The 1,153,433-nt window shown below is 40.4% G+C and overlaps 4 protein-coding genes, 2 long non-coding RNA genes, 1 other non-coding gene and 1 pseudogene across 8 annotated transcripts in view; 5 read left to right on the top strand and 3 right to left on the bottom strand.

Annotated features, from left to right (window-relative positions):
* Positions 1 to 130,501: 130,501 nt before the first annotated feature.
* LOC126188963 (uncharacterized) lies at positions 130,502 to 131,247 on the bottom strand. Its single transcript, XR_007537886.1, has 3 exons — positions 131,141 to 131,247; positions 130,876 to 130,982; positions 130,502 to 130,701 (listed from the first exon to the last, which is right to left on the bottom strand). It is a non-coding gene; the product is annotated as an uncharacterized LOC126188963 (long non-coding RNA).
* A 78,890-nt stretch (positions 131,248 to 210,137) lies between these two features.
* LOC126188985 (F-actin-monooxygenase Mical) lies at positions 210,138 to 760,889 on the top strand. 2 transcript variants are annotated; one of them, XM_049930776.1, is made up of 32 exons: positions 210,138 to 210,275; positions 343,273 to 343,342; positions 449,520 to 449,561; positions 515,515 to 515,718; positions 523,336 to 523,437; positions 523,982 to 524,189; positions 527,087 to 527,203; positions 528,936 to 529,037; positions 530,077 to 530,333; positions 539,472 to 539,729; positions 540,287 to 540,629; positions 551,045 to 551,280; positions 561,491 to 561,613; positions 568,417 to 568,695; positions 569,136 to 569,375; positions 575,761 to 575,902; positions 583,114 to 583,247; positions 583,911 to 584,135; positions 585,913 to 586,072; positions 593,274 to 593,440; positions 601,245 to 601,450; positions 605,348 to 605,589; positions 614,916 to 615,049; positions 631,229 to 634,681; positions 643,518 to 643,769; positions 666,986 to 667,018; positions 712,501 to 712,675; positions 719,515 to 719,659; positions 728,934 to 729,046; positions 731,582 to 731,755; positions 735,784 to 735,898; positions 759,805 to 760,889. In XM_049930776.1, the coding sequence occupies exons 4-32, from the start codon at positions 515,545 to 515,547 to the stop codon at positions 759,890 to 759,892; spliced, it is 8,397 nt and encodes a 2,798-aa protein (XP_049786733.1). In that variant the 5' UTR covers positions 210,138 to 210,275; positions 343,273 to 343,342; positions 449,520 to 449,561; positions 515,515 to 515,544; the 3' UTR covers positions 759,893 to 760,889. The 2 variants fall into 2 exon arrangements, with proteins under 2 accessions (XP_049786733.1, XP_049786734.1); XM_049930777.1 differs by lacking the exon at positions 666,986 to 667,018.
* On the top strand, positions 589,707 to 589,781 carry Trnap-ugg (transfer RNA proline (anticodon UGG)). Its single transcript has one exon. It is a non-coding gene; the product is annotated as a tRNA-Pro (tRNA).
* Positions 760,890 to 947,981: 187,092 nt separating the features above from the next.
* On the top strand, positions 947,982 to 986,545 carry LOC126187719 (NEDD8-conjugating enzyme Ubc12). The gene is made up of 4 exons (XM_049928964.1): positions 947,982 to 948,299; positions 948,424 to 948,518; positions 985,384 to 985,590; positions 985,671 to 986,545. The coding sequence occupies exons 1-4, from the start codon at positions 948,194 to 948,196 to the stop codon at positions 985,809 to 985,811; spliced, it is 549 nt and encodes a 182-aa protein (XP_049784921.1). The 5' UTR covers positions 947,982 to 948,193; the 3' UTR covers positions 985,812 to 986,545.
* Positions 986,546 to 1,008,727: 22,182 nt separating this feature from the next.
* LOC126187718 (uncharacterized) lies at positions 1,008,728 to 1,013,805 on the top strand. The gene is made up of 2 exons (XM_049928963.1): positions 1,008,728 to 1,010,413; positions 1,012,593 to 1,013,805. Exons 1-2 carry the CDS (start codon positions 1,010,374 to 1,010,376, stop codon positions 1,013,174 to 1,013,176), a joined length of 624 nt encoding a protein of 207 aa, XP_049784920.1. The 5' UTR covers positions 1,008,728 to 1,010,373; the 3' UTR covers positions 1,013,177 to 1,013,805.
* Positions 1,013,806 to 1,024,579: 10,774 nt separating this feature from the next.
* On the top strand, positions 1,024,580 to 1,025,359 carry LOC126187720 (uncharacterized). The gene is made up of 3 exons (XR_007537782.1): positions 1,024,580 to 1,024,716; positions 1,024,875 to 1,024,985; positions 1,025,165 to 1,025,359. It is a non-coding gene; the product is annotated as an uncharacterized LOC126187720 (long non-coding RNA).
* Positions 1,025,360 to 1,037,866: 12,507 nt separating this feature from the next.
* LOC126189925 (5S ribosomal RNA) lies at positions 1,037,867 to 1,037,984 on the bottom strand (annotated as a pseudogene).
* A 51,280-nt stretch (positions 1,037,985 to 1,089,264) lies between these two features.
* The window catches only part of LOC126188959 (importin-7), a gene marked incomplete in the record, with an annotated part of 145,515 nt that continues 81,346 nt past the window's right edge, over positions 1,089,265 to 1,153,433 (bottom strand). The window contains 9 exon segments of the mRNA XM_049930718.1: positions 1,089,265 to 1,090,578; positions 1,097,247 to 1,097,390; positions 1,105,133 to 1,105,262; positions 1,115,105 to 1,115,220; positions 1,122,186 to 1,122,248; positions 1,129,002 to 1,129,153; positions 1,129,406 to 1,129,629; positions 1,130,582 to 1,130,674; positions 1,148,429 to 1,148,560. Of these exon segments, the coding sequence (XP_049786675.1) occupies positions 1,090,511 to 1,090,578; positions 1,097,247 to 1,097,390; positions 1,105,133 to 1,105,262; positions 1,115,105 to 1,115,220; positions 1,122,186 to 1,122,248; positions 1,129,002 to 1,129,153; positions 1,129,406 to 1,129,629; positions 1,130,582 to 1,130,674; positions 1,148,429 to 1,148,560 (1,122 nt within the window).

The raw sequence follows: 1,153,433 nt of genomic DNA, 5'->3' as shown, positions 1-1,153,433 counted from the left end.
AGAGCACTATCCGATATACTTTGATTGTGTATGTGTTCGGGAATTACCAATGAATGGACGTACTGCGAAGTCATCTATCCATGTTCACAATGATACTCGCAAAGTGGAGAAGGCGTGGTTTAGCTATGATACTGAAATTGGGAAACATGTAGTCACATCATTGGTCAGTGTTGAAATTACTGTAAAATTGCTAAAATTGGTTGCACTATCAACTGCGATGCTTGTTATTAGAGTACGTCGATGATGCCTTTTCCATGCCATCTGTACACTGGCATGCTGTTGGTTACCATATAATAATTGACTGATATCGCTTGTTCGAGTTGGAGAAAGAGTTTTGGTGGATGCATGGCATTTTCTGGGACGGATAGCACCGAAACAGTCATCGCGTACTTGACTACAATATGATGAATCAGTCAAAATGGAACGTAGAGTCATCAGCTATTCCATGTCTATAACAGATGAGTTTAAATGTAGTTTGGAGTGCTACGCCAACGCCGTAAAACTCTTCTAGTTTCCTTATGTTGTAACTGTCTTTTATTTAAAATCATCCACCAACGTGTATCGCATGTTATGGTAGCCACAGTAACAAAATGATTTACACCGTGCAATGTCTAGTTTTTTGCGAGTGACCATGGATCAGAGCGCCTTAATGTCAGTTTAGGTCCTGGCACAGACCTTGAAGTCATGGCAGAAAGCAAAAAGTATGGCGTGTGTTAGAAAACAATGTTTCAAACAATGACACAAGGTCACAGGGAGCGTCTCTTGCGAGTTACAGTATAGTCTTTGTGATACGGTCATCATCCTACAGTAAGGCTGATGAAACCTTAAACTGCCCTCTACAATGGATCAAAAACTGTATATTTAATAGGATTGTCCTGCATAGGCAGCACCAGCAGTTTCATAGGTAAATTCGATGATGGATGGGATGTTCCGCTAGAAATGCTAGAAGGAATGCTATTCTGGGAAGCATTGCAACAATTCTCTCTCTGTGCCGGATCCACATGACAGCTATGCGTCATCACACCTGAAGTGGCGCCTAGGTGAGTTCTATATCAGATGAAGTTAGTGTAGCTTTTATAGTTCGCAATTTTTCTCTGTTCAATGGTACAGAATAATGGTGATAGCATGTTGGGCTGATAGATGTGAATGGACATGGATCTGCTTCAGACAGTAGTACCACATTGCGCGCATTTCCACCGAATGGTCAAAACACGGTCCTGTTGCACTAACTCAGGTCGTTCTGTTTCTACATGGGTTGCAGAAGGTGGTGGATATGTCTTTCTCCGACTTCTGCTCAGTTCCGACTTAAATTGGAACGATCAAATGCACTAAGCTGTAGAAATGGGATCAGTTGCAAGATGTGTAGGGGCTGACTAAAACCACATTGGAATTTAACTATAGCAGACATGATCGAGAAAGGTGTCTCGTTTCGAGATATGAGAGTGCCAGAAATGTGACTGCGTGTCATCCAGCACAGGTATGTGGTTGAATGGAAAGACTTGATTCCAAATAATGGAAATCATTTCTAACAGATAGTGTAACACTAGACATCTGAAAATCTAGTGTACATTATCTTTCAACCTCAGTCAGCACATCATCTGCTACTACTGTTTGTGTTCCTTCTCCATCAGTCATCGCCTCAAACTCAGTGGATATATCACAGAACCTCTGACATGGTATCGAGTCGGAATACGTTACAAGCACTATAGAAATATCTAGCTGGGGCTGTGTGAGGGAGTCGCAAATACCGCTTACATACCAAATCCCTGAATCACTTTCAAAATTCAGCGACTTTATCACGAGGTTGCATCGTGGGCAACGTGTAACCGGAGTGCTGGTCTGATAATATACACTCCAGTGATCATCGTCTCGGTATTTGCCCAGATAGAAAAACCACTTCATTCAGAGGTAATGTCGTACCTCGTATTTATAAAGCCAGTATAGCTTCTAACGTGGATACTTGTGTGCACCTGTAGAACCATGACCGCTTGTGACAGTAACATACAGTAGTTGTTCCGGTCGGGTTTTTTAACACCTAGCCGATTACGTCTCTCTTTCTGAGACACAGTGGTATCACTCGCAAGAAAAACTTAAGAGACATGTCCAGCCATCGCTGATTTTCTCTCAGTGTTATTTCGTATCGTAGGCAATCAGTTATTGATGAAGTATTATACTTAATTAAAAATGGTTCAAATGGCTCTGAGCATTATGGGACTTAACATCTGTGGTCATCAGTCCCCTAGAACTTAGAACTACTTAAACCTAACTAACCTAAGGACATCACAAACATCCATGCCCTAGGCAGGATTCGAACCTGCGACTGTAGCAGTCGCGTGGTTCCGGACTGAGCGCCTAGAACCGCTAGACCACCGCGGCCGGCATTATACTTAGTAGAAGTAGAGGCTGCGTGATAGGTTCACCTTGAGCATCAGGCTTATAAAGTATGATTTTGTGTTCCAAAATATCCAAAGGAATATTTCCGATATTTCTATTCCCAGACCCGCAACCGTCCGCAGGGTGTATTTCCGATATTTTGCTCATTGTCAAGTGTCATTCAACTGACACTGCAATAGTAATATTTACTTGTAAGTACAGGGGTAAAATATATATGTGAATGATATCTTAGGATAATGATTCTGCCTATGTGTGTTTGGTATGCAGCGCAGGTAACGTGAATGATTCACGTTTTCCGTTAACGGCAGCAGCCGTCCGAATCCAGAGGCCTGTTGGAAAACAGGAATATAGATGAATCAACTTTGCCGTCCTCCAGACGGCAGAATAGTGAACTAACACTTAGTATGTGTTGGAACGCTTTAGTGATCTTGTGGAAATTTGAGAAGATTGAATATGGAGGTGCATTTGTGCTGGACTGTTATTCCCTCCCATTTAATTGTTTGGTTGACTGCTTCTGTACATTTCGCGTTTTTATTTAGTTGAGGGAACATCGATTGTGGAGCGTGCATCTAGCAGGTGACAGAGATGTTGGTTGTTCTCTACACACGAGAAACACCTCAGCTGACTATGTAAATTATGGGGATGATTTGGAATCTGTTACATCACCGAGATCGGTATTCAAGAGTGGAAATATCATTTTCCTCTATTTGCTTCGAGTTCTTAGGTGAAGGTCTTTGCAGACGGGATAAGCGCGCAAATTTCGAGTTTCTAGAGAAGTAATTTCCAGTCTATATCTTCGGAATTACGAGGGCAGTTCAATAAGTAATGCAACACATTTTTTTTCTGAAACAGGGGTTATTTTATTCAACATTGAAATACACCAGGTTATTCCCCAATCTTTTAGCTACACAACACTATTTTTCAACGTAATCTCCATTCAGTGCTACGGCCTTACGCCACCTTGAAATGAGGGCCTGTATGCCTGCACGGTACCATTCCACTGGTCAATGTCGGAGCCAACTCCACTGATTGCCGTTTTGTTTCAGGTTCGAAGTGATGAACCCATGTTTAATCGCCTGTAACAATCTTTGACAAGAAATTGTCACCCTCAGCCACATGACGAGCAAGCAATTCCGCACAGATGGTTCTCCTTTGCTATTTATGGTGTTCGGTTAGACAACGAGGGACCCAGCGGGAACAAACCTTTGAATATCCCAACTGGTGAACAATTGTGACAGCACTACCAACAGAGATGTCAAGTTGAGCACTGAGTTGTTTGATGGTGATCCGTCGATCATCTGGAACGAGTGTGTTCGCACGCTCCGCCATTGCAGGAGTCACAGCTGTGCACAGCCGGCCCGCACGCGGGAGATCAGACAGTCTTGCTTGACCTTGCGGCGATGATGACACACGCTTTGCCCAACGACTGACTGTGCTTTTGTCCACTGCCAGATCACCGTATACATTCTGCAAGCGCCTATGAATATCTGAGATGCCCTGGTTTTCCGCTAAAAGAAACTCGATCACTGCCCGTTGTTTGCAACGCACATCCTTTACAGACGCCATTTTAACAGCTCCGTACAGCACTGCCACCTGTCGGACGTCAATGAAACTATACGAGACGAAGCGGGAATGTTTGAAAATATTCCACAAGAAATTTCCGGTTTTTTCAGCCAAATTTGGCCGAGAAAAAAAATGTGTTGCATTACTTATTGAACTGCCCTCGTATGTTGCGTGACGGATCGGTAGGCTACTGCTGTGTGCAAACCATGCGAAAATACATGTGTTCTTGTAATCCCAGGGAACGGAGATGGGTGTAGAACAAAGCAAGCAAGCAAGCAGGACCGGACCAGAAGCAGTAACGCGTTTATGCCGAGGGGAACGAGCTCGAATTTGTAGAACAGTTCTGAGAGTGACTTCGATCCACTAATGACGCTCTGGTCACCCATTGGGGGTGGATTCCCTCCTGACCTCGCAGGGGGATATCTAGTGCCACGAGTATACGTACTGTGCTGTCTGTCTTCGTGGTATATGTACGAATGATGTAAAAGGACTGACTTTGTATGGCTCGGGATAGGAAATGTATGTTTACTACATCGACACAGTACATGGTGATATATTGATCGGTTGGAGAACGGTTTCACCTTCTAATATTCAAGCTCCTGTCCTCGGTGGGACAGCAGTGTAATTGAGTACGACTGTTTCCGTATTGGACGATATGTAGGGCACTTTTCAGGGCTTAATTGTCGATGCAGTATGGCGATCAGTATAAAATAGTTTTTTATCACTGAAAGTCTCGTCAGCAGAAAGAAAAAGAAAAGGCGAACTGTGCTTCCACACCGACGGCATCAGTAATTCAGCGGGTAAATTCGATAAGAGTCAATCATAATGCTCGATTCATTCACAAGACATTCTTTTGTGTTGGGATATAGGAGTCTCTACATAGTGGAGGGAACGTTTGTGTATGTGTTGAAAGCAGGAACGGCAACACATGATGGAGGGGATGACACGTTAGGACTGCTAGGAAGACTGCATTCGATGTTATTATGCGCTATTTTCGTAAACAGGATCTCTTATGGCAAGAATTTCCGTGCATACAAGCTGAGACATCAAGAAAGCGAGCATTAACTATTTGTGGGACACTATGCAAATTCCGAGAGGTCGGCTTGGTTCTGATTTTGCATAACCATGTGACATCCCTATAAGACTGAGAACCTTGTTAGATGTGCTTGTGATGGTTTGTAGCTACGCTCGCGCACTTCGCGGCGTTACGTCAGTCATGCTGCCCAGTTAAGTTCAGTTACACACAGCCCGCATGTCCAGCTAGGAACAATGCACACTGTGCTACTCTGTCATCAGCAGTAAACACAAGTGCCACCCAGAGGTGTCTCGCACATGGGAGCGGCGTGAGCGCGCCTTGGAGTTCCGTAACGTCAGTATAACACTGAATGTATACTCGGAAATACAAGCAACTTTTACCTGCAGCAGCATGAGAGCAATGGGCTGCGCTGACTTGCGTCTGGGGGTGGCTCACAGCTGTGTCAGCGCTAGCACCCCTAGAGCATCTGCACTCCCGTCCAGTTGCGTGAGCAACGGTGCCTAGGTGAACACGTATTTCGAGAGGAATTCCTCAGATGCCAAGTGTGAAAGGGATGTAGCCACCTCATGCTTGGGGGCACTTGTGCATGGTTTGACAGCTGACGGCTGCGTCACTTCACGGGGATGCAGGTATACTCCTGTGTGGTCTACTGAACAGGGGGTGGCGGTCAGTGCTTGTGCATGTTGATTGTGTGTCTGTTGCATTATTTTGCGAGAGGTCTGTAGGCTGTGCTATGGGCTAGTTGGACAATTTATGAGTCGATTTCGTTTCTGCACATCTATGTACTGCATTATTTAGGATGAGTTTACATGTCTGCACTGAAATTATTTCAGTAATTTAGGAGTTTTTTGTGTGTCTCCAGATCATTATTTAAGAGTAGTTTACAGGTTTGCAGGCTGTGTGGCTTGAGCCCAAGCATGTCAGAGCATGTGTTCTGAATCAGTGTGATACATATACTCCATCCCTAAGTTAATTGTTCCAAAATAAATAAAGTACACTCCTACCTTACTGTCTCCAGCAGCCCAGTGCAGACTGAATCATATTCGTGCCATTTCCCCCTCCAGACCACCATCTTGGTTTAAGTCACAGGAGGGATGACAGCACCCTCTGGTGGCAGTACTGTGTACTAGGTCAGTAGGACTCTAGATATTTTGGTGGAGACACTGCCTGCAAAATAAAGATTTATGTCCAGCACAGGCAGAGTTGTTTTCCTGCCATTTTCCCCCACCCCAGACCTCCATATTGGGTTACATCACAGAATGGATGACAGCACACTCTGGTGGCAGTACTGTGTACTTGGTTAGTTGGACTCTGGACCCCAAGGCAACCACACTGTTCCCTGCCATTTCCCTCCACCATCTTGGATTATGTCACACAATGGGCGACCGTGTTCTCTGGTGGCACCACCATGTATTAGGTCCAAACCTTGTGGTGAACACACTGTTTCCTCCCAAAATCCGCCATCTTGGATAATGGTACTTGCGTCATCAGCTGACGTCATGGCCGCCATCTTTGATGACGTCACGGAACGGACGATGGCGCCCTTTCGTGGTGGTACTGTGTACTAATTCAGTTGGGCTCTGGGCCTCCTGGTGAACACACTGGATGGCTATAGTGCTTCAAATTGTTTAAATAAAGACTGGTGCATGATTTCGACAGTTTACGATTAGCAAGCATGTTTGCAGAGTCTTTTAGTGATTTGCAAGTCTGTAGGCTATGTGGCGTGACCCCAAGCAGGTCAGAGCGTGTGATTTGTGTCAGTGTAATAAATATACTATCTCTCGAAGTCCGTCCCTAAATAAATTGTTCTAAAATAAATAAAGTAAACTCCTTCCTCTCTTCAGCAGCCCAGTGCAGGCTGGGTCCTTTTCCCACCAATCCCTAGGAAGAGGTGGTGGTTGGGTGACTTAGGTTAGCAGAAGTAGCCCAATTGTCTTTCTTTCCTGCCATTTTCTTAGATTAGTAGAGATAGCCCAATTGGCCTTTCTTCACCACCAAAATTCAAACTTGGCGCCAGTTCCTAGGAAGAGGTGATGGTAAGATGACTTAGGTTTGTGGAGGTGACCTATCTTGCCTCGATTTTCTTAGGTTTGTAGAGATAACCATGGTGTGATGCATTATCCTGTTGGAATTTGAACTTCCCACCATTGTTCTGGGGGAGGCGAGGGGGTTAGGTTAGTGAAGGTTGCCCAATTGACCTACTTCCCGCCAAAATACGCCATCTTGGATGACGTCACAGTCACCATCTTGGATAATGTCATTGTCCATCTTGGATGAATCTGGCAACACTGCAGAGTGCCCCAGAACAGCTTTGCCCCAATACTAATGTATGATGTAGGTGCGCAGTACTAGCCTAAACCCACCCACCATTATCCATGACTCCAACTATAACATTTGAGAAGTACATTCTTTGTCCTGGCGGGTAATTCCTTCCTTCAGATGATGCACTTTTGCAGCGCATCAGCGCTCGGAATCTGTATCTACTTTAACAGCGGAAGAGTTTGTTGAAGAGCGGGGCTGTTCTCGCTGACAACTCGTGCCAGCATGCTCTCTTCAATGTTTTCGCTGTGGCTTGTTGGGAGACCTGGGAATAAACTACGAGAAGACGATTTCGATGGGGAGGCAGCAGAACTACTGGTATTATACTTATGCTCCATATTTCGTGAGACATCAGATTTGCTTTCATCTTACATGCGTGGCTCTGAGTGAACTTCAAATATAATTTCCGTATTTTCGGTTCCACTACATGGTGCGTCGTCACGTGGAGGGACGATTGTTATATTTTCAGCGGTGATAGAGTATATTAATTAATTTTCACAATTTCCATCGCTCTTATGTCTGTTGGTTTCGGTTTCTCTATTCAGACACAGACGTGGACTGTGACATGGCCTGCATAGTCGTCTATGACTTGGGGTATAATGTAGCAATACCAATTAGATTTATTTATTTATTTATTAGAGCTGATGCATACGACATTGACTACATATGCACACCGTAACTGCCTAATGGGAGCTATTCAGGACACTATCGATTCGTACAACTTTTCCTGAAGTTGTCAGTAGAATTGTAAAACAAACACGTCATGGTTGATCATTGTACGAAACAAAAGCCCTATAGTAGCCAATAACGAGGAAGGGAAGGAATGTGCCGTGTGAGTTAAATGCAGACACTTCGAACACAATTGTAGACTTTCAGTATAAAACCATTGCCCCATTTTTAATTAGTAATTGAATAAACAAAAGGAATCAGACTCTGAGCAGTTATCTGATTCAGGATCTCAAATGGCAAACTGAAGACACGGACCTGCCATATTCTGAATGTCGTGTGGAACAAGACTACTCCGTACATGTTCCGTCACTGTATTTAAATTTTCGTTTGCCTCTGTTTTCACTTAATGTTCTGTCCCAAGTATGAGTATTCAGAAATTTCATGAACAATGTACCAGTTATAAAACCCACTGCACACCATACCATTAATGATCGAATTGCCAGCTTTGTACTACGTAGGTCATGTTTGATTTAATTCCCATTTTAAACTCTACATTATTTAAAACCTCACAAACACAAATTGAAAAAAAAAATTCGAGGCCCGAGTGTGACAATGCTGTGTGAATTACACGGCTGCTAGCATTCAGATATAGGAATCTATGAAAGATGTGCCATATGTTTTGCTGTTAACAGTGCTCAGAAAGCATATGTATTTAGAGGCAACTTTTTTGAGTTCCTCTGTTTTAAAATTGTGTTGCACTGCTTTAGGAAACTGATTTCTGGGCACAGACTTTCAAATTCTATGAATATGCGTAAAGAAAATCGAACAGAATCCGTTCCATTCTTAGATAAAAGCTCATGTATACGTTGACAGGCGTAAATCTGTATAACTTGCAACCTGACCTGATTGCAGACACATGCAGAGTGCGTAAAAAATATGACAATAACCAACACCACCTAGAGACAAGGCCAAACAACCATATCATGACGTCATTGCAATATAAAGTTGAACCACCAAAATAATTGTGTGAGTCACAAAATTATTTATTTTTGAATTGATACTTGAATGAGGTTAGTTAACAGACAAAGCATACATAGTTGTTGACTGAAAGTGAAGCAAAAACAATAAAGAGTGCATAACTGCGATTAATTTCGTCCATAGGGTAGACAACTTGTCTAGCACATTTGTGAACAAAGTTGCTGATGTCTTTGAAAAAATGCGATATTTTCGTGTGTAAGAACTGACAGGAACATCTGGGGCATTTTTAAATACAAATCAATCACAATATTCACTAACAAGTAACTAATGGGATTGCACAAATAGGTCAGCACACATAAAAAAACACACACTTCTTATATGAATGCATGGTGTCTGTTCTTTTGGACATGTTCAAAAGAACAGACACCGCGCATTCATATTATAGATTCACCTCAATGGACCATGAAGCCACAATTTTCAGTGGGGATGCATGTTTTGTTCGACCTCAAGTGGAAATCTAAAAGTTAATAAGCATGGAGGACGTGGACGAGGACTGTGGATAGGTGGCACTGGGTCAGAGTGTAACGTGGCTGGGGAGTGTGCCGAGATAGTCCACGCATTTGCGATAAACACTACGTCTCGATGGTGCAGAGGTTAACACAATGGCTTCGTAAGCTGGAGATACCACGTTTGAGTCCCAATTTGGCACAATTTTCACTCATCGACATTGAGTCCGCATCAAGAACTGATGCAGCTGATATCATTAATTCCTTCCTTTTCCTTTCCCCTCTCCTCCTTCCACCTTCAATTTGCACAAGATGCTTTCTTCTTTCACTATTTTCACCCATTTCCTCTGTAGGGATAGTACATTAATGTTAACTTTCAGTTCCTGAAGGTTGTTACACGAAATTCGTTTAAAGTGCTCATTATGGCTGGCTATACTAATCTTGCTGCTCTCCTGCAATGTTTCTGCCTCCAGTGTCTCTTTTTTTCTTCTTGACCTGCGTGAATGGTTCTTGAACAGAAAATAGTCTCTCTGAGTACATCAGAAAAATGCCTAAGAAGGCATTTGAATCAAGCTGTGATTCTGAAAGGGGGTTAGAATGGTTCTGCTGTCTGTGGCAGATACTCCCTAGATAATGTCACTAGCTTTGAAATTCTTGTTACAGACCTGCAAAATGAGCAGTGAAGTACATTAATCGTAATATGTTCAGGACTAGCGATCTATTAAACTATAATGTGCCATAATACATTAGTAAATTAATTCCAAACCAAAGGTATGTGTTAAACTTACCACTGAATAATCAGTAACTTTGGAATTCTGCCTTGGAATTGAATGGAGCATTTTCTGTCTCAGTACATCGTCGTTAGGAAACGTGAAAACATGAGCTTTCTTTACTGCTGTGTAATATCAATTACTCCCTTTCGTACACAACACTTTTTAACTTTAATGAAGATGGAACTTCATAAACATATATTACGTTAAACTTATCCAAACACAAGTTAGGTATACACAGTGTGAGTTCTGTGTACTTAATTACATATCTCGTACGATCTCATAGCACAGCGAGTCTTTTTTATGCTCAAGACACTGTTGATGCAACATTAGACAGCTGTTGATTTCCACTTTCCGCTGATGTTACAACTTTGGGTTCTCGCAGTTGTTCGGCCTTTCCATCTAGGTGATGTTGCAATAACTCAAATAGTTGCGGTCATTTTCACAAGCCAGGAAAAGAACGTCTGGAGCCTTAAGAACTAATCGATGATTGTGACATCTACCGGCAGTGCCAGGTACTTGGTGGCCTGATGCCATGAGCCATGATCCCAGAAACCTCAGGCTTTAACGATGAGCCTTTTGAACTCTATGAAACGAAAGCAAATGTGGAGGATTTTAAACCACCTATCAAAAAGGAAGATGCTGGACGACTGGAAGCCATGCAGCGCTCCAGGTGGCCTTGCAGGGAACCAAGGTCGTGTTATCGAAAATCCTTACACGGGTTTCACACCTGCGTATCTCAAGAACGTTGTCACAGCGAAAATTAGTATTATAATATCCAACACTATATTTTTGAGTTAACAGAATTATATATCAATGAGCTGTTATAAGGAGTGTTGAAATATTATTTCGAATGTTTTCAAGAACTGAACAGCGAAAAGTAACACCATAATATCCTACACTGTGTGTCTGAGTTACGCTAATGCAGTCATGTATCGCTAAGCTGTTATTAGTAACAGGCATTGGTACGTATATCTGCTGCACTGTACTGATTTGAAAATTTTCTGTTCTTTTTTTTAAACGCAATTACTTATCAGTACCAAAAGTTAGCAGGTTCAATTTCCAATCTAACAAAAACGTAACATGAGAAGTGGACCTATTCAGTGAACAGTGAAAATGAAATACCAACAAAAAAAGTCCTTATAATTATGAACTAAATTTGTTATTAAATTTGTTCTTTATTTGTGTTTAAAATTTCTGGTAATGGAACAAGTGTGAAAATAATATTTATTGTGTGATGCTGAGAATCATAACGTAAATTTCCACATAATCCGTTATCAAGTTGTGTTTCGAATATGAATTCTAACCATTTTATTATGTGTACAGGTGTGTGAACTATATTTTCAGTCACATCATATACAGATAACTCAGTGTTCCAGTGACAGCAAAACTGTAAAAGTCTACACTGCAGCCATAGACTACACTAATCTGAAAAAAAAGATTAGTTTCCTAGTTTGTGGATGCCATTATGTGAGATTATTGATTTGCAGGTGCTATGACACTAGAGCTGTACACTGTCAATAACATTGCTATTTATGAATAATAACAGAAACCTTTAATACTACTTATAATTACCCAGATGCAGTTCCCACGCTGATACCTTGCTGCCCTGTTTATTTGTTAACATCATAATCGTGGTGAGAACATCCTCATGATAATAGATCATGATGCACAAATTTTAACTCTAAAAGATTTTTGTGCTGCAACACGTGTTAAATATAGTCATCAGCTGTTTAGGAAAGCTGATACAGTTGCTGTAGAGACCTTTGTAAACCTTATCAAGGAACAAGAGTGGCAAGATGTTTATGGCGCTGATACAGTAGACGATAAATATAATGCTTTTCTCAAGACTTTTCTCATGCTCTTTGAAAGTTGCTTTCCGTTATAACGTTCAAAACAGGGTACTAGCACAAACAAACAGCCTGGGTGGCTGACTAGATGGATAAGAATATCTTGTAGAACAAAGTGGCAATTATATCAAAACGTTAGAAACAGTCAAAATCTAAATGCAGCAGCCCATTACAAACAGTATTGTAAGGTGCTTAAAATGTTATTAGGAAGGCATAAAGTATGTGGTATGCAGATAGAATAGCTAAGTCTCAGGATAAAATTAAAACCATATGGTCAGTCGTAAAGGAAGTGGCTGGTCTGCAGAGACAGGTCGAGGATATAGAATCAGTGCGTAGTGGGAATGTCTGTATTACTGATAAGTCGCATATATGTACAGTATTTAATAATCACTTTCTGAATATAGCAGGTGAACTAAATAGAAACCTAGTCCCAACAGGGAATCATAAAGCTCTCTTAGAAAAAAGTGTTCCGAGACTGTTATCTGAAATGCTCCTCCATGATACTGACAAGAGGGAGATTGAGTTAATAATTAAATCACTAAAGACCAAGAACTCTCATGGATATGGCGGGGTATCTAGCAGAATACTGAAGTATTGTTCTATATATGTTAGCCCAGTACTTAGCCATATCTGTAACTTTTCCTTTAGGAGTGGTCAGTTTCCTGACCGATTAAAGTACTCGGTAGTAAAGCCACTTTATAAAAAGGGAGACATTGATAATGTTGACAATTTTAGACCTATTTCTATGCCATCGGTGTTTGCTAAAGTTATCAAGAAGGTTGTATATACAAGGTTACTGGAGCGTTTAAATTCACATGATTTGCTGTCAAATGTTCAGTTTGGTTTTAGAAATGGTTTAACAGCTGAAAATGCTATATTCTCTTTTCTCTGTGAGGTTTTGGACGGATTAAATAAAAGGTTGCGAACGCTAGGTGTTTTCTTTGATTTAACGAAGGCTTTTGACTGTGTTGACCACAAAATATTGCTGTAGAAGTTGGACCATTATGGAGCAAGGGGAGTAGCTTACAACTGGTTCGCCTCTTACTTTAAGAACAGAAAGCCATTCTCCGCAATATTGAGAGCGGTAGTGATGTTCAGTCCCAATGGGGCACTGTTAAGTGGACCGTTCCCCAAGGGTTGGTGCTGGGGCCACTGCAGTTTCTTATTTATATAAATGATATGCCTTCTAGTAATACAGGTGATTCAAAAATATTTCTGTTTGCTGATGACACCAGCTTGATAGTGAAGGATCTTGTGTGTAATATTGAAACAGTAACAAATAATGTAGTTCATGAAATAAGTTCGTGGCTTGTGGAAAATAATTTGATGCTTAATCACAGTAAGACTCAGTTTTTACAGTTTCTAACTCACAATTCAACAAGAACCGATTTTTTGATCAGACAGAATGGGCATATTATAAGCGAGACGGAATAGTTCAAGTTCCTAGGCGTTTGGATAGATAGTAAGCTGTTGTGGAAAGCCCATGTCCAGGATCTTGTTCAGAAACTAAATGCTGCTTAATTTAACATTAGAACAGTATCTGAAATAAATGACACTTCAACACGAAAAGTAATCTACTTCGCATATTTTCATACACTTAGGTCGTATTGTATTATTTTTTGGGGTAATTGTTCTGATTCAAAAAGGGTATTTTTGGCTCAAAAACGGGCTGTTCGAGCTATATGTGGTGTAAGTTCGAGAACCTCTTGTTGACCCCTATTCAATAGTCTTGGAATTCTGACATTGCCCTCACAGTATATATTTTCTTTAATGTCGTTTGTTGTTAGCAATATTATCCTATTCCCAATAGTTAGCAGCGTTCACTCAGTTAATACTAGGCAGAAATCAAATCTGCATGTGGAATGCACTTCCTTGACTCTTGTGCAGAAAGGAGTGCAGTATTCTGCTGCATCCATTTTCAATAAGCTACCACAAGAACTCAAAAATCTTAGCAGTAGCCCAAACTCTTTTAAGTCTAAACCGAAGAGTTTCCTCATGGCTCACTCCTTCTATTCTGTCGAGGAGCTCCTGGAAGACCTAAAAAATTAAACAAATTCCAGTGTTACATTGTTGATTTTCTTTATTTAAACTTACGACTTGTCACCTAAATATTTTTTTTAATATTTCATTTTATCTGTTTCTAATATCGTGTTATAATTTCATGTATTGACTCATTCCATGGCCATGAAGACTTCTCCTTAATTTGGTCCCACAGAACAATAAGAAAATAAATAAATAAATAAAAAATAGGAAATACTTGGAGAACTAGCAGCTTAAAAGTGCTACAACTTAAAGTATAAAAAGTCAGATTATTTGAACCATCTCATTAAAGTCATTATGTGGCCTAAAAGCATGATAAGTAGATGCAATACATATTGTGAGTAACCTGTTCAGAATAACGAAAATCACCGCAATTTATCTCTTGAATGTGAACGACAACCTATACCACTAAATTTTCTGTCACGTAGTTGTTGATAATGAAGTGGTTATTTGCATTAGCGTTGATTATATGCAAGAGATGAGGGTGGGAAATACAGATCCTCCAGTTAAAGACTTGACACTTTGAAGTCATATGACTGTGGAAACATTCTAACTACGAAAGTGACAGCTATGATGGCTGAACAGACTTGATTTATACTCGAGCACAGTGTTTACAGCTCTGTTAACATATTAATGAACAATTTACAAATTAAGTTAATGGTGCTTCGACAAGTAAAATATCACTAACTGTAGAAAGGAAAACTAAAAATTCATTTTGATTCCAGTTGTAAATTGTTTATGCGTAAGATAGCTTATATATATATATACAAAATAAATAACATTGTTTGTTCAAAGTTATTTGTAGAACACGTTTTGTAAGGTGTCAAACATCAAAATTTTCTCCCAGATTGTACCTCTAATCCACAATAGTGTACAAATACTGTTAAATGAAATAAACTGTTCTTGAAATATGAGACGTGTTATGTCACCTACTTAGAAGCTTATTTATGGAAAACGTTTTCGAGTTATGAACTTGAAAGGTGATAATCTGATGTACCACACAGGTGCCAAGTGTGTGTGTGTGTGTGTGTGTGTGTGTGTGTGTGTGTGTGTGAAAAACTGTTGTATTCATTCAGCGTGAGTTACAAAGTTTTTAGAAGTAAGGCCGGTATTACACTATCAAATTTCTTTGTCAAAGATTTGATCAAAGATGTGATCGAATATTCCGTCCAATATATTTGACAAAGATGTTTGACGTAGCGCTAGAGGGGGTATTACACTGTCATCAAATTTTTCGCCAAAGTTCAAGATGGCTGACAACAACTTGTTATTAACCGCAGCAGATCTACGTACTCCAATTGCATTGTGTGCACATGCGGAAAAGAAGTGGGGGAAAAAATGGAACCATACATACGAGGTTGACAGTCTTAAAAGTCCTGGGATTACAACTTGATAATAAATTCAGCTGGGAGAAGCACACCACAGAACTGCAGAAAGGCCTTAACAAATCTGTATTTGCAATTCGAGTGTTAGCAGACATAGGCAACATGAAAATGAAAAAGCCTGCATACTTTCATTCCATAATGTCATATGGGATAATATTTTGGGGTAAATCTTGAAGTCAAGTTTTGAAGGTCCAAAAGCGTGTAATACGTATTATTTGTGGAGTAAATTCACGGACCTCCTGCAGAAACCTCTTCAAAGAACTGGGTATACTAACTACTGCCTCTCAGTATATTTACTTCTTAATGAAATTTGTCGTAAATAATATATCTCTTTTTCCAACAAACAACTCAGTTCATACATACAATACCAGGAACAAAAATGATCTGCACAAGGACTTAAAAGCACTTACTTTAGTTCAAAAAGGGGTCCACTACTCAGGAACACTCATCTTCAATAATTTGCCAGGAAACAAAAAATTTAGTTAGAAATAAAGATCAGTTTAAAAGGAGCCTGAAAGACTTACTACTGGCTAACCTCTTCTACTCCATTGGCGAAATTTTTAATAGAAACAAATGATGTATTGTATTTATTCATACTATTAGTATTGTTATTCCAGCTTTAAAAAAATCAACATGTTCCACATCTACGAGGCCTTCCTCAGCACGGATCTGTGGAACGAAAAAGTAATCTAATCTGGGTGAAGCTGTGGGATTGACGACGACACGATAAAAGCATTCAACAAAACTTGTTACGTGAGCTTACAGTGGAAGACGTCAAGTCGTACATCAATTACTTAAGAATGGATGAGCATACATTTCTGTATGTGCTCAATGAAGTGTATCCTCATATCACAAAGCACAATATTCACTTAAGAACTGCTACATCTTCAGAAGACAGGCTCACTATAACACTCTGATTCCTTGCTACAGGAGAGGGTTATGTTAGGTTAGGTTAGGTCAAGTTAGGTCTGCAATCTTCTTAATCTATTTTTGTATTCAGGGTGCCTCACGTTGTAAAGCGCCTCATCAGCTTCAGACATCTCTATTAATTTTATAGTTGTCGGCACACACCAATTGTATTTACCGGCAATGCTTATAAAAACACTACAGACAACAGTGCGCTGCAGCGATGCTAGCGCTCCATGTGGTAACATGTCACATTGCAGTGAACAGAAGACAAGCGGTTTCTTTGATCAAATATGCAGCGAGGCCCTAGATTTGATCAAATATTGGACGACATTTGACAAAGTCACTATTACACTATCAAATATCTTTGACAAAGATATTGGACAAAGATATTGGACAAAGAAATTTGATAGTGTAATACCGGACTAAGAATTTCGACTAACAAGGGGCATGCAGCGTCAGTTGTTATTAAGGAACTTATGTTCACAGTGGACGGTATAGCTATAAATTGTTATTTTTCGCAGTTATAAGATATCTGTCACTGAGAAATAACGATATACGCAATAACCGATACAAAAAACTGCATTTCAATCAGTCCCTACTATGTGACTATGGTTGAATGTTTCTGGCTGCCCAGGAGACATGGTATCTGGAAGGGGGCACTCTGTACTTTGGAGTGATAATTCCATGAGACAACTGGCCTGGTGGAGGTGGCGAGGCACAAGGTCTGTCGTGAATTCCAGCCTGGGAGGTAAGTTGAATAATGACGTTGTTACAGTCGGCAGCAAATGCTAAAATCATTGTCAGATGCTTCGCCATTTGAAGCTACTCAGAAAAAATATACAGGGAGCATCCATGGATCATTGCAGTGTAGAGGACAAGGGGTTATTTTTAGGAAATATGGTGCGAAATTGAGATTTAGTGTGCTCCAGTGCGCGATGCGCCAGCCTCACGGCAGACGGCGGACGAAGGCTGCCAGCGCGTTATGCAGGTGAAACAGTTTTGCAGTGAGTGTCGGTATGTGTGTACGTGTGCGGCATCCATCAACAGCCAGAACGCAGCATTAGCAGAACTACGCAGGCGCGGGCCACCTGTGGCGCGGTTGTGTTAGCCAATTCATCGAGAACATTCTAATAAATACGGCGCCGCGGAACCGGCGGATTCAGTAGCTGTCTGCACTATTGAAGGGCATCAGAGGTGGGCGTCGGCATCGGTTCGACCGATTGGGCATTCGGTCCCTGTTATGTCGTCGTCATCAGTGACGCTGTCCCCGAGGACCGGCTGGCAGAGGGCATTGTCTGCTGCTGCACCAGCGATTCCAGGCGTCGACATGAGCCGCAGCGTCTGCAGGAGGCGAGCTAGGCCGGGCCTTGTGCTGATAAACGCCTACCGCCTGCGCAGCCGCTGACCGAGCACGGCGTCGTGTTCCATGGGCTGCAAGCATCAGCACGTCTCCACAACGACACGAGAGGTGGGGCTAAGCTACCGGAAAATGTATTGGAAGAACCAACAATAAAGAGGAAGATTGCTAAAAATAGCCACCTTCTTCTACCCAGCCACGCCCTACAACCCCGACCACACCTCCCGTTCCGGTCATCCTATTACAAGTGCTGTGAGTTGGGCAACCTGTGCATCACACACTCCTGTTACAATTGGTGACAGTAGTGGTCTTCTCCCTGGATTTGGTGGCTGGTAACCGACGAGGATATGTGGCACCTGAGAAGGGCAACAATGGATCAGCATCTCCTGCGACATGACAAGTAAGTGCCAATTTTTCGTTTGGTGGTTTGTCTGAACCTGTAGCATAGTCTGTCTTCCCTTCCTGTTCTTCTTTCTGCGCTTACTGAAGTCTTGGTAGTGATGGAGCAGTCTGTGTCACCCGAGGTGGCTATTCAGTAGCTGCTTGAGCCAGTGTCTGAATTAGAGATAGAGGTTGCTTGGTCTAAAGAAGCGAGCAAGGGACGGTTTCCTGTAAATGCAGTAATTCTTGACACCAACGCTGCGTCTTTGGTCACCCCTTTCTCGGGAAAAACTGGGGAGGATGTTATGATTTTTTTAAGAACCTTAGCATGGCTGCTAAATTGGGTTGCAGAAACACTTTTGCATGTGGCTAAGTTGAAAGTAACTGGTGATGCCAGAGTGTACGTTACATGCCATGAAGAATTAAGGGATGCTCGGACATTTGAAGAATTCAAAAAAGGGTTGCTGGAAAGGTATCGGAGGAAAAATGCGTCTAAATATTATCGGGAACAATTGAATAGAATGTATCAAAGGAATGAGGAATCAATAGAAGCTTTTGTAGATCGAAATCGAAAAATTAATGTTAATACCTATGAGCTAACGGATTCCGATAGGGTTAGTGAAGACATTCTGCAGGAAGCTGAGCATAGGACACTAGACGCATTTTTGTGGGGAATACAACCCAAAACCTCCTGCAGGATTAGGATGGTATTCCCTAAGACTCTCAATAAGGCAGTCGGAATCGCTGTGGCGTTAGAGAAACTTGAAGCAGTAACGAAGACGCGGGACAGGAAAGCAGTGTTTAATGCAGAAACAAAATGTTTCAGATGTGGTCAGATGGGGCACATTAGAAGCGATTGAAAGGAAGTGCAGTGCAGGAAATGCAGACGTTGGGGTCATCGGGAGCGTAATTGCAATGGGTCCTGGCAGAAACATGATAGGAAACTGCAAGGTGGGCCTCACCCCACCCCCTAAATTAAACGGGGCAGGGGGTGGTGTGTCCACTGTGCAACGCCCCCGGTAAGGATTAATGCTAGTGCAGAATCAGTGGCAGACTTTTTTCTGACTGGCTTGGTGAGGGGCAGACTGTGCATATTTTTATTGGATACCGGGTCTCTGGTATCCGTGGCGAGTAGAAATGTACTCAGTAAAGTAGAATTAAAACCACCAAGCTGGGCGTTAAGTGACGTGGGTGGGGGACAGGTGAAGTCACTCGGATCAGCGGTGTTAAAGTTCCGAGTGGAAATGAGGTCCAGGTGAAGGTAGAAGTTCTTCCAGTTGTTGGCAGCAGTTATGATGCCATACTCGGATTGGATTTCCTGGTTGCGCATCACGCAAAAGTTAACCTGGAACGGCATACAGTAGAACTGGACGGAATACAATTTCGCCTAGGTTCTGGGGCCGAAAAACCATTACTGTCACAAGGAACCGCCCTGACGTCGGGTGGGCCACCTAAACTGCGTACAAGGTCCCTTAGGGTTAACTCACGGGATACTATACTGAAGGGTACAGGGAAAATAATCTGGACAGATGTTGGAGCTAGTGTGCCGGTAAATTCGTTGTGTGTCGTTGAAGCTGTATCTGAGAATGAGCCGCTGGATAAAATGAAGTGTTTTACGCGCCGTAGAGTGTCCTACGTGCGGGAGATAGAAGGAAAAAAAGTTGTGCCTGTCAGTATTGATAATTTTGGCCTTGAAGAGGTGCAGTTAGCATGGGGTACCATAATAGCGAATCTGGAGATAATAGGGGAAGATGAACTGGATAAGGATTTCGCAGCAGATTACACGATGCTGGGAGAGTCTGTCAGCTGGTCCGTACTGAGGGGTAAAGTAGCACATTTAGAAGGGCAAGACAGAGAAGTCATGGAGAACCTTTTGACGGAATATAAAGAGTTATTTAATTCTCATGGTCCACTGCCCGCCATACCTTTAGTTCAGCATTACATCCCCACTTGGAATGAAGCACCAGTGTATAAAGTCCATATCGTGTTTCAAAACGTTTAAAGCCTGTCATGGAAGAATTTGTTAATCAACAGCTTAAGGATGGGATAATAGAAACCAGTAATAGTCCCTGGTCCGCTCCTTTCGTAATAGTGGGTAAAAAATCACCTGATGGGGGCAAGGCATATCGTTTTTGTTGTGATTATCTTTTCCTGAATCAAAAAACTGTATCGGATGCATACCCAATGCCTAATATCACTGAAATTCTGGATGATTTGGGTCAGTGTCGGTACTTCACAACCTTGGATCTTCAAAGTGGGTACCATCAGTTGGAGGTCTCCTTGGAAGACCGACCGAAGACAGCTTTTTCAAGAACTACAGGTCATTATCAGTATCAGCGAATGCCTATCAGACTCAAAAATGCTCCGGCAACCTTCCAACCGTTACTAGATAAAGTGTTATGAGGGCTGATAGCTAATCAGTGTATGGTATATTTGGACGACATAACTGTTTTCTCAAAGGACATGCAAGAACATGTGTGCCGTTTGCGCGGAGGTTTCGATCGTCTGAAAGCAGCGTGGTTAACTCTTCATATGTAAAAATGTCATTTTTTGTTGCAAGAGGTCCGTTATTTAGGTCATATAGGACAGGAGGGTGTCCGCGTAGAGGCAGTAATGAATTTTACGACACCTACAAAAGTAAAAGAGTTGCAGTCTTATTTAGGTTCAAATGGCTCTGAGCACTATGGGACTTAACATCTATGGTCATCAATCCCCTATAACTTAGAACTACTTAAACCTAACTAACGTAAGGACAGCATCTTATTTAGGTCTCACCAATTTTTGCAGGAGGTATATTCCAAAATTTGCTGAAATTGCAAGGCTCCTCACGCAGTTGTTGAATAAGGGAGCGAAATTTCACTGGTCAGCAGAATGTGAAGAGGCTTTTCAAAAGTTAAAAAATTTGTTAACATCTTGTCCGGTTTTGGCTTTTCCAGATTTTAGTAAACAGTTTATATCTTGTGACTCTAGCAAATTTTCTTTGAGTATTGTATTATCTCAGGAAATAGATGGGCAGGAACACCCGATAGCATATGCTTCCAGACAACTAAAAAAATGCAGAAAAAAATTACTCAACAACCCACAAGGAGTTATTGGCATTAATTTTCGGAATAACCTATTTCCAGTGTTATTTGTACGGACGACGTTTCAAGGTGATTACTGACCATGCAGCACTTAAGTGGTTCTTAGGGCTTAAAGACCCAACGAGTAGATTAACTAAGTGGGCTTTGCGTCTTAGTGAGTACGATTTTGAAGTGATTCATCGATCGGGTAAATCGCATGGAAACGCAGATGGTCTGAGTCGTAAAGTATGCTCCATGGAATGCACAGGAATAAATGAGAATGAGTGGGAGGAGGCACAAACTGCCGACAGAGTTTGTGAACGATTTACCTTGCAGCGACAGTTCGTTGTGGAAGACGGAATATTGTACCGTAAAACTAGGAACGGTCCATGCATAGTAATACCAGAAAAAATGCAAAGCGAAATTTTAAGGCAAGCACATGATTCAATGTTTTCTAATCATTCGGGTTGAAGAGCAACGGAAAGGACGGTAGCACAGAGTTATTGGTGGTCAACGAGTAGGCAAGATGTCGATCAGTATGTAAAGAATTGCATTCCGTGTGCTCAACGGGCGGAATTGAGTCATCAGAAAATAGTGTTGCGATGACTACTGGAAACAGATAGACCTAGTCAATTACTTGGCTTAGACGTCTTGGGACCGTTTGTGCAAACACCAGCAGGTAATCGCTATGTTTTAACAATAATAGATCATTTTTCGCGCTATGTGTCTATGACAGCTATTCTGGACCAGTGACACGAAACAGTGGCTCACGCCATGGTACATCAATGGATATTGAAATTCGGAACACCTGAAACTATAATTACAGATCAAGGGACAAACTTTATGTCTAATTTGATGAAACAGTTATGCAAGTTGTTGCATGTAAAGAAATTGAGAACGAGCGCGTTACACCTGCAGGCTAATGGTCAGACTGAGTTAGTTCACACAATAGCTAAGATGTTAAGTTATTACGTAAATTCGCAACGCAACAATTGAGATACCCTACTGGCGTTTGTAACCGTGGCGTATAACTCAAAAGTGCATGAAAGTACAGGATTGTCTCTGTATGAAGTACTGTTCAGTTGGAAGATGCCATCTCTGTTTGAATTGCTCAAGACCCCACCAGGAACCGATATTTCGGCTGTTAAGGATTTATCCACAAAGTTGAAAACAATCTGGCGACAGGTTAAAAAAATGAACACTAAAGCGTTAAAGAGACAGGACAAAGTTCACAATAGAAAGGCGGCTTTACCCAAATATCATGTAGGACAATGGATGATGATGACTAATCCATATGTGCCAAAAGGCAAAATGAAAAAATTTGTATCCCGTTATCAAGGTCCTTTCCAGGTGATTGAGATGACATCACCGGTGAATGTAAAATTACAGCTTCCAACTCGCCCTACTATTGTGCATGTGAGCCGAATTAGGCCTTTCAAGGGTAATTTTGAGGAATTTCCCTCATTGGCTGCAGTAACTTCTAGTGGAGAGAAAGATGAATCCAAGAAAAAGAATAAGAAAGGAGTAGATAAACAAGAGAACAAAGTTAATTGTGGAAGCAATCAGACATGCTATTATGCTCTTAGGCTACGCTTAAGAAGGAAGAGCTAATGTGAGTTGTTTTTCTTTTGTTTCTCAGGAGGCGTGACGTAGTGGTAAGACCAGCAGTTCCAACGTCATGGGTTGCGTTGAAGAGGGAAGAGGGAAGGTGTGCACTATCTCTCAGCATAGTTATTCTGTTTTGCTGTTGCAACTTAGCTGAAGCCTTGAAGGTACGCCCTATATCAAGTGGTGTTTTGTTCTCGCGACAAGCAGACGTAATTATGTCCGGACATCAATGGCCCATAAGGGTGGACTGTAACATTTGGGCGGTTGAAGACGAAATTTGTAAATTAGAGGATACATTTAATGAACATTCCATGGTGGCTAATCAGTCAAGGTTTAATGACACATGGGGGGGAATATCAGCTACTATGATCAGCTTTTGCATGCTTACAAGCTCAGTTGCGGCAAACTGCAGGGTTAATCCCGCACGTCCGTAGGAAAAGAAGATGGTCAGACGCAGGTGGCCATATCCTAAAAACTGTTTTTGGGACTGCTGACGCGGAAGATATTAAAAGTATTAATGAAACGCTACGGCAGGTACAGGATAATGTAAATGGCAACCAGGAATGTTAGATCTTCACACAACCCAATTAGAGTGTTTGGAGAAAGATGTAGTTAATAATACGCGCCAATTGCGAGCTTTGGCCGCGACCTTGATGTCCCAGCTGACACAACCAATCACGACTTGGGTATAATCAAGTACCAGTTGGAGATCGATTCACAGCTGATAATCGCTAAGCTGCTCCGTTTACTTGCTGATAGTATTAGGGAAGCACAGATAGAAGCCACAGAACTACAGGAGGCTTCGTTGCACACAATGCGCGGGCACCTAACCCCATTACTGTTACCTTTGGAACAACAACGGAAAGTTCAATCGCAATTGCCCTCATCCCTGGAGCTACTGACGACATTAACAGACGAACACTTATCTCTGTACTACAAAATGGCCACTGTTACCAGTACGCAGACGAGTACCCTGCTGAGAATTCATATCATAATGCCATTAACATGTAAGGATTGTAAATTTGAATGTTACGCCTTGCATACGTATCCAGTGAAGTGGGAAATTTTGCAGAAATTCGTACAATTAACCCAATGGGAAATACTGTTAGTGGCACGTAACAGGCAAGCTCATGCATTCCTCACTGCACAAGACTTGCTGTATTGTCGAACAGGTCCACTTACCATCTCCCCAGCGAAATTGTTACACATTGTTCCCAAATCTTGTCAGTATTCTCTATTCTGCTCTCAAGAACCAGTCACGGAGTGCCCTAAGGAAATTATAGCAGGCACGGTGCAGTTCTTCCAGCAAGTGGGTCCACAATGGTATTTTCAGTAATGGAATACACAGTCGTTATTTTGAGTTTGTTACGAACAGGGTAAGCAAGGGAGTATGTAAAGAATAGAATTGCAGGGGCAGGGACTGTTAATTAACAGGTTACAGTGTGACATTTAAGGGCCAACTTACTGTTTGCCAGCCGTGATTACTGGAGCTACAATCATGAACATAACATGCACATTGATCTATGTACCCGACCAACCAGTTCAATTCATCACGAAAGAAAATCTCACTCTTTTGAATAGCACATTAGACCCGACTTTGCTTGTCTCTTTGGACCGGATGCTAGCAGCTCTGGATGGACGTATAACTATGGAAAATCTTTTTCAACGAGTGCATGAGTACCATAATGAGCATAAGCAACACTTACTAGCTATTGGCTCATCAACCACCGCAACCTGTGTTTTTATCTTTGTCATAGGATTAGTGTGCTATCGGCTCAAGAGGAAGGTAGCCCAAATCCCGCCCCTTCCAACCTTTAACCTAAGGGTCCAGAAAAATCACTTAACAGTTGTGAGATGATGATGATGATGATGTTTGGTTTGTGGTGCGCTCAACTGCGTGGTTATCAGCGCCCGTACAACTACCCAATCTTTGCTCAGTCCAATTTCGCCACTTTCCTGGATGATGATGAAATGATGAGGACAACACAAACACCCAGTCATCTCGAGGCAGGTGAAAATCCCTGACCCCGCCGGGAATCGAACCCGGGACCCTGTGCTCGGGAAGCGAGAATGCTACCGCGAGACCACGAGCGGCGGACAACAGTTGTGAGGCACTGCAGCAGAACACTAAGTAATGTTTATGAACAAAGATTAGACTGAGGATAGAAGTGAGTGAACACAGTGTCAATAGTGAATCAATCGCATATTATGGTGTTTGTGAAGTGAACTGTAGTTGTTTTGACTTTTTGGTTGAATTCGGGGACCCATTATTTATGTACGAGGGAGGAATTGTAGAGGACAAGGGGTTATTTTTAGGAAATATGGTGCTAAATTGTGATTTAGTGTGTTTCAGTGCGCGATGCGCCAGCCTCACGGCAGATGGTGGATGAAGGCAGGCCAGCACGTTATGCAGGTGACACAGTTTTGCAACGAGCGTCGGTATGTATGTATGTGCACGGCAGCCATCAACAGCCAGAACACAGCATTAGCAGAATTACGCAGGCAAGGGCCACCTGTGGCGCGGTTGCGTTAGCCAACTAATCGAGAACATTCTAATAAACATGGCGCTGCGTAACTGGCGGATTCAGCAGCGGTCTGTACTATTTAAGGGCATCAGAGGTGGGCGTCAGCATCGGTTCGACCGATTGGGCGTTCGGTCGCTGTTACGTCGTCGTCATCAGTGACGCTGTCCTGGAGGACCAGCCGGCGGAGGGTGTTGCTCACTGCTGCACCGGCGACTCCCGGCATCGTTACGAGCTGCAGCATCTGCAGGAGGCGAGCTAAGCTGGGCCTCGTGCTGCTAACCTCCTACCACCCGAGCAACCGCTGACCGAGCACAGCGTCGCATTCGGCCGGTATTACACTATCAAATTTCTTTGTCCAATATCTTTGTCCAATATCTTTGTCAAAGATTTTTGATAGTGTAATAGGGATCTTTGACAAATGTCGTCCAATATTTGATCAAATGTAGGACGAGGCCGTACATTTGATCAAAGAAATCGCTTGTCTTCTGTTCACTGCAATGCGACTTGTTACCACGCGGAGCGCCAGCATCGCTGGAGCGTTCTGTCATCTTTTGTGTTTATAAACATGGCTGCTAAATACAATTGGTGTGTGGCGTCTACCACAAAATTAATAGAGATGTATGAAGCGGATGAGGCACTTTATAATGTGAGGCACCCTGATTACAAAAATAGATTGAGAAGATTGGAGAGCTATAAAAATATAGCGGAGGTCATTAGCCGTGACATACGGCCTGGCTGTACGGTAGAAGACATTAAGAGGAAGATCAATGGCCTCCGTACTAGCTACGCGTGCGAGAAAGCAAAAGTACGTATTGACATATTCATTTATATTTATTTATGCAAGTAAAGTTTACATGTCATACAAATGATTAGCATTAGCATTAATTTGTTCACTGCAGTGACTTGAAGCATACAATAATGTTTACGTAACCTACAAGTAGTTTAAATTACTTTCATTATTAATATTGCAGATGCATAAAAGCAAAAGTGGAGCCAGTGCGCAGGCGGCGTACACACCACAAGTGTACTGGTTCCAGATGCTTAAATTCCTCGACCAGTCTACTGAGGCCGACGATAGTTTGTGCAACCTGGAGAGCCCTGGAAGTGAAACGGGAAGTGAACGTGCCACTCCGACATATGAGGAGATGAGTGCGGTATGTACATTTGTTTACATTTTACGTTACTAAATGTGATTATCTTGCCAGGGCACTTTCCCAGCGCCATTGTAAAATGTCTTAAAGTATTCCCTAACTGCTCTCCCGTGTACTGTACGTCCAGAAGCAGCTTGGCAAGCAATTGGTTCCATTTGCTGTAGGTCCTCAATGCTTTGTGTCTCAAGATAAGTGCAGTCTCCTACTACGGCAGACACTGTTTCCTGACGAGTGTACAAGTGTTTTCTTCTCTCAGTTAACAAGTTGTGCAATGTGCAGGCAGCCAGTGTTATTGTGGTAACTTTTTCAGGAGGCAGATTAATAGTAGTAAGAAAAATCCTGAAACGACTTGCAAGAATGCCAAAGCTGCTCTCCACTAATCTTCTCCCTCGTGACAGTCGGTAATTGAAAACCTTTTCTTCTTTTGTGATTCCTTTTAAGGGGTATGGCTTCATAATGTTATAACTCAGTGGAAAAGCGTCATCTGCCAGTACTACCATTGGAGTTGTAATGTTTGTGTTCCCAAGCTTCCTGCCATCAGGAATGTTGAGCATAGATCGGTCAATAAGACACTCACGTAGTTTGCTTTTTGAAAACACTCCAGCATCACCAACACGCCCATTAGTTCCTACATCTACATACAAAAATTTGTAGGAAGCATCTACCATGGCAAATAAAATGATACTGTTGAAGGATTTATAATTGAAAAAGTGAGATCCACTAGCTTGTGGACATTTAATACGAATGTGCTTTCCGTCCATTGCTCCTATTGTATTATAACAGTTCCACTTCTTCTCGAAATCCTCTGCAATTTGCTCCCACTCTCCTCTGCTTGTGGGTACCTGTAAATAAATAAGATTTATGTATGTGCAAGGAAGTACGTAACAAGCAAAGAGGTACGTAACTAATAGCTTTTTTCTTTTATTTCATAGCATGCGGTACAAGAGCCTGTCGCATGTAGCGAGGCTCAGCCACAGCCCCTGCGTCAAGAGCGGCCTCCCACGAAAAGGAGGAGAGCCACGCCTGACGTGGCCACAAATGTAATGGTGGAGGCCACCAAGACACTTCAGGCTGTGGCTGATGCTGCCAGATCCATGCCTGTCCAAGAAGACCGCTACGGCACCCTTGGCGCCCACATCGCAGCAGAACTGCGTGAAATGGAGAAGGTGGGCGGCAGGGAATACACCACTGTCACTGCGCACAGTCTGCAGCGGACATTAATGGACAGGTGGGATTTGCTGCATGCGACAGCCCGGGCACAACAAGCACAACCGTCCACCTCAGGTTATATCCAGGCTGCCTTGCAGCAGGCTGGAATAGAGGATGAAGACTCAATGTTATAAATATAAATATATATGTGTGTATTATTTTTGTATCTCTCCAATCTTCTTAATCTATTTTTGTAATCAGGGTGCCTCACATTGTAAAGTGTCTCATCCGCTTCATACATCTCTATTAATTTTGTGGTATCACACATCAATTGTATTTTGCCATGTAAATAAAGTTACATAAATAAAGTAATAACAATTTATCTTCATGAACATAAAGTGTATCGAACATTTATTTACCTTCAGACAATGGTCCTTTAGTGCTTTATAAATTGCTTCACAAGTTTCAGGTATTATTTTACTTAATGTGCATTGTGGAATTCGAGTGCTGTACTGTAAGCTAGAGTAACTTTCTCCTGTAGCAAGGAATCGTAGTGTTACAGTGAGCCTGTCTTCTGCAGATATAGCAGTTCTTAGGTGCGTATTGTGTTTTGAGATATGAGGAATCACTTCACTGAGAACATACTGAAATGTATGCTCATCCATTCGCAAAAAGTTGATGTATGACTTTACGTCTTCCACTATTAGCTCACGTAACAAGTTTTGCTGAATGCTTTTTTCGTCTCGTCGTGAAACCCACGGCTTCACCCAGGTACGTTTCCTTTTTTTCACCCGCTTCTGTATCGCATGTGATTGTGCACTCACAGCAATTGTGGCACAAGCAGCAGCTGCTGCAGTTAATAACAACAATTTGTTTTTGTCAGCCATCTTGAACTTTGACGAAAACTTTGATGATAGTGTAATACCCCTTCTAGCGCTACGTCAAAGATCTTTGTCCAATATATTGGACGGAATATTGGATCACATCTTTGATCAAATATTGGACAAAGAAATTTGATAGTGTAATACCGGCCTTCCCCATGCTGCACACATTAGCATGTCTCCACTGCAACATGAGCAGTGGGGCTGAGCTACTGGAAAATGTATTGGAAGACTAAATAATAAAGAGAAAGATTGCTAAAAACAGCCACCTTCTTCTACCCAGCCACACCCTACAACCCCGACCATGTCACTCTCTCTGGTCATCCTATTACATCAGGAAGACATCGTGGAAGTAGGCCATACTGGTAGAGTCAGACTAGAGCGCAAAATACATAGTGATAGTTGTGCTGCTATGTTGTAAACGAGGCCATGCAAGAGGTGCAGTAGTATGCTGGGTGGATGTCCATGTAACAGTTCTCGTGGAGCCTTTCTGCGCAAGTTGCAGCTCTGAAAGTACAGAGAAATGCAGTGAGCAATTTGATGGAGATGTGACACCAGACCTTAAATCTTATGCATACCAGTTTTAAAGAGAAGTGTAATGTACTCGGATGCACTTAAAGATTCGGGGTGAAAAGCTGTCATGAAGTGATTCACAATCCCTTGCTGTTTTCAAAAGGAATGCAAAGCCTCTGAAATGAATTGTGGATGATTTATCTGCCACAATTAGTTTGCAAGGGACTTCACTGGTGAAAACTTGGGGAAGAGCGTGATTGGTGCATCTAAGGTCATAGTGCCCATTCTGTTATCATAATGAAAATGAGAATATGCATAAATAACTACGAGTTACATGTGATTCAGAAAGATGATCAAGAAGTGAATGTGTATGCATGGGCCATTGTGAGAAGCCTTTTGCCAGCTGCAGGAACGAAACAATTATTTGAGACGATGCTGGTGCTGATTTTGCATTTAACATTTGACGATGCCACTATGGCTGAAGTACATTAGGACACTGTTTTTATAAAACACAGATCTGAAGATAGTCATTATAGACCAAAACCGGTAATCTGTGAACAAAAAGTTTGTGACCTTAGACATAAATTAAAGGAAATTTAATTATTTGAGATTTGAGTCAATGGCTGGCAGGCCACCACTTCATGCAAGTAATTCCCCAGCGACCATGGTTCAAGAAAGATAACTTACAGTTCCCTTGCGTAAGAGAGCTTTCATAACGTCTGACGTACTGTAGACTTTTATTATGCACACATTCACCCTATTAAATTTACACACATATTTTTATACTTACAATTATTTATTTTACAGTGTGACTTTTTTTCTTTTGTACCTAGCACCTAACTATCATGTACTGTATTTATCCCAGGACGTGTCTATGCAGCATTTGCTGGAAGGAAACATTACTAGCTTAAAACTAGGCACATAGTTGCTCGATTTCTACTAATGCATTACTTTTTCAATATACACCTATCCATTTCCCATCATTATGTAGCCGTTTCATTAGTCATCTCGTGTTATAAGAGGGCAAATGTTGATAGTGCAGCTGTCATTTTCATTTACCTTTTGCACCTGAAAATAAAGCTGTTGTCACAGGTGGAACACAGTCTCATTACTTTTGTCAGATTATTCAAAACTTAACATCTATTCCTTCCATCGTTGTGCATAGATATCCTCCCACAGTGTTTAATGTAGCTTGTATGTAATCACTTGTAAACGTTTATATACTGTACATAGTAATAGAGTGTGTACATATTTCTTGTATACAGTTTTTTAATTCTATTTGCTGTAAATAGTCCTGACATTAATTCTTTTCTCCTTTTAGTTTTAGCTTTGCAGTGCAGCCTCTTCATTTCTACAGAAGTTAACTTGCACTGTAAAGTTTCTAAAATACAACTTGGTCGGTGTTCATTTTCTAAGCTGTTTCAATCTGCTGGTTATGTGATACATCGGACTACACTGTGCTGAGACCACTCGCAGCAGCTGCTGACCTTTAAGCTAATCCCATTGCAGATGTTTAGTGTCTCCTTCTCTTCATTACATCATGTCTTTTGTGTCTCAGGCACATTATTACAGTGCATTTAGAGAGTGCACAAATTATTAAAATAAATCTCGTGCTTGGCAATGGAAGTGTTTTCAAAGTTTTTATGGCTCATGGACATTTAATCAAAATCTTAAATAACTAAAACTTACATTCTATTCAATTAAGAAACATGAAATAACAATATGAAACTCTTTACTTAATCTTAAGCATAAAATTGTGATATACAGGTTCAAATGTCATTTTGTGTATATATGCACTACTTCGTGTTTTTTAACATATGCTAATTTTGCCTAGTGCTGTTATATTGTTTTACTTGTTGTGGGGTTTTATGTTGTGTTGGAATATTATTTGTACGAGATTTTGGTTTGTACTGTTGACTTTCGAGTGATGCATTGTTAACTATACTCATTGTTTGCGTAATATGTTGAATGATGAACTCTTGGTAAAGCACTGTTAGTACATTTTAATTGCGGGTTCTTGAGTCTGTAAAGAAACACTGTGCGAGTGTAGGTTCATTCGTCACATCTCCCGCATCTCCCCAAATCCACGTCGACGTAGATATCTGAAATTCTACAGATATTTATGGGGATGTAATTGTAGAAGAATAATTAATTTCGAGTTTCACCTATTTATCAGTTGAGATGAGGACTTTTATTTCTTCTTACACAATACAATATATCTACAGAGCTGTACTAGTTTCAAGACAGTCTTAATGAGTACAATAACCCAATGAACAACAGTCAGAGTAATTAACATTCCAGGAAGCAACAAAAAATTACGAGTATATATAATTCAGTGGTAATAGTACTGTTTACTCCTCTCAGCAAGATCATAGCGTCTTTGATTCCTACAGTCATTGCACAGTGTGAAACAGTCATTTCACTAATAAAATTGTTTGTATTAAATTGTGACATTACAATGGGCTCACCAGGAGTATTCCAGAGTGAGACACAAAATGATGATGAACGCCTGCACAAACCTTTTTAATAACACCCTGTTCTTTCAACCTTTTCGATCACATGTCACTGGTATTAAGTTTTTGTTCAATTGAGCATTGTTGATGTTTGACATGACAGTAGTTAGAGTTTTAACTACATTTATATTTACGTGTGATAATGTAGGTTTAATCTTGTGTAATGTTCACTACGTTTCATTACAGTTATCAACACCGGAAAAGACTACCCTGGAGTCTAACATGCCACTGTACTCTAGCATGAATGACTGGAAAAATCACAAACAACTGCATCGAGGCCTTCAGTATTACGAACTGCAATGAATGTGTTACTGTATATCAACAATAGATTAATGAGTCTAGATGTCTCTATACATAAATCGTGTTTGATGACTAGATTTCACTAAACTTTTCCATGTCTCTCTTTTATTTGTTAAACACGCCTCATATAGCATCGAACTTACAATCTTCTAAATGTATACAATCGCTGTCTTCTTGTGTCGTCCAGGTCTGTAGGTGGTAGGCGATGATGAAGTTGACAGGAAAGTCAACCGGAATCAGGATTGCAGAATGACGAGTTCAGGATGGGCGTTGGACATGAATCTGACCTTCCTTTGGGTTGGTATGAGAATCAGCTTGACACTGGGACATGGAACAATTGTAATAGGCATTACAATTTTTGAATAGAAATTCAGATTCAGAGTTTATATCTGAGAATTAAATAATTGACAACACAAATCACTGTACATTACCTGTTCTGCATAAATCAGTGAGAACTTCAGATCATACAGCAGTCTCTAGTATGTTTTGACAACACTGAACGTCTTTATCACAGTTTTAATGAAAGATTATAGCACACCACTAGTAGTAATGTAATGTTCTATTGTAACACGACTATTCATAGGGGTTCATGCAAATAGATTCGATCACTATTCATGACAGTAACTGAAAGTTCATGAGAGATCGTGTTATATATGTGGAAGCACAATATTCACAAAATTAAAGACTGAAAAGTCATGTAGAAACAACAGTTTCAATCACATTTTCATTAATCACTCCACAAGGTTCATGCACTTAATTATGTGTCTGTGATAGTCATTGCACAGGAAAACAGTTCACAGAGTCGTTCTCTGAAAACACTATGTCCGAATGTCCTTAGAAAACAGATAGTCCCACAATCATTTCTATTCATGCAGAGTCTAACATTCCTTAGTTCAAGTAAGCTACTATATATATATATATATATATATATATATATATGGTATGGATACTTACGTGAGATACAGTTGTACCTTAGTATGTACAATTTCATATCCACCTCTACTGACACATCTTATGGGCAAAAAGAGCAAAAAAATATGATCAAAGGAGTCGAATAGACACCTCGTGAATCTGTATTGATTAGCAATAGATAGAAACAACTAATATTAAAGTCTATCACCCTTAAGTAAGTTCGTATGTCTGTGTGTGTGCTATGTACTGTAGGAATAAAGCACTAGCATCCAATGATAAGTTATCACTAATCAATTAATACTAAAAGAAATAACAAAATAACATGATATATTGTTACAATGCTGGTAGAAACAATTAAAATGAATAAGCACAGAGTTCAGAGTCCACAGAACATTATATCTATATTCATATGTAAAAATTCATCTCAACTAGTGAATGTAATTGTGACTAAACACTAGTACAAAACTTAGTCTTGTGGAAGGCAAATCACCTATTGTTTGATTGAGGACGTCTTCTGTGAAATTACACGTTATGATGTTATCATGCAATTGATACACCTCATTTATCCTTGTTGAATTTTCTGTCTGGACTTTCTGAATGACATGATTCCAAAGAGGATCTGTTCGTTATAGCTATGCTATGTTTATGCACAATCCAAGAAATGCTCTTCAATTTCCCACATCCTTCATTAGCAAAACTTTAAATTCTGGTGCTTGGTCTACTATTTCCATAGCCATTGTTAGTCTTTTGGTAATCTTGATAGGTCATCTGCAACGTGTTCTCTCTGCCATGGACATATACAACTTCAAAGCGGTATTTTTGTAGAATATGTGCCCATATAGCTAATCAAGAATGTAAAAGCTTGCAATTATTCAGAAAGCTTAGTGCCTGGTGATCACAATATACTCTAGTATATGCTCCTGCTAGAGAATAATAAAATTTTCGAAATGTCCATATAAATGCCAATGCTACCAGTTCTGAAGTTGTATAAGCTCGTTCACAGTTATTGAGCTTTCAACTTGCAAAAGATATGGCGCAAAAGTTATGTACAACAGCAACAAACTGGATCTGAAAAAGGCAAGCTCATAGGCAAATAACGACACATCTGTCATCAGCACAAAATCTAATGTCATGTCCAGATGATGTAAGATAGTTGAAGTGACTATAGTGATTTTAAACTTGTTAAATGCTATCTCACATTCGTGAGTCAATTGCCATGACACATTTTTAATAAAGACAACAATACTTCTGAATTTAAGACTTGATTTGGTATGAAAAGATAATAAAATGAAGCTAATCCTAAGAATGCGTTTAAGTGGCTTCTATTACATGCTGATGGTGAATTCTCTATTGGACTAACCTTTTTTTGTGGGTAAAATCCCATATGATGAAATAAGATGTCCTACGAAGCTGATATCAGTTAGTGTAAATTTTGATTTCTTCAGGTTGGTAGTCACCCTGATAGAAATTCTGCAACACTCATCTTAATATCTCAACATGTTGCTCCCAAATAGGTCTTGCAATTAACATGTAATCCACAAATGGTGTGACCAAATCACGTCCTAAGACAATATGCAAAGCAGAAATGACTACACCCAAGCTCACATTAAGATGAAATATTAGTACAGTAAATTGGTAACTATGCCCTAGGTAAAGGAAGGCGGTATAGTTCCCTGATTCCAAGTCTCATGGGACTTGACAAAACGAGTATCTTCAATTTATTGCAGAAAAAATCTCGAGAGCAGGAAATTTTTGGGTTAATTCCTCTATATTAGGAGGTTGTGTTCTTACTGGAAGAATAATTTTATTTATGTCTCTGGCATCCAGAACCAAGTGAAAACTCCCATCTGACTTGGGTACCACATGTAATGGACTAGAATAATGACTATTGGAAGTCTCAATAATGCCCAAGCTAAGCACTCACTTTATTTCTCGGTCGGTGGCAGATCTTAGTGCCCAAGGAATGGAGTGATACCTGTGACAGTATCTGTTTGTCGTCTCACGTTTAAATGGTAGACATAACCTCTTTTAACGCCTGGTTTCTCTTCCAACACCATAGCATTATCCTGTAATAATTGTTTTAATTCATGCATGAGGCACTAGGGCATTAGATTCAATTACTTTTGTGTTTATCTGTTCTAATACGCTTAAGCTAGAATCACTAGTCACTGGGTTGGTGACGTTTCTGCTATTATCCCGAGTAATGAAATTTATCACGATCCTTTGACAATAGCGCCCAAGCAGTTCTTGCTTCTGCACCAGATTAACTGACAGAGGTACTCTGACCATAGTTAACATGAGCTTTCTGGAGGTGGAGTCTATTATTGTATTCTCTCTCTCAGTACTTCATGCCCCAAAATTAAGTCGACAACAATATTAGGTACGACTAGGAACACGCAATCTATTACTTAGTTACCAAGGTCCATTTTGATTCTTGTTTGGAGTTTAACTGAACGAGAGCGTCCTCCTACAGCACCAGTTCGCCACGGAAAGGTCAGCAAATTTTCTCGTTCTACATTTACATCTACATAGTTAAGCCGCAAGCCACTGTAAGGTGCGTGGCTTAGCGTACCCTTTACCACGACTAGTGATTTCCTTTCCTGTTCCACTCGCAATTAGCCAATTGGTCGACAGTCAGCTTCAAATGCCGGTTCTCTAAATTTTCTCAATAGTGTTTCTCGAAAAGAACGTCGCCTTCCCTCCAGGGACTCCCATTTGAGTTCCTGAAGCACTTCTGTAACACTTAAATGTTGTTTGAACCTAACGGTAACAAATCTAGGAGCTCGCTTCTGAATTACTTGGATGTCTTCCTTCAATACAACCTGGTATGGATCCGAAACAATCTAGCAATGCCCAAGAATAGCTCGCACCAGCGCCTTATATGCAATCCCCTTTACAGGAGAACCACTCTTTCCTGAAATTCTCCCTATAAACCGAAGTCAACCATTCACCTTCCCTACCAGAGTTCCTGTAATCTCTTCTTAAGAGCCATGAAGATAGAATTTACACTTGTGCCTGTGTGTAAGAGTCCTATAACACTGAATCCAAAAATTTTCACCTTAATAGGTGCTTGTGGCATGCCTTACAGTTTAAAATTAGAGGGTTTGTCACTGTGTAATAATTCGTTCTTAATGTCAGCACCATGGTTGTACCTTATCATCTTAATATTACCATTACAGTCCTGTTCACTAACTCCGATCAGCCTTTTGGGAGTAAAGTTGGACGTGTCTAGTTTTCCTGCCCTCTACGGTTTGGTGATGCTTGTTCATCTGTAACTTCAGTAATAATTGGTGATTGATTACGCCAGCCATTACTGGTTTCATTTTGATTTCGTGGAATATTACTATTCTGATTCCATTGTGACATGGTGGATTAAATCGCCTATCAAGTTTCTTTTTCTTGTATTTGTATCCATGGTTTTGCTGTTTCCATTTCTTTGATTGTTGGCATTATTAAACGCTGTGTTGAGCCAACCTGTTTGTTGGTTTGCATCAGCTTTCGCACGTTGCTGATCGTTGTTTGTATATCCATTTCCATAATTCTTTCTACTTCACCCATTATGTCATTTCCATTGTTTCCTCTGGCTCTGGAGTCTTCCATTAACATATCTCTGGCAGCTACTACAGTCAAAAACTCATCAAAATTGGTTTCACTGGCATGCATTAATTTAGTTTGTATGCCCAGTGGCAATTTTGCCTCCACTATTCTAATGAGTTCTTTTGCAGATATTTGTTCTGTCAAATGCTTAGGCTCTTTATCATATCTCTCAAAGAATCTGCTTAATGCGCCTCAACGAGAATTGTAAGATTTTGGATTGTAATCTGCTTACAAATCCTCTCTTGTATTGCAGAAGACCAGTATTTCACAATAAATGCATATTCAGACTGAGCATATGAACTGCAGGTTTCTGCTGCTTCAACTGCTCATAGCGCTCCATCTCATTAAATATGCCCCCTCACATATCTAATCTTCTGATTTTCCTTCCATATTCTCGGTAAAGCTCCTTAAAAGATCTAATAAAAGCAATTTGATGTACAGTCTTCTTTTCCAGATTATAAGATGGAAAAGTCTGTGCTTCATTAATTTCTCCTCCATATGTAATGCCACATAAACACCACCATGATTTGTCATTACGTTCACATGATGTAAAATTTGTGTATGTGCCTGTTCATTAGCTCCAAAATCTTACTGCATTATGTGTGGACTAAATCTTGCATTCTCAAATTCATTATCCGCAACAACTGAATAATTATCTTGGGAAGAGTGACATAAATCATTTACTTACTTGCTCACACTAATAAGTTATTGGCAGAGTATTATACTTAGTAGTAGCGGATGTGTGATAAGTTTGCCTTGAGCATCAGGCTTATAAAGTATGTGTGTGTGTGTGTGTGTGTGTGTGTGTGTGTGTGTGTGTGTGTGTGCAAAGGGAATAACTATGTCCAGTCGTAAGGAAGGTATGGACTTGACGTGGAATACTGTGATAGCAAAGGGGAAAATATGTCAAGTCATAAGAATGATACAGATATTTCTATTTCCAGAGCCACTGCCATCAGTAGGGTGTGTTTCCGATACTTCGCGCATTGTCGAATATCTTCCAATTGAGACCACGATCGTAATATTTAATTGTAAGTACAGTGATAAAATATATATGTGGCTGGTTTCCTAGGATGATACTGTCTATGCATGCTAAGCGTGCAGCGCCGGTGACCTGTGGGGGGAATGATTCACGTTTCCGGCTAATGGTAGGAGCTGTCCAAATGGAGAGGCCTACTGGGATGCAGGAATGTAGCTGACTTAACAGTGTCGTCCCCTAGACGGCCGAATAGCGAACTAATACTTAGTATGTATTGGACAGCTTTCGTGATTGCGTGGAAATTTGAGAAGATTCAATATGGACATGTGTTTCCGCTGAACCATTATTCCCTTCCATGTAAATTGTCCAACTGACTGCTTCTTTAGATTTCCCATCTTTATTTACTTGAGAGTTGGTTGGTTGGTTGGTTGGTTGGTTGTTTCGGGGAAGGAGACCAGACAGCGAGGTCATCGGTCTCATCGGATTAGGGAAGGACGGGGAAGGAAGTCGGCCGTGCCCTTTGAAAGGAACCATCCCGGCATTTGCCTGGAGCGATTTAGGGAAATCACGGAAAACCTAAATCAGGATTGCCGGACGCGGGATTGAACCGTCGTCCTCCCGAATGCGAGTCCAGTGTCTAACCACTGCGCCACCTCGCTCGGTTTTAGTTGAGAGAACATCCATTGTGGTGTGCACATCTAGCTGGTGGAAGACATGTGGAAGACACGTTTGCTGTTTCTCTAGACATGAGAAACACCATAGTTGACTTTGTAAATTATAAGAATGGTTTGGAGTCTGTGACATCACCGACATAGGTATTTGCGAGTAGAAATATCAGTGTCCTCTATTTTTTTTCGAGTTTCGACGTAAGGGTCTTCACAGATGGGATACATGTCTATTTACTCAGTGGTCTACAACACGCTATATCTCGCTAAAGTTTGAGTTTCTAGAGAAATAATTTCGAGTCTATATCTTCAGAATTATCTTGCACTAACGATACTGCTATGCAAGCGATATTGCTATGTGTTTGATATAGATAACTATGGAGTAAATGGTATAATATTCTGGCAAACAATGTGAAAATACATGTGTTCTTGTAATCCTAGAGTCTGGAGATGGGTGTCGAAAACGTCCAAGCAAGCAAATATGTCAGGGCCAGAAACAGTGATGCCTTTGTTCTGAGGGGAACCTACCTAGTCTTTGTACAACAGCCTTCGCGGTGTATGTACCAGTGTCTGGTGGTCACTACTGCCTGTCCTACCTTGAGGGAGGTACAGAGTCAGCAAATTGATAGCCATAAGGGGAATGAAAAACCTTTTTTTTACGTGGAAAATTATGTGCACTATAAATACTGAGATTCGTTCCAGAACCAAGGTCATAAAGAGGAGACACATCCAGTACTTTGCTCGATGTCAGACTGCGGCAGCAATCCTGATATTTAATTGTAGTTACACAGATAAATATGTGTTTGTTTGTAGAATGAAGGCTTTCACGATCGGGTGACATGGCTGTTGATATACTTTCCGGGATGTGAGGTCGTGGTCCAAGAACTTTACTGCTCCTTACGTTTCGTGCAGGACTGCGCTGGACTTCCTCAGAGGCGCTGCTCCGCTGAGGAAGCAGCCTCCGCTGGACGAAACGTAAGAGGCAGAAAAGTTCTTGGACCACGACCTCACATCCCGGAAAGTATATCAACAGCCATGTGTTAGTTTCCCAATATTTTTGTGAGTCTGGAGATGGCCGTAGAAAGCACAGCAACAAGCAAGCAAGCAGGTCGCGGCCGCAAATAGCATCTCAGCGGACGCCTTTGTTCCGTGCTGGGCTTGCCCATCCTTTGTACACGAGTTCAGAGAGTCTGAGAAAGCTTCTGGCTTATGATGATTTTGCTCACAGCTCCTCTGGATGGGTGAATAGTGAACTAATAACCAGTTTGCATTGAGTCACCTTCGGGACTGCGTGTTTCGTGTGTATACTCTATGGTAATTTGAGAAGATTCAATACGACGAGTGTTTGCGCTGGGAGCTTTGATAGCATTCGAACTCCTACCACTCAGATCCTCCTGTGATGTGGGGTCGTCCATGGCCGGCTGGCCTCTCTCTGGCTGACATGCTCTTCCACAGCTGTGGTCATCGGCCGCGGTTACGGCGGCAGTTTCCTCCATCGGCGCTGCACAACGGTAGGGTGAGTATGGGGGATGTATCTGACGATCTGTAGACCACTTTTGCAGGGTTTAACTGTCGGTGCAATATGGAGATCTGTACAAAATAGTTTTGTTGCTGGAAGTCTTGTCTGCAGAAAAAAAGGGGGACTGTGCTTCCACACTGGCAGCCTCAGTAATTCGGCGGGTACATTCAGTAAGAACCAATCAGAATGCTCCATTCATTCGCAAGACATCCTTGATGCTGGGACGTAGGAGCCTCTACAGACTGGTTCAAACAAGATGAGGGGTGAGTTATCTAAGGAAAGTTCTGAGTGTAAGATGATGTATTCTGTGTTCAGGTCTTCAAAAACAAGTTGAAGCAGACCAACCATCTCTGGTGCGATGCTGTCCCTCATCTGACACTGTTGTATTAGGACAACTCCAGACCAGTAGCTGCAGGACACCGAAAATTCCAGCCACGCTGCACACACACACACATCTCGTGGCGATGCATCTGCCTCACAGGGCAGGTGAACACGTGCATGAGGCTGATGCTTCTTGTATGTCCTGTTAGGATCCCTAGGAACAATGCACCCTGTGCTTTTCTAGGAAGCATGTCAACAGATTTCTTTAGCGCTTTCAGAGGGGGCACTTAGTTCTTATTTACATAGACATGTGTTGTCAGTATAACATTGAGAACCTTTTAGCCACGTCTGCGAGGTTGAGCAGCTATTCAAGCATTCACTCTCGGTGCTGGGACGGCAGGTACGTCTCAGCCACGGTGGTTAGATGAACAAGTGTGCGTTCAGAGGGTGACTTGATGCTCCGTTGCGGCGGCAACGGCATGAGCGTGATGGCTCGTGCCATGACGTTCGCCTCTCCAGTGCTGGCTTGTGTCTGGCTGGCTCTGCAAAGCGCCTGTGCGGTGTCGTTGGCGTCGGCATGTGCGCGTGCTGGAACAGTTCGCTGATACATCGCGGTTGACAATAGTACAAAAGCCTTTTCTTTGTGCACTGAGTGTTTGTGCACTGCATTATTTTCGTCTGTTTATGCATTGTGAACGTGTTCGCAGAGCCTTTTACATGATTTATTTTGACAATTTACGAGTTGTTTTCGTGTCTGCACATCAGTGTACTGCATTATTTCGGTGATTTACGAGTAGTTTGCATGTCAGTAGGCTGTCTATTGTGATCCCAAGCACGTCAGACCGAGTGTTTTGTATCAGTGTAATAAATGAACTATGTGAAATCCGTCCCTAAACAAATTGTTCCAAAATAAATAACGTACTCTCCTTCCTCTCTCCAGCAGCCCAGAGCAGGCTGAGTCCTTTTCCCAACATTTTCCCCCAGACCACTATGGGTTGGTTGGTTGGTTTTTTTGGGGGAAGAGACCAAACTACGAAGTCATCGGTCTCATCGGATAAGGGATGGACAGGGAAGGAATTCGGCCATGCCCTTTCAAAGGAACCATCCCGGCATTTGCCTGGAGTGATTTAGGGAAATCATGGAAAACCTAAATCAGGATGGCCGGACGTGGGATTGAACCGTCGTCCTCCTGAATGCAGTCCAGTGTGCTAACCACTGCGCCACCTCGCTCGGTCCACTATGGGACAATAGTGCCCTCTGGTGACAGTACTGTGTACTAGGTCAGTTGACCTCCAGACCTCATGTTGGACACACTGGATGGAGCTACTGCCTCACATTGTTTAAATAAATATTGCCTGCAAAATAAAGACTCATATCTATTCTATCCAGGAGCCCAGCACACGCTGATTCCTTTCCCTGTCAATTCCTAGGAAGAGGTGGCGGTTGGATGACTTAGGTTAGTGGAGGTAGCCCAAGTGACCTATTTTCTCACCATTTTCTTAGGTTAGTGGAGGTGGCCCAAGTGAACTTTTTTCCACTAAAATTGCACTTCCTGCCATTTTCTGGGGAGGGGAGAAGAGGGGGAGGAGGGGTTAGTTTAGTGGAGGTAGCCCAATCGACCTATTTTCCCGCCAAAATTCGAAATTCCTGCCATGACGTCATTGCGACGTTGCCATATCTATCGCCGCCATCTTGATCTTCCATCTTTAATAAATTCCACAACAATGCAGAGTGGGGCCATGCAAAGGTTGTCTCACTACTTAGAACAAGGAGTTCTTGCAGTATTTCTGTACCATAAATGCAGTTCAGCCAATCCCTATGGGCCTCAAATGTTCATCTTGAGAAACTAATATACCAGTAATTAATCACCATTTGCTGCATCTCTCAGAACTACTGTGGTGATGATTTGCTTGTTTAAGTAATATTAAACCACATGTATTCTGTGGAAGCTGGTATGTTTATTTTCTGTGATTTGTGGATTTTTTTATTCTCTCTTTTTGACTTTCTTCCTGAAGCCTTCCCATCATTGAACTGTTAGATGAAACTGTAGTGTGAGTTGAGGATTGCATCGCCTGGGATTGGGATGATGACAACATCGGGTGGTGGACACTCCCCATCGTGATTCTGAGTTACAAAATGCTTAAAACGACTCAAAGAGGCCTTCAATTACCTGTATTTTTCGTTTGCTACCTGTGTAGGGGCGATGTCAGAACGTAAATACTTAAAGAAGCAATGATTTAGTTTTCATGTCGAAATATTTTTAAGTTATTCCATCCACCTGATCCCATCTAAAATCATTGCCTTACCAATGTTAAAACCTTTCATGTTATTCCACAGTGATGTAGAGAGTGAGGTGCCTAGTCTCCATCCCTACTTTTCCTGGTTTTACACTGTATATGTCACCCTCAGATTTTTTGTTAAGCAAGAGCCGATGAGCAACTGTCTCAGGAGGCATGTTGATGTGCACAGTTAGTATGTGAAAGCTTTATTAAGCTTTTCCAGTAGTATCTTCGGTGAAATAAAATTACAATTAGCGTTGTCCACTGACTCAGATAAGGCCACAAAATGGTTCAAATGGCTCTGAGCACTATGGGACTTAACATCTATGGTCATCAGTCCCCTAGAACTTAGAACTACTTAAACCTAACTAACCTAAGGACATCACACAACACCTAGTCACCACGAGGCAGAGAAAATCCCTGACCCCGCCGGGAATCGAACCCGGGAACCCTGGCGTGAGAAGATAAGGCCACAAATGCCGTTATGTTTAAAATAGCTGTCTGTTTCAACAAGTACACAACGTTGATCCTCATATCAATGTTGTGATACCCTACAGGGGTTTCTGAATATTCCCATTCAGTTTGCGTTGTTCACAGAGTCAGATATGGCAAAAAATGCCGTAGTACTTAAAACAGCAATCTATTTTAACAATTACGTGTCGTAAATTATCATATCAACGTTGTGATATCTTAGAGGGCTCGTTAGTGTAAAACAACCGAGAAATAAACTACGAGCTAAACGCGCCAACTGTGAGATACTGTATACGAATTCAATCCAACGCTTACCTAGGTTAACCTTTTTTTTTTTTTTTTTTACTTACGTCCACTCTGTTTTAAGTGTTGTCTCAAACTGAAAAGCTTAGTCTTCAGGCGCTTTCTCTTTTATTGAGAAAGCATCGCCAAAAGTTATATTTTACCTGTTATGAGAAGACAATGCATTTCGTCTCTTCGGTTTTTATTGAACAAGTTAAAATTTTTCGTAAGAATGACGTATTTGACACTTTTTGCCCCTTGTTTCACATTCTCATCATAACTGCTTCCCCTGTGATGTTGTCAGAATCTGGAATCAACTTCCGCTGCAACGATTCACGTGTTTAATTATCTTCACAGCTTTTGAGACCTATGTTTTGGTCGCTGTGATAGATTTTCTTGCACTGTTTGCTGTTGTGATTTGAAACTATATATTATTCACAGCTTATGAAATTTGATTACAAAATGCGAACATCCACAACCTGTCTTATGATGTCTTTTCGTTTGTGTTACTATGTATTAGAGGTGGTGAAAATTCAAGTATTCATTAGAAAAACTGTTTTCAAGTACATAATATTGAAATGAAAGTTATTTATTAATAAACTTTGATAGCTCCTGGTGATGCTAAATAAGCGAGTAGCTTCTGGTGAATGAATTCCATAGTTTGCAATTTGCTTAAAGCTGAAACACCTACATATGACAGCTATTGAAGAAGAGAACAGCCAAAGAAGAGGAGAACAGCCAAAATAATTTCTCATGTTCTTTATTTATGATGTTCGAACTGCATTCGGTGCATCTGGACATTATTCGTAACTACGCCTGAAACATGGAACATAAACTAAGTTTTCATCTCCCAGTTAACACAGAGGCAGGCGCCGCCAGCGCGTCTTCGAAGGGCGATCTTTCCCAGTGCCTGCTAGTTCAATAAACCCGTCAGCTGATCAAAGTATTCTGCCTGTCGCTAGTCTTATGGTGAATTGGCAAAATTGCAGAATACTTTTGGCAACTATGCGACCATTGATTTTCTTCATTGGCTGGTTCAGAATTATGCTGGTAAATTCACTCGATAGTTTCTTGTCATTTAAATTAAATGTTCAGAATTATTCTCACTTAAGGTATGACACAGAGGCAGAAAATTTATGAGTTTTTAGTCCAGAAAGTTCGTCCCAACAGATACTACAACTTGCTTCGCTATTCACGTTGCGAGTTCTCGCCACCTTAGTCGTCGTTGGGACCTGGAAAGCTATTTGTGGTATTTGTATGCTAATTTAGCAATAAATCGTTCGCCCTTAAAGTGGAATTCTGTGTTAGTTTTAGGTCCTAATCTTGCTAGACACAAGATTGTTACCTTTTCTCTGAAATTCTAAGACAAGTTCAGCCTCCACCCCCCTCCCCCACCCGCTTATTTTGTCACTACTTAGATTCTGTACCCTTATACCTAAAGGAGAAAAGCTTGTTGAATTGCACAGTTGATAGTGGCAGCTTTTTCTGCGTTTGTCAATCGTATTGATTTATTAAAGCAGTGAATGGTTTGCTATCTGGATTTCGTCATGTGTCTGCTTCTACAGTTGCATTTGGAAACCTATGTGGTAGTCCTGAAACCCTTCTCAGGATTACTGTTGATTGAATGCAGACACAGAAAATTTCGAAGTCGAACGTGCGTATTATCCTGCTAATTAGAGGCAACTTAGCACACTTTGTTTGATTGAGAGAGGCTTTTTATTTAACGTTATCATAATTTCTTTTATTTGTACTAGTGCAGGGCACACTTAATAGTGATTTCTTGTTAGTTTATTGGACAGAGCAGACAAGCATAAGAGATAAATTAATCAGCAGCAATATAGTCTCCCACAGTACGTAAAACAGCGTGACATTGGTTGGGCAGTTTTACTACTTTACACCTGAAGACAGTACGTTGGTAGTGATTTGTCTCCTCGCATGTTATGCTGTATTAACACCCAGTAAAGCTGGGCAGTTCAACATAATGGTAAGTCGAGTGGTCTCACGAATCCTGTTACCAACTGTACAAGAACTGAATGGACGAAAGTGGACAGTATGATATTTTGAAGATGTTTGATTTTGGCAAGGTGAATCCTGTAACTTTATTCTGTGAAGAAAGCTGCACAAAAAAGAATTAATCAAATAATTGGAAATAATGGCAAATAGCAGATTTTTTCAAGAACGATATTGCAATTGCTCGTTCATCCACTGGAGAAAATGAGCTTCATTGTTTGGCTGTCAGTTTGTCAAAAAACGTCTTGTGTTGCTGCTAAAACTGACGTTACTTTACAGCGGTGTCATGAAAAAGTGGTTCGCCAAAAGGATCGTAGTCCACAACAACTACTCGTAGCAACATTTGTGAGGGGTGCATCTTTGGTAAACGTCGTGACTTTCTGTTTGGTGAAAAAGTGCAGAAACCCACTAAACCCAGAGAATTAATATATGCAAAGGTTTGTCGACTAATGGAAGAAAATGATTTGTAAAGTCATTAATACTTTACTGTTTTAAGGATGATTTTTCTAGTTTCGAGGTAAAGTACATTTTGCAGCACAGAGATGAAATTAACGAAAAGTTACCACTGTTAATTAATATGATTAAGACACGAGCTGATGTTATCGTGAAAGAATTATGTACAGATGTTGGCAAGAAATTCTGTAACAAAAACGTACATAAGAGTGATGACTCAGTTGGGCTGAAACATTCAGTTACTGCGCCATATACTTCTCAGCAAAAGGAAATTGCTGAGTAGGAAAGTAGAATTCCTTGTGAGACGTCATGTCTTTTTCCTCTGCTGTGCTGAATACCTACTAAAAGCATTGCGAGTTGAAACAACGTTGGCTACAACATACATTTTTAAGTGAACTAGCCCCACGAAAATTAAAGGTACAACTTCAGTTTAGGTATTTTTGGAAAAAAGAAGGTAGTTTTGATAATTTCGTGATATTTGGAATGGAATGCTATGCTTTGATTCCCATGTATAAACATATGAAGTTTGATGCTAAATCTTCAAAAGTATATGTGGTTGGATAAATGTGAGTACCACGTTTATTATCCTGAAAATGTTGTGTGTGTGTGTGTGTGTGTGTGTTTGTACAAAGATGGCCTTTCTGACTATGATGGGCAGTTCTTAAAAATGCTTGATGTAAGCCCAGTTAACAAAGGTAGCTTTACCAATAGAGCTTAATCAATAGTGAGAATCTGGAAACCTTCAGCAGACATTTACAGCTGTTGGAATGGGACCAATATATCAGGCTCAAGATGCCAATATTTAACATATTCCTGAATGAATTCGTAACCATTTTTGAAGCTGTATTTCTCGAGAGGATTTCAAAAAACTCCAATCTGAGTGATTACAGTAGATAATGGCTCACTTATGGAATCAAAACATTCTGTAAAACAAAGAGAATGCTTTTTGTCTCACTCAGAAATTCTAGCAATACTCAGGATAGGGAACACAACATGGAGAATGCTTTATGTCTCACTCAGAAATTCTAACAAACCTCAGGATAGGAAGCGCTATAAATTTTACTGTAGCATCCTAAAGAGTGTCATTAAAAATTCCAAGAGCATGTTTACTAAATCCGAAATTAACAATTCAAATAATAAAATAAAAACTTTTTGGAAAGTGGTGAAAAGAGAGACAGGAAAAATTACATATTATACAGATAGTATCAAAGTAAGTCGTAACGGAAACATAGTATATGAAGGCGATATGGCTGTCACTATCTTCAACAACCACTTTTTGACTGTAGCAGATGTATTTGGTTGTAAAGGGTCAAGAGTTGAAGCTATGTGTATTCTACAAAAAGAAGTGCAGAACAAAATTAGTCAGATGCATGTACCCAAAGAGATGGAGAAGGTAATAAGGCAAATGGATTATGTATCTATATCTATGGATTATACATACATACATACATACATATATATATATATATATATATATATATATATATATATATATATATATATATATATATATATATATATATACAGGGTGTTTCAAAAATGACCGGTATATTTGAAACGGCAATAAAAACTAAACGAGCAGCGATAGAAATACACCGTTTGTTCCAATATGCTTGGGACAACAGTACATTTTCAGGCAGACTACCTTTCGAAATTACAGTAGTTACAATTTTCAACAACAGATGGCGCTGCGGTCTGGGAAACTCTATAGTACGATATTTTCCACATATCCACCATGCGTAGCAATAATATGGCGTAGTCTCTGAATGAAATTACCCGAAATCTTTCACAACTTGTCTGGCGGAATGGCTTCACATGCAGATGAGATGTACTGCTTCAGCTGTTCAATTGTTTCTGGATTCTGGCGGTACACCTGGTCTTTCAAGTGTCCCCACAGAAAGAAGTCACAGGGGTTCATGTCTGGCGAATAGGGAGGCCAATCCACGCCGCCTCCTGTATGTTTCGGATAGCCCAAAGCAATCACACGATCATCGAAATATTCATTCCGGAAATTAAAGACGTCGGCCGTGCGATGTGGCCGGGCACCATCTTGCATAAACCACGAGGTGTTCGCAGTGTCGTCTAAGGAAGTTTGTACCGCCACAAATTCACGAAGAATGTCCAGATAGCGTGATGCAGTAATCGTTTCGGATCTGAAAAATGGGCCAATGATTCCTTTGGAAGAAATGGCGGCCCAGACCAGTACTTTTTGAGGATGCAGGGACGATGGGACTACAACATGGGGCTTTTCGGTTCCCCATATGCGCCAGTTCTGTTTATTGACGAAGCCGTCCAGGTAAAAATAAGCTTTGTCGGTAAACCAAATGCTGCCCACATGCATATCGCCGTCATCAATCCTGTGCACTATATCGTTAGCGGATGTCTCTCGTGCAGCAATGGTAGCGGCGCTGAGGGGTTGCCGCGTTTGAATTTTATATGGATAGAGGTGTAAACTCTGGCGCATGAGACGATACGTGGACGTTGGCGTCATTTGGACCGCAGCTGCAACACGGCGAACGGAAACCCGAGGCCGCTGTTGAATCACCTGCTGCACTAGCTGCGCGTTGCCCTCTGTGGTTGCCCTACCTTTCCAGCATGTTCATCCGTCACGTTCCCAGTCCGTTGAAATTTTTCAAACAGATCCTTTATTGTATCGCTTTTCGGTCCTTTGGTTACATTAAACCTCTGTTGAAAACTTCATCCTGTTGCAACAACACTGTGTTCTAGGCGGTGGAATTCCAACACCAGAAAAATCCTCTGTTCTAAGGAATAAACCATTTTGTCTACAGCACACTTGCACATTGTGAACAGCACACGCTTACAGCAGAAAGACGACGTACAGAATGGCGCACCCACAGACTGCGTTGTCTTCTATATCTTTCACATCACTTGCAGCGCCATCTGTTGTCGAAAATTGTAACTACTGTAATTTCGAAAGTTCGTCCGCCTGAAAATGTACTGTTGTCCCAAGCATATTGCAACAAACGGTGTATTTCTATCGCTGCTCGTTTAGTTTTTATTGCCGTTTCAAATATACCGGTCATTTTTGAAACACCCTGTGTGTGTATATATATATATATGTGTGTGTGTGTGTGTGTGTGTGTGTGTATGGATTATATATAATATATAGATTATAAATGGATTATATATCTGTCAAACTACTGAAGCACTTCTGCAAATCTTTTCTTGAAGTTCTCTGTCACGTATTTAATGAGTCCATATATTGAGGTACTGTCCCTAATATACTCGAATGTGCAGTTGTGAAGCCACTGTTCAAAAGAGGTGATAAAATTAATGTTTCCAACCACCAGCCAATTTCATTTTTAACAAATCCTGTAGAAATTAATGTTCAAGAGAATCATGGATCATCTCAATAAAAACAAAAACCTTAATAAAAATCAGTTTGCATTCCAAAAGGGTATTTCGTCTGAACACATCATTTTCTCACTAGTCAACCATCTCTGTGAATCCATAAATAATAAAATGTCACCACTTGGAATATTCTGTGAGCTGTCTAAAGCATTTGACTGTGTAGATCACAAAATTCTACTTACAAGAGCTGAGAGCTACAGATTAAATGGTAAAATAAGGATATGGCTCGAGTAATATCTAGATGACAGAAGGCAGAAGGTAGGATTGAACAGTTCTGCAATGGCATATGCCTGCTTTGACTGCGGCACAATAAAATGTGAAGTGCCATAGGGTTTGGTGCTTGGTCACTTATTTTTTCTCATCTTTATCAATGATCTACCATGCTGTGTGACGCAAAAAGCACACCTCACCCTGTTTGCTTATGACACAACCATTATGATTGGCAAAACACCCAAGTGCAGTCTACAGAACACTGCAACCACTGCATTCAAAGAAGCTCTAGATTGGTTTACTTCATATGGTCTGTCACTTTGTGTTAATAAGACTCAGTTCATTCAGTTTCAAACAGCAAATAAAAAACAGGAAAATACTGAAATAAAATGTGGTGACCAAGAAATATTGAGAGCTGAGTCTTCGAAATTCCTGGCATTCTGGGATTACACATAAACAACAATCTAAACTGGTCAGTTCACATTAAGGACCTATGTCAAAGACTGAATAAAGCAGCATTTGCCTTTCATTCAATTTAATCTGTTTGTGACTTGGAAACAATTAAAACTGCATACCTAGGATATCTCCATTCACTTATGACATATAGCATCATATTTTGGAGTAATCAGTCACAAATAAAGAAAGTCTTTATTGCACAGAAAAGTGTCATTGAAGTTATAGCTAGAGTGTACCCCAGATGCTCTTGCAGGTAAATTATTCAAATAGCTCGGGATCCTCATCATGCCATCTCAGTACATTTTTTCACTAAAGTGCTTCGTGAACAGTAGTCGTACAGTTTACAAAACAAATGTTGACTTTCATGGTCATGAACAAGAAGTACATCGCAAAGATATAAAAAATCACAGCACAGTAGAGAAAGGAGTACATTATTCAAGCATAAATGTATACAATAAACTTTCATTTCATGTTAAATCAGTCATTGGGGAAATGATTAAATTAAAAAACAGCTGAAACTTTATCTTTTGAATAGTTTTTCCTGTTTTTACAGGAATTTTTTGACAACATGTAATAATTAGTACTATGTGTTTAATTTTAAGCATTCCTGAAAGAACTGACTGTCTAGCACTGACATATTAATTGACAGAATGCTTTTTTATATGTATTAGAATATAAGATTTATAATTTGCTTGTGTAATCATTATTACTGTTATAATCTGTGTTGTTGTTTAAACACTTTAACCTTATGTATCTGTTTGTACATGATTTGGTTTGTAAGCCTCATGATCATTTAGATATTGTTATTGCTGTAACAACCTGACACATTCTACATCCCAGTGATACTCTCACATCAAGGATCTATGGAACACGAAAATAAATAAATAATAAATAAATAAATACTTTGGAGATCCCAAGTGTCAACCACAAATGACCCTTCTTTGGGAGATACCAAGGAACAATAAAGATGCTGTGTACTCAGAAAAGTCTGAAGAATGGAAGAAACAATGTAGGAAGAAATAAATGCTCTGAATCAAAATAAAATGTGGAAATTAGCTTACAAAATTAAAACAAATACGATGGCTGAAAATCGAAGGGATTTTGCTACAAAACGAAATGCAAATAGTGAAATGATTCAATAAAAGGTTCCATTGGTGGCTAAAGGATATACTCAACATTTTATAATAGATTGTGTTGATACATTTAGCTCTGTAGCACATTCGAGACAATGAGAGCCATGCTGAGTGTTGCAATTTAACGCAATTTGTGTACAAGGCAATTAGATGTAAGGATAGCACTTCTCAATGATATTTTGAAGGGGAAAATCTACATGTACAGCCAGAGGGCCTTTGTGATGGTACAGGACATGTATATAAATTGCTGAAAAGTCTGTATGGTTTAAACCAAGGCTCAAAATGCTTGTACAAAAATCGTATTAAATTTGTTACTGAATGTAATTTGCGGCACAGCTGTTCATGTATGTTCTATGGTCAAAACCTAGTACTGCTGTTTTATTTTAGTGATGTCTTGGCTATGGGTTCAATTGATGCAACAACTCAGTTTGCTGAACAGTTGGGTCAAATTTCCAAATCACTGTAGAAAAGGTTATTACTACCTGGGCTTACAAATCAAGATGTTTGACAATTGCATTCAAATAAATTTTAGAGTCATGTGGTGTGATGGTTACGAAACCATTATTTTCATCCATTGGACCATCATGTTAACTGGGGTAGCCACTGCATGAAGTACTAAACTCTATTGAAGAATAGTTGGAAATTCCATGTATTTAACACAAGATACAAAATTAGATTTATCATATGCTGTTAGTGTTGCACTGAGAGATCAAGACTCATAACACAAGTGCATTTTGCATTGCTAAAAACGAATACTCAGGTACCTGTATCTTAAATTAACAATAATTACAGATGACTTTAAGTTTCAGAAGTATGAAGACTGTAATGCTAAAACTTTTTGTGAGACTGATCATGGGAGACACAGAGGCACTAGATGATCAACAAGCGACATTGTACTTAAATTTCATATAGGGTCAGTTTGTGATATTCGCTATTTTTGGCTTAATTAAAATAGCAAATTCAGCCAGAAGGCAAATACTTGTTAATAAAGAATGATTAATATATAATAAGGCGTCGCATAGCGACGGTGGAATTTTCTAAATAATGTAATTCGTCGTCTTTGGGCGGCAATATAAACAGGAAAATACGGATAGATATGCGATCCTTCACTATTTTGTTCGCTGGAGAACAAATGAAGCCTTGAGCGCTAAAAAGACTTCTACTGTTTTTCTCAAGTAAGACGGACGCAGATTTGTGGCGGTCTGATCTAATTATTTTTACTAAATAAATAAAAACGTGTTCCGTCTAAGTTTGAGTGAAGTGTAAGAAGAACTGTTAAAACTTATCATGACAACCACGGGTGACTCGAAAGGACAATGGCTATATAAAAGAGCGCTCAATGGACATGACACGGACATAAAAATCTACCGTCATTGTAGTATTAAGCTTAAGGTACGATATATGTTTTAGTTATAATAAATATTTGTTCTGGGAATACTGAATCATTTAGCAGTGCTCATTTCTATTATCTCCTCAGTATTATTTTCATTTTAATTATGCATTTTGCTAATATTACAGACACCAAGATCAACAGTCCAATGTGCGTGTTACATTGATAAAAAGAAAACTGTTTTATCGTCTTCTTGCATCAGCTTTAATATGGAATTTCCCTTTTGTGTGATGTTACAGTTGTTTTTGCGCCCTTAAGAACTTTCTGGTCCCTTAGGAAATTGTTTTGTTATAACAATAACTTCACAACCGGGTATGATCGTATCTACGATCATGAAGTAATTAGAAAGACGATAACGCAACTTCTTAATCAATAGCACGCTAGTTGTGACTGCCTCAAGCCACGCGAAACTGCAAGTAAAAACTATTCACATCTCATAATGCAATATTTTATGACAATGGTCAATCCATGATTCTTACGCCAATTGTGATTGATAAAACAGAAAGCTAAATCTCAATTTCCAACTTTCCATTGAATAACAACATCACTTTTATTTTGTAACATCACAAGTTGTGTGAAAACGTAAATTACTATTAGTTGCCCTTTGTTCATGGCTGCAAGTGAAGCTTTCAAATCATTTATGTGGTTAGACTGTCTTCTGACAGAAATTACAGCTGTTGATGAATCCTCACTTCCTACTTTGCAAATAGATAACCAAAGTGCTATCAAATTTATTAATTTTAAGCATGATGAGAACACATAGAGACAATGTCAACTAGTTAATTAGAAGGAAGTTAGAGCGAATTACAAACCAAACATCAGACAGTTTGCAGCGTTACAGATTATGAAGGAAATTATTGGGTGTTCATTTAAACTGAAGACACTGAAATATCTCGAAAACTACAAACTGAACCAAAAAAGTTATAGTTCCGATTCGGTTGACTCAGAGGGGGACATCTAATGATACCACACTCGAACCCACACCCCACATGCGCTTGGGTGGTGTGGGCACCTGTGAAATCATAAACAGGCACACCCATTTTTTATTGCATTTTACGATTCTATGGAAAAGTCCCCCATTCGGATCTCCCACGGGGACTACTCAGGAGGACGTCCTTATCAGGAGAAAGAAAACTGGCGTTCTACAGATCGGAGTGTGGAATGTCAGATCCCTTAATCGAGCAGGCAGGTTAGAAAATTTAAAAAGGGAAATGGACAGGTTAAAGTTAGATATAGTAGGAATAAGTGAAGTTCGCTGGCAGGAGGAACAAGACTTTTGGTCAGGCGAATACAGAGTTATAAATACAAAATCAAATAAGGGTAATGCAGGAGACAGTTTTATAATGATTAAAAAAATAGGAGTGCGGGTAAGCTACTACAAACAGCATAGTGAACGCATTATTGTGGCCAAAATAGATACGAAGCCCACGCCTACTACAGCAGTACAAGTTTATATGCCAACTAGCTCTGCAGATGACGAAGAAATTGAAGAAATGTATGAGGAAATAAAAGAAGTTATTCAGATAGTGAAGGGAGACGAAAATTTAATAGTCATGGGTGACTGGAATTCAACAGTAGGAAAAGGGAGAGAAGGAAACGTAGTAGGTGAATATGGATTGGGGCTAAGAAATGAAAGAGGAAGCCGCCTGATAGAATTTTGCACAGAGCACAACTTAATCATAGCTAACACTTGGTTCAAGAATCATAAAAGAAGGCTGTATACATGGAAGAAGCCTTGAGATACTGACAGGTTTCAGATAGATTATATAATGGTAAGACAGAGATTTAGGAACTAGGTTTTAAATTGTAAGACATTTCCAGGGGCAGATGTGGACTCTGACCACAATCTATTCGTTATGAACTGTAGATTGAAACTGAAGAAACTGCAAAAAGGTGGGAATTAAAGGAGATGTGACCTGGATAAACTGACTAAACCAGAGGTTGTACAGAGTTTCAGGGAGAGCATAAGGGAACAATTGACAGGAATGGGGAAAAGAAATACAGCAGAAGAAGAATGGATAGCTTTGAGAGATGAAGTAGTGAAGGCAGCAGAGGACCTAGTAGGTAAAAATACGAGGGCTCGTAGAAATCCTTGGGTAACAGAAGAAATATTGAATTTAATTGATGAAAGGAGGAAATATAAAAACGCAGTAAGTGAAGCAGGCAAAAAGGAATACAAATGTCTCAAAAATGAGATCGACAGGAAGTGCAAAATGGCTATGCAGGGATGGCTAGAGGACAAATGTAAGGATGTAGAGGCTTATCTCACTAGGGGTAAGATAGATACTGCCTACAGGAAAATTAAAGAGACCTTTGGAGAAAAGAGAACCACTTGTATGAATATCAAGAGCACAGATGGAAACCCAGTTCTAAGCAAAGAAGGGAAAGCAGAAAGGTGGAGGGAGTATATAGAGGGTCTACACAAAGGCAATGTACTTGAGGACAATATTATGGAAATGGAAGGGGATGTAGATGAAGATGAAATGGGAGATACGATACTGCGTGAAGAGTTTGACAGTGCACTGAAAGACCTGAGTCGAAAAAAGGCCCTGGGAGTAGACAACATTCCATTAGGACTACTGACGGCCTTGGGAGAGCCAGTCCTGACAAAACTCTACCATCTGGTAAGCAAGATGTATGACACAGGCGAAATACCCTCAGACTTCTAGAAGAATACAATTCCGATCCCAAAGAAGGCAGGTGCTGACAGATGTGAAAAATACCGAACTATCAGTTTAATAAGTCATGGATGCAAACTACTAACGCGTATTCTCTACAGACAAATGGAAAATCTGGTAGAAGCTGACCTCGGGGAAGATCAGTTTGGATTCCGTAGAAATATTGGAACACGTGAGGCAGTACTGACCCTACGACTTATCTTAGAAGCTAGATTAAGGAAAGGTAAACCAACGTTTCTAGCATTTGTAGACTTAGAGAAAGCTTTTGACAATGTTGATTGGAATACTCTCTTTCAAATTCTGAAGGTGGAAGGGGTAACATACAGGCAGCGAAAGGCTACTTCCAATTTGTACGGAAACCAGATGGCAGTTATAAGAGTCGAGGGGCATGATAGGGAAGCAGTGGCTGGGAATTGAGTGAGACGGGGTTGTAACCTCTCCCAGATGTTATTCAATCTGTATATTGAGCAATCAGTGAAGGAAACAAAAGAAAAATTCGGAGTAGGTATTAAAATCCACAGAGAAGAAATAAAAACGTTGAGGTTCGCCGATGAAATAGTAATTCTGTCAGAGACAGCAATGGACTTGGAAGAACAGTTGAATGGAATGGACAGTGTCATGAAAGGAGGGTATAAGATGAACATCAACAAAAGCAAAACGAGGATAATGGAATGTAGTCGAATTAAGTCGGGTGATGCTGAGGGAATTAGATTAGGAAATGAGACACTTAAAGTATTACAGGAGATTTGCTATTTGGGGAGCAAAATAACTGATGATGGTCAAGGTAGAGAGGATATCAAATGTAGACTGGCAATGGCAAGGAAAGCGTTTCTGAAGAAGAGAAATTTGTTAACATCGAGTATAGATTTAAGTGTCAGGAAGTCATTTCTGAAAATATTTGTATGGAGTGTAGCCATGTATGGAAGTGAAACATGGACGGTAAATAGTTTGGACAAGAAGAGAACAGAAGCTTTCGAAATGTGGTGCTACAGAAGAATGCTGAAGATTAGATGGATAGATCATATAACTAATGAGGAGGTATTGAATAGGATTGGGGAGAAGAGAAGTTTGTGGCACAACTTGACTAGAAGAAGTGATCGGTTGGTAGGACATGTTCTGAGGCATCAAGGGATCACCAATTTAGTACTGGATGGCAGCGTGGAGGGTAAAAATCGTTGAGGGAGACCAAGAGATGAATACACTAAACAGATTCAGAAGGATGTAGGTTGCAGTAGGTACTGGGAAATGAAGAAGCTTGCACAGGATAGAGTAGCATGGAGAGCTGCATAAAACCAGTCTCAGGAGTGAAGGCAACAACAACACAGAAAAATCTACATTTGTTTTGCCTGAAGCACTTTCTTCGTTTCACCACAAATGACACTGTAATTGGAGGAACAGAAATGCATACACAATCCTAATTTACGAAATGCTACTCAATGGTCCTTGAATAGCCATAAGCATGTGGGACCCCACCTCCAAGCTGCGAGGCTAGGACAAGCCAGTATTTGATAGCTTTTAATTGGAAACCCCATTCGCAGTGTTGTATTCTTCTGACATATCGAACAGAGGACTAGCCAAAGCACCACTGTGACCATGGCTCAAGTCGAATGCCACTCTACTTTTCCAATTAGAGTAAGTATTGAAACATAGTACCGCCAACTTCAATCCATTTCACGTTCCACCTTCCAAATGACCATACAGAGGGTAGAAGCATATCTGAGGGAATGTCAGCACAGGTGTTTCTGATACGGTCCATGATGTCTTCACTTACTGGTACATGTTATCATTCACAAATCACCACAAAAAAAAATTCGGCGACGTCAAATCCAGCGATCTAGTGACCAGTTAATAAGGCTATCTCTTTCTATCCACAGACCAGTGTAATAACGGTCTAATATCTCCCATGCTTCAATTGTGTAATCATCATGCTAAAACAACATACGTTGTCAAACATCCAGGGCAACTTCCGGCAGTAACACCGGTAGTTCCTGTTCCAAAAACGTTCGATATTTGCGTCTATTCAAGGTGCCGTCGATAAAATATGGACCAATAAGTTCGTATCCTATTATGCCACACATTCGTTCACTGACCAGGGACATTGATGGTCAACTTATCATAACCAGTGGGGATTTTCTACACTGCAGTAATGTTTGTTATGCCAGTTAACGCTACCATGGTCTGTGAACGTAAACTCATTGGAAAACAGTACATCAGCAAAGAACTCGGGGGTCGTTTCCATTTGTTGATGTGTCCATTCTAGTGATGGGCTAAACTGCGATTTTCCGATATCAGTGATTTCTGTGAATGCTACTTTTCAGTATCTGTTATTCTTAACTGTGATTTGTCACAGTTAAGAGTCGCAGTTAAGGAACATAGATCGTGTATCCCTCCGCCACTGCTATTTCTGCGATTTCTGCTACTTCCGCGATTTCTGCTACTTCTGCGATTTCTGTGACTTCTGCTACTTCTGCGATTTCTGCTACTTCTGCGATTTCTGTTACTTCTGCTACTTCTGCGATTTCTGTGATTCCTGCGACTTACCACCGTATGAAAAAGTTACATCTGTCAACACAGAAAATTGCATCTCAACAAACCTGTCATTGGCAAGTATGTTTTACGTTTTTTCTTCCGTTGGCTTTAATTTTGTATTAAAGAAACAACTGTGAAAATATTAGTAGTGTAATTAAGATGTAAGTAGCGTACAGTACCGTAATAGTTCGTATTTAGAAAATGAATTCTAACATATTGTTATGTTCACAGGTACCTGAACTACATTTCAGTCACTCAGTAAAGTGATAACTCAAAATATCATTGTCAACAGATCTGAAGAAATTGCCACAGCGTCTTTAGACCGTTTTCGTCAGACGAGAGGTTAGTTTCTAAGCGTTTCGATGGACTTAATTACTTCAGTGAGATCGTTCTTGCAAATGTGATATTCATTATAGCAAATATTAGCAATCTACTCTGTCAATTATATTGCTAGTAATTAATGACAGCAAAAATTGTTTAATAATCCTTGTGTTTTTGCAGACACAGTTCTGACTCTGGTTACTGGTTGCTGTACGTATCTATCCACATCAAGGCTGTTTTTGAGAGAGACTCTTGAAGATTCAAGACAGCTCTTAGACGATTTGCAGTTTAAAAGTGAAATAATTGTGAAATAAGTGTGTGGATGATTAAACTGTGTTTTATTGAAGTTGTTGTGCGATTTTAAAGGAATAATAATTGTCAAATACAGTGAGTGAATTATAAAAATCTCATTTTCCACATGTTTAAGCCGTCCTATACCCATAATTTTCCGCCACTTACTTATTGGTAAACACTTGTTGGAGTGTGACATGCCGCCCCCCCCCCCTTTCTCCACAATCTTGGTGTGACACTGACCTGTAACATATCCCAAAGTCTACAATATGCATTTTGAGGCTGTTGATATGAAAGTGGAAAGTACAGATCTTCCAGTTAAATCGGGAATAGCTTAAGTGCATTACTTGAAAGTAACACAGGAAAAGCTTACTTATGTAGGTGGTAGTAGTGTCGGCAAAAAGTTCTTGTGTGTGAAGTTGCCATGTAGAACACCAGGTGTAAAACTTTTCTCCTGAGTCTTGAACTGTATCGGAACAAAAGTGAGGCTGTTTTCATTTCTCTACACTTATACAGATGTCTGAGTTGTGCTGTGTTAACATTGCAAAGTCCTGTAGGCATGTGGAGTATTAACCAAAACTGTCATATTGGAAGCAGAATCAAACACATTTGTTACGTTACTTGATATTTTCAGGAGAAAAAGGCAATGTTGCTTCTTATTAATATAATACATTCAGAGTCACAGCAATATTTGACCAATCATAACTGATGCTGAATGTGCATGTTGTCATATAATATGAAGGGCTTATTTCAATAGTGGTACAAGTTCATTAGCTCCACTTTTCTGTCTATAATGCTTCTGAAATTAGTGATCCAAACAAACATAAATAAAGGTTCATCTCTAGCAAGAAGCCATATGCTTGAATATTTCTGGTATCTCAAATGCAGATTTGTCAGCGCTCATTTAACTTTACGACTCTGTATCTCAAAATGAACAAAAATGGACTTGTACCACTATTGAAATAAGCCCTTCATATGCACACACAGCACATCGAACCCGTGAGGCACAAGGCTCTCATAACGAAGTACTTACGTCGGTCAACAGATGACACTAGGAAAAGTATGTTAACTGCGCTTTTTAGTTGCTACTTGCGACTCTTAGTTGCGATTCGTCACAGAAATCGCAGTTTGACTCAGTAGCGAATAGCGTAGTATGAACTTTGCTCAACAGATGGCAGTGCTAACTGCGCTTTTTAGTTGCTACTTGCGACTCTTAGTTGCGACTTGTCACGGAAATCGCAGTTAGACTTGATACCGCATCGCAGAGATGGACGTAGTACGAACTTTGGCCAACAGATGGCACTGTTAACCGCGCTTTCTAGTTGCTACTTGCGACTCTTAGTAGCGACTTGTCACGGAAATCGCAGTTAGACCCGATACCGTATTGCAGAGATGGACATAGTACGAACTTTGGCCAAAAGATGGCACTGTTAACCGCGCTTTCTAGTTGCTACTTGCGACTCTTAGTTGCGACTTGTCACGGAAATCGCAGTTAGACCCGATACCATATCGCAGAGATGGACGTAGTACGAACTTTGACCAACAGATGCCACTGTTAACCGCGCTTTTTAGTTGCTACTTGCGACTCTTAGTTGCGACTTGTCACTGAAATCGCAGAAAGCAGTGCTAAATTCGACCAATAGATGGCTCACGTCTTTGAATATGAAATACTACTTGCGACTGCTAACTGTGACTGAAATCGCAGTTAGATTATGTAAAGTTGCTACTGTGATATCTGTGACTTCTCAGTCACTGTGATTTCTAACAGATACGCGATTTCCTGCCCACCACTAGTCCATTCACAAAACACTACCCAGTCATGTAAATCGGCGTCATGAATTTTTTGATGCAGTGACATATTATGTGGATGATGATTGTGACGATGTGGTATTGTGACAATACTACCTACAGACATACTAGAATCGCTGTGTTACTGCCGGGTGCTTATCCTTGGGTCGTGGTTCACTGCCACTAATACAGCTGTTTGAATAGCTTTTCCTGTAATACATTTGCTTTATTCCCTTTTGCTGGTCTCTACGCTGCTGTCAGACAAAAAGACGTTCACAACCGCGTCAAAGACTGAACGAGAGCGAGCTTCCTCTGGAAAACATTCTCCATAAATCAGGATCATTTCAATTTTTTCTACTGTGGTTGCAACATTCATCGTCCAATTGCCCTTTTGTTTTTCAAATAATAAGTAGGTGTGCAAGCAGTAAACACTGTGCAAGTACTGTAATGTTTAGAGCCGCTATCTGTTCTATGTATGCACAACATCTGGTCTCCAGTCACAGTGTTCTGCCTGTTGTTATACGTAATAGTTCACAACACAGCCATTATGACCCATCGAGTAGTACTCTGTTTGATATGTTGAAGGAATGCAATGTTGAAAATGGTGATTCCAATTAGAAGTTATGAAATACTGTCTGCCCTACCCTCGCAACATGGAGATGGAGGCCCATGTGCCATTGCATATTCAAGAACTACTGACCAGCATGTCGCAAATTAGCGTTGTGTACCCATTTCTATTCCTCCTATTATAGTACCTTCTGTGACGAAAGGAAGAAAATGCTTTAGACAAAACGCATGTAGATTTTGGTATAGAATCGTAATCTGCAATAAAAAACGAGGGATCCCATTGAAGATTTCAAACTGCTCCCCGCTACCCAAGCATGGGGTGGGGTGGTAGGTTGAGTGTGGTATCATTGGAAGTCCCCATTTGAGTAAAAAAAATTGGAATTATAACGTTTTTTGATCCAATGTGTGGTTTTCGAGGTATTTCAGTGTCTTCAGTTAAAACGAACACCCTGTATATAAAATGCTGCGAGAGAGTGGGAAGGTATCAGTATTTATTTAGTGTTGCTATAGATATCCATTCTTAATCTTTGCAGGTTGTCAGTTGTTATTACAGAAACTTCTTCACTTCACTTCAGAGTGCTGTGATTGTATTGACATATTCTTCCAGCATTGTCATACTTTTATGGTGTTATAAATGTTTTGTTTTAAAGTGTCATTTAATATTTTATCAAAATGTCTACATCTTACAACTATTTAAATTAGTTACTGCTTGAAATGAGGCCAAATTGACTTTTGAAGGAGACTGGTGATATTGATATCCACTTATAAAGTTGAATTCACAGTCACACTCTCTGACATTTAATTATTCTCAATAAATATTAGTTTTTGAAGATCTGTCACCACCCTTTCACCAGTGACAAGATTCGATACTGTTACGCATTATTTAAGCATTGCATACATTGTTTGCCATTTCAGTTAATGACTACAAGTTCTCCTTGTTGCTGCTTTACTTACTCGTTTCCCTGTAGTAGGTTCATGTTCATGTTTCTCAAAATCTGAAATACCTTTATTTCTTTTCGTCTTACAGATCTGGTGATGGCTGCAAAGCTAAAACCAGTTATCTGTGCCAATAAAATGTGACCAAGACCATTAATCCTAAAACGTTTTTTGGTCACACCGGTCCATCACACAACCAATAAACACCCAAAGAGGGAAAAATTAACTGTAAGTCTTCAAGCCTACTCCCTCTATTTCCTATGACCTTTTCCAGGAGAAATGCGTTTCTCAGGTTTGGGTACAATAACTGTGGTCAGTAACAAAATTTGGAAATGGCTTTATTTTCATGTGCAACACGACATTTTACAATGGTCTCGAATTACTCATAAGGTTCCTACTTCTAGGTTCTTAATCCGTTCATACATAGTGTCCCAAGAATTTCTGTATTTATCAATAGATTTCTGTATGGCATGCAAACTTATTTTTCAGAAACATTGGGGCTAAATACTTGTCGTAACTATATTGAACATCTGAGAAAGATATTTATTTAATTCTCTTGCTCCTGCTTTTTATACACTTGAATAAAGGTACAGGGTGAATATATGAGTGCACCTTTATTGATTTTGAGTTGGACTGAAAATTTAATTTTTGTTTCTCAGAATCCCACATGTGGAATTCATCACTCTTGACTAACACACTTAGGTCAGTTAGCATACCACAGCAAAATTAGGTCACCACTTGATTACACAGTCAAGACACTTTAAATTTAGATCAACCATCCTGGTTTGTTATAGATACCCTGCTACAAAAATGCAGTAAATGAAGCAGGCAAAACGGAATACAAACGTCTCAAAAATGAGATCGACAGGAAGTGCAAAATGGCTAAGCAGGGATGGCTAGAGGACAAATGTAAGGATGTAGAGGCTTATCTCACTAGGGGTAAGATAGATACTGCCTACAAGAAAATTAAAGAGACCTTTGGAGAAAAGAGAACCACTTGCATGAATAGCAAGAGCTCAGATGGAAACCCAGTTCTAAGCAAAGAAGGGAAAACAGAAAGGTGGAAGTAGTATATAGAGGATCTGTACAAGGGTGATGTTCTTGGGTTCAATATTATGAAAATGGAAGAGGATGTAGAAGAAGATGAAATGGGAGATATGATACTGCTTGAAGATTTTTTGACAACATTCCATTAGAACTACTGATAGCCTTGGGAGAGCCAGCCATGACAAAACTCTACCATTTGGTGAGCAAGATGTATGAGACCAGCGAAATACCCTCAGACTTCAAGAAGAATATAATAATTCCAATCCCAAAAAAAGAAGATGTTGACAAATGTGAAAATTACTGAACTATCAGTTTAATAAGCCACGGCTACAAAATACTAACACGAATTCTTTACTGATGAATGGAAAAACTGGTAGAAGCCAACCTCGGGGAAGATCAGTTTGGATTCTGTAGAAATGTTGGAACACCTGAGGCAATACTGACCCTACAACTTATCTTAGAGAATAGATTAAGGGAAAGGCAAGCCTTCGTTTTTAGCATTTGTAATTTAGAGAAAGCTTTTGACAATGTTGATTGGAATACTCCCTTTGAAATTCTGAAGGTGGCAGGGGTAAAATACAGGGAGCGAAGGGCTATTTACAATTTGTACAGAAACCAGATGGCAGCTATAAGAGTCGAGGGGCATGACAGGGAAGCAGTGGTTGGGAAGGGAGTGAGATAGGGTTGTAGCCTAGCCCTGATGTTATTCAATCCGTATATTCAGCAAGCAGTAAGTGAAACAAAAGAAAAATTCGGAGTAGGAATTAAAATCTATGGAGAAGAAATAAAAACTTTGAGGTTCGCTGATGACATCGTAATTCTGTCAGAGACAGGAAAGGACTTGGAAGAGCATCTGAACGGAATGGACAGCGTCTTGAATGGATGATATAAGATAAACATCAACAAAAGCAAAACGAGGATAAAGGAATGCTGTCGAATTAAGTCGTGTGATGCTGAGGGAATGAGATTAGGAAATGAGACACTTTTGCTATTTGGGGAGCAAAATAACTCCTGATATTAGAAGTAGAGAGAATAAAAAATGTAGACTGGCAATGGCAAGGAAAGTGTTTTTCTGAAGAAGAGAACTTTCTTAACATCGAGTATAGATTTAAGAGTCAGGAAGTTGTTTCTGAAAGTATTTGTGTGGAGCGTAGCCATGTATGGAAGTGATACGTGGACGATAAATAGTTTGGACAAGAAGAGAATAGAAGCTTTCGAAATGTGGTGCTACAGAAGAATGCTGAAGATTAGGTGGGTAGATCACATAACTAATGAAGAAGTATTGAATAGGATTGGGGAGAAGAGAAGTTTGTGGCACAACTTGACTAGAAGAAGTGATCGGTTGGTAGGACATATTCTAAGGCATGAAGGGATCACCAATTTAGTATTGGAGGGCAGCGTGGAGGGTAAAAATCGTAGAGGGAGACCAAGAGATGAATACACTAAACAGATTCAGAAGGAAGTAGGTTGCAGTAGGCGCTGGGAGATGAAGAAGCTTGGTTGCATGGTTGCATGGTTGCTTTACCCAACACATCGAGAACAACTAATAAACACGGCGCGCCGTAACCGGCAGATTCAGCAGCGGTCTGCCCTATTTAAGGGCATCAGAGGTGGGCGTCGGCATCGGTTCGACCAATTGGCCATTCGGTCACTGTTACGTCGTCGTCATCATTGATGCTGTCCCCGAGGACCGGCCGGCGGAGGGTGTTGCCCACTGCTGCACCAGCGACTCCTGGCATCATCATGAGCTGCAACGTCTGCAGGAGGCGAGCTAGGCCAGGCGTCATGCTGCTAACCTCCTACCAACTGTGCGGCTGCTGACCCAGCACGGTGTCGCATTCCTCGGGCTGCACGCATCAGCACATCTCCACCATGACACGAGTGGTGGTGTTTAGCTACCGAAAAATGTATAGGATGAACCAGCAATAAAGAGGAAGATTTCTAGAAACATCCACCTTCTTCTATCCTGCCTCGCCCTACAACCCCAACCACGTCACCCGCTCCGGTCATCCTATTACAGTATGAACACTTACTTCAGTCCACCTACTACGAGCTGGTGTCGTGGTCGAGGAAATGGAGATTATGTTTCAGTGCAGCGAAAATCCAAACATCCATTAAGCGAGATGGCCAGATAGACAGCCTGTGACTCTGTAAAATGGGGAAGTACGGCCAAGTACCAGGGTGTCCCTCTCAACAGGCTCCTTATATTTATTTTATTTATTTACTTGCTTAACTTATAAGGCACCAACATGTCAAAGAGCTGAGGGAAAATCTGTAGGTTACGCTATGCCAGCTATATCCGCTTCTAAACCCAATATCCACATTCACACAGGACCTTGAAGTCTTTCTGTACATGACACGACCCTGCCAGGGTTTGATGTCGCAGCTGTCACCTACAGAGAGCGCAAAAACCAACTCTCAAACTTGATTTGCATCTACCATGGGATTATGGTGGAACTTCATCAAGTAGCCAGAATACCTTACCTCCACAAGAGGTTTAGGCGACTGGCTGTCGACTTCTACAACAGATGTAGAACATCACACAATACACACCTGCTGGTGAAGTAGCTGTTTTATATATATATATATATATATATATATATATATATATATATATATATATATATATATACACACTCCTGGAAATTGAAATAAGAACACCGTGAATTCATTGTCCCAGGAAGGGGAAACTTTATTGACACATTCCTGGGATCAGATACATCACATGATCACACTGACAGAACCACAGGCACATAGACACAGGCAACAGAGCATGCACAATGTCGGCACTAGTACAGTGTATATCCACCTTTCGCAGCAATGCAGGCTGCTATTCTCCCATGGAGACGATCGTAGAGATGCTGGATGTAGTCCTGTGGAACGGCTTGCCATGCCATTTCCACCTGGCGCCTCAGTTGGACCAGCGTTCGTGCTGGACGTGCAGACCGCGTGAGACGACGCTTCATCCAGTCCCAAACATGCTCAATGGGGGACAGATCCGGAGATCTTGCTGGCCAGGGTAGTTGACTTACACCTTCTAGAGCACATTGGGTGGCACGGGATACATGCGGACGTGCATTGTCCTGTTGGAACAGTAAGTTCCCTTGCCGGTCTAGGAATGGTAGAACGATGGGTTCGATGACGGTTTGGATGTACCGTGCACTATTCAGTGTCCCCTCGACGATCACCAGTGGTGTACGGCCAGTGTAGGAGATCGCTCCCCACACCATGATGCCGGTTGTTGGCCCTGTGTGCCTCGGTCGTATGCAGTCCTGATTGTGGCGCTCACCTGCACGGCGCCAAACACGCATACGACCATCATTGGCACCAAGGCAGAAGCGACTCTCATCGCTGAAGGCGACACGTCTCCATTCGTCCCTCCATTCACGCCTGTCGCGACACCACTGGAGGCGGGCTGCACGATGTTGGGGCGTGAGCGGAAGACGGCCTAACGGTGTGCAGGACCGTAGCCCAGCTTCATGGAGACGGTTGCGAATGGTCCTCGCCGATACCCCAGGAGCAACAGTGTCCCTAATTTGCTGGGAAGTGGCGGTGCGGTCCCCTACGGCACTGCGTAGGATCCTACGGTCTTGGCGTGCATCCGTGCGTCGCTGCGGTCCGGTCCCAGGTCGACGGGCACGTGCACCTTCCGCCGACCACTGGCGACAACATCGATGTACTGTGGAGACCTCACGCCCCACGTGTTGAGCAATTCGGCGGTACGTCCACCCGGCCTCCCGCATGCCCACTATACGCCCTCGCTCAAAGTCCGTCAACTGCACATACGGTTCACGTCCACGCTGTCGCGGCATGCTACCAGTGTTAAAGACTGCGATGGAGCTCCGTATGCCACGGCAAACTGGCTGACACTGACGGCGGCGGTGCACAAATGCTGCGCAGCTAGCGCCATTCGACGGCTAACACCGTGGTTCCTGGTGTGTCCGCTGTGCCGTGCGTGTGGTCATTGCTTGTACAGCCCTCTCGCAGTGTCCGGAGCAAGTATGGTGGGTCTGACACACCGGTGTCAATGTGTTCTTTTTTCCATTTCCAGGAGTGTATATATATATATATATATATATATATATGTGTGTGTGTGTGTGTGTGTGTGTGTGTGTGTGTGTGTGTGTGTGTGTGTGTTTAATTAAGTATCAAACAAGATTAGCAGCACTTCTGCTGCAGTCTTTGGAGAGCCAAAATCTGTAACACTTATTTATAGAAGAGTGTTTTTATGCAATGAGAAATAAACGAAATGTTCAGTGGAATCGCTAAGTCTTTCTATGTAAGACAAGTGCATGTAAAAGGTTATGGGCCCAGTTTCATTTAAGTGTGTTAAATGAATTAACGCTTCGAAACAGTGACGAAAAGCTAGTAAAAATACGGCAACACGTGAAAATGTGTTGTAGAGCTTCTTCTGAACCGTGTTAGTGCAAGTAAGCGTCAAAACGAGAGATTTTACACCCACCAGCAAATACAGTAGTCATAATTTGAGGTTACAGTGTATTCAAATGTGTTCTGAGTAGAGTACAGTCAAATGAGTTTTGAGTAGAGTACAGCCGGCTGAATTTGGATGTTAGAAACATCGACAGCTGAGTTTTATGTTACAGCAGTTGTATTCAGTAAGTAACTTTAGGCTGCATAGTGTATTTTGAGATGAAATCCTGCAGAAATAGATATGTCTGTGGGAGTGACTACCGATAGTCGGCAGGACACCATGTGCATAATCTTTGAGGCCAAGTTATTATGGCCAAGTTTGAGAAAAATGTTGCACTTTCCCACATCATATAATTTGTTGTTCTGTTACACCTTATAATAAAATTAAGTGGACATTAGCACAAATATGTGTATTTGTTCTTTTATTTGGTGCAAGCTCCCCTAAATAAGTGGTGACCCCAAAGCTACAGTGGTGTGGCAGTGGATAATTTTTCTTTACACATATTCCATGTTGAACTGTATCTGCATTTGCCCACGCAAAACTTCCTTCATGACGTTGACGGTGCCATCCAAAACATCAAGAAAGAACTTGATGAGATACAACAAACTCTCCAGTTCGTGGCATCATTGGAGCCTCCTTCTCGAAACGAATTCATCCAAAATGTTGCTTTTCCAACCATGCCAGTTGTGCTGTTATTTCCCGAAGCACTGCCACAAGATGTCGCCTTGTACAGCCAATATACAGGACACAGTGAAATCAAGCCAAATGTGAACATGTACGGGTTTCTGTCACCTACACTAATGTTAATTGCATGACCTATGAACTTTACACTCATTGGTTCTCACAGCCAACTTACGTCATTATTACAATTTCAGGCATTAAACTCTTCCTGCACAAAACCTATAGATCACTGAGTAACACAACTCCTGTATCATGAGAAGTGCACTGGCAGGTTGCCTTCAGAGTCTTGGGGGCACTTACATGTTATGATTGACGCTTGAATGTTGTAAGACAACTTACTTTCACACATTTGGCAGCAGCAATTACCTTTACAGATGCACTTAACCTTGATAGCGCACGAGAGTCGGCCATTAAGTGAGCTGTAGCAAGTAACCGTTAGGGCGCATGTCCTGCTCGACTCACACGCCATGGTGGCAACCGCCACAATCACCACTGTTAACGAATCCCCTGAGTGTGGCCAAACCTGGCATGCGCTGCCACAGCTGCCCAACAACTGCCAAACGTGAACGAAGTTCTCTGATCCCTCTGCACTGCCACATTAGCTGACAGCCGAGCTGCAGTGGTTACAGTGATACAGGATGCACATGCACGATCGCCTCACGTGATGCAGACCGCACAACATGTAAAGGTCGAAACTGGTTATTGCTGGTTCCACAAGCATTTCAGCTCGCAAGCTACCATGTGCAGGACACCATGTCCACACTCAAACGCCTATCATGGCCTGTCTTAGGCGCAGCCGACTGTGACGACCATCACCTGTGCCTAAACTCACAGCCAAGCAAGACACACCCATTTCGGTGCTAGCCTATATTATGTGGATCGACTTCAACAGCTGTCAGATACACACCTTCACAAAGACTGTTCATCCCTGATCACTCTACAAGGCAGATGGTTTTGGTCGACACTGGAACGGATGTCAGGACCTTATCTGTTTATTCCTTCCCTGCAGACAGATAGATAGATGAGTTTCAATTGAAGGTAGTCAATGATTTAACCATTCAAACACATTGGCAGAAAATACTGATGGTTGACATTGAACTTTCAGAGAAATGCAACTGGACCTTAGTGCTGGCTAATACTGACCAACCCATTTCTTAACGAAACATGCATTGACTGTGGAATTACACAACACATGCCTTGTCCTATCTACTGATAGTCGCATCATCCATGGAATTCAGGGACAACTAATATGACATGTCTGGCCAAGAGTGGACAATCTCAGCACGCCTATATTTGAGGACAACAGAGGCTGGTGAGAGCATTATCACCGCAGTCTGCAATCGACTGCCCATAGATCGGAGGAGGAGAAGGGTCCAAACAGAGACATGTAGAGCGAGTTACATTCAGAAAACAACAGAATGAAGAATACCACGCAGAAGAAGGAGTCTGACCTGGATGGCGCAGCAACAGTACCTCATTACTTCCCCTGCAGTGACAGAACCCAACCAACAGTGACATGGAATAAAAAGAGGCATGGTCAGGCACAAGACGGTGCACCACATTCAGACAACACCAGGTCCACTGGTCATTTTCCCGTGTTCACAGACTCCCACCTGATTGCCTACATAAAACGAAGGCTGTCTTGCATGAGATGTTACAAGAAAGAATCATCTGACCATCTGACAGCCTGTGGTGCTTCACGTTACACCTCATCCATGAGAAAAATGGTTCAGGGCGCCCATGTGGTGACTATTAGTCACCGAATGCCTGAACTGTGCTGGATAGATACTCTGTGTTACACATACAAGACTCATTCACTGGCCAGGGTGACAATATTCAACGTGTTGGATTGTTGTAAGGCTTACAACAAGTTTCTCAAGGTCAAATCAGAAGTACCTAAAACAGGAGTGACAACCCCATTCGGACGGTTTGAATTTTTGGTAATGACATTTGGGTTCATAAATGCTGCACAAACTTGCAGAGATTTTTGCACAGTGTACTGAGAGAGTTACTTTATTGTTTTGCCTACCTAGGCGATATTTTGGTATTCTTCAAAAATGCTGAGGACCACAAGAAGCATTTGAAGGAGGTGCAAATGGGCTCAGGGATCACGGAATAACACGTAAGGAGCATAAGTGAGTTTTTGGGGAACGAGTGGTGACCTTCATAGGTTACAAAGTGTCAGCTCAGGGCATTTTTCCACTGCGAGGAAGATTGGAATTGTTGCTTAACCGACACTGACCTCAAAATTATCAGCAACAGAGGTGATTCCTAGGAATGATAAACTTTTATCGATGCCACCCCCCTAGTATGGCCACCACTCAGACACTACTCTTTAGTGCATTGGCTGGATGTAACAAAAATGGCAAATTCCTGCTTCCATAGGATCCTGAGATGGAGTCAGCCTTCACAAAGCTGCAAAATAGCCTGCATGATGCAGTGGCTGTTGCACAACCTACACCAGGAGCTCAGCCAGCCTTAACAGTCGATGCACGCTAGTTTTTAATAGGTGTAGCACTCCATCAAAAGGTGAACAGATATTGGCAACCACTAAGTTTCTTCTGTCAAAAGTTACATGCTGGCCAAACTCGTTGGAGTGCATATGTCAGGGAACTCCTCATGATATATGAGGGTCTCAAGCATTTCTGCCCTTTCATTTAGGGCAGACCTATCACAGTATTCACTGACTGTGAACCCATTGTGTCAAGTTTCCACAAAATCAGCGATTTCTGTTTCGCTTGGTAAACTTGTGAGTCAAGTACATATCCGAATTTTTATAGATGTGTCTCATATTCATGAAGCTGACAGTATTGTGGTAGACTATTTTTCACACACCAGCAGACTAGCTCCAATGATGAGTTATTCTGAACTTGCAAGTGATCAAACTTTGGATGCACAGCTATAGTCTTTGTTGGCAACTTTTCCATTGGCCTGCGTTTGCAACTTATAAATGCTCCCTGTGGTTCATCTAAGGTATGGAGTGACATTTCTACTGCTAGACCATGCCCACACATTGCTCCCCAATTTTGATGAAAAGTATTTGACAGCTTCCACAACCTGGAATGCCCAGGAACTAACAGTTTGGTGTGCTTGGAGACAGACCATTCTGTGTGGCCATTAATCAAGAAAGATACATAGATGTGGCCCACACCTGATTTCAGTGCCAATACAACAAAGTAGGACGCCATGTGAATGCTCCAGAAGGAAAATTCCCAACTTTAACCATATACTTAGGATATGTCCACATTGACTTGTTCAGACTCCTCCCAACTTCTGAAGGCTGTAGTTATTTGTTTATGGCAGTGGTTTGTTGCACAAGTTGGGCAGAGGGCATTCCGATCAGAGACATATCCATAGAGCCTACCACATAAGTGTTCATGGAAACATGGGTGGTACATTTCAGGTATCCAGTTTTCGTTACTACCAACCAGGGATGCCAGTTTAAGTCTACACTGTTCAAGCAGTGGTCAAAACTTTGTGATTTCCAGTGTAACTGGACAATCAGCTGTCAGCCATCCAGCAATGGCTCTGAGGAAAGATGGAGCCACACCTTACAAGCCACCCTCATGTGTCACAAAAACTCTTGCACTCAAGCATTGCTGCTGGTTTTGTTAGGTTTATGGACTGCATTAAAACTGACGTTGGCTGTTCATTGGTGGAGTTAGTGTATGGGGAATCATTACACATCCCAGTGGAATTTCTCATACCTGTGCCAGTTCTGAACAAGGCATAGCCACCCCACCTCTTGCAGCGAATCAGAAAGCATGTGGAGACTCTTAATACAACTTCCACACCACAGTATAACACACACCCAGTTTTCATACACAAGGCTATCGACAGTTGTTCGTACATTATGCTTTGCACATATCTGGTATGATATCCTCTGCAGCCACTGTACACCAACCTGTGTCACATACTATGATGAGCCACATGGCTGGTGGACATCCTCCTCTGCGGAAAGCTGACCAAAATCTCCATAGTGTGGGTAAATCCCGCTTTGATGTTGCCAGCGCTGGCCACCACCCCATAATCAACTTCATGCAAGCCTCACACCAAGTCAACGATCCTGTCAGAGTCAGACAGCTGTGACCTGCTTGTCTTTCACACTCCAGGAGTGGATGCATCATCAGAATTATCCAACAGCGCCCATCCCCCTATCATCCACACTTGTGCAGGTCAGGAGGTGAAGTTTAAGTACCATGCCATACCTGGTGTATTGTATTTTAGGGAGGGGGAGGGGTGGGAGTGACTATCAATAATTGACAGGACACCATGTGTTATCTTTGAGGCTAAGTGCTTTCGACCAAGTTTGAGAAGTATGTTTTGCCTTCCCACATGATGAATTTGTTGTCCGTTATGCTGTATATAAAAAAAAAGTGGACATTAGCACAAATATATGTACATGTTCTTTTATACAGTGTAAGTTACCGTACATGTCAAAGAATAATAAACCATTGACTGGAGAAGTGGACTGGTCAGTCTGGAAAAGGAAAATAAGAGATTGGCTGGATTAACATGAAGGTGCATTGGATGTCATCGATAAGAAATTAATGGAGATGAAACCACTGGAAGATGGCGCAACAGATATGGAAGACAAAAACCAGAAATAACAATTTGATTTGCATTGAAAGCCAAACAGTTATGCAGAATGTATGATAATAGTGCAATTAGTGATGAAATGTATCAAAAGGTGGTGGACAAGGAAACAGCTAGTGGTACATGGGATGCCTTAAAGCAGAAGTTTGAACCACCATTGAAGGGCCAGTTCAAAATTATTTTTTCTTCTTTAGCAGAAAACAAGGAGAAAATATTTCTATCGACATGATGAAACTTAAAAGCATGTGGAACGACTTAAACAACAGGCTGAAAGCTAAAATCGAAAATGTTTTACCTGCTCTTATTCTAGGTAGCAAAACAATTCATTCTTTACCAAAGTGAATTCTAAACTTTTTAATCATGTTTGATGTTGTTGACAACAAATGAAAAAAGATCATTTGGTGAACTGACAGTGCAGTTACGTATTTTCTAAAGGAATTTCATGAAATAATCCGAACATTGACAAAACGCCAAAGGAAGCATTAACGGTAAATGTAAGTAAATGAAAACTGGAAGGCAAAAGCAATTTCATGAAGAATGATTCAAGAAAAAATGACATTTTCAATTACTGTAAGCGAAAGAGACACTGGAAGAAGGACTGAAGAAAGTGAACCTCCGATGTGAAACAAAATAAAAATCACAACAGAAGCCAGGAAAGTTGTGCGGTTGCTACTGCTTTACTGATGTCTGTCTGTGATGAGGCCTGTTTAGTGAAAGCTCTGTGAAGAGACTTATTCAGTGGAAGCAGATCCAGTATCCTGGTGGGTGGACAGTGGACTACAAGTCTTGTGACTAGCTGTTCAGAGTATTTTACAGACTTTATGAAATTTGACTGTCAGTGTGGTGTAAAGGAAGTGGCAAAAGAGACTATTGTGGCAGTGGGAAAGGCAATATTCATTTGTCATCTCTGACTGTTGGGCAGAATATGATGCTGCTGGATGTGTGGTATGTTCCACATCTATCTGGAAACTTGTTTTCAGCGTTAGCTGCTCAGGAGGCAAATCTTAACAGTGAATTCAAGTCATCAGCACAGAGCCTTGTCCAGAGAAATTGTTGTAGTAAATGGCATTGAAGAAACTTCATTATTGCAGCTGTACTGTGAGAGATAGGGACATCAGGATAAACATCAGGTCAAAGGAATGTTAGAAAGTGAATTAGCTATAAGTGTTCCCTTGGAAAAAGCAGTTTGTGGGCCATGCATCACTTGCCATTTGGTCAGAGAGAAAAGACAACCAAGCCAGGTGAATAGATGTCAGCTGCTTTCTGTGGACCTTTTAATGAATCTTTCCAAAAGAAGAAACCTATGGTTCTGTTCAAAGACAGCTACTCATAATTTCGTTATTGCTATATCATAAGGCAAAAAACTGAAGTTAAGGATGCTCTGAAATATGTTCTTCAACTTTCAAAGATGCTGTGTCATACTGCAAAGAGCTGCTTAGTGAGAGTGGTGGAGAATTTGACAGTAAGGAAGTTCAGGACATACTGCATGCAGAAGGTGTTACTCAGAGGCTGACAACACCCTACAGACAATAGCAAAATTATGGAGTTGAGTGGGAAATGTGAACTACAGTTGAAATGGCAAGAAGCTTTAAGTACTCATATGAAGAAGCTAACTTCCCAGCAGCCATGTGGGCAGAATGGATTGGAGCATCAGTACACAAATTAAACTGCAAAATCACGTGTGGAAGGAATCAGTCCTTTTGAGCTATGGTTAAGTAAGAAGCCGAGAATAAAACACTTACATGTAATAGACTCTATATGATATGCCCACATCCCAGTTCAAACAAGACAGATGATGGATAATAAAACCGTCAAGGGTTATTTCATGGGGTATGATGGAGATGAGTGTTACTGAATTGGGTTGACAGAAGAATAAAAGTCATTCTTAGCATAGGTGTAACCATCCTTGAAAGGCCTGCAACTTATGCAGAACAAGTCAAATTACCACTGCAGGATGTTGAGCAAAGTGACCAGGTAAAGTATACAGCTCAAGAAGAATGTGAGGCAGACTCCAACAAAGAAGATTCTCAAGAATCACAGACTAAAAAGGACACTGCAGATACCAGAGAAGAGGAATACACTATCCAGACTCATCGACAGCTGCAAAATCACTCAACATTAATGGAACCTTTATGGTTGAAAGACTTTTTAATGTTAGCCAAAGTGATGATTAATAAAACAACAGAAGAACCAAAACCGTATGAAGAAGCTGTAAATAGTGTTCATTGGAAGCAAGCTACGAAAAATGAAATGAAATCACTACAAGAGAATTAGGCATGAGAATTGACTACTCTACCAAAAGGAGCAGGAGCTACCCATGTAAGTAGGTTTTTCGTGTAAACACTAATCCTGATGGGAGTATTGAGAAATATAAAGCAAGCCTTGTCATCAAAGGTTTTAATAAGCGCTATGATGTAGACTACAATGGAACATTGAGTCCAGTAGCCAAGCTGAGCACAATTCGTTCAATGTTAAAATTGCTGCAGCTGAGAAGATGCTTCTCACGTAGTTCAATGTATGGAGATCTAGAAGAAGTAATATAAATGCCACAGAGAGAAGGGTACAATGATGGCACACAGAGAGTTTGCAAATTAAGGTAGTTTGTATATAGTTTAGTTTTGCAATGTTGTAGTTTTGATTTTGTATTATTTGTCTTGTGATTTGTTCTACAGATCTGAAAATCTGAATGACATATCCTGATATATGTATAGATTATGACTTGTATAGTAGATATTTTTCTTATGTTTTCTGTAATATCTTATGTATCATACACTTCTATACATCTGTATTCTAACTTATGGCATCATTTTGTACACCATTTGGCAAACCTTATATTCTGTCACAAAATACTGTAAACACACTGTTTCTACATTTTGTAAGGGGGATACTGTAAGGGGAGACCCTCCTCCAACATTACCTTTTTTATAGAAATACTTGATACCAGGAATATTTTTGAATGTTGTATAGGTGAACGTGGTCTCAGCTGTTTAACTAAATAAATTTCATATAAATTTGTATACGATGTATTATATTTCAGGCTGAAATGAATAAAAAGAAATTAATTTGTTCCAATTGATATGTACTAATTCTGTATATATGGTTAAAATTACTCTTCTTTTAGAAATACTTGAAATTACAAAATATCTTACACACTTAAAATTTTTATTATTATTTATACAATCTGATGCTAATTATTAAATTTATTTCTAGCCTCATCTTTAAAACAATGATATAACTTAGTGAAGATCTTTCTTTTGCCAAGAATGTTTGTAAACTCTTTTGTTTCGTAAACTCTGGAATATTATTAGTACCACAGAATGAGTTAGGACTAGGAACTGTGATTGTTGTGTACAGATGCAAACTGATGTGGCAACCCTTCGATCACAACTCCAGGCTGCGTTGGCTTCTGTCACACAGCCTGTGGGCGATCGAACGCGGGGATGCGGGGATGTCAAGCACGTTCCATGTTTCCTCTGATTGGTCCACTGCTGTGACCCACCTGGGTACTGCCTGCACTGAGGTTGACCCTTCACACATGGTCGAGTGGGAGATCATTCCAAAGTCTGGCAGGCAGCAAAAAACTTTCCGAGGGGCTGATCATAGGGCCTCCTCGGTTCATTTGATGAATAGGTTTCAGGCGTTATCTGTGGCTGACGATGTCTGTGAGCTAGATGCAATCATCCACCCAGTTCCAGAGGAAGATTCTCGGCACACAAGGTCTGGGCATTCACAGAGGGTAGGTTTGCTGGTAGTTGGGAACTCCAACATTAGGCACATAATGGGGCCCCTTAGGAACATGGCTGCCAAGGAGGGGAAGGAAGCCAGTGTGCACTCTGTGTGCATTCTGGGGGAAAGTCATTCTGGACATGGAAAGGGTGCTTCCCGATGCCATGAAGAGTACAGGGTGCAGCCAACTGCAGTTGGTGGCTCATGTCGGTTCCAACAATGTGTGTCGCTTTGGATCGGAGCAGACTCTGTCTGGTTTCGGGCAGCTAGCAGAAATGGTAAAGACTATCTGAGTTAGTGAAGACAGCCAGTCTTGCCGCCGAGATTAAGGCGGAGCTCAACATCTGCAGCATTGTCGATAGAACCGACTGTGGTCCTTTGGGTCAGAGCCGAGTGGAGAGTCTGAATCAGAGGCTCAGGCAGTTCTGTGACCGTGTAGGTTGCAGATTCCTTGACTTGCGCCATTGGGTGGCGGGTTTTCGGGTTCTGCTTAATAGGTCAGGAGTCCACTACACACAGGAGGCGGCTACATGGATAGCGGGAACTGTGTGGAAGGGACTGGGTGGTCTTTTAGGTTAGAGGGTCAAAGGGAACCACAGCAGGGGCATCCGTCTAAAAGTGGGCAGGTAAACCACAGTAAGGCAGTTGTAGAAATGATTGACATTGTAGTTGTAAATTGTAATAGCTGTGTTGGGAAAGAACCTGAGCTCCAAGCCCTAATAGAAAGCACTGAAACTCAAATAGTTATAGGTACAAAGAGCTGACTAAAGCCGGAAATAAGTTCAGCTGAAATTTTTTCAAACGGTCTAACAGTGTTCAGAAAGGATAGATTAAATACAGTTGGTGGTGGAGTATTTATTGCTGTCAGACGTAGTTTGCCTGGTAACGAAATTGAAGTAGATAGTTTCTGTGAAATAGTATGGGTAAGAGCTACACCTGACAATTGGACCAAACTATTAATTGGATCGTTTTACCGACCCCCTGACTCAGAAGTTATAGTTGCTGAACATTTCAAAGAAAACTTGAGTCTCATTTTAAATAAGTACCCCACTCATACAATTATAATCGGTGGTGACTTCAATCTACCCTCGATATGCTGGAAAAATTGTACATTTATAGCTGGCGGCAGGCATAAAACATCATCTGAAATTGTACTGAATGCTTTCTCAGAAAATTATTTTGAACAATTAGTTCATGAGCCCACTCGAAGCATAAATGGTTGCAAAAGCATACTTGACCTTTTAGCAAAAATAATCCTGGACAAATAGTGAGTATTATGATGAATACAGGGATTAGCGACCACAAGGCAGTTGCTGCTAGGCTGAATACCGTAACACCTACAACCATCAAAAAGAAAAAATGCTCTTAATGCCTTTTTAAGAGGCAGTCTTCACTCCTTCCAATCTGATCATGTAAGTGTAGAAAAGTTATGGAATGTTTTCAAAGAGATAGTATCGACAGCAATTGAGCGATATATACCACATAAATTAATAAGTGATGGTACTGATCCCCCATGGTACACAAAACAGGTCAGATTGTTGTTGCAGGAGCAATGAGAAAAGCATGCCAAATTTAAAAGAACGCAAAATCCCCAAGATTGGCAAAGTTTTACAGAAGTTTGAAATATAGTGCATACTTCAATGTGAGATACTTTTAATAATTTCCACAACGACATTCTGTCTTGAAATCTGGCAGAAAACCCAAAGAGATTCTGGTCATACATAAAGCACACCAGTGGCAAGATGCAATCAATACCTTCACTGCGTGATAACAACGGTGAAGTCACTGATGACAGTGCCACTAAAACAGAGTTATTAAACAGTGTTTTCCTAAACTCGTTCACCAAAGAAGACAAAGTAAATATTCCTGAATTCCAATTAAGAACAACTGCTAAGATCAGAAGTAGATTCCTCGGTGTAACAAAGAAGCTTAAATCACGTAATAAAAGCAAGGCCTCCAGTCCAGATTGTATACCAGTCAGGTTCCTCCCAGAGTATGCTGATAAAATAGCTCCATATTTAGCAATTATATACAACCACTCGTTCACAGAAAGATGCTTACCTAAAGACTGGAAAATTGCTCAAGTCATACCAATACCCAAAAAGGGAAGTAGGAGTAATCCTCTGAATTACAGGCCTATATCACTAAAGTCGATTTGCAGTAGGGTTTTGGAACATATAATGTATTCTAACATTATGTAGTACCTTGAAGAAAATGATTTATTGACACATAGTCAGCATGGATTTAGGAAATATCATTCTTGTGAAACACAACTAGCTCTTTATACTCATGAAATAATGAGTGCTATTGACAGGGGATGTCAAATTGATTCCATATTTTTAGATTTCCAGAAGGCTTTAGACACCGTTCCTCACAAGCATCTTCTAACCTAACTGTTGCCTGTGGAGTATCGCCTCAGTTGTACAACTGGATTCATGATTTCCTCTCAGAAAGGTCACAGTTCACAGTAATATATGGAAAGTCATCGAGTAAAACGGAAGTAATATCCGGCATTCCCCAAGGAAGTCTTACAGGCCCCCTATTGTGCCCGATCTATATTAACAACATAGGAGACAATCTGAGTAGCCATCTTAGATTGTTTGCAGATGATGCTGTTATTTACCATCTTGTAAAGTCATCAGATGATCAAAACAACTTACAAAATGATTTAGATAAGATATCTGTATGGTGCGAAAAGTGGCAATTGACCCTGAATAAAGAAAAGTGTGAAGTTATTCACATGAGTACTAAAATAAATCAGCTAAATTTCAATTACACAATAAGTCACACGAATCTGAAGGCTGTAAATTCAGCTAAATACTTAGGGATTACAATTACAAATGACCTAAATTGGAACGATCACATAGATAATATTGTGGGTAGAGCAAACCAAAGACTGCGATTCATTGGCAGAACACTTAGAAGGTGCACCAGGCCTACTAAAGACACTGCTTACACCACACTTGTCCACCCTATTCTGAAGCATTGCTGTGCAGTGTGGGATCTGCATCAGGCAGGACTGATGGATGACTTTGAAAAAGTACAAGGAAGGGCAGCTCGTTTTGTATTATCGTGAAATAGGGGAGATAGTGTCACAGACATGATACGTGAATTGGAATGGCAATCATTAAAACAAAGGCATTTTTTTGTTGCAACAGGATCTTCTCATGAAATTTCGATCACCAGTTTTCTCCTCTGATTGTGAAAACATTCTGTTGCCACCCACCTACATAGGGAGAAATGATCAAGATGATAAAATAGGGGAGAGTGTGGCACGTTGAACCATAAAAAATATTTCTCCGTGTTGCTCATCCAATAATTTTATTACAGAATTGTGATTTACAGATGTTACAGTTTAATCATTCAAGTATCAAATGGCCTCATATGATTGCATTGTCATTAATTGTTTTTCAGCTGCCTGCCTTTGAAGAAAATTTGGTAAATGGTTCATTGTGCCCACATGTGGGGTACAATGACCACTTTAAACAGGTTCTGTGAGTGAACCTATTTAGCATACAAAGTAAGTGTAAATGTACTTTAAACATAACATTTACGTATATTCCACGTGTGAATCAGATAATTAAATCTGTAGGCACACAATCATGTAACTCATTTTGGAATTACCGAACATCAATGGACTCGAAGCTGATTCCAAATCTGAAATATGATTTATGTCTCTTTGTCACACCATCAGTAGCAGGACGTGGGAGCACATAAAGTGTGTTGCTAGCTGGAACAAAACTTCATCCTTTACCTGAGGAAAATATAACTTCCCTCCCATTTTTTCACTTTTTCTCAAAAATGACACCTGATAGCCTCCTGTGGCATCATTCAGTTTCAAAATCTTCCCCACATAGTATTCCAGTGTTTTGTTTTTCAGTTCAAATTTGGTCAAAACGAAATCATCTATTTCTCGTAATTTATCCAAGTCTTCAAAGTTGTACTCAGATTCACCAGACGCATCCACGTTGGCATCGCTCTCTTCATAATGCGCCTCACTAATGTCATGATATGATTCCTGCTCATAAAGCTTCCGGTTGACCTTTTTATTGGGATGTTTTGTGGCTTGCAACAAATGTTTCTCCAGTGTATCAGTTGCAATTAAACTTCGCCCTCTCTTACGTTTATTCTTCTCTGCTTTTGGATTTACTCGAATTATTTCAGGAGAAACTCCATTAGGAAAAACTGTTTGGGTGTTAAGGACTGCAGATGGTCCTGTTTGCTGCAGATCTTGTGACTGGCTGACATCGACTGAGGCTTGTCCTGCCGATTGTGTATCCGTGATATGATGGAGAGAATTAACATCTGAAGTTGTTCTGTTTGCCTCCACGACCCTGTCTGTTACTTTGCTGACCATAAAGTCTTTGTCAGTGAAGATGTCTTCATCAAATGGAAATATTCCACATTTCTTGAAAGCCAAACATATGTTAGTGGGTGTCATTGATCTGCCATGAGCAATTTTGACACATGCAGCTACATCATAAATAGTGAGTGGATTGCCTTTCCTGTGTAGGAGTTTTGAATTTAATGCTGAGTAATAAGTTCCCTTGAATGAAGAGAACAGTCCTATATCTAGAGGCTGCAGTTTGTTTGAGGTATGTGGGGATATAGTTAGCATAACCACCACATTGACTTTTGCTACATCTATTAGCTCAATTGACAGATGGCTTTCATGGTTGTCTAAAATTAGATGCACAAGATTGTCTTTGCTACTACTGGGTTTGTGGATGAAATGTTTCATGACATCACCAAAAGTGCGCTATTCATCCAGCATCTTTGTTGCTAACCCCAGGGTTCCTGTTGGTGCATTTATCATCGTATGGTGTTTAAAATGTACTTGAGGAAATATCATTGCTGGGGGCAGGAAAGTACCACGTGCACTGATTATGGAACATGTGGTCACTAAGACACCACATTCTCCATTAGTAGCTTAATAAATCTGTTTACTTCCCTTTTGTGCCACTACCTTTGGAAGCAGTACAGTTGAGGTACTGGTTTCGTCCAGATAGAAAACCGTTGTACCATCAGTGAAAGTAGGGTATCTCTGGTAAAGGTCTTTCAAGTTTTTGAAGAAATGCAAAACAGTATACCGATTAAAGGATGTTGCTCTGGATAAGCTGCAACCCATAGAATCAGTTAACAACAGTCATTCCCTCTGTCTAGTTCTCAGGACATTTCAGACCATTTTTCAAAGCCAGCTCACTTACTAAGCGCCTGCATGTTTTAGTGTCAACACCAAAGCATATGTTACAAGAATGCAACAAATACTCCACTAATTCGTTCTCCTGCTCCACAGAAAATGCCTTACGATTTTCATAGTTTGGTTCTAATCTTTCACTGGAACCACATTTAATGTTTTGAACATATCGTCGAAGAGTAGGGTAAGGTATTGAATGAGATTTAGCTGCTTGGTGAACTGCCATGACCTTATTAAGAACATCCTGTACAGCTTCTTGCATAACATTGTGTTCAGTTTTACCTCTGTCTGTCTTCCTGCAGTATGAACGAACCATGTTCAAACCTGATAATATAAAACATGACTGCTGAACGTCTGTAATTTAAAAAGCTCTAAATACCTACACATATGTTTTTACCCACGCTAAGGAAATAAAGTACAGAGTGCTTGTATTGGATAATTAAAAGATTACTGAGGCACAATGGACCACCCTGTGGCACAACGAACCTTGGCCCATTGTGCACCGGGAGAGCTTGGTTCAATGTGCCCCAATAGTAAATATTCAACTAAAGCTCATGTGAGGTTATGTATGAACATTGTTAATATTTGAAGATCTATATCATTAAAATACAGTATTGGTATTGTTACAATGACTTACTTTCTCTAAAATTTGGTGACAAAGGACTGAACAAAATTCAATCTATCTACGTCTCCAAAAATTACTTCACTGTCGCGAAACTAACATATCACCAGTACAACACTAATGGTCGAAACTATATCCTGCAGAAAACAAATGGCATTCGGTAGAGCAATACTGACAGCATATGCACAGAGCAAAATATAATTTACCACCTTATACTGAAATTATTTCACCTGATTCATTGTGCCCCGTGGTTCAGAGTGCCCCACTCTCCCCTAAGAGAAATCAGGGCTCGCACAGAAAAATTTAAGTGCTCGTTTTTCCCACGTGCTGTTTGAGAGAGGAATGGTAGAGAGACAACTTGAAGCTGGTTCATTGAACCCTCTGCCAGGCACTTTATTGTGAATAGCAGAGTAATCATGTTGATGTAGTGGGCACGTTTTATGTTTGGCATTAACAATGTGAAATTGTGTTCTAAAGTGGAAATTGTAAAGTCAGTGTGATATGGAAGAATGGAATAAAATAAAAAAAAACGTCATAGAAACAGAAATTACTTCATCAGTTATCATGTCAACTGGAACCCACAAAGATAAAAAATTTCACCCTGAAGAATATATCCCTAGATGTGATGAACTGCAGTCAACAACAAGAAATTGAAAATAATTAACAAAGTTATTTATACATCTTACTCTTTTTGAAGTTGTGGCAACACTGACGTGCCATAACATCTCTGGCTTGCAAAAACTCTTTCAGCCAAGGCGGCCATTATGTTCTGTCTATGTGATACTTTCGATGTGTAATGATGTATATCTGAAGTGGGACAATAAATGTGCTCATTGTTTTAACAAGTGGATCAATGGGTTGTTATTTATAACAATAAGGACCCAAACTCCCTCACTGGTGACCCTGATGACAGTTTGTGACACTCTTCCCATGTTCTACATGAGTTCAATAACAATAACAATCATGTGTGTACGAGTGAACCGCCTGTTTTGTCATGTGGCCTACGCAACAAGGTGTACCACCGTACGATTTCTACGGTCATAATCCAACCATGCCACCCACCTGCACTACGCATGGACTCTATACATCGAACATTTTGAGGCCCTCCGACCTGTGAGTGGATTGCAGTACCACAACACTCACAGACAATGGGTATGTACGACCCGCCATCTTCCCTCAAGATCGTTCTTTCGAACATACAGGACAAAGTGTGAAAAGAGATCCGAACATTCCACTGCTAACATCACATGCTCAGGGGCACGCAACCCCCCTCAGAACTTTGCACCAACTTTCGGAGCAGTGCCACAACATGGCTGCTACATCATCCGCGCCACGAATCGGTTCCACACCTGGCTACACACAGCCTCAATTTTCTGATCAAACTGAACAGTGTATAATGAATGTGACCTCTCCTAGTACCTCGCCCACTTTTGCTAGACATCAGACAGCAATAACGATGCCCTTGCGTAGCGGGAAACGCAGCTTGTGAGGCGCCATAGGCGCAGCGACTCTCGCACAGGAAAAAAGACGCCTTACAGCAGCAACAGTATCTAACACGGTAAGCGCTGATGGTTGTTTATTCGCTCTTGACCTCATCTCAGGAAGTAAATTCATCGTTGACAGTGGTGCTGGTACGAATGTAATACCCCCAGCCCTCGCACCTACCGTGTTAACTTCCTCGCCCAGACTGTTCCGCGCGGCTAATGACTCTCATATCAAAGTGTTTGGTATGGCGCCTTTAACACTGAAACTGTCAAAAGACTTGAAGTTTTCGTGGACTTTTCATGCGGCACAGGTGACTTGTCCAGTCTTAGGCGTTGACTTTCTGTGACACCACAAATTTTCGCTAGACATTCCGCAAAGTACAGTAGTCCACGAATCTTTGCAAAAGACTATCGCCCTCACAGCCACTGCATCTGTATCACCTATTCGGTCAAAAAACATTTACATTTCACTATTGCAGACCAAATGTGCTCTTCTTGCAGCCAAGTTAACTAGTAAAAGTTGCGATGTGCTACTACAACGACAAGAAATCAGTGAACTAGAGCAAACGCAGGCCAAGCTCACCTCCCTTATCGAGCGTACCAAACAGACATTACAGAGCATGAAACCCGAACTCGCCTCAGTTTGAGGTATTCGCTCTTTGCACAAACCAGCATGCACTCAAATCATTGACTCATTGCACAAGTGTTCGAACGCTAACGACGCACCCCGCGCGCATAGCATGTTATCAATCACGAGAGGTGCATGTCACAAACTCAATACGACTGAGGGCCCTCCAGTCAGACACTGACCACGATGCCTGAATCCACACAAACTCAAAGCGGCGAAAGCAATCATCTCGGACCTATTAAAAGCAGGCATTGTACGCCCATCCTCCAGTGACTGGTAATCACCGATTCATCTCACGCCAAAGAAGGATGGTTCCTACAGACTCTGTGGTGACTATAGACGTCTCAGTGACCGCACAATCATGGACAATTATGCAGTACCGAACATTCAGGAATTCGCTTCTCAGTTGGCAGGCACTAAAATTTTCAGTGTGGTAGACTGTGAGAAAGCGTATCACCAAATACCAATGTATGAACAAGATATCCCTAAAACGGCCATCAACACACCCTTCAGCCTCTTCAAATACGTTTACATGCCTTACGGATTGAAAAACGACGCCCAAACCTGGCAAAGGTTCTTAGATACAGTGTTACGACCCTCACCTTTCTGCTACGCGTACCTGGATGACATTTTGATCTTTTCTTCCTCTCGGGAGGAACACGAGCATCACATCTGGGCGCTGTTTGACACATTACAATCCCACAGTGTGACTGTAAACAAAGACAAATGCAAACTTAGACAGGATTCTGTTGTTTTTCTGGGACACATTGTTTCAGCTGATGGTATCTGGTCCACACAAGAGAGAATAGACATTATCAAACAGCTGCCAATACCAGAAACATACCATGAACTTCTCAGGTATGATCAATTTTTTCCACCACCACATTCCAAGAGCCACCAAACTACAGGTCCCCCTCACAGACGCACTGCGCGTGCCACAAACGTCAGGCGACAGGTGCGTGCCGTGGACAGAGGTCATGCGTGCATCTTTCTAAAAACTCAAAACCGCACTCCCGGAAGCCATCACGCTTGCCCATCCACACCCGGATGCAACACTTTCACTCACCATGGACGTTTACGAAATATCTATCGGTGCAGTCTTCAACAACACAGAGGAGAGGTGGTGCAACCTCTTAAGTTCTTTTCAAAAAAACTTTCTCCCTCTCAGTGCAAATGGTCCGCTTTCGACAGAGAGCTCTTAGCTGTCTATGAAGCCCCCTTCCCCTTCCCCAGCACTGGGAACCCTCACTGGGCAGAGTCCGGGGTCCACGCCCTTCACCCCACCCTCTCCTGCTATGTCCGTCACACAATTCTCACCTGACATTCAACAACCCACTACTGTCTCCGTTGACGTCTCACACTTTCACCATCTGACATCTGTATAACTACCACAAATGATTCTCTCTCAGTCATCCACACTCCCCCCCACACCTTCCAACTTTCCATTCTCCTTTCCTCACTGATCCCCGATTCCTTAGATCCTTCCCTCAGTCAATCTTTCATTGACGCCACAGGGACACTGCGCGTGTTGTACCCCATGTCTCTGTCTATTCCCCCCACCCCCTCTGTCACCTCACGAACCGGTCACCGCATACTCCCACCGGTGTGGCACCATGATTACATTTTTCCATCCAAAAGGGCTCGAACCCCCGCCCCGCCCTGCCCAGTTCCCCATCCGGATAAAGACGGCACAACACCAGCACCCTACCCCCACAACAGCCAGAGCCTCGTGCTCCGCACTGCAGGGGGGGAGGGGGGCTCTGTGGCAACACTGACGTGCCATAACATCTCTGGCGCACAAAATCTCTTTGGGCCAAGGCGGCCATTATGTTCTGTCTATGTGATACTTTCGATGTGTAATGACGTATATCTGGAGTGTGACAATAAATGTGCTTATTGTTTTAACAAGTGGATCAGTTGGTTGTTATTTATAATGATAAGGACCCAAACTCCCACAAAGTGTTTGAAACAAAGCAATTAATTTTTTGAAGAGTCTGAAAAACTACTGGTGATGTGTGGGAGGGTAAGATTAGAAACTGGATATCAGTAATCCGTATTGTGGAGGCCAGTTGTTCCAAATATAGTTTCCTATTAATCAAATCTTTCTTAGTATACAAGGCCCCTGCTTCATTAGTAATGCAAAAATTCATAATCCAATTATGGCTAATATTAGTGTTTCTATATTTACAATTCTGCATGTCTAACGTAACTTGAGATGCAACATTACTTAAGAGATGCTTTGTTAAAGTTTACATTAGCTTTTGTAGTCACTGTTGCCTTGTTTAAATTTAAAAATTGGTAATATGCCCTCTTTTCCATTCATGTCATTTTGTAACAAAGCATTTTATACTCTGGGCATCCACAGCTGTTGAAAGGCAAGGTGTTGAGAAGGATACTGCTGACACCTGGTAAAATTGTAAAAAGTATTACTATGTAGTAAAATTCAGTATTATTCTGCCTTATAAAGGGAGCAACATTACTTACATGAGTATACAATGTCACACCATCCTGAAGATAGTTTCTGTTCCACCAGCCTGTTAGTTCATCTTACTCATTTGTGTGGGCCACTTTTGCCACAGGGTTCCCTGCCATCACGTGATAAGAAAGTGAGGAAGTGCCATCTTAGATCATTCCACACAGTGAGTAGCATTGTGCCCCATCTAATCACATTAGTAGTGACTATTTTTTACTGTCAGTGCAGCTTTTTAAAAACCTTTTAATGTCCTCTCACTATAAATTATTTTTTCTACATTTAGATGCAGGAAAATTTTAAAACAGGGATTTGTTGTTGTTCTGGTCTTCAGTCCTGAGACTGGTTTGATGCAGCTCTCCATGCTTTTTATATTTATAACTACATAATCCACCCAACAGCAATTTTTACCACTTTAATGGATCACATGTATGTCACCTTTCTTTTGTCAATTTAATATACACGAAATTCACTGAATAATATATCTTGACTAGGAGTGATCTTGTAACATTGTAAATGTATTTTAGATATTAACTTCATTTATTTCAATATCCACAAAGTTGAGTCTTTACCATGTAGGTTGCACCTGGTTATGTGGCTTTAGGCTGCAAATCTGGTTGTGTATCAATAAAACAACAATTTTACCAGCTGTCAGTGGAATTCTCCTTAACATCATGCCTTTCAACAGCTGTGGATTCTCATTCACATGTAGCAAACACTGAAACTTATGCATCAACTTCCTTTACATTGCCAAAAATACTCTTCTTGCAACAAGGGGCAAACTCTGTTCACAGTACTAAGACTAAATTACTACACAGCACCTAGAAAAAAGACTGTTCTTCTCAGTCTCAAAACAAAGACAAACTAACTTTTGATACCCATGAAGAAAACTATACTGTAGCTTGAAGTTATAGATTTCCAGAACTGACAATTGATCAAATTAACTTTTGTGAAAATTTTTCTGCATATGTGAGTGAACAGTTGAAGCATGCACATAAATGATGCCGTGTGGCACATTTTGATTTTGTAGAATCATTTGGAGTAATGCTGTATACAGCATTCTGCAAGACCTGCTCCAGTAGTTGACCTGTTCACTGTCCAGGGGCAGCACTGAACAGCAGAGAGACACACACAGTTTCATGCCTCCTGTGTGAACAATGCTATATGTTACAAGAATGGCTAAATGTATCAAGGTGACAAATATCACAAGTGGTTTGAAATGTGAAAACATTTTGCAGAGAAGGAAAATTAACACCAATGATTAGCAGGATGTTAGGAGAAAAAGGCTTCATGATGTTGGATTGGAATATAAATCACAAACAGGGAAGATAGTTCCTGCAAAACTACCACAAACACAGATGAGTAAAATAATGCTTCATGTGTTTTGTAATGAGGTGTGTGTCTATGCATCCTGTACAGTGGTATATGTAGCCTGTAGAGCACATGGCTCTAAAAACATACATTATGTGCGTCCTCTGAAAACATTGCACTAAAAATATACAACATGAATAAAATTAACTACAGTTTTATAGTTATCATTGATGAAAAAATATAATACACAATCTGAACTCTGCTATATTATTAAAAGAGACTGTGAAATATGACAGTCCAGTTGAATAGCAGATGATAATATTGACTGTTTGCATGATTCAGGGCTTTGTATGCTATACAGAAGTATGCTCAAAAGGAGGATGCAGAGACATAAACCTGGAAATTACATCAAAGCCATACAAAGAATATTATGCCTTGACATGTAACAAACAGTCCATTTACTTGATAAAAACCATGAAAATAAGTGTGTCAGCCAGATGAAAGAAAGGTAGGACAGACAATACTTCACATAAACAAGCTGCTTTCAAATACAAAGTCCAGTCAAAAGAAATGTGTCAAAAAATATTGCTTGACATATTCTGCATCACCCAGTGATGAATATATACTCATCAATGTAAACTAAAAGGTGGAATGACACTTGAGGAAAATATTTCAGTAGACCTCACAGCATATCAAATGTGGACAGGGCTCTGATTTGGGAACACATTTCAAGTTTCCCAAAGCAAATGAGCCATTACAGCAGGAATAAATCATCAAAAAGAATGTCTGCACCCCAATCTCAACCTCTGCAGAAAGTATTGATTGTTTACCAAAGTGTTTCCTGATAAATCAATAAGAAAGTCTTACTAACAAAGTGTGTTTCAAACAGATTTTAATTTGTGTTCTGCAGCATCTAGGTCAGATACTTACAGATAGTGTGATTTGCTGTTTAACAAAATGATTGCAGCTTCAGATGAAACAAAATTGCATAACATCGAAATTAGGATGCAGTTGCATCATGCAAAAGCATACAAAGCAGTAAAAATGACATGGAAATGACTAAAAGGAACAATAATATACATGTCATATGTGTTGAACTACAACAGGTTTTACTTTGTCTTACATTGATGCATTCCACATTATTCTACTAGAGACAGCTGTCATCATATAATTTCATGGTTCATGACATTGATACTAAAAACATTACTGTCAATTTGTGGGATGAATCCTCTGCAAGGAGAGGTTCAACCAAAATAGTTTCCTCTCTACTTAAATTTGTGAAGAACTATTACAATACACTTGAAGAAAATATGGAAAACAAACTGATTGTATGGTCTGACCACTGTCTTGGGCAGAACAATAACTTTATTTCTATCTGGTAAGCTGCAAGTAGTTTACAGAAATATATGAGAAGTTTTTACACTCAGGTCACAGTTTCCTACCTTTTGACAGGGATTTTGTGATGATCAAGAAAAGATAGAAAAAGTCAAAAGTTACGGTTCCTTCAGAATAGAAGCATATCATTGCTGAGGCCTTCATCGATACTTCAAAACTGACCATTCAGGGGATGATTATGGAAGACTTCAAGGACATAGGATTCACTGAGTTGGTTTTGATAAAGCCACATGCTTTGAAAATTACTGAAGTACTCTGGTTGAAGCTCTGCAGCAATGATCCTCAAGTTGTAGGTGTGTGTCACAGTCACAATGCACTTTATCCCTGGCAAAAACAATGTATTGTAAAACATGGTTGTGAACATCAATCAAAAAATTTTCCATTGCCTTCTGGTTTTTGGTTTCTCTACAACAGGGCAATAAAACTTTGTAAAGGATCAATTGGAGGTGATGAAATATGTTATTGTTGTTGTGGTCTTCAGTCCTGAGACTGGTTCGATGCAGCTCTCCATCTACTGTATCCTGTGCAAGCTTCTTCATCTCCCAGGACCTACTGCAGCCTACATCCTTCTGAATCTGCTTAGTGTATTCATCTCTTGGTCTCCTTCTATGATTTTTACCCTTCACGCTGCCCTCCAGTACTAAATTGGTGATCCCTTGAAGCCTCAGAACATGTCCTACCAACCGATCCCTTCTTCTAGTCAAGTTGTGCCACAAACTCCTCTTCTCCCCAATTATATTCAATAACTCCTCGTTAGTTATGTGATCTAGCCATCTAATCTTCAGCATTCTTCTGTAGCACCACATTTCGAAAGCTTCTATTCTCTTTTTGTCTAAACTATTTATCGTCCATGTTTCACTTCCATACATGGCTACACTTCATACAAATACTTTCAGAAACAACTTCCTGACACTTAAATCAATACTTGATGTTAACAAATTTCTCTTCTTCAGAAACGCTTTCCTTGCCATTGCCAGTCTACATTTTATATCCTCTCTACTTCAACCATCATCAGTTATTTTGCTCCCCAAATAGCAAAACTCCTTTACTACTTTAAGTGTCTCATTTACTAATCCAATTCCCTCAGCATCACCTGACTTAATTCGACTACATTCCATTATCCTCATTTTGCTTTTGCTGATGTTCATCTTATACCCTCCTTTCAAGAAACTGTCCATTCCGTTCAACTGCTCTTGCAAGTCCTTTGCTGTCTCTGACAGAATTACGATGTCATCGGCGAACCTCAAAGTTTTTATTTCTTCTTCATGGATTTTAATGCCTACTCCAAACTCTTCTTCTGTTAACTTTACTGCTTGCTCAATATACAGATTGAATAACATCTGGGAGAGGTTACAACCCCGGCTCACTCCCTTCCCAGCCACTGCTTCCCTATCATGCCCCTCGACTCTTATAACTGCCATCTGGTTTCCGTACAAATTGGAAGTAGCCTTTCGCTGCCTGTATGTTACCCCTTCCACCTTCAGAATTTGAAAGAGAGTACTCCAATCAACATTGTCAAAAGCTTCCTCTAAGTCTACAAATGCTAGAAACTAAGTTTTTCCTTTCCTTAATCTTTCTTCTAAGATAAGTCGTAGGGTCAGTATTGCCTCACGTGTTCCAACATTTCTACGGAATCCAAACTGAAGAGTTCGTATTAGTATTATGCATCTGTGACTTATTAAACTGATAGTTTGGTAATTTTCACATCTTTCAACACCTGCTTTCTTTGGGATTGGAATTATTATATTCTTCTTGAAGTCTGAGGGTATTTCGCCTGTCTCATACATCTTGCTCACCAGATGGTAGAGTTTTGTCAGGACTGGCTCTCCCAAGGCCGTCAGTAGTTCTAATGGAATGTTGTCTACTCCCAGGGCCTTGTTTCGACTCAGGTCTTTCAGTGCTCTGTCAAACTCTTTACGCAGTATCGTATCTCCCATTTCATCTTCATCTACATCCTCTTCCATTTCCATAATATTGTCCTCAAGAACATCGCCCCTGTATAGACCCTCTATATAGTCCTTCCACCTTTCTGCTTTCCCCTCTTTGCTTAGAACTGGGTTTCCATCTGAGCTCTTGATATTCATGCAAGTGGTTCTCTTTTCTCCAAAGGTCTCTTTAATTTTCCTGTAGGTAGTATCTATCTTACCCCTCGTGAGATAAGCCTCTACATCCTTACGTTTGTCCTCTAGCCATCACTGCTTAGCCATTATGCACTTCCTGTCGATCTCATTTTTGAGACGTTTGTATTCCTTTTTGCCTGCTTCATTTTCTGAATTTTTGTATTTTCTCCTTTCATCAATTAAATTCATTATCTCTTCTGTTACCCAAGGAGTTCTACTAGCTCTCGTCTTTTACTTACTTGATCCTCTGCTACCTTCACTACTTCATCCCTCAAAGCTACCCATTCTTCTTCTACTATATTTCTTTCCCCCATTCCTGTTAATTGTTCCCTTATGCTCTCCCTGAAACTCTGTACAACCTCTGGTTTAGTCAGTTTATCCAGGTCCCATCTCCTTAAATTCCCACCTTTTTGCAGTTTCTTCAGTTTTAATCTACAGTCATAACCAATAGATTGTGATCAGAGTCCACATCTGCCCCTGGAAATGTCTTACAATTTAAAACCTGGTTCCTAAATCTCTGTCTTACCATTATATAATCTATCTGAAACCTTCTAGTATCTCCAGGATTCTTCCATGTATACAACCTTCTTTCATGATTCTTGAACCAAGTGTTAGCTATGATTAAGTTATGCTCTGTGCAAAATTCTGCCAGGCAGCTTCCTCTTTCATTTCTTAGTCCTAATTCATATTCTCCTACTACGTTTCCTTCTCTTCCTTTTCCTACTGTTGAATTCCAGTCACCCACGACTATTAAATTTTTGTCTCCCTTCACTACCTGAATAATTTCTTTTATCTCATCATACATTTCATCAATTTTTTCATCATCTGCAGAGATAGTTGGCATATAAACTTGTACTACTGTAGTAGTGTCTATCTTCGCCACAATAATGCGTTCGCTATGCTGTTTGTAGTAGCATACCCACACTCCTATTTTTTTATTCATTATTAAACCTACTCCTATTACCCCTATTTGATTTTGTATTTAGAACCCTGTATTCACCTGACCAAAAGTCTTGTTCCTCCTGCCACCAAACTTCACTAATTCCCACTATATCTAACTTTAACCTATCCATTTCCCTTTTTAAATTTTCTAACCTACCTGCCCGATTAAGGGATCTAACATTCCATGCTCCGATCCATAGAAAGCCAGTTTTCTTTCTCCTGATAACGACGTCCTCTTGAGTAGTCCCCGCCCGGAGATCTGAATGGGGGACTATTTTACCTCCGGAATATTTTACCCAAGAGGATGCCATCATCATTTAATCATACAGTAAAGCTGCATGCCCTCGGGAAAAATTACGGCTGTAGTTTCCCCTTGCTTTCAGCCGTTCACAGTACCACAACAGCAAGGCCGTTTTGGTTAGTGTTTCAAGGCCAGATCAGTCAATCATCCAGACTGTTGCCCCTGCAACTACTGAAAAGGCTGCTGCCCCTCTTCAGGAACCACACGTTTGTCTGGCCTCTCAACAGATACCCCTCCGTTGTGGTTGCACCTACGGTACGGCTATCTGTACCGTTGAGGCACGGAAGCCTCCCCACAACGGCAATGTCCATGGTCCATTAGGGGGGGGGGGGGGGGGGGGGGGGGGGGGGGGGGGGGGGGGGGGGGGGGAGTGATGAAATATATAGAACCAAAATACAGGCATTTTTACAAAAATTTGAAGTGTGATAACTGAATTTAATGTTTATCTTGTTTCTGAACTTGGTAACAAATTCAAGATCATAATAATCAGTTTATAACAAATATTACTTCGTATCTTGCTATAATTTTCTTTGATACAACTTTTGGATTCTGGACAACCTTATCATTATAGCAGAGTACAGAGTGAGCTAGAATAATGTTGTATATCCATTGCTGTGCTGTTGTATATCCATTGCTATGCAGCATTTTCCCATTTTAATACTTTCTTAATTTCAAAAAAAACTATGCTTAGCACAATTTTATAAAGCACATCCAAGTATTTTCAACAGTTTGTATGCACAAACATCATTTGCTATTACATTGTGGGGTTCAGCTAAACTGGTGGCTGTCCGACCTTTGCTTAACGTGATTCAGAAGAATGAAGACCTTCAGTTGAGCAACAATAACTTTATTGCAAGCGCGTATCTGACGACACCCGGCATGCATGGACCAATCGGAGTTACAAAATTTGCTTCCGGCATCTACAGAAGGATCCTTGATCCTGGGAAAACTTCTGTAGTTATTAGAGAGAAAACAGTACTTGTCCACACAAGCCAGGAGGCACGGAACTACTAACTAACTCAAAAAACAAGGAATAATAACAATAAAGAGAACGTATATAAAAGCTAGAAAACTCAGCGCCTCTAGAGGCTGGGCGCGGAACTACACAAACGTCGTGTACAGTAATTACGGCCGCACAGCACTGCACTGACACATGCACACGCACCACACACACAGACACACACACCGGCGAGCTTGAATTAGCACACGGCAGTGTCGCTGCAACATTATTATTTTGATATAATTCTCTGGAATTAATAGTTTTTGTCGATTTCCTAAAAACTGTAAAATGTGCCCTACTGCATGATTTGTGAACATTCTTCAATTACAAAGAAAACATGCCTACTGAGGATAGCAAAGTTTATAAAGGTAAAAACAATTATATATTATTATATATAATTTTGAAACAGTTTCTTTAATGTTTATGAACTATGTTTCATTGCCAAAATAATAAAACATTTCATATTTTCTTCTACATGCCTGACTTTTCATTTAACAAACAATAACATGTTATGAGAAAATTTCATAAACAAGATATTTTAAAGTGTGAAATGTATGCCAACTATGACCTAGTAATACAAATTCAGTTTAGAGGTGAGTCGATTTCTCTAAAATCGAAGACAAAAATAGTGTTCTGAAGTAATATAGAAAAATTTGGAAGAGAATGCAATTTAAATAAATATCTCCAGACAATACATCAATCCCATATACACCCTTTTTATCCTTCATATTTGAAATTTTAGGTGAAACAGAGCTGAAAAAATAATGGAATTGTAAATTTCATCAAACAGACTTAATATCATAGTCTACTATTGATGAGAAGATCCCCAAAATTCTGGTATATTACAAGCAAGAGGCAGATTAAATTCATGGTAGGACTAATGACTGGCACTGGGAACTTTAAGAAATGCCTTCACATTATGGCAGTCATCAACTACCAGAATCAAGTGTCGACTTGACATTGAATTATCAAAATATTTTATTTTTGAAACTTTTGCCACCAATGTGGTTTGTTATTTAGTCTTATTCCAGCACTTGGCATGTGATGTTGTATTGTGTACAGTGTTCTTGATAAATACAGATTTTCAAATAAAGTAGTGTTCAGGTTATTAATATGATGATTGTATGACCTGTAAACTTATGCTTCCATGGCTGTTGTCACAGTCAATAAAATTCTTCTGGGTTTGAGGCCACATAGCCAACTATAAAATTCTGACATTTCAGCGACTGTTGCAAGGTGCCTTCCTCAGGGTGTATTGCTAACTGCTGAATGAGCACTAGTTTGATTACTTATATACTATGGAGGAGTGTTGTCATTGGATATGAGAGTGAGGAGGAAGGGTATTAGCTCATTTTATTGGTCTTTGCATTGCATGTCGTCATTGGCGGAAATTCGTTGCAAGAAAGGATCCACCACATTCGTGGTAGTCTCAACGTGAACAACATAAAACTGTGTGAACTGCACCTCTTTCTGAGTGGAAAACTGGATGAGGATGACTGGGAGAAGGTCAGCAGGTTAGCCTTCCAACAAGCCATAAGGTCAAGTGAAAGTACCACCAGAGTACCGAAAAAAGCCATTATCAAATCAGTGGAGGCCTCAGTTCATCATCGACCACAACCAGAGGCAGAGTAGATCTGGCAAGAAATAGTACGAGTCTTGGCTCATGCAAAGACTCCAAAGCAAAACATCAGTAAGGAGGAACATCAAGGAGCTGAAGAACAACTCTCAGATAGTGGCAATACAAGCGGACAAGGGCAATGCCACCATATTGTTGGACACAGTAGATTATGACAAGTAAATGGAGGATCTTTTGAATGAACCCATTTACCATAAACTTAAGAGAGAACTGATGGCCAAGGTAATGAAATTGACGCAAGCACTGCTGAAGCAAACTAGGATGAATTTTGACACTACCCAAAGACTCATTCCACAAGTGCCATGGGCACCGAGAATGTATGGTGTACCAAAGATCCACAAAGAAGGCTTTTGCTATACAGCCGATAGTGAGCAGTATTAACTCACCAATCTACAAATTAGTGAAAGCTTAGATGTTTAGTGAGCCACACAGATTCATACGTCAAGAACTCCACCCATTTTATAGCACTTTTGAAAGAAAAGTGTGTCTCGGATACTGATTTGATGGTCAGTTTTGACATGAAATCTTTCTTCATGAATGTACCTGTGACAGACACCATGAACACCTTAGAGGCACGCATGGCACCTGATGTCTGCGAGCTAGTGTGCCACTGTTTGACAACCACCTATTTCAGGTGGAAAGGGGATTTTTATGAGCAGACGGATGGTGTAGCTATGGGTTCCCCTCTTTTGCCTGCTGCAGCAGACATTTTTATGCAAGTGTTTGAAGAAACATAACTCCAGTCCTCACCATTACACCCAGAATGTTGGCTATGATACATTGATGACACCTTTATTATCTGGCCACACAGAGAAGAAGAGCTTCAGAAGTTCCATCAACATCTCAACCAGCAGCACAGAAAATTCGCTTTACCATGTAGATAGAAAAGAATGGGGTTTTTCCTTTTCTTGATGTGGAAGTTTACCATAAGCCTGATGGGAAGCTTGGACACAGAGTTTAAAGGAAGCCCACCAACATGGACAGGTACCTGTACGCATCCTCCCACCACCATCATACGCAAAAGAAATCAGCCCAGCAAACTTTAACTAAGAGAGCCTACAGGATCAGCGATGAACACAATCTGAAAGCTGAACTACAGAACCTCAGGTCCATTTTTGGAGCTAATGGCTATAACATGAGGATGATTTACGAAACCATGGTGCCGAAGGAGGAGGGCAACAGGGAAATGTAGAATGAAGCACAGAACACGGTCCTGCTACCATACATACAAGGGGTTACTGAACATCTGGGCAAAATTCTCTGTTGGGCAGGTATTAAGCTGATTTTTTGTAGCAACAACAAAATAAAAGATGTTCTGGGCTCAACAAAAGATACAATTGACAAGTTTCATGCCGCCGGAGTTTATGAAATTGGATGTGAATGTGAACTGGTGTATGTAGGTGAGACTGGGTGTCCAATAAGCAAAAGGTTAACTGCACATGAGAGATATATCTGCCTCAAACAATACAACAAATCTGTGGTGGCAGAACACCAGGAACATTGCAGGATGAAGATCGAATTTTGAGAGGCCTGCGTACTGGCGAAACAGCCATTTAGCTTGAGGTGGAAGATTAGAGAGGCTATAGAAATAGCCAAGCGACCTGACAATGTGAATAGAGAAGACAGGTACCAACTTCCAACGTCTTGACTGCCAGTAGTGACAGCTTTGTGGAAGGACAGCTCTCGCAAAGCAACAGGCGCGCAGTGGGTTCAAATGGCTCTGAGCACTATGGGACTTAACTTCTGAGGTCATCAGTCCCCTATAACTTAGAACCACTTAAACCTAACTAACCTAAGGACATCACACACATCCATGCCCGAGGCAGGATTTGAACCTGCGACCGTAGCGGTCGCGCAGTTCCAGACTGTAGCGCCTAGAACCGCTCGGCCACTGTGGCCGGCCACGCAGTAGGCCACAGCAGCGGAGGGTACACAGAGTGCTGATGTGCCTTTGTTGATACCATGCTGTGAGTAAACAATGCTACACTGCAGTCGCCGCTCAGTTTCCTATTTGCTGATTTCCACCAATGGCAAGCAATAAAGGAAATTCCAATGGAAAACACCTATTTCCGCCAATGACAACACGCAATGCAAAGACCAATAAAATGAACTCCTAATACCCTTCCTCCTCACCCTCATATCCAATGACAGCACTCCTCCATAGTACATAAGTAACCAAACTAGTGCTCATTCCACAGTCAGAAATACACCCTGAGGAAGGCACCTTGAAACAGTCATGGAAATGTCGGAATTTTATAGTTGACAATGCGGCCTCAAACCCAGAAGAATTTTATTGATTGTATGACTTGTTTCCCATAACATGATGGGTACAAAGAATGAATTCCATAAGTGTAGACTATGTGGTGAGGGGTTTGAAACCACACCACATTTAATTTTCCTATATGAAGTGTTTAATGTAAAAAGACACGAATTATTTGGGTCATTAATTCCTGAAGGAACTGCATCTAATAAGGAACTGGTAAAGGGTCTCTCACACCTCTTTAAGCTCTTTAAGGGTACTGGATGGCTTTATTGGCTTTGTGTGGGCAATAGTGAGCCAAGACCACTATTTTTTGTCTCTCTGTTTAAATCAGTCAGTCAGTCAATAAAGAACATGTTATATGTACATAAATTATTTATTGATGACAGGTACAAAATGTTTCCAAATGTATGTATTTTATGAAACATTTGCACCTTTATTTTTACATTACTCTGAAATTTCTGAATTAAGTATAATTATAAAGTACGAACATTAAACACACACACACACACACACACACACACACACAGTGAAGGATGTTAGTACAGGAATGCAAGAGAACAAACAGTTAACAGACATAGTTACATCGTACTTAGAACTGTAGAGGTTGAGTTGGATCATGTCTACAGTGACAGAGTTGAGTAGAGGCAGAGGACTGTGATGACTGATGTTTGCTCAGGGAAACATCATTAGTTGTCACAAATTTTATTAAAGAATAAACTAGGATGCTCACAGCAACACTCTCTGGTGATAACGCCTTCCTGGGTCTGTGCTGAGGTCAGTGAGTGGAAAAGCACTGATGCTGCAGCCGGACCCCTCCTGCTGTAATGCCATTTGCTCAGCAGGAATGCTGATGTTTGGTGTGTGTTGCAACATGTGTGCAGTCTTGGTGCAGTATTGCAGCTGAGGGGAGGATGCACTGGAAGACACAAAGTCCTACCATGTTCCTTTTAGAGGAAAACAGCTGTCAGCAGATGTGCAAACATTGTAAGCAAAGAGACAGTGACAGTATGACTGCACTGGCAGAGGTCAGCAGCACACCCTGGTCTCGAGCAACTGTCCTCTAGGGCAGAAGGCTGGCAGTTGTTGGGAGTAGGTCCACAGGTGGCCCAAGATTTGGACAACACTAAGCCCATAGCACTGGAGTTTGACTGAGCAGTAGACCCACAGTGAATGGAGACCAAATCTTGTGGTGAATGCTTGTAGAACCATCATCTCATGGACTGGCACAGTCATCTCCTCATAGATGGTAGCTGGCAGTCTGTGATCCCTTCGACTAAAATAGTGGATTTTTTATGCTGGCTTAGGGCATACTACTTTGATACTGCATTGCATCTGGTCATACAAGCCTAAATGAGTTTGAGGCAGTGGTATTAAGTAACCAGGCCATCTACATCATGGTGTCTTTGCCTTTCCGCTGTGTTGGTATAATTTATGCTCCTGACTCTCCCACTTGGTGATGACACTCTGGCAGCCTTGTTTGCTACATCGGCAGGTAGGCCTGGCATAACTTCCACCAGCCTTCTGTCTTGACATGCTTCACTGACTTCTTGCTTTAATCAAGGAAAGTGTTGGAATTTTACTCAGCTGCACCAAGTATTGCAGTGCAACAGATCACTGTCTCTTAATATTTTTGTCGTGCCATCCACATCTTCTCCACCTTCCATTAATACTGATACTGTAAATGATGCCATAAACATGTGCCTCCTCACTCAGACTTTCATCAGTTAGAAATTATAGTTCATCCTCCTTGTGTTGTGGGCTCACACTAAATTACCAGCAAACAGAGCATAAAATTTGAAGTATGAATAGCTGCCAGCACAATTTCCTTAGTCTAATATTAATACTATTTTTTCCAAGTATTTTCATCTAATTTCTTCGCACCTTTTATGTAATCTGCTAAAAGAGAGAGAGAAAGAGAGAGAAAGAGAGAAAGAGAGAGAGAGAGAGAAATGCACCACCTGCATATCTTAAGATGAATGTGGCCTTAGATCAGAGAACACAAAATGGGAGAAAAAGCATTATGAAAGAAGTAAGAAATAAAATTTTACTGCAAAAGAAAAAAAAGAAGAAAAAGACAGTTTGATTGATAATGTACATCTTTGTACATATGTGAAATCAAAATCTGTGGATGGGTAAAATTCAGTACCATGTTGCTCCACCCAGCACACATGGATCCCCACAGTCATGCTGTCTGTGGGGTGGCTGAGACATTGCTGCTCTGGCCAGGTACGTAGCCAAAGGGCGTCTTGACACCACCCCCTCCCCCCATCACCTAATGAAATTACATATGATCTTGTTGCCATATAGTGAAATTGAAATATGTTTTTATTTTCAATCATACGACAAGAAAGGGATACACACTATTGATAGTCAGCAAGGCCAATGATAGATTTAAACTATCAAAACATCCATAGTGCTACAAGCTGTTGCCCATCCTAGTTTAGCCAAGACCAATTTTGGCCTTGCCTGAGCTCAGTTATCATTTTGTCAAGCAGTTTAGTTCTTACTTGCAGTTGAATATAAAGTAGGTGCTACTGTTTATCGTTTTTGTGCTGCATGCTCTTGTGATAGTTCTAATTATAGATCAGTTTGTAACAAGAAAGAAGAGGAAAACTGCTAGCATTATGGCAAGTTAAAAATATATAGGCATGACTAATAGCCTAATTACCTACCTACAGAAATTAAATGTTAGCACTGGAGTCATTATTTGAAGACTGGTAGAACTTTGGTGTTGCAATATTTCTGTATTTTACAAGGAATCGGAGTGGTAAATATCATTACAAATAATATTAAATTAAAATCAGTGTATAAAAATACAATTGGTATTTTCTGTGTTACCCAAAAATTGCATTGACCAACAAAAATAATGTCCAAATGGAGATGGCTGTCTTTCTTTGAAAAATTTGCTCAATAGTCTATCATTAGCAGCACAAATGCCAAAATATCTCCCAATCTGGTCACCCAGGCAGTACTAATTATAAAAACCAGTTCCAAGACAGAATGATGGAGAGGAGTTTGTGGAGAGGGGAAAGAGTATTTGATGACAGCACATTTTATAGTTAGTTCATTTCTAAACCATTTTTTCAGAGGGTTGCTTGAATTTGTCCAAGCCAACTGCACCCTGCATCCCTCCCATCCCCTTTTGTCCAAAATATTTTCATGCTCTTGTGGTACCATAATAACTGAAGCCAGAAACTCCATGCACAATTACATCTTAAAATATGCTTGTATTTGTTCACTATCAAATGACTAAACATGGACAAATGAAAGGAAAAATGTGCAGCATTAGAATTCAATCTTTTGTTGTGATGTGTTGTATGTTATTTCAAAATAATGTACAACAACCAGTTTTTTTAAATTCTCCGCCAACTTGGGATAGTTCTGCCCGCTGATCCCTGAGCTAGCAATCACTGGATCCATCTGCTGGCCACCTTCACAATAGTTTTCTGTAGTTTTTCATTTTCAATTTAGGCAACTGCTGGGGTTGGTCTCTTACCATAGGCCACAGTCAGTTAATTCTCAATGCTTATCTTCCTTCCAGATTCCAATTTCCTTAAAGACACAGTCCCTCTGCTTAAATGAAATTAGCTGCATTGAACGCAAGCCGAGCATCTCTTTGGAGACTCCTGGCACTAAAAACCATTTGTAAATAAATAATAAGCCAAATTCTCCCCATTTAGGCTCATGCATTTGTCTACTGGGACATTCTTTAATGCAGAAAATGATCTTTCTTACATTGCAAGACATGACAGATGCATACTTATAAGAGGAAATTTGAGAAAGAGTAAGGTTGAATAATTCCAGGTCCTCTGCATTTTCACCACCAAAACTTTTTCTAGCTTCTCTCTCAAACAGAGAACTATTTGTTCCAAAAACACTGTTGGTTACAATCATATTGTGCCAAACAATAAGCGTTTATTCATTCCTAATCACTTCCTTGGCTCAAATCCAGACTGAAAAAAGATTGTAAAATGACCTCAGAGGGGGAAGGAAGATCAGAGCATGAGTGCTCCTTAGTGGTTTGCCAAAATACAGTGAAACCTCTATATAACGTTTTTCAAGGGACCACAAATTCTGAACACTGTATAGAGGAAAACACTGTAAAGAGGAAGGCTTCCAAATAATAATTATCGGGCATTACTGAAGATCGGGATACCACTAATAAGCTTTGACAAATGGTGCCATAGATTACATTTTAAATTTTCACAACACTGTAATATGATATTCATTGCAAATGATCAATGTAACAAATGATTAGTTTTTTGTGATGAAAAAATGGAGCCCAGTAGGTGGATGCGTGAAAGGAAATGGATCAGTTTGTACTGTAAAAAGTTATAACAGATTCTTAAGATATGACATCATTGTCCAAAGCTGACAGGTGGTATCCCGTTCTTCAGTTGACCCAATTGTAGAATATGAGCCAAATTTTGTTTATGATATACTGAACATACTACATAAAAACAAAGTAAATGGTACAGATTAAAAAAAGAATTAGTTACAAAAAATTACTTTAATAATTACATTATGAAATGGAACTTAAATTTGCACAAACTCTAGGAAACTATGCAACCTGAAAATCACATACCTACGATTTTTAAAATATTCAAGCACGCATGTTTGTTTTCTATTTCTCCTAGACACTATGGCAATCTTTTCTTGCTCTAAATGAGCAAGTTGAACTATTGTTCTGTCCTCAAGTCTATGGGTCATCATATATCTCCTAAATGTTTCAAAGCCTTCAGCTGCCTTAGTATATGAGGGCACAGGGTCATCTTCCTTGTCACTGTCACTTTCACTATACTATTATTCTCCAAGCTTCTATCTGCAGTCAGCTCCTCAATATTTTGTACTCCTGTGGTTGCCACGTTGTCGTCCACAGCCACAAAGCCCTCAAAAGTGACAGAATCACTGCCTATTAATTCCTAAAACTCTTGCAAATCACTTGCAACATCTTCCACAGGAGCTGCCATCTGATTCTGACAGAATCCCACATTTTTTAAACAGTTTTTAATAGTCTCAGCACTGACTCCCCTCCACGAGTACATAATTAAATTCATTGCCTGTAAAATACTTTCACATTTCTCAGAAAGGATACATCTGGTGGATGTGCCACACATCTGTCCACAAACAGCAGCACATTTCTTGCAGCACTCCCCATTTTGGCATCAAATTCTCCGAGAAACTGAAATGTCGCCAAAAAGATTGTAAACGGAATGTGCGTCACGTATCACATGACCGGGTTCTGCCGCTGACAAATGAAACACTCTGAGTGCGGGCTTTCCGAGCCGGTGCCAACTGTGAATCCACAGAACAGAAAATATGCGTCTAGATCCAGTCACTTAAACGTTATAAAGAGGTAAATAATTGACCAGGGTTCCAAAAATATGAGTGTTACATGGAGGAAATTGTAATATAGAGGAAACACAGTAAAGAGGAAAATTTAACATTGTTTATATGGGCTTTTAGTCGGGACCGAAAAAAACGGACGTAACATAGAGGAAAACGTTATATGGAGGAATGTTATAAAGAGGTTTCACTGTACAACAATCCTATGTAATGAGATTATATCTCCATTTGGTGAAAACTCTGAGATCATTGTCAAATAAAGTGGTTTATCATTCTTTATGGAAATATTAAGAATAAATGAAAAATATGAGTCTTTTTAAGATCTTCTTTGTTGTGTATGACTTCATACACAGTGGCAAGGACAGGTGGGCTACAGAGTGGTGCAGCAACTGTCATTGTAAGAAAGCTGGCCAGGAGCAGAAATGATTAGTGAACAAATTAACACAACAAACACAAGATTTACTTAACTTACATTTCTCCAAATGTGTGAAGACTCATTACAAATGAAGGAATAGAAGATAGAGTCCAGCTATCAAATTGTCAACCACGATAAAGCTTGCTTTAACAAGCATGAATGTTGGTGTCATCGCAAAGTGGCTCCAAGCATGAATGGGCTGTCACTGCCACTGGCCGTCTTATATTGTGGCGCAGAGAGCACTCATAGTCCAGAGCCATTGGAGACATGGTTCAGTGGGAGTGATCTATTGGGTCCATCAAATTTTGCACCACTGCTGTTGGTGTTGGATGGAAACTTACAATTCCTTTGCCACCTGTGACATGCTGGTAGGGTGGTACCAATACGTGACACCACAACCCCCCCCCCCCCCCCTTAACCTCCTCACTGTCATCATGTAGTGTAGATGAGTGAATGACAATAAAGGGGAGGCCTGGATGCAACTATCAGTGAGGAGTTAGAAACCAAAACTAAAGCTGATGGTGGGTGACTCTTGCTTATGCTCCAGCACATGCCCTCAGCCCCACCAGAAATGCTAGCCAAAAAATTGGGCAGAAGGTGCACATCCACATCTACAGGGAGAGCAGAAGAGGAAGACGAAGGCATCTCAATGACTGCAGAGGGACCGGAGGCAGCACATGCGACAGCTGCCCATCCCCAGAATGATGGCTGTTGAGATGGCGACAACCATGAGAGGGCATCAACTTCCATCAGGTCCAGGACAGCTGTGAATGGTGCAGGACCCAAGCCATGGGAGCCGGATGCAGTTAGGGCTGCTGTGTCCAGGCAGGCATGGAATCTGAAAGCACAAATCCTGCAGCAGGATCAGACAATTCAGAAGGATGAATTTGATTCTGTTGGTATTGCAGCAATCCTCTCCATCTCTGCAGAAGAAACATAGAACATCCAGCACATTTTACAATGGTGCCTTGCTTCCAATGCCTCCATCTGCCATACAGTCTGGAAAAGATTGAATCATTAGTTTGATATTTTGCTTGTCTGGATGGAGTGGGTACCACCCACTGGGGTGGGTGTATCAACTTAAGTAGGGTGTGGTGACATCATCTGTGTAACAACTCTGCTGGTGATAGTCTGTCACATGGCTGGGAATGGTAGAAAGCCAACAAGAGTAACAGAGCTTGATCCCATGTGTGGGAGGTACAGAGTTTGTTCATCTGTTGCTTAAATGTTCATACAAAGTGTTCAGCTTCATTGTTGGATTGTGGTTGGAATGGAGCACTCATGATGCGGTTGATGCTGGAGGTGGTGCAAAACTCTTCAAGCTTGGCTACAGCAAATTTAGTTCCATTGTCTGTCACAATCACTTCAGGCAATCCCACAAGGCAAAAGATCAACAACAAGGCCTGGATTATGGAATGAGACATAGTAGAATGCAAAGGAAACACAAAGGGAAATTTACTGAAAGTGTCAACAACAATGAGTCAACATGTATTTCAGTAAGGTCCCACAAGATCCAAATGAAAATGTTACCAAGAAGCTTGAGGTTTGGTCCACTCAAAGAACTGCTGAGGCAGGGCTGACTGATGTTCAGCAAAGAATTGCAATGAGAAGTCAACTGTTCAATTTGTGTATCCAGACCAAGCCGCGTGCAACAAAGTCACACCGACTGCTTGGTGTGAACGACACCACGGTGACCTTGGTGTAGCAAATGAAGCACTGAAGCACATCAAGCTGGAGAGCTGGGGAACCACAACATGAGACTGGTCAGGTGAAGTGAAAGACATGTCAGTGGGCAAAATATCAGCAAATCACTGAGCTATGAATCTGTCAGGCTGAACACAGTCAACTAGTGTAGACGTTTGGTAACAGAATCTGCCAATCAGCATCCACTGCTGTGGCCTGGGCAATTTTCTGGTTATTAGGCAGAAAGCTGTGCAAAACATCTGTGTCTTGTGCATCCATGCAGCAACAAGAAGCAGAGGACTTATCAAATGTTGAATCAGTGTCAACAAGGAGACAAGAAAGTGCATCTACATTGGCATGCTTAAAATACACAATCTCATATTGGTCATTTGACAAAAGAAGAGCCCACCATTGTAGTTTATGCACTGTGCACATTGGGGCTGACTGAGAAGGGCTAAACACAGATTGTAGAGGTTTATGGTCAGTCAACAAGAAGAATTTTCTGCCAAAAAGATACTGGTGGGACTTACTGACAATGAAGAGAGCCTCCTCTGCAGTTTGTGAATAATTGCATTGAGCTTTGTTCAACAACTTTGAAGCAAAGGTAATCAGCATGTCACCAGCACCAATTTTGTGTGACAAAACTGCACCAATGTTGTAAGAGGAAGCATCCACAGCCAGAGTCACAAGTTTGGCTGGATTAGAATGAATAAGGTACTGATCTCTAAGCAAAACATCTTTCAACTTCTGGAACTGGAAAGCATACTGACACTCTTGTGACCAAGTAAAAGGAACATTCAAGAGAGCTGCAATTTAAGTGGTGCTAGAAATAAATCAGATGTAACACATGAGCTTCCCTAATGCAGACTGCAATTTCCACACATTGTGTGGGGGTAGAGGATTATAAATAGCAAGCAGATGTGATTGGATGGGTGGTTATTAATGACTTGTTGTAAGTACTCAAATTCAGTCTGAGAAAACATCAATTTTGTCTGTTACATTTGAGACCAGCTGCAGACAACACTTGAAACAGAGTGTAAGATTGTGAATGTGTTCTTCAGGAGTGTGACCTGAGGTGACAATGTCATCTAAATAATTTGAGCGAAAAGGAACTTTTGCAGTCAGCTGCTCCAGGAAGCACTGACATATGGCAGGTGTGGAAGCACCGCCAAATGGCAATCTCAAAAATTTGAAGAGACCTACATGTTGAGTATTAATGACAAAGACTTGTCAAGACTGCTCATCCAGATGAATTTGCAAGTAAGCATCTCACAAATCGTTTTCAGAAAAGTAATAACCAGCACCCAATTTATCCATCAATGTTTTCAAGTGCATCACAGGATAACTGTCAATGACCATTTGAGGATTCACAGTTTTCTTAAACTCAGCAAACAACCACAGTTTCCTGATGGCTTCTTCAGAATAACAAGAGGGGACACCCACTTACTTGCAGTAAAGGGTCTTGCAAAGCAGCTCCTGAGCCACCTATTCTCGAAGAGCCTAAGTGAGAGGACAAGCTCCAATAAAATGTGGCTGTGTGTTTTCCATCACTGTGACACAGGCAACAAAGTTATTTGCTTTTTCTAAACCCTCAGAAAATAAATCCTGAAATTCTGCACATAACTTGGCAACACTGTCCTGAGAATCAAAGAAAGAAACAGAAAGTACATTGGCCTGAATGCTAAACTCAGACAAATCAAAAGAGGCTAGACCAAAATTATTAGCACTTTCTTGGGAGGAAAGTAGTGTAAATGTCACTGTCAAATTTCAGAAAGTTGCAGGAAGGCTACAAGTGCCTAAGACACAAACGTCTTGGCCATTATATGCAATCAGTGTATGGCATGATATGCACAACTTAGACTTGCCAAGCAGTTCATAAATGCTATGGCCAAGTGAAGTCACTGTGACACCAATGTCAAGTTGCAAATGGATAGATTGTCCAGCAATAGTAAGAGAGACAAAAAGTTTTTTTCCTCACATAGCACTGCAGATGAGTTGGGAGCCTTTCCTGAATGGCTATTACACTGTTGATTTGCACTAATGACACTGTGGGGCTTTGAAAATACACTACACACTGTTTGTGTTTTTGACTTCATGAAGGAGTAAGAGAAGTAGGTAAGGTATGCTTCTGTAAACACACAGACTGTACATTGACTGCTTGCCACAAAAAGAAAAAGTTGCTTCACATGAGGGGCAAGATCGGCAAGCATGTGCCATATTACACCGAGGGCATGACTTCACACATTGTGCCAGATGCATCATGTGTTTACGTGAGTGCTTTGGCTATGGCTAGCTGGGGCATTGTTTGGCAGCTGGCTGCAAAGCCTGTTTGATGCGGCTGTCTACAGAACAAACAGGTGCTAGCTCCAAACTGTCTGTTGTACTTTTGCAGGGATCTTGACGGTCTAAAATCTGCAGAACCTAGTGCACGGAAGGGTCCAGGTATTTAAGATTCTGTTCCCAAATTCAAGAGTCAGCCACATTGTGTTTGATGGCATCTTGAACCATGGTATCACTGTAATATCTGCCACAGTCACATTGAATCTACATTGCCTAGTGAGGCCCTGGAATTCAGTCACCCACAGACAGAATGTCTGTCCTTGTTGATTATGCAACCTAGAGAATTTGTAATGGGCACATGCCACTTGAACCCTATCCTCATAGTACTTTGTAGGCACGTGCTAGATGTCATTGTATGGCATTAGTTCAGGCTGGGACATGAGAAATAACTTGGTGCCCAAACAATATACAGTCACTCCCACCATGGACAAGAAATAACAATGTTTATCAGTAGCTAGTGTGTAATGTGTTGCGATGTGTGAAGTACTCTGTCCAGTCTTTCTACGCCTCATCAAACTCATGAAGCAATTCGTCACTTCTAGTTCTTACACCATTTGTTGGTTCTGAAACTGAATAAACTGAGGTAGATAGTGGTGGTTAGTGTGTAATGTCCCATCGACAACTAGGTCATTAGAGACGGAGCGCAAGCTCGGGTTAGGGAAGGATTGGGAAGGAAATCGGCCGTGCCCTTTCAAAGGAACCATCCTGGCATTTGCCTGAAATGATTTAGAGAAATCATGGAAAACCTAAATCAGGATGGCTGGAGACAGGATTGAACCGTCGTTCTCCCGAATGCGAGTCCAGTGTGCTAACCACTGCGCCACCTCACTTGGTAACTAAGTTAGATCAACTGCAGGCAGGCAACTGCAGCACAGTAGCCATTATGAACTAAGCAATGTGCACAGACAAACAGCAAAAAGCATAAATAGCAAGACAGTAAAGCACAGAAAAATCAAAAAGGCAGTGCAAATGGAGCAACCTCAGAACCTAGAACATAAAGAGCACAAGCAAGGCAAATACTGGGTAAATAATAACAGCAAAAACAATTAAAAATCTAACAGAATAGAAAGAAAGCAATTAGACTTGATGAATGACACATGAAGGTATGATAACTTGATGCCATTGATGCCAGATGTTGTGTACATCTGTTTACTCAATGGTAAGAAGAGGTGGGCTACAGAGTGTTGTGGCCACTGTCATCATAGGAAAGCTGGACAGGTCCAGAAATTATTAGCAAACAAGTTAACACAACAAACAGAAGATTCACTTAACTTCTATTTCTCCATATGTACTTAGATTCATTACAAATGATGCAACAAGAAATGGAATCCATGTATTACAATATTGCCCAGTCTGAGGCTCACTACAACAAGAATGAAAGATGGTGTCATTGCAAAGTGGCTCCGAGCAACAGTGGGCTGAGTCACTGCTGCTGTGGCACTTGTAGTCCAGAGCTGTTGGAGGCATGGCTCAGTGAGAATACCCCATTGAGTCGATAGGAATCTGCATGACCACTATTGGTGTTGGACAAAAACTTGCAATTTTGTTCCCAACCTTGATATGGCGGTAAGGTAGTATCAATACACAACACCACACTCTTTAAAAAATTGGATTCCCCCTTTGACAAAATCCTGGCTACGTCCTTGCTCCAGCCTATTCCACTTTTCAACATCAGCATCCTGTGGTCATCTGGTGCATGTGGAGGAGTCCTGTGGTGTTATAATTCAAGTTTCAACTGCTTTGAACTACACTTCATTGAGTTCATTTCAACAGATATTGCAGGCCAGTTTATATGCTTGATTACTGCCTCCTGGAGGAATGTGTTCACAAGCCGCATAACTGTCACAATTTATGCAAATAAACAGTTGTTACCGAATGACATACTCAATAAAAGATTTGTTCCAATTTGTGATATAATAAAGATTGACACAGATATACTACAGCATTAATGTTGGGGCAAAGGCGTAAAAATCTGAAAAATAATATGAAATATGACAACTGTGACCTCAAGAATACTTTCACCTTTATCAAAATATGTATGAAGCCCTAATATTTATAAGAATATTGTAAGTATGCTGCAAATAACAATATGATAAATATGCTGCAAAATTTAAAGTGGAAACAATATTGACACACTGTACTTCGACATAAGTGGCAGTCTGAAGCTCCCTATTACAAGCATGAAAGATTATGTCGTTGCAAAGTGGCTCCAACTGTGAGTGGGCTAAGTCATTGCTGCTGTGGCACTTGTAGTCCATAGTTGTGGCAGGACAATCCACAAAGAAGGAATACACCTGTACACCTTTATTAGTCTGCAAAAATTTCTTTGAAAAGTTATGCATCACAGGACAAAAACTATAGTATTTCTTAAAGAAAGGAAAGAGCAGGAAATAAGTTACCAAGTGAGTGCTTTATAGAGACACAAAAAAGACTTTCATGCCAATACAGCTGAGTGCCTTCGTTACATCCTGTGTTAACAGCAAAGGAGCATGCTACAAAAGTGAAACAGCCACTTAGGTGCAGCCAAATAACACAAGTATAAATACATGCTTCTGCTAGTGTACTAGTAAAGCAATTTCTTGCACACTAGTCACAGAGAGAGGGAGGGAGGGAGAGAAAGAGAGCAAAAGTTGCAGAATACATTTCAATTGTGCTGAAGGAAATCTTCTTTGGCAGCAACCAGCAACAGAGATCAAAATCTTGTGGAGAGAACTGCTCAACCTCAATTCAAAATCCCATTTGTCATGTGCTTGCAATCTCAGCATCAAAATGAGGGACTAGACAAAGAAAAACATAACCTATTAAGTGGCTCCCAACCTCTAGCGAAATTTAAGGGCATTCAGTATTCACATAGAAGAACAAAGACTTTTACCAAAGAAGATACAGCTGTACTTGTAAATGCAAGATATACTTAGAAAAGCATTTGACTCCCCCATGTTAAGGGATTATAGGCTTCATAGAAAGAAATACCTTAGTGACAGTACTAAATGTGATATGGCTATATTTGTTAATGACAAATACCATTCTTTGCCTCTTCTCCCAGCCACTAATCTGCAAGTACTCACTACTGTGGGAAATGTGCTTCTCACTAATCTTGCATACATAAGCTGCCTATGGAGCACTATTACAATGGGGTTAAGGGGGAAAATAGTGAGCAGGAAACTGAAGCTATTTTTTTAATTTTTCTTTTCCTTTATTGGAGCAGAAAACCATTACATAAAAATTAACAGGAGAAAATGAACTCAGTAAAATTATATAGCAATAAAATTGGACACAGGGGAAATAACACCAATAGAACATGGTAGCCTCACTGAATTGAAGGTTACTTTGACTGGAAAGTAATGAATTGTAAATGTAAAAAATTATACACTCCTGGAAATTGAAATAAGAACACCGTGAATTCATTGTCCCAGGAAGGGGAAACTTTATTGACACATTCCTGGGGTCAGATACATCACATGATCACACTGACAGAACCACAGGCACATAGACACAGGCAACAGAGCATGCACAATGTCGGCACTAGTACAGTGTATATCCACCTTTCGCAGCAATGCAGGCTGCTATTCTCCCATGGAGACGATCGTAGAGATGCTGGATGTAGTCCTGTGGAACAGCTTGCCATGCCATTTCCACCTGGCACCTCAGTTGGACCAGCGTTCGTGCTGGACGTGCAGACCGCGTGAGACGACGCTTCATCCAGTCCCAAACATGCTCAATGGGGGACAGATCCAGAGATCTTGCTGGCCAGGGTAGTTGACTTACACCTTCTAGAGCACGTTGGGTGGCACGGGATACATGCGGACGTGCATTGTCCTGTTGAAACAGCAAGTTCCCTTGCCAGTCTAGGAATGGTAGAACGATGGGTTCGATGACGGTTTGGATGTACCGTGCACTATTCAGTATCCCCTTGACGATCACCAGTGGTGTACGGCCAGTGTAGGAGATCGCTCCCCACACCATGATGCCGGGTGTTGGCCCTGTGTGCCTCGGTCGTATGCAGTCCTGATTGTGGCGCTCACCTGCACGGCGCCAAACACGCATACGACCATCATTGGCACCAAGGCAGAAGCGACTCTCATCGCTGAAGATGACACGTCTCCATTCGTCCCTCCATTCACGCCTGTCGCGACACCACTGGAGGCGGGCTGCACGATGTTGGGGCGTGAGCGGAAGACAGCCTAACGGTGTGCGGGACCGTAGCCCAGCTTCATGGAGACGGTTGCGAATGGTCCTCGCCGATACCCCAGGAGCAACAGTGTCCCTAATTTGCTGGGAAGTGGCGGTGCGGTCCCCTACGGCACTGCGTAGGATCCTACGGTCTTGGCGTGCATCCGTGTGTCGCTGTGGTCCGGTCCCAGGTTGATGGGCACGTGCACCTTCCGCCGACCACTGGCGACAACATCGATGTACTGTGGAGACCTCACGCCCCACGTGTTGAGCAATTCGGCGGTACGTCCACCCGGCCTCCCGCGTGCCCACTATACACCCTCGCTCAAAGTCCGTCAACTGCACATACGGTTCACGTCCACACTGTCGCGGCATGCTACCAGTGTTAAAGACTGCGATGGAGCTCTGTATGCCATGGCAAACTGGCTGACACTGACGGCGGCGGTGCACAAATGCTGCGCAGCTAGCGCCATTCGACGGCCAACACCGCGGTTCCTGGTGTGTCCGCTGTGCCGTGCGTGTGATCATTGCTTGTACAGCCCTCTCACAGTGTCCGGAGCAAGTATGGTGGATCTGACACACCGGTGTCAATGTGTTCTTTTTTCCATTTCCAGGAGTGTATATAGTAATTCTGTACTTAATCAAATACAAGGAATACAAAGTAAAAGGATTGCAAGTATGCCTTTGTGTGGAATTGTTTAATCTAAGTGTTCCTCATATAACTACAAGTGAGATGCTGTGTATAGGCCATGATGCCAACACCATAGGCTCTCATGGTTGATGTGCGCATGCCATTCCTACACATATGATCATGATGACAGTGCAGGAGGCAACAAAACAAAGTCACAGGCACACATGTTATAGTCTAAGGCAATCTGGCAAAATGCGGCATATAATCTGCTACAATAATTTAATTGGATGGATAAAAAATCTACTCACCAAGTGACAGCAGAACACACACAATTAGGAAGCTTTTGGAGCTCCTTATTCAGGCAGAAGGGTTTAAGGGGAAGGAAAAGGGGTGAAGGACAAGGACTGGAGAGGTCTAGGGAAAGGGGTAGATTTCAGGAAAGTCACCCAGAACCGCAGGTCAGAGGAGACATACCACATGGGATGAGAAGGCAAGACTGATTGTTGGGGACTGCATTCGAGGAGACTTGAAAGCCTGAGAGCTTAAAGGTGGAAGGCAGGGTAGTATGCAAGACAGAGATTACTGCTTAAATACCATGCATGAGTTAATAAGAGTGAAAATCTAAGTGCATTGTACATAACAAGGGTGGTAAAATATAGGTGGGTAAGACAATGACAGATGTAGAAAACTAAAATAGAGTGAAGAAAAAAGTAGTTACTGTGAAGAAATGCTGAGACAGAAGAAATCAACGTAAATTAAGGCCAGGTGGATGGCGAGAACCAAGGACATGTTGTGACACTAATTCCCACCCACAGAGTTCTGAGAAACTGGTGTCTGAAGGAAGAATCCAGATGGCAGCTGTGGTGAAACTGACACCAAGGTCACGATTGTCATGTTGTAGAGTATGCTCTACAATAGGATATTGTGTGTTGCCAGTACACACCCTCTGCCTATGCCCATGGATCCTAATTGGTAATTTGGTGGTGGTCATATCAATGTAAAAGGCTAAACATTTCACAGGTGGCTCTCCCTTTGATAGTATATGTTTAGCCAGTTACTTTGCTGCTATAGGCGGTGGTCGGAGGGTGCATAGGGCAAGCCTTGCAGCAGGGACAGACATAGGGGTAGGAGCCATAGGGTAGAGAGATGGGTGCAGACAAGAATATTGCGAAGATTTGTAGGGTGATGAACAGCTATTCTAGGTGTGGTGGGCAAGATTTCAGGCATAATGGATCTCATTACATGGCATGATTTTAGGGAGTCATGGCCCCGTCAAAGTAGATGATACTGAGTCACCAGTGGGTGCTCCAAAGTTGTTTTTGGAGGGATCAGCAGTACTATGATTGTATGTGATGGCTCAGGTAATGTGCTTTTGAACTAGGCTGGTGGGTAATTATGTGCAGTGAAGTCTGAGGTGAGAATGGTGGTGTATTGCTGTAAAGGTCTGCATCTGAACAAATATGTTTTCATCAAATCCCATGATTGTATGGGAGGGAAATTTTGACATGGAAAGGATGGAAACTGTCAAAATGTAAGTACTGTTGTTTGTTGGTAGGTTTAAAGTGGATGGAAGTGTGTTGCTGGCCTTCAGTAAGATTGATTGACATCAAGGAAAGTGGCATGGGATTCGGCACAGGACCATATGAAATTAAATTGGGAGAAGGTATTCAGAGATTCCTGGAATTGTAACAGATCAGTCTCACCATGAGTCCATAAGGTAAAGGTGTTATCAATGTTTCTAAACCAACCAGGGACTGAAGACTTATGGATCCCAGGAAAGCCCCCTCCAAGTGACCCATAAAAAGGTTGGCACGGGAAGGAGCCATCCTGGTTCCCATGGCTGTACCCCTGATCTGTTTGGAAGTCTGCACCTCAAAGGTGAAGTAGGTGTTGGTACATATAAAGTTGATTAAAGTGAATAGGTAGGATATCATAAATTTGGAAGCAGGTGGGCACTGTCTGAGGAGCAAACAGACCACATACGTGGGGGATGTTGTATAGAGGAAGGTGGCATCAATGGTGACAAGCAAAGCGTGTGGTTGGTGTGGAATGGACATGGATTTTAGACAGTTTAGGAAATGGTTGGTATCTTTGATATAGGGATGGGGGGGAGTCTTTGTACTATGGGTTGCAGGTGCTGATCAACTAAAGTATATATACGTTTGGTGGGTGCTTTGAAGCCAGCAACTATAGGATGGCCAGGATGATTGGGTTTGCGGATCTCAGTATGAAAGTAAAAGGTAGGGGGCACATGATTTGAGTGGGGTGAGGAGTTCTATGCATTGAGATGTTAGTCCTTGTTAGGGTCATGAGGTTTTAAGGAGGGACTGCAGGTCAGTTTGAATCACAGGGAAGGGATCTTGATGGCAGATGCTGTATGTAGAGGTGTTCAGACTGCTGGCATAGACCTTCTAACATGCTCCTTTCAGTCAAGTACTACAGTGGTAGATCCTTTGTCTGCTGGGAGTATAATGATGGAGTCATCAGCTTTTAGGGAACATAGAGCCTGGATTTCGACAGAGGACAGGTGATGGTCATGTTTTAAGGGCCTGAGGAAGGGTTGTGAAGAAATGTTGGAAATGAGGAATTCTTGGAAGGGTTGTAGGGGATGATTTTGAGGTAGTGATGTTGGATCAAGTTGGGATCATAGTCCAAACTGTCCAAGGCAGGGCTCAATGTCAGGGTTGCTGTTGGAAAGGTTTTGGGGTTGGGTTGCAAAGTGATATTTCCAGTTGATATTACATGTGAAGAAAAGTAAGTCCTTTAAAAAAGCAGCATGATGAAATGCAGGTTTATGGCTGAAAGTAAGACCCTTAGTTAACACAGATAATTCAGGAGGGGAGAGTGCTTTAGATGAGAGGTTAAGAACACTGTACTGTTGTGACTGATTCTTGTGATTGTGGGTTATTCTGAGTCTGGGAGGCAGTGGTGAAGGCTGTGGGATATTAAGGAAGCACCTGTAGCAGTCCTGCAACTGGCAAAACATATACTATCAAAGGGAGAGCCACCTGTGAAATTACACATCATTTACCAGTTGTTATGTAAACATTGTTCAGCCTTTTATATCAACATGATTACCACAAAATTATTAACTAGTATGAATTGGCACAAGCAGAGGGTGTATACTGGCAACACACAATATCCTATTGTAGAGCATGCTCTACAACATGACAAACATGACCTAGGTGCCTATTTCACCACATGCACCATCTGGATTCTTCCTCCAGACACCAGTTTCTCAGACCTCTGCAGGTGGGAATTAGTGTTACAACATTTCCTTGGTTCTTGCCACACATCTGGCCTTAATTTATGTTGATTTCTTCCATCTCAGCATTTCTTCACAGTAACTACTCTTTTCTTCACTCTGTTTTAGTTTTTTACATTTGTCATTCTCTTACCCACCTATTTTTTATCACCCCATCCCACCTTTATTATGTACAATTTTCTTAGATTTTCACTCTTATTAACTCATGCATGGTGTTTAAGCAGTAATCTCTGTCTTGCATACTACCCTGTCTTCCACCTTTAAGCTCTTAGGCTTTCAAGTCTCCTCGAATGCAGTCCCCAACAATTAGTCTTGCCTTCTCACCCTGTGTGGTAAGTCTCCTCTGACCTGCAGTTCTGGGTGACTTTCCTGAAATCTACCCCCTTTCCTAGACCTCTCCAGCCTTGGTCTGTCACCTCTCTTCCTTCTCCTTAAACCCTTCTGCCTGAATAACGAGCCACTGGCTCCAAAAGCTTCTTAATTGTGTGTGTTCTGCTGTCACTTGGTGAGTAGATTTTTTATCTACTCAGTTAGATTATTTTGTAAAAAAATTATTGTTTTCATTGTTACATTATCTGCTAGGATACAATTGTTACTAAGAATTCCATGATGCAAAAGTAGCCTACCTATCCTGTAAAGTTGCCTGCAGAGGCATGAAACCATCAGTATCAGACTGGTCTGTATGAACAAAAAATTTAACACTCTGCTCCTGACCACTGTGCAAGGTTTGCAGATGCTAGCATCATTCTTCAACTGAAGTGGGCAGTGCAGAGTCAATGGCACTGTCTTCTCTGCATGTACATGTCTAGATTGGCATTATTGCACCTTGTGGCAAGTCCCTTCTTCAGGATCACATAGCACAATGAATACTGACTATAAAACAATATCTCATTTGGGAGAGCATGACAGTCATTCTGTGTGGCATGGGAAGTTCCAGTCAGGGAGCTCTTTCTGTCACATACTTCTCTCCAGACAGAAATCAGAACTGCAGTGAGGCAGTATATGGTGGAGAGAGACTGTACAACTTAGATCCACTTTGCTCATGACTGATCCACATGTTGTCTGCCATTGTCATCTGCTGAAGCAGAAAGGTGGCAGACAAACATGCACTGTAGTGCATCACCACACAGCCCCCCCTCCCCCCACGCCTGTGAAAGGGAGATGGTGACAGTGATGGTATGGTGTTACTGGCTGTGGGCCTTATACTGGCTAGTGCCACTGAGTTGGCAGGGAGTTGGGTTCAGCTGTAGCGGAGAAGGCAGAGGTGGTAATGAAATGCATTGTGGTCCCCTTGGTGGGCTGCAGCACAACGTCAACAGGGCCAGACACAGTGATGGTATGTATAGCAGGCCTGAAGTTTTCTTGGGTGAACCTGTCACATGGGTGATGTGACACCTCAATGCCAGCCAGGGTGGGTGGTTGGTGCTGCACCTCAGTTTGCCAGCACAATGGAATGTGTTATGATATGGTGGCAGGGTTTGGCAAGAGATGCTGTAGAGTGCAGTGCATGGGCAGGTGACACATGGTGAATGGTGTAACGTGTGCCCTGCATGGGTGGCATATTGACTGTGTTGATGCTGTGGGTATCCGCTGTGTGTGCCCTGTGCTGGTAGGCTAGGTCACACATCACCACAGGGATGTGTGCTAGTGTTGGGGTGCTGATGAATGGACCCACAGTGCTGGAGGCAGGATGTTTTAATCTGATGACCTGGCTGCGGCAGCTGGGGAAACATCTGGCAGTGGGGCGGGGTGGCTGATGTCAAGTGCAACTCTGTTGGGTTGGTAAGTGGGGCAAACGGCAATGCAGCTCTGGGTTCCCATGGACTGCCACTCAGATCAGTGTTGTTGGGTGAAGTGGTGTCATCATTGCTTGGCGCCACGTCAATCTTGATTGCTGGCGGCATGCATAGGCTTGAAAGGTCAAGCACGTATGCCGGCTTCAGGTGATGGATTGAGATCTCAGTGTCAGTGCCTTGGAGCTGCAAGTAGGATGTGTTTCTGTGGCCTGAGAGGATGAAGTGTTGGTCTGAGCACTGCAGGCAGTGGCTGGCAAGCATGCACGCATAACTTCACGTGGGTGCATGTGCTGAGATCCAAGTGCATAAAAGGCTAGTGTTCGCATTCCTGCCTGGTGGGCATTGAATCGTGGAGCTACTGCATGAAGACAGGGATTCAGGTCATGGGTGGCAGAGGATGTGGCTGGATAAGGTGACCTGGAAGGATGAGTGTCCGTCCGTATGTGAGTTTGGCATTGGATGTGCCCAGATCTACTATGTGAGCCACTCACAGACCTAAGAGGACTAGAAGCAGAGTGGTAGACCAAGCTGCAGAGTGGCATGTGATGACAACTTTTAGAGATATGTGTAATCACTCCACTATGCCATTAGAGGCAGCATGCCCGCATCTCGTGGTCGTGCGGTAGCGTTCTCGCTTCCCATGCCTGGGTTCCCGGGTTCGATTCCCGGCGGGGTCAGGGATTTTCTCTGCCTCGTGATGGCTGGGTGTTGTGTGCTGTCCTTAGGTTAGATAGGTTTAAGTAGTTCTAAGTTCTAGGGGACTGATGACCATAGATGTTAAGTCCCATAGTGCTCAGAGGCAGCATGGTAGCTTATCGTGAAGAGCACAAGCATGGCACAACTTGTCATGGGTGTCTTAAATAAACAAGACATGCACTGCCATGCACGGTTGTTGGCAAAGTGTTGGGGGCACCTGAAACATGTGACCCACATGCATATAAAGGCCTTTGTTACTATGTCCCCAATTATGTCAGGCAGAGGTACTGCTTCGGGTCACCAGCTCAATCTATTGATGGTAGTAAGGAGATGTCAGTGGACATTTGATGATGGCAGGGATCCTACAATATCTGTACGTATATGGGAAATTTGTTAACATCGAATATAGATTTAGGGGTCAGGAAGTCGTTTCTGAAAGTATTTGTATGGAGTGTAGCCATGTATGGAAGTGAGACATGGACGATAACTAGTTTGGACAAGAAGAGAATAGAAGCTTTCGAAATGTGGTGCTACAGAAGAATGCTGAAGATTAGATGGGTAGATCACATAACTAATGAGGAGGTATTGAATAGGACTGGGGAGAAGAGAAGTTTGTGGCACAACTTGACTAGAAGAAGGGATCGGTTGGTAGGACATGTTCTGAGGCATCGAGGGATCTCAAATTTAGCATTGGAGGGCAGCGTGGAGGGTAAAAATCGTAGAGGGAGACCAAGAGATCAATACTCTAAGCAGATTCAGAAGGATGTAGGTTGCAGTAGGTACTGGGAGATGAAGAAGCTTGCACAGGATAGAGTAGCATGGAGAGCTGCATCAACCAGTCTCAGGACTGAAGACAACAACAACGACAACAACAACATGGGAAAAGCGATGTCCCACCAGGGGCAAAGAAGAAATGGGGGCATGCGTGTGTGTGCCTACTTTGGAGTGCTAGAATGGGATGCAGGCATGGGCCCAGTTGGTACAGCCACACTGGATATTGGACCAAACAAAATGCTTCTGAATGAACATGGCAGATGTGTGGATGCCAGTGTCAGCTACTTCGTGCAAGTGTTTGTAGGTCACCTTGCGGAAGTCAGTGGGGGAGGTAAGGATGGATTCGCTTCAAAGGAGAGTAGGGGAGGGGGGGGGGGTCTTTGGTACTGGTGCAAATGTCACACCAGATGGGTAAGTGGGTACCTGATATAGCATGTGGTCGCAGGTTGAGAGCCATATTTACATCGTTTCACAGCCGTAGCAGCTCAGTGTTGGTAACATGGGTGGCAACGAGTACTGTATAGTTGAGGAGAGCAGTAATGGTGCACAATCAGCTAAGGCAATAGCCAACTATGTTTTCTATGTGAGATGTCAGTGATGAACTGTGTGATATGTTCCTGCTGTCATAATAGGTGAGGTGAGATCTGTATGCCCTCAAACCCACTGTCAAGGGGCAGTGACACAAACACATTGTCAAGGGGCAGTGGCCAGTAAACCCACAAAATGGCCACCCTCCACTAAGGGGTGGAAATACCTGACTGTCTTGTACACAGTGAGGAGCTATGATCATAAATGGCCCAGTGCTGCTGTGGCCCCGTGAGCTTTGCTGAGAAAAACAGCAGGGGGTCAAGTCCTTCATTGGGTTGTTGCAGGACTGCGCATGTAGTAGACTGCCTGGTATCGGCAACAATTGTGAGTGGGGCATCAGGTGGGGGTGTGCTAAGAGGGCAGCCTGTGAGAGATCATGCTTTGCTCTTTCAAAACTGTTCAACATTACCGGGAAGAATTCACCATCCTGAGGTACCTGCAGAGTTCCCTTTATGTAGTGGTACATGGGAACTTGGACACAGCCTGGAGGTTCTCATCGAGGTCACAAGAGCCCTGTGCCTCAGGTAGTCGATCTATGGAACAGCAAAAATGTACTTCTCCAAGTTAATAATGACACCAGCCTCTTGGAGGTGAGAGAATACCTCACAGATACAGCAGCAGCGCTCTGTGAGATCTATTGAATGAATGAATCAGGATATTCTCCAAGTAGGCAAAACATCCCAAAACGCCACATAGGACATTGACAAGGAAACTGTCTGGGCAGTGTTTTCAAGGTCAAAGGGTATAAGGGCATTCTCAAAGAGGCCAGAAGGTGTAATTATGGCCATCTTCTCTACATTCTCAGGAGCAACTGGTATCTGTGTGAATGCTTTTGCACAATCCACTTCTCTGAAAGTGGTTGTACCACAAAGTCATCACTATAACTCCACAAAAGTCGAATGATATAGCACAGTCCTGGAGTTAAGTGCCAGGAAGTCCCTGTATGGGCGCTATGTATTGTCCTTCTTAGCCACAAGGTGTAGGGCAGAGGCCCATGGGCTCCCGGAGTGGCAGAGCACACTTGTGGCAATTGCTGCTTCAATATTGGCCTGTGCAGCTCTCCGGTTGATGAGTGTAAGATGACAGGGACAGCAGAAAACCGGTGGCCTGAACATCACAGTAGTGTAGTATCAGGTGTCATGGTGAACCTCACAGGGAACACTGCAGGGGTAGGTGAGGAGTGGGAATGTAGTAAAGAGGTTGGCAAAAGAGCCAGAGTAGGAGAGTTTTTTGCTGGAGCAAATGGTAGTGGCGCAGGATTGGCACAAGGCTGTATGATGGACAGTGGCTCCAAGAATACTGTGGTTTGCCAGGTTGAGGAGGAGGCCATAATGAGAAATAAAATTGGCGCTAAGGATGGCATCCATAACATTGCCCATGGTAAAGATCCATGTAAATGTCTACTGAGGGCTAGATTGATGGATTGGGTGTGGGAGCAGTAGATTGTGATGGCTGCAGTGAGGAGTTGTGGCAAAGGGGTGGGGGGGGGGGGGGGGGGGAAGAGGGGAGGCAGATGATGGGCAACAGAGGGTAGTAATTGGTGGAGATAGACAGAAAGGTCCAAACCTGTGTCGATGATGTATGGCGTGGAGGAGCAGAGGTTAACGAGGTCACATGCGAACAGGCACTGCAGAACTGCAGAGCAGCCAGCTTGCATACTGCCAGTTACTTTTGCCTTTTGGGCCCACAAACATGCTGAAATACTCGCACCAGCAATATTTGCTGAATCCACATGCAATACAGCCATCATCATCTGGTCAGAGGGGTGGGTGCACCTGCGCAAGCATGCATGATAGTAGTTATACACAATGCTGGGTGGAGGCAGGCAATGCAAGGTGTGGTGCACATGTGTACCAGCACAGAGTGTATCAAAGCATTAGTGAGCTTGCCCATCTTGCTAATTGTCTTGGCTATTGGGTCAGCCGAGAGTCCAGGTGACAGGGTAGTGTGGGTTGGTGCAGGTTGCATGAGCGTGTGGTCATGCAGGTGAGTGTTCTGACAGTGCATGGCAGCAGCGACGGTGTGCAGGTAAAGGGCTTCAAAAGTACTGTCAGTAGTGGCAGCTGCTGTGTCAGGACTTTGAAATCATATGCAGCTAATCCATACATATTGCAGTGGGTAAACGTGCACACCAAGTTGCTATTAGCAGCATGTCACGAAGCACAGCCTACTCTGCCAGCATGTGAAAGTGCTGGAAGAGCTTGACAGCTGTATGTTGGCACATTACTGTGATGAGAATAGCACACACATGCACTGCAATTCTGATAAGGCGAGTTGCTCTGAGCCAGGCACGTAGGGCACTGAATTTTCCAGATTGCAGCACACGTGCAATGAGGTCACATGCCTCCATAGTGACCAACAGTTCCAGTTGCATGACAAGTGCAAACTGCATTGCATTTTTCCTTGGGGGAAGAGCCTTTGCAGAAGTGAACCACAAGCATGTTGTAGGGTGGAGAGACGTTGGATGATACTGCATAGTGGTGACATGTGCGAGATGTACAAAGTGGCTACAACTCTCAGAATTCATCTATCTGTGTGTGTGTGTGTGTGTGTGTGTGTGTGTGTGTGTGTGTGTGTGTGTGTGTGGGTGGGTGGGTGGGTGGGTGGGTGGGTGGGTCCAGGGGGGAGGGGGGGATGTCCATCAGTGGGGGCTGGACCTGCCAGGAGAAGTGTAGCAGGATTGGTCTGTACCATAATGCTGTATTCTTACCCTCCCACACATCACCATTAAATTTCTCTTAGTCTCTTCATTATTTTCAAAAGCTTCAAGAGGCAGTAGATATACAAAAGAAAAACGTTTTACTTATCTTCATTTTCTCTTCTTGTTATTGGCTCCAAGTCTTGTGCCTGGGGGTACATTCTTGCAACTGAAATTTTGATTTAACATTGTGTATTCCTGATGACTAAATAACGAATGAAGATTTGCCTGTGTACTTCTTGAACTTTGTTCTTTGTCACATTATTAAATATCACACCGTTTTTACAATTTCCACTTAATATTCCAAATTACATTGTTAGTGTCGATCTTATAAATAAGTCTGTCTCCACTACTACTAACATTCTGCAGTACTCACAATATTCCAAAGAGTTTACAAAGCAAAAGAGTTTACAAACTTTATTGACAAAAGAAGAATCATCACCAAGATATAACATATAAATGAATCCAAAATAAATTTAATTAGCATCAAATTGTGCAATTATAATATGAAATTTAAGTATATCAGAAATGTTGTAATTTCAAATATTTTCAAAAGAAGAGTAATTTTATCTGTATGTACAGAATACTAACAAATTAATTTATTTTTATACACTTTAGCCTGGAATATAATACATTGTATACAAAGTCAAATGAAATTCTTTCACTGAACCAACTAAGAACTGTCACCTATACCAGATTTGGTATTAATCCTGGTATTGGCTACTCCTATATATAAAAGGCTATGTTGTTGAATCTAAGTGTGCCTCATATAACTACAGGTGAGATGCAGGGTATAAGTCATGATGGCAACACTATAGTGTCACATGGCCTGTTCTATGAATCATGATATTACATAGCTTGCCTAAATTATTTCTCCTTTGTGCAGTTTTTAATTCACTTTATTGCCACATTGCCCTGAGGTAGAACAGTTGTGAACCTCATGTGTGCACTAGCCTTTCTTTTGAATACAGTGCAAACCATTTGCTTCAGCACTGTTGTGAGATCATTCTCCACCACTGATCTCTTGATATGCTCTCTCACCTTCTCAGACACAGCTTAGTCATTCTAATACAATGAACATACAGTACTTTTGCAACACCGCCATACAATATGAAGTTAAAGCTAGAACTCTGCCACTAAAAGGCTTTACTCAAAGAGAATACTCTGTGTCATTGAAAGATTTTCCATATAATAACTTTTCTTTATACAGTTGCAGTTAAAATTTATGTCATTACCATAATATTTTCTTCTGAGAACTTGGATTTTTTCACACAAGTAATTTTATATAACTTCTGTATATAAATAACTCTCTAACTTAAATTTCATTGCTCAGTACAACATTTTCATCAAAACAAAAAATGTCTAATACAGCATATATTTTTGATTGACCATTGACAAGTGTTAGTTACAAATGTATTAAAATAGAAATGTTGTGTGACTAGGGTCTCCAGTCGAGTAGACCATAAGCTGGGTGAAAGTCTTTTGATTTGATGCCACTTTTGATGTGATGACTTGCACATGGATGGGGATGAAATGATGATGATTAGGACAACACAACACCCAGTCCCTGAGTGGAGAAAATCTCCGACCCAGCCGGGAATCGAACCCGGGCCCTTAGGATTGACATGCTGTCATGCTGACCACTCAGCTACCAGAGGTGAACATGTACTACAATAAAGAAAACTTAAAAAATATGTAATATATGCTGCCTGTCAAAAATGTGAAGCAACCAGAACACATGGTCAAATGTCAATGTAACTTTGTGCATGTACACACCTTGGCAGATATGTAAATGATTAAGATTCAATGAAAAGGATAGTTGCTACTCACCATGTAGTACAAATGCTGAGTGACAGAAAGGCACAGCAAAAAGACTGTCACACAATTATCTTTCAGCCAAGCAGGTCTTCATCAAATGCCTTGTTAGCCAAAAGCTAATTGTGTGGCAGTCTTATTGTTGTGCCTTTCCACAATTCAGCATCTCTGCTATATGATGAGTAGCAACAATCCTTTTCATTGTATTGTTACATTCCATCCTGGGTTTTCCATTTCATGATTAAGATTCGTAATTCACTGTTACAGGTAGAAAAGCCATCAGAGTGCATTAGTTTTGTTCATGTCATCCCGGTCACCTACGGTGGACTGGATGGCCGAGCGGTGACCTCTCCAGTTGTCAGGATGCTAGGAAATGGCTGTAGAAGCGTCAGAAACGCCAAAGAAACATTATTAATTCATAGCACCTTTATTCCTGCCGAGTACAATGTGGCTTGGTGATATCAATGACTTTCCCCGAGTCCTCACTGACTCACTGACACCAGCTCCAGGCCACACAGTCTTGCTAGTGCAGCATCACGTGCTGTGATGTAGTGAAGGAATGTCCTTACTTTGGCCACGCATGGCAGGTGGCGTCCGGCTGCCCAGCCGGCTCGGCGGCGGACAGCAAGCAGCTGCGCGTGAAGGCTCCGGGTTGGAGTCCCAGCACTGTCGGCACGAGAAGCGTTCTCGTAGTGCGGAGTGTACTCTATCCCATCCCATCTTCTTCCCTGCTCCTCCTGGTGGCTCGTCCGTGGTGGACGGGCGGAACGGGCTGCAGTCCTCCAGCATTGTCAGCTCACCCGGTTGTGACGGCGGATGCACAGGGCCTAGGCCCCGCACGATCTCGACGACGGCTCACTGATGTGGTCAGCACTGGCGGTGAGCGAGTCTGCCACGTTGTCTGCTAATCCTGGGTTGATGATTGACAGCGGCAGCAGAGAGGTCCAGAGCTGGTACTGTGCCCTCACATCTGCTGCTGGATGGGCCGCCCTTACTACAACATCTCCTTAATAAAGATTAACATGTCGATCACCGAGCTGAGCCCTATGCAGCAACCCAGTACACATCTAACTGCAAGTCTAACTGTGAGTGCCTTGTTGCTATCAAAGCTGGTGTATTTAAAGGAAGCACGAGCGATGTCCTGACATCATGCTCGTTTGTAATGAATGCATTCATTCCACTTATACTGCTGATTCATCTGTCGAACTCGCCCCTTAGGTGTTCTTGCAACAGAGTTACGTGTTGTTATGGCAGACTTATGCGAAGTTGTGAAATGCAGTACAGCTGATGCTATACCTCTGTCTTGCACTCTACGAAAGTCTCCGTCTAACACAAACCCGCGTGCTAAGCAATTCTCTCTCGCCTGTTGTGTATAACCAGGCCATTGCCCCTGCGTGACGACACATTCCGGTATATGTGCAGTCCTCTTACCACTTGGCTAACCTACTCCCTCTGGCTCTTGGCATAGGCAACAAAACTTTGACAATATTCCACGTTTCCAACTATTTACTATTCCATGACACTAAAGTTAGCAAGCCTGGTAGAGTATATAATGGGCATGAAAACATCAAATGTTGAGTGGTCTCTCTGAAGGTCATGGATATGCTACATATCTATCTGAGACAGCCTTATCAGACAGATTTTTGAATGAGGTCTCATTGTTACCTTCATTTGGTCAGTCGGTTGAATAGGGCAATATCCAAATTTGTGAGGTATTCATAAATGACAGCTACCTGATGTTGGAGTGCATTTGATCATGTGGGCAGGCATATTTGTCATCAAAGTTGCAGTCGACCAATGTCTGATTATCACAAGGGAGGATCACCATGTTGTGCACCAAGCACATCTTAATCCCTTTACACCTGTGCCTAGGATTCGGGAACATTTGGAATGGTGCAATGACGAAAGGTATGGACTGCTGATGAACAGCATTGCACTGTGTTCGGTGATGAATTGTGTGCCTTCACTGTCTGGGACAACAATTGTCAGTGAGTATGGTGGCAGCCTAGGGGAGGGGTCCCATTCTTCCAACGTTTTGGAGAGGCACAGCAGTGTTACTCCTGATGGCATGGTGTGTGAAGCCATTGGGTGATAATGATTGAGGGAACTCTGATGGATCAACAGTATTTCATGGATTCCTGCATCCTCATGTGTCACCTCTCACGCTGCAATATCAGGATGCCATTTTTAAACATCACAATGCTAAACCATACATGCCGCATGTCTCTATGAACTGTCTGTGTGGTGTAGAGATACTCCTGTGACCAGTAAGATCCCCAGATCTCTTTGTGATAGAACACATATGGAAATGGCTTGGATGTTGACTCTGTACCAGTGCTAGTATCCAGGATATCAAGGACTAGTTACAACAGCTGTGAACCAGCTTGCCTCCAGAGAGTTTACAGTGGCTTTATGACACCAATCCCGACTGGATCACTGAATTTATCCAGTCCAGAGGGAATGCAATGTCATACTGATAAATACGCTCATACTGCCTAGTTCTTTGTAAATTTGACTCAGTTTTCTAATTACTAAAATAACATCACATACCCTACTTACATGTAGCATAATGTGTGAATATTGTTGGTACTTAAGATATTACAATATATTCACAACATGGCAAATACTAGAAAAAAGCAAAGAATTTGGGATCAATACATGTCACCTCTTTATAGACTTCAGATCAGCCTTCGACAGTATTGACAGAAGGGAGCAGTATACAGCAATGGAATAGTTAGACATTCCTAATAAGCTGATTGTCTTAGCGAAAGTTACTACAGAAAACATCCAGAGTCAAATTAAAATACAGAATATGTTCTCAAGTGCTGTGATCACAAAAAAATGGAGTAAGACAGGAGCTGTATTGTCCTGCCTTCTGTCTAATAAAGACTTGGAAAAGGTTATAAGAGATGTAGCCATCAATACAAATGGACTATACTGCACAAATTAAAATACCACCCTTAAGGGTGTGAGACAAGGAAAGCATTTTAATTACCACTGACGCTGAGTGAGAATAAAATATATAGCTTTTGTAGTTCTATGTATAATTGGACAGTGGTAATAGTGAATTTTTAATGATACCAACTTAACAGCTTGGGCCTCCACCATTCACAAGCACAAAGATGAATGAAAACTAGAAAGTTTCAATCACAGTTAATGAAAGTTCACATAATAACTTAGCTGCTCCATATAAGATAGACCTATTCAACTTTGATACCCTTGGGCGTTGTTGCTTCAAAAAGTCCCAGCATTTGGCGATGCTGGTGTAATAATTTTTAAATGAAACACAGAGTACCGTATATGACTTTTCTTGTCTTATGTTGGGACTGATCAGCATGTACATTGATTGAATATACATTTGAAGTCTGATGGCCTCCAGAAGAGTCTCACACAAACAGCTTCTGAAAGAGAATAATACAGACTCACTGACTGAATGACTCTCTCTCTCTCTCTCTCTCTCTCTCTCTCTCTGCCCTGCTACTGCTTCTCTGCATGGCTCATGCACCACTTACTTTTATATTAAACTAAACAATTGAATATATTGTTAAATGTAAGATTTACAAAGTAAGAATTAAATGCCGTCAAATGGTTTTACTTACATCAAAAAATGGGCCACATATTGCCCTACATGTTCTGAAATACAATTTGGAAACGTTTAATTAATTTCATACACAATTTCAATGAATTTTACAGCATAACTTAAATTACATTTTAGTTAATTATAAACCAATCACTTTGAGTAAATTATTGTTAACAGTATTTTGGTTTGCTCTCAAGTAGTCCTATCATTTTAAATAAGCATAATGAATAAACATTGTAGCTCTTCAGGAATAGGGGAGAAGTAAATTTCGAGAATAGGTAGTGCAACATGACTGCACAGTTCATATCAGGAAATTTCAAAATTGGATTATTAACAAATGGCTTACCCCCCTTACTTGCTAATATAAAATGGGTAGCATATTAATGTGAAATTTAATCTGAGATAGCAAACTCATGTGTACTATTTTTTAAAGAGCAGCTTATTACTGGAACTGGGTATAGATAACAGTATAAAGTCCAGAAAATTCAAAATTCAACCCAAATTGATTTCTTCCAAGAATTTTGACATGATTTCAGATAGGGATGGGAAGGTAGTCTCATTTCAAAAACAGTTCAGGTGCTGGTGCTTGCAGATGTTCAAATGTGATTAGTAGTCTCATTTCATACATAGTACAGATCATATGATCTGTTGTAAAGGAGACACATCAAGTTTAGCAAAAATGTAATGTATAATGATTCACAGAAATTCTTTTTACAATATTTTCAAAATAATACCAGTTAATACAACACTACAATATTTACTATAAATTAACTGTTTACCAATTACCTTTGTTGTACACAGACAACACTGCAATATTAGCTATAGATTGTTCAAAGTGTCAGACTGTCTTCCATGAATTCTTCAATGGTGTAGTAACATTTCTCTTTTAAAATATTTTGGAGTTAACTTTTCAGCAAACCAAGGTCGATTGTTAATATGTTTCTTCCTTTTAATTTGTTGTATATTTTCAGCCCCATGTACAGTGATGTCTGAGTGTAAAGCTTTAAGTGATTTGAAGGAAATTTTAAGTTTTCCTTGTGATGAGTACCACAGCTATGCTTACAACAGAACTTTTCAAGATTATATTGATTATTATATACAAAAATCAAAATTTCAAAAATGTACAATGAAGTAATTGTTAGTATTTTTAAATTCTTGAACAATGCATGACATGATTCATTTTTGTGGGCAGCAAACATGTTTCTAAGGATTTTCTTCTGAAGAATTAGTAGCCTTGTACTGCTTCTAGAGTTTCCCCAGAAAATTGTCCCATACCTAATACAGTAATGGATTCAAAATAACTGTGGTAGACTGTCTTTCTTGTATCCATACGAGTGGCACCAGACAAAGTAAACATTGCAAAAGCCAGGGAATTTAATTTATTTGCCAGAAAGTCTATATGTACCTTCCAGTTTAAACTTTTATCAAGGTTTAGGCCCAAGAATTTCAAATGGCTCACTTCTGTCATCAGTTGATTATTAAGGGCTATTTGTACAGAACATATTGCTGACAATTTAGAGACAATTTGCATTATCTGAGTCTTAATGACATTGAACTTTCGTACATTTTCATGGAACCAGGATTCCAGTTTCCCCAGAACATTTTATGTACTATCTAGAACAGGCGCGGCTCGTGGTTTCTATACTGGGGAAGGCTGCGGCATTTATCGATCGGAGCCAACATAGACCTCGGGTTATGCTGCAGATTAGTCTGACATAACAACTAAGAATTCAGGGGGAGGGGGGTGGGCAGATCACTTCTCTACCCATAATTTTACGTACTGTATCTTCTATAATCAGGTATTAAATATCATTAGAAGCTAACTTCGAGTTACAATCTTTGGTTAGTGTTTTTATACGTCATCATTACATTTTCTGACACTTTGCAGCAAATCATATGAAAGACGCGTCTCGGAGAGATCTTTAATGCGATGAATGTTAACTTTGTGGCTGCTTAATATTTTTGGTGTTTTCATATCTAAACTTAAGGCGTTTATTGTGGTTTACCTCCAAAGCTCGAAGTTTACGAGTTCACATGACGATACTGTGATGTGTTGGTGACGTCACAGGTCTTGTGCTGTGATTGCGTGGCATGAGCAATCCGTGGAACTGTCATATTAATTCACATTAGTGGTGGGCAGGAAATCGCGTATCTGTTAGAAATCGCAGTGACTGAGAAGTCACAGATATCACAGTAGCAACTTTACAGAATCTAACTGCGATTTCAGTCACAGTTAGCAGTCGCAAGTAGTATTTCACATTCAAAGACGTGAGCCATCTTTTGGTCGAATTTAGCACTGCTTTCTGCGATTTCAGTGACAAGTCGCAACTAAGAGTCGCAAGTAGCAACTAAAAAGCGCGGTTAACAGTGGCATCTGTTGGCCGAAGTTCGTACTACGTCCATCTCTGCGGTACGCTATGGAGTCTTAACTGCGATTTCCGTGACAAGTCGCAACTAAGAGTCGCAAGTAGCAACTAAAAAGCGCGGTTAACAATGGCATCTGTTGGCCAAAGTTCGTACTACGTCCATCTCTGCGGTACGCTATGGAGTCTAACTGCGATTTCCGTGACAAGTCGCAACTAAGAGTCGCAAGTAGCAACTAGAAAGCGCGGTTAACAGTGCCATCTGTGGGTCAAAGTTCGTACTACGCCCATCTCTGCGGTACGCTATGGAGTCTAACTGCGATTTCCGTGACAAGTCGCAACTAAGAGTCGCAAGTAGCAACTAAAAAGCGCAGTTAGCACTGCCATCTGTTGAGCAAAGTTCATACTACGCTATTCGCTACCGAGTCAAACTGCGATTTCTGTGACAAATCGCAACTAAGAGTCGCAAGTAGCAACTAAAAAGCGCAGTTAACATACTTTTCCTAGTGTCATCTGTTGACCGACGTACGTACTTCGTTATGAGAGCCTTGTGCCTCACAAGATCGTTGTGCTGTGTGTGCATATGAAGGGCTTATTTCAATAGTGGTTCAAGTCCATTTTTGTTAATTTTGAGATATAGAGTCGTAAAGTTAAATGAGTGCTGAAAAATCTGCAGTTGAGATACCAGAAATATTCAAGCATATGGCTTCTTGCTAGAGATGAACCTTTATTTATGTTTGTTTGGATCACTAATTTCAGAAGCATTATAGACAGAAAAGTGTAGGTAATGGACTTGTACCACTATTGAAATAAGCCCTTCATATTACATGACGACATGCACATTCAGCATCAGTTATGGTTGGTCAAATACTGCTGTGACTCTGAATCTATTATATTAATAAGAAGCAACATTGCCTTTTTCTCCTGAAAATATCAAGTAACGTAACAAATGTGTTTGATTCTGCTTCCAATATGACAGTTTTGGTTAATACTCCACATGCCTACAGGACTTTGCAATGTTAACACAGCAGAACTCAGACATCTGTATAAGTGTAGAGAAATGAAATCAGTCATATGAATGCCTCACTTTTGTTCCGACACAGTTCAAGACTCGGGAGAAAAGTTTTACACCTGGTGTTCTACATGGCAACTTCACACACAAGAACTTTTTGCCGACGCTACTACCACCTACATAAGTAAGCTTTTCCTGTGGCACTTTCAAGTAATGCACTTAAGCTATTCCTGATTTAACTGGAAGATCTGTACTTCCCACTTTCATATCAACAGCCTCAAAATGCATATTGTAGACTTCGGGATATGTTACAGGTCAGTGTCACACCAAGATTGTGGAGAAAGGGGGGGGGGGCGGCACCTCGGTATCCAACAAGTGTTTACCAATAAATAAGTGGCGGTAAATTACGGGTATAGGAAGGCTTAACATGTGGAAAATGAGATTTTTATTATTCACTCAATGTATTTAACATTTATTATTCCTTTAAAATCGCACAACAACTTCAATAAAACACTTTAATCAGTCACACACTTATTTCATAATTATTTCACTTTTAAACTGCAAATCCTCTAAGAGCTGTCTTGAATCTTCACGAGTCTCTCTCAACAGCCTTGATGTGGATAGATATGTACAGCAACCAGTAATCAGTCAGAACTGCGTCTGCAAAAACACAAGGATTATTAAACAATTTTTGCTGTCACTTTACTAGCAATATAATTGACAGAGTAGATTGCTAATATTTGCTATATCACATTTGCTAATATTTGCTATATCACATTCGCAAGAACGATGTCACTGAAGTAATTAAGTCCATCAAAACGCTTAGAAACTAACCTCTCGTCTGACGAAAACGGTCTAAAGACTGGCAATTTCTTCAGCTCTGTTGACAATGATATTTTGAATTATCACTTTACTGAGTGACTGAAATGTAGTTCAGGTACCTATGAACATAACAATATGTTAGAATTCATTTTCTAAACACGAACTATTACGGTACTGTGCGGCTACTTACATATTAATTACACTATTAATATTTTCACAGTTGTTTCTTTAATACAAAATTAAAGCCAACGGAAGAATAAACGTAAAACATACTTACCAATGACAGGTTTGTTGAGATGCAATTTTCTGTGTGGACAGATGTAACTTTTTCATACGGTGGTACGTCGCAGAAATCGCAGGAGTCACAGAAATCGCAGAAGTAGCAGAAGTAGCAGAAATCGCAGAAGTAGCAGAAGTCGCAGAAATCGCGGAAGTAGCAGAAATAGCAGTGGCGGAGGGATACGCGACTTAGGTTCCTTAACTGCGACTCTTAACTGCGACAAATCACAGTTAAGAATAACAGATACTGAAAAGTAGCATTCACAGAAATCACTGATATCGGAAAATCGCAGTTTAGCCCATCACTAATTCGCATGTTTGAGAAGCGAACAGTTCGTATTTATTGTGTATTATGAAAATATGCATTTATGTGAAATAGCGCACTAAAGATCTCTCCAAAATACGTCATTTTTAGTACGGTTTGTTGTGCTAAAGTACACAAAATGTGACACTGTAGCGCAACACACTGTACCGGTACCAAAAGTGATTCGTTTCGGAAAATGTCATCACGTTTATGACTGGCTAAACATGACACTACCCATTTTTACTCACTTCACTTAATAGGCTAAGTAGGACTTAATATAAAGAAATTACCTCTAATCAATTATGAATGCACTTTTGCTTACTTCAATTCATTTGTTTATAGACGAAATCAGCTCGTCTCCCCTCCTGCGCAGCAAAATGGTCTATGACCATTTCATTGAAATTTGACCGATTCAGTAATTCGTTCTCTAGGGAACACACCGCTAGCGCACAAAGTCTGTCCTCATTCATAGTGTTGCGCATGAATGTTTTCACTCGCTTTAATGTAGAGAAGCAGCGTTCTGCCTCTCCGGTCATGGGAAAGGTTACTATTATTTGCAGAAGTTTTACACTTTCAGGAAAACCTTTAGTCAGGTTGTTATCGTAAAGAAAGTTCAACAAGGTCAAAGCACCTGACGCTTTCATAAAATCTTTTCGGCTGTACAACACGTTCAGCTCATTACGTAGATCTGAAGACTGTAAATTGAACAAATTAACAGCTATTTCAAGCTCTTTTTCTGGAAAAATAGTTTGATGTTTTGCAAACAACGATGGATCAAACAGCTGTGCAATCTATAAGTGATCATTGAAACTGAATCGTTCTCTGATCTGAGTTGTGATGAGGTCGGAAACGTTTCGTGCACACACTATTATTGATTCTGTGAAACGTCCCCGTTTTGCAGTTGGTTCTACCTGTTCCCAGTGATCGTCAGTTTCAAGTGAGGCCCTAATTTGCTGGACAGAATCTGCAAAGTGTGATACATATTCAACAGTTTTCACTGCATCAATATTCCTCTGCTGCAGTTGATTAAAGAGAATGTCACAATGAGGCACGACTGTATTAAAAAAATTTAACCAGAAGAGGAAATCTTCGTCTTGCAGGAAACCTTTCAGTCCCGTGGCCTTGTTTATTGTCTTGTAATCACTGGCATCATCATCGATAATTCTTTCTAGCCACTCAACAATTTCCTTTCGGTATTTGTACACACTGGTTACGCTCCGTGATTTAAAATTCCATCTGATGGACTGAGGACAGGTAGGAATACGCTTCTTCACTACTTCGTCAAGAATGGCTGTACGTCTAGAAGAGCGGGAAAAAAAGGTGGAAATTCCTTCCAAGTTGCTAAAGAACATCCGCACTTGTTCACTTCCCGTCACACAACGTTCAACAATTAAATTTAACTCATGGACATAACAGTGAATAAAGTGAGCATTCCTGTTCACTTCTCTAATTCTAGTTTGAACTCCACTTTTAAGGCCACTCATAACAGGAGCACTGTCGTAACACTGAGCTATCAGTTTTCCAAGTGTTCCACGCACATTCATTTTCTTTAGCTCGCAAAGAACAGCTACAGTTACATCGTCTGCACTGTGATCTTTTTGGCGTACAAAGGAAATAAATCTTTCATTTATTTGTCCCAGTAGCTCATAGCGAATTATTAGGACCAATTGTGACAAATTTGCACAGTCAGTAGTTTCATCAACTTCTATTGCGAGAAAGTTTGCCTTCGACAGTTCATTCCTGATGAGATTGAGGCATACCTCATAAATTCATTCCAGGAGTTCATTTTGAATTGTCTTCGATAGGCCTAAGAAAACACGGTTTTCTGATTTCTCAATGTGCTGCTTCAAGACGCACTCTTGTTCTGCCGGAAGACTGACTAATCCTCGAAAAATTCCTGAGTTTTTGAAATCTCTTGTTTCGTCGTGGCCCCTTAAGGCAAGCTCGAATTTGCCGCAAAATTTAATACAGTCTATCAGTTTACCCAGAATATACCGATTTTTTGATACATTTTCATTATATATCTTTATATTACGGCGGTAAGCACTGTTTAATTGGCACATAATGTCCACTTTCCCTAGCATTGAAAACTCAATGATACCATTTAAATGTTTTTCGCTGGAATTATGTTTTTTCACCTTTGCGTGAAAATTCTTTAAGTCAGTGATACCACTTTCAGTCCAGGCACTATCAGTACTATTTGTACGAAGACAGGTGAAACAGAAAAATGCATTTTTCACTTCACAACCACTCAGCTGCATCGTATATTGCTCTATTAAAACTGCGTTTGTATCCTTGCCTAGATTTTCACTGTTTCTGTTCTTGATTGATCGTTAGATCGGGTCTGGGTGCACCAAGTTCTTTCACTTTCATCCTATGGCCGTGTTCCAAGTTTTTACCTATTAAATTGCACACTGAATTCATATTGCGCTGGTTTCACACTCGCGGTATGTCGCAGATATTCACAAGCAAGTAAAACTCACTAAAATCTTGCAAAAGACCTTCCGAAAAAGAAACTTGTTATCACACGGTATCAACAAAAGCAGTCAGCATCAGCAAGCAAGGGAAGTAAATTAACGGGACAAATTTCGCGCGCTTTGTCCTCTAATCACTTATGAAACTCTCGCTAGATGGCAGTACTGTAATGTTACTGTAGTCTAGTGCCCTCTGGCGGGATATTTGCAAACTAATTCTAAATGTGGATAAAATAGCCAATGGCAGAAACAAAACAACTATGTACAACATTATCAAAACAATAATACTAAACGTCGATTAATGACACATCGAAGTGTAGTGGAGATGTGCAGAGACAGAGATTGGATAGCGAAGTTTCGGCCACTCTACATTCCTTTATTACATAGATAGTAGAACGTGAAAAATGTGTGGTGGTTGGTATGACATCTTTAGGCTGCAAGCTCTGAGCCTTCGGGTCACCCATAAAGAGCAGTACTATGTAGAAGCCACGCCCCCAAACCGCTACTACATGCAGCTACGGACTTTCCAAGGCGCAGCCTAAACACTACTAACCGTTCGGAAAACATCTATCGATACAAACAGTTCCACAAACGTTGACCGTCGGTTTTTTAATCGAAATGGGAAACATGCTGAATTCATCCTGATAATTTAAATTATGTACTACGTTCTTGCAAAATTTACTTTAACATATATTTTGGGGCGGCTCCGCCTCAGAGCCTTTAATTATGAGCCGCACCTGATCTAGAATCTTTTCTATTGTATCATTTTCTATCAGGACTGAGGTGTCATCTGCAAACATCAGATGAGCATCAATATTTAATGATAAATCATTTATACACAGCAAGAACCTGTAAGGACCCAGTATTGAACCCTATGGAACTCCTTGTGAAATTGTTTTCCATTTGGAGTGGTAGTTAACTGAATTTGATGTTAAAATAACTCTTTGTTTCCTATCTGTCACATAAGAGTTGAACCACTGTAATGCAGTATCTTCGATCCCATAGCTCTTCTGTTTGTGGAGTAATAATGAGTGGTTCACCGAGTCAAAGGCTTTCATTAGATCACAGAACATTCCTGAGACTTTTATATGCTGGTCTAGTGATGTGCTTTTTTTTCTGTAAGTTCTCTGATGGCATTTATCGTGCTTTTTCCTCTCTGAAAGCCAAACTGATTTTTACTAATAATCACATTTACTGTAAGGAAATTTTCTAATTATTTTGCCACAATTTTTTCAAATATTTTAGAAAAAACAGGAAGTAGAGAGATAGATTAGTAGTTTCCCATATCATATGGTGATCCCTTTTTAAATAATGGCTTCATCTCTGCATATTTTATAACATCAGGGAAAGACCCTTCATCAAAGGACTGGTTTACAATAATAGTCAGTGGGTATGAAATAATATGACGTACTGCCTTGAATTTTTGTTTTTTAATGATAATATTGTGTCTTCCACACCTTTCTCAGTGATTATTCTGATTTTTTTTAAAACAAATGTTTTGTATGCCTTATGGGCTGCCATGTCTACATCAGATTTTGCTGTATTGACAAAGAAATCATTGAAGCTGTTTGACATTTGAACAGGATTTACAATAATATCACCCTGAAACCTAATTAGAGAAATTTCTCGACTTTTAACATTGACTCCCAACCTGGTTTCCATAACAGACCAGACTGCCTTTGTTTCATTTGTTTGTTTGTTTATGAATATACTATTTGCCAGTTTTTTGCTGCCAGTATAACTTTTTTGAATATAGTCTTACAGCGCATAACGTAAGTTACAAAATTGGGGTTTCTATTTACTTTGAGCTCATTGTGCAGATGTCTTTTTTGGCACTTGAAATTTTTATGCCTGGTGTAATCAAATTTCATTTACTCCTGACTATCTTTTGATAAGATTTTGGGGGAAATGTTTCACTGAATACACACAAAAAACAATTTAGAAATTTATCAAAATTTTTGTTGCTTGAATCACAGTGGTCTAAAGGCCAGCTTATAACACTTAACTTATTACAAAACAACTCTAAATTTTCTTTGCTAAAATTCCTTCTGACATGGGATTCAGATTTTAGTTTCTCTGTTTTGGGGGGCTATATAAACAAAGCAGAGTGATCAGAAATCCCTATATCCAGGTAAACTTCCTTGTATCATCAAGCTGATAATTTGTAATAATATTATCTATGCAAGTTACTGAATGGAAATTTTCTCTAATGCACATAGTAAAGTTTAACTTGAAACCAGATTTTTGGATTAAATTGCGAAATATTTCAGTGTCACTGCGTCCAATTAACGTATTTAATTTGAGGTCTCCTGCAATCACAATCTTTTTCTTGCTTTCTTGTTTTATGTTTATCCAAGAGATACTGAAATTTTTCTAAGAACAATTTAGTAGCAGAACTCCCAGGAATTCTGTAAATTGATATTATCACAGTATTTAAATCACACAGCTTTCAAAAATACATTCTTCACTTAGATAACTAAAATCTTCTTTCACTTTAAAGTTTAAGGAGGCATGCAGTAAGATACAGGAACCCCCATGAGATTTGTTTTTTCTAGAAAAGCTGCCGGCAAGTTTGACATTACTAATTCTATTTAGAACTTCTACGGATTTTTTTGTGATCCAGTGTCCGTTTAAGCAGATTACCTTTATGTTTTTGAGTTCAAAAAGTATAACTTGCAGTTCATTAATTTTTAAAGTAACTTAGATTTGGACGATTTTCTGATAAACCGTTTATATTTAGATGCATCAAGATAGAATTTTTGAGTTTGTTTATACTTTCAAGAGCCACACTTATTCCATTGTATTTACAGTTTCCATTTTGGATCTGTACTATTGTTTTCTCACTTCTTTCGGAAGTTTTCAGTTTCCCTTGTTTTTAATGATTGCGGATGTCTACGATCATTTTGCTGAAAGTCATTGAACCTAACTTATACAAGTGTAGCCCATCCTTTCCCAGACACTTACCACTTAGAAATTTATTTGAGTCTACAAAAATTGCACCCAGTTTGTCACACTGTTCTCTGATTCCACTGTTTATCTTATTTATGTTTGTATCATTTACTGGACTTCTGTGTAAAATTGCACTAATGACAATTTTTGAATTTACAAACACACTTTGTGCTGAGCAGATCAACTTCCATGTTTCACTGATTATTTCTTCCTCACTGCTGTTCTAGGTGGAATTTGTTCCGAGATGAATGAAAATACCTTCATATTTGTCCTTTTTTTTCCACCTTCAGTTTCACTTCGTTTCAAATTTATAATATTTTGAAAGTGTTTGCTGACCTGATGCGATCAGATTCCGGGACGAACATCAATTTCACTGTAATATTTTTTCAGTATGGAGTTGCCAATTACAAGAAAGTCTCTTTCTTCAATAGGTTTTGCCGTGACACTTCCAAGTTTGTCCTTTTTGTAGGTCACTGTTTCCCATTTATATTTGTTAACAGATAGTCCGTTGGGAGGGTATTTGGCATATTTCGGACACCATATGTATTTGAAGGTTTTGTTTCGTACTTGGCAGGTGTTATTCAGAAACCCTGGATTCCGTTTAGCTTGTTTCCGTTTGATAGATATCACACACATAGAAATGTTTTTCTTGAGTTAATCTACCATAGTCTTTCTTTGTAGTCAGTAATTCAGTTTTCAATGCTTCAATGTCCTTTTGTAGCTGCTTTATAAATTCATTTTTTGTACTGTATATTCTTTTATTTCCTTTTCACAAGCACAGGCCTTTTTTCTCATGTTAATTATCATTTTCATTTTTTATAGTCACTATTTCAGTATTTAATGCCTCAATGTCCTTTTGCAGCAATTTTATAATTTCGGTTTTTGAGTCCACTGTACTTACAAGATCGGTTGTTTCAACTCTTAAACAAACGTAGCATGTCCATGGAATATCATCACTGATGAATTTTAGGTTCACTTTCGCGCACTTTTCGTGCAACCAGTAAAAGCACTTGACACACAAAGTACCCTTCATCACTCGCTTTTCACATTCTCTACACGAAAAACTGTTTGTTTTTTGCTTTTTTGATGAGAGCAAAATGTTACTACACTTTCGTAATGGTGCTATCTTGACTCGATGATACAAATATAATTGCAAAATGCAGAGGGTCAACAAAAGAAGCCCTCATATGTCTGAAAGAGCTGCTAGAAAGATAAACTTACAGATAAATGAAAGGGAAACTAAGTATATGTCTGTAATTAAGAAAGATTATACATTTGAGACCCCATCCATACAAATTAGTTGATATAAGTTTGATGCCGCGTGTAGTTTCACTTGCTTGGATCAGAAGTTAACTGTAAGATCAATGTCAGCACTGAAATCCAAACATAAATATTATCTGTCAACAAGTGCAACTATTGCCTCAGAAAATATCTGAAATCTAAGTTGCTGTTCAGGAAAACCAAAGTTATGATGTTTAAAGTCTTAATAAGGCCAATGCTAACATATGGCACTGAGACATGCGCATGAACTAAATTTGGTGAAAAGCAAGAGGACATATTTGAAAGAAAGGAGACAAATTCTTGGGCCAATGGAAGAAAATAGTGTCTGGAGGAGGAGATTCAACTATTAATTATATAATCTGCATGCTGAAACAATTGTCAGCCACATAAAGATTAAAAGGCTGGAATGGTCAAGACATGTATTGCGAGAAAATTGACAAAACGATTAAAAAGATATTCTGCATAGTGCCTGAAGGTACCAGAAGAGTACGGAGACCAAAGTTAATGTGGGAGAAAGGTGTCAGAGCGGGAAGTAAATTTGGAATTCAAAGTTGGAGGAGTTCAGCACTACACAGTGAAGAATGGAATAATCTACAGAAGGCCAAGGCTCACACAGGGTTGTTGCACCAATGATGATGACGATATCTTTACATCAAAGTGCAATTACAGCATTGTTTGAAATAGCCTACTGTTGACAATTACTTTTTAGACAGACTCAATTGAGGTACAGCTACTAAAGGCATATTATCAGGTAAACAGGGCAGTGTTAGAAGTGCACTGAATTATGACAGAACGTTTTAGAATGAAAATGATGGCTGCCAATTTCCTGCCACAACTGCTGACTGCTAAACAAAACCAAGGTTGCATGTTGTGCTTTGAAAGGAGAGTGCTGAAACCATCTAAAACTTTCCAAGACATCACAGATGACATAACTTGGTGCTATTATAACGACCCTGAATCAAAACAGCAGTCAAGCCAATGGAAACTTAAAAGATCGCCTCTCCCCAAGAAAGCTCATCAGTTAAACCAGGCATTAAGACAATGCTGATTTGTTTTTCTGATGTGAGAAGAGTTGCCCATTCAGAATTTGTTCCATAGGCTCAGACAGCTAATCAGGCTTTCTACTTGGAAGTTTGAAAATATTGCACAACAGTGTACAGTGGAAGTGCCCTGATTTGTGGCAGTTGGGTGACTTGTTTTCCACCTTGACAATGCTTCTGCTCACACAGTCCTGTGTGTGTGTGACTATTCTTGACCAAAAATGGTATGATCTCTGTACCTCAACTCCCCCCCCTCCTCCTCCCTACTCGCCCAAACTAGCCCTGTGCGACTTTTTTTGTTTCCTAGAATGAAAAGGGACATGAAGGTAAAGCGTTCTGCTGACATTGCTGAGGTGAAGAAAAAACAATGGAGGTGCTGCCAAGCATCACAAAAGATGAATTTAAACAATGCTTTGAAAAATTGAAATTTCTTTTCTGAAGTGTGAGTGCATCAGTGGAAGAGAGTGGGGTTTCTGCTATCTTTAGCAATGTAAATTATTTTTGACAGTGACTTTGCTTTAAACACTGTATTTTCTTCCACAAATTTACACAATTATATTTGCAACCATACAACAATACCTTTTAAACTAGACCTACACCCAAAATCAATCAGTCTCTTTTGTGTCATTACTAGTATTGACATTATTGGAGAGGTTTGCTTGCGTATTCTATGGTGACCCCTCCAAACCAGCTTCAACTGGTGTCAGCATGGAATAGTGCACTCCATTAGCAGGTGTAGACACCCACTCACGGCTCAAGCGGCACACCCAGATAGCGCCTTATCTCACTTGACTCTCATCTCTGGTAAAAATACTATTTTTAGAACGTACATCTAAGCTATTTATAGTTTTTTTGTAATTTCTTCATGTGGCTATCTTCCCTACTTTGAAAAGCCTAACATTGTGCCATAGCCTTACCCATGGAAACGTTATAGGACACCACATATGCCCTAACTTTGAATGGAGACGGTAGTGTTAATGACCCTCATACTTCTTTATATCACTCAATCATATATTTCTTAGTCTTAGATAATACGGCAGATTCATCACTGAACATTTTCTCTAATCCTTAACAATACTCTGCATTTGTAAGTACCACCTTAACATTTTCATATTTATTTGCGATGAAAATTGACCACATCCAATTTTTAAAATTGTATTTTGACTCCTCATATAAGAATACTGTGTTCAGGTAAACATCACATTGTAACCCAAATACAGTGGATTCAGAGATGTGCCAGCATTCAGCCTTACTTTTTAGGACCAAATCTCAGAATGTGGCATAGCCAGCACAATGAAGCTCAGAAGAAGGTAAGTCTCATAATTCCCTGATCACTATTATGTCATGCCTTCTTCAATCTGGAGGAAAACTCATTTCAAATATAACATTTGCCCTTTACTAAGCTTTCTTCACTCTACATTATTTCCAGAGATAGTTATTCTCCTTACTCATACACAAGTTCAATGTGATGTCACCTCTCACCTCCTTCACCATCATCATAAAAGATATGGTTAGCCCATCTCTCCTTCTGGTCCATCTTAACCTGACACAGATTATCATCTGTGGGGTACCCTACCCTGAAAACCTCCCCCCTCTCTCTATTAACAAGGTACATCTCACTATAAGTATTGAAGCATACTAACCCTTTCATTGCATTTCAGCCTTTTGTCACACTTCCCGGTGGCCCTCTACCAGATGCTTTGACTTCCTGCTCACTTTGCTGTACTCCTTGTTTGCGTCTTCCTTTTGGTTCCCAACATCTCCCTAACTTCTCTATGGCATATTCTCTTCCTGCCTTCCCATTTGTGTGACTGTGTCAAGCTATCCAGTGTCAGTGTGTCATCTGTTTATTTATCTCCATAGAAAGGTACCGAACTGTAACCCTCCCCCTCCCCCCCCCCCCCAAAAAAAAACACGACTCAGTTAACTCTCAAGATAAGTGTTTATATACACACACACACAAAAATTTACAACTGTGGCTGGTACCTATGTACTATGCCTGATAATCCATTAACCTTCCACTATAAAACCATGTATAAACCCAACCCATATTGTTGTCACTCCTATACAAAAAGTAGAAAATCTTACACTGACATTTGCAGAAATTACATATTAGTGTTGGAGAATATAAGAAATGAAAGACTTTTCACATTTTTTCTGTTACATTGCTATAATACATCACTCATCACAAAATTCACAACTAGCTACATTCAGCTTGCTGTTATTATTCATAAACGGTATTCTGGCTCCAGAATGAGATTTTCACTCTGCAGCGGAGTGTGCGCTGATATGAAACTTCCTGGCAGATTAAAACTGTGTGCCCGACCGAGACTCGAACTCGGGACCTTTGCCTTTCGCGGGCAAGTGCTCTACCAACTGAGCTACCGAAGCACGACTCATGCCCGGTCTCACAGCTTTACTTCTGCCAGTATCTCGTCTCCTACCTTCCAAACTTTACAGAAGCTCTCCTGTGAACCTTGCAGAACTAGCACTCCTGAAAGAAAAGATACTGTGGAGACATGGCTTAGCCACAGCCTGGGGAATGTTTCCAGAATGAGATTTTCACTCTGCAGCGGAGTGTGCGCTGATATGAAACTTTTCTGGCTGTTTGTCATGTTTTATCTGTTCCACATTATATAATCCTTTCTCTCTTTCTGTAATTGTATCTCCTAGGAATAAAGCTTTCGGGTGTGGAACCCCTTTTGCCATATATAGTCCACTACATTTAGGGAAAAATTTGTTTGTCTCCTTTTTGATATTTGAACTTAACAGGTGACCAGAAATCAACACCAATTATCCAATCTTAAATTCCATAATTGTGCATGATGGTTACGTTGGCACACATGCTGTTCCACATGTAAATGTAAATTGTTGCCTAAGTGTAGTTGTATTTCATCCATAGAGATGGCTTCTAGTTAATGCCACTTAAATATTGTCATGTAAAAGAAGGTGTAAGTAGATGGATGACGAACACTAATTTCACTGTACGAAGGTTTATTCAGCACTTGCACATACAAGAGCGCGAAGCAAACTGCTGCCGGCCACAACACATACAGTATATGTACAGTTACAGAACATTCCAGTACAATGTTATTGACATTTGTGGATACTTGTAGAATGTACTCGAACTGAATATGGAAATTAAAATTTTACAGTTTTGAACTCACAACCCTCCCTGCAACAGTCTAGTATCATAACCACTACACCATGGCTTCTGCTGCGACAGTATTTTTAGTATGACTCCATTATATCTAGTTTGTCCATCACTTCCATGGGTGCTAAGCTCTTTGTCATGTGTGGTCGTTCATTTATGATAAGCTGAAACTCAACTGTGCCCAAGTCGTATGTTTAGTAGGACAATACGTTCTTACATAGTCATGAAATCTCCTTCATAATTTGTTCACAATACTTACGTTGTGTATGGTATTTTGAGATAGCTATATGCCCAGCTGTTTCCTATTTAAAAATAAAAAAAGCTCCTCAAACACCAGACTGACAAACTGTGGACCATTATCTGTTAGCAATCTGAGTGGTTTACCTGCACATTCAGAATATTCCTGCAAACTTTTTCTGTTTTCACTTGTTTTATGGGGTACAATTTTACATATTTAGACCATCACTCAACTAGCACAAAAATATGTTATTCTTCCTCTACTCATTTGAAGTTGATCAAAAAAGTTGCCTGCCGTAAGGTCATTTAATTCATTTGGTATTAAAGGATACCATTTACAACTTACAGCTCAATTATCATCTTTCATTTTATGGCATATTTGACAGGATCTTAAAACTGATACAGTGTTTCTATTTAAGCCCTTAAAGTAATAGAATTTGACCATTTGGTTGATATGCTTACATACTCCAAAGTGTCCATATCCCTTGTGTATAAATTTAACAAGTTCTCAGTACAACAAAAAATCAACCAAAGTTCCAAATTTCACATTTTTTATTTACTCAATGACTAGTTACAGGGTAGGACCCATTTCTGAATCATTTTAACAGATCTTTACGCACTGTAACAGCTTATCAAACAATGTAAAATCCAGGATGGAATTTAACACAACAAAAAATTACAAATGTGAACTTCTATATCGCAAGAAAGCTTTTGACAATGTTGACTGGAATACTCTCCTTCAAATTCTAAAGGTGGCAGGGGTAAAATTCAGGGAGCGAAAGGCTATTTACAATTTGTACAGAAACCAGATGGCAGTTATAAGAGTCGAGGGGCATGAAAGGGAAGCAGTGGTTGGGAAGGGAGTGAGACAGGTTTGTAGCCTCTCCCCAATGTTATTCAATTTGTATATTGAGCAAGCAGTAAAGGAAACAAAAGAAAAATTTGGAGTAGGTATTAAAATCCAAAGAGAAGAAATAAAAACTTTGAGGTTCGCCGATGACATTGTAATTCTGTCAGAGACAGCAAATGACTTGGAAGAGCAGTTGAACAGAATGGACAGTGTCTTGAAAGGAGGGTATAAGATGAACATCAACAAAAGCAAAACGAGGATAATGGAATGTAGTCGAATTAAGTTGGGTGATGCTGATGGAATTAGATTAGGAAATGAGACACTTAAAGTAGTAAATGAGTTTTGCTATTTGGGGAGCAAAATAACTGATGATGGTTGGAGTAGAGAAATATCACAATTACTGGCAATGGCAAGGAAAGCATTTCTAAAGGAACGAAATTTGTTAACATTGAGTATAGATGTAAGTGTCAGGAAGTCGTTTCTGAAAGAATTTGTATGGAGTGTAGCCATGTATGGAAGTGAAACATGGATGATAAGTAGTTTGGCCAAGAAAAGAATAGAAGCTTTTGAAATGTGGTGGTACAGAAGAATGTTGAAGGTTAGGTGGGTAGATCACGTAACTAATGAGGAGGTATTGAGTAGGATTGGGGAGAAGAGAAGTTTGTGGCACAACTTGACTAGGAGAAGGGACTGGTTGGTAGGACATGTTCTGAGGCATCAAGGGATCACAAATTTAGCATTGGAGGGCAGCATGGAGGGTAAAAATCGTAGAGGGAGACCAAGAGATGAATACACTAAGCAGATTCAGAAGGATGTAGGTTGCAGTAGGTACTGGGAGATGAAGGAGCTTGCACAGGTTAGATTAGCATGGAGAGCTGCATCAAACCAGTCTCAGGACTGAAGACCACAACAACAACAACAACAACATATTGCAAGTATACCACAAAGACATGATCGTAGAAAATTTGAAAAAAATATGCCAAAGCTTCTCAAATGCCACATATGTGAATGTACCATCTTCAGAAAGAAGTCATTTTACCAGGCATGGGCTACACAGAAATAAACTTGGAAAAGCATTCATTAGCTGAGAAATACTTAATGCAGTGTTAGCAGTTGAAGACAAGAACTGCCATACCATAACACTACCACCACCCATCACAGCAACTGAAATTCTCCAATATAAAAATGAAACTGTTTCACTGGAAACAGATCCAGCAGTGGAATCTTCCCTTGCCACAAAAGTAGCTGAAGCAAGCTAAGCCTCCACAACAGCTTCAACAATATCAGAAGCAGCTACAGACTATATACCGGCATCATCAGCAAGAAATGTGCTTACGGCCAACGAGTCATCAGATACAAGAGGAATTCCAGCATCAAAAGTTGCAGCACATCCAGAAGAAAGAAAGACAAGATGTAGGAAACCTGTGTCCCTAAAGGATTTTTGCTACCCAGCCTCAAAATGAAGAATTTGTCGACACCAGACAATACAAGTAAGAGTTCCTCTCAACCGAGTTGCAAAAGCTTAAAATTACTTAACCTTAATATACAGGGTCTCAAAAATAAAATTCTAGATGTCGATATTGAGGCCAGTGAATGTGATTGTATTTGTATTCAAGAGCATTGGTGCAAAAATTATGAATTAGAAAACGTTAATATTTCCTCATGTACCTTGGTTGGTCATTTTTCTGGGAAGGAAGCCAAAAATGGGGGTGTCTGCATTTATGTAAAATCAGATATTAGAGTGAAAAACAGGCCTGAAGCTCAACTCCTGAGCATAGAAAAACATTTTGAGTCAACAGCAGTGCAAATCAATGTAAAAAATAGGAAAATAACAGTCATGTCAGAGTATAGATCACTATGTGGTGACTCAGAAATTTTTTTTAAGAAGATTGAAGAACTGCTGAGCATCTTACATGATGAGAAGTCATCAGTAATTGTTGTCAATATGTTGGTAGATAGTTCAATTAAATTCAAAAGCCCAGATAGAGAAGTTTTGAATTTTGACCTAGGAATATCTTACCATAACGCACTTATTATTAAAGTGCTCACAGTTCCATACATACAAAAACAGTACATCATATGTATAAGAGAATTTTCTCTCCCGAAAACTGCAACCAGTGTGGTATCACACTGACTAACCAACCTTGGGCAGAAGTATTGTCACAAACTGATACAGATGCTGCATACAGTGTTTTCTCTCTTCTCATGACAAATTTTGAAATTTGCTTTCCAAAATCAACTCATCTAGCCATAGACACACAAATTCTTGGATCACATCTGGCATCAAAAACTCTTCCAAGACTATAAAATGGCTAAACACTGAAGTAAAAACTAATACTGACCCTAATTTTAAAAAATATGTTAGTAACTACAAAGAGGTATACAGAGACTTACTGGAAAGGTGGAAACACACAAAAATATTGTATTGTCACAGGCGGGCAGCAAGATCACTGATCCAAAATTAATTGCTAACCACTTCAATAATTACTACACCAATATTGCTGGTGAGCTAGTGAAGGAACAAATGGGAAAAACATCAAACAAAATATTACAGGAAATTTCTGGAAATAGTGTAACAAATACATCCATGTTCCTTCTCAGGATGTCAGCATGGCTTCAGGCCTCAGTGCAGTACTGAAACAGCCACTTTTAGCCTCATAAATCGTATTTTAAATTCAGTGTATAGTCACAAAAATTTTCAGGGATTTTCCTGGATTTAACAAAAGCATTTGATTTAATAGACCATGAAATTCTCCTAAGAAAGTTAGAGTGGTATGGTGTAAGAGGCCTGCCACACGAGTGGCTGAAATCCTACCTCTCAGATAACAGAGGTCAAACACATGGGAAAAAACGAACTCCAAGCTTATCAATCGAAACCTAACACATTAACCCACAGTGTACCACAAGGCTCAATTTTAGGTCCCTTTCTCTTCTTAATTTTCATAAACGACTTCCCCCTACATGTTCAACAATCTGAATCAGTGCTATTTGCAGATGACACAAGCATATTAATTGAAGGTGAAAACTAAATGGCTCTAAGTTTAAATGCTAAAGTCATCAATGAAAATGTCACAGAGTGGTTTATGAGGAATAAATTACACTTCCATACACAACAAAATAAAAACCCATTAAAACCAAACATGTCCATGGAAAACCAAAGAATTAACAGCGTCACTGAAACAAAGTTTCTTGGCATCTACTTACAAGACAATCTTAAATGGAATTCACACATCACATCATTAAATTCTAAACTATCGAAAATGACTTATGCGATGAGGATTATACAGAACAACACAAGTCCTGAAACAGTTAGAGTGGTGTATTACGCTTACATACACTCCCTATTGAGATATGGCATCATATTCTGGGGAAATTCTCCTCATAGCATAACCACATTCCGGAAACAAAAAAAGATTGTGAGGATAATGAAAAATGCTAACAGCCAAAAAGCATGCAAACCATTCTTTAAAGCACTGGAGATTCTACCCCTACCATGTATCTATATACTAGAAGTTGTCATGTACCTAAAAAAAAAGCATGCTAAAAAATGGAAATGTATTTATTCAAAATAAATCTGTACATGAACACCATACAAGGGCAAATAGTGACATACACAGACATCATTGTTATGCCACACTGTGCAAGAAAGGTGTATACCACTCAGGTTCACATTTGTTTAATAAGCTGCCAAGTAACTTAAAGGCCATAACCAAAATCCATAGCTTTAAAAAATCTGTAACTTCATATCTCTTGGAAAACTGTTTTTACTCAGTAACACAGTATCTTGAAAAATAAGTTAATTTCGGTTCTAACAATATAAAAATGTAATGTAACAATACAGCAATATAACAATGTACGGTAACAATTTATAAATGTAATGTATACAATCAATGTAACAGTATATTATTGTAATGTCATTTTGTCCAACATCTAAGGTAAGATATATGTATCTCAAAGATTCAGGACATAAATAAATAAATAAATATAGAAGGGTAATTAATCTAGCAAAAGTATTAAGTAATGATAGACTAATAAGGAAGTCAGACAATAAATCAAGGACCTCATGGGAAATAGTTAAAAGAGAAATAGGAAAAAGCTCTAAAGATCGGGATATTGTACTTAAATCTACTGATAACATTGAAATAAAGAAGGAAGTCTTGCCCAATTACGTTAACAACTACCTTCTAAGTGTACCTGATAAACTAAGAAAGAGCTTTACCAAAGAAGATAAAACAACAGCACCAAAAGTAGTCAGTAGCATGATAATAAGTTCATCTTTATCAAAAATTTTTTGAAAAACTAATGAAAATTAGACTCATAAGCTACTTTGACACCTTCAATCTTCTAAATTGTAATCAACATTGTTTTCATAGAAGTCACAGCACAGAAACAGCTATACAGACCTATATGGAAGAAATTATTAGAAATTTAGACAATAACAAATGTGTGGTAGGAATCAATCTAGATCTCTCCAAAACCTTCGGTACAGTAGATCATCAAATTCTCCTTGACAAACTGGAGGCAATAGGCATCAGAGGAATTGGGAGGAAATATATTGAATCCTATCTCCAAGATAGAACTCAGGTTGCGTAACTCGTCTCATCTCAGAATAAGAAAGAAATAAAGTGAGTATCTGATGCTAAGAAAGTGGCAGTATGTGTCCTTCAGGGTAGTGTTCTTGGCCCCCTATTATTCCTAATATATATAAATGACATTGAAAGGCCTAACAGATCATCAAAAATTATGTTGTTTGCAGATGATACAAGCATAATAATCAGTGATGACAGCAAATCCTTATTCACTACAGCTGAAAAAGTTCTGAAGAGTGTGCAACAGTGGTGTTATGCTAATAAGTTAACACTCAATTTCAAGAAAATAAATTACTTACAGTATGGTAAAGTAAGCAGATGATCACCATTTATCACTGAGTGACAATGAAATAGAGGAAGTCTGATCTACAAAATTTTTGGCCATGTACATTGATCACCACTTGAGCTGGAAAGACCATGTCACATACATATCCAAAAAACTCAATTCAGCATGTTTTGCACTGAGAATAATTTCTAGAGTTTGCAGTGCAGAGTGTACAAGATTAGTGGATATGGCATATTTCGATTCTATTATATCCTATGGAATAACATTCTGGGGTGCAATTAAACATCACTTGAGAGAGGTTTTTAAATTACAGAAAAGGGAAACACACTTCAAGCCCTTGTTCATGCAGCTAAATATACTTACAGTACCATCTTTGTACATATTAAAAAGCATACTGCATACAAGAACACACTTGAGTAGTTTACATGTAAATTCAGATCTTCACTACTACAATACTTGTATCTGTAAGAATCTTCATATAGAAAGAACAAGAAAAACAAAAACTCAAAAACATGTGAGCCACTAAGGAATAAAACTTTATAATGCTCTACCACTCTGCATCAGGGGAACAGAAGATGAAGGAAAATTTAAGTCAGAATTTAAAAAATTATCTGATAAATAAATGTTTTTATAGCATAGCGGAATATTTTGAATCCTTAAATCACTAACCGACAGTTGTATTGTCAATATCATGTTGTTCTCATTGTCCGTTCTATGTCTTGTTTATACTCTTTTAACTTTAAATTATGTGTAATATGTGTCTTCCAATATGTACTAAACATATATAAATTCATCACATACATTACATGTTAAAAGAGCACATAAAAGAACAACCCATTAATTGAATGTTTTAATTTTCAAAATATTATATAATGTCAATTTTATGTGTTTGATAGTAATTTGTAATATTCTGCTGTGCATATTCTGGACAGTATTATGACAATTCCTATATCATGTAAATGATTCAAAGATGATAATAAATGAAATGAAAATGTAATGAAAATGAAATGAATGTGGTTTCAGTTGCCTGAGACTGCAGTCATATGTGTGAGCTGCATTTGCGTGTGTGTGTGTGTGTGTGTGTGTGTGTGTGTGAGAGAGAGAGAGAGAGAGAGAGAGAGAGAGAGAGAGAGAGAGAGAGAGAGAGAGAGAGAGAGGGATTATTTGTATCTACTGTTGACAAAGGCCTTAATGGCCAAAAGCTATAATTGTGAGAGTCTTTTTGTTGTGCCTATCTGCCTATCAGCTTCTCATAATACTGTAGCAGTTAATTGACAGTTTATAATATATATATATTTTGACATGAGTTTTCATTTTCAAAAATACCATTTTGACTGCCTCTTATGATGATCTGAAAATGGGTCGCAGCCTGAAACTAGCAATCGAGAAAATAAAAAGTGAAATTTGCATTTTTTGCTGGTTTTTTGTTGTACTAATTAAACAGAAGCTGCTGACTTGCAATTATTCCAGCATGCTGGAAGTTTGTTAATAAGTTCTGACTCTGCAGTTATTGGTCTACATACTCTCCATGAAAATCTTATAGTTCTTATACTCCAAAACAAAATATCATTATGTATTTTCCATTCCGCTTTATTATCAGTAATAACCCAACCTTGTTTCATAGTTAACCACTTATCTTTAATATATGGATCCCCAAGTATATCCTGCCTTATTCTCCCCACCAAATTCCGTACATCAATATTGGTGTAACTTAAGGCTAAAAAAGTTATACTGAATGTTACTTGAGGACCCTCGGTAGGCATGACACATCAGAAATCACATTCTGTAAACCTTTTATATAATTTATCTCTGTGTGATACTCTTGAATGAAAAGTACCCACCCTGTGAGTCTCCACTGTAACAACTTTCAATTAAGAAGGACAGGGCTTGATGATTTGAATATATTATAATTTTAGACCCGCAAATCAGAATCTGAAATTTCTTTATACTCCATACTATGACCAATAACTTTTCTTATGTTATAGTATAATTTAAATCATATTTGTTCTGTGGTGTGCTGGCAAACACTATGGTATTGTAGCATCCTAATGTCAGATCTCACTCTCACTGGAATTATTTGCAAGCAATTCATATTCCAACGCATCAGAACCAAATTTAACCAAATTTAAAAGGCTTATCCATTCATGGATTCCTTAAGATAGGTGCCTCTATCAACACTAACCTAACTTAATATTATTGAATGCTTCTAATAACTCTTCACTCCAAATGCATTTCAACTTTTGTTTGAGAAGTATGAATAGCCTGGGATCATTCATAGGTTGCCCCTGCATGTATAACCCATAAAATCCTGTTAAGTCTAAGAATGATCTTAATTGCTTCACATCCCTTGGTTCAGGACTATCTTTAATAGCCCATATTCATTCCGAATTGGAGTTTATACCATTTACACCTGCCAAATGTCCATGAAACTTTAGTTCTCCTCAGTCAAAATGTGATTTAGAAAGCTTAATTGTAATACCTTTAATGGAAACTCTTTCCAAAGTTCTTGTTCTTCCCAAATTTTTGGAACTAATAATACATCATATACATAAATAATTAACTCTTTTAGTTGATGCTTGCCTAATGCTGCATCCAAAGCTCTAATGAATGTGGACACTGAAATATTCAAACCAAACAGCAACATTTTAAATTTGTAAGACTTACTTTCAAACAAAAAAGATGTATATTTTCTCAAATTTTCATCAATTTTGACCTGCCAATACCCCAAGGTCAAATCCATGGGGCTAAAACACTGTGTTCATTCAAGTTTTGACACTAATTCATCAATAAAGACTGGTCTATCTCATCCTGTTTCTATAAGTTTATTCACCATACACATGTCCAGTATTAACCTAATTCCACTGGTAGCCTTATATAACTCGATGAGCAGATTGCTATATACATAGGTTGGAACTTAAATAGTGGCAACACTGCTGTGGAGACACTATGCAATGGAATCTACTATTGTCGCTGATAGCACACTTTGTTGATATACCTACCTTACCTCCAAGCAAATGGACTCACCCATCCCTCATTACCGGCGTGCGCACAACTGAGGGAAACACAGTCACTTGTGAGTGAGTGGTCTAACATAACCATGTCACTATGTTTTTGAAACAGGAACAACGGAGTTGGATCAAGATTGAATGTGCCACAGGTCATACAGCATGACAGGGTCATCAAGGTCTTCAAGAGGCATGCGGGGAATTGGTATTGCCGTACAGAATAGTGGGTAAAAGCCTTCTATGAAGGTCGGCAAACTGTGGCAGACACACATCGGGCAGGTCGCCCTAGAATCTCTGAAGAAAAAGTGCATGCTATTGCCAAGCTTGTGGACAGTAATCGACGCCATACGATTCGTGAGCTCACTACGAAACCGGATTAGTGCATAGGACTCTGCTTCACATCCTGAAGGAATGCCTCGGGATGTGAAAAATTGTATCACGATGGGTTCTGCATGTCTTGACAGAAATGCGTTACAACGCGGCTCAGATGAATTTGGAGTGCTATGAGCACAAAGGAAAGGCTTTCTTACACCATGAGCCACATCGTATGAGCCAAAACTGAAATGCCAATCCAATGAATGGCGTCATTATGGGTCGCCACAAAAGTCAAAACTGCGTCAGAGCCCCAGTATGGTGAAAGTTATGGTGAGTCTCATGTATGACTGTGATAGTGCTACCCTAACGCATTACATCCCTTCATGGCAGACCATCAATGCACAGTATTACTGTTCAATTTGAGCATCACCTGCAATCAGCTTTGCACAAGAAGTGGCGACACGTTCTGTACAAACCACCCACCATATTGCATGACAATGTGCGGGCGCATACAGCGCAAGCTGTGGCTGCTCTGTTACGTCAATGGGACTGGGAAGTACTGTACCATGTACCATACTCCCTGAACTTAAGTCCTTGTGACTTTGATTTGATTCCAAAGATGAAGAAACCACTTTGTGGCATTCGCTTCAGAACTGTTCCAGACAGTAGTTTGCTCCATTCGCAACATCAACAGAACAGGCTCTCCTGACAGCATACTATGCCTTCCACATCACTGGCAACAGGTTCTACACAACATTGGTGACTACTTTAAAGAACAGTAACAGGTGGAAACATGTAACTCTTTTGTATCGGTTGTGAATAAATAGTTGCTACTATTTAAGATCCAACCCTTGCATTTGAAGACTACATTCAATAATTTTGTTTTCAAGCATCCTACAGCACTGATGGTTGCATTCTCAGCAGTATAGGATGTTATTGTTGTGGTCTTCAGTCCTGAGAATGGTTTGATGCAGCTTTCCATGCTACTCTATCATGTGTAAGTTTTTTCATCTCCCAGTACTTACTACAACCTGCATCCTTTTGAATCTGTTTAGTGTATTCATCTCTTGGTCTCCCTCTACGATTTTTATCCTCCACTCTGCCCTCCAATACCAAATTGTTGATACCTTGATGCCTCAGAATATGCCCTACCAACTGATTCCTTCCTCTAGTCAAGTTGTGCCACAAATTTCTCTTCTCTCCAATTCTATTCAATACCTCCTCATTAGTTATGTGATCTACCCATCTAATCTTCAGCATTCTTCTGTAGCACCACATTTCGAAAGCTTCTATTCTCTTCTTGTCTAACCTATTTATTGTCCACATTTCGCTTCGATACATGGCTACACTCCACACAAATACTTTCAGAAACGACTTCCTGACACTTAAATCTATACTTGATGTTAACGAATTTCGTTTCTTCAGAAATGCTTTCCTTGCCATTGCCAGTAATTGTGATACTTCTCTACTTCGACCATCATCAGTTATTTTACTCCCCAAATAGCAAAACTCATTTACTACTTTAAGTATCTCATTGAGTATGGGATAAGGTTTACAAAAAATGATGTATCATCCTTTATCTTAAAGCTACATTTATAATCTCCAAATACCCCTGGTTTATCTCTAAACACCATTCCGTACCACAACAATATTAGGAACAAGTCCTGTTTTTGTTGGCCTGTTAACAAATCTTATTCAAATGCTTCTAGTTTTATTTGCTAGTGTAATAATTCTTGCTGATCAGTATGTTCCTCTGAACTCAATGTGCATTGTGTAGCCACTATTCTTATCTCATATTTTGCATTACTTATTATTCTCCCATTCTTAAATGCTATCACATGACACAGATTGTTGTAATTACGTGTCAATTCTCAGGCTGTAAAATCTAAAGTTACAGCTTTATATGCAATAAGCCAATCAATGCTGAGCAATAATTGCAAACTGATACTGGGCACTACTAAAAATGTTTGCATACAGATAAAATTCCCCATGTTAAAGGTAGTCTCACTTCTTGTTTGATTTGCATTGTTTTAGAACTAGTAATACCAACAATGTATGCTCCTGTCACTGGAAGTGTAGGGTATATCATCTTGGGTTTTAACATTAATATCTACATGTACATCCATATTCTGCAAACCACTGTGAGGTGTATGGCAGAGTGTACATCCCATTGTAACAGTTATTAGGGTTTCTTCTTGTTCCATTCATATATGGAGCATAAGAAGAATGAATGTCTGAATCCCTCTGTGTGTGCACTAATTATTATAATTTTATCCTCATGATCCCTACGTGAGCGATACATATGGACTTATAGAATACTCCTAGAGTAATCACTTGAGTGGAGTTGGAACACCCTACCCTGACAATGTTAAATTTAGTGACTTGGGCTTCCCTGTATTTCAGGAAACACTGTAGCCATTGACATGAAACTTTTACAGGACATTAAACCGTATGTTTTAAGTCTAATGAACTAAAGTAATTGCATGTCAATCACTGCTTTCTGAAATACAATTTTTAATTACACGGTTAAACTTTTGTGTACTTTTTTGTATGTTACCCTAAATAATTTTAATTATACATAATATTATGCTCTTCTTTCAGTTCAGTAGACTCAGAATATGTATGTTATTACTCCCTGAAAATTTGAATACTCTACTTGAAGTGGTTTCTGAGATTTAGGGAAAAATGCAACAGAAAATGCAAATTTTCGGGAATGGCTTCTAAAGTTTCAGAAGACTGTAACTCACTTAATATATGCTTAATTTTTTATTTTTAGCCACTCATAAGCGCCTTGCACCATATGGTATATCATCCTCTTGATCGTTTTCCAGGCTTTTTCTTCTTTCTGGATTCCTTAGTGGCCAACTGTGCTGCATACTCTACTTTATATATCAAACCTTGTCCATCCATTCAAGTTCTCTGATGCAGTTTGCTTCAGGATTAATTACCATATGCTATAGCACTTTCACCCTACCAATGTTGCCATCAATAAAAGTAATAACAGAATCACTGACCCCCCACTTTAGTGTCTTCATTCCAACAAAAACATTTTTTGGTAAGTGAGTCCATATAAGATTATTGAATTACTCATTGGGATTTTGAGTCTGACCATGACGACACTTCTTCAGTATTTTAGGGATTGCCAGGTCTCTGTAAATAGGTTTTATGATATCCATGACTGCTGCCGGGATGGACTGTTTTTGGTTGTATGAACTGTTTGGGCATTGCGGTAATTCCGCCATGAATCAGGTCCAGGAGGGCAAAGATGGTGTACTGGTTTCTCATCAGTTTGTCGAAGAAGGTAGCCCATACAGCCTGCTTCATTTTCAACATATCCTCGGTATTATTTCTAATGGCCATTGCATAATACTGCTGTAGTTCATCAATCATTTTGTCTGTCAGCCTGCCTCTTATAGTTTTACCATCAGAAAGTTTCTTGTCTCTAAAACTTTGTTTTGATTTCCTCAACCTGGTGCCCATCCTCTTCTGGACATGACCAACACATTACAGTTTTGTGATAATCTTCTCACCATAATGCTGAGTGGCTACTACACTGTTATATGCTTTTGAGCCTCCATCACCTAAGAACTTAGTGTAACAGTCTCCCCTTTCATTCACAGATTGACTAAAAATTTCAATACCTGCAGAGGCCTCCATACCACCACTTGCTCCTTCATAATTTCTTGTCACAGATATGCCCTTCTTCATTCCCTGATTTACACTTATAACAATGTATGGTTAAAATCTGGAAATCCATTACCTCTCCAGTGTCCACACTGGTCTCCGTAGCAACAGTGTTCTTAGAACTGTATCTGGGCTTCTGCCAAGTGCCATCAAAAGCTACTGGTATGTCAGTCATACCATCATTTATTTCAACATCTTCGTCTGCAGCACTCTTCATTGACTCACATGCAACAGATTCCACAGAAAATCCAATAAATCCTGCATATTTGTCGATTTTACAAGGTGGGCATGGCATATTCATCATGGCACGCATTGTTTCTCCTGCAGTGTGAGCTATGCTAGTAGCTCTCAATCCATAAAACCACCTTAATTATCTTTACACCAATCAAAATTCCAAAATAAATGAATATATTTACAATTGGCACAATTAATGATAAGTTTCCTGGCTAGTCCATTTGATACATCACTGTCTCCGTGTAAACTAACTGGCCCTCCACATGTTTTACAACACACACAGTCACCTAACACTCTTGTTACGATGTGTAAATCTATCAGAATATAACCTAACCTGCCATTTACATCACTTTAGTTTTGAGAAAACTGCGTATCACAACGTTTTATTTTAATCTTCAAAGCAGTAATGGGTGTTTCTCTAGATACTGATGAATTTACCTTATTTCATTGTCTGTAAATTCACATGCCACATGTTGAACACAATGTTTCCTTTTATTCAAAAATCTATTTACATGAAACTCATGTTTCTTAAAAACACTTCGTTTTGGTGCCATACTTTACTTTTGAGAGATTTACCAACCTATTCATCACTTTTCCTCAGAAAAACGTTAGCACTTTCACATACAATGTGTGTTTATACTATGAAATAATACAGCGCTACAAATACAAACAAGTAATTTAACCTTTATAACACAGTAATCCCAGCCTTCTACATAAAAGTTATCGATTTTATTGGATCTTGAGGTAATGCATGCAAAAATTTTTAAAATTTTTCCCATATATATAAAATGAGATAAAAATCCAAATATGTAAAAAAAATTTTTTTTCCATTCTAACTCCCCTTAAAGTCAGTTCGTGAAATAATGTTAGTATCTTCCTCAGGATAGTTTAAATCTATCTTGAAGAGTCTCCCAATTCAGTAATTCAGTTTCTTCAGTATCTCTGTGACACTCTCCTATGGATTAAGCAAACCTGTGACCAATTTGTGTTGCCCTTCTCTGCATATGTTCCATATCCTCTGTTAGTCCTGTCTGGTATGGTAACACACACTTGAGAAATATCCTAGAACCAGTCACAAGAGTGATTTGTAAGCCATCTCCTTTGTAGATTGACTGCACAGCCCCAGTATTTTTCCAATAATCCAAAGTCTACCACCTTCTTTACCCATGATTGCAACTATTTGTTCATTTCATTTCATGTTGGTGCAAGGTAATACACCCAGGTATTTGTATGAGTTGGCCAATTTCAATAGTGATTCATTGATATTGCAGTCATAAGTAGAGATGGGATTACATGCATTTGCATGTTGCATTTACATTTGCATATTTGGCTCTTTTTCACCAGTTATTGCGTATTTTAACTAAAAATTAGAGATGATGGATATTTTTGCTCTATGTTTACAATACTTTAAAAATTTAGACAGGCGATCTCTAGTTTGATCCTTGTTTTGATGTTTCACAGATCGACCGCGACCTAGAACTGCATACAGTCGCTAATCGAGAGGCCACTGCCTAGTAAAATCATTACAGCAGAGGAACAGGTACAGGCAGATAGAGGCAATGTCCTGAACCCGCGTCCCCGGTTAATACCCTCAGCTGCAATACCTTAAGCGTTGGCAACAATTAAATTAAACTACACAAGCTTCTAGTCGCACGTCCATTGTTTCAGTTTAGCTTTCTATTTACTTGTACACCGTTGAGTGTGTTTACAATGTGTTGTGCACCATGCCGCCTGAAAAAAGAAATGTTTCGTGGATAGCTGACCATCCTGGAGTATTTACAAATGACGGAATTGTTTTATATTGTCAATTTTGCGAGAGAAACATTTTGCGTAAAAAAAAGTTTCAAATAGACCACCATGTCAAGACAAGTCTTCATATTGCAGGAATGCAGAAGAAAGGACCATGACAAGAACTTCTGACAACAGCAAGTTGCAGAAGGGATTTGTCCAAAGGTAACCAATAAAGTCGGTTTAACATGGATCTATGTGAAGCATTCATTGCAAGCAATATTCCTCTTCATAAACTAACAAAACCTATCCTCAAAGGCTTCATACACAAATATTGATTAAATCAAAATATACCAGATGCATCAACACTGCGTAAAAATTACATACTGACAATTTACGTAAATGTTCTGGAAGAAATACGCGATGAGATCAAGGGCAGCATAATCTGTTTTTCAGTTGATTAAACTACAAACACTTGTGGCCATTACATTGCAAATTTAATTGTTGGTGCTTTACAAGAAGAGCCTTGCCCTTCCTATTTAGCGGCCTGCAAAGAACTTGAAAAAGTAAATCATTCTATGATTGCTAGATTTATGAATGAGGGTATAAATATTTCCAGATTCTTCTGCAAATGAAACGGTGTTTGTGTTTATATCAGATGCTGCTCCCTATATGATCAAAGTAGGAAAAGATCTCTAAGTATTTTATCCCAATTTGATTGTTGTGAAAGTAAATAAGCTGATTTCATCCACAAATAAAATGGTTCTAAAAGCTCCTGCTCACATCAAGGCCTACAAAGAAAAACTACCAAATGTGCCTTTACCTGCTGAACCAGTGATAGCCCATTGGGTATGTGGGTCAAAGCTGTGTTGTTTTACAATGAATATTTTGAGCTTATTAGAGGGGTAGTAAACGACTTCGATAGCGCAGAGGCTCTGGCAGTTTGCCAGTGCAAGGAAGCTTTTAATGATTCCAGTATTAAAAAAAGACATTGCTGTAATTAGCACTCATCTTTCCCATATGCCATAAAGAATTAAAAAGCTTGAAATTCAATGTTTGGAACCAAATGACTCTATTCAGTTAATGAATAAAACTATTCTAGTAAACCCCTCATTGCTGAAGGTATGCTCAAGAAAACTTAAAGAAAAGTTTGAAATCATTTTAAACGATAACCCAGGCTTTGAACCCTTGTGTCAAATTGATAGTTTTTAATGGGACAGGTGAACTTTTACAAGAAACACTAAGCACCCAAATTCAAATATTGCCCAGTTACCTCAGTTGATCTAGAACAGTCCTTTCCTGTTTATAAAAATGTGTTGAGTAATCGAAGACACAATCTTACTACCAAACATTTGGAACAGTACTTGGCTGTTTATGTTTTCAATAGTAGAAAAATGTAAAATAAATTGTAAATACTTTGGTCCAATAGTATTAATTAAAATTTGATGCTGTTCCAAAAAACTCATGATTGTATGTTGTTTTTTAAATAAAATATTATGGAGTTTTCGAGCATGCCCCTGTGCTTGCGTTATACCTAGAAGTTGGTTCTGTGCATACCGATTGGTTCACTGCGGCTCACTCGCATTGCATCTACTTGTTACTGACAACAATAGCAAAGAAGGGACAAATCTTGAAACACGATGTGTGTCCCCATTTTGCAAATTTTTAGAAAATAATCCCAGAAACACCCCCTTCCTAATCTCTACCAGAAAGTATTCAGAAAATGATATCAGCATTCTAAATGTACTGATTTTTCGCATGGGTGCTGCTCTTCCTCATAATTGCTATGCACAACTTTGGCTTTAAGATATGATGCACATGGTAACTACCATGTTCTTTTATTTATTTGATCTTGAATATTTCAACACTTTTCATGCATTTTTAAGCATTTTTCATGTATATTTGCATGCATATTTTAAGGTTTTTAAGATGTATGTAATGCGGTCTGTAGTCATAAGATGCTACATTTTATCATTTTCTGAAGTGCACAATTTTACATTTCTGAACATTCAGAGCAAGTTGCCAATCTCTGCACCACTCTGAAATCTTATCAAGATCTGACTGAATATTTATGCAGCTTCTTTCAGATAGTACTTCAGTACAGATAACTGAATCAGCTGCAAAAAGCCCAATTTTACTATTAATATTTTCTGCAAGGTTATTAATAAGCAGCATGAACAGAAAGGTTCCCAGTACACTTCCCTGGGGAACATCTGAAGTTACTTCTACATCTGAAGATGACTCTGCATCCAAGATAACATGCTGCATCCTCCCTGCCAAAAAGTTCTCAATCAAGTCACAAATTTCACTTGATACCTGATATGATCATTGGTGTGGTACTGAGACAAATGTTTTTCAAAAATCAAGAAATACACCATCTACCTGATTTTCTTTGTCCAAAGCTTTCAGTTTCAAAATCCATTCCAGTTGGCACTGAGAGGGTCATTCTGTTCGAGAGATCTCATTATGTCTGAGCTCAGAACATTGTCTAAGATTCTACAACAAATCAATGTCAAGGATACTGGAGAGTAGTTTTGTGGATCAGTTCTACTAACCCTCTTGTAGATGGGTGTGACCTGTGCCTTTTTCCAGCAACTGGGCATGGTTCTTTATTTGAGGGATCTGTGATAGATTCCACTTAAGAGGGGCTAACTCAGCCAAAAATTCAGTATAGAATCTGACAGATATTTCATCGATGCCTGGAGCTTTGTTCAATTTCAACGATTTCAGTTGTTTCTTAACACCACTGATACTAATACTTATTTCATCCATCTTTTTAGTGGCACAAGAATTAAACTGGGGCAATTCTCCTCATTTTTCCTTTATAAAGGAACATTTGAAAATAGAGTGAAGCACTTCAGCTATTGCTTTTCTACCCTCAATTTCAGTTCCTGTCTCATTCACAGCCAGTGAGCTCCCTGCCACTGTTGGATAAGCAGCAGCCAGGAGCAAGTCGTACTCTTAGCTCACTTATTTGTTTCACAATTTAATTCTTAATTTCTTTGCGTGTTTTTGGGTACTTGCATAGTTTAATTCAGAAACTTTGGGCATATTATAGTATTTGAGATTTTTAGCATAGCGTTTTAGTACCCGTATATAGTAAATTCGCGTAGTCATCAGTCATCTGTTTTGAACAGCTTGTGAGATAAGAGGGAAGAAAAAAAATGGTTAGGCATGGATAGGGACTGCGCCTGTTGTGTACGGATTCAGGGGGAATTGGCCACTGTCCGTAAACAGCTGGAAGCTGTGTTGGCCATGGTCGACAGGCTCCAGGCTGTTGCCCAGGGCTGCAGTGACATTGGGACACCTGAGGCAAGCGCTTTGGTGCATCTGGAATCTGTAGCATTGCCTGGGTCTCTGATGCCACTCTGTCCTCGTATTTGGACGTCCCTGCTAGTCGACACTTGCCTGACCATAATTGGCGAACCAGGGCAGGGTCGTGAATCCCTGGGCGGAAGGTGAAAGTTGGTGGTGGCTGCAAGGCTGTATCCTTACGCCTCTGTAACAGGTTTGAGGTACTGCCACTGCTGAAAGAACTTCTGAGCCAGCAAGGCTAGCCTCGCCTGTCGTGGCAGTGGCCAGTCTTCCTGAGAGGTCTGGACAAGTGCAGAGGCTAAGATTGCTTGTCATTGGGAGCTCCAATGCTAGGCGAGTGATAGAGCCCCTTAGGGATACGGCAGCTAAGGACGGGAAATAAGCCAGTGTGCACTCCATGTGCATACCAGGAGGAGTCAACCAAGATGTGGAAAGGGTCCTTCCAGATTCCATGAAGGGTGCAGGTTGCAGCCAACTGCAGGTGGTGGATCATGTCAGCACTAATGACATGTGTTGCTATGGATCGGAAGAGATTCTCTCTGGTTTCTGGTGGCTATCTGAGTTGGTGAAGACTGCCAGTCTTGCTAGTGAGATGAAGGCAGAGCTCACCACCTGCAGCATCGTTGCCAGGACCGATTGCCGACCTTTGGTACAGAGCTGAGTGGACGGTCTGAATCAGAGGCTCAGATGGTTCTGTGACCTTGTAGGCTGCAGATTCCTTGACCTGCGCTATAGGGTGGTGGGGTTTCAGGTTCTGCTAAATAGGTCAGGTGTCCACTGCACACAGGAGGTGGCTACACAGGTAGCAGAGACTGTGTGGCGTGGACTGGGTGGTTTTTTAGGTTAGACAGTCTCGGGAAAGATCAAAAAAGGCTCCAGTCTCAAAGGGTACAGGGCAAAGAAACGACAAGAATCGACCAAGCAACAGTCAGTATTGTAGCTGTAAATTGTCGTAGCTGTGTTCAAAAAGTTCCAGAGCTTAAAGTGCTGATAGAAAGCACTGAAGCTGAAATCATTATAGAAACAGAAAGCTGGCTAAAGCCGGAGATAAATTCTGCCGAAATTTTTACAGAGGTGCAAACCATGTTCAGAAAGGATAGATTAAATAATGTGGTGGTGGCGTCTATGTGTCCGTTGGTAGCAGTTTATCTTGTAGTGAAGTTGAAATAGATAGTTCCTGCGAATTTTTATGGGTAGAGGTTATACTCAACAGCCACACTAAAATAATAATTGGCTCCTTCTACAGACCCCCCAACTCAGATGATATAATAGCTGAATGGTTCGAAGAAAACTTGAATCTCATTACAAATAGGTGCCCCACTCATACAGTTATAATTGGCAGAGATTTCAATCTACCCTCAATTTGTTGGCGAAAATACATGTACAAATCCAATGGTAGACAGAAAACATCTTCCGAAATTATACTAAATGCTTTCTCTGAGAATTACTTTGAACAATTAGTTCATGAGCCCACACGAATTGTAAATGGTTGTGAAAACACAGTTGACCTCTTAGCCACAAATAATCCTGATCTAATAGAGAGTATCATGATGGATACAGGGATTAGTGAACACAAGGTCATTGTAGCGAGGCTCAAAACTATATCAACCAAAACCACTAGAAATATACTATTTAAAACAGCAGATAAAAATTTGCTTGATGCCTTCCTAAGAGAGAATCTCCATTCCTACCAAGCTAATTATGTAAGTGTAGACCAGATATGGCTCAAATTCAAAGATATATTATTGACAGCAATAGATAGATTCATACCGCATAAGTTAATAAGCGACTGGACTGATGGTACAAAAAACACGTCAGAACACTGTTGCAGAGGCAACGAAAAAAGAATGACGAATTCAGAAGAACGGAAATCCCCAAGAGTAGCTAAGTTCCACGGAAGCTCAAAATTTAATGCAGACATCAATGCGAGATGCTTTTAATAGTTTCCACAATGAAACATTGTCTCAAAATATGATAGAAAATCCAAAGAGATTCTGGTCATATTTAAGTACACCAGTGGCAAAAAACCGTCAATACCATCACTGTGCGATAGCGATGAAAATGTTACTGATGATGGTGCCACTAAAGCCGAGTTACTAAATACAGTTTTCCATAATTCCTTCACAAAATAAGATGAAGTAAATAATTCGAAACAAGAACAGCTGTTAGCATGAGTGACATAAAAGTACACTGCCGGCCATTAAAATTGCTACACCACAAAGATGACATGCTACAGGCACAAAATTTAACTGACGAGAAGAAGATGCTGTGATATGCAAATGATTAGCTTTTCAGAGGATTCACACAAGGTTGGCGCTGATGTCGACACCTATAATGTGCTGTCATGAGGAAAGTTTCCAACCGATTTCTCATACACAAACAGCAGTTAACAGGCGTTGCCTGGTGAAACGTTGTTGTGATGCCTCTTGTAAGGAGGAGAAATGCGTACCATCACATTTCTGACTTTGGTAAAGGTCAGATTGTAGCCTATCGCGATTGTGGTTTATCGTACCACGACACTGAAGCTCGCGTTGGTCGAGATCCAATGACTGTTAGCAGAACATGGAATCAGTGGGTTCAGGAGGGTAATACGGAACACTGTGCTGGATCCCAATGGCCTCGTATCGCTAGCAGTCGAGATGACAGGCATCTTATCCGCATGGCTGTAATGGTTCTTGCAACCACATCTTGATCCCTGAGTCAACAGATGGGGACGTTTGCAAGACAACAACCATCTGCGCGCACAGTTCAATGTCGTTTGCAGCAGCATGGACTATCAGCTCAGAAACCATGGCTTGATGCTGCATCACAGACAGGTGCGGCTGTGATGGTGTATTCAACAACAAACCTGGGTGCACGAACGGCAAAACGTCATTTTTTCGGATGAATCCAGGTTCTGTTTACAGCATCATGATGGTCACATCCGTGTTTGGCGGCATCGCGGTGAACACACATTGGAAGCGTGTATTCGTCATCGCCATACCGACGTATCACCAAGCGTGATAGTATGGGGTGCCATTGGTTACACCTCTCATCTACATCTACATCTACATCTACATTTATACTCCGCAAGCCACCCAACGGTGTGTGGCGGAGGGCACTTTACGTGCCACTGTCATTACCTCCCTTTCCTGTTCCACCTCTTGTTCGCATTGACGGCACTTTGAACAGTGGACATCACATTTCAGATGTGTTACGACCCATGGCTCTACCCTACATTCGATCCCTGTGAAACCCTACATTTCAGCAGGATAATGCATGACCACATGTTGCAGGTCCTGTACGGGCCTTTCTGGGTACAGAAAATGTTTGACTGCTGCCCTGGCCCGCACATTCTCCAGATCTCTCACCAATTGAAAACATCTGGTCAACAGTGGCCGAGCAACTCGCTCATCACTAGACCGCGGATTTTAGGTAAAAACCTATTTTGTTTTCAGAGTTCCTATTTACATAAAAATTTGTACTTATGCGTTTCATAACTATTTACACTTAATAGCGTTAATTCTATAGGACCTAAAAAAGCCTGTTTCGACGTTAGTGCCTATTTTTGCCTATTTCGGCTTTAATATCCTAAAAAAGTGCATATTTCATCATATAAGACAGTGGCTCCAAGTTTTTCCACACTATACGACAGATGGAAAAAAATATTTTCTGCCCAGCGTGCAGCAAGGTGGCTAGTTGATATGCGCTCATGCTTTATATTTGCCTAACACTTCAGTCTTTTTTTATTTTTTTATATCGCTATCCCTGTTAATACCAAATATTCCTTATAGGTGTTTTATTATTCATATGTAAAAAGTAGATCATGGATCTTTAGGTTAAAACCTATTTTTTTTTTTCCTAAGCTCCAATTTGCATATAAGATGGTACTTACGCATTCCATGACTAACTAAACTGAATACCGTTAGTTCTATATGACCTAAAATTGCGTATTTTGACGTTGACGCCTAATTTTGCCTATTTTGACACCAAAATCCTAAAAAGTACCTATTTCGTTGATCTGACATAGAGTTCTTGTGTTTTCAAAGATTAGAAGAAGGAAGTAAACTTAGGGCTTCACATCTCGTCGAAGGTGAAGGTCGTTAGAGACTGTTTACAATTCCTTTGCTTGCCTCACTACCAACAGCACTCGGCACGGGTGAATGGTCATCCATCCAAGTACGCACTGAGCGTGACAGCGTTTAACTTCAGTGAGTGAATGGGAACCGGTCAAAGATTTGAGTTACGCATTAGAATCGAATGTGGGAGTACTAAATGTTATATTTGAAAATATTTCGTTCGTAGGATTCTGACCAGCTGTGTATTTTCGCAAAGAAAGAAATGGCTTCATTGGCCTTAAGCTGAGCAAGGATTAAAAAATGACAATGTTAATCGTAGACAGCCTCTATAGCTAAATTACTGCCATTCGCGCATTTTCTCGCTGCTGTCTACAGGAAGTCCTATCAAACTACTCTGTTTCGTGAAAGGTATTATACCTGAATTTTCCGGTTCGAAAAATAATTTGCCAGTAGTGAGATGTTTTCATCTGAAGCACCGGTAGATTCCATTCGCTTGTTCAGAAGGGGCGGCCATCTGTCAGGTGCCATATGTCCAGCAACGAGTACGGTACTTCCCCTACCGCTCCCATGCACCGCATGGGGGGGGGGGGGGGGGGGGGGGGGGGGGGAGTTTCTGTGTGAGATTACTACGCCATGCCGAAAACAGGTAGTTCAAAGTCTACTCATATAAGGCAGTGGCTGCAAGATTTTCCGCATTAGCCTATACAACAGGTGGGAAAATTATTTTCTACCGAGCATGCAACAAAGTTTTTGATGTTTTTCTTAAACTTCTTATTTTCCTGTCACTTAGGATTCTTATTTATCGCTATCCTTTAGTAATACGAAATACTCTTTATATGCAATTCTAACTGCATTTCCCTTTTCTCTCTTATTAGGTTTCGAGTGTTAAGAAATCTCACTTAACTCAGCATGCAGATGGAATCGCACATAAAGCTAATGTTGAACAAAAGTCAAAATTGAAGCAAACTCTTTTAACCAATAACTCTGGTGAATCCTCCGAAAAAAGCAAGTTCTGCAGTGGTTTGTGTCATGCACCTGTGGCAGCAAACATCCCCTTTCAGAAACTAGAAAACCCTATTTTCAGAGGTTTTCTTGAGAAGTACTGCCATCAGTCTATTCCTGCAGAGTCAACTTTACGTAAGAATTATGTGGATTCAGCTTACAATGCTGCATTGCACACAACCCGAGAAGATGTTGGAGAATCTTGCATGTCAAGTTCTGTGAATGAAACTACTGACAGTCTTGGCCGTTACATTGCAAACCTGATTATTGGCAAGCTAGATCCAGATGCTCCAGTCAGGACTCATTTTATTTACTCAAAACAGGTTGCAAAGACTAACTAACAAACAATAGCACAGTTTGTGAACAATGGGCTTAAGGCGCTATACCCAAACGGAGTTAATGAGAATAAGGTGCTTCTGGCCGTCACTGATGCCGCTGCATATGTGATAGCACCGTTTCAACAATTAAAAGTATTCTACTATTGATGCTGCACTTAACTTGTGTAGTGCATGGGATCAACCGCATAGCAAACCAAGTAAGGCTAAAATTTCCTAAAGTAAAGAAAGTAATATCTTTGGTGAAGAAAATTTTTGTTAATGCACCATCAAGAATACAGGCATTCAAAGAACAGCTTCCAGATGTCCCATAGCTGCCAGAGCCTGTTGTCACCCGCTGGGGCATGTGGCTGATAGCAGCAGAATACTAGAGCATGCATCTCTCAGCTGTCCAGAAGGTGGTTGAAAATATACCAGAGCATGCTGCATCCGTAACTGCAGCAATGGAGTTACTCAAAAATTCTTCTTTAAAACAGGACTTATCTTACATTAGGGCCCACTACACATTTATGGCAAGAATAATTTCACAATTAGAAGGCTCAGGGAGACCTATCTACGACAATATTTCTTTGCTTGAAGAAGTCAAAATGAAAATTAATGAAGCGCCAGGTGATGTAGGGGGAAAAGTATGGGCAAAAATGCAAACGGTTTTGCAGAAGAACAATGGCCTGAAGGAGTTGTGTGGAGCTGCTGACATACTTAGTGGAAAATCCAGCACTCCTGACTGCAGCATTCCTGTCCAACATGTACCGAAAATGAAGTACGCCCTGGTCACATCTGTTGATGTAGAACGTTCTTTATCAGCGTATAAATTGATTCTGACTGACAAGCGCCACAGTTTTTCACTAGAAAACCTAGAAAAGATTTTGGTTATTTATTGTGAAGCCAACTATGGTCAGAATATGTGAAACTACGAGTGTATTAATTAAACCATTGCCACATCTTTTTTTACAGAGATCTTTATCTTGCAGGAATTCAAAAATATTTGGGGTTATGTTCAACATTAATGTTGTAGATTGCTGTGCTCTGTAACTGTGTAAATATTCATTTTCCTTGTTTTAATGACTAATAAGATGTTCATACTGTCAACACTGTGTATTTTAATTTATTTTTATTTTCTCTGCATCATTTTTATTAGAGCCTATTTTAGGTTTTATATAGCCTAAATGAACTACTGAAGGAGCCTATTTTAGGTGCCTAAAACACACATTTTTACGACCTAAAAATCCGGGGTCTACTCATCACATTATGCCAGTCACTACTGTTGATGAACTGTGGTATCGTGTTGAAGCTGCATGGGTAGCTGTACCTGTACACGCCATCCAAGCTCTGTTTGACTCAATGCCCAGGCATATCAAGGCCATTATTACGGCCAGAGGTGGTTGTTCTGGGTACTGATTTCTCAGGATCTATGCACCCAAACTGCGTGAAAATGTAATCACATGTCAGTTCTAGTATAATATATTTGTCCAATGAATACCCGTTTATCTGCATTTCTTCGTGGTGTAGCAATTTTAATGGCCAGTAGTGTAGATGTCTTAGGTGTTGCAAAACAACTCAAATCACTTAAGAAAGGCAAGTCTTCCAGTCCAGATGGTATACCAATCAGGTTTCTTTCAGAGTATGAAGACACAATAGTGGTTTCTTAGCAATCATATACAATTGCTCACTTGACAAAAGGTCTGTTTCTAAACATTGGAAAGTAGCACAGATCACACCAATATTCAAGATAGGAAACAGGAGTAACCCATTGAATTACAGACCCATATCACTGACTTCAAAGAGACTAGGTACTGGGAGAAGTAAAGCTGTGAGGACGGGGCGTGAGTCGTGCTTGGGTAGCTCAGTTGGTAGAGCACTTGCCCACGAAAGGCAAAGGTCCCTAGTTCGAGTCTCAGTCTGGCACATAGTTTTTATCTGTCAGGAAATTTCTGTACATTCATTGGACACAACAGAGTCACCAGACTCGCTATAACATACCAATACCTCGATGTGTGTACACGCTTCTGAAAGTCATTGCTTTACATCTTTACATTCGTGTTCCGCAAATTCTCTGAGCTCCTTCACATTTCACCAACCTCCTTAATATATTAATCTACTTCCTTCCACACTAAGTCACACTGTGATGAAATCTCTCTTTAGAAAAAATGGTAACCTTCTGTTGCAGTCTCCTCGATGACTTTGGTCACCACTTCCTCATGTAGCCTATAACTTTCATCACCACTGTTATGTGAACTTTGGATTACCTCATTTGGCTCAGATTTTACATTTTCATTGTTTCTTTTCATTTCTTCAATGCCACTTAGAAAGTATTGTAACAGATTTTCATCTCTGTTCCTAGTCTCTTTGCCTCTCTTTCTAGCTTCTTCCTGAATCTCAGAAATTTATGATGCCATATCTTCATAATCAAAATGGTTCAAATGGCTCTGAACACTATGGGACTTAACAGCTGAGGTCATCACTCCCCTAGACCTTAGAACTTCTTAAACCTAACTCACCTAAGGAAATCACACACATCCATGCCCAAGGCAGGATTCGAACCTGCGGTCATAGCAGTCGCGCTGTTCCCGACTGAGGCACCTAGAACCACTGGGCCACAACAGCCGGCTCCTCATAATCATAGGCATACAAAAAAGTCACCAGTCGAATAACAAATTGAATGTTATGCCATCTACCACAAAATACTCTCTTAAAAGAAACTGTGTTTCACAAAGATATCTCATTTCAAACTAACATCAATATGAAACCTGCTCACCCGGAGTGATAGAGGAAAACACGTCGCAGCATCAACAACTGACGTCACAGCATCGGTGGGTTAAACCGTGCGGCAGCAGGCAACGGCACAACATGCAGCTTCTCGCGTCGGCCCATGTTCGACCTGATGTGAACATCGCCTCAGTGTCGTCAACCGCCCGTTTACCTCATAACTGTGTGCGCTGACTTCCAGCGCAGACTAGAGTTGCCCAATATTTGCGGTCATCACTCTCTTCTGTGAGTGAATCCTTATTTGGTGACCAAAAACCACTGTTTATGGCTCATTAGCCCCTTGTTATTTTGTATGTAATATCAGTTGTTACCCTTGGGAACACCATATCTCTTAAAGTCTCCCACTTAAAACCATTTAAATTCTTTGAAATTCCCTTCTTCTGCTCACATTTACTCATCACACTCTGTCCTGGCCATAACTGTCAACATATATGGTGTTTATTGTGTTCCCTGGTGCTGCTGTGCTTCACCATACTTGAAACCAGGTGTCATGCCAGCTTTTCCTTAGCTGGTTGAAGGTACAATATGTTAACACTGGATTGACAGTCAACAAAAATAATAATTATGAGCTGGATCTGCTAGTCAGTTCTCACTTGACTTATTGCCATGCAAGGTAACTTCTTCTGCAAAGTCCGAGTGCTTCACTGAGAGAGAGTGAGATTTCTGCTACCTTTAACTAAAGAAATTATTTTCAGCAGTGACTTCACTTTAAACACTGTATTTTCTTCCATTAACTTACACAATTACAACAATAACTTCGATCATGAGCCAAAATCAACCAGTCTCTTTTGTGTCTTTACTAATGTTGGCTTTCTTGGAGAGGTCTGATTCTGTATTCTATGGTGGCTCCTCCAAAGCACCTTCAGATGGTGGTAGTGTGGGCTAGTGCACTCCATCAGCAAGTGTAGACGCCCGCTCACCACTCAGGTTCCACACCCAGGCAGTGCCTTATCTCTATTGACTCAGCACAAAGAGCCACCTCTCATCAGTATACTATTCTTACAACATCCATCCAAGTGATACATAGCTTTTTTGGTATTTTGTTCAAACTGCTATCCTTCTTACTGGTACTTTGGACAGCCTAATGGTGTGCTATAGACTTTCCCACAGAAATGTTATAGGACACCACAAAATTAAACTAGTATATTAGTGCAAGTGGAGAGGACTTCGAAGTAGACTGAAGGTTTTTTCTTACAATGTAAATAAATAAGTTCAAAAAATAATAATAAATGTGGTTTCTCTTCTGTACCCCTTCTACACACTACTCCAGAACTCACTACACACAACAGTCAACAGTTGCCAAGATACAATAGGTCACATGTCAGAAATCATAAAATACATTGATCTCTTACATCCAAAGAATTTTATGTGCGAGTTCTGATCAAAAATTCATTTGTCATTTTGCGATAATGGTGTGTTGGAGTGAAATGCTGTTGGCATCCCTGCACATGCCTGTATTTAATGTAAAACTGCTCATTGTTGTATGTCTGTTAGTTATTGTTCAGTGGTGAATTGAGTAGAACGTTGTGTTGCACAGGTTGCAAATTTCGAGATGGCAGAGTTAGAGGAGAAACATGTCTGCATTAAATTTTGCGTTAAACTCAAGAAACCTTTGCAGAGACATACCAAATGATGCAGGAAGCCTATGGTGATGAATGCTTAAGCCATACTTGGTGTTATAAATAGTCCACATGGTTTAAAAACGTTAAAAGTTAAAGATGAGCCTCGTTCTGAATGTCCTTTGTGATCTACCGACGACGTTCATGTCAGGAAAGTTATCGAAATTGTGCTTGCCAAGCAAAGACTGACTACCCAAGAGACTGTGGAAGATTGTAACATTTCAGTTGGAGCATGTCACGAAATGCTGACACAGCATCTTGTAATGTATAGTGTTGCTGCCAAGTTTGTCCCATGGCTCATGAATCAAGACCAGGACGACCTATGCCTTGCAGTTTGTGCAAAGTTTCTGGATCACGTAAATATGAAGGTGATGTTCCTTAAGAGAATCTCAACTGGTGATAAAACATGGGTCTACAGTTATGATGTTGAGATCAAAGTTCAGTCTTTACAATGGTTTGGGAAAGGTTAACCAAGACCAAAAAAGTTTGTCAGGTCAGGTCAAATGTCAAAGCCATGCTGATAGTTTTCTTTGACTTTGATGGATTAGTTCATCAGGAATTTGTACCACAGGGACAAATTGTTTATTGACAGTACTATCAGGATGCATTGCAACACCTGCAATAAAATCTGAAAAGGAAACAGCTTTAAAAGTGGTTAGACAATTCATCCCTCTTGCATGACGATAACGCACCCACACATTCATCGCTGTTGGTTTGTGACTATTGCATGAAAATGAAATCACTGTGCTGCTTCATCCTCTGTACTCTCCAGACCTGGCTCCTGTGGACTTTTTTTTTATTTCCAAAGTTGAAGACCCCATTGAAAAGACGAAGATTTGCAATGAAAGATGAGATAAAAGAAAATCTGCAGACCACTTTGCACGATCTGGCAAGAGATATACCAAGACTGCTTCCAGAAGTGGAAACAGCATTGCGAGTGGTGTATCAGTTGCAGAGGAGAGCATTTCGAAGGAGATCATGCACAATAAGTAAAAGGTAAGTGCAGAAAAGTTTTGTGGAAAAAGTTCCAGAATTTTTTGAACAGACCTCACATAAGCAAATATTTCTTTCAAATGTTTTCAGAATCAGGTGTTGAAACATGAATAATAACTATAATTTTAAACTATAATTACAGTTTCAAATTAAACTGGAAATAAATCTAGTGTCAACATTATCCATTAGTTCTATTTATGAAAAAGTATAAGAATGAATGATGTTTTTAGATTTAAAATTTTGATTCTGTTGGATCGTGTCATTAATTTAATGTGAGTAACATAGTCTACAATATGTACAAGAGCTAGGTGCATTGACCAGTTCTGTTACAATGTGTCAAACTTGTGACCTGCTTGCCATTTAGAATGTCACTTGGAGTTTTGAAAAAACTAATCAATATGAAAGACATTGTCCCCACTGCCACACAAGCTGCTAACAAAGCATGGTTCACAGATGATAGAAAAATGAAAGCTGATCCATCAGACTATCCCTGATGAATCAAATTAGTATAGCACATGCATTACATCATATGAGCCATACCACAAGCTAGAATCTGTCAATGCATTCAGAGGCCTGACTCACAAGCTACTTTGCTTAAATGCCTCATATTTCATAAAATGCAAGATGGTGATGATGTGATATAACATCTTGCTCAGTTCTTTGACACTGTTGTGACACAAGTGACAACTAATGAGTGTTGATATAAGCTTAGACGTTATGTCAACAATTCAAACTTCCTGTTCAAAACATGACCTCAGATTTCCTGCTTATTGTTGATTTATTGTAACTGAGATTGAGTCTCCATCATCTCTAGGTCATCACTCCTAGGTAGCAGAATCATTCCAGTGCAGACACCAAAGGAAATCCTTCCCCCTACTGCCATTTCATTGCTGATTCCAGGTTATTGAAGAATAATGCATACAAGCTGTCTTCAAGTTTTTGATTTCTTGCAAAATTTCAGGAAACATTAGGTTGAGAACAGTTTACTTTAAGGGTAGTTTTGCACTTTGGATCAGGAAAAGGTTAAAGTTCACATCAATAAACTTCAGAAGAATTCAGTAGAATTTGTCATGATCTCTCAGCTGTGGATTGAATTACATCATAATTTCTTAATTGACTTCAATATTTATTGTTTGGAGACTTGGGTTTTTACAATATAAATTGGTTGCTTATATACTTCAACATAATATGGGACATGTGCCTTCTCAACACTTTGCAAGTGTTAATGGTAGTATCAGTGTTTTGCATAGTCTCTTGGAGAATGACCCTTGCCATGATATAACAGCCAGTGTGTCAGGAGCTGCCAGTTGCTCACGTGCTGGCTGCGTCCATGTGTGATCTATATGAACAGCACTAAGCAATGGCCTTCATGACAGTGCAGTTTAGTGTTCCCCAGAGAACCACCCAGGTAAGGTGAATAGATGTTCAGCCAGTGCTGTGGTAGCTTTGCTGTTATGTAATAGAAAAAGTTAACACTGGGGCTCCACAGACCATTCAGTGAGAAACATGACAGAACAAAGTACTGAAGTATCCTGCCTTGACACAGACCTCTCATTGGAATTCACCACAATGGCAAAGGTGAACTTAATAGACAAAAAAGTAAATGCCATCACTGTGTAGATAAAAACTTGCAAAAGTTCACCAAACATTACCTTTTTATTCAACAAAAATGCATTTTCTGAGCATGCCTGTGGGCAAAACTGAAGGACAGATCAAAGAACTGAGAGCAGAGAATATGTGGCTATGACAAGAAGTTGCTCATTCTTTGTCACTGGAAGTGAAAATGTGAATTTAGTATTTGGAGGTAGAAAATACTTGTTTATAGGGAAGAACTGCAGCAACCAGTCATCTCATATATTTCTGTGGCAACAACTGAGGTAGGAAACAAAACAAAACACTAACAGCAGCAAAGATACAACAGGCCAAATCACAGCAAGCTATGACACTTTCATCAGTTAAATGAACAAGCAGGACACAAGGCTTGTATGGAAACCCATCACCAGAGAAATAATATCTTACAAAAAGACCATTTAATGATCAGTTCAATCATAACATGTACTAATGCAGTTACTGTTGAGACTAATTTCAAAAATACAGTCAAAAACCTATGAGAATGGCAACTAGATCAAAAATACTAAATGTGATGAGCCAAAATTTATCATATTTATGGATCCTTCTGTTACATCCTAGTAGAACAATTCCATATTTAAGGTTGGATAGCAAGTATACTGTTTTTGTCCTACTGATTGTTGTTTATTTCAAACTAATTTTTGGCTTATTGGGACAGCTACAGGAAAGAAATGTTTCCTGAAGATGGTCCAATCAGCTGAAAACTTGTTTGAAATAAACAAAAAGCAGTGTACTTGGTATTCAACCTTAATCAAAATTTATCAGTTATCAGACAGTGTAGCAGAGGAGGAGGAAATTTATGAATTAAACATGACTGAGGTAATCAGTAGTGATGACGTAAATGATGCCACATCTCAGGAAACCATGATCTCCATTGGTATAATAAATGAAAAACACTGTTTAGTTCACTATTTTAATAACAGATGGTGTTTTTAATTCATTAGCAAAGATGAATTAAAAACCATGGTCAAAACTGAATTCAAAATGGACCTAAAAGTTATCATGTTAACTCAACTGCATATTGGGCACTGCCTTTTTAGCCATTGTCATTTGCTAAGTGGTACTACCCCATCACTTCGTACACATAGCACCCAAATTTTAACTGTCTGCCACTTCCTGCTGGATTGCCCTTTTTTTAACAATTTATGTTCCAGCTTCGGTTTGCCATCTAATTTATCAGCGGTTTTAGCGAAAGATGCGCAGGCTGTCGACCACGTTTTACTTTTTTTCTGCCAAAGCAATATGGCAAAGGCTATTTAATTTTTAGTTTTGGACCTCCATTACTGTATAGTGTTTTTTAGTCCTCTTTCCACGTGCCTGTTTTTAGCTGTCTCCTATTCTGTCCATTGGGACTAACATATAGTCGTTTAACTCGTTTTAGTGTTCTTGTTCTATAGTTTTGACTTGGGCACATATCACCCTAGGTGGTTTTTGCACCCTAAAGCAAAACAAAAGAAAACATAAATGTATAGGCTTTCAACCCCTAAACATCAATGATTTCATTGATGCCCAAAAGTGTTTCAAATGCTATTACCTAGGTCACCCAGTCAAATTCTGCAACAATACCAGTCTGTGAGATGTGTGGAGACTAAGGTTATTAGAAAAAGAGTCTGTGAAAGACAAGACAAGCATCTGAGGTGCATTACATGCAAACTGACTAGGTGCAAGTGAAGCAAAGGTGTACATTATGCCAGCAGCCAACTGAGTGTATTGCATGTACCAGATATGAGCAGTAAGTAAGATTGTATGGCTTTCAGTGCAAGGGGAATAGTAAAAGATAATCTGACTTCCTGCAATTATGTGGCTGGTACAAAGCATGACACACAAAAAGAAAACAGGAACCTCCCTCCACCAAAAAATGCAACTGGTGGTGGGTCATTGCTTGGTGGAGCAGGGCCCGAGCAGGCACACGGGGGCAAAGGCTTGCTGGTTATTGGGAGCTCCAACATTATGCGGGTGATGGATCCCCTTTGGGAAATAGCGTACAGGGCTGGAAAGAATTCCAACGTGCACTCAGTTTGTCTGCCGGGGACCCTCATCCAAGATGTGGAGGCGGCCTTGCCTGCGGCTATCGAGCATACAGGGTGCAGTTGTCTGCAAGTAGTTGCTCACGTTGGCACCAATGATGCCTGTCGCTTGGGTTCTGAGGCAATCCTCAGTTTGCACAGACGGCTGGCAGATTTAGTGAAGACTGCTGGCCTCGCACACGGGGTGCAAGCAGAGCTCTCTATTTGCAGCATCGTTCCCAGGGTGGATCAGGGTCCTTTGGTTTGGAGCCGAGTGGAGGGTCTCAACCAGAGGCTTCGTCAACTCTGTGATGGCCTTGGCTGCAGATTTCTAGACTTACGATATTGGGTGGGGAATTGTAGGATGCCCCTAGATAGGTCAGGGGTGCACTACACAAAGGAAGCAGCTACTCGGGTAGCAGAGTACTTGTGGTGTGCACATGGAGGTTTTTTAGGCTAGGCAGTAGTACAAGGTGTCCTGATGAACACTCACCAGTCGACATGCAGGCAGGGAAATCAGGACACGCTCAGTGTAAAGACACTTCAGCTATCAAGATATTAGCAGTAAATTTTCAGAGTGTTCAGAATAAAGTTCCTGAATTTACTGCCCTCCAGGAAGCGTGTGGCATGCAAATTATTCTCGGGACTGAGACCTGGCTGAACCCTGAGATAGGAAATTCTGAAATATTTAGTGAGGGTTGGAACATGTATCAGAAAGAAAGATTAGACACTGTAGGAGGTGGTGTCTTCATGCAGTTGACAAAAATATTGTGTCTACTGAGGTCGAAGTAGAGTGTGATTGTGAAGTTATCTGGACACGTTTAACAGGGCTAGGAGAAATAAAGTTAATTGTTGGGTGTTATTATTGGCCACCAGGTTCCATCATGACAGTTCTATAATCATTCAAAGGGAGTCTACACTCTGTATCACAGAAGTACCCAGATCATGCTATATTAGTCGGAGGTGACTTCAACCTACCTAGTATAGACTGGGATGTCTATGGATTCATTACAGGTGGTACAGACAAGCTGCCATGTGAATTACGTTTGAACACATTATCCGAAAATTGTCTTGAGCAGCTAAATCGACAGCTAATGCTTAATGGAAAATTTTAGATCTGGTAGCCACAAAGAGACCAGACCTCATCGACAGTGTCAGTGTTGAGACAGGGATTAGTGATCATCATGTCGTCATTACGACTATGGTTATGAAAGTTAAAAAGTCAGTCAAGAAGGCTAGGAGAGTATTCTTACTAGAAAGAGCAGATAAGCAGTTGTTAGCATCCCACTTAGTAAATGAATCGACTTCATCTACTTCCGGTATGATGGACATGGAAGAATGATGGGCAAATTTTAAACACATTGTAAATCACGCATTGGAGAAGTGTGTGCCGAAAAAGTGGGTTACGGACAGAAAAGACCCACTGTGGTTTAACAGCGCAATTTGGAGAATGCTCAGGAAGCAGAGACAGTTGCACTCACGGTACAAGAAAGATTGGGAGAATGAGGACAGGCAAAAGTTAGTAGAAATTCATGCTGCTGCAAAAAGAGCAATGCGCGAAGCATACAACCATTACCACCGTCATACATTAGCAAAAGATCTTGCTGAAAACCCATGGGAATTCTGGTCTTACGTAAAATCGGTAAGCAGGTTGAAGTGGCAATTCTGCAAGGGAATAGGCACATACACCAGAATATCTGTTGCATTACCTCCTCTCCAATGATGCTCCAAATACAGATCAAAATGAACACATACAAACTGGGATGACATTAGACCAGGATTACAATACCGACTCTATCACTATGCGCAAAAGAAGCCTGCAGTGGTGTTGGCCAAGTTTAAGTAAGGGAAAACACCTGAACCTGGTGGTAGCCACATAGATGTCTTCCAGCAACTAGTGCTGAAGATCATAACTTATCTAACATCTGTACTACATGAAACACTTTGATTGCTTTGGGTACCTGAATCTTGGAAGACTGTGAGAAAAAGTAATTATCAAAAAATTGAAGTATAAGAAACCACTGGAATGTAAGATTTACAGACCTGTTTTCTTAATAAACAACTTGGCTAAGGTTCAGGAGTGCCTCCTTCAAGCACACAGGGAGCTTCATGAACTTTGCCAGCATTAATTTTTAGAGGTCAATTGATAGATTATTCTGTAAATGAGATGCTCAATTTAGTAAAAAAAACCTTGCAGATATGTGATAGCAATCATGATCAACATTACAGGTGCTTCTGACACTCTGTGGTGGCTTGAGTCATGTATGTGAAAGAGAGAAACAGGTATTTCCATCACTCTCTGACAGTTTCTGAGATAACTGCAAGAGGTGGGTGGTGAAGTGGAATGTGCAAACTTAAGCATCACTGGCCAGAGAAAATGACTTTCAGTCTTATCTCTGATGGTTAACAGTAGCAAAGCAGTTCACTTTGTGACTCAAGTGCATTATGTCTTGTATCCTTGTATGTGTTGAGTTTGTATGAAATAAGGTGTACTAAGTATTCCATGCCACTGTGTCATCTATCATTCACTGTCACTGTGTACTGGAGGTCTACATACACACTGATAAAAAGTTTGGTTACAATGATCATATATCAGCAGTTGTGGATAAGGCTAGAAAAATAATGCAGATTGAAATTAATAGTTCCTGCACTTGTCAAAGTGCAGGAACTATTAATTTCAATCTACCACTGTCTGCCATGAAAGCAAGCCACAGTGTCACATTCAAAGCAATAGACAGTTTTAGAGCCAATGCTTGAACACACTGATTCCATGTCAGGTGACATAGAACAGATGTGTGTCAAGGGCAGAGAGGTTTGTAGTGAGGCTACCTGGATGATTACAAGCCATGCCATTGCATTCATTATATGTGGAATACACCCAATAGACACCACTGTTACCTACAATAATGCTTCATACTGACTAAAGAAAGAAAATATCAAAAATGCCCGGAAGATATCCATTGTTAGGGTGACCAACATACTCCAGCTAAAAAAAGTGGAGGGTCGATAGCTGGTAGAATTTATTTATTTCTCCAAGAATCGTTTTAGTACATTGTTTGTACACATGATATAGGACAGTGGTAAACCTAGTTAATTTACAATACATTAGTAATTTTGACTACATTGTTGGCATAATCAAAATGCATAATAATGTAGGTTGGTGTACTACATTGCTTCTACATGTGATAATAGCAGTTATTAAGTGAGATGACATGATAAACACAACGTAAACTATATTATGAATTGACAATTAGTAAACTTTGGTAAATTACAATGTACCATAAATTCAGACAAAGAATAGAATCAGTGGTCAAGCAAGAACTGTTTCAACTTTATTTTAAATGCATTTAATGTTGGTATGCATTTTAGGTAAGAAGGCAAATGGTTATATAACATAGCCCCTATATGATACACCCCTCTTTTGCATAAGTTTGTATCTACTGTGGTCATGTGTAGGTTCATCTTCTGCCTAGTTTCATATGTGTGTGTATATCACAGTTGGGTCTGAAGAGATTTTCCTTGTTTAAGATGCTCCCTTTTGTGAAAATTAGTATTTCGTATATATACAACCAAGGCAGTGGCAATATTTTGAGAGTTTTAAAAAGGAGTGTACAGGAATCCTTGCATCACTCTGATAATCTTTTCGTGTATTTTAAATGTTTTTGTAGAATTTGTGAAATTCCCCCAAAAAACTATTCTATACGTAAGTAGCGACTGTATACTACAGCGGTACATTGTTACTACTGATGAGCTACTTGCATTCTGTGTGAGGATCCTAACAGCATATGCTAATGAATTCAGTCTCTTATTTAAATTGTTTAGGTGCACCTCCCACTTCAAATCTGCCAGAACACGAATGCCTAGAAATTTTGTATGACTGACCTTCGACAGTAAAAACAGGGTTTGCAGGATGGAGATTTTGTGTGGTGTGGAAGTTTACTGCCACAGTTTTTCAGAATTTGTGATGAGCCTATTGGTCCTTAACCAGTGCATTAAGTTATGCATAACTGATATTGCAGCCTCTTGCAGATTTTCCTCATTCTGTGATTTAATTAGAATATTAGTGTCATCTGCAAAGATTACAGTGGTTCTGTCATGTATTTTACTAGCCAAGTCATTCATATACAGCAGAAATATGACAGGTCCCAGAACTGACCTTCATGGGACTCCATACCTGATTTTCTTATCACCACTGTAAAAACTAGAAACTTTTTGTGTTTCACTATCTTTGTGTTTTATTTATGTAATCTGCTGATGATTGCTGAGGTACTACTGGAGCCACCTTTCAGACTGGCCTCTAATTCCATAATTACTTAATTCGTGCAAGAGAATGCCATGATCAATAACATTGAAGGCTTTACTTAGATCCAGAAATATCCCAGATAGATGTTTTTTATCATCCACTGCTTTTAATACTTCATTTATGAAGGCAAAATTAGCTGTCTGAGTTGACTTTCCAGCTCTAAAACCATGTTGTGAGTCACTTATCAGCCTCTCTTTATTTAAGAAACTGTTAATCTTCTAAGGAACATTTTTTTTCATAATTTTGCTGAGGCCTGACAATTCTGGAACTGGAATAAATGGGAGAATCTCAATAAGGGCTGGTGGGTTTAACCTCTCTTCCCAAAAATCTGGGTAAGGTTGAAATTGCACTATGTCAATCCCAGTCAGTCCATGGTGCATCATTTAACAGCTCACAGTCCTCATCCTACACATCTTGAATGACTCAAGCTCAGGCAGAGAGGCTACTGTAAGTGTGGAGATGATGGAAATTCAGAACTCACTCTCTTCCACTGTGTATAATTTAAAGCCTTTAGACAGAACATTCTGTTAGCATTAGATCTGTGCGCAACAATAAGACACCCCAAAAAATGATACACAATTAATGGTCTCGGAAAAAAATCTTGAAGAGGCTCTTAGCAGTATATATGGAAAAGTGCCCCCGTGGACTTTCCAGAGTGCAATGCATACAAAACAAGTAGTTGGACCCCACAGTTAAAGTGAGTGACGTGGGAGTGCCTTCATGGTCAGGTGTCCACACTGTTGGCAACACAAATCATTAAATGATACTTAGGTGAAAAAAGGGGGCATGCTGTTCCCATATCTGGCACAAACCAAACACTTTGGTTTAGATAACTATAGAGTTGTGTAATACTTTAATAATAGTAGGTGTAAGATATTTTTGTGCAAAATTCAGTCGTAACTTTACACTGAGGCATTATGTTCTGTAATGAGTACTAACAACAGTGCTATAAGGGCAACAAAGGCCTCTCCAGAGTTGAACCCAAGACTGCATAGAAGCGAAAACAGTAACAGAATGTAGGCAACTAGTCTTGGGATGCTGACTTAATATATATTCCAAAGCCTTAATATATATTCCAAAGCCACAAACCCTGTGTGCTGTGATGGAGACTTACCCATATTTATTCCCACTTTCTATTATTTTTTTCCTCTTACTAACTCTCAGTCAGATGTTCTCAATTTTTAGTGCTTTTTATATGTGCTAGATTAAGTACAAAACACAAAACACTAACATAACTGTCATTCTTTCAAACATCAGTCTTAAAGCAAATTAAGTGTTTGTTCAGCAGAAGCAAGCAGTAAGGAAATTGTGTAAAGTAGACAATCATATACCGTGCAGAAGCCTTTGTGAGGATCTCAGAGTTCTTACTCTAATTTCTCAATCGATTGACTTCTTAATGGTTTTCATTCCTGCTCATAAAAGTCAGTTTCCACTTTACTTTAATGGTGGTGGTTAGTGTTTAACGTCCCGTCGACAATGAGGTCATTAGAGACGGAGCGCAAGCTCGGGTTAGGAAAGGATTGGGAAGGAAATCAGCCGTGCCCTTTCAAAGGAACCATCCCGGCATTTGCCTGAAACGATTTAGGGAAATCACGGAAAACCTAAATCAGGATGGCCGGAGACGGGATTGAACCGTCGTCCTCCCGAATGCTTACTTTAATGTACACTGTCACAATAGAAGGCATAAAAATAAATTTCATGTAAATTTTGCCTCGTTGTTTCAGATTGGAGTTATGTACTCCAGTGGTAAATATACAGTATGCTCCCATGTAACATTAAGCAAGAAATTGAATACCCCTACAATTTGGAAAGAAAATTTATTAGCTACTCTGTTTACAAATTAGATTCACATTGAAAATTTCTGTTAGCTACATGACTATAATATTGTTTGTTATAGTGCTCTATGACAAGTAGTAACATATACTTCTATAGAAAGACAAATTATTATTTAACATTGTTACCAAAAATCTCAAAAAGTGCTTGACCAATTTACTTCAAATTTTTACATGATCTCTAAAGAACTCTATGTCCATAGGCTATACATTTTAATATATAAATGTATATATAATGTACAAAGGGGAAATGCTGTTACGAAAAATCTTGAAAATTTCTTGGCTGATTTACTTCAAAATTTTACATTATACTCTATGGTCATTATACAATATGCTATATATATGAAGTGGTCAGAGAGATATAGTCATAAGCCAAATTCAACTAGTTTTGAGATACAGTAACTTTAAACTTTCATGGAAGTATAAAAATGTTGAAGACCAAATAGACACTTCCTTTTTGCTTTTAATTATATGTTAATGCATTGCAAACATTAAGTAAAATAGACAATCTTCTTTCTGTTATGTAATATTAATTTGAGAGTCATTTTAATTATGATGTGTTCAAAAATGGCTTATGACTTTGCCTCCCTGAAAATAATTTAGAGCACAAAATACATTTTTAAGGTTTCATTTTGAGAATTATATAACAACTAGTAATTTTTAACAGTTTTTGCACTTTCACATACACACGATAATAACAGATAAGTCAGGCTAATAATTTATTTTACACTGTAAATGTGAAATCAAGGAAGTTCTTCTACATCATAATTGTTCATATTATTTCCAGCACAAGGCCAAAAACAGCTTTATTATGCTGCAGGTACATACGCCATAAGAGACAGTATGTAATCAGTCTTTTTGATTATTTTGAAGTGGTTTTCTATATTTTATTGTCATCTGAAATAGTTATGGTTCAGCAAGTCTTCGTTTCTGCTTGCAACGTAGATACGCTGATGTGAAGCTTCCTATATCTGAGTAGCAGTGCTTCACACTTAGTGTGAGGAGAGCTTTATACTCAAACTTAAATTTAGTTGCTTCACTAAAACGGATGGGATCTCGAGATCTGAATAGAGTGGGTATCGAGATTAGTGACTTCAGATCATTTAGTTGCTTCACTAAAACGGATGGGATCTCGAGATCTGAATAGTGTGGTTATCGAGATTAGTGACTTCAGATAACCCAAGCTTCTGAAGTCCTGTCTGTGAATTTTCATTGCAACAAAATTTTTTGGACTAGCAGATTTGACTACTTCTGCCCATTCATCTGGCATGTATACTATTGGACATCTGTTTCTTGCATAAATTTCAATGTGACTAAAATCACCTACCATGGGCAAATAATGCTGCACAGACTCAAATCTTTCAGTGGCAATGAGAGTCCTTTCCAGGGCAATAAAAGGCCAATTCCTTACCTGACCCTTACAGTTATCTGTGATTATTTGGAGATTTTTGGCTTGAGTGTTAGTTATCTCCAACTATTTTAATAAACAGTTCCCAACTTCATCTCTACCCCTTCCTCTGTCCTTCTCACTCCACGGAAACATGTATCCCTCATTTGACCCACAATCATGGATACTGTAGTTATACATCCATATTTTTCTCCTGTAATATGCTGGACCAACTGTTAGTTTTGGCATGGGAAACGTTTGTTGCATGTCCATTGCTACTACGTGGTGCTCTTTCACATTCTTCTTAGCCAGAGAAGTTAAAGACACGATCATATTTTGCCTGCTATCAGCCTTTCTTAGATGCAACTTATGTTGTTTTTTCTTTGTGTAATTTCTTCTGTACGTAATTCTGGGATACTCATTGTTGTTGCGAAGGCATCACATGTTGAACAGGTGTTGCTTTTTGGCATTCTGAAGCCTATGTTAAATTCGGACACAAAAATCTTCTTTTGGAACTGAGTGACCCAGCTTCATTTGCTGTTGCAAATTCCTCGCTCTTCTTGTGTGGTTCTGTAAGCCATGAACCCTGAGAAAAGCTTGCTTGCAAATCATGACTTCCATTCCATTTTCATTGTATTAAAATGTCACAGCTCTAGATGAAGTTCGCTTTGTAGTCTTTCTGGGATAGCTGTAAAAGAAAGAAATGTGAACCAGAATAAGGTAAATTAAATTTATAACAATTGGTCCACTCATGTTTAAAAAAAGTGAAATGAACTTTCGATTTTTTGGTACCATTTTCATACAACACATTAGGTAAGTATTATGGGCATTAAAGTTTCCTATGTCCCAAAGCGAGTGGAAAATATTTTCTTCTTCTTCTTCGAGTAGTTTTATATAGCACTTATTTGAACAGCTACAGGGACTTCCCAAAGATGCTGCCTGAACAGTCTTGTTCTGACCCGCGTTACATCAATGTTTGGCCTAATTTTTTTTCCACCCATCAATATTACACTTTCTTCTTCTTGAAGAGCTTGATTATGGGGTGATACTTCAATTGCTCTACTTATTTCAATCTGTAATATGAATAGAAAAATAGTCACAGAACTTCCGTGAGAGACAGTCACAAGTCACACAAATCATTATATGCCACTGAAATGGCATTGATAATAAAAATATTCTTACATGTTTGTAGCCATGAGAACTATATTATTACCATAATCATTGGTCATTAAAATTAGGCTCTAAAGGTTTCTCATTAACACAAAAGATGATGATCAACTGTGAGTGCAATGTTACAAGAAACAAAGTCACAAGCCACTGAACAACGATCACCAGTAAAAAATATTTTTGTGTACTTAACGAAACATCTTCTGAGCTAGTACTGTTGCTTGATGGACACCAGGACTCATCACCATCACTGTAAAAAGAATCAGAATCCTCATTTACACTACTGTCACTGCCATATATGCCTAGAATGTGCGAAGCAGCTTCAGATGTACGTGAACATTCAACCATTTTGATGTGGCTTGTGACTATGTATGTTCTGAAAAAGACACCAGGTGGCAGAGTATAGAACTAAACTACATCATCACCTGCCTGCTGATGGAGAAAGACAGAACTTCTTCAATCCATGATGAGGAGGGCATCGTTAAGAATGTCATAGCGTGAATACCTCAATTTCAACAAAAGTGTGGCTTATGACTATATCTCTCCGACCCCTTCGTATATATAAAATATGTAAAAATATACAAAGGGTAAACATCGTTACCTAAAACTTGAAAAGTTATGGACCAGTTTGCTTCACATTTTTACACGATATTCTAATAAAAATTTGGAATGACAATGGCTGCATATTTTTAAAGTATATAATATATAAATCTACATTTAATAAATAATGGGAAAATTTTCTTAGCAAAAATCTTGAAAAGTTCTTGAATGATTTACCTCAAATTTTTCCTGATGCTGTAATAAACACTCTGACGGACATAGGTTATTTTTTTAAACTAGAATGTACATGTTTCCTGTTAAAAATGACTGTGACAAAGAAAATGGTATTGTGTACTGCGAAAATGTCTGGTTACAATTTCTTTCTTGCTGTCTACTGGAGGGCATACCTGTATACTCCATTAGATAAACAGTTTCTCCCAAACATCCATGTATAGTCTTTTTCCTTCTACATAATTTCAGACAAAAACTGTGAACACAACACTGTGCTTTCTTGTTTGCTTCTTCACCATCAATTTTACAGAAAATGGGAAAGTTGATTTTAAGATTTATCAGGTTATGATTAGAATACTACTATTGAATATGAATTGTTCAAAACTTTGTAATCCTACTCATTCACAGATAAGATTAAAAGTTAAAACTATGCAAAATAGTGTCACCGAAGCTAAGGGCACAGGCACAGATAACTGGGGGGGGGGGGGGGGGGGGGGTGAAAGGGGGGGGGGGCGTGACAGGGGCAGTGTAGTCCATACCCTTGTCCCACCCATTGGCTCCAACCTCCAACTCTCAGGGAAAGGAAAAAGTATAGTGTACTCAGGTATCTGTCTTTCAAGAAAATGATCAACAGTTGGTATTACAAAGGTTTTTTATAGGGTCGGAACTGGAACATTTTTATGACTACTTACAGGCTGCCATTCATCTTCCAGAATATTAAAAATCCTCCGTAACCCAGGTCTAGCTGCACCCTGCCACCCCCCCCCCCTACACCCCCCCCCCTCCCCCCCCACCCTCCCACCCCCCTCCACACACACACACACACACACACACACACACACACACACACACAAATTATCATACAGGCACCCACAATTGAATCTACTATACTCAAAGATCCAACAGCTGGAGAGGTCTCTCTCATACCCCATATACCAATGATCTCAGTCAGTTTACCTGCTCATTTTAAGGAACTTCAATTCCCAAATTCCCAATCAGGTTCAAGATCAGAGAGAAGGGCAATAGGACAGAGACTGGAGAGGAAATGGACACAGAGAGGGGGAGAAGGGGAGATGGACAAAAGAGAGGGGGAGGGGATGATGCAGTGAGGGAGGAGGAGGATATAGGGAGGGAGAAGGCAGGAAAGGGTTTAGGGTGCATAACCAATTCCTGTGCATATTTAGCAATTGCTGGGTCGCTACTGTAATATAAACAGGACTCAATGTTTCTAGAAGTAAAAAAGTTTTCTCTGACAAATACCATTGTAATTGAGTAAATATTAAGCTACTAATAGCAAATAAATAACTGCTGTACAGTAAAACTAAGATGGTAAGAGCTTTTTTCAAAGCGATAGCTTCCTAACTTACTCGACTAAAATTAGGTGGCATAAGAGTGGACTGCATTAAGCTGAACAGTGAGAGTTTATTGTTGATACAGTATACAGATTAAGTTTATATGATGCCTTTGTCTCATGTCAGTGTATAGCTTCATTCTTTATTGTGTGCCTATTAATGACTCAACACTTCTACCACTTTCCCAAAAGCAAGCAAGTTTTCATTCTTTTTTGTGTGTCTATCAATAACTCAATGCTTTTACTGTTCGGAGAGTGGTCTCCTGTACTCCTAACTTACTTACCTTCTACCAGAATTTTACTTCCCATATTCATATAAGAGGGTGAGTTGAAAAGTAATGACACCAATTTTTGTTGTTGTGATCTCAATATTGGTTGAGGTATTATATGTCATACATATTACTCAGCTAACTTTGTCGCTTTTCTGATGCAAGTTGCAACCCTCTGCTACTAGAGGACTCTGAATTACAGTGTGTCTGAATTATAGTGTGTAATGTGGCCTGAACAATGCAACTATGTTGGTGCATTACAAACAACATGCTTTAATCAGGTTTCTAACTACAGAAAACATGATTCCAATTGAAATCCATAGAAGAATGGAAGTCATGTATGGTGATGATTGTATCTACATCAGTAATGTGGGAGATCGGGTTGTTCATGCTTGTTATGAAGTGATGGTGGTGTTGACCTCAAAGAGTGTGACAGAACTTGGAGTGTTTACAAAATTTAACAAACACTTTCCAGGACTTCACTGTGACAGTTACGAAGTAATGCAATGTGGTTGTGGCTTTGACAACAGAGTCAAACATTCTACAATGATGATATCAACAAACTGGTCTCTTGCTGGGAGAAAGGTGTTTGTTGCCATGGTGGTTAGGTGGAGAAATAAGTATGCAGACATGAAGAACAAAAATTGAGAATATTAGTAAAGACTGTTTTATTTAGTAAGGTTTAACATTACTCACATAAAAAATTTGAAGGCATTACTTTTCAGCATGCCCTCATATGACATATATGTGCATAGGCAATAACCCCCTCTTTAGTCATGGGAAAATTGACTGGATGTTTGTGTCTTTGTATGATGATAAACCTCATCAAAAATAAAAAGAAGATATTATCAGAAATTTACGGACAGATACCAAACACTTAACCAGAGCCACCACAGGTGACAAAGCATTTTAGAGCAAGATGGTGTTCTGTTTGCACTCCACAACATCCATACAACAATCAAAGTGGGACATAGAACACAAAGTATTGTGTGAACAGGGTACATATAAAGGTGTACGGAGTTTGTATTGCTACAGTTCTAGAACCCATGCAGCCATAGTGCAGTTGCCATATATTGAAATCTTCAAGGCAGGAATGTGATTTCCACATGGAAGTGCACAGTGATTTACAGCCAGCTCCACATCAACACATAATTGTCAAAAACTAACATGACATGTATTTGTCAAAAACAAACATGCTGATACATCTGCCATATTGCATTCAAACTCATTCATCCCATTCAACCTGCACCATGTGGCCTAGCCTTCCGGATAATTTTTTAGTGTTTCTATCACACATACGACCATGCCATGTATAGATGGTGAGCATTCATCCATTGTATCACTCCAGATTTCACAATGGTCATTGGCATGACCATTCACTGGTGACATCGCAGTCCACTGTAGTACTCAATCTAAACTGTCACTGTTTCAACCAGATCAACCCACTATCTGGTATTCAGTTATCAACATATAATATACCAAGTGACAGTGCCAAATTCGCCACATTACTCAGTCATCTCAGTGATCACACAGATGTAATCAGTGACATCATTTTTCCACCTCCAAATGATAATAAACACATTGCCATGAAATCTCCTCTTCTCCAGCACCTCTCTTGGATGATGAAGCAACACTTACAAGTTATTTATGACAAAATGCTGGGGGGCAGGACATATTCACTGCTTTGTTATCGGTTGCATACATTAGTGTTTAATACTGATGCTGGATCACATGCTCTGCATCTTCTGGGCTGTCAAGCTCATGACTCAAGTATAACTTGCTATGATTTCATGTAAACATGAATTGCTGGATTACAAGTTAAAACTGGCAGACAGAATCTTTACAGTTTAACAACAGTAATAATGTATAAATACTGCAGACAACAATGCCTCCAAATGTAGCTCACAGCAGCCTCACCCTGCCCATTGCCTCACTACAGCCGAGCCATACTGAACTTGTCCAACTGCCACCGAACGAGACGTCAACTCTGTCACAGAGGATTGCGTAATCTTACCCTCCCACCCATCACCATTAAATTTCTCTTAGTCTTTTCCATTATTTTCAAAAGCTTCAAGCGGCATAAGATATACAAAAGAAAAACTTTTTACTTATCTTCTTTTCCTCTTCTTGTTTCCAAGTCTTGCATCTAGCGGCACAGTCTTGCAGCTGAAATTTTGATTTAACATTGTGGGTTCCAGATGACTAAATAACTGATGAATTACTATCTGTTGCTACGATTTTCTTTTATTTTATCCCATTCTTCTATATCACACTGACTTCACAATTTTCATTTTCATAAAAACATCAATTACATTGTTGTCGACAAGATTAGCAAAATACATGCATTTCCATCAGAGTCATGCCCACTACTACTAACATTCAGCAGCACTCACAACATTCCAAAGAGTTTACAAAGCAACAGAGTTTACATAATTTCTTATCAAAAGAAGAATCTTTACTAAGGCCACATCATTATTTTATAAATGAATCCAGAAATAAATTTAATAATTAGCATTAGATAGTGCAATTAATAATATGAATTTTAAGTATGCCAGAAGTTTTGTAATTTCCAATATTTTTAAAAGAAGAGTAATTTTAACTGTTAGTACATATCAATTGTAACACACTAATACATTTTAGCCTAAAATATAATACATCACATACAAAATTATATGAAATTCCTTTAGTTAAACAGCTGAGATCATGTTCACATATACAAAAATCAGTAGTATCAATGGTATTTCTATAAAAACAAAGGTAATGTTAGAAAAGTGTGTCCCATTACAGTGGTGACCTTCACATGACCACAAAAACTCTCCCACAACTGGCAACAGTGCCCTGTGTGCTGACACACTAATATGGGGATGGTTTTGCTGGTTGCACGTGCAGTTCAATGACACTGCATGTAACTGCCATCCATTGTATGATTACCAAAAGGCAATGTGCAGTCTGCGTACAATAAGTGCACTCGATTGCAAAGTCCATTCAAGTCCTCTTACTCTTCATTGCATCAACAAAACATCTTTCACACTACCATCATGGAAGCAGACACTACACCCTTGATAGCAACAATGAACAATATTTCCTTATCTACACAGGTTCTGATTTGAGTACCTGGCCCCCAGAACTACCCTCACTGTTTAGTGCTGTTCCTACCAAGCAGCTCCACATGGTGAATGACTCTTCTAACACTCTCTGCAGAGTGGACTCTCACAACTTGGATTTCATGCTTGGGGAACTGTTTAGATGGAACTTCCTCAATGCAGTTGTCAGTGATTCAGCACTTGGCCCCTTTTAACTGTTAGTGGACATTGCCCGTATTATTCTTATCCACTAAGACAGTGGCTGCTCCATTACTAGCATTGTCAGTTATGTCCTCCCAGTGCCACAGAAGGCCTCTGCCATATCAGATGGCACTCAATGCTGCAGCTTGATCGACGGAGTCAATGATACCTACAAGAATGCGTCACATCTCTAGTCAAACAGCAACATCTTCAGCTGCATTATTTTGACACGAGACTGGAGTCATTACATCTAAAGGATGAAAACACTGCTATATGCTCCACAATGTGCCAGAGGTCAGAGGAACTCAATGCCGCATGATGCTACTGGTTTGGTTCTCAGATGTGACATCTGCTCATACTTATTTTGGATGACTCCACCACGCCATGTCTTCTCAGCCTCAGCATGACAGCAGCGTCCTCTCAAACAGCATACACAGTCTTCCACACATGACCAAGGTCAGTAATGTGCTTCCTGCTCTTGTGCCACCACACTGAAACTTTGAGGGTTCCTACAACCTCTGCACAACCATAGGTGTTATTTACTCAATGTGCTATTTGAAAATGGAATGTTCCACTAGATTACCAACACCCCGTGTCCTCCTATTCACTGCAGGCTATGCAAATTACTACCGGAAAAGCTTTGTGCCATCAAAGTGACAATCAGTGAATGTTTACAATGTGGGACTGTGAGACCTTCTGATAGTTTGTGTGCTTCTCTCGTTAAGTTGGTGCCTGAGAAAGATGGGACAATGAGACTATGTGGAGACTATAGGGCTATTAACCCCCACAAAACCTTTGCCTGACAGTTCTGCACGACAGTTATTCAAGACTTCACATGCTATCTTGCTGGCACCTCAGTTTTCAGTGCCTTAGACTGTAAGAAGGCATATCTCCAGATACCGAAGGGTGCAGATGACGTTCACATAACAGCGATCATCACACTTTTTAATTTATTTGAAAGCCATATAACCTTAAGAATGCCACTCAAAGCTGGGAGCAGTGTATCGGCAATGTTCTGATCAAACTTGCTTTCTGTTATGTCTAACTGTATGACATTCTCATCTTCTGCCTTATCTTGGAATAGCACAAACTGCATCTTAAACAAGTTCCTGATGTGCTCACTGCCAATGGCATAGTGATTAATGATGACAAAGGCCATCTTCAGCAGCCTCAAGTCATCTTTCTTGAGCACAGTGTCAATGCGGCCAGTATTTGCACTGCACCACAGTGAACTGACCTCATCCATCGATTATTACTATCATAGAACTTTTACAAGTTATATCGTTCCCTTGGGATGATTAATTTCTATTGTCACCAACTCTCTCGTGTAGCCACCATTCAGACACCACCCACAGAAGTTCTCATGGGCATGAATACTACCAGAAAATGTAAGCTAACGGTGACCCTCATATGTAGCATCCCTTCAAGCAAATAAATGGCTGTCTCATGGGAGCGATGACACTTGCACACCCACTTCTGCAAACTCAACTCACAACTACTATGAACACAACAACTGTGAACTACTGACACTGTATGAAGCAGTTTGTCAGCTTAAAGATGATGAGGAAGGCAGACCTCTCATCATCTGCACTGACCGTCAACCTTTAGTGGACTTGATCATTCAAAGGATATGTGCCCTCGACAATTTTATTGCCTCAGTTATATAATGCAGCTCAAGACTGATGTCAGATATTTGCATGGCATGGAAAACAGTGTCAGAGGCTACCTGCTGCACATCAATATCCTCCTCTCTGCACAGATTGGCTACAGCAAATTTGCAGTTGGACAACTGTGAGATCAACAACTCATCCATTTACTCCACGACACAATGAAGAACCTGTACCTGGAATGTTGCACAGTTCTGGGGAATATTGCCCACTCCTGGGCACAGATAAACTCCACTCACATGATGTTTAGCAAAGTTTCCCTTGTCCCTTTGTACCCAAGTCACTGCAGAAGTTCACCTATGAACAGCTTCACAACTTATTGCACTATGGAATCTGCCTGATAACCTGACTTGTCACAGAATTCTTTGTGTGACCTAGTGTGAAAATGATTGCAGAGAGTGGATGCATATTTGTGTGGCCTGTCAACAGTGTAAAGTGGGATGTCACACACAGCTGCCACTTGATCAGTTTGAGATATGAAAAAGATCCTTTCAGCACCTACACCTCACATTGGGAGGGCCTCTTCCTGACTCTGACAGCTACTGATACCTGCTCTAAGTCATGGATCACATCACATGTTGGGTGGAGACCATATCCCTTAGAGACATCATAGCAGAAACGAAGGCCAGGGCTTTTCTTGATATTCGGATCTCCTGTTTCAGTTGCTGGGTCTCTATAACCACTGGTCAAGATTGGCAGTTGGCATTTTCCAATGAATTATGCAACCTGTGTGGCATTTATTGCCGCCATACCTCCATGTACCACCTGCAAAGCAATCACCTCATTGAACACTGGGATTGTACTTTGAAAGTTGTCATAATGTGCTATGGGAGTCAATGGACCAAGGCCCTTTCTTAGTACTCTTGGGCATTCATTTCATACACAGAGGGCAGCTTTGGTGCCTCTCTGGCAGAGATCATATATGGTGAAGCACACACTCTACCTGCACCCTTCATTCTCCAGCATCAATCAACATCAGCTACGTACTTGCCTGACCTTCTTGAACATGGCAAACAGCACATAGCGTGCCTTTGCATACACCCTCCACTTCCACACAGCACACAAAGAACCTTCACCCACAAGGCTTTGGCCAACAGTAATTTTGCTTACTTCACAATGATACTGTTTGGCCAGCAGTCCAGCCATCATACACAGGCCCTTGCAAGGTCCTTAAATGTGGGATCCATGGATTTGACATCTTGCTTCAATTAGCTCAAGTCAACATGGACCTTATGCAACAACTCTTCAATCAACCATGCACCACCTGCTTCAACCTATGCAGCCTTGCTCCTGGCTATACAGCCAGATGCTATGGCTTCCAAGCCCTCTGCAATCATGCCCAAATATCCAATACTTCTTCCAGATGTTCTGTACATCAAACTAGTTGAAAACTTCCTGGTAGTCAGGGTTGGCATGCCAGATGACAGATTGAGAATCAATTCATTATCTGTCAATTCTCAAACAATGTACCTAATGGTTTGGACCTGGCCACCATTACATCACACCTATTTTCTGATGGTTTCCTCACTGTAACTGCCCCTAGGAAACAGTACCAGATCACCTCTACTCTGACAGATCCCTGCATCACCACTTCAGTGAGGGTTCACACCAGCCCTGGCTCAGCATCAGATATTTACAGTCACTTTCAATGAAACTATCTCTACATATGCACCGCACCTCCCAGACAACCACATCTCCACTTCAACATGGAAGAGGTCTCATCGTAGTGATGGGATCACAGCTTCATTCCACTCAAGCATTCCTGGAGGAGGGGAGGAATGTCTGTGGGGACACCACAAGAGAGGATCCTCTCTGACCACTGACTGCATAGTCACTAAGGAGCTCTATAGCCGCCAAGTAGTATGACATGCTCTTGTATTCACGTCATATCATAAATAAAGAATGTTCTAACAAACGCTGTCTCATTACTGTCACCAATATCTTTTCTTGGGCGAAGATTCTATACGTACTTATACGCTGGCTGACATGTCATTTTCGAACTGGTCATTGGAAAACAATTAACTTTCTCAAGATGGGGACAGGATTCAGGATGTAACAAAACAACAGTAGGACCCCAGGAAGAAGGGGTAGTAGCCATTACTCACACAATTCCTACAAATGAGTGGCTAGTGGAACAGAAGAGTACAAACAAGGAAGAACAAATCACACTAATAGTGTTGGGAAAGTTATTTGAAACAGATGTCAATATTCATCTGTCTCCAGCAATAAAATGTTGATAATGTCACGGGAACCAATGTTCACCATTTGAAATAGATATGTATGCCCAATACCCCCAGTAACTAGAGTTTATGTTGTAGAAAATGAAACTCTATAAAAGAAGAGACAAGATTGCCCCACTGTAATTAACCATTTTACTTTCCATCAAACTCTGTTGATTGTGCCAAATCTTAACTTAGACATACTACTAAGCCTAGATTAGCTATTGGGTCATAAAGCACCTCTTCATTTCAGTACAAATGCGGCATTGCAGAACAATGAGAATATTACTTGTAGAATGCTGTTAAAAAATAATTCAGTGAAGTTTAAATAAGATTTACAACTGTATCTAGTGGCTATGACTAATATATTAACAGTGGACAGTCAACGAAACAGAAGAACTAGTGAATAGTACAATGCTAAAATCTCAGGAATCTAGCATATTGACCCAAGAGCATAAAGAGAAATTGCATGATATAGTACTTAAGTACAAGAAAGTCTTTTTGGGTAAACCCAGAGTGACTGATGAGTATATACATCAATTTAAGAAAAAGATACAAAGTGTTTCTTTGGTAACCCTATTCCATTCCAGTGAGTATGAGCATGGACAACCATGAGAAAATACAAAAAGTTATTGATAATGGCATTATTGAGTATAGGTTGAGTGTATATAACAATTCATTGTTGGTGGTGAACAACATTGTTGCTGGTGAATAAATCTACTACTGTAGGTGCCCATCTGGTGAACTTAAAATAAACATATTGACACAGAAAGGAATAGGCCAGTAAGAATAGAAGTATTATTGTTACCAAAGTTCTTTAGTTCCTTGGATTTAATGATGGGGTACTGGTAGGTGTCTTTACATAAAGATTCAAGACCTTATGTGAGATTTCTGTTTGAAATAAAATCATATCAATTTTGGGTACTTCCATTTGGATTAAATATATCGGTAGCTATTTTTATATGAGTATTAGATAAAGCATTGGTTAATGATTTAGAGCAAGGTGTAATTATGTAAATAAAAAAACTTATTATTAGTATCCAAGACACAGGAGGAGCATTATGCATTGTTAATTAGAATTTTACAAAGAGAAATGAATAACAATACAGCTTGCACATACTGGCAGAGGTGACTTAAAATTTTTGGGACAAATCATGGGTATAAAAGAAGTATAATCCAATCCAGTAAGGATCTAAGTGATAAAATACTGGCCTGAACCACGCAATGTGAAAGAGTGATGTTGATTTTTAGGGTTGGCTGAGTGCTATCCGTGTTTTATAAGGAGAAAAGGCCATCTGCACTAAAACAGTAACTGAGATTGGTATGGGACTATGTCTCTGCTGAAGCATTTAATAATGTTAAGCAAGGATCCATTGAATGCCAAGAGTTTAAGCCACCCTGGAAGGCTTCTCCCTTTTAAACTAAACAGAATATGGGCTTGATTATGTATTGTTTCAAGAAGAATGGGGTCCTGAAAAAGAAGAATACAGCACAATAGCTTTTACCAGTGAAACTCTAAATAAAAATGAGTTAAATTACACAGCTATTATCCATTATTTGGAATTTGAAAGCCAAAAAAGGCTAGTCTTCAGCTTGCAGAGAAAAAAGAGAAACATGTTCCAGTGACACTTATCCCTCATATCAGGAACATATGAGTGGTTATCAGAAGACCATTGCATATTGTGCCAATGCTGAAAAATGTATGTATGCTTGAATAATCAAGCATGGCACAGGATGGCACAGGAAATATGTACGGAGCATAAACATCAAATGGATGAAGAACAATCAACAAAGTCAGCTGCACTGCACCGCTAAAGGATATAATCATGCACTGTGATGATACAAATGTGTTACAGAGGCCTAACACAATCTTAATTACTAAGAAAGTCTTGGGAGTAAGCCTTCAGCATGCCAAAAGCACAATGGCACTCTGTGGAAAGATCTGTTCATGTCATGTCAACTCAAGAACTGAGACAATAGTATGTAGATGTTCCTCTGCTGCATCCATAGCATCCCGAGCCCAATGGTAGCAGCACAGGGACTGAGAACTGCAAACTAAGTCCCAACAGCACACTTTCATCTCACCAGTGGAGCCTCACCCAGGCACTGCAAGCCTGAGACTGAAGGAACGGGATATATAGATGGGACCCCACAGAAGACAGTCAGTCACATGGCCTGCCTGAGGATGCAACAAGTCAGCCTGCCAAAATATTACACCATCTGGACAGCAACAACCAGTTGAATACTGAAGATCAGTAAACCTGAAGCAAAAAATAGAAAGTTTTATGACCTTAAACTGGGAAACCAGAGAGGGGATACATATTAATGAATCCTTTCTGAACCTTCTTCATTTTTAAGATGCTGATCTACTGTTTTTCTCTATTGTAGATAAACTTCAAAAATTAACATAAGAACTTATTACAATAACTTTCCAAGCAGTCCTGGAAATCAGTTACAATTAGGCTAAAACAATGTAAAATCAACATATCAAAAAGAAACTCATACACACATGACCACAGTCTCTGGCTGCCAAGGCCAGTCTAGCCTAGGCAGCCAAAAACTGTGATCACATGTTTGTGAGTTGCATTTGTGTGAGGGCGTGCATGTGTATGTTACCTAATATTGATGTAGACCTGTTTAGCTGAAAGCTTTGTTTGACACTCCTTTTCTTGTGCCTATCTGCAACTGAGTATCTCTGCTATTCGGTGAGTAATTACTCCTCCTTAAAATGTTGAACTGGAATTGAATCACAGTTTTCATGAGAAGTTTTTCCTTTGTTATTTTTTTTCTTGCAATTTTATAAATAATTGTTGGACATGCTAAGCAGAAGTTACACCATGCAACTTTTGTTGGGATCATTGACTCTTAATTACATTAGCATTACAATTTTTGCCACCCATAATTACGTGCTTCCACCCACCATGACCAAAACACCATAGTGCACAATGCAAGACTTAAGGCTATACCCATGCACAAACACCATTGGTCTGCAGTGAATAGTTCTGGCTACAAAGTGAAAAATGTGTACACAAACCCAAGTGTATGTGTGCGTGTGTGTGTGTGCGTGTGTGTGTGTGTGTGTGTGTGTGTGTGTGTATGATAAAAAACAATGTGAAAATAAATTGGAGTAAAATGTCCAAATGTAAAAGCAACTTTTCACAATCCCACAGTGTGAAAAAGCCAAAAAATTGTGTGGAACAATGAAACTGATCAAGAAAGAGAAACATGTCTAGCAGTGTTACGAGAAAATTCTCAATGAAGAAGAAATAATCTAACAGAAGAGCAACATAAAAATATTGGGGAGACAGATCAGAGAAGAAAGCAATCATATAGAAAAACAGGAAAAAGGTCAGATAGCAATAAAAGTGTTTAACACAAAACAGAAGTAATAAATAATCTTCATTTAGGAAATCAAGTCGCAGCATAATCATTGAAGACATCATCAGGTGCTGGATGTGCAAAGACGCAAGAACCCCTGTTCTTGCTGCTATCCTATGCCTTGGCCTGTCAGTTATGCTCTTATTTCTGATATAGTGTTTGTGAATTGCTTCTCTGACAACACATTCTTGACAATGATTGTAGAGACATACTGTGGGAGATTTGTAACTGTTAGTGTTGCTTAAAAAAATGCAACACTTCTCCATAGAACTGTCCTTGCTTATTATACAGACAACTTTTATTTTTATAATTCTCAATCCATCCTAAGACTTATTCTGTCACTTGCCACTACCTTCATCTTAATAATGGTCTGTTAAAGCGATAAATGTGAAGTTGTAGTTCGAAGTCCACGTTATACTGGAGTGTACTGTGTGAAAGTCTCGATAAAATATTTCAAAGGTTAGAAGTATACAAGGATGTCCCATTCCAATAAGATCTACCTACTAAACTTACTCATGAAAAACTGCGATAAAACTATATTAATGTTAATGTGTCACATGCTTTCATCTTTTGTATTTGATCAGAAAGAATTTTGCTACTTTCTGAGGCAATGCCCATATACATCAATGAGCCAGAACACTACAGTCACTAACCTCTGCAAGACTGAATGCTGCCATATGGGGAAATGGATATGCGAAACCGTATGAAAAGTATACAAATGGGAAACTCTTCTAGTGATGATTTGGGCTGCAAATAGTGACATCCACTGACATAAGTGGCAATGACAATGGGTAGATTGTTATGGTCCAGTGCATGGAACAAGTATCTTGGAAACAGCGAAGCTGGTTGGTTGACTGTGTGCTACTGTTGTGAGCACCTATGGAAAGCTGTTGAAGAATGATGCAGTTACAAGTGCGTGACAAGTTGTTGGATGTCCACACTTCATCACAGAATGTGGAGGTCAGAGGTTTTCCATCTCCTTAAAGCACAATAGGCGATGAACTGTGATAGATCTGATGACATACTACAACGATGGTGCAGCTCATATTGTGGAAGATGGGCCTACACAGCAGATAACACCTATATTTCTGTGTGGACTCAATGACGTCATCAATTACAATTGCAGTGAGCAAGTGATCATCAAGCCGTGACTGTGAATCAGTTGAAACATGTCATCTGATCAGATGAGTTACTTTTATTGTTGGAATGGCATCTTCAAGCCATATAAAGCCTACGTCACAAGGCCAGAACTGCATTACAGTGGTTCGAGGAGCACGACAGTGAAGTCACATTGATGTTTTGGCCACTAAATTCGCGTCATCTGAGCTGAATGCAACACATGTGGAACACTATGGGCACCATCTCCATGCCCACATACCATAGGCCCACAATTTTTAAGAATTACGTGACCTGTACATAGACATCTAGTGCGACATGTAAATTCAAACTAGGAGTCAAGAAAGTCAAAAGTTTACAGAAAGATAAAACAAATTGAAAAACTAGAGTCAAATGGTGAGGTGAGAGGAAAAGAGCGCAGTCACTAAAAAAAAGTATTTTAGAGAAGGATGAACGAAAAGAGAAATCAATACACTGATGTGCAAAACCTAAGGATTAAAGTAACTGCTACAAAATAACGCAGAAGGTAACTGAATGAAATATGCAAGGAGATGAACAGAAATGACACTACTATTCAGAGACAGTAATTACACTTAGATCATCACGATTAGTGGTCCCCTGCACATTACAAATGGCAGGACGTGCTTCTTAATAGGGTGTGTGATCGTTACAGATGGAATTGCATGCACTGCAACATGTTGACCACAAGGACTGGAAATATGCTCTTGGGGGAGTGCAGTCCCACGAAAACGTTGGTAGGTAAATGTATTGTGTTCAAAGATTTCGAACTAAATATGCCCATGCAACATCATACGTCTGCCCATGCCCTAACACCTGGACCACCAAAACTACCATATTGGACGAAGTTCCTGGGTGTATCATGAGTTCCTTCATCTCGTCATGTGAAGGTACATCCAGCGTTGTTGAACTGATCGTTTTGGTGTGGTGACTGCAGGATAATTATTGTTTTTGAACAAAAGTGTCATTTCTGTTCGCCTCATATCATATTTTTTCACTTAAATTATACTGTGGCATTTATTTCTAAGTATGGTCCAAGTTTCGTAGAGCATAATACAAAAGTTATGGTACTTTCATTCTTAAGTTTTTCGCACCAGTTGCTTATAGTGACGTCGTCGTTAGTTAAAAATTAAGAGCTTTGGCCATTACTAAAATGGTAGAAATGTGTCTTTCCCAACTACATAGACTATTATCCAGGAAGACGAAAGAAAATAATCAATTTTCTATACAGAACATACAAGTGGAAGTGCAATTATTGAGGAACTGAGGAAAGGTAATGCTATAATCTTATGACAACGCATATCCTGGGTAAAAATAAAGGTAATGTCTTCACCTATGTTGTCGCAAAACGCAAAGCATTTCTAGTTTCGCCAACTATCGGTAGCACTTAAAAATTACATTCTTTCATCGAAAAAGCCTGCAGTTGGTGGAAAAACATGGTAGATAATAAAGTTTTTCATAATAACCTATGGCAAAATACTCTCCTCTTGGCATGCTACCATTTTGCAAAATCTCATTTTGTTATCTCAAAACCGTTTATGTACTATGAGGAATGTTATGAATATTTTACTCTGGTTTTATCGCTGGTATGGCACGATCACAAATGAGTGTGCTTTGTCAGATCAGTTTCCTTGAGACTTGTGACAGATAGAAACCTCCCTTCCCCGTAAATATCACAATAATTGTGACCGTTAACAGAATGACGAGTACAATATAGTGAACATGACGTGTAAAGCTACAAGCAAAGCAAAGTAATTTTTTTATAGTTTCTGTAAAATCGTTTGCGAAAGATGGTGCCGCGATTCTGTCATCGCCGGCCGGCCAAATGGTGGCTATGTTGGCCTCCCCTGCTGAACTAACGAATGAACTCGTCAAGCGCTCTGGACGAAACTTGGTCCCTGCGCATCGCCTGTGGTATCCTGCGCGGAATCTATATCTGTGCACTTGTTTGACAAATCAGTGGCTGTAGGAAAGGCCGAATTTGATAAATAAGTTTGATTTTAACTAGCGCAGGTAAATAACTAGTTTTTAACTGAATTCATTTGGACGAAAAAGTGGGAGGATTTAAAAAAGAAAAAGGAATGTGGGAGTTAAAAATAGAGTACACTGATTTTACTGTCGCTATTTGCTTCACTTGTTAACTATTTTACAGTATGCAGTTACAGCATTATGCCCCAACAAGTAGAACTGGTAAATTTCGTTTTGGGAGGTCTGCAGTCTAGGAGTTAGGGTGAGTAACTGCTGTATTCAAACCTGCAAATATCATATTTTAAGCTCTAAAACAGCCTGCCAACCACCCTCAGATGGAGGAATGAACAGTGAATAAAAAAATACATAAGAATTATTGTAATAAAAATTTCATGAGCAACAAATGGAACACCTGTCCTGCTGATGCTTTGTAGTACAACTTTCTCTTGACGTACAGCAGCCCTTAAACGAAGTATTGATCAGAGCTAGAACCATCTACTTACCCAGAGTAGGATGAGGAAAAAGAATCGATTATATTAGTCGCTACAGGAACTTCCATTTCGTAGTCCTGAAGAAAGTCAGCATCCATACGATGTCCAAAAGTAGGTCAGTAGCATTTTAATGTAGGTAGAAGTGTCGATGATAAAGTTTTCAAAATATAATTTTCTGGAGGTCGAGCCCACTTAACTCAATTGTAATAAGTCAATACCATGTATTAATACCACAGAGTATGAATATGAATGCTGTAAGCATAATGTAGGCTTCTGTGCATTTAGCCGACAGCAATCTGGGATTGACTCATGTCTCTGATGTGTTGTTGTTTGCTTACATTTTGTGCTAAGACTAAAACTTTTAATTTTATTCAACTTCGTCCTGTTTGTATGTATATTTATTGCAGCTACAGGTTCAAGCTGAAAAAGGCCCCTACTCCTTGGAGATAAGGAGTACCACAACGAACTAATTATAGTTATAATATGGACTTGTAGCGCGGCTCATAATGCGTTGTAAAGCGAGAGACAATGTAGTAAAAGGTAGCGCTAATGTAGAGCTGTGCAACCATTTATTTACGAGACAAATGTTAGATGAATACGACAGTATTACTTTACGAATGTCCGCCCCAGTAGCTGAGTGGTCAGCGCGACAGAATGTCAATCCTAAGGGCGCGAGTTCGATTCCTGGCTGGGTCGGAGATTTTCTCCGCTCAGGCACTGGGTGTTGTGTTGTCCTAATCATCATCATTTCATCTCCATCTACGCGCAAGTTGCCGTAGTGGCGTCAAATCGAAAGACTTGCACCTGGCAAATGGTCTACCCGACGGGAGGCCCTAGTCAGATGCCATTTACTTTATGAATATCTCCCTTTGTGATTATTGTAGTGGTCACAATAGGAAGCTATGTGAATAATACTTATGAGGAGGAGAAATATTGTATGCAGTTAATGTATTTGTTTTCCTAAGCATCAACAAAAATTAAAAATATGGCAATAGAAGATAAATCTAGAAAATTTCGTTCCTAAAAATATGTTTTATACACTGAAGAGCCAAAGAAACTGGTACAACTGCCTAATACCGAGTAGGGCCCCCGGAAACACACAAAAGTGGCACAATGGGTGGCATGGATTCGACTAATGTCTGAAGTAGTGCTGGAGGGAATTGACACCATGAAACCTGCAGTACTGTTCATAAATCCGTAAGCGTACAAGGGCGTAGAGATCGCTTCTGAACAGCATGTTGCAAGGCATCCCAGACATGCTCAATAGTGTTCATGTCTGGGGAGTTTGGTGGGCAACAAAAGTGTTTAAAATCAGAAGGGTGTTCCTGGAGCCACTCCATAGGAATTCTGGACATGTGGGGGTGTTGCTGCTGGAATTGCCCAAGTCCATGGGAATCCACAATGGACAAGATGATCAGGCTTGATGCTTACATACATGTCACCTGTTACAGTTGTATCTAGATGCATCAGGTTAGAGATTAGATTAGATTAATACTAGTTCCATGGATCATGAATACGATATTTCGTAATGATGTGGAACGAGTCAAATTTTCCAATACATGACATAATTAAGTTAATTTAACAACATACTTAAGTTAATATAACAACTTTTTCATTTTTTTGTGTTTTTATTTTTATTTTTTTATTTTTTATTTTTTAATATATATATATTTTAGTTTATATCTAAAAATTCCTCTATGGAGTAGAAGGAGTTGTCATTCAGAAATTCTTTTAATTTCTTCTTAAATACTTGTCGGTTATCTGTCAGACTTTTGATACTATTTGGTAAGTGACCAAAGACTTCAGTGCCAGTATAATTCACCCCTTTCTGTGCCAAAGTTAGATTTAATCTTGAATAGTGAGGATCATCCTTTCTCCTAGTATTGTAGTTATGCACACTGCTATTACTTTTGAATTGGGTTTGGTTGTTAATAACAAATTTCATAAGAGAGTATATATACTGAGAAGCTACTGTGAATATCCCTAGATCCTTAAATAAATGTCTGCAGGATGATCTTGGGTGGACTCCAGCTATTATTCTGATTACATGCTTTTGTGCAATAAATACTTTATTCATCAGTGATGAATTACCCCAAAATATGATGCCATATGAAAGCAACGTGTGAAAATAGGCGTAGTAAGCTAATTTACTAAGATGTTTATCACCAAAATTTGCAATGACCCTTATTGCATAAGTAGCTGAACTCAAACGTTTCAGCAGATCATCAATGTGTTTCTTCCAATTTAATCTCTCATCAATGGACACACCTAAAAATTTTGAATATTCTACCTTAGCTATATGCTTCTGATTAAGGTCTATATTTATTAATGGCATCATACCATTCACTGTACGGAACTGTATGTACTGTGTCTTATCAAAATTCAGTGAAAGTCCGTTTACAAGGAACCACTTAGTAATTTTCTGAAAGACAGTATTGACAATTTCATCTGTTAATTCTTGTTTGTCAGGTGTGATTACTATATTTGTATCATCAGCAAAGAGAACTAACTTTGCCTCTTCATGAATATAGAATGGCAAGTCATTAATATATATTAAGAACAACAAAGGACCCAAGACTGACCCTTGTGGAACCCCATTCTTGATAGTTCCCCAGTTTGAGGAATGTGCTGATCTTTGCATATTATGAGAACTACTTACTTCAACTTTCTGCACTCTTCCAGTTAGGTACGAATTAAACCATTTGTGCACTGTCCCACTCATGCCACAATACTTGAGCTTGTCTAGCAGAATTTCATGATTTACACAATCAAAAGCCCTTGAGAGATCACAAAAAATCCCAATGGGTGGTGTTCGGTTATTCAGATCATTCAAAATTTGATTGGTGAAAGCATATATGGCATTTTCTGTTGAAAAACCTTTCTGGAAACCAAACTGACATTTTGTTAGTACTTCATTGTTACAGATATGTGAAGCTACTCTTGAATACATTACTTTCTCAAAAATTTTGGATAAAGCTGTTAGAATGGAGATTGGACGGTAATTGTTGACATCAGATCTATCCCCCTTTTTATGCAAAGGTATAACAATAGCATATTTCAGTCTATCAGGGAAAATGCCCTGTTCCAGAGAGCTATTACACAGATGGCTGAGAATCTTACTTATCTGTTGAGAACAAGCTTTTAGTATTTTGCTGGAAATGCCATCAATTCCATGTGAGTTTTTGCTTTTAAGCAAGTTTATTATTTTCCTAATTTCAGAGGGAGAAGTGGGTGAGATTTCAATTGTATCAAATTGCATAGGTATGGCCTCTTCCATTAACAGCCTACCATCTTCTAATGAACACCTGGATCCTACTATATCCACAACATTTAGAAAATGATTATTAAAAATATTTTCAGCTTCTGACTTTTTGTTCGTAAAGTTTTCATTCAATTTGATGGTAATACTGTCTTCCTGTGCTCTTGGTTGACCTGTTTCTCTTTTAATAATATTCCAAATTGTTTTAATTTTATTATCAGAGTTGCTGATTTCAGACATGATACACATACTTCTGGATTTTTTAATAACTTTTCTTAATATAACACAGTAGTTTTTATAATGTTTGATAGTTTCTGGGTCACTACTGTTTCTTGCTGTCAGATACATTTCCCTTTTCCGGTTACAAGATATTTTTATACCCTTAGTAAGCCATGGTTTGTTACAAGGTTTCTTACGAGTATATTTAACTATTTTCTTGGGGAAGCAGTTTTCAAATGCATTTACAAAAATGTCATGAAATAAATTATATTTTAAATTGGCATCAGGTTCATGGTACACCTCATCCCAGTCTAACTGCTGTAGGCTTTCCCTGAAATTTGCAATTGTTAAATCGTTGACTGAACGTACTACTTTGGAGGACTGTTTAGTATTGCTGAATGGAGCTATGTCATATGTTGTAACTAGCTGTGCACCATGATCAGAAAGACCATTCTCAACAGGCTGAGCATTTATCTGGTTAAACTTATCTTGGTCTATAAAGAAGTTATCTATCAGTGAGCTGCTATACTTTACCACCCGAGTAGGAAAATCAATTACGGGTGTCAAATTGAAAGAACCGAGTAATACTTCAAGGTCATTTTTCCTATTACCCTCTTTCAGAGAATCTACGTTGAAGTCCCCACAAATAATAATTTGCTTCCCCCTGTCTGACAGAGAGCACAACAAGGAGTCCAAATTTTTCAGAAATAGATGAAAATTTCCTGATGGGGACCGATATACAGTTACAATTATAAATGTGCCTTTATTTAATTTAAGTTCACAGGCACATGCTTCTATATGTTTCTCTACACAAAACTTTTTTGTTTCTATACTTTTTGCACAATGATAACTTTTGACATATATGGCAACTCCTCCTTTCTCCATATTTTCTATCATTACATGTGCAGAGAGCTTATATCCACTTACATTTACCTTCCCCATATCAGTAACAATGTGATGCTCAGACAGGCATAGTATATCTATTTCATCCTCAGCTTCTAAATCTTCTAAACAAACCAGAAGCTCATCTATTTTATTCTTTAAACTCCCAATATTTTGATGAAATATACTTACATTATTTTTAATTATACTTTTATGAGAACCTTTCCTTATTCTAACATTTGCAGTACTCTCCTGTCTGAGTTTCTCATTATGCTTAGGCCTAGTTGCTATACCAGTGGTCACATGGTGTTCAGAGAGGCAGATTATGTCAACTGGGTTGGGTGACTTTAATTCATCAATGCAATTACCTAGGACTGAGATACAACTTGGTGGAGATAAAATTTCTGGTGATTGTTGAAAATTTATAATTGACAGCTGTGATTGGTGATCCATTGTGCTAGAATTGTGCTGTTTAATTTCTTTCAGGGGTGCCGTATCACTCCAATTGCACACGCCCCACCCATTATAGAGCCTCTACCAGCTTGAACAGTCCCCTACTGACATGCAGGGTCTGTAGATTCATGAGATTGTCTCCATACCCATACACATCCATCTACTCAAAACAATTTGAAACGAGATTCATCCAACCAGGCAACTTGTTTCCAGTCATCAACAGTCCAGTGTCAGTGTTGACGGGCTTAGACGAGACATAAAGCTTTGTGTCATGCTGTCATAAAGGCTACACGAGTGGGTCTTCGGCTCCATAAGACCATATCGTTGATATTTCGTTGAATGGTTCTCACTCTGATGCTTGTTGATGGTCCAACATTGAAATATGCAACAATTTGCGGAACGGTTGCACTTCTGTCATGTTGAACGATTCTCTTCAGTCATCGTTGGTCCCGTTCTTGCAGGATCTTTTTGTGTCCTCAGTGATGTCAGAGATTTGATATTTTACTGGATTCCTGATATACACGGTACACTCCTGAAATGATTGTACGGGAAAATCCCCACTTCATCTCCACCTCGGAGGTGCTGTGTCCCATCGCTCGTGCGCTGACTATAACACCATGTTAAAACTCACTTAAATCTTGACGACCTGCCATTGTAGCAGCAGTAACCACTCTAACAACTTGGTGTCACATATAGGCATTGCCGACTGCAGCGCCGTAATCTGTGTGTTTACATATCTCTGTATTTGAATATGCATGTCTATACCAGTTTCTTTGACATTTCAGTGTAAATCGCCAGTTCACTTCATATCATAGTCCAAATTCTTTGCTTTTATGAACATTTTCCTTTTGGTGTGCCATTATAAGAAGCCAAATCAAACACTAGCCAACACAATATAATTCACTACAAAATCCAAATGAACCTGTGGTTATCCCTTCTTTTCCGACAGCAAAAAATTATCATCTAAGCTGTTACACTTGTCAGTAACAAGCGAAATATCCTTGCGACTTTCTGTAGTGGCACTGTAATCTACCATTAACAGGGACGCCACAAATTTTATGTACCTGCACAGCTTTCAGCATGGCGTCAAACGAAATCATATGGGCGTGTATTACAAATGCAAATAATCCTGTTGGACCAACATCTGCAACTGAGCAAACCGTGCCTAGTACATGTCCACAGTGGCGCTCAGGGGACACAGCACAGTTGCGACACCTGAGGATGGGCTTATGAGAGCCCAAAACTAGTTGTGATAATAAAAGAAATTTACACCTGAAGCAGTATTTTCAACGTGTAGTACAAATACAAATGTTTTATTCCAGTGTTGAGTATATTTACATGCAATTGGTGTCACAGTAATAATAATGTAAACTTTGACATGACAAATGTTTTTAACTACAATATAATAATCCAAGATGGATACAATACATATTTGTGCAAATGTCAATAACAACAAGAAGTTTCCTAACAGATCAAGTACAAGATAAATGAACGACATAGTTCAGTGAATGAAAAATAAATAATCAAACAGATAATTAACAATAAGTACATGAAACAGTAATAAAATAGTTGCACAGAGTGGCAAATGTATAGTTTTGCAGTTAATTTATAGTTCACTGTCATAAGGAAAGTGGGTCATTTGTCACATACTCAAGGAACTCTTGAGCAGAGTAAATTACTTTACTTTCCATCCACTACGAAAGACTAGTTTTAAATTTATTTACCGACACTGTGTAGGCATTTTTAGGTAATTTGCTGAAGCAGACAGGACCAACAAATTTGTAACTGTTATGTGTCTTTGCAAGCCTAGGGTATGTCATATTAATTGTAGGTCCACTTCTTATGTTATGGTGATGAACTGTTCTCCTTAAGTCAAACTTACTCAGATTCTCTTTAACAAAGACAAGACAGTTGTAAATATACACCCCAGGCACTGTCATTATATTTAGTTTCTTAAAATAATCTCGACATGATTCATATGGGCTAAGTCCTGCTATGCACCTTATGGCTTTCTTTTGTCATTTAAACACTAATTTTGAGCCTACAGAATTGCCCCATAATAGTATTCCATAACTCAGATGTGAATGGAAGAATGCAAAAAATGTATATAACAGAAGTTCTTTACTGACACTGCTCCTCAGCTTGTACATCAAATATATGACATGTACCAGTTTGTCACATATCTTCCCTGCTGTGGGTATCTCAGCTGAGCTTTTGATCTATATGAAATCCTAATAATTTCACTGCTTTGTTATTATGTCTGGAAGCATTCAGATTGAATACAATACCTTGTACTATCGTTCTTCTGCAGTATATTTGCCTCAAACCAAGTAGTGCACCTCTCCTTTGCCACTGCCACGCTGTGCTGCACATTTACAAGATTGGTATCACATGTGATGAGTGATGTGTCATCAGCATATAGCACTGAATCATATAATACAACTGCAGGTAAATCATTTATATAAATAATGAAAAGGAAAAGTCCACGAACAGATCCTTGAGGTACGCCCTTTAGAGCTGGGAGACATTCTTACATTTGATTATATATGTTAACTAACAGTTTTAGATTGTCCAAGTATGACTGCATTAGACATAGAGCATTCTCTCTTACTCCACAGTGGTAGAGCTTTTTTATGAGAATATTGAGGGAGTCCATATCAAAATCGTTCCTGAGGTCCAACTGTGTTGCACAGATAATATCTTTATTTTCCAAACAATTTTGTGTTATAGTGCAGGTTACGGCATTAGAGCTATGACAAGAGTCAAATACAAGGAAGCCAAAATCCAAATGTTAGATCCGAAAATAGATTTTGTGTAGGTTTAAATCAGGGGCTCCAAATACTTTAGCAAAAGAAATTGCACCCGAAGAAGACAATGCTGTCTGCCATGGGAAACCAACCAACAGCCTCGTAAATACAGGGCTATTACAAATGATTGAAGCGATTTCATAAATTCACCGTAGCTCCATTCATTGACATATGGTCACGGCACACCACAGATACGTAGAAAAACTCATAAAGTTTTGTTCGGCTGAAGCCGCACTTCAGGTTTCTGCCGTCAGAGCGCTCGAGAGTGCAGTGAGACGAAATGGCGACAGGAGCCGAGAAAGCATATGTCGTGCTTGAAATGCACTCACATCAGTCAGTCATAACAGTGCAACGACACTTCAGGACGACGTTCAACTAAGATCCACCAACTGCTAACTCCATTCGGCGATGGTATGCGCAGTTTAAAGCTTTTGGATGCCTCTGTAAGGGGAAATCAACGGGTCGGCCAGCAGTGAGCGAAGAAATGGTTGAACGCGTGCGGGCAAGTTTCACGCGTAGCCCGCGGAAAATTGGCTCATGCCACAACTGGAGACCGACAGCGCCGACTTCATCTTTCAACAGGATGGTGCCCCACCGCACTTCCATCATGATGTTCGGCATTTCTTAAACAGGAGATTGGAAAACCGATGGATCGGTCGTGGTGGAGATCATGATCAGCAATTCATGTCATAGCCTCCACACTCTCCCGACTTAACCCCATGCGATTTCTTTCTGTGGGGTTATGTGAAAGATTCAGTGTTTAAACCTCCTCTACTAAGAAACGTGCCAGATCTGCGAGCTCGCATCAACGATGCTTTCGAACTCATTGATTGGGACATGCTGCGCCAAGTGTGGGAGGAACTTGATTATCGGCTTGATGTCTGCCGAATCACTAAAGGGGCACATATCGAACATTTGTAAATGCCTAAAACAACTTTTTGAGTTTTTGTATGTGTGTGCAAAGCATTGTGAAAATATCTCAAATAATAAAGTTATTGTAGAGCTGTGAAATCGCTTCAATCATTTGTAATAACCCTGTATTATCTGCAGCCACGCCACTCCTCCAGTATTTTATAATCTTATTCTATACATTGACCTAGGCATTTCGAATATCTGATTTTTAGTTTAACAACTGCCACATCACACTCAGAGACTGCTTCCCACATATAAACCACAATTTATACAGTGCTTGATCTCACAACCACTTTCTTCACCCACTTTTTTGGTTACGTATCAGTTTTATTTATTTGTAATTTATTTATTCACCGAAAGATCTTTCAAGGTTTTGGGATAGGCCTATGTCGTTGGTTTGCAAATATAATGCACACACACACACACACACACACACACACACACATTGCTAAAGAAAATTAAACATAAGTAGTTGTTTTCGTACTTCCAGGAACAGCGACATGGTACCTGCCGACCACTGTTTTGACTTTTTTCTTTAACAAAATGAAAACACACTGAAATCGAATGGGGTACAACAGCAATTACTCCGTGATAACTGCGACAGAACACTCGTGTTACGACATGCAGCCACCAGGGAGCAGTGGAGGAAGCAAAGTTGCATAAAAAATACAACCAAGCTGAACTTCTTGTGGCATAACGAAAGTTGCGTATCTGAAGATGCACCAGTCAACACTGGAAGTTCACACATGCTACTGCACTGTGCCATTAGCTGTGACGACACTTTTGTTGCATGTGTGAACCAGGCTTTAAGCCAGGTCCATTCCAGGTATAGAGTGCAAATTGTTAAGATGTCTATGGAAATCACGCGCAAAATCCACAGTACTTTTGAACGGCATCTGACGGTACAAGTCGTGTCGATATACAACACAATCTGCTGCTTCAGGCATCCTTAACAGTAAAATTTACTTTCGTTCGCTGCATTCCGCACTGCGCTCACCTTAAGCAATTATTACTATTAAATGTGGCTGAAGCAGCAAATTTGAAGCAATTTTAAATCAAAGGACAGTCGCAGACTTCACTTAGCTCATTATAACTACATTTAAGTTATGACATTCAAAATCTGCAGAGTATTTGCGGGCGAACCTTTCGTAGTATTTAACCCACGTATTGGCAATGAGAATTTTGTGTTGCGCGTTTTAATGCTCGCTCCATAGATGTTTTTACTGTAAGGGCAATGCAAGGAGGTTAGAGGAAGCCAAACGGTTTCAATGTTGCCAACTGCTTGACACCAGTCAGTTGCGTGCTTCCTCAAAGCTACAATAGATGTCACGGCTATGTTAAGTTTGTAAACTCTCTGACTGACGGAAAAAAATCTGTTTGTGTGAGGAGGGTCCCGCAGGCAGGTGGAGTGTTCGGTGTTTGCAAAGTGTTTGAAAGGTTTTTGTGCGTTTTGTGTTGAAGTAAGGTAGCTGTAAACAGATGGAGACCAGCTGTAGTGAAACGAGACTGCCGTTGTATTAGGATCCTGTAAGTAGAAATTTGTGAATTTCCTCACAGCACCGTAAATGAACAGAGAAGTTTCCTAGGTATGGTTTGATGTTACCGACTTTGTTTTTGTGCCTGATTTTGAACTTCAGATGTATTATGTTTTTATTGACAGTACCCCACAACAACAGTGTAGAAAAGTGAACATGGTGTCCCTCGTATTCGCCTAGTTAACGATGTGAAATTCAAGCAATAGTTACAAATTTGATATTTCTGATCGGTATGTTAACAAATATACTGCAGTTGTCAAATACAGCCAGCACAGTCGAGTGGTTAAAGAGACGAAAAAACCGCATCACATAGAAACATGCATTATGCATTTCTGTTTGGAAATAAAGTTTAAAATTGGTTGTCACGTATATAATGTGCCCCTTGCCATTTTTATTAGAGCTCTTACAATTTGACGTTGCATATTGAGATTAAATAGAGAACGTTTTTTACTTCGGTACCCGTTTCTACTGAATTGTCAGAAAATGCATGACATACGGTTAAAGCTAATTTGTATATACTATCGGCCTACTGCATAACCCGATAGTAGTTCTTATTAAACGTCACCTATAGTGAAAGAATTCTGCACACCTACCCAAGTGATCCTTGGGAATCCCTGTGCAAGATCTACTATTCGTACATATATACATGCAGAACGTAATGCTAATTTCTCACTAAAATGAGTTCGATACTACATAGCGCGATTAAGGGAATCCGAAGTTAGGAAGAAGCACATTGTGCCGTAAGTTTGATACACCTCTGTTCCACCGTAATATACAGTGTTTTATTTGTAGAAATTATGTAAGGGATCAAAATAATACCTGTAATAGCCGACTAAGCCACTGGAAACTGCTGGTTTTCTCTCGTTTCTTAAAACTACAGTTCACTGCTATTCCGCCAATATTTCGATCAGTTGTGATCGTATTGTGAGCATATTGATGCTGTTGCAGAGAAATATAAATCACAATCGACACATTGCAATTCAAATTGAGGATATGTTCCGCAGGAATCAGATCAGTATATGGTATAAGGACAGATTATATTAATTTAAGAAAAGTGCAAACTAGTACGGAAGATGGTAAGCTGTGTGATATGATAATACTGATATGTGATACTGTTAGTAAGTTTCGTTTCATACACTTCGAGGTTTTGCTGTATGTTGTTTGGAAACTTTTTCACTTCTCATTAGTGCAATTTGCATTTTCTATCATTGGCTGCAGCATATTTTCATATTTAAAATTGAAGCAGATGTCCAGTGCAGAAATACTGGAATAAATAAAATGTTGAAAACCTAGTTTCCGCTACTTTCGAGATAAATTCATCGATTGTAAACTTTCTCAGCATCACTATCCTGTTAGTATTTTTTTTCCCATGGTGTCATTATTTCTAAGTCCCAAAAGCACATAGGTTGGAGAGAAGCTTGAGAACCTTCCATGAGAACCTCCGTATTTGTTGCTAATTGCTCTTACAGTGGCCAGTTTAGATACAAATCTATCTGACAGAACAAACAAAAGAGTGCTGCAATACAAGCAGAGTTGGTACCACAACAATACGTCCTTTGTTTTTGTGTACAAATTTAAATTCCTCTTTTTCCATCTCTAAATACTTATGATTTTCAGTGACCTTTTGATGTGCTCCCCTTTAAAATATGAAAATCCAACTTTGAGAAACGGCTGTTCACAGTCGGAACTGAAAGGTGACTCTGTAGAAACTACTGGGACGTACTTGGAAGTTATTGAATAAGTCTTTTGGCGCAAAAGTACCGAAAATTTCGATCCACATTTAGCTTCAGTGGGAAATATTGTGGAAAACATTTTCTACTTGGATGTCTAACAGAAGAAGAAATATATCAGTCTAGTAAGCTCTTTCTTATTTGTCTCGAAGAATTCAAACTATCTGTACAGAGTTGATAGTTGCTGTAGCAGTGTATAATGTCACTGTTATGCAAGCTTATCAGTGTCTTGAGAATTAAGGCTTTGGGAAGTATGATATCGTTATCGATCACTCCACGATTTGGATTGTGCTGAAAGTCCACAACATGCGCTAGCGCCTAAAGCAGTTTTGTTTCCTCTAAAAATGAAACGCTTGCTGGTCGGTGCTATGTATATAAACTTCTTTTGTGATCTCCATTGTCGGTCGCGGTATCATATTTTATTCCTTTCTTCTGTATATGTTAGGCTACTGCACTCCAAGGCAGATTTTCTTTCACACCGTTTCTGTGAGCTTCAGTAGCGTTGAGACTGTGAACAGAAGGTAGGTTTTGCACGGCACGTGTATTTGTAACCTTTTTTCGCTGGATTAAACCAATTTTGATTGCGTATGTTTGTCACAGATCTGAGCGGCCTTGCTTCAGATGAAATATTTTGAAAAGAGAAGTGGCGGCGATAGACTGAACTGCATAGAAATATGGAACAAATTATGCAGAAGTCCTTACATGACAATGAGAATGGAATTTATGAATTGTCCTCACTGTTGCCAAGCCTAGTAACTTAAATGCCTCACTTGGGATGAGCAAATGTCACCTTGTGACGAATGCCTTCTCTTAGTCTTCGAATCTGCCCCCCCCCCCCCCCCCCCTCATCTCTCTCTCTCTCTCTCTCTCTCTCTCTCTCTCTCACACACACACACACACACACACACACACACACACATATTTGATAGCCTAAACGATGTCGTGGCAGTACTAGAGGGTTGTCAAGTCAACTTGTAACATATTTTCTGCTGTAAGCTTCTCAAGACGTCAGCAGATATAATGGACTGTCGAGTCCAGATTGTGTTCAATTGTATTAGCGTCGTAGTTGTGGCCGAGACAATGATCTTACTTCTGCTCCACAAATGTTCGGCGCCAGTCTGGAGTTCGCATCGGCGCCGCTTGGTTTCCCTCACGCGGATGTGTGCCGCGTCTAGCGATGCGGGGTCGACCTTCTGGAAGGACGTGATCTCCCTGCTAAACGGTGGCGGCAGCAGCAACAGCAGCGCGCGAAGCATTTGGACAAAAGACGGGAACACTTTCTAGCCGACGACTTCCTTCTTCACAAAGCGAAATTGAACTGTGATCGTTAACGGATGCTGTTTTCTTAATACTCGTCCGCCCCATTTATATATGATTGTGTAACCAAGGAACCAATCTGAAGATTGGAAATTTGAGAAAGACAGTCTGTACGGAAATGTTTCTTCCAGCAGTGGCAGAGTTGAAATTTTGCCAGACTGTGTGTTGTGAATCACAAGAAAGTTTACAATTTAGTGCCACGTCGACGTCCAGATCATTAAAGGTGGAGTATCACTCAGTTGGATTTATGGAACTGTCATTGTTTGCATCTGTCCGCAGCTCGTGGTCTCGCGGTAGCGTTCTCGCCTCGCGGGCACGGGGTTCCGGGTTCGATTCCCGGCGTGGTCAGGAATTTTCACCTGCCCCTAGATGATTCGGTGTTGTTGTCATTGTCATCGTCATCATTCATCCCCATTACGGTCGGAGGAAGGCAACCTTGCCTAGTACGGCGGTGCGGGTTTCCTGTAGTGATTTTAGGAAACCACGGAATATACTAAGTGTGAACTCTGATCCTCCTGTATGGGAGTCCAATTTCTTTAATCATTGTACTACCTCGTTCTGTGATAATGAAAGTAGAGGACAAACTAATAAATTGTCACTGTCGTTTCAACACTTATTCGCGGTTTCAGTGTTCCATCTATCTAGAACAGTGCACTGGTTGCTGCAGAAGGAATGGCCAATGTTCAGGGATATGACTGTAACGAACAATCATTTGAAGCAAACAGTCTGGTAAACATGGCCACTAAAATGCATACCTTAAGAGTCATCTTCGCTACTGTGTAACACTTCTCTTCTACTGAAAAGTGTTCATAGCTCCTTAACGTATGCATTTTAGAGCCCATCTTTGTTAGACGATTTTTTTTGTCCATACTAATTCTCCGAAAATAAGGAGAGCAAAGAACTTGTAGAGGGATTTGTTTCGCAATATCGAACATGTTTACTAGACTTTTTACTTCGAATGATCGTTTCTATCATATCCATGAGTATTGACAATTCCTCCTGGAAAACCCTTACAACGTGATTGAGGATAAGTTGAAATAATGCCGTATGGGAGCCATAGACTGGATAGCCTCTTCTGTGTGGCCAGCATGCGACACGTTATACCATTTGTCAGATCTTTTCTGTCCATTTTTGACAATAGTTTTGAGCAATATATTTTTTTGTGTGAATGCTAGATTCGTATTGTGCTGGATACAATCTTATGTGCACTGGTATACATTTTGCTGTTTCTATAGCTATGTGAGTGATTTTTCAGTTTATTCTCAAATTATGTGCAAACATTCAGCACAATAACTTTTTGATCTCTTACATGTCTCTTTTAGTGGGTTGTTGTGCGCTTCTCACAGAACATGTCATCAAACACATGAGCGCTTGTTATTTGTAACATTTATTTCTGACTCCACCTGACATTTTTGTTTCTAAACCGTGAAATTACGTCTATAATGCAAATATTTGGTGAATCTCAAGAGAGTATACTGTCTGTTAACTCGCAACACGCATAGTACAACCAACACTTAACCTGTAAAGCGCTGGCTTCTCCCCAGTTTCGGTCGTGTACATCTCTGCAAGGTTTTGGAGTTTTTATCCGTTGTGTTGTATTCGTCAACTGTAATATTGTAGTTTTCAGACATCAAATATAGTCCCAAACAGCTTATTTGCTACATTCGTGGCAACAGTCGCAAATTCACTGTGGACATCTGTATCTGACTTATGTATCTGACATGTATACTAGACACGAAATGCAGTGAGACAGTGAAAAGCTGTTTATAAATGTGTCTACACTCACCACATCAGCTGCAGACACTCATCGCATTACATCAAATGGATCAAATATGTCTCCGTCTTGTGAGCTATATTGCCTTTGGACGAGATTATAACTTAGCGGAGAGACTTTAGAGTTACGCAGTGTTTCACGGAATGCTGCCAGTGAACAACGCCTTTGTCTTTAAGCACATTGCTTTGGCTTCCTTCGCCGTCGAGAGTGGCAGGGTATTCGGGGAGTCAGTATCAGAAGAAGGGATTAGACATTCTTCCGGCACCTTCGCTACGAATAAGGAGGCGGTCGAATATAATCAGTAGCTTTTACTCTCAACGTCCACATCAAGGAAGTTCTTTAGTTTTTCATTAATTGTCATTCTCTGGATTATTCTGATACTAAAATGTTCGTTCCTACCAACAATTGAGGTAAATCGATTTGCGCTGCCCGTTTATCTTCCCCAAGGCTTTTTATACTCGACATTTAGTTTTAGGGAGGACTGTAATGAAGAAAGAAAGAGGACGTCTTTCGTAATACGAAATGTAGGAAAAAACTGTCATTCGAGTGGGAACTTCGGTGCAGCTATGTAACAGGCAGCTCGTGCAATAAATATGCAGCCTGGACATTGGTACTCCGCGGAATTTCGCAGTATGTTCGTCCATGTCGTCTCGACAGTTACCAGTAATTACGTGGTGGTCACCTGTGAATAATTTGGGCCACAATTTGATTATCGAATTGCATCTCAGGAGTATCGCTTGCATGTATTCCTGCCGACCCAGGTTGCCGAAATTCACCGAAACTGTTCACCGTGCTCATCTAACTCGCTGGGAACGATCGTGGTCTAGCGGTGCGAGGCATTTGTTGTGACGGCAAATGCTACCTTTAATACGACACATTGAAGATGTAAGCGAGTACAGAAACTTACGTTGAAGCCCCGTATAGTGCTTTACACTCAGTTAATGGTGCAGGAAATAAACCATATACTGATACAGAGCACCCACCATCTTGCACATAGGATTGCTCTCAAATGGTGTCGTGGAGACTGCGTGCTATCAGTTTATATCAACTGATATTTTGATTAATCCAACCTAGCCTGGCTACATTCTCCCTATTGCTTACGGCCCAAGGAATGTGTCGATTTGCTTAGGAGATAAACTGCGTTTGCCGTGGAGCTAAGAAGGACACGCTTTTCGGCGCTTGGATGTCATATCCTTATGCTCTATGACTTGATCAACACTGCTCGTTGCTTTCTATGATAGATCTTTACGCCACAAAGCATCCTAATATAATCAGTAGTCAGAACATTGATAATGTCATTCATTTTCACGCGTTCTTTTGTTCATCCTTCAGTTTTTCCTGGACATAGTGTTTATCTGTATTGATCCGATGCATTCTTGTGGAGTTTAGTGTTTTCAACCACGGTTATTATCAAAATGAAAAGAAAACGAATAGTGAAGCTTGTGTAGACTGATGGAATTGGAGGAAATGTATTCTAGCAACTAGATCACTCCTCTGCTCTAACTCGCTAGTACCCTTCAAATCATCCAGTCCATATAATCGGCAAAGAAATACCCCACGACATCTCGGACTGCCTCCTCAATCTACGGAGGCAGGAGTACCTTAGGCTGTGGGAATTCCGTTCAGCGTATCAGTGAATGAAGCAACCAAAGAAGCGTGCCCGAGATCTACTGTAGCACGAGGGAATGTCCGTTCTGCACCCTGTGTCCTGGCTATTGAAGCACAAGATAATGCGTCATTGAAAGAATGAATAGCCAGAAGTGAGGGACAGTATGTTGGAACTTTCAGTCACTGAGGCATAACTGGAACTGCCTCATAAATTCCGTCTCTAGTGTGAGCACGCCCCTTAGTAGCTGTGGTTGTAGGACACGAGTATTTTAGGAAAAGTGTATGCAGTTTTTAATAGGAGTGTAGTCAATAACCAGCTTGACGGCGTACCCTCTCCTGTTGGTAACTACTCACGAAGTGTAAAACAGTATATTAAGTCCGCGTACAACTTTTAAACATTGTTCTCGGTAGCAAAATTTACCTTGATCATTAACCAAATCTTCTGATTGTGGATCTCTTTAGACGCATTTGTTGCTTTTTGTGCTTGTAGCAGTTTGTGCATCTGTTAATTTTGTTGTTATTGTACATATAAGGCGCAACAATACCTTTGGATTAGACATTATTTTCGAGAGTTGTTGAGATCCTTGAGAGAGCCAGACATGACGAAACATTCCACTTGGTATGCAAGATATGAGACACAAAAGAAATACTCAAACTTCAAGAAGAATGTAATAATTCCGATTCGTAGGAAGGCAGATGCTTTAAAGTGTGAATATTACTGAACCATCAATTTAATAAGACATCGCTGCAAAGTAGTAACACGAATTATTTACGGGTAGGTAGACGCCGGCCTCTAGAGAAGTGTAGAGAAAGTGCCAGGCAGTAATGACCCTACGAGTTATCTCGAAAGACCAAACTAGGGAAGGAAAACTTAAACGTTTATATAGTATAGATTTAGATAAACGATCGACGATATTGACTGGAATACACACTCTAAATTCGGCAGATATCAGAAATGAAGTGCACGGAGCGAAGGGTTACCTACGAATTCTACAGAAACCAGACTGCAGTTATGAATCGAAGCAGTGAAAGAGAAGCAGAAGTTGAGAATGAAATGAGACGGGGTTGTAGCTTATGTTGTTAAATATGTTTTCAATAATGGAAACCTAGGAGAAATTTGAAAGGGAATTGAAATTCATGGTAAAGAAATATGAAGAAATGAAATTTTTGAGGATTACAGATGATATTGTAATTCTGTCACAGATGGCATAGGACTTGAAAAGTCAGTTGAAGGGAATGGGTAGCGTTTGAAAAAGATATAAGATAAACAAAACAAGGGTAATGTAAAATACTTGAATCATTGGAGCTGTAGATAAGTTTTGCTATTTGGGCAACAAAATTACTGACGGTGCCGAAGTAGGAAAGATATAATAACGCTGACTGTCAACAGCAAGAAAAGCATTTCGGAAAAAGAGAAATTTGTTAAAAATCGAATATAATTTTAAGTGTTAGGAAGTCTTTATGAGGACATTTGCTCGATTGTAGCATTGTATGGAACTGAAACGTTTGCGATAAAACAGTTCACAGAAGAAGAGAATAGAATCTTCTGAGATATGATGCTACAGAAAAACCACTGAACATTATATGCCCAGAGCGGAAGAGTTATGAGATAGGCCCAATGAAGGAAAGTCTTTTGTGGGATTGGGTATAAAGACTTGACGACAGTAACCATGTTCAAATGAACTTAGGTTGCAGAAGTTACGTAGAGGTGAAGAGGCTGGCACATGATAGACTGGCAAGGAGAAATACATCAGACAAATTTTCAAACCGAAGACCACAACAATGCAAGTAACTAGTTTTCTGTGGTGGCTATTTTTTACAGCAGCTGTATATTACCAATCACTAAACAATACATGTGATGGAAGATGTGTAGGACAAACCGACAAAACCCATTACAAAGAACACATCAGAACCTGGAAGTGTGGGACAAACAACTTAGCTTTTACAGAACTTTTAAGAGAAAATTAATCACACGCCAACTACAAGCGAGAAATAAATGAAAATAGTTAAAATAAATAATGAGACACCTGGCAACTTTACAGAAAAATGTTTTCTCATATGCAAAACAAAGGCAGAAAAGAAACTACTATTCAATAACCAGTTGATTACATAGTAGAAAATAGACAAGCATCCCAATATGTTAATTACTTTTGAATACATTATGGGAGTAACAGTGATCAATATGTTACAAATATTTACTATTAAAAACATTCTTGATCACAATTTATTTAGTACGGTGACCGCTTTCGACCACTACTGTTGTCATCTTCAGACCACTGAGTAAGAACCTCCTTCTGCTAGAGAATCATTTCTCTAGCAGAAGGTTGTTCTTACTGATTGGTCTGAAGATGACCAAAGTAGTGGTCGAAACCGGTCACCGTACTAAATAAATTGTGATCAAGACTGTTTTTAATAGTAAATATCCCAATATGTGATGACATCTTATTCCTCTCCTTAGTTAAAAATAACTATAATAACTATTCTGACACACACACACACACACACACACACACACACACACACACACACTTTTCAAAACCGCGTAATTGTCTCCCATTGCGAATCAGAAGTTTGAAATTTGACTCGAAGACCTTGGGCTCGGTGACGCTTCAAGGAGCGAGGTGTCGATACATGCGGAAAAAAAAGAAGCCAGATCCCAGAAGTTCATATGACGTTAAAGGTGGATTAATTCGCCACAATTTTGCCCAGCGCCACAGTGGAGGTGTCGCACGATGGGTGGACGTGTCGCACGTTGGGAAGATCGTCACATCCCATCTTATCCTTATTTCACCCCTTCTCCTGACACATCTGTGATGGAGGTCAGAACCGCGACGCTCAGCGTTGAAATCGCGGTTTTCGTATTGAATGGCCGATGAAAACATTCCGGACACACCGCTGCTCAGAGTCGACGCGAAAAGCCCTCATGGGGTGGCATGAATGTCGTCTGTGGAACCACTCCTTCCTGCACATTTCAATGTCGAAAACGACAGTTCGTAGTGCAGTGAGCAACAGGACGACGTTCTTATCAATCTTCAGTACTACTGACACCCCCGGACGATTCGAAGTTCCTCTAAGGACATCGTGAACCGGCAGCGGCATTGAACACGATCGACCCCTTTGGAGTGTGGTGCGAATGCAGCCACCTGCTGGCCGCATGCAAATGTCAGATGTGTTGAGGGGGTACCTGTCACGGCAGAGCTTAGTAACCAGTAAATGTCTGTCTTTGTACATGGACAGTTTTAAAGAGCCCTGCAGAGGAGTACAGGTGTCACTGAGGGTGTTCTCGTCCTGGGGAGTTTTAAGTGACCCTTTGCAGTTTTATCACCCCGCCCCCCTCCCCGCCACCAACCACCCCGCGATCCTGCCACAGTAGGGCTGATAATACATGAGCGCTCTTTGCTGCTTTGAATCCCGTACAAATTTCGTTGAATGGTTTTGAACGGTATCTGGTGGTTTCACCCTGTACACCAGAGCAAAAATTGTGATGGCTTTACACTCTAAAAGGGTACGATCACGTTCAGCGGTGATGCCTTTAGAGAAGGGCTGAATGGTCCGGGGGCTGCCAGCAGTGTCAAAGGTTGTCAAGAACGTCGTCCTGTCGCTCACTGCACTGAGAACTGTTGTTTTCGGGTGCGAAATGTGGGGGATGAACACCCCAAGGAAAGTGGTAATTTCATTGATGCCCTTTATAACCACCCCTCTGAGGCCCTTTCGGTCGATACTGAGCGGCACTGTTTCTGAAATGCTTTCCACGGGCATCCATAAGAAAACCGCGTGATTTTAACGCTGGGCGTCACCGTTCTGACCTCCATCGCAGAGGCGTCAAGAGAAGGGGCGAACTCTGTATAAGCGGGTGTGTGACGACGTTCTCATCGCGTGACACGCCCAAGGTGGTAGTGGACTGAATTTGGTGAAATTTGGTTTCAAAGCGACATCCTTAACCCACCTTACACCTCAAATGAACTTCGAGTTCTGGCCTTTTTTTTTTTTTTTTTGTCGCATGTGACGACAACGTGCTACCTGAAGCGTCATCAAGCCCGAGGGTGTCGCTTATGCACCGTTACAGAGGAAAGTTATAGGCACCTTTGAACCAACTTTAAACTTCCGCGTTGCAATGGGAGACCATTAGGAGGTTTCGAAAAGGTGACCCTTTAACTGTGTTGCGTATTGAGTGTGAAACAAAATGATACGCTTGACAGCGAAAATGGCTGTTGGATGTTATTTTACGAAATCACAGAGACTACACGAAAAAGTAGACCTTTTCCATATAGGTGAATACTGCATGATATTTAAGTAATTGGGAAGGGAGTGAGACAGGGTTGTAGCCTCTCCCCGATGTAATTCAATCTGTATATTGAGCAAGCAGTGAAGGAAACAAAAATTTGGAGTAGGTATTAAAATCCAGGGAGAAGAAATAAAAACTTTGAGGTTCGCCGATGACATTGTAATTCTGTAAGAGACAGCAAAGGACTTGGAAGAGCAGTTGAACGGAATGGACAGTGTCTTGAAAGGAGGATGTAAGATGAACATCAACAAAAGCAAAACGAGGATAATGGAATGTAGTCGAATTAAGTCGGGTGATGCTGAGGAATTAGATTAGGAAATGAGATACAGAGATTTGCTATTTGGGGAACAAAATAACTGATGATGGTCGAAGTAGAGAGGATATAAAATGTAGACTGGCAATGGCAAGGAAACCATTTCTGATGAAGAGAAATTTGTTAACATCGAGTATAGATTTAAGTGTCAGGAAGTCGTTTCTGAAAGTATTTGTATGGAGTGCAGCCACATATGGAAGTGAAACATGGACGATAAATAGTTTGGACAAGAAGAGAATAGAAGCTTTCGAAATGTGGTGCTACAGAAGAATTCTAAAGATTAGATGGGTAGATCATATAACTAATGAGGAGGTATGAATAGGATTGGGGGGAAGAGAAGTTTGTGGCACAACTTGTCAAGAAGAGGGGATCGGTTTCTAGGACATGTTCTGAGGCATCAAGGGATCACAAATTTAGCATTGGAGGGCAGCGTGGAGGGTAAAAATCGTAGAGGGAGACCAAGAGATGAATACACTAAGCAGATTCAGAAGGATGTAGGCTGCAGTAAGTACTGGGAGATGAAGAGGCTTGCACAGGATAGAGTAGCATGGAGAGCTGCATCAAACCAGTCTCAGGACTGAAGACCACAACAACATTTAAGCAAAGAATTAGACGTCTCACTGTAAACACACTTTCATTTTATTATAAAATATTTCCTGAACTGAATCTGAAAACGAATAAGTGAAAACCCAAAATCGTGTAATATTCCAGTACACCCACTGAAGATGACTTGTTAAAAAGGCGTAATGCATCTGGGTATATAAACATTGTCATCTTCAGTTAAAGTCGGTCAAGTGACGAATGGAAGCTCTGTTGTGCACCACAGTCACAGCAGCAACAACTGTGCACTCTGTTTTTGGATGTACCGGATCGGACTTTTAGTTCAGGAAGAAGTTGTACCCGGAAGCGAAGCGTGGCGTCCGCAGGCGTCGTATGCAGACGCGGGCCCAGCGACCGGCGCGGGCGGCACCCGACCCGCCTGCGCGGCTGCCGTAGCGGGCTCGCCGCGCGACCGCTGCCCGCCGGAACACAGAAATAACCTCCCTCTGCTCCTCTCCTCTCTCCCGCCGCACGCGCCTTTTGCATTTTTTATTCCTGACGGATATAAACCGCGCCACAGTGGGAACGACCTCCTCTGCCTGACATCGCGCTGCCCTGGGCGAGGGGTGAGCTCCGCGGCTTGCGCTACCTGCAATTATGCCGAAGTACTCCGCGCGGAATTCAGAGCGCTGCCACCGTACCTGACCGAAGGAGGGGCGGCAATTGTGTGACGGATGCACTTGCTCGGCTCGCCCTGTGTGGCTACCGGGGTGTTGCCTGTTTTCTCACTTACGCATCTCCGCCGTAGTCGTGTCAGTTTCTCACGTACAACCTGTCGGTAAACTGTTCATTCTACCTGACACGAAAATGTAAACCCAAAAAAACGCCACGGTATACAAGGAATAGTTATTAAGATTTAATTACACCTCGAAAAAATTTAGTTACGTGGTCACTTGCTTATGCTGATAAATAACCGCTCCAGTTGCTAAAAATTCGTTTTACTCCGCGATGATTTCGGCTTTTATATTGAAGCAATTTTCTAGTGGAATTAGAAATTGATATTGCAATTACAACCTACCCTTGTAGATAATGATATGAGGGCTACCCAGAAAGTAACAGACGTTTTGAAATAAAAAATTAACAGTATGGAAAACCAAATTTTAATATATTCATTTTAGAGCAATACTCTTAAGCCATGGATGTCCATCTTATTGCACGGACGAGGGACTTCAGCTAATGATATGTATGAGAAAAAGTACAATCGCAGCTGTATATTGGAAAATGTCTTTATCACATGACTAGTTTCGGCGGCACATTACCGCCATCCTCAGGCCCCACCACTGCCAAAAGAGTATTTGATTTCCTTCGCGGATTTACTGTGGGATCCTTGTTGCTAGCGCACTTGGGCTAGCTTTCATAAGGAGCCTATACTCGATGTCGTGTTGTCTCCAGTGCTAACACACGTGTTACAAGGCTCCCACAGTAAATGCGCCAAAGAAATCGAGTACTCTTTTGGGATTGGTTGGGCCTGAGGATGGCGGTAATGTGCCGCCGAAACTAGTCGTGTGATACTGCTGTGGTGCTACTTTTTCTCATGTATTCTTAAGCTGTTGTTCTGCATAACTGCCATTCAGATTGCGCACTTATACCGTGGCGCAAGTTTTTCAATACTGTCTCTGTAGAAATCTGCCGCCTGCGATTGCATCCACTTGTTCATACCGGCGTGCATCGCTGTCAGTATCGAAACGTTGTGTAGCGAGACATTGCTTAGAAAAGATGGTAGTCGGTGGGCGCCAAATCCAGGCTGTATGGTGGAGTATCAAACCCCCCCCCCCCTCCCCCATCTAAAACCCCATAGAAGCTCTCCAATACGATTGGCTGTTTGTGAATATGCGTTGTCGTGGGGGAAAAAAAACCACTTTGCGCTAAGTTTTCCCCAACGTATGTTTTGTATCTCCTGTCTTAAATTTTTCAGTGTTTGAAATTACCTCTCTGTGTTAACTGTTGTGCCACGTTCAAAGAATTCAACGAGAATCACTCTCTTAAACACAGTAGCCACCATCTTTCTAGGTGACAGCATTTGCTAACACTTCCTTGGTGTCTTCGGAGAATTTCCGTGACTCCATTTCGTCGACTATCGTTTGTTACACAATCGACATGCTTCACCCAAGTCTCGTTCCCAGTCACGATGCAGTCGATAACTTTGTTACCATTTTTCTCGTAATCTTCGAGGAAGGTGAATGCTGCAGCCAGTCTGTTTTTTGTAGTATTCCGTTAGGATTTTGGGAACCTACCTAGCACAAAGTTTGTTGTAACCAAGCTTCTCTTCCACAGTTTCACGCACCAAACTTCGTGAAATTTGGGAAAATGTTGCGAAAGTTCGTAAATCGTGAAATCACGAGTTTCACGAATTTTGTCGTTCATGTACTTCACCAGTTCGTCAGTTGCAAGGTTAGGCCTACGACTGCGGTCCTCATCGTTGACATTGGTACGACTATTTTTAAAATCAGTGCACCATTGGCTCACCCGGCTTTAGCTCATTTTTTTCTTTTCCAGACACATCACAAAGATCGTGATAAATTTCGATTGGTTTGCATTTTTTTACCCACACGTCTCACAAGTGGCAACATTTTCTACTGCAGCGTACATTTTAACATGTCACAGAAAACAAAGTAGCAGACACACGATCACACACTACCACCGCAGGGTGTGAACGGAGTGTACGAGTGTTACGGCACCGAGAAGGCGGCTGTAGCTCCGCCCACCGCCGCGATAGACCAGAACGTCTGTTACTTTCTGGATAGCCCTCGTGTAATGAACATCTCTATACTACACGTAACAGTAATGTAGAAATTTCCGCATAAGAACTTTAAGTTCACAGGTATAGTATAAGTACAGAAAAAGAAAACTACAGCTGGCGTAGTGGTGAAGCAAAGTCAAATGATTACGAAAGTGAGAGCCGGATAGATTTAAAAGTGCTGTGTCCCAGTAATACTGTTTTATTCACTAAATGGCGTCCAACATGTCAAAGTGGCAGGAAGAGAACCCCCTATCACTAAAAGTAGTTGCTGCTATAAGGTGGCTTGCTTTCACGCAGCAACTGTACAACCCCGTCACCGTGGCAAATAGGGTTCTGCAACGCTACAGCAAAAGTGGTTGCAGCACACATTAGCAAAAATTTGCAGGAAATTAATAGTAAATATCTTACAATTAATACTTAACTGTAGTGTGAAGATGGTGTGTGGCAATAGTTAAGTACTCGCTTACAATCAATGTCATTAACGCTGATACACTCCTGAAACCGTGAACAATCACTACGTTCACTTGTAGAGTATCCAGTTGGGCTCTTCTTGGCGACGACTGTAGACACGATCCAGCTACTGTCTTGTGTTTATACAGTGCTCATACTAACTTTACTGAAGCCGTGGCGCTTTATATCCGCATTTGGCGTATGGATGTTGTTTGTGGACTACACTCCCGGAAATGGAAAAAAGAACACATTGACACCGGTGTGTCAGACCCACCATACTTGCTCCGGACACTGCGAGAGGGCTGTACAAGCAATGATCACACGCACGGCACAGCGGACACACCAGGAACCGCGGTGTTGGCCGTCGAATGGCGCTAGCTGCGCAGCATTTGTGCACCGCCGCCGTCAGTGTCAGCCAGTTTGCCGTGGCATACGGAGCTCCATCGCAGTCTTTAACACTGGTAGCATGCCGCGACAGCGTGGACGTGAACCGTATGTGCAGTTGACGGACTTTGAGCGAGGGCGTATAGTGGGCATGCGGGAGGCCGGGTGGACGTACCGCCGAATTGCTCAACACGTGGGGCGTGAGGTCTCCACAGTACATCGATGTTGTCGCCAGTGGTCGGCGGAAGGTGCACGTGCCCGTCGACCTGGGACCGGACCGCAGCGACGCACGGATGCACGCCAAGACCGTAGGATCCTACGCAGTGCCGTAGGGGACCGCACCGCCACTTCCCAGCAAATTAGGGACACTGTTGCTCCTGGGGTATCGGCGAGGACCATTCGCAACCGTCTCCATGAAGCTGGGCTACGGTCCCGCACACCGTTAGGCCGTCTTCCGCTCACGCTCCAACATCGTGCAGCCCGCCTCCAGTGGTGTCGCGACAGGCGTGAATGGAGGGACGAATGGAGACGTGTCGTCTTCAGCGATGAGAGTCGCTTCTGCCTTGGTGCCGATGATGGTTGTATGCGTGTTTGGCGCCGTGCAGGTGAGCGCCACAATCAGGACTGCATACGACCGAGGCACACAGGGCCAACACCCGGCATCATGGTGTGGGGAGCGATCTCCTACACTGGCCGTACACCACTGGTGATCGTCGAGGGGACACTGAATAGTGCACGGTACATCCAAACCGTCATCGAACCCATCGTTCTACCATTCCTAGACCGACAAGGGAACTTGCTGTTCCAACAGGACAGTGCACGTCCGCATGTATCCCGTGCCACCCAACGTGCTCTAGAAGGTGTAAGTCAACTACCCTGGCCAGCAAGATCTCCGGATCTGTCCCCCATTGAGCATGTTTGGGACTGGATGAAGCGTCGTCTCACGCGGTCTGCACGTCCAGCACGAACGCTGGTCCAACTGAGGCGCCAGGTGGAAATGGCATGGCAAGCCGTTCCACAGGACTACATCCAGCATCTCTACGATCGTCTCCATGGGAGAATAGCAGCCTGCATTGCTGCGAAAGGTGGATATACACTGTACTAGTGCCGACATTGTGCATGCTCTGTTGCCTGTGTCTATGTGCCTGTGGTTCTGTCAGTGTGATCATGTGATGTATCTGACACCAGGAATGTGTCAATAAAGTTTCCCCTTCCTGGGACAATGAATTCACGGTGTTCTTATTTCAATTTCCAGGAGTGTATTTGTGTGATGTAAGGCGGAAGCATAAAATATTACTTACCTAGTGCGCCATCTTTTGGATGATAGCCGTAACTCAGTTGCTTCTGAGTACTAGGCTGCTCGGCTCACTGTTATGTATGGCTGTGTTCCGTATCTTCCTGTGAACGCAGCAGACGCTGAGACCGATGGTTCCGTTTTTGCTAATCAACAGGAACAGACCGTGCGCCGACACTGGGAATCGTTCTCCCCAATGTCCTTTTCGTGATTATCACAATTCGAATGCGACGCTGTGAACCAATCCTTACCATATGCACAGAATTGATGTGGTCATTGAAGGAGAGTAACAGCAGGTACCCCGATCCCCCTCCCCAAATTCAAAATATTACTAAAATATCACTGATCCAGTTGTATACTTCTAAGTTGCTAGCATCAACGTCTTTTCTATTCGTAATTCTTACGATCAAATATTGTACATCCTGTACTGTGTACCTCTCTCAATACGTAACTGTTACCCTCCCCCTCCACTTTTTCCTTCTCCTATTCTTTGTAGCTCGCGCGGTTACTTCACATTTCTGCCCCCAGTAATGATTTGTCAGACGATTTATGCCTTCCATAGTCTTACGCTAAAAATTTACACTGTACACACAGTACTCGTAGGTCACAGTGGAAAGCTGCACAAACAAGTGTGTATAATAAAAGCATATTCGATGTAAACCTTGGTTTCCTGTGGCACAGAGAAAATTAGTAAGGCGCAGTGGGGCTTACTGGTAAGACGCACATCTCCGGGGCTTTTTTACGAACTGGATAAAGAGCAGCAGGAGATTTACAAAGCTTGGTGCAGCAACCCACACCATAACCGAATGCAATGTTATGTGCGTATACAAGCGGAGAGCTGGGGTATTAACTCTGCCTTCACAGGCGTAAATTGACAAACGGAATCAGCCAAACCGTAAATTTTTACGGACATCCATCGGGAATAATTTACGATGGAACAACATAACAAATTAGCGCGTTCTTGAGTGCGGGACGAAGTAATGGAAAAGCTTGATGGACGACTGTAGTAATTCTGACGTACAAATCTATTCTCCGTACAGGACATAGTAGTGGAGGGTATACTGAATTATTTGACAACAGGGTCCCTCAGCAGTGTCCTTCTGGATAGCTGAAGCTCGAAGATGAGTCTCATCGAGAAACGCGAATGATTGGCGGTCTGTGGACCGAAGAGTATCTCAATCTGTTCTCAGATTTGAATTGACTGATTGGGGGTGCGGGACAATTGGACAACTTTTCATCATCAGGACAGATTTATTATACAAACCAAATGTCCATTTCAGACTTTGTAATTTTGACGCTTATGCGAAATCGTAAAAGATGCTGGTTTCAATAGAATCAAGAAAGCTGGTGAAGTAACTGGCCCTGGACATGGAGGGCACCTCGAACTGTGGCAGTCGCTCGCATGTTGGTAATTTTGTTACTGTGACGACACCTAGCAGCTGTAACGTGCGGCTAGGCATTGATTACGGAGAAATCTTAGTGGGCATCCTGGGGTTCTGTAGCTACTTGGATGACAGCAAGAGACACTGCACACAGGTCGCTGTCGATACATTTCTCTTTAAGGTGCGTTTACACCTGTGCACCTTGCGGCATGTCGCCGAGCTGCTGTGCTTGCTTCACACGCAAGTAGAAGCACCTGTCTCCCCATGTAGTATGGTGAACTCCTGCGCCTGCGTACGGTGGCCCGTGCGTACAGTTCAGAGGCACAGGTGGATACGTCTCCTTGCCTCTTCGTGCAACGGCTGCATGCGCTTAGTGCGCACGGGAAGTCGCACATTAAGAAGTACACGCACATTAAGAAGTACTGTGACGACGAAATGCCATCACTTTACTACCCTGACGAATATGGAGCGTTTGCAGTGTTGTTGCCAAATGCTGTAGAATAATAAGAAATACACGCATTACTAAATGTAGTGCAATGTAGCAGTTAATATCTAAGTTGGACTACACACGTCTCCGAAATTGCTGACGCTAACTATATACTGCTGTATTTAATGGAGTAATCTCTTAACTAAACTTGTAATAAGAAAATATCTGGCTTCAGTTTAGTGGTAAGGACAAATGTGGGCAGGAGGAAGCGTAGACAACACCTTTGCAGCAAGTTATGGACTGGTACTAGAGTCTGTGGCATGCATGAAAGGTAAATAGTGTGTGTTGGAGGAGAAGAGGAAAAGAGATAACTCGTTTCTTCAGTAAACATTTATGTTTCAAAATTATTATGTAATACTCTTGGCGCTTTTTTGTGATGTTAAAATGTCACCCGCGTAGGGCCCTCGAGGAAAGAGTAGCAACTGGATACACGGAATATACAAGCAGCCATCTCCCGTACATCTTATCGATACGCTGAACGCGACAAGCAGTCAGTGGAAATGGTACAGTGTGAAAACGACTGTTACCACGTTATTTATACTCAGATCGCTGGCGTTAGAAAACCATACCAAATATATTGGAAAAAAACACTATAGCTTATTGCTTCAGTAAGTTTGGTGTTGTTAGAGGTAGCGTTTTTTCTTTGCTTTCTTCCCATTTATCAAACGGCGCGCTTGGCAGCCGTGATGAGCATGTAACAACTTAATGCAGAATTAGAACCATGGTGCAACTTAGCGGAATTTGTAATGTTTACATCGTTTATTTTTCTCCATCTCTTATCCACGCAGGTACAAAGTCGGATGCAATGTATAGCGCCTCTTAACTTGATATTACTGCTTAGGCGTACTTTTTTTCTGAGAATAATGGGACTAGATTGAAAGTCATTGAGAGGAGCGTCGAAAAGCCATCCTATATCAGGCAATCAGAACCTGTCTGAAGGCCTACGTTGGTTTTTTGTGTAGTGTTTAGGCGACTTTTTCGCATTTATTTGGCTAGTTGTAAAATTTACGGTATTGACAGGCGGAGATCACCGCGATACTCTTGTTATTGCCACAGATTAAATGGCTTCACGACAGCGAGGTAGTATGGAAACCAGGACCTACAGGGGTTGGACAAAGATATGGAAAAACTGCGAAAAATTCCTGCAAGCCTGCAGATTGCGCTGTTGTATTTGACCATGAACGACACCTGTGCAGTGCTCTCATTAGGTTGAAAGTTTCAATCGTGCTCACATCAGTATTCTGTGTAGTTGAGAGTGCATTATGTAGAAGCGAAGAGGATTCGAACGTAGACAAATTATTGGTGCTAGAATGGTGGGTGCTTCCGTAACTAAAGTAGCTGAAATGGTTCCTGTTTTAAGAGGCGCCCATGCAAGATCTGTACTACATATAGGGAAAGCGGACAAACTTCATCCGCTACGTCACAACGCGGACAAATGTGTTTGTTGAGTGATCATGACGGACGGTCATTGAAGAGGATTGTGGTGAAAAATAAGAAGACGGCAGCTTCAAAAGTCACTGTAGAACTGAATGTCGCACTCGCGAACCCTGTCAGCAACAAAACAACACGAAGAGGGATCTAGAAGCGAGAATTGAAGGGCGAGCTGGAATTGCAAAATCACGCGTGAGTGCTGCAAATGCCCGTATCAGTGAGGCGTGGTACCGAAGCCATAAAATCTGGAGCGAAGAGTGAAATATGGTGGTGGTTCGGTGGTGATTTGGGCAGCCAGATCGTGGTATTCCATGGGCCCTATCGTTAATCTGCACGGTCATATTTCTGCCAAGGATTATGTAACCACTTTTGCTGATCGGCTCCATCCTATGGTACAACGTTTGTTCTCCAATGGCGATGCTGCGTTCAAAGACAGGTTTTCGTCCAGGATAGGTTTTCTGAGCACGAGGATGAAGTTGCCACAGTTTGCGAGGAGGATGGTATAACATTCCCTCGAAAAGGATACAAAACCTGTACCTATCCATTCCGAGACGACTGGAAGCTGTTGTGAATGCCTACGGTTTTCCTACATCGTATTAGGCTGGTAATGTGTTTTCGGTGTTCCCGTATTTTAGTTCATCCCCTGTAGGAACCACTTGTAATTAGGTAGACCTGTATCAGGCTGACTGAATGACTGGTTAATTAAATTTTTCTCAAGAAAATGAACGTTTATGTGTTTTTTAAATTTCAATATTTCTGTGAACGTATTAGTATTTATCACTCAGTTAGCCGTAATTCTTTCTGTTAGGTGGGCATTAATATTTGTGCTATTCGTAGCGAAGACCTCAAACAGTGAAGTCCGTGAAAACATTACGGACGTGCCTCCTAAATGCCATAAAGCTAAGCTCATTAACTCGAAGTGAGCAACCAAATGAATAAATTTGGCGCTAAAAGGATGAAATTACAGGTTTGGCAAAAAATATGTTTAGTCCGTCACTCCAGCGAACTCTGTTTTTTGTTTCTTGCGTTCTTCATGTAATCCCACGTGTGATCGTGACGCAGTTGCAATGTGGCCTTGGGGACGGCGCCTGAATGACCAGTGTTTCTTTGAGAGAAGATAAACGTGTTATCTAGAGATAAGAGAGTCGTTGTGAAGTTCACTGGTTCACACGGCTGCCCCGCGTCACGGTACAAAAATGTTTGACTTTGGCCCATCTCTCAGAGTTTTTAATTACTCTTAATTAATAGCGCACAGATGGTCGGAAATTGGTACAGCTCCCTAATGTGCAGAAAATAAACGGCAAAATTTATATGTTTCTGTAAATACATACTAGCTTTTCTCACACTTTTCGTTGAAAACATGTCACGCTGGCGCGAAACGTTCAGTGAATTTAAACCGTGCTGGTAATGAGAAATTTATTTTCGGAATGTAGCAATAGCCTGCTGCGGCGTTTTGTGCTTGAAGATTACCAGATACTTCTGCCTTAGGTGTGCCGCTGTATGGTTTCATGTGTGTGATTGGTTATTTAGGACGGAACGGCAACTTACCTTATGTTGGGGAAGAGACGTGTACAAGTTGATAATTAATACGCTTGCTGTGAAGAACGCCGCACTCGAATAAGCGTAAAATGGGCTGAGTTTTTTGGCTCTTGCGATTAGCGTCCGCAGCCAAGAGAGGCTGGCGAAGAGGCGGCTGTCAACAGCTGCCCCCCCCCCCCCCCAGTTCATTAACGAGCCCAACTAGCGACAAATCATTCGTTACCACTGGCCACTGAGCGCACACTCTGAGCAGCCGGTCTCCCCACTAGCATTGTTTTGATGCCAGGCGACCCCCTCACTCAACTGAAAATTGTTTCCTTATTCCGTGCGGCGATGGTCTCTATTACTTCGTAGACGTAAATACGTGAAGCGCCAAAGAAACTGGTATAGGCAAGCGTATTTAAATACAGAGATATGTACACAGACAGAATATCGCGCTGCGGTCGGCAACGCGGTTACTGTTGCTACAATGACAGGTTATCAAGATTTAAGCGAGTTTGAACGTGGTTTTATAGTCGGCGCACGAGCGATGGGACACAGCATCTCCGAATAGCGATGAAGTGGGAAGTTTCCCGTACGATCATTTCAAGAGTGTACCCTGAGTATCAGGAATCCGGTAAAACATCAAATCTCCAACATCGTGGCGGCCGGAAAACGATTCTGCAAGAACGGGACCAACGACGACTGAAGAGACTCGTTCAGCGTGACAGAAGTGTAACCCTTCCGCAAATTGCTGCATCTTTCAGTGCCGGGCCATCAAGAAGTGTCAGCGTGCGAACCATTCAACGGAACATCATCGATCATGCAATTACATAACAAAATATATTAGTGTCACAAGTTGATTTGAGGTGGAACAGAAGAAGATAAGGTGAAGTAAGAGCTTACAGTGGGTGGTATTTAAGGCAAAGTTTCTTGAATGCGTTGAGGATCCGATTGTAATCGCTGTCTTTTTGTTGGGCATTTGATGTGTTATGTAATTTTGTGTCTTCAAAGTTCTAGATGTTCTAGAATGTCTGGTCTGGGGCATTTGTGTTGTTGTTTATATTCGGCATTTAAGTACTATTCGATATGGTGAGCTGTGCGTCCAGTTTCAGCCCGCAAGGGCAGCTATTGGTGTTTTAACTAGTTGTTGAAGATGAGAAGCTGCACTCCGCCCGTCAAGTTCGCTCTGAAATTCGTGTAAGGGATAAAAATCGTAATACAGGCAGTTCTATATCTACACTCTACAAGCCATCGTATGGTGTGTGGTGAAGAGTGTTTTATGTACCACTGTCACATCCTCCCGTTTCTTGCTTCAGTCGTGAACTGTACGCGTAAATAACAATTCATGGTTATCCTGTACATGAGTTGGAATCCATCAAAATTTACGCTCATGATGTTCTTACAAGATATACTTACGAGGGTACAATATATCTGTGATCTCTTGTAGGAAGGTACGCTCTCGGAATTTTAACAGTAAATCGCACCGTGATGCGCAACACCTCTCTCTTAGTATTTGCCATCGGAGTTGGATGAGCATGTCTTTGACGCTTTCGCTCTTACTAAAAGAACTTGTGACGAAATGCGCTGCTCTTCCTTGAATCTTCTCTACCTTCTCCATCAATAACATCTGGTGCGCGTCTGGACTGACAAGCGAAAGCAGTCGAAAGAAGATTTTGCAAGCTGCCTCTTTGTGGGTGCACTACGCTACCTAAGGATCCTTCCAGTGACTGTCTGGCATCTGCCTTTCCTGCGATATGTTTTACGGCGTCGTTCCACTTTAAATAGTTCCGTTAGCATACGCGCCGATATTTGATGGATACGACTAGGGATACGGAAAAGTATCAATACTTCTTGGTATCAATTAGTTTCATTTCAGTACTAACACTTTTTTACTAGATAGTTTCCACGTGAAACTTTTATTGATATCAATACTTCATAGTATCGTATCGAATGGTCTTAATAATAATTTACTATATTTTTATTATTTTGGTCAGCATGAAACAGTTCTGTCACTTTTAACGATTGAACGCATGAGCACTAACAGGTCAACAATTGAACGAGCTGTGTACATGCGAATGATAGTGTGCGCATGAATTAATTTATTTAGCTTTGGTTATTATTCATTGTTGTTTCTAATAATGTGTTCTGCAATTTCATATTTGAAGTTCAAAATTTTAAAAATTGTGATTTATAATCCAAACAAAAACAGAGCTTCATTTAATGTTTGAATTTTTCTATTAAAACTTGCGAAAATCGATCCGTATCATAGATAAATTTTAAAAATGGAGATGGGAGGACTGGAGCCAGCGATTATAGTGTCGATACTTCTCGATAACGTGTTCCTGTATGCTTCCAGTGCTGTTTCGGCAATCATGTTATACAATAAAGGGTTCTTCCCCCTATTAATGCGTGATCTACATCTACATCCATACTCCACAAGCCACCTGACGGTGTGTGGCGGAGGGTACCTTGAGTACCTCTATCGATTCTCCCTTCTATTCCAGTCTCGTATTGTTCGTGGAAAGTAGGATTGTCGGTATGCCTCTGTGTGGGCTCTCATCTCTCTGATTTTATCCTCATGGTCTCTTCGCGAGATATACGCACGAGGGAGCAATATACTGCTTGACTCCTCGGTGAAGGCATGTTCTCGAAACTTCAAAAAAGCCCGTACCGAGCTACTGAGCGTCTCTCCTGCAGAGTCTTCCACTGGAGTTTATCTATCATCTCCGTAACGCTTTCGCGATTACTAAATGATCCTGTAACGAAGCGCGCTGCTCTCCGTTGGATCTTCTCTATTACGTCCATCAACCCCATCTGGTACGGATCCCACACTGCTGAGCAGTATTCAAGCAGTGGGCGAACAAGCGTACTGTAACCTACTTCCTTTGTTTTCGGATTGCATTTCCTTAGGATTCTTCCAATGAATCTCAGTCTGACATCTGCCTTACCACGATCAACTTTATATGATCATTCCATTTTAAATCACTCCTAATGCGTACTCCCAGATAATTTATGGAATTAACTGCTTCCAGTTGCTGACCTGCTATATTGTAGCTAAATGATAAGGGATCTTTCTTTCTATGTATTCGCAGCACATTACACTTGTCTACATTGAGACTCGATTGCCATTCCCTGCACCATGCGTCAATTCGCTGCAGATCCGCCTGCATTTCAGTAGAATTTTCCATTGTTACAACCTCTCGATATACCACAGCATCACCCGCAAAAAGCCTCAGTGAGCTTCCGATGTCATCCACAAGGTCATTTATGTATATTGTGAATAGCAAAGTTCATATGACACTCCCCTGCGGCACACCTGAAATCACTCTTACTTCGGAAGACTTCTCTCCATTGAGAATGACATGCTGCGTTCTGTTATCTAGGAACTCTTCAATCCAATCACTCAATTGGTCTGATAGTCCATATGCTCTTACTTTGTTCATTAAATGACTGTGGGGAACTGTATCGAACGCCTTGCGGAAGTCAAGAAACACGGCATCTACCTGGGAACCCGTGTCTATGGCCCTCTGAGTCTCGTGGACGAATAGCGCGAGCTGGGTTTCACACGATCGTCTTTTTCGAACCCCTGCTGATTCCTACAGAGTAGATTTCTAGTCTCCAGAAAAGTCATTATACTCGAACATAATACGTGTTCCAAAATTGTACAACTGATCGACGTTAGAGATATAGGTCTATAGTTCTGCACATCTGTTCGACGTCCCTTCTTGAAAACGGGGATGACCTGTGCCCTTTTCCAATCCTTTGGAACGCTACGCTCTTCTAGAGACCTACGGTACACCGCTGCAAGAAGGGGGACAAGTTCCTTCGCGTACTCTGTGTAAAATCGAACTGGTATCCCATCAGGTCCAGCGGCCTTTCCTCTTTTGAGCGATTTTAATTGTTTCTCTATCCCTCTGTCGTCTATTTCGATATCTACCATTTTGTCATCTGTGCGGCTCTGTAGAGAAGGAACTACAGTGCAGTCTTCCTCTGTGAAACAGCTTTGGAAAAAGACGTTTAGTATTTCGGCCTTTACTCTGTCATCCTCTGTTTCAGTACCATTTTGGTCACAGAGTGTCTGGACATTTTGTTTTGATCCACCTACCGCTTTGACATAAGACCAAAATTTCTTAGGATTTTCTGCCAAGTCAGTACATAGAACTTTACGTTTACGTTTGTGATGTGGGTCGACTGTTATTGCCTGCAACAAACGTTGATCCTCCGCAGGTCTTCCATCATTTCGTTACAATTTTCTATCGCTGCGGCTTTGCCGTATGCTACTGCGTCATCTGCCAACAGCCTCGCGGAACTTCTGACGTTATCCAGTTGCTCATTTTTATGTGAACAGTAATGGTCCTATAATATTCTCTTGCAATTAAGACTTCTTTTCGTAAATATATATTACACGTGTAGTTTAACGCTGTGTGTATGGTTAGGAGCCCTGTATGAGCTTGTTGCTTTGAGGGCTTAATACCTCGGAATGAGTTACTCACTGTTTTCTTTTCAACTCAGTGCATATCTCCGGGAGAAATGCAGGCAGTCGTGCGGCGAGCAGCAGTGACGGCGGCAGGTGTAGTGCCCCGCTGTGAGAACAACTCTGCGTACAGTGCGGGCGCATCAGAGCGTGTCAGGCGGCAGCAGCTTTTGTGGCGGCTGCGAGCTGTTGCCGAACACAGCGGCGCGGCGCGGCGCTGCGGCAGGCGTCGTTTTTCAACGCGTACCTGGTCGCTTCTCTCCGCGAAAGTGGGACACCGCGGCCGCCGTTTGTGACCCCTCGGCGCTGCGATACGTCGCGCCCAACACCTGCCTCGGTCTCCGACGAATATGTCGCGGCCAGCACTGTTACGAGCGGTGTATATGAACGCCACGCAGGGAATCTGAGCTTCCGTCTTTGATGCTGTCATTGCAGTTTATTTTCACTGCGATCGAGGTCCGCCTTCTAGCAAAACACTGTTGTACACTGAGGTGACCAAAGTCATAAGGTAGCGATATGCAAATATACCATGGCGGTAGTATTGCGTGCACAAAGTTCGTTGGCGGAGCTGTCATTTATATTCGGGTGATTAATGTGAAGAGGTTTCAGACGTGATTACGGCCGCACGACGGGAACTGGACGCATGGGACATTCAGTTTCGGGAAGCGTTAGGAAATTCAGTATTCCGAGATCCACAGTTACAAGAGTGTGCCGACAATACCAAATTTCAGGCATTATCTCTCACCACGGAGTACCCAGTTGCCAGCCGCCTTCACTTAAAACCGAGAGCAGCGGCATTTGCTAGAGCTGCCAGTATTAACACGCAAGCAACACTGCATGAAATAACCGCAGAAATCAAAGTGGGACGTTCTACGCACGTATCCGTTAGGAAGGTGCAGTGAAATTTGGTATTAACGGACTACGACAGCAGAAGACGGACGCGAGTGCTTTGGTAATAGCATATCTCCTGCAGCGCCTCTCCTGGGTTCGTGACCATATTGGTTGGACCCTAGAGGATTGTAAAACCGTGGCCTGGGGAGATGAGTCCCGGTTTCAGCTGGTAAGAGCTGATAGTGGGATTCGATTGTGGCGAAGCCCCCAAGAAGTCAGGGTCCCATTTTGTCAACAAGGCACTGTGCGCAATCAGATGGTGGGTCCATAATGGACTGGGTCTGGTCCAACGGCACCTATCATTGACTGGAAATGGTTATATTTGGCTACTTGGAGCCCATTTTCAGCCATTCATGGACTTCATGTTACCAAACAAGGTTGGAATTTTTTTATAGATGACAATGTGCCATGTCACCATATCACAGTTGTACGCGATTGGCTTGTACAACATTCTGGACAGCTCGAGCGAATGATTTGACCACCCATCGAACATACATGGGACATAATCGAGAGGTCAGTTCGTGCAAAAAATCCTCCACCGGCAACACTTTCGTAATTATGGACGGCTTTAGAGGCAGCAATGTTCAATATTTCTGCAGGGGACATGCAACGACTTGTTGCGTCCATGCCACGCCAAGCTGTTGCACTATGCCGGACAAAAGGAGGTCCGACACGACATTATTAGGTACCCTATGATTTTTGTCACCTCAGTATATGTTTTTCTTCTGCCAAACATGTTTCACGGCAGTTTTAGAATCCTCAGTGGACGTGGACGTATCATTATTTCCTCTTTCGATTAGGCATTGTTTTTGTGACGATATGCTGGCCATTAAATTTGCAACATGAACAAGGGTAGCAAATAATGAAATTTTATTTTACATATGCAATGTAGTAGGAAGAGTACACGATAAACTTAGTATGTGTTTTGGAGTGGACAGGTTGCGAAATTTATTACTCAGAGATGCCACCTCGAGCAGCAACGATTGCTCCAACCTAGCTGGTGATCCAGTAAAACTGACCTTGATGACAGATATGGGTACATTACTCGATGCCGCCTCTTCAACTCTTATACCAGTGTTCAGGAATCGTACTGGTTGGAGACTGGTGGCGTGACAGTGTGTAGGGAAACTGGGACCATACGTTTCTAATGGGTAAGAGACCTGGATAGCTTGCTGACCACGGCAGCAGTCGAGTACCCTTTGTATCGAGCTAGATCAGAAACATCATGGGTAACATGTGGCCTTGCGTAATGTTACTGAGAGATAACATCGCGGATGTCTCGAAGATAGAGCACAGCCACAGGCTTTAACAGGCAAGGTATGTAAAGGCTGCTATCTAAATTACCTGCCATGCGAAACAGAAGTGTACTCATTGGCGCCTCATACCGTCACGCCTGGTGCTGGGCCCGTATGAAAATGACAGAAACCATCTGATAAAGTTCGTTCTCCATGGAGCCGCCTGACATTGCCACGTCCATCGTGATGCTGTACACAGAAAAGGAACACGTCTGAAAAGACGACGTGCTGCCACTCCTGGTCCATTGTTGTCGTCATTTTCGCCGAACGTCACTCTGCTGCTGCGTCAAGTGAAGCCAAAGCACTGGTCGCCGTGCCAACAGTCCGTTGTGCTCCAGACGCCGTCGCACTGCCCTTATGGATATTTGTCTTGCTACAAACCCGTTTCGTGACTCAAGGTACGTGATGTGGCTGTCCTCTCGGGCTCTAGTCGCTTGCGGCCGTTGAGTTCCTGCATAGCACTGTCTGGCCCTCCTGAACCCAGCGATTCCATATTCACATGACAAGTCATAACTGCGAAGCAATATCCCCGATGCTGCTTTCATGGTGTTGCAGTTGTAATGGCTAGCAGTGTAATTGCAGCATGACATTATTGTTGTAGACCTGTTCTCAAGATTGAGGGGTTGGTGTTTATCCTTCTTGATATGTCTTATTGCGTCTTTTGTTTCAACACGATTTCTAAACTGCTTCATTGCTGATGTGATGCGTTTATTCCAGCCTTGTTCAGTCACATCTTTTGGTCCCTGTGTAATGACCTCACGTTATCCTGATATCTATACACTCGTGGTCAGCTACTACAGTTGTCTGAAAGGAATCTACCACTGAGAGCGACGTGACCTCTGCAACGAACATCGATTATAGACAAAAACTATAAATTATGTCTAGTTACTAATGAAAGTTTATGTCGTTAGGGTAGTAGTAGCTAGAGCCCAAGTATGCCTTTGCATACAGGGAAATAATTAGTCTATACCTATGACAGGGTGCTTAAGTCCTTGACTTTATAAAGAAAAAAATACTGTTATGGGGTTGAGAAAATTTATTTACTCAACATAATTTCCGCTTGAGCTCGACACATTTATGGCATCTTTTCCAGCTTTTTGAACAGGTCTTGAAAACAATAAGCTGTTGTGATCTAGAATCCGCAACATTTCTGGCTTTCCATTGTTCAGAAATCGTCTTCCCTTGAGGTGTTTCTTGAGGTTTAGAACAGATAATATTCTATGGGAGCCAAGTCGGGTGAGTAGGGTGGAGGTTTGCATATCTGCCAATTTTTGCTGCGTGATGGCTACCTTGTGAGGAACGTTGTCTCGCAGAGACAAGATTCCTTTTTTTTTTCACCTTTCCTCGAAGGTGATACTTCGCCGTGATGGTTTTACCATGTTGTAAGCAGTCAGTAAGCAGGATTCCATCTTTATTCCTAAAGACGGATGCGACTAACTTGTCTGCTGATGTATCCAAGGTTCTCGGGTGTCCAGCCGGATCCGTTCGTGGATCTTCGACGAACGGATCCGGCTGGACACCCGAGAACCTTGGATACAGCGCATTCGCCGGGAAAGCCTGAGATATCATATCACTTGTCTGCTGATCTTTTTGTTTTGACTTTCTTTTGACGTGGAGAACCACTTGTCCCCATTCTTTGGGCTGTTCTATGGTCTCTGGATAGTAAGTGTGTATCCATGTTTCATCTACGGTGACGACACGATCCAAAAATTCTTTAAGATCCGCGCGAAATTGGACAAAACGGACTGTGAACCAACCACGCGTTCACGATTTTGTTCTGCATTGCGACATTTGGGAATCCATTTGCTTGAGAACTTTCTCATGTCCAAATTCTCATGAATAATATCGCCCACACGTTCTCGGCATATTGCCAGGATTTATAATACCGCTATTTTCAAGTTCGAGTCCAGTTCTGTAACCCATGCGCGTCTTCGCTCAATACAAACGGTGTCTTCGCAAACGGCCAAACTTGCCCTACAACACATCTTCCTGTTCACAGCTACAAGCGCCGCACAGTCCAACGACCCTGTTACAGAACTATGAGCCTGCCCGTTCCGCTACGAGTGCCAGGCAGTTGTTCATTTACGGGGCGCCTTCCTGCGGCAACGAGTCTTATAACAGGGTACACTCGCGTCTACAGGCGTCCGTAACGGGTAGGGGGCGGCAAGAGGGAGCACTAGGTGTCTCTCGGAATGTGGGGGCTTACACTTTACGACTATTACAGAATTGTCACGCATTTCTCTCAGTGATAACCTGCAATTCTCTGAAATCAAATTTAGCATTCGGAGTGCTATGGGAAATTCTGTGGTTTTTTAAAGTATTATTCTATTTCCCCACTTTTTATTTTTCCTGGTTATTTTTGTTGCTATTCAATATAATTTTCTCAATAGTTCTGTTTTTTTTCTATTTCAGATATTTAATTTTCGGCGACACGTTAACATTATTCGTATGTTAATTTTTTTGTGAATAACTTATTCAGTACTCTGGATTTGGGTGAATGTAGTTTTTCCCGTTGTATACTACTGATGAGAAGTCTCGGTATTCCGAGTGGGTGATAACTGTTGAGCTACTGCGACGTTTGGACGAGTGTGGTACTTATCGTCTGACTTCGTTAGAAGGTGAAGAGGACAGCACTCGTCGAAACGTCGCAGTTTCTCAACACCGCCATGTTGATGAGCACGCGAGAGCTTTTTCACTAGTACTCTGGATTTAAACATTAGAAGGCTGTAATTTTAGGTCGTTGAATAATTTATATTCGTGTTAATTATAAAAAAATTAGCATATACGACTGAAATATGCTTAGCATTTCGGTAACAAAGTAATTTACCTATAAAAGAGCAAATTGCTTAGGGTACCTATTAATTAGTGGGAATACAATGAATTTTGTGTAATTTCAGTCAGATTTACTTTTGGCGCACTATACATTAAAAATCACGGAATCAGTTATAAAAACTTGGCAATTTTAGAATCTTGTCGCTACTAGGTTTAATTCTTCGTCAATGCTCACGTCAGTCGTTAAATGTGGCTATCTTCTAGGTAAGTGTTGAGCGTTTTCAAATGCAAATCATCATCGGAGACTTTTTGATCATCATTTTCCTTTTCTCTGAACTGAAGGTAATGAACGTCATACTCTGCGACCAACCTCCTTTTGTACAGGAGTGGAAAGAAACCTCGCATTGACAGTCCCTGCGGCTTCAGATTTGGAGGGCGTATGCACGAGAGTGACATGATGCACAGTACCTCCAGTCAGTGAAATAACGAGAATATATCGCCTATACGGTATTTCACAAAGCGCCGCTCGTCAGTGACCCGTAAACCACACTAGCCACTGACGTAACGGTCAAGGGAGGCGGCACAGTTGTTATAACTCGCATGTACCCCCGGTCGTCCACATTATGTTTGGCTTTACTTAAGGAGGATTGCCGAATAGCTCCTTGAGTGATTTCACATACGAATTCTCCCATTTGCCCTTCCCCGGTATCTCTGTCGTGTGAGCCAGTTTCAAATAACTTCGCTGCTCGTTGCTAACGGGAAGTTAAACCATAAGATAAAGGGATAAGAGGCAGCGTACGAGGTGTATGTTGCCAGCGTCTTGCATAGTTGCGGCATGCGCAGTGTAGAACATTCCTTTTTTTTCTTCTTCTTCGTTTTTGGAGCTATTCATGTACTTGATGATGGTTCTGTCTAGCGACTTTGATTTTTGTGTTGGATAGTCTCCCAGTAGACACAAATCACGGAAACCTATCATTGAAGGGGAAGGAGACGAAAACGGAGAAATAATAAAATCGAGTAACAAGTCAAGTATCTCACAGAAAGCTCATCCTATCGGTTCTTGACAGTTGTATGTTTATCTGATATTCTTACTAAGTTGATTCAAGGGAGTAGATTGCAGATCTTAAAAAAAAACTGATTTAATATTCAGCACGAGTATGTCATAGAAATGGTCAACAAACGAGACATGCTAGTAAATAATTGTTCAATCCTGAAGATTTATTCTAATCAACGGAAAAATGCTGCTGTAGGAGCTCTAAAGACTTTGACAGAAAAATGTGAAACCAGTTGCCTCAATCTTTTACCCAGTCTGTCCCTGTAGCTAAGCCATCAAACTCAGCATCTCCCTCCCCCCCCCTCTCTCTCTCTCTCTCTCTCTCTCTCTCTCTCTCTCTCTCTCTCTCTCTCTCTCTCTCTCTCTCGCACTGTCCATACAGAGCCTCTCTCCTAAGAGTCGTCAGGCACATTTCATCTGGTGTTTCGGCAGATATTTGCAATATTGTCTCTCCCCCTCCTCCAAAAAAAGCTGCTCACACGCCTTTCCTGCGACGCCCAACATCAGTGGAAAACACCGGTTTGTTTCCCGTTACAGACCAAAAAGATTTTTAAAGTGGAATTTTACGTGCCCCTTCGACAGAGCGACTACTTCAAAAGTGACAGCACCGCCCTGGCCCGCGCTGACTGCTACCACCATGCAGAAGCGCGCTGCTCATTATCGTTGTTGCGGTACCGGTTATTTCTCGCGTGTTCCTATTAATACATATCAGTAAACCGAATATCACACTGATTTATGTGGTAGCGCTACATGGAAAGGGCACGTAAAATTCCGATTTAAAAATAATTTTGTGTGAAACAGGAGGCAAACAGATACATTTCGTCGACGCTGTTAGTCGCATGGAAGATGTCATGAGCAACATTTGTTTGGGCTGACACCAGCTACACATTGCAAAAATTAAATTGAAAATCTGTGCCGAAACACGAAAGAAAACGCACCTGACGACTATTAGAAAAGACACCCGGTATGTGTCTCTCCTTTTTCTCTCATTGATTTACAGTTCATTCCATTGCCCCTGTCTCATTTTGTCTTTCTTTCCCCCTGCCTCAGCAGTACCTCAAGAGCTCAAAAATTCCGGTAGGTCCAACGTATTTTTTTCCCTATATACACGTGTTTAAACTTTCGATCCAAAATACGCCCTCCCCTATACTTACGTGTTAAAGTTCGCCGCTCTGGGATGGTCCCCCCTCCCCCTCCAAAGCCTATGTATGGTCTGCACTCATCTCTCTTCTTCATTTCCACTGGCTGCTCCCACTGCTTCTACGAGTATCTCCATCCATCTCTCTTTCACTGCCACTTTTTCTCTCCCAACGCAGGCTCCTCTCTCTTTCTCTCCCACTGCTGTTGTCTCCTATCTCTTTCACTGTCACTGTCTCTTTGCTACTCTGTTTCAGCACAAAAAAGTGCAAATATGTTCCCAAGCCAAAATTTTTTATGAGGAAGGCGGAATGAGGATTGAGGCAACTGGTTCCCCTCTTTTCCGTCGGAGTCTTTCAAAGAGGAACATATTCGGTTTTTTTGTGCTCCGACAGGGGCATTTTTCTGCTGGTCCTCGTCTTTTCCGTATTACAGCAGCCTGTGCTGCTTATTTAACGAATTCTATCGGCCAATAAAGTTTTGACAGCTTATTTTTATACTTCGACATGTTTGTATACTTTGATACTCATGAACAAGTAAGTACGCTTAATATAAGGCTGACACAAAATCGTGGACTTCACATTTTTATGGATACTTTGTTCATCGATAGCAATTAATCGAAAATGCCCGGCGTATATCCTATTTCTATCTTAAAATAGTAAAAATGTCATTACAAATATTTTACTGAATTTGCAGTCTTCCCAATTTTACATAATTTTTGGCAGTCGTTTTAAGTTCTTGTCACGCATGTTAAGACTGTTTTTAGCCAATTTTTGTCACTACAATACCACTTTCGACATATTTATACAGGCGTGAAATGTCTATTATACAGAGAGAGCGCGCTATAGGGTTTTATTGGTGAAAAGAATGCCGACTAAATACATAGTTTGGCGAACTCAGAATCCTTGTGACTACTCCAGAACCCTTGGCATATGTTCACTACGTCAATTAAAACCACAATGATGCCTCAGACCGGATAATACGTGCATAAGTACGGTAACGTTGGACCTCCCCGAGAACATCATCTTAGAAACATACAGTAACCATTTCGACCATCCCTGAGAACATCATCTTAGAAACATACAGTAACAATTTCGACCATCGATAATAAATATTCTGTCAGGAGTTGGTGTCCCTTTGGCATCGCCATTGGTCCTCCCTTCATGGGAATAAGCTCCGAATTATGAAGCATCTCCCAGCGGCTTGGACGACCACCTCTCGGCCCTCCCGCCGGGAGGTCATTTCAACTAGGTTGCGCATTGGGCACTGCCTTTTTAGCCATCGTCATTTAAGTGGCGCTCCCCCACTACTTTGCACACATTGCGCCCAAGTTTTAACCGTCCGCCACTTCCTGACAGAATGCCCATTTTTTAACCGTTTACGTTCCCGCCTGGGTTTGGCGTCTGAGTTATCGACCGTTTTAGCAAATGACGCGCCGGCTGTCGGCCGCGTTTTTCTTCCTATCCGTCAAAGCAATAAGGCGAAGGCCATTCAATTTTTAGTTCTGCACCTCCGTTTCTGTATGGTGTCTTTTTAGCCCTTTTTCCGTGTCCCTGCTTTTAGCTGTCTTCTTTTACGTCCATTATGATTGACGTATAGTCGTTTTTAACTACTCTCTGTCTTCGTGTTCTATAGTTTTGACTTGGTCGTATGACCCCTGTTGTTTTTGCGCCCTAAAACAAGACAATGAATATAAGTTTTAGAAGTGGCCATCCCTACGATTGGTACTTCTCGTATCCAAAAATCATGGTGTATGGGGTTTTTCTCAGGAACCGTCTGTGAACAAATGGTGCTTTTATAAGCCCTCTAAGGTCCTTCTAGACCACGCCTGATGCAAAAGAATCAACAGATTTGCTCAGTTTGCCTTGGCTTGAGGAAGTGTGTAACGTTTAAATTTCGATCCTGTACTGTAGCATAACTACAGTATGCTCGTTCTTCCGATAAGTATACAAATGGGTCACTGTGCCCAGAGCTAACCAAAACACATGTCCCTTGATCTCTGTATCAATAGAACCCGAGTTCTCTTGCGAAATCGCATTTTTGCGTGCCGCTTTTTGGAACATACTGCTATCGTGCACGGACCGATCATTCGGAGAGTTCCGATACTCATTACTTGCTCCCAAATGACCGTGATGATAAAATAGGGGATATTCGGGCGTATATCGAGACTTATCCTAGAACCGTTATTCAGTCACCGTCAGAGAATGGATTAGGATTGGGGCATTGCGTAATATTCTCAGCTGTGTATTATGTGCTCCACACAATCGTTTGCGAAGTGTTGATGTATGTGAATCAATTGGAGAAGGAAGGGATTTTATCGTGGAATTTATGAAGGAACCGGCCACACATTGGATGTAGTGATTTGGGAAAACTGCTGAATACCTCAATCATGACGGCCTCATAGAATATCAAGCCAGATTCTTCCGAACACACGTTTCTATTTTAACTGTATATGTGTAGAGTATCTGAAATGGAAAGAGAAAACAGAAGGAATTTTCCCGTATATAGGTGTCAGTAATTAACATCAGTATCACAGTTGACTTTAGAGTGTGCCAGGTTGTAAGATATCCGTGCACTTTTGTTCACCGGCTGATGTCGTAAGTTAACTCTGTGTCGTTTCGGGCGCAGTAACGTATGCATTAAGTATACTTCCATATTACACATTAAGGTCCCATTTGTCAGAGCGAGCATAAATTATGAAGAGCGTTTTTGTTTAATTATGTGAACACGAAAACGTGTTCCGTTAAGACACTTCAGGCCGCCCATTCACTATTGTAGAAATAATGATGCGTAGTCGGGGCAGGGACAAATTATAAGGAACAGTCGGTAAACGAACAAACCTCGTCACGGTCAATAGTTGAGCATGTCAGAGAGGGCTACTGCTCGTCACTTCAGATTCTTGCCGATAAGTGACGTTATTATGGGCGAGGGAGCATTCTATTTCTGACAGAATAATCAACCCGCCGAAGTTGTGTCAAATCGAGAGGCTTACAGCTGAAAAGGACAGAAATTTTTCCCACTTGATTTTGGTGGTTCTAGTACTATTGTGAAAGGGGGACAGAACACGGCAATATGACAATGATTTACAAGCAGTCTTGGTTTCCAAGTTTTTTATTTCAAAACTAGAAAACAATTGATAACCTGGAAACGAAGAAAAAGGGTGTCCACTTTCATATTTACTTGTGTATGTTTTGGTGTGTTTTATCAGTCTGTGACTCGTGTCTCAAATAAGAAATATCACCCTCTGTTTACAAAGGCACGGAACACTATTTACGAAAGAGGGACGCGCGCCCCGTTTATCTCCCTCAGAAACCAAGGGCTCTTGTGGCTCGTCTACAATGTCTGGGTACAAGCTCAGCTCTGCGTAGTATTTCTGACCCTCTGCCATCAGCCGTTAATCTGAATGATTTGTGCTGAACTCTAAGCTTGATGGAGGGTCTTCTTTCCTACCGAAACACAGTCTTGATTTCGGAAATTTGAACGCACATGTATCTTGCACAGTAGTTTTGTTGAGGCATCTTTTTGTGTGTCCTGATAAATGTGAAAGTGCATAATTTTCGTGACATGAAGTTCAACAACGTATGTTGAAAGCTAATTATTCTTCTCTTGCCTCGACATGGCGTGATGTAACTTTATATGGCGCCTTGCGTGTGCAAAGTTTTCTCATTTCCCTAGAAGAATTAAGTTTGCAACTCCTGACTTAACTTCTTACCTTGTGTATCTCGTCTGGTTCTAGAGGGATTTTTCTTTATTACTCTGAGGAGACGCGCTGTAGTTGCATTATCGATTTGGCTGACTAACCATTTTCTTGTAGAGGAACGCTCGGCTTGATTCCCTCAGAGTGAACCGTTGACCACGTGGTTTGGTCTCATTAACCCCACCATTCCGATCCAAACGTGTAGTTTTTCCAAGCCACAGGTAGCTGACGGTAACGTGACAAGATTGTTAATGAACAGCAACTAAAAACTATGTAAGTGTTGCCGAGATTGTTGCAGTAGATGGTGGACTTCAAGTGCCAGTTACTTTTAAGTTATCACAAAATTTCATGCTAAGTTCTCTAAATTAATACAATATTTTATATACGAGGGTTGGAACTTAAATAGTGGCAACTATGTACTCACAACCGATACAAAAGAGCTACATGTTTGCACCTATTACTGTCCTTCAAAGTAGTCACCAGCGTTGTGTAGAACCCGTTGCCAGCGATGTTGAAGGCGTAGTATGCCGTTAGCAGAGCCTGTTCTGTTGATGGTGCGAATGGAGCGGTCTACTGCCTGTCGAATCTCTGGAACAGTTCTGAAGCGAATGCCACGGAGTGGTTCGTTCGTCTTCGGAATCAAAACAGTCACAAGGACTTAAGTCCGTGAAGTATGGTGGATGGTACAGTACTTCCCAGTATCTTACAGTGTAAGATATTTGCGGGAAGGTACGAAACTGTCCTTTGATATCAGTGATTGGCAAGTATTATACAATTATTTATTTCTTCCAGGTAGAATCACAGTAACGGGCTTTTAATTGCTGATTGTTCCAGCCATTAAAAAAAAATATATATATAGGTCTAGATTGAAATTATGAAGTCTTCAAAAATCGTCGAATAGAGTTTGCTGTAGACTTTTCCTACATGCTCATTATAATTTCTGTAGATAATCACGTGTGATCGAAATGGTCACAACTGCATATTTATGTGATAGAATCTCGAGGAAATAAAAAAAAGAAATGCACTGTACGACCGCTTAGCGCAACACTTATCCGAAAAGATTGTGGCAGCTAACCTGCAACGACAGCATTCACTTGCTCATTGCAGTCGGGTTTCTGTTGTTCCTGAACAGTGGTAAATGATACATTGGTGTGTAGCAGCAGCAGATGATGTCGTCGAACCATCTATTATAGTCATGTGGCCAAAATGGTTCAAATGGCTCTGAACACTATGGGACTCAACTTCTGAGGTCATTAGTCCCCTAGAACTTGGAACTAGTGAAACCTAACTAACCTAAGGACATCACAAACATCCATGCCCGAGGCAGGATTCGAACCTGCGACCCTAGCGGTCTTGCGGTTCCAGACTGCAGCGCCTTTAACCGCACGGCCACTTCGGCCGGCCAAAAATGGTGGTTATCCCAGGATGTAGTCGCATTGTGTGATCCAGTACCTGCTCGCTGCAGTGTACAACACTAACGTGTCACTCGTTCTGTAGAGCGAGATGGCGCAGTAATAAGACTTAGAAAGTGCATTTAGGAAGATTGCGATTCAGATCTCTGCCTGCCCAATCAGCTGTGGGGTTTTCACGGCTTCCCTAAATCATTTAAGGCAAATTGCAGGATGTCTTCTTAGAAACTACTTAATGGACAGTGATCATTCCACTAACGTGCTGGTATTGCGCGCTCTGACGGCAACGGAGGCTACTGGCACTTGTTTTTATGTTTCCATTTCGTCTTACGGCACTTCATTGTCCGTGTGCCTGTAATAATGTCTCAGCTGTCACACAAGAAACGACGCCGTTCACCTGCGTGTGCACTACATCTCTGCAATCATTGCTGGAATGGTGTTCCGCGTATTGTCATTGTTTAAACTCACTTGGGCGTTTTTCTCTGTGATGCAGTTTTGTTATGAACTCTGATGGCATCACATCAGTAATCGATATTAAGTAGGACGCCATTCTGGAAACTGGACATGAGTGATTAAAGGCGCTTGCTGCGTATCGGATCCAGTCATTTTTTTCCCCTCTTTTTAAGTTAGTCGACCTGTAAATGAGGTCTAGAGGAATTAGGCTCCAACCGGGCAGGGAGGGATCGAGCAGAAGGAAAGCTGATGAGGGCAATTTCCGGTTGGCGCGATTAATTAGTCGCTGGAATCTCTGAAATCAGGCCTCGGCCCGGCCGGTTTGCCGGTGCCTTATTAGTTCCGCACGTGCCGAACGCAACGGCGCCACCAGCCGCAACGAGCCGCCCGGCGACTTTTACAGCCCTTCTGAGCTTCTCTCTTCCGTTCGTTCACCGCCTTCGCACACTTGGCATTTAGTACGGTTCGTTGGTGCGCCGTAAACTGCAGTCCGTTGCTGGCTTTCACCAGAATTTTTAATGCATGCTTGCACAGTGAATGGCAAGAAATATCTCTCACGAACACTTCGCATTCTGTCGAGCAAGCACCACTATCTGGATGCTGGAGACGACTTCAGCATTTGACTATGACATTTCTTATGTCAGTATCTTGATAAAGAGATGAATGTTTGTTAATAAAAAATGACAACTTCGGATGCCACACTTTCTTCCAACCAGGGTAACACCTGAGTTTGTGCGCCGTCTCTAATCACCACCACACCAAAGGATTTTTTTTTTTTTTTTTACTTCCTACTTGTAGCTATGAAAAATCAGTTGATTCTCGGAGTTTCTGTGCTCAAGCAACTGTTTCGAGAAAACTATCAAGGGTCGCTATGTAACAACCAAAGGATTCGAATTTTTCCATGTTGGGAAAACTTAAAGAGGTAAAACTGTCATCAATCTGAAGATTAATTTGAACCGCACAGTGCATTTTTCGGCACGGTCCTCCTGGAGGTGGTACGCCGTTCCATTCCTCTAACTTTTGAACTTACTGACCCCACCATGTACCGATGTGGTGCAGTTGTTAGCACACTGGACACACGTTGGTGAAAGCGACGGTACAAATCCGCTTACGGCCATCCAGATTTTGGATTGGCGTGATTTTCCTAAACCATGCCAGGCAAATGCGTGGATGGTTGCTTTGAAAGGCACGGTCCATTTTCTTCCCCATTCTTAAAGAAACACCCGAGTTTGTGCGCCGTCTCTAATCACATCTTCCTCGACGGGGCTAATATCTTAATAGTCGTTCTTTTCTTTTGCAATTCAGCGTGGATTCCGAACCACGGTGCATCTCTAGTTTTCTCATACACAAACATAACTAGAAATGAAAGAAGTGATACGTGACACATAAAAATCGCAGAACTGACCAGTGGTCGAACTCGAAACCTTTCGATCAGTAGTCTGGCATTTACCACTCAGCCACCGAGTCACACAGGGAAAACTGAAGACGTAGAATTTCAAAAACTAGATTTAGAATCCACTAATAGAAATTGTTATTAATATTGACATCAACAGTTGTCTGTCCTTGCCGAGGCTATTGTTAATCTTTCTAGTAATTGATAGATGCTGCTATGTGGGTGGGGGGTACCAGTCATATGCCAGCATGACTTTCTTTGGTTGTTATTCCACAACCCTATTGGGATACACGCATTACTTGGAGCTTTGATCGAGCGTTGCCAAGTTGGGTGGTGCTGCGAGTAGCTGTGCTACCACCGGAATAGCCCTCTGTGTCATTGACGATGTAATATCTCGCGCCTTTCCCTCCTCCCATCGAGGGTAGAATTATGTCGTAAACCATTAATAAAATGTTTGGTAGTAATTCAGTGATTTGAGATTGTGAAGTCACAGACAAGAATTAAAATGTGCATCTCTGCCTAACCTCGTATGTTTTTCTTTGTCTAGAAAAAGACGAGATGTATCCATTTTAGAGAGTTTGATTCTGCCAGTAAACGGTCTATAGTTGCCATTGTATTTAACTCCGTAATTAAGCTGTTATATTTGAAATTTCGTAAGATTGATTAACTTAGTGAAGAGAAACTCTGGAATTTTTAAAGATTAATGATGCTATGTGATAACTAGACGTCGCGTGCTCAAGCGTTGTTGTGTGTGTGTGTTGGAGAACAATAAAAATGAAAGATTTATAAAAGAAACAGTAGATTCCTATTCTCTGCTCCGTATTTCAAATTTTGTTTATATTTGCTCCACATTTAATTGCCTTTCCCGGGTGATGTGATTAGAAGTATCAATTTAAAAATATGTATTTTTAACACATTTACCTCTAAGCATTATCGTACACTATACGTATAGTTCACAATAAATGTTGGAACATCCCACCGTCAACTTCCCTGGATATGTGCACACTTGGAGAACATATTGTGTTGCTTGTGAGAATGCCTCAGCGCGTTCCCTAATGAGGGCAACGGCAGCAGTGATGCGACGAAGCAGTTCATCTCGCGTATTTACCTTTCGTTCGTACACTTTAAACTCCAACCTAAACCATAAACAAAAATCTGATGGCTTAAGGTCTGGCGATCTTTGTGGCCAATTAATCTTACTGCCTCAACCAATTCAGCGAATAAGATAAGGCTGGTTGAGATGTTCTCTCACACATTTGTTAAAATGTGTGTGTGTGTGGGGGGGGGGGGGGGTCCATCGTGCTGGAAGTACGTTGCATACCGCGCGGCTAAAGGAACGTCTACAGCATGTTCAACAAACGAATTTTCCGAAAGATGCAAGTAATTCACTTCCTTCATTCCTTCTTCTAAAATGGCTAGCCCAAAAACAAATGCAAGTTAAATGTGTTCTATCTCAAAAACCATCCGGAATAGGGCATATGAGCATATGAATGTTTTTGCGTAAGATAGCGTTGCTGTTATATACCTGAATATTGACCAGGCCTCGTCGGCCCCTTGTACGTTGATATTTCCTTATCTTTTTTCTATAGCTTGGAAAACATTCTTTGTAATCGTTTTGGGACGTTGGTGTCTGGCAGTGCACGGCGATGTACGTAGTTCCGTTAAAAAAGGATATCTTGAAACATATATTATTCTCGCAACGAAAAGAAAAACAGTTTTGAAATTCTACGACGATGATCCTGGATATACTTGCTACTGGTCACTATCTCTCTTCATCCTTCATCCTTCATCCTGATCCTGAAATGGTAAGTCTGTTCCATGCCCACTCTCCTCCCCCCTCGGCTAGTGCGCCCTCGTTCGGTCTACGCTCAATTGCATCGATAAAGATTATTATAAATCTGAAGTTCATCTAACCTGTTTCTTTTTTTTTACGCTGACTTTGGATTATTTTGCTATATATTATCAGAAATTGAAGTAATAAACTAGTCATTTTTTTGGAGTACTTAGAAAAGCATATACGGTTTGAACAAGCGTATGGAAAGGAGTTTTAAGTGTCGCAAACCAAATTTTTACCTGCTAGTTGTCTGTCCTGAGTTCCGAAAGGTATTTCCTGTTACACTTTTCGTAATGTGTTGTTGGATTCGGCCTAAACAAAGCTGCTCGTGGAATTTTGTTTTCATCAGCGACTGAGTTCTGAGAAGAAACAACGTCGTGGTACGTGATTCTTACTGCAGTGTTATTCGGGACTGGAAAAACATGATTTTTGATTGTTGTCACCATCAATAAGGAACATCACAATTGACTAATTTCCACTCGAATGAAACATTAAATTTTAACAGGAGCAAAGTAGTATATCACTTACTGAGACGTGTGCCACGTAAATTGGAACCTTTCTCACACTTAGGCACACACAATATTGATTGTGTAACTTCATATTGGTCAAATCGGAAAGATCATCACTCAGCTCAAACAGCACACTACAGTACGTCCAGTAACCTTTGCAATCACCTTTACTGCACATTTTAATGACTTCAGACATAAAATACGTATTACTGAATCAATTAGGTTTTGCATGAGTTACAGGAAGGTAAACTAATGGACGGGTAGAGGAGACAGAAATCTATACCCATCTAAGGGACCAGTCTGTTAGAGATCTGAATGAAGAGAAAGACTAAAGAAATGGAGAATTTCCAACAATTTCACATTTATTCTACGAAGAGGTGTTGCAGGACAACAGAACGCGCAGTCGTCGTCATGTCACTGTGGTGATAATTACTCGACCCCAGAACAGGAGATCCATAGCCATGTAATCAAAAGTTGTGGTTGGAGATCCATAGCCATGTAATCAAAAGTTGTGGTTGTTTTACGGTATACCTGCAAGGATACCTATTTATTGTATTTTATTTTACTCTACTGGTAAATTATACATCTTGGTCATTACATTTGACTGCCCCATCATTCCTAACTGTACAGGAAGTAAGTTGGTAGAATAGATTATTCATGACACCTGTGTGCTTCATCTCTGTATTTCTGCTGTGTAGATTAGCACAAGCTCTTAGTAAAAGCATTTTCCATAGTACCATGCCTGCATTAAGCATTGTGCTCTCATAACTTGTAAGTCGAGTGGGATGGTACGTGGAAATACATGTATTTTTCAATTTGTGACATGTACCCGTATTAACGGTCATATGAAAGTAGTTGTATGACAACTACGACCTTCGAATTCGTAAGCAGATGACGGTGGCGTCACTCAAATATAACATGTGCTAAGACTAATATAGTATAACGTACAATCGCTGAATTTTTGTTCTCCAAGTTTTTATTAATGCTAGCATATTTTATGGCATGACTTGTTACTGTATTTAAGTTCTAACTGGGTGTTAAAGCAGTGAATTCATGTTGCTTCCGTTTATTAGGATCTTCGAAAATATTCTAAGACCGAAATTGTACAATAATACAGCAAATATAGAAAAATGACAGCTGCAGGCGGTATGAGAGCATTCAAAATATTTCTCAGTTGCGACGCAAGATCACTGAATAGTTTAAATGATAGTTGATTTGTAATGAGAATTTAAACGACGTTTTCCGTTGATACGTTTTGCCACACACGCTGAGCAGTCTGTTTGGCGCCTCCCATACACATATCATAAAAAAGAAATAGTAATTATCTTCCGAATCTGAAGAGAGATGGCACCTGACCGTTCTGGACAGATATATCGGGTTTTTGAGGGCCTTATTTCGCTTCATTTAGGTGACAGCAGAAACAGTGCTGATTAAATCAGTACAGCAGTGTCACGACAAGTTTAAAGCATGTCCATCATTCTAGTTGCAAGACTGATTCATGCATTAACAGGCAGTAAAGCACAGTGGTCCAAGTATTTGCTACAGAGAGTTAAGTAATTTAATGTCAGCGATGTCATTCGTAAATTAACTCTTCCAGAAATGAGACTGCCATTGTCCCGACGCCAGACCCGACAGTTAATTCGACGCGATTTTTGAGGAATCAGCGAACTTTGGTTCGTGCTTTACGCCACTGAATGCGGAAAGAGCCCATGCTTGAACATTGCGTATTTCCCCGCTTGACCAACGAAGTCGGCCGCACCTCTTGAAGCAGTGTAACCCTAATTGAAGTCTCAAGGCGTATTCCAGAGTCATCTCTATATAGCGAGCCGACCACGGTCTCTACGTGGAATCTACATCTCTAATGACCCCCCCCCATGTTGTAAAGATCACTGATACGGTGTCAGCAACGGATGAACTTAGACGTGTAGCCATCGATTATCGTAGACAATCATGTAGTTGAGCTACTTTTCACCTGCGGTTGACCTAGATAATATCTGCGGATTTAAAATTTTCTGGCTGAGAAGAAGGAAAATTTCTTTGGTGCGTATCCACTTCTTGAGTTCATTCCATTAACAATTGCAGTCTACAGGAAGGGTGCAAAAACTGTCAGTACATTGTGTGAGTAGTGATCGGAGGATATATGTTAATCACTCGCATATTTGAGTATTCAAAAGAAAATAATGACCAGTTTGGTTCAAAAAATGGCTCTGAGCACTATGGGACTTAACATCTATGGTCATCAGTCCCCTAGAACTTAGAACTACTGAAACCTAACTAACCTAAGGACATCACACAACACCCAGTCATCACGAGGCAGAGAATGACCAGTTTGATTTAACAAAACTACATCTACTCTTCATTACTTGGTTGGTGAATGACTTAAACATTGTCCTTAAGAGTAACAGAATCTGTATAAAGTCGAAAGCAGTTTTGACGGGCCCTTTTGGGCGTTTCCCTATTTGGTTTCTTTGATAGGGAGATTCGACTTGTAAGGATTACATCGTTTGCAAGACAAATGAAAAGGAATTGGCAAAGGATCAGAACAGTTTGAGCATCGAGGTAACTGGCGTAGAGACAATGACAGTTTCATTTCTGGAACTGTTTAATTTTGTAGTGACGTCGCTGTAGCATATACTTGGATCACTGCGCTTACTTCCTGTTAATACATGAATCTGTCTTGCAACTGGAAGGACGGGCATGCTTTGTACTCGTCGTGACATTCCTGTAGAGATTTAATCAGGGCTGTGGCAGCCGTCACCTAAATGAAGAGAAATAAGGCCTGCGGTTGTGCAGTTAAACTAAGAGTCTGTTACATCGAGACCTTAACAATGTGTACTCCCGTTCCACAATCTCAGTAGCGTACGACTCATCTAAAATGCGGGCGGGTGAGTGGTACAGTGGTAATTGCTCAAGTTTTTAAAATTTCCTACATCGCCCAGCTGTCTGCAGCCTAATGGCTGAGGAATTAGCGAAATTCGGCTATGCGAATATATTATTAATACTAGATAAAAATAGCTGTAAGGAGAGGCATTGTATCCATCGCGTTTATAGACATTTAAGTTTGGGAGTACTTATCAGCAATACCACTATTCTCACCCAACAGCTCTGCGCGTCTAACTGAATTGGTCGATTTGTTCAGTAGATATTGGAAAGATATTTTTGTTTGTAAGATAACATTTGTTACGCGCTCAATACACTGTGTTCAAAATTGTCCGGACACCGACTAATGGGTGTTCGTAGACGATGACATCACTTAGCGCAGTAGCAAGTCTATGGGAAGTATCATAATGGGCCGATCTGTGAAGCTCACAGATTTCCAATAAGGTCGGGTGAATATATGCTACTAGTGCAGCGGTTAGTGCGGTCATATCAGCCATCTTAAATATGCTTACGTCAGCTGCGTCAGAATTCCTACAGAAGCGGAAATCTTGGGACGTAGCTAGTGTAAATGTTGTGGCTTCACTGTTAAATATTTAACGTGGACTGCTTACCCTGATCTGTCCCTTAGTTTGTCGGTGTTTGGTACTAGAACTTTTACTTTCTTCGTTTCGTACTCTCTCAGGAGCTATCATTGAAAGTTACTTACTTAGTTTCTCGTAATTAGCATATTCAATTTAATATGTTCAGCTATTAAACTGAATATACTGGATGTCTAATTACCTGCTAATCGCCCACAAGTTAAAGGTTACGTCGAAATAGATTCACTGAATGCGAATTAACTTGGCTTCAGCTGTGTTGCTCTACCTATTGGTGACACATGGAAATTTGTGCCGGACGCGGACCTGAACCCGAATTTCCCGCTTATCGCGAGCAGTTGCGCTAACCATTATGCTATTCGTGCGCGCCTCCCGGCCCGAAGTAAACATCTGTATGTCACACTGTCTACTGCCCTATGCCATAACATACCCGCTCGCGATAAGCGGGAAATCCGGGTTCGAGTCCCGATCTGGCACAAATTTTCACATAGCGCCAATAGGTAATACATCTATACGTAACACAGCTAAAGCCAAGTTATTCGCATTCAGTGAATTTATTTCGAAGTAATTTCGTACGACTGTCTTTCGTCAATAATATCTGCTCATCGAAATATCCAAGGAAATGACACGTTACACATTCACTGTGTGATCAAAAGTATACGGACACCTAGCTGAAAATGACTTAAAAGTTCATGGCGCCCTCCGTCAGTAATGTTGGAATTTAATATGGTGTTGGTCCACCATTAGGTTTGATGACAGCTTCCACTCTCGCAGGCATACGGTTTAATCAGGTGCTGGAAGGTTTCTTGGGGAATGGCAGCCCATTCTTCACGCATTGCTCCAGTGAGGAGAGGTATCGATGTCGGTTGGTGAGGCCTGGCACGCATTCGGCGTTCCAAAACATCCCAAAGGCGTTCTGTAGGATTCAGGTCAGGACTCTGTGCAGGCCAGTCCATTAGAGGGATGTTATTGCCTTGAAACCACTCAACCACAGGCCGTGCATTATGAACAGGTGTTCGATCGTGTTGAAAGGTGCAATCGCTATCCCCGAATTGCTCTTCAACAGTGGGAAGCAAGAAGGTGCTTAAAACAATAATGTAGGCCTGTGCTGTGATAGTGCCACGCAAAACGACAAGGGGTGAAAGCCCCCAACCTTGAAAAACACGACCACACCTTAACACCACCGCCTCCGAATTTTACTGTTGGCACTACACACGCCGGCAGATGATGTTCACCGGGCATTCGCCATACCCACGCTCTGCCATCGGATCGCCACATTGTGTACCGTGATTCGTCACTCGACACAACGTTTTTCCACTGTTCAATCTTCCAATGTTTACGCTCTGTACACCAAGCGAGGCGCCGTTTGGCATCTACCGACGTCATGTGTGGCTTACGAGCAGCCGCTCGACCATGAAATCCAAGTTTTCTCACCTCCCGCCTAACTGTCATAGTACTTGCAGTGGATCTTGATGCAGTTTGGAATTCCTGTGTGATGGTCTGAATAGATGTCTTCCTATTACACATTACGACCCTCTTCAACTGTCGGCGGTCTCTGTCAGTCAACAAGGTCGGTCTCTACGCCTTTTTGCTGTACGTGTCCCATCGCGTTTCCGCTTCAATATCACATCGTAAACAGTGGACCTAGGGATGTTTAGGAGTGTGGAAATCTCGCGTACAGACGTATGACACAAGTGACACCCAGTCACCTGACTAAGTTTAAAGTCCGTGAGTTCCATGGAGTGCCCCATTCTGCTCTCTCACGATGTCTAATGACTACAGAAGTCGCTGATGGGGAGTACTTGGCAGTAGTTGGCAGCACAATGCACCTAATATGAAAAACGTATGTTTTGAGGGTGTCCGGATGCTTTTGATCACATTGTGTGTATTAATTTTTCATTTACTCAGAACTATCTTCCATTACTATTATTGTTCGGAGCCAACGAACTGGTATAAAATCGAAAAAAAAAAATCTGCTCAGTAAAGTAAACGATATGCACCAGTAATTAATATTGATGGCAATGTGTTTTATAGTACAGACTGCGATACTTACTACTAGTCGTAATATACTGCTGTACGCCATGGTTGCCAGTGCGATACTTCCTGAATTGTAGAATGTGCAACTATCTTGTTTGAGTGCGTCACGAATGGATGCAAGTGTTCAGGGATGCTATTGAGGTTGACCACAACTTTGGTGGTGTCTCAGTGACTATCACAAATCTGACGTTGATGTAAGTGAAAGTCCCTCACAGCATGATAGTGTTACCGAGCTAGGTTGCGCATTGATTTGTGAGCATGGGTGAGGGAAGAGGCGGTCAGATTTCGTCCCTGTACAGCAATTAAAAAAATGTAATAAAACTGACTAAATTATACTACGTTTCAGAAGGAATACTCGTAAGCCGAAAACATGTTACTAAGCACAAAGCACATGTGATACAAGGAAACGAAGTGGTACATACTGTCGCTGTTGAAGCAGTCTACGTAATAAAAAGTTACTTCTTACGCTAGGCACAATGATTTAACTTTGACGTTATGTTCCATACTCGTTTACTCGTAGCAGATGTGCTTTGTGCCTATTCACATGTTGTATATATTTTCAAAATGTTTTCATACTGGACCATTCTATATTAGCATTCTTATATTTTAATTTATGTAAATAATGGAGTACTTCGATTCTTCACTGGATTTCTTCTCAAAAATCCCAGTTTGTGACTGAGCAATTTCCCGATACATATTTTGATGGAATATTATCCTGCATGACTCGTGCATCTTTTATTCTACTGTTTTACTTTAATTTATATGTAATGTAGATGATAATAGTTGTAGTTCTGTCTTCTGTTAGCACACCACTGAACGTGGGCGTATCGCCCGATACTAGTTCTGCAAGACTGTTGATAAATATTCATATTACGGAACTTCAGTCCATATTGTTATTTAAAAAAAAAGACCTTCATGGCACAGTCAAGCTGCAGAGCCCCAACGTTTAAAACGTAATTTTACAGACTTTGTGAGGTGATTGCTCGCTACAAAACAAGAACGAATCTACAAAACGTATGTGAAAAATATTTTTTTTTTAGTTGTTACTGAAAGAAAATTTTTCAGTCTGATACTCATAGCAAGTGTTCTAAATGTCCCTTGAATCTGAACACACGTGTACTCGTTAGTTAATGGACTACCGCACGGAGTGGCCGTGTGGTTTGAGACGACGTGTCACGGACTGCGCGGCCCCTCCCGCCGGAGGTTCGAGTCCTCCCTTGTGCATGGGTTGGTGTGTATGTTGTTCTTAGCATAAGTTAAAGTAGTGTGTAAGTCTAGGGACCGATGACCTTAGCAGTTTGGTCCCTTAGGAATTCAGACACATTTGAGTTAATGGACAGTCGCAGTCTTTCAGACGTCCATGGACGGTTTCCAGTAATTTCTGAAGCTTCCATGATTCGTTAATGAAGCTTATCTGCATCGGAGAGAGGCAAGAGCGTGCAAAGTCCTGTGTGACAAAACCTATGAATTCGCTGTACTACGGTTGTTTTAGTTTTTACTATGGGATAGAACGTGTTTTTAGTAGATTTTCTGTGCTATTATCAAGAGATGTAACCGAGCTGTCAGACACAAAAAAATTGATTCACCATTTTGATATTCGCAAAACAAAAAAAGAGGAGGCAGTTGTGAACAATCAGAAATGAAGTGTCGCCACTGCAAAATTGCTAAGGCTTTCGTGGACACTTGTACAAATTGCCTTGTTGGCTTCTGTCTCGGGTTCTTCGGCCGACGTTTGTGTGATTATTTTTCTGACGTTTCGCCAGCAAAAGTGGCTGGCAATGTCAAAGCTTCACACTGCATCGCTGGTGGTCCACCATCGGCGATGGAGAGTTTAGCTTTGACAATGACAGCCATTCACAAAAAAATTTCTGGCGAAGCATCAGAAAAATTATCGAACAAACGTCAGCTGAAGAACCCGAGTCAGAAGCCAATAGGCAGTGTGTCAGTGTTGGCACTGTTAACAGTGAACGCGGATCATTCACGTCTCTTCTGCGGCACGGAAGCCACGTGCACGATATAAAGCAGCAACTCAGTAAATGTCGTTTTAACGAAGTGTGCAGTGCTCAGAGGTTTGTTCGCTGGCTGCCTTTTGGTACGGGAAGGCGCCTTCTCTCCAGACCGCTTACGCAGCTGGCACGCTGCCTGAAATACTCCAGCTGCTTATGCCGCTGCCACTGCTACGTTGTGATTGGAGCGGCGCAGAAATAACTGGGCACATTCGTCGCAGCCACCAGCAGTATGTTACACCTCTTCAAATAAACACGGCACGCTTCCCCCTAACGTAGTTGCGTAGTGTTTGAGCGTTGCAGTTTTGACAGTGTTCACTGACGTGTATTCTCGGGAAGAAAATGTCTCTATCACTGGGAGGCGCTGCTCTGTAAAAGTAACTACCGCACACGATCAAGCTTGTATCTATTATTGTTGTTGTTGTTGGTGGTGGTGGTGGTGGTGGTGGTGGTGGTGGTGGTGGTGATTTTCAGTCCGAAGACTTGTTTGATCCGTGCCTCCACCTAGTCTATACTGTGCAAGCATCTCCGAATAATTACAGCAGCCTGCATCCATTTGAACGTGCTTATTATACTGAAGCTTTTTCTCCCTTTACAATCGCCCCCACAACCATACACAGTGTGTCTATTACCAAACCGACGAGTCTTGGATGCCTAAGAACGTGTCTGTCAACCGATCGTTTCTTGTAGTCACGTCGTGTCAAATTTTTTTCCTCAAATCGATTCAGTACCAACCCATTAGTTACTCGATCTAACCAGCAAAGCTTTGGTAGCATCACATTCCAAGAGTTTCTACTATCTTCTTGTCTGCTGAACTGCTCATCGTCCACGTCTCATTTCCGTACAAGGACATACTCCAGACAAGTACCTTCAGAAAATAATTCCTAACGTTCAAATTTATGTCAGATGTTAACAAATTCGCATTTTTCAGAAATTATTTTCTTGCCATTGTCAGTCTGTATTTTATCTCCTCTCGACTTCGACCGTCAAGAGTTATTTGGCTGCGCAAGTAGCAAAACTCGTCTACTTTTAGGTGCTCATTTCTTAGTCTGGTTCCGTCAGCGTCACGTGATTTAATTCGATTACATTTTACTGCCCTTGTTTTGCTTTTGTTGATATTCATCTTGAAATATCTTTTTAAGATGCTGTCCGTTCTGTACAACTGCTCTTGCAAATCGTTTGGCGTCCCTGACTGATGTCATTGGGAAACCTCAAATTTTTTATTTATTCTCCCTGAACTTTAATTCCATTTTTAAATTTCTCATTGATTTCCTGTACTTCTTGCTCATTGCACAGAATGATTAACAAGGGGGTAGGCTACAGCCCTGTCTCACTCCTTTCTGAAGTACAGCTTCCCTTTCATGTTTTTCGACTTTTATACCAGCAGTCTGGTTTCATGTACAAGTTGTAAATACTTTTCACTCCCTGTATTGGATCCTTGCTACATTTCAGAATTTCAAAGAGTGTATTCCAGCTAACATTGTCAAAATCTTTCCTAAAATCCACAAATGGTGTTAACCGAATTTGCCTTTTTTTAACATGTCGTCTAATATAAGTCAATAACTTTCAGGGAATGTAGTCTACGTGTTCCGAGGCAAGACTTTGTATAGTAAGTGGTCCAGAAATAACTGTATAAGCCAAAGTTGTTTCAGTGAGTACATCTGTAAACTCTAACAGTGCGGTGACCTTGCAACGATTAACAAAGTTCAGCTCCCTTTCGCTATTTCTTAAGCACGCTGTGATGCACGTCACACGTGACCATGCGCTACCGATGCGGTGCTTGAGTTGCCGTAATCGCGAGTATAATATAGGTATGCCGTTGGATTGGGGTTTCCCCGAAGATAATAATTGAGAATCACGAGGTCCACGGATCGTGGAGTTCATTCATTCGATCTCCTCAGGCGAGCACGGTGGTAAGTTATTTGGATGTTGAGAGAGATGTTTCCTGTCATGGGAAAGTAGTATACAGAGCGAACCAATAGACACAAATTTCATCGAACACCTGCCCATAGATTTCGTCCTCTGTCTTGTTCTTAAATAGCTTCTTACTCCATACTCCACGCCATTTCACATAATCTTCTCGGCTTCGGGAAATTTTGACCATTGCTATTCCTCGCTGAACGCTTAAAAGCCCATTTCCTACGAGTATTCAGCATCGACTCCGAACTGTTCTCATCTTGAGACAACTCGCGCACCTATTCACAAGATTCAGTTCGCCTGGCGTCGCCCTCATCGCACAGCACCGATTAGTCCACATTTTAAAGCGAAGCTGTTTGTTTGCATTCAGTATTCGGCGAAGGGAACTTTCGTGTGTACAGAGTGCGGCTGTCAGATATATTTCCTGCTGCTTATCACCACCATGGCCGATATGACAATCGATGTCTCCTACACAGTGACAGTACCGGTCGTTCCACACGCGTTTCATCGCTGTCACTCCAGTTCTTTTGACATTCCGGTTACCATCGTCTAACTATATTGGATGTAATAGTCTTATCCGAAGGACGCTTTCCGTTCATCAACTTTGCTGCGTGTCAGTTGTAACTACACAGGACAGAAGGATGATACCTACAAGCTGCTTGCGCGCCCACACCGCTCACATCGTGCATCGAATCGACAACGTGACAACTGATCTTTTTCAGTGCGTTTAGCCAGCCCTCCGCATATATATATATATATATATATATATATATATGTTTGTTTGTGTGTGTCGTAATAATTTACATTTTCAGTGTTTTCCTCCGAACTGAATTCTGAGACCGTTTCTTTGAAAAGGACACAGACGATTTCTTCCTTGTTCTTTAGCAGTTCGAGTCTCTAATGACCTCAGCGTCGACTGGATGTTAAACCTAATTTCCGTCTCCCCTTCTGTCCCTCCTGATCGATTGTAAATGAACACCTGCAAGACGAACGCATACGACATTTTGACGTGGACAGGGCCTTTCTGACATCACTGGATAATGTAAAGTGTCTAAACGATACATCTAGTTCACTGTTCATATAAGTAGGAGCAGCAGATCAGTAAAATAGTTCTGGACGATGACTTCTTTAACAGCAGGAATTCTACCAGATGACCCTTTCTAACAATTTTAATTTAAAAAAAAAATCGTGATTTGTCTAATTGGTTCTAGGGTTAAGTACTGGTTCGTTCAGTTAGTGTGAGAGCGTCATCAGATTCAGCTCCAGACGATACAAGGAACCGTTGTGCTTTACGGAGAGTTTTACTGTGGTATTCCAACAACGTACTTTCCAAGAAAGATCAAGCAACGTACTGCATTAGTACTTCATACAATTTTCCCGCGAAATGACCATGCCAGGAAAATCTTTAAAGTTCGCACTTGTACGGTAGCTTACCTATCGTGTTCTTCTTTTGTGAAACAGCACAGGGGCTTATAGTGGTACGAGAATTTCCAGTCGCCACACACCCTTAGGTAGCTTGCGGGGTATAGGTGAAGAAATGTTCGTGCCGCTGCCTATCGATTTAGTTTGTGACTGTCAGCCATCCCCTCCCGGCAGCTAGCCGTAGTTGTAGATAATATAATCCGCCGGACGAAACGGATTGTGAAGAAAATTTCACGAAATTGTTTCGTAAGTGCACCTCCACATTTTCCCTATTCGTAACATGCCCACCATCTACAGAAATGACTTGACGATGACTTTTAGCAGCTGTTTTCGCTTTCTTCTGTAGAAAATATATCACAGCACGAAATACGCTGTTTGCAGTACTGGTAACAACGCAGCCATCGTGATCTTTTGTCGCGAGCTCAATACAGTCGTGAAAGTGGTCTTGCGAACAGTCGCAGCGCAGTAGAACTTACTGCTGTGAGCAATAAGTTTTTATTTTTATTGGGATAGCACTTGTACTTAGTTAAGATTAGTATAGAGGTGGTGTAAAAATAGTGGGTAATACGTAAAATCTGATTACTCATTAACAGTTACAAGTATCTGTAAATATTGATTGGGACTCAGTTACTATAAAAGTGCGTGGATACTTGTGTTACCACGGATTCTTTCACGGCTGCTTGACACAACAAATTCTGTTTTCGAACCGCGTCAGTTGACTCAGAATTCTCGAGATTCTGATAGCTGTCAACTAGAGGAGTTAAAACTTCTGACTGATGGGTCGGTAAGGTGTTCTCTTTGACCAGCAGCACCCATAGCCTTTCGTAGGTGGGCCAAATTCCCGCATGCGCGGGAAGACTAATTAAGCAGTGCATGGAAGGAAAACCCAAGAGGAATTTACTCAGTTTCGGGAGAGCTAGTGGTGTATTCTAATCGTTGTGCGTGGACGACATACTACTAGTATTCTGTTGGAGGAGGAGCTTCATGTGCGATGCCGACACTGCACAGTACAGTACAGCGTACCCGAGCGCACTTTTAATTCCCGTTACGCAGGTATAAGTGGGCCAATTCTTTGACTTCCACGTTCGTCCTATTTAAAACCATTCTACTTTTTTCTGTGCAGTTCTGCCACGTCTAAGCGCTACACACCACTTTTGTAGGCAGTTTGTGGAAGCATGCATAGCAGTGCGCACTTTTAAGTATGTTTGGACTCTAACTACATCCTCACTCTGTAGTCAGGCTGGAGATATACTCTTTAAACATATTTAACGTCATGTGAACCGTTCGTAAGATGCAGCAAATGTCAAGTTGCTCCTACTGATACACAATGCGTAACTTTTGTAACACGGAAAATAAGCATTCTGGACCGATGTTGAGATAAACATGTAAGTAAGCTGTTTATGTGTTTGTATGCTGGCAGCGCTATATAGCGCTCTGCATTAATAACTCTGACAGCACTGTGTGCACTCTGTAAGAGAGACTGTGTGGCTGGTCGGTCTCGCAGTTAGAGGTGAATAGTCAGTAGTGATAGCAGTTGGAGGTGAATAGCCAACAGTGATGGAAGTTGGGAGTGAATAGTCAGCAGTGATGGAGGTTAGAGGATAATAATTAGCAGTGTTGAAGGTTTGTAGTATTAGCGCGAGCGGACGGTCTGAGTGTTTATCCGTTATGGAGATTTATTACTGATGATTATACAATTTTTTTGAACTGGTTGTCACTTGATTAAGCTAAAATCTGCTAAATACATTTTTTGCTCTAGAACAAAATCTTTCCTTTGCTAACCATAAGCCTATTAGTAGTTAAAGCCTTCAGTAGTTAAAATCTCTTATTTAGCTGGCAGGTTTGGCGCTTGTATCGCTGTAGTTCCTGTCATGAGGATTTTCTGTGAGGTAAGTGACTTATGAAATGTATACGTTATTGTTAGGATTTATTCTTATTCAAGGTCATTCTTTTGCATTAATTATTTGAAGTCAGGTTATCATTTTTGAGCAGTCAGAATGCGTTGCGCTAGGATATTGTGGGTCAGTGTTGAAATGATAAAATAGCAAAGAGACAGCATTCAATTTCACTCAGCAGTTTAGGTAAAAATCTTTATAAAAAAGATTCAACCATTCCTTCTCATTTTTCTCTGACGTATACAACACCTGAAGATTTTCAGTCATCCAGTATATAAACACATTTTTACAGAGAGTGAAACAAAATCTTGTGCAATTACTTGTTACGCCGAATCTCAACTATGCATGGAGTCCAATGCGGCGTTTGAAATTAATTGTCTTCGTGTGTAGAGATGCGTGAAAATGATTGTGATATTTCCGTCTGCATCATTCGTATCTTTGACCATGTCAGTGGCTTAACGCCCTTTCGTATGGTTGCGACCAGACGCGTTACGTGACTACAACACGCTTGGGAATGAGTTCCTCACTGTGAAAGTGAAGAGCGAGGTGGAGCAGTGACTGCGGTACTGCAGCTGCACTCCAGAGCGCGGTTCAAATACTCGGACGACCATCGAGATTGTAGTTTCCTGTGCTTTCCCTGAAATCATTAGGTCAAATTCTGGTATCGTTTCTTTGAAAAGGATATGAAGCTTCGCTTTCTCAGCCTTGTCCAATCCGAGATTGTGCTACATCCCTGACATCGTCGTCATCGGCCGTTAAATTCTAATCTTCGTTGCTTCTCAGTGTGCGTGCTCCTTTATACGTTAAATAACATAAAAGATACCTCCAGTCCCATCCATTGTTACTTCCTGCCTCTCGATAATGCTGCCCTGCCACGCATTCTTCTCGGGTTCGACCACCAGATTGCATTTAAGGGCCACGCGGGATTAGCCGAGCGGTCTAGGGCGCTGCAGAATGGACTGTGCGGCTGGTCCCGGTGGAGGTTAGAGTCCTTCCTGTTATTAAATCTCCATTTTCTGTTTTTAGCCTCCAATCCTATGTAAGTTCTCGTTTTTCTCATCTTTTTTATCCTATCTTGGTGAATGATGTCTGTAGTCCACGTTCCTCTACCTCGCCTATACCATCTAAGTGGGAGTATCTACCTGTTGCGTTATCTCCATTATTTCCCTCTTCACAGACAAACATAAACAGCCGTTATATTTGATTATATTTCAGTAACATGGTGTAACAACTGTATCATAGTGAATGTACAAGTAAAATGTGAAGCTGGTGTGGGCTTTAGAACGTCAGTCTTATGACCATAACTAATTCATTGACAAACATATAAAATATTTACTGTTGTGACTGTTTAGTTTTGTGCAAATTGTTGTCGACAAGAATGCAACTTGTAGTTGAAGTAAGAGGTAGCTAATACTTAAAAGGTATGATTTGAAAATGTTTGCCAGCCGCTGTGGCCGAGCGGTTCTAGGCGCTTCAGTCCGAAACTGCGCTGCTGCTACGGTTGCAGGTTTGAATCCTGCCTCGAGCATGGCTGTGTGTGATGTCCTTCGGTTAGTTAGGTTTAAGTAGTTCTAAGTCTAGGGGACTGATGACCTCAGATGTTAAATCCCATAGTGTTTAGAGACATTTTTTGTAAATGTTTGTTATTTTACGCAGTATGTGTCCGCGTTCCTTGTTTTATTTATTTGGCTTAGGTTTATTGGACCAGATTGCCAATAGCTTGGTAAAAATATTTTAAAAAACTGTACAGGCAGTCGTAATATGAGTGTCTGAACAAAGATTTAAGACTGTTTCACAGTATCCACGTACGCACAATACGTATAGCTACGAATCTTAACATGATATCAATTAAATGTAATGTATAAAGAACTGAACAGTTATTGAGGGTTACGCTCCTCGAAATTAAAGTACTATTATAACCACTAACAGTACACTAAATTTCATAAACACGTGGTACTATATCGCGTAAGTAACGTCATGACACAAAAAGCCGGACAGTGCTCCTTGTTGGCTGTCGTTTTGCCACGAGAACGTTTACGTTGTTACCCGATTTGAGATACCTTTTCACAGTGATAGAGTAACAGAAGTACACAGAGGTGAAAAAACTCATGGGATAATTAATAATATTGTGTCGAAACTCCTTTGGCCAAGCGTAGTGAAGCATCTCGACGTGTCATGGACTTCACAAGTCGTTGCAAGTCCCCTGGAAAAATACTGAGGCATGCTGTCTCAATAGCCGTCGGTAATTGTGAAAGTGTTGCCGGTGCCGGATGTTGTGCACGAACTGACCTCTCGATTACGGCTCATGAATGTTCGATGGGATTCATGTCGAGCGATCTGGGTTGCTAAATCATTCGCTCGATTTGTCCAGATTGTTCTTCAAACCAGTCGCGAACAATTGTGGTCCGGTGACATGACATCGTTGTTTGGGAACATGAAGTCCATGAATGACTCCATATATCCGAACATAACCACTTCCAGTCAAAGATCGGTTCAGTTGGACCAGAGGACGCAGTCCATGTCATGTAAACAGAGCCCACACTATTATGGAGCCACCACCAGCTTGCACGGTGCGTTGTTGACAGGACAGGTCCATAGCTTCGTGGGGTCGACACCACACTCTAACCATACCATCAGCTTTCACGTACTGAAATCGGGACTCATCTGACCAGGCGACGGTTTTCCAGTCGTCTGTGGTCCAACTGACATAGTCCGAGCCCGGGAGAAGAGCTGCAGGCGATGTCGTGCTGTTAGGAAAGTCACTCGCGTTGGTCGTCTGCTGTTGTAGCCTATTAACGCCAAATTTCGCCGCACTGTCCAAACAGATACGTTCGTCGAACGCTCCACATTCATTTCCGCAGTTATTTCACACAGTGTTGCTTGTCTATTAGCGCTGACAACTCAACGCAAATGCCGCTGTTCTCGGTCGTTAGATGAAGGCCGTCGGCCACTGTGTTGTCCGTGGTGAGAGGTGGTGCCTGAAATTTGGTATTGAAGGCACTCTCTTGATACTGTGAATCTCGGAATATTGAACTCTCTAACGATTTTCGAAATTGAATGTCCCATGCGCGTAGCTCGAAGTACAATTGCGCATTCAAAGTCTGCTAATTCTCGTCGTGCGGCCATAATCACGTCGGAAACCTTTTCACGGGAATTACTTGGTTACGAATGACAGCTCCGCCACTGCACTGCCCTTTTATACCTTGTGTGCGCGAAACTACCGCCATCTGTGTATGTGGATATCGCTATCCCATGACTTTCGTCACCTCAGTGTGTGTGCTGACAGTTTGCTGAAGTGCTGTGGTCGCTAAGGGTACTGGCGGTGGCTGCGCGACTCATAATTTATGCCAACGGAGTGCCGCAAGAGCTAATCTAGTGCGGACAGGGCGCGTATCAGAGATAAGCGAGAGCACGGAGGCGGCTATCTCGGCGGGCCGCCCTGTGCGGGATGACTCACTGCTGTGCTGCAAAACTGCACGCAGATCAATAGCCCAGTTGCTTTTGTCTAGCTCTCACCACTACCACCACCATCCCGTCCTGCTCATCCGCCATCGACCACGCTGTTTGCTGTCCGATTCAGAGCGTGACCTGCTTCACTGCTTGCTTGCTGCGGTCCCTGGAATTGTAACTGGCCAGTGTAGTGCAGAAGTTAAAATTCCGAAAGATTAACGTAGTTTCCGTCTATTTTACAGCAAATGCTCAACGCTGGTCGCTGAATTAATACTAGCCGCGCGCCTGGAGGAGTCGCGGAAGTTTGTAGGCAAGTCGGTAAGCTCCGATGGTACGGGCTAATCTATCAATAACGCCCATTTAGCACACAGACGAAGAGGACTTTTGATGATTGCCGCTAGGACTTCGTTACTGGTGTCGTGCATTCGCACAACTGTTTTTTTTAAACGTGCCCCTCACCTCTCTGAGTGCGGTCATCTCGTGACGGGAACGATTCAGTACCAAATTCGATGCGATATTTGATTTCGGTACCAACTTCGAAAGTTGTATCGGTTATTAGCTTGGAGAACGCTGCCGCTCCACAACTGTGTACTGAATCGATGAGTAGCCGATCCACGTGATGAAATGCTCTTTATTGTAGTTCACGGCAGGTTTCGACTTTTGTATTGAAACCGTTTTCTAGTGGAACTGAAAATTGTGCTGAGGTTGAAGTAAAGAACAACATGGTGCAGCCGAAACCGGTTCCGGACTAAAATGAAGAAAATTTTAGCAACTGGAGTGGGTATTCATTGATTGTATCGATGGCTGATAATATCGGGATAAAAGCGTCAATACCGACAGTATTAGCAGGTACTGATTATTATTTTTTTTTACTTTTACACAAAATGACGGAGTCTAAATACAAGATTAACCTTGGAAATTATGGTATGTTTTCATAAACCAGCGCGAGTATAAAATGAAATCCAGACATAAGCTCTAAAGGATAAAAATTCCAATACAAACAAAAATTTGGGCCTTGACGTAAATTTGATTCTAAAAAGTAATCATCTTGCGGTGCAGTTCTTCTTGTTGTGTCCGTGCTTGCTACGAAAGTGGGATGAGAAGTTCGGCCGTTTGCAAGACACATTTTTTTCCACCCACACATGTTTCAGCACTTTTGCGCTATCGTTAGTGGGTTCAATTTTTATTTTTAACTTACATGATGTTATTGTCAATTTATTTTGGTAGCAGTTCTGCTACACAATATACAACTTGTCATAGTTTTGAAGTTGTGGTGCGTTGTCCTGTGTTGTTGGCGAAGTAAATAGGATTAGTTCTTCTCCTGTGGTCGCTTGGCAGTGTCGGTAGTTAAATTATTTACATTTCGATTTACTTTTAGATCGAAAAACTGCACGTTAAGAATAAGTTGTACGGCATTTCCCGTTGTAAGCGAGAAATCAACCGAAAATCTCTGTAAGTACAAGTCAACTAATTCTTAACGAACTGTTTTTCGATCTAAAATCAAATCGAAATGTAAATAACATAATTACAGATCACTGATGATACTTTTCCTCAGTAAAGCGAAACGCATCTGGTGAAAAAAATCACCCATTTTTGTAGTTGCAACGACGGAAATACTTTCAAGACTTACATCGATATGTGACATAAATTCTTGCACGTTTGTACAGCCTAGCCGTATTGCCGTAGTGACACACAGTTACGCCATGTAATGTTTTTAAATTTCTTAAATTCTTCCTTGGATGGAATGCGGTCCCTTTGGTACAATTTTCAGGCATTTAAGTTATACAAAATTTAGTCTATTCCTATACAGTGTATTCTGTCTTCGGTGTATTACACTGTCTGACGGCTGCACGTTTTATAACGGCAAGCGGAATGTACACTCCTGGAAATTGAAATAAGAACACCGTGAATTCATTGTCCCAGGAAGGGGAAACTTTATTGACACATTCCTGGGGTCAGATACATCACATGATCACACTGACAGAACCACAGGCACATAGACACAGGCAACAGAGCATGCACAATGTCGGCACTAGTACAGTGTATATCCACCTTTCGCAGCAATGCAGGCTGCTATTCTCCCATGGAGACGATCGTAGAGATGCTGGATGTAGTCCTGTGGAACGGCTTGCCATGCCATTTCCACCTGGCGCCTCAGTTGGACCAGCGTTCGTGCTGGACGTGCAGACCGCGTGAGACGACGCTTCATCCAGTCCGAAACATGCTCAATGGGGGACAGATCCGGAGATCTTGCTGGCCAGGGTAGTTGACTTACACCTTCTAGAGCACGTTGGGTGGCACGGGATACATGCGGACGTGCATTGTCCTGTTGGAACAGCAAGTTCCCTTGCCGGTCTAGGAATGGTAGAACGATGGGTTCGATGACGGTTTGGATGTACCGTGCACTATTCAGTGTCCCCTCGACGATCACCAGTGGTGTACGGCCAGTGTAGGAGATCGCTCCCCACACCATGATGCCGGGTGTTGGCCCTGTGTGCCTCGGTCGTATGCAGTCCTGATTGTGGCGCTCACCTGCACGGCGCCAAACACGCATACGACCATCATTGGCACCAAGGCAGAAGCGACTCTCATCGCTGAAGACGACACGTCTCCATTCGTCCCTCCATTCACGCCTGTCGCGACACCACTGGAGGCGGGCTGCACGATGTTGGGGCGTGAGCGGAAGACGGCCTAACGGTGTGCGGGACCGTAGCCCAGCTTCATGGAGACGGTTGCGAATGGTCCTCGCCGATACCCCAGGAGCAACAGTGTCCCTATTTTGCTGGGAAGTGGCGGTGCGGTCCCCTACGGCACTGCGTAGGATCCTACGGTCTTGGCGTGCATCCGTGCATCGCTGCGGTCCGGTCCCAGGTCGACGGGCACGTGCACCTTCCGCCGACCACTGGCGACAACATCGATGTACTGTGGAGACCTCACGCCCCACGTGTTGGGCAATTCGGCGGTACGTCCACCCGGCCTCCCGCATGCCCACTATACGCCCTCGTTCAAAGTCCGTCAACTGCACATACGGTTCACGTCCACGCTGTCGCGGCATGCTACCAGTGTTAAAGACTGCGATGGAGCTCCGTATGCCACGGCAAACTGGCTGACACTGACGGCGGCGGTGCACAAATGCTGCGCAGCTAGCGCCATTCGACGGCCAACACCGCGGTTCCTGGTGTGTCCGCTGTGCCGTGCGTGTGATCATTGCTTGTACAGCCCTCTCGCAGTGTCCGGAGCAAATATGGTGGGTCTGACACACCGGTGTCAATGTGTTCTTTTTTCCATTTCCAGGAGTGTATTTCGCTGTACTTCTTGCCAGCGAGTGACGTCAGAGCTGGACGGAGTTCAGTTGCGTCTAGGCAGCTGCGTTTACACTCCAATTTGGTCAAAATTCTGCTTCATATAACTCAGAAATACAACGAATGTTCTTTACATTGTATTATTAATTGAATAAATGTAACTGACGTTACAACAAATGCATTATGTTATTTTACGCAGTCCGTCTAACATGCAGTAGCGTTAAGCAAGAAGAATATACCATTTGTCTAGTAAAATTTGCCAAACTTCATTTATCCCTGAGTGCAGTTCGTAGACATAAGGAAAAGTAGACATTAACGTCGCAAAAAATATAGGCTGCCGTGTGCCCTTCAACCTTTTAGACAAAACGAAATAGGTTATGCACGCACCCAAATTAGGTTTTCGAAATGAGAGTTCAAACGAAATGCTACGAGGAGTTAGGGACGACATGGAATAACAAATAGAAACACAGGTTTATCTTCCTAAGCTGTCCGTAGGGTACACTACGTTCCATGCTTTCACACGCGCACAGCACAAACAGTATGACGGTGCTTGTTATTGATGATCTAAGATAATCTTCTGTAGTTCTGATGTGAGCATAGTTCGCCCTGTAATAACCTTTTGTTGATTTCAGATCCATTGTCACCCAGGTACCCATCGGCGGCGAGAAATTTCTTTTAAGTCGGTAGATGTCTGTTTTGTGGAAATTGGTGTTTGTAGATTCATCGAGCAGCGGTCAGGGGTCTGATGAAAGATTGTTCTTGCAACTGTCCTTTGTGCCAATCATAATCCTCTTCAGATGGATGAGATACGGTAAGAAATCACTATCTCAAAGTAGTTCGCTTAGATCCCTTTATCACGTTTACCATTTGGGCGTAAGAGTTTAGGGAATCGCACATCAGCGTTGAATGGACTTGCATTGATTTAAATGAACAGTTAAAAAATTATCTCACTGTACACGATACGCCATCTCACCGAAATTTTTAAGGGCGATTGAACAGAAGCAACTACACCCCTGCTTCTGCGTTGCTATAAAAGAATTTTATAAAGGATATTCACCACGATCATATCGCTGTGTCTGGTGTTTTTCCACCGTCTCTATCGACGTTTACAAGCCCCGCAGTCTACTGACACGCAACCAGAAAAGGCGCTTGATTCAACTCATAGCATCACTTTGCTGCCCAGCCAGAAAGCCAGTAGAAGGAAAATAGATTTTTAACACTTGCTGAAAGCTTAGCTTGAGGAATTTCTGCAATTGCCTCACTTTATGCTGATACAAATACGATTTTGGTTGCGCTGCGAATTTGTAAAAAATTGAAATGATGATCTCCAGCACCAAGCCACTAAAGGCCTGTCCACACGCAACGATCTGTCTGCGCACATCACATCTGCGCAGACAGATCGTTGCGTGTGGACAGAAGATTTGCTCCAACCTGAGGTGTGTGCAAACCTGGATGTTGGAGTTGGAGGTTTGAGTGAAACCTCTCAAATCTGTGGGTTCAAACCACATCTGCGCAGACGAGTTGGAGCGTGTGGACAGGAGATCGCCGCAAATGTGGCGCGAAATAGCTGTTTGGTCAGTCTAGTGTTTGTATTTGTGCGCACAGGGCATTAAAATGGCTGATACTCGTCAGTGTTCTCGAGAGTTTGTAAGTGAATTCATTGAAATATATAGAAACCACCTATGTTTGTGGAAGATTAAAGTAAAGAATATAGTGACAGAGACAAAAAGACAGCAGCATACAATGCTCTAATTGAAAAATTGCGGGTATTATTTCACTCAACTCTTGTTTCGATATTGCAGTTGAAAATTCCAAATCCTTGTAGCTCCTTCCTGTTGCTAGGAATCTTAATGTTACCGCCAGCCGTTCATGAGGAGAAATTGCCATTCTCTATACAAGTATTTTTTCTCATAATATGAGGGGTTACAAGCTTTAAAAGATAATTATAAGTTTCGACATCCATCCGCAAATAATTTCGCCAGTCGTTAGGTTCGCCCTGCAACTGTCGTAGTAAATTTACGTGAGAAAACTGCTTTCGCTTTAGCAGCCACTGTCTAAACCATTTTGACCGCTTTCTCTGTTTCCTGCGGTTGGTCTGGATGTTTTTTGCAACACAAGTTGCAAACACAGACCACAACAGAACTTCCTCCATTTCTATATTTCAAAATAATTGAATTAAATTTTTGACGTTTACGGGGAGCGTAGTCGTTTGCCACTGATATTTCTTTTCTATACCGACAGATGGCGGGCGAGTAGTAGATTGGGGTTTGTGTCGTGTGAAGACACCACATTTGCAGCGATCTTTTGCATGTACAAATATCTGCGCCGATGTCTGCGCAGACAGATCGTTGCGTGTGGACCGGGCTTAACGGTAATGTTTGACACAAAAGCTGATATTTCCAGCAGATCATCAAAGCAGGCACTTTCAGTGTGGCTGGAATCAGGGGAGCGAGCACAAGTTAGCTGACTGTTCGCGACATCTGGGAAAGATGTTCAGGTTGTTCGAAAATGGACTCACCAGTTCAGAGAACTTTACCTTTCTCGGACAGTGCTCTTACCAACAGAGCTATACAGAAATACCTCACAGCTCGACTCAGTTTCTGTCCGCTATATATTTTCCTCCTTCTTTTGAGTAACCTTTCGGAGCACAGCTGTAATCAATTCGAAATTTCACTACCACACACATTGCTACAGAGTCAGAGGATCGATGCGCTTTACATCCCTTTTATCATAACCAATAGTGTTCGTGATTTTATTAAGCTGTTTACCGTCATTCTGTTTACGTTTTAAGAGAAGGTAAATGTAAATACTGATGATGATTTTTAGGTAAACAACAGGAAAACAAATATAGGAATATAGAATTATAAATGTGAAGTATGAAATACATGGGATCTTATTGTGGTTATGGAATAAAATAAGTAAATTATTCAGAATCGACTACACTCGTACTCCTAAAATGATACGAACACTTCACGCAAGTGGACGAAGACAATTGGGTTGACTGAAGGAAGATAGTAAGATCAAACGCTCCCATCAAGTCGCAGATACCGTAACGGACTGCATAGAACAATGAAGTCACATGAATACTAAAAGGAATCCGCTATATTTCGGGTACACTATAAATCACACAAATCTAAAAGCTGTGAATATAATAATTAAATACTTAAGGATTACAGTTACTAGTAACTTAACCAGGAACGATCACATAGATATAATGTTGTGGTGGAAGCTAACCAGACTCAGATTTATTGGCAGAACACGTCTACTGAAGAGATTACCTACACTACGCTTGTTCGTCCTCTGATGCAATATTGCTGTGCGGTGGGGGCTCTGTATCAGATCGAAAAAGTTCAAAGAAGGGCAGGTCGTTTGCATTATCCCGAAATAGGGGAGAGTGTGTCAGGGATATGATACGCGAGTTGGGGTGGCAATCATTACAACAAAGGCGTTTTTCGTTACAATAGGATCTTTTTACGAAATTTGAATCATTAACTTTCTCCTGCGAATGCATACATATTTTATTGGTGCTCAACTACATAGGGAGCAATAATTACTGTAATAAAATGAGCGAAATCAAAGTTTGCACAGAAAGATTTAAATATTCGTTTTTCAGCATGCTGTTCGAGAGGGAACGGTCGAGAAATATCTTTAAAGTGGTTCGATGAAATCTCTGCCAGGCATGTAATTGTTAATGGCAGGGTAATCATAGATGTTATTGTACGTGTAATAGTAGTAGTAGAAGTAGAAGAAAGAGGAGGATTGAAATTCCACATCTTGCTCAAACTATACTGTCACGAGGTCAGTATAATATTTATAACATAGTTTAGACTGTGAACCTGAAAGTTGCATATTCCTAGAGATGCGTAAATCTTTCTATGATTTCCTGTTATTGGATTATATGTAACATGCTAAGTTCTGTCATTGCATAACCAAACTTATTCATTCAGAGCAGGGGTTCCCAGAATTTTTGTCACTGCGTACCATTTGGGCGTGCCATTGTAGCTAGTTCTCTCTTTAACGAGTCCGGGGGTGGTGGTGGGGTGGGGGGAGGGGATGCAGAGAGTACCGACGACTGCCCCAGCGGTCCAACTCAAGCTTTCATCGTATCACACGCTCAGTTAACGTAACGCCCAACAAAGCGACAATAACAACAATTAACACTTCACCGCGTAATGACTACTGCAGCACCACACATTGGTACACCGCGTAGGTTGGCAGAAATTGCAAAGAGGCACGAACACTTTTAAATAGCCATCAACAAGACCCTATTAAGTTATCGCCAACGTCAAAACAAGATCAACCATTCCCGGTCAAGCCAGCGCTGACTAATGAAGGGAGGGGGACGGTACAATCCGACCTTCCTTTGCCCTGCGTACAGTCCGAAACAAATGTTCAGCGGTAAATCAATTTTCTGTAATATTATAAAGTTGCTGTTTTAGCTGACAGTTTTCTCATTATCGTTTTACTTTAAGAATAACGTAACCTAAGAGAATAATTTTACCTGTACCAGTACGTGTTTTGTTTACTTGTACGCATACCACCTTATATTTCCTGGTGTATCACCCTTTGGGAACCTCTGATTCCGTAAATGAACATACAGTCGTAGCATATTATGGGAACATATGAAACTGGCTGCAAAATGCTGAATAGGTCGCTGAGGAAAAAGTCATTGACTGGATGCAATCTGATTTTATTATTCCAGTATTACGCGTTTCGGACATTGTCATCATCAGATATTTTGGGACATCGTGATGCACATAGATACAAAAGTTACATGCTGTAGTAGTGGCGATCATAAGCAGTCTAAAAGTTTTCCATGATTTCCCTGAATTGCTTAAGGTATATGCCAGGATGATTAATTGAAAACGGACCTATCCGATTTCATTGCTTCTCCTTTCCCAATCTGAGCTGCTGATCCGTCCCTAATGACCTCGTTGTCGACGGGGCTTTAAACTCTAGTCTTTCTGCCTTTTCCCTGGAGAGAAGAGCACATATCTTCAAAAGGCGTGGTGTATTTTAATAACAAATATGTGAATGACGTTGGTAAATCCCATGTTCTGTCTTGCGTGCTAAAAAACCTTAGTTTAAAAGAAAAACAGTAGACCATGGACGGAATAAGGCCGGTTTAAGCGCTGCGTTTCTTTCTTTTTAACTGCAAGGTTCTAGAGAAATTTGTATCTAAGCTACAGACCACAGAAGTACAAAGTTTTCTGCGTCCGACGTCTATAAGAAAAATTGTGATATATTAATGGAGTGATAGAAAGGCAAATGGAAATGATAAACTATCTTTATGGTTGTACATATTAAAAGATTCCAAAAACACTGTCTCTGGAGAAGTTTTATTGAGCAAAATCTGTATCTAAAGCACTCAAAAATAAATGAGACAATTTATTTCCTCAGCTCCGGAGAAAAAATACGACCGATTGCTTCCCAGAAGACAGACGGCTGGGCTGCAGGTTTCTGTTATCAGTGTGAAGCTACAGTACAGGTTGCATACCTTCCACGGCGGAGCAGTTGATTTGCAACTGCGAAACTGTGTTATCTACCGAGAACAATTCTATCACCACGAAGTAGCAGCCGTTCCCAGGTTTCACAGGTAGTGATACTGTTTTCTTGGAGTAGCAAATAATTGTCGCGTTCACTTACATAATTTGCTAAACTTACGCAACATTATGGTGAAGAGTAATTTTCTGCCGAAGCTGTCAACTCATGTACAACGGTGCTGACTGTTTTCAAGTAACAGAATTTCATGCCTCTGTCGGACTACTTTGTTGACCTATGCCGAAGTACCTATGGTTTCTTTCTTAATCAATGCGATGATAAAGTGGGTTAGTCATAGGATTCACATTGAGGAGGTGCCGCGGCCAAGTCCCCATGCGCGCTTCTAGCGTAGATCTTCAATGGTTCTAGTAGTAGCTTAGGACGAATGCCTGGATAGTTCGTTTGAAAAGAACGTGGTCGGTTGCTTTCCTTATCCGAGACGATTCTCCACGTTTACTAATAGGACGCAACATCTTTCTATCGTTTCCTTCTTTTATCGGTCTTTACGTTACATCATTTACTCCCACTACGAAGGAAAGTATATGTCCATATCGTCACTGAATCTAAATATAAAAATTTGGTCCTGACTAATTTCAAAACTGTGTTTTTATTTTAATATATAATTTTTAGAGACGGAAAGTATATTTACTTACGCTTATGTGTAAGAGGACTCTGTTGTCGGATCTTCAGATGTTAAAATGTCAGCTCAAGAAGTACTTTATTACTTAACTGGGCTTAGGGGAGAAAAATGAACATTCGGGCAATGATATAACCTCATCGTAGTACCACCGTTTTTGTTTCGGGATGGACGTTACCTGAAACGTCTCTGCAAGCGAAAGACAATCTTTCGACGAATGTCATGCTCGTAACTGTCTGGCCAAATGTCTCGACACCCTAGAGCATTTCATCAGCTGTATACGTCGGGGGAAGGTACATATTCGTAGAATTAAAGTTTATTCCTCATTGATATTCTCAGGTAAATCCGCCTAGTGCCACTTACAGCTTTGTAGACGAGTATGATGTGTGGTATACATGTTCGTGCAATGTCTCCCAGGTTCTCTTTTACTCGCAGTCTCTTGCGCATCACGTAATCGACCATATTCACAACGTGCTTTCCCGCCTCTAATTGCTTCGACTCAAGCGAGACCTGGGAGCAGATACGCGGAATGAGTAATGTCGCCGACTCTTGTGTGAGCGCCCTGGTTAGATTCCTTGTGTTCACATTGGGATGACTGTGTCCAGCAAAATAAGCTGTGCGTCAGACTGTTACGTATGTAAGCCACTAGTTATTTAGATTGCAAACTTCTGACGCAACGTCGGCGCGATGCGCTACGGAAAACCAAGGAAGGGAGCTACTTTACTTATAAAGGCTGATTCACATTCATTGTATTAGTTTACGCTATTATCGAGAGTTATTGTCCGAGCAGTATCATTTCACTTAAGAGTGGAGGTTTGACAGTGATGGTTTATATTGTTTTACATATCATGTGGTATAATTGTCTTCCGTTTAGAATGCCTGTGTTAGGAACTGTAGAACTTTACCTTAGTTCTCAGTGAAGGACGACTAAAAATTTTTTTGTAATGGCCTTTCAGTAAGTGTTCGCTCGTTTAAACACTTCCCTCGAACTGCCGAAACGTGTTACCGTTTTAGAGCCCTTTCTCCCTTTCTCCCTTTCCCTACACGTATTCGGTATCACTTTCAGTTCCTCTTGTGGAGTGAAGGTGTTAGAGGGGCACACCATCGACCACTGTTGTGTGTTATAATGGTTGGAAACGTAAGGATTTGCAAACACATCGCTTAGTTTGTCAGTGGCAATGTCACTCTTCCTATGAATCCAAGACTACGACTTCCTTCAACATCTACATTGACGGCATTTATTTCACGTAAATACCGTGTATTGCAACAGTTACACACATTTACATCTAGTTTGTGTGTTTAAGTTGCACCCATTCTGCATTTTGTTTTGTTCATCTGCGCCGAAGTACCTGTACCCGGATTCGGAACTTGAATTTCGTGCTTAATGCGAGTACTAGTCATATCAACAGACTTTCCAGCATGCATCTTCGCACGACTCAAACTGCCAGTGTACATAGGCTCTAAATTTATGTATGAAATGTATATAACAACTCGATGCTGCATCTAACGTTAGTATTGCAGCACTTGTGCAAAACGACGCCTAACCTCCTGGACGAACCGGTGGATGCTAAATACACGTCCTGTATGCATCCCGCCAATGCAGTTCCAAGTGTAAAACAAAGTAATCTACCCGGTGATTATGATGGCATGGCCGTGAGTTACATTCCTCAAAAATCAGCCTATAGTCGATAAAATAATACCTCGTTTATTTTATTGGTAAAAACAATAATCCTAAATTCCGACGAGTGTTGCGAGAACTACTTTGCTTTACATAGTTTGCTGCAATTCGACAGATATTTGAAATTTTACGCCACAAGCAGATCTGCTGTGCCTTTTTAGCGATTTTGTATGTTACGAGAGCGACTCGAATTTTTTGTCAGTACAGCATCATTACGAATGTTTCGTCAGATTTTATTCACATAGGATTAGTGATACATGAAATGAAATAAAACCTGTGCGGTTTTTAGCAGGAATATTCTTAATATTCACTGTGTTTTCCGTTCGTCACAGAGTATATGTCGCAATTTAGGTGGGCATTCAAGCAGCGTTATGCCATGTTTAGATCAACAGTCGCAAAACAGCGGTAATACATTTCTCCAATTAATACAGCAGTTCCTGTTAAGTCGCTGATACTGTAAACTAGCCTTAACAAATTCAAGCAGAAATAGTGTGATGTTGGAAGGACGAAGGTCCGCCCTCATGCTCTAAAATCTTCAAACACTATCCTTACAAGATGATCACTTATTATTTTCCAGGTCTGGTACATACACTGCACAGCAAAATTTAAGAAGCCCACTACTCTTCTCATTTATACAAGAAGGATGCTTTGAAGCTATAAACACGATTTTCAAACAGCATCATCATTCAGTACAACTCCTCTCACTTGAAAGCAGGTTTCTAAAGCGCCGCTTGCTGACCTAGCAGTCGGGTTCTTTGAAGTAGATTAGTCATTTAAACCCAGCAGGCCGTTCGAGCTGTATGAACTTGACTGACTTCTTGGACCACCCATCGAGGCTCTGGCGGTGGCTATCTGTTGCAATCTTCGCCCAGAGTCTCTTTGTGTGTGTGTGTGTGTGTGTGTGTGTGTGTGTGTGTGTGCAAGCTCCTAGACCGCTTACTCGCCGTCGTCAAATTCATGGCCGTCTCGGCTCATTCTTATCCATCAGTCCTAGTTGTTCTCTTACTTGCAAGTGAAGCGAACATCTGGAAAGAAGCTTAAAGTAATCTTCAGAAACAGGATTTTGTTGTAGATACATTCCTGTACGTAACAAAATACACGGAAACAGAATACCAAATTTTGGGTCTAGTTTAGCAGGGGATACAACCCGTCGGCTTTGACCAATGACGTCAGAATTGGCCAGAGAGCATGTATTACAAAGATGAAAGAGCTGAGAAGAATGTTCAGAAACAAAGGAATGTAAGAGAGAAAAAGTGTACTTCACATATATAAGGGCCAGACGCATTTTCACGTTAAGGATATCGCGTGTTTGTATCTTAGTATTTCTTCGCAAAATACAATGAAAAGAAATGAATGAAATATATTACTAGCAAAGAATACATCGCGTTACATGTATGTCAGTTGTATCTCGAAACTCTATAGAACTGTATCGCTTAAGTGCAGTACGGGATACAAGTTCAGCGTACGTCGATTTCTTAGTTTCAACTAGCATTGCTGTCCTGTTGTTCACTTGAACTATGTATCCCCTGCTTCACTAAACCGTAAAGGAAACAGCGGATACAAATTGAAAGCTCACTCGAAGCGTGTTGCTTAAGTACAGTACGGAATATGAGTTTGTCGTAAGTCGATTTCTTCCTTTTCGCTAGCATTACTGTCCTGTTCTTCACTTGAACGATGTATCCTCCGCTTCAGTAAACGGTAAGTGGAACACGGGATACAAATTGTAGATGTGTTGTTTATTTCGTCTCTGCTATTACTAACAGTCCTTTCTTACGTACATATCAGTACTACTGATGACAGAAGGACCTACGTATGTAATATATGTATACCAGACTTCCGTTGACCTCTATATATGAACACTGGTAACGAAAAGGTGGAAATAGATGTAAGTTACATTTGCAACCTGTACCATAACTGAACTACACGGAGACAAGAAGGCTAGGGGGTACAGTTTTCTTGTTGCCTTGGACGCTAATAGTATCCCATTCGTTGCTTGAGCTATATAGCTATACGCAACATTTGTATCTTGCTCGCCAATTGACATATATAGTGTCGGCGTAAAGGCGAAGTGAAGGACGGGATGCAAATTTCAGTGGTGTCAGGGGTTTCGCCTGTGATATAGCAAGTACACATTCGAAAATGTCGTACCGATGCTAGTGCTGGGAAACGAAAGAAGATGACAGCTGAGAAATTTCTATTACGAACTTCACAACACGAAAATACACATATTTGTGGAATAAAACAGTGAAATATGTCAAAATAGTGAAATACAGTGAAAGAAGCAAATGGAAAAGTGAACTTACCGTGTGCATGGAAATATTGAGGAATAACCGAAGCTCGCCTAAACAGACAGTAACGAAAATTACATACCCACAAACAGACAAATCCATTCCTATAAAAGAAAATAAGACAGTATAAATTGTTCTACAATAACAAACTAATACTCCAAATTACCTCAATATCATTGCGAATAATTTTAATGTACAATGATAGCGCTTATCCGGAACACAGAACTGTTTTATTATCTATGCCTCGAAGTGAAGACATTACTATCTATGACTAATGTATGACGTCATTGGTCAAAGCCGATGGGTTGTATCCTCTGCTTCACTAGACCCCAAATTTTTTACAATGAAAAACAATAACCAGAATGCAGCTGTTTATATTTGCCAGTGTCAGTAAAGGACATTGACATTTATTATACATACATTATGGCTCTTCGCACTCGGCAGTATGTGCTCATTATAGACGGTAAGCTGCTTATTTGCTTATTGTAAATAGTGATGCGTTCCATCTGAATTATTGTTAACTGTGACCGCAGACCACTTGTTTGTGAAGTGGTGTTTTTGGTTGCTAGAGAAAGAAACGGCGATATTTGTAAGATACATCATTGATGCAAATATCAAGATTGTTAGAGGTGCCGTGTAGTTAGTCGGACACAAGCAAAAGCCGATTTGTGGGTCAATTTTTGATACTGCGATCCATGCTTTTGTAGATCTCACAACTGTATTGGATATTTCACTAAGCTAGAAATTACTGTAACATGTTATATACTGTCAACTAATGTACGAAAACGATAACTTAGTGATACTGCTTGTAAGGCAACTGACACATATGGGAATTTGTTATGTTTTCGTGGAAACGTGCTGGGGGTGATTACAAGAAGTTCGATAAAATAAATGGAATACGTGTAGAAGTGGTCGAGGTCGTCAGCTCTCCACCCTAGTCTGTCCAGTGCAAGCCACTTCATCTCTGCATTATTACCATAACCTAGTAACCTAGTCTCTCTCTATAGTTTCCTCCCCCCCCCCCCTTCCGCACTTCCTCCCCTCAGTTCCCTCCATTACCAAACTGACGACTCCTTGATGTCTCAGGCTGTCTCGTATCATCAGATCCCTTCTTTAATTTTCTCCCCTATTCGGTTCAATACCTCTTCATTAGTTATCCGATCCATTCACTTAATCTCCCGCATTTTTCTGATTACATAAAATACACAAAAACCTAAGTTAAATATATACATACCTTGTAAAGATGATATACACCGATGAGTCAAAACATTATGACCAACTGTTTAATAGCGTGCTGTTCCATTTTTCAAACACAGTACAAGAGATATTCTGCTTGGCATGGATTCTACAAGTCCTTGACAGGATTCTAGGAGTATGAGGCAGCAGGTGTCTACGGACTGGTCAGCAAATTTTGGGATAGTGGTTTACGGGCACGCAGCTGGATGCTGATGTGTGTTCCAGTGGCTATCGACCAGGAATATTTGCTGACCGACACATCACTGTGAGTTCACTGTAACGCCCCTCAAACCACTGCAACACGGACAATTATCCTACTGGAATATATCATCGCCATAGTGGGAGACTTCACGCATGAAGCGATGCAGGTGGTCCGCAATAATGTCCACGTAGTTCCCTGCTGTCGTGATACCTTCGATTACCACCACAGATCCCACGGAAGCGCAGCGCAATGTGCCGCGGTGCATGTTTCGTGCAGCCATTCGTCTGCATGACGGCGTGTAAGGACCCCAAGCATTGACCAGATATAACAAAAAATGCGATCATTCGACAGGTGACACTTTTCTGTTGATCCACGGTGAGAACTTAGTGATGCTGTGCCTACTGCAGTCATAACTGACGATGGAGCTCCATGTTCATCAATGGCCTTTGAAAGACGTGCTCCAAAACACTAGTCTGCACCGGCATTGCACTTTGTCCGTCAGATCTGCTACAAATCGCTGCCAGTTCTGGATTATTCAGTTAGGGATCGTCCGACTTCTACGTTTTGTGAGGAGACGTGGTCGTCCAATACCGTAAGATATACTCGTTATTTCACCATCCTTCAATCACTTTCCATAGGAGCTCACGACAGTAGTTCGCCAAAGGCGACCAGCTTCTCCGCTTCGGAGATTCACGTTTTCAGCCGTAGCACAACAATGTGCCCTTTGTCAAAATCGCTTACATCAGTGGATTTCCGCATTTGCGGTCCATATCTTCGCTACAGTAACTTCCCATTCGTCTCTCTTCCGCTTGTATAATTTCCTTACTGCGTCATGTGCACGCAACACTACCAGGAGGCATTCAACTTCGCGACGGGCAGTGGTCATAATGTTTTAGCTCATCAGTGAACACATTTAATGCAGTATGCACCTGGAACGCGTGATTAGGAAATACGATACGTATTAAATTACACATGTTCAATTCCAACTAGCTATATCGCTGAGGTAAATACTGGGAACCTAAGACTTCTTAAGGAGAGGGTTAATATTACGTCTGCTTTCCGCCCTATGTAATAGATCACGTTCTAGTCTTTGTTAGGCAGACTTTCATCAATCTTTAAACAGCGGATACAATCTCCAAATTCTTGTAGCATGAAAAATATTCGTGTGGCATTGTGGCTAGAAGAACGCGAAGAGCTATTGAGCCATTGGACTGTAAAAAATCTCGTCACTTGCACAACTATCCTGTACGGTGTTCGTGACTGAATTAAATTAGTATTTGGCGTTTAGACGTATGAAACGGTTGGTCAGCACCTGCACTTGAGTGTGCCAACAGAACTGTTGTTTTAAAATCTCTTGTAACAAACACGCAAATAAGACACAAAAAAAACTAGTCGGTAACGATGACAGAGTCCATGTTGTAGGCTGACCGCGCAGCCACGGTCCTAGTTAAACGCCGGCGTAACTTGACAAGTGTAGGCATTACTTGTGGCAGCAGATAGTAATTGTCAGTTCTTAACCCCTGGATGCTCTTAGGTTATGGATCTTACACACAAAGTAAGCTTCATATTTTCGTGCCTATCGCCTCCACCTGATCGTAAATAGAGCACAGGTCACGAGTTTTGTCTTAGCTTTTATCGGGAATGGGATAATATTGAGCTAAACTAGTAATTTTTGAGAATTCCTTCGACTAGTACACTAAAGCGTCAGCGATTCGTCAAATACGTCCACGTTATAATTTTATGATTTTTCATGGTTTTCCGTTTCTTATATTTTTGAAATGTGGGGATTTATCAGTGTGACCCTATCCAACTCACGCTGTTCTTGTTATTTTTCCTTCTCATAATAAATTACTCTTAGTGTTAGCTGCTGCACGATGAAAGCGGGCAGTGTGAAAGGACCCCAAGCTTTGACAGCATTTGCACAGGCACTACTGGCATACACGGAGGATGAAAGAGTAGATTTTTCTGCACGAAGAGCGTGGAGGGTCAGGACGATGTCAACCATAGACAGTTTCGTAATAGACAATGTGAGGCGGGGTCGTGTGGTCTCCCCCTGCAACTCTGAAACTGAGGAGTGGACATCCTGGTACTCGTAAAAGTTGACTTTGCTTTGATGTGTGTCCGTTGGAAAGATTCACGGAAATATAGCTGGTGAGGAATGGTATCGTTCTTCAGTTCACTAACTGCCCGTGTTGCACTCAGGAAGGGGCACATATTACCAAGGTTCAGAGCGCCCTAATAGACTTGTCGTCGTCGTCGTCCAACTTAAAGATTCTGTCAGTTCAGCTTTGTCGTGACGCTACGCCCAGGGTCAGACAAACTTGTCGCTACCCGTGCTGCTCTTCTTTGTTTGCGTTCGGTATCCCCTTTTAGTCCCGTGGGTCCCACACACTCGAGCAACATTATAGAATGGGTCCCCTGAATGTGTTGTAAGCAGTCTCCTTTGTAGACTGACTATATTTTTCCAGTGTCCTACCAGTGACCTGAAATCTCTGCTGCAAAATTTATTTATGCCGTGCGCGTGATCATTCTGTTCCATAACACTACTGATTGTTACGCCGTGGTATTCGCGAGAGTTGAATGATTTATGAATCTTTGATATTACATTCACAGGATAGTACGTTTTGGTGTTTTTTGAAGTTCATTATTTTACATTTCTGAACTTTTGAAAACAGTTGCCAATGATTGGACCATATTAAAATTTTAACAGGATTTGACTAGATATTTCTGCAATTTTCTACAGATGGTGTTTGGTGGAAGTACCTGCATCATCTGCAAATATTCTGAGGTTAATATTACTACTGTTTGACAGATCTTCAGTACACATCATGAACAACAAAGGTCCAGACTGAATTCCCTGAAGCACACCTTGAAGTTATTTCTACATCTGTCAATGATTCACCATACATCTGTCAATGATTCACCATACATGACGCTGTAATGCATTCTCCATATCAAGAAATCCTTAATCCAGTCACAAAATTCATTTGACATTCCATATGATTGTATTTTCGTTGATGTGCTTTGTTGTGTAACGAACCAGAAATCTTTCGCAAATTAAAACTACAGCGTTTGCCTTCATCCCTGACTTTCAAGACATCTTGTGAGAAAAGCGCGGTTTGGGTTTTGCGTTTATTTGTTTACGTATTTATTTATTTGATTCCGCGGAACCATGTGAGGCAAAACTACTTGGTCGTGGAACGAGTCAGTACATAGTGTACCGAACGTTTATTAGAAAAATCAGAAACAAAAAAATTTAAAAATTTATGATACGAACAAAAAATTAGAGAGATTGTTCAAATAAATAATATGTTACAGGCAAAAGATTCTGGAATACTACGAGGAACTCCTGTATAGCAGAGAAAGGGTATGCCACATGGAAACCTATGGACGTAGATTTGAAGACTTATTTTTTTATTTTATTTCTGGTGGAAGCATGTTGAAAATGAAACCTGTCAATTCGTTTTGTGCAAAGCTAAGGAATTATTGTCAAAGTGCATATCGGCTTTTGTTTAGTGTTAGCTGAATGAATGTTATGATTTGTATTGAATAAGTCAGTATTGTCAACAACAAATCCCTTAATGATGGAATGTATGTATAGGGGTGGGTGAACTAGAATTTCGAAAGAGCTGAACAAGGGCCTAAGCGAATTTCGCGAACAGACACCACCGACGATTCTGCCTATCCCTTTCAGGACTAAGAGTATTCTCGGTAAGTACACAGACTTTCCACAAAATACAGGACCATAACAGATAATAGAACGAAACTAAGCATGTTTTCTGTACGCATGCTGGTTGGCAGGAAGGTTGACAGTTTGTTCTAGATACGTTAGGGTGCAAAATATGTTGTAACCCCCATGTTGGATGACGGTACGACAGATTGGCGGTCTTTGTCAGATATTTAAGAATATGCAATGGAGTGTCACTTTTGCGATGCGTTGCTCGTCAGCCAGTGCAACGCGAGCGGCGTTCGCAGCGTATGTGGAACAAAGCGCGTGGTGATATGGGCAGGTTGTTGGCCCTGCTGCGGCCGCGGGCGTGGCCTCTCCGCCAGACACCGCGGCCTTCGCGCTGCCCTATTTGGGAGCGACTGCCTGCTCCTTCCTCTTCTCTTCGCTGCCCGCAGTTTCTCAAGCTTAGCTGCCGCCTGCGCGCCATCTAGATCCGGATTCAATTCGACTTTTTAATTTTAATCGGCGCTTCGTTTGTTGCAGAGGCTCAATTGCTTGAATGTCTAATAAGTTATGGCTTCGAATCTTGGAATAATAGTTGCTTACGAATGATAAGTAATGCATGTGGCGGTTGTAGCGGGCGGGAGTGGCTGATGGTTACGCTCCGCCTCAGTTACTGTTCTCGCGCTGGCTTCCGGAAATGTAGGTGCAAAATCAAATACAAATAAAACAATTTTGCTCGCAGGCCTTTTCTTTATTGTACCACTACGACTTTCGATGATTCATACCGTCATCTCCAAAGAGCTTTGTTCTTGGTATTATTGCAGAGCGCAGGCAGCTTTTCACACCAGTAAGCTATGCGAAAACGTGGTTGTGTTAATTCGTTTACTGATGATATTTTATTTTTTTTCAGAAACAGCACTATTAAATTTAAAAATGCATGAATAGTGTCTTCTTACAGGTAAAGTAACGCCGAAAAAGTGCAGTATACTAAATGGCTCAAATGGCTCTAAGCACTATGGGACTTAACATCTGAGGTCATCACTCCCCTAGACTTAGAACTACGTAAACCTAACTTATCTAAGGGCATCACACACATCCATGCCCGAGGCAGGATTCGAACCTGCGACAGTAGCAGCAGCGCGGTTCCGGACTGAAGCACCTAGAACTGCTCGGCCACAGCGGCCGGCGGCAGCATACTGCTATTTTTCTTTATGAATTAAAAAATTAAGTGCAATTACCACATATCCTAGTCGAATCAAGTCTGGCGAACGTTTGTGATTAGTCATCTCAGTTCTAAGATTTCTGCTGTATTTTAACAGGCGCGTTCAATAAGTAGGGCAACACATTTTTTCTCGGCCAATATTGTGAAGAAGTGCAGTTGTGGGGCGTAGAATATTCTCACTTCAGCCCCTATAGTTTCAATCAGTTCCAGCAGGTGGCTACACAAGCCTTCAAACTGGCGTATGTAATGAAGGTGCGTTCCAAGCATTGAGTTTCTTTTGGCGGAAAACCAGAGCATCGCAGATATTCATAGGCGCTTACTTGAATGACTATGGAGACCTGGCAGTGAACAAAAGCACGGTAAGTAGTTGGTCGAGGTGCCAGTCATCATCACAAGGTCGTCAAAGCGTTTTCGATGTCCCGCGTGCCGGCTGGCCGTACCCAGCTGTGATTCCTGCAATGTTGGAACATGCAGACACACTAATTCAGTGTGATCGGATCTTAACCAAACACCTCGCCGCACAACTGGACGTCTGTTGTAGTGCTGACATACTCGTCCACCAGTTGGGTTTCACAGATGTGTGTATCCGGCAGATTCCTCGCTGTCTAACAGAAGACCATAAAGAGCAACCGAGGACCATCTGCGCGAACGTCTCCTCCATGACAATGAAAAGGCCTCACAGATGTCTGCGCACCTGAGAAGAGCTCACGAAACTTCGTTGGATTGTTTTTCCTCATCCACCATACAGTCCGTACCTCGTACCTTCCGACTTCCATCTGTTTCGTCCAATGAACGATGCACTCAGCGAGAAGCTGTACGTGGATGATAGGGAAATTATTGATGCGGCAAGACGTTGGCTCCGACGTCGACCAATAGAGTGGTGTCATGCAAGCATACGCGCTCTCGCAGTAAAGTGGCTTCAGGCCGTCGCATTGAACGGAGATTATTTTGAAAAATAGGGTTTTGTATCCAAAGGAGTGGGGAAAAATATGGTGTATTGGAATCATAAATGAAACAAGTCTACTTTCACAAAAAAAAACTGTGTTGCAGTACTTGTTGAACGCTTCTCAAATTTCTGTTGTTAAGAGGGTATGTATTGGCCTGGTTTCAGGTGAATACAGCTTTTCGTCGGCGCGGCACTTGATAGCACCATCGCCTCAGCCTCTTTTTATCCCCGGAAAGACTTCAATTTTCAAATAATAGCAGGCTGTTTGGACTTAGGGCCTTCCGGGAGAGACTGGAACGAGGAAGAAAGGCCGCCCCTATGCGCGATTGAATCCGGGAGCTCCAAAGCCGGAGTCTAATGCTCCAACCGCTAGTCCACCACGGACACAATTGTATGTTAATGTTGTTTAATGCTATTGGTATTTTTAATTTTTTTTTTTTTACGATCGGCTTCAAGTTGGCCATATGATCCAGATAATGGAATTATTTGCCTCTCGATGTCCCGCAGTCCAATTATTAATTAAAAATTACGAGAGTATTGCAGTACAAAAATTTTTGACCTCATTAGAAGCACTGTAGAACACTTTCTATTTATATACTCCCCAACATTTTTCAGCAGCTTCATTGCTACGCACCGTACGGCAATAGCACTCGGATAGCAGCCTGTGGTAGAGTGATATCTCTCGCACTTGATTGATACAGATGACGGAGGGTTTAGGACTCTTGAGTCGTATACGGGAGAAGAGGGATCCAAGTCTTCGTCCTGTCATTCTGACTTAGGTTTAGATTTTTTGTGGCGTCCTGGCGTAGATTAAGACAAATGCCGAGTTGGTCCCTTTCGATAGGACACGGCCCATTTCTTTTTTCGTCTTATTCAGTCATACCTTGTGTATCGTCCTTTATTATCTGGTCGTTGACGAGACATTAAACAGACAAGCATTATTTCTTCTCTCGCATTTCACACAGCTCCCTTCTCCCCAGCCCTCTCTATATGCTCGTTTTAATTATTCTTTCCTTTTTCAAAATACTGACGTATCAGGTTGCTGTTTATTTGAAGCTGTGTTTGGCTTTTAAATGTGTGAAACTGTACGTCGGTACTGATGCTTCATTGTTGGATCGCCGGCCGATTTGCGAACACGGAAATAGTTTTCACGGACGGCGACGTGCACGCACTGCAGTCGGTCGTGCAGGGCGCGACCTAGCAGCGCGCCTTGTTTATGCTAGGCCGGCTGGCGCATAGCAGCCAAGGACACCAGGAAGTCGGCGATTATATCTACGTACGGTCGACGTCCGTGCTGCCGTTGTACATGGTTCGGAGAGTCAAAAAGAACTGGTCACTGGCAGACTTATTCGCAATACACAATGTTTCTGCCGTTAGCGAACAAGCTTTCGGTATATGCTGCATTACATTACATCTATTTGTGCTACGGTGGTAGGTACTGCGGGACAGCGAAGTCACTTTACTGCGTCGTAGTCACTCGTGAAGTAAGAAATTTGTGTCTCATAAGATATTTATTGATGAAAATTATAGCTGAAAAGCTTCATTAGTAGATCCACGTTAATGAGACAAAATAGGTATTTTATAAATACCACACAAGTTACAGAGCAAGACATCGTGTTTATGGTGATCTCAGATGAGCGATACCATTTTTTGTAATATTTTTCGGCTAGAGTGCTTTTAAGTAATTTTACAGTCCATTGATTGTAGTATTTGTCAGTGCAGGACATAGTTGGAAAATTGTGACGCCTGTTCCTGTCCAAGCGATGACGTACCTGATTGATGATCAGACTTAACCCTATAAGTGACAAAATGTTTTATCCAGCATAACAATGAAATACATGTCAGTTTGTACTCTTTAGGAATAGTAACCAATGACATTGCTCAATACCATGTGTTATGGGGGTGGTAAATATCCATACCAATGAATCAGGAGCACAAAATATATCCTGAAAAAGTCTGAAAACTGTGCATAAAATTATTAGGAGAACAGAGGTTAGTATGGGGCATTTAAGACAAATTTAGTATAAAACTTTTGTTGTTATTCCAAAATAAAGTATAACTTCATAAAAACTATACTTGAACACTTGGTTTGGCGTCAAGGGTAAAATAAATTCCAATCAAAACGACACATTGCAAGAAAAAGTTTTATGAGACTTACGGTTCGAAATGTTAAGAAAGATGTCGGGTTGTATGGGCTGTACAACGATATGTAGTTTTTTTTAATGAGAAAGGTGTTCTTGTTGTTCACAAACAAATTAATCTGTTTTTATATTGAAAGTACAAGATAATATAGAATTGGTCAAGAAATCCATTGAACTTGGTCTCGACTAAACTGGACACAATGCAGTAAAGTTGTTGACTGAAATTTTCTGAAAGAATTCTAGGTGTTTATTCAAAACGGTTTCATACGAATAGAAATCTTTACCGTCCAAAACAGTAGCAAACTTTCGAAACTCAATCTTACGTGGCGGTATTGACCAGAACTAAATCTGCCATGTATCGTACAAGCATTTCTTCGTAATTTTATTCAGATGTTGGTTTGAGAAACCCTGGTATCATAGATGGCTGCCGATTATCACAACTGATTTTAATCTCCTTTGCAATGTGGTTCTAGGAACATCGAAACGACTTGCAGCAGCCCTTTCGCTCATTTCGTTTTCCAAAACTCTTCAACCGTTTGCTTCATTGCAGTCTCGGATCACTCCCCTTGACCCTCATCGTCAGTCTTCTTCTTCATATTTGGCACTTTGCCCTAAAAACAAAAAAGCAAAGTAGTTTATATGAGCCATACCACCCGATTGACATTCTACATTAAACGACAGGGGAAACAGAAACCGCCTTGAATGCGCGGGAATTCATTATTATGATACAATAGGCTACTTAAATATTAATGTATGATAATATTACTCCTGAACTTTAAAAATATAGATCGAAGCTGAAAATTACATCGTTCAGCAGCTTCGACTCCCAAAATCAAATAAAATTTGTTTCTGACACAAACTCAACATCTACATTTCTTAGGTTCTAGCAGATGTGGAGAGAGAACCCCACTTTGTTCAACATACCGTATGAGTCCGCTGTTTTGCGGTAAACCCGAGAAACACCAAGTGGTCCCTACTTCCCGCCGGCCAATATTAACCGGCGTTGCGCTAATGTCAACTTGTCTGTAAACATATGTCTTCTGGAGGAAGACGTTTCCCAAAAGACTGTAGTTCACAACCAACTTTAGACCATGCATATAAATTCATATTTACAGCTTGGTCAGTATCAGAATCGGTTGCACGACGTTCATGAAATGCTTCTTCAAGCTCAGGGCAACAGTCCACCCGACTTGTTGCATCGGCACTAGACGCTTCACCCACTTAGTCCATCGACACTCTGTTACCCAGACTACTGTCAGTTACCGTAATAGTGTTCGAATATAGAAATAGCAGCTACATCATCTACAACAGTCTCTTCCTGATTCTGATTCTTCTGCTTGCTCTTTTGCGAACTCTTCCCAGCAGTTCATTAAACGATCAGCCAGAACTTAATATGCCGTGAATCTATGCTACCTCCTTGAAAAAAAAAAAAATCATGAATGTCTAACTGTAAAGATAAACCGAAAGTGAGTACTGCTGCATACTTACAGCCATAATCCTATAGGAGCACTGTCAGCGGAAATAATTTATTTGACCTCAGTGACTAACATTTACAAGATAATTTGTGAAACAATACTACCTGCAAAGTTATTCTTCATTAGAAGAAACGTTTCACAGTATATAATCAGCAAAATTGTATGTAAATAGGAAATGAATTAGCTACAATCTGTTTGCTTACATGTGCGACGCGAAAGAAAACTGGCTGTAAATATGCTTAGAAACGGGTTCCGTAGTAATTTTATACTTTACAGTGTAGGAAATGTTATAGTGAATTGAACGTACCGTCATTTACATCAGAACAGTAAATCCGCGGGTGACAAATGCTGGCTGGACGCAAAACCAGCTCCGTAGAAGAGTGCCTCAAAGGCCATTGGTAAATACTCATACCATTACTCACTTGTTGGCTGATGTCTCAAGCCTGCCGACTTAGAAACGTAAAAAATGGTATTCATACTTCCCTGAGAAACTATTCTGAATGTATTAATACCAATACAATATGTTGGTAGAAGTAAACAAAGCTATAAACCTATTTGAAACCATTGGAGCCCTATATATATTTACCATTGTCTCTTAAAGGGCTAAGAAAACTACGTTGTCCGTTGTGTCGTGGGGACTGCATGAATAACTTGAGCTACATACATTATGGCGTTGTCTTATTGAATAATGACATTGAGTGCACTGGCGTATGTAGGATAAGTGCTGCCACAACTTCACTCAGACAGTGGTTGTTGATTGTAGCAGACGAGATAGCCAATGGCAGCATACTCACACATATAGGAAGTGGACAAAAATAAGGGAACACCAAAAACACAACACATTACCATGCCTAATACCGTGTGGGAAAACTGTTGCGTTCCAACCAACTTCCAGTCATCTCGGAACGGATAAATACAGGTCTTGTATAATTTTCAGAAGAATATTATACCATTCTTCTCACAAAATAGTGGGAAGTTCCGGTAAGTTCTCTCCAAAATACTCCAAAATAGACACTGAGCGAGGTGGCGCAGTGGTTAACACACTGGACTTGCACTCGGCAGGACGACGGTTCAAACACGCGTCTGGCCATCGTGATTTAGGTGTTTCATGTTTTCCCTAAATCGCTTCCGGCAAATGGTTCCCTTGAAATGGCTCGGCCGACTTTCTTCCTCATCCTTCCCTAACTCGAGGGGACCGATGACCGCACTATTTGGTCCCCTCCTTAAAATCAACCAACCAACCCAAAATAGACCACAAAGGCTAACAGTATCGTATTGGGACAAAGAATCACCATTGGGCAACAAAAGTTGTACCATGATATGGACTTGAGCAACCAAAATGCTCACAAAATGCTTGGCAGTAATGCGATCTTGTATGCCATAATTCACTCTTGCGATGTAATCTCGGCCAAAAGTTGGAAATCGTGCGAAACAAGACTCATTGACCAAATGACTTTCTTTCATTGCTCCGTAATACAGGTTTTATGGCTTCGGCACTACATTGCATGTGGGGTCACGTTGCTGTCTTTGAATTACAGCTCGCCCCCTCAATTCCCTGCTTGTGGAACTCGCTTTATGTTTTGTTGCCGACAGGGTTCGTGAGTACGACATTCAGTTCTGTGGTGTCTTTTGCAGTTGTCGTCCTCTTATTTTCGTCAGAATCCTCTTCAATGTCTGTCCGTCAGAATCACCCGACACACACTTTCGCCCGCGTTGTGACTTAACGGATAATGTTTTACCGCTTTCCTCTTACGCAGTATAAATCTTGGATTGATGCTCCTTGATACACCACACATTTTGCCTACCTTGGTTGCTGGAGCATCCACCATACGCGCACCAACAATTTGCTCACGTTCCAATGCATCGAGCTGCTACATTATGCACTCAGAACTACACAGACCATGACTGACATTTACAACGTATTGAGGACATTACACAGGTGCTGTTTTCGTGGATTAAATACAACAGTGCAACCTACAGGCTTGGCTATCACCTGCATTTATACTGAAATATGAATTTCCGGCGTTGTTACCATATTCCCCCCACTCCCCCCTCCTTTTGTGGGTTGCACAGTACGATGGTCCGCTGGCGCTCATCACAACATCGTTTATTCTCTCTTATCTAATAATGTGAGGAACGCGGTAATTTTTTTTTGAAAATGTTGTGTTCTGAAATAACTCGAATCTAAGAGGTTGGCGTTTTTGATGGCCTACAAGGTGGCTGTTTTATCCGTTTGTACTAAAGTGATCAGCCCCCCCCCCCCCACATGTAGCTACTTTTGTTATTTTAATTATTTCTGTATACTTGTTTTAATACTATATTTTGTTTTAGTTGGTAGAGTTGATTACATGCTACGCAGAGGTGTTATTTTGGATATTAACTGCCATCTTCAGCTCTCCCATTCACGTTTATTGAGAATCATTCGTGCAGCGATGACTTCCCACCGTTGGAAAAGGGGCAGGTCACTCCCATGGATAAGCAGAGTAAAAGAAAGGACATGAAGAACTACAAACCAATATCCTTAACGTCCTTCTGTTGCAGAATCTTGGGAGTAAATGCTAGATATGAATGTAATTGCATTTTGCGAAAAAGAAACTTCTCTCCGGGAAAAGTTACACTGAAGAAAACAGGGACCATGTGAAATACAGTTCGCTCTCCACGCTCACGATGTTTTCTTCTGCGCAAAGGCAAGTAGCCAATAATGGTAACAAATACCAGGCACTGTACGGTGGCCAGCGGAGTTGTGCAGAAACGTGCATTTGAGCTCGACCTGACGATACTGGATATGGTTGATATGAAATCCAATAAGCAACAAGTGTTAAGTTCTGGGGACTGCAGATAGACGACAGCCATGATTGTAAATCCCCCACCCTGGAATTAATGAAGTGCGTTTGTTCAGATACGTGAGCACTACGCAACGTTAATGCTATAGTTGATTTAAAAATGTGAAGAAACTAGTGAACTCAGCATATTTTCATTCACTAATATTTCCCATCGAGGGTGACTCCGCATTTGTAACTTAATAGATTTAAATTTTTTGTTTCTTTTTTGTGGGCAAGAAACTAAGTGAGCCCGGACGTTGTAGAGCGCATATAAAACGCAGACCGGCAAAATCAAGAAACGCATTTCCGTAAAAAAAGAAATTTGTTGACATACTAATTTAACTGTTAGGAAGTATTTCTGAAGGTATTTAACTGAAGTGTAGTCTTCTATGAAAGTGAAATCTCAACGATAAACAATCCAAACAAAATGAGAATAGAAACTTTTGAAACACGGTGTTACAGAAAAATATTTATGTGGGCAGATGAAGTAAGAAATGAGGAGATACTGAATCTAATTGTGAAGAAAAGATTATTAGCTCAGTTTAAGTAAAATAAGTGATCGGTTGATAGGCCATTCAAAGAAACCTCATTGTGCTATGAGAGAGAGGAGGGTAATGGCGACAGTGGTGGGGGTGGGGCTTGCAATTGTAGATGGACACAAAGGTTTGATTACAGTGAGCAGAAGCTAGGCAGTGACGAAGAAGGTGGGGAAGAGGATAGACCAGTGTGGAGAACTGTCTTGACATTTACCACAACAGAAACAGTGTAATTTGTATCTGTTCAGAGCTATTTGCAGTTAATATCTGACGAACTAATGTCACATTTATAAGAAAAAAAGAAACATCAATTATTGTTTTTCGGAGTGGCTTACGGCTGAAGTTGTACAACGTATAGGTGCAGAATACGTAAAGGGTAGACAGTTTTGTAGGCGATTATGGGGTCCTTTATGAAATTAGAGGACTAAGCTGTGTGTCAACGTCAGACACTATGCTTTCCATTCGTTTCATCCACATCATTCTGTACTCCTCAAGCCACTTTATGGTGTATGGCGGAGAGTACTTTCGTATCATTATATTTTCCCTTCTTTACTGTTACACCACATAGGGCACGTGGGAGGACAGATTGTCGGTAAACTGCTGTACCTCGGAATTTCTCGTTGCGATCATATCGCGAGACGTATTTGGGAGGAATCAGTGCGTTGCCCAGCCCTTCGCGGAATGTACTCACTAGGAATATCAACAGCAATACCTCTACGTGATGCGAAACGTATATCTTGTAGCATCAGAATCTAGAAGAGTTTGTTGAACATCTCTGTAACGCTCTAGCGCCGACTAGATGATCCAGTGACGAAACGTGCCGCTCTTCGTTGGATCTTGTCTGTCATATATTGCCGGCCGGTGTGGCCGTGCTGTTAAAGGCGCTTCAGTCTGGAACCGCGTGACCGCTACGGTCGCAGGTTCGAATCCTGCCTCGGGCATGGATGTGTGTGATGTCCTTAGGTTAGTTAGGTTTAATTAGTTCTAAGTTCTAGGCGACTGATGACCTCAGAAGTTAAGTCGCATAGTGCTCAGAGCCATTTGAACCATTTTCTGTCATATATTAATCCCGTCTCGTAAAGATCCCAGGCTGACGATCAGTAGTCAAGAATCGGTCGGTCTGTGTTTCGCAAGCCTATTGTTTTGTGAATCAATTACAATAACTTAAAATTGTTTACATGAATCTGTGAAGTAGCTGCTTGCCCTACTATTTGTGTTACGTGGTTATTCCACCTGGTGTCTCTCCGGCTTTTTATTTTACGGTATTTACCGTGTGCAACGATTTGTCTCCAATGGTGTAATGGAAGAGTGGTACATTAATCGCCTGTTTATGCATAACATGTTACTTTTGTTTTCACTGTCAAGTTCGGGTCCCTGCGCTAGTCGCCGACGCTTTTCAATCGATCTTTCTAGTCTTCTGACCAGCTTGCATGAGCTTCCGACGTTTTTCATTAAATTACTAATATAAATCGTAAACGGTAAACGTCCTATCACACATCATTGTGGTACTTCTGAAATTTGTATTTTTTGTATTTGTGTTTTAACTGGGGACCTAGAAACGACGGAGAGGCTCCGTCCCCGCCGCAGCCGCCTTGGTCCACAACCCCACGACGACTACCACAGTCCACTTCACCCCTCCCCTGCACCACAACGAACCCAGGGTTATTGTGCGGTTCGGCCCCCGGTGGACCACCCAGGGAACGTCTCACACCAGACCAGTGTAACCCCTATGTTTGCGTGGAAGAGTAATGGTGCTGTATGCGTACGTGAAGAACTTGTTTGCGCAGCAATCGCCGACATAGTGTAGATGAGGCGGAATAAGGGGAACGAGCCCGCATTCGCCGAGGCAGATGGAAAACCGCCCAAAAACCATCCACAGACTGACCGGTTCACCGGACCTCGACACAAATCCGCAGGGCGGATTCGTGCCGGGGACCAGGCGCTCCTTCCCGCCCGGAAAGCCGTGCGTTAGACTGCACGGCCATCCGCGCGGGCACGTCTGAAATTACTTTCACATCTGTCGATTTTATTCTGTGAAGAGCAGCGAATTGAGTCCTATCTGCAGGGAAGTTTTGAATCCAGTAACAAATCTGGTCCGATACTATGTAATCTCGTGTTTAGTTCACTAAACGGTAATGCAGGACTGATTAAATGCCTTCCTGAAACCAAGGAGCACGGCACCAACCCGTGCACCTTTGTCTACGGCGCTGTGGATCTCGTAGACGGTTCCGTAATCGTCTGTAGCACCACAACACTGGACGAACAGTCGCGAGTTACGACGATCGGGGTGTAACAGGGGGCCAGAACCGTAGCGCGTGGGTGGCGCCCGCTACGAGCAGAGCGGCGTGTAGGCGCGCACCTGCGGCGGGGGCGCGGCCGCTCGCCTGCTCGGCCTGCGGAACGCAGCGGGAAGTGAGTGCGCGCAGCGCGTCGTCACAGCCGCCGCCCGCGTAACGGAGCTGCGGCCGCCGTGGAGACCACCAGATACCTATCAAACAGGACACGCACACGCTGAGAGCTTACTCTTAACACGCGCATTCGCTGCTCAGTTAGCCCAATATTGAGGGAGTACTAGGAGCATTCAATAAATAATGCAACACCTTTTTTCTCGGCCAGTTTCGGTAGAAAAAATGCGGAATTTGTTTTGCGACATCGTGGAATACTTCTGCTTCAGCTTCTATAGCTTTATGAAATTACGATAGGTGGCTCCCCCTGCGGGTCCGGGGTAAGAATAGGCCCGAGGTATTCCTGCCTGTCGTACAAGGCGACTAAAAGGAGTTTCAACCGTTTCGGCCTTCCATGTGATGGTCCCCCTTGGGGTTTGACCTCCATTTTTCAAAATTCTACAGAAGTACGAGCCTTTTGGGGAAGGACACCTTACGTGGTGTACCACTGGTCCTAAGTGCACTAAGACCTTGGCACTCAGCATTGCACCGGCGTTGTAACCATACCCACTATTCCTCAAATTGGGCCTAAACGCCTGATGGGTTGTCCAAGTTACGCCCATAGTGCATCTCCATCTGCACCAGCGTTCATGATGGACTTTCCATAGCACCAGAAATCCAGCACGGTAGCCAGCCCGTTGTGGTGGGGTCGTCATGTACCCTCTAGGTTGTAGCCCCCTGACAACACAGGGATCGTACTGCCGATACCTGAGCTGCACCCTCCCCACGTCGGCCAAGGAGTAGATGCCCGTCTCCTTGGGGCATCAGGACTCCCGGCAGTGGTCATCCTGCCAGGTGGCCCTTGCTGAGGCTGGGTGGCGCCCGTGGGGAGAGCCCCTGGTCGGAGTGGGTGGTATCGGGGCGGACGTTTCGCAGACGAAACATCACCACGTATCAGGTCGCTCTGCGGCCGAGTCTTTCAAAAGAAAAGGTACCGTTTCTAGTTCTGGTTCTCCTGCCCTTTCCCCCTTGGCCACTCCATGGGAGGAGGGACAGGCCCGCCGGCTTGGGGCGATGTACTTTCCCTGCTATTTGGTCTGTTCTCGAACCGATGGGGGGACATTCGCCACCTCCAAGCCCATGTTCTTTGTTCAGCACATTGAGGACATCTTCGGGGAAATCGAGGCTCTCAGCAAGATGCGTTCAGGGTCCGTTCTTATCAAGACCACCTCCGCCACACAGTCGGCGGCGCTCCAGGCGTGCGACCGCCTAGGGGACATCCCAGTCTCCATTGTCCCCCATCTGGCACTAAATAGGACGCAGGGGGTTATTTTTCATCGTGACCTCCTGCTACAATCTGATGAGGAGCTCAGGGCCAACCTGGAGCGCCGAGGCGTGCATTTCGTCCGGCGAGTCCAGCGCGGCCCCAAAGACCGTCGCATCGACACCGGGGCCTTTATCCTCGCCTTCGAGGGGGACGTTCTCCCGGAGAAGGTAAAGGTGATGTGCTACCGGTGTGACGTGCGACCCTACGTCCCGCCTCCTATGCGCTGTTTAAGGTGTTTGCGCTCTGGGCACATGTCGTCACGGTGTGAGGCTGAGCCCCTTTGTGGCGATTGTGGACGTCCTCTTCGTGAGGAACATACATGCACCCCACCACCTCGGTGCGTTAATTGTCCTGGCATCCACTCGCCTAGATCTTTAGACTGCCCCGCATATCAGAAGGAGAAGAAGATACAAGAAATCAAAACTTTGGATCAGCTCTCTTATTCTGAGGCCAGGAAGAAGTATGACCGCCTCCATCCCGTGCCATTGACCACTTCGTTTGCCTCAGTCGTCCACTCCTTCCGCGGTATCCTCACCCCTATCCTGTCCCCCCTCCGCCCATCAGGGGGCTCTGCCTCTGCCTCCCAAATCCCTCCCTTCCAAATCCTCCTCCCCCGTGGCCCCCACCCCCTCTGCCGCAGGGGCCACCCTTCCTCCTCCTTCTCCCCCCACGCCACCTGAGAAGTGATCCTCTTCTCAGGCGTCCATCGGGGAAACGTTCCGGACCCCAGCTTCCGAGGTCCGGCGTTCCAAAACGGACCCCGCGCGTGAGGATCTCCTTCGGGTCCAGCCCACCATCCCTGTGCCTCCTCGGCCTTCCAAGAAGGCCTCCAAGTAGAAGTCTCTATCCCCCTCTCCACCACGGCGCGTTTCGTCTGACGCTTCATCCATGAGTCGCTGCTCCCGGCCATCCTCAGTTTCACCGGGACGGTCTGCTGCCAGGCGCTCAGCTGGCCTTTCGTCGGCAAATGATGCTGCCCTCCTACACAACCAGGGACAGCGGCCGCAGCTGGCGACGAGTCGATCGACCCTAATCCGCCTCCCGTCGGTTGTAGCGTTGTTCCCTCGCAACCTGGCCCTCCGCGACCGTCGAGGTGACCAGCTCTTCACCCGTTTCGTTCCCCCAACTTTTTGACTAGCGATGGCGTTGTTTCATTGGAACATAAGAGGTATTCGATCTCATCGGGAGGAATTACAACTGCTCCTCCGCCTGCACTGTCCGCTCGTCCTTGGACTCCAGGAAACCAAGTTGCGCTCGACTGACCGTATTGCCTTTACCCACTATACCTCGGAGCGGTATGACCTCACCCCTGTGGACGGTATCCCAGCTCATGGTGGGGTCATGTTGCTCGTTCGGGACGATGTCTATTACCATCCCATCCCATTGACCACCCCACTCCAAGCAATAGCGGTCGGCATTACTCTTTCTGCTTTTTCTTTTTCAGTTTGTACCATCTACATTCCACCGTCGTCTGCTGTTAGTCGGGCTGACATGATGCACCTGATCGTTCAGCTTCCCCCGCCGTTTTTATTGTTTGGCGACTTCAATGCCCATCATCCACTTTGGGGCTCTCCTGCATCCTGTCAAAGAGGCTCACTCTTGGCAGATGTCTTCAACCATCTCAATCTTGTCTGCCTCAATACCGGCGCCCCGACTTTCCTCTCGGACTCTACTCATACCTACTCCCACTTGGACCTCTCGATCTGTTCTACCACTCTTGCCCGTCGGTTCGAGTGGTATGTCCTTTCTGACACCTATTCGAGCGACCACTTCCCCTGTGTCGTTCGTCTCCTGCACCACACCCCATCCCCACGTCCTTCGAGCTGGAACATACTGAAAGCTGACTGGGGACTTTACTCATCCCTGGCGACCTTTCCGGACCACGATTTTCCCAGTTGTGACAGTCAGGTCGAATACCTCACGGCTGTTATCATCAATGCTGCCGAACGTTACATTCCTCGTACTACTTCTTCTTCACGTCGCGTTTCCGTCCCCTGGTGGAACGAGGCTTGTAGGGACGCTATCTGTGCTCGACGACGTGCTTTACGCACCTTTCGCCGCCATCCTACTTTGGCGAATTGTATTGAATACAAACGACTCCGAGCGCAATGCCGTAGAGTCATCAAAGACAGCAAAAAAGCTTGTTGGGCCTCTTTCACCAGCTCCTTTAACAGTTTTACTCCCTCTTCCGTCGTTTGGGGTAGCCTGCGCCGGCTGTCGGGCATTAAGGCCCACTCCTCGGTACCTGGCCTGACCTCAGGTAATGCGGTCCTTGTTGATCCTGTGGCTGTCTCCAACGCCTTCGGCCGCTTTTTCGCGGAGGTTTCAAGCTCCGCCCATTACCACCCTGCCTTCCTTCCCAGGAAAGAGGCAGAAGAGGCTCGGCGACCTTCCTTCCACTCGCTGAATCTGGAAAATTATAATGCCCCCTTTACTATGCGGGAACTCGAACGTGCGCTTGCACTGTCCCGGTCCTCTGCTCCGGGGCCAGATGCCATTCACGTTCAGATGCTGGCACACCTTTCTCCGGCGGGCAAAAGCTTCCTTCTTCGTACCTACAATCGCGTCTGGACCGAAGGTCAAGTCCCCATGCGTTGGCGTGACGCCGTCGTTGTTCCTATACCCAAACCCGGGAAGGATAGATACCTTCCTTCTAGTTACCGCCCCATTTCTCTTACAAGCTGTGTCTGTAAGGTGATGGAGCGCATGGTTAATGCTCGGCTAGTCTGGATTCTTGAATCTCGACGGCTACTTACTAATGTCCAATGCGGCTTTCGTCGCCGCCGCTCTGCTGTTGACCACCTTGTGACCTTGTCGACACTCATCATGAACAACTTTTTGCGAAGGCGCCAAACGGTAGCCGTGTTCTTCGACTTGGAGAAGGCTTATGATACCTGTTGGAGAGGAGGTATCCTCCGCACTATGCACAGGTGGGGCCTACGCGGTCGCCTGCCCCTTTTTATTGATTCCTTTTTAACGGATCGAAAGTTTAGGGTACGTGTGGGTTCCGTATTGTCCGACGTCTTCCTCCAGGAGAACGGAGTGCCTCAGGGCTCCGTCTTGAGTGTAGCCCTTTTTGCCATCGCGATCAATCCAATTATGGATTGCATTCCACCTCATGTCTCAGGCTCTCTCTTTGTCGATGACTTCGCGATCTACTGCAGTGCCCAGAGAACATGCCTCCTGGAGCGTTGCCTTCAGCGTTGTCTAGACAGCCTCTACTCATGGAGCGTGGCGAATGGCTTCCGGTTCTCTGAAGAAAAGACAGTTTGTATCAACTTTTGGCGATATAAAGCGTTCCTTCCGCCATCCTTACATCTCGGTCCCGTTGTTCTCCCATTCGTGGAAACAACTAAGTTTCTAGGGCTCACGTTGGACAGGAAACTGTGTTGCTCTCCACATGTCTCTTATTTGGCGGCCAGTTGTACACGTTCCCTTAATGTCCTCAGAGTTCTTAGCGGTTCATCTTGGGGAGCGGATCGCACTGTCCTGCTTCACTTGTATCGGTCCATAGTCCGATCGAAGCTGGATTATGGGAGCTTCGTCTACTCGTCCGCTCGGCCATCCCTCTTACGCCGGCTCAACTCCATCCACCATCGGGGGATACGTCTTGCGACCGGTGCCTTCTACACTAGTCCTGTCGATAGTCTTTACGTTGAAGCTGCCGAGTTACCATTGATCTACCGGCGCGACGTACTGCTGTGTGGTATGCCTGCCGGCTGTCGTCTATGCCCGACCACCCCTCTTACAAGTCCTTCTTCGCCGATTCTCTCGACCGTCAGTACGGGTTGTATGTGTCTGCCCTGCTGCCCCCCGGAGTCCGCTTCCGTCGCCAGCTTCGACAATTGGATTTTGCCCTCCCTACCACCTTCAGAGAGGGTGAGAGCCCGACACCACCTTGGCTCCAGGCTCCGGTTCATATTTATCTCGACCTCAGCTCACTCCCGAAGGAGGGCACTCCGGCTGCAGTGTATTGCTCACGGTTTGTTGAACTTCGTGCTCGACTTGCCGGTCACGCCTTTATTTACACCGATGGCTCCAAAACTGACGATGGTGTCGGCTGTGCCTTTGTTGTCGGGGCCGCCACCTTTAAATACCGGCTCCTCGACCAATGTTCCAGCTTTACGACCGAGCTTTTTGCTCTCCATCAGGCCGTTCAGTATGCCCGCCGCCACCGCCAGTCATCATATGTACTCTGCTCTGACTCACTCAGTGCTCTTCAGAGCCTTGGAGCTCCCTATCCGGTCCATCCCTTGATTCAACGGATCCAGCAGTCCCTCCATTCTTTCGCTGATAATGGTGGTTCTGTCAGCTCTCTGTGGGTTCCCGGACATGTAGGAGTGCCTGGGAATGAGGCTGCGGATGCTGCAGCCAAGGCTGCAGTCCTCCTGCCTCGGCCAGCCTCCCATTGTGTCCCGTCATCTGACGTTCGTGGGAATGTATGTAAGAGGCTTGTGTCGTTGTGGTGGGATACTTGGTCATCCCTCCAAGGAAACAAGCTCCGGGCAGTAAAACCGCTCCCAACTGCTTGGACAACATCCTCCCGACCATCTCGGCGCGAGGAGGTCCTTCTGACCAGGTTGCGGATTGGGCATTGTCGGTTTAGCCACCGCTACCTGCTCTCCGGTGACCCAGCCCCGCAGTGCCCTTGTGGTCAGGCATTAACAGTGCGCCATGTTTTATTGTCGTATCCCTGTTTTAGTCAATTTCGTGTTGTCCTGTCCCTGCCATCTACTTTACCGGATGTTTTAGCTGATGACGCTCGAGCAGCTGCTCGTATTCTGCGTTTTATAACTTTAACTGGCTTGTCCACAGACATTTAATCTTTTTACTTATTTTATCTGCATCCTTGTCAGGTCCTTCTGGTGTCCCCTCCATCCCCTTGAGTTTTACCAGATTCCATGTGCTCTAACAACAGCGACTGGGCGCTAATGACCTCAGCGGTTGAGCGCCCTTAAACCCAACAAACAAAAAAAAAAAAAAAAAAAAAAAAACGATAGGTGGCGGCGTTATACGTAGCCTTTAAAATAGCGGCTGTAACGGAGTTGCGTTCCAAGCAGAGAGCTGTCGCCGGCCGCGGTGGCCTTGCGGTTTTAGGCGCTTCAGTTTGGAACCGCGCGACTGCTACGGTCGCAGGTTCGAATCCTGCCTCGGGCTTGGATGTGTGTGATGTCCTTAGGTTAGGGGCCAGAGGTCTTAGGTGTCATGTTACAGATTAATAATATGGTTATGATTACTTTTGTGCCTGTGAAACTACCTAAACAACAATGAAAGTAATTAATATACACACAGCAGGATCCAGTTTATCGTAGGCACCTGTGTGCAGATGTATAAGTAGTGTGCTGTGATTACCTGGTTGCAGGAACAGCTCAGCATAGCTTCGGTCTGCCACTTTTCTTATGCGTTTATTGAACACATACAAGAGGAGCGCGTCGGCCATTTCTTCATGAGTTAAAGTATCCATGTTACTGCGTATTACCAGTTACTTGCAAATACGTAGGAATACAAACCGGATACAGAACACAGCAGGACTGAATACAAATCTGAGGGTGAAGAGTGAAATGGGCACTAGCTTTGTCATCAACAAGTACCGTGAGTGATCAGAACAAGTTTGTTTCCAAACAAGACATACAAGGCAAGCAGTCGATATTTGCGCTGTTGTGAAGATCAGTGCAGTACAGTTAGAAAAATAAACGGGGGTGAGAAATCAAACAAAATGCAATCACTCTGTAACTAATCACTGGAGACCACGCTCCCTTATACAGAACTGACCTGACAGTATCACTGAGCAACCTCTCAAACTTTATCGATAGAGTTCCAGTTCATTATGTAGACTGCAAGAACTAGAAACCGTATCTCAAATGATCTAGTCTTTGGTGGTGTGTTAAACCCCAATCGTCCTTTGCCATTCATGGTGGATTGACCAACGTACTCTTTTTGTTCCAATTGGTGCTAGCTACTGCCAAATTATTTTCTTACGGTTTGGAATTCATCTCCCCTCAAGAGAACCACAAATGGTTTTCGGCAAACAATAGTTGGTAAATGTTACCCAAAGCAGAATAAGAGCTGTACAACAGAAAATCAGAATCTGTGGTCGTCTTACGGCATTCTTGCTCTCATGGGCGTCCGCGGAAATTTTTTGAAGAGGGAGTAAACTTCTAAAATAGCCACATTTTTATCTAATTAATTCGGTGAGACAGAAACGTGTTAGGCCCACGTAACTACATGTAACAATAAGGACTCGAAACTTTTGTCTCAAACGATTGGTAGTCATCTAATTAATATTTTAAAGATAGATTACTTTGAAATTTTACAATTGTATTGGAGTGTACATCTAATATGAATTAGAATGCCATCCTTTTTATTCAGAGATCTAAAATTTCTTCCTGGTATGATTTAATCCAGCGTATCCAACGAGCTATGAAATATAGTTTGAAAATTTTCGCAAAAAATTGTTTATAGCCTTGTAATGCGGTTTGAAATGAATATCAAAAATCTGAAACAGAAAAAGTCAGAACGATTGAGAAAATCCTGTTAAATATCAACAAAAGTAACAAACATTAATACTGCTCGTAATGGAAGAATAGACTGTAACCTTGAAGAAAAAGAAGAAAGGGAAAAAAAACAGAAGCCTACTGGATTTGATGTCATCTATAATACTTTCTGTGCTTGTAAAACACATCTGAACACGTTAGCCGGCCATGGTGGCCGAACGGTTCTGGGCGCTACAGTCTGGAACCACGCGACCGCTGCGGTCGCAGGTTCGAATCCTGCCTCGGGCATGGATGTGTGTGATGTCCTTAGGTTAGTTAGGTTTAAGTAGTTCTAAGTTCTAGGGGACTGATGACCTCAGAAGTTAAGTCCCATAGTGCTCAGAGCCATTTGAACCATTTTTTGAACACGTTAATGACTTTATTTCAACGCCTACATACTTCCGTTTTTTGATACCTGCAAAACTAAAATTGAAAAACTACATTTTTAGCTTGTTGACGTAAAGTGTAGTCTGGAGCATGGTGAGAAATCTTCCAAAATCATCTCAAACGGGTCAATAGAATCGACTTTTAACAGCGTAGGTCTCCTCGTTGCTATGCAGTCAGGCGTACTAGCTTGCGGAATGCTGCTTTTCTACGTTGAAAATTTAAATTTTTTACCCTGTCTTCCAGCACATAAAACGGGATTTTCTGTTTCGGCGGAAGCATTTGGACTCGTAGATTAAGTACAGGTGCCTTTGTTGTTTAGAGTTCATCGCAATAGCTCCACCGTGGAAACCTAAATGTGAAATATGCAAGCAATCAATCGCGGATCCCCTTTGTCCAGAGACAAACGGTAAACTATTACTGGGAATACATTGTGCAGCAAGGGAGGGGCCGTTTTTGAGCAACTGGGGACGAACGACAGGCACGTATACTGCTCCCATGATTGCTACACCGGAATCCACGTTTCAGAGTACTGGATCGGCACCTTTCAGCAGCTCGAAAAGAACTGTGCTACGAAGAGGCAGAGGAAAGATTAGTAACACTATTTTAGCACTGCTTTGTAAATGTTCGCATCCATCGCAACTGCAGAATAGCGCCGAAACTGCCACCACGCCAAGGTACCAGCATCAGTTCTCATGAACGGCGTGGGGAAAAAAAGGTCCCTAGTCACCGCTAAAGTCACAGTGCTTCCCGTCGCACTACGCTGTATTATTCTGCAGTTTAGCAGCATCGCAGACAACGATTGCTAGAAATTAGAGAGAATTCCGTAGTGAGTAGAAAACCTGTACCTCAGATTGCAGGAGTGGGTAAATGCCCCCTGTTGCCCCCCCTGCGGGCTCGGGGGTAAGAATAGGCCCGAGGTATTCCTGCCTGTCGTAAGAGGCGACTAAAAGGAGTTTCAACCGTTTCGGCCTTCCATGTGATGGTCCCCCTTGGGGTTTGACCTCCTTTTTTCAAAATTCTACAGAAGTACGAGCCTTTTGGGGAAGGATGCCTTACGTGGTGTCTCACTGGTCCTCAGTGAACTAAGACCTTGGCACTCAGCATTGTAACGGCGTTGTAACCACACCCATTATTCCTCATATTGGGCCTAAACGCCTGATGGGTTGAACAAGTTACGCCCATAGTGCGTCCCCATCTGCACCTACGGTCATGATGGACTTTCCATGGCACCCGAAATCCAGCACGGTAGCCAGCCCGTTGTGGTGGGGTCGTCATATACCCTCTAGGTTGTAGCCCCCTGACAACACAGGGATCGTACTGCCGATACCAGAGCTGCACCCTCCCCACGTCGGCCAAGGAGTAGATGCCCGTCTCCTTGGGGCATCGGGATTCCCGGCAACGGTCATCCTGCCAGGTGGCCCTTGCTGAGGCTGGGTGGCGCCCATGGGGAGAGCCCCTGGTCGGAGTGGGTGGTATCGGGGCGGACGTTTCGCAGATGAAACGTCAACATGCATCAGGTCGCTTTGCGGCCGAGTCTTTTAAAAAGAAAGGTACTGTCTCTGGTTCTGGTTCTCCTGCCCTTTCCCCGTTGGCCACTCCCTGGCAGGAAGGACAGGCCCGCCGACTTGGGCTAAGTACTTCCCTCGCTATTTAGTCTGTTCTCGGACCGATGGGGGGACGTTCGCCACCTCCAAGCCCATGTTCTTTGTCCAGCACATTGAGGACATCTTCGGGGAAATCGAGGCTCTCAGTAAAATGCGTTCGGGGTCCGTTCTTATAAAGACCGCCTCCGCCACACAGTCGGCGGCGCTCCAGGCGTGCGACCGACTTGGGGACATCCCAGTGTCTATTGTCCCGCATCTGGCACTGAATAGGACGCAGAGGGTTATTTTTCATAGGGACCTCCTGCTGCAATCTGATGAGGAGCTCAGGGCCAACCTGCAGCGCCGAGGCGTGCATTTCGTCCGGCGAGTTCAGCGCGGCCCCAAAGACCGTTGCATCGACACCGGAGCCTTTACCCTCGCCTTCGAGGGGGACGTTCTCCCGGAGAAGGTAAAGGTGATGTGCTACCGGTGCGACGTGCGACCTTACGTCCCGCCTCCTATGCGCTGCTTTCGGTGTTTGCCCTTTGGGCACATGTCGTCATGATGTGAGGCTGAGCCCCTTTGTGGCGATTGCGGACGTCCTCTTCGTGAGGAACATACGTGCACCCCACCACCTCGGTGCGTCAATTGTCCTGGCATCCACTCGCCTAGATCTTTAGACTGCCCCACGTATCTGAAGGATAAGAAGATTCAAGAATTAAAAACTTTGGATCGTCTCTCTTATTCTGAGCCCAGGAAGTAGTATGACCGCCTCCAACCCGTGACGTTGACAACTTCGTTTGCCTCAGTCGTGTCCACTCCTTCCACAGTATCCTCACCCCTATCCTGTCCCCCCTCCACCTCCTCACCCCATCCAGGGTCTGTGCCTCCGCCTCCCAAATCCCTCCCTTCCCCATCCTCCTCCCAAATCCATCCCTTCCCCATCCTCCTCCCTCGTGGCCCTTGCCCCCTCTGCCCCGGGGGCCACCCTTCCTCCTCCTCCCCCTCCGCCGCCTGAGAAGCGATCCTCTTCTCACCCGTCCATCGGGGAAACGTTCCGGACCCCGGCTTCCGAGGTCCGGCGTTCCAAAACGGACCCCGCGCGTGAGGACCTTCTTCGGGTCCAGCCCACCATCCTCGTGCCTCATCAGCCTTCCAAGAAGGCCTCCAAGAAGAAATCTTTATTTCCTCTCCACCCCAGCGCGTTTCGTCTGACGCTCCATCTGTGAGTCGCTGCTCCCGGCCGTCCTCAGTTTCGCCGGGACGCTCTGCTGCCAGGCGCTCAGCTGGCCTCTCGTCGGCGAATGATGCTGCACCTCCTACGCAACCCGGGAAAGCGGCCGCCGCTGGCGACGACTCGATGGAACAGGATCCGCCTCCCGCCGGTTATAGCGTTGTTCCCTCAACACCTGGCCCTCCGCGGCCGTCGAGGTGACCAGCTCTTCACCCGTTTCGTTCCCCCATCTTTTCTGACTAGCGATGGCTTTGTTACATTGGAACATAAGAGGTATTCGATCTAATCGGGAGGAATTACAACTGCTCCTCCGCCTGCACTGTCCGCTCGTCCTTGGTCTCCAGGAAACCAAGTTGCGTCCAACTGACCGTATTGCTTTTACTCATTATACCTCGGAGCGGTCTGACCTCCCCCCTGTGGACGGTATTCCAGCTCATGGTGGGGTCATGTTGCTCGTTCGGGACGATGTCTGTTACCATCCCCTCCCATTGACCACCCCACTCCAAGCAATAGCTGTCCGTATTACTCTTTCTGCCTTTACTTTTTCTGTTTGTACCGTCTACACTCCATCGTCATCCGCAGTTAGTCGGGCTGACATGATGCACCTGATTGTTCAGCTTCCTCCGCCGTTTTTATTGTTTGGCGACTTCAATGCCCATCATCCCCTGTGGGGCTCTCCTGCATCCTGTCAGAGAGGCTCCCTCTTGGCGGATGTCTTCAACCATCTCAAACTTGTCTGCTTCAATACTGGCGCCCCGACTTTCCTCTCGGACTCTACTCATACCTACTCCCACTTGGACCTCTCGATCTGTTCTACCACTCTTGCCCATCGGTTCGAGTGGTATGTCCTTACTGACACCTATTCGAGCGACCACTTCCCCTGTGTCGTTCGTCTCCTGCACCACACCCCATCCCCACGTCCTTCAAGCTGGAACATACCGAAAGCTGACTGGGGACTTTACTCCTCCCTGGCGACCTTTCCTGACCACGATTTTCTCAGTTGTGTCAGTCAGGTCGAATACCTCACGGCTGTTATCATCAATGCTACTGAACGTTCCATTCCTCGTACTGCCTCTTCTTCATGTCACGTTTCTGTCCCCTGGTGGAATGAGGCTTGTCGAGACGCTATCCGTGCTCGACGACGTGCTTTATGCAACTTTCGCTGCCATCCTACGTTGGCGAATTGTATTGGATACAAACGACTCCGAGCGCAATGCCGTAGAGTCATCAAAGACAGCAAAAAAGCTTGTTGGGCCTCTTTCACCAGCTCCTTTAACAGTTTTACTCCCTCTTCTGTCGTCTGGGGTGGCCTGCGCCGCCTGTCGGGCATTAAGGCCCACTCCTCGGTCCCTGGCCTGACTTCAGGTGATGAGGTCCTTGTTGATCCTGTGGATATCTCCAACGCCTTCGGCCGCTTTTTCGCGGAGGTTTCAAGCTCCGCCCATTACCACCCTGCCTTCCTTCCCAGGAAAGAGGCAGAAGAGGCTCGGCGACCTTCCTTCCACTCGCTGAATCTGGAAACTTATAATGCCCCCTTTACTATGCGGGAACTCGAACGTGCGCTTGCACTGTCCCGGTCCTCTGCTCCGGGGCCAGATGCCATTCACGTTCAGATGCTGGCACACCTTTCTCCGGCGGGCAAAAGCTTCCTTCTTCGTACCAACAATCGCGTCTGGACCGAAGGTCAAGTCCCCATGCGTTGGCGTGACGCCGTCGTTGTTCCTATACCCAAACCCGGGAAGGATAGACACCTTCCTTCTAGTTACCGCCCCATTTCTCTTACCATCTGTGTCTGTAAGGTGATGGAGTACATGGTTAACGCTCGGTTAGTTTGGATTCTTGAATCTCGACGGCTACTTACCAATTTTCAATGCGGTTTTCGTCGCCGCCGCTCCGCTGTTGACCACCTTGTGACCTTGTCGACATTCATCATGAACAACTTTTTGCGAAAGCGCCAAACGGTCGCCGTGATCTTCGATTTGGAGAAGGCTTATGATACCTGTTGGAGAGGAGGTATCCTCCGCACTATGCACAGGTGGGGCCTACGCGGTCGCCTGCCCCTTTTTATTGATTCCTTTTTAACGGATCGAAAGTTTAGGGTACGTGTGGGTTCCGTATTGTCCGACGTCTTCCTCCAGGAGAACGGAGTGCCTCAGGGCTCCGTCTTGAGCGTAGCCCTTTTTGCCATCGCGATCAATCCAATTGTGGATTGCATTCCACCTAATGTCTCAGGCTCTCTCTTTGTCGATGACTTCGCGATCTACTGCAGTGCCCAGCGTACATGCCTCCTGGAGCGCTGCCTTCAGCATTGTCTAGACAGCCTATACTCATGGAGTGTGGCAAATGGCTTCCAGTTCTCCAAAGAGAAGACGGTTTGCATCAACTTTTGGCGATATAAAGCGTTCCTTCCGCCATCCTTACATCTCGGTCCCGTTGTTCTCCCATTCGTGGAAACAACTAAGTTTCTAGGGCTCACACTGGACAGAAAACTTTGTTGGTCTACGCACGTCTCTTATTTGGCTGCTCGTTGTACACGTTCCCTTAATGTCCTCAGAGTTCTTAGTGGTTCATCTTGGGGAGCGGATCGCACTGTCCTGCTTCACTTGTATCAGTCCATAGTCCGATAAAAGCTGGATTATGGGAGCCTCGTCTACTCGGCCATCCCTCTTACGCCGTCTCAACTCCATCCACCATAGGGGGTTACGTCTTGCGACTGGAGCTTTCTACACTAGTCTCGTCGAGAGTCTTTATGCTGAAGCTGCCGAATTACCATTGACCTACCGGCGCGACGAACTGCTTTGTCGGTATGCGTGCCGGCTGTTGTCAGTGCCCGACCACCCCTCTTATCAGTCCTCCTTCGCCGATTCTCTCGACCGTCAGTATGGGTTGTATGTGTCTGCCCTGCTGCCCCCTGGAGTCCGCTTTCGGCGCCTGCTTCGACAATTGGATTTTGCTCTCCCTACCACCTTCAGAAAGGGTGAGAGCCCGACACCACCTTGGCTCCAGGCTCCGGTTCATGTTTATCTCGACCTCAGCTCGCTACCGAAGGAGGGTACTCCAGCTGCAGTGTATTGCTCACGGTTTGTCGAACTTCGTGCGCGACTTGCCAGTCACACCTTTATTTACACTGATGGCTCCAAAACTGACGATGGTGTCGGCTGTGCCTTTGTCGTCGGGGCCGTCACCTTTAAATACCGGCTCCTCGACCAGTGTCCCAGCTTTACGGCCGAGCTTTTTGCTCTCCATCAGGCCGTTCAGTATGCCCGCCGCCACCGCCATTCATCGTATGTACTCTGCTCTGACTCACTCAGTGCTCTTCAGAGCCTTGGAGCTCCATATCCTGTCCATGCCTTGGTGCAACGGATCCAGCAATCCCTCCATTCTTTCGCTGAGGGTGGCTCTCCTGTCAGCTTTCTGTGGGTTCCCGGCCATTTAGGAGTGCCTGGGAATGAGGCTGCTGATGCTGCAGCCAAGGCTGCAGTCCTCCTGCCTCGGCCAGCCTTCCATTGTGTCCCGTCATCTGACGTTCGTGGGGTTGTTTGTAAGAGGCTTGTGTCCTTGTGGTGGGATACTTGGTCCTCACTTCAAGGAAACAAGCTCCGGGCAGTAAAACCGTTCCCAACTGCTTGGACAACCTCCTCCCGACCATCTCGGCGAGAAGAGGTCCTTCTGACTAGTTTGCGGATTGGGCATTGCCGTTTTAGCCACCGCTTCCTGCTCTCCGGTGACCTAGCCCCGCAGTGCCCTTGTGGTCATGCATTAACAGTGCGCCATGTTTTATTGTCGTGTCCCCGTTTTAGTCAATCTCGTGTTGTCCTGTCTCTGCCATCTACTGTACAGGATATTTTAGCGGATGACGCTCGAGCAGCTGCTCGTGTTCTTCGTTTCATTACTTTGACTGGATTGTCCAAAGACATCTAACTCTTTCACTTATTTTATCTGCCTCTTTGTAAGAACTTTCTGGTGTCCCCCCCCCCCCCCCCTTGAGTTTTACTAGATTCTATGTACTCTAACAATTGTGACTGGGCGCTAATGACCTCAGTAGTTGAGCGCACTTAAACCCCCCACAAAAAAGCCCCCTGTTGCCCCCTACCCCTACCCCCTACCTTTCCCGCCCACCCCCCTTTCCAGCGGACACTTGTGCTTGCTTACTATGTGCTTAGTGGCACTGTGACCGGGCCGCACCCCAAACCCCGTACGAACTGAACGAAGACGCGTTAGTAGTGAAATTAAGACGCCCCATTCATATTCGGGAGCGCTATGGTTCAAATCCCTGTCTGACACCCACATTTCGGTAAGCAGTGCCCAATGATTGCCGCGTTGATTCCTTTGGGAAAAAAAGAATGCACCCCTATTTCCTTCCGAGATCTTGTACTATTCAGCTTCAGTCACTCGACTGTAACAACATTAAACCATAATCTTACATCTCTCCTATATTACGGGACTTCGCTTGTGGGCTATGTTGATTGTATCGTCCTTTATACTTGAGCCTGTCCAGGGTTATATTGATTCGTGGCTATGGTTAACGTCTTTTATACTTTCAGCGTGTCCTGTCCATTCCTTACTACTATTCGCCAACTTCCTTACAATAACATTGCATTCTGATCCATGCTTAGCGGAGTACAACGTGTTGTCATGGCGGCCTTGGACATTATCTGAATTAATATTCCATCACAATGCCTCATTCTTCAAATCTCCACCGTATGTGTACAAAGACGTCGCATTACGCACCGTTATACATGGTGTTGGTTGTGGTCGTTGATGCGGCGGCGGCAGTGTCAACGTTCTGCTTAATATCCGGTCTGTAATGACGTGCGTGGAAAGCGTTTCGATTCCCAACGATTGCTAGACTGAAGCACTTCCAAAATAGCTGCTGACACACACACACACACACACACACACACACACATACATACACACACACACACACACACACACACACACACACACGAGAGAGAGAGAAAGAGAGAGAGAGAGAGAGAGGGAGGGGGGGGGGGGCACGCGGATTTTGTGCGCTTGCATGAATCTGCGCTATGCCAGAAATCCTCTGTGGGGTTGCTGAAACTAAGGTGTTCCTCGTCAGCCTTCAGTGACGCCGTTAGTCTCGGAGAAGAAGTGTATCATTTACAGATTCTTCTTCATTTTTTAGTGAACTTGGAAATCCGCCGTAAATGGTGAAATGTGTGCAGCGTTGAGCGCAGAGGTTAACAACATCTGAACTGTTAATTTGATGGCAATGGATTATTAGTAATACTGTAATAGTGCCAGCTTTGAGAGACCTTTCCAGATACCGATGAGACTGAGATCAGTCTGAAAGTAGGGCGTAAATTGTGTTGTACAATCATCCATCATGGCGCCTTGTACACATATAGTTGTACAGTAGAATGAGAATATTCTGAAATACTACTCTCAAATAGTTAGCTCTGAGAAAACGTGCACGGCGAACTCTGGTGGACGCGAATTTTTGGAAAGAGAGAACTTGAGTTTACTGCAGCCTGCCGTTGACCTCTGCGTAGTGAAGGAAATGGACGGAATGCGCGGCTTCCTCTTTTTATATACATCCTAGTTGGTCATATTAAGACGCTTTTACGATGCGTGCGTCATTCTCTGCCTAAACTACACTAGCAGTGAACACTGCTTCACGGAAATCTAGCAAAATTATTACTCAGTTTCTCTGTTTCACGAAAACAATGAAAAACTTCAATGAAATTATACGTATGTTAGGGGAGGGGGGTGTTGGGAGACCCGAAGGAGTTGGTTGACCTGCCCAAAGTACTTGCCACACAGTAGCACCTGCGTAAATGTTTGCGGAAAGCATAGGTGAATGTGATGAGCGCCTTTAGAGTTCTTTCTTGTGTTGTTCACGAGGATGTAGAATGGAGAGATAGAAGCCGTTGCCTTCACATAGCCTACTCTTTGGAGTAACCCTATGAGGGCTGCCGGATGGACGGATGACCATCGACAATGTCACATGTCTTTATTCGAAGAGGCACTGCAGAGAGATTTCTAATTTAGTCCATGAACTGTGCGCCACCACATCTCCTCTTGTGAGCGAAATACTGACTAAAAAAAATTCTAAGCATTACCAGGATTCGAACTGGCTACTTCTGATACGAGGGACACTGCACAAGCTTGGGCTATAGTGGCCTTGTCTGTGTATGTGGGTGCTTAATGAAGTCATACATAACCAATTTGTCTTTATCGCTAAAGTCAACAGTTGATAGAAATCCGCTACGAAAGACAGAGGAGTACAGTTTTACTCCCCTTCTCTACTTTTTTCTATGTTTACTTCACGAAAACATAATTTGCACACAGTTTTCGTGGTCATATTCATGCGAACTGAAGTACTGGGCATGTAATTAGTGGACACAAGAAATAAAAAAAAGAGAGAGCAGCCATCTTTGTACATCGTCGCACGCAGAAGGCAGACGTTTGGGCATGCCAGTCATTTATTTTATTTATCGTTTGTATCGTAGTGTCATTAAATATCTAAATTTAATAATCTTTAATTTAATAGTAATATTGATAATTGTTGTTGATGAGGTTTATGAAATTAGCTGAAACAGATCGATCTAATTCTACCCATGGTAGTTTCGCCGTGAAGTTCCTGCTACGCAATATACAGTACATGCAGTAATGGACGAAGTCATCGTTCGTATTTACCATTAAAGAAAAATATGGGCTTCCACTGCCACCGAAAAGAAAAGAAAATCGTGGGCTCAATCAAGCACGCTAGCTCTCTCTCTCTCTCTCTCTCTCTCTCTCTCTTCTTTCTTGTGTTGTTCTCTCTTACGCACACGACACACTGTTCAATTTGTACTTGATTTCTCTCTGACTGAAAGACCGGGGGGAGGGATCGGCTTAGCCCCAAGTGCAACTTGATCGTTTGTTTTGAGCACCGGGTGACGTGTTTCGGTCTGGTACGCTGGCACACGCTGAGTATTGATTACCGCACTTTTATTGGCTCTGCAGTTCTCTCTGCGCCTGTATAAACTCCGAGCATTGTTCTCCGTCAATTTGGCGATCTACACGGAGTATCAGGATTATTTTTATCTTTCTAAAAAGTATTTCGTTGCAATTAATTATACCTAAGAAAGCCGAATGTGGAACAGTGTTAATTTTCTGTGATACTGCATACTGTCGGAACATAATTCATGGGATTTACCTGAAAGAGACTAACTGTAGTAAAACTTATTGCTCTGGTGACTGTACCTAGCTCGTAACTAGTGACTCCCCACCTGGTTAAGGAAAATTCTTTAGAAAAACGAGAGCGTGCGTGTATTTGGGTCCGCTCAGTTCAACATCCACTAGGAGCGTACATGTTATGTGTGCAACTCATTTTCCACGTATTATGAGGCAACTGAAAATAAACGACAGCAGGGATGAAATTTTTCAAGTGTGCGCCTAACCGGTAGTAAAAATTATTGACGAGAAAAATGAAAATGCTGCATAAAACCACGAAGCTAAACAGAAAGAGTTATGTCTTTGCCGGGGAAGTGTTATAAGTTTATTTACTTAGTTCTGCGTTGTTTGTGCAGCTGTCGGCCTTCGGTGGAAAAGGAACATTTGTTTTACAGTATGTCACTTATGACTTTTGATCGAAGTGATACTAGATCTTGTCTATTGAAATATAACATTATAGTCAGGCGAATGTCTCAGGGACCTTAGACAGTTGCCTCGGTAAAATGTCTTTTCGTAAATACAGTGCGACAGTGGTCCAGCCCAAAGTGAAAATATTAAATATTGAGTACTTTTGTTGCAGAGATGAGTTTACGTCTTAATATTCGCGAGTATGTCAGATTTGAAGCTGTACCTGATTATTCTGACGTTTTCATCACAATAGAACCATCAGAATCACTTACGAAATTTTTTCTTTGTCAGCTGTATGAAGTAGTATTAAGGCGTGCAATTATAGATTGCCAGCAGATGACGGATGTGACAAAATGGTTAAATTTCCCGTACTAAAATATTCTTTTCACGGCAGTGAGGTGAAGATTACCTCGGCAGAAACGGGTGACTGTATGTCGCTTCGTTTATTTGGAAGGGTTGTTAAGTACTATTTCTGTTTTAATACGTTCTTTCATTAAATAGGCATCATCATCATCATCATTTAAGACTGATTATGCCTTTCAGCGTTCAGTCTGGAGTATAGCCCCCTTATAAAATTCCTCCATGATCCCCTATTCAGTGCTAACATTGGTGCCTCTTCTGATGTTAAACCTATTACTTCAAAATCATTCTTAACCGAATCCAGGTACCTTCTCCTTGGTCTACCCCGACTCCTCCTACCTTCTACTGCTGAACCCATGAGTCTCTTCGGTAACCTTGCTTCTCCCATGCGTGTAACATGACCCCACCATCTAAGCCTGTTCGCCCTGACTGCTACATCTATAGAGTTCATTCCCAGTTTTTCTTTGATTTCCTCATTGTGGACACCCTCCTGCCATTGTCCCCATCTACTAGTACCTGCAATCATCCTAGCTACTTTCATATCCGTAACCTCAACCTTGTTGATAAGGTAACCTGAATCCATCCAGCTTTCGCTCCCATACAACAAAGTTGGTCGAAAGATTGAACGGTGCACAGATAACTTAGTCTTGGTACTGACTTCCTTCTTGCAGAAGAGAGTAGATCGTAGCTGAGCGCTCACTGCATTAGCTTTGCTACACCTCGCTTCCAGTTCTTTCACTATGTTGCCATCCTGTGAGAATATGCATCCTAAGTACTTGAAACCGTCCACCTGTTCTAACTTTGTTCCTCCTGTTTGGCACTCAATCCGTTTATATTTCTTTCCCACTGCCATTACTTTCGTTTTGGAGATGCTAATCTTCATACCATAGTCCTTACGTTTCTGATCTAGCTCTGAAATATTACTTTGCAAACTTTAAATCGAATCTGCCATCACAACTAAGTCATCCGCATATGCAAGACTGCTTATTTTGTGTTCACATATCTTAATCTCACCTAGCCAGTCTATTGTTTTCAACATATGATCCATAAATAATATGAACAACAGTGGAGACAGGTTGCAGCCTTGTCTTACCCCTGAAACTACTCTGAACCATGTACTCAATTTACCGTCGACTCTAACTGCTGCCTGACTATCCATGTAAAGACCTTTAATTGCTTGCAAAAGTTTGCCTCCTATTCCATAATCTCGTAGAACAGACAATAACTTCCTCCTAGGAACCCGGTCATACGCCTTTTCTAGATCTATAAAGCATAGATACAATTCCCTGTTCCACTCATAACACTTCTCCATTATTTGCCGTTAGCTAAAGATCTGGTCCTGACAACCTCTAACAGGCCTAAACCCGCACTGATTTTCATCCAATTGGTTCTCAACTAATACTCGCACTTTCATTTCAACAATACCTGAGAAGATTTTACCCACAACGCTGATTAAAGAGATACCTCTGTAGTTGTTACAATCTTTTCTGTTTCCATGTTTAAAGATTGGTGTGATTACTGCTTTTGTCCAGTCTGATGGAACCTGTCCCGACTCCCAGGCCATTTCAATTATCCTGTGTAGCCATTTAAGACCTGACATTCCACTGTATTTGATGAGTTCCGACTTAATTTCATCCACCCCAGCTGCTTTATTGCACTGGAATCTGTTGACCATTTTCTCCACTTCCTCAAATGTGATCCTACTTCCATCATCATTCCTGTCCCATTCTACCTCGAAATCTGAAACATTACTGATCGTATTTTCACCTACATTGAGCAACTCTTCAAAATATTCCCTCCATCTGCCCAAGGCATCCACAGGATTCACCAGCAGTTTTCCTGACCTGTCCAAAATACTTGTCATTTCCTTCTTACTTCCCTTTCGAAGACTGCTAATTACACTCCAGAATGGTTTTCCAGCAGCTTGACCCATAGTCTCCAACCTGTTTCCAAAGTCTTCCCAAGATTTCTTCTTGGATGCTGCAATTATCTGTTTGGCTTTGTTTCTTTCTTCAACATAACTTTCTCTGTCTACCTGAGTTCTAGTATGTAGCCATTTTTGATACGCCTTCTTTTTCCTTTTACAGGCTGCCTTGACTGTGTCATTCCACCAAGCTGTTTGCTTCATCCTACTGTTACACACTACTGTTCCAAGACATTCTTTAGCCACTTCTAGTACTGTGTCCCTGTACCTTGTCCATTCCTTTCCCAATGACTGTAATTGACTACATTCAACTAACTGGTACCTTTCTGAGATCGCTGTTATGTACTTGTGCCTGATTTCCTTATCCTGAAGTTTCTCCACTCTTATCCTCCTACATATGGACCTGACCTCCTGCACTTTCGGCCTCACAATCCCAATTTCACTGCATATTAAATAATGATCAGTGTCATCAAAGAATCCCCTGAATACACGTGTGTCCCTCACAGCCTTCCTGAATTCCTGATCTGTTATTATATAGTCACTGACAGATCTGGTTCCCCTGCCTTCCCAAGTATACCGGTGAATGTTCTTATGTTTAAAAAAGGAGTTTGTGATTACTAAGCCCATACTGGCACAGAAATCCAAGAGTTGTTTCCCGTTCCTGTTGGCCTCCATATCTTCTCCAAATTTACCCATAACCTTTTCATACCCTTCTGTTCGATTTCCAATCCTGGCATTAAAATCACCCATGAGCAGAACACTGTCCTTGTCCTTTACTCTAACAACTACATCACTGAGTGACTCATAAAAACTATCCATCTTATCTTGATCTGTCCCTTCAAAATGCGAATATACTGACACAATCCTAATTTTCTTGCTAGACACTGTCAAATCTATCCACATCAGTCGTTCGTTTACATACCTTATTGCAACTACACTGGGTTCCATTTCTTTCCTGGTGTAAAGCCATACACCCCATTGTGCTATTCCTGCTTTGACTCCTGACAGGTAGACCTTGTATTCTCCCACTTTCTTTTCTTTTTCACCCCTTACCCGAATGTCACTAACAGCTAAAATGTCCAGCCCCATCTTACTTGCAGCCTCTTCCAGCTCTACCGTCTTCCCAGAGTAGCCCCCATTGATATTAATAGCTCCCCATCTCATTACCATTTGTTTGCCAAGTCGTATCTTAGGAGTCCCTGGTTTGTCAGTTAGAGGTGGGACTCCGTCACCTCCAAAGGTCCGAGACATTTTGCTCTGATTGTTGCCAGCATCATATTTAACGTACCAGGGAAGCAGGTTGCTAGCCTTACTTGCCCCAAGTCCCATTGGGTTTTATCCCTAACGGTTGAGGGACTAACCGGTGGATTTGGTAGTCTCTGCCGTATGAGCACAAAGGCGACCACGCCTCAGAATATGTCCGACATGCCCAGCCTTATTCCAAAGTAACTGGTATCCCGACTGTCGGGACCACTTACTTGCCCACTCATACGTTGCCCGTGGTTCATGAACTAGGACATGACTACAGGAACCCACACCATGAACCTCATTAAATAGGCAGATTTCCAAAAATATCTACATACCGCAGTTAGTGTTGGGAGTGTAACAATTCTTTGCTTATTCTGTGGGTGGAAATTTCCCCATCGCTTATGGATTTCATAACAAGAAAATTAAGCTCATGTTTCCTAATGTCGTTTCATCGTTCGTCAGACCAGAATTTTCTACATATACATCCAGTTCCATCCTGTTATAAGGTGCCGAAATGAACATACTATTTAGTTACATTGACCCACACTTGTTTTAAGCGTCAAACCAGATGTAAATGAGAAATATGATAATTTAATAAAAACCGTTCTAGTCTAGTTAGTGCACACAGGTCATGTGACACTTTATTTGATGTTTATCTTTACAGCAAAGAGTGCGGGAAGACAAAATATGACGATATCTGCAGACCGCTTAGGAAGCCACGTTCAGGTATCCCTCTGCCTTAACTATCAGCGTTATCGAGATGCAGCACGTGGCAAACTCTGTACATGTGGTTTTCAAATAAAGAAAACACACAAAGTTAGGGAGACGTTACCTCTGACCATTGGCACTCTGCAACTCGTTCGTTATTGTAGTGCAGGGGATACTCAACGCGACACAACGTAACGTGTTAACGTATTCGTCCGTGCAATCGACAAGACGAAACTGAGGAAAGATTGGGCGAGTTCCCAATGTTGAATGACAGTACAATATTATCCGGTTGCAGCGTGTTTGTAGAATGTTGCAGTGATTTATTTTGAAAGCGGCAATATTGCAAGTGTTAATGCTCCAAGCAAGAGCCAGTGAACTTTTCATCGGCGGAGAGTAATAGTAGAAGAAAATCAGTCCTCAGTAATTGCTTTCGCCCATCTTAGAAGAGGGTTATCATAAAGAAGTGCAGAGATAATCCATGTCAGTTGACTGGGAAGGAAAAAAAAAACCAACCATTGTCTGGAACACGGTGTATATGTATGTGATGGCCGGCAACGCCAGAAGTTTAGATCGCAATTCAGTTCAGCATGAAGCAAATCGAGTCGACACCACTCAAAAACATGGCCGAACACTGTTGGGAAAGAGTTGTATGGTCCGAGAACTCATCATTCACCTTGTTACCAAAAACATTTCTGTTTTAATGTGTAGTACATGAACAAAAAGAAACATACTTCGTAATTTCTACAGTGAGGCATAGAATTGGATCTGTGATTGTGCGGGCCATATCATCCAGTGATTTTGTTACTTTGCAATGCCTTATTACGCTAGAGAATTATTTCGACTTACTATATAGATAGAAAAATGCGTCTTGTGAAACACACGGTGCACCCTGACAAGGACATTGTACTCCAAAATCAAACTTCTATTTCAGACTGATAGCTTTCCTGAAGAGATGACAGCGATACAGGTGAATTTCAGCAACCCCCCCCCCCCCCCCATGCTGTGTAGTCTGTTGCCTTGAACGTTATAAAGCGCCCATGGGCAGCCTTGGAGATTAGAACTGAATGCGTATGTTATGGACGAAACTTAGCGCTGAGCCACAGGACGAATAGCATAAAATTTTGCTGGAAACAATACATTTTCGTATCGTGTCACAACTGTACGATAGGCTGAAAGCGGCGAAGTGCGTAATTAATCACGTTCCCGTTTATCTGCAAATCATCTCTCTTGAAATGACAAAGTTATCATGTCGACAAAGAATATTTTAGTGAGTGCTAAAACTTTGAAATCGCGGCAGAAAGTCTCTAAATAAATAAACTAGTGTGATTATGAATCAGGTTTTTTAAGCTTGCACTGTGTGGTGATAATTACAAAATTTCCACATCGATGGATCGTTCACTCATGGAATACAAGGTATGTTGACACATGAGAAGATTAATTTAAAAAAATGTCATATAATTGCTTACTTCGTAGACATTGTGTAAAGCGACACATGTTGGTTGAGATAAATGAATAATTAGTAACATTTCAGTTTATGCTTTTTACCGAGTAAGATAGCATTATCATTAGAGACTGAAGTCTTGTTCCGGTGTATGAAGGTTCAAATCCCCGTGGATCACCCTGAATGCGACTTTACGTGGTTTGCTTCAAGTATAAAGGAGCTTCTGCCCGGAATGAAGAAGACGATGTGGTCTCATAAATTTAACAGAGGGGACTCCTGATGCCAGCCCAGACGTATTGGAATAAACTTAAGTAGTTCGCGCAGTGAGAGGTCGCTTATTCAACCAATTGTTGATTATTTTTCGTCGGTCTCGGATCCGTAATATGTTGCAACAGTGGAAGCGATAAAAAAAGATGCACCATCTGATCAAAAGTTCCGGACACCCCTACGTAATGCGAAATTGACAACTAGATTTCAAGCGAGGCGGACCCGCCAGTGTAAAAGGAGGCGGGGTCTAGTGTATTGGCAGTAGAGAAGCAATAACAACAGAATGGAGTGGTCAGAGGAGCTCAGTGACTTCGAACGTGGACAAGTCAATGGACGTTATCGTTATCTGAGTTATAAATAGGGACTGATGACCTTAGCAGTTAAGTCCCACAAGATTTCACACACATTTGAACAGTAATAAATCTGCCACGAACATTTCAACTTTTCAAGACGTACCGAAGTAGACTGTTGGGATGTCACTGTGAAGTGAAATCGCGAACGAACAGCCACAGCTAAACCAAAACCAGGCAATCCTCACGTAATGACGGACAGAGACTTTCGAACATTGCGATGGGTAGTGGTAACAAAAATCGCATAAAATCAGCGGAAGTAACAACTCGTACCAGCAGTCCAGCTACCACGAGTGTACGTAGGGAGGCAAAATGGTCGAGCAGTTCCCTTATAAGTCACACATTTTGTAGACAGTGCTAAGCAATGCCGGCCGATGTGGCCGTGCGGTTCTAGGGCGTGAGTCTGGAACCGCGTGACCGCTACGGTCGCAGGTTCGAATCCTGCCTCGGGCATGGATGTGTGTGATGTCCTTAGGTAAGTTAGGTTTAAGTAGTTCTAAGTTCTAGGGGACTGATGATCACAGATGTTAAGTCCCATAGTGCTCAGAGCCATTTGAACCTTTTTTTTTTTTTTTTTTTTTTTTTTTTTTTTTTTTTTTTTTTTTTTTTTTTTTTTTTTTTTTTGCTAAGCAATGCTTGACGTGGAATCAAGAACGACGACACTGAATAGTCAATGACTAGAAACGGGTGATTTGTATGAATGGATCACGCTATGCATTTTACTGCATTGTGGACTTCGTACAGTAGAGGACCATTTCGGAGGTGATGATTGATTGTATCAGAATGTCAATGCACTCTGTCACAAAGCAGCGTATGAGAGGCAATAGTTTGTGGACAGTAATATTTTGACATGGACTGGCCTCTCAAGTGACCCGACCAGAACCCAATGGATCTCCATTGGCAAGAGTTCCAATGTCGACCTCGCTCCAGACCGAGCGTCTATCATCACTACCTTCTCTGGTTCAGGATCTTGAGGAAGAATGGGCTCCCAGTCCTCCACAGAAATTCATACATCTCACTGAAAATGAACCTAGCAAAGTTCAAACGGTTCTAAAGGCGAAGGGTGGACACACTCTATTCAAAGCACGTTCGGTAGTATTTTGTGTAGTCAGCATGAGAGTTATATACAAATGCTCATCGAACTGCAGTGGACGACTTCGCAAGAAAGATGCGGAGTGCCTTACTCACAAAATTTCAAGAGCTCGAGTTCCGTGACGAGTCAAGAAACGTACTACTTCTCCCAAAATATATCTCGCATAACGATCGCGACGCTACAATTAGAAAAATTCAGTCTTATACAGAAGTCTGTCTTCCGTGTACGAGGAATATTCGGAAAATAAGGACCTATCGATTGCGAAATGAAAACCACAGTGAAAAAACCGATGAAGCTTTGCATAGATGTATTGGACAGAGTCTCTAGTATGCCCATCGTTCGCATCACGTCGCTCTTTTGAGTTCTGAGCGCGCAGTTATCACTTAAATATGCCTAGAAAATGGTGTCTCCCGCTAATTATAAGTGCCTATGAGAGATTTCGGCTGATTTTATGCAGCCCACACAATTTCAGCTGTCATGTTTTTCCTTTTTCATGACAATTCTCGGCCGCACACTGCAGCTGCAACGAAGACGCTCCTGCAGGATTTTCGATGGGAAGTGTTTGATCACCCACCGTAGTCTACAGCCCAGACTTGCTTCCCTCTGATTTTTATCTCTGCTCACATGAACCATTGGCTATGAGGACAGACAACAAGCTGCAGACCAGCGTAGGGAATTGGCAGACGAGGGTATTGGGAAGTTGGTATAGTGCTACGACATATGTCTCATTCGGAGCGTCGACTATGTAGAGAAGTGGCGGGAAGGTGTAGCTAACAGTTTGCAAATAAAACATTTTTTATTCGCACTGTGGTTTCCTTATCGCGACCAGTCGGATCTTACTTTCAGAGTAGCTCTCGTATTACTTGTGAATGGAAGACAAAAGGAGGCTAAACGTTACTGCTACATTACACACCATTTAGTGGTTTACGGAATACAGATGTATGTTGAAATTGCTTGGTATGAATCTCAGGATGATACCTTAAACAATGCCAATGTACTTTCGTTCAGAGCGACTATGTGATCATTCTACAGAAGACCTGCAATGTCTCTGATAAAGAAAATCTGAACTTGCTGGAGAAACCATTTGTGTGGCCGTGCTGCCCTTGGTATTGTTTAAATTCTCAATTGATTCTAATTTACTCATTGCAACTGGCACCAAAAGCTCGTTTCAAGGTCCGGAGAAAGAACTATAATGTACTGAGGACGAAGTATATCACTGCCAAGAGAGAAAAGTTCCCTAAAAACTCATTAGTTTCCGCACTAGTCTCCTGACTGAAACAGCGTCTTCATGACGACACAGTTTTCTGTGCTTACATTGTACTTCAAGGCTTCTCTCATTGGCCAACGCATGCTAGTTGTGTTACGTGTAGCAAATACGAGGACCCTATGCATTCAGTAATGATACATTCTTCATTGGCAATTTATGGAGCATGAAATCCGTTGGCCATAGAGTGGGCTGCTGCAAGGAGGGCTACACAAGATGTAGGAAATGTTTGTAGCCAAAGGCTGTTACAACGTTGGCTGTGATGGAACATTACATTTTATAGTTCAATTTACGATCAGCATCTTAGTGTAAATGGAAACATTTGTACTGCACTCGAGCGCGCTGCTTCAGGGATAAATCAAATCAGGGCCACATTTCGTCTTGGCCACGGTCCCTAGCCGCCTTCTGTTTTTGAACCAGCCAGAGTGGTGTTAACGAGTCTACCAGGCAATTGGCTGCATGGTATTCTCTCTCTCTCTCTCTCTCTCTCTCTCTCTCTCTCTCTCTCTCTCTCTCTCGTTTTGTTACTTTCTGCTATTTCCACTTCTGGCTATGGCCCATTATTGTGAAAAATGCTAAATTGTACGAGGATAGTGGAACGGTGTTCAATTTTTCTATACGAAAATGGATAACACAGTTAAAAATGTGCGTGTGCGCTTCTCCAAGTTCACACCATCCGGTCAGATTTCGACAGTCTAGAACTCTTTAACTCGCCATCAGCAGCGATACGGATTCTAATTGATATAATTCTCTAAACAGCCACCGAAATATCCGGTATCTTTTGTTTGTTCCATAAGAGTGTTGTCATAGTTGTGGTAATCAGAAGTCCGTCTTCTTTTCTTTGGTGCAGCAGTTTATCCAGAATCTACTGAAGCTGTCTGTGACTTTTAGAAAAAGAGAAAGATGCCACCATAAGTTTGGAAGCCCTATAAATGTTGATCTTCGTAAAATATTTTCTGGCTTGAGAGTGCTTGAACTTAATCAGCATTCCCGCGGCAGAGAGATAAGTTTGTGTTCTTACGCTGCACGATTCATTTGAACAGCCACATCAAACGATTTTTGAAACTGATAAAGTTGAAAAACTATTTAAACGAGAAGTCCAAACAGTATTATTTATCGTCGTTTAGATCGCCAGCGTACTATAATTGACAACGGAGTTCAACTTTTTCCTTCAATACCCGTAATACGAGAGTTTTCCGCCGTCGTTCTCTTTAGATAGGAACGAGTTTGTTGGAAGATAAAGCACAGCCTTGACGATAAGAATCGGTTGTCATGAAACCAGGCCGTTTGCCAGGCGATGAGTAATGTTGTGTAGTGGTCTGCGGTCACGTACGATATTTATACTGGAGAGAGTGAAGGCGCGATTGTTTCGCAAGGTCCGCGGTGCGGTCGCGTAACGTGACGTGGTCGGTCTTTGTGGCTGCGCCCTGGCTCCGGCAACAGGTGCAGCGCGCCGTGGCCTGCCGGTGTCGGGTGTCAAACCGCCGCCCTCGCCACCGCGAGCCCAACTCGGCGCGTCCCACTGCCGCCTCTGCTGGTACGTGGGAGACACTTCGCGCTGTGGTTGATGGGTGCGGCCGTTAAGTGGGAAATGCCTTTACCGTCGCCCCGACCACACACTGCGCTGGGATGTCAGCTTCCTTTGCTAGTAGTCGAGGTGCTCTCTGGTAGATATTCTGCATCAAATGGTTCAAATGGCTCTGAGCACTATGGGACTTAACGTCTATGGTTATCAGTCCCCTAGAATTTAGAACTACTTAAACCTAACTAACCTAAGGACAGCACACAACACACAGTCATCACGAGGCAGAGAAAATTCCTGACCCCGCCGGGAATCGAACCAGGGAACCCGGGCGTGGGAAGCGAGAACGCTACCGCACGACCACGAGATGCGGGCACTTCTGCATCAGATTTTTATATTCGCCGGAATTGCACTGCGCAGGTAGTTCCATGGAAGTCCGGTAAATCTCATTGTAGCCTCGTTGGATTTAAAGCTCTGTATAGTGGAAGTAAGGCCAACTTGCCACTGGCGACCTCATTGGGCATAACGCACTGCTACTAATACACTGACCACTACAGTGTATTCAGCCATTTTTATTAAGGAAATGAGCTTAGGTACCCCATGCAATGCTAAAATAAATCACAAGCTTCAAACTGAACGTTTCGAAGTTTAAGCAAAAAAAAAAAAAAAGTAATCATAACGTGCCGATAAAAATATAATTTCTAACGTCTTTAGTTTTTGTAATAGTAACATTCATTAACGGCGAAAGCGATAGATTCGTATCTCTTATTAATACTTTGCCGTCCGCACCTCTCGTACAAATTTATTCGCTTGGCGCCGGCAGCGCTAATTCGGATTACTTCGCTTGTGGCAGAAGAATGCTGAAGGTTAGATGGGTAGATCACAAACTAATAAGGAGGTATTGAATAGAATTGGGGAGAAGAGGAGTTTGTGGCACAACTTGACTAGAAGAAGGGATCGGTTGGTAGGACATGTTCTGAGGCATCAAGGGATCACCAATTTGGTACGGGAGAGCAGCGTGGAGGGTAAAAATCGTAGAGGGAGACCATGAGATGAATACACTAAACAGATTCAGAAGGATGTAGGCTGCAGTAGGTACTGGGAGATGATGAAGCTTGCACAGGATAGAGTAGCTGCATCAAACCAGTCTCAGGACTGAAGACCACAACAGCAACATTGCTTGTTGCCAGCCGCTTGTCGCCTTTCCGTTGATGATAAGCTTCAAACACATTGACTTTTGCGCGCTTTAATTTTCCGGAAATCCTCTATTTTGCCGTATCGTTCCACAAACTCGAATTTTCTTTTCAAGTAACTTTTCTGCAAGTGCTACACTGTTATAATAATTATCCATGTAGAGGAGATGCCACTTTCATAAGAGGGTGTCAATAATTCCATCACTATTTTTGCTGAAGGCTGTCCAGCGTCGGAATAAATCTTGAATGAACCACGCGGCTGCTACGGTCGCAAGTTCGAATCCTGCCTCGGGCATGGGTGTGTGTGATGTTCTTAGGTTTAAGTAGTTCTAAGTCTAGGGGACTATTGACCTCCGATGTTAAGTCCCATAGTGCTTAGAGCCATTTGAGCGAAATCTTGAGTGAAGAAATATATCCCGTAATCGAATCACACAGCATTCGAATGAGTATGCCGTATTTCGTAATTTTCGACGGATTGTAAACTTCAAAATTTAATCGACCACGCCACGGTATTATTGCTTCATCAATTGAGATGTTTTGACTTGGATTAAACGTTTATTTAAACTTTTCGGAAAAATAATCAACTACGAATTGCACTTTGACAAGCCGGTCGGCATTATTCGGTTTATTGTTGCTGTCGGAAAAATGTGAAAATGATAATATTTGTCTGAATCGGTTGCGGGACATCGTTTTGCGAAATATCGGTGTGTCTATCAATGGATTCGTTGACCAATAATCATCGATCCTTGCTTTTTTACAGTTCCCATAAGGATAGCAAGCCAAAACCATTTTCTAAGTTCGGGTCCCGTAATGTTGACAAATTTGGCATTTTTTAAATCCGGTTTCCTTCTATTGCAATTTTGACTGTAGTACTTGTTGGTTTCGTTGCTAATATATTCAAATAGATCGTTCCCAATGTATAATTCTACAATATCCTCGACGCTCTGTGTATCTTTGGGAAATACTCGTATGTTTGGACCCGGGGATCCTTCAAATTTATTATTGGTTCTCGGTAAATCAAAGTCTGACCACTGTGCACTGCCTTCTTCGTCTGATTCAGCCGAATCAGTTGACACTGTCTTCCTATGATTCTGCTTCACTTTCATTTTGTTGATAACCAATGTCTTCTTCCCAAGCGGCCAAGTCGTCTCGAACGTCAGACAAGATGTCCGCGCATTCATCGTAAATAACCCTTTTGTCTCTTTCGTCTGCCATGATGAAAGGGCGGGCACAAGACTTACAAAAAGCTTTTTGACATGTGTAGCTTATTGTGACCTAAACATAACACCAACATAATGCAAAAGATATTAAAGTGCTGCCGCCCGGCCACTGGGTGATAATATGCTCACGACACCACTGTGGTGTCACCGGCCACTGACCGATACTGTGCAGCCGACGACACCACTGTGGTGTCGCCGGCCGTTGACCGCTATATCGCGCACGACACCACTGTGGTGTCGCCGGACGGCATAGTGTTAATGCACCAAGCCTAATTGTTGCTACAGTAAGTATCCGAAGCTTTTAACTGATCATCTTGAATTCTTGGAAGCAGAAAAAGCTAGCCAGCATTAGGTCGCGAAACATTGTTTTTACAAGCAAAATTCAAACCTGAAGGACAGACAACGAAATTCTAAAGAAATTTCTGTGATAATTTAAAAGAAATTAGCGTAATCAAACCGTATACTACCACAGCAGCCATGCTTCTCCAGCAGCAAGATTTAAATAAGACCTAATTTAGGCGATGATGGCCTATGATCCCTTCAGTGCAATGCACTCCAATCTCGAACTCTTACGAGAATCAGCGAGATGCCGCGAGTAATGAGGATAATGAACAGGGGCATACATCAGCAGTATATGGTATAAATTGAGAATTTTGGTCTGACAAGAGGCGTGCTAGGGTAGTCCGTGTGATTGTGGTGACCACTGTGTCCGGATGGCGCAGTGGTCAGCGCATCTGCCTAGTAAGCAGGAGACCCAGTTTGCAGTCCCGGTCCGGCACAAATTTTCAACTTGCCCTATTGATTTAAATAACGGACCAGATTGTAGATCAGTGCTGTTTACCAGAAATTTCATGTACATTTTACATTGTTGGGAAACCTTTCCTGTTCAAACGGTACATATAACTGGACACCGTAACTCTGAATATTTACACCGTGAGCTGTTTCTTCGTGTCATTAAGCCACAAATCATAATAATGCTTTTCAATATACATTGGGAGATCGTGAAATGACATAGAAACAGCTGTTACGCTGCGAAAGATCAGGGCAGTTTCTCAGAAACGGCCTTTACATGTTCTGATGTTGGGAAGCTTCCTTGTTAAAAACGGTACACGCATGCAAATTTAAACAAGTCTTTATAAAGGACCTTGCTAGGATTCGGAATGTAAAAGTAACGACTAAATTTTTTTACTACGTTTATTCGGTCTTGTCGAGACACGTCCGTTAAAAAGTACTCTTTACTGATTACTTTCGTTACTGAATGTTTTTACGTGTAAATGTTTTTCTTTTTTTATTTAATTTGTTGTAGACTCTTCTCTGACTTGAGTATGACTATCGACACATTAATCCTTTTCTTAAAAAGAAATAACTCTTTTCCTTCTTTTCCTCTACAAAAAAAAAATGGTTCAAATGACTCTGAGCACTATGGGCCTTAACTTCTGAGGTCATCAGTCCCCTAGAACTTAGTACTACTTAAACCTAATTAACATAAGGACATCACACACATCCATGCCCGAGGCAGGATTCGAACCTGCGACCGTAGCGGTCGCGCAGTTCCAGACTGAAGCGCCTAGAACCGCTCGGCCACCCCGGCCGGCTTTCCCCTACATGATGTACTAAATTATAATGAATGTGAACTCTTATGAACAAAAAAAAGGGCTGTTTTAAAATAGAACTAATCTTTTCATTAGGCTCAGATCATTAGTTAATTTTACAATCGAAACGAATACTTCGTAAGAAACATGGTAAGTGAAACTAATTGACTTCGGAGATTTTCAGTTCACACGCAAGTAACTCACTGTTACTCGCTCACGGCGTTTAAACTTCTGGCAGTGTAACGTGTATGGGAGGAAGGAAATAGAGGCTTACGAAGAAGGCCGACTCTGCCCAACCTGGACACAAACATTCTGGAAAGTAAACGTAGCGAGTGACAAAATGTATTCAGTGCTCCGCATCATTGCTTACTTGGTCCGCTGAGAATAAGAAACTGGAGGAATTCGAAAACCGGTAAGTGGGCAGTAACTGCGCGAGGAAGAAAACGTGCGTGTAACGAAACGTTTCTAGTAGTAACGAAACGGTAATTAAGAGTCTTGAGGCGTATTCGTTTCTCAGTGACGAATATATACGAATTCAGCAACTTTTTTTTGCTTTGGACGCAGGGAGCAACTGCATTCTACTTCATTCATGCCCCCCCCCCCCCCCCCGCCCGCCCCCGGCAGTCTAATTTACCCTATCGGTGGTCAGCCTTCCGCTTTAGGATCTTGGTGCGTGAACGTGTTCCTGAAGAAAACTTGTAAACTAGGTCCCAATGAATGCTGATTTAACAATTTTTGTAAGATTCTCGGTAGTGATTAAACAGGACAGAAAATCATGCACAACAACCCCGTTGGCTGTGAAATTATCCAACAAGTCAGTAGTATGCAAAATTAGCAGAAAGAAATTGTATTAATCAAAGGCAACACTGGCATCCGCGTCAACCTACAAGCTGACCGCTTGTCTAAACAAGGTGGAACGTCAGGCACACCAGGCCACCCAAAAGGTACCGCTGGCTGGTTTCCTACAAAGAACTACGCAAGATTCAGTTCATCGTACACGTTTTTACTGAGCGATCGGCCCGCTGAGAGTAGGTTACATTGCGGTCGTGCCGATAAGATGCGAATTTTGAAGTTATGACGCCACGTGTCGCACTTGTTGGGAGCAGTCGGTTTGTTGTCTTGAGCGTTGCGCACCGCCAGCTGCAGGAAGTCTATTTCTACACCGGCTGCTGCGTCCTTGTGTCCAGCCGAGTGTATCTGCTAGTACCTGGCGCCGCCGATTCCACTGCAACTGGCGCGAAATGCCGCTTAGACATGGAAACCAGCTTGTTTCGTGCCCCCATTCCGGTGTCGAAACGATTGTACGCTTGTGACAAATAGTTGTATTCAAGTTGTTGATGGGACGCTAATTGGTAGGAGGCTTTATGAAGTAGAAAATACCTACCCTTATTTTCCTACTAACGGGCACAGACAATGTCACCTGTGTAGCGAAAGTGGGGAGTAGTGTAAACGAGATTTTACTTTTTTCCTCAGATACTCATGAGTGGAAGAAAAAACAATTTGTTTTCAGTTAATCCTTAAATATGAGACCGAAATACTAAGAGGCGATGGAAGAATTAGTTTGCTTCCACCGCTGCTTATTATTGCAGTCTCTTGTTTAAGGAAGAATAGGAAATAAATTACATTTACTTTCACACATGAGTGTGGGAAAAAATTATCCTAGAGAAGACAAGATTCTAAAATTGGCGTTTTTTGGTTCAAATGGCTCTAAGCACCATGGGACTTAACATCTGAGATCATCAGACCCCTAGAACTTAGAACTACTTAAACCTAACTAACCTAAAGACATCACACACATCCATGCCCGAGGCAGGATTCGAACCTACGACCGTAGCCGTCGCGCGCTTCCGGACTGAAGCGCCTAGAATCGCTCGGCCACCGCGGCTGGCAGGCGTTTTTTATGTGATGATTCCACGAGTTTGAAAACGTATAGCACCCCAAAAACTAAATTTCACAGGAATTACGCAGACCTTACAATTATGTTAAACGATTGGTAGCTATCCATGCAATATCTTTAGGCACATTACTTTGATACCGAAATGGTAAGCATATTTCATTGGTATATGCTAAGTCCATACTTCTGTATTATTAATATGAATTTGAATGCCACTATTTTGATTCAAGGATCTGATATTACATCCTTCTTATAATTAAACCAAGGATATTCACTAGAAATATGTGGCTTCATACACCAAACGTCATTTTTCACTGAAAATTAAAACTGCGAAATGCAAACAAAAAAAAAATCAGAACGAGTGAGAAAATCCTTTTAGGTAGTAGCGAAAGCAACCATGAAAAATGGGAAATTAACACTCCTCGAAGTGGAGAAACAAAAATACAAATACAGTTAAATACACACGCGCATTTTATTATTTTATATTTGTTAACTGCCAAAGTCTGACATTGATTACTGTGCGCAGAAACTGAAACACGAAAACCTCATTAATTTGTGTTTCGTAATACGAAGGTGAGTACGTGACTACATATTCACTAAATTTGACGATGCACTTACTGTTGCAGCTATGTTGAGACCATGAAACAGCAGGAGGAGGATGTCTAACAGAGACCTTAACGAAGAGCACAAAGCGGCCAGTCATCCGGTTGTTAAAAAAGAAGCGCATGGTAATGAGAAAAGAAAAGTGGGCAATACATGGAGTGATGTACATATTTAGATTAAGATATGAAAAATCTTTCATAAAGAGAGAACCAAGAACGTCATCGTTTATAAAAAAAAAAAAGACAGTGCATTTCTTTGGGTACATGTACAGTATGAGCAACGATCGCCTAACAAAGGCGATCTAGAACTTTATAACTTCAAATGAAACAAAATCTTGGTGGTTTCGAAATTCATAAAGTTGATATTCCAGAAAACCAAGTCAGGAATAAGTATAAATTCAAAAGATGGAACACAACTACCAAGGATTCAGAGAGGAATGAGAATCCAGAAGACAGAGAAAACCTCTGTGTGAGGAAAGATAGGAGTTCTTCACTGAGGGGTAAAGAGATACTGGCATGATGTCAAAACTAACAGCACAGCTAGGCCTTAACGTGGAAAATAATTTAGACTGCTAACACGTAATCCGTAGTGGCTCATTCCAGTGTAAAACAAAGATTAAAGGACTGGAACCATTGGCTTTTTAATCACAGCTTGAGCGCTTGACGTATTAAGCTGATGATATACGATAGAAGAGGATCTATTTTCTGAATAGGACGTTCGGTTTGTCAGTTTCTGGTGTATTAATGCGTTCTGTGTTGTTTTCGTTGCGACCTTGAGTACGCTGCGGCGACCCACTAACTGAAAGCAGATGTATCAGGGCGAGCCAGTCCTTGACCGCCCCGACAGTTCTGTTTCTGTCGGGTCTCTGTGTGCCGCTGCCCAGAGGCCGTTTCCACTGGCTGGCCTTGTACCTTCGTTAGCTGGTACGTCATGGAACTCACTCCCGCAGCTTTAAACTGAGGCCTTTAGCATCTAAGCACGATTTCAGTTGAATTACTCTCTTCTCTTTAACCCAGAGCATCGTCTCGATGTAATCTAGATAGCGCAAAACAACAGTTGATCATGCTATTCCATCGTGGTAAGTTTTGACGACTGGTAGACAACCTAATTTGAACACTTTTTTTCAAATTTGTCATCAGATTCCGTATTAAGATGTTTGAATTGCGTTGTTTTGTTATCAATCCACGGTATACGTAATCAGTAAGAAGTTCAAATCCTCAACGATTAACTATGAACAAAGCTTTAATACCAACACTTCGAATATCTTAATAATTAACAGGAATTTGGCAAAAACTATGGTACATGCAAGAGGAGAAACTCTTTAGGTAAGCCAAACGGTATTGCTGCACTCAGAGTTTGCACAGAATGGTGTTTTCTCGATTGAAACTGAAACTTTAAGTGAAATGCTGTGTTGAGAGCCATGACACACAGCCACGCGTGCACCCATTTGTGAGGTATACGCCTAGATCATCATCTTGAGTCATTTGATATCCGGTACTGGATAAATGTATCCAGTAAGCTTCTTTGCTTAAAGGCGTCCACGTTGCTCGTGCATATTTTCTGGATAGTGTCGTCCAGCGACCTGACATTAGATCATCGTCTTAGGCTTTTCTAAGCTCTTAAAAAAACATTAAAATACGTTGTTCGTCTATTTACCATCCATTTGCCTGCTACATGTCCTGCCAACTTCCATTTCATTCTTATTGCAGTCATAATTACAACTTCCATACCAGTCTGCCGCCTGATCAAATGTTTGTTTTAATGTGCGTCTTCGGAACTTGCCGGGTCCCCATTTCACACTAAGCAACGGCACCTAATGCCCACAATAGAGATACATTTCCACCACAGAAACTTTCTCAGTCACTCCACAAGATGACAGTGCCACTCGACATCAGCATTACACTGCCTGATAAAAAAGCGAAGCACTCAGAAAGGGAGGAGGAAGCGAAATGAAACTTCACGGGTTGTGAAGGGTATGTGATGCTATTTCGGTGATTACAAAATCGAGTCAATTGTACGACGTTGCACCCACTCTGACCTAAATAAATGCACTGATTCAGTTGGGAAAGGTGCCGTTAAGCTTTTGTATCCTGTGCTGAGGCCAGCTGGCCCACAACTGATGTAACTGGTCCTTGACACCCTGGACACTGACAGTGAGTGGAGCTGGTGTCCGCCGCGCGGGACTACTCGAGCGGTCTGAGGCGCTGCAGTCATGGACGGTGCGGCTGGTCCCGGCAGAGGTTCGAGTCCTCCCTCGGGCATGGGTGTGTGTGTTTTTCCTTAGGATAATTTAGGTTAGGTAGTGTGTAAGCTTAGGAACTGATGACCTTAGCAGTTAAGTCCCATAAGATTTCACACCAATTTTTTTTTTGACCTGGTGTCCGAGTTGGTCTGGGCATCTTGCTGCCCACGGGAGAAGCTCAAGTCACGCACACACTTCATCGAGACAAGTGCTATGTGGACGAGGATTGTCCCGTTGAAAAATGGCATCGCGTGAGAGGTAACACGTAAGGGCGCAGGATGTCTGTGACGCAACAATGTGCCGTCTGAGTTCCCTCAAACACTACCAGCCGTGACCTGAAGTTACGCCCATACAGTGGCGCCAGGAATACACCACTGTGCACTCCAAAACATTGGGAGAGTGGGACCCTTCATCAGGTCGCCGCCATACTCATCGGCGATGGTTATCCGAGGTACTGCAGAACCGCAATTCATAACTGAACACATTATGACGTCATTCATTCCTCGGTCACGGAACCACTCCAAACGCAGCCGTTAGTGTCGTGGTGTTAACGGCAGCCTACGCACGAGACGGTAATTTCGTAGTCCTATCGTTGCTGGTCTCCGACCACTGCTGTAGTGTGATGCACAATGTTGGAGGGAGTCCATTACTTGTTCTCGGATGTAAAGAGGTAATGATGTGCTTGGCGCACATACGAGGATTGTCACTTGTAGTGGTAAGACGTGGTCGACCAGAACCTTGACCATGAGTACGCCTGTCTTCACGTTCACATGTAGTCCAATGTCATACCACTGCCGTATCCGAATATCCCTCATATTTCGATACTGCACCCTTCGACAAGCCAAGCAATTGGGGACCCACAATGAGACGCCTTTAAAATCGTGCCAGGTGCTGGAAACGCTCTGTCACATGAGTACGTAGCGTCTCCGTGTTTTTCACTGTGATCACTCAATACGTGATACAGTTCATGCCCGTACCGTGCAGGCGTGGTAACAACACTAAACACGAACAAGACTAATGCCGCTCTTTCTGTCACGTTGGTGTTGTTGTGGTCTTCAGTTCTGAGACTGGTTTGATGCAGCTCTCCATGCTACTCTATCCTGTGCAAGCTTCTTCATCTCCCAGTACCTACTGCAACCTACATCCTTCTGAATCTGCTTAGTGTATTCATCTCTTGGTCACCCTCTACGATTTTTACCCTCCACGCTTCCCTCCAATACTAAACTGGTGATCCCTTGATGCCTCAGAACATGTCCTACCAACCGATCCCTTCCTCTGGGCAAGTTGTGCCACAAACTTCTCTTCTCCCCAATCCTATTCATTACTTCCTCATTAGTTATGTGATCTACCCATCTAATCTTCACCATTCTTCTGTAGCACCACATTTCGATAGCTTCTAGTCTCTTCTTGTCCAAACAATTTATCGTCCATGTTTCACTTCTATACATGGCTACACTCCATACAAATACTTTCAGAAACGACTTCCTGACACTTAAATAAATACTCGATGTTAACAAATTTCTCTTCTTCAGAAATGCTTTCGTTGCCATTGCCAGTCTACATTTTATATCCTCTCTACTTCGACCATCATCAGTTATTTTGCTCCCCAGATAGCAAAACTCCTTTACTACTTTAAGCGTCTCATTTCCTAATCTAATTCCCTCAGCATCACCCGACTTAATTTGACTACATTCCATTATCCTTGTTTTGCTTTTGTTGATGTTCATCTTATATCCTCCTTTCAAGACACTATCCATTCCTTTCAACTGCTCTTCCAAGTCCTTTGCTGTCTCTCTGACAGAAATACAGTGCCATCGGCGAGCCTTAAAGTTTTTATTTCTTCTCCATGGATTTTAATACCTACTCCGAATTTTTCTTTTGTGTCCTTCACTGCTTGCTCAGTATAGAGATTGAATAACATCGGGGAGATGCTACAACCTTGTCTCACTTCCTTCCCAACCACTGCTTCTCTTTGACGTTCCTCGACTCTTATAACTGCCATCTGGTTTCTGTACAAATTGTAAATAGCTTTTCGTTCCCTGTATTTTACCCCTGCCACCTTCAGAGTTTGAAAGAGAGTGTTCCAGTCAACATTGTCAAAAGCTTTCTCTAAGTCTCCAAATGCTAGAAACGTAGGTTTGCCTTTCTGTCACAAATAATTTCAATTCTTAAGCATTGACATATCTGCCAATAGTATGTCCGCAGGAAGTTACATTAACAACCGTCCTTCTCTTCTGGATGCTTCACTCTTTGTTGGGCTGTGTAATTTAAATAATTTTTTTGTATGGACGTTACTGCGACCAGGCAATCACTTTGAGAAAAAAGTTAAGCACATTGCGACTTCAAGTTTCCACTACCCTCGAATCAGAAAATAAAGCAACTTGCTGTTTCATCATAGAATGTTTTGAGAAATTTTAATCCGCACAAATTACCATCTATTTCCACAGAATTTCTGTGAGCATCCCATGGACTTAAACTATATCTTATTGATATCATATACAGGGCTATTACAAATGATTGAAGCGATTTCATAAATTCACTGTAACTCCAGTCATTGACATATAGTCACGACACACTACAGATACGCAGAAAAACTCAAAGTTTTGTTCGGCTGAAGCCGCACTTCAGGTTTCTGCCGCCAGAGCGCTCGAGAGCGCAGTGAGACAAAATGGCGACAGGAGCCGAGAAAGCGTATGTCGTGCTTGAAATGCACTCACATCAGTCAGTCATAACAGTGCAACGACACTTCAGGACGAAGTTCAACAAAGATCCACCAACTGCTAACTCCATTCGGCGATGGTATGCGCAGTTTAAAGCTTCTGGATGCCTCTGAAAGGGGAAATAAACGGGTCGGCCTGCAGTGGGCGAAGAAACGGTTGAACACGTGCGGGCAATTTCACGCGTAGCCCGCGGAAGTCGACGAATAAAGCAAGCAGGGAGCTAAACGTACCACAGTCGACGGTTTGAAAAATCTTACGGAAAACGCTAAAGCAAAAGCCTTACCGTTTACTATTGCTACAAGACCTGACACCCGATGACAAAGTCAAACGCTTTCAATTTCCGGCGCGGTTGCAACAGCTCATGGAAGAGGATGCGTTCAGAGCGAAACTTGTTTTCAGTGATGAAGCAACATTTTTTCTTAATGGTGAAGTGAACAGACACAATGTGCGAATCTGGGCGGTAGAGAATCCTCACGCATTCGTGCTGCAAATTCGCAATTCACCAAAAGTTAACGTGTTTTGTGCAATCTCACGGTTTAAAGTTTACGGCCCCTTTTTCTTCTGCGAAAAAAACGTTACAGGACACGTGTATCTGGACATGCTGGAAAATTGGCTCATGCCACAACTGGAGACCGACAGCGCCGACTTCATCTTTCAACAGGATGGTGCTCCACCGCACTTCCATCATGATGTTCGGCATTTCTTAAACAGGAGATTGGAAAACCCATGGATCGGTCGTGGTGGAGATCATGATCAGCAATTCATGTCATGGCCTCCACGCTCTCCTGACTTAACCCCATGCGATTCCTTTCTGTGGGGTTATGTGAAAGATTCAGTGTTTAAACCTCCTCTACCAAGAAACGTGCCAGAACTGCAAGGTCGCATCAACGATGCTTTCAAACTCATTGATGGGGACATGCTGCGCCGAGTGTGGGAGGAACTTGATTATCGGCTTGATGTCTGCCGAATCACTAAAGGGGCACATATCAAACATTTGTGAATGCCTAAAAAAAACTTTTTGAGTTTTTGTATGTGTGTGCAAAGCATTGTGAAAATATCTCAAATAATAATGTTATTGTAGAGCTGTGAAATCGCTTCAATCATTTGTAATAACCCTGTATTTCAAAGATCACTTGCCTATTTCACTTCATTACAGGTTGCTTTGGTATAGTTCTGGATCGTCTCAGAAACATTCATTTGGGGTCAGGCCGGTATTTTCGTCAGACCAGCCCATTTCAGGAATGTCGCTGTGCACAAACCGTTGCTGCACAGTGTCATGTGCGAACTGTTCCTTACTGTACACAGAACACAATGCTGTAAAACGTGTTCATATTCTTTCGCGTTTAGCATTTTCTTAAGCGTAGTAATGGAATTACATCCTTAAACACGAAAAACATCGCCATAACGTAACATCACCATACTTCACTGTTGGCAACTACACGTGATGGCGGGGAACGTTCTCCAGGCATTCATCAAACTCATATAACTCAAATCCTTTCCTATGGTTGCAACAGGATATAGCTTGATTTCTCTCCAAATCGTTCGTCTCCAGGCGTTCACTGTCTATTGGCGTCGCTCCTTACATCGTCCCAAGCGTCGCTTAGCATTGACTACAGAAATGCCTGGCTTACGAGGAGCTGTTCGACCACTGTGTCCTATTCTTTTTAACTCTGTACGCACATTTATTGTGCTAGCTGGTTTGCTAGTAGCTCCTTCCACTTATTTCATGCTATTTTTTACAACCACTATTCGCAATGTCCACGATCCATGTCACTTAGTAAATGTGGTCTGCGTGGTTTCGGTTTAGCTATGGGTGTTCTTTCGCATTTCCACTTACAAGGAGACGGTACGACCGTGGGGTCTGGGATTTCTCCGATATTTTGTGTGGTTAAAGAGGACCCCTAACACCTCACGTGGTTAAAATATTGGGACGCTCTACCCGGAAAATCCCGAGAAAAATCGATCCAAAGTTTCTTAGGTGCGGTATGAGTATAAAATGTTAGTCCATTGCTAAGCCGCCGTTTGGCCTAGGTGGACAGGGCTCGGACTCCTACGCCAGAGGTCTTGAGTTCGATTCCTCCTCCGGCACTTTTTTTTCTTCTGTTCTTCTTTTGTTATTCCATCATTATTCAAAAAGTTTCTCAAACCTAAATTGTTTTTAAAACATTATTTTAGCTCAAGAACGTAAAGTTTTTCATTCACTGAAAAATATTCGTGCTCGTTGTTCTATTATTTCGTTTTATGGGGTTTCAGGGTTTAAAGGGGCTTTGTAAGGGTCCCCTTGGGATTATAACGGTCATCTGCGCATAGGACTGTGCGCGAGCCGTGAGAAGCAAACGGCAGTTTGTTTTTCGATTTCGTCGTGAACGGACGTGCATGTTTCAAATTTCAACGTGTTATTCCGATCCGAGGTTAAACATGTCGACTGAAGAAGTTTCTGGCTCATCTGGAATAGGAGAAGAAATTCCTGAAGAATTCATTCATAGTGATCTATCAAAATTACGATTGAAGGGCGCAGTCGTGTAGTATGAAAAGCTGTTGACGGAAAATAATTTAATATCATCGACATCTTCGTAAGAAATCTCTCGCGATGCTATGTTATTGGCCGAAGAAAAGTGCTGGAGAAGGAATCGAACCCGAGACCTCTAGCGGAAGAGTCCGAGCCCTAACCATCTAGGCCAGACGGCGGCTCAGCAGTGGGCTAACATTTCATACTCATAACGCACCAAGAAACTTTGGATCGATTTTTCCCGGGATTTTCCGGGTAATGCGTCCTAATATTTTGACCACGTGAGGTGTTAGCGGTCCTCTTTCACCACACACAATTTCGGACAAATCCCCGACCCCACGGTCGTGCCGTCTCCTTGTTAGTCACATTACCAGCAGTCGACTAGTTCAGCTTTAGAAGGGCTGGCTGGAATGTTCTTGGTGGCTTTATTACTCAGGTGTCATGCAACGACTAAACCACGTTCGAAGTAACTGAGCTCTCGTGACCGACCCATTCTGCTGTTGCTGTTTCTCTACTATCAACTCGATACCCCCATCTGCTTTTATGCCGGCGGGACAGTCTGTCGTGACGTCTATCGGTTAATTCCACATTACAGAGGGATATTCGGGTACTTTTCAGCAGTTAGCGCACTAATCGACTCCCTCCTAAATGAGACCGATCGCGCCAAAGCTACTTGTACTAAGGAAGCAGATAAATATCGTTTCTATTCTTTCCAGTTAGAAGTTGACTTAAATACAAAAAGCGATGCTTCCGTTATCACACAGGATGAATGTTCCACAATAGGATACCGGACGAGGTAGCACAGTAGTTGAGGCACTGTACTGTCATTCAGAAGAAGTGGAGTTCAAACCCCTGTATGGCCATCCAGATTTAGGTTTTCCTTTTCTTCCATCGTTTCCCAAAATCTCATAGCTACGGTCGATTTCCTAACCCACCGTCCTACGACCGTGTGCTCCGTTTGTAATAACCTGGTTCTCGACGGACTTTAAATCAAAGATTCCTGTCTGCATTCTACAAAAAATAGGTGTCGAATATTAAAGAACCACTGTTTTGAGTCACACGGACGCCGCACTTCGCCCCATTTTTAAATGAATGATCGATCAGTACCCACTGTTGCCAGCATCGGTATGGCCCTTCTTCTGAATCAATTAATGATCTTTGTACAAGCAGCTTGGTTATTCATATATCTAATCTGTTTCTTTTACCCTTTTCTCCATATATAAATACCTCCAACTCTTCTTCTAGATGTCTCATTTATCCATTTGGCATTACTCGCTAACTTGTCTCTTCATTTTTCGGCGGTCTTGCCACTGTGAAAATTTGGCTCCATATTGTAATCATCTTTTACTATTTACGGCTTTTAAGTCAATTCACAATTTAATGGTACGTAATTCAGAACTCATAATGTAATACTCTTCTTTCTCGATGCCCAGTGCACTATTGCTATGCAGATTAAACAAATTTTCGTTATTGGTTAGTGGGTTTCATCTGTTTAAGTACACCGTCATTAATATATAAACTTTCTGAGGAGTTATCGCAGGGTGCGCAAAAACGATTAATTTTTGAAGTGAAATCGTTATTGAGCAAGACTTACCTTAAAATGCCTTCATGTTAGAAGTTTTTATGCTGTAACAGAGTGGCTATAAAACTGTTTTACCGTTGCAGAACTCGGGGTCAAACCGTGTCCCGAGAGGATGCTTCGTCGTATCTCCAGCACTGCCCTGCAACCTCTCACGTGAGTATTAACAACTCGTTAATGTTGCGTTGTTACAATACTGCACGCTCTCCGGTGTTGACACTTTGCCTTGAAGGGCAGCACGCCTATGTCTTACCAACTTACAGCTGATAGTTTATCTTGCAATAGCATTACCGTCATACTTCGTGGTTTATTAACGTTAGAAATATCATTAAAATAATGTAAAAGAAAACAATAGAACATTCTTGTCTGATTACGTACACTGTCAAAATGACAACCTCATAGCTGTCGTGCTTCGGGATACTGCCTTTATTAGTGTGTATGTCAATAGCATGTGAGGTTTCTTCGGACCACAGGTAACAATCGAATTTTTGCCTCTTGAAGATGGTTGTTTAGATGCCATTGAGATAATTTGACTTCAGACACACATTTGTAACGGAACCGCCAACGGATAAAATGGCAATAGCGTATGAAAATGTGTAACAAAGGAAGGAAGCAAACAGAAAATTGTGAATACATCATTCGCTGAATGGTAAGAATGTAATATTGTAGCATGTACTCCCAACTTTAAAAAAGCACAACATCATAATCCTCAACATGATAAATTATACTTATACACACAATAGACAGAAGAAGAAATTTCACCGGTATAGATTGGGTCAAGATGCACGCTCACCACAAGGAACTTTCCACTGTTGCTCCAGCTAATAGCATCCCCGATTCTTTAAAGAATTGAAATCCCAAGTATAAAACAGCTTTGAATGTGTGATTACAAATGAGTTATTGTGTTAAATGTTTGACGTTAACTCTTAGAATCCAAACAATATGAAAAAAAACTATTTAAACTTTCTTTACAAAATTAATTTTTATTATCATAGTAAACAACGAGTACCAGACGAAATTGCCAAAAAGGAAACAGCCAATATCGTTTTAAGGAGGTGATTTCACTTTGGAACCACTTGGAATACAGTTTTCAGCCACCTATTATTTCGTGTGGTATATTTGAAAGAAATTTCGCGTTTTTCCTAAACACAAACGCATTTATCGGATTTCCCATGAACTCATAATGCCTAATACAAATTACAGTCCTAAGTAACAACAAAAATCAGCCTATAATGTAATAACTTTATATCAAAAGAACATGCTGTCCCAGTAGTTTCATTGCGAAATTACTCATAAAACCAGTAGTACAGTCTCAAATTGATGTTACAATAACTTCTGATATACTTATTTTCGCTGTGAATGATCTCCAGTATATAAGAAGGGTAAAAGAACTGACCCACAGAATTACAGACAAATATCCCTAACTTCGGTATCCTACAGAATCCTTGCAAAATGTTCTCAGTTCGAATGTAATAAACTTTCTTGAGACTGAAAAGCTTATGTTCACGAATCACTGGTTTTAGAAAGCGTCGCTCTTGCGAAACTCAGCTTGCCATTTTCTTACATGACATACTCCGAACTGTGGATGAAGGGCAAGAGGCAGATTCCATATTCTAGATTTCCGGAAAGCATTTGACACGGTGCCCTATTGCAGGCTGCTAATGAAGGTACGAGTACTTAGGATAAGCTCACAGATATGAGACGGACTCGAAGAATTCTTAAGTAATGGAACCCAGTATGGTGTCCTCGACGGCGAGTGTTCACCAGAGAGTCAGGAGTGCTCCAGGTAAGTGTGATAGGACCGCTGTTGTTCTCTATACAGGGTGTTACAAAAAGGTACGGCCAAACTTTCAGGAAACATTCCTCACACACAAATAAAGAAAAGATGTTATGTGCACATGTGTCCGGAAACGCTTAATTTCCATGTTAGAGCTCATTTTAGTTTCGTCAGTATGTACTGTACTTCCTCGATTCACCACCAGTTGGCCCAATTGAAGGAAGGTAATGTTGACTTCGGTGCTTGTGTTGACATGCGACTCATTGCTCTACAGTACTACCATCAAGCACATCAGTACGTAGCATCAACAGGTTAGTGTTCATCACAAACGTGGTTTTGCAGTCAGTGCAATGTTTACAAATGCGGAGTTGGCAGATGCCCATTTGATGTATGGATTAGCACTGGGTAATAGCCGTGGCGCGGTACATTTGTATCGAGACAGATTTCCAGAACGAAGGTGTCCCGACAGGAAGACTTTCGAAGCAATTGATCGGCGTCTTAGGGAGCACGGAACATTCCAGCCTATGACTCGCGACTGGGGAAGACCTAGAACGACTAGGACACCTGCAATGGACGAGGCAATTCTTCGTGCAGTTGACGATAACCCTAATGTCAGCGTCAGAGAAGTTGCTGCTGTATAAGGTAACGTTGACCACGTCACTGTATGGAGAGTGCTACGGGAGAACTAGTTGTTTCCGTACCATGTACAGCGTGTGCAGGCACTATCAGCAGCTGATTGGCCTCCACGGGTACACTTCTGCGAATGGTCCATCCAACAATGTGTCAATCCTCATTTCAGTGCAAATGTTCTCTTTACGGATGAGGCTTCGTTCCAACGTGATCAAATTGTAAATTTTCACAATCATCATGTGTGGACTGACGAGAATTCGCACGCAATTGTGCAATCACGTCACCGACACAGATTTTCTCTGAACTTTTGGGCAGGCATTGTTGGTGATGTCTTGATTGGGCCCCATGTTCTTCCACCTACGCTCAATGGCGCACGTTATCATGATTTCATACGGGAAAGTCTACCTGTGCTGCTAGAACATGTGCCTTTACAAGTACGACACAACATGTGGTTCATGCACGATGGAGCTCCTGCACATTTCAGTCGAAGTGTTCGTACGCTTCTCAACAGATTCGGTGACCGATGGATTGGTAGAGGCGGACCAATACCATGGCCTCCACGCTCTCCTGTCCTCAACCCTCTTGACTTTCATTTATGGGGGCATTTGAAAGCTCTTGTCTACGGTACCAAATGTAGAGACTCTTCGTGCTCGTATTGTGGACGACTGTGATACAATACGCCATTCTCCAGGGTTGCATCAGCGCATCAGGGATTCCATGCGACAGAGGGTGGATGCATGTAACCGCGCTAACGGAGGACATTTTGAACATTTCCTGTAACAAAGTGTTTGAAGTCACGCTGGTACGTTCTGTTGCTGTGTGTTTCCATTCCATGATTAATGTCATTTGAAGAGAAGTAATAAAATGAACTCTAACATGGAAAGTAAGCGTTTCCGGACACATGTCCACATAACATCTTTTCTTTATTTGTGTGTGAGGAATGTTTCCTGAAAGTTTGACCGTACCTTTTTGTGACACCCTGTATACATAGTTGATTCGGCGGGCAAAGTGGGAAGCAATCTACGGTTGTTTGCTGATGGTGCTGTGGTGTACGGTAAGGTGTCGAAATCGAGTGACTGTAGCAAGATACAAGACGACCTTGACAAAATTTCTAGTTGGTGTGATGAATGGCAGCTAACAAACCAGTAATGTTCGGATTCAGTATTACTAGTGTCCTGATTGACACAGTCAAGACGTTTAAATATGTGGGAGTAACTTTACAAAGCGATATAAAATGGAACGAGCATGTGAGAACTTTGGTAGGGAAGTCGAATGTTCGACTTAGGTTCATTGGGAGAATTTTAGGAAAGAGTGGTTAGCCTGTAAATGAGACCACATATGGGACGTTGATACGAGTATTTTGGATCCATACCAAGTCGGATTGAAGGAAGACGTCGAAGCAATTCAGAGGCGGGTGCTTGATTTGTTACCGGTGAATCGACCAACAAGTAAGTGTTACGGAGATGCTTCGGGAACTCAAACGGGAATTCCTGGAGGGGAGGCGACGTTCTTTTCGAGAAAAACTGTGGAGAAAACTTAGGAAACGGGCATTTCAAGGTGACTAACGAACGATTCTACTGCCGCCAACATACATTGCGCGTAAGGACCAAGAAAATCAGATTCGAGAAATTAGGGCTCATACGGAAGCAAGCAGACAGCCGTTTTTCCCTCCCTCTATTTGCGAGTGGACCAGAAAGGGAAATGGCTAGTAGTGATACAGAGTACTGTCCACCACGTACCGTACGGTGGCTTACAGAGTATCGACCGCAAATGAAGTACCTCGGTGTAAAACTGGATGTCTTCGTTTTGCTATGGCATCGGTGGTTTCATGCCAAAGACTCTAGTACTTCAAATAAAAAATGGTGGCTTCAGACAGAAACCACTGGTGCTCAGATGGTTATGCTTGTAAGCTAGAAAAGTTTAGAAAATGTTTGAAATTATACTTAAAATTTGTTGGAAATCGCTAAGCTCTTTCATTCTCAAACACTGGATGAATGAAGTCCGGGTATCCGCGCGCCATCAGTTGCACTGCCTCAAGACAGTTTCTAACTGTAATACGTGTCTTACTGTTTTAAACTTTTAAATAAGATGTTCCTCTTAATGAGCAGATCATGTCAGCATTTTAAATTTTTAAATTCGATTAATAATTGGGCTAAATATTGGAAATCAAATTTTTGTTGGACCTGGAAGCCGTTGGATAGACAACGTGTCATTGGTAAGGGGTTCCGGGAAATTCGCTTAGTAACATAGTTTCGCCAGCTGCTGTCTGGCGTGAAAGGAATCTCGCACGAAGTAAATAGTAACAGAACACAAACTGGAATTGGAAATACGCTCTATAACTTTTAAATCGTAATTAATAATTCGGAACTTCTGTTGTAATACCATTTTACTAATGCATGTGTACAGACGACCGTTCCTACGTCGTAATGAGGTAAGAACTTGCCACACACCTTCAGTTTTCCCTAGACAGTTACAAATAAAAAAAACAATATTGAAATATGTAATGTTGCCGTATTGTCAGTGCCAATTTGCAGAAAATTGTATTTAAGAATGATCTATGTTACGAAGACAGAAGCAACTAGGATAAGTAAGCTTTTTGACAAGCGGGGTATCTGTAAAACAGATTTTATTGTTCAACAAATAACTTAAGGTGGACGATGTGTGAATACTGCAGGAAAATTACGACTAACAATGTCCACTTCACCACTTGAATCACTTGTGAAGCGTTACAGTGAGAAACCAAGACAATATTGATAGCCTGTTGAGCAAAAACTACTGGACAACATGATTGAGGATCAAGTGGCGTCCTTCAGCTATATGGATCCTCAAACTAACCTAGATGATGATAATAAATATGTAGATATAAAAACGAGATAGATTTGGACCTTTATCCAACTACGAACAAGAATTTCATTGGGTTATTTTCAGAGACTTTAAAAGGCAGCTTGCCTCGTCCTATTATGTACTGTGAAATTCCCTACTCTTGTCATTTCTAGTATCCATTTATTCGTCTCTTTCTTTCTGTTCATTTAGGCTAAGAGATTCTTATCGCTAACCGTTGGGCGACTCTCAGACTTCTGATGGTTTGCGCATTGCAGTCCCATACTACCATACTATAAAACAACTCGTCAGCCTACCTAAAAAAAAAAAAAAAAAAAAAATCCAAGGGAAATTCGACCTTGGAATATTACATTAAATTACAGAAATAATCTGCTCTAGGTAAAATCTTTGCCTTGATTGCTAACGTGCTGAAATTTCAGAACAGTTTTTCATATATCTGATATTCAAACGGTAATTAGTCATAGCACTGATACGTAATAAATCTTTTCACTTTTGGCGACCTATTACGCATGAAGACAAAAAAGAAGAGACATTCATGCCTCGGATATAAACTTTAAATACGTATCCCAGATGAAGAGATTTAAACATGGTTCACTATTGCAGTAATGGCAAGATCTCGCTTTACATGATCATGGGACTTGAAAACTCGTTAACTGCAGAATGACTGTGTCGCTTCTCCACGGACGGGCGTGATAATCAATTCCTTATCAGGATTCGAAGGAAGATTTAAAAGATAGTGAGGTAGCAGTACTTATCAGATAGATGAGTACCTGAAATTCCGAAAACTTCAGATAACATGAACTGGCTAGAACACGACCGAATTACACGGAAGAGGGAAACGTGTAAGCGCGCGTTTTGTGTGGTGAATATTCGTTAATAGTTCCTTCTGTGTGACAAGCTCTCTGTTTTGAGACCTTCGGTGGCTGCTTATAAAGGACACTTTCTCTGCGACATATTCTTATTGTGGTGGACATCAAAATCATGTCACTCACAAGGATTCAATCGCCGTCAATCAGATGAACAGCTAACGTCACAACCGTTGCGAAATAAAAAGTTCTATTTACTGTCTTCACAGCAACTTAACGATACAGAAGTTACCGTGCACAGTTCAGTAAGTAATCTCTCCTAGACTGTCTAGAGATGCGTTTTGATACGTTTTATTGTGGGGGCAGATTGCTAATTATGGATCAGGTGTTGTCATGGTACGCTCGACATAAGTTCAATTACAACCAAATCCGTATTTTGAAATTTCGCAGGTCAACGATTGAGCTCTACGAACTCACGTCCGTTGGGAACTGTTAAGAGTTACATAAGGTCTTGTGCTACGAATGGCAGTAGAGGTGCCATACGAGTAAGGTAGATATACGGGGGCTGTAGAATGTCCTGGACGTACCACTGTGATGTCTCCACGGCCGCAAGATCTCTAGAGAATCTGTAATTTAGTTCCTTGTTCGCCACACTGTTGCGAATATTATCTGTATCAAGACAGAACGGAGATTAATCTCTAGTCCCGTGTGTAGTTGCGGCGTTCCATTTACCAATAACGACATGACATGTGGCACAAAGTGGCGCACTTGCAGTAGATAGGTGGACTATTCGTGCCTCAGTTACGCATGCCCCCACTTTTTCCGTTATCACTCTAATAAATATTTTCATAGCTATGAAAAATTCACAGCCACAAATTTTAGAACTTTCTGTATGGGTTTACAAACGTTATGGGACTGGGAAAAATTATTTTATAGTTTTTATTCCGATTTAAAAACGTTATGTATTAAATTTATTTTTATTAGAATAATCATTTCTCATATATTCGTTGACTAATTTTACGCTTTATGGCGGTTGTGACAATTGCTTCTGTCATTGGCTCTTGGATGAATATGATGTCTCAGTATGCTTGAGCTTGCTCATGGTGTATCAACTCCAACTGTGATGTACACATTTTACCAAAAGTGAATACAAGTCCCCGGTCCTTCCGTCCACTTTTTTTTGTGAGCTTCTCAACTGCATTTGCGTCATGGCTACACTGTTTTTCGAAGAGCCCTTCGCTCTCATGATTAGAGTTTTTGCGATCAAGTGCATATTTTTCCAACATGGCGGAAATGATGATACATTGCTTCGGGTTAGCTTTGATGCAGTTTTTGTGCATTTTCTTCTGACCTCAGTCTTGGATATTACCCTTAGTTAGTTCACTGTGGAATATACTTTTCTAAATGGAAAGGTGAGGCATATGACCTCATATTGAGTACACTGGAGTAAATACATCGCTAAAATGCTTCTGCGCACGTGCTGCAGCTCTTTCCTGGAATTCTGATGTTCGTGCGTTTATCCTGCCGAATAAATTCCTAGATGAAACTTATTGTCAGATCAAAGAAGCTCGTTGCAGGGAGATTAATACTGCCAACCAAACCTGGACTCAGACACGCTTCACAAACATTTTGAAACTGCCAGAACGTTTCTTACAGGCTGTAGCGGAATGCGTGAATCTGTTAAATTTGCGTACAGATTCAAACTGCGTAACTAGCTGAACAAGCACTCTAACTAAGAGAAAGGTACTGCCAGATTGAAACTTTGACGTCGGGACGTGTCTGTGTAGCTCAGTTGGTTAAGAGACGACTCCACAAAAATTAGGATTCCAGTATCGGATCTCGGTCTGTCTTGCAATTTTAATCAGTAAGCGAGTTTCGTAAGCTCACACTCCGCTGCCGAGTGTAATATACGGCCTGCAGTTTTCAAGGTGTATGAGTCGCACATCTATTCGAATACTACAAGTATTTTAATATGGCGTATCTAAAGACACCATGTCTCACAATCATACAAGAGCCTCGGAAGTATGCCGTAAATCAGGTGCATCTCTTCACATGATTATTATTTAACAATCTGTCACACACAGCGTTCCAGAATCTGCTTCAGCAGAAAATTTAATATTCTGCAATTGATATCGGCTAACTGGTTGGGTCATAAGATACTTACTGCAAAATTCTGCCCTTCCTAACCATTTGCCTAAATCTGGGACACATGTCAAATGGATAAACTAAAGAGAATAAAAATATTCGAGAGGAACTGCGCGTACCGCCAATGCGTTTGTTTAGTCAACTTGGGAATGGCACGGAGACTCTAGTAAACTGCAACACATTTTATAGGTTGATCTCATTATGATCTGTACCAACTTGAACCCAATCCAGGAAAAACTCAGGTAAGTGCTTTCCATTTACGATACAGAAAAGCTGAAAGAAAACGTAATACTAACTGGATGGGATCGGAAATTCAGCACTGTGAAAGACCAAAATATTTGAGAATTACCCTGGATCACACCATTTGTTTTAGGACACACTGTAAGGGGTCCAAAACTAAAAATTTGCATCAGAAATATCTTTAGAAAGCTGCAAGTACTACTTGAGGAGGAATCTCCAGTCCACTGCGCTGGTACTCTGGTTTTCTGTGGGAGAGTATAGACCACAAGTTTGGGGAGCTTTGGTTCACACCAGACATAGGACGTGGCCTTACCCGAGTTAGTCGGCTTATTTAAGAGACGCTTCAGACCAACCCCGTGGCTCGCATTGCATCCACACCCATATCACAGAGTGACAGAAAAAATAGAACGGAATAAGCATACTGAAAGCCCAGAGCACTTGATGTACACACCTGCAACATGTCGCCTTAAGTCCAGGAAAAGTATTTTGCAGCGAACGTTACCATTATACGTCAAGCCAGATTCCATATGCGTTTGCCTGTAGTAAGAAAGTGCACATAAGGAAGACTACTTCACTCCAAGGGAGGGAATTAGCTGCTGTTTCTACCTGCTCTACACTACTTGGAGAATCCTGAATATACTAAGAACAGGAGTATCGAGGTACATAACATATTTGGTCATGTGCAGGTATGAGAACGTGACGTGCAGTTGCGGAGCGGGGCGCCTAATCACCTACTATATAGTAAGCCAAAACAGGGCGAATCTTGCACTTAGATGTTTTAAATGTCACCGTGAAGGGCATAGAAGTTCGAAATTCTGTAGAGAAAAGAGTAATCATTTTTTTCTGGACACATGAAGTAAGTATTACAACAAAGGCGTTGCGCTCCATGGAGAGCTTTGCTCGCAGGATTGTGAAAGGCAACTTTTCAAAGTGAGTCAAGAAACATGCTGTTCTTACGACATAAAATTCACGTGTTGGCAACGAAGCTAAAATTTGAGAAATTCTGGCTCTTGCAGTGTGACACCGACCGTGTTCCTTCCCAGCAACCACACGTGAATGGTTCAGGAAGGAAAACGGGAGGATACACTGGTACAGCACGCACTACACAGTGATGTGGCGAATACGGATGTAAATGTAACATGCGTTAACAATTGTGTAGTTTGTTCTCTGATTGTGTATTTATGACGTTGTCATCAGTATAATGAAGACCCACGACAGCTATTAGTTCCTTTTTCGGTTGTTTATCCTATAGAGACTGTACATATTTTTAAAAAATGCTTTGATCCACAAGATTATGAACATTTTCACATGACATGCAGTTACAATGTATTACTTCGAAAAGCTAATCTAATGATTTCGGCATTTCACCCACGCTCTACCGTTCACAAATATTGACTCAACATTTTTTATGGAACTGACGTGTATTTATGTTTAATGGTTGTTTGAAAGTGAATTAAAAATTGATACAGACATGCTACATGTCTACTCAATCTCTAGAAATAAAAAGTATTTTATGTAATATTTGGCATTTCCCATTTTTGAGCCAAATTATAATTTACTGTTAATACTGGCATTTTTGTACGATTCCTAATTAAAAATAAAACGTTATTATTGTTGATAAAAAGTTTGGTACAATGTACGTTATTTGATAAAATGTTCAGATGTATGTGAAGTCCTAAGGGACCAAACTGTTGAGGTCATAGGTCCCTAGACTTACACACTACTTAAACTAACTTATACTAAGAACACTCACAACACACACACACACACACACACACACACACACACACACACGCGCCCGAGGGAGGACTCGAACCTCCGGCGGGATGGGCCGCGCAATCTGTGGCATGGCGCCTCTAACCGCGCGGCGTTATTTGACGTTTCTGATCGTTACGTTCTTACGATTATGAAACTTCAACGCTACATATCCAACTACCGACCTCTAATTAAATGATTTTCAAGTGTGTTGTATTGAACAGTTCTCGGAAATCTTCCAGTCTTCAGAAGCGATTTTTTCGAGATATTTTTCTTTTTAATATCATCGTACTATTTTAGGGACATGATGTCCGGGCAATGAGCTTTAAATTCGTAGGGCCGGTCCATAAGGACCCTTGTAAGATTTATGTATTTATTTACGAATGTCTCCTATCATTTAAAGTAACTACTGTTTCTGCCGTCGTTGATCATGTAGTATTAAAAGGTTGTGAATGTTTAACTGTTTGCCTCGGCAGGAAGCACAGGGTTATATCTAATTAGTTTCAGTCGCCTCATGGAGATACATCTGTATACAGCCGTTACATGGACGTATATCTAATGCACGGATGTATCTGTTCAAAATGTCGTCTGGTAAGAATTATTCCTACTGTTCCAAAGTGGTCAGTCTGCCGGTAGCTCCCGTGTCCGTTAATTTTTGGGTTGCTTTCAAACAGAGATGTTTTTTATTTAGGTAGACGTATCGGTCGCAGTGTTCGTATCTTTGTAAGACTGTACCCGCAGTACAACTGAGGTAGAGCTTGTTCCAGCACATCCCGGTTGAGACCAGTATTAGGATTAGTGGCTGTCAATTTTTCTCGCATAAGTAACATGATCGATTTCTTAGGCGCCACTTGTTGTACAAGCAGTACTACAGCATTGTAAAGTGGCAACGTAACGTCTTTTCGCGATCCTATGGAGTCCACAGAAACAGTAATACCTAATAACATGATTTTTTTTACGAAATGCGTCACCTCTCTCTTAAATCGGCTCGTGTATTCATAACAATCAGTTTCAGTACACCGTAGTATGGAAAATAATGAATGTTGGTCTTTGTGGTGGTCCCCTGTAGGGTTTGACCTCCATTTTTCAAAATTTTCTCGAAGAGCGATCCATTTGGGGAAGGGCGCCTTGCATGGTGCATCGTGTCCATCATGCACTGAGACGTATCGCAACCTTCGTTGACGTGGATCTGTACTTCTGCTCACTTTCCACCTGTTGGGCGAGGTCACCCTCCTGGGTTAGTATTTTTCCATCAACTCTGCAGCATCGTTTTCTACGTTGACAATAATATTGGACTTGTTTGCTTGGTGGCACCTGATATCCAGCACGGTAGCCAGTCCGTTATGGTGGGGCCACCATGTACCCAGCTGGTTGTTGCCCCCTGACCACACAGGGATCTCTCTGCTGATACCTGCGCTGTTAACTCCCCACGCATGCCAAGGGGTAGATGCCCATCCCCTTGAGGCATCGGGACCTCCGGCAATGACCACCCTGTCTTTGCTGCGGCTGGGTGGCCCCCGTGGGAAGGGCCCCGGGTCGGAGTGGGTGGCATCAGTGTGGATGACACGTGATGAATCGTAGTACATCATCTCTTGCTGATGGTCAAACACCAGCAATCTCTAAGCGTTCATGAGCTCAATTCACTGCACAGAAGTACGACCCCAAATCGTTCCCCTCCCTGGCCACACCATGGGAGGAACGTCAGGCTAAGGATGGCAGCAGCTCTTATTCGCCCAGGTACCTTGTATGTTCGAAAGCTGATGGGGAATCTTTCATGACGATGAAGCCTCAATTTTTTGTTTTTAGAGGACAAGTTTGGGGAGATGGGGGGGGGGGGGGCTTGTCCAAAATGAGATCTGGGCCAGTCTTGATCAAAACAGCATTGTCTGCCCAGTCACAGACATTACTCGCTTGTTACAGGCACGGGGATGTTTTTGTAACCATCACGCCCCATAAGAGCTTAACTATGGTCCAGCGTATCACATTTCTTAGGGACCTTTATTTGCAGTCCGACGATGAGCTGCGCGCGAATTTAGAACGCTGAGGTGTACATTTCGCGCCCGGGTGACAGTGGCCCATATCTTGGTGAGCTGTCCTCCTTTGGCTGCCCTGCGACGGACTCTTCAGTTATCGGACTCGTTGCCATTAATTTTAGCTGACAACGCCTCATCGGCTAATTTAGTTTTACGTTTTATACGCGGCGGAGGGTTTTATCATTCTATATAAGCTTTAGCGCATGTCCTTTCTCCCTTTGTGTTCTCCACTCCAATGCTTTTAGGGTGGATGTTTTAATGTGTCGCAGAGTGGCTAGATTTTCCTTTTTATTCTCGTAGTTGGCTAGCCACGATCATCTGCTCTCTTGTTTTTACCCCTTCTACCTGTTTCTTGCTTCTCTCTATGGTTTTTCGTTTCCTGTTTTTGCCTATAGTAGAGTTGGTTGTCCTTCTGTCGTTCTTCTTGTTCTTCCTTTCTCTTGTTACTGTGCTGTACGACTCCTTTCTTTTCTTCATTCCGGTGTGTAATTATTTTACTGGGAACAAGGGACCGATGACCCCGCAGTTTGGTCCCTCCCCCCCCCCAACCAACCATCTCTCTCTCTCTCTCTCTCTCTCTCTCTCTCTCTCTCTCTCTCTCTCTCTCTCTCTTTCACGCCATCCCTTCTCTCTGTTTTCTAATGTGTCGGAGATCTCGATATAGTTTATCATATTACTTGTAACTTTTCTGCCGAAGATGGTATGGTATGGTTTGGTTTGGTTTTTGTGGTCGTGTTGTAATGGAAACTACTGATGCAAAATTGTTCTGGCTAGCCGTTCAAGCACGGGATTCTGCTTCTGTTGAGGTTCGTCATCTGCTCTTTCGCATCTCTAAAATTACAGTCTTTCTTCGTCCTTGTGGTAGTTTGCACACTGGGTGTAGTCCATTACCTTGCTCAAATGCATGATTACATCTAACTTCGTCTGAGTCTGCTCCTTTAGAGTTCCTTAAGTGTGGTTCAGATACAGACAGGTCCACTATAAAAAGCGGCGTGGGCGCTTAACTCGTATATAGTAAGGAATTCAAAATACATCTGCGGATTTTTTATTTTTTTTATTTTCGCAGTCGATGGCAAGGTTTCGGAAGATGCATTTTTAAAATTCTTGATCTACTTTATTTTTACCAGGAAATCATCAACTAGACACTAAATTCCAGCCTTAAAATATTGTAAGCGGTTGGATTTTTGCGATATGTATACGTATATTCATTCTAAAGAAAGTACTGATGGTACAGTAAGGGATTAGTCTATCTGCGTCACGAGAAAATGATTTGGAATGTACCTTTGCTTTGAGTATTTCCTGGGCCTTTCATACTGGAGGCATTTCAACACACTGCAGCAGTCATGAACACGAATCACCTTGTCAACATTGTTCATACATTTCATGTGGTGTTCCTTAGCTGTGGATTTCTCGTACCCACTGTGTGTTTTTGGAATTTCTTGTAAGCAGTGATTTCTTCCACTATCATAGTCCACGCCCGCAGTCAATCCCCACACGAACGCAAATGGAGACACAAAAACTTGGATGTGTGTTCTGTGTTGAACGTTTAGTCGAAAATTTGATAAGCATCACCGCAGCTGCGCTGACGTTCAACCACATCCGCGCTTCCCAGAAACGCCGTTCTGCCTACTGGGTTCATCTAGTCCACTCAGAGTTAAAGCGAAGGCCAGGCGGTGCGTTTAATCTGCAGCCGGCGCCACTTGTAGAAAGGAACATCTCAGCTCTGAAGACGACTGCTTTTTCTTTTAGCATAGTGACGGAAGAATCCAGGCGGTCGGTAGAGAAGTCGCTTCAGTATTTCTGGTTCTAGTCTAATTCCGTTGTTAACACTCTTACAGCTAATGAATACACTTGCTGGATAAATTAAGGGGCAAGGAAATTTAAAGTAAAGCAGCCAGATCAAAATTTACTCACAGTCTGTTAAAAAAAAAAAAAAGGCACAAGTGTGCGCCTCCAACTCTTTTTCTTGAGATCAATTAAATTGCCCATTGTTTTACAGCATTTGCAGGTCTGTATTGCAAGACATGAAGACGCAGACTCACAGCAACCACATTACTTGGTTGGCACCACAGTTACACACTAGTCAACTGATGCCAGAAGGAGAAATCGTATTCGTAGCTTGATATTCGTTCAAAGGGTTAATCCCCAACCCTATTAGCTATTTATCTCTATTAATGAACCCTATAAAACTTAGTACAAGTGAAATACTATAAAAAGTAAGTAAAATCCTGAGCACAAGACCGTTGCATCACGTGAATAATAACAATAATAATATTAATAATATACAGGGCTATTACAAATGTTTGAAGCGATTTCATAAATTCACTGTAGCTCCATTCATTGACATATGGCAGCGACACACTACAGATACGTAGAAAAACTCGTAAAGTTTTGTTCGGCTGAAGCTGCACTTCAGATTTCTGCCGCCAGAGCGCTCGAGAGCGCAGTGAGACAAAATGGCGACAGGAGCCGAGAAAGCGTATGTCGTGCTTGAAATGCACTCACATCAGTCAGTCATAACAGTGCAACGACACTTCAGGACGAAGTTCAACAAAGATCCACCAACTGCTAACTCCATTCGGCGATGGTATGCGCAGTTTAAAGCTTCTGGATGCCTCTGTAAGGGGAAATCAACAGGTCGGCCTGCAGTGGGCGAAGAAACGGATTAACGCGTGCGGGCAAGTTTCACGCGTAGCCCGCGGAAGTCGACGAGTAAAGCAAGCAGGGAGCTAAACGTACCACAGCCGACGGTTTGGAAAATCTTACGGAAAAGGCTAAAGCAGAAGCCTTACCGTTTACTATTGCTACAAGCCCTGACACCCGATGACAAAGTCAAACGCTTTGAATTTCCGGCGCGGTTGCAACAGCTCATGGAAGAGGATGCGTTCAGTGCGAAACTTGTTTTCAGTGATGAAGCAACATTTTTTCTTAATGGTGAAGTGAGCAGACACAATGTGCGAATCTGGGCGGTAGAGAATCCTCACGCATTCGTGCTGCAAATTCGCAATTCACCAAAAGTTAACGTGTTTTGTGCAATCTCACGGTTTAAAGTTTACGGCCCCTTTTTCTTCTGCGAAAAAAACGTTACAGGACACGTGTATCTGGACATGCTGGAAAATTGGCTCATGCCACAACTGGAGACCGACAGCGCCGACTTCATCTTTCAACAGGATGGTGCTCCACCGCACTTCCATCATGATGTTCGGCATTTCTTAAACAGGAGATTGGAAAACCGATGGATCGGTCGTGGTGGAGATCATGATCAGCAATTCATGTCATGGCCTCCACCCTCTCCTGACTTAACCCCATGCGATTCCTTTCTGTGGGGTTATGTGAAAGATTCAGTGTTTAAACCTCCTTTACCAAGAAACGTGCCAGAACTGCGAGGTCGCATCAACGATGCTTTCGAACTCATTGATGGGGACATGCTGCGCCGAGTGTGGGAGGAACTTGATTATCGGCTTGATGTCTGCCGAATCACTAAAGGGGCACATATCAAACATTTGTGAATGCCTAAAAAAAACTTTTTGAGTTTTTGTATGTGTGTGCAAAGCATTGTGAAAATATCTCAAATAATAAAGTTATTGTAGAGCTGTGAAATCGCTTCAATCATTTGTAATAACCCTGTACATCATGCAGTCATAGACGCTTCGGAAGTGTCAGACTACTGATAAAATAGAAAAATGAAAATACGAAATCCAGCATAGTGAACTCATTTGCTATGGTTACTGTTCTAAACAAAATGTTAGTGGAGAGCCGAGCAAAATGGCTACAGCGGGCAAAATGGCCATTGGGGTCCTGGGGGCCATAAGGTGTTGGCATGGCGCGGGAAACGCTTTAACTTATTCTCCCTGGAGATTCCAGTCATCTCCTGAAGTCTAATCTGTTTGCTGTGCCTTTCCTCAGAATTACAATAATTTTAGTGGATTTTAGCTATTCTGATGTAAAGTAAGCGGCCAGATTGTGTGTTTATTGTGGGGACGGGATGTAAAATTGTGTGGAAAGTGTTACACCTTGACTCCACAATCCTACTTCAGTTATTGAAATTTCGTTCATGCTATTACAGGCTGTATAGCTTCTGTGTAATGTCGTCGATGAGGGGAAATTGGCCATCTCGGCGGTGGCTTGTGGCCATTTGGTGTAGGAGGAGAAAATAAAAGCAGCAGCCGAAAGAAGGGCGCCGCAGCGATACTCAAGGAAGGTCACTTGACCTTGATGCGGGGGTTAGAGTCATCCCCGGGCATAGACCTGTGTGTTGTTCTTAGCATAAGTTAAAGTAGAGTGTAAGTCTAGCGACCGATGACCTCAGCAGTTTAGTCCCTTAAGAATTCACACACATTTGAACATTTTCCCACCATAACCAAACTTGACTATTCCTTTGATGCCTCGTGATGTGTCCAGTCAATCGACACCTTGTTTCAGTCAGGTTGCACCAAAATTTTATTTTCTTCCCGATTCGAGTCAGTACCTATTTATTAGTTGTATTACACTGTAGGGAATACTGCGACCAACCACAAGTTTTCGAAATGATTTTATTGTATCGTTACTAGTTTTTCTCGTCTGAGCCCACCGTTTGAAGGTAGCGTTGATTTCTTGGCAAGTTTTGCATTTGTGTCTTCGTGAAGAGTTCTCCTTTCGTATTATAAAACAGAAGTTTGATTTTAGTTTTCGATTCATGCTGATTCAGGAGCTCAACTAAATGCAATGCAAAACTTGTATGTGGTTTATCTCATGGATTAGCATACTCGTAAATTGAAAAAGAAACTTATCTATTGTAATATGTAAAGGAGGGCCTCATATGATGACTCAAATCTACCATCTGACTATGGGCTCAGGCACGAAACTAGTTAGGGGACATAAAATCATTTCGAAAAAACCTGCTACTGATTACAGTATTTCCTGCAGTGTAATTTAAAAAACTGTGTTCTTAAACAAAAAAAGGATAAAATAATTTTCATTAGTTATCTGGTTAATCATCTAATCTTTAGCATCCTTCTGTAGAAGCACATTGCAGAAGCTTCTATTGTCGTCTTGTCTGTAACGTTCATTGTACACCTTCGCTTGTGAACAAAGCTGCACTCGAGAAAATGCTGCCGCATATAAACTGCTAAAAAAAAAGGTAAAGTTGACAAGACAAACTGTTAAAGAAAAATTTGACTATCTACGGAAGTTTGCGGAATTAGATGGAACAGAAATTGGGAATAAAACAATAAGGTTCCTCAAACTAAAAAAAATAATGTTACTGACGAAAACAAATCAACAACTAGAATCAAGGCAGTCTCATTTGTAAAATTAAAGTCCATTGCATGGTAAAATACAATATCGTCTTGCACCGTCCCGTCATCGATTCTCCTTGGCTTGCTGATCACAAGGAGCCATTCTTCAACGGCGGCGCTCCCGCTGTCATCCATTGTGCGAGGACGGTTCCTGCGACGACACACTGAGAAAAGGAAGAGTAGGGTCTCACGTCTGGTCGACATCGTGGCCGTTATAGAAGGATCACAATCTCAAAATGTTTCAAGGATGGGGAAGGATATCGACCGTGCCCTTTCAAAGGAGCCAAGCCGGCATTTGCATGGAGCGATTTAGGGAAATCACGGAAAACCTAAATCTCGGTTGTCGGACTCGGATTTGAACCGTCGTCCTCCCGAATGCGCCTCCAGTGTGATAACCATTGCCCCACCTCAAAAGTTTCGAGTTGTCCCAAGCATGTCCAATCACGATCATGTCAATAAACATTATAGGTCATTCCATCCGATTAATTAATTCCAGTCCGCCTCCAAAGATGAGTGGTCAGTACGGCAGCGTGCGATGCGAGGGGCCCGGGTTTGATTACCAGCCGTGTCGGGGATTTTCTCCGCTTGGAGACTGGGTTTTGTATTGTCTTCATCGTCATTTCATCCTCATCGCCACGCAAGTCGCCGAAGTGGTGTCAACTAAAAGGACTAGTACCAGCGACCGGTCTACCTGACGGGAGGCGCTAGCCACATGCACATTTCATATCATCTAGCATTAGACAAATCCTGTGCTCGTCAGCTTACAGAGTCCGACGCCGCTGGTTAAAGTGTTTCCTTACCCACCTGCTTCGCACTCCTCGTTGGGGGAGGGGAGATGGGAATAGATAGGTGGAGGGAAGGGGTCGGCTGATATCTTTGTTCCCGTAAAGGGCAATGCGAACAGGTTCTAACCTTGAGTGCCCCTTCGAGTTATGTGACCGTCCTGACAATATGCACAAGCCGTATTGTTCAGTTGAGGATAGGAGACATAGGGCACTCCATCGAGAATGCCGATGTTCTTTTATCCACAGTACCCAGGTGGCTGTATGTAGCGATTTCCTGTGATCAAGAGTGTTTCGAGGAAGAGGTTTCCGATAATAAACACACACACACACACACACACACAGCTTGTTTTTTTGGTGGTTCGTATTGAGACGAAAAGTATGAGGATTTATGGCGTTGTCCAACAGCACAGCACACAACTATACTGTATGCACAAAAAAATTATTCGCTCAAGATGAAATGTCTGCGACATTTATTTCAAGACAGTATTGTACAGTAGAATATCTTTAACTATTTTGATTCAAGCTGATGCAGCAAGTAACATCGACTAAGAAGTTCATGCTTAAAAAATTATGTACGAAGTTGTTAAAACAACTGATCGCATATAAAACGATGCATTTCCTAGTATTCGGACAAATTAGCCTGCTATTAACGTTTACTTTAAACTTAAGGACTCCGACTACTTAACTACTAACTCTTCCGAAATGTCGGGTATGTCAGCAAATCTTTTATAGCTCGGTATTTCAGCTGGCTGCGGTCTGTGCAGGAGGTCCGGACATTTTCATTCCTAGGAGAGCGCAGTTTCTCTTTCCAGAAATAACTTGAGCGGTGTTCTCCCACATCGTGCCAAATTCGCGTCGGTCAAACGAGCCTTGAAACGTCCGTCCACCAGGATAATAATTAACCAGCGCGCAGCAAGCCAGTACTAATTTCGCTATGTTATATTTCCGAAGGCATGCTGAGAGTGGGTCGTAACATTTACGTCTGCGTCCACACTGTGGTTGACGGAGGGTACTTTGCATACTAGTGAACAGTCGTTCCTCCTCTCACCCTTTCCTGTTCCAGTCGCGAATGGCTCGCAGCAAGAACAATTGTCGATAAGCCTGCGTGTGAGCTTAAATCTCTAGTTTTACGTCATGGTCTTTCGTCGAGAGATACGTAACAGGAAGAAATATATTGGTTGACTCTTCTAGGAACGTACTCTCCCTCTGAATTTTAACAGTAAACTACACTGTACATTTCGACACTGCGAGATTTTAGACAGTAAGTTTTTCTTTTACCTGATAGCCTATGCTATACAGAGATAACTACAGCGTTTCGAAATTGATATTTCATATCGCTGTTGCTGAAGGGAAAGGAGTGTCCTCGAACTTCCTTCCGAAATTAAAGGACAAAGACAAAGCAGATTAAGCAGGTAAAACTGGCTGATTTATGTCTGAGTGATGGAGTATTATGAATTCATAATACATATATTGCCAACAACAGGGGAATCATATGCCACTTTTCGAAGAAAACCGTATTTACGAACCTGGCTGTTGAACAAGGCAGAATAAAAATGTTGAAATCGGTACTATCATCCTGATGAGTAACAAAAATCTCTCAAAGCTGGATCCGCGGCCATTGTAGTCTCTCTCTCACTCTCTCTCTCTCTCTCTCTCTCTCTCTCTCTCTCTCTCTCTCTCTCGTGATTCCAAGCGAGAGCTCCGGGCAGGCTCCGGTGGAAGAAGTGTCGCCAATTGATCACAGCTGCATCTCCATATCGGTCGGTGTCAGCAGTATTGTCTGGACAGTAGTAAACTGCTCGTCCACTGTCATTGTGATGAAAGTTGTCACAGCGTAAGGACGCAGCTGGACGCCGAAACACAGTCACGCACTAATGCGCCACAACAAACAGTCCATCACAATGCGAACAGTCTCGTTTCTTGCATGTTGTGGTAGTGCTTGAATGCCTTTCGGTGTCAGTATTTATTTGCGGATTGTCTTTCTGAAGTAGCCTTTTCTTCTTTGCATTTTCATAGACAGATATGATGGATGACATCCGAGATTCACAAATGATTGATGTGCTCGTATCATTGTGAAGAGCCCTTTGTTAAGACATCCGTTGCACTAAGTGAGATAAATTGTCTGTATCCTATCGAGTCGACGATATTTACAACAGGTAGTAGTACACCGTTCGTCGTACCATAATGACATAAGAAAGCCAGCTTATTAAGACCCTGTGACACGGTATCACATATCTTTGTTACGATGTTTAGCTGCAGTTGTAATTTAGAAAGCAAACGTTCCTAGTGGAATTATTTTAACCGATCTCAAATCGTTCTTCTGTCACTCAAAATGTAATGATTAATTGTAAATTAAACTTCGCATTCCAATTAAAATGATGTCGACCTCTGTCGAAGAAAACCATATATTATGCTACGAAATGTAAAACTTGACACAATCAATTAATATTTTAAAGTGAGTAGAAGGTAGCGTATGATGAAATAACAGAGCAGAATTGAATACATAATACAGAACAAGTAATCCTTTTGTGTTAGTCCTGTTGTAGTGAAGGAGATGGCTCGCACAGATCCTAAAATTACCATGTTCATGACTCCATGCATACTCGAGTCCATCACAAGATAACATTTAGATTCGACACAAAATATAGATGCTTTTGCCTGGCAGACGAGTTAATAATAATGTAAAGATTCCGGTTTTCCATATCACTTGTCAAAACATTTTTTAAAAGCGAAATATATCTGAAAACCTCGTCATGAGATTCTATATTAAATTCTCTGTGCTGTATCACGCAGTGGTAGTTACAATTGAAAGTCGAAAGTTAACGGAGGCAAACAACACCGTTTAGAGCCATATTAGTAAGGTACCAGCTATCCTACAAACGCGATTAGTCTTGATATCATCCCACATATGCTTACCTAAACATTACCAGCCATGTTGTAGTTCGACAAGCAAAGTGTGTATATTGTTGAAAACGGAGCATTTGGGAAAGATCTGATCTTCAGCGTTCGCATTGTTTCCTTTGGTTTTTTATATATGCTCCGTCCCCGAGGAGATCGTACTACAGACTGTCAAAGTAATCTCCCTATTTAAATGGAAATGTCCTGACCGATGCAGTGGCTCATCATTGCCCAACCCAAACCGTTAAGGATAGAAAATTGAGATGTGAGAGGGTGTTGATCTTATGCTGTAAACATCGTTTTAGGAGTTTTTCGAAATTTCAGCACTAAGGGGGATGAAATAGAGGATGAAAGGTTTTGAGAAAATATGTCTCTGTTAAGGCAATTTTCGAGCTAGAACTACGAAAATTGATATTTGATTTCATCGGTCAGAAACAAAAAAAATTGTGTTTAAGTGTTTTTCGAAATTCAACACCTAAAGGATGAAACAGGGGGTGAAAAGTTGTACGAAAATATTTCATTATGAAGCATTTTTAAATCTAAATTTCACTCATACATCTAGTATTGTTCTATTTGCGCATCAGGATGCTTGCTGAAACCTGACTGTCATCCAAAAAGTGCTTGATCCCTTATAATTGTTGTCTGTTAACATCGCCTGTATTTTCGCTGTTACGTGAGATCATGCACCGATTCTGGCTTGACACGTCCACGTTTCATCAAATACCATCTGTTCGTGTGGTGAGTTGCACTGGTAGTATGCCAAGAACTAGACAATTTTCGGTTTCAGTTATTTCATTTATCTCGTTTGCTACTAGATGTGGCGACTCTCAGCCGTTTCTTAGGGTTACTGTTATGTCCTGCAGGAATCGCTTCTTGTGCTCTGTGGTAGAAGTATGTAACGTTGCCGATCGAATGTGCACAGTAATATGTTCGCTCGATAACTAACCCGTCAGGTTTTTTAACACCGATGAAGTGTGGTTTGCATGTTGAGGATTACTGTGAGATATGGGATCAGAAAGCGATCACGGAACGGTGAGTGCAGAGAGAGTCATAATAACGAGAATTATAAAATGGTTGGTACATGTAGGTTGCACACAGACAAAGCATTTACTGGAGGCGTAAAATGCAAAAGATTACCTTTGTTGTACCTTTTTTTTAAATTTATTAATTTTTTAGAAGTTTTTACTTTTTATATAGCAGGTCGTGTTTTTAGCATTTTTTGTGGTTGTTATATGTTGTAATTCTCAACGAAATTGTGATTCGCTGTAATAATAATAATAATAATAATAATAATAATAATAATAATATAATGATAGTAATAACGATTAGGTAACGGTAAAGAATTATGTATCAGTAGCAATATTAGTCCAGAAAATAAATGCGAATAGGGTGGCGGAAAAATAGAAAAAGTGGCACTGTACAAAGAAGAATGAATACTAGACAGACAAGATTTAACGATAAGAGCCATTTTATTCTTGGTTTTATATAAGAGAGCGAAGGGTGGAGGGGAATAGTTAGAGAAAATACCATCAGAAAAAATACCGTTCTACCTTTGCCGTAACAATCACATTTTTGTGTTTGAAAACAATATCGGAAAGGCATCAGGGTTGTTTTCTGCACTGTATTGCACTTCATGTATGAGATAACTCTCTCCCCGGCATCGTTGTCCAGGTGGATCTGGATGTTGTGCTGATGTGTTGCTGCGGATTCTGCCTGCTGTTAGGCAGTGATCTTGATTGCACACGAACCTTGTCTAACGTAATTCTCACATTCACGTCTTGTACAACACTAGATGCAGTCGCTATCGCACCGTTATTTATTACACTAATCAACAAACTGTAACTCTTTTCCTGCCTCTGATTTGTAAATGGATGGATGTACCTAATTTTGGTGTGCTGAATTCCCTGATAAAAATCAGGATTTCTGTATCGCGTCATATTTCCTAGATACGCAGCAGAATCCAAAATAACACTGGCGAACAATGACAGAATTAAAACAGACAAGGAATACCTATTCGTAACTGCAGAGCTCAACGATATTTAATATGTATTTATGGGCAGGACGTCAGTAGGAGGTCTAAATTAATTCACAACATACATTCAGCTTTAATCTTATTCGGTATTCGAAAAAAAAGTGACAACAATGCTCTTCTTTTGTTTGCCTTTTCATCACTACCCCTAACAAGACCCCAGCAGTAGTCGCCATCATTGAAGGTTTCAGGTGACCTTGAAACCAGTGTCCCATCGCACGGATGGCTTTGTGAAAGCACTCACACTGCTCATCGCTTACGGCTCCCAAATGTCAAGAAGTGTATGTAGAAACTGAATTTTAAGGGGTATTCTAGACATCATGTTCTTGTAGTTTTCGGACAGATCTTCTACGATGGAAGCAATAACATATCATCTGTTGCCCAAAAAGCTCTTCACAATTTCTTTGGAAGAGGACCAAACCGCTAACTCGATATTTGTAAGTTGGATATCAAATGTTGAATCTTTAATAAGTTTTCTTATTTGTGGTGCAACAAATAAACCATCTTTCAGCTTTGCTTCACTCAATTTAGGAAAGTTTTCTTTCAAATGACTGAAGGCCCGACCTCCTTTATCCAAAGCTTTTACAAAGTTTTTGAGAAGGTTCAACTTGAGGTGAAGAAGAGGCAAAATGATTTTATTTAGCTCAACCAGTGGAGTGTTTTTCACGTTTTCGTTTCCAGATACATATGATTTCGTTGTAGACCATTCCTTGACGGTATAATGGTTCTTGGTTTCGCGGGGTGTCCCATAGGCACAAAAAAAGTATTTCGTGAACCCGCCCTGTAATCCTATGACCTGCAAGTTAGACAAGGAACAGGCTGCCCTTCTTCCTGGGGCACAGGTAGATGCACTGAAGATACATTTGGATAGTTTATTTTATGTCTAGTTTTGCTTGAATGCCCTAAAATATTTGTGAGGAAGAAGTAAAAGTCTCAGAAATGGTCTCGTCACACCACTGGAACAGCGAATGGCATGGCTATGCGTTTGCGTTTCAAAGGTTCGATTAATGTGGTAATGCAGGTTATGCAGGCAATGGGAGGTGCAAAATTTTTTGTCTTCGTCACCAACAAGACAACCAAAATACAATTAACACGACAATATTAATTAGCTCAGATATAGGTTTTCCTTGAAATTTTGGGATGAATTTCTCACAAACAGCAATTCTTGTCGGCGTGATGTAGACAACAAAGAAGTTAGTCAGTTGCAATTTTTATTAAATGTAAGTTTCAAATACCACATCGTTTCACTACCTCTCAAAGGAACACTAGCTAAGATAACGAAGACTCACAGTACAGTATTTGGGCCGAGGCCCGTATGAAGGTAATGTACAATGCCCTGGCTGGGATTTACACGGCCAAATGAAAAGCATTCACGAATGCACGGGAAAAGTTTGTGGCCTCTGCCATGTACTCACTTTGCAATTCAGTTATCCTTTGTTCAAAGTTTTCTTGGATTATCAAATCTCCTTTACGTAACCGGTAGAGGCTGTACTACATCGTACCGTAAAGCCTACGAGACAGATCCCGAGGGTTACCAGTAAAGCATCGGCTGGCGTGGTGCCAAAGGCCCAGTGTGAGTTGCTGGCGATACCCAGACTAAACACAAAGTCCGCTTCAGTTCGTTGTGTACGGGCCACGGGCCAGTGGAACAATAGAGGCGACCCGCTGCTAGACTGGCGGCTCGATAGCGGTGTGCTGTAGCGTCGCCGGTGGGACGCCGTCGTTCGGCGCGCACGACAGAGGACAGGCGCCGCCACACTAGCGAGTAATACAGGGTGTTTCATAAAGGTCCACCCCATTTCACAGGATTGTAACTTCTGCGTGACTGAAATCAGAAACTTGGGATGAATTTTAACTTGGATATAGGAATGCAAAGTTTTCGTTTTCAGAATATTCGTCTGCTTTTACAAGGTATAGTTTTACCTGCTTACACGTACAACATTGGAGTACTTTTAAAATTACACTTTAAGTCACATTTTTCGTTTACTTTTTACAGACGAGTAATATACCACCCACCTTACGCTCGACAAACTTCCGAACGACAGTCAGACGCGTTCCATACTTCTGTGAGCATTCACTGCTGTCGTTATGTGGCTTCGCATTCCACCCAAAGTTATTGGAAAGTGTGGTGCATGGACGGAGTGTCTCACCAACCCCCGAAATAAGGTAACCTACCGCGAGATCAGGCCAATTCAGAGGCGAAATCCTTACACTCGTTACGGAGGATATATCAGGCAGCTCATTGTTAAGAAATGCTCTTATATCCATATGAGAATGCAGTGGTGCTCCGTCCAGGTGGAAAATGAAGTTGTCGCACGTCCACACAATTGTGGAAGAGGCCAGATCTCCAAAATACCCAGTTGTGTAATTCCTGCAACTGCCTTCTCTGCAAAAAATTAAAAAAAATAGGGGGAGGCGGTCGCAGATCTATTGTCGGGAAAGGGGAGGGGGGAACATACGAAGCTTTGGATAGTCTTTCACGTGCTAGTTTATGATTTGCGGCTGCTATTTCCCACATATTCCTACGTCGTGGCGGTTCATTTTTTCGCTGAAATGGAACGTAGTCTCATCACTGAACACTTAATATAACAGGATATCATCTTCCATCTCCACACTCAGAATGAACCCCCAAAACTGTTGTTGATCATCATCATGAGCGTGTAGCAATTGAATTCAGTATGACTTCAAACACAAACGTTACCCAAAACACGACAGGTATTTTGGAATATCTATACTGTATAGATAACTTAGTTGTTATCTTATAGATTACATTAAGCGATCTAGACAGTATTGTCCGCAAAAGGTTATAATGATTGTGGATTCTTTTTAGAATTTATTTTCTTCTTTATTTAGGTGCGATGAATGTTGGCGGTTGCTGTATATGTGCGCTTAGCGGACGACGGGAAGTCGGCGCTGCACCAGCGCTGGCTTTCTGCGAGGAAACGCTGCGCATTGTCGACGATGAGGTACGATGATTGCGGGCTAAGCAGCAATGATCCAGAAATATCATCGTCCGATGAACTGGGCAATAACTGAAGATAAGCCGCCATAATTTTGGGGGTTTTCATTCCTGCGCCATTCGTGCACGACGCTGTTTCTTCCTGCTGGAAACGGCGTTGCCTTGTGCCAAGAGGCACTCCATCTGGGAACTCAGAACCTTCATCAGCTACTGGCGCCACGGGAAGGGTAGTGTCGCAAGCCCTGCCAAAGACCCGATGGGAGGTGGTTATATGACGTCAGAAAACATGGATAACATGGAAAACATTGATACTTGTGGCTGAAGACTGTATTACACAGAGAAGTTTCGAAGAGACGTTTATCCAGCAGTATATTATAAAGAGTTTTACTTGCAGCTTGGAACAGGTTGCTGATACTTTAAAATCAAATGTAACCGTGTTTTTGCGTGTTAGTGATATCCATCATTCCGAAGGAGCAGTTAAGAGACGAGTCCAAAAAATGACGGCTCGTTTTCGGCAAGATGTGTCGCGTGATGTTCTATCGGAAGGTAAGATTTCGGACGACAGTTTCGCACCTGACATGCCAAAACAGATTTATGTTCGCTCACTAGGTTTTACATAAATTTGCGTAAGAGACCTGTTCCCAACACCAAATTAAAATAGTTACTGTTTCCAGTCCCACAAAGTTGACAGTTATTTCCAGAGATTCGCCTTTGATTACCAGGTAAATGCTACAATTAGTAATTCCCTACCACAGATTTCTAGTCGGGAACTCGAGTGTTCTGTTCCCAACCACAGGACTTTGGCTGAAAAGAATTGAGAGTATTACAGCGGCTCACCGTGCGCACGTGGATAGACAATGAAGTTGCATCGTAAGCGAACATATTTATGGAACATCTAACATTATCCACTTGATCATTTACATAAACTGTAAACACTGAAGGCCGTATCATACTTCCCGCATATTTCGTTTCGTTAGAAACGTCATACTGAGTTCTGTCTGCTAGAGTGCCGTGAATCAAGTCACAGATTTGGTCCTATGCTCGGTAAGTTCATATTTTGCTCGCTATACGAGAGTGAAGAACTTTATAGAGCGGAAAGGAACCCGGCGTCAGCCTTGGCGCCTTTGTCTGTGGAGCTCTGAATATCATTGATACAGCGAGTTTCACAAGATCTTAGTTTGTGGAATTTGTATTGATGCCAGTTAAGCAGATTTTTGTTCATGAACCGAAATGTTAATCTGGTAAAATTGATGGGTTCAGAGGGATCGGCTGTTTGTTTAATTTTGGCACAGGTGTTTTGCAATCATGAGAAAGTCGTGGGATGTAATTCTGAGATGCACGGCCTCTGAGAAGCCATTGCGCTCCTGATACAGGCACGCACAGTGCTGTAGTTGGCCGCGGAACAAGTGTCCCTTGGCCGTCCACTGACTCACTGCCGCTGGCGCAGCCGACCTGATTCATGACTGGCCGCCGTCGCCAGGATAACACGTACACACCCGACCTCCAGCAAGTGGCACGCGTTTCGGCGGCGAGGGCGCTGGCAAGGGTGTCACCTCGCTTTGTCAGCTAGCCTCCCATCCTCACGGCTGCTCATCTGTCTTAAATGTTCAACTCCTGTAACTAAACTGCAGTAGCCGACCGGGGTGGCCGGGCGGTTCTAGGCGCTACATTCTGGAGCCGCGCGACCGCTACGGTCGTAGGTTCGAATCCTGCCTCGGAGATGGTTGTGTGTGACGTCCTTAGGGTAGTTAGGTGTAAGTAGTTCTAAGTTCTAGGGGACTGATGACCTCAGATGTTAAGTCCCATAGCGCTCAGAGTCATTTGAACCACTTTAAACTGTCGTATTGGCCATGCTGTTTCTTAAATCTCGTATAACTCGTAATTTTAAATTTACCTCCTATATGCAGAATGTCCCTCCTAAAAGTCGTCAGGCAGTAAGCAGTATTCCAGCAGCGACAGCACTGCCATGGCCCGCGCTGACTGCTACCGCCGTGCAGTAGCACTGCTCAATCGCTGCTGTAGTACTGGTTATAGTGTTTTAACGTCCATGTTAATACATGTCCAGAAAACCAATGATGTGGGACAGCTCTTTCGATTAGCCACGTAAAATTCCGCTTTAAAAATAATTTTATTTGTAACGCTAAAGAAACCCACGCTTTCCCTCTACACTGGGCGTAGCACGAAAGACGTGATGAGCAGTATTTGTGTGGACTGACTCCAGCTACTCATTGAAAAAACGAAATTGCAGGTACCTGCCGAAACATCAGAGCAGATGCGCCGGACGACTCTTCGGCGGGACATCTGTATTTGCAAATACCCGTAACACCAGTAGAATGCCAGATAAGTCGCCTCCACTGGGATCGAAACGTCAAAGTACCCTAGAAATTTGAAGAGGAATACAACTCAGCCTAACAACACAGAAGATTAGATTATATTATATTTAACATCAAAATGCACTTAATTTGTCGTCTTCCTTTAGCTCAGTGTGCTTAGTCCAAACTTATTCTAACTTTTATAAGTCTGTCAAAAAATATGATTTGGTTTCGCCATGGTTTCTTCTTCTTACACTCCTGTCTTATGTTAGGCCTTTCTCGGCCGGTTCTAAATACAGTTTTGTCCTTCCATCTTTTTTCTGGACTTCCAGTGCATCTTTTACCTCGAAGAATACATTTCCAAAAAGTAGCGGTAATCTTGACTCCTCAATTCGCAATAGATGGGATATCCATTTTTGCCTGTTTTCTTTCGTTTTTTCGTTTGTATCAGATAATTTCAATTTCTTCCTAATATATGTATTCCATTTATAATTAAGGCTATAGCACATTTCCTTCCCTCTAGATTTTTTTTGTGTAATTTCATCCCCTTTGTGGATTACCTTTGACGTTCCACTTTGTTAAGTTTACATATTACACTACACCAAAGTCCTTGCATTTTTGTTTTTCCAGTTCGTCCAGGATTTTCGTCCAATTTGTTCTCTTATGTAACTTGCCAGTAATTTCGAATTTTGTCTGGCCGCCTTTGAAGGCTGCTCGGAGGTAGTGAGAAAAGAGGGCTGTCATCTTACGGCCTTCCAACTTGCCTCATTAATTGATTTATTTTTTTGTGTATTTATTTCGACCAAAATTTCTCCTACATTATTTTATAACTGTAAGTATAGGAACTCCTCGCAATGGCATAAAATCTGCACCGAATATTATATGAACCGATTTAGACTAATTTGGCTACGACATGTGCATTGCCCTAAAATCTTTTGCTGAGACTTTTTATCTGTTTTTAAACATAGGCAGTGTTATATGGCCTTAACTGTTCACGATATGTGAACAGTAATTGATATGGTGAATATCGTCGCAAATTGCGTGAGGCTGTATGCGGATGATGTTGCTTTGTAGAGGGTGACGCACATAACTTTTTTCACCTAAAATAACTTTCGACCCACAAAGACATTTGTAATCGCTTCTCAACTACGCATATATTAAGCAGGAGTTTCTGAACAAAAGCAAAGACCCCGTTGTAACTTGATACATCACCGAGATAAAATAATTAATTTTTTTGAATGGAATTGACTGTCGTCGTGCCAGCATAATAGACTTAGATCTGTGTGAGACAAATTCAGTGACATGAAACTTTTAGCCCTGGCAAAATCTTACGAAGTAAATATACACTGTACATGGGGCATTTTGTGCTGTTGTTGCTGTCGTTCGAGTGGAACGCCGCCCGAAATCTGACGACGCTTTGCACGAAAATTAACGCCGCTAAAGCAAATATATGTGTTTGTGCCCCTCTCGACGGAGAGTGGAGGCTGACGTAAACTTCGGAGCGGTACGTCATTCGAGCGTTCACAAGAACAACACGAACATCGCCATATTCAGTGTATTTTTACTCAACAGTTTGTAGCCAGGCCTACAAAAGAGTCATATCACTGCATATGTCTCATACAGACCTGATATTCTGCCTCAAAAATGCTACATGTCCATTAAAGAAAAAAGATTTGTATCATTGTGATTAATGGAGTTGCGACAACACTTTAATCTTTGTTTCATGACTTTCCCCGGTACCACCATTTGTCTAACTGAAAAGAGTTTACAAATAGCTTTACCGACTAAAATGTTATCGGAGGGGGGAGGGGGGGGGGGGGAACGTTTGGCAACTCACCCTACAGCGAAAAGTCTGAACGCTAGAAAACCGCACAAAAATGCAGCAATATCTGTCCCTGGGACTGACGGTTGAATTTGCATAAATAAATGTAACATTCTAAGCGTAAATAAGTGAAGAGATCTATAATTATTTGACAACACACATTAAGCAGTCGCAACTGTTAAATACCTATAAGTTTCATTCTTGAGTATTACTCGTCAATCTAGGACCCTTAACGATATAGGACTGAAACGAGCTCCTCGCAAGGCCGTGAAGGCCCGAGGGATGTCTCCCTGCCGCTGTGCCATCCTCTGCCTTGCGACGTCACGCGGATGTGGTGTAGAGGGGCGTATGGTGAGCACAGCGCTCTCCCTGCCATTTTGCAGGCGCTTCTACTGGGTCAAGTGGCTCCCAAACTGGCCTCACGAGGCTGAGTGCACCCCGTACCAGTCCTCTCACCAAGGAAAGTCATTGGCAGTACCGGGAATCGAACTCGGGTCCTCCGCATGGCAGCTATCTACGCTGACCTCTCAGCTATGGAGGCGGACACGATATAGGATTAGTAGATAGGATGTTCACTAAAAACCAGTGGTGGACGTTACAAGAGAGATACACCACGTTTGAATTTTAGAGAATGAATGGTACTTCCATGACAGTAAAACCGTAGAATTTAGAATTCATGCAGAGGCTTGTCGTACGTGTACCAAAAAAGATAAAAAATCGTAGCATTATTTCACGTAACGTTACCTAAATGGTATAGTAGCTATCGGTTATCAGTGTAGGGACCTATTTCATTAAATCGATGTAAATGTGATTGGTTTTACAGATACGGGATGTGTGTTGGGAAATCGGTCATGTGTGTTGTATCAATAACCAACATCAGTAAAGTACCACTTCAGAAAGTCTGTAATTTTTCACATAATAAAATATAATACTGCTGCGTACTTCCGAAATGCCATCGTCAACAACGAAGAAGAGATTAGAATGGTATTCTGTACCGTTCTTGTTCATTGAATTTTAGAAAATTAATGTTACTTTCATGGCAGTAAAACCGTAGAGAGCCGGTCCGTAGATGAAACAACGCGGGACTTGGGAGAAGATCTGTGCAGCGGTTATGCTAGGCATATTCTCATACGAATTTTGATACTACAGTTTAATTATTAAGTAATTGCCTGCTGACTCAAGGCAGTGTAACCATTCTGGCACGCAAGTAACTTACGAAGAATTCTTACGTCCAACGTGTGTACACCGGTGATTCACAACAGGAGCAGGTTTTATGGAATAAATCTGATGAAATGTGTGCTGTCTCGACACTGAAGGAACAAGACTGCTAGTATTACTCATACTAACGAGCTGTTTGTTGTGGCGTCCCGTTTTCCTATTTGAATTCAACGTACAGGTGTACATTTTAGAAAGCATACATTTTTAGTAGGCCCCTATATCATACTGCATTTTGTACGGAACACAACTCTCAGGCATGAGCACTAAGGTCTTTTGGAACTTAGCGGAGGATCTTCTCAGAAGAGCCCCTGTACTTGTGAACGTTGTTCATCGCGGCGAGGCAGTGGTTGCTCTTCACGAAACTCGTAAGGCAGATAATTTCTCATTTCTTGGGCGTATATTTCGTACAGCCAGATCCTGTCGTGACTCTTTTCAGGACTGACTAAACATCAAGGAAGACCCAGACCTTCCACGCGGCTGGGAAGCATTATAGTTCTTGACAGATGAATATTACTTTAGTAAAATTGACAACAATTTTTTCCTTTTAATTTCCCCTCTAGAGTGAGTGGTATAAAAATTTCTACTTCAGTAATATTGGCAACAATTTTTTTCTTCTGACAAGTGTTTCCTCTCAAGAACTGTATACAAGTTTATCAGAGGGTCTCTTATTTAAAAACTTGAATGTTGGGAATGTGGAGCAAGTAGCTACGTTAATTTTTTATTTAGTGTGTCTTGTGCACAACGATGAAGTCCCGTAAATTGCAGTGTAGTTACACATACTTTCAATGAGACCAGATGAAGACGCAGTGTCCTGTAACGCTCTAATGAGCCATAGGAGATACGTAGTGATTGTTTTAGCATTGAAGCTCCATTATATACCAGCAGATTTGTTGTTGTAGTCCAATCATGCGATGTATGTGGCTGACGGTAAACGAAGCACAGTCCCATGTTGTGCTTCGATGGGAGTGGGACAATGTTACGCATTTACTAAGAACTAGTGACAAACTGTACACTAAATATAACTTTTGCGTGTGATTTTTTTTTTTCTCTTTGCAAGAGATGAAACGAAACAAAAATCAAATACCAAAACGTCAGTGTGCATTGCTGCTTAAAGCGAGGTAATATTAAGGTTTAGTGCACCGTCGATACCGTGGTCAGTCTATTCATGGTAATCATGGAAAACTTAAATCTGGATGATGAGACGGTCATATGAACGTTGTTTCTCAAGAATGCAAGTCTAACGACTAAACCGCCTCGTTGGATCACCGCAGTACAAATGCCTACGAAATATACCATTATCCTTTCTGGAACATACTTCACTTCGTCTTACTGAAAACTGACTCTAAATGTTGGTTTTTAATTTATTACAAGGTTGTTTTCGTGGCTGTTCGTGTCCTCGTGTCCAGTCTTTTCTAATTGAATTTTCTTATTTTTTAGGGCTTTGCTCTTATGGAATGCTGCACTTACCGCTCTTGACGCCTTTAACTTGCATGATAAAGTCTGCGCCCGCTTTCTCATAGTGAATTACTTTGTATAATGACGTCCATGTCTTTCACACCGATCTACTTTCTTGTGGTCCGCCTCTTCTGGCGGTATATTCTTTTGATTATGTCACCTTTAGTAGTAGTCTAGTGAGGTGTAAGATCCAACTTGGAGATTAGAAGTATATGCTCCATTTTTTAAATATTTGCTATTCGACGGTAAATTAATCCTCATTGTAAGTAACAAACTTTCTACATTCCAGTATTTTCTGAAGTATCGTGGGCGATGTGTGTCGGACCTTCAACATTTAGCGCTATTACTTTGGACAAAGCTGAAGTCAGTAAATGGCAGCTTAGATGATGTGTTCTTATTTCAATGTAAGGAAATATGTTGTCGATGGTGCCTAGCAGGTCTTTCATCTTGATCCTATTGCCTCTAGGCCAATGAATATCTCCGGATGTTCTCATCTGACGAGTGCAATAAATAATACGCGACCTTTCGCTGTGTTCGGTATTCTAACGATGGCGGTCACGTGTGTCCTGCAGCCGTTGTCACTGTAGCTATTTTACACGTAAAACTTCACACCACAACATTTGATTTGACACATTGTATTTGTATTTATTTTTTGTAATCCAGAAAATAACAGAAACATGTGTTACTTTAGAATGAGATTTTCACTCTGCAGCGGAGTGTGCGCTGATATGAAACTTCCTGGCAGATTAAAACTGTGTGCCCGACCGAGACTCGAACTCGGGACCTTTGCCTTTCGCGGGCAAGTGCTCTACCAACTGAGCTACCGAAGCACGACTCACGCCCGGTACCCACAGCCTTACTTCTGCCAGTACCTCGTCTCCTACCTTCCAAACTTTACAGAAGCTCTCCTTCGCAGGAGAGCTTCTGTAAAGTTTGGAAGGTAGGAGACGAGGTACTGGCAGAAGTAAGGCTGTGGGTACCGGGCGTGAGTCGTGCTTCGGTAGCTCAGTTGGTAGAGCACTTGCCCGCGAAAGGCAAAGGTCCCGAGTTCGAGTCTCGGTCGGGCACACAGTTTTAATCTGCCAGGAAGTTTCATGTGTTACTTTAGTTTTTCACTCAATGCCGTCATAACATGTCCGTTATTTAGCCTGAGCATCGCATGATTTTAATGTTGTTTCCAGGCACTGGTTTCGTGGTACTTCTATGGCTATTATTATTCGCTTGTTCTGTTAGTTCTTTAAGGTTATTACGAATATTGTTCCCTGTGTGACTAGAGGCATATGGATTGTGACGTTACTGGCTTGAAAGGTACCCTGTTGGTTTTCGTAAATATGTTGGCTTGCAGCTATTTGAATAAACACTTACTCGTGTCTCACTATGAGTGTGTCATGTACACAACACATACGAAAAGCTTACAGTGTTCTGCCGTTCAAGAAATCTTGCAACGGCCTGTCGTAGAAAAAGAAATTCAGTGAAATCAGCACAAGATGTAGAGAATGATTGGTTGTGACGCCGCAATGACAAATCTCTTATTTAGGCAGATGCTGTACAGTAAGAAATGTAAGGCAATCCTCCTCTCAGTTTTGTCTGTGCTGAATATAATACTGAACACTGATTCGCACAAAAATTGAAACCCCGTTAGCACCTTGTTAATAAATGTGTGGAGCGGTTTCATTCTTGGCGGGAAGAGAGGAGAGATTAGAGAAAAAATTTACGAAATTTAGACTAGGTTATGCGATTCCTTGTGTGGTTGTGCCTGTGAAGAGGATAAAACGTAGGATCTGTGGCATGTGTGTAGGCTTATATCTGTTGCTTATGTAACGACGCCCTCGGAGTGACGCAGTCGGCGGTCCAGATCGATTCCAGTGTTGCATGGAGAGGCTTCGAGGGTAGGTCAGGAGATTTCCCGCGCTGCACCAACTGCAGAAGCCGCCCAGACTAGCCAGCTGTGCTGAGGTGTCGCTAACCATACGGATGAAATCTTTTTGAGCTGGTCTTCGCGGCGAAGGCCCGGCTGCCTCCATCCCAACATTAATTTAACTGCTCCGGATTACTTCATGTGACTGCAGATTTGGCCTTTAAGCGAAGCCAGAGTAACTACGTTTCACAATGTGACCGAGCGCTCTGTTTTAGAGGTCTATGTTAAAACAACTTCAGAAGCTGATAAACTGCTACAGTTGTTTCCGGCGAAAAAAGTGAACGTATTTCTACGCCTGCCGGCATATGTTTTTATTGGAGCTTACTGACATAAACTCGGTCTCTTTGTCTTTCAACAAGTTATCCACGCACAACCAATTGTCCAACTTTTAGAGTATCTGGTAGAAGTGAGGTAGTAGCAGATATAAAAGTTTAGCAGCACCACAACTAGAGGAGACCAAGGCGCTGGGCTCACATATTTACTTCAAACTTTGTACACCTTTAGTAGGCCATTAAAATAACACAATATGCAAAAAGAAAGGTGCTCTGTTACGGCAGTTCCGAGAAAATTGCAAGAGAAGTTTTACTTGTCTATTATGTGTCTTATGTATCTGTGCATAGATGCTGGATGTTAATGCGCTTGGTGGTCAAGTGATAAGCGTTCGCGCTTCGTAAGACGAACATGTGTGAGGCGACGGTTCGACTTCCGATCAAACTTAATTATCTGTTTTTTTTTCATCACTGGTCATATTATTTAATTTATGTGACATTTGAGAGGCTATATAATTTTAAAAAAAAATACGTGTATTTGCATACATGTTTTAGTGAATATCATGTTATTTGACTACTTACTATTTTTAATTAAATTTAATTTTTATAGCAGACATTTATAATTATCGACATGTAAACGAGGAAACGCATAGAGTTTTCCTGAAAATGTATACCTGTCGTTATTTGCGAAATCCATTACACATGCAATCTGGTAAGGTACCCGGAACTACTTAGTATCTCGACGCTTCGAGCTGCAGACGCAGAGGTAGGCCTCATGTGGCAGTTAACCTGCGTAGCGGTGAGACGTTGCTAATGAAGCGAGAACGAATAGTGTAGGTGAAATTTTTTTTAATATCACAGAATTTACACTTCTACTACAAAAATGGTGACTCCCTGTTCTTCGACTACTACAGATACCTAGTGTCACAACGATTCAATACATAATGCAGTTACAAAACGTCTGTTAAAAGATGCGTTCGTGTACTGTGATTCTCCTACAGGAATCGGACCTTACTGATACAATCACCGACGATTTCTGTTGTAATGTTATGAGAAAAGAGATTTATTACTGACGAAGAAATGATTCGTTTCACCGAAGTAGATGAAGGTCCATTTCGTGAAGTTGACAATATTTCCGACAAAGAGGCTTTTGAACCAGCCGAGAAAACGACAAAAGCCGAATTCATTCCGTTGAAGACGAAAATAAAAGTTGTAACACTGGCATAAGAACACGTGGAATCTACAAATTTTCCAGAGAAAGCGATCTCGATGTTTAGAAAGAAAGGACCCTTTCAAGAGATGGGAAGAAAACACAGAAAGTGGAGGAACAGCGATCGATAAATGTTCACTAACTTATCGTGGACCAGTGACCGCTTCGTGGAGGTTTACAAAAGTTACTTTTTTGTCTACTGTTCATTTAATTTTTTTGTCTTCAACATCCGTGTCTTGACAACAGATAATGAAAATGATATGCAACTTTGATTTTACGTTTCAGGTAACAAGGATTTAATAGTATTGGGCTTTGGCTGCTGCAGGCCATTTCAATCCAAGGACTTCATCTTCAAAGCACCACTTTCGCGGGCTAAGAAATTCGAACAACGGCACAGAATTCGACTGAAGAAGATCACGACTTGCGTGAGTAACAGGGGATCTGTGGCTTAGGAAGAAACACTGGAAGCAGCAACAAAGTTTCAACTGCAGACGAAGGCACTTATCCCTAAGTTCGACAAAAAAATTGTGATTATTACAGACCGAACAGGTTGACAGTATTAGTCAACTTACGACCGAACTTCCGCTGAAAGAAATAAAAAAAATTGTATTTGTTAAAAGTCGTGTTATGAGCAAGATAACACACTCATACAGTGCGCAATACACGATAACAATGTCTGGTGAATTATTACCGCAAATGTTGTTGTGTTTGCAAGAGGCCACGGGAAAGTTAGAACCAAAAGTTCAACAAACTGCTGAGAAATGAACGACGGACTTTCCAAATGGCGTTGTAACTTGTTCGAAGTCTGTGAAGCTTACCACACAGCTCTGCACTTAACTTTTAACCAGCATAATGCTTCACAACGTGGAAAAGAAATCATTCTTCCTAATAATAAAGTCTTGGGCGGGGGTCAAACGAACCCGGATTTTTACGATATCTTTAACGATAACGCAGGTATTCCAACTTGCACACTTAAATTCATACCCCCCCCCCCAAAAAAAATGTACTCTGATTTGCCAACCATGCAAAATTTGTTTCTATCGACAAGTAAGAAACTTTATCAAACGCCCCCAGAACCGTTAATTTCTGATTGACAACGAACGAGAAATAGCTTCACGTGAAGATGCTGTTAACACCCATTCCATAGTGCAGCACCAATTATCAGTACCTATACTTACAAAAAAGTTGCGTTATGCATGTTTTGCATGCAAACTATCGGAAGAAAGCGAAATTTTTCAAAACGTCAACGAAGTATGATTTCCCTTAGAAACTCTGAACTTTGAACATTACCTGTAAATGCAGGAAAACTGCATTCATTCGATGTAGTAGATGCCGATTCAGTTTGTTTCCCATGTCTGTATGTCAAAAACCATCTTGCGACATGAGTTGTCGAGAACACATCCGACGAGTTCATGACTCTTGTGGTCCGGCACATTGTGACTTGCTATATTACTGATGGAGAATAACGTCATTCGCATCATTATTTATCAAGGTTTGACTTGGACATTCCAGGTCTGTCCCATGTCCTTGAAAATTTAATTACAAATAGTAAACAATCAAATAACATGTGAAATGCACTACAACTTCATGGAAATATACGTGCTTTTTTATTATATTTTCTCTCAAATGTCATATAAATCAAATAATGTGGCACGCCAATGATGAAAAAACTATGGCCGGCCGTTGTGACCGAGCGGTTCTAGGCGCTTCAGTCCGGAACCGCGCTGCTGCTGCTGCAGTCGCAGGTTCGAATACTACTTCGGGCATGTGTGTGATGTCCGTAGCTCAGTTAGGCTTAAGTATTTCTAAGTCTACTGACGACCTCAGATGTTAAGTCCCATAGTGCTTAGAGCCTATCCCCATCTGAAAAATGTATAGATTAAAAAATAAGTGTTAACGATATTCGTATCGTCGACTCGTCCACTACACTCTTGCAAAGAGCGACCGATAACCACTTGACCACAATAACTTCTCACGCTTGACACCTTCGCACAGATACATCAGTTACGTAATAGACGCGTAAAACTTCTCTAACGATTTTATTGGGATTGTCAGAGTGGTGCACCGTACTACTTGCACACTAAGTTGTTTTAATTGCGTACTAAAAGCGTACAAAGTTTGAAGTAGATCCGTGATCCCAACGTCGTGGGCTCCCCTTGTAAGCAAGGTGACTACCCAGATGTTCCATGGTTTCCCGGAATCGATGCAGGTGAATGCCGAGATGGTCCCTCCTCCACACTTATTAAAGTCGCTTGCAAAATATGGGTGTAGAAGAACTGGACGCGTCTTTTTCATTCCCCATCCTTGTCCAATACGGGTGTATACTCCGTCTCTTTGTCTAATTGTCCTTCCGTTTGAGCACTGAGCGAAGTAACGCTGGAGTAGAAGTCGGAAGGAGTATGGTTCAAATCCATTTTCGGACATCGACGTGTAGGTTTGCGGCGGTTTTCCTTAATCGATTTACCGAACGAAGTGACTCAGTGGCTAAGGCACTGAACTCGCTTCCGGTAGGTGTCAATTTAATCGTCATTTTGTGCATGTTATCACTGTCAGCAAGTATAAGTCTTGCGTCAGCATTTCTTATGTATTGCGTTGTTGTTCCAATAACTAAGAAGCGGAATTGATCCAAAGCATTTGGAGATTGTCTTCACTATTACTTCTACTAGGACATTGGGCGGTCTACTATAGAGCAACAAGGTCCCAAGTCCTGTCGGAACACGCAGTATAGGTTTCTCGTGATCTCCATAGTTCAAGTAAGGCTAACACCTTCGGAACTTGTGCTTCGACTCTAGTCCTCCTTTTTGAATCGCGTCGTGAATATTGCGTGCAAAGCTCAGACGGTGAGAGTAACTCTGGTGAAATACAAGCGTCCCAGTTCGGATCCTCGTCTAGCAGAAGCTTTTATTCTGTCAGGAAATTTCACAGTACAGTGAACTCGACTGCGAAGTGATGAACATTTTACCATTGGCGTGGTTCAATTCTGCGCTCAGAAGTCCATATTTTTACAGTACAATTTTGGTTTCTATTGAGAGATAGTCAAGAATTCCTTATCGTTATGGAGTAGTGATGACACCTTCAGCTGTATGGGTCTAATTTTGTCAGTTGATTTCGGTGTTAAACTGCACCACCTTCAAGCCACGTAAGGTGAGCATTACCAAATAATCGTCGTTATACTCGTACATCTCATAGAGGGTACAGGAAATCGATATCTTTCTTGCTTTTGGTGTGGATCCTTCGCCAGTACCTTAACCACAAGTAAGAAAGAAGGTTCAGCAGGGCGGACATCGATTTTTTTTGTACGTCCTATGAGATGTATAATAGTGACTACTCAGTACACACACGATCACCTAGTATAATAGATGGACCTAAAGACGGTGTAATGTAACACCGAAATAGACTGCAAATAAAATTAGGTCTATAAATACAGCTGGAAGCGTCGTCATTATTACACTGTCCTGTCACTTTAATAAGACCACTTGACAAAAGCCTGAATAACCACCTTTCACAGCGCGGACCGCTACGAGATGTGAAGAAAATGTATCAGTGAGGTTCTGGGAGGTACCGACAGGGATGTGGAGCCATGCCGACTCCAGTACCGTGGCCAGCTGGTCTAGGTTTCCCGGTTGACGGTCCATGGCGCGAACAGCCCGCTAGAGGCGGTCCCACAGCTTATCAACTGAATTTATATCTTGGAAGTTTGGTCGCCGCAGGGTACGGTAAACTCATCCTGTTGCTCTTCGAACCACGCTCGTACATTGCGAGCTGTGTGGCACGTTACGTTGTCCTGCTTCTAGATGCTGAGGAAAAACTGTGTGTAGTAGTGGACGTGGTCACCAAGGATAGATGCATACTTGTGTTGATCCATTGTGCCTTCCAGGATGACAAAATCACCCAGTGAATGCCACGAAAACATTTACCAGACCATAATGCTCTCTCCTCTGGCCTGAGCGCTTCTGATGGTTGTTGCAGGGTGTTTGCTTTTTTTTCACACCGATGGAGCGTAAAACGTGATTCTTCTGAAACGGCCACTTGTAGGCGTCCAGTTGCGGCACTGGCCCAAATTCCAGCCTCCGTCGCTGATGAACAGCAGTCAGCATGGGTGCATGAACCAGACTCCTGCTGCAGAGGGCCATATGCAGCAACGTTCGCTGAATTGTCGTTGAGGAGACATTGTTGTAGCCCCTTGGTACATCTGGGCCGTCAGCTGTTCAGCAGCTGCACGTCCTTTCGCCCGTATACATCACCACAGCAGTCATTCACACCTGGCACCTATGGCCCGTGGTGCAAGACAACTACCTCGGCTCCTGTTTTGGAAAGTGTCATTTTGCCATGCACGGTATGCTTTAACCACGGCGGTACGTTATAAGTTTACAACGTAGCCATTTTGGATATATTTCTACCGTCGGGCCAAAAGCCAGTGATCGTGCGCCGCTGGAAGTCAGATAAATCGCTCCGTTTTCGCATTATGACAACGACTGTGCTGCACCCTGCACTGTGCTAGTGCCGTTACCTGCCGTCTGTAAGTGGTTATTTCACGTTGACATCGAACATAGGCGGTGGTGTGTGATTGGACGGTGTTCTTGAAGATTAGTAACAGCTATCGTCCCATGATCTATTGCAAGGTGGATTACACGGAAGAAGTGGGCTAGCTTCGCTGTAGTATTCTATATGTGCACCGCAGTGAACTTTGCGTGTGCGTGAGGGGGGGAGGGGGCGGGGACGCTTCGACCGACAACGTCAGTGGGTGTCGTTGAGGACGAGACAAGCTAGCCCGCAGACGTTTGTCGGCCGCGGGGCTGCGTTGCGGGCGGATAGTTGGGCGAGGCCCAGAGGAACTGGGCTATCAAAGCCCCGCTCGCACTGAGTGGGTCGCCCTGTGCGCGGGTAGGAGGCTACCGCGCCTTGGCTGCCGGCCACCCGCTAACGGTCTGTGCAATTCGCGTGCTCTGCACGCTACGGCGTCGCGTGTGTGCGGGGGGCGCACCTCTCTCTTACAACCGCGGTCAGCCTCCACCGTTAAGTCATAAACGATCGTTCCATTTTGTGGGCTGTACAACAGCTCTGCGTATGTCGTCTCCATTGCTTGTTACCTCTCACTCTGTGAACGCATTAATTCTCTGCTGTTTCCTCCGTCGGAGTCGTCAGAGGTAAGTTACCTGCTTCGGCTTTTATGTGTAAGATTCAGCATTGTTTTTCTCGAACTATCGTGTGGTAAGACTCTTTGAACGTACCGATTTTCCAGTTTATTATTAAGAAAAATTTCTCAAAATCGTGTTTACCTTCCTAGGAAGTTTAGACTATCGTAAGGATCTGTTCTACTTGCGCGTTTTTCTTTCGTGTAATCTGCCTTTCATCTACATTACATATTTCGCAATCCACGCTGTGGTACACGGTGGAGAGTACCTTGTACCATTACTAGTTATTTCCTTTCGTGTTCCACTTCCAAATGGAGTGAGTTCACGAAGCATCTCTGTAATATTCGCATGTTTACCGGGCCTACCGATTACAAATGGTGCAACACACCTCTGAATTCCGTAGATGTCTTCCTTTAACTCGACCTGGTGGGGGGCCCCGAGCACTCGAGCAGTACTCCAGGATGGGTCGCACTTACGTTCTACACGCTGTTCCTTTGTAGATGAGGTACACTTTCCTAAAACTCTCCGAAGAAACAGTAGTCGAGCACTGGCTTTCCCACTACCATCCTTACGCTCACGTTCCATTTCTTTTCGCTTTCCAGCGTTACGTCTAAATAATTTGTAAACAGTTGTGTACGCTTCGAGCTTCGTTAACATAATACAGTGTGTCACTGTGTCAAAAGCTTTCCGGAAATCTCCGTAGTTCGCAGGATATTTTGTGAGAAAAGGGAAGCTGAGTTTTCCTTCTGCGTTCGTTCCATCACAGCATAGTTCGCTATGATCCATGAGTTTCCCGTTAATTTTTAGTTCTACGTCGTATTTCTGTCTACTCAAAAGTCAGCTTCCCAGGGTGGGGAGGGGGGGGGGTAGCGCTGTAAGCTACCTTTCTGGGAATCCTATAATCTTTGTTCTTTGTGTATTCATATTTCAACCGTTTCTGTGTTCTATATTCACAGGATGTTCGCAAATACTGGCTACAAATTTCGAATCCATGTAGATGTGACTGAGTTCACAATATTTCGAATGGGAATCCATGTCCGGAAAGGTCTCATTTCTGTTCTACGACCATTTCAAATCAGGTGTTTAACTCATCCAGTTCTGCTGTTTAAAATAGCAATATCTCAGATTTACCTTTAATGGTGTGCAGCAGGATAGGCAAAATGAAGATTACTGCGTCAAAACATCTCAGCCGATGATTGCAGAAGTGAATACGCCGTTGTGGTCCAACTGCGTGCACTGCACGATTGTTGGGTTTAACTGCAGAGAACTTTTTCTTCTCGGCTCGTATGTAAGGTTTAATTTACTTGACTCATTTAGAGACATAGGGAGGCCTGCTGACACGACTTCTGGTCGCTGCACAGCAGATTAGCCAGATACCAGGTGTCATGGACGGTGTGTCCCAGAACAGGATTCGTAGGTACAGTGTGTGTATCGACGTTGGTGATCGCCACATCGAACCGGTGTCGTAGAGCTGTAGTGTACGAGCCATGCTGACTTGTTTCCTGTTTCGTTGAGAATAACGCAAAAAAATTAAGTTTTACAATGATAAAGTGTTAAATGGAAAAGTTTATTTCCTCCTTTGAAATTGTTACCTAATTGTGTTTGGCTCTTAGAAAGTAATATATTGAGTTACGCATAAAGAAATACCTTAAACAAAAATGAAGGATTTACATACCGCAATTTAAAATTTTTATAGGACAGAACCGGTGTATTTCCGTTAATGGGAACTATTCAGAATATTGTATCATTGTCCTCTACAAATTCTAGAAGTTTGTAACCGAAATTTCCGAACACCTTGTATACTCCACAAACTGATGTATAGCGCTTGGCATAGGACACTTAGTACTGATGTAACGTCTTTAGGTCTGGCTCCAGCCGACTATGGAGCGTGGGGATGATGGCTGTATATCTGCTTCCGCGACCGTCTGAATTGCTCGTTTCTCATTCTCATGGTTCTACGCGAGGTGTACGGTGGATACAGAGACGTGTTGTACAGACCTGTTTCGCGATAGCGACATTTCCCTTCCGTTTGAAGTTACATGTGCATCGGTGTTCCACTTTCGTGAGGGGCAATACAGACTGTTTCGATTCTAGCAACGCATTTGGGATTTCTTTCGGTATCTGCTGATACAAACTCCAAACACTGGGCATTACTGTAGAGTAAGTCACTCTAACAGCTAATACGGCTGTCCTTAGGTTAGTTAGGTTTAAGTAGTTCTAAGTTCTAGGGGACTGATGACCATAGTGCTCAGAGCCATTTTGAACCATCTAATACGGCTTCTCTTCCTCAAATTTCCTAGAAACCTTCCAACGAATATAACAGCTCAACATCACATTATCATCACTCATTACATGAGTGCGTCCCATTTCCTGTCACTTCGTAGTATTCCCCTAAGATATTTAACCGGTGTGACATGTTCCAGAAGTTTACCACTGACCTTGTAATGGAATACTGTAGCATTCCTTCTCTTGTTTATTTGCTTTTTCTTGCATTTTATTTGAGTTCAAAGGTAGCTGCCATGTAGTATACCAAGTAGAAATACCTTCCTGTATTTTCTTAAAATTATCTAGCGATGACATTTTCTTGTAGATAGCAACATCAGTAGCGAGCTATCTGAGAGTGCTTGTTGTCCATGACAGATCAATCATTTTATGTCCACTGAGAACATTAGCGGTGCTGCAACGCTTCTCTCAGCCGTGCTTGACGTTACTTTCGGCTGTGACTGTGTCCAGGATAACGGTAAATATTCTTATAGACATACAGATATGTGTAAAGGTACTGCCTCTGATCGTATCCCGGTTGTCACGGACACGCCGTATAGTGTGCTTTTGCACTCCAGGAAAATGGTATCTATCTGTTCATCGACATCTGCAGTTTGCAAGTTGTCGAGTGAGAGCAAAACGAACTGTATTGACGACTATTGCCCTGGCTCACTATCCTGAGTGAAGTTTCAGATGTTTAACTGCTCGATATTGTGGGGATGCGACCTCAATTCAGAATCGAAGTATCTGCCTAAGAAATTCGATGTATTGTTTCGCTACAGGATTTCATCGCAGTTTTTAGTCATTCTCGCCAATAAACAAATTGCACTGAAATTATAGGCATATCAGCACCAAGTGCTGTAGTATTATGCACTGATTCACTGATGGCCCAAAGTAATGGAATCAAGTGCATAATTTAGATAACGACAAAACCTACTTGTTGGTTTTGACTAAGCGCTTAGAGCCTAAACTGTGGGGCCTCAGTTCGGACATTGATATTCATTTTCAACCGTGTTAGAAATTTCACGAGATGGAAGGACGGTACTGTCAGTCACGCATATCGCATGGTATTCACAAGTTTCTTTAGTATCTTTACAGTATTTCGACGTTGCATTCTTTTTATTTTCTGTCTCACTGTTAGGATTTCCTAAGTGGACTGCTCTCACATCCACTGTGGTGTCACACTCATAATTGTTGTGTTAACGTTACTAAAGAAGAAACGGAAATTTTGTAAAAACGAGAAGCTCTCTTTAGGTGTGGAACGATGAACGTAGTTAATTACCAAGGTTGCCGAAAACATTGTAAGTATATCTCAAGGCTAATAAATGTAGGCCAACTCACTCCATTGGAGATGGCGTTTGTAAAAGATAAATCTTCCGAAGCGCCTTTTATAGAAATAGTTTAACACTGTAATGTGTTCGATACAATTAGAGTTACCAAAGAAATTCGTTAGTGGTGGGAGTAGAGACCTTCAGCTACAACCAAGTGGTGCTGAATTCCAATTTGTTATATAGCATTCTGCGGTTGAAAGAATGTGAAAGTAAAGTTGTATGGAGTGGGATACTAAAAATAATAAAGGAAAATAGTGGTAAAAAAAGAATTCGAGGATGGAACGTATCACGTGTGCAGAAAAATTAATGCAAGCAGTCGTCGCAGCTATTAATTTGTTAAGATTCTTTCCAACAAAGCTCATCAGAGTCCTGTGTGTGGGATGTTTGACAGGAACCATTGAAGTTTACGGTTACGGATCAAAGTGTTATCGGCTGCATCCAAAGCTAACGTCGTAGCGAGTGCAGGTGAGCGCTCCATGGCTGCTGTGATTACACGTTCATTGACCGTGGTCAGCGATCGCTGGATTGTTCCGCTTCGAGTTCCACTTCCGCAAGGCAACGGTCACGTCTGCCGCCGTGTTTGTGTTTTCTGTCGCCGCTTTTGTATGAGGCCTGTGTAGTTGGTTTACTGACGATTGTCGTCACAAACAAACGGCGCGGCGGTCAAAGACTTCACAGCCGTCGTGACGTCAGTTGCTCTGCTGCGGCTGTCGAGAACGTAACTGTAGATCAGTTGATAGTCCTGCTTGTCTCTGCTTCGTCTTCCACTTGCTGAACTGTTGCCCCTTCATCATGATTGGATTCGTTGCCGCTTCAAATTTCGTTGGATTTATTCGTAACAGATATAATAGTCTCGCCATCCGAATTGATTCTTATACGATTTACTTATGTTGTTACAAATAAATAAATATCGTTTTTTGTATCAGCCTGGTGCAAAACTTTCTACTTGATGCCAAACCGACAGCTTACGTATCAGTCTCGCTGCTTATTTTATCAAGAAGGCTCAAGGTGGTATCACATGTATTTATGCCATTAGGGAATAGCTTCCATGGTAATAGAAGCTGTAGAGGGTGACTTTAATTGCATAGTCCATTGTGGTGGGGTAAGCAACGGTCCCCTCGTCATACCTGTTTCTGTGGTGGAGGTATTTCTGGGCGGGAGAACGTCTAATTGTTGTTTTATGTTTCGGAATGGAGAAAACGTAGGTCGCACTGAATGTATGGTTCGGTCCTAGGGATTGTGCGTAATGGTTAAAGCGACGGCCCGCGATATTGCAGGTCAGATTTCCGGATTGGTACACATTTACGTTTGTCACGACAAATTCACTGTGTTGCTGATTCATCATTTTTGATCATATTTTACTCGTATTAATTGAAGTCATTCTTTTCACTTGGCTCACCTCAGCGATTCCATTCATTCAATGTCAATAACTGCTATTGAAACACGCAGCCGGCCGAAGTGGCCGTGCGGTTCTAGGCGCTGCACTCTGGAACCGCGAGACCGCTACAGTCACAGGTTCGAATCCTGCCTCGGACATGGATGTGTGTGATGTCCTTAGGTTAGTTAGGTTTAACTAGTTCTAAGTTCTAGGGGACTAATGACCTCAGAAGTTGAGTCCCATAGTGCTCAGAGCCATTTTTTGAAACAGCAGCATTCGTCTCAATTGCTATAACGGAACCTACAGTCCAACATGAGCTTCGAACACTACGTACCTCCAAATTTTTCATGTAAATAAATCTTTGCAACATGTTAAAGAAGGGATTAATTGCATTCGCAATTGCGAATAAGAACAGCCATCAGCTGTAGAATGGAATGACAATGAAAATTTGTGCAACCTCCTCAAAAGGGTGTGATCGTTTTTAGCTATCCCTCTACTTCAGTTAAGTAGGCTCTGAGTATGACTTCAAATTCATTCCGTAATTGACCATTTTAAGTTATGACATGGGCGCTGATGACCATGTTTCGCGCCTTAAAGCACCAACATACAACAACAACAACAAATATACCATCACCACACACCTCACGTTCACCTTTGTCTGTGTCTGACATTTTCCCGAAAGGTGTGGGCGGGTTTTCCGAAACCGCGGATGCGAAGGTAGTGCCGATTACCCTTCCCACGTGTGGAAGGTTGCCTCGTCAGAGAAAACATTACGTGGATAATTCGAGGTCTGCCCGATTCGGTTAAACATCTCAACAGAAAATTTGTGGTGAGGCTGCAAGTCGTTTCCCTTCAGTGCTTGCACAAGCACAAGGAAGCGAAATTGTTTAAGCAGCAACTTAAAACTATTGAAGTAGAGAAGTGTAGCACTCGTGAAACTCGGCGAACTGGCTTTGATGGGCATTAGTGGGTGGTCTCTCTGATCTCCTCTGCTATTTCACCAGAGGTGCGCTTTTTGTCAGAACCTTTCTGTCTGTTTACAGTCCCATTGACTAGAAACATGTCGTTCCAAGTGTTAATCGTTTTAACGTCTGGTGGATCCCTTTGAAATTCACGTTGGAAATTTCTTTGGTGATTTCGTTTCAGCTTGGCACACCACTGCGTGGTTTCTCTTGTGGTTTAGTCATTTCTGTTCATTATTTAGCACCCGAAACAAAACAAAAGGAATAGTTAAGAAAAATATCTATACAACGCATTTTGAGTTGCTTTACTTGATGGTGCAACCGCAAATATATATGTCTCAATTGTTTTCAATTGCATTTGGAAATTAGAGAGGTTTGGTGTGGACAACCTGTATGAGCGACATCGTAAACTCGTTGCGGACGTGACTACCTGCAGATCCTGCAAAGGGCGTGCACGGCATTTGGCGCCATCTAAATTTGTACCCGTTTGTGCGGAACTTGGCAGGCGGGACAACCGCAAGGTGCCTAGTGGGAGGTCGGTGGCTTCAGGCAGCGTGGCGCATCTCGCGCGTATTTCGTTAGCGAAGACAGATGACTCACATGTGTCGATGAAAAGATCTTATTCTTACATTGTCACATCAGTAGGACAGACTATCGTCGAGCCGTTTCCTGCGGCTCGTGTCAACGGCCAGTGTGACCGCAGTATCGCGCTGTGGGCGGCGGCGTCTTAGTGAACTGGCGCACGCTGTAGTTTCTTATTGATCGCATGGTCCAGAGTACTGGGGCTCCCGACAGGTGTTCTAGCAGTTCATATCGTAAAAACAAGACCTCATTACACGTGAAAATTCGATCTCTAGCTGGTCCGTTGCACCAAGTGAAGACAATATTTCTTCACTGCCTCTCTCATAACCAACATTGCTTTCTCGGAAGCGTCTACAGTGCTACCAAACAGCACAAACTGAGTTTTTTTGCGTTCTCTGAAATACCTGCTTGTTCAACCTACGCTATGTAATCCATCATTATGTATGGATGATCGAAGCCGATCAGTCTACTTTATCGCTGATAATCATCTTGCAGGGGTTGGAAGTTTCTGTTGCCGCTTTTAACGTTTGCATATATATATATATATATAACTCCACCTTCGGCAAGACACAATGTTTCCTTTTTTTATTCTTTACGTAAATAAGTGTCTGCATCTGTCATTTTCAGCGAGTCTCCTTTTATTTTTGTGAAATACGCTATTGTTGTCTTTTTGTTTCATGAATTACACTCCTGGAAATTGAAATAAGAACACCGTGAATTCATTGTCCCAGGAAGGGGAAACTTTATTGACACATTCCTGGGGTCAGATACATCACATGATCACACTGACACAACCACAACCACAGGCACATACACAGGCAACAGAGCATGCACAATGTCGGCACTAGTACAGTGTATATCCACCTTTCGCAGCAATGCAGGCTGCTATTCTCCCATGGAGACGATCGTAGAGATGCTGGATGTAGTCCTGTGGAACGGCTTGCCATGCCATTTCCACCTGGCGCCTCAGTTGGACCAGCGTTCGTGCTGGACGTGCAGACCGCGTGAGACGACGCTTCATCCAGTCCCAAACATGCTCAATGGGGGACAGATCCGGAGATCTTGCTGGCCAGGGTAGTTGACTTACACCTTCTAGAGCACGTTGGGTGGCACGGGATACATGCGGACGTGCATTGTCCTGTTGGAACAGCAAGTTCCCTTGCCGGTCTAGGAATGGTAGAACGATGGGTTCGATGACGGTTTGGATGTACCGTGCACTATTCAGTGTCCCCTCGACGATCACCAGTGGTGTACGGCCAGTGTAAGAGATCGCTCCCCACACCATGATGCCGGGTGTTGGCCCTGTGTGCCTCGGTCGTATGCAGTCCTGATTGTGGCGCTCACCTGCACGGCGCCAAACACGCATACGACCATCATTGGCACCAAGGCAGAAGCGACTCTCATCGCTGAAGACGACACGTCTCCATTCGTCCCTCCATTCACGCCTGTCGCGACACCACTGGAGGCGGGCTGCACGATGTTGGGGCGTGAGCGGAAGACGGCCTAACGGTGTGCGGGACCGTAGCCCAGCTTCATGGAGACGGTTGCGAATGGTCCTCGCCGATACCCCAGGAGCAACAGTGTCCCTAATTTGCTGGGAAGTGGCGGTGCGGTCCCCTACGGCACTGCGTAGGATCCTACGGTCTTGGCGTGCATCCGTGCGTCGCTGCGGTCCGGTCCCAGGTCGACGGGCACGTGCACCTTCCGCCGACCACTGGCGACAACATCGATGTACTGTGGAGACCTCAGGCCCCACGTGTTGAGCAATTCGGCGGTACGTCCACCCGGCCTCCCGCATGCCCACTATACGCCCTCGCTCAAAGTCCGTCAACTGCACATACGGTTCACGTCCACGCTGTCGCGGCATGCTACCAGTGTTAAAGACTGCGATGGAGCTCCGTATGCCACGGCAAACTGGCTGACACTGACGGCGGCGGTGCACAAATGCTGCGCAGCTAGCGCCATTCGACGGCCAACACCGCGGTTCCTGGTGTGTCCGCTGTGCCGTGCGTGTGATCATTGCTTGTACAGCCCTCTCGCAGTGTCCGGAGCAAGTACGGTGGGTCTGACACACCGGTGTCAATGTGTTCTTTTTTCCATTTCCAGGAGCGTATATACACAGTTTTTCACACCTCGTACAGTTCACTGTTTTCTGGTATCGCAAGTTTCCATCTACAGAAACCATAAATAAGAAATCTTATGTCGCTACACTAATTGAAAGATGATGTGTTACTATTGCTGCTCATTTGTTCATCTTGTTTTGTCCAGTATGGCGATGGTTTTCAATGTTTAATGCGAGTTTGTGGTGCAGGAACTGGGTAAATTCTACATGGTAAAGAGAGAGTGAGTGTGTGTGGTGTGAGAGAGAGGGGGGGGGGGGAGATAAGGCGGAAAAGGAGGAGGAGGAGAAGAAGAAGAAGGGGGAGGGGCGAGGAAATTGAGAAGCGATGGTTTTGGATAACAGAGAATGTTTGAATACTATGTTTACTTTGAGGAATTGTCTTTGTATAATTCATTAAGTATTGCAAATGGTAATGTTCTGTATTCCTTCAAAGCTTTGTTTCTTTATATTATTACATTTTATTTGTTGAAGTTCTCCTCTATTGTGAGATTTTCGTCGAGACTGTTGCTTTCTATGAGGAACCTGAAATTAGTTTCAGTAAACACATCAAAAAAGTTTTGCATTACCCCGGTTACCAGAACTCCAGAAGATAAACGTTGACTGTAGATACTGTATCACAGACACAGTCCCTTTGACTGTTCAGAGATGTCACTAAACCCTCCCAAAGATGTAAACAACCAAGCATGAACAGCGCCTATTAGACGGAGGGGGCCCGACGGCCGATCAGTCCTAGTCATTCCACCAGGAAGGATGTACACGGATCGTGTTGTCTGTAGTTCAACAATGCCTAGACGGTCAATACCGCGGTTCGATCGCGTCCGCATTGTTACTTTGTGCCAGAAAGGGCTCTCAACAAGGGAAGTGTCCAGGCTTCTCGGAGTAAACCAAAGCGATGTTGTTCGGACGTGGAGGATATACAGAGAGACAAGAAATGTCGATGACATGCCTCGCTCAGGCCGCCCAAGGGCTACTACTTCTGTGGATGACCGCTACCTACAGATTCTGGCTTAGAGGAACGCTGACAGCAACGCCGCCATGTTCCGTAATGCTTTTCGTGCAGCCACAGGACGTCGTGTTACGACTCAAATTATGCACAATAGGCTGCATGATGCGCAACTTCACTCCCGACGTATATGATGTGGTTCAACTTTGCAACCACCACACCATGCAGCGCTGTACAGTGGGCCCAACAACGTGTCGACTGGACCTCTCGGGATTGGCATCACGTTCTCTTCACCGATGAGTGTCGCATGTACCTGCAACCAGACAATCGCCGGAGACGTGTTTGGAGGCAACCCGGTCAGGCTGAACGCCTTAGACACACTGTCCAGCGAGGTGGAGGTTCCCTGCTGTTTTGGGGTGGCATTATGTGGGGTCGACGTACGCCGCTGGAGTTCATGGAAGGCGCCGTAACGACTATACGATACGTCAATGCCATCCTCCTGCCGATAGTGCAACCATATTGGCAGCATATTGGCAAGGCATTCGTCTTCATGGACGACAGTTCGCGCCCCCATCGTGCACATCTTGTGAATGACTTCTTTCAGGATAACGGCATCGCTAGACTATAGTGGCAAGCATGTTCTCCAGACATGCCCTATCGAACAAGCTTGGGATAGATTGAAAACGGCTGTTTATGCACGACGTGACCCACCAGCCACTCTGAGGGATCTACGCCGAATCGCCGTTGAGGAGTGGGACAATCTGGACCAACAGTGCCTTGATTAACTTGTGGATAGTATGCCACGAAGATTACAGGCATGCATCAATGCAAGAGGACGTGCTACTGGGTATTAGAGGCACCGTTGTGTACAGTAATCTTGACCACCACCTTCGAAGGTCTCGCTGTATGGTGGTACAATATTCAATGCGTGGTTTTCATGGGCAATAAAAAGGGCAGAAATGACGTTTATGTTGATCTCATCTCCAATTTTTTTATTGAGGTTCTGGAACTCTCGGAACCAACGTGATGCAAAACTTTTTTTGATGTTTCTATTATACAGGACGTGCTTTCACTTGTGCTATGATCTGCAAATGTTCAATTTGTACTACCACTTTTTAAGGCCGTGAGTTGCCCAGAATACCTAGTTTTAATAGTCCTACATGTGTGGCCTATGTGAACTACAAGTTAACATATAGACATTAACTGTCTTAAATTAGTCTGTGGAGGTGGTGTTAGTTCAAATGGTTCAAATGCCTCTGAGCACTATGGGACTCAACATCTTAGGTCATAAGTCCCCTAGAACTTAGAACCACTTAAACCTAACTAACCTAAGCACATCACACACACCCATGCTCGAGGCAGGATTCGAACCTGCGACCGTAACAGTCCCGCGGTTCCGGACTGCAGCGCTAGAACCGCACGGCCACCGCGGCCGGCGTGGTGTTAGTTCTGAGATGTTTCTCTACTGTGTCGTTCGTGCGATGTGATATTTGGAGTAATCGTTTCTTCAGTAAGTCCTGTGCTCGATTTTGTTGCTGTATGTTAGTCTGTTCCATTCAGTATTCTTCTTAAGATGTTGTCCCCTTGTCTTCTGTGTTCGTCACGTGTCAATTCCCTGGCTGGTATTTTATCGCATTGAAATATGAGATATGTTTGGATAAAGAATAAAAGAAGAAAAAACGTCAAATTTTGCTAAAGTGGAGATTTAAAAACCAAATGCCTCGGAAAAATTGCTTCGAGGTGAACCAGTCAACTTCAGAGAAACGCACTAAAATTTGGGTGACAGTTGTGCTCAGTTGTGGACGTAACTGCCATTATTGCGTGTTTTATATAAGAAACTGTGCACAAGGATTCGTGGGCGAAACAGATATGTACACAGTGTGTCATCGGATGTTTCAGTTCATTCGAAAGATTCATTTGTACGTCATGCCAGTTACTACAGTGGTCACTGTTAGACCTAACACAATAAATTAAAACGCATATCTTCAGGTGAACAAGTCTGTCATGTCATTCAAATATTTGCTAATTACGTAATACCACCATCTGTTTAGTAATGCAGACGACTTCAGTAAAAAGACTACGACGTTGTCAGTAATTGTCTCTCTGACTCTAGTGAGCTAGACACAGGAGCTAGTGTTAGCATGCCACATGGGACAGTAACTCCATTTGTCGGCATACTGAAACTTCCTGATTTTCCTTGAATATACGTCTCACGCATCGAATGAACAGCTGAGGTGATTTGACAGGTCAGTACTGAAAAAATCTTCAGGTATACCATTCCCGCATTTGCATAGTTTTTGCTTCTCCTCAAGTCCCAGTTTTCGTTGTCTATCTGGTAGACTGCCATTACGGATTACTAACCGTTAAAATATGAAAAAAAGTGAAGCATAGCTCTAGATCTCGCTGCATATTCTGACAGGTGACTGTTGGGTTAGCGTGTAAGTGTATTATCAGTGCAGCTGGAGAAGCCAGCTCATGCAGATTGATGCAGAAGCCTGTCAAGCTGTGGCGGCTGAGGGCTTCAGCATCAGCTATCAGTCGTATCGGGTACTTTTCCGCGGTGCGACCTGACAAATCGCGGACGAAAATTTTGTTTCTGCAGCGACTTCACTTGCAAAGAATAATTCTTAAACATATTAATAACTTGAATAAAACGTATCAATGTTCCACAGTAGTATTTATCAGTTAGTTATGAAAAGGCTTTCGGCTTCTTAAGCCATCGTCAGATAACTTAATGCTGAACAGATAGCCCACACAACTTCGGCGTGAATTCATAGCTGTACGAAGAATGTTGTACAAAGGTATGTGACATTTTATGACTATTTCGATACAAAGCAGGAGCATGATGTAATATGTAAAGAGACTCTGAACAAATAAATCTTATACTACAAAATGGTTCAAATGGCTCTGAGCACTATGGGACTTAACATCTATGGTTATCAGTCCCCTAGAACTTAGAACTACTTAAACCTAACTAATCTAAGGACATCTTATACTACAATATATTCAAATCTTAAGACTATGCGCGTGTATAAAACAAATGTTCTAAAAGTGAGTAATTGCACAAGCTACTTTGTCGTATGGACAAACTGGAGAATACGGTGAACAGACCGAATAAGGGGAGGGAACGATAATTGTGACCTGTCGAGCGACCCTACTTCCTTATTACTGCCATCACGTGACTGCTGAATTGCAGTTGTATCTGTACGCTGTACCGGATTACTAAAGCGATTGTGAAGAGATGCTTACACAGAATTGGGAATACAGAAGCGCCGAAAATACTATAGCACGTCTAGAAAACATTGTCTTCTTTCTCGCCCTGTGAAGGTGTCGGGATACTTAAACCTAAATCGTTTTAACAAGTAGTTGACATAAATAGCAGAAAGTACTTTCTTAATGACCTTCCAGAGGATAAAATCGCGGGCGACATATCTGATCTAATCATGTATAAACGAACATGATAATTTGCAACTCCTTTACAGCTCATGCGATTTCCCCTGAAATTTGAAGGAAAAAAAAACAAAAGGATTGCAGTGTCACCGAAGAAATGTTACATATTTAGTGAATGTACGATCATTTGTTTCCACAGATAAATGTAATATCTGCGTAGAATTTTTATGAAAACTAAAGATTTCTCAGTATTGTTCCGAAAAGTACTTTTGTCCTGAATCGGTGCTTTCATAAGGATGAAGTTGTCATTTTTTGGCCATTATTGAGAGATAGGATCCAAAAGTACAGTATACTGTACTTACATGGCATGTGTGCCGACAATTTCTGCAGTGGCACCCAATCCCGTATATCACTGAGAATGCTAATTAAGAAACACTGCCGTGTTATTTCGTTCTTCACTTTGTGTCTTACGGCCTAAAAATTTGAACAGTTTCTGGAAATTCTGATGGATAAGAATAGTTGTCTCGTTTTGAAATTTTTGTCGCAGCTATAATGTAAACTCAACTGCAAATAAATAAAATGTGCTATAGGGTTAGCCTTACGCAGTTTTGATTTTCAGATTTGTTCATTTGCAATCAGTGCAGAAGCATGCTCCTTGTTTGTGTGATTACGGTAAGTAAACATGGAGCTTTCGAGAGTGCAGATTTAAATATAGTTCAGTAATTATTAGATGGCGATCACAGCAAATTGATGTCAGAAGTAACATGTATGTGTAAAGAGGAAACCTTAGCTGAAGTAGTGAAATTTCGGGAATTGTTTCACTTTCTTTGAATACTGAGCAGCCAGAAAAATCATTCCTGTAATCTTAGCTGATGGTAAAGAAAATACATTAAAACGGTTAAAGCCTTTATCACGTATCGGTTGAGTGCTCCAGACAGAATTGAAAGACAATTAGTGATTCAACTGAATTTGTGAACTCTTATTGCTGTTTTTCCGGTTATTAACCTTAAGGATAGTTTAACGCAGTTCTAAAAACGTGATTCTTACAAGCTTTGATCCTTATTTCAGCATAACTTTTGTATCCTACAACGTCAACGATCTGTGTCTCGTACATACTCATACCGAGTTTCCAGCACGCACTCCAGGCATAATATCACGAAGCCTGTATGCGTAATTATATTTTTTGTTGTGCACTTTTTCTCATCACCAACATGTCAGTATATTTAAATGTCTAGCATACTTCATAATTTTGAGGAAAACCCAGTGGATATTCCCATAGCACAAAAAACACTTAGCTTGGTAATTATTTACCATCAGGTCCACAACGCAACTTTATCGTGATTACGTAATATTTATTGTGAATCCTGACTGCCCATAAAAACATACGTAAAACTGAAAAGTGTTCATGAGTTTCTCCAAGGTAAGAGACAGAATGTCGTTTGCGTAAAATTAACTTCTGTTTATTGCATTCTTTTCAAATTGTAAAATATTTGTGATGAATGACATTTTGTTTTATTTTTGTAAACATGTATCTGGAACAATTGTGCTTTCCTTTCTTCATTGGATACGTATCTCGGTCTTAGTGTATTGCCGTGTGTTTATAATTCAAAATTAATAATTCCATCATTCATTATTTACAAATTCACGCTCTATTCGAAGTTTTTCAAAGTACCTAAAGCTGATGCTTTGTTTCTGATTTCACGAGTTTCCTTTTATACTTCATGCGCTTAAGCATGTATGCTTTATGATCTGACGTTAAGATGCGTCGTAAGATTGATTATGTTTTCCCATCAGTATTCGGAACGTTGTGACTGGTAATGAAACACTTTGGGTTGCTAATTTCCGCCAGTGCAAGTAGTAGTTTTCAGTTTACGTCTCTTTGCGTCAGATTCTCAGTGTTTTCTGTATTAACTTGCTTGGTCAAGGAAGAAATTTGTGAAATTATCGCGGTGTTGAGATATCAGATGCATATTAAGTACTGCGTGCTAAAGGTGGTCAGCCTGTACTTTAACTGCGCTCAAGTACCTGCCTGAGATAACCGTGAGAGAATAGCGGGAGAGGAATGTTAATGTAGTGGCCAACGACGAGACTTGATGCGTGCAGCGTACGGCACGGATGGCCGTTAAGAGATCAAATAGCCGCGCATGAAAGGACACTAATGCGAACTGAAAGGCCCATGGACATGGTCCATCAAAAGGACCTCGCAGACAGTTGCTCCAAGACTAAGCGGCGGTTGCATACTCTGATGAACTGATGAGAGGAAATTGTCTGAATCGTAAATGAGAAGCTCGATCTTTAGCCAAGTGTTTCCACCGTTGTGAAGCTTTCGTCCTTGGGCAATGAGAACTCGTAATTATTCTATATGTATTTCATATGTGTCTATTTTAGGACCACGCATGTTAGACGCGTATTAGTATAGTAAATCTTAACGAAGGAAAATGTTTCCCGTTCTATGATCTCATAACTTAGATATACCGTTGACTTAATTCAGATTTCTGAGCCAAGTGGTCATTAAAATTCCTAATGGTTTATCGGAGTTTTTAATTTTGTGTGCTGAAAGGTAACCAAATAGCGTAGCTTGTTCGTCGAGGATGCTAATTTGGTACTGACTGTGGGTAAAAAACTGACTACTGGCGTGCAAGTCGTGAAGATATTGATCAGATTTGTATCTCAATGTATACTCAGCAAACCACCTTAACGTGTGTGGCGGAGTGTGATTCGGATACAAGAAACATTTTCACCCTTGCCTTTTTCATTCCTGAGTGATGCTGGGTTACAAAGAACGTCGGTGAGCCCCTAAATGAGCTCGAATTTCTCAGTTTTTACAGTCACCGCCATTTCTTGAAATGTATGAACGGCGATCTTATACATAGCCTAAATTTTTTTGGAACTTACGCTCTCGGAATCCAACAGAAAACCTGACTGTGGTGTCCAGTGTCTCTCTTGGAGTATCTTCCCTTGCAGCTGGTTCCCGCGTTTGCTGATCAAAATGTGCCAGTCTTCAACATGGTATTCAAAGGGTCAGTACAAACATTTTCACTAGCTACTTTTTGTTCGATCATGAGAATTTTCGGCTCCAGTTTCGCACATATTTTTCTCATGTTCAATTGGTCATGTAAAATTTGCCTTGCACAATCTTTGTCAATTCCTACATTTTGAGCGATCGATAGAATATTAAACCGACGATCAGATCGAATCAATTACCCACTTTTTCGGTATTTTCGTCCGCTTTTTATGTTGAAGGACGTCCCGAGAGTGAGTCATCTTCAGCGTCTTGTCAGCCAGCTTGAACCACTCAAAAACTCACATACTTGATAAACAGTCTTCGCCATACAGTTCTTTCAGTAAAAGACAGGTTTCAGTAGCAGTCTTTCCAAATTCCATAAGAAACATAGCGAAATTTCGTTGCTCTATAATGACAATTATTATTATTCAGTCAAAATAACAGCTCTCTCAGAAAACAAGGCAACGGCCACACTGGTTGTCTACACACACCAGAGATGCCACATTCGACTGAGAAGGCTTCACGCTTCACAGTTATTGATCGTTCATCTTTGCTGTTGGTCGTTCATCTTTGGCGCGTGCGTACTTATTCTGTGAATTAAGTCCCGTTATTTTATAGCCACATCTCGTATAGTTGGTTGTTTTTGGGGAAGGAGACCAGACAGCGAGGTCATCGGTTCAAATGGCTCTGAGCACTATGGGACTTAACATCTATGGTCATCAGTCCCCTAGAACTTAGAACTACTTAAACCTAACTAACCTAAGGACATCACACAACACCCAGTCATCACGAGGCAGAGAAAATCCCTGACCCCGCCGGGAATCGAACCCGGGAACCCGGGCGTGGGAAGCGAGAACGCTACCGCACGAGGTCATCGGTCTCATCGGATTAGGAAATGACGGGGAAGGAAGTCGGCCGTGCCCTTTGAAAGGAACCATCTCGGCATTTGCCTGGAGCGATTGAGGGAAATCACGGAAAACCTAAATCAGGATGGCCGGACGCGGGATTGAACCGTCGTCCTCCCTAATGCGAGTCCAGTGTCTAACCACTGCGCCACCTCGCTCGGTCATCTCGTATAACATAGGTAAAATGTGCTTCTCGTTAATTAAACAAAGGAAATAACTTCGTCCGCATTAGCCTAAACTGTAGCAAGCCTGTCAATCCAGTCATGATCCAAAAGCCGTTTACACGAAGCGAAAACTATCAGAAATCCAAGAGCCAAACCTACATTCCCAGAATCGATATTTCAATGTTTACACAGCTTCCGGAAATCTGTTAACGGAACACCGTTTTTGGGAGGCCATGTTGGCGTGGTGTGTGAGGAGGTGTCGCAGTGCGGCTACGTGTGTGCCCACGTGCCGCCGCTGACGGACCCTCGCCCCCGTGCCCCCCTTCGCGTCCCGTGCTGCCCGTCCCTTCGCTTCCCTTTCCGGTGCGATCCGGTCCACCCACTCAACTGTGCTGGTGCGCGACCCTCCGGAACTGGACCCAAACTCCATTTCCTAGCCGCGCCGGCAGACCCGACACCGGGCGGCAGCAGCAGCAGCAGGCGAGATCGCGCGCTGCGCTTCTCTGCCGAGACTCACCTCCCTGCGAGCTCTCGTCTAACACGATTCGCGTTTCAGCGGATACGAGCTGGAGTGGTCTGTAGACTCTCTTCCCAGAATACCTTGGAAAGAAAGCGACCTGTTGCTTTAAGTTTCATACCTGTCGCGAAATAAGTGAAAAATAAGGTTAGAATATTTTGTTTCTCTGTTTTAGTCCACCGTGTTTCGCAGCTCCATTCGGAGCCCAGTCTCAGAGATTACTTTGACCTACATATGCTTTAGTTGATCACCTAGCAGTAAGTAAACGAAAAAATGTTAGTTTCACGCGAGAAGCTTACTAAATACAGTATTATTAATGATACCCAAAATACTAATCTGTTTATTTTACTTCTTCCGACTTTTTAGCGCAAAACTGATAACTGTGTCGTTCACTTACTGCGAGGTGATGAACTGTAGCAGAACTAACGCCAAAAACAATGTACAAGCTTTTCAGGAGATCCCGGGTCCGAGTCCCGGTCGGGGCACACATTTTCAGCTGTTCCCATCGAGGTATATCAACACCACCTGTCGGGAGGTGAGGGTTTCAAGAAATCATCATTTAAACACCTAAAAATTGTGAAAAAAGTGTGACAAATATGAAATTATGGGTTGTCGCCGAATGTAGAGCCAGTACTACATCGACAACAATATATCGGTGTATTCTCGCGATGAAATAAGCAATTACTCAGTCGATAGTGTAGGGTATATTAGCTTATTCTAATCACATTCTTGTCCAGAATTACTAAAAAAAAAGCACACGAATTACCTTTATTTCTCGAAGACATGCTGTCGCTACGATAAAAGTTTTCTTCGAGCAGGTGCTACCATCTATTGAGAACATGCAGAGACGACAACATGATGTAGAGTATGCGCTAGAATCCGGCACAGCAACTTTAGTTTATTCTCTGATCTAGAAAAATATATAAATTGTATGTCGCATGAACGCTAGGTAAGGACTTGAGGATATATATGTACTGAACAGTGGGAAATGCGATGCCGGAGCTTGACGATAATTTAGTAACTGCAACAATAAAAGTGACTATTCAAGGACTTAATAATTGCTCCGCCCGATTTTCAGCGACCGTCTCTTCTTATACATTTTTTTAAATAAATAAATGAGCGAGCGTTTTTAATATGTGGTAAATGATAGTGCTATTGCACATGAGTCGCCGTGATAATTCGTTGAGTAAGTGCCAAATCCAAAGGTCGGGCATTCGATCGGCGGGAGTATAGTATGCATTTATGCCGTGACAGGCCATGCGTTCCCCAAATTTGCCACTGTGGGGAAAGGAATACCGCCCGTACCTTTCGTCATATACTCACTACTAGAATGACGCGTACATGCAGAAAATTCTCACAGTGTTACTCAGTTTTATTTTTAAATTAATGCATTCTTTTATCTGGCAGAAGGGAAATGAATCTGTTCTCCTTCGTATTCATTATCCATACATATTTATATGTACTGTAGTACTTTCATTTCACGAACTATTGGAACATAATAAATCGTATTAACGAAAACTGTCCCACACACACACACACACACACACACACACACAGAGAGAGAGAGAGAGAGAGAGAGAGAGAGAGAGACTTTTTAGATGTTCCATAGCTATGCGCTGCTGAAGAACATTAATCGCTTATACAAGGCTACGTATGGTCTTTGCATGTTTTGGTGTCTTTTAGCTTGTAATAAGAGGTAGCTTGCTTCTTGCTCGCACGCCACTGAATTATTTGTAACTGGAGATGAGCTCAGCCAAAGAGGGTGACAGCAAGATATTAAAAAGTCACGGTGGACCTTGCAGTTACATAAACTGTCACACTTCAGCAAGAGAGATCCTCAAAGTTTATACAGATTTCGTTGTAACTCTAGTTATTTTATGTCGGGTAGGCAGATCGACACTATCGGAAGCGAACATAAAGTAACATTGAAATCAGTAACACACAGAAGTCTTGATTATATCGGAGTGTTAAAGGCATTTCAAGAGAGGAAACCCAGCACTACCGAATGCAACACGATTTCCGGCGTGCTGAAACATGATGTGTAAGGTACGCGAGAACATGTGTGTGGCCTTGTTCCTCTGTTGTTTTCCTTGAAAGCAGTGTATTCCAAGACGATAACTTTATCGTGCAGTAACCTTCGGTACTTCGCATCAGTGCCGTAGTTCTTACACTTTCGGGTCGGCTCTAGCACTAGAAAATTTTAAAACTGAGAATCAGTTAAATGTATCAACTTAGCCTCTTTCTTTATAGCAATTTGATTTGCAAATAAGCCTCAAAAACTGTCTATATTACCAAACTGATGTTTTAGGATCCGCTGCCACTGGCAGGTTGCCTATCCAGTGGCTTCCAAGGCCAACAGAAATTTTCAGTATTTAGCGTAATTATTAACCAAATTTAAAAGCTTGTCATGGTTTGCTCATTGAGAGGTATAATCTTATGTTAAAAGTTTAACTCAATAAGACATCCGGCCGAGGTGGCCGAGCGGTTCTAGGCGCTACCGTCTGGAACCGCGCGACAGCTACGGTCGCAGGTTCGAATCCTGCCTCGGGCATGGATGTGTGTGATGTCCTTAGGTTAGTTAGGTTTAAGTAGTTCTAAGTTCTAGGGGACTGATGACCTCAGAAGTTGAGTCCCATAGTGCTCAGAGCCATTTTTTTCAATAAGACAAGTATTACAGCTAGAAAATGTGTGTTTGTTTATATATGGCTCTAAGCACTACGGGACTTAACATCTGAGGTCATCAGTCCCCTAGACTTAGAACTACCTAAACTTAACTATCCTAAGGACATCACACACATCTATGCCCGAGGCAGGATTCGAACCTGCGACCGTAGCAGCCTCGTGGTTCCGGACAGGAAGCTCCTAGAACCGCTTGACCACAGCGGCCGGCTGTGTGTTTGTCTTGAGACAGTGTAACAGACGGGAAGCAAATACAGTACCTGGATTACATTGATCCAGTGGTTGAGAGTGACAGCTTTTAGCAACTTTCAACAAACTTAACACAATTTCAAATTTTTATGAAACATTTCTTGTTGGACACCTCGCTCCCCTCCCTCGGTCCCCGCATACACACAAAGCGACGAAAGTAGTATTTTATCGGTCACTACATGTCCGGTGTTCATGCACAAGTAAACTTAAGTATCAGGCATTACGTATTATTTTTTTTTACTTTTTTACGACCTACTCTGTTTGCAACACTGTTTTCAGACAGTATTCACATATACCACTGAATGTACTTGCATCATCATCATCATCATCATCATCTTGGACAGTTTCCAGCCACTGGCTGGGTCTGTCGGGAACACAAGCCTCTCCATCGTGTTCTGTCTTTTCCACCATTCCCCCTCTTCCACCTTCGTCCAGTTCTCTCCTCTTCTCGTCACACATTCCTTCACTCCCTTCACCCATCTATCTCTTGGTCTTCCTCTGGGCCTCTTCCCCTCCAGTTGCAGATCAAACATCCTCTTTGGAATTCTTCCCTCATCCATTCTCTTCATGTGTCAGTACCACTGCAGTCTTGATTTTTCTATCCTGTCCTGTACTGGTTCCTCCTTTAGTCTTTCCCTCACATACACATTTCGCAATCTGTCTCGTCTTGTTACACCCAACCTGCTCCTCTGGAACTTCATTTCGCTAGCCTGTATTCTACTTTTGTCGCTTTTGTGCATTACCCATGTCTCACTTCCGTATGCCAATATGGGGACAAAGTAGGTTCGGTATATAATTCCCTTGGATTTCTGTGGCACCTCCTTGCTCCAAATAAGCCCCCTAATGCATTTGTAGAACTGCCCTGCTTTTCTGCACCTTTCATTTATTTCCATTGCGTTTCCCCCCTTACTTTCAATCACGCTTCCCAGGTACTTGAAGTTCTCTACCACTTGTAGTTTTTCCCCTCCACAAGTTATATCCACATTTGGCCTATTCGTCTTCCTTGTTGTGACAATTATTTCACTTTTCTTTGCAGAGAAATGCATTCCATATTGTGCTGCCGTTGCCTCCCATGCATCTAACTGCTCTTGCACCTCCTTCTCGCAATTTCCCCATAACATCAGGTCATCGGCAAAAAGCACTGCTTTCATTTTATGATCTCCAATTGCATCTGACACTTGCTGTAGGATTTCATCCATAACAATAATAAACAATAAAGGCGAAAGTGCACTTCCCTGTCGCAGCCCATTTTCCAGCTTGAACCATGCAGTACATTCCCTCCCCACTTTCACACAACTCTCACTTCCCTCATACATTTTTCTGACTTTTCGTGTTATCTCTTCATCTATCCCTTTTGCGTTCAGCACATCCCAGAGCTTGTCCCTACAGATACTGTCATACGCCTTCTCAATATCTAAAAAGGCCATGATTAAGTCCTTCCCGTACTCATAGTGCCTTTCCTGCAGTTGCCTTACCGCAAATATGAGGTCCGTTGTTGATCTTCCCGGTCTGAAACCATACTGCTCCTCTTGCAGTCTACTTTCAATACTGCTTCTTATTCTCTTCTCCAGGATCTTTTCATAGATTTTTCCACAGTGGCATAGCAGGGTGATTCCTCTGTAGTTCTCACATCTCCTTTTATCCCCTTTCTTGAAGATCGGGACTATAATTCCTTTCTTCCAATCCTCAGGAATTCTGTTCTCCTTCCACACCACCCTCAGCACTCTGTATAGCCACTGGGTTCCTACTTCTCCTGCTGCTCGTATCATATCCACTGTTACTTCGTCCCAACCTGGTGCCTTGCCCCCTTTCATCCTCTTTATGGCTTCTTCCACTTCATTCCAAGTTAGATCATCAATTTCCCCACTATTATCATCGTCTGCTGCCTTAGGCTCTCCATCGCTGTTAGTTACCCGCTTGGCGGCATTCAACAGATCTTCAAAGTACTCCTTCCAAATCTTTTTGAGCTCATGCATTTCCTCCACAACTCTTCCATTATTATCCATGATCCTCAGGCACTCGCTTCTGTCCTTCCTCTTATTTCTTACCATGGTGTAAAGTACTTTTTTGTTCCCTTCACTGTCCTCTTCTAACATTCTTGGCCATTTTTCCATCCACTTCTTCTTCTCCGCCCTTACTATGGTCTGTGCCGCTTTCTTGCTTTCCTTATATTTTACCCTAGCTTCCTCTGTTCGGGTCTGGAACCATTCTCTGAAGGCTTTGTTCTTTCGAAGTACTGCCTCTTTACATATGTTGTTCCACCATGGGGTTTCCTTACTTCTCCTCTTGGTGCTAGTTCTTCCGCACACAATCTCAGCTGCCTCAACTAGGGCCCTCTTAAAATCTCCCCATTCTTCTTCCACTGTTCTCTGATCTTCCTTTGGCAGCTTCTTCCTGATCAGTGTCTGGTACTGGGTCCTCCGTTCATCCTCTTTCAGCATCCATGTCTTCAACCTTTTCTCCTGTATATCTGTTGCCCTCCTATCTTTTTTCTCTCTCAGGGTGGCTACCAACAGCCGATGGTCACTGTCTAAGGCCTCAGATGGAACGACCTTAACATCTGTGAGGCTGCTCATCATCTGCCTATCCACTAGTACATAGTCTACTACTGAAGTTTGGGACCAGTCCCCACTGTACCAAGTTATTTTGTGACTACTTCTCTTCTTGTACCAGGAATTTGCGATCGTCAGCCCATTCCTCTTGCAGAATTCCAGCAACAATTTTCCTTCTCTATTTCGGTTCCCCCAGCCCTCTGGTCCCATTATCTCCTCGAATCCTTTCCTGTCTGTGCCAACATGTGCATTGAGGTCCCCTATTATAATCTGATTACCTCCATTTAGCTGCTTTTGCATGTCATCTTCAAATTCCTCCTTCTCCTTTTTTGTACACCCCACCTGTGGGGCATATGCTTGGATGATTTCAATGCTTTTTCCTTTCACTCGTACTCTGGCTTTTATCATTCGATCATTGATATCTTCCACCTCCTCCTGCAGACCCTCTCTGACCACTATTGCCACTCCATTTCTTCCCCTCTCATTCCCTATCCAGTACAGTTTACATCCTTTACTTAGTGGTTTTTCACCAACTCCTCTCCACCTAGTCTCAGCAAGTCCCAAGATGTCCAATTTCCTCCTTTCCATCATTTCTACAATTTCTTCTAACTTCCCAGTTAGAGTCCTTACGTTTAAGGTGCCCAGTCGTAAACCATCTCGTAATCCTTTTCCATTGCTTGGTCGGTTTCCTTTAAATCCGTTCCGTGATCCGAGGCATGTTCCCTTTTTAAAAGCAGTTGATTTATCCACTACTGGCTTGCTAGGCCTATCGCAGCTTCACTTGTAATATTATATTATTTTACTACCCGCAGATACGACGTCATATACGTTTAGATATGTGGAAAACTGGCTTTTACTTGAAATAGAGCGCAAATTACCCAGACTATTTTTTTTCCAGTGTTTCATAATGGGAGCACTTAGCAACGCCCAACAAACTTTAACCGTAACATTAGACTTTTTTCCAAACTTTTTCTCGCGTATATGCATAACGTCAAATATTTGAAGTATTAACTCATTTGTGAAGTACTCTGAGGTTTGAAGCTGTTTCGTACGTGGGAGGTCGATACTTTAATGAATAGGGCGGTTTACTGGTTGCAATCTAAACATCATACTTCGCGAGATTTCAGAAGATTTTTCAGTCAGCGAGGGAAGAGAAATAAAACTGATTAGGGACTTATCAACCGCAACTAATTATGTGCGGCAGCTGTTACTTGTGTGAAACGTTGAATGCAGTACCGTGCGCAGACTGCTCGGAACGGCGAAGTACACGGAGCGTAAGAGCTGCAAATAGTTCTGACAGGTTGCATGTATAACCCTGCAATGATTTCATCAGAAGGTGCTGGATAGAGTATTTGGCAACAAGTCAGTATCACCCGACGATCTTTTCCTGCAGAACTGGCGCGCAGGTCGTGTGACGAATGCTTTCCTGGTCTAACCTACTTTCTGCCCTCTCTCGTGTGGCGGGTTAACAATCGTGAAAGGCAAGCTCTCCGCCTGTTCACACTGCCAATAGGACCAGGCACTGAACTACTACTGACAGGCAAGTTACGCAATGCGTCACAACTGTGTGTGTCACGTTGTAACCAGATTGCAGTAAAACAGTTTGTCGCTTCTTCTTCTTCTTCTTCTGTTGCAGTTTTCTTCCGTTTCGTTGTGTTGTGTTTTCTTCCGTTTCGTCGTGTTGTGTTTTCTTCCGTTTCGTCGTGTTGTGTTTCCTGCCGTTTCGTCGTGTTGTGTTTCCTGCCGTTTCGTCGTGTTGTGTTTTCTGCCGTTTCGTCGTGTTGTTTCCTGCCGTTTCGTCGTGTTGTGTTAACTTCCGTTTCGTCGTTTCGTCAAATTTACTACAATTTTTTATGGTCTCATAAGATTTCCTATTATGCTACCAAAGGAAACAATTACAGCTGAACAGAATGATGTTCTGGATATAGTGTGTATGAATACTTAACTATGATCAGGCGATATTTCTAAATGTTTATTTGCATATTATATAATTTGATACGAACAATTTTGATCGTATGTTATTTAGGTATGACGTTTCTGTACCAAATAAGTATTTGGTAGATGTGTGTAGAAATTATGATCCAAATTACATGTGCCATTAACACAATTAAGCATTGTATTTTGTGAAGGTTGTGCCACACAGAGTGAGAATTTGAAAAAGCCGTGTTTTGATCGCCCAGAGCTACTTCAGTTATTTATTCACAACTGGGTTCAGTCTTCAGGTATCTTACCCACTTGTAACAGCTTACATGGCAAAATTAAGAAATTGTTGTCAGATAACATAAAATCCGTCCTACGTCACTGCTGTCAATAGTAAAAACCATTACATTGTCAATCAGAGAATCTTTTACAGATCATCTTTGACTCGACGTACAAACAGGAATCAGCTGTTTAGTCGCCAATATGTCGAGTGGCCCAACACGGAAAGTTGGAATCTGAACTGTAATATGCAGATGAAGGTTAACAGTTCAGATTTTACCTTAATTTTTTTATGTGTACGTAGTGTATCTGAGGCTGAAGTGCAGAACATGCGACATGGCTGAAAAGATTGCGTCCATCAACCCAGCTCCAGGTAATCGATATGTCAACCTACGGTTTCAATTCGTACCGAGTCTGCTCGCAGAGCTATCTGTGAAGAATTTGCGAAGACGTGTAAGCATAGATACTGCGAGAAATAAACTGTTTAATAGAATCATGGTCAGTTTCATTTCCATCTTTCGCAAGCAAGAACAACGATTATTAAATGCCGTTAAAAATAGCTGCATATTGCAGTTTCTTAATTTGTATGGAATATTTCGACTGTGCTTTGTGTGTCTCAACAAATTCATCCGGATCTGGTCATTTATCCTCAGATCGTACACTTTTTAATTCCATTTGTATAAATGAAATGTCGTGTGGCTAGGGCCTCCCGTTGGATAGACCGTTCGCCTGGTGCAGGTCTTTCGAATTGACGCCACTTCGGCGACCTGCGCGTCGATGGGGATGAAATGATGATGATTAGGACAGCACAACATCCAGTCCCTGAGCGGAGAAAATCTCCGACCCAGCCGGGAATCGAACCCGGGCCCTTAACCATTTGTATATAGTCACCATGATCATATCTGTAGCTCTTAATAGCCTTAATCAGAAAACACGCATGACACATAACTAGCTACTGTGGAACATACTGGAAATGTATTGAAGTAACCGACCTATTGTGTCCTATGCCACGTCTTGAAGCTCTTCCGGGAATATAAAGCATACTCTGCGACAGTCACCTTGCGACTAGCGGGTATTTACAGAACTGGTTTCGCGCAGCATTGACTAGTTTCGTTATGAATCTTCCTCATTTCAACGAACTCGCGATGGAATCCCAGCTTAAAGAAAATGTGATTTTACTGAAATCTGATGAAAATATTTGTCTCACGTATCTTCCTTAAATGCAAAAAGATTCAGTAGCCATTTTTTGTCAAATATATCGAAGTATGCCAAGTCACATAGTAACAGCATCTGCCACTTGCAACTGCCTTTTCTTTTTTTTTTACATATTTTTAGCCCCTTAGCTAGTAATCATATTTTTAATTTAAAAATTCTACACCCAGCCAAAATGTTTCGTGGCTGGATTAATAAAAAAAGGAGAAACGTTAAAATGGTGTGTTTAAAGCTTCAGGTGCTTTGCGTAGAGTAATCCCACTGTGTACAACTCATAGAACTTTCATACGACCAAGGTGAAACGGTCAAGAGTCCTTCTTTGGGATGCTGTTCAACTCGCGCGTCACGTTGGCTTGAATGTCTATTAATTCGCCAAACGATTGACCCTTCATGTGAGTTTCTGCACTTTGTTATTTTGTGGTAGATTCACATTGATAACATCAAGTCTCGTCACCCGTGATGGTTGTATTTTCAGAAAAGATTTGTACGCGTTTTGCATTTCAATGAAATCGCGGCAGGTGTCCGCACGTCTTTTGTTTTATTTGGGGGGTCTGTGTGTGCAGAACAAAATTTGCACACACTTCAGAATGGTCTAGTGAATGTTTTGAACACACAATCTGGAGACGTTCCCCCACTGAGATTTGTGACTCCGGCGTTAGAGGACCCCACACAGCGATCCGTCGCGTGCGATACCGCTGCAATCGCTCGCTCGTCTCGACCCCGACACACACGAGCTACTTACCTGGCACTTTCAACCAGTATTACGAAGGCCACTGTGTCGAAACGTTCAGCTAAGGAAAGTGAATTCCTTTGTTTAGTAGCAGTCGCAGTGGTCTCCATATCCCCATGAATATTTGCAAAAAATAAATTTACAGAAACGGGTATCGTAATTTTCTAAGCTTGTTTTGAAACGTTTTTCTTGGGAGTGTAGGTTCCTTAACAGAAAAAAAATAAATTTTGCAGTTACGCCAAGTGGGTTGTGTACATGTTCCCCGTGTGCTAGTACAATTTGTTTTCGTGTATTAGCCCCTAATTTTTTTTTTCATTCATTAGTCTGTTTAACTTGAAGTATTTACATAGTTTGTTTTGGAATCACGATGTTTCTATAGAAATGTTGTCAATAGCAGCACTGCCGATTACATTATATGAATTAACCAGGGACGTAAAAATAGCTCTGAACATTTAAACTAAAATGTCCGCTTAATATTGTCTTACGTCATTGTGATTAGAAATTAAAACTTTAATAATAAATTAACTGTTCCACAAATAACAAAAAATTCTCAAATTTAGCCCAGTGTTTATTGTCTCAAATTTAGCCCAGTGTTATCAGTATGAACTTAGCATCACTTCTGCTTTACAGCACAAGCTTCAAATTGCTAATCACTGCAAAATCCAAGGGTGTATTTTGTACTACTTCTTAGTATAAATGGGAACGTCAGCTTCAAGTTCTCTTCTCAAAGTGGTTTGTGGTCCTTGAATAACTACACATCATAACGTAAAATTCTCATCTTAAGCAAAGCGAAACTAAACTAAAGTACACAACAAAGCTTAATAACTACGGAAACGAGTAGTAGGCACATTGCGATTTGCTCACAAATTTGCGATGTACGAAGCTATCGATTGCACATGCGACGGATCGCTGCGATATGTCGCTCATTTGGGGGGCCCTTGACACTGCCTGTTCACAAGTGACTTGTTGAACATTTGTTGTTTTGAGTTAGTAGTTAAGGCTGCCACAGTAGAAACTGGGCTGAATTCGCTTATACGCCAGGTATACACTCAGTTTAAGAACTTTTTGGACGGTGTATACTACGCAAACCACCACACGATGTGTAGTGGAGGGTTCTACTATCGCGAATGATGCTTTAGAAGAATTCAGTAACCATTCTTGTGCTCTCTAATTTCTCAGATTTTTTTCTTGGTGGCTATTTCGTGACAAGTATGTGCTAGGAAATAGTATGTTTATTAGTTCTTCTTGGAATGTATGCCCTCTGTATTTTCATGTAGTGCCTGCGTCTGGATTTTGGTGACCAGGCTCGAACACTCTTGCGACTACTGAACAAACCCTTGACGAAGCGCGCCGGTCTTCTTTGAGTATTCTCTACTACCTGTGTTAGTCCTTACTGGTAAGAGTCCCATATTGCCGAACAATATTCTAGAATCTGTCGATCAAGAACTTTGTAAGATTCTACAGCTACATATATACTCAGCTTGTCACCAAGCGGTGTGTGGCGGAGGGCTTAATTTGCGCCAAAGTCATATCCCCCCTCCCCAGTTCCACTCGCGGATCGCGCGAGGGAAAAACGATTGTCTGAACGCTTCAGTACGAGCTCTAATTTCCCTTATCTTTGAATGGTGATCACTGCGCGATTTGAAAGTTGATGGTAATAACGTATGCTCTACATCCTCGGCGAAGATCGGATTTCGGAATTTAGTGAGCAGCCCCTTCCGTTTAGCGCGCCGTCTATCTGCAACTTCCTGTGAGATTTGTAACGCGACGGCTAAATGTACCAGTCACTAATCTTGCCGCTCTTCTTCGGACCTTCTCAATCTCTTGAATCAGACCCAACTGGTAAGGGTCCCTTACACTGGACGAACTAACGTATTGTAAGCAATTTCCTTTGTTGAAGGACTGTATCGCTTCAGGATTATACCAATAAACCGCAGTCTAAAGTTCGCCTTGGTCTTTACTTGTTTAATGTGATCATTCCATTTGAGGTCATTTCGAATAGTCACACCCAGATACTTGACGGATGTTACCGCTTCCAAAGACTGGGCATTTATTTTGTACTCGTACATTAATGGGGATTTTCGTCTTGTTATACGCAGTAGGTTACATTTACTAATATTGAGAGGTAACTGCCAGTCATTACACCACGCATTTATTTTCTGCAAATCCTCATTGATTCGTTCACAACTTTCGTCTGATACTACTTTCCTGTAGACTACAGCATCATCGGCAGACAGTCTAATGCCGCTTTCAATGCCATCAACCAGATCGTTTATGAAAATCGTAAAAAGAGGCGTACCGATTACGCTGCCCTGGGACACACCTGAAGTTACGCTTGATTCTGTTGAAGTCACCCCGTTCAGGACGACATACTGCTCCCTGTCTGTTAGAAAACTTTCTATCCAACCGCATATGTCATCGGTTAGACCGCAAGCGCGCACTTTTTGGAGCAAGCAACAGTGCGGAACTAAGTCGAACGCGTTTCGAGAAATGTGGCATCAACCTGGGAGTCTGTATCTAGATCCTGTTGTATATCATGCACAAAGGGGGCCAGCTGTGTCTCGCATGACCGTTGTTTCCTAAAACCGTGCTGGTTTCTGCAGATGAGCTTCTCAGAGTCTAGAAAGGTCATTATGTCTGAACACAAACTATGTTCCATGATTGTACAACAAATCGATGTCAGTGAAATTGGCCGGTAATTACGTGCATCCGATTTTCTACCCTTTTTATAGATTGCTATGACCTGGGCCTTTTTCCAGTCCCGTGGAACTTTCCGCTGTTCCAATGATCTGATAGATGATGCATAAGAATGGTGCTATATTTGCAGCATAGTCAACATACCATCGTACGAGGACACCGCCTGGGCCAGATGCCTTCCTGACGTCTAAGGGTCTTAACTGTTTTACAATCACAGATATACTAAACACTATGTCAGCCATCCTTCCGTTTGTTCGATAATTGAAAGGGGGAATGGTGCTGCAGTCTTCTACCGTAAACGAGTTTTTGAAAAGTAGGTTTAGAATTTCGGCCTCCTGTTTATCATCATCAGTTACATTACCCGTACTGTCAGCAAGAGAAGGTATTGAATTATTTGTTGCGTTCATAGATTTTACGTACGACCAAAATTTTTTGGGGTGGGTATTTTGTGGGTGTATACCATCCCTCGGGCTTCTTGGAGTTAATTTCGGATTGGCATTTTAGGACATTCACTCCTAGGCATTTTACGGTTGTTATTGTTTCCAGTGATTTATTGCCAGTAATGTAATGGAACCTAAATGGGCCTGATCGTCTATGTGCAATACACTACGTTTATTTACGTTAGGGTCAACAGACAATCGCTCCACCGATCATCGATCAAGTGCTGGTCTTTTTGCATTTCATTGCAATTTTCTGCGTTGTGTTGTCTGCGGACGGCCTCAGGTTGATCGGTGATATTTTCTGAGTGCTGCAGGATAAGGGGCCCATGGTGTCGCTACAAAGTAATAATATAATTATGATTTATTCGGTTTGTTACCCCAGTTGCCTTTGTTTCTGTAAAAACTGCTTCTCAGCATTGGTAAAGCCTGTCATATTTTCTGATCAAACATACAACGCAAAACGCATAATAATGCTGCAACCCTCAGACCGGTGCAAAAATGCTGTGATATGGTTGCCATCGCTGTAGGAACTCCTCAGCATAGCATCGTCCTGCCGCTCTTTCATTGCTTTCAGTGAACACAGCCGGTTGGTGTGGCCGAGCAATTCTAGGCGCTTCAATCTGGAACCGCGCGACCGCTACGGTCGCAGGTTCGAATCCTGTCTCGGGCGTGGATGTGTGTGATGTCCATAGGTTACTTATTTTTAAGTAGTTCTAAGTTCTAGGGGACTGATGACCTCCGATGTCAAGTCCCATAGTGCTCAGAGCCATTTTCAGTGAACACATACACGACCTGAATATCGACCAACTGCTCATCAATATACTTATCCCAAAGTGCTGTGTGTCACCATTAAAATACAACTAACACTGCCGGAAAAACAAACCCGAGACACCACCGAACAGTACTGATGCAAGCATGAGGGTGAAGAGTAAAGTGACAATTGCTGTTGTCAACAGCAAGTACCGAGAGTGACTGGAACAGGTTTGCCTCCAAATAAGACATACAGAGCATGTCGTGAAATTTGCGGTGTTGTGCAGATACAGTGAGTGACAAAAAAAAAGTGAAGCGCCCACAAAGGAAAGATGAAACGAAATGAAATTTATTGGGTTGCGATGGTATGTGACACTTTCCAATGAGTCAAATTTTCAAAGCACTGACAGTATGAGCCCACTGAAAAGTAAGACGTTGTAACCGTCATGACCTGGATGCATGTACTGATTAGGTTGAGAAGGGTTTCGTAACGCCGTTGTATTCTCTCATGAGTCAAGCTGTCCCACAGCTGTTATAGCAAGTCCGTCACACTTTTGATACTGGCACCGGGACGGAGCTGACCTCCGAGCTGATCGCACACATGTTCTCTTGGGGACAAACCTGGTGATCTTGCTGGCCAAGGGGGAGTATCTTAACATCATACAGACATGTGCCATGTGTGGACGATCTTGGGTCTGCAATATTTCAGTATCTGTGTCATTCAGTCCGCCTGCTTATCTGAGTGGTAACGTGCTTGCCTCCCGTGCAGCGGGCCCGGGTTTGGCTCTCGGCGGGGTTGAAGCTTTTCTCCGCTCGTTGACTGGGTGTTGTGTTGCCCTCATCATCATTTAATCCTCATCACCGGCACGCAAGTCTCCCAATGTGGCGTCCCCTGAAATGAGACTTGCCCTTGGCGGCCGAACTTCCCCGGTTGGGGTCTCCCGGCCAACAATTCCATACGACCATTTCTTTTTTTTATGTCGTCCAGAAGTACGATGCAATGCACTGCAGCGACCACAGACGTTATGAAATGTATTTACAATTGCGAATATAGACAACTATCAGCTGTATAGTGCAAAGACGGCAATGAACATTCGTCCTGGAGCGGGGCTCGTTACATACACGACTTACGGCCAAACACAAACTTCCATATGTTGTCAACCATGTATCTACAACCTGCACTCGTACATGTGAAAGTTTGGACTTGGCCGTGAGTTGTGCTCGAGTAGCCAATGGTAAGACGACCTCTCGTGCTAAGCGGGAAATCCGGGTTCGAGGTCAGGTCCGGCACAGATTTTCATTGAAACTTGCCCGCGAAAGGCAAAGGTCCCGAGTTCGAGTCTAGGTCCGGCACACAGTTTTAATCTGCCAGGAAGTTTCATATCAGCGCACACTCCGCTGCAGAGTGAAAGTTTAATTCTGGAAACAGATTTTCATTGTTGCCTTTCCATTATACCTAAGAACACAGTGCGTCGCCAGTCATCAGCAGGGAGTGCTTCCCGGTAACGGCACCACTCCAGACGCAGCCGTTTGTGTTGTGATATTAACAGCAGCGTATGCGCAGGACTGTTAATCCCTATTCCGATTGCTGCTAGTCTCTGACCAGTGGTGGGAGATGACACAGTACGTTACAGGGAGTCCATTACTCGTTCTCGGATGACAGATGCAGATACGTGGCGGGTACGATGTGCTTGGTCCACAATACGGCGAGCCTTCCTTGAGATGGTCAGATGCGGTCGACCGAAAACTTGACGTGTACTCGTGGCTTCACTTACCCTGCAGTCCAACATGGGGTCACTATCACATACGAATGCCCCACAAATTTGGATATTGCACGAGTCGTCCAGCCGGCCTGATGGAGACCGATAATGATTTCCCTTTCAAACGCTGTAACGATGCTGATAACGCTCTCTTACATGAGTATGCGTCATCTCTGTGTAACATTCATAGGAATCACTCAACATCTGACGCTGTTCACCCCCAACCTTATATATCCTACCACGCCTCGAAACACAAAACACGAGGAAATTCTACACTACTGGCCATTAAAATTGGAACACCACGAAGATGACGTGCTACAGACGCGAAATTTAACCGACAGGAAGAAGATGCTGTGATATGCAAATGATTAGCTTTTGAGAGGATTCACACAAGGTTGGCACCGGTGGCGACACCTACAATGTGCTGACATGAGGAAAGTTTCCAAAAGATTTCCCATACACAAACAGCAGTTGGCCGGCGTTGCCTAGTGTAACGTTGTTGTGATGCCTCGTGTAAGGAGGAGAAATGCATACCATCACGTTTCCGACTTTGATAAAGGTCGGATTGTAGCCTATCGCGATTACGGTTTATCGTACCGCGACATTGCTGGTTGCGTTGGTCGAGATCCAATGACTGTTAGCAGAATATGGAATCGGTGGGTTCAGGAGGGTAATACGGAACGCCGTGCTGGATCCCAACGACCTCGTATCACTAGCAGTCGAGATGACAGGCATTTCATCCGCATGGCTGTAACGGATCGTGCAGCCACGTCTCGCTCCCTGAGTCAACAGATGGGGACATTTGCAAGACAACAACCATCTGCACGAACAGTTGGACGACGTTTGCAGTAGCATGGACTATCATCAGCACGGAGACCATGGCTGCGGTCACCCTTGATGCTGCATCACAGACAGGAGCGCCTGCGATGGTGTACTCAACGACGAACCTGGGTGCACGAATGGCAAAACGTCATTTTTTTGGGTAAATACAGGTTCTGTTTAAGGCATCGCGGTGAACGCACATTGAAAGCGCGTATTCGTCATCGCCATATTGGCGTATCACCCGGCGTGTTGGTATGGGGTGCCATTGGTTACACGTCTCGGTCACCTCTTGTTCGCATTGACGGCACTTTGAACAGTGGACGTTACATTTCAGATGTGTTACGACCCGTGGCTCTACCCTTCATTCGATCCCTGCGACACCCTACATACAGAAAATGTTCGACTGCTTCCCTGGCCAGCACATTCTCCAGATCTCTCACCAATTGTAAACGTCTGGTCAATGGTGGCCGAGCAACTGGCTCGTCGCAATACGCCAGTCACTACTCTTGATGAACTGTGGTATCGTGTTGAAGCTGCATGGGCAGCTGTACCTGTACATGCTATCCAAGCTCTGTTTGATTCAATGCCCAGGCGTATTAAGGCCGTTATTACGGCCAGAGATGGTTGTTCTGGGTACTGATTTCTCAGGTTCTATGCACCTAAATTGCATGAAAATGTAATCACATGTCAGTTCTAGTATAATATATTTGTCCAATGAATACCCGTTTATCATCTGCATTTCTTCTCGGTGTATCAATTTTAATGGCCAGTAGTGTAATTAACTGTGGCGGCTGTTATTTCTGTCACATAGAGTTGCAATTCGTAATCATTTACATACCCGCTACTGACGGGTACGTGTGCGAAGTTACATTGCAATCCAACAATGTCTCGTGGGTGCTTCACTTATTTTATTTGTATTTTTGTCAGGCAGTGAATTTACAGTGCAACACAGATGCAAAGATAAATGGATGGGTGGAAGTAAGGAATAAAAATTCAATTACTTCGTAACGAGCCACTGGAGACCACGCGTCTCTTACACTAAAATATTCAGAGCAATACTTGAACAGTCTCCGAAATTATGTTGAAGTTCGGGTTGTCCGTGTGTGTATTGTCAACGATAAAGATCCTATACCACTCCTTTGGTGTAGTCCCGAAATTGTTTTCACTTCTTAGATGACAAAGAGTAGCGTATCGATAAAAATAACACTCGTAAAGACTGATGATAAAACATCTCTTTTATACCTCACTTTCAATTTTTTTCCATTTGTGTAAACGTACTCCAAAGCTTGTGGTAATATAAATCACCGTCTTTCTGAGACCAACATTTCACTCATTATAAAGGGATGCTGTCTCAGTTTTGTCTGGCAAACCAGTAGGAAGTTGCGGTACACAAAATATAACCCGTATATCTTCACTGTGGTCCTGATGAGAACTGATATTGTATGTAGTATTACATTATTCCATTAAAAAATGGTTCCAGACCGAAGCGCCTAGAACAGCTCGGCCACACCGGCCGGTATTATTCCATTATGTTTGTGTGGAGCTATAGTGAATGGTGATGGGAAATGAAAGAACAGTGTATGATTAACTTTTTAAATTATTAAATAAGTTCTTTGCAAGATAGTATTATACGCTAAGAATAAACAGAATGAGGTTGCGATGTTTTGAACAAAGTGGTCTTGTATTCGGGAAGATGAATGGTCCGACCAAGGTTTACATTGGTCTCTACTTTAGGCAAGCGCTGGGATGGTTCCTACTATAAGATCAGGCCCGATTTCCAGTTCCATACTTGTCAAACTAAACCTGTGAATATTTAAATCACTGTATATATGACTTTTGTTTGTTGTTTGTTTGTTCTTAAACTGTAATACTGTGACATGTCCAATACCATTATAAATAAAACTGATCCACAGGTGAATAAAACAACAGCAACAACACTACTGTTACGAAAGGTTGCCGGCAGGAAACTCTTCAAAATGTGCACAAAATTGACATTTATGATAAGTCTTCAGAAACCTATACACCTGTAATCTGAATATTCCTGTGCTCATGCTGTGTCTAATAAATGACTATTCTCTTTTTAACTTTTTACTGACGTGCATTGACAAAAAAGTACCCGTATCTACACGTGGCTATGAGAGAGCGTCTTTGACCGTGCCTGTTTGTTGTTTCAAGAAGAATACAAGTCTTGTCGCAGACCAGACAACCGTACCATTGTTCGGAAGCCGCCCTGAGAACTTGAAACTGTAGGCGATGCTACGCGAGTGGTTTTTGTGTGCGGCCCTTTCATCACCTCCATATCCCGCGGGCGCCCACACAGCCCGCTGTGGGTTGCGGTAGCCCCGGGCGAAAGAGGTCGCCGGTCCAAGAGCGCGACTGGCTGGGGGCCTGCCACTGTTCGTATAAGGCCGAGCGCCGGCGAGCATTTGTGCCAAGTTCACGTTACTCACTAACTGCGCTCATTGACCGTTAAGCGCTCCTTCTACGGGAAGCCGCTCTTGCCTCTGCACTCTTTTTTTCGCCCTGTAGTGTGAGAAGTTCTCTCTGTCAGCTAAACGCCTCCTTTTTGCCATCCGATCACGTTACGAAAAAGTTTTTCGCCATAAAATGTGTAATAATTCTTAAAATTTTTTATTTGTTACAAGTAGTTAGATCACTTGAAAGTAATGCATAGTGTTTTTCAAAGAGGCTCTAAGATAAACGCCAACGAAGTACGAGGGGCGTTCAGTAACTAATGCTCCACTTTTTTTTCCCGAACTATTTCGGTTGAAAAAATGTTGAATTTACTGTGGGACGTGGAATATTCCCCCTTCAGCCTCTATACTTCCAAAAAGTTACGATAGGTGTCGGCTCTATACGTAACCGGCCGAAATGGACGAGCGGTTCTAGGCGCTTCAGTCTGGAACAGTGCGACCGCTACGGTCGCGGGTTCGAATCCTGCCTCGGGCATAGATGTATGTGATGTCCTTAGGTTAGTTAGGTTTAAGTAGTTCTAAGTTCTAGGGGACTGATGACCTCAGATGTTAAGTCCCATAGTGCTCAAAGCCTTCAAAATGGCGTCTGTAACGGAGGTGCGCTCCAAGCAGAGAGCTGTCACTGAGTTTCTTTTGGCGGAAAACCAGAGCATCGCCGATATTCATCCGAACTTGCAGAATGTCTGTGGAGGCCCGACAGTGAACAAAAGCACGGCGAGTCGTTGGGCGAGAAGTCTGTCTTCATCCCAACAGAGTCGCGCAAATCTGTCCGATCTCCCGCGCGCCGGCCGGCCGAACACAGCCGTGGCTCCTGCGAATTTGGAGAGTGCGGACACTCTCATTGGAGGTGATTGACGGACCACAGCCAAACGCCTCTCTGCACAACTGGACGTCTCTGTTGGTAGTGCTGACTTACTCGACCACCAGCTGGATCACTCAAAGGCGTGTGCCCGCTGGATTCCTCGCCGCCTAGCAGAAGACTACAAGCAACGGGGGACCATCTGTGTGGAATTGTTAGCGGGTTACGAGGATGATCGTGACAATTTTTTGTCGAACGGTCTTCACAGGCTATGAAACATGGGTTCATCACTTCGAACCGAAAACGAAACGGCAGTCCCAGCCGATAATGTCACGGTGACGTTCTTCTGGAACTTTGAAGGAGTTGTTTTGTTTGACGTCCGCCCTCATTGTGCAACGAGCAACCCTGAAGAGTATTTTGCTACCATCAGAAAATTGGAGAAACGACTTCAGCGTATTCGTCGCTACAGAAATGCAAACGAACTTCTCCATCAGAACACAAGGTCTCACGCAAGTCTGCGGACACGAGAGCAGCTCACAAAACTTTTGGTCTGTTCCTCATCATGCTTTCTACAGCCCAGATCTGGGGAGGTTATTGATGCAGCAAGACGTTGACTTCAGTGTCGACCAGTAGAGTGGTATCTCAGTGAGGTGAGGTGGCGTAAGGCAGATACATGGAGCGGAGAGTATGTTGAAAAATAGTGTTGTGTAGCCAGAAGACTGTGGAATAATATGGTGTACTGGAATCCAGGATAAAACCAACCTGCTTCCAGGAAAAAAGTGCTGTTTTACTTATTGAACGCCCCTCCCTCCTTGTAAGTAAACGGATTAAATCTTAAGATGCTGAGGGATTGTCTGTTGTGAAGCCATAGTAAGACGATATCACAATATCTGTACGGATATTATCACCCAGCAATTGTCCAAATGTGACGCTTATTTAATTTTTAAAACACAGGATGTTTCGGGAAGATATTATCCCTTTAACACGTTTTATAAATAGACCAACATACATGTAAAGGATGTCATCTTATGTTCTCCATGTAATATTACATACCTTAAAATTATTACACCAGTAGACACAGTCAAAAATATGCAAGCAATACAAATGCATTACCAGTCACATAAGTCTATTCATTATACAGTGTGTTCCAGGAGGAATTAGCAGTATTCAGGTATATAACAGGAATAATCAATCGAAGCAAAAAAGTCTAGTTTACATGGGCTCCCAGTTGCGTAACTTAAGAGCTATGAGCACATTGTCATCTTTGCTACTGTGAAACAAGTGTTCAAAGCTCTTAAGGTATGTATTTTAGATCCCATGTTTACGTGGCATTTTTTCTTGTTTTGATCCATAAGAGGTCTGCTGCCAGAGGCATCAGAAAGATTTTCGCTTATATCTTTCGACTAGGTCGTTTCCGGACCAAGTTCCCTCACCTCAGATTGATAAATTTACCCTTCTCCATCTTCCCTGAAAGTTTGTATCATCACGGAATCACCTTGTGTGTCACGGTATAGTGCTCACAAATACTGATGGCTCACAGAACCCTGTCCGCTAATGAAAGTCAACTGCCATTCATCTTCCAAAGACTTTAATATCTTATTACATATCCATCAGTTCCAATCAAAAATATAGCTGCCGACAGTAAGTTCTTTCTACATCACTAAGGCTGTGTCATAGCAAAATCTAAAACCATTCTTAAAACTATATTTCAGTGTTTGCCTATATTAAGATGTGACAGAATTTTAATATTCGCTAGCATATCATCCCACATACGCAACTTCTGGCAGCCAATGTAATCTTCTTGACTGAAGCTTGATCCACGATCCAAATTATGCTCACCACATACATTATAAATTACAACCAGAAACATAAAAATGCTTGTTACTGCTAAAGGACATTATGTTAGTGGCTTCTTTCCCAAAAACTTTGCTAAATGGGGCCCAGAAACGCCCATTGGACACATTTAATACTTTGACTTCCTCGTCTATTAAAGAGCACGTTTGGATAACTGGTGCATCGTGTAATCCTTACTGATAAGATGCGGAGAGAATTTGATTCGGAAATGGGACGTAAATGGAAGGAGATGAGTTTTGCTGTTTGGGCAGCGAAATAACTGACGCCACTTGAAGTAAGGAAATAAAATAAATGTATCACACTCTTTGCCTACAAGAAGGGAGAGACTGGTAATACACATCGTGGGGCATCAAGAAATATTTACTTAGTTAATAGAGGGCAATATTGAGGCGGGGGAAAGAGAAACTTTATAGGGAGACCAAGGCATTATTTGGGATATTTATTTGAAAGATAAATGTCTGCAGTCCCTTTGCGCATTGGAGTCTCTGCACCGTTACCCGAGTGCACCGCCAGAGGAGCAAAAAAGAAAATAGTACACTCCATTTATAAAGTGGTGCATCGTTTCCTAATTTGTTTCTGCGTTTGAGGGGGAACCGTGCTGCGACATTCCCTGGTTAGTTGTTGGAAGTGTGCGGCAATAATACATTATCATCCGGTGTGATGAGCCAAATCTAAGTGATGATTAATGGAGTGACAAATCACCTCTCTGTGCAGAACTGCGGGTCGTAAGTGAGTGGAGGCTGGTGCTCAAAAACCAGCATATCGCAGTCGATGAGACGTTGAATAAGCTTATTCAAAACCCTGTCCAGCAGAGGCAGCAGCAGAAATGTTGCAGCTGTATGAGGCAAATCCAAATGCATTATGAGTGGAGTCTGCTCTGTCGGATGGCCGAGGCGATTAAGGAAACCGTTCCAGAGAAGCGGAGTATCCGCGTTAGAGTCCCGTTCCGGCTCCAATTTTCAACTCTACCGTTGCATTGGCGCAATGTCCTGTGTGACTGGACGTCATTATTTCCTTCCTACATCTTTTCCATGCTGTTTCATTTACATTCCTTTCACCCTAATTATTCATGTAAAAATTAATGACTTTTCTACCCGTTTCATCACTATGGACTAGTGCTGGGCATGACCTCGAGACGTAGGACTAAAGCAAGGAGTGGAAATATGTGTGTTCGCCGCCGCCGAAAGACCCAAAATGTTTTTTTTATAATGCTGTGGTGTGTTGCTAACAGATTAAATTCGTGAAGGACTCACATGCATACTACTGAAATCCCCTGCTGAGGTTGGGGAAGCTGGACAGGGGCTAGTTTGCTCTACAACTTCACCCCAGCTCATTCTGCAAAGGATAAAGTCATAGGTGCTGCATCCTTGGGCAGTGTGTTGGTACGTGGCTGGCTCCACGCTGCCCTACAGCGATCATCATTCGTCTAAAATCCTGCAGTCGTTGGTGAAGAAAACGTAACGCCATTCAATAACGTTCTATTCCTTTTGAACCCTTCTTCAACTTCCACTCGCACCACACTGCTGGGACGTTCCTAATGTTTTTTGTAATGAACTCCAATAGTTCAAATTAATCGTGTGGGGACTGTTGCGTACTATATAGATCAGCACAACCTTCCCAGTTGCCTCCAGAAAGAACGTTTGCAGTTCTGTTTCATTATTCTCGGGGTAACTACGAACCATAATTCGAGGGGTAGTGTCATGAACTGCTGTTTTTGGCCTCGGGCCGCCAGCGCTAGGTCGAACTTATGTGTTTCTATCGGACGATAGCTGTTTCATTTCCAAATCACGCCGCCATGGTGTACTCAAATTCGGCGAGCCACTTACTCTGAGGACAACCCTTCTTGCCTTAAAGTGACAATGAGCTTGAAATGACCCTTCTGAACTGAAGAGTGGGCACAAGACACACTGTCTTGTTTGCTATTGAAAGATAGAGCTCGCTGCTCACCTGCATTCGGAATATAGGTTTACTTTTACACGGGTGTCTATACGTTGCATTTTCTGTGGTCCAGAGAGTATTGACAAAGCTTTTTCCGATTTAAATATCAATAAATATTCTGATTCTTTTTTGAGCAGTTGATTTGTTGTAAATGTGGACGCCATTACTTGTGTATCATATTTGTGTGGTGCTGTTTGGAGGTGTGGACGAACCATCCTAACATTTGCCTATACGAATGTGAGAAACGGGCGAAAATCTACTCAGGCAGTCCAGATTACCACGCGAGCGGGACTTACTCTGACCTGCTCTGTCTTACATGTTAAAGTATTTGCCATACACATATAAGAATTGGTCACAATAATAATAACAGTAAATGTCTATTTCCTTCTGAATTATACAGATGGTGAACAGGTCATCTCCGTAATACCACAACTCGGACAAAGAAACATACGTTTGTTTTGTGAAAACTAGTACAATTTTCTTGCTGCGCTCGTAATCCCTTAAAATTGTTTCTGCATTTGGAGAGATCCCAAACAAGAACAACGGTTGTCGCCAAGCCCTGAGTGGAACATAGTCATTAAACGAGATACTACAAGTCCAGTACGGTGGTGGGGAGACAAAGTTTGTGGAAAGACGTGCTTCAGGAGTCCACCGAAGAAAAAAAGAATACTTGTGAAAAGAGGTCACCCTTTCTGCTTAACTTGCCTTTGCATAATAAATTTGTATTATTTAACATCTCGTCGCTCATTTCGTCCCCGGAAAACGCGTAGATGGCATGCATTTAATGAAATAACGGAGCGAGCAGAGGGAAGCGAAAGCTCATCATGGGCAATAAATAGGTGCGTCACACGAACAGTATCTCACAGATAGTGGTTGGACTACACTCAGCGAGCACACGAAAGACGCATTGTTCGGAGCACCGGAGGACGACGATTAGGTCTGTCGTCGGAATCTTGCACTCAGCATGGTATCTCCATATGGACTGGATGCCCAAAAACGTATAATAATTAGCCAAAAAATCGCAGGAGCAGAGTTCATTTTCCAACAAGAATGACCTTTACCACAATGGACAATCTGAGACTACGAAAATCGACACCTGCATCTGCTGCAGACTGTACTTGTAGCACGTGATAATCGCGTACACCGATCTCTCTGCGAGTGAGTTATTCCTGTGGAACTTCGTCAAATTTTCACCTTTCAACTCCAAGCGGCGAAGTCAGAGTGGAGAAACCTGTTTGCGAGGGATTTTCGAGAATGGAACTTTTGCCTAGTATTCCACAAGGAGCTCACGTCGTATGTGTAAATTTAAAACTTTCGTATTTGAGCTGCTATAAGATGATGATGACTGGAATATATTTCAAGTTGTTAGGGATAAAATATAGGCAGCCAAATCTAATCCACAACTTGTAAGAGTCGAGAGATAAGAAAGGGAGGGACACTTGAGAAAGCAGTGAGTTAGGATTGTAACCTATACCTAATGTTATTAAATTTGTACGTGGAGCAGGCAGCAAGTAAGGATTAAATTGAAAAAAATCAATTAAGTTTCAGGGAGATGAAATAAAACCTTTTTGTAGATGATATTAATTCTGTCAGACTGTAGAAATCGTAGAAAATCCATTTTACGGAGGGATAGTGCCTTGAAAAGAAGTTATAAGATGAACATCAACCAAAAAACTTAATAAAGCGTAGCTACATTAGCTCAAGTGAGGCCCATGTGAATTAGATTAGGAAATGCGACTGTGAAAGTCGTAGACGAATTTTGCTATTTGAGTATCAAAATAACAAACTGTGGTCGAAACAAGGATGTAAAACGCAGATTGACAAACGCAGGAAAATATTTCCTGAATAACAGATAAATATAGTGGCTTCGAACATAAATTTTTGTGTTAGGAAGACTCTTCTGAAAGTATTTGTCTGTATGCAGCGTTGTATCGAAGTGAAACGTGAATGATAAAACAGTACAGACAACAAGAGAATAGAACACTAAAAGAAGTGGTAGGCAGGCAGGACTTCGCAGAGATGAAGAGACGGGTACTGGATAGCGGCGACCAAAAAAAGGCTTCAGACTAAAGACAACAACAACAACGACGACGACGACGACGACGACAGAATCATTTTTCCCTCAACCAATAATCGACAGAAAATGGCTGCTCTTGCTTGTGTCTTACAACGATTTGTATGTTATGAAAATACAGCTGAATCATTTAAGGATACTCAAGACTCAATGGAAAACATCTCTTAAATACTGAAGTTAACCGAAGAATACTGTCCACCACAACGTGTGCTGTAACAAGGTCGCACATCGTGAACACACGTTCTTTGTTATTGAGAGAACGTTATTCCAATAACAGTGTAGATGTTTCTTATTCCGCTGCCTTCGTTATGGGCGTGATACTTTTTTTTTCTTCAGGTCTGTAGTTACTTATCCCTGTGCAGTTTTTGGCAAACTTTAGAAAATTCTACTTCTTTCATAATTTCATTGCCAACATGACAGATAGCCGTAAGAAACATAAATGAACAGCTGTGTGCAGTATATTTATGCTTTCTGAGTACGTTAAAGATGTTTTCTAACTTGATTCATGGTCCTTATTCCTCCTTTTCCTGGTACAGCAAGTCTCTCTGAACATTTTATGACCTACCTCTTTTAATGCTTTCTTAAATCGTAAGAAAGTAGCAACAGGTAGGTATTTCCTAGCTTAATTTTGTAGAAGGTTTCTTGCATTTAGATCCCCTGCTTTTAAAACGATGCTTCATTGGACGTGAGTCATTTTCAGGTAATGCTGCCGATTCTCGTACCAATTTTTCTCTGGTAAGAATCCATTCACTGTTTGCAAGAGCCACATTGTCTGCATATTTTAACCATAACGCTAACAGAAGCAGTTAGCGCGTCGCAAAAGAATGTCTCCTGTTTGCTTGCGTAATACTGAACTGTCTCTGCAATTAGTGACTGAACGTCGCCGAATGTCATTCTTTCGCTGGACGTATTAATATTTTCAGTTCAGAGTGAATTTGCAATCGCATTATTTTTTTTATTTATTTAATTTTTTACGAATCTGTAACGCTTTTCGACTGGGGGAATCGATGACTGGCTGTTTCTTTGCTTGCACAGACCTGAAAACGAGGGTCGCGTCTGTGAATGACACACAACACTGGCAGTCAGCAGGAAAGGGGGAAGAAGTTAAAATGCAGCCCCCCCCCCTGCCGTCCGGATGTCTAGATTAAGGTTTCGCATGATGTCCTCGATCGATTATGACGAATGTCGGTTCCATTAAAAAATGGAGCCGACTGATTTCTTTCTCAGTTTTTGTTTGACAGTTCCGCTGTCAAATGTTTTCATACCAAGAAATTTCAGTTATATATATATAGGGTGTTACAAAAAGGTACGGCCAAACTTTCAGGAAACATTCTTCACACACAAAGAAAGAAAATGTTATGTGGACATGTGTCCGGAAACGCTTACTTTCCATGTTAGAGTTCATTTTATTACTTCTCTTCAAATCACATTAATCATGGAATGGAAACACACAGCAACTGAACGTACCAGCGTGACTTCAAACACTCCGTCGCATGGAATCCCTGATGCGCTGATGCAACCCTGGAGAATGTCGTATTGTATCACAGCCGTCAACAATACGAGGACGAAGAGTCTCTACATTTGGTACCGGGGTTGCGTAGACAAGAGCTTTCAAATGCCCTCATAAATGAAAGTCAAGAGGGTTGAGGTCAGGAGAGCGTGGAGGCCATGGAATTGGTCCGCCTCTACCAATCCATCGGTCACCGAATCTGTTGTTGAGAAGCGTACGAACACTTCGACTGTAATGTGCGGGAGCTCCATCGCGCATGAATCACATGTTGTGTCGTAGTTGTAAAAGCACATGTTCTAGCAGCACAGGTAGAGTATCCCGTATGAAATCATGATAACGTGCTCCATTGAGCGTAGGTGGAAGAACATACTGACGAATCTAAAATGAGCTTTAACATGGAAATCAAGCGATTCCGGACACATGTCCACATAACATCTTTTCTTTATTGGTGTGTGAGGAATGTGTCCTGAAGGTTTGGCCGTACCTTTTTGTAAAACCCTATATATATATAATGTGTGTGTGTGTGTGTGTGTGTGTGTGTGTGTGTGTGTGTGTGTGAATATGTATGTGCAATGCCCTCAGAATGCGAAAGAAGGAGAATCAGTCACAACAAATATATGCGCAAAACAGTTTGACACGCCAAAATCACGTTTTGTAAAAATCAAAGGATGTATTAACTCGCCTATGAAATTCACATTTACGTCGTTTGGTTTGCACATGACAAGCTATCAATGCAGGACACCGTACAGATGGTCCTGCAGAACCATGTAATGTAAAATCAGGCTAAGAAGCAAAACGAACAAAACTTTATTTAGGCCTCACTTTGATAGATCAGTTACAACGTAAAACATGTTCACATTTTACTGTTTTCAATAAACAAAACCCACTGATGATGGCACAGAGGCCAAAACATGTTTGGGTGAAAAGAATAACAGTGTTTTTGCAAAAAGGCGGAACCTATATCTTACAAATAAATATGTACTATATAAAGGGGAAACGTTACTGAAAACTTCGAAAAATTTCTAGTTCGATTAACTACAAATTTTATACATTTTTGTAGTATGTATGACACATATAAATGGGGAAGCGTGGTTACTACAAATCGCGAAAAGTTCGTAACCAATTTACTTCAAATTTTTACACGATTCTCTAATGAACAGTCGGGTGGACATAGGCTGCATATTTTTGTAATATGGTACATACATGTAGCATATAAAGGGGAGAAATTCTTACCAAAAATCTCTAAAAGATGTTAACGGATTTACTTCAGATCAACATCCTTATTCAGGAAGACAAATTGTTGATGCGAACTGTTAACTTTAGGAAGGAGATGGGTTTATTTAATTCCACCTAACAAGACTGGTTACACTTGCAGTTCCGGGGCAAAGAAAATGAACATAGGTTTAAGTCAGTTTCAAATCGAGTTCGTTACAGGCAGAACTCTCTTGGATAAGATATGGAAGAAATGCGCTGTGGTCTCTCCTGCAAAAATATTTCCTGAGGTGATTTATGGAAAGGGCGAATATCTCGAATCAGTGTCAGAGGTTCGGACTTTGTACTCCTGGTCCACCAGAGTGCAGTAACTATTGCGCCATCTCTATCGTTAAAGGGGAAAGAGGGGTGAGAGTGGAGGCGAAAGGCCCCTTGCGTATTTGCAGTTGTTACTATTTATTTCAGGAAAGTGGGTAGAATAAAGCATTCGATTTGCTTAGATTACATTTGATTCCTTTGCCAGAGAGTTTATTAAATTTCAAGAGCTTGCAGCAGACGAATTGCTCATCTCCGATGCACAATATTTTTGTGGCTGCTTATAAAATGTACATAGACGGGCACTACTGTCTTTCCTATCCGCTAATTTAATGTTGGTACCGCCACGCCGTTAACTACTACTCAGCGAGGAAGCACATCGTTTTCGGCAGCATGTCCTATTATAGTTTCAGTGCCTGTGGAGTCCAGTCTGAAGTTTTTCCCCTTGGAAATAGTGATACTAAACCAACGTTACGATACGTAGTTACCCTCGTTTAGGTGTGTTCGTCTAGCCATGGATGTAGTCCTGTGTCTGCCGGTTAGTGGGTGATACACGTGGCTGCATGACGGTGCGCCTCGGTCAATACTGCGAGCTGCAGTGGCGTGTCCACCTTGGAGTCACATTACGAAAGAAACATGAAGCCGCGCGGGTGACCCAAGGGCTCTAGGACACGCCGCCTGCTGTGTTTTGTCGAAGAGCCTGGTTCGTTTTGTAACGTCTTGCAAGAAAACATTCTGACACTGTGTGTGTGTGTGTGTGTGTGTGTGTGTGTGTGTGTGTGTTAATAAGTGCGAATAAAATATTTGAAAATTTTTCTGTTCACCTAAAGAATATTTTAATTTTAATTTTGCAATGGGAGTATTAACGTAGCAACGTAACAGTTGGGATACATGTCCTTTTTTCCGTGTGTTGTTACGAGGATAATTTGAAAAGTTCTGGTAATGGAATAGAAAGAAACGACTTACGTAGTGTAGCTCCTTTATTTATTTATATTTTTTTTTCCTGAATGTAATCTCTCTGTATACTAACGCGCCTGGTCCAGCCCAGCGGTGTTCCAGTGCGTCGATCCACCTAGAAAATTCCTTTAAGCCTGCAAAAGAGCTGTCAGCTTCAGCTGTCAGTCCTTCGTTTGAAGAGAATCTTCGTCAGCTCAAGAAAAATTTTGAGCTTTTGGAAGAGATAGATGTCTGACGGAGCAAAATTAGGCGTGGTCACGGAAATGGAAACACCTCAGCTCATCACAACGAGACTGCTACGCCAGAAGAACAAAGTGAGCGACTGTTACAAAACATTTTCATGCGAACATTAGTCCAGCTTCCGAAGTGACATCGCTTCTTACTAAGTTTTCTCTTCTTCCACAGGATAACCACAGCATTTATGAAAAGACTATGTAACATCAGTATCATCTTATTGTGAAATTGTTTTTTTTTAATGCCATTTAGCCTGAAGATGAGTGTTCCCTCGAAACATGTAGCAAAATAAATAAATAAATAATACAATAGTTAACAAAGTTTGTGACTGGTAGCGGTAATTTAAAAAAATACCTTTACATATTTCTTGAGACATTCATTGTCGAAAAATAGTCAAAAAGGCTTCGAAAACACTTGGCAACAGTTGAATATGAAGTAGCAGAGTCCCCCAGTGTGTTCTGAAAATCGAGATGAATTTCCTTTGCTTTCATACCTTCCTTCAGGAAGTGCTTAACCACTACACGGGAACGACGACAGAGAGACAGACGTCCGCACCACAGATCTCTACCCACAGCACTGACGCGTCACGTGGTTTATTCGTAAAGGATGGCCTATTATTACACGAGAACCTCGTTGCGCTATCACTGACATATGATTCAGCATACTTCTCAAACTACCCCCACAGAATCGTGGATTGGCAACAGTACTTACTTCCACAGTGAGCTCAGAATATGTGATGGACGCACGGTCAACTGCTCTTTACTCTAATCAGTGTCGCCCGTATTCCTTAGCCTGGTAAAGTTTGAAAATAGCATTCGAGAATTTTCGAACAAATTATTTTCTGTATGTATCCTGTACGTCGATGTGTGCTCATCCGTTAAATCTCGGTCAGTGGTTTCACTTTGAGTATCACTTGTCACACACCTTAAAGGCTAAAGTTCAGTTCCTGTAAGACAACTTTTTCTCGGAGAGCCTGGGGTGACCAAGAAAAGGACGATGAGGACGGCTCCCCCCCTCCACCACATACACACCCTCACCCTCCTCCCGGCCCCTCCGGTTCGCGCGCCCTCCTTTAAAGGTCTCTGCTTGCCCTCTCGATGTGAAACAGCCCCCGGTAGCCCTTTCCAGGGAGCCGTTCTTTCTTTTATACCTTGGTCTGTAACCAAGAGACCGTTGAAGGGAAGTTCCTTTTGGTGTATGGGACACTCATTCTTACTCGCTGCGAAAATTGTATTTTGGTGCAGTTTCTTTGCAGGGCGGTATTTGATATTACCATTCGTACGTGAGTATGTTAGGTACACTGTAGCGCAGTGGTTGAGACACTGTTCTAGCATTTGGGTGGGCCTGTTTACAAATGGGCATCAGACCAGCCAGACTTACATTTCCGTGGATACCTTAATCGCTTCAGGCAAATGTCTGGACGTTCCCTTTAACCCTAGACTATTAAATCCTCGTAAAATTGACGATTGCATGTGATGTCTGGACACATAAGCAACACATGTTCTTGAGTACGTTCATGGCAAACATTGTTGTTAACAGTGGATGAATTGTGCCGGATCTACGATATTTCCGAACCGGGGTAAAAACTTGATAGTGACGCCCCACCCCTCTCCCTCTCGAGAATTTGCGATACGACGTGAAAAATAAAAAAAGATAGATTTTTCAAAAATACGTTCATTTTATATCGCACATCTTTCTGAAGAGTCTGATGTGATCTTCAGTCCGAAGAGTGGTTTGATGCAGCTCGCCATGCTACTCTAACCTGAGTAAGCCTCTTCGTCTCTGAGTAGCTACTGCAACCTACAGCCCTCTGAATCTGCTTTACTATGTTCATCTCTTGGTCTACCTCTACGATTTTTACCTCACGTTTCCCTCCAGTACTAAATTTGTGATCCTTTGACGTATCAGAATGTGTCCTACCAACCGATCCCTTCTTTTGGTCAGGTTGTACTACAAATTTCTCTCCAATTCTGTTCAGTACCTCCTCATTAGCTACGTGATCTACCCAGGAATACAATAGAAGAAGAATGGGTAGCTTTGAGAGATGAAATAGTGAAGGCAGCAGAGGATCAAGTAAATAAAAAGACGAGGGCTAGTAGAAATTCTTGTGTAACACAATAGATGTTGAATTTAATCTATGAAAGGAGAAAATATAAAAACTCAGTAAATGAAGCAGGCGAAAGGGAATACAAACTCTAAAAAATGAGATTGACGGGATGCAAAATGGCTAAGCATGAATGGCTAAAGGACAAATGTAAGAATGAAGAAGCATATGTCACGAGAGGTAAGATAGATACTGCCAACAGGAAAATTAGAGAGACTTTTGTAGAAAAGAGAACCACGTGTGTGGACATCAAGAGCGCAGATGGAAAACCATTCCTAAGCAAAGAAGAGTTTGATATATAAAACGTATATGTTTGAGGAAATGTAAGATACGATATTTGGTCTTAAGTGTGACAAAGTCGTGTGCCACGTCGCTTCATACAGCATTTTTCTAGCGAACGTCACACAATTTCGCTCTGTGGAATCAAACGTGTATATTTTGTAATGGAAGCCATGAAACCCATATTTCGGACACTGGAAATTAGAATGTTCTGTAGTGCCTCTCTTGCTAGTCGGCCGGTTCATCCTACCCCATCCTCCCCCCCCCCCCCTTAAAAAAAAGAAACCTCACGATTAATACTAGATGGGATTATTTGTGGCCTGGAGAATAAGAACTGGACAGAAAATTTGCTCCATTTAATGTCTATTAGCTAATAATTTTCTCATTTGTGTGACATAAAATTAAATATAAGAAATATAAAAACAGTGATGAGAGACGAGCAAGACAGTACACATTTCTTCAAGCCATAGGCCCCAGCATTTTTTTTCTCCTTAATCTCGATACCGCTTTACAGGGCGAGCTTTCCTTTCTGCGAAAGTATCTGTTACTTCATCAGAGTTCGTTAAACGTTTTGCTACATGAAAAATCAAAATGTGGTCTGATTCTGAAAAAGCTGGTAATATGAATAGTACCCAAGACTGGTGTGGTTTCTCGATTTGATTTCTTCTATTTTGTCAGTGCTAGAGAAACCGAAATAGGCCTGTTTAATATTCCAGCAGTTGTAATACACGCCAAATAAGCGAGACTGTTGGCACAAATGGTCATTTTTATCTACATCATTTACATAGTTAAGTCGACATAATATGATTCACGAAGTATCAATGTCAAATGCCTGTTAGGCCTACTACAAGCAAAAAGTTTTATGTGAGAAAATAGTTTCATACACTACTGGCCATTAAAATTGCTACACCACGAAGATGACGTGCTACAGACGCGAAATTTAACCGACAGGAAGAAGATGCTGTGATATGCAAATGATTAGCTTTTCAGAGGCACCGGTGGCGACACCTACAGTGTGCTGACATGAGGAAAGTTTCCAACCGATTTCCCATACACAAACAGCAGTTGACCGGCGTTGGCTGGTGTAACGTTGTTGTGATGCCTCGTGTAAGGAGGAGAAATGCATACCATCACGTTTCCGACTTTGATAAAGGTCGGATTGTAGCCTATCGCGATTACGGTTTATCGTACCGCGACATTGCTGGTTGCGTTGGTCGAGATCCAATGACTGTTAGCAGAATATGGAATCGGTGGGTTCAGGAGGGTAATACGGAACGCCGTGCTGGATCCCAACGACCTCGTATCACTAGCAGTCGAGATGACAGGCATTTCATCCGCATGGCTGTAACGGATCGTGCAGCCACGTCTCGCTCCCTGAGTCAACAGATGGGGACATTTGCAAGACAACAACCATCTGCACGAACAGTTGGACGACGTTTGCAGTAGCATGGACTATCATCAGCACGGAGACCATGGCTGCGGTCACCCTTGATGCTGCATCACAGACAGGAGCGCCTGCGATGGTGTACTCAACGACGAACCTGGGTGCACGAATGGCAAAACGTCATTTTTTCGGGTGAATACAGGTTCTGTTTAAGGCATCATGATGGTCTCATCCGTGTTTGGCGACATCGCGGTGAACTCACATTGAAAGCGCGTATTCGTCATCGCCATACTGGCGTTATCACCCGGCGTGTTGGTATGGGGTGCCATTGGTTACACGTCTCGGTCACCTCTTGTTCGCATTGACGGCACTTTGAACAGTGGACGTTACATTTCAGATGTGTTACGACCCGTGGCTCTACCCTTCATTCGATCCCTGCGAAACCCTACATTTCAGCAGGATAATGCACGACCGCATGTTGCAGGTCCTGTGCGGGCCTTTCTGGATACAGAAAATGTTCGAATGCTGCCCTTGCCAGCACATTCTCCAGATCTCTCACCAATTGAAAACGTCTGGTCAATGGCGACCGAGCACTGGCTCGTCACAATACGCCAGTCACTACTCTTGATGAACTGTGGTATCGTGTTGAAGCTGCATGGGCAGCTGTACCTGTACACGCTATCCAAGCTCTGTTTGACTCAATGCCCAGGCGTATCAAGGCCGTTATTACGGCCAGAGGTGGTTGTTCTGGTTACTGATTTCTCAGGATCTATGCACCCAAATTGTGTGAAAATGTAATCACATGTCAGTTCTAGTATAATATATTTGTCCAATGAATACCCGTTTATCATCTGCATTTCTTCTTGGTGTAGCAATTTTAATGGCCAGTAGTGTATTTCATTCATACACTCCAGTTTCTCAAGCATGAGATCGAAAAGTAGTAATACGAAATTTTTGTTAAATTTGGAATCGTCATATTATTCTGTATAATTTGTGGGATGTTCTCGTGTGTTCTCCTTCCTTGTACTAATAAACAATCCTGTCATCACTAATTCTCTAACTGTACGTGCCATTGTCAAAACTTATTGTTCGGTTAACTACCCAGACCCTGTCAGAATCACCAGTTCAGTTATTCCGCGATTACTCTCCTGTTAGACGTTATTGCGCGTCCGTGCAACGCGATCTCCGCGCTATTCCGAGAATAAAACGTAAGTGGCTGATAACCGGGGACTATGCAACTGGCCTTAGTAGTGTTGTGATCTGGCAAAAATTATCTGCCAAAATTTCATTTTATTGGTTACACCGAGAAGATGACATATTAATCTTTCTTACCTGTTATTTCTGTTAGTCCTTTATTTCCACTTCTGGTAGTCTCAACCTATGAATTTCGCTAGTAATCATAACAACGCTGATCACTCGCCATACCCAGTCAACCACGTACAGAAACAGCGATTGGCATTCTCCCATTTGGGTTTATTCGGCTCAGCTCGTCTGTTGAAAGATTTTTACTTCTAGATGCGAAGGGGAATGCCCGCATTAAAAAATCACCATATTATTCGTTAAAAAATCAGCTTAGAATGGTTCAGAAATGTTCAAAAATCAAGCAGGAATGCATTTCAAAATCATATGAATAACCTATGGACCAACGTGCGCTGGATGTTAGGTGGTTTGTGATACAAGTTTTTTCTTGAAGAGTATGAATTGGGCGCCCCTTGAAACTGCTGCCCGGGGCAGATACCCCGATGCCACCCCCACCCCCGTAGACCCGGGGCCTTCTGACACACTGGTGCTTTTGTCGTAAATATGGCTGTTTTCTAATAGTCGACATATTTGTATTATCTCTACGAATTTAACTTCGCTTGGTATCTTAGATGAAATATCGAACAGTCAGCTCAAGAGAGACAAGTATGCTCATTTTGTCTAGGGTTGCCAGACGTCTCGGTTTTCTTGGACAGTCCCGGTTTCAGACTAAAGAAATCCGTGGCCCAGATTTCGGATTTCAGAGAAATATTCTCATCTATCTTTTTTTCAAATTCTTTCGTGGATCTATCTTTTAACTCCAGTTGCTACGCTAAATGACGAAAGCTTTTATTATCACACCCGGCTTAATCTCTTAAAAGCATTATTGCATGGTAACGCTGCTGAGTTAACATTATTGTCCCTTGCTTCAGTTAATTTTAAGTGTTTCAGTAGTATGTCTGTCTGAGTCGTATTGCGGGTAACTTGTTATTAAAGTGTTTGGTATTTTGCGTTCACGTGAAACAATCAAAGAGGAAGTGTTCATTCCAAGAAAAATATTCAGAAAAATGGTTCTTCACAAAGTGAGGAAGATGTGACTGTGTAATTTGTGTTTTATTTACCTTTCACATGGGGCAAGAGCAGATATTAAGAATCATTTAGCTAGCGTAAAGCAAAATCAAACGTGTACTCTGCAAGCCCTTCAAAAAAATTGACATATTTTGTTTCAAATTCATTTAAACAGGGAAAATTAGTAACAGCAGCAGAATTACCAATGTTCTATCGTACCGTTAAACGTCATATGTCTTCGAAATCAGTGGACTATACTTCTAGGGTAAGCTGCCAAAAATATGACTTTGGGCAGAACAAAATTAACAACAATTGTGAAAGCAGTGTTAGCATCCGACACTGTCAAAGAAACATCCGATGATCATTCAAAGGTCCGTTGTTTTGGTATAGCTGCAGTGGCTCGCAATCTGCCGATTAAAAACGGTAATTTGTTGGTATATATTTTTAAGCTTAAGAGAAGTGCCCCTCTTTGTCCCGGTTTACACTTCCTCATAATACGTCCATTTTTAGTCTTTTTTTGAGAGAGATGTTCCGGTTTGTCAGACAGAAATTATAGTGACCCTAATTTTGTCCTTGTATGTGCAAAACACCGAGCTAAGTCTAGGTTAGGTTATAAAAATAGTGTCTAAAGCCTAGCGAGATCTTGCAAAGGTGAAGATAGTGCTATTGGATTACACTATTGGCGATAAATTTCTGACAAAACCACCCCTTAAAATACCTAGAAGTTACCGTCGAGAGAGACCTAAAGTGGAAGGAGGACATAAAAGCAGATGTCCGGCTGAAATACATTGAAAGAACCATAAATAAATTTGTCAGTCAGGAAAGAGGAGCCTTAGAAAACACACGTTGGACCCATTATAGAGTACTGCTCGGCGCTCTGGAAACCCTACCAGATAGATCTGTTACAAGAAATAAAGAATACAGAAAGAAGAGCGGCGCGTTTCGTCACGGGTTCATTTAGTAAGCGTGAGAGCGTAACGGAGATAAAACTCTTGTGGCGGACACAAGAGAAGCGGCGTTGTGCATCGCTGTGAAGTTAACTGTTAAGTACGGGAGCCGGCGTTCCAAGAAGAATCAGCCAACAGTTTGCTTCGGTCCACGTATTACCTCGTGCGAAATGAACACGACGAGAAAATCGGACAAATTAAAGCTCATACGTAGACTCCCTATGTACCATTCAGGAATGCTACACATTTGAGGGACGTGATTGTAGTACCAGAAGCAGTACCTTCCATCGCGCAGCGTAAGGTGTGTAGCGGAGGGATAGATGTAAATTTGAAATTTGCACGCCGGCACCTGTGGATGAACTTCGTCCTAAAACTATTCACTTATGAATAATCGTTTATTTGACGGAACTTTGACATTGTGAAGTTTTTCCCATCATGTTAATATCTGGAAACCACCAAGACCGCAACGATGGTGGGAAGTGGTGCTACGCTGTAGAAAACATTTTGAGAAATGCTATTTCATCGTTTTTGTGGAGTTCATGCGGTGCTTAGACGTATCTTGAAGGAATTATCCGAGTAGGACGGAAATCGGCAGACGTGATGTGCATGTAGAAGCAAACAATGGTTATCATTTCAGGAAAATTTGATGATTTATTCAACAGTAAGAGCGTCACAAATTAAGCAAGTTGGTCCATCTCTGGCCCTTATGCAAGAAGTTCTTCGGCTTTGCATTGGTTGATAGTTGTTGCATGTACTCCTGAGGGATATCGTACCAAGTTCTGTCTCACTGGCGCGTTAGATCGTCAAAATCCCAAGCATGTTGGAGGGCCCTGTCCATAATGGTCCAAACGTTCTTAATTGGCGAGAGGTGCGGCGACCTTGCTGGCCAAGCTAAGATTTGGCGGGGCATTATCTTGCTGAAATGGGAGCCCAAGAGGCTTGCCATGGAGGGGAACACAACAGGGGGTAGAGTATCGTGGACGTACCGCTGTCTTCGGCCTAGATCTCATGGAATTGAGTAGAGTTGTCTTCAATGATGAGTCCCTTCTCGAATTGAGCCCCGACGACCAGTGAAGACGTGTCTGAAGTCGTCCGGACAGCGGTGCAGTACCAACCTGACTGTCCCAGCCATACAGTCCGAAAACCGGAAGTGATGGCCTGGGGAGTCATTTCTTTCCATAGCAGAACCCGTATGGTTGTCATCCGCAACACCCTTCCAGGACGGAGCTCCGTCGACAGTATTCTACGCTTTCGTTGCGCTTTCATGGCAGGCCATCCTGTGGCTGCATTTCAGCAAGGTAATGCTCGCCCTCACATGGCGGGAGTTCCTACTGCTTGTCTTCCTGCTTGCCAGACCCTCTCTTGGCCAGCAAGGTCACTGCGTCTCTCCCTAATTGAGAACGTTCGGAGCATTACTAGCAGGTCCTTTAAACTATTTCGAGATTTTGACGATCTAACGCGCCGATTGGACAGAATTTTATACGAAACCCGTAAGAGAACATCCAACTACTACATGAATCGGTGCTAAGTCAAGTAAGTGCTCGCATGAGGGTCAGAGATGGACCAACACGTTACCAACTTGCTCAATTTGCGAAGCTCTTTCTCTTGAATAAATCATAACATTTTTTTCTGAAATTGTTATAATTTATTTCTCTGTACCTGTACATCACATCTACCGATTTCCATCAAATCCAGATAATTTGTTCATAATGTGTCTTTTTTTATTTATTTATTTATTGTATTGAGTGTATTACCTACAGTTGTCAGCCGACAACCTTTGCCCGCATTTCCGGTTTCTTCGTTATCCCCGCTGTGTCCATAAGTATGGAGCTCTCGGCGACCGCCTCATTAGGCAAAATGTAAGTGCGACTATAGACAGAGGCAAATAATTTTATATCTGATCGTGTTGCTCGCTATTCCATTCCGCAGCGTGTCGGGAATGTGTATTGTAGCGTTACCGAGATAGCTGCTTATTTGGTAGAGGCCTGTGATTTGATCTGTGGTAGATAATTAAAGCGGCCTGGCTAAGTCGCACAGATTTCCAGGCAGAAAGGCCGGAGGCTCGTGCGGCGTAGTGTCGGCACGCCGCGTTATCATGAATCATGCAGTCCTCTCCCCCATCTCCGCTGGAACATTGGACGGCGTCGCGAGCCTTTGGTATGAAAAGAAGTTTAATTGGCGCAGGAGATTCTTAGTTTGCGGAAGGTCTCAGCCCCCGGACGCGTGGCTGGAAGTACGGAGTGCAGGTAGTGTAGTGTGATGTGTGCGTGCAGAGCGGCGGCGCTCGTGGCGGCCTGTGTGGGCAGCAGGGCCTCATTAGCAGCAGGCGTGGCGCCCTCGAGAGCGTGCCGGCGCCCCGCGGGCCCGCGTCTCGCCCACCAGCACAGCTTTGCCCAGCCACTGCGCATTTCCTTTTACTTTGGCTCGCATTTATAACAACGGTATTCGACAGTCTCTGGAACGAAACAGCGGCTGTTAAAGAAATACACTTACCATTCTGTAACTACATGGGGTCTCCCATATATTTTGACCACCACAAATAAGGTTCTGTCCGGAACCAGAATAAAAAAACACACTGACGGAAAAACCCGCAACACCAAAAAATGATTAAAGTAAAGGAATTAAATTTTGGGCTTACATTTGTCTGGGTAACATATTTAAGTGATAGACATAGCAAGGTCACAAGTTAATGTAAACGCCAGATAAGCTGTTGCAAATGTGAAATGCTGGTGCATTAATAACTGGCGTAGCCGCCAGAACGTTGAATGCAAGCACGAAGACGTGTATGCCTTATGTTGTACAGGAGCCGGATGTCAGTTCCTGGGATGTTACACTTGGTCGGTTAATAAAAAGGGACGGTCAGTGCTGTTTGTGGCTGACGCTGGAGTTGTCGTCCGATGACGTCCCATATCTGCTCGATTCGTGACAGATATGTTGATCGAGCAGACCAAGGCAACATGTCGACACCCTAGAGCACCTATAGAGCACGTTGGGTTAAAACCCCCTGGAACGCTGTTCGTGACTGGCAGACTGACGTACATACACTCCTGGAAATGGAAAAAAGAACACATTGACACCGGTGTGTCAGACCAACCATACTTGCTCCGGACACTGCGAGAGGGCTGTACAAGCAATGATCACACGCACGGCACAGCGGACACACCAGGAACCGCGGTGTTGGCCGTCGAATGGCGCTAGCTGCGCAGCATTTGTGCACCGCCGCCGTCAGTGTCAGCCAGTTTGCCGTGGCATACGGAGCTCCATCGCAGTCTTTAACACTGGTAGCATGCCGCGACAGCGTGGACGTGAACCGTATGTGCAGTTGACGGACTTTGAGCGAGGGCGTATAGTGGGCATGCGGGAGGCCGGGTGGACGTACCGCCGAATTGCTCAACACGTGGGGCGTGAGGTCTCCACAGTACATCGATGTTGTCGCCAGTGGTCGGCGGAAGGTGCACGTGCCCGTCGACCTGGGACCGGACCGCAGCGACGCACGGATGCACGCCAAGACCGTAGGATCCTATGCAGTGCCGTAGGGGACCGCACCGCCACTTCCCAGCAAATTAGGGACACTGTTGCTCCTGGGGTATCGGCGAGGACCATTCGCAACCGTCTCCATGAAGCTGGGCTACGGTCCCGCACACCGTTAGGCCGTCTTCCGCTCACGCCCCAACATCGTGCAGCCCGCCTCCAGTGGTGTCGCGACAGGCGTGAATGGAGGGACGAATGGAGACGTGTCGTCTTCAGCGATGAGAGTCGCTTCTGCCTTGGTGCCAATGATGGTCGTATGCGTGTTTGGCACCGTGCAGGTGAGCGCCACAATCAGGACTGCATACGACCGAGGCACACAGGGCCAACACCCGGCATCATGGTGTGGGGAGCGATCTCCTACACTGGCCGTACACCACTGGTGATCGTCGAGGGGACACTGAATAGTGCACGGTACATCCAAACCGTCATCGAACCCATCGTTCTACCATTCCTAGACCGGCAAGGGAACTTGCTGTTCCAACAGGACAATGCACGTTCGCATGTATCCCGTGCCACCCAACGTGCTCTAGAAGGTGTAAGTCAACTACCCTGGCCAGCAAGATCTCCGGATCTGTCCCCCATTGAGCATGTTTGGGACTGGATGAAGCGTCGTCTCACGCGGTCTGCACGTCCAGCACGAACGCTGGTCCAACTGAGGCGCCAGGTGGAAATGGCATGGCAAGCCGTTCCACAGGACTACATCCAGCATCTCTACGATCGTCTCCATGGGAGAATAGCAGCCTGCATTGCTACAAAAGGTGGATATACACTGTACTAGTGCCGACATTGTGCATGCTCTGTTGCCTGTGTATGTGCCTGTGGTTCTGTCAGTGTGATCATGTGATGTATCTGACCCCAGGAATGTGTCAATAAAGTTTCCCCTTCCTGGGACAATGAATTCACGGTGTTCTTATTTCAATTTCCAGGAGTGTATTTGCAGCCAGGATGCGTGTGATAACCACGAGAGTGCTCGTACTCTCATACGAAATCGCACTCCAGACCACTCTAGGCGTCGGTCCAGCGTGTATAGCACGATCATCACTTTCATCGAAGCTGAACCAGCTTTCACCAGAAAACACAATGTTGGAAACCATTGAAGTTGCAAATGGCGGTGGTTTGGGGCAGTGTGATGCACACTATAGGGTGTCTGGCTCGGAGCTGACCTTGAAGTAACAGATTTGTAACAGTTCTCTGTGTCACTGTGTACCTACTGCTCCTCAAATTGCTGCTGCAGGTGAAGTTCAAAGCACCAGAGCCACACGCCGAACACAGTGGTTTTCCCTCTCCGTATTGCCACGAGGGCGCCCGGAGCCCGGTCTTCTTGCGACCGTACATTCTGGTGACCACTGCTGCCAGCATCAAGTACAGTGGCTACATTCCTGCCAAGCCTTACAATATGGCAGAAGGAAAATCCAGCTTCTCGTAGCCGGCCGCTGTGGTCGAGCGGTTCTAGGCGCTTCAGTTCGGAACCGCGCGACCGCTACGTCGCAGGTTCGAATCCTGCCTCGGGCATGGATCTGTGTGATGCCCTTCGGTTAGTTAGGTTTAAGTAGCTCTAAGTCTAGAGGTCTAATGACCTCAGATGTTAAGTCCCATAGTGTTTAGACCCATTTGAACCAACTTCTCGTAGCCTTGGTACACGAACTTGTTAAAAGTCAGTGAGGTGTTGATAACGGCGTCTTTATCGCCTTAAAGGCATTCTTGACTGACATCATCTCACCACGTCCAATCTCAAAGGTACCTAACCCAGTAAGACCGTTACAGCTTGGATTTAAAGCAAACCTGATTTGCATCCTCATAGTGGCGCTACCAGCGACTTGCGCGAGATCTGTATAGACATTTATCTTTCATATGTAGAAACAGGCCTGCTAACTTTCGTTTATGTCGCACAGCTCCTTCTTGGTGTTGAGATTATTTTCCGTCAATATACAAATGGCGTTCAAAAAGTCGTCTCTAATTTTTTTAATTTTTTGCAGGAGGAGAATGAATTTTTTTGTGAACATACTTGGAACATAAAGCTATACATTGAGCCTACTCAATGTAGCCTCCATCAGCTGTGACGCATTTGGCCCAACGTTCTTTTCATGATGTAAATGCACTTTGGTAAAATTCTGGGGATTGACTTTTACACCATCGCTTGACACAGGAAACAAGGTCTTTCTCACTATCAAATCCTTTACCGCGCAGGTTGCCCTTCAGACGGCCAGAGGTAAAAATCAGACGGAGCCAAGTCCAGACTGTAGGGAGGATGAGGAACAATTTTCCAACCCATTTTCCTGATTTTCTCCTGCGTCATAAGGGTTGTATGGGGTTTGACATTGTCATGGTGTAGTCTGATGAGCTGACCCTGAAGCTGTGGTCTGTGGGTCTTGATGACATGTCGCAGCGTGTCCAATGACAAACAGTAACGGTCCCGGTTAATTGTGGAGCCAGGTTCCAAAAAGTCATTGAAAATGACACTACACTGATCCAAGAAGAAGGGGGCTATCGCCTTTCGACCTGCTGTTCGTGAAACTCTTGGTTTCTTCTTCCGAGGGGAAACCGGATGACGCCACTCCATGGATTGGGTTTTTCTCTCAGGGTTGGACAAAAACAACCATGTTTCATGCTGGGTAATGACGCCGTCAAAACACTTGTTTCCACTCTTCAGTAAAGGTCTTCATGAGACACTCGCACACATTATTCCTCATAGTTTTCATTTCTCTTGTCAATAATCTAGGCACCCAACGTGCACAGATTTTTCTGTACCTAGTGACTGTACCAGTGATACCTCACTACCAAATGACAAACGAGTCATTTCAGCAAGTTGTCGTGTCGTCACACATCTGTCATTTTGGATGATTTGATCAGTGGTCTCCTTATTCACATCACTCACTGCCGTCGATGGTCTACCGCATCGTGGATTGCCCAGTAGAGAGAAATCACCTTCTTTAAGCCTCTGCAACCACCGCTGGATACTTCTGCGATCCACTGTGTTCTCCCCATAAACAGGAAGCAACGTCATGTGAACCGATGTGGCAGAGTCATCGCCGGTCTTGAAGAGGAACTCTATCACCGACCGTTGTCACAACCTGATATCTACTTCACGGTCTATTATGGCTCACCTGTAAATAAAAGAAAATACTTTTGTATGCGAACTTATAGCTAAATGTTCCAAGTATGTTTACAAAAAAATTCATTCTCCTCCTGCAAAAAATTAAAAAAAAAGTAGAGACGACTGTGCAAAACTTTTTGAACGCCCTTTGTATATCAAGCTGATGTTTTTGAGTTACCAGGGGACATTAACCAGCATGATTGCTTTCTTGTAACTGTTCGTTACGAAGATATGAACAGCAGTTCACTTTCCATTTTAAATCTTTTTTTTATTCGGTAATCACTTCATCTTCACGAGATTGGTTCAGAAAGGTGTCACAGTGAACCATTCTAGTAGTAGCAGTAGTAGATTTTGTTGCTCCAGACGATAATTCGAATCATGCGTAGTTTTAACCAACAAGGGGAGGGCACGACATTCGAATCACGGATTCGCTTCAAACTTTGTACACTTCTACTAGTCTATTAGGACGTCATAATGTGGACGCCGTAAGGCGTATTACATGGCCTATTTCGAGAAAATCGAATGAGAAATTTATGCGTCAGTCATATACCGGTACTCAGCGACCCTGCTGGCGGAGGTCTTTTTTTAAATCGGTGTTTCGCTGGATCGAGTCCCATTCAATTTTGTTATTTGTATTTTTCCAATATATTAAGTCTGAAAAGTAATTGATGAATTTGTTTTTGTATTTGCATGAACTTTTATTGAATTTCCTTTGTTATTTGGCTGTTTACTAATCGTTATTAGTACAACAAATATTATGCGACTTTTATTTATATAGGTAAGTTAAAAACTTTATCAAGCGCATTCAAAATTTTTCATTTTAGATTGACAACGAACGAGAAATTGCTTCTCGTGAAGATGGTTATAAAATACAATCAATAGGACATCTCCAGATTTTGGCATAGATATTCACGAAAATGTTGCGTTACGTGTGGTTTGCATCCAGATTGTTGGAAGAGAGAGAGATTTTTCAAAATGTTGCGAGCTTTGTTTTTCCTTAGAAACTCTGAAGATTCATTGTGAGTACGGGAAAACTGCATCCTTTCGATGTAGTGGATAACGTTTTAATTAATGTTTCCCCCGTCTGTATGAAAAATATCGTATTCCAACTTGGAGTGTCGAAAGCTCGTCCGACGATTAACCGTATATTACCCTCATGTTTTCGCATATTGTAACTCATCGTATTCTCGAATACAGTTATTTGCACCTTTGTTTATCGATGTTTGACTTGCGCTTTCAAAGCCTGCTCCTCGTCCTTGAAACCTGTGTTTGCGGATCGAAGCGTCCAGCTGCAAAGGCAGTTCTATAAAAATTAGCAAACAACTCGAAATTCAATAAAAATTCATGCCCATGCACGTGTCTTTTCAGTATATTATTTTCCAAGTGTAGTATGTATAAATAATGTAACTAATACTGAATAATATACATTTAAAAAAAGCACCAGCGGTATTCCATCCAGCGATTACTGAGCTTGATCGCTAACCACATGGCCCCCGCCATCTTGTGCTCTGGTTCGCAACGTAGCGGTACATCAACGACGCGTAAAACTTTTCTTACGATTCTCTCGAAGTCGTATAAGTCCTACTAGACTACTAAAAGAGTAGAGACTTTGAAGTAAATCTGTGATCCGAACGTCGCGGCCTACCCTTGTAAGAATGAAACGTAACTATAGTTATAGTTAATGCAAGAAACAGAGCTTCATCTCGTTTGGTACGGGAGAGCGATGAACTGTCAGCAAAGATATAACTGCAAAAGGAACCGCGCGTAATAATTGATACCAACTGTACGAGCATAAATACAGGAAATTTTGTTATCATGTAGGCAAGAATTATTTCCAGAACGATTTTAATTTGATACTGTCCATTATAATTAACAAGAGAATTACCTGCAAATATTATGCGAAATAGAAATTGTACACTAGCTAATCAGGAAAGACATTGTTAGCGCTCATTCTCTCCTTTGCGAAGGTAGTATACTACGGTTCCATCATTCGTATTTAGTGTATAGTGTTTATTACAGAACTATTTTGTAAGATCCCATTGTGGCATCTCAACTGTTTCTAGCAAAGTACAACAATTCTTAACTTCATTGATACCAATATCAAAAGATTGTGGGTGTGGAAAGAGCAAATACGGCATGCTCGTCCAGTGAGAGCACTGAAAGTTGAAAAAGCCATGATGTGTGCCTTTGTAATTAAATTATGAAATGTGAGTACGTTTATCACAAGGAAACCCTTTTTAAGTTACCAGTTACAAGATGAATATTCGTATGCCACACAGGTTGCGCTCCCATCAAGTTACCGCTTGGAGAACTAAGATTCTCCTTTAGCGCACACATTTTTGCCTTCACTCAGAGTAAATGTGCTGGTTAAATTTTCCACAGTTCTCATATGTATCAAAGCAAACATTTGAAGGATCAAATCTCATACATGTGGAAGAAGGATAATTCCAGCTTTCGAAATTATCTGCCGTTTCATTGCCTCATTATGTCGTGGTTAAGAAGACTGTAATTGTTATGGGGTTTGCATACGTGTCAGTCTGTCAGTGCAAATAAACATAATCATACATACCGTTGCAGGCATTATTACATTTTGAGTTCAACAAATAACATTGTTATGCAGAGTGAGCGATATATTACAAAGCAGAAATCTGACACCTAGAAATGTCACGGAAAACAAAACAAAAATATTAATTTCGCGCTGCATTTGTTACACATTTTGTATTCTGAAATGGATTCAACTCTAGGTGCTTCGCATTATGATACCAATTTTTAGGATCTTCGCCATTTTTGCGCGGGACAGTAGCGTTTATCGTAGACGCTTATTTAATAATTGATACAGACCTCTGCTACTGACCGTTACTGATTTATATTCTAAAATATACAACTTTGTGAACTGCGTATTATTTATATGAATAACCCTTTTGGAGAGTACGATAAATGAATTCTGGTTTTGCTTCTTTGTGTTTAATTTTCGTTGCTCCCGAACTTCCTTCGCCCTTCGAGCTCCCTGCCATTTGCAGATTTCTTTCTTCCCTTAAATCCTGCCTATTCGGTTATGCTTTAGGTTCCAGTATTTTTCTCAGAGTTCTTCTTACAAATTTTTCCAGTTTCTCAAGATCCCCAAATCTTGTTTGTTAAAGTGTTTCGGCTGCGTGTAATGTTTCAAGCCATACCAGTCTTAGATGGCATCATAGTTTTGTGTTACAGGGCAAAGATTTTTGTTGTATGTTTTTTGTAATATGGAATGCCTTTCTATTTTATGTGCTGTATCTCCTATTGTTATCTTTTCTCTTATATTGCTCATTATCCATTCTGCAGTTCGTTTCAGTTATTGTGTTGCTGTGAATTTTTAGATTTGGAGGAACACCATTGAAATTTGTCATGAAGTGTGTTTTTTGAAATGATAATTGGTCTTATTTTGTCTGCTTGTTTCTGTAGTTTTGTGATCTTTGGATCTGGCCAATGAATCAGTAACTGATGCCATATCATCTGCAAAAGCTAGGCAACCTATATTGATTTTATTTCGGTTTATTCCTAGTTGAACAACCTAAGTATTGACATATTTTCTTCATTCTCTCACTATTTTATCTAACGCACAGTTAAAAAGTGTTACAAATCATGTCCCTTTCTTACTCCTGGTTTTATTTACTAATTTCTTTTTGATGTCGTGTCTGTTAAAAGTTTCTGCTGTTTTATTGTGGAATCCGAATTCCTCTATGATGTACAGAAGTTGTCACATATTTCAAGTTCTTGATTTTCCTCATTTCTTTTATCTTTTTTGGTTCAGTATTTGCTCTGCACAAGACCTCCCCTTTCTAAATCGTGCTTGATACTCCCCTAGCCGTGGGTCGATTATTCTTTCAGCTATCTTCAGAAGTGTCATGTACAAGATCTTATACCTCACCAGCAAGAGGGAGATTCCTCTGTAATTGTTACGAATTATTTTCTTTCCTTTCTTAAATATTATATCTATTAACTCCGCTGCTCATTCTAATGTAAGCTTAGTGTTGTCCAAATTTAATTAATGATTTTTGCTAGAATAATGTAGTCACCGTAGTGTTGCATATTTTTGTGTGTCTTGCGAATTTATGTTCAAAACAATATAACTTTTCCAAAATTTGAAACTTATCTCAAAATTCTTTTTTGTCTGTTGACAGACCGAGTAACCTGCCGACCGACATAGTTCGCTGATGTACCCGGTAAGAAAGTGATTCAGTTGTATAACTTCCGCTATTTCTCTTGTCAGTTGAGCTGATGTCTACGACAGCTGTTAATACGCTGTTATTAGAAGCCGCGTTATTCAAAGAGAACAAATGATTGATCTTAGCTTAGACTGATAAGTGTATAGTGTAGTACGAATAGACACCATATCGGAAGCTTTATCGCCCGCGGTGTATGTGTTAGGCGCTGTCAGTGTATTACAAACAGGTGCCAGTAAATGCATAAGCTAAGTATCAAATGCTTTAATTGCTTGCATATTTAAAATTTGGATGGAGGTGGTTCATCCAGTGATGTATATAGCGAAGAAATTTTAATATTTGCGATGCTCTATGAAAATGTGTCTTATACAGAATACTGTACAGTAGCTGTTGTATGCAGTTTCTGTTTAAAACATGAAAACACCAGCAAGTTATTTGAAAATCTCTGATGAGAAAACAGATGTTTTGGAATTAAATGGGAAGAGGGTTGTACGAACAAACAGTCAGTATTAATTACATTTTATAAATCGTACTTTTTTACTTACTTGTAAGTCTATAACTCTATGATGTGAACATATTTGGTTAAAAGCATGTGAGGAAGAGCATGCGCTTTCTCCCTCTCCCTGTCCATCGCGAGCGCAAATTCAAGCAGTCCGCAAGAGATGGTGTCGCCAAACGTGTTCTGTTTGATTTCCTAAAAGAGAGCGGTACAAAAATTGGCTGAGATCAGTCTCATACGGTGTCATCTTCGCTATGAGAACAACTGACTAACTGCATCTGGCGAGCCGCTTGAATTTGTGGGCGCAACGGCCTGATTGGCTAAATCCAATGCTAATGAACTCGGAAACGGCGTACCATATCGAACTTTTAAAATTATTTCTCTGCACATCCTACCTTGCAACATCCTTACAAGCTCTTCAGACAGTAAGTGGCTACCCTGTGTATTTAAACTACTAGGGTTGAATGAAAATTGATGCCTCCATCTTCGTTAATTGGGTTTGGATGGGAATATTTTAATAAATCAAACGCAGAAATATTCCTTAGAATGTGATCTTTAACTACCAATATTCACTTTTCCGCATAATCGCCAGCCAATTGGATACATTTCTGTCGACGATGAACAAGTTTTCTGAAGCCGCCACGGAAGAAGTCGACACTCTGTGTCCGCTACCACACTCTCACAGTTCTCTCAGCGCCTTCATCAGAAGCGTAATGATGTCCCGCAGATCGTCTTTCATTATCGGGAACTTGCAATTTCTCCCTGAGTGATACGACGATCGTCCTGAATCAATCTGTCAACATTCCGCTTGTGAAACTCGGTGGTTGCTGTCACAGGACATCCAGCTCTTTGTCACGCAGGTCATAAGTTCCCACCTCAACATCTTTAAACGTACTCGCCCAACGATGCACAGTAATCACATAAATACAGTCACCATAAACTGCTTTCATTCTCTGATGAATCTCCTTTGGGGGCGACACCTTCTGCTGTCAAGAATTCAATGACTGCACGTTGCTTAAATCGCATTGACCGACCGTCTGCGTAGTTTTCCATACTTCACACTGTAACAATCCAACCGTTCAATGCTAAGGCTTCCCACCAACTGGAGCTGTAGAGAAGAGGCTAGGAAACAAACCAGTACCTGGCGCATGCCACTGCTGACAACTGGTGAAGAGTTAAGAAGGTGGAGGTATTACTTTTAAATCAACCCTCGTACAAGCAGTACGTAAGAGTCGTACTACAGAAGTGATTGAGGAGGGAGAAGAGTGATTGGAGCGAAGAAGGAAGGGGTACATGAACAAGCATCCTTACAGATGATAATGATAATACCAATAATAATAATAATAATAATAATAAAATAATAATAAAAAATAGCCTTCATCATGTGGGCTTCCGCGAATACGAGAACAGGGCGAAACGTTTCAAGAAAAACTGAGATGTGATAGAGTATGTGAGTCATGCATAATTTAAAGACCAATAATCTTCCAATAACTAGATACAGCAAGAAGTATAGCATGTAAAACAGCGAAGAAACTGCTGTAATGCAGGAAAGAGTAGACGGACTCAGAGAAGCGGAGAGCAACAGATGCGTGAGGAGCTTCTGTGGTGTGAATGCTTCCAGAAACTCGCTTGGGTAAGAGAAATGTTGCGGAAGGGAAGCACCATTCATCGTCCGTCTTGTCGAAAACTGTTGTCGGATTTCCAAAGATCGTTCTCGAAAGCAGTTTGGAAGTATTTAGCTGCTATTAACGTGGGAGAGAAAAATGGAAAGGTCCGTAGCCACTATTGAGCGAGTGGCTGGTGTGTAAATTTTTCTTTCAGGCCTTTGTAGATGTGGTTCAGTGTTAGTTATTGCCGTCATGTGCGTGATGTGTCAGATGTTTAGCTTTATAGTGTGGGTGGCTGTGAAGATCACTAGAGCAACGCACCGCACTCCATCACGTGGTACTTTTATTACCAGAGAGCTGGTTTTGTAAAAACAGCATCTAAACCAGTAAGTAGTGCAACAAATTTTCAATTTTTAAATCACAGCATATGATCCACTAGTGATTTTTTTATTTCGTATAATTCAAAATTTACGACGATGACAAGTAAATTTGACCAGCTTCAGACTTCCAGAAACTGCACTTTTCAACAATCATTCTGCCTCAAGTGTGTGATGTAGAATGAGAATGTACCCTCAGAAACGCGATACAACGTAATGTTTTCCGTATATATATATAGTGTTTATTATGTTACGTTTTATATGTTAAAATACAGTGTGTACATGAAGTCCGAGAACACTATCAACTGTTTATTGCACAAGAACCAAACATTGTACAGATATCATACATATGTCATTTTGAAGAGAAACCCTGAACGTTTTTCCATGTATACCGCCACAGCGTAGTTTGGTAATTTGCCAATAGTCAGCGCTAGTCGCAAATATGGCGATTTCAGATGCGGAACGAGCTTTCTGTGTGTTGGAGTTCGAAATGGCCTCCCCGATCACACGATCTCTCTCCGTGTTACACTTTTCTGTGGGGACACATTAAAGGCCTGGTGTATATACCGCCTCTACCACGTGATGTAACAGAGCTCCGGGAGAGAATACGGAAGCGACTGCAGCAGTCGACGATGGGACGGGTATGGCAAAAATTCGATTACCTATTGACGTCCGCCGGGTCACTCACGATTCACATATCGAATGTTTGTAAAAAATAAAATAAAAAAATTCAGAGTTTCTCTTAAGATGTGTAATTCTTGCGCAATATATAATTGAAAGTGTTCCCGGACTTTACGTACACCCTGTACAACAAGTTGCGTGTCTGCATACTGGAAAATTGAAATTCAGTGTGTGTGTGTGTGGGGGGGGGGGGGGGGTTGTTTTCAGCGTAACCTTGAAGATCGACGACTTTTTTGTGTACCGTAAAAGAGCTTAAAAGCGGTATTATAGCATAACAGCAACAAACCTTCCATAATATTGTGGATAAAAAGGAAACATGGTCTTATAGTTTTATTAATATTTACCGAGTTTTGGAAATAAAATCTTTAATTTATTATTATTTATTTAAAAATGTGACGTGATAGAGAAAATCTGGTCGCACCTCTGAATGCAGTATCTCGAAATTAGGCAAGTTCAGCCGCGTGCAAAACAGATGAAGAAAAAAAGTTTACTTGTTGACCAATGTTATTGATATTGTAGAGGAGTGTTCGACAGCTAGCCTCCCATTTTTCTTCACATATTAGGCATCTTGACGTCAGCCATGTACTGCTGAACCGTCCAGCAGGTCTCGCCTCCGTCGCCTGTAAACTTGCCAGACAGATAGGGTTGCCCCCCTCCCATGCGCTTGCCTCATTGATGATTGATCGCTCGATATACACTGACAGCCATCACGATAGGACAACGCTATATTTTATTTCTACTCGGCTGAACAATGTGGGCGGGTGTGAAAGCGGTCTTTGGTTTGCTCAGTGGCAGAAATACTAGTGCGGCATGATTTGAGAAGCCAGCATGTAGATAGAAATGTGGGTCTTTCTGTCAGCAGGCAATAAATGTGATAAGCCGTGTACACGTTGCTTCCACATCTCCAGCAGCACACAAAGGTGTCGTTTTTAAGAGACGCCGTAGCACTTAATTGGATACCACAGCAAATAGCGAGAAATGTATTGGTTGCTGAAGTGGGGAAGCTAGTGTCTTTAGCTGCGCTATCTTCAGCAGTGCTTCGAAGTGCTCCGTGCAGAAATAGGCTACGTCCTAGGGCAGACTGCTACATGTGCCTTCGTCCGAAGTTGGCCCAAGATATCATAGTCAGGAGCACGACGCGCAGCTGTCAGAGGAAAATGTGCTAAAAAGAATAAAATTAGATTTTCGAATTTCTCTTCAATCTTTTGTTTTTTTCGACCAGTTAACACACCCACACATAGACAAAGTGACTGATTTGCTGTTGTTTGTATTTCTCATTACCCATGCATATAATAGACTGTTTTATGAAAGTTAATTTGGGCTGATATTTCTTGTAGTGATCATTGTAAAGACCCATTCGAAGACCCATTGTGGTAGGATTGCTGTGCTCCTTGGAGGAATATGGTTTTAAATGTTTAACTGTCTCGAAATTCTTAGCATAATGTAATTTTTTCCCAGAATTATAAGAACAAGTGCCCAATATTTGAGTTGCAAACTTTCCTTGTGCTTTTAATGCGAACATATTAGAATAGGCCTAACCGTGAGTGCTATGAAATAAAAAAATAACAGTACGCATTCGTTGATCTGATGGAATTACATTTTCCTGTAGACATGTGAGTCTCAACCTTATCTTCGACAAGATAGAATTCAAATTTGTGCCATGGCCGGGACTCGAATATGGGTGTCCTGCTTACTAGGTAGATGTGTTAATCACTATATTGCTGTATCATGGTGGCTACAACAGCTGCAGTGACTATCCTAGTCCAGTGCCCTCCCTAACACAAACTACAGTCACACCTTCAGCCTAGTTTCCCCTCTCCCCTTGCTAAATCGTCAATATTGTCGAGGCTCTCCGACATGGGAATAGCTTCCCAACTTTGTACATAGTGGCAAAATGCTGCCCGTACATCAGGCGTAGGTGATCTATTGATCTCATTGAATTGCATTTTCCTGGAGACATACGTACCTCGATATTTTAAGAAGGGGAAAATGTGCTGAAGATGTGAATTGAAGTTTGTGTTAGGGAGGGAATTGGACTAAGGTTGTCCGCGCAGATGTGGTAGTCACAGTCCTACAGTGATATAATGATTAGCACATCTGCCTAGTAAGCAAGAGGCGAGGTTCAAGTCCCGGCCCTGGCAAAATTTTTAATTCATTGCTTCAACTTGTGTCCTGTCCGCATTCAGTTTTAATTGTATTACTACTATGTGTTATATTAACTCGTTAACTTAGCTAATGATTTAATAAGCTACCCGATAAAATATTAGTCAATCCCTTTCAAGAGTACACTGTTCACTCTGGAGTGCTGTAGATAGTGTGCAGCTAGTTTCAGGCCGTCGTTCGTTCATCGTGCAGTAAAGTGTTGCGTATGAAACAGTCGAACTATGGAAGCAGCGTAGTAAGATGGCTCGACGTGGAGACGTGACGGAATGGTCGGAAGAAGCTATTATATTTGGACTTGTCCATGATCACACTGTGAATGAATTGCCCGATTCGTTGGTGTATCGACGCAGGTGGCCAACGTGTGTACAAGGAATGGTATTCCACTCGCAGCCATAAGTATCAACTGAATTAAACAAATAACTGTAAGCGTTTGGTTTGAATTTTCTTTCTTTTACCCGTTTCAGTAATTAATTAAGTAAGCTGATCAGAGTAGTAGTAGTAGTAGTAGTAGTAGTAGTTGATGTTTGTGGCTGAGTGGCAGAGTGCAAGTCTTTTTATCGGACGCCTCTTCGGCACTTGCGTGTACGTAACTTACTCCAGTTATCCAACTGGAGGAAAGTTTAACCTGCAGTTTAATGTGGAATCCGAACCACATGTCATTCCTGGTGACTGCTCAAGTCGTTGAGAGGTTAAGGTTAGATTACAGTGAGACTGAAAATATCTATGAGCTGGCAGGGATTTGGTTCTGCGACCTCTCGGTTTTCAGTTAGGCACTTCACCAACAGACCACCAGGCCCGACAATGAGTTAAGAAAACGGATGGTAAATGTGCAGCGTAAAGATGATTCGAAAAGCAGCAAGCGACTGCTGAAAGTGTCACTGGTGTCCAGAAAATTGTGCGTAAAAACTATTTATCTTGCGATGGTATAAACATTTGTGATTCAGTGATTGAGCTACACACTACAGATATCCGTCACTTATTCGTTCTTTCACCTCTGATAATCTTTGTTAATGTGAAAAATACCTTTTTCCTTCGTGCTTCGGCAGTTATTTGTGTTCGCGTGGTGTCCTTAGTCTCGTTTCTGTTGGATTCGCCTCTGTAGGCCTCTAGTGTCACGGCTGTTTTTCACAGGTAGGCAACCATCGTAACGCGCAAGTGTTGCAGGTAGTGTGACAGAAGGCATTGTACGACTACTGACGCCTCCACCATGTCTGCGCAAGTCGGTCAGCTAATTCCAGGACCAATAAATACGCTCTGCTTACGAGCGCAAGTATTTTTGCGCGCGCTCCAATTGAGTAAACACTCGCAAATCCGCAGTGGCGTCAAGGTCGACCGCGGGCTGTTTTTAACGAGTGCCGGGTTACCACTTGTGAGATTGCAGTCTTCACACCACTGCCGCCGTGCCAGATGCTTCTTGAGACGCCCTACGTTTCGGACAGTATTGTCAGGTACTGCAGCGAATGCACTGCGATTTCCTGGAGAACTTAGTTTCGCTGGATTTAACATCTTTTTAAAATACTGTAACGTTATTTCGCATGGGCAGGAAGATGACGTTACTAATAACCCCAACGTACTGTTCTTCATTCTTGATAGAAAATACGAGGGCTGTTCAGAAAGTAAGCTCCGATTGATCGCGAAATGGGAACCACAGTGAAAATTAGAAATGTTTTATTTTTAACAGTTAGCTACACCATCCAGCTACTTCTCTACGTAGTTGCCGTTCTGACTAAGACATTTGTCGTAGCGTTGTACCAACTTTCCAATACCCTCATCATAAAAGACAGCCGCCAGTGCTTTCCGCCAATTCTCTACGCTGGCCTACAGCTCGTTTTCTGTGCCAAAATGTTGTATTCATAGCCAGCGGTTCATGTGAGCAGAAATGAACCGCAGGGGGAGTCAATTACGGGCTGTATTGTGGGTAGTCAAACATTTCCAATTGAAAACGATGCAGGAGCATCTTCATTGCCCCTTCAGAATGCGGCTGAGAATATTGCCTTGTAGAAGAAACTGCACGACAGTTATGTAATGTTGGCTGTATAGCTTCAGGTGAAATTTCTCACCAGGTCCTCGTACTTGGCGGGAGACACAATTCTCTAGACAACTTTACGCGATCACTGTGAGCTCAGAAATGAGAGGAGTGACGTGATGCTATCTAGGGTCATACTAGAGACACTGCCCAACACATCTGTGCAAAGCTTTATCGGATTATCATAGTCGTTTCCATTTCGCGATCAATCGGAGCTTACTTTCTGAACAGCCCTCGTAGATGAGAATTACTTTCAGTGGATATCACGAGACTGAACTGAAAATTTAATGATGAAAAGCTTAATAAGAATCCAGTTCCAGCGTTTTACTTCGCCAGTGTACATTTAGAAGTTCGGGGTTCTTAATCAGAGCTTCATTTTTTACGTAAAGATATTCATTGCGATGTCAACACACCAGAACTCGCACGAAAGGTTGTCATTTTGTTTTAATTATCACATCGAAATAATAAAGTTGTATAGCTTTTGATTTGTTTTCAGGTCCATTTCCACAGTCCTGGTACACCCTAAAATCCCTATGCCAAAGTAGGTATGGCGGTTGTTACTGAAACTACCGGTATTCGGTTATATTTTATTCCCAACACCGGATTAACCTGAGTGTTAAAACCTCTCAAAATAACCAGTTTCTGAAATAACCGATTTTCAGATTTTTATTCCTGTTATTTTCTGCAATAAACGTAGAAATCGAACAAATATTACATACAATCAAAATATTAAATTAAATAGTCAAATAAAAGAAAATTTAATCCGTCCAGCGTTCGTCGCTGCTTTTCATGAAAAGTTATCAACGGTGAACACTACAAAAAATCAGCAGTGTTCGCCTACAGATTCTACGTAATTTTTTAAAACTCTGCTCAAAAATCATGTTGTAATCGAGGATCATACCACTATTTGGATATTGCGAGTAGTTCGTGCTAAATGGTGAACCCTGAGATTGAACTCCTTTTTATGTTAATTTGCCCATTTTGAAAGGATACAGTCAGATAAAGGCATATTATGTTAAACACAGATCAGCTACTTTCTATTTTTATTGTAAACAATGAATCAATTATTAAATTTTAAGTTTTCTCATTACATGATGTCGCAAGTTCGTTGTAACTCCTCGTGTTCTTAATCTTGTAAAGTAAATGGGGCATTGTACTTAATTGATACTGCACTTTGTAAAATACTTTCAGATTGTAATACAACTAATGCCCGACGACAACAACGAGAAACCACTATGCAGACCAGGTGGTGCAAGTCTCGCACACTGCGTATACAGGCATATCACCCAAAAAGCCACGCCACGTGATAACATACAATCATCAGCTAGAATATTATGAACACCGAGCTACTATTGATATAAAACCGTCCAAGCGATAGCAGCGTCACCTGGCTAGGAATGACTGCTATTCAGACAACGCGCTCGGTGCTTTGTAGTATCAGTGAGCTTGCTGTCCGTGTGTAGGATGGGGAAGGCGCGCGATCTGTCTGAGTGTGACCGAGGGCAAATTGTGATGGCCTTGAGGCTCGGAAACTGGGCGGCTTGTCGGGTGTTAGAGGAGCGCTGTGGTGAGCGTCTTCAACACGTGGCGAAACCAAGCTGAAACACATCCTGATGTCGTGTGACTGGGCCGCCAGCCCTCATTGCAGATGTCGGACGCCATAGGCTGGGCAGACTGGTAAAACAGGACAGGCGACGAATGTGGGGGAAGTAACATCAGACTTCATTGCTGTGTAGAGCACACGAACACTCCTAATGATGGGCCTCCGCAGCCGACGACCCATGTATGTGCCAATGTTAACACCACGACATCAGCAACTTCGACTGAAATGGGCACGTCACCATCGGCACTGGACGTTGGTGCAGTGGCAGGGCATTGCATGGTCTGATATCCCGACACCTTCATCATCATGCCTATGGGAGAGCGCGAATTATTTGTCTTCCAGGGGAACAGCTCCGTGACACCTGTGTTGCGGGTCGGAGACAATCTGGCAGCGGCTGCTTTATGATCTGGGGAACTTTCACGTGGTTATCCAGGGGTCAAGTGGAGCTCGTTCAAGGCCCCATGACGGCCAAGGAGTATCTTACAGTGGTGCCAGGTTATGTACACCCCTTCATGATGATAATGTTTCCCGATGGCTGCGGCATTTTTCAACAAGATAACGCGCCATGTCAGAAGACCAGGATTGCGATGAAGTGGGTTTAGGAACACAGTGGCGAGTTCCAATTGATGTGCTGACTCCCCAACTCGCCAGACCTGAAATCGTCGAAACCATGTGGGATGTAATATTCAACGTGGCGCCAGAGCTCATCCCTCCCCCCTCCAACCCTCCCCGGAATTTACGGGAATTAGGTGACTTGTGCGTGCAGATTTGGTGCCAACTCCCTACAGCGACCTACCAAGGCCCCGTTGCTTCTGTGCCACTACGCGCCGCCGCTCTTATCCGTGTCAGAGGTGGACATAACCTGATTTTTTTCGTGTGGAGGTTCGCCAAGAATCAAGTGTATCAGATACCAGATCGTGATCTACCAGATATTCGCCATCGCATTCGTGTAGCTATCGCATCTGCAATGCTGCAAAACACTTGCAGAGAGTTGGAATAAAGATTAGTTGTATCTCCATTATGGGTGCGCATATCGTGATGTACTAAGAGCACGAAGAACATTTTGAGTTACACTATGTGATCAAAAGTATCAGGACACCTGACTGAAAATGACTTAAAAGTTCGTGACGCCCTCCATCGGTAATGCTGGAATTAAATATGGTTTTGGCCCGCTCTTAGGTTTGATGACAGCTTCCAGTCTCGTAGGCATACGGTCAATCAGGTGCTGGAAGGTTTCTTGGGGAATGGCAGCCCGTTCTTCACGGTGTGCTGCACGGAGGAGAGGTGTCGGAGTCGGTCGGTGAGGCCTGGCAGGAAGTCGGCGTTCCAAAACGTCCCAAAGGTCAGGACTCTTTGCAGACCAGTCCATTACAGGGATGTTATTGTCCTGTAACCACTCCGCCACAGGCCGTACATTATGAACAAGTGATCGATCGTGTTGAAAGATGCAATCACCATCCCCGAATTATTCTTCAACAGTGCCAAGCAAGAAGGTGCTTAAAACATCAATGTAGGCCGGTACTCTGATAGTGCCACGCAAAACAACAAGGGGTGCAAGCCCCCTCCATGAAAAACACGAACACACCATAACACTACCGCCTGCGAATTTTACTGTTGGCACTAGACACGCTGACAGATGACGTTCACCGGGCATTCGCCATACCCATAGCCTGCCATCGGATCGCCACATTGTGTACTGTGATTCGCCGCTCCATACAACGTTTGGAAACCTTTAATTCGTCTGATGTTTACGCTCCCTACACCAAGCGAGGCCTCGTTTGGCATTTACCGGCATGATGTACGGCTTATGAGCAGCTGCTCGACATGAAATCAATGTTTATTCACCTCCCGCCTAACTGTCATAGTACTTGCAGTGGATCCTGATGCAGTTTGGAATTCCTGTGTGATGGTCTGGATAGATGTTCACCTATTACACATTACGACTCTCTTCAACTGTCGGCGGTCTCTGTCAGTCAACAGACGAGGTCGGACTGTACGATTTTGTGCTGTACGTGTCCCTTCACGTTTCCACTTCACTATCACATCGGACACAGTGGACCTAGGGATGTTTAGGAGTGTGGAAATCTCGTGTACAGACGTATGACACAAGTGACATCCAAATACCTGACCACGTTCGAAGTCTGTGAGTTCCGCGGAGCGCCCCTCACGATGTCTAGCAACTACTGCGGTCGCTGATATGGAGTACCTGGCAGTGGTGGCAGCACAAGGCACCTAACATGAAAAACGTATATTTTCGTGGGTTTCCAGATTCGTTTGATCACATAGTGTACCATAGTTGTGGAAACATACCATCAGTAAATATCTCAACTTCTTCTCAAGTTATTAAATTTTGTATGTTTAACCAAGACACCCTGTATATCTTCCCTAGTGCTTGCAGGTACCCCATGCTAGTCATTATGACTCACACAGTATGTTCCATATCTTTACATCAGAACCATTCAGACGCTGGCGGCTCTAAATTGTTGATTTTGAGACAGTGAATCAATGGTTGGAATGTAACCTTCCAGGAGGTACGAGGTGTTTAATGGGTAATATGTGAGAGGCACTGTTTTGTAAACTTGCTTGTGTTCCTGTAACGTCGTTTGGGGCGTTGAGGTGATCAGTGTTTAAAATTCGTGACTGGATGTCAGAGATCGGGCATTAGTCGTGGCAGCAGTATGTCGCGCCCGGAGAACCGAACAAATGTAGAGAGAAGAGTTTATTACAAGCATCAGCCTATCTCGATGAAATTTATCGTCAGTGGACAGAAACTTAAGCAAAATTAGATGGTTCAAGCCACAGAGAGCGCACCAAGGTTCTCTAAATATAATTGTTTGCAGAATAGAATTTGAGGAGGTGGTGATGGATCGTATAAAAAAAATCAACAGACATCATTCAACTTGGTATTGAGATGCGCATTTTGAAGAATTCAATGTAGGATGGCAATTACATACCTATTACAAACAACTTGTGCAAGCAATGAGGCCAAATAATTTTGAATCCAGAGTTCTGTCAGTATATTACACGGCGTAGTACAGCAGTGCCGAATAGTTCCCAGTGTTCGCGGATGAGGTCTCTTTCAACTGTGACTGTTTCCAGCTACTACAGTAGCTATGTCAGTGAAATATTTATATTTTATTCTCGTATTACATCGCCAGCAACGATTGGCTATCAACTTGACGGTTGCTAATGTCCCGTTTCATAACAACACGTTACGTCCTACTCGTTCGAGCTGTGCTGCTTTAGTTTTTGGAGACTGTACAACTTATTGCCCGTGAGAAGATGTGGTTCCAACACAACTGTACATATGCCCACTTTGATATTAACTACTGTGAACAGCAGACAACCTCACCATTTGATTAGATTGTGATATACTGTCCTATCGGCAGTGCGTGAGACCCCAGTAGAAATTGGAAAGAATGTGTTTGTTATGGCCCAATTCTCTGTACCATTACGCAACAGGCACCGGGGATATTTAAAAGAGTGCAATAAATTGTTATGTAACGTTGTAACGCTTAAAGTGAGATGGCGGTCTTCACTTTTAACAGCTGCTATTTAAGTTGTTAGTAAAAAATGTACACACTTTTCATCAATAAAATAACCGAAATATAAATTCAAACCTTTAGTTCCTATCTCAAACAAGGCATTCTAGCCACAGATTTGAAAGGTTTGAAGCAAGATGTGGGTGCTTAGCGTAACCTTGATGACTGGCGATGGTTGGCTTATGTATCATAAAGTAGTTTAAAAGTGGTGTCATAATATTGACCTTGAAGGTTTGGGACAACATCCGCCGAGCACCAAATAATAATTTCTTGAGTCACGCCACTTATTGAAGTAATCACGTTGGTACATATCTAAAGTGACACATCAAAAACCCATGCATTTTATGAGTGATCGGCGTAACCATTAATTAGGCTGTCCAAACACGCCTCCTGGTCTGACCTAAATTATGATTGTCATTCGATGTTTGTCTCCTATCAAAAAATGGCTCTGAGCACTATGGGACTTAACATCTGTGGTCATCAGTCCCCTAGAACTTAGAACTACTTAAACCTAACTAATCTAAGGACATCACACACATCCATGCCCGAGGCAGGATTCGAACCTGCGACCGTAGCGGTCACGCGGTTCCAGACTGAAGCGCCTAGAACCGCACGGCCACACTGGGCGGCATGTCTCCTATCCTCCGATCTCTTATACACAGAGAATCTCCCGTTAGTTTTACCTCTTGCTTACTTCGACCGTGTTTACAGTACCCTGTACAAGATGCGTGTGAACCATAGGGCAAAACTAGCACATTAGAAGTTTAGATTTTTTTTTGTTTTTCCCATAGTTTAAACCGTTTACGATTTAGAACATTCTCTTCATTAATGAATGAGTTTGTTTACTTTGCAAAGCTTACAACGGACTGTAGTCCTTGAAATGCGTTCTTTAGTATTTTCATTGAGCCCTGACATCACTCGGATAGTAGCAGTTATTCGTCTCGTTGTTTGGTGATCCTTCTCAATTAAGAGTAATTAACGGCCACTCTTCCCGCAGCTGATAGTGCCTGCTCTTGATTTATGTAGTCCGTTATAACCTTAGACACTGTGCCCATTGATAAACCGAATAACCTGGCAGTCCTTGTAATGCATGCTCCAAGGGAAGCAAGTATCTACTGTTACATTAATGGCACTGTTTCGCACGCCTGGCGGAAGATGTATTGCACTCCAGAATTTGAAACTCGTTGGATATGTGATGTTTAAAAGTATTGCGATGACTAGATATTAGAAGTATGTTGCAAAGTTCCGCGAAGATGCCACAGTTTCGTTCCTCGCTTGTTCGCCCAATTACACACGACCAGTTTTCGCAAGTTTGAATGACGCTTTTTGACTTCCGATATGCGCTACAGTTCAGGAACTAAATAGTGCCGGCTTCTAGACTCCTTCCCACACCCTCTTCCAACCGGCCCATAAAACTGGCTCCTCTTTGGAATTTTGAATTTTGTATAGTTTGACAGGATACCGGTTTCAAGGACCATTAGTAGGACACAGCTTAAGACCTGAAGTGAGACAATTTGTACACAATTCACCGTAATTCAGATCTTAATATGTCTGCATGCTAAAAATTTACAAATTAAATTACACGACACTAAAATATACTAGTTAACCGAAGTATGTACGTAATCCTTTTACTCGACGTAATCTACAAGCTTCTGAATAGTAATTGACCTGTGGAACGGGAGAAGATGCCCGGAAGACAGTTTGACTTGGCATTTGGCTGTGTTTTCCGTTATGCATTTACAACATTCGTTACTGTTCGTTAAAATTTGCCGTGGCTCAGGAAGAATGGAACTGTACTGCTTTCAAAATCTGTGACCGTTTACGTATTGTTATTCTTTATTCTGGTGCTGCAGGTTCATTGTTATTCATTCCGAATTGATTGTTATGAATTAATTACAACAAATTTCACGAGATAATGTGCGTGCTGAGTTGCTGTAAAATATCCATATCCTTACATAGTTCCCTTCAAGACGATCTTTAGTGTATCTTTCCTGAAAGTTCCACTCTGTTGGTAAAATCACTGTTGACATCGGGAAAACGCTTTACTCAAAAGCAGCCACAAAGCTGGGTGGTGGCATGTGAGGAAGGCCATCTTGCAGGGGCTGACTCATCGCGCTCTCCTACAAAGAAACGCCGGCTTCCGGAGCTACCAGACCGACAACAGTCCGATGTCAGCGAATGACAGTCTACTTTATTTGCCTGATTCCGAATGTCCTTAATGATGTACCAGTAGGAGGGCAGAGTGACGTTAAATTGACGAAATTAAGTTTTTTTTTTTTTTTGTACGCTTGGGCAAGTAACGCAAGCGTCAGCTCGATTTGTATGAAAAAGTTGTATCGTGTATGCAACTTTTTAAATTTATGGGTATTATGGGTATCGTTGAAATAAATAAATTACAGAATCGTGTCATGATAAAATTCTTTGTTTTGACCGCCGGAAATGTATCCATAACTAAAGGTTACAATGAGTCTATTTGCTCGTTTTCAACAGTTAAGAAATAAGTGACAGAATTTAAAATGTGGCCATACCAATGGCGGATTAAAGGGGGGTGGGGGGTGGAGGCGATCGCCCCTCCGAGCGTTTAAACTAAATTACAATCAATTGGTAATTTATGTAATGTGTGCCCAAGTTAAGCACGCGAATTTAGAGTCTTGGTCAGTCGATTTAGTCATTTAATTCAATATTCCTCAAGCCATTTTACTTTGTGGACCGAGAGAATGTACTGCCTGTGCTAGTGACTTGTGCTCCCCCTCAGCCGGCCGGGGTGGCCGAGCGGTTCTAGGCGCTACAGTCTGGAACCGCGCGACCGGCACGGCCATTTGAACCATTTTGCTCCCCCTCGTGTTCGAATTATGGGCGACAAATATTGATAGTGTTTCCCGATTTACAACAGCGTCACGATTTACTATTATAATTTTCAAACTATAAGTATACATATTTATGAACTAAACTGGCAAAAATATAACTGTCAAGAAATTAAGGATTACAGTTTCAGAAGTGTTTTATTTTAATTTCAGTTTATTTTCTTCTAATTTGCTTATCTACTCAGAAAAAGGTTGCGAATTTCAAGAAATTTAAAACTCTTTTGTCTAAAATAGAAACATTTTTGAAATTGTTTGTTCTCTTTAAGTATCAGAAGAGCTTAAAACATCGGTTTTTGAAGTTTTCTCCTTAACTTTCAAGGAGAGGCCCTCTGGGTCTTCTTTTTCTTCTAGGCAACCGGCCCCACCCACAAAACTTCATTAATCCGCCCCTGGGCTATACTTCTTTTGAGCGTGAAGTTCGTGGAAGACGACCTAAAACAGCAACACAAATGAAAACATCGAGAAAATTCGCAACGTGATACGGGGTAATCAATGATCAAAGATGGTCCAAATAGTGGACGCCACAGGCATATCAGAAGAAAACAATGAAGAAATGCTCAATATGGCGATCACAAATGTATGATACATGCTACTGAAGACTGCGCAAACAAACGAATGTAGTGGGTGCAACTTAATTCAGAAGCTATCAGCGTGAACGTAGCCGACAAATAATTGCAAATATAAAAATTCTGTTTGTAGTTGTTAAAGCTACATTGTTTCCATTACTGAAACACAAAATTGTGCTACTGTCAAACAGCTCCTCACGTTTCGTATTTGAATGCTGCATTAACTATGAGTCGGTGTGCCAGGGAAGAGAGACTGCCAACCGAGGTGCCGCAGTTGTAAGACACTGGACCACGCCGACTCAGGTCCCCGTTTTTCCATCCAAACTTAGGTTTCCCCTGGTTTCCCTAGATCGCTATTGGTAAATACCGAAACACCGCCGATTTCTTCCCCCAATCCAAACTTGGGCTCCGTCCCTAATGACTCGTCGTCGACAGGACCTTAAATCCTAATCTTACTTCTTTCCATCCTTCCTTCCTTTCGACAGTACCGCAGTGGCGGGCACGTCACTCCTAAGCTGAAGGAATGTTTCCTGCATTCCTGCCCGATTATTGTAGTAGTAGTTCTTGTTCTTATTGGAATTCAGTCCAAAGACTTGGTTTAAGGGAGCTCTCCACACTGTTTCCCGTGAAAATCTCTTCACCTCATCTGTGTCACCCTACACCAGTTTGAACTTGCTTCCTGTATTCAGACTTTGATCCCTCTCGCTAATTTTCGCTATTCCTCCGTCCACTCCCTCTCCCCCCCCCCCCCCCCTGTCTTATTCCAGGTACTTCCCCCTATAATCGAGCAACTATCTTTGGTACTTTCAGGATGCGTTCTACCAACCTATCCCTTCCTTTAATCTAGTGATGCCATAAAGCTCTTTTCTATTCATTTCAGTGGAGTACCTCTTGATCAGTTGCTCGAGGTACACATCTGATCTTCAGCCTTTACCTGTCACAACACATTACTGAAGATTCTGCTCTCTTCTTGTGATCTCGCAGGTCTTCTCGGCGTGATTGGTTAATATGTGCTTCCAATTGTTCATCCGAATGCACATGACAACACAGATCGCAGTACCTGAAGAAGACATCTGAGTCGGTTGTCGAAATATTGTGCAAAATGAGAACAACGCTGTTGAACGCTGAGAAGCACGCCATTACACTCTTCTTCTTTGTATTCTGGTGCAAGATTCTGTAAATCATCCCAGGGTCGCTGCGATGTCCAGTTGCCTTGTCCTTCCATGTCAGATTTCAGAAATTGGTTGTCTTTGGTGGTATCTTCGTTAGTTGTGCGTTAGAAGTCTAACGCCAACAAAAAGAAACGAAGGAAAAGGATGGACTAGCTACAGTTAACGATACCGAGCGAGGTGTCGATTAATTCGAATGCGTGGTCAGTTCCTGTATCAATGGCATCGCACACTTCATTCCCCTATCATTACTTTACCCTAGGGTGCGCCACGGCTGTAATTACGATGTCGCCGACATCACGTAACGTTGAATGCTACGAGAGGCGTTCAGTAAGTAATGCAATACATTTTTTTTCTCGGCTAACTTCGGTTGAAAAAATGGGAATTTGTTATGAGACAATGTGGAATACTCTCCTTCGGCCCCCATAGTTTCATGAAGTTCCGATTGGTAGCGGTGCTATACGTAGCCTTCAAAACGGCATCTTTAACGGGGTTGCGTTGCAAACATAGAGCTGTCCATCTTTCGACGGAAAACCAGTGCATCGGAGATGTTCTTAGGCGCTTGCAGAGTGTCTACGGGGATTTCGCAGTGAACAAAAGCACGGCGAGTCGTTGGGCTAGAAGCTCGTCGTCTTCGTATCAATGTCACGCAAACGTGCCTTATATCCCCGGTGCCGGGCAGCCGCACACAGCCGTGACTCCGGCAATGTTGGAACGCCGGGACACTCTCATTCGAGTTGATCGACGGATCACAATCAGACACCCCGCTACACAATTGGTGGACGTCTCTGGTGGTAGTGCTGACACACTCGTCCGCCAGATGGAGTACCTGCTGGGTACTACCTAACAGAAGACCATATACAGCAACGAAGGACCATCTGTGCGGAATTGCTTGAGGGTTACGAGTCTGATCGTGACAATTTTTTGTCGAAAAATCGTCACAGGCGATGAAACATGGGTTCATCACTTCGAACCGGAAACCAAACATCAGTCCATGGCGCCAAACCGCCTCTGCTCCGAAGAAAATGTTCAGAACCGCGCCCCCAGCCGGTAACTTCATGGCGACGGTCTTCTGGGACTCTTAAGGGTTATTCATGTCCTCCCTCATAGTGCAACGGTCACCTCTGAAGTGTATTGTGCTACTGACAGTAAATTGAAGAAACTACTTCACCGTGTTCGTCGCCACAAAAATGCAAACAAATTTCTTCTTCTCGATGAGAACACAAGGCCTCACAGAAGTCTGCTCATCCAATAGCAGCTCACAAAACTTCATTGGACTGTTCTTCATCAGCTCACCTAGAGATCGGATCTCGCGCCTTCCGACTTTCATCTGTTTGACTCTATGCTCAATGAAGGTTGTACTCCGTGGGAAGCACTAATGGAATGATTGGGGGGGGGGGGGGGGGGAGTTATAGATGCTTCAAGACGTCGGCTCCGACGTCCATCACTGAAGGGGTAACGTGTGAGCATAAGGCCGTATTGGTAAGGCGGCGTAAAGCCGTCCTATTGAACGGAGATTATGTTGAAAAACAGATTTTGTAGTCAAAAGTGTGGGGAATAATATGGTGTATTGAGATCCTGAATAAAACCAATCCGCTTTCAGAAAAAAAATGTGTTGCGTTACTTATTGAACGCTTCTCGTAATCGTTCTTTTTCTGTTACACGAACATATGCAGCGAATTGCACGTGATAATTTTTTACCACAGGTACGTGTAATCGCACATTTTTGGGGTTTAAGCGTAAAAGTATACTCAGTTTGCTGTAGTGACTGCTTTGCTAGCATTTATTTCAATTTCGTACGACCCTTCTAAATTCACTGCCGAGATTCCTTGATGCCACTAATTCTAGTGTCTAATGCAGATAAATTATTACAAGGAATAAGACGAATCATTTCCCTGTAGTTTCCGAAGTGTAGCGCAACTGTAGAAAACTGACAAAAAATTTGCCGAACTTCATACCGCAATGATCGTGTGGAACGAGTCCATAGATGAATTTCCGAATCGATAATTTCTATGTATATTTGTCTGTCAGTTATTAAATTATATTGTGGATTAAAGTAAAATTGCAATTACGTAAATGGTCAGCATGCAGACATGTTTTCACAAAGAAAATGTAACTTATTTGTTATCCCACGGACAAACCGTAGCAAATTACCACTATTATGATTCATGGAACATGCAAATAACTGTCGCTCAGAATTATGTACCTACGGCACTTTCGACAGACGAGGGACTGTCAGTGTAAACAGTGCTGCGCATATAGCTTACGTAATCCCTTAGAGTTGTCGAGAAAACAGCGAAAATTGAATGTTGAGGACACAACACCGCTTCTACGCAAAGATGCATCTTGCTTCATTTTCCTACGACTGCTAACCATAAGGCAATTTTTGTAAAGCGTGTTTTAGGTATTTGCATTTGCTGCAATGTTGCCACCGAGGTAATCGCTACATTGTCAAGAACAGTCTACAATTGGATCTTGAAGACGGAGAAAGTAACCTTTACGGGTTGTGCTAATGAAGTGGAACGTAACGCCGAAACGATAACGCTCGTAAAATATGACAGCGAATGAAGACATTTTGTGGTTACTGAGTGGTAGTTACACAGTGCTGCATTGTCTACGTATGGGACAAGACGTGCTTCAGATAAAATCAGTACTGTTGTGAATCTGCGGCAGATTAGAAATATATGCTTGAAATTCTGAAGGTAACAGGGATAAAATACAGAGAGCGAAAGATTATTTGCAACTTATACAGAAAGGAGACTGCAATTATAAAGGTCGAAGAACGTAAAACGGAAAGAGCAGTTAGGAGGAAGTGAGGCAGGGTTGTAGCCTGTGCCCGATAATATTCTATCGGTACGTTCAGCAAACTGTGAAGGAAACCAGGGAAGAATTTGGAAAGGCAATTAAATTTCACGGAGAAGAATTGCTGATGACACTGCAATTGCCGGCCGGAGTGGCCGTGCGGTTCTAGGCGCTACTGTCTGGAGCCGAGCGACCGCTACGGTCGCTGGTTCAAATCCTGCCTCGGGCATGGATGTGTGTGATGTCCTTAGGTTAGTTAGGTTTAATTAGTTCTAAGTTCTAGGCGACTGATGACCTCAGAAGTTAAGTCGCATAGTGCTCAGAGCCATTTGAACCATTTGAACACTGCAATTTTGCCAGAGACGTCAAAAGACTTGCAAGAACAGTTAAACGGAAAGGATAACGTTCTAAATACGGGTTGTAAGATGAACAATAACAAAAATAAAATAATGGTAATGGAATGTAGTTGAATTAAATCAGACGATGCTGAGGGAATTAATTAGGAAGTGAGACACTAAAAGTAGTACATAGAGTTATGCTGTTTGCGGATGACGGGCGAAGTAGGGAGGATATAAAATAAAGTGTGGCCTGGCACGTAAGTGAAACGTGGACGATAAACAATTCAGAGGAGGAGGGGAGGCTAGAAGCTGTTGAAATGTGTTTGTGACGGCCTGCCTATCGGAAGATGAATAGTGTCTGTCTAACTTCGCACCTTCCCGATCCTGGACGCGGAAGGAATGTTAAGACTGGTCCAGGTGCGATCGCCAGCAGTAGGGGCCTAAAATAAATCCCCAGTGAATGCGCCGTGACTAATCATAATGATGTCCCGTCTAAAACGTTCTGCATCAGACTCCGTGGACAGTTGGATCCTACATGCGAATCGTATAAATCTCAATTCTCGAAGAATAATTAAGTCCAAAGAGTAAGCACCTTACACAGATCGTGATTACTTTTAAATAAAATGAAATGCTTTGCAAAATATGATTAACCAATAAATTAAAGTCACAGTTCTGATTCAAGACACAATCAGTTCAAGCTACGAGGAAAATCAATAAACTATTGTAACTCACGTTCAATATATTGTACATGAAACAATACAAGTAGTGTGTCTCGAATGTCAATGGTCTTTTAAGTAATTAAAGTATTTCAATTGAAATATCACAAATATCAGTTGAATCAAAACTGACCTGCCGCAGTATGACTGATCCACATCAGTCTATCAAGAATACAAAACAACGATTTCATGTAACACATAAATACGGGGGCTGGTTTTTTTTCTGCATTGACAATACGATGTGTTTAGCGCAGTGTCTCTAATATGCCCGTCGATCGCGTCACTGCACACTTGTCAGTTCTGAGCACACAGTGAGCACGTAAAGTATCAATAGTATCTCCCGCCAAGTGTGAAGTGCGTGCTATCATTTGAATTCTTCGTGCTGAGAGGTTCCGCCTGATTTCATGCATCCCACATAACACAACTGTCATGCCTGACAGTAAAGTGCGTCAGTGGTGCAGGAACTGTGCAGCATTATATAGGGGGTCAAGGAAGGAAGCGAGTGTCAGCCGATGATATTATTCAGCGAAAGGATCAGGCGATTCGAGAAAATCGCCTACAGAGGGCAGTTCAGAACAAGCGAAGAGGAATGTTATCAGGCATTGACCATCTGCATGACAATGCTCGGCCGGACACTGCAGCTGCATCAAAGACGCTCCTGCTGCGTTTTCGATGAGAAGTGTTTGGTCACCCACCATACAGGATTCAGCTTATTTTGATTTTCATCTCTTCTGATCACATTTTTAATCACTGGCTATGAGGACAGCATTTTGAGACAAATAACGAGCTGCAGACCAGAATAGAGAATTGGCGGAAAGCGCAGACGGCTGCCTTCCGTGACGAGCGTGTCGGAAAGACACGCTAAGACATACGTCTAAATCGGAACGGCGACTCCGTAGAGAAGTATATGGAAGGTGTAGTTCAATGTTGCAAATAAAATATTTTTGGTTATTACTGTGGTTGCCATTTAGAACCGATCGGACCTTACAGACAATAAACCTGTTTTCCGTTAAATAACTGTGGCATCCTGACGTCCTTTGGTAGCCGGTATTGTCGCCCTGCTGTCGTTACTCACACAGCTTGGTGCCGGGTAATTTTATCTTCCCCAGCACCTACAGTCAGTATGATATTGGATAGAAGGGTGGCTGTTAGAAATTTTAGAGGGAGTCAAAGGCGAGGATACAGTAAGGGGACTAAAATAAATGAGAGTTTCAGTAGCTGTTCAGACGGTGAAGGGACTAGCACGGTACGTACTATCGTGGAGAGCTTTATCAAACCAGTATTGGAACTGAAGACCGCAACACGCTGGAGCGAGGCACGAACCGGAAAGTAGGGAGGACATATTTTACCCCTTAGAAATCGGCTGCAGACGCAAATATAAAAGTACTGCCCGTGAAATGATAGAGAAGATAATAAAAAATGCGAAGGGTGAATTGCGGACGCTTGATCGCTATTGGATGGGCGAGGTGGGAACGGAGGCGGCAAGTCCGCCCAGCACACTACGGCAAGTTGAAAAACAGAGTTAGAGAGGGAGAGATGATATATACGTGCGTATGATAAACCCCTTCCCTCTAAAATTTTTCTCCTTCATATCTCGTATATGTTACCACAGATGACGTGTCACTGATCTCATTTGTACTAAGACTGCGGTATACGCGAGATGCCTATTTGCTTCCACCGCCCTGAGTGGAATGCATGAGTTCTAATAAATTTTCACCAATCTGCAGTCTTCTGTAGTTGTTGTCCCCGGCGCACAAAACAGCACGTAAGGTCGTGAATCCGTTATCTTGAGGCTGTAAGAAACTCTTAGTGAGGAATTGATATAATGTGAATAATTAAATTTCCAACAAGTTTATGTGGGATGCCACTCCCTTTTTTACTTGCAGAAGGAGAAACTGCACCATAACATTCCACGTTAGAGTCACAAATAATTTCCATTCTTCAACAAAATAATGAACTGCGTATTTCCATAATTACTATCATGTTGTTCTCAACTACAAATCCAAATAACCAGAAATTGCAAATAAAGTCTTACCTGACACCGACCACGACAAACATAATCTCTATCCTCCGAGGCTGCCGGACCAGCTCTCACATTTACAAACTAGATGTTGAAAATTAAGTCTTAACTGATTACCCCGGCAGACAATCTCCGACACTGCCGAACCAGCTCTGATCTTACAGCCGAACCACTTCGCCTGCCATCCAAGTTAGGCGCGATCCGAAGATCACTGAAGTGCTTCGTCTGCCATTTCATTTAGCAGTTGTTTTCTATTCTGATGGTTATTAATACTTGTGAAATAATGGAATGATAAAATGCTATTGAGAGATGCTTTAAGTTGAACTGCAAATAAATATGCTGTTTGGGTTTGTCTAATATTAATAACAGAAGATTATCATTTTGGCGCGCAACTTCCGAACGCAGCGGCCAATCGCGGAGAAGGACCACAATTGAGGCGGTCTTTCTTACGATACCCGTACCGATCAAACGATCTGTCTTCGGTACCTCACACCAAATTACCTCATCTTGCCACCCTCCATACTTTTTTTTTTTTTTAGCGGCGGGCCTGGGTTTTTGAGAAAATCGATTTTGAAGTTCATTGCGCGCTTTGTATACCCGTAACATTACATATATTCCAAGCAAGTGAGCGTAGCGCAGCGGTAAAAGTTCACGGCCGCCGCGCTGGAGGTACCGTGTTCGAATCCTGCTCGTGCACTTTCTTCAAAATCGACCGAATTTTTCAATTTTATTTCAAAGATTATCAACAAACAGTCTAAGGTGTGCGAAATTATAACGATATATTCAGTAATTAATTTTTTCAAATATTCGTTCCGTTTGTGGTTCGCAGTTGGAGTTCCTAATGTTCATACAACGGTCGCTTCTCTTATTACCAGAAATCGATCTCCGCCCATTATCGTCCCCTCTCCCGTGAATAACGTTAGCCCGTAAGCCCGTAACGGGAACTCCGGCTCCTAGTTGCGGCCAATGAGGATGCGGGTTGCATTCCTTTACGTTCGTATCTAGCTACAGCGTCAGTTGCTCGCAAAGCGTCGCTAGTGCCGTGTGTTAGAAGAATTCTGTGAAATGGAAGTACCTGTGTCTGCAGTAGTGCAGCTAGAAGAAGATCCACAAATAGAGGAGTTTAACGAATGAATATCTTTATTATTTCGCACACCTTACACTGTTTTCTGATATTCTTTGAAATAAAATAGAAAAATTCGGTCGATTTTGAAAAAAAGTACACGAGCAGGATTCGAACACGGTAACTCCAGAGCCATAGCCGCGAACCTTTACCCCTGCGCTACGCTGACTTGCTCGGTACATATGTAATGTTCCGGGTATACAAAGCTCGCAATGAACTTCAAAATCGATTTTCTCAAAAACCAAGGCCCGTTGCTACGAAGCCGGATAGCCAGGTACTCAGGGTAAGTGCCTCTACAACATATTTAAAGCGCATCAAAGTCCGTGTTTTACAGTATGGAGGGTCCCCTTGTAAGATGAGCTTCTTGTACCTGAATATGATTGCTGCAAAGCCAGAAATATTGCAACACAAGCTAACGCAGCGAGAGGGGCAGTATACGGGGTAGAATCCCGCCTCCATTAAGTCGTCTTCACACTGGAAGAGGCAGCTAACATTGACGCAGATCGAACATCTGATCCCACCAGAGACAGCGCTATCGGCGCACAGGAAGAGCTGTCTAACGTGATTTGCGCTCTCCAGCGGTCGTTGGCATCATTTGTTTCCGAAATTAGACGCGGGGAAAATCACGACGAAAATTATGGACTCGTCGATGGCTTGTGCAGCGAATTGCAGATAGAAGAACACTACATAATGCTGTACAACGATCTGAGATACATACTACTATACTAGTAGAACTTATTCGTTAACTCAATTAATTGTCATCCCATTTTAGATATTAAATTGAATATATTGAGGTACAGTGTCAAATGTAAGTCTTTACGCGCACCAACAATCTGAAATAATGTAGTTCATCGCACAGATTTCAACATCGAGATTCGTTTCGTAATTTCATTCGAATGGAAGAGGAAATTTTTTCGAAACTGCTCACCATCAGTGAAAAAGATGTTTACTAGCAAGATACAAACATGAACCAGTTCATAAACCCAGAAATAAGTGTATATACATTTTGCAGAATGTTTCATAATAGCAAAAACTTCCAGTGCGTAACGTGTGTTTCCTTTCAGGCGTAGACTGGCGGTCACTTTAAGATTTATGGCTACTGGGGATCATTCCAGTCGTTGGTCTTTGCAACAAGAATTGCAGCAGATACCTTATTTATAATAAATACCATCGAATTTTGAGGGAATACTTCTATAAGATGAATAAGAAAGAACCAGAATCTTTTAGAAAACAAGAGATGAAAAAAAATTGGGAGGAAGTGGGCGCGAACGTGCTCCTTTTTTCTTCGCGCTTAAGAAGTCACGTCGCTAGCAGATGCGTTACAAACTTCGACATAACAACTGTGGCGTACGCTGTCTGAAGACTGCATCTATACCTGTCGTTGTTTGATACGCAATATGAAAACTGTACCAAATGACCCGCGTTTGATAGATCATCATTGAGCTGTGGCGTTGAAAAGATGTACTTTCGTAACAAACAAGTTGTAATATGCACTAAAAAATACGTAAACTGCAGGAAGTCTTTACCTACAGATATGTAGTCCCCAGTCATTTTACTATAACTAATCATAGCTAAAATGACGTGTTTTCGAGAGATCCTCAATTTGACGATGCTATGAAACATCTTATATTCGTACCATGTATTCTAGGAGAAAGAAAATCCCCGAAGTACGATGTTTAACGTCATAGTGTGTGGCGGCTCCTATATTCTGCTTGTAACGTAAAATGATGTCGCATGTCATTGGCCACGTCCTCTCCACGAGGCAAAAATCTAACATGCCAGATTGTTTATTACACGCTCCGTATTGCAGCAGAACGTAGAATTCCACGGTATGACGTCACCAACTCCTCGTCCTCGCGTGTTGTGACGTCCCGTGTGAGGACAGCTTTACGTAATAAATCTGCCCTCGCCGGACGGCGTGTTCCTTTATAGTCCTCGACGTACCGGGAGCTCCTTCATTACTTATTCGAGCATAAAGAGTCCGAGTAAAACACAGTGAAACGAAGCATTACGGTCAGCAATGGTACTGCAGTACTGCTGCACACACTGTCAGTGCTGAAGAATTTGGCAGAAGGTATTCACTTTTTGAGTTGTTTGAGGAGTATTAGTGACATCGGTGCGGCTTGGATGAAAAACAATGCGAAATTTAAAATTCTCTATCGACAGGAATGCATGTTGGACCTTAGTAGTTCATGTTGTACATTAATGACCGGACAAACAATAATACTAGTAACCTCAAACAAGTTGCAGATGATGCAGTTATTTGTAATGAAGTACTGCCTGAAAAAGAAAAACTGCACAAATATTAAAACAGATGATGGTATGATTTTAAAATGCTGCAAAGATCAGCAACTTGTTTTACATGTTCAGGAATATAAAACTAACACTTGAAAACAGAGAAGTTTATGGCTCTATATTTACGATATCATTCAGTCACAATTGCAATCAGGCAACTCATACAAATACCGGGGAGTAACAATTCAGAGGGATATGCTATCGAATAGTTACAAATGGTCAGCCGTAGATAGTTCAGCTAGCAGATATAGGTCTTTTGGCAGAATGCTGCGAAAATGCAGTCTGTCAACAAAGAAGTTTGCTTACGAAACACTCTTGCGACTCTTCCTAAAATATTACTCAGATTCGTGTGATGCGTACCAAATGGGACCAACTGGAGACATTGAACGTTTACAAAAGAGGACAACGCAAGTGGCCACAGATTTGTGTGATCCTAGACACAGAGATGCTTGAAAAACGTGAACTGACAAAGGACTGAAACTGGACGCGAAGTATTACGCAAAAGCCTTCTTGCAAAGTTTTAAGATCCGGTATTAAATGAGGAATCTAGAAATATGTCATAGATTAGACTAATGACAGTGCGCGCAGAAATGTTTGAACATTGATTACTTGCCCTTATCATATGCGAATTGCATGGGAAGAAGTCTAACAAGGGCTTCAATAAAAATTACTCTCTACCACAATTTCACATGTTGTTTGTGGCATACTGACTTAGGTGCAGAGTAGAAAGATTCTTGTGTATACGAGGTTATTGGGAAAGGAAATTCGTATGTAAATTGGAACACGGGTAGTTTTTGTCTTTCCATATCAGCCCGAGGAAAAAAAAAAAATTGGAACTGAGATAGGTGAGATACAGCCTTTAGTATATTACCACAGATGGTAGGAGATATTGTGGGGACGGAATAAATTAGGTGCGTATGTGCCTCAATGCGTCATGAGCGAAAGTTTTGAGGAAATCGATGTTTATTATTTATCGAGATCGGAAGTCCCGATCATGCATGCGTGTAAGCCTCTTGCCACAGGGAGGCTACAGCAAGTTGACTGCCGTGCCGTCGTGGACTTTCGCCTACGGTCCATTCAGCAATCAAGTCGCTGCGGCAACCTTGGGAGCTGACTCACCGCTCACCTGCTGCCGGCCTGCTGTTCTTTCCCTCCAGTGACTGCAGGAAGAGTTACTGCTTACCGGCCGCCGTCATTCTACACGCTTCTTCCAAGTCACCATGAAAGTTGGTCTATCTTTGTGAATTGAAACCGCTTGCACATCCACACAACCACTGGTTGTTCATCATCTTCATCATCTTCTTCTTCTTCTTCTTTTTGTATTAGTCGATGGAACTACACGACTAGAGTGGCAGCATCGTCGTGTTTGACAGCATTTTGACAAATGGTAAGAGTTCTGGCGCTTTAATCATCTAGCAACAGTCAAACGTTGATGTGCATTTTTATAATTTTTTTAATAACATTTAGTACAAATATATTTTGCAGCCATTAAGATACTGCCTACAGGAAAATTAGAGAGACCTTTGTAGAAAAGAGAACCACTTAATATCAAGAGCTCAGATGGAAACCCAGTTATAAGCGAAGAAGGGAAAGCAGAAAGGTGGAAGTAGAATATAGAGGATCTATACAAGGGCGATGTACTTGAGGACAATATTATGGATATGGAAGGGGATGTAGACGAAGATGAAATGGGAGATACGATACTGCGCGAAGAATTAGACAGAGCACTGAAAGACCTGAGTGAAACAAGGCCCCCGGAGTAGACAACATTCCATTAGAACTACTGACAGCCTTGGGAGAGCCAGTCCTGACAAAACTCTACCAGCTGGTGAGCACAATGTATGAGACAGGCGAAATACCCTCAGACTTCAAGAAGAATATAATAATTCCAATCCCAAAGAAAGCAGGTGTTGACAGATGTGAAAATTACCGAACTATCAGTTTAATAAGTCACAGCTGCAAAAGACTAACGCGAATTCTTTACAGACGAATGGAAAAACAGGTGGAAGTCGACCTCGGGGAAGATCAGTTTGGATTCCGTAGAAATGTTGGAACATGTGAGGCAATACTGACCTTACGCCTTATCTTAGAAGAAAGATTAAGGAAAGGCAAACCTGCGTTTCTAGCATTTGTAGACTTAGAGAAAGCTTTTGACAATGTTGACTGGAATACTCTCTTTCAAATTCTGAAGGTGGCAGGAGTAAAATAAAGGGAGCGAAAGGCTATTTACAATTTGTACAGAAACCAGATGGCAGTTATAAGAGTCGAGGGACATGAAAGGGAAGCAGTGGTTGGGAAGGGAGTGAGACAGGGTTGTAGCCTATCCCCGATGTTATTCAATCTGTATATTGAGCAAGTAGTGAAGGAGACAAAACAAAAATTCGGAGTAGGTATTAAAATCCACGGAGAAGAAATAAAAACTTTGAGGTTCGCCGATGACATTGTAATTCTGTAAGAGACAGCAAAGGACTTGGAAGAGCAGTTGAACGGAATGGACAGTGTCTTGAAGGGAGGATATAAGATGAACATCAACAAAAGCAAAACGAGGATAATGGAATGTAGTCGAATTACGTCGGGTGATGCTGAGGAAATAAGATTAGGAAATGAGACACTTAAAGTAGTAAATGAGTTTCGCTATTTGGGGAGCAAAATAACTGATGTAGACTGGCAATGGCAAGGAAAGCGTTTCTGAAGGAGAGGAATTTGTTAACATCGAGTATAGATTTAAGTGTCAGGAAGTCGTTTCTGAAAGTATTTGTATGGAGTGTAGCCATGTATGGAAGTGAAACATGGACGATAAATAGTTTGGACAAGAAGAGAATAGAAGCTTTCGAAATGTGGTGCTACAGAAGAATGCTGAAGATTATAGGGGTAGATCACGTAACTAATGTGGAGGTATTGAATAGAATAGGGGAGAAGAGGAGTTTGTGGCACAACTTGACAAGAAGAAGGAACCGGTTGGTAGGGCATGTCCTGAGGCGTCAAGGGATCACAAATTTAGCATTGGAGGGTAGCGTGGAGGGTAAAAATCGTAGAGGGAGACACTAAGCAGATTCAGAAGGATGTAGCTTACAGTAAGTACTGGGAGGTGAAAAAGCACAGGATAGAGTAGCATGGAGAGCTGCAGCAAACCAGTCTCAGGACTGAAGACCGCAACAACAACATCTCGTTACTGGCGAGTTGTAGTCCTAAAGTTTGACATCTCGGAAAAAATTAAGATAATTAATTAATGTTTTGTTTTAAACTTCCCGGCAGATTGAAATTGTATGCCGGCGCGGGACTCGTGCCTGGGGTGTCTGCCTTTCGCGTTCAAGTGCTCAACTGACTGAACTATCCAAGTACGACTCCCGACCACTTCCCTCCCCACCCCCGCACATGTTTAATTCCGCCAGTACCTCTCTCCGCCGTGCACACTTCATAGAAGTTCTCCTCTTCTCGATAGGTACTCGCCCACGAAAGGGAAAAGTCCCGGTTCGAGTCCCGGTCCGGAACACAGTTTTAATCCGCCCGGAAGCTTCAAATCAGTGTACACGCCGCTGTAAAATGAAAATTCATAGTGGAATTTTTTTTATTTGTTTGCTGGTACAAGACTACAGTCTTGGCGTGCGTTGAAATTCCTGCACTACGGTCCTACCTAGTCCGCCACTAGAGGTGCCAGAACAAAACGGCTTTGCCCATTGGTAAAGTTAATGTGGGCTGCGCCTTTTTATTTTGGATATTCTGGCAGGCTGTTGCGGTGGTGTGGTCTCAGTGTGTACAAGGACTGCAGACTTGTATCATCAAACAAACAAAAAAATGATTACGTAACTTTACTTTTTCGAAGTGATTATTAAAGCTTGAAATATCTCTATTATGCGGACAGTATATCGTGGCAGTCGACCGCGAGCGTTAACAAACGAGAACTTGGGACTGTCACAAGGGAGAAGAGCGATGCGGAGGAATAAGCCCCTCCTCTACTTTGCAGTGCTGCCATCCTACGTCCGCGTTCTGTGCCACCACGAAAGCAGGAGTGACATAACGGTCACAGGGATTGTTGATTTCTTTTGTTATGGTGAGAATCGCATTCGAAAACCTTTTATGCACCAGGGTTAATCTCTTCACTCATTTCAGAATAAGAAAAAGAAAACAAGCAATCCAAAACACAAAGCAAACTGAAGAACACAAAGCATTTGTTAGCAGCTATAGTTTGCCGCAGTTGGCAGTGGTAGTTCCGGTCCGACCTCTACTGGTATCTTACGCAACAATAGTAACACGTTTGATCATAGTGACACATCACGATAACTGGCAACATATATATTTCTTTTATAGACTTGTGACACAAAGAATAGTGTAAATAGGCTTTTCTTTTCTGAGGTAAAATTGCTATATAATCCTTTGGTTATATCATTTTAGATACTCAGTAAAAAATAAGTCGATATGGCCCTGTCATCCCACAGACAATTCACGGGACGGTACAGACGCTCCCCGTGGGGGTAGACACTCAGTTATATGTGCAAGTAACGATTTATTAAAAACTGCGTGATGATTGTAATTTATTTTTCTGATGCGGGACGTTGATGACACTGTTGTTTAAATTTGCGTAGTCTCTTGCGTGAAGCAACGTGCTGATTGCGATACCACTCACGCCGAAAGGATGTATGATTTAAATTAGCTTGTGAGCTTGAGTCAGACAAATTGAGGAGACATTTACGACTTTAATGTGGAGGGGACTGTAGAACATACCGTAATGAAAGCGCATCCTGATGTTTGCCCCCAAGTCCAATTTTTAAACCGTGAACCTCTAGGGGGGAAATATCCTAAAGAACGTAGTACTGGTGGCCACTCTGCCGTCGAGTTTGCTCTTCTCTCCACATGGCACACGCTCTTGCTTTAAGTTAAGGCATGTCATCGGACACATTGATAATCAGACCTCCGCTGTGTATTGCGCATTTTATGAAGTAGGTCCACCTATTCATTTAATTGAATGTCTAGGTGTACTGCCATCCAAAGATTAGGTTCGCCGAAATTCCATGTGTTGCTCAACAGTCAGCAATATCAACCCAAGATGAATGTTTCTGTCGCTCTGTATTGTGTGTGAGCCTATAGTACGCTTCACGAGTCAGTTCTTTTTCATCCTTAGCGGCCTCACGAACTGGAGTTGGCTTGATGATGGTTACACTCTCTGTCATAAATATTTTTTAATATTAACTGAATTTCTTTCGGTGCTTCGCAAAACATGATAGTAATACACTCTAAGACAAAAGAGACGCATCGTGAAGGAATCATCCGATGGAGCTGAAATCGGTAGATGTGATGCATATGTACAGACAAATAAATGTTTATGATGTCAGAAAAATTGGACGAATTATCCATGAAAAAGAGCTTCACAAATTCAGCAAACCAATAACGCGTTGATCCACCTTTGCAGTGCAAGCAATTACTCGGCTTGGCATTGACTGATAGAGTTGTTGGATGTTCTCTTGAGAGATCTTGTGCCATATTCTGTCAAAATCCCGAGCTGGTTGGAATGCGCTACCCATGATACTCCAAACGTCCTTTGCTGGGGAGAGATCGGTCGACCTGGCTGGCCAAGATTGGTTTTGGCAAGCACCAAGACAAGCAGTAGAAACTCTCGCCGTGAGCAGGCGGGCGTTATCCTGCTGAAATATAAGCCCAGCATGGCTTGCCGAGATGGGCAACAAAATTGGGCGTAGAATATCGTGACGTACCGTTGTGCTGTAAGGATACCGCGGATGACAACCAATGTGGTGCTCCTATGAAATGAAATGAAATGGCACCCCAGACGAAAACTCCCGGTTGACGGGCCGTATGGCGGGCAACGGTCAGCTTGATATCCCACCGCTGTCCGAGGCGTCTTCGACCTGTAATCTCAGTGACTGGAGAAAATTGTGATCAGTGACGAGTCCAGCTTCGAATTGGGCCCCGATGACTGGCTCATTTTGGTTAATTAGTGAAGCTCTTTGCCGACCAGGGTGGCCGAGCGATTCTAGGCGCTACAGTCTGGAACCGCGCGACCGCTACGGTCGCAGGTTCGAATCCTGCCTCGGGCATAGATGTGTGTGATGTCCTTAGGTTAGTTAGGTTTAATTAGTTCTAAGTTCTAGGGAACTGATGACCTCAGAAGCTAAGTCCCATAGTGCTCAGAGCCATTTTTTAAGCTCTTTCTCTTCAATAAATCATCCAATTTTTCTGGCGCTATGATCATTCATTTCTCTGTACATATACATCACATCTATCGATTTTCGGCCCATTCGAATGATTCGTTCGTGGTGCGTCGTTTTTTGTCTTAAAGTGTGTTAAATAGGAAGGACATAATAGTGTTTGTACTGCACGTTTGAGTATTTTCGCTATCACACTTTTGTTCGACTACAACCCTCGCATATTTCTTTTGTCAGCTTTCTGTAAAAAAAAAGAGAGAAAAAAAGAGAGAAAAAAAATTGTCTGAATGACAGAAAGCACTGATTTCAAAAATTTTCTCCTCGTGTAACCTGTACTTCAGATAACGCATTCAGTTACTGAGCAAAACTGGCTATGGGTTGGCTCTGTGGTTCAAATGGTTCATGGGATTTAACATCTGAGGTCATCAGTCACTTAGAACTACTTAGACCTAACTAACCTAAGGACATCACACACATCCATGCCCGAGGCAGGATTCGAACCTGCGACCGTAGCAGTCGCGCGGTTCCGGATTGAAGCGCCTATAACTGCTCGGCCACCGCGGCCGGCGTTGGCTCTGTGTTGCGCATGTGGACAGTGTCGAGAAATAAAACAGTAAACTTCATGAAATGCAAAATTTGAAATAAGAAAATCAGTCTAATTAACTACCAAAAGAAACTAATTGTGTGCTCAATGAAAACTGTGTAACTGTAGCGCCATGCCGAATTACATTATGAACGTTGTGTGATATGGAGAGCAAAGTTTGTCTAAGAATTTCCACAAAAATAAATTACTGTTCTACGCTGAAGAAAATAACTGACTGAAATTACCTACACTGTTCACTTAAAATTAATGTACTTGCTAGCACGACAGCTGAGAATCCTGACCAAACACTGTTGGCTCAAGAATGCAAAGTGAGATCTGCCCTGAAGTAAAAGTAACTTACCTCTTGCTCAGCATGTTGTTTTTGCATCGGGAGTACTGACGTTCTCGAAAGCAAATACAAATCAGCAGATGCAGTACCTAAAGATAATCTACTCTTTTTTTGTCAGAAACGATCTGTATTTTCATGTGGCGTAACGTGCAATGCACATACACTAAAAATTCAAAACTTCACTATGAATCAAAGAAGGGGGTTTTAAGAAAGTCGTTTCTGAGAAATCAGACTATCAGTATTGAGAAAAAGACAGCACAACTACACAAGTAGACTCTAACAATTACAAAATTCTCTCATTACAAGCATTCCTTTAAAACTCATCCAAAATCTTCTCCATCTATATGGAGAACAAGAAAGTATGATCAATTTTTTTTTCATCTCCATAATAAAGTATTCCAGATAGCTTATGCCCGATTCACGGAAATCACGTTTCTTTCACGAAAGAAACCTCAACTGCTCGCTGCTGTGCCTTAAATCAGAATGTCCCAGCGCTGCACAATTGACTGACTAGCAATTCATCCACTGATGAATTTAAACACAGAGTCAAGGATCTGATTCACTACTCATGCATTGCGCTCATTCATCTTTGTCCCAGTACAGTAAAGGTGAATTATTTACAGTAACAGCAAACATATGAGAACCTTACTCTTTGACAGCATTTACAGCATTTATACGCAGTGAACTGTTCGTGAACCCGCGTTTCGTCTAAAAAAAAACCTCTGTTTTGTTAATTATGAGATTCACAGGTTTTTTCGCAAACATCCAATTTATAGTTTGTTTCAAAGCGTGTCACCAAATTCACAAGACTGCAGGGCGTAAACGACAAATGTTTACAACGTTGGTGAAGTCGAGACGAACAAAGATATAGGACCCTTGGGGTTTATCAAACCGGGAAACAGCCTAAAATTGTCCAACAAAAACAACCCAAGTTTCAGCGCGTGCGTGCAGCGCCAGATTTGGGTAAAATCATCTTTGAATATTTAAAACCTCTTGTTTCTGCACTTATAAACTGCAAAATTGACGCTAGTATGAATTTAACCTCAAAATATTGTGACTTATAACAGCATAAAATCAACAATTACGCCGTTTTGTTTGCTGGGCACTCTTGTTATGAAACTGCTATGTTCCTGAGGGATAAGTTTAGATCCCATTGGAAACGTAATTTGTGTTTTCGCGATGTTTATAAAATGTCTGTTTTCGTTCATTACCCTCACTAGAGACGTTAAATGCGTAATAATGTTAACGGAATAACCGGCTAAGTTGGTGGCATAAGAGAAAGAGCGGATATTGGAAAATTCGCGTGACGCTTGTGTGCTGTAGCTTAGGTGGCTTTTGTAGACCAATTTGATGTTTTTCGGCTTTATAGTTCGCAAGTGCCCTCTATCTAATAGGCTTCACCTACACCACTGTGCCCTGTTGTAAAAAGTTATCGTTCACACTCTGTATATTATCTTCAATTTGTATGAATGAAGACAGCTTGGAGTAATTTTTAACTCACACATAAGACTACAAACTTTTTATTTTAAAAATAACCATTCGCGGAATTTTACAATTAAGTTTAGAATTCGAGTTTTCATCTACCATTCACTAATGTTCAGTGCGCCGTTCACCAGACGCTCGACAAACATCCAAACGGCAAGCGGATTCACGCCATACTTTTGCGTTCATCTCTGGAGTCGCAGCATTCACTTCTATTGGTAAGCTATCTGCACTGGGTGACCCTTGGCGGCAACTATATAAACTTCGATGGTCAAGTTAGTATTTACCCCAAGTTTCCATCTTCATTCATGTACAAGATATAGTCTTCTAACATTGGATGAATCTGTATGAAATATCCTGTAGTGTCCCTTCTTCACAATTCTGCCTTGTCCTCCGCATGTGATTCCTTGTTTATTCTGACAAATTTTGAAATTGATAGTTTCAACAATTTTGCCAAAAAAGATTCAAGACTCAAATTACTGTTGCTTCCTTTTCAAAGAAACCAATCCTATATTCGCCTTATGCGATTAAGGGAAACCATAGAAAAAAAATCTGCGGTTGTCTATTGATGATGCTGTGGTGTTCGGACAGGTGTCGAAATTGAGACACTTTTGGAGTTAAAAGATGACTTCGACAAAATTTATAGTTGGTATGATGAATGGCAGCTGGCTCTAGACGTAGAAAAAGTTAGCTAATGCACATAAGTAGGAAGAACAAACCTGAAATGTTCGATTACAGAATTACTAGTGTCCTGCTTGACAAAGTGAAGTCGTTTAAATATCTGGGCGTAATGTTGCAAAGCGATATGAAATGGAACGAGCGTGTGAGAACTGTGGTGCTGGCCCGTGTGGCTGAGCGGTTCTAGGCGCTTCAGTCTGGAACCGCGCGATCGCTACGGTCGCCGTTTCAAATCCTGCTTCGGGCATGGATGTGTGTGATGTCCTTAGGTTAGTTAGGTTTAAGTAGTTCTAAGTTCTAGGGGACTGATGACCTCAGATGTTAAGTCCAATAGTGCTCAGAGCCATTTTTGAGAACTGTGGTAGGGAAGGCTAATGGTCGACTTCGGTTTATTGGGAGAATTTTAGGAAAGAGTGGTTGAACTGGAAGGGAGACCGCACACAGGACGCTGTTGCGACCTATTCTTGAGTACTGCTCAAGTGTTTGGGATCCGTACCATATCGGATTGAAGGAAGGCATCGATGCAATTGAGAGGCGGGCTGCTAGATTTGTTACCGGTAGGTTCAAACAACACGGAAGTATTGAGGAGATGCTTCGGGAACTGAAACGAGAATTCCTGGAGGTAAGGCGGCGTTCATTTCGAGAAACCCTATTGAGAAAATTTAGAGGACCGCTGACTACAGAACGATTCTACTGCCGCCAACATTCATGTCGCGTATGGACCACGAAGATACCAGATCCATAGTCGTTTTCTTTCTTGCTCTATTTTTCGAGTGGCGCAGGAAAGGAAATGACTAGAACTAGTACACGGTATCCTCCGCCACGCACCGTACGGTGGCTTGCCTTATATGTATGTAAACGTAGAACCTAAATTGAGTGAACAATCCGGATTCGAAAACCGCTCCTCCCGAATGCAATTTAAGTGCCTTAACCACTGCTACACATCGCTCACTCTGAGCCAGTTGCCAGTATACACAGCAAATTATAGTCTTAATTTCAGCTGCTGATTCAAAAAATTCAATATTAGGGTTAACGAAATTATTATGGTGTATAACTGAAATGACGCGTTTCAACGGGGCATAATATTGTTAGCTGACAGTGTAAAAGTGTTGAACTCCAAGACGTTGTGTGGTTTAATTTTTAAGTTGCGATTTTGCAACAAATTGTATTTCGAATATGAAATGCACAATGCTTTGTAAGTTACGAGCACCTGTGCACAGAATAGGATTCCCGTATTTTTGTCTAAGAATTCGTCCAACGAATAAACCAGGTTCCTATGGAAGGAAAGTGCCTTGCAAAGGGAGTTACTTGAGAATACATTTACTGCGACTAAAATCTGTTCGAATTTCTTAATTTGTGTATATTAGTCATAATATTACCTTTTAATCAGCGTTGTTACCATTCATTGCCGTCTCTGCAAAAAAATCTTTTTGTTGGCGGTCCAGCGTAATGAAGCTGACACCACATGTGCTATTAGCGTCACGCTGTAAGACAAACTTGTATTTTGATTTTCCGCCTATTTTCAGTTGATACGTAAAACAGATTTGTGGCTAAACTATCGAAAATTAAGGTAGGTTAGTTCTGAGCCTGACTCCTTATTGTGAGAAACTAAGCTAAGAACCTGTTTGCACTTCTCCGCATATCACTTGTGGCTGCTTTTTGTGCAGGTTTTATTTCACACATCGTAGTATTCCTCGCATTTCAGTTTCCCCCTTTAACCTCTCTGTTTAGCGATAATGTTACGCATTTCCATTTACGTTGAGATTTCGTAACACATATTTCAGTATTTTATTACACTTCATCAGGAAATGATTTGGAATTTACAACGATTGAAGGTCCGTAAAAATTGCAACCGAGTGGAAAACGAGAAGTATTACTCATATGTCAATGAATACCACACTGCATTTGTGGTGAAAGATAAGAGATTTTCGCATCTAGAATAAACATTACGCGGTTATGAGTCGACAAATAAGCTCCAGGGAAATTGAGTGGTTGTTGCTTCCTTGTGGTAAACAGGTGTTTGATTGTGGCTGCCGAAGGCAGTTCTTGAGGGTTCGTTGCCGTGCTCCGGTGTTCTGACCGTTTCTATTCAGAACACGTTAGGCGGACGTGCAGGCCGTGCAAGGGATGTATCCGCTGTTCGTAGAAGACCCCACATGTAATACGTGCACTGTCCCCCTGGAATATCGCGTACAGGGAGCCATAAGCTATTGATACCGTGCGCGCATGTAAAACATATTGCCGCGGTGGCTCTAGTGTGTCGTGAACAGGGCGCGGTTGGATGTCACTGTACCCACGCCCAAACAGCGGGCGTCGGACTGAAACGTATGTGCAAAATTGACTAGCTGATTTCGATAACTTCGAATTAGAGATGTTTATGTACTTCTATCGGTAGCCTAACTTTCGCGGTGAGCATTTTTAATTATAAGGCATCTAGAGTGGTTGTCCAAAAGTAATTGCAGTTTAGGGCAGTGATTCAACACTTTCATATTCGACCGGGAGGGTAATGAACCGCAAGGTACTGGGCCGTCGCTCGTATTCAGGAATTCGAGCGTTCGTCTAGTATCGAACGATCGGTACGTATCGATACGTCGAAAATCGTGTTTGTTCATTCTCTGCCATGCAGTGTCCTTTTGTCTTTTCTTTCTTTTGTGACCCCCATACTGCTAAGTGGTACTGACGATGATTAAAAGTAAGAAACAGTATTATTACTAAAGGATATTCTGTTGAATTTCCTTGCATTACATGATCCTAGAAATTCAAATATTGTTGTATGCGTCTATCTAGGAAGAGAGGGGTTTAAGTAAATTAAACACGCTTCCAATATGCAGTCGAAGGAAAGCTATCAGACAATTAATACCTTCTTTCTAGTAAGTTCGCAGGTGTAGCTCCCACGAAACGTACTTGGTCAACTGGTGCATTTGGCAGATGCAGCCATCGTACAACAACCTGAAGGTAGTAATACGCCCACTAAAGCACCAGAAAGCCATTCAGGATGATGTACTTCTTTGTAGGTGGAAGGAAAAGACGCTGTAAATAGACGTGTAAGAGAGGACATGCGTTATGCGGCAGTACATCCCAGGAATGTGAGATGTTGGTAGGATACTGACGATACTTCTGACTCCGCTGAAGCACGGCGTTATTACTCGAAGCATACAAAGATGACCATGAAGAAAATGGCCTTTCCATCGCAATTAGCTCTTCGCTTTAGATGCGATGTCTATGGGACGTTGAACTGTAAATCAGCTACTCCTCTCCTGTTTCTCTAGCAGAACCTGTTTCTCTAGCAGAAGCTATAGGCAAAAATTTTGCACATTGTCCTTATCGCATGTAGAAATTTGAAGGCTCGTGATGAACTCTCTGCTTGGCTCCTTACCAGATGTTACCTATACAAGTGACGGGGCATACCTTTCTTTGGAATATCCTGCTCTCATTATTGTTGTGCGTTGCCTGTTGAATTGTTACTGGTTTGCAGTAGAGGTGGGTGTTTAGATGCATGTTGTGCTTACAACCCACGAGCGATCTGGAAGATAATGAGTCTCTGCGTGACCTGAACATTGTTCCTATCCAGGATCCCATCATTACGTGTACATCCTTGCATTGTAGACTAAGAAAAAGACGTGTTTTAGCTTCGTTATTTGATTCGTTGTATCGTTCACAGAAAGTTTTTTTAATACTTTCGTGATGGTTGTACACTAGGCGACAGAGATTTTTATTACAGCACTCGTTAGCCTCTACCCTTCGTCCTTTTCCGAACATTTCGCACATAAACGTTCGGGTTTACTAGATTTTTTTATTTGCGTTTGGTGTACGTACCATGTAGCCAGTGACTTACTACATGATACATCTTTTGTTTAATATAGTTGTGTAAGGACATGGTAATAGCACGTTTTTTCCTTACCTTGCACGGAAAAGATAGGCTATACCTGGTATTTATAATTGGAAATACAAAAATAAAAGCTTGTTGAACTCTGCAGTGAAAATTCTGAGAAAAGGACAGGGAATTTACTGTGTAAGAGAGATTAAGACATTGCGCACAACAGTTTCACCTACATTGACGTGTGGACATGGGTAATGAGGTGGAGACTCTGGTATATCGGCGGTCTTCGGCTTCACGCACATCACATTTACCTTTTTTAAATGTATTTTATGTCTCTTTTCTAGAATTCATCAGCAATGAAAGGATATCATGAAAATAAAAACATTCACTCCAAATAGTGACTTGATGCAGCTCTCCAAGTTAGTGCCTCCTGTGCAAGGCTCATCACATCTGTATAATGATTGCAACCTTCGTCCATTTGGATCTGTTTGCTGTAGCCAAGCCTTGGTCTCCCACTGTAATCCCTCCTCCCCCCCCCCCCCCCTCTTTCAACTTTCTTCCATTAGAGATTTACGATACTTTGATGCCTGTCAACCGATCCCGTCTTTCAATCAAGTTGTGCCAAAAATGTCTTTTTTCCGGATTCGATTCAGCACTTACTCTTTAGTTATTCTCTCTATCCATCGAATAATCTCAACATTCTTCTGAAGCACTACGTTTCAAAAGCTTCTGTATTCGTCTTGTCTGAACTTTTTATCATCCATGTTTTACTTTCGTACAAGGTTACACTCCTTCCGAAAAGGCTTCCTAAAATTTAAATTTATATTCAATGATAACAAGCTTGTTCTTCTTGAAAACGCTTTGCTTTCCATTGCTAGTCCACATTTTATGTCGTCTCTACTTCGGCCTTCGTCAGTTATTTTGTTGCCCAAATCACAAAACACATCTACTGCTTTTAGTGTCTCATCTCTTAATCTCATTTTCTCAGCATTACCTCACTGAATACTACTTCATTGCATTACCATTGTTTTACTTTACCTTTGTTTTACTTTTGTTGACTCTTTTTCAAGACATACATTTTGTTCAGGTATTCTTCCAAGTCCTTTCTCGTCTCTGACCGAATTACACTAGTATTCAAACCTCAAAGTTTGTATTTCTTCACAATGAACTTTTATGCACTTTGCTGATTTATCTTTGGTTTTCTTCACAGCTTGCTCAGTGTATAGATTGAATAACGTCAGGGATAAGCTACAGCCCTATCTCACTCCCTTCTCAACAACTGCTTCCTTTTCATGTCTTTCGGCCATTTGTAGAAAATCTTACTATAAAATTTTGAATTATTTGTGAAATGTACGGAGTGTTCATGTTAAATTTGATTATCTACATACCGGTTACTGTTAGAAGTAAGTACGGTATATCAAAACAGTCAACGAGTCGCAATGTCACTGAAATGTGGTTTCAAGCCTAATAAAATCTTCACACCGTGGGATAAATCTCTTGTCCCTTTTTACGTGTTCCTCGTGAAGAGAAATGGTTGTATTGTACAAAAAACGCGTAAAGCTATATTTACTCTGTATTGCTTTAGGAAAAGAATAAATTTTCTCCACAAGATAAGCGTAAAATGTACTGAAGGTGTGCTTAGATCTGACACAACTCGTAGATAAACAATCTATCAATTCAAAGAGACTGTAACTGTCTGCAACGTTGCCTTTTTGGTTATATTAGTGTATAGCTGCAGTGTTCTGGAGCTATCTTGACTATCATAGCTAAACGTGTATTTCAGGTTTTAGTATTGGTTCAGCAGTTTCTGCTGACGAGGTCAGTGCATTGGAATCTCCTGCTGAGAATTATTTTCCAGCTGATCGTAGCCGTCTTTCTGGTAGGTTCATTAGGTTTTAGAACTTTTACTCGTTGGGCAGAGCTCGGTATCAGGTATGTACGGACGTCGGGGAAAGATCGTGAAGGCACATGGCACAGTAGAACCGCATCAGCTGAGGCGAATAGCACGATCCGGAGCGGAACGACACGGCGAAGCTCTTTCCTTTCGCCATTCTCCTGCAGTCGGCATTTTTTCTCCGAAGCACGGGCTTACCAGTTCTCGGGAGGCAACAAACCGACTATGGTATACTTTCTCCTGCTGTGCCGTCCTCTCGGCCACTGTAAATGCGCACAGAGCAAGCCCCCCCCCCCCCCCCCCCCAAAGTGGCCATGTGCTGTCTGCTTTTGACCTGTCTCTACATCCTTCAGATTTAACCAGCTTATTCTTTGCACTGTTATGTGAGGTAAGATATGCAGTTGGTAATCAGCGCGACATGCACGATTCACTTGACCGCCGAGCAAACGTAATTGTTTCACTGGACATACACCGCCCGTCCCAAAAGTTACAGGACTGATTTTATTCCTAGAGTAAGAGCGATGTCAGCGGAAAAACTACGGTAGCGACTCGAACTAACAGCTGTAAACGACAGATGTGCATTCTACCAGTCATTTGTGAGTAGGCTGTGGTGAGTAGTGGATGTGCAACATAATGTATCAACATCGTTATGTCACAAATAGCAATGGAGCAACATCTCAGATTTCAAGGTATTCTACAGAATGTTTTTAAGAATGGAAGTGTGTGTTCAAACGTGTTCCACACATTATGACTCCAGATCAAAGCAGCGACGCGTGGACGCCTCCCGCTACTTGATTGAATTGCAGAACGCGAACACTTCTTTTGTGGAAAAAATCGTCACGGGAGACGAGACTTGATTTTATGTATACGAACCCACCACAAAATGACAAAATTCATAAATTCACGTGAAAGGTAAATGTTTTGACTACATAACCGACATTGAAGCCAGTGTGATCCGCGAACTGAACAAATCCCAAAGGGCGACTCTTCTGACTTTATCACAAGGTTGTATGAACGTTCTAGTGCGTTGTACTCAAGTGGGTTCAAATGGCTCTGAGCACTATGGGACTTAACATCTGAGGTCATCAGTCCCCTAGAACTTAGAACTACTTAAACCTAACTAACCTAAGGACATCACACACATCCATGCCCGAGGCAGGATTCGAACCTGCGACGTAGCGGTCGCGCGGTTCCAGACTGAAGCGCCTAGAACCGCTCGACCACCAGCGGCCGGCACTCAAGTGGGGGAGATAGTGTGTAAGTAAAACACCTGAAGCATTAAACCCTCTATGTTAACTGTTGTCCATTCATACTCAAATATAGAAATTTTTTGGCTGGCAGGGTAAGTCAGAGAGAGAAACCATAATCCCGAACGATAGCTCTCCATTAGTCGTAGACCTATTGGAAATGGTATAGTGTTGCCGTTATCCCGCCTGTTCTCTCCCCTCATCCAGTTATGGTAGAACTGTACCGAGAGGAACCTGCAGAGCTCACACGGAGTAGTTCATTTTTTAGGCGTGTTATTCGAAAGTGTATCGGTCGAGACATACATTAACTGAAAAAAAAGCACTACACCAAGAAGAAGTAGAGCAACGTAAACGAAAGTTGGTAGTGACGAAAATTGTTGTCTGCGTGTTACGAGCGTTGGATTAAGTCCGAAGCGACTTAATGGCCCCACCTTCTTTCAAATGAGCTAGTGCCGAGTCTCTAATGGCTGCGATCTGGACGGGCATTAAACTGTAACCCCCGTCGTGCGGTGCCAGCGACTGCCACCACGTGTCCCGGCAACGGTGAGGATGCCGGTCGATTGGTGTCGCAGAATCGGCCACCGATCATTGCACTCTCGCGCCCGCGCGTCAAGGCTCACTGCACTTCTCTCAGCGATCCCTACCTTTTACTTATTTTCGACTTTTTAAATTTTGTGCTGCTGCAGGACCAATTAGGAGTCCTTAGGTTGTGGATACAGTGGCAACGATATCATTGGATTCCGCCGACGACCGGCATCGGCCGAAGACGGCTGATCATTTCATATCAGTACACCACATGCACGATTATAATGTAGTCGATATCATCGCCCATAAGTGCAGATTTCGGACGACAAGGTTGAAAATGATATTAGTTTGTTTTCTTCGACCATATCGGCCCACGTGACACGAAGCATGGACTGTGAGAAACTGACAGATTTAGTCAATGAAGTACTTTGTGGCATCCTGAGGATGAAAATGTCGTAGTCGGGATATAGTTCGCAATCTGTGGACTGAAATCATAGGTTTGTGGGAAACCAAAATAGCCTGTATCTTGATCGGAAATTTCAGGTGCAGATAATTCGAATACTTCTAGTGGTGTGACTGGAGCTCTATTAAAAAATCCCATACTCGCATTAAAGATGTAGTTCTGGTTGAAGTAAGACTAGAAGAGACATACTCGCATTAAAGATGTAGTTCTGGTTGAAGTAAGACTAGAAGAGACAGTTCGATATTTGACAACTGGCGGTTGCATCTTTCCAATGTTTAAGTTTATAATACGTTCTGAAAAACACCATTTGAAAATTTTTGGGTGATATGTTGGTGCTATTTACTATGCGCTAAAGATGCGCTAAAGAGTAATTTAAAACCTAATGTTTTCAGTCTTGCATTTCAAATAGTACGCAATGTGGAACCTTGTTACTATCTTTCCCAAAACATCTGGACAACGGTTTAGAGAGCATTGAAGTTTCCAGCACTAGAATCTGATCTCTGAATATACAGGTGGTACTGCATTGATTCTCTTAATTTTTAGAATAAAGTTAGCTGCTTTGAAACCACAATTCCATCTTCGTTAATTAAATAATACTTCCTCACTCACACACAAATTTTAGCCATGCAACATGTAAGAACGTCATCTACTGTCACCGCGTAAATTAACCACTGTGTGCTTATCTCTCATTGGCGAAACCTTTACACACCAAAGTCGCACATTCTACCACTGTGGCATAATAAACTGTACTCGCAACAGTGTGTTTTGGTGTGGTTCTGAACGTGGTGTATCGGTGAAACTACGTATTTTCGTAATACACGCGTGTGAAATCTATGAAAGACATCAGTTGCGGCATTTTAGCTTTAAAGGTGATGGCCCCTTCGGTCGCTAATGGGTGGTGGGAGACGTTAAGTGGCGTCACAAAGTCAAAGCGTTTCTAACTTTTGTGACACTGCGTTTGTCCCTTCATCTCATGTATTCGTAAAATTTGCCTGGTAATTCCAGTAACTGAGGACGAGGTATGCAGTACTAATACGTTCTTTCCGAGACGGATGAAGCTCTTGGCCTGCATTAGGCATCTTTTTAACAGCAAACCCCGCATCTCAGCACACGTCTCCGACCACAGTGGCGTCATAGTATCTACCCCAGCCTTGGAGGTTGAAATCTAACCTACTTCAACGTAGAACAGATTCTGACCTGACCTAACATAACATAACATAACGTAACCTAACCTAACATAACCTCCTCGACCCTGCCAAAAACTGACGGAGGAGATCGGACGCGCCGTGACCAAGCTATCGGCCGATTTTATCTCACGACCTCTGGTGACGGTGTCTGAAGACCGTTGTCGATGCCACTGTGAACGCAACCTGGAACGCTGGACGTTGCAAAATACGATAACGATCAACCCGACGAAGACGGCAGCCGTTCTGTTCACACGGAGGAAACCAGTTCTGAACGACAGTCTCCAAATAGCTGATAAATTTATCCCATGGTCGCCGGGAGTGAAGTATCTCGGTGTCTACCTTGACAAAAAATTATTCTTACCGCAGCTATTGACGACAAGAAGACAGCACCCCAGAAGATGGCCTGGTCATTGATTCCGTTCCTGAAGAGTAAGGATCTCAACCCTAAGACTAAACTCCAATTGTATAAGGCAACGGTGGAACCCACAATGTTATATGGCTCCACCTCGTGGGGAACTATGTGCGTCTCCAACTACAACAAACTCCAAGCGCTGCAAAACATTTGCTATCGATGGATCACAGAAGCCCCATGGCGTGATGACTGGGTGTTGTGTGATGTCCTTAGGTTAGCTAGGTTTAAGTACTTCTAAGTTCTAGGGGACTGATGACCATAGATGTTAAGTCCCATAGTGCTCAGAGCCATTTGAACCATTTTGAGCTCCATGGTGGACAAGAAACGTCGACATCCGCACCACACTCCACGAGACCACTATACAAGAGAAGGTCCATGACAAGGCTCTACGAGCTTTTGACAAAATCGATGCCCTTAGGGACGAAGTTCGTCAATTAGAATTGGTAGGAGCGGTAAACTCTGCAAGATGGCACAAGTATCGAGTACCGAAGTCAGTAACGTTTCACCCCCCATAGGCCCTCCCAGGGGGTCCACAACTCTTTTGTGGATATGTGCGTAGCGAGCACGGGACCCCGAGCTAATGTGGCTCTCCTTCCTTTCCGGGCTGCATACCTTCCTTTTCCGCATCCTTTCCCATCCCCCATCTTCGCCCCCCCCCCCATCACCTCCGGCTCTTTCCTTCCCTTTCTCCCTCTCTGGGAGTATGTTTTGTGCCTACGTCCGGAGATGGACGCTCAAAAATGTAACACATTCTTTGCTTTCTCTGCTTGCTCGTCTTCATCCTTCCTTTGTCCTTCACTTGTCCTTACATCTTCTCTTTACCCTTTTCTCCGCTGCGGCGTTTGAGACCTCTCTTCTTTCCTTTCCCTTTCTTTGTTTTTCCCTTTCTCTTTTTTCCTCCCTGTGCGTGTCTGAAGGCCGACCCACGCATTTTCATGCGTAGCCGGTGACGGGGTAACGCGTAATTCCCTGCCCCGGGTAGACAGGTAGGACACGTACGTACCCCCTGGTAACGGTAACGGCCAGGGCCAGGGACGGGTGATTACCCGAGCTGATATCTTCCGAAAGTGCCGATTGGTCCCTGCGTCCGTTTCTCGGGAGGTGTGAACAATCACCTAAGGCGGGAGTGCCCTCAGAGAGGGCCCCCCACAAGGGAGGAGCGCGCCATCAGAGACGCCGGTAATCATGGGGGATACTTCCGTAATGGTTTCCTCATCTTCTATTATGTCTGCTCACAAGCGTAAGTTCACTGAGTCTCAGCCACAGACAGTTCTTCCATCGTTGCCACAGTTCCTTGTTGTTTCTCGGTCTGACGAAGGTCACGACTTCTCCACGGTCAACCCTTTCATTATTCAGAAAGGTGTCGACACAATTGCAGGTCCTGTAAAGTCTTGTTCCAGATTACGGAATGGCAGCTTCTTGCTAGAAACAGTCAGAGCCCTCCAGGCACAAAAATTGCTGTGTACTTCACTGCTCCACACCTTCGCTGTCCGGGTGGAAGTGCACTGCACTTTAAATTCCTCATTTGGAGTCGTTTATACCTGCTCCCTTGACGTATTGTCCGACGAGGAAATTCAACACTACCTGTCCGACCAGGGCGTAACGGCTGTTCATAGAGTCATGAAAAGGGTTGACACGAAAATCGTTCCAACCCGTACTGTCTTCTTGACATTTGACAGAGTTCAACTCTCATCAAACATAAAAGTGGGCTATGAGATAATTTCCGTTCGCCCCTACGTCCCAAACCCTATGCGTTGCTATCAGTGTCAGCAGTTCAATCATACCAGCCAGCCCTGTTCCAACCCGGCCACATGTGTTATGTGTGGCAGGGATGCCCATGAGGGTGCTTGTCCACCTCCATCCCCTCGTTGCATCAACTGTATAGGTGACCACGCTGCTTCCTCTCGAGGTTGCCACATTTTTAAAGACGAAAAGCTCATTCAGGAAATCAGAGTGAAGGAAAAGGTGTCGACCTTTGCTGCTCGAAAATTATTCGCCAGTCGAAAGCCCACTGTGCCTCAGACAGGAAAATACAGCACTGTCCTTGCCTCTCCTCGGTCATCGTAGGAGGCGGCCACGCAGACTTTTGGTCTCACCTTTAGTGACACGGTCGTCAGATCGACCAGCGCAAATATCGCCCGTTCATCCTCCCCACTTTCTCCTGCTCAATCTATGGCTCACCCTTCATCGGGTTCTGCTAAATCTCGATCCCAAAAGTCAGACACCCGGACTTCCAAAAAAGAGCATACTCGTGAAGATTTTTTACATACCCCAACTCCACAACCATCGGTTCCCCCTTCATCTAAACATCATGGTTCCAAGAAGGCTAATAAGAAACCCAGTTCCTCTCCTTCTCCGCCACAGCACCACCTGGCGGTAACCACCCTCGGCCGTCTTCTGTGTCGCCGAGGCGCACTGCTGGCGGTCGATCAACCAGCCGATCGCTGGTAGCAGGAGCTGCTCCTGAACAACATATGGATCAGGATCTTCTGCCTTCGGCTGAGTGCCGTTCCACGCTGTCGGTCAGAAGCTCTGAGCAGTCGTTGAGTTGACGGCAACCTTGGTCACATTCTTCCATTTTCTGTCCACCCTATGTCCATTATCCATTGGAATATCCGCGGCATTCGAGCCAATCGGGATGAATCGACGATCCTCTTACGATACTACTCGCCAGTCATCTTCTGTCTTCAAGAAACAAAGCTGCGTCCCCACGACAGCTTTGTTTTCCCCCATTTTCAGTCAGTCTGATTTGATCTCCCCTCTGTTGAAGGCACTCCAGCACATGGAGGACTCATGATTCTTCTCCATGATACTCTCCATTATCACCCAATCCCCTTAAACACTTCCTTCCAAGCAGTCGCTGTCCGTCTTTGCCTTTCTGGATACACCTTCTCTCTTTGTACTGTATACATTCCATTGTCCACACCAATGGCACGAACTGATCTGCTTCATCTCCTTGTTCAGCTTCCACCCCCCTATTTGCTGGTTGGGGACTTCAATGCCCACCACCCACTTTGGGGATCTCCACATCCTTGTCCGCGTGGCTCACTATTGCTAGACGTCTTCCACCAAGCGGCTCTTGTTTGCCTCAACACTGGAGACCCTACATTTTTGTCTGCTTCCACGACAAATTTCTCTCATTTGGACCTTTCGGTGGGTACTGTTCCGCAAGCTCGGCGCTTCGAATGGTTCGCCCTTGCTGATACACACTCGAGTGACCACTTTCCATGTGTTCTTCGATTGCAGCCACAACTGCCATATATGCACCCGCGAAGCTGGAAGTTTGCCCAAGCCGATTGGACACTTTTTTCGTCTCTAGCGACATTCGATGACCGTCACTTTCCTAGCGTCGACGATGAGGTCACTCATATTACAAACGTTATTCTTACAGCTGCGGAGCGTTCAGTACCTCGCACCTCCGAATTGTCCCGGCGCCCCCCCAGTTCCTTGGTGGAACGAGGCATGCCGTGACGCAATACGTGAGCGGCGACGTGCTCTTCGCGTTTTCCACCACCATCCTACTTTGGCCAACTGTATCCGCTATAAGCAGTTCCGTGCGCGGTGCCGTCGCGTCATCCGCGATAGCAAGAAGGCAAGCTGGGACTTCTTTACTAGCTCATTTAACACCTTCACTCCCTCCTCGGAAGTTTGGAGTCGGCTCCGACGGTTATCAGGCGCGCCTAGTTTCTCCCCGGTCTCTGGACTCACTGTCGCGCATGATACATTAGTGGACCCCGTCGCAATTTCAAAGTCATTGGGTCAACACTTTGCTGAGATTTCGAGCTCTTCAAATTACCCGCCAGCGTTTGTCCCGAAGAAACGTGCAGCGGAATTGCGACCTCCTGCTTTCTCCTCTCAAAATCGCGAAAGCTACAATACTGTTTTCTCCATGCGGGAACTCCAACATGCACTCTCTTCTTCTGGCTCCTCCGCCCCAGGACCGGATGGTATCCACATCCAAATGTTGCTGCATTTATCAACCCATAGTCTGCGTTACCTCCTTCGCCTTTATAATCACATTTGGACCGACAGTACTTTTCCCAAACGACGGCGGGAAGCTATCGTCGTTCCTGTTCCGAAACCTGGAAAGGACAAACATCTCCCCTCTAGTTCTCGCCCCATTTCTCTCACGAGTAGTGTATGTAAGGTTTTGGAGCGTATGGTGAATTGCCGTTTAGCTTGGTGGCTGGAGTCCCACAGTCTTTTAACACATGCCCAATGCGGTTTCCGAAAGCATCGTTCTGCAGTTGACCATTTTGTTGCTCTCTCCACTTATATCATGAACAATTTTGTCGGGAAACGCCAAACAGTAGCAATATTTTTTGATCTGGAGAGAGCATACGATACCTGTTGGAGGACAGGTATCCTCCGCACACTGTTCTCTTGGGCCTTTCGAGGTCGGCTGCCCCTTTTTCTTCGCGAATTTATGGCAGAATGCACATTTAGAGTGCGGGTGAACACTACTCTCTCCCGTACTTTCTCCCAAGAAAACGGGGTACCCCAGGGCTCCGTGCTAAGTGTTGTACTGTTTGCCATTGCTATAAATCCAATTATGGACTGTCTCCTTCCTGATGTCTCGGGCTCCCTCTTTGTGGACGATTTTGCGATCTACTACAGCTCTCAACGGACCAGCCTTCTTCAACGACGTCTTCAAGGATGTCTCGATCGCCTCCACTCTTGGAGCATCGAAACAGGCTTCCGCTTTTCTCCCAGTAAGACCGTTTGTGTTACTTTTTGGCGTCGTACGGAGTTTCTTCCACCTTCCTTACATCTAGGACCTGTCAACCTTCCGTTTTTGGACGTCGCTAAATTCTTGGGTCTTATGTTTGACAGAAAACTGTGCTGGTCCTCCCACGTTTCCTATCTTTCAGCTCGCTGTCTGCGATCCCTCAACACCCTCCGTGTCCTGAATGGTACCTCCTGGGGAGCGGACCGAGTGGTCCTTCTCCGCCTCTATCGCGCCTTAGTGCGCTCGAAATTGGACTATGGAAGCATAGTTTACTCCTCTGCTCGGCCGTCTATTCTTCGGCGTCTCGACTCTATCCACCACCGTGGATTACGTTTAGTGTCTGGAGCTTTTTACACCAGCCCTGTGGAAAGCCTTTATGCTGAGACTGCTGAACCTCCGCTGTCCAATCGGCGAGCAGTCCTTCTGAGTCGTTATGCTAGCCATCTGTCTTCCATGCCTGCTAATCCGGCCCATATTTTTTTCGACGCCTCCTTGGATGTAGGGTATGCAGGCCGCCCTTCCTCCATACTACTACTACTACTACTACTACTACTACTACTGGGAGTCCACTTCCGTCAACTGCTCCATTCTCTTTCCTTCCGCTTTCCTAAAACTTTCCTGATAACTTGGGGTACAGCACCGCCTTGGCTCCGTTCCCGGACCTGCCTGCTCCGTGACCTTTGTCAGTTTCCAAAGGATGGTACCCCTTCACTTGTTTATCGTCGGGCATTTTCTGCTCTATGTGTACAAATGAAGGAAGCCACATTTATTTACACTGATGGCTCAAAAACATCGTTTGGTGTAGGGAGTGCCTATATTGCTGGCGACACCCCGAATCGATTTCGGCTTCCCGACCAGTGTTCGGTTTATACTGCGGAGCTTTACACTGTTCTCCAGGCTGTCCAATACATCCGTCGCCATCAGCGGATACAGTATGCTATCTGTTCAGATTCCCTCAGCTCTCTCCTCAGTCTCCAAGCTCTTTACCCTGTCCACCCTCTGGTCCACCGGATTCAGGACTGCCTACGCTTGCTCCACTTGGGGTGCGTCTCGGTGGCGTTCCTCTGGATCCCAGGACATGTTGGTATCTGTGGAAATGAGGCGGCCAATGTAGCGACCAAGGCTGCAGTCTCTCTTCTTCGGCCAGCTATTCTCACGATTCCCTTTGCCGATCTACGGAGTGTTTTATGTCGTCGTGTTGTTCTTTTATGGCACGCACATTGGTCGACACTTCCCCATAATAAATTGCGGGACGTGAAAGCTCTTCCCTGTGCTTGGACCTCTTCCTCCCGAACTCGTCGTCGGGAGGAGGTGATTTTAACTAGACTCCGGATAGGGCACTGTCTTTTTAGCCATCGACATCTTTTAAGCGGTGATCCTCCCCCACTCTGTCCCCACTGCTCTCAGCTGTGGACGGTAAGACACCTTTTACTTGAGTGCCCCTATTTTACTCCGTTACGCGCCCGTCTACAGCTATGGCCTGATATATCGTCCATTTTAGCAGATGACACGCGCTCAGCCGATCGCGTTCTCGAGTTTATTAGTGCCAGTGAGATGACGTCAGTCATTTGAAGCTCTTTTTGGTGACAATCAACCCCTTTCTGTAGTGGTTTTTTAAGCTTTCCTTCTGCTTTTAGTTCTCCAATTTTTTGAGTTTCGTTCCCACTACTGCTGGTTTCCATTTTCGTTTTTTACCTTTTCCTAAGTCACAGACCGGGCGCTAATGACCATAGCAGTTTTGCGCCCTAAAATCAAAACAAAACAAAAACAAAAAACCCCCATAGGCAATCTATCATAACACGACGACGCAGTCACACATAACAGCCTCGACACATTTCACCCTCCACAGGAGATAGACATCACCAAAGAGAGCAGGCTAAAGGACCCATTGCGTGCCCAAGCCTAACTGAATGTGTAAGAAAAAAAGTGTTTTCCTTTTATCCTCACATCCCATCCTATAAGAATAAGTCATCAAGGATGATCTCTTCGGTCCACATTACACACACACACAAAAAAAGAACGCAGCCTTACAGATAAACATTACATATCTACGTACATCTACAGCTATGGTCCGCGAGCCCCGCCACTCTCTCTCTCTCTCTCTCTCTCTCTCTCTCTCTCTCTCTCTCTCTCTCTCTCCGGCCGGAGTGGCCGAGCGGTTAAAGGCGCTACAGTCTGGAACCGCACGACCGCTACGGTCGCAGGTTCGAATCCTGCCTCGGGCGTGGATGTGTGTGATGTCCTTAGGTTAGTTAGGTTTAAGTAGTTCTAAGTTCTAGGGGACTTATGACCACAGCAGTTGAGTCTCATAGTGCTCAGAGCCATTCGAACCATTTTGATCTCTCTCTCTCTGTCTCTCTCCCTCCCTCCCCTCCCTCCCCTATCACCAACACCGCTCCCTCTCTTCTGTTCCATTCCATTCGCAGATGGATCTCTCTGATTGTCTCGTTGTGATCATTTCACGGGAAGTATGTGAGAGAAATTTGGAATATTTAGTAAAAACTTCGAGGTTTGCAGACGGCGTTTTATTTCTGTCGGGTACGGCAAAGGACTAGGAACAGCAACTGAACGGATGGATACTGTCTTGAGAAAAGGTTATAGGTATAAGATAAACATCAACGAAAATAAAAAAGGGTAATAGAATGTAGTCGAATTAAATCAGGAAATAAAGTTGAAGTAAATGAGGAAATTAGATTAGTAGATGAGATACTAAAACTAGATGTTGTTTTGGTATTTGGGTATCCTAATTTTAAGTGCTGACGAGTCTTTTCTAAAGGTATTTGTCCGGAATGTTGCTTTGTACCGAAGTGGCTTATAAGGCGCTTATTCTAGCGATTCTTGAGTAGTGTTCATCAGGATAGGATATTTACCAGGTAGGACTGACAGAGAGAGAGAGAGAGAGAGAGAGAGAGAGAGAGAGAGAGAGAGAGAGAGAGAGAGAGAAATTCCAACGAAGAGCGGCACGTTTCGCCTCGGGATCTTTTCGCCGTTGCGGGCGCGTTACCGAGATACTCAACAAACTCCATTGGCAGTCTTACGACAGAGGCGTTGTGCATCGCGGAGAAGTTTTTTGCTATTGATAAAAAATGTTCAAATGTGTATGAAATCTTATGGGACTTAAATGCTAATGTCATCAGTCCCTAAGCTTACACACTACTTTTACTAAATTATCCTAAGGACAAACACACACACACCCATGCCCGAAGGAGGACTCGAACTTCCGCCAGGATCAGCCTCTCAGTCCATGACTGCAGCGCTGTTATTGATATTTCGAGAGAGCATTTTCCAGGAAGAGTCGGACAACATGTTACTACTTCCTTCCACATACGTACAAGGGCTATTCGGAAATTAAGGTCCGATTGGTTGCGAAATGGAAAACGCAGTGAAAATAAAAAATGTTTTATTTGCAACAGTTAGCTACACCTTCGATCTACTTGTTTCATGGTCCCCGCTCCGACGGATATATTTGTCGTAGCATTGTACCAACATTCCAATACCGTCGTCGCAACATTCCAATACCGTCGTCGTAGGAGGCAATGGCCTGTGCTTTCCACCACCTCTCTACGCTGCTCCGCAGTTCGTTGTGTGTGCAAAATGTTGGCTTTATAGCTAGCGATTCTTGCGAAGAGAGATGAACCTCAGGGGAACATACCGGCTGTATGCTGGGTGATGAAACATTTTCCATCGAAAACGCTGCAGGGTCGTTTTCAGTGCCCCTGCAGTGTGCAGACGAGAATTTGTCATAAAGACTGAAATGCATAACGGATGCACTATGTGATCAAAAGTATCCGGACACCCCAAAAACATATGTTTTTCATATTAGGTGCATTGTACTGCCAACTACTGCCAGGTACTGCATATCAGCGACCTCAGTAGTCATTAGACATCGTGAGAGGGCAGAAAATGGGGCGCTCCGGGATCTCACGGATTTCGAACGTGGTCAGGTGATTGAGCGTCAATTACGTCATACGTCTTTACGCCAGATTTACACAATCCTAAACATCCCTAGGTCCACTGTTCCCATGTGATAGTGAAGTGGAAACGTGAGGGGACACGTAGAGCACAAAAACGTACAGGGCGACCTCGTCTGTTGACTGACAGAGACTGCCGACAGTTGAAGATGGTCGTAATGTGTAATAGGCAGACATCTATCCAGACCATCACACAATAATTCCAAACTGCACCAGATTACACTGCAAATACTATGACAATCAGGCGGAAGTTGAGAAAACTTGGATTTCATGGTTGAGCGGCTGCTCATAACCCATACATCACGCCAGTAAATGCCAAACGACGCCTCGCTTGGTATAAGGAGCGTAAATATTGGAGGATTGAACAGTGTTAAACGTGGTGTGGAGTGACGAATCACGGTACACAATGTGGCGATCCGATGGCAGGGTGTGGGTATGACGAATGCCCGATGAACCTCGTCTGCCAGCGTGTATAGTGCCAACAGTAAAATTCAGAGACGGTGGAGTTATGGTGTGGTCGTGTTTTTCATGGGGGGGGGGGGGGGGGGGGGAGGGGGGCGGCGGCGGCGGCGGTTTGCACCCCTTGTTGTTTTGCGTGGCACTATCACAGCACAGGCCTACACTGATGATTTAAGCACCTTCTTGCTTCCCACTGTTGACGAGCAATTCGGGGACGGCGATTGCATAATTCAACACGATTGATCACCTGTTCATAATGCACGGCCTGTGGCGGAGTGGAGACTGTAGCGCCTAGTACCGCTCGGCCACTCCGGCCGGCGGAGCGAAGTGTGTACAGTAAAAATTGTAGAGGGAGACCAGGGCTCGAATACAAGAAGCCGACACAAAATGATGTAGATTGCAGAGATGAATAAGCTTAAACAGGAGAGACTAGCGTTGAGAGATAAAACAAACCAATCTTCAGAGTGAATATCACTACAAAAACATCATCATCAAAAACAACGCCAATTTGAGGATGTAGTATGTTACAGGACACTTCCTGGAATATACGCTTTCGTAATTTCTACAGTAAGCCTCTCTGTGGTGCACAACGCCTGTCTTGTAGTGTCTACCACTGCAGTTTGTTGAGCATCTCCGTGACGCTCTCACGCTCACTAAACGATCAAGTGACGCAACCTTCCACTTTTTGTTGCATCTTGGCCGTGTCTCCTATTAACGTAATCTCATAAGGGTCCCAAACTGATGAGCAAAACTCTGGATTCAGTCGAATAAGTGTTTTGTAAGCCACTTCTTACGTGTTCTTAATGAACACAACTAAGATACTTCAGCGTCCTCCGATGTATACAGCACGCGCTGCAGCACTCTGAACACCGCCATTTTAATTATTGCCACCCGGTACAACAGACACGAAACCTTTGTTGTCTTCAGGTTTCTTCCGCATGCACAGCACCATTTCATGATTCTTAAACCAAGCGTTAGCAATATTTAAATTGTCCTCTGTGTAAAATTCTACCATGTCGCCTCTTCTTTAATTTCTTTTTCCCAGTCCATGCCCTCTTTGTATTTTTCTTTCTCTTGCATTTCACACTATCGAATTCCAGTTCCCCATCACAAATTTTCGTCTTCTTTAGTTATATGACTCTTTTACCTCATCACACTTTTTTCATTTTCTCCGTCACTTCTGTTATGATTATTGACTTCGTGTCTACCTTAGCTATGAAACATCTGCATCTGTACTCCGCAAACAGCCTTACGGCGTGGGGTGTACGGTACTTTGTGCACCTATGTTTCTTCCCCCATTTTCCTGTTTCAATCGCGAATGATACATGGGAAGACCGATGGCCGGTAAGCCTCCGTGTGGGCTTGAATTTCTCTAATTTTATCTTCATGGCCTTCTCGCGAGATATACATGGGAGGGACCAATACATTTGTAAACTGTTCTAGGGAAATGTGCTTCGGAACTCCAACAATAATCCACACCATGAGGCAAAATGCTTCTCTTGCAGCATCTGTCATGGGTGTTGATTGATCATATTTGTGACACTTTCGTGCTTACTAAGTGAACCTGTATCAAAATGTGCTGCTCTTCCTTGGATCTGGGTCAATCCATACCAAGTGGTCCAAGAAAAAAATAATTGGTTGCTTGACCATCTCAGAAAAAAATTATATTTGCTGGGAGAATTCCCCAATGTTTAGTAGTCCCAAAAATATTTTTAAAAAATTTTGTTTATTATTTTGAAATGGCAGCCATATTTGTTCCTGGCCACATGCGTTTTTTCGTATTTGTAAGCATTACTTTTTTTTACAATTATTCAGTAGTGGATTGTCCTAAGCCTTTCACATAAGATGCACTTAGTTTAAAACACTCTGGGCTACAAATTAACATCATTATCACTTAGTTTAATGTATTCTTTAATATATTTTTAATAGGTCAAAGTTATCAGCCACAAGTTAAAAAACACTCCATTTTTGAACAGTAGTTATCCAAAGAAAGATTAATTTCTCAGCTTTAATATTTTTTCTGCAATTACACTGTATAGTATAGTTACTTTTTATAGAGTATCAATGGTGAGCAGCTCACACATAAAAAAATATACTATTTTAAAATATGGACTTTTTTAAATTTTTCCGTTTTGTGGTCTGCAATATCTTTATTAGGGGACCAGGTAAAAATCTGAAAATTTCACAGTTAATAGACATTTATGATATCAAACTTCAGTATAAATATCAACTTTGACATTCAATTACGAGTTATGGAAAAAAATTACAAACACGAGTCAAAAATACGTTTTTTAACATCTGCGATATCTAGGCTTATGGAATAAAATTTATCAGTTACAGTATATAATTTAATCATATCTATGATTACTTACTTTTTTATTGAAAATAAGCCTACTAATTACATTCTATTGTTCTCTTGTTATTTGTTTTTAGTACATTGTCATTGAACATTTGAGAAATTTGTTCATTCAGTTTGGGTGTTAGATTGTAAGTTCGCCCAGTCACAGTTGTAAATTCCATGGGAGACAGCTTCCTTAATACATTTTATGTGGCATTTAAACTTGATCCTTCTCAATTTTTAAAAGCTGTCCTTGGTCCTGGAGGGTGATAAAATACAACATGTACATCTTGGTTTTGACAGTCAGTATTATAAACTTCGCCAATCCATCAGTGTTCATCGTAAACACAAGTCACTATGCACTTATTTTGACGAACCAGTTGCACAAATGTTTTCCACACTGATGAAGTTCACTATCAGGCGAAGTTGATGTGAACTTACACTTCAGTAAGTTGTGTGAATGGGGTATAAAACAATGAAGAGATAGAGTGCCTTTAATCTTCTGACAAGTGTTGTACATTTCCTTCAAGACCCTGTCATAGACTTCTTGTATTTCCTCACATTGTACAAAAACATAGGTAATTCCTTTGATACGTTTTTTACAGAATTCAAACATTTCTTGAGTTGTTATGATATGATTGTCATCGGTCTGCTGCAGACTTGCTTTTGTGACAGCTCGCTTTGTTATACCCCCAACACCATCACAAGCATTCTTCCTATGGCATGAAGCAAAAAAGTGCCATTCTACATCAAACCCAAAATCTTCTTTATGAAAGGAGATGTTAATAATTTTTTGTTTGTTTTTATATTGACTTGCTGCCCCATCCTAAAAGTAAAGCAGTTTTTTTATGGAAGGGTGGTGCTGTTTAATGTAGTTTGTTAATTTTATTTGAATAATGTGCACTGCTTTAGTGTTGTGTTCAAGGTAATCACTTATGACACCAAAGCTGTGGCTCACTAGTTTATCTTTATAATAGACTACAAATGGATGACCTGTGGCCTGTTTGTTTACCCAGTGGTGCCCTTGTACTTCGTCTTGAACTACAAAGGAATAATTTTCCGGAAAGTCAGCAAGAACAAAGCATTCATCAGCTGCCAAGGTTTGGTTTTTGTCTTTCAAAAATTTACTTTGAACTTTTCCAATAAAATGATACATTTTCAGATTTTCAAGGTTAGCCACCAACACTTCAAAAAACTTCCCTCGTGATTTTATGACTCTCACCATTTCAGCCCTGTCTTGTGTCACCCATTGTTTGTATTTTATATTGTCAGGCATCAAAGCGTCGTCTTCGGATTCTTCAAACGTGTCAAGTAAGGCTTGTTTGCCTGGACAATCTTCACATTTTCCTTTGATCATACAGCTGTAACTGTCAATATTGCATACCATAACTTCCTAAAGGTCTTTATAGTCAACTCTAAGATTGGTCCCATCTATCATCAACTTTAAGTTCTGATGATACAAGCAAACACAAACATAATGGGTGTCAGATTACCCTGCAACAATACACCATCTTGGTCTCAACTCACAAAACTTTGATCTTCCAATTTTAATGTCAGGATTTTCTTTTTTAAATTCAGCGAATAGTTCATTTAAATTACACAATATTAATTTTTTTGTCTTAGAATCTTAGAACCATTTTCTTTCGCAGAAACACAAGTCTTTTTTGCCAGACATCAAACGGTTGTTGTTATCCTCACAATACTTAATAACTTTATTGATTGTGTTCTCATCTACCAAATTAGATGCCCTTTTCTTTTGTAATGCTGGTAAAATTCCCTATTCCTTTAATAATTGCCTTGTTAACGTAAAAAGACGTTCTGACACATTAAATTCATCACTAACTTTTGCTCGACTCCAAGAATTTGGCAATAAACTGATAATCTTAATTTTATCCTCTTTGTTTGAAGTACTGCATTTAGGTTTTAGTTTTTCTATCATATCATCATATTCGGTCAGTGAAGTTTTAGAACTTTCATCTGTTTTAGTACAAATTGTATTTTGAAATGAAACTTCCAAATTCTTTTTGACTTAGTTTTCTAATTTTACTAGCAGGCGATATACCAAGGATTTCACAAGCTGTATTTACTTTTTAATGGTTGCTGATAAGTCAAAAGATTATGTATCTTAGGTTTCACTATCCTTTCTCTTGTGGATAACAAATATCTTAGAATAACATGTTGGACACAATGATTTTCCTGGTATGAGATTGAAAAAGGGCTTTTGTTTTTACAATAATGATCAAATGTTATTTCTCGCAGACATTTTATTATAGGTTTCTTATGTTTCGCAAAAGGGTCCATGCAACACCGACCAAAAAGGTGATGAAATTTTTTAAAGTATTTCGTTTCATGGTACTTGCATGATTTGACCTCTGGGCCGACTCGTAAGTAAAACAACACTTTTTCTTTTTCACTGTACTCTTAAAGTAATGTCTTTAGAATACTCTCCATACACACTTTTATGACATGCTTGCCGGCCGTGGTGGCCGAGCGGTTCTAGGCGCTACAGTCTGGAACCGCGTGACCGCTACGGTCGCAGGTTCGAATCTTGCCTCAGGCATGGATTTTTGTGATGTCCTTAGGTTAGTTAGGTTTAAGTAGTTCTAAGTTCTAGGGGACTGATGACCTCAGAAGTTAAGTCCCATAGTGCTCAGAGCCATTTGAACCATTTTTTTTATGACATGCTTCATTAATAATAACACAAACAGAACACTGAGATACCATTTTTCAACTGCACACTTCAAGAACTTACAGCTAAATAAGTGTGAGTAGACAATTGTTGTTGTTAGGCGGAAGTCAACAATCTGGCTTGTATAGGCTTGCAGATGCAATTGTTAGCCTGCTGATGCAATTACCACAGCATTGTTTCGACAAATACTCATTAGCTTGTGTAATGTGGTGTGTTACATAATGCAATTGGTATACTGTATTTGATTAGCCTACCAGATATTGCAGATGTTAAAAAACTTATTTTTGACTCGTGTTTGTAATCTTTTTTCCATAACTCGTAATTGAATCTCAGAGTCGAAATTTATACTGAAGTTTGATATCATAAAGGTATATTAACTGTGAAATTTTCAGATTTTTATTTGGTCCCCTAACAAAGATATTGCAGACCACAAAATGGAAAAATTACAAAAATCCATTTTTTAAAATAGTGTAATTTTAAGTGTCAGCTGCTCACCATTGGATACTCAATAAAAAGTAACTGTACTATACAGTGTAATAGCAGAAAAAATATTAAAGCTGAGAAATCAATCTTTCTTTGGAAAACTACTGTTCAAAAATGGAGTTTTTTTAATTTGTGGCTGATAACTTTGAACTATTAAAAATATATTAAAGAATACATTCAGCTAAGCGATAATGATGTTAATTTGTAACCCAGAGTGTGTTGAACTAAATGCATTTTATGTGAAAGGCTTAGGACAATCCATTACTGAATAATTGTAAAAAAATGTAGATGGTCAAGCAACCAGTGGTGGATCACTTGATATAAATTGACCCATCTTCTATATTTCCTCTATCAATTCTATCTGGTATGGATGCCATATTGACAAGCAGTATTCAAGTATTGGTCGAACGAACATTTTATACGTCGCCTCTTTCGCTGACGAACTATATTTCCTGAGGTTTCTTTCAATGAACCTCTCAGTCTGACATTTGCCTTCACTGCGATTAGTTTTCTGTGTTCGTTCCACTTTAAATCTCTCCACACGCGCACTTCTAGCTATTTTATGGAAGTAACTGCTTACAGTGATCGTTCTGCAATCGTGTAATAATACAGTACTGGGTCTTACTTTCGTATACGCAATATGTTACATCTGCGTTTCGCTACAGACTAGTAGCGTTGCGACTTCTCTGTGTACAACAGCCTCATGAAGCTTCCGATGCTGTCTTGCTGCCTACTTCGTCATTTATACATATTGCGTAAAGTAATGAACCTTTAACACTCCATTAAAATATGTACTAAGTCACATCTCCCCTGTGGGAATGACGTGCTGTGCTCTGTTCGCCTGAATCTCTTCCATACAGTCATACAGTTGGTCTGATATTCCGTACACTCGTATTTTGTTCATTAGGTGGCAGTGCGGAACTGTCAAATGCCTTACGGAAGTCTAGAAACACTGCATCCACTTGGATGCCGGTATCTACTGCTTTCAGAGTCTCGAGGACGAACAGAGCGAGCAAGGGTTTCACATGATCGTTGTTTTCGAAACACACGTTGATTCTTAGAGAGGAGATTTTCGGCCTCCAGAAATGTCACGATATGCGAGCATAAAACATGTTCCAAAATTCTAGAACTTATCGACGTCAGAGATGTAGGCCTATAGTTTGTTCGACGCATGGAGGTAAGAATAATTCTACCTCCATGGTTCGACGACCCTTCTTGAAAATGGCAGTGATCTGTGCTTTTATCCAGTTATAAGAAACACTTGCCCCTTCACATACCTCCCGACACTATTGTCAGAGTCGTGTTGGTATTCCGTCAGGTCCTGTGACCTTTCCTATGCCGAGGAACTACCGTTGCTTTTCTATCCCATGCTCACTTATTACGATATCAGCCATGTTGTCGTTCCTATGACGATTTAAAGGAAGTACTACAGTGCGACTTTTTTCTGTAAACAGTTATGGACAAAAACGTTTAGTATTTCGGCCTTTCTTATGTCGTCCTCCGTGTCAGTGTCATTACCGTCGCAGAGCGTCTGGACAGATGGCTTCGATTAAATCAGTAAAGATTTAAGAAATTGTTACATTCGCATGTCATTCACATAGGTTTACTCGCAATCTTAATTTGTTATCCAAACATTAATATCCGGAATGACCACATAAAACAAAGCAGAAACCATACTGAGATTCGTTGGGAGAATCATACAGGGATTTGACACAGTACCATTAAATAATTTCTGTCAGCGCATGATGAATAATTTTTTATGCAGTTACAGCCTTCTAGTGTGGATGCACCAGATCAGTAGAAGTCGGTAATGTTATGAGAGGAATTTCAGATTAGCCAAAGACTTAAACACAATTGTCCATTGGCTCCTCTGCTGTCTAAAATTTATCGGGAAAAATTATTAAAGGCACGGAGAAGTATATGTAGCCAGATCAGAGTGTGAATGGCAGAAGACAAAGTACATACACTCTCCTATTTGTGGCTGACAAGTTGAAAATTGTCAAAGATAGTGATGAAGCTGTTTGAAGAATATTTCAAGTAGAATTTAAAAATAAACACAAAGAAAATTGAATATACCATAGTGGGTGGTGACCAACAGCATGATTTAGATGCTGGAAATTTTAGTATTAAATGATGATCCTCTTTTTAAATATCTATGTATATTCTATGAGTTTAAAGGAGTGTAGAAGCTATTAGAAATAAGAAAGAATGCAGAAGATATTAAAAATAAGATTGTACAAGGTAAACAAGTTATGCAACAATTAAACTCAATCCTATGTAACAATAAGATCACAAACAGAACAAAAAAGAGTATATACAGTACATGAAAAATAAAACTGCTCCAGAAAATATTTATAAGACTGATGCAGAACTGACCTTTGTTAATGAACAGGAGAACGGTCTGTCATAGAAAATGCTGGAAACTGTGGTTTCGATAGGCCAGTCAGTTTCTATCAAATACCTGCACATTTTCATCTCTGCCATGCTCTGACCTCAGTGTCATTATGTTTGAGTGAGTGATGAAACTCCGGCAAAGACTACACTGCAGAATTTAGTGGCAAAACGTCACAAAATGAGCACTGAAGTGAATAAAAACTGTGATATTGGTTAACAAGGGTCAGTCCCACATAAGTCTTATTGTAATTTTTTCTGTACCAGTCTTATTTTACATATTGTGTACAGAACAATGAGAGAGAGAGAGAGAGAGAGAGAGAGAGAGAGAGAGAGAGAGAGAGAGAGTATTGATGGAAATGGAATACTGAAGTGCTGGAGCTTAACATTTAGACCACATCAAAATATGAAGAAATCAGGAAAATGATGGAAGTGGAAGGGATCATAATGGAAAGTATTGAGAGGAAAAGTTTACTAAGTTATGACCATTTAGAACAAATAGATGTTAATAGTTAGCCAAAGATGATGTGGAGGTGGACGCCAGAGGGGCTGTGGTAAGGAATTGTATTGATGGTAATGGGATAGGGGCCAGGGAGCTGGGAAAGGGTTGCTGAATGCTCCAAGGGTGGCAGCAGCTGCACATAATAGGATGTGGGAGGGAGAGACAGCAGATACACATGACACAGATACTGGCACCAATGAATTTGTTCAGTGCAGATGACTCTGTGGAGGAGTGGGTGAGGAAGGGGTGATGCAACAGTGGAAGAGGAGACTGGAGGAGAGAGTCTGGGAGCAGGATAAGGTGAAACTAGGGTTTTGTAATAGGGTGGAGATGAGTGTGAAGCTCTTGGCTACTGGACGCCAGGATTAAAGGAGTGAGAGGCGCGGTGCAAGGACAACTCCCATCTCCTTAACACAGAAAAGCTGGTGTTGGGGGAAGGACACAGATGACACGGATTGTAAAGGAGCCATGATTTTTAGTAAAGTTGTATTTATATTTTGAGAAATATCAGTTTTTGCATTAACAATGAAAAATTTCCAATAGCGTGATGTCTTACACGTGTAGTAGGCAAAACTTACAAAATTTTTGTGAATAATCGTTATTTAAATCCAGGCACAGATCTCAAAAGCATTTTGTTTTTATAACATATAGGTATATATACAATACAAATATCATTCTAGTAACAAGCATTCAAATTCTGACCCTGTGTGCATGTAACTTTGGTGGATCAAGTTGTATACTGGAGTAGTAGATCAGATTGTGTATTAAAATGAGTGTAGTTAGCTGTCCAGTATCATTAGATATGGTACTGTGACAACTCGTCGTCACTGGTTGATTTTAGACCTTGTTCTGTTTAACCTGTTGTTCCCATACTCACATACCGTTGTTGCAGCCTTATGTTTAGTACAGTTACAGTTCATCATATGTCACATGCCTTGGCATTTGACTACATCTGGAAGTGTATCATAAATATGTTTGCATCATAAGTGCAGAACTGAGGAATGCTTGAAGAGAAATGGTGAGAGTACTTCATAAATTTAAGACAGGCAAGTGAGATCCTAAACAGAAAAGACAAGGACAGCAATGGATCAGCTTAGTTTCTTAGACTTATTAGTTCTTGAGAACAACAGTGAATCAACAGTATTTCCTTATCTTTGTGAGTTATGATAATTTGTCCCTTTATTTTAAAAGAGAAGTAATCGAAACTAGTGTGTTTATATTTGGTGACCTTATTGACCATAACAGACTTGTCATTCCTGGTATACTTCATGATGACATATACTTTGGTACTAAATATGGACTTGGAGTAGGGATTTTTCCAAATCTGATATTCAGAAATTGATGAATTTAAAGATAAAGTTGAACCCAAGTGACAGATCAGGGAGGGCAGTGCAAGCATTAACTTGATAATTCAGTATGATGAAAATAGCTGTAGGGTCATTATGAATAAAATCTGCAGAAGATGCAGTGTGACAATTATTAAACTATATGAAATAAAATTGACATAACTTCAGAACGATTTGTGTTAGGACATTCAAATTGCACAGTCTGCTGCAGAGCATGATGGGAATTAGTACATGCTGTATAGTTTGGTTTAGCGATGAAGCCCACTTTCATTTGGACAGGTTCATCAGTTAACAAAACTGGCACATTTGGGGCACTGAGAATTGGCGTTTTGTGACCAAGAAGTCTCTTCAACGGATAACTGTGTGGTGTGCAATGTCCACGGAATAATCGATGCAATATTCCTTGATGGTACAGTGACTACCGAGCGGTCTGTGAAAGTTTTGGAAGATGATTTAATCCCCATTATCCAAAGTGATTCTGATTTTGTCAAGATGTGTTCATGCAAGATGTAGCTCGACCCAATCAAAACAGGAGAGTGTTTGATATCCTGGAGGAGCACTTTGGGGACCGCATTCTGGTTCTGAGATACACAGAGGCCACTGGCATGGGCCTTAATTGGTTGCCATATTTTCCAAATCTAAACAAGTGTGACTCCATTTTATGGGGCTATGTTAAAGACAGTCTACAGCAATAACCCTGAAACCATTGCTGAGCTGAAAACAGCCATTCAGGAGGTTATCGACAGCACTGATGTTGCAACACTTCAGCAGGTCATGCAGAATTTCGCTATTCATTTGCACCACATCATTGTCAATGATGGTTGGCATATTGAACATGTCATAACCTAGATCCGTATATCTGTAGTGATGTTTACATGTTGAGTAAAGTGTGTGCATGCTGTAGTTTGTAACTAATTCACGTTTTTTGTTCCCTCCCCCCCCCCCCCCCCCCCTCCCATATAGTTCAGTCATTGTTACACTATAGGTGATGAAGTGTGGAAACAGTACTTTGCTTGTATTGGTACATTGTTGTGGCAGCGGCAGTTTCATATTTTGGTTCATACCAGAGTTTTCATATCGCAAATACGCAGTCTATGCCTTTGCCTCTCAGGCTGTGTACCATGTAGGACTTTACTGCTCAGTGATGGCTCTTGAACTTTTATAAACAGTAATAAGGTTTATATTCAGTTATACAGCTGAAGTGCTTTTGATTAACCTACACTTTCACAAATTGTTATTATTACTGATGTATTACAATTGTTAACTTTTGCAATTTATTGTCACAATATTGTGAGAGATGTGCAAAGAATAATCCTTTGGATTGGTATTTTTATTTCTTGCACATTGATGAGAATAATTAGAAATTTATGCTTTAGGCAAGCCTATTGTTGAAACTGATTCTCAGCTGATTCCTAGTATTCCTATTCCTAATATTAGTGGTTATCTTTGGAACTTTCACCTTAGAGCAGTGAAATCAAGATGATGATGATGATGATGATGATGATGATGATGATGATGATGCAGATGTGGTGGTGGTGATGGTGGTGGTGCTGCAGATGAACAATAATTTGTTACTTTCTGTATTGACTATAAAGTAACTTTCTGTATTGACCATAAAGTAATTTTACTTGCTTTGTATTCAGTTTGATTCCTATGTTATTGCTGAGCTGTTGATTTAACAGGTTGTTGAAAGATTTAAGGAACCAGTCCACACCTCATACAGGTTAAAAGATGGACTGTTTAGATGATACCACAGAGAGCATTGTGCAATGCCATGTAGCAGTTAACTATGTTGCTTTTACTTGGTTAAAGTGAACTTGGCTGTTATTAAAGGAATGTACTTCCTTCTGTTGCAGATACCAGTACTGTAAATCACATTCTACACCATGCTAGAACCAAGAAAACAAGCAGTTCCTCATGAAATAGCACTGGCATCAGAGAAATTTGACCAGTTCTGTGCAGCCTCCAGTTTAAAAACAATACTGGGACACTTCCGTGAGCTTTGTGACCTCCTTTCCATAAAACCCACTGTGTACTCCTCTTTCTACCCAAAGCTGAAGGTAAGCAGAGTGATGACTGTGTTACAGTATACACATTTTCTTTATTCCACCAAATTGACTGAATTGCATGAAACTACTCATTAAAATTGAGAACATTTTCTCTCTTGTGATAAAATATGTGAAAAATTCATTCTTGATTGGTGCTAGAGTGTTTAAGATCCCCACTAGGTCAGAATAAAGGAAGACATTGAAGGACTGCAGAGGCGGGCTGCTACATTTGTAACTGGTTTGGTTTGATCAGCATGCGATAATTATGGAGATGCTTCAAGAACTTAAATGGGAAAATAATGATGTTTTCATGAAACACTACTGAGAAAATTTAAAGAACAGGCATTTGCAGCTGATTCCAGAACACTTCTACTGCCTCCAACATACATTTTTTGTAAGGATTGCACAGACAGGATAAGCCTTGCACAGAGGCATATAGAGTGTCATTTGTCACTTGCTCCGTTTGTGAGTGGAACAGGAAAGGAAATGACTGTTAGTGGTGCATGGTACCATCTGCCATACACTGCACAATGGCTTGCAGAATATGTATGTAGATGTGAACATAGCTGTAGTTATCATAGTACTGGATTTATTTTCTTTTTACTTTCTTAGCAATTGCTGTCATAGAAAATTGACAGTTTGAGTAATGACACTGACATTAATGGCAGCAGTGATCCTTACTGTGACAAAGTTTACAATTTGTTCATAAGTAAAAAGGGATATTAAATTCAGCTAAACAGCAGCAGCATAGTGCCCATCAGTAATGCAGGGAAAACCAAGAAATAATTCCACTACTACTGCATAACAATATTACAATCTTTTGAAAGCCTTTGTCCATGTTATATTGGTAGTTATTAATTTGGCTGTTCAGGAACCTCAGATATAAGTTAACACTTTTGTGTAGTGATATCCCTGCCGTGTACAGCACACGAGAGCTCCTGAAAGGCATCTATACAATTTTTTCCTTGCTGCACCACAAGAGAAGAGATCCATTGTGAATCTCTGTATTCTTACACTGCATTAATTGATGCATAAAATTATGAGAATTCATCCATAACCATACTTTGTTGCTAATTGGTCAGCCACATTCAGAGAAAGTCTGATACACTGACGGTTAAGTTTATGTCTAACATTTCCATGTACCGCAAGATCACTAAGGATCCAGTAATTTACAAGACAGGATTCTCCTTACCCAAAAAGGTTGTGAGCAGGTAAAAACCCAGAGTATGGTTTCAGTGAGGCTATTTGAGCTTCCTTAGTTCCACAAGAAAGATGTACCCCTTCAGCCCATAGTAATATAGTCTGCTAAATATTAAATGTCTAAGCATTTAGCCTTACTCTTGAGACCTGTTGTGGTAATTGTCCTCACCAAATCATCAACTTGGCATATTTTACCAGGAGACTGTAGTTGATGAGGCTCGGCAGCTCAGATTTGCTGGTTAGTTTTATCTTGAATCATAATTGACCAAGATTCCACTTGCAGAGTCTTTATCCTTGACTGCAGAATGTTTTAACAGGTTATAAATGTGTGAACAGATTGATGGGATTGTCATGGGAAGTTCCTTTTCTCCCTTGGTGACCAACTTTTTTGTGGAAGTTTCTGAGGAGAACTTCGCAAGTTTTAAGACTTTCATCTTTTGGAGGTATTTTGATGACGCTTTTATAATGTGGCCCTACAGTGAGGAGAAATTTCATCAATTCATGGACCATTTGAATACCCTTCATGGAAAGATCCAATTTACAATGAAACTGGAAAAAGGTTTGATATCCTCTTTTTCATGAAGGTCATGGCTCATTGTAAAACTGGCAGCACACTGGGATATTTGTCTTTCATAAGCCAACAGATACAGATCTATACCTGTGAGCAGACAAATGTCATCATTCTGCCCCAACCATTGGTGCCCTGAATACACTTGTACATAAGGTAAATATGGTTGCTGATAAAGACTATCCACGGGATGAAGATAATGTCTACCTGCCATGCAAGATATGCAGAACTTTACAATTCAAACCATAGATGAGTATCCCTTCTCAAGAAACAAGAGAAATGGTGGAAGTGAATTGCCTTCCTATCTTTCATAGCGAGTTTTTCTTCTTAAATAGTTTGTATCCTTTCTAAAAATAATGTTAATGTTATTTTTTGGCCAATGCAAAAGACAGCCACTCTCATTGGCTCTATGAACAATGACTTCATTTGGTAGAAAGCAGGCAGTTACATGATTCCCTGTCAGTGTGGTCTGTTGTGTATCAGACTTACTTCACATACAGTTGCCAGAATTCTGCATGTAACGCCAGTGCTTTACTCTCCTGCTATGGTTTGACAAATCTGCCATAACTAAGCTCTGTATACAGACAATCCATGTTATGGACTATGAGAAAGTCCACATTTTAACATTTGTTTCATCTCTCTGGGATTCAGTTTTTGGGGAAGCTATTGAAGTTAATTGTGGTCAGTGATTTAATTAATTGTGATTATGGCTTTAATCACCCTCAAAATGTGGATTCCAGCCCTGCCAAAAGTCAATTCCCATAGACATTGGTCCTCCCCCCCTCTTGACCAGAATTTGTAAAACAGCATCTTTCATAGTGGAGTCATGGTAACATATATCTCTGCCATTTTCCATGTACTCACATGTAATTGGCTTACCCTACTAGTAAATAATGTGGATTGGAGCACCTTACTGTCAGTCTGTCCAGCTCGCTGCAAAGATGACTAAATGGTTTATAGCCAGAATAGTAGCAACAGACAAATCGTGGCTACAGCTGAATTTATGTAATTTTGTGAATCACAAGACCAGTGTGCTTCATTTGGAGCATGTTGGAAACTGGAAGGCAGTGGTTTGAGGAATAGCAGCATAACCCCATATTTTAGAAATGACAAACACTGCACTGTGCCTTCATCTAAATTTACTTTCACAACACAGAATTGCAAGCTGTCACAGGTGTAATGGTAATGAATTGCCATCTTATTGAAAAATATAATGTACAGTATAGTATGTCCCGAATATTTATTTTCAGCATTTTTCAGCTTCTAAAACTACTACCTAAGATGTTCAGAACATTCTGTAAAACTACATTATAGAGCTACTACTCCCTGAAAATGTCATACGCTGTTACTGTAACAACTGCCCTCCCCTAGTAGCTGAGTGGTCAGCGCGACGGAATGTCATACCTAACGACCTGGGTTCAATTCTTCTCTGGGTCAGAGATTTTCTCCGCTCAGGAACTGGGTGTTGTGTTGTTGTCCTTATCATCATCATTTCGTCCCCGTCAACTTGCAAGTCGCCGAAGTGGCGTCAACTTGAAAGACTTGCACCAGGCGAATGGTCTACCTGCTGGGAGGCCCTAGCCACATGGGGACCGCATTCTGGCTCTAGGGTACCCAGAGGCCACTGGCATGAGCCTCAATTTGCCACCATATTCTCCGGATCTAAACACATGTAACTCCTTTTTATGGGGCTATATTAAAGGCCAGGTGTACAGCAATAATCCGAAAAACCATTGCTGAGCTGGAAACAGTTATTCAGGAGGTCATCGACAGCATCGGTGTTTTGACACTTCAGTGCGTCATGCAGAATTTCGCTATTCATCTGTGCTACATCATTGCCAATGATGGCTGGCATATCGACCATGTCATAATCTAAATATCAATATCTTTATTGACTTTTTACACGCTGAATAAAATGTGTGCATGCCATAGTTTATAACTAATTTACATTTTTTTTTCGTATAGTTCAATAATTGCCACACTGTGTATACTTCTCATGATACAAGGAAACTTAGAGAACATAATTTTTATTCCATTTGATGATCATGGTCCACATTTATAGGAATTCAAAAACTAAAATTTTGAGCAATTTCATTGTAGCCCCCACAAAAAATCTCTCAGATGTCATGCTTCACTTTATGACTGCCACAATCTGTTAGCCATATGTCTGTTCTTTAACCATGCCAAATAAATTGCTGATCAGAGGGTAGCTGTTTCATCTTTGGAAAGCGATGCAGCAGTGACTTATCATGTAATGGTTTCAACTACACTTTATTGGTTTTCAGGAGGTATGTGGCACCAGATGTCTATGCATAGGTCATGCAGTTCTCATAAACCAAGGGCCAGTGGTTTTTGGGTGTGGGGAAGTGGTGTACGATAGTGCCCCACATATGTTCTATCGTGTTCAGATCAGGTGAATTTAGTGCCCAACACATGAACATCAGTTGACTAATGTGCTCATCGAACCACTGTAATACACTTCTGGTCTTGGGCATGGACAGTTACCCTCCTGAAAGATATCATCACTGTTGAGGAATACATGAAGCGCATAGGGATGCAATTTTGTTTTCATAATTCTTATCTGTTATGATGCCTTTGGTTACAGCCACAGGTCCCATGGAAGCTCATGTGAGTGTATCCCAGTAGCATAATAGTGCATTAGTGGCATGATGCATGTTTCAAATGACTATTCACCTGTATAATGGCATATCTGGACACTATCATTGACCAGGTATAACCAGAAATGTGATTCATCTGTCTATGTGAAATGTTTCCATCAATCCACAGTCAAATATCAATGATCGCCCACTCTAATCGCAATTGATGATGTTTTTGGATCGACATGGGAACACACTTGTACAGTCTGCCACGTGTTCAACAATGTGAGCAGATCAGCATGCTCCAAAATACTTGTGCCAGCACTAGAGTTTTATTGTGACATCAGATCAACCACAGATCACCGACTTTCTTGTTTTAAAGAGGTCTTAAGCCTCCGACCTCTACTGCCTATGATAAGGCATGAATGTCCCTCACCTTGTCATTTACTTGTGATATAACCATCTTTCAACCAATCTCCACAGATTTTTGTAACATCAGCATGTGAAGAGCCTACCAGCTTTGCTGTATGTGAGATGCCGTTTCTCAGGTGCTCATTCCCAATCTACTCTTTGTAAAAGTTGCTTATTTCAGTAGATTTTTTTACTTTCAACATGTATCATCACTAGAATGATTCACCATTTATCTCTCTGGACTGCTTATAAGAAATCCTTACCACACCATGTGTTTGCAACACCACCAAGTGGCAGTGGTAAGAATGTTCTGACTCAGTCATCAGAGAGAGAGAGAGAGAGAGAGAGAGAGAGAGAGAGAGAGAGAGTGTGTGTGTGTGTGTGTGTGTGTGTGTAAAACAGGGTGTGGATGACTCATGTGAGGCCGATATCCAGTGTCAGTACTTTCACTCAAAAAAATGTTTTATCGTCCTGTTTACTGTATTGGCAGCTGTACACTGATCATGATATTTATTATGCTGTTTGTGATGCACTTCAGTGAAACGTTCCTGCTTGCTTGCAAATGGCTGTGTGTGTCTGATGGTCAGTTAAAAGCTTGATGTGGTAACTAAAGTAATAATAAATTAAGGATGGGTCAGCCTTTTTGCAGTTACACAAATTATTGCTTTTTTAATCACCCACGCATGTTTCACCACAGTTGTGTCATCCTCAGTGTGTTTTTTTGTTATTTTCCTGAGATACGTACATATAGGTTATTTTTAGGTTAAGAAATATGCTGCATCAAATTTTGTTGTCATTTAAATTGCATTTGCACTTTACCTTTTATTTTATATTGTGTATGTTCTGTGGCACTCAACCAAAACAAGCCACAGGTCTAAACTAATGCACCATGTCATCTGCAAACATGAGGGATGTTAGAAAATTTAATTTTTTGTTTATTATCTGATCTTTAAAGATAATAAATAAAAAATTCAGTGCAGATGATTTTCTAGCATCCCTCATGTTTGCAGATGCATGGTGTACTAATTTAGACCTGCGGCTGATTTTGGTTGGCAGTCAGAGGACACTCACAATGTAATGTAAAAGGTAAAGTGCACGTACAATTTAGATGACAACAGGATCTGATTTATCATATTCCTTAATCTCAACAAAATTTGATGTATCATATTCCACAACCTAAAAATAACCTGTATGTGTGTATTTCAGGAGAATAATAAAAATAAAAAATAAAAATTAAAGGGAAAAAAAAGCGGAGGGTGCCACAAACGTAGTGAAACACGTTTGGGCTATAAAACAAAACAATAATTTGTGTACTTTTATAAAGCTGGACCCATCCTTAATTCATTATTATTTTCCTGCAAGCTCGGGACCTGAGCTCAAAATTCCAATATAATAGTTCATGTGCATTCACTCTTCCTTATGTTTTCTAATGCTGTTGTAGTTTGCCATTCAAAAAGATCTTCCCACTATTAACCTTACAATGGTTTACTCAATAAATTATACTCTATAGTATGTAATGTAAGCTGTCTAGCTGTGTAGCCATGTAATTAGTTTCCTCCATTTTACATCTATAATCATAATGTTAGGAATAGATCTTGATACATTGTGTGATGCTAGATGGTGGTTTGTGATGGTCAAAATATGAGGTTGGCTTTACTACTTTTGGGGTTGCACTTTGTTTTAATCTTGCTACACTGTGATGGCAAAAACAGTTGAAATAGATATGTTTAGGAACCAACTCTTTTGTTGCTAACTTGGTACATTAGTGATAAACTGTCATAAACCTGATACCAGTGGTGGTGCAAGGTTGGAGGGAGGGGTGGAGTGAGTTTGAGGGCAGCACCAGAGATTTACATTAAGCAGTCCATGTATCATTTTGATTATGGATGTCTTTCTCCAGTATAATTCTTACGTTGTTTCTGGGTACTTTTATTAGTCACATAGTGTAGTTAGCAGGTGTTAATTATCCGTTTGTTTTGAGACTTGATGTAACATTGTGTACATTATGTTTGTAATTTCTCTGGCTGCAGTCATAAAAATAAATTTGTATAGACATTAAAATGTGAAAATAGATGCAAGAGAATGTAGAAGTGGACAAAGGAGGGTTCTAAACTCAGTCGTTTGTTGAGACAGAACCATTGTGTACAATTGTTATGGATATAAAAAAAGGGAGAATTGCTGAAATACATCAGAGTATAATGTGATGAAAGAATATGTATCCTGAGTTTATCAAAAATGTAATTAAATATTGGCAGAGGAATTAATTAATAAGTTAAGAAACTGTGCAAATGAAGCTAGGCTGAATAATAGAAAAATGGGACAGTAGAGATGGAGAGATCAAAAAAGTATTTAAAAGTATGTACATTTGAAACTAAACACTAAGAAATACTCCTGATAGCTGCAGAAGGGTATTTCAAGAAAAATAAACTGCAAGTCAGAGAATAAATAAGATTTGTATAAAGGAGGAGTGAGGGGGATGAAGCAAAAGAGAAATAAAGCTGGAGCAGTTTTATGAAGGGAGATGATAAAGAGAGGGGGGGGTCTACAGAGAGGTACGGATTTAAAAGAGTCTGTATCAAATTATGTAGGTGATTGAAGGTAGGATTGCATAAACAAGAAAAATTCTGTTAGTGGAGTTTGCTAATATTTGTGACATGTAGTAGAAGAGCACTGTTCTGCAGTAAATAAAAATAACTGTTTGGCAGAATTGCGGTGGTTGCTAAAATTTATTCTTTGGGTAAGTCTGATGCCTTTGTTGTTCTTAATGTCACCATTGTCAGTGGTGCTGTTTCTATATATAATTGCAGATGACAATATTTCTGATATGTTACAAGTGTTGTTAATGCATTTCAGTCCAAGCTACGTTCCTGGAAGGCTCAGGCACTATGGGCAAAATTCGACAAGCGAGCGAGTCATAAATGCTACAATCGAGGGAAAGCTAGTCCAAACTCGAGGGTTAGTACCAGTTATGGTGCTCCATAAATTCTGTGGTGCTTTATATAGTATATTAGCATGATATGACACTAGTTCTGTTACTATTTTTTATAATGGTTTATGTACTAATAACTGTCTATGTTCTAAACGTTTGCTCATTCTGAAATTATATAATTTTCTCACCTAAAATGTAACGTGAGTTAATAATATGAAAGTAGAAGACCAGTTAATAATATGAAAGTAGAAGATCCCTTTCTCCTCCCTTTGAATCTCCCTCCATCACTGCCTGTGTTGGAGAAATTAAATTTAGCACATCCAAAATAGTAAGGCCAAATAACTTTTTTAAAAATCAGTATTTATTTTTGTGGCAATGGAAGCAAAGAACTGGGGAAAAAATGACAGTATTTTTTTCTTATAAATAACAAATAAAATTATTTAATTTCACTGGCATTTTAATTGACTCTTCAGTTTTGAATAGAAAGAAATGCATTACACTAAAAATGTGGCTAACTTAAATCTTCACATATTTTCTTTTATGTTTGATGAACTGAACTTTGTATTACAGGTACTGATCATTGGGGCAGGTCCCTGTGGTCTTAGGACAGCAATTGAAGCACAGTTATTAGGTGCAAAAGTTGTAGTTGTCGAAAAAAGAGATCGAATAACACGGCACAATGTTCTTCACCTGTGGCCTTTTGTCATCCATGATCTCAGAGCTCTAGGGGCTAAGAAATTTTTTGGGAAGTTTTGTGCTGGGTCTATTGATCACATAAGTAAGTATACAGTTTTGATGTTTAACTAGTGTTTAGATCATAAAATAAATGATAGGAGTGATGTATGCACAAGAAAGTGTGGTGATTGTGATGATATAATATATAGATACCATGATTAAAAAAATAAATGAATAAAAAAAAATCCACTCACCAAGCGGTGGCAGGAGAATGCATGTATAGAGGTATTAAAATCTGCAAGCTTTCGGAACCAGAGGCTCCTTCCTCTGCCAGAAGGGTTGAAGGGGAAGGGAAAGGGGTGAAGGAAAAGGAAAACTCTTCAGCCAAAAGGAGCCACTGGCTCCAAAAGCGTGCAAATTTAAATACCTTAATATGTGTGTTCTCCTGCAGCCACTTAGTGAGTAGATTTTTTATCTATCCAATTACATTATATTTTCTAAAATTACTAGTTTCATTGATGTACCATGTTATTATTTGACAGCAAGCTCATATTTTATTTTCCTCTCATAACTATTTTTGATGATACATTCTGACATAGAGTGCAAGGCCTTTGTTATTTTCATTTCTACTTTCATTTTCTGATACACTTTTCTCATACAAATGAGAATAATGATACTTCCTGAAAATAGATTGTTGTGTGTAATTACTTTCACATATTTGCCTGCTCAGTATTATTTGTGATTTCTATTTTGTATAAGATATTATTTGTTTGTTTGTACATCATTTGAACTAATTAGTGTAACATTTTTTCATAAACTGTAATGAAAAACAGTGTGTGTGTGTGTGTGTGTGTGTGTGTGTGTGTGTGTGTGTGTGTGTGTGTGTGTGTGATATCTATTGATGTCAGATATGTTGTATTTAGTGATGAAAGATGCTCTTGGTCACAGTTTATCATTGGCTGATGACGAGGGTGACCAGCTGACAGTTGGGTGATGGTCATGAAGTACTTGCTGTGGGGCTGATACATGTCCTGCACTTACATAACAAAGACGTAATTTGAGGATCTGAAGCAGATGAGAGTTATTAAGATATTAGTTGGCGAGAAAGAATTCATTTTAGTGACTCATCTAACTGCCTTTGGTTTTGTCCCAGTTTTATTTGTGTATCATTCTCTCAAAGGAGAAGTAGGTGTGGTTGGCAAGAGTTCAGTGAGCTGTATGTGTAAGGAATGGGGTAGTAGGTGTGAAGTTGATGGACATAGGGAATGTTAGTATTTAGGAATGAGGCATAAATAATGAGAATCCAAGGATATGATTATTGTAGGTGTTTTGTGTTTATTATAAAAAGATAGACTGCAGACAGTAGGCTGTGGGTGTCTGTAATCAGCTACATTGTGTGATTTGTGTGGGTTAAATTTTGTTAATTTTGGGAAGCATGTATGGTATGGATGTTAAAAGGCAGAAGAATTCAACTTGAATATTCTGGATGTTTGAGCAGAAAGAGGACGACGTGCTGGACTTACAGAATTGTATACCTATTGCAGGAATTGTAGATTAAGGTATCAGGCAGTCACTTAAGTCATTCAATATCTTAATCCTGATCTGGGTTTTCCATGGCCCAAACTTGCTAAGTTGAATGCTGGAGTGGTTCCATTGATTAGGCCATGGCTGATTTACTACCATATCTTCACTTACTCCTATCCTACTTTGTTAGTGTTTTATACATGTATATACTATTCCTGTAATGTGTCTGACATGTCCAGTACTATTGTAGTAAATGCTCTGTGGATGAATAAATAAATAACCACTTAGTGTCATCACAACAGACATAAAGCATCCAGCTACAGAGAGGATGATGAGATTATTGCTCTTACATCAGTTATCCAGTTGGTCTTATTTGGGAGGGATGCCTTTCAATAGTTCTGAGAAATCTAAAGGATTTGCATTTTTGAATAATATGTAACAGAATTATTGTGGGTTTGCTTCAGTTTTCAGTACTACACAAGCTTGTACCTCTTTCATATTTTCTCTCTCTCTCTCTCTCTCTCTCTCTCTCTCTCTCTGAAGGTGGTAGACTTCAGTTTATTGGTAGAATACTGGGGAAGTGCAATCAATCTACAAAAGAGATTGCTGACAATTAACTCATGTGAGTGGTTCGAGAATATTTTTAAAGTGGGCAGGACCCATACCAGATAGGATTAACAGGGGATATTGAATGTATACAGAGAAGAGCAGCACAAATGGTCACAGGTTTGTTTAATCCATGGGAGAGTGTCACAGTGGTACTGAAGGAACTGAACTGGGAGACTCCTGAAGGTAGATGGAAACTATCCCAGGAAAGTCTGTTAACGAAGTTTCAAGAATCGACATTAAATGGGTACCCTAGGAATATACTGCAACACCCATATGTATAACTTGCATAGGGCTCATGAGGATAAAATTAAAATAATTACTGCGTGCACAGAGGCATTCGAAGAATCATTCTTCACACCCTCCATATGTGAATAGATCAGGAAGAAATACTAATAATTTGTACAGTGGGACATATCCTCTGCCGTGCACCTCATGGTGGTTTGCAGAGTGTAGGTGCAGATGCAGCGTGTAATGCTTATGCATCTTATAGCCACTCAGTGCCTCATTTATGAATTGGGTTATATTTATTCACTCCATTGTTTGTATTCCATTCAGGTTTTCCATTGTTGAATTAGTAACACACATTATCAGACATATTCGTTTTAACAGACATGTTAATGAGTGTTTGCATCTTATTGTATGGCTTTATGATAAGTATTGTTTTAAATACTACAACCTCGAATTAATCTGTGTATTGTTTCTTACAAGCAGAGAGGCTCCATTTAGGATTCATTTCATGTATAACTGTAAGAATTTTTCAGAAATAAATATTAAGTAATTGAATATACTGGATTCAGAAAGTTTCTCTTTTGTTTTTGGGATAAGAAAGTTTTATAGTCTGCTGAGACACTGTGTTACTTTGTGCAGGTATACGGCAGCTACAGTTTATTTTGCTGAAAGTAGCTCTGATACTTGGTGTTGAAGTTCATGAAGGTGTTGGATTTGAAGGCCTTGTGGAGCCACCTGAAGATCAATCCATTGAACGTAATATATAACTATTTCATATATTTTTTGTTCATTCTTAATTGTTTTAATTTATTTGCTAGATACTGGTGTAAATCATATGTGTGGAGCAGATTGCTATGTCATGTTACACATAATTAATTTATCAGTAGTTAATTGTGATAATAGTTCATCAACGGCAGTAGTTCATCAACGGCAGTAGTTCATCAACGGTAGTAGTTCATCATCGGTAGTAGTTCATCATCGGTGTGTTTGCTTATCATTTATGTATATTTTTGCATTTGCCCCTGTAAGAAAAGTGGGAATAGCATATTTTATTGGTAAACAGAATATATTTTACCTTAACTGCATTTCTGAAAGTGGCGATGGTAGAGGAATGACGAGAGAAAAGTGTGCACAACAATTAAGCTGTTGAAATGAAATATAGAGCAGTTTTTGTGGAAGTAGTGACTTTTAAGTTAATTTAATTGTGTTTAAGAACACATTACTATATCCAAATGGGGTATCGATCTTGGAAGATTCAGTGCAGGCTTCACAACCTGCTTTTAGTAACGATTATCATGAATGTCTTCAGTATCTTGATGTCTTTGGGCTTTCATTATTTCATCCAGTGATTTGAAGAGTTACCAAAAGAGTGTATTGCTGTGGACCTTCCCACCACCAAAGCTTTGTTTTGCATGTTTTCCATCATGGGAGTCACATATCTTCCCACCTTCATTTTGTGCACCATCATAGGTTGTTACATCATTTCATACAGTTCTTGGAGCTTCCTGATACAGCCATTCACATTTTGCCCAGGTTCAAATGTTTTTACCAAGAGTTTTCACTCAAAATTTTATAACTTCTAATTGTCTGCTCTTGTGGCACTGAAGGTCTCTGTTCCATGTAGCAACATTGAAATAATTATTGTTGTGTTTGGTTTATAGGGGATAAAACATACGGTCATAATCGATTATACACTGAAGTAAGTGAGTGCATTACTAATCAGTTGTTTATCTTAAGGTTTTTTGTATTGGTTATTGCACCAGGTTTTCATATAGAACCCAGAAAGTGAATTATAATCAATTCTTAACAAAGTGTACAGAAGTAGTTTGTAACAACTACTGATTTTTGATAATTTTATGTTGAATTGCTCTCCATCTCTTATATTTGTTCTAATATTTTGCTTTTCTTGTCATAGTTTCATTGCTAAAAGTGTTCACTTTGTGGAAATGTTGGTTGAAAGTTTATTTGTAGGGAAATGACAAATAAGATCACAGGCTGTAAGAAATTCTAAATAATAAAATTAGAAATGTTCTGTTATGAACTGTAACCAAGTGAAGACATAATGGTGCCTACATATCTCAGGTTGCAGATTGAGGCATACCTGTAAACGTACATACAAAAGCTAACAAATTCATTATCTGTGGAAACTAAGTTCACCACCCAGATAAAGGAGAGAAGGAACATTTAGGTAGAACTCTCAGTCTGCTGTCTATGACAAGTCGACTGTTTTGTATCATTATTTAATTGCAAAATCATGAAATTAATTGTGCTGTAAAAAGTACAGCTTAATTTAGGGTGTGTTTGCAATTTGGACCAATATTTGCAGTGACCATTACTGTAACACTAATACAAGAAACTAATACATCTGTTGAAAGCTTTGTGTTTTTGTATTTCTATTACTTATTGAATGATGAATGGATACTGAAATTATTTAAGAAATTAAAATTTACCTGTTTTGAGGTAGCTAAATTGTCTATGATATTCACAGGAACAGGCTGGCGAGCAAATGTGACCCCTCCTGACCACCCAGTTTCTCAGTATGAATTTGATGTCTTAATTGGAGCTGATGGCAAAAGGAACACTCTGGATGGTAAATTTCTTGATTCATTGACTACAATATTACAGTTGTTCCAAGCATGGATTTCTGGTTGGGACTCCGATTGTTGGTGCTTTGAATCCAGAGCATCCTCTTGTTCATAAAATGTATCAAATGAATCCATAAGCTGTCCAAAATATTCTTTGGTTAAAAATTAATATCCCATATTTGTAAAATAGAAACACCCATTTCAAATTGTTGACTGAAATAGTACTCATAGTTTGCTGACTTTATATGACTAATTTTCAGATTTATGAAATTACAAGAGGCAGAATAGGTTGCCAGTGCTTACTTTCAGAAGACAAAATTCTGCTACTGTTGATAGACACACTCATAATTGAAAACCCAAATCCTAGCTTTCACAACAATTAGTTCCTCCCTCATGGTAGAAAGAGAGACAATTTGAGGAAGAAGAAATGGCAGATCATTCAAACCCCAGGATGAGAGGGGCCCACATGTTGTGAGGGCATGGATTCTTCTCATCCTGCAGTTTTAGTGACATGCTGTTTCTTTCTAATCCCCATCAACTTAGTAACTTTTTTACCTGAGGTAGAACTAAAAGCTCTGAAAACATATTCCACTTTTAAATGTGTCCACCGGCAATTCTGGAATTTCATCTCCTGAGGATGGCCAGCTATTGTGTCTCTTTGTAATTTTATAGTTTTCTGATCTGAATTCTCCTTTTCATACAAATTACCAGTTTCTTTTATTTTCTTTAAAATCTCCATTGTCTTTTTTTTTGTGAGTTATGCCATTGTGGTGAAAGCTGTACAGAAGTGAGTATGATCTGAATATTTTAACAACAGCCTTTAGAATGAAATTTCAGATTAATAGAGTTGTTGTTTTTCATTATAAATATTAGCTTTTAGCAAAGTCTCCTATGTGGAAATAAATATAAGTTTTCTACAGAAAATATACTATGTGATTTTACATTCAACATTAGATGTATACATTCTGTGCAGCTGGAAAGAATAAAACTATTTGCCATGTTCATCTTATTCCTTTACAATAACTCATCTTTTTTGCCTTGCAGGATTCAAGAGAAAAGAGTTTAGAGGAAAGCTTGCAATTGCTATTACTGCAAATTTCATCAATCGGCATTCGGAAGCTGAAGCACAAGTGGAAGAAATCAGTGGTGTTGCTTTCATTTTTAATCAAAAATTCTTCAAAGACCTATATGCTGAAACTGGGATAGATTTAGAAAATATTGTTTATTATAAAGATGAAACACATTATTTTGTTATGACAGCAAAGAAACAAAGCCTGATAGATAAAGGGGTTATTTTAAATGTAAGTTGTCAATTTATTTTCTGTTATGGTTTTTTGTTTTAAAATCATAATCACAAACAGATAAATCATTCATCGAGATTGTAACTCAATAATTAATCAATAAAATGTGATATTTTACAAGTATAAAGACGATGTTGTAAGTATTATATTACATTTATGACAAATTTCTTTGTCGAACAAGAAAATCAGTTACTGGAATGAAACTAATCCACATTTTAGTTTAATTTCCTTCCAAGTCAGTGCATGACAATATCAGTCAGGGTTGCCCCAAGTTCTTGGAATCGGGGAATATCAGGGAATTTAAAACATGTCAAGGAAATCAGGGAAATTTCAAAAACACTGGAAAAATCTAATTTTTGCCTCCTCCTCAGGCCAGAGGCCACGGGTAATGTATTTCAGAAATGACGACTGTCTCACTGCAAGAACATTGTACAGTGAGGCATTTTATAGACATTTTACTTATTCTAGCACATTTTGGCATTTTGAAAGTAATTTATATATTAGAATGTATTATTGATAAGAGGAAGAAAATAGTGGCAGTCACTGGCAGTTTGTACACTAAATACTCACACATCTCGTGAAAGAAAAACCACGCAATACCTGTAAAATAATAGACATAACACAGTGGGCAATAACCGACAATAGCAAACATAGTAGAACCAACATTTTATTGGCATCATCTGGAGTGTTGGTTTACACAACTCTTCCCTGCCTTATACACTTAAAGGAGGCCTCCTTTTTTCTGCTGTTATTTCTGAAATTAGTGAAGATATTTTCAATCTGTCTTGTGATCCCAGTGAAATGTATTTTTGTCACTAAATGTGTTTCGTTTTATTGAAATAAAATAACATCCGTGGTCTTAATGAAACATATATAACATTTGACTTCCTTTCTCCATCTAAAAGCAGTTCATTACAGAAGCTGTTGATGTTAGTACTCGTACTTAAGATTTTTGCTCACATGTTTAGAAATACAGGAGCACTTACATTTTTTTGTTGACTTATGTCTTTACTTACCCTTGAGATCTCAAAATTTGTCCCCCCAGGAGGCCAACAGCTCTTTGGTGGGTATGTGTGTGGTGCATATGGGTCCCTGAGCTACTGCAACGTTTATTCTTTTCTGGGCTGCTTTCCCTTCCCCTTCCTTCTCTTTCCCTGACCTCCTTCCTTTCCCTTTGCCCCCTTCCATTCCTTCTCTTGGGGTTCTTAGTTGGTTGCTTTTGCTCCTCCTTTTTCACTTTTCTTTTTTGATCCCCCTCAGGTGTTTGACGTCCATCTCTAAATTTGAAATCTGTGGTGCGAGCCAGATGGGGAAGAACTCCCTCCCTAGACTCTTTGGTGTGGATTCCTCTCCTTCTCCCCCTCTCCCTCTTCCTCTCCTTCTCCCCCTTGCCCTCTCCCTCTCCCTCTCACTTTTCCCCTTCCCCTTCCTCCCTGCCAAAGCCCTTTTGCCTCCTTGCTAGGTCACCAGCTCAGTAGCCAGTCCATGTGGTGGGGCTGTCATGTACCGATCTGGCTGAGACCCCTGATAACACAGGGATCACTCTGCTGGTACCTGTGCTGTGAATGCCTCGTGCAAGCCTATGAGTGGTTGCCCATCTTTTTGGGGCATCAGAACTCCCGGCAATGATCATCCTGCCAGGCGGCCATTGCTGTGGCTGGATGGTGCCCACAAGGCGAGCCCCTGTTCGGAGTGGGTGGTACCAGGGTGGACATTTGGTACTCTCTGGCATCTCTACTGCGGCCTTGTCTCTTCCTTAACGTAGTTCTGTCTCGGTTCCTGTTTCTGCCTTTCCAGCCTTACCCTCCTAGGGTACACCCTGGGAGGAGAGACAGACTTTCCGGCTTGGGGGTGAGGCCCTTTTCACAGTTCCTGGTTTCTACCAGCACTGACAGGGAGACTTTTTCCACCACCAAACCCCTTTTCTTTGTGGAACATACTCAGGACAAGTTGAGTTCAGTTGAGTCATTATGCAAGATAAGCTCTGGCTTTCTCATTATAAAGACAACTTCTGCCAGCCAGCCAGCCTCCATCTGTGCCTGTGCCTGTGCCTGTGCCTGTGCCTGTGCCTGTGCCCATTTAGGAGACAACCCCATAGCTATTACTCCTCACAAGTCACTCAGTATGACACACGATGTAATTTTCTGTAGGAACCTTCTCGAGTTTGATGATCAACTTACAGCTAATTTGGAATGACACGGCATTCTTTTTGTCTGGCATGTACAGAAAGGCCCTAAGGACCATCGTAGAGACACTGGCACTTTCATCATGGCATTTGAGTAGGATCCCCTGCCTGAAACGGTCAAGGTAATGGTGTATAGGTGTGTTGCTTCCACTGCCCCAAGTTCTGTCTCATGTCCTCGCAATGTGATGCCATTCCCATCTGTGGTGACTGTGGCTGCTCTTTTCATGTGGGGAGTACTTGCAACTATCTGCCTAACTGTGTAAACTGCTCAGGTCTCATTCTCCCCACTCAACGGAGTGTCCAGTGCACATGAAGGGAAAAAACAGTTCAGGAAATAAAGACCGTTGACTGTCTCAGCTACTTTGAAGCCCAGAAGAAATTTAATAGACTTCACCCTGTAAATCTCTCCTCTACCTATGTCTCAGTTACGCCTTCACTTCCTCATGCCTAACCCCATCCCACCCCCTTTTGCTTCCTCACCCACGGCGGCTCCCATCCCTTCTTCCTCCTCCTCCTCCTCCTCCTCCTCCTCGGCCAAGGAAAACGTCCTCTTCTCTGGCTTCTGCAAGGGATGGTGCTCCATCTTGGCACACCCCTCCCTGGCATTCTCAGGACAGGAAGCTTGCATCCTTGGGCCAGAGGAGAGACCCACAGTCCAAGGTCCCCAAAGCCACTCACACTCTGCACAATCCTGACGTCACTGTCACCTGTTCAAGAAGAAGCAGCGCAAGTCAAAGGAAAGAGGCTTTCCCGGCTTCCCACAGGGCTTCATCTTTTGACTTCATCCCGAATCGAACTCAGTTTTTATGGATGTCACCCCATCCTCATTGATGAAGACCACTGACCAATTGACCTCCCTTCAGCTCCTTTATGTTTATCTGGACTCTCACCACATGATAATCCAGTATAATTGTAACAGATATTATTGCCAACTCCTGGAAATACAATGCCTTGTTTCCTCCTCCTCCTCTTCATTCTGTCATGCTCTTAAGGAAACTCACTTCGTAATGACCGCTCTCTAAAGTTTCATGTTGTTGAGCGTTCTATCAGAACCATGCCGGCCCCGGGAGAGCATGTGGAGGGGTCTGCACTTTGGTTCCCACCGACACCATTAGTGACTGGATCCCCCTTCATATCAAGCTAGAAGGAAAGCAGTTAGAGTGCAGAAGGCTGCAGCAATCACCGTTTGCTATGTCTACCTCCCTCTGGGAAGGCCACTTCCTTATGTTAAACTGTCTACCTTAATACAGCAACTCCTGCGCCCACACCTCCTCCTTGCACACCACCCCTTGTGGGGTGAGTGCCACTTCATTGCGTAGGGGTCTTCTACTTGACCAACGTACTACAGACTCTGTTTTGTGTCTCCTCAATGACAGTTCCCCTACCCACTGCAGTGCCACTCGTGGAACTTTTACTGCTCTTGATCTCACAATCTCCTACCCTGCTCTCATGGGTTGCCTACATTGGTCACCCCTTGATGATCTTTGTGACAGGCACCACTTTCCAGTGATTCCCCTGCTGCTGCCAGGCAGACAGGTCCCCAAGTTTGGCATCCTGCAGAGCCAACTGGCCTTTATATACGCCTGTTGTGCACTGAGGCACCTCTCTCTCAAACTACATTGATGCGATCGTGCAGGGTATTTCTGCCACTATTCTTCATGCTCTTGTCACTGCTGTCCCCCTCATCATTGGCCAGTACCAACATGGCAGTTGCTGTCCAGGACTGCCGACAGGTGGTGCAACAATTTAAATGAAACCCTTCGCAGACCAACCTCCTTGCTTTGAAGCATCTCCATGCTAAGGCTCATTACCTTACTAAGTGGAGTGAAAAGGACTGCTGTGAGCACTATGTTTCCTACCTGGGGACATTAGGCTTTCATCGCAGCTTTGCTCCAAGCTCTGTAGCCTTCTGGGCCACAAGTGACAGTAAACTATCCAGGGGCTTATTCTCCAAGGTGCTGTGTCTTCTGATCCATTGGTCCATGCAGAACACCTCATGACACACTTTGAGACATCATCAGCGTCCTATTCTATCCTGCCACCTTTCTCCAGCAGAAAAACAGAGTTGAACAGACCTTCCTTGTGTTTCAACACCCAGCAAGCCAAACCCTGTAATGAACTCTTCACTGAATGGGAATTCTTGCACGCTCTTACCTCTTCATATGACATGGCCCCAGGCCCAGATTCCATCCACAAGCAGATGATCTAACACTTGGACATTACACAGAGGCAACATCTACTCAGGGTCTTCAAGCACATTTTGCTCACGGGTGCCTTCCCCTCACAGTTGTGAGACAGTATAGTTATCCCAATCCTTAAGCCTGGAAAGAACCCAATGCCTCTTGACAGCTACTGCCCAATTAGCCTTATGAATGTACTTTATAAACTGCTTGAGAGGATGGTTACTTCAGATTTTATTGGGTACTTGAATCTCTGGGACTTTTGTCCCTGTATCAGTGGGACTTCTGGGAAGGATGATCTCCAACTGACCATTTACTGAGGTTCGAAACTGCAATCTGACTGACTTTTACTAACTGTCGGCACCTTGTTATGGTCTTGTTTGACCTACATAAGGCATATGATATGGCTTGGTGCCGCTGCATTTTAGTTACCCTCTATGACCGGGGCTTTTGCAGCCCCATTTTGATTTTTATTCACGATTTTTTATCCCACCAGCTCTTCTGGGTTTCAGTTGGCACTTCACTCAGCAACCTTTGGATTCAGGAGAATGGTATCCCACAGGGTTCTGTATTAAGTGTTACACTCTTCGTCATAGCGATCAATGGACTTGTAACCTCAGTTGGCCCTAAGATTAGCGCAGTGTTGTATGTTGATGATTTTTGCATCTGGTGCAGCTCCCACTTCGTAGAGTCTGGTGAGTGTCAGTTCCAAGCGGCCATCCAACGGACCTCTGCGGGGGCTGTCTCGCATGGCTTCCAGTTTTCTCCCTCCAAAATGCTAGTTATGCATTTTTGTCGTCAATTTATAATACACCCTGATCCAGAAATTTATTTAGGCAACCAGCTCCAAGATGTTACAGCACAGTCCCGTTTCTTGGGCCTTTTTTTTTAATGAAAAGCTGACGTGGCTGCCCATATTCACCACCTGAAGGCCACATGTATGCGGAAATGCGGAAGCTTAATGCTCTCTGCCTCGTGGCCCACACATCTTGGGATGCAGATCATGTAACTCTTCCCCTAGCCCCATTGACAGTTTCCCCACAGAAGAGAGGATTCTCTCTCTACAGATATGATGAAGCCAACTCACAGATTCCCTGACCATCTCGTGTACCCTGTCCTCTTTGCAAGCGAGGGACGGCTCCCTCCTGATCATTGCCCATGTGTGGGATTGACAGTTGGAAGGCGTCTCACTTCCCTCTGTCAAGGTCTCCATCTCCATTCACTGAAATGTGCCCCATATATTTCCTCTCACACCCCCCGTGAATGGTGCCCAGACCACGGACTAGGACTGACATATTCCAGAGTCCTAAGGTCTCTGTTACCCCTATGGTCTTCCAGCATCTAGCACATTCCATCCTTCCAGAGTTCCAGGGTGTTACAATCTTCTGTACTGATGATTCTAAGATGATAGATAAAGCAGGATACACTTTCATGTCTCCTGCTGGATTAGAACATTGCCAGAATCATGTAGTGTGTTCACAGCAGAGCAGCTGGCAGTTACCAGGGCCCTCCATTTTGTTACTCAGCAGGGGAGCCGACATAAAAAATATTGGGAGGCCTATATTGGGAGTCTTGCCTCAGGAAATTTTCTAAATTTTAGATGAAAAATGTCATTCTTTCGGAGTTCCAACAACTGAAAAAAATTTGAGTTTACATCTTTGTACCCTCCAATTGCTAGTACTTGTCGGCATAGAAATTGCACAGTAGTAAAAATTGTCTCAAGAGCTAAACGATGGCCTTTCTTCATATCACTATCTAACTGTTCATTCAATTGGGAGGTGACACTTCAGTTAGTGGTAGAATTTAGTTTCAGAACACCTTCTTTATGCGTGAATGTATTTTCATGAATATGGAATTTTTCCAAATCTTTTTTGCAGTTAGAAAACCCTACGGAAGTAAATGCATCTTCTTTTTTTGAAGAAAATTGTAATAGATTTTTAGCATCTGCCTCGTTGCAGGTTTTGCAAAAAACTTTTTCGGTTGATGCTTCATATTCTAGACTTCTGAAATGATCTTCCCTTACTGGACTGTCCAGGTTTCGGCTGTGAACGGTTCTCGCCTGAAGACGACGAAGCAATTGATGACACAATAGTTGTTGGAGGTTGACTTGCAGTATCGTCAACTTCCAAGCGTGCCTTTCTGGTAACAAATTTATCCAATGCAAACTTAATTCCCGATACAATAAGAGTCTAAAGTAAATGAGTAAAATATAGTCATATAAAATAGTCCACTAGACACTAAAGGCAGAATACTAAACACGTCTGCAGCATGCACTGAAGGAAACTATCCACACTGAATAATTGCGACAGCAGAGTGGGCCTTGTATAGCCACAGCGTTGTAATGTCTCGAAACAACAAAGCGGTGGGTTCCAGATGCTTCTGCTCCAGTCCTTTTGGCGTCGCCACGGCCACAGCACTGGCCTGCCAGTGCCAGACTTTACCCGAAGGTTCGCGCACTGGGACAAATTCTAAGTGTGCCCACAGCACTGTAACACTATCATGATTTCCACCACTCATTTTCAGGTAACTCACTTACTACCATAATTATTATTATTGTTGGATATGAGGTCCGCCAGGTATGCGAAACACTGTTTTAACTAATTACTGAATGTATTTTAAAGGGTAACTATCGTCAAACAAGGAAAATAAAAATTTTCAACATAATTTTGTGATTTTACAAAGCATAATATAACTAATAATTTTCTTAACTTATTGGGGGGGCTCGGGCCCTCTCAAGCCCCATGGAGTCGGTGCCTGTGTTACTCAGGCCTCCCTCCACAGCGTTTTAACATGTACTGGCTCATTGAGCAGCCTGCTACTCTTGTCATCTTTTGGTCTCTGCTGTCCATGACCTCCTCTCGTTCCTTGGCTGTGCCACGTGCTCTGTTGGCTTTCTCTGAGTCCCAAGTCATGTGTGTATCCCAGGAAATGAACAGGCTGACAGTTTGGCTAGATAAGCTGATACTCGTGCTCCATTTCCTTTCGCGACTCCAGCTGCGGATATGCAGGTTGATGTGAAATCTGTCTTTGCCCAAAAGTGGAATGGCATCTGATGCACCACTTTTCTCAGTAATAAACTCTGCACAATGAAGGAGACTGCTGCGCATTGGTGCTCTTCAATTCTGCTCCTGTCGGAAGTTGTCCACTGCTGTGCTTTGGTGCTCTTCCTTCGGCTCCTCTCAGAAGGAGTTCACTGCTTTATGCCGTCTACGCATTGGTCATACCAGGCTCACCAGTTGTGTCCTCCTGTGTAACCAACTACCACCACAATATGGTTGTGGAGCCAGACTGACAATATCCCACATATTGGTAGAATGTCCCCTTCATGCTAAGTATTGTCTATCTTAATTGTAATATTAGCTGACAATTCACAGATGGTTGAACTGATCCTCAGCTTCCTCTGTGAAAGTGGTTATTTCCAGATATAAGGTTTTCCTTTACTCCTGGAGCAGAGGCAGGGTGGTTGTAGTTAGAGCCTCTCTTCACATTTTCTCAGTCTGAGATCCCATGACCACTCCCTAGTGGAAAGATCACTCTTTTTTTTCCAGTTTTTAGATTTTGTCTAACCTTTTATCCTTTTACTGTGTGTGTTTTAACTTCCTTGTTTTATAATTTGACTCCCCTGACTGGATCCATCCACTTTTAGCTGATCCTCTTTCTTCTTTGAGTAACTTGTAACTTTGGAATCACGGGACTGATTATCTTGCCATTTGGCCCCATAAACCATCTCAATTAATCAATCAATCTCAAAATTTGTCAGGGAAAAATGCTAAAACATGTCTGGAAATCAGAAAAATATCAGAGAATTTCACTTGGGGTAACTTGTGGCAACCCTGTCAGTGTGAATTTGTTTCTGCAGCTGTACAGCATATGAAAAACTTGTTGTTCAGTCTCCGAATGGATTTAAATCAAATCAGAAGCTGCCAAGCTAGGAATTTGTGTGTGTGTGTATGTAGTGTTAGTATGGGAGGAGGAGGATGAGGATGATGATGATGATGATGATGATGATAAAGGGCGAATGCCAGTACGTAGCCTACTCCTTGAGAAAAGCACTAAGGAGGCTTCCAAGCTTAACGTCCCCATGTGATGGATGGTTCACCATCAACAGCATCACATGTCCTCACTTCATGACATAATGCAGAGAGGTTTGTTATTTAAACCAGGACAGTGGCTCAATGTTTGGTGATCAGGAGCCTTATGCCACCACTTCTCCTCCCCTTGCCAGCCAAATAGTGGCAAAGAAGAGTTTTTGCCACAGGGATTCAAATTGGCTTACCCTTGGATCAGTGTCCATTTGGAGAGAAGTGTTACCAAGTTTCAGAAATATATCGTTCACTTCTTTTGTGAGTTGCTAGTATGTCTTGCACATAACATTTGATGCTTTGAAAGATATTTAATTTAATTACTGTTACTTTAATTTTCAAAATTATTTCTCCCTGGTAATATTTTCAGAATTTAATCTATTAGTATTATTTTTTATATAAAAAAATGCTGTAATGTGCATTTCTGTAGAGCAGAAAATTGCATCAATTTCTCTTTTATGTAGCCACAAAAATTTTCCGATTTGAATTTTATTAAACAATCTGCTGCAGAAATATCATATTCAACTGATGACACATTTTTGTGTTATTACTTGAGATCTCAGATAATCTTCCAGTAGCACTTAAATGTTCATGAAAATTTTTTGATCATATATTTCATTGTTTTAAGGAGTTACATCAATTAAGCAAAGATAATTCTTGCTTTTTTAAAATCCATCATACTTTCTTATAGGACTATGCTGAGACTGCAAAACTTCTTGCTGTAGAAAATGTAAATAAGGATGCTCTTCAGGAGTATGCTCGACAGGCTGCTGATTTTTCGACTCACTACAGACTGCCGCAACTAGAATTTGCACTCAACCATTATGGGCAGCCAGATGTTGCTATGTTTGACTTCACTTCAATGTTTGCTGCAGAAAATGCAAGCAGAGTGATTGAGAGACGGGGGCACAGATTGCTCCAAATACTTGTTGGGGATAGTCTCTTGGAGGTAAATACTAGTAAATACTAATGTCATTAAATCGCCCACATACCTGTTTGGAACCCAACACAAAAAAGTGTTTCTTGTGATGTCAGATACATCTAAGTTAATGAAGAGAAGAAACCATTAGGAACTGTTACTGTAGAGCTTATAAAAATTAACAGTCATTAATGATATTTTGCTTTGCACTATTTATAGTGAAAAAGAAACATGTTACACAATTAATAGAAATGACACATTTTAGGGAGGAGGGGGGGGTGCTTCATCCTCTATTTAAGCTACTGCTTCTTATCTACATCTGGTTGTTTAATATTTACACAGGTACAGTGTTAATTCTACAAGGCTAACATTTCTCTATGCATTGTGAGGACTGAAGTCATGAAGTCTATTGTATTCCTTTTAATAGTCGTATAGAGTACTGCAAGACAATAATATGTGTGTCTTGTTGTTTTGTGTGTGTGTGTGTGTGTGTGTGTGTGTGTGTGTGTGTGTGTGTGAGAGAGAGAGAGAGAGAGAGAGAGAGAGAGAGAGAGAAGAAGAAGATAATTTTTAATTCTTTCTTCCAGCCCTTTTGGCCAACAGGATCAGGCTGTGCACGTGGTTTCTTGAGCTCCATGGATGCATGTTGGGCTGTTCGCAGCTGGGGAAGTGGCCACTTAACTCCACTAGAAGTTATAGCAGAACGTGAATCTATTTATCGGTTACTAGGACAAACAACACCTGAAAATTTACAACGCGATTTTGCGAACTACACTTTGGATCCCCATACACGGTACCCAAATCTCAACACCCGAGCTGTGCTTCCCATACAGGTGCGAGGACTGTATGACACAGATGATCCCACTTCTCTTGAACAGTTGTCATACAATGCTACTGAACATGATCTTCCTAAGAAGAGGAGGAGAAAAGGTGGGTATTCAATATTATATATCAACTCATTAGTGTCTCATTATAATTCTGTTTATAACTTCAGTTTAGAAAAAGTTAATTATTAATTCTTGTACTTCTGTTTTTGGAATTTCAAATGTAATATGTGTTTTAAACCTGCAGAAATGTTGATTTCTCTAAAAAAAATTCTAATTTAAAAAAATTCTAAGGGGTTAGCATTAATATGTTACTTTCTTGTTCTTTGTAATTCAAAGGGTGTGTGAGGAGTTTTCCAGTTTTATGGCCCACACATTTGTTGCATGACATAAATATGAATAGTCACTGACTGTGTGACGATATTGACTGTTGTACAAGAACAAATGCAGTGAGGTTATGCATTAGAAATAAATGGTTTCATTACTGCAGTATCTATGTTTCTATTGTTTCTCCATGTGTTACACATTTTAAATAACTTTTGTTTTTCCATAAGAGTAGTTTGCAACATATTTAAGAAGAAAGATAACTTTTCTGTTTGTCAATCATTTTACATAATTGTTCCCATTCTGCATTCCTTTGGTGTCATCATATTCAGTTTGAGACAGAATATTATTTTTTCAGATATTTTCAACTCTCTCAATCAGTCAAGAAGATTATCTATCTTGTTTTGCAATCACTCACATTACTTTTCTGTGAATTCTTATTCATTTCATGGAAGTTCCGCATTATTCTGATTTCTTTGTGAACTGCTTGCCTGACTCATGAATTTAACTTATAACATGGATCCCTATGATTTAGTGATTTCTGGTACAAATCTGTGAACACTACCTATTTCTTGAGCAGTTTTATGTAGGAAACTTGGTCACCACGTTCTAACTTTACTGTGTAATTTCATCAGTCACACAAATACATTTCAGTGCTCCTCATATGCCAGATGAGTGCAAAATATTTGACAAGGATGAATGGGCACAGAGAAAATGTGACATCCAGTCACATCATGCAAAGTATAAATTTTGCATCACACTGTCAGGCAACTGCGTAGTTGTTTTTCAATGCACGTTTTTTTATACATGGTGTTCTTGGGACACAAAAATCTAAAAGAGAGAATATTTTCTATGCCAGTTAAGTTATTAATATTTATTGTTATTTGTCCTTCATCTTCATGCTCTTAAATTTGTAAGGGTTTCCTATGAGATTCTGATATCCTCATTTTCTGTTCACATGTGAGCTTCTTTATTAGCCAGTTTCTGTTTCCACTGGCAGGTATTGTCTCTTCTTCTTGTATGTATTCGAGAAGCCTGAAATGGTTGTGTGAAAATATTATACATTTTTTGATATCTGTGCATGTGCCCATATTAAGCTTGGCAGTTTTTGGTGACATTTTTTCTTCCTCAGTATATGTTTCAACACCTTGTATTTTTGTCTTCCTGTCTGTACATGCCAGGTTCCAGAGTACAATGACTTGTAAATATATTATTTGTTATTAATGAAGTTTAATTTGTGGGTACTGATTGAGAGATTAGTGAAAGTTGTAAAATTCAAGAAGACTTTATAAACAGTGGAATGTCCAGAATGGTATAATAAACAATGTGAGTTGGGCTAGATTGCTACATGCCACACAGAAGAGGTGTTGAGTGGTGAACAGGGTACATATAAAACATATAAAAGTAGACTGAGTTATTCGACACAGTCCTCCTTCAGATTTAGAAACACACACACACACGCGCGCGCACACACACACACACACACGAGAGAGAGAGAGAGAGAGAGAGAGAGAGAGAGAGAGAGAGAGAGAGCCACTGCCATCTCTGGGCAATGAAGCCTCAGCATCCAGAGTCGACTGTGGCCATCTGTGTTTTTTCTAAATCTGGAAGATGACTGTTTGATAGTTTAGTTTACTTTTAAATGCACCTGTTTTGTAGCAATCTATCCTAATTCATGTTGTTATTCAACAATACTACAGCATTTTTATATTTCATTACCCGTATAGGCTAAGGATAAATTAGTACGGAACTGATATGCGTTTGCCTTATGCTTAGTTTTACAATCAATCTGAAATAACTCTAGATTTAAGTTGTTACATTATAGATGATTAATTTATTTATTTGCCTGTTCTGTTGGTGTCATCACTTGTGGTCAACAGTGAAGGGTATGTAATTTTTAAATGAAGTATTGCACCCTAGTAGAAAAATAATAATAGTGAAAAGGCATGATATGTCGTAATAAGATAATCAGCATGGCCTAAGTAAATTGAACTCATTACATGTATATATTGATTAGTAACTCTCATAAATATGCTTTAAAGATATCCTTTGCATGTGCAACATAATTTTGTGTGCGCACTTTTGTGTGTGTGTGTGTGTGTGTGTGTGTGTGTGTGTGTGTGTGTGTGTATGTCACAGACAACAGACAGACAGACAGACAGAGAGAAAGAGATATTAGTTGTAGTAATACACACACAGCTTTACTAAACAGAAGTGTTCATATAATCGCGTATTGACTGATGTAATGAAAAGAATAATGCAACAGTGGCACAGTGATTCTGTAAGTGGCAGTCAGATGAAAATGAGACAGTTGGGAAAAAAAGAAAAGAAAAAAAAAGGGTAGGCAAACAGTCTGTTAGATCAAAAGTAATCACCATAAATGTTAATACATTTATTCCACTGTGGGGGATGATGGTCCATGCAGTCAGGGAAAAATGTTTGGAGTTGCCTACAGAACCATGATTGTACCGAGGTGTGCACTTCTTTGTCCAAAGCAAATCGATGGCCAAAATTGTCTTTCTTCAGGGCTCCAAAAATGTGAGAGATCGGGACTATATTTGAGGACTTCCAAGCAAAACTCCTACAGTCTAGTTGAAACATCCTGGGCAATATATGGGCAGGCATTATCCTGCAACAGAGTGATGCTGTACATCAACATTTCTGACCGTTTGGAGTTGATAGCACACTTCAGTTTTTTCAAAGTATCTATGTACCGCTGTTCTTTAATTATGATGCTGTATGTTCTGGAAATTCAATCCTTGCAATCAAAGAAAAACATAATCTTGAGTTTCCTGTAGATGCCGTGCCTGTTGTTTCGACTATGCTGCAAAAGTTTTGCTGGGAAGCCCTTACATATCCTCCATAAAGTCCTGATCTCTCCCCATGTGATTTCCATACTTTTGGGACCCTGAAAAAAAGACATATGTAGCCATCGATTTGATTTGAATGAAGAAATGCATGCCTAGGTACAATCATTGTTCCATAGGCAACCTCAAACACTTTTCCGTCAGGGCTAGCAGCAATCTGTGACAGTTTGCTGATGGCCCTGTGGTGTAGCGAAAGGTGTCATTGAGTGACTGTAGAATGATACAAGATGACTTAGACTAAATTTCCAGTTGGTATGATGAACAACAGCTTGCTCTTAATGAAGAAAAATGGAAGTTGATGCAGATGAGTGGGAAAGAACAATATTTTAACTGTTGAAAACAACATTATTAATGTGATGCTTGACTCAGCCACTTCAATTTAATATCTGGATGTAACATTGCAAAGTTATATGAAATGAAACAAGCATGTAAGGACGATGATGTAAAGATGGTAGTAGAGAAGCTGAATGGTTGACTTTGGTTTACTGACAGAATTTTAGGAAAGCAGAGCTCATCCACAATGGAGACTGCATATGGAACTCTAGAGTGATTCTTCTTGAGTACTGCTTGAGTGTTCGGAATCCCCACCAGGTCGAGTTCAAGAAAGATGTGAAAGTAGTTCAAAGACATGCTGCTAGATTTGTTACCTGTGGCTTCAATTAACACACAAGTATTGTTAAGATGTTTAGTGAACTTAAATTGGAATTTATGAAGTGAAGACAACATTCTTTTTCCAAAATATTATTGAGAAAATTTAGAGAAGTGACGTTTGAAGCTGGTTGCAGAATGATTCTACTGTTACCAACGTACACTTCAAGTAAGGACCATGATGATAAGATAAGCAAAATTAGGCCTCAGGGGAAGGCATATAGACATTCATTTTCCCCTCACTCTACTTGCAAGTGGAACAGAAAAGGAAATTACTAGTAGTGATGCAAGATACATCCATCATACAGTGACTTGCAGAGTATGTATGTAGATGTAAATGTAGTCAGGAAATGAATATCCTGTGTAAGTGTATGAAGGGGCTGCACATGGGTTTTGGTTTTACTGATGACATATTCACTGTCTTTCAGTTAGTAATTTCTGCATTATGGGCACTGTTGCACCCTGACAAAAAACAAACAAATGAAGGTTGGGTTGACATTGTGTAGTTTAGTTTAATTATCTGCTTGTTCAGTGGATCATAATTGTAACCATTCACTATGATATGAAATTACCTAAATTCAATGACAGACCATTTTATTTACTGGCAAACTAAAAACTCGCACCTGGATCCACAGGTCTTCCTTACACACACACCATAGCTATTGATAGGTTTAGTTCCTACTGGAAACTGCTGCAAGTCACTGCTCAAATATCCAACTGCAAAGGAATCTTATTGACAAGGGATGGATTTATAGCAGAAGACATGACAGCTTCTTGACATTATTTGATCAGCCTGTGCAGAAACAATGGCTTTTATTTTTTCATCAAATAAGCTTTCAAGTAAAAAATGCTGCTACCCAGTGAGTTGAAAATAAAGTGCTAAATCCTTTTTTTGAGGTTTGGACATGTCTCTAGATGGTCTTCCGCATTACGCAAAATTAACCATTGAAGTAAGACATTCGCTTATTCTTGAAAGAAATCATCACTTGAAGAGGCTTTTAATTCTACATACATTCATTTACATCATATTGGGTTCAGAATTGTGATTTCAGAACTTCATTTCTTCTCCTGGATACTACACACCTGTCACACCATAAAGGAGGTTATTCATCGCTGCCTTCTGTGTAAAATAGCGTGCAACATTGCCGGTCAAGAAACAGGAGCTCCACTGTTAGCCGACTGTAGAATGTCACGCAGACCCTTCTAAGTCATTGGAATCAAATTTTGCAGGGGCCTTGTACTCCTAAGCAATAAGTATTACAACCAAACGCTATGTTACACTGTTCACTTGTGTAGAGCCTTTCACCTAGAGCTAATCCACAGTTCAACAACAGGTCAATTTTTGTTGGCACTACTGAGATATATTTACAGATGTGGCATTCCACACTCCATATACCAAGACAATGCCCAAAAATTCCATGCAGCCAACAAGGAGATAACAAAACTGTGTATGGCCACCACTGCTGTTAAGACCACCAATGTTTCGTGCAAAAGGCGTAACATGGAGGCTTACAGCACCGCGTGGGCTTGGTGAGGAGGATGTTGGGAGAGGATGGTCAATTCAATCAAACTATATCTTCAAAAAGTACTTGGATGCTCCAGCATGGAAAAAGAAGGGCTACAGACTGGTCATAAAGACTGAAGTCGCCCTCGATTTGAGGTCAGCCGCTCAAAATGAAGCCAAAATTCTCTCACTGGCACACTTCCTTGTGGGGAGAGACTCACAAAATAGTCAACAGCATCCAAGCCCCCAAATATAACAAACTTGATGAGAGATTTTAGACTCCTTCACTAAACAGTAGAAGTTTTCTGGAAGCACTGGATGGAAAAATATTGTACGCTCTTGATTAATTTACACCAAGTCAAATGCCAGGATAGAAGACTGGGGAGGATTCGAACAGGTGATGCCATCCTTCTGCTAGAAGCAGTTTTCATACAAATCATTTGGAGGAAGGCAAGTGTGCAGGAGCTGTAAAGAAGGCTGAGATGAAGTCCTATGTACAGCCATCCTTGTCACTTCTGGTAGAAGACATGTCACCAGGTCCGTGCAACTGGTTTTACTCATGGAAACAGACCATGACAAGGGGGGAGGAGGGGGGGGGGAGATTGCTAAACATCATCTCAGCATTTGTATCTGTGATCTGTGTCCCTGCATTTCTAATTAAAGGCATTGTGCAACTTGCATAATCTGCAAGTTATGTGTAAATTAAATTGTATGTTGACTGGGCTTTAAATAACTTTTTATTTGCTCACAAGATGACAATGGCATTTTTAAGCTCTTCTAAAATGTATTTCCTAAGAAATAACAAACCACTTACAGAAAAAAAGTGTGTGCAATTTAAGTGTGACTGTAAAAGTGGCTGTGACTATTGAAACACAGTGCCACATGTTGCCCACACAAAATCAAATGTACAAATTGTTAATGCGCTGTTAATAGAAATAAATCCAGCTGATGATGATGGTATGACACTCCGAAATGTTTAGTGTCAATAACAGTATATGTGACTGGTTACAGTAATTTTTATTTTCAATTGAAACAGAAAATGTTCTGCTGTAATATGTATGCCTTTTTATTCAGGCATGTTTCTGGCAGACTGAAATATGTCACTGTGATATGTCGCCATTAGCGAAGTTGCAGGAACAGTGCCTCTATTACAGCTGGCAACTAACTACAATGGATTTACATGTATTGCAGTTTAGGTTGTAGACTGATTTCTTAACTAATGGTCACATTCGTACATCATTAATGATTAAAATTATGACTTTCAAGAAAAAAAATTGCTGTGTTAAAACTCTGTACTGTTTTCACAAATATGACACATTTGATCAGTAACAAAAATGACTAAATAGGTTTCTTCTTCTTTGTGTGTGTGTGTGTGTGTGTGTGTGTGTGTGTGTGTGTGTGTGTGTGTGTGCGTGTGTGTGGGTGTGGTGTGGTGTGGTGTGGTGGGTGGGGGGGGGGGGGGGGGGGGTTGCATGTGTACATGCACACATTTTTAGAGTTGTCAGAGTATACTCTGTGTTAAGCAATAAACACTAGTGTGTAATCATACGTAGACCAGAATTGTATGCCAGTAACACTGACCATGTAATGATAACAGTAGCAAAGTTCATGAGATAAATAAACTGTTCAAAAAATGTTCCATCATCTTTCGATGGAACATTATGTCCGCCAGGAAAACTTCAAGAATGTTCAAAAAATGCTTTGCACTTTCTGCATATGTGTGGATGTGGATGGGCTTAGTCAAGGGGGAGTAAGCAGTGAAAGAAAATCTGTGGTACTAAAACAGCAGACAGCTGTGTTTAGGGTCCTTTATTTGGAACCCCTACCAGTTTCATTGCTTAAACATCTTCAGGTGAGTGTACAAATTGTATCATATGAGACCCAAATGTTGAGATGGGTAGAAAACCCAACATTCAATGTCAAAATAACAGTAATCCACCACATTATATACAACTTGACAGTATGTTCATGTGGCAGATTACTATTATTTAGACAGTGATTGTTGGGCCTCATGTCCTTCCCCACAGTTTGCTCTCATAATGTATATACCTGCCTGAGGATGTGGCTTTAAGCTGTGAAACCAGTTATGATTCCAGATATAGGATCTTACACACAAAATCAAAGAATGTAAAGTCCAGATTGGAATAGCAACAATGTTATGAAAAGGATAGATTCCTATTCACCGTAAAGATGACACATTGAGTTACAGTCGGGCACAACGAAAAGACTGTTACAAATTCAGCTTTCAGCCAAAGCGTTCTTCAGAAAACAAACACACACATTTGCACAAGCAGGAACATTCCATTCACACATGACTGCTATCTCTACTTCCATTCCTTTGTTTTGGCCAGAAACTTGATCAATTGGCTGTGAATCTTCTAGATCCAAGACATCAAATGCTGGTGGCTTATTCAGAAGTGGCACTTAAAATGATGTACGAGAACGATTCACATCAGTAATTGCAAGACAGAGGAGGTAGTCATTTTTTAGCATTCCATATTATGTACCAGATCTCATCATGCAAAATACTGCACCTGTTTCATCAGTACCCCTTTCCATATGATCCATAAATCTTTGACACCAATCAATGATTTATCATTAAACAAATAATGCTTATTCATATTCCACTCACGTTAATGTGACCACCTCTTGTGTTCCATATCAAAGTGCAGTAACCACTCACAGTTGATAGATGGAAGCACTAGCAGTGGAGGGTATATAAAGCATTCTGGAGGATCGTGGAAAACAGTGCAGGCGGAAACGAAGTATTTTATCTGCACTCCAAAAGGGCATGATTGTTGGCTTTCAGGTTGTAGGTAGAAGCATTTCCGAAATGGGTAAGTTTGTAAACTGTTTGTGTGGTGCTATGGTTAAAGTAACACCGTGCATGGCAAAATGGCGCTATCCAAAACTGACACTGAGGCAACTGTGGTGCAGCAGAGGCCACGTGGCAGGGGGTGAACGATGGCTGCAGAGATGTGAACAGGCGAGTAGACATGCAACTGTTGAGCAACTGACTGCCCAGTTGAACCAAGGGGCAACCAACAGTGTCTTCTCAATGACCGTTCAGTGAATGTTGGCATGTATGGGCCTACACAGCAAGTGCACCCATGTTGACTGCTGTTCTTTGGCAACAAAGGCTGAAATTTGCATACCAGTACTGCAGCTGGACATCTGCTGATTGGTGACCAGTGCTGGCCTTTTCAGATGAATCATGTTTTATGCTCCATTGGATAGATGGCCGTTGATGTGTATGGCGTGTGAAAGCAAACACCCTGTAACAATCATCTGAAGGGCCCAGTCCAGAGGAGGGAGTGTTATGGTTTTGAGAACATTTTCATAGCACTCCTTGGGTGCACAGTGGAGCAACACAATTAAGTACCTATCCTTGCAGATCATATTCAATTTTTTGACAGGTGGTCACATTAATGTGACTGGACATTGTTCAGTTCCTTAATTCAAGGAAGTGGTAAAGGATAATAAAATACCAAAGTGAAAGCATTGCTAACAAATTATGAAGAAAACTAGATGGGATGAACATATTATGAGCATTAAATTTATTGTGTGTGATTATATATATGTATCTAAAAACAAAGATGATGAGACTTACCAAACAAAAGCACTGGCAGTTAGATAGACATACAAACAAACACAAACATACACACAAAATTCAAGCTTTCGCAACAAACTGTTGCCTCATCAGGAAAGAGGGAAGGAGAGGGAAAGACGAAAGGATGTGGGTTTTAAGGGAGAGGGTAAGGAGTCATTCCAGTCCCGGGAGCGGAAAGACTTACCTTAGGGGGAAAAAAGGACGGGTATACACTCGCGCACACACACACACACACACACACACACACACACACACACACACATCCATCCACACATATACAGACACAAGCAGACATATTTAAAGACAAAGAGTTTGGGCCAAACTCTTTGTCTTTAAATATGTCTGCTTGTGTCTGTATATGTGTGGATGGATGTGTGTGTGTGTGTGTGTGTGTGTGTGTGTGTGTGTGCGCGCGCGAGTGTATACCCGTCCTTTTTTCCCCCTAAGGTAAGTCTTTCCGCTCCCGGGACTGGAATGACTCCTTACCCTCTCCCTTAAAACCCACATCCTTTCGTCTTTCCCTCTCCTTCCCTCTTTCCTGATGAGGCAACAGTTTGTTGCGAAAGCTTGAATTTTGTGTGTATGTTTGTGTTCGTTTGTGTGTCTGTCGACCTGCCAGCACATATATATATATATATATATATAATAGAGGGAAACATTCCACGTGGGAAAAATATATTTAAAAAGAAAGATGATGAGACTTACCAAACAAAAGCGCTGGCAGGTCGATAGACACACAAACGAACACAAACATACACACAAAATTCAAGCTTTCGCAACAAACTGTTGCCTCATCAGGAAAGAGGGAAGGAGAGCGAAAGACGAAAGGATGTGGGTTTTAAGGGAGAGTGTAAGGAGTCATTCCAGTCCCGGGAGCGGAAAGACTTACCTTAGGGGGAAAAAAGGACGCGCGCGCGCACACACACACACACACACACACACACACACACACACACACACACATATCCATCCACACATATACAGACACAAGCAGACATATTTAAAGACAAAGAGGGGATATATATATATATATATATATATATATATATATATATATATATATATAATAGAGGGAAACATTCCACATTCCCCCTAAGGTAAGTCTTTCCGCTCCCGGGATTGGAATGACTCCTTACCCTCTCCCTTAAAACCCATATCCTTTTGTCTTTCCTCTCCTTCCCCTTTCCTGACGAGGCAACCGTTGGTTGCGAAAGCTAGATTTTGTGTGTATGTTTGTGTTTGTTTGTGTGTCTATCGACCTGCCAGCGCTTTTGTTTGGTAAGTCTCATCATCTTTCTTATATATATATATATATATATATATATAGAAAATTTAATTAATTTAGTGTTTTGTACTGGTAATAAAATTACACTGTCTTCAGTTTTTAAGCTGCTCGTATTATTTGTACCTTTTTTTTTTATGAACTGCACTACTTACATCATGTCAATAGCGTCTTATAAATAACAGATTTATATCTAACTTTCTGTTGAAATATGAGATACTTTGAAATTGTAACTGTTTGCGTATAATATGGGTACACGTAATTGTGAGTACAATTTTCTTTACAGATTCTCAGGTACATCCAGATACACTTCTCCACTGGTTGAAGAAGCAAGTAGCTTTGTATAGTGATCTCCACGTGGAAAATATGACTGATTCTTTTAAGAATGGACTGATTTTATGTGCCATTATCCATCGATATAGGCCTGATCTCATAGATTTTCACTCACTTAAACCAGAAGATGTGTCTGCCAACAACCAGCTAGCATTTGATACATTAGAGAGAGAACTGGGGATACCACCTGTAAGTTACATGTGTTATACATCATTTGTCTGTATCACACTTCAAATAAAATAAGCTTCCTGTTATGAGTCTTTTCTGGAACAGTCTTAGATACAGCATTTATAAGAAATTTTATGCCAAAATAATAAGTTCGTACATTTAGTCTTGGTAATTTCAAATGTTGCTGTGGAACAGTATGTGATCAAAAGTATCCAGACACCTGACTGAAAATTACTTACTAGTTCATGGCACCCTGCAATGGTAATGCTCAATATGGTGTTGGCCCGCCCTTAACCTTGGTGACAGCTTCCACTCTCGCAGACATAGATTCAGTCAGGTGCTGGAACGTTGCTTGGTGAATGGCAGCCCTTTCTTCGTTGAGTTCTGCGCTAAGGAGAAGTATCAATGTCGGTCAGTGAGACCTGGCATGAAGGCAGCATTCCAAAACATCCCAAAGGTTTTCTATTTGATTCAGGTCAGGACTCTGTACAGGCCAGTCCATTACAGGGATGTTATTGTCGTGTAACCACTCCGCCACAGGCCATGCATTAACAGGTGCTCAATAGTGTTGAAAGATGCAATCACCATCCTCGAACTGCTCTTCAACAGTGGGAAGCAAGAAGGTGCTTAAAACATCAATGTAGGCCTGTGCTGTGATAGTGCCATACAAAACAACAAGCGGTACAAGCCCCCTCCATGAAAAACTCGACCACACCATAACTCTACTGCCTCCGAATTTTGCTGTTGGCACTACACATGCTGGTAGATGACGTTCACCGAGCATTCGCCATACCCGCATCTTGCCATCAGATCACCTCATTGTGTACCATGATTTGTCACTCCACACAATGTTTTTCCACTTTTCAATCATCCAATGTTTACACTCCTTACGCCAAGCGAGGCATAGTGTGGCATTTACTGGCATGATGTGTGGCTTATGAGCAGCCGCTCAGCCATGAAATACAAGTTTTCTCACCTCCTGCCTACCTGCGTAGTACTTGCAGTGTATTGTGATGCATTTTGGAATTCCAGTGGGAATGTCTGGATAGACGTCTGCCTATTGTGCTTTACGACCGTCTTCAACTGTCGGTGGTCTCTATCTGTCAACAGACAAGGTTGGACTGTGCGCTATTGTGCTGTACGTGTTCCTTCACGTTTCCATTTCACTATCACATTGGAAACAGTGGACCTAGGGATGCTTTGGAGTGTAAATCTAACGTACAGACATATGACACAAGTGACACCCAATCACCTGACCATGTTCGAAGTCCGTGAGTTCCGTGGAGTGCCCCATTCTGCCCTCTCACTATGTCTAATGACTACTGAGTTCACTGATATGGAGTACCTGCAGCAGGTGGCATGCACCTAATATGAAAAACATATGTTTTTGAGAGTGTCTGCGTACTTTTGATCACATAGTGTATGTAGTGAAGATGGTACGACTTGCATAATCTGCTATGTATTCATTTTACTCTTAGTACTTAAAACAAATTTTAAGTAGTACTGTATTAGCTGTGTCTTGTAAAATCAGTTTTTAATACCACATTCTTGTTGCATGAAAGTGTAAGTATTAAATATTTCACTTTGATTTTCCAACTTTCATTTTTCTGTGCTCATGACCAATTGAGTAAAATACAGATTACAGCTTCTGTATTTGTTTGGGGGGTGGAGGGAGGGGTGGGGGTGGGAGAGCATTCCTGTTGCCAAGGCATATGAAATAAGTTAGTGTTTGTGTTTAGCGTGTCTTGTATACGGCATCAGATCTTGCGCTGGCCATTTGTTTGACATATCAGCACTGTATGGGCAAGATACACTGTATGAGCATGTTTGATGTGCTGATTGTAGGAACTTCTATCAAGACTGTACTGGGAGTTCCTTTATTCTGGGAAGACTGTGTACTGATCAATTTGTTGAATTAACATAGAATCAGAATAGTAATCTTAGTTACATTTATTTATTATAAGATACCAACAATGGGAATTAATGAATGGAATAATACATAAAAAAGTTAAGACAACAGCTCGCCAACAGCTGACTGGTGTATGGTGCATAGAAACATACAAAAAGAAAACAGTGTTTACACAAGCTTTTAGCTCTTGCACTTTTTCAAGCCTAAGTAAACACTGTCACACACATGACGACACAAATGTACACATCCGTGGCTGCAGTAAGACTCACTGTTGATTATAGACTATTGAGAGTAGTTGCCTGTGAGATGGCTGTGGGGAAGGGATGGGGAAGGAGGGGTAGAGGTGTAGTGTGACACAGGTCTTTTGACAAATGACTCATCAGCTGCACAATAAGACAAAAGGAGTCCAGAGGGTAGAGCATATAATGTGCTGAGAGAATAAGAGGGGGTTGGCCATAGGAAGGAGAGATAATTGTATTACTCTTATGTTACATACACCCCCCCCCCCCCCCATGAACCATGGACCTTGCCGTTGGTGGGGAGGCTTGCGTGCCTCAGCGATACAGATAGCCGTACCGTAGGTACAACCACAACGGAGGGGTATCTGTTGAGAGGCCAGACAAACGTGTGGTTCCTGAAGAGGGGCAGCAGCCTTTTCAGTAGTTGCAAGGGCAACAGTCTGGATGATTGACTGATCTGGCCTTGTAACAATAACCAAAACGGCCTTGCTGTGCTGGTACTGCGAACGGCTGAAAGCAAGGGGAAACTACGGCCGTAATTTTTCCCGAGGGCATGCAGCTTTACTGTATGATTAAATGATGATGGCGTCCTCTTGGGTAAAATATTCCGGAGGTAAAATAGTCCCCCATTCGGATCTCCGGGCGGGGACTACTCAAGAGGATGTCGTTACCAGGAGAAAGAAAACTGGCGTTCTACGGATCGGAGCGTGGAATGTCAGATCCCTTAATCGGGCAGGTAGGTTAGAAAATTTAAAAAGGGAAATTGGTAGGTTAAAGTTAGATATAGTGGGAATTAGTGAAGTTCGGTGGCAGGAGGAACAAGACTTTTGGTCAGGCGAATACAGGGTTATAAATACAAAGACAAATAGGGGTAATGCAGGAGTAGGTTTAATAATGAATAGGAAAATAGGAATGCGGGTAAGCTACTACAAACAGCATAGTGAACGCATTATTGTGGCCAAGATAGATATGAAGCCCACACCTACTACAGTAGTACAAGTTTATATGCCAACTAGCTCTGCAGATGACGAAGAAATTGAAGAAATGTATGATGAAATAAAAGAAATTATTCAGATAGTGAAGGGAGATGAAAATTTAATAGTCATGGGTGACTGGAATTCGAGTGTAGGAAAAGGGAGAGAAGGAAACATAGTAGGTGAATATGGATTGGGGCTAAGAAATGAAAGAGGAAGCCGCCTGGTAGAATTTTGCACAGAGCACAACTTAATCATAGCTAACACTTGGTTTAAGAATCATGATAGAAGGTTGTATACATGGAAGAAGCCTGGAGATACTAAAAGGTACCAGATAGATTATATAATGGTAAGACAGAGATTAGGAACCAGTTTTTAAATTGTAAGACATTTCCAGGGGCGTCCGTCGCTCGTGGTCTCGCGGTAGCGTTCTCGCTTCCCGAGCACGGGGTCCCGGGTTCGATTCCCGGCGGGGTCAGGGAATTTCACCTGCCTCGAGATGACTGGGTGTTTGTGTTGTCCTCATCATTTCATCATCATCCAGGAAAGTGGCGCAATTGGACTGAGCAAAGATTGGGTAATTGTACGGGCGCTGATAACCACGCTGTTGAGCGCCCCACAAACCAAACATCATCATCATTTCCAGGGGCAGATATGGACTCTGACCACAATCTATTGGTTATGACCTGTAGATTAAAACTGAAGAAACTGCAAAAAGGTGGGAATTTAAGGAGATGGGACCTGGATAAACTGAAAGAACCAGAGGTTGTACAGAGTTTCAGGGAGAGCATAAGGGAACAATTGACAGGAATGGGGGAAAGAAATACAGTAGAAGAAGAATGGGTAGCTTTGAGGGATGAAGTAGTGAAGGCAGCAGAGGATCAAGTAGGTAAAAAGACGAGGGCTAGTAGAAATTCTTGGGTAACAGAAGAAATATTGAATTTAATTGATGAAAGGAGAAAATATAAAAATGCAGTAAATGAAGCAGGCAAAAAGGAATACAAACGTCTCAAAAATGAGATCGACAGGAAGTGCAAAAGGGTTAAGCAGGGATGGCTAGAGGACAAATGTAAGGATGTAGAGGCTTATCTCACTAGGGGTAAGATAGATACTGCCTACAGGAAAATTAAAGAGACCTTTGGAGATTAGAGAACCACTTGTATGAACATCAAGAGCTCAGATGGAAACCCAGTTCTAAGCAAAGAAGGGAAAGCAGAAAGGTGGAAGGAGTATATAGAGGGTCTATACAAGGGCGATGCACTTGAGGACAATATTATGGAAATGGAAGAGGATGTAGATGAAGATGAAATGGGAGCTACGATACTGCGTGAAGAGTTTGACAGAGCACTGAAAGACCTGAGTCGAAACAAGGCCCCCGGAGTAGACAACATTCCATTGGAACTACTGATGGCCTTGGGAGAGCCAGTCCTGACAAAACTCTACCATCTGGTGAGCAAGATGTATGAAACAGGCAAAATACCCTCAGACTTCAAGAAGAATATAATAATTCCAATCCCAAAGAAAGCAGGTGTTGACAGATGTGAAAATTACTGAACAATCAGTTTAATAAGCCACAGCTGCAAAGTACTGACACGAATTCTTTACAGACGAATGGAAAAACTAGTAGAAGCCGACCTCGGGGAAGATCAGTTTGGATTCCGTAGAAATACTGGAACACGTGAGGCAATACTGACCTTACGACTTATCTTAGAAGAAAGATTAAGGAAAGGCAAACCTACGTTTCTAGCATTTGTAGACTTAGAGAAAGCTTTTGACAATGTTGACTGGAATACTCTCTTTCAAATTCTAAAGGTGGCAGGGGTAAAATACAGGGAGCAAAAGGCTATTTACAATTTGTACAGAAACCAGATGGCAGTTATAAGAGTCGAGGGGCATGAAAAGGAAGCAGTGGTTGGGAAGGGAGTGAGACAGGGTTGTAGCCTATCCCCGATGTTATTCAATCTGTATATTGAGCAAGCAGTGAAGGAAACAAAAGAAAAATTTGGAGTAGGAATTACAATCCATGGAGAAGAAATAAAAACTTTGAGGTTCGCCGATGACATTGTAATTCTGTCAGAGACAGGAAAGGACATGGAAGAGCAGTTGAACGGAATGGATGGTGTCTTGAAGGGAGGATATAAGATGAACGTCAACAAAAGCAAAACGAGGATAATGGAATGTAGTCGAATTAAGTCGGGTGATGTTGAGGGTATTAGATTAGGAAATGAGACACTTAAAGTAGTAAAGGAGTTTTGCTATTTGGGGAGCAAAATAACTGATGATGGTCGAAGTAGAGAGGATATAAAATGTAGACTGGCAATGGCAAGGAAAGCGTTTCTGAGGAAGAGAAATTTGTTAACATCGAGTATAGATTTAAGTGTCAGGAAGTCATTTCTGAAAGTATTTGCATGGAGTGTAGCCATGTATGGAAGTGAAACATGGACGGTAAATAGTTTGGACAAGAAGAGAATAGAAGCTTTCGAAACGTGGTGCTACAGAAGAATGCTGAAGATTAGATGGCTAGATCACGTAACTAATGAGGAGGTATTGAATAGGATTGGGGAGAAGAGAAGTTTGTGGCACAACTTGACCAGAAGAAGGGATCGGTTGGTAGGACATGTTCTGAGGCATCAAGGGATCACCAATTTAGTATTGGAGGGCAGCATGGAGGGTAAAAATCGTAGGGGGAGACCAAGAGATGAATACACTAAGCAGATTCAGAAGGATGTAGGTTGCTGTAGGTACTGGGAGATGAAGAAGCTTGCACAGGATAGAGTAGCATGGAGAGCTGCATCAAACCAGTCTCAGGACTGAAGACCACAACAACAACAACAACAACAACAACATTACATAACTGCACTAGGAATTTATTGACTTGAGTTACCCTTTACAAAACAAAATTATGAAACATCTAATATCTTTCTATCAGTAAGGTTAAAATAAGAAAACAGAGGTATGCCCATGATATTAGTAAACACCTCAGTGTCGATTCCCTGGGTTTTAGTTATTTCTGTGACGTAAATGGAACATTGGCAGATGGACTATTACAAGATTGCTGTAGTGCATGTCATTACCCAGCAGCACATACAGTGTGCTGGTGATGAATAATAGTGGTGCTGTGTGTTCGGATAAAGAGAATTGCTTATCACCATATGGTGAATGTTGCATGCCTGCATCTGTGGCCCAGGATGGAACCAGACCTCTGATGTTAGCAGTAATGACTCCTGTTGGCTGTCATCACTTTTAAATGAGGCCGTACTTATGTTCGACTTCTTGGCAGGCATTAAAGTGCCTCATGCCAGATGTAGCAGTACAGTCTCTCTCTTGAAGCCTACACTGTCCCACACTGGGAGGTTTTCTTCTCTAGCATTCTGTAAAACTTTCAATTTGGTTGGTCATGTTGGACTCTTTGTCTCTCTAGTCAAATTATGTAACAACTACTTTTAAAACTTTTGCATGACGCTTTCTTTATCCGTGCAAAAAGACATATCATATTCTCATCAAGAAGTTCCTCACTGAAAGCATTCCTGCTTTATCTTTAACTGTGTTTTGTTTCTCTGATACCTGCAAACTCTACATTCTGCTGAGGTGTCCATCCAACCATTCTTGTTCTTGTGCAGAACTGTCTGACCCTGTAAACAGAAACATGCACTGAGTGCCATCTTATCTGCCCTGTCAGACGATAGCATACGGTGTCCTCGCTTGACTGGCATTTGTCTAGTGACTTTCCCAGTCTTGTCTCCAGTTACCAGTTGGCCAAGGTCCACACCTGACTGACATATTACAACTGCAACCTCCAGAGGCATCTGCCATGGGCACCAACATTCTGGTGCAAAGGCTGTTGCAGATTGTGACAGTAGATAGATGGACCACAGTTAAGCAAATCACTTCCTAATTTGATGATACATGACAATGGCCATACAGAACCACCATTTTGCTATGGGGTAGTGACACCATGGCCTGAATATATACCTCTGCTATCAGTCTGTCACAGAACAGTGTAATTTGTATGGGCATAGGAACACCACCATTGTATGTTTTAAGGATGGAAAGGACGGCTTGGATAAAAATGATAAGTACAGAGGCAAAGCCTTTTGCTTGCCACTTGTGCACCATTGAGTCTGGTGGTCCAGGTTTTATTATGTAGGTGAAATGTAGACTAGACAAAATTAAATGCCTGATATATTTGCCATAGTCTCGTGTGATCTAACTGTCTGATAATATGCCTCTACTTATTGATGTACAGTTCTTTCAGGTAACCTGCATATCGAGCAAGAGAATGAATCATCCCTTCGCCCCCAAATAGTGTCAGAATGGTTTGAGGAACACTCTGTGGGCATAGTGTTGTTTATATGGCCACTGTTAAGTCACTAAACCTCAATTCCATTCAGTACATCTGGAATTGAGCAAGATGTACTCACTTTGGACCCAGCATGGAGTTGATGCCACAATGCATTGCCACCATTATCAGGGTAGTAGGGATACTGTACTCTCCTGATCTCATGATAGCAAAATGGCTCCACATGTATTCTGTCTTGAATGTCAAAGTATCTGCATCAGTTGCAGTACTTGCTTCTTGGATCTAGTGCTGTCTATCATGTCCACTTTAGAGCAAATCATACAGTTTAGTTCTAGAACTCGTTCTGTTAAATGAATCACAGATGTTGGACCGTATCTACATTTACAACTTCATCTATACTCTGCAAACCACTGTGAAGTTCCTGACAGAGGTTATGTGCATTTGTACTTCTTATTAGAGCTTCCCCTTTCCATTGATGTATAGGGTACTGGAAGAATGATGGTTTAAAAGTGTCTGTGTGCACTGTAATTAATCTAATGTTGTCCTCATGATCCCTATAGTGTGATTGTAGGGGTTGTAATGTTTTCCTAGATGAATTACTTGAAGTTGGTTCTAGAAAATTTCTAGGAAAGCTTTATGGGATAAATGCAGACTACCTTCAAGCATTAGACGGTTCAGTTCTTCACTATCTTCATGATTCTCTCCCATGTATCAAACAAACCTGTGACCCCCTATTAGTACTATTTGGTAAGGGTCTCATACATTTCAGTAGTATCCCCTCCCATAACAGACTTAATGGTCCATGTTGAAAATTACAAATGATTTATGAATAAAGGAGATGCCTCCATGAAAGGCGGAAGGACTGTGTCATCGATAGGAACACATACGAAAGGTATGGAGCTTGACTAGCTTCCCAAAACCCCAAATCCGTGGTCTTTGTTGGTGAAATCTCTATAATTTGGACCCAAGGCCAGGACACCTTATCCTCATTTTCATCCACAACCTCAACAGTTCCTCTCCCATCCACTTCATATGGTTATTTTCCACCCATTGTGGCACCTTCCTAGATGTTGATTTCCTTCTCTCATATGACTCCATCGACACCCCAATTCATATCCGACCCACCAATCACCAACAGTACCTGCACTTTGACAGCTGCCACACCTTCCACACCAATAAATCGCTCCCATACAGTCTGGCCACCTACGGTTGTTGCAACTGCAGTGATGGAGAACTCCCTCGCTCAGTATGCTGAAGGTCTCACAAAGGCCTTTACAGACAGGCAGCACCCTCCAGACCTAATTCGCAAATTTCTGGTGCCATATCCTCACACGCACCTAATCCTCACACCCATCCCAAGAACCAACCACAAAGAAGTGCCACCCTTGTCACCCAATACCATGCCAGACTGGAACAACTGAACCATATCCTTCCTCAGAGCTTTGATTATCTACTGTATCATCATACCCTGGAGTGAGGGACATCCTACCCAAACTACTTCCAACCCCCTCCCAAAGTGGTGTTGCGCCACCCACCCAATGTTCACAACATCCTATCCCAATGTTCACAACATCCTAGTCCATCCCTATGCCACTCCCACCCCCAATCGTCCACAGCCACAGGGAATTACCCCTGCAGAAGACAAAGATGCCCGAAAGCGTTGGTACATTGATAGAAACAATAACAAACACAAACACACACACAAATTTCAAGCCTTCGCAACCCACGGTTGCTTCATCAGGAAAGAGGGAAGGAGAGGGAAAGACGAAAGGATGTGGGTTTTAAGGGTGAGGGTAAGGAGTCATTCCAATCCTGGGAGCAGAAAGACTTATCTTGGAGGGGGGGGGGGGGGGAGACAGGTATACACGCGCGCGCGCGCACACACACACACACACACACACACACACACACACATCCATCCGCACATAACAGCCACAAGCAGACATATATGTCTGTTATGTGCGGATGGATATGTGTGTGTGTGCGAGTATATACCTGTCCCTTTTTCCCCCCAAGGTAAGTCTTTCCACTCCCGGGATTGGAATGACTCCTTACCCTCTCCCTTAAAATCCACATCCTTTCGTCTTTCCCTCTCCTTCCCTCTTTCCTGATGAAACAACCGTGGGTTGCGAAAGCCTGATATTTGTGTATATATATCAAGCCCAGGACCTTCTGCTTGTGTGCCTGTCGACAAAGCAGTGCTTCTGCCTTTCGATGAGTCATCTCCTTCATTCCTAAATAATTTGTAATTTTCAACCAGAACTTTCCATACATTATTAGTGATCCATGTGCTTTACAGGTTTGTCACTTGTTAATGAAGCCAATGTGGTTTCACTCTGAGAGCTATAGGGAATCACAGTGCATCTTCCTCTCTTTGTGTTAGCATAGTACTAGAAATGGACGGGGGGGGGGGGGGGGGGGGGGATTAATCGTAGTGAAAAGAAAAGCTCTGTTTTAAATAAGTACAGTACTAATTATAAATAAGATAAAGACAGAAATCATTAACCTTTATCTTACAGCAAGAAGATCTGTTAAAGTGCTCAAATACCATCCTTGAGGGCCTAGGTTCATATCCCCATCGAGCTGTCGTGAGTTAAATTTTCCTTGATTTCTTTAAATCACATAAGATGAATGCTGGGATGGTTCCTTCGAAGAGACCACAGCTAATTTCTCCTTCATCCTTGTCCAGCTAGAGCTTGTGCTCAGCTTTTTATAGTCCTTGTAATCAATGGTAAACCTAAGTCTTCAGTCTTTGTGATGTATATTATGCTATTTAGAATTAATTTTTGCCTTTGTTTCTTTTTTAAAGGTAATGACTGGTAAAGAAATGGAACAGTGTGATATTCCAGATAAGCTAACTATGCTGTCATATTTGTCTCAAATTTATGACACATTTAGAGGTGAAATACCTCACATAAAACACCCTAAATTGGTGAGTAACATAAAATTAAAAAACAGAAAAAATCTAAATGAGGAAGAAGTAGCAACTCTCTCCAAACTGTTTGCTCCAAATAAATTTGAACACAATGACTTTTGTCTGTGGTACCCAGCATGCATTCGTAAAACGTATTTAATGTAAAACCTGTATGGTTACTTAAAAAGCTGGGAATTGTTATTCTTAATTTTGTAGTGAATTTAATTTGGTACCATTTGAATGACTAATAAGTAAAATGTATTCTTATGGAATGTATGAATGCATTATCTTGGTAAGCAAAGCAGTGGTCTACACTGGAGTACAGCTTGGGACACAGTTTTAGTGAAGATGTGGATGTGGAAAAGAAAGAGCATTGTATGGGTTAATGGTCAGTTGATAGCAGCAGTCTGTGGCTATACTTTCGGTCTCACAGAACTCACAGTACTCTATGAAAAGTCATAGATTTTAATCCATGTGATGTGGTAGGAACCACAAAAAACAAAATATTCATTTTCAATGGGTTAGCTATTTGAGAAATTGTGGTTGGCATGCTATTAGAGTTCCAGCGTTCTCACCATGCAATGTGTTCCATCATTGTGTATGTTAGCATAATTTTGTAAGGCCACTTCTGCTCATAAAATTAATTGTAAGTTGAGTTGTTTTTTGGTTTGTCAGTTATTTGCCCCTAAAGCATCATAATTGCTGAGTAATCAGTTAAATGTTGACAAATTTGACAGTGGTACAAAAAATTACCTGTTTTCTGTAAACTTGAAGGTACAGCAGTCACTAAACGCACAATTAACAGCTGATACCAGCATAAAATTAATATTTGCTCACATATATGACAAACATTGTGTGGGGGTATGGAGCAATTGTTTAAGCTCAGTTTTAAATATAGCAAGTGATATGTTTCAGTTCATGCAGCATAATGAGAAAATTATTTGTGTAGTGAGTATGAGGTGATTCTGAACGAAATTAAGCATCATAAACAATCATAGAAAATCGTCAGGTTTCAGTTACTCTGATCAACCAGAACATTATGACCACCTTCTCAATAGCCAGTATGTCTAACTTTGGCACAGATAGCAGTGGCAATGCATCATGGAATGGAAGCAGAGAGGCCTTGGTAGGTCACCGGGGGGAATTGGCACCACATCTGCTCACACAAATCACCTAATTCCCGTAAATTCCAGGGAGAGGGTGATGAACTCTGCTGCCAAATTTTTACATCTACATCTACATTTACATACATTCTCCGCAATCCACCATATGGTGCATGGTGGAGGGGGTACCTCGTACCACAACTAGCATCTTCTCTCCCTGTTCCACTCCCAAACAGAACGAGGGAAAAATGACTGCCTATATGCCTCTGTACGAGCCCTAATCTCTCTTATCTTATCTTTGTGGTCTTTACACGAAATATAAGTTGGCGGCAGTAAAATTGTACTGCAGTCAGACTCAAATGCTGGTTCTCTAAATTTCCCAGTAGCGATTCACGAAAAGAATGCCTCCTTTCCTCCAGAGACTCACACCCGAGTTCCTGAAGTATTTTCGTAACACTCGCGTGATGATCAAACCTACCATTAACAAATCTAGCAGCCTGCCTGTGAATTGCTTCTATGTTCTCCCTCAATCTGACCTGATAGGGATCCCAAACAGTCGAACTGTACTCAAGAATAGGTCATATTAGTGTTTTATAAGCAGTATCCTTTACAGATGAACCACATCTTCCCAAAATTCTACCAATGAACCGAAGACGACTATCCGCCTTCCCCACAACTGCCATTACATGCTTGTCCCACTTCATATCGCTCTGCAATGTTACGCCCACATATTTAATCGACGTGACTGTGTCAAGCGCTACACTACTAATAGAGTATTCAAACATTACGGGATTCGTTTTTCTATTCATGTGCATTAATTTACATTTATCTATATTTAGAGTTAGCTGCCATTCTTTATACCAATCACAAATCCTGTCCAAGTCATCTTGTATCCTCCTACAGTCACTCAACGACGATACCTTCCCATACACCACAGCATCATCAGCAAACAGCTGCACATTGCTATCCACCCTATCCAAAAGATCATTTATGTAGATAGGAAACAACAGCGGACCTTCCTCACTTCCCTGAGGCGCTCCAGATGTATTCCGTCAGGTTCAGATTTGGTAAGTTGGGAGGCCAGCACATCAATTGGAACTCACCAATGTGTTCCTCGAGCCACTCCATCACACTCCTGCCTTGTGACGTGGTGCACTGCCATTGGGAAATATGATCATCATAAAAAAGGAGTGTATGTGGTCTGCAATCGGTGTACTCCTTGGCGATCAAGGTGCCTTGCACAAGCTTCTCTGGACCTATGGATGTTCACGTGAATGTTCTCAAGAGCATAATCTGGCCGCTACCAGCTTGCCTTCATCCCGCCATATATGTGTCAAGAAGGAAGAAAACAGATTTGTGCCCTCCCATCGCCCTGATGAAGAAGGTACTGGGCTTTATCAGACCATGCAACACCCTGCCACTGCTCCAATGTCCAGTGCCAATGGTCAAGTGCCCATTTCAGTCCTAATTGCTGATGTCATGCTGTTAATATTGGCACCTGCATGCGTCGTTGGCTACAGAGGCCCCCTGTTAGGAGTGTGCGGTGCAGTGCATGTTCAAACACCCTTTTACTCTGCCCAGAATTAAAGTCTGATGTTAGTTCTGCCAATTTGCTGCCTGACCTGTTTTACCAGTCTGCCCAGCCTGTGATGTCAGACATCTGTGATGAGGGGTGGTCTCCCAACCCCATGATGTCAGGACGTGGTCTCACCTCAGTTTCATCACATGTTGAAGATGTTCGCCACAGCACTCCTTGAACACCCACCAAGTTGCATAGATTCCAAAATGCTCATGCTGAGCCTCTGGGTCATCACAATCTGCCCACCATCAAACTCTGATAGATCATGTGCCGTCTCCATTCTACACACGGACAGCACACTACATAATGCTACATGCACTGTGCTTGTGTCTGATTAGCAGTCATTTCTCACCAGATGACACTGCAATCACCTGTATGTGTTTATATTGATAGCAGGTTGGTGATCATAATGTTCTGGCTGACCAGTGTATCCAATGGTATACCCCTACATGTAACCTCAATAATCAGTAAGTTAGATGTAAGCATCAGAAAGAAAGGAAGTGGAATAACTGTATGACACAAGTTCTAGATTGAGAAAGTGACAATTTCACTTCATTGGTTCTAAACTAATTGAGTGTAGTTGACATAATTAGCCCATGCCTAGAAACCTTATACAGTTGTTCTTGGTGCTATTTCAGTACAGCTAATACTTGCAAACTTGTGATGTTGATGTTGGGAAGCAGTGAAATAATTCTAGACTCCCCACAAAGATATCAATTTGACTAGTACAAGTACAGTACAATGATGTGACACAATTGGCCATTAATTTTAAATTATAATATTTTCTGTATGGAAAATTATGATGAAATTTGGGAGCTGTTATTTCAGGAATGTGCTAAAATAATTTTGTGTTGATTAGTGTAGGTCATGCATAAAAATTCTTAGGACAATAGAAAGATAGACGTAATATGATGTAGCAATACTTTTTTTGTTTGTTCACTAATGAGTGAAAAACAAAAGGGAATGAATCATGATGGTCCTCGTAACTAATACCATATAGATGTGAATAATTTGCACACATATTTCCCAAATTTAAGGACAAAAGACTGGGGTACATGGGTTAATTGTAATATGACTGATAGTTCTCCGCGTGCAGCAATAGATCCCATTTTACTATAGCATTGGTGCGGCCTCAGTCTGTGATACATCATTAGCACATTAGAACTGAAATATTAACTAATGTTAATTTGTTGATTATGGCTAAAAGTTCTTCTTGTCATTTGTACACTTCTAAAGAAAAACTTAAAACAATCAATAAAGCATAGAACATTGTAAACCGTGCAGTGAGAAGAAAGTACAATATGAGTGCAGATTGTATTTGCAACTGGTGAAAAAACAAAACACAGCTGCAGACATGAACGGTAATTGCTGGTCTTTTCAAGTCCAAAAAGTGAAGCATCTGGACCTCAAAAAAAAGCTGTGCAATTATGTAGATGAGAAGTGACAATATGGATGCATGGTGACTAGTGAAATGTGCCAGCTCTAGGTGTTTCAAAGCTAGCTGGGGTGGCAATCAAGATTTTTCAGTTGAAATGGGTTAGGCTTCTGGAGGAAAACTAAGTTTTCTCAATGGCTGTCAGGTGATCACAAGAAAAAAGTGTGATTTTTCATCGTTACATGATGAAATTGAATCATGAACATTCCTATATATTGTGACAAATTGGTAATGCAGATCAAATGCCAGTCTATTTTGAGATGTCACTGACAACACTGTGATCACGAAAGGGTAGTCCAGATCATGATACGAACTTGTGGCAATGAGATGCAATGCTGTATAGTCATGTTGTGTGTAACTGGTGATGGACAAAAGCTGCCAGCTTATGTGATACTTAAAAGTATAACTATTCCGAAAATGTCAGTCAGTGGCATATCAGTGGGAGTGAATTCAAAAGGGTGGATGGACAGTGACCTTGTGGTTGACTGGATGATGCATGTAGGCAATGTTGTTGTGGTGCATTACTGAATTTATATAATATGCTGGTCCTGCACAGCTTCTGCAGACATACAACTCAGGAAGTGCAAGACGTGTTACAAAAAGGGGAAAACTGGGTTGGTCATTATTCATGGAGGTCTAACATCCATCCTGCAACCACTACATAAGTGTGTAAATCAGACATTCAAAGCTCCACTTAAACAGCAATATACAGATGGATGGCAGATGAAAACTGCGAGTTCATGCCAAGTGGAAAAAATAAATTGACTAGAATTGTCGCAGATTTGTGAGTGGGTGAAATGTACATGGGACTCCATTCTGCTACCACTGGTGGAAAAACTCTTTAAAGAATGTGTTAACACAAATTTGCAGGATGTAACAGAGAATGACACATTATGGGAAGACGGCGACGACAATGGTTTTTCCACTATTGATGACGAGGCAATAACATTGGATGGAAACGTACAATGAAATGAACTTGGAAATATTATCTGGGGAATACTTAAAGTGTATAGTAATAACCAGATAATTTTTTGCACACATTCTTAATGTTTATAATTTATTTTCTTCATTTGTGTGGCCATAGTGTCCGCAGATGTTTTACAGTTCTTGGGGTATTTTTGGTCTGTCGTTGCAACTACAAAAATGCGTGATTTTTTTTCCACCAGATGCATTTTGATTTATTGAGGTAAAGGATCATCAGCGATGGTGATTTTTGGCTGCTTTCTTGCTTACATTGGGAAATGCAGTCTGTTAGCACATCGATGTTTTCTGTTTTCGATACTGATAATTTTCGTCAAATACAGTGGTGTGCATAAAAGTGTGGTATGAGAAATGCATAGCGCTGCAGAACGTCTAAAAATTAGACGAACATTATCAGTGTCAAAAACAGAAAAATGTCGATGTGCTAGCAGACCTCATTTCCCAATGTAAGCAAGAAATCAGCTGAAAAATCACTACCACTGATGATGCTTTACCTCAATAAAGCAAAACATGTCTGGTGAAAAAATCACACATCTTTGTAGTTGCAACAATAGACCAAAAATACTGTCAAGATGTATTATTTTTATTTTTGAAAGGAGATGAGCACATTTAAAGGCAGCACAGATACAGACAAGAATCAACTTACTAACAACTGGCATTGACTAGCACACACTAATTGTAACATAGCTCCAATTGGGACCAAATATGCAGGTGCCAACACTGGGCTATAAATAACATATACCAATTAAAGATTTTCAAAGTATTATTGAACTGGCTGTGAAACTAGACATGTAACTACAAGTTTCAATTCTGCAAGTATCCAGTTGCAATATTTAGTTTTACAAAAAGTAATGATGTATTTTATATAAACACAATTTTGGTAGAGATACAATCTTGATACAAAAATGAGTAAAAGAAGTTTCACAAACTATCATGCCAGAATTATTCTAATTTACATTTTAATTACATATTTTTTTTATTTTTACATTGTCACTGATCTCTGGACAAATTTGAGCAAGTCATTACAAGCATTTGAATAGATCGTATATAATTATTAGTTAATTTCAAATTATCAAGTTTTCTTCCAGAATGTTCTGCAAAAGCAGTTTTGTAAAAAATAACAGTAATTTAACATTCTACACAATGTTTTGTAGTCTAATTACATTTGCAGGATGGTTATGAATGATAAAGGGTTGTACATTAAAGGATTAGGCTGTGACCTACTCAGTACATTACAGTGATTACAGCGTGCATTTATGTGTGTGTGTGTGTGTGTGTGTGTGTGTGTGTGTGTGTGTGGGCGTGTGCGTCCCGTGTGCGCTGTCGCTCAGAAGGGAATTTATCTGGAAGCTAGCAGAGTTTTCAGTATTGTTCCTGTCTTATTTACAACATAATACTTGTGATTTTCAGTTAGTTGTTACTCCTTAAATCATTTACTGTTTATATGCAGATATTTAGGTTAATGTAAAGAAAGATGTAGAACTGCACTTGCCTACAAAAAAAACAGAATTACAAAATCTTGAGTTGTTCATCTTGTAATATTGCTTTGGTTTGAAGACAATGCCTCAGTTGGGTCTACCCATATTTTGTACTAACAAAGAAAATATGAGTAATTACCAGTGTCCTCTGTTATTTAGGTAACAGTAACTTTGGTTTAGGTCGTAGCTTCTGATATTGGAGTGGTATACCCTTTTTTTTTAATGTTGACATCATTCATTTACAGGAAGTAGAACCTGAAGACATCCCTGCAGCACCTAGAGCTATTAAATTCCGCCACTTGCAGCAGTTGACATCAGCACAAAAAGTGAATCTCATTGGACGTATAAGCAATACCCAGCATCACAATCGTAGTGCTGTAAGTAGGAAGCGATTTTCCTCAGACAGAGATTTGCTTACTGGAGCCGGTACTCCATATGGAATTGGTAGTGAAAGAAAGACTGAAACTTCAAGAAAGTCACGTAGCAAGCGAAGGAGCCTGGAGAAAGAAAGACAAACTGGAGATGTAAGTTAAATTGTGTTTTAGTGTCCTTCTCAGAAACACTGTGCTATCAGATGACTCAACCATTACTACTGTTCACAAATGCATTCATTCTGTACAGGTCATGCCCATGTGTACACTCGTTGTTCACTAGGCGTTCACTGCACTCATTGTTCCTTATGCATCTCGTAATTGTTGTGATTCTTTATTTGTATGCGAGTCCTAAATTCTTGGTATTATACAACAAATGTCTGAAAAAAACATGAGTCCAATTGTTACTTTAGTCTTATTCTCAAAATTCTCTGTTCTTGTAATATGGATTTATCATTAACACATTTATAATGTTTTACTTTATATCTTGTCATTTCATTATTGTACTTGAAAAATGTCCTTGTGTTGCCCAATCACTTATTTTTGCCAAACCACTTATGCGTATTTGAAGCTAAATGTGTTACAATGCTTAGGAAGAACGTGAGAAACGTTTGGAAGAAATTCGCCAAAATAGACTGGAGAGAGAACGAAGAAGAAAATACCTTCGAAAGTTGACTACGTTACAGTTCTATAAAAGCATGCAAATGCTTCAGACAAATGCTAGATATGAAAATTCACAGCCATTTGAAGATTATTCAATATTTCTTTATCGTCAGACAGCTCCAAGTTTTGAAGAACGTGTGAAAGATTTGGAGAGAAAACTATATTACCCTGTAAGAAACTTCATACGTATGTGCATGGTGTTGTGTTCAGGAATGTTTCAGCAGATGTTGTTGAGTTAATTAACATTATTAACATTTTTTTGTCAGGAGCACAACTTGTTTCCCAATGATACATTAAACCATTCTCATTAGCTGCCAGAAAATGTTTGTTGTTTGTTATTGAGTAGACAGGCTTTGTGTGTCTGAGCCTTACTGCAATGTGATTAACGTAATATTTGACCATACTTCAGATACTTCCTTGGTCATTAATTTGGTTATAATTTTGTCACTGAAGCACAAGCTGGAAGCTACTTTTCCTCTTGTACTGGTGTTTTACATTTTTCTCCCCTGTCATATGTGATATGTATTCTGTTAAGAATATGTAATTTATAAGTGTAATACTTTACAAGCTGCACAGATATGACTTAGCTCTGCTCTGCTAATTATCTGTTATGCCTTTGTTTGTTATTATAAATTCAGTATTGGAATTACCTACATGACTATTTTTGTGATGTATTAGTTTGATATCAATATTACCATGAGTCCTATTAATAAGTGTGTTCCAGGAAAATATTTTTGGTACCTTACTTTATTTTAAAACTGTGGCTGTGCTGAGAATGTGATCAGCACGAGTCCTCATTACTCCATTTTGTATAATTAGCTTCCTATCAAATATATTGAATCTTGACTTCTCTCCTTGATAACACGATATTACACACACACACACACACACACACACACACACACACACACACACACAAACAAACAAACAAACAAAATGTCGAGTCTGCTGACTGCTGTGGTGCCACATCTTTTCCTTTTCTGTACTTGATCTAACAAGCTTTAACCTCAAGCTTTAATGTTGTGAAAAAATTGCAACGTTCTTGTTTTGTGTTTAAACTGCAGTCAGTTAAATGATATCTGAAAGAAAATGACGTTGAACTACTGTCATGTATGCATGGTTCTTTATATTCCACGTATTTCGAATAAGTTAGTAGAGACAATGTCACATAATTAAATCTTAATATCATTCATTATTAGTGTCATCTGTAATGTGTTGCTGAATTAGTTTGTCATTGATTTATAAAAATGTAAATGGCTAACTGCATTTATGTTACAATAAAAAAAAATCTCTGTATCTGAAAGATGTAAACAGGGACTGAATTTGAATATTTTTTCTCTTACCGCAGACATACGTAACACAAGTTATGATATGGTTAACATACTAAACGACAGATTCTTTTTGAAGATTATATTAAGTTTAGGAATTTTAGACTGACATTTATTCTCTTGAAGCACATGACTTTATGGACAGTTGGTTTACTTATGAAAACAGACTGAAGCATAGATTCTGTGGAAGGATAGTGTTACAGACAAAGAGATAGAGTACTACAGAGACCCCCTCACATCAGCACAGTGAAGAGGACTTAAAAAGCATCAGTAGTTTACATAGAAATATTGTAGTATCTCACATCAGTTGCAGGACATTTACAACAAGAAGACATGGTTGAGAAAATACAGTTCGATATCAGACTCCGTGTATTTTAGTGCACCCTCTACCTTATAGTCTAACTTAAAGGAGATGACATTTGACAGCAAGCAAGCTGTATTACTGTCACCAGCAGCACACCAGTTGGAGCCTAGTGTTGTCAGTGCTCACTGTATGGACACTTCTGTTGCGCAAAGAATTATGCCTGCCAGTTCTTTGCAAGCCACTGCAGTAGGAGATTTTTATAATGTTTTTCTAGGTGCTATTAAAGTTGTCAAAAAAGGACATAGAGGGGACTCTGTAGAGATTTATATTATAGACGGATGGGAAACTTATTTATTTGGATAGATAAAAAAATCTAGAATTTGATTAAGCACAAAAATCTCACTGTTATCAATTTCAGGTTTAAACCAACTCTCTGTCCTCATATTAGGTGAGCTCTATTGATTTTTAGGATCACTTCAGACTCTTTTTTTTTTTTTTTTTTTTTTTTTTAATGCTTCAGTAGCTGGTCACTAGAGGTTTAATAGTTTCATCTGATAGGTGGGGGGGGGGGGGGGGAGGATGGTGTACTACTTTTGGCCTTACACTAGTACTTCAGGTAGTCATACAGCTGCTAATGCAATAAAATTCACCTTTTTTTAATATAAAAAAAAAAAAAAAACCGTATACAACCTACAAAGTCAGTCACCTGAAGAGCAGCTCTGTTATGAATAGCACCCTGACCCATTTAGGGAGGCCCCAAAATTCTCAAACCTATGTCACAGATCCAGGAAGTCATAGCTTAGCTTTTCACAGAACTTCTGAATTATCTCGTTCAAGCCTTCCACTCAACTCAAAACCAGGGGAACATCATCAGTTCTGTGGACAATGCTGCAGATTGTGAGCTTTGTTGAAATTCTGCAAGTACAGTTGGTCTTCTCATTCTCAACGTTCTCTGGCAGTTGCAGAATGATCTGAGCCCATAGATGAGAGGCATAATTTATTTCAACATGAGCCACAACCTGCAATAGGTTGCATCCTGTTCCCTCAATGGCTACTAGAAGAGCCTCTACACACACACACACACACACACACACACACACACACACACACACACACACACACACAAAAGATGTGCACAAGGTGACCCTTCCCATCCTTTGCTGTCACCTGCTTAAGGGATAACACTTTAGCACATATGAACTGCCATTTATTAATTGACCCTACCCTTTGGTATTTTCCAACAGGTGAAAAATATCTCATTTGCTCAGCTTCAATTGAAAATATCACCACGAACTTGTTGATTTATCAGTAAGTGTAATATTGTGGGTCTTCCTTGTTCCTCGTCTTCTCTAAAAAGGGGCCCAAGACCTATCATCCACAATCGAGTGGATAAGTGGTGATACATCCTTTACTTCTTACAGAGAAGACATTATCCACAGGGCAGGTTAGTACTTAGGATGCCACTAGTATTCTGGTACATGTGTCTCTGTAGCACTCCCAAAAAACCCTCTCATAATAGCTTCCAGTCATGTGACAGCAGTCAAAAGTATTTCCAGCTGCTTACGGACAGCAACAAATTTATCCCATGCTCATGAAAAGCATTCACAGTGAAGCTGCATTATGGCGGAGGGTGCAGTGCTTTACAAAACAGCAAACAAATCACTTTACACTTGTTTTGCTGGCCCTATTTTAATTTCTAAATCTGTTATACTACAATGATCACAAGTTCTCTTTAAGAACTTAAATTATTAACATCCAACAAAGAGATTTCTTTTACAACAGGAGAAAATTCTGTCTATAATTCCTGTAGGGATAGTGAAGACAAGGTTAGGCTAATTAGTGCATGCTCAGAGTTATTTAAGAAATAAATCTTCCTATGCTCCCTATATGAATGGAACAAGAAGCAACCCTAATAATTGTCACAATGAGAAGTATCCTACCATACACTTCACAGTGATTACAGAATATGGATGCTGATTTAGGTGACTTACTAATCAGTAGTACACGTCCTAAGTAGGAGAAACAGCCAAAAAATCAGCATTAGGTGTACCTCAAAAATGTTGGATGATGCTGTTGTTAAAGAGATGGTATAAATGGTAAATTGTTCAAACATACATATAAACTTGCAAGATAAGTACATGGTACAGACACTGGAAATTGACACCCAATGTAAGAAATCTAATCAAAATTCCTCCTTTACTAAATCATCACCAATAAATCCGTAGAATGAGACACAGAAGTTAAATGTATTTGCATTTGCAGTGCATGGAGGCACTTATGAAGTAATTAAATTATAAATGTTTTCGACATCACTTGTGCGAAATTCAGATTGCCCTTTTCTCTCTTGATATACTGAGAACCATAGATGAAGGGCAACAGGCAGAATCCATATAGCTAGATACCTGGAAAGCATTTGACATGGTGCCACATTGCAGGCTCTTAATGAAGGTACAAGCATGGAAAAAGTTCACAGATATGTGAGTGGTTCAAAGACATTGTAAATAATAGAACCCAGTATGTTGTCGTCAAGAGTAAATGTTAATCAGAGACAAGGTATCATCAGGAGTGCCCCAGGGAAGTGTGATAGGACCATTGTTGTTCTTTATAGATATAAATGATTTGGCAGACAGGGTGGGCAGCAGTCTGTGGTTGTTTGCTGATGATGCCATGTGTACAGTAAGGTGTCGAAGTCGAGTGACTGTAGGAAGGTACAAGATGACTTAGGCAAAATTTCCAGTTGGTGTGATGAATGGCAGCTAACTCTGAATAAGTTAATGCAGATGAGTAGGAAGAACAAACCTGTAGTGTTCGGATACGGTGTTACTAGCGTGCTGCTTGACACAGTCAAGTCATTTAAATATCTGAGCATAGCACTGCAAAGCTATAGGAGGTGGAACAAGCCTGTGAAAACTTTGGTACAGAAGGCAAATGGTTGACTTCAGTTTATTGCAAGAATTTTAGGAAAGAGAAGTTCACCAGTAAAGGTGACTACATATAGGACGCTGGTGTGACTTATTCTTGGGTACTGCTCGATTGTTTGCGATCCATACCAGGTCGGATTGAAGGAAGACATCAAGGCAGTTCAGAGGTGGACTGCTAGATTTGTTACCAGTAGGTTTGAACAACACGTAAGTGTTAATGAGATGCTTCAGAAACTCAAATGGGAACCACTCGAGGGAAACGATGTTCTTTTCAGAAAACGCTATTGAGAAAATTTAGAGAACTGGCATTTGAAGCTGACAGCTGAACGACTGTACTGCTGCCAACATACATCGTGCATAAGGAACACGAATATAAGGTACAAGAAATTAGGGCTCACACGGAGGCATACAGGGTCCCGATTTTCCCTTGCTCTGTTTGCAAGTGGAACAGGAGGGGAAATGACAAGTAGTGGTGCAGCGTACCCTCCGCCATGCACCGTACGTTGGCTTGTGGAGTATCTTTGTAGATGTAGATATAAAGAGGAGGAGCCAGGCTGAAATTTACTTGGAGAATTTACAAAAAACATAACTCACATTATGAAGGGTATTTAAGAGACTGTCATCCAACCCAGAACTTTTTGTTGCCCCTCTTTGACCTTTACCGAATTAGAAAAACGAAAGAAAGGGAGACTCTTCAAAGAAGAGTGCCATATTAGTTCACTTATTTCTGGAGCCAAAATGAAAATTCAAATACCTTGTTTAACAAACACCAGTGAGAGAGGCAAAAATGAAGATGATGTGCCTTCGGAAAAGGATTGGAATCGAGGAACATGTTACTGCCTTTGAAATATACATCTCACAGTGTTTGTGGTGATAATAGTAGTGAAATTCATGTTGGAGAGATGAGTAGTGGTAGCTGTTTTTCTCAAGTGTCGGTCCCTGATGCAATATGAAAGCCATTCAGATATGTTAGTACACTGTGCATCCTGTACCACAGTGGCTGTGCCAGGAGGAATGGTCAGTATTCAGGGATGTGACAGGAATGATCATTTGAAGCAAAAAAGATTAGTAATCATGAAGATTAGTAATCATGAGCTTTAAAAATGCATACCTTGAGAGCTATGAGCACTTGTTCAATAGAAGAGGTGTGTTTCATAGTAGCAAAGATTATCAAGTGCTCATAGCTCACAAGGCATGCATTTGAGAGCCCATGCTTTGAATTATCATTCCTGTCATGTTCCTGAATATTGACCATTCCTGCTGGGACACCTTGTATGTATATGGGATGTAGGCATCATCAGTTCTTTGGGATGTTAAGGGCAACACTCAGTCACAGAATCTAATTCATTACATATCTAGATTTAGACTATAACATAGTCATCATTATTTTGTTTCTGCTATGCAAATACTAGCATTAATATTCATGTGGTTGTGCTCTGAAATGGTTATACCTAGGTCCAGTAATATACTGGTGTTGAATGTGTTGTAGTTGAAATCTAGATTTTCGATAAATTACAGAATCAGCAAGTGACTGCTGTCCTTCTTTACATCTGAATATTCAACATTCACTGTGCACCACTGGTGTCCAATGGATTCCAATTTAGTTACAACTATTTGGGATGTGATAAATTTTTTTTGTCACCTGTAAAATTTAGTTCTTAAGGCATAACATATCTCTGAACGGACTAAATATTTATGTCAAAAATTTTAGTCTCGCTACCCCTGCTCCCTCCCCCCACCCTCCCTCCAGCCGGAAAATTTTCTGCAGCCGCCCATGGGGCACTTGGGTGTCATGGTGAATGTTTCTTGCTATATAACATTTAAAACATATATTTTTTATTAACTTCAGTTTTGCATTTTATGATAGTCCTTAACAGTCCCACTGGCTAATTATAACTTTTAGTTTCACATAATTTGAAACTGTGAGCCAAAGCCTCTTTATGACATTAGATTTCAGTAACTGAACCTACATTTATGTTTTTCTTTTTATCTACTATAAAAGGACCGTGATGCGAGGTTTCTGAATGACATAAAGCGAGGAGGAGCAGGTGAAGATATGTCAGGCAGGATAAAGACTCTGGAAGAGAAACTAAGAGGAACAACTCACACAGAGAAGAAGCCAAAAGATCTGCTTCGTGCTATAGGTTAGTAGTATTTGTTAGTAAGTATTACCTCTTTTTTTATGTGTCTCTAATTTTTATACTTTTTCTGTGTTTTTATGGTCATCAGTATTATGATAATGGGTGTTATGGATGGAATGTAATTGGTAATTTTATGAAAGGTGACATTATTATCACATCTTTGCTTTATTTGTTATTTTCTTAAATTTGTTTCCCAATACAATAGTATTTACATTCTTACAATTTTGTGATAACCGTCTGATAAAAACCAATCGTACCAGAATATAGACCCGATTCTGCCAAGAAACAGTTTTTTAAAATAAGATCTGAGGGTTAGTTGCAAGAGAGGAAAGCCTTGGAGGAGTTTTGGAGGAGCTATTGGTGTAGGTGTTGAGGGATTCAGTGATGGAGGAGTTGGATTTACTGCAGACATCTAGGCTGTAGAGAAGTAAGTTTTTGCTGTGGAAGGGGTGGCAGCTGTCAAAGTTTAGACATTTTTGCTTATCGTTTATATAGATTGAGGTTTGAATGTGGGCTTCAGTTAGGTGGATGTCAATGTCAATGTCAAGGGAGGCTTTGGAAGTTAGGCAAGGGTCAACATCAAAGAAGGTGGGTTTGGATTTGGAAAAGGACCATGTGAATATGAGTTAGGAAAAGGAGTTAAGCTGATGCAGAAATGTAAGAGTTCTACTTCTCCATGAATCCAGACTGTAAAAATACCATTACTAAATCTGTACCACACCAGGGGACACAGCTTCTGTGCCTTGGTGATTGCCTCTTCTGTATAGACCATGAAAAGGTAGTCATAGGATGTGACCACTATGATTCCCATTGCAGTCCCCCTGATTTGTTTGTACGTCTACCCTCCATAGTAAAGTAGTTATAGGTAGGAATAAAGTTGGCTTGTGTGAGAAACTTTCAGAAGACTGTTGCGAAAGGTAGTGTTTAGGGCTGAGAGACCATGTGTGTATGGGATATTTGTGTAAATTAAGGTCACATACATAGTAAAAAGGAGGGTACCATAAGAAGCAGCCTGGGAATGGATGTGGGACTTCCAGGAAGTCACTGGTATGTTTTATATACAGTAGGATGGGGAGCTCTGTTTGAAAGGCTGAAGGTTCTGGTCAGTCAGGGCGGAGATATATTTGATGGCGGACTTTGGAGCCAGCTACTGTGTGAAGGCCAGGATGGTTATTTTTGTGTATTTTGGGAATTAGGTAGAAAGTGGGTTGCATTTATCAGGACTGGTGACAAACAGACCCGAACTATTTGAAATAGTTAACGCAGAACAGGGTATCAGCGATCATAAAGTGGTTACGGCATCGATGATTTCAGCCGTAAATAGGAATATTAAAAAGGGTAGGAAGATTTTTCTGTTTAGAAAAAGTGACAAAAAGCAGATTTCAGAGTACCTGTTGGCTCAACACAAAAGTTTTGTCTCAAGTACAGATAGAGTTGAGGATCAGTGGACAAAGTTCAAAACCGTCGTACATTATGCGTTAGATGAGTATGAGCCAAGCAAGATCGTAAGAGATGGAAAAGAGCCACCGTGGTACAACAACCGAGTTAGAAAACTGCTGCGGAAGCAAAGGGAACTTCACAGCAAACATAAACATAGCCAAAGCCTTGCAGACAAACAAAAATTACGCGAAGCGAAATGTAGTGTGAGGATGGCTATGCGAGAGGCATTCAATGAATTCGAAAGTAAAGTTCTATGTACTGACTTGGCAGAAAATCCTAAGAAATTTTGGTCTTATGTCAAAGCGGTAGGTGGATCAAAACAAAATGTCCAGACACTCTGTGACCAAAATGGTACTGAAACAGAGGATGACAGACTAAAGGCCGAAATACTAAATGTCTTTTTCCAAAGTTGTTTCACAGAGGAAGATTGCACTGTAGTTCCTTCTCTAGATTGTCGCACAGATGACAAAATGGTAAATATCGAAATAGACGACAGAGGGATAGAGAAACAATTAAAATCGCTGAAAAGAGGAAAGGCCTCTGGACCTGATGGGATACCAGTTCAATTTTACACAGAGTACGCGAAGGAACTTGCCCCCCTTCTTGCAGCGGTGTACCGTAGGTCTCTAGAAGAGCGTAGCGTTCCAAAGGATTGGAAAAGGGCACAGGTCATCCCCGTTTTCAAGAAGGGACGTCGAACAGATGTGCAGAACTATAGACCTATATCTCTAACGTCAATCAGTTGTAGAATTTTGGAACACGTATTGTGTTCGAGTATAATGACTTTCCTGGAGACTGGAAATCTACTCTGTAGGAATCAGCATGGGTTTTGAAAAGACGTTCATGTGAAACCCAGCTCGCGCTATTCGTCCACGAGACTCAGAGGGCCATAGACACGGGTTCCCAGGTAGATGCCGTGTTTCTTGACTTCCGCAAGGCGTTCGATACAGTTCCCCACAGTCGTTTAATGAACAAAGTAAGAGCATATGGACTATCAGACCAATTGTGTGATTGGATTGAGGAGTTCCTAGATAACAGGACGCAGCATGTCATTCTCAATGGAGAGAAGTCTTCCGAAGTAAGAGTGATTTCAGGTGTGCCGCAGGGGAGTGTCATAGGACAGTTGCTATTCACAATATACATAAATGACCTGGTGGATGACATCAGAAGTTCGCTGAGGCTTTTTGCAGATGATGCTGTGGTGTATCGAGAGGTTGTAACAATGGAAAATTCTACTGAAATGCAGGAGGATCTGCAGCGAATTGATGCATGGTGCAGGGAATGGCAATTGAATCTCAATGTAGACAAGTGTAATGTGCTGCGAATACACAGAAAGATAGATCCTTTATCATTTAGCTACAAAATAGCAGGTCAGCAACTGGAAGCAGTTAATACCATAAATTATCTGGGAGTACTCATTAGGAGTGATTTAAAATGGAATGATCATATAATGTTGATCGTCGGTAAAGCAGATGCCAGACTGAGATTCATTGGAAGAATCCTAAGGAAATGCAATCCGAAAACAAAGGAAGTAGGTTACAGTATGCTTGTTCGCCCACTGCTTGAATACTGCTCAGCAGTGTGGGATCCGTACCAGATAGGGTTGATAGAAGATATAGAGAAGATCCAACGGAGAGCAGCACGCTTCGTTACAGGATCATTTAGTAATCGCGAAAGCGTTACGGAGATGATAGATAAACTCCAGTGGAAGACTCTGCAGGAGAGACGCTCAGTAGCTCGGTACGGGCTTTTGTTGAAGTTTCGAGAACATACCTTCACCGAAGAGTCAAGCAGTATATTGCTCCCTCCTACGTATATCTCGCGAAGAGATCATGAGGATAAAATCAGAGAGATTAGAGCCCACACAGAGGCATACCGACAATCCTTCTTTCCACGAACAATACGAGACTGGAATAGAAGGGAGAACCGATAGAGGTACTCAAGGTACCCTCCGCCACACACCGTCAGGTGGCTTGCGGAGTATGGATGTAGATGTAGATGTAGAGGAGCCCTTTACAAGGGCAACCATATAATAGTTTCTAGGAGGTGCCTAGACCTTGGGGTATGGTGTATTTTTAATATTTTGGAAAACAAATGATGACTTGCAAGTAACCATTAAAAATTTTCAGATCTTATTGTCTTAAAAACCTGTGTAAAACTGACTTTTAAGTTATTTTCTTGAAAGAAAAACAGCTGAATACATTGTATTTTTTCCATTCCTTACAAGTTAGCAGGGGGCCGTGGCCCTCTCTTGCACATGGGTATGGGCACCCTTGGCAGTATGGAAGCAGTTGAGTCCTTGCGACAGGCCTAGGGTTTTCAGGATTTTCTGCAAATCAGTCTGGATGGAAGGCGTCTGGTGATTAGGAACAGTTTTGTATGTTGAGGTGTCTGGGAGCTGATAGTGCTCGTCTGCCACATACTCCTCATGGTCAAGTGCTACAGTAATGGAACATTGGTCCACAGGGAAAATGATGATAGAATTTCCTGTCTCCAGGTCACAGATAGCTTAGGACTCAGTTTGGATAAGGTTTGGCATTTCAGTGATATTTTTGGGAAGGACTGAGAGACAATGGTGGAAGTGAAGAATTCTTGGAAAGAGTAAGAGGACAGGCTGTATGAGTAGGATGGAGGGGATGTTTTGGATTATGGTTGTGGACAGGAGGAGAACATCATCACTTTAGGTAGTGTGAATCATTTTGTTGAAGTTTCTCTCTGGCTTCAAGAACTACACTAAATGCACTAGCACATTCAAGGAGTGAAAGGTGGAGGATTATAAAGAGAGACATTACAGCTGTTGATAACTATGGTTAGCACATACCGGTCAGGGACAAGGTGGGTAAGGGCTAAGGACTGATTAGTCTGGAATGGGATTTAAGGAATGATTGATAGAAATGGGGGCTTTCAATTTTAAGCATTTTGGAGCAACACCAAAAGTTATGTAAAACTGGAGGAATTGTGGGGCCATTGTTTAGCTGTAGTGAAAGTATGTTTGTAGAATGGATGTGTATATCAAGGTACTGGGTTATGGAACATGATGAGATTGCAGAAAAAATGGGAATTGCTTGGGCTGGTGAAAATAACACTTCAGTAAGAAAAAGAAGATATATGATGAAGTATTTCTGCATAAGGACAAATAGGACACTGAAAGAATAATCAGAAAATAAGAGAAAAGAGAGAATCATTAACAATACTATCAAAATTGCTGAAAAGCAAATAAGACTGCAAGGAAACGTGTTTTTCTCTTTATGTCCATACTTTATCTCATTATTTGCCAGCTTTAACACTGTTTGTTTAGAATTTTTTCATTTAATCATACCATCATTTATTTTGCAGGTGTGTTTTTACTCTTTTAAAATTTCAAGCACATATCTTTTATATGGCGCGACTGCTACGGTCGCAGGTTCGAATCCTGCCTCGGGCATGGATGTGTGTGATGTCCTTAGGTTAGTTAGGTTTCAGTAGTTCTAAGTTCTAGGGGACTGATGACCACAGCTGTTAAGTCCCATATTGCTCAGAGCCATTTGAACCATTTGAACCATCTTTTATATGACTGTTTCTACACTGGCATCACACCAGGAAAACGACCTTGGAAATGCGTGTCTGTATCAGCCTTTTCTCTTGCCTTCATCCAGTTTACCCCAACTTTTATGTTTCATCTTTGTAGGTAATCTGTTACTAGCATAGCATTGTTAAGTCCTACACTACTGTGTATTAATCAACTTGTGGCTCTGAGCAAGTTCCCTACTTAGTCACTGAAGTGTCTTATTTCTTCCAACCTTGCCCTATCTTGTAACTGAGATAGAAGCCACTAGTTTCAAAATGTAGGGAATATTTGATTCCCATTGTTTTCTATCTGTCTCTGCTGCCATCCACAAGTAAGTGTGTTTTTATCTCCACTTGACTGCAATTTTTCTAAAATCATACAGGGTATATGGTGAAGGGAATTCCAATATTCTTCTGAATAACACAGTCATAGTACTATCTGCAAAATTATACTTGTGCTCTAATAATGGTATTGTAGTGAGTGAAGGAAGTGAAGTATACCTGATATACAGACTGCTAAAGGGTTAGCATTGCTGTAGAGGGTAAAAGTTCTGCCTTCCTCACACAATGTGATCACTATATCTATGCTCTGTGTTTCATACCAAGCATTTACAAAAGTGTCAAAAGGAGACAAACAATACTTAACTGTTTCATGTAATCAATGTTGAAAGCACAATGTTGAAATGTTCTGTAGTTCTACACAGTGCTACAAATTATGTACCAGTTCCAAAAAATACAGCTGTCACTAAAAGCTATTAAGTGCTACTGCTCACAGCATTCTTTGATCACTATGTTTGGCAGTGACCAAAGACAAGACATTAGGGCCTGATGTCTTCTGACTTTAGCAGATTCAGATCTACAAAATCTAGCGTTCAAGAAAAAGTTAAAGATAGTACACAAGCTCATAGATACTTTAATGTGAAGTGGTCAGTTAAAACTCTTTCTATCGCTGCTTCTCACATTGTGTAAATTGAGCACTAACATACGTTGTTACCCTTGAGGAGTTTATTTCAGTACCATATATAATGAAATTTGATCAGTTTTTTTGCCACCAGTAAACAAATCTTTAATAAATAGTTGTAGTGCACTTGAGATACTAACCTTTGTGATAGATTTATGTACAGCTAAAGAGGCTGCATGTGGTACAGATGCATAATAGAAATAAAGATGTGTTTGCAAAGAGCAGAGCACTGTATAAACTTCAAGAACCTAAACCAGAAAGTCAGTGTCCAAAGCAGGGTCCACATCTGAATAGCAGCTAGGTGAGATTGAGCAGACTTCAGGCGGCATAGTACTAAGCAAGAATGGCTTGCAGCTGCTCGCTGATGTCCCAGCTGCTATCAGCCTTGCTTACTAGACCATGAAATCATGCCTCTGGTGGTGCCTGGCAGATGCTGTTTGTAGTGCCTTCGATCCACTGTCAATTGTATCCACTAGCAGGTATAATAAAATAATAAAATTAAGAACAAGAGACTTTATATTTCCTTTTCACAAATACGCTGCCTTATGGCAACCCATGATTACACCAACATAGACGGCACCATCTTTAATGTCATTGACAAACACACAATATTCAAATTTCTATTAAGTTTGCAGCTTTTTCTTACAATTTAATTTTTTTTTTTTAAAGTTTGGAGTGTCATTAGTTGATAGTGTTGGTTAAATTTCCTGGCCACATGAATCCCATGAGAAAATACTGCCAGTTCCTGTATTAACACATTCTGACATTATTTTCCTTTCCATCAGACCTCCAAATAATGACATAGGAATTCTGTAGACCGTAGCTCGTGGTCTTGCGGTAGCGTTCTCGCTTCCTGCGCATGGGGTCCCAGGTTCGATTTCCGGCGGGGTCAGGGATTTTCTCTGCCTCAAGATGACTGGGTGTTGTTGTGTCATCTTCATAATCATCATCATTCATCCCCATTACGGTCGGAGGAAGGCAATGACAAACCACCTCCACTAAGACCTTGCCTAGTACAGCGGTGTGGTTCTCTCGCATTGTCCCCTACGCTCCTTGGAGTATGGGACATCATCATCATCATCATCATCATCATCATCATGAATTCTGTTCTACAGGTTTTTTCACAAAATGACTTCTATTTTCCATATATTACACCTTACTGCTCTTGAATGAGGCTGTAGTTGAGAAGTAAATATAAATATGTAAGAAATTCAATGTTCTTCTGCTAATATTTCCACTTACATGATATTTTGATTGATTATTACAGGAAAGATTGAAAAAAGTGACTGGAATGTTATGGAATTGGAGAAAAAAATCCAAGAAAATAAAATGGGTAAAGGGGGGCGACAAGAGAATCCTGAAAAAGTTCCAAAATGGAGCCGCGATCAATTTGTTGACAAGGTAAATCACTTCTTATGAAAAAATTAATATGGTAATGGAAATTATTTGGTAGACTATAAATATTAGAAGGAGTAGGAGTAACAATGGAATTGGGCTCAGTCTCTGCTAGCCCCTGACCCTCATCCAATTCTACCCTTGCCCTGTGTTCCTAACTGCACTCACCCTGCATTCACATTCTTCTCTTCCCAATCTTCTTTTTCCTGTGTTCTATTTTCTCCTGAAAATTCCACTCCTTCATGTCACTGTGCACTGTGTACAACTCTACCTGCTTGTTGCCAGAACAAGCTCTCCTGTGCCCCATTCTTACTATGTGCTCATGCTGCCTGTCCCAGCTTTCAATCACCCTTCCCAATCCTTCTTCCCACTCTCCACTCTTTTCTCATCTCAACTGTGTGACTTTTCTCCTCGTTTGAGGTACAGTGCCAGCACAATGTAGTCCGTACAGTACAGTATAACCGTGCAGGTGGGTGTGTTTATATGTGGGGCTCTGTTACCTCTAGAGGAGTTAACAATAATCTCAGTCTTGTTTATTTGCCTATGATAGCTCAATGCCTAAATTATTCAGTGAGTAATTACCTTTATTCCTTCCACCATTCATTAAGGAATTGGAAAAACTGATATTTGTTTCAATTTCTGTTTTGTCATTTACATATCTCATTCCAGTTTGAAGCAGTGAAGTCAAAGCTTGAGACTAAAACTGTAGACAGAGAAAAAGAAAAGAATGATAAATATTCAGATGTTGATGTTACATTAAAGCTTATAGGGAAGAAGCTTAAAGAAGGTAATGCATTAGAAGCTGGCCCCCGAGGAAGTAACAAGGTTTCTGCCATGGCTGAGCAGTTTGCTGTTAAGACACAAGATGCAGAGAAGCCTTCTATACAGAGATCGGTAAGTGCTCCTCATTGTTTCACATAAATGTGAGTGTGATGGAATGAAGCCTGTTGTAAATTTCAGTCGTATCCTTTCATATGATGTGATCGGCATTACTTTGATATTACTTTGTTTGGGCATAAGTTAGCATATACATGATTAAAACTAAACAATTCATTTAGTTACAATATAAAAATAAAATCTTACCTTCTGAAATTTCAGACTAAACTTCATTTTTTGGCTGAAAAAATTGGTTGGAATTTATGTTTAAGACTTACACTCATCTAAAAATATTAAGGAGGACTTAATATTTTTAGCCACAAATATGTCATTAGTGTTTATTATTTCTGAACAAAATGTGACAGGCATTATGGAATGTGACAAGTTGAAGCTGTATGCTAGATTGAGACTTGAACCTGTACAACTATGCATAGCAGGCATGTGCTCCTACCAGTCGAACCACTGCAACATACCTCACATCTTCAACTTGTGCCACTGACCCTACTTCAAAATCCTTTTCATTCTCAGATTATTTCTCAAATTTGTACTCTTCAAAAAATAAGATAAATACATTTCAAGAAAAAAGTGTAGATTCACATTTTTGATGTATCACAATCAAGGACTATAGTTTTCGTAGGATACTTGTGATGAAATTTAATGCATTGATACGCGTGTTCCATGATATCGAAATAACACCCAGCAGTGATTTGCCCCTAAGCTGTTGCTTGATGAATTCAGTAGTGCACATCATATTAGAAGGTGGCTGAGTTTTGAACTGCTCTACATGTGTGCCTTAACTGCCAGCAACTGATTAGATTTAATTTGCTTTGAGGCATCTTTCCATAATACTGGAAAGCAATGACTGCCCTTTTGCAAACTGTGCAGTGGCCACACTACAATACTGAGAATTTTTCATTTATTGTTGCTCACAGTAACACATTCTGAAAAGGCAGTGGGGGGGGGGGGGGGGGGGGGAGGAGGTGACATTGCCACATTTGTTGTAGGGTGTGAGATGGTGTAAAAAAAGATGTACAAATGCATTTGAGGCCATCTACAATATTAGCAAACATTTTATCCCTCAGAGACGTGACGTCTTTTTACCAAGGGCGGGCAACCAGCAACCCATGGGCCAGATCTGGCACGTGATTGGTTTTAATCCAGGCCATAGTGGAAATTTTTGAAGCAGAGCATTGCAGAATTTTGTGACGAAACTTTTTAAGACAGCTATTGTAAAGAAACAATGTTCATGAAAGCTAAATAAATGCAAATGTTGGAATGTGGAGTTAACATAAAAGGAATGCACTTTCAAAAATGCATGTGTTAAGGCACAATTTGTTGACGTGACGTGTCGGGAAAAGAGGTTCCATTTGTATCAGTGTGTTACACCATACACGTTAACACTAAGGATGCTGTAGTCTTGACTTGAGGCACTAGGAGTGTTGGTGTTGCATCAGGTGATGAGCTTAACAAAGTATGCGGAACAGGCCTGTGGGTGTCAAAAGGTTGCCCAAGCCTGTCTTACATACATCAGTAAGCTAATAATTTCTATTTACTCTTGAACCATAGTGAAAGTAGTGTGAAATCACAGAAGCTTATGAAAAGTCAGTACTAACTAGTATTGAAATGATATTTGCTACATGGAAAAAAGATTTTTTTGAAAATGGTTTTAAATGACATTTTCGTGTTGTCTGTTTCTCTGGATGGTGTGTAGATATTCACTTTCTATTTCTAATATTGTTAGACATATTAATAATTGTTGAACTTCACAGTTAACACAGTTTTTTTTAATTTTTAGAATTCTAAAGCAGCACTCGTCCTTCCTGCACAAGGTGGATCAGAGATGTGTCATTTCTGTAAAAAGAGGGTTTACTTAATGGAACGTTTAAGCATTGAGGGAAGATTCTTCCATAGAGGTTGTTTCCGATGTGAATACTGTGGTACAACGTTGAGGCTTGGTAATTATTTAATGCTATTTTTGTAACTTTGTAACTGTGTGTTGATTATTAGAACTTATACATCAGTAATTACATTTATGTAAATCTACTTATTTAACTGCACTTCAAGTAATGAAGAGAGCACAACTCAAAGGTCTTTTAGGTTAATTTTTTCTTCACCAGTATTTTTCTCATCAGAGTTTGTGCTGAAGAAAGGTTTTGGGCTTTGTGATTATGCAGTCTGAATTGTGAGACCAAGCATATTCTGACAATATTATGAAAAGTATAGTTGCTATTCACCTTGGAGATCCTGAGTCGCAGAGAGGTGCAATGAAAAGACTGTCAGAAAGTGAGCTTTTGGCCAAGAAGGCCTTCATTGGAAATAGACAACACACAAAGAGGGGAGGGGGGGGGGGTAGTGGAAAAGGAGAGAAGTGACTGTGGGTGAATTGGTGGAATAGAGGGCTGTGTAGTGCTGGAATAGGAGCAGGGAAGGGGCTGGATTAGTAACGACAATAACTAACAAAGGTTGAGGCCAGGGGAACATAGGATATATTGCAGGGAGAGTTCCCACATGCACAGTTCAGAAAGCTGGTATTGGCGGAAAGGATTCAGATTGCACAGGCTGTGAAGTAGTCATGGAAATGAAACATGTGTTGGGCAGCGTGCTCAGCAATGGGATGGTCCAGCTGTTTCTTGGCCGCAATTTGTTGGTGGCCATTCATGCGGACAGTTTTTGGTTGTCATGCCCATGTAGAATGCAGCACAGTGATTGCAGCTTAGTTTGTACATCACATGCCTTGCTTCACAGGTAACCCTGCCTTTGATGGCATAGGTGATGCTTGTGACTGGATTGGAGTAGATGGAGGTGGTAGGATGTATGGGACACGTCTCGCCTTTAGGTCTATTACAGAGATACGAGCAATGAGGCTCCAGGACTAGAGCAACTGAATCACATTCTCTACCAGTGTTTCAACTACCTTTCGTCATATCCTGAAATGAGGAATCTCCTGCCCACTATCCTTCCCACCTATCCTACAGTGGTTTTCCACTGCCCACCAAACCTACACAATATCTTCATCCATCATTACACAACCTGTGCTCCCAACCCATTGCCCTCATGGCTCAAATCCCTGTAATAGACCTAGGTGCAGGACCTGTCCTATATATCTTACCACTACCACCACCTGTCCTATCGAAACCATCACCTATGCCATCAACAGATGTAGGAGTAACTTCAGGTGTGTCCCAGGGAAGTGTGTTGGGACCCTTTGCTGTTCATTTTGTGTATTAATGACCTTCTAGACAATATTAATTGCAACCTCAGGCTTTTTGCAGATGATGCAGCCATTTATAATGCAATTCTGCCTGAAAGAAGCTGTACAGATATTCAGTCAGATCACGATAAGATTTAAAAGTGCTGCAAAGATTGACAACTTTGCTTTAAATATTCAGAAACCTGAAATTGTGCAGTTCACAAAATTAAAAAAAAAACCTACTACCCAATGACTATAATAGCAATGAGTCACAGTTGGAATGGATCAGTTCATACAAATATCTGTGTGTAAAACTTTGTAGGTACATGAAATTGAACGATCACAGAGGCTCAGTCATGGGTAAACCAAGTGACAAACTTGATGGTTTATTGACTGAATACCAGGGAATTGAATCATTCTAGAAAGAAGATTACTTTCAAATGACTCATACACCCCATCCTAGAATACTGCTACAATGTGTGCGACCCAGTCTAATAAGACCAACAAGATAATGAATGTGTGCAGAGAAGAGCAGCATGAATGGTCACAGGTTTGTTTGACCCTTGGGAGAGTTTGTTTTTTAATATTTTTATTTATTTATTTCTTGTTCTGGTGATCCATGTTGTGACAACATCGCAGGATATGGAACATGTCAGAAATCTTTGGTAGCACATTAAAAAAAAAAAAAAAAAAATGATTTCATATTACAGTAAACAGTAACTTCGGTTCCACTATAGAAAATCAATTTTGAGAAATAAATATTACAAAGGAATAAGTGTTACAGAAAATAAATATTGCAAAATATGTGTTTAAAAAAAAAGAATAGTCAGGATTACAAATGTAGATTTGGGCATATATTTGCATTTAACAATACAAGAAGTGATGAACACTGTAGTTCAGGAACTCTTCTATCGTATAAAATGATCCTCGTTATAGGAACTGCCTTAAAGTTTTTTAAAACAAGAGCTCATCTTCTACAGAACACTTAATTCTTGAAGGGACGGCATTAAAAATCTTACAGCCAGTGAAATGGACTCCTTTCTGTACCATACTTAGATTTGCCTGCTCATAGTGGGTATAATGTTTTCTTTTCGTCTCATGACTATGATACTCACTATTCAGTTTAAAAATGGATTTTTCTTTCCTTATGAAGCACATCAAAAAGCATATATATTGCACAGTGGATGTAAGGATTCCAAGTTTCTTAAAGAGATTCCTGCATGTGGCTCTAGGATGGACTCCGCACATGATCCTTATGGCTCTTTTTTGTGCACACAGTACTCTTATAGCCAGTGACTGATTACCCCAAAATATAATTCCATATGCCATAATGACATGAAAATAACCATAATAGGCTGTCTTAATGGTTCCCATACTTCTATAAGAAGAAACAATGTGTAAGTTGCTGAACTCAATCTTTTGCATAGTTCCAGGATGTGGTTTGACCAGTTCAGGTTGCTGTCAATATGCAACCCCTGGTATTTTTAGGTATCCACCCTCGTTATCACCTGCTCACCTACTTTTACCACTATTTCTCCACCTTTGAATGTTGTGTGGAACTGAACATAGTTTTTTTTAGTGTAATTTAAAGAAAGGTCGTTAATTTTAAACAAGTTCACTGTTTCACTTAAAACCTTACTTGCTGTTTCCTCAAGTTTATCTACTGAATTATCAATAAGTAGTGTAGTGTCATCAACAGATCATTTACAAAGGTAATAAAAAGTATCACAGGGATGTCGAAAGAACTGAACTGGCAAACACTCTAAGATAGTCACAAACTGCCCTAGGAAAACCTGCTTACAAAGTTTCAAGACCTAACTTTAAAGAAAGACTGTAGGAATATACTACAATCCTGTACATATTGCTTCCCTGGGGATCGTGATGACAAGATTGGATTAAATGATAATTAAATGGACACCCTAGCTGCAAACAGGTGTTGATGAACTTCATTGGGGACATGTTGAAAATGTGTGCCCCGACTGGGACTCGAACCCGGGATCTCCTGCTTACATGGCAGATGCTCTATCCATCTGAGCCGCCGCAGGCACAGAAGATAGTGCGTCTGCAGGGACGTTGCCAGCTAGGGTGTCCATTTAATTATCATTTCATTTCTAGTAAAGCTGCATGGTCTTCCACCGTAACTGTTCTTTCGGGAATAGATACTACCGTCATATATAGTTAAAAAATATGGCTTCCCGGCCATTGACCTTCTTGTGCGAACGCACACGCTATGCCCGAACCCGTACGGGACTTGGTAGATTAATCTGCCACGAGTAATGAGTATGATGGGCAAACATCTATTAGGCGCACTACGAATGTAGTGGTGTGGACATGTTGGGAATGTGGATCTCACGGGGAGCGTGCAGGGGATAAGTCCCTGCAGACGCACTATCCTCTGTGCCCGCGGTGGCTCAGATGGATAGAGCGTCTGCCATGGAAGCAGGAGATCCCGGGTTCGAGTCCCGGTCGGGGCACACATTTTCAACATGTTCCCAATTAAGTTCATCAACGCCTGTTTGCAGCTAGGGTGTCCATTTAATTATCATTTCATTTCTAGCAAAGCTGCATGGTCTTCCACGGTAACTGTTCTTTCGGGAACAGATACTACCGTCATATATAGTTAAAAGATTGGATTAATTACAGTGCATGCAGAGGCATTTAAACAGTCATTCTTCCCATCCTCCAGACACGAATGGAACAAGTAGAAAGCTTCTCTTTCATAGTTTTGAATGTTCAGCTAAGTTGTTGTTTCAGTTTTTATGCTCAGTCATCAACTTCATGGTGCAAATTTCAAGTTTCTGGGATAGCATAATTAAGGAGTCTGCTGAAACAGAGATTTCAGAAAACCTAATAAACTGGGAGAGAGGTGTCAATTGAAGTGTGTAACAGAGCTCTCCATTTATTAAGATATCATCCATCAGAGCTCGAAAATGCCGAGAAAATGTATATTTCATGAAATAACAATGCAAGTTCTGAGAAACAAAATAGCATCAAAGGACATAGTGAGTGCCTGGAGTTGAATTCAGCTTTAAATAGTAGCCTTACACCAAAAATTCTTAACAATCTGGTTGTTATCCAGGCAGTGAATACACTTAGCAACAGACCTCACATCACCTGAAGAAGACATCGGACTTGGTTGTCGAAATATTTAAAAATGTAATTGGAAACTCAATTGAACACTCAAAAAAGAAGCAGTGTGCTAGGAACTAGTTGTAAGCTGGTTCCATTACTCTCCTGGCTGTATCTGGTGTAGATGTGTTTTGGCACTTTATCAATATACTTGTCATCAACAAATGTAACAGTTTATGAAGAATCCTCCAATGTGTTGGGCAAATCATTTATGTAGGTCAAGGACAGGAGCAGATCAAGCACTGAACCATTCATGAAACTGTATTTAATCTTTCCTCACTCTGAATTGAGTCTTATTCCTGTGGTACCATTTGTTAATGTGACTTATTGTGTTGGTGTTAAAATCATATCTTCTGGCTGAATCTTAGTTTTTTTCACATGTTGGAAATAGCCATAATAAGAAATTTTTTTGACATTGGTATGTAAAGTTAATATTCTTCAAAACATTAACCTTCTGTGTAAATACAATGCTACCAGCACTTAATCAGGTCTTAGTATGCTTAATGGGAACTGACATCATGAAAGATAATCAGGCAACTGTCAAAGCTTTTTAGACATCCTCTGTCATCCTGAAATGCTGTCTCTTCCATCCAATTTTGATTGAAGGAAACAAAAAGAGGTTGGGGAACCAAATCTGGACTTTTGCGTGATTGGGGCATTATTGTTACTTTATGTTTGGCCAGTGTTTCCCTTACATTTAACTGTGTTAATCCGGGCACATTGTCATAATCAAACACTAGCAAACTTTTGCATGAAATTCATCATTGCATCAAATTGAAAATCAATTGGGAAAACTGTTAAAATTAAAAGGAGATGGGATGAGTGGCCAGTACTTTCCTTCAGCATCTGAAATTCCTAGAACTGCTGATAGAATACAAACCTTAAATTTAGCAAGCTGCATGTTCTTTCTTCAGAGGGCAGTTAGGGTTGATTGGGGATGGTTGGAAAGTGGGACAGGTCACTAGGGCCCTAAGTTGAGAAAAACCCTCATCATCCTTGCATGAGGCAAGTCCTTGTCAACAAACAATCTGAGTGTGGCCTCTCCCCCTTTTAACCTTTCCCAGTCAATCTCTCTCTCTCTCTCTCTCTCTCTCTCTCTCTCTCGATGATGATGATGATGATGATGATGATGATGATGATGTGAGACTACAGTTGCTTAATGGCAGAAACAGGTCTATTTTAGAAGATTTTTGAGAATTGTACATGTCTCCAACAACATTTCTGTACCATTTTGAAGACGGTGATGTGTAAATGGGTTCAAATTCATTACTTTCTTTGTGGCAGTTTTGATTTGTAATGAGCATTTTGTAACATGGCCAATTAACAGAGCAGTTATTTGGTTCAGTACTAATTAGTGTTGCTTGTCTGCAACTACATTTCTGACTAGCCAATCCTTAATAATGTCTAACATGACAAAATATGCTGCTGGGAACTCTCTTGCTAAACTTTAGATATATTCCCTCAGGACTGTTGATATCCTTAGGAGAGCCAGACATGAGAAAGCTATTCTAGTTGGTGTCCAAGATGAGACAAGCAAAATACTCTCAGACTTAGAGAAGAATCTACTAATTTAAATTCCAATCAAAGCAGTTGCCAGCTGGTCTGAATATAACGAACTACAGTTTAATAAGTCACAACTAATGAGGAGTTACTGAATTGAATTGTGGACAAAAGAAATTTGTGATACAACTTGCCTAAAAGAAGGTATCAGTTGATAAGACACATTCTGAGGCATGAAGGAACTGTCGATTTGGTATTTGAGGGTAGTGCTGCAGGTAAAAACCATAAAGGGAACCCATTGGATGAACAGAATAAGAAAGTTCAACTGCATGTCGATTTACACAGTTATTCAGAGATGAAGACACTTGCAAAGCATAGAGTAGGATGGAGACCTGCATCACATGAGGCTTGTACTGAAGGCTTTAATGTCATATTTTGAAAACAAACATGTATCTCTTCTGCTAAATACTGTTCTCTGTGTGCGATACACAGTAACATTTCTTTCAAATTTCTGAAAGAAAATGACTGGAGTAGGTTTGACTAGCACAAAGATAACAAACTTGTATATTGAATCTTTAATTTTGCAGCTTTCTAAAACTTACTTCATTGATAGAAAGATCTAAGAAATACAAATAAGTGTAGATTGGTAGTAACTGTGTTTAAAAAAATAGGAAAAAATTGTTCCAAATTGTAAATTGGGAAGTAAAGAAGGTATTGTAAAGGAGTCAGAAGTTATAATGTAGGGTTATAATTTGAAACAGTTGTTGGTATGTCAAAGATGAAAGCTAAAGTTCATAACAAATGTCAGGATGCAGATGGATTCCTAGGAAACTGTATGTCTAGCTTGTTCTTTTTCATATTCTTGATGTTTTCATTTTGATAAATGAATAAAAAAAGCAGCTCCAAAAGTTAATAATTTTATGTCAGTTTAATTATGTAAATGTGTTACCTACAAATAAATTTTGTAATAAACAAGCAAATGGTAAACCTTTATATCTCCAAATGTATGTTTTCAATAGCAGCAACAGCAAGCATTAAAAAGTGTAGCTTACGTTAAGACTGGCATATCTGTGTCTGGCCCTGCTGATTTAGGTTTTCCATGATTTCCCTAAATTGCTTTAGGCAAATGCCGGGATGGTTCCTTTGAAAGGGCACGACCGACTTCCTTCCCCATCCTTCCCTAATCCAATGAGACCAATGACCTTGCTGTTTGGTCTCTTCCCCCAAATCAACCCAACCCAACCCAACCCACTTATGTTAAACCTGAAGCTATGTTTTCTGATGTACATGTTTAATTTTGTACAAGTAATTATTTCAGTTTTGATGTGATCTTTCAGGTAGTCATTTGTTTGACAGAGATGGTTGTCGTTTTTATTGTACTCAACACTTTGGTATGCAAGGGGTCCAGAAAATGAAATCTGCCAGGAAGGATCAAGAAAATTATACTGATGTGGGCAAAACAAAGATACATGGAATTGAAGCTCTCCTGAAGCATACTGATATGGTAAGCTTTCAAAATTATTATGTTGGTCATCTCTCTCTTGATCTCTCTCACTTAGCCCACAGACTTTTCACTCGGAGAAAAGAAACTCCAATGGGATTTTTTTGTATTTGAAGTGTACCATGTAATATCTTGAAAATCAAAAATTTTGTATGCCAAAATTTTGTCCAGCATGTAGGAATCAGTTGTAAAACATGACAATTTGGCAACATTCAAATGGCATACACAAGAAAACATTTCAGATTAAATGATTCTTCTTAGCTTGATTGTTAGCATAGTGCAAATTAAAAAAAAAAAATAATCATTCCATTACCTTTTCTCCCCATCATAAACCATTCCTTTGAAATACCATAATGACCACTGTCATATTTTTTGTATATGTGTTTCAGTTTCCTATCGTGTACCTGTTGCAATCTTCAGTACAAGCCTCATGTGATGCAGGTCTCCATCCTACTCTATGCTTTGCAAGTGTCTTCATATCTGAATAACTGTGTAAATCGACATGCAGTTGAACTTTCTTATTCTGTTCATCCAATGGGTTCCCTTTATGGTTTTTACCTGCAGCACTACCCTCAAATACCAAATCGACAGTTCCTTCATGCCTCAGAATGTGTCTTATCAACTGATACCTTCTTTTAGGCAAGTTGTATCACAAATTTCTTTTGTCCACAATTCAATTCAGTAACTCCTCATTAGTTGTGACTTATTAAACTGTAGTTCGGTAATATTCAGACCAGCTGGCAACTGCTTTGATTGGAATTTAAATTAGTAGATTCTTCTCTAAGTCTGAGAGTATTTTGCTTGTCTCATCTTGGACACCAACTAGAATAGCTTTCTCATGTCTGGCTCTCCTAAGGATATCAACAGTCCTGAGGGAATATCATCTATTTCAGGGACCAGCATTCTTCTGTAGCACCATGTTTCAAAAGCTTCTATTCTCTTCCTGTCTTAACAGCTTTTTGTCCATATTTCACTTCTGTTTAAGACTATACTCCAGACAAATACCTTTAGAAAAGACTTTCTAACACTTAAATTTATATTCAATGTTAACAAATTTCTCTTCTTCAGAAATACTTTTTATGTCATTGTCATTCTTCATTTTATATTCTCCCTACTTCAGTCATATGTTGTTTTACTGCCCAAATAAGAAAACTCATCCACTACTTTTAATGTCTCATTTCCTACATCTACATCTTCATACATACTCCGCAATCCACCATACGGTGCGTGGTGGAGGGTACCTCATACCACATCTAGCATCTTCTCTCCCTGTTCCACTCCCAAATAGAACGAGGGAAAAATGACTGCCTACATGCCTCTGTACGAGTCCTAATCTCTCTTATCTTTGTGGTCTTTCCGTAAAATATAAGTTGGCGGCATTAAAATTGTACTGCAATCAGACTCAAATGCTGGTTCTCTAAATTTCCTCAGTAGTGATTCACGAAAAGAACGCCTCCTTTCCTCCAGAGACTCACACCCGAGTTCCTGAAGCATTACCGTAACACTCGCGTGATGATCAAACCTACCAGTAACAAATCTAGCAGCCTGCCTCTGAATTGCTTCTATGTCCTCCCTCAATCTGACCTGATAGGGATCCTAAACGCTTGAGCAGTACTCAAGAATAGGTCGTATTAGTGTTTTATAAGCGGTCTTCTTTACAGATGAACCACATCTTCCCAAAATTCTACCAATGAACCGAAGACGACTATCCGCCTTCCCCACAACTGCCATTGCATGCTTGTCCCACTTCATATCGCTCTCCAGTGTTACGCCCAAATATTTAATTGACGTGACTGTGTCAAGCGCTACACTACTAATGGAGTATTCAAACATTACGGAATTCTTTTTCCTATTCGTGTGCATTAATTTACATTTATCTATATTTAGAGTTAGCTGCCATTTTTTACACAAATCCTGTCCAAGTCATCTTTTATCTTCCTACAGTCACTCAACGATGACACCTTCCCGTACACCACAGCATCATCAGCAAACAGCTGCACATTGCTATCCACCCTATTCAAAAGATCATTTTGTAGATAGAAAACAACAGCGGACCTACCACACTTCCCTAGGGCACTGCAGATGATACCTTCTTCTCCGATGAACACTCACCATCAAGGACAACGTACTGGGTGCTCTCTCAGCCTTGCTTGATTTAATTCGACTACATTCCATTACCTTTGTTTTGTTTTTGATGATGTTCATCTTATGTCCTTTCAAGACAGTATCCATTCCATTAACCTGCTCTTCCTAGTCCTTTGTTGTCTCTGCCATAATTACAATGTCATCAGCAAACCTGAACTTTAATTCCTTCATTAATTTTTTCTTTGATTTTCTGTACTGCTTGTTCAATCTACGGATTGAACATCATCAAGTATAGTATAAGCTAGAACCCTGCCATACTCCCTTCTTAACCACTGATTCCCTTTCATGACCTGTGACTCTTATAACTGCAGTCTGGTTTCTGTAAAAGTTGTAAATAAAGTTTCACTCTGTACCGTGCTACCTTTAGAATTTTGAAGAGTCATAGGGTCAATATTACCTCGTGTGATGCTACATTAACCAGAACCCCAACTGATCTTCCCCTAGGTCGGCGTGTAACAGTTCTTCCAATCTTCTGTATATAGATCATGTCAGTGTTTGCCAACCATGACTTATTAAACAGTTGTTCAGAAATATTTATACCAGCTGACAACTGCTTTCTTTGAAATTTAAATTCTTACATTCTTCTTTAAGTCTGAAGATATTTTGCATGTCTCATCTTGGACACCAACTGGATTATTTTTCTCGTGGTAGGCTCTCCTAAGGATATAGGCAGCCCTGAGGGAATATCATCTATTCCAGGGGCCTTGTTTTGACTGTCTTTCAGTGCTGTGTCAAATTCTTCTCACAGTATCATATCATCCATCTCATCTTCATCTACTTCCTCTTCCCTCTCTATAACACTCATAATGCCTTCATTTCTCATACTTGTATAGTTGCTTCATTTCTCTTGTATAGTTGCTCTATGTATTCATTCCACTTTCCAGCTTTCCCTTCTTTGCTTTATACTGGTTTTCTGTCTGAGTTATTTGTATAGTTGCTTCATGTTTCTCCAAACATATCTTTATTTTTGCTACAGATAGGACCTATCTTCTGCTAGTTCTACAGCGTTGCATTTATCCTTTAGCCATTCATGCCTAGTCATTTTGCACTTCTCTCAATCTCATTTTCTAGATGTCTTTATTCCATTTTGCCTACTTCATTTGCTGCATTTTTATATTTTCTCCTCTCATCTGTTAGATTCAATACCTCTTTTGAAATCCAACAATAGAATGTCTCAATGCTGTGCAATAACCCCTGTAGCATCAGAATAGGAGGCATTATTGATGTGCAAATCAACATCTACAATAATTTTGTTGCACTTTTTTGTGCAGAAAAATGGTAATACTTCTAATTGATAGTAAGCAGTTAAGTAAAAAGTTGTTGGATCTTCAATAACATGGACAAGAGTGAACTCTAAAAATTTGTAGATTTTTTATGTAGACTAAATCAGAATGATGTAGTATCATCATCATCATCATCATCATCATCATTGTAGCTATTTGCATTTGAGAACCACTGATATATAAGGGCCTTATACTTTATATATTACATCTGTATCTATTTCACAAAATATTGGGACACAGTTGTTTTTGAACTATGATACTGTTGTGAAAAGTTCTTCTCTGTAGTGTGGTTCTTCTCAGTGTCCATTCTTTCTCTACTTTCCTATGTTTATTCACCGCCTTCCAAACCACATCTACTTCCGAACCACACTTTATCAACGACCATCTGCGCACAACACAAGACTTCGTGATCATGTGGATTGTTGATGTAGCATCTATTGCTCCAGATTCTTTCCTCTGTTAGTTAATTCGAAAGATGGCGTGTACATGTAAATAAATGTACAAATTGTGTAGATTTTTTTAATTAGCTGAATCTTCTGCTTGGGGTGATTAACAGTGCGTTATAGCCTTCAGCCATATGCATCCATGGTTGTTGTAATGTCATTTATTCACCATCTCTTAGATTGTTGTCTACTTGGTCTTTCCTTATCTCTTACAATCCGACAGAGTACTTTGGTTCTGTAGCTGCGGTCCATTCATCTCCCTACATGACCTGCCCCCTTCTATCTCATTTTTATTGCTGCTTATTACGTCTTCCAATCTATTAAAAAAAACCTCGTGAACTGTGCAAAATAGGTAACTTTATGACCTGGAAGATTAAGAGCTGAATCTAGTGTAAACACCGTTATTTTTGTCAGGCTTATTTCAATTACTTTATTACATATAATAAACTATCACAAATATGTATTTGTCTGTGTGCACGCATGATTAAATGTCACTAAATCCTCATTCTTAAGAATGTTTTCTGTTAAAAAATATAACCTGGACAAAATTTTGGCACACACATTATTTTGCTTTAGATGTTTAAGAACTCCTAGTATGCACTTGGAGTGCTTGAATGTTTTGCCTCCTTGTATCCTGTTTTGGGGAACAAGAATAGATAACATGCATATTCCATACAGACTACACTTACAAATGATAAAAAAGTGAACACTGGATTTTGTTAGTAAAGGAGGAGGAAAAATATGTTCCACCACACCATAATGGTTGTACATGGTGTACATTTGCATGTCAAGATGAACAAAAATTATAAGACATTGAGACCAGAGTTTAGGCTTTACACAGAAAAAAGAATTTTTTTTCCAACTAATTTTGAGCAAACAGAATGGTGCAGATTTGTTAGGAAGAGATTGCACATAAATTAGTCTGAAGTTGTCTTGCGTTTCAGGTTACACATCATTATAAAATATATCCAGCATTTCAGCTGCTCTTACTGAGAGCCTACATCAGGTATGTTGTTGCCATTTAATGGCAGTTGTGTACTGCACATTAATCTTGTATTTCATTCCCTTTTCATGTAGGTTACCTCCTCTGTTTCCTTGTTTGATTATTAGTTCCAACATAATTTCAGAAATGGAAGTATTTGAGAGTTCATAAGTACTGTGCTGCTGCTGTTTCAATGTGTTACTTGTCCCCAGTTTTTCTATGTGAAGGTGGATAGAACCAGTATCTTAACATTTTATGTGTAAAACGAAATATCCTTCTGCAAATTAAAATGTGATATATACTATGCACGCTGGCATGAAGAATGATAGTGTGCCACACATGCTGTAATTAATTAAATTTGTTCATGATCCTAACGTAAGAGGTATACAGAATGTTTCAGAATGCTATAATTTAGTTGCTAGTCAATCTCCTGGGTTGTATGGTCATGTTCCATGAAACTTTTTCATTCCTAACATTTCATTCAGAACTGTGCTGGGCATCTTCAGAGGTGTGTGTGGTTCTGTTTCTTGCTGTCATCAGCTGTTGATGAAACATTAAGACCAAAGAATTTTCATGGAGCTCGACCACACAACTGGGAAAATTTACCAGGAGATGAGACATCTACCCATGAAAGCCTTTATTGTACAATGCTTTAACTCTCCAACTGTAATTGGATTTTGCAGTTTTGTGTATAAATTGGTGTGTTTAGTTAGTTATCCACTCCTGGATTATGTGATAGGTAAGCCTGTGTCGGTGTACAGCATTCCAATAGAACTGCATCAAATCACTCTTCAATACTTTATATGCTATAATGCATTTTGAAGACAATTTCTTCAGATTGAAATTTCAGTTAATTTGAATGCAGTTCACTATGTTGCTTTTGTGTGATGTTATATACAATATGAATGTCACTGTAAATTACCTACCAGGAAGATTACTGACAAAGTGAAATTTCAGACAACAGCAGCAACAGACACACAAACTCCAAAACTGCTAGCTTTCAAAACCAAAGATTCTCTCACCTGGCAAAAGAGATGAAAGACACGAAAGAAACTAAAACAACTAGAGGTTGAAATAAGAATAAGTAGGGATTAAAAAGGAAAAGGGTGACTAAGTGGTATTTTCTCCAACAAAAACTTCCCTTACACTAAAATTTGTTTCAGTAAATGTTTCTGTACTTACATTCTTTAACACTAGTTATGGCATCTTCTGGAAGATTCATTGCAACTTTGTTGCTTTTCTCATACATTTAGTTCATTAGTTGAAAAGTTCTGTGTCTTACTTCAGATAAACACTGAAAACTCTCTCATTTGTATAATTCTAGAAATTATATTCCATTTCTCATTTCCTTTAATAAATTGTATAATTGTGGCAGAAGAAAAGGTAAAAAAAAAGTTAATTTATGAAATTGTGATCTGACTGTGACAAAGCAGTTAATGAAACTGAGTGGATCCAACTAGCACAGGTGCAGGGTCATTAAATGTTTGTTGACAATGTGGTGTTGGACTGTAAAACCAGTATCCTGGAAAATTTATGCTGAGTTAACAGAATAAGTATGGAGCTGACAATTATTTTCTGAAGCAGTTTCATTTAATAACTATGTACAAAAGTTCATAGACTTCAGCAACTGTCATTGAAATTAAGTCTTTATGAAGTGTAGTAGAAATAAAGTTAGAATAATCACTCTGCCAGAAAGATAATGTCATTCTATAGAATTAAGGGACCATAAATATTTCATACATACTGAACTTACCAAGAAAAATTGAAAATTTCAGGTATAGTGGGCGCTGGATCAGTAATAAACAATCTGTGAATACAATTTTCACATTAACATTTTCCATTTTGTGATAAACCAATAATAGCTATTATCTTGTCGATTGCTGTTAAATGTGGCCATTGCCAATAGTATTCTAAGATGTCTTGCTCCTTGTGCGTGCAGTAGTAATTACATAAATATTTACAAAAATTATTTCTTATCCTCTCACAATCATTTTAGGTGTCTGTTTATTAATACTTAAGGCTTTTGGCACCAGGTTTTGCAATACATTATTTCTGTGACAAATTGGATTCATTAATAAATTAAGCTGTCCACGTAAAAATGAATGGATTATGATAACATGCAGTATCTTCTCACTTTCTTAATTAATATGCAGCATTTGAAGCATAATTTTTTTAAAAGGTAAATTGAAATTGTTTCATTGTGAGAATTGTTTCTGCTTTATAAATGATCATTTTCCTGAAACTGAATAATGTGCCAACTGGAGGAGAGAGAGAAAAAAAACTTTTTCATGTCTGCTATTAAGCTGAAATAGTTCTGCATTTTTTTATGCATTAAGTGTAAATTAATGGCATGTACCCAAAATGTTTAATTCTTGTAAAAGTAGATTTTTTTGTGAAACTGACTAATTCCACATCATCATGAAGTGCCTTGAAGAGTAACTAACAAGCTAACTATGTGTGATGTAGTAGGTAAGAAGTAGTCAAAAATTTTCTTTCTCTTTAAAACAAGCAAGCTGAAGTAGTAATGTTAGTTACAAGGGAAATAAACTGGAAGGCCTCCCTTTGTAATAGAATATGAACATTGTGTCATTCACTGGCCAGTGTTGCCTTAATAATATTCTGCAGCATACTTACATTATAAATATGGTTAATCAGTACGTAAGCCCCAATGACCTAAGAGGATTTTGATGTAATGAGTAGAGCATACCAGAAAGAAGTGAACATTCAAAGAGTGGGATAATAAAATGTGCAGTGTTTTTCAAAACTATGAAATAATAATTTAATTCAAAAGCAAATAACTTTCATCCCAGCTCTGGGTGCTCTGTTCATTGCTCATCATACCTGCAAAGGAGGAGTGAGTGACTGAGTGATTTGTGTTTCTGAATAAATCATGAATTTTTCACTCTATCCCTTCACCGTGGTTTTGCTTCACAACACAAACCTTTTTCCCTTAGGCACCAGAAGCAACACCAGAGAAGAGTAAACTGCACAGTATTGATGCAGTCGATCAAAGGACAACCCCTGAACGAATAGAATTTGAAAATCTTGTGACTTCTGATGTTGAAGAATTGCCAGGGGAAATGGATGAAGATGAATGGACTGATCGTAATTTTGGAACATCAGCTGCAGAAGGCTCTAGTGATTCTGTTTCCGATTTAAGGTACTACTGATCTTGTTGAAACTTAATTCTGTGTCCTATTTATAATTACTGTTAGCTTGAACTTGACAGGGAAAGAGAGAATTTTTTGCTAATAGCCGTAAGCTCTTCATTGTATTTCCAGCATGTACTAACAAGAAAGAGAGGGAGGTGGGAATGGGGGTACCCAAAGCTGTGCATAAGTACAAATGACTATTGATTTAGTGATTAGGATGTACAGTTCAGAGTAATACTGATAAAGAGCATTTGGAAATTGATAGATCAGAGATGAGGAAGAAACATGAGATTAATAGCAAGTTGCAAATGGAAAAATTAAGTATGGAAAAACAGAGAGGTGATGGGGGGAGGGGGGGATGGAAAGAAAAATCATTTATGTACAAACAGCGAGGGGAATAGTACAAGGATAGAGATGATCAGAGCAGGCAGCACTGAACTTCATTCAGAGATAAATACATATTTATTTCCTAAATTTTGTAGTTAATGGAGCAGTTGACAAAAATTGACTGAAGTTGCTTACAGATTATCTTTGGATCTAGTAAGAAGACTGCTATGATAGTCTGTCAGATTACACCGTCATCGTCGTCGTTATAATCTACTGGAAAATAATTTGTGACTGACATACATTTAAATCTGGCATCATGAATGTTATAGAACAACTGTTCAATGTGCTGTTAGATATTAGTGATGCAGGTAGTCATCTAGCTACAGACTGATTTATGCTGTTTGTATTAGTAATGGAAAAATTTTGAATGACATAATTGAAATAATGGTGGAGTAACTGCTGCCTGCAATTGAAATTTATCATGTCCGTGTACATTACTTTCTGTTTCAAAGAATGAATTTATGTTGTTACAGATTTAAATTTTTGAAAAACAGTGGACGATGTGCACTTTGATCCAGGAGCATTTCTTCCCTTTCTTTATTTTCATTTCCTTTCCTTTTATTTCATTTCTTCTTCTTTTTTCATGTGAAGTTTAATTATGTGCTTTGTTTCTTTTTCATCGTCCTCACGTATCAGTTCCTTTCTTTGTCCCTCCTCTTCCTCAACCCCACATATGTGTAGATTTGGTTTGAGACTGACTTTCAAGTTTATAACTTGCAATGAAATAATCTTAAAAATTCTTATAGCTCATCTTTAAGAATTTCATAATTCTATTGTTGATCATGTACATATATTACATACCTTAGCATTTCCTACTTTCTCATGCTGTATGTATTTTCAGTATATTTATTAATATTTTTAGGTCTGGAAAATTTCTCCCATATAATTAAATTTGTTTTGACTGGCACTACAACTGTTCTGATGTGATTCAATCTTCTCCAAATCTTCCAGTTTGATGTATTGCCTCTGGGCATCTCTTGTGAGACAGGGTAGTGCTTTGAGGGCTCATTTAGTTTGGTACTGAGCAGTCTCCTGCAGGATTTAAGTCTGCTAGGTTCGCATGAAGCACCATGTAGGAGATGGCACTCATCGAATGTTTGTTTAAATATTTCTGTATGCTCATGTGCAATTCTTCTTAATTCAGGATCCGAGAAACCAGTCACTTTATATTACTTCCCAATTGGTGTGGGTTTCATGCATCCTGTTTCTAGCCTGCATATGTCTGTTAGGTTTGTATATACTTTTTTAGCTTGTACAAGCTATCTGGCCCAAACAGGGCATACATATTCTGCCATAGGAAAACAAAGCACTTGGACAGTCGTTCTCAACACGGTTGGTCTGGCTCCCCATTTACTATTAAATAGTTTCCTCAAGATGATGATCCTTGTAGCATCTTTTTGCCAGGTCTTATGGCAATGATACTTGTATGTCGGTGATCTGTCCAGCAAGCCACCCAGGTATGTTTGTTTGTGTCTGTGTTCCAGGTTGATGCCTTTCCAGGTGATGTTCTGCTTTCTCTGTGCCCATTTTGGGTGACAGTAGAAAGTGCTAACTTGTGACTTTGAGGAGTTTGGATACTCAGACATGATATTAAATGAGTTTTCCAGTTTCTTTTCTACTTTCACAAAGCTCTTTTCTTGTGTGCATATAGCAACATCATTAGCATAATGGGCACCATGGTCTGGCGTTGGTTGAGCATTTGTGTGTAGGTTAGGTAAAAGAGGGACCACAATACTCCCCAAGTGAGACAGTTCTTTTGTTGACTCCATCAACTTTTCCTACCCTCCAGTGTTATATAAAACTGTCTGTTTCATAATAGAAATACAATAATAATAAAGGTTCAATAAATTTTGTGAGCTGATGGTTCTTAAATGTGTTGTAGAGTGTTTTTTTTCCCCATGAGCATACTATGGTTGACAGTGTCATTTGAACTAACGGAGATCTTTCCTCTGTGTGTTCTGTAAGGAACAGGATTTGACAAGCACATGGTTTTTTGGTTTGAATCCATCCTGTTTGGGAGTGACCTCTCAGTCTGTAATATTTGCTGTGCAGTTTAAAATCATTCATTCATATAGGTTATACGGATGGCATAGTAGCACTGTTGGATGGTAATTCTTCACTTGGCCTGCTTCTTTACCAGGCATCAACAGTGCTATGATCTTTGATTTCCTCCACATCTTGCGCATTTTTTGACAGTGGTTAAAGAGTTGCAGAATCCCTTGTTTGGCACTAGGACCAAGGTATTCAATCTGTTCCACACATATAGCATTGACAGTGAATAATGTTTTGAACACGTTTGGATCTTGGCTCTGGATTCCGATAATTTTTATTTTCTGACAGTTCTTGGATTTTCTATTTACTAAGAGTTGGACAATTTGACTGGGTGTTACTGTAGAGAGGTGCTTGACTATCCTAGGGTCACAGTTAAGTTCCAGACCACATTGCTGATGTGGGTCATATTGATTCTTTCCAGAGTTTCAACCTATTTTGGTTGTCTTCACTCACAAATCATTTCCATTAGTGTTCTTTGCAAAGGACAACCTCTTCATCATAGGGTCCTGTTCAGAAAGTGCTTTGTATTTCCTCAGGATGTTCTTTGATTCATTTGAAAAGCCTGATATTAAATGCTGTGTATATCCTAGAAGTCATTTGAAGTGTCTCTAAGCCGGTTTTGTAATTTTCTGGGACTGGGAAAAAATTTTTATTTCTGCTCCAGTTTCTTAGTGTATGCTGTTCATTCACTTTCTTTAAGGTAAAACCTTCTGTGGAATGATGTTTTTGTTGCTCTCAGAACAGCTTGGAGTTCTGATAAGCTAATGTATTGTAGGAAGAAGCATGTGTACAATTTTTAAGCATCAATCTTTCAAATTTGTGTTAACAAAACAATTACTGGGGACAGATTCATGGCTCCAGATCTAATTGTTGAAAGAGTATGGTAGCCTGGTGTCATGAAGAAGGGGGTAAATTATTTATTTCTGTCCACTGCTCTAGTATATGTCCATTTTCTCCTGTATCTCTGAAGCTCCATGATGTGCTATGGCAATTGAAGTCTGCTAAAATGAACTGGATTTTTCTGGTTATTGAAGTTTGGTGGTAAGATCGGCAGAGCTTATCTGTGGCAGGCTTGTATACTGATGTTACAGTAAAGATGCCACATTTAACATTCAGTAGTTCTATGTTGCTGTTGGTAGTTTCGTTGATCAATGTTGTAGCTATCTCAGGTTTTGTGAAGACAGCACTGCCATATTTAGGATGTTGGTTTTTATAGCTAATTCCATTTCCTCTATTTCTGGTCTTATTTTCCATTATTTTCTGTGTGTTTCCTGGATGCACAGTATATCCCATTTGTGCATGTGACAAAGTTCTGATAGAATTTGTTGTTTATTTTTGGTGATACAATCTATGTTTAGACTTACAATAATCAGAGTTGGCTCCGATAAGTGCTTTTTCTTTTCCAGTTTCTGGTTTTTTAATGCTGTTAAGTTTTTATATGACTGATTAAAGTGTGATTATTCTAGTGATTCTGGTGACGAAGACAATGAGGTCTTTGAGGAAGCTGTTGATCAGCCATTTACAGCTGATGAGACACGTAAATTAGCTGAAGACTGGACACGACGATACTCGAGAAATACTCCTGCAGAAGTCCAAAATGGCAGCATTTCCAAACAGGTAGCACATGGCAATGGAGAAGATGAAAGCACAAGTTTGAATGATGGAGATACTGATGGAGATATGAGTGGAAAGGAATCTGAAAGTGATGGTATGTTTATCATTATATAAAAATTAAAATCTTTGTCAATGCAGACAAGTTTGCTTTAAGAAGAAACAGTACACTTTTCCACACAACAAATGCACACAGTTATATGTTTGTAGTGAGGGGAAAAATATAAAACCTTAACTTGTAAAGTGGTAGGAGACTTCAATCCTCTAAATAGCATAAAATTCAACTTCTTAATTTAAGAAATATTATTTGCAGTTACCAGTTAATGAAATTATTCTCTTCTTGCAGACTTGCTTCAAATCCTTTTCTTGCTGATATAAATGTGTGTAGTCTTTTTATTCAGTTGAAATTTCCATTATTTTAATATGTATTGTAAAAACAATTAAAATAATCATCGAACATGAAAATAAGCAGTAGTTGCATTCTGATTTAGTTCACTGTATTGTATATCAGAATAAACATCTTTCTTATGAGAGATTGTTATTGATTTACTTTTATGTTCCATAAGTCTTATTTGTGTTTCTTGCAATAATGTGTCATCCAACATATAAAAATAAATTTTTTTCGTAATGAATAATTGCATGGTAATCATGCACAGAAATAGTTTGTGTTTATAATACTTAACTTACAGTAGGAACTCCAGGGTGGAATAATGATATGGAAAGGATAGATTGCTACTCGCCATATAGAGGAGGCACTGAGTCACAGGCAGGGCGCAATGAAAAAAACTGCTAAAATATTAAAGCTTTTGGACAAAGTCCTTCTTCTGCAATAGGAAACACACACACACACATTCCCACAAGCACAACTCACATAAATGTGGTCATTCTCTCAGGGGTCATAGGAGCAAAGGATATGCTGTGGGGAGAGTTCCTACCTACACGATTTAGAAAATCTAGCGTTGGAAGGAAGAATCTAGATGGCACAGGCTGTGGAGTATTCATAAAAGTGAAGCACATCATGTTGGTTGGCATGTTCAGCAACTGGGTGGCCCAGCTGTCCCTTGGCCAGAGCTTGTTGTAGACAAACAGCTTATTAAATGCCTTGCCCAAGTAGAAAGTGGCACAGCAGTTCCACCTTAGTTGGTAGACTACATAGCTGTTTTCACAAGTGGCACTGCCTTCGATATGGTAGGAGATGATTGTGACAGTTCTGAAGTATGGAATCTCGGTCCTGATCGTGAAGATGTCATGTATGGGACAAGTCTTGCATCTGGGTCTGTTGCAGGGATACAAGGCATGAGGCAAGAGTTTGGGAACAGGGGTGGAGTAGGATCAGGCATGGGTATTGGACAGGTTTGGTGTGTGCTGAAATACCACTGTGGGAGGGGTAGGGAGGATATTCATTTCAGAGCATGATGACAGCTAGTCAAAACACTGACAGAGAATTTGATTCAGTCACTGCAGGTGTGGGTGGTACAGAGTTATGAGAGGAGTACTCTCTAGTGGCAGGACAGTGGGCATGTGAGTGGTGGTAGATTGCTGGAGAGAGAAGGCATAAAACATTTTTTTCTGGAGAAGTTTGGGGGGGGGGGGGGGGGGGGAGACCCTTGGCATATTTCGAGAAGGACTGCTTGTCACTAAACATGCAACTTCCACTGGTGGCTGTATGAAGGGCTCCTTGGTAGGGAACGAGTGGAATTTATTGAAGTGTAGGTATTTTTGGTGGTTGGTAGGTTTGATGTGGATGGAGATACTGATGTAGCCATCCTTAAGGTGGATATCAACATTGAGGAGGGTAGCTTGTTGCTTTGAGGAAGCCAAGGTGAACCAGATGGAGGAGAAGGTATTGAGGTTCTGGAGGGATGTGGATAGGATATCCTCAATCTCGGTCCTGATCATGAAGATGTCATCAATGAATGTGAACCAGGTGAAGGTTTGGGAATTCTGGCTGGTTATCTATATCTACATAGATAATCCACAAGCCACCATGTGGGGCATGGTGGAGGGTACCAATACTATTCATTTTCTTTCCTGTCCCACTCGCAAATAGAGCGAAGAAAAAATGACACTGTGTGCCTCTGGATGAGCCCTAATTTCTCGTATCTTATCTTCATGGTCCTTATGTGCAGTATATGTTGGCAGCAATAGAATTGTGCAGCACTTAGCTTCAAATGCTAGTTCTCTTAATTTTCTCAGTAGTGTTTCTCAAAAAGAATGCCACTTTCCTTACAGAAACTTCATTTGAGTTCCCAAACAATCTGTGTAACACTTACGTGTGTTTCAAACCTACCAGTAACAGCTTGCCTTTGGATTGCATCAATGTCTTCCTTCAATCCGACCTGGTATGGATCCCAAACACTTGATCAGTGCTCAAGAATAGGTCACACCAGCGTCCTATTTGCAGTCTCCTTTACACGTGACCCACTCCTTCCTAAAATTTTCTCAATAAGCTTAAGTCAACCATTTGCCTTCCCTATCACAGTTCTCACATGGTCATTCCACTTCATATCGCTTTGAAATGTTAGGCCCAGATATTTAAATGACTTGGCTGTGTCAAGCAGGACACTAGTAATACTGTATCTGAACGTTACAGGTTTGTTCTTCCTACTCATCCACATTAACTTAAATTTTTCCACATTTTGAGCTAGCTGCCATTCATTGCACCAACCAGAAATTTTGTCTAAGTTGTCTTTCTATCTTCCTACAGTCACTCAACTTTGACACCTTATCATACACCACAGTATCATCAGCAAACAACCACAGATTGCTGCCCACCCTGTCTGTCAAATCATTTATGTTCATATGAAGGATTCCTGTAGATAGGTGGTGGGCTGGGAGTCAGTCAGGTGTTGGGAAACATAGTGTTCAATAGTGGCAAGGCCATGGGCATTGGGGATGTTAGTGTAGAGGGAGGTGGAATTGATAGTGATGTGGAGGGTGCTAGGTGATATAGAGACAGGGTCTCACATCCATGTGAGTTGGTGGAGGAAATGCCCTTTATATGAGAGAATGGGTTATTTATGCCACTTCTGTTTGGTGAGTTAGTAATGTATCCTTTCCATAGTGTTAACAAATACTAGTCAGCACCTAAAATTGATTCAGTGACATACACAAACAAAATTTTCTATAGATTTTTATGTGAGGTTTGAAAAGATATATCAAGCAGGTCTAATCTCATTATATATTGGTGTGCAAAACTGAAGTACAAAAATATCTTTTGCATAATGTGTTAGTGCCAAGCCTATGAAACTTGGCCCATACATAGAAAGTACTGCTGTAGTATGGTACAGAAAGTAACAGAAATAAATAATCACTGAGGTAAAAAAAATGATACTTTTATTCAAAGACAGTAATTAGAATGAAGTCACTGTGATTCATGATGGTCTCCTGGACATTACAAAAGATGGGACGTGTTACTTAGATGTGTGTGTGTGTGTGATTACTGCAGGTGGTAATGCGTGCTCTGAAATATGCTTCCATGCTCTCCACATGGTTGGTAAAGAGTTCTTGTGATAGGGCATTCCATTCCTCTACCAGTGAGGGTGACAACTGCTGGATGGTCATTGGTGCATGTTTATGTGCTGCAACAAATCTCCCCAGTGCATCCCATACATGCTCGATGGGATTTAAGATGGGGAAACAGCAGGCCAGTCCATTCACCAAATGTCCTTTCATTCCAAGAGCTGCTCCACAAGCACTGTTTGATGTGGTCACACATAGTCAATCATAAAAATGAAGTCAAGGCTGGTTGCATTCCTGAAAAGATGCACATGGGGAAAGAGTACAGTGTCACAATAACACTGGCCTTCAAGAGCACTGTGTTTTAGATTTGTAGGTCAGTACACGCATGCAACCTTATGCCTCCCCATGCCATAAGACCTGAAATAGATGAGAACACATAATGCACCCAGCAATGTCATTGCACTGATTGTTTTGGTGGTCCAGGTGTTATGGTGTGGGAAGGCATAATGTTGTATGGGTGTACTGATCTCCAAATCTTCGAACACAATACACTCGCCAGGGAATGTAACTGTGGCGCTGTACTGTTTCCCCATGTGCATCTTTTCAGAGGTATATTTGGTTCTAACACTCACATTGAGCAGAGCAGTGGAGCACTTCTTGGAGCAAGAAGTTATTCATCAAATGGACAGACCTGCCTGTTCCCCTGCCATAAATCCCAGTGAACATGTTTGGGATTCGTTCTGGAGCTGTTCTACAACATGTCCACATGCACCAATGAACATCCAGCAACTGTCAACTGCACTGGTGGGGGAATGGGACATTGTCTCACAAGAACTCTTTACAAACCTTGGGGCCAGCATGGGAGCATGTTGTAGAGCATGCATTGGCATCCTTGGTGATCTCACGCCTCATTAAGAGCCACATTCCACCTTTTGTAATGTCCAGGGGACCATTATGAATTGTGGTGACTTCAGTGTAAATATTGTCTTTGAATGGTAGTATCATTTCAGTTTGTCTAGTTGCATATGTTTTTTACAATTATCGTCTTTACTATACCAGAGTAGGTCTTTCTATGTATGGTCCATGTTCATCTGAAAGTTACTTTCATCCTTAAGTTTTGCACTCTAGTATATTTTAAAATTATAATTGCTAATCAACATATTTAGTTCACAAGGAGTTTTGTTGAGCATTTTTATAGATATTTAATTTGTAAGTGGAATGTAGATACTCTGACTGAAACTCGCAAGTGACACACAAACTGAACTGAAATAAAGGTTAACAAGCCCCCCATGAACCATAGACCTTGCCGTTGGTGAGGAGGCTTGTGTGCCTCAGCGATACGGATAGCCGTACCATAGGTGCAACCACAACAGAGGGGTATCTGTTGAGAGGCCAGACAAACGTATGGTTCCTGAAGAGGGGCAGCAGCCTTTTCAGTAGTTGCAGGGGCAACAGTCTGGATGATTGACTGATCTGGCCTTGTAACACTAACCGAAACGGCCTTGCTGTGCTGGTACTGTGAATGGCTGAAAGCAAGGGGAAACTACGGCCGTAATTTTTCCTGAGGGCATGCAGCTTTACTGTATGGATAAATGATGATGGCATCCTCTTGGGTAAAATATTCTGGAGGTAAAATAGTCCCCCATTCGGATCTCCGGCCAGGGACTACTCAGGAGGATGCCGTTATCAGGAGAAAGAAAACTGGCGTTCTACGGATCGGAGCGTGGAATGTCAGATCCCTTAATCGGGCAGGTAGGTTAGAAAATTTAAAAAGGGAAATGGATAGGTTAAAGTTAGATATAGTGGGAATTAGTGAAGTTCGGTGGCAGGAGGAACAAGACTTTTGGTCAGGTGAATACAGGGTTATAAATACAAAATCAAATAGGGGGTAATGCAGGAGTAGGTTTAATAATGAATAAAACAATAGGAATGCGGGTAAGCCACTACAAAAAGCACAGCGAACGCATTTTCGTGGCCAAGATAGACACGAAGCCCACGCCTACAACAGTAGTACAAGTCTATATACCAACTAGTTCTGCAGATGAGAAAGAAATTGAAGAAATGTATGATGAGATAAAAGAAATTATTATTCAGATAGTGAAGGGAGACGAAAATTTAATAGTCATGAGTGACTGGAATTCAATAGTAGGAAAAGGAAGAGAAGGAAACGTAGTAGGTGAATATGGATTGGGGGTAAGAATTGAAAGAGGAAGCCACCTGGTGGAATTTTGCACAGAGCACAACTTAATCATAGCTAACACTTGGTTCAAGAATCATAAAAGGAGGTTGTATACATGGAAGAAGCCTGGAGATACGGACAGGTTTCAGATAGATTATATAATGGTAAGACAGAGATTTAGGAACCAGGTTTTAAATTGTAAGACAGGGTCAGATGTAGACTCTGACCACAATCTGTTGGTTATGAACTGTAGATTAAAACTGAAGAAACTGCAAAAAGGTGGTAATTTGCGGAGATTGGACTTGGATAAACAGAAAGAACCAGAGGTTGTGCAGAGTTTCAGGGAGAGCATAAGGGAACAATTGACAAGAATGGGGGAAAGAAATACAGTAGAAGAAGAATGGGTAGCTTTGAGGGATGAAGTAGTGAAGGCAGCAGAGGATCAAGTAGGTAAAAAGACGAGGGCTAGTAGAAATCCTTGGGTGACAGAAGAAATATTGAATTTAATTGATGAAAGGAGAAAATATAAAAATGCAGTAAATGAAGTAGGCAAAAAGGAATACAAACGCCTCAAAAATGAGATTGACAGGAAGTGCAAAATGACTAAGCAGGCATGGCTAGAGGACAAATGTAAGGATGTAGAGGCTTATCTCACAAGGGGTAAGATAGATACTGCCTACAGGAAAATTAAAGAGACCTTTGGAGAAAAGAGAACCACTTGTATGAATATCAAGAGCTCAGATGGAAACCCAGTTCTACACAAAGAAGGGAAAGCAGAAATGTGGAAGTAGTATATAGAGGATCTATACAAGGGCAGGAGTAGGTTTAATACTGAATAGGAAAATAGGAATGCGGGTAAGCTACCACAAACAGCATAGTGAACGCATTATTGTGGCCGAGATAGATATGAAGCCCACACCTACTACAGTAGTACAAGTTTATATGCCAACTAGCTCTGCAGATGACAAAGAAATTGAAGAAATGTATGATGAAATAAAAGAAATTATTCAGATAGTGAAGGGAGATGAAAATTTAATAGTCATGGGTGACTGGAATTCGAGTGTAGGAAAATGGAGAGAAGGAAATGTAGTAGGTGAATATGGATTGGGGCTAAGAAATGGAAGAGGAAGCCGCCTCGTAGAATTTTGCACAGAGCACAACTTAATCATAGCTAACACTTGGTTTAAGAATCATGAAAGAAGATTGTATACATGGAAGAACCCTTGAGATACTAAAAGGTATCAGATAGATTATATAATGGTAAGACGGAGATTTAGGAACCAGGTTTTAAATTGTAAGACATTTCCAGGGGTGGATGTGGACTCTGACCACAATCTATTGGTTATGACCTGTAGATTAAAACTGAAGAAACTGCAAAAAGGTGGGAATTTAAGGAGATGGGACCTGGATAAACTGAAAGAACCAGAGGTTGTACAGAGTTTCAGGGAGAGCGTAAGGGAACAATTGACAGGAATGGGGGAAAGAAATACAGTAGAAGAAGAATGGGTAGCTTTGAGGGATGAAGTAGTGAAGGCAGCAGAGGATCAAGTAGGTAAAAAGACGAGGGCTAGTAGAAATCCTTGGGTAACAGAAGAAATATTGAATTTAATTGATGAAAGGAGAAAATATAAAAATGCAGTAAATGAAGTAGGCAAAAAGGAATACAAACGCCTCAAAAATGAGATCGACAGGAAGTGCAAAATGGCTAAGCAGGGATGGCTAGAGCACAAATGTAAGGATGTAGAGGCTTATCTCACTAGGGGTAAGATAGATACTGCCTACAGGAAAATTAAAGAGACCTTTGGATATAAGAGAACCACTTGTATGAACATCAAGAGCTCAGATGGAAACCCAGTTATAAGCAAAGAAGGGAAAGCAGAAAGGTGGAAGGAGTATATAGAGGGTCTATACAAGGGCGATGTACTTGAGGACAATATTATGGAAATGGAAGAGGATGTAGATGAAGATGAAATGGGAGATACGATACTGCGTGAAGAGTTTGACAGAGCACTGAAAGACCTGAGTCGAAACAAGGCCCCCGGAATAGACAACATTCCATTGGAACTACTGACGGCCTTGGGAGAGCCAGTCCTGACTAAACTCTACCATCTGGTGAGCAAGATGTATGAAACAGGCAAAATACCCTCAGACTTCAAGAAGAATATAATAATTCCAATCCCAAAGGAAGCAGGTGTTGACAGATGTGAAAATTACCGAACAATCAGTTTAATAAGCCACAGCTGCAAAATACTAACACGAATTCTTTACAGACGAATGGAAAAACTAGTAGAAGCCGACCTCGGGGAAGATCAGTTTGGATTCCGTAGAAATACTGGAACACGTGAGGCAATACTGACCTTATGACTTACCTTAGAAGAAAGATTGGAAAGGCAAACCTATGTTTCTAGCATTTGTAGACTTAGAGAAAGCTTTTGACAATGTTGACTGGAATACTCTCTTTCAAATTCTGAAGGTGGCACGGGTAAAATACAGGGAGCGAAAGGCTATTTACAATTTGTACAGAAACCAGATGGCAGTTATAAGAGTCGAGACACATGAAAGGGAAGCAGTGGTTGGGAAGGGAGTAAGACAGGGTTGTAGCCTCTCCCCGATGTTATTCAATCTGTATATTGAGCAAGCAGTAAAGGAAACAAAAGAAAAATTCGGAGTAGGTATTAAAATTCATGGAGACAAAATAAAAACTTTGAGGTTCGCCGATGACGTAATTCTGTCAGAGACAGCAAAGGACTTGGAAGAGCAGTTGAATGGAATGGACATTGTCTTGAAAGGAGGATATAAGATGAATATCAGCAAAAGCAAAACGAGGATAATGGAATGTAGTCAAATTAAGTCGGGTGATGCTGAGGGAATTAGATTAGGAAATGAGACACTTAAAGTAGTAAAGGAGTTTTGCTGTTTGGGGAGCAAAATAACTGATGATGGTCGAAGTAGAGAGGATATAAAATGTAGACTGGCAATGGCAAGGAAAGGGTTTCTGAAGAAGAGATATTTGTTAACATCGAGTATAGATTTAAGTGTCAGGAAGTCATTCCTGAAAGTATTTGTATGGAGTGTAGCCATGTATGGAAGTGAAACATGGACGATAAATAGTTTGGGCAAGAAGAGAATAGAAGCTTTTGAAATGTGGTGCTACAGAAGAATGCTGAAGATTAGATGGGCAGATCACATAACTAATGAGGAAGTATTGAGTAGGATTGGGGAGAAGAGAAGTTTGTGGCACAACTTGACCAGAAGAAGGGATCGGTTGGTAGGACGTGTTCTGAAGCATCAAGGGATCACCAATTTAGTATTGGAGGGCAGCGTGGAGGGCAAAAATCGTAGAGGAAGACCAAGAGATGAATACACTAAGCAGATTCAGAAGGATGTAGGTTGCAGTAGGTACTGGGAGATGAAGCAGCTTGCACAGGATAGAGTAGCATGGAGAGCTGCATCAAACCAGTCTCAGGACTGAAGACCACAACAACAACAACAACAACATGTTTACACTCAATGAATTTGAAGATTATGTTAAAATTGTCAGTCAGTCTCTTCCTACTTGTTACACTAACCTATATTCCAATGAGTGAGAGTATGAATACAAATCGTACAGACCAAATGTAAAATGAGCTAAGAATGACAATCAAAAAGATATTTATATTTGTATTGCACAATATGAATTTATTTCTTCTGGTTTATATGCAAACTTGTGTATCATGAATATGTAGTTTATGGATTTTTAACACTATACAATTGTAACAAGTTTATTCTTCAATGTTTTACAGATGATGAGACTGAAACTGCCACAGAAGGTGATGAAGATGTCAAAGCACGGGAATTACGGAAACAAGAAATATATTTGAAAGTTCCCGAACGTGCAAAAGTACAGAGTGATACAGACTCAGGGTCAAACACTGAGGTGAAGATTGAAAAAAAGTCACTTTCATCAAAGTCAAATAAGAAGCTCAAAAAATGCAACTTGCAGTAAATTATTTATTTCTGTCAGACAACTAATTTTAATACCACATAGAAAGTGAATTTCTCAACAACTTTCTAGAAAAAAATATTTATTTTCTTGTAAATGTGTGTCCATTTTTGTACATATCCAACACACACATACCACTTATTTCAACACTTTTCCCATTACCAAAATAGTCTTTCCTATGTTTATTTTCTGTTTTTAAAGAAGATAGTAACCATCTTTTCGGTTATGTAGTTATTAATACTGCTGCTGCTGCTGCTGTTGTTGTTGTGGTGGTGGTGGTGGCGATTGTTGGTGGTGATTATTGTTGATGGTGGTGGCACTAGTGTCAACAGACAATAAGATTCAGTTAACTAATGCACTTTATTTAGGATCGTACTGAAGAGAGAGATTGTAGATATTGCTTTGAAAATCGCAATATCATATGTGTATAAGGTAATTATGTACTCAGTATTTCTTTATATGTGTGTATGCAGTTGTGAAGTGTACCTGTTTTTTTCTCCTAACATGAATCATTACGTTTTTTCATCTGATGCTCATGCATTGATGTTAACAGCAGGTTTTAATGCAGAAAAGCATACATAATAGTTTTCCCCCCCTAATGTCCTTACTCACCATCAAAAACTTAACCTATCATGAGGGATATTTGAAAAGTAATAAGACATTAAGGAAGAATACACAGGAACCATCTAGTTAATTGGCCACACCATCATATCTGACGTGACCCAGATGATTTGTTGAAATATGCCACCAGCACTGATAAAATTATGAAGTATAGAGCATATGAGCTTTTCACCACAGTTAAATTGATGTAATTAGTCATACAAGATATATCACCAGTGAATCATTGCAGTTTTAACACAAAATTGATAAAATGTGAGTCTTTGCCTAGCACAAAAAACTACCTTCGCACTTCTATTGCATTGACCATGGAAAACTGTTAAACATGTTGATCAAGATTGTCAGAGCAGAGAATAAGACTAGGTTATCCGAATCACAGGTCCACTGTTTTCCCTCTGACTCATTTGATTTGTTTACATGGAGCTATATGTAGCAGAAATAAACATGTGGCATACATTTGCATGACAGAAGAAATGTGCCAAAAGTAAAGCTTTCAGTTTGGATGTGAATACCTAAAAACTTTTATTTTTGTGGAATCTCACTGAAAACAGGATGCAGAGTAGTGCATGCTTTTTGAACAAATTGTCCTTCATTTGCAGATTGTTTTTTTTTTGCCTTGTATTCACTTAATGGATGTAAATCTTTCATCATATGCATGCTAACATCATAAATACAGGGAATACAAACATTGCAACACTTATAGGTAATGTAACCATGGAAATAAATTTATTGTCCTCCTTACTTATTACGCATAAATGAATGCATTTCATTTTTACCCCTATGCAAGTACTCTGCATTGAGAAAATTAATAGACTGTAAAAACTTTGCACACAGCACTTGAACATTATAAATATAAGGGAGTGTTTAAAAAGAAATGAGCCAGAGGTATAATTACAGAAACCAGTACCTGTATGTTAGAACTATTGACCCTGGTTGCTGAAACACTCATCCCACTGTGATACAAGGTGATGAATGGCTGTCTCATAAAATTCCTGGGGCCGCAGTGTTAATCAGTTCCGCATGTACAGCTGGACATCATCGTCAGAGGTGAATCGTTTGCCCCTCAGAGCCCCCTTCTGATTCACTTCCTGCAGCATGGGACAACAGCATTACTCGCAAACCTTGACCTCCCTTTGCCAAGCGATCAAATCAAAACAACTAGACAATCTCACCCATGGGGTCATTCTGCTCCATGGCAGTGCAAAGCCTAATATGGCCAACACAGTCGTGGCACTCCTGCATAAATTCAAATGGGAGGTTCTTGGCCACCCTCCATACAGTACGGACCTCTCTCCCTGTGATTACGCCATTTTTGGTCCCCTTTAAAAAGGCTCTGAGGTGCAACCAATCCACCTCGGACGACGATGTCCAGCTGTACGTGTGAAACTGGTTAACATTGCAGCCCTGGGAATTTTATGAGACAGCCATTCGCTGTCTTGTGTCACAGTGGGACAAGTGTCTCAACAGCCAGGGTCAATACTTCTAACATACAGGTACTGGTTTCTGTAATTATGCCTCCAGCTAGTTTCTTTTTGAACGCCCCTTATAATTAGGCACTGGTTACCATTTCAGTGATAGAGATTGTTAGTGTTGCTCAATGAATTGACCTCTGGAAATGTAGTCCCACACTCATTAACCTATTGATCCCAATAATATTAAAAAAATTAATTTTAAAGTTTTCAGAAAATGGACCTTTATCATCATGTTAAGCAATGAATATAAGAAGAAATTGGCAAAAAGTAAACAATCAATTGTTTTACAAAGGTGGTTAAACTTTCTAACCTCTTGGACATACAGTTTTCAACTGCTCATCATTTCAAGAGATGAGATATATTCAAAAGCATTTTTGCATTTTCTTAGATGCAATCCGACATCTAGAAACTTCCATGAACTCATAATGCCTAAAACAAAGTATAGTCCTAAATAACAAGCAAAATTAGCCTAAAGTTTAATAAATTTATGTCAGACAAGTAGTAGGACAAACTCACATTTACATTACAATAACTTTAGCTGTATTTACTGCCACTGTCAATGATCTCTTCAGTATGATCAGTATTTTTTAAAAAAAGCTGGCTGTTGGTTTGAATGCTGTAAGTGATTGCCACAATACACTACATTCATAGATGTACCTCACTGAACCATTAGATGCCACTGTCTTGCAATAGCATTGATGGTTTCATGCAGAAGGCACTGGAACATTAAAAAAATAATAATAATAAAATGATTGGGTATAATGGACTGACATAAAAATCAAAGAATGAACAGTATTTTCTGTTCTTAAGATGGTCTTAAAAGTCCTACAATATTTGTATTGGTTGATAACCTTCTGAAATATATTAGGTTACCATTGCAGTTCAGCAACTTCCTGTGTGGATTGTTGGGGATGGGAGAGAGGGTTCTCATAAGTAGCATACCATGCTTTGCAATTCATTGCAGTTGAAGAGATCTGTATCAGGTATGAGTCACAGTTACTATAGTGTGCACAAAAACACTTCTTGGCAACATTCTGTTACCTGTGACTACATACCTTACCTATTCAGAGATGCAATGTATATAGAGTGTGAACTGTAATTATGCTGTGGTAGTAATGTAAAATTTCTGTTCATTACAGCATCGTGCGTATCTCTTTTCCTGTTCACAATGTCATATACCAATTGTGCCCACCTTTTTTTCCTTGTCCATTTCAAAATGATCAAATACAGAAAATGTTAAGATGATATTCTTAGGCAATAAAATTTACCCAGAAAACACGCTAGTGCAATTAAAATTCATTAGTTGCTTGGTAGCTTATTTATAATGAAATTAAATACAGTATTAACATTTTTGTTTTCTGATCAGGGTAACACTAATTTAATAAGTAAGTTTGAAGAAACTCATTCACAGTCATTTGAAGATAAGTCCTAATGCACTCAAGCTTCTTATGGTTTTTCAGATAAATTGATAAGAGTGTGACTTGTGTTAGTTTTTGAAAGACAACTCTTGAAGTGTCTCGGTAGGAGGCTATTCCAGTTCACAAGCTCCCAAGTGAGCTATGGAACACTCCCTACTGTACAGAATATAGTTGCTTGTGATGAATAGTCAAATTTTCCAACAGACTCAGCTCTTCTCGTTGCGACTTGAAGTGGTATTGGTTTGGCTTTTACATCTCTTAATTTCCGAGAAATGTTGCTCACAGAAATATGTACATTATTACATGCATGTGACTGTGCTGAATTTTTGTGTTGCTTGCTTAAATGAACATTATCATCATCACATGTTTAGTGTGTTGTAATTTCAGTCTCGCAGCATATTATTGGTTATAATTATTGGCAGATAATTATGGTACTCTGACAGTTCTAACTGTGTTGTTGATTCTGCACCATCAGGTGAAATAGAAAATGATTGCTGAGCTTTTAGTTTCCATGTTATAAATGTTCAGTTCTTGGAATCTTGTATTCACCTGTAAAGTTGAAACATAATACGTCCCTACACATGTTCTTTCTTTCCACATGCTGTTCGAGAGTGGAATAGTGTAGAATTAGTATGAAAATGGTTTAATGAACCCTCTGCCAGGCACTTAAGTGTGATTTTCAGAGTAGCCATGTAGATGTAGTTTGCGTGAACTGTTGCAGATTATTTCTAAGATACACATCTCCCAATATATTGCCTTGAAGCCTGGCAGCTGGCTCTTCGTGTATGTCACCTTATATCTGTTGTTAGTATACTGTGTGAAAGCATGTGTAACAGTATTGCTTAGTGTTCTTTGTTTCAAAATTGAGTAGTTTGCGGTATAGATATTCTGATTTTAATTGAATATTTCACTCTATTAAACATAAAGCATAGTAGCTTCTATCTACAGAAAACTTGTATGTCTAATCCTCAACAAGATGGTACAGTTGAATTATTGTGGTAACCAATGGATATGATACAGAATATCTTATTTTCATGTGTCAGTTTGGAACAAACAATAAACTTCGCAAAATGAGAGGAGCAGAGAATCTTGTCAGCTGACAGGCACTTAATGAAGGAAATCACTGCAGTTCCATTAGGATTTTAGGCAAACAATTTAACAACATTTATTACTAGGAAAAGCATAAATGTGCCATAGACAAACAAAAATGAAAGTGATTATTTTCCACGTCACCCTCGCGTCCGGCCATCATGATTTACGTTTTCCGTGATTTCCCTAAATCTCTTCAGGCAAATGCCGGGATGGTTCCCTGGTAAAGGGCAAGGCTGACTTCCTTACCCATCCTTCCCTAATACGATGAGACTGATGACCTCCCAGTTTGGTCTCCTCCCCCAAAGCACCCCAACCTCAATGTAACCATAGAATTAATTGAAATCATTAATGACCTGATGTTCATGATGTGGATGGTATCAATAATAATTCCTTTGGAACTTGTTTTTCATTAAGAAATGGGAGACCCAAATGTAGCACAAAAAGAAGGTAGCATCGATAACTAGGGACCAAAAATGTCTACAGGAGAGACTGGAATATTTGTCAAACTTTAGGGTGCAATCAGAAAAAGTTTACAATGCTCAGTGAAAATAACATAAATTTTAAATTAATATGGATTTGAAATAGTGCGGGAACTTCAAAACAGAACAAGAAGGTACAGATATCAAGCAATGCCATAAAAAACAGTGTATTATTATTACCAACACACTGATATAAGCACTTTTCAGTAAGCTGTTCTGATTGTCTGTTGGGAAACTAAAGCATAATTTTTGCTGATGTGATTTCTTACAAAATTGATTTCCACAGTAATCAGCAGACTGGATTTCCTCCATAATAGTAGCAAGAAAACCAAAACACTCCCTGAACAGTAAAAAATCAGGTGATTCTGATCGCATATTGTCAAGAGCAATTAACACTTTGCAACATACTTTGGACTTTCTTACAATCTCATTTTATCCATTGTGGATGTGGTGAAGACATTGGTTGTAGATCTGACTGTTCTTACAGTATCCCACAAAATGGGAGCCCTCACTGCACTGGCTCAGGGCCAATGTGATTAGGTCACATACTTATTACCCTCTGCCATGAGAAAGTGGACCAGCACAGCAAACACTTTCACCATTATACACTGCCAATGACTGCAATAGATATGGCTAATTGAGGAAGTTTCATGCTTCTGTCTTGGGATAAGATAGTTCTGTCAAGCATGAAGGATGGACATCCAGTGATACTTATACACCACTAAGTACTCAATTCTGCCACAAAGTACAATATGCAATGTCATTACACATGCCTTTGTGCAATGCACTAGCAATAGATACAAGTTGAAGTGTGTAGAGAGCGCGTTTCCAGGCATTGAGGCAATATATGGGAGATATGAGCTTTAGAAATATTCTGCAACAGTTCATGCAATGTATTACGGTTCTACTTCGCACATGAATGACAATAAAGAATACCAATGTGGAGAAGGCTGTTCAAGCAAGCTACAAAGTTGCTCACTTTAAAGCAAAAGTGGCAAATCTTTTTCAGTAGGACCTCTCTTACCAGATATTGCAGCAGTCTCAGAAGTTTCATTTCTGTGGGATTTGGAGACAATAGGAGTTTGTCTTTTGGAACAACAAGTTTCCACTGGCAGAAGTAGAGCTGTGAGGATAGGTCCTGAGTAGTGCTCGGGTAGCTCGGTCGACAGAGCACTTGCCCGTGAAAGGCAAAGCTCCTGAATTCAAGTCTCGATCTGGCACACAGTTTTAATGTGCCAAGAAGTTTCACATCAGTGCACACTCTGCTGCTGAGTGAGAATTTTATCCTAGAATCAGAATGTCTAATTTATGTCTTTGTAAATTCCAACATTGTTACACAAACTACTATGCTCACTTGATGGAATTTTATAAACACCTTTCTTTCAGAGAGGAGAGTTTATTTTGGTGTAAATGCCAATAAGGAATCAGTGATTATGCAAACATTCTGTAGAAGTTTCGCTCTGTGCCAATTTCAAAATCGATCTTCTGAGAATCAGTTCACCCAAAAAATTAGATTATTTCCACTTAATCAATATTCCCAGAGTCAGTTTATTCTGATCAACTGAATGCAGTTGAATGTAATCTATTGTAGAGGTAATCTTTGAATAAAGTTATTACTTTTGTGGGAATAACTGTCAGCCAAATTTTTACGTAAGAAACAATAGTAGCATTCACAGTGAGAATCCTACCACATGTGATGCTTTATCAGCCAAAAGGTTTTTACATCTATAGCTATACTTTGCAAGACATCTTACGGTGTGTGGTGGAGGGTAATTTGTATACCACTGTCAAACCATCTTTTCCTGCTCCAAATCCACAGAAGGAATGATTACTGGCAAGCCTGTGTGTGAGCTTGGGTCTCTCATATTTTTCCTTCAGGCTCTTTTTGCAGAAGGAGGAAGCAATGTAATGGTTGGCCATACTAGGAACATATGCTCTTGGAACTTTTAATAATAAACCACGCAGTGGTACAGATCCCTTCTCTTTCATGCTCTGCCACTGAAATTGACTGAGCATCTCTGTGGTACTTTCACACTTACCAAATGAACCTGTATTAAAATACACTGCTCTTCATTGGATCTTCTCTATTTCCACTATTAATCATATCTGGTACATGTACGGATCACGTACTGAGTATCAGTGTTCAAGTATTGGTCAGATAAGGGTTTTGTAAGCTACATCATTTGTTGATGGACTACATTTTCTGGGATTTCTCCCAATGAATCTGTATGGCATGTGCCATACCTGCAATTAAGTTTATCTTGCCATTCTATTTTAAAATGCTCCATATGTATACACTCTGATATTTTATGGAAGTGATGTCAGTTTATTTTCTTTTCCCATGGATGTTGGCCATGCCTTTTTTAATATGGTATGGCAATCATCAGTGTATTGACTACGATATTTTACAATTTGTTTTGTATTCACAGCCCTATATAATTAAATTCACATCACTGCTAAGGTGTAGTAGCCTGAAATGTTGAAATAATTTGACACAGTGGATACCTTAATGTCAGAGGTTGTTTTAATTATGTCATCACCAAGCTCATATGCACTGTCTAAATCCATACAGTTTTCCCTGCCTTCTCACATTCTGCTCTTCTACTGCAAAATGTACAATAGACTGAAGTCTTTGATTGAGATTGGAACATTATTGTAAGATACGTCTTCATGGGTGTGATAATAAAATTGGTCTATATTTTACGTGTCCTGTTGACTTAGGTTTGCTACTTACTCTAGAAACACTTAGTTCATTTTGTGCTCTTTATTCTACCTGAATATTACCTTCACTGAGATATTTTAAACCTTCTCAGCAATATAAGAAATCCACTTTCCCTATTATGTTATCTCCCACAACTCACAACAAAGTGATGATCTTTCTTCTTCAATGAAACCCAAATTTTGTGTTTGCAGTCAAGATTTTTTCAAAGACTTAAGTTAGGATAATAAAACGGCGGAAGCCAAAAGGCAAACTGGAAATGATTCTTCTGAAGATACTCTGCAAATTCAAATATCTTACCCTTGATTTGCCTCCACATATTTCCTTTCAACTCCCAAAATGAAGATAAAGTAGGCTCCATAGTTATATTGTTTTGCTATTTGTTAGCCTTTGATCAGATCAAAAACAGATACCAGTTTACCGGTAGTGTACTTTACATTACAAACAAACTTTACTGAGAGATATATTTCACTACAGCTCCTATAATTTGTCTTGTACTTCACACAAGATGTTCTTGAATAATTGAGACAGTGCTTCATTCTACTTTCAGAAATCCAAGTGTTTCAAATTGACACATGTATACAGTATTAACACATGGCACTTAAACACAGGCAAGTGAACACAGAACTACGACCATTTATACCGCAAACCATACTAATTACTAATTGTGGTTTTACTTGCGTTCAGTGTAGTACATAGAGTATATCAGTGACAAAAGCTCTTTTTCGCAGAATAGATGCAGGGCAGTTAGTGAAGGGAAAGCTATTCAATCCTTGAGATGAAAAGTTACATGAAAATTACATTAGGAGATTCGTTTTCCTACTGGCCAGAAATTTTGTATAGGGCAGACCCCACTCAGAAACATATGTTGTTGTATAAGTTATGATGATAAAATTATTGAGTAGCTGTTCGGTCCTGACAGGAAGGCCTAGTGTAAAGATCCAAACCATACACCCAGTGATAGATGACAAGCAGTCTTTTTTTTACCATGAAGATGATAGACAAATGTTGACACTTGGCCAAAAAAATAGGGGAGTATGTATTGTATAGTCTCATAAAATTATTGTAGGAGCTATCTTTTCTACAATAAAGTTATTTGCAGACATTTATTGGACATGCTGTCTTTACTTTACCAATATCCCTTGTGCTTTGGCTAAACATTAGATACAGATGCATACACTAAAATAGAAACCCTGTCTTCTGTTGCCTGTTTCATGTTAGTAATGGTGGTAGTAGACTAAATTATTGTATCTTCAGTTTGGGTGCCATGTTTGGTGTGTATGTAACTTATACAAGAGCATGCTAGCTTGAAAGATTACTTAATACTGTTTACATCAGTGTTAACTTCTAAATGTCGCAGAATCACATGCTAAATAACAGAGAGGACTTCCTGTATGACACCTGTGTTTCTAACAGAATTGTATGGTATGATCAGCTGCCAAATAGAGTATGACCAAAGTCAACTTCTTTCAGGAGAGCAAATTTTAAGTTTACATCCACTGTAATTTCACAATTATACTAGTCATGGCTAAGTTATGGCAAGGCAATAACTTGTAAATGTAAATCACACTGTATAAATCTATTGTTGAAACGTTTTGATTGACCACATCCATTGGGGCACATTCAGTTTATATTAAGAAACGTTTTAGGTAGTGTGAGTCTAGCTGAATGATCACTGTATAATTTGGCAATGTTTTGCAAGACTTTTGAGATGTCATGTTGATGTCCATCATATTTTCTAACCCTTTTAGGCTGTGGAATTGCAGGAGTTACATCCATCTTTTTTACAGTCTTTAATACAAAGACCTTGTAAGTTTAGTCTGTAACTTCACAGAACTAATAATAGGAATGTTACATAATCAACAGAACATGGAGCACACAGCTAATCAATTTTATCCCCCCCCCCCCAGGGGCTGGCATCTCTTTTTGGAGTATGTGCTTGGCCAACATGGGACCCTGGCTATTGCAACACTACTTCCCTTTCTGTGGTGCAAGTCCATCCTTTTATTGTTGTTTTTCTCATCTGCCTTTCCATTGGATGGTCTTTGTGATGACAATGCTTGGATTTGGTTTATGATTTTTGATACTTGTTCTCCCTCCCCCACCCGCTCTGTTCTTGAAGTTTAAATAGATTTTCTCCATCATTGCGTGTACCCTCTTGTTAGGTTTGTCTTACCAGTCCCTTTCCAAATTTTATAGAGGTGTGGATAGTGCAGTGTACATTCCACATTTTTTGCTTTTCTATCTTCTCGAAAAGAGTATTACAGCCAAAACTCAACACAGTAACCATCCTGTTGTGAGGGGGGATTGTCAAGTACTTGCACGGTGTTAGCCCCTTACCAAGCACAAATCACACTATTGCCCCCTAGGCTGGAAATTCCCTGCATATACCCCATGGCTTGGCCATGGGGCTCTGGGCAACAGCTACCCAGCCAGGTAGCTTTCTGTGGCTGAGTGGCACCCATGGAGAGTGTGTGTGGCAACAAGGCAGATGACTCAAAAATGAAACAGCTCAAACTTTCTTCCACTGATTGCCACATGGCCCCAGCAGTCTCTTCTGAAGGAAAGAATTACTACAATGTGGCAAGATCTGACTCTGCTTTGTTTCCTTCCATGGCTATGCTATGAGAGAAATACAGGGCTAAGAGTCAAGGAGCGAAACACTCCCCACAATACTTAGACTACTCTATGACTGATGGGGATTCCTTTATGGTCACTAAGCCATTATTCTTCACTGAACACCTTGAGGACAAGTTTGGGGAGTCTGCAGTGACTGCTACCAAAGGACAACAGGGTTGATACTGGGGACTTCATTTTGGTCTTTGAAGGCAACTCGTTACCTGATAAGGAAACACGATGGTGTATTGATGTAATGTGAAGCCGCAGTTGCTCCTCCTATGTGGTGCTTCAAATGCATGAGACTCAGGCACACGTCTTCACACTGTAACACCAGCCCTGTCTTTGGGGATTATGGATGTCAGTTACATATGAATGCTCCTTGTGCTCCTCCACCCATCTATGTAAACCAGACTACACCATCTTCCAAAGAGAAGAGAAAATCCAAGAATACAAGCTTCTTGAGGGACTCACGTATCAAGAGGTCAAAAAGAAATTTGATCATCTGCATCCTATACATATAATAATCGTGTTTGCCACAGCTACAATGATGTCAACCTCTGTAGTGACAGTACCCTTGCCCTTTTTGTATTCTTTGTTGGTTCCCTGGGGTTGCTTGACTGTACTTGCATCCCTAATGGTTTGGGACCCTCCTGCTACTGTTTTCCCCACACATTCTTTGGGAGCATTGACTCCCCACACACTAGGGATACTGATCTCCAGTCCCCAGCCGGAGAAACAACTCCCTCTGGTGCCCCTTACTAGGAACCCTCAGGATGCTCCATTCCCAGAATTCTGCTGATCTGCAAACAGATACTACCCACTGGCAGAAGAAGCCACATGTTGCTGGTCATAGGACTTTGCATCCCACCTCTGTCTCTGAAACTAAGGTAGAAAAGCTCTCAAGGACAATGAAACCATCCAAGGAGAGGAGGGAAAAAGGAAGACCTCCAAGACGGAGGAGTTGCTGATGTTCCCCATATGCCCCGGATCCATATGTTCTGACTCTGTACTTGAGGAAGAGTTCCTGGTGACCCATGCGGCAGTGGAACCTGGAACCCCCCCTCCCCCCCCCTCCCCCCCCCCCTGCCTCCATGCTCTGCACAACCTGTTTTGAAGTTGGTACTTCCCACAGTATCCCCCATACACAAGAGAATGGTGGCCCACAGAGCTCTGTACTGAGTGTCCCCCTTTTTCTAGAGGTCTCGGTTACACCGGCTGGGACACAGACTACGCTACACTTTTGCAACTTAACCAAGCTTTGATCCTGCCCCGTCTTAATTATGGGAGTCTGGCATGTGGCTTGGCATCACCTTTATCATTGTGAATGCTCGTACTGATACATTATTATGGGTTGCAACTTGCAACAGATGCCTTTTGGACCAGCCCTGTGAAATGCCTACTTGTAGGGGCTGGGATCTCTCCACTACAGATCAGGCACCAACTACTACTAGTCAGCTATACCATACACGTTTGCTGCAGCATCCAAACAACTGTGTCTTTTTTCCCGGTAGGGAGGTCCACCTACCACAACAGTGGCCGAAAACTGGAGTCAGAATCACAGTTCGAAACGTCAACTTCCCCCACTGTCATCCCTTGTCAGGGAGCAACTGTGTATGCCCTCACGGTGCATAGCCAGTCCTTGGATCTGCCTCTGACTATCCATTGTACTGAAAGACTGTTGACCCCATGGTTATTCGCCATCTGTTCTTGACTGTACTTGATGCTTTTCCTGGTTCAGAAGAGGTATACACACTGATGGCTCTAAGATCAACTACAAACTGGTTTTGCTTACATAAATGCAAAGTGTTGTATATTCACCACAGAAATGGTGGCCATCGCTTGGGCCCTCAGCCATGTTCATTCTTGCACTGTTGAGGCATTCTTAATTGGCAGTGATTCCCAAACTAATCTCTAGGCTGTTGACAAGTGCTACCCTCAGCACCCACTGGTTGTCACTGTCCAGGATCTCCTTTCTTACCTCCATCAAGCTCAATCGTCGGTCTCTCTCTAGACCTCAGATCGTGGTGGGATTCCAGGGAATGAACATGCTGATTGGTTGATCAAGTTGGCTACCAGGATGCTGACTTTGGTGGTAGCTGCCCTGGAGCAGGATTTTCAGTTGTTGGAGGCTTGGAACACAGATTGGTGTGCCCTGTTTTCTCTGAACAAACTGCGAGCACTAAAGGGGACCATGGCCAGGTGATAATCTTCTCTTCATGCTTCTCGCAGGGAATTTACAATTCTCTGCCACATTCACATAGGCGAAAATCACATTGCCCACAGTTGGCTGACTCATGGCTACATCTTACAATGTGAGGATCCACTCTAGTGTTGGTGTGGTGCCCTTCTGACAGTGGCTTATGTCCTGCTGGACTGCCTCAATTTAGCCACCTAATGGCAAAACCTTAAAACTTGCTGACATACTGCGTCTGGAACTAGCAGATGGTTGCCAAAGTGATTGATCTGGTTTTATGTTTTATCCGTGAAGGTGGTTTCTGCTCCTCCCTGTGAAGTATGGCTCATTGGTCTCATCAGCCACAGCAGGGATTGGAGGGGTGCCCTTCTCCCTGCTCCGACGCAGAGGGTCCATAGCTATCCTCACTTTGTGATGTCCGGCCGGGCCCTTACCCGTCCCACCTTTTTAATTCTTAGTATTCTTTTACATCTGTCATTGGTTTGCTGTCTGAACATTGTTGTTCTCTTTCCTGAGATTTTATCAACTTGTCCACATTGTTAGTTTTCTTGTGCTAATGAAGGATTAGGATACACCAGTCAGATGCTGAGGACATGTATCCCATCGCATAACATATCCAGGGGGCCCACTCTCCCTTCTTCTTGCTCTGTCTCTTGATTTTATTGTTCCTCGGATGCAGTCAGGTTAATCAGAATTTGTCTTCTAAGTTCTTCCTCTCTGTTGACTTTTGCCAGGTGAATAGACTTACGACCTCTTGGTTTGGTCCCTGTAACTCCATCAATCCAATCCAATCGAGGTTTTCATTCAGTGGTGACAGACCTGGCTGCCGTGAGAGCTTGGACTTACACCACTTGATTGTCAAAGCACTTAGCAATAGTTTCTTTCATGGTAATAACATTCTGGGATCTCTGTGAGGAAACTACTGAGCTAGAACCCATGTCACTTCTCAGATACAAAGATCTGCCTGTTTAGTAATGATTAAGTGGTGTCAGTCAATTTTTTTAATTTTTGTGACTTGTACCACTTGGCAGCCAACACGCCCATATACTAATGTGGGACAATGTATAACAACTCTGCTTAGATTAACAAATGGTTTGATGTTGTAATTTGATTTATTTCACATGAAACATTTTAGTAGTCTAACAATGTTATTATGTACATGTTCACATTTTCAGTTTTCTACTTTATACCATTTTCTGTCATAGTAAGTAACTAACACATGTACTACTGCCTCACATCATTTTGTGTTCCGTCTCAGGTGGGGTATTAACTTACTCTTAAAAGCCATTTTTGCATGTTTGCTATATTACATTGTTTTGATGACAAGTTACTGAAATTCTCAAAAAAAAAAGAAAAAAAAAATAAGAAGAATCATTCAATTATTTGACACCTGTCACTCATGGTGCTTGATGCATTGAATAACAGCTATAGACAAAAATTGTTGCTAAAATTTTCACCGCAATGTCAATTAGTACAGAAATACTTTACAAGAGGGAATATGTGAAGAACTTCATGTTGTTAAGGAATATTATTATTACAGTTAATGTTAGTTTGAATTATTAATTATTCTTCACTGACAGGGTTTGGGTTGTTATTATTATTATTATTATTATTATTATTATTATTATTATTATTATCAGGTTTACTAATTAAAGAAATGAAACTTCAAATGTATATTTCTTCTTGTTAGTAGAAAAAATACTTTGAGGGCTATTAGCATTATTATTTTTTATTGGTCACAAAACTTCAAAAAGTTGAGTATCATAATTAGATAATCATAAAAAGACAAGGCTTCATTCTTTGCTTTCAGAACTATAGGTTGTGAACATGTGACATTAGGAATAAACATTTTATAGTGTGATTAAATAAAGATCAAATAAGATAAAAAATAATCACCCATCAAACAGAAGTATCTTCTTTCCTCCACATTTTTGTTGAGATGTTTGGAAAGTACCAGTGACTGAATGGCTGATACTGTTATCAGACTCTGTACTTTTGATGACTTTTGATTGGCTGTATCTGTAGTTCATCATTTTCACACTCTTCACTGCCTGTGCCATCAAAGTACCTTGAAAGACTGGGCTGTTGGCTACATAAACACGGAATTCATTGTGTACTGCTGGAAGCAGTTGTTCTTCCAATAAATGTCATTCTCAAGGACTACAGTTATATGATCTGGTGTTCTTATTTGGTGTCCATAACATTTTATTTTATGTTGTCTTGACTGAATGTTGAGCTCATCTCAAGTTCCTTTGATAATATTTATTATATGCTGAAGCTTATATCATATGGTGGGACTTAGCCGCAAAACTTGCCTACGTATCATTTGATCAGTCCTCTTCTGAGCTTGTTTGTGTTAATGTCACATATTTTTACCACTAGGTTATTAGTCAGCCTGTTCTCCACTAATATGTCGTGTTTATACATCCTAGTCTAATAGCTGCAATTCAGATGAGAATGGTGATAAAAATTATTTTCCTTTTATTTTACATACGGTTGGCAGAAACATGTTTCATGTTAAGGGCCATACTTTTCCCTGCTTTTCTCGTTTTAAGTACTCAATGCAATAGCGCCAATCAGTTTTGTCAAGATTTGGTCATAAATCTTCATATTCAAAGGAACTTACTTCCATATTATTAGATCCATGTGTCATTGCATAAATATAAACCAATATTACTCAGTTAGCAAACTGCACTGATAAATTTTAGAAATACCTAAATTTATACTTGCTTATAAAGAGAGCTTCATGAACAAATTGCACTTTCCAAGTTCAACATAACTATTGCTTATTATGCATTACATGGCACTAAAAGATTTTTTTACCATCTTTACTGTCTATTCTTCCTTTTCTTCACTTCAGAGGATTTCCTTCTGCTGTATTTTTCACATGTATGCAATTTTTTATAATTCATATGATATCATTATGTACACTGGCTCCGATGAAGGACAATCCCATATGCAATACACACACTGGCAAGCAATGACTCACTTTCTCTGTAAGATCATAGTTTGATACTTGGAGCAATTAAAGCAGACATAAGTAAAGGTTCATAGGGGTACCGGTGATCAAAACAGAAAGAAAAATGTTATATATTATGAACACACAGATCCATAAAATTTTCATTTTCAATTTTAACTTCAACTTTCCTGTGGGACAGGTCATGTTGTCTACATCACATCTGTTGCAGTAAATAGAAGGGACAATAGAAAATAAAGAGTTTAAAATTTAAGTGTTTTAATATCAGCATAAGTGCATTCCCTACAGATTGAATAAAAGTGTCACTGGAATTTTTTGAGGATTTCAGTATGTCAAGGATTCACTGCAGTAACTCCAATGTAAACTAATTTTAATTTTACTCTTCTTATATGCCTCACATTTAACACAAGTGAATGTGTGCCTTGAATCCCTTGGAAGACTGGTCTATCTTATATGCTTATGTGTTATACATTACAGTATTGCTTTAGTCATGTATTTATCCATGTATTATTTGTTGTTTTTCAGGTTCAGTCTGACGATACAACAGAGTCCAGTGATGAAGAAATTGAAAATTCAGCAACAGAAATAGAAACTGATTCTGAGTTTGAGCATGATGGAACATCATTTCCTCACAATATACCATCTATAATAGTAGATGACAGGAATGTCACAAAAAGAAAGAGATATAACACTGAGGAACCAATCAAAGTTCATACTCGAGCTGGACATATTCATCCAATAAATGGAACTGTAAAGCCACTGTTGCCATCAGTGCAGAATCAGCATGGGATTAGACTTAAGTTTTCATCAGTTCAACCAGAAACAGCCAATTCTTTCACTGCTTCAAATTTGGTCACTAGCAAGAATCTTCTCAATAATAATGCTAAATTACCCACATCTTCGCAGCTTACTCCACTTATTAATCCTAGACAAGGAAACTATCTACTTAACAGGACACATTCAACTGAGGGCATTGCCTCCAAAGTTTCTCTGGAACTGAAGAAAAGGTACTTGCTGGGCACATCAGATATTGGTGGCACAGTGAGGAAATCTGGTTCAGCATCAACAATAGATTCAAAATTAAAGAATTTTGTTGATACTATATCAGAACATCAGAAACTTCTGCATCCAGCTCCAGAACCCAGTCCTTCTATGCAAGCCTATCTTCAAGGAACATCAAGAGTTTCTTCTAGCAGTAGTACTCATTTCTCTCCTCCATCGCCAACAATTATTGCACCATCACTACAGCTTCCACAAATACAAAAACCTGCTTTACGCAAAGAGAAAGAGCTACCAGATGTGGAGGGCTCCTTTGAGCATGTTTGTGGAAAGAAAGAAGCCAAAGTTCCTTCTTTTGGGGCTGAAAAGTCTTCTGCACAAGCAGATCATGCCAGTGGCTCTGAAATGAGTAAAGAAGACTCTAACGCTCATACCGATGAAGGAGATCGAAAACTGTTGGTAATAACAGAAAATACCAAAACTGCTAGTAATGGGATGGATAATTCGACACAGGCTAAAGTAGAAGACGAAACAGACTACCGACCGAGAAGCCCAGCTCATGAAACATCTATAGTTGTACCTGACATGCAATGGAACTTGACTCCAAAGACTGGCAATGATAATGAGGAAAATGGTGAGAATGATGATGATGATGATGATGATGATGATGATGATGATGATATAGAAACCGATTCGTTGTCTTCAGGCAGCAGTTCAGTTGACAATGATACAAAACAGAAAAGTGATTCCCATTCTTCTGGACAGTTACCCGACAGAATTACTCCGAGAGTTGAAATACACGATTCTAGTGGTGTCCTCATGACTGAAGATGCTGATGTATCAAACTGCACAAAACAGGAATCTGTTGCAGAAGCACTATTTACCAAGCAGTATACTGAAGAATTCCCAAAAAGTGATGCCATTAGTGTTGAAAAAGTGTCAGAGAAAAGTGTTGTTATTGATAAATCTAACAGTGATTTGGCTAAAGTTAGGCATAATTCCGTTAATAGCGATCATAGTAGCCCATCAACACCTCCTTCGAGAAGTGACTTTTCTGAGTCACATGAACATGAAGCTACATTTGCAGCATTAACAGAGACAGAATTATCAGATTGGGCACATGATGGTGATGCTGTAGTTTCAGAAGATCTAGATGATGTAGAGTTTAATATTAATCCACATTTTGTTACCGTTAGACACCATAAGAAGCCAAAAAGTAGTAAAAATACGCCAGAGAAAAATTTTTCTGCAGGATACCAAAAACGTATTGCTAAAACAGAAGATCTTGATGATGACAGTAATAAAGATAAGATACATTGTCAGACTGAAATCCCTCTGTATCATCATCATGAAGTAAAAACTGTGCCTTGCTTATTGTCTGATATAGAGAATATTGAGTTCATGGATACAGGAGAAGAAAATGAAAGTGATTCAGATGATGTTTTAGCAGCAACTAACAAAACATTAATAAAAAACAGTGGATATGTACAGTTTGTTGATTCTGATGATGTTGTTACACCTGTTTTAGAAATTCCAGCTTTAATAGAACAAACCATGCCTGTCCCTGTTCTACCTACATTAATTGTTAGTGAATGTGATGATAATTCTGATGAGAATGATAGTAGTCCTAAACAAACTTCCAGCAAGGAATCTGCACACATGTCAAAAGAGGAGGATGACAATTCACTTCAACGAGAAAGGACTTCCACAGAAGAAATGACAAGTGATACAGACACAGTGAAAGAGAAACTGCCCAACAAGTGTACAAATAATGATTCTACTTGTGAAGATGATCTGTTTTACACGCCAAAAAGTGATCCTGAACCTCCAAAGAATGGTGGAGATTCACATACTGATGATTTTTCTCAAAAGACTTGCAATAATTATGCTAGAAATTGTGAGGAACATGTTCCTACCTTCAGCAATATAAGAGATTCGATAAATATCATAAAATCTAGACAAAAAGATAAAGACTCACTAGTATTACAAGGTGTTGACTCCGAAGTAGAGCAACTGACGTTAGCACCTGCCACTAATAGTGAAGATTATTCTGGTCTACATCATACAAAATCACCCAATACTTCAAGAAAACTGAAAGAAATATCAAGGGAGAGGTCAGTCCAGAAAGACATTGTTCACAAAATGGTTCTAGACAAACATTTACCTCAAAAACGCTCTAGTCAAGATCGAAAGTCAAGGAAATGTTTCAGTGGCATTTATAGCCCATCATCTCTTGCTCCTAGGCGCACATCAGATCCTACTTTGTTTCCTCCAAATTCTCCTGAAAAGGATGAATCTCTGATACCATCAGGTGTCAAGAAATTAGAAATGCCTACTGTGATTCCTCCATCTCTTGGAGAAACCGATGAAAGATTTAATAGTCCCATGGAAAGTGGCCAGGACTTAAAAATGCCATTATCTGATGACTCTGTCCTCGTTACTGAAGAAACTGAACAGTTTTTTACGCCACTAACATCATTTAAGAAGACATCGAAAGGAAGTCGTCCACTGTCCTATCACTCATCATTTAAATCTAGTCATCGCCCTTCAAAATTTTGCAGGTCTCCAGAAAAATATTCTTCTTCTCTTCCACACACTCCTCTAACAAACCCTGAAGCATTTTCATTACCAGACATCACAAAAGTGTTATTCAAAACACCAGATATCACTTTAAAGCCACCTGTTGCACCACCTAGGACAAAACATGAACGTAAAGTTACTGGAGAGCTGTCAAAGGAAGGAAATAATAGGAGAACAGAATTCACATCAAACAACCATGGAGAACTTCACAAGGAGAACAGAAATGGAACTCCAAACATTACTTCTGTTGCTGATACATCAGTAATGAGTACCAAAGACTCAGATGTAAACCAGTCATCGTTGACACCATTAAAGTCACCTGTAAGCAATAATAGTCCAACAGGAATATGTGGATCACCTGTTTCTTCAAAGCTGTTGATATCCCCAACATCAGTAGTGGTAAGTAATTTCTCATTCAAATTTGCACCTAATTTCTTAAGAGCGTTGTTTGATTTTTGTTCTTCTTTTTCACTATGAAGCTACTACCTTAAAACTCTTTTATCTCATTTCATATCACACTCACGGTCTGGTGGCTGAGCAGTATATTAGCTGTAAAACTCAGTGAATTTTCATCTTTAGCCTTTTTTGTTGAATACTAATGTTTTCACAGTAATAGAGCAATAGTTCAGTAAGCCGTGTATAAGGGAAGGAATAATAATAACTGGCCACACATGGACGGATTTCTGCAACAGCATAGAACTGTGAGCCAATTGCAAGGATATTTTTGATGGATTTGGCTGCCAGTCCCAAGTTCATCATTTTTTGTGCTTATGTGCCGGCACCACCCATCAGATCTAGTCTGTCTGATCTGCCTGGAGGCTGTGTTCCTTCATGTGTGGGGTAAATCAGCAGATTTTATGTTTTCTCCATGGATCAAGAATGCAGTGCATGTTTGACAGTCCAGAGCTCATAAACGACAGATTTCAGGAGTTACAACTGTGTCATGCTGAAAGTGTATTGTACAGTGTGACATTTATAGGCATTATATTGTAGTACATTTTAAAATTTTGAAATTTATTTATATTTTCAAGAGAAAATAAGTATGAATGATAAAAGTAGGAAGAAAATTGTGGCAGCCATCGACAGTTTGTAAGCTATGTACTCATATAGTTCTCAAAAGAGAAATCAGACAAATGGGTGGAAAAATAGATTGCTGAAAGGCAACATTCCAGCTGCTTCTTTCAAAACTGCATTGTGAATTGCTAGTACTCCTCTGGGAATTCTGAAGGTTTGATGCACTAGGAAGAGGGCATTTTTGATTCTTTGTAGAATGCAGTAACTCATAGTACCTGTAAAACAATGGGCGTAAGACAGTTATGCAGAATGCAATAATGAATATAGTACAAGGAACTTTTTATTGGTGGTCGCCATAGTGTTGATTTATATAATTCATCTGCCCCCACCCCCAGTAATTCATTTCTTTCAGAGGCTTCCACTTTTCTGAGCTCTTTTCTGAAACTTGGTCACAAACTTTTTAACTTAGTTTTTATTTCGTTTTGGCCCACAATTGGAATATCATTCAGAAATGTTCCAACCAATTCTTCACATGCCCTTTTTGTTACATTTGTGTTCATGTAATGTCCGTAGGTCATTTTCCACAAATAAGGTCTTTTGCAGTGCAGTTGTATAAATCTTTTGATGTGGTGATTGTTGTGCTCCTTCACCATACTGTGAGCAACAAGAACTTACTGCCATGTGGAAACCACAGGAAAACTCACGAACTCCCTGAATGTACTCAGCTGAGGAGACTGTCGCCATTTCCAAGAAGTGCAGCTAATGGGCTGAAGGCTGTGTCCTCACTAACGCACAGGTGGGGGAACTACTGGTGTACCAGAGTCTGTTGGAAATATCCATGGCCTGTAGCTAAAACCCTCTAATCTGTGGCCAGCTAATGGGCCATCATCTGAACTGATTCAGGAGAAATGCAAGAAAGATAAATCAGGATGACCAGGCCAGAATGTGAAAAGGTTTTTTTGAATATAAGCTTAATATCCTACTGTGGCAGCTTCTTCAGCCAGTAGAGGTTATGGGAAATACCATAATGTCATCCTAATGTGACTGAATTTTGTGGCTGAATTGAATATCAAAAACACACTTACTTTAAATAATACAGTACATATTACATCTTCAACACAAGAATTAAAACAGAAATCATTGTAGGTAGTAAATAGGCACCAATGCTTAAACTGACACAGAGGAGTAGTAGTAGTGGTGTAGATGTTGGTGCTCCCAGTACATAGTAAAAGGGAAAAGGCATGAATAGTAATAAAAACTATCACAACTTCTAAATTGCACTGAGTTTTGAGAAACTGCTGCCACAAACATGTTTAATTTATAGTTACTTACTGTAAACAGGACACGTTAAGTAGCAGACAGGCACAGTTAAATGACATTTACAGAAAGCTTTCAGCTACAGCCTTCATCAGTAAAGAGAAACACACACCATTCCTACACACAAGCAAGCACACCTCATGATACATGACTGCCAACAGTGTGTACTACGCTTACATACAAGCCCACCTAAAATATGGTGTGATATTCTGGGGAAATTCTCCAACTGCTCTGAGCACATTCAGAATCCAGAAGAGAGCAATGAGGATTATTACTGGGAGCAAACCCAGAGACTCATGCAAACCCATCTTCAGAAAGTTGGAAATCCTTATACTGTCTTGCCTATACATTCTCGAGACTCTAAAATTTTTCAGAAACCACATAGTGCCAACTGATACCAGAGTCGTAAAAAATAATGAAATACATGAACACAACATCAGGAAAAATGCAAATCTGCATGTTTCACGTACAAACACTCAACTGTGTAAAAAGGGAGCTTTCCACATGGGCCTCCAACTGTTCAACAATCTTTCCACTAGTATTAAGTCCATCGAAGACAACATAAAATTTAGCAAAGCCGTGAAGTCATATTTGTCGTGTCACTGTTTTTACTCTGTAAATGAATACTTAGAACAGTAATCTTGCTATTTGTTTTAAATTTAAAACATTGACCAATATAATACACTAAGATACTATAGGCCTATGTTAATATATGTTAACAATGTTAACTGATATTTTCCGACATCTGCAACACACTGTGTACCATCAGATCACATGGAATAAATAAATAAATAAATAAATAAGCATCTTGGGCTGGAGTGCCGTTCCAGGCATTCCAACCCGAGATGCTAGAATTGGCAGTCATGTGTGCATGAGGTATGTTTGCTTGTGTGTGTGAATGGTGTGTGTTCTTCTTTGCTGGTGAAGGCTGTGGCTGAAATCTTTATGGAAATGCATATTTAATTGTGCCTGTCTGCAACTTAACGTGTCTTTTTTATGGTAAGTAACAATCTATATTTTCCTACATTGCTGAATTTATAGTTTTTATTATTCCACTTTTTCATTAATTGAAAGTTACTGTAATGATTCAGTCTTTTAAAAAAATCAGTTGTCAGTTTTTCTATTCTTGTTTTATTAACTTTCTTAGATCTTAAGAAGAAAAATATTACCTTAAACATCTCACTCTCATTCTGAAACTCACATGAATCAAATGATATTAGACAAATCGGTGTTTGCGGCATATGAAATACACCCTACCAGTTACGGTACTTCCAAAGATGAATGGACCAATCAAACTGTGCAATGAGAGACCCCACCACACTTTAACACCTCGTAGATTAACATGTTTGTCCACATGAATGTGAGGATTTTCAGGAGTCCAGTAAATGCAGTTGTGACGATTTACAGTACCGTTCAGTTTTAATCGCACCTCATCAGACCAGATAACCATCTCTACAAATTGTTCATCCTCATGAAACATGCCTTCAAACCACTTCATCCTTTGATCCGGGTTGTCCTCGTTCATAGTGTGTAGTGATCTTGGAACGTACACTTTCCATTTTTCAGCCTTCAGAATTCTTTGTATACTTGATCGACTTGCCCTGCTTTCATGCATCCTGCTTCACTGATTGTTGAGGTGACACAGCAGTGCTGGAAGCTGGACTTGTTGATGTTTTGGTCAGCCAGACCTCTCCTTATGCACATCCTGAAGAGTACTGTCGGCTTCAAATTTATCCCGAATATGATATATTTTTGTAAGTGTTGGTAGCTGTGTTCTATATGCATTACACCATTGCTATTGTACCTCCATCATGTTTTCATACTTCCAGTACCACTTCAATAAGGCTTTGCATTGCTCAAATCACAATCTTACTTCATTCATTGCTAAACTGTCATCTGCTGGAAAACGTGCACCAAGATCTGTTGAGGAAACAATGGACTACACTACCTTGCAAAATTGCAACGATATGTTATTTTGTTCCAAAGATATTAACTATCAAAGAATATCTACACTTTTCTGGACACCCCAGTATTTGTTTGCTAAGTGATAATTAACCATATGAAAGCTAAGGGATTCACTAACTTCCAAGGTGCTGCATTCTGTAAAACATAGACGAAAGATTTGAAGGAAAGGTAACTAAATGAACTAATTGGATATAATCAATATAAATAAATAAGTTGAAATAAAGAAAGGGAAGTTGTAGGGTAGCAAGGCATTGAGAAAGGGGCAATTGGGGGGGGGGGGGGGGGGCAGTGGCAGGAGTGGAACACAGTAAAAGCCAACAACAGATGACATTTGAAAATGTGGGCAATTAGCAGTGGCAGTAAGAGCAGATGCTAGGTTAGAAAAAAGTCAGTTTTTCCATGTACAGTTTGTGGCTTCCTTTTCTCAACATTACAGCATCTTCTTTGGTGTATGACTCCATCAGAACAGGAAATTACTCTGTATTTCATCCTGCAAACAGAAAGCAACTTTCTTCTATTTTAGTGAAACACTCCCTCTGTATGCTCTTGCAGTTCATGGCAGATGTCTCTCTTCTCATTCAGACTCCCCACACAAACACACAGCCCATATCACGATTGTTTTCATTTTTCAGTTACTTTGCTAGACAGGTTCATGATTAGATGATCCTTGCACTCATACAAACTTCCCAAAACTGAAGAATTGCTTAAAAAACTATAGATAGTATATTCCTGTTTCAAGTGTAGACCACCCTACTCATGAGATAGCACTGTTTTCTTTCTCTTCTAAGGTATCTTACTTACTCGAGACCATTTCTGACAATAAAGTTCCTATCTTTGTTTCCCCAGGAAAACTCCTGTGCCAATTCTAGTCCATGTACTGATGAGGTTTCCTTGATCAGCAAAGAGGGACGCATATGATATAACCAGTGTCATATAACAGCTGATATGAAACCAGTGTTAAGCTGTTTATATTGAGAATGTAGGAATTAAGCTGTTGAGAAAAAGAATAGTTAAAATCATTATGTCTATAATGAAATACAAAGCTATAAAGTATATTCTGCAGTACAGTACCAGGGGCATTGATTTTGCAAATATTGGTTGCTGTGAAATTTCATTGATGATTTCCTTCCTATCATGAAAAGTTGTTTTTCAACAAATCTTGTACTATTGCCAGACTAAAGTAAATTGTGGTAGTGAAACCTAGGAATTACGTCATCTTCCACTTGTGCCTACATGTAACACTGCTTGTTGTTTCTCTGTCATTACTTGATTAACACTCATATTTACAGATTTATTTTATGCATATTTACAGGTTTATTTAGCTTAATTGGAACAGATAGTAATTATTTTTGATTTGGTCAGTTTTTATTAAATGTTTCTCCTCTCCTGATTAAACTTGGTCGTAAAGCACTTTTTTCTTTAAAAATTCTTGAATGATGTTTTATGCTCCATAATAATGAAATACAAATTTCCTAGTATTCACCACTTTCATAACTACACAGGTTAACATCAGGCAGTTGCATTAGAAAATTTTAAATGAATGTAAAACCTCTACCATATGATGAAGGGCTTTATTGTTGCAATATCAACAGTCTCTTGCAGACACACTAGTGTACTTCGTGTGAGCATCTGTTTAAATGATTGTAACATAAAAAATACTGGCAAACATAACAACAGTGGGTATAATTTTTATACATTCAAAATTTCTAAGCATTGATGTGTGTTCATATTGATTTTCCATTGCTCCTGAGAATTTCTTTGTGCAGGCTGCCTCTTTTTATGAATCCTTTCTGTCTGTGTAAGCTGATGTGTCAAATTATGCACATTCTTCTTTTCGACCAGAAATCACTTCTGTTTAGCTTTTGACATCATTAAATGATCAGCAGTTGTGAGAGCTAAAAAATTATTGTGATGTACATAGTTAACTCAATGAGATGAAAATTTTAGGGAATCTTTAGAACAATGAAAGTTTACTTTCTTGCATTTTTATATGTGGAACTTCATGCAGGCAGTTCATTAGTGAAAGGAAAGCACCAGGTTGTCAACAAACTAGTAATATACAATACCATAGACATGTGGTAAACATATTTGAAATCCTGGAAATATATAGAAGGTTGTATATTGTCAAGAAGAAGGATTTTGGCAGGGTAGGACCACAATTACTCAGTCATAGCAGCAATGACAGTTGTAAGACACAGTTTTCTTAACTGCTACATAAAAAGATGTAAGGACACCCAATTGCACCATTTGTTTCTTCACTTGCTCCTTTGTATTATGTAAATGGGTCCATTTAAAACCACATATGTAATGCAATGAACTTCATATGTTGTAAGCACTGAAGGATAATGTTCTTCAATAAATTATCCAAATCAACAGATATGTAATGAACATAGCAAACACCAGTTTCTGTTAATCTCTATAGCAATGAGAAAATGATGGGCACTGTTTACTTGAATACTTACCAAACAGGCAGCCATTATAAAGTACCCTTTCCACAAATTATGACTCATGATATTCTACTCTTACTAATAATTATGGGAATCACTCAGCATATGTATTGACACATTGCTTTTATCCATGCATTGGAGACTTTGTTGCACCCTACTTGCAGCTGCAGACACACTTGTGACTAAATGCAGTGCCTGAGACAAATTATGCAACATTCTGCTCCACAGATTTAACTGGAAACATTTATTGGCAGACCCAGAGTAATTCTCTGCACTGCCACCCATGCAAAATCAGTATAATAAGAGGTGTAATTCTTACTTTGGCCTGTGAGACAGGATTAAATTTCTCACTACTTAAATGTCAATGATCACAGCCTAGTAACTATCTAACTGTTTTCGTAAAGATTCCAATATCTAAACATTGGACTAGACAGTGCCAGCACTACCAGTTCAAACACTGTCTCTTACCTACTTTTTTCCAGTAATTTCCACAACAATATAGTCAACAGTGAAAATGTTACACAAAAGCGCCACACTCACATTTCCACAGAAACAAATAGAATATATTTACTTCATTTAAGCCTTGCCTAGTTCATTGCATTCAATGAACAGTCCATATAGCTAGCTAATGGCTCTACATCACAATCTAAGATGCCTGTTTATATCAAGAACTTACATACTCACTAAAAGGGAATGGTTGCCAAGAAACCCAGGGAAGAACTAAACAGAAATCCAGACCCACACACATGAACAAAATTACAATTCCTATAAGCTTTCCATATTTGAAAAGTTGCTTTGTTGATCTTGGAGGCTCACTAATGCTCAACTTCAGTGAAATACTTTAAAACACGAAATCCATGGTACAGTGCTCACGACCTGCCATCTCACCCTGCAAGGAGTGTTAGCCAGTTACTTGATTTCGTGAACTCCAGCAGCTTGGCATTTTGGCCACTCAGTGTCAGTAGTCGTGTAGTCGCACACAGTTAAATTTGTTGGCCATTTACCATTTGCACTAAAACTGTACTGCCAAATAGTGTTACCTACAAAGACATTTTAATAGTTTTAATTAGAGCAGGTGCTTGGAAACACCACCCACCCTGGGAAGATCACTCACCCTTGAAGCCACTTTGTCAGCCTCCACCATAAATCACCGAGAAGGATTCGGTAAAGACCAGCCCATTGTCTCCAGCCTGGAAAGAACCCCTTCCCCATGCTACCAGAAGTGGGGCCTGATGCCACTCAGGACCAGTTGTGACCAGAAAATGATGTGTTTCAATATGGGTTAGGAGAAAAACAATGTCTTTGATAAATAGCCACCACTCTTCCTCTGAGTCACTCAGCCACTGTTTTATCTAATACTTTAAAAAAAAATTATGTGTCAAGATCTGTTTAATATAAACTCTAGAGTTAGCCACAGTTTACATCCTTGAGTTTAAATGTACTGATAAATTGTGATAGTGGTGGTTAATGTGGTGTTCTTTTACTTTGCTTTTTAATATGTGGGTGTTTTTTACTTCCTTCCTAATGTTTATTGGCCATCTGTATAGACTTTTGTGCAAGCATAAGAAATTATATTTTGAACCCATTATGCACAGTCTATCTTAAGTATAAATCCCATTAGGTAGCATACGTATTGGCATGTAAGTGCAAGAATACCTCGCTCCCCAAATATGCTTTTGCAAGGTATTTGGCTATCAGATTTCAAAGTACTCTTATTGCACTTCTATAGAGTAAATACCTTTTTGACCCTAGCTTCTTTGCCTCAGAAGATTATGCAATAGTGCAGTGTGGAGTAAAATTGTGCAAGAACACTAGCAATGGAGTCCACAGATCAAGACTGTGGGTAACTGAAGAGCAAGCAGAACTTTACCCTTTTGGTTAATTATCCACCTTCTGACATGCTGGTGCCACCTTAGTTTATTATGTATTTGGAAGCCTTTAAAATTCATATGTAGAGCCTCATTGAGGGTTTTCCCATTAGTGTTGATTTTTTTCGTTGAAAGGGGGGTGGGATGGGTTTGCATAATGCAAGTCTTTTTAAGATTAAAGATTTACCTGTTTGTTCAGAAACAGTTGTAAGCCTGTTCTCCAGTTCTGTTACTCTCCTGTACATGTTAGTTTATTTATTAATTTTTTTTATGATCTACACAATCATCCAAACTTGAGCTTTGAATGAGTCATCATTCCATTTACAATCTAATTGTTTTTATTTTTTATTTTCTTAATTTTTTCTTTGTTAGTAATTGAAAAAGAATTCCAGAAGTTTTATTTCTCAATGTTTCTCTACAAACTTAGGAACTGTATTCAAATGGAATTTGACTGTGGTGTCTTACATGAAAGGCAGTTTTAAATCTTTAGTTTCATATTGCAATGTAGATAAGTAAACTTATTTCAATAAAGATAGGGACTCTATCCTCAAGGAGTGTGGCTAATTATCTGAAAATTTAAAGAGCTTAATTTGTTTAAACTGTTCACTTTCTTCTTTTTGACAGGAAGCATTGCATACTGAACACTCCATGATTGCCTCTGCAACAGACAGCAGAAGTGTTACAAAAGAAAGGAGAAAATCAAAAGACCCTGAACGGAGAAAGAGTTTAATCCAAGCTGTTTCAGATTTCTTTCATAAAAAGAAAGATTCTACAGGGAGTGTTTCTCCTCCTAAGACACCAACATCTAGTAATCAATCCCATAGTAAAGATGGAAAATTTCGTTTGAAGTTCACAAAAGCAAAGGATAAAATGAAGGTGTGTAATATTTAAAATTACCTCTTAATTTCAGTGCTATTGGGTGGCATTTTGTCTTATGTGCTTCTTTTTACACTGTGTCCCATAATAATAAACACCCACAATAATAAAACTGAAGCCTTCAGAAGACCGTGAACTTGAGAACACAAAATTTGCACCTGGCGAAGACGTCAATGATGTATCATAAAAGTTCAAGATATTACAATAAGGTTTTTGTAGTATTATAGTTTGCAATGAAGTGAATATATTGTTACAGTGGATCTCAATTTTAAGTTCTCCAGCTTTTCATTTTTCCTGATTCTACACCGTATATTTGTAACCCCTATGAAAAACCCGTAAGATCAATGCAAAAAATTCCCTGATTTTACATTTCTTCCTAGTAATGTCTATGTTAGTTCTAAGTTCTTACTTATGTCTTGCTTGACTTTGTTCTGTTTGCTTCCTGTTGACATTTGATGTGACTGATCGAGTTATAAATAGCACAAAAGACAGATGGTTTGCACCACGGGTGGTGGCATAGTTAAAGGAATATTTTAGGCCGTTGTGGAGAGGAGAGACATGATCTGTGATCAGTGCTGCCAACACAACTTATGACATTTGGTTTCACTGTGCAATTATGATACAACTATTGCTAGGTTGCAGCGATAATGGAAAAACAACTGTTTTTGTGAAGTGTCCCGGACTGAGCCATTAGGTGATGGAGGGGTCCAGCCACCATCTTTTCCTGTGCCACTTATAACTCTGTCTCATCCTTTCGATGTATTTCCAATGTACTGTATTCAGCAACAATATCAATTGTCAACCTTTTAAATTCAAACACTGAGTCTTGAAGAATATGCTCGGTCACAATTGAGGAAACATCAGCCATATTTGGATAGTGAATTCTCATTGTCTGGTGACTTGTTAAGTCACCCAGTAGCCAGTGCAGCCACTACACCACACTAATGTGTGGAGAGGAGGAGCGACCCTTCAGTGACGAGAGTGCAGGTAGAGGTGAAAGCATTTTCTGATGGCTGAAAATATACTTTTCATGCAGATGATGTACTGTGACAGAGATCTCACACGGAAATAGAGCAAGGGTTTCGCAATAGCACATTTTAAAGACTTTCATGTTCAAATCTGACACGATACATTTGCAACAACTACGTACTCTACTCACATATGTACTTTACACCATGCATACCACACACTGTAGATCATAAAGAATGGCAGCAAGGATAGAGGGCATGAAGCGAAACTGTAGTACATGAGCTTTCTAAAATTTGCATTTTACACAGTGTACAGAAATTCACTGAGCTGACTTCTAATAAGCTTGTAACGTCAATTGGGGAAGTAAACTCATTTTTTCATGTCTCTGTTTCTCTCATGAAGCATAAAATAACACTTTCATGGTGATGAGCATATGAAGTGCAGCTCATAAGGAAAGCATTAAACAATAACAACAATGATGACAAAGTTTGTCATTTAGCAAATGTCCGCATTTATGTTTATGGTTTAATCACTTAGCAACTGTGTTCTTTTTTATTTAATTCAAAATGTTCATCAATTCTTGCTTTTTTTCTGGGTGAGCACAAAGGCACATTTTGAATGTAAATTTGTGGTCATAGCACGTTGGAAAATAGCTCAATTACCTTGTAGCCAAATCAAATTTCAATTTTTTGATGAGTTTTTACTTGCTGTTACACACCTGCAATTTTTTAAGAACTGATTAAATTCATTACCACAAGTTATTGAATAAACATTGTATTGTACATTTAATTTCTTCCACTTAGACAGATGTTATACAAAGTATTGGAGAGGATTGCAATTTTTAATCATATACGCCAATTAATGTTTGTTTGCTTTTATTTTGGGAGGTTTAAAATTTTCCTTGATTCTGCATTTTTTTAAGTCTAGACCATACAAAAATGTGAAATAGGGGTTTCACCATATTCAGTTAAAATTGTAACTTTTTTTATCTACAGAGGTGTGTAAACAAAAAAGTTTTTTCAATAGAATGATGAACACTCGTAATAGAATTTAATAGACCTTAGAAAGAGGAGACTGCTGATATAATGTTGGTTTACGACTTTATGAAATATTTTTTGAAAATAGTAGGGAAACATGCTAAATGGAACCTAAAATCAGCTGGCACATTATAGTCTTAACTACAATAACTGTTACAGTGGGATTTAAAATCCACTGTATCAATAGCTTTAGCCTACACTTTTAGAACGTTACTGGGCTATTTTTCACTCCAAATATTGACACAATACCAGTCAGTGAGCTCCTTCCCAGAGCTCTCGCATGTCAGCAGTTCATAAAAGTATAAAAATAATAGTTACTACCCTGGTTTGAAGCACAAAAAAGTTGAGAATTTTAATCCTTACAAAAAATATTCAATTCTTTGTTTTGCACATCTTAATGGATGGTTTTACATATCTTGGACTATTAATGAAAAACTGGAGGGTCACATTACATGTGACATACTGTAGGTGTCAAATGTTCAAAACAATATGCAAATATAATGTGTAATGATCTTTTGAGGAAAGCAAAGGGTCAAAGTATAAGTATCCAAAAGATTAGCATATTCACTGATTTGAGTTTAATAATAGATAGTATTGTGGGATTTCGTTTAAACTTTTCTTTTTCCTTCTAATCCTCTGATCTTCACTATCATCAGAAAGATAGTGTACTTCTGTTGTGTCTGTCTGCACTATGCATGTTTAGTATTGCTTTCTTGCTTATCACACTTAATACTTTTAAAGAATGGGAACATTAATTTTTGCTTGCTAACAACATTCACTCATCAGTTATAAATCGAACACCTCTAGTCTGCATCAGATTATGAAACAGTAAATTCCAGTCTTGAAAACAGGAAATAAATAAAGATAGGCAACTACTCAACTGTGATAAGCGATGAATGTACACACATAACAACACAGTAAATTTCACTAGCTTTTGTTACAAAGACTTGCCCAAGCTGATTGGTGTAGGAGGGGAGGATAGGAGAGTTAGAACTGGGCTGGTGTGAGATACAGTATTTCACTATGTTAAAACCAACCCTCAACTCACTGTTCTTACAGACAAAGATTTCAACACCACCACCACCACCACCACCACCACCAACAGCAAGTTACTATGTCGCTGAGGGTCTCCACCAGTTGCCTGAAATTTTTCTTTAACAGCATTTACCCCTATGATCCCATTTGATAAATTCAACATGATCTCAGATAGCTCCTCTAAACATTAGGTACCTTCCAAGATCTTCACTTGAATACATCTCTCTCCTGCCACTGGACTGGGCAAGATGGAGCAGTAGTTAAAACACTGAACTGACTTTGAGAAGCACTAGATTCAAATTCCTATTCACCCAGTATGAGAATTACATTTTCTTTGGTTTCCCTAAATTGTGTAGGTGACAGTGGTCCCACAGAAAGGAGCTCTGTGTTTCTGGCATCACCAACCAGTTGTCCACTGTCTCTCTTCCTATGCCCAAGATTCAAGTAACTTTCTTGATTGCCTTCCAATCACCGGTCCTATTACCTCCAACTCTTTGGTAGACAATATTTGATGTTGATATTTGGTTTGTGGGGCACTCAACGGCGCGGTCATAGCATCCGAGTAGTCAATGTTATGTTTGTGGACACCAACATCTGCATATACATGGCCATTGATAGTATTACCATAATTATTTCTCTGTTCAGTTGCAAATTTACATAAAAAAAACCACAGAAATGCCATGGGTATTTGTGTGCCACATTGCTAGGACAATATGTTTATTAACCACTCGGAGGAAGCCTTCCTATATACTCAACATACTAACCTTTTCAGAGCTTTGCAGACCATACTCAGTTATTTCAGAACCAGATTCTCTACACCTTTTCTTTCTGTTGCCACAACTACTTAGCTCTATTGAGAACCACCTTCAAATCACCTTGTACCACCAAAATCCTTCTCTCATCATTCAATTATTCTGTTGCTCACTTGCAAGGGAAACTCTCTCCCCCCCCCCCCCCCACTCCCTCTCAGATTTAGTGGTAAAATGTTCCATCAAAAAGTGAACACAGATCAACCATGAAAACAGGAGGAAGGACTACTAAATTGTGAAAAAAGAAGCAAAATAGAAACAATGAATGCTCCAAGCTCAAGTGTGTAACATTGAGCCAATTGCAAGAACCATGGTGTCATGGTTGTGTGGTCAGGATGTCAGACTGCAAAGTGGGAGATCCATGTTCAAATCTCCCTCATGCCCATGTGTATTGTTTTTCTTTTTTTCCTCCCACAAAATTATGAACTGTCCATCTAGTCATTGAGGTGTCTGTTAGTTGTATTCAAATTAGTGTCTGTGTCATTATTTGTTGTTTTCAGTTCTGTGAGGGGTCTCACCTGCTCTCACAATTCATCACATTTATTTGCGGCTGTAATATATTCTGTAAGCAGTGTATAAATTGACAATTGACAAGATTACCAAAGGAGAACAGATGTGAATGACTGGGTGGAAAGTTCATAATTTTGTGAAGGAAGGGGGAAAAAAAAGAGAGACATGAGGCAGATTTGAACATGGATCTTCCTCTGTGCAAACCAATACCATGACCACACAACCACAACACAGTGATTCTTGCCATTTGCTTGATGTTGCACATCTTGAGCTTGAACCATACAATGTTTCTACATTGCTTCTTTTTCCACAGTTGAGTATACGTTCTTCCTGTTTTCATGCTTAATCTGTGTTCAGTCTTTGATTGGCTATCCACTGGGCCATTTTATCACCAAATCTGAGGTTGTTGTATTGGGGAGTTTCCCGTGTCAGTGTATACAATATTGTAGTAAATACCTATATGCCACCTCTGTTCCTAAACTTACACCTTTTGGGTCATTCAACTTGTGGATCACCCAGAGGAAAAATATGCCCCATACCCTCTAACCCCACCTTCTATTACAGTCCTGTTACAGACATTGCCTATCCAATCAAAGGCAAGGCTATTTAATCTCGTGGCTGCTAAAGATGCTGTACACTAAGATAGCAGTGACTTTCAACTGTAGTAAGTTGTTTGTAAGAGTTCCATTTTAAAATATTTAGGATTTACAAAATTTGTTGAGCTTGATGGTATGTTTTTTTTTTTTCCCCCAGTATGCTCTACAATGAGCACTGCTCTTTTGTAAAGTCAGAGAAAAATTATTTAACATCATCAAAATTGAATTCAGAGAATTATTCATCTGACACCAGATACCTGAGGAAAATAACCCTTTTGGATCCACTGTCTGATTACATCCAGCAGTATGATTTTCCTCTATGCCTCCAATGATGGGCAGTGTTGGACGCATTTCCATTATTGTGCTATAAATAAAAATTGTGGGAGAATCCAGTGAGTAGGAAAGCTGGATTGGAAAGTGTTTATTGTTTCTAACCAAACCAGTAAGTCAGAACACAGGTGATGTCTTACTAACTTGTGCATCTGAAACTCGAATATCTTTCTGCTGACAGTTCTATGAAGAAGATGGTAGAAGATAGGAAAATGTTTTGAAGTAACACAAAGAAGGTAGAAAAAGATGAGAAAGCTCATAGTTCTGAAAACTTGCTGATTTGGTTTGTGTCACACTAACTAAACATCAGTGTTAAACAGTGGCAAACAGATCTGCATCTACATCCATACTCTGCAAACAACTGTGACATACATGGTAGAGTGGACTTCCCATTGTTCCAATTATTAGGGCTTCTTCACATTGCATTCAGTACAGAACGAAGGAAGAATGACTGTTTAAGCATCTCTGTGCACGTCGTAATTAATATATAGTATGTTCCTCGCTGTCCCTCTGGGAACACTACATAGTAGATGGTTGTAGTGAATTCCTAGATTCCTCTCTTAAAGTGGATTCTTCAAACTTTATAAGTAGACTTTCGTGGGATAGCTTGCATATATCTTGTATCTACTTTATCCGACATCTCCATGACATTCTCCTATGGGAGAAACAAACCTGTGACCATTTGTGCTGACCTTCTCTGAATATGTCCAGTATCCCCCATTAGTCCTATTTTTATGGGTCTTGCAGTCTGCTTTGTATACTGATTACATTTCCCTTGTATTTTACCAATGAACCTCGTTTACTTGCAACTGAACTTACGTGATTGTTCCTTTTCATATCCCCACAAATTCTTGCACCCAGATAGTTTTTTGAGTTTATCAGATCCAGTTGTGAGTCACTGACATAATAGTCACAGGATACAACTTTTTTTGTTTTGTGAAATACACAATTTTACTTTCCTGAATATTTACAATAAATTGATAATCTTAACACCACTTTGAAATCTTATCGAAATCAAACTGGATATGGTCATTTGTGCTGCTTTTTCCAGATTTGCTTCATTATAGATAACTGCATCATTTATAAGAGATTGATGTTACTATTAATATTGTCTGCAAAGTCGTTAATATACAGCATCAATAGCAAGGGTCGCTCACAGGTATTTCCACTGTTCCGTCAATTCTCTGTGCACTACATGTTTGCACATCACCACTCTTCTCCTCCTGCGCTGCCGTGGCCATTGCTTCCACTGATGTCGAACCAGTTCTTTACCTCCCTCTACCAGGTTGCACACCAAAAGAACCAGTCTTTTCGATTTTCCAAATCATTTTCTCCAGACCCACGGCAGTCATCGGACCAACGCATTTTTCCAAACCCTTCAGTGTCCAGAACTTTTGCAGAGCGACGTGTGCACAGTCATCATTCTTGTAATACAGCTTTACAAGCAGAGCGTGATCCTGCATTGAGACAGTCATGACGAACCTCGCAGACACAAAAGGAAAACAAGCTGTGTACCCGACGTGTTTATACCAACTTTAACGGGTTATGCACTTGAGAGGTGTTTTCATTTACATATTCTGACACACAAAGTGCCATCTATTGTTCAATTTTCACACTATTTTCATTTCTTCTGCCTTACTTTTTCTCCCTTCTTCGATAATATGCCATTGTGCTTTGACTTTATTCTGACCAGTGGTGTTATTTCTACAGTGTTTTGAAAGTTTAACTTTAATTATAATCACCCTGTATATCTGTCAAGTGCATGGTCGACTATTCTTCTAAAATGAAGCCACAGTTCTTCTACAAGCTTCTCTCCAGTGCTAAGTGTTTCCTGAGATACAACACTATTGCCTCTTCATCCAGTTTGCCTTCTACTTGTTTTAGTTGTCCCTTGTACTTTGGTAATCATTGTTGTTAGAAGTGGCTCATGGTCACTGATACTAGTTCCAGTGGCGGCATCCTCAACAAGGTCAGGTATGTTTGTTGCTATTAGATCCAGTTTATTTCCATTATGAATGGGCTTCTGAACAGTTTGTTACACATAGCTCTCAGAGAAGGCATTAGTGATACCTTGTCACGTCAACCACTTACAGATCGGTTATTTTCCCAGTTGATTGTTACATGATCAAAATCTTCTCCAATGATGTTAGTATGATTGAGGAACTTATTTTCTAGTGGACTTAGTTTACTTCTAACGTTTTTGGTTGCATCTGGAGATGAGTCTGGTGGTCAATAGAAGGGTCTGAGTATACGTTTACTGCAACTTGTGAAGCACAGTCAGTCTCCACATTGTCATTGTTGGAAATGTGCTTTATGCCCATGCTAAACTTTTTTACAAATTCCAGATGGTTGTACTGCTGGGGAGAGCAGTTAATGCTCTTCTGTTTGACAGCATATATTAGTGGTTTACAAGCCATGTAGATAGTGAACATCCTCCTTCTATTTGTAGGTGGATGTGTTTAACAAACTGAGTGAACAGGGAGCAATTATTATTTTTCATCAAGTATTAACTGGAATAAACACTGAGGTAAATTTTTCTTGAATGTAGAAATACTCGAGAGGAAGTCAGTAAGTGAGTACTACTACAACCTGCAGTCAGAACCAAGAACAGAACATAAAACATAAAACATGAAAAACATGTAGCAGTTCACAGCAAGGAATAAACAAGACACTGATACGTAAAGAGTTATAAAACACAGCAGCCGTATTGGCTGGTGAGGAAGCTGCTTGACAGCTGAAATTCACTTCTTACCGTGCAAACGTAACAGCTCACCACTAAACACACAACCATCACTGGTTGGTGTGAACTTGACAGTCGACCACCATGATGACACACAGCTGGGGAGCAGACACTAAAAGTATATGCCCAAGCTTGATACTGAGCCTTCCCCAGGCAATCTTGCATGCAGTTTCAATTTCTATTTCATTTGATTTAAGTTTCTTTCCTGTTGCGACAAGTACACCAACTCCATTTACCATCAGCATATCCTTTTTAAATGAGCTTTGCTTTTTCCCCAGAAATTGCTCTACTGTCAATTTCAGGTTTTAACCAGCTTTCCTTTCTTAATATTATGTGAGTTCCACTGCTTTCTAGGAGCACTTCAAACTGTGGCAACATCTTGTGATTGATCCGTTTTTGACACTCCCACTGTAGGGAGCACTTCATTGTATCTTATACTGATGAATAGCAGCCTCAGATGTGTACTGCACACCTGACACATTAGTTGGGTCCCTACAGTTCTCAACCTTATGGCATGAATCAAGAAAGTTGTAGCTGAGCTTGTCACAGATTGTTTGAAGTCCCTTGTTCAGTCCTTCCACTTGACTCGGAACAAGGGGAACGCAATCAGTTCTGGGGGCAACGCTGCAAATTGTGATCTTTCTTGAAACTCCACTAGTGAGTTATGTCTTTCTAACTTTCTCTGTCAGTCACTGGAATGATCCAAGTATGGCTTTGGAGCCCAGATGAGAGTCATCATTTGTCCCCATGTGCAGATTAATGTGCAGTTGCTTGTACCCTCCACACTCAGTAGCTACCAGAACAGCCTTTTCTACCGGTTGATTAAACCCCCTCTCCTGCCAGCCACACACGCTGAGTGCACTTCCTGGTATTCAGTCCCATTCGTTGCTGCCACTTCTATATGTGGTGCCATCATTCACTGTAAGTTTGAACTGTCGATGACTAACAGACATTTTAGGTTAGGCTTTACGGTGACTGTTACTGACATTAAATGAAACAATAAGTTTACTGTTACCAGTCACTGTTTATTTATCTCCATGATATATTTCAAAGGTTTAAACCTCCATAATCAGGTGGATTTACATTTGTTAGTATGACATTTGTGTGTGTGTGTGTGTGTGTGTGTGTGTGTGTGTGTGTGTGTGTGTTGTGTTGCAATTTTTGGAGGAACTTGTGATTCTGTCTGTGGAGAAAACAAAACAATATTTCAGAACCTGGTTTTGGGTTTCTTTTGACAAAAAATTACACGTATATCTAACAGTAAACATAAAATAAGTAAAATAGAGTACCTCCAGTGGTCATAGGTTCCTTTTGCTGTCTTAACCCATCACATGTATACTGTCATATTTTGTGGATTTGGAGGTGTTAGTTTTGAGGTGTGAAATACCTGCGTTAGAATAAATACTTCAGGTGTTATATAAATCTGATCCCCCCATGAACCATGGACCTTGCCGTTGGTGGGGAGGCTTGCGTGCCTCAGCGATACAGATGGCCGTACCGTAGGTGCAACCACAACGGAGGGGTATCTGTTGAGAGGCCAGACAAACATGTGGTTCCTGAAGAGGGGCAGCAGCCTTTTCAGTAGTTGCAGGGGCAACAGTCTGGATGATTGACTGATCTGGCCTTGTAACATTAACCAAAACGGCCTTGCTGTGCTGGTACTGCGAACGGCTGAAAGCAAGGGGAAACTACAGCCGTAATTTTTCCCGAGGACATGCAGCTCTACTGTATGATTAATGATGATGGCGTCCTCTTGGGTAAAATATTCCGGAGGTAAAATAGTCCCCCATTCGGATCTCCGGGCGGGGACTATTCAGGAGGATGTCGTTATCAGGAGAAAGAAAACTGGCGTTCTACGGATCGGAGCATGGAATGTCAGATCCTTTAATCGGGCAGGTAGGTTAGAAAATTTAAAAAGGGAAATGGATAGGTTAAAGTTAGATATAGTGGGAATTAGTGAAGTTCGGTGGCAGGAGGAACAAGACTTTTGGTCAGGTGATTACAGGGTTATAAATACAAAATCAAATAGGGGTACTGCAGGAGTAGGTTTAATAATGAATAAAAAAATAGGAGTGCGGGTTAGCTACTACAAACAGCATAGTGAACGCATTTTTGTGGCCAAGATAGACACAAAGCCCATGCCTACTACAGTAGTACAAGTTTATATGCCAACTACCTCTGCAGATGATGAAGAAATAGATGAAATGTATGACAAGATAAAAGAAATTATTCAGGTAGTGAAGGGAGACGAAAATTTAATAGTCATGGGTGACTGGAATTCGTCAGTAGGAAAAGGGAGAGAAGGAAACATAGTAGGTGAATATGGATTGGGGGAAAGGAATGAAAGAGGAAGCCGCCTTGTAGAATTTTGCACAGAGCATAACTTAATCATAGCCAACACTTGGTTCAAGAATCATAAAAGAAGGTTGTATACCTGGAAGAATCCTGGAGATACTAAAAGGTATCAGATAGATTATATAATGGTAAGACAGAGATTTAGGAACCAGGTTTTAAATTGTAAGACATTTCCTGGGGCAGATGTGGATTCTGACCACAATCTATTGGTTATGAACTGCCAATTGAAACTGAATAAACTGCAAAAAGGTGGGAATTTAAGGAGATGGGACCTGGATAAACTGAAAGAACCAGAGGTTGTAGAGAGTTTCAGGGACAGCATAAGGGAACGATTGACAGGAATGGGGGAAAGAAATACAGTAGAAGAAGAATGGGTAGCTCTGAGGGATGAAGTAGTGAAGGCAGCAGAGGATCAAGTTGGTAAAAAGACGAGGGCTAATAGAAATCCTTGGGTAACAGAAGAAATATTGAATTTAATTGATGAAAGGAGAAAATATAAAAATGCAGTAAATGAAGCAGGCAAAAAGGAATACAAACGTCTCAAAAATGAGATCGACAGGAAGTGCAAAATGGCTAAGCAGGGATGGCTAGAGGACAAATGTAAGGGTGTAGAGGCTTGTCTCACTAGGGGTAAGATAGATACTGCCTATAGGAAAATTAAAGAGACCTTTGGAGAGAAGAGAACCACTTGTATGAATATCAAGAGCTCAGATGGCAACCCAGTTCTAAGCAAAGAAGGGAAGGCAGAAAGGTGGAAGGAGTATATAGAGGGTTTATACAAGGGCGATGTACTTGAGGACTATATTATGGAAATGGAAGAGAATGTAGATGAAGACGAAATGGGAGATAAGATACTGCGTGAAGAGATTGACAGAGCACTGAAAGACCTGAGTCGAAACAAGGCCCCGGGAGTAGACAACATTCCATTTGAACTACTGATGGCCTCGGGAGAGCCAGTCATGACAAAACTCTACCATCTGGTGAGCACAATGTATGAGACAGGCGAAATACCCTCAGACTTCAAGAAGAATATAATAATTCCAATCCCAAAGAAAGCAGGTGTTGACAGATGTGAAAATTACCGAACTATCAGTTTAATAAGTCACAGCTGCAAAATACTAACGCGAATTCTTTACAGACGAATGGAAAAACTGATAGAAGCCGACCTCGGGGAAGATCAGTTTGGATTCCGTAGAAATGTTGGAACACGTGAGGCAATACTGACCTTACGACTTATCTTAGAAGAAAGATTAAGAAAAGGCAAACCTACGTTTCTAGCATTTGTAGACTTAGAGAAAGCTTTTGACAATGTTAACTGGAATACTCTCTTTCAAATTCTGAAGGTGGCAGGGGTAAAATACAGGGAGCGAAAGGCTATTTACAATTTGTACAGAAACCAGATGGCAGTTATAAGAGTCGAGGGGCATGAAAGGGAAGCAGTTGTTGGGAAAGTAGTAAGACAGTGTTGTAGCCTCTCCCCAATGTTATTCAACCTGTATATTGAGCAAGCAGTAAAGGAAACAAAAGAAAAATTTGGAGTAGGTATTAAAATCCATGGAGAAGAAATAAAAACTTTGAGGTTCGCCGATGACATTGTAATTCTGTCAGAGACAGCAAAGGACTTGGAAGAGCAGTTGAACGGAATGGACAGTGTCTTGAAAGGAGGATATAAGATGAACATCAACAAAAGCAAAACGAGGATAATGGAATGTAGTCAAATTAAGTCGGGTGATGCTGAGGGAATTCGATTAGGAAATGAGACACTTAAAGTAGTAAAGGAGTTTTGCTATTTAGGGAGTAAAATAACCGATGATGGTCGAAGTAGAGAGGATATAAAATGTAGACTGGCAATGGCAAGGAAAGCGTTTCTCAAGAAGAGGAATTTGTTAACATCGAGTATAGATTTAAGTGTCAGGAAGTTGTTTCTGAAAGTATTTGTATGGAGTGTAGCCATGTATGGAAGTGAAACATGGACGATAAATAGTTTGGACAAGAAGAGAATAGAAGCTTTCGAAATGTGGTGCTACAGAAGAATGCTGAAGATAAGGTGGGTAGATCACGTAACTAATGAGGAGGTATTGAATAGGATTGGGGAGAAGAGAAGTTTGTGGCACAACTTGACTAGAAGAAGGGATCGGTTGGTAGGACATGTTTTGAGGCATCAAGGGATCACAAATTTAGCATTGGAGGGCAGTGTGGAGGGTAAAAATCGTAGAGGGAGACCAAGAGATGAATACACTAAGCAGATTCAGAAGGATGTAGGTTTAAGTAGATACTGGGAGATGAAGAAGCTTGCACAGGATAGAGTAGCATGGAGAGCTGCATCAAACCAGTCTCAGGACTGAAGACCACAACAACAACAACATAAATCTGATTTGGACAAGTTAAAATAGCTTAAATGTTACAAACTTAAAGTACAGTGATCATATCGGCCATAGTGGTAAAATTATACATAAATAACAATTTTGGTTGGAATTAATAGATAGATATGAAAGGATGGATGCAGAGGGAGAGAAAGACAAAGTGAGAGGGATAGAGAGGGTGGAAAGAGTGATTGTATGAGAGCAAACTTCACATGGCAAGGGGTCTTAAGATTGTATCTGTTACATGTAATAACTGCCTAAAGGTTGGGGTAATACATTGGTTAATGCTTTAAAATATATAGATGGATGTACAATTTGTGCCAGTAGTTGATGTACATGTAGTTTCAAGCTAACAAGGGATACAAGTTGTTTGTGTGATGATATATATGTAAATGAGGTCAGTCTCTTGTACTCTTGGCAGCTGTCATGGTAACATAACTAAATATTAATGGTAAATAGTAAGGTAAGTGTGGAGATAAATGGACAGTGACTGGTAACAGCAAACTTGTTTCATTTAAAGACCCTACGTATTTGCAACCACCACATCTCAACTGAAGGCACAGCAGGTTTCTCAAGAGGTGATGTAAGTCTCACTGTATCAGTTTAAGTTCTGGTGGAAGACAGCACCTTGAATTTGTTGGTCAGGGAATGGGTACAACACCCTGAGGTCTCCCTGTTCCCTGGCACCACAGATTCGCTATACAGGGCACTTAGCCCTATCACTGACACACCTCTCACAGACAAGTGGATAGATATCCCACTTCCTGTAGAAATGACAGGACCCACAGGAGCATATAGTACTTATGTGCCATGGGTACTCTCAGGAGACCTCCCAACACACCCGCTCACAGCAGCTTCCAATTATTTGATAGTAGTCATGCTGATTTCCAGCTGCTTACAAAGATCAACTGATGCATGTTCGAGAACATCATCCACAGTATGGCTGCATTGTAGCTGGTGCAATGGTTTACAGAATAGTAACCAAGTGACTGAAATAAGCTCGCAGATTCTCTTTTAATTTCTGGATCTATCAAGCTAAAAGTATTATGTCTTTTATTGTAGGTTACACATAAAACAGACATATAAAAGTATTACAACTTGTAACTTTTTTTTTGTTATAGTTGCTGACAAACTTAAAAATAGCATTAATAAATGATAAATGTAGACAATATACATTTATGTTGAAATGGAAAACTAAGTGTAACATGATACACATTAGTTATAACATATGCTATACTAGCTAAATCACAATTGGTGATTTACTAAAAAATGCACTCATGTTCAAAAATGAAGGACAGAAGTGGTGTTCACTTGATTTATCACTGCCAAGTAGCATAGCTTAGTGAAGCTTGGACCATACGTAGAAAGAACTGCTACAGTATAGCACAGAAGACAACTGAAAGGAGTTCGCAATTAGATGAACAGAACTGACACATTATTGAAATTCACCACAATTTATGATGGTCCCCTGGGCATTACAAAACGTGGGAGATGGTTCCTAGTAGGGTGTGTGATTACCACGGACAGCAGTGCATGCAGTACAGCATGCTCTCATGCTGGCCATAAGGTTGGTTAAGAGTTCTTAAGGCAGGGCATTCCATTCCTCCACCAGTGCAATTGACACCTGGTGGATGATTTTGGTGCGTTTGGATATGCTGCACTCTCTGCTCCCAATGCAGCCCACAAGTGCTCGATGGGATTTAAGTTCGGGAGACAGGCAAGCAAATCCATAGGTCAAATATCCTCTTGTTCCAAGAGCTCCTCCATGTGCACTGTTTGATGTAGTCGTGCATTGTCACCCATAAAAATGAAGTCAGGACTGATTGAACCCCGAGGGGAATACAGTCTCACAATAACACTGACCAGTAAGTATACTGTGTTGAAACTTTTGGAGGTCATTGTGCCAATGCAACATTAAGCCTACCACACCATAACACCTGAACCACCAAAACGATCATGTTTGCCAATGTTCCTGGGTGCATTACATGTTCCCACCTCTCACCACATGAGAGTGCATCCAGAATTACTGCTTGGACTGAGGCTGCTCTCATCTGACAAGAACTCCATATTGGTCCAATCCCTATACTCTTGGCACCATCTCAAATGGTGCCACCAATCTGTGACTGTCAACATAAGAACGTATTGGTCATTTGGCAGACAGACCACCCCCATGCAATCGCCATGCCATTGTGGACTGTGAGACTGCATGCCTTGTAATTGTCTTAAATATGGTTGCAATTGCATCCACTGTTTGATGTGTGTCCCTTCTTGCCTGCTGCACAATTAACTGTCATCTGGTGCTTTAGCTGAATGTGGTCTACCACCTCCTCTTATTTGAGCAGCAGTGTTTGTGGTTTGGAACACTCCCCATGCATGTAAAACAGTGCTGTGAGCAGTACCAAACTTCTTCCCTATATTTGTCATGCTTCATTCTCCTTCCATTTTCCTGATGATCCTTCCCCGTGGAAATTCATCCAAATGTTGTCTCCAGGCCATTTTGTAATAAAGTAAAGACCACCACCATAGTTCACCATAACTGCTCACTGATTGACACACATTTTTTCCCCTGTTCCTTCCACTGCCTCATGTTGCAGGGCGAGCTCCATTTGGTGCTGTAGCCATGATGAATCTGTGCCCTGTGAAGTCCAGCTCTCTCTGTGCTGCTATGAGATCTCTGTCAATATACTTCTGCAATGTCATTTCCATCGAGTTGTTAATATGTATGTTACATTATCTGTCTCATCCTTAAGTTTTGTAGATGCTCGATAGGAAACTTTCTTGGTCCTCCCATATGTCTTACCTAGTCCCCCGCTGTACGTGGCCCTCGGTGTCCTACATGTCCTCAGTAGTACTTCCAGGGGAACAGATAGGACCACCCTCCTCCGTTTGTACCAGTGCTTGTCTGTTCGAAACTAGACTATGGGTGTTTCGTTTATGCATTTGCACATCTGTCCATCTTATGCTGCCTCAATGCAATCCATCATCATGGCATCCATTTGGCCACTGGCACCTTTTACACTAGCCCAGTTGAGTGTCTGTATGCAGAAGCTACTGAACTACTGCTGCCATACTGCCATGACTTCCTCCTCAGTAGGTAAACATGCCATTTGTCTGCCATGCCTGGCCTGCCATCCTATGCCTCCTTCTTTGATGATTCCTTTGATCACCAGTATGGGCTCCATCCCTCTTCTCTGTTACCTCATGGATTTCACTTTCGGCTCTTGCTCCAGAAGCTTAACTTCACTACCTACCACTTTCCTGATGGGTCTGAACTTGTCATCACCATGGCTTCATACGGTGGCCGGTGTTTGCCTTGGCCTTCATTCGCTTCCTAAGGACGCTACTCCAGCCTTGCTCTATTGCCATAATTTTCACGACCTCACACACAACTTCATAATAGTACCTTTGTGTACACAGATGGCTCTCAGAATGACCATAGTGTTACCTATGTCTTCATAATTGGCACCAACATTTTTCAGTATCGGCTTCTGGAGCACTGTTCAGTATTTACAGCAGAGGTCTTCATCTTGTATCGGGCCACGCAGTACATCCGGAGGCACAGGCTTTTCAATTGCACAATTGCGTCCTCTACTCTAACTCTCTGTGCCCTTCAGAGCCTCTGTGTGCTATACATCATCCAGCCCTTAGTGCAACGGGTTGTGGAAAACTGTCATTTGCTCACTCTTGGTGGAGCTACTGTGATGTTTATTTGGGTTCCTGGTCACGTTGGTCTGATGGGAAACGAGGCTGCTGACGCTGCTGACGAGGCTGCAGTTCAGGTAGCTCAGCCCGCTAGTTCTTTCATTCCATCTGATGATCTCTGTGTTGCCATCTGCCAGCACGTGCTGTCTTCTTGTGCGTCACTACTGGTGCTCCCTTCCTGGGAACAAGCTCCAGGAAATTTAACCTCTCCCAGCAGCTTGGAAGACCTCCTCTGAGCCCTCTCACCATGAGATCATTTTAGCTAGGTTGCGTCTTGGGTACTGTCTTTTTAACCATCGCCATTTGTTAAGTATTGCTTCCATAGCACTTTGTGCTCATTGCCCTCATCGTTTGATGGTTTGCCATTTCCTGCCGTCTAAGTTATTGGCCATTTTAACAAATGACGCGTGGGATGTCAAATGCGTTTTACTTTTATTTGTCGTAGCAATATGGCGAAGCACATTTAATCTTCAGTTCAGGTCATCTGTTTCTCTGTGGCATATTTTATGGTACTCTCTTCAAGTACCTGTTTTTAGTTGTCTTACCTTTCGTCACTTGGGCTCTACATGCAGTCTCTTTTAACTCCTTTTTTGTCTTCATGCTCTACAGTTCTGACGTGGGCATGTTATGACCCTAGTTGTTTTTGTGCTATAAAACGAAACATTGAATGCAGACAACACAGGTGCACACACATCACACACGCATGACCACAATTTCTGGCAGCTGAAGCCAGAGTTCATAATACTGTTACATTCCATCTTGGGGTTTCCATTGTTTTATTCACATTGTTATACCCTGAAATTTGGGTGAATCATTATTTGATTGAGGGTACTACCCCTAAAATTATATAAAGTGCAAATGCTGATCACAGCCAATACTATAGCAGAAAATACATTTTTGTGGCACTCAACAAACGAAAATACACAATATACCCTCTGTCATCTTGTAATTCCTTTTGACTTTTTCATTTTTAGTTTACATTTAATCGATGAGTTGTTTGAAAGTATTAGCCCATTACTTTTGGTAACTTAAAAAAAATCCAGTGACGGTTGGTTACTGTGTCTTATCATATTTGTGAGTAAAGGTGTTTTATTACTTTTGTTTTGTAGGGCCCTCCCTATGGCTTTGATCTTTCTCTCTCTCTTAGTCACATGGTATGTAATATCAAGGAGCATCTACCATCCAGTGTACTTTGTTGGATTTATGTTATTATATCAAAAAAATCCATTTATTGGAGAGATTTACATTGGTGCATTTGTTGGTTCTAGGCAGGGAGTCGTCATTCTGAAATGAAAGTAGTTTACGCAGTTTTGAACACGACAGATTGAAAGGCTTCATGCATAGGACTGGATATTTTGTCAGAGCTTACAGTCAAAACCCCACTAAGTGCTTCACTTCTTAATACCTAGAAACAAGTGAAAAAAACATCATTCTCAAATATACCATAGTTCAACAGTAGTTCATTGTATTTAGTCAGTTATTAGCGAAAGACTCTCTACTACAGTTTGCATTCATTAAGGTTCTCAAACCATTTCAAGTAGAGCTGGAGTTACAACTTTTTTTCCTTTGAAGTTTCTTTTGCCTTTAAATGATAATAAATATAAATTTTGTTCTATAGTTACTTATTGTCCTCCATTTTGACATCACACTGTTACTAACTGTGTTGTTCTGTATAAACATGTCGTTCTTTTAATCTTATGTTATTTTTACCATCCATCCTTAAATGTTTGTAAAACTGATGCTTGTGACTCTAATGAATTTATTTTTCAAATCGAAAATCCACGGTGGAATAACAGCAGTATGAAATAGAACAGATTTCTACTCACCATGTAGAGGAAGCACTGGGCGGCAACCAGCTACATTTAAAAGTAAATTAAGCTAATGGATAAAGTTCTTCTTCTCAGGTAGACAACCACATTCGTACATGCACATCTCGCCCCCCCCCCCCCCCCCCACACACACACACACACACACACACACACACACGCACGATCTGATGTCTCCACAGTCTGGCTCTAGTGTGTGGAGGCAATAGTGGCCATGCCATGCATCAGCTCATTTGTGTGTGTGTGTGTGTGTGTGTGTGTGTGTGTGTGTGTGTGTGTTTATACACTAAAGAAGGACTTCGTCTGATTGCTTAGTCTACTTTTAAACATACTTTAAATGTTCCTGGGTGCCGCCTCTGTGTGATGAATGGCAATCTTTCTTATTTCGTATTGTTGAATTTATTTTTCTGTAAGATATTTCATGTTATGTAAAATTGTTCTAAGATAAAATATTACTGTTAAAATATACAACTGCACTCAATGAAGGACATGTAGACTCTATGTACCAGTCCTCAAAATGCCTAACAAGTAATGTTTCAGTAACATCATCATTCTTATATCTTTGTCTGAGTAAGTACATATAAAATTCTGTTGGCAGACGGTGTCATAAAAATTTATTTCACTTTTAAGTTCTTTTCACCATTATACCATTGTTGTACCATTGGTTTTTGCTCCATTGAAAAACAATCTCTAAGTAAAACCTTTTTATTCTGCAAAAAGTAAAGTGACATGTTTTAAGAAACATGTTTTTGTGTAACGTAACGTGAAAGATAAAAATGTAATCACATAGCAACGGCAGGAGAAAACAAATGAAAGTTAAGGAAATGTGCAAGCTATCGGAGCCAGTGGCTCCTTCTTTTCGCTGGAGTTGTGAAGGGGAAGGAAGAGGGATGAAGGATAAAGTGTGGCAATATTTAGCAACTGAGAAGAGTTCCTTCATCTCTCTCACTTCCCCTTGAATGCTTGTGTCAGAAAGAGGAGCCACTGGCTCCCAAACCTTACACATTTCCATAACTTTCACATGTATTTTCTCCTGATGCTGCTTAGTGAGTAGATTTTTCATCTAAAGAATTATCAAAAAATGATTACTTTCATTGATGTATGTATTTGTATGTTATATCTGGCTGAAGGATTTTGGTAACAGATTTTAGTATTGAATTGACAAAAATATTCCAACCAGATGGGGTACGTAAGTTTTGAATTTGAGAAAGTGTTTTGATATTATAATGAAAAGAGAGCATGCAAGGAACATAGTATAGGCAAAGGAAAGGTAGGGGTATGGCCTAGGAATACTGTGGAAAAGCAAGGGAAGAGGGTAGAAATATAACTGCAGACAACACTCGCTCAGTTCCAGGCAAGGCTAATTGTGTATTGCATACAAGTTACAGAGTGGGGCAGAAAGAGGGCAGAGGGGAGGTTGCTCAGAGAACAATATAAATGAGGGTGCATAGGCCTATAATTATAAACCAAAATGTGTATGATAATGAAAGACAGTTAAGAATCTTTTTTCTGAGGGGGAAGTGAAATAGACTTTTAAAAATGTTACTTACTCTTTAAATTTGGAAATGGTTTTGTTGCAGCACAATTTAGAGTTTAACTTGTTGGTTATGTGTTTATCTATTTATCTACACTTATACTGTACGATGAGCTGTTGTCTTTACTCATAGCACTGTTAAAAACAGTAATTAACTCTCAAACAGGGGTGCCATTTTTCATAACATGAACGGGCGTGCGGCGCACTTTGTTCACATGTGTAGAATAGATTCCTTTATGTTACCAAGGTAAACATATATGATCAAAATCGCTGTTTAATCCTAGTTTATTTAAAAAATGACAAAAATAAACTTACATAATATAAGCTAAACCACTGTTTCATTAAACAATGATGAAATAAATTTTCACTATAGCACTCTGTTGCCAAGGATAGGTGTTACAGAGACAGTAATGACCCACTTGTAGCATTAAGCAGTGCAATTGCATCAGATCCCATTTGCATCGGATCCCAGCTAGCTGCTTATTTAATCACTAATTATCCCATAGACAACTGCCTCAATGTGGCATTATGTTGCTAGCTCGTGATCAGGGTAATTTTTTTTTTTTTCACAGATCATAAATTTTCTCTCATCTATCTCGATTGTTTTTTATATTACTGCTGCTCACTTGGACATATGAGAACATAATTTATCACTGTGATACCTGAAGTAACAATGAAGGAATGGATATGGTTTTGCAGTTGTGGAACAAAAATGGAACCGTGCAAAATCATTTTATTTTTGGTTGGTGCACATTATAAACAGGTGTGCCCGCCCGAGGGTTAAATACACACACATTTTAGCACTGACGTTTTTAAAAAAATATTGAGTGTAGTATAGGTTCTTGTCATACATCTTGTGCTTTTTTAATGGTCCAGAATTGTATGCTGTTCTTCCTCCCTGTTATATCTTCCTCCGTGTTCCTTTCCTGTACCTGTGTTTGAACACCAGTGAAGGTATCTTGAATCCCAGAATTATTGTTTGTGATCGTTTTATGTTCTTGTTGCCCATACTCCTTTTCCTCTCTGCCAGTGAAAGTTCTGTACAAGTATCAATGATGTAAATGTATCATTTTTGTGGAGAAACAGATTTTAATAACAAGTTGAATCTTGCAAAAAAGAAAACACCAACCAGCCTCCATTAATAATGCTATTTATTTACATGCATAGTGCCATTACTAGTACTGAGCTGACAAATTCATCTCCAGATGGCCATTCACTTTTAGATTACATTTTTTGTTGTTGTTTACATTAGTTGCGACTGTTTTTCTCCCTTGTGGTGAAAGTTCCTAGGGGTGATGGTACTGTACAGCAAAAAACAATGAGAAATGGCCTATTTAAGAGTAACTTAACTAACAATGTAAACAAGTCTCTAAGATAGAACTGTCTCAGTTTAAGGACACCATATTTGTGTTGAAATTCCTGCATCATGACATTCCACTGTTACCTGCTTGTGTTCACAAAATAATAAAAACTACGAGGGCATTTCGCAAAGGAAAGATATAATGGCTCGCAGTCCTTAAATAGAACATTTATTTAGAAAATGTCAGTTACATCTTATTAACTGAATTATTTATATTCATAACTGGATTATTTGTTATTTTTCGACATAATCACACCCGTCATCCAAACATGTGTTAAGTTGGTCCACAAGCTTTTGTATCCCACAGTCATAGAAGGTTGCCACCTGTTGTAGGAACCACATTTCAACTTCATCTTTGATCTCTTCATCGTTGTGGAATGATTTTCCACCAAGATGTGACTTCAGATAACAGAAGACATGGAAGTCGGTGGGCGCAAGGTCCGGGCTGTATGGTAGATGGTCCAATACGTCACATTTGAATTGTTTGAGTAGTGCTTTGGTTACGAGCCCTGTGTAAGGCCGAGCATTGTCATGAAGCAAGTGGACTCCACTTGTCAGCATTCCCCTGTGTTTGTTTTGAATTGCCCTTTGAAGACTTTTCAAAGTCTGGCAATATGCAGCAGCATTAATTGTCGTTCCAGGAGGCATAAATTCCAAAAGAAGAATGCCTTGTCTGTCCCAAAAAACAGAAGCCATGATTTTCTTCGCTGAAATTGACGTTTTGCATTTCTTGGCTTTTGGTGAATTTGAATGGTGCCATTGCATTGATTGTTGCTTGGATTCAGGTGTATGGTGATAAACCCATGTCTCGTCACAATGTGATCAAGGAACTCATCACCTGCTTCAGCATAGCGTGTGAGGAAGTTGAGTGCAATGCCCATCCTTTTCTTTTTGTGTTTTTCCGTTAACAGTTTTGGAACCCAGCACGCACACAATTTCCTGTACCCTAACTTGACAGTCGCAACGTCATAAAGAGTTGTCATTGACATGTCCGGTATGATCTGATGCAATTCTTTCAATGTGAGATGTCGATTCTCACGAATTGCTTCCTCCGTTCTCCGAAGAAGGGTATCAAAGATCACAGATGGCCGACCTGTTCTTTGTTTGTCATGAACATCAGTCCTACCTTCAGAGAAATGACAACACCATTCCCATAAACAGAAACAATTTCTTTGTGAATATCTGCTGGTCGCTAACCTTTTGCATGAAGAAAATGTATGATGGAGCGCACTTCGCATTTGGCGGGATTCTGAATCGGCGCAGTCATTTTAAACACGACCTACTCGAACCAGAAGCAACGTTCAACTGCCGAACAACTGCTAGGAGAAAGCTAGCTGTTCAAGGTTAACACCAGTGTTGCCAACTTCCTCAGCAAAACTCTTCTGTTCCTCTGGTGTACAGTGTATCTTTACTTTCTGAAATACCCTTGTATATAGTTTTTACTATTTTGTGAATGCGAGCAGTCAACAGTGCAACATAATGATACAGGAATTTCAATGTAAGAAACCTTAAACTAAAACTGTTCTATCATAGGGATTTGTTTACGTTGTTATCATTTATTGTTAATTACTTTTACAGTAAAATAGGCAGCACATCTTTTTTTCCTGCAGCTGACACCTAATGTAAACAACAGAAAATATAATGCAATTGTGAACAGCCATCTTAAGATGAAATTGTCAGTTCAAAGCTGGCAACAGTGCTTCTGTGTAAATAAATAGCATTATTAATAGTCCTGGTTACTGTTTTCTCCTCTGTAAGAATCAACTTGTATTTTGTTCACAGCCATGGTCTTAAAATGTCAATATTCAACAAATCTGCATTAACACATTTAAAGTTCCAGGAAACTTAGACCTGGGGAGTGTAAGTGTCCCTTTTGTGAAATCAATTTTTTTATGTTACATTAATGATAATTTTCTGTTTCTTGCATCAACAGGCTATATTGTAATCTGATTTTTTCATCTCAAGGCAGAATTTTTAATTGTCTGCAGTCTTTAAATTTTACATTTTGCGTTTTATGTTCTAAAACAGCAAAACTCTCTTTCTTTTGCAGTTGGCCTATAGTTCATGCTCGGATGACTCAGATGTAAGCATAAAATTTGATGATGCCTCTTGTGTTTTGTTTTTGCATGTCTTTGCTGTGTTTTGATGCATAGTCTCTTTGCGGAAAATACTGTCTGTCTCACCAATAATTTTCTAAGCCACTAATTACTACTGACTTGCCCATTTTGTTGTTTCAGTTTTTAAAGATAATCACTATCCATTGCCACCAAATCGGAGAATAAGACCACCATAATAATTTAAATGTGTCTTCTTTTGGAGACCTGAGTCCACAACTCTTAAACTGTTATTATTTCAAATTCCATGCCATTACCATATCACTATGAATTTATATGAACTGCTCAAGTGAATGAATTCATTGAAGATGTACTGTGTGCTGAAGTCCAATAATTCTTACCAGTTAATAATACAAATTAATTCTTAATAATTCTTATCAATTAATGTTACAGATTACTTCAAGCGGTCACATTGTGTAATAATGCCTGTCTGTAGTAATTTGTATTTTCAGTTGGTATTCGTAAGAGTCAGTCAACCTAAGCTAAAATGTTCACGTTTAAAGTTATTTCTTCACATTATTTTTCTCCTGTGTTCAGCTCTGCATAGTTTGGAAGAGTGCCTTAATGAAATTGGAAAAAGATGAGAAAAATTAACTAAAATGCTGAAGGTATAATTTAGACAGTGATATGTGCTTATCAGGGTGGGGAAAAATAAAAGTGGCTCAGAGAACTGAGTTCCACGGTACAAAGAATCGCAGCAGAGGAAAGGAGATACAGTACTAACCTGACTATGGCAGATGTTTAAAGTGACCACCATTCATCTCTTGGCACTTTTGTGTTCTGTTCAGCAAGTTACTGGAATTACTGCAGTTTCATCCAAAATGTCCTGCTGCAGTTCTTGAAGACTTTGTTCTGATACACCTTATACGTTGAGGCCTCCCCACACAAAGTAATTGCACACTGACAGATCAGGTGACCTGGGTGGCCAGCTAGGTCCATGACCAGACTAACCTCAGCTAACAATTCTGTCTGGTGTGAAGATAGTGTGAATGTGCTCCAAGGTTTGGCCAGCTGTATGGACAGTTGATTCATCCTTTCAGAAGTAACTGTAGATCTGTTCCTCCACTGTCAATGCTGCCAGAAATGGTTTCAAAATGTTGGCAATGTAACACACCGAAGTCATTGTCTGATGAAAGAAAATGGGACCAATAATGTGATGTGCAGACACTCACACCAAACTCCAACCTTCTGATCATGCAATAGTGTTTTATGAGAGCTATGTGAATTACCTGCTGCTCAGAAACTGTGATTCTGTGAGTTGGCATAACCACTCATGTGAAAAGTTTCTTTCGTGTAGCTCTCAGTCCATCATCACCTGATCTTATTGCACCACTGGGAATTAGATGTTTCTTGTCTGTTTTAAATAATGTTAGTATTCATCTATTTTTCATACTTCTAAGAACTTTGCACTTGTAAATAAATCCAGGAATGAGATTTTAAGTTATGTAAAAAATAGAGAAATGATATACTTAGCAGATTGGAGGTTTATCTGTGGCTTCATGACCACAAACAAAATTAATTTCAGACCTTCTCAACCAGAAGTATATTCCACAAAGAAATGGAAGAGGTAAGATAGTAGGCAATCATACACAGAAATTATTTATGATCCAAGATGGAGACATGGGGCAGGGTAACATGGGAAACAAATTAATGACATACTGCTATGTTAATAATGCCTTACTCTTGTGATACCTCTGCTGCAAGAAGTTTAAACACAAAGCTGAGAAGGTTCTCCAGTGGATACAACAGCAAAGTGAAGATCAACTTCCCATACCTACACTGGAATAGGAAGGATAAACACAAATTGTCACATCCATTAGCAGAAGGCATAATTGGAGGGAGGAGGGCTGTCATCACAACAAAGCAAATTTTTCTGGTTATTTGGGTCATGTGAAACACCTTTTTTAGGTAAAATTATAGACATACATTAAGTACAACAGCATAGTAACAAGTAAGACCAGATTATAGAAGCATGTGCTTGTGATCTTATATGGAAGAAAAGGAACCTTGTAATTGCTACAGTATACAACCTCCAAGTGCATGATTGGGAAATTTTCATCAACAACCTTGGCTTATTTCCTATCCACTTTAGAAGCAGATAAAAAAAATAAAGATTTTTAATAGTGAAAGAATGGAAGACTTAAGAGGCAGCTTAAATTTATTGACGGGAGTGAAGTCTACAATGAGCCCAATGTCAACTATATATTTAACATATTTTTTAATAAATTTGTATGCTTTTTAAAAACTATTCTTTACACCCCCCCACACACATGCACATACAAAACAAACACAGGTATTAAATATGCAGTGTTCTTAGTAACATATTAAATATGCTGTTAATTAGGAAATTTGACTAATTCGATTCAGATATGCCATTTTTATGCATCTTATGAAGCATTGTTGCCTACAATTAATGGCAGTCCCTCTGTTCACACCACTTTCCAAAGTGTTTGAGAAGATAATGTACTTGAGTGCTATCATCCTCCTGTACAATAATGAGGTGCTTAGTTATTGCAAAAAGGTGGGAATTTAAGGAGATGGGACCTGGATAAACTGAAAGAACCAGAGATTGTACAGAGTTTCAGGGAGAGCATAAGGGAACAATTGACAGGAACGGAGGAAAGAAATACAGTAGAAGAAGAATGTGTAGCTTTGAGGAATGAAATAGTGAAGGCAGCAGAGGATCAAACAGTTAAAAAGATGAGGCTAGTAGAAATCCTTGGGTAACAGAAGAGATACTGAATTTAATTGATGAAACGAGAAAATACAAATATGCAGTAAGTGAAGCAGGCAAAAAAGAATACAAACGTCTCAAAATGAGATCGACAGGAAGTGCAAAATGGCTAAGCAGGGATGACTAGACGACAAATGCAAGGATGTAGAAGCTTATCTCACTAGCGGTAAGATAGATACTGCCTACAGGAAAATTAAAGAGACCTTTGGAGAAAAGAGAACCACTTGCATGAATATCAAGAGCTCAGATGGAAACCCAGTTCTAAGCAAACAAGGGAAAGCAGAAAGGTGGAAGGAGTATATTGAGGGTCTATAAAGGGGCAATGCTCTTGAGGACAATATTATGGAAATGGAAGAGGAGGTAGATGAAGATGAAATGGGAGATATGATACTGCGTGAAGAGTTTGACAGAGCACTGAAAGACCTAAGTCAAAACAAGGCCCCGGGAGTAGACAACATTCCATTAGAACTAGTGACAGCCTTGGGAGAACCAGTCCTGACAAAATTCTACCGTCTGGTGAGCAAGATGAATGAGACAGGCGAAATTCCCTCAGACTTCAAGAAGAATATAATAATTCCAATCCCAAAGAAAGCAGGTGTTGACAGATGTGAAAATTACCGAACTATCAGTTTAATAAGTCATGGATGCAAAATACTAACGCGAATTCTTTACAGATGATTGGAAAACTGGTAGAAGCCGACCTCGGGGAAGATCAGTTTGGATTCCGTAGAAATACTGGAACACGTGAGGCAATACTGACCCTATGACTTATTTTAGAAGCTAGATTAAGGAAAGGCAAACCTACGTTTCTAGAATTTGTAGATTTAGAGAAAGCTTTTGACGATGTTGACTGGAATAATCTCTTTCAAATTCTGAAGGTGGCAGGGGTAAAATATAGGGAGCGAAAGGCTATTTACAATTTGTACAGAAATCAGATGGCAGTTATAAGAGTCGAGGGATATGAAAGGGAAGCAGTGGTTGGGAAGGGAGTGAGACAGGGTTGTAGCCTCTCCTCGATGCTATTCAATATATATATTGAGCAAGCAGTAAAGGAAACAAAAGAAAAGTTTGGAGTAGGCATTAAAATCCATGGAGAAGAAATAAAAACTTTGAGGTTTGCCAATGCCATTGTAATTCTGTCAGAGACAGCAAAGGATTTGGAAGAGCAGTTGAACGGAATGGACAGTGTCTTGAAAGGAGGGTATAAGAGGAACATGAACAAAAGCAAAACGAGGATAATGGAATGTAGTCGAATTAAGTCGGGTGATGCTGAGGGAATTAGATTAGGAAATGAGACACTTAAAGTAGTAAAAGAGATTTGCTATTTGGGGAGCAAAGTAACTGATGATGGTAGAAGTAGAGAGGATATAAAATGTAGACTGGCAATGGCAAGGAAAGCGTTTCTGAAGATGAGAAATTTGTTAACATCGAGTATAGATTTAAGTGTCAGGAAGTCGTTTCTGAAAGTACACTCCTGGAAATGGAAAAAAGAACACATTGACACCGTTGTGTCAGACCCACCATACTTGCTCCGGACACTGCGAGAGGGCTGTACAAGCAATGATCACACGCACGGCACAGCGGACACACCAGGAACCACGGTGTTGGCCGTCGAATGGCGCTAGCTGCGCAGCATTTGTGCACCGCCGCCGTCAGTGTCAGCCAGTTTGCCGTGGCATACGGAGCTCCATCGCAGTCTTTAACACTGGTAGCATGCCGCGACAGCGTGGACGTGAACCGTATGTGCAGTTGACGGACTTTGAGCGAGGGCGTATAGTGGGCATGCGGGAGGCCGGGTGGACGTACCGCCGAATTGCTCAACACGTGGGGCGTGAGGTCTCCACAGTACATCGATGTTGTCGCCAGTGGTCGGCGGAAGGTGCACGTGCCCGTCGACCTGGGACCGGACCGCAGCGTTGCACGGATGCACGCCAAGACCGTAGGATCCTACGCAGTGCCGTAGGGGACCGCACCGCCACTTCCCAGCAAATTAGGGACACTGTTGCTCCTGGGGTATCAGCGAGGACCATTCGCAACCGTCTCCATGAAGCTGGGCTACGGTCCCGCACACCGTTAGGCCGTCTTCCGCTCACGTCCCAACACCGTGCAGCCCGCCTCCAGTGGAGTCGCGACAGGCGTGAATGGAGGAACGAATGGAGACGTGTCGTCTTCAGCGATGAGAGTCGCTTCTGCCTTGGTGCCAATGATGGTCGTATGCGTGTTTGGCGCCGTGCAGGTGAGTGCCACAATCAGGACTGCATACGACCGAGGCACACAGGGCCAACACCCGGCATCATGGTGTGGGGAGCGATCTCCTACACTGGCCGTACACCACTGGTGATCGTCGAGGGGACACTGAATAGTGCACGGTACATCCAAACCGTCATCGAAGCCATCGTTCTACCATTCCTAGACCGGCAAGGGAACTTGCTGTTCCAACAGGACAATGCACGTCCGCATGTATCCCGTGCCACCCAACGTGCTCTAGAAGGTGTAAGTCAACTACCCTGGCCAGCAAGATCTCCGGATCTGGCCCCCATTGAGCATGTTTGGGACTGGATGAAGCGTCGTCTCACGCGGTCTGCACGTCCAGCACGAACGCTGGTCCAACTGAGGCGCCAGGTGGAAATGGCATGGCAAGCCATTCCACAGGACTACATCCAGCATCTCTACGATCGTCTCCATGGGAGAATAGCAGCCTGCATTGCTGGGAAAGGTGGATATACACTGTACTAGTGCCGACATTGTGCATGCTCTGTTGCCTGTGTCTATGTGCCTGTGGTTCTGTCAGTGTGATCATGTGATGTATCTGACCCCAGGAATGTGTCAATAAAGTTTCCCCTTCCTGGGACAATGAATTCACGGTGTTCTTATTTCAATTTCCAGGAGTGTATTTGTATGGAGTGTAGCCATGTATGGAAGCGAAACATGGACGATAAATAGTTTAGACAAGAAGAGAATAGAAGCTTTCAAAATGTGGTGCTACAGAAGAATGCTGAAGATTAGATGGGTAGATCACATAACTAATGATGAGGTATTGAATAGAATTGGGGAGAAGAGGAGTTTGTTGCACAACTTGACTCGAAGAAGGGATCGGTTTGTAGTACATGTTCTGAGGCATCAAGGTATCACCAATTTAGTATTGGAGGGCAGCATGGAGGGTAAAAATTGTAGAGGGAGACCAAGAGATGAATACACTAAGCAGATTCAGAAGGATGTAGGTTGCAGTAGGAACTGGGAGATGAAGAAACTTGCACAGGATAGAGTAGCATGGAGAGCTGCATCAAAGCAATCTCAGGACTGAAGACCACAACAACAACAACAGTTACATTCTGTGTATATAGTTGTTTCCATGATTTTATTGTTCATGGATCCTTGTCTTAATATTTTACTGTTCACTAGATGGTCGGTGTCCAACACACATTTCCTCTTCTCCTCACCAGTGCAGTCATTGCCAACATCATATGGAAAGTTTGCCAAGGATCAATAGCATATGATACAAAAATTATATAGCATATGCAGAAAATGTGATGATAGGGGAAGTCAGTGAACAGAAATCAGAACAACAACTAAATACCTTGTGGAGGGTAACTGAAGAATCGGGGATGGAAATAAGCTTAACAAAAAGTGAGGTAAAGAATTTCAGCAGGAAAAATGAAGCAAAAAAAAAAATAGTTGATGTAAATTGTAATGAAAAAATTATTAGAGAAATGCATTGTTTGTAAATGTCCAGGAAGTAAGCTAACCAGGAGAGGAAAATCAAGCAAGAAACTTTGGAGAGGGTAGAAAATTGTTGAGAACTTTATTTTTGTGTATCTGACATATTAACAATTGGAAAATACCTGGCAAAGCAGAAATCATTATATATAAGTTGTATTACCAACCAAATTTGAGCTGTGATCAAAATCTTGGACATCGACAAAGAAAGATATGACTGGAATATAAATCTCAGAGATATTCTTTCTACAAGGTATCATGGGTGATATGAGAAAGGCAGGATAAGAAATCTCCTAAACGAAGATATAAGGGAAATAGGTTGAAATGGTTAGGCCATATGAAAAGAATGAGGAATGAAAGACTATCGGTAAGAGCTTTGGAATGGACAGAATCTGGAAGAAGACCATGATGAAGATGGAGAGATCAGGTGAGGGGTGGTGTGAATTAGAGATGAAAAATTGACTGAGGGAGGAAAGAGGTGGTCAGAAGTGGCTGTGTGAATGTCCTGCATATGCAGAAATGTTTCAGAATGAAAAACAAATTGTCTCATTAAGGTCAGCCCTTTTGAAATCCTTTCAAAATATATGATAATTTTGATCCATATAATAATTACAAAATAATAGCAACTGGAATTTTATGTATTGAGGGTATTTGATTAATCCAATAACAAAATTCTGTTAGAGAGTGGTTTACTATCAGCAAAAAGTAGCATTATTAATTAAATGTACTGAGAAGTGAGTATATAAACTCAAAGATATTTGAAGAGGCCACTGGAAAATGTTCATTTATCTGTCTTACACAGCATTCTTACAGTTCACTTTTTCTGAATTAACTCTTCGTTTAATGTGGCTGCATTGCTCTAGCGGGTAATTCCAAATGACCACAAAGAGCGAAAATGTGCAAAATAAATTACCACCTTTGTTTTCAAGTCAATATAGAGAGAGAGATTTATACTACAAAATATCAGACTGAGCTTCATGTGTAGTTTATTTATTTTTAATACTTTATCCATCTGAATCCAAGGAGTTTTACAGCTAATTTTTCTGTTGCTGTGTGAGCACCAATTTTTTTGTGTTCCGCAGGTTATATTTGTGAGATTGAGACTTAAACTGTTTGCTGTGAACCAGTTGTAGGGCTTATTCAGTGATGCAGTGATGATCTGGTCTCTCTCTCTCTCTCTCTCTCTCTCTCTCTCTCTCTCACACACACACACACACACACACACACACACACACACACACACATTGTAGTAGTATTTCAAAGTTATTGGGGTCAAGGAAGGTGGTACAGTGGTCGAGACGTTGGACTTACGGAAAAAATGAAGTTCAAGTACCCATCTAGCTCTACATTTTCTGTCTTTTCTCTAAACTGATTGAGGTAATGTATCCTTTGCAGTGAACAGGAGACAGTTTTCTTCCATGTCTTCCTCCTGTCCAAGTTTGTGCTTTACCTCTAATGACCTCATTGTTGACAGGATGTTAATGCTTATCTTTCTTCCTTTCTCAAAAGTCATTGGCAGGTCATTTATGTGTTTCCTTTATTCAGTTACCAAGCTTACATTTCCGCAAAATGCAGTTTTTGTTTCATATCTAGTGTATGTAGTCATCATAGAAGCCCACCAGGTGGGCTCCTTTTGTGAGCACGTACTTGGTACCACAGGCCCCCAGCCTCTGCAGAATTACTTCCTTTCTGTGCAGCAAGCTTATACATCTGCTATCCTTCCACCCCTCTGCCTCTCCATTGAGTGGTTTTCTTGATGGATCCTTTCTCATCTGCAGTGAATTCTTGAGCAGTTTGCAAGCTTTCAACTAGTGTTACACTTGCCATCCCTTGATCATTATTGCTAGTCAGGATTCTCTTTATGCCTTCGAACAACGTGGATGCTCAGTGACCAAATCTGGACCCTGGGCCACATCAGGATCCCAGGGAATGAACTCGCTGATAGCTTGACCAAACTGGCTACCACTAAACTAATTCTTGAGATCTGTTTTCCAGAAACAGACCTCCAATCGGTATTATGCCTAGTTTTAAGAATTTGGAGTATGGAATGGTTCATTCTTACTTCATGAAACAAACTACCATTGATAGAGGAGACTACAAGTCTGTGTAAGTCCTCCAAGTATGCCTCTTGCAAGGACTCTACCTTTCTTTGCCACCCCCACATCGGCCATACTTGACTGACTCATGGTCATTTCCTCCATGATGAGGACCCACCCCACTGTCATTGTGGTCCCTTTTAACAGTTGTCCACATTTTGCAGGAGTATCCCAACCTAGCCACCCTGCAGTGGACTCTTAACCTCCCTGACTCACTAGCCTGGTGTTAGGAGACAATGTTTCAGTGACTGACTTAGTTTTACTTTTGATTCATGAAGGGATTTTTACCACTCTCTTTAAGGAAGGGCCACTGAACCTTATTGGCTGATTGAGGGGGTTGGTAGAACACTCTCTTGCCTCCTCTGCCCAGAGCAGGCAGCGGCTGTGTAGGTTTGGTTGTCTAGCCCAGTCCTCATCCTACCTGCTCTTTTACTCTTCTTTCCCCCCTCTCATGTGGTCTGTCATACTTGTTCACCTTTTGTGTCTCTGTGCTTCTCTCGCCCTGTCCATGTTGCTAGTCTTTCCCAGGCAATTTCTGAGTGGAGTACCTCCAGTAAGTGGCACGGCTGGACGATGTATCCCCCCTCATTAGGCTCTGCTTCCAGCTGCTCCCTAGATAGGGCACCTTGCCTACATGTCTTGCTCTGCCTCACTTTCTTGTTCTTGTTTCTTATCTTGCCTTCATTGACCCTTCATAGACTTGGTCATTTCTTCCCCTGGGTTTGCGCAGAAGGCAATCTCTGATCTAGAGTCATGTGGACCTGTGTGTCTGAGGAAAAAAGGATTGATACCCTAGTAGTTTGGCCTCTAATCATCCAAGTAACCAACCATCATAAAATAAATTTTGAAATGTTGACATTTCCACCCAACTTATTACAATGTATAGGACAAATTCATTAATTACTAACAATCCATCTGCAAATACCTTTCGATTTTCATGACCTGCATATTTCATATCTCAGGTTGTGAGCCAAGTAGCAGTGTTACCTCCATCTTCACCTGAAGATCATCAACAGATTTCACCTGTGAAAGTAATTCAGAAATCCTGCATTCCATCTGTTTCCTCTTCAGTTTATGTGCGTTTCTCCAACAATACAAATTCCAGAAGTTAAAAATTAAACTATGTTTGTCATTTGTATCTACTGTGCATCCTTATTCCAGTTGCATCCTTATTCCAGTTTCAGTGGACAGTAAATAGAAAATCTTATTAAAAAAATACTTCTTTTCATAATTGTGCTTCAGTGGAAACAATAAAAAAAAAAATGTTTCCTCACTGTGTTGCACTAGCTGGTGTGTATTGAAATATTTTAATTTTTGCACACCATTAATTTATAACTGTAATGAGTCCTACAACTCTGTTCCTCTGTGACACTCCAATCATAATTATTCTGAATACAATAAGTAGTACTTGATTATAAAAAGCACAAGTTGGGGACGACATCACGTGAAAGAATGTTTTTGAACATTCTGTTTTATGGAATACCAAAAATTCGATGCTCATTTCAACATTATTACTATTTGGATATTCCCTCACGATGCCAGTATTTTCAGACTGCATGCATTTTCTACTCTGTTATGTTACTTACTTCGAACTTGTGACTCATTGGATGAGTGGCAAAATACTATTTCCCTAGTATCCTATCAATGAACTGAAGTCTGCCACCTGATTTACCTATGAGTGAGCCTGTGTAATCTTTCCATTTCATGTTCCCCATCCAGTTTGTGCCAAAAATGCTGGCTGTACAGCAGATGTCAATAGAACTCTTATCAGCTGAAGGCCACTGATGTTAAAGAAAAGTTATGCAGAATGAATCAAAAATACAAATTGTAGCCAAAGGTAGTTAGTTGTTCCTGAATTTAAGAAGGGACTCTTCCATTTGTACATGGGAATATAAATTCTGGTTAACATTGCAGCTGATATTATACAGGTTTGTTAACGTTTACTGTATGTAGACAGCTGATAGTGTTAACTGAAATCAGTAAAGTTATGTAAATGAAACAGTATATAAGAACAGTAATTGAGTATTATTCAGTTAGATATCTTCCTTTTCATTATTATTACTATTATTATTATTATTATTATTATTATTATTTGATATCAGTGACACAGTACTACTACTTCTTGGGCAAGTCACTAGTATTTGGTTGTTTGCAACAGTTGTTGAGCATGTGGACTAAGGGTTCTGTCTTCATCTGTTGCCAACAGAACACTGTGTGACAATGTTTTCTAATCTCCCTTTTTTTCTGTATTACTTTGTGTACTACTTCAGCAGTAAATTTTTCCTGCACAGTATATATTCTTGTAAAGTATTAACTGCTTTCTGTTTCTTTTTGACAGAATGTGCACTGGTCTGTCTTTTGTATGCTGACTGTGGTAGTGTCTTTTGAATGTTTTTTTGTGTGTATTAAATCTGTTTATTAATTTAAGTAATGCTTTCCAGCAGCTGTACATACATCATTTGTAGCATTATGAACTGAATTAATAGTGTGTATCATTTGGTTCTGAATATTTTTGTTAATATAAATTTTATGTCTTATTCCTTTGTGCTGTCTTAAAATGTGTTTAATGCTGTAAAGATGGACCTGTTGAACCAATCTCTAAGCTCCCAGACAGTTAATACCATGCTCATTACAGGTACATTTTTGATGGTAATTCATTGATGATATTATCTGTTTTCTGGAGAAAAAAGGTTTCTGTGTAGTTTGCTATTGCATTGAGTATATTCATATGCAATCTCACAATTATAAGTTTCATTTAGGCAGGGTAGATAGTATACATATTATTGTAGATACAGAACTGCAACAGTTTCTTGTTGATTAAAGCACAAGTTTATTTATTATGAAGTTAACACAGTTGCAATCTATACTTTTTGGTGAATATTATATGAATAGTAAGACTGATTACTACTCGCCAAATCTGAGACATTGAGTAGCAGATTTGTTTATCGCTTTTGGATGAAGGCCTTGTTCAAATATAGTGCACGCACAGGATGAGCGTTATGTGTTTCTGTTAACAAAATAAATGTCTTATTTTCATAGTGAATTGTTTCCATTAGTGGGTCCTCAATTTTATTCTAGTGATGTAAATGAATTAGAGGCAGAATTTGAAATCCCTGATGTATCATTGTTAATGTATAGTGAGTGACACGACGTATAGAAATCACTAACACATAGCACTGTGATTTGTTGGTACTGTGCAGAGAATGTTTGAGATATTTGTTGGAATAAACTGCCTGACAAAATGAATTAACTGCCAGTACGACATGGTTGTATGTTGATATAACTTTGTACATATACACAACATAAGCAGGCATGTAACTAATTAAAGCTGCAATTTTCTTTGACAAATAGTATGGCTACCAGAGTGCATTAGTGTTGTACCAGACTTGGTAAGATACAGAAGAAGCATGAACATTGTCGGATGTTGAGTGGTCACTGCAAAAGTCACAGAAATGTCATGTACTCGTGTGAAGCAGTCTTATCAGTACCTAACAAAGGGGGCCTTGTTGTGTATCTCGTAATTGTGTAATATCCAGATTTTTGGGGCTTTCGGATGTGACAGTGGCCTGATGTTTGACTGCATAGGAATGTGAGGGTAGGTACTGTCGTCATCAAAAGTCCTGGTGTACCATGTCTGACCACCACTAGGGAGAATCACCATCTTGTGCACCAAGCACGTTACAGAAGCTTCTCATTTGTGCCTACCATCTGAGAACAAGTAATGGATTCCAAGCAATGATTCACTAACAGCTGCTGGAGTATTCCATTTACACAAGAGTTCATATGGCTGCCTTTGGTGTGCTCCTGTGTTCAGGAGGCATGGGCTACTGATGAATGGTGTCACTTTGTGTTCAGCGATAAAATGCAGTTCTGCTGGGGAGAGGTACCATTCTTTCAATGTTTTGTAGAGGCACAATGGTATATTCCTTAAGTCCACTTTCTTTTCAATATAATTTAGTTTAGTTTTTGATATTTAGTGATACTGAGATCCCTTACAATATATTATTAGTGCAGAGGACTGGATTGAATTAATAAAAAGACTTTATTAACAAAATGCGATTCCCCTGTTATTTATAGTATGTAGCTTTCATTACTAGTCTCGAATATTTGTGTGTTACAGTGGTACTGTTGTTCCACGCTCCTCTCCTCATTTTTCCAGCAGCAATTTAGAAGTTCTCTCTGTTTCATTGCCTTTCAGATATGATATAGTTTCCCCAGCAGCCAGTTTTTAGTAATGCTGTTAAATCTCTGCAGCTACCTTAATGACTGAGTAGCTGTCACAGATACTCATTAGCTTTGTGTTACCACTGCGGTTATGTCATTTCACTGTTGCATTATTTCTTTCTCGCTCTGGTTCTCAGTGTGATGGTGTGCTATAGCCTCCTTTGCCACATGTGCATAGTTGTGTTTGACGTCTTAGCATGACCTGACATGATAACATTACTGGTATTAATTGTGAAAAATAAAATACTATGATGTTTGTTTTTTATTCTCATTATTTCAGTTTTTTGTTGGCATAGTATTTTTCTGTTTTAGCTACAATTTTTGTTGTTATTTTTTCTCTCGATATTCAGTTACCACAACCATGAGCTTTCTCTCTCAGTGCTTTCAGGACATGAAAGTTTCTGAGCTCATGTCACTCAATTTGTGGACACAATAACATACCATCTTTATCACCTAGAGAGATTTCCAAATGCATTATCCCATTCTTATGAACTTGTGTGAACCCCAGTTTGGTTAAACAATTGTTTTCCTGTTGCTATTTTGGTTTTAGTGTGAATTGTCCTTGAATGATAATGCCAAACCGTTTTCAGAATATCTTTGTCTTGCAATCATTTTCAGTTGCTTCGTTAATGCTGCAATTGCATAGAGATTCAAAAAATTGTCCATCAGGTGTTCGGAAAATGTTTGTTAATGTAAGTGCAACAGTGGTACTTTCCATAGCTAGTCTTTTGAGGTCTGTGGTAAGTCACATAGTGTTTTCTGAAATGTTTGCATGGTTTAAATATCCTTATTAAATAGGGGCTACTGTTTACCATTTCCATCTGCTGCCTGACATTTATTACCCTCGCCTGAATTGTGCTTCACTGCTATACTTGTTTACACCTACTTTTGCCCATGTTTGTACACTGTCTCACTTTTCCTTTATGTGCTCATGGCCAGGTGATCACAAATCATATTAGACTTCTGTTTGAAAGTGCAGATATTCTTTTGTCTTGATTTGTATTTCTTTCCATGCTGTGTGATTTTTCAATCGCATGTGGTCTCATTATTCTCAGATTCGCTGTTAAATGGGTGTTTAGTGCTACACAAAGCATAGAAAGACTGCTGATTATTATTCCATTATAAATGTAACAACTTCTTACGAAGTCTTCCCATATTTTAATATGATTATCTCTCACTTTCCCTAGTGATTTTCACTTAGTTTAGTTACTGTTATATTCTTCCTCTTGTATATCCAAGGTACTGCGGATAATTCTTTTCCATCTTTTCTTGTATATGAATACCTACCTGAATGTTTTTTTATTTGTTATTTAGCATTAACCTTTTCTTAAGTCATCAGAAGTTAGTGTTTTTTAATTTATTTATTTATTTGTAGTAACATAGTAAGGCAATGGTTCTAATTGGCTTAATACTCTGAGGAATTCAATTATTATTGAAGATTGACAAAGCTCTATTGTGAACACTCTAAGTATAAATAAATAAGAGAGTAAGCAATATTATGTCACCATATTCAAAACTGTTTGTAAAACATTTTGACTGGAAGTAAGCTCATGGTGAAATTGAAGATGTGATACTTTGGTAGGAGTTGAAATGAATAATGTGCTCCAGATAATTACTATTCACCGTCATGTATCAGTCACAAAATTAAGACAAAGAGAAAAAACTTGCATGTCTGTATGAACAGACATTAATTATGATTGACAGCCATCTGAAATCACTTTGAAATTAATTCACTGAATGTAAATAGCTTGGCATCACCTGTGTTAGGTGATTGTACGGTATGGACTCGAACCCATATTTCCCGCTTATTGCACTTCTCCCAGACCAACCCAAGCTTCCTTACTTCACAGTGTCTACATCCCTATACCATAGTCCCTACATTCATCACTCAATTCTCATAGCTTTACTCTGAGAACACAAGATGATAATATCATGGGTCTCGATGCCTCATAGTCTGGTTCTTACTGGTGTGGAAATGCAGAGTAAAGCTGTGAGCATTGAGTGATGAATGCAGGGGTCTATGATGTAAGGAGTAGATAATGTGACATGGAAGTTTGGGTCACACTGGGAGATGTGCATGGATAGCCAAAGTGGTTAAGATGACTGCTTGTGATAAGCAGGAAATATGGGTTTGACTCCCAGTGTGGCACAACTTTTCATATTTCACTGTTAGGTTGCACATCTTTATCTAATACAGCTGAAGCCAAGATATTAACATTTAGTGAATTTATTTGAAACAAAAAAATGGGTCAACTGAGTGTGAGAAACTGACTCCCACAGAAGAAATAAGTGATAAAGCCTGTATGACGTGATTCTGTAGTGGATGAAAAGCTTACACACTTTCTGGCCAATAGTATCTTATAAGGCCTCTTTAATTTGAAAGATGACATGTCTTTCAGTGCAATTTCTCATAACAGTACGCAAGGATGAATACAATTACAGACAGGCTACAGAGAATAAGAGAAAGTGGGATAGGTAGTGAAAGAGAGCTTTGTCTTCTGGTGTAGAGAATTCAGTTAGGTAGGGTTGCTCACCGTGGCGTTTGGTAACACATTTGTGAAATGAGGAAACTGACTAATCACAATAAGAACCACTTGAAAAGATTTTATCACAAAACAAAATAAATTCTCATAAATTGTAAGGCATTGAATAGAACTAAAAACAATAAATCCCGTAGTATCATTGTCATTCCAGCTGTCTATAGGTACTGAGAATGGTGCTTCATTGTAAAGCATCTGACTGTGTACAAAATATTTGTCTTGTGAATGGTGAGTGACCAGATATAATGAAATATTTTCTGGGATAACCTTTCACAGTACACCAGTTGTACAGCAGATCTTCACTTTTTTAAGGTACTGAGGGACAATTACTACACATTTGAAGTTCCATGTTTGAAATATGTTGGATATGTGTACCATATAATGGTTTTTCTCTTAGTCTTATCCTCTTTATAATATTACTTGGAAATTTTAATTATAATAATGGATTCATATGTTGTTTCTTGGTAGGTAAATGTCATGAATGAAAACATTGAATAGTAGGAAAGATCTAGCAGAATGTAAATAATGTAGGAGTAAAGAAGACCACTCATCAAATGGTAGAAGCATTGAGTCATTGACAGGCAGGCAGACAGAAAAGAGAATGAAAAGTTTGGTAGCCTGTGGAAGAAATTCTTTGACAAGATAAGAGTGCAAAAAAACACACACGTCTCTACTTCTATATTGCGCTGGCTAGACAAACAGTGCCTGGATTGCACTTCAGCAGGTGGAGTGGGTGAGGTGGGTTGGATATAAGGATAAAGAAGCAGGAAGCAGGAGAAGGGCTTGGGGACAGGTAGTTAGAGACTCAGAGGCATGTGGCACACAGGTACCAGAGCTGGAGACGTGCAGTGTACAAGGGGGGTAAAGTGGACAAGTGGGTTTGGAAGGGGTGGCAGGATGTATGAAGGGGAAACTGTTGGGTAGAGGTTGTGGGAGTGATGAGATAGTGGACATTTGACACCATGAGGATTACAAGAGCAAAGGATGTTTTGCAAGGGTAACTCCCATCTATTTAGCTCAGAATAGCTGGTGCTGGAGGGAAGAATCCAGATAGTATGTGTTGTGGAGCAATCATTGAACTCAAGTGTGGTATGCTCACCAGTGTGTTGTGCCACTGGGTGATCAACTTTGATCTTGGCCACAGTTTGACAGTGGCCGTTCATTCTGGTACACAGCTGGTTGGTGGTCATGCACACGTAAAATTCTCCACATGACTGCAGCAGAGCAGATATGAGATGGCTGCTTTCATGGGTGGCCCTGCTTCTGGTGGTATAGGATAAGCCTGTGTCTAGGTCAAATAAGATGTGCTGGTGGATGAATCATGCAGGTCTTGTGGATATGACTATTGTGGATATGACTATTGTGGATATGACTATTGTGGATATGACTATTGTGGATATGACTATTGTGGATATGACTATTGTGGATATGACTATTGTGGATATGACTATTGTGGATATGACTATTGTGGATATGACTATTGTGGATATTACCATTGTGGCAAGGGGTTAGGAGTGGGTTTGACATAAGGATGGGCCAGGAGGTTGCATAGGTTATGGGGGCAACAGAACACAACTTCAGTAGCAGTGGGAAAGATCCTAATAGTATGTCACTCATCTGGGTTGGGTGATAAGTAATCAAAGCTCTGGTGAAGGATTTGTTTTGGTTGCTTCAATCTGAAATGATATTGGGTAATGGGGGGGGGGGGGGGGGTTGCTCCTTTGCAACTGATTCTTGGAAGTGCTGGGAGAATTAGGGGTGTTTGAGAGTACGGCACTGGAAATCTGTTTTCCAACTAGGTTTGGTGGGTAGTGCCTGTCTGTGAAGGCCTTTTTGTGCGACATTCCAGCATACTAGGTAAGAGAAATCTTGTCATTGCAGTTACTTTTTCCAGCCTACATAATATCGTGATCCATCCATGTGCCACTCCAACTCCCAACCCCATGCTCCAGGGGTCGTATCCCTGTGGAAGACTCAGGTGCAAGACCTACCTGATTCACCCACCCAGCACATCCTACCTCAATCTGGTCACAAGCTTATCCTATCCCATCTAAGGTAGGGCCACCCATGATTGAAAGCAGACATCTCAGAACCAGGTCTGCTCCAGTAATAGCAGAACATTTTATGTGGACATGACCAACAGCCAGCTGTCCACCAGAATGAATGCAAAACTGTGCCAAAGATCAAATTTGATCACTCAGTGGCACAACATGCGGCTGAGCATGATATGGTTGAGTTTACTTGTTGCTTCTCAACAAACACCATCTGGATTCTTCCCTTCAGCATCACCTTTTTCGAACAGTGTGGAAGGGTGGTATCTGTGCGACAAGTCCTTTGCTCCCATAATCCTCCTGGCAATGGTGTCCACTAACCCACTCTTTCCACACCATGTACCCAACAGTTGTGCGTACCTCTGTCCTTTCACTCACTCACAATCTACATTTCCATGTCATCTGCTTCATGTGCTGCACCTCGCCAACTTCAATACCAATGTGCTGCATGCCTAGCCCATGCCGCTGGGCCCCTCCCTCCCGAATTTCTAGCCTACACACCCATTGCTTTCCTCTAAACTGCTAGCTATCCATCCCCAACCCCTTCTCCTGCTTCCTGCCTCTTTCTCACTCTACCCACCCCACTCCAGTCCACCTGCCTAACTACGATCGTAGTATAGTTTGTCCAGCTGACACCATGTAAGTGCACCAGTGTGTGTGTGTGTGTGTGTGTGTGTGTGTGTGTGTGTGTTAATGTAGAAGATTTACAGTTTATATTTTCATTCAGGAGAAATTTTAAATTTGAAATCGTGCACACACATTATGACCCATTCCCTATCTGTTGTTGTTGTTGTTGTGGTCTTCAGTCCTGAGATTGCTTTGATGCAGCTCTCCATGCTACTCTATCCTGTGCAAGTTTCTTCCTCTCCCAGTACATACTGCAGCCTACATCCTTCTGAATATTCTTAGTGTGTTCATTTCTTGGTCTCCCTCCACACTGCCCTCCAATACTAAATTGGTGATCCCTTGATGCCTCAGGACATGTCCCACCAACCGAACCCTTCTTCTAGTCAAGTTGTGCCACAAACTCCTCTTATCCCCAGTCCTATTCAGTACCTCCTCATTAGTTGTGTGATCTACCCATCTAATCTTCAGCATTCTTCTGTAGCACCACATTTCGAAAGCTTCTATTCTCTTCTTGTCCAAACTATTTATCGTCCATGTTTCACTTCCATACATGTCTACACTCCACACAAATACTTTCAGAAATTACTTCCTGACATTTAAATCTATACTCGATGTTAACAAATTTCTCTTCTTCAGAAAACCTTTCCCTGCCATTGCCAGTCTTCATTTTATATCCTCACTACTTCTACCATCATCAGTTATTTTGCTCCCCAAATAGCAAAACTCTTTTACTACTTTAAGTGCCTCATTTCCTAATCTTATTCCCTCAGCATCACCTGACTTAATTAGACTACATTCCATTATCCTCATTTTGCTTTTGTTGATGTTCATCTTATATCCTCCTTTCAAGACACTGTTCATTCCGTTCAACTGCTCTTCCAAGTCCTTCGCTGTCTCTGACAGAATTACAGTGTCATCGGCGAACCTTAAAGTTTTTATTTCTTCTCCATGGATTTTAATACCTACTCCAAATTTTTCTTTTGTTTCCTTTCCTGCTTGCTCAATATACAGATTGAATAACATCGGGGAGAGGCTCCAACCCTGTCTCACTCCTTCCCAACCATTGCTTCCCTTTCATGTCCCTCGACTCATATAACTGCCATCTGGTTTCTGTATAAATTGTAAATAGCCTTTCGTTCGCTTTATTTTACCCCTGCCACCTTCAGAATTTGAAAGAGAGTATTCCAGTCAACATTGTCAAAAGCTTTCTCTAAATCTACAAATTCTAGAAACATAGGTTTGCCTTTCCTTAATCTAGCTTCTAAAATAAGTCGTAGGGTCAGTATTGCCTCTCATGTTCCCATATTTCTACGGAATCCAAACTGATCTTCCCTGAGGTCGGCTTTTACCAGTTTTTCCATTCATCTGTAAAGAATTCACGTTAGTATTCTGCATCCGTGACTTATTAGACTGATTGTTCGGTAATTTTCACATCTGTCAGCACCTGCTTTCTTTGGGATTGGAATTATTATATTCTTCTTGAAGCCTGAGGGTATTTCACCTGTCTCATACATTTTGCTCACCAGATGGTAGAGTTTTGTCAGGACTGGCTCTCCCGAGGCTGTCAGTAGTTCTAATGGAATGTTGTCTACTCTGGGGGCCTTGTTTCACTCAGGTCTTTCAGTGCTCTGTCTAATTCTTCGCGCAGTATCATATCTTCCATTTCATCTTCATCTACTTCCTCTTTCGTTTCTCTAACATTGCTCTCAAGTACATCGCCCTTGTATAGACCCTCAATATACTCCTTCCACCTTTCTGCTTTCCCTTGTTTGCTTAGAACTGGGTTTCCATCTGAGCTCTTGATATTCATACAGGTGGTTCTCTTTTCTCCTAAGGTCTCTTTAATTTTCCTGTAGGCAGTATCTATCTTACCGCTGGTGAGATAAGCCTCTACATCCTTACATTTATCCTCTAGCTATGCCTGCTTAGTCATTTTGTACTTCCTGTCAATCTCATTTTTTAGATGTTTGCATTCCTTTTTGCCTGCTTCATTTACTACATTTTTATATTTTCTCCTTTTGCCAATTAAATTCAATATTTCTTCTGTCACCCAAGGATTTCTACTAGCCCTCGTCTTTTTACCTGTTTGATCCTCTGCTGCCTTCGCTATTTCATTCCTCCAAGCTACCCATTCTTTTTCTGCTGTATTTCTTTCCCCCATTCTTGTCAATTGTTCTTTTATGCTCTCTCTGAAATACTGTACAACCTCTGGTTTAGTCAGTTTATCCAGGTCCTTATCTCCTTAAATTCCTACCTTTTTGCAGTTTTTTCAGTTTTAATCTACAGTTCATAACTAATAGATTGTGATCAGAGTCAACACCTGCCCCTCGAAATGTCTTACAATTTAAAACCTGGTTCCTAAATCTCTGTCTTACCATTATATAATCTATCTGAAACCTGTCCGTATCTCCAGGCTTCTTCCATGTATACAACCTTCTTTTATGATTCTTGAACCAAGTGTTAGCTATGATTAAGTTATGCTCTGTGCAAAATTCCACCAGACGGCTTCCTCTTTCATTTCTTACCCCCAACCCATATTCACCTACTACGTTTCCTTCTCTTCCTTTTCCTACTATCGAATTCCAGTCACCCATGACTATTAAATTTTCGTCTCCCTTCACTATTTGAATAATTTCTTTTATCTCATCATACATTTCTTCATTATCTGCAGAGCTAGTTGGCATATAGATTTCTTCTACTGTCATAGGCATGGGCTTTGTGTCTGTCTTGGCCACAAGAATGCGTTCGCTGTGCTGTTTGTAGTAGCTTATCTGCATTCCTATTGTTTTATTCATTATTAAACCTACTCCTGCATTACCCCTATTTGATTTTGTATTTATAACCCTTTATTCACCTGACCAAAAGTCTTGTTCCTCCTGCCACCGAACTTCACTAATTCCCACTATATCTAACTTTAACCTATCCATTTCCCTTTTTAAATTTTATAACCTACCTGCCCGATTAAGGGATCTGACATTCCACACTCCGATTCGTAGAACACCAGTTTTCTTTCTCCTGATAACGATGTCCTCTTCAGTAGTCCCCGCCCGGAGATCCGAATGGGGGACTATTTTACCTCTGGAATATTTTACCCAAGAGGACGCCATCATCATTTATCCATACAGTAAAGCTGCATCCCCTTGGGAAAAATTACGACCGTAGTTTCCCCTTGCTTTCAGCCGTTTGCAGTACCAGCACAGCAAGGCCATTTTGGTTAGTGTTACAAGGCCAGACCAGTCAATCATCCAGACTGTTGCCCCTGCAACTGCTGAAAACGCTGCTGCCCCTTTTCAGGAACCATACATTTGACTGGCCTCTGAACAGATACCCCTCCGTTGTGGTTGCACCTATGGTACGGCTATCTGTATCGCTGAGGCATGCAAGCCTCCACACCAACGGGAAGGTCTATGGTTCTTCTATCTTCTATCTGAAGAAACATTATTTAATGATGTTTAATCTCATGTAGTATAATACTAGAAAGGCAATAATATTTCAAAAATCTGTGGTTTTTTTAAGGCCATAGCTTTCAACTAAATTAATTCTTCATAGCTAATTATGTTTACATCTCAGACGTCTTACAGTGCAAGAAGTCAAACCTTTTCTAAAATGTCACTATCTGTATTTTTCTAAAGTTGCATGTCAGAAAGTAATATAACACAATAAAAGCACATTTTTGTTAGGTTCTTTCACTCCTCAAGTTAACTATATCATCAAAAATTATATACTCTGCAATCATCTGCCGGAAAATAATGGGTATCAATGGTACCTCCCATTGTTGGGAATGTCGTTGGTTATAATTTCAGTTGATTTTTTTTTTTTTTGGGGTGGGGGGGGGGGGTCGGGGCGCATTCAGTAACCAATGCAACACTTCTTTTCTGAAAGCAGGTCAGTTTAATGTGTATTTCAATACATCATATTATTCCACACTTGGTTACAAAACCCTACTTTTCAACAAAATCTCCATTCCGTGCAATGTCCTTATGCCACCTTACTAGGAGGACCTATATGCCCACATGGTGTCACTCCACTGGTTGACATCAGAGCAATGTCTTGTTGCATCAATAACCTCCTCATCATCCCTGTACTGCTTGCCACAGAGAGCATCCCTCATTGACCAAACAGATGGAAGTCAGAAGGTGCAAGATCCAGGTTGTAGGGTGAATGAGAAAGAACAGTCCAGCAAAATTTTGTGAGCTCCTCTTGGGTGCACAGACTTGTGAGGCCTTGTGTTGTTATGAAGAAGAAGAAGCTTGTTTGCATTTTTGTGGCAACAAAACACACTGAAGTCATTTCTTCAATTCTGTGAAGGTAGTGCAGTACACTTGCACCATGAGGGAAGACATCAAACAGAACAGCCCGTTCATAGTCCCAGAAAACCATCACCATGACTTTACTGGCTGAGAGTGCAGCTTTGAACAGAGGAGGGGTGGTATGGTGCCTCTCCATAGACTGCCATTTTGTTTCCTGTTCAAAGTCATGAACCCATGTTTCATTGCCTGTGATGCTGTTTGATAAAAAATTGTCATGAGCAGCTTCGTAACACCCAACCAAGTCCTCACAGATGGTTCTTAATTGCTCTTTATGATCTCCTGTTTGGTGGTGAGGAACCCATTAGGCACCCTTTTTTGAGTACCCCAACTGGTGTGTCAGCACTACCAGCAGAGACATCCAGTTGTGTAGTGCCGTGAGTGATTGTCAATGAATGAAAGTGTCATTCCGACATTGCACGAATGACAGCTGTACACTGCTGGCTGGCACACTGGAGATCGAATAGGTTCGCGCGACCTTGTTGCGGTGATGACTGACGCCTCGCCCAATGACTCGACATGCTTTTGTTTACTGCCAGGTCTCTATAGACATTCTCCAAGCACCTTTTAATATCTGTGTTGATCTGGTGTGTCCAATAGAAACTCAGTGACAGCTCTCTGCTTGGAATGCACTGCCATTTTGAGCGCTATGTATTGCGCTGCCACCTATCAAAGCTTCATAAAACTATAGGAGCTGAAACAGGTCTATTCCATGATGTCCCACAAAAGTTCTGCATTTTTTCAATTGAAATTTGGCTAAGAAAAAAATTATTGCGTTGCTTAGTGAATGTCCCTTGTACATTGAATGCTTTCAATGAACAGGATTGTTCAGTGAGCAATGGAGAGATTCATGTGCAGATTACTAGAAGAGGAAGAAAACTGATCAGCTGTATCAGGGAACAGACTGACATGGAAGACATATTGATTTACTGATTGAGTACAGTGCCGGGAAATATCAGTGAGCATTTTGTCTGTAATAGAAGTTGGCTTTCACGTGACCTGTCACCCCTACATATTTGATGCAAAGACTTTGAAACTCTCTCTCTGTCTGTCTGTCTGTGTGTGTGTGTGTGTGTGTGTGTGTGTGTGTGTGTGTGTGTGTGTGAGAGAGAGAGAGAGAGAGAGAGAGAGAGAGAGAGAGAGAGAGAGAGTGAGAGGGGGGGGGGAAAGGTGCTTATCCTCTAGGAGGATTGGAGAGAATGGGCCAGGCAGCAAGCACATTAGGAATGCAACAGTATTTTGCTGTCCCTGGTGCAACAAAGGGAGTTACCTTCGACACTTAATGACCTGGAGGAGTGATCAAGAGTAGAAATAGAACAGAAGAAGAGAAAGGCATTGGAGAGGAGGATGTAAGTATGTTAGTGCGGGGCACAGAGATTGATGATGCGGGTGACTGTGGGACAGTTACTAGTGCAGCTTGAGGCCAGACAAGCATGTATTTGTTACTTCTGAAGGAGAACATTGTCTGAAAGCTCAGTCTTGTGAATATGACTATCAAAAATAATGCCTCAAGCTATACAGAGTGATACCTTTGCTCCTTTTGTTATTTACATTTTATCTCTATCCAACACTTTCCATTACCGTGTTACCTGATAACATTACAGTAGATAGAAATACAGTTAAGAACACAGCTTTCAGACAGGGATGTCAGATGCTGATCATCACAACTCGCAGTGTCTCCCAGGATACTGATGCATCTTAGTGGGCAGCTATACAGAGTGATACCTTTGCTACTTTTGTTATTTGCATTTTATCTCTATCCAACACTTTCCATTACCATGTTACCTGATAACATTACAGTAGATAGAAATACAGTTAAGAACACAGCTTTCAGACAGGGACGTCAGATGCTGATCATCACAACTCGCAGTGTCTCCCAGGATACTGATGCATCTTAGTGGGCAGAAGCAGACTGATATATATTGAATCTATTCAAACATTTTATGTACTGCCTTCTACAAGTTAAGTGGGGACTGATATATTTAGAGCTGGATATCAGTAGAAAGTTAAACATGTCTAGTTCTGCAGCAGCATTGCCACTTGTGCACATAATTTCCTAAAATCATGTACAAAGTTGCACCCAAAAGAGCATTAAGAAGCCATCAAAAGCTGCTTCTATCAAGGTATCTTGTAAAAGAAACTGTAAACTATATAATGAATTCATAACATTAAGTAATCCGTCATTTGTACTCAGGTGATTCGTGTAAAATGGTTTCCGATGTAATTATGGCCAAATGATGCAAATTAATAGACTTTGAATGTGGAATGGTAATTGTAGCTAGACATGTGGGACATTCCATTTCACAAATCATTTGGGAATTCAACATTCTGTTATGGGCTGGGCTAGACATGTGGCATTGGTGAGCCTGCCCTGGTGCAAGGTAACACACTATATAGTTTGAGGCATTGTGTTGGTGAGAGGCATATTAACAAGACTGAGCTTTCATACAGTTCCCTCCTTCAGAAGTAACACATACATGCTTGTCTGGACTCAACCTCCATTAGTCACTCTCCCACACCTACCCACAGCAATCTCTTTGCTCCCACTTGTATACACTTATCCTCTTCACCACTGCCTTTCTCTTCTCCTGTTCTGTTTCTCCTCTTGATCACTCGTCCACACCATTGTGTGTCAAAGGTAACTTCCTTTGTTGCACCACGGCAAGCTTACTATTGCTACATTCCTAGACACCCCCCCCCCCCTCCCGTCCCCCACACACACACATCCACATTGTATTAGGTTGAATGAGGGATTAGAGAGAAGGGGGCTCACTGCTGAGAGGATGGGCAATGAGCAGATGGTTTAGGCATGTGGCACTGGTGAGCTTGCCCTGGTGAAAGAAAGAAAGTTACCATTGATACACAATGATGTTGAGGAGTGATCAAGAGTATAAATAGAGAAGAGGAACACAGTGGAGAGAAGGGTATGAGTATAGCAATAGGGTCCATAGAGACAGCTGTGGATGAATGTATGACATGTATTAGTGGAGGCCGAGGCCAAGATTGTGGGACTGAATGATGTATTGTAAGGACAGTTCCCATCGATGTAATTTGGAGATGATATATCAAAATTTGGACCCAGAACCAAGACACTCTATCCTCATTCCTCCACAGCCTGAGCACCTCCTCTCCTATGCTCTTCACCTAGGTCTATGCAGCCCAGTCTATCACTTTTCTGAACAATGACCTCTACTTCTCTATTAGGTTCATAGAACCTCTGTCAATATCAAGTGCACTAGCCACCAGCAGTACTTCCATTTTGATAGCTGCCACTGTTTCCACATTTAAAAACTTCTCTCATACATTGACTGGCTAACAATGAATGGCCTTTTTGCAGTGATGAGCAATCCATTGCCAACTATGCTGAATATCACACTAAGGACGTCACAGACAGCCATTACTTTCCAAAACTACTCTGCAAACAGATCTCACATGCCAAATCATAACTTTTACAATGTGTGTTATGTTGCATGAAAATCAACCACGTGACCATGTAAATTAATGCCCATTGATAGACTGTCCAAGAGCTGACCTGAACAGCTTGTGGCAGAATATGCTCCTGAGTATGACATGCTACATTTCAGTGGCTGCTTTATAACACATGCATTCTAGATTCCATACCCGCCTCCCCCCATACTAGATTCTCTGAGCTAAATAAATGGAAACTGTCCTTATAACACATCCTTCAGTCATGCAGTCATCCTGTTCTGATTCTCTACTGCCTCCTATCCCACTCACAGGTCATTGTGTACCACATGGAAACTCTCCCTGCCCATGCCAAGGAAGCTCACCAGTGCCACATTCCTATCTGTTCCACTTGCCACTGCTCCCTCCCATCCATCAGTCACCTTTCACGCCAACCTTTCCTTCCTCCTCCCCACTTCCCTTCTCCCCTTCACCTAGTACATCCCTTCATCTCAATTGAGCTGCAGCACTAAATACAATGTAGTTGGTCAGGACAATCTAGCTGTGAAGGTGTGTGTGTGTGTGTGTGTGTGTGTGTGTGCTAGTTAGTGTTGTCCTAAATCAAAAAAAATTACAGTGAGTTTTTATCTTTACTCCTTCCATTACTTACAACGTATGAGAAGTGGCAGTGACTCTTGCACGAAAATTCACAACAGAAGTTAGATTGAAAGAACACATCACATGTTCAAGTTATGTTTAGTATTGAGAGTTGGTTAATAAATGTTCTGTAAAGTTGCCTACAAATTCAGTACTCCTCCTGTTTTGCTACAGATGATGTAGCATAATACATAGTCATCTTATTAAGTATTGCAGAGTACCTGGAAGAGCTCTTTATGTGACTACAGTTAATATGTGAAAATGTCCTTCACTGCAGTGACAAGTGTATCACATCCGAATGCAGATATAGTTGGGTTGGCCCAAGTTGGTTCCTGACAGTTGCAGTGGGCTGGCAAGGCAGCTTTGTAGGCCTGCCTCAACCAATAATGTAACGCGATTTTGTAATCGTCTCCATATTAACACTGTAGTGTTATCGCAGCTCTGAAGATGGCTACGTTTTTGCCTGCAATCATCAGCACATTGCAGTTGAAAGCTGGCAACAGTGCTGCGAACTGTCGGGGATCATCTTATGCCATTTCCACTGTAGTCATCCTGAACACTTATCTTTGAATGGTTGCTTTTTTGTTTTATGTATTTACTTACAAAACTTCCAACTCTCCCTTCACACGCTTCCGAGTTCGCCCAGGTATAAAAATGGTTCCTGCAATGATGCACTGAAAGTCTAAACTGGTTCCAGGCTTGGTTAGTCTGGTACATGCCTGTAGATACCATTTCTCATTCTGATTGGTGGATTTCTGCCTCCTAGAGGAAGGTGTTCACAAGGAGGACACATTGTGCTCTGTATTTGTGCTCTGTATTATTATCTTTAAAAATGAAACTGTTGCTAAAGTGATGACTGTAGGATGGGATAATAGGCTGATGGATCCTGTCTCAATCCTTCGCAGCCTTCAAATTGAGCTTAATGGTGATGAGAAGTGTCCAACATGCATTGATACCAGCTCCTTGATGAACCCATGGGACAGCAAGCGTGGTACATAGTTGAGTCACTGGGTGGCTCCACACTCTTCTACAACCACCATCAGGTGTCGGGCAAATCCTCTACTAGTTAATAAAGAGAACATAGCACCATTGGTCCAGGTTCCATTGCAGGTGTTGTATTTCCAACCTTCTTTGAGCACCACAGTGCTTAGAGGTTTATACTGTTTGTAATGGATGCAGAAAGGCCAGATGGAGTGATTGGAGATTGTTTTGTGCTGTCTAGGTTGACACAGTCCCCCTAGTTGCTTCCTAAAAGGCAGTGCACAGTTCTGTTGCATTTTCCTCAGGATACCTTTAGGCAGACATCCTCGTTGTTGTTGTTGTTGTTGTTGTTGTTGTTGTTATTGTTATTGTCATGTGCTGCCACCACGAGATAGCTCTTTAGTATTTAATGTCTCATGATAGTGGTTGAATGTGTAAATGGTGTATGTCAATTTGGTGAGCAACTTTCCATACTAACCACCCATTTTGCTGTGAAGTCATCATGGGTGCTTGGTCAAAGCTTGGAATGGCTCATTGAGGAACATTAAAAGACTGATCAATAAACTCGAGTCACACTGTTTCCATTCATGACTGCAGACCGATAGCACTCTACTAAACTGCATCGATAATACATGTAACAGTCAGCCTGAAGAAGAACTGGAGGTTGGAAATTAATGTTCTATTGACATCAATGTAATTACACAAAGTTCATCATTTAGACATTGTTCTGATTTAAAAAACAATTACCTTGGTAGATCTCATTTTGTGAACATTATTTCATGTGTGCTGATAGGCAACCTATATGCTCGTAGGCTTTTAAGATGCCTGATCCAATTTGTCTGTCAACTGTGAAAAGTATTTCATTATGGTTCAGTTGTTCTTACAGCTACTGTAGCAATTACAGGTGATCTGAGTGGGAAGTGAAGGTTTATTATACAAGGCTCATTTTAGGCAATGGGCTGCATGTTCATGTAGTGTACCTGTGAATTAGGTGATCATAATTCTGTTTTATAGGATATGTTTATGAGTTTTGAAAACATGACAATACCTGCCCCAACTGTATGCTTATGATTACGATAAAGCAGATTAATAATAAATCTTGATTCATTGTATGTAAGAATGGTAAGACTAAAGGAAAATGACACAAAGTCAATAGTGCTGTTATTGGTACTGGCAGAGATTCCACTTCAGGTAATATTTGAGGGAAGGGTGGGGAGTATGACAAGATATTGCTACAGGGTGACCTTCCTGTATCATGGTAAGATACACACTTGATAGAATACATATATATATATATATATATATATATATATATATATATATATATATATATATATATATATATAACTTCATTACGTTCACTCCTGTCCTCTGTTAACCCTAGAAGGTTGTGGACTATTTGGAACAGCAGGACGAAGGTTGTTTTAAGAAATAATACAGTCATAGTTTCGTGCTCCCCTGAGCACCGACACCTTTATTGAGCTCTAAAGCCTGTGGGAATCAGCAGTATGCTGAAACTACCAATTCCATTGCTTATTTAATTTGGTGTGTTGTTATTGAAATAGATTCACATTCTCTCTTAACATGCACAGTTTTGTTTTATTTTAACTATTTTTTGTAGTTGCTACACTTTTTCTGTCAGCAAGTATTTTGTAATTTTAGTTGTTCTTCTTTATAGCTTAATTAGTGTATGAACAATGTACCTTTCAGAACATGGTTCACTATATGCATGTAATTAAAACTCAATTCAATGAATAAGACACAAGCAGATGATGGCTCTTTCTTTAACTTGTAAAACATACTGAAAACCAATGTCCTACCACGCATAATAAAGATCAAAGTATAAATCACCATCATGTACCAAATTGTATTTTATGGCTGCAAAATGTGGGTAACTAAGAAGTATGAAATAAAGATATTTTTCATTGAAAGAAGAATTATAAGGTCCATATTTGTACCTGTTCAAGATGGAGACAGTGGACAAACAAAGATTAAGTGATTTCATGAGGTGGATGGGGAGAGGTGGGGGAACTAGATGATACATGTTGTGAGAACCTAATGGTTCTTATGTTCTGGTCATGTGGGAAGGAAGTGTGAGAAAACAATACCAAAGTTGTGGTTGAAGAAAACCACAAGAAACATTCCACTTTAATAGATTCAGATTCTGTTGGTGAGGTCAGCCGGTAAATCAGCTAACACAGCTAGATACATCAGGTATAGGTATATCAGGTGGCTGGAAGCATGAGGCATTAATGAACATTTGAGACAAGTTAAAACTGTGTACTAGACTGCATCTCAAACATAGATACTTGCCTTTTATAGGAAGTAAAACATTATCTGAGCATATGGACTGTCCCTGAGTGCCAACTTTCCACTAGTTCCTCTTCAAGAAAGGTGAAAACGCGTCATCTCAAGGGACCATTCTCTTGATGGAAGTGGGAGCAACTTGTTAAGGCGGTGTGTGCTGTCAAGGGTGTGTGATATGTGAATGATGGTGATGATAAAGACTTCAAATGTTAATAGCATCTTTTGCAATTAAATTAATGCTTAGAAAACTTCACAAAATTCTTGTCAATGTACTTGCAGCCATTTTCTGAAAGTGAATATATTGGCTTTAGTGTACTATTATGGCTGTGTGGTTCTGAATCTTTGTTCATGGTTCTGCTAAAACATAAATGTAGTCATGTGTACACTTCCTACTTACAGAAATCTCTATAGGAATGATTATTCATCTTTCATTGGCTCTTCATTGAATGAAGCAGTCTTCATGAATACATCAAAGTGCCAAAGAAACTGGTATAAGCATGCGTATTCAAATACGGAGATATGTAAACGGACATAATATGGTGCTGTGGTTGGCAACTCCTATATAAGACAACAAGTGTCTTTTGTTAGATCGGTTACTGCTGCTACAATGCAGGTTATCCAGACTTAAGTGAGTTTGAACATGGTGTTATTGTTGGCGTATGAATGACGGGACACAGCATCTCTGAGGTAGTGATGAAGAGGGGATTTTCCCATTTCACGAGTGTATCGTGAATATCAGGAATCTGGTGAAACATCAAATCTCTGACATTGCATCAGCCAGAAAAAGAGCCTACAAGAACAGGACCAATGATGACTGATGAGATTGTTCAACATGACAGAAGTGCAACCCTTCTGCAAATTGCTGCATGGTTTCCATGCCGGGTCATCAACAAGTGTCATCATGTGAACCATTCAATGAAACATCATCGGTATGGGCTTTCAGAGCCGAAAGCCCACTCGTGTACCCTTTATGAATGCATGACACAACACTTTATGCCTCACGTGGGCCCATCAGCACCAACATTGGGCTGTCGATGACTGCAAACATGTTGCCTGGTTGGACGAGTCTCATTTCAAATTTTATCGAGCGGATGGATGTGTACAGATATGGAGACAACCTCATGAATCCATGGACCCTGCATGTCAGCAGGGGACTGTTCAAGCTGATTAGAGGCTCTATAATGGTGTGGGGCGTGTGCAGTTGGAGTGATGTGGGATCCCTGATATGTCTAGATATGACTATGACAGGTGACACGTATGTAAGCATCCTGTCTGATCACCTGCATCCATTCATGTCCATTTGGCATTCCAACGGATTTGGGCAATTTTAGCAGGACAATGTGACACTGCACACATCCATAGTGGCTCCAGGAACACTCTTCGAGTTTAAACACTCCCGCTGGCCACCAAACTCCTCAGACATGAACATTATTGAGCATATCTGGGATGCCTTACCACATCATGTTGCGGCACTTTTGCGTGTTCGCGGAGACCCTACACAATGTTGGGCAGGTGTGCCAGTTTCTTTGGCTCTTCAGTGTATTAGCACACACATGCCCATTCATAAAAAATACTCATTGACACACAGTGTTTTGAGGAGACTAATTTCTATATTAAATTGATTGTTATGATTTATTAATGCAGAAATTGTTGAAAGATGCTTTGTTTATCCATTTGTCTTATTCCTTTAGGTGTTGTAGTGTGTTCTCCAGACCACCAGTATTTTATTTGTAAGACATAACTGTGTATGCATCACTCAAGAGAGTGTAGCATTTTAATGGAAAGTCCTGGTGTTCAGTTTTCTATGGATGAGAAAATCATCCGAGATGGAGCTAAAACTAAAATCAAACAGGCAAAAAAAAATTGGCCACAGCTGTTTCAATGGGATCATCCTGTCACTCTATAGAAGTGAATTATGGAAATGATAGAAAACCAAAATATTAATAATTGGACAAGATTTGAACCCTGCTCGTAATGAATGCTAACCCAGTGCCACCGAGTCACCTTCCATGGTGATTTTGCAAAAAAAGTTGAAGAACTGTGTGTAGACATGCTATACAACATAAATTTCCTTGTGAATACCTTTGGTCTTGCAACAATATTAATAGTATTATAATGACTATAAACAAGAAATTATCAAAACCGTTACAGCATAATGAGAAATGTAAATTTTAAACTGTGGTTGACTGTCATATTCCGTGAGGGATGCATTTTGCATACAAAGAAATTTTGTGAAACTTGTCAGCTATTTCCAGCAAAATCAAAAATATGTATAAAAGAAAATGATCCAATTCTTGAGAAGTTTCCTTAAATTGTAGCCACTTGACCAGCAAATGGGCATGCATTGCAAAATCTGTATCATTTAAACATAAAAAATACCAACGTTTTTTTATACATTCAAACATTTGGAATAGGCCACATATGAATATCATTTATTTTTACAATAATCAGAAATAGTATATCCCAGGATATTGTGTATTCCATCAAAAACATAATATTTAAATGTTTCAAATTTGCACATGTGCACATGTTGGTACTTTGTTGTAGCCTATTTTTTAGCATCACAATTGCACTGTTCTGTTGATGCTGTAATAACTACCAAACCGCCATTACCATTGTGTTATTGTCATCTCGCATAGAGGATGTCATACATCAGAAAAAAGATTTCACTTGTGCTTTATTCTTTTTCCAAATGAATTTTTAATAGTCAACACAAAGCCTTATTGTTGCTGTCAAATCAGTTATGCTGCCCAAACAAGTGACTGGCCAATTTACACATATGGAAAAAAAGGCAGCACGAGCTTCAGAAACAGGCAAGGAATTACATGTAAGACTGGAAACCATTCAATTATGCACTGCTCAAGCCTGTTCAACTGAAACAAATATTGGGAAACAAGACTGTGAACTGCTCAAGTACCCACTGCTCAATCTGCACAAATGCTGTGCACTGCTTTACATCTGGGTGCATTTCATTAAAATGCTAATTATGATTACAGTCTCCATCTTAGTTTGGTCATTGCAAAAGTGGATGAATTTTGTGTGCATTGCAGTAATGTCCAGTTTAAGCATGAAACATCTAGAGTATACTGGATGGGTGGAAAAGTGAAATTGCAAGAAATTCTTTAATTATCTGAACCATTATCAGTATTGGTATCAGGTGATAGAAACTAATCAAACCATTTCTTGGCAAACATACACAAGAAAACTTCATGTTTTTAAAGGACATTGTTTGGTTAAAAAAATATTGTGTGCAAGAATTATGTGTCAACATTAGAAGCGCAAGGGCAAATTTATCATTGTGTAGGGTCATTAATACCACTGTCAAATATTGATCACAAATTACTTCACATTTATTTCGTGGGAAACAGAACAACTTGATGAACACTGTCAATCCAATACAGGCAATAAATGAAAAATTATAGTGCCATTATAAACTTTATTTGATCAACACAGCATACAGACAATAAATTAAAAATCATAACTGCATTACAAAACTTTATTCAATCAACACCCAAATTAGTTTGACTGTTCAGAACTGCCCTTCACTAAACGTCACCTGATGACACTAACACAAGAGTACAGTGCACCAACAATTAATGAAATGGTGATGTTCAGCGAGTCTTAGAAACTCGCCACTGAAACAATAGACTGCAATATCTGATTTTCTTTTGACAAGAAGAAGATGGATAACATTTCAGCATCAAACTGAGAAATCCACAAGTGGTGAGGGAATGAATAAGTCAGTGCTGTGAGTGATAATGGGCACTCAGATGAAAATGACAAATTGGAAAAAAGTGAGTAAACTGTTTATTATTTCCAAAGGTATCACTACAACTGTTAACACATTTATCCTGCTTAGAGACAAGATAGTCAGTGCCTTCATGGCAAAAGGTTTATGGTTGCCTACAGAACTGTGACTGTATCCTGGTATGCACCTCTTCATCTGAAACTGATGGCCACTAACATCTTCCTTCAGGACTCCAAAAATATGGAAATCTCATGGAGAGAGAGAGACAGGGGCTATATGGAGGATATGTAAGGGCTTCCCAGTGAAACTTTGGCAGCATAGTCAAAACAACCTTGGCAACATGCAGGTGGGCCCACCTGTTGCTTCATGTGCATGCCTGTATACAATCATCATTCTGTAAGCAGCTGCTAAAATTTTTCCACGAAGAAATTGACCATCTTGTCTCACAGTGGGATAAATATATTAACAGTTACAGCAATTACTTTTGAAATAACAAACAGTTTACTTACTTTTTTCCACATGTGTGTCATTTTCATTAGACTTCCCCTATACTTTTCATATCAAATAGCAAAAGAGAGGATTGCTACATGCACACATTTTGATTTTGTTGATTGAAAAAGGCACACTACATCAGATTTATCCAGTAATGTCAGCAGAAACACCAGATGCCGACACTGATTGAGGCATACTTGAAGTTATCACCAAAAACGTGATTCATGGTCCGTGTAGCTTACTCAACAACAATTCACCATGCATATCTGATGGGAAATACTTGCTGAAACTATCACAGGCAATGATGGATATCCTTGCTATTGTCAAAAATAAACTGGAGATGGGCGCAAATTCATCACTTTTAAAGTATGAAAAAATGGTGTTCACTCTTGAAAACGTACAATTCATACGTCAGTGTCGAGATGGTGCATCTAATATGGCTCAACCACAACAAATTCACGCATTATTTGCAATTATATTGACTATGTGGTTTCCATGTAAGCCAAAAGATCCTTGAGAAAAATAAAAACACTACACGAGTAACGACATTCTGCATTGTTTGTGTGCTGTGAGTGACAATCCAGACATTAAATTCACACCACAGGTATAAAATTAGGTGGTGGTTTTGATTGAGGGCATATATTTGGCAGTTGCTAACAAAGCACCTGTATAAATGGCTATGACTGCACTGAAGCAATCTGCAGATTATCTTTTGATAATGGTTTGCTAATGGAAATATGCTTTGATGTCACCAAATTGGATACATTTGCTGAAACAAATATTTCAAAATTAGTTCCAGAACAGCACATAGCATATGATATGTATGTAGTTGCAAGCCAAAGCTGCAAACTATATTTCCTGGATGTGCCTATAGACACAGGAAAAACTGTTCTCATTTTGCCTATAATATGATCACAAAAAGCTTTTCACTGGTAATTGCATCCTAAGGAATTGTGGTAACTCTTTTGCATTGTGGCCAGAAAGTGCATTCAGCACAGAAAATGCTGTTGAATATGCAAATCACGAAGACACCAACATGTAATATCAGCAAAAATTGTTGAATAGGTAAAGTACTCTAGCGGTCACCCCTCGGGTCAGGATTTCTTGTGGGCATGGAGGCTGAGCAGATAAAGTGGTGGCACTAAATGTGTAAGAGACTGAGCTCAGGAGCTGGTAAAGGTAGCTGTCACATGCCCAAAGGTGTCAGTTGAACAACATTGTCTAGGAACATAGTTATTACTGGTGATTTTACAGTACAGAATGTCTTCTATGGCACAGCAAAAGGCGTGCTGAATCACACACTTGAGTGTGACAAAGAATGTGGGGCCTGCTGGTGTTGTACAGGTCAGGAGCCAACAGCAATGTCATTCGGATAGCTGGATCAGGAATGTGTAGGCACAAGCCTGCTGTGACTCGCCAGCAACTTGTATGATTCCCTCAGTGCACTTGAAGATGGGCGTGCACTTAGGTGTGTGAACACCATACAAAGACAATGGGTGTCATGAAGGCAGAAGCCCAGGTCTCAGATTGACAACAGAGCAGGAGATGGTGCCACATACAACCAGGGAGGTGGTACGTGGATACCTCGCCCAGCAAGTTGAAGAAAGTAGATTACAGTAACTTGTTATGGCCATTCACCATGTAATGGCCCAGGCTAGTCCACATCTTCTATCAGTCATGGATGTAATCAAACAGCAGTGGCAGCCTACGGCAGCAAAGTCTCACTGCAGCTGGATAGCTATGGTTTTCACTAAAGCAGCAAGCAGCACATTATGATTTACCATTCCATCGGAATCAGAGATGCAGATAGAATGACCAGACACTGAGACTGAGGCTATTGAAATGGGGGTATTTAAATTGGATATTACATCATTGCAGCTGATGATGCATTCATTTGCCCTCATTATCTGGAGGTGTCAGTGGATTTGTCCCCAAGATGGTGTCTCAATTATCATCAGTTCCCCTTGCCTTCACACTTTCTGTTAGTGCTAGGATACCGTAGAGCAGCTGGCCTCAGATGTTACATGTTGTGGCTCTGTATTGCAAGGTTTGCAAATTACATATTGGCTGCTGTCATACTGAGCCATTTGTACTCCTTGATTAAGACTCCACTTGGTGTGACAACATGTTATGAACAGTGCCCTGCCTTCTGCCATATTTGCACTCTGTTCATGCTCCAGATGCTGATTGTGACACGAGGTATGAGCTGGACCTGTTTCTCTGCTCTCTTGCACCACTTTTACAAATTTGTTTGAACAGCTGGTATTGGATCTGCTGTGCAACAATACACCCATCCTCAAAAAATTCGCCCTGAATTTTATTTTATCATCACCCTACAGTTACTTCCATTTTACATTGATTAAGGGAATTCTGGTTTGTGCTGTACTATCTTAGTTAAAACTCAGGAGAGTGAGTTCACTACTTCCCGTGTGAATCTATGTTTGACTCTCTAATATAGTCAAGATAGTTCTCATTCTACGTACTATAATCTAATTACAGACATCGATCCAATTGGTTTCAGTTCCTACTCCTTAGTTATGGTGTTGAGCCATTCTGCAGGGAGCTGGTGCAAAAGTAGGAGGAGTGGCAGGTTTGCACCTTGAGCATAGGTAGCTTATATAAGATAGAAACACCGCTGTGCTAGTAGTAGAATGCTGTTTTTCCTGAAAATGTTGGATATGTTTCAATGTCTCTTCCGCAGTAATACACCCCTTTTCTGGTGCAATTTGTGCACATATCGAGAGTAGGGTTTTTGGATTCAAAGTGTCATTCTACCTAAAAAAAAATCTAATCTTTCTGATTATATTTTGTGGAGGTAGAATATCCAATGGTTTTTCCAGCCAGTACAACATTAGTGTCACTAACTTGATTGTGGTCATCCCCATACCCATAATGGTTGCAGGTAAATGATAGATAGGCCCTGATCCATTACAAGTCAAGCCACTGATCAAGATACCACTGTTCTGAAGTTCCATCCTTTCCATGCTCCTAGGTTTTCCATCCTTTTAACAGTTGATGATCACAGTCTGTGGCACAAAGATGAGTAAATTCAGTGGGTATCTAATTCCTGAAAATTTACTTCCAGTGGCATTGCACTGCAACGAGTTCACCCTTGAACAACTAAAATTTGCGTGACCGTGTGTCTGTTCAAACTATTGTGGTTGGACAAATGGTAATACTTCCAGCTCTACACTCTCACAACTGCTCTGATGTCATAAAAGTATGTGCATCTCTTCATTCCAAAATCACCAATACTTCTTTAGTCTGTAGTTGCCACTCATGTATTCATGATTTTCCATTTCATTGGGCACAGATGAATGGTGTGACACTGATAACCCACGATTCTACCTACTACCAGGAATCGAATACATATAAGCAGTCTTCCTTTATCTGCCTCCTCTCCAACAGTACTACTGGTAAATTTCCTTGTGTTAACTAAATGCGGAAACTCTGCCAGGAAGCCCTTCTGTGCTTGCCATAACCCTTCCCAAATTTTTTGCATTTTGACATCAATTCTGAACTTAGTTGTCCAAGTACTGCATGGTGAACTGCTGCTTGCATTCCTTCTTCTTGAAATCTTGCCTCATCAATTCTGTCTATCAGTGTCCTTAACCATCTTGTGATAGTCATCTTTTCATCCATTGTGCTCAATCATTTCTGAATCATTGCCAAGTTGTTATCTGCTGTTGCTACCATATTATACACACACTCCATGAGTTCTGTAGCACTCTCTCATGTAACTTCAGTATTTTCCAATACATTTTGCCCCAGATTTGTTAGTTGTGTCATATTTCACCCTACTGTGGTCTTAGTGTCCCCTACTGCTTCTTGCACCTAACTTATTGTCGTATTCAGTTCCCACAGCATATTCATTTTTTGTCCAAAACAGGTTTTTAACAAGCTGCTCCTGCATTGATCCATCTCCTCTGTAAATGTACAGGTGACTGTTGTACTGTGATTTGCATCAGCTATGCTTTTAGCTTCCCATAAGGCAGTTCTAATTCTTGATAATCATTACTAATTTCCAAGAAAATAGTTTCTTTCCCTGCCTCCTTACTTAACTCCTTGACTGTGCCTTGTAGTCTACGAATCTCTTTCCTAACTTTCTACACCTTGAAATTTAGTCCCCATATCCTGTGGTGACTGGTCAATAACACATCCTGTTGCTTGGAAACAACACTCCAGAGTTCAGTGGCTGGTAGACTTGCGTCATCCTTACCAAAATTTTCTAGCCTAACCGGAACCATACGTTCATCATTCATGTTCCATGTGTGTGCTACACTTCTGCATACAAAACAGTGCACAGAATCCAAATGCTTGTTACTTTCTCCTGTAGTAAATCTGTACCCACAGAGACCCAAGTCAGTTTTGCTGTTCCTGTTAGGTTATCGTGGGAACCCATCTTTAGCATGTGTATGCAGTGCAGATGCCAACTCCTTCATGATCAGTGCACCTTGCGACATTGTCTCACTTGTGGCCGTATCACCCAGTGGGGACAAAGTCCCTCTAAGATCATCTGTATGCCATGAAAGATAGATAATATTATGATTAGTAAGGAAATCAAGCCGGAGAATCACAGAATACCCTTCGCCAACACGTGGCAACGCCTCCATATGCTCAGAGAAAATCTTAGCTCCAGTGCTAAACTAAAGCAGTGTTGCTTCCCAATGAATTTATACCATTATCACAAACACCATGTAACTTGTAACGCAGTGACCCTACTCTCTTTTTACCCAGAATGTGTAGTGCAACAACTGATACAGTGCCCCTGTATCTATTAAAACCCATGTTCTTTGCCACCAATGAAACTCCACAACCAGGATTCTGTTTCTGCATCTACTTGTGCAATACTACAGTGTATTTGGAGCGTTTTCAGAAGGCTGATAAATTTGTGTTCACATTTAATGAACTCTTTTTGTTGATAACAAATTTCCCATTTCTTACTCCTGCACTTCAGTGCTTTATGACCCACTTGTCCACATACATATGTGTGACATTTAATTTCTGAAGCAAACACAAGGCAGTCACCAAGACACCTAGATGATATATATGTTTCTTCCAACTGTGTGGTGATCCAAATAGCTGCAGCCAAATCAGAAGGATTCTCCACCCTAACCCTCCTTGACTTTTCAGTATGAAATACATTGAGATCCCTATTCTCGGCTTCTTGGCATAGCGCCATATTGACTTCTTCATTGTGCATTAGCTCGTACATTTGGATGTTGAACTTTGAGAACCTACTTGAGAATGATTCAGTGAACTCATTATGCTTCTGCAGTAACACATTAACATATTCATCTTCTCCCTAAAGAAGTGAGTACTGTTCCCAACTGAAACTTTTGGGTTAGCACAGCCTTCGTGCACGGCAACTCTTGCCCAGGAAGAATGTTTAATGTACACCTGGTAGATGTTAAATGTGACTCAGACAAGTACCCTTAAAACCATACAGGTTAGGGGGTTCACACAGCTGCACAAGAGTTACCCTCAGATTAAAATGAATGCCACAATGAGCCACCATGGCCAATATAATATACATAAAAAATGTCAAGTTACAAACTAAACAAAATGCTTCTCAGTCTCAGCCCTGCACTGCGCGAAGCATTGACTGCAAGATGAGCGAAGCTGCTGTGGTGATGACAATGACATCAGAAACTAGCTGTGGCAGTGGTCAGCCATTTCTGATGCCAGTTGTAGCCACACCAATGTGAGGCCCGTTTCTGACTACCATTGTAGCTGTCACTCCTCAAGACAGGATTTTTAGTGGGCGTGGCAGCTGAGCAGGTAAGGTGGTTATGCTACAGGTGTGGGAGACTGAGCTCAGAAGTTGGCAAGGGTAGCTGTCATACGCCCAAAGTCATCATTTATATGGCCTAGTTTGGATTTTACAGTATATATTGTCTTCTCTGATGGCTGTGAACTAAGGGGTGTGCCAACAGCATATCAAGGATGACTGATGTCATGAAGGCGGATGCTCAAAACTCAAAATCAGCTGCACAGTGTACAGCCAGGGATGTGGTACTCTGGTTGAAGGTGGTAGTTTCCAGTCATTTGGGAAGGGGGAAAGCCCACATCTTACCTCAGTCATGGAGTTAACCCAACAACAATGGCAGCTTGCAGCTGTGAAGTCCCATCACAGCCAGCTGGCCACAGTCTCGGAGGTGAAGTCTTTACTCATGTAGCAGGCAGCATGTCACAATTTGCCAACCAACTTATCATGCTCCTAGTAATATTAAAATTCTGTTGGAATCAGAGATGCAGCCAGAATGACCAGACACTGAGATTGAGGCTTCTGAAACAGGGATATTTAAGCTGGGCATAACATCATTGCAGCTTGTGATGTGATCATTTGCCCTCATTATCTAGAGGTGTCACTGGACTTGTCCACACCATGGTGTCTCAATTATTGTCAGTTCCCCTTGCCTTCACACTTTCCTTTAGGATGTCATATAGCAGCTGGGATTGGAAGTTACGCTTTATGGCTGTGTATTGCCAGACTTGCAGAGTGATTTAATGGATGCAGTCATACTGTGCCATTTGTACTGCATGATTATAACTTGGCTGAGTGTGGAAATGTGTTAGGGGCAGTGTTCTACCTTCTGCACCACTGGCGCACTCTGTGCTCCCTTTGACTGTGACACCTGTTACAAGCCACAGTTGATTTTTGGAATCTGTGCCAAGTTTAAAAATTTATATGCGCACCCGAGAATTTGATCTGTTGTACAATAATACTCCAGTCATGTTAACTCATTGTATGAGATAGAGTAGTATGGTGCACAATAAAGCATTGTAATTTTGAGAGGAAAGGAGCAGTCTTTCAGTAGTGCACTCATTTTATGGTCTGGTGATTTTTGACAAATTCTGCTAATTGTACTCTCTTCAGCAGCCGCTGATGAAAACTCACTTAATGATGACATTTACAGACATTAACTTTGAAGACCCCCCCATGAACCATGGACCTTGCCGTTGGTGGGGAGGCTTGCGTGCCTCAGCGATACAGATGGCCGTACCGTAGGTACAACCACAACGGAGGGGTATCTGTTGAGAGGCCAGACAAACGTGTGGTTCCTGAAGATGGGCAGCAGCCTTTTCAGTAGTTGCAAGGGCAACAGTCTGGATGATTGACTGATCTGGCCTTGTAACACTAACCAAAACGGCATTGCTGTGCTGGTACTGCGAACGGCTGAAAGCAAGGGGAAACTACGGCCGTAATTTTTCCCGAGGGCATGCAGCTTTACTGTATGATTAAATGATGATGGCATCCTCTTGGGTAAAATATTCCGGAGGTAAAATAGTCCCCCATTCGGATCTCCGGGCGGGGACTACTCAAGAGGATGTCGTTATCAGGAGAAAGAAAACTGGCGTCCTACGGATCGGAGCGTGGAATGTCAGATCCCTTAATCGGGCAGGTAGGTTAGAAAATTTAAAAAGGGAAATGGATAGGTTAAAGTTAGATATAATGGGAATTAGTGAAGTTCGGTGGCAGGAGGAACAAGACTTCTGGTCAGGCGACTACTGGGTTATAAACACAAAGTCAAATAGGGGCAATGCAGGAGTAGGTTTAATAATGAATAGGAAAATAGGAAAGCGGGTAAGCTACTACAAACAGCATAGTGAACGCATTATTGTGGCCAAGATAGACACGAAGCCCACACCTACTACAGTAGTACAAGTTTATATGCCAACTAGCTCTGCAGATGACGAAGAAATTGAAGAAATGTATGATGATATAAAAGAAATTATTCAGATAGTGAAGGGAGACGAAAATTTAATGGTCATGGGTGACTGGAATTCGAGTGTAGGAAAAGGGAGAGAAGGAAACGTAGTAGGTGAATATGGATTGGGGCTAAGAAATGAAAGAGGAAGCCGCCTGGTAGAATTTTGCACAGAGCACAACTTAATTATAGCTAACACTTGGTTTAAGAATCATAAAAGAAAGTTGTATACATGGAAGAACCCTGGAGATATTAAAAGGTATCAGATAGATTATATAATGGTAAGACAGAGATTTAGGAACCAGGTTTTAAATTGTAAGACATTTCCAGGGGCAGATGTGGACTCTGACCACAATCTATTGGTTATGACCTGTAGATTAAAACTGAAGAAACTGCAAAAAGGTGGGAATTTAAGGAGATGGGACCTGGATAAACTGAAAGAACCAGAGGTTGTACAGAGTTTTAGGGAGAGCATAAGGGAACAACTGACAGGAATGGGGGAAAGAAATACAGTAGAAGAAGAATGGGTAGCTTTGAGGGATGAAGTAATGAAGGCAGCAGAGGATCAAGTAGGTAAAAAGACCAGGGCTCTTAGAAATCCTTGGGTAACAGAAGAAATATTGAATTTAATTGATGAAAGGAGAAAATATAAAAATGCAGTTAATGAAGCAGGCAAAAAGGAATACAAACGTCTCAAAAATGAGATCGACAGGAAGTGCAAAATGGCTAAGCAGGGATGGCTAGAGGACAAATGTAAGGATGTAGAGGCTTATTTCACTAGGGGTAAGATAGATACTGCCCACAGAAAATTAAAGAGACCTTTGGAGATAAGAGAACCACTTGTATGAACATCAAGAGCTCAGATGGAAACCCAGTTCTAAGCAAAGAAGGGAAAGCAGAAAGGTGGAAGGAGTATATAGAGGGTTTATACAAGGGCGATGTACTTGAGGACAATATTATGGAATTGGAAGAGGATGTAGATGAAGATGAAATGGGAGATACGATACTGCGTGAAGAGTTTGACAGAGCACTGAAAGACCTGAGTTGAAACAAGGCCCCGGGAGTAGACAACATTCCATTTGAACTACTGATGGCCTCGGGAGAGCCAGTCATGACAAAACTCTACCATCTGGTGAGCACAATGTATGAGACAGGCGAAATACCCTCAGACTTCAAGAAGAATATAATAATTCCAATCCCAAAGAAAGCAGGTGTTGACAGATGTGAAAATTACCGAACAATCAGTTTAATAAGTCACAGCTGCAAAAGACTAACGCGAATTCTTTACAGACGAATGGAAAAACTAGTAGAAGCCGACCTCGGGGAAGATCAGTTTGGATTCCGTAGAAATACTGGAACACGTGAGGCAATACTGACCTTACGACTTATCTTAGAAGAAAGATTAAGGAAAGGCAAACCTACGTTTCTAGCATTTGTAGACTTAGAGAAAGCTTTTGACAATGTTGACTGGAATATTCTCTTTCAAATTCTAAAGGTGGCAGGGGTAAAATACAGGGAGCGAAAGGCTATTTACAATTTGTACAGAAACCAGATGGCAGTTATAAGAGTCACGGGACATGAAAGGGAAGCAGTGGTTGGGAAGGGAGTAAGACAGGTTTGTAGCCTCTCCCCGATGTTATTCAATCTGTATATCGAGCAAGCAGTAAAGGAAACAAAAGAAAAATTTGGAGTAGGTATTAAAATCCATGGAGAAGAAATAAAAACCTTGAGGTTCACCGATGACATTGTAATTCTGTCAGAGACAGCAAAGGACCTGGAAGTGCAGTTGAACGGAATGGACAGTGTCTTGAAAGGAGCATATAAGATGAACATCAACAAAAGCAAAACGAGGATAATGGAATGTAGTCAAATTAAGTCGGGTGATGCTGAGGGAATTAGATTATGAAATGAGGCACTTAAAGTAGTAAAGGAGTTTTGCTATTTGGGGAGCAAAATAACTGATGATGGTCGAAGTAGAGAGGATATAAAATGTAGACTGGCAATGGCAAGGAAAGCGTTTCTGAAGAAGAGAAATTTGTTAACATCGAGTATAGATTTAAGTGTCAGGAAGTCATTTCTGAAAGTATTTGTATGGAGTGTAGTCATGTATGGAAGTGAAACATGGACGGTAAATAGTTTGGACAAGAAGAAAATAGAAGCTTTCGAAATGTGGTGCTACAGAAGAATGCTGAAGATTAGATGGGTAGATCACATAACTAATGAGGAAGTATTGAATAGGATTGGGGAGAAGAGAAGTTTGTGGCACAACTTGACCAGAAGAAGGGATCGGTTAGTAGGACATGTTCTGAGGCATCAAGGGATCACCAATTTAGTATTGGAGGGCAGCGTGGAGGGTAAAAATCGTAGGGGGAGACCAAGAGATGAATACACTAAGCAGATTCAGAAGGATGTAGGTTGCAGTAGGTACTGGGAGATGAAGAAGCTTGCACAGGATAGAGTAGCATGGAGAGCTGCATCAAACCAGTCTCAGGACTGAAGACCACAACAACAACAACAACAACTTTGAAGACCAATGTCTGTACAACTACAACATGATGCGTACATTGAATGTTCCACAAAGCTGTTTTTGGTTACTGAGAATAGGAAATCGGCGGTCGATGAATCCACATGGTGTATCACATTTTCAACAAAATTCTGTAAAATCACACCAATCACAGATGAATTGATTTACAAAGTTTTCCTGGATTTCAAATACAAATACCAAACTTAGCAGTTTCTCAGTGGATATGCTGTGTTAGCATCCAAAAACGACAATATCAGTACCATAAATTTCAGCATTTTAAAAGAAATACCAGGTGAAGCAACAATGTATCAGTTCATTGACACTGTAATAATCATGACCAGGGTGTAAAATTATCCCCAAATTCATGTGAATTCAGTAGATTTTTCAGGCGTGCTGCCTCACATATTAACACTGAAAATTAGCAGGCCTGTCGTTCTTGACTGAACTGTAAATCCACAACTACTTTGGAATGCTACCAGGCTTTGAATGAAAGATATTATAAACAATATCATTGTAGCTACAATTTTAAAATAAAATTTGTGGGACAAGATGTGCTGTTGCCATGCTTCCCAGTGATTGCAATGTATGTCATTTGAACTGAAGTGTCTGCAGTTTCTGGGACAGTCACTAGAAATGTGTGGACTACATTTGGCAAATCCATGTTTTTCACATAGACAGCTGTATGTGACCTGCTCACACGTCGGAAAACCGTCAGATTGATCCATATATGTGCGACATTGGGGTGGGGGGAGGGGTGGGGGTGAAATATGTATCCAAAAACACTTCAATAAATGGAATTTAAACACAAGTCGTTTCTCTTTTTGAGTGGCAATGCAATGCAAGCTGGGTCCTTGCTGTTTTTATAGTATTACCTTCAACCTTTCTTTCCCTTTGTACTTACATAGATATTACAAACTCTGACCAAGTAGTAGTACAATTTATTAAATGAAAATTTCTTTTGTATAACTTTACTATAACCAATAGAAACGTTTGGTAATAGGAAACTGCTTTGTAATTTGGTAGATTTTTTTTCCGTGGGCAGGACTGCTTAATAAACAACATCACACAAATAGTGAGATGTGGGGAGTCTATGCCCCAAATATATGTTTATATTTAATTATGGGATAAGATTATGTTTTTATGATTGATTGTTTATTTATTAGAAGAGAAATCAGTTTCTTGCCTAATATAATATCGTCCAGAATTTCATTTCAGCTGTACTTCATAGTAATTCTTTGTTGTAGCAGAAGGATTGAGGTTACTCACTTTCCACATTGAAAATTAAATAATTGTCACTTCCTGATATCTGTTTTTCATCCTTTTTAATAGGATAGGGAATCACCAAACAAACATGCCCAATCATCAGATGTCTATAGGATCAAAACTGCTGATAGTGTAAAAGATAACGAAAAAAGATATGGAGTTTTATACGATGATACGCCTCCACCCATACCACCACCTCCTCTGAACTACTTGAAGAATGCTGCTGCTCACAGGGCATCAGGTGAGTATTTGATTTGTTTTTACAATATTAGTGCAACTAGTGGTAAGCTTACTACAGTATGGCAGTAGTCTTTTGATTTATCAACCATTTTCATGACAATTATGTGGAAACGATTAGTGACAAGGCTGTGCTTAGTTTTATTTCTTCGTTTGACAAATAGTTTCTAATGAAATTGAGTGTCATCATTTTATTAATTGTTATGTGACTGCTTAAATCTGTTTTTCATATGTCTGAAAAAGATGCTAAGCAATCAGTTGTTCTTGTCTATTTCATAACATAGATATTCTCTAAAACACTACTTTGTAGTTTTCAAATCTCCATATTACTGTTTTCACTCGCATTGGTATGCTGCTCTATATGAGGAGCCAGTAAGTGAAATTCATTTCACCATAGCCAAGCTTTAGTGTGGGCAAAAGTCAGTGTGGAATAAAAATGGTGAAACACATTATTACAATTTTTTGCCTTAGGCTAATAACTACTAACCAGGTTTTTCTGGTAATTACAGGTAAAATAAATTCCACAAAATTTTATAGGTGTTATGTTCTCAGATGTCCCTTTTAATTTAAACTGCTATTGAAAATGGCTATTTCTCATCCAAAGCCTCTGTAATTGAGGTTGCTAATGCATACTCGCTCAGTGACACTACATTTGCTGATAACTGGCTCAAATTGTTGTGGTGGAAGAATATTCACTGCAGGTTTTTGCTGTTAAGGGGAGAGAGAAAAATATCTGGATTCTACATTGTACACCAAGATTCCGGATTAAGTTTCTAACGTCTATGCTATGTGTCACAGTGTAAAGGTATGTGACACTGTTGATGGTGATCGCTGTTGATGGTGATCTATTATTCAACTGTAGAAGTTAAGCTGGATGGCCCCATTGCACAAGCACTAAATTTCACCTACTCCATTCTCTTCACCCATACCAACAGGAACACTACACTACAGCATACACATATTTAAGATCGGCAAAAGATGCACGACACCCTTTGGCTACACCGGGGGTATATAAAATTCCTTGTAGTTGTGGACAGGTTTATAATGGTACCACAAAGAGAAGTGTGAACACCCATCTTCTTGAACATAAGAGGAATTGCCGCCTGGGTCACACGGATAAATCGGCCGTAGCGGAACGTGCACCGCAAGTCTGACGATCGATTACTTTCAATCGAGAATGTTGGCATTATCAGAGATGATCTCATAGCCGACACCACGGGATCAACAGTGGCACCCTCTTTACTGCCTATATAATCAGCTCTTCCTCGAGTTCTCTTCGCAGTTTGCCACTGTACGTCAGGGGAGAGTTTTATACTTCGACCACGGCCTATCAGCCCGGAAGTTTTAAGTGAAGACAATACTAGCCGTGAAAGCTTACATTGTATGATCAAACACCTTTACGCGAAGGAAATGTCTGCATCGGTTCGACGACTTGAAGGTATGAACAAGAAGAAAGCTCAACTACTGTGTACCCTCACCTCCTTGTTACGCTGCAGGGACGGATTCCGAAATTTCTGAAGGTGAAAGGGATGTTTCGCTCGGCTCAGGCTCATTGTATTTACAACCATGTGGAATCTGCAATGCTATGTGAGAGGATTCATCGGACGCGGCCAGCATTAGTGGAAACCAGCAGTAAGCTTTTTCATCTCCACTTGGTTCTTAGTAATACTATGCAATGTGGTGATGGGAATTATATTGACAGTCTAACATTCAAAATTATGGAAGTTAGTGCAGAAATATCAGCAAATAGACAGAAGAAGAAGAAGAAGAAGAAGAAGAAGAAGAAGAAGAAGAAGTTCAATAACTTACAGAACAACATTTCAGGAGGTTCAGTTGAGGACAATTCTCGTACTGTTATTAACCTGTCTGATAAAGATTTATCAAATGTTGAAATTTCTGTACTAGCGAAAGGAGGCAATTTTGCTGTGACGCCCCAAAACGTACCCACAGAGGATATCGTAGAAAATATTGAGGCAGGTATCCGGCAGCTGCCACAGCTGACGTAATTAGGATGGAAACGGTTAGGATTTTACGTACATGTAAGCCACCTAACAGTAATTTGTCACAGGCACAAAGGAAGGCGCTGAGGGATATAAATGCAGATAAAAACATCATTGTTCTTAATGCAGATAAGAGTAATGCCACCATCATACTGAACAGTGAGGACTATCATGGAAAAATTAATGATATTTTGGTTCCCTCCAATTACAAAAAACTCCAGAAAGATCCGAGTATGAAGATTTTAAGAATGTCCAATCGACTGGTGAAAGCGTCTTCATTCGCCTCCGACGATAAGAAACTGCTTTGTAAAACAAAAGACTTTATGGCATACCCAGAGTGCATAAACCTGAGATTCTGTTGAGGCCAATTGTCAGCGCTATAGGTGGACCAACACACGAGTAAGCTAGACACCTTGCCTCAGTGCTGCAACCTTATGTTGGTATAATGGACAGTCGTATTAAAAATTCAGCTCATTTCATTGACAAGTTAAAGGAAACGAGCGTGGGCCTGGATGATATCTTCATCAGTTTTGATATTGTGTCATTATTTACTGTGATTCTGGTAAACGAAGCTATCTTATGCATAGCAGATATTTTTTGTACCAATATTTTGGCATTATTCTGACACTGCCTCACCACAACCTACTTTCAATACGATAATAACTTTCATGAACAGATTGACGGAGTGGCTATGGGCAGTCCTCTTAGTCCTGCTGTGGCTAACTTATTTATGGAGACTTTTGAACAACAGGCGTTGCAGACTGCCAGTAAGAGACCAGCCAGATGGTATCGCTATGTCGATGACACGTTTGTAGTATGGGCACACAGAGCAGAGGAGTTGGATGCCTTCGTGACACATTTAAACAGCATTAATCCAAAAATCCAATTTACTATGGAGACGGAAAGGAATGGGCAATTGAATTTCCTGGATATGTCTGTGATTAAATGACTGGACAGAACGTTGGGCCATAAGGTGTATAGAAAGGCTACACATACTGATCGTTATCTACATAAAGATTCAAACCACCACCCTAGATAAAAATGGTGTAATGAAAACCTTAGTAGACAGGGCGTACAAAATTTGTGAACCTGTTTATTTAAAAGATGAGATTGAACATCTACGGTCAACTTATGTGAAGAATGGCTATTCTAGCAAGGATATAGATTGAGCACTTCGCACTATGCAGGGAATCAGGAGCAACGACGAACAAAAGTCGCCCAAGAGCAAAGTTTTTCTTCCATTCATTAGTAAGGTCACAGATCGCATTGGGAAAGTTTTAAGCAAGTATGGGGTGGAAACTATTTTCAGACCCACCAGGAAAATAAAAGAATATTTAAGATCAGCAAAAGATGCACGACACCCTTTGGCTACACCGGGGGTATATAAAATTCCTTGTAGTTGTGGACAGGTTTATATCGGTACCACAAAGAGAAGTGTGAACACCCGTCTTCTTGAACATAAGAGGAATTGCTGCCTGGGTCACATGGATAAATCAGCCGTAGCGGAACATGTTTGCCAGGAGGGTGATCATGAAATAAAATTCAGCGAGACGAGCGTCATATCAAACACCTCGCATTATTATGCACGCATGTATAGAGATGCTAACGAGATTGATAAACACCATAATAATTTTAATAGGAAAGACAAAAGTGTTAAACTGGATAATATTTGGATGTCAGCATTGCACCGCAAGCGTGACGATAGATTACTTTCAATCGAGAATGTTGGCATTACCAGAGACAATCTCATAGCCAACACTACAGGATCGACAGTGGCACACTCTGTACTACCTATATAATCAGCTCTTCCTTGAGTTCTCTTCGCAGTTTGCCGCTGTACCTCCGAGGATGTCTCCCGCAGTCGGAGATGAAACGTCAGGGGAGAGTTTTATACTTAGACTATGGCCTATCAACCTGGAAGTTTTAAGTGAAGACAATACCGACCGTGAAAGCTTACATTATGCTAAGATTGTCATCAGCATCTAGGATACAACAGTTAGGCATTTGCCTGTTATGTCTTAAAATTTATGCTCACTGTTTCCTTGGTTGACCTATGTATCTCAAGGATACAGCAATTAGGCATTTGCCTGTTATGTCTTAAAATTTATGCTCACTGTTTCCTTGGTTGACCTATGTCTCTCAATCCTTTCAGGTATGCTCACCATTTTCTTGGTCAGCCAATGTCATTCCTTCCTTTCAGGTTGTAGGTCAGGATATTTCTTGGTAGTCTTTCATTTCTCAGTCCTTTCATGTCATGTTTCCACTTATCCATGTATTGAAAAGTCCAAGTTGGAATATCAACAGAATTATGAAAAGGATAGATTGCTACTCACTGAAAATGACACATTGAGTTGCAGACAGGCACAATGAAAAGTGTGTTACACACTGTGTTTCAGGCCAAAGCCTTCTTCAGAAAAAAAAATAACACACACACATTCATGCAAACAAGCACACCTTACACATACATGACTGTTCTCTCTGGCTGCTGCAGTCAGAATGCAGTGGTATCATATCAAACAGAAGCAGAAATCTGAAGTGGAGTGAGAAAGGAGGAGGGATAACATGGTAGGGGGGGGGGGGGGGGGGGGGCAGTGCTGCGAGACTGTGTGTGTGTGTGTGTGTGTGTGTGTGTTTGTGTGTGTGTGTGTGTGTGTGTGTGTGTGTGTGTGTGTCAGAGAAAGGAGCACAATGGTGGTGGGGGATGTACCGTATTTACTCGAATCTAAGCCGCACTTTTTTTCCGGTTTTCGTAATCCAAAAAACCGCCTGCGGCTTAGAATCGAGTGCAAAGCTAGCGAAAGTTATGAAAAATGTTCGTACGTGCCGCCACAACTAACTTCTGCTGGCGAATACATGTAGCGCTACGCAAGCATACTTTGTAGGCACAAAGATAAATACTGGTGCCAAAACCTCTGCGTCAGTAAATAATTTTTTTAAAAAAAAGTGGAAGACGAGATTTTTTTTCTCCGCCGCGAGTTTCGACCACTGCATTTTCATACATTATCCAACGAAGTAAATACAAATTCCATATTGTTCATCTTCGAATGTAGCACAATTTCAGTGTACTACGAAAATCTGACTGGCAAGACTGTTTGGGATGTTTGTCAATATGGCCAACTCTACGTTCTGAATTTTTTCCTATCTGTGAGAAGAGATGGTTGCTAATAGGAACCTGATGAAATTTGAATCACATACAGTATTCTCTTCACCATAAGAATAATATGAATATAAACATTTTGCCATGTATTCTTTCGTGTTTGCTGCTATCTCATTTAAATCCTGTCTGCCTAATAAACTACGAAACTATAGAGTGAGACAACAGCAAACGTGGAAGAATATACATATCATGTCATGTTTATATTCGTATTATTCTTATGTCTAATAGTGATACAGTCAGAAATGAAGCACGGCAAGTGACTAGATTTTTAAATCTAAGATGACTGTAATTTCTGTGCAGAATTTGATGTAATAAAGAACCAGCCGCAAAGATTTTCAAATGGAGAAAAATTTTCACAAACTCTCGTTCAGAACATGTTCTATCATACGCAGTCTATTATTTGATTCTTGTTGATCATTATTAAAGAAAGCAGCAGTGCAAGTAACAACAAATAGCAGTCTCTTGCCATTGTTTCGCTAATGAGACAATTCCTCTCTCTCTTTTTTTCTTTTTTTTTTTTAAATTGTACGCGGCGGTAGCACGCACAAAAGCAAGCCATGCCGCGAGCCGCGACTGGCCGTAAACACGCACTATCAGAATGCGACAAACAATGCATGACACAGTGCAGTAATGCATTTTCAGCTTAAGAGTGACGCAAACACCTATAACAAAGAAAACGGCATTTATCAGATCAAAGCAAAATAAGCAATCGATTCAAAACAGACGAAGCACGTGAAAAAGGAAGGAGCACCTGACGCATAGCAATGGCTACGTGGTAAAGCTTAACTGCTAAGCTTACAACTCGAACCAAACTACTGTAGCTGTATCGTCATTCATTCGGCCTAAATTGTCTATCATATTACAATGGACCAACTTTGTTTCGATTTGGAGATGCGGCCTAAAACTTTTCTCTCCCCTTGAATTTCGAGTCTCAAATTTCAGGTGCGGCTTAGATTCGGGAAATTTTTTTTTCCTTTATTTCGAGTCTCATTTTTCAGGTGCGGCTTAGATTCGAGTGCGGCTTAGATTCGAGTAAATACGGTAAGTGGGGAGGAGGTGATAGGAACTGTTGGGTGGAGTGTTAGGGGACAGTAGATTACCTTAGGTTCAGGCCAGCATGATTTTGGGAGTGGAAAATGTGTAGTAAGAATAATTCCTATTTGTGCAGTTCAGAGAAGCTGATGGTTGAGAGAAGGATCCAGATAACCTGGGTTGTGAAGCAACCATTGAAAACATGCAAGATATGTTCAGCTGCGTGTTGTGCCCCAGTGCTGTCCACTTTGCTTTTGGCCACAGTGGGCAGTGGCCAATCATCCTGGCAGACAGCTGGTTGGCAGTCATACCAATATAAAAAGCTGTGCAGTGATTTCAGCCGAGCTGATATATAGTATATGACATGACATGTGATCAGTGTTGTCTTGTAAATTAAGCATTCTGTTTTGTTTCTTTGTATGCTCTAAACATTTGTATAATTTACAAACTGTATACATTACCAAGTATCTCACTGCTGCAGACTGTAAACTCATAGCAAGATCATATTTAAAAAAAAAAAAAAAAAAGAGGCAAGCTTATTCGTAATTAAATGTAACGAGATTTCTGAGCATAAATAGTTGTGTATGTGTTGATAGATTCATTATTATTATTATTATTATTATTATTATTATTATTATTTATTTATTTTCATAGAAGAGAGTTGCTCTGAAGTGGATGAAGAATCTCGTGCAACAATTTTGTCCACCCCAAGTCATGAAGGAACCTTATCAACAGGCAGTCTGAGCCGACGCCACACACGCATGCAGCAACGTATGTCAAGGCAGGCACAGCAAAAGAGGTTAGCTGATTCAGTTAAATCTTCATTAAGAGCAAAATGATAACCTTTAATACTAACATCTCGTACACTAATATTTGTACCTCATACATTAGAATTGAAATATATTAGAACAAAGGAGATATTGTGGGTATTCAATGGCCTTTCACGTGAAAAGGCCATAGAAGAATTATTATTACTAAATTGTGTGGTTTGTTTACACAAAACGTATTAATTTCAGGCTGATCTATAACAGAATCCTTTTGGTTTTGTCTCTGAGTCATTGTCTCCTACATTTTGTGGGAATTTAAACAAGCCCTCATACATTATACACTGAGGTGACAAACGTCATGGGACATTGATCTGCACATATACAGACAGTGGTGAGCATTGGTGGAGCTGTCATTTGTGCTCAGATGATTCATGTGAAAAGGTTTCTGGCGTGATTGTAGCTGCATGATGGGAATTAACAGACTTTGAACGCAGAATGGTAGTTGGAGCTAGATACATGGTACATTCCATTTCAGAAATCATTAGGGAATGCAATATTCTGAGAACCACAATGTCAAGAGTCTGCCAAGAATACCAACTTTCAGGCTTTACCTCTCACCAACAATGCAGTGGCCAATGTCCTTCACTGAACAACTGAGAGCAGCAGAATTTGCTTAGAGTTGTCAGTGTTAACAGACAAGCAGCACCACATGAAATAACTGCAGAAATCAAAGTGGGATGTATGATGAACGTATCTGTTAGGGCAGTGTGGTAAAATTTGGTGTTGATGGTCTATGACAGCAGACGACCGATGCGAGTGCCTTTGCTAACAGCATGACATCACCACCAGTGCTTCTCCTGGGCTTGTGACCATATTGGTTGGACTATAGACAACTGATGTTAGGGTTTGAGTGTCATGCAGACCCCATGAAGCCATGGACTCAAGTTGTCAACAAGCCACTTTGCAAGCTGGTGGTGGCTCCATAATGGTGTGGACTGTTTTTGCATGGAATGGACTGGGTGTCCTCTTGATGTACAGCCATTTATGGACATCGTGTTTACAGACAACATGGATGACAATGCACCACATCACTAGGCTACAATTAATCGTGATTGGTTTGAAAATTGTTCTGGACAATTCGGGCGAATGGTTTAGCCACCCAGATCACCCAATATGAGACCCATCAAACATTTATAGAACATAATTGAGAAGTCAGATCATGCACAAAATTCTCCACTGCAAAAACTTTTGCAATTATGGACAGCTATAGAGGCAGCTTGCCTCAATATTTCTGCAGGGGACTTCCCAACAGCTTGTTGAGTCCACACCATGTCGAGTTGCTGCACTACGCTGGGTAAAACTAGGTCCGACATGATGGTGCGAGATATCCCATAACTTTTGCCACCTCACTTTATAAAACTGTTACTTGCTATTAGTAATTATTACATTTCTAATAACTGTCAAACATATGTAATAAATTGTTAGGGAACAAAAAAATCATGATCCAGCTTAACAGTATGTATGTACATTTGCGTGTGCCTTGGTCCAAGTTGGGGCAGGGGTTGCTACCTTAGACTTTTAATGAGACCCATGTGAGGCAAATTTATTGTAATATTAAAAATGTATCACTCTGTTCTGGAAGCACGTTCAAGTATATTAAATTGAATGTGTGATGAATCCTATACCTAAAGAGTAACTGAGCAACACTGCTTCATGAACATGCAGTCCATTGCAAAACTGGCAGCCAACAGCTGTGCTTTTTGTTTTGTTATAGCAAGTGAAGTGCCATGCAAGTTTTTGATGGAAAAGAATGTGAGGTTCAGGTTTAACGCCAAGTAAATGACAAGACCATTATTAGATATGTACCCCAAGTTCACATAGGGCAAGAATGCGGAAGGAAATAAGCTGTCGTCATTTCAAAGGAATCTTCCAGCATTCAGCTTGCTTATTTTTGAGAACCCATGAAAAACCTAAATCAGAAAGACCAGACAGCTATTTGAAACCCACTACTTCTGAATGCAAGTCTACCACTGTTGTGAATTGGCAGGAGCCAATTCACGGAGTTTGGAGGAAGCCGAAATGCACGCTATAAGCTCACGCAGGAGGGCGTGAGGTCTGGAACAGTTAAAGGAGTTGAGTCTAGTAAATAAAGTACGTAGTTGCTTGAATACTTAACTTTAATCCACAATTGTAGAACATAGCTCGTTACTGTACAGGCTTCACAATATTAATTATCAAATGCTATGTCGCCTTGCTAGGTCGTAGCAAATTACGTAGCTGAAGGCTATGCTAACTATCATCTCGGCAAATGAGAGCGTAGTTGTCGGTGATCCATCCCTGGCTAAGTCGGCTGTACAACTGGGGCGAGTGCTAGGAAGTCTCTCTAGACCTGCCGTGTGGCGGCGCTCGGTCTGCAATCACTGACAGTGGCGACACGTGGGTCCGACGTATACTAGCGGACCGCGGCCGATTTAAAGGCTACCACCTAGCAAGTGTGGTGTCTGGCGGTGACACCACAACCACCACATTTGATAGGAACTTAGAGTAGTTAGGGCTGGCAAACTGAATTCCCACTGGCACATCAATTTGGACAAAGAAGTCTTTTTTAATTGAAGTAATGATGAAATTTGTACACTATGTAATAAAACTATCCAGGCACCCCCTATTAGGTGCATTGTGCTGCCACATACTGCCAGGTACTCCATATTAGCGATCTTAGTAGTCATGAGACATCATGAGAGAGCAGAATGGGACATTCTGCAGAACTCACGGACGTCAGGCAGTAGGGTGTCACTTGTGCCATACATGTGTATGTGAGATTTCCACACTCCTAAACATTCCTAGGTCCACTGTTTCCAATGTGATAGTGAAGTAGAAACGTGAAGGAACACGTACAGCACAAAAGTGTACAAGCCGACCTCGTCTGTTGACTGACAGAGATGGTTGACAGTTAAAGAGGGTCATAATGTGTAATAGGCAGACATCTACCCAGACCATCACACAGGAATTTCAAACAGCATCAGAATCCACTGCAAGTACTATGACAGTTAGGTAGGAGGTGAGAAAACTTGGATTTCATCGTCGAGTGGCTGTTCATTATCATGCCAGTAAATGCCAAATGATGCCTTACTTGGTGTAAGGAGTGTAAACATTGGATGTTTGAACAGTGGAAAAACATTGTGTGAAATGATGAATCATGGTACACAATGTGGTGATCTGATGGCAGGGTGTGGATATGGTGAGTGCTTGGTGAACGTCATCTGCCAGCATGTGTAGAATTCGGAGGCAGTGGTGTTATGGTGTGGTTGTGTTTTTCATGGAGGTGACTTGCATCCATTGTTGTTTCACATGGCACTATCACAGTACAGGCCTACATTGAGGTGTTAAGCACCTTCTTGCTTTCCACTATTGAAGAGCAATTCGGGGACGGCGATTTCATTTTTCAACATGATCGAACACCTGTTCATAATGCATGGCCTGTGGCGGAATGGTTACATGACAATAACATCCCTGTCATGGACTGGCCTGCACAGAGTCCTGACCTGAATCCTATAGAACATCTTTGGGATGTTTTGGAAAGCCGACTTTGTGCCGGCCTCACCGACTGACATCAATACCTCTCCTCAGAGCAGCATTCCATGAAGAGTGGGCTGCCATTCCCCAAGAAACCTTCCAGCACTTGATTGAACGTATATCTGTGAGAGTGGAAGCTGTCATCAAGGCTAAGAGTGAGCCAACACCATATTGAATTCCAGTATTACCAATGGAGCGTGCCACGAACTTGTGAGTAATTTTCAGCCAGGTGTCCGGATACTTTTGATCACATAGTGTATCTATAAAAGTTACCATGGCATGGTTAAAGATGCAGGAAGAGATATTATGTTATGAAGAAATTCCCAGACCAGACAAAGATAGCAATGTGAAAGAGTTTACGTGCATTTGATGGTCATGTGTAGCAGGTTCTTTGTTCTGGGAATGAAAGAATCTTTTTTATTATTTTCTTTCTCGTATAAAAACAAAGAGAATTATTTTTATTATTAATAGATCATTTTTGTTGTAATATTGTATATGTGACTATCACTTTTACTCTCAACCTGCAATGGATTGTTGATATCATATTTCATAGGTGAATAAATTTACTTGTACTTTGGTTGACATTTATTTATATATTTTGTATTCTGTACATCCGTCTTATTAATACATGACAGCATATGGAATGGGTCAATTTTACAATACTGGTAATTACACATACATACAGTTGAAGAGCTGAGGCTGATCTAAATACCAGTATCACAAATATTTGTGTATTATCCATTGCGGCTCAGGGACTCTTCTATTGTGTAAAATGACCCTTGCATCAGCAGACATTTAAAGTTTCTTAATAAGAGTTCATCATTCACTCAACACTTCATTTGTGGAGGTAGGACATTAAAAATCCTGTATTCCTTAACTCTATCCTCTTCCCCACAGCACTCAATTTTGTCTGCTCAGAGAGAATGTCTTTTTGCATCATGGCTGTGATACATGTTATTGGGTTGAGAGAGAGAGACTTTCTTCATGTGAAACATGTTGGGAGAATATACATTCTACTGTAGTTGTGGTGATTAAAATTACAAGAAGATGAGGCCACATGCCATGATGACATGAAAGCAGTCATAATATACTGATTAATTAGCATTCTTATTTCTGCAATGGTAACAATGCTTAAACTAAATGCTGCAGGAAACGGTCTTTTGCACTGATCTAGGGTGTGGTTTGACCAGTTTATTTTACTGTCAGTGAAGAAACCCACATATTTGGCATTATGTACTCTTGTTATGAAGAGGTACTGAGAAGAGTGAGAGAGAAAAGACAGTTACTAGATGTAATAAAGAGAAGAAAAAGAAATTGGATTGGGCATATATTAAGAAAGAATGACGGACTGATAAAAACAGTTTTAGAAGGTTATGTAGAAGGGAAAAGGAAGCGAGGAAGGAAGAGATTTCAGATACTGGATGACATGATGGACGGTGCAACATACAGCAGTCTTAAGAAGGAAGCAATGGATCGCAGAAAATGGAGAGGCAAAGGACCTGCTAATATAGCAGATAACTGATGATGACTCTTGTTATCTGCTAACCATTAATTTTTTCCCATTTTTTCCGCATATTTATGATCTGTTCAGAACTGAATAAAACTTATTTTACTGACATTGAGAGAAAGATCATGTATGATAATCAGTTCATAATATCCGCAAAAACCTTATTTACTGACGCTTTAATTTTGTATGCTGAATTACCAGTAATTACTGTATAGTCATCAGCAAAGGTGTACATTTGTGTTACTTTGTACAAAAGAGATATATCGTTAATAAAAGGCAGGGGAATCAGAAGTGAGTCTTGAGGTACCCTACAAGTGTTGGTATTACAGTCTAATGATGGTGAGATGTTCTCCCCACTTGCTCACTTTTTCCAGTCTGGGAAATTTGTTTTATAGTTTTTCAGCCCAGTATCAGGCCACATCAAGTGTTATATTCTTGTCAAGCCATAGGTTGCCAGGGGTACATCTTGTGGGGCAGTTGGGACATTGTAAATGATGATCCATGTCCTGGATTTCTCAACAGTCACATTTGTTGTGTGCTTTGTCTTTTAGGCTCCATTTAATTAGATTTGTTTTGACTGGCACGCACTACACCCATTTTGATGCAGTTCAGTATTCTCCAAATCTTCCAGCTTGATGTATTGCTGCCAGGCATCTCTTGTGAGGCAGGCTTATTCTATGGGGTATCATTCTGCTTGGTACTAAGAATTCTTTTGTAGGATTTAAGTCTGCCAAGCACCCATGAAACACCTTGTATGGTGTGGCACTTATCAAAAGTCTGTTTAAATACTTGTGTGTGTGTTCATGAGAAATTTTTCAGGGTTCAGGAGTGAGAATCTGTCTGCTTTATATAGCTAACCAAGTGTTGTAGTTTCATGCATCCTGTTGTTAGTCTGCGTGTGTCATCCAGGCTTGTGATGACTTTTTTGGCATGTGCAGTTCTGGACCACATGGAGTTTGCATGTTCCACTGAGGAAAAGCAAAGTACTTGAGCATTTGTTCTTAGTATAGTTGCTCTCGGTTCCCATTTACTATTCGCAACTTTCCTCAATATATTGTTCCTGATTAATAACGGACATTCCTAAATTTGGTATTATTCAATGTGTTTGTATCTCTTGGTTCCATTCTCCTCTTTGTTGTCTGTCAGCACAATAACAACTTTCTGTTATTTTATCTTGCAATGTAAATGAAAGAAAAGAAATTTTTTGTGAATACGTTTGAGAGGAACTTTCAGTTTCAGTGGTGCTGAGTTGTGTGTTCCTTATAGCAACGAATTGTCTTGAATGCTGAAACAGTTATATAAGCATATGAATATTTACAGCACTTAAGTAGCATCATGCTATTCGATGTAATGTTCCTCACTGCAGTCTTCCACACTAATGTTTATAAGCCTACACATGCACTTGATCTTGAGGCCAAGCTCTGAATTATGGCTGCTTAAAATATTGAGCCGGCCAATTAGAGTTCCAAGCAGTTAAATCAGATGGATTTATGCCCTCTGGTGCCACGTATGTGTGGTACCACCCCTCGAAGAATAACGGTGAAGGAAAACAATCTCGTCTGACAGCAGACTGGCAGGAGATTCAAATGCTCTGTCCCTCTCATGGCAGTGCACAGGATGCAGTTGGCAGAGATGCTGTCAATACTGCAACTTCTTAAGTTTTGTTTTTAAATAATAGTCACTGCTAGTAATCTTCAAGCAGATGAATTCAAGTTCCCTCACTTTTCAGACATCCACAAGGAAATATGGCTGTCTGAAAGCTGCTGGACTTGCTAAGCGGATGATCCACACTTGTCAGAATGTGCTCAAATGTTTCCATGCATTCTAAATTAATTGTAGATTGTATTTGAATTATTACTTAGTCCCCTTCTTTTATGCATCATAGTTACTCATTCCTTCTTCTTTTGCATCATCTCAGCCTTTGCCTCAGAAAAAGAGAACTGTAATACCAGTAGAAATACATTACATTAACTACTACACATGCGACCCACTGATGAATATGGTTGCAGTGCTCAAGTGATGCCTCTCAGGTTGTTCAAATCCATGTGATGGTTTAGTTGTACAATTTCACTCCCAGTGTGTGTATGCGTGCATGCAGCCTTAGAGCAGACAGTTAGGTCCTGCTAGTGTGTGTGTGTGTGTGTGTGTGTGTGTGTGTGTGTGTGTGTGTGTGTGTGCAGCCTTAAGGCACATTTAGACCTGTGCGCCTTGCAGCTAGTCATTGTGCGTCTGCTCTTGTCCCACACAAAAGTAGAGGCATCTAGTGTGAACCTAGCTGTGAATGGAATCACTTGTGCACACATGTTGTTGAAAATGCATTTACAACATGCATGTGTGACTCTCCTCAAGTGTGGGGGCAAGCACAGCTGCACAGTGACTAGATGCAATGGTGCACAGGTGTAAACACACCTTTAGAGTGGGTGGTCAGGTCCTTCCAAGGTGAGTGCAGCCTTAGAGTGGACGATCAGGTCATCTAGGTGTGGGATGCATGAATGAGCTTGAGGGAAGTCAAATACAGTTGCTCTCCACATCCAAAGCTACTACATTGACATCAGCAGGTAGTAAATGCACCAAACAATATGACCAAGCCTAACTCCTGATGCAGACCTCTAGTTTCTGCATCAGACTGAAACATGTTTGTGACTGAAACATATTTGTGTGTTACAACAAGTTTGTCTCACATGATAATCAGTAATAATGCAATACTGTGGCCACTTGCTTTTGGGTAGCTGTGTGAAAAAGTGTGTACTTTCTACTAGAAGAAGAGGTAGATAGCTCAGAAGGTAGTGAATACTGTTGGTGTGGTGTGTACACACATATAAGTTCACTACACATGAGTAGTTGTCTTTCCATTATTTTATGTGTTGTTCTATCCAGGAATTTCCATTATTGTTGTGCTTTAAAATAATGTGCACTGATTACTGCTGGAGAACTATAGTTTATATGCCATTAGTTGAGTACCTGGCATTGCCCTGAATGTATTTATTCCAGTCTTTCATTATTCCACCTCTTCTTCCCCCACTCTCTGTCCTCCTCCTCCCCCACCCTCTCTGTCAACCTGCTATTCCCCTCTCTCCACTCCCTCTTCCTTCCACTCTCCTTTCCCTCCTCCTCCTCCCTCATATCTGTGCTCATCTCTTCCTTCCTCCGCACTGTCATCCATGTCCTCATCAATCCTTCTCTCTCCACCATATCACGCTCACCTCTATAAGAGGCTGGTGATTCTTACCCCATTTATTTATTTCCACACTTTACCTAATGTGTGCACCAAATTTGATTCAAATAACTCTAGAGGTTTAGGATGATCTATTTACCTGTGGCTTTGCTCATATATGCACATTTCAAATATATTTAACCTATTTCATATGTATTTGTACACATATTTCACTTGTATCCCTAGAGAATTTTGCCCTGCAGTTACATTTTTAAGCAGCTCAATGTTTATGACAACTTATCTTCTGAACTATGCGCTGTACAATGATGTAATTTTGAAGGTACATCCATTGGTATATGTGGCTACTGTCTGCAAAATGTGTGGTGAACAGAGTTAGAAATAAAGAAATGATAAATTGAAACATCAAGCACGATGCACCAGTTTTTCATGCATTTCAGTGTCTATGATGTCATGTTTCCTGAACAATATGCATCACACAATGATATAATTTTTTGGGACATTCAATGGTATATGTGAATACAGTCTGCAAAATGTGTCACAAATACAGCTAATGGTAAAGAAGTAATAAATTAAAATGTCATGCTTCATGTGACAGTTTTACTACATGAACAGAGAAAATGTAATAAGAGGTAAACTTTCATTCTCAAATACCGGATGACTAAAACATGGTTATTTGTTCATCATGAGCTACTCCACTTTTTCACCCCCATCCATTTGATAGGTGGTTCTCATTCGTGCAGTGATGATTTCCAGACAGTAAGTGGTGTGTGAACCAAGTTTGGTTGAAATCTTTCCATTAGTTTAGGACGATGTACACACATACATATTACATATAAATGTACATCAATTTTTATAATATGTATAGATTTGAGTTACTTATTTAAAAAGATCATTGTTTCCTGCATAAGTACCTTGTAAAATTGTTTTTACTTTGTGACTCACATTAATATTATCTGACATGTTGACTGTGTTGAAACTACAAATGACTTGCAAACCGTGACATTATAAAACCATGATATTATATGACTTTGCATTTTTTTTTTAATTTCAGACTCAGGATGGCTCAGGAAATTCAGCGTCAGTTAGAAGAAGTGGAAGTGAAGCAGAAAGAGCTGGAACAGAGAGGAGTCAATGTGGAAAAAGCTCTTCGAGGAGAAAGTGCAGGTACCAACTAAGTTCCATCTACTATTAACTCCTGTATGTTTTTAACACAGTCCCTTTACACAATACAGTCATTATTGGTTTTGGCCCACGATGGCCTTCTTCAACTCGTACAATAGAAAAAAAGGAAAACTGCCTATATTGAGACCTTAAAACAAACAGTAAAGTTTCTGTGTCTTCTTGTGAGTTAAGTAATGTACAATTTTACACAAAGTAGAAAAAGTGAATGGTTAGATATTTTAGAAGAAATTTATGTTGTGCACTGGAAAGAACTGAACAAACTCCTCAATGACAGAATGAGTGTACAGTGGATGCACATTTCAGTATTTGTGATGATCTGTTCATTTGAAGCAGGTGTGCTTCAGCTGACGATAGGGCCTTTCTGTGACCAAGTGCTGCACTGAGCCGTCCAGACCATGTCTTCACTTATGAGCTTCTGCCCATCTAACATAAACACCCCACAACCAGAATAGGAGCAGCAGTCTGCTGCAGAATGCCACCCTTGTCATCCAGACTGTGTCATCTTTGTTGGGCTTATCACCAGAGGTCTAATTATCTTGGGCCTGAAGTGCAGCACCATCAGTCATCATAAATATTTACCATACCAATTGCTCCTGCTTCCTTTTATTATAAAGACCTAACTCTGTTTTAAATATGAGTTTACTCCTTGAACAAGCTGTACTCTATTTTTACATAGGCTGGAACTTAAACAGTGGCAACACTGCTGTGGAGAAAATCTACCATTGTCACTGATAGCACACATCATTGACATCCCTACCTTACCTCCGAGCAAATGGATTCGCCCGTCCCATGTCACCGACGTATGCACAATCGAGGGAAATACAGTCACTTGTGAGTGAGTGGTCTAACATAATGGTGTCACTTTGTTTTCGAAACAGGAAAAATGGAGTTTGATCAAGATTGAATGTGCCAGAGGTCGTACAGCGTGACAGTGTCATCAAGGTCTTCAAGAGGCATGCGGAAAATTGGCATTGCCGTACAGAACAGTGGCATATTGGGTAAAAGCCTTCAATGAAGGTATTGGGTAAAAGCCTTCAATGAAGGTTGGCAAACTGTGGCAAACATGCATCGGGCAGGTCGTCATAGCACCTCTGAAGAAGAAGTGCATGCTCTCGCTGCGTTTGTGGACAGTGATCGATGCCATACGATTCATGAGCTCGCACTAAACCGGATTAGTGCGTACAACTGTGCTTTGCATCCTGAAGGAATGCCTGGGCAGTCAAAAAATTGCATCATGACAAGTTCCGCATGACTTGATGGAAATGCAGAAATTGATGCATTACAATGCTGCTCAAGATTCACTTGGAGCACTATGAGCGCAAATGGGAGGCTTTCTTATGCCATATCGTAACACTGGATGAGACATGGGCCTCATCTTACGAGTCAAAACTGAAACACCAATCCAATGAATGGTGTCATTATGGGTTGCCCCGCAAGTCGAAAGTGCGTCAGAGCCCCAGTATGGTGAAAGTTATGGTGATTCTCGTGTACGACTGTGATGGTGTTATCCGAATACATTACGTTCCTTCACGGCAGACCGTCAGTTCACAGTATTACTGTTTGTTTTTGGTGCATCACCTGTGACCAGCTTTGTGAAAGAAGTGGTGACACTTTCAGCGCAACCCACCCATCATTTTGCACGACAATGCACAGTCATATACAGCACAAACTGTGGTTGCTCTGTTCGGTTGATGAGACTGGGAAGTACTGTACTATCCACCATACTTCCCAGACATAAGTCCTTGTTACTTTGATTTGATTCCGAAGATGAAGGGACCACATTGTGGCATTCACTTCAGAACTGTTCCAGAGATTCGACAGGCAGTAGACCGCTCCATTTGTACCATCAACAGAAGAGGCTCTGCTAATGGTATACTAGGCCTTCTACATTGCTGAACACGGGTTCTACACAACGCTGGTGACTACTTTGAAGGACAGTAACAAGTGCAAATGAGTAACTCTTTTGTATCGGTTGTGAGTAAATAGTTTCCACTATTTAAGTTCCAACCCTTGTATATTTTATGAATAACTGCTAGAACTTTTATTGTAACTTTGACATATTATATGATTTTCATAATTAAATAGTTGTCCTATAGAGGATGTGCACATCTAGCACAAAAAGAAGTGAAAGAAAAGTACATTTAGTTGTATTTATGATTTTGGTATTATCAGTTTGTGTATGCATGAATGTTTGTTCAACAAATGCCGCTCATGGCCATTAGGTATGAACCAAGCATATTTTAATTGTGCCTTACTTAACTCGAAAGTAGACCTAGCAAAAAAAAAAAAAAAATACTTGTTTGAAAATCTTAATATAGGGTCTTTTCCTATTGTAGCATGTAAAGATGGCCACTGTGATTGTATCATATAAAGAGATTGTGTCAAAAATAAACAGAAAGTCATAATAAGTCAATCACTGGTCTCCTTCAGCTGACTATCATTTTTAATCTAGTCTTTTGGCTTATGTTTTTATGCTGCAAGAGAATAGCAATGAGAACATTTTATTATTATTTCAAGTGGCTGCACAAAAGGATGAAGGGGACCTCCTCAAAGAGTGGTTTGCCTTAGTAAGAGAACGAAGTGAACTGCGTCGCTTTGAGCGAGAACTATTAATAAGAGCAGAAGAATTAGAACTGGAGGACAGACATTCTCGTCTTCAGCAGGAGCTACGGGAGCGACTGAAAAAGGATGGTAAAGACATAATCATCATCAAAGTTTAATTTTCTTAAGAGATTCAAACATCAATGTGTTGCAGATAGCATAATTCAAATTTCTTTCTCAGACATCAGTGAGTTTCAGATAGCATAACTCAAATTTCTTTCTTTCTGATTTACTTAATTATCCATGTGACAGACACACTTACTATTCTCTTATTATTCTAATCATGCAAATTTCAGTAACAATAATTCCCCAATTGCAGATATCCGAACAATTCAAATTAACTTTCTTCTTTTGTGGATGAACAAGTATAAATTGAATTCTTCTAATGCAACATTTAAGACGTTACATAATATAACAATGAAATAATCAAGTGTATGTGAATAGATTGCAAAGATATTTTCTTATCAGTGAATGAAACTTTAAATCCAAATTAATAATTGGAAAAATTGTGTTGCAAAGAACATGCTCTGTTAAAGCTGTAATAGTTCCTGCTCTCTAATATTTTATATAATATGCACTGGTTTCCATAAACTGATGAAAAACAACTGAAATAATTATTTTCACAAAGTTATGTGTCAAATTTATCGAACTTAGTTAGTGTAGTGCATATAACATAAACAAAAATGATACTCAGTTCCAGAACACTAATTTATTTTTTAGTTGGAACATACAGAAATTGAGGAGTGGTGTACATTTGAAATAGTACAAATAATTAGTGTAATTGCCTCAAGCTGCATAATAGTACATAAACCAAAGCATGCTTCTGTTAAAGTAGCATCTATAATATTCAAAGAAACTTGATGTCATTCTAATACAAAGCCAATTTTATTGCTTCAGATGTTTTCAGAGGAGGACAGTGAGCAACAACAGTCATGGTGTAGTGTTTATTTCTCAGTAGTGGCTGGTGAATCTTCTTGATTGTACTGTCCAACGTGGAGAGTCCACAGTGATAGGAGATCTTACATCAAAGGCAGTTGCTCTCATCACTTTGTGAAGGACCTTAATCAGGCGAACAATGGGCTCGCTAGTTGCTCCCAGCTGACGTATATCCCACTCTGTTATTTGTTATCCCCAACTCTTTTAATAATTTATTGTTACTGCTTTTTATGGTTGTAAGCCATCCACAAACTGTTCAAGGATGTTGCATGGAATATCAAAGCTATACCCATCTGTTACAGCCTGTCCAATGAGCAGTGTCAGAGTACTGCATTGATGCAGGACACTCAAAGGACCATGAAAAAATTGACAATACACAGCTGAAATATCAGTAGAGGGTCTGGAATGTAAGCCTCACCATCTAGTTATCCCCCCATCTTCATGTGTTCACTCTGCTCTGGTCCTCGCTTTTCATGCCCCCCTCCCTCCACTACGCCTTTCAGCCATCTGTCCTTGGTCTTCCTTTCGGTCATTTCTTCTCATCTCCATTTCCTGTATCTTCTTGGGGGTCTCTTCTTTTTCATTCTTTTCAACTGCCCTTATCATGTTAGTCTTTATGTTCGTATCCTGCTGTGCTCTTTCACCATTTCCCTTAGCCTTTCATTCCTCATCTTCTTTCTCCTTATTACTCATCTCCTGTTTCTAAAGAGCTCATTTCAAATGCCTGTCATCTGCTTACATCTGTTTCCTTCATTGCTCATATTTCATATGCATAGGTCAGTATTGCGATGTAGTAACATCTATATATTACTCCTTTTCTTATTTGTGGGTTATGTTTGTTCCATGCTATGCCCCTAACACTCTGTAGGAATGTTTCTGTCTGTTTGCCACATTCACTGACCTGTTTCTCATTTCTTCTATTTTCCTCTACCACGATTCCCAAGTACTTGACGCGTTCAACCTTCTTCAGTTATTCACTTCCAATCCTTATATCGCTGGTTGGTCTATCTTTCTTTCTAGTTGTAACCTGGATCTCACATTTGTTTACATTAATTTTCATTCCATACTGTCTCAAAGTTTCTTCCCAAGCATTCAGCTGTTCCTAAACTACCTCCTCCCTGTTTCCCCAGATCCTCAAGTTGTCTGCAAACACCATTGCTTTATATTGTCTTCTCCAGTTTTTTTTCCCGCCACCTTAGTCATTACCTCATCTAAGACCACAGTGAAGAGGAGAGGTGACAATACACGTCTCTGTTTCACATCACATTTTTGCTGGAACCAATCCATCCTTTCATTTCCCACTTTCACACAACTTCCACAGTACATCTCCTCCACTCTGCTTGTTGTCTCTCTTCACACTCCCTTCTTTTCGAATGCTGCCCAGAACTTTCTTCTTCAGATGCTATCAAATGCCTTTTCTATAACAAGAAAGGCCATCACAAGGTCTCCAGATTCATAGTGGTGCTCCTGAAGCTGCCTCACTGCAAAACTGCAAATATGAGATCAACAGTTGACCTCCCATGTCTGAAGCCATACTGTTCCTCTGTTTGTTCTTGACCATTGTTTGGATTCTGCTTTCCATAAACTTTTCATATACCTTGGCACGGTGTGGTACCAGCAGACTCCTCTGTAGTTTCCACAATCCTACCTACTGCCTTTCTTGAATATTGGGGGCAATTAGTGCCATCTTCCAATCTTTGGGCGTTGTCTTCTCATTCCACACCACCATCATTAACAGACTGTGGACAGCTGAAAGAATCCTATCAAAAAGTAATTCATCCACAAAGGTGGTAGCTTACAAAATATTGATTTTACAAATTTTTTAATCTTGCTGATCAGTCTTGGACTCCTGAGAAGCATGATTAATAAAGGATACAAAAAAAGATTCACTGAAGTGCTGTGTATTACTTCACTGGATCATTAGCTGACATAAGTGTGTTTTGGAGATGCTTATTGTTAAAACTTCAAGAATGTATATTCCAGCAAGAACCAAGCAACATACTACTTCCTCCCAAAGACATTTTACATAGTGATTTACCAATTCCCCTACACTGCTCACAAATGCAAAAGGTTGAGAAGAGAATGATGATGGTACACAATGTACCTTCTCCCACACATTATTTGGTGGCTTTCAGAATGAAATATGGGTCTAGATGTAGCCCTGAATTTTAAGAATGTTTATTTATTTATTTTTTGGTAGAAAGTCCTTTATGAAAGCCAAATTGAGAGATTGTTAATGAGTTCTGCAGTGACAAATGGCTCAGTATTTTATAGCTCACTTTTGCATAAAATTTTGAATTGATTCCTAGTGACTAGAGAGAATTGTTCTATCTTCATTTTTAAAGAGATGGCCGTTTCTACTGTATTTTTAAGTCTGTCAGAAAAGATACCATGAGTAATTGTCAGATTACAGACATAACTATCTAACCAGCACAATAATTTATTACTCTTCTAGCAACATCATCGTAGCCAGAAGAATGCATTTTATTTCAAATTTTTCTTCTCTCTCTCTCTCTCTCTCTCTCTCTCTCTCTCTCTCTCTCTCTCTCTGTCTCTTCCCCCCCCCCTTTCCCTCACTCCCTCCCTCCATTCCTGTTTTAAGCAGTACCTGCTAATGCAGATATCTGCTAATTTCTAAGTTTTCCCTAGTGTTTTGTGAGGCTTCAGTAGTGATAAAGGTAATAAACTACTTTCTGAGGATAGCTTTACAAACAAGAAGTTAGGTCATATTATACACAAATCACAATAGAGAATTTGTAGTCGTGTGTATGAATCCATGTCTTTTCCCTGTTGGTTTTCCTGTATCTCATTGTTATATTGTTTTGGTGTTAGAAAAACTAGTTACATTAGTTACTAAGCTTTGAAATTGTTTAGAATGCCTTTAGTGAGGAGGACATGTGCAATATATGATTCAGTTGATTTAAAGGTGGAACATAATATGTACATCTGGGATTGCTATCTATGCCATTATTATGTCGTTAGAGCCTACAACATAAAATGAGTAATACTGATGTATGAAGAATGCAAACCCAGGAAAATACCAATACAATTTTCTTCAGAGAGTTATCGTTCTCATCTATTATGTGAACGGTGATTAATCTTTTTAACCATTAGGTGTTTAATTTTACAGGAATTTTGTATTTTTGATGAATCTGAATGTCACATTTCCTTCTCTTGTTTAGATTCAGAGAAGACATCAGATGATGTCGAAAAAGAGGGCCAAATCTTGAATGAAATGCTGGAGATTGTTGAACGACGAGATTCTCTCATTGCCTTACTGGAAGAGGATCGACAAAGGTGTGCCATAGTGTATTCTAGACATTGTTCTTATTCTGGTCTGGTGAGACGATCCTCTAGTAGTGGACTATCCCTTATTTATGTTTTTTGTATGCTTGCTCTTTTGTGGATGCTGTCCTTCATTTTTGTTTCTTATCTGCAAAATTATCCACAAATGCATCTGACTGATTCTTGCATGTGGCTTTGGTCTGCAACAAATTTCCTCTAACATTTGTTGTTTTTTCTATGATATCGAGTGCTGTGCCACTTAATGAATCCTTCATAGTATCAGTAGTCTTCCTTTGTGAGTTGTAAAGACTGAAAAATTTTGAATGTACTAGTCACTTAGATTTATAATAGTAATGTAATTAATTGCCCATTAAAAATGAATTGTGCAATTTTCCTTGTGTGCTTTGTTCATGCATCAGTTATTGAAATTAGCTTATACTATTTTTAGTATTTATAAGCATTTGTTTGAAGCTAGTGTACATTTCTGACACTACTTACACAATTTTCTTCTTGTTGCCTGGAGATTTTTGTAGTGCATAGCTTTAAATTCCCATCCATAAATGCAACAAAATGTTGTATGTAACTTGGCAAAAAGAATTATTATTATTATTATTATTATTATTATTATTATTATTATTATTATTTATTGAGGTTACATGGAATTATTACAATCATATTCTATGCTATGCAGAGACATTATAAATGTTTATGTAGTGTATATTGCTAATAAAAGAGGATTATTTTTTGTCATGATAATATGTTATGGTTTTTGGAACCAACCTTTCTGCACTTGCATGTTATCAACTCATAAATATCTTCTCCTGTTGTGACTACTTGATTTATTATTTTAAATAGCAGCAACTATTATCTACAGGAAAAATCTCTCTCTCTCTCTCTCTCTCTCTCTCTCTCTCTCTCCTTATTAAATATTTTTCTTGTCTGTATTTGTGCTGCTTGGATATTTTCTTAACAGCCTTGCCACAGTGGTGACACCAGTTCCCGTCAGATCACTGAAGTTAAGCTCTGTCAGGCTTGGCTAGCACTCGGATGTGTGACTGTCCGGTCTGCCAATCGCTTTTGGCAAGGGAGTGCACTCAGCCCTTGTGAGGTAAACTGAGGAGCTACTTGACTGAGAAGTAGTGGCTCTGGCCACGAAAACTGACAGGGGCCGGAAGAGCCATGTGCTGACCACATGCCCCTCCATATCCGCATCCAGTTATGCCTGTAGGCTAGGATGACAAGGCAGTTGGTCAGGTTGGTCAGTACCGTTGGGACTTCTGAGGCTTGTTCAGACAGAGTTGAGTTCAGGTATTTTCTTGGTCTCTGAGGAATGGTACTGGGGGGGGGGGGGGGGGGGGGGGAGGATAAGATCAGATTCAACTTTAAAGTGAGCTGCACCAAATAATATGAAACCAAATGTAGACTCAGAGAAAGAAAAAAGAATATGTTATGGTTATTCAGGTTGTTATCTTGGTGCATTTTATGAAAGAACAACTTAGTAAAATTTAAATATTTTTAATTCTTCGACCTTTGGTATTCATGAGAACAACTGGTTGTACTATACCTTTTTAGATCCAGATACAGACAAGACACTTCGTGATGTGTGAAAAGATGAGAGATATAACTTTTTGAACCTTTTGCCTGTTTCTTTTTTCTACTAATGAATGTAAGCCATTGTGGAATATTACACTTTTTAGGGCTCCACGCCACAATCTGTAAAAACGGAACTGTTATACAATCACTTTGTTGTTTGTCTGAAAGCTTCTGTGTCTGTCTGACTGTTAAAAACACTTTTTTTTTTTTTGTCAGGAACAGGTATATGTGCTTAGTTCAAATTTATGTCAAGTATTAAGATCCGTGATCCCTTCAAGGTGTAAATATTTTAAGCTTTTAAGTCATTTCAATCAAAATATACAGCCATTTACGTCACATACTTTGATACTCGAAAATGCACTCATCAAAACATATAGGATGCTTCCCGTTGATCTGGAATCCTGAAATTTTGGCAAGAAGCAAGGTTTCATAGTACATGTAAAGGAAAAAATCTGAAAATTGTTAATTTTTAATAATATAACACGAAAAAAACATTTTTTGTTATTTTTTTATCCATGAGTCTGTTCGTCTATCTGTCTGTTAATTTTCTCTAGAACAGTTTGGAATGTCAAGTTCAAATTCATGCCACATACTAAGGTGTATGGTCCCTTGGTGGTGTAAAAAGTTTTATCTTCCAAGTCAGTGCAATAAAACATTCGACTATTTATGTCACGTGTTCTGATTACCCACAAACTCATTCATCAAAACCTATAGAGTACTTCCTGTTGACCTACAATCATAAAATTCAACCAGAAGCAAGGTTTTACAGTACAAGTGAAGTAAAAAAATATGAAACATCTTAAATTGTAATTATTTCACATAAAAATATCTTTTACCATTTGCTCATACATTGCACTCGTCATTGGTAAAAAAAGTGTAATAGACGAACTTTACTGCATGCAAATATAAAATGTTAGTTGTAGTCATGTTTTAGTAAGTAAATAAAAAATGTTTTATTAAGAAATTCTTCCAATCCATCTGTGGCATACAGCAAACCAGTGCTTAACAGTATTGGTTAAAAACAGTCTCGGTTGTAAAATAATAATAATAATAATAATAATAATAATAATAATAATAATAATAATAATAATTGCAACCAAGACTGTTTTTAACCAATAATGTTTTATTAAATCTTCTCTCTCTACACATATAATCTGAAGTCACCTGCTCACTTCTTTCTTTATGTTGGGTCTACATCTACATTTACATTTATACGCCGCAAACCACCCAACGGTATGTGTCGGAGGACACTGAGAAACTACTGTAGAGATTTTGATAAGGTCTTGGAATTCCCGGGACCAATACCTTACCAGTATCGATATTGATAATAGGCAAAAACTGTTGAGGTTCTCAATTCTCAGGATGGATGTATATTATTGAATCACTTCTTACACATTTTTGCCTCTGGTCATCATTAAAGAATTGTACAACAATAACAATAAAGTATCGTAAGTTCAAATATACCATGAACCCAAATCGATGCAAAGGAGTTCAGTGTAATTACTGATACTAATCATAACCTTAAGCTGAAAGAATAAAGCAAGCGTTATCTAATAAGAAAGCAGTTTTGTGTGTCAGGTGGCACTGTTGGACTCTTCATCGAAGAAACTTATGTGACCTCAAGAAGGTCAAATGCATATCCATGTGGCTACACAATTCAAAATGTTAAAGTAATCCATAGGTGTACTGCCAGTTGCTGCCCTTTGAACACCATGAGCGAACATTACACCCATGGATTATTTTGTTATAAATCATGCTGGGAGAAATCGAATTAAAGACGTGGTGATTGAGCATGATACAGTAATTGTAATACTTAGTTGTGGCTTGAATTATTTGCTGTTGTGGAAACTGGAAAGGGGAGGCACATATGAAAAAATATTGCTTTTGTAATGTAGTAATTTTGGCAACATTCTAAAAATCCAGCCTTGTTGCATTTTGTACATTCGTGAGGTGTAGACAAAGAGTGTTTCATGGTATAAATGTCTGAAATACAAATTCTATCATAAAAACCATTTTTAAAAATGTCTCATAAATAAAACAGCCTATAAAAAACCGAATTTAAAATACAGCAGGAACAAAATCCAGCATATTTTCTGTTTTATTTTGGAGAAGTAACAGTCCCTATGCAGAAAATCGTTCTTATGATAATGTGAGTGTGTATATATATATGGTTAGTTTACAGTGGATACACGTAATAGAGAGATGAAACTGTAGATAATGACACCTATGAAAAAGTGATGGACCATTCATAAATCAAAGATTTGGAGCAATCACTGTATGATATTTCCTCAGTTGAGACAAATTAAAAGTGAAAGCTTACCAAATGATGATAATGGCAGGAGACAGTGTGACACAATGTTGATGCAAGACACAGTCAGTCTAGGAACTGATTGTACAAACAATATAATGATTAATAAATTAATTGGAAGAAAGATTACAACCAAAAGAAATGTCATAAGAGATACAGTGAAATTGCTGAGAGGGAGCAGCAGTAAAAGTAGAGATGAAATTGTCGAAACTAAAGTGGAAAAAAGTGTATTGGTGTATTTAGCCACAGCTAATGTAAAATTATTGTCTTTTGATAGAATAGTGAAATATATTCACGCTACAATGGATAATTTTAATCCTGTCTCCCAGTATACTGTTAGTTCTTCTAAATCTGATGAACCAGTGTATGTAGCTTGCTCATCTCAGAATGCATTGAAGCCTGTCTCACATAGATTAAGATTCACTGTAAGCCTACTTGCGGGCTAGCATGACCCCTGAGTGGACTCCATTGATTGTTAGGTTGCTTCCCTGCAAGGAGCTTTGCATGTTTCCGTGTGATATCATTAATGCTATTTCTCTTGCACAGTTTTCTGAATGAGTGCTACCTGCTGTGGCCAAACAGGATTCCTGTCAATGTATCCTGCCACAGCTTAGAAGGTGGGGGCCCGCCACAAGTGCAGTTGTGCTAGTGACACGCTTGGCTGTAACCTAATTTCAAAGTACCTTTAATTACTGCAGATATCATCACAGTGAAGCAGAGAAAGCATTATTTTTTTAATTGATGCACTTAGGGAAGATTGTTTCTATATGCTGAAAAAAATTTCAGTTCTTACAAATATCTGTGCTGGAAATGGACATTTTGCAATGAGACTACTTGCAGGTGATCTTACACAGTACGACTGCTTTGACATTACGCTTTGTGAAATAGACTTGAGTGGTTCCAGTGAATAGTTAGCAGACTTCTTGCACTTGCAATTGGAGCGTGGATCTTTCTCTTTAAACTCATAGTTATTGTATACCTGTAAGTTATGTACTACTGTTTTTTGATGCAGCTAATTTTTGTATATGAAGTAAGAACCTGTGCAACTTGTTAATTGTGTAAAGGCAGTAATTTCCATTGAACTTGATAGAAGCTGTACATGATTCTGTGATATGTTATGTATACTAACATCAAGTGCAAAATTTTTATAGCAGGTTCACCTGGTATAAAATTTATCTAATATTATGCATAACTGACTTTTTTATTTGTACCTGTTATTATTATTATTATTATTATTATTATTGACAAACATAGCTGGAATTCATTAACTTTTGTTGAGGCTATCTGTGACCATTGAGTAGTCAACATCAACACCAAAATGGGAAAAAAACAGCAGTTTTGGTGGAAAAATGCCTATATACTAGGCATATACCTATATTTTTACACATTCAGATGTGCAGTAATGAATCACAGAAGTTCAGTTCAAGATCAACAGTAGTGTCCCCTTTTTATATGTGTACAGTTTATTTCTAATTTCTCTGTTCCATAAATAAAAATTAAGTTCTGTTGGTTTTTTGATTTTCAGTGGGAAGAGTGCCCATACAATACACCCTGTTGACTTCACTTAAAATTTATCTCTCCTCTATATGATATTTCCTTAAATTACAAATAATATGTATGGGTAGTTATATGAATAGTAAAGAAACTCATTCTCTTCACACTAACATGGGGCACTAAGGAAACAATTGACAGAAGATCTAAAATATGGAAGGGATATTGTTCAGTCTTATTCACATGTTTTTGGAACATACAAAGTCACTGATGGTATTGAGAAACTAGTTTATGGCCCAGCTGCTAACTGCAGAAATCTGAAGCATCAAAGATGCTCTGTATATCATGTGGGAATTCTGTCTTTTATTGACAATTTTGTTTTTCTCTGTGAATAGTCATATTTTCTTTCTGTCACCTTTGCCCCAACTCAATGTTTACTTCTCACTGTAGCGTCAATTAGGAAAGTTACAGTGTTTTAGATTCTTCTGAGTTCGTTCAATATTCCATCAAGTATTTTTCCCTATTGTTGTAACACTACACCACAATGCTGATTTTATTATAGTTGTGATAAACATAATTAGGAGACTATTGCTAACATTAACAACAACACAATTTAAAAACAAAAAGTTATTACATAGATTCTGAAACTGTTTATGTAAGATAATGAGGGTATTATTTCAGCTTTGTACCCCACTTCATAATTTTCTTTCTTTATTTTTTCCTGCATTTCAAGTAAGAAACTAGAAATATTTACTCGTTTTACTAAGGTTTTTTGAAGCTCCTCTTCTCGTTTTTCCGTGTTTGCGATGTAAAAACTGGGTTATTTTGGGAATCGGCCCTATACAAACACAATTACTTTATTTTTATATTTCCCCAGACATGTTTTGACACCAACGAGTCATCTTCTGTGGGTTAAATTTTTATTTTCTATAAAGTATAATATCACATTTGTAATAATTTAACTACCGTAGACCTAAGTAATACAATATTTGCAATTTTTTTTGTTTTGTTTGGACACTCACCTTAAAATTACATCACTACGTGAACTGTATTATTAAACATCGATTTTAGTGCTTGTTTTTGCCATTTCTTTCACAGCATGTCATTTGCAAACTAGACACAAAGAAAAATTATTGCGTATTTGTAGAGAGCTGTTTTGAGGTTAGATGTTATGTACGTTTCTTACTTACATTTTCTGTCATGTTTCCTGTCCCTGGTCGGTGTCTCAATCAGCCACTACTTAGTGCATTGCTTTCACTCAGTTCTTCATAAATTTCCACTCACTGCTTCACCTCACATGCACTTATACAAAATGTAGCAAAATGTGACCTGAGCAGACACTTCTGGCAATACACTCAGTGAGATGTGTCATGTTATTGTCATTGCTCACTTGTTCATCATTGGTCTGTGTGTGTGTGTGTGTGTGTGTGTGTGTGTGTGTGTGTGGTAGTTCTCCTCTGTTGTGAGTTTTTGATAGAGTCTGTTGCTTTCTCTGAGGATCTTAAGATCAGTCTCCATGGTTTTTGGGTGGTGGTTTTCTTGAATTAGATGGTCTGCAAAAGTGCAGTGTGTACTATCACTTCTTAGGGCTCTGAAGTGTTTGGAGTACGTCATTTTGAAATTTCTGTATGTTTGGCCTATGTAGACCGACTGGCATGAACTGCAGGTTAACTGATATATGCCAGCTTTGGAGAATTTGTCTGCAGAGGTGTTCTTAGAGCTTAGATTCTTCTGTACTGTTATTTGTGTGGAATGATATTTGTAGCCCTTGCTTCTTCAGTATGTTTCCCACCCTGTGTACGTTTTTGTTGCTGTATGTTAGTGTGTGCTATACTGTACTCTTTGTAGGGTGTTCCCAGTATCCTGTGTTTGTCTGCAGCTTGTGTTCTTGGTTCTCTGTTGTGGCTGCTGATTTGTTGATGATTTTGTTCTCTTTTAATTTGTTTTTTTAATTTTGTTTTTCAGTTTGTTTATCATTTGTGTGTTGTACCCATTCTCTCTGGCTATTTGGTGTATTGTATTTAGTTCCTGTGTGTAGATGAGTTTGTCCAGTGGAGTTCTGTTGAGTCTGTGTAGCACGTGTATGAAACTTGAGAGTTTGTTTGCTTGTGGGTGGTTGGAGTTGATATGAATGGTTGTACTTGTGGCTGTAGGTTTCCTGAAAATTCCAAAATTATGTTAGTTGTTGATTCTGTGTATGGAAACTCCAAGCTTGTCAGTTTTGGAATTTATATTTTGTTGTTTTGGTGATGTGCGCTCTGTAATAGGTGAACCAGTTACGCTCTATAATAGGTGAACCAGTTAGTGTTCTAATTAGGAACACAAGGAAACATATGACCATAAAAGAGATACAAATTATTGGATCACGGATTGATGTTAACAAGAGGACAATGAATGTAGTTCACACGTCCCAAACACCCTTAACAACTGAGGCTATTCATGCCCTTATAAAGGCGCTATACGTATTAGGTGTACCTGGTGTAGTGCTGCGGATGCACGGCAGACCTGGTGACTGTGGTAAGTGACCAGGCTGCCCTGATGACCTCCTTGATTAGTTGCAAGTGTGCCATTTGAAAGTCAGCATGCATTATGCTTGTCATAGTGGCTCGATTGGTGTCTGCTGTGGGTGGTTGGTGTAGTAACCAGTTGATTACTACACTCCTCCTTCCTTGCGGGCGGAAAAGATCAGACATTGCCATATACAATGCTGTGACTGAAGAAGCACCCGTGTCATCCCTGACAGTGTTCGCCGCAGCTAAAGGTGCGAGAAGTTTCTGATTTGCCTGGATCAGCGCATATAGACAAACTAGAATGGAAGCCATGCTGCCCGCAGACCATGGGGTGATCAGTGGACAGGACCGATGACGGAGCGCAAGGCACCTGGATGTCGGACGACGGGCACTGACATGAGCAGCAAAGAGGGCAGACTGGTGTGGAGAGCCTGTGATGTTGGAGACCCATCTTCTGTCCCCATTGACAGCGGCACCTCCTCAGCAGAATGGGAGGCACTTGCACCAATTGTAGGAAGCAAACCTGCCATCAGTGGTGATGGGACCCTGAATGCTGAGGTAAGTGGTCATGATCAGGTCTGCTTGACCCCTGGAGTGGCCAGGAGTGACGGAGAATGAGGCACCGGCCAGTGGGAAGGCACAAGTTTGTCTATGGTGTGAACCGTGAAGACCCAGTGACCGTGCTGGCTATGAGGAATTGACAGAATCCAGTGAGGGTGCCATCCAAATCTCATGACCCAGACTGGTGTGCTGGGTGCAATCGTCGATGAAGGCAATCGTCGATGAAGGCACCAGGGGGGACTGCTGAATGGCAGCAAGAGGGTGAGCAGTGTCCACAGTTGACAGTCATGCAGAGATTGTGAGAGGTCCCTTGGCCTGGAAATCTTCTACGTGCTTACGCGTCTGTGTGTCTTAAACATTCGGACAAGGCATCCCACCTCGTAATTCGACTGTGGTTAGAAGGGAGGCACTATGGAGTTGCAAATGCCGTTGCATTTACACAACTCTTTGAAGATTGTGCCACAAACTGAGGACCATTGTCCAGAACCAGGGTGCAAGGCAAGCCTTCCATGGAGAATACCTCCAGCAGGTCTTGACAGTTGCTTCTGCTGTCATTGACAGAAAGGAAATGATGAAACAAAAATGAGAAAAAGCACCAATTGTTGATAACCAGAAAGTGTTTAAAAAAGGACCAGCAAAATCACTGTGGATTCTTTCCCAAGGCTGTATAGGTGCTGACCATGAGGGAAAGGCATGCATGGTGCCACCAGCTTACCCGAACACTTGCGACAGCCCGTGACAATGTGTTCCACCTTCCGATCGATGCCTGGCCAAAACATATGGTGGCAAGCCCACAGTTTTGTGCAAGAGATCCCCCAGTGACCCTGATGTAATAAGAGCTGCACAGCTACAGGAATCATGATATGGGAAGTAAACCATTCCATCAACAGGAGAATAACACCATCCAAGAGGGAGAGGCAATGGCACAGTGCATAAAAACTCTGGAGCAAGTCTGATGCCCAGTCTGGCAGACATCTGGTCTCCCATGTTGTATCGTGCATACAACCCCACTGGATCCACCACCATAGCAGAGGCACTGCGAGAACTGGTGATGGGAAAGCCATCAATCATGGGCCTCACCTGCTTGTCCAGTTGTTGAAAACAAAGCAATTCCTCCTGGTCAAATGAAAGATCATGGTCCACGGGGAGCCAGGACAGAGCACAGGGATTTGCGCATTGTGATATGGGATGAAAATTTATCTCGTAATTGTTCCAGGACAAGAACAAAGCCCAACACTGAGGGCAATGAATGGCTTTGTCCAGTAAGGATGCTGGTGGGCTAATCAGGGAAACCAAGGGCTTTTGATCGGTAATGAAATGGAAATTTTCCACCACACAAGAACACATGAAATTTTTTTAAGGCATAGGCAATACAAAGAGCTTATTTATCCACTTGAAAATTAAGTTGCTGAGCTGAGTTGCAGTTCCCCCCCACCCGCCCGCACACACACACACACACACACACACACACACACACACACACACACACACACACACACACACACAAACAAAGGCAGTGGGCTGTTCAGAGTGGCGATGGGCCAGGACTGCACCAACCCTATATTGGGACATTCCATAGCCAGGACCAGACACCTGCCAGGTTGAAATGTTGGCAGACATAGCAGGGAACGAAGACTATCCTTAAGCTGCACAAAATCATGCTCACAGGCAGCAGACCAAATAGATGGAACATTTTCTGAAGCAACAGATGCAAGGGGTGGGCCATAGTAGCCACTATGGGAATAAACTTGTGGTAGTACACAATTTTGCCAAGGAAAGCCAGAAGTTCTCATTAGATGGACAGGGCAAAGCCATAATTGTGGCGATATGTTGCACACCATGTGACACACACCCTGTCAGGAAATTTTATGACCCAAATAAACAAGGGAAGGTTGGAAAAAGCGAGATTTAGCAAGATTACATTTGAGGCCAGTAGCCTGTAGGACAGTAAACACAGAACATAGGTTACTTAGTTGGTAGAGACTGGAATACCACTGCTATGCAACCTTTATTTTTTACATTTATGGCAAGAGGCTGACTACAAGGGGGAAGGCCATCCCATCATGTTGTAAGAAGCAAGAGGGGTACAAAGGAAGTGGCATTCACTGTTCCATATGCTGAGGCTGCACATTCATCACTCACTGCAAGCGTCTCATCAGTGGCCCACAGCTCACAAGGACTCACAGCTGTGCAGTGTTCAAAACCTCCGTTAACATAAGGTCCTCAAGCTGAAGGATACATTGACGCACCTTCTTACTAGGGACTGAGTGAATGATAGTGTCCTTGAGCGTGGTGATCACCTGATACTCCTGAGATCTAGCCATGACGAATCGACACTCACGACTGAGGCAGTGAGACTCGGCCACCCAAGCTCAATAGGAATGCTAGAGCTGTTTGTGACACTGGTACAATTCAACATGCACAGCAACCACATTGTACACTTGTAGTGATAGGAGAACAACAGATTACACATACTGTCTCAAAAAAAAAAGCCTCTAACTGACCAGTAAGTGATACATATGAGTGGGTATCCATGATAAAAAGAGCCTTATAGACATCTGCGTCGACCACGCAAAATGCCATAAACTGTGGACAAAGCCATTTCTCATCAGTGTCCCAGTCTTCTGCGGATTCGTCATGGGGGACAACAGCAGCAGGTGAACAACCAACAGTTGAGCCCATGTCAAAGTAACCAACAACTGTTTCAACGTGTCCATATGCACCTGTGGCTGTTGCAGAAGTGGTAGGGGTGAAGCCTCCAGGGAAGAGTCAAACGGCAGAAAATCCACAGAATCCAAAACATTTGAAAATTCAACCTCAAGGTCACTACTTGTTCTAACTAGACTACAAGGAATCAGATGGCCGTAAAAAAGAGATGAAATGTGTTGGTCACAGAGTGACATCAATACAAGAAAAATAGTTTACACAAGAACAAGTGAAAGCAAATCATAAAAATAATAAAATTATTAAAAATGTGTGAATAAGAATTAGAAATAAAATATTTTAACCAATTAATTGAATAAAAATAAAGATCACAGTCATTTTGATAAAGATTTAAAAATTACAGTTTCAGAGCACCTGATGAGATTTAAACCCTCAGCCTTCTGCATGTGAGAAATCTATGTATCATTATGCTGTGCCACCAGTCACAGAACTGCTATTATTTTTAAAGCTCTAGGCCATCACTTGAAATTCCAAAATATGTTTTTCTTCAGTAGCTCACAAACTAGGGCCCAGCAGGGTGAATGGCTGCAGTGTGCGATACCTGGGCCCCTAACCTACACAACCATATAAATGGTTTACTGAGCGAGGTGGCGCAGTGGTTAGCACACTGGACTCGCATTCGGGAGGACGACGGTTCAATCCCGCGTCCGGCCATCCTGATTTAGGTTTTCCGTGATTTCTCTAAATCGCTCCAGGCAAATGTCGGGATGGTTCCTTTGAAAGGGCACGGCTGATTTCCTTCCCCATCCTTCCCTAAATTGATGGGACCGATGACCTCGCAGTTTGGTCTCTTCCCCCAAAACAACGCAACCCAACCATATAAATGGTTTCAAAAAGTCAGTCCCACCCCTGGCAACCTCTTCTTGTAAGATAATGTGTAATGTCAATATTGCTTAATGTGTTCTCTGGAACTGAAACTGATCTTTTCCAAGATTGACTTCTACAAGGGTGAATTAAATATAAACAGGATTTTATTTTTTAATCTTTTATTGAAAAATGAAAAGCAGTTACAGTTATTTTGCCACACAGGTTGCCACTTTAGAAATACATTTTTCCCAGTGAGAAGGAAGGTGTTTTATCGCAGCAGCCTAGATAGAAGCTGGTTACGTCAGGAACCAATTCCACATGAACTCCTCCATGCCCTCATCATCTACAAAACAGTGCCCTGCGAAAGCTTCTTTAAGCAATCCAGATAAATGGAAATCCCTGGGCAATTGGTCTGGGATGTAAGGAGGATTGAGTCCAGTGCATTCCTTGTAGTTTGGAGACTGTTAGAGCTGCAGTATGGAGCCTGCATTGTTGTGGAGGAGGATGACCTGTTGAATCAGTTGGTCGTATCCTTTGTGGCGATAAGCATTCCACACCTTCTTCATCAGATCGCACCAATTGTGCATTGCTCATGCTATCACTGAGCAAAATGCCTCGCCACTCCAAAATAACAGTTGAAAGGACCTTGCCAGCTGACTTTAACTGGGTCCCCACCCCTTTCTCTGCCACTCCTTGCTGGCTTGTTTGGATTTAAGAGTGTAGTAGTGGACCCGCATTACTTTATTTTGCAGACTTTTCTGTAAGCCTCTGACAGACCTCCAAACGTCTCAACTTCTGATTTTCAATCAAAAAGTGAGGGACCCATCAGGAACACACTTTACAGAACTGTAGGTCATTTGTGATGATCACTTGACAGTTCCCATAACTTAATCTGACTGCATTAATGTTTTCATCAGTAAAGCCGGTTGGATGACAGCGATCATGTTGTTGGTTTTCCACATGTTCTTGGACTTCCTTGAAATCTTTATGCCACGCAAACACATGTGCCCTTGATAACGTTTGTTCACAAAACTGTGCAGTCAATCTCTGGAAAATCTCTCTTGCCCAAACTCCTTCACGAGCAAGAAATTTTATCATACATTGCACAGTGGACGTGTGCACCTGTTGCTGTGACACTGTGAGCATTACTGACGAAGGTGTTCAAAGTACGTAATGCCCAGCTCTCCCCATTCCTAATGGCCCCATCCAATAACATTAGACATTCAGATCCTGTACTATCATCAGTTGATGCTTAGAAACAAAAATCCCATTTATATTTGATTCATCTTCGTACCAATCTTTCCATTTTTCTGAAAAAAACTCGTTTCAGTATTTTTCATCCACTAGCTGTATTGGTCATAGCATGGTTGGCCTGTAAAGCAGGCACTGATTGACCCATGCCTTGCCAGAACAGAGGCGGGTAGTGTGTGGAAACTCAGGAGGTGGTGGGGAGTTGTTGGTGGCTGCAGTGGGGTCTGGTTTGTTTACTGGGGCTCTGAGATGATGGCGCTCCCACCACACTCACAGGACTCATCATCCATGAGGACCCACTTCCTGAGGTTTGCCTTGCACCGTGACACTCCCGTCCTCAACTGGTTTTTGTGCCTTCCTCTCACATAAGCTAGGTGAAAGCCCACAGCAAGTTTCTTTTTTTATGTTCTCCCATACCCTTCTAGTTAATGTATTTTGCATAGTTGTTTTGGGAGATCCAGGTGCTGATGGAGTTATTGATATGTGCATGAGTATCATCACTGATCTCAACCTAGGCATTTGGGGTTCATATCCTAACAGAGGGTGTCTGGAATCAATTTCGTGCTTCATTTTCTCCATTTCTGCAACTATTTTTCTGTGGATGTCAGATAGTGTTGTACCCGTAATCTGATAAATTTTGGTGGCAGGAGTTGGTCATAGGCAGCTAGTCACAATGCTCCCAGTCTCTTTTGATGCCTTATCCACCGGTTTGGCGTTTGTGGAATTCCACCAAACTGGTGCTGCGTATTCTGCTGCAGAGAAGCATAGTGCCAGGGCAGATATACAGAGCATGTTTGGCTGTGAGCCCCAGACGGTGCCAGTAAGTTGATGGATGATGTTCTGGGCAGATACTGTTAGCTTTGTTTCTAGGCAATGATATTTGAATGTGAGACTATGATTCAACTTTCCTCCCAGATGCTTTGGAATATTATAGTGGTTGTTCACCACTCCAGATAATATTTACTTCATCCTGGTTTCCCAGATGGAAGATGTAGATCTGCATCTTTCTGGGATTTTGATTTTAGGTGATAATCATCTTCAAAGACCGCCATCAGCTTCATCTCTATTTCCTCAAAGGTTTTGCCTTGAACTGCATTTGTTATATCATCAGCATAAATAATTATTGTGCAGTAGAGGAACCACTACACTAATCCGAAGGGAGACTATTTCAGGGTCCTCTCTTTGCTCATCCTATAATGCAAAGTGACAAGAAACCTTCTACTTTGCAGCAAACGATGGGTAAACTTTGTTAAACAGTAGTCATTAGTGATTGAATTCAACCTTCTATTCAACTTCTTTGGTTGGCAGTGTCATATGTTGCTGACAGATCTATGAGTACCACTTCTATAACTTATTGTGATTAAACATTTGACACCCTAATGACCAATAATGACCCATTGAATCTTCTCTGTCATATGTACAAGTCCAGGATACAGCTTCATGCTGTAGTAAAGGTGCGACTATGAGAATTAGGCTCAGTAAGTTGAGTTCAGGATATGGGGAAGGTAACAAAGCCTGCAACTATGCAACTGTTTTGCTGTGCTATGACTATACATGTGTGTGTATGTACATGAAGAGTGGTTGCCATCTTCATTATTTTCTTCATTTGAGATCTGAATGTTCTGAACAACCATGCTGCTTCTGAGCCTGGTGCTGAATTAAAGGGAATTAAAGGGAGCAGTGATTAGATGTGGCAAAAGAAATAGGACTCACCTGATGTGAATTGTGGGTCTTGGTCAAATATGATGTTGATTCAGACAACATACAGGAAAATGGATGAATGACACAATTAATAATACTGCAAAATAGGACAAGTTCCAGTAACAATGATGGAGATGGAGGGCGATCATGCACCCTTATCTCCAAAGCAGACCACAAAGACCAAATAATACTGAGATCTGGTGAGTGCAGTGGTGAGGGATGATGTGACAATTTATCCTTGTGCTCACAAAACCAGCCCTGGACAAAGCAAGAACTCCAACCAAATTACTTTCTTCCATTGCTCCATTGTGCAGGTTTTATGGCTTCAGTGCCACGTTTCCCTTGTATGGGCAACTGTATTACTAATGAGTAGTTTGGGAATTCCAGCTTGCATTGCAATTCCCTGCTTGTGGAGCTCCATTTGTATTGTTTTGGTGCTGACAGGATTCATAAGTGCAGTATTCAGTTCTACACTGCCTTTTGCACCTATCATCCTCATATTTTTGGTCAAAATCCTTGTCGACGACCATCCGTCATGATCATTCAGCACATACTTTTGTTCACATTGTGACTTAGTGGATAATGTATTTCTGCTCTCCATATATGTTCTATAAATCTTTGACATGGTGCCTCCCGATACACCAAGCCCTTTGGTTCCCTTGGTTATGGAAGCACCCACCATACGAGCACAAACGATTTGCCCATATTCGAATTCACTTAGCCCCAACATTATGCATTCACAAATACACAGAACAATGTTCCGACCATAACTGACACTTGCACTGTACTGAGGACTCTGCACATGTGCTGTTCACGATCAAATATAACAGCACAACCTGTAGGCTCAGCAAGCATTTGCATTTATGGTCAAGCATGCATTTCCAGTGATGTTTGATATTTTTGTCCAACACCTGTAATTCACAGCTTCGATCCACCCTCTATAAGCTGTGGTATTTCTGAAGTACTGTAGGAGCACTCACAATGCCAGCAGGATATCCATTATGCTGACCTAACACAAAAGGCTTACTAATTGTCATAAAATGCTTTCATTCTGCATGTAAGAGTAATTGCAGGTAAGCATCAGCTCAATCTAGAACTTACTGCTCATAATTCTGTCAGTAGCTTTTTTGCATAGTAAAACGGATAAATATCTGCATTTGACTGAACATTGATAGATATTTTAGTCATCACAAATTCGACTCGTAGTGTTAAGTTTTTTAATTACAGCAATGGGTGTCACCCATGGAAAGACGCAGTTACTGTCACAGCACACAACCCTGTAAACAAATGAGTTCTGCTTTAAAAACTTCCTTTACTGCAAAAGGCATACGTAGGCCTAGCTCAGAAAACAGTGGCAAACCATATTAGGTTTGTTAATGATACTTCAAAGTTTTGTTTACAACCCTGATTAGATTCAAAGAATTTGTTACTTAAAGCAAACAAATCAGTAGATAGAACACTATTCAGTTTGATGTTAACTGAATCTTGTATTTGAAAACTATAACCAGTAAATGTGTCTTGACCAGAAAGTTATACTCCTAAAAGCAGTACAAAAAAATTTATTGGTTATGAACATGTTTGTTGTAAATGTTGATTGTTACTCAGCCTTTTAAAGCTGTAAGCTGATTTCTATATGTTACCACTCAACATTTCCAAAGCCAATAAGCCATCTGCCATGCCATCATGTTTCATTGTTAATCACCTTGAAAATCCATGCCCCCTCCGAGTTGATGACTAATGAGAAAATCAGCCTGAGTCCACTTTAAGTATTGGCTGATGGATCTGGTATGATGGTGTGCAATTGGTTGCAATGCCCCATGTGAATGTCTTTGACTGACGGCAGCCGCATGTTAGTGCCCTGCAAGCACATGTCTCACCCACAGGTTCGGCATGACATGCAATGTGTGAGACAGCATGAATACATTTAGCAAACGTTGTTGGTGGAAGTTGCAGAATATGACTGAGGCTTCCTCGCCAGATAACATAAGTGACTGACCACTTTGCTGCAGCCATGTGGATGTCACACACATGTAGTCACTTGCACATAGGCTGCAAACTTTGTACCTGAGTGTGATGAATACAGATTAGAAGTTATTATTTTTTATTCATGAACAACACACAAAAATATTTATTCTAAATATTATTCATTTAAATGAATAAAAATATTTATTTGTCATCTGTGAACAATAAACGTTACAGATAATAGATAAATATGAAATCCAGTGACATTTTTGCTCCAATTCTTTATCATTTATTAAACAAATGTACTTTTTGTTGCTTTTAAATTAGTTTTCAAGAAAACTTTTTTGCTCGAAATATCTCATCAGAAAGTTTATTTAATTTGTTACGCTTTCCCATTGCAACACATTAAAGAAGATATGTTCTACACAGCTAAAGAGCATACCAACACATATCATCTTCTGAAATCATCTTGATTTTAGGATAATGATGCAAGATTTTGTCTTCTACAAAAATTTAGAATTCATCAATTCTCCTGTAGTTTTTTTGGAAATAATTCTTCGTTACACCACATTACCTTAAACTTTCAAATCATGTTCAAAATAAAATCTTCTTTTTACAACATAACAAGATTTAAAACTGGGGATCCGATTTCTTCAACTTTTCTGTGGCTGCCATATGTCTGTAGTATGTTGTAAGCCTCCTCAGGTAATGGCCAGCAACACAGGTGAACACTGTTTTTATTTTTTATTGTGGGTAAGACAGTGCTGCAGTAAATGCAGTTGGTGTATAAAAGCAGAAAACTTCTTCAAATTGCCCCTTGACACTTTCTCGATAAAAAAAAGTTGACAGTGTGATGTAATATTATGAACTCTTTTGTGTACTCAAACCAAGTGTGTCTTATGGATTTTTGCAATCTCAAATCACTGTGTAACTGCACACACACACACACACACACACACACACACACACACACACAATCACATCACATCTACAAACTATTCCATCTCCTAATGGATAGATTACTGTGAGTTAATCCTAGAACATTTTTGAATGACTTTAAATGATCAGCAGCTTTCCATAAACGTTTTAGGAGACTTTAGATTAAAAGTCACCATGTTTGTCATTAGCAACCACTGAATTCTTGCTCAATTCACTCATTTTGTAACCCTTTAAACACATGCAAACTGCATAACTATATCAAGGAGACATCCATATCCATTAGTGCTAGCAATTTAAGGAAGGTGTTAAAGATGAAGAGTGGCTACTTACGTAGAGTACTTCTGCCTGTTTTCAGGGGGAAGGTGAGAAGTACTGGCAGATGCAAAGACATTTGAATGGGAGCCACGTCGGAAGTGTAAATGCTAAGACTGTCCGCCTATAAGTATTCTTATGATTCATTTATTACACCGTAAATTGAGTAAAGTTGCAGCCGGTGATCGCCTTGGACACTGCAGTGGGTTTTTTTTTTTTTTCCCAAATAATTCTCACTTCTCCCTCATCACTATACCTCTCATTTCTGTTCTCATTGTGGTCATTAAAGTTAATATTATCAACTGTAATGAGTCCTATTAGTTCATTTGCTCAATTTACTTGAGAGTTCTTACAGCATAGCTGGACTGAATTTTTTTGTTAATTGTAGACAATTACAATCACTTTTCATGTCCATCAACATAAATCTGTATTATTTGCTCTGTCCAAAATACCTCTGTGTCAATGCAGTTTTAGCTGGAGACTGAATGCAAGCATTATTTCATCAGCTTTTATTCACACAAATTTAGGCCTTCACAGCTAACTCAATGACCTTCAACAACATTCAGTGTTCCATTACTACTTTACATTTAGTTATACATCCTACTCTGTAAGTGTGGTAATACTTAATGAATCTCAGCTATACAGCATTCACTTTCTCCATGGAAATCAATAGCTAAAGAGAAATTATAATCATAAATCTTGCCAATGCTTGCTGGTCCCATTAGTGACACTACTTTGAGATAAAATTGTGTAGAGTTCGTTTCCCAGCAGTCAGTGAGTAAGTGCTGATGATACCGAGTGTGGAAACAGCCAGCTGCATGCTTCTGCGAGCCAAGTGAGTGATGGGCAGTGAGCACTACTCACGCAGATTCACCAAGCACATGCAATGCTCTACCACATAACACGTTTGTTAGACATAAAACAAATATTATTATACTGTGGGCAATTCCACTGGTAGCCATTGCAAAAATTTGTTTTTCCTACAATTTAGAAACTAGAATTATGATAATTGCCATTATTATGACTACTACTATTAGAATTTCTGTTGTCACATCACATTTTTTATTGAGGTGACATTTGAGTATTAATTTCTTAATCAGTTTATAGGCACCATTGTCTGTTAGTAAAGCAGGATTTATATGACTGGTTTACTATCTTCTAACACTAGCTGTAACTTAATGTAGCAGCTACTACATGCATCTGCGTCTTGAAATGAGTGGACAACATGTTACATAACACAGTGATGGACAATCTGCAAGTTTTTAAGAGTGGTTTTAATTTGTGAACCAGTTGATGTTGTCACTACGAGCAGGGAATAAAAATATTGTCTGAACCCAAGTATCATAGATATTACTACTATGGCAAAACAACTGGAACTGTTGGAATTTATACTCAAAAATTTCCTTGAATCATCAAATGTCAAAAATGTAGATGCTGCCAGTGCTGTTGTAGCTACCAACAGTAGTGAGGTTGCTTCTATGCACTCCAGCAGCCCACTGCTGTTTCTGTAGTATCTCAGACTGTTGAAGTTGATCTTTTTGTTACATCAGCTGTAGTTGCCACAATTAAAAAAAAAAAGAAAAACCTTCAGTATCTTCACCTGAAACTAAACTCGCCATATCACCACTGCAAACTATGCTGCATATGTCCTGACTGACATCCTCTTTGCAATATGAAATTCTCCAAGATGCTCAAGATTAAATTATCTTTCAAATTGTCCTTGTTCACTTTTATTTTTTATAAGCATATACCTGATGAGTAGGGAGGGGGGGATAGAGGGAGACAAAGGGATGAATGCAGTAAGCAAGTTGCAGTAGTTATTTAGAAATGAAGAGATATGCACAGGATATACTAGCATGGAGAGCTGCATCAAACGAGTCTTTGGACTGAGGACCACAATATATGCTGGTGTTGTCAAAGGAGCTACACAGTAGAAAAGCTTCATTATGTACAAATAGGTGAGGTGCTTATGTAGCTACTCATAGAGGTCCATTGTGGGCTGTAATTATTGTATGGCAATGAAACTTGGTAGATATGCTGATGTGTTAATATATAACCGATTTACTCTACACAAAAAAAGCTCAAATTTTGGCCACCAGGTGCAAATCCAGCACTGTACAGCATCTCGTCAATGTCTCTAGTGCTCGTGTTGAACAAACTGTGTGTGGCAGTTAATAATAAAATCAATATTATGACAGTCTCACTTGTTGAACCTTTTCTGCCCACATCCCATTCCTAATCCTTTACACATGGAAAAATTTCTTGCATTCACAGTGACAGATTTGGACCAGATGGTGAAAATTGGAACTAATTTTTTCCAGCATAAATTGGTTCTACATTAACGCATTAGGGTAATTACACCCCACACCAGGCCCCTGTGAGTGGCTGTACTTTCATTATAACCATCCCGTATTTTTGATATGGTAGTTTTACTGAAAATGAGTCTGCTGCTCATTCAATGCTGTAACAGTCAAAATATTTTACCATTTATCTCCAAATTCTGGGCTATCAGTGTCTTTCTCACTTTAAATCAGAGACTTTTTCTTAGTCTATAGAATTTTGTATCCCTAACCACTAAAGTGACTGTGGTAATGAAAGCTGTCACAGAATGTATAAAAAATTTTAGAATAAAGGAAACAACTCGCCAAGCAGAAGTAACTTAAACTGTATCAAAGTTATCAATATCTGAACTGAATATGGCAGCAATCTACATAAGCACCTCACCTATTTGTACATAATGAAGCTTTTCTACTGTGTAGCTCCTTTGACAACACCAGCATATATTGTGGTCCTCAGTCCAAAGACTCGTTTGATGCAGCTCTCCATGCTAGTATATCCTGTGCATATCTCTTCATTTCTAAATAACTACTGCAACTTGCTGACTGCATTCATCCCTTTGTCTCCCTCTATCCCCCCCTCCCTACTCAACTACTACTTTCCTTTCATGTCCTATGAATCGTAACTGCAGTACAAATTCTGTTCAATCTATATATGACCTTTTACTTCCTGTATTTTATCCCTGCTGCCTTCAGAATTTCAATGAGCTTATTCTAGTCACAACTGTCAAAAGCTTTCTCTAAAAACATTATAAAAACATTCTCTACAAACATTATAAACATAGGATTGCCTTTCATTATCCTATCTTCTAGAATAAGTCATAGGGTCAGTATTACCTTGCATGTTCCTACATTCCTCTGGAACATTAACTGAACTTCCCCATGGTTGATGACTTCTACCAGTTTTTCCATTCTTCTGTAAGTATTTCATCTTAATATTTTCCAACTGTGACTTATTGAAGTGATAGCTTAATAATATTCACAATCAACACCCTTGGAACTGGAATTTTATTAATTTCTTCATGAAGTCTGAAGGTATTTTACCTGTGTCTCATATCTTGCATATGAGGTGGAATAGTTTTATAATTCTGAGGGAGTGTCATCTACTCAAGTTGTAAACTTCACAGTTATTGTCACGAGGGTGTATATTACTACTGTCAGTATGCCAAGAACAACAGCGATCTGCAACTTTTGCATTGCAACCACCTAAAGTAATGGTAAAGTATGGCTACTAAAATGTCTTGTCTTATCTTTATCTAAAAGAATGAAGTATATAAGGAGTTCTGTGCATCCTGTACAGATACTCCATTGTGAATGTACTACCAGTTATCGCCTAGTTTATGACTCTTCAATGGCAGGAGAACTGCACTTGAGGCCAAGGTAGTGTGTTCATCATACTTCAACAAAATTTAATCTCAGTGAGGACAAGTATTGTAATCATCATGGTGTGGCTGACAGGATGGTAGTGAATGATTACTAGTCACTAGATCACGACTCAGTAAGTTGGAAACAGTCTTCGAAACATATGCATAAAATGCAGTTGACACTACTGTGGATGTTTAATTAATTGCACTCAGCAGTACCCCACATCATTCTGATGAAATAAGATGAAAATACGTTCCACATTGTACATTAGCAACATACACATGTTTAACAAGGCTTACGTATGTATCAGGTTAATTGTTATATTTTGCTTGAAGTTCATGAAAACCATTTTTGATATTAAGACCCAGCTTTTCAATGGTTTCATGAAAACTAGAATTTGTTAGACAATATTTTGTTTACAAATAAATTCAACTGAAACAAAATATATGCAATTAAATATTATTCTTGTGACCTGCAAACATTTGTTGTATCTAATGAATGTGGTTGTAACAGTACTTGGTGAACAGATGAGGAAGGTATGAATATGAACAACAAATATAAAGTCTCAAATGTAGTACTGGGAATATAAAGAGAAAGATATGGAAGAACAACATGAAACACGTTAAGCTGTATATCCTGTTCATAATGTATAAAAACTGAAAACAAATGAGGCCAAACAAGAACTGGAGTTATCATAAATAGAATACAAAGAAGCTTCATAGTATGGGCACAAATTGGAAACATGAAACATAAAAATAAATGTTGACACTATTTGAGACAGAAGATGAGCATCTGCTCATAATTAGCTAAAACAGCAGCAACTGTAGTACAGCTGATGGTCATACAAATAATAAAGAAGACATAACACACTTGTTTTTAGAAACTGGTGATTGGTGTTACTACAATACTTTTCCTATGCACACTCCTAATGCAACTTACTAATCCTGTAACTGACAAAACCTATTTCAGCAAAGACAAATGGGCCATGTTATATACTAACTGGCATTATGTTCTGCTATTTGTGCCGGGGGACTCTCCACATAAGAATTTACGCTACATTACCTTACTATAATTGGCCATAAAGTTGACTATTTCATTTTTAATGACTTTTTGCCACCCTCCTCCAGCTCCACTTTTTCAAAAATTGACTCTCTTAAATGATACATTCTTATAACTTCAGTTTTTCAAATCTAATACATTGCCAATGTTTTATTGTTTATATCTCTTTGATTCTACTGTCATGTCTCTCCCTTGATCAAGTGTCCCAAACGATTTTGTGCCTGCATGGTCTCATTTCCTCCAGTCCATCTTTCTTTTTTGTTGGGGAGAAGAACCATTGTTTTAAACAGAAGCATCTGTATTAGTTTTAATTGTATGCGTCTACATCTGCTGCCACTTAATAAGCAGAAGTTTTTTCTCTCATTGTTTGCATTGTTATTTATTGACATGCTATTTTAGTGTATATATAATGAAACATCCTGCCCTTCACCTGAAGAGATGTAGGGAAGCCACAAAAATCTAAGTCAGGATGGCTACGAGGACTTCCTGACTTCCCAAATGTGAATCCATTGTTATAATGTATTTCTTGATTTGCTTCACATCTCTGACATTTCTCCATCATGCTGCAAATTATAGATAGATAGAGAGAGAGAGAGAGAGAGAGAGAGAGAGAGAGAGAGAGAATGTGAGTCTCAAGTTTGAGAATGATTGTTTGGTTCATTGGAAAGAAATGAGTGGTAAATAAAGTGACTTCTAATTGTAAAATATATGTGCATTTTATACTCACAATAAGTTAAAGCAGTGGCTACTGTGTTAACTCTCAAAATATGCAAAATAAAGTCACATTATAAATGTTGTACTAGCATGTAGACTTCATTCGTTATCGTCACCTACTTCCAAATTTGTATTTAAATGTCAGGTTCCTTCTTTCATCATATAACACTTTGTGGGGAGCTATCATTTTTATTTGAATTATTCTCCACATTGACAATAATTCCAGTTACTAACACAATAATTTTTGTTAGTTCTGTTTGTAATTAATTGATACTGGTATTGCAGGTACCAGGCAGAGGATAGAGATCTTGAAGCACAAATGCTTGCTAAAGGGCTTCGGCTGACACCTTTGAGAAAAGAGTCACATGTATGACTCTCCCAGCATAAGACTATGTTTTGATCAAATGCATCCAGTAATGCTCTGCAGTGCCAGAACTGCATGTAGAGATTATTTGTTTGCATGTGAACAACATTCTTGCATTTCATTTAAATGTTATGACCAAAGTTTTCTTATTGATACTTGGTTTAAATTAATGATGAAATGGCTGAAACTATTTGTTGCCACCTTCATGTATTTTATTATTGTAAATATGTCCATAAAAAGTATTTATTTTAGTTGGAGTTCATTTCAGTTAAGTTGTGAATGGAAAGTATTTGTCACTATTGATTTTGAGTAATGTACTGGAGTCCCGCTATCTTATCTGTAGTAAAATAAAAAATAGAACCAGAGCAGTGAATTCTGACTGACACATTGTGATATTTGAAGTAAGATTTATAATGACTAACTACGAGCTTTAAATTGCAGCTATTCTTGACAAACATTGTTGGTAGCTTTAAATTATTTTTAATTATTGTGCTCTGTCCATCACATCTTTAGTATTTGTAAATGGATACATATAAAATATATTTTCTATAATTGCAAGTTATATTTTTATCTTCAGTTTTGTGAATAGGCGAGCTCAATACGTACCATAATTTTAATTTATACAAAGGTCTAATAGCAAAATGCTTGAGCTACAACAGGAAATATTTCCTTTGGAGTATTTTTAATAGAATTTGACGTATGTATTTTTTAAAACATTTTGTGTATGTATGGTCATGAATGGAACTGCCACTTCACTTTTCTGAAGTTACCAAGCAAGAGATTACATGTGAATGTATCATATGTCTGAATTGTTTAGATTTTTTATTTGTCGCATTGAGCAAATACAGTTTATAAAGCAATGTCAATTCATTTGGAATAAGGTGTAAAAATTACTAAAAAGACATTTTTGATGCAGAGCCTAATGTTGTATTTATATGTAAATAAAAGATATTGTTTGTATTTCGTAAGTGCAATTTGATACATATGTAACAAATAAAAATGTTGTTTAGATAGAAATACTCTTTGTATACATTTTTCAAATTATTAAAAACTTTTAACAAAGACTGGTTCATTTACGTTAGCTTTTTGTTAAGTCTGTTCAGAAGGATCATCCTAAGATGGAAGGATCATCCTAAGATGGAACAAGTAGTTGAGTGCAAGGAAAGATTAGGGGATTCCTGAGAGGAGCACAGAAAGAAAAAAAAAGATGGGAATGTCTGGGGAAGAAACCAAAGACAGAGAAATAGTTAGTTTTCATGGTGAGTAGTGTTCTTTAAGAAAAATGTACGAGAGAAACTACATAGCGACCATCTGGCCATTATAAATGGTCAACAATCCAAAATGCAGCATTTGAGACTCGTATTCACAAAATACAAGGGAGAAATTGTGAATTAATCAGATGCTGCAAATGACAGATGCTTCACAAATCGGTTGAAGAGGCCAAGCCAGCAGCAGAGATTTGGACTAAAACCAATGTTTGACCCCTTCTCTGAGACCCAAGATAGGCTACATACCATTAAAGATAGTGTAAGTCTTAGTGTCTGATGTGTATAATATCCCCTGCAAATGTAGCAGCACCTGCCCTGGAACTGAGCACTGACCAACAACAGCTTATGTACTCAATGCTTAATCTCTGTGGTATCATTAATTTAATTTTTACCAAAATTAAGGACAATATGGGGGTCACTCCCTTCAGGACATTATTACATCTCACATACTCTTTATTTCCTTAGCAGAATAGTTAAAACTGTACTACAAAACTTCTTTTTTTTTTCAACCATTGTGAGTTTGCTCTTATTGCAGGCTTATAACTAATGGAGAAAGGATAATAGGAAAAATTTAACTGTGCTACATTAGAGTACAATGCAAAATTTGAAAAGTTCAGTATAAAAAAGAAACTATCAATAATCGATTTTATGTCTGATATAACATAAAAGGGGGGGGGGGGGAGAGAGAGAGAGAGAGAGAGAGAGAGAGAGAGAGAGGGGAGAGATACCTTACTACTTAACACTGTAATAGCCAGAATATCCTCCTCTATTTACTCACACATTCAAATTTATACTACAAGATAACCAGTGGTAATTTACAATAAATGAAGTATGTCTCAGAGGCAAAAATAAGACATACATAGAAATTCCTTTTTCAGCAATTTGACATTGCTGGGAGGCTCAAAAGTGCAGGAACAAGTCTCCAATTTGACCAATCTTATAGACTTATAATTTGGAATGTTAAAAAACGTATTGGGTATTGTGGGCCTTGCAACAAAATAAAGATTTTTTTTTAATTAAAAAGGTTTTTCTGTGGTTCACAAACAAATTAATCTGTGTATATATCAAAAGTATGAGATAGTAAAAAAACAGTTAGTTAAAAAACCTTTCAACCTGGTCTCAACTGAACCAGACACAACACATTAAACTTGTAAGCTGAGATGTGAGACAGTTCTAAATACTTCTTCATAAAGTTTTAACAGAAATCTTTTACTGCCAATTTCTTTCCTTTATTAAGTGTTCTGCTAAATTGTAAGCCAACTTTTGAAACTCAGTCTTAGCTAGTGGCGTTAACCTCGAACCTAAATCTCTCATGTGCACTAAAAGCGTTTCCACATAATTTTCTTCAAATGTTGATCTGCAAAAGCCCATCTGAGGTGTTGCCGATATCTGCTGATAACCTACAATGATTTTAATCTCCTTTGCAATGTAGTTCCAGAAACAATAAAATGATCAGGAGCAGTACTTTTGGTCATTTCCCCTTCCAAACCACATTCTTCATTGCAGTCTCTGACAAGAACTCAAGTGACCTTCACTACATGTTGGCCCATATTATCTAGCACTCCCCTACATGAATTCAATGCCCCTAAATGTAAATACAATATACAAACAACAGTAAACTCGCTTGAGTAAGAGCAACTGGTTAGCATTATAATGCTAACCTACAAAATAATAATAATAAAAAAAAATGAGAGTTACTAATTATTATCCATCTTCTTTTGCACATTACAATAATAGAAATTCTACGGAATAGGAGGAGTTGTGAAGGAGAAATGTTATCAGTTTGTTTTCAAATTTCACTTCACTGTCTGTCAGACATTTTATGTCACTGGGCAAGTGATCAAAAAAATTTTGTTGCAGCATTGCTAAAGACAGCCCTTAATGTGTGTAATTGCCATTTGCACTTGGGAGTTCCATGTGAAAAGGGTTCTGGTGTGATTATGGCCACACAATGAGAATTAACAAATTTTGAATGCGGAATGGTTGATGGTGCTGGACGCAAGGAACATTCCATTTTGGAAATCATTAGGAAATTCAGTATTCTGAGATCCACAGTGTCAAGTGAGTGCTAAGAATACCAAGTTTCAGGCATTACCTCTCACCATGGTCAATGCTGTGGCCGACAGCCTTCACTCAACAACCATGAGCAGCAGCATTTGTGTAAAGTTGTCAGTGTTAAAGATAAAGCAACACAGGGTGAAATAAACACAGAAATCAATGTGGGATGTACAAAAAACTTTTCAGTTAGGCCACAGTTAGGACATTGTGGCAAAATTTCATAATAATGAACTATGGCAGCAGACGACTAACATGATTCCTTTGTTAATACCACAACATTGCCTGTAGTGCCTCTCCTGGGCTCGTGGCCATAATTTTTGGACCATGGACAACTGAAAAACCATGTCCTGGTGTGAAGATCCCTGATTTCAGTTGGTATGAACTGATGGTAAGGTTCGAGTGTGGCACAGACTCCATGAAGCCATGGATCCAAGTTTAAGCTAGTGGTTGCTCCATAATGGTGTGGACTGTTTTTACATAGAATGGACTGAACTGATCACTGACTGTAAATGGTTATGTCTGGCTACTTGGAGATCATTTGCAGCCATTCATGGACTTCATGTTCCCAAACAATGGTGGAATTTTTGTGGATTACAATGCACCATGGCAAAACATTCATGATAATTCGAGGAATGATTTGGTCACCCAGATCGCCCAGTACGAATCTCATCAAACATTAATGGGACATAATAAAGAGGTCAGTTTATGCACAAAATCCTGCACCAGCATCACTTACACAATTATGGACAGCTATAGAGGCAGCAAGGTTCAAGCTTTCTGCATGGAAATTCCAATGACTTGTTGAGTCCATACCATGTGGAACTGCTGCACTATACTGGGCAAAAGGAGGTCCAACATGGTATCAGAAAGTTTAATTTAATGTCCTTTGTTCACTGCCTTGTAATACATTGCACTAGCCAAAATGCAGCCCCTCTGTGAATGCTGTCCTCAAACACGGGATGAGTTGGTTGACATATGTAAGCAGATGGAAATCACCCAGACTATTGACAAATGATTGGTAGCTGCTGCAAATCGGTGTGTTGGAAGAGCTCCCGATAGTTGTGTACCTGTGATACCTGTACCAGAGGTATCTGAAATACTATCCTCTCCTGTGGATCCTGTCTCCTCTGCAGAAAGTACAAGGTTTGACTTTACTCATCCACTTGACTACGATTGGTGTATCAATGGTAGGTCTAAGCATCCTGTACAGGGTGGACGGGGACCAGAGAGGACTCAGGGTGTTGTACCAATCCCCCTAACCCACAGGTTTGTGGTGCTGTCTTTCACTGAAACTGAAACTGACCGAGTGGGACTCACTTCACCTGTCATGGGGAAACCTGTTTGTCTGGTCTCAGGAGGAGACAAACACAAGAGGGTAGAGGTCTATTAATCATCGGATGTATGGCAAATGATGGTACACCTTAGGGCAATAGCAGCAAGGGACAGGAAAAGAAACCAGGTGAACTCAGTGTGTATGCCTGGGGGCCTCATTCAACACGTTGAAGAGGCCATTCCAGTAGCCATCGAGGGAACAGGGTGCAACCAAATGCAGATTATGGTGCACACTGGAACAAATGATACCTGTCATCTGGGCTCTGGAGACATTCATGGGTCATTCCAACAACTGGCAGACAAGGTTGAGAAGACAAGCCCTGCACATGGAGTTTCAATAAAGCTCACAATCTGCAGCATTGTCACCAGAACCAGTCATGGCCCTCTGGTTCTGAGTCGAGTGGAAGGACTGAACCAGAGACTTCAAAAGTGTAAAACAAACTAGGCTGTGACTTCCTGGACTTGCAGCACAGGGTTGAGAACTGTAGGGTCCCCTTAAATAGGTCAGGTGTGCAGTACACATCAGAGGTTGCTACTCAGTTAGCTGATTGTGTGTGGGGTGAACAGAAGTGTTTTTTAAACTAGGCAACTCTCCATTCAATCCAGATAATGATATCTTAAGAAACCAAGAAATATCAGTGAAAGGTCAAAAGAAATACCTCCCACAGGTGAGAGTATTAAAATCCTAATGGTAAACTGCCGAAGCATTCACAGCAAAGTGCCAGAGTTTAAAGTGCTCATGAAAATCAATGAAGCTCATATAATACTAGGTACAAAAAGCTGGTTGAAATGTGAACTTGATCACAGTGAGATCTTTGGGGAAAACTTAAGTATATATCGATAGGATAAGTGGTGTATTAGTCACACTACACAAAAAACTAAAATCCACCAAGATAGAAATTAAAGCAGTATGTGAGATTGCTTGGGCAAGACTCAGTATCAGGGGTGGGTATAAAATGATGATTGGATCCTTCTATCATCCACCAGCCTCATCTCCTGATGAAACAAAAAAAACTTCAGTTCACTTGTACGTAAGTTCCCTGATCATACTGTAATCATTGCTGGAGACTTGAATCATACAACAATTAATTGGGAAAATAACAGTTTTGTTAGCAGTGGGTGTGAAAGACATCCTGTGAGACATTACTAAATGCCTTCTCTGAAAATTACCTGGAACAAACCAAACAATGGAAAATCCATGATGGAATGTAACAATATTATGAAAAGGAAAGTTGCTACTCACCATATAGTGGAGATGTTGAGTCGGCACAACAAAAAGACTGTCACAAACAAAACTTTCAGCCAGTAAGGCCTTCGTCAACAATAGACAACACACACACAAATGCAAACCACACTGCGTGTGGTTTCAGTTGCCTGAGCTAGCAGTCTCGCGCGCGCGCCCGCGTGTGTGTGTGTGTGTGTGTGTGTGTGTGTGTGTGTGTGTGTGTGTGTGTCGTCTATTGTTGATGAAGGCCTTACTGGCCGAAAAATTTATTTCTAACAGTCTTTTTGTTGCGCCTATCTGTGAAACAGCATCTCTGCTATATGATGAGTAGCAACTTTCCTTTTCATAACATTGTTAAGTACATCTACATCTACATTTATACTCCGCAAGCCACCCAACGGTGTGTGGCGGAGGGCACTTTACGTGCCACTGTCATTACCTCCCTTTTCTGTTCCAGTCGCGTATGGTTCGCGGGAAGAACGACTGTCTGAAAGCCTCCGTGCACGCTCGAATCTCTCTAATTTTACATTCGTGATCTCCTCGGGAGGTATAAGTAGGGGGAAGCAATATATTCGATACCTCATCCAGAAACGCACCCTCTCCAAACCTGGACAGCAAGCTACACCATGATGCAGAGTGCCTCTCTTGCAGAGTATGCCACTTGAGTTTGCTAAACATCTCCGTAATGCTATCACGGTTACCAAATAACCCTGTGACAAAACGCGCCGCTCTTCTTTGGATCTTCTCTATCTCCTCCGTCAACCCGACCTGGTACGGATCCCACACTGATGAGCAATACTCAAGTATAGGTCGAACGAGTGTTTTGTAAGCCACCTCCTTTGTTGATGGACTACATTTTTGAAGGACTCTCCCAATGAATCTCAACCTGGTACCCGCCTTATCAACAATTAATTTTATGTGATCATTCCACTTCAAATCGTTCCGCACGCATACTCCCAGATATTTTACAGAAGTAACTGCTACCAGTGTTTGTTCCGCTATCATATAATCGTACAATAAAGGATCCTTCTTTCTATGTATTCACAATACATTACATTTGTCTATGTTAAGGGTCAGTTGCCACTCCCTGCACCAAGTGCCTATCCGCTGCAGATCTTCCTGCATTTCGCTGCAATTTTCTAATGCTGCAACTTCTCTGTATACTACAGCATAATCCGCGAAAAGCCGCATGGAACTTCTGACACTATCTACTAGGTCATTTATATATATTGTGAAAAGCAATGGTCCCATAACACTCCCCTGTGGCACGCCAGAGGTTACTTTAACGTCTGTAGACGTCTCTCCATTGATAACAACATGCTGTGTTCTGTTCGCTAAAAACTCTTCAATCCAGCCACACAGCTGGTCTGATATTCCGTAGGCTCTTACTTTGTTTATCTGGCCACAGTGTGGAACTGTATCGAATGCCTTCCAGAAGTCAAGGAAAATAGCATCTACCTGGGAGCCTGTATACAATATTTTCTGGGTCTCATGAACAAATAAAGCGAGTTGGGTCTCACATGATCGCTGTTTCCGGAATCCATGTTGATTCCTACAGAGTAGATTCTGGGTTTCCAAAAACGACATGATACTCGAGCAACACCTGGAACACGTAGTTAGGAACCTCACTCATGATGAGAATACATCATATCCAAAGGCAACAAACAGACCTAACGTCTTTGAGGATGTCCACATCGAAACTGGTATCAGTGACCATGACACAGTTGTGACAACAATTATTAACAAAGGAAAAAGGACAATTAAAGCAAGCAGAAAGACATAGGTGTTCAGTAAACTAGATAAAAAAATCAGTTGTTTCTTAGGGGAGATGAAAATCTAATAGTCATGGTGGGCTGGAATGCAATTGTAGGGGAGGGAGTAAAAGAAAAGGTTACAAGAGAATCTGGGCGTGGGACAAGGAATGAGAGAGGAGAAAGACTAACTGAGTTCAGTAATAAATTTCAGCTAGAAATAGTGAATACTCTGTTCAAGAATCACATGAAGAGGAGGTATACTTGAAAAAGGCTGAGTGATGCGGGAAGATTTCAGTTAGATTACGTCATGATCAGACAGAGATTCCAATATCTGATACTGGATTGTAAGGTGTACCCATGAGTAGATCGCAATGTAGTAATGATGAAGAGTAGGCTGAAGTTAAAAGAGATTAGTAAGCAAGAATCAATTCACAAGGAAAGTGGGATACGGAAGTACTAAGGAATGACAAGGTCCGCTTTAAGTTCTCTAAGGCTATAGATACAGCAATAAGGAATAGCTAAGTAGGCAGTACAGTTGAAGAAAAATGGATATCTCTAAAAAAGGACAATCACAGAAATTCGAATTACAAGTCACTGAGGAATGAAATAAATAGGAAGTGCAGTGAAACTAAGATGCAATGGGTACATGACAAATGGGAAGGAACTGAAAAAGAAATGATTGTTGGAAGGACCACTTGGCATATAGGAAAGTCAAAACAACCCCTTCGGTGCAGTTGAAAGCAAGGGTGGTAACATTAAGAGTGCAAAGGGAATTCCACTTTTGAATACAGAGGAGAGAGCAGATAGGTGGAAAGAGTACATTGAAGGCTTTCAGGAGGGGGGGGGGGGGATTCAGATGTATCTGATGTGATAGAAGAAGAAACAGGAGTCAATTTAGAAGAGAGAGGGGATTTGTTATTAGAATCAGAACTTAAGAGAGCTTCGGAGGACTTCAGATCAAATAAACCAGAAAGGACAGATGACATTCCATCAGAATTTCTAAAATCATTGGAGAAAGTGGCATCAAAATGACTGTTCACATTGGTGTGTAGAATTGTGACATACCATCTCACTTTCGGAAAAATATCACTCACACAATTCCGAAGACTGCAAGAGCTGACAAGCATGAGAATTATTGCACAATCAGCTTAACACCTCATGCATCCAAGCTGCTGACAAGAATATACAGAAGAATGGAAAAGAAAACTGAGGGTATGTTAGAGGCAATTCTGACGGTGTAGTTGATAATGGAAGTGAGACTAAAGAAAAATCAAGACATGTTTATCAGATTTTCCAACCTTGAAAAAGCATTCACCAATGTAAAATGGTGCAAGATGTTTGAAATTCTGAGAAAAATGGGGTTAAGCTATAGGAAGACACGGGTAATTTATAATATGTACAAGAGCCACGAGGGAATAGTAAGAGTAGATGACCAAGAACAAAGTGCTCCGATTAAAAAGGATGTAAGACATGGATGTCTTACATCAGGACTGGAATTAAAATTCAAGATGAAAAGATATCAATGATATATTTGCTGACGGCATTGCTATCCTGAGTGAAAATGTAGAAGAATTACATGATCTGCTGAATGGAATGAACTGTCTAGAGTACAGAATATGGACTGAGAGTAAACTGAAGAAAGACAAAAGTAATGAGAAGTAGCGGAAATGAGAACAGTGAGAAACTTAACATCAGGATATATGGTCATGAAGTAGATGAAGGTAAGGAATCCTACTACATAGGCAGCAAAATAACCAATGACAGATGGAGCAAGGAGGACATCAAAAGCAGACTAGCACTGGCTGAAAGGGCATTTCTGGCCCAGAGAAGTCTACTAGTATCAAACATAGGCCTTAATTTGAGGAAGAAATTTCTGAGAATGTAGTTCTGGAGCACAGCATTGTATGGTAGTGAAACATGAACTGTGGGAAAACCATAACAGAAGTGAATCAAAGAATTTGAGATGAGGTGCGATGGACGAATGTTGAAAATTAGATGGACTGGTAAAGTAAGGAATGAGGAGGTCCTGTGCAGAATCGGAGAGGAAAGGAATATTTAGAAAATGGTGACAACAAGAAGCAACAGGATGATAGGACATCTGTTGAGACATCAGGGAATGACTTCCATGGTACTAGAGGGAACTGTAGAGGGCAAAAACTGCTATCAATATGCTCTCATTGTGGTATTATTGATTAACAGATATAATTAATAATGTTAAATGTGAGATTATTTATAGATTCCTGTTATCAGATAATGAATTTTGATACCTCAATGTTATACCTTATGTGAGAATCTTGCAGATTATTTATTGGAAATGACAATGAAATATCAAGTGAATTTAGCGGAACAATTCTGCACCACAATAGGAAGTAAATCAATGTTCATTTAGTTGCCAAATGTATTCTACAATGCTGCTAATTCTCCACTAGCCTAGCAACAGGAAGAATACTTTTCTCAGTCAATGTGCTGAGCTGGCTAGCAGATTGTAAGCTTGCCTTTAAGTGTCCCAGTGGCCATTTGAATTCACAGTTTTAGCTAAGAAATTGTGTAAAATTTTAGTGTTGTTGGTGTTAGTTGTGGTTTAGTAATATTAATAAAAGTTGTTGCTTTCTTAGAAGAGAGAATCTCGAAACCACTATTGTTAGCTCTTTAATTAGTTCTACTGTTGTAATTGAACTTACGTAATGTAGACATTTAGTTTTTTCAGTAACTGTTAAAATTTTACCATGAGTGAGAAGTGTTAGCTATGTCATAGATTTGTGAGTAGTGGGTTATAGTGTGAGATTTGTTCAAAGTATTTTCATTAGGGGGGGGGGGGGGGGGGATGCAGTGGGGAAGACAGTGGGCATTCTAGCAAAATCCCCTCCTGGGAATGCAGAACCTGTAGTTGAAATAAGTTGATAGAGGAGCAGGAGCACAAGATCTGTGCCCTTCAGGTGCAGTTACGAGATGCAAAGGAGGAACTAGATAGGTTGAGGAGGGTGAAGGGTGCTGGGGAATGGGAACTGGCAACTGGTAAGAAGGCAGCTAGGAGGAGGAGATATTCAGTAAAGACTTCTTAAGAAAACTTCGCCCTCTTAAGGTTTTCTTGCTAGCTTGTTTCAGTAGCTTATTGATCTTCGATTCCCGGCAGGGTTAGGGATTTTCTCTGCCTCGTGATGACTGGATGTTGTGTATCTTCATCATCATTGACTCGCAAGTCGCCAAAGTGGTGTCAACTAAAAAGGACCTGCAATACGGCGGCCGAACTTCCCCGCATGGGGCCTCCCGGCCAAAAATGCCATATGATCATTTTATTTCACTGGTTGTCATTCTGACTGAGTGCAACTTTGTCACAGAAAAAATAAAATACTTGTCTCCAGTGATATTTCAGCCAACAGCTGCCACAGTCTTCCCTTTGAAGGCTGAACACTCACCTGCTGAGCTATTTATTACTATTTATTGCCACTTACAGTCAAGACTGGATAAACTGTGTCAGTGTTACAAGGTTAAAATTACACAAGCATTATAATATAAGAACAAATTAGCATAACTATGCATATAATACATGACAAATATTCATTCATAAGTATAGCATAACACTTCATAACATATATATAGAGAGAGAGAGCTTTTTAACAAGTATATGTTCACTCCATTTCATATTGTTCTGTATTGTTTAGGCTGTCCAATTTGCTGCCTTACTGTCAAAGAGTTCATTTAAACTGTACAGTGGTTTTTGGCACACATTTTGTGAGATATTTCCTCAAAATCTCACCAATACCAAATACTGTATTTTAATATTTAGATGGTTGAACTTTTTAATAGCTACTGCTGGAAAACTGTCCCATATCAGGGATTGTCGACAGCTTGGGATGTCAGTCAGGTGCTGGAAGGTTTCTTGGTGAATTGCAGCCCGTTCTTCCTGGAGTGCTGCACTGAGAAGAGGTATTGATGTCGGTCGGTGAGGCCTGGCATGAAGTTGGCATTCCAAAACATCCCAAAGGTGTTATATAGGACTCAGGTCAGGACTCTGTGCAGGCCAGTCCATTACAGGGATGTAATCGTCGTGTAACCACTCCGCCACATGCCATGCATTAACAGGTGCCCAATAGTGTTGAAAGATGCAATCGCCATCCCCAAACTGCTCTTCAACAGTGGGAAGCAAGAAGGTGCTTAAAACATCAATGTAGGCCTGTGCTGTTGTAACATTATGAGTCAAGATAGCTGTAACGGAAACTGAATAGCGTAAAGTTATCATTAAAAATGCACGCCGCGCGATTTAATTGAATAGCATAAAGTTATCATTAAAAACACACGCCGCGCGATTTGTGACGATTTGGTTGGTCATAATAGTAGTAACATGCTTTTGAATACAATTAAAATATAACGGCGATACCTGTTTAGTGTTATTGGAAACACTATGTAGTAAATTAATAAGTAAGGTAGCCGATCCTATAGGAAGAGGTGAAATTGGGCATATTAAGGTGTTTTGCTTTATGTCGACTAAGCCCATGATACGGCGTCTTTTTTTCCGTTTACTCTTAGAAAAAAAACAAATAAGTAACGAAGTGCTAATTGTGCGTTGTGAAAAATATAGGGGCGAATTTTAAATAGCTACAGTGTATAATCAGACTAACAAATGGACATTCAGTTACGCGAAATAGCGGACAGCGAAGTGTGGTCATTAAATTGAGTACACCTACAGGACGGTCAATTCCGGGATAAGTCTATTCGCATCTCACGAGGGACGCGGTATTGAGACCGGTTTTTTTTTATTATATCACGGAGAGCGGGCTTCAATTTATAAAAAGGAGAAAAGCTGTATCATTATCATTGACTGTTGGTGTTAAGCAACCAAAACTGTTCATCAAAGGGTTTCGGTGAATGAGTGGTGAATGCGAAATGAAACTGTGAACGAAGTTATGTTAAATAAAGCAGAAGAGACAAGACAGTTTGGTCGTATCTGTTATTATTCCATCAACCGTAACATTTCTTCTCGTTGTACGAAGCCTTTATAGACGATCGTTATGACAATTTGCTTTGAAGGGATCTCGTTACGAGTTAAGTTTTGGGGACCTGGTCAACAGGGGATAGTTCGTAGATCTTAGCTACTGCAGCTATTCTGGAATCAGGTGCTACCGTGACCGTTGTGTGTTGTCAATGGCTTAAGGTCATCATATCTCATGCTCTAAGATTGACGCGCCTTTCCTCTTGGTATAACGGTGTTTCACGGTAACAACGACAACGCCGACGGCGAAGGAAGATACGGTAGACTGTGATAGTGCCACACAAAACAACAAGGGGTGCAAGCCCCCTCCATGAAAAGCATGACCTCACACCATAACACCACCGCCTCCGAATTTTATTGTTGGTACTACACATGCTGGCAGATGGAGTTCACTAGGCATTTGACATATCCACATCCTGCCATCAGATCGCCACATTGTGTACCGTGATTCGTCACTCCACACAACGTTTTTCCACTGTTCAATCATCCAATGTTTATGCTGCTTACACCAAGCGAGGCCTCATTTGGCATTTACTGTCATGATGTGTGGCTTATGACCAGCTGCTCACCTCCCACCTAACTGTCATAGTACCTGTAGAGGATCCTGATGCAGTTTGGAATTACTGTGTGATGGTCTGGATAGATGTCGGCCTATTGCACATTACGACTCTCTTCAACTGTCGGCAGTTTCTGTCAGTCAACAGATGAGGTCAGCCTGTATACTTTTGTGCTGTGTGTGTCCCTTCAGATTTACACTTCACTACCACATTGGAAACAGTGGACCTAGGGATGTTTAGGAGTGTGGAAATCTCGCATATAGATGTATGACACAAGTGACACTCAATCACCTGACCACTTTCAAAGTCCGTGAGTTCTGCGGAACACCCCATTCTTCTCTCTAAGAATGTCTAATGAATACTGAGGTTGCTGATATGGAGTACCTAGCAGTAGGTGGCAGCACAATACACCTAATATGAAAAATGTATGTTTTGGTGGTGCCCGTATACTTTTGATCACATAATGTGTCATCAGTGGATAATGATCAGTTATCATGTACTTTAGTTTCCTCAGGAGGTATATGGCTTGTGACAGTTTGTCACACACATGTGCAGTGTGTTCTTGCCAAGTGAGTTTACTGTTCATCATGAACTCCAGACATTCAGCCTACATCCCAATTTTTGCATTTTTTCTTAATTTATTTTTCTTTTGTTTATAACAAACCATCCCTTTGTAGCATCAAACAAAGCATCTACTTCTTTTAGCGTCTTGCTGCAATCAATGCCCTTCAAGTTCAGACTTCTGCCACCTGAGAATTGTAAGTACTGTCCATGAGGGCTTAAATCATTTGGAAAAACTAGGAACAGGACAGGGCCATTACCAACCCATGTGGGATGCTGTATCCCAACTTCCGTTCACACTATAGTGCTCCTTGGACTGACAGAATTTACCTTCTGTTTTCCAAAAAAGATTTGAGAGTTGCCAGAACAGTTTGTCCAACTCCATATTTACTGAGCTTGTATAGGAGTAACTTATGAGGAATGCACTCAAACGACATACTAAGATCACAAAGTGTCAGTGGTACAAATTCTTTTTTTCTAAAAACTGTGGTTTACCTTTGTAACCAGATCTAGTACTGCTGTTGCTGAAGATTTGCCTTTCCGGAAACCATGCTTGGCGTCTATGAGGAGTTTATTAATTTAAAAGTAATTTGATATTTGGTCTTTCAGTGTAGTCTCGATCACTTCAGCAGCCACAAACAAGAGGACTGCCATGAGCCACCGCCTCCAGCAGACATTCATGATCCGGAGATGATCCGATAAAAAGATCGAAACCGGTTACCAGTAAAAAAGTTAAGTGATCAAGACTGCTTCCAGTTTATTTATAATAATTACAGACCGTTGTTTTCCTATATAAGAACTATGTTCTTTAAAATGTTAAACAATGACATTGTGTTGCACCACTCATTGCATGGAATGAGTTGCACGCAAGTGGTTTCATATATGACTGTAGACACATCTACACCAGTATACACTTCAGTTTCATCGTTTTGTGGGTTGTGTCTGAAATGAAAGTTTTGGAAGCTGCACATCACACGAGTTGTGATGGAGTTACAGCTTGTTGCGTGGAATCACTACATAAGAAAAAAATAAGAAACGTGTTTAGATTCATGACTGGATGAAGGAAAGACGTCAGCTTGGTTACTCAGCATCCTTGCAGAAATAATTTATAACGGAAGATCCAAGAAGTTCTTTAAATTATCTTAGAATGTCACCAGAACTGTTCATGTTTCTTCTAAATAGAGTTAATTATGCAATAAGGAATAAAGGTACTGTCATATTATATTATCATATTATGTGCATTATATACACTCCTGGAAATGGAAAAAAGAACACATTGACACCGGTGTGTCAGACCCACCATACTTGCTCCGGACACTGCAAGAGGGCTGTACAAGCAATGATCACACGCACGGCACAGCGGACACACCAGGAACCGCGGTGTTGGCCGTCAAATGGCGCTAGCTGCGCAGCATTTGTGCACCACTGCCGTCAGTGTCAGCCAGTTTGCCGTGGCATACGGAGCTCCATCGCAGTCTTTAACACTGGTAGCATGCCGCGACAGCGTGGACGTGAACCGTATGTGCAGTTGACGGACTTTGAGCGAGGGCGTATAGTGGGCATGCGGGAGGCCGGGTGGACGTACCGCCGAATTGCTCAACACGTGGGGCGTGAGGTCTCCACAGTACATCGATGTTGTCGCCAGTGGTCGGCGGAAGGTGCACATGCCCATCGACCTGGGACCGGACCGCAGCGACGCACGGATGCACGCCAAGACCGTAGGATCCTACGCAGTGCCGTAGGGGACCGCACCGCCACTTCCCAGCAAATTAGGGACACTGTTGCTCCTGGGGTATCGGCAAGGACCATTCGCAACCGTCTCCATGAAGCTGGGCTACGGTCCCGCACACCGTTAGGCCGTCTTCCGCTCACGCCCCAACATCGTGCAGCCCGCCTCCAGTGGTGTCGCGACAGGCGTGAATGGAGGGACGAATGGAGACGTGTCGTCTTCAGCGATGAGAGTCGCTTCTGCCTTGGTGCCAATGATGGTCGTATGCATGTTTGGCGCCGTGCAGGTGAGCGCCACAATCAGGACTGCATACGACCGAGGCACACAGGGCCAACAACCGGCATCATGGTGTGGGGAGCGATCTCCTACACTGGCCGTACACCACTGGTGATCGTCGAGGGGACACTGAATAGTGCACGGTACATCCAAACCGTCATCGAACCCATCGTTCTACCATTCCTAGACCGGCAAGGGAACTTGCTGTTCCAACAGGACAATGCACGTCTGCATGTATCCCGTGCCACCCAACATGCTCTAGAAGGTGTAAGTCAACTACCCTGGCCAGCAAGATCTCCGGATCTGTCCCCCATTGAGCATGTTTGGGACTGGATGAAGCGTCGTCTCACGCGGTCTGCACATCCAGCACGAACGCTGGTCCAACTGAGGCGCCAGGTGGAAATGGCATGGCAAGCCGTTCCACAGGACTACATCCAGCATCTCTACGATCGTCTCCATGGGAGAATAGCAGCCTGCATTGCTGCGAAAGGTGGATATACACTGTACTAGTGCCGACATTGTGCATGCTCTGTTGCCTGTGTCTATGTGCCTGTGGTTCTGTCAGTGTGATCATGTGATGTATCTGACCCCAGGAATGTGTCAATAAAGTTTCCCCTTCCTGGGACAATGAATTCACGGTGTTCTTATTTCAATTTCCAGGAGTGTATTATATTATCATATTATGTGCATTACAATCGATAACACGTGGCAGGCTATAAAATACGGTTTTAGTTGGTGATGACACTTTTTCATTACCACCAATGATCATTAACATTAACAGTAATAATTATCAACAATAATTACTTGAAGCAGGCTGCACTAAGAAGAGGATGGTTTACAAACTACTTTCTTGAAGACAGTTCTGTTCAGTGGAAATATTTCAAAATTCTAACATATGTGAATGGGGAGCACTGCAGCTACATTTTAAATAGATGAATATTTAATAAGGAATGGAGCTTCTTGAATTTGTATAGACTTCCCTCCTGTCAACATTATTTCTTAAGAAAGAGTTGGCCAGCTCAAACGATGGGATTTTAGTCTTGTAGATGAGAGCATTGCCACAGCTAGAATTGCACTTGCTTCTATTTTTCTTAATTCAGTTGTATATGTGCTCCTAACTCAATGGTCTCAGCAATGTTGCTTATTTTTGTAATCAGCCTCACTGAAATCCCACAAGCACCAATGCAAATCATAGATATCCAAAAAGTGAACATTATTCTCTGTTCCCCACTTCATATTTCAGTTTGTCTACACTCTATGAACACACATAACTTCAAAACTCGTGCAACTAGTGTCGCCAGAGTTGGAACACACCGAAAGTGTTTAGTTTTACCAACGAGCTGCGCAAACACATGGCAGGCATGCATAGTGGCCAGTAGCACAGTTGCCTGCAACCTAGTGTCGTCATGTAAACTAGGCTTAATCACGAAAAATTGTGGCCTGATGACATGGTACATTGTCATCCATATGAAAAGTCAATCGTTGTTTGGGAACATTATGTCCATGAAAAGTTGCAAATCATCTCCAAGTAGCCAAACATCCAGATGACCCACACCATTATTACGCCACCACCAGCTTGCACAGTGCCTTGTTGACAAATGGGTCCATGGCTTTATGAGGTCTGCACCAAACTCGAATCCTACCATCAGCTCTCACAAACTGAAATTAGGACTCATCCAATCAGACCATGATGTTCCAGTTGTCTAGGGTCCAACCGATATGGTCACGAGCCCAGGAGAGGCACTGCAAGTGATGATGTGCTGTTAGCAATGACACTTGCATCAGTTGTCTGCTGCCATAGCTCATAACACCAAATCTCACCTCATTGTCCTAATGAATACATCCATCATATGTCCCTCACTTATTTCTGCAGTTATCTCATTCAGTGTTGCTTGTCTGTTAGCACTGAAAAATCTACAAAAAGGCTGCTGTTCTCAGTCATTACGTGTAGGCTATCATCCACTGTGTTGTCCGGGGTGAGAGATAATGCCTGAAGTGTGGTATTCTCGGCACACACTCTTGACGCTATGGATTATGGAATATTGAATTCCCTATTGATTTCCAAAAAGGAATGTTCCATGCATCTAGCTCCAACCACCATTCCATGTTCAAAGTCTGTTAATTCCTGTCGTGAGGCTGTAATCATATCAGAAACCTTTTCACATGGATCACCTGAGAACAAATGACAGCTCTGCCAATGCACCACCCTTTTATTCCTTGTGTATGGGATACTGTTGCCATCTCTATATGAGCATATTGCTACCCCATGACTTCTGACACCTCAGAGTAGTTTGCAATGTAAATTATGAGGCTGGTTGTAGTTTCAGTTTGGAATAAGTTTCCTGTACTCAAAAACATAAATTTTCTAACTCTATGTCATCCCTTAAGTGAGAACCATTCAGAATATTTGATCAAACTGACAACAAATATCAGGTAAACATAGCAGGATAATTCTTCGCTGCTCCAGGCAGTAAGTTGAAAGTCACAGTGTTGCCAAGTATATTCCAGGATGTTGTCATGTCTCTAGCTGGTGATGGGAAAAATTTGTCCACAGATATGTATCCTGTGTGTCTCCTACTTGCTTTTGATACACATTGAACAGGCAGCTGCCTAGTTAACCAAATGAGTAGGCCAAACTAGGGGTCAAAGATAAAACACAATTTTGAACAGTTTTCAGATTCATCAACTGCAGCCAAAACATCATAAATTAAGATTAGGAAGAATTATGTGGATGGCCCAATTCTTCAGGAGCTGTTGAAATTATTTTTTTATGTCTTAAGTGAATGAAAGCTGAAAAGCTCATTTGCTGGACACAATTCAATAGCAGCTATTTGTTGCATCATTATAACTAATACTTAATTTTTGACAGGGAAGAAGCTCCTAAACCATATGTTAGTTGCATTGACACCCCATGGCCCCACTCACTGGACAGGTATCCCACCACAGTTAGTATATAAATTATTTACTCTGTCTATGTTTGTTTATCTGAATGTAAATTGCTGTTGGAATTAAATCCCTTTGGTCAGGAATCATTACTACAAGGCTCAATATCACCAGCAGCTTCAGTGATAGCTAAAAAATGTCCTTGGATAAAATATGAGATATTGAACTGAACTGACAGAGCACTGAAACACCTAAGATGACTTTTCCTAAAAATTATTGAGATCCTCAGGAGAAAATAATATGACAAATCTATTCCACTGGGTATACAAAATACATGACACAGGAAAAATACCCACAGACAAAAAAATGTAATAATTCCAATACAAAAGGTGGCAGTTGCTGACAGATGAGTCTGTTACTGAATTATTGGACTAATAAGTTATGGTTTAATGACACAAATTATTTACAGAAGTACTGAAGGAAAAACCTAGTAGAAATTGGGCTCAGGGATGACCATTTTGGATTCTGGAGAAATGTAGGAACACGTGAGGCAATACTGACCCTACCTTGCAAGGAACCCCTGGAGTTCGAGGTCACAAAATGATGTTTATGGCATTTGACACCTCCAAATCTTGTCTATCGTGCAATCACAATATTGGCTTCTAATGGCAACAGGGGGCAGGACTGGAGGTATCCAATGGTGAGCACAGCATGATGCTATAGAGTGTAGTTGAAATGATTATTCGACAAGTAACTCACAATAGTGCTACAATGCTAGTGGTGTTGATACAAAGCAAAATAAGGGAAGCAATAAATAAAGTAAACATTGCGCTATATCTACAACAGTTGCCAAAGTTGACATTTTGTCAGAATGGAACTCGAGGAGTTTTATAGAGTGAGAAAGAAATGGCAGATAAAATATTACTGTTTCTGCAAGATGAGGTTGTGGAATTTGTTACACTCGACTGTGTGGGCAACGTACATGAGGAGTACAATGATGATGATATGAGGAGTACAATGATGATGATGCATGCTTAACAAGTGGAAGTGATATTGAAATAGGTGTCGAGCCATGTAGTTCATCATCCTTGTCAGACAGGGAGCCACAAATCCCATCTCCAGTGAAATGTAATAAAAGACAATCACTGTCCATGGAATGGGTACTAAGCATAATTACGAACAAGAAAATTCATCTACAGACTACTTAAAAAAAAAAATTATGAAAAGATTTCGAATATGTCTGCAGCAATATGACCATGTAGTGCATCAGAAAAACTACAAATATCCAAGGGAGGACAAGGGGCACTTGCTACAAAAACTGGTGTTTGCTTGTTTCAAGGATGCTTGAGACAATTTACAGGATGTGTATGATAATTACCTACTATGTTAAGCACATCAAATTGTGCATGACAGATTACAGTGATTTCAAGGGAAGCAGAGGCTGGTTGTGTAACTTCAAACATTGCTACAGAATTTGAAGATGTAAGCTAAACAAAATGTCAACTTGGTAAAGCACAGGAAACTGCAGAATCAGCCCAAAAATTTGTAGATGAGATAAACAAATTTATCTCATAGTTCAGTAAGGAATTTGTTTTCAACTTCGACCAATCATCATTTGAAGAGGAAATGCATATGAAAGGAACCCTGGAAGTTAAAGGTACCAACAGAGCTGTACCACAACCAAGTAACATCAATGCCTTAACATTTTTTGTAAACAATTATGCCAACTGTTAATCTGGATAGTAAATTGGCTGGAAAGTTATTTATTGTGCTATGAGAAGTTGGAGGTGCTCTGCCCCCTACAATTCTTTCTTCTATGTGTAGTCTTGCAAGGACAGTAAGGAATATTTACGTCACAGGAAGCAAGACTGGAAATTGGTGGAAGAGAACTACAACTACTATAACTGTGGAATCTCTTGTTTTTGACCAATTGCTCATCAAATGTAACTTGTTTTTGCACAGTTCCTGGTCTGTGTATGAAAATCATATCCTTTGAGAGCAAATAATGCCTCCTGAAAAATGTGTGGCATTGCAGTTCATGTCACCTGACAAATTCAGCATCTGGACGTTTGTTTTTCCATGGCCACAAAACATATTATCACATTATCAACAGCTGTGCCTTAAAGGGTAGCCAGTTTCATGATAAGCTCCACGACAGACTATTTTGTATCCAGTTGCATGCCATCACATTCCATCAGCTCTCATCACCCTGTTATACGAATATGATTCTATACACATTCTTTAAGGATGGATACCTAGCTGAACATCCTGCATGGTTTGTAACCCCCAAGGAGATCACCTTTAATCTTAATGGTGTGAACCTTTGTGAGCACTGTGGTGTGCCATTTTTCATTCAGTGTTTATGGTACAAGTTAATGGTTTATTTTGAACATTCCTTGAATGTCAATGGTGTCTATTTTGTGATGTGTAATACATACATCCCATGGAAGGTTGATCTCTGCACCTTCCAGATACTCATTTTCTGTTGCCCTCCTGATGCACATGCAGCTAATGTTTTTCCCATCATAACCGTTAACACAACCCTTTCAAATTAAACTTATTAATACTAAACTTACAACCTCACTCTCAAGGGGTTCCTTGTTAGTAATTAGGTTGAAGAATGGCAAACTTACATTTCTAGCATCATCAATTTTGAGAAAACGTTTGACAATGTTGATGGGAAGACACACTGAAATTCTGAAGGTAGCACAGAGAAAATAGAGTGAGTGGAAAGTTATTTACACTTGTATAAAACCCAGGCTGTGGTTGAAGGATATGAAGGTTAGCAATTAAGGAGAAGATAGCAAGAGAGTATTGTAATCTCTTCCTGACATTATTCAATCTGTGAATTGGTTAACCAGTCAAGGATACCAAGGAGAAATTTGTGAAGGAAATTATACTTCAGAGGGAAAAGTTTTGCTGATGACATTGTAATTACGTCATAGCAGCAAAAGACATAGAGAAACAGTTGAACAGAACAACAAAAGTAGAACACAGATGATGAAATGTAGTTGAATTAAACCAGATGTTGCTGAGGAAATTAGATTAAGGAACAGGACACTAAATGTGGATGAGATTTGTTGTTTAGACAGCAAAATAAGTGAAGATGGCTGAAGTAGGGAGGGTAGAAAAAACAGGATGCAATAGCAAGGAAAACATTTCTGAAAATAGGAAACTAGTTTACATCCAATATACATTTAAATGTTGGAAAGATTTTTCTGAAGGTCTTTCTCTAGAGTGTAACTTTGAACAGAAGTGAAATATGGGTTATAAACAGTCCAGACAAGAAGAAAATAGAAGCTTTTGAAATGTGGTGCTTCAGAAGAATGCTGAAGATAAGAAAGGTACATTGGATATTGAGGAGGTTCTGAATATACTTAGGAAGGAAAGATATTTATTTTACAACTTGATTAAAAGTAGGATTTATTTGATAGGAAATGTCCTCGGGCATCAAGGAATCATGATTTGGTAGTGAATGGAGGTGTGTGTATGTATGGGGTGGAGGGTAAGAACAGTTGAGAAAGACCAATGTTTGAATAAGGTAAGAAGGTCAAAGTGGCAGCAGGTTGCAGTAGTTATTTAGAGACAATGCACTTGTTGGTTTAGCATAGAGAACTGCATCAAACCAGTCTTCAGACTGAAATTGACAGTTACCACATATACATAATACTATAATGAAGTGTTCTTTTACCTCCAGTCTTTTGAATGCTCTGATGCAGCTCATCACGATTTACTCTCTTGTGTAAACCTCTCCATTTGCACCAAATTTTTTCAGTTATATGATGCATGTATTTCAATATCTGTCTTCCCTATGGATTTTGCTCTTTACAGCTCACTCTGGAACCCTGGATGTTATCTCCTACTGTCATAAAATGTGTTCTTTCAGCCTGTCATAATTAATATTTTCCATATATCCTTTCATCATCATTTCTGTAGATGCTCATTTCTTATAAGTCTCTAAATTTACATCATCCTTCTGAAAAATCCCACCTCAAATGAATCAACACTCTTCTTTTCCAATTTTCAGATGAAAGTATAATTGTGTCACAAAATATGTCAAAGGTGAAAGCTGCTTTATAAAAGTTTTAGAATGAGTCATTCCAATAGTAATGTAACCCAAAGGTAATTTGTCTAGAAGGAGAAAACATCGAGGAGCAGCCAGTACCTTGACTGTTTTGAGATTTTGTAAATAGGCGCTAACTTGTGAAGTCGAGATAGTGTGTCGAAAGTGAGATGTAGATGGGAATGAGTCAACAAAAATGCATTATACTATTGAGAACTTTCATCCAGAATGTGCTAACTTTCAGTAAAATTGTGAACATTGAAAGATAGGTAGCAGCAAACTTATTATTTATCAAATTGTAACATAGAGAACATGTGCAGTGACTGTCATTTTGCTTGTGTACCAGATGATTTGTTATGCAAATTATCTATGAAATTAACAGGGGCAGTTTTAGGTCCATGTTACACAATCTGCCAAGTTGAGAGGAGTGCCTGAGGCACCACAACTGTAAGATTTCCATATAGGACATATCACAGTCAGTAGTGGTTGTCTGCGGCCTCTGGTGCCCAGATGCAAGATTTCTATACTGTGCATATTGCAGTAATTGTAGCAAGAAACAAATTAAGGCAGTGAGCAATACGTTGCCGAGAAGAGGTAGTCCCGTACAACAATGAAGAATTTGGCACATGCCTACAACCATTTCTGATTGTCAGCTGATCCAACACTGTTTCTGAGCATTCAAAAGGAAGGTAACACCAGTTTCCGAGAAGTTCAGACTCATTTTGCATGTCATCAGAAGATCCTAATTTAATGAAATTAAAATTAGGGTCACCAACTGAGTCATATTCAGCTAGAAGTGGAGTGCTATTTAACATAATAATATGTTGTAACAATTACACTATGTTAATTGTCATATAAAATTTCTGATACCTTAGAGGCCACTCTAGTGTGGAAAATCAGCAACTAATTGTAAAGCAAACATCACCAATTGTGAAACACTGTGTAGAAAGCTTGGTGGACCTCTTACTGTTACTTTGGTTTCTCTCTGTCTCAAGTGCACTACATGTTGGCACAGCCATTCATCAGATGCATCCCACTTCCACTGACAAAGCAATATCAGCGATTATACCATAAGTACACAAGTATATGATACTACTTGTTATTTTGATTGTTGGAGACTTAATGGTAGATTCGCTTACTGATAACATATTTCAGAAAATACAGATGCTAATGTCAGTGTTTTACACTCATTTTTACATGTGCTAATGGTAGCTGCTTCTCCCTCCACACTAGCAGAAGCACGAATTGGATTTGCTCTGCACACACTCATGAGACCTATTTCTTTGCTGGTTTTTGAACCCACTATTCTTCTAGGATTTCAATATTCAGGTCAAGCCGATTAAAGCATTCTTACGGAAAATTAGAAAATTATTTACAAGTTCATCATGATCAAAAGAATGAAATGTGCCATCTCCTTGTTATGTTTACAGGATAATCATACTTGAAACTGAAAAATAAAGAGAAGAAAATCACATCTGGTGAATGAGTTCCTCAGTTTGACACAAAAATAATTACAATAGTTACTGAAGAGTAAGTCCATCCAAATAATTCCCCCTGCTCCTTATTTACGATATCTGAATTACAGTCAGTGAGTCTGGATATTATTCCTACCTCTGCTTTAGATCAAAATCACTGGTCTATGCTTTATATATTTCAGCAGTCAGTCAATGCAGTAGTAGCCACTGTCACAATGTCTATGAAATGCAAGCCTTCGAAGTGCTAACCATCTTAGTACATCAGCTGTGCGAATGTATTCCTCCTGTCACTGGTTTAATGGAGAACTGGCAACACTGTAAAATACATTTGGCAACTACATGACCATTGATTTACTTCCTGATGTGACTCAAAATTGTTCTGCTAAATACACTTGATATTTTGTTGTCATTTCCAATAAAGAATCTGAATGATTCTCACTTAAGGTGTAACATTAGGGTGTCAGATTCATGGTTTGATTCCAGGAAGGTCATTACACATGGACTCTATAAGTAATCTCATACATAATATTACTAAATTACCTTTGTTTATCAATAATAAAACAGTGAGAGTATGCTACTAGCAGTACTGTCTTGCTAGTTAGTAATAGGGTGGCCGATTTGTGCAGTATACCCTGCATTAGCTCTAGGTTCTAATCTCACTAAGGCCTAAACATTAGGTCTGCTTTTCATTGCTTTTCTTGCCAAGCTATAAGCTTCCAGGAAAAAAAAGAAAAAAAAAACATTAAGAAAATCTTAATTTTATCAACTTAAGATGGATTGCAATTTCGACCAAGTCCCCCTAAAGCTAAAGGTCAAAAATCGTAAAAATTGTAACTTTGTATTGTTGTTGAAACCCCAAAATGCTTCTTGGGTAGAACACAGGACTTCACTATATGCAGACCACATTGGGCTCAAAAGTGCATAATATCTTGCTAATGCGTTATGTTGTGGGCAGGCCCACGCTGCAGGTAATACTTATTTTATTAAATTAGACTTCTGACATAAGGGTGCCCATAACTTTTAATACATTTTACAGGAAAAGCACTTTTTATACCATTTCTTGTTGATTTATTGATTATAGCAGAAAACCATAAGAGAGAAAGTAATCACTGACAATATATTCCTTTCTCCTACCATTAACTAAAACAGTCTGACAATGGTCAGACAGTTTATGAATTCCACACTTGTAGTAAGCTACTGGTTTAGAGATAAAGTTGTCGTCAATCCAAGTTTAAAGTGCATATCTGTCCACAAATAAATTTTCTTGATAATTGTTCAGTATGGAGAAATGTAATCTACCCCTCTCACACATCGTTTGTTGATTGCCACTGACTTCATGATTAACTCTTTTAATAATCTTTGGGAGGAGTAAAATTTACAATAAACTTTTTACTTATCTTCTTTTTTCATAGTTGGCTCCAGTTCTTCACGTCTAAGGGTTGATTCCTTGAAGCTGAAATTTTTTACTTTATAGGTTCTCATGGTTCCAATTGATGTAAATAATGCTGAAGTACTGCCTGAGCAGTTAATTTTATTCTCTCACATTTTTCTATACCACACTGCCTTTACAATTTCCACTTCAAAACCGAAAATTACATTTTTTTGCCAAAAATAAGTGATTTCTTTTTATGGATTATGGCCTGAAATATACCACATCATGTACAAAATCATATGAAATTATTTTTGAAAAACATTTGAGATAATATTAACCTGTTTAAAAATTTTTGGTATCGCCTGCTTCTGTTGAGGAACATTAATGTTAGAGGAGGGTGTCTCTTTACAATATTTGTAAACAATGTGTTTACAATATTTTGTGACAGACTATAAGGTTTGTCAAATAGTGTACAAAATGAACCAAAAGACAGAATACAGATGTACAGAAGTATCTGATACAGAACATATTACAGAAAGAAAAATATCTCCTATACAAGTCATAATCTATACATGTATCAGGATGTGTCATTCAGATTTTCAGATCTGTGGAACATACTGTCTCAAGACAAATAATATAAAGTCAAAACTACGACATTACAACACTAAACTATATAACTATATACAGAGACAGTGCAAATTACTCGAATTACAAATTACAAAATTTACATCCATAAAATTACACCTTCAAAATCTTCAAAAGAGAAGAGAGAAAAAAATTCAGTGACTTAATGTACGACAAGTGAGCAGACTCAAAAAATTCACAATGATGGGTATAGACCAGAAGACTATACTCTATCATGAGTAGGACTATAGCACAAAATCAATCAGCCACATAAACCAGAGTATTTAAGGATATGTTGACTCATGAAAGCACAAAATAATTAAAAATTATTAGGGCCTAAGCCTATGATTTGGGGTCAACCCATGAAACCAAACCACACCGGGTACAAACCAGCAAAAAATGTTTAAACACAACAAAATGAACAAAGTTCATAATTATATCAATTGGTTTAATCATATGTAAAGGGAATTATAACACATGTCTAGCCTCAATTAATAGTTCTAAGCTCTCCCTGAGTACACACACAAAGTTGTGATGACCAGGGGTACCCAAAACAGAGTTAGACAGAGTCTGCCCCCAACTCAAGCTCCAATGAGATACAATATTTCAATACTCAGGATAAATACAAGTAAACAGAGTCATAATTAGCTTTCAATGATGACATAATCAAGTAGCTTGAAGACCAAAATCAGTGTAATGAAATCAGACATGCATACATCTTGTTATATTATCTATACTAGTAAATGTCTTCCACACTATTTGCTAATGGCTCATACAAATTAACCTACATACATAGAAGCCTAGAAGATTTGTTTACAATTAATGAAAAAAATACATACTGATTTTAAAATTACATCATGTATTGGGAAGTCAATTCCCCTACTAGAAAAAAAACACACACATATATGTGGAATAACACTGTCTTTGGCGGTTTTGCCAAACAATTTACAAATCTCAGTCACAACACTGATCTAATTGACAGATGCTTGAGTGCATTACCCAGCACCTATGATCTCTTGTAAGTCAACTGGTGCAGCAGGGTACAGCCATACAGCAGTGTGGGGACTGGATCCACCCACATCTTTCAGTTTCCTCCCTAGAATTCTCATCACACACTCCAACGAATTCTTGTCTAGCATTCAAATCAAATCCAGAAACACTATACTAAATATGCTGTTGAATACCTTCTTCACATCACACAGCATATGCTCTCCCTACTTATATTGCAAAAGCAATTACGTAAGATTTATGTCAGTTAGGATTAAAAAGTGTTAAAATATGAAACTTTAATAAACAGAGCTAAATGCAATGAAAAAAAAAGAACTAATAAAGTGATACACACAGATATACTAAGATACTATTCCTAATTTTTATGGTACACATTATAAACATTATCCCATTCCAAAAGTGTAAAAGGATCTACTCATTTAGTCTCATAGCATATATGTATCAAATTTTAAAGCACAAATCTATTACAAAACATAATTATATAGCGTATCATAGATTTCAACTCAGTCAATAGGTAAGACAGAACTTTAGAAATAACATCATCTTATATACTACATTCCTGATAAACAAAACAAAATTGCATAGTCCCGTGAATCTGTTAACACACTATAGCATAAATTTAAACTTAGTCAATATGTAAGACAGAACGTTAGAAATTACATGATCTTACATGCTACATTCCAGACAAACAAAACACAATTATATAGTTGTATAAATCTGCAAATGTAGTGTATATTTTCTTCCAGACTAGGGATCATTATGCATCCATGTTCAGAGGTCTTGTCCTCTATACTAAAAGTTAACAGTACTTGACATTTTAAATACTTGCATGGACATTTCCACAAAATTCTTACTATACTTTATCTTGTCTCTAAGTTGTTCGGATATACCACAAATCGAGCTACCTGTGTAATCACAAAGTTTCCTTCCCACTAATTAATCTTAATTTTAATGTAATGGCACCCAAAACCTGAATCATCTTATCTGTTATTAGACACTTGTAAAAAATCACTTTCAATTTCATCAAATGCTTCATCCACACTGTCCTTACAGAGTATTATCAACTTCAATGGTATCATAGAACTACTTTGGTTACTCATGTTGTCAGGTAAAGATTGAACACAATGAATGGATTCCATTGCACAACTAAGATTGCTTATTACAGAAGGAATACAAAATATATTACTGTCAAACTTAGACTTCCTGTTTAATCTTCTTTCACTTCATTCCACCAATTTGGATACAAATTTTGACAAACCACAGCTAACTTATTCCAGAATGCACATTTATCTATGTTATCATTAATCTGGTTGCAAACAAACTTGAAAAAGTTTTCACCTTTACTCTCTAGGCTCACAGATAACTCACCTTTGCTGTTTGGATTATTACTCTGCATGACATTAATGATAAACTGCTTTGACTGGATAGATATTCCATGACTCTCACTTATATCATCACATACATCACTTAGCTGACCAGTATTGTCAACAGCATTCACAAATAACTCTGAAACTTCATTATTCTTGGACTCTACAAACACCTGACACTCATCAACATTGTCATCATATTCTTCTAAAATTACTTCATCAACAACATCATTAACAACACAAATATCATCTCCACCAACACCTCCATTCATTTGCAATAAGCTACTAGTATCAGAATTACCAACATCAGTTATTTCACAACTCTCTGTTACATCTATATCAAAAATATCATCTTGTTGGATCCAATACTGTCATCACATGATTTATATACATCAATAACACTGTCTTCCGACCAACAGAAGAAATCATTAGTATGCGATACATCAAAATTCTCACTACTCCCACATTCTGATTTGTGATTAGTACCTACATCTACATCACTATAATTAAACACAATATCCCAGATCTTTTGATCAAAATGTAAATGAGAAATTGGATATTCCTTCTATTCAACTTAAAGAGACCTGTGCCATATCATTAAGACTGTTATTATTGTCTAATTGCAATTGTAAATTAGGGATCCTGTGCTTGTTATGTTTCCCCACCCCAAAACTAAGGACCTTCATTAAGGCGGACTGCCATTTCTTGAGTAATTACTTCTACGATTGTTTCTTCTATTAAATTAACCATGGTTATCCCCATTATTCCTATCCTGCTAATGTTCAAAATTTCTCTCTTTATTAATATTTTGATCCTGATAGAAGTTACCATTATCTCTGTTTCTGTAGTTATTCCCATTTTGATTTCTATCATTCCAATCATTATGATACATACTTCTTTCTACTGCCATATCCAGCCTGTCAACATATGATAATAATTGTTTAAGACAATCAGTAGGTCCTTCTACTGAATCCCACTGCAACCTTCCTGGTAATTTCCTTTTAAGTTCATCAATTAATGTCATTTCCTCAAATGGTTTGTCAAGGCATGTTAATTTTTTAAGTTGATTCTTACAAAACTCTTTCAAATACCGTCTCTATTCCTATAATTAGGACCATTAAAAAATTCACTTTTAATTCTTCCCTGACCGCCCTCCAACTAAAATTTATTTAAAAAACTTTTCTCAAAACTTTGAAATGTTTCCCACTGACTTAAATTTATCAATGATAGAGCTTTGTATTCAAGACATCTTTTAACAAATTTGATTTTTTGATTACAAGTCATGCCTTACACAAAACTATCTCTACAGTGGTGCAGAAATTCCACTGGATGTAAATTATATGATGGAAAACTTTGGTAGGAATGTTGGACCACACAATACTATTGTTCGAATACAGATTTTTGTGAATGTAATTTTCTTGAACTGCTGAAATTTTTTGATCTAAAACACTTAAATTAGTTTTCATATTGTTTTCAACATTTAAAACTTTTTGATCTAAAGTGGTGATGTTTAGCTGCATTTTTTCTGCAACGGCATGCTGTTCAACTTTGATGTCATTAACATTCTTCAACTGTCTAGCCGATTCAACAATGAATCATTTTACAAAACAATAAGCTTATTTTCTAAAACATCAACTTTTTCACTCACACTTTTTAATCCGTCTGACAACCCATTTTTTAGCTCTGAAACTTGATTATTAAGTTAGTCTATTTGGTATTGTGCCCTATCCATTTTACTATTGTTTTCACTTTTCAGATCAAATAACTGCACTAAATTTGCTATTGTTATCTGTCTCACTTCATCCAGTTTTGCCAAAATTAACAGCAAAATATCAGTTTTTACTGTTTCTTTGCTGACTATGCTTTCACTTGGCTCAAACACATCCTGACTTGGTCCAACAGCTTTCACTTCTACATTACTACTGCCCTTGTCTCTATTCATTTTGTTAACAACCACACGAGTCCACAAACAAATTAATTTCACAAATAGTTTATGCACCTACCTTTCCTTTTTGATGTCCCTAATTGAAGTTGTAAAGTCCTCTTTCATTTGATCTGGTCCTTCATTGTTGGTAGTATATCATTACTGTTGTACGGCTTTGTTGGGCAGCTCTCAGACTTCTTTCTTTGCATGATCGGAATTCTGTTCATACATAAACTGCAAATAACACAAATCACTCTCCCTTCTTCTGGAACAGACAAAACTTCATTATCAGTCAGATGATCCTGTTTTTTGATTGTTACTGACTTCATAAAATTGTAAAAATTGTAACTTCATATCCCTGTTAAAACCCCAAAATGCTTCTTGGGTAGAACGCAGGACTTCACTATATGCAGACCACATTGGGTTCAAAAGTGCATAATATCTTGCTAATGCTTAATGTTGTGGGCAGGTCCACACTGCAGGTAATACTTATTTTATTAAATTAGACTTCTGACATAAGGGGGCCCATAACTTTTAATACATTTTATCAGAACAGCACTTTTTATAGCATTTCTCGTTGGTTTATTGATTATAACAGAAAACCATAAGAGAGAAAGTAATCACCAACAATATACTCCTTTCTCCTACCATTAATCAAAACAGTCTGACAATGGTCAGGCAGTTTATGAATTCCACACTTGTAGAAAGCTACTGGTTTAGAGATAAAGATGTCATCAATCCAAGTTTAAAGTGCATATCTGCCCACAAATAAATTTTCTTGATAATTGTTCAGTAAGGAGAAATATAATCTACTCCTCTCACACATCATTTGTTGATTGTCACTGACTTCATAATTAACTCTTTTAATAAGCTTTGAGAGGAGTAAAATTTACAATAAACTTTTTACTTATCTTCTTTTCTCATAGTTGGCTCCAGTTCTTCACTTCTGTGATTTTTATCTTAATTTTATTGTAACTTTATGTAAATGTAATAACACACTTACATAGAAACAAAGTAAAAAAAAATACACACTGGATATGTTGCTAAGTCAACCTTACAGATATATTTTATTTTTATATAAACTCTTAGATGTTAAGCACTATTTTTTTTTAACGCACGCACAGTAAACATGGTATTTTTCTTGCTCTGCACCTTACAACATTCCCCTTAAAATACAATGTTTGTTTTTAATTACTCTAAATCACAAGCTTCACAAATTTAGTTGTCACACAGTCATGGTAATTGTTTCACAATAGCAGTTCTAAATTTCTCAAACTTTTATCTTTGTAGAGCATTGGTCAGTATGTCTGCTAATTGTTCTTCCATATTATAATATTTTATCTCAAACAAACCTTCTCTGTATTGCTCGCTAAAATAATGAAATTTTACATATACATGATTGTTTCGTCTAACCAACTGTCCTGATCTGATCATTTGGATGCACTTTGATTGTCTACATGAAGAATGATTTTCACTTTTCTTCTGGTTAACTCTTGTATTGGGGTATTAATGTGTTTTATTTATTTGGTGCATTCTGCTGCTGAAATGTATTCTGCTTCAGTTGATGAAGTAGCTGTCACACTTTGCTTCTTGGAACACCAACTAATGGGAGCACCATTATAAAGAACTATGTATGCACTTGTACTTTTTCTGTCTCTTAAATCTTGTGCATAATCAGCATCACAATAAACTTTTAGATGAATACTGTCATCTTCTTCACTTTCTTTTTTCTTATAGAAAAGAGCATAATTCTTGGAACCTTGTAGATATCTAAGAGTTGTTTCTACATTTTTGTAATCCCTTTTCTTGGGGTTTTCTGTGAAGCAGCTCTCATATTGACTGTAAATCCAAGATCTGGTCTGGTTTGACATAACAAATAAAGAAGGCTTCCTATGGCTTCACGATATGAAAATTCAATGTGTTCGTTTTCTTGATTTTCTTCATTTGTCTTTCCCTCTGGAACTAATGGAGGCTTCATGGCCTTACAGTCAGTTATATTGAATTTTTCTAGTACTTTCTTTGCATACTGTTCTTGGTGTAAAAATATTCCATCCTCTGTCTTCATTATTTGTATCCCTAAGTACATATCTGGATTTTCTACCATAACCATTTCAAATTTCTTCTTAAGTTTCTTTAGTATATTTTCAATTTTCTCCAAGTCTTTTCCTTTTATGATTCCATCATCAACATGTATAGCCATGTACATTTCTTCAGTTGCATATTTAAATATATACTAATCTGATTTCAATTGAATTAGTCCTTCTGATTTTAGGAAATCTGTCAAAGTTTTATTCCATCTGGATGGGGCTTGTTTAAGTCTATACAGAGCTTTCTTCAAAACACAGATTTTTCCAGCTTCTTTGTATCATTCAGGTATCTTCATAAAAATATCTTCATCCAGCTTCCCATTGAGAAATGTTGTTTTGTCATCAAACACTCTCATATGGAAATATTTCTCTGCTGCCAGCACAAACAACAGTCTCAATGAACATATATCTACTACTGGGCTGAATAATTCCCTGAAATCTATATCCTTTCCGAGTTGACAACCTCTGATAACTAGTCTGGCCTTATATCTTTGACTTTAAAGATCCATTTGCTTGTTAACACTTACAGCACGGTGCCCGTACGCCATACGGGCGCAGTCGCCCTGACGTTGACGACGGCGCCCGTATACCGTACGGGCGAACCTTTATTTCGCTCCGTAAGCGCGTTTAGCGGGTCTCTGAAGCAGTTTCGTCAACTAATGTGGAGGTAGTTCATTCTTCTTCCGCAAGAGGCCAGCTTTTATCGGCTATATCATCCTGGGAGCGGTAGTAAGCACTGCAAAGAAAAAGTTATCTGCAGTTCATTCACAGGCGTTTACGATCGTGGAAATGGCGCGCAGCGAGTTGACGGATGCCGAGATCTCAGATATTCTTTATGGAGATGCAGGATCTGAAATTGACGATTCTGACAAAGAGGATTCGTACTCTCCAGACGAAAGCAGAAGTGATGATTCAGGTATTTTGTATTGTGAGTAGTGTTCATTACTTCACTTGAATTTAGTACCTCTTAGTACCAATCTTAGCATTATTATTTTTTTCTATGCAGAGAGTGGTACAGACCATCAGTCACCATCTGTGGTACCTGATCGGTATGTGCCTCACTGAGCACTAGTGATGGGCTAAACTGCGATTTTCCGATATCAGTGATTTCTGTGAATGCTACTTTTCAGTATCTGTTATTCTTAACTGTGATTTGTCGCAGTTAAGAGTCGCAGTTAAGGAACATTGGTCCTATATCCCTCCGCCACTGCTATTTCTGCGATTTCTGCTACTTCCGCGATTTCTGCTACTTCTGCGATTTCTGTGACTTCTGCTACTTCTGCGATTTCTGCTACTTCTGCGATTTCTGCTACTTCTGCGATTTCTGCGACTTCTGCTACTTCTGCGATTTCTGTGATTCCTGCGATTTCTGCGACTTACCACCGTATGAAAAAGTTAGATCTGTCAACACAGAAAATTGCATCTCAACAAACCTGTCATTGGCAAGTATGTTTTACGTTTTTTCTTCCGTTGGCTTTAATTTTGTATTAAAGAAACAACTGTGAAAATATTAATAGTGTAATTAATATGTAAGTAGCCATACAGTACAGTAATAGTTCGTATTTAGAAAATGAATTCTAACATATTGTTATGTTCACAGGTACCTGAACTACATTTCAGTCACTCAGTAAAGTGATAACTCAAAATATCATTGTCAACAGATCTGACGAAATTGCCAATGCGTCTTTAGACCGTTTTCGTCAGACGAGAGGTTAGTTTGTAAGCGTTTCGATGGACTTAATTACTTCAGTGAGATCGTTCTTGCAAATGTGATATTCATTATAGCAAATATTAGCAATCTACTCTGTCAATTATATTGCTAGTAATTAATGACAGCAAAAATTATTTAGTAATCCTTGTGTTTTTGCAGACACAGTTCTGACTCTGATTACTGGTTGCTGTACGTATCTATCCACATCAAGGCTGTTTTTTAGAGAGACTCGTGAAGATTCAAGACAGCTCTTAGAGGATTTGCAGTTTAAAAGTGAAATAATTGTGAAATAAGTGTGTGAATGATTAAACTGTGTTTTATTGAAGTTGTGCGATTTTAAAGGAATAATAAATGTCAAATACAGTGAGTGAATAATAAAAATCTCATTTTCCACATGTTTAAGCCGTCCTATGCCCATAATTTTCCGCCACTTACTTATTGGTAAACACTTGTTGGAGAGTGACATGCCGCCCCCCCCCCCTCCCCCCCACTCCTTTCTCCACAATCTTGGTGTGACACTGACCTGTAACTTATCCTGAAATCTACAATATGCATTTTGAGGCTGTTGATATGAAAGTGAGAAGTACAGATCTTCCAGTTAAATCAGGAATAGCTTAAGTGCATTACTTGAAAGTAACACAGGAAAAGCTTACTTATGTAGGTGGTAGTAGTGTCGGCAAAATGTTCTTGTGTGTGAAGTTGCCATGTCGAACACGACGAAAACGTTTCTCCCGAGTCTTGAACTGTGTCGGAACAAAAGTGAGGCATTCATATGACTGTTTTCATTTCTCTACACTTATACAGATGTCTGAGTTCTGCTGTGTTAACATTGCAAAGTCCTGTAGGCATGTGGAGTATTAACCGAAAACTGTCATATTGGAAGCAGAATCAAACACATTTGTTACGTTACTTGATATTTTCAGGAGAAAAAGGCAATGTTGCTTCTTATTAATATAATACATTCAGAGTCACAGCAGTATTTGACCAACCATAACTGATGCTGAATGTGCATGTCGTCATATAATATGAAGGGCTTATTTCAATAGTGGTACAAGTCCATTACCTCCACTTTTCTGTCTATAATGCTTCTGAAATTAGTGATACAAACAAACATAAATAAAGGTTCATCTCTAGCAAGAAGCCATATGCTTGAATATTTCTGGTATCTCAAATGCAGATTTGTCAGCGCTCATTTAACTTTACGACTCTGTATCTCAAAATGAACAAAAATGGACTTGTACCACTATTAAAATAAGCCCTTCATATGCACACACAGCACATCGATCTCGTGAGGCACAAGGCTCTCATAACGAAGTACGTACGTCGGTCAACAGATGACGCTAGGAAAAGTATGTTAACTGCGCTTTTTAGTTGCTACTTGCGACTCTTAGTTGCGATTTGTCACAGAAATCGCAGTTTGACTCGGTAGCGAATAGCGTAGTATGAACTTTGCTCAACAGATGGCAGTGCTAACTGCGCTTTTTAGTTGCTACTTGCGACTCTTAGTTGCGACTTGTCACGGAAATAGCAGTTAGACTCGATACCGTATCGCAGAGATGGACGTAGTACGAACTTTGGCCAACAGATGGCACTGTTAACTGCGCTTTTTAGTTGCTACTTGCGACTCTTAGTTGCGACTTGTCACGGAAATCACAGTTGGACTCCATAGCGTACCTCAGAGATGGACGTAGTACGAACTTTGGCCAACAGATTCCACTGTTAACCGCGCTTTTTAGTTGCTACTTGCGACTCTTAGTTGCGACTTGTCACTGAAATCGCAGAAAGCAGTGCTAAATTCGACCAATAGATGGCTCACGTCTTTGAATATGAAATACTACTTGCGACTGCTAACTGTGACTGAAATCGCAGTTAGATTCTGTAAAGTTGCTACTGTGATATCTGTGACTTCTCAGTCACTGTGATTTCTAACAGATACGCGATTTCCTGCCCACCACTACTGAGCACAAAGAGCAAGATAGGTCGGAACTGGACGATCAGCTAGCACTGCCGGATTTCCAGAAAGTAGTCGGCGTAGCATCGCATTTTTCAGATGACACTGAGGAGTTTCAATATTTTAGTTATTTCTTTGATGACGACATTATTCGGCTCATCAAAAGTGAAAAGAATAGGTACGCTGGTAACGTTATTACGGCAATGAAACGCGAAGGTAGCCTGAAAATAAACGCTATTGGGCATAAGTGGTTTGCAGTAAAACTGCAAGAGATTTACTGGTTTTTCAGTATTATTTTGCATGTGTGTGTCGTCAAATTACCGAAAATCAGTAATTATTGGTCAACAGACCCGTTTTTTGCAGACAGGATTTGCGAGTAAATTGTTGAGTCGCGATCGATTTTGCGCTATATTGTCGATGTTACACTTGAATGACAATGCTACGTTCATTAGCAGAGGCGAAGAAAAGCATGACCCACTTCACAAAGTGTGGCCTTTTTTCGATTTCTTTGTGAATAAAAGCAAAAGTAGTTTTCATCCAGGCATGAATCTGACAATAGATGAGGCAATGTGTCCCTTTCGTGGTAGAACAGTCTTCAGAGTATACATGAAAAACAAACCCAATAAATATGAGATAAAATTGTATGCTCTCTGCGATTCATCAACTGGTTATATGCTAAACTGTGATGTACATACAAGTTCTGCAGGGAATGTTGACAATAGTATCCAGGGCCTTGTAAAAAGGTTGTGTTCACAATACTTTGGCAAAGGACATTGCATTTATATGAACAGGTACTACACCAGTCCATCTCTTTTGGACATGTTGTGGGAAAATAAAACTCTTGGAGTGGGAACTGTAATGAAAAACAGGAAAGGTATGCCACGAATATTCAAAACACTAAAACTAAAAAAAAAAGGTCAGATTGTTTTTCAAAGGAAACACCATCTCTTGGCAGTGAAGTGGAAGTCAAAACGAGATGTTTTTTGTTTTTCCACAAAGCATTAGTCTACCAGCACTAGTATTCAAGTGAGGGCCAAAGGTGGAATAGCAGAAATTGTAAAGCCAGACGTTATTATTGATTACAGTAAGAATAAAGCTGGGGTTGACAGAGCAGATCAGTTCTCCAGCTATTATCCGTCTGCCCGAAAAACTTTGAAGTGGAGGAAAAAGCTGTTTTTCCATTTGTTTATCATGTCAACTGTCAACAGTTTTATTTCATATAAAGAGAAGACTAGGAAGAATGTATCTCTAGTAGACTTTATTCACAAAGGTGGGGAAGAAATTGGCTGAGAAGGGCGGAAATATTTTTCAGCAACAAGCTGCTTCATCCTCACAAATTGAGAGGGCATTTGCAAGGAACTTTCCAGAGAAAGTCCCACCCACTGCAAATAAGGTGAATACTACAAGGTATTGCAAAGTATGTTCAGACAGGGAGAAGAAAGAGACGGGTAAACGCATCAGGAAGGAAAGTAGATGGTGGTCCGATGACTATGGCGTTGGCCTTTGCGTCCCACAGTGTTTCCAGGATTTTCACACAAAGGCTAACTACATCTGAATTATTAAAATACTCTAGTTTACAGGTACCTTCAGTTAGACATTCCAGTGATATTTTTTTTTAAATTTAGATACAGTATAATGGCATTACTCAAGAGAGAGAGATCATGTAAAACTTTTTTGTCCACGATATTTTTGTATTTCTTTTTTTAATTATAACACCCATTTTTATTTTATATTGTAAAATAAACTCACATCCATGTAAAGCGCTTACTTTTTCCTTTTAAATAATGCAAGAACCATATTCCTATCATTTTTCTGTTCTTTGCAATCTAATTTCAAACATCCATTAAATATTCCAGTTCTCAGCCAAGTGCCGGGTGTAAAGAGGGCAGTGTTGAAAGTGTTAAGATTTCTTTCCCTTTTGCTTCCTCTGGACTAACAGAATGAAACCATGTTTCATTCTGTTGAAGAGATCTCGTTTCTTCTTCAATTGCTTTTAACCAATTTTCTATGTCTGGACCACTCATACATTCTTCATAGGTAAGTAAAGCTGTTTCATAATCATTATATTTTACAGGTTTTTTTCAAACTAGTTCTTTTCCTAAGGTTGTAGTTTCTTGTGTCTTCATCGAATGTTATTACTCCTTGATTTTCTTCTTCTTGATTTTCATGGTCTTCTATTTCATTTTCTTGATTGCTAGTATCATTTGATAGTTCACCAATAACAATATTTTTCTATAGAGTTCTTTTGTCACTTTCTGCTCAAATTCAATATCTCTTGACACAACAATATTTCTTCTTTCTGCATCGAACAGTCTGTAGCCATTTGGTGCGTAACCAACAAAAATGCATTAATTACTTCTTACATCTAGTTTCTTCATATAGCCTAAATTTTTGGCAAAAACTCTTAATCCAAAAATTTGAAGTCTTGACAGTCTGGTATTTTCCAAAACCACTTTTATTTTTTTATTTCTTTATTCTCAATGCACAAATACAAGGATTTGTTTTGGATAGTTTACATATTGATCATTTCCCCTCATAACATTGTGGGAAACAATTATATACAATAGGACTAACAGATAAAAAAGAAAGTATTCTACTCCTCTGAGAGGATTTCCTTAATACTATAAAAACACTTATTGCTGAGGAACTCCTTCAAGTCAAGTCCAAGGCAGATTCTATTTAAGCTTTTTAATTTTTTGGAAGTTTGTTATAAAATCTGATCCCCATGTAACAGGGACTCTTGTCTGCACTTTTTGTATTATTTCTTTCCAGGTGATAATCATCATCCCTCCTAGTATTGTACATGTGCACTTCTCTATTTAGATGATTGTACTGCTTGTATTTTAGGAAAAAATTGTTCAAATGGATGTGAAATCTTAGAGGACTTAACTGCTAAGGTTATCAGTCCCTAAGCTTACACACTACTTAACCTAAATGATCCTAAGGACAAACACACACACCCATGCCGAGGAGGACTCAAACCTCCGACGGGACCAGCCGCACAGTCCATGACTGCAGCGCCTTAGACCGCTCGCCTAATCCCACGTGGCTTTTAGCATCAGCTGAACAGTTTTATAAAAATATGGTGATGGGAATGTTAGTAGTTTCTTAGTTTTAAAAATTTCTTGGCAAGAATCATTATATCTAAGCTTACACATGATCCTAACTGCCCCCCCCCCCCCCCCTATTTACATGCCTGGCAGTAGTACACCCACATACTTCCATATGTGAGGTATGGATACACTAAAGCATAGTAGATTGTACTCATTTGCTCAAATTTAAGAAATTGTGACATTGTCCACATTGCATAAATTGATTTGCTAAGTTTTTGGCATAAGAAATCGATATGATGCTCCCAAGAGAGATGGTGATCTAACATTACGCTAAGGAAGGAAGTTGTATCTTTCAATTTTACTTCTGAACCATCATCAGACACAATACTCCATTGCATTTCGTCTTGTTTGTGGTGTATTTCAAATGCCATTAGATTTGTTTTATTGATGTTTAAGCTTAAGTGATTGTTTTGGAAGTAGTTCTTCAATCCAAATAAGACATCAGAACAAATTTGGGCCAAATCATTTTCATTGGTTCCCCAGTTAACAACGGTTTTGTCATCTGCATGGTTAAGTATCTTGCTGTTGTGTTCTGTGGGCAGATCATTAACAAAAAAGGACCCAGAACTGACCCTTGGGGCACACCATACTTTACTATAGCTGGACTGGAGCTGTACTTCTTAATAACATTGCCCACTTTTTGTGTGATTTGTGTGACCTGATATGTCTTGTAGGTATGACTGTATGAGGCTTTTGGCTATTCCTCTAATATCATAAGTCTCCAGTTTCTCAAGTAGCACCTCATGAGATACTGTGTCAAATGCACACAATAAATCTAGGAACAAACATGCCACCCTTTCTTTTTCATCTAATTTCATAAGTATCGTATGTACTACATCACATACGGCAGATGATGTTGAATAGCCTTTCCTAAAACAATGTTGGGTTTCTCGTAGCACTTTTTCTTTGACAGGAAAGATTTCTAACTGAAGTGAAATAATTTTTTTTAATACTTTGCTTAGGATTCGAATTAAGGTAATGGGTCAGTAGTTTTCGAATTTGTCGATACTACCTTTTTTGTGCAATGGCTTGATTCTTGTGTATTTTAATTCAGATGGAAACACACCTTTATTCAAACTTTCATTGAAGCGTTGGACCAGAACAGGTATGAGTGAATGTTTGCGTCCTGTAGAGAATTTGTTTTCATTTTATTTACTATTTCCTCTACTTCAGTTGTATCTGTTTCATACATAAACACTGATTTTTGTACCTGATAAGGAGTTCTGTAGTCATCAGTGTCAGAGGCCACACACATGTTACCTGAATTTATAAAGTAGGTATTAAAAACTTTGCTGATCATATATGGATCTGAAATATTTACATTATCAGGCGTTAGTTGGATATTGTTGACACTAGGCTTTGGTTTTCTCCTGATTCTCTGATTTACACAGTTTCATACTGATTTGCTTATGTTATTTGAGGAAGCAATTTTTTGCTGTATAGTTTCCTTTGTGTATACAGTCAGTGCTGCTTGTTTATAGGATTTTCGACATGTTTGGTAGTTGTTTCTAGTTGATGTGTCTTGGAACTCTTTATATATTTTCCACGTAAAAAACATTTTCTCCTTCAGCTGTTTTACTGCTGAAGGAAGTCTCATACGGTTTTTTTTTTTTTTTTTTTTTTTTTTTTAAAAAGTAACTGGACATGTTACATTGAAATGGGCACAGAAAGTGTTATAAAAGTTGTTCCATTTGTCTGCAACATTTTCTGCACAATATATGTCATTCCATGTCTCAGACTGAAATGTGGACCCCAACTTCTCTAAACATTTTTCATTTGTACATCTTATTTCAAACGTCTCATATGTACTTTGTGAATCGTACATATTCAGTACTTCCATTGTCTGGCAAAGATGATCAGAGAGGTGAAGGTTTATTATGTCAACTCTGCAGTTATCTAAGTTGGTGTAAAAGTGATCTATACAGCTAGAGGAGTCTTCAGTTAGTCTGGTTGGCCCATTAACCTTGTCTGACAAATTATAGCTACACAGAATATCATTTAATTTTTCGTAATCTTTAGTATACTTTAAGGAATCTATATTAAAATCACCAGCTATAACAATACCTATGTTCTTTTATTTATTACATATAATTTCTATCATTTTTTCCATGCAGGTGTGGCACTTTGATTGATAGTTGGGCTTCTTTTGATTAAGTATGTAGCTGTGAGCACTGCCTCTCCCCATAGCTCTTTCTTTAGTTTGCTATCGAATATCATAGCTTTTGCCTTGTTCATTATTGTCAGATTTAGTCTCTCTGCTTTCCCATTGAGCTGAGGGCTATAAGGAATACTATAGTCTAGCACAATTCCTTTTCCTTCACACCAATTCTTAAACTCACGGCTGGTCTATTCACCACCTTTATCACATCTTATTTTTGACCCTTTTGTATTGAACTTATTTTCACTTTCTAACACATATTCTCTTACGAATCTTTCAGCTCTGACTTATATCTTAACAAGTAGGTTACACAGAAATGAGTGAAATCATCTACCACTGTCATGTAGTACCTATATCCATTAAATGTTGTGGGTTCTATCTCTCCACAGATATCAGTACGATTTCAAGAGGTCTTGTTGCTCTTTCTCTCACAGTAGCAAATCATTCTCTTATTAATTTAGCTCTCACACAAGCTTCGCACAATTATTCTGCTGAGTATACACTAATAGGAACTCCTTCAGACATTGTCTTGGTCTTTGAAGTACAGCTTATGCCTGGATGACCTAGTTTCTTATGCCATTCTTGTTTTTCTTCTTGTGTCAGTAGTGATTGCATTCCAGATTTCATGTTCACTTCATACAATCCATTTCTTGTTTTTTGTCCTTTCAAAACAGGTATTTCACCTTTATAGATTTGAACAGAATGTTTAGTAAATACAACTGTACAATCTTTTTCAGTTATTGTATTTACAGACATCAGATTTCTGCTCAGTTCAGGAACATACATAACATCTTTTAGAACACAGTTATCTAATACAAAGTTTCCTGTTGCAACTATTTTCATTGCTCCACCTTGTTTGGCAACTTTTATAATACTATCATAATATCTCACATTTGTTAACTTGTCCACTTCGGTGCGTCAGTAAGAGATTCCTGTCATATGACACATGTACTGTCACTAATGTTGTGTATGATACACCAGACATGTTTTCCGATGGAGGATTCTGTTGACTTGTCACCTTGTCAACAAACGTTTGCAGTTCCTGTTCGAAAGCCACTTCCTTACAGCTGCTAATAGAGTAGTTGTGCAGAATCAACCATCATTATACCTCGTTGTTGCAAACAGATGTTACACCACGATACAGACACAAATTTGAATACAGGAAAAAGCTCAGAAAAAGGGCACTCCAACACTGTGACCACTTAACCACAATGCTATTAGGCTGCTCTATATTGCACTTCTTGGCCTTGGACCATTCATTGTTTCCGTTTTGCATTTTTTTCACAGTTCAGTACATCTACTTCCTGTTTTCAAGCTTGATCTGTGTTCAGGTTTTGAAGGGGTGTCCACTGGGCCCCCTTACCACAAAATCTCAGGTGGTGGGAGGAAGGGTGGGCGGGGGGGGGGGGGGGGGTGATTGGAAATTTCCCTCGTAAACCATTCAGATGATAGTGAGACTGTAACAATGAGTAATGAATGTTAAACACACCTGTGCTCTGGTATCAAAAAGAATTTTGCTTTTTTCTTGGCTAACTCCCTCATCAGTACTACAATTTCCACCATTTCTAAACCTGTGCTTCTCACAGATTAATTCTAATTAATGGAAGTTGAGAGTAGTGGCTGCTCCTGCTGTTGATGTGTTTTGGGGTTTCTGCCACTACCTTGGTCATTCATCCATGAGCACCTCCAATCCTTGGCAAATTTTTATTCTGCTGGTATCATAGATTAAGGCATGCCTGTTGCATATGGTTCATTTCTCTACAATGCATGCAACATGGTGCTCAGTATTCATGTGCATGATGTCTTGGTTAATGGTCAAGATGACATATGGCTTCGGTTACGAATATGTAGTGCACATCAGTTGTGTAGCTTGCAGGTTTTACTAATTGGTGCGACTTTTCCTCAGTAGAGCCAGTCATATTGTTTCTTTTAAGGTACTAGGACATGCAAACTTGTTCCTACCTCCTATTGTAAGATCAAATCCTTTAACTAAGATGTCAGTAGTGCAAGCCTCAGAATGATGAAGCAGGGCATCATTATGTTCTTAACACTCTGTCAAAACATACATGACAAGAAATACCTTGGACTTCATCTGTAAATGCCTCAAAATATTTGGTAGGCACTTTCCTCAAAGCAGATATTTATTCCAAAAGAAATTAATGCATTTTTGACTGTGAAATGTTCCACAAAACCACACGCAAGCATTTCAAAATTGGAGGCAATTTGAAGTATATTCACTGACTTCTGATATCACTAGAAAATGTAACTCAAGTAATATGCACTTGGGACTCACCCAACATATCTGATATTCTGTAGAACTGTGTGCACGTTTTCATTTGACTTCCATGCAAAATATGGAATAAAATTACTCAGAGAACATCTACTGTTAGGTTAACTGTCATTGACACAAATGAAAAGCCATAGGGACTTCAAAACTGAACCTGTCATTGACACAGATGACAAGCCATAGGGACTTCAAAACTGAACCAGTTGCTACTGGGGGAGCTGCTTGTATTTTTCTGTCCCCCGCCAAGCACTGTGGTAGCAGCAATTGTCTGATAAAATTTCTCCTTTAATTGATGGTTCTCCAACATAAGAAGTTCCATTTGCTACTGAAATAGCTCTGACTGCTCCACATTTACCTCTTTCACAACTAAATCACTAGCATACAATGTACGCTTTCGTGGCCAGTATTGTCTTCACTTAAAACTTCTGGGCTGATAGGCCATGGTCGATATATAAAACTCTCCCCTAATGTTTGCCACTTTACCTCAGAGGATGTCTCCCACAATCGGAGATGAAACGTTATATACATTGACCACCGCATATTGGCCCTGAAGTTTTAAGTAAATCGCTAGCAAATATTTCTTTACACAGTTAAAGTTCTTTCACTATACACACCACTCCCCTAGGTTCTATTCTAACCATTCTTTGACACATCTTACATTCTAAAACCTTAACCCAAGTGTACATCAGAAAACTTTGATACCGGCTATAGTGACCACCTTTCGCAATTACTGACCAGACCTGTAAATCACATTTCGACCAATATAGAAAATGTTATCCATAAAAGGATTTATAGTAGGAAAAATATTGAATACTTCTAGTTCCTAATCAGTGAACAATCTTGGAGACAATTATATGATACCTCTAATACCAACGAAAAGATGGAACATTTTTTGAACATTTTCAAGCATAATTTTGACGTAGCTTTTCCACAAAGGAAAGTGATTTCCAAAAGCACAGATAGATTCAAAAACTGGATTACACTGGACATCAGAATAGCTTGTAAAAGGAAGTGGGAACTTTTTCTGCAGTCAAAAACTCACAGCAGTCCAGAATTTATAATTATTTCAAAAAATATAAGTTAGTTTTGAAACGTGCCATAAAAGAGGCAAAAATTAAGGAAAATGACAAATATATTATGAAGTCATCCAATAAAACTAAGTCCATGTGGAAAGCTGTGCAGGATCTTACGGGGAAGAGACAACTCACAAAAATATTGTGATATCACATGATGGCAAGAATGTCACTGACCCTAGGGCATTTGCTAACAGTTTCAATTCTTACTATGCAACTGTTGCTGGAAAATTAGTGAAGAAAAAATTTGGAAATCCACCTAATACAACATGGAAAGAACTTTCATCTATTGTTCCTCAGTCCAGTAAGCCCAACAGAGCTCCTAAATATCATATCATTAACTCACTGAAGAGTAAGTATTCAACTGGTATTGATGATACTCCAGATTATATTATAAAAATAACAGCAAGACAAATACTTTCACCTTTATTGGACATATGCAGTTCCTCCTTATCATGTGGTATCTTCCCTCAGCAGCTGAAAATGGCAAAAGTAATACCCCTATATATAAAAGGTGATCATCAGTGTATGGGTAACTATATGCCCATGTCTCTATTGTCAGGGTTTTTGAAAATTATTGAAAAAGTGTTCCTTTCAAAACTAATTACATTCTTCGACAAGAATAATATTATTTCTGGTTGTCAACATGGCTTCAGACCACAGAGATCAATTGAAACTGCCACTTTCAATCTGATAAACCATGTCTTAAATGCAGTGGACAACCACAGAAATATCTCAGGTTTATTCTTGGACCTAACAAAAGCTTTTTATGTGATTAATCATTCTATACTCCTGAGGAAACTTGAATGGTATGGTGTAAGAGGTGTGCCAAATCAGTGCAGTAAATCATATTTGGAATATTGCTCTCAGGTAACTGAAATTAAGTACATGGAAGGAAATGAATTCCAGGTACATCTTTCAGAACCATGTGGACTAAGTCATGGTGTTCCACAGGGCTTCATTTTAGGTCCCTTTCCGTTTTTGGTCTACATTAATGATTTCCCATCACATGTTAGGGATTCTGAACCTGTACTGTTTGCAGATGACACCAGTCTATTGATTGAAGGGAATATAGAAGAAAATCTTACTGCATCTGCAAAAGATATTACAAAAAAGTGTCTGAATGGTTTACCAGAAACAGGCTAATAGTTAATACCCAAAAAACAATACTCATGAATTTCCACACTAATCAAAATAAAAATCCGGCACAACCTGTAATATGTATAGATAACCAAAACATTAGTGCTGTCAATGAAACTAAATTTCTTGGGACTCATATCCAAGACAATCTTAAATGGAGCACTCATATCACAGCCCTAAATTCAAAACTAGCAAAAATGAACTATTTAGTAAAAATTCTCTGCAACAATACTTGTGCAGAAACAGTTAGGGCTGTATACTTTGCTCATGTACATTCAATACTGAAGTATGGTATCATTTCCTGGGGGAATGTACACCAGGCCATAACAGTTTTCAGGAAACAAAAGGCAATTATAAGAATAATGATACAAGTGAGCAGCAGAAAATCATGCAAACCTTTCTTTAAAGATCTAAAGATCCTACCCCTTCTCTGCATTTATATACTGGAAGTAGTAATCACGCAGGTCAAAAAAAGCACACTGAAAAAAGAAAACCTTTTTCCTCAAAACAAAAGTGTCCATGATTACAGTATCAGGTCAGACAGTGACATACATGTTTATCATTGTAACACCACACTATGCCAAAAAGGTGTATATCATGCAGGAACAAAACTTTACAACAGATTACCAAGGCATATAAAATCTCTTCCTGAACTACAAAGCTTTAAAAAGTCTGTGACATCCTACCTTCTGAAAAACTGCTACTATTCAATCTCACAGTATCTTATGCAAGAAAAAATGTAATTTGTATCTTTGATTGTAGAAATAAGTTATAAATATACAGTATTTAAAAAATTTGTAATTATTAATGGTATAGATCCAATTTGCCATAAAAATTTATAAAATGTATCCAGAATGAGATTTTCACTCTGCAGCGGAGTGTGCGCTGATATGAAACTTCCTGGCAGATTAAAACTGTGTGCCCGACCGAGACTCGAACTTGGGACCTTTGCCTTTCACGGGCAAGTGCTCTACCAACTGAGCTACCGAAGCACGACTCACGCCCGGTCTCACAGCTTCACTTCTGCCAGTATCTCGTCTCCTACCTTCCAAACTTTACAGAAGCTCTCCTGCGAACCTTGCAGAACTAGCAATATCCTTTCTTTCAGGAGTGCTAGTTCTGCAAGGTTCGCAGGAGAGCTTCTGTAAAGTTTGGAAGGTAGGAGACGAGATACTGGCAGAAGTGAAGCTGTGAGACCGGGCGTGAGTCGTGCTTCGGTAGCTCAGTTGGTAGAGCACTTGCCCGCGAAAGGCAAAGGTCCCGAGTTCGAGTCTCGGTCGGGCACACAGTTTTAATCTGCCAGGAAGTTTCATATCAGTGCACACTCCGCTGCAGAGTGAAAATCTCATTCTGGAAACATCCCCCAGGCTGTGGCTAAGCCATGTCTCCGCAATATCCTTTCTTTCAGGAGTGCTAGTTCTGCAAGGTTCGCAGGAGAGCTTCTGTAAAGTTTGGAAGGTAGGAGACGAGATACTGGCAGAAGTGAAGCTGTGAGACCGGGCGTGAGTCGTGCTTCGGTAGCTCAGTTGGTAGAGCACTTGCCCGCGAAAGGCAAAGGTCCCGAGTTCGAGTCTCGGTCGGGCACACAGTTTTAATCTGCCAGGAAGTTTCATATCAGCGCACACTCCGCTGCAGAGTGAAAATCTCATTCTGGAAACATCCCCCAGGCTGTGGCTAAGCCATGTCTCCGCAATATCCTTTCTTTCAGGAGTGCTAGTTCTGCAAGGTTCGCAGGAGAGCTTCTGTAAAGTTTGGAAGGTAGGAGACGAGATACTGGCAGAAGTGAAGCTGTGGACCGGGCATGAGTCGTGCTTCGGTAGCTCAGTTGGTAGAGCACTTGCCCGCGAAAGGCAAAGGTCCCGAGTTCGAGTCTCGGTCGGGTACACAGTTTTAATCTGCCAGGAAGTTTCATATCAGCGCACACTCCGCTGCAGAGTGAAAATCTCATTCTGGAAACATCCCCCAGGCTGTGGCTAAGCCATGTCTCCGCAATATCCTTTCTTTCAGGAGTGCTAGTTCTGCAAGGTTCGCAGGAGAGCTTCTGTAAAGTTTGGAAGGTAGGAGACGAGATACTGGCAGAAGTGAAGCTGTGAGACCGGGCGTGAGTCGTGCTTCGGTAGCTCAGTTGGTAGAGCACTTGCCCGCGAAAGGCAAAGGTCCCGAGTTCGAGTCTCGGTCGGGCACACAGTTTTAATCTGCCAGGAAGTTTCATATCAGCGCACACTCCGCTGCAGAGTGAAAATCTCATTCTGGAAACATCCCCCAGGCTGTGGCTAAGCCATGTCTCCGCAATATCCTTTCTTTCAGGAGTGCTAGTTCTGCAAGGTTCGCAGGAGAGCTTCTGTAAAGTTTGGAAGGTAGGAGACGAGATACTGGCAGAAGTGAAGCTGTGAGACCGGGCGTGAGTCGTGCTTCGGTAGCTCAGTTGGTAGAGCACTTGCCCGCGAAAGGCAAAGGTCCCGAGTTCGAGTCTCGGTCGGGCACACAGTTTTAATCTGCCAGGAAGTTTCATATCAGCGCACACTCCGCTGCAGAGTGAAAAAATCTCATTCTGGAAACATCCCCCAGGCTGTGGCTAAGCCATGTCTCCGCAATATCCTTTCTTTCAGGAGTGCTAGTTCTGCAAGGTTCGCAGGAGAGCTTCTGTAAAGTTTGGAAGGTAGGAGACGAGATACTGGCAGAAGTGAAGCTGTGAGACCGGGCGTGAGTCGTGCTTCGGTAGCTCAGTTGGTAGAGCACTTGCCCGCGAAAGGCAAAGGTCCCGAGTTCGAGTCTCGGTCGGGCACACAGTTTTAATCTGCCAGGAAGTTTCATATCAGCGCACACTCCGCTGCAGAGTGAAAATCTCATTCTGGAAACATCCCCCAGGCTGTGGCTAAGCCATGTCTCCGCAATATCCTTTCTTTCAGGAGTGCTAGTTCTGCAAGGTTCGCAGGAGAGCTTCTGTAAAGTTTGGAAGGTAGGAGACGAGATACTGGCAGAAGTGAAGCTGTGAGACCGGGCGTGAGTCGTGCTTCGGTAGCTCAGTTGGTAGAGCACTTGCCCGCGAAAGGCAAAGGTCCCGAGTTCGAGTCTCGGTCGGGCACACAGTTTTAATCTGCCAGGAAGTTTCATATCAGCGCACACTCTGCTGCAGAGTGAAAATCTCATTCTGGAAACATCCCCCAGGCTGTGGCTAAGCCATGTCTCCGCAATATCCTTTCTTTCAGGAGTGCTAGTTCTGCAAGGTTCGCAGGAGAGCTTCTGTAAAGTTTGGAAGGTAGGAGACGAGATACTGGCAGAAGTGAAGCTGTGAGACCGGGCGTGAGTCGTGCTTCGGTAGCTCAGTTGGTAGAGCACTTGCCTGCGAAAGGCATAGGTCCCGAGTTCGAGTCTCGGTCGGGCACACAGTTTTAATCTGCCAGGAAGTTTCGTTTTATAAAATGTATGTTTGACATTTGAAAAACCAATAGCTAAAAAGGTTTTCTGTCCAATATCCTGTGTACAATATATGTACTGAAAAAGAGATTTATATGGACAAATACATAAATACAAATTTTCCTTCTTTTCACAGGAGGAGTAAAGTAATAAAATAAATAGCATTTTGCCACCCACCAATTAATAAAGCAAAAAGTCAATAACAATTAGAAAATATTCTCGGATTAATGCTGGTGGTAGTTAAGTTTCGTATCACAACTCTGTTAAGCTATAAATAAGCTACATTTTACATTAAAACAGATATTCTTGGGTCTAGATAGGCTAAAAGCATATAGATAGTACCCTACTTTAGCACATAAGTGTACAGAATGGCTGAGCTCGGCAGTGGGCATCATGATAGAAGGATGATTTAAAGTGAATAAAGTTTCATATTTAACCCAAAAATTGTTTATTTATTTTATTTTATTTATTTATTTGGTCCTGTTGATCACATATTATACAGCCGGTGTACAAGTAATATAGGACAAGTCAATTGATGCAATTACAGTAGTACATTAACATTTATATATCACATTGCACAGAAATTGGTTTATTTTACAAGAACAATTACTTGCATGCAGTATTAAAGCCTGCATTATGCCAAAAACAGTTTAATTGATTGTTTAAAATAGTAGAATAAGTGACAGTTCATATTTTTATGCTACTGACATATATAAGGAATTGCTGCAGGGATACAAGGTGGCCTATGTAAAAGAAATACAGTCTCTCAGATATTAACTTTGGAAGGAGGGAATACAAATTGACGGAAGCTGCCAAGACTTAGGATACATCTAGTCTCACCCAAGGCAACTCAGATGAAGGATGCCTATCACAGATAAGAGAGGGAGAGAGAGAGAGAGAGAGAGAGAGAGAGAGAGAGAGAGAGAGCAGCCTGACCAGCCTTCCAGGGACACTACAAGGAAAGATTGCATGATTGAATCACAGCAAGATGATTGGACGACAGTGAGTGTACTGTAATGTAACAGAGTGAGATTCACCAATGGAAGTATATGATAAATCACTTTAATAAATATTCTGATACAGTGTAACTTTGCTGCCTGTTTTATATTTGTGATTATGTATTGTTTTTCGACTTAACACTAATAACTGTATAACAGAAATGGGAATAATAACTGATCTACTTTAGGTATGGTAATGGAATCTTAAAAGATGATAATAATGTGATCATTGTGTAAACAAACATAATACTCTCACATCATAACAACAATCAAGTCCACACCTGAAGGCAGTGTCATCAATGCGAGGATGAAAACCAAACCTAAGACTAAAATTACTGATTTACTGAGCATTTTGATAACAAAAACTGACCTTACTGACTTATATATAAAAAAACAGACTTAATATTTGGTGTGAATACACTGACTGCTACGACTTAATATTTGGTGTGAATACACTGACTGCTACTATTAATGATGCCAAAACATCAATGGTAGCAGAAAACTGTTTCCCTGCTGTGGTTTCGTAATGGTGGCTGATTCGCATGATTAGATTAGATTAGATTAGTACTTGTTCCATAGATCATGAACACGACACTTCGTAATGATGTGGAACGTGTTGCAAATAACACTTGTTTGATAGCACAGCGCTTTAACAAAGCTGTGGCTATACAAAAAGAAATAACGAATAACATCTATTAAGAGTGTGTTACAAAACAGAACTTAAGTTTGGAACAGTTTGATGCTTGGCACTTGATGGCCAAAACCTAATACATAGATAGCTGTGTAACTTTGCTGTCTCTTGGCAGCCCGCCAGATGGTGCTCATCATTACTGACCTCTTCCTGGTTCCATGCTACTTCCTTCAGTGAATCATGTATGTCCACCAATAGAGTGGACAACCACCAACAGGACATGCTGTCAACCACAGACTACTTTGCTTCTGCCTTGTATTGGCAGACAGGCAAATGCTTCTGCCAAAGGCACCAGAACATGGCACACCATAACAGACACTCAAGACAGTTCCAAACCAGCAATTGGACAGTTACAAACAATCCAGTTAGCCAGCACTGTTCTGTACCTGCAGTAAAATGAGTAAAGTACTCTTAGAGACTACCTCTTAACCTAGCTGCCACTACATAGTAATTTGACTATTGAATATCTCCTCAATACCATCAGTTATACTGACAATATATGGGCTGTAATCAGTTATAGTGACAATATAGAGGCTGCCCAGAGACAGCAAAGTTTGGAACAGTTTGATGCTTGGCACTTCATGGCCAAAACCTAATACATAGATATCTGTACAACTTTGCTGTCTCTTGGCAGCGTCTATATTGTTGCTATAACTGATTACAGCCTATATATTGTCAGTATAACTGATTGTATTGAGGAGATATTCAATAGTAAAATTGCTATGTAGTGACAGCTAGGTTAGGAGGTAGTCTTTAAGAGTACTTTACTCAGTTGACTGCAGGTACAAAAAAGTGCCGCCTAACTGGATGGTTTGTAACTGTCCAATGTTCTCCCTATATTTATGTGAACTCAGTGCAGCTTGATTTGTTCTTTATGGTGCATTCCAGATCCACATGAACATTTAATCTTAAACACAGCACTGCTGAGCTGCTCTACGACTATGCCTGGACATACGTGTTTTTCCCATAAATGAACACTGAAATGACTAATGGATCATTCAGTTTAGAAAATTTTTGTTTCAATGTTTGTGGAAGCTCAACATGTGGATGCGATCACCATGGAATCTTTCTGCTGGAGATTTTGCATCTTGTGTGGTGGCTCTATACTGTGAGAGAAACATTGCCTTTATTATACTGTTGGATCAGCTTGGTCATGTTCAACTTGAAGGTTCATATGAACTTTTCAGTGAATCCACTGGCCTCAAGATGAAATGATGGAGTCCAGAAGTGGGAAATGCCACTGGTTTCACAAAATAGTTGAAATATCTGAGAAGAAAATTTTGTGTCATTGTCAGTGACAATAACTTAAGGCAGCCCTTGAATAGAAAAGACTTAGAAAAAAACCTGAATAGTCTCTGATGAAGATAATGATGACATCTATATCACAAATGGAAATCTGGAGAAAACATCATATGAGAATGAGCCAGTAGCTTCCAAGAAATGGTCCTGCTAAATGAATAAGCAGACGTGACCACAGTTCTGATGCCTGTGGCCATGGAAAATAGCAGCATTTAGTCAATATCATTTAAGTGCCTTTGTCAATATTTTTCTATTAGCAATGCTCCCTGGCAATGTGTTTGGTATGAACTATGCCCCAGTGGCATTGATAGAGTACCTCTAGTACCTTAGATTTAAGCAGCACTGGAATAACAATTTGCATTTTGCCTAGTTCTGAGTGTACCAGAATGACATCTTTGTACACTGTCCTTGCATGTCTCACATTCCAATAAGATTTAATCTCTTGTTGATTAAGTAACTTATCACTAGGCCATCCCATCTGAAAATATTGTTTGATCTTAGACAAAACAGAATTCTTAGGCACAAGTTAGGAAATTAAATTAGCATTTACTAAGAAATTTTCTACTGAGTCGTGACTACCACCATCTATTGCAAAAACAGAAGTAACTCCCAATAATGCAAGTGCTAAGCTGTACCATGTAGGAACAGTGTTGTTCAGTCCAAATATGGCCACTAAAGGGTTGTGATCTATGAGGAGGATGAATTTATGTCAGTAAATGTAACCATGAACTTCTTAACTGCATATATAATTTTGAGAGCCTCATTCTCAATCTGACTGTAATTTCCATGTAGCAGAGATGCTGAGTTACACATAGGCACAACAAAAAGACTTTCACAATTAAAGCTTTTGGCCATTGGCCTTTGTCAACAACAGACACACATACGCACACACACACTCATGCAAACGCAATTCACACACACAACTGTAGTCTCAGGCAACTGAAACCACACTGCGAGCAGCAGCACCAGTGCATGATGAGAGTGGCGACTGTGTGGGGGTAAGGAGGAGGCCGGGGCGGGGAGGGGGAGGGATCGTATGGTGGGGGTGGCAGACAGTGAATTGCTGCAGGTTGGATGGAGGGCAGGTGAGACGTGGGGGAGGGGGGGCGGAGGGGGAGAAGAAGCGGAAAAGGAGAGAAATAAAAAGACTGTGTCTGGTGGTGGAATGGCAGCTGTGTAATGCTAGAATGGAAACGGGGAAGGGGCTGGATAGGTGAGGACAGTGACTAATGAAGCTTGAGGCCAGGAAGGTCATGGGAATGTAGGATGCATTGCAGGGGAAGTTCCCACCTGCGCAATTCTGAAAGCTGGTGTTGGTGGGAAGGATCCATATGGCACAGGCTGTGAAGCAGTCATTGAAATCAAGGATATCATGTTCGGCAGCGTGTTCAGCAACAGAGAATGGCAGACATCGAAATAGACGACAGAGGGATAGAGAAACAATTAAAATCTCTCAAAAGAGGAAAGGCCGCTGGACCTGATGGGATACCAGTTTGATTTTACACAGAGTATGCGACGGAACTGCCCCCCTTCTTGCAGCGGTGTACCGTAGGTCTCTAGAAGAGCGTAGCGTTCCAAAGGATTGAAAAGGGGCTCAGGTCATCCCCGTTTTCAAGAAGGAACGTCGAACAAATGTGCAGAACTATAGACCTATATCTCTAATGTCGATCAGTTGTAAAATTTTGGAACACGTATTTTGTTCGAGTATAATGACTTTTCTGGGGACTAGAAATCTACTCTGTAGGAATCAGCATGGGTTTCGAAAAAGACGGTCGTGTGAAACCCAGCTCGTGCTATTCGTCCATGAGACTCAGAGGGCCATAGACACGGGTTCACAAGTAGATGCCGTGTTTCTTGACTTCTGCAAGGCATTCGATACAGTTCCCCACAGTCGTTTAATGAACAAAGTAAGAGCATATGGACTAACAGACCAATTGTGTGATTGGATTGAAGAGTTCCTAGATAACAGAACGCAGCATGTCATTCTCAATGGAGAGAAGTCTTCCGAAGTAAGAGTGATTTCAGGTGTGCCACAGGGGAGTGTCATATGAACTTTGCTATTCACAATATACATAAATGACCTTGTGGACGACATCGAAGTTCACTGAGGCTTTTTGCAGATGATGCTGTGGTGTATAGAGAGGTTGTAACAATGGAAAATTGTACTGAAATGCAGGAGGATCTGCAGCGAATTGACACGTGGTGCAGGGAATGGCAATTGAATCTCAATGTAAACAAGTGTAATGTGCTCCGAATACATAGAAAGATAGATCCCTTATCATTTAGCTACAAAGTAGCAGGTCAGCAACTGGAAGCAGGTAAAAAGATAGATCCCTTATCATTTAGCTACAAAATAGCAGGTCAGCAACTGGAAGCAGGTAATTCTATAAATTATCTGGGAGTACGCATTAGGAGTGATTTAAAATGGAATGATCATATAAAGTTGATCGTCGGTAATGCAGATGCCAGACTGAGATTCATTGGAAGAATCCTAAGGAAATGCAATCTGAAAACAAAGACAGTAGGTTACAGTACGCTTGTTTGCCCACTGCTTGAATACTGCTCAGCAGTGTGGGATCCGTACCAGATAGGGTTGATAGAAGAGATAGAGAAGATCCCACGGAGAGCAGCACGCTTCATTACAGGATCATATAGTAATCGCGAAAACGTTACGGAGATGATAGATAAACTCCAGTGGAAGACTCTGCAGGAGAGATGCTCAGTAGCTCGGTATGGGCTTCTGTTAAAGTTTCGAGAACATACCTTCACCGAGGAGTCAAGCAGTATATTGTTCCCTCCTACGTATACCTTGCGAAGAGACCATGAGGATAAAATCAGAGAGATTAGAGCCCACACAGAAGCATACCGACAATCCTTCTTTCCGCGAACAATACGAGACTGGAATACAAGGGAGAACCAATAGAGGCACTCAGGGTACCCTCCGCCACACACCGTCAGGTGGCTTGCGGAGTATGGATGTAGATGTAGATGTAGAGTGGTACACTTGTTTCTTGGCCACAGTTTGTTGGTGGCCATTCATGTGGACAGACAGCTTGTTGGTTGTCATGCCTATATAGAATGCACCACAGTGGTTGGAGCTTGGCTTGTAGACCACGACTGATTTCACAGGTAGCCCTGCCTTTGATGGGATAGGTGATGTTTGTGACCGGACTGGAGTAGGTGGCGATGGTGGGATGTATGGGACAGGTCTTGCATCTATGTCTGTGTGTGTGAGTTGCGTTTGTTTGTGTGTGTGTGTGTGTGAGAGAGAGAGAGAGAGAGAGAGAGAGAGAGAGAGAGAGAGTGTGTGTGTGTGTGTGTGTGTGCGCGCACGCATGCCCGTGCATGTGTGTGTCTGTTGTTGATGAAGACCAGTCGCCAAAAGCTTTAATTATGAAAGTCTTTTTGTTGTGCTTATCTGTGACTCAGCATCTCCGCTATATGGTGTGTAGCAACTTTCCTTCCCATAATACTGTTACGTTCCATCCTGGACTTTCCACTGTTTGATTTTTGACTGTAATTTCTTTGTGCCTCTATCACAGTCTCTGAAGTAAATGCAATTAGTCATTGAAAATCACTCTTTTGATGTGACAGAATGGTGCCTACACCATAGACTGAAGTATCAACAGGAACTGTGAGCATTATGCTCAGATCATGTATCATAAAACATTTGATACTGAGCAAAAATTAATTTAATTTGTTAAATGTTCACTGGCATTCACTGTACCAGTTCCATGTGGTGCCTTTTCGTAACAATTTGTGCAATGGTTCACTGATGGACGTTGCATGAGGAAGAAACTTCAGATAATTTATTTGCTCCAATACAGAACATAATTTCCAGATGTCCTTGGGAGCCAGAATGTTTCTAATGCCATCAAAGTGTTGTGGGATAACTTGAGCCATGTGCAGACTGTACGTGTCCCATGTATAGCACTCTGTGTTGAAAGAAGATGCAATTATCTTTGTTGTGTTTCAAATTTGTTGCTTGTAGAAGTACAAGATACCAAAGTCTGTAAAATTTCCTGTGGAGTTATTCCTGAAACAGTTATGTTGCCCAGGCAGTTCACAGTGTTCAACCAAGTAGAATGCTAACCACCATAAAAACTAGTGCTGACAATATAAATCCCAGGATGTCTTCATCAAAATTCACTAATCAGCTGAGAATTAACTGTCACTTTAAAATATCCTCAGATGTAAAGTGAGATGCTTGGTTTCCGTATAATTATGACTGGCTTTGCCCACTGGCTACTGATTATTTCATCAATAATACCATTCTGTTTACCACAGTAGAGTTCCTGTTCATTTTGTGTTTCAATGCAAAAGGAATGTTGCATGCTTTGCAAAATTTTTGCATATTTTTGCAACAGCTGATTCAACTCCAGGGGACACCGCCTTGTAGAAGCACTATCCACGAGGACAGAGAGACTTCCATGTTCACAAGGAGCTGAGGACTATGCTGGCAGTAGCAGAGCTACTGGCAAGGTCTTCCACAACAGTCAGGCCACAGTGGATGAACCAGACAAAGTGTGTGCAGTCCTAAAGCATTGACTGCACACCAAACAGCGAGGCATCATGAAATAGCGTCAAGAAGGCACTGACCTGCACGCCAATGGAATGGGCGGGCAGTGCCACATCTGCATTTTGCAAGTAGTAATTGTGAAAAGTACTTGCATGTAGGAGTCACAAGAGGTTGTTTCTTTTCCTCATAGAAATAAATTTTTTCATTAATTTGAAAGTGTTTTGTACAAATGATTTTGGAATCTTGCTACCAGCCATCACAACTTGTCTCCTTCCTTGTTTGTGTCAAGTGCAGACAGACTGTAACATTAAGGAGACAGTATCGGTAGATTCAGTGAAACTTTCCAGTTCATCTTTACTATCTGTTCAAACTGCTCACACAATATTTCGACAGATAATATGTGTAGACACAGTTTAAGTTCCACAGACAAGAAATATAGGATGGATTTTGCAGCTTATAGAAAATTATCTCCAATGTGGACTTACATCCAAATTTGCAATCCCACAGTTATCACCAACACATAAATTTTTGGAACAGACAAAATGCATATTACATTTAAACAAACCTCTGAGCACTGACATCATAGAAACAGCCATGTTAATTACAATAATGAACCAAAGGATGAAAATTGCAAATTTTTCAATATTGTTAAATTATTAATTACATCATCTTTTGGAACTTGTATGTCTCATCTGGAACGTTATGAGACAGAGACATTGAAATTTTTCCTAGTTTTTGTCAGTTCTATCCCAGACAGAAAATAGCTGTATTTGAAATATGAAAACAGTGTCATAATTTTGAATTAAAAAGCATCATTGACTCACAAAACTGTTCACACCAAAATTACTTTGATTATTTGTAAATCTTGATAAGGAACATAAAAAGATGTAACCTATTTGTAGAAAAACAGAAGACTCAAAACGCCTATCTGACAGTCAGAGTGGAAAACACACCAAAACCAAATTAAGTATATCATTGTCAACAAAATATAAACATGAAATTCGCATATATAATTACCAATAGTTACTGTAAGCGTTACTCTCAACCTGTAAGTTTCATATTTTTCTAGTTATTGTAGTAATATTAACTTGTGTCAAAAGCTTGCAAACAAAATCCACAGTAACAACACAAGCCTTAACCTGGAGGTTTTACGAGGTCTTTGACATCTTGAGGGAGATCATGCACCTGGGTGTTAGGGATGGTAGGAAATGGATGTGTTTTGAGAGTGGCTCTAAAAATTGTTGTCATCACTAATACTTGTGAATATTGTAAACAGTAGTGGAGGTGTAATCAGAATTTGGAAGTAAAACCATCTGGTGGAAAATGACATCATGGCCAAGACTTTTTAAAGACAAGTGTCAAATCTGTTACAAGAACCTATTTTTATGAACTTGCACAAGAAGCAGCAGCAGCAACAGCCTGGGAGACAGCACATAATACTTCAGCAACACCAAAAACCTAAGTAAAAATTAATTCAGCTATGCCTTCTTCACTCTGTCCAAATTTAAATAGTTTAGGGTAGAGGACAAGCACTGGAATCTGGTCATACCCAAAAGGTATTGGGGCAGGTGGATGAAGTAATGTTAGAAGCCCACAGTAGCTCATACAACAAAGTGTGTCCCCTACCCACTTCCACAGTCCTTCTCCAATTCCCCCAATACCCTACTCAACATATGATGTGATCCATGCTAAGGGTTGCATCACACATGGAAAGATGTGTCAACGGGACCTCAGGGATACCAGTTGACTTCTCCGAGTAATTAGCCTTGAACTATGTGGCATACCATGGTGTCGACTAAACAGATCCCCAGTTCTTATGGGACCAAAATGGAAAACACAGAAAATAAAAGATAAACTGAGTGACTTGATGAGACCTCTAATACTCAAGCACTGAAGTTGCAACCAACAGAAATTGTTTCTGCAACTGGACCGGGTGACAGATCAGTCCAAGAAGTGGAAACTGTTACTAAGAAGTTGGACCAGATACAGATCGTATTCTTGTCTAGAGCTCAGAGAAGGAAACACCTCAAAAAACAAAGAGAAAAGGAAGGTAAAGAGTGGCTTCCTAAACATAAATAGAGGCAGTTAAAAGGTCTTGAATCTATGACCTCCAAAAAAGACTGTCTCATAGTGAAGGGGGTAATCAGACCCACTCTATCTATAAGAAGGACAACAAGAGAACATGAGAGGAGTCTTACATTCCCACTTCTCTGGATACACAGATTCAGAAAAAGCTGAGTTTTTAGGATAGGAGCTATCCAACAGGGACATCAACTGGTCAGCACCACTTCACAGCAGATGAAGCTTGTTGAGGTGGCTCCTTGAGAAGACTGGGATGCACACGAGTCACAACCCCAATGCTGGAGGGTCTATCTGGACAAAGGTACTCTTATTTTTGTCTGTAAGGGGGTGGGAACAGTAGAATGGCTTAAGGAGATGGTGCCCAAGATATCTCAAGGGAAGGAGGCAGAGCTGCTAGTAAAGATAGTGGCTGAGCTCTTCAAGACTGCAAAGATTTCAGTACGGTAACAAAACTTGTTAAGGATACTTTTACAAAGACCCAAAGGGTAACCAACCAAAAGGTTGTACTGTATGGCCAAATCCTTGTGGTGGAAGTTGACAAGAAATCGCTGATGGCAATGCAAGAACAGGCCCTGAAATTGTAATTAGGAATCTCACAGGTTGCCATCAGGATAATCAAAGACATCAAAAGCGACCATTGTGGCAGGTTAAAGGCTGTGAGTGTTGCAGATGAACCTGCAACACACTAAAGGGGCTGCTGCCCTCTGAGTCATCTCCTCAGAAGACAGGAGGTATATGTGGGTCTGATCCAGAAACACTATCCATATAAACAGCACATCTCACTCAGGCCTCAGGGGAATTGGCAGTAAGTTGATTTATGCTAGAAACCTAAAGAAACCCAGAAAATATATTTGAGTTACGAATGGAAATTCATTCATACCGATGGTGGACTTCTTTTCCAGAGACTTAGTGACCATCAGGATGAAATAACGTGAGGAAGGAAGCATGACGGAAATTGCATAGGCCTCAGCTTACTTTCTTTATGACGACATAATTCCTCCTTTCTAGGAAGTGACGAGATTGGTAGATGGCAGCTCACAGCAGAATGAACAACTGCTGGTTGATTGTGATGCCAATGTCCACAACCTGGCACGGGGAAGCTGCAACACCAACAGATGAAACGAGCATCTATTCAAATATCTAATAGAAATTAATCTGGACATCTTGAACAGGAATAAGGAAACTACCTTCAGGAATAGAAGAAGAGAAGAAGTAGCTGACATGACTTTTGGGTCCACTATAATTAGTAGTAATCTCCAATTGGCAGGTGTTAAAAGTTCAGCAGACCATGTCTTAAAGAAATCCTATGAAATAAGACTTGCACTCACATAGGCATGACCTAAACTCACACTTCTCTGAAGTCATAACTGCGATAAGGAACCCATTAAATTTTGAGTAAATCACAGACACACTGACATCTGCCATTACGAACTCATACTTAGGAAACTGCCCAATCACCGAGAAATGAACAAATAAAAATGTACCTTGGTGGAACAACAATATAGAAGAGCAAAGGAAGTAGGTAAGAAGACTGTTGAACCTTGCAAGAAACAAAGGACAGAATATTGGGAGACCCTTGTCAAATACTATCATGCAATCAAGCAAGCAAAATTATTTTCCTGGAAGGCATCTGAGGATGTAGAAGGTACAGCTGTTTGTGCTACACTTCACAATATCCTCACTAGAACAGCAGCTAATCAAGGAGGTACTTTTACAAAAGGAGAATGGAAGTGTACAACAACCAGGGTCAGCCTAGCAGCAGAAATCATACCTAATGCTTGGAGAACAGTGAGGGTCGTTTCCTTCCGGGGTCAGGAAGAACTGATTATACCAAGGCTAAGGACTTGAGATTCATCAGTCTGTCCTGCTTTCATTTGAAGTTATTAGAAAAACTGGTTACTGTTCACATTGACTAGGATTCCGGATTCAAATAATGGAAACTGCAGATTGGGATATCATCAATATAACGAAAAGGGTAAAGTGGTATTCACCATAAAGATGACACACTGAGTTGCAAACTTGCACAATGAAAATACTGTTATGCTTTTAGTATTCCGCCGAAGCTTTCTTCAGAAAAGAAAACAGCCACACTTTTATTCATACAAACAAGCAAACCTCATGCACATATTACTGACATCTCCAGCAGCTAGGACTGGAATGCAACTGTCACATTGAACGAAAGCAGGAATGTTCATGGGGTGGGGAAGGGGAAGGTATAGCAGGGTATGGGTCAGGCAAGAGAAGAGCCAGCCTGACAGAACATGCAGCCACTAGATGGAGGCATGACCAGGGACAGTGTCAGGCGGCTAGAGGGTTAGGGATGGGGGGGGGGGGGGGGGGGGGATAGGATAGAGAGGGCAGAAACTGTTGGGTGGAGAGTGTGGGAGCAATAGGTTACCATAGGCTGAGGCCAGGATAATTTCAGTAGCGGAGAATGTGTTGTAAAGATAACTCCCATCTATAACAATATGAGAGAAGGAAAGTTGCTACTCATATTGTTTCCTTTCCTTCTCTCATATTGTTACATTCCATCCTGGATTTTCCATTGTTTGATTAACTCCAATCAGCGCAATTCTGAATTGCAGTTGGTGGGGGAGACAATCCAGATCGCCCGGGATATGAAGCAGCCACTGAAATAAAGCATATTAGGTTCAGCTGTATTTTGTGCCACAGAGTGGTCTACTTTGTTCTTGGGCACAGTTTGGGCCAATATAAAAGGCTGTGCAATGATTGCACCAGAGTTTGTATATGACATTGCTGCTTTCACAGCTGGCCCACACTCTGATGGAGTAGGACAAACCTGCAACAGTACTGAAATAGGGATTGCAGGGTGGGTGGACTGAACAGGTCTTACACCTATTTTGGATTTCCACAGGGATATGATACCTATGGGCAAGGGGTTGGGATTGGGAGTAGAACAGGGGCAAAGTAGGATGTTGTGGAGTTTGGGTGGGCAACAGAACACCAGTTAAGAAGGAGTGGGAAGGATCTTTGGAAGGACATTCATTATTTCAGGACATCATGATAGCTAATGAAAGCCTTAATGAAGGATGTGGTTCAGTTGTTCCTGTCTGAGGTGGTATTCTTGACACTGCAGATGTGGTGGCCAGGCTGTATGGGAAGGATTTTTTAGTATGGAAGGGATGACAGCTGTCAAAATGCTGGTACTTTTTGTGGTTGGTGGGTTTAATATGGACAGAGATGTGTATGGAGCCATCAAAGAGGAGGTGGTCAACATCAAGGAAGGTGATGCTCTGGGTTGATGAGGACCAGGTAAAGCCGAAAGGAGAGAAGGTGTTGAGGTTGTGAAGGAATGAGGATAAAGTGTGTTGGTCCTGATTCCAGATCATGAAGATACCAAACAAACCTCAACCAGACTATGGCTTTGGCTGTTAGGGAGGATAGTAAGGTCTCCGCTAGATGGACCATAAACAGATTGCCACAAGCGGGTTTCATATGGTTGCCTACGGCTGTGCCGCAAATTTATTTGTATACCTTCCTTTCAAAGGAGAAGTAGTTCGGTGTCAGGATTAAGTTTGCAAGGTGTATGAGGAAAAAGGTAGTGGGTCTGAAGTCTGAAGGATGTTGGGAAAGGTAATGTCCAATAGGGGTAACACTATAGGCATGAGGGACTTTGGTGTATATGGACATGGCATCAACAGCGATGATTGGGAATCCAAGAGTTAAAGGGGTGGGGACAGAGGAGAGTCAATAATGAAACAAGTGATTCGTATCTTTGATGTGAGAGGCTAGATTTCAGCTATTTGTTGGAGGTGTAGGTCAATGAGGGCCAAAATTCTTTAAGTGGGTGAACAACAACCAGCTACAATGTGGCTTCCAGGATTGTTGGGTTTGTTGATTTTGGGGAGCATGTGGAATGTGGTTACATGGTGTGTCATAGAGATGAGAAGGGAAGTGGATTCAGGGGAGATGTTCTGGGAAAAGCCTAAGGGAGTGCTCCCTTCATCACTCAGTATCACTCTGGACTGGAACAACTGAATCACACCCTTCATATAAGGTCTTTGATTATCTATCATTATGCCCTGAAATGTGGGATATCCCTCCCAAGATCCTTCCCACCCTATTAAATTGGTGTTCTGTTGCCCACCCCACCTCCACGACATTCTAATCCATCACTATGCCTCTCCCAATCCCAACCACTTGATTCATGAACCATATCCCTGAAGAAGACCAAAACATGTGCAAGACCTGTCCCCCCACTCACCCAGCACTTCCTGTTTCAGTCCTGTCCCAGGCTTATCCAATGCCGTCAGAGTCTGGGCCAGCTGTGAAAGCTGTTGGAGACTGTAGTCATGTCTGCATTAGGTGTCATATATCAACTCCACTGCAACCATTGCACAGCCTTTTATATTGATATAACTACCAACCATCTGCCCACCAGGATGAACAGCCACAGCCAAACAGTGGCCAAGAGCAAAGTATACCACTCAGTGGCACAACATGCTCAATTTCAGTGGCTGCTTCACAAATTAGGCCATCTGGATCCTCCCCTCTACCACCGGCTTTTCCGAACTGCATAGATGAGACATGTTTACAACAGATTCTCCATCCCCTCCCCCCCCCCCCCCCCCATGTCATTCAACGTAACAGTTGTGTTCTGGTCTGACTTGGTGGAGATGGTGGTCATGTCTGCGTGAGGTGTGCTTGCTTGTATGAATGAATGTGTGTGTTTTCTTTTTTGAAGACGGCTTTGGCCTAAAGCTAAATGTGTGACGGTCTTTTCACCGTGCCTGTCTGCAACTCAATGTGTTTAAAGTGAGTAGCAATCTATCCTTTTCATTATATTGTTACATGAGATTCCTCAACATATAAACCAACACACATATCGGTCATGTAAATAATGTGAAACAGCACTTCACCAACTAATCTGAAAGGTGAGAGAAGCTCTACACTTTCAGGAAATAGTTCTCAGCATCTACCTCGGTATTGATGGGGATTTTAGCAATACAACCTTTGAATCCATAGTTAGAGCTGCAGAAGAACATTGCACTGACACCATCATATGCAGGTGAATTACAACCATGCTAACTAGAAGAAAGGTAGAAGCCAGCACCCAGTGAGGTGCCCACATTCTAGCCCCTACTACTGTGGAGCCAAGTGGTGAATGAACTCATTGAAGAGTTAAATACTGGATGCTAATTTTGTCAGGGATACAGATAAGATTCAGTCAGAGTATACTTAGGAATTTTGCTAGTGTTGTATCATATGCTATTGACACCACATCAGGCAGTCAACATCAAGAGGCTGACAGTAACTCATGTGACTGCACTGACTATCCACAGCTGGCTCAAAGCTACACCTTCTGCTGTATGCATGAGTAATGCCACCACGACGCCAACATACGAAGACACCCCTTGGACACCAGCCTAGTTGGATAGCAAAGTTCCATAGGCTCATTCAAAGCCTACTATTTAGCCTCACCTCTCTGTTAATATGTATGATGGATGTGACTGTATAACAGACTTGTTGGAATACAATTGGACTACCTCAACTGCAGTTAAGTAAAAGAGTTATATACATACTACGGGCACTACTCATTATTTTGCTCTCTGTATCAGCACCCACCTATTCCTCAGTAACCACCCCTGGACTGATCTAATAACTGGTCACGAGACATACCAATGAGTGTTCCAGTTTGCTTCAACTTTTCGCCACACAACCACCTGGTGCCACTAATACTCGGGTATCTCTCTTTGCAGAACTATCATTTTTACCATGCTTACCTTACTGTGCTTTTGTGTCTCAGAATGTGGGCTAAAATTGACTGTGTCTGTGCATATCAATTTAACATTGGTGCTCATTTCGGTTGCATATATTATTTCTTATTTGTAACATTAGGTGTAGGGTAAGGTGGGGTAAATCCGACCGGGTGGGTAAACCCGACCGCCCTCTATTTGTGAGAAACGGCAAAGTGGAGCGATTTCGCATTAGTGTAACCATATAGAGCATTCAAAATAACGAAAATGTCACCTTGACAGCTTTGCCGCACTTGACATTTAGACACTCAAAAGACAAGTGTGTTTTCGATTGTTTCAATTTAATTTTTGTGCAAATTGCATCACTAAATTTACCTTATTAAATAAAATGATCGCAAAATAAAAGGTAAGTGATTTTTGTAGGGCATTTAGTAACCTATTCAGTGTATGTATCGTTTTTGTTGGAAATGTTGTGTAAATTGTTTCTATACGTGTTAAATGAAACATGGCTTGGTGAGGTAAATCTGACTGCTAAATGGTGCCATAAATCCGACCATATATTTTTTATTGTTTATGTGTATGGAATTATTTATTTATGTAAACAAAGTGAATTTTTTTTATTTTTAAGAAAATGGTAAGAAATCACAAACGAAAAATGACACTGCAATCAAAACGATATTTGCCGAGCAGTTGCTGCAATGCAAATGGGAATGTCTTTACGAGCTGTCGCTCATGATTTTAACATTCTGAGAACAGCATTGCTGTTGCACTGCCGTGCAATGAAATCATCTTTTTTCAATTAAAATTTACATTCATTTAACTTTCAGTACATTTAGTAGTCTAAATATTGTTATTTTTTTAAATACATTTTGTTCATTTATGTAAAAAAATAATTGCTTATAATTATTTAAAAAAAACGTTCATTTAGAACTATTTCTGTGCAAAATCATCCAAAAAAATAGGGGGTCGGATTTACCCCACCATTTTCGCAAATGGCAAAAATGGATGTTTCTTAAAATACAGATATCTCAAAAACTATTATTGGTGTAACAAAAATATTTTGAAAATAGTTGCTCCTTTGTATTACCTATAATTTAATGTATATAACGTTAAGATCTGACCTCGGATAGGCACTTTATAGCCACAAGAAATTACTAGGTCGGATTTACCCCACCTTTGTATTGACTATGGCTAGTACTTTGAAAAAACCGTCAACAACACAACTGTTTTTCACGTGCAGCAGATGCACTAGATCATGGACATGATGGTAAGATTGCTTGCTGTGCAAGTTAACATGCTGCTGTCACCTCTGCCTCCCACAGCACAGCTACAGCCAGTAGCACCTGTTTCCGTCCCACCTTTCCGTGCTTTTGATTCAACACATGAGCAATCATTCAAGTACTGAGCACAGCTCAACACACACTTCATTGCACGTCACACTGAAGGTAGGGACAGGCAACTTTATTTTTTTGCAATGGTTTGTGTGGCAGCATGCAGGCTCACTTCAAACTTTTCCCCACAACCCACCCTGAAAGTGTTCCTAATGAAGAATTAATTGGTGTCCTAGGCAAATACTTTGCTGTACAGATTTATGCAACATCGGTGCATTACAAATTCTGTTGTTTGCAGAGGCAACCTAATCAGATTCATAAGCACTGGGTAGCAGACTTACATGCCATTTCAACTTTAAGTGCGAGTCACATCGTTATTATAGTGTTGCCATGATCAGGGACATCTTTACTCAAAATGAGTCAGATCCTTACAAACATAAACAGTTTCTTACATACCTTGACCCTAGTTTTTGGAATTAGCAGATTGACAGGACTCAAATGACAGAGCAAAAGTGGATTTTGATTCCTCTCCAATTTGTGCAATATGGAGCAGTGCTAAAAAGGTTGTGCCCATATTTAACATGCCACAGCGTACAAAATCTCAGCCAGGTCAGTCACTTAAGCAAAACCAACCAGTCTGCTAGGCAGCAGACTAGTGGTGTTAAAGCCCCAGGCGTGCCCCTGTTGTGATCCTAAGTGTTATCATTGTGGCAAGCACAGTCATGTTCAAGCTGTTTGCTTGCAAAAAAGGAAGTTCAACATGCTCTTTGCGTGTTCTCCCAAGTTTCAGTCAATGAATGTTAAATGGAATTTTTTCCAGGCCTAGTAGTGTTTCTAGTGTTCCACAGAGCACGTCTAGTGCAACAGCAAAGAAGTGACATATTTATTCCATTCAGCGTCAAGTCACCCAGTGGTCCATCAGTGACTTGGTTGAACAGAAGCACTTATGAACTGTTAGGCAAGCCTAAGCCACATAAATGATGGGCAACTCTTTCTGGTTACGGTGGACATGACATTCAGTGTTTGCAGCCTACCTGCAGCTATCTGTAACGTTACTATAACAGTTTCATTCAGGATTTTGTGCTCATTTGAAAGTGAAAATATTTTTAGCTAGGATTCTTTTGATTTACTTTGTTTGCACACTCAAGAAAATATTCTCTCTGTTAAGTCTTCTGTGCCTACAGGCAGAGTAGCTGAACTGTGTGGTGAATTCAGTGACATTTTACAAGATGGCCTAGGCAATGCTAATAATTTTGAAGCTCACATTACCATGAAAGAGAATGCATAACTACAGTTCTGCTGAGCAGGACCTGTCCCTCGTGTTATAAGACATCAGTTGGCACAGGAACTTTTATCTCGGCAGGACAATTGTGTAGCCAGTCAGTGGGCATCACCTTTAGTGGTGATAAAGAAACCTTCAGGCAGGTTAAGTTTTACGCATAGATTTCAAGGCACCAGTAAATCTACAGTCTGTGACAGACTCTTTTCCTTTGCCACAGCCTGAGGAACTCATCAAAAAACTTGGTACAGGTCACTTCTTTTCGAAGACTGATCTTTGAAACGCGTTTGCAGCTTCCCTTGGATGCAAAGATGCAACAAATTTTTGTGATCAACACCAACATGGAGTTGTTTAAGTATTTGCAGCTGCCCTTTGGCAGTGCATCCACACCTGCAATCTTTCAATACCCTTCTTCCACACTGAGATTGTATATTTAGGACATGTAATCGACAGTTGGGTATCCATCCTTTGCAGTCACACTTAACTGTCATAGGCAACCTCCCAGCTCCTAGGAATGTCATTGCAGATGTGTTGGGTAGATTGACTTATTACATTCGGTTCATTCCAAATGCTGTACAGATTGCAGCCTCTCTGCATTGTCTTCAATGAAAGAAATATGCATTTGAGTGTACTCGAGAGTGTCCAGTGACATTTCAGAAAATGTTGATACAATTTCATTCCACTAAGCCAGTCATGCTTGCAGTTGACATATCCTCTTTATGTGATTGGCACTGTTCTCTCACAACAGAGCTGGATCAGTGGACAGGCAGATTGCCTTCATATCCAAACTCCTCCACAGAGCACAGTGCAACTATCACAGACAGAGGAGGAAGCTCTTGCTATTGTATCTCAGATGGCCAAATTCCTTCAATAGTTATATGGCAGAAAATTCTATTTGGTGACAGATCACAAGGCTCTCACCTCATTGTTCAGTCCTTCCAAGTATGGCCCCCTGCACATGGTGCAAAAATTGCAGTGTTCGTCTCTGCTCCTTTCAAATTCTCAATATGAACTTGTGTACAGGCCATTGTCTGTACATCTGAATGCAAACATTCTCTCTCGCATACTAGTCGGCAGTGATTTGGTGTATGACACCTCCAAGGATTTTTGTTTCCACACTGATATTCAGGCCAATGCAACACTTGATGGTTTTCCTATCAACCACCAACAGATTGTTCTGGCAATAGTTGCAGCCCCATATCTCAAGATGCTGTTGCAGTACCTCCACAATGGAGGGCCAAATTCAATTAAGCAGATTAGTGATCTGATTGTGTGCTGTTATTTTGATCTCTGGCACAACTTATCTGCACAGTAGGATGTTAGCCTATTATGTACATACAACAGTCAATACCATATGGTTTTGCCACATTTGCTTCATAAGGGAATTCTTCACCCTCTTCATCAAGGCCAGTGGAGCATTGTGCACACCAAGCAGCTCATCAGAGGCCATTGCACATGGGTCAGCATGGACATTCAAATAGAACAACTGACTTGTCAATGTCCAACGAGCACAGCACACCAGGTTGCTCTGCCACAGAAATGTTCTGACTGCCCCAAGCCCCATGCCCTTTGGCAACATCTGCATGTAGACTTTGTTGGTCCCAACTGGAATTCTGGCTGGTGTATTGTAGTACATGCCTTCAGCAAGTTTCTGTTTGTGGTACCCATGGAATTCACCACAACCAGCTACTACTATCATGACTCTTCAAATTTTTGCACTGCAGGTCAACCAGAAATGTTGGTTTTGGAGAATGGACCACAGTTCATTTCAGAATTTCACCAGTGTTGTAACACCAATGCATCAAGCATGTGACAACAGCATCATTCCACCCTCAATCTAATAGTGAAGTAGAAAATATCGTCTGAACATCTGAGCAACGAATGAACAAGTTATGTGCTTCCCATAAGCAGTACCAAGCGTTAGTACTCTTCCTTTCATCATAATGTTCCCAACTACCCAACGGCGAGTCCCCAGCAGAACTTTTGCATGGATGCTGACAAAGGACACTGCTTCAGTTGCTGCAACCTCTGCAGCAGTCATCCCCTCCTCCACAGCAATCTAAGTATAATACAGTGATTTGATCTTTTTCAGAGTTTTGGCAGAAACAGGTGCTGAGAATGATTAATTATCACCAAACTCTTGGACCGCTCTTTATATGTCTTCAAGGGTCCCACTGGGCTGCAGAAGCGCCACCAGACTCAGCTTTAATTTGTATGGGCTGTGTGATACTGCTGCAGGCTTTTCATTTGTTGATTTGGTTTCCAGGAAGACCCCATAGCCCCAGCTGCCTCTGCCTCTCTCGCGTCCATGCCACTGCACTCGATGGGTAGCCCATTGTTGTTGACATTACGCCATCACTGTCACCACAAAGCCAGGGGACTCAGCCACAAGAGTTGGCTTCCCTTTACCCAGCCTCTATCTCAGCACCCACTTATTCCTCAGCATCAATCAACCCCTAGGCTGACTCTGTAGTTAGAACAACTGTACAATGTGCACTAGACACTGTGGAAAACTGGTGCAGAAAACAAGAGCTAAGGGTTAGTCATAAGAAAATTGTTGTAGTACAATTTACAAGGAAGCAAATCCAGGACACATACTGGAATCACAAGCTCCTTAATGAAACTCTACCCATAGAGTGGGCAGTGAAGTACTATGGATAACCCTGGACGGAAAACTATCGCCGGTTGGAGTGTCTCCTATTACTTCTTAAGGGTACTGGTTGGTTGTACTAGAATCACAGGGAGTGAGACTACACAATAAACTAAGGCAACAATGGGCTAAGACCACTGCTGTTTGTGTCTCCCGTCATAAATCAAATCAAACCATCAACTTTCCATTTGAAATGTCAGCTTGAATTTAATTCAGTCCCTGGTGAATGGTGAAGCCCAAGATATTGAATAGATCTACTCCAAGCATTGGAGCATTATTGGAATTTACAAGGAATTTACATCTATGAATGTTGCATATTTCATCATTACTTTATTATAATTTACAAGGAATTTACAACTATGAATGCAGCACATTTCATAAATTATTTACACAATCACATCTGTTGAAAACTGTCCTTTCACTAGAATCTCCTGATTGCGTAACTAAACAGCGAATTTTGAAAGTTTGTTTACTTTGGAATTTCTAATTTAATGATCGAAATATAAAGCCCTGCGTATATTTGATAATTGATCAAAACTTTGTTAACTCAAAGAGTTATGCCTAACAACTTGTCATTGCCAGAAAAGATAGCATTCACACAATGTTTTGTCCATGGAAGTTTTCGAATTCTTAAGTTTGTTATGAACTGTTCTTGACTTTTTTATTGTTAATCATTCCCATATGCTTGTGTTCTCTGCTATTTCCATTGGCTGTGTTTTGTTTTGGACTCCTTGGCCTCTGTACAGTCTTTCTACAATAATTACAACATGTGTTGCAATAGGAACAGTTGTCCCTTTTGTGGTTTACATTGCTACTTGAACTAGATGGTAATTTAGAATTTCTAAACTTGTTTACAGATTGTTTCAGCTGAGTAGTGTGCACACCCTCTGATTTCTGGGTGTGGCCAAGCAGTTTGCGTAACCAAGCTAGCTGTTTACATGTAACAAACCAGCATGGGATGCATCTCCTGTTGGGCCAGTGCCTTATTTTCCTACCCAGTCCAGACAAATGCGGTGCGCAGATAGGCTAGTCATTGGAAGCTCCAACATTGGGCAGGTAAATGAGCCCCTTAGGAAGATAATAGGCAGGGCAGGAAATGATACCAGTGTGCACTTGGTATGTTTGTCAGGAGGGTTCCATCTACAGCATGAAGGAGGCTCTACTGGTGGGATGGCAGCTATCAAGCACACTGCTTGCAACCAGCAAGCACGTCGACACAAATGACACCTGCCACATGCATTCTGAGGCCATCCTTGGTTCCTTTTGGTGGATGGCTGACAGGTGCACACAACTGGCATCGCTCATGGGGTTCAAACTAAGGTCACTATTTGTAGCATCGTACCCAAGGCCAATTGCGGTCCTCTTGCTTGAAGCAGTGCAAAAGGTCTAAATCAGAAGCTTAGTCAATTCTGTGATGGTATTGGATGCGAATTTCCTCGATTTCCACTATCCGGTGGAGAGCTGTAGGGTTCCCAATAATGAATCAGTTGTACACTGCACACAGTAGACAGCTACTATGGTGGTGGACCATGTGTGGCATGCACTACATGTCTTTTTTTTTCCCTTCCTGGTTGTAGGATGAATTCTGATTGTGCTATGTCTGGAAAAAATTCTCTGATCAATTAAAAATATTCACAAATATCTTACTGGAAAGGCAATGGATTAGCAATCCCAGAATCGAACAACCACGGAACAAAGCAGTGCAGCATTGCCACAAGAATCAATGAAATTTATCATGCACTCTAAGGTTAACAAATATAAAATTGCCCTGTTTAGTAATGTTAATTTTTCCCTCCAACATTGTTCTTGTTACTCGTTGCCCAGTGTTGAAGCGAATACTGTGCATCTAGACAGATCAGTAATTCCCAATTTTTTCCTTACTGCCAAAGGAAGACACTATGCGAAAGAGCATGAACATTCCTTGAATTTTTTTTTTCACGTTGCTGATTTGTATGCTTAGAATTTAACACTTGTTGGGTAGTGCGGCACTTTAAGAAATATGGGGGGGGGGGGGGGGGGGGGGAAAGAAGGAAAAAAAAAAAAAAAACAAATAACATTTATTAAGAATATGTTACAAAATGGTACTTAACTTTGGTAAAGTTTGATACATGGCACTTGACATGCTAAACCTAATACAATGATATTAAAATAACTTTGATGTCTATTGGTAATCTATATATTGTAATTGAGCAGACACTCAATAGTCCAATTACTCTGTAAGCAGCAATGAATGGCGCTTCTAATTATTGGTTCATAACTGTCCAAATGGTGCCTTTGGTGGAAGGATTTGCATGTTGATCAGTACAAGGCAAAAGTGGAGTCGTCTGCAGTTGACACTGTTATCTATTGGATGCTGTGCACTCTATCGGCAGATCTACATGACGCACTGGAGGATGTGGTGCTGAAGCAGGAAGATGTCACTTGATTCTGAGTGCTATCTTGAGGCTGCTGCATAGCACTGAGTGACGCCAGGTGAGTGGTTTTGCCTGTGTGGTGGCAGCCTCTTGCTGTATTTTTTTTTGTTTCTCTTGTTTTGCTTACAATAACACTGACTCAAATTTATCATTAAGAAATAGAGAGCAAAAGAAATGATTTAAAACATGGCTTCCACAATCCCTACAGTCAGCCAGTTCATACATATTTATTGTTTTAGTTGTAATCAACATATAGAACTATAATACATATAATAATAAAAATAACCAGGAAAAACATTGCACTTTATTATAACAACAATGACGTGCTCCCATTCAGCACAAATATACCTAAAACAAGAAAAAGTTTTCAAGAGCAGCTGCATGGTGACATTTTCAAAATAACACAAACAAAATGTTTATAGCTTTTAATTTTTACATGTAATGTAGAAAACTATCTACCTTTCTTTACAAAATTATGTCATTTAAGTCGCACTTTGTCTCTGTTTCCTTGGAAAAAATTTTGTTGTAATGCTGCTGTTTCACTTCTCAACTGCTTTCTGAAACTTTTCTGTATTTTTAATTTTCTTAACTTCTTGTTCCCTAACTTCTGTAGCACTCTCCAATGTTGCTTGGGCCTACTAATTCCCACCAGGTCTTTCTTATTTATTTTTTCTTTAGACCACTTGTTTGCACCATACAGTAATCTGTCAACAGTCAGGTTTTTCCCTGTTCTTTGTCTTTCATTTCCTTCAGTGCCTGCCCACCAAGTTCAGTATTTACTTTTTCTTTTTCAGACTTTCTCTTCATACTTCCTATCAACAATTTTTCTTGTCTTGTTCTTTTTGTTTCCTCACTTTTTACTCGGCCACTCTCTTCTCATCTTCACAGCACTGCTTGTATCTGACATGAGCTGTGCATGCCCAACTGAAGAAATTCCTGAATGATCATTACAAAATGAGCCTTCCTCCCAAACATATTCACCACAGGATTGAGCATCCAATGTTCTTTCACACATATTTACGGTGTCTACATTCAAGATGTTCCCCAACAATGAGAATCCCCTTTCTACATCTGCACTGATAAGCAAAAGTGCAGAGATAGCTTTCACATTTTTTGTAACATTGAAGTATTTCATTTCTCCACACATACATGTTTCCTCAAAAATTTGACTTAAGTAAATATGCACTGGGTCCTTGTGACTAGCTGATTTTTCTTCTTCTGATGTCAACAGTTTCCATTCCTCAACTAGTGCATGTTACTGTACTCATCTGGAAAAAATGCAGCTAATTTCACTTTGTTTTTGTACACTCCTTCTTCAATATCTCTGTATGATGCAAACATCAAAGATACCACAATACAGATTCATCCAAAGAAGACTTTTCCAAAATACACTGTCAGAAAAAAATTAGTACACCCTTTTACAAGTCTCCAATTCACTCAAGATTTATTGTTGCCACAATGCATATGGAGTACATGAAATCATTACATTTACACATCAATAGCAGAAGTGGTACTGAGGTACCAGCCGTCAACCCATGCTAAAACACCCATATTAGTACATGTGTAGTCTCCACATGCAGCAATGCAGACACTGACTCTTGGCGTCCAGTAAATTGTACAGATGGCAAATACTGTCCTGGGATATGTTATGCTACGTCTGCTTGACCTGTTCATGTAGTTCTGTAAGAGTTGCTGGCTGACAAGACACACGTCACTTCTCATCTCATCAGATCCCACAAATGCTTGATTGGAGACAAGTCCAGAGATCATGCTGACAAGGAAAGTTGCTGCACGTATTGCAGAGAACTTTGTGTTTCAATTCCTATTGCAAGAATGGCAGAAGAAAAGGGCTAACAACATTTTGCACATACCGAGTGCTGGTTAACATACCATCCAGAAATGCCAAAGGCGAACACGAGTAGTAACTTATCACACCACAGACCTTATGGTCTTGGACGAAAGCACTCCATGAGACAGCACTCTCCAGGTCTACGACGTATGCACAAATGACCATCACTTGTGTGCAGGCAGAATCTGGTTTCATTGTTGAAGATCATGGTGTGCCATTCAATCTTACACTTGATCCTATGATGGCACCAGTTATGCTGTGCTCGTTGATACTGTGGCATGACCAGAAGATGGACTATTGGTGTGCGTGCCCGTAGTCCCACTCTTAATAACTAGTTCACAACAGTTCAAGTTTTTGCGTGTGCTGTCATAGCTGTATGATCTACCACTGCTGCCCCACAACACTGGCGGGCATCTGTGCTGTGTGGACATCCATAACCTTATCTATAATTGTGAGAATGTGTACTTGGCCACTGATACCAACATCGTTGCACATCTGATGCAGCATGTCTAATTTGTGGGCCAATTCTCTGAAAGAACAATACTGCCCATCAGAAGGCAACAATTTGACCTCTTTCAAACTTGCTCAGTTTGCTGTAGAAAGCACAAGTGCATCTCTGTGGCATGGCTGCCTGCTTACTTCACATATATGGATCACACTGAGCCTTCTGGCTGTGAGCCTTTCCTAATAAAGGGTAGACACAGATGGCACTCTGGTAGCTATGCCATTAAACTGATGGTGGACAAAGACAAAACCATTATCAGTACAACAACTACCCTGTGGCTTGCTCAGTTTGCTGTAGCAAGCATACGTGCATCTCCGTTGCATGGTTGCATGCTTACTTCACACATTTGAACCACACTGAGCCTTATGACTGTGTGCATTCCCTACTAAAGGGTATACACAGATGGCGCTCTGGTAGCTATGCAACTAAGCTGATAGTGAACGATGTTGAAACCATTATCAGTACAACAACTATCCCCCATATGGAATATGCCGTCATTGGATCAAAATCAACATCGTCTTTTCCAGATGTACTAATTTTTTCTTCTTTTTTTTCAGGCAGTGTATGTGTACAGGCACATAGTTTTCTAGCTCACATGGAAATATAGCACATTTCTTTTGCGCCTAGCTTCTTCAGATATTATTTTCTCTAGTAATGAACACTACGTCTTTCAATGGCAAGTAATACTCATCACAACATGCTTCCAGACTCACTGGAGGAGCACTAACACAAAATCAATTAATGAATGATCAAATGAAATTTATCAGCTTATTATACATCAGATATATTAACTGAGCTCTCTTCTGAAAGAAACTGGTGAATCTTCAATGTGTACTAGCACTTGCACAAGCACACATAATTTCTGTCCTTTAATAGTTTAACAATATTCTTGTGTTTTAAAGAGCTCATCAACCTATTTTTATGCTGGGGTATGAATTGAAGAAAGTATTTTTCAACAGCTGGCCATTGTTCTAAAACTGTCTCCCCAGTTGGTTCTAATGTGAGCCATCTAGAGGAAACATGTTTGTAAAATGATGACCCAGAAGTTTCACATGTAACTGTACTTTTTGAAAATATTCCCAACAAGATGTTTGGTCATCAAAAAAATTATGGCACAACAAGATTATGTCCACAGCATTTCCATCAAAGTCTTTTAATAATTTTTAGAATGCACTGTGGACAATGTATTTGTTACATGTGCCAACATCAATCAAGTGTTTTCTTATACGATGAAATCACTCATACGATAATTCACTGTTTTGTTAACACTGAGTCCATCAAAGCCTAATATCAGTAGCACTCAATGATAAAGTGGGACTATCAACGACTTCATTAACTTGGAGTAAACATGACTAGCAGTGGCTTTACCAATGAAGAAAGTCTGCAGATGTCATGTCATAATCATTTGTTAGGAATAAGACCAGTACTTAACTACACTCTGAAGATCTTTCTTTGAAGCAGCATTCACAATTTCATCAAAACAAAGACAGAAATGTGCTCCTAGAGAGAAATGTGCTCCTACAATTTTATCTACCAACAGCTTTTAAAATAAGGAGCTAAAGCATCACATGCTAAATTTCTCATCTTTGTCTTTGTAAGGGTGTTGAACTCAGAACGAAGACCTTCAGGAAACATTGTCTCAAAGGTTTCTTGAAACCTGCACAAGCTGGCTGAATGGCAGAGTTCTCTCTAATCATTTTCAAAAACCAGATTAACTCTGCTCTTAAAGCAGCCTTTCTAGCAGAATAAAACCGAACTGATGGAGTAGCTTCAGGTGATGAAATTGCACTATCACTGCTACATCCAGGACAGGCCAAAGACAAAATCAGTTATGAAAAATTCAGTTTGAATGTACAGTGTTCTCTGCACTTTCAAGTAGAAGCATGCTTCTCTATAACACTAAAGCTCAATGAACTGTAAATGTTCATGCGTACTATAAACAAAAAACTCTATGTTACTTTTTTATGTCTCCACCCAGAAATCATGAAATGGCTGTTGTCCTTTTTCTGGAACCATTCTGATTTTACAGTGCATTTTTTCACTTTTATGCAAGTAATACACTTAATCAAAGAACTTATAATTCTATAGACAGCTACATGAAACAACAAATTAAAAAAAAATAGATTACTGTTCACTACAGTATGAAGTTAAGGAAAAAAAAAACAAATAAGCACAGGAATATATTTGCACAGAGGGAGAGGAAGAGAGAGAGAGAGAGAGAGAGAGAGAGAGAGAGAGAGAGAGAGAGGATTTTTTTTAATAAAAGAGTGACCTTTTGCTGTTTGTTGTCAAAGTACACTGACATGACAAAAATCTCGTGGGATACCTCCTAATATCATGTAGGACTTCCTTTTGCAGAGCAGAGTGCAACAACTTGATGTGGCATGGACTGAACAAGTCATTGGAAGTCCCCAGCAGAAATATTTACCCATGCTGACTCATAGCCATTCATAATTATAAAAGTGTTGCCAGTGCAGGATTTTGTGTACAAACCGACCTCTCAGTTATGGCCCTTAAAATGTTGCCTGTTAGTATGATTATTAGATTTAGTTTCTAATCCAGTCTGTAATCCTCCAAAGAATCTCCAGGTGCATCAGCAGAACCCATAAACAATGATTAATTTATGGCCAGGGAGACCGAGCAATTCCGACCCAAATAGTGAAGCTGGACAGCTCTTGCAGTGGAGGTGCAAAATAACATCAACCATGCCCCAGGCTCATCCACAGCATCCGGCTTCCTATAGAATCCATAACACAGGAGAATTGCCTTTTTGGTTAATAAAATGAGTACATTATTTAATTGAACTGCAGTCTCACCAGCGATCTCATGATGATGACTTTGAATTTTATTGCTCTTTCCGGTAAATGATAACAACCAAACAGTTGCATAATAAAGATTTATTGAAATCCTTGACCACAGTTTTGATATATCTAAATATACATTCATGAGAGACAAAAATTCACTAACATCACATCCTGCAGTGGAGATGCATAAAACAATCGTGCCAAAGGCGTCATCAGTAGTTGAAATTAAAATATCGCCTCCAATTTTAACTACTGCCGATGCCTTTGGCATGATTGTTTTGTGCATTTCCACTGCAGGATGTGATTTTAGTCTATTTTTGCTTCTGATGAAGGTATATTTAGATATACCAAAACCGTGGTCAAGGATTTCAATAAATCTTTATCCTGCAACTGTCTGGCTGTTATCATTTATCGTGAAGATTTTCAACAGTTGCTGCTTCAGTCACATTTAAAATTTTGTTACTGCTCTTTCTCTTTACAGTTCAGTATTGATCACATTCCACACATTTACACAAGCCAATTTAACATTCATGAGCATCTCACATGCACATAGCATCTAGCATGTTTACAACTGGTATACAATCGTTGGTCAACTATACTCATAATTACCACAATTAACAAATCAAACAATAGAAAATCCAAGATGGAATGTAACAATACGCAAGAAGCAAAGTTGCTGCTCACCATATAGAAAGGATGCTCAGTCGCTATAGGCACAACAAAATGATTCACACAATTATAGCTTTCGGCCATTGAGGCCTTTGTCAGAAGTAGACGAACGTACACACACCCACACACACACACTCTCACGCAAGCAGAACTTGCACACACGTCTGCACTCTCAGAGAACTGAAGCCACACTGTGACCAGCAGCACCAGTGCATGAAGGGAGTGGCGACTGGATGGGGGTAAGGAGAAGGCTGGGGTGGGGAGGGGGAGGGATAGTATGGTGGGAGTGGCGGACAGGGAAGAGTTGCAGTTTAGACAGAGGGCAGGAGAGTAGGTGAGGAGGGGTGAGGGGGTAAGCAGTGGAAAGGAGACAAATAAAAAGAAATTAAAAGACTGGGTGTGGCAGTGAAATGACGGCTGTGTAGTGCTGGAATGGGAACAAGGAGGGGGCTGGATGGGTGAGGACAGTGATTAACGAAGGTTGAGGCCAGGAGGGTTACGGGAACGTTGGATGTATTGCAGGGAAAGTTCCCACCTGCACAATTCAGAAAAGCTGGTGTTGGTGGGAAGGATCCATATGGCACAGGTTGTGAAGCAGTCATTGAGATGAGGGATATCATGTTTGGCAGCGTGTTCAGCAACAGCATGGTCCACTTGTTTTTTGGCCACAGTTTGTCAGTGGCCGTTCATGCTGACAGACAGCTTGTTTGTTGTCTTGCCTACATAGAATGCAGCACAGTGGTTGTAGCTTAGCTTGTAGATCACATGACTGGTTCACAGATAGCCCTGCCTTTGACGGGATAGGTGATGTTAGTGACCGGACTGGAGTAGGTGGTGGCAGGAGGATGTACGGAACAGGTCTTGCATCTAGGTCTATTACAGGGGTATGAGCCATGAGGTGAGGGATTGGGAGCAGGGCTTGTGTAAGGATGGACGAGTATATTGTGTGGGTTCAGTCGACAAAGGAATACCACGGTAGGAGGGGTGGGAAGGATAGTGGGTAGAACATTCCTCATTTCAGGGCATGACGAGAGGTAATCAAAACCCTGGTGGAGAATGTAATTCAGCTGCTCCAGTCCCGGATGGTACTGAGTTACGAGGGGAATGCTCCCCTGTGGCCGGACTGTGGGACTTTGGGAGGTGGTGGGAGACTGGAAAGATAAGGCACAGGAGATTTGTTTTTGTACAAGGACGAAAGGACAATTACAGTCAGTGAAGGCTTCAGTGAGACCCTCTGTATATTTTGAGAGGGACTGCTTGTCACTGCAGACGCGACGACCACGGTTGGCTAGGCTGTACAGAAGGGACTTCTTGATATGGAATGGGTGGCAGCTGTTGAAGTGGACATATTGCTGTTGGTTAGTAGGTTTGATATGGACGGAGGTACTGATTTAGCCATCTCTGAGGTGGCGGTCAACGTCTAGAAAGGTGGCTTGTTGGGTTGAGTAGGACCAGGAGAAGCAAATGGGGGAGAAGTTGTTGAGGTTCTAGAGGAATGTGAATAAGATTTCCTCACCTTCAATCCAGATAACAAAGATGTCATCAATGAATCTGAACCAGGTGAGGGGTTTAGGATTCTGGGTTTTTAGGAAGGATTCCTCTAGATGGCCCATGAATAGGTTAGCATAGGATGGTGCCGTGTGGGTGCCCATAGCGTACTGTGGATTTGTTTGTAAGTAATGCCTTTAAAGGAGAACTAATTGTGGGTGAGGATATAGTTGGTCGTGGAGACTAGGAAGGAGGTTGTTGGTTTGGAATCCATAGGGCGTTTGGAAAGGTAGTGTTCGCTACTCACAGCCTCCTCCCCATTGTTCACTGCCTGCTGAAATTTGTTTCACTTTGTAGTGCCATTTTAAACTGATGGTAGTTATAGCCATAACACATCATAAAACTTACTCAAACTGTTGAACAATTATCTCTTCCCTATCATCAGTAATTCCACAACAATGAACCAATTTCGTGGTGACCGGAAATCTCTTAATTCTACCACAGAAGAACAGAAACAAACTGACATCACCAATGCTAAACATTTCTAAAAAAAATTTTAGGTAAGACTATCTACATAAATTGAAATTGCCAATCTGCAGACTGTCTCATACCCTTCAAGGACCCTAATACTTGTGAAGCATGAAAGAAACTGAGTGTGTACACTTACTCACAGTCATACTGCTACGTAGATCTTGGTATCAACAGTCCAAAGCTCCTTCAGATACCGCTCCTCTCAAGTTCAAATTTCATTTCATTCAGGTAAGGTCCAAATCAACATCTCTTTGTGGCCTGACCATACATGAAACTATAAAATACTACCTTTAGCATAGCAAAAGAATTTTTAAAAAAATAAAACAAAAAATTTAAATAATTCACACAAGGAATGTAATGGAATATTTCTCTAATGTTCCTATTTCACAATGCTTCCTGCATTCTTCGTGTCACCAGAATGAATTACCTCTTAGTGTGTTGGCTGTTATTATGAATATTAGATTGAGTTTCTAATCCAGTCTATAACGTTACACAGAATTTCCAGTTGTTTCAGCAGAACCCATAAACAGAGACTAATTTATGGTTGGAGGTAGTCCACAACGTGCAATGCAAGCCCTAATAGTGAAACTAGACAGTTCTAACACGTGCAAAGTGGGCCCCAATAGTGAAGCTGGACAGCTCTCATAGCAGAGATGTCAAATAGTGTTGACCGTACTGCAGGCTGATCCGCAGCATCCAACTTCCTATAGAAGCTGTAACACCTGAAACTTGACTTTGTGATTAATAAAATGAGTAAATGATGTAACTGAATTGGAGTCTCAATGGCATTCTAGTTATGACAACTTTGAATTTTATTGCTCTTTCTCTTCACAATTCAATGTCAGCATATTCTAAATGTGTACACAACCCAATTCAACAGTCATGGAGTAACCCACATGCACAGAGTGTCTAGTACATTTACAACTGATATGCAATCGTTGATCGACTATTGTTGGCCAATACACATAATTACCACAATTAACAAATTCTCACACACATGCCAAATTGTCATCTCTAATAAGAAAATGGGACACTATACCATAAATGTTCATGGGATACGTTTCCAGTGATCTAGGTGGCCAAATCATTCACTCGAATTGTGCAGAAAGTTCTTCAAACCAGTCGCAGTCTTGTGGCCTGATAAGATGGTGCATTGTCACCTATAAAAATTCCATCATTGTTTGGGAACATGAAGTCCATGAATGGCTCCAAATGTTCTCCAAGTAGCTGAACATAACAATTTTCAGTCAATGATTGGTTCAGCTGGACCAGAGGACTCAGTCAATTCCATGTAAACACAGCTCACACCATTATGGAGCCACCCCCAGCTTGCAAATTGCTTTCCTCATAACTTGGGTCCATGGCTTCATGGAGTCTGCAGCACACTCGAACCCTACCACCAGCTCTTGCCAACTGAAATTGGGATTTATCTGATCAGACCATGGTTTTCCAGCCATCTAGGGCAGCAATTCCCAAATTGGGTTCCACAGAACCTAGGGGTTCCACAAAATTACATCTATCATCTATCACTGAATTGTTCAATTATTTCAGGCTGTTAAATAGTTCCATAATTACGAAAATTATTTTGGAAAATGTGTTGAGAAGAACCCACAATTGTAGTTTGAGAGAATTCAGCCCCAATGTTCGGCTCTGCACAGCATGACAGCAGGTTGCAGGGAACATCCAGTGGACATCAGTTGCCCACCTTGACATTCAGTTGTTTCATTTCATTCGTTTGCCGAAGACAATTGATGCATCAATTGACTGTGATGCAAAAGATTTTGCTTATAAATCACACTGGAAATAAGATTAATAATTAACCTATGTATCTACTACTACGTGTCACGTCTTCGACCGTCTATGGCACAATGGGCTCCTGTTCAAACTGCTCAAACTCGGCCTTCCAGTACATGTGCAAGACGCCACCTCAGAACCATTCACCCCAGAGGCAGGAGTCCCGCAAGGTGCAATATTATCCCCGCTACTGTATGCACTATACACACACAACATACCGATCCCAACAGACCAACACGAAAAAATTGCCCTATATGCAGATGACACTGCATATTGGTGCACAGGACTCAGAACTGACGTAATACACAGAAAAGCTGCAAAATACCTGACCAAACTAGAGACATGGATGATCAAATGGAGAATTCGACCTAACCCAACAAAAACACAACTAGTCCTATTATTCCAACACCGCAACCTGATGAGAAAACGACAGCAGAAACAAGAAGACATAACACTCCGACTATGGAATGAGCCCCTAAAACTGATTGACAACGCAAGGTACCTCGGCGTCTACCTAGACAAGCACCTCAACTACCAAGCCCACCTGCAACACCTGCTCAACAAAACGAGGAAACGACAACAGTTAATCCGACAAGTGCAAGGACGACTGTATGGCTGCTCCACCAGGACAGCCATACACACATACAAGACATACATACGACCAATATACGAATACGCCGTTGCACCACTGGGCGGAAAAAAAAAATTGTAAACACTAGTATTAAGATCAGTCTAAGCTAGAGTATATCAACCACAACAACAACACTGTCCCACAACATTTTGCATTTAGTAGAATTATTTCATAGGGAAAAATAAATGTAAACACTATAAGAATCCCCCATTAGGTTAATGTGTCACTTCCAGTTATAATGTCATATCACCCCCACATATCTTGTAAAGTCAATACACTAATCGCATCCTAGATTCAATTAAGTAAATAATTAGTCTTGTTAAGTTAGTTATATTGTTAAATAAGTTCATTTTTTTTAATAATTAACTCAATCAATTTTCTTTCACATTCTATTCAGCAAAAAATAACAAAGTTAAAGATACCAAACATAAAATAATAGCATGTAATCAAATATATAAAGAGAACGGAAATAAATAAAATAAAAATTGTAACCTATGGCTGATAAAGGGCAAACAGATAAGCCCTAGAACATCCCGCCTTCTCCCCTCGGGAGAAAAGTTGTTTCCATGTTATTAGTTGCACATTTAAAATTGTATTTATTTTCTAGTTTATCATGGATACCTGGATAATGATTATATGGCTGTCACATGACATTTCAAAGCTCAAATGCAGGGACTGATAGTGAAGACAGAATAGGACCCCAAGAAAATTTTCCTGACAATGTTCTTGCTAGTTGTACATACCATTGGTTTCACTGGGCTTACAAGTCTGACATTGGCACATCTGTTGCAGAAATGGTATACGGCAAGAACGTCCACGTCCCAAACAATTCCACTATAGACATGACATATATGGCAATAGTGACTGACGCACTGCCAATATTTAAAACTCAGTTATGACAACAGATTTCCCAACTGGGCAGACCTGGAGAAACCAGACATGGCACCCACTAACTTTTGTCCACAATGATTTAAAACAGTATACCCACAGTACACTCTGATTGGTCATTATCAACATTATCAAGCCACCATATTCAGGAGATTATGGAGTATTACTCAGAAAGAAACATACAATGGAAGAATGCTACAATGGGAAACCCATATTGGTTTCAGCAGAGACAGAGAGAGAGAGAGAGAGAGAGAGAGAGAGAGATAGAGAGAGAGAAGGCAGCAAAATACTGTCTGACAGTTCCCAAGCCCCCAGTCAGTTGGTAACACAAGTACTAATTACTCTGGAAGAACCAACACAAACATTTCTTCCACTGACACCTTAACAAACAACTACGCAAGAGCAAATGCCGCTACAGCAGGTGCAAGCAGGATGTCGGAATCCATATGTCCTGGGTGCTCCACACTTTCGGTAGGAGGTTGTGTGGTGGATGACAGTGAGATGACGCGGAAGCACTGAACGCAGAGAGACTCCAACACAATGAAATACATGTGTTTCTGACATCTCAACTTGTTTACTCTTAGTTTTCATTTTGACTAGAATGTGGTTTCCTTGAAAGAGTATATTTCTTATCTCAGTGAAGTTACACTAACAATGATTAAAGCAGTTTAGTAGCCTGCAAGGGTTTTTTAGTGCAGTACTGCAGTAGATAATAGCAACTTCAAATGTATCAGTATGTATATAATTACTTTGTGGTCCAGGAACCCTTTGTGCCCTTGTTTGGGGGCAGCACCAATTCTGGTGTACTGTGTAGGGTTAAGCACGATTTAACCCACCGACTGCTGTTGACAGGTTTACTCGTCATGCTGGCTGCCGCTCCCAGGGTGCTAATGACGAGTTTACTCGCAGACACCGGTTTTCCCCTCTGTGCTGTTGATGAGCTACGTCGCACCTGTTTGCCGGTCCCTGAGCGCTGCTGATGAGTTTACACGTGTAGCTACTTGAGTGCTGATGATGAGATAGGCCACACAGCGGATTTCCCACCTCACGTCTCAGTAGTCTTTCGCAGTTCTGACTGCTAGCTTTCCATCTGATTCTTTGTCTGTTGTATGCCTCGGCTTCACACTACAGTTCACTGTTCATCAGAATTTATATTGGTGCTCTCCACATCCTGTATTTTACAAAGGAAGTGGCAAGACATCATGAGTGTACTGAGGAAGAAATCGTGGAGATTCTTCACAATCAATCATTTCCAGCAATTCCAAATTATAACAGCACTGATTACCATCTGCAGAACATGGCTGCATCTGTGCCTGGATGGAACACTGTACACAGTGTACCTATGATAGGTAAAGAATCTGACTGCAGATGACTAAGCACTCAGTTTGTTGTATTCTCAGAAACAAATAATAGGCCATGTGAAATATCCAAACATGTCACGAAACGAATTTAAAGAATGAAGTAAAATTGTTCTTACCACTGCTCACAGTAAATTCCGTTGACATATCGCGATATGAAAGATGACCTGTATGTTGCTTTCTCCTACAAATGACGTAATATGACATTTTGAACAACAAAAACAACATACAGTAATCTGTAATCTATGGCTTATTTTATTCTTTCTTGAGTTAGTACTGTGAGGAACCCACAGAGAAATGCAGATGTTATAAAAGGGTATGCAAGAAAGAACAGTAAACACATTGCTTTCGACAAAAGCTACAAAAATTGTGTAAAAAATCTACAAGCAAGATATAATTCATAGTGATGAAAAATAGTTTCAATGATTCAGTTTGATTCTGCAGTAATTGATCTGGAGAAACTATGTAGTGGGAGCATTTATTCTGTATCATCTGTGAGAGGGCACAGTGCTTCACCTGGAGTCACAGTCACTCCAGAAATATTCACCACAGGGTGGGTGGGGCAGTGCGGGTCACTCCAGCCCCAGTTGCAGCTCAAGGAACAGACAATTAGTGCAGGTAGCTGGATTACACAGCAGTTCGCAGCACCTCAGCATGCCAAGCAGATAGTGTGCCTCCAGCAGTCAAAGGATTACTATTGTCGACGGGGAGATTATGATGAGAGAGGTGGATAGAGGGAAAAAGAGATGGGAAGCAGGACCCTCACATATCCTTCTTCTCCATGCTTCCCAAAATCCATAAACCCAACAATCCTGGGCGCCCTGTTTTAATTAGATACTGTGCTCTCACTGAAAAAAATCTCCATTCCTGTCGACCAACAAATTCAAACAATTGCCTGTAGCCTAGCCTATCCTATCAAAAACACAAACCACCTACTGCAATGGCCATCAACCATCCCTACTGCATTACTGTCTGCCTCCGTAGCGGTAACGTTACCACCTACCACAAAGGGGGCCCGGGTTCGATTCTCGGCAGGGGACTGGGTGTTGCGTGTCCATCATCATTTTCATCATCATTGACTTGCAGGTCACCGATGTGGTGTCACTTAAAAAGGACTTGCAACATGGCGGCCGAACTCCCCTGAATGGGGCCTCCCGGCCAACAATGCCTTACGATCATTTCATTTCACTGCATTACTATGAGGAAAATTAGTTGTCACTGTTGATGCCAGCTCTCCATACATCAATAATCCTCATGTCAACTTGTTTACAGGTCATCTAGAGGATTGCTTCCCAAAACAGCTTCTCTGATTCAAGTTCTTTGATGGTATCATCAGGATCCAGACCCAGGGCCGAGATACCTTATTCCCAATCCTCCACAACCTCAAGACCTCCCTTCTCTTCAAACCAACATGTCACCTTCCTGGACATTGACCTCAAATTCTCCTCTGATGCCTTTGTCCATACCTCTGTCCATAGCAAACACGCTAACCATCAACAATATTGTATTTTGACAGCTGTCACCCCTTCTACATCAAACGATCTTTCCCACTTAGCTTGAACGCCCAGAGAAGGCGTATCTGCAGTGATAAGTCCATGGTGTCACAAAGGCATTCACAAACACGCACTACCCCTCAAACTTAGTGAGCGTACAGGTTTCCCGTGCCATATTCCTCCACATCCTTAATCATCCCACAACCCCCAAGAACCAACTGCATCTAACGTGACCCAGGTTGCAGAACTACACTGTGTCCTTCGTCATGGCTTTGGGTATCATCATGCTTGGAGGGCTGAACTATTACTGTGTCTGGAATTGAGGGTCACCCAACACCTTCCCACACCTGGTAAAGTGGTATTCGGCTGCTTGCCCAATGCACACAATAATGTGGTTCATACCTAAGCCACTCCCACTTCCATTCCTAACCCCATACTATTGTGGTCATATCACTGTGCAAGATCCAGGTGCAAGACGTGTCTGATTCACCCACCACACACCTCCTACTCAGAGGCTTATCATATCCTATCATAGGCAGAGCCACACGTGAAAGCAGCTATATCATATACCAGCTCTGCTGCAATTTCTCCATAGCATTTTAAGTGGGCATGATCACCAACCAACTGTCCACCAGAATGAATGGCCATTGAGCACAACATGCTCACATCAAATGCAAGCTACACAACTCATGCTATCTGGATCTCTCCTCCCAGCATAATGTTTTCTGAGCCACACAGATGGGAGTTATCCTTGCAATACATCCTTTGCTCCTTTAGTCCTCCTGGTCTCAGTCTGTAGAAACCCAAGAACCACACTGTACCCAATGGTCTCTCTCTCCTATGTCCAGTAACCCCCGTCCAATCCATGCCTTCACTTCATCATCACTGTGTGCCACACAATTTTCTGGCGATAGCTGTATGTCACATTCCTATCCCATACACCTGCTACCTACCCATGCCACAATCCTATACTACACACTGGCTGTCTCCGCCCAAACTGCTAGCTAATTCTCCCCAACCTGTCCTCCTGCTTCCTGCCTCTTTCTCTCTCTACACACCCCACTTGACATAACCCCTTTCCCCAAACCATCTGCTGAACTGCAATGCTGGCATTGTGTGTTCTGCCAGCACACTCTCGTGCACAAGTGCCTGTGCATTTGTACCTGTATTCAAGCTTGTTAAATGTTTTTTCAATAGACTAGCAAGCTTTGATTCATTGTTGTGTGCCTGTTGAACACTTCTACTATTCTTCTTTACTCCTAAATTATCTACATTCTACCAGAACTTTCCTTACTTTCCATGTAAAGAAAAGATAATGATAAATTATTATACAGAATTTTTATGTCAACAACTCTCATGACACTGCCCCACTCCCTCCAGCATTACCCAGAGTACATGCTGCATGGTTAGGTGGTTAGTTACAGCAACAGGAACCTCATCAATACCTTCCACTGCAGTAGGTTGCCTTCCTCTTCAAGGTGCCACATCAAGCTAACTAGTGTGAATTTCATTAACACCATCTTTAAATCATTAAATGACATCAGGTCTCTTCTCAGACCTTTCTGTTGGGAATACTCCGTCAATGTAGCACTGTAATTGCGCAGTTCACGTAAAACAGTTTCACTAACAGTGTACAGTCTCTCTTCTTGATATTCAAACTGTTAACTCATGTTATGGCTTGACAGCATGGATGTCATACTGTTATATGAACAGTGTACAGCACTAGATTTGTATATGATGGCTGCAGTTGGAACTAATGGTTTTTCCAGCATAAATCAGTTCCACATTAATGCATTATATCATACCTACCAAGGTTTGATACCACATGATAATTACAGCCCACATTGGATGTCCGTAACTCTAACCAGGGTATACATATATAACCTTTACTTAACTTTCTGTTAGTCAGCTTTTCTGCTTTCCATGCCATAATTATACACTCCATCTTTATTCTGCAACAATCCATTAAAGTTAATAGATACAGCAAACATGATTATCTAACAATGAAAACAATCAATTTTTGACATAATAATTTAATTGTCTAGATAAAATAATCTACTCACCAAATGGCGGCAGAACACACACACAAACTAAGGTTGTAATTATGCAAGCTTTTGGAGCCAGTGGCTCCTTCTTCATGCAGAAGGGTTGAAGGGGAAGGAAGAGGGGTAAGGAAAAGGACTGGAGAGGTCTAGCAAAAGGGATAGATTTCGTGAAAGTCACCCAGAACTGTGGGTCAGTGGAAACTTAATGCACAGGATGAGGAGGATAGATCTTGGCCCACTGGAATTGCTTGTGGATGGTATCTGGAAATCAACATTTGCTTTCATTTTTCAATGCTAAAAATCCTCTGATCATGTTTGCTGTGAAGTGATATCCATTATCAAACAATAACTTGATGGGTTCCCCTATATTAGTGAAACACTGATCCCTCAATCTACATAGTAAGATATTTGCTGTAGCACCTTTTAAGGGATATAATTTTTCCAACTTAGACTGACAATTACTACAAAAATGTATGCCATTTCTCCCTGACCACAAGGCAGTGTACCAGAAAAGTCTACTGCCATAAGATCCCAAAGGTCCTCTGGTATTATTGGAGATAAAACTGTTTATATACATTAAGTAATCACTTTGACTTTTTGAAACGTGCAGCAGATTATTATCAGTATTTTCTTGACGATTCTAAATATATTCTTAAAGTAATAATATTTTTTCATGTGCAGTACACACTTCTTGTGATCAAAACACAAATCTTTTGTTTGCTTACATCATGTCTGAAATATTCCAAGTTTACGTAATTGTTACTATGTGAATTCTGTGTAGTCTGTCTTTTATCCACATAATTATTTAATGAGGTTCCAACCTCAGCTCCCACATTAGTAACAGAAAAAGATATATTTTCATCTGTCAAGTCTATATCATGATTAGTTGTTTGAAGATCCCATAATATGGGTATGATTTGACAAGTCTTGCAAATTTCCATGAAAGAATGGAAAATTTTTGTTGTGCCTTCATGGTCGGTAAGCTTGATTATTACAAGGATCATAAAAAAGCTTGATTATTGCCAGAATCATAAAAAGAATTTCAACAACGTACAATGTACAGTTCAGTGTTTTTATTGTTGACAGCACTCTGGATTGGTCAATGAGCAGACTGATTGAAAATGGAGAAAACAGAGTTTCATGCTGTAGTCAAACATTTTCATCTGAAGGGTCAGACTGCTGCAAAAATCAAAACAAAACTGGGCCAAGTTCACACTGGTTTTGCACTATCATTGAAGACCATTTACTTTAGGGTTAATGAATTTAAACAGAGTCAGACAAGCAACAAAGATAACACACACTCTGGCTGTCCAATTGAGGTCACCACAAAGGAAACTATTGACAAAATCCATGATATGGTCATGAAAGACTGCCGAATAAAAATATGTGATATTGCTGTGACTGTAGGCATCTTAACTGAGCTAGTGCATAACATCCCATATGGAGAACTGGATACAAGGAAGCTGTGTGCGAGGTGTCGTGATTGCTCACAGACAACATTTCAACACAATGTCTGACAATGTTAAATCGCAATCTGCAAGATTTTTTGCACCGATTTTTTACTGCTGATGAAGCCTGGCTCCATCATAACACACCAGAAACAAAGCAGCAGCCAAAATAGTGGACAAAGGACAGTGAAAATGCACCAATGAAGGCAAATACAATTTTGTTTGCTTGAAAGGTAATGGGCACTGTTTTGTGGGATTACCAAGGAATAATGCTCACAGATTACTTGAGAAAGGCAGATCCACAGCAAGTGTGAGCCATGTACTACCTCCAAAAAGAGCCTGTACATCACATGTGAAGTTCAGACGGAGGCCTCGAAACACATTCGGGCCTCCAATTAACTGTTGCTTATTGAACTGTCCAGCCAGATCACTGTCTATTGCCTTCAAAGCCACAGCAATGCCTCGGCGACGTGCATGGTGACGTCGCTTGCGGCACAGCGTTCCTGTGTATCGTGCTCTGAAGGCAATAGACATTGATCTGGCTGGACAGTTCAATAAGCAACAGTTAATTGGAGGCCCGAATGTGTTTCGAGGCCTCCGTCTGAACTTCACATGTGATGTACAGGCTCTTTTTGGAGGTAGTACATGGCTCACACTTGCTATTATGCTTCACTGTTAAATCATTTGAAACTTGTATCAGCTGAAACAAGAGCAAGACTGGCACACAAAAAAGTGCTCTTTCCACAGGACAATGCACCATATCACACATCAGCGATAACAATGACGAGTGTGCATGAACTGGGATTTGAACTGGTTCCTGATCCACCCTGTTCAACAGACTTAGACCCAAGTGACTTCTTCCTGTGCCCTAACTACAAACTTGGGCTTGCAGAGAAGAAAGTTTCATCAAATGAGAAATTAATAGTATCATTCAATGAGTCTTTGCAGTCTGACAGAACCTATTCTTCCGATTGGATGAAAAAGTTGGAGGATTACTGGATGAAGTGTATATCTCCTAAAGGAGGCTATGTAGAGAAGTAAGGTGAGTTGTTTATGAAACAAACATCTTTTCCTTGCTTTTTTACCAGACTTATCAAAACATCCTCACAGTTTTTTCTCCAGTTGTTCTTCCATTTTATTTCTAAATACTATAAATGTTTCGACACTCTTATTCATGACTTGTTCTAAATTACCTTCCTTTCCTAATATTTCCACTTTATTGCCAGAATATCCTGTACAGATTTAATCATATGTAAATGCTGAACTCTGCTGATTAACTTCCCTTCCATCAACTCTAGGTGAGCAACTAAATCCTGTTCGTTTCAATCTTAACTCTGTTGTCTTTTCTAGTTTGTTCATTCTCCCATTTAACAATAGTGCGCGTCATATATCTTGGCGGCCGAGTTTAGGTTCGTTCTGCGCATCTGACGTCACAAATCACAGTCAGCCAATGAACAGAGAACGACGTTGCCAGATCTCGACTGCAGTGCAGAGCACCGACGAGTGTCTTCAGTTTTAGAAACGTTCAGTCATAAATGAAGTAATTGAACAAAAGCAATGTCTTGATAGCAGACTTTCTTTTATAGAAAGTTTGGAAAAAGCATTCTTTACACCAATTGTTTCATATTCTATAAATTAAACCAAACAAACAATAAGCCTCCTAATTCAGGCGGTAGCAAGGAAAGGTGTAGTATCAGTCTCACGAACCGCTGTTTCGCAATAAAGAACAGCGGTAATTGTTTATTTCCTATTGTACTTCGACGAAGCGTGAGTAATTCATAGTCACCCCAACAGTGTTTGTCGGTATTTTGCATACTGTTAGAGTGCTCCAGGAGATCTCTGAAACAAGCAGCTGCGTTAGCGTAATGGTTAAGGTGTTGGGCTGCTAGTCGGAAGATTCTGAGTTCAAACCTTGTTGCTTACTTAATATTTTATTTGTTTAAAAACAATACCGAAATGTCTTATTTAATGAATTTTATTCGTTTGAATGTAATGTTTTGAAATTTCCTGTGCTTTGTCTCTCCATTATAATCATAATAAGTTTTCAGTTTTTCTAATTTTATCCTCCAATATTTCTTTTCACAGCAATTAAAAACAGTGAAAAAGCACACATACAATATTCATGTTATCCGTTTTGTTTGTATATCGTCTCTTCCGCAGTCGCTGTTTTACTATTCATATTGAGATATATTCTTTTGCGGCAGTATTAAAAGTATTATTTAGAGCAGAATTTCGGCTCATACGTTGTCGAGCTATTTGATTGTCTGACGGAATTCTTTGCTTCGCTGCTTTGGCAACATCATATTCAATGTTTTCGTCGACTGATCTATGTTTTGGCAAGTATTTGCTGTCCATTGTGACAAACATAAAATGTTTGCGCACTGCGCCTCCTGGCAATATATTTTAGTTTTATGTTTTATTACGTCCAAAATTCAGTTTTGTGTACTTCGCCAACTTCGTTTTAATCAGAACGTTTTAGAAAACAGCGAAATGACTCTGGTATAAAGAAAGTTTTGTTACAGTTGCTAAAGATAGAATATTTCCCAATTTATAAACACTGTTTATGTTATAAAGGGTGTTCATTTTAACTGGGGACATTGAAATTTCTTGAAAACGACACACAGAGCCAAAAGAAATCCTAATGAAAATTAGTTCCTCCTGGAAGGGGACATCCAATTATAACAAATTTGACCACAAATTCGTCGGATTTGGTATCATTGGATGTCCCCCTCTGAGACAAAAAAAAAATTAGTTATAAATTTGTTTGATCCAATGTGTAGATTTGCGGATATTTCAATGTCTCCAATTAAAATGAACACTCTGTATAGTTGGAACCATGAACGACTGCGGTCGATTTAAGGCTCGTTCTACGCACCTGACGTCACGCATCCGCTGACAGCCAATGAGTGTTCAGTAGTTTTCTGAACGGTCTGCTGGGAATGTCTTGGGGAGTGCGAGTGTTAAATGTGATTGTAGTTATTCTTTCGTGAATTTTTATCGCATTTGTTGCAAGTTGTCATGGCTGATTATGGTGGTAAGCGACAAACTCTCCATAAACAGGGGAGGGACATAATTTACCGGATACACGCTTTTTTCAAGCGCGAAGCAGAAAACGGTGGACCTATCGCGGATGTCGCCAGATCTCAGGAACGCACTGCAGAAGCGACAGGCGTTAGCTTGAGAACCGTTCAGCGGATTGCCAATTAAGGAAAGTTATCTACGGAGACCTGTGGAAGCCCACTTTTCAGATCGCCAGGGAAATATCGCACTCGTGAGAGGACTGTAACTAATTTAGATAATTTCGACAAAGATGTTCTAAGACGAGAAGTGCTCAACATGTACAACACAGGCGAATTTCCTACTGTAAAAAAAATCACTGTGAAAATGCGTGAAACCATGAATTTTAAAGGTAGCATGACTTCAATGAATAGAATACTTAAAAACATTGGATTCAAATATGTACATACAAATGACGGAAGAAAGTTTTTAATGGAACGTAGTGATATCGCTGCTTCAAGGGCCCAGTTTTTAAGACGTATTATTGAAGTAAGAAAATCCGGGAATAAGAACATTTTTTTCTTGGACGAAACATGGGTAAACCAAAATCACACAAGGAAAGCGTGTTGGAAAATGAGTGATGGTTTGGGTGGGTTTAAAGTACCAGTTGGTAAAGGTGGACGAATAATTGTGCTTCACGCTGGCTCTGCTTCTGGATTCATTCCAGAAAGCAAATTAGTGTTCCGAGCAAAAAAGATAAATTCAGGGGATTATCATTCCGAAATGAACTCGGAGACATTTAAATTGTGGTTTAGGAATCAGTTTCTCCATTACTTGCCTCCAAACTCGGTGATTGTAATGGACAATGCGAGTTATCACTCTGTTGTTGTTGACAAGACATCCACAACAAGTACAAAAAAAGCCGATATCATGTTATGGCTTGCAAGTAAAAATATACCACATACTGCCAACCAAACTCGTGCTGAAATGTTGAATCTTGTAGTGCTTCATAAGTCTCGCACAAAAGTTTATGAAATCGATTGTATTGCACAGGAACATGGACACACAGTTTTGCGTTTGCCACCGTACCATTGCCAATACAATCCGATAGAGTTAATTTGGGCACAAGTGAAAGGGCATGTCGCAGAACGAAACGTGACATTTAACAATTGCCGATACAGAAAGGCTTCTGCACGAAGCACTTGACAGAATTACTCCTTCAGCATGGGCTGAATGTTTTCGGCATGCACAAAGGCTACAGGAGGAGGACATGGACAGGGAAATTGTAATTGACAATCTGCTTGAACCCATAGTCATCACTCTAAGACCTGATGATTCGGACTGCGACACTGACTACAGCGATGCAGAAGACAATCACAGCGATTGACAACAATGAAAGGTAAGGCACATACACAATAATACTCATGTTCTCTTTCTTGTTTTTGTTCCACAGTTGCAATTTTGCCAATGGTATTGAAATATATTCCTCTTCTGCAACTGTAATAAGCGTCTTATTTAGACCAGACGCGTTTTTCTCTTTTGAAGCATCTTCAGTGGACAGCATTTTGTCTCCTCCATTGCGAAGTCACCTTTCGTAGTTTTGTGCTGAGGTAACACAATATTCAACGTTTGTGTCAGCCGATCAGTGTTTTAGCAAATAAATGCTCTTTGTGTGTGCCACACACAAAACTTATATTTGACATAGCTCAGAGCACAGTATATTCAAGTCCTAATGTTTTTGTAAGTCCACAGTTTTGTTTAACGTATTTGGTGTACTTCCTTTTGATTGATTGAAGTGCTTTAAAATAAAGTCAAACGCGCCCGGTGTAAATAAAACTTTTATTATAGTCGCGAAAGACGGAATATTTCTCAATATTACATACGACACCAATCTGGTACTTAAATTAAATGAGACATTGTTATACAGTAAATTTTATATGAAATTTAGGTATCTTGTCCACATTTCATTCTCAACATTGTGGCAACTACAATCGAACATACGGAAAGTATACGCTATGAACTTTACCTCTGCAAACTCCTCAAAATTTCGTGCAATGGTTTACTACATTTAATGCTGCAATATAACTGCGTTGAAAATCGAAACAAAATTAAGTAATTTATGGGGGGAAGTTATCAGTCAAGAAAATGTGTCAAAATCAAATTTTTGGACCAAATAGTTTTTGTGAAATCGAATGATAAGTGTGTCAAAGCAGTCGGAACACTATGTGTCTGCACAGGCGAGCAGTGCAGTGGTTACAAAATCGCGCACGGCGAGGAATGCGGGGAGCACGTCTCTGAATGTGTGTGTGAAATCTTATGGGACTTAACTGCTAAGGTCATCAGTCCCTAAGCTTACACACTACTTAAGCTAAATTATGCTAAGGACAAACACACACACCCATGCCCGAGGGAGGACTCGAACCTCCTCCGGGAGCACGTCTCTGTAGCAGCGAAAGGTTTAATGCGGCCGTGGTGGCTTAACTTCACAAACTGCGCGCTCCCCCCTAAACGTAAGTTTGCGAACTACACTGCTACGGCGCTGCTTCTCTTGACGCGTGCAACTGGCAACGCTGCAATCTCCCAAGTCTGGGCGGGCATGCGCGAGCCGCCAAGATAAATGAATTGAACTATAGAACCTAGATTAAGAAGTTTTCTGCACATCTGAGAAAATTTTTCCTCCAATTTGGAAAATACGTTGTCTATTTTAGAAAATGTTTAGTTCATTTCTGATAATAGGTGTAAAATGCCTGGATAATTGATTTTAAGGCCTTATTTCCCTTTATGGGCCCCACGGTCATCAATCTCTTCACAAATAAAAGTCACAGAAGTAGTATTGATGTTATCAGAAAGGTACTAATAGTAAACGAAATATGTATCTCTGACCTACGTGATTCTTAAACCATTGAAATTCACTGAACAAGTTTGCTTTCCAAACTGAAAGTGTCTAACAAGTTAACAGTATAAATTGGAATTCATCTAACAAGGATACTGTATAAATTGAAAATCTACTGCACAATAAAAGGTATTTTATTGAAAGAGAAACCACAGGGTTTTAGTAACATGAACCCCAATTAGATCTTGTATAGGCTGTGAATGCCACCTTTATGTAGATATTGCACACCCTCGATCATCGCTGGCTGCCAGCTGCCCCCAAAATGTTGAACTGCTGCCTACAAACATCATGTGCCAATCACTGCTGGACAAACTTCCTGTTGCTGGTGTCTCAAACTACTCTTCCCAGAAAACGAGCTTCACATCCGTCATGCATATAGTGCATGTGTAGCTTTTATATTTGCTGTTAACTTTCAACTATTGATTCTCAATCATTCAAGACTGTTAAAAATGGAAAATTTACTTTGTACTTATGAGTGACCACTAAATATTGCAGAATAGTTATTCTCACGTTCGCATTTCTTGACAACTACTTTTCAATTACAGTTACTATGAAAAATTCACTCTTGCATCTTTTGAAAATGCAATATAAACTAGTTAAAAGTTGTTTGAATATAAAATCATGAAGCGCATTACAAGTTCTTGTTGTTGTTGTAGTCTTCAGTCCAAAGACTGGTTTGATGCAGCTCTCCATGCTACGCTATCTAGTGCAAGCTTCTTTATCTCCAAGAAACTACAGCAACCTACATTTTTCTGAATCTGCTTAGTGTACTCATCTCTTGGTCTCCCTCTGATTTTTACCCTCCACGCTTCCCTCCAATACTAAATGGTTGATCCCTTGGTGCCTCACAGTGTGTCCTACCAGCTGATCCCTTCTTCTAGTCAAATTGTGCCACAATTCCTCTTCTTCCCAATTCTATTCAGTAGCTCCTCTTAGTTACATGATCTATCCATCTAATATTCAGCATTCTTCTGTAGCACCACATTTTTAAAGCTTCTATTCTCTTCTTGTCTAAACTGTTTAATGTCCAGGTTTCACCTCCATATGTTATAAATAGGAATAACAAAATAAATATATCATCGATCTACAGTTAGTTGACAAAACTCTAATACAAAATCAGCCTGTAACCAAGTACCAAGGTGCAGATTACACTTCATGGAAATTATATAAGTTGATAGTGGTTACACCACTGTCCAGGAAGTTCAATGAAATGCAGAATTCCAGTGGAAATCACATGTCCACTACCATACTAAGCTTAGTAAAAGTTGAAGTCCAAGTTCCAATATAGCATTTACATTCTAAGTCCAGAGCGCACCCAAATTAACATCCCACAGCACATCCACTGCAGCGTAGAAGTTCATAGTTCTGGAGTAGAACACAGCATGATGACAACTGGCTTGTAGTCATCAGTAGCAGTGTTCAATAAGACTCCAAGGTTAATCAAGCCAGAGGCAGGGGTCGCTGTATTTTCTGGACAGCCAACTGCTAAATGTTGTGGACAGCCAATCACTGCGGTTTGAAACATGCAAGCGTGAAAGCACTCCACAATGCTAGCAGCAGGCTGCGCATGGAGAAGTGTGGCCAATGACGCATTTCTCGGCTGCAAGTAATAACATACCGCTGCTCAGTGCAGAGATTTAATACCACACCCCTTCCCCCTTGGGGAAGCAGGGAAGCATCTGCTGTGAATGAATGCCACCTCCATGGGGTCCTCCTCTGAGTCCTCAGTGTAGTTGGTGACTCAGGGAACGGGAACATACAGACGAAAACACCCTGTCTGGGGGTGAAGGTTGTATGGTGTGGACCTCAGCAATGGAGCAGGATAAGCCAGCGACATGTCTCCATCTTCATCTGAAATTACTCGTGGTTGGAGACCATGCGACATCTTGTAGCCCAGGAAAGGGAGCCTCTGGGGCTGGGCTCTTGTTGGGGAGTGGTGTTGGTCAGCTGGCTGTGGGCAAAAGGCACGTGTTACACTGGCTGGGTGGCTTGAGGTAGGATAGGAAACAGGGGACTGGTAATGATGGTGCAGAAAGGGGGATAGAAAAAACTGATGAATGAGTAACTAGTCAGCAACGATGATGATGATTGGCATGTCACAGAACCTCCTGGTTCGGAAGCTGCACTCTGAAGACCTTCTGGCCCTGGTGCTGGACAATTGTTCCTAGATCTAGGCCGGTTGCTGGCTAAACTCTTTTGCCCACACCAATGTGCCAAGGTGGAACTTGGAAGCAGGCAGTAGTGGTGCTGGCCATGGCATCGGCATGAGCAAGCTCAAGAGGGTCCAGGGCTGCTGTCTGTGGAGAAGTAGTTCCACTGAACTTTTGTCTCTGATGGATATGGAACTGTAACTGCTCAAAAAAAAAGTTTGTGTTGTTTCAGGGGAGTGATCCTGGAGGTATTTCTTCATCTGAGTTTTGAAAGTGTGGACCATCCTCTCGGCCTCTCCACTAGATTGTGGATGGAAGGGGGGCATTAGAATGTGGCGAATGCCATTCTGGGCACAAAAAGCACGAAATCCCTCACCATGGAATTGTTGACTGTTGTCAGTTACGAGCACTTCTGGCAGACCTTTTCTAAGGCTGTGGTGGTGTTGGTGTTGACGTGGCAGTGCATCGGACAATGTACGGAAATCCGGAGTAAGCATCAAGTACATGGTGTTGAACATTGGCCCAACAAAACAAATGTGTACCTGCTCCCAAGGGCAAGCACATGGTAGCTATGAAGCAAATGAAAGTCGTGGGGCTGCCTGCGGGCTTTGGCAGGATGGACACATTAGGGTGAGACATTCAATCTCCTGGCTCATGCCCAGGATTTTAGTTTAGGATACCCCATGACCTTGGTGCAATAGTTGCAGGATGTGCTGACTTAAAGAATAAGGAATGACTACTCGGGGGTGTTCCTCATCGAAAATGAGTAGAATTACTCCACTGATCAACATGAGCTGATGGTGGGTATTAAAGAACTGATGGAGTGCCATGGAAGCCTTGGGAGGTTGTTGTGCAGGCCATCCATGAGGTATGCGACTCCAGACTTGTTGGAGTACCTCGTCATTAACAGTTGCCTCTGTGACCCGCAAGCTAGTAATGAGAAAAGAATGAGAGGTGGCTTCTGCTTCTTCATCAATGTGAAAACAGCATTTCTTCTTTGTTGAACTCTGGAGTGGGCCTCATGAAAGGCGAGAGAGGGCATCAGCTTTGGCGTGCACAGTCCTGTTCTGGAAGTGAATCTCATATTGGTAACATGCCAAAAATAAAGCCCAGTGCTGTAGGCAGTGAGCAGTCCTGTCTTGAGTCTTTGCTGCTGGACCAAATAAGGAGATCAGCGAGGTGAAACTTAGTGCCATAAACAAAAACGAGCAATTTCTTTAATGTGAAGATCATGGCCAGCGCTTCTTTTTCTACTTGGGAGTACCAGCGTTGCATGTCAGTCAATGTTTTCAATCTATAGGCCACAGGGTGCCCAGAACCATACATTTCCCTGTATCAGATGCGTCCCACTGCAATAACTATCTGCTTTGTTGAATAAAATGTTTGAGCCATGGGGCCATCAATAACTGGGAATTCAACCTATGGTTGGCGCGATCGCAAGCTGGTGTTCACTGGAGGCGCATCCATTTTTTGCATAACTGGGACAAGGGGGTGGTTTCTGTTGTTTTTGTGGATAAGAATTTTCAGTAATACAATATCTTCCCCAGAAATGAACAAAATTGCTTAAGCATTGTTGGTCTGGAAAGTTTGATCATGGCTTCAACATGTTTTGCAGTGGATGAATACGTGAGCTGGAAATGATATGGCTGAAGTACTCAATCTCCAGCTGGAAAAAAATTTCTTTCCTGTGTTTTAGCCCGGCCTTCCTTAAGATGCTGAATAAAGATTTAAGATCGTGGAGGTGTTCCTCCTTGGTTCTCCCTATTACAATGATGTCATTTAAATTGTTAATGCAACCATCGAAAAATGGCAGGGGCACTTGCTATACCAAACAGTAAGTGTATCAAATGATAAAGCTTAAGTGGTGTGTTAAGTGTAAGAAACTGTTGAGATTCTGCATTAAGAAGAAGTTGAGGTATGCATCCACTACATCTATTTTAGAGAAGAAGTTTCCATGTTTTAATTTTGGCAGTAATTCTTCTGGCTTAGGGAAAGGATATGTCTCACCCTCTGATTGGGCATTGACAGTTACTTTAAAATCGCTGCACAGGCAGATCTTCCCCAAGGTTTTCGCACTATGACTAATGGGATAGCCCACCGACTAGATGGAATAGGTTCTAGTACTCCAGTTGCAGTTAAGTGAGCCAATTCTTCCTTTACTTGTACTCTGAGAGCTAACAGAACGGCTTGGGCCCAAAAGTACCAAGGCCATGCATTATGTTTCACTGCAATGTGTGTCTCAAAATCCTTTAAGGTGCCAAGTAACGGGGTGAACAGGTCCTCATAATCCTGGCAAAGTGTCTCGAAGTCCAAGTATGGAACATCTTCGGATAACTAATTCACTGAATCGTCTATTAAAAAGTGCAAATTTCAGAAAAGGATCCAGCACAGACAAGTTCTCAGTGGAATCACTGTTAACGACTAAGAAGATAATGTAGGGGGTGACATTACGATATGTCACTGACAGTTGAACTTGATTGCATACTGGCATGATATGTTTATCGTATGCTATTAGATATCTCTTTGTTTCTTGCAAGGGAGAAGCTCCAAGTTTCAAATAGATACTGTAATTCAGAATACTCACAGCTGCACTGGTGTCTGCTTGTAATCAAACTGGTTTCTCTGCAATTTGCACTTCTACAAAAAGCTTATTGGAGGTCTCTTGATGGTCTATCTTGGCTACCAGATTAACATCCATATGTTGGGCAGGAGACTGTCTTGCCTGACAGGACTTATGACATACAGAAGCTAAATGGCCAATGGAATAACAGTGTTGGCAATAGGCCCACCTGTCAGGACAGTCTTCATGTCAATGCTTTTTAAAACAATCCAGACAAGACAGTAATCATTTCAGTACCCAAGACCGGTTTGATTGGCTCAAGCTGGGTGGAGGATGTTGTTGGTTAATGCTACGGTATCCCACCTGTAGTGTTGCTATGACCAATTCGCCACTAGTGTGGCCATTACCTGCTGGCTCAGATGTGTCTACATTAATGGCTGCAATGTTGATCCATGACTCTTCTTTCTTGCCTGCTGCTCAGGTCACTTTGAAGCTTTGTGTTAAGTTCAAAATTTTGTCTAACGATCGGTCTTCAATTTGAAGTGCCTCATGCTGGAAATCTCTGTCGGGAGTACCCTTGATGATCATGTCCATGATCATTTCTTCTGCATAGGACTCCTTACTTTTAGGGGTAACAAAATGGTATTTTCGCCCTAAAGCTTGCAACTTAGCAGCCCATTCTCTATGAGTCTAGTTTGGCTGTTTCTTGCATTGGTAAAGGGATATCCACAAGGAAATAACATGGGTATGCCACTGGTAAGATGTGTTCTGAAGGCCAGTTTGCACAATAGCTGGTAAATCTCAGGTTTTGACCAAGACAAAAACAAAGATTTCATGAGGCTGGCATCAGTTAACTTGAATGTGTGGAAATTCTGCATTAATCTTGATTCCTAAGCTTTCCAATCTGCTAAACCCTCATCAAAGGAGGGAAAAGCCAGGACTTGCTGAGTTGCTTGCATGTACAGTAAACCTTAAAAAAGTGGTTGGAAGGTGTTTTGTAGCAACTTCTGATTCTCGTCCTGCTGATGAATAAGTTGTGTGAATAGAGCTTCCAATGTAGATGGTTGCTGGCCCGTCACCATTTTTTGTGTTATAACCAAGAATAACAAAATAATATGTCACCATTCTACCGTTTATTGACACAACAGTAGCACAAAGTGGTATAAGGAAATCTTGTGCTAGAAAACGGTACCTTCACAATATTGCAAGAAGCTACAACACAACTCAGGAGTTTGATAGTTACTATAAAAAATATAAATCTATCTTAAATAAAATAATAAAGGAGGCAAAGAAATGAGACAATGACAAATACATAGAAGATGCTTCAAACAGAACCAAAGTAATCTGGCAAGTTGTAAAAAAAGAAACCAAATCTTACAAAAGTAGAATTAATAATATAGTATTAAAGGCTGGCATGGAAAACATTAATAACCCACAGGAAGAAGGTAATATGTTTAATAACTGTTTTATAAATGTAACAGAGAAACTACTACAACAGACTTCCAATAGAAAACAGCATACAGAAACAGGGGAAAAAGTCTCAAGCAGATCAGTGTTTCTGTATCCAACGAATGTAGAAGAAGTACAGGTTACAATAAAATGTCTCAAAATGAAATACTCTGCAGGTGTAGATGATATACCTGATTTCATTATAAAGAAGTGTGGGGACTTGATTACTGAGCCCTTAACCCACCTATGTAACCTATATTTTCCTACAGGAACTTTTCCTTCATGTCTGAAAATAAGAAAAGTAAAACCATTACACAAGAAAGGAAACAAAGATGATATTTCCAATTACGCACCACTGGCACTTCTGTCTGTTTTCTCAAAAATATTAGAAAGGCTTTTCAATAAGAGGCTAACAGACTTCTTAGAGGCATTCTGTCAGAATCTCAACATGGATTTAGAGCAAACCGCTCAACCGAATCTGCAGCTCATTCCTTTCTATTAGAGGCACTGATAGCATTAGACAACAAAAAACTTACCATGGGCATATTTTTAGATTTGTCAAAGGCATTTGACACCATTAATCATGACAAATTGCTACACAAGCTAGAAAATCTTGGCATTAGGGAACAGCTAACAACTGGCTCAGCTCTTATCTTAAAAACAGGGAAAAATATGTGGAAATAGATCAAGAAAGGGAAAATGTCATTAGGAATATAGTTCCAAGCTACTGACTGTTAAACATGGAGTGCCACAAGGATCAGTAATGGGTCCTGTTCTGTTCTTACTCTATGTAAATGACCTAAACATAAGCAATGACAGCATTAAAATATTTCAATTTGCTGATGATACGAGTGTTCTAATTACAGGAAACTCAGAAGAAACTCTTGTAAAAAACATAAAAGAAGCCACTAACAGGCAAACATGTTACTTCGATGACAATGACTTAATAATAAACACTGAAAAAATTGTAGCTATGGATATACACACAGCACAAACAAAAAATCTGGTATCACCCAATCTAGAGCTATACGGACAGACAATTGCCAGAACAGCCAGTACCAAATTTCTTGGACTTCATCTACAAGACAACTTGAAATGGAAAGCACATATTGAGCAAATTAACAAAAAAATTAAGTACTTCTTGTTTTGTGCTGCGTACATTAAAAAATCGTACCAGCTACAACACCCTTCAGTGTGCATATTGTGCAGTTTTACACTCTCATCTCTGGTATGGGATTATGTTCTGGGGAAATTCTAGAGATGCCATAAAAAAAAAATAATAATAATAATAATCTTTCCTCTCCCACATCCACACCGGCTGTTCAGAGCATCCTCCTACAGGCCAACCGCTAATTAGAACAGCATGCCACCCTCCACTTTAAAAAACTATCCAATCTCCTGGTTTCCCACCTCCGGAAAGGCAACTCACTCACCCTTCACAACCTTTCCAGCAAACCTCAACCTCCTCTCATTGCACACAAACCCAGTCTCTCCCATCTATCTCAATCTCCCACTTCCAGCTCCACTCCCTCCAAAACCTCAAAATTCCAATCAACACAATCTGGAACCACAACACCCCAATTCAGTAGTTAACCTTTCCTCCAAACCTCTCTCCCAATCCGAAACCTCTGTCCTATCCAAAGGCCTCACCTTCAGCCCCACTCCTAGATTTAACCAAACAGCCCTCGTCAAAGATTTACTGTCCTACACCCGTACTCTCTGTTGGAAATATAACTTTGCCACGAAGAAAAATGATCCTAACCCTCTCCTAATGATCCAACTCCCCATGACACTATCCAAATTGAACCATGCCTGGAACAGTTCCATCCTCCGTCACAGCGGGACCCACCTCCTCTTCCTCAAAATCACCCTCTCCTAACCTTCCAGGAATTTCTGAATTCCAGCCTTGCCTCTCAATCCTTCTTAAAAAACCTTAATCCTACTCCCAACATCACCACTGCTGAAGCCCAGGCTATCCGTGATCTGAAGGCTGACCAATCCATCGTCATTCTTCCGGCGGACAAGGGTTCCACGACTGTGGTACTTGATCGTCGGGAGTATGTGGCTGAGGGACTGCGTCAGCTTTCAGACAACACTACTTACAAAGTTTGCCAAGGTAATCCCATTCCTGATCTCCAGGCGGAGCTTCAAGGAATCCTCAGAACCTTAGGCCCCCTACAAAACCTTTCACCTGACTCCATCAACCTCCTGACCCCACCAACACCCCGCACCCCTACCTTCTACCTAAAATTCACAAACCCAATCATACCGGCCGTCCCATTGTAGCTGGTTACCAAGCCCCCACAGAACGCATCTCTGCCTACGTAGATCAACACCTTCAACCCATTACATGCAATCTCCCATCCTTCATCAAAGACACCAATCACTTTCTCGAACGCCTGGAATCCCTACCCAGTCTGTTACCCCCGGAAACCATCCTTGTAACCATTGATGCCACTTCCTTGTACACAAATATTCCGCATGCCCAGGGCCTCGCTGCGATGGAGCACTTCCTTTCACGCCGATCACCTGCCACCCTACCTAAAACCTCTTTCCTCATTACCTTAGCCAGCTTCATCCTGACCCACAACTTCTTCACTTTCGAAGGCCAGACATACCAACAATTAAAGGGAACAGCCATGGGTACCAGGATGGCCCCCTCGTACGCCAACCTATTCATGGGTCGCTTAGAGGAAGCCTTCTTGGTTACCCAGGCCTGCCAACCCAAAGTTTGGTACAGATTTATTGATGACATTTTCATGATCTGGACTCACAGTGAAGAAGAACTCCAGAATTTCCTCTCCAACCACAACTCTTTTGGTTCCATCAGATTCACCTGGTCCTACTCTAAATCCCATGCCACTTTCCTTGACGTTGACCTCCACCTGTCCAATGGCCAGCTTCACACGTCCGTCCACTTCAAACCCACCAACAAGCAACAGCACCTCCATTATGACAGCTGCCACCCATTCCACATCAAACGGTCCCTTTCCTACAGCCTAGGTCTTCGTGGCAAACGAATCTGCTCCAGTCCGGAATCCTTGAACCATTACACCAACAACCTGAAAACAGCTTTTGCATCCCGTAACTACCCTCCCGACCTGGTACAGAAGCAAATAACCAGAGCCACTTCCTCATCTCCTCAAACCCGGAACCTTCCACAGAAGAACCCGAAAAGTGCCCCACTTGTGACAGGATACTTTCCGGGACTGGATCAGATTCTAAATGTGGCTCTCCAGCAGGGATACAACTTCCTCAAATCCTGTCCTGAAATGAGATCCATCCTTCATGAAATACTCCCCACTCCACCTAGAGTGTCTTTCCGCCGTCCACCTAACCTTCGTAACCTCTTAGTTCATCCCTATGAAATCCCCAAACCACCTTCCCTACCCCCTGGCTCCTACCCTTGTAACCGCCCCTGGTGTAAAACCTATCGCATGCACCCTCCCACCACCACCTACTCCAGTCCTGTAACCCGGAAGGTGTACACGATCAAAGGCAGAGCCACGTGTGAAAGCACCCACGTGATTTACCAACTGACCTGCCTACACTGTGAAGCGTTCTATGTGGGAATGACCAGCAACAAACTGTCCATTCGCATGAATGGACACAGGCAGACAGTGTTTGTTGGTAATGAGGATCACCCTGTGGCTAAACATGCCTTGGTGCACGGCCAGCACATCTTGGCACAGTGTTACACCGTCCGGGTTATCTGGATACTTCCCACTAACACCAACCTGTCAAAACTCTGGAGATGGGAACTTGCCCTTCAGCATATCCTCTCTTCTCGCTATCCGCCAGGCCTCAATCTCCTAATTTCAATTTGCCGCCGCTCATACCTCACCTATCTTTCAACATCATCTTTGCCCCTGTACTTCCGCCTCGACTGACATCTCTGCCCAAACTCTTTGCCTTTACAAATGTCTGCTTGTGTCTGTGTATATGCGGATGGATATGTGTGTGTGTGCGAGTGTATACCTGTCCTTTTTTCCCCCAAGGTAAGTCTTTCCGCTCCCGGGATTGGAATGACTCCTTACCCTCTCCCTTAAAACCCAAATCCTTTCGTCTTTCCCTCTCCTTCCCTCTTTCCTGATGAGACAACCGTTGGTTGCGAAAGCTTGAATTTTGTGTGTATGTTTGTGTTTGTTTGTGTGTCTATCGACCTGCCAGCGCTTTTGTTTGGTAAGTCTCATCATCTTTCTTTTTATATATATATATATATATATATATATATATATATATATATATACAGGGTTATTACAAATGATTGAAGCGATTTCACAGCTCTACAATAACTTTATTATTTGAGATATTTTCACAATGCTTTGCACACACATACAAAAACTCAAAAAGTTTTTTTAGGCATTCACAAATGTTCAATATGTGCCCCTTTAGTGATTCGGCATACATCAAGCCGATAATCAAGTTCCTCCCACACTCGGCGCAGCATGTACCCATCAATGAGTTCGAAAGCATCGTTGATGCGAGCTCGCAGTTCTGGCACGTTTCTTGGTAGAGGAGGTTTAAACACTGAATCTTTCACATAACCCCACAGAAAGAAATTGCATGGGGTTAAGTCGGGAGAGAGTGGAGGCCATGACATGAATTGCTGATCATGATCTCCACCACGACCGATCCATCGGTTTTCCAATCTCCTGTTTAAGAAATGCCGAACATCATGATGGAAGTGCGGTGGAGCACCATCCTGTTGACCGTCGGCTGTGGTACGTTTAGCTCCCTGCTTGCTTTATTCGTCGACTTCCGCGGGCTACGCGTGAAACTTGCCCGCACACGTTCAGCCGTTTCTTCGCTCACTGCAGGCCGACCCGTTGATTTCCCCTTATAGAGGCATCCAGAAGCTTTAAACTGCGCATACCATCGCAGAATGGAGTTAGCAGTTGGTGGATCTTTGTTGAACTTCGTCCTGAAGTGTCGTTGCACTGTTATGACTGACTGATGTGAGTGCATTTCAAGCACGACATACGCTTTCTCGGCTCCTGTCGCCATTTTGTCTCACTGCGCTCTCGAGCGCTCTGGCGGCAGAAACCTGAAGTGCGGCTTCAGCCGAACAAAACTTTATGAGTTTTTCTACGTATCTGTAGTGTGTTGTGACCATATGTCAATGAAAGGAGCTACAGTGAATTTATGAAATCGCTTTAATCATTTGTAATAGCCCTGTATACATATATCATCAGGATCATCCTTTTTTGAAACAATGGACTACATGATTTGTGATTATCTACTCCCTCCATTATTCTTTTATATATATATATATATATATATATATATATATATATATATATATATATATATAATAGAAGGAAACATTCCATGAAGGAAAAATATACCTAAAAACAAAGATGATTTGACTTGCCAAATGAAAGTGCTGGCAGGTCGACAGACACACAAACGAACACAAACATACACACAAAATTCAAGCTTTCGCAACAAACTGTTGCCTCATCAGGAAAGAGGGAAGGAGAGGGAAAGACGAAAGGATGTGGGTTTTAAGGGAGAGGGTAAGGAGTCATTCCAGTCCCGGGAGCGGAAAGACTTACCTTATGGGGAAAAAAGGACGGGTATACACTCGCACACACACACATATCCATCCACACATATACAGACACAAGCAGACATTTGTAAAGGCAAAGAGTTTGGGCAGAGATGTCAATCGAGGCGGAAGTACAGAGGCAAAGATGTTGTTAAAAGACAGGTTAGGTATGAGCAGCGGCAAATTGAAATTAGAAATTAGCGGAGATTGAGGCCTGGCGGATAGCGAGAAGAGAGGATATGCTGAAGGGCAAGTTCCCATCTCCAGAGTTTTGACAGGTTGGTGTTAGTGGGAAGTATCCAGATAACCCGGACGGTGTAACACTGTGCCAAGATGTACTGGCCGTGCACCAAGGCATGTTTAGCCACAGGGTGATCCTCATTACCAACAAACACTGTCTGCCTGTGTCCATTCATGCGAATGGACAGTTTGTTGCTGGTCATTCCCACATAGAACGCTTCACAGTGTAGGCAGGTCAGTTGGTAAATCACGTGGGTGCTTTCACACGTGGCTCTGCCTTTGATCGTGTACACCTTCCGGGTTACAGGACTGGAGTAGGTGGTGGTGGGAGGGTGCATAGGACAGGTTTTACACCGGGGGCAGTTACAAGGGTAGGAGCCAGAGGGTAGGGAAGGTGGTTTGGGGATTTCATAGGGATGAACTAAGAAGTTACGAAGGTTAGGTGGACGGCGGAAAGACACTCTAGGTGGAGTGGGGAGGATTTTATGAAATTGATTTAAGTGTCAGGTAGTCCTCTGAATATATATATATATATATATATATATATATATATATATATATATATATATATATACACTTAAAAACAAAGATGATGTGACTTACCAAATGAAAGTGCTGGCAGGTCGACAGACACACAAACAAACACAAACATACACACAAAATTCAAGCTTTCGCAACAAACTGTTGCCTCATCAGGAAAGAGGGAAGGAGAGGGAAAGACGAAAGGATGTGGGTTTTAAGGGAGAGGGTAAGGAGTCATTCCAGTCCCGGGAGCGGAAAGACTTACCTTAGGGGGAAAAAAGGACAGGTATACACTCGCACACACACACACACACACATATCAATCCACACATATACAGACACAAGCAGACATATTTTGGTCTTTAAATATGTCTGCTTGTGTCTGTATATGTGTGGATTGATATGTGTGTGTGTGTGTGTGTGCGAGTGTATACCCGTCCTTTTTTCCCCCTAAGGTAAGTCTTTCCGCTCCCGGGACTGGAATGACTCCTTACCCTCTCCCTTAAAACCCACATCCTTTCGTCTTTCCCTCTCCTTCCCTCTTTCCTGATGAGGCAACAGTTTGTTGCGAAAGCTTGAATTTTGTGTGTATGTTTGTGTTCGTTTGTGTGTCTGTCGACCTGCCAGCACTTTCATTTGGTAAGTCACATCATCTTTGTTTTTAAGTATATTTTTCCTTCGTGGAATGTTTCCTTCTATTATATATATATATATATATATATATATATATATATATATATATATATATATATATATATATATATATATATATATATATATATAAAAGAATAATGGATAATGGAGGGAGTAGATAATCACAAATCATGTAGTCCATTGTTTCAAAAAAGGAGGATCCTGCCACTTCCTTGCATATATATACTTGAAAATATAATGTATTTAAAGCAAAACTTACATACAAAAAGACCACTCATCACTCAAAATCACACAATACACAGCTATGATACAAGACAAAAATTAGATGTACATGTTCAAAGTGCCAACACAAAGTTATTTCAAAACAGCCTTATCCATCATAGTATCAAACTATACAATTCCTTACCAGATACCATTATACACATGCAAAACACTGGTCACTTCAAATCTAAACTGAAGTCGTACTTGGTTGATCACTGCTTCTACACAGTAAATGAATACCTACAAAACTAAAGTTTTGTGTGTTTACCCAATGTAGTGTCATTCAGAAGAACATTTGTATTTTATCTCTCTGTATGTAGCGTAACAACATTTATTTAAGTAGTCATCATTAATTGATATATTAATGTGTGTTATTATGTACAAAGGTATATTATATGTAAAACTGTTAATATTAACAAAAAAATCCAAATATCTCTTGCACATTGTGCAGCTGTAGATGAAAATGGATCAATAAATCAATCAACCAAACAAAATAATTCTGTTACCGAGTGCCAAGTTGTAGATGAAGACTTTATGGAAATTATATACATTGGTGGTGGTTCTACCATTGTTCAGGAAGTGCTAGTGAAATTCAGAATTCTGGTGGAAATCACAAGTCCACTGACATACAAAGCCTAGTGAATGTTGAAGTCCAAGTTCTAGTATAGCATTCGGATTCTAAGTCCAGAGCTCTACCAAATCAACATCCGACAGCAGCTCCACTTCCTTGTTGTGGAGTAGAATGTTGCACGATGGGAACTGGCTCGTAGACATCAGTAGTGGCATTAAATAAGGCACCATAATTAATGGACCTGGTGACTTTAGTCATTGTATGTCCTGGGTGGCCAATCGTTGTCATTTGAAGCACATGTGCATGAAGGAGACCTGCAATGCTAGCATCTGGTCACACTCGGAGAAATGTGGCCATTGATGCAGAGATTTAATAGTGGTGGATACCACACCATACACAGCCACACTCCATACAAATACTTTCAGAGGACTACCTGACACTTAAATCAATACTCGATGTTAACAAATTTCTCTTCTTCAGAAACACTTTCCTTGCCATTGGCAGTCTACATTTTATATCCTCTCTACTTCCCACATCATCAGTTATTTTGCTGCCGAAATAGCAAAACTCATCTACTGCTATAAGCATCTCATTTCCTAATCTAATACTCTCAGCATCACTTGATTATTTTGACTACATACCATTATCCCCATTTTGCTTCTTTCGACGTTCACCTTATATCCTCCTTTCAAGACACTGTCCATTCTGTTCAACTGCTCTTCCTAGTCCTTTGCTGTCGCTGGGAGAACTAAAATGTCATTGGCAAACTTCAAGGTTTTTATTTCTTCTCCTTGGATTTTAATTCCTACTGCAAATTTTTCTTTTGTTTCCGTTACTAAGTTCTTGATACATTATGTCAATATCAGTCCGATTTCTGATTGATGTTGATTCACCGTCACTGTAACACTGCACATAATTATTCATACATTATACATAGTTACAAACCACTCAATCACAGTACTTCAATATCACATTCAAATAATCTGTTAGTTCACTTTAGAAAGTTTTAGTACAGTCTTCTGTTTTACAATCAACTCAAAATACTCACATTCTTCAGTTCTTTTTATTGTGCACAATTGCTCGACCTTGATCACTGTACTGTAGTGCTTCTATAAGTAATGATGTTGTCTGAATTTATTAATTTGCAGATTCAATCTTCAGCATGGCGACACAAGTAAGTGGGGGAAAAAATGAATTCTCATAGAAAGGATCAGAGTCAAAACGAAAGTCATATTAGTTTATTTTTCAAAAAGTGTCTTTTCATTTTAGACTTTTTGATAACTGTATGATATTTTTCTTTATTATGTTCCTCTATTCAGTGCCAATTGGCCCCTCCACACGATTATCCTGTGTGCCTGTGTGTGTGTGTGGGGGGGGGGGGGGGGGGGGGGGCGGCAAAACACACTACAAAACACATTACAAACTACAGCACGCACACACATTATTCAACATATAAATGTCACTAAAGATATTCAGATTTAGGTTCTGACATGTTCGATATGCCTGCCATCATTGGTGATGATGTGGCACAGACAAATAGCGAAATTCTGCATGACCCGCTGAAGTGTCGGAACATTGATGCTGTTGATGACCTCCTGAATAGCTGTTCTCAGCTAATCAATGGTTTTGGGGTTATTGCTGTACACCTTATAGCTCCACAAAAAGGAGTCACACATGTTCAGATCTGGAGGATATGGAGGCCAACCGAGGCACATGCCAGTGGCCTTTGGCTACCTCAGAACTAGAATGCAGTCACCAAAATGCTCTCTCACGACACCAAACACTCTCCTGTTGTGATGAGGTCAAGCTCTGTCTTGCATGAACCACATCTTGTCGAAATCAGGGTCACTTTGGATAATAGGGATGGAATCATCTTCCAAAACCATCACATACTGTTCGGTAGTCACCGTGCCCTCAAGGAATATCACATTGATTATTCTGTGACTGAACAAGGCACACTACACAATCACCCATTGAGGGGAAGAGACTTCTCGATCATGAAATGCAGATTCTCAGTTCCCCAACTGCACCAATTTTGCTTACTGACGAACCGATCCCAATGAAAGTGGGTTTCATCACTAAACCAAACAATGCATGCACATACTAATTCCCATCATGCCCCACGGCCAACCGTGCAGACAGAATGGTCTACCGCAAACTGTTCATAAGTTACGACGATTTTATTTCATATAGTTCAATAATTGTCACCCTATATTTGATGTCATTGTTATCTGGCTCCTCCATGCTTTTTTGACAGAAAAGAGTATGGCATTGGTTGTGCCAAGCTGTACCTGCTGCAATGTAGTGATGTCTGCAAATGAACCCAATGGATGCTGCATACCACCCAAGGAGTACCTCAAACAATTAATGAAATACAAAAGAAATATCTGAACATATGCAAGATAACATCTACATAAAAGCAATATCTTACTGGACTACTTTGGTCTCATTCAATTATTATTAGAACTAACAAACCTATGTGTCTACACACTTGCTCATTTATAGACAATGAGGGTAGAGAAAATTTTGCAGCTTATGTTTATGACAAAATTTCAGAATATAATTAACCATGATACTGTACCCCTCACAAAAAGTAACTCAGGGACATCACTACCGGTCTGTGTATGGTTTCTGCCTTTCAGATGACAAACTGGAGAATTTCAGAATGCTGCTTCTAACAGATTTTTAAATCTCAATTAGAGATAGTCTGTTGCATTAAATAAAGCACTCTCATTCTAATATATTTTAATTCCAGATTTTAGTTATCCTTTTTCTCAACTTTCAGTGTAAATATCTGCGGAGCACTGTAAAGAAAACTGGATTCATAATCTGGTAGGAAAAAAATAGCATCACCCCACCCACAAAAAAATGTCTCCATAGATGAATGGTTTGTGTCACTGCCCTTGTTGTCCAAGGACCCTGATTTGATTCCCAGTACCTCCACAGACTTTTCTGAGGTAGGCCTGAAATGATTTGATTCCCAGTACCTCCACAGACTTTTCTGAGGTAGGCCTGAAACAGTGTCCACTCACGTACATGTGGACAAATAAGGAACTGCATGAATAAAGAAGCAACAGCATAATTAGGATTCACCTAAATCTACATCTACACTCTATAAACCACCTTGAGGGGCATGGTAGAGGGTATGTCCCATTGTATCAGGTGTTAGGGTTTCTTCTTGTTCCATTCACGTGTGGAGCATGGGAAGAATAACTGTTTGAATGCCTCTGTGTGTGAAGTAATTATACTAATCTTATCCTGACGATCCGTATGTGAGTGATATATAGGGGATTGTAGTATACTCCTAGAGTAATCATTTAAAGCTGGTTCTTGAAACTTTGTTATTAGACTTTCTTGGTCTGTTAGACCTATTTGGTACAGGTACCACACACATGAGCAATATTTCTAGAGCCGGTCACATGAGTGATTTGAAAGCAATCTCTTTTGTAGACTGATTGCACTTCCCCAGTAATTTAGCAATAAACCGAAGTCTACCATTTGCTTTACTCACAACTGAACCTATGCGATGATTCCATTTCATATCCCTACAAAATATTGCACCCAGGTATTTGTATGAGTTGGCCGATGCCAACAGTGTCTCATTGATGTTTTTGTCATAGGATAATACAATTTCTGAAGTGCAAAATTTTACATTTCACAACATTTAGAGCAAGTTGGCAATCTCACACCTATGTTGAAATCTTATCAAGATATGACTGAATATTTATGCAGCTTCTCGAGATAGTACTTCATTAAAGAAACCTGCATCATCTGCAAAAAGCCTCATTTTACTATTAATACTATCTGCAAGATCGTTAATATACGACGTGAACAGCAAGGATCCCAATACACTTCCCCGGGGCACACCCGAAGTTACTTCTACATCTGACGATGACTCTCCATCCACGATAACGTGCTATGTCCTCCCTACCAAAAAGTCCTCAAAACTGTCACAAATTTCACTTGATACCCCTTATGATCACAATTTTGACAATTAATGTAGGCGGAGTACTGAGTCAAATGCTTTTCGAAAATCAAGAAATGGTGCATCTACCTGGTTGCCTTGATCCAAAGCTTTCAGTATGTCATGTGAGAAAAGTGCAAGTTGGGTTTCACATGATCAATATTTTCGAAAACCATGCTAGCTGGGATTGAGGACATCATTCTGTTCAAGACACTTAATTATGTTTGAGCTCAGAACATGTTCTAAGATACTACCACAAATCAATGTAAAAGATATTGGATGGTAGTTTTGTAGATAACTTCTACTACCCTTCTTGTAGACAGGTTTGACCTGTGCTTTTTTCCAAAAACTGGGCACGGTTTTTTGTTTCAAGGATCTACGATGGACTATAGTTAGAAAAGGGGCTAACTCAGCCACAAATTCAGTATAGATTCTGACAGGGATTCCATCGGAGCCTGGAGCTTTGATCAATTTCAACAATTTCAGCTGTTTCTTCAACACCACTACCACTAATACTTATTTCATTCATGTTTTCAGTGGTACGAGGATTAAATTGGAGCAATTCTCCTGGGTTTTACTTTGTAAAGGAACATTTGCGAATGTAGTTAAGCATTTCAACTTTTGCTTTGCTACCATCATTTTCAGTTCCTGTCTCATTTGTTAGGGACTGGACACTAACTTTGGTGCCACTAACAGTCTTTACATATGATCAAACTTCCTTGGATTTTGTGAAATGTCATTTGACAATATTCTGCTATGGTTGTCATTGAAGGCATTATGCATTGCACTCTGGACAGCCAAACATTTTTCATTCAGCATTTCTCTATCTATAGCCCCATTCTTTGTTTTATACCTATTATGCAGTAATCTCTGCTTCTAAAAAAGTTTCTTTACAGTGACTGTATACCATGGAGGTTCCCTCCCATTCTGAACTGTTCTACTGGGTATATATCTATCTATCCAGTGTGTGGTCAACTATTATTTTAAACTTGAGCCACAGTTTCTCTACATGTTCCTGGCCTGTGCTGAAAGTTTTGAGCCCCTCACTGAGATACGACACCATTGACTTTTTATCTAGTTTACTAAACATATATATCTTTCTGCTTGCTTTAGTTGTCATTTGTACTTTGGTAATCACAATTGTGTTATGGTCATTGATAGCAGTTTGATGTGAATATCCCCAAAGATGTCACATCTATTTGTTTTCATTCGAGCCAATAAATTTCCGTCACGAGTGGGGTTCCTATCTACCTGTTCTAGGTAGTTTTCAGGGGAGGAATTTAGTAAGTTTCACAGGATATCTTATCACACCCACCACTAACAAAACTGTAATTTTCCCAATCAATAGTTGGATGATTAAAATCTCCACCAATGATTATAGTACAGCTGGGGAAGCTACGTACGAGTGAACTGACATTTTCTCTAAAGCTTTATGCTATATCGAGATGAGTCTGGTGGGCAACAGAAAGATTCAATTATCATTTTATGCCCACGCCTGGTACTGAGTGTAGGCCAAACAGTCTCACATGCAGCTTCCATTTCTATCTCAGCGGATTTGAGTTACTTTTCTTCTGTGACAAATACACACCTCCATTTCCCATTTGCCTATCCTTCCAATATACATTTAAAATTTCCCCAAAGTATCACTGTTATCAATTTTAGGTTTCAACCAGCTATCTGTACCTAGTATTACATGACCTTCACTGCTTTCCATGAGCACTTCAAACTCTGGCACTTGGCTGCGTATGCTTCAACAGTTTGCAATTAGGATTTTACTACTCTCACCTGTGTGAGGCATTTCTTTCGATATTACACTGATACTTCTGGGTTTCCTACTGCTATTGTTATCTGGATTGGATCGAGAGTTGCCTAATCTAAAAAACTCTTCAGTGCACCCCACAAACAATAGGCTACCTGAATAGCAGCCTCTGATGTGTAGTGCACACTTGACGTAATTAGGGTGACCCTACATTTCTCAACCCTATGACGCAAGTCCAGGAAGTTGCAGCCTAGTTTGTCACAGAACATTTGGTTCAGTCCTTCCACTCGACTCGGAACCAAAGGCCCACTATCAGTTTTGGCGACAATGCTGCAAATTGTGAGCTTCGTTGAAACTGCACAGACAAGGTTGGTCTTCTCAACCTACTCTGCCAGTCCTTGGAGTGACCCAAGAATGATCTCGGAGCCCAGACAACAGGCATCTCTTGTTTCATTGTGTGCCACACTCTGCAGTTGGTTGTACCCTGTTCCCTCATTTGCTGCTGGAATAGCCTTTTCTACATGCTGAATGAGGCCCCCAGGCCTACACACTGAGTGCACCTGGTTAGGGGGATCAGTACACAGGGTGTATACGTGGACAAGGAAAAAAATTCCCGGGATTTTCCAGGATTTCCCGGTTAAAAATACACTTTCTTCCGAGTGAAAATGCACTTTTTCCGTGCTAAGTGACAGTATACTCTTCCTCGGCACTGTAAAACTCATCAACCCTTTGAATGTTTATGGTTTTATATACCGACGTAGAATTTCCCGATTCTTTAGAAAACGAAACTCGGGGACGACGACACGTTTTGAAAGACCTTTGATGTGCAGCAAGACGTACGCTGCATATTTTCCAATTACGAAGGTATAAATTTGAATTCCGCCAAACAACGCATGTCACTTTCCGAAGCATTGAAATCGAGATTATGATGGGCTTTTGTAAGCCAATTATAGCTCATGTAACGTGATCTCGCCAGCTGATGACAGTGCAGGACACGTGATATAGTCAACCAATAGCAAGATCACTCTTAAGTAGTGCGAACACAAAAATAAGAAAAGTTAATGGTTTAAATCAATATACGTAGCATTCACATATAACATTGGTCTCGGAAGATTAATAAGCTGGGAGAAAAGTTAAGCTTCCACATATAATGTTGATCTTTTTCGCGCGAATAACGACGTAAATGTCTGATCTTCTGCGCTCGAAATTCTTTGTGATTTCAGAAATTCATCGTACATTCTCGCAAATTGTTCATCTTGTGCAAAAGGAAATTTGCTTTGAACGTAAGCTTTTCAAACCACCATTCGCATTATTTTCCCGCGACCTGTTAGAAATAAGTTCGTTTCAGCAGTTGCAAGAGTGCACCAGATAAGAGGCGTCACCGCGCTTGCGCAGCTACGATGACGCAGGAAGCTGATATATACGTTGGTACGACTGGCTCTGAGCGCTATGCGACTTAACTGCTGAGGTCATCAGTCACCTAGAACTTAGAACTAATTAAACCTAACTAACCTAAAGACATCACACACATACACGCCCGAGGCAGGATTCGAACCTGCGACCGTACCGGTCGCTCGGCTCCAGACTGTAGCGCCTAGAACCGCACGGCCACTCTGGTGTACGTGTAAAACATTAAAAGATCTTACATTATGTCATAAAAGAAACAAGACATCAGATGATACCTCAAAAGCATCGGAGTTTCATGAACCATACTAAAACGCGTAATTCGGGTTAAAATGCACACTCGTATGTAAATTTTCTTGGAGTACCAGTACCATATATCATGTTTGGTTCTTTATTGCGGCATAATGCCATATGTGCACTTGAAATGCCGCGAACAGTTGAAACTAGCCAATAATGGGAAATTAAATACTTTGTTTCAAATAAATTGGCTGCCTCAGCAGAAAAGATTAATGAAAGCCAAATCTCTTTAGCAAACCGGCAAAAATCACTTCATTGTTCCGCAAGGCGATTAATGCTTGACTGTCAGAAAGGTGGAAATAATATCTGAAACTAATAACGTATTTTGGCTTTCCGTAATTATGCGAACATATTTTAATTCATTTGATAGCTCCCAGCCACAAAAATACGTTTTGTTATCATTTAACGTGAGAGCAACAAACAAAGAGGAAACAACATAATCACTGGACATAAACACAGATCACGTGGAGATGACCCACCTCCCCACCACAACTCAGACTGCTCTGTGCATCAGCCCCAGATATACTATTATTTCCGAACCGGGGCAATATTAAGTAGTGGCGGCCAGTCACACTTCTGTAACCACTCCTTAAACGAATCTAAATTAACCCTCGCGTTACCAAGCGGGGTATTCTGACTACCCCAGGTCGATTTTTTCCCCTATAATAATGCTATCTGAAGGGGCACATGCCTGTGGTTTCATGACGTTGTACTAAAATGATTGACGTTGAATTCACACACACGACTGTCTATTTTTTTTTTTTTTTTTGGCTTTATCATTGTTATTCAAGTCATTTATTGGTGGGATTGTGAGACTACCCCGCTTGGTATGAAACGACTTATTTTCTTATTTGTAGAAAAAGAAGTTTTTGGGAAATATATCTGTCATTCATCTTCTTTGCTGAGTTTTGCCATGGATCCAATGTTTGTTATTGTTGCTGGTTACTACTGTTCAGCTGAATTTGACGTTCACTGTGGAGCGGACATTACACGAGTCAGTATTTCATCTGCAAGTAAGGATGTCCAAAGGACTTTCTAGCGAAGAGATCATGGAAATTCTATACAATTCTGTCAGTGACGATGAAAATGAATGGAACATTGATAATGAACTGAATGAATATATGGAACCTCTTGACAAAGACTATATCATAGCATCAGATGAAGCTAATGATGAAATATCAGACGGCACTACACATTCACGTGAACAAGTAGAAGAAGAAGACGACAAAGAAACTGGAGATTTGTTGTTTGTAGAAGTGGACTACAGTTTTCTAGTGAACCACAAAAAGGTGGGTGGCGTTGACGTCGCAACGTTTTGAACGTAACACCTGGCCCAGTGAATGATGGAAAAACAATCAAAACAATAACAGAGTCATTTTTATTATTTATCTCACCAGAAATCGCGAGCATCATTGTAGAAGAAACGAACAGGGAAGCCAAACGAGTAATTTCTTTGTGGAATGCAGCTTATTCTTCGAACAAAACGACATGGAGAGATATAAATTCAACTGAAGTATACACTGTATTAGCAATTGTAATAGGAGCTGGTCGAACTCAGGGACATCGCACAAGTGCTTCCCATCTGTGGGGAGGTAATGTTGCCTTTCGGCGACCATTCTTTTGGTATATTAGCTTATTTGTTTGAGTTGTAAATATTTGTCATGTATTGTTGTTTTTCTGACATGTTCTACATCCCGGAGGACCTCCTCACTACGGATCAATTGGAATGAAAGTAAATCTAATCTAATCTGATTTGCTGCCATGTCAAGAAACCACTTTTTGTCTATACTGAAATTCTTGTGATTTGACAACAGACGCACTAGAGCACAGAGAATTGAAGAAAGCAAGGACAAGGTACAAGCCATCAGGGTAGTGTTCGACAAATTTCAATCTAACTTGTGCAAGAACTTCTGTCCTTATGAATACGTGACTACTGATGAATGATTAGCAACGTATCGAGGAAACTGCCCTTTTAGTGTTTATATGAAGAGCAAGCCTGGCAAGTATGGGATTAAAATTTGGGTTTGTGCTGATGTGAAGACATCTTACTTATTATGAATCCAAATTTACACAGGAACGGTGGACAATACTCGGGAAGTGAATCAAGGACAGAGAGTTGTTTTGGATCTGATGGAATCATTTCTGAATAATGGTCATGGTGTAACAACTGATAATTTTCTCACCAGTTTTCCATTGACTGCTGAACTACTAAAACGAAGCACGACATTAGTTGGTACCTTTCGTTCCAATAAGAAAGAGATTCCGAAGGAATTCTTGCCAAACAGAAAGAGAAAAGTTCACTTTTCAATGTTAGGTTTCACAAATGACTTGACCCTAGTTTCCTATGTTCCAAAGAAGGGGAAGGCAGTAATACTACTCTGCACTCAGCATAATGAGAGACAAGTGAGTGATGAAGAAACTGAACACAATCCCGAAATCATACTACAACAAAACCAAAGGTGCTGTAGATAATGGGGACAAAATGACAAGAGAATACAGTTTTGTTAGAGGAACAAGGTGGTGGCCACTAAGAATCTTCATGGAAATGATAGATATTGCTGCACTGAATGCATATATTCTGTACACTCAAAGATTTCCTGAATGGCAGAAAAATAAATGAAGCCGACGAAAACTCTTCAGGACTGAACTGGCATTTGGACTCAGCAAAGGCAACACGGAAGAAAGAGCCAAAAATATCAACGGTCTTCATAAAGATGTACAAGATGCACTGAAAGCTTGTGGTATTGCAATCCCTACAGCAGTGATCCGGGCCCAGTGTTTCAAGTTACCAGTGCCACAATGATGTCAAAATTGCAAGAGAAACGAAGATCGGAAAACAAGATTCTGCTGTGTAACGTGCAAGAAACCTGTTTGTAATATACACAGATAAGAAACTGGTACTGTGAAGTGCATGCAGTGAAAAAATGTACTTGACTGAAAAATTGAAAAAAAGTCTTGTGTTATTTTACCGCAGTGACTGTTGAGGTACATAGATTATTAATTTTCCGTTCGTTGAGTACTCAATTTAGTGTAAGATATAAAAATTTTTTGTACTTTTTATCTGTGATCTGATTAAATACTCCTAATAACCTGAAAAGCTGTTTTTCAATACTAAATAAACCCATTTCATGGAAATAACGAAATCTGAGAACAAATATTACAATAAAACAAAACTCTTTTGAGGTACCGTAGTCCAAATACACCGCTTGGTAAAATAGAGGTGTGAAAAAGCTTGGTAATGGGGAGGGTTGAACAGTTGTCACGGCATGCTCATCGGAGGCAATTTGTTGTTATGAAGCATTGCAGTCTTTCTAAAGCCTAAAGACTGTTGCTGCAGTATTATTCTGCAGTAGCGGAATACAGTAACATCCTTTGTTAGAGTATTGGTTCTTACCAGCCAAAATCACAAAAATTTAACTGAAAACTAAAACAATGAAAAATTCTCGGAATTCTAAACAATTCCCAGGTTTTTCCCAGTTTTCTCCTGGATGTAAAAATTTCCGGGTTTTTCCCGGATCTCCCAGGTCGTATACACCCTAGTACAACACCGTGAGTCATCCCTGGTCCCTGTCCGCACAGGACACCTAGGTCTACCATTGATATGCCACTCGCAGTCAAGTAGACAAGTAATGACAGATCCTGTACTTTCTGCACAGGAGACAAGATCCTCAGCAGAGAATAGTACTTGTGATACCTCTGGCACTGGTATAACTGCTACCCGGCTCTCAGGATCTCTTCCAACACACTGGTTCACAGCAGCTGCCAATCGTTTGACAGTAGTCAGGGTGATTTCCAGCTGCTTACAAATGTCAAGCAAGTCATCCCGTGTTTGAGAACAGCATTCACAGTGTGGCTGCATTTTGACTTGTAAACAAATAACTCTAAATTAAACCTCCTGATTATCTTTTAATCTGTTGAGCTAAAAAGTTGCTAATCCATACAAGAATTGCAGCAGACACAAAAAATGAGATTTCTATTAAGGCAACGCAAAAACCTGTGGTAAAAATTACTAGTTTCCCAAAACACTTGGATGTTAATTATTTTCCTAAAACATTTTGATGTTAATTATAGTTGTTATCAAACTCGAAAACAGAGAAACTTCTACAAATTAAATTACATAACTAAAACACTTGTACTGCTAAATTACAAAAATATGGTTTTGTAAGAGTTTGAAAATTTTCGAACTGCAGCACTCACAAATAGTCGAAATTTCACACTATATCACTATACAAATGGGTATTGATACAATCAATGAAAGATTATGCCAAAGAAGCAAAGTGAATAGTAAAATATTCGATTCTAGAAGTTTAAATCGACATACAATCTTGTACAAGCGGATTCACATGAGGGAAAATTCCTGTCAGCTTTTATATACAAATAAACTGTGTACTGAATGGATTTTTCACTTAGCTGATTCTGTGTACACTTCTACACTAGCATGCCGAAGACGAACATTATAGTGAAAGTTTATCTCAATCAAAATCACTAAACTGTGTGGCATGAACAAAGCACTTCTTCTGCCTGTTGCAGCTAAAAATGCAATAATGGGTGAAGGGATTGGCAGTATGCCAATCACATGTACCACAATCTTAGATCACTCCTCATACTGCTTTGTAGGTAGCAATCAGCTAGTCAGAACAAGTCAACAGCCTAATCTAATCTATAAGTGTTGTTCACATTTACGCATCACACTTTTTGTCTGCTTTGAGTCCTTAGTAAACTTCTTCCCATTTTTTCATCCAGCAAATTTTCTATGAATAGTGCAACTGAGTCAGCATTTACAATTGTGTGAAATTTTACTTTTGCTTTCGTAGTTAAAAATGACTGGCGTTGTTGCATCATTGCTGTCATTTGCCCATCGTGGTCAGCAAAATGATTTATTATGAGCTCATATCTATTTTGTTAAAGAGAGATGCATTTCATCTACATCCACACTCCGCAAGCCACCTGACGGTTTGTGGCGGAAGGTACCATGAATACCTCTATCGGTTCTCCCTTCTATTCCAGTCTCGTATTGTTCGTGGAAAGAAGGATTGTCGGTATGCCTCTGTGTGGGCTCTAATCTCTCTGACTTTATCCTCATGGTCTCTTTGCGAGATATACGTAGGAGGGAGCAATATACCGCTTGACTCCTCGGTGAAGGTATGTTCTCGGAACTTCAACAAAAGCCAGTACCGAGCTACTGAGCATCTCTCCTGCAGAGTCTTCCACTCGAGTTTATCTGTCATCTCCGTAACGCTTTCGCGATTACTGAATGATCCCGTAATGAAGTGGGCTGCTCTCCGTTGGATCTTCTCTATCTCTTCTATCAATCCTATTTGGTACAGATCCCACACTGCTGAGCAGTATTCAAACAGTGGGCAAACAAGCATACTGTAACCTACTTCCTTTGTTTTCGAATTGCATTTCCTTAGGATTCTTCCAATGAATCTCAGTCTGGCATCTGATTTACCGACGATCAACTTTATGTGATCATTCCATTTTAAATCACTCCTAATGCGTACTCCCAGATAATTTATGGAATTAACTGCTTCCAGTTGCTGACCTGCTATATTGTAGCTAAATGATAAGGCATCTTACTTTCTATGTATCCGCAGCACATTACACTTGTCTACATTGAGATTCAGTTGCCATTCCCTGCACCATGCGTCAATTCGCTGCTGATCCTCCTGCATTTCAGTACAATTTTCCATTGTTACAACCTCTCGATATACCACAGCATCATCTGCAAATAGCCTCAGTGAACTTCTGATGTCATCCACAAGGTCATTTATGTATATTGTGAATAGCAACGGTCCTACGACACTCCCCTTCGGCACACCTGAAATCACTCTTACTTCGGAAGACTTCTCTCCATTGAGAATGACATGCTGCGTTCTCTTATCTAGGTACTCTTCAATCCAATCACACAATTGGTCTGACAGTCCATATGTTCTTACTTTGTTCATTGAACGACTGTGGGGAACTGTATCGAACGCCTTGTGGAAGTCAAGAAACACGGCATCTACCTGGGAACCCGTGTCTATGGCCCTCTGAGTCTCTTGGACGAATAGCGCGAACTGGGTTTCACACGATCGTCTTTTTCGAAACCCATGCTGATTCCTACAGAGTAGATTTCTAGTCTCCATAAAAGTCATTACACTCGAACATAATACGTGTTCCAAAATTCTACAACTGATCGATGTTAGAGATATAAGTCTATAGTTCTGCACACCTGTTCGACATCCCTTCTTGAAAACGGGGATGACCTGTGCCCTTTTCCAATCCTTTGGGACGCTATGCTCTTCTAGAGACCTACTGTACACTGCTGCAAGAAGGGGGGCAAGTTCCTTCGCGTACTCTGTGTAAAATCGAACTGGTATCCCATCAGGTCCAGCAGCCTTTCCTCTTTTGAGCGATTTTAATTCGTTTCTCTATCTCTCTGTCGTCTATTTCAATATCTACCATTTTCTCATCTGTGCAACAGTCTAGACAAGGAACTACATTGCAGTCTTCCTCTGTGAAACAGCTTTGGAAAAAGACATTTAGTATTTCATCCTTTAGTCTGTCATCCTCTGTTTCAGTACCATTTTGGTCACAGAGTGTCTGGACATTTTGTTTTGATCCACCTACCGCTTTGACATAAGACCAAAATTTCTTAGGATTTTCTGCCAGGTCAGTACATAGAACTTTACTTTCGAATTCACTGAACGCCTCTCGCACAGCCCTCCTGACACTACATTTCACTTCGCATAATTTTTGTTCATCTGCAAGGCTTTGGCTATGTTTATGTTTGCTGTGAAGTTCCCTTTGCTTCCGCAGCAGTTTTCTAACTCGGTTGTTGTACCATGGTGGCTCTTTTCCATCTCTTACGATCTTGCTTGGCACATACTCATCTAGCACATATTGTACGATGGTTTTGAACTTTGTCCACTGATCCTCAACACTATCTGTGCTTGAGACAAAACATTTGTGTTGAGCCGTCAGGTACTCTGAAATCTGTTTTTTGTCACTTTTGCTAAACAGAAAAATCTTCCTACCTTTTTTAATATTTCTATTTATGGCTGAAATCATCGATGCAGTAACTGCTTTATGATCCGTGATTCCCTGTTAACTGTTTCAAATAGTTCAGGTCTGTTTGCCACCAGAAGGTCTAATATGTTATCGCCACGAGTCAGTTCTCTGTTTAACTGCTCAAGGTAGTTTTCAGATAAAGCACTTTAAAAAATTTCACTGGATTCTTTGTCCCTACCACCGGTTATGAACGTTTGAGTCTCCCAGTCTATATCCGGCAAATTAAAATCTCCACCCAGAACTATTTATAAAGAAATTATCAATTGCTGTTTCGCTATGTCCTATTCTTGTTGAGGATCAGGGTCAAACCAAAGCTGGGCATCATTAATTCTAGGTGCCATTGATCACAACTGTCTGAGATGAAATCTACATTGAAATATTCATGTACAATCACTTTGCAGTTATTTCTACTGAGTTTTAATAGCACCACCTCTAACTGATTAATGAAGTTCAAAATGTTTCCTGTTACTGGCCAATAGACAATCAGAAGTGCTATCTTGTATGATTCCAAGTGTGTTACTGCAGTACAGCACTCAATATGTTTCCAATGCAGTATTTGTGAGATCTTTGGCCTGGAGCTTTATTCTATTTTGTATTTATTGGTAGTACCCCTTTCATTTATTCATTGTGTTCGATGGAGAACCTTCAGTGATGAGACGAAGGTGTCACAGAAACATAATCTGAGCACTGTATTAACAATAAACTATCAGTACACTGCCTAGCCCTATTCACACTTATACCATCTGAATTTAATTAAATAAAATAGAAATCTTCTACTTTGAAAAAGCTTATCCCTCCTCAGTTTTAATGTTGCAGCTGCTGTGTATCTGCTATTAGTACCTTAACATTTACTTGATTACAGTGGTATTTTTCTAAGAATATATCTTTAAATGTATACACATTGTGTGCTGTTTGAGTGTTGTACCTTGGAACACACTTCAGACTGCCTCAAGCCAGCCCTGTAATATAAGTTTAATATATTTTTTATTCCATTTTGAAATTCACTTTATGCGCAGCAGTCTTTCTCAAGTTATGAAAGTACTCCAAAAAAATAAGGTTTTTCCAAATGTAAAAAACTGTTCCAAGGTCATGTACCAAATTCTAATCAAATTTAAAAGTGTTGTAATCAGGACAGTCTTGTCATAGTGTATTTAATAGTCTATGTGTTATATAATTACTCTACTACATATCAATAATGAGTACTGTATGAGACCTGTTCAAAAAATTCTAAAACATTTGTAATTTCGCGTCAGTGGTGTGTTGGAGCAAAATGCAGTTGGCATCTCTGCAGGTACCAGTGTTTAATGCATAACTGCTGGAAGCTTCATTGTTTAATGTTTGTTAATTATTGTTCAATGCTGTACTGAGTAGAAGGTTGGATCATAAAGTTTGTAAATTTCAAGATGGCAGAGTTAGAGGAGCAATATGTTTGCATTAAATTTTGCATGAAATTCAGAAACCAAATAACGCATGAAGCCTACAGTGATGAAGGCTTAAGCTGTACTCAGTGTTACAAATGGTTCACATGGTTTAAAAATGGCTGGACATAAGTTAAAAATGACCCTCATTCAAGATGCCCTTTGACTTTTACCAATGGCACTCATGTCAGGAACATCAACAAAATTGTGCGTGATGAGGAAATGGCCTGAAATGTGGCAAGACAATTCATGGCTCTTGCATCACGATAATGCACCTGCGCAATCTCCCTTTTGGTGCGCGACCATTGGTCAAAAAACAAAATCACTGTGCTGCTTCATCTTCCACATTCTCTAGACCTGGCACTGCAGACTTTCTTTTGTTTCCGAAGTTGAAAACCCTATTGAGAGGATGAAGATTTGCAACAATAGACGAGATATAAGAAAATTCACAGACAGTGCTTTGCGTGATCGAGCAAGAGCTGTACCAAGACTGCATCCAGAAGTGGAAACGGTGTTGAGAGCAGTGTGTCAATTGTAGAGGAGACCAAGTGCCAGGAGTAAAAGGTAAATACAGAAATTTTTTGTGGACAAAGTTCTGAAATTTTTTGAACAGACCTTATATTTCACATACTATAAGATGCTATAGACTATAAGATGCACCTTATATTTTAAGCAGTTTTTTAAACATACCATTTTTACCCTTTTTATTATTAGATTACATAGCCAGACTAAAAAAAATTCTTAGTTTATAAAACTGAACTGATCTTTAAAGTCCCCAAAAATTTCATCTTCTAGCTTTGGCCATTTTGCATTCAGTCCTTTATTTGCACATTTAGTCTTCCTCATTTTTTTCAGTTCTTCTTTGCTAGCCCACCAATCACAAATGGTTTTTTTCTGTTGGTGGAGGGCTGAAATGCCGCTCAGTTGCTCCGTTTCCATGTTCTTCTACACACGCTATTACTTTAAATTTATAGTCCACATCATATGAGTAGCTTTTATTTTTCCCGTTATGAAATTATCTGTTCACAAAAATATTGTACTGTTACCAATAATACAAATTACTTTCAATTCAAGTTCACTGGCACTGTAGGTGCAAAGACACATCACAGGCTAGACAGTGTTCTGTGTTCTTTGATGCGCAGCAAAAGTAAGACAGTGTTAACAAGCTTGTGAAACTTCCTGGCAGATTAAAACTGTGTGCTGGACCATCTGATCTACCCAAGCACGACTCACAACCCATCCTCACAGCTTTCCTTTTGCCAGTACCTCATCTCCCGCCTTCCAAACTTCACAGAAGCTCTCCTGCGAAACTTGCATAACTAGCACTCCTGAAAGAAAGGATATTGCGGAGACATGGCTTTGTTACAGCATAGGGGATGTTTCCAGAAGGAAATTTTCACTCTGCAGTGGAGAGTGCACTTATATATGGTAGGGCAATTGCCTGCGACAGGCAAGTTCGAGTCTCAGTCCGGCACACGGTTTTAATCTGCCATGGAGTTTCATATCAAAGCACAGTCTGCTGCAGAGTGCAAACCTTCATTCCGGAAGCTTGTGAATCCTCGCAACTCATATTCGTCACATCAGCGCATTGCTGCTGCCAGCTGAATCCAATGTTGCCAGATAGAGAAAGGTTTCGAACAGCTTATGGCCATTTTTAATGCTGGTGGGAATTTTAAATCAAACACTGGACATTTTTTTACATTAATTTCAAGAATAAGATGCACCTGAATTTTGGAGGCAAGTTTTTTAAATAGTCCATAAAAAGTGGTAAATGAAATAAGAAGTGTTATCAAAAACAATTGTGAGTTAAAGTTGTTTCGAAACGGAAGTTACTAGCAACTAATACAAATTTTCATTTTCAAGACAGGGAAATTTGTTGACATTAAAGAAATTCAGTTCATTTAGAAATATCATGTTTTTCATGGTACAAGACCTCCTGTTTCAAAGTACAAGATGGTGCATGGCCTGGTACAGTCCCCTACCTGCACATCCTGTCACGTCTCCAGTGTCTCACAGCTCAATGTCTTGCTCAAATAGCTGAAAGCTGTTTTCAAAGATCATGCAACTGATGTACATTTTTCAATTTTTACAGTCAAGTGGGTCTTTCCATATTTATTAGCATTGTAAACAATGAATTGACCAGGTCCAGTTTTAAATGTCTTATACAAGGCAGAGACTTCCACACTACTATCTCCAGACATAACTTTAATAACACCATCTCAGTGAAGTGACACAATGATTTATTAACACAACAAAGGCTTGACAAAGAGGTTGCGTAGTGAAAAGAACAGTGTACACAATAATTTTTTCAATAAAGTCACATTAATGAAAGATACTACTGATGAGCCAATCACTGTACATATCTAGTTGTTAAATGGTAGCTAAATGGCTGCATACTTTTGTGGATACGTGGTACTGTCACATAATGTAACATGTAAAAATATATCTAAAAAGAAAGATGATGAGACTTACCAAACAAAAGCGCTGGCAGGTCGATAGACACACAAACAAACACAAACAAACACACAAGATTCTAGCTTTCGCAACCAATGGTTGCCTCGTCAGGAAAGAGGGAAGGAGAGGTCCTTTCGTCTTTCCCTCTCCTTCCCTCTTTCCTGACGAGGCAACCGTTGGTTGTGAAAGCTAGAATTTTGTGTGTTTGTTTGTGTGTCTATCGACCTGCCAGCGCTTTTGTTTGGTAAGTCTCATCATCTTTCTTTTTAGATATATTTTTTCCACATGGAATGTTTCCCTCTATTATATTCATGTCATCAATGTAACATGTAATTGTTACATAGATATTACACCAATGCCTGTCAGTCACAGACCTTCCACTACTTATGGTAGGTGCTCCTCAAGTGAATTTCAGAGGCAGACTAACTGTTCTGGGAGGCATATGACTATGTAAAGACAGGTGTATTAACATACTGTTATTTCGGAAACTATACAATCATTTTAAAAACAGTTAGATCAGATTTTGCTGCTTAATATGGACTATAAGTATTGATGATAATATGGTTTGTAAAATATGTATAAGTTTCGGAATTTAGAACAGTTCATGAAACCATTTTCTGCATCCATGTTGGGAAAACCATCTTTACGAGTACAAGCGCCATACTGAAAATTTTGAGTAAATTATGTAAAAATCTTAATGAATTACTTAAGTACACTACATTCCACATTAAAATTGGAGCAACAAAAGTACAATGATGAAGGTCAGAATTTAACAAGCACAGAGGCAAAATCTTCAATGCAAATTTATAATGCTCTGGATCTTCATCTTTAATTACCTAATAAGTTAATTAGTTTTATGAAAACTGGAATATGTTACTGAACATTTGCAATGCCAATCTTTACAATAGTCTATGTTAATTGATGTCAATATGTAGAATAGCTCACTAGAAATTTCTCATGGTGAACCGTAGTATTATTTTCAATTAGTCACATCTTCTGATTAACAGATTTTCCAGTAAAAGTTAATGTCACCCTTAGAACCCTCACATTGAAAATTTTACCTTGAATAATAAATCTACCTGGGGAAAAAGCTTAGTTAATGTTTTCAAATATCAGAGTACCTACTGTATGTATACCATTTATAAACTGTATGAAAATTAAGAAATAAGCAGAGGCTAAGAAAAAATATATTTGTTATCAGGAGTCACAGTCATAAAAGTTGGAGTAGTTGAAATTTCCTAAGTCTAACACTGATTAACTATGGCTTAACTGTCCACACATCATGTAACTAGTTTTAAAACATGTAGAATTTTACTCACCATGAAATTTGGTACCCAGAAGAATTAACAGTATCCTCAAAAAGCTTCAATATATTATAAAGGACTTAAACATGTATAGAAACTGCTTATAGTGATTACTAGTGCATGTTCCTTAATGTGATTCTAAAACCAGTCAATGGATTGAAACACTGACCAGGAAACATGTTGTGTTGGCAGGTACACTACCCTCCAGGTACAACATTCTCCCCACACATTACCACTAGTTATACAATGTTATTACAAACAGTGCCATGTGTCATGTAGCTAACAGGAATCTTAAATCTTGAATCGAGACATTCATATAATTTGTAGAAAGAATGACTTTTGAGAAGTTTTTATTCTCTTTTATACTGTTCAGGATTCCCAATTTATTGCTTTATGTTAGACAGGAGTAGCATACATAACTCAATTCTGAACTCTGGACAGTGAAGCAAAATCTATATGAAAATTACTTTTATGTACTGTATTGTGACTGTGTATAACACACTTCAGTTGAAACAGAGAAGTTAAATATCAGGGATTATAGACTAGCATCATTTTCATGTCAGAGTTAACATGGAAAAAGCGGGATTTGCAACACACGCAAAAGCTGTACACAAAATTAAAAAAGACTAAAATAGTTTTTGTGTACACCAATACTTAGAAGCATATGCCTGTGAGCCGTTACTACAGAATAATTCTATGGTAATTGCAATGGCCTACAGGTCCCCTTCAGGAATCTTCCAGCCATTTACGAGAAATCTAGATGAATTATCAAGTCATGTTACAGATAAGAAAGAAGAAGCATTTAGTATTTTGTGGAGGTTTCAATGAACATTTCTTAAAAGATCCGACATGAAAAATGAACTGGAGTCACTTTTTTGGATGTTTCAATCTAATTTCAGAAGTCAATTTTCCAACCCCAGCGTGGATACACGGACAAGGAAAAAAATTCCCGGATTTCCCAGTTAAGAACACACTTTGTCCCAGGTGAAAACATACTTTTTTTCCTGTTAACTTACAGTATATTTTCTCTCGGAACTGTATAACTTATCAGTCCTTTGAATGACTATGGATTTATACACGGGCGTAGAATTTCTCAGCACTTAAGAAAACTAAACACAGGGAAAGAAACACGGTTTGGAAAGATCTTTGATGTGCAACAACATGTATGCTGCATATTTTCGTATTACGAAAGTATAAATTCGAATTCCACCAAACACCGCATGTTACTTTCCAAAGAATTGAAATCGAGATTGCAATGCGCTTTTGTACCGTATTTACTCGAATCTAAGCCGCACTCAAATCTAAGCCGCACCTGAAAAATGAGACTCGAAATAAAGGAAAAAAATATTTCCCGAATCTAAGCCGCACCTGAAAATTGAGACTCGAAATTCAAGGGGAGAGAAAAGTTTTAGGCCGCACCTCCAAATCGAAACAAAGTTGGTCCATTGTAATATGAGAGACAATTTAGGTCGAATGAAAGACGATACAGCTACAGTAGTTTGGTTCGAGTCGTAAGCTTAGCAGTTAAGCTTTACCAGGTAGCCATTGCTATGCGTCAGGCGCTCCGTCCGTATTTATACGGGTACCCTTCCTTTTTCACGTGCTTCGTCTGGTTTGAATCGATTGCTTATTTTGCATTGATCTGATAAGTGCCACTTTTTGTTATAGGTGTTTACGTCACTCTAAGCTGAAAATGCATTACTGTACTGTGTCATGCATTGTTTGTCGCATTCTGATAGTGCGTGTTTACGGCCTGTCGCCGCTCGCGGCATGACTTGCTTTTGTGCGCGCTACCGCCGCTTAAAAAAAAAGAGGAATCGTCTCATTAGCAAAACAATGGCAAGAGACTGCTATTTGTTGTTACTTACACTGCTGCTTTCTTTGATAATGATCAACAAGAACTAAATAATAGACTGCGTATGATAGAACATGTTCTGAACGAGAGTTAGGCGCAAATTTTTCTCCGTTTGAAAATCTTTGCGGCCGCTTCTTTAGTACATCAAGTTCTTCACAGAAATTAGTCATCTTACATTTAAAACCTAGTCAGTTGCCGTGCTTCATTTCTGACTATATCACTATTAGGCATAAGAATAATACGAATATAAACATGACACGATATGTACATTCTTCCGCGTTTGCTGTTGCCTCACTCTAGTTTCGTAGTTTATTAGGCAGACAGGATTTAAATGCGATAGCAGCAAACACGAAAGAATACATGGCAAAATGTTTATATTCATATTATTCTTATGGTGAAGAGAATACTGCATGTGATTCACATTTCATCAGGTTCGTATTAGCAACCATCTCTTCTCACAGGTAGGAAAAAACTCGGAACGTAGAGTTGGCCATATTGACAAACATCCCTAACAGTCTTGCCAGTCGGATTTTCGTAGTACATTGAAATTCTGCTACATTCGAAGATGAACAATACGGAATTTGTATTTACTTCGTTGGATAATGTATGAAAATGCAGTGGTCGAAACTCGGGGCGGAGAAAAAAAAAAGGTTTTGGCGCCAGTATTTATCTTTGTGCCCACAAAGCATGCTTGTGTAGCGCTACATATATTCGACGGCAGAAGTTAGTTGTGGCGGCACCTACCAACATTTTTCAGAACTTCCGCTTGCTTTGCACTCGATTCTAAGCCGCAGGCGGTTTTTTGGATTACAGAAACCGGAAAAAAAGTGCAGCTTAGATTCGAGTAAATACGGTAAGTCAGTCATAGCTCATGTCAGGTGATCCCGCCTACCGATGACAGCAGGTATTCAGAGCTTAGGACATGTGATGTAGTCATCCAATAGCAACATCACTGTTTAAGTAGTGCGAACACACAGACAGAAAAAGTTAATGGTTTAAATTAAGATACATAGTGCTGCTACATGAAATGCAAAGCTTTCACATATAAAATTGGACTATAAGATTAATACACTGCAAGAGAAGCTAAGCTTTCACATATAATGTTGGTTTTTCATGGGCATATTACAATTTAAGATATATCACAAAAATGTGCCAGTAAAATTTTTAGTAACGACATAAATGTCTGATCTTCTGAGCTCGAAATTCATCTAAATGGCTCATCATCAAAGAGTTGATTTTTAAATGAGAGTCAAACACTCTGTGATTTAAAAAATTCATTGTAAATTATAGCACATATTTCAACTTGCATAAAAGAAAATTTACATTGTTGGTAACGCTTTTCAAACCACCATTCGGAATATTTTCCCGCGACCTGTTAGAAATAGGTTTGTTTTTAGCAGTTGTCAGAGGGCGCCAGATGACATGCGTCACCGCACTTGTGCAACTACGATGTCATAGGAAGCCCATATGTTCATACGTGTAAAACATTAAAAGATCTTACATTACCTCATAAAAGAAACAAGACATCAGAGGATACTCCAAGAGCATCGGAATTTCGTGACCCATACTAAAATGTGCACATTCGTATGTCCAGATTCCCAGTGAAGTAGGCCATGACCTGTTATTAAGCTTTTCAATGTGGTATTCGGGATGTAAATTTTCTTGGAGTACCAGTACTGTGTTATCTCATGTTTGGTTCTTTATTATGGCATAATGCCATATGTGCTAGAAGTTGGAAACGTGCACTTGAAATGCAGCAAATAGTGTGTGGAATTAAACACTTCGTTTCAAATATATCGTCTGCCTCAGCGGAAAAGAGTAATAAAAGAAAATTTCTCTAGCAAACCGACAAAAATAACTTCATTGTTCTGCAAGGCAATTAATGCCTGTCAGAAAGGTGGAAGTAAAATAAAATCTGCAACTAATGACACATTTTAGCCTTCCATAATTATGCGAATGTATTTTAATTCACTTGATAGTTCCCGGCCGCAGAAATATGTTTTGTTTTCATTTGACGTGAGAGCAGTAAACGAAGAGGAAACAGCAAAATCACTAAATGTAAACACGGGTCTCGTGAAGACTACCCACTTCCCCACTATAACTCAGACTGCTCTGTGCATCAGCCCTCGATCTACGATATTTCTGAACCGGGGCAATACCCCCCGCTCCCTCGAGTGTTTGAGACAGGACGTCAAAAATTTTAAAAAAATCGAGTTTTCAAAAATATGTTCGTTTTTGTAGCGCACATCTTTCTGAAGAGTCTATGCATAAAACATATGTGTTCGAGGAAATGAAGTCATGTTATTTGGTAGTAAGTGTGCCAAAGTGCAGTGCCACACCTCTTCACACAGCATTCTCCTATCGCACATCACTGTATTTCGCTCTGTGGAATTGAAATGTGTATGTTTTGTAATGGATGCCATCAAACCATATTCCGGACAGTGGAAATTAAAATGTCCTGTGGTGCCCCTCCTGCTTACTGTCGGCTGGTTTGACATCCTGTCTCTTCTTTTTTTTTTTTTAAAAAAAAAAAAAAGAAAAAAAGAGGGAACTCTTCAGAAAACTTGCAACTCTTTATTCCATACCAGCTAAAAACTTGCTGCTTTGTGTGACATAAATTAAATATAGGATACATAAACCCAGTAAAGACATGAGACACGCAAGACAGTGCACATTTCTTCAGTCCTTAGCTCCCTATAATTTTTTTTCTCTCTAATCTTGCTACAGCTTTACATGGCGTGCTTTCCTTTCTGCAAAAGAATATATTACCTCATCAAAGTTCGTCAAAGGTTTTGCTACATGAAAAATCGAAATGTTGTTGTCTAATACTGAAAAAGCTTTAATAGAAATAATACCCAAGACTGGTGTGGTTTCTCGATCGGATTACATCTATTTTGTCACTGTCTGCTAGATAAAACAAAATAGGCCTTTCTAATACTGCAACAATTGCAACACACACCAAATAAACAAGACTGGTTTGGCACAAACGCTCTTTTTTGTAACGACAGAATATGATTCACAAAGTACCAACATCAAATGCCTATTAGGCCTATTAGAAGCAAAAAGCCTTAGGAAACAGTTTCGCACTTCATTCACATGCTCCATTTTCTCAAGCACAAGATCTAAAAGTAGTAGTACAACATTTTTATACAAACTTGGAATCCTCATATTGTTCCATAATTTGTGTGATTCCCCTTTTCATCTCCTTCCTTGTTCTCACAAACAGTCTTATCATCACTAATTCTGTAACTATTCCTGCCAATTTCCGAGCTTATTCGCAGGTTAACTTCACTAACTCTGCCAGAATCACCGGTTTAGTTATCCCGCGATTATTCTCCGGTTAGGTGTTGTTACATTTCCGTACAATGCGTTTTCCGCACTTCTTCGAGAATAGAACAATAGATATTATTTGCTAATGAAATTTGTCATAAATATTCCATCAATTTGAGAAGAATACTTATGTACATACCGACAACACTAGAGAAAAATTACTTTCATTACCTATCATTAAGCTCTCAGTAGTAGTAGAAAGGAGTTCAATATGCAGCAAAAAAGTTTTTGATCATTTGCCCTACATCACAAAATTCCTGACAAGTAACAAAGCAAGTTCTAAATCTATCCAAATATTGTAGTTGTGTGTGAAGGATTAAAAAATAACAATGAAACATTGGAAAATCCAGGATGGAATGTAACAATACCAGAGAAGTAAAGTTGCTACTCACCATATAGCGGAGATGCTGAGTCGCGATAGACACAACAAAAAGATTCACACAATTATAGCTTTTGGCCATTAAGGCCTCTGTCAGCAGTAGACACATGTACACACGCGCGCACACACACACACACACACTCACACAAACGCAATTTGCACACACATCTGCAGTCTCAGAAAGCTGAAACCACACTGCGAGCAGCAGCACCAGTGCATGATGGGAGTGGTGATGGGTGGGGGTAAGGAGGAGGCTCGGACAGGGAGAAGGAGGGAAAAAAATGTATTCATTAAGGTTAACACTAATCATGTATACATATTGTGTAAACTGAATTGTTTCCCATCAAATGACCTGTGGAAGATGTAACTAACTTATCCGCAACAAAAACCATTAAGCAACAAATTACTCGGAAATGAGTAAGACCTCCAAGATTCTTGAAAAGACCTCTGCAAGATGTACAATCATCTACTTTATATAATGTTCTAGCTGCTTGCTTCTGCTTAACAATCACTTTATTTACTTTACGCACAAAGCCTTAGAAGATAGTGCCATACAACAAACGGAAGCGAAACTATGTAAAAAAAAACATTGTTTTAGGTAAACAAAATGGGAGATACTTCTAAGGGCATGACATGATGAACTGAGTTTATTGATTAGTTTATCCAAGTGTTGACTCAGTTGCACCTTCTAATCCAGTTGGACCCCAAGGAATTTTGCCCACTGTGTTTCATTCAGTGGATGACGATTAAAATCTATTTCTGGTCTAAAAGGCAATTATTGTTTGTTTGAAATTATGTACATGAGTCTCTGTGAGTTTAAGAGTTACTGTTGGTTGTGAAACACATGTAAACCTGTTCAGTCACCATCTAAGCTGTGTCTGCTAGGGATGAGTATGGACCCTTTATCAGTATTCTTGTGTTGCGAGCAAAAATTAGTTTTTGAACTTCCCTTTTTTCAGTCATTGGAAAATCATTTATGTAGGTTAGAAACAAGTATCTGTTCAGTATCGGTCCACACCTTAAATCACCCACTCTGAAGTTATTTTCATGTCCAAGAGAGGGTCTGTTAATGAGACCTACTGCTTTTTGTTATGGATGTCATATCAATGGAAGAGTGGTGCCATTAATGTCATAGCACTTTAGTTTAAGTAGAATTTTGTAATGCACAACATCAAAGGCTTTGGCAAATTCACATAATATTGCAAAAAAAAGTAATTTTTTTCTTTAGCTCTGAAGGGTCCTTCATTAATAAGGTCTTGTATTGCTTTCTGTGTAGCGAATCCTTTATGAAAGCCAAACTGAGAGACGGTTATCAAGTTCTGATCAGTCAAATGAGTCAGTATTCTATTCGCAGGCCACTTCCTCAAACATTTTTGTAAAAACTGGAAAGAGTGATATAGATCCATAATTAGAGTTTGTTGAACTATCTAGTTTTATATTTAAAAAGAAAGAAAGATGATGAGACTTACCAAACAAAAGCGCTGGCAGGTCGATAGACACACAAACAAACACAAACATACACACAAAATCTAGCTTTCGCAACCAATGGTTGCCTCGTCAGGAAAGAGGGAAGGAGAGGGAAAGACAAAAGGATTTGGGTTTTAAGGGAGAGGGTAAGGAGTCATTCCAATCCCGGGAGCGGAAAGACTTACCTTAGGGGGAAAAAAGGACAGGTATACACTCGCACACACACACATATCCATCCTCATATACACAGACACAAGCAGACATTTGTAAAGGCAAAGAGTTTGGGCAGAGATGTCAGTCGGGGCGGATGTACAAAGGCAAAGATGATGTTGAAAGACAGGTGAGGTACGAGCGGCGGCAAATTGAGATTAGAAATTAGCGGAGATTGAGGCCTGGCGGATAGCCAGAAGAGAGGATATGCTGAAGGGCAAGTTCCCATCTCCGGAGTTCTGACAGGTTGGTGTTAGTGGGAAGTATCCAGATAACCCGGACGGTGTAACACTGTGCCAAGATGTGCTGGCCGTGCACCAAGGCATGTTTAGCCACAGGGTGATCCTCATTACCAACAAACACTGTCTGCCTGTGTCCATTCATGCGAATGGACAGTTTGTTGCTGGTCATTCCCACATAGAACGCTTCACAGTGTAGGCAGGTCAGTTGGTAAATCACGTGGGTGCTTTCACACGTGGCTCTGCCTTTGATCGTGTACACCTTCCGGGTTACAGGACTGGAATAGGTGGTGGTGGGAGGGTGCATGGGACAGGTTTTACACCGGGGGCGGTTACAGGGGTAGGAGCCAGAGGGTAGGGAAGGTGGTCTGGGGATTTCATAGGGATGAACTAAGAGGTTGCGAAGGTTAGGTGGACGGCGGAAAGACACTCTTGGTGGAGTGGGGAGGATTTCATGAAGGATGGATCTCATTTCAGGGCAGGATTTGAGGAAGTCGTATCCCTGCTGGAGAGCCACATTCAGAATCTGATCCAGTCCCGGAAAGTATCCTGTCACAAGTGGGGCACTTTTGGGGTTCTTCTGTGGAAGGTTCCGGGTTTGAGGAGATGAGGAAGTGGCTCTGGTTATTTGCTTCTGTACCAGGTCGGGAGGGTAGTTACGGGATGCAAAAGCTGTTTTCAGGTTGTTGGTGTAATGGTTCAAGGATTCCGGACTGGAGCAGATTCGTTTGCCACGAAGACCTAGGCTGTAGGGAAGGGACCGTTTGATGTGGAATGGGTGGCAGCTGTCATAATGGAGGTACTGTTGCTTGTTGGTGGGTTTGATGTGGACGGACGTGTGAAGCTGGCCATTGGACAGGTGGAGGTCAACGTCAAGGAAAGTGGCATGGGATTTGGAGTAGGACCAGGTGAATCTGATGGAACCAAAGGAGTTGAGGTTGGAGAGGAAATTCTGGAGTTCTTCTTCACTGTGAGTCCAGATCATGAAAATGTCATCAATAAATCTGTACCAAACTTCGGGTTGGCAGGCCTGGGTAACCAAGAAGGCTTCCTCTAAGCGACCCATGAATAGGTTGGCATATGAGGGGGCCATCCTGGTACCCATGGCTGTTCCCTTTAATTGTTGGTATGTCTGGCCTTCAAAAGTGAAGAAGTTGTGGGTCAGGATGAAGCTGGCTAAGGTAATGAGGAAAGAGGTTTTAGGTAGGGCGGCAGGTGATCGGCGTGAAAGGAAGTGCTCCATCGCAGCGAGGCCCTGGACATGCGGAATATTTGTGTATAAGGAAGTGGCATCAATGGTTACAAGGATGGTTTCCGGGGGTAACAGACTGGGTAGGGATTCCAGGCGTTCGAGAAAGTGGTTGGTGTCTTTGATGAAGGATGGGAGACTGCATGTAATGGGTTGAAGGTGTTGATCTACGTAGGCAGAGATGCGTTCGGTGGGGGCTTGGTAACCAGCTACAATGGGACGGCCGGGATGATTGGGTTTGTGAATTTTGGGAAGAAGGTAGAAGGTAGGGGTGCGGGGTGTTGGTGGGGTCAGGAGGTTGATGGAGTCGGGTGAAAGGTTTTGTAGGGAGCCTAAGGTTCTGAGGATTCCTTGAAGCTCCGCCTGGACATCAGGAATGGGATTGCCTTGGCAAACTTTGTAAGTAGTGTTGTCTGAAAGCTGACGCAGTCCCTCAGTCACATACTCCCGACGATCAAGTACCACAGTTGTGGAACCCTTGTCAGCCGGAAGAATGACGATGGATCGGTCAGCCTTCAGATCACGGATAGCCTGGGCTTCAGCACAGAGCATCCTCCTACAGGCCAACCGCAAATTAGAAAAGCATGCCACCCTCCACCTTAAAAAACTATCCAATCTCCTGGTTTCCCACCTCCGGAAAGGCAACTCACTCACCCTTCACAACCTTTCCAGCAAACCTCAACCTCCTCTCATTGCACACAAACCCAGTCTCTCCCATCTACTCAATCTCCCACTTCCAGCTCCACTCCCTCCAAAACCTCAAAATTCCAATCAACGTAATCTGGAACCACAACACCCCAATTCAATAGTTAACCTTTCCTCCAAACCTCTCTCCCAATCCGAAACCTCTGTCCTATCCAAAGGCCTCACCTTCAGCCCCACTCCCAGATTTAACCAAACAGCCCTCGTCAAAGATTTACTGTCCTACACCCGTACTCTCTGCTGGAAATATCACTTTGCCACGAAGAAAAATGATCCTAATCCTACTCCTAATGATCCAACTCCCCAAGACACTATCCAAATTGAACCATACCTGGAACAGTTCCGTCCTCCGTCACAGCGGGACCCACCTCCTCTTCCTCAAAATCACCCTCTCCTAACCTTCCAGGAATTTCTGACTTCCAGCCTTGCCTCTCAATCCTTCTTAAAAAACCTTAATCCTACTCCCAACATCACCACTGCTGAAGCCCAGGCTATCCGTGATCTGAAGGCTGACCGATCCATCGTCATTCTTCCGGCTGACAAGGGTTCCACAACTGTGGTACTTGATCGTCGGGAGTATGTGACTGAGGGACTGCGTCAGCTTTCAGACAACACTACTTACAAAGTTTGCCAAGGCAATCCCATTCCTGATGTCCAGGCGGAGCTTCAAGGAATCCTCAGAACCTTAGGCCCCCTACAAAACCTTTCACCCGACTCCATCAACCTCCTGACCCCACCAACACCCCGCACCCCTACCTTCTACCTTCTTCCCAAAATTCACAAACCCAATCATCCCGGCCGTCCCATTGTAGCTGGTTACCAAGCCCCCACCGAACGCATCTCTGCCTACGTAGATCAACACCTTCAACCCATTACATGCAGTCTCCCATCCTTCATCAAAGACACCAACCACTTTCTCGAACGCCTGGAATCCCTACCCAGTCTGTTACCCCCGGAAACCATCCTTGTAACCATTGATGCCACTTCCTTATACACAAATATTCCGCATGTCCAGGGCCTCGCTGCGATGGAGCACTTCCTTTCACGCCGATCACCTGCCGCCCTACCTAAAACCTCTTTCCTCATTACCTTAGCCAGCTTCATCCTGACCCACAACTTCTTCACTTTTGAAGGCCAGACATACCAACAATTAAAGGGAACAGCCATGGGTACCAGGATGGCCCCCTCATATGCCAACCTATTCATGGGTCGCTTAGAGGAAGCCTTCTTGGTTACCCAGGCCTGCCAACCCGAAGTTTGGTACAGATTTATTGATGACATTTTCATGATCTGGACTCACAGTGAAGAAGAACTCCAGAATTTCCTCTCCAACCTCAACTCCTTTGGTTCCATCAGATTCACCTGGTCCTACTCCAAATCCCATGCCACTTTCCTTGACGTTGACCTCCACCTGTCCAATGGCCAGCTTCACACGTCCGTCCACATCAAACCCACCAACAAGCAACAGTACCTCCATTATGACAGCTGCCACCCATTCCACATCAAACGGTCCCTTCCCTACAGCCTAGGTCTTCGTGGCAAACGAATCTGCTCCAGTCCGGAATCCTTGAACCATTACACCAACAACCTGAAAACAGCTTTTGCATCCCGTAACTACCCTCCCGACCTGGTACAGAAGCAAATAACCAGAGCCACTTCCTCATCTCCTCAAACCCGGAACCTTCCACAGAAGAACCCCAAAAGTGCCCCACTTGTGACAGGATACTTTCCGGGACTGGATCAGATTCTGAATGTGGCTCTCCAGCAGGGATACGACTTCCTCAAATCCTGCCCTGAAATGAGATCCATCCTTCATGAAATCCTCCCCACTCCACCAAGAGTGTCTTTCCGCCGTCCACCTAACCTTCGCAACCTCTTAGTTCATCCCTATGAAATCCCCAGACCACCTTCCCTACCCTCTGGCTCCTACCCCTGTAACCGCCCCCGGTGTAAAACCTGTCCCATGCACCCTCCCACCACCACCTATTCCAGTCCTGTAACCCGGAAGGTGTACACGATCAAAGGCAGAGCCACGTGTGAAAGCACCCACGTGATTTACCAACTGACCTGCCTACACTGTGAAGCGTTCTATGTGGGAATGACCAGCAACAAACTGTCCATTCGCATGAATGGACACAGGCAGACAGTGTTTGTTGGTAATGAGGATCACCCTGTGGCTAAACATGCCTTGGTGCACGGCCAGCACATCTTGGCACAGTGTTACACCGTCCGGGTTATCTGGATACTTCCCACTAACACCAACCTGTCAGAACTCCGGAGATGGGAACTTGCCCTTCAGCATATCCTCTCTTCTCGCTATCCGCCAGGCCTCAATCTCCGCTAATTTCTAATCTCAATTTGCCGCCGCTCGTACCTCACCTGTCTTTCAACATCATCTTTGCCTTTGTACATCCGCCCCGACTGACATCTCTGCCCAAACTCTTTGCCTTTACAAATGTCTGCTTGTGTCTGTGTATATGAGGATGGATATGTGTGTGTGTGCGAGTGTATACCTGTCCTTTTTTCCCCCTAAGGTAAGTCTTTCCGCTCCCGGGATTGGAATGACTCCTTACCCTCTCCCTTAAAACCCAAATCCTTTTGTCTTTCCCTCTCCTTCCCTCTTTCCTGACGAGGCAACCATTGGTTGCGAAAGCTAGATTTTGTGTGTATGTTTGTGTTTGTTTGTGTGTCTATCGACCTGCCAGCGCTTTTGTTTGGTAAGTCTCATCATCTTTCTTTCTTTTTAAATATATTTTTCCCACGTGGAACGTTTCCCTCTATTATATTCATATCTAGTTTTATAGGCGGATGTAACTACAATATATTCAATCTACAGGTAATGTGCCATGTGTCACTGACTGACTACAAAGGCCAACAATGGAAAAACTTTTTTGCTGAAAATACCTTATTCCTATGTTTTTAGGGTGGGAAATCCAAATACGATACTTAAAAAACTGTATCATCCACCATTTCCTCACATTTTACAGTTAAATATATTAAATTCAGCGATTTTTTAAAGAATTTAACAGCTTTTATGTAGTTAAAATAATTTAAAGGAGATGTAATGAATGTAGATAACTGCTGAAAAAAATTTGCTGGCAAAAAAAGGTCAATTCTATTTTTGTGTTAACAGATGGTGTTTCGTTTACTATCAACCTAACCTCACTTTCCCATTTCCTGTACATGTGCTCAGTTCAATGTCTAATCATGGTTGTAAAAACTCTGCTGACAGTTTTTGTCAAATTTGTGGTAAATTTGTGATGAAAAAGCACTAAAGAAACATTACAGACTTGGTGAAAAAGGTTTATCTATCATACCTTGGACCTAAACTTGGTGATCAAGTTAATCTTGGGCACCGCATAATGTATGTTACGTGTGTGTTAAAGATCTGAGAAAATGGTACAAAAAGGAGAAAAAAGCCTTTAAATTTGCTGTTCCTATGATATGGAGGAAGCCAAGAAATCATTCCGATGATTGCTAATTTTGCAGTGTTGATATTAATGGTCATAATTCGAAAAACAAGAAGGTAATATGCTACCCTTACCTTCCATCTGCCATCCGACCAGTAGTGCATGGTGTAGATTTGCCAGTTCTTAAACCACAAGATGATTTAAATTCTATTCCAACAGAAGTATTTTCTGATGTACAATCTGATTTACATGAACCAGATGATGATGAGTTCCACTGTAATACAGAAAGTCTAGAGCCCAAATTGTTTACTCAGTCCGAGCTTAACAATTTGGTTAGGAATCTGAGCTTAACAAAAGAAAAAGCTGAATTGCTTGGCTCTAGATTAAAAGAAAAGAACTTATTGGCAATTGGAACCAGCATATACATGTATAGAAAGAGAGAGCAGCAATTGTCCAAGTTTTTTCAACAAGAAGGTGATTTAGTGTACTGCTCATACATTCCCGGTCTGATGAATGACTTTGGTATTGAATACAAAAAGGAAGACTGGAGGCTGTTTATTGATTCATCCAACACTAGTTTAAAGGCTGTTTTATTACACAATGGTAACATGTATGCATCTATACCTGTTGGACATTCTGCACATATGAAAGAAAGCTATGAAAACCTAGAAATAGTGCTAAATAAAATAGGCTATTCTGCTCATGGTTGGATGATGCATGGCGATCTAAAAGTAACATGCATGCTCCTTGGTCAGCAAGGTGGCTATACCAAATTTCCATGTCTCTTGTGTGAATGGGACAGTAGGGCTAGTGATGACCACTGGTGAAGAAAGAACTGGCCTGTGAGGGAGTCTTTAAAATCTGGTGAGAGGAACATTATATGCAAAAGCCTTGTAGATCCATAAAACATACTCCTACCACCTCTATGTATAAAGTTAGGCCTAATGAAACAGTCTGTAAAGGCTTTGCCTAAAGATGGACCATATTTTAAGTATATCTGCCAAAAGTTTGCACACATTTCAGAAGCTAAACTAAAAGAAGGCGTCTTTGTTGGACCTGACATTAGAAAATTGATGTTTGATGTTAACTTTGAATCCACAATGACCTTAAATGAGAAAGAAGCATGTGTATCATTCAAGCAAGTCGTTACAAAGTTCTTAGGACATGAAAAAGACCCAGAATATGTTTCTATTATAGCTACAATGTTAAAGACGTTTAAAACTTTAGGATGTTTAATGAGCCTGAAAGTTCAATTTTTGAGCAGTCACCTTGATTACTTACCGGACAATATGGGAGCTGTAAGTGAGAAGCAAGAAGAGCGTTTTCACCAGGGCATTAAAGTGTTGGAAAAATGCTACCAAGGCTGCTGGAACACCAACATGATGGGGGACTCCTGTTGGTCACTTCACCGAGAGGTTCAGCAAGTGACTCATCACAGGAAAGAACACCAACATGATAGGGGACTCCTGTTGGTCACTTCACCGAGAGGTTCAGCAAGTGACTCATCACAGAAAAAGCCACACAAGAAGCTTCAAAGAAAAAAGGGAAAGGAAATACAAACCAAGCTGACAAGTGAAACCTCTATTAACACATATCATTGTTTTAACTAGCTTACTGTAAACACAAACCATATTTATGTTATAACAAAGCGTTTCATTAATTTCCCCATTTACTGTATAGTATAGGATTTTTATACTATATTATAAAAAGCATATTGCTTGAAAACTATGGGTGACACAAAAAAACTAAGGCTAGATTTGGATTCAGCTCATAAAAATTTATAAAGATCAGCTACCAAAACAAAACAAAAAAAAATATTTCGTTGACCTGTGTTATAAAATAGCTTAAGTGTAATCCTATCAAGTCAGTAAAAGATTTTAATATTCTACCAGAATACCATCACAGACAGTATAATTGCTACTTTTTAGTGAATTAGTAAATTGGTTATCTTCTTAGGGTTGTATTTTTGAAACATATTTGATGGTGGTGCATGCAGTGTCTACACAAGCAAGTCTAGTGCAGTGATACTCAAAGTGTGCTCTACAGAGCCCTCAAGCTCCACAACACTCTGCTAAAATAATATCAACCCAAAGAACAAAGCACATTAAGTCTTGTCACACACTGAGATCAACTCTTGCAAGTTCCATATCAATGCTGGTTTTAAAAAGTTATTTTTTCACACACACACTGCACATGGTCTCATCTACACATGCTGTGAACATTCAATTATGTTTTTCCATCTCTCTCTCATCCACAAACACATCAAAGTATTTTGTCACTTCACTTTCTATGCTTCACCACTCAGGGTTTTATAGACATACTGCATGGCACAGAGTACAGTTCCTACTTGAGATTGTGATTGCAACAGATAGTCCACTTCAGTACAGTTGAGTCTGCACACTGCTCGCAGACTACAATGTATTATATAAATTGAAGGTGAGAGGGGGAGAAAGAAAACAAAAGGGAAGAAATTAATGGTATAAGCTGCATCAGGACTTTACGTGGAATCAGCAGCTACAAGAGAAGATGTGTGCCAGACTCGGACTCGAACCCAGGATCTCCTGCTTACTAAGTAATTGTATTAACCATTGTGCCATCCAGATACAGCGTTTATCGAAAACGTGCAGACTATCTCTGCATGCTCCCTGGCTGAACCGCATTTCTACCTAGTGCCACCTATCCGCAGTCCCCATCCATGTCCTCCATGCTTGCTAATGTTAGATTCCTGCTGGAGGTTGAATGTAAATGTCCATCAACAATGAAGATTGTGGATTCCCTGCCCATCGAGGCAAATCAAGCATTTGTATGTGTGGTACCTGTTCTTTCAGGCATGTCTGAAAGAACAGCCACCAGAAAACTAAAGATGTAGGAGGAAGAAAGGAAAGGATAGGAAAGGGAAGGAACTAATGATATCTGTTGCATCGCTGAAATTTTTGCGAAGAATCTAACCGTGTTCTGAAAGGATAGGCTAAACACGGTTGGCGGTGGCGTGTTTGTTGCTGTTAGAAGTAGTTTATCTTGTCACGAAATTGAAGTAGGTAGTTCCTGTGAGTTAGTGTGGGCAGAGGCATTGTTGGCAACTGGAATAAAATAATAATTGGATCTTTTTACTGATCTCCTAATTCAGATGATACAGTTGCTGAAAGGTTCAAAGAAAACTTGAGTCTGATTTCAAACACGTACCTGACTCATACGATTATAGCTGGTGGTGACTTTCAATTTACCCTCAATATGTTGGCAAAAATACATGTTTAACTCCAGAAGTACACATAAAACATCATCCAAAATTGTGCTAAACGCATTCTCTGAAAATTATTTCAAGCAGTTAGTTCGTGAGCCCATGTAAATAGTAAATGGTTGTGAAAACACACTTGACATCTTAGCAACAAATAATCCTGAGTTAATAATGAGCATCAAAATGGATACAGGGATTAGTGAACACAGGGTTGTCGTAGCAAGATTGAATATTGTAACCACAAAATCCTCCAAAACTAAACAAAAATATAGCTATTCAAAAAAGCAGACAAAAATTCACTTGCCGCCTTCCTGAGAGACAATCTCCACTCCTACCGAATTAATGATATAAGTGTAGACCAGATGTGACTTGAATTCAGAGAAACAGCATCGGCGGGTCATTCCATATCAAATCACCCAATAAAAAATAAATTTTACACCCACCTCCTTAGATTTTCATGAAATTTGGCTCAAATGGTTCTAATACCATCCTGACAACACCTGCAATTTTTTTTTGCTGTATCTCTTACAGTTTTTTTTAATAAATTTTTAAAGTTTTTATGTTTTGCGTTTTCTGAACCTTCGTTAATGGTCAGTTTAATTTGTATTCAAAACTTTAAATTTGCTTATCTTAAAAACTCTTTTAGATAACATGATGAATTTTTGCAGCAAGTTTATTTATTATACATATTTGAAGATAAAAATGATGCTATTAAAATATATTAATATTTTCTATGAAAAAAATATATATATATGTATTTTTTTCTTTTTTTTTTTTAACGGATGTTTTGTTTTATAAGAATTGCAATATCTCAAGTCTCAGACCTGATAGAATGCTCAAATTTGTTTTAATTTACTCTTAAACATATAGGCTACTTGATAAAACAAAAATAATGATGGCTTTTTAACATGTTTATTAATTATAGTAGATTACATTAGAATTATGTACAAAGATAGTTTACTTACGACACTTATGTATAACCCAACTGATTGCTTGAAACATTGAATTTTTTGAGTAATTTTGTCTTTTTAATAGACATTAATGCTGATTGAAACTGTTTTTCCACTTCATCCAAGAGCTTTCAGTTCTTTTGATACAGTCTTTTTTGAAGTAATACATTCTCCCAGTGCCGCTTGATTGAGGTGCGTCTACTACACAGACTATGTGCTCCAAAGGCACTATGCAGGAATCTTCTCTTTCAGGCCAATAAAATGATGCAGCGGGTCCTGAATGATGTAGAAATAGAATTTCTGCATCTTCTTCATCATTGAATATTGTTTTTACCAGTCCAAAGTACCAGTTACCATCATAATTTGCAGCCACATAGCAATTTATGGATGGTTCAACACGAACCCAATCAGAAGAAGAATGGAAAGAAAAGACTAAGGAGGGTTTTACACTATCTGTAGTCCTTCTAATTTCAAGGTTGTTTGTTGGAAGTGGTTTGAAGTTATGAAAACTTCTAGTTCCAGGAATGGTTCGGGTTGCTGAAAAACGTTTTTCTAGTTTTAACCGTAGCAAATCAGCTTCTTTTTTGTCAATAAAGTGAAAATGAATGTTTTCAATATTTTTTTCACAAAACTTATACACATCGATTGCTGTCATTATTTGTTCTTTGTCTGAAAGCTGTAGACTGGCTTTCCTTAAAATTCTTTTAATAGTTCCTCCTAGGCCATCACAAATTGACTTCCCATGACTTGTTGCAAAAAAAGAGTGTTGGGCCTTCAAATTAAAGTCTCTCAAGTGTTCAGTCAAATTTTTAAAACTGTTTCTGTTTTTGTACTGCCCAGCACAACCATCTGTAAAGTAGTGAACTGAGTCAATGTCAGTATGATGTAATGACAGCCACTTTGTAATTTCTTTTTGTACAAAGTTAACAAAACCAGTGTCATGTTCTTGGTCATCACTAATAAAACAGTGGTTGGAAACAAAAACATTGTTTTCCTCATTTCTTAGAAAAACTCCAACTGGGTGTAGAGTACAACCACCTCTATTCCAGTGGTAACTTTGGATCTCATTCTGTATAACAAAGGAATAATTTTCACTGAAATCCATCACAATAATTGCTGTTTTGGGTGGTGGGTCTTCTTTCAATCTTTTAAACGCTGCTGATTGGGATTTTGCTATAAACGAGTGTGGGGTGAGCTTTTCCAATGACCTAACCAATAAAGAAATGTAGTCTTCAACACTGATAGACTGTTTGATCATTTCTGCCCTGTCTGTGTTAACCCACTGACTGATTACAATTTCTTCTTCTAAATCATAATCTTTACTTAGTTTTTCAGTTAAGCACTCTGTTAGCGCAGTATTTGCAGGACAGCTGTTGCAATGATGAAGCATGCAGTTTTGGTTTTCTGTGTTGCACACAAGCATCTTAATTAGGTCTTTATAAGATTCTTCAATTTTCACAGCATCCAGTAATAGTTTAACATTCTGGTGGATACTGCATACACATACAGTGTGTGTGCCTGCAGCACCAGCAAGGATACACCATTTAGGTCTCAAGAAACAAAATTTTGAAAATCCTACTTCTACCTCGGGATTCTCCCATTTGAAAGAATAATAGAGTTCTCTCAAGTTACACAAAATGAGTCTTTTTTGCATGTACACTTTTTTTGAACACTTACTTTGTCTTTTGTTCCAGGTAGCACTCTGGAACTTTCATCCTTTTCATAAAAATCTGTTACAAGTCTTACTGTATTTTCAGAAAGAGTTTTACCTTTTTTTGGACCAGGAGTTTCCAAAATACCCTTTTCAGATTTTAGTTTTCTAGCTTGTCGCACCATGTACTCACTTACATTAAATTCTTTCATCACTTTATTTCGAGTCCAAGAATCTGGAGCCAAGGTCAGAATCTGGATTTTTCTAGACCTCCCAACAGATGAAATCTTCTCTTTCATAAGAGAAATCATTACATCAAAATCCTTTGCTTTCTCAACCACACTTTTATCTTCTTCGTCATCATCAGAACTTGGTGCATCATATTTTAATGCTTTTGAAACCGCCTTTTTTGCAGTCTTTTCAATACTGCTAACCTTCCTTTTAAAATAAGACCCTTTACTTTGTTCTGACAAGCCATGAAGCTTTATCGGTGTTAAACCTAAATAATCAAGAGCAATGTTTGTTTGTACGAGGGATTCATTTCTGGATTCCAATGATTCTAATTCAACCATGACTTCATCATCTGTTTCACTTTCATTGACTTCAACTCTTAATTTTTCCTCACAAAAGTTACGACATGTTGAGCAAAGCTTTTGTCCAGGTTTTATGCTAATATTTTTTGTCAGTAATTGTTTAGAAAGATCCAAGCCTACACTTCTCAACGATTTTTTGATGGGCTTTTTGTGTTTTTTTAGTGGGTCTACACATGTTGTTTGATACTTTTCAAAAACATTTAAAAAGTAGTAGCTGTGGTGTGAACATATATTCTTAAATTCACACAGATTAATTCCAGATCGTAAGTGGATAAAATCTTTTTCTTCCTCACTCAATTCTGATACCGGTTGTAACTTTTTTGAAGGTGTGTAGGTTGTTTGGAAACAGTCAGATTTTTTAAATAACCCTACACTACAGGTTTGAATATCTGACATACTGATTTCACTTTTGGTCTGATTACTGTTCTGGTTACTTTTATAGGATATTGGAAAAGAATCTCTGTAAACTAAGCAACCGTACTTACTGAGAGTTCGAATAAACTTAATAAAATACTATCCAAGCACTATTTAACACTGTAATAATTTTTTACTTCAAAACACAGGAGTAACAATACAAAATCCAAGTGTACATTGTTACTCCAAGAAGACAAAAACTTATTTTCGGTGTCTAAGTCACTTGGCATTTTTTATTTTTAAAATATAATTAATATTATTTTAAAAATTAGATAACTATTAAACAGGTTAAAAAGCCAACATAATTTTTCTTTTATCTAATAGCCTATACAATTAAGAGTATTTTAAAACAAATTTGAGCTTTCTATCAGGTCTGAGACTCTAGATATTGCAGTTTTTGTAAAACTAAACATCCGTTAGCTAAAAAAATAAAATAAACAACTTATAAATTTTTTTCATTTGGAAGAATTTAATATATCTTTATGGTAATTTTTTTAACATTTAGATATAATATACAAACTTATTCCAAAATTTCATACTGATATCTTGAGTATTCTTTAATATACAAATTTTTTTAGTTGTGAGGACACGTTTAAGTTACAATTTCCGACTGCTGAAACAAAGCCAAATCTAAAAACTTTAAAAATTTATAAAAAAAAACTATAAGAGATAGAGCAAAAAAAAAATTTACAAGTGCTTTCAGGATGATAAAAGAAGTAATTGTACCAAGTTTCATCAAAATCTGACATGGTTGGTGTCAAGGCCTGGGTGACTTGACATGGAATGACCCCGGCAGCAATTGAGATTTATACCAAATAAATGAACAAACGACATAGCTGATCCTCCTTGGTACACAAAACAGGTCAGAACACTGTTGCAGAAACAAAAAAACAAACATGCAAAATCCCCAAGATTGGCAATCTTTTACAGAAGCTCGAAATTTAGCACAGACTTCAATGCGACATGCTCATGACAGTTTCCACAATGAAACTTTGTCTTGAAACCCGGCAGAAAATCCAAAGAGATTCTGGTCGTATGTGAAGTATGTTAGCGGCACGAAACAATCAATGCCTTCTCTATGCAATAGCAATGGAGATACTATGAAAGATAATGCTGACAAAGCAGATTTACTAAACAAGGCCTTCCGAAATGCCTTCACAAAAGAAGATGAAGTAAATATTCCAGAATTCGAATCAAGAACAGTTGCAAACATGAGTAACATAGAAGTAAATATCGCCGGAGTAGTGAAACAACTTAAATTACTTAATAAAAGCAAGTCTTCTGGTCCAAACTGTATAACAATTAGGTTCCTTTCAGAGTATGCTGATGCATTAGCTCCATACTTGACAATCATATACAACCATTCGCTCGACGAAAGAGTTGTTCCCAAAGACTGGAAAGTTGCACAGGTCACACCAATATTCAAGAAAGGTAATAGGAGTAATCCACTTAATTACATGTCCATATCATTAACGTCGATATGCAGCAGGATTCTGAGACATATATTGTGTTCAAACATTACGAATTACCTCAAAGAAAACACAATCAACATGGGTTTAGAAAATATCATTCTTGTGAAACACAACTAGCTCTTCATTCGCATGAAGTGCTGAGTGCTATTGACAAGGAATTTCAGATCAATTCCGTATTTCTGGATTCCCAGAAGGCTTTTGACACTGTACCACACAAGCAGCTTATAGTGAAATTGCGGGCTTATGGAGTATCATCTCAGTTTTGTAACTGGATTTGTGATTTCCTGTCAGAGAGGTCACACTTCATAGTAGCTGACGGAAAGTCATCGAGTAAAACAGAAGTGATTTCTGGCATTCCCCAAGGTAGTGTTATAGGCCCTTTACTGTTCCTTATCTATATAAACAATTTGGGAGACAATCTGAGCATGTCTTAGGTTGTTTGCAGATGACGCTGTCATTTATCGGCTAATAAAGTTACAGAAGATCAAAACAAATTGCAAAACGATTTAGAAAAGATATCTGAATGATATGAAAATTGGTAGTTGACCCTAAATAATGAAAAGTGTGAGGTCATCCACATGAGTGCTAAAAGGAATCCGTTAAACTTCGGTTACACGATAAATCGGTCATATATAAAGGCTGTAAATTCAACCTAGGAATTACAATTACAAATTACTTAAATTGGAGGAACACATAGAAAATGTTGTGGGGAAGGCTAACCAAAGAGTGCATTTTATTGGCAGAACACTTAGAAAATGTAACAGATCTACTAAGGAGACTGCCTACATTATACTTGTCTGTCCACTTTTAGAATACTGTTGCGTGGTGTGGAATCCTTACCGGATAGGACTGACAGAGTACATCGAAAAAGTTCAAAGAAGGGCAGCACATTTTGTATTACTGCAAAATATGGGAGAGAGTGTCCCTGAAATGATACAGGATTTGGGCTGGACATCATTAAAAGAAAGGAGTTTTTCATTGCGATGGAATCCTCTCATGAAATTCCAATCACCAACTTTCTCCTCTGAATGTGAAAATATTTTGTTGACACTGACCTACATAGGGAGAAACGATCACCACTATAAAAGAAGAGAAATCAGAGCTCATACGGAAAGATATGGGTGTTCTTTCTTTCCGCATGCTATACGAGATTGGAATAATAGAGAATTGGGAAGGTGGTTTGATGAACTCATTGCCAGGCTGTTAAATGTGATTTGCGGAGTGTCCATGTAGATGATGTAGATGTGAATGAAAATGTATGCTGGATCAGGACTCGAACTCAAGATCTCCTGCTTACTTGGCAGTTGCGTTAACCACTGCACCACCCAGACAGAGGCTGTACTAGGTGGGAGTGCAAGTCAGCCAGGAAGCATGCCAAGATAGTCCATACATTTGGGATAAACTCTGCATCCACATTATGCAGTGATTAATGCAATTGCCTAGCAAGCAGGAGATCCCAGGTTTGAGTTCCAGTCCAGCATACATTTTCACTTGTCGCCGCTGATTCTGCGAAAAGTCCAAATGCAGCTGATATCATTAGTTCCTTCCCTTTCCTTCCTTTATTCCCCTCCAACTTCAGTTTATGTAATATGTACCATAGTTGTGGATCCTACAGCTATTCTATTCTTTCAAACACGTTCGAAAGAACAGGTGCCACACATTCATACACAGTATATTCAATTTGTGTTTGTTATTGACTTAAGTTGTAAAGTTCAATATCTTGTGGTGGCATTATTCTATGTTTGTCATATTGTAAAATTAAACTGTTGATTTTAAAAGATGGAGTAGAGCATTGGCGTAAAGATGTAACAAAATCCTGCACTGAAAGTTCAAAGGTGATTCGGCCAGAAGATGTGGCATCAACCTAAAAGATTTCCAATCCCTACTATGAAATTCACGAAGGTAATTAATGACTTCCATAGTCCCAAGCAGTAAGATATCTAATGACTCATTAAAGGGAATAAAAGAAAATGTGACAAATGTTACATCAATCTGGGCCTGTTGATTCTAATGGCTCAACTCTCTATGTGTTACACAGCAAGCCACTTATAAATAGTTCCAATGTACCTGCTCAGATGTGCCAACATTTAGAAACTACCGGTATATACCCTGACTGCAAAGCCAAGTATGAAGGACTTTTAATATTTAAGAAAGAAAAATCATTAAGAAGTAGAAAAAAATTATTATGTATGTGACCCAAACTGAAAATTAAAAAAGCCATGGATGTATTGTATTTTTTCAGCTATAGCACAACAAAAGTGGTTGAAGTGCACACTGTTGCCAAGAATTTAATAAAACCTTCTGTGGCAGACTTAACACAATGTATGCATGATGAATAATCTGTGAGATATCTTCCTACATTGCCATTCACAAACAACACTGATTTGTGCCGAATTAACAATCTTGCAGGCTATTATCAAAAGAGAATTATTCAGTCACCTTCATCACAACAAATTCGTCTTGCAAATGCATGACTTGACTGATGTTGCTTGACTGGTCATCTTGCTGATATTTGTACGCTATCCATATAAATATTCACCAGAAGAAGACTTGCTTACATGCACTTCACTGCCAACATAATGGCACAGGAAAAGAAATTTTACACATGATTAACAGTTTTTTTAAAGCAAACCATCTTGATTGGGACAACTGTACCATTTTTTTTGTACAGGTGGGGAGAAGACGATGACTGGTTAAACAGATTGCTAATAAAAAGTAACACGCCAAACTGTTGTTTCAGTCATTGTATCCTGCAAAGACAAGCACTTGAGATCAAGAGGATGCCACCAAATCTAAAATTGGTTCTTGACAAAGTCGTAAAAATAATCAATTACATTAATTCATGGCCTCTTCAGTGCTGACTGGTTTCAATATTGTATGAAGATTATGAGAGCACACATAAAAACTATTGTTCCATAATGAGATTAGATGGTTATCTTGGAGTAAGACTTAACACAAGATTATATGAACTAAGAGCAGAATTAAAAGCTTTCATGACTAAGATGTCTTTTATAGATTTTGAATTGTTTGTGTTGGCAAGAGAGAGCTAGAAAGCTTTTTAACACTGAATATGTTCACTGATGAGACAGCAGAAATATCTGAATAACTGGTCCGAAGTCTCCATAATATGTGCACATCTTTTGAGACATATTTTCCTGAAGAGCAGAATACAAAACTGAAAATGAACTCATGGGTTAAGGATCCTTTTGTATCAAATTTCCGGGAGACAGAAAATATGTCCAATGAAACCTATGAGTCCTTTTTAGAAATAATGTCAGAAACAAGCATGGAATCATTGTTCAAAACTATGTCACTTGATGCTTTTTGTTGTGGGGTACATGATGAATATCCACAACTTGCCACTACAAAGGCAAAATACTGCAAGAGACTGGATAGTGAACCTGATGTGTGTCTTCAACTCTCTTCTGTCAAGCCTGACATTAAACAGCTGGTATTTTTTTTAAATGTGTTTTTTTTGTATTGTTTTATTGTGCATTGTTTTGTATATTGTTGTGGAAGTCAGTAGCACATAACACACCTATTTTGTATGAGTTTCATTAAAAGAGTTAAAGAATGAACATAAAATCAGGTTACATATATTTTAGGGCTCCGCAAAATAATTAATAGCCTGTTTCAAAAGGGTTCCATTGCCAAAATGCATCTGTATTCCGCTGTTTATTGAAACCACTGTGAGGAAGTAATAACTGAATTTAATGGACAATGGTTTGAAAGTGACACTATTTTCCAGGGTCTCAACTTTATTTGGATTACTTGTTTTGTTTGTTTCTTGTTTAATAATGCTCCAATAGTTTTGCCTTATTCTTGCAGTGTTTTATTTTTTTTTTATCTTAGTTCATGAGTTTTGCTTTTTTAATCCAGAGTGGAGGATTCAACAATACTGGTGTTAATGGAGTTTCGAATCTTGGTTACTGTTTGTTCTCTTAATGATACAAAATTCTCTCTTCTTAGCACAACATACTTTAACCTCAGAAGTTATCCACCCTTTAGCCTTGCATCTGTTCAATTCTGCCCTTATGTATTATAGAGGAAAACATGGCTCAATGTGTTGTGGGAATATGTTCAGCAAAGAATTAAACTGTCTATAAACAATGCCTGCTTTATACATCTCTACTCAGCAGCCTTTCTATAATTTCTCTCTTAACACAGTGATTGATTCAGAGCTTAGGATTCTGCAACAAAATACTTTTCTTCTACTAGCTTCATCTAATTAGTCAGTAAATTTTACAGTCAACATTTGACCATCATTGTTAGATAAACCATGGACTAATTGGTTTTATAGATAAATTACTGCAGGTTGTTGCGTCTAAAGAAAAGCTGTCAGTAGCTGTCCCACTATGTCCTTCAATCCTCATAGGGAATTTTACTGTCAAAAATAATCCAGGGCTGGACACACAACTCTAGATGCTCTTGGTCAGTACTATGGGAGTGTTCAAAAAGCCTCTCCTGACCCCCAAATGAACCATGGACTTTGCCGTTGGTGGGGAGGCTTGCGTGCCTCAGCGATACAGATAGCCGTACCGTAGGTGCAACCGCAATGGAGGGGTATCTGTTGAGAGGCCAGACAAACATGTGGTTCCTGAAGAGGGGCAGCAGGCTTTTCAGTAGTTGCAGGGGCAACAGTCTGGATGATTGACTGATCTGGCCTTGTAACACTAACCAAAACGGCTTTGCTGTGCTGGTACTGCGAACGGCTGAAAGCAAGGGGAAACTACAGCTGTAATTTTTGCCAAGGGCATGCAGCTTTACTGTATGGTTAAATGATGATGGCGTCCTCTTGGGTAAAATATTCCAGAGGTAAAATAGTCCCCCATTCGGATATCCGAGCAGGGACTACTCAAGAGGACATCGTTATCAGGACAATGAAAACTGGCGTTCTACGGATCGGAGTGTGGAATGTCAGATCCCTTAATCGGGCAGGTAGGTTAGAAAATTTAAAAAGGGAAATGGATAGGTTAAAGTTAGATATAGTGAGAATAGTGAAGTTCGGTGGCAGGAGGAACAAGACTTTTGGTCAGGCGAATACAGGGTTATAAATTTAAAATCAAATAGGGGTAATGCAGGAGTAGGTTTAATAATGAACAAAAAAATAGGAGTGCAGGTAAGCTACTACAAACAGCACAGTGAACGCATTATTGTGGCCAAGATAGACATGAAGCCCACGCCTACTACAGTAGTACAACATTATATGCGAACTAGCTCTGCAGAAGACGAAGAAATTGAAGAAATGTATGATGAAATAAAAGAAGTTATTCAGATAGTGAAGGGAGACGAAAATTTAATAGTCATGGGTGACTGGAATTCGGTAGCAGGAAAAGGGAGAGAAGGAAACGTAGTAGGTGAATATGGATTGGGCCTCAGAAATGAAAGAGGAAGCCGCCTGATAGAATTTTGCACAGAGCACAACTTAATCATAGCTAACACTTGGTTCTGACAGGTTTCAGATAGATTATATAATGGTAAGACAGAGATTTAGGAACCAGGTTTTAAATTGTACGACATTTCCAGGGGCAGAAGTGGACTCTGACCTCAATGTATTGGTTATGAACTGTAGATTGAAACTGAAGAAAGGAGCTGGGACGTGGATAAACTGACTAAACCAGAGAGTTGTACAGAGTTTCAGGGAGAGCATGAGGGAACAACTGACATGAATGGGGGAAAGAAATACAGTAGAAGAAGAATGGGTAGCTTTGAGAGATGAACTAGTGCAGGCAGCAGAGGATAAAGTAGGTAAAAAGACGAGGGCTACTAGAAATCCTTGGGTAATAGAAGAAATACTGAACTTAACTGATGAAAGGAGAAAATATAAAAATGCGGTAAATGAAGCAGGCAAAAAGGAATAGAGACGTCTCAAAAATGAGATCGATAGGAAGTGCAAAATGGCTAAGCAGGCATGACTAGAGGACAAATGTAAGGATGTAGAGGCTTATCTAACCAGGGGTAAGATAGATACTGCCTACAGGAAAATTAAAGAGACCTTTGGAGAAAAGAAAACCACTTGTATGAATATCAAGAGCTCAGATGGAAACCCAGTCCTAAGCAAAGAAGGGAAAGCAGAAAGGTGGAAAGAGTATATAGAGGGTCTATACAAGGGCGATGTACTTGAGAGCAATGTTAGAGAAATGGAAGAGGAAGTAGATGAAGATGAAATGGAAGATATGATACTGCGTGAAGTGTTTGATAGAGCACTGAAAGACCTTTAAGTCAAAACAAGGCCCCGGGAGTAGACAACATTCCATTAGAACTACTGACGGTCTCGGGAGAGCCAGTCCTAACAAAACTCTACCATCTGGTGAGCAAGATATATGAGACAGGCAAAATACCCTCAGACTTCAAGAAGAATATAATAATTCCAATCCCAAAGAAAGCAGGTGTTGACAGATGCGAAAATTACCAAACTATCAGTTTAATAAGTCACAGCTGCAAAATACTAACACGAATTCTTTACATATGAATGGAAAAACTGGAAGAAGCTGACCTTGGGGAAGATCAGTTTGGATTCTGCAGAAATATTGGAACACGTAAGGCAATACTGACCCTACGACCTATCTTAGAAGAAAGATTAAGGAAAGGCAAACCTACGTTTCTAGCATTTGTAGATTTAGAGAAAGCTTTTGCAATGTTGACTGGAATAATCTCTTTCAAATTCTGAAGGCGGCAGGGGTAAAATACAGGGAGCGAAAGGCTATTTACAATTTGTACAGAAACCAGATGGCAGTTATAAGAGTCGAGGGGCATGAAAGGGAAGCAGTGGTTGGGAAGGGAATGAGACAGGGTTGTAGCCTATCCCCGATGTTATTCAATCTGTATATTGAGCAAGCAGTGAAGGAAACAAAAGAAAAATTTGGAGTAGGTATTAAAATCCATGGAGAAGAAATAAAAATTTTAGGGTTCGCCGATGACATTATAATTCTGTCAGAGGCAGCAAAGGACTTGGAAGAGCAGTTGAACGGAATGGATTGTGTCTTGAAAGGAAGATATAAGATGAACATCAACAAAAGCAAAACGAGGATAATGGAATGTAGTCGAATTAAGTCGGGTGATGCTGAGGGAATTAGATTAGGAAATGAGACACTTAAAGTAATAAAGGAGTTTTGCTATTTGGGGAGCAAAATAACTGATGATGGTCAAAGTAGAGAGGATATAAAATGTAGACTGGCAATGGCAAGGAAAGCGTTTCTGAAGAACATCGAGTATAGATTTAAGTGTCAGGAAGACGTTTCTGAGAGTATTTGTATGGATGGAGTGTAGCCATGTATGGAAGTGAAACATGGACGATAAACAATTTGGACAAGAAGAGAATAGAAGCTTTTGAAATGTGGTGCTACAGAAGAATGCTGAAGATTAGATGGGTAGATCACATAACTAATGAGGAGGTATTGAATAGGATTGGGGAGAAGAGAAGTTTGTGGCACAACTTGACCAGAAGAAGGGATCGGTTGGTAGGACGTGCTGAGGCATCAAGGGATAACCAATTTAGTATTGGAGGGCAGCGTGGAGGGTAAAAATCATAGAGGGGGGGGGGGGGGGGGACCAAGAGATGAATACACTAAGCAGATTCAGAAGGATGTAGGTTGCAGTAGTTACTGGGAGATAAAGAAGCTTGCACAGGATAGAGTAGCATGGAGAGCTGCATCAAACCAGTATCAGGACTGAAGACCACAACAACAACAACAACAACAACAACATATGTGAATGGGGAGCACTGCAGTGACTTTTGAAATAGATGAATACTGAATAAAGAATGCAGCTTCATGAATTTGTATAGCCTTCCCTCCAGTCAACAATATTTCTTAACAAAGAGTTGGCCAACTCGAACGATGAGATTTTAGTCTTGCAGACGAAAGCATTGCCACAGCTAGAATTACATTTGCTTGTATTTTTCTTAATTCAGTGGTATCTGTGGTCCTAACTCAATAAATTTTGCCCTGCAGCTCAGATACTGTCAAACCATCTATGTTATAATTGCACATGACGGTCTCAGCGGCAGCAATATGTTGCTTATTTTTGTAATCAGCATCACTGAAATCCCAAAAGCATCTATGCAAAGCATAGATATCCAAAATGCGAACATTATTCTCTGTTGCCCACTTCAAATTTCAGTTTGTCTACACTCTAAGAAGACACATAACCTCAAAACTCATGCAACTAGTGTCGCCAAAGTTGGAACACGCTGAGAGTGTTTAGTTTCACCAACGAGTTGCGCAAACGTGCGGCTTGCATGCACACTGGCCAGCAGCACTATTGCCTGCAACCTAGTGTTGTCGTGTAAAGTAGGCTTTACAGCTGTGTGGGCCGTTCCGACACTAACATTGGTTTCCTGGGTTAGTTTTCTTACTGACTTGTTCTGAGTCATAGACATTTTATCGGAAATATTGAGTAGTTTATTCTCAGACAAAACACTAGGAAGACCACTTCTCAGTGCATCTGTCACAGAACCCGTACTTTGAAATTTGTTATTCAAATCTTGCACAGTATCGTGATGTGGGAGGAAAACTGAATTAAATGTTTGACGAAATGAAACTGTGTATTTACCACCAGCTTTAAACACTTGTTCAACTAAAAACACACATTCCAATGGTTAGCATTTTAACAGTGACAAAAACGAAACAAACAAACAATGGAACTAAATTTAAATGTTCACGTCAACATGTAACAACACACACCAATGATACTACTGATGCTGGCTGAGATAAACGAAACAGTGGATCTTTGGGAGAGTCCACTTGAAGGGAAGTAACCCAGGCAGGCAAGCAATCAAATGGCAAGCACGGCTAACAATCATACGGCACTGCGGAGAGACCTTTTGAACACCCTGTATCTCACAATCAATGTTAGTTCCATAGACCTTATTCCAGTTGTTTCTAGCTGCTTTATGAAGCTTAAGATACTTCCTGCTCAAGGTCTGTAAACTGTCAGTGCTATATGCTTGTGTATTTTCAGATTCACTATTGTGACACAGTATTCAAAAACTCGCTCAACACAATATTCATCAATCTAAAGGCCTGGAACTTCACTCACTTTTATTCTACGATAGTATGATATTAAGCTTGTTACCAATGTTACGGAAAGGAAGGTTGCTACTCACCATATAGCAGAAATGCTGAATCGCAGACAGTCACAATTAAAGCTTTCGGCCATTAAGGCCTCAAATGCAAACTAACCTTACATCAACAGAAAGAACCGCAGTCCACCGTCTAAAAACTGATCTCGACATTATAATCCTACCTGCAGAGAAAGTCTCCACCACTGTTGTTTTGAATTGCAAGGATTACCTGGCGGAAGGACTCTGCTAGCTGTCAGATATTTCCACCTACAAACCTTGCCACAGTGACCCCATCCCAGAAATCCGTCAAGATCTTTGGTCACTACTCAAATCCTTAAGCCCATCCCAGAACCTTTTCCTGGGGTCCATCTCTCTACTCATCCCTACCACTCCCCTAAACCTAACCACCCAGGATACCCCATTGTGGCTGGTTACTGTGCCCCCACTGAGAGAATCTCTGCTCTCATAAGCCAACACCTTCAAACTACTACTAGGAACCTACCCTCCTATATAAAAGATACCAACCATTTCCTCCACTGACTCTCCACAGTTCCTGTCCCTTTACCACATGGTGCCCTGTTCATCACTATTGATGTCACCTCCCTGTACACTAACATTCCTATTGCCCATGGCCTTACCGTTATTGAACACTACCTTTCCCAATACCCGATGTATTCCAAACCAACAACCTCCTTCCTAGTCGCCATGCCCAAATAATATTTAAACCCACAATTACTTCTCCTTTGAAGGCATTGCCTACAAGCAAATCCGAGGTATGGCTATGGGCACCCACATGGCACTGTCCTATTTATGGGCCATCTACAGGAATCCTTCCAAAAAACCCAGAATCCTAAACCCCTCACCTGGTTCAGATTCAATGATGACATCTTTGCTCACTGGATCGAAGCTGAGGATACCCTATCCACATTCCTCCAGAACCTCAAAAACTTCTCACCCTTTGCTTCACCTGGTCCTACTCAACACAACAAGCCACCTTCCTAGATATTGACCTCCACCTCAAAGATGGCTACATCAATACATCTGATCATATCAAACCTACTAACCACAAGCAATACCTCCACTACAACAGCTGCCACCCATTCAATACCAACAAGGCCCTTCCATACAGCCTAGCCACCTATGGTCATTGCATTTGCAATGACCAGCAGCCCCTCTTGAAATATACCGAGGATCTCACTAAAGCCTTCACTGACCGTAATTATCCTCCCAACCTTGTACAAAAACAAATCTCCCGTGCCTTATTTTTCCAGTCTCCCGCCACCTCCCAAAGTCCAACTGTCCAGCCACAAAGGAGCATTCCCCTTGTAACTCAGTATCACCCACGACTGGGGCAACTAAATTACATTCTCTGGCAATGTTTCGATTACCTCTCGTCGTGCCCTGAAATGAGAAATGTTCTGCCCACTATCCTTCCCACACCTCCCACAGTGGTATTCTGCCATCCACCAAACCTCCACAATATACCTGTCCATCCTTACACAACCCCTGCTCCCATCCCCTTACCTCATGGCTCATATTACTGTGAGACCTAGATGCAAGACCTGTCCCATACGTCCTCCCGCCACCACCTACTCCAGTCCGGTCACTAACATCACCTATCCCATCAAACGCAAGGCTACCTGTGAAACCAGTCATGTGATTTACAAGCTAAGCTGCAACCACTGTGCTGTATTCTATGTAGGCATGACAACCAACAAGCTTTCTGTCCGCATGAGTGGCCACTGACAAACTGTGGCCAAGAATCAAGTGGACCACCCTGTTGCTGAACACACTGCCAATCATGATATCTTTCATTTCAATGACTGCTTCACAGCCTGTGCATTATGAATCTTTTGTGCAGGTGGGTACTCTCCCTGCAATATATGCAGATGGGAACCTTCCCTGCAATACATCCTACACTTCCATAACCCTCCTGGCCTCAACTTACATTGTCCTCACCCATCCAGCTCCTTCTCTGTCCCCATTCCAGCACTACACAGCTGTCATTTCTCCTTCACACCCAATCTTTTTATTTTTCTCTTTTTCCGCTACTCCCCCCCCCCTCCTCTTCCCCCCCTCTCCTCTGCCCTCCGTCTAACCTCCAGACAGCACATAGCTGCCCTACACTCTCTTTCCACCTCATCCCTGTGTATTCTCCATCAGCACTTCACTGCCCTGCTCATTAACCTGAAAGGAAATGAGAAGTTTTTTTTACTTATTAAGCTTTTGATACTTTGATCGAAGACCTTAAACACAATTTCTTTAATATCACTAGTTTCTTGGGAGCTGCAGTATTTAATTTTACCAGTAGCTGTATCGACTATAACTACATTCATTCTGCAGCTCTGTCTTTTACCCTTACAATATTGTGATAATAACATGTATCCATCTACATGCATATGTTCAATTTCTGTGACTTCCAGGTGATGTTTTATTACACATAACATTTATGTAGAAAAACTTTAAATTGTTGTGGTCAAATGAGCTAAATTTGTTCATTTTACCTCTACTACACTTGATTGTCATGCAACATGCTGAACTACTCCATCTGCAACACTCTTTGCCCAAAACAGTATCTGTCACTCATTTAGTTTCTCATGAGTGTGAGTATATTCAAATACTGTGTGGAATCCACAACATGCTGGATCTGTGGAGGGCATCAGGCTAATAGGAAGAAATGTAAAATGCATGGTCACTGACCATTTTCTCTCTCATGAAAATGGATCGGCAATGCCACAAATTGTGAGTTATCAGGCATTTAAAAAAATTAGCTTAATATCTTGAGGTCCACATCTATAAGCATGCTTTGGACCTATCCTCCGCCATGCACTTTATAATGATATACATGGAGTGAGTGTGATATATCCAGATATCTCGTGTTTGCAAATGAAATGAAATAAAGAAAAAGTTTTATGACCAATGTTTGTGGGGCAGAAGGGAAAATGTTAATTACCATACTTTGGGCCATTTGTATGACTGTGGTACAGTGCCAGGGATACCTATAGGTGGAATAGGTTCATTACAGTTTAATTGTGACCACTCTTTGAACAATGCCATTTTATTCTCCGGTTAGTTATACAAGGAATAGTCACTCATTGATGTTAGCTGTGCATGTCAAACTTCCTCTGAAGAAGTGTCACTTGCAAGCTGAATGAGAAACATATGAAACATCAAAATTATGCTCTTTGGGACACTCTTAAGAAAAAACTGAAATAATTGTAACTAATGAAAGGGCTAAGGCAAATCATTCTATCAAGCTTGAAAGCTACTTGTACATGTAACACAAAGCTGTATCTTGGAGTCACTTAAATCCAGAATCAGATATATGTTGTTTGTCCCATAAGGTACATGTCACCAGCTTTTTAATTTCAGACCAAAACATGGGAAATAGTATTCTAGATTTTCAATATGCAGACAACTGCATGCAGATTGGGCAACAGTTTCAACAGAAGCATTACACTCTAAGAAAAGAAACATATAAATATTACATGAAGTAAAAGTAATTAAGGTAGCAGAATGGTGACGTTATGTGTGCGGAGCATAAATCTTACATAGTATTCAATGAATATTTTAGGGTTAAAGGAAACAACTCACCAAACAGTAGAAGCAATGAGATGTCAAAAGGCACATAAAAAATACTGAGAACTTCGCTAACTTTTGGTCATATCTTTTTTCACTCTCTCTACATCCATCTTTCTGATGGGTATTGGCAAAACAATTGTTACTGTATTTTATACGTAGAAACAACAACACCATCAACTGCATTTATTGGTTTTATTTATACACAACTGGTATTGGTTTTACGATACACCATCTTTTGGCCCCTCTGTGACTCTAGATGATCATGTTGTTATTGGGAATGATCACCACATTTTTTGCAGAAGACCCAGGAAACATCACTGCCCACAAAACTTCGTATCATCTGTGGTGGGTATGGTGGCAGTTGAGATGATATGCTGCAGCCGTATGCCATACAATAAGTTTGGCAGACACAAATGTTTTTTGGACCTTCTACAGAAAGTATGGCAATTCTTCCTGATATCACTGTAATCGCCCAGACTCGTAAAGAGACCTGAAGAAAGCGTATTGTAACACCAAAAGCAGCTGCATATACATAAAATCAGTAAATACAACTGATGGAGTTCTCATTACTACATATAAGAATCCTTTTCAGGCTACAGTACACAGACAGATATGTACAAATCTGCACAGCTGTATTATGCCAGCTGAATACACTGTTCCAGCAGAGCTCTTTTCTTACTTATACAGCAAACTATGAAATTATGCTAAGAGAGACAGGTGCAAACTCAGCTGTCAATTATATGCCTAAGATTTCCATTAACAAGACAGAAAACTGTAGTTTGTATAAAATTTTATTGGTCCATAAAAAAAATGTTGTACAAAAGGTACACTATGATATAGCGCAAGTCAATGTTGGACCTGCTTACTGCATCCACGCCAAGGTTTTGCTCTAAAATTTTTACCCTGCACTTCCCTCCATCACGAAATTGACAATTTCTTAATTTCATGTGTTGTGTCCTATTGAACAATCCCTTCTGTTAATCAAGTTGAGTCATTTACTTCTTTCTTTCTTAATCCAATTCAGTACCTCCTCATTAGTAATTTGATCTACCTATCTAATCTTCAACATTCTTCAACAGTACCACATTTCAAAAGCTTCTATTCTTCTTTCTGAATTGCTTATCATCCGCTTTTCTGTTACACACAAGGCTATACTCCATACAACTACTAATACTTAAATTTATACACTGAAGAGCCAAAGAAACTGGTACACTTGCCTAATACCATGTAGGGCCCTGCGAGCATGCAGCAGTGCTGCAACATGATGTGGCGTGGACTCAACTAATGTCTGCAGTAGTGCTGGAGGGAACTGGCACCATGAATCCTGCAGGACTGTCCATAAATCCGTAAGAGTACGAGGGATGGAGATCTCTTCTAAACAGCACATTGCAAGGCATCCCAGATATGGTTAATAATGTTCACGTCTGGGGACCTTGGTGGCCAGCAGAAATGTTTAAATTCAGAAGAGTGTTCCTGGAGCCACTCCTTAGTAATTTTGGACGTTTGGGATGCACAGCAAGGAGTAAAGCTTTGTTTTGTGCAGTCATCAAGGGTTCACAAGCCCATATTGATGATGTTTTGTTGAATGGTTCAAACGCTGACACGAGTTGATGGTCCAGTTTTGAAATCTCCAGCAATTTTGGAAGGGTTGCACTTCTGTGATGTTGAACGTTTCTCTTTAGTCGTCGTCGGTCCTGTTCTTGCACAATCTTTTTCCAGCCACAGCGATGTCAGAGATTTATTGCTTTACCAGATTCCTGATATTCACGGTGCACTCATGAAATGGTTGTGTGGGAAAATCCCCACTTCATCACTACCTTGGAGATGCTGTGTCCCATCGCTCATGCACTCACTATAAAACCATGTCCAAACTCACTTAGATCTTGACAACCTGCCATTGTAGCAGCAGTAACAACTGCACCAGACACTTGTTGTCTCATATACACATTTCCAACCACAGTGCCCTATCTGCCTGTTTACATATCTCTGTACTTGAATACACATGCCAATACCAGTTTCTTTGGCACTTCAGTGGATTAAATGTAAATAATTCCTTCTTTTCAGAAATTTTTCTCTTGCTAAATCCAATCAGCCTTTTATATCCTCTCCACTTCCACTATCATCAGTTATTTTGCTGACTAAATAGCAAGACTCATCTGCTACTTGTTGTGCCTCATTGCCTAAACTCATTTCCTCAGCATCACCTGATCTGATTTGACTACATCCCATTACCCTCATTTTACTTTTGTTGATATTCATCTCATAAGAAGAAACTATCCATCTTCCTGAACTATAAATCCCTTTCCAAATTTCTCCTTGGTTTCCTTCAGTGCTTGCTCAATGTACAGATTAATAATAGCACTGGGGATAGACTACAACCTTGTCTCACTCCCTTCAACATTACTTCTTGTCTTTCATGTCTAACTCTTTACAACTGCAGTCTCGCTTCTGTACAAGTTATAACTGATCTTTTGCTCCCTGTACTTTAGCCCGGCTCACTTCAAAACTTCAAAGAGTTTAGTCCAGAAGACAATGTCAGAAGCTTTCTCTAAATATACAATTGCTAAATGTAGGTTTGACTTTCTTCAACCTGTCTTGTATCATATAGCATAGGACCAGTCAGTATTTTACAACTGTGACTTATTATTAAACTGATGGTTCAAATAATGGAAAATACAGGAATGTAACAATACGAAAGAAGGAAAGTAGCTACTCACCATATAGCGGAGAGGCTGAGTCGCGGTAGGCACAATAAAAAGATTCACACAATCATAGCTTTCGGCCATTAAGGCCTTTGTCAGCAGTAGACACACATACACACACACGCTCACGCAAGCGCAACTTGCACACACGTCTGCTGTCTCAGAGAGCTGAAACTACACTACAAGCAGCAGCACCAATGCATGATGGGAGTGGTGACTGGGTGGGGGTAAGGAGGAGGCTGGGGTGGGGAGGGGGAGGGATAGTATGGTGGGAGTGGTGGATAGTGAAGTCTTGCAGGTTAGATGGTGGTAGGAGGATGTATGGGACATGTCTTGCATCTAGGTCTATTACAGGGGTATGAGCCATGAGGTAATGGATTGGGAGCAGGTGTTGTGTAAGGATGGATGAGTATATTGTGTAGGTTTGGTGGACGAAGGAATACCATGGTAGGAGGGGTGGGAAGGATAGTGGGTAGGACATTTCTCATTTCAGGGCACGATGAGAGGTAATCGAAACCCTGCCAGAGAATGTAATTCAGTTGCTCCAGTCCCGGATGGTACTGAGTTACGAGGGGAATGCTCCTCTGTGGCCGGACTGTGGGACTTTGGGTGGTGGTGGGAGACTGGAAAGGCACGGGAGATTTGTTTTGTGCAAGGATGGGACGATACTTACGGTCAGTGAAGGCATCAGTGAGACCCTCAGTATATTTAGAGAGGGACTGCTCATCACTGCAGATGTGATGACCATGGGTGGCTAGGCTGTACGAAAGGGACTTCTTGGTATGAAACGGATGGCAGCGTAGAAGTTGAGGTACTGCTTGTGGTTAGTATGTTTGATATGGACGGAAGTACTGATGTAGCCATCTCTGAGGTGGAGGTCAACATCTAGGAAGGTGGCTTGTTGGTTTGAGTAGGACCAGGTGAGGCAAATGGGGGAGAAATAGTTGAGGTTCTGGAGGAATGTGAATAAAGTGTCCTCACCTTCAATCCAGATAGCAAAGATGTCATCAATGAATCTGAACCAGGTGATGGCCCATGAATAGGTTAGCATAGGATGGTGCTATGCGGGTGCCCATAGCTGTACTGTGGATTTGTTTGTAGGTAATGCCTTCAAAGGAGAAGTAATTGTGGGTGAGGATATAGTTGGTCATGGAGACTAGGAAGGAGGTTGTTGGTTTGGAATCCATAGGGCACCTGGAAAGGTAGTGTTCGATAGCAGTAAGGCCATGGGCATTATGAATGTTAGTGTACAGGGAGCTGGCGACGAGCAGGGCACCGTGTGGTAAAGGGAAAGGAACAGTGGAGAGTCAGTCAAGGTAATGGTTGGTATCTTTTATATAGGAGGATAGGTTCTGCGTAATAGGTTGAAGGTGTTGGTCTACGAAAGCAGAGATTCTCTCAGTTGGGGCACAGTAACCAGCCATAATGGGGCGTCCTGGGTGGTTGGGTTTATGGACTTTAGGAAGCATGTAGAAGGAGGGAGTGTGGGGAGTGGTAGGGGTAAGTAGAGAGATGGACTATGGGGAAAGGTTCTGGGATGGGCCAAAGATTTGAGTAGTGATTGGAGATCCTGCTGGATTGCTGGAATGGGATCACTGTGGCATGGTTTGTATGTGGAAGTATCTGACAGCTGATGGAGTCTTTCTGCCACGTAATCCTTGTGGTTCAAAACTATTTTAATTGGCGTGTGTGGTGCAGTTGCAGTCTGTGCCGCAGTTGCAGTCTCGGCACATCTGTGGCCGCCACCGCGCCACTCTGAGTGACTGGGGCTGTCCTCGCATCGCCTCACCTCGCCTCAATTCCCAACTTGCGCCACTTCAGATCTCTGATAGTCTGGTCACCTGGTGCTTTATGTGACCGGCAGGGGAGGTGAACATTCTCTGGGTGACACCAGACCTTGAGCCTTTGTCTGCAGGTAGGATTATAAGGTCGGGACTTTAGGAAGGGGTGGGAGGCTGGAAAGATAAGGCACGGGAGATTTGTTTTTGTACAAGGATGGGAGGATAATTAAGGTCAGTGAAGGCTTCAGTGAGACCCTCAGTATATTTAGAGAGGGGCTGCCCGTCACTGCAGATGCGACGACCATGGGTGGCTAGGCTGTACGGAAGGGACTTCTTGGTATGAAACAGGCGGCAGCTGTCGAAGTGGAGGTATTGCTGGTGGTTAGTAGGTTTGCCTCCCAACCCACGCCATCTTCTTTATGCATTGCACCTCACCACCAGCCCTTGTGTATCACATGCATAGCACATGCACCTGCTACTCCTCCCTCCCACATTCCTCGCCACCACACTTACTTTCTCCCTCCAAGCCACTAGCTACCCATCTCCAATCCTTCTTCCTGTTTCCCACTTCTTTCTTTTCCTAACCACCCAACCAGCCATAACCTTCATCCCATAATAGTCCACCTTACTACCTGCAATCCAGGCATTCTGTCTCCTGTTGACAGTGTAGCGGCACAGATATGTGTGTGTGTGTGTGTGTGTGTGTGTGTACTAAGGCTTATCAAAGGATTTCTTCTGAAAGCTGTCCACTTGCTTAGCTGGGTGGTAACAAGTTCACCTCCCATGCAAGCGGGCCCGGGTTCGATTCCCGGCTGGGTTTGAGATTTTCTCCGCTCGGGGACTGGGTGTTGTGGTGTCCTCATCATCCTTTCATCCTCATCATCTCCATGCAAGTCACCCAATGTGGCACCGAATGAAAGACGACGCATTTGGCAGCCGAACGTAACCCAGATGGGGACTCCCAGCCAACGATGCCATACATTCATTTAATTTTTTTTTTTTCTAAAAACTAACAAGTTTTCATTCTCTTTTGTGTGTGCCTGCTGATGCCTCAACTATTCTGCTTTTTGTTGAGTGGTCCTCTTTACTCCTGCATTATTTACATTCTGCTGTAATCTTCCTTACAATATTTAGAAACATGGAAACAGGTTCACTTACAATCAACTACTTATATCACTCAATGTGTTTTTAGTGATATTCAACTGTCTTTTTGAAATGTATTTTCCTAAAAACTAAAATCAAACTATCAACAGGACACAAAAAACAGTGGAGAGCATAGGGTATGAGAATCTCAGTTCAAACACTGTCACACCTAAAATCACTGAAACACCTAAATAAGCCTATAAAATAGGGAAAGACTCCAAGTTATTGAACATATAGCAAAACATAAAAAAGTGATTATGAAAGCAAAGTTAACACTCCATACATGAACAGAACGGGAAGAAACCCTAATAACTAGTACAACGGGAGCGCCCTTTGTCATGCACTTCATGTTGGTCTGCAAAATATAGATGTGGATGTAGATGTAATAATGAAATTTGCACGAAATAAATCAAAGGCCATGTGGAATATCATAAGAAATGAGACACACAAAAAGTAAACAATGGAAAATCTAGGCTGGAATGTAATAATATTATGAAAAGGAAAGTTGCCACTCACCATATAGTGGAGATGCTGAGTCACTGTCACAAATAAGCTTTCCGCCAGTAATGCCATCATCAAAAATAGACAAACAGACACTCTCACACACACACACACACACACACACACACACACACACACATGATTGCAGTCTCTGGCACTGTGAGCAGCAGCGCCAGTGCGTAATGGGAGTGACGACTGGGTGGGGGTAAGGAGGAGACTAGGGCAGGGAGGGGGAGGTATAGCAAGGGAGAGGTGGGGGCAGTGAAGTGCTGCTGGAGAGCACACAGAAATGAGGTGGAAACAGGGTGTAGGGCAGCTATGTGCAGTCTGGAAGTTAGACGGTGGGCAGGGGGGATGTGGAAGAGGGGGGCTAGCAGAAAAAGAAATATGTAAAAATACTGAGTGTGATTGTGGAATGAAGGCTGTGTAGTGCTGGAATGAGAATGAAGGATGTCATGCTGGGAAAGCTTGATCAGCAACAGGGTGGTCCACTTGCTTTTTGTCCACAGTTTGTCAGTGGCCATTCATGTGGACAGGCAGCTTGTTGGTTGCCATGCCTACATAGAATGCAGCACAGTAGTTGCAGCTTAGCTTGTAGATCACATGACTGGTTTTACATATAGCCCTGCCTTTGATAGGATATGTGATGTTTGTGACTGGACTGGAGTAGGTGGTGGTCGGAGGATGTATGGGACAGGTTTTGCATCTAGGTCTCTTACAGGGATATGAGCCATGTGGTAAGAGGTTGGGTGCAGGGGTTGTGTAGGGATTGACGAGTTTATGTGTAGGTTCAGTGGATTGCAGAATACCGCTGAGGGACAGATGGGAAGGACAATGGGCAGGACATTTCTCATTTCAGGGCATGACGAGAGATAGTTGAAACCCTGGCAGAGAATGTAATTCAGCTGCTCCAGCCCTGGGTGCTACTGAGTTAAGAGGGGAATGCTCCTCTGTGACTGGACGGTTAGGCATGGCAGATTTGTTTTTGTACAAGGTTGTGAGGATAATTACAGTCTGTGAAGGCTTCAGGGAGACACTCGGTATATTTTGAGAGGGACCACTCATAACTGCTGATGCAACGACCATGGATGGCTAGGCTATATGGAAGGGACTTCTTGGTATGGAACAGGCAGCAGCTGTCGTAGTGGAGGTATTGCTAGTAGTTAGTAGGTTTGATATGGACGGAGGCACTGATGTAGCCATCTTTGTGGTAGAAGTCAACATCTAGGAAGGTGGCTTGTTGGGCTGAGTAGGACCAGGTGAAGCAAATGGGTGAGAAGCTGCTGAGGTTCTGGAAGAATGTGGATAGGGTGTCCTCAACCTCGATCCAGATCGTAAAGATGTCATCAATGAATCTGAACCAGGTGAGAGGTTTAGGATTCTGGGTGTTTACGAACGAAACTCCTCACCTGGTTCAGATTCATTGATGACACCTTTGCGATCTGGATCGAGGGCGAAAACACCTATCCAAACTCCTCCAGAACCTCAACAGCTTCTTCCTCATTTGCTTCACCTGGTCCTACTCAACCCAACAAGCAACCTTCCTAGATGTTGACCATGACCTCAAAGATGGCTACATCAGTACCTATATCCATATCAAACCTACTAACCACTAGCAATACCACTACTTCGAGAGCTGCCACCCGTTCCATACCAGGAAGATCCTTCCATACAGCCTAGCCACTCACGGTCATTGCATCTGCAATGACGAGCGGCCCCTTCGAAATACACCGAGGGTCTTACTGAAGCCTTAACAGACCATAATTATCAGCCAACTGTGTACAAAAACAAATCTCCTGTGCCTTATCTCCTCAGTTGCCCATCACCTCCCAAAGTCTCACCGTCCAGCCAGAGAGGAGCATTTCCCACATAACTCAGTACCACCCTGCACTGGAGCAACTGAAGCTGCAATCACTGTGCTGCATTCTATCTGGACATGACAACCAACAAGCTGTCTGTCCACACGAATGGCAACCGACAAACTGTGAACTAGAAACAAGAGGACCATCCTGTTGCTGAGCATGCTGCCTAACACAACATCCTTCATTCCGATGGCGGCTTCACAGCCTGTGCCATATGGATCCTTCCCACCAACATGAGCTTTTCTGAATTGCACATATGGGAAATGTCCCTGCAATATATCCTATGTTCCCATAACCCTCCTGGGCTCAACTTTCATCAGTCATTGTCCTCACTGATTCAGTTCCTTCCCTGTTCCAACTCAAGCACTACACAGCCCTCATTCCACCATCACACTCAGTCTTTTTACTTCTCTCCTTTTCTGCTTCCTTCCCTTCCTCACCTCTCCCCTGCCCTCTGTCTAACCTCCCAACTGCACATAACTCCCCTACACCATCTCTCCACCTCATCTCTGCACACTCCCGAGCAGCACTTCACTGGCCCCATGCCTCCTCTACTATACCCCCCCCCCCCCTGCCCCAGACTCCTCCTTACCCCCACCCAGTTGCCACTCCCATCATGCACTGGTGCTGCTGCTCAGTGTGGCTTCAGTTGCCAGAGACTGCAGTCATATGTGTGTGTGTGTGTGTGTGGGGGGGGGGGTTTGTTGTCTAGTTTTGACAAAGGCACTACTGGCTGAAAGCTTATTTGTGACAGTCTTTTTGTTGTACCTATCTGCATCTCTGCTGTATGGTGAGTGGCAACTTTGCTTTTCATAATATTGAAACAATCAAAAAGATGAGACCAAAATAGCATAAACTGAGAGATTATCAAGTAAACTTAATAAGGGTTCAGAAGTATGTTAATTACACAGATGACTATACAGAAGTATTCCAATAAAGATACTCAAACATTGTACCAAAAATTTCAGTAACTTGACAACAGTGAATATCTATGCTAGGTCAATGATGTTGAATAGCAAATAAACAGCAGTTATATAGTAAAACTAAGATAGCAGCAGATTTTGTAAAAGTAGTAGCTTCCTCACTAATTTACTTGGTCAAATTTAGATGGCATAAATATGAATAGCATTAAGTAATATAGAGATAGTTTATTGTTCATACAGTATACAGATTAATTTACTATGATGTCTTTGTCTTACACTAATGTATAGCTGGACTCTTTACACATTCTATAATGTTCTCCTTCTTGATGGGATCTATGGAACATAATGGATGAATGAATGAATTAATTTCACATATGAGCTTATAGCAGTAATAACGAGACTGAGAAACGAAATGTCATCTGGCTTGAATGAGGCATCAGTTTCTATTCTAATTGGCAGAACAACTGCAATTTCCAAACCTCTGCTATGCATTATAAATATATCTTTTTTACAGGACACTTCTCCTAATGATTTAAAAGTTTCTCAAACAAGCCCACTGTACAAAAATGGCCTGGACCTTGTAGCTGGGTAACTTCATATCTGCTATCATTAACGCCAGCCTTCTCAGAAGTGATAATGAAAAACAGAGTATCAAATTTTCTGGAAAATTTGGACATCCTCCCTACATGGTTACCGTAAAGGTACAGAAACAGCTATAGGAGATAATTTTAATGGATTGGACTAGAACAATAGCACTATGGTGGAAATTAACCTGTAGGGTTTGAAACTAGTCTCCAAACATAAGTACTGCAACTGTTGACAGATTCATTATTAAATGCTTTATGATAAATTTTGATTTGTAGAAGGAATCTGATACAGGGCAGCACAATATCTTATTGGAAAAGTTTGAAAAAATTGGCATAGGGGAAGGGGATAGTTAAAAAAAACCATTTGTCTTATCTTGAAAACAAGAACTGGGTAGTGGAAATAATGTCAACTAACAGTCAAAATCAAATAATTAAGTTCAGAATTGGACATCAAAACAGCAACAATGGATGTTCCACAGCAAGTGTCTTAGGACACCTCCTATTCCTCATTTATGTTAATGGAATTATGGTCCCTATAAATAGTGTACATATAACATTGCTGATGACAAGTGTTTTAATAAAAGATGTTGATTGGGCACTGCCAATTACTACTAGCCCACTTCTGGGGTATATAAAAAACTGGTTCCACTCAAATTTGATGACTGTAATTCAATCGAAAAACTACTTTATACATTTTCAGAAACCAAAATTTAAGCAAGAAATCATTTTTCTCGGGTTTGCACCAGGATGGAAATCTAAACTGGGATGCCGATGAATTACATCTTACAAACATGCTGTACTTTAGTTTGCTTTGCTCTATTCAATCTAAGAAAATGTGAAACACAGAATGTGACACAGCAGCTTTTTTCACATTTCTACTCTACAACTGCACACAATGAAACAAACATCAAACAGTTTTCACCCACAAATATCAAACAGTTTTCAACTATAAATATCAGTTTTCACCTAACAAGCAAAGGCTGTAAGAATAATTACAAAAAAGTTCCAGATTAACACCCTCCAGACAACTACTTGCCAAACTAAACAAGCTACCTTTGCTTTGTCTCTACATTCAGCACAAAATCAAGTAAGGTAAAGTTCATAATTAATTCCAGTCTCCACCCATGCAACACAAAGTTACGTAACAATAAGGCCATTGCGCAAAAAGACACATCTCAGGTATTAGATTGTACTACAAGCTTCCTGATGCCATAAAAACAATTAAGAACATAACATCGATCAAGGTTGCAGCTCTCTAACACATCATGCTAAACTGATTCTACAATGTGAGTGATTGGTTGGGCCCACTGAAAAAAATGGCAGTAAAAATTTGTGGGAAAAGGCTGTAGACAGGTGGATGCAGTATTTATTGATTTCTGAAAAGCATTTGACTCAGTACCACATCTATGCTTATTGTCAAAAGCTTGATCATATGTGGTATCAAGCAAAATTTGTGACTGGACTTAGTACGTTTTGGTGGTTGTGGTAGGGGGGGGGGGGGGGGGGGGGAGTATGGAGAGTCATCGTAAGCCATATAAGTAACTTCAGGTGTATCCCAGGTAAATGTGTATATTATACAGGGTGATTCAAAAAGAATACCACAACTTTAAAAATGTGTATTTAATGAAAGAAATATAATATAACCTTCTGTTACACATAATTACAAACAGTATTTAAAAAGGTTTTTTTTTCACTTAAAAACAATTTCAGAGATGTTCAATATGCCCCCTCCAGACACTCGAGCAATATCAACCCGATACTCCAACTTGTTCCACACTCTCTGTAGCATATCAGGCGTAACAGTTTGGATAGCTGCTGTTATTTCTCATTTCAAATCATCAATTGTGGCTGGGAGAGGTGGCTGAAACACCATATCCTTAATATACCCCCATAAGAAAAAATCGCAGGGGGAAAGATCAGGGCTTCTTGGAGGCTCGTTCTCGGCCGTCCAGAACTTTTCCCTTTGCACAAACACCCATTCTCTGTAAACTGTTTATACCAACGTTTAATACACCACCTATCAGGAGGTTTAACACCATACTTTGTTCAAAATGCACGCTGAACAACTGTCGTCGATTCACTTCTGCCGTACTCAGTAACACAAAAAGCTTTCTGTTGAGCAGTTGCCATCTTAGCATCAACTGACGCTGACGCCTAGTCAACAGCACCTCGAGCGAACAAATGTACAACTAAATGAAACTTTATAGCTCCCTTAATTTGCCGACAGATAGTGCTTAGCTCTGCCTTTTGTCGTTGCAGAGTTTTAAATTCCTAAAGTTGTGGTATTCTTTTTGAATCACCCTGTATATTAATGACCTTGAAGACAACATTGATCTTAAGACTTTTTGCAAATGATGCAGTTATCTGTAATGAAGCATTGTCTGAAAGAAGCTGCATAAATATTCAGTGAAATCTTGGTATAATTTCAAAGTAGTGCAGAGATTGGTAACTGGCTTTAAATGTTCAAAAATGTAAAACTGTACACTTCACAAAATGAAAAAAAGTGGTATCATATGACTATAACATAAATGAGTCACAGTTGGTACCAGCCAACTCATATAAATACCTGTAATACCTGTGTGTAACACTTTGTGGGATATGACATGGAATGACCACAAAGGCTCAGCTGTGGGTGAAGCAGGCGATAGACTTTGGTTTATTGGTATTATACTGGGGAAGTGCGATCAGTTTATGAAGGAGATTGCTTACAAATCGAATAGATAAGTTACATACGAAAGATTACACTAGTGCAGCTTACTCATGCAGAAATAACATAGGGGAAAAGGAGAAGTTGTGAGATACATTAAGACACAAGGGAAGTTCATAAACATTGAGACGAGTACATTTTGTAGTGATCAGCACATAGAAGTGTGCGAAGGTGAATTAACGCTGAAAAATAGTTCACTTTTCATTGTAACAGTATACAGATCCCCAGTGAGAAATTTTGAATTATTTATGAGGAATCTGGATTTCTTACTGTGCTGTCTGTCAGACAGCAGCAAGCAGTTAGTAATCTGTGATGACTTCAATGTTGATTTTGTAAAGGATTCTGGTAGGAACAATGATGTGGAAACCTTATTTCGATCCTATAATTTGGTCTCAGTAATTAATTTTCCAACACGGGTGGATCAAGACATTAGGGCACTAGTTGATAATGTTTTCTTTGTTGAAGCACAAAGTAAGAAAATAACTGATAACCCAGTGACAGATACTCCCTCTGATCATGGTGCACAATTAGTTAGCATAAATAACATAGCACCTTACACTATGGATACTCATCAATGGAAATTAAATAGAATAATTAGTGACTCCAAGTGAATGTTTTTAAGAATAGATTAAAGGAGATGACATGGGATGTAACTTATAATGAACCAAATGCTATTATAAAATTTAATATAGTCCATCATAAATTCATATCATTATTTGAAAATAGCTTTTGCACAAGCTAGTCAGAAATGACACTAAACAGCCACGTAAAAAACTATGGATCACTAGAAGGATTGAAGTATCTTGTAAAAGGAAAAGGGATATGTATGTTTTGGCAAGAACACATAGGGATCCTGCAGCAGTTGCACACTTCAAAAGCTGTTGTGGTCCAAACTAGCATATTTAAATATGTATACTTTCTGACAGCTAATAAAAGATTTACCAAAACTCTGATGTTATTTTTTTAAAAAGAAATAGGAAGGGGGAAGCACCCCGAGTTTTGATAGACATTGGATGTTCCTTTAACATATATCACACCATTGTTCAGAAGATCATTCAAATCAGATTATGCAGACTGACACCCTATAATAAGGCTGCCTCATGAAAGTACAGAGTCAAAAGTTACAAATTTAATTCAAACATTTTCATTGCATGGGTTAACTATTTAGGGTGCCAAATTAGCACCTTTAAACAACAATTAATCTAGCCACACTAATGTTTATTTAAAATGTCCATGTTCAGCAGTGAATATCCCTGAAACTATCAATGAAACTTCTTAAGAGCATATCTGTTTTCAATGCCCTGTGACAAATTACATTCTGTTAACTTCACATTTTTTTTCATTAAAGTAATACATTCTGCCTATTGATGTTGATTTAGGCATACCAACAGCACATGAAATGTTTTTCAAAGGCACAAACAAGAGTCTTCCTTCTCAGGCCGAAAGAATGACACTGCTGGTCCAGGTGTGTGGAGAAAAAGTAGTTCAACATGTCCTTCTTCATCACAGACATTTCTGACAAAGGCAAAATATTACCTGTCATTATATACATGTTGTGACTCGCCGATCTTTCAAAGTGCCACTGCGCAGTTACGCGCGTCCTCTACATGCGGCGCTGTCTGCCAGCCATGCAGCAGCAGCACCACCTAAGCAGCCAGCCAGCCAGCGGCCGCTCGACTCGGACTCAGTTGTGATTTGACTGTTAAAGTGACACACGTCTTACTCTGTTTACTTGATCTGTGACTTTCATGTATTGTGCCGTCCTTGAAATATGTTTGTTCAACTTGGAGTTATAACAATACAGCTGCTACAAAAGAAGCCTGTTGAGGATGAGTGCATGTCCATTAGGGGCATTTTCAATGTATGAAAAAATCAAGGAGAGCTTTCCAGAAGAAGTTTCTCTTCTAATCTCTAAAGAATCACAAAAAAGTGGTTTATAATGGTAAAAATTTCTGGTACCAGGTATTATGCGGGTTGCCGAAAATCTCTTCTCGAGTTCTTGTGTAGGAAATCTACAATTACTTTCTCTAAGTAGTGAAAAAACATTTTTCAATCTTAGCTTTGCAGAAATCATAAACACCAGATGCAATTGTTATTTGTGCATCAACCGCAAATTGAAGACTAACTCTTCTCAAAACACGTTTTATAGTTTCTCCCAAACCTGTTGTGACTCGCCGATCTTTCAAAGTGCCGCCGCACAGTTACGCGCGTCCTCTATATGCGGCGCTGCCTCCCAGCCATGCAACAGCCGTGCCACCTAAGCGGCCAGGCAGCCAGCGGCCGCCAGACTTGGACTCAGTGCGGATTTGAATGTTACCGTGTTCACATGTCTTGCTTTGTCAACTTGCTCTGTGACTTACATGTGTTGTGTCGTTTATGAAATATATGTGTTCAACTTGACAATTGGCGACAAGGCAGTGGATTTTTCCTTTTCATCATTGACCCACAGGTCCATGGCTACTTTAGAGCAACTATTGCAAGGTCTCATTGAACAGCAAACGCTTCTCACATCGGCGATTCTCGATTTCGTCACGGCATCCAATGCGGGCCGTTTCTCGTCATTGTCTATACTTCCTTTTCTTTCTTATAACGAAACGGCAAAAGACTGGTCTGATTACGAAAAACGTCTTCGACAGCACTTCTTGGCTTTTCATGACACAGATGAACAAACATGTAAGTCTCTGTTCCTTTCATGGAATTCACCTCAAATGCATCGATTGTAGTCACAATTGGCTCCTTTGAAAGATCCTGCGTCTTTGTCCTTTGCTGAAATGTGCTCACTTCTGTCCATATATTTTCATAATCAAATGCATGTGGTAGCCTCTCGTGTTGCCTTTTATCACTGTCAAAAACAATCGAACTAATCCTATCACTCTTGAGCTGCTAAGCTTCACGGCCTCAGTCGAAAGTGTCAATTTGTTACTGACGTTCACAAAGAATCCTATGCAGATTCCATGGTACGGGATGCTATTAATCCGGTTGGCACCCGGCAAAGAAGTGAGGCAACGTGCCCTTCAGTTGGCAAATCCAACTCTAGATGAAGTCCTATCCATCGCGCAGTCTTTTGAAATTTCTCGTGCTGCTGGAGCGCAAATAGAGGCATGGGGTGACGTTGGGGAAATACAAACTCTGTGCGCTGTTGACGACACATGCGGCGTGTCCCCGCCGGACGACATGGCCGCAGTACGCTCCCACGCCCAGCCTCGGCCTAACCGTAAACAACCCTCTCAGAAACTGCAACAAAATCCCCCGCAACTTCCTTCATGTCCGCGGTGTTTTACGAAACATTCACATGAGGATTGTCCCCAACATTGGGCCGTGTGTCACAATTGCAAAAAGAAGGATCATGTGTCTTCCATTTGCAAATCCGACCGCATACATGATGTTCATGACCGTGACGCTGATTCTGCTTCTGTGATGTCTGTCAATTGCAATTCTTCCCTTTCAGGGAAGTTATTCCTCACAGTCCAAATCCTTGGTCGGGATGTTTGTATGCAAGTGAATACCAGTTCTGCTGCCACTATCATTAATTCTCAGACGTATCTTCAGTTGGGTTCTCCACTCCTATCACCTGTCACTCGGCAGTTACAGACGTACAATAAACAGAATATTTCTCTCTTGGGACAATTTAATGCTGAGATATCTTACAAATCTGTCGTTCGCACTGTTCCCATATCTGTTGTCGACCAGAGTAATGCTGAAAATCTTTTTGGTTTCGATGCCTTTCGCATTTTTGGGTTCTCCATAGATGACTCTGTCAATATTGTCTCTGATGCTATTCCTTATGCTCAACTGGATTCCTTGTTGATGACATTTTCGTCCCTTTTCTCTCATATCACACTCAAACCCACTGCTCAGCCTAAGTTTTTTCGGGCTCGGCCCATTCCTGTGGCGCTTCATGATCGGGTAAAATGGGAGCTGGATTGTCTCACAACTTCAGGGGTCTTGCTTCCTGTCACTTCCAGTGAGTTGTCCTCTCCTGTCGTTGTCGTTGCTAAGCCCAATGGTGATATTCGTCTCTGTGGCGATTTTATAGCCACTGTAAATGCGCAATGCCTCATCAACACTTACCATGTGCCCGGACCTGAAGAATTGCTCACTAAACTTGCGGGAGGCCAGTATTTTTCTAAAATTGATCTGTCAGAAGCTTATCATCAACTTTCTCTCGACACTGCTTCCCGGCAGTTTCTGGTCCTTAACATGCCTATCGACCACTATCAATACCAACGATTGCCCCTGCTCTCTTTCAGCGATTCTTGGAACAATTATTGCTCCCTGTCCCTGGGTGTATCAATTACTAGGACGACATTGTTGTCACTGGCTCCACCACTGAAGAACATCTTCAGAATCTCCGCACACTTTTTCATGTTTTACAGACTGCCGGTCTTAAGTGTAATCTTCAGAAATCAAAATTTTGTCAGGCATCTATCATGTACTTGGGGTCCCAACTCTCTCGGGATGGTATTCGTCCGCTTCAGCAAACTGTCGCTGCGATCGATGTCCTTTCTTGCCCTACATCTGTTAAGGAACTGCAGGCCTTCTCGGGGAAAATAGCATACTATCACAGGTTTTTACCGCCTGCTGCTTCGGTGGCTCAGCCGTTGCATCGCCTGTTGCATAAAAACATGCCTTTTCACGGGTCCACATCATGTGATGCGGCTTTCCAGAAATTGAAGACTATGCTGAAACAGGCCCCGTGCCTGGCTACTTATCGACCTGGCCAGCATCTCGTTCTTGCCACGGATGCCTCTCAATGCGGGGTTGGTGCAGTCCTTGCGCACTGTTTTTCTGACGGTATCAAACAACCCATTGCTTATGCCTCCAAAACGCTCACGGGTGCCCAACAAAAGTATTCTCAAATTGAAAAAGAAGCTTTGGCCATTATTTATGCTCTTCATAAGTTTGGTTTTTTTTTCTCTATGGATCCAAATTTCATCTTGTTATGGATCACAAACCACTTGTTTCCTTGTTTCATCCATCAATGTCGCTCCTGACAAGGCTGCACACCGCCTCCAGCGTTGGGCTCTTTACTTGTCTTGTTTCAATTATGAGATTCATGCACTGTTTCGCCTTCTGATTGGTCCTGATCTGGCATTCAATACGGACGAACTTTTGTGTTTCCACCTGGATGTTGCCGAGCAGCGGGTTGTGGACAGGTTCCCCATCACAGGAGACCGGCTGGCGGCTACTACGGGTTCTGACCCAACCCTCTCCTGGGTTTTACACTGCATTCAGAAGGGTTGGCCAGATCGTCCGTCCACTAAGACTTCTGATCCATTGCAGAACTACTACGCTTTGCATTACCGCCTCACGGCTAGGGATGGTGTTATCCTCCTTTCCACCGAAAATGCTTCGCCGCATGTTGTGGTACCCGCGTCTTTGCGTGCTTCGGTCTTGCGCCTCCTTCACCAAGGGCACTGGGGTGTCTCTCGTACAAAGTCTCTGGCGCGCCGTCATGTCTACTGGCCCAGCATTGACTCTGAAATAGCGCACATGGTTGCAGCCTGTGGCCCTTGTGCATCACAGGCCGCCGCCCCGAAGTCATCTTTGTCACCTTGGCCTTCGCCTGACAAGCCCTGGAAGCGTATTCATGCTGACTTTGCGGGACCTTTTTTAGGTACTTATTGGCTACTCGTAATTGACGCCTACTCTAACTTTCCTTTCATTGTTCGTTGCACGTCGCCTACCACCATGGCAACCGCAAGTGCTCTCACCCGCATTTTCTCTTTGGAAGGCCTTCCCTCTACTCTTGTTACTGATAATGGTCCGCAATTTGCCTCTTCCGACTTTGCGGATTTTTGTGCTTGTCACGGTGTCACGGTGAGGCCGAACGACTGGTCCGCACATTTAAGGCTCAGATGAGGAAACTCCTGACTTCTTCTGCTGCTGATGATGCTTTGGCTCTACCTGACGCTCGGGATACTGGAATCTCTCATTAATCACAATGCAGTCCTCTCACCATCATATCAGTGCCAGCACAAGAACAGACGCCACCAGGAGACGTGCCCATGCAGGAACCGGATGACCATCATCTGTCGGAGCAACTCTACTTGCCTCCTTCTCCTACGGATGCGCGGACACATCGCCCATGTCTCCTGTTATATCAACCGGACTTGCTGCAACGGGCAGATTGGTGCACTGGGCCCCAGCAGATTCGACCCCTACGTCGCCTGTCATGTCGACCTGTTACCATCGGGGACACTTCTGTCCGTACGGGAAGCCTGCTCCTTGAGACTTTACGGCCAGTCAAACAACACCTATGGACATTATCCATCTACAGGCCACCTCCATCAAGACCAGTGCAAAACATTGAAAGGGGGGGAAAGTGTTGTGACTCGCCGATCTTTCAAAGTGCCGCCGCGCAGTTACACGCGTCCTCTATATGCGGCACTGCCTGCCAGCCATGCAGCAGCCGTGCCACCTAAGCGGTCAGGCAGCCAGTGGCCGCTAGACTTGGACTCAGTGCGGATTTGAATGTTACCGTATTCACATGTCTTGCTTTGTCAACTTGCTCTGTGACTTACATGTGTTGTGTGTCGTTTATGAAATATATGTGTTCAACTTCATGTTATAACAAAACCATCACACACAGATTTATAGTGGCTAGTAGCAAAAACAGAATGCTCAGCATCAATAGAAAATTCATTTTTGTGCTCGCACAAATTTTTAAAGCTTTTTCTATTCTTATATTGAACAGCACATCCATGCACTTTCTTCACTTGTGGGTAATCCTCTGCCAGCCACCTAACATTTTTTTCTGGACAGCATTTACAAATCCTACATCATTTTCTGTATTATCACTTAAAAAGCAGTGGTTCACTATTACCAATTTACTTTCTTCATTCACCACATAAACATGCATGGGATGGGTTGTACAGCTGCTTCTTGTCCAGTGGCAACTCTGAATTGCATTCTGAATTGCAAAACTGTAGTTTTCCGCAAAGTCCATTAGCACAATTATTTTTTATGGGGTCAGTTTTGCTTTCAATTTTTTCAATGATTTTGACTGACACTTAAATATAAATGAGAGTGGTTTAAGTGCCTGTAATTTTGTTACCAACAAGTCTATGTATTCACCAGCAGTTGCAGACTGCTTAACCAATTCTGCCTGATGATTCGTGTTTATCCACTGGCTGAACTCAATTTCATCATCAATATCTTTGTAAGCTAATTTCTATTTTACTAATAATGACAGTTTCTCATCATTGGGACAATTATCACATTGATTAAGCATGCAGTTGTAGTTTTCAGAGTCACATACAAGAAATTTTATGAGTTCTTTGTATGTTTCTTCAACATGTTCCGCATCCAAAAGCAGTTTTACATTTTGATGGATACAACACACACACACACACACACACACACACACACACACAAACACACAAACACAATGAATGAGCGCCTGCAGCACCAGCTAAAATATAAAACTTTGATCTTAGCAAACAAAATTTACAAAGACCAATGTTAACGTTTGGATTCTCCCATTTAAAACAAGCAAACAGTTCTTGTAAGTTGCAAGGATAAGTCTTTTTTGCATATACACATTCTTCCGAATGCTAACTTTGTCTTTTGCTCCTGGTAACATTCGAGTACATTCATCATTTTGGTAGAAATCAGTGACAACCATTACCACTTCATCAGCAATAACTTTCCCCTTTTTGGTTTAAGAATTGATTAAATACCCATTTCTGTTTTCAATTTCCATGCTTGTCGAACCATGTACTCAGAATCAGAATCATTTTTTCTAGCTTCTTTTTACCATATGAAGCCTAGCTGTGATTTGGAATGGAGTGAAGTTTTAAGGCAGAGCACTCCAAATCATGTAACGTTTTATTTGCGTCCTCAATACATTCACTTTTTAGTAATGAATCGTGAAATGTCACCTCTGGGTCATCTGCATCACCAACACTGAATTCTGTCATTATGTTTTCTTTTGACCTACAGGGTGGATCTACAGTTAAAATTCGAATTTTCTCAGGTATTCTTACACTACCACTTTTTCTTGCATTAACAATATCATGGAATCAAAATTGTTTGCTTTCTTAACAATTTCATCATCAAATTTTTCTTCTCTACTGTCAAAATCTTCAAGACTGCAATCTCATGCCCGGCACACTTGTCTTTCCAAAACATGCTTCACTTTTTCTAGCGTCTTTTGCCATATGAAAGCCTTGCTGTGATTTGGAATGGAGTTAAGTTTTAAGGGAGAGCATCCCAAATCATGTAAAGTTTTATTTGCGTCCTCAACACTTCGACTTTTTAGTACTGATTTGTGAAATGTCACCTCTGGATCGTCTACATCACTTTCATTTCTATCACTGATGACAGTTCTCTGTTCACAAATCTTATGAAATGTTGTGTACAGTTTTTGGCCAAGTTCTATATCGATTCTTTTAGCACTTAATGTTTTAGACAAAGACAAGCAAACTGACCTCAAAGATTTTTTAACTGTTGTCTGTGTTTTTTAAAGGATCACAACCAGTTTTTTGATGACTTTCAAAAAGTTTTAAGTAATAGTATCTGTGATGTCCACATATAGTAGCACTTTACTGAATCAGGAACAGAATTTTTTGTGTCCCATAACATAGAGTTAAATCACAAGATTTAATGTACAGGGGACTCGTCAATACTGCAATTACAATTTATGTGTATTACAGAAACAGTAATTATTAATTTATTATTTACAGAGGCTGTGTGTAGCCTAACAATAGTATTACTGCAAAAAGAGAGAATAATTATTAGTCATTTATTAGGCATAAAACTTTTAAGCTTAATTAACAAAACATTTCAGCCACTTGCTTTCTTGCTCAGATTGTCATATTCTCATTAAGAAATTCTTCTAAGGAATAATAACATATCTGTGACAACAATTGTCGTAATTTTTGCTTTAGTTGCCCGGTCTCCATGCTGAGGGGTTTTTTCTTTTTTAGTGTGTTGTAAATTTTCATGCCCATATATTCTGGGGTTTGCGCAAACAGCTTTAATCTGTGAGTGGGAACCATAAAATTCTACTTGTTCCTAGTACTGTATTGATGTTTAAAGTTATTATCTATGAACAACTTGCGGTTATTGTATACAAAAATAATCAGTTAATAAATATACAAACATGGAGTACTCAATATTTTTAACTTTCTTAAAAATGGGCAATAGGATACTTTCGACAGTTCAAGAGCAAAATCACAGCAGTATGTTCAAAATGTAACACTACAAAATTCAATCATTTCCAGCTATCACCAACTTCTCCTTCTCAGATTTAGAAAATTATACATTATCTCAAAAATAAAAGCTCATCTGGCTTTGATGGTTTTTCCAACAGAATACTAAAACTTTTTCCCGTGTAACAAGGCCAGTCTTATCTGTAATATGTAATGCATCACTAACTAACTCAAGGCATTTTTCCAGAGATACTGTTAAATGCCTCTTTGAGAAACATGATAAAAGAGATGTCAATAATTATTGAATTGTTTCACTGCTGACATCATTCTCCAAAATTTTTGAGAAGGTGATGTATTCTACAACAGTATCTCACCTTAGCAACAAATGAATTCATAGTATATCACAGTTTGGGTTCCAGAAGGGTTGCTCTACTAAGAATGCCATTTACATGTTCACTCACCAATTTTACAAGCATTAAATAATAAAATAGCACCAGTTGGTATTTTCTGTGACCACTCCAAGGCATCTGACTGTGTGAATCACAGTATTCTCCTAGATAAATTAACTTTCCAGCCAATGAAAGCTTAACATCGTATCTAACCAAAATGACGCACAAAGTTGTATTTAGTAATTCAAGCAACATAGTCCAAGAACATAATTTTGACTGGGGAGAAGTCATGTATGGGGTTCCCCAGGATTCAATCTTAGGTCCACTACTGTTCCTCATATGCATAAACAATCTTCCATCTAGTATACAATAAGCAGAATTAGTTCTTTTTGAGGGTGACACCCGCATTGTAATCAATTCAAGCATTCATGCAGGCACAGAAAAATTGGTAAAGTTCTTAAAAGTATCATTGACTGATTTTCTGCAAATGGGCTAACCCACAATTTTAAAAAGACCCATATTTAATTTTGCACAGCTAGAGGTACTACACAAATGGTAAGTGTAACAAATGGTGAGGGAGTAATAAATAGGGTGGCAACTTCAAAATTCTTAGGGATCCATATCAATGACAAATAAATTGTTAAAAAAATGCATTTAGGAACTCCTTAAACAACTTAGTTCAGCACACTTGCATTTAGCATCATTGCAAATCTTGGGGAGTGGCAAATCAGTAAGTTGATATATTTCACATACTTTCATCCAGTAACATCATATTGATTCATATTCTGAGGTAACTTATCTTTAAGAAAGAAAGTGTTCATTGCGCAAAAATGTTCTGTTAGAATAACATGTGGTGCTCACCCACAATCATCTTGTAAATGTCTGTTTAAGGAGTTGGACTTTCTGATTACTGCTTCACAGTGTATTTATTTCCTTATGAAGATTGTTTCAAATAATCCACTAACATTCAACAAGAAGAATGAGGTACAAAATTACAACACCAGAAGGAAATATGACATTCATTACTCAACTTTAAGGTTGTCTTTACCACAAAGAGCAAAATGCTGAAACAAAAGTCTTTGATCATCTACCCAGTGATATAACACGTCTGACAGACAGCAAAGGAAAATTTGATAGAAACTGGGAAAGTTTCTCCTAATGGGATACTGAACATTCACAGTGAAGGGCAGTACAAATTGTAACAGGTTTGTTTGATCCATGGGAGTGTGTTATAGTGATGCTGAAGAAACTGAACTGGCAGACTCTTGAAGATAGAGACAAACTATCCTGATAAAGTCTAGTAAAAAAGTTTCAAATGATGACTCTAGGAATATACTACAAGCACCTATGTGTTGCTCACATAGAGATTGTTAAGTCAAGATCAAAATAATTACAGCACGCCCAGAGGCATTCAAATAATCATTCTTCCTGTATTCCATGCATGAATGGGGCAGGTAGAAACCCTGAAGTAACGATTAATGAAATATGGCGCTTTAAACCATTTTAACCCTCATACGTGAAGATGGTCTAAGTCTGAAACCAGCAGATGTTTGGGTTTAAAATAAAAGCAGCTGGCAGTTCTTATACAAAATCCTAATAATGGTCCAAAGCGACATACCTTTGCTCATGCACTTCGCGGTGGTTTGCAGAGTATGGATGTAGATGCAGTACATCAAATGGTAATGTAATGTCATAATTTTCTCTGCTATTATTTCCCTCCTTCATATAATGTATATTCTTTTGGGTTTATTGAATTGTTTTTAACTGACATAGTATTCCTTTTCCACAAAATCTTTTACAATATTTAATTTACTTGCTTAGTTCTATACTGATATGACTGTAACTGCTGCACATTCTTTAGGGTAACTGTACTTTAGTGGTTCACACATCACTTGAAATAAAAGAGGTAAAGTATTAACACCGGTATTGGACAAGTCAGCATAAAGCGTTGCGAGAAATAATATGTACATAAGCGAAAAGTATATCACTGTGTTCCAACAACGTACTATCAAATAGTCCAATAGTTTTAACTGTACAATTCGTAATTTTTTTCCGTGGGCACCACTGATGAACACGTACTCGTAACTACACAAAATTTGTAACACATTGTATTTTTCACAATGCAGTGCTACATATCCAATTCATAAATTTCATACACTCACAAACATTTAATTTCCTAGTGCCTGTTTATTAACATATATTTTACAAAGTTCGATTTTTATCTTGTTTTATAATGTTCTGTTTCTGTTCAAAGTTCTCGATTTGGAATTTACTTACCATAGTTGAATTGTTTATTCGAAGGCTTTCATGCCATATTGCATTCTACCTGGATGAATGCATGAAGTAAAAGAAAACACCCCTCTTGGCGTTATTCCGCGTTGATTAAAACGCTGTTCCGCGCGTTAACCTGAAGGAAGGTTGCGGTAAAAGCCTTTTTTTTTACAACCACCCTTTAAATACAAATGTCACGTACCAGCAACAATGATCAAGGTGAATATTCCAGCTCGATGTAATGACGCCAAAGTTAACTAGTTAATGATTGTTGGTACGATTGTCTCCATCACGCTCGGTCAAAATTGAACTTGATCACTTTCTCATCCAATTTCGTGGATGCAGAATATAATAACATAAACGCATATCTCGTTTTGTTGCATCACAGCGCCTCAAAACATTATCTTAGTCAGTGCTGAAGTTTGTTTTTAATCAACGGCCTTCCGCTCAGCTTTACGCGACCCACCATTTCTACCTAAGTCATACATATATTTTAATCTTCTTACATTACGATTTTATGAATCCACACAGACGATTCGTTTACAAATTCGCCGTTGAATTCCTTAAAAGACCCAGCACTTAATGTTTCTGTGAAATAAATTTTATGTGTTGACAGTACTGCGAATTTAATGCGGCGCAGTGATTTGCTGTATCCCTTCCTTTTTATTTAATCGTGTGGCATGAGTTGTTATGTTTCACCAGTGCCTCGTAAACTTACGAAAATAATTTTTTCTTCGCCGTTAAATGCTGCGTTTATGTTTTAGATCAGAGAAAGCGAATATCTATTCGCTGATTGTGAACTTCACTAGCAGAATCCAGTGATAGAACTCGGCCGTGGTTGGAATCCCCTTTTTACATTATCGCTGCTGTAGTATGACGTTCCCTCTTAACTTACTTGCAGTTATAATGAATATCGCTGATCCCAACAGCGACCATACGGGCCTATACTCGATATAGTTTTTGTTTTTCGACAAGAACATGTTGAGCAAGTGAATAAATCCTTGTCAGAAATTATAGTATTTGAATGACAGTGTTTTTGAGGATTTTCGTGTGAATGCTGTGAAACTACGAAAAATTTATACCACCTTTCCGAAGTGACAATGATTAAGTTGTTTTCTTTGAAACAGCAGAAAAAGGACGGAGAAGCAGCCCCCAAATCAGGGACTCAAAAGAAAGCTTCCGCCGCGCAATTAAGAATAACTAAAGGTTTGTCGAATTTGAGTGTTTGTAAAGCTTACGACAACAGAAATAAGCAGAAGTATACTGAATGCTAAGTGAGTGGTTACAAATTTATATATTTGTCGTATGATTTTGAATTTGTTCATTACAGATATAAATGAACTTAATCTTCCAAAAACCTGCAATACCGAGTTCCCAGATCCGGATGACTTACTCACGTTCAAGCTTATTATATGCCCCGATGAGGTACGAGAAAAAATGTGTACTGGCAGTATTTTCACGCAAGTAGAATAGTTTGTTAGATTTTGTCATATTTGCATCATCATCTCTGATAAAGAGATTTTCGTAGAAGCACTATATTAAAAAGCAGTCGAGACCAAGAGTTTTCTGCAGAAATTATTTTGATGCTATTCTGTGATTTATACTTAAAACTGACAACACAGAAATAGTGTGTTATTGAAGTAAAAGACATTTTCTCTATGGTTATTAGAAGTTATTTTGGACATTGTAATGTTCTTGTTACATCTATTGCTTTCTTGTATGTCGATAATTTTGTAAAATGTGGGAGAACTTGCATGTCATTTTGACTGAAGTCACACATAAAATTCAGTGTAATTTGTGACGTAGGTATTTGTATTTCAGGACATTCTATTGCTTTAATAGTCAGTATGATTACTGCTGAGGTTTGGTACAGCCTGGATTTGATCATGTAACAGAAGAATGAGCTAGACATAAATTTGGTCCTACTGAGATAATCTGTCAAGCCTTTTTCATAGGCCAATGAGGTCCTTCATTAATTTTTTATTTATTTATTTTGGTCCAACATCAAGCGATTACAAAAAGAGGGTTTTTTTTGTTCCAATCTTCTGGATAAGTCAGAGCCTTACTTTTTAGGGTTACATATTATTGTCTGGCACTTTTAACTAAACAACTTTTTCTAAATTTAGTTGAGAGAACAGATTTACATACATGAACTATACAATAAAAAAATTGTTATTGCCATACTTAGATTAAGGAATCTACAGTTTGTGACACAGTATTCACATCTGACATTCAAATATTTGAAGTTTGTGACACAGTCTAAGATCTGAGATTACATATATTTTTAGATAGATGGTCTTCCAGCATGCAAGTGTACTAAATCTAGAAACTCGTCTATTGAATATACAGGATTGTTTAGGAGCCATAATTTTAATTTCGTTTTTAGTTTTGTAATGGGCAATTTGGGGTTATTAGGATGGAAGCAATTCAGTAGTTTTATTATGCCTGCATAGTGAGGGCTTTTCTCATAGTGTTGTATGAGATATGATGTGGGTTCTCTCTCTCTACCTCTAGTGTTGTGTGTATTTCTTTATTAAGTGTTTTGTTACTGTTTACTGCCATAATGATTATCTTCAGCACATATAGGTTATGAACAGTTAGTATTTTAAATTCTTTAAACAAATTTCTGCAGGACTCCCTGGCACATTTCTTTCCCACAATTCTAAGTGCCTTCTTTTGTAAGATAAGTACACTTTTCATATTACCTTTACTGCTGGATCCCCATACCTCTATCCCATAACTTAGATGGGATTCAAATAGTGCAAAATATATTTGCCTCAAGAGTGTTGATGTTACAAAAAGGTGTCAGTTTTCTTAGGACATATGTGGTAGTACATAGCTTTTTGCAAATACCATTCACATGATCAGACCAGTTTAACTCTGCATGAAGTGTCAGGCCAAGAAATTTTTGGTCGAGTATTGTTTTTTAATGTATTCGTCACCTATTAAGATTTGGTTTTCATGCGTTTTTTGCCTCCTAAGATCAAATTCAATATAGACAGATTTATTTGTGTTTAATTTTAGTTTGTTTTCATTAAAATACTACAGAATTAAGCCTGTTGCAGTATTGGATTCCACTTCTTGCTGCGAATAGCTTGGATTGCAGCATATTAACGTGTGGATAGAAGTTTCTTACGATAACATTTATTAAGTTTCTTTTTATGATGTTTGTTTTGGTAATAATTTCATATGATTTTCTCCATATTTACAAATGTTGAATATGAAAACGTGCACAAGCATTAAGGTAGTGAGCTAAAATATAGTAAAAGTAGGCCTACAAGAAGAAAGAAAAGATCAGATGATCAAATATTTATTTATTTATTCATTTATTCATTCATTCTTTGTCCCAGTAAGTCTTCTGCCAGAGTATTAGTGGTTTCCTATTAAAGTGCGCTAGAGTATCAATACTGTGCCACCCACACTAGTACAATAAAATTAGTAATCAGTGAAAATGCTATGATAGACTTAACATTGTTTTTCCGGATTGTCATATTTAGGGAATATGGTACAGGTGGCTGTTCGGCTGTAGCCATTGTCGCTTAGTTTAATATAAGTGGCAGATCTCGGCTTTGATCCGTAGTGTAATGATGCGATTTATGGTGCATACGTGAGAGCTGAGATAGACCAGAACACACATTGTTTTGAACATGCTGTTTCATTTTCTGTCATGTACCATGATATTCAGATCTTTGCTGAATTTAGCAACGTTACTTTTTATTGGCTTATACATTTCTAATCAAGTTGCTCTTCCACTGTCATGCGGAGTATGTCACCAACAAGGGGCAAAAGCTAACCAGGGCTTTGTACCCGCTCTTTCGCAGTAGGGAACTTAACCTGCATACCAAGCTCCGCATTTACCGAACAGTTATCCTGCCTGCCCTCACGTATGGATCTGCTGCATGGGCCACGATTAGTGTCACCAGGATGCGGACATTGCAGCGCCTACAGAACAAGGTGCTCAGGAATTTTGCAATGTTACTTTTTACTGGCTTATACATTTCTAATGTGTAGAGACTGCCAAGAGAGAGAATGAGTGATGTTTGGGCACTTATGCAGTTTAGGGGGTACATGCGCTGATCACGAGAAAAGTACCTATTTTTTAAGGAAACATATTTCTGAAGATATAAGCATATATATGCATGGAATACCAAAAAGTACTTATTTTCATATGGATAAATTAACTGTCTGCATTCACCAGACAGCATTTTGGGGAAAATCCATTCCACAATTTCATAAAGCATGTTCGAAAAATCTACCCTAATGCTGCAAATTAACTTCATGTAGCTGGTTTTATCTAATCTCTGATTCTAACTTTAATGTATATCTGTTCAAAATAAACAAATATGATTTTTTTTTAGAAAATTTTGTTATTAATTCCATCTTTTTCTGCAAAAAAAATTTTTTTATATTCTGTGCATACATATGCAGCACATCATTTTTGATAATTTTTTTTTTTTTTTTTTTTTTGCATCCGTATGAAAATTAGTACTTTTTCGGTGATGCGCACATAAGATATGACTGTAACACACAATTTTTGAAATTAATTTTTATTTGGTATTCCGTGCATATATATGCTTATATCTTCAGAAATATGTGTTTCCTTCAAAAATAGCTACTTTTCGTGTGATCAGTGCATCTACCCCCCTAAACTGCATAAGTGCCGACTTTTGAAAGGGAGGATGGCAACTGTGAGTTGGCTTTGTCCTGTTCATTACTGTCACAACTCTCTACTTGGTGAGGAGACTGTCTGAGCTGTGGATATGGTACCATACCATACTGCATTACACTATCAAATTGTGCACAGTAACCAGTGCGAACAGGCTCTGGGCTTGTGCAGTACAAGATAATGCATTAGATTTAGTGCATGTTGTTCAGGTTACTGTTAAGTTTTGCTGATTATTTTAAGTCATTTTAAGTTGTCCCAGATCCATAGGTTTAAAAATCTTGTTTCTGATATGTGGGATGTTTCAGAACAGTGTAATTTTGTATCTAGCATAAATTTCTTGTTTCTCATGTGGGAGTTCAGGAAGATGGTTTTTTTTCTGTTGAGTCTCGGGTTATTCTGTCAGACAAATCAGAGTTAACCTGTACTTTCAGTTACATGTTCTTAGAGTTCATTGTCATTTCTGTTGGCATCAGGAGACTGAAGCAAGATTAAAATTACTTGATAGTTGGCACTTCATAAGTTGGAACTGGTTTCCTTCAATCAGAACACTCAGTGCCATGCCCAAACCATTCGCCATTTCCAAACTGCGTTAACAGTTGGTCAGTTCATTTCCAGTTCCTTGTCCAGCATTATTTCTTGATGTGTTTGGATCCAGAATTGTGGGCATGCCACTTTTATTTTGTATTTAATCATGCATGATCACACACACACACACACACACACACACACACACACACACACACACACACACAAATGGTGCTAATGAAATACACACATTTCATACATAGCACTAACCAAACACTACTGGCTTCTTCTGCACAAAATGTGACATTGCGTGAAGCTGATTTTGAAGGCTGCAATTTGTTGTTACAACTAGGTCACCAGTGTATTAAACATAACCACACACAGCAGTGTTGTGGCGTATTGCCGTGGTTAGTGAATCGACCTGCTGTGTAGATCACACATTTGAATCGCATCAAATGTTGCAATTTTTTTTTAATTTCTGATTCTAATCAAAACAGTGTTATTATTTCTGTTCAGTTAATTGGTTTAAAAGTAATGTTTTTTTCCCTGCTTCTAATTCTTTGCTGCGTTATTCTCATCATCATAAACTTTATTTACTCTTATTTTTCTTCCTATAATTGTTTTTGTATTTGTAAGCTGCCTGAGTCAACCACAAACAGCCTTCATCTACATCTACACTCTGTAAACCACTGTGAGGTGCATGGCAGAAGGTATGCCCCATTGTATCAGTTACTAGGGTTTCTCCCTGTTCCATTCACGTATAGAGTGCAGGAACTTTTTGAATGTCTGTGTGTGTGCTGTAATTATTCTAATCTTATCTTCATGATCCCCATGTGAGTGATGCTTAGGGGATTGTAGTATATTCCTAGAGTTTTTTTTTTTTTTTTTTTTTTTTTTTTGGGGGGGGGGGGGGGGGATAATTTACATCTACCTTAAAGAGTCTTCCAATGAAGTTCATTCAGTATACTGCCCTCTTACAAACACTCATTATCCTCTGTTAGTCCTATCTGGTACAGTTCCCACACACTTGAGCATTATTGTAGAACTGGTTGCACACGTGATTTGTAAGCAATTTCCTTAGCATATTTATTGCACTTCCCCAGTATTCTACAAATAAAATGAAGTCTACCATGTGCTTTACCCGCAACTGAATTTATGTAATCATTTCATTTCACTTCCCACAAAGTTTCAACCAGGTATTTGTATGAGCTGGCCAATTTCAAAAGGGATTCATTGACTTCTAGTCACAGGACACTACAATTTTATTTTTTTTATTCGAAGTGCAGAATTTTACATTTTTTAACATCACAAGCAAGTTGACAGTCTGTGCATCATGTTGAAATCTTATCAAGATCTGACTGAATATTGATGCAGTTTCTTTCAGATAGTACTTCATTATAGATAACTGCATCATCTGCAAAAAGCCTGATTTTACTGTTGATATTGTGTGCAAGGTCATTAACATACAACATGAACGGCAAAGATAACACACTTCACTGTGGCACACCCGAAGTTACTTCCAAGATAATATGTTGCATCCTCCCTACCAAAAAGTTGTCAATCCAATCACAAATTTTGCTAGATACCCCATATGATTGAATTTTTGACAATAATCGTAGGTGTGGTAATGAGTGAAATGATCTTTGAAATTAAAGTGCCAATGAGAATGCCAATGATATCAAGAAATTAGTTTGCTTTTAAAACTGAAACTGAATTCTTTCTATCTTTAGTTTGCTCATAGAGGTTACCTTTAATCGCCATGAAGAAAGCGATCATGATTTCAGTTTTTCTGCAGATTGTTGACTGCCATTTCCTCAGATAAATGGCATCTACCAAGGTTGTGATTAGTTTAGGATAGAAGTTTAAATCCATGGCTACAAAATGTATCATCTGCTTCTGTTCAGTCACTGGTCGCTCTAAATCATCTGTCAACAGGGCATCTCATATTGCCGACATACTTTGCAGCATCCACTGCCAACATTGCTCCATGTTACACATTACTAGCACTTGTGAAGTGACCCACTGTGTTTGTGTGTGTGTGACCTATAACCAAGCAGTGGCTGGCAGCTGATGTGGCAACACTATAGCAGCAAGTGACAGACATTAACAAACAAATAATTTTAATTGGACTATAGTATCACCTCCAAAGACTGTACTGATACTGGCACTGACATTCAACAGTAAGTCATTTACGTAAAGAAAGGCCGTGGGGCACACTTTGTGCATTTTTGCCGTAATCAGAGCAAAACCGTACATTTTGATATGTCCTTGATCATTGGGTTACATTGCAATTTTTTTCCCATTTGTGAGATAAGAGCTGACTGCAGCTTGTCTAGTAGTGTTTTGTGGTCTGTAACATTAAACAACTTGTGAGAGATCTAGGAAGATGCCAACTTTTTTTTTTTAAGTTTAAGGAGTGTATGTACTTGTATATAGAGCGGGATAACTTTTGCCACTTCCAAGCAATCAGAAAATGTAACTGTGATCAACAATAAATTGTATACATTAGAAAGTGGAACGGCTATTATGTTTATGCAGTTTTTAATAATAAAATCTGGAACGTCATAAATTCCAGAGGACAGGCTCTGTTTTGTTTCGTCAGCAGTAACGTCCCAGAAGAATATAGGGTCCATAGAAGTTTTTATTTTATGTTTTTCTGTTGGGTGTGGGTTTCTTATGTTTTGTAATATTTTCTTTATAATACTTCCATAGTAATTGTGAATATATTTGCAACTTTTTGTGGATTAGTGACTGTAGAGTTGTTGTGGATCAGAGTACTGTTTTCATGTTCACGAGATAGTTCATTTGTTTCATTTCTTTTAATTTTCCACACTACCTTTGTATCGTTTGAGAACATTGCGACATAGTTAACATTTGCTGTTCGCTGGCTTGTGCTTAAGGATTTTAACATATCGCTTAATGTATCTCCCTTATTATTAGTGTTTGGGATTAATATAGGGTATTTAAATTTGAGACGAAAAGCAATATTGAAGAGATTTAGAAATGTGTTTCAGGAGGATGTCTGTTTTTTTGTCATCTCTTTCATATACTTCATTTCATTTTTTGGTGCTAAAGAATCATTGAAAGTTTTCATATTTTCTCAATTAATTTATAACTTTAGTTGTGTGTTTGTTGTTGCAGCATGAAAGGATGACATTTGTAAGGTAGAGGACTTGGGTACAGTGATCACTATAACCTGTATCCAAAGGTTCTGCTGTCTGTTAGACAGTTTATAAACATCTGGTTGATGGTTTTGGTATGATCTTTGCATCTTGTAGGGAAAATTAATGTAATTTTCAGACTGGATGAGCTTGAGAGAGTCAATAGAGGTTCTCTCACCTGCCCTGCAGACTGAAAATCAACATTTAAAGTCACTACAGAAATTTGGTACTTTTTTGTTTTGATAAGGTGTGTTGTTTAGGAGTATCTCAAGATTTTTGAGAAAAACACACACATTCTCTGTTGGGGAATAGTGAAAGCATGCAATAATTATATTTGTTCTAATTTTTTTGTAGCAGCTAGCTAAACATTCTTATCTTGGTTGAATTAACTGAGCTGGTCAAAACATATATTTTACAAATTTTGTTTATAAATATGGCACCGCCTCCATCATCTTTCTGACTTTTTCTGCAATAGTGGGATGTTAATGTATAACCCGGTATGCTAACTGAACAAATTTGGTCTGATTTCAGTCAGTGTTCTGTAATGCATATGACATTGACATATTTCAGGTCTCTTGTTGATCAGAGTTCAGTGTCTGCAAGCTTGTTATTGATTGCATGTTTTGGTGACATGCAGAAAAGTTTTTCGTACCATTTTTTCGGAGATGGCACACCATATAATTGCCTATGGTACCTTTGTATTGGTTGCCTGTTGTGGCTCCATTATGTCTCTTTCTTCCGAGATGTCTATACGACAGGTGGACGTAGATGACTCTTTACCAGCACTCCTCCTGGGATAGAAAGCTTGGCCATGATAAATTTTCTGAATTAAATGTGTTACTTGCATAATTTGTGTATTTTGAGATTGCTTTTGTCTTTGGGCACAAGGTGTTCCATATGTCCCGCGGGTCCGGGGTAAGAATAGGCCCGAGGTGTTCCTGCCTGTCGTAAGAGGCGACTAAAAGGAGTCCCTGTAGTCATTTTGGTTTTTCGCTTATTCTGGTTTCTTCCTTCCTTTGTTTGTTTCCTTTCTTTGTCCGTCTCCCTCCCTCACCGTCTTCCTTACTTTTTACCTTGCCTTCTTCTCCTTGCCTCCTTCTCCTTGCCTCCTCCTCCTTGCCTCCTTCTCCTTGCCTTCTTGTCCACCCTATGGTCTCCGCCTCGGCGTTTGAGACAGTCTGTCCTTTTTCTCCCTCTCTCCCTTTTTTCTTTTTTCCTATTCTTCTTTCCTCCCTGTGCATGCCTGAAGGCCGACCCACGCGTTTGCATGCGTAGGTGGTGACGGGGTAAAGCGTAATTCCCCGCCCTGGGTAGACAAGTAGGGCCCGTGCATACCCCCTGGTAAAGGCCAGGCCCAGGGAGGGGTGATTGCCTGAGCTGACACCTTCCGACCTTGCCGATTGGTCCCTCCGTCTGTTTCTCGAGAGGTGTGACCTGAGGTGTAAACATTCACCTAAGGTGGGAGCGCCCTGTGAGAGGGTCCCCACAAGGAAGAGTGCGCCATCGGAGATGCTGGCAATTGTGGGGGATTCATCCGAAATGGATTTCTCTTCTTCTTCACTCTCGACTTCTGCCCAAAAATGGAAACTTGACCAGCCACCAGTGACAAAAGTACTACCACCTGCCCCAAAGTTCCTCGTAGTTTCTAGATCTGAGGACGGAAAGGATTTTTCATCTGTTAACCCTTTCGTTATTCAGAAGGGCGTAGATGCCATAGCTGGACCTGTCAAGTCTTGTACCAGGATGCGTAACGGTACCTTGTTGTTGGAAACTGAGAGCACCTTTCAGGCACAAAAACTCCTTTGGGCCGCACTCCTGTGCGCGTTCACTGTCCGGGTGAAGGCTCACCGCACTTTGAATTCATCACGTGGTGTGGTATCTACTAGATCACTCGACAGATTGACTGATGAGGAGATTCAGTCTTTCCTCTCTGACAGGGCGTGACAGCTGTCCATAGGGTCATGAAAAAGGTCAACAATGACCTTGTGCCGATCCGGACACTTTTCTTGACCTTTGATAGTGTTCAGTTGCTGTCGCGCATCAGAGCGGGCTATGATGTTATTTCTGTTCGCCCCTATATCCCGACACCTACGTGCTGCTACCAGTGTCAGCACTTTAACCACACTCACCAGTCTTGTTCTAATGCGGCTAAATGCGTCATTTGTGGCAGGGACGCCCATGAAGGTGACTGTCCACTTCCGTATCCTCGTTGCGTGAACTGTCAGGGTGACCATGCAGCGTCCTCCAGCGACTGTCCCATCTACAAGGATGAACACTGTATACAGGAAATTCTGGTCAAAGACAGTGTCCACCTCGGCTGCTCGCAAGCTTTTTGCTAGTAGGAAGCCCACGCTGCTCCCAGTGGGGAAGTACAGTACTGTCCTCGCCTCTCCTCTGCCTACCAGGGAGGTGTGGACGCAGACATGCGATCTGACCTTTAGCGCTACGGTCGTCCATCCGGCCAGTGCTAAGATTGCCCGGTCAATGTCTCCTCTTCCTCCCGTCACCCCTAAGACACAAGCACCTTCATCAACGTCTGCCAAGACTAAGACCCAGAAGTCAGATGCACTGACCTTCAAGGAGGAACTGTCCCATGAAGACTTCTTACGTACCCCGAACTCCCAGCCATCGACCAATACTTTGAGTAAACGACCTTCCAAGAAGGCTCATAGGAAGCAAAGTTCTCCTTCTCTGCCATGGCGCGTTTCTTCTCCTGCGCCACCCAGTGGTTGCCGCCCCAGGCCGTCATCCATTTCGCCTGGACGCACCCCTGGTAGCCAACATCCGGCTGTTCACCGGCTGAGGAAGCTCCCCCTCCCGGCCATCTTAACATGATGGCCGACGAACCTATTGAAAAAATGGACGATGACTCCCCGCCTGTTGATAGCGGCAGCGGTGCTCGCTCGGAGCCAGGCCCTCAGCGGCCTTCGAGGTGACCCCTTCTTGCTGCTTCTCCTTTTTCTTTATCTTCTCACGATGACACTTCTTCATTGGAATATTCGCGGCATTCGCTCCAACCAAGAGGACTTAAAGTTGCTGCTACGCTTGCACTGTCCGCTCGTAGTAGCTCTCCAGGAAACGAAGCTATGCCTATGCGATCGAATTGACTTGGCACACTATGCCCCTGTACATTTTGACCTACCCCCTGTGGCAGGTATTCCGGCTCATGGAGGGGTTATGTTGCTGGTCCGGGATGATATATACTACGATCCCATCACATTGCACACCGATCTGCAGGCAGTTGCCGTCCAAATTACTCTCCCCACTTTCAAATTTTCCATTTGTACCATTTACACTCCATCGTCATCTGCCGTTACTAGGGCAGACATGATGCAAATTATTGCTCAGCTACCTGCACCATTTTTGTTGACTGGAGATTTCAATTCCCACCATCCTCTTTGGGGCTCTCCAGCATCCTGCCCGAGAGGCTCCCTGTTAGCAGACGTTTTCAACCCCTCAATCTTGTCTGCCTCAGTACTGGCGCCCCTACTTTTCTTTCGGACGCAACTCACATCTATTCCCATTTAGACCTGTCTATATGTACTACCCAACTTGCACGCCGGTTTGAGTGGTATGCTCTTTCTGATACGTATTCGAGCGACCACTTCCCTTGTGTTATCCATCTCCTGCATCATACCCCATCTCCATGCTCAACTAGATGGAACATCTCCAAAGCAGACTGGGGGCTCTTCTCTTCCAGGGCGACATTTCAGGATCAAAACTTCGCAAGCTGCGATAGTCAGGTCGCACACCTCACGGAAGTCATTCTCACTGCTGCTGAATATTCCATCCCTCATACTACTTCTTCTCCACGTCGCGTACCTGCCCCCTGGTGGACCGCAGCATGTAGAGACGCTTTACGTGCTTGTCGACATGCTTTACGCACCTTTAAACGCCACCCTACAATGGCGAATTTCATTAATTATAAATGATTACATGCACAGTGTCAATGTGTTATTAAAGAAAGCCAGCTGGGCTGCTTTCACAAGCTCCTTCAACAGTTTTAATCCTTCTTCTGTTGTCTGGGGTAGCATGCGTCGGCTATCTGGCACTAAGGTCCACTCACCAGTTTCAGGCTTGACGGTCGCGAATGACGTCCTTGTGGCCCCTGAGGATGTCTCCAATGCCTTCGGTCGATTTTTCGCAGAGGTTTCGAGCTCCGCTCATTACCACCTTGCCTTCCTCCCCCGAAAACAGGCAGAGGAGGCAAGGCCACCTAACTTCCGCTCCTCGAATCATGAAAGTTATAATGCCCCATTCACCATGCGAGAACTCGAAAGTGCACTTGCCCGGTCACGGTCCTCCACTCCGGGGCCTAATTCTATTCATATTCAGATGCTGAAAAACCTTTCTCTTGCGGGTAAAGGTTTTCTTCTTCGTACTTATAATCGCAAATGGATTGAGGGTGATGTTCCCACATGCTGGCGCGAAATCTATTGTTGTCCTGATTCCTATGCCGGGGGAGGACAAGCACTTGCCTTTCAGTTATCGATCCATTTCCCTTACCAGCTGTCTGTAAGGTGATGGAACGAATGGTTAACTCTCGTTTGGTTTGGCTTCTCGAATCTCGACGCCTACTTACCAATGTACAATGTGGATTTCGTAGGCACCGCTCTGCTGTTGACCATTTGGTTACCTTGTCGACCTTCATTATGAATAACTTCTTGTGGAAGCACCATACAGTGGCTGTGTTCTTTGGAGAAGGCTTAAGACAACTGTTGGAGGGTGGGCATTCTCCGCACCATGCATACATGGGGTCTTCGCGATCACCTCCCTCTTTTTATTCGTGCATTTTTAATGGATCGACCATTCAGGGTACGTGTGGGTTCTGTCCTGTCAGACACCTTTCGCCAGGAGAATGGGGTGCCACAGGGCTCAGTTTCGAGCTTTGTTCTCTTCGCCATAGCGATCAATCCAATAATGGATTGCCTCCCAGCTGATGTATCAGGCTCCCTTTTCGTGGACAATTTTACCATCTACTGCAGTGCGCAGCGTACGTGTTTCGTGGAGCGCTGTCTTCAGCATTGTCTTGACCGTCTTTACTCCTGGAGTATTGCCAGTGGCTTCCGCTTTTCTGCCGAGAAGACGGTCTGTATTAACTTCTGGTGCTACAAAGAATTTCTCCTGCCATCCTTACATCTCGGTCCCGTTGCTGTCCAATTCGTTGAGACAACAAAATTTTTAGATCTTACGTTTGATAGGAAACTTAGCTGGTCTCCACTTGTCATATTTGGCTGCCCATTGTACTCGTTTCCTAAATGTCCTCCGTGTTCTCAGTGGTACGTCGTGGGGAGCGGATCGAACTGTCCTACTTCGCCTATATCGGTCGATCGTCCGCTCAAAGCTGGATTATGGGAGCTTTCTATACTCTGCACAGCCGTCCATCTTACGCCGCCTCAACTCTATACAACATCGGGGGCTATGTCTTGTGATCGGAGCGTTCTATGCTAGTCCCGTCGAGAGTCTTCATGCTGAAGCCGGTGAATTGCCACTAACCTACCAGCGCATTATACTGCTTTGTCAGTATGCCTGTCGGCTATTACCAATGGCCGATCACCCGTCTTATTATTCCTTTTTTGACGACACTCTCGACCGTCAGTACGGGTTGTATGTATCGGCCCTGCTAGCCCCTGGAGTTTGCTTTTGTCGCTTCCTTCAGCACCTTGATTTTTCGCTCCCTGCAACCTTTATAGTGGGCGAGAGCCACACGCCACCTTGGCTCCAGGCTCAGGTTCGCGTTCACTTTGACCTCAGCTCGCCCACAAAGGAGGTTACTCCAGCTTCGGTATACCGCTCGCGGTTTGTCAAACTTTGTTCGAAGTTCATTAATACGATCTTCATTTATACAAATGGCTCTAAGACCAACAACGGTGTCGGTGTTCTGTTATTGTTGGGGCACGCAGTTTCAAATACCGGCTCCATGGCCATTGTTCGGTCTTCACAGCTGAGCTATTTGCCCTCCATCAGGCTGTTTTTTTACATCCGCCGCGACCAACATTCTGCTTATGTCATCTGCTCTGATTCCCTGAGTGCCATCCAGAGCCTCAGCAATCCGTATCCGGTTCACCCTTTCGTGCACCGGATCCAACGCTCTCTTCAGCAGCTGGTGGACGATGGTTCTCCGGTTACCTTTATGTGGGTTTCTGGCCATGTTGGTATCCCTGGGAACGAAGCTGCAGATGCCGCCGCCAAGGCTGCGTCCTCCAGCCTCAGGCAGCTTCTTGTTGTGTGCCTTAATCTGATTTTAGCAGGGTAATTTGTTAGCGCATTTTATCGCTGTGGCATGCCGATTGGTCTACACTTACTGAAAACAAGCTTCAGGCCTAGAAACCTCTCCCCATGGCTTGGACGACCTCTTCACGTCCTTCTCAGCGGGAGGAGGTCGTTTTGGCCCGGTTATGGATTGGACACTGCCGGTTCAGCCACTGCCATCTGCTGACGGCTGCGCCGGCGCCGTTCTGCCCATGTGGCAAGTGCTGACAGTACGCCACATTTTAACGTCCTGTCCAAATTTTAATACACTGCGCATTGATCTTGGCCTGCCAAGCACTCTGTGTGAAATTTTCGCGGATGACCCAGGAGCAGCTGCTCACGTTCTTCGTTTTATCCACTTAACAAACCTGTCTAAGAACATTTGATTATGCTGTTTTCTTTTAATCTCTTGCCTGTTAATGTGCCTTTTATAGTGTTGTCCTTTTTAGTTGCTGTTTTAACATTGTGTCTCGCAGTGCATTCATGATTTAGTCTGGGCGCTAGTGACCACTGTAGTTGTGCGCCCTAAAACCACAAAAAAAAGCTGTTCCATAGCGATTTTGTTTCTTGTAACTAAGCACTATTGTGGGGCCAGTACTTTTTGCTTCAGTTCCTATTATAAAATTAGCAATTTCTCTTCTGGCGAGGTTGTTTAAGTAAAAACCCTTTTTGTGTATAACGTTCCCTGCAAAATTTGCTTACTTTAATTACTGCAACATTTGCTAATTTTGAACAGGGTTTATAGCTCTGCAAATTTGTATGTGTTACTTCTGTATTTGCACATGACCAGTTTGCAAGTTCAATTTAAATGGCATGTACATTAAAAATACCTTCTTTTATGCAATGCAAGGTAGTTTGTTTCTTAATTTTTAAAAGATAGAGGCTTTTATTGCAGGCACCATCATTTTTTCCTCCTGCAGTTACCACAATAATAGAAGTACATGTTTCAGGAGTGTTGTGGTTAGTGTTTTTCAGGACAAAACATGCATTATCTTGGGGATAAAAATAACGTAAACATTCAATGTGAGCATCTTCATTTAGAATCTAGATATATCGCAGACTTGGAGTTGTCACCCAAGATGGTAGACTTGAACTTTTGACACATCTTTTGTTTTCCAAGAAAGTTCAGTAATTACTGATAGATAACAGTTGTGACGTAAGTCACTTAAGAGAGGTATGCACTAATTTTTACATAATTTGACAATTATATCAGTGCTATAATTGGCACTCTAAAAATTCATGGAAGTCACAGTTTGTGTGGTGACTACTTTCTTTAATGACACATTTCGACTTGTGCATCACCAGATTAATCAGGATTAAGGAGAACATGTCATAAATAGGTGTGGAGTGAAGTAATGAGATTTTCTCCTTAACCTTGATTAATCTAATGATGTATAAATCAAAACAAGTCATTAAAGAAAGTAGTCACCACACAACCTATGAGATCCATGTATTTTTTATGGCATCCATTATAGCACTGATATAACCTCCAAACTAGATAACTTAGAGTTTATGAGCTGTGCTTGCATTGTTTTGGGGCACATATTCATTTTAGTTGATAATAGACATGGTTGCACTTTATCTGTCGAGCTGATAGTGTTAAGACATTATTCCTGGAGTTCTTACTTGAAGCACTGGAGTCATGATCCTTGTTTACAATTTTCTCGATGTTGGTGAGACAGTTTATGTTTCGGAGGTAGGAGTTTAGCCAGTTTCCCATTGTTTGTCCCATTCTGTAAAGTGATTCCTACCCAACAAGTGCATTTTTGACTCATGTCAAAAGCTTTAGAAAGATATAACAGATGTATGTACGGAGTTGCAGCTCAATATCTCCTTTGGTTCCTTTTCTGTAGGAAAGGTCCAAGTTCACATCTACATGCATGCCAAAGTACCAACTTGTGGATACATTTTATGAAAGGTGCTCATAACTTACAATCTCTTGCTTTTGGAAACTTAAACATTTTTGTGCTGAATAAGGTTATATTACTGATTCTTTTTATTATTAGTTTCTGGGACCATCTCATTTTTTCAAAATTCCAGTCTTACTTTTTATGATTCGGATGTGGGCTGAGTTGGCATCCCTTCGCTCTCAGCTTCAGGCAGTGTTGGCTGTTGCCAATGGGAATCACTGTGGGGGTCTGGATGGGGGTTTGTCGGGGATGGCCAGCTCGTCCCACGCATCCCCCGATCGGACTACGGCTGTGGCTGCCTGGGATACTGCCCACATTGAGACTGACCCCTCACCCGTGGTAGAGTAGGAGATCGTCTCGAGGTGTGGCAGGGGGCGAAAGGCATTCCGGAGGGCTGAACGGAAAGCTCTCCAGTTTGTCTGACGAAGCGGTTTCAGGATCTGTCTCCAGCTGATACTGATCTTCGGCTGGACATGGCTGCTTGTCCTGTTCCAGAGGTTGCCCCTCAGTCTGCAAGGTCCGGGCGGCCGCAGAGGATGGGCTTACTGGTAGTTGGGAGCTCCAACGTCAGGCGCATAATGGGGCCCCTTAGGGATATGGCAGCAAGAGAGGAGAAGAAAACCAATGTGCACTCCGTGTGCATACCGGCGGGAGTCATTCCAGATGTGTAAAGGGTCCTTCCGGATGCCATGAAGGGTACAGGGTGCATCCATCTGCAGGTGGTCGCTCATGTCGGCACCAATGATGTGTGTCACTATGGATCGGAGGAAATCCTCTCTGGCTTCTGGTGGCTATCTGATTTGGTGAAGACTGCCAGTCTCGCTAGCAGGATGAAAGCAGAGCTCACCATCTGTAGCATCGTTGACAGGACTGACTGCCGACCTTTGGTAAAGAGCCGAATGGAGGGTCTGAATCAGAGGTGACCGTGTGGGCTGCAGATTCCTTGACTTGCGCCGTAGTAGGGTGATGGGGTTTCGGGTTCCGCTGCTGGTAGCAGGGGTTGTGTGGCGTGGACTGGGCAGTTTTTTAGGTTAGATGGCCTCGGGCAAGTGCAGAAAGGGCAACAGCCTCAAAGGGTGTGGGGCAAAGTCAGGACATACGGGACCAAGCAGCAATCGGTATTGTAATTGTAAACTGTCGAAGCTGCATTGGTAAAGTACCGGAACTTCAAGCGCTGATAGAAAGCACCGAAGCTGAAATCGTTATAGGTACAGAAATCTGGCTGAAGCCAGAGATAAATTCTGCCAAAATTTTTACAAAGGTACAGACGGTGTTTAGAAAGGATAGATTGCATGCAACCGGAGGTGGCATGTTTGTCGCTGTTAGTAGTAGTTTATCCTGTAGTGAAGTAGAAGTGTATAGTTCCTGTGAATTATTATGGGTGGAGGTTACACTCAACAATCAAGCTAGGTTAATAATTGGCTCCTTTTACCGATCTCCCGACTCAGCAGCATTAGTGGCAGAACAACTGAGAGAAAATCTGGAATAAATTTCACATAAATTTCCTCAGCATGTAATAGTCTTAGGTGGAGATTTCAATTTACCAAATATAGACTGGGACACTCATGTTTAGGATGGGTGGTAGAGACAGAGCATCAAGTGACATTATACTGAGTGCACTATCCGAAAATTACCTCGAGCAATTAAACAGAATACTGACACTTGGAGGTAACATCTTGGATCTACTGATAACAGACCCGAACTTTTCGACTCTGTATGTGCGGAACAGGGAATCAGTGATCGTAAGGCCGTTGCAGCATCCCTGAATATGGAAGTTAATAGGAATATAAAAAAAGGGAGGAAGGTTTATCTGTTTAGCAAGAGTAATAGAAGGCAGATTTCAGACTACCTAACAGATCAAAACGAAAATTTCTGTTCTGACACTGACAATGTTGAGTGTTTTGGAAAAAGTTCAAGGCAATCTTAAAGTGCGTTTTAGACAGGTACGTGCCGAGTAAAACTGTGAGGGACGGGAAAAACCCACCGTGGTTCAACAACAAAGTTAGGAAACTACTGCGAAAGCAGAGAGAGCTTCACTGCAAGTTTGAACGCAGCCAAAACCTCTGACAAACAGAAGCTAAACAATGTCAAAATTAGCATAAGTAGGGCTATACATGAAGCGTTCAGTTAATTCGAAAGTAAAATTCTATGTACCGACTTGAAAATCCTTATGTTAAATCAGTAAGTGGCTCGATGGCATTGAAACAGAGGATGACACACGTAAAGCTGAAATACTAAACACCTTTTTCCAAAGCTGTTTCACAGAGGAAGACCGCACTGCAGTTCCTTCTCTAAATCCTCGCACAAACGAAAAAATGGCTGACATCGAAATAAGTGTCCAAGGAATAGAAAAGCAACTGTAATCACTCAACAGAGGAAAGTCCACTGGACCTGACAGGATACCAATTTGATTCTACACAGAGTACGCGAAAGAACTTGCCCCCCTTCTAACGGCCGTTTACTGCAAGTCTCTAGAGGAACGGAAGGTTCCAAATGATTGGAAAAGAGCACAGGTAGTCCCAGTCTTCAATAAGGGTCGTCGAGCAGATGCGCAAAACTATAGACCTATATCTTTGACGTCGATCTGTTGTAGAATTTTAGAACATGTTTTTTGCTCGCATATCATGTTGTTTCTGGAAACCCTGAATCTCCTCTGTAGGAATCAACATGGATTCCGGAAACAGCGATCGTGTGAGACCTAACTCGCTTTATTTGTTCATGAGACCCAGAAAATATTAGATACAGGATCCCAGGTAGATGCCATTTTCCTTGACTTCCGGAAGGCGTTAGATACAGTTCCGCACTGTCGCCTGATAAACAAAGTAAGAGCGTACGGAATATCAGACCAGCTGTGGGGCTGGATTGACGAGTTTTTAGCAAACAGAACACAGCATGTTGTTATCAATGGAGAGGCGTCTACAGACGTTAAAGTAACCTCTGGTGTGCCACAGGGGAGTGTTATGGGACCATTGCTTTTCACAATATATACAAATGACCTAGTAGATAGTGTCAGAAGTTCCATGCGGCTTTTCGCGGATTATGCTGTAGTATACAGAGAAGTTGCAGCATTAGAAAATTGCAGCGAAATGCAGGAAGATCTGCAGCGGATAGGCACTCGGTGCACGGAGTGGCAACTGACCGTTAACATAGACAAATGTAATGTATTGTGAATACATAGAAAGAAGGATCCTTTATTGTATGATTATATGATAGCGGAACAAACACTGGTAGCAGTTACTTCTGTAGAATATCTGGGAGTATGCGTATGGAACAATTTTAAGTGGAATGATCATATAAAATTAATTGTTGATAAGGCGGGTACCAGGTTTAGATTCATTGGGAGAGTCCTTAAAAAATGTAGTCCATCAACAAAGGAGGTGGCTTACAAAACACTCGTTCGACCTATACTTGAGTATTGCTCATCAGTGTGGGATCCGTACCAGGTCGGGTTGACGGAGGAGATAGAGAAGATCCAAAGAAGAGTGCCGTGTTTCATCACAGAGTTATTTGGTAACCGTGGTAGCGTTACGGAGATGTTTAGCAAACTCAAGTGGCAGACTGTGCAAGAGAGGCACTCTGCATCGCGGTGTAGCTTTCTGTCCAGGTTTAGAGAAGGTGCTTTTTTGGATAAGGTATTGAATGTATTGCTTCCCCCTACTTATACCTCCCGAGGAGATCACGAATGTAAAATTAGAGAGATTCGAGCGCGCACAGAGGCTTTCCGGCAGTCGTTCTTCCCGTGAACCATATGCGACTGGAACTGAAAAGGGAGGTAATGACAGTGGCACGTAAAGTGCCCTCCACCACACACTGTTGGGTGGCTTGCGGAGTATAAATGTAGATGTAGATTCCAACTGTCATATTTTGCAAATTTTGTTTACAAAATTGTTTGTAAATTTTGTTTACAAATTATGACAGTGTACATGTGATGTTTTAAGACAGTGAAAGGAACCTGTGACCACTGGAGACAGTGCCACAAGTTCCTCCAAAAAATCGTTACACAACACACACATAAATGTCATATTAACAAATGTAAAATGGAGGTTTAAACCTATGAAATGCTTCGTGGAGATAAACAGTGACTTGTAACAGTAAACTTGTTGTTTCATTTAATCCCAGACTTGTGACTGGCTCCAAGACTTCTTAACTAATAGAACCCAGTCTGTTGTCATCAGCAGTGGTTGTTCATCGGAGACAGGGGTAACATCAGGAGTGCCCAGGGAAGTTTGTTAGGACAGTTGCTACTTTCTATATACATAAATGACCTGGCAAACAGGGTGGACAGCAATCTGTGATTGTTCACTGATGCTGGTGTGTACAAGAAGGTGTCGAAGATAAGTGACTGTAGGTGATACAAGATGATGGAGACAAAATTTTTAGTTTGGTGTGATGAATAGCAGCTGGCTCTTAATGTAGAAAAATGTAAGTTAATTGGGATGAGTAGGAAAACCAAACCCATAATATTCAGAAGCAGCATTTGTAGTGTCTTGTTTGACACAGTCACATATTCTAAATATCTGGACATAATGTTGCGAAGTGATATTAATTGGAACAAGCTTGTGAGAATTGTGGTAGGGAAGTTGCGTAGTTAAATTTCGCTTCTTGGGAGAGTTTTAGGAAAGCGTGGTTCATCTGTAAAGGAGAGCACTTGTAGGATTCTAGTGCAACCTATTCTTGAGTACTGCTCAAGTGTTCGGGGTCCGCACCATGTCGGCGTGAAAGAATACATTAAAGCAGGTCAGAGGAGAGCTGCTAGGTTTGTTACCAGTAAGTTAGATCACCATGCAGGTGTTACGGATATGCATCAGGAGCTCGAATGGGGACTGCTGGAGGTAATAAGACATTGATTTTGTAGAGCACTACAGAGAAAATTTAGAGAAGCAGCATATGAAGCTGACTGCAGAACGATCCTACTGCCGCCAACGTACATTTTGCGTAGAGATCATAGAGATAAGATATGATAAATTAGGGCTCAATCGGAGGCATATAGCAGTAGTTTTTCCCTCGCTCTATGTGCGAGTGGAACAGGAAGAGAAACAACTAGTTGTGGTACAGGGTTTCCTCTGTCTTGCTCTATACAGTGGCTTGAGGAGGATGTAGCTGTAGTACTTTAAGTCCCACTAATATCTTTATGTTCTGCTTTGATTCTTCTTATTGAGGAAATTGATGTCCCTCAACCCAAAGGAAAACTTTACTGAAAGAGTATAGATTTTCACAGTCATTAACTTTATTTTTTTGTGTGGACTTTGTCAGCCGCTAATCTTCTTAGAAGTCAACTATTGGTCTTAATGCTGCATTTGGTATTCTCGTAAGTAGTTAGCAAGAAATACCAAAACAGATTACTTTGGCCCGAGAAAACACACTCTTTTGAGTGGACAATTCGATTTCACTTTCTTGTGTTTTGATCTACAGCCTCCGAATGTCTTCGTTACAGGGACCTTGTTCTTACAGAACATGAAGAAGATATTCAGAGGTATATGCCTCACGGATTTATAGAGAGCGGTAGAAAATGTCGAGGTGTGGTGGAGATATGAATCTTATTTCTTTTACAAAATGTACAGATGGGGTGTAGTGAAGCTTCAAATGGAGTGGCCATAGAGTGAGTTGCAGCATTCACAAAAATTATTGGTTTGAGGGAAGAAAGTTAAATCTTGCAAAAATTTTGCTGTTACTTTTTTATGGGTGAAAAGGCACAGGAACTTTTTCATTACTGACAAACTAAATTATCTGAGAATACAGTTGTAGAATGGAGAAGCTTCTGTAGAGACGTGTGCACAGGAATGCGTTTAAAAGAGTGTGAGAAACTTGATGGTAACATAGAGTTACTGTCAAAATTGATGGGACTAAAACTGGTGGTGTTGTCATTTTTGTATTTTATGGCATTCCTTAGTTCCTATTTTATTTACAATTTTCTTGGAAATGTGGTCTGTCTATGTAACTGAGTAAAAGACTTTTTGCTTTTACATCATACACATTTTACTTCCTTTTATTTATGAAGCGTCATTGGTTGCATGTAATAAATGTTTTGTAGATACATAGAAGCAAAACACATGTCGTTTAAAAATGAAGTGTTATTTAGTTTCATAGGCAGACCACATATGCAAGGGATATAATAATAACACTTGTGGGTAATCATTTATTATATGCTTGTATGTATTCATGTTTTTGTGCAAAACTTCTGTTCCACTACAGTGTGCTATGTACCATGCTAAAGGATATTATGGTAAAGTACAATATTTGTTTCTCCCTTAATTGAAACTAAAACATCATTGTTATCGACTATACAGATCAACTATTGTCATCTTAGCTACCCACCATCACTCGCAGCAGGTTTTGCCAAACTACACTTAGATTTATGCAAAATATCTGCTCTTATCCATTTGGAAAACAAACGTAAAGTTAAGGAGGGTCTACAGCCAATTGACATGTCATGTTGACAGACTAAAACTGTTTCCTAATAGGTTTCAAGCCTGAAGAGCAGAAGCTTTGACCCAGATGTAGACAGCAATTGGCCTCAGGATGATCAAGAATCAATGTCTGCTTATTAAACAGACACAGTTGAGACTTGCTACATAGCAATTAATTCAGTAGTATCTGTTGGAGATTCGGCAGTTGACACTTGTTAAATATTGAATGCTTTGCTAGCATCTCATAGAGATTCACTTTTAAAGTTCCAGTAAATTGATAAAAGGGTTTCATTGGGTTACACTAGGTGGAAAGTTTAGAAACCACAACCTTAAATCAGCAGGACTATAGCAGCAGCAGCAGCAGCAGCAGCAGCAGCTACTGGTGTGAGCTCTGCTGATGCTGTGGAAAGACAAGTGCTGAGGTAATGTCATAAATGTAAGGGCATGGACATTATAATTAATGAACTAAAAATTAAAGTGCATTGTTAGTCATTCCAACAAAGTTCAAATTTTGAGCGAGGCTCCTAGCACAAACACAAAATGAATTAGTGTTACAGTGATAATGGCAAAGCAGGCAAGGCCGCTAAAGATAAGAGGATGGCATATTGGCAGTTAGTACAAAATGAGAAGGAAAAAGACTCAATAATAAGATCAAACATTAAGTCCTCAGATTCTTTGAAGATGATAAATTTTCTCAGCTGTCCTGGAGCAAAAATAATACAAAAGTAAGAGTAAATGGTGGAAACTTTTATAAGCAGAAATGCCTCCTACTTTATGCATTGAAAGAAATGTTCATCAACATTGTAAGCAATGTAGTATTGAATTGGTGTTCTCAAAATTCTATGAAGTGGTATATTACAGTTGGTGCTGCTAGTACACACTGTTTCTGTGTATGTAATACATCAGAATGCCAAACTGATGTTGGTTGCAACACATATCAAGGATGATGACTGCAAGGAATTAATCAAGAAAACAGTGTGCTATTCGGAATCAAAAGACTGCATGCTGAAACACTGTGAATACTCTCCTGGAAGATTATTTGGTAGATTTTTTCAAAGGATGTGATCCAGAAGAAATGATAGAATATGAGCAGTAGTTTTGTACTGAATCATTTTATGGATTTTTCTGAGAACTATTTATCTGTCACTAAAGATCCAGTTAAAGGGTTTCATTGGGAGAACAGAAGCCACATTCCATTCCATTGCAGTTTGTTTTGGTGGTAAAGAACCACAGAATATCAGCATCTGTACTATTAGTAACTGCCTTCGTCATAATACCATTGCAAATCATGCATTCATAATGAGGCTGAATGAGAATTTGAGGATAATGGTAGGAAAAATTGAGCAAATATTGATGCCTATTGATCTGTTTAAGTTCTGCCATGATGTTTCAGGCATCTACTTTTTAGTGTTACACAAAAAGGAATTGAATAAGTTCAGTTTGAGCGGAAAAGGCTTGCCTCAAAATTTCTAGGGCAAGGGAAATCTGTCAGATACACCCCTTGGTTTAAACAGCATCAGAGTAAGCATAGTTTCTAATGATGTTGCAGCAGTCACTGTTAATGCATTTGAAGCAGGTGAAGAAATTCCAGCTGTTTCAGTTACAACATTAAAACCTGGACGGTATGTTACATGTATGTATGACAGTTCGTGGTGGGTAGGAAATGCCTGTGAAGTTTGATTAGAACAAAAAGATGCCTTGGTCAAGTTTATGCGCCCTGTGGTCATACCCGTTCCTTCAACTGTCCATCTACTAAAGATACTTACTGAATTCCAGAGCAACATGTATTTAAACTCATAAATCATCATCATCATTTTCGTCGTCACCAGAGGAATGCCTTTTTTCAGAATCCAAACAAGACAGTATTTGCAATTTATTCAATCTTGAGTGGAAAATAATTATTGCAGTTGTATAGTAATGTTTTAACTTGTATTTTTATTGACACAAAAGCAATTTTAACTGCTTTTACTTTCTGTATACTCATTAATGTCACATTCTAGTAATGTACTATGAGAGTAATAACTTTTAGCACTGTTTTTCATCCATCAGCAGGCATGGGTCTAAAATCCATACTAATGTTATAAGTGTGGAAGTGACATTGTCTGCTTAATATTTTACTGCTAAACTGATGAACTGATTTTTATGAAATGTGGCATGGGGATAGCTTGAATGCTGAGAAAGAACAGGCTTCTTTAGAAAATTAAGAATATCAACCACTTAGTGTGAAGTAGATATGCAGATTTTTTTAATTATTATTATTTTTATGCTAATGCAGTGGTTGGTGGCTCAGTGTTTAAAACCTATTCTGTGACAGTGTGAATCAAAATGCATATTTGTTAGCAAGGTTTCTGAAATTTTAAAAATGAGTGCTACACCACCTGGTGAAGCTGGACAGTTTTTATGATGAAATATTGTGAATGTTCATAGTGAAATCCAGTGGTTAGTTCGTCAGCCATAGTTAAGACTGTTACATCTGCAAAGCCTTAAGGGAGGTAGTATTATTAGTATTTATTTTATGATATGCCTAGAAAATGTAAGTCTGGTTTAGCTCATAGTTCTAAGAAAGCTTAAACTGTGGAAGTTACTGGAACCTGACAAATCTCGTAGCAATCTCAGATCCACCATAACTTAGATGCAGAACATCATCTGGCCTTAAGAGCTAGAGTGTTATTAGGACAGTTACAAGCCCGATACATTTTAGATGCTGAGCATCATGTGTCTCTTATAGCATTCTGAAATGCTTGAAGGCTCACTATTACGGCATTGTTTAATGCCGTATGACAGGCAGACACATTGTGCCTTTACATGTAGGCTGCATTTTGACGATGACATGTACTAAAGTCAGATAGTTTTATATTCTCACAGAATGTAACTTTGCAGTGTTAACTTGAAAATGGCCATAAGGCCGAAATTGCAATAGTAACAATACAAATTTTAGACAGTCAGCAGCAGTTGATGCCTTTTAAGAAATATTATATGACTGTGAATCCCAACCATGAGAAGTTAATCAATAGTTACAAGAGTTTTCAAGTTTGAAGTAAAAAGAAATAACCAAGAAGTGCAATGTTTTATCTGGTCTATTGAACTGCAAAAGACTGCATATTTTACTTTGGTTACAAGAAAAGATGACACCTTATCAAATTAATGACATTGCTTTATTTGATAATTGACAAGGTACTACATGACATTATTGTAAAAAATATACATGGTCCATGTGACCTTATCAACCATCATTCTCCTTGCTTGGAAGATTGGTGATGTACGAAAAAGTTCCCACATAGGCTTCAAGCAGAGGCCATCAATGAAAACAGATATCCCCCATACCAGCAAAGAGCACCAGAGGACAGGGTTTGGATGCAGTGATAAAGTCTCAGAATAGTAGCTGCATTAGTGGCGTTAATATAGTTGTTTGGTCCCCTACTCCTGAATTTTGTCAGCATTGTTCAGTGTGCATATCAGTGTGAAGGCCTGCGGTTCAGTGCGTGCTAGAAAATATATCTGTGAATATATTAACAAAGACAGTGATCACACTATTTTTAACTCCAGAAACACAGAACTTGCAACTCCCGCAGATAAAGTACTCATATACAGTCCCGCCATTACGTCCACAGCAACAAAGCTGTGTGGAGGCTTTTAGGTTTTGCGTTGTACGAAGGACATCCAACCATAACACACCTCAATCTTCACTTAAAGAATGGTGGAAAGATGGGTTTCAAAGAAAATAATTTTCACGAGCAGGGATCAAGTCTGCCAAAAACAACACTGACCATATTTTTTTGATATTTGTGCAAGAGATGATTTTGCAGAAGTTCTATTTGCTGAGGTGCTGAGATATAGCCGGATTACATAAAGAAAAGAATGAAAACATGGAGCTCAAAGAATCCATGTTCACAGCTGGCCTGTCGTTAAGTCCATAGATGCTTCACATGCATGTCAGCAATGTGGAATGCTTTTGCTTGAAAATGATGTTATGGTTTGTGCGAGGGCCAATGTCTTTTAAAGATCTTTAAAAAATTTGGGAATTATAAACATTCAGATAGGCATGTGAGGGAAAAGGTTTATTGAAATACCATCAATGGAGGAGGCCAGGCAGCGCAGATCAATGACCAAAATGAGAGACTTTCGCCGCATTAGTAGCAACGTGTTGGCTTTCAAATACCCAGAAAATGTGGCAAAAAAAATACAACAATGACACAGCTGAATATCCATTGTGCAGATTTAAAACCCGTAATGCTAGATACAGTGAAGAGCTCGTAACAACTGCAAAATATTTATCTTACTACTGTGGATTGAGAAGACCAGCTAGAAATGAAAAGGTTGGTTGCAGTTTATTATGAGAAATGAGCTGTGACACTACTCATTGCAGCAGCAACTCCATGAATAATACTTTCTGCAATTAAATGCAGACCAGACAACAGTTTTTAATAATGTTATGCAATAAATTGAGACTGCTGCAGGTGTTTCTTTCTTCTTCTTCTTCTTCTTCTTCTTCTTCTTCTTCTCTCTTTTTTTGCGTGCTCTGGAAGGAACTGGTAAGATTCTTTTAAATTTCCTCTCAGCCCAAATTTGCAAAAATAAGAGATCTGTTGCAGTAGGCTCTTCTGGAACAGCTGCCACACTACTTGGTGAACGTACAGCTCAAGAAGGAACGCCTGTTTAGAACACTGACAAATGTTGCAACAATGTAAGCTGTGGCTTGAGATGAGTGTCCAGTGTCTTATACAAGAGCAATTGAAGCGTTAAATCACACCTTGCAAGGTATTAAAAACAACTAAATTGTCATTGGAGGGATTGTCATATTATTGATGGGCAGTTTGATACTCTTAACTTCAATTAAGTAAATGCATCGACCTTATGGCAGCATGTTGAAAGATTAAGTTCACCAAGAAGTATGCACCTACAACTTCACAGTGACACAGAATCAGAAAAGTCTGCAGGAGCTGTTCTGAAAATTGGCAGAGGTCATATTGATACAGATGCTAATGGCTTGATTATATTAGAATGTGAATTGTATAATGTTGTTCATAGTGCAGAAGAATTGGTGAGCAAAATTTATCCTGAACTGCAAGAAAATGTGAGGAAATAAAGGAATGGTTGTGTGAAAGGGCAATTTGTGGGTGCCGATTAATGAAAAAATTGTCACAGGTAGTAGGAGTTATTGTAGAATATCTGTCTGTTGATAATTTATGGATACTGAACAAACATACCCTCCAGAGATTTCTTAAATCTTTGCAATTGTCAGGAGTGCCTAATCATAAACTGATTTAAAGGTCGGTGTTCCAGTCTTCCTAATGGGACCAGGTTGTGTAACAGTACACATCAGGGCTGAAATATTGTGAGCGCTATTACAATTAGTGGCACAGCTAAAGGAGAAACTGTTTTTATTCAGTGAATCCCAAATATACTCACGGGGTTGTCTTTTCAATGTAAGAGTGACAAAAACCTTTGAGGTTACAATCTTTGAAAATCTACATTATATAATCTACATTAGATATTCAATACACAATACATCAATAAATATTACAAACATCAGTACATTACATTCATCTCATGACACACAGTGAAGCAAAATTTTCCTCATTAAAGAACATTCTAATAATGAATCCATGTTGCCATTCCAGTGATTTTATTATTTTGTTTTAAATATCTAACTATTATCTAATATGAAGGATATTTGTCTTTAATATTATTTTTAGTTAAAACTTTCCCTTTAAACAATGAGTAAAAATTTGGCAAATTCTTCTTTATCAGAATGACATTTTAGCTAGTGCACTGCATTCCTTTTCATTGTGGAGAAAAAACATAGTCTGGGTTGAGGAAGTCCACTGTTAAGGCATGAAGTGCAGTCCTCTTGATACTCACCAACTTATGTCTAATTGTGACCCATTTTGCTTTCGTATTTATACATGTAAATCTGTGTTCTTCACTGTCAATAATCATACATGTGGGTTGCTTGGATGGACCAGTGAGGTGTATTGTGTATAGTTTGGAATTCTTTGGAATTTTCCGATTGACCGTGGTGTACCACTGGGCCGTTGCATCCATTGGTAATTGTTGACTACGAATGTTGTTCTATATTGCCTGCCAGTTTGTGCCCTTGTTTTTCTTCTGCTATAGGTTCCCAGCATTGTGCTCCAGTAATTTATAGTATAATTCTTTTATGTTCGTTAGTTTGTTATCTGGCGTTATCACTTGCGTATAACTGCATTCAAAAAGAAAATGCTTTATGTGATAGTCATTTCGGTATGTGGTTGATGTTGATAAGTGGAATGAGGCTAACCATAGCTATTTAATTTATAAAATGTGTGTTGAGGCTAGTAGGCATGTTTCTCCACTTGTTAAGCATCTTCTTGTAGACATAGGTGAGGTTGAAGCCACGTTGTTTGGTTGCTAATGTCAGCGTGTTGTATTGGACTTCAAAAATACGACAGCAGCTTATAAAGTGACATAGCACTGGCATAATTAATTTGGTGATGTCACAAGTTGATGGGAGGACTCGTGTCATGTAGTTAATTTTGTGTATTAGAGACACATTAACCTAGTGCATTTTTTTTAATTTGCCGGGTTTTCTGATCCTGTGATTTTGAATGCAAGCAAGTATGCTGTTCAGTAATTTCCTATAATTTGCAGAAATTATTTGGCCCATTCCTTCGGAAGATGGTGTACAGGTGTTGCAAGTTATTAATTTTTCTAAATGATCCTTGTACTTGTGCAGCTTTTCAATGGCTAAATGTTCATTTTCCCTGATCTATATTCAGTTTTGCACTAGACACCATCTCATATGTATTTGTAATGACAGAGGTCATTGCTGTCTCATTATTGTTAAAAGCTGGGAAGCCTACATCACCAGCATAAACCTTGCAGATGATACGTTGTCCACATGTTGTCAAGCTTTGAAGTTGTTGGTGCAAAGTTGCCAACAGAAGTTCGCTGATGATTGCAAAAAGTGTCACTGAACACTGACAACCATGTCTTACTGAATTTTTTATTTCAGTGTTGCTGCTTGGCTGATCATTTATAATTATTCTATAGGTAGTATTTTAAAAATATTTTGTATCACCTATCACCTCTGTGAAACAAAATGGAAAATTCATTCATTGCGTTGTGTGGAAAAATGGTGACTGACTCAGTCAAAGGCTTTGGTGAAGTGCAAGGATATCAGGGCACGGTTTATTCAGCAGATTTTCACTGCTGCTATGATATATCGGCACGAAGATTTTTTATTTTTATTATTATTATTATTTCTATTTTTCTCAGACCTTAGGTCTGGTTAAAAATGGAAAGTGACGCGGACCTTCATCAAGCATGACTTCCTTTTAACTGTACGGTATATGTTACATTGTATTTAGGAACTTTCAGGTTATTGAACACGTATCAATAATTACGGATTTCTGTAGTTGTATATATACGTTTGGATGTAGCTGTCTTGCGTTGATGTACTGGTGGATATTGTGTGGTATGACTCCTGTAGTTGATAGTATAATCGGTATAATGTCAACTTTATCCTGATGCCACATGTCCGTGACTTCCTCAGCCAGTTGGATGTATTTTTCAATTTTTTCTCCTGTTTTCTTCTGTATATTTGTTGTATGGGGTATGGATATTTCAATTAGTTGTTTTAATTTCTTCTTTTTATTGGTGAGTATGATGTCAGGTTTGTTATGTGGTGTTGTTTTATCTGTTATAATGATTCTGTTCCAGTATAATTTGTATTCATCATTCTCAAGTACATTTTGTGGTGCATACTTGTATGTGGGAATGTGTTGTTTTATTAGTTTATGTTTTATGGCAAGTTGTTGATGTATTATTTTTGCTACATTGTCATGTCTTCTGGGGTATTCTGTATTTGCTAGTATTGTACATCCACTTGTGATGTGATCTACTGTTTCTATTTGTTGTTTGCAAAGTCTGCATTTATCTGTTGTGGTATTGGGATCTTTAATAATATGCTTGCTGCAATATCTGGTGTTTATTGTTTGATCCTGTATTGCAATCATGAATCCTTCCGTCTCACTGTATATATTGCCTTTTCTTAGCCATGTGTTCGATGCGTCTTGATCGATGTGTGGCTGTGTTAGATGATACGGGTGCTTGCCATGTAGTGTTTTCTTTTTCCAATTTACTTTCATCGTATCTGTTGATGTTATGTGATCTAAAGGGTTGTAGAAGTGGTTATAAAATTGCAGTGGTGTAGCCGATGTATTTATATGAGTGATTGCTTTGTGTATTTTGCTAGTTTCTGCTCGTTCTATAAAGAATTTTCTTAAATTCTCTTTGTCCATAATGTAGGTTTTTTATGTCGATAAATCCTCTTCCTCCTTCCTTTCTGCTTAATGTGAATCTTTCTGTTGCTGAATGTATGTGATGTATTCTGTATTTGTGGCATTGTGATCGTGTAAGTGTATTGAGTGCTTCTAGGTCTGTGTTACTCCATTTCACTACTCCAAATGAGTAGGTCAATATTGGTATAGCATAAGTATTTATAGCTTTTGTCTTGTTTCTTGCTGTCAATTCTGTTTTCAGTATTTTTGTTAGTTTTGTCTATATTTTTCTTTTAGTTCTTCTTTAATATTTGTTTTATCTATTCCTATTTTTTGTCTGTATCCTAGATATTTATAGGCATCTGTTTTTTCCATCGCTTCTATGGAGTCACTGTGGTTATTCAATATGTAATCTTCTTGTTTAGTGTGTTTTCCCTTGACTATGCTGTTTTTCTTACATTTGTCTGTTCCAAAAGCCATATTTATATCATTGCTGAATACTTCTGTTATCTTTAGTAATTGGTTGAGTTGTTGATTGGTTGCTGCCAGTAGTTTTAGATCATCCATGTATAGCAAATGTGTGATTTTGTGTGGGTATGTTCCAGTAATATTATATCCGTAATTTTTATTATTTAGCATGTTGGATAGTGGGTTCAGAGCAAGACAGAACCAGAAAGGACTTAATGAGTCTCCTTGGTATATTCCACGCTTAATCTGTATTGGATGTGATGTGATATTATCTGAATTTGTTTGGATATTAAGTGTGGTTTTCCAGTTTTTCATTTCTATGTTTAGGAACTGTATCAATTTAGGATCTACTTTGTATATTTCCAATATCTGTAGTAACCATGAGTGGGGTACACCATCAAAAGCTTTTTGGTAATCAATGTATGCGTAGTGTAGCGACCTTTGTTTAGTTTTAGCTTGATATGTCACCTCTGCATCTATTATCAGTTGCTCTTTACATCCTCGTGCTCCTTTGCAGCAGCCTTTTTGTTCTTCATTCATAATTTTGTTCTGTGTTGTATGTGTCATTAATTTCTGTGTAATGACTGAAGTTAATATTTTGTAGTTTGTTGGTAGGCATGTTATGGGGTGATATTTAGCTGGGTTTGCTGTGTCTGCTTGATCTTTAGGTTTCAGATAAGTTATTCCATGTGTAAGTGTATCAGGGAATGTGTATGCGTCTGCAATGTAACTGTTTAATAATTTATGAATATAATAGAGGGAAACATTCCACGTGGGAAAAATATATTTAAAAAGAAAGATGATGAGACTTACCAAACAAAAGCGCTGGCAGACAAATGTCTGCTTGTGTCTTGTATGTGTGGATGGATATGTGTGTGTGTGCGAGTGTATACCTGTCCTTTTTTCCCCCTAAGGTAAGTCTTTCCGCTCCCGGGATTGGAATGACTCCTTACCCTCTCCCTTAAAACCCATATCCTTTTGTCTTTCCTTCTCCTTCCCTCTTTCCTGACGAGGCAACCGTTGGTTGCGAAAGCTAGATTTTGTGTGTATGTTTGTGTTTGTTTGTGTGTCTATCGACCTGCCAGCGCTTTTGTTTGGTAAGTCTCATCATCTTTCTTTTTAAATATGTTTAATAATTTAGTTAGATGTGAATGTGTTGAGGTGAACTACTTTAGACAGAAATTGGCTATTTTATCATTTCCAGGGGCTTTCCAATTGTGCGTAGAATTAATTGCTCGGGTGACTTCATGTTGCAAAATTATCACTTCAGGCATTTGTGGTATCATCTTGTATGAGTCTGTCTCTGCTTGTATCCACCGTGCATGCCTGTTATGATGTACCGGGTTTGACCATATGTTGCTCCAGAAGTGTTCCATGTCTGTTATGTTTGGTGGATTGTCTATTTTAATGTGTGTGTGTGTTATCTATTGTTTGGTAACATTTCTTTTGGTTTGTGTTGAATGTTTGGTTTTGTTTCTTTCTATTTTCACTTTTTTTGTATCTTCTAAGTCGTTTGGCCAATGCTTGTAATTTCTGCTTCTTTTCGTCTAATTGCTCTATTGCTTCTTGTTGTGAGATTTTACCTAGCCTTTTTCGTTTTTTGTCTGATATTTCATTTCTTATAAATTGTGTTAGCTGTCCGATGTCTTTTCTCAGTTTTTCTATTCTGATCTGTAGCCTGTGTTGCCATGCTGGTTTTGTGGGTTTCTTCTGTGTGTTGGTTGGTTTTGATCTCTGCCTAGTGTGTATATTTAGTGTAGTGAGTGCTCCTACATAAACCAGTAGTTGTAACTCTTCCATAGTTGTATTTTCATTTATTTTGTTGTGTATGATTGTGTTGATAGTTGTTATTGTTGTTTCGACTTATTATTATTATTATTATTATTATTATTATTATTATTCCCCGCGGACACTTGTTTGGTATTTTCCTGTTACTGCTTTCAGCCATCAGCTTAAGACATCAGTGAAGATTTTAAAATCAACATTCAGCAGTGTTATGGTCTCAAGTTATCTATGGTATTCTTAGCCAGGTTTTTCAGTATTAAAACTATAGTGTCGTCTTTAAATTCTTTGGGACCGTGAGCTAATGCGGCACATTTATGTACAGTCTATTAATAAGTAATTTATCAAACAAACTGCACTGAGCCAGGAGAACAAAAGCTAGTTGCAGAATTTGGTACAAGAATTAACCAAAGAAAATATATAGTGGCATTATGTGTTCTTTGTTATTTAAGTTAGAAATGATTTATTCAATATAATAGAAGGAAACATTCCACGTGGGAAAAAATATATCTAAAAACAAAGATGATTTGACTTACCAAACGAAAGCGCTGGCACGTCGATAGACACACAAAATTACACACAAAATTCTAGCTTTTGCAACCAACGGTTGCCTCGTCAGGAAAGAGGGAAGGAGAGGGAAAGACGAAAGGATTTGGGTGTTATGGGAGAGGGTAAGGAGTCATTCCAATCCCGGGAGCGGAAAGACTTACCTTAGGAGGAAAAAAGGACGGGTATACACTCGCGCGAGCGAGCAGCACAAGCACACACATATGTGTGGATGGATGTGTGTGTGTGTGTGTGTGTGTGTGTGTGTGTGTGTGTGTGTGTGTGTGTGCGCGCGCGCGCGAGTGTATACCCATCCTTTTTTCCCCCTAAGGTAACATGGCCCCACCATCTAAGCCTGTTCGCCCTGACTGCTACATCTATAGAGTTCATTCCCAGTTTTTCTTTGATTTCCTCATTATGGACACCCTCCTGCCATTGTTCCCATCTACTAGTACCTGCAATCATCCTAGCTACTTTCATATCCGTAACCTCAACCTTGTTGATAAGGTAACCTGAACCCACCCAGCTTTCGCTCCCATACAACAAAGTTGGTCGAAAGATTGAACGGTTCACAGGTAACTTAGTCTTGGTACTGACTTCCTTCTTGCAGAAGAGAGTAGATCGTAGCTGAGCGCTCACTGCGTTAGCTTTGTTACACCTCGCTTCCAGTTCTTTCACTATGTTGCCATCCTGTGAGAATATGCATCCTAAGTACTTGAAACCGTCCACCTGTTCTAACTTTGTTCCTCCTATTTGGCACTCAATCCATTTATATTTCTTTCCCACTGACATTACTTTCATTTTGGAGATGCTAATCTTCATACCATAGTCCTTACATTTCTGATCTAGCTCTGAAATATTACTTTGCAAACTTTAAATCGAATTTGCCATCACAACTAAGTCATCCGCATATGCAAGACTGCTTATTTTGTGTTCACATATCTTAATCTCACCCAGCCAGTCTATTGTTTTCAACATATGATCCATAAATAATATGAACAACAGTGGAGACAGGTTGCAGCCTTGTCTTACCCCTTACACTGGGTTCCATTTCTTTCCTGATGTAAAGCCCTACACCCCGTTGTGCTATTCCTGCTTTGACTCCTGACAGGTAGACCATGTATTCTCCCACTTCCTCTTCTTTCTCACCCCTTACCCGAATGTCACTAACAGCTAAAACGTCCAGCCCCATCTTACTTGCAGCCTCTGCCAGCTCTACCTTCTTCCCAGAGTAGCCCCCATTGATATTAATAGCTCCCCATCTCATTACCATTTGTTTGCCAAGTCGTATCTTAGGAGTCCCTTGTTTGTCAGTTAGAGGTGGGACTCCGTCACCTCCAAAGGTCCGAGGCATTTTGCTCTGATTGTTGCCAGCATCATATTTAAAGCACCAGGGAAGCAGGTTGCTAGCCTTACTTGCCCCGAGTCCCATTGGGTTTTACCCCTAACGGCTGAGGGACTAACCGGTGGATTTGGTAGTCTTTGCCGTATGAGCACAAAGGTGACCACGACTCAGAATATGTCAGAGATGCCCAGCCTTATTCCAAAGTAACTGGTATCCCGACTGTCGGGACCACTTACTTGGCCACTCATACGTTGCCCGTGTTCATGAACTAGGACATGACTACAGGAACCCACACCATGAACCACGTCTTACACCTCAACCTAAATCTTTTTCATTTGTTCTGACCTAAATGTTTCTCAATGTCAGTGCAATTTTAGCAACAGACTAAATGTGAGCCTTATTTCAACAGCTATTCTTTCATGCAAATTTAGTGTTCCACAGTTAAATCTGTGACCTTCAATAACACTCAGTATTCACTTTTTGTTATACATGGTCATACTCAATTGCTGTGATAATATTTGGTGAAACTCAGGTACGCAGCACACACTTTTTCCACATAAAACACAGAAAATTGACAGCTGAAAAGAAATTCTAATTGGACCCAGCAAGTGTTGGAATTCATTTACATTAGTACTGCTACATTATTAAAAATCCGTATAGAGTTTATGTTCCCTTAGCCATACGACAGGGGCACTCAGTATGTGTGTGGCACACAATGAGAGCACGCCATTTGATACAGAGTGCAAAAACTGCCTGCCACAATGCATGCAAAGCAAGTGATGGGCAACCAGCTCCATTCAATACAAAAATGGACACAAACATAACATTCGTATTTCCATCAGTCTCAATAATGGAAGATGGGTGTCGAATTGTCAAGGAGGACAATTCCTAATATAATTTTTTGGGCTCCACAATGTGCTTTGTGTTGACCAGTAAGAAAATTTAAGATGTCATCCATCCTCTTTTATTCTACCTGGAATAAAAATGTAGCTTTGCTTATAAAATCCCTTCATCACTTTCAGATTTTGTGAATGATTGATTATAATAGTTTTTAATTTAGAAGTGTTTCCTCAAAAATTGAGTACCTAGATTGATCTTTGGTGGCTTTAAAATCAGGAGCAGTTTCGTCAAGGATAGAAATAATGTAAAAACAGGGATTTCAAGTGTGCCCACGTGTTTAAGAATTGGCATCTACACTGTGGAAAGATAATAGTACCTAACTTTGTTTTATTCATATATCAAGAAAAGTCCTGGCAGAATGTAAATAATTTAGGAGTAAAGGAGACACACACTGCAAGAAAAGTGCTGGCAAACTGTAAGTAATTTAGGAGTAAAGGAGACACATAATGAACAAGAGAAGCGTTTTCTCTCTCTCTCTCTCTCTCTCTCTCTCTCTCTCTCTCTCTCTCTCTCTCTCTCTCTCTCTCTCCAGATGTTGAGTTTCCCGAATTCAGGGTTTTGAAAGAAAGTTCAGCCAAAGATGTGCAAGTATTTATTGGAGTATATTATCTATTTGCTTTGTTGCAGTTTCAAAACAGTAGCAACAAAAACAGGACCAAGGGAGACATGCAGAGAGGATTGAGGGGAAAGGGTTAGAAGAAAGAACAGAAAGAAAGAAGAAAAGAACGAGAGAAATGGCAGAACTGGGGGAGGGGGAAGATATAATAAATAACCACTCTGTATGTTCACTATAAAAAGAAAATTAGCAAATATTGCAAGTATTCCACCTAGTGGGAACAGAGAATACAGTAGGTGTTGCCGTCAAGTCTCTCCCCCTCCCCATGTGATGGTACCAAAGTACTTAAGTTGAAGTATGCAGAGTAACAAGTCAATTTCCTCTGTGCTCCTTTCTTCTTATCTTCCCATCTAGTGAGATGACGCAGTGGTTAGCACACTGGATCACATTCGGGAAGATGGCGGTTCAAACCTGCGTCCAGCCAGTTGCTAAAAATATATATAGAAATACAGTTAGTATAAAATGAAACATAATGAACTTTGTGCTATTATTATTTACACATTGTACTTTTATTTTAAGCACATTTTTAACATTGGATGAGAACAATATAGAGATTACACATATTACAAAAACCAAAGATAAAATATGCAAGAAATGATACCTTTGACATTTTTGGCATCTTTGACAACAAAATATGCCACTTGAAAGTATGATTTGCCTCATTTATAAGCATATGAGTGTGTGCTAGAAAGCATAAATTCTTTATAAGTACGTACTGAACAGTCCAAACATATACATTTAATTATAAAAACATTCCAACTCCCATAACATAAAGCCCATACCATTTATTATGTATCATTTCTATGTATCTGCTATATGACTGCTAATGATGAGCATGTGCTTGATACTGGTCTGGTAAATTAAATAAATAAAAACAAAGAAGTCCTATAGTCATATATACAAATAAAAATGTCTTCCAAAAAAGGATGGAATTGCATGGTGCAAGATCTGAACAGTATTATGGATCAACATCACCAATGTCTGTGCAACTTGGGTCAAATTGTTGGCACCATTTCTCTGTGCTGGACACAAAATTTGATTTTGCCCGTATACCAATACAATTGCAAAATTTAGATGTTTTACCTATAAGAATCATACTGTCTCATTAATTGAACTTTGGAGTACGATGTCAGTTACCGCACCATTTCACTCCCACACTGTGACGTAACTGTTATCCATACCACAGCCTAACTGTGCCTGCAGGAAACCCAGAACAGACACCCTCTTATGACAGTGTACTAAGCTTGTTGTGCAATGGTCTTAGCATAGGGCTACGTATGTCACTTAATTTCTGAAGTCCCTACACACCTTACCATACAATATTTTAGGTCTTTATATATTGTGCCTCTTTTTATTTCTTTGTGCCTATGTAATTTGCCTTGAACTTGTGATTTAATAATTTTAAAGTATATGATGACTATTGTTGTTGCATTTATTGTTGTTATTTCCAGGGCTTCTATCGGGGAGGAAAATTTGTATTTAGCTTTAAAGTAGGTCCTAACTATCCTCATGAGCCACCTAAAGTGAAATGTGAAACTCCAGTATATCATCCGAACATTGACTTGGAAGGGAATGTTTGCCTTAACATTTTGCGAGAAGATTGGAAGCCAGTGTTAACTATTAATTCTATTGTTTATGGACTACAGTATTTGTTTTTAGTAAGTATTATTTGGATATAGGTGAATTACATTTTTAAGTATATTTCAAAATTAGATTATTAATTTAAAACTCTTTGCAGGAGCCTAATCCAGAAGACCCACTTAACAAAGAGGCTGCTGAAATGCTGCAGAACAACAGACGTATTTTTGAACAGAATGTGCAGAAAGCAATGAGAGGTGGTTATGTTGGTTCTGTATACTTTGAAAGGTGTTTGAAATGAAAAACTGTGAATGGAACACACAACTTTTTTTTCTGAAGAAAGATGTGACCTATGGTCTAGCAACATGGGTTTGATTAAAGTATTATTTAAGCCAGCACATTATAATGCTTCGGCCAGACAGGTCACTTGCTTGAGAGAGTTTTTATTTAAACCAGCTTTCAGTACGAACTCTGAAGTTTCTTCCATTTGTTAAATAACCATATTCATTGACAGGAAAAAGTCCAAATTTTTGAAAGTGTGTGTGTGTGTGTGTGTGTGTGTGTGTGTGTGTGTGTGTGTGTGTGTGTGTGAGAGAGAGAGAGAGAGAGAGAGAGAGAGAGAGAGAGAGAGAGAGAGAGACATATCCATAAAATCTGTTCTGTGACTTATTTTGTCCACACAATTTTTTAAAAAGGTTTTTGTTTTTGCCATTTTTAACTCACATTTAAAATGCATTGAAATGGAATTTAGCTTTATTACAGTCATTGTTGTAACATTTTGCCAAATAGAACAAATGTAAGCTCGAACTCATTTCAATAAAGTATATCTCAAAAAGTGTAAATTAAACAGTTGGTAACTGTTCTTGAAGATTAGTTGATTTATACAGTGTCCTGTAAATTCCTTTCTAAATAATAGGCTGACAGTGAGGAATTGCAAAATATATTTGATACCATTGATCAGATTGTGTCGCATCAATTTTTGTTAGTGTGGAAAAAAAAATCACCTTCTGCAAATAAATGGATCATACAAACTCATATTTGTAGTAATATATACTATTGCACAACATCCATATCCCAGCATAATATAAATTTTCTTTCTTATACTGAATGTAAAGGTAAGTTCCTTTATAAGTTCCTTCAAATGCTGCTACTTTAAAACATTGTGGAGAGGAGCCATGCCACTGAGATGTCTTTCAGGTGCCATAGTGGCTGGTATATCTTATCATTGTATAAATTTCTCTTTTTAAAAATGTAAGTGTGATACCCATTCTGGAATACAAGATCACTTTGGCTTGTGCAAATTAATTACTTGGTAAAGTTTAGCTGTCAATTGGGTTTTAACAGTTAATTTCCTCTGTTACACAGCATATAAATGTGTTTGTACCTGTTCCAATTTATAATACAGAAGTTTGTTTTCCTGTCATATTGTTCATTAAAATTGAAAAGTTTGTTAGATGGGAAATCATGCACACAGGTTTAAATTTATGATTAACTTCATCTTTATTTATTTATTTATTTATTTGCATTTCTATTTCACGTACATGGCTAAGTTTGAGTACTTAGTTTTTATGTACAGAGATTAATTCACATTTGATATCTGTTAAATTTATTATAGTTTATCTTCGTTAAATTTATTATAGGTTATCTAGTGTCAAGATGCGACTGGTAGACCCTTTTTTGTTTGTGTATCTGTGAGTATAAAGCAACTTTAATGATTCTTCAATATGTGAAAACGCACATCAGTGTAATTATTTACAGAAGTATGATCATTATTGGCAACTGTGCATATCACCGGAAGTTGATTAAGTTTGGGGTTGGTGTGTGGTGGGGAGTGTGTTTTGTAGTTTTGCTCAGATGAATGTAGTGTAATGGAAGAAATGATTCCGTGTCAGTTTCTCTCATAAAGATTGCAGAACAAGAGATGAAGTTTTTTTTCTGTTTCGGTAGAGAATGAGTTCTCCAAAAATGAAACAGAGTGGGGTGGGAGTTGGGGAAGGGAGGGGGGAGAAGCGAGGTGTGGGGAAAAGGTAACAGGAAAGGATGAAAATAGAATATTTGGATAGTCAGTTATGTGACCGCTTAGCTAAAGAACAGGTAACAGTATGTCATCTGTTAAAGGGGAGAAGCCTCGTAAGCTGTAGAAGAAATAGGACACGAAAGGACCATTAATGAGAATTTAAGAGACTGGTCAGAAACTAAGCTGAGTAAAAAAAGAGGAGCCATCATGGGGATGAAGTGAACATTTGCCGAAAAAAACTGGGCACAGGAAGCCAGGTCATAAGTATTGTAAAACCTAGTGCTGGCTTTGACTGTGTAGTAGAGGATATTAAGATTCTGCGTAAGCATCTGAATCAATAGAACCAGGTATTTGTAGTTTGGGGACATGCTTAAGGGTATACGGAATGAGTTTTTTGATGAAAAAAATCGATATTTGGGTAAATGCATTTTCAAAAAATTTAGACTCTCCCGTTTAATACCATGTATAAAATATTTGGATGACGTGAATAGAACTATTTTAAATAATTTTTTAAAATAATTTCGACACACGATGTTCTGCACCTTGTATATGAGACGTGAATTATACCTGATATAGACAGCCTTGCCAGAGATATAATTGGGCACAAGAGAGTTAGCTTTTCTGTTGGCTACACTGCTAGACAGTTGACAATAGATTCTGTACCATTTGTATTGTTTCCTTTGTGAGTATATCCATGTCATTGTTGTGAAAGTCGTATGTGGAGTAGTCATTGAGTTTTCTTTCCTTCAACATGCCAAGACCTAGTCTGAAGGTATTTAGAAAGCGTGTACATTGGTGCAAGAAAGTAAAGTGTACTAAAAATTCGTCTGATTCATCTTCATCAGTATCTGATGTCCCAGTAGCGACTAACCTCAACACTGGTAGTGATACATTGAGTGATGCTGCTGCCACTACACAGGAAAGTGCTTCAAGAAGAAAACTAGCTAGAATTGAAGAATAATACAAGAAACTAAATGCTGGGACTACAAAATATGAGGTAATTAACGTCTCTTTATTATCAGACGTTTTGGAAAACAATGTGGAAAATGTGGTGTTTTATTGAAAACAAACTTACATGTAGGACTTGCCTGTGAATTAGAGTTGATGTGCAGTTATTGCAAACACAGTGTTACTTTCTTCAATTCCTCACATGTTACTGCAGATACAGGTAAACTATACGATATGAACATTAGACTGGTTTATGGATTATGGTGTATAGGAAAGGGCAGGGCTGCAGGTGTCATGTTGTGTGGTGTGATGAACCTCCGTCCTCCACCTTCAAAATTTAACAAACACATGATTGCAGTAGGCTCTGCTGTAGAAGATGTGGCACAGGAAAACATGAAAGATGCTGTTGAGGAAGCAGTTGTTGAAAATAATAATAGCAGAGATTTGTCCATAGTTTTTTGTGGAAGCTGGCAGAAGAGAGGCCACACATCTCTGAATGGTGTAGTAACAGCTACAAGTGTGGACACTGGTAAGGTGGTTGATGTGGCAATACTATCCAAGCATTGCAGATGCAAGGAGAAAATGAAAACTAAACATGAAGAGGAGTGCATGGCAAATTACTATGGGTCAAGTGGTGGTATGGAAGTTGCTGGTGTAAGAAGTATTTATCAATGCTCAGTAAAATGGTACAACGTTAGATACATAAATTATCTTGGAGATAGTGACTCAAAGGCTTTCAAAGAAATTGAGGAACTGAAACCCTATGGTAACGATGTGAAAATTTCCAAACTGGAGAGTGTTGGCCATGTTCAGAAAAGGATGGGATCAAAACTTCGATGGCTCAAGGCTAGCATGAAAGGCAAGAAATTGAGCGATGGGAAAAATAGACTGACAGATGCTACAATAGATCATATTCAGAAGTGCTATGGTCTAGCAATAAGATAGAATACAGCAGATGCAGAATTAATGAGAAGAGCAGTCGGGGCTCTGTTTTTTCATACAGCTTTAAACAGTGAGAATTCCCAACATGGGCTATGTCCAAAAGGAGACGATAGTTGGTGCAAGTACAACAGAGGCAAGGTAACTAAGAAACAATACAATCACCTGCCATAATGGATGAAATAAAACCAATATTCCAAGATCTCGCAGATATTAGTCTACTAAAGAAATGTCTTCATGGCCGGACTCAAAATCCAAATGAGTGTGTGAACCATGTGATATGGAGTAGACTACCTAAAACTGTGTTTGTGAGTATAAACACACTTCACTTTGGCGTTAATGATGCTGTTTCATCATTCAGTCAGAGCAATATAACAAAGTGCAAAGTTCTGCAGAAGTTGGGGCTCTGTGTAGGACTACGAACTGCCACAGCTATGCTTTGTTTGGACAAGGAACGGCTCAGGTCTTCAGATAATGCCATAAAAGTATATTCAAAGATGGCTAGACAGCATAGCAGAGCCATCAAGAGGAAGCTGTTGGACGATTCTGATGATACAAGCTATGGAGCAGGCTTGTACTGAAGTAAAAACTTTGAAGCTAATTTCCCGTAACTTTAGTTTTTTTCTGTATAAGGCACATTTTCTCAGGGCCTATTTATAGTAGAAAGATGAAATTTTCTGTAGTTGTTCCTTAAGACCTTCTAATATATCTGAATTAAAAGATATGTGGAATTACTTTGTATTAATGGATGTAACTTTTAAAATACTTGTTAAAATGTATAACTTTTTTTAACATTTACAAAAAATAAAATATCTGAAACTATACATTATTTTTTCAAAATTAGTAATTCAGCATAAAAGCAGAACATATCTCTGCGTTCTATGAAAAAATCAAGAGTATCGTCCAAATAACAAATGAGAAAATGTTCCTAACTTTTAGCTCAATTTAACATTGTAAGCATAGGGCGTTCCGTATACCCTTAAACAAAATTAACCCTTTATAAACAAGCCCATTAGGTGAGTAAACCAAGAACTAAAGCAGATTGCTGTTGACTTTGGGTGGGTTTGTGGCAGTTGCCGCTATTGGAAGACGAGGCTACAGAAGACATGCCTGCACCTTAACATTAGGAGGAAAGATGCAATAGCTGAACTGAAATCTAAAAATAAAAGGGAGATGAACCAGTCATAGATGATAGAATTGCTGTGATTACAGGTATATGCAATAAGCTTGTTTTACGTTAAATACCTCTTTGAGGCAAACTGTATTAAAGTAGGACCAGAAAGATGAAATGTCATGCCCAAAGGAAACTTCTTTGAATAATATTTTTATTGTGTATTGGAATATTAGAGCACTAAAAAACAAAGATAATGAACAGAAGTATGGACACTTTCGACAAGTGCTTCCAGTTATTCCATAATAAACTGCAGCAGATGAAATAAATTCATGTTTGAAGAAATCATTTCTTTGGGTGTGAGTGTTCAATTAAGAACAAATGAGAGTGCAACTTTCCACTGATGAAGAAACAAAACATTTTGCAGAGAAACTCTTATAAAATTAGTTAATACACTCGCCCACTTGATAGTGTAAAGGGCCAAATTGAATTTACAAATGATTTATACACAGGCATGCTTTGTAGGCACAAAGATAAATACTTGCGCAAAAACCTCTGCGTCAGTAAATAAAATTTTTAAAAAAAGGTGGAAGACGAGCTTTTTTCTCTGCCCCGAGTTTCGACCACTGCATTTTCATACATTATCAAACGAAGTAAATACAAATTCCATATTGTTTATCTTCGAATGTAGCAGCGTTTCAATGTACTACGAAAATCCGACTGGCAAGACTGGGATGTTTATCAATATGGCCAACTCTACATTCTGAATTTTTTCCTACCTGTGAGAAGAGATGGTTGCTAATAGGAACTTTTATGAATTGTGAATTGCATGCAGTATTCTCTTCACCATAAGAATAAATCGAATATAAAAATTTTGCCAAGTATCCTTTCATGTTTGCTGCTATCTCATTTAAATACTGTCTGCCTCTTAAACTACGAAACGAGTGAGACAACAGCAATCGCGGAAGAATATACATATCATGTCATGTTTATATTCGTATCATTCTTATGCCTGATAGTGATACAGTCAGAAATGAAGCACGGCAATTGACTAGATTTTTAAATCTAAGTTGACTCATTTCTGTGCAGAATGTAATGTACTGAAGCGTCTGCAAAGATTTTCAAACGGAGAAAAATTTTCGCTAAACTCTCGTTCAGAACATCTTCTATCATACGCAGTCTATTATTTGGTTCTTGTTGATCATTATCAAAGAAAGCAGCAGTGTAAGTAACAACAAATAGCAGTCTCTTGCCATTGTTTCGCTAATGAGACAATTCCACTCTTTTTTTATTGTAAGCTGCGGCAGTGCGCACAAAAGCAAGCCATGCCGCAAGCGGCGACATTTCGTGAACACTAATTATCAGAATGCGACAAACAATGCATGACCCAGTACAGTAATGCATTTTCAGCTTAGAGTGATGTAAACACCTATAACAAAGAGAACGGCACTTATCAGATCAAAGAAAAATAAGCAATCAATTCAAACTAGACGAAGCACGTGAAAAAGGAAGGGTACCCATATAAATATGGACAGAGTGCCCGACGCATAGCAATGGCTACCTGGTAAAGCTTAACTGCTAACCTTACGACTCGAACCAAACTACTGTGGCTGTATCGTCATTCATTCGACCTAAATTCTGTCTAATATTACAATGGACCAACTTTGTTTCGATTTGGAAGTGGAACCTAAAACTTTTCTCTCCCCTTGAATTTCGTTTCAAATTTCAGGTGCGGCTTAGATTAGGGAAATTTTTTTTCCTTGATTTCGAGTCTTATTTTTCATATGCGGCTTAGATTCGAGTAAATACGGTAAATTGGTGATCCCTTGATGCCTCGGAACATGTCCTACCAACTGATCCCTTCTTCTAGTCAGGTTGTGCCACAAACTCCTCCCCAATTCTATTCAATATCTCATTATTAGTTATGTGATCTACCCATCTAATCTTCAGCATTCTTCAGTAGCACCACATTTCGAAAGCTTCTATTCTCTTCTTGTCCAAATTATTTATCGTCCATGTTTCACTTTCATACATGGCTACACTCCATACAAATACTTTCAGAAACGACTTCCTGACACTTAAATCTATACTCCATGTTAACAAATTTCTCTTCTTCAGAAACGCTTTCCTTGCCATTGTCAGTCTACATTTTGTATCCTCTCTACTTCGACCATCATCAGTTATTTTGCTCCCCAAATAGCAAAACTCCTTTATTACTTTAAGTGTCTCATTTCCTAATCTAATTCCCTCAGCATCGCCTGATTTAATTCGACTACATTCCATTACCCTCATTTTGCTTTTGTTGATGTTCATCTTATACCCTCCTTTCAAGACACTGTCCATTCCGTTCAACTGCTCTTCCGAGTCCTTTGCTCTCTCTGACACAATTACAATGTCATCGGCAAACCTCAAAGTTTTTATTTCTTCTCCATGGATTTTAATACCTACTCCGAATTTTTCTTTTGTTTCCTTCACTGGTTGCTCAATATACAGATTGAATAACATCGGGGATAGGCTACAACCCTGTCTCACTCCCTTCCCAACCACTGCTTCCCTTTCATGTCCCTCGACTCTTACAACTGCCATCTGATTTCTGTACAAATTGTAAATAGCCTTTCGCTCCTTGTATTTTACCCCTGCCCCCTTCAGAATTTGAAAGAGAGTATTCCAATCAACATTGTCAAAAACTTTCTCTAAGTCTACAAATGCTAGAAATGTAGGTTTGCCTTTCCTTAATCTTTCTTCTAAGATAAGTAGTAGAGTCAGTATTGCCTCACGTGTTCCAACATTTCTACGGAATCCAAACTGATCTCTGAGGTCGGCTTCTACCAGTTTTTCCATTCGTCTGTAAAGAATTCACGTTAGTATTTTGCAGCTGTGACTTATTAAACTGATAGTTCAGTAATTTTCACATCTGCCAACACCTGCTTTCTTTGGGATTTGAATTACTATATTCTTCTTGAAGTCTGAGGGTATTTCGCCTGTCTCGTACATCTTGCCCACCAGATGGTAGAGTTTTGTCAGGACTGGCTCTCCCAAGGCTGTCAGTAGTTCTAATGGAATGTTGTCTATTCCCGGGGCCTTGTTTCGACTTAGGTCCTACAGTGCTCTGTCAAACTCTTCACACAGTATCATATCTCCCATTTCATCTCCATGTACATCCTCTTCCATTTCCATAATATTGTCCTCAAGTACATCACCCCTGTATTGACCCTCTATATACTCCTTTCACCTTTCTGCTTTCCCTTGTTTGCTTACAACTGGGTTTCCATCTGAGCTCTTGATATTCATGCAAGTGGTTCTCTTTTCTCCAAAGGTCTCTCTAATTTTCCTATAGGCAGTATCTACATTACCCCTCGTGAGATAAGCCTCTACATCCTTACATTTGTCCTCTAGCCATTCCAGCTTAGCCATTTTGCACTTCCTGTCGATCTCATTTTTGAGATGTTTGTATTCCTTTTTGCCTGCTTCATTTACTGCGTTTTTATATTTTCTCCTTTCATTAATTAAATTCAATATTTCTTCTATTACCCAAGGATTTCTACTAGCCCTCGTCTTTTTACCTACTTGATCCTAAGCTGCCTTCACTACTTCATCCCTCAGAGCTACCATTCTTCTTCTACTGTATTTTTTCCCCCATTCCTGTCAATTGTTCCCTTATGCTCTCTCTGAAACTCTGTACAACCTCTGGTTTAGTCAGTTTATCCAGGTCCCACCTCCTTAAATTCCCACCTTTTTGCAGTTTCTTCAGTTTTAATCTACAGATCATAACCAATAGATTGTGGTCAGAGTCCACATCTGCCCCTGGAAGTGTCTTGCAATTTAAAACCTTGTTCCTAAATCTCTGTCTTACCATTATATAATTTATCTGAAACCTTTTAGTATCTCCAGGGTTCTTCCATGTTTACAATGTTCTTTCATGATTCTTGAACCAAGTTTTAGCTATGATTAAGTTGTGCTCTGTGCAAAATACTACCAGGCAGCTTCCTCTTTCGTTTCTGAGGCCCAATCCATATTCACCTACTACGTTTCCTTCTCTTCCTTTTCCTACTGTCAAATTCCAGTCACCCATGACTATTAAATTTTCGTCTCCCTTCTCTACCTGAATAATTTATTTTATCTCATCATACATTTCATCAATTTCTTCTTCATCTGCAGAGCTAGTTGGCATATAAACTTGTACTACTGTAGTAGGTTTGGGCTTCGTGTCTATCTTGGCCACAATAATGCATTCACTATGCTATTCCCCCCCCCCCCCCATGAACCATGGACCTTGCCGTTGGTGGGGAGGCTTGCGTGCCTCAGCAATACAGATAGCTGTACCATAGGTGCTACCACAACGGAGGGGTACCTGTTGAGAGGCTAGGCAACAGTCTGGATGATTGACTGATCTGGCCTTGTAACACTAACCAAAACAGCCTTGCTGTGCTGATACTGCGAACGGCTGAAAGCAAGGGGAAACTACGGCCGTACTTTTTCCCGAGGGCAGACAGCTTTACTGTATGGTTAAATGATGATGGCGTCCTCTTGGGTAAAATATACCGGAGGTAAAATAGTCCCCATTCAGATCACCGGGCGGGGACTACTCAGGAGGATGTCGTTATCAGGAGAAAGAAAACTGGCATTCTACGGATTGGAGCATGGAATGTCAGATCCCTTAATCGGGCAGGTAGGTTAGAAAATTTCAAAAGGGAAATGGATAGGTTAAAGTTAGATTTAGTGGGAATTAGTGAAATTCGGTGGCAGGAGGAACAAGACTTCTGGTCAGGTGACTACAGGGTTATAAACACAAAGTCGAATAGGGGTAATGCAGGAGTAGGTTTAATAATGAATAGGAAAACAGGAATGCGGGTAAGCTACTACAAACAGCATAGTGAACGCATTATTGTGGCCAAGATAGATACGAAGCCCACACCTACTACAGTAGTACAATTTTATATGGCAACTAGCTCTGCAGATGACGAAGAAATTGAAGATATGTATGATGAAATAAAAGAAATTATTCAGATAGTGAAGGGAGATGAAAATTTAATAGTCATGGGTGACTGGAATTTGGTAGTAGGAAAAGGCAGATAAGGAAATGTAGTGGGTGAATATGGATTGGGGCTAATAAATGAAAGAGGAAGCCGACTGGTAGAATTCTGCACAGAGCACAACTTAATCATGGTTTGTTCAAGAATCATAAAAGAAGGCTGTATACGTGGAAGAAGCCTGGAGATACTGACAGGTTTCAGATGTATGTAGTTGATAATCAAATATTATGACAATTCTGTTAATTATGAAATATCATGGAAAAATCAAAGTTTTGTCACTAAATTAAATACAGTTGTATTGGGAATATGATGATTTTAGTGTAGGTTTATAATTTCTGTATTTGAACATTGATTCTTTTAATATATATAACTACATATTGCCAATTACTGGTTTTTGTATTGGGTACTAAGCTTGGTTCCGCTGTTGTGTTTCTGGAGATGAGTGTTTTAAGTGCTTGCTATCACAATATGGTGCTCACGAAGACATATTCACCTCTTCCGCTTCAGTGCATATTTTAAGGGAAAAACTCTGAGATTTATCTGTGTTGTTGAGCATTTACAAATATTTTTGAATATTCTAAAATATTCTCAAATGTTCATTTTAGAATGTTTTAGAAAGCTCCTGAATGTTTCAGAATGTTCTATAAAGATGTGATTGGCAGAGTACTTTATTTCATGTTAGTGTATTGTCAAATGCTGGAGTGGATTTGAGTATTATTATTATTATTATTATTATTATTATTATTATTATTATGTGACATACTAATATATCTACGACTTTGTGAATGTTCATTTTTACTATGTTGTCGAGTTATCTGGAATGTCTGCAGAAAACAAATGAAAATAAAAACAATACTAAACGGGTCTTCTTTAGCTAGTAAGTTATTCCTTGTTAATCCAGTGGTGAATGGCCTGTCTATGGTACACAACTAGCTGTACTAAATAGCTTACCCAATTCCAGTGAAGTGGTGTCAAGGAAAAAACAGAATAATTGACTAGACAGCAGAGGGGACTGATGACCTCAGATGTTAAGTCCCATAATGCTTAGAGCCATTTGACTAGACAGCAGAAAATTTCAAGTTACAGAAAACTGATAGGAGGAATGTGTACAGTGTGACATGTCATTTCCAAATTTAATGTATTTAGAGAGTGGTTTCTGCCAAGCTGCTTTCCTAAGAAAACAATTATGGCACTAATAAAGACATCAGAAAAGCCTTGATTTGCCAAGGGAATTAAAATCATGTGAAAGGAAAAGGAAATTTTTGAAATGGCAACAACAAACAGAGTAATAGTACTGACTACATGTTTTAAGAAATACTGCTTGCCCTAAGAGAAATGATAAAAGAAAACCACTATACAATATCTAAAATCAGTAATTCAGGTAGTAAACTAAAAGTCTATATTTCCCAAACAGTCAAAGGAGAGAGCAGGAAATAGTAGAATTACAAATGTTAGCATTCGGGCAACTGACACTTTATAATCACTTCCTTGGAGTAGGTGAGAAGTTCGGCAATGGCAGTTCAAATGATAAAGCAATAGGGTACGTGCAGGAGGCAATCCCTTTTACAGGCAAATCATATGTACTGCTGTGTTTGCCAGAGAAATTAATAATATAGTTAACACCTCAAAACTAAAACCTCACATGAAGTTGACAATATCCTATTCTTCGCACGTGTGCGATGTACTGAGTCACATAATCAATACATCACTATCATGGGGGATATTTTGAGACAGACTGAAGTAGGCTATTGTTAGGTCCCTTTGCAAGTGAGGTAGTAAGACAGATATTAATAATGACTGTATACTGATTAGTTAGCCTGTTTCTCAAAGGTACTGGAAAAAAGTGTGTAAGCAAGAACTGTAACACACCTCTCCTGCAAAAAGGCATTTTCGCTCATTTTATATTTCAATAAAATCTCTGCACAGAAAATGGTAGTTTCCAATTTAAAAATTTAAATGGCAAAGTATTGCAGACTGATATTTCCCACAACTTGTCAAAAGCACATTGTGCAGTTCAGAGTAATCTAGAGCAGCTCAAATATTATGGCAACAGAGATGTTGCTGGTTACATGTTTTCATCCTGCCTAGTTAAAAATGTGCAGTGTGTTGCATTAAGAAGCTCAGGGTGTGTTCACAATAAATCTCAGTTTTTAGAATGAAGAATAATCACTACAGGTGTACCATAGGTTTCAATATTGGATCCAGTCATGTTCTTGTTATTTACTTGTATAAATTATCTTCCATCATGTATCTAAGAAGCACAAATAGTTCTCTTTGCTAATCATGTAAGTGTTATAATCAAGCCTAACTAAGTAACTTCAACACTTGAAAATATAAATAATGCTTCTGAAATTAATATCTGGTTCTCTGAAAATACATTGTCACTGAATTTAGGTAAAACTCTATACATGCTGTTCTGTACTGCATAAGGCTTAACCACAGCATTAGAAGTAATGCATGAGGCTAAATCAGTAAATTAAACAGAATATTCCAAATTTTTTGTGTTTTATATTGATAAGAACCAGAACTGTAGTCATGTTGTGAGTCATCTCAATGGTCTAACAACGGACCCCTTGAGTGCAAGTTCAGTCTTCAGTGAGGCTCATTTGAAAGTGTTGCATTAACAATTCAAATAGGAAAAATGTTAGGTGCTAAAGACTCACCATGTGCATCATGAGGGCGACAGAAAATGAGTGTCCGGGAGGTGCAGAGATCAATCTTCTGTGGGATGTATGTATTACACTTCACTAAATGGACATCATTGACATTCAATAAATTTTTAGAAGAAATTACTAAATTCCACCACGAAGACCAAGAGATTACAAAGGTTCGCACCATCAAAATTGAAGGGGAACTCCTTGGGTGTTACAAACTGTGCACGACATTCGGCTAGGTATCCATATAAAAGCACATTGGTGTAAAAGGGTGATGAGAAATGGTGGAAAGTGATGGCATGGAACCAAATGCGAAACCAGCTATCCTTAGAGGCATAGCTGCAGAGAGTGTGATAGTATGTTTTATAGGCACAGAAAAAAAGAAAAAAAAACATCCAGAGGCTGAATTTGTCCAGCGGCTCCAGGTGGCATGAATTGTAATGTTGCACACTTTTCAGGAGGGATAGTGTACTCTTGAGTACAGACCATGAATCAGGCAAGTTGTTTTGACCAGCTATTGGCTAAAAGTAATGTGCATACCATAGTTCTAGTGTTCATGCCCATTTTCTCATTTTTGTTTACTGTGATGTAAATATTCCCTGCTGTCCTTGCTAGATCATGCAGACAAGTAGGGGGCAGAGCACGTCCAACTTCTCACAGCACAATAAATAACTTCCAGCAAATTTGCCATCCAGATTAATAGTCAGCATAATTGCAGACAAATGCATTAAGGCACAGATCTTAGTTGATCTTCATACAACTCTCTTGCTCCTTTAATATTCCCCTTCAAATCCCAATTGGTTGGTGTTGAAAACAGATTCTTTACTAAATGATGGGATAAGTTTGTTTATCTCATCTACAGATTTTTCAGCCGATTCCACAATTTGCTGTGCATCATCAAATTGCCACTTTGTTTCAAATTTCATTAACTTAGACCTTCCCATTCTGTGGCACTGAAGTTAAACAACCATCTACTGCTGCTCTTGAAATAACTGTAACCTGTTGCGCACAGTTTGATGTGCATAACATAGGAGGTCACTATCGTGCACATCTCTGAATTGTCTTGAGCATCCTTGAAACGTGCAAACACCAGTTTTTGTAACAAGTGCGCCTTGCCCTCCCTATAATATACATAGTTTTTCTTGTGCACTACAGCCACATTGCTGCAGACTTATTTGAAATACGCTCATAATTTTGTTTACTGTGCTCCGTTTTATCTTCCATGTTCGTAATTGTCTTTAGTATGCACTCCTTGAACAATGATTGTCCTTTACTGGGTTCCACTGGAACCACAATGTGTGTCTCCCTGTCAAAAAAGGATAATGAACTACATGGCTCAACACCTGTTTCAATATCACTTTCACTTAAACACGTATCACCGTTATTGATCTCCACTTGTACATTGTCCGCACAGTCGAGCGTATGTGTTGCCACACATTCCACTGATTCATTTTGCAGAAATGCTAATATTTGACCTGCCACTTCTTTCTCTCTCTGTGAAATTCCTTGGGTTCCTTTCTGATGAATTGTCAACTTTTGAACTGTTGTTGTAGATATAATGCAACATTTGCTTTGTTTGTTGTTGCTATTGCTCTGATTTGTATCAACACCACTAGCACTGTAGCAGTTTTGTGAGTTACTTGTTGACTAAGCAGTTCAAATATGTTCCGTAGCCTTATGCTGTGGTCACCATTTGAATACCTCCAGTCCTGCCCCTTGTTGCCATTGGCAGCCAATAGTTTAGTTCCATGGTAGACAATATGTGGGGCATCAAATGCAGTAAACATCATTGGACTTTTGCGACCTTGCACTCAAGGGGTTCTTTGTAAGTTCTTCAGAATGTGTTATGAATAATATAAAAATGTCAGAAAGTTGACATAATTTACTGTTTTCATACTCTGTCTTGTGGCATCGTATCATGGGATAGTTCATAATTGAGGAAAAAAAAACAGTTGTTGCAAAGAACCAAGTAATAGTGATAGTAGATGGTGTCCCCTCTACAACATCTTGTAGACAGCTCATTTGGTCACACTGACAAGTTTCACAGTACATCTACTCTCTAATGAAGTTTGTTGTCAACAATCTATCAAGGTTTAAAAATAGTAACATTCATAAATATAACACTAGAAGAAACAGTGATTTGCACTATCCATCTCTCAACTTTAATGGTACACAGAAATGGGTGAGGTATTCAGCCATAAAAATCTTTGATTACTTACTCAGTGATGTAGATAATTTAATGGGCAATATAATTAATTTCAAACAACTGAAATCATATCTGCTTAACAACTCGTACTCCTATTGTGTGTGATTTTTTTAAGAAAGGAACAAAGAGACAGAACAGCATAGTTAAGAATAGGTAACTGTATTGTGGAAACGAAACCATAAATTAAGAAATCTGGAAGTGTTTGTGATGTTTCAATACTTTTCACCGAGAAAGTGTACTGCAATGGTAAAACTGACACTTTTTTTCACAGCATAGCAAGAGGTTGCAATTATGATCAACCTCCAAGTTACTAACAAGGGAAACTCCCTCAGATTTAGTGGTAAGGTGCCCCATTGGATAGCCCGTCAAAAACAGAACACAGATCAAGCATGAAGACAGGTAGGAGTATACTGAACTGCGAAAAAAGAAGCAAAATAGAAACTGTGGATATCTGAGTTCAACATGTGCAACATTGAGCGAATTTGAACAGCCACGGTGTTAGGCTGTAAACAGGGGAGATCCATGTTCAAATCTCCATACTTCAGAGATATGAAGTAAATTTCAGAATTATTTCAGCTTCTTTTCATCTAAGGCAACCTATACATATTGGTTCCTCCAATTACCTCATGAAAAAGACCTCAAAGGTAAAGAATAGACAGGTGAACTCTCACAGGAACTTACCACAACTGTTATTACCGTGAAGCATTTGCAAGTGGAACAGTAAGAAGCTGTAGTTCCATGTCAATTCAACACAGCACTCAACAACCGGACCAACTTGGATATCTTTTAAATGTGGTGCAGCGAATGATCCAAATAAGAGATGGAAAACTACCAATTTTCAGATATACAGGGTAGTCCATTGATAGTGACTGGGCCAAATATCTCACAAAATAAGCATCAAATGAAAAAAACTACAAAGAACGAAACTTGTCTAGCTTGAAGGGGGAAACCAGATGGCGCTATGGTTGGCCCACTAGATGGCGCTGCCGTAGGTCAAACAGATATCAACTGCATTTTTTTAAAAATAGGAACCCCCATTTTTTATTACATATTCGTGTAGTACGTAAAGAAATATGCATGTTTTAGTTGGACCACTGTTTTCACTTTGTGATAGATGGCACTGTAATAGTCACAAACGTATAAGTGTGTGGTATCATGTAACACTCCGCCAGTGTGGATGGTATTTGCTTCGTGATACATTACCTGTGTTAAAATGGACCGTTTACCAATTGCGGAAAAGGTCGATATCGTGTTGTATGGCTATTGTGATCAAAATGCGCAACGGGTGTGTGCTATGTATGCTGCTCGGTATCCTGGACGACATCGTCCGAGCTGTTCGCTGGATAGTTATGTTATTTAAGGAAACAGGAAGTGTTCAGCCACATGTGATATGTTAACCACGACCTGCAACAAATGATGATGCCCAAGTAGATGTTTCAGCTGCTGTCACAGCCAATCTGCACGTCAGTAGCAGACAAATTGCGCGAGAATTGGGAATCTGAAAAACGTCGGTGTTGAGAATGCTACATCAACATCGATTGCACTCGTACCATATTTCTATGCACAAGGAATTGCATGGCGACGACTTTGAATGTTGTGTACAGTTCTGCCACTGGGCGCAAGAGAAATTACGGGACAATGACAAATTTTTTGCACGTTTTCTATTTAGCAAGGAAGTGTCATTCACCAACAGTGGTAACGTAAACCGGCATAATATGCACTATTGGGCAATGGAAAATCCACGATGGCTGCGACAAGTGGAACATCAGCAACCTTGGTGGGTTAATGTATGGTGCGGCATTGTGTGAGGAAGGATAATTGGACCCCATTTTATTGATGGCAATCTAAATGGTGCAATGTATGCTGATTTCCTACATAATGTTCTACCGATGTTACTACAAGATGTTTCCCTGCATGACAGAATGGCGATGTACTTCCAACATGATGGATGTCCGGCACATAGCTTCCGTGCGGTTGAAGTGGTATTAAATAGCAAATTTCATGACAGGTGGATTGGTCGTCGAAGCACCATACCATGGCCCGCACGTTCACCGGATCTGATGTCCCTGGATTTCTTTCTGTGGGGAAAGTTGAAGGATATTTGCTATCGTGATCCACCGACAACATCTGACAACATGTGTCAGCGCATTGTCAATGCACTTACGAACATTACAGAAGGCGAACTACTCGCTGTAGAGAGGAATGTCATTACACGTATTGCCAAATGCATTGAGGTTGACGGATATCATTTTGAGCATTTATTGCATTAATGTGGTATTTACAGGTAATCACATTGTAACATCATGCGTTCTCAGAAATGATAAGTTCACAAAGGTACATGTATCTCATTGGAACTACCAAAACCAAATGTTCAAACGTACCTATGTTCTATATTTTAATTTAAAAAACCTACCTGTTACCAACTGTTCATCTAAAATTGTGAGCCATATGTTTGTGACTATTACAGCTCCATCTATCACAAAGCAAAAACAGTGGTCCAACTAAAACATTCATATTTCTTTATGTACTACACAAATATGTAATAAAAATGGGTGTTCCTATTTTTAAAAAAGCAGTTGATATCCATTTGACCTATGGCAGTGCATCTAGCGGGCCAACCATAGCGCCATCTGGTTTCCCTCTTCAACTAGACAAGTTTCATTCTTTGTAGTTTTTTTGTGAGATATTTGGCCCAGTCACGATCAATGGACCACCCTGTACATGACAATTACAAAGAAAGTTGAAGGTCTGCAAAGTTTGAAATAGTGTGAAATTTACAGGCACCTTTCTCAGTATAAATTACTATAATTCTGGTTCTAATTCAGATATAGGAATGCAACTTTTTTGTGTAAGTGAAAATCTAATGAGTAGAGCCTTGCAATGATATGTAACATGACTGGTTCCAAGTATTTTCATATCCAAGCACTTTTAATACCTCAATTGTTGCTTGTATTGTATGAAAAAAAAAAACCACACACACACATTTTCAGTTTTATTCTGATTAAAGTTAGTTCATTGTCCTTAAACCAGTTAAAATAAATCCTCAGATTGGCTTTGCATTGTTCCTTTAGGTCCTCTGTCATTTCTTGTTGCAATGAAAGTGGTATCGTCACCATACAGGATAGATTTGCATGGCATACCAGGTAGGTAGATTGTATTAAACATAAACAGTATGGGTCCCAGTACAGAACCTTGAGGCATACATCTCAAACCATCTAAGAATGCAGAGCTCAAGTCATTATAGTGTACCTTCTGCTACCTATTGCCAAGATACAGTTCTATAAGGGTGATATCTGTATCTTGAATGCCATACCACCTAATTTTATGTATTATAATCCAATTACTCAGAGTCAAATGCTGTGCTTAGTTCAATCAGTAGGGCATCAACAGATGATTTTGCTTCACACACACTGAGAATTGTCAACTCAACATTTTAAAAAGCAGTTTGTGTAGATAAATTTCCCATTGAAGCCATACGGAGTGTCAGTATTCCATTGCAGGTGAAATGTTTGTAAAATTTTTGGTACATGCAATGTTGTCCTATTTTATTGTTACAAGAGATATAGGAAGGCAGTCATCAACACATGACTTGTCTCCTTTTTTATGTAGCTGGATAACTACTGTTATCTTTAAGCAGGCAGGAAGAGAGAAACTCATGAAAATCCAGTTCATTAGTACACGAAGTGATTGTAGCACGATGTCCACTATCTTTTTAATAACAAAATTGGACAGACCATACAAGCTTCAGATTTTGAGTTGCTGAATTTTGCTATAGCTGCAATTCATCCCCACTTGAATGTAAGTGTTGCAGGTTTGTTGTGCAATATGAATAACTTTTTTTTCTATATATTTGGCGATTCCTGATTTATAGTTGTCATTTTGATGTGTTCTGTGTCCTTTGTTAACAGCTTAAAAAAAAAGTTATTCATTTCATTTGGTATGATATTGGTAGTACCACAAGTGGCTCTATTAGTATTGCCCAGTTCTGATTTGACAACTCTCTAAGCAGCCTTACATTTCTTTTGTGATTGCTGAATATTGTTTTCATTTGCCATTTGTTTCTGTTTTACTAGGTCTGTTCAAAAAATTCCAGAATTTTGTCCAAAAAATTTTTCTCCGCTTACCTTGTACTTATTGTGCATGGTATCCTTCAAACTACTCACCTTTACAATTGTTACACCATTTCCACTTCCAGAAACAGTCTTGGTACGCTTCTTGCTGGATTGTTCAAAGTGCTGTCTGCAAATTTTCTTTTATCTTGTTTATTGCTGCAAATCTTTGTGCTTTCAATGGGGGGTTGCAACTTGCCCCCTCCCCCTTTCCAAAGTCTGCAGAGGCCAGGTCTTCTCTCAAGGAACGTCTTGTTCACAGACTGCGAGGCAAACGACTTTCTGGTCTTGAGTCATGAGTCGTGGGATGAAATTGACAGGAACACAGTGCATTACAAGATGCTATGTCAGGGTTTAATGACATGATCCAACTGAAATGTTACATTCTTCTGCAATCTCTCAGGCAGTCAGTCTTCGATTGACAGGAACAATTTTGTTGATGTTCTTGACACGAGCGTCGTCGGTAGATGTTGAAAGGCATCCCGAATGAGGGTCATCTTTAACTTCCGTCTGGCCATTTTTAAACAGTGTGAACCATTCATAACACCAAGTACAACTTCAGCACTTATCATTGTAGGCTTCCTGCATCATTTGGTGTGCCTCTGTAAATGTTTCTCTGAGTTTCAAGCAAACTTTAATGCAGACACGGCTCCTCTAACTCTGTCATCTCGAAATTTGCAAACTGTGCCACATAACGTTCTACTCAGTACAGCACTGAACAATAACTAACAGACAAACAACAATGAAACTTCTGGCAGTTACACATTAAACACAGGCGTGTGGAGGGATGCCAACTGCATTTCACTCCAACACACCATTGGCACGGAATTACGAATGTCCCAGAAGTTTTTGAACAGACCTCATATAATTTCTGACCTGTACCTCTTCTTTAGTTGAAGGTACTTATGTCTATGTTCTTTCCTGATTTGTTTTAGAGATTAATGACTTGTGTTCTTTATTTTTTGAAGTCAGGTGTGAACCATTGATGTAAACTTCTGTGATTACTTTTTCTTGGTTTTCCCTTGTGTCTTTTTAATACTTGAGGACAGCACTTATTAAACATATTAGAAGCAGAGCTGACAAAGCTATCAAAAGCTTCATCTGCATTTGTAAATTAAAATAGGAAGGTGAACCATTCTGTCGTATGCAACTGTGCATTGATGTATCATTAACAATTGTAATGTAATTGGGTTGTTTACATTGTTCTGTGGGACGTTTTGTCAGCAGTTTTAACCAAATCCCTTCATGATGCAATAGATATATAATAGTCCTATTTTGTACGTATTTCTTTCTGCATTTGTCCAGAAATAGCAGCAGTCTTGTTGGCTTGTTATTTGTATGAAATATATTATGAGACTACTTGAGGACACCAAGCAAGTGTAAGTGCTTTGTTGTTTGCAACCCTAATGTCAATGTTGATATCCTCAAAAATTACAATGTTGATTGTATTTTTGCAAATGGGAGATTGTTCTGTCTGGTACCTGTGTAAGAACATCAGTATACATATACAGACAAAATAATTTTTGGGCACAATGTCTTTGGTGTGCCATCTTGATATTCACTATGTTTGTGCTAGCATATTGGATCAATACATTTTTTTTTCAAAAAGAAAGAAAAAGAGAAAAAAAGAAGAAGAAAAAGGTGGGGTGTTTCGAGGTGCTAAAGCCCAAGGTTAAGGTCAATGACCTTGAATGTGAAAAATCTTAGAAACACATGATGTTTCATATCAATGTAAGGCTGTACTCATTGGCTTTTCAATTATACATGTTTCACTGCTGAATCTTGATTGGAACCAGAATTATAGTCACTTATGTTTGAGAAAGATGCATGTAAATTTCACGCAATTTCCAAACTTTGCACACCTGTAACTTTTTTCACGATTGTCATTTAAGTCTGGCAAATTGGTAGTTTTCCATCTCGTATCTGGATCACTGGATGCACCAAATTTGAAAGAAATCTGAGGCGATCAGCGTGAAAATGGTACTTTTCTGCATTGAACTGACGCAATTACGCGAAGGGATAAATAACAGTGGTACACAAAATAACCTCCACCACATACCAGATACAAAAACAACCTAATAAAAACATATTAAAGGGATCTGTATTCCGAACGGATCCATTACACAATGCATAGAAAAACACTTGCGTAAAAATATTTGAGTTTTCCGTCCAATCTTACAAAATTGGTAAAAATTGGAAAAAAAACTATATAAGAACTCACTTACTTCCCAGAACATTTTTCAAAAAAATTCAGGACGTGGGAATCAAATACAATTTGTTGTACTTCTGCTACTCATGATGAGTCTTTTGTGGTACTGTAATTACAATTTTTGGAAATGGGTTTCTTGATCAAACTAATGTACTTATGTCACATATTTGAAAAAGTTTAATTCATTTGATCTCTTCATGCAAGGAGGCAATGAGGATGTTTTAAAATGAACTGAGAAGTTGACTGCTTTGAATTTTTCTTCTCCCATAGTTTGGTTCTGAATGCACAGTAGTGACAGTATAGTATGTGTGGAAGTGAGACAGTCTGTTCGCTGCATGCCACCCAAGTCATTACGTCTTCTTGCATCTATATCTGTGCGCTAAATGACACAGAAGAACAACATGTTTCACATTTTGTAGGAGGAGAAGCTATCCTGTACATTTTGAGTCATGTTCTCTGTAGGGTAAAACTGCAGCTCTTGTGAGTCACTAAGGGAATTAAAGTAAATTATAAACTTCAAACATCAATAAGACCTCATCTGCTCATAATCTTCAGCACTCCATACAGCGATGTACTGAAATCATGTGTCTTGCATCTCATGTGCTTTACTGCCAGTACCAGGTCTGACAACATCCTAGTCAGGTTACACACTAAATATTCCATTCACATTGACAACTGGAGTTATCATTTTCTTACACAGCAGCTCTCTCTCTAATTCTGTTGCTAAGGAGCATATTTCTATACCTTTTAAGGAACCATTGAGGTGGTCTGCTTCAAACACAGCAGTCGATACAAGCTACATAAATTACTAGTGGGCAGTCTTTCACATGTATCCAAAAGGTACCATTGAAAGTTACCAGAAAATCACTCCACTTGTAGCCAAGCAATGGGAAGATGTTGTTGTTGTTGTTGTTGTGGTCTTCAGTCCTGAGACTGGTTTGATGCAGCTCTCCATGCTACTCTATCCTGTGCAAGCTTCTTCATCTCCCAGTACCTACTGCAACCCACATCATTCTGTATCTGTTTAGTGCATTCATCTCTTGGTCTCCCTCTACGATTTTTACCCTCCACGCTGCCCTCCTATACTAAATTGGTGATCCCTTGATGCCTCAGAACATGTCCTACCAACCGATCCCTTCTTCTAGTCAAGTTGTGCCACAAACTTCTCTTCTCCCCAATCCTATTCAATACCTCCTCATTAGTTATATGATCTACCCATCTAAGATGGGAAGATAAGCAGGTGTATATAGAATAATACATCTTCTAAGTTTGTTGTACTATGCAAGACAATGTTATCAACAGTGGAATAATATTTCTTGGACGAGAACTGAATGTAACTAAAGTGTCTGATACTAATATATAGACAGGGCACTGGTTGCCCATAACCCCCCTCAATTTCCTACACAACAATTAATAAAGATGGTGTCAATGATTGTTTTCCTAAGTTTTAATACATATTGAAAACCGATTTGTCTTACAATTTTAACATCACAGAAAATATATTCAGATTCAATTGTTAATTAATGGGTATATGCTCTCTAAGATGTTGTCGAGATGAGTGTGGACCACATCTCAAGATTGGTGCTCAGGCTGGATTCCAGCGTAAGTTTTTCAGGTGGTGGTTTTACAGTGTTTCAAAGCTAGTCCTTTTTTGTAAATTTAGTGATTAGTCAGCCCCACATTTGCCTATCTTTGTAGTTTTTTGTACCTGGGGCCTGCTTGTGTTCCACACACAAATGTCAATATTACCATCATAATCTGCACTTGGGCAGTAGGAGCAGCTGAATGACAAAAAACCAAATGGAGCTTGGACAGTGCAGATGGTGTTTGTGTTTTGTGATTCCATGGTTCTTGAGCAGAGAACTAGACAGTCCAGACCTTTTTTTTTATTTGTTTATTTATTTATCCATCTTGAAGCATTTACATGCAATCGATGTCGTCATGAGTAATGTACAATTTACATATTAAGAAATATAACTATTGCGAGGTATCACACAAAGCTAAAGTATACATTTTAAAAGGACATACATAATAAAGGAATACATTTGATACATAAAGATATCCCACATAACTAAAGTGTGCATTTTAAAGAATGTGCATAATAAAAGAATACATTTCATACATAAGTATTTATCCACATGTTTAACAGTTAAATGTGGAACTACAGAGACAAAAAAAGCTTAGGAAGAGGTACAAACAGAGTTGCAAGTTGTTTCGTAAGTCTCATGAAACCAAACTTTCAGGACATATTCACCCAACCACTGCTGGATGTTTATCATTATTGAGAGCATATATTTGTTTTTAAAAAAAGTAATCACGTCAGAACAGATTTCACACACTTTAATTTTGTTTAAATAGGGTGCAAAATAATTAAAAATGGAAACTGACACAGGTGAAACTGATAGAAGCAGAAACTTCCCAGTAAAAAATGGGCCTGTAAATTATCCAATTGGTCTGAAATTTCACGTATTCATCACAATATATAGTGCACCAGACAAGTTTATTTGAGAATTTGAATCAGTTTCTCTTAAAATGTATGAACTGTTATGCACAAAGTCAAGGACATCAACCAACTTCTTCAAGATAATGTCATCTGTTGCAATAAACTACATATTATGAGGACAAAACTTTTGTTCCACATTTGTACCCAGCTGTATTTTACTAAATTCTTTCAGTTGAGTTATTTGCGGTGAACACAAAGATTTCAGTATAATCATGAACTGTGAAATACCCTTGTTAACTGTATTCAAAACTGGAAATTATTGCAAAGCAGCTGATTTTACAAATCCTGATTTCTAGTACTTTTTCAAGTACCCTTTTAATAGAAAGGGGTTCTTTGAACACTTCTGTTTAGAAACCGGTATAATGTTAGGTTCCTTCAGAGGTTAATGGTCAATCATCCTTTCAATAACACTAAGAGACATCCAGGATTCTGACAGAGTCACCATTAAAATAAATTGGGACCCTTATTTTTGTGTTTATTTCCTGGTTCAATTGCTGTATTATCACTGCATACTAACATTGCCTCAGGACATAAACATCAAACATCTGTCCATGGCATTTCAGCTCTACTTATTCATACTTCATCCATTTGTATTGCAAAAGGAATTGCTTATTTGCCACATTGCAAGTTAGTAATTTCGTCAGCACCATTTGTAAGTCCTTGATAATTTTTATTGTCAGTTAATTTGTCACTGTCACCATTACATCATTTATATCAACTTCAAACTCATATATTCTGAGTCAAATTGAAACTCAAGAAGAACTAATATGTTAAAGATGTTATTTATTTAGACCAATTAAGTTTTATACCTTCTCCTGTCTCTCAGTTTCGTTATGCGATGTATTTGGCAAGGTGAAAAACACACACACACGTGGTAGAGATTGCTTACAAATCACTTATGCGACAGGTTCTATAATATCGCACAAGTGTGTGAGACCCATCCCAGATAGGACTAACAGAGAATATTGAGTGTATACAGAGAAGGGCAACACGAACAGTCACAGGACTCTTTAATCGAAGGGAGAGCATCACAGTGATATTGAGGGAACTGGACTGGCAGACTCTTACAGACGGGCGGAATAATTACTGCAAGTACAGAGGCATTCAATCAATCATTCTTCCCATGCTCCATACATGAATGGAACAGGAAGAAACCCTTATAACTGGCACAATGGTATGTACCCTCTGCCATGCACCTTGTAATGGTCGCCTGGTCGTAGATATTGCTAATTGCTATAATCGCACTATTTCACTCCCATTTGCGGAGCTTGTTAGCACTTGATGTTAGGTTGGCGCCATTAAAATGCATTGTGTTGTGGTAATCGCTGCTGTGTCTCGATGCTGATGTTGGCTCTAAATCTGGTTGTCTATGGTTAAAAACATGAGGTCCCGTGTTTTTTATGTGCTTTTGATGATAAAGAACGAGCGAAACCAACAAATACGTAAACTCCAAATATTTATTACTCTGGTGGCCATCTTAATTCCCCTGTCCACCAAAGACCATGACACTACTTACACAAAGTAGTACTTTCTTTACATGTTCTTTGCATTGTTTATCCACCTCAAACAATAACACACAAACACACTTTAGCAAAGGGACATTCCGACTGCCTCTCGAGTCTCGACCCTTCTTGCTGCTCGTATTTATAACATTGTCAAAGAACTACTAAAAAGAGATATAGTTTATAAGTCACATGTACATCTGTTATCATAATTTGTGCAGAAAAGTTATTAATTTGCATCGAGTGACATAATTTAACATGTTATTAAAATGACAGACAGATTTGTGACTTGGCAGAATAATTCTTTGTTACAAAAAAGCCGTTTTTTAGAAGTTTGTCAATTGACTTCTCTAATTTGCATAAATAAGTAAATAACATGAATTAGTAAGAATTATGTTGGTTTTCGTCTAAAATAGGATTGATTACGTAAATACTGACTGAAACCGCTCCTAATGAACAAATAGGTTTCACTGGGTGAATTTTATTTAAGGAGATCCAAAATACCTAAGTTGGCCACTATTTTTCGTACTTCATATTAATTATTTAAGATGAACTTAGTGTTTTTACATGATGACATTTGCTGTATCAGTGATCAAGTGATATAAACTTTTGTGTGGGTCAGTTACTCAGTATAATTTGATGGGTTGACTGTTTATGCAGACATGTTATGCAATCATTGTTAACATACACAATAACTTTTCTATAATGATAAATACTCGTTAAACTGGTTGAATTTGGAGGGTATCGCATACTTCAGTACAGTAAAGCCTTTAATATGTTCTGTTACAACCTCATAGTGGTTTGCAGAGTATAGATGTAGATGTAGAAAGTCATTTTTCCTTGTGGCGAGATTGCAATCCTCTGAATGCGAAAGTACTATATTTCCTAGTAAGACAAGGTTTTTTTAAAAAAAATAATAAATAAAAATAAGTGTCACGTAATATTTTGTGTAATGTTCTATCTTGTATTGACACCTTCCATTAGCCTGACACGTTCCACATCATTACGAAGTGTCGTATTCATGATCTATGGAACAAGTACTAATGTAATCTAATCCCCAATTCGTCATTTGAAAGCTACGGGGGTCGTCTTATGTTCGCATACGAAACTATTGCTGCCGAGGTCAACAATTTTACATTGTTTAATAGACTGATATCGGTGTCGTCTTACATTTACAAGAAGTTTGAGCTACTGAGATCACGTACAGATTTATTTTGAAGAATGCAGAAGGGTACACAGTCAAAGCGATACTCGCGTTGGAACAAATTCGAAATTTCCTTGTATTTCGACAAATGCTTTTGGACCTAAAATACATTCCATTTAGACTTGTATTTTCGATACGTAGAACTGTTTCAGTGTTTTGAAACGGCTATGTTTCACTGTTTCAGAACAGTGGTGTTTCACACGGGGGTGAAAGCTATATGGGCGAAGAGGCAACAAGCCACGTAGTTCCATTCCAGACCAGTAGACACGCTAGGGGTCAAACGGAATTGACCAATAAGAGCTGTCTAAACTCCAATGGTGGTGGTTTCGAAATATTCTATCGTCTTGCTCTGCACTGAAGTCTATGGTCCTCGTTTGCAGTCGTATTTGTATTTGTTTCATATTTACATATTACTGATCTTCATTACAAACATATTTTTTTCCTTTAAATTCATAAAGTTCGCCGTGCAATTGAAGAGATTTCCTGCTGAAAAAGTCCACAATTTTTCATTAAATAATCTCGTAGCATATAAATGAAATGTATTCTCTTCTATCGTGAATTAAGCAGTGTGGTATCCGTTTGTTTCTTTAAATAACTTTGATAAGTCTGTAGTAGTTTTATTTAATTTATGTTGGTTTTTTTTTCAGAATATTCAGCACAACATACTGACGTTGAAATACTCCTGCAAGTTCCCCGGGTGTTCATCTGGCTATTATGTGGGTTCAACGGAGGCAATTTGCAACAAGCATTTCTACAGGTTTCAAAACAACCTCAAGAGTTGCTTCTAAAGTGGGAGAGTGTTTGTAAACTGTCACCAGAAGTGAACTGTGCTTCTTATTTTGTTTGTGAAGATCATTTTTTCGAAGAAGATTTTATGAATAAAAGTAGGCATAGGCTAAACAGAGGTGTGTTTCCAAAACGTGTAACAGGTATTTCTTGTGAAATTGCCAAAATCAGTAGTGAATCAGGCGACACTGTTGTTAATAGTGAATTGGGCCTACCAAGCACTACTGGTGCTATGACAACTGTTCATTTTACAGCTGATAATACCAGAAGTGAAACTGGTGTTAATGAACTACAAAGCCTTAGTTGTGTTGTGGCAAGTAGCTCCAGAAGTGGATCAGGTGAAACTGGCGTTAATAGTGAATTAGACTTACCAAGCACTAGTGATACCATGGAAAATCTTTATTATACAGGCGCCAATACCAGGGGTGAAACTGGTGTTAGCTAGGTTTACCTAGCACTAGTTGTGCTGAGCGGAGTAATTCATTGAGTGATGTACCTCTTAAATTTTTTATCTCCCCTCAAAATGAATATGCAGATAGTGAGTACACATTCTTATCTGAAACATTTTGTAATAAGGAAACTGGAGTTTTAAGTACAGGGGTTTCGAAAGCAGACTTAACTCCAACAAAATCAAAAATGTACAAGATTCATAGGAATACTCTAACAAGGCTATCAAAACTGAAAGCAAAGCTACATCATGAAAAATCAGAACTGAAAGCACTTAAAGATTTATATGACAGCAATACTTTCTCTTTCATAGAATCTAATTTAAACTCTGTTGCCAAAAATTTCATAAACAGCCAATTATGAAATGCTCATCAATCAGCAAATGCAAGGCAATGGACACCCAAGGACAAAGTATTTGCTTTATCCTTAGACAAACGAAGTCCCCGCCTATACAGATTTTTGTCAGTTCATTTTTATCTTCCTTCTGTGAGGTATCTGAAATGTCTGTGTCTTCTATACCTTTTAAGCCAGGATTGAATATTTCAGTCATGAATGTAATGAAAGCAGAAGTTGAAGTAATGAACAACAGTGACAAATATTGTGCTTTGTTGTTTGATGAAATGTCTTCAGAAAGAGGGTTGTATTATAATGCAAGCAAACAAGAAATTTCAGGGTTTAAAGATTAAGGGAGGTCAAATGTTCATGCAAATCATGCATTAGTTTTCATGGTTAGAGGCATACATAAAAGCTGGAAGCAGATTGTTGCTTATTATTTCACTCAGTTTCAAGTATCACTTTTAAAAGTCTTATTAACTATGTCATAAGGCAATTGCAAGAAATAGGACTAAAGGTAGTTTGTACAGTTTGTGACCAGGGTGCAACCAAGCAGAGAGCACTGAAGGAACTCTGCTGCGAGAAATCCGAGTCCAGTCCATTACATTTTGTAGTCAGAGATGAACCTATTGCAGATGTTTATGATGTCCCACATCTATTTAAAAAATACTAGAAATGCTCTGCTAGGAAATAAAATACAGTTTGGGTTTTAAAAAAAAGAGGCCAGTTTTGAATATATTCACAGGGCTTTTATTCTGGATCAGCAGAAGATGTTTAAGACATTGCCAAAACCACATAGGAATCATTTTGAGTTAAAGGATTCTTTTACTAAAATGAAAGTTAAGGTAGCTGGAGCCCAGCTTAGTCATACAGTTGCTGCAGTTATTGAAACTTATGTGGCATTTAAGATCTTACCTACTGAGGCAATATACACTGCAGAATTTGTTGAAAAGATGGATTGTTTGTTTCATTCACTGAACAGTTCCTATTGTTATCCACAAGATTGCAAGTCTTTCAAGTGTGCCCTCTCTGCAGGGTCCCCACATATTGAAATGTGGTACAGTCTCTTAAAGGAAATAGAAAATTGGAAAGTGTTAGAGCTAGGCACAGGGAGAGATAAGACAAATATGTTCAGTTTCATAACTAGGTGGCAAACTACAATAAGATCACTGATGTTCATTTGGAACAGATTTTTAAAAAAATGGCTTTAATTTTTTAAGCATGAGGGCTTTCAATCAAGACCCAGTGGAGAATGTATTTTGTTGTGTGAGGCATCATAGTGTTGCAAACACCAACCCAATTTGCTTTCAGTTCAAAGCAACATTGAAAACAGCTATAGTCAATAACATGTCCATACCTACAAATTCACTACGTAATTGTGAGGATGATAGATGCATGCCGTTAAGCAATTTAAGGCAATTTTTGAGAGCTAGTGATGACAACTTTCTTGACTCCACAACAGACCATTCCATTATGGATCAAAGTGCTTTATATTATGCCCTTGCTGATAATGGAGCTGCTGCTGGTAGTGGTGGGGCTGATGTAAGAAAGCACTAGCATATGTAGCTGGTTACATTCTACGAAAGATGGGTGTAACACCTGAAACCAACTGTAGTGACTGTAAAACAACTCTCTTCTCACCAACACCCACAAAGCATCATTTATTTACAAGTGTCAAAGAATATGATGCTTTAAACCCAAAATTATTGTATGTTAGTGACAGCTTAATGTCCTTTGTGGCAAATGTTCATAGTAAGTTGTATGAATTCTTAGATAAATGTGGACACCAGGAACAATTGGAGAATACATTCTATTCACTGTTTAAGTTTCCAAAGGAAATAACATTTTGCAAGGCCCATTTTACTGAACAGTATATTTTAAGACAATGTGTACCTCTATTGCTTTACAAGTATGTGAAAGATTGGAAACACACAATCAGTAATAAAAGACTTGGTATTGTTAAAGACAAATTCAATAAACGGTTTAAAGCTTTATAACAGTTAAAAGAACATTTTTCTTGTGTGCTTGAGAAATAAAAAGTAAGTTTTGTTTTCATTTCACTGTTTTTATCCACCTTTCCTGCTTTTGGTACTTGATATTGATGTTTTCTTTTTTGCGTTGAAGCATTTACAGTAGTAAGATGTAGGAACCTTTTTAAGGATTTAATGGTCAGTAATGCAAGTTTGCTGGGCAGTTACACAGAACTGAAACATAGTTGTAACAAATTTTAGAATTCTTCATTAATTAATAGTGTGATAAATATGTCTTAATTGAACCTCTTCAACTGCTTCTTATTCTCTTAATAATAGGCTTTTTTTCTCCATTGATCCAGCAGCTTGTATGACGTAAAACTTACGAAATTGAGGAATATTTGTAGTCCAGTTTAGCTGCTACAATGTTATTTTTCTTTTGCTTCAATTATTTACACTACAAGCTTGTTTCGACTTACTCTCAGTTTCAAGTGTTGCATCTAGTTCTTATGAACCATAAAACATGCTGGAGCTTTTACATGTTGATAGATAACAATATAAGCGTGTTACTTTAAGTCTATTTTTGTCGTTTGCGCCTGACAGTCGCTGCTCATATCATGTTTTCTTGTCTGTCAGACACAAACGTCAAAAATAGACTGAAAATATTACTGAATAGATTTCTCTCTGCTGTAGTTCAGTGTGCTATAGCTGTGTTTCAATTATTTTATTATGATGCCAGCTAAAATAATTACATAGAACGCCCAGAAAAATAAGGTAATAGAATTAAAATAAAAACCTGCAACGTAAGTAAAGTAGAGGGGAAGCAACCCGCATTGTTTTATTATTTTAGTTCATCTCCATACCATTTGAGGCGCTGCTGTCTGTCTGTGTTTCCCACTTTTAACACGGGAGGTGCGTTTCTCTTTTTTCTTGTCCTGTGGTGTTTCATTCCACTCTGGTAGTGTTGGGCTAAACTGCGATTTTCCGATATCAGGATTTCTGTGAATGCTACTTTTCAGTATCTGTTATTCTTAACTGTGATTTGTCGCAGTTAAGAAACCTAAATCGCGTATCCCTCCGCCACTGCGATTTCTGTGACTTCTGCTTAAGGCGTCTAAAGCTAGCGAGGTGAGGGATGCTCAACTACCGGACTTACCGATAGATGGCTCTACCAGCTGATTACTGTCGTCACTCTGTATTGACCGCCATATTCGAATTTGGCAAGAAGTTTCTCTCGGTCTGTACGGTGTATAAGGAATTAAGTATTATCGAAATGGTGATTTCTTGTTCCGCTTTCAATTGTACGAAGCGATGGAGTAAGGAAAGTGACTTACCATTTCACAGGTAATAGGACTACCGATACAATACGATAAAAATACAGACTTAGTGCGTTTGCTAATTCGATGCTTTTGAACAGGTTTCTTCTAAAGCACCCAGAGCTGCTAAAGAAGTGTATTACTTCCGTGAAGCGGAAAGGTTTTAATCCTACGTCTTGCAGTTCTCTTTGCGGAAACCATTTCCGACAAGATGATTACATAGTGAGCCCTGGAACGTGGAAGAAACGTTTCAAACCCGAAGCAGTGCCATCAGTTTTTGACTTTCCCTGCGAATTGTGTCAAAAACGTTAGTATAAGGATGTTTTCACACGCCCGAAGTTTTCTTATAATATTTTTTCATCAGGCCTTGAGTTATTTCAATCATTTATAACGAAATTATTTCTTTGTTTCAGAGTACAGTTGGTTCTTCAGTAATTGATTGTGGTATACAGTCGAAAGTAGAAATGGAAGACAAGGCGACCGAAACTTGCAATTTTTTCTCAGACATTGTGCACGAATTAAAACGTAAACTGAAGTGTGTCTGTGAAGTATTTTCCATGGATGACATCATAAGTTCATTGAAGGAGAAGCATCTTCCTAAGGAGTTACATAATTTCCTCAATCATCAGAAAAGAACACAAGTGGAATTAGTGTGCAATTTAGTGAACAACTCTCTCTCGTCAAAGGGTAATAGATACACGACAAATGCGAAAATGTTTGTGATGACTGTGTACTTTTATTCACCAGCAAAAATTAATGCCACTGCCCCATAAATCATTGATTTCCAAATGGGTGGAAAGTGTAGACTGTGAACCTGGCTTCTTAAAAGATTTTTTAAGTAAATTGATTTGAACCCAATTGTAAGGGACCAGTTCAGCGATTCATGTCTAATTGTAGACAGTATGGCAATTAGGAAGCAAGTAGTTTGGGACCGAGGAACTAAGCAATACACAGGTAATTTTTTTTATTATTTATTTATTTTTTTGACTTTGATGGGGAAGTTTCTCAGTCAAAAGAAGTAATAGAGGCATCTGAGGCTCTGACTTTCATGCTTGTCTCTATTAAATGCAAATTTAAATACCCGATTGCATATTTCTTTATCAACGGTGTACAGGCAAATAATCAGGACACACTGATAAAATCTGCTTTGAGAGGCTGCATAGTTCTGGCATTAGGGTTTGGTGTGTTACATGTGATGGCTGCAAGGTAAATATAAGCACTTGGCTGTACTTTAAATTTTCCCAAGGGTGATTTTAAAAGCCACTTTCCTCATCCTGTGGAAAAATACAATGTTTATTGTATCTTTGACATGTGTCATATGATTAAGTTAGCCATAAATACTGTAGCAGAAGTATCTATCGAGTCTCCAACTGGCATTATTAGATAGGCATTTCATTGAGCAATTGAAGAAGGTACAACAAGAAGAAGGTATGACATTTGCCAACAAAGTATCAGGACAACATATAAGTTATGTAAATAGAAAAATGAATGTTTCATTAGCTGTACAGACTTTGAATTCTAGTGTGGCAGATAGTATAGAGTTTTTGAGGAGGGTTGGTGATCCAAATTTTAAAGGAAGTGAAGCAACAGTAGAAATTTTGTATTATATTGATAGGATTTTTGATATTCTGAACTCCAGAAATCCATTAGGTAAACGGTATAAGAGCCCCCTGAGACTTGACAACAAATCTTATTGGCTTGGTATTTTCAGACACTAAAAATTATATCAAAAGCTTAAAAATTATTGGTGTTCCGTTGTTGCTCCATGCAAGAAGTACTTTTGCTTTTGGGATAATTTTCGATATGCAATCAGTCAGGCACATAGCTCTGTCAAGTATGCTTCGTGTTGAATCTCCTCTGAAGTATTTGCTGACATATAAACTGTCAAAAGATCACTTAGGGCTTTTTTTCCTGCATTCGGCCCAGAGGTGGTTGGAACAACAATCCAAATGCATACCAGTTCAAATGTGCCATGAGCAAGTTGCTCTTGGGTAACAGTGTCACTGTAATGAATGAGAATTGCTCAAATTTTAATGTGTGTTGTTTGCCACCTGTTTATGATTTTCATGCATGAAAGCATGTAGTAGAAAGTGATGAAAGTGCTGCAGAAAATGAAATAGAGAAGTGGTGTGCACTTCTTGATGATAAGATTAAGTTCTCATTTTACAAGCAAAACATAGTCTATTATACTGCAGGGTATGAGAAAAAAATGTCTGCTGAGAAAATTTTAAACAACTAATCAAGTATAAGGCAGAAGTTAAATAAACTCATATTGTTTAATCATGTATAGTGCTCAAATTGGAAAAGATTATGTAATGGAACATTCCATGCAGATGGGTGTGACATTTTGACAGCTTTTTTAAAACTACTTTGTCCATAGATTTGTTGTTGTGTAATGATGAACTTCAAAGGACGAATCACATTGAAGTAAAATTAACTCTTTACATCCTGTGTAGATATTGGAACAAAATTCTAATTGTTTATTATATAAGCTTATTTTAAGATGTTTGGTGTTACAAAATATGCACTTGCATTAAAAACAGGTGATTTGTGTGAAATTAATGGAAAAAAAGTTCTGAGACTTATTTGACAGCTGGCTTTCAGTGTGAAAAAATATGTCCTTCAATAACTGTTAACTTGAATTTTTCACTTTAAGAAAACAGTTTAATCACAGGATGGGTGTGATCTAATGAAGTATGCAGTGGCCCTATGTTTCAAACAGTAATGTTTGTGGATACTCTGCAACATAAGAGCAATAAAATTGTTACTCTGTCAATTCTTGTTTTAATACTTCCTAGAATGAACACAATGTTCCAATTGATCGTAAGGATTCTTTTTACTTTAGAACCATTCTAGAATAAGAGAGCCTGAGTCAGGCGAAACCTAATTCTCTGAATTTTGTCTTTATTTTGCGAGGAGGTCTTTCTATTAGATTTTCCTGTGTTGGAGGGGGGGGGGGGGGGAGAGAATGCAAATAATCATATAGAATTATCTTTCTAGCACTACAAAGAACAGAATACAGTGATTGCAGTTGCACTTGGCAATTTAGGAAATTGCAGTACTTGTTACATGCCTAATTTTCATCATTTACCTTAATTATACGGTTGCACTTTTTGCTGATTTGAACTGTGTACTAAATGTTAAAAATATTTTGTTGTTCATAGTAATAAAAGCATTTCATTTTGTTAGTTCATATGTCCCACATGGAACTGAAGTTATGACAACAAAGGAAGGAATTAAGGAAATACGGAAGCGTCCGATCCAACCCGTCGGCTTTGAACCCATGACGTCACAAATATGGCGGAAACGACCATAAACGACAATTCCAATATGGCGGATATAACGTTGCATACGTATCACAAAGACGAAAACACACAGAAAAACAACACACACAAAGGTTTCACAAGAACAATCTGCTAACATTGATAGCAAACAAAGATAATAATAATAAACAAGTGGTACTCAAGGCCAGGCAGGCTGCGCCCCCCCCCCCCCTGACACCCCCCCCGAAAAAAAAACTCCCAACCTAACCTCGTATTCAGGGCTACGCTACAGATCAACGTGTATGTCAATCAAAAGATAAAAAAAAGAAACAAATAAAAAAAAGAAAAAAACAATATTGATTCATTAGACATAACTAGTAGCGACAAAACATATAGACCATAAAGATTGAACAATCTAATGGCAAACTGATAAAAGCCTCATAGGCGACGTTAAAACAAAAAGTACAGTAAAAAGGTAAACTATATATTAGAGGCCCTAAAACTCCTACTAAGGTAACGTCAACGAGGCAACATCTACAAACATGCCACACTCACAAACCAAACTCCGCGCCGTAATGACGTCACACACTACAACACCCTTACGTCACGGGTCAAAGCCAACGCGTGAGATCGGATGTTTCTGTTGACCCGGAATTAACATTAAGGAATCTTAGTTCACAGAAATTATGTAACAATGGTTACACTTTTTGCTAGTTAACGTTAACATAAACCATTTTGTTTTCCATTAAGAGTGAAAGAAGTTGCACGAGTCACGTGTAGAACAAAGTTACCCATAGGGAACTAAAGTATTTTACGTTTGAGTTGTTGCAGGCCCAAAGTATTGTGCTCTTCATATTTCTATTTAAAAAAGTTTGTTACTCAAATTCACAGACAATTTGGAATCTGTACATACATGTGTGTAGCAAAGTACTTTTCATGTGCCATGTGGAACCTTTAATTTTCTGGTTTAAATATAATTTATTTCATGAATTACCTTTAATACCAACAATGTCTGAATGCATTATTTACCATTTAGAAGAAGCAATATTAGTGTACAGAATAACAAACCTCATGGAAAAATGGGAGAGATTGTTCTGTACAGAACTTGGAATGGCTCTTTATCAATAGCATGTAAAAAGAAGGCTTCTATTAAATATTCAAAGAAACCAGTCAGCACCTCTTAATTCACCATACAGGTGATAGAGTAATAAAACAATTTACTTTTTCATAATTTTTGGTAAGTATTAAAAGTGTGAAGACCCAATCAATTAGTATTTGCTTTACCAATAACCTGTAGTACAAGCACACGTAGAAGCAGGTAGTTATGGGAGTAAAGAGTTATGTTAAAATTAAAGATACTGACTGGTATTACTTGCTCACAGAACATTGTAGTTGCTGTACAATTAATGCTGTAAGTGGTGTACCCAATGGGATTCCTGGAGGACAGAATATTCTGTTATCCTATGGGAGTGCACTGGTACCACACCTATTGAAAGTAAGTTTTACTGTGGAATAGCTGTATCAGATGTCTGTACCAGAAAACAAATCTCCACTGTGACACCCTTATGTTCTTGGTATGCTATTAGCTATTTATTACAGGAATACTCTAAACATGGAGGAAGGAGGGAGGGAGAGAGAGAATGTTACTCTCTTTCCAGATACTGTTCTATTTCTTCAAACCAATTCTGAATTCCCCAGGTTATTACATATTATTTACTGTACATTGTCCAGCAATACTTCTGTTGTTACCAGATAGTTTGTAATTTGGCACTATCTTTGTGCCACTGGTATTGGCTAGTGTACTTTTGCAGATAAGAAACTCGGCTGGACTAGAATGTCCTGTCAGTGTAGAACAAATTCAGACAATATGGAACTTTTTACACTAAATTTGCAATATAATGACACCCTGGTCTCACACAGATTGTAGCAGCCATTGGTGTGCCTGTCTGGCCAGCTTCTGCAGCTTTCAGTTTCAGGTTTGGTTTTTGCTTGGGCCCTATACTGACAACCAGTCATTCCAGTGACAGACACCATCTCAAAGACTGGAACCAAGATTCACAGAAATAAAATTCCATGGTTATAATTCATAGTGTAATTAATTTTGCACACTGACATGTTTTGAATTCAATTTTAAAATAAAACCATGGTACCAGTCATTGTTTGGGTGTCAGACAGGAAAATTACAGTTTTAAGACACCCTAACCATAAAATTAACAGCTGTGATCAATGTTATTTTCAGCAATTTCCTTCACTTCCTACATCATCATGGATCAGTCCAATATAATACACTCCTGGAAATGGAAAAAAAACACATTGACACCGGTGTGTCAGACCCACCATACTTGCTCCGGACACTGCGAGAGGGCTGTACAAGCAATGATCACACGCACGGCACAGCGGACACACCAGGAACCGCAGTGTTGGCCGTCGAATGGCGCTAGCTGCGCAGCATTTGTGCACCGCCGCCGTCAGTGTCAGCCAGTTTGCCGTGGCATACGGAGCTCCATCGCAGTCTTTAACACTGGTAGCATGCCGCGACAGCGTGGACGTGAACCGTATGTGCAGTTGACGGACTTTGAGCGAGGGCGTATAGTGGACATGAGGGAGGCCGGGTGGACGTACCGCCGAATTGCTCAACACGTGGGGCGGAAGGTGCACGTGCCCGTCGACCTGGGACCGGACCGCAGCGACGCACGGATGCACGCCAAGACCGTAGGATCCTACCGCCACTTCCCAGCAAATTAGGGACACTGTTGCTCCTGGGGTATCGGCGAGGACCATTCGCAATCGTCTCCATGAAGCTGGGCTACGGTCCCGCACACCGTTAGGCCGTCTTCCGCTCACGCCCCAACATCGTGCAGCCCGCCTCCAGTGGTGTCGCGACAGGCGTGAATGGAGGGACGAATGGAGACGTGTCGTCTTCAGCGATGAGAGTCGCTTCTGCCTTGGTGCCAATGATGGTCGTATGCGTGTTTGGCGCCGTGCAGGTGAGCGCCACAATCAGGACTGCATACGACCGAGGCACACAGGGCCAACACCTGGCATTATGGTGTGGGGAGCGATCTCCTACACTGGCCGTACACCACTGGTGATCGTCGAGGGGACACTGAATAGTGCACGGTACATCCAAACCGTTATTGAACCCATCGTTCTACCATTCGTAGACCGGCAAGGGAACTTGCTGTTCCAACAGGACAGTGCACGTCCGCATGTATCCCGTGCCACCCAACGTGCTCTAGAAGGTGTAAGTCAACTACCCTGGCCAGCAAGATCTCCGGATCTGTCCCCCATTGAGCATGTTTGGGACTGGATGAAGCGTCGTCTCACGCGGTCTGCACGTCCAGCACGAACGCTGGTCCAACTGAGGCGCCAGGTGGAAATGGCATGGCAAGCCGTTCCACAGGACTACATCCAGCATCTCTACGATCGTCTCCATGGGAGAATAGCAGCCTGCATTGCTGCGAAAGGTGGATATACACTGTACTAGTGCCGACATTGTGCATGCTCTGTTGCCTGTGTCTATGTGCCTGTGGTTCTGTCAGTGTGATCATGTGATGTATCTGACCCCAGGAATGTGTCAATAAAGTTTCCCCTTCCTGGGACAATGAATTCACGGTGTTCTTATTTCAATTTCCAGGAGTGTATTAGTACTAGACTTAACTTCCAAATGATATAAGTCATGCAATTAAGAGGAGCCTTAACGTTGGCCTTTGTGTTTGTCTCATTTAAATCTATTTCTTGTCTCGTATCAAAGACTGAAGCACTGTCAAAAACGGGTGCTTCTACCTTATTACTCAGTTAAAATACACCATGCACATACAGCCGTTAATAAAATCATTTCATTTAAATTTCTGATCAAAGAGAGCCAAATTCGTAAGTGCATGTTGCAAATACAGTGTTAGCATATATGCAGATCGGCAATGCATCACTTCAGATAAAGAAAAATAATAAATTTTTCCGTTTATACGTAAGTAATACTTTAACAGTTCAGTTGTAATTTCTGTTGTCAGTAAACATACCCCTAAGCAACCGCAAACGATGTCAACTTTTTTTTTTTTTTTTTTCAAGAGACGTCTTCACTGTTTTCCACACTTGATTTTCCGAATTATACCTGTAGTTAAAAGCTTTGGCAAGTAAGGTAAAAAAGCTTTGGCAAGTAAGGTAATTTGTTGACCTCCATTGAATCTTAAGTAGTGTTTTAAAACGGGGAAATAAGTAAAGCACTCATAAAATTAATATTAAACGATTTATAGGTCAGCTTGTCAAACTTCCAAAACACACTCGAATTTAGGAATTTCATAGCAGAACTGTCACTGTTTTTTCTCGCTAGATTAGAGACACTTCATTATGTTGATGTGTATATATCTAGAACATCCAATATAAAAGACTTATGAGGGCGCAGAACAAAAAACATTTTCATCCGTGTTTTGACACTTGGTTTTTTGCCAAATTCAGATATGGCGCACACCAGTGATCTCTGGCGGACACTCAATGTGAACTTCGGCCGGTACGCGCTAGAGCCATCTATCGGTAGTTGAGCATCCTTCATTTCGCTAGCTTTAGACGCCTGTCTTCTGCGATTTCTGCAACTTACCACCGTATGAAAAAGCTACATCTGTCCACACAGAAAATTGCATCTCAACAAACCTGTCATTGGTAAGTATGTTTTACGTTTGTTGTTCCGTTCGCTTTAATCTTGTATTAAAGAAACAACTGTGAAAATATTAATAGTGTAATTAATATGTAAGTAGCCATACAGTACCGTAATAGTTCGTGTTTAGAAAATGAATTCTAACATATTGATATGTTCTCAGGTACCCGAACTACATTTCAGTCACTCAGTAAAGTGATAACTCAAAATATCATTGTCAGCAGATCTGGAGAAATTGCCACTGCGTCTTTAGACCGTTTTCGTCAGACGAGAGGTTAGTTTCTAAGTGTTTCGATGGACTTAATTACTTAAAGTGAGATCGTTCTTGAAAATGTGAAATATACCCCATTGAGTGGCTTTCATTACAGCAAATATTAGCAATCTACTCTGTCAATTATATTGCTTGTAATTGGTGACAGCAAAAATTGTTTAATAATTCTTGTGATTTTGCAGACACAGTTCTGGTTGCTGTACGTATCTATCCACATCAAGGCTGTTGGGAGAGACTCGTGAAGATTCAAGAGAGCTCTTACAGGATTTGCAGTTTAAAAGTGACATTATTGCGAAATAAGTGTGCGGATGAGTGATTAAACTGTGTTTTATTGAAGTTGTTGTGCGATTTTAAAGGAATAATAAATGTTAAATACAGTGAGCGAATAATGAAAATCTCATTTTCCACATGTTAAGCCGTTCTATACCCGTAATTTTCCGCCACATTTATTGGTAAACACTTGTTGGAGAGTGACATGCCCCCGCCCCCCCCCCCCCCCCCCCCCCCCTCATTCTCCACAATCTTGGTGTGACACTGACCTGTAACATATCCCAAAGTCTACAATATGCATTTTGAGGCCGTTGATACGAAAGTGGGAAGTACAGATCTTACAGTTCAATCAGGAATAGCTTAAGTGAATTACTTGAAAGTAATACAGGAAAAGCTTACTTATGTAGGTGGTAGTAGTGTCAGCAAAAAGTTCTTGTGTGTGAAATTTCCATGTAGAACACCAGGTGTAAAACTTTTCTCCCGAGTCTTGAACTGTGTCGGAACAAAAGTGAGGCATTCATATGACACAATAATACTGTTTTTATTTCACTACACTTATACAGGTGTCAGAGTTCTGCTGTGTTAACATTGCAAAGTCCTGTAGGCATGTGGAGCATTAACCAAAACTGTCATATTGGAAGCAGAATCAAACACATTTGTTACGTTACTTGATATTTTCAGGAGAAAAAGGCAATGTTGCTTCTTATTAATATAATACATTCAGAGTCACAGCTGTGTTTGACCAACCATAACTGATGCTGAATGTGCATGTCGTCATATAATATGAAGGGCTTATTTCAATAGTGGTACAAGTCCATTACCTCCACTTTTTTGTCTATAATGCTTCTGAAATTAATGATCCAAACAAACATAAATAAAGGTTCATCTCTAGCAAGAAGCCATATGCTTGAATATTTCTGGTATCTCAACTGCAGATTTTTCAGCACTCATTTAACTTTACGAGTCTGTATCTCAAAATGAACAAAAGTGGACAGTATTATGCACACAGTCACACACAGCACGTCGATCTCGTGAGGCACAAGGCTCTCGTAACGAAGTACGTACGTCGGTCAACAGATGGCACTAGGAAAAGAATGTTAACTGCGCTTTTTAGTTGCTACTTGCGACCCTTAGTCGCGATTTGTCACAGAAATCGCAGTTTGATTCGGTAGCGAATAGCATAGTATGAACTTTGCTCGACAGATGGCACTGCTAACTGCGCTTTTTAGTTGCTACTTGCGACTCTTTGTTAGTTGCGACTTGTCACGGAAATCGCAGTTAGACTCGATAGCGTGTCGCAGAGATGAGCGTAGTACAAACTTTGGCCAACAGATGGCACTGTTAACTGCGCTTTTTAGTTGCTACTTGCGGCTTCTAGCCGCGATTTGTCACTGAAATCGCAGAAAGCAGTACGGAATTCGGCCAACAGATGGCTCACGGCGTTGAATGTGATATGCTACTTGCGACTGTTAACCAAAGACCTTGTAAAAAATAACTAGACTCACTGATGGCGCTGCAGTCGCGGGATAATTTGAACCTTCGGCTGGACGCCATTATAGTGGTTGTAGTTTGATGTGTTGTGTAGTATTGTTGTTTATGAAGACCCTGATTCAACGTTGTATATTTGTTGGGGCGTACATACAGTATTCGTTACTCGTAATTCTACTGTGTGTACGTTCCAATCAAAAGAAGTACAATGGTGAAGAGTTGTGCAGCGATTAATTGTACAAATGAATTCGAGAAAGGAACGAATGTTACATTTCGCAGATATGTGAATATTTTAAGTTGTTTTGTATGTCAGTGCACTTGCTTAATAAATGTTTTTGTAACACGGTATTAGCATAATGTCTGTGCATCTATTTGCAGATTTCCTTTCTCAAAACCACAGCTGTTACAAAAATGGTAACACGCTGTCAGGAGGCAAGATTTCCGACCGACAGAATACCGTTTTATATGTTCTGATCATTTTGAAGAAAGTTGGCTGATCGGTAGTGTTTTCATGGTCATTATGTTTGCGACCTAACTCAAGGGAAGGCATTTTATAACCAAAAGCTATGTATAAACATTCGAACTCCGCGCATCAGTTTACCACTCTAATGGCCGCCGGCCAGCTATTCAATTTGTCCACACTTCACAGTCGACCACTCGTGCGGTTGTGGGGGCCTGCTGCTAACTGTGACTGAAATCGCAGTTAGATTTTTAAAGTTGTTATTGTGATATCTGTGACTTCTCAATCACTGTGATTTCTAACATACGCGATTTCCTGCCCACCACTACACTCTGGTGTCCGATAGCGGGACAAGATTCGATCGCGAGGCAGCCACAGGAACTGTTTCAGTCCACTTGTGCTTGGAATGGACTAATTTAATACAAACAGTGTTTCATTTCACTCTGTCTCGGACGAGATTCGGGCGCGGCACAGATACTGAAATACGTTTCTGACACACAACAGCATGAAGTTTAAGATTTCCGAAAATAAAGCTTCCTTTCTAATTGACCGCTCTATTCCGAAATGGCGTAATATATGCTTTATAAACACTAACAAACAATAAAATAAAGTCACCCCCACCCTCACCTACCTTGGCCTCACCATTGACCGTCACCTCACCTGGATACCTCATCTCCGCTCCATCTAATCCAAAGCCCACAACCGCCTCTGACTCCTCAAACTCCTCTCTGGCCAGACATGGGGGTTGCACCCCTCTACCATCCTCCACACATACAAATCCTTAATCTGTCCCATTCTCTGTTATGCCAGTCCTGCCTGGATATCTGCCCCCCCCCCCCCCCAAATTCTAACAGTCCCTCCAGATCCTTGAGCGTCATGCACTCCGCCTCGCCTTCCGTATCCGCCTCCCCCCCCCCCCCCCCCCACGTGGATCCTCTATGATCTCATTCCTTTCCCCCATCTGCTCCTATTCCTCGAACATATCCGCATCCTCTACACCTCCTGCCGTCTTGAACCCCCTCACCCCCTGGTTGTTCCTCTCCTCTCCCATCCCCGCCCCCTGCCACGTCTTCCCGTTGTGTCCCCCCTACCCTCCATCTCTACACCCTCCATCTCCTTTCCCAAGGTGACTTCCGTCAACTCCCCCTCCCGGATGATGCCCTCTCTCCCTCCATTTATCCTTCCTATCAACTCTGATCCTCACTCCCCCTCCTTTCCTCTGTCCTTTCCCTGGGCTCCCTCTTCCCCGCCTTCCGTCCTGTTTTCTCCCCACTAAACCTCTCCCTACCTCCCTTCTCCCCCCCCCCCCCAAGTCCTTTTGTATTCCCCTCCTCTGCCTACCCCACTCCCTGTCGCGTCTGCCCCCCACTCCTCTTATGGGTCCTCATCCTCCATCAGCTCCTTTCCTGGTTTCCCCCTTCGCTTTTACTCTCCTTTTCCCCCTTTTTTGTTTTCCCATCTTCTGTCCAGTTTCCCCCCACCTGCTCTCGACTGTGGTATGTCACATTTGCCAACTTTTTAGTGCAGTGTTCCAGTGACTATTCAGTGTTGTTTGTCTTTCTCGTGTTGCGAACAGAAACCATGCTGTCGCTAGGTGTGAATTTTATGTCTTTTGCGAACAGAATACAGACTGTCGCCGTGTTTTTTAATTGTCTGTCCATTGTTTTCCCTGTCTGCTTCGTATGTATTTTATTAGCATCATCATCCCTCTGTTGTTTGTTTTAAGTTCCACGATTTCTTTTCGCCATGTTACTCTTTAAGTCTCCGATTTTATTGCCTGTTTTTCATTATTTATTCTCTTGAACTTTCTCACAAAATCTGTAGGCTGAAGAGCGGCATACTAGCTGCTGCCAGCCCGCCCCCTTCGGGGGGAATTGAAATTCAATAAAGAAAAAAATAAAATAAAATAAAATAAAGCATGGTATTTGCATTCAAAATAATAAAAGTGTGAAAAACATCCAGTTAAATTACACATCTATAACAATCGCTTTTCTGTTCATGTACAGTTATCATATTTAAAAAAAAGTAAAGTAAACCTACAACATTTTGCGTTGAAAAAGGCGAAAAATGGCAGTTTTTAGACATATACATAAAATGGATGTACTTTCAAGCAATGTGATTGATCATTAATGAAGTTATGGTGGACGGGAAGAGCATGGTGGATTTATAGTAATTGTTCGAAACACCTTGGGGGACAAAAGTTTTTTCTCTTATATTTTGTTATTTATTCAAATAATGTAGCTTTATTTGTGAGTCTATAGTCATTGTGCCTATTCTCGACAATGATTTCTTTTGTGTGCATGGAAATTAGCAGGATGGGTATATATTATCCATACTAACGAAGTGTGGGAATCCCAGTAGCGTATCCCTTTTTCTTCAGTTCCGTCTCCAGTTCCGTTCGTGTTAGTTCCTCTGTATTCAGCGATGGCGTTACGAAGCCCGATGTGGGATTATTTTATGAAGATAAATCCTCAGAAAATTAAATGTAACTTGTGCTCGGCAGTGTTGTCGTTTAAAAGTAGTTCAACTTCTTGCTTAAACAGACACTTGCGACATAATCATCCAACAGTTAATCTAAGTGAAACCAGTTTTTATGAATCTGGGCTGTGACGAAGCCAACTGTTCAAGAATCTGCCATTTCAGTGTCTGTGCGTCAAGAGGAACAATATGTACAAGAAATACCCATCACTTGCCCGGTTCAGTTCTGGGTAGGTGTGGTAGACAAAGATTACTTCATCTGCATCAAGACCAGTGCCTTCATCCAAAAGAGCCAAAATAGACGAACAGATTTTAAGACTTCTTGTTAAAAAAAAAACTTCAATTTAATGTAGTTGAAAGTGTAGAGTTTAGAAAAATGACTTATTTCTTAAATAAAAACTATGTACCTCCCAGTAGAAGAACACTCTCCCACAGTTTACTCTCTCAAGTGTTCGACAGCATACTAGTGCGAGTAAGATCTGCAGTGCAAGCTGTGTTCTACATCAGCATTAAGCCAGATGACATCTGTGAATAATGAGAAATATATTGCAGTGACTGCTCACTTCAATGATGAAAACTGCTATCTGAGGTCATATTTGTTATCTAGTTTTAAATTCCATGACAAGCATACAGCAGAAAACATTTCCAGTGCATTACAAAATGTGACTTCAACTTGGGGTCTTACCAATCAAATTGTAGTTTGCACTACAGATACAGTTGTAGTGAGCACATTCACCTCCAGCAGTGGCAACATTTGGCAGGCTTTTGACCAAGCTGTAGGTGGCTTGATCCAAGGTGTAGACAATCAACGTGCTGCAAAGTATAGTCAAGCTTGATAAATATATGAAGATGCCGCTGATACACAGATCACAAGATCCATTGCTGTCCTGGAAGGAAAAGCGTGTTGTTTCCTACATTGTTTGAAATAAACAAACGACATCTTTGTAGTATGGCCACCTGTGTTCCATGTGAGCGCATATTTTCAAAGCAGGGGCAAACAATAACAGACAATCCTGTCTTTCAAGCGAAAAAGTATCAAAAATGATATTTCTGAACTACAACTTATAATAGATATAGCAGATTTGCTTAGAATGGAACAGTAAAATTTCAGATGATTTTGTTCTCCTCTGGACAGTGTCCACTGAATTTGTATTTGATTGTACTTTGTTTAGTCCACTAAATAATGCATGTAGTTACCTTAAAGAACATTTTTCTCAAATTTGTTGCACACAGAAGATACGTTTTTGCTCACCATATAGTGAGTTTAATTTTTTTTAATATGTTATTTTTTCATTTATATGTTTGAGAATAATTATCTGATTTGTGTATGTTTGTGTGTTTATTTTTGTAAATGTGCTATGTTTGGTTATTACACTATAGGCGTTTTGATACTTGTATATCATAAATCTCAGGCAGATCAACAATGGTACTTTGATACTTTTGTTTTTGGCATTCAAATACTGTGATAAAAATTGCATTTAACAGCAACTTAACTTCATCTCTGATTTCCTGGGGAAGTTTATAATAAAATGGTAATACATCTGCTTGCTGTGAGTACTTGAGGGAACTCCATGTACCTGCACCTCAAACAATCTTCTTCAGCAAGAATTATAAGTGGTGTAGAGGCAGATCTGCCATGATATGGGTATCACAAAGGCTTTGCACTGTATGAATTGTTTTAAATTTTAGTCTGGATTTTATACTACATACCGATCTCAGCATTTCAGTTACCTTGAAATGTTTTAACATGTTTTCCAGTTCTATCAAGTGTACTTATTATGAGATGTGTCCAGCTAACTTGTGAATGTTTGGTGAGAAAATGACACTTGACCATTGTGATATATGCTCCAGTCTGTTATGGTAATTTTTGATCTGTGTGCATCAGTCACTTTGCATCCTGCTCTGTGTGAAAAACAATGGAAAATTTAACTGTGAGTAATAAAAGTGCAAGCGGCACACTCATAAATGTTAATTCAGTGCCTCGCTTCCCAGAATGTTATCTCAATAAATTATATCTAATGATATGCCTTTTCAAGAGCACATGCAGATTATCACTCATAAAATCTATCAAAATAATGCACTAGAATACAGGGAAACGAGTTTGGCAAAATATGTTATGTCAAACATATTTAGTCTGACCTCAGCCAATTGGAAAGTATGAAAGTCACACGACACGAAAGCAGTGCATTTGCTACAGGAAATACGAAACTGCAAAGACGCTTAAGTGAAAGTTTCATTTTTTCTGCAATACGATTGGCACTCTCGCACCTCATTTGTGTTTTTATAACAAGATTTATACAGTAGACAGTCAAGATGATATAATGTGAAGGCCTATACTATTACAAAACACAAACTGTTTCACTGTTTTGAAGCAGTGTTTCAAAACAGAACATTGTACTATTTCATTTGTTTCGAAACAGTTATGTGTTTTAGTTTGCCCATCTCTAATTCCATTCAAATGATTTTCGCTCCATTTCACAGTCAGCCAATCACAATGAAAGTTACAATCAGCCAATGAAAACAGTGTGATATGAGTGGTGTATTCGTATTGTATAGATAGTTTTAGTGCTTGTGGGTGAAATACAGATTGAATGTGTAGTGTTCTACAATGTTTGTGGGAAGATTTTTCTCCACAGTCATAACTTACAGCAACATGTGTGTGTTTGCCAGAGCGACAGCAAGGCAGAGAAAAAACAATGTCAGATTTGTGACGGCTCTCAAAACATGTGGAATCATACAGGCGTGCAAATGGGCAGTCAAGGAAAATTAATATTGTGCTTGTAACGACGGCAGTAATGTATAGTTTCTTTAAGAACATGCTTACGATGTGTTCCATTCCTTTGTTAATAATGTATTAGTTGATTTGGTGTAAGAAAATGCGTACTGTACATCCTGTGTTTTTTTTTAAGTGAAACTTACTCATGCTTGAAATGGCAGGAATTAAGATCCTATTTGAGAAATTTACGTGTGAAAGAAATTGTTAAAAAACTGGAGTTTCTTGGCCTATGGATGGTGGGGAAACATATTTACAGCCTGTTTTGTGTATTTGTAATGGTTCGTACCTTTACGGTAGGAAACTTCGACATCTGGCTATGCCATAAATCAACCTTTTACTTAGATCACATTCACAGACTCGTAAACAGATTGCATCTTATAAACCCAACTTAGATCACAGCATACACTACAGGTAAGTGTGTCACCTCAGCTAGTATTTTGTGGTATGGTGGTAGTCACTATCACACACTAACCATATTATGTAGAATAAAAGAAAGGCAAGAACAAAATTTTTAGATATCAGTAACCAACTGCTTGCTTACAACTTTCGATGCTGTAGATCCCGTCCCCACCCCCCACCCCCCTTGACTGTGCACCACTCCTTCCCACACCCTCTACCCTCCCCTAAAAAAAAAAACCTTGGTTCAGGAATAATTGTTAGAGTGAAGAATCAAACATGTGTTCTCGTTATGGTGTAAAGTTTTTTCTAGTTGTGGGATGCGAATATGTTGATTCTTAGTTCAGGATTAAATGTGTTTTCTTAAGGAAGGCAATTTTACAGAATTGTTATGTGAATATTAATTTATTGTAATTGACATTTATATATTTAGAGCTGCAAGCAGGACTCTGGGCATTACAAAAGATAGGACATGTCTCTTGTGATCACCACAGATGGCAATGCATGCTCTGCAATGTGTTCCCACGCTGCCCACAAGTTTCCATTCACCAACACAGTTGATAATTGCAGTATGGTTGTTAGTGCACGTGGATGTGCTGCAGTATGTCTCCCCAACACACCCACCCATGCTAGATGGGAATTAGGGCTTTAAGATGGGAATTAATGCAGGGGAATGTGCAGGCCATCTCATTCGCCAAATATTTTCTCATTCATAAAACTCTTGCACCTGCACTGTTTGATGCAGTCATGCATTGTCATTCATAAAAATAAAGTCAGGGCTGAATGTTCACTTGAAAAGACAAACATCTGGAGTGGTGTCACAATTATGTTGACCGGTGAGGGTACCATGTTCAAAGATTTGGAGGCGGTACTCCCAAGCAATGTTATGGCTGTCCACACCATAACACCTAGACCACCAAAATGATCATGTTTGACAATGTCATCGATGTCTTAGGTATGGCCTCATGGTGGGAGCAGTAATGCATCCCAAAAACGAACACAATACACAAACCAGTCAATATCACTGTGGCACTGTACATCTTCCCAATCTTGGTTTTTCGGGAGCACATTTGTCCATGACTTAAATGCTATGGATGACAATGCATGACTACCTCGAGCAGTGCAGGTGTAGAAGCTTGTGAAATGTTAAGATGTTTGGCAAATGGACTGCCTTGCCTGTTCACATAACTTAAATCCAATGGAGCATGTTGGGGAGTCTCATCACAGCATGGCCACATGTGCCAATGACCATCCAGCTGGATTTGGCCATTCTGGTGGAGAAATGGAACACCCAACCACAAGAACTCCTTACCGACTCTACGACCAACATGAGAACACATTGCAGAGCTTGCATTGCCATCCTTTGTGATCACGTGCCCTATTAAGAACCATGCCCTGCCTTTTGTAATGTCCAGGGCACCATCACAAATCACAGTGACTTCGGAGTAGTAATTGTCTTCGAATGAAAGCATCATTTCTGTTTGTAATAGTGTATTTCTTTTGGAAACTTTCTGTACTATATTCCAGTAGTGATTTTTCTGTGTAGTTGTATTGAACTCTGTTACTTGGCAGTGACACGTCATGTGAAAGTTACTTTTGTCCTTATATTTTTCAAGCCAGTGTAATATGAATGTATGGGCCCATGAATGCTTCTGGGTCAATGTTGTTGTTTACTGTGGCATGAGACTAGTGGGTGTTGTACTATCTGTTGCATGTACAACATGGATCACCATCATGAGATCCTGAAGACTAAGAATTGTATGTTCTCATTGCCTTCTCCATGTTGTCAGTGACTTGTTACTCTTACTGACTCATTGCTGTTGTCAACCTGGAAATGTCTTCAAGACACTGTATTGCATTATAAATCAAGTGCAAGAGAGTACCAGATGTGCTGTTGTTGGTTTTTTTAAAGGTAATATTTTTCCGGACAATCTCTGGGTGAATGCCAGGGTGAAGTGGTGTCAAGTTTGTGCCTCTCACTCCAATGGAAGCCAACTCAAAGGAAATTCCTGGCATTCTCAGAGAACAGAAACTTGTATCTAAATCTGTATTAATTCAGAGTACACAGTACACCTATTACATATTGTGTAACCCAGTGCTAAGATGCTGTTATTTGAAACACAGTTACCAAGTCACTCCAGTATGAACACTTAATTAAGGCTATGAAATAGTGTTTAAAAACTGGAGATTATTTTATGTTGGAATTGCTCCCTGCATCAAATTATGGGCGATTAAGCTTGTTAGAAACATCGTTAATGTTAAAAGTATCATGTTATTATAATGCAGTTGGTAGAAGCATGGTAGTGTCTCATGTAAAAATAAAGTAGTAATTTTATTTATGAAAAATTGAAATGAAAAAAATTAAAATGTTGATGCTTTTGGACAGTCTACATTTCAGCAGTCTTGTAAAAATTGTGTATTGTAATGTAATTGTTTGCACCATTATTGGTACAATAAATGCAATAACTCTTATAAACAGAGAGTGTGAGAATCAGTTTTTGTTGTTTTATAAAGCAGATTTCAAGCTGTTAGTCAACTGTTCTGTTTGCACTAAATAAGCAGAGACCTCCTTACTTCATTAAGATATAGAGGAATAATCATCCTACAGGTAAAAATCTTAAGTGCTGCCTTGGCGATACTTCATTTGAGTGCTGTAGCAAACGTGAGGAATAATGCTGCACTGAAAAAAAATTGCGACAAAGGATGATCCATTTGTAATAGTGAATGATGCTTATCTGTCTTCATATGCTTTCAGTATATTGAAATATAAACCTAATAACAGCTAGATGGAAATGTTATGAGTCCTGTGTCCCTGCCTATGCCTACATCTGCTTCCAAGATTATAAAAAGGCCTTTGATTGTGCCGCGTGGGACACATGGCATGTGCTCAACGAGTCTGAGGTTCCAAAACACCTGGTACCCTTACTAAAAGGTCTTTGTAATAGCCATACCGCAACCATAAAAGTAGGTGAATACTCATAATTTTTCGATGTGACAAATGGTGTCAGACAAGGTTGCATAATTAGGAATGCATTGGATTGCTGGGATGGTGGGATTCCAATTGGCGGCAGCAAAATCGACAATATAAGCTTCACAGATGATACTACACTCATAGCAGGAAGTGAGGAAGAACTTGGTAATCTGTTCTCAAGAGTGAAAGATATTAGTCTAAACCTTGGCTTAGAGATAAACATGAAAAAAAGCAAACTAATGGTTATAAATTGCCAAGGCATCGATCAAAGCCAACTTAGGGGATGCTTAAGGAATTTGGGGATAGTGAGTAATTATGTGTATCTAGCCTCTCTGATCAATTGCACAGGAAAGTGTGATAAAGAGATAAGACAGCAAATCATCTTGGCAAAGCCGCAATGGGCAAACTCACTAAGATATGGCAGAATCAGGCAATATCCAAGAGAACAAAGATGCACTTGGTAGAAGCATTGGTGTTTCCTGTATTCTTATATGGATGCGAGACCTGGACTGTGAAATGTAGTGATAAGAGCCGCATTGATGCCTTTGAGATGTGGTGTTCACGGAGGATGCTATGTGTGCCGTGGACACAAAAAGAACAAATTGTTAAATAATAGAAGAATTTACAATCACCAGGAGGATATCTTCTCGTGTCAGCCAAAGAGATACTTCAGTTCCTTGGGCATATCTTGAGAAAGAAAGAAAGATGATAATTTAGAGAAGACCAACATGCAGCAAAAATTGAGGGCAGAAGATCACGTGGGAGAGCAGCAAACAGATGGTTGTATCAAACGAAGAAGATTACCAGCCTGCCTCTTCACATCATATTAAGAAAGGGCAAAGATCACTGTGGATGGAGACATCTGTCTGAAGTATCAACTACGTAGGAATGAATGAGAAAATGAGGTCATGGCACTCAGGAATGAGTAAAACGACTTATGATGATGAATACCATCAAGTCATAATAAAACCATTAGTGACACCTTAGGAGTGTTACTGAAAGTATTGTTTCACTTTAGAAAATTTTTGTGAAAGATGTACATGTCCACTTGAAAGTCCCAACTAATGTTCTTATTGGTATTGAGTACACAATACGCTTTACCTATTCCTGCAATAAAAAGAAGAGGCGAGGTCAGGAAAAATGCATATGATGAAGTTGGCTTAGACTTCTATTTACTCATCAATTGAAAGCAATACAATATTTGAATTGGGGTCTGTGACTGAACAAACACCTTGTATGAAGTATCTAGTAAAGAGTGTTTCAGAACTGGAGTGTGTGTTTGCTACACACAGCATGTTACTATTTTGAGAAATTGGAGCTAAAAAAATTACTGCAGTACTGTGTCGTAGGAGAGAGAGGCTATGTGCATAGAAACATTTTACTTGGAAAAGTATTGTTATATTCTATCCTAGATTTGCCATTGATTTTACTTAGAAAAAGAGACGTTACTTGGAAATTGTGTAGTGTACCTCATTTGCACATTTCCCATAAATCAGTTTACAGCTATTGTATGAGACTTGGATCGTCGGGAGTCAGAGGGCTTCATGGATAGTGCAGGTAAGCAACATCACAGTGTAGTCATACCTCTGGAGCACTTGGGGGGTATTTCAATCAACTTCATCCATGTATTGCTTCCTATTCCTATTTGGAAAAACAGTCAGTGGAGATAAGATACCCTTAGGGATGCAGGTGTGAAAGGAGTTATATCGAAGCACAATTCTGAAACATCCAAAGACATTTCTAACACACTAGGTACACAACACAACACAACACACACACATATATTCTCTCTCTCTCTCTCAGGGGGTAGGGGTTGTAATGTACACCATTAAACTTACTCCTCCTGAACAAATCATGAAGACCTAAAGATACCGACTGACCACTGTGTCTTCCTCAGCCAACAGGTGTCACTTGATGCGGATATGGAAGGGCATATGGTCAGACCAGCACTCTCCCGGCCGTATGTCAGTTTCCGAGGCCAGATCTGCTACGTTTCAATCAAGTAGCTCCTCAGTTTGCCTCACAAGGACCGAGTGCACCCCACTTACCAACAGCGCTTGGTAGGGCGGATGGTCACCCATCCAATTGCTAGCCCAGCCCCACAGCTCTTAACTTCGGTGATCTGACGGGAACCGGTGTTACCACTGCGGCAAGGCCGTTGGCCCGTTATATTTATTCAGTTTTATTCTTGATGTGCTTATGAATGCACCAAGTAATACACCAATATGACATTGCTCAGTCCGATACATATAGCATGTCACCTTCCTGACTATTAGCAATCTTGTGATCTTATGACAAATATGCAAATAATTTCTGTAGTGCCCATCATAAGTGAACTGTGTCCCTTTGTTCACCTATTGTACTTCTGTAGCTTCCATATGGCAGGCTCACCCCTGAGATCAAAATACTGTTTTCACACTTTGAACCTGTGGAGGCACATTTTGCATTATCATGTGAAGGCCTTCTTGTATATGTTTGCACAAATTGATCTTTGATATGCAGTGAGAACATCCATACAGTTATTGTGCATGGTCTGCATACTTTGTGATTGCCAACCCTCACGACTTGAGGTTTATTTTGTGAACAATAGCATATAATGGTCTGTCTTATTGTAGAATAGATTAACAAGCATTTTTTGTGGTATGATAACATTCTGTGACTGGACATTATTCTGACACATCTGTTCATTCAAACTACTCACTACAGTACTTGAATTGCTCATCGGTTTATTATTTGCATCAGAAAGGATTCTACTTAGCTTATACAGCTACAAAATTTGAACAACACTTTTATCTGTAATTGTTTTTCAGTATAAAGAAAAAATTTAAAAAGCCTCAGAAATTTGTGAGGTCGATGATACAGTAATTTCTAACCAAAAACTTATAGCCTATGTGCTCTTTGTTACGGAAAACAATGTCTTACAATTTCAACATCGAGTCCTCTGCGAACTATGTTTAGAGCAAATCATGGCATCAGGTTTAGATGAGAGAGTATTACATTTCTTTTGCAATTGGAGCTTCATAATGAGGATAGATTGTGACTGCATAAATTTCCACTAGCTAATGTTCCCACAACACAGGTATATTAAAAAACCATATACTGAAATCTATAAAATCTTCCATTGCAGTAGCAGGGAATGTTCAGAACAACAATATGCTCATGCTAAACATCAAGTGTGGTACGAGTTCATTCTTTATGGTCTAAAACAACACACAGCAGGTTTTTGTTATTTGATAGAGGATCATAGTGTCTTCTAAAGCAATGTTTAAATGGGAGGATCCTCAGCCACAGAAAAATTTTGTGTCATCAATATCTGATTTTTGATATAATATATGACCTGAGATTAGCAATCTTCCCATTTCTACTGACAAAACAACTGTACTTTAGATAGTCTTATCAGTGGAGCACCAAGTGTGGTGGCGCAATGGTTAGCACACTGGACTCACATTTGGGAAGACAGTGGTTCAAACCCATGTCTGTCCATCTTGATTTATGTTTTCTATGATTTCTCTAAATCACTTCAGGATGGTTCTTTTGAAAGGGCGCCGCCAATTTCCTTCCCTAACCTGAGCTTTTGCTCCATTTCTAATGACCTCGTTGTTGATGGGACATTTAACACTAACATCCTCCTCCAGCCGAGCCATGTGGGATCAACCAAACATAGTGGCAAAGGACTGACAGTCTACAATACCACAAAATCTTCCAGCTGCATACATCTTCTGACACTTACAAATATTCATCAGTTTTGATTCCATGGGGATTTTTGTCCTACATATGACTCTGCTATCAAGTAGAGATGGGTAGTTCGCAAACTATTGGGTCCAAAGGAATGGTTCATCAAGATGAATGAAAGAACCGAGAAATGAATTCTAAGGAACAGTCTTTCATAGTTCACTTCGGTCATGGCTGTCTACGTATAGTTCCCAGGAACGAGAAACAGTTGGACTCGTTCCCTCAATGGCAGTTTGGCCGGTCTTGTTCCATCCTTGGTCCCATTCTTGCCTCTTGTCTCATTCTCCTTTGGCCACACTTGTCGTTCTTTTTGTGACCACTCATCGCAGTTCGACTGCCAACTGCTTCTAGTTAGTTCAGTATCCATTTGTTTGTTTCATTCACTGTGCTCGTCCATTCTACATCTGTTTCAAACTGTTCTTGAACTCTGGTTCTGGCTATTCAGTGTCTATGACCGGTAATTAAAAAATATTTTATAGTTATGTAAATTACATAAAAATTATGTTGTATGTAATAGGTCCATCTTTTCAGGTAACAAAAGGGCATATCAGCTCACTTCATTATTTTGATTATCAGCAGAAGACACAACAAGGCAAGTTTTTTTGTTATTCATATACTTTTTGGTTTCATTGTCTTGATTTAACAACTAACTTTTAACAATTCGCTTAATTTGTAGTGTAAGAAAATTCATATAAAACAATTTTCATGTCTTTCATATATAAAACATTACCTTTAGGGAAGCACAAATTTTTTTTTTTTTAGTTTGGTTGTTTCCAGTTTTTATTACCTACTAGTTTGGTTTCTTTGAGAGAAAAAAAAGTGAGTTATGGGTCATTCTTGCTCAGTAGGGAAAGAGGGTGCATCTCCATTTGAGAAGACATAGATTGCCATAAAATCATATTTACTTATCTCAAAAATATTTGTTCAGAAGGAGTTCTCAAACCAAAAACTTTATTACTGTGAAATTAATTATTATTATTGATATGAAAATAATAGAGGGAAACATTCCACATGGGAAAAAATATATCTAAAAACAAAGATGATGTGACTTACCAAACAAAAGCGCTGGCACGTTGATAGACACACAAACAAACACAAACATACACACAAAATTCTAGCTTTCGCAACCAACGGTTGCCTCGTCAGGAAAGAGGGAAGGAGAGGGAAAGACGAAAGGATTTGGGTTTTAAGGGAGAGGGTAAGGAGTCATTCCAATCCCGGGAGCGGAAAGACTTACCTTAGGGGGAAAAAAAGGATGGGTATACACTCGCGCGCGCGCGCGCACACACACACACACACACACACACACACACACATACACACACACACACACACACACACACACACACACACACACATATACAGTCACAAGCAGACATATACAGAGGCAAAGAGTTTCAATTATTATTATTGTTATTGTTATTATTATTGTTATTGTTATTACTATTGTTATTGTTATTATTATTGTTGTTATTATTTCTTTTCTTTCTCAGACGTTATGTCTGGTTAAAAATGGAAAGTGACGCGGACCTTGCTCAAGCGTGACTTCCTTGTTACATTGCATTTAGGAACTTTCAGGTAATTGAACATGTATCAATAATTACAGATTTGTGTAGTTGTATATATATATATATGTTTGGATGTAGCTGTATTGCCACATGCCCTTGACTTCCTCAGCCAGTTGGCTGTATTTTTCAATTTTTTCTCCTGTTTTCTTCTGTATATTTGTTGTATTGGTTATGGATATTTCGATTAGTTGTGTTAATTTCTTCTTTTTATTGGTGAGTATGATGTCAGGTTTGTTATGTTGTGTTGTTTTATCCGTTATAATGGATCTGTTCCAGTATAATTTGTATTCATCATTCTCCAGTACACTTTGTAGTGCATACTTGTATGTGGGAACGTGGTGTTTTATTAGTTTATGTTGTATGGCAAGTTGTTGATGTATATTTTTGCTACATTGTCATGTCTTCTTGTGTATTCTGGTTGGTTGGATTGGGGAAGGAGACCAGACAGCGAGGTCATCGGTCTCATCCGATGAGGGAAAGACGGGGAAGGAAGTCGGCCGTGCCCTTTGAAAGGAACCATCCCGGCATTTGCCTGGAGCGATTTAGGGAAATCACGGAAAACCTAAATCAGGATGGCCGGACGCAGGATTGAACCGTCGTCCTCCCGAATGCGAGTCCAGTGTCTAACCACTGCGCCACCTCGCTCGGTCTTCTGGTGTATTCTGTATTTGCTAGTATTGTACATCCGCTTGTGATATGATCTACTGTTTCTGTTTGTTGTTTGCAAAGTCTGCATTTATCTGTTGTGGTATTTGGATCTTTAATAATATGCTTGCTGTAATATCTGGTGTTTATTGTTTGATCCTGTATTGCAATCATGAATCCTTCCATCTCAGACATTTGAAATGTCTGCTTGTGTCTGTGTATGTGCGGATGGATATGTGTGTGTGTGCTAGTGTATACCTGTTCTTTATTCCCCCTAAGGTAAGTCTTTCCGCTCCCAGGATTGGAATGACTCCTTACCCTCTCCCTTAAAACCCACATCCTTTCATCTTTCCCTCTCCTTCCCTCTTTCCTGATGAAGCAACCGTTGGTTGCGAAAGCTTGAATTTTGTGTGTATGTTTGTGTTTGTTTGTGTGTCTATCGACATGCCAGCGCTTTCGTTTGGTAAGTCACATCATCTTTGTTTTAGATATATTTTTCCCACGTGGAATGTTATAAAATTTAGTTAGATGTGAATGTGTTGAAGTGAACTTCTTTAGCCAGAAATTTGCTATTTTATCTTTTCCAGGGGCTTTCCAATTGCTTGGGTGACTTCATGTAGCAAAATTATCAGTTCAGGCATTTGTTGTATCATCTTGTATGTGTCTGTTTCTGCTTGTATCCACCGTGCATGTCTGTTATGTTGTACCGGGTCGACCATATGTTGCTCCAGAAGTGTTCCATGTCTGTTATGTTTGGTGGATTGTCTATTTTAATGTGTGTGTTATCTATTGTCTGGCAAAATTTCTTTTGGTTTGTGTTGAATGTTTGGTTTTGTTTCCTTCTATTTTCACTTTTTTTGTATCTTCTAAGTCGTTTGGCCAATGCTTGTAATTTCTGCTTCTTTTCATCTAATTGCTCTATCGCTTCTTGTTGTGAGATTTTACCTAACCTTTTTCGTTTTTTGTCTGACATTTCATTTCTTATAAATTGTGTTAGCTGTCCGATTTCTTTTCTCAGTTTTTCTATTCTGGTCTGTAGCCTGTGTTGCCATGCTGGTTTTGTGGGTTTCTTCTGTGTGCTGGTTGGTTCTGATCTCTGCCTAGTGTGTATATTTAGTGTAGTGAGTGCTCCTATATAAACCAGTAGTTGTAACTCTTCCATTGTTGTATTTTCATTTATTTTGTTGTATATGATTGTGTTGATAGTTGTTATTGTTGTTTCGACTTGTGGGTTATTTGGTGGTCTGTGCAAGAATGGTCTAATGTCTGTATTTTGTCTTTGTATTCTGTATATGTCAGCTGAAATTTTTCTTCTATATCTAACATGTGTGTCACTTCGTGTTCTATTTGTGCTTGTTCTGGTGGCTGTCTTAAGATTTTGTTTTCCTTTGATTGTTTAATTGATGTTGTTTGTTTGCTCTGGGATGTTTGAGTCCATTACTGTATTTTCTTCTTTTTCTGATTGCATGTTATTTTGTTCCAGTATTTGTTGTTTGATGTTTTCTAATTCTGACTGAGGTATCCTGTTATTTTAGATTATTACACGGATCTGATCAGCTTGTTGTTGTTCTGTTAAAAATTTTAATTCTGGTATCTGGTAATAAATGTTGTGTATACTTGTGATGTGTATCCAGTTGTGTTGGTTCCTAAGTTTGTTGCTTGGTAATAACAGAACATGAGGTGTCGGTTAACTTCATCTGACCATCTCATCCTCTGTCTTTGTTTTCCTTCTAGGGTGGTTGCAGGAAGCATATCCTGCAAAACACCTCTATTTGGATTTAAATCATTTTCTGTGTGACTAGCGGTGTCGTTACCATTGTGGACGGGCATAGGGTTCAAGCGTCGTCCCCGACGATGACAGCGCTTGTCCGAGGCTTCATTAGTTCTGTCTTGAACCAACTGATCACACTAAAAGGGGGGTTAGCCCTATTAGTGGTTTGTTCTTTTCGTCACCTTTTACGACTGGCAGAATATACCGGAGGCCTATTCTTTTCCCGGGCCTCCATGGGGTTTATTATTATTATTATTATTATTATTATTATTATTGCTGCATTAACTTCAATAATGCAACATAAAACCTACTTTTTACTAAGTGTGTGAGGCAAATATAATGAGAAAACCACATTTTGTTTTAAAACTATTTATTCTCCCATAAAGTGTCTACTTCATCTAGGAACTCGAAGACAAGGTGAAGTATATATTGCCGTAAATGATTATTATTATTATTATTTACAACCCAGCACAGTTGTGTAGAGGAAGTCAAGATGAAGAATTTTAAACAAGTCATTTATGGTCTTGTAAGATGGTAAACAGCCACAAACAGGTTTACAAGACACTTGAGCTATAGCCCACGCGTGTCGCGTGACATTTTCAGCTCTCTACAAGCAAACTGTTAGTGCTAGAAAAAGAAAATAGGACCTTTTTCTTGTAGGAAATTTAATGTAGTTAAACATTATACTGGGATACGTTTTCGATAGAGGTCATGGTTTTCAACTTTTCAACTGTGTCTTGCCAGCTATTCACCCCAGCCTCTACCTCCTCTGTTCTCACTAGTGGAAGTGGAAAAGAGTGAATCCATCAGCGATGTCGATTCCCTACTGTCGAACAATCTGATCAGCTGGATGCCTACATTTGCCACCTCTGAACCTGTTTCAATAGGAGGAGGACAGTCATCTATGACAAATTTTGTCAGTATTATTAAGCCCCTCCCAATTTATAAAAGCGAAAAGAAATCGACTTCAGTTACTTAAGGGGAGCTGGAACGCCCTATCCCGACAATATTAAATTTAGTGGCTTGGCTTCCTTGCATTTCAGGAGCCACTGTAGCCATTGACATGAAACTTTTACAGGACATTAAACTGTATGTTCTGATGTAATTGCGTAGGCTTCCGCGGCCAGAGTCAGTCGACATAAAAGTTTTCTGGGTTTGGTACCGCGTCATAATGTAAAGAAAAAAAAAAAAAATACTACTGCTGCTATAGAAAAGCCAACGTTTCGGCCACGATTGCAGCGGCCTTTTTTTTTTTTTTTTTTTTTTTTTTTTTTTTTTTTTTTTTTACATTATGACGCGGTACCAAACCCAGAAAACTTTTATGTCGACTGTATGTTCTGAGTCTACTGAACCACAATAATTGCATTTCAGGCACTGCTTTCAGAAATACAATATTTTAATTACAAGGTTAGAATTTTGTGTATTTTTTTTACATTATCCTAAATAATTGTAATTATACACAACATTATGTTCTTCTTTTAGTTCAGTAGACTCAGGATATGTATGTTATTACTCCCTCAAAATTTGAGTACTCTACTCCAAGTGTTTTCTGAGATTTAGGGAAAAATGCAACAGAAAATGGGAATGGCTTCTAAAGTTTCAAAAGACTGTAACTCACTTACTATATGCTTCTTTTTTTTTTGGTCACTCAGAAGCAAGAAGCACCCTGCACTATATTGTGTATCATCCTCTTGATCTTCTACCAATTTTTTCTTCTTTCTGGGCTCCTTAGTGGCCAACTGTGCTGTATACTCCGCTGTATCAATGCAAACCTTGTCCATCCATTTAAGTTCTCTGATGGGGTGCAGTTTGCTCCACAATTAATTCCCATAAGCTGTAGTACTTTCACCCTACCAATGTTGCCATCATTAAAAGCAATAATAGCATCACTGACCCCCCACTTTAGTCTCTTCATTCCAACAAAAACGTTTTTTTGTAAGGGAGTCCATATAAGATTATCGAATGACTCATTAGGATTCTGAGTCTGACAATGCAGACACTTATTCAGTAATTCAGGATTTGCCAGGCCTCTGCAAACTGGTTTCACGATATCCATGACTGCTGCTGGGATGGAATACTTATGGCTGTTGAACTGTTTTTGAGTACTGGGTATTGCAGTAATTGCACCATGAATCAGTTCCAGGAGGACAAAGGTGGTGCACTGGTTTTTCATCAGTTGACAGTGTGTGGAAGAAGGCCCATACTGCCTACTTCATACTTCATTTTCAACAAATCCTCAGTATTATTTCTAATACTGTTGTTGTTCATCAATCATTTTGTCTTGTTAGACCACCTCGTATGGTTTTACCATCAGCAAGTTTCTTGTCTCTCAAACTTTGTTTCAACTTCCTCAACCTGGTGCCCATCCTCTTCTGGACATGATCTTTATAACACAGCAATCCACAACGTTCTATATAAAAAAAATTACCGATTTGTAAAGAATACCATCCCTTCAGCATTGTGAAAGACAAAGAATTTAGGAGTTTTATCTTCCTGCCCCACCCCAATTACCAGCTTCCAAGTAGGAAAACCCTTTCGACCAGCTTGCTGCCACAGCTATCCAATCAAATGTGTGATAATTTACGAGGAAAACTGAATTCGACGATAGCAGTCGCTCAACTGACGAGTGGACTTCCTTGAACGACCAAAGTTTTATTGTGATTACTGCGCACTATATGGATGATAACACAAAATTTCATTCGAATGTATTGGGTTGCCTGGAATTTTCACCTCGGCACACTGCAGAAAACATAGCTAATTTTCTTCAAAGAGACGGGACTAACTGGGGAATAAACAACAAAATAGTGGCAGTCGTAACCGACAGTGCATCTAACACAGTTGCTGCGGTAAACATTTGTAAATGGGCTCACATCCTCTGTTACGCCCACACACCATAAATTTAATTGTCAACTCAGGTATAGAACCAACTGAGTGTGTGGTCGAAAAGATTAAATGTCGATGTTCAATATTAAAAAAAAAAGTTCACTTGCAGTGAATAAACTCAAGGAAACATAGTGCAAATGAATCTGCCGATACTAAAACTAAAACAAGTAGTCCCTGTGCTATGGAACTCACTTTTCAACATTCTAGTATGTGTATTTGGAAACAAATTGGCCATAATTTCCACTTTAGCTGTTGTCAGAAATGATGAACATAAAATGACACCACAGGAGTGGAATATCATATGACATTCAGTTACGTTACTTAAAATCTTTTATGAAGTAACTAAAGAGCGTTGAGCAAACTATGTCGTTGCCCAAAATGGAGGTTTTAACCGAGACGCTTTTAAACTTCATTTCTACGTTTAAAACCCAGGAAGGGTTGCCCCCATAATAGCACAGTCTAACATAATAGACTGTGGTAATAGTTGCAATGTCTGAGACAATAAAGGCTTCCTAAGAGTGACTTGGTAAAACGTCGTATGTTGTTGGCCAGGCAACGTTACTTGGTCCACGACTTAAAAAAAAAACGGGTTCACAGCAGGCAGCACGAACTATATGCAGGCATACAATGGAATCGTGAGTGACGTTCATCAACTATCAGCACAAGAAAAAGCTAATGAACCTACTTCAGTAACTTCCTCTTCAAATGGACTTCTGTCATCATTTTTTCCAACAATAACAAATTTTAACTTGTGGAAAGCCTTTGACAATGAAGTGGAAAAAAACAACACAAACTTATTATTCTAAGGCTATGGCTGTAACTGAAATGGGCAAATACATTTCTGAGATGCTCCCGATGGATGGTGATGCTCTGTTGTGGTGGGAAAAAAGGAAACTTCTTTACCCTCATTTGTATTCATTGGTCCTAAATAGGCAGTGCGTACCAGTGACTTCAGTACCTTCGGAGAGGACATTTTCGAAAGCAGGACAAACACTGACTGAAAAAAGAAGTAGATTGGGGCCATAAAATATTTCAGAAATTATATTTATCAAGGGCAATGTCTAATTTTGTGACACATTTCTGAAGTTCTAGAAGCTGTTAAAGTTTTACAATGAAGTGAAATTAGTTTATCTAAATAGTCCCCTGTACCATTTTCACATGTCAAATTCTGTTGGTAATCCTTTAGAGGAATTACAGGGCAGTCTGACTACTTTGAGTAAATTCTAATCTCATTTGCGTTCGCTCGAGTCACCAACTTTTTTTTTTTTTTTTTTTTTTTTTTTTAATAGTATGTGTTTTGAAAATGTCTGACCCACTTGAGTTTATAAAATGTAAAATATTTAATCAAATACAATAATTTTTGTATTACCTGTAATAGTTTTTTTGTTGGAAATGAGTCTGTCATGAAAGACAGTTATAAATTGTAATTTTAAAAAAACTGTTTATACAATTTTTATCCAATACTCTAAAGTGTAGTGTTTGTAGGGTATAACACTACTAGTCATGAGTGTCCTAGAAATTTTTCCAGGGAGACTCTAAAATAGCCATTTTTGAAATAAATTACTTGATCACTTTCGAGATGCGTCATGCCACCAGAACTCGACGCGAAATGATGGATATCGACTCAATATTCGTATTTGTTATGGGTAGACTACTGTGTTAATATGATTCTGGGCGCGACATATTTCTTAAGTTGACGATCTAACGTTATATCATTTTACGATAGTATTTAACATATATTGAAGAAAATGACCAATAAGTTAGGAAAGAAAACTGCAAAATATTTAGAAAACATACTTTTATAAGTCCCAGTAATGTTAAACTGATAATGACAGTGAAAAATCTTAAGTATGAAACGATCAGAAATACTACTGGTTATAAACAAATTGAATCAGTCATAAAGAGCGTGTGCCTATCTTTCTCGAAAGTGATAAAACAGAAAACAAATTTTAAGGCATAGAGGAATGCACATGGTATTCATTTAAACAAAACTTTGCTCCAGGAAATGCCAACTTAAGCTATTGCTGATTACGTTACGAAAACTGTGAAGGGGAATTCGGTTCCACGACAGCGGTGAAACGCCTCATACGCAACTCCAGGGCAATATTTCGAAGGAGGCAGTGAAGGAAGTCGGCACGACACAGATGAGCGGCTATTTACCGTCTTTTTTGATCGAAGATAAAACGGCGTTTTCCTTGTTATGGAAGGCCCGGTGACTTTCCACCGAAAGAAGCCTGTGCTCCGTAATCGAGTGTCTGGTGTAATATTTTGTAAAGAGAATATGATCACTTCTACAATATTATTTCAGTGGTACAGGCTGCGCACGAAAAATCGGACCCGAGCACTAGACTACCCATTGTCTCCCACCAGTCGTCATCCACTGTTTCGCAGTTGGTGCTTGCATTAGCTTTTTTTTCTTTACGTTTCGGCCCACTAGGGACCACGGGGCTCATCTTAACTCTCAGCTAGGGTCTTCTGCTTTTTCTTGGCCCAGTATGTCTTCATCTTCTGGCTGTGAGCCTGGTCCCTCTCATCTGTCCACTTAGGTGGGAAGACTCCTTTGTGGATGGCCTGTCAATATCGAGTTCGGTTCTCTGTTGTCTTTAATGGGATCTGCAGTTCACCTAAATCTGATTTAACAGAGGTGATCCACTTGGCTTTGGACGTCGCATTTTCCCTACTTGTCACTGTGAGCATCCTGTTGGTGAACCTGGAGTGATTCAGGTTGGTCATGTGCCCATAGAAGGTCAGTCACCTTTTCCTCGTACATGTGACTATGTCTTCCGATGTTCATACAGCTCATTGCCCAATTCTGTAGGTACCGTCTTCCTCTCTTATTTTATTTTTATTTATTTATTTATTCATCTGTGGAACAATAAATATTGTATGGATGTCGTCAGTTTATAATACATGAGCACACATTTACAATGAAACAGATTTCTCATATTTTGTGTAGTTTTTATAACTAGTCATACACACATTTATAATTACATAACATTTTGGTGATAATGTCATATGTTGCTAATAATCTACATCTATGTTAAATATTATTTTACAGTATAACAACTTTTACTTTACTAAGAAGGTTTTGTCTGAAAGTGAGGGGCTCATTTATTTCTTTGATTTCCTGTGGTAATTTGTTATACAATTTTATCCCATTATAAAATATACTTTTTTGTGTCTTTGCCTTGTTCTTTGTATCTAGATGGAGGTGGTGACAGGCTCTTGTTTCATGGTCATGTATTAGACTATTTGTGTTGTACATGTTGAGATTTTTCTTAATGAACATTATGTTCTGAAAGATATACACCCAAGAAACAATTAGAATGCCTAGCTTTCTAAATAATTCTAGGCAGTGGGCCCTTTTGGTGCTGTTTGTTATTATCCTTATGGCTCTTTTTTGTACTCTGAACACAGTTTGTATGTTACTGGCACTTGTTCCCCAAAACATGATCCCATAGCTGAGGACTGAGTGTAAATATCCGTAATATGTTATTTTAAGACAGGTATTATTGCATACCAGTGCAAGGATTCTAAGAGCATAGCATGCTGTGGATAATTTCTTTGGCAAAATGTTGACATGGATTGTCCATTTCAATTGGCTGTCTACATTCATCCCTAAGAATTTGGTACTTGTTACACGTTCTAATTCATTATTATTAAGTTTTATTCTAGTGGCATTGTGTTTTTTGTTCAATTGGAAGTTAATATAGTTAGTTTTATTTACATTTAGGGTTACTTTATTTTTTAATGATCAGTTGTGCACATCATTGAGAGCCTCATTTGCCCTTTCTCACAGCTGTGTTGGATTTTCACTTGTTATTACTATGTTGCTGTCATCAGCAAAAAGTATTTTTTCTCCACGTCTGATACTTTGTGGGAAGTCGTTAACGTATATAAGAAACAATATTGGGCCTAATACACTTCCCTGTGGGACGCCTATATTCACATGTTCTGTGTCAGACAGGTGTTTTACAAGGGAATTGTTTGAAACTTGTGATTGTCAACTCGTTGAACTCTGTTTTCCAAGTATGATTTGAACCACTTCTTTGTCACACCTCTTATTCCTATTTGCCCTAATGTATGAAGTAAGATTTTGTGGTCAACTGTATCAAAGGCCTTGGACAAGTCTAAAAAGATACCACATACATTTTCACCTTTGTCCAGTGCTTCTAAAATTACTTTAGTGAACTGTGCTATAGCAGATTGTGTGCCTTTTCTGGGCCTAAAACGAAATTGGTAATTGGAAAGAAGGTTATATTTATTCAGGTAATTTAGCAGTGTCTTTTTGACTAGTATTTCTATTATTTTAGAAATGATAGACACTATAGAAATCGCCCTGTAGTTCTCTACATTTTACACATCTCCGTTTTTAAGGATAGGTATAACTTTTGCTTGTTTTAGGTACTCCGGAAAGTATCCAGATTTGAAAGATTGATTAGTTATGTCTGTTAATGGGCCCTTTATGGAGTCTATACATTCTTTAATTACGCAGACTGGGATTTCATCAAGTCCTACTGAAGTTTTATTTTTTAGTTGGTGTACTACTAGTGCCACTTCCCTTTCTGTAGTTGGCAAGAGCACCATTGAGTTTGTTGGCTGGTTCTGAATAAGTAAATCATACGTATCTGGAAATTTCTGCTGTAATTTTTTTTTGCAATACTACTGAAATATGAGTTTACAAAATCAGCTAATTCCTTAGGGTTACCTTCTGGTACATCTTTGTTTTTAATATGTGAATTTTTTTTAGCAGAGTTAGATGTTTCCTGTTAGACGATGTTCCAGGCTGCTTTGCCCTTGTTTTTAGCTTCAGGTAATATTTTGTTGTTTGGAAGTTTTTTGCGGCTAGCAGCACCTTTCTGTATATTTTCCTCTACTTTTTGTAGAATTGCAGCACTTCTGGGTTAGATTGATTATTTTTTATGGAGTTGAGATATGTAAGAGTTTCTGAGGATTTTTTGATACCTGGAGTCACCCTTGATTTCTCTTTGTAGTTTTAATTTGATAAAGAGTTTTGGGAAACATCTCTTCAAATCTGAGTTTAAAAATGGACATGAACTTGATAAATTTCTGATTTTCATTGGTTTCTGCATAGACTTCCCTCCAATCTTCATATTCTAGCTGGGATTTAAACTCATACAGGGCTGATTTGGAAAATATTCTTTTGTATGTAGACAGTTTAGGAGGAGTTTCTACATGAATGTTAGTTTTTAAGATCTGGCAGAGGTGGTCTGATAGGCCCAGGTTTTGGACAACAATATGACATTTTTTACTATCAATATCTATAGCTACATGATCTATAGATGAGGAAGATTCTTGCGTTATTCTAGTTGGACAATTAACAAGGATATTCCATAACAGCTTAGAATATTCACATATATGTTGCTAGCCTTATCAGGCTTCATCATATTAATGTTTAAGTCACCACAGCTAATTACATTTGCTTTTGGTCCAGAAACCTTGTCTGAGCTTTGATTCAGTTTTGAGAAGAATATATCAATGTCTCCACTGGGAGAGTGGTACACACAAAGTATGACTAATTTCTTTGCTATGCCAGGTCCTATTATTTCAACAGCGGTAAGTTCAAAACGTTTGTCCTCACCTAGATCTAAAAGATCATATCTAACTTTAAATGACATACCTTTTTTTACATAGATACATGAACCTCCACCATTCATTGAGATTCTGCTATAGTAACATGCAAGGTCATATGAGGCTAATGCAATGTGTTCAGTTTCCTTCCCTTTGCACCAGTGTTCAGTGATATACAAAATTTGGCTATCAAAAGTTTCCAATTCTACTTCTAGCTGTTGTTCTTTGTGCTTTATGGCTTGAATGTTTTGGTGAAACACTGTTAGGCATTTGTTTTCACTTATCTTGGTGACGCCCTTCCCTTTAGACCTGATGCTTACAAATCCTTTAGATGAGCTAGTGGTACAGTTATTCTTCTGTTGATGACAGTGGAGGTGAGTCTGTTGCCAGTTAGACTTGGAAGTTTGTGTATCTGAAGGTTAGTCTTGTAACTGAGGCCAGGTACCAAAAATCCTGCAGTTGTAAGTTTCCTGGTTCTTGTGCTGCTTCTGTTTGCTTCTGTTACTGCTGATGATGGTGAAGCTGGTGAAAAGTCTTTCACTGATGAAGACTGAAGAGGGGCCAATACTGATGAAAGGTCGTTGGCTGCTGGCACATCAGGCTTTTTTTTTCTTTCTTGTTAATGATGCAGTTGCGTAGTATGTAGCTGCTTCTGCTGAAGCTGCTTCTGCTGAAGCTGCTTTGGAAACTTGTGTCCCAGTTGAATCATTTATCTCAGCTGCTTTTGAGGAAAGTGGAGGTTCTAGTGCTGGACCTGTTGTCAGTGATTCAGTTTCATTTTCTTGTTGGAAATTTTCAGTTGCTGTGTTTGGTAGTGAAAGTGGTATGGTCATGCTATTCTTGTCCTTAACTGCCTTCATTGCATTAAGGATTTCTCGACTAATGAATGATTTTCCGCATTTATTTCTGTGAAGCCCCTGCCTGGTAAAATGACTTCTCTCTGTAGATAGTACGTCCACATATGTGGCATTTGGGAGGCTTCGGCAAATTTTCTCAAATTTCCTATTTGTAACTGTGATTTCTTTGTTGACACAGGATTGTTCTATAAGATCATGTCTTTGTGGGATACTGGCAATGAAGAAGTTAACATCTGTAATTTTCTGTAATGTACTTCTTAGAGCTCTTGTGGCGAGTTTGCCCTAGTTCCTATAAACATCATTAGCACCTCCTACAATTAAACAGTTGCTTCCCGGCTTCAAAGAATGTTCAGTTTTTTAAAACTTCGCGCCAATGGGCACCTGGTTTCGTTATTCCAGTAACCTTGAACATAGTTTGCATGTTACACAAAATGTCGGCTAAGCCCTTTCCATGACTGTCTGAAAGTATGAAAATATCTTCTTTGTTCTTCTTACCTGTATCGGTAGTTATCTTGTTTGCATGATAAGTATGTTCCATGTATTTTCTGGTATTTCCGTTCTTGTTATTACAGGACTTCGTAGGCCTACTGAAATGATTTGTGGTCGCTGCATTTGATGAAAGTACTTCCTTTCTTTGGCCCTTTTGTGTGTGTGTGTGTGTGTGTGTGTGTGTGTGTGTGTGTGTGCAATTGGTTGTTTTCATTGTGATCATACTTTGTGACATATAACTGATACTATCACTGCTTAGTGACTGCTGGACTGCTGCCTGCACTTAGTTACAATTGCAGGACAGCGTAAGGTCTAAAGCAGCAAAACTCACTAATCTAAACTCTTACAGTCCTCAACAGTTATCCTGTACAGACTCTTCTTGTTTCGCAGAATATACCCAAGGTTAGAGGTTCTATTATTGATCAGATTATTTGTGAAACAGCGAGAGGAATACACAAGACTGAAATGCAAAAACTGGGTTTACCAATAGTAGCTATTACAACTGAAAAGTCTCGCAATATTAGCAAGGTAAGAAACACTACATGTGTAACTCCACTATTGCCAATAGTGCTACATAAATCGTTATAAATGTGTTACTACATGAGAAGTTAGCATTCATCTGCTTTTATGCGGACATGTACGCATTTTCAACATTTACTGTAGTATCTGCATACATTTTAAAAGCAAAGAACCTAAAGAAATTGGATTAGGAATATATTAAGAAAGAATGACGGACTGATAAAAACAGTTTTAGAAGGTTATGTAGGAGGTAAAAAGGAAGTGAGGAAGGAAGAGATTCCAGATACTGGATGACATGAGGGACGGTACAACATACAGCCGCCTTAAGAAGGAAGCAATGGATCGCAGAAAATGGAGAGGCAAAGGACCTGCTAATATAGCAGATAACATGATGATGACCTATGCTTTGTATTTAGAAGAAGCTAAATTTGCTGTTTGGGAGGGCTGTCAGCTGCGTTATGAATTACAAGGGTGATGTGGACTTGGAAAGACATTTTAGCACAGAAAAACATAAGATGATATGAGCCAAACCACGTCTGCCTCACTGCTAGATTTTGTTACTATAAAACAGACGTCTGTAGTTAGATACATTCAAGCCACACAACCAAACTGGCATTCCACGTAATTTTGCACCACCTTTCGCACAAATCGACTCCTCTTTCCTGGCATACTGAAATAAAACAATAGATGCAATCAAATCAAACTTGACCTTTCATCAATTAAGGCATTATACGTATAAATCGAGAATCACACTTGTAACGTCATATAGATGTTCACTCATAAATAAACTATTTCTGGCGTATCTTATCATGACACAGTTCGATTCTAACCCCATTGACAATTTCAGACATGTCCTGCCATCTGTGAATAAGATATAGAACTTTTTGCATTCCGTAAGAATCGCAGACTAGAATGAATAGTGAAAGAATCGTGAACAAATCGTAGGAATCGATTCGCAATGTGAGATAGAATCGTAAGAATCGAATCGGGAAAAAGAATCGTGTTGCCCAACTCTAATTCCAATTACAAAGAGAATCGATGTTCCAGGCTCCTCTGTCAAACGACGCTTGAAGTTGAAAATCTTTGGATTACATGCACGAAGACCACGAAAGAGCCTTAGAAAAACAGGAAGGTCCGACTTGCGTTTGCAAAACGGCACAAATTATGGTCAAGTTCAGACTGTCTAAAATTTCGTGGAGCGACGAGAGCAAATTTGATGGTATCAAGTATGTTCGACATCCTGTAAGTAAAAAAGATAACGTTCCCACGATGAAATATGGAGGTGACAGTATGATTGTTTGGGAATGTTCTTCACGTTCTGGAATTGGCCCATTAGTCCAAATTGAAGGTAATAAACCGGTTCGTTTACGAAATATATTGAAGACTCAAATGCTACCATACGCTAAACACCACATGCCAGCTGGATGATATTTTCAGTAAGATAACAATCCAAAGCATAAATCCAAGTACATTAGCGATTAAAAAAAAAAAACGCAAGAAAGTCAGCGTTTTGGAGATGCCAAGTCAATGTTCGGGTTAGAATCCTATAGAACATTTGTGGGAGCTGAACTGCAGAATAAGAATAAAAACTTACTGGAACAAAGATGCTTTTTTTTTAAGCTCTCAAGAATGAGCAGGATAAAATTCCGATATATCTATTCCAAAAGTTGGTCGACTCACTTCCTGCGCGGTGTGAAGCTGTCATAAAAGCCAAGGGATATCCTAAAAGGGGCTTCCAAACGTGGGGGGTCCGCGGCCACGTTTCACCAAATAGTGTAAAATAATGAGTAAAATTACTGAATAAAAATGTGAAAACCAAATTCATCACTATTTTCTTCCGTGTGAAAAACGTGTACTTTTACTTCCGGTCGTATTCCCAAGCAGCCTTTGCGGTTCCGAAGTGAGAACGTATAAACAGTTTAGTGCCGGAGAATGCTGCCTTTCTGAGCGACTGTTTCGCAACAATATGGGGGTCATTTGTACGCCAGCTCACGGCGCTAGATGCGCTGAAACCTTTTACGCATGCGCGGAGCGAGCGTTGTCGACCAATCACAGTGCTCGCTGGCACGTATGCGGCCCAAGCCATCATTAAATGTTAAACTTGCTCTGTCAGTGCACTACCTATTTCATAAGTCGTTGACCAGTTTATTACTTCTAACATGGATCGGAGGCTGAAGTCAGGATCACTGAAGAAGGGTGCAGTTTCTCATCGCCTTTACAAGAAGGTAAGTTTCCAGTTGAAATGAATGAGGAGGGAGGACGACCAAAAGAAAAACAATCACAAGAAGCTCCACAGCCGGATTTATTATGTGAAAACGCTGCAAGTACTCCCTTGGTTGCAATATCCTGTAGAAGTGGAATAACCAAGAAGCATAAGTGCAACGAGAGCTATTTAGAAATGGGCTTTATGGAGACAAAGGAGGGTAAAGCTCAGTGTGTAATTTGTGTGAGAGTCCTTCCAAACAGTTCAATGGTTCCAGTTAAACTGCGCCATCATTTTGAAGATACCCAGATTTCCAGGCTAAAGACATCGATTTTTTCAAATGGAAGAGTGCTGAACTAGCTGCTTCTCAGCGTTGCATGAAAACTCATGCAAAAACAATGAAAATTCATTAAAAGCCTCTTTCTTGGTTAGTTATCAAGTGGCAAAAACAGGCAAAGCTCATACCATTGCAGAAAATCTCATAAAGCCATGTGTTAATGATATTGTTTCTTGCATGCTAGAAGAAAAGGCAGCAAAGCTCGTATCTTCGGTACCATTATCAAACAATTCTGTCAAGAGACGCATTGTTGACATGTCATATGATGTGAAAGACACTCTTGTTTCTTGCATCCAACAGAATTCATTTTCTCTACAGATAGATGAATCCACTGATGTTGCAGGATTAGCGATTTTATTGGCTTTTGTCCGTTATGAATATTCTTGATGTTTTGCGGAAGACCTCTTATTGTGCAGACCACTACCTGCCAACACAAAACAGGTGCTGAAATATTCCGTCTATTGGATGATTTTTTAAGGACTAACGAAGTTTCATGGCATAGATGTGCGCACAGATGGTGCAAAAGCTATGACAGGTCCTACAGTCGGAACAGTAACGAAAATAAAAGAAAACGCCAAGAATTGCAGCAGTAGTCGTTGTACTCTCCACAGATACACTTTAGCTATGAAACAAATGCCTGTTTCATTCAAGAAAGTTTTAGATGAATCTACTCAAATCATTAACTACGTAAAATCAAGGCCGTTGAAGTCAAGACTTTTCACAATACTGTGTGAAATTATAGGAAGTCTTCATCGTTCCCTGCTTCTCCACACAGAAGTGAGGTGGCTCTCACGTGGGAATGCGCTCTCTCAGTTGTGTGAATTAAGATTGGAAGTCTTAGCTTTCCTTTTGGAGCATATCACCAAATTATTAGACCTTATTAATGACGAAAATTGGCAGTGTATACTTGCCTATTTGTAAGATATTCTCTCCAAAATGAACGAAATGAATATTTCACTCCAAGGGCAAAGTAATACAAAGGTCACTGCTACCGACAAAGTTCGAGCATTCAAGAGGCAAATCAATTTTTGGGCGGAGTGTGTCGAAGAGGGGGAGGTCGAGTGTTTTCCTCTTCTCAAGGAGTTTTTGAAAAACAAAACATTGGGGCTTGGGAAGAATTTGTTTCATCAAATCCTGGAACATCTCCTAAGCTTGATGTCATTGTTGGGGCAGTATTTCCCTACAGCTGAAGATGAGAAGCTACAGAAACGCAAATGGGTGGTCAACCCATTCACTGTATCCAAAAAGCCCAACATTCTATCATCAAATGAATATGAGTTGTTGACAGAAATTGCCACAGACCCTACCTTGAAATCAAGTTTTTGACATTGACAGTTACTCACATATTTGGATCCCTTTGGATGACAAGAAATACTACCCCCTTGTTGAAAAGGCAAAATGTGTGCTCCTGTTTGCCACAACATACATGTGTGAATCTGGATTCTCGATCTATGCTGCCCACAAAACTAAGTACCGAAGCAGTCTAGATGCAGAACCAGATATCCGTCCCTGTTGTCAAGAATTGAACCCCAACTTTTCAAAATTGTGTCAGCAGAAGCATACTCAACCATCACATTAGGATTCCATTATTATTCCTACAGACTCATCTATAGTAAAGAAGAAAGCATTTTTCTTCGTAGATGCTCAGTGAAAGTACCTTAACTATAACTACATAGAAATTTTGTTTCTGTCTGCTATCATTTACAAAATAATTATTAATTGAATTCTGTTGGCATTGATATTTTTGTTACGAAAATTAAAATGATCACTAAAGGTAATTTCTTTTCTTTATTATATATTCCATCCTCTCAGTTAAAAGTATGGCCTGCCTATACTTCAGTTACAATTACTTGCTATTACTCTGACACTATATTGTAGCAACTGGCTGAGAGTACAAACAAATGAGGAATTTTCACGTGCCACCTTGTAAGAGGTAAACCTCCTCTGTCAGAATTGTTTCCTTTGAGAAAAAAAGTCTTACGTTCTGTGAAATGCTTGTCTTCTTATATAGAAATAAGAGATTCTGTTTGTTTGTTTTCCTAATTTGTTTACAGTCGAGGCTGACTGCCACGATATAGTGTCCAAGTCGTAGTTGAATTTGTCTGCTGTGGCTAAACTGTTGCCACGCTGCATGCCAGTTACCAGCTACCAACTGACAGTACACTGTTGCAATGCCGACTGCTAGCTGCCGGCTATGGACTGACAGTTGCCGTTAAGTAGATACGCAAAGACGTAAAAACAACTAGACTTTCCGAGCCGTTTACATTGGCACGAAAATCGATTGTGGAACTGGAAAAGGGCTTTATAAAAGCAGATTTCCAGAATCGATTTTCGAGTGATTACCTGACCAACCAAAAGCGGAAGTGGGACATCGGTTTACGAAATCCGGTTTTGGAAATGCATGTCAACTGGGTGAATGTATTCCCACACATTGCACAACAGATGTCACAATAGTCCTTTAAAGGCAATTCCTTGGCCTCTTTTCTTTCGTGATGTGTGTGTATCCCGAAACTTGCGTCTGCCTCTTTTCTTCACAGCCGCGCAGTCTAGGGCGCCATGTCGTCGTGGATTGCGCGGCTGTTCCCGCCGGAGGTCGAGTCCTCCCTCGGGCTCGTGTGTGTGTGTGTGTGTGTGTGTGTGTGTGTGTGTGTGTGTGTGTGTGTTTTTGTCCTTAGCTGACTGATGACCTCAGCAGTTAAGTTCCATAGACTTTAAATACATTTGAACCTTTTTCTTCGGATTTCACGAAAAACCACACACACACACACACACACACACACACACACACACACACGCACGCACACACACACACACACACACACACACACACACACACACATACACACACACGACTTTTACGAAATATGCATGCTCCTTACACAACAGTAGCCAAACAGTGGAAGTGAACAGACGTGACGTTGATTGCTCTTGAAGGAAGGAAGGCAGCTCCAATGTGTGAAATGTCAATTACTAAGTAATTTTAATCAGGCTATAGTGTGTTGAACAAAGGGAGTAAATTCACTAGTAAGTGTCTGGATACAATGGGAATTCAAATTGGATCGTTAACTTCAAGTTGTTTTCATTCATCTCTAAACCAAAGACTATTGATACTTCGGAGGGGGGGGGGGGGTTGTCCTAAATATAGATTTTCTTACTACAGTGAATGATAAATTTGTGTTAAGAATGTTTTTTCCAACGATTTCAAAATACTTTTGCTCCACCATTGTCCTCATTTAAAAAATTTACACTCTTATATTGCGAACAAGGGCTACTTGATCACCATTCTGTAGAACACTTAACATCAATCAATGAAATAAATTACTGATTTTTCATGTCTCAATTTTCGGATGTGGGAATAATAGGACTTACCACATGAAAACTTAAGTAAAAACGAATATAGTGACAAACGAAATTACATTCTAGAGGATAGGTTAATTCACAGCAAAATTTCTCATCAACATTTGTTTGCAGATGACAAGCTATCTGTAGTAAATAATGCACAAGTGATCAGGAAAAATAATGCACACCAAGCGTCAAGGTATTTACAAAAAGAAACGAACTATTGTTTGAACTAAACACCCTCATAATTTTGTAATCATTTAATAAAAATGTTCACATTACAGAATAAATGAAATGGAAACCCACTGTTGATGGCATAGTGGCGCTAAAACGTGTTTGGGTAATGAGAAAAAACGGTGTTTTGGATAACTGGCGGGCCTCACATCCCATAATTTTAACTGCAAATACGGTCATCAACACAAGGAGCAGCAAATCCAAATGATGAATATCTTGTCGCTCAGCCACGCATTCGCCAGCAAGCTCTACATCAAATACAGGAACACCTTAATAAAGCTTCAGAAGAGAATTCTCAATTTAATAAAAATTGCCTAGCTAATAATGTAATTACAGATTATATCAAAAACTCTGTGAATAGCATGTCATCTGCACCAAAGAAAGTGGATTTTGTGTCTAAAGCAGGAAATTAGGGAATTATATGCTAAAAAGCAGTCGCTCAACACTGAACTTAACCAAACACATTTAGAATTGGCCAACAAATTTACAATACCAGCTCACTTTGAGGAAATACAGAGAGAGAAAAGTCATACATACAGAAAGTAATGCAAGAAAAACAGGAGAAACAAAACAGAAAACTCAACAGAATAATCAACAGCACAAACACCCACTAAAAACAATCACAACCAACAACATAAGTTCCATGAGAGAATCATTAACACAACTGCCATAAATCTTACCAAACAAGAAAAGTGCCTACTAGAAAAAGGACCAAAACCCAACATTAACACGAACATTTAATACTAAACAATAGAAAACCTCATAATGGTATCAGAGCACATTACAAAGGAACAGCCGGCCAGTGTGGCCGAGCGGCTCTAGCCACTTGACTCTGGAACCCTGTGACTGCTACTGTCGCAATTTCGAATCCTGCCTAGGGCATGGATGTGTGTGATGTCCTTAGGTTACTTAGGTTTAAGTAGTTCTAAGTTCTAGGGGATGTTAAGTCCCATAGTGCTCAGAGCCATTTGAACCATTATAAAGCAACAAGAAAGACTGAGCACACCAAATTTTAATGCAAACTCGACAAGAGAATTAGTAGCTGCAGAAATAACACAGATAATCAGAACACACAAATCAACAATTCTTTATAATCATAAAATATTAGAGGAAATCACAGCCAACAAGCTCAAACAAAAATTGAAACAGAAAAATTCCATAGTAACAAGAGCAGACAAATGGAATATTACTATAATTATGGATGAAAAAGAATATACATAGAGAGAACAATAGATTTTCTCAATGACAACATCACAAAACTGTTCAGTGAACCAGCAGCAAGGTACCAGAGAAACATTCAACAGACACTGAAAAACATCAAAAATACATTCTCAAAAGCCAGGTCAAGAGAATGACAGAAAAATCCAAAAGCACCCATCGTAAATCCCCTACTAAAGGTTCACAAGGATAATATCCCATTAAAGCCAATCATTAACTTCCAGATAACAACAGGAACCTGGGAAACACAAAGGAGTTAATTGACGGAATCAAGAACATACACATACCAGACACAGAACCCTCATGTCATTAGACGTCACACCAATGTACACTTGTATTCCAATAAATGAAACAATCAACATCATGACACAAAACTTAAAACAACAAGGAAACACACTAGACACACAAATCAATGAAATAACAACCATACTCAGGGCCATAACATTACAAAATTATTTTGTATTCAACAAAGAATTTTATTCTCAACATGGAGGACCACTAACGGGATCACCAATCAGTGGCCTCCTAGCTAACATATTTATGAACAACCTGGAGAACATGATCTTCAGACACATAAAACCAAAAAACTACAAAGTTATATACTGGTACCACTAAGTTGATGACACATTATACCTGATGAACCACATACACACATAGAACAGCTACACAATTAAATAAACAACTTACACCCAAAAATTAACTTCACATTAGGAACAGAAACTAACAACACACTATATTTTCTACATCTCACCATACATAAAACAAACACCACACATAATATTCAGGAAATCAACAACCAAAAACACCACTATTCACAATCTATCGAACCACCCATTGATACACAAGCAATGAAACTTCAGTTCATGCTCCTAGATTAAACAGAACACCCATGAACAAACAGAACTACACTCTCTCTCTCTCTCTCTCTCTCTCTCTCTCTCTCTCTCTCTCTCTCTCTCTGTGTGTGTGTGTGTGTGTGTGTGTGTGTGTGTGTGTGTGTGTGTGTGTGTGTGTGTGTGTGTGTGTGTGTGTGTGTGTGTGTGTGTGTGTGTGTGTGTGTCTACAGAAAAGTTATCCAACAAGCAAAAAAATTATACAATGATAAATTTATAAAGGAATCTAACAATAAAATGAAAGGTTTGTGGACAGTTGTAAAAATGAAACAAACAGTAAGCAGCATGTTATAAACAAAACATTAACACTAAACCTAAATGGTGAAGTCACATCAGATCCCCAAAAAATAGTAAATGGTTTTAATGACTATTTTAGCAAAATAGCAGAAAACCTGATAAAGAACAACTGCCACAGATCAAATACTCAACACCAAACACTAATAGAAACCATACCAGTACAGGCATCAAAGTTTCTTCACAAAGTCTCCAATACTGAAGTATTTACAGCTATAAAAGAACTAAACAATAAGTACTCCAGTGGTAGTGACAACATTCCTGAATTAATTGTAAAAAAATGTGGAGAATCCATTGTAGAACCCCTAACCCACATAATAAATGCATCCTTTACAAATGGAGTATTCCCTGACCTACTAAAGACTTCTAAAATTACCCCACTTCACAAAAAGGGCTCTAAAAATGATGTAGCCAATTACAGGCCCATAGCACAACTCAGCTCATTCTCAAAAATATTTGAAAAATTATTTTACACCAGATTAGAAGACTTTACTAATAAACTATCCTTATTAACAAAACACCAGCATGGTTTTAGAAAGCAAAAGACAACTACCACAGCTATTTATGAGTATCTCAACAAAACCTTAAAAGCACTGGATAATAAGGAAATCACTACTGGTATCTTTTTAGATTTATCCAAAGCCTTTGATGTAACTGACCATACCATACTCCTTAAGAAGTTAGCAAATAAAGGTATAAGAGGAATTGCAAACAAATGGTTAGAATCTTACTTGTCAAACAGATTTCAAAAAGTTGAAATTAATTTTGAAAAAAGGAATACAACCACCCATCAATCTACTGTCCACTCCTCTGACACAATGCCTATTAGATATGGTGTGCCACAAGGCTCAATCCTGGGACGCATACTGTTTCTGCTATACATTGATGATATAAGCACGAATCTTGCTACAGGACATACCACACTATTTGCCGATGACACAAGTATACTAATAACAGGTACTGATACAGAGGACCACAACCAAAAAATTAATTATAAACATACAGAAAACAATGTACATCAACTTCAGACTCTCATCCCAAAAACAAGAAATGCCTGATGTGATTCTAAATAACAAAGAGCTTATGTGTGTGGACTCTGTCAAGTTTCTTGGCATATGGCTTGAAGAAAATCTTAAGTGGGAGACTCACACAAATTATGTCTCAAAAAAGCTCTCAATTGTGTGTTACATTTTAAGGATACTCAAAAAATCAGTCACAAAATCTGTTCTCATAGATGTATATTATGCTTACTTCCATTCTACATTACAGTATGGAATCATATTTTGGGGGAATTCACCTGGAGGTAGATATATTTTCAAAATGCAAAAAAAGGCAATACGCATAATATGTAATCTAAGACATAACGACTCATGCAGACAACATTTCAAAACTAATGGCATTATGACGCTGCCCTCTGCTTATATTTATAATATCGTCTCATTTGTCAAGTCATACCTGTTAAACAATGACTGCACACTAAAATTCAATGGAGATATTCACAACTATGCAACAAGGCAGCAATCTGACCTACATATGAGTGTCGAGAACTACCTGCTACCAAAAAAGTGTTTTAAATGTTGGGAACAAATGTATAACAATTAACCCAACGAAATCAAAGCAACAAAGAACCCAAGAGCCTTCATACAGTTGATCATTTTTTTGAAAGCGGTTAAAAATGTAAACAATATGATAAATGTTCAATTAGGTCTGAAAATTATATACTGTGCATGTCTATGAAATATACTGGATTATTATATACTGTGCATATCTATGAAATACACTGGACTACTTTACTATTAAATTTGTATTGGCTGTTTATATTTTACCATACAACATTTGTATCTACAGTTTTGTTAAAGATAGCTAGCTTCCTCATTGCAAAATAATGTAAAATCAATTTATTAAAAATTACTTGCAAATATGTTCTCTTGACCTGTCCAATATCATATGTACAAAGTTACAATTCTATGATTTGTATTAACTGTTTTGTTTAAGATAGATAATTTCCTTGCTACAAAATAATGTAAAAATCAATTTGTAAAAATTACTCGTAAATAGCTCTCTTGACCTGTCCAATATTATATGTACAGCTGTACAATACTATGATTGTCTGGATCAATAAAAATACAATACAATACAATACAAATAATACACAAGTGATCCGGAAAAATCATGCACACTAAGTGTAAAGGTATCAAGGGGAGGTTCATCTTTTGGTTCAAAAAATCGATTTTTTAAGTTGCATTTTTGGATCCATAAAAGTGTATAGAATCCACCCCTGAAACGCTTTTTCCGAATACGGAACAGAAAGGTTTGTTATTCGCGGTTGAACAAACAATGCACTTGCCTGAAATCGGCCTTTTTCACGCACCATTTTTTTCTTTCGGAGGACGAGTTATTGTACCGGTGCTTGGGAGGAAACATACAAAATTCAAATGAAAGTTTGAACGCTTGTGTTTGGAAATTAGCCCCCAAGCATTTGAATTCTGGTGCGATGACTGAAGATTGCGACTTTCCTGGCAATGTGCAGCTTCAACGAAGAGTATTCAACAATTCTGAAGACCATGACAACGATGGAAGCCACCCTGGGGCTCTATTCAACACAGTTCGCCAAGCATTCGGACGACCACCAGATTCAAGCGGTCGAATACCGCTTGTCACGGGTCGTACGAGCGGCTCTGGAGCAGCGCAGGATGGCCCAGATCGAGCAGAACGCCCAGTATGAGGAAGAGGAAACACTAGTTTATGGACCCAGAACAGCAAATTGAACGTAAGTTGCATAATATTGCATTTATATGTAGTTAAAACTTCAAGCGCGTTTTTCTCGAAATGACTTTTTTTATCGTGCGGTATGGTAACGTCAAATCTACTGAACCGATTGGAATGATACTTTGTTTCCGACGAAGTCGAAAAATCGATGAAAAAACGCCATTTTTTCAAATGGCCGCCATTTTCTTTCCTGTGCTCCAAATAATCTAAGCGAGTTACAACTCCTTTATCTTATCTTATATACTTCGCTAACTACCGTCAACGAAATTTTAATTTCAGACGAGCGGCTGACCTGTGATATACCGCTCCTGGAGGTCTACATCGAAATTTTGTTTTGTTCCGACGGCATGTCAGGCTTTTCGACATTTCCGGTCGCAAAAATTAGAGTTTTTAAACGCAATATCAATAAACATTTTGACCTTGATATTTATAACACATCTCGAGAAAAATTTCTCAAAGAACGTGCTTTTTTCGGGCCAAATAATCTAAGCGAGGTACAACTCCTATATCTTATCTTATATACTTCGCTAACTATCGTCAACGAAATTTTAATTAACAAAAAGAAACATACTATTGTTTGAACTAAACATCCACATAATTTTGTAATCATTTAATAAGAATGTTCACATTACAGAATAAGATGGCATAGTGGTGCTGAAACATGTTTGGGTACTGGGAAACAACAGTGTTTTGCACAACTGGTGGACCTCACATCTTACACGTTGGCTGCAAAAATGGTCAACACAATGAGCTGCAAATCCAAATGATTAATTTTTTCATGTTTCATATTTGTTTTTAATTAATCCAATTAAGGGGAGCTGGACGTGGTCAAATCCAAAAAATTACGATTTCTTTTTTGCTACCGAAAATTAATTGGAACATTCCTCTTTAATGTAAACTTTGAATTATTGTTCTACTCGCCCTAGAAGTGAAGTTATTACCATTTTCCCACACGCCTGCAGAGGAAATGGGCGGCCGCTGAATGCATCTAACAGCCTCTCGTGACTTCCTGGCGAACTGCTTGGGATTTTCTCGGCCTGTTGCGCATAGAGCGAGTGTGCAAGGGTTGGCTACATTGTTTTCTGTGACAAATGAAGCGCTAAGAGCGCAGAACATCATCTCTCTGCTATATACCGTTTCGAATAGAGGTGGGCCAAACGGTTATTCTGGAGTAACCGTTATCACAGTTCCAGTTATTCTTTGATAACCGTTATCGTTAATCGTTATTAATAACTGCCAAGTTATTTTTAGCTAGCGAATACCGATAACTCCGACAGTTAAATAACGACATAGTTGGAATCCATCAGTTTAGTTATCAGTATAACTGCGAGTAGTGTGAAATAGCAGGAATGTCGTATGAATCGTGTCATAACCTTAGCTTATTAACTCCGGGTACATTTTAGTTGATGTTAGAACGATTATTAGTGTTTCATATTATATGTTTGTAGGTTATCGGTCGCTATTAGAAATATTATCTTCGCAGCTGCGACAGAAAGTACGCGGAACTTCGCCAAAGCACTGTTTAAGTAAAATGTTAACAACGTGCGTATTTAAGTATGAAGTAATATGTAAACTGAGTACTGTAGGTTAAATTCGAAGCTTAATTTCTTGTGCTGCTCACATAATAGAATAAAGTGTACAGCCTTATAATACAACAAAAAATATACGTAATGTGACAGATTCGTTTACTCCTGTGCTGTAAAAGCTAGTCCTATTGGGGAAAGTGTGAGTACGCTAATCCAAGTTTTATGTCAGTTTTGCAAACTGCTCGATTTCTCCAGCGACAGCATGTTTATAACATATGAAGACATGCAGATCGAAAAGGTTGACAGTGTTACTTTTCTGGGACTACAACTCGATAATAAATTCAGTTGGGAAGGGCATACCACATTTTTTCATTCTGTTATTTCATAGGGGAGCATATTCTGTGGGAACTTATCAAACGTAGCAAAAGTTTTTCGCATGTAAAAGCGTGTAATAAAAATCGTTTGTGGTATCAATTCAAGAACATCATGTAGGAATCTGTTCAAGGAACTTTGTATTCTAACCACTGCTTCCTAGTATATTTATTCCTTTATGAAATTTGTTACAAGTATTTCCAACCAATAGCTTAATACATAATATCAGTACTAGAAATGGGAACAGCAATCTACATAAAGACCTAAAATTACTTACCTTGGTCCAAAAGGGGTCCAATATTCAGGAACATGCATTTTCAATAAACTGCCAGCAAGTCAGCAACCATTAAAAACTTGGTTTCAGATAAGGCACGGTTTACAGTGTGTTTGAAAGACTATTTGATACAGAAGTGTCTGATTCCACCCATCATCAATATGCCGGAAATGGCTATTTTAAGTGTGTCTATGACGTCACTACATACACATGGCAACAAACACGAAGATACAAATAAATAATACAATAACATTTCCCACCAAAAATACAATCAAACCAATGGGACAACTGCGGGAAGTTGGGGGTTTTAGGAGAACAAACTAGTAAAAAAAACACACCATGATCCCAAAACACAAAATGAAGAACAAAAAAAAAAATACAGCATTCTGCTACACCAACAAAAATCTGCAGGAATCGGACACTTCCCTTGAACAATATAGGTCAACTATAGGTGACCATACCAAAACACCAATACCCACAACTAAAAGTACGAAAATTGGAATCAGACATTTCCCTTGACCTATATAGGTGAACCTCAGATGGCGATACTAAAACATCAACACACACAACTATGAAAATGGGAATCGGTCATTTCCGGTGACCTGTATAGGTCCAGCACAGCTACTGATGCCAAAAAACCAACATCTACAAGTGCGAAAAATAAAACCACAATCCCAAAAGTCCACAAATCAATCATCCCTACATAAATTAAATCACATTCAATACATCATAAATACACAAAACATCACAGCTAGAAAAAAATTTAATTACCTCCTGCAACCTAGATCGACAGCCCCCCTCCCCCCCCCCCCCCCCGCACACACACACAAACCAACTCATAAACACTGTGACGTAATGACATTCACACACCACACCACCTTTACGTCGAAGCAGACGGGTGGAATCAGACGCTTCCATTGATCCCTCCTTCTACTCTGTAGATGAATATCGTAACAGAGACTGATAGACCAGCTTAGGTAAAAATTCTGCTATATTTCAGTTTTGTCAGCAGTTGGTTGCAACAGTCAAGATCGGGTATTCTGTGTACGATAAATTTATTAAAAGTACGTAACTGTGTTTTATTCTGTCACTGTACCAATTCTGTAAATATTAGCAGTTACTGTGATATATTCACATATTTTGACAATCTCCTGACAAATGATGAGGATAATAATTATTATATTCCACTGTATTATGTTATACTTTCTGACATGTTATTTTTCATTCGCGATGGCCAGCGGCTATTTCCGTAGCAGTACGAAAATATTTGTTCGCTCCAGTTACTATCCTCTCTGGAAATATCACCTGGAACTACGATCTTTAACTGGAGTCACCGAGTCAGGAACGTCTAGACACACAGTTATTCCGTTACCAGCTTCCAGGTTATCTGTGGTGTTAGCCCGATAACTACCAGAGAACTAGAACTACGAGCCAATAACGATAACTGCCAGAGGAGAATACCAGTCTCTGACAGTTATTTCCATAGTCGCTCGAATTCCTAAGTAACTTTCCTTCTACTACCCGTCCAAGCTAAATTAACACGTAAGGCGGTGGCTTAAGGGAACGACCGTACTTGTTAATGCCTGTACTGCAGCTCCTATCAGCCACGGCTCGGACATTAACTTTATTTAATTGTTTATGCTAAAAGTAACGAAGGCCCACGAAATAGTACACAGTTCTTATCAACAGATGGCGCGCAGTCTCACAGTTATTCCCATGGTCTATAGAACGCCTTCCAAATGCGCAGTACGATCTTCGGTCAACAGATGGCGCGAGGCACTGTTGACACTAAGCAGTTATTGAAATAACTGCCAGAATCAGAGGAACGGTTGTCGCAGTAACCGTTACTTCTCAGTAACCGCTTATTTCTATCAGTTACGTTATTTTTTGCCACCTCTAGTTTCGAATTAGTTCAGTGTTGCGTCTGTTGTTGGTAGTATTATACTTCTTATGTAAAGCGTTGTTCCGGTTACGATGCCACGTTTTAGTAACCGTGTATATAAGAAGAGGTAGAACGCAAGGAAAAGAAAATTAACACTAATACCAAGTTGCGATACTACAATTACTGAAACAGTGCGTTCTTCTGCTAAGCAACACATGGCCGGCCTTAGATTAGATTTACTTTCATTCCAATTGATCCGTAGTGAGGAGGTCCTCCAGGATGTGGAACATGTCAGAAAAACAACAATACATGACAAATATTTACAACTAAAACAAATAAGCTAATATACCATTCCACAGGTCCCAAGTGGAATGATCGTCATTTTTTAATGAACACTAAAAGTCATTTTACAAATACTAATGCACTGAATTTAAAATAAAAAAGTTTTTTATTTATTTATAAGGTAATAAACATGTAATACAACTACTGTAATACTTATTTACAATGAACATATTACTGCACTGAAATGGTGCAGAAGTTAGATTATATACACACACACACAAATTTTCAGTGAACACATTACTGCACTGAAATTGTGCAGAAGTTATGTTGTATTTATACACAAATCAGTTGGTTTTACTAAGAAATTCATCAATGGAGTAGAAGGAGTTGGCCACCAATAAATCCTTTAGGCTTCTCTTAAACTGAATTTCATTGGTTGTTAAGCTTTTTATGACTGCTGGCAAGTTATTGAAACTGTGTGTTCCTGAATGATGCACACCTTTTTGTACAAGACTAAGTGACTTTAAATCCTTGTGAAGATTATTTTTGTTTCTAGTATTGATTCCATGAATTGAGCTGTTGGTTTGAAAAAGTGATATATTTTTAATGACAAATTTCATTAAGGAATAAATATATTGGGAAGCTGTAGTTAGTATCCCTAGTTCCCTAGACAGGCTTCTGCAGGACGTTCTTGAGTTCACACCACATATAATTCTTACTGCACGTTTTTGTGCCCGGAAAACTTTAGCTTGGCTTGATGAATTACCCCAAAAAATAATCCCATATGACATTATGGAATGAAAGTAAGCATAGTATGCCAGCTTTTTCATTTTTATATCCCCTATGTCTGACAAAATTCGCATTGCAAACAGAGATTTGTTAACACGCTTCAGCAGTTCTGTGGTGTGCTCCTCCCAGTTGAATTTATTATCAAGCTGTAATCCCAAGAATTTAACTCTTTCCACTTCTTCTATCTTCTTGTCATCGTATGTTAGACATATACTCTTGGGACACCCCTTACAAGTTCTGAACTGCATGTAGTGTGTTTTTTCAAAGTTTAGTGACAAAGAATTGGCTAGGAACCAGTGATTAATGTCCACAAATATTTTATTGGCTGATCTTTCTAAGACTACACTTGATTTGCTATTTATTGCAATGTTTGTATCATCGGCAAACAAAACAAACTTGGCATCTGGTAATGCTACTGATGAAAGGTCACTGATATACACAAGAAAAAGTAAGGGCCCCAAAATGGAACCTTGTGGGACCCCACATGTAATTAGTTCCCAGTTGGATGATGCCTGATAGCTTGATACATGTCTCTTTCCTAATAACACCCTTTGTTTCCTGCCAGAGATATAAGATTTGAACCATTTTGCAGCATTTCCTGTTACACTATAATATTCTAGTTTACTTAAAAGGATATTGTGATTTACACAGTCAAATGCCTTTGACAGATCACAAAATATACCCGTTACCTGCAATTTTTTGTCTAATGAATTAAGCACATTTTCACTGTAAGTGAAGATAGCCTTCTCAATATCAGAACCTTTTAGAAATCCAAACTGTGACTGACAGTATGTTATTTGAGATAAGATGGTTATAAAGACGACTGTACATTACTTTTTCGAAAATTTTTGAGAATGCTGGTAACAGTGAAATTGGACGGAAATTTGATGCTATTTCTTTATCTCCCTTCTTAATCAGTGGCTCAACTTCAGCATATTTCAGCCATTCAGGAAATATTCCACTGATAAACGACTGGCTACACAGATAGCTTAATATGTTACTTAGCTCAGAATCACATTCTTTAATTAACTTTGTTGATATTTCATCATACCCACTAGATGTTTTTGATTTTAAAGATTTTATGATGGACATTATTTCTGTTGGGGTAGTGAGGGTCAAATTCATATTATGGAAGTTACTTGAAATGTCTGGTCTAAGGTAATCCATAGCAGCATCTACCGAACCTGACAACCCCATCTTTTCAGTAACAGTTATAAAATGTTTATTAAAAAGTTCTGCAACACTATACACGTCTTCACCAATGTATCATTTGCTCTTAATGCTATTTGTTCCTCTTCATGTCTGGTTCTACCGTCGTCCTCCTCCTTCACTATATCCCATATTGTCTTTATTTTGTTATCTGATATGACTATCTTTTCCTTGTAATATATTTGCTTTGACATCCGTATTACAGTCTTTAATATTTTGCAGTATTTCTTATAATGTGCTATAGCATCAACATTGGAAATGTTTCGGATTGACAGATACAGTTTTCTTTTTGTTTTACAAGATACCCCTATTCCTCGAGTAATCCATGGCTTCTTTGTAGACTTTGCTCTAACCTTGGTAAGTTTTGGGGGAAAGCAGTGTTCAAATAAGGTAAGCACTTTATTAGCAAAAATGTTATATTTTTCATTCATGCCATGAGCACTGTAAACATCAGTCCAGTGAATGTCTGAGGAGTGTCCTAAAATAATCAATTTTTGGCTTACTGATTACCCTCTTGAGCTCAGATTTAACAGATTTTATATCCTGTTCAGTATTAACATTTAACAGAAGGAACTGCATGTCATGGTCTGAGAGGCCATTGACTATTGGTTTTGTAATATAATTTTGTTCATTGGACTTTTCTATAAAGATATTATCAATGGCTGTTTGTGAGCAAGTGGCTATCCTAGTGGGGAACTTTACTGTGGGAATTAAGTTGAATGATAGTGTTACTAACTCAAATAAGTTCTTATTGGGAGAGTCTTTAAGGAAATCTACATTGAAATCACCAGCAACCACTATTTCTTTGTTTTTGGTTGTTAAATGGGCCAGTACAGCTTCAAGGTGGTTTACAAACAGATTAAAGTTACCTGCAGGTGCTCGATATACACTTAATATTATGAAAGATTTTTTGTGAAAATCTAATTCTGTTGCACATGCTTCCATATGCTGTTCTAGGCAAAATTTATGAATGTCTATGTTCTTAAATTTATGAATGTGGCAACTCCTCCTTTCTCCATTTCTGATCTACAAAAGTGAGATGCTAACCTAAACCCTGTAACACTTAAAAGTTCTATACCAGTGGTCACATGATGTTCAGAGAGGCAGATTATGTCAGCTGGGTTTGAAGACTCTAATTCATCTATGCAGATAGTTAATTCATTAATTTTATTTCTCAGTCCTCGAATATTTTAATGCAATAAAGATAGCTGACATTTCACATTGACTGAGTTAAAATATCTGCTGACAGTTGAAAATTCTTAACCAATGGCTGTTTATGCTGATGTAATAAGCTGGAATTATGTTTTTTGATTTCTTTCTCAAACTGGTTTGTCTCAGTTCTAACCTCTCTTAAAATTTGCTTTCTTTCTGTCCTCCCGACCCTAAAAAAGGGTCTTTTCTGAATCCTATAACCACTGGTATTTTACCACTCATGACAGTGCCTCCCCCCTTTAACTTTCCTGCTATTTCCCCAGCCAATTTACCCTTCCCCTTCCTGTTGAGGTGAAGGCCATGCCTAGTATAATCCCACCTACTGAGAGAATCAACATGAACCACACCAATGTGTGACCCCGCACCCGACACGAGCAGCCGTTCCAGCTCCAAATTAACTCTCTTGACAGAAGAGTTCAAATGAGGCCGGTCATGGCGCTATAGCGTCCCCAGTGCCATATTACGAAAAGACAATATTTATAAAGAAGACATTCATAATTTGTAAGAGATTTTTTTTTTTTTCAGGTAGCCGTAACATAAGAATTTCTCTGTCCAAGTTTAAATGCAAAGAAATAATTTATGACAAGATACACTCTTTTGTTAATTTTTTAGTCGTCTTCACTTACTTCTTCTCTTGTTTTTCTTGTGTGTCGACGGACATCTTGCGTGTGCTGACAAATGTAAGCATATTTGTATGAGTTAAGCATATAATATACTGATTTAATATTATTGTGCACTTTTAATTTGTAAGAGGTGATCCCGATTTCATGTCCGCCTTCCTTGAATTAACCTGCATTCAAGTAATTTACAGCTCAACAATTGCAGCGGCCGATGCAGCCAACGACGCCATTACGTGGCGATATTAACTTATGAAAAAATTAGCGGAAGCTGAAAACTCGCCCGCTATCAGCATAATATTAATTTTTCTCCACAGCCACCCGACGTTGCAGAAAATACTTAGCTTTAAGATTCTTATTTTCAGTACCATAGCCGAGACCCAGAGCCAGCACTCTGACTACAATACAATGGTTAACGGAGGTAAGAAAGCTCTCGCGCGTGTGTGGGCCGCAATTGTAACTAATAACTAAAGATCTTATGCTTTAAGGGGAACTGACTAGCCGAGGAAATTAATATGAAAAGTTTAATGCATTGTACAACTTATATGCTCATGTTTTAAGATTCAATGAGTCTAACATTCATTAACGTAACGAATAATTTGAAATTAATATTGTTAAAAAGGAGAACTTCAGGTACGCATTTAATCGTAAAAATCAAAATTTAAATGAAATATCATTTTTATTAAGGCCCACCACGTAAGTCGGCAACAATCAAATAATAATAATCACAATAATAATATATATATTAAATTACGACGGCCTGTTTTTTGACAGCGCCCAAGAACAGATACAAACTCAACACTAGTATGCTTCGATGCTGATGCAATCTTCGCCAGGTCACACTCTATACTGTACCCAGGATCTCTGTCAATACTGTTACCTGCCCCACCCACTATAACCACAGTGTCTTCCTCAGTGAAATCTTTGCAAAGTGATCCTAAGTCCTCTGTCACCTGCTCCAGACCAGCACTAGGTTTAAAAAAATTGGTGACCTGGTATTCTGATCCTAGTTCATCCTGCAAGAGTTGGCCAACACCTCTTCCATGGGAACTACCTAACAACAACACTTTCTTTCTCTTTTCTGATTTCCCTACATTCTTACTTTTCAATTTTCTGCTGAAAGTTTGTTGTGCCCTGTGACATCATCTAGCAAGAAGCTGACTGGTGGAAGTGACAGATTTCGTGAATATGTTAGTGACAGTGATGATATTAACGAAGTACTGAATATTGGATTATTATCTTCTGTGCTGAAAGAAAGTGTTCTGTGCAAAATGTGTTCAAGTGTAGGAGTGGGACTAGAGATAACAAAGCACTTTGGTTTAGCTTGTGAGATGAAGATAATCTGTTCATGTTGCTAGTATCAAGTGACTTTCTACAATTCACATGCCAGTCTCGTTGGTGAAAATGGACGATCTAGAGTGTTTGATGTGAATGTTCGACTTGTGTATGGTATTTGTGGTATTATGAACTTGCCATCACCTCCACGCAAATTTGGGTACTACTGTGAACTGGTAGGATCCTCTGTTGAAGATGTGTCTTTGAAAACCATGAAGGAAGCAGTGGAGGAATCTGTAGAAATGAACGGTGGTTCTAGGGATTTGGTAGTGGCATTAGATGGTTCCTGGGAAAAGAGGTGTCATAAATCCCTGAATGGGGTTGTAACTGCTACTTGTGGTGATAGTGCAAAAGTGATAGATGTTGCAATATTATCAAAACATTGTAGGTGAAAAAATAAAATCAAAGGAGAGCACAGTGGAACCTGTTAGGCAAATTTTAGTGGATCAAGTGGAGCAATGGAAGTGGATGGAGTGAAACAAATTTTTGAACGTTCAGTTCCCAGATACAACGTTAGGTACAAATACTACCTTGGGGATGGTGACTCCAAAGGTTGCAAGACTATAGAGGAACTGAAACTATATGGAAATGAATTTGTAGTTGAAAAGTTGGAATGCATTGGGCATGTGCAAAAGCGTATGGTTGCACGGCTTCGAAGGCTCAAACAAACTTTGGGTTCAAGTAAGCTCAGTGGTGGAAAGACAATAGGAGGGAGAGGCATGCTTACTGCTGAGGTGATTGAACGTCTACAGAGATACTATGGGTATGCTATAAGGCAAAATACTAGTAATGTTAGTGACATGCGAAAAGCAGTGTGGGCATTGTTCCTTCATACTGCCTCTTCCAATGAATACCCTAACACAGCCTGTGCCCAAAAGATTCCTGGTGGAAATATAATGCAAAAAAGGACTATGATCACAAACATGGTTTGCCGGCAGCTGTGATAAATGCAATAAAACCAATTTTTCATGACTTAGCACAGCCAGAATTGTTACACAAATGTCTACACGGAAAGACACAGAATCCTAATGAGAGCGTAAACAATTTGAGTTGGAAAGTGATTCCTAAAAGGGTGTTTGTACGCATAACAACACTGCACTTTGGCATTTATGATGCAATAGCAACCTACAACCAAGGGAACAGTGTGAAGTGTGAAGTGTGAAGTTCTGAAGGCATTAGGATTTACAGCTGGGGTGAACACTGTACGAGCACTAAGAAATATTGACAGAGAAAGGATACGAGGAGCAGAAAGAAGAGAAAGGCATATGAAGTATGATGGAACAACAGGGCAAAAAAGAAGACAGAAGAGGAAGCTTTTGGAGGATGAAGAAGAAGACCCTGATAATCCATCCTATAGTGCAGGAATGTATTGAGAAACTTTGATAGCCATTTCCCGTAAGTTAGAATTTTTCAAATATAAGGAACATTTTCTCAAAATCCACTCAAGCTAGAGAGATGAAATTTTTATACAGCACTCCTAGTTTATTCATAAATGTTCCTCAAACTTAGTGATTTTAACATGGGCATCATAGGCACCTCCGGCTCCCCTTAATGTCTGTAAAAGTACTTTTGAGCTCTACTGTATGTTGAAGTAAATGGCCAGTCAAGAAATTAAGCCTAGTACCAGCAGGAATTTCTGCGCTGATATGAATTTTTCATTCTTCTGTTTAAGTTTGATGATTACTGCGCCAGTTATGGCTAAAATAATGACTAACAAATGCTCAGAACATAAATAATGTTTTTGCAACCATGTCCACATTTTTGCCAGGGATTCAGGAAAAGCGGTATTTCCGAAGCAGTGCACAGCATTATGTCTATCTAGTCCCAGAACAGTTTTTGATACGTATATAACCTCAACCTGAGAGCTCTGTAATACCAATGAAACTAAGGAAAGCATACAATTTCTTCTACGAGCCTCAGCCTGACAGTAATTCCACGATTTAAGCTGAGAGCCCTGTTTCACATGACTCAGTCCTCAACATGTTGGCTGCCATGAGGTCAGGGCTGGCCAGAACAGAGCCTTAGACCTCGTGCCATGTGCCCACCATCAGCCACAGCACTGTATCACATCTGACACAATGACCTGACCTGACCTGACCTGCCAGTAAAACATCCATCATTATTCGTGCAACACTCAACAATTTAATATTAGTTAGATATAAAATAAATCAGTTATTAATTGCACCTGCAATGTCTTACCATTTTACCCAACAGTTCTCTGATTTGCAATGAGCTGCTGAACACTACAGAAAATTCCAGCAAGTGAAATTTTATCACGTAAACATGTTGTGTAGTGGACCATATTGATAATGAAAACAAATCGTGGAAAACTCACAATCTTACTAGTGGAGATCAGACTTTTTTTTATATATATTACATTCCTTTTTCCCAGTCTTAATAAATGTGTTAAGTGAGGCAATTCTGTTTCTGCAGAAATATATTGAGACAGTTACAAGCACACTACATCTACCAACATAAATTATTTTGTATGTTTTGCTCATAGTATGATGAACAATATTTAAGCTTTTGTGAGCTGTTTTCTTAATTTCACTGTACAGGTAAAAAGACTGCTGTTTCACATTCATCAGAATACATACTTTTTTTTTTGCGCTGCAATGCAAGTTGGTGTTACAGAAGTAGTTGCTAATTTTTTATTTTGGTTGCATAAAACTGTCTTGTGACAAAACAACTGTACTCTTTGACGGATATACTAATTGACGTACTTTCATTTGTACAAATAATCTTAACTTCATCATGGAAGAAAGCTTTCCCCATGATATATGGCAGGGTTATAGCTCCTCAAAGTGCTACCTTCACTCTGTATGCATATCACCACCATAAATCGAGTGTGTGTAACCACACATTTTGCTTTACTGAACAGAGCAGCAAGTTCAGACATTCCATGGGAGATGGATAAGAACTGGGTAATATAAAAATTAGGCTCAATGCTATTTTTCACAAAGAAAGCCTCAGAAAAACAACATAATTGGCAAGCTCCTTCATGAGGAATGAACTGCAACAACAAATGAGACGTGGGTGTCAGGTACTAGAAAGTTGACATGTAGTTTTTTTGTTTCTCCAATTAGATTGTTCTTTGATACTTCTTACCCAAGGAAAAGCACTGTAAAAGTTCTTGCTGTTGAAACTGACAACTCTACCATTTCTGTTGATTTTGCTGAATTTTTATCCATGAACCTGTCCTCTGGTCTTACCAAACTTTCCAGGCATGCTAACTAATGCTGAAACATTAAACTTCACCTCTAGATAAACTGCACTATATTCTCGGGTGTGAAAAATAAACTAACAAGCTCCTATAAAGTAAATCTTAGAACATTCTATACTCTCAGGTTCAACCTGACAAATTCACTGTTACTGCATAGAAAAATGAATATTCAACTGATTGTTCCTTGTTCAGATTAGAAGTGCAAACTTTGAATTAGTCAATGTGCAACAAATTATTTTTCTTATGCACAGCAAAAATGTTTACTGACTAGGGGGTGATGTTAACTTTGATTTTAAATCCAAAACAGTAGAAATTCTATATCTAATGCATTTGACCATGAACAGCCCCTTGCAAAGTCATCAATACACTGCATGTGTCAGTCGTTTCCAGAACAGTGTTCTATGTAGCTGTGAGAGCATTATGTCTGAGATCAGTGCATTAAAACATGGGAAACTGTTGCTGCTCTTATGGTGTGAACTTCCACAACCAAGGTAACCTAAGTGTTTAGTGTGTCAACAGATTTCTACCAAGTACAAGGAATGTGGAAAAAGGACATTGCTAAGTAACAACACGAACAAAAGTGTGTGTTGTGTGATCATGACAGATTGTCATTGAACAGGATTTTTATGAAAAATAAATGAGGATGACTGCAAAAAAAAATCACTGTGGAACTGAATGTCATGGAGCCCCATAAGCTGGTAATTCCAGAGTGAGCTGGAATTCCAAAACCACCCAGTAACGCAAATGCCCGTCACAGGAAAATATGCTGAAGCAGTAAAATCTCAACTATGGAGCCATGGAAGAAAGTCATTTGGTTGGATGGATCTTGCTTCATAATGTTCCCACCTTCTGGCCAAGAGTGAAACATGGCAGAGGTTGTTCGGTGGTGATTTGGGCAGCAAGATACATATCGTGATAGGCCACGATTACTGTGTGGTGTCCATTACTGCCAAGGATTATGTGACCATTTGGGGAGTGGGGTCGTGTCAGATCCATCCTATGTTAAATTGTTCCCAATGGAAATGCTGTATTTCAAGATGACAGAGTCCCTGCTTACACACCTTGCATTGCCCAGGACTGGTTTTGTGAGCAGGAGCATAAATGTTCACATCCCCACTTGGCACCAGTCACCAGATCTCAATAATATTAGTCTTTGTGATCTACTTTGGAGGCACATCACTATCCATCTCCATCATAGTTACCTGAACTTGCCACTATTTTCAAGGAAGAACAGAATAAGATTCCCTTCAAAACCATACAGGAACTGTATCTATCCATCCTGAGAGAACTGGAAGCCGTTTTGAATGCCTATGGTTTTCCTACACCATATTAGGCAGGGTAATGTGTCGTATTTGTGGCATTTCCATATTTTTGTACACTGTATCTTCCATTTGACAGTGAAATTGACAAAAAGCAGCAAAACGGACATGAAATCACAAAACGTGTACCAGGCTGGAAGCCACACCAAATTTGCTTCATTATTTTAATGCTACACTTTTGGTGCATATTGATTGATGGTGTTGTCGTCTTCAGTCCTGAAACTGCTTTGGTGCAGCTTTCCATGCTACTCTGTCCTGTGCAAGCTTCTTCATCTCCCAGTATGTACTGCAGCCTACATCCTTCTGAATCTGCTTAGTGTATTCATCTCATGGTCTCCTACGATTTTTACCCTCCACACTGCCCTCCAATACTAAATTGGTGATATCTTGATGGCTCGGAACGTGTCGTACCAACAGATCCCTTCTTCTACTAAAGTTGTGCCACAAACTCCTCTTCTCAATCCTATTCAATACCTCCTTATTAGTTATGTGATCTACCCATCTAATCTTCAGCATTCTTCTGTAGCACCACATTTCGAAAGCTTCTAGTCTCTTCTTGTCCAAACTATTTATCATCCATGTTTCACTTCCATACATGGCTACAGATGAAACCTGTGTTTCTAGTGATTTATCACACTTCATAAAAAATTGAACAACAATCCTGTAGTAAAGGCGATAAATTAATCCTCTGAAAATGCTACCTGTTTAAAGATTAAACCAAATGGAAGTCAAATCATGAGTTACATCATAGGAAAACAAGACAGATAAATTAATCCTCTGAAAATGCTACCTGTTTAAAGATTAAACCAAATGGAAGTCAAATCATGAGTTACATCATAGGAAAACAAGACAAAAGGAAAACATCATTATCTTTGTTTTCATCCATCATTCTACAGGTTGTCTCAAATGGTACACTACAACTTCAACTTCAGTGTGTTATACCACCCAAACTAATTAAGATATTCACACCATGTTTGGCTTATGCGTGGGAGGAAAAAGAACCTCACAGTTTAGTTGGTGAGTGTTCCAGGTTGGAATGAGTGAAGCATAATGTCAACGATTCCAAGACAAGGCCCAGTATGTGGAATCATTTATTCAGACAAAACAGACACACAGCTTCAAAGGAAGTTCTGAACATGGTACAGAAAGCAACCACACTTGTGGACAACAATATGCCTGTGGTGCAGGAATTTTATGCAGACAGGAAGTGCTCATATGAAGCTGGATGACCTGGAATGGATGAAACTGGCACCACAGAATCAACTTGCAGGAGTGGTTCAGTTTCCTGGTCATTTGACATTAAACTGATTGACTTCTTTCTATAGCAGTATGTCTAGCACAAAAGTATACCAAACAGCTGTCAACCACATCAGTGATTTAAAGACATAAATCACTGCTGCCATTGCCATAGCTGATATGGATATTGTGTGTTGAGTGTGGATAGAGGTTTAATACAGATGTTGTGCGTGCCATCAAAGGCGGCCATGTTGAAACTGATTGAATGGCATTACAACTTTCTGAGATAGCGTGTCACATTAGACACACACAGTGTTGGTTGGTTGGATGATTAAAGGGACTAAACTACTAGGTCATAAGTCCCTTATTCCTCGAATGGACAGGTCTAAATGACTGATGATCAGACACAGCCAATGAACCAAGTCGAACGGATCACGCTGTAACAACAATGATGCTGTACTATTGTACATATAAATAATATTTTTTTTCTTCCGATTTTTCGATAAACTTGTGTAATTGATGTTCTGATTTCATTTCTTTTTTGTTTCATACCATTGTGTTAAGAAAAATGTAAACAGGTTTCAATGAGAATATTAATTTCTATGTCAAAGCTCAAGTTATATTGTAATAGAATTGAAATTTAACAAATTTTGAAACTGTTGTAAGATGTTTAAAATTGTAACTGTGCGTCTGGTCCATACGTAGACAATATGTTAGGATATGTAGAATGCAAAACCTCGGGTGAATACCTGGTCTGTCAGGGAGCGGTAAAAGGTGGATGGCAGGCGAACGCGGGAAAGTGCGCACGGGCATGGCACGGCACAACGGGCTCAGTAGTAGTAGTAGTAGTAGTAGTAGTAGTTGGAGTTTGGCACTGGTTTGAGCAACACCACCTGGAGCGAGGAGGCTCTCCTGGAAGACATAGCTTCACTGAGCCTCGGGTATGCCGTTCCAATGCCTACACAGCATGGCAAAATTCCGTAGGCACTAAATGGAAAAGTATTGCAACACTAAGAAGAATTAAAGAGCCGATACGTCAAGAGCCATAGCTGTGGGTGTATGTGTGCTCTGTGCCTCGTCATCTCTCCACCCGCTGCATCGATTATAGCAGGTTGAAACTTTTAGTACTGTATTCGTATGGATCAGAGATTGAACTGTGCAATAATAACCTAAATTTTACCAGAACTTTCCCATCATTTACTTATCCTTACAACTAGCCTAGACAGGGTCCTTTCCAAATGTTGTGCAATCCGAGTGTCCCAAAATGAAAATTTGTGCTAATAATAATTATTTGCAGAACCAGCTATGTTAGAATGGTGTTTAAAGAAATGTTTTGTTAATGAACCAGTAAATGAATAACGAAGTTGAAAGATAACTTAAATATTGATATAGTAATGAAGTTTATTATTTCGAGACAAGATATAAAGGTATTTAAATGAGCAGTAAATAAGATGAAAGGAGTAGTAACTTATATACTGGAAATCTTGAACGCATAATAAATTCAGTAAACATTTTTTTAATACAGCGATCATAACAGTTTCGCCCCCCCCCCCCTTTTTTTTTCATTTGAATTCTGAAGTGTTCTAAATTGGTTTGACCACCAAAAGTTAAAGTCAAAATTTATCAGTGTTTTATCTTTATCAAAATTGACATTTTGTGTGTGGCACGAAAGTGATATTTCTAGGGTAACCTATGCCCTATTTTAATCAGATTAATAGACAGTATAAAGTTTTGTAGTATGCATTGTAGTGTCGTGTTATGTATTCATGGTTTTTCCATATCAGTACAGAACGTGAGACTATCAGTTCAATAGATTTTCTGGTTCTAAAATTCTACTATATTATGCAGTGTTACTACTTCTTGTTTTGCATGAATATATACCAACTTCGACAGGGAAGAAACTCAGTTAATGCCTAATTAGGCTGGCGACCGTATTATCATCAAATTAGTAGCATCTTCAGTGTTGCTTTTGGTCCATCCTGGCGTGTAATTGCATTTCGAACTTGCTCGACAGATCATTGCTATTACAGAGTGGGTGTAAGTCTGATTTGCCACCATTCAGGAACACGCGGCCGATATATATACAAAAATCCTCTCTCATACGGTGAACCCCGCTCACTTACCACAGCACGCACGTTAACGAGTAATGTGTGGCACACACACATTACAATGCGAGAGGGGGAAGAAGAGTAAAAGAGCTGGTAGAGTGAGGACCGGGGTGGACCACCAAGCCCAGACATTCACAATCTGGTTCTGGGCAGAAGAGGCAACTGAGTGTTCTGCCAACCCCTCAATGGGCCTTTAAGGTTAAGTGGCCCTCTATTAAAGAGGGTGGTAAAAACCCCCTTCACGAATGGAACACAAAACTAAGTGAGCTGCTGAGGCATCATCTCCTAACACACCTGGCATTAACATCTTAAAATTAACTACCAGTGTTGCCATGAAGAAAGAGACAAGAAGTACTAACAAGTCTGATATTCACCTTTCTTAGACTACCCGAAAGCTTTGTACAAGCAAATGATACACCAACCTGATTCTAATGATCCTATGCCCTATGGTAACAGTTACAGGATGCTTCCTAATATATAACATGATGACAATTACTTTCTTCCCAATAATTCTGGAACACTACACTTTAGTAAAAACTTTGTTACACATGAGGAGACATTTTTTGTGATCATACGGATGTGTTCAACTGTTACTAATAGTACATAACTACGTCCGTGAATACAAGCTCCCTTTATCAAAATGTTTCTCCATTTCTCACCAACATTCAAACCTCAGCATCTAGGAAAGGTACTAACCAATCACACAGTCTCTATTGTGTAAAAATGTGTTTTATCCGTCTTTTGGGCATCAGTTCTTTCTACATAATGCACACCAGCAATGTTTTCTCCTTTAACTGTAGTTCTCAGATGGTGATAAATGAAGCACAGTAGACAAATGCTCCCGGCAAACTTTAGACAGTCCAACATTCCATGAGGCTTTGGCTGGTGCACTCCATCTCATAAACACAGTGTTAATTTTTTTGTATCCAGCTAAAACTTCATACTGCCTACTGTATGAGTAATATGCAGAGAAAAATTTAAATTTTTTAACTCTATCGCTAAGATAGCAATGAACTTTACTTCATTTATACACATCTGTACTGTTTGTTCATTATTTGTATTTTAAGAGCACAATTGAGGTTTCGGTATAAAATGAACGAACTCCAAACTGGAAACATCATCAACATCGTCATCACCATAATTTGGAATATTTTGCATGACAATGCAGTATTATAAGAAAGAAATACACTTTCTTTTATAACAATACTATATTACCTGCAAAATTCCTGAACTATAGCTGCTTTACTGTACATTATGTTTTTACACTAAAGCACCAAAGAAACTGATACAGGGATACATATTCAAATACAGTGATATGTAAACAGGCAGAATACAGCATTGCAACATCTATATAAGACGACAAGTGTCTGGCACAGTTGTTAGATTGGTTACTTTTGCTACAATGTCAGGATTTAAGTGAACTTGAACATGGTATTATAGTTGGCGCAAGAGTGATGGGACACAGCATATCCGAGGTAGCGATGAAGTGGGGATTTTCCCATATGACCATTTCACGACTGTTGCATGAATACCAGTAATCTGGTAAAACATCAAGTCTCCGACATCACTATGGCTGGAAAAAAAAAAATCCTAAAAGAACGAGACTAATGACGACTGAAGAGAATCGTTCAATGTGACAGAAGTGGAACCCTTCCACAAATTGTTACAGATTTCAATTCTGGGCCATCAACAACTGCTGGGCCATCAACAAGTGCCAGCGTATGAATCATTCAATAAAACATCCTCACCTGGGCCCATCAACACCAACATTGGACTGTCGATGACTGGAAACATACTACCTGGTCTGACAAGTCTCATTTCAAATTACCGTATTTACTCGAATCTAAGGCGTACTTTTTTCCAGTTTTTGTAATCCAAAAAACCACCTGCGGCTTTGAATCGAGTGCAAAGTTAAGCGGAAGTTCTGAAAAATGTTGGTAGGTGCCGCCACAACTACTTCTGCCGTTGAATATATGTAGCGCTACACAGGCATGCTTTGCAGGCACAAAGATAAATACTGGCGCCAAAACCTCTGCGTCAGTAAATAAATTTTAAAAAAAGGTGGAAGACGAGCTTTTTTCTCCGCCTCGAGTTTCGACCAATGCATTTCCACACATTATCCAATGAAGTAAATACAAATTCCATATTGTTCATCTTCGAATGTAGCAGTATTTCAATATACTACGAAAACCCGACTGGCAAGATTGTTTGGGATGTTTGTCAATATGGCCAACTCTACGTTCTGAATTTTTTCCCACCTGTGAGAAGAGATGGTTGCTAGGAACTTTTATGAATTGTGAATCACATGCAATATTCTCTTCACCATAAGTATAATACGAATATAAGCATTTTGCCATGTATTCTTTCGTGTTTGCTGCTATCTCATTTAAATCCTGTGTGCCTTATAAACTACGAAACTAGAGTAAGACAACAGCAAACGCGGAAGAATATGCATATCGTGTCATGTTTACTTTCGTATTATTCTTATGCCTAATAGTGATACAGTCAGAAATGAAGCACGGCAATTGACTAGATTTTTAAATCTAATCTGACTAATTTCTGTGCAGAATGTAATGTACTAAAGAGGTGTCTGCAAAGATTTTCAAACAGAGAAAAATTTTCGCTAAATTCTCGTTCAGAACATCTATCATACGCAGTCTATTATTTGGTTCTTGTTGATCATTATCAAAGAAAGCAGCAGTGTAAGTAACAACAAATAGCAGTCTCTTGCCATTGTTTCACTAATGAGACAATTCCTCTCCTCTTTGTTTTTTTTTATTGTAAGCGGCGGTAGCGCGCACAAAAGCAAGCTACGCCGCGAGCGGCTACAGGCCGTAAACATTCATTATCAGAATGCGACAAACAATGCATGACACAGTACAGTAATGCATTTTCAGCTTAGAGTGACGTAAACACCTATAACAAAGAAAACGGCGCTTATCAGATCAAAGAAAAATAAGCAATCAATTCAAACCAGACGAAGCACGTGAAAAAGGAAGGGTACCCATATAAATACGGACGGAGCGCCTGATGCATAGCAATGGCTACCTGGTAAAGCTTAACTGCTAAGCTTACGACTCTACCCAAACTACTGTAACTGTATCGTCATTCATTCGACCTAAATTGTGTCTCATATTACAATGGGAGATGCGGCCTAAAACTTTTCTCTCCCCTTGAATTTAGAGTCTCAAATTTCAAGTGCGGCTTAGATTTGGGAAATTTTTTTTCCCTTGATTTCGAGTCTCATTTTTCAGGTGCGGCTTAGATTCGAGTAAATTTGGTAGCTCAGCAAAATCAGCTACTTACAGGCTATTCTTTTTCATCTCTGTGCTTTTGAAATGAATTTCTAAAAATTGTTAGAGACAGAAAGAACCCACTGCTGAAAAATAAGACAAAATCGTTTGAATACATATGAAGAAAGGTCATCTTGACTTCTTTGTACTATATGTCACTCCTATGCTACCAAACTATATTCTTGTAGTAAACAACAGCCAACAGGAAGGCATCTCAACAAAAACACCCACTAAAAAAGTATCCAAAATATTACAGTACCAAATGCATAGCACTAGATTTACAATCTGCCATGGTAATAAAAAGGAAAACTAATGAACTGCATAGATCTAAGGGATAGGAAAAGTTATTTTAAGAATAAATAAACACTTAAAAGTGATTGGACACAGGTAGCATTAATAACCTCACAATTATACAGTTCTATCATCGCCGTACTGCCCCCCCCCCCCCCCTCCATATGCACAAAATGCGTTTCTTTTATCGCAACTGTTGTCTTACCATCTTCCTCTTGCCTCACAACTGCTTTCATCAGATTCCTGTTAATGAACCAATATTCTGTCATTGAAATGTAGTAACCTTGAATATCCATGGCACAATACATATCTGAGTTAACAGCAAACTTATTAAAATTTGTTATTTCCTTATCTGTGAAATTGACAATTCTTAAATTTTGAATCCTTCCACTTCAATAATAATGGTCCCAGACTCATTTAGGGAATCATTTCCTTTATTAATACTCCAAGTTTCTACATATACTATCACAATCATTAATTTATACCATTGTTATAAATCTTGCAAAAAAAATTTCTTTATGTGGCCGGCAACTCCCATCACAGACACCGAACGTCTTGAGACACAAGCTTTTCTGTTTTATTAGCCACCAGAAAACATTTAGTGTCAAAAAAATTTCAGATTCAATGTTTTCTTCAAGTGTCATTAGTTACACGCTACCTTTGTCCCCTCTGTATTACACTGTTCTCCATTTCATGTTTCACTAGTTTACTTTTCACCTTCCTTTTCATAAAGTTTACTGTTCACTCCAAATTACTACACACAGGTTGTCCAGGAGGAATGGTCAATATTTAGGAATATGACAGGAATGATGATTCGAAGCGAAAAGTCTATTAAACATATGCTCTAAAATGTATACCACTACATCTTCAATACTGCAAAACACACCACCTCTACTGCAAGCTCTTTGCTTTTTGTATTTTGGGAGGAGGTAGTATGAACAAAAACAAGAAAAAACTGTGTAGTAGACCTAAGACTAACATGCATACCTTATGAGCTACGAGTACTTGTTCAGTAGGAGAGGTGTTTCACAGTAGCGAAGATGAACAAGTGCTCATAGTTCTTAAGATATCCAATTTACAGCCCATGATTATTAGACTTTTTGCTTCGAATGACAATTCCTCCTGGGACAACATATAGATAGATTTTCGTCTCATATGGACAGTGCGAAATCAGAGAATATACATCCCTTGTTAAAATGAGCTAGTATTCTTTCATTAATATCGATGATGATGAAAACTGTCAATGCACAGGAAGGTTACACAAAAAAGTGAACTGTATGATTTCGTCCATTCAACATATTTACTTTTAGTTCAATTACAATCACAACATTCTGAAATCCATTGAAATAAAGAACAGACTGCTGTGCATAGACCTGATGAGCTTCTAAATTAATTTTTGTACATTAAATTTGGCAAGTTACATTTCTCCAAATACCTACCTCTCACACGCACAACCATCACACATTAAATACCTGTTCAGTGATGTGTGTTTCAGATTTCTCTCTCCCAACAAAGGGAATTTGCAAATATCCACTGTTAAGAAAGGAGGCAGAAAATCCACTGTTGGCATTTTGCTTTAAAACCACTTTTCATAATGTCTACTATGTTATGTGAATATAATGCAACAACAGAAGTAATTTAAAACATAATACAAGACATTCTACAAAATATGCCTTCTTCTCAATGCTTATTACTTGGTACGTCACAACAAATTTCTCACACCAGCAGCTATGCAAGAAAACAAGTATAGCCTTCAAAACACCTGAAATCTGTACAAATAGATCTGAAAATTCTCAAACAGAATGAACAAGCGGTGTATATTTAATATTGCTACTAACCTATGTATAATCAATCAAGTTCAAAAATTACAGCATCCTACTATAGCAGTCAGTCATTCAGTATAAACAATAATAAAATTTGCATCCTGTCCCTTATGTCAACTCTCTTCCTACAAAAATAATCGAAGGTACAAAATATTGAGTGGTTAACAACTAATAAGCAATGTGCTTTTTGGAAGTTGTACCTTCAACACAATGAGACTCGGCATCACCGTCATCATTCATCTTCCTAGTTATCCTCAAGCACACAACTACTTTTTAAATACACTGTCTTCATTAACTGTTTAATTACAGCTTAATACACTTTTAACAAAAGAAGGGCTACTAAGCATTATTAACAAAGTTCATTTGGAATGAAAATTATGATTTACTGAAGCATCCAAAAATGGTGAAAATCATTAGTTTCTTCCATAAATTTCTGCGACAGTTGTGATTCATGTAAATAAACCACCAAATTCCTCAATTATACTGGAACTTTTCTCTCCCTACCACACGCTTTTAAAAGCTAGAACTGTTACCCAGGATAGTTTGTAAGCTAACACTTTCAGGGAAGGTAAGCACCCACGTAGAACTGTATATACCAATGTGGTTCAGTGAAGTGAGAGATCAAAATTCCTCAGAACTGTCCTAGATTACAAATATTCACGTTTAAAACAAGAAAATCAATTCATATTAAACAACAGCTAATATTTTTCAATTGGATGGGCCAACAGAACTACTACAAGGATATAATATAAAATAGTGATTAGAATGCACCATGTGCAATGCAGTCCTTCAACTGTATTGAAATGCTTGTGAAAAAACAAAAACTTTCCTACTACCTTACAGCAAAATCCAGCAAATAAAACATTGTCATGAAAGTCACCACAATCAGAAAAAACATAAAAGATATCGCAGCAAAAAAATCTGAAGCTAAGAATAATTTTTATAAACTACCATAAAAAAATAGAGAACAAATGAGTCAAAGAAGCATCAGCCAAGAGGCTCATCACAATTTCTCCTCTTTTACAGCTGTAGTGATGGAAAATACTTTGGTGAAATAGGGAATACATCCATATACATATATATATATATATAACAAATTATACTATCCAAAAACATACCTCAATTTATCAGACTCTGGTCACAATGCTAATGGAAATTTATGAAGGTCTAAAGCAAAAAGATGGTAGTAATATTTATGTCTCTCTCTCTCGCACGCGCGCGCACACACACACACACACACACACACACAGAGAGAGAGAGAGAGAGAGAGAGAGAGAGAGAGAGAGAGAGAGAGAGAGAGAGAGACCCCTAATGCTGAATGTGATCTGGTGACACAGATCACTTGACTAACATACAAGCACACATACGATCAAACTTGCAATTATTTTTGTCGTCCCTCGTCAACAAATTTTCTACATTCTTGTTTACAAAACGGATATGGATATCTCTCCCTTTGAGCTTCAGCAAGCATTCATTAGCTTCTTATAGTTAGTACATGGCTGGTTATTCCATACATTTTACCTCATCTCTGACATACATTTTTCTTTTACCAGAATTTTAAGAAAATATAGATTCAACACTTTTAAGACAAATTACACATCTCTTGAAAGGAACATAATGTACAGTATGGACTAGTCAGGACTGGAGTGTACACAAATAATAAGACGAGATGTAAATTGCACTCTTTGATCTGACACACGCATCTAATGTAATCAGATACCACTGTACCATGAATATTTCATTTAAAAAGAAAAAAAATATGTATATATATATTTTATAAAATGTGCTAGTCAATTGGACCAAGTCACAAAGCACCTTGAGTAAAAATTTTTTATCATATGGACAGTAGCTTACCCACAATTTCCAATATGTCAACATTGACCAACAGCCTTCTCACATCTGATAAATTCGTGGGTGATTTCCATAAAATAAACTGAAGGCACACTTAAGCAAGCCCACACATCTGTGATTTATTTAGGAGACATGTATATTCTATCTCAGAGTCTGAGATAATTTCCTTTGGCTCCAAAGGTGTAATAAACGATTCAGAAATTCTGAATATCAGTAACATAATATGATCACCTTCTACAGTCCGAATATGAACTGCGTGATGGAGCTCAACCTAAACAATATATGAAGTTTTCAATAAATACTAATAAATATGTTCATGTTCCCAAACTTTTGAAATACTGCTCCTAATATTTACAAGAAATAAGAGCTTGTAAATTGAGTATTTTAAAAATGCCCCACGCACAAGATTCACAAGTGATGCACAGACAATTGCTACATATAACTGATGTCCCTGAATAACACAGTAAATGTTCTTTACAGATCGTTAACACTTATTTCCTCAAGTGTCATTAGTTCACCTCGAATAATAAATTTTGTAACAAGTCAAATATAACTTTTAAGCAGTTGAATTCAGTCTTTCACATTACAACAAGTAAAATTCACACTGGCAATATCAGACATCCGAATGTGTGCACAGGAAGTAACATACACAACTGGGTGTTATTTTTTTCACATGCAAGACACCTGTGCTGCCACAGACAGGCTTATCGTCCAAGAGGGGAGCCACCAAAGTTGAAAGATGTAGGGACTGTCTGTTGATTAAAAACGTAACCTAGAAAAATAATAAAAAACAATTAGCATCAATAAAATAAACATTCAAAATATTTTGCAGTAACGACAAATACAAGTCACAAGCAACTAGATACATACAGAAATTCTGCTAAAAAGGCAACATCAATTACATACACATACAAGTTTACAGAGACATTACCTTTAGGAAGAGTGAGTGTGTGTGTGTGTGTGTGTGTGTGTGTGTGTGTGTGTGTGTGTGTGTGTGTGTATATTAACATACGGATATCCAAGTGAGTGAAGCATAATGACCCCCCATCTTGTTTCATGACTTAGTTACAAGAGCAGTTTTATGATCCATTTGTCATATGATAGAATAGACAAGTCTATAGTAGTACATGCAGAGATACAACAACACTGAATCAATAGCATACATTGTTTCTCTAATGAAGGCTACCTAAAACGGAGGTAAAAATGATGGAATAATATACAACTTGATCTAACTAACATCTAGAAAGCTGCTATTGAAAGAAGTGAACTTCATTTATGGCAAAAAAAAGCTGCGGTCACAGTGGCAGCATGAGGATAACACTGTATTTTACGCGAAACGGTGAGTTACACTCTTGATTCTTCTAAATGATGAAAGATCATCATGACACTTACTAGACACTGATATTCGTAGTTAACTTTCCAACAGCATATTGTCGGAGAAATGGTTTACTATTACGTGCGGGTAATACATAGTACATTGGCATAGCATGTTAGGCAATGAGACAGAGAAACTAAAAAAAATAAATAAATTATACACTACATTTTGCCTCAGTTGTGCGACAGGACTGAGCGACCGAAAATGCTTCATTATTGTGACCGTGAAAGGACTGAGTGAAAAGGAAAGCCTAGTGAAAGATGCAAATATAGTGGTGCTAGAGAATAATAGTAAGACAATATTTAAGAAATTTATCAAGACGAAAACTGAGCAATACACTGTTGTCCTTGACAGTGGGTATCAACAGCTGCCAATAATTTGCAGTGATCAGTCCATCAGTTCGGAGGAACAACACCGGCAGTTTGTACAATTTCCGACTTATGACAGCTTCCCTACGAGACAGCAGCAGCGGCCAAATGTACCGCCTCACCACAACCTGCACCTGTTCCAGCTTCGACGATGCCTTCTAGTTGGTTGACAAAGTGTAAACAGCAATAAGTTACCTCCACATCAGCAGTTCACCACGACAAGATGTGTATCTACATAGCTTGGACGAGCTGTATGTTCGACAAATGACTTGTTTTTTTATTATTTAGAGCGCAGTTGTGTGACAGGAACTCTACACTGAGCAGTTTAACAGTAAGTGATTCTTTTGATTTCAAATTACTAGAACAAGTTAGTGATTTGATACTGCAAAAAACTCAACTAATTTTTCTTACAAGTATATTGTTGAATCTACTGTATGCCTGTACTTACCTGCGGCTTGGAAGAATTTTCTAACAGAAATATTTAAAAAAATGGAAGAGTTATCTAATAGTATTAAAGTCACCAAAGAAAAGGTGCATAATAGCATGAAGCCCAAGGGAAGAGTTGTCTACTGGTATTAAAGCCCAAGGGGAAGCACGGTTTAAAAGTATTAAAACCCAAGGGGAAGAGAAAAAAAGTTTACAAGCAATCATAGCACCTCTACCCATGGAGCTACAAATGGAGAAAATTAAACAATGTAGTCTAGTGTGACATGCAGTAAATGCGCAATTTATAGATGTCCTTAGGAACCTGAAACGATTAAAAGAATTAACTGAGCAGCAGTTTAACAATATTAATGAGCAAATCTTAGGCACCAAGGTAAAATTGAACACATTAAACGTAATGATTAGCACTCAACCTACTTTTTCCAGTTTGGAGGAATGAATAAACAAATCAGTGAAAACACTGTCTGATAGATTAGTCCAGTCAGACTCCAATGCTTGTATTCATATTAGACCTGTATTTAAGAAACAGCCAATAACAATGAGAGGTGTCCAAATGAATGTACCAAAGTGTGTGGCTATTGTAAATTAGAATATGAAAAGTATTTATTTTATAAGGAAACTTCTCACAAAGACGTAACCATGGAATGGTGTGTATGTCAAGGAAGGGTGATACTACCAAAGGTATGTTATTTTATGCTGAGGGCACACCATCGTAATCGTAGCTGACGTGATGTTCCTCGCATTATCAGTGGCAGAGCTGGAAAGCTAATTTAGTTCACGATCTGTTATTAACGTCAGTCCCGATTCCTGGATAAACCATGAAAATCCACTGCATTATGCCACACACAATCAGATTCGGCTGTGGGCAGACAGATGAGACTAAATGTGATGGGCAGAACCTGCACATTAGTGGGAAACGAAGGACTTCATATTGGGATGCCAAATCTGTTAGAGATACCTGCAGTTTTGGCCTGTTGTGGAAATCCACTAGTGTAGCCAGCTATTCAGGAGTGACAGACTGCATGTTGATGAAATGAGACTGCAGTGATCAATCCCTGTGGCAGGTAATTTGTGCAAACACTGAGAATCAATACTAATGAGAATAGGTAGCAACTCTCCTTAAAGATTATCACTGAGCCAGAGGCAGGTGCATATAAAAGACAATCATTTTCTCACAACTAAATTTTTGGCCATAGCCTTCGTCAGAAAATGAAAGCGCGCACACGCACGCACGCACGCACACACACACACACACACACACACACACACACACACACACAAAATCACTCAGACACAACCAACGCACACATGAGCACTGTCCCTGGATGCTGCATCCAGTTTCTCAGAATCAGATCCAAACAAACCACTCCTCACACCTCCTGCCTCTCACCTACAGCTGCTAGGCTAGTGGTGACAAGTGGTGGCAGCACTGTCTGCAAACTGAGGTGAGTAATAGGAAGGGGGTGAAGCAGTAGCAATGAGGGAGTAGGGAAGCAGTGCATGTGCTCAACTGCACTCAGCCAGCGACAATGTATGACACCTCAGTAAACAAACCATTTCATCTACTGAGACAAAAATGAGATTTTTTCAGTGTTTTCTTGATTTTCCCTCATTTTCAGAACCTGTGACAACCCTTACAGCACTGTCCAGAAACTTTAATTGCAGATGTAATAAATGTGGATTTGTGGGAGGGCGCAAGCATATGAACTAAATTTTTCGATGACGCAACGTCTTACAAGAGGTTTTGCCAAATCAAAAGTAGTCGTAATTTTTCTGATAATGAAGTGTGTGTTGCTGCAAATCGTCCAAATCCTAAGCTGAACAAAATTTTCTCAATCTACCAACATCTTGAAAATAAATTTGAAACTTCTTATGTTTTGAAGATGACATTATGGTGGACGAAAGTGTACTTTTGTTCAAGGGCCAACTGGGTTGCTACAGCATACCCTAAGGAAAGGGCAAGGTTTTGAATAAAATTTTACATGCTGTGTGAATTATCTACCAGATACGTGTCTTCTCTGAATATTTACACAGTGAAAAGGACAAAGCTGGATGCAGACTTTACAGATTTCCCAATGTTGTTTTGATACCTGTTAAACCATGCAAAACCACTCCTGAGGCAAGGTTACTGTCTTAATAACATATAGCTTTCACACATCCCCGTAGTTGGCAGATTTCCTAATTTTGAAGTCCATTTATAGTTATTTTTGAGCTTTTATTTCTTGAACTGTTCTTTTAAGGTTGGCCATTTCATTTTCATTGGATTCCTTTTTTATGGCTTCTACTCTTTTGAATGAAGCATTCTTCACAGCTAGCATTACTGATTTCATTATGTCCACATTCAGTTATTTCTCACTATAACTAATGAGCAGGTATTGAATAGAATTGGGGAGAAGAGGAGCTTGTGGCACAACTTGACTAGAAGAAGGGATTGGTTGGTAGGACATGTTCTGAGACATCGAGGGATCACCAATTTAGTATTGGAGGGCAGCATGGAGGGTAAAAATCGTAGAGGGAGGCCAAGATATGAATACACTAAGCAGATTCAGAAGGATGTAGGCTGCAGTAGGTACTGGGAGATGATGAAGCTTGCACAGGATAGAGTGGCATGGAGGGCTGCATCAAACCAGTCTCAGGACTGAAGACCACAACAACAACAACAACAACCACAACAACAACAACAAGGAAACCACCTAATGAATGTATTACATTGTTAACACTTCTTTCTGCAATGATTAATCTTCTTTTAAGTTTTCAAACTGTAGTATTTCCACGAAATTTATGACGTCATGGTTTGCACTCCGCAGTAAGTTCATCAGAAAGTGATCAAGCTTGTCCTTTGGATTGAATTGTTTTTTAGAATATTCACAAAATTTAAAGTGTTCTCTCCTCACTACATCAGATGTTGGTGGACTGTTTTTTTGACACAAATTCTGCTAGCAGCCGCACTGATTTGCTGATCTTTGTTGCCATCTGTGCAGTGTACTATTAACCAGTGTTGACAGAATAGTAGTCTGCTTTGTCACTGAACTGTACTGTCACTATGTTTATTGTGCTATTTCCATTGTTTTTCATTATTTAACATGTCACTGCAAACAATAATCTCAATTTCAATACTAAAAAATATTTAACTGACGATTACATCTACTGCACACATTGCTGCTTTCACGGAAGCTCAAAGCACAAGTGTGTGTTGCCTGCACTGTGTACTTACAGTAAATGTAGGCGGAGCATGTTCGTCCCCCCACTCCTCACACTCTACACATCTTCCCCCCAGAAAACACTGTGCACTCTACCCCCCTCCCCAACAGATGCCAAATTATAGTATGCACACAGTACTAATATAGTATCGGAAACATTTTGGCTAGTGTAAAATCAATTTCACTCTGATCATCCTTAACACCTTTAAAAGTGATTAAAATTATAACTGTCTTATATTAATTATTAAAAACCTTTAAGGAAATGTCCTGTCAAAAAAGACGCGGATTAAAGGGATTTAAACAGAAGTGGGAGTGTACACAAATAAATGAACAGCTGTTCAAACAAACTCCTCCAGCAACATACAAAATGGCAGCACAGTGAAGGGCAGAGCTACAGTTTACCCTGTTTTAAGGACTATGAAACACTTTTTTTTCCTTCAAAATATTGTCTACAAAATTCAGGAGCATCTTGTACTCTAAATTAATATAAAAATGTACAGTATGTTTCGAAATTCCCACCAGTCTTAAAAATGGTCATATATTCGCTACTGCAGGGAACCTGTGTCTATCTGGCGAAAGTGCACCAATGCAACGGACATGAGTTGCAGGGATTAACAACCTTGCTAACATTGTCTGCCTCCCACCCTGCCACCACAAACCCAGAACACTGTCTAACGTACGATGCCTCATTGCCAGTGAACTTTAACTGAAAGCGATTTGTCTTATTGGTAACAGTAGAATAGTTTTGTTAGTAGCTATTTTCGTAATGGAAAAAAAAGGTATTCATATGATACAGGCTATAGAATGAGAGAAGATGATATTGTTAAATCTTTCCACAAATGCGGCATAAGTAGTGCTCTCGATGGCAGTGAAGATCATCCTACATATGGAGAGGACAATGACAACGATGAAGAGGAAGGAGAAAGAGAAGATGAAGAATTTATACATCAGTTCGGTTTTATACACTGAAGATTATTATTATTATTATTATTATTTTAATCTGGCATTGCAATCTAATAATAAAAATGGTAAAATGTTATTTTCTTTAAAAAATACTTAATAATTAAGGCGCATAGTCTGTAAAATATGGTATACATCATTTCCATTAGGTGTATACACCACATATAGCTCAATGAAGCCACATCTCCAAATTTCTCCCTCTACTCCCGCCACTCAAGGTTGCAAACCTGCAGCAGCAGAGGCTCCACTACTCCCTCCTAGAACTGCACCTGACTGATACATAAAACAAAATTGATGACCATCCACTCAATTTTATTATCGTTTCATTATTTTCATTACCACCTGCTTCATTTTCAATACTTTTTCATGACTTTCATGGTCTGTAGACACCCTGTTACAGTACGGAAATGGCATGCTATCTTCTCCACTAGTCTGTGTATCTGCTGTCAGAATTTGCAGCAATCTCTGGTGTCCCATCATCAACACATTCTTGCACATGGTGATTGACTGTTGATGGGTGCTTTTTGTTACCCAAGATACCCATGATCACCACTAATAAGGTCCCACATGGAAAGATTAAATGTCCCATGTGTCAAACACAAACAATATGGCCACTATATAATGGGCTGAAATATTACATCTTGCCCATCCTCTGCTCAACAGTCTCACGAACTGCCAGCAGAAAGTCTGACAACATCTTAGACATGTGAAATGATGAACTATTCCATCCGCAATGGTGACAGTGTTGTTTTCTCTCCAGCACAGCAGATGTCTCAAAATTTTAATTTCTCATCGGTGTGAACAGTACAGGTAACTGTAAAATTTATTACTGCGACACTGCTTTGCAGATGATTAGAAGCATAAAAATTTCGCATACCTATGTTCCTATCGGTGGTATCTTTCAAACAAAATCTCTAGTGTAACATTAAAACAAACAACAATGGGTAGTGCTTCAATTTCAACCCTAGTCCTTTCACACGACACATCACTTGAAATATGATATTAAGTAGATTTCCTCTAGCTACCTACAACTAAAATTAAATTTATTATTTTTTCAGGGAAAAATAATATTTAATAAGTATTTAATCCTCACCTCCACTCTGCTCTATCCTCTTACTCTCGGCTGCTGCCTTCCTCTGGTCTGCTAGAACCATGATTTCCTGGAGAGCCTTCTGTTGTTCAGTTGTCAAATCGGTAGTGAGAATTTGATACCATGTTGGATCACTGGCTTGAATATCTGAAACATTATGAATATAATTTAAAGTAACTGTGCAAAACAGTGGCGAAGGGAAACAACAATGGAAGGCTTGGGTTTAACATCCTGATGACAACATCTTTAGAGATGGAGCAAAAGGTCAAATTGGATAATGAAGACAGCAGTGTCTTTTTCAAAATAACCATACTGGCATTTCTGTTAAGCAATGTTAGGAGAGGGAGAGAGACCAGGGAGGGGGAGGGGGGGGGGGGGGGAATATCTCGGTGAACTGTTCACATTGACTTGGAAACAAGATAAAAATGAACAAATGTGCTACAATTATCTTAATCCAAATCAATGAACCAGTTTTTTCCTTTTATTCTGGTACAGTTTACAGCAAAATTAAATTCTCCTGCCTGAGGTGGGAGATAGTGACATGTTTGTGTAGAACAAAGTAGGTCATCACTGCTGATCTCTTATCAGTACTCCTTGCATCTTTGAATTTCAAATATTTGTAACAAAATTACTTACATATAACAATGCTTAACAATGAAATTTCCATAAAGAAATACACGCAATGTTTATAGATTTTGATACGTTGAATTCAAATATGACAATTTTTGATCTTTAGCTTCTATTTTCATACTCTATGAGATTTGTTACATCCTTATTTCTGTTTTTTAAGCTCACGTTTTCCTGTTATATCAGGAATGCCACCGAAGACACACACGAATGCTGTGTTTTATGCAGCTACAAGATACATACACTGTAATGTGATGTGATGACCTTTACCACACCTTCAGGTATATCAATAGATGAATATGTGCTCTGCATGACATTATGCCAGTATTTTGTTTGTAGCTAACACAGTTGAGATTGCTTGCCTTCCTGATTTACTACATAGAATCAAAACTAGAGTTATGTCCTACAGATGTGGTAATAACCCCCAACAATTTTTGTTACAAACAATATTGAGATAGGGGGCCAATGGTCGGAAATGCACATTTATCGTGTTAGGGACATACATAATGTGCATCGCTTAACAACAATGTAGCACATAGTAACCATTCAAAGCGACGACCACCTGTCTCAAAGCATGTATTGCAATGAGGCACCCAGTTCTGCCGCACTCTCTCAAAATATCCTGGGTGTCTGCTGTACACTGGAAAAGGCAGTAGGTGATGAACAGTATACACCCTGACCACCAAACAGACATACTGTACCCAACCTAGCTCATAGCTTGTGTGTTATGCATCACACTGGTGCAGGATATAGTGGTTGTGAAACAGCACAAATGTACAGAGGACACTTTCCCAACAGGCATTATCCTAATTGGAAGAGGTTTATCACTGTGGATACTAACTTACAAGAGACGGGGTCATTCACACCACAGAGAGGTGAGAAGACGATGTTAGACGTATGGCAATAAGCACCTGTCAACTTACCTGTGAACCACACACTTTGAAGGATACAGTGGAGAGAGTACTAGTGGAGCAGGTATTGCACACCTAGGCTCTTTTGACTGTGTGCAGTAGAGACGTGTGCATTGTTGCGATACATGCACTGAACTGGCAGTCATCTCTTTGAACCATAACTAAGTGTGCAAGCACTAGGACCAACAGATTTTGGGATTTTGAGCCCTGTATTCACTTCTGTCAATGGATTATCTATAACAGTGCTATTGTGCTGAACTTTGTACAGTTGGTGGTGTTCACAGATGAGGTCTCATTCACCTGTGATGATGTTTTCAATGGCTGCAACAGCCATGTCTGGATTGAGGACAATCCTCATGCCATCCACACTGCTGGTCACCAGCAAAAGTTCTCTGTCAAAATACGGACACACATTGACCAAATATGCCACCTTATTTGCTGCCTCCCAGTTTGTCTGGTCCACGTTACCTAGTGTTCCTGCAAGATGTGCTTCCATAATTCTTGGAGACTGTTGTCCGTGAAAGATGTGGTTTCAACATGATAGTGCACCAGCCCACTCTGATTTTAATGTCTGCAGGTACCTGATCAACACCTACATACTGTCATGACTAGATTGGAAGGTGAGGTCCTGTCCCATGGCCGGCGCAATCACTGGATCCTGGGATTACGTTACGATGTTGGCACATGAAACCCCACAGAAATGGATGAGTACCTACCTGTTAGGTTCCAAGCTGCCCGTCTCCCGCTATAACAGACACTAGAGATTCTCGCGTGTGGCGGAATTTCATGTCCTTTTGCCATGCATGCACTGAGACTAGTGGTCGTAACTTTAGGCAATTACTAGGATCTATGTTGTTGTTATGAAGTGTATGCTTGTTATAGATTGCTATGTCTGCTTGGCGCCTCTGCTCAAAGGATTTAACAAGAAAAAGAAGAGCACCATACAATACCCTAATATACTAAGTGTGATGCAACCAGTACCTCATGGAGTGGGCCTTCCAGCATCAGATCATCCAGTAGCTTTATGGGAGCCACTTGTAAATCTCAGTTCAATACTGTTATCACCAATATATGAGAAGCTTGGATTGATAAAGCCATCTGCAAATCAGTGAATACGAGCAACTTGCAAGCATTTGAATACTTTCATGGAAAATTCGCTGGATTGGGCACTTAAAACATCAAGCTGGGGTTATTAATTGGTCCATAAATATGTATAAGGTCCCTGGAGACAAGCAGTTTGAGTGTGTTCTCAGTCCTGATGAGCTGAACGTGTGGCAATGCCTTCAGAAAGTTACAACATTATTGGTGAGCAATAGAAGGGCTGAAAATTAAGTTGAACTTGTGGATCACCATCTATGCCTATGATAAACTGAAATGCAAAATGTCACTCAAAATGAACTTCATTCACATATCAACATTTTTCAGGCAGATTGTGGGGCATTTAGTGATGATCACAGTGAGAGGTTTCACCAAAAAAATCTCTGTAATGGAACACTGATACAAAGGAAGATTCAACGCTTCAATGTTTGCAGACTTCTGCTGCACTTTGTAGAAAGATTCACAACTTCCCTGTAAGCACCATGTGAAGAGAAAGTGTGTGCTGTACACAAGGTAGCTATGATTCTGTATGTATGTATGTATGTATACAGTGAAATAGGCAAAACTACAGGGCATGGATCCTAAGGGGCACCTGCAGCTATCAGCTGGAACCATCACTATCACAATTAACATTACCATCAAAATGAATTAGATAAAAACTTAGATAAAAACTTTATTCCTACAGAGAACCATATAACTCCTAGAAAATGACTTTCCAAGGCTGCTATCCAAAACGCACTCCCGTGATGGTGAAAAATAATTAAATTGCCAAAGACTGAGGGCTCTCATGGATGCGATGGGCTATCTAGCACAATACTAAAGCACAGTGCTGCCTCTTAGCCCAATAATTAATCCAATTTGTGATTTTTGCTTACAGAAGGGTGAGTTTCCTTACCTATGTAAGTATTCAACAGTGAAACCAATTTACAAAAAAGGAGAAAAGGATGATGTAGATAATTTTAGATTTATTTCTATGGAAATGGTGAGGGTAATCTATCATTTTAGTTCACATAATTTGCTGTCAAACATTCAGCTTCTTTTTGGAAGTGGTTTAACAGCTGAAATTTCTATATTCTCCTTTCTCTGGGAGATGCTGGATGGATTAAACAAAAAGGAGCAAACACATTGTGTGTTCTTTGATTTAAGTAAGGCATTTGATTGTTTTGGTCACAAAACACTGCAGAAGTTGGACCATTATGGAATAAGAACAGCAGCTCACAATTGGTTTGTTTCACACTTTAGGAACAGACAACTAAAGGTCATTCCACACAGTAATGAGAACAGGCGTGATACAGAGCTTATCTGCACAAAACTCTTGTAAAATTGGGGTAAGGTTATGGGACGGTGCCTCAGGAGTCAGTGTTGAGACCACAAATGTTTATATACCCAATGTATCGAACAGTGCAATTCAAGACATAAATTTGTGACTTGTAGAAAATAAACTGATGCTAACACACAGCCAGACTCAGTTTTCACAGTTTATTGCGCACAGTTCAACTAAAATTGAAATATTGATTTCAAAACTGGGCATGCGATTAGTAAGTCTGAACAATCCAAATACCTTTGTGTTCAGATAGAGAATAAGCTGTCATGGAAAGCCTATATTCAGGGTCTTGTTCAAAAACTGAATGCTGCTATATTTACCATTGGAACAGTATCTGGAATAAGTGATAGCCCAACACAAAAATCAAACTATGTAGTTTATTTGCATATGATTATGACGAGTCTAGGAATTTTGACACTGGCCTCTCAGAATGGAAGGAGCAAGCCTTCCTCCGTTTAGACCTGAAATGCAAGGGTAACTGCTAAGAGTCACTGGAAAAAAATAAGCAAATTCCTTTGTTACTCTGTTGAATATGCTAGTATATACTCAGCAGCTTATCTGCACAAAACTCTTGTAAATTTTGTTCCATGACCAAGGAGATTTGCTCCTCAATTTAATCCTACAGAACAAGACATGTAAAATAAAACAAGGCAGCTATTAACATCCTTATAGATTGTGTGTGGGTGTGGGAGCAACTGCAGCTCAGACAGATGTCAGCGCGCATGTGCGTCGTTATGGGCACTCAATGGTGAGGTTATCAGCAATCCTACAAATATTAAAAGAAATGAATGTGCACGAAATGACAATTGTCATCACACAGTAAGGAGGAAACCTATAAAATGATGCTCATTCACTCACTCCCAATTCACTTGGGTTGACCCACACAATCACTATTCTCATGCTTCAAGGCAATGGAGAGATGTTGAAAGGTGCTGGAAGCTGGGCCTAATACAGAAGTAAAACAACAGAGAACCTAGAATATAGGCACAGTAGAATGTGACTGGCTGACCACTTACAAAAAACCTAGGGAAGCCAGTCACTATGCTAACACATTAAGAACATCTGCCTAAAATTTTAGGAAACAAGTTGGACATATCACAAAACCTTTAAACTCACACCACATAAGTTTGAATGTTACTTAATATAGAGGACAGGTCTGTCGGCATATCTGCAGCTGCTCTCTGGTCCATAAATATGAGGTATGTCCACAAAGTAATTTCCATTTGGTTGAAAAAAAAAATTATATATATATATATATATATATATATATATATATATATATATAAGGAAACATTCCACGAAGGAAAAATATACCTAAAAACAAAGTGAAGTGACTTACCAAATGAAAGTGCTGGCAGGTCAACAGACACACAAACGAATACAAACACACACACAAAATTCAAGCTTTCGCAACCAACGGTTGCTTCATCAGGAAAGAGGGAAGGAGAGGGAAAGACGAAAGGATGTGGGTTTTAAGGGAGAGGGTAAGGAGTCATTCCAATCCTGGGAGCGGAAAGACTTACCTTAGGGGGAATAAAGAACAGGTATACACTAGCACACACACACACACACACACACACATATCCATCCACACATATACAGACACAAGCAGACATATTTAAAGACAAAGAGTTTGGGCATATATATATATATATATATATATATATATATATATACACACACACACCTAAAAACAAAGATGATGTGACTTACCAAATGAAAGTGCTGGCAGGTCGACAGACACACAAACGAACACAAACATACACACAAAATTCAAGCTTTCGCAACAAACTGTTGCCTCATCAGGAAAGAGGGAAGGAGAGGGAAAGACGAAAGGATGTGGGTCTTAAGGGAGAGGGTAAGGAGTCATTCCAGTCCCGGGAGCGGAAAGACTTACCTTAGGGGGAAAAAGGGACGGGTATACACTCGCACAGACACACACACACATATCCATCCACACATATACAGACACAAGCAGACATGGTCTTTAAATATGTCTGCTTGTGTCTGATGAACCCGTGATGCATTTGGCCATAAGAAATTAGTTAATGTTATCAAGCAACAACCTAACACTGCACTCCGAAAAGAAAGGTGTCCTTAATTAAAGAGATATTTGTGTCTACTAAACATTCACTAATAAACTTCCATCTAGATAATTTTCTCAATGAATATACTCCACCAACATTGTTATTCAATGTCTGAGCTCATTACTCTATTATCAGTCTACACTAGTTGGACAGAAATAACTCTGCACTAATGCTGTGTGGCTTCTCTCACGGCTGAGAAAGATATAATTTGACATCTAATATTAACAGGCCGCACAGAGTAAGTCTTACTAAAACTGCTTGATACATGTCAAGTGGCACTAAAGCACTGTCACAATAATTGCCATCTACCTCTTGTTAAAGCTTATCTACAGAGAAAGTGGAGTACTCAAAGACAGAATACATTTTTACCTGCAGTTGTCAGCAATAGTGAAACATAACTTGCTGAGCTCAGCAGTTCAATTAACAACTGATGCTTTTCTCAATTATGTCATTACTGCAAACTTCTTTAATACAACAATTTAACTGACACTTTGTAGTGGACCACTGGTAACAGTGTGCATATGATGTTAAGAACCTGGATTGGCGAAACTTAATTACAAAGTCTTGACATCTTAACTAACATGTAATTTAATTAAACTATACCATTTTCTACTAATGGATATACTACTTCAACAAGTTAATATGCTATTTTCATATGTTAAAAATATGGTTCAGATTGGTGTTATTCGGATTGACCACGACATTCAAATCACATTTATGGCCAATATTTTCGCAAAATTTCTCTTATTATTATGTAATTGAAGATTAAAAATCATTAAATATCAAGATTTGGTCATGTAATCAAAAACGCTCTGATGTTGGCTGAAGCTCTGGTAATGTCACAGACTAGGAGTAAGAGAAAAGTATACATGATTTACTGGAGCATTAGCCAAAGTTACTAGGTTTTTACGTACTTTTTCTGCAAATAGTTAAGCTATTTAGTGATAGAAAATGCATTTACAACTTTTAAGAACCAATAGAAAAATTTTGTAAATGCTGAAAGTGGAAACCCCACAAAAATTGTTGCATTTATGCTCCACTCACTTAGAGCAGCAATATGGGCAAGGACAAGTAAATGAGTCTGTACCTTATATCTAGATTCTTTATATCAGTCATGAAATACGACCCAAAGCACAATAAAATTGTTCTTACGTGGTACACAGCAGAAGTACAACAGGAAGCAGGCGCTCTGTGGCGGAACGGATAGTGTGTGTTACTACGGATACTAAGTTAATGGGTTCGAATCCTGGAGGGGGGGGGGGGGGTCATAAATTTTAAAAAGTTTTACACGAAACATGAAAACAGTGTTGGTAAGAACTCATTGTAGCAGTTGTTTCGATGGTGGGACGTGTTTTATGTAGTTTCAATTTAATCTTAGTCTGAGAAATGGACAACTGAGGGTAAATGCAACTACCCTGTTTACAAACAATTACCTTTCTTTCGAAACATTTGCTGGTAGTGAAGCTATCACACCATACTCCCACAGTACAAAGATGAGTAGGACGATGAGGTCTTTTATGCAGAGAAATATAAAGTATGTATAACATGCAGTTAATACAAACGTAAGGCCTGTGCTGTTTGTTAGTATAAGCTAACATGACTAATTAAGTGTTTTAGCAGGCTTTCAAATTATTCTGTTTTTATAAAAGAACACTGAAATTCGAGAAGAAAAAAAAAAAGACGTTATGAGCATAAAATGATATAATTAACCATTTAAGACTATTTCCAGGAACAGTCAAACACCCTATTTCTAATGGTGTATCATGTATTGGGGGGGGGGGGTGGAGGGGGGGGGGGGGGGGAGACCACTTGAATTCAAAGCCCGATACGTTAACAACTTACTCTGCATTAATTCCTTAAAAACAATGTACTCGTCTACTTCACAGTTCTCTTCATCAAGTGGAGTAGTGTAGCTTTCAAGCGCAGTCTCTTCATTTGCTTCAAATTCATCATCACTATCAGAGTCATCATCCTGAAAATAAAAAGAACAATATGCATACGATTGAAATAGAGATTATTCCATACAAGAACAAAGTCTCGGGTAGAATAATCATCCACTGAATTACAAGTCTCTCTCTCTCTCTCTCTCTCTCTCTCTCTCTCTCTCTCTCTCTCTCTCACACACACACACACACACACACACACACACACACACACACACACAACATTTTCAAAATAAGAATTGTAAGGTAATAAGGTAAGTTTTCCAGGTTATGTGCAACTGCTTCTACACTGTGAGTGGCCATCATTACTCAGATCACTCCTAAAATTTATTTGTTTCTTTCAAATTTAAGTTCGCACGGCAGTACCAGACAGTGTTTGTGCAATCATTGAGATATCAAACAATATGTTTGTTATTACTTTATAGCATTGCAGAACATACAGATGCACAAAGTGTTTCCAGATTAATGTTTACATTTGACAACGAGATGGTAGTATTTTGTGACCTGTAAATCTAGGGACTGGAAACTTCTTCAAAACAATGCATCTTTTTGTCTGCATCATAGCCATTTAGAAAATATTATTAATAATCTCATTTCTTCATGATGTGCCCATATCCCCACTGATGTGTTCAGGTACAACTGACTCCTCACCATTTGAAACTATAAAGAAAAGATAAAATTATGGAATCTTCTTCATTGGATTTAGAATTTGGTTGGCACAAAGCTGGATATTCATGCTACCACTCTTTCCAGTATTTGGTAATATTAAAAAGGTTCTTTGAGTGGCTTTAGATCTTTAGTAGAAATGTGTTCCTGTTGGACTCGGTATTCGTAAGAATTTGCAGCTTGATAGCTTTTCTTCCGAGATCATATTCCATGTCAAAACAACTAATTTGGGACCATTTTTCTGCTCAACCACAAAGGATTTCAATGAAATTTTATGTGAATTTTCACACATGTCAGTTCTTCACAGCAATACTGGTAAAGATATAGTCACTTGTTTGACTCTATGCACAACTTTGCACAGAGCAAACGAATTTCTGGTGACTAAGCCATCATATCTCAGGCAACATTTTGTTGAAAGAAATGAAATTTGACCTCCATGTACAAATTTAGCTGATTTCTTAAGAATAATACTGAAAAAATTTCGCAAGTCATATTCAGGCAGAAAATTTTATACTAAAACACCGGAAGAGTCGCCAGCAAAAAATATCAAACTTTTGTTTCTTATATCTTGAGGACTAACAGTGAAGATGAACATGAAACTTGGCATATAGTAACCTAACAATCCAAAAGTTCTCAGCTATAAAGTATTATTAACGTACCTATTCCCACTACTGAATAAATGGAGTACAAATTTGATGATTTTGTAAAAAGATAAAAATTTTCAAATTGGGTAAACGCATGCTGAACATGAAACTTAAAAAGCAATAGGTCGGTAGCACAAGGATGTGGAATGCAAAATTCCATTGACTTACTACTTTCCAATGCTCTAGAAACTCATCAAACAGATGACAGTTTTCATGAAAAGGTGAAAATAGGGTATATTTAACATTTCTTTTATAAGTACTGTTTTCTATTAAAGTTCATCCAAAACAACATGTTTTAACCCCCCCCCCCCTGAACAGTGGGTTTAATTTCCAACAAGTGCTATTAATGCTATGTAAATTGAAGCAAACTAGCCAGAAAAATCACACTGTGAATAAAACTTTAACATTGGCTTCTTATATCTTGTTGATTAAATGGTTAATAAATGTGAAACTGTGGACAACAACAACTTAGTACAATAAGGTTTTCCAATACACAATCTCATTCATGTTCTGTTTTCTAAATTTCTACAAAATCACTTAAAACTTGATTTTCGTAAAAGCTACAAAAATAGATGACATTCAATTTGCTTTTAGAAAATGTGTTTTCCATAACTGATTTCAAACTAATCACAATTGGAAAGAGCATGTTTTCAAGCATTCAGAAAACCAAGTTTGATTTGCAATGTGCACTAACATTACCTGAAAATGATGGCAAACTTGGAGGGGAATGAACTAACAGGATATGTTGTGGCAACCTGTTGCCCTTTTTTTTTTGTTGAAAGTGGTTTTTATTTTTAAATTGACAACAAGTAATATCACACTATATTGCATTGGTCAATGGTGTCATTGTCACAAACCATTGAAGAACATGAATCATCAACCCCATCACCATAGGGGGCATGACCAGTAGCTGTGCAATATCAGCAACAGGGTGGGTTTCTTCGTCCAGGTCCCCAAGCCTGTAATTTGGTTTCTTAACGTAAGTTCCAAAGCCTTGTCGTGATACCCGTCTACTTACAAAGCCATTTGTTAAATACATTATTTCCAATTCTCAAATTTGTGAGAGTATCCCACACAGGCAGCAAACAAAAAGTAATATCAATTTTCATTTTAAACTTAACATTGCAACATTACTGACATATCAACAAACACAATGATACACTAATAAAATTTATGCATCCTCAAGGGCAAGGTCTTTCACTTTATTGGTCCCAAAAGTCATGATGCTAGCTGGTTAGCAGAACAACATTTCATTTCCAAGTTCCTTTTTTGTTTAATATTGAGATGTGGCTGAGAGTATTAATTTAGAGAAAATTAGCTGCAGAGAGCACCTCAAAAACGCCGAAAAATGTGAACTGTAGTGTTGGTAAGTTTAAAATCATAACTGATATTACTGGTTGCTTGCTGCCTACATGAGATATTCCCAAAGGTTTAAGAATCTGAGATAAGGTACCTAGCAAATAGCTTTGTAAGCAGACAGGCACCACAACAAAGCTTTGGAACCTAAATTAAGAAATCAAATTACAGGCTTGGGAACCTGGATGAAAAAATCCACCCTGTGGCTGGTATTGCACAGTTATTTAGTGTGGCCTCTATGGCAATGGGGTTGACAATTCATGTTCTTGGACTGATAGTGACAATGTCACCATAGACAAATGCAGTACAGTGAGATGTTACTTGTCAATTTGACAAAAATCACAGGCATCGAAACATGGACAACAAGGTGTTACAATGTAGCCTGTTAGCGCATTCCCCCAAATCCGTCTGTCACTTTCCGTCTTTGTTGGTGCACACTGGAAATCAAATGTGATTTTCTGATGTCTGTAGACATGCTCTTTCCAAGTGTGATTAGTTTGAAATCAATTATGGAAAACAGATTTTCTAAAAGGAAATTGAATGTGGTCTGTTATTGTAACGTTTATCAAAGTCATGTTTGAATTGATTTTGTAGAAATTTAGAAACTGGCATGTGAACGAGATTCTATACTGGAAAATCTTATGTTACTAAGTAGTTGTGTCCATAGTTTCATATTTATCATGCCTTTAATCAATGACATATAAGAAACCCAAGTTAAAACTTTACTTGCAGTGTGATTTTTCTGGCTAGTTTGCTTCAATTTAAGCAGCAACATCGGCCCATGTTGGAAATTAAACCCACTGTTCTGGAGGAGGAGGAGCACTTAAAACACCTTACTTCAAATGAAACTGGTTTAGAAGCTCTAATAGAAAGCATAATTTGTAAAAGAAGTGTCAAGTATCCCCCTACTTTCACATTTTCATGAAAATCACAATCTTTTCAACGAATTTTTTAATTATTAGAAAATAGCAGGTGAATGAAATTTTGTATACCACATTCTTCTGCTACCGACTTATCGTGTGTTAAGTTTTACGTTCAGCATGCATTTACTCTACGAGATACAAGGGTTCAAAGTTCGCATTTGTTTCGTGCTGTGATTTTCATGCCCAACTTTGTTTCAAAGTATCTAGCTCTGCAGGCCAGCATTGGACAATCAAATACACTTTTTTTGGTCGTTAAAACCACGGTCTTTCTAACTAGTGCAGTTCGGAAAGTTTTAAAGAACAGTTTCTGCAAAATCAGGTTGTAGGTACCACAACTGTACCAATCTTCACTGGGGAAAAGTGTGAATGTTCATATAAAATTTTAACAAAATCTTATGGTCGAGCTGATGTGGAATGACTTAATAGGAGATGGTCTCACAATGCCGTTAATGACTATCACGGCTTAATTCACACGTATCTCTTCTGTGTATGTGTAAGAAAAGTTAAGGCAGAATGTGTATATGTATACGAGTGTGACCACAGAACATCTGTCCACCAGAAAGAATAGTCACCACCAAACTGTAGTCCAGTGCAGAGTTGACCACCCAGTAGCAGAACATACTGCTAACCACAAGATGCTAAATATCAATGGCATCCTTGCAACCCATCCATCAATCCTGTAATTCTTCTGGCCTCACTCTCTACTAAACCACTGCACCCACACCCTCTACCCAACAGTTTCTCTTTCCTCTGTTACTTTGCCAGTTCCCATACCCACATCATCATCATCATCATCATCATCATCATCTGCTGCTGCACAAACTCACTGACTCTGGTGCTCATGCGTGGCATTGAGATCCCAAGCACCTGCTGCCTCCCTCTGACATGTCAGCCACCGTTCCCCTAACCTCCATCCTGGCTCTTTTTTCTCTCCACCCAACCCACCTAACAACCTCTTACCCCAGCCTACCTACTGAACTGCAGTCCTAGCAACGTGTGTCCAATTGGCACAATGTAGCTGCACACTTGTGGGTTCTTGCATATGTACTGTAACTCCAATAGATTTTTACAAAAACTAGCACAGTTTTCATTCTTTTTTGTGCCAGTCAACAACGAATCACTTCTACTGATGTTTGTGTGTGCTCTTTTCTCCTGCAAGGGCAATATACTCAGCAGCTTAATAAGTGAATTTACAGCAGCATTGCTTAGATTATCAGCTTTTGCATTGCAGTTATTTGGATGTATTTTGTGGAAGAGGCTTAATTATGATACAATACATGTCCGTGTAGATAACACGGAACATCATGGCAGAAGTACTTTCCACTGTACCAGTTATTAAGACTTTTTCCTGTACCATTCATATGTGAAGTGTGTGTGAACAATAACTCATTAAATGCCTCTGCACTCAAAGTAATTAGGTTAATTCTGTCTTTGTGATCCCTACGGAAGTGATACGTAAGGGGCTGTAATATATTCCTAGATTCCTTATTCGAAAGATAGGCACGACCTATCTTCAAGTGTTTGACATGCAAATAATATTCTGCACGAGTTTTTTTGTACCCAATCTCCTTTGTAGACTCATTGCATGTCCCAAATACTCTACTAATAAAATTAAATCTGCCATCTGCTTTATGAATGAACCTATGTGGTCATTCCATTTCTTATTCTTGTAAATTTTTATACACAGGTACCTATACGAGTTGACGGATTCCAAGTATACAATGGCTTCTTTTCCTCTTTCCTTTTTTGTGAAGAGTATAATTCGTAACATTCAAAGAAAGTGGTCAATCTCTGCACCAGTTTGAATTCTTACCAATACCTGACTGAACATTCTGTCATAACTCTCCATCTAAGATAAAATGCTGCTTCCTTCCTATCAATACATGCTCAATCCAGTTGGAATTTGCTTTGTACGACTGTACTTTCAATAATAAGCGTATGTGTGGTATTGTGCCAAATCTTTTACAAAGGCAAGAAATACTTGATCTTCCTGACTGCCTTGATCCATGGTTTACAGGTGGTCTTCTGAGAAGAGCACGAGTTGGGTTTCACATAACTGTTCAATTGTACTTGAGTTCAGTTATATTTTAGTTCAGAATATGACCTAGGATTCTACAACAAAAGACATCAAGGATATTGGATGGAAGTTTTGTGGATCGCTTCTCCTACCTTTCTCGTATACAGGTATGACCAGTAGGCTATATTCTTTTAATTGCTGACGATGTTTTTCTGTCCAAGGAATCTACAGCTATGGTATATTATGGTTAAAGGGAGGATGAACACTGCCATAAATTTGGCATAGAATATGATAGGAATTCCCCAGGGCCCTAGAGCTTTTGTCAATTCTAACAATTTCATCTGGTTTCCAACATCACTGACACTAATTCTATTTCTTCTTTGCAATGCACAAGAGTTAAATTAAGGCAATATTCCAGGATTTTCCTTTGTAAAGGAACATTTGAAAAGTGAGTTCAGCATTTTGGCTATTGTGTTGCTACCCACAGTTTTTAGTTCTTGTCTCGTCCATGACTGCCTGGAAACTTAACTTTTGTGCTACTAGTCACTGACATGAGCAAAATACCTTCTGATTCCGAGACAGATCTTTTGATAAGACTCTGCTATAGTAGTCACTGAATGCTTCACATATTGCCCTCTTGACAGCCAAAACTGTTTAATTTAGCAGTTCTATCTAAGCACTATACGCTTTGTTTAACATCTAATATGCTGTAGTCTCTGTTTTCTTGGAAGTTTCTTTATACTGACTGTACCATAGATGATCCCTCCCATCATTAACTGTTCTGCTAAGCACGTATCTATCTAGTGCGTGATCAACTGTTCTTTTAAACTTGAGCTGAAGTACTTCTACATGTTCCTGCCCAGAACTCAATGTTTTAAATTCTTCACTAAGATTAATTATTCCCCCTTTATACAGTTTGCTGAAAATATACGTCTTTCTGTTTAGTTTAGTTGCCCCTTGAACTTGAGTGGTACTGAGAGACAGATCAGGACCTTGACCTTTCATCACCAGGTGCTGTAGCTGAAAATCGTTATTACCGCGACTGACTGCTGGATAATTTTAGTCCCCTTCGATGATTACAGTATGACTGGATAACTTACATACAAGAAAACTGAGGTTTAATCCACAGTTTTCGGTCACACCAGGGGCAAGGATCCAACAATAAGTTAATGTCCACATCCGATACAGAGTCTTGCCCAAAAAATTTTGCATCAAGTTTCAATTTCTACTCTGTGGTTGTAAGTTATTCTGCTGCAAAAAATATACCATTCCATTTCCCATTAGTTTATCCTTTCAATATACACTTAAACCTTTCTCAAAAAATCTCACTGTTATATATTTCAGGTTTCACTCAGATTTCTATACCTTATAATATACAAGCTTACTTTATATTATACAAGCTCCACTTCTTTTTAGGAATGCTTCAAAGTGTGTCACGTTGCGAATGCTTTGACAGTTAATCATCATGATTTTAATATTCTCACATGTGGGAAGCATTTGCACTGACACTTCCAGGTCCCCAAAGATATTTAGTATCACAGTTATCAACCACTTCTATACCATCAAATAACAAATGCATTCTCCTGTATGCTTCTTTATTATGTAGTTGCAGTGCTGCTGTTTGTTTTTTCATTAGCAAAATTATTCATGCTATATAGTAACGCCATTTGAGAGTGTACGGTGACAATGATATCTTTGTTCTGACAGATTAAAGCAATGTCATCTGCATGCTGTATTTTCTTGGCATTAGTAGCTGACATTTTGAATACAATGGGAGCCAGGAACAATCTTGGAAGAATACAATCATACAGGGTTGAGTAAACCGGCTAGCTTCTGACACAGACTTACATCACAAATTTCAGCATAAAGGCCTTCTCTTCATTATGTATTGTTAGCTCCCATCAGATACGTAAGATGCAGCTGATTTGACCCATATCCCAAATCTGAATTCCATAAATGCTTTATTAGTGCTTTCTTTTGTCTTTCTAAATCATACTTCTCAATTGGGGTATTTTATATGTCATATCATCGACAAGATTCAGAATTAACTCCTTCAGTAATTTGTATGTGATTTTGAGTAGGCAGCTATGCGTATATCAAATAACGAAATGACAGTATCTAAGTAAAATGACAAAGGTTACTGTCAGTAATTCTTAAGATTTGGGTAAATGGACTGATGAAATACCAATCATTCATGATGTTACAAAACTACGCTCAAAATTATTGAAAGGAATCATGTGAAATTACACCAAGATGTCGGAATAATTATACGTTCTAGAGCCACACCACATGTTAGTCTTAGCTACCATATCCCATCTGTGCATTCACAAAAACATATGCTATTTCAAGATCAGCGAAAAAACTCCCAACACAAAATACACACGGTAACTAAACAGGGTATGACCCATATATTACTGTAAAGAAATCAAGCAGCCAAACGATTAATGTATTTTAGCTTCTGTGAAGTTAGAAATTCATGCAAAAATTTCAGTTACTTTGTAACCAAGCTTTTGCAGTTAAATGTGAAAAATTATTTATAAGAACATGAACACAGGTATCATATGAACACAGCAATAAGAGGATTTAGGTCAAAATAAACACATCAAAAAAAGTTTTGCATCACCCCAGTTCCCAGAACTCTGGAAGAAAGACATTGACTGTGGATATTGTACCACAGACACAGTCCCTTTGACTGCTCAGATATGTCACTAAACCCGTCCAAAGATACATGAGCAGCCTGTATTAGTCAGAGGGGGTCCGACAGCCAATCAGTTCCAGTCATTCCACCAGGAAGGAGGTACACGGCTCGTGTTGTTACTTTGTGCCATGAAGGGCTATCAACAATGGACGTGTCCAGGCATCTCGGAGTGAACCAAAGTGATGTTCGGACATGGAGGAGATACAGACAGGCAGGAACTGTCGACGACATGCCTCATTCAGGCCACCCAAGGTCTACTACTGCAGTGGATGACCGCTACCTATGGGTTATGGCTTGCAGGAAACCTGACAGCAACGCCACCATGTTGAATAATGCTTTTTGTGCAGCCACAGGATGTTGTGTTACAACTCAAACTGTGCGCAACAGATTGCAAGGTGCGAAATTTCACTCCCAACGTAGATGGCGAGGTCCATCTTTGCAACCACGACACCATGCAGTGCGGTACAAATGGGCCCTACAACATGCCAAATGGACTGCTCAGGACTCTCATCACATTCTCTTCACCGATGAGTGTCGCATATGCCTTCAACCAGACAATCATCGGAGACATATTTGGAGGCTACAAGATCAGGCTGAATGCCTTAGACACACTGTCCAGCGAGTGCAGCAAGGTGGAGGATCCCTAACGTTTTGGGGGTGGTGTTATGTGGGGCCGACGTACAGCGCTGGTGGTCATGGAAGGCGACACGATGGTTGTAAGATACGTGAATGCCATCCTACGATCGATAATGCAACCATATCGGCAGCATATTTGAGAGGCATTCGTCTTAATGAATGACAATTCGTGCCCCTATCGTACACATCTCGTGAATGACTTCATTCAGGATAACGACATCGCTCAAGTACAGTGGTCAGCAAATTCTCCAGACATGAACCCTATCGACATGTCTGGGATTGATTGAAAAGAGCTGTTTATGGACAACATGACCCACCAACCACTCTGAGGGATCTATGCCAAATCGCCATTGAGGTGTGGGACAATCTTGACCAACAGTGCTTGTGGATAGTATGCCACAATGAATACAGGCCTGCATCAATGCAAGACGACGTGTTACTGGATATTAGAGGTATCTGTGTGTACAGCAATCTGGACCACCAACTCTGAAGGTCTCGCTGTATGGCGGAACAACACGCAATGTACGGTTTTCATGAGCAATAAAAAGGGGCAGAAATAATGTTTATGTTGATCTCTATCCCAATTTTCTGTACAGGTTCCAGAACGCTCAGAACCGATGTGATGCATTTTTTAAATTTATTTTATGTGATTATAAATAATATTATGAGGTTATAAGACAACTTTCTCAACAGGCAAATAGTGAACTCAATTTAGGAGCAAGTTTTCTTATGCAAAATGCACACAGACAAACCAACCACATAACTTGTTAGGATGATCACTTTTTTAACAAAAACATTTGTACTTATTAAAACATGCATTTTAGTGCTAATAATTTTGAAGCGGTCAATATTTTACAAGTAAAAACAATAAAACTATAACTAGCTTCAGCTTTGAAATTTTAAATATTAGTAAAAGCATCATCATGGCTACCTGAATACTAGTAGTAATAGTGAATGGTGAATTAGCTTTATGTACTTTATCTTCGATGTTTTCCAGATATTCTTGATGAGCTTCATCTATATCATCCTCATCACTTGATAAAATTTCTGGAAACAAAAAAAAAAAAAAAAATGCCATGAATGAAACATTTAAAAACAGTGACTGCACCGCAACATTTCTGTGTTTGTTGCATTTGCAATCTACATGAATCTCACTTTTACCTATGTGCTTTCATACGCCCTGTGCTCACATTTAAAGGATTGTGACACCCCTAATTTCTGAAACACATTAAATGAGAGCTAATCAAAAACACTGAAACAAACTTTTATTGAAGGGTATGTGAATGGAGCCTGCAACATGTTGTGTCTCCATGCAAGTCAGGGACCACCTCAGAAAGAGAGAGTGCAATGCCATGTACACAATGAAGGAAGTAGCAAAGAAGCTAAACAACTATGTGGTACAAAAAGAAGAATTAAGTTCGCAGAATGTAACTCAAGAGATGATAAATGGTAACATCAAAGTTGGCAATGAAAAATGTTAAAATCTGCCATCAAATAAAGTGGAGGCACTAACAGCATATACCACACAGTTTCCATTGCAGATGTCTGGAATTCAATTTTGCAACAAAACTTGTGTACGACTCTTGCATTGGATTTCAAATGGTCATCGACAAACATATGTTACATTATGTGTGTGGAGAGTATGTAATCTTCTGTGGTAGAAATACACATAAAGAGTGAGTACCTACTGAATGGTGCTTTGAAACTTGGTCTTGATTTGTGGAAGAAATTTCTGAGAATGTATATCTGAAAGGCAGCACTGTATGGAATTAACTCAGGGCCTTAGGAAAATCTAGGAAGAAAAGCCAGATGTGGACTGGCAAAACACACACACACACACACACACACACACACACACACACACACACACACACACACACACACACACACACACAGAGAGAGAGAGAGAGAGAGAGAGAGAGAGAGAGAGAGAGAGAGAGAGAGAGTGTTACAATTGGGGGCAAATCTACTTTCTCTCAATTTTCATGGGTAGGAGGTATGTGAGGAATACATGATTATTATCTTATAGTACAACACTGGGTGTGATCTATAATATTTTTGGTATTTATTCAACAAGACATGATAATCTACTCTATAGCAATTCATACAAATATAATAAGAACACTATAAAAGTAAATTTCTTGGTACAGCACAGAATATGAACAGTTTTTCCTGTGTATCCACTAAAAAACACAAATTTCAACTCAAAAGGTTGCAACATCAGACACTGAAATTGTTAAAGAGGAACAATTTACCACAAAGGAATTATTTATTCACATATGAAGAAGGTATCTACACACCTACAGAGCTGCTGTAAACGAACAACAACTTCCCAGTAGTAGCAAGAGGAAGGGATCATACATAGCAGATTAAATGACATCCATTCCATCTCTTCAGTTACTCATTCAGGTATGATTCTTTTGTTTATATTCTATTGGAATACTTTCTAGTAATTTTCACACTTTTGGACACATTATCATAAGATTTTCAGATGACATTACTATCCTCACTGGAACTTAGAAAGAACTGCAGGATGTGCTGAATAAAATGAACAGTCTATTAAGCACAGAATATGAACTTGAGAGTAAGTCGGAGTAGACAAAAGTTATGAGTAGCAGAAATGAAATTAGTGATAAAATTAACATCACAATTGGAGAATGAAGTAGATGAAGTGAAGAAATTCTGCTACCTCTGAAGCAAGATAACATATGATAGAAAAGGACAACATAAAAGAGCTGACACGCACAGGCAAAGAGGGCATTCCTGGCCAAAAGAAGCCTCCTAGTATCAAACATTGGTCTTAATTTGTGGAAGAAATTTCTGAGAATGAACATCTGAAAGGCAGCACTGTATGGAATTGGCTCAGGGCCTTAGGAAAAGCTAGGAAGAAAAGCATCTAAGCACTTGAGATGCAATGCTATAGAAGAATGCTGAAAATTAGGTGGACCGGTAAGAATTAAGGCGGTTATCTGCAGATTCAGGGTGAATAGAAATATGTGGAGAACGTTCTCAAGAACAATGGTTAGCATGATAGAACATGGGCTTGTATCAGGGAATAATTTTCATCATGCTAGAGGGACCTGTAGAGAGTAAAAACTGTAGGGGAAGACCAACACTGAAAAATAATGGAGGTGTAAGTGCTACTAGTTAGTGGAAAAGGATGAAACATGAGGGGATGGAGGCGGTGGAAACCATTCTGATTTTTGATTGATACTCTTCAGCTTTAAAAAATGGACCTGTAACAGACTGACTGTGCAGTTTAGAGATCAAGTCCTGTGACTCACATGCAAGAGGTTGAGGGTTTGTACCTTGTCAGATTCTTTGAAATATTTATATTTTTTTAATCTTCATTGAAATGACTTTAATCGTTATTTTTATTCAACTGATTGGGTTAGACTTATATTTTATATCTATTCTTTTGTCACATCATTTTAATCAACACAATTTCTTCAAATGACTCATTTCTTCTTCCAACTGTGCTTTCTCCACTTGAAAACTTTCTGCAAGTGATTTTAATTATTTTTATGTATTAACTTCGGTTTAATGCTTTCTGTTTCAACATCCTACATTTTTTCCCATGTTACTGACATCATTATTTCCATTCCTCATTTTCATTCACTTCATGTACAATCACTTCTTTTGTTGAAATCTTCGTCTGCTTTACTTGACCAGGGTGTATACAGGGACAAGGAAAAAAATCCCGGATTATTCCCGGATTTCTCCCGGATATCCCGTTTAAAAAATATGCTTTTTCCTGGGCGACAATACACTTTTTCTGTGCTAAGTGACAGTAAGTTTTCCGTAGATTTTCCCTTGGAACTGTAAAACTTATCAATCCTTTGAATGGTTAACATTTTATACAATCGCATAGAACTTCCCGGAAAAAAAGAAAAGACGGAACAAAGAAGTTTTGGAGAGACTTCTAATAAAAAAAAAAAAAAAAATAAAAAAAAAATAAAAAAAATAAAAAACAGAAGTTTTGGAAAGACCTTTGATTTGCAGCAACATATACGTTGCATATTTTCGTATTACGAAAGTATAAATTCGAATTGCACCAAACACAGCGTGTTAGTTTCCGGAGCGTTGAAACCGAGGTTGCGATGTCCTTTTGTAAGCGAGTCATATCTCAAGCCACGAGATCTCGTCAGCCAATGACAGCAACTATTCAGAGCATAGGACACGTGTTATAGTCAGCCAATAGCAAGATCACTGGTTACATTGCGTGAACACGCAAGAGGAAAAGTTAACGGTTTACATTAATGTACACAGTACCGTATATCTACAAGAAAAGCTAAGCTTTCACATATAATGTTGGTCTATAAGATAAACACGCTACAACAGAAGCTAAGCTTTCACATGTAATATTGGTCTTTTTTGCGTGTGTTATACTTTAAGACACATCACACAAATGTGCCAGTAAATTTAAAATTATGACAAATATCTGGGTTCCAAATTCTTGTAAGTGGCTGGTCCTCAAACTGTTCAGTTTCGAACACTCTGTGACTTAGATATCCATCCCACTTTCTCACATGTAACATAATTCATCTTGCGCAAAAAGAAATTTACTTTGAAAGTAACACTTTTCTAACTACCGTTCGCAATACTATCCGGAGACTGTTAGAAATAGGTTCGATTTACCAGTTGCCAGAGAGCGCCAGAAAACGCATTATTGTGCGTGTGCAACTGCAGTGGTGTAGGAAGCCCGTATGTTCATGTGTATAAAGCACTGAGCTTTCATTACACCATAAAAGAAACAGGTCATCAGAGGGTACTCCAAAGAGCATCGGAATTTTGTAAACCATACTAAAATGCATAATTCGGCTTTAAGTGCAAATTGGCTTTTTCCAGATTCACAATGAAGCAGGTCCCATCTGATATTAAGCTTTTCAGTGTGGTTTTTGGGATGTAAATTTTCTGGGAGTACCAGTACTCTACGGTCTCATGTTTGGTTCTTTATTATGGCATAATGCAATATATGGCAGAAGATGATAACGTGCACTTGAAATTGCACTTTAAATTCAGCGAACAGTTGGAACTAGCCAATACTGTAGAATGAAACACTTCGTTTCAAATAAAATGACTGCCTTGGCGGAAAGATTAATAAAGCCAAATTTCTTTAGAAAACTTGCAAAAATAAGTTCACTGTTCTGCAAGGCGATTAATACTTGACTGCTGCTAACTCGGAAATAAAAAATAAAATCAGAAAACTTAAATTAATAATATATTTTTGCCCTCCGTAATTATGTAAATGTATTTTAATTCACTTGATAGCTCCCGGCCACAGAAATCCGTTTTGTTTCCATTTGACGTGGGAGCTGTACACGAAGAGAAGCAGCGAAAACACTTAACGTAAACACGGGTCACATGGAGGTTAACCCCTCCCCACTACCATTCAGACAACTCTGTGCAAGAGTGAATCTGGCAGCTAGGGTGCACGAGAAAAATTATTCTCGTTTGCATCTGGCTGCTTGCTGCTACTACCAATACAGCTAACAGCCAAACTTCAAATAGCGGGAGAAAGTACTGCTTAATACGCGAGTCAAATGCGCATGCGCAACAGACCGCTGGCAATTGGTCAAACGAACCTAATGTGAACAGTTGTGACGTCATGCTCATAGCAAGCAGTTTATTGTTACGAAGAATTACAGTCTGTGCCCTACGGCCTTTGACATATTTCTGCTATTTGCAGACGATTGTGCGTGCACGGTTTTTTGTTGTTGTAAACTGCACATTTCCTTTGCCACTAAAGTTTTATTTTTTTCCCTCTCGTTTATATTTTATTGCTGCAGTATCATTCTCCAGTAGCAGGATACAATAGCATTCTTTGCTAGAGAATCAATTCTGCAGTCAAAATCAAAAAATTTAACTGAAAGCTAAAACAATGAAAAATTCCCGGGTTTTCCTGGTTTTCTCCCGGATGAAAAAATTCCCGGGTTTATCCCGGATTTCCCGGTTGTCCCGGGTCGTATACATCCTGTTGACCAAAGTGAAATAATTATTAAAGATTTGAATGTTTTTATGATGCTAACCACCCAAAAACTGTACATCATGAAACAAAAAATATAACAAACAACACATTTCTGACACAACTGCACAGTCAATGTAAACAGATTATTTTTTCTTTCATTTTTTAACCAATACATAGGCTTTTTACATTGTTTAAATATTACAATAAATAAATAAAAATAATTAAATTCACAAGTACAGAGATCAAGTGGAAAAAGCATGGCAGGAAGGAACAAAGGACAGCAATTTGAAGAAATTAATATGTTTATTAAAATAAGATAAATAAATAGAAATAGACATTTAACCCAGTTAGTTGAATAAAGGTAAGGATTAAAATCTTTTTGATAAAGATTTGAAAAGTTTCAAAACACCTGATGAGATTCAAACCCACAACCATTACAATGCAGAAACAGTCAAATTTCCCGTTTATAAAGCTAAAGAGCTGCATGAGAAATTTTGAAACACACTCTGTCTATTACTTGGAAACAAGTGCCCACCACACTCAATGGTAGCAGAGTTTGATTCCTGGGACCTTAACCTATATCACTGTAGAGATGATTTCAAGAAGTGAGGATCTCTCCTTTTAAGCAATGTATGAGGTTTTTGTGACACTGGACAAACTGGAGATCTTCAAATTACGCCGCAAATTGAGTGAAGCCTCCAAATAAAACGGAAAATATTGTGGGAAATCCCTAATTAAAAATGTATCTGAAATTGAACAACTCTTCCTCCGCAATACAGAAATGATGCTGAATTGTGGCAACTGATTTCCCAAATAAACATCAGTTCATACACACATGGACAGGAAAATTTTGGATAAATGGTAACACAAAGTTGGTGGCTTTTAGCAAAATAAAGCAAAATTGATTTTTTAAGAAAAACTGCATTAAAAATAGATAACAAGCCTGAGGATGACAGTTCACAAATATTCGTAAATGATAGTTATTGAATGATGTTGAAATCTCCTTTGCCTTCTGGCTGAGGGTCACATATTCCTGTAATCTTAAAATCACAATTCATTGCCTGCATAACTAGCTATGAAATGACGTCAAAAATAGCACCGAACATGGGGTGGGGTGTAAAAAAAGGGGCAACTCAAAATCTGTTAAAAATTTACATCGAATATTGCAAAAAAATAACACCCAATTTGGCAAAAGTAACTCATATAATTTTTTGGGGGTGGGGGTGCGGATGGAAAGTGAAAGAACCATCACCAACATTTAAGAAAATTAACACTGAAAAATGAATAATATAATACCAAAATCAGCAAAAAACACAGAAAAGTTCGCAGATAATGCCAAATTTGGCAAAAAAATCACTAAAATTGACAAAAAGAACAGAAATTGCAAAAAATAACACCAGATTTGGCATAAATATAACACCAAATCTAACAGAAGATAATAAGTAACACTGAAACGACCAGAAAATAATACCAAAATGGCCAGAAAATAACACTGAATGTGGTTATAAAATAAAACGACTTTCCTGCCCCTGCATACACATAATTGTATCAAAGGAAAATTCAATTGATAAAACTAAAATTACGAGACAATTGCTGGCCATTGCTTTTCTCAAGGAAGTGATATTTATAGCACTGCTGATAGACACACAAAAGTAAAAAAAGACATATTGCCAAGCTTTCAGAACTAATAGTTCCTTCATTCCACACAGCTCTCTGACCAAGGAACTATTAATTCCAAAAGCTAGGTAGCGTATCCCTTTTTACTTTTCTATTTGTTGATGCATTTATTGGTGGTATTACACATTTTGCCTCTTTAAGGTAATTAATGGAAAGAAATTTTGTCTCACAACTTATGAATTCATATAAATATAAATAAAGTGGAGTATATTGTCTCATAAGTTATCAATTCATATAAATAAATTGTAGTCTAAATAAGTGGTTCATTCAAACTTAAGATGGTAAACAATTACTGAAAAAGACACATAATATTTCAATGTAATGAAAAGGAAAATGTTCCAGTTATGTTAGCACAAAAAGTAATCACCTTGATCAATGTCAGTTTCATCCTCTTCATCTTCTGCTTCCTCTTCACCTTCTTGAGCCTTTGCTGGAACATGGGATGTTTCATTAAACACACAAGCAAAAGTTATGTTTCAAACCTCATTCTCTCTTAAGCAGACTTTATTGCTTTGTATTACACTAAATATATGTTTCAGTGTATGTTTAAAATCTGATACTTTTTTTTTGTTTTTTGCACTTCACAATGTGATTGTGAGTAATGAGCACATTCAGCCCACAGTAACATTTTCCAGTTTTTTTCTTTAATAATAATTGTGCATCCTGTACATTCCAAACTTCACGTTTTTAATCAATATCACATTGACAGATAAGCATGCCATCTGCCATATGACGAAACATCTTCCTTCGGGGTAATAAAACAATATGCACACAGCCTTACGCAGACTACTTAGACGGAACGTCAATTAATATTAGCAGCTCTGATTTCAAATGCTGAGTTTAGCATCTATGAAACCACTGTGGTGATCATATGTCATCCACTTAACATAACTGCAAAGACTGGAGCAGCAGCTGCAGGCGTGAATTCTATACAAACTCTAATGCCAAGGAGCTCAGTTACTAAAAAGGTGATTGAACTAAGATAACAATAGTCACTGATCTGTTGACAACAGAAATTTGCAATAACTTGTTTTTCCACTTCCATCAATGGTCCCAATGGTAACGAGATCAGACCTAACTGCTCAACTCTCTAATCAGAATACGCATTCAGGCAAAGTTTTCATCCCCCACGTCAGAACCTGATTTTTCTACACTGCAAACCAAAATGTAGCTCTCTCAGCAACAATTTTTTTTATGTACAAGAAAAGGTACATTTACAGACAAAGAAAACACAATCATGCCTATAATCATCGGCTAACATGCTACCATCAGCCTGAGGATCTTGGAAACTACAATCAAAGGTAACCTTCAACACAACCACAACCACCACCAGTGGTAAGTAGTCAAACACAGAAAAGGAAGAAATATTATGAAAGTTGCATGTTTTGTCAACTTTGTTTAAATTGTAGAGCAGCGCACCTCAGGCAGACATGGTGTTCACAGGAAATCGCTTTTAGTCTCATTATGAAAAAAAAAAAAGGTTGCAGTTTATTTAATAACTTGTCTGATCAAAATAAGCTAGAGACTGAGCAGTAATGTGGTGACACAGCACACTACATCATTGCTACTCCTGGCGCGAAAGTCAACACGCCATGCTGCCTGGTGCTCGCCAATCCAGCCAGAGGCACAATGTGGGACTGGTCGCCAAGAGCAGCACCGCATATGTTGACAAATGTACAGCTGAAGATGAGCATGCCAGCACAATTCTAGCACCAGGCTAATTCTCCAAACTACAACTCCTATTAAAAGCTGATGCACCAGCTCAGATACATACTTTATTGCTTCCACTGTTTACTGTCATTCTACCGTACTATGCTATGGTACTTTGATTTGCTATAACTTTGTTACACTGTTAGTCTGCCCTCTAATATGACTATTATGCTCGTGAATGTTTATCACTGCACTTTTACTTTTCCAAATATAACTGTTTATTGTTTTACAATATTGAGAGTCAAAACACAATTGGCACCGAAGTCAATCCGACCAGTGTTTGCCGTTAGTGGTTGTCTCAGTAACATTTGCATTGCAACAGCAGACAATGATTCAGACAGCCTCAGCCATGGAGGCATTTACTGCATCAGATCCTGCAGTATCAACTCTAGAGGCAAATGTGCCAGGAGGCTTTACTCACAAAGCTGCTATCCAAGTGGCAATCCACTCAACCACGACTGTTTCTGCCTTCTGAGGATGGGACACTTACGGACAGCGATTACATCAACATTTCACCGCCTTTCAGGTGAGTGATACTGGCACCATTAAATCTTTTGCTGTCTTTGGCAAAGCTGCATACTTATCACTTATTATGCAAATTGGTCCTTTTAACCGAACCTGCCATGCTATCGTTTGAAGAAATGGGTAATCTGCTGAATGCCTACCTTCATAGTAATCGTCATTGCCATGCGATTTGCTCTGAAGTCAAATTCTACCAATTCCATAAACAGCCAAGCCGAACCTACCACGCCTGTGAGCCGGAACTGCAATGGTAATGCAAGAAATGTTGCTTCACAATTTCTAAAACTAAAAACTGATATACTTATGTTATGACCTGTGATCCAATTATTAGAGCAGCACCCCAATAACAAAGTCAGGCAGAGCACCTAGCAATTTGACAATTCTATTCTGAAAGAAGTGCTTAACCTCAGTCATTCAAAGTTGAGCAAGCAGCAGGCCAACATTCAGACACTTAGGCTGATGGGGGTAGCAGTAACTACAGTACCAGGTAGTCGTTATGGCAGATCAGACGAGGTTGCAGCAGCAGCAGCAGCAGCAGCAGTTCAGCATTGACAATGGTGAGCAGCGTCTAAGCACTAGCGGACGACATGCATTGTGTCGTGACTCAGGAACTGGTGTGCATTCCCATCTTGCACGAACTGTTTTTTCAAACATTCTTGTTATGACTGCCCGGATGGACCGTCACACTGCAATAGGCATGGGTATCTCATTAAACGTATGCAACACATGCACCTTCCATAATCTCTTCGATACGAGCAACCAATAGATATTAACTCAGTGATTTTAGATGTTCAAGCTATAGATGCAGCACCAAGCAAACTTTTCGTAACTCAGCAACAAGCAATCTTTTCGTAATTGGTATATAAGGGAGCAACAGCCTCCGCCCTAAATTACCACACTTATTTTCAGCTAGGTGCACTGCCCTTAACTCCTACATCAGGCTGGCTTGTCAGCTACAGCAACCAACATATCCCCAATAAAATATCAATTCATAGTGGATAGATATACACAAAAATGTTGCAGGTTTACTGATTGGGCATCAATCAGCAAACAGAGCAACAATGTGCAACACAACAAACTTCATCTAAACACTATTTTTCACAATGCCAACACCCACACAGCCGCAGGAACAAATCGATTTGGATTTTGAAGGCCCCTTTTTAGACACCAGGCAACAGCCTTGCCGCAGGGGATACACCAGTTCCCATGAGATCACCGGAGTTAAGCGCTGTCAGGCGTAGCCGGCACTTGGGTGAGTGACCATCCAGCCACCATGCGCTGTTGCTATTTTTTCGGGTGCACTCAGCCACGTGATGCCAATTGAGGAGCTACTCGACCGAACAGTAGTGGCTCCGGTCAAAGAAAACCATCATAACGACTGGGAGAGTGGTGTGCTGACCACATGCCCCTCCTATCCGCACCCTCAACTGAGGATGACACGGCGGTCGGATGGTCCCGATGGGCCACTCATGGCCTCAAGACAGAGTGATTTTTAGACACCAACTGGCTGTGTGTCATCGATGCATATTCAAAATCCACTTACATCACAAATGGCTACTCTACGAACACAGAGACTACAGTAAAGGCACTCTCAATAATCTTCCAAATTGAAGGCCTCCCACACACATTTGTAACAGAAAATAGATCTCACTTCCAAACCCCAAGGTTTGAAAATATTTGTCAGCAGAGTGATGTCCAGCATATCAAATCTCTGCTGTTCCACCCTCAGTCAAACTGTAAAGCAGGGTGGCTAATATGCACATTAATGTCAAACAAAAAATACAGTGAATAATTTCCTGTAGAAGAATCTTTGACATTTTTTTCTCAGTTCCTACAGGGCCACACCATTCGAGGACAAGAGTCTGACAGAGCTGCCACATAGCTGCATCCCTGTACCCTGCTGATTGTCCTCCTGAAGCAAGACCTGTAATGCTCTCGCCAAGCCTCTAGCTGCAGACACATGCAGCTTTGGACAACATGAAAAATGGATCCCAGTTGTCATTACTGAGAAGAAAGGTCACCGAGTCTTCACATTGGATGAAGGCAATGGTTGCCCATCGTCAGAATCGGCTCCACCTCTGTAGCATCGGCTGGTGGCTGCCTCCATTTGCTACAACCCCTATCTTACCCTGTTCTGATTTTCCAATTTCTTCATTGGTATGCCAGTCACAGCTCTTCTTACCTGACCCCCAACATCTGTCTTTCACCACAACCTGCAATTCACTCCCAGCTGAAAACTTGTCAGTCCTGTTACTGAACTCTGCCGCAGGTCTACCAGCTGTACTGCCTCTAGCTGCATTCCACTTCATCATTCAAAGAAGCCACTGGCCCCACCGATGTTGCCACTACGTAAGTCCCTACAGGTCCACTGCTACAAGTGGCAACCACACTCTCTCGAGTCCGATGTGGACACGGTGCCTGCACCGGCTCCACCGGCTTTCACCCAGCCACTGTCCAGGTCACAATGTGGCTGTCACCATTCCGGCCAATTCTGGTCTTAGGCACCAGCATCTGCACACAGTGAGCTCGTCACCTCACCGAGTCAGTCTGCCAACATGGTTATCTTGTACCTGTCAGAGCCCCCCACAAATCTCCTGACATTCCGCATGGCGCGAGGCCATGCTTCACTGGACAGCTTCCTGCCTCTGTATTAGGGAAGGACTCCTGTAACCCACTGGGTTACTGCACTTTTTGGCTGGCATTTCCAAGGCATTACCCAGATGTAGATACCACTGAATCTTCCAGCCACAACTAGACCATAGTTGCTTTACACCTCAGCGATCACAATCTGCGCAACATACGGCACTACTGCTCCCACTGATGAAGAGCTCAGCATGGCACGGTGTGCTGAGCCTTGTCAATCCAGCCGGAGGCACATTATGTGGCCAGCCTCCAAAAGTGGCACCAGAGACATCAACGTGAGTGTACAGTCTCAGATGCGTGTCCTGGTGTCATGCTAGTGCCACTGCTAATTCTGTGAATTATGGCTCCAATCAAAAGCCAACACAGCAGCTCATAAATACACTTCATCGCTCAAACTGTTTACAGTCATTCTATTGTACTGCACTTTTATACTCTGATTTGCCATTAATTTGGTTATGACAAAGTAAATACAAATTCCGTATTGTTCATCTTCGAATGTAGCAGCATTTCAATGTACTACGAAAATCCGACTGGCAAGACTGTTTGGAATGTTTGTCAATATGGCCAACTCTACGTTCTGAATTTTTTCCTACCCGTGAGAAGACGCGGTTGTTAATAGGAACTTTTATGAATTGTGAATTACATGCAGTATTCTCTTCACCATAAGAATAATACGAATATAAACATTTTGCATGTATTCTTTCGTGGTTGCAGCTATCTCATTTAAATCTTGTCTGCCTAATAAACTATGAAACTAGAGTGGGACAACAGCAAACGCGAAACAACATACATGTCATGTCATGTTTATATTCGTATTATCCTTATGCCGAATAGTGACACAGTCAGAAATGAAGCACGGCAATTGACTAGATTTTTAAATCTAAGAAGACTAATTTCTGTGCAGAATGTAATGTACTACAGAGGCGCCTGCAAAAATTTTCGAACGGAGAAAAATTTTCGCCAAACTCTCGTTCAGAACATCTTCTATCATACGCAGTCTATTATTTGGTTCTAGTTGATCATTATCAAAGAAAGCAGCAGTATAAGTAACAACAAATAGCAGTCTCTTGCCATTGTTTCACTAATGAGACGATTCCTCTCTTTTTTTTCCTTCTTTTAATTGTAAGCGCAGTAGCGTGCACAAAAGCAAGCCGTAATGCGAGCGGCGACAAGCCGTAAACACTCATTATCAGAATGCTACAAACAATGCATGACACAGTACTGTACTGCATTTTCAGCTTAGAGTGACGTAAACACCTATAACAAAGAGAACGGCATTTCATCAGGTCAAAGAAAAAAAGCAATCAATTCAAACCAGATGAAGCACGTGAAAAAGGAAGGGTACCCCTATAAATACGGACGGAGCGCCTGACGCATAGCAATGGCTACCTGGTAAAGCTTAACTGCTAAGCTTACGACTCGAACCAAACTACTATAGCTGTATCGTTATTCATTCGACCTAAATTGTGTCTCATATTAGAATGGACCAACTTTGATTTGATTTGGAGGTGCGGCCTAAAACTTTTCTCTTCCCTTGAATTTCAAGTCTCAAATTTAAGGTGTGGCTTAGATTCGTGAAAAATTTTTTTCCTCGATTTCGAGTCTCATTTTTCATGTGCGGCTTAGATTCGAGTGTGGCTTAGATTCGAGTAAATACGGTATTACACTTATGAACATTTTGTACTGTACTTGAGCTGTTCCAAATATAGTTGTTTATAGTTGTGCAGTGATATGTTGTATTGAGAGCACCTTGAACAAACTTATATTGAACAAATTAATCACTGCATTCAACAATGACTTAACCACAAAATTATGCAAATTGCTTCAGTAATATTATATATGAGTCTAGCTTGAGAGTTCTGTCCTGACTACGTTCATAGATCTGACCTGGATAAATTCTTACTGGGTATGTTATACAGAAGTTTTGTCACAGTCTCTCTCTATTTGCTTTCTCACACTGATCAATTACTGAAAATAAGACTCCAAAATCTCAAAAACTTCACTGCTCGTCAGTCGTTCACTTTTGTACAACTTATTGCAAGAACATTATATCATAACTATTTATCTTACAATGTAGAACTTTTTTTACACATCATGATCATAATTTAACATCTGACACTTAGGAAAGCACAACACAATAATAATAAAGTACACACAGTACAAAAAAATTGATAAGCAATTGGGCAATAGTTATATTTTTCTGCCCCCCCCCCCCCTGCATGAAAACTTAATAATGGGACCTGCTTATATGTACTACATTCTGAAACACCATACCACAGACAAAGCTTTTCTTGTGTTTTGAACTCACCAACGTATGCTCTCCTCAGCCCATCAAATAGAAGAATAAGTGAAGGAATTATCTGTGATGCACATTCATTTGGTAATGCTACAGAACGAGCAGCACCTGTCGTGCTCAATAGAGTGCACAATCCCAGAACACACAGCTTCCGGTCATGTAATCTGCAGAAGCAAAAGAAAAGTGTGTTATAATATGTGGAGTACGTATTGAAGATGCACTTTAAATTCCTCATTCAAATAAGACATACATATTTTCAGCATGCCCTACACACATTGTGCATAAAAGCAGACAACTTCAACATCCATCTACATCTATTACTTATAAGACCCCCCACCGCAACTTTTCACTTTTCACTAAATTTAATAGACAATACTTATCTATTTAATATTATACAAACAAATAAGAAAATTTACCCTAAAAAGCAATCTGTGTCATGTATCCACTGCTTCACAAAGTGGGATGTAATTGATTCAGTTGGTGAAACGACCATTTGAAGTTTCTCCAAAGTTTCAAAAAGAAGTTGTGGATTGTAGTACAGTGCTGCTATCACAACTTGCAAACACATAGTTCGTAATTCAGATGTTTTAACTTCACGAGTCAGCCGCTGAAGCACAAGCTCTACAAAGGATGGTATGCACTGGAGGAAAACAGATAAATAAATTAGTGAAAATAATATTTTTCCATAAGAAATGATTCAAAAATACTACTGCAAGATAGGTAGCAATTCTGTGCATTTATTCAAAAGAACACAACTGCTACCTTCATAAATACTCTACATACAAAAAAATAAATTTCAGTTACCAATATTTTTTAAGTCGCACAGTAAATAAAATTGTGCCCAGCTGGTATTCCTGTGACAGAACTGGTAAATTTCAATTTCAATATGGAAATAAAGCACCTACAAAATTTAATAATAATTGCTGTGTGTTTTTATGGACAAAAAAGGTTGTGCTGAAATTAATGATCAAATAATAAAATATGTGTATCATATTTATCAGTAACATATATTTCTAAACAAGACATGCAGCTTGTTCATGTGGCTTTGTATATAAGTTTATCCATAAATACTGACACAAAACAATTTAGTACATCTATGTCCAATCACATCATTCTCAAGGTGCTGTTTCTGATATGTGTAATGGATATGGAAATATGGTGAGATTGTATAGGTACAGTGATTACAAATGAACTGCCTTGTTCACCTGACTGCACTTCCATGTCAACTCAGCATACAATGTGTTTACATTGAAATCTAACAGATACTGTCACTTTTTGTTTTCCTCTCATAATTAGTATGAGCCCACTTTAAAAACTGAATTTTTTTTGTTTTACCAGAAATCAATCATGCGAACTACATATGTGGAAGCATTTCTACGTTAAAAATCTAGTAACTATTTTGTAACTCTCTCTTTAAATGTAGAAGTATACACTCTTTCCTCCAGACGAAAAAAGTGAGCAGGCAGAAAAAGAACGAAAAATTCAAATGAATACAGACACTGAATACATAAACACCTTCAATGTTTAACAAAAATTCTGATAACAAGAATAATAACCAAAAGGTGCAAGGTAGAAAAGAAGTCAATGCATACCTGATCTATGCGTCCTTTGCACTGCAGAATGATAACTTCAAGCAATTTTGCTGCATGGCATTCAGGATCCTCTCCTGAATCACCTGTCAGAACCTGGAGTCAATGCACACATCAATATCTCATAAACACAGGAAGCAATCTACATGAAAATACGCTAAGTTTCTAAAAGCCTTCTTGTAATTGCAGTGACATATGCACGATTTTCTAAAGGCACATGCAGCAGTGCTATGTCATCAAATATGAAACATTGAAATTCTGCCTCGCAAAATTACTTAATAGATGCTATTTCATAGCAGAATGTACCCAGACGAACTATTTTATCGTAGACAGTTTGAAATAGCTTTATTTTCTGCATATAAATATTGAAAACTTAACCGATTTTCAGTTACTGGTATCGTACATCACCTGGCAAAGCCTAGTTTGGAAAGATAAACTGCCTAAGAACCAGTTTGGAAAATAAAAAGTGTATGAATGCAATGCTGCACCAATGCACTCAGTGATCTGATGCCATGATAAACGTGGGTGGTTGAATGGTCAATTTAAAATACACACTGTGTAATGCAATGCAGTACTCAACTGTGGGACCCAAGATTTCTTAACAAAGAAACATCTATGCTTGTTTGTTAGCTAAAGCTGAAAAAATGGTATAATGCAGACACTTAAGGTGGAAATTTAGGTGCAGATATTTTGAACTGTGGTTGCATTGAATACCACTAGAGGTCGGGTCTGAACTATGTAATTAACAATACCCTGCTTGCATTGGGCCTATGGCTTTGTTTGTTCTCACACAGGTTGCACGACAAACTCTAAAATTTAAGCGTCTAATCATTTACAAAAAAATATACGAATTTCGCAAAAACTAGATCCTACACTTTCCGGTCCCTACTCATAAATATCCCAATGGCTCTGAGTGGGCTATTGCTTATGCCTAAAAACTGATGACTCCTGCTCAAACTAGGTACTCTCAGATAGAAAAGAAAGCTTCGACTATTGTATATGCTATGAAGAAATTCCATCTTTTTCTCTACAGTACCAAATTCTACATGGTCATCACCAATCACGAATCATTGGTTTTCTTATTCAGTCCTACTGCATCATTACCAGATAAAGCATCACATCACATTCAATGTTAGGCTCTTTTCCTTTCGCATTACAACTACGAGATTCATTTCTGCCCTATGAATCAATGTGCAAATGCCGACGCTTTGTCTCGCCTGCTGGCTGGTCACAACCCAGGATCTGATCAGGAGGAATTGCTTTGTTTCGAAATTGATGTCACGGCACAGCACAAAGTTGATGGTTTTCCTGCGACCAACAGAGGGATTGCGAAGGACGTAGCTTTGGATCTTATTTTGCTGAACATGGTTGGCCAGATTCACCACCTTCTTGTGTCTCTGATCCCCTCCATAATTGTCACATCTTTTGACATATTCTCTTTTTTGACTAGTGTTCTGCTTTTAGACACGGACCACACTGCCCCTTGGATAGTGATCTCAGTGCTTCATTCAAAGGTTCTCCGTATATTACATGCAAATCATTGGGGTGTATCACGTACAGAAGTGTTGGCCCGTTGACATGTTTTGGCCCAGTTTGGACAATGACGATACATGCCCCGTTGCCTCCTGTTCACACTGTGTGATGCACCAAGCAGCTCCCCGGGCTTCACTGTCTTCTTGGTCATCACCATTGCATAAATGGGACTGTATGCAAGTGGATTTTGTTGGCCCCTTTCTCAACGCATATTGGCTGTTGGTCACTGACACATATTCTAGTTTCCTGTACATCGTTCATTGAATTTCCACATCCATAACTGCCACCATCTAAAACTTTTCACTCTACCGCTTGCCCACGATGTTAGTGTCCAATAATGGTCCACAATTTTCGCCGCAAGAGTTTTTGGAATTTTGCGATTTCTGTGGTATCCATCACATCCTTGTCCCACCATTCCATTCACAATCTAACGGTGAGGCGGAATGCCTAGTGCAAATGTTCAAAAGTCAGATTAAAAAGTACAAGCTGCCTTAGATCAGTTGCTCTCCTCGTATTGTCTCATGTCATTTGGCGAGGAGGCTGGTGGAGCTACTCCACGAGTGCCAGTCAACGACACTGCTACACCTCCTCAGCATTTCCGATGTTGCCATATGGTTTGACATGGGAAGTCCATGCCCAAAGCACTTCAGACTGTACGCTCCCACTGCAGCATACCAGCTTAGCAAGAGCCCAGCAGATGAGTAGGACAGCAAGGGCCTCTCAAGAGTCTGATCTCCCTAAGAGAGGAGGAATGCAGTGATATGTGTGCGTGCTGCAGTGCTGTCATCCACAGAGGTGCTTCAGGTAGGGGTAGGTCTGTGTGTGTGTGTGTGTGTGTGTGTGTGTGTGTGTGTGTGTGTGTGTGTGTGTGTGAGAGAGAGAGAGAGAGAGAGAGAGAGAGAGAGAGAGAGAGACTGACTGACTGACTGTCTGTCAGGGCCCACCATGGGCCCCAGTCTACTTAAGACTAGCTGAGCTACACGCAGCCTCAGTTCTCTATATGTCTTGCTGCAGAATTTTTTTACATACTGTGTTCCAGATGTTAACGGTACCGTGAAATAAAGTTGCGTTCAGTCTATTTGTCGTATTGTACTTATATCTAATTACAACAGCAACCAATGACAAGAAATGAAGAGGCTATTTCTGAAACTTCTTATTGGTATTTTAAGTATTCATGTCCTCGGAAATCGAGATTGCATTAACACTTTGCATGCAACCGATTACGGCGATTGCAAGAATGGGAATAGGCAGTGGATGTAATGTTACACCGTGCCAGTTACGACAATTTTCTGAGGTGCTGAAAGTATATTTATAGCTCCCACAAATGTATGAAGTCTGCAAACACCGTAAATCCTACTGTGACCCCTATACCCCCGCCAGCGAAACATTGCACTTGACAGTTCGCTTTTTGTCTAGTTAGGTTGGCTATACTGTAATGGTGATGTTGCAACAGCAGCCTCTATACACACAGCAGACAGTACAATTTTCTGTCGTCTTGTAAATGCAAGTGATTGGGCAACTACAGTGTATATAAAAACTCTGTTTTTAGTTGTACTACAATGACAGGAAGTAAACAACCGTATAATAATGCATGTAAAAGCATAACAATGCGCACCCTTTCGATAACGGAGCAAAGAAATACAAAAAACAAGCATCTGATGACTGGTACTTTAAAATCAATAATGTACATAGTTTACAAAATAAATAACCGAGATTGCAATAAATAACCAATATTACTAATTTTTCACTCACCAATTTACAGCGATAATGGCGCAATTCCATCCAGCTCGCCACTGTTACTGTTGTCCGATTCATCGCCAAAACCGTCTTCATCGTCATCAGCAAGACAAATCATTAATTGTTCATGGCCACTGATAATACCTTCTATTGTCTGTGCTGCTCGTATAAGCTTCTCGACGCGCTCTACTTTTTTCTCCATGAGACTGCATCCACAGTCACAAGAGCTTCACGCAACAGCTTTTCCACCTCTGTTATTGTAAAGAACTTCTTGTTGTTCCTTACATACATTTTTACATCACTCCATATTAACTCAAGAGGGTTGAAATGGCAGTGATATGGTGGCAGCCTTATTACAGTATGACCCTGCTCCTTGGCAATTTCGTCTACTACATATGTAGGTGTCGTAGGCTTATTTTCTTTAACAAGAGAATAAAACAGAACCTTTGTCATACTCATATCCGCTGCAATATTTCGAGCCTGTAACCACTGCATCATAACTTCTTTCCGATCATTTGTGGTTGGGGCTTTGTTCTGTATCACCGAATGATATGGAGCACTGTCCATTACAATTGTTGTAGGGACAGGAAATTGTTTTAAAAGGTTCCTGAACCACTCAACAAATCGTGTGTGATCCATATCTTCATGGTAATCACCAGTCTTTTTTGATCTAAAAACTAAAAGTGCGTCAGGGACAAAACCACTGGAGGAGCCTGCATGGGCCACAATTAATCTACCACCTCTTCCCGTCGGCTGATGGCCGCTACTGCTGCGTGTGTTATCCATCCAACATTTAGTGACAGCTTCCCCGGCATTAACCCACATTTCGTCTAGCCAAATTATGGAATGAATGTCTCTGCCCACAATTTTGTGCAAGAAAATGCTACGAGCGGTAACAATATGTGCCCTCTCTAACAGTACTTTGCGTCCGTCTAGTGTTTTGTAACGGAAACCCATGGTTTTTAGCACAATTTTTAGTGATGTTTTACCACCCCTGAAGAGTTCACTTTCTTTTAAAGGGATTAATAAGTTAGCTACAATCGGATACTCTTTTCTGCTGTAGTAAGCATAAACATGCCTACGAACTGCATCAGTCTGGAAAGAATCTGAATCTGTGATAGGACTAGGACGCTTTTTCTTCTTTGCCGGGGTTGATAATGTATTATTTGATCCAGACAGCTCGGAATCATTACGGTTCACTTCACTTCAGTATCTTCCAAGTTTTGTAGTAATACTCCCTTACTTACTACGGTTCTTGCACTAATACCAAGAGTTTTCGACGTATGTTCCACCACTTTGTCGGCAGGAATTGATGGCTGTCCATGAATGCTTACGTAGTTTTTCTCCTGCTCGTAAAACTCACGAGTTCTGCGTAGTAACTCCAGTGCCTGGCTGTTTAGCGGCACCCCTCGACGCAAAGGATTGTCACTAGGTGAACGAAGTCTGTTCGGTGGCATTTTCCAAGTATGTACACTCACAACGTAACAAAAGTCACAACGATATAGCACACAGTACAACAAAAACACGCGGTAAACAACATACAATTCACGTTGTATACACATTCACTAAAGAAAGCCGGCAACGCAGGAACTTTGACGTCACAGCATGTGAGTAACAGCAGTGCTCACTGCGCTGTGATTGGCTGGCGCCCCACGCTGAACGCCTAGCGTTCTTCACTTGTTACTCTGTTACGCTGCCAACTTCATACGCAAACGTCAAGTGCAATGTTTCAGCGGCCCGGGTATAGAGGGCAGTACTGACATCACTGGAAAAATCAAGGTTTCTGACGCCTCTGTTATTGTTGCTTGCTTTGTAGGTGTTTGCTGGCATTCAAATTGTTTTATGAGTTTTATGTGCAGTGAAGAGGAAGAATGTTTGGTGGAAATGATTTACAAAGTCCTTGCCAAGTCTGTAGATGATGAAAACTAATTACTTGACGATTACTCAAATTACATGTCATCTGCAAATAGTGGTGAGATTACAGACTGTTTTAAGAGTCGAGTTCCGGTATATGTTCATCATATTTTCATGGATTGTGTTGTTACTAATTAATGAAAAGTTGCTCCAGTTTCTTTTTTAGAACTTGATTAAGTTCACATGACCGTTTTCAGCCTTTGTATTAGACCATTATCACGTGTATCAAACTGCAAAATATTGATACAATCGCAAGTAAACTGAGTGTGTCATAATTATAAAAACCGTAAAAGCCAGTATTTGAAAACTGTTAACATGGTTTACGTTAGAAAGAGTTTTCTGATGTGTTTCACAATTACACTGAATGTTTTTCAGATAAAACAGAAATAGTAAGTTAACAAACAGTAAAAAAGTCAAATAGATTTAAGAAACATTTTGCACCCAAAGACAATGAGAAAAATGGGCATGTTATAAAAATGAAAAATCTGAAAACTTAATACAGTATAGCCCCGTTAACACAAACTCGCTTAAGATGAACTCATGGTTAAAGGGGAAAAAAAATTAATAATATTGATCCCAGCAGAAGTACATTACTTCTTATGGGAAGTTTTATCGGTTAACATAAATTTCAGGTAATGCAAATTACGAGCTCTTTTTCAGTCCCTAGCGTAATTAAATTTCATTGTAACACAAACTTCCAAAGTTACAATTTTTCAAGAGTTAATTTTTTTCCAAAATGATTGCAAGGAAAAAAAGCTAACTACCCATTGCGGACACATTTTTAATGTACTGTACATCAGCGGCCGTGATTATCACCTCAATAAGTAGCATGTACAGTGCATTTAAATAAATTCAATAACATTTAGAAAAATTGGCAAAGAGGAAACAGACAGCGTTTATTATACAGGTAAAGCTTAAGATTCTAGATGAAGTGGACCACGGTACAAAGAAAACAGCAACTGTAGAGCAACTGGGAATTCCCAAATCTACGTTATCTACGATAATTAAGAAGAGAGAGAGAAAAACCATCAATGCTGCTGTATCAGGTTCAAGAAACAAGTCTAAACGACTTTGTAGCGCTAAGTATGAAGACACTGCGGCATTACGGCTAGAAATGGTTCAATCACGTATGTGCATCCAACATACCTTTAAGTGGCAGAATGATTCAGTCAAAAACAAGTGATATTGTCAAAAATATAGGCATTGAAGACTTCAGATGTTCTGCTGGTTGGTTGTATTGGCTCCAAAAGGGACATTCAGCTTCATCTGCACACATTTGTGGTGAAGCAAATAAACCTGATAAAGAAAGTGCGAACAGTCGGTTGCATGAATACGATCGAATGAGGGAAAAGTACACTTCATGTGATGTGTTCGATATGGCTGAAACTGGGCTTTTCTACAAACTTTTTCCAAGTTCCACCCTGGAGATAAAATGTGATAATTTTCACAGTGCAGCAGACAGCAAACAATGTGTAATTGCTGCCCTTGTATGTAATGTGAATGGCAGCGAGAAGTTTCGTCCTTGGGTCATTAATATACCCGAGAAAGTGTTGTTTTACAAACATAAATGTGGACACCTTACCTTGAATTTACTCTCATCATAAGCAAGGTCTAACTGACTACACATGACTTTGCAAGTGTTTAATCTGAACAGTCAAATGGTTGCTCAAAACAGACATGTTCGTCTTACAGTGGACATGTGTACTGCCCATAACGTACAGGATATGAATCTAAGCAACATAAAGATCCAGTTGTTACCAAATGCAACAAGCTGCCTTCTTCCCTTGGAGCAAGGCATCACTTCTCTCATGAAGAGAGCTTATTTTAGGTGATTTGTAAATGCTGCAATTCGAGCTGCTGAAAACAATACTGCAACCCCAATTTGGAATCTGCTTGACAATAAGAGACATCGCAGCAGCCTGGCACTCTGTGTCGCCTCATCATATATAGAAGTGCTTTAACAACAGGGTCTGGAAACACACAAACACTGAAGATATCCAATTGTTAGCCTATGCCACTTCACCTGATGAACTGACAGTTCTGCAAGACACTGAACCATAGGATTGGCTTTTAGCAATTCATTAGTGCACGTGACAGTGTTGCTGTATGTGCTTCTGCAGAATCTGACACGCGAAAAGCTGTAACCAAGGTGCAAGGAGAGTCATTAGAAAGAAGTGAGGAGGAGGATACAAACACAATTCCACCAACCCATCATCAGATGTTTACAGCCTTGGACAGTTCAGAACGATTTACTTCAACATCCCACATCACTGCTGGGTTCATTGTTGTGAAATAACAAGATATTTTTGTTCCCACGAATATCAGTGAACCAGGCTTGAATTTTTTCCACAAAAGTAATGTAATTTGTGAGTACTTGCACTTTTACACTAACTTTATAGTGTTATAAGTCTACAGTAATGCAAAGTGATTGATACTGTAATATATTACACAATGTCTGCTTGTGTCTGTGTATGTGCGGTTGGATATGGGTGTGTGTGCGCGAGTGTATACCTGTCCTTTTTTCCCCCTAAGGTAAGTCTTTCCGCTCCCCGGATTGGAATGACTCCTTACCCTCTCCCTTAAAACCCACATCCTTTCGTCTTTCCCTCTCCTTCCCTCTTTCCTGATGAAGCAACCATTGATTGCGAAAGCTTGAATTTTGTGTGTATGTTTGTGTGTCTATCGACCTGCCAGCGCTTTTGTTATATATATAATACTGTGAAATTTTTAATTTTACCATATTACAATTTCATAAATCTGAGGATGGCAGTTCACTAATAAACTGATAGTTATTGAATGTTAAAACTGCAGTTTGACTTCTTATCTCCCCCCATGCCTGAGGTCTATGTACAATCTTGAACTGATGGTTCACTTCCTGTGCAACGAACTTTGTGACAACAAAAATATCACTGAAATTTGGCTTAAAAACACCAAATTTGGGAAATAAAAAACACAGAATTTGGCAAAACAACATCAAATCTGACTAAAATGCGACACTGAGCTTGGAAAATAAAATAAAAACCAAAGTTGGCATGGAAATGCCAAATCTGGCAAAAACAACACCAACTTTGATAGAAAATAACACCGAAGAGTGGCAAAACAAAACACCGAATTAAAGAAAAAAATAACAAATTTGGCAAAAGTATTAACTAATCCGCAGAAAGTACTATGTATCTGACACAAAATAATACCGATTTTGGTCATAAAACAATCAATTTTTTCTTGTCCTTAACTTTTGATGTGTTTCACAATTACAACTGCACATTTTTAAAATAAAAACTGAAGTAATTATTTGGAATTAATAAAAGTGTAAAATACTTGCAAGGTATGACCTTCAACAAGTGAAATTTGAATCATTAGGAACTACTGAGACTAGTACAGTTTGGACCCATCATCAACTGCTTAGAAAAGTTTGTTTACAAACAACTAGCTACAGCTGTGAACTTTCAGAAAATCTTTAAAGGACGTTGTCAATAACTAGGCAGTAGATATCAAATAAACTGGTGCTCCTTAACATGCATTGCTCATTTAGTGCCTTTCCCTTGGCTTTTTTCACGGGAGTACAAGTTTCTCTCTCTTCATAAATATCCATAAAGTAGCTCGTCTTCATTGCAGGAAGGATTACAGGATTGTTTTCAATATTGTGCCTTGTGACTATCTTGTGAAATGTGAACTGTGAATGTGGCTTTGTTATTTATGCTGTTTTCTTTTCAATTCCGTGTGTTCCTTATACCACATTTTAAAATTTCTTCCAGTTTGCCTAAAGTAGCTCACATAACAGGCAGGCAGTGAATTTTATACATGCAATTGTTTTAGCGTATGTCACATGCAGTATTAATGTAATGTATCAACCTGTAGCTTCCCAGATGATTTTTTTTGTCATACACTGTGCACACACATTGCATTCAGCAATTTCAGTGAAACAATTCAGTTTTTTATGTAAAAGGTTTCACTTATATTGCACAATAAACATATGCAAATAAATTAAAAAGCTTATTTTTATGGGATGGGGAAATGCCTTTAAATAGGGAACTGCATAAAATGCAACAAAAGCTCAAATACACTGCATTCTAAATTTTACTTTTTGCTAATTTTTTGTTTGTTATATGTGTAGTAACAAAAATGCAAGAAACTAAAAAAATTACACTAGAACTTTTCAGGTTTTTAGATTCCTTCGGAGAAGTTTTCTTTGGACTCATTGCAAATTTTTGTAGAGCATTCAAAGCATATTGGCTTCTTGCAATAAAGGCAAACACAAGGCACATTCCTTTTGTTTTCTGGGTTAAAGGTGAAGATGTTTTCAAGTTTTATCATCTTTCTACAATGACTTCTGCTCTTGATTCAACTACACCTAAAACATGGCAAATGGATGCATGATGTTTGCAGTGTACGTCAGTGTTGTTGACTCGCTTTTCCATCTGTGGTGTCACCTACGAGTTTACAAGCTCCTTCCAAAAGTTAAAGAAGCAGAGTCAATGCTGCCTGTGTAGGAGTTGTGAATGACAAACAAATTCACCCCAATTATGTCCAACATGCAGAAAAATAATGCAACTGGCCATCACTGAGTACATCGCACAGTTGAATACTTGCACACTTCTCATCTAGGGCATGAACACTACCTTTAGTGTGATTAGATTATGGAATTATTTTTGGTTTATCTGTATCACCAAATTTACATTCATCATGATGCATAGCTGAAATTAGAATCACAACCCTACCCTTCTTTGGCACAAATGAAACTTGTCTTAGATCATGCTTGAATGCATACATAGGAGAACCACTTTCCTTGCATCTTACAGGTAAGAATTCTTTTGGAATTTCTATCTTTTTCCCTAACATTCCTATGTACATTAGTTCTCTTGATTTGAGACTTGTTGTTAACTTGACTGAACTAAACTAGTTGTCTGCAGTAATATTGTGGTTAGTCTGTTCAATTGGTTTAGGTAGATCACAACCTGAACTGGTATTTGGAACGGTTTTCCACTGAACTTAGATTTTATCCATCTACATCAATTCGTGTGTAAACACAAGCATTAAACAGATAAACAGTGTAAGCATCAGTAAGACACTCTACTTTAAGACGTATTTGCCTGGTTTGTACATTTTGACTCTTCATTTACCACAAAATGATATAATATTTATAATAAGAAACTGAAATGTGTTATGCTATTTCTTAAGGCCAATGAGTCCTTTTACAGACACACCCTAAATCGACAAAATTTGGCAAACTGAGTAAGAAGTGGCAATTACTCTATTCAGGGCCATATGTAATTTCCAAAATACAATACCCTGGAACATGCGGATTAGTCTATGAAAAAACGGGCAGAGACAAGGGTCCCCACTCTCACAAAGATATAAAAGCTTTTATATAATGATGAAGCTAGGTAGCAATTTTTCTCTCTATCACAAGATAATTGTTTTTTGTTCTGGAATGTATTTTAAGATAAAGTAATGTGTATAGGCGCAAGTAATTCTTTTGATTTGTACATGTAATCATAAAATTAACTCAATAAGAAATAATACACCACTTCATGCGAAGCGAAAGTATAAGCAAAATTAGCTTATGGCTCATCTGTCTGTGCTCAACAATATGTGCTGTCAGTAGTAGGACAGGAGGCATTGACCTGTGTGCATGCACAATAGACTGGCAGAATGTGCAACGAAATAGGAATGCATTATGTACAAGTACTTCAATACAAAGTAAACGGAAATACTAAGCAATTGCATCTACTAAGAACTAAGGAAGCTATTGATATATGTACACAGAGATTCAATTAAATACTGAGCTATATACAACATATTTAGAAGCAAAAGGAAGCATTATGAAAAATTATATGAGACGTGGAAGTTAGGAGAAAATGACAAAATACCGTAAGTAATGTCAAATAATTTTCTTTGCATGGTAAATAATCACGAAGGGTAACAGAATGAACAAATGTCTATGAATTTAAACAAAGTCTGGAAATATCTGTGGACGGATGTAATGGTCAAATGTATCAGTGGCCACTGAGCTACTTAATGCAATTAGCTTTAAGTTTTTTTCTTTCAGCGACCAGTGCATCATCACAGCACAGAAGAAAATTACGTCAGGAGTAGCAGGTACAAAGTAAAGAAAGAGGCCACACCTCGAGTAAACAATTTAGTTATAAGGATATGACAGTGAAAAATAAAAATATGCATCATCACAGTCTATCTCCATGACATTTAGCATAACCTATTTTGCTGCAGAGTACACATAAATATTTTTCAAAAACCAATTAATTTTTATCATGTTACATGAAAGCTTGAATAATGACATGTACATGTATTCGAGAAAGGTAAGTCATATTTCACACTAAGATATTGGTGAATTGAAGTAAATAGCACTAGCACATGAAGAAACAACATGACACTATGTGAATGACTAGTCAGTACACGTTATTTCCAAGAAACAAAAGTTCCTTGACAACTAGCCCATGACTGTACAAGTAACATTTCCTCATAATCCTTGAGCCAGTAGATGAGTATTTCCTTTCTTCCCTCCCAAACAAAGGAGGCGGCACCAAGTGTAGTTAGGCCAACAATGCATAATGTACTACAACACTTGACCACTGTTAAATAAATCTTGTAAAATTTTCTGACAGTGGAGCTAAAGGATCATTTTGCTAGCACTCTTAACAGGTTACAAGGCCACTGAATGTAAAGCATGTTAGAAGTATGCCAAACTGGTTTTTGGGTACACAACATCAATGTATCGTGTGCAATACCATCTGTGGCATAAAATGATTTTTACGCTTCTCTGCAGGATTTAAAAATAGCTGAATAAAATAACAAACCAACAAAAAAGGCTTTTATCACACCAGCGAGGAAAAACAAATTTGTCTATTTTTACACAGTTCCAATTCTGGATTACATTCACTATCAATTTCATCATCACTATCTGGTCAAACACAAACTTCCTAAACTGTCCTCAAACCATTTTAAAACCATATCCTCAAAGTGAGGGTCTGTAACATGAACAGCAGATGAAGACCCGGCTGCCGAATCCGTAACACGTAAGTCCAAGATGCAGTCTGAAGAGACTGCTAGCATGAAAGGTCGATTAAAGGGTATTGGTTCAAGTCATGTTCAAGTGGCTATTGACAAAGGAAATCATGGCAGTTCTAGCTATTTGCGAGATTGCACCTGAGACTTTAAAGTGTTAAAAGACATCAAAATGACAGTTAGGAGTTATAAGCAATATAGCCAATATATTTTTAGAAGCTTACTTAGTCTGTATGAGACCTGGCCATTGACAGAAAATGAAACAACCAACTTATTGTTTTTACAATTCATCAAATTGTAAATTGCATCAATGACCACGCTATGTTAACCATTACTCCATGCTATTTTTCACAACCAAGTTCCAACTCAACTTCCTTGGCCTGTAGTAGCAGTTTAAGGCGTATGTTTATCACTGAAGGCCTTTTGACACTGAGAAGATGGCATGATGTGGATGGAATTATGACGACGGAAGATGCAGGCTTACGAAAAATGTCAAAAGTAAGCCTGTGTTCATTCATGGTGATAAAAAAGATGTAAGAAATTAGTACTGTTTATCCTGCTGGTGCATGACCGCAACAGTATTCTCATTATGCATTACACTAAATAAATTTGTGAACTGATTATTTCTTCTTGTGAGCTACCGAGTAAGATGAAGATGTCAACATAATGTTGGTAGTACACTATACAAGCCCTTGAGTGATGTTTGAAGAATTTATTCTCCAAGCGACTGACAAAAATATTTGACAGAGTACCTCCCAATGGAGATCCCGAAACTAATCCTTTTGAAGGTAGAAACAATTAATAGAAAATTCAGGATGGAATAATGACAAATTTATGAAAGAAGATCTTGTCCTGAAATGTAACATACTTTTCCAATAATTTGATAACTTCAGGGGCGAGTGCCCCAGGGGAAAATATCCTGTGTGTTAGTAAACTATTTTTAAATTACAGTTATTTTATTTATAGGAATATTTGTATACACATTTCCTATATGGAACGAGACATGTCTTACATTATTAGGAATGCAAATCTAACAGCTTCTGCTAGTTCATAACAGGATTTTTTTTTCTTCAGAGTAATTTTTCTGGAAAGTATAATAATCTTTTACAGAGTTTTTCTCTAATAAGTAGCTAGATTTGCCTATAACATTAACTACTGATTGGGAGCATTGTTCTTGGATGTCCAGTCTACAAACACATAAAAGGTGGTCTACGATTCAATATTTTCAAGCAGCCTTTTTTTTATTGTTATACAGAAGATACCAACTGTCTATAGCTTTCCTGATTTCTGCCTGAAGTTTATTTGTTGGGTTATTAATTATTTTTATAATATTTTCCGAGCATAATTTTTTGTCTTTCTCTTTGCCTTTTAATATGTCTGCTTGTGTCTGTCTGTGTGTGTGTGTGTGTGTGTGTGTGTGTGTGTGTGTGTGTGCGTGCAATTGTATACCCGTCCTTTTTTCCCCCTAAGGTAAGTCTTTCCGCTCCCGGGATTGGAATGACTCCTTACCCTCTCCCTTAAAACCCATATCCTTTCGTCTTTCCCTCTCCTTCCCTCTTTTCTGACGAAGCAGCCGTTGGTTGCGAAAGCTAGAATTTTGTGTGTATGTTTGTGTTTGTTTGTGTGTCTATCGACCTGCCAGTGCTTTTGTTTGGTAAGTCTCATCATCTTTGTTTTTAGATATAATTTTTTCAATATAATCCTGACTATACGCAATAACGAAGGTGTTTACCTTATCTATATGGTGATCAAAGCATTATGCTGTTTTAATTTCTGATTTAAGTCTCAACATACAGAATCCTGAAAACAGTTATATGTCAGTTTACAGCTTTACTTACAATTCTGTTTACTCTTAGAGCTAATCACAATTGTTCTGTTTTATTTAATTTTATAGAGTCTATTGCTATTTTGGCATGACATAATAAGTTTCTAATTGTTTCTTTCCCATAATGGGCTAAGGGCAGAATTTCAAGCCTTTATCTAAAAGTAAATATTAGAGAACAAAATTGTGGTGTTTTTAATGAGTACTGCAAAATTCTTAATTTTTTTGGCTCTGGCTCTTCCTCATATTTAAACCTATTTTTGAGATATAGAGAGTCTGTCTAGTTTCTTCTTGTACCAAGATGCTAGCTTGATTTGTTGTCTAAGAAACCACAATTTTACTTAATCGTACAGCTGATAAAATTTTAGCAAAGTCAAAAAATTACGTACCATTAAATGAACGTTGTACAAACTTAAATTTAAGAGCTCTTTTTCCTTATAAAAATCCATGATTTCACTTCTTATCCAAAGTATTTCATGTTTTCACTCTGTTAAGTGAGCTGCACTTGAGCTTTGTTTTATCCTAACTATGACTTAATTGGCAATATTATGAAAAGGGAAGTTGCCACTCACCATATAACGGAGTTGCTGAGTCGCTGTTAGGCATAACAAAAAGTGTGGCTTCAGTTGCCTGAGACTGCAGTCGTGTGTGTGTGTGTGTGTGTGTGTGTGTGTGTGTGTGTGTGTGTGTGTGTGTGTGTGTGTGTCTACTGTTGACAAAGAGCTTTAATGGCTGAAAGCTTATTTATGACAGCCTTTTTGTTGTGTCCATCTGAGACTCAGCAGCTCTGCTATATGGTGAGTGGCAACTTTCATAATATTGTTACATTCCATCCTGGGTTTTCCATTGTTTGACTTAATTAGGGATTATATTTAGCATTGAACATGCCTCGTTAAATTTTACATGGGCAGTAACTAAAAAGTCATATCTTCAGTTTCTTGATGGTGAGTACAGCTTGTCTTGCTCAGTTAGGCTTTCTAATTATTAGTTTTCTACTTCTGGATAATGCTAATTCCACAACTGCTGTTCAATTAATGAAAAGCCACTCCAGTTGCTTTTTTAGATCTTTATCAAGTTCATACAACCAATTTCTGGATTACCTATGGGATCTCCAGTGGCAGGTGCACAGGCAGATATTTTTGCTAATCACTTGGAAAACAAATTCTTCAGACATCGCCTTTGGGCTTGTACAGTGTACTGTGAACATTATGTTGACGACATTCTCATTTTACTCCGTGGCTCACAACAAGAAGTGATCAGTTTGCAAATGTATAAGGGGCATTCAAATGAAACCCATTCACTAGTAATGGTGACCATTTTACTAACTCAAAAATGCAGTTATACACAGTAAACATACTCAAAAATAGTCACCATAACTGTTTGCACATTTATCCCATTTTGACACTAGCCTGTCGATTCCATCCTTGAAGAAGCTAGTAGGCTGCCGTCTGATCCAGGCCTGGACCCAGTCTCACACTTCATCATCAGTTGCGAATTGATGCCCGCGAATAGCTTGTTTTAGAGGTCCAAATACGTGAAACTAACTTGGTGATAGGTCAGGTCTGTACGATGGATGTTCCAGCATTTCCCACCAGAACTGCTGCAATGTCATCTTCAGCGCACTGACTGAGCGTAGGCAGGCATTATCATGCAGGAGGATAATGCCACTGGACAACATGCCTTGGTGTTTCAACTCTATGGCTTGTCTAAGGTTCTGTGAAGAGGCTTGATAACGCTGGTCGTCATGACCTTACCAGAACTGCTTACTCTGACGCCTGCTTTCAATATGCGACAGAAAACTGTATTCCTCCACATGATAACATTGCAGTTGACTCAAAGATAGTGCCATTTAAGTATTGCGCTGTTCGGCGGTCGGTTGGTAGGGAACGCACTGTGCACAGATTTTTCAAAAGTTCAAGTGTTGATGCATTATGGATTGGACGATGCCCATGCTAATACCCAGTACACAATGCATCTTGTCCACAGTGATTCTGCAGTTGTCTAAGACTGAAACATTCATTCACTTTCGCAACCATTTCCGGTGTGATGACACGACGAGCCTGTCCCGGACAAGCATCACCTTCCAGTGACTCGCAACCCTCAAAGTATCATTTGTGCCATTCCACAACACAGACTGTTCTCACCAAACACAGCCTCCATTTGTCGATGCATTTCATAACCTCCAACTCCCTCCACTGCCAAAAATTGAATCACTCCTCCTGCTTACTCACCTGCATGTACGGTAGTGGATGATAACTTGTGTGACCACCTTCTGTTTGGGATAAAACCACACTGACACTACACAAACCACCACAGTGCGCACACATCTGTCTCTCTACCAATAGATGGCTCCACCATACTCGCAGTTATGTGGTGCCACCTTACGTGTAAGGCAAAGGTAGACGCACTGACAAAGTTTTTACAGTTGAGTACCAGCAGGACACACAGTAACAATTCCTTAGATCTTTTAATCACCATGAATGAAAACGGACAGGTTTTTGGCATTTATCTTAAGCCTCAATCTTCCGTCATTATTCCAGCCACATCATACCATAATGCTCCTTATAAAAAGGCCTTCAGCAATGAACAGACTCCTCAGACTGCCATTACCAGCTAAAAAATTTGCGTAGGAATTCAGCTGTGAAAAATAACCAGTCGTCTGTTTAAATACTTTAGCACGTAGTCAATGATGCGCCAAGCTATGCTAGAGCCTAAAAAGCTTCCGATGGTTCAAATTTTTTTTCAGTGGAGGTCATACCTTTATGCTAGACTGACACCTTGTTCATTGCAAGTGTTTTACAAATTTATTAATCCCGAATAATTCATTTCACCTTTTATCTACAAATTATAGAATCATAATTTTGAAACACGCAGAATATAATTCTTAAACTAAAGTAAGTTAACAATTTTTTTTATTGTATGTTTTTATAATTACAGCACATCCATTTTTCTCGATTTCACTGGGCTCTTTTAAATCCACTTGACAGTACTGTCATCATTAGACATTGCTTCCCCACAGCAAAACGAAACTTATGTATTATTTCTGCACTTTCACTGTACAAACATAAGTGTTGTGTCTCATCTTCTACTACAAAAAAACAAATCTATCTATATGCTCATCATATTATGTATTAACATTTGGCTGTTTCCGATACACTTGATAATGGCCTAATATGAAGGCCAAAATCGGTCATGCGAGTGTAATAAATTTCTAAAAATGCACCTGGCATGGCTTTTCATTAAATGAACAACAGCATCAGCATTATCCAGACATGGATAAACTAATAATTCTTATTAATCATTCCACAGCTGGTAGACCATGAAATGAGCCCGACCATATGACTGCTGTTAATGTAATGCTGGACTATGCACCTGCCCTGTTTCAAGTTGTGGCACCGCACTCTATTAGGAATGAAATTTGATTATGTGTATTTGTGGTGTAAACTGGCTATAAAAGATATTTAAACAGGGAACTACACATTTCTACACACTAGTAATACCTTAAAAAAGGAAATAATACACGAGTGTTTGAGGAAAAACTATCGATAACAGGAGGCAGTTAAAACATCTTTCATGAAACAAATAATGGTGATAGATCTTTCACATTTTGTCTGAATAAAAACTGTAAATGCAATGAACGTCCCTTTCTCTGAGCACTAACCAACAATTTGTTACATAAATTTATGTAAGTCATATAAAATGAGTGATACATTAAGGCTATTCAATTCCTTGTCTTCTGTTAATAAAATTTCCAAAATTACTACTGTAAATTGTATCCAAATGTACATGCTATACGGATTTATAACAGTAGAATTACTTACAGCCTTGCACATGTTGTACATTGCAAGCACATAATTTTCATTGGAGAGGAAAGTAGCTGTGTCTACAGTTACGTAATTATGCAGAGCTGGCATCATATCAGTAAAGTAATCATATCCATCCTTCTGGAACACCTGAAAAGTACAATACAGCTTGTAAAAAGATAACCAACAATGTCTGTAGGCACCTTGCTACATTTAACATCCAAAAGCTAGTAACATTTTTATGGCAAATATAAAGACTTAAAAAACAGTCAAATCTTGTATGTTGTAGTACAAGTGAACAGTTCAAAAGAATTACATATTTCCAGCTTCAATTTACCTCAAAGCTCACTGCGACCATAAATTTCAGAAGTACACTAAACAAATTCAATAGAATTACTCATCAGTATAAAGAATAAATCTACAAATCTCATCATCTGAGAGTTACTCTTCCAGAAGGTAATACTAACATTAGCAAGCAGAGATATGCAACTCCTAGCCTTCTGCCATTAGTGTTTCATTAAAAAGTAAGGGGGGAGAGGTGGGGGGAGAGGTGGGGAGAGGGGGGGGGGGGGGAGAGGCAAGGGCAAGGTAGGAGTAATGGGAGGGGAAGTCAGGAGACAGGTTCTGGGATAGGCCTAAGGATCTGAGGAGAGACTGAAGATCCTGTTGGATTTCTGGAATGGGGTCACTGTGGCAGGGTTTGTATGTGGACAAACAAAGTTGGAGGAGTTCTTCCACCAGATAACCCCTGCAGTTCAAAACCACAGTGATGGAGCCTTTGTCAGCAGGTAGGATTATGAGGTTGGGTTCCATTTTTAAAAGGGGATTGCGGTTCTTTCTGTAGATTTAAGGTCAGCTTGCACGTTGAGAGATTTGGGGAATGATGGTGACATAAGGTTCAAACTTAAGAAATTTTGGTTAAGTTAAAATGGGTAATTTGGGGGCATTGAGAATGAATCACAGTTGGATGGAGAAGAACTGCGTCAGGCAGGGTTCAACATTTGTTATGGGTTGAGTCTGTTAGGGTTGGTAGCAGAAAAGTGTTTCCACTGCAGGGACTGACAGGAGGAGAGAAGGTCTTTAAGTCGGGCACGATTAAATTTGGAAAGGGGCAAAAGGTAAGGCCTTGGGGAAAGGACTGATACTTCTGTGAGACTAAGGTTTTTGGAGAGGCAATTCAATTCATGACAGTGTTTCGGGGCTGTTTAGGTTCTGGATTCTGTATGGTGGTGGGAGTGAGTTTGTAAGGGTGTGGTAAATGTAGTACGTCTATAAGGTGGAGTTTGACAGCTATGAGGGGATGTGGGAGAGTTTGGCGGTAAGATTAGAGCTGGTTGGGCAGCCTCGGAGGACAGACATGTTGCTTGTGTAGCGGGACTTTGAATTTCGCCGCCCTACACACGTTCCCCCAGATATAAATTATACCGTCACAGCTGTATGAGCGCTCGACAGCAGAGAAAATATATAAGAAAAGGAAAGTACTAAAATGTAACTCTTTTGTTTTCTATCCGTCTTTTGTCTCTCGAGAGCGGAAGCTTAATGCAGACGTAAAAAATTATTAGCTAGTCTTGGTCTGATAAAGTTGATAAACCACCTATTGATGTGCAGACGTATTGTGGAAATTTTGTATGAAATTCAGAGGATGGAAGCAGCAACATAAAATACATTGCATTTATTATCAAGACATTTTTGATTTGTATACATTAGTGATTCCTGGACGATTGCAAGATTTCGGAGCAGCTACTACTTTTCACTCAGAAATGAAGTAGGAGATTTTTGAAGACCTGGACGCTGCACGAAAGAAGACATGTTAACATGGTAAACGATGAACTCTTATCTACGCCCTTTCCCCCTGTTAATCATGTCTTTTTTTTTCACCAAATAGTTTTGTATTGGAAATTGGTTTGACTTTTGCTCAGAAACGCCACAAGGACCACCCCAACAACAGCTTTTCTGAATCACGAAGTCCGATAACTTTTCTGTAATACAAAGTCCGACTTGCATTTCATCCTTTCCCTTTTTCACGGTCATTATTGATTTAAAAAACCCCTTTTACTCACGATTTCTTCCCACATTTGCAACCTTTTATTTTCTTCTCTTTTTCTTTTTTTATTAAACACTACACTTGTGGCAGTCTGTGTCAAGACTTTATTAGCAATGTATGGTTATTTGGACATGTAGCCGAGAACAGCATGATAGAAATTACGGAAATACGCAGTTCATTATTTTGTTGAAGAGTGGAAATTATTTGTGACTATAAAGTGGAATGTAATTTGTGCAGTTTCTCGTGTTCTGCTAATAAAAAGCGAGTGGCGTTCCATATAAAGAAAATAATTGAAAATTTAAATATATTATGTGAATAAGTTCCTCGCTAAGGGTTTCTTACAGCCTCAAGATAATGGATTCATGAACTATGTGCTGTTTTTTGCACAGGGGAAAACAATTACAGAAGACTGAAGGTTGGTGAACATTAGTTAGAACGTATGTATTCCACTCAGGGTGGTGGAAGCAAATAGGCACTTCACGTGCAATGCAATCTTAGTACAAATGAGATCTGTGACCTGTCATCTGTGGTAACACAGGGGAGGTATGAAGGAGAGAACTTTTTGAGGGAAGGAGTTTATCACATGCACGTATATATCAACTTCTCCTCCTCTCTTTTTCAACTTGCCTTACAAGGCATTCCTAGTGGGGATAAATCTTTGAGGTCAAAGTGCTTTGAAATTGTGAGGCTAGATTTTATCAGCGAGAAAGGTGAACTGTAACCGACCAGCGAAATGTATAAGGATTGTGATATGTGTGAACTGTGAATGGCCAGGGAACTGCACAACAACTGTGCTAAGTAAGCTTTTTACTGTGTTTGAACTGTTGTTGAATTTTAGTTTAACTATAGTATCTGATGCTGCAAAATCCAATTATCTATCATGATGAAAGTAGTATCGGGATGAATCAGAAATAGTAAATGCTACAAGAACAAAAGTTAATGTTGTGTGCGCAGCCCATAATTTAATCATCATTTCAAGATCCTTAGTTCCACGAGTCGGCGCAGCAGGTGCACTTTACACTACATGGCGTGTTTGCAGTGTCAGCTTGAGCACACCACAATAGCGAAGTTCCAGCCAGCAGTGCAGCCAACAGCTATGGCCATCAGCGGCAGTACGTCGAGGAAGAAAAATAGTGTAAGTGTTGTGCTTGTATACAGCAGTCTAAGATTTGTAATTCGAACATTAGTATTAATGAAATGTATGGGAAAGGAAGTAAGATACACTCTCAGAAGTATGGGAGTTCAATCTCACAGTAGTAGCGACGATCCAGTGGATCAGATACCAATGTATGTTAGCGCCATCAGATACGAGTTTAACAACTGGCAAATTAAGTCACAAATAACACAAGTATAAATGTAAATTCAAACCTTAGTGATGAATCTGAAATAGTAAACTCGGTAACCAATAATCTCATTGAGAATTCTGAAGTAGCCATGAATGATTTCACTGGGAATGTAAAGTTACCTATTAATGGAAGACAATGAAAAGATACATTTTGTGCGAAAAAATGACAATGTAAACCAAGAATATGTGGTACCTAATCAAAATGAAATGATTAATTTGAATGACAATAGCAGAGAAAATTACTGATGCTGGTGTTACTTATGAGCCTATATATATATATATATATATATATATATATATATATATATATATATATATATATAATAGAGGGAAACGTTCCACGTGGGAAAAATCATCATATATATATATATATTTAGATGATGAGACTTACCCAACAAAAGCGCTGGCAGGTCGATAGACACACAAACTTGTGTGTCTATCGACCTGCCAGCGCTTTTGTTGGGCAAGTCTCATCATCTTTCTTTAAATATATTTTTCCCACGTGGAATGTTTCCCTCTATTATATATATATATATATATATATATATATATATATATATATATATATATATATATATATATAGGCTCATCCCAACTAAGGATGATCAGGATCCGGCCTCTATACTAAATTTAATTTTGCAAGAACAAAAGGTTGCTGGAAAGAAAATAGACAAGGGATTAAAAGATAAGGAGGAATTAAGCTAAGCAAGAAAATGAGGAGGAGTTAAAAGAAGTTAAAATGGGAACAGCTCAAATTAACGGTAAGCTCAATGCTTTGGAACAAAAGGTCATGCATCTTGAAGCAAAAACTGAAGGATGTTGCACGAAAATAGATTATGAAACAGAAGAATGGGATAAAAAATTAGAAGTTTGTAAGTCAAAAATAAACCAAAAGGTTAACAATGAAATCAAAACATTAAAAAAGAATTTGCAGGATCAAAATGGGGTGATAGAAACAACAATTAATTACATTGGCAATGTAAGACAAGAGGAAAGCAAAGCTACCAGAGAATGTCAGGATGAGCATACAATACACTGGAATAATCTACGAAGTATCAAAAAAGACCATGAAATACTTATCATAATATTTCACATGTAGAATCCTCTTGTAAAGGCAACAAAACTGCGGTTCAAGGCAAATTAAGATAAACAGAGCAAAAAGTGCTTCCTGAGACGAAGGACAAAATTGAAAATTAAGTTAAACAAACAGTAGAAATTTGGTTTGAACAAAAAGGTGCTGTAAATGAAAATGACATAGCAAATTACCCTAATGCACATAAAGTCCTTCACTTCTCTAGTAAGGGAACTATACACCCAGTAGCCTTCATTGGACAGTTTGATGGTATCCTTCCTGAAAACATGACAGAACAGCAAAAAATCAAATTCTTTGCCAGTAAGCTAGAATGAGAAGCAATATCGTGGGGAACTGGGGTCAGTTACAAATGTAAAACACTATAAAGAATTAGTGCGAGCGTTTTTGAATCAATACTGTTCTACTAGCACACCAAAGTAGTAGAAATGAAATTTTTGAAGGCAGAAGCTTTGCAAATAGTGGTTGTAGAACTATAAAGAATTTTTCCAACATTACTGGGAAAAGACCCAATACTTAACCAGACCATTAAGAGACTAACCCG

The sequence above is a fragment of the Schistocerca cancellata genome, chromosome 5 (genome assembly GCF_023864275.1).
Source record: "Schistocerca cancellata isolate TAMUIC-IGC-003103 chromosome 5, iqSchCanc2.1, whole genome shotgun sequence".
Taxonomy (NCBI): Eukaryota; Metazoa; Arthropoda; class Insecta; order Orthoptera; family Acrididae; genus Schistocerca; species Schistocerca cancellata.
This window is presented reverse-complemented; position numbering and strand designations above follow the sequence as displayed.

Bases quoted from the DNA above. Each gene is read 5' to 3' on its own strand.
- LOC126187719 (XM_049928964.1), top strand. From the start codon at position 948,194: ATGATTAAGTTGTTTTCTTTGAAACAGCAGAAAAAGGACGGAGAAGCA. The intron at 948,519-985,383 runs GTACGAGAAAAA...TGTTATTTCCAG, and splicing joins TTATTATATGCCCCGATGAG to GGCTTCTATCGGGGAGGAAA. The intron at 985,591-985,670 runs GTAAGTATTATT...AACTCTTTGCAG, and splicing joins GACTACAGTATTTGTTTTTA to GAGCCTAATCCAGAAGACCC.
- LOC126187718 (XM_049928963.1), top strand. From the start codon at position 1,010,374: ATGAATGGAACAGGAAGAAACCCTTATAACTGGCACAATG. The intron at 1,010,414-1,012,592 runs GTATGTACCCTC...TTTTTTTTTCAG, and splicing joins CCCTTATAACTGGCACAATG to AATATTCAGCACAACATACT.
- LOC126188985 (XM_049930776.1), top strand. From the start codon at position 515,545: ATGCTAGAACCAAGAAAACAAGCAGTTCCTCATGAAATAGCACTGGCA. The intron at 529,038-530,076 runs GTAAATTTCTTG...TTTGCCTTGCAG, and splicing joins CAAAAGGAACACTCTGGATG to GATTCAAGAGAAAAGAGTTT. The intron at 729,047-731,581 runs GTACCAACTAAG...TATTATTTCAAG, and splicing joins TCTTCGAGGAGAAAGTGCAG to TGGCTGCACAAAAGGATGAA.